Genomic DNA, 1106335 nt, shown 5'->3' with positions numbered 1-1106335 from the left:
TTAGAGGGTCACCGATGCTCCAAAAAGTCCTGCACTCGTGCTTAAATTAGCCAGTAAGGGAACTGAACCAAGTTCAACTGTTTGCAATCTACAGTGACTCAAACCCGTAATCGTACTCCACCATGCAGATCTCTTTTCCCTTCTTTTGAAAGTCGAAAACAAGCTTTCGGAACATTCTATTTAGATAAAGTCATAGTGTCATATGAGAGTTGAAAGGTTTGGTATCTGTTTTCAGAATAATGGTTTTTATTTCTCTAAAAATGGTGAATGTATGTGCTAATGTGAGAAAATTGACTCAAACTCATATTCGTACGCTCGTACTCAACTCGATTTCGAAGGCGTTTGCCAACTTCCGAATTCCATCATTAGTAAGGTAAATGATTTTGGTTTGTCCAGTCGGAAATATGATCATGGTTTGCCCACTTTCATGAATGCTCTAGTTCAGCGCACCTGTGTCGAATCAGTTATTCGAATGTTTCAAAACATATAAATAAAATTGCCTTTTTCATGATTTACAGTAGTTCCACAGAATATGTTTACGGATTCAAAGTTTTAAAGGTACATAAAATCCGGTGACCGGAATAAATCGCCACAGTAAACAACTGCAACAGAAACAACCGCTTAGAAAAAGTGTAGTAGGCTAGAAATATTTGGCGCGGGAAAAACATCATGTGCCTCACATTTCTATTATAAATTTATTCTCTTGTTCTCGTTTTTCGAAATTTATTCTGAGGACAATGTAATGGGGACGAAGTCCCCATTTGGCGAGGATAAGGAATCGAGGCGGCCCATGCCGCCAAGATGACGCAATCCGAGTCCACCGCCGACCCGCCGTCGGAAGCGGCGGTGTCTCGCACGCAAACCTGGGATCCACTGATTGCCCGGTTAGTTTGAAACATAGGATACGATCCTTTAGCAATGTCCGACCGAGCTCTAGCGAGCGTCGGACGGTATACGTCTGCCCGGGGCGTTACGTTTGCCTGGGGCGATACGTTTGCCCGGTTAATTCTTGTTTTGAAATACAATACCGCGCCACAATATTTATAGCCTACTACACATTTTATAAGCGGTGGTTTCTGTTGCAGTCGTTTTCTGTGGCGATTTATTCCGGGAACCATAAAATCCACCTTCTATTGGTGTCAATACGCCCCACATCTGAGCCTACTTTTATTTCATTTCATTTATTCATTGTTATACTTGTAGAGTAAGATTTCTTATCTTGTAAATTTCTACAATCGGTGTCTATGTTGTTCTAACCACATTACTTCAAATGAAAAAAACTATTAACTGATTACAACTAAATATACATATAAACAATTAAACAACTAAATATATCATAGATGTCCGTTTCATTCTGCCAAATTCCTTCTGCCTATCCATTCCATACATTCACGATAGAATTTTGCAGCTGATTGTATAGTTTTAATGTTGGTTGGAAGCTGAATCCACAAAGTAATTGCACGAACGAAGAAGGTACTACTGTAGTGAGAGGAGTTATGTTGCGGTACGATGTAGTGTCTTACTCGAGAGCTTCTGAATGGTTGCAACTTTTCAGTGAGTTAGTTTGGACCTTGATGGATAATTTTGAATAAGGTAACACAACTTCCAACTTTTAATGAAATAAAAAAATGAACTGCCCAAAAGCTGCTGTTGTAAGTGGCTTACGCTGTCATATATTGATAAGTTAAAAACCCAACGCACGCAATGATTCAAGGAAGGAAGGTATTGAATTAGAGAGACTTTAAACTCTGAGAGTTCATTCGTCTCTTAATGATTCAAGGCAACTCTTAAGCGATTTAGAGCACTAGCAGAGGCATTCAAAATTAACTCTAGTCCGTAAAAAAAGTGTGGCCTCAAAAGTGAACTGAAAAGCTTCACTTTTGTTGAAATGGATAACATACAAGCCGTAAGCCTCAAATGTCTCAGTCTGGCATAGATTTTCGCGCATTGGGAGTTAACTTGGGAATCCCACTCTAAATCACGCTGAAAAATTATACCGAGATTAGAAACCTTATTAACATATTCAATAATATCATTATTAATTACTAAGCTTGGTAATTCAATACGTAAATGCCGTCTGGAAATGAACATGGCTTTCGTTTTGGGTGAATTTATTGGAAGAAGATTTCTTAATGACCATAGCGAAACATTTCTCAAATCATTGTTGATTGAGCAAATCATTTCATCGACAGATGCATCAATTGAATAATGATATAATTGAACATCATCCGCAAACATGTGAATCCTGCAGGTTTGTAGCACTGATGGAAGGTCATTGATGAATAGAGAAAATAAAATTGGACCCAACACTGATCCTTGAGGTACACCTGATAATATACTGATGGGTGCAGAGAGTTTAGCATCTATAGCAACCACCTGAGAACGAGCACTTAAATAAGAATTAATAAAATTTACAGCCTTACGAGAGAATCCGAACTGGTGGGATAACTTTTTCAGTAGTTTGACGTGAGAAACCCTGTCAAACGCTTTGGCAAAGTCAATGATTAGTAAGAAAGCAACTCCTCTTCTATCAATAAATTTTGTGTATATCATCGTGAACTTTAAGCAATTAAGAAAATGTACTGTGTCCTGATTGGTAGGGACTGAGCAGGTCAAATAGATTTCTATACTCTTGAACCTGGTTTTAAAGCTAATGGGACGAAGGTTATTCAAAATTGTGCCTGTTGCTTTTTTTTTTCCTAATTGGAATTACTTTTGAGATCTTCCACGCCCAAGGAAATTTACCACTTGATATAATCAAATTAAACAGATAGGAAATTGGGGCTATAACGAAGGGCAGGATTTGCCTAATAAATTTTAAGGAAATTCCATCTAAGCCAATTGCATTAGAAGTTATAGATAAGATAGCCGACAAAATTTCCGTGTTACTAAAAGGAGAAAAATTTAAACCATCAGCGTTCACAAGTGGTATCGCTGGTAATTCGCAGTCTATAGTGAATTTTTCACCAAAAAATGCATTCACTTCATCGGTAGAACTGTTAAACTTTATGCTGTTATTAGAACTACTAACAACATTCAAATGCTTTACTTTTTTCCACATCTCTTTGCTAGAGTTAGCAGATACCATGAAAGTACTTAAGTAGTTACGTTTAGCCTTGTTTATCAAATGAGTTACACGGTTACGTAACCTTCTAAACTACATGTGATCTTGTTCATTTTTTGAAGTGAAGTGAAGTCTGTACGCAACATCTTCCTCAATTAAAGGGTGTGTCACATCAAATTGCATCACGGAAAAAAACGCTGTAGAAATTCGCCCAGTAGACCGATCCTTTTGAAAATTTTAGACAGTAAAATAAAAACTATTAAGCAACTTTTGGCATTTTCTTTTTATTCATACTTCGAGCCCAAGCCCGTATGTTCGCACCTTCCTCTTTACCCCGTCCATAAGGTTCTGTACAACGTCAGGTTGTAGTTTTTTTTTTAACAGAAATCCATTTTCTCTTGAAGTCCGCCTCCGATTTGACAACTTTTGGATTCTTCCGGAGGGCCTGTTTCATAATCGCCCAATATTTCTCTATTGGGCGAAGCTCCGGCGCGTTGGACGGGTTCATTTCCTTTGGCACGAAGGTGACCCCGTTGGCTTCGTATCACTCCAACACGTCCTTTGAATAGTGGCACGAAGCGAGATCCGGCCAGAAGATGGTCGGGCCCTCGTGCTGCTTCAATAGTGGTAGTAAGCGCTTCTGTAGGCACTCCTTAAGGTAAACCTGCCCGTTTACCGTGCCGGTCATCACGAAGGGGGCGCTCCGCTTTCCGCAAGAGCAGATCGCTTGCCACACCATGTACTTTTTGGCAAACTTGGATAGTTTCTGCTTGCGAATCTCCTCCGGAACGCTGAATTTGTCCTCTGCGGAGAAGAACAACAGGCCCGGCAGCTGACGAAAGTCCGCTTTGACGTAGGTTTCGTCGTCCATTACCAGGCAATGCGGCTTCGTCAGCATTTCGGTGTACAGCTTCCGGGCTCGCGTCTTCCCCACCATGTTTTGCCTTTCGTCGCGGTTAGGAGCCTTCTGAGCCTTGTATGTACGCAGGCCCTCCCGCTGCTTGGTCCGCTGGACGAATGAACTTGACAAATTCAGCTTATTGGCGACATCCCGGACCGAACTTCTCGGATCACGTCTAAACTGCTTAACTACGCGCTTGTGATCTTTTTCACTGACGGAGCATCCATTTTTGCCGTTCTTCACCTTCCGGTCGATGGTTAGGTTCTCGAAGTATCGTTTTAGTACTCTGCTGACCGTGGATTGGACGATTCCCAGCATCTTACCGATGTCCCGATGTGACAACTCCGGATTCTCGAAATGAGTGCACAGGATTAATTCACGACGCTCTTTTTCGTTCGACGACATTTTTCCAAATTTACGAAAAATTTACAGTGAAGCATGGCCAACGTGATCTATACACTCTTATCTGATTATAAGCGAAAGCTGAAGATATAATTCCTGAAAATTAAATTTCTACAGCGTTTTTTCCGTGATGCAATTCGATGTGACACACCCTTTATTGCGTTCAATATCATTATTAAACAACTTTGCTCTTGAGTTGATCCTCACTGGTCGTAGAGGGACAAAAAATTCAAAGAAACTTACCATATTCGTATTAAAAAAGTCAAGAGCTAAGTCGAAATCAGTAATAATATATAATCGGGACCAATCAAAATTTGTCAATTTGCACGTAACCACTGTGGTGTCGGCGGCATTCAGACGCTAGTTTTCGTACGTAACCACTGTGGTGTCGCCGGACGCCAAAATGTTAAGGTAAGTGATTTTGGTTTGTCCAGTCGAAAATATTTTCATGGTTTGCCCACTTTTATGAATGCTCTAGTTCAGCGCACCTGTGTCGAATCAGTTATTCGAATGTTTCAAAACATATAAATAAAATTGTCTTTGTATCAGATTTACATAGCTAAACCATGTAATTGATACATTTCGATGACCTAGATTCTAATAACGTACAATTTTGAAAGCGGAATGAACGTTATATCGAGTTCCCCTGTATTTATTTTTTTATATAACATATCCAAAAATCAGAGAGGTATTTTTTTTGGGTTTGATTTATGATTTTTCAAAGTTAACGGATGGTCCGAACAATCATGTTTCCACTTTTTTCCGGAAATGACTTCAACATCAACATCAAAATCAACTGCTGACCAATCTTGACTGAGATAAACATTCAAGCAAACTATTGAAATTTCAAAAATCTGTAAATATGGGTACCTATATTGTTGAGGTACCACCCGGACCAACATCAAAATATACATCCCTGTAGTCAGCACCGCGTATAAACAAGCAGTACTGTCAAATTTTCATGTCATAGGAAACAATTGGATTGAACTATAAGAAAACAAAGTGTTTTGTAGAGACGTGAATTTCCTTAATATTTTTTCTCGAAATTATTAAATTGCATTAAACTGAACTCGATTGTAAGACAGGTATAACATTAATATCAATTATAAAATGATCATTACGAATTAATGAATAATTCTATTAACTCTATCAGTTACCGCACTAAACGTTCGTAGAGGTTTGGTTGATAGTTACGTAGCAGGAAAAAACGTGGACTACTCATGTGAGTTCTTTATGAATACTTTGTAAAACAATACTCACGTTAAATAAATTTCAGTTTTTGAGCTGTTTGTACCACAAGCTTAAAAAAATATAGTTCACCTAAATTCTATCCGAACATATATATACATTAATACAATTTCATAAAAAAGTATGTATGTTTTCTGATTTGCACCATTACTGAAAGACGTTAGTGGAAAAAGCGTAGAAACCTACGTAAAAATAGGTAATGATAGGTTTTCGCGATTATCACACATACAAAATAATTGACAATAAAGTAACACCAGATGGACCAGAAGAGTACCTGGTGCAGAACGATCAAGTCTTCGCTACCCCCGATCTTCGCAACCATTCCATAGAAATTACTTATGAATCTTGAAACAAATTTCTGGCATCCCTGAATTATTTTGTTTTGTAGCTCATATTGCATCAAAACAAAATACACGTAAATGTTTTGCTCAGTCACCTCGAATCAACAGAAAAGGGGCGAAAGCTAGATAACACAAAGCAAGATAACGTCCGGTCATAAGTTTGCAACTTGCAAACAGTGATAACGCGCCATGGCCGCAAGACTGCGTCCAGCTCATCTGCTGATCGAACAATTCGGATCTGTGCGGCGGATAAGCATCAATAATCCCCGCAAGAAAAATGCCATCAACTTGCAAGCTTATAGCGACTTGGCAGATGAACTAAACGCTGCAGACGAGGATGAAAGCGTAACGGTGGCGGTCCTGACGGGAGTTGGAGATTTCTACAGCTCCGGCAATGACATCAGTGCTCTGATGTCCAGCGATAAGACGATCGAAGAGCGGCTGGAATCTTCCAACAGCCATTTGACCCGAATGGTGCGAGCCTTCTATTCGTTCAACAAGTTGCTGATCGGCGTCCTCAACGGGCCGGCAATCGGAGTCGCTGCAACGACGGCAGTGCTATGCGATGTTTTATATATGGCCGATACGGTAAAATGCGACTAGCATGCTAGCATCTGAATAAGGGAAATTTGTTTCAGGCTTATATTCACACGCCATTCACTGCTCTGGGGCTCTGTGCGGAGGGGTGTTCTTCGTACACGTTTCCCAAGCTGATGGGCCGCAGTAAGGCGTCGGAAATGCTGCTACTGAACCATCGCATGAGTGCCCAAGAAGCATTGGAATTCAACGTTGTTGCGGAACTGTTCAAGCGCGAAGATTTCGAATCGAAGCTTTGGCCGAGGATTCTTCAGTACGGGAAGCTTCCTGTTGGATCCATCAAAGCGACAAAGCAGCTTATGAGGAAATTTGAGTCGGATAAACTCGAGGAAGCTAATGAGCGCGAAGCGCAAGTACTGGCCAAACGATGGTTTACTGAGGAAGCTATGCAAGCGATTGTGAATTTTATGTCGCGCAAAAGTAAGATGTAACGTCACTTACATTCCATTCTTTTAGAATATAGTTGACCTCGATGGACGCATTTTCATGATTTTCTTTCATTTCTATCGGAATGAAGCAATTAAATCAGGCATCTGGTATTTAAAATGCCCTATATTTACAGTAAACTTTGAAACTTACGATTGCGTTCGCTCCTCCTCTACTCGTGTTCGTTTACCTCTGACCGGAGATGAAATGATACCCAATAATTGACAATCCGCTTCTAATAATGTCAAATCTTTGTCGGATCCAAGAAATCGTGTTGAAAGCTCCAAATCACGGACGCGCAATCGAACCCGAGCCCCGCGGACATATTCTCTGTGGAAATACGATTTGAAATTGCAATCAAAATGTTAAATATTTTCGCACAAATGTGTTACTCCGCATTTTTCGTTGGTCTTGTGCAAACACAATGGAACTTCCAGCCGAAATCGATGTATAGATCGTCCTCTACAACATGAAATATTTTCCCGACGACTATCCTGTTCTCCGGATCTCCCAACTGTAATGAAAGTAAAGAATACATATTTGAACAATTCTTAATTATGATTGAAAGTGTTGATCTCACGTCAATGAACTTAGACTGTCTCAGTAATGTGGAAAATGGTTTCGATGGTTCACTAACTGCAGTATCAGTTTTTGGTGAGGTATGTTTCTGAAATGCTTTCGCGAATCCACCCAACTTGGGCGGTTCCAACTGCTCCTGCTGAGCATGACCTTCGCCGGTCTCTGAAGGATTCTTTGCGTCACTGAATGATCTAACTATTACGCATGAGGCATAACGGAACTTTACTAAGTCAATATTTTTCGGTAACTGTGAGGACAACTTGATGAAGTTAATCATTTTAATGTTTGTGTTATACAACAGAGCAGTAATGTAGGATAAATTAGAAGTATTTGGTAAACATTTAATGAATCTGACGTTTAGGGTACGTTTAGTAGTTTTATTCTTAGCAGTTTGCTCACATCTAATTGTGAATCGTTTCCAAAGGGCCTCATAGAGAGTAATCCCGTTATATCCACACTATCGGTGGGCCAATTTACTGACAATTAGGTAGATTTGCGTACTTTTAGAAAAATCCTCGGTCGAAAACTACTAAATACATTTGGTAATGCAAAATTAGTAGAATGTACAAATTTTTTGTACATATTGTCAACAAACCCGCATCCCTACCAGAGATTAGTATATTTTACTCGATAACATTAGTAAGCTTGGATATTGTCATATCTGAAAACTGGTGAGAAAAGCGCGTATTAACCATTTTCATTGTTCCCATAAGGCAATACGGAGGTATAATAAGGATATAATTCTGATACGTGCATTTTCGGCGAGAAAATGTAGCCGATATTGGGCTTCCGAATCATGGTTCTGCTTGACATATGTGTTTATTAGTACGGTCGAAAATGACTATAGATTGGTAGTATTTACCAAAAAATTCGTTATATTTACTAATTATTTCTCTCAGTGTACGTACAGAAATTTGAGTGCAGTGTCCAATACAGAAATATGAGTTCAGTGTCGAATACGAAAATTTTAGTTCAGTGTCGAGCACGAAAATTTTAGTTTAGTGTCGAATATAAAAATTTGAGTGTCTAGTTCAAAAATATAAGTCCAATGTTGAACACAGAAATTCGAGTTCAATGTCGAATACAAAAAAAAATGACTTCAATGTCGTATACAGAAATTTGAGCTCAGTGTCTAGTTCGAAAAATTGAGTTCATTGTCGAATACAGAAATTTGAGTTCAGTGTCGAGTACGGAAATATGACTTCGAATACAAAAATTTGAGTTCAATGAAGAATAAAGAAATTTGAGTTCAATGTCGAATACAGAAATTTGAGAAATTTGAGTTGTCGGATGAAAAAGAAATAGTTCAGTGTCGACAGTAGCGTAGCATGACCGGATGGCACCCTGGGCGGGTGTCACCCCTCCAACAATACTTAGTTTTCGTAAACTGAGTAAATAAAGAAACGTTCTGACAGCAGTTAGTGCAACACTGGGGTTGAAACTGAACAAAAACGAATTCGCTATTATCAAAATCATATTGTCCTCATAAGCCCAAAGAGTTGTCGAAACAAATCTGCTGCTTTTCCCACCCAAAACGAAAAAACTAGGAGTAGGTTATATCTGTGATATAACTGCAAGATTAACGTAAGCCTACCATTGTAGCTTAGTAATCATTTGTTTGAAGTTGCATCTAAATCAATTCTCAATAAATGGATGAATGGATATTCTGTTTTCCCTTGGAATTGTCTTACGTTCTGTTCAAATATATACGAAATAATATTCTTTCGTTTGAGGTCTCGACACTCAAATCATCAAGACAAGATATTCAATCCTCCGTACATCCGAAATATCTTTCCGGTGATATAAAAAATCATCACGGGAACACCTAGTTAACTGCCCACATAAGTGCGAAATCTTGGGTGCATTCACAAGCTAACGATTTTGTAAGTCCGTTCATCACGGCGGTAAAAGAAACTGACAGCGCTAGGCAAGTTTTTATGATCAATAAGTAAAAACAAAAAACATCTCTCGTAGATTTTTTATCTTTCGAATAATGTTGTTTTCATACCACTTCGTTCATCCGGTAGAGAGATATTAACGCTCAAAACATTGTACTCCGAACGTAACCCCCTTGTTCTCGAGACTTTGAATTTACACCCCATTACAGAAATGAACGATGTAGTATGACGAAATAATGAACATAAAAAAACAAGAAAGATTCTATAACCTGGACTTTTCTATAGTGACTTGTTTTGTTAGATAATAACATAAGTAGTAACCGGTTAGCTTCATTCAAATTCATGATTTTTTTCAATATAATATACTTGTCTCAGTTATGCGTGACACCCGGGGCGAACCGCCCCCTCTACGCTACGCCACTGAGTGTCGAATACAACAAAATTAAGTTCGAATACAACAAAATAAGAGTTCACTGTAGTGTCACACGAATTTTCACATTTCAATCAAGTACGTGAATCAAACCGACAAGATGCAGAAGATGTGAAAGTGTTTAATAAATCTTGACTTTCTTAACTAGCATTCCCCCATTAAAAAGAAAATACCGTTCTGAATCATATTTCTGACAACTTCATATTCCGGACACTCTTTAGAAATAACTAGAAATATTTAATGCCTTGATGATCTTTGTAAATAAAAGTGGAAGGCCAAACGTGTTGCTAAGCGCAAAACCCGAAGAAGGACTCGTCCGATTCGAGCCGTCTTTATTTTGTTATGTTTGTCTCTGCCCATAGAACAATACAGTGGAAAGAAAATGGCAAAAGATTTTCAGGTGGAATAACGCGCTTTGAAAATAAAAATTCACAAGTGAATCAATAATCTTCAACGCATCTCACTAAAATATCACTTTTATTGGTCTTTTTCGAAGTGATTTCATTGCACGCTATTATGCTTTTAATCTGCGGGAACCTCAATTAAATGTATGTTCTTCATCGATAAAACACTTATTGAAAATAGCATTTTCACATTCATGTGGAAGGCAATTAAATATAAACACAAATATTGTCGTCACGATGTGAAAAATTAGTATGGCAGAGCATGCTATGTCGCTCGTAACTCCACCATCTTCATTTCCAAGACATTGAGAGTGCCCGAAATATGCACCCTCATTCCGGTTCACGATCGGCGATTGGATTGATTGGATTTCACAATCCGATCGAGTTCGAATATTTTGCATTCTACCCGTTCACCTTAAATCCTGAAGGGCAGTGAATGACGAACTTTCATCGCAACTGTCATACAACTATGAAATCAAAACAAAAACAAAAGTTTTTTTCCGCCAGTCACCTTCGGAACAATTATTCCATTTACTGATTCACATGTAATTCGAACTCTTTGGCATCCGAAGTTGCGAAGGGGAGCCAAGCTTTGCGTGGATCGTAACTATCGCCGGAAAAGATGCGGGAGTGATCGGAGCCGCTCAAATCATTACTCCTCACGCGTTTTCAATGTTCCGTCAGGAGAAGTCTCGCTCTCATCGGAAGAAGTTAAAGAAGGATCGTTTGGTTCTTGTCAAATCCAAACGACCGAATTTGCCCAATACCATTGTACAAAGGAAGCGTGTTGCCGGTTCCGGAGGCACTTTGATGTCGTATGTAATCAAGAATCTTGGTCTGAACAAGAGAGTGGAAGATAATCAAGATCCTCGTGAGGCACTTCTCAAATATGCTAAGGATGTACAAGAAAATTCTTATTGGATTGTTCCAGCCTACTCCAAAATGCAATATTTGTCCATGAAGATGAGCCAAAGAGTAAAAAAAGCGAAGAAACAATAAAGAAAATAAAAAATATTAACGCTTACATCTCAAATTCTCAATTTATTATAATAATCTTTAAAGATAGCATCCTGCAAATGGAAACAGTTGCTAGCAATCTTCCATATGTCGGCTCCGGCTTGCAAAGCTTCCATTAACGCTTACCTTCCGGATTTGGCGATCGTACCAAGGTTATTAACCAGATCGGTTTTGGTCATTCCGATACAAGTATCGATGTTAGTCAGAGTTACAGCTTCCTTGTTAAAAATGAGCTTGATAAACAGCTTCTTGCCGCTGCTGAGTTGCCGCTTTTAGGGGTTCGATGAGCGATTTATAACGAATTTTGTTGAGAGCACACGAAGAGTTGGTGATCAATACACGCAAGAATATTTCTTTGTTCGGGTAGAACGAGTTGATGATATGCGACATCAGCTGAGGAGCTCAGCCTGGAATGCAAAGGATTCCACATCTCCGGTTGGTTCTGGCATCTGAAAAATAATAGTTTTAAACAATAAAATCAACCGAAATTACGCAAGGCTTTTCAATTTGAAATGTAAGAAAATTTCGCATTTCACAATAATCGATATTTAGAACAGGAAATATACATTCCTTCGAGTCCTTTTGATCTTTTTGTAAAACATTCAAAAGTTTTACTGTAAAAGTTGAGTTTTTCAAAAACACGCTCTGGAAAAGTCTGTCTGAAAACGTCTAAAACTATCGGCTAATGAAAACCAAGGCGCGTAGAAGTATATCCTAAGGTGGACCAACTTGCTAAAACCACTCTTCAGTCATCTTGGAAGTCTACTGTGTTTTGTTTGTAAACAAAACACAATACGCTAGTGCCGAAGCTCGTTCCTGATCAGTCTGTCTCTTTCACGCTTCAAGCAAATAATTTCCCTTCTGCTTTCTTCCGTACTGTTTTCATATACCGCTCTCCTAACCAACTTAGTGACGAAACGGCCTCACCTAGTACCATAGACCCGTCTCGATGAAAACCATTGAGAAATATGGTTTTCGGCCGTTTTGGCATTTGCCAGAGTAAACGTCATCACCTCCAGAGATACCAGATGATTTTTTTTAAGTCTGCTACGAAAATGTTGATGTGTATAAATATCCGCCAGCTACCTTTTTAACCGTTAAAATCGCAAAATGATGTCTAAAAAAAGAGGTTGTTAGTGCAGGAAACTAAACCAAACCAGAAGAGAATTACCACATCCCTGCAGTCTGCAACAGAATAGAATTGGCAACGAAAATTAAATCAGTAAAATTCCGAACATGTCGGCAAATTTGGCATCCTTTCATTGTTGAAAAACAAATATAAAAATAAAAAAAATATTTCTGAAGGGTTCTCGAAGAACATTAATGATTATCATCGATAGTCATCAGCTGTGCTGCTTCTGTTGTTTTGACAGCTTGTATAACGTAATTCATAGTGATGTCTAAATTTTTCACTTATTCGATTATCGATTAATCGTTGAGGCATTTTACAATATTCGATTCACTCGAATAATTGTCATTCAATGTTCGATTAATCGAGCGAATATTTATTTCTTGTAATAATCACGTATCATGTTGTCATTCTGGTCACGTGGTCTATCGGGTTGTCTATGTTGGATGGTTTGATAAAAAAAATTGATGTATCCTAATTCTTAAATGAAAAATGCATTAACTTTAGAAATATTCCTTTTTTTATTAATCGCGATTACATTAACAATTATTCGATGTATTCATATTTTGATTTTTAATTATTCGATACAAAATTACTCGATTATAATTTCAGATATTCGATTATTTGAATTAATCGAACGATTAACCGACGTCTCTAGTAATTCACACACCCACTACTTCGGCAGTGTTTTGAGTGTTTTGCTTACTTACCTCGGATGTAAAATACAGTTTTCCAGTGAAAAGAACGGTTTTTGTCGATCACAATGACCAGCATATCGATGCAAGATATTGAAGCGGTGGACGACTACTGGGGACCCACCTTTCGCACCATCCTGGAAGGCAATTGCCACGATCAGATTGCGGAACAGCTTGAGACACGAATTCGATCCCACGATAAGGATATCGAGCGGATTTGCAACCTCTACTACCAGGGATTTATCGATTCGATAAGAGAACTTTTGCTGGTGAAATCTCAGGCCCAAGGATTGAACCAAGAAGTGCAGGCGCTAGATCAGGGTTTGGCGAGCGCATCCGCTGGTGTCATTGCCAAAGGAAATGACCTGGTTAAGGCGAGGAAGGTTGAGGGGAACATTGCCGGTGCGATCGAGGGTCTATCCAGCTGTCTGCCAGTGTTGGAGTGCTACTCGAAGCTGTTGAAACAGGTGAAAGAAAAGCGTTATTATCCGGCACTGAAAACGCTGGAAGTGCTCGAGAATGAATATCTGGCGAAAGTATCCGGATATCGATTCTCACAACAAATGAGAGAGGCAATTCCGAAGCTAAAAGAAAATATCAAGAAATCATCCGAAGAAGATTTTCGTGAGTTTCTTGAAAATATTAGAAAGTTTTCCCCCAGAATCGGAGAGATTGCTATGAAGCACACGAAAGAGCTCCAGAAACGTGATTTAGACACGATCATAGCCGAGTACAAGCAAATTGCATTGAATGGGGAATGCATTGACGATGAGGAAGATGTCAATGCCCAGGATTTAATAGACTTTTCCCCAATTTATCGATGTCTGCATATCTACACCGTTCTGAATGATAAGGAATATTTTGAGAAGGATTACCGCAAGCAAAGAAGGGATCAAGCGAAACTTGTTCTACAAGCCCCACAAACAATGCACGATAATCTCGAGGCCTATAAAACGTATATTTATTCTATTGTTGGATTTTTTGTGGTCGAAGACCACGTTATGAATACTGGGGGTGAAATTGTTACCCAAACATACTTGGATGACCTCTGGTCTTCATCATTGACTAGAGCTGTGAACGTGCTCAGCATGTCCTCTTCTTCCTGTACGGACCCTAACATTCTCCTGCGCATCAAAAATCTGATAATGCTTAGCATCACAACTCTCAAAAACTACGGTTATACCGTCTCCCAGCTGTGGGACCTGCTGCTAGAAATGCGCGACCACTACAACGAAGTTCTGCTCCAGCGTTGGGTCAACGAGTTCCGCGACATCCTCGATAGAAGTGACTTCCTACCGTTGGAAGCGTGCACACAGGAAGAATACGATGCCGTGCTGGAGCGCTTCCCCTTCCACTCGGAACAGCTGGAAGCGCAAGATTTTCCGAAAAAGTTTCCCTTCTCTCGGATGGTCCCGGAGGTGTACCACCAGGCGATGGAATTTATGTACGCTTGTATGAAATTTTCCGAAGAGCTGACGCTTTCGCCGAACGAAATTGCCGCGATGGTGCGAAAGGCGGCAAACCTGTTGCTGACACGTAGTTTCAGTGGGTGCCTTTCGGCGGTGTTCCGCAGCCCAAGTCTTGCACTAATGCAGGTCATTCAAATCATCATCGACACCCAGTACCTGGAGAAGGCGGGACCCTTTCTGGATAGCTTCGTATGCAAGATGACAGGAACGAGCCAGAGCATGACCCAAACGCCGTCGGCGATGTTTCAGGTGAGTAAGTAGATGGATTCATCCAAATAATTGACCGTATCTCAAAATTGTAGCATTCGCTAGAAAAGTGTCGTTTTTTTTCTTCAAGCCTTTTTAAACAGTTCATGAACTTCATTTAAATGATTTAAATTGAATCTTCCTCAATAATAAAGATATCGCATTCTTTGGGGAGCTAAGACCGTTCCTCAGATTTCTGGAAACCTCGCTGAGAATTGGAAATTATCGCTGAAAATTGATGTACCGGCGACTGTCGCGTTACCCGTATTTGGACGACAGAAAAAGTTCTCATCAGGCCGCGTCATCCGCCATTAGGTTGTCTCCGAGAGTTTCGAACGAGCCGTTTCGTCTGTATTCGGATGGCGTAGATTTGAATGCTTACAAAGGATTTTTTTTGACGAAGATTTGAATGCTTACAAAGGATTTTCAAAAAATTTGGATAACAGGGATTTCGTTGCAAACATGCGTGACAGTCAACATGTTGAACGATTTTAAAGTGGCGATGGTGAAAATATTGCAATCCGTTTTTCGCAATACTTTTCGGCAATATTTGAACGGTGAAGGTTTTGTCCGAAGGTATGCATTCCTGGAAAGGACTTATAAGTTTTTGAAAGTGGTATAACGACCCGCTGTTATGGTTGTGTTTAGCAGGATTGTTGATCATTGAACTGCGAACGAGTTCCATAGTAGTAGTATAGAGCTTCCCGAAATTAATAAAAAATAAATGGTAGACTCTCGCTTTTTTGTTGGCATCCGCATTATCTAAGTACTGGTATACATGACCTCTGAGCTGGATAGTTTAATGATTCCTTTATTGATAAAACATAGCTTTCATGCTGAAATGCCCTTTTGCGTTTGCACCTCATGTTTGGTTTTTAATGCGTTATCCGCGATTTTCGTTATCCGAGAGGATCTTGCTACACTATTCCGCGTATAATCGGGGTTCCACTGTACTTGCATATTAGGGAGCGCCAAGCATTCTAGGCAGAGTGTTACCGAAGCATTTGAATTTAATCCAATTTTTTATGACGTAGGACTACGCCTTTCAGTAGGGGCGCCAAATCAGAAAACGGTTCAACATTTTATGATAACGTTAATAAATATTCTCGCTACGAATGAATTTTGATGGTTCACAATCGAATCGAAAAATCAGAAATTTGTTCGATGTGCTGTAAATTATGATTCCTTGATCCATAAACGGTTTAAATTAACAAAAATAGAAAGCATTCCAATTTTCTCATACATTTGTTCTACCCATTTGTTGTGAATTGTTCTCGTGTGGATAATAATGAATCATCAATCCATATTTAACTGTTCCTACTATACCATTCGACCATCGAACCTTTTAGGGTTACCAAAACATTTTTTTTTCAAAAGAGTTGTTTAACTCTTTGTGGTCGTTTGGTTGCTCTCATCTATCACAGCAAGGAATCATGCTTATCTTATATTTCACTCAACCGAGTATCAGTTTATGCTTTTCCTAAACGAAGCTTGATGTCTAGCAAACTGTTCACGAATCAATGCGGTGCTCTTATGAGTAATAGATAACGGTAGGGCCGAAATCTTCGAAGGTGTGAAATGAAGACCGACTCTACTCTCAGTAGTATCGCTTTGACTAGAACTGCTTCGGCAGTCGTCGTCAACAAAAAATGAATTGACTAGCGAAGATGACTGATGAACTAGTCCAGTCAGTGGTTATTCTAACAAATCTGCCTCTTCATTAAACTAACTTCAATCCACATTTCTACCCCCTAGGAACGAAATTGTTACAAGCGTATGCATTACGCTTGTATTATTATTACGCTTATATTATTATTACGTATTACGAAAACTTGATTTCTGATGCAAAAAAGTAGTTACCCCATCAATGGACGGTTTATTGTCTACCCATCGTGGACTCAAATCAACGAATGCGATAAAGGTCCTCGCGTTAGAATTATCATGATTAGTAAAAAGCGAGTAAAATAGCGCGCACACACACTGCACGCTATTTTATACGTGCGAGTAATTCTCGTGTACGATACAAAAAAATCTAGCTCCCCTGTAGCGTATGTCAAACCACGTTGAACTCAAACATCGATGCATGCATAATGATACATGGGAGAGAGAGGAACGAATTAGTTTTGGGAGAACGCACTTCAAAATGCAATGAAGGCAATTTCTAGATCAACATGTCAAAAGGGCATATCTTCTATAATCGATTCTCTTCATCTACTTTCTCTTTCATGAATAACTCAGTATAACCAACATTTCCTTGATGTGTTCGACGATAACTAGTGGGAAAGAGAACCTCGTTTATCAAACTACATAGCAAAACTGGAGCAAAATCTGTCTGAAAGGCCGTGATTATCGAAAGAGAAGTCGATGAAGAGCATCGATCAGAGAAGATAGACCCTTTTGACATCTTGATCTAGATTTCACTGGGAAGAATGAAATGAGATGTTGTAGAGGGGGAAAGTGGCTAAACGCCCGATTGACTGTTTAATCGTTTTGGCGGAGAAACTGCGTGAAGAAGCCAAAAGTCATTTCCGACTGAATACGGATATAGTCAGTCAGATCGTCAGCTGACTATCCTCAGTTGACTATGACTATGCAGAGCCCTGGATGTAACACAAGTGATTACTGTCATTCATACAAGTATCTGAACGATCCACTAATGTTTGTTGATATATTCGTGAAAGGTAACTTGCATGATACATTGTGTATCATTCGATATTGATCGAAATCCAAACACTGGATTCATCCGAACAACAGTTGTATGTTTACGAAAACGTTTCAACCGGGACGATTTAGCCACATTCTGACCAAGCCGAATTTTCAATGTGGGTGTCCAAAATCAAAATTCTTCTCTCGGCTTCCATCCTCCACAACTTTTTCAAAACAAAACGGAAAAATCTGGTAAAATGATAGATTTTGATAAATAGCAAAAAAAAATGATTTCGAATCCTTACAACTCGAGCCTTTCATAATAGATCGCAAAGATGTTTGCATCAATTGATAGGAGATATTTTTACGCATCTATCACAATGAATGACATTTTATTTTTCTTCAGATAAACAATTGAATGATTGTGAAATCTTAAGCATTATCCGAACGCACTATGTGTCACGTTTTGATTGGTTCAATTTGTGATCCACAAATGGTTCCGACCGAAAGAAGCAACCAGAGTAACAACGGAATATAATTTGAATACAAGCAAAACATTGAAGCGTAAGCCCTTGTGATTCTACCGCCAGACGAATCAAATAAAAGTTGCAGTTGCTTTTCGAAAAGGTCATTTATGTTCTAACCGCGAAGCAGAACTCATACGCTAAGGTCACCGTTCCAGCATAACCACGAATATGGTTATCAGCAGCTAGTAGTGGTAGCAGCGGCCAGCGAGTTTTTATTTTGTTGTCATCCAACGGATAACCGTCACCCATCGTTTTCGTGTAATCGATCCATTCAGCACACAGTGATGATACTGGTGAAAAATTGCCTTCAGGTTGTCTAGAAGAGTGCATTGGCAAAGTAAAGACACAAATTTCGATATACGGAAGTTTGTTCTCGCGAATCCATTGGCGCTTTCCAGGGCCACCAAACCTTTCACAAAGAAATTTATTACAATACAATTCCATACAACAGTTCGATGCATTCTAAAGTGATATCCGAAATGATAATTTAAAAAATGGTTTTTGTTTGGGGAGAATTTCTGTTGATTTAGCTCAAAAACAGCTTATTGTTGGTTGGGACTTTCCGATCGATTAATCAGTTTTTTACGAATTCGTGCACAGTTTCCGAATTGAAAGTGGCGTCAAAGTACAACACATTGTAAGCTGGATGAAAAGAAGAAATTTTTCAAAAGCGAGAGCTGTGTTCATTATTATAGTTATAACAAACACATTTCGATTTCAGAATTTTTGTTGCAGTTCTGCAAAATATGCTGAATAGTATAATCCCTGAATTATTTGTTTAGGAACGATGTTTTTGGGAGCGTAGGAGATGTAATTTTGCCAATAGATACAGGAAAACTACTCGGATATTCGATGAATTATTCAAATTGACAGCCCTTGGTGTAGTCCTACGTGTCTTCAGTTATGTCTCCGACATTATCCATCCGTCCTTGTTTTCACCGAAATTAGTCAAAATATGAGAAAACGCCGGCAATTTCTGCAGACAACACAATTAATACATTTTATACAGTTTTTTTTAGAGACATAAAACTTCAAATTGGAATAAAACACAGATAAATAGTGTTAAGTCGAGATTCCATTGACGTTACACTGAACGGCAAGTCGCATCTATCCGTTGGCAGACGGAAAGAAGGCGACATTTTTCGACACGTCAGTAATGGAGATGGAAACGATTGTCGCATTGTTCTGCTTCGATGGAAAGATACTGTGGAGCGCGTGTAACGGCCGCAGATCGTATGTTGCCTTAATGTCGACTAAATAGAATTACGGCCACAAGGTGAAGGTGGAAGCTAGCCATTGTAGTAGTATAGGTAAACCCACGTGTAAAAATGGGGTAATAGTGTTTGTGAGAGAAGAGCAAAGCACATGTAAATAGATCAATTCACTTATCAGACTGTGTGGCGCTTCATTGACACGAGTCTTTGAATACATTTGAAAAAAATAACAATTCAATACTGAAGATAAATGTATGAACGATATGTTCCGATGAACGATTGCAAACATAAATATATATGGAAGGTGCATTTGAATATGAAGTAAAATTCTGATTATACGCGAGCGTAACATGAGCAAATTTATAACACATGCGAATTGGGGCTATTTTGATATTAACAAGTTCTTCCGCATAGTATCGATGCTGATAATTCCTCAATTTTTTTCCTTCGTTGGTCGTATTGTTTTCACATATTCACGTTGGAGAGTCTTAACCCTTCTCTTCGTTGGCCGAGACATTTAGATTGAATGTAATACTTTTCCGTTTATTGTTTTTGAAAGCATAGGGAGCCGTGGCAGTGTTCCGAGCTCTGCAATACAATTTTCTTACCCTATGTTAAAGTTGCTAAAACTTACATTATATACCCATTAAACGTAAAAATAATGATTGTATTGATATCAACATAATTTTATCCTATTGATTTTCATAACATGAACCGCTATAACTCAGGAATAACATTTTATTGAGTGGTTTTGATAGCTGTTTCGATGATGTTGTCTGGCATCAGTGTCGAAAAAATAACGATGCTTTCACCAATACAAACAAAACCATTGCCGAGGATTGAAAAATGAAAATTTAACTTTCAGAGCACTTGCTCGAGTTTTCCGACGTTTTTCACTATACAGTGCGACAGCAGATGAAAATTTAATATCTTGTGAGTAATCGATTAGAGTTTGGTTGATATTACTTCATGGGAAGTGTGCGAAAACTATCATTTTCTTCACACTGTTTCGCAAAATTATTGATTTTCGGGCGAGGGGTGAGGGAGGGAGATGAAAGAAATGAGCGCCATTGTGGCAGCCATTTGTGGCTAGCTTCCACCTTCACCTTAACTGCCATGAATTTGTTTTTATTTTTTTTTAATTTACTTCGCCACTCCTTAATTTGAATAATAGTGAAACTGTCGTAAACTCACATTTTGACGTAAGCGCCAGAGAGAATTTTTAGTACGAAGCTTTTCTTAAAACTGCATGTATGATCAGCATAGCTGTACGCTACAAAAATCAGGGGCTTTATTCCCAAATACACTACACGTGAAAACAATGTGGAATGTGTACAACCTTATTCCGGATTACACGCAACTATAGACATTTGGTTTGTTTGCTTCTTTATTTTTAAGAGGCTTTAAACTTTGCAGTTCATTCGCCTCCAAGACATTTGGTAGAATTCATTATGAATACACCGAGTTCATCCATTGATGTTATTCCGGTTTACATTTCACGCTCTCTTGCGACAGAGACGAACCAGCCTACGGCTGAAAGTCTCTTAAATAAAGACAAAAAAAAATGGATCGTCTCCTATGTTTCAAACTAACCGGGCAATCGATGGAACACAGGTTTATTTGCGAAAGGCCGCCGCTTCCGACGGCGGGTCATCGGCCAGTGTATTTCGGCTCTGGTGACGCGAAAGTACGAAATGTACCACAATTAACTATTAAATTGAGCTCGAACTGTACCCGCTATTGTTCCATTTCTTGCTTCATATGAAAATCAGATGGATTGTAGATATTTATTGCATCCGTTAAAAAACGGTACATAATCACCAATCATAGGCTCTAAATTCCTGAAGTAAGTCGAGATCCAAATTAAATTCATCATTCTCTCTTTTTTTTCCCTCCCACCACACAGGTCGCTCGCTCCGAAGCCGAACAGCAGGTGTCCACCAAGCTGTGCTCGAAGCTGGACGAGTTCTTCGAGGAGCTGGAGGGCTACGATTGGCTGCTGCCGGAAAGCTACGGCCATGCGTCACCCTTCGTTACCGACATGATTGCATTCCTGCAGAGCACATTCCAGAGCTTTTCGTACATTCTGCCCGGTGTGGCACAAGCTGCCTGTCGGAAAGCGTGTGAACATGTCGCCACCCGGATCTACAAGCTGATACTGTCCGATGAGATCAAACAAATTTCCGGCGGAGCGCTAGACCAAATCAATCTGGATCTGATGCAGTTCGAGCTGTTCTCGGCTTCGGATCCGGTGCCGGGCTTGAGGGAAGGCGATCTTTCCAAGTATTTCGCCGAGATCCGTCAACTGCTGGATTTGCTAATATCGGAGGATTGGAGTGCTTATTTGCATGATTTTGGGAAGGATGAGAATCGTTACTCATTGGTGAATCCTTCGACGATTATTGTGGTGCTGGAGAAACTTCGCGAGGCGGACAAAAAATCAATGCTTTCGCTGATGAAATCGAAATCAGAAAGAGACAAGAAAAAGTTGCTCGAGACGGTGCTTCGGCAGTTGAAGCAATTAGCTGAAAGACAGAGTTGAGCGAAACAACAATAGTTACTGGATTTGAACGTTTATTTATGAATACATATTAATAAAGTGATCCATAAGTTAGGCGTCTAGATTAACCCCCTCCAGCAGTTCCATGACCTTATCCACGCTTTCAGTGTCCGGTTTTACCGGAATTGGTGCTGGTTCCACTGGCGGAGCTTCTTCTCGTGAGTTCTTCCGTGAATTCGATTCCTTTTCCTTGGCCATTTCGGCGTCGCTTGAATTCTTCCTTTTGTAGCGTCGATCCCTTGGTCTTTCCTTATCGGACGCTTTTTTGGTCAGTTTGTGCCGTTTGTCTGTTTCCTTGCCACACGAGGTTCCCGGCTTCATGCTTTTGTCTGATGATCGATCCGAATCGCTTTTCTCTTTCACTCTCTCATCTTCACTCTTGGTGCCTCCCTCTTTTGTGCCTCCGGCCGTTCCTGACGCTAGACGCTTCCTCGGTTGATAGATCTCAATCGAAGGTCTGTCTTTGTTCCGGATCTTCCGGGCCTCACGCGCCCCTCTCAACTTTTCGTCGAAGTCATGCTTTCTCTCGGAGCTGCTGCTGTCTGCCGCGGGAGTGTCCATAGCCGGAGTTGATTCCTTCTTGCCCGCTTCGAACTCGCCGGGTGGCGATTTTTCCGTTGTGCATTTTGTTGTGGGAAAAGCGGGAGGCAGCGAAACGGAGGATTCTCCCAGGATTATTGAAGACTTCTCTTTCGGTATAAACGGGGCTACGTGGGGCGTGAGGACACTCTTCTTAATGTCAACCGTTGGAATATTAGGAATAGATTTGAAGTGTTCACTGGTAATCGAACTTGGCCCGTCATTCCGTTCTTCAAGCTCGGCAAGGCGCGTTTCGGCTCGAGCGCGAGTTTCCTTCCTGCGTTCACTGTACTTCTTAACTTCCTTCTTAGGAACATCTTCCGTAGGGCTGTTTTCCACCTGGCTCTCCTGCTTGGGACTATCCTCTTTGCCCTTGTTGGTGGTGCCATCTGGCGGTGGCTTCACAGATTTCTCTTCTTGTTTCTTTGCCTTATCCTTATCCCTGCGTTGACGGTCCCGTTCTTGTTTCCGATTGACATTCTTTTCCTGTTCAACATTACTCACAACTTTTTCTAGCTTCGGCTTTTCTTTTTCCCTATCCTTTCGGTTCCGCTGTCGTTTATCCTTTTCCTTTGCCCCCTTGGATGGCTCTCCCTTTTCGTTAACTTTCTTGGCGCCATCCTTCTTGCCATGATTCGGATCTAACCTGGAAGGAACCGTGCGCACCATAATATCGTCATCGTTTTCCTTCTCCTCCTTTATAACTTCCGAGACAGTCTTCGATGGCTGAATTTTCTTCTGACGATCCTCCTTTTTCTGTTTCTTTTTCTCCTCCATCTTCTTGCGCTTCTCCTCACGCTTTTCCTGCTTCTTCTGGGCGATAAATTCTAGCAAAGGTGTCGACGTAATTTTCTTCTCATCCTTAATCTTATAGCTGTACTCCAGCTTGCTTTTGCTCTTCCCAGCGGACTCCTTCTCCTCCGCCTCCAGTGCCTCTTTGAACGCAATAAAGTGCGTATCCAACTCGATGCTTCCACATTTGACATCTTTCTTCCGGGAGCGATTCCGGGGAAGTTCCTGGAACGGAGCATATTCTACCACCGCAGGATACTCCACTCCCTTGGCATCCACAAAAATGTACCCATCAAATTTATCCTTAAACAGAAATATATCTTCGGCTGTCGTGAAATTAATATACGCTCGGGACGACGCATTTTTCCCCAAAGACCAATCGCCAGAAACGAAATAGAAATCGTCGTACTCCGGAATCGGATCAATCTGTTTGCGGAAAGTTTCCTCATCCATCGATGGCGGCAAACGGCGTATAACCACCTTCAAAAAAAAAACTCACAAAATAAAATAATTCGACCAGGTCACCGATTCTCCTCACCTTGGTCAGCGGTTTCACAACATCCTTTTTGTTTTTCTTGTTCCGCTTGCTATTGCCTCCCTCTTTTTTCGCCCTCGCTTTTGGTGGTTCGGAAGGCCCGGGCGCCGGAGATCCATTCTTCGTTACCGCAGTGGGTCCAGTAGCAGCCTCCGGCAGAACAGCTCCGAGTTCCGTCGATTCGGATTTCTGTTTTGCTTCCACCATCGTGGCTAACAACACCTATCGCGGCTACTAATAGGCGATCACTACTGGTTTCACCACTGTTAGGAGAGATAAAAAAAAAAGAGAAACCCGCAAAAACTAAACGCAGTTCCTGCACAATTTCACCAGAAAAATGTGAAAGTTTAGCCAAAAACAGCAGCGACTGCTGCCAAATTGATATTTTTTGTTTTTATTCTAATTGGGTACACGCTGATTTCGGAAGGTTCGAATAGGTTTTTGAATTACCCATCGCACGAAAAATCAATGATGATTTTGTCCGAAAATTATTTTATTGGATCATTTTTTCAAATTTATTTGTGTATTATTTCAAAATAAATTCAAATCCATTAATGTCTACACTGAGAGAAATAAGAAGTAAACATAACGAAATTTTTTAGTAAATGCTACCAATCTATAGTCATTTTCTACCGTACTAATAAACATATTTGTCAAGATTCGTAAGCCCAATATCGGCTACATTTTCCAGGGGTACGACTAAAACGTCAAATCCCTCATATTGCCAGTGTACCCAATATTGCTGCGGTTTACTGACATTTTGGTTCAATCAATTACTGTTGTGTACAACTCGGTGCGGTTATATAGTCGAATAGTGGCTAACTTTAAACTCCATGTTAAATGTGAACACCTCCATGTGAAACCGGAATATGAAAATCGCTCATGCAGTTAGAATAAAGCAGCGCATTTTTCGATTTCAATCCTCGTAAATGATATGTTGATAAACAAATGACGCCATATTGATTTTGATTTTGGGTAGCCTATATTCAATTGATGTCTAACCCCTGACATTTTCCCGCAGAAAATGCACGAAAATGCTTATATCCTTATTATACTTCCGTATTGCCATATGGCAACAATAAACATGGTTAATACGCGCTTTTCTCACCAGTCTTCAGATATGACAATATCCAAGTTCACTAATGTTATCGAGTAAAATATAATATTCTTCATGAGTGCTACCTTCAAGCGGTCCAGTTGTTGACAGTACTGGTCCGAATTAAGCGTTTGGCCATAGGGAAGCAGCTCATAATAGATTATTCCTTGACAATCCCACCAAACACACAGCAGAACCTTCCTGGCCGCTAATGAGGGCTTGGCCACCGTCTGAGTCGCTTCAGCGGGCTTCGACCACGACCGTTTGCGCTTCACGTTGTCGTAAGTGACCCACTTTTCATCGCCAGTCACCATCCGCTTCAGAAACGGGTCGATTTTGTTGCGATTCAGCAGCGATTCACATGCGTCGATACGGTCAAAGAGGTTTTTTTGCGTCAACGAGTGTGGCACCCATACATCGAGCTTCTTTGTGAATCCAAGCTTCTTCAAATGGTCAATAACGGTTTGATTACTTATCCCCAGCTCTTGGCCGATGCTACGGCTGCTACTATGCCGGTCTTTCTCGGCTAATTCAGTGATTTTGTCGCAATTTTCGACGACAGGCCTTCCGGAGCGTGGCGCATCTTCGACGACCTCTACACCAGAACGTAAACGTTGAAACCATCGTTGTGCGGTGGAAATGGAAACTGTATCGGGTCCATAAACTGCACAAATTTTATTGGCAGCTTGAGATGCATTTTTGCCTTTGTAGTACTGTAAAATATGTCGGATTTTCTCTTTATTTTGCTCCATATTTGTGACACTATACCTCACGAACGACTTAACCAAACAAAACACTGTCAAGGACTATATTATAGCGCGCAACCTTTCCAACAAGCTATGACTCGATACAATGAATACAACTAGAACTACGCGCTTACAACGACACCTCGCGGAAATACCGCAGGACATAAAATGCATAAAATGCAAAAACACGATTTTCCATGTCATCGATGGATAGAGTGGTAACGTTGTCGTATCAAATCGCATATCGTTATATACGGCTTTATATGCGTACAAAATATGGCATATACGCATATCGCCTCCACTTTTGTGTGTATATGCTAGTTATCTGCATCATATATCATACAAATGTGTCTTGGTTGTATGTATATCGCCTCCAATTATAGCTATTCATACGACTTAAGTGCGATTCACATACAACATCCACGTCACGTTCACGTTCCGTCCCGTCACGTTGCGTCAATTATTCTTCCATTCGATTCCTATTGATGCATTCACATACACCAGCAACAGCACATCGAAGTTGCCGTTGCCGGTGTATGTAAATGTTTGCATAAGAACTGCTTGGAAGAATAATAGACGCAACGTGACGGGACGGAACGTGAACATGACGTGGATGTTGTATGTGAATCGCACTTTAATGTTTGCTGGGGGGTCTGCTAATGTTTGCATTGTATTTGGTAGTTTTCGACCGAGAATTTTTCCAAGTGTAGAGAAATTTCACCTTTTTTGTGTAGTATTCTAAATGCGACATGTTTGAACTCTTCTCATTAGTTGAGACTTTTACGCTAATAATACGCTTCTTCTTCTTGGATGGCACTAACGTTCCAGTGGAACTTTTGCCTTCTCAACGTAGCATTACTTGCGTCATTTTTATAAGTAGTACTTGGTTGAGCTATGCCGAATAACACGCCTTGAATGTACTCTGGAGTGGCAAGCTCTAGAATACGCGTGACCACAGTGCAAGCCGGAAGAATTTTCTTTGACGAAAAAGTCATAGGAGGGTTGTGTCCGAGACACGACCGCATAGTTGACGTAGGATTCCGTTAGGCTATCTGTTGTATGCTGATTTTGGATATGTTTGAAGTTTAACATTGTTAAACTCTTCGATAATGATTTGGTAGCCCTAAAAAGAGCGGTTTTGTCTGGTTGCTAGGTATTGTTTGTTCACTCCACCAGTGTTCACAACCGACTGATGATAGAAGGATGGTGATTAGTCATTGGGTGATGCGTATCACGAGAGAACACTTATCAATTTTTCTCACCAGAAAAAAAAACGTGTTACTTTATTACAGAGAAAAAATTTTTATATGAAATTTCACGAAGTAACCAATAGAAAAGTTCCAAATTAAAATTTCATTTATATTCTATCAAACATAAGTTCTATTCAGTTCATTGAAACATCATTCTTTAATTTTCTTACTATTCTTCAATATTCTTAAACACTAAAAACACTCGTTCATCGCCCCCTACTTATTTGTCAGCACGTATGCAATCAGCAATGTCCACGCTAGTTATATCGAGCACTATCCATTTGTGCGCGCCATTTGTTAAACTATCGACCACGAGGGTATTAACATGCTGATTTTCCCCAGGTACCTTGAGTTTGAAATCTCTGTTAAGGAACAAAAGTTTTCCCTACTTTCATGTATTTGATATGCCGATTTCCCCCAGGCAGCTTGTTTTTGATGTCTCTGTTAGGGAACACATTTCGGTGGGAGCAAAAGTCCCCCCTACTTTCATGCATTTGCAATGCCGATTTCCCGCAGGCAGCTTGGTTTTGATGTCTTTGTTAATGAACCGTCGCATGTGTCGTCAATTTCGACCAATCAGAAGTGAGTATTTCCGTTAGGATAGGGGTTGAGATTTTTTAACTGTTCGATAAATAGTTTGAAGTCATATATTATTTTCTTCAATATCAAAAATTGTTATGGAGTGCAGAAATCGATTGACGCAAAAATCTCATCAATACATCGTGAAATGACTGAGCAATAAGCGTTTGAAATTGGACAATTTTCACGATGTGCTCGTTTTACGATTTTCAATTTGTACCCCAATATGTTCCCGAAAGACGTAATCCTACGTCAAAATCTCCCGGGAACGGGAATCGAACTCGAACACCCGGCATGATAGTGTGGGACGCTAACCACTCGGCCACGGGAGCACTAATAATACGCCCTAAGGGTGGGAGCTAATAATACGCCTTAAGGGTGGATCCCTGTCTGGAAGCTCGAAAAATAATGAATTTAAGAGATTTTTTTGCGGATGTTAGGATAAAAGGGAAGTGTTCAAATACCCGGTAATTGTTAAAGCTATAATCGAAGATGTATTTTTCATTTTTTGAGTATACGAATAATGATTAGTACGCTGTTTATAGCTGGATGCGTAGATGCTGTCTGAAAATCGGTACCTTGCTGGTGGTATCGGTTCTGAAGCAACGAAGTGTTACAGAACTAATTCCAAAACATATTTTGAAATTTTAGGACCATACCTAAAACGGTACATACAAGTTTTTGAAAATTAGAAAAATTGCCAAAATGGCGAACATTTTTGTTAAAAATTAATTATTTTTCATGTAAAATCGTTGTTTTAAAGCTCATAAAAAATCGAAAAAATTAGGTATTAAAAACGACTATGTAACGCCTTAGATAATTCATTTTTACATGCTGATAGAAAGGTTCAGCCAAATCGATCGAGTAGATCCTTAGATATCAATACTACCAGTTAACCAATAAACATGGTTTCGGGAAAAACCCGTTCAAAAATTCGTACAGCAATACTATATCCCTTGAGGTGACTTCATACTTCTGGCTGTAACTTTCCAACGAAATTAAATATCTAAAAATCCTCTTAGGACATCATTTCTGAAGGCATAAACTTCCCAAAAATGCAAAAAAAACAAAAATTCGAATTTTTCGATGTGCCAGACCGGGGTCCTCCTTAATTGTATTCTGAGTTAAAAGTTTGATGATAAATATGGAACACAGTACAAGTCGGAGAAATTCCTTTTTCGAAAAATTAATCGATCAGGTTAGGCTAGACTAAAATCATCAAGAAGGGCTTGTCGCAGGATAATGTTAGACTATTTGTTTTACAGGGTCTTTCAGATTCAACGCTCACGCAACAAATTCAGTTACTTCTACAAAAGTGAACCGGTTTTTATTTAAAAAAAAACAAAATAAAGCCCCAATGACTGAGGCGTCATCAGTGACGGACTCAACTTTTGAAAATATTCAAAAGGGAGTCTCGTGGGCTGTCTTTCAGTCTTCCTTTAATCGCTTTTAGAACGTTCAGGTGATCCGCATTCTTTCTCTTGACCAGTTTTGCATTGAGCTTGAAATTCAATTTTCTATCAATCATGACTCCGAGGATTGTATTGTAATGTATAGTATATCAAACAAATGTTAGTGAATTTCCGATTTGATTGTTGTGCAAATAATCAGAATTCGTTTGCTGTGAAAATAGTTAACTTTATTTCATAAAAACGTGACCTGTTTTCTGGTTAGACACCCTTTCTGTAAGACGTAGTTTTACGTCAAAAGCATCAACACAATATATACAACCCCTGTTTACTATCGTGCTGAACTGACATTAAAAGTTATTTTCCTCAGAATGTAGACTCCATGTCGCTTTAAAACTTTTTTTTGTTGAATATTGGCCCAAGAGATTATTTGAAATTGTCAAATGGTTTTCTTAAAGGCTACGAGACAGTAGAATCTTCTTCTTCTTCAATGGCACTAACGTTCCTAGAGGAACTTCGCCGTCTCAACGTAGTATTACTTGCGTCATTTTTATTAGTACTTAGTTGAGATTTCTATGCCAAATAACACGCCTTGAATGCATTATGAGTGGCAAGCTCTAGAATACGCGTGATCACATTTCTTTGACGAAAAATTCCCCCGACCAGAACGGGAATCGAACCCGAACACCCGGCATGTTAGTTATGACGCTAACCACTCGGCCAAGGGAGCACCCGAGACAGTAGAATATGATCTTCAAAATACTTGTGTTTACGAGAATCGTGTTTTTATGCGATCACTTCAACGGACGATTTTGGGGCTTGGTTCTTACTTTATGTGCTTTCATGGAATCGCGATAGGCTCTCGCGAGAGTAATTCAATGCGTAAACTAATCCTACCGAAGAGGTAATTTAGCTTCATTCTAAAACAATGGGCCCTGTATTGTAAATCGAATTGAGCGTTTGATTTAAAAAATGCCGTATTATGTTAATCGAAAAAATCTTCCACTAGTTCGATACTGTCGATACCACTAGTTTGATACTGCTCTATATTGATAAAAATAAAATAAAACTAACGAGCAAAAATCTGTTCGACTCGTATTGCATAATAGGGCCCAACATTGATTTTCGAGGGTCCCAGAACCATAACTTTGAGCGTTTTGAGGCATTCCTAAGGGTGCTCATACACTGTTTGACCGAAGACAAATATTTGACTCTATTTTGACAGATAAAATTTGGTCAACGTGTACAGATCAAATATATTCTACACAAAACACGACAAGCAAATATTCAATTATTGGATGCCTAAAATATTTTTTCAGTCTGTTCTTCGAACCTGTCGGTACATGGTTAGGTTATCTTGAATATTTCAGTTGATTTTTTCCATGTTCGGTGTTTGATATTGTTTACTACTGTTGAAAATTGAAGAGTGGCAAACAAAATAGTGTTTGTACAAATATCAAATCAAACCTTATCTGTCAAAAAATAACAAATATTTGACCTCCGGGCAAACAGTGTACGGCCAACTTAAATAATGTCCGATTGAAAAATGAAATTTTTCACAGGTGTTTTTTTTTGGGTCAATACACAAAATGTACATGGTAGGTTGATTAAATTTGTCATGACCATTTTCGCTAACACTTTAATGTACATATATATTTTTAATATGTCCCTAATATAATCGCTCTGTCTCAACGACGACCATCTCTATTTCAGCCGATTCATGGAATACCAGACGAAGTGACAATTTCTATGATCATTGACACCGGAATAAATTCTGATGCCTTTGTTGAATGGGAAATTCAACTTGGGAGAATGTACCGTTGCTACGCATCTATCATGTTTCCTACAGATAAGCCATCCAAATTCAAATGTTTGCAGTTTCCAAAACAACTTTCTTTTTTAATAATAATGACCAAAAGGTTTAAAATAAGTCCAATATTGTCATATCGTGTTTTATTTATGTTTAATTTTATATATACGCAACTAGGTGCAGATCACGTCTCCCTCACCAAATGGTTCCTTTATCATTGCATTTTCCATTGGTATTTTCAAAATCTTTGGCAGAATAGCGTCAAATCAGTTCAGCTCATCATTTATTTTCACGTATTGCTGGTAGCCCTGACCGATATTCACTCTATCCGGCATTTCTGACGTTTGCTCGAGCTGGTGTTCGCCGGCCTCCGTTCGTCGACCAATATCGTCTCGCTCTACGCATATCCGGTTTGGTTTTGACGTTCGCGTTCGACAAGAGACTGTCGTCGGGTCGGTTTTCAGATCAAATCGAAGATAATTTCCCCGAAAAGTTTATTTTCTGAGCAGCATATCGCAGGAACCGTGGGGGAAGATTTCCTAGGAGAGTCCTTTCGCCGAAAAGAGGGCATCAAAGTGCGTTGGAGTGATAGTTACGCTCCAAGAAGAGTACGAAAAATTGCTTCGCTGCGAAGAAGTTCGGTGAAGCAAGACGAAAAAAAAAAGTGCCAGCTATTATTAGTGGTAAATTGAGAGCGCATAGTAGTAGTGCCAAGAGGGAGGGTTTCCGGCAATCGTCAGCGATATCGAGAGCCTTTTTCTTCGTGTCACACAAGCCAGTGAAGAGCAGCGAAAGAAGAGTTTGTGAAGAGTTTCATTATTTTCATTCCCCTACCTGCAGCAGAGCAAGCTTTTCTTACCTCGGCTCAGTGCCAGCAGCCATCGGAAAACGGGGCGAAAGCGAAGAAGGAATTTTTTATGCCTGGTGCAAATTTTTGATGGCGAATTCTGATATAGCAAGCAGATAGTACCGCTTGACTTTGGGCGCGGATGTGCATCATTCGAGAAGCGGATCGCCCTTCCCGAGCTCGGATGATTATGTCGCAGACGACGTCGAGTTTTTGAGCAAGACGAAGGTGTGGAGCAACAGAAGCAACAACAAAGTGGCCCATCAGCCTCCGCCGAACAGCCGGAAAAATGTTGACCACTGGACCAGTGTGTCATGGATCATTCTAATACGGTAAGAACTTTCTTTTTTCGTTGTTGCTTTGCTTTTGAGGCTGCCCTAGAGAGTTATGAATCACTAGACAAGATGTCTGTTTTTTGCACATTCATCATTTTCATCGCCTCAGTTGCAGTGTTTCCAGACAGCGGTTTTCGCTGCAATTCCACGTATTTGCAATTGGAGGTTAAAAATAGGAGGCGGTTGACCTACATATTGTATCGAATTGAGGATATTCGATATCACAGGAAATTAGATCTGTTTCGCCGGTTGTTATATAATATGTTGTTATGAGAATTAGAAGGCGTCGTGTGAGCTTCTTGTGTTAGATTTTTGGGATCATAACAGGAATCTGGCACCAAGTCCCAAACATACGGGTATCATATGAACGATAATATGTCGTTCTTTACGATTATAAACAGATTAGCGTTAGCGTTTTCTGGAAATTTTGTTTATGTGACCTCGGGGTAAAATTTTAAGAATACATTTCAGCGTCGAGACAGGGGGGCAAAATGAGTCTTCTCAATTGACAAAGTCATTTTTGAGATCAATATTCCGTTTTTTTTGTATTCAGTTTCTAGTGCCATCAGGAATTTACATTCCGCGATTATTTTTATTACAATTTTTTTTATTTTTTTATCCAGTTCATTTATTTGTAAGGCTCAATCGCATAAGCTTTGCGGAGCCGCTAATTCAAGGTTTGTTTATACAAAGTTTCAACTAATTTCTATGTTTAGTAGGATTCGACCGAATACTCGCGGTTTACTCGAGGTTAAAAGGGCAACATTTTTGTGGGACGGGTCAGGTTGGGGATGTGGATATGAGGTATCGTTGTCTCAACCGAGAGTTGCCGCACGCACTGTAGCATTGTGCATAATGACCAGGGATAGCATCTGGTGTTTGACTAGCTGTCGAGGGTGGGCGACGGTGAGATGGGGGGACAAGACAAACAAACTAATAACGAAAAAGAAAAACACAAAAGCATTAAATACTTATACTAGACCGTTTCACAAACATATAGATCAACTGCATATAGCAGATGTCGCGAGTTCCCAACACGTCTCTAACAGGAACATAGGGTTGTCTTCCTTGGACCTCAAGGGCATTCAAAAGGTACTCTCTGGCTGCGTAATTATCCGTACATTGCCAAACTGCGTGATCGATGTCATCGTAACCGTTTCCACACCGACAGACGTTGCTTTGAACAAGATTTATTCTGTGGAGATGCACATCTAGCGAGTAGTGGTTGGACATAAGTCTACTCATTACACGAATGAAGTCACGACTTAAGTCCAAACCTTTGAACCACGCTCTCGAAGAAACCTTTGGAATAATTGAATATAACCACCGCCCAAGACTTCCAGTGTCCCAATCGGTTTGCCAACTCAAGAGGGAACTCTGACGCAGTAATTGGAAAAATTCATCGTATGAAATCTGTCTATCAAACAATTCGCCTTCCTGGGCACCCACCTTTGCGAGAGTGTCCGCCTTCTCATTGCCAGGAATTGAGCAATGAGAGGGGACCCAAACAAAGGATAACTTATAAGATCTTTCGATCAGTGCACTCATCTGCTGTCTCACTTTTGTGAGGAAATAAGATGGGTGCCTACTAGTTTTCATCGACTGGAGAGCCTCAAGCGAACTGAGACTATCCGAGAAAATGAAGTAATGGTCTGCAGGCTTGTTGGAGATCATCCCCAATGCGAAGTCGATTGCTGCCAGCTCAGCAACATAAACGGAACAAGGTTCCTGCAGTTTACGGAAGGCGCTTGAATTTTCATTGAAAACACCGAAGCCAGTGGATCCATTGAGGCGAGACCCATCAGTGAAGTATCTTTTCATGCAATTGACTTTTTGGTACTTTCGGTTAAAAATACGGGGAATGAAAGTTGGTCGAAGCTGATCTGAAATCCCAAGTATTGCTTGTTTCATCGACAGATCGTATTCAATTGAGGAACTGCTGATGGTGAAGTGAGCACGGCCTGGAGTAAACGATGGAAGACAAATATCTGATGAAATATAGTGATGATAAATTCTCATAAACCGAGATTGTATATTTAGATGAAGCATTTTATCAAAGTTTTCAATCACAAGTGTGTTCGTGATACCGCATTTCACCAGTATTCTGAGAGAAAGTTCCCAGAATCGGTTCTGTAGAGGAGTTACTCCTGCCAGAACCTCGAGACTCATGTTATGCGTTGAGTGCATACAGCCGAGAGCTATACGCAGACAATGATATTGAACTCGTTCCAATTTTAGAAGGTGACTTTTAGCTGCTGAGAGAAAGCAGAAAGAGCCATACTCCAGAATAGATAGAATAGTTGTTTTATAAAGCGTTATGAGATCTCCCGGATGAGCTCCCCACCACGTGCCGCAAATCGAGCGGAGAAAGTTGACTCTTTTTTGACATTTTTGCTTCAAATACGTAATGTGGGTATTCCAAGTGCATTTTGAATCAAACCAGACACCAAGGTACTTGAAGGTCAATGATTGGGTAATGTTTCTCCCCAAAAGCTTAAGTTGCAATTGGGCTGGGGACCGCTTTCGAGTAAACACTACCAGTTCTGTTTTCTGCGGCGAGAATTCTATTCCTAAGTTCCTTGCCCAAGAAGACAAGTTATCTAGGGAATTTTGCAATGGTCTTTGCAAGTTTTCGGCATGGGGACCTCTGACGGAAACCACACCATCATCTGCAAGTTGTCTTAGCGTGCATTGTTCTGCCAAACAACTGTCAATATCTTTCACATAAAAATTATAAAGAAGGGGGCTGAGACATGAGCCTTGGGGTAGACCCATATAACTATTTCTGGAAGTGGTCAGCTGTCCAAGGGTGAAGTTCATTTGCTTTTCTGACAACAAATTGTACAAGAAGTTATTCAAAATTCCAGGAAGTCCACATCTGTTCAGATTGTCTGACAGAATTTCTATGGAAACTGAATCAAAAGCTCCCTTAATATCCAAGAATACTGAAGCCAGTTGCTCTTTGTGCGCAAAGGCCAGTTGAATATCTGTAGAAAGCAACGCTAGACAATCGTTTGTTCCTTTGCTCTTGCGAAACCCAAATTGTGTACTTGATAGCAAATTATTTGTCTCGATCCATTGATCGAGTCTTCGAAGGATCATTTTCTCCAGTAATTTTCTAATGCACGAGAGCATAGCAATCGGACGGTATGAGTTATGGTCAGACGCTGGTTTGCCAGGCTTTTGAATTGCTATCACTTTGACCTGTCTCCATTCGGGTGGCACAATATTGTTTTCTAGTAGAGTATTGAATAAGTCTAGCAAGCGTCTTTTCGCGATATCGGGAAGATTTTTTAGAAGAACGAATTTAATCATATCGCTTCCGGGTGAAGAGTTGTTCGATGAAAGAAGAGCCATAGAAAATTCCAGCATTGAGAATGGTCTGTCCAGAGGTCCACCGCTCGGAGACGTTTCTCGAAGAATATGTTGGGCTGGAACTGAGTCTGGGCAGACCTTTTTAGCGAAATCGAATATCCATCGGTTGGAGTATTCTTCACTCTCTTTGGTAGATGAGCGGTTACGCATGTTGCGAGCTACCCTCCACAAGGTGCGTATTGAGGTTTCACGAGAAAGACCTTCGATGAAATTGCGCCAGTAACCGCGTTTTTTTGCTTTAACTAATTGTTTCAGCTGTATTTCAAGCTTTGAATATTCCTCGAAGTGTGTGGATGTTCCATGTCTGCGAAAAGCTTTGAAAGCATCAGATTTTTTCAAATACAATTTTGTGCATTCATCGTCCCAGCCAGGAGTGGCTGGTTTTCTTTTAAATGAAGCACTTGGAACTTTTCGTTCTTGTGCTTCCAGTGAGCTTTTATACAATAAATCGACGAAGAATCGATATTCTTCCAATGGTGGAAGTATATCTATTGATTCGACACCGATTGTTACCGCCGTTGCAAATTTTTGCCAGTCGATGTTCCTTGTTAGATCAAATGGAACTCGAGATGGTTCAGTGGATTGCGGGCTACACTTGATTGATATATTGATTGGCAAGTGATCGCTACCATGGGGATCATTGATGACCTTCCACTGACAATCTAATGATAGCGAGTTTGAGCACAAAGATAGATCGAGTCGGCTTTCCCGAGCCGGAGGTTTTGCAATTCGTGTCACTTCACCAGTGTTCAAGATAGTCAAGTTGAAATCGTCACATAAATCGTAAAAAATAGCCGCCCTAGCGTCATCATAAAGATCGCCCCACCCAGTACCATGGGAGTTCATGTCACCCAAAATTAGAACTGGGGTTGAGAGAATCGAAATTAGATTCCAAAGTTGACTACGGCTAATGGAAGTATTCGGGGGAACGTATACTGAAGCTATGCAGAGTTCTTTATTCTTTGCAGTTATTTGACAAGCGACGATTTCGACGTCTGATAGAGCTGGGAGAGGAATTTTATAGAAAGAGTAGTACTTTTTGATCCCTAAAAGTACTCCTCCATAGGAATCATCTCTATCCAGGCGAATAATATTAAAATCGTGGAAGTTGAGTTCTGTGTCAGAAGAAAGCCATGTTTCGGAAAGAGCGAATATATCACAATCATAATTTTGAAGTAAAAATTTGAACGAGTCTAGTTTAGGCACTAGACTACGGCAGTTCCATTGTAGCACATTGATCATATCTTCTACTACGTTAGATGAATTATCCATCGAAAGATATGATTGATGCAAGGAGGGGCCATGAAGCAGTCAATTGCTTAAGATAAGACTTTAAAGATGGAAGCAAGGCAGAAATAAGGCTTCTGAGGGGGTCTTGAATTTTGAACGTGTTTAGTATGAAGTCCACAATGTCCGAAAAAGCTATCAATCCTCGATTAGACGCGAATTTTCTACGAGAAGATCGAGGAGCAGCGTTTTTATTTCTCTCTTCTCTGGGTAATGACGTAAAATCCTTGCTGCAACCAGGAACAGGCTGAGAAGGAGCCTTCGGATTCGTTTTTTTGCTACTATTACCCTTGGAATTAGACAATCTTCCGAGGGTCATTTTAGCTTTCTTACGGTGCACCATTGGTGAAGAGAGCTTTCTTTTTGATGATTCATCCTTTATTGAAGATTCTGGTGCAGCCGAAGTATGACCCTCATCAGAATCAGAATCCGATTCTTGAGATGACAAAACCGAAAATTGGTTTTCATTTTGAGCGGCTGATGCGGTCTTTAGCATTTCAGCATAAGTCCGCTTGGAGCGTCCAGCGATAGAACGCTTCACTTTGTCGGAGTGCTGTTTGTACCTTGGGCACTCTTGTAGAGGGTGAGGATTCTCGCCACAGTGAATACATTTTTCCACTGTTTGAGTGCAAGAATCCTCACTATGTTTATCGCCACATTTGCCGCAACGAAATTTGTTGCCGCAGTGGCTAACCGAGTGTCCCAACTTTTTACATTTGGTACAATTATAAACCCGCGGTACAAACAGGCGCACTGGGAAAAAAACATTTTCTACTTTCACATAGTTTGGGAGAACAGAACCTGCGAAAGTAACTCGAAAAGAGTGCGAGGGCTTATAAACTTTTTTATTTTCTTCCAAAGATGCTGAATGCAGATTTCTAACATCCAGGATCTTTACAAGATCTCCAATCATCGAGTTTTTGAAGGAACCCGACGCTTGTTTTAGTTCATCGACACTCAGACTCGCGTCGGTTACTACGCCTTCTATCTCCACTTCTTGAGAAGGGATGTAGATGTGATACTCCCTGTTAAAAACTTCGTGGTCAACAATCTTGTTGGCCACATCAAAAGTCGGTGCTTCTACACGCAGTTTGTCCGGTCTCTCTTTATGTATCGAGACGCCCTTATAATTACGCAGCAAATCTCTTGAAATATCAAGAGTTCTCAAAGCTTTTTCCTTGGGCCGAAAGAAAACAACCCATGGTGCCTTCGAGGACTGTTGATAATAACGCGTCCGCGCAACATTGGCATCAGCAGATGTCATAATGAAAACGAAAAAAAAACTCGCACGCACACACACAACTCACACGCACACACTCGCGCAAAAACTCAACTTAAAACTAACTTAGACTAAAAACTAACTTAAACTAAAAACTAGCTCAAATCAAAAATCTTCTTGAAAAAAAAAACAATAATTTCGTAAAAAAAAAATTTATAAATAAAAACTCAATAAAAAAATTTAGTCTGATGAGTTCGAACAACTTGAACAACCCTATTCAGGGAGCTATACAACGCTGCACGCTACGGTATAAGCACAATAGCGAGACGGCAAAAACTATTCTATTGTACTTCTCTGTTTGATGTTTGGTGAAGATACAAATGTGACGCTCAATGGAACCAATTCACAGAACACCGGTCCAGCGTCGCTGGAGAAGTGCTGCTTCCTCGCTGTTCCGGATGCGTTGGCACTTAACTTGTCACCAATGGGCGAAAGAAAAAAAAACAACCAAAAATCACTTTGGCGGAGGGGGAAAAAAACTTTCCAGCTTCGATATTGTAGCGGAGGACGGACAATGTGTGTCCGTCTCTTGCAAATAATCGACGAGGAATCATTTTATTACAATTATTCAGATGCAAACGTTTTTGTAATCTGATTTCTTTTAGACGATTGGTAACCCTAATCCTATATGTAATTGCTGTTCTTTCTAGTCCGATATGAAATTATATATCTATAAATTTCCAAGCTTACCCGTCTGTCAAAGCATTTTTAATCATTCTTGTTCCAGGAGCCAAATTTATATAATCACGGTATTTTGTTGAAAATGCATAATAGCAAAAAAAAACTTATTTTATTTATTTATTGTCGTCAATCTATTGTAGACCAATACATTCTTCTTAAGCATTGACCTTGACATGGTTCTTCTTCTTCTTCAATGGCACTAACGTTTCTAGAGGAACTTCGCCGTCTCAACGTAGTATTACTTGCGTCATTTTTATTAGTACTTAGTTGAGATTTCTATGCCAAATAACACGCCTTGAATGCATTCTGAGTGGCAAGTTCTAGAATACGCGTAATCACAGTGCAAGTCGGAGGAAATTTCTTTGACGAAAAATTCCCCCGACCAGAACGGGAATCGAACCCGAACACCCGGCATGTTAGTTACGACGCTAACCACTCGGCCAAGGGAGCACATGGTTACATAAATTATTTCTAGGCTGATCACATGGTTCAGGAATAAAAACAGGACGCGGGAACCCAAAAGACTAAGCAAAACAAAATTGAAGAATAAGAATGAATAAATAAAACTAGAAATAAAACCGATTAGTCAACCATTCTTAAATGTGCCTGCTTTGGTCTCTACAAAGATGAAAAAATTAGATGCTGAAGAGACTTTGAAATTATGATTTTCGGGAATTTCTCCGATCAAGGTCCTGTTTGACAATTATCATAGCGTTTATGTCCAAATATTGATCATCCACATCAGTCAAACACAAAATATAATCAGTACCCAGCAAACATTAAATCGTATAATTTTGCACGTGCCAAGTCTTACAAGAAATCGGAATAAATCATAATCGCATGTAATATCAATCAAAGTATGTATTGTGTATATTTGAAATCGCATTAAATGTAAAAACTCGATTTTAAATACTATTATCAAATTAAGTCGCAATTCGGTATAATAAACATCAATTTTATGATGTACAATGTATTTAATCCGCATCATATGCGTATATTACGCTGATGCAGTTTGTGTGTCGTATAAGCGTATAATTTGAATTGATTCAGTACTGTAGTAAATCGTGTTGCATGCTGAAGAAAATCATGAAACAGTAAATCATATTAGATCCTAATATAGAACATATTACATTATATTGAAATGTCAATGAAATGCTGATGCACTTTTAACCGCTGTTGAATTAAATTCAGATAGCTGGTGGATGATAATCCAGACGACCGGAATTCGAACCCACATCGGAGCAGTTTTCACCAGACATCAATCTGTGCCATTTCAAACATTCATATTTCACTCCCAACACAAGTCAATCAAACAATTATTATTTTTACAAACATGAATACTCATATATAAAAATGGCAATTCGTGAGGCTATAATAAACATTTCACGAAAATATTTTGCGCCATTTTTTTTCTATGTCTGTAATAAATCGTATATGAGTATGGCAAAAGTCATATTTGGTGCTTTGACAATTCATGAATATATTCATATTAGATCGCAATTCAATTTCAACATAATCGCTATTATAGCTGGTCAAAGTTGCATATTCATCCAAACAAATTCGGTAAGCATTTGTCATGTATGTATATGGCCTCCACTTTTGCATGCATATGCCAGTTAGGCGCATTATATGCCAACCAAATTTTAGGGCATATGATGTTATATATACGCTGGTTATGCGATTTAATGTTTGCTGGGTAAGCTTCCCGAATTTCTTAAATTTGTTTTCCTTTTCCGAAAATATACGACGATTTGCAACTGGTACGGATTACATTTTCCAACTTTGTTATCTCATTGATTATAATTCCTGTAATCTATATGAACTGGAAATTGATGGAGAAACTAATTGATGACTATATCAAATCGCAATATTTGAAATCGACACCACTCAGTAAATTTCAATTTACATACCAGCCAGGAAAATCAACAGTAACAGCACTTCATACACTAGTAACGAAAATTGATAAAACACTTGAAGTCAAAGAGTTCCTACTAGCCGCGTTCTTATATATTGAAGGAGCATTTGACAATGCATCCCACAATTCAATGAGAAATGCTATGATACTGTTGAAACTGCTACAAAAAAAAAAAAGAAATAACGTGTAATCAGGGAGGGGCCACAGTTACAGTAAGAACTGTGAAAGGATGCCCACAAGGAGGGGTTCTTTCTCCTCTGTTGTGGTCATTGGTAGTAGATAACCTACTGGCACTCCTTGAAAGGATAGAATTTGAAATCATAGGCTTCGCAGATGTTATTGTAATTGTAGTTCGGGGAAAATATGAGCATGTAATCAGAGATAGATTGCAATATGCTCTAAACTTCTGGTGTAAGGATGAGGGTTTATCTATAAATCCTCATAAAACTACTGTTGTTCCTTTTACAAGTAGAAGGAAAATGAAACAAAAACTATGCACTTTCAGTGGCCTAGTGACAGGACATTGTCCAAGTAAATACCTCCTAAAGAAACTAGGTAGATTGGAAGATGATACCTGTCGTTTCTGTAACCTAAAAAGTGAAGGCTTGGAACATATATTATGTAATTGCGAAGCACTTTTTTATAGAAAGCGCAATTTCTTTGATGATGGTTGCAACCCTCAGATGTTTGGATAGCTTCCCCCAATAAGGCAATAAAGTTCATTCGTGCTATAATACCTTATTGGGATCATGCTTACAGTCAGCAAGTGGAAATCACTCCGACTAATAGCGATACGACAGCCCGATAAGGCCTACAACAAAAAGGGGCCCGCCACAATAGATCAAATAACTGGTCGTAGTGGAAAATGTACCCAACAGGGAACTGGAAGATTTTTGACGTAGAACTACGTCTTTCATTAAGGGTGTCAAATCAGAAAACAGGTCACGTTTTTATGAAATAAAGTTAACGTTAATAACTATTTTTGCCGCGAACGGATTTTGGCGATTTACATACTAAACGAATCGGATATTCCGTAAGATTTGTTTAATATGCCATACATTAGAATCCCCTGGTTAGTAAATGGTTAAAATTCATGAAAACTTTAAGTGTTTCTATTTTCCCATACATTTGTTCTGTCCATTTGAGTGCTTTCCCGAACAGAGCTATCAATAACGAGCAGCTTATCGACGACCAACGGAGGGGAAATCGTAGGATTTAAAGTCTCCGTGAACAAAGGAAAAGAAGAAGAATGAAGGGCAATACTTGCCTAGAGTATAAACAGTGGATCTCGCTGAGGCAAACTTTCATTCGGCATCGGACTGTTGAGTAATCCAGTTCACTTTGCTTTCGCTGCGCTTCGATCTAAGATTGGACCCCACCAGTGGTAATCCAACTTGGAAATCGTCGTTTGATTTTTCTGTTCGTTTTTCGCGTTATTTTTTATCGTGTGTTCTTCTTTCCGCGTCATAAATTGGACGCTTCGCGTAGTGTGCGATGAGCAAGAAGAAGAGGAAGGCAGGCTCGAGGCCTTCCTAAAACGAACACATTGCCAGGGGCAATAAAATTTCGAGGTAAGCGTCATCTAATGATGCACGCGGTGTTGGTGCAGTGAAAAGCGCTCGCACTGAACCGAGCCTTCGCGAATGTGACACCGTACCGAACAACAGCGAAGTAGGCGATTCCGGCGCGTCGGTCGAAAATGTAAACGCCCAGGCAGCAACCAAAATCAAGCTCCCCCCGCTGGTGGTGAAGGCGGTCGCTCTTGACAAACTCATCAGCGAATTCGCATCGATGGGTGTTACAGCAGAGTACAAGCTGTGTGGCATAATTCAGTCTTTTTCCAAGCAGTTAACATTGTTTATTTTCCGTCTTCATAAGGGCTTCGTTGGTGCCTTTGAGAATGCATCAATGCACTAAACTGTTATGGCGAAGCAGACGTTAAGGTTGTGCACCAAAAAATTATTTGGGAATACCAAGCATCTTGAATGTCTTACTTGGAATGTTATAAGTTATTTGGGTTCGCGTGCCAGTCGCAAAACTGCCTTCAACTAGGATTGCATTTGCGCTAATATTGATCATAATGAAGCATTGCTACTGTTTTCAAGAAAGTAAATGTTCTGGAATTTTGTATGTGATTTTGCTTGGCAGTAGCAAAACTTCCTCCACTAAGGGTGACAGCTGCGCTTCTCTCGAGCATGAGAAAGTAATGCAACTCTTTTCGAGGCCAGTAATATTAATAGAAGCGTTTCTTTTGAGAATAGCGCAAAATGATGAGAAATGTTCATATTGCTAGTAGTTTTACGTCACCAATGTATGGCTCTGTATGCATGCTATGGTGAACGCTTGTTTGGCGCTTGGTTTACGCTTAGTTTGTACGAACGATATCTAGAGGTGCGATTCCTTTGAGGCAATACTAAATAACATGTAGCATGATACTTACAAGTGTTGTCATTGTTGTTGTTTACATGCGGTGCCAAAGATATATTGATGTAGTTATGAGATATGGAATAATGGTGCTGGTGCAACATGTTTATAATCGATTGTAGCCGAGTCTATGTCAATTTCGAAAAAGGCCACCGGAATAGCCTTCGAGGTAATTTTCAATGCATTGACATGAAATAAATTGCGACATACGATTGTTTTGCGAGGGCAAGAATGAATCATCAATCAATTATCGTCAACTGATTCTACAATGAAAAAAATCATTTCAGAGATTATTCAACTAAGCAGTTGTTTCTAAAATTTCACAGCATTATAGAATAATATCCGAAGGTATAAACAAGCGACTTATATAAAATAACAGTGTAGTTCTACGTCAACAATGCGGTCGTATCTTGGACACAACCTCCTATAATTTTTTTTACTAATACCACCTTGAATCTCTGGCGATTGCGGAATGGACTTTAATGTAATACTGTTATGGGTCTCCTAGACTAGTCTACCATTTTTAAATGTGTAATATACCATAGAAACAGTGAGAACTGAGAACCCTACCAGCGGGTTTATCCTTTTTACCGAGTGGCCCTTGCCACTACACAATGTACTCCAATGCAGTATCATAAAGATTTGATAAATTTAACGTCCTGTATTTCACCTGAATCAACTGGTTCTACGCCAAATTACGTCCTCAAGTGAGGGAGCCAAATAAGAAAACATGTCACGTTTACGAAATAGTTTTAATGTTGATAACTATTTCTGCTTCCAGCGGAAGTTGATGATTTGCTTACCAATCGAATAGGAAATTCTTCAAGAATTGTTTGATATGCTAAATATTACATATGCCTTATCCACAAATCGTTTAAATTATGGGAGGCGATCTGGCGTAGTGGTAACATCCATACCTCTCACGCAGAGATCACGAGTTCAATTCTCACTCCCGACATTCTTCCAAAAATGGAAGTAAAAGTGACGAACCAGCCGAAATGTGTTGAAAGTCACTATAATAAAGAAAAAAAAAATTTAAATTATTTTCCATTTTCCCATACATTTGTTCGGTGCATTTATGTGCTTACTTACGTGTGTTTTCTATCCGAGGCGTGAGGTATAATTTTTGTATATCATTGCGAATAAGGCGTGCGTAAATCGCTCGCTCGAGAACCAAATGCAGCTCTTGTTCGTACAGATACTGTAGAAAGACAGGTTACAAATGGGCGGGGCAGATTCGCCCCGCCCATTTGTAACTTTTTGAGTATAAATAAACAATTCACGATTTTTATACTCAGTCTCGCTCCAGCTAGCAATCAGTTTGCAGTCTCTGCTCTGATGTCACACACAACGGTTTTGATCCACACAAAGAGTTAAGTCTTACACACTAATATTGTTGAAAATAAACAAATTTTCACTTTCTAATGCAAAACTGTGCGTTTATTCACTTTCAACTTAATACTAAGCTTACATTTGGTTTTCCCTACTATTCATAATAGACGCGATTTTCTTGTTCGATCCTGATCGTGGGATTGCTTATGCTTTCGTGATGAGCCGTGAGATTGTTTATCCGGAACCTAATTCCTAAGCTGATACAATTGTGTAGAGCTGGCACTATAAATCACGAAACGAAGCAACAATATATTTGTGCACAGACCGCTTCGGTGACTGCCCAATTGAAATTCTTACTCGATCCATATTTTCAAGGATTTTGACGTAGAACTACGTCTTTCAGAAAGGGTGCCAAATCAGAAAACAGGTCACGTTTTTATGAAATAAAGTTAACCTTAACAACTATTTTCACTGTGAACAAATTTTCATGATTTGAATACAAATCGAATCGGAAACTCTCCAAGAATTGTTTTATATGTTATACATTACAATTCGCTAATCCCTAAACGGTATAAATTCATGAAAACTGGAAGGACCTCATTTTTTCCCATACATTTGTTCTGCCGATTTGTGTGCTAACTCTACCCGTAATTCGAATGCTTATTACTCGAATATTTCTTAACAGATCGGAAAGATGTTTGCATCAATTGATAGGAAATACTTCTACGCGTCTATCACAACTAATAAAATATTATTTTTCATGAGATGAACAATTGAATAACTGTAAAATGTCAAGCGTTATCTGAACGCCCTAACTGCCAAGTTTTTATTGGCCCGATTTACGGTTTCCCCAACACAGATTTCAAAATCGATGTACCTGTGGAAATCCGCTCTGCAAATATACATGCAAGTTGGGGATATTTTTGTTCCCAACCGAGCTGTATTTCCCTAACACGGACTTCATAATTAATATGCCTGGGGGAATCCGCTTTGCAAATAGATGCAGGTCGGGGGTATTCTTTGGCGTTGAGTACTCTTGTACTCGCTTGTCATTTTGCAGACCGGAATATGTTTCCCTAAAACGTACTTTTAAACTGAGAAGCCTGGGAAAATCGTCATTTCGGATACTAGAGGTGAATGAACTTTCGAGGTTCGAGAACTACGTAAACATGAGATGTTCAATAATTTCAGAGGGAAATGTAAAATACAATGATCGTTTGACAGTTCTTCCGTTCACATATTTTGGTAGTCCTAGGCATCATATCAAACGTAAATGGAGGATCCTCAAATTTATTTGTAACGAAGAACATAATCTATCACAAAATTTTCGATGCATTCTAAAATAATATTCGAAGTGGTAAACAAGTGGATTTCATAATATAATTGCGTAGTTCTACGTCGAAAATATGCGATCGTGTCCAAGATACAACCCCTTACAATTTTTTTGTGAACATTTTGTGAAAATTACGGTCATCTCTGAAGACATTGAAACAATTTCCGAGTACTTCCTCGCTTCTAACACCTCTGTCCCAACTTGTCTCCGTTGTCAGAATTATCGAGAAAAATGAGTTCAGCGGCGATCCTTCGCTTCAAATCATCAAAAATCACGATTTTACTCTACTGTAGTTATAATAACCAAAAATCAATCAATTTTTTTTAATATTTGTTTTCTTGGCATAAGTCATATTGAAATATGAAAAAAAAAATTTAACTCATACCATCAATAAATAGTTTATAATGTTTAAATCAGATAAATATGACTAATTTCAGTTGGCCGCTTGACAACGTGTAATAAAAATGATTTGAAAAGCATATTGCATGCTGATTTTGAAAGGTGGTTTCTTTGTTGATCTAATACCTTCAATGTTTGATTGGAAGCATTCGTCGCACCAGGGAGGAATACAATGGATAGTGCATATTGCGTAAACTTCAAAGATATTTAAAAAAAAGTTCAAACGAACTGATGGTAGATATAAGGTTGTGGTGAACCACAATTTCTTGCGCTGAACAAAAGAAACAAAAGATACATCAAATGTACATTTTTGGTCAACTTACGTAATACTTCTCCTAAGTTGTTCACTCTAATCTACCAGGCGATGAAGAAAAAGCAGCACAGCAGGGATTCACAGCTCCGTTGTTCTGCATCGGTGGCGATTTCAGCGTGTAAACATTCAGATAACACGTCTGTGTCAGCCAGCCAGCCAGCAGTGGCAAGTGCGGAGCGATGTATCGCCCCCTCTTATTTGCTTTTCCTACCACTGCACACGCAGAATTGCTGCTGCAACTCATACGGTGTCCGCGTCAGGGTTGCCATAATAAAATCTGTGTTTTTGGTCTGAAAAAATCTTTTCATTTTATATTATTCCCGAGAAATCTTCATTGAAATCTGTATTAAATTTATGAGTGCAAAGCATAAGCATAACTTCAGTATCATTGATTGACATATTTATTGTGAATTTGACGTTGTTAATGGTATCCACAGAGTGGTAATTCACACAGTTACCGTGATGTTTCTGAATCCAGATGGCTTTTTATTTCGGACACTTTTTCATTATATTCAATATCATACCAAAACCATAACATCTTTTGCATGTTAAAATCATGTGACTAATAGTTACTATTGTATCAATTTAGTGTAGTGTCAAGCATTATTGACAAAACTGGCAAAACTGTTGACAAAAATCGAAACAAATACAAACAACCATGTCCGAAATGAAAAGCACATTCAGAAGATGCTTTTAAATCCGAACGGATCAACGTGAACGATGAAATTTCATGTTGAATAAGTTGCATAAGAGTATCCGGAATTAAGAGCAAAGGTGTCCGGATATAAATCACGGCACAATGAAGAAATTTGCTAATTTTGAACAAATATAACATGATTTTGTGGAATTCTTACATGACATACACTTATATGAAAGCCTCCTTATTCTATAAGAACGGTATTTTTTATGCTATGATATGTCAATACTTTTGAGTAGTTGAAGTTATTATGCTTGTTCACATTGGGCTACATTAGTAGCTTTGTTATAAAAATTACAATAACATAATACGGTGAAAATGAAAAAAGACGGAATTCTCAACGCTTTAAAAATTGTCATAAAGTTGCTTTGAAGCCATATGATTAGGATACGGATTATATTTTTTTCTGCTTTCGCCCAGTTCGGTAGCCTTTTCCGCCAAAACGTCAAATCTCACGTCAAAACGTATTGATGAGTATTTTAGATATGATCATTTCTTAAAACAAATCTCAAAGCAAAATGGATTTTCTCAACAGTATGAGCGTACTTTTGCAATTCAGATTCACTGTACTTTAGTAAGAAGAAGATAACCAGTGTTAGCTATTTATTGTGCAGCTTGCCGATGACACACATATTTTTTCATATTTTCGCCTTAGATCCAACATAAGAAAGCAGGACTTCACGCTACTTATGAATGCAAGAATGACTCCCATTCAGACTAATTCGAATGCTATACAAATCAAACTGGTGAGATAGGAAAAATACTGTTGACATCAAGCCATAACTGAAACTGAAACGTTATTTTTAAAAATCTGTAAATCTGCATGAAACCCAGAAAATTCTGTAATCTTTAATTACAGATTCTTGGTTTAAAAAAATCGGAAAAATCTTTATTAATACAGATTAATCTGTAGATATGGTAATCCTGGTCCGTGTTGCCAAATAGAGACTTTTGAAGCAAATTGAATCCTTTGTTGATTATGATTTTGCGTGAACAAATCATTCAAAACAATACCATTAAAATGTATGACTTCCACTGGCAACTGTTCGTTTCACCCCACCATCACAATTGTTTCAATAATTTTAGTTTTTGACTAACAAATGAATTTATTTCTTGGCACCTGTTTAACATCGCTTTGATGTTGACTTGCATACAGGAATATAATCACCAGTGAATTAAATTTTAAAATTAACTCTTTGTGGTCGTTTGTCTGCTCTCAGCCACCACAGCAAGAAACCATGCTAATCTTATATTTTACTCAACCAAGTATCAGTTTATGCTATTCCTAAAAGAAGCTTGATGTTTAGTGAACCTGTTTACGAATCAATACGGTGCTCCTATGAGTAATAGATAACGGTACTCAGTATCAAACAAAGTATTCACCCACACAAGACAACGGGCAGTTCGTAGAATGCATAGGAATGTGGGACAAAAATCATAACTGGTGTGATGGAAAAGATTGTATCAGAGCTAGTGTTTGCATAAATGTCTCATGTTATTTGAATAATCGCATAAGTGCCGCAAGCGACAATCTTTGCTCATCTAAAGTGGGAAGTTCTGATCACTTCGGAATCATTATTTGAGTTACTGGTTCAAGTTATGTTGAAGTTGTCTTTAAGAGCAGAATAATTGTTTCCATAAGTGTCTTATGTCATCTGAATAATTTCAAGTGAAAAAGGCTTTGTTTTTTAAAAATGAAAAGTGCTGATCTTTTCGGATACACATTGCTGGCATTAATTACACATTAATTGCATCGATGGCAAAAATATATCATATCCAACGGATAATAAAAAAAATATGTATTGAGAATACTTCATATGATTTACTCTTGGAGACTGTTTCCAAAGATTTCATATGAAGACGAATTATGAAATATAATTCTTATATAAAGACATCACATTAAAATACATTGTTAATATATAATTCACAAAAAATAAAAAAAGTCATAGGAGGGTTGTGTCCGAGACACGACCGCATCGTTGACGTAGGATACTGTTAGGCTATCTGTTGATTTTGGATATGTTTAAAAAATTACATCGTTAAACTCTTTGATAATAATTTGGTGGCCCTGAAAAGGGCCGTTTTGTTTTGTTTTTCGGTATTGTTTGTTCACTCCAACAGTGTTTACCAAGAGATGATGACAGAAGGATGGTAAACAGTCATTGGATGGTGCGTATCAAATAAAAGATACAGAAGTGGAACACAATTATCAATTTTTCTCATCAGTAAAAACAGTAAATAACATATAGAAAACATATTTGAAATGGAAAAGGTAACTTTCTTTTATAACTTTTACTTTTTGAATATTTATTCAACCCAATGTGAATTTTGATTGGACTAAGAGCACCTAATAATATATGTAGAGCATATGGGGAAACACTTTTTCTAATATTTCTTTACTTTTCCAATTTTTCTCGCCGTATAAACTTCTTTTGGGTGAAAATGAACACAACAAAACAGACAGCTTAAACCAAACGACCCGTTCTCGAGCGGGAACACACCTTGGTCTTTATTTATGAAAATTGAAATAAATCGTTTCATATATCATTTTTAACACAACTGCTACCATATACAATTTTACAATTACACTTGTGCTGAATTTTTCACAATACACGATCGGTCATTTATATGAAATTTCACGAAGCAACCATCATTATAGTTCCAAATTTAAATTTTATTTGCTAGAATTAACCGTATCACTCACCTTACTTGTAATATAAGATGCCCCCGTCTTGCATATATTTGCGATGCCGATTTCCCTTCAGCACCTTGGTTTTGATGTCTCTGCTAGGGAACACATCTCGGTAGGAACAAAATTTCTCCCTACTTTCATGTATTTGCAATGTCTTCTTCTTCTTCTTTTCCTTTGTTTACGGAGACTTATTTGCAATGTCGATTTCCCCCATGCAGCTTGGTTTAGATGTCTCTGTTAGGGAATACATTTCGGCAGGAACAAAAGTTCCCCCTACTTTGATGCATTTGCAATGCCGATTTCCCCCAGGCAGCTTGGTTTTGATGTCTCTGTTAGGGACCCGCCGCATGTGTCGTCAATTTCGACCAATCAGAAGTGGCTATTTCCGTTAGGATAGGGGTTCAGATTTTTCAATTGTTCGATAGTTAGTTTCATGACATATATTATTTTATTCAATCTGAAAAATTGTTATGGAGTGCCGAAATCGATTGACGCATAAATTTCATCAATCCATCATGAAATGACTGAGCAATAAACGTTTGAAATTGGACAATTTTCACGATGTGCTCGATTTTCGGTTTTCAATTTGTACCCCAATATGTTTCCAAAAGACGTAATACTACGTCAAAAAAAAATGTTTATGTTTACATAATCTTGCATGTATCACTGCTTTTTCAAGGAAAAATTATTCCGACCAGTACGATACCCATGCCCAAATTTAATACGACCGCAAAGGGATAAAGTTTTCAAAATGCTTAATCCCATATGATTTTTAGTTTTTGTTTCCTTTTTCCATTTTCGCACAATCGTCATTATACGGCGGTTACAATATTATAGAATAACATGTAGGATTAGGATCACAAATTTTCTTAAGGTTATGCATTCAAGAATATACCCTTGCAACTATTATAATTGAGGGGCTCAAAATGACAGGGGTGTAAGTGCGATTTTTCTACATCGACTCTCTCTTTTGGTCATAACCTAGCTACACGCACATTACCAGCTGTATTTGACAATGTGGAAAAAAGGTCAGAACCTCATCTATCGAATTCTATAACAAAGTCAAATTGGAACTTGCTTTTTGCATTTGAGTTACTAACTAAAGAAAAAAATGATGAAGACATATCGATCAAGTCACTTACACCCCTTTCCTTCTGAGCCCCTCAATTATGAATATTTTTCTCCGTTAAATTTTTGTTTTATTGTCAAAAGATAGATAAACAAATACAGGTCGGACTCTATTATATACAATTTTATACAGTTTGATTATATACAGTTTGAAAAAAAAAAATCAAAATATGACTTATTTTAAAAAAAATGTAACCTTTCATTGTTGAGTTGAAGTTTATGTGGCTATTATAAGTACAGTGGGGTAAAAATCGTGATTGTTTTTTCACCAGTAATAGTTTATATCGATATTGCAGCGAAATTAAGAAAGATAGAAGTTGGGTGACAAGAGTGATTATAAAGCTTTAATTTGATTGATAGAAATAATCATGTTTAATATAAATAACACATTAAAAATTACTAACTTTTAAGTTTTTTGCTTTTTTGAAATCCACTAATTTAGATGATCCACTATTATATGCTGTACTAAATAACAGTTCGGCTGAAAAGTTCATAAGGTTGACGTAAGGTATGGCGCCTATTGCAAAAATCTACTTGACTATCACAAAGCACCATCTTTCAATGGATACGTGTCAAAATTTGACAGCAATCGGTCGTTGGGTCGTGAGTTACAGCATTGAGAGTGAAGCGAATTTTGTTATTGTGAAAAAAATGGAAAAAATCACAAATCAATGAAAACGATGGCAAAATGGCATCAAGTGGGCTTTAAATTGCTTCCGCATCCACCGTATTCTCCTGATCTGGCCCCCAGCGACTATTTTCTGTTCGCAGACCTGAAGAGAATGCTCGCTGGCAAGAAATTTAAGACCGCTGTTGAAGTCATTACCTGAACTGAGGCCTATTGAGTTTGAGCTTGGGTAAACTGTACACTTCGTAGTTGCTCTCCGTGATTGAGCTAAACCAGCGAAATTTCACAAAAAACACACCGAATGACGCTTGGGAGTAGCAAACCATTCTCATTGTACAAGTTTCGGTGATTCGAATTTTAAATAGTCAAGAATGACGCCGGCCACGTCCTTACAGTCACCAGGGGAAGGGAAGGAATGTTAGTATGACATTCGCCGCCCGAAGGCCAGAAGGGTCGCCTCTATAGCGTGGTTGCCTAGCGTTTATCAAGGAAGGGGTAGTTGTTAGTGGGGGGAGGTAATTATCAGGATTCACTGTGGTGAGTTATGTGATTAGGAGTTGATCCATTTCTTTTTTTCCGTAATAACTATTTATAACAGCTATTACAACCATCCTCCTTAGGGGCTTTGGACCCTTTGCTCTGCTTCTCAATAGTTCCAGGTTCTTTTTCGGACATGCTACTATAGAGATCCGTCATTCGCAGGCGGAGTTGATTATCGAAACTGAGGCCTATTTTGGAAAAACCGAAAGAGTACTATAGAAATGGTATCGAAAAGATGCAAGATCACTTTAACCGCTGTATCGCCCTGTCGAATAGAAAATTGAATTTTGCAAAACATATAGTTTTACTGTGTTACCTTATAAACTTTTTAGTCGAACTGTTATTCTCATCTATCAAATGGGGGCAACAGAATCGTCTTACATCTTACTTCTTACGTCTTAAGTTCTATAACTCTGTCATTGTTGAAATTTTACCGTATGTGTAGAAGGATTTTTTCTTTAACGAACGTCTATCGCCTCCTGAGAGATTTCTTTTTTTTCCAAAATATATATTTTTATCAAGGCTCATATGGCGTTAGCCTCACGGGGCCGGGAGTCCAATACTTTGACAATTTTTCTTATTATCTATGTTAGTAATATGTAATCGATTACTCGCGGTTGGCTCGAGGTTACTATTACAAGTGTTTTCGTAATTGGGATGTTGTTGTCTCCAATGCTCTGTACGTGTGCCCGACACGGGATACTTCCTATTGGGATGCAGCTGACCATTAATCAGCAACGCCCCCCTAGTCTGTAACCCATATCTAGCGTGGTGCATCTTTCTCGACTCGAGGAATCCAGGATAGAATGGTCACTAGCCGGCGCAATCATCAGTTCGTGTAGAGTTGTCATGAGCGGTACAACCTTTGGCTCTTGTTGAATCATCAGTGGACTGCACAACCTTTGGCCCGTGTATCTGTAAAGAGTGTGTGTATGTATTGCCGCGACTAAGTAAAAGTTTATCGATCGGATAGGAGGGATATGAAACGGGGACACAACGAAAGAAACATCATTAAACGTTGACATCGGCGTTTCTGAGGAACAGGTATAGATGAAGCAGAAGATCAGGATCACGGCTACCTAAGATATCCCGGACGGGGATATCCGATTGTCTGCCTTGTGCTCTCAGTGCTCTAGAGAGCTGAGAGCGAGCAGCATGGAACCGGATGCACGACCAGACAACATGCTCGATGTCGTGGTAGCCATCGCCACAATCACAAAGATTGTTTGCTGCGAGCCCAATTAAGATTTTTTTGAGATTTTGAATAAATTTATTTTTTTCATGTGAAAAAGGTGTTTTCTGACTTCAAGGGGATGAATCGAAAATTGAATTCTTCTTTTATATTCAGTAATCCGCACTGCGGATCATCTGCTCGAGGTTCTACTGTATATAAAATTTTCGTGTCACGATGTTCGTGGTCGAATTCCTCCGAAACGGCTCGACGGATTCTTATGAAATTATACACAAAAAACTTATATCTATATATTTTTCTATAAAAATCTATATATTTTTAATTCCCATTTTAGTATTTTTGTACAAATTAAATTATCAAAATAATTTAACCGTCGTTCGTTTTTCAAACAGAACGAATTTATTTTCGTTGTCGAATGACAAATGCATCGCCGGCGAGTCGATAGTCTTTCTGAATGAGCACTACAAATTGATGGATTTCTTCGAATCACACAGGCTCGAATTGCAAGGTCATCAATTCTGATAAAACACCGACTGGAGAGCTCGTGTGTAGCCCATGCTGTTGAAGACGTTGCTGGAATTATGGTAGGCGATTGCCCAGCGAAGCGAGAAATTGCGATTCGAAGATGAAAAAAAAAACAATAATCGACGCTTATAATTGTGCTTCAATGACCTTAACGTTCCTAACGTTCGTTTTCTCAACATAGTATTACTTGCCAATATACAGAATTAATATAATTTTATATTTTAATTTTTTTCCATTGTTTTTTGTATTTCATATTTTACATTTTTTACATACATTGAAATAAGAAAGTGAGTGGTTTGTTTCAATTCTTCTGTATGTTACAGATCCCATCTCCAAATATCCCTTCGATCTTCACTAATGAACCGTTATCATATTTCTGATATTTCTGAATTGCTTAGCAACGACATAGCACAGCGATTTCTTAATTAAAGACAAGAGTCACGTTTCACGTTTGTTTATCGAATGACACTGCGCAATTCTTGTTAATCGTGTGTAACCAAGTTGATCATTTTCTGTTTTCTTTCCCGTTTTTCCGTGCTAATTAAACCTTCTGACAATTGTTCTCGTTAGTACTCCAATGACTTTTTCACGTTTTTGGTCCTGTTCTGCACACACTCGCATAAATTCGTGCAAGTAACTGAAGAAAAACCGGGTTTTTACGTTGTCAGTTACTCGGTTGCGAATAAACGTCAGACGATCCGAAGAATTACGAACTTACCCATATCATGAAATTTGACATTTGACAAATTTAAAAACAATGATGTCTTGGGTATCTACTCCAGATTTATTCCAGAAGCGCAATTTCCAGAAATAATAACACATGCTAAAAAATGCATTTTTTAGAAGAAATCATAACTTTTGAACCACAGAACCGTTTTAGATGATCGACATATCAAACCAGCAAAAAAAACTGATTTTGTTTTCGTAATTATTGATAGTAGTCGTTTCCTGTTGTTTTCATTGCTTTGGACTAGAGGGCGCTATATTTTTTTATATTTTTTCTTGAAAGCTGAGGATCATTTACATAACATATCTCGATATCAGAGATTTTTTCGTTTTTGAGATATGATTTTTCAAATTTAACATGTTTTAAGTCTTCGTTCAATATTCCTATGTGACTAGACTAGACCTATGCGACTAGAATCCAGTCTTCCAACACGTGTAATATTTTGTTTTTTTTTTTTTTTTTAAAATGTCGATCGTCTAAAGCGGTTCAGTAGTTCAAATGTTATGAATTTTTGCAAAAAGTCATTTTTGGATATAAGAAAAAAAATTCGAACCATCGATTAACTTTCAAAAATCATGTCTTAAAAACAAAAAAAACATCTCTGATAACAATAAATGTTATGTAAAAAATCTTCAGCTTTCAAGAAAAAATATAAAAAAAATATAGCCCCCTTCAGTCCAAAGTAATGAAAACAACAAAAAACGACAACAATCAATAATTACAGTGAAATCACGATTGCTCTCAGCAGAGAAATTTGGAGCGAAGAAAAGTGATAACACTGCAGTTGTGTAGTGCGATGTTCCCCTTCACTCACACAAAGTTTCGTGGTCCCACCAATACTTGTTCGGCTTCCTAGCAACGATAAAGTTCGGTCTGTACGTGAAGCGTGTCACTACTGTCACGTTATTTAAGTGCTGGAAAACACCAAAACAGATCTACGTGTTGCTCGAACGGTTTTCTATCAATGAACGATTTATGTTCCGTACAATACAATAGTACAAAGAAACAGCTTATGTGGGTGAATGGTCCAAAAAGGGACGTCCGAGATAGGTACGGCTGCACAATGTTCTCTATGTTGTTCATGAACGCGTTCAACGCAATCCTCTTTGGAAACAAAAGCGTTCATCAATCGAAATGAATTAGATAAATTAATTGGTGCGTATATCGACGAACGACGAACCAGTCGTCATCTCCGCAAATGATTAGCCATTTGCCAATCCATCGGATTAATCACTTTGGGCCAAGTTGGAGGAGCGTGCCTTTGAACGTTTTCATAAGAATTACCAATCGTTAAAGAATTCTATCGAGAAGCTGCAGCGATTGACGATTGGACTAGCGTTTTCGACTCTGCGTGTAGAAAAGATGGTCGAATAATTTTGTCAAGAATGTTAATTCTGGATACTTTTGGGTTTTTACCTCATTTTGTTCTCGAGTTATGAATTTTACAGGTAACTGAATGCTTTCTATGTTAAAATAAAAAGTTAGTCAAAAAAAGTTTCAGTTAAAAATGTATATTTTACATTTCATTATGAAAAGTAGGGAGAAAAAAATCTAATGCGGCCCGCACCTTGTCTATACCTGGCCAACACTGATACACAGGATTCGATTATATACACTGTATATTATACAGTGAAAAGAAATGCGAGACTGTATATAGTCGAATCCGCGCTGTAATGGTATACACCCAGGTTTTTTCACGCGGTTTTTTTTTATCACGGTTTTTTACGCGTTTTTTCCAATGACCGATGCTTTTTATGCGATTTTTCTGCGCAGTCCCTGTTCATCGCACAAAAACAGGGTTGCCTGTATATCGGTCATCAGCTGCTATGGCAAGTCCACCGCAAGCCGTCGCATATGTGACGGGAAACGATAGTTTGGTTTTCATGTGATAACACCCACTGAAACCACCAACTGTACTCCCCGCCGCACCGTTGGTTCACCTCAACGCGTCACACATCCACATATCCATATGCTGATCGATGTTTGTGCAAAACGCAACTGTTGTTAACTGTGTTTCTTTTATTCTTCTCTTTTTTCTTTTTCTTCCGTTTATGATATCGAAAATTGAAAACGAACGAAACCGTCTCAAACAAATGAAACGAAAAACGTAAACCGAACTGATCCTGATCCCACTGTTATATCGCAAATTGCCAAAAAATGTTCCAACACCAATTGCAACAATAACATGTTCCTCACGACGCGGCATATTTGTGCTCATGGTTTTGTCCATTTGGGTGGGCTGCTTTGGTGTTGTTATGCCACAAACGAAATCTGATCCCGCAACTATTCCGCTGCATCATTGGGATCTGTGCAATGAAACCAAGAAGAAGCCGCAAGAGTGTTACGAGTTTCTTGATTTGACCGACGTCGATGATTGCGTGAAGGACGCCCTGGCTTCTACACTGTACACACCCGCGGCTGCGGCTGGTGGGGGTGGCGTGGGATACAAGGGTACAACAAGCCGCAAGCCACATCGTCCCAGACGCAGACAATCCAATGCCTCCTCGGTGATGTCGTCTTCGGACGGTTCCGGAGTGTATGAATATGTCCCGTATGATTCCCGTCGGTATCCAGTCTATCATCATTCCCCTCCGGTGGCCACTTTCCCGTACCCTGTGACACCGGAATGTCATCAAAGCTCCCAGTTCCCGTACACTATAGCTCCGCTCGTGGATGGTGCCGGTCCGGCAGGGTTCGGCCGCTATCCGGTCACTACGAAAAGGAACGGAAGTGCTAGATCTTATGAACACCATGGAACTGCTGGGGGAAAACAGACACATTATCACCAACACCACCACCACCACCAGCAGCAGCAACATCACCATCAGCAGCAGCACCAACCGCAGTCTTGGTCACCACCGGTTGCGGTGGTCTCTAGTGCTTCTTCTTTCTACACACTGCCAAACAGTTCTGGTAAGCGGTCGTGTTTCTGCTTAGCAGATAATTTCTGTTTCCGTTTGCCCGCCTTGTTGCTCACGTTAATGATCTCTGTTTTTTTCTGTTCTTGTTGTTCTTGCTGTTGTTGTTATTTTTCTCTCGACTACCAGTTCCGTTAGTTGAATATTAGAATCTGTTAGTGTTAATTCTATTCCACGCAGTTTTTCTTTCTTCCGTTTTTTCAGTACTAATTAGCAAAAAACACACGACAGTAATCCTACCTCTAACACTCTAGTTCAACCATTGTCGCCACCAACATCACCACTCTCCACAACCCAAATGCAAATTAAGTATAGATCCCTCCACGCCACAGTTTGTATTTTTCATTTTCCCGATCATGGTAGTTTGCGTGGTATTTTTTATGTTGTTAATCTTTTATCGAGTTCATTATTCGCGTTTTGTTACTTCTTTCTCAACCATCTCAATGCGACCGACAAACAATGTTAAATATTCGGATCATACAATGGGTCTTGCAATCAATTACTACGAATGCAAATTTTATATGTTCGTGTTGAGAAAATTCATTCTAGAGCCTCATAAAAATCACATTGTACTGTCTATGAAACATTTGAATGTGAAACGATGGTGTTCTGCTTTACTGCGGATGCTGCACACAGACTGTAATTTTGGCTTCAAAATAGCACTAGGGAGTCTTTTCGCCGGGAGCAACAAAGAGCCAAGTGTGGCTATATTCGAAATGTACAATTCTTTTCTTTTGGGCCATCTTCAAAGCCATTTTCACTTTGCCGCGGGAGGTCTGAAATTGCAAAATCTCCGACTATTACATACAGGAACAGGTGGTTGTCACTCGGTTCGGGTTGTAAAGTTCATGTATAGCAATTTCCCAACCAAGCTTCCGGAGCTTTTGGCGAGATACTATCGAGGTGCTTTTGACCTGGCTTGACAATTTCTTTCTGGCTACAGGTCTATTCGGCTGTGGGAGGTACATCATTGTAATTTTGTGTTAGGTAATATGGTAATGTAGATAGAGTTTTTTTTAATTTATATTTGATGTGGATTGTAATATTGTGAAAAAAAGTGACCCTTGTTTGATGTTGTTATGTGTACATTAGGGTGGCAATGAATGTATGGGAAAAATTTCATCATCGAATTTCAAAAACCGACCATGTACACCTTGTTTATTGTCCCAAAAAAATTATTTGTGCAAAGTTTCAGCTCGATCGGACATGATTTAGGGGTGCCTCAAAGCGCTCAAAGTTTTGATTTTTTTTCCTCGAAAATCTTCCAAGGGGTAAAGGAAATTTGGAAAATCGAATTTTTTTTTTGATGTCTAATAACTTGAAACGTCGAGATCTAGTGTCATCTCGAAAAAAAAAATTTGGCCTTTTGGGAGTCTGAGAGGCAATGAAGGTATGGGAAAAAAATAATTATCGAATTTAAAGAATCGACCATGAACATTTTGTTTATTGGCCCAAAAAACAATGACCTGTGCAAAGTTTCAGCTCAATCAGACATGATTTAGGGGTGCCTCAAAGCACTCAAAGTTTTGATTTTTTGGCCACTCAGGCTAAGTCCCAAAAAGTCGATTTTCGGCCAAAAATTTTTTTTTCGTTTTTCGCATTTTCAAGTCATTTGGCAGCGAAAAAAAAAATTCGATTTTCTAAATTTCCTTTACTCCCCCCTTGGAATATTTTCGAGCAACAAGATATCAAAACTTTGAGCGCTTTGAGGCACCCCAAAATCATGTCCGATCGAGCTGAAACTTTGCACAGATAATTTTTTTGGGCCAATAAACAAAAGGTACATGGTCGGTTTTTGAAATTTTACATGACCTTTTTCGCTGCCACTCTAGTGTACTTATGTGGGACTGTTAGCTTTCGGAATATTTCCGGAATTTTATTCATAAACATTGGCCAATATTCAATCATGGTCTTTCTGGACATGTATCACAGAAATAGGTCGTCTCATATATTTTCTCCAAAGTACAGACAGGAGAATTGACGACTGGCCGGCAGTCTAATTTTTTTTATCTCATTTGTTTATTTTAGACTCATTAGCATTGAGCTGAAACAGAGCCGAATTTGAAACGTGTGCATGTCACATGTTTATCAAATCCAAAAAAAAGAACACAGTTGCCATTTTTCGGCGTGAGAGTATTCCTTCTATACCATTGCATATGGTACATTTACACAGTAGCCATTTAGGCGAAAAAGTATTCCTTCTGTTCTTCCATTATCCAAGTTAGACCACCGGACAGCGGAGACAGTTGATATGATCATTGTTAAGTTATTAATAGAACAGCAGCCCGATGATTCTTGAAAGTAGAGAAGTGGTATGGATGAATCGATCTTATTTCGACCGTGGATCGATCTCCATATCGCTGATGATTGTTGAGTGGACGTAGTTATTCTGTAACAACACAAAGATGGTCAATGAGGGCCCTGAATTTTGAACTCACGATCGATTGCTTACTAAGCGAACGTGCAACCAATGTGGTTACGGAGACCTCCTGGTCTAATATTGTCGTACTACCATGCCTTCAGTTAAATAATACATTCATTTCTCACGCGTGTTTTTTAATTGTTTATTCGAGAGACTTCCAGCCTCCTTGGCTGGTTGCCTCCGTATCGACGGCAGTAAACATCGCCGCAAGGTTCCCTTATAATTGTTTGAGGTGAAGGTGGAACGAAGCCATTGTAGTAGTATAGGTAAAATCGCGTGTAAAAAGCAAAGCACATGTGAATAGATCAATTCACTCATCAGACTGTGTGACGCTTCACTGACACGAGTCTTAGAATACATTTGAAAAAAAAAATTACAATTCAATACAGATGTAAAATGTATGAACGATGTGTTACGATGAACAATTACAAATGAGGGGCTAAGAATGAAACGGGTGTAAGTGATTTGATCGATTTCTCTACTTCGACACTCTCTTTTGGTCATAACTTAGCTGCAAATACATTCCGTACTGTATTTGGCAATGTGTAAGATAGGTCAGAACCTCATCTATCGGACTCTATAGCAAACTTTAATTGGAACGTTTTTGCAGTTGAGTTATTAACCAAAGAAAAAGTTGATGAACAGAAATCGATCAAGTCACTTACACCCCTTGCATTCTAAGCCCCTCAAATATAAGTACAGGGAAACTTCGATATAACGTACCCTCGATATAACGTCACTCGATATAACGTACATTTTACCTCGATATAACGTACACCTTTGCAAAGTGTAAAGGAAAATTATTTTCAATATTTTTTTTTTCTGATAGAACAATGAATTATCTGTATTGTGATGCTAAAACAAGTTTTGTACCTTCAATCAATCTCGAAATACAGCTGGTTTGGTGATTCCAGATTCTAAATGAATCAAGCTTTAATCAACAGTACGAAGGGAAACATCATGAGAAAGGCTGGCTTCGTCTTCTGATTGAAGTTATTAATTAACTTGACTAAAACAGCAACTCAATAACGTATTATAGACTACGTTTGTGAGTACTTTATTATGCTTCGATACAACGTACAATTTTGAAAGTGAAATGTACGTTATATCGAAGTTTACCTGTATATATAGAAGGTTATTTGCATATGAAGTGAAATTGTGATCATACGCGAGCGTGACATGAGCAAATTTATAAGACAAGCGAATTGGAGCTCTTTTGGTATTAATAAGTTTATCCGCACAGTAACTCGATGTTGATAATTGCACATACGTTATTTTCACATATTCACTCTGGAGAGCTTTACACCTTCACTTCGTTGGCCGAGACATTTAGATTGAATGTAATACTTTCCCGTTTACTATTGTTAACAGCAGAGGCGGCCGTGGCAGTGTTCCGAGCTCTGCAATACAATTTTCTTAACCAATGTTGAAGTTGCTAAAACTTACGTTTTAGACTAAGGAATAAAATTTTATTGAGTGGTTTTTATAGCTGTTTCGGGAATGCTGTCTGGCATCAGTGCCGAAAAAATAACGATGTTTTCACCAATACGAACAAAACCATTGCGGAAAATTGAAAAATGAAAATTCAACTTTCAGAGCACTAGCTCGAGTTTTTCGACGTTTTTCACTAGACATTGCGACGGCAGATGAAAATTTAATATCTTGTGAGTAATCGATTAGAGTTTGGTTGATATTACTTGATGGGAAGTGTGCGAAAACGATCATTTTCTTCATACTGTTTCGCAAAATTATTGATATTCGGGCGAAGGGTGAGGGTGGGTGATGAAAGAAATGAGCGCCATTGTGGCAGCCATTTGTAGCTTCCTTCCAACTTCACCTTAACACGATATGGTTGCATATAAATTAGACTTCAAATAATACAAATATTAAAGTCATATTAAAATATTTTCATAACATAATTTAACAAAAAAAAAAAAAACTGGTGTTTCTCCGCTTGTTGTTTGTTTGCTGGACCAGATGGCAAGAATGTCCACGGGTCACTGCTTCAGACCTGTGATGAGGAAGTTGTACCATTGAAGATACCAAAATGTTCCTATTCCCCTTCATCGTGAAGAGTGTAACAATGATCTACCTGGCTGATCCATTTAGATCCTAAAGAATAATTCGGCATCTTTCAGGTAGCAGAAAAGTGCTGCTACTCTGGCATGAATAGTCGCTGAAGATGTCTCGTACATTCCCGCTGATATCATTGTACTCCGGGCAGCCACACAGGAAATGTTCGACGGCGTTGTGAATTTGGCAGTGGTCGCATAGAAGAAGAAAAGGTCTTCTGATGAATCCGTGTGAGACTGAGCAATGACCGGTCCTCAGTCTGAGCAGGATTCGTTGCTCTCTCATCATTTATATATCATATCATGTTGAATATTATTTGTGAATACGTCGAAATTTCATAAATAACTCTTTAGTAAAAAGTTCCGAGGACCCTGAAAAGGTTTAATGTCTTGCGTGGTTTTGTAGAATCATTTCGAGAAGCAACGATTCCTTCTTGCCTTTGCGAGAACAAAACACTAATTGGTAATATGTCGTAATTTGTTTCTTTATATCAATGCACTCATTGCACTGAGTATTTAACGAGAGGCATCTTCCGTGCATCGCCATTCAACTAGCATCAAACAGGCGTCTAACAGATGCACACAGTTGCAGCGATAAAACAGAAACATCGCGAGAATGATCGTTCATGAAAAATCGTTGCTCGATTTTCGGTCAAAACCGTCAACAAAGCTAGGGGCTTGTTGCACCAGAACAGGGCCGATGCGCACGAGAGCAAGTACGAATGTCAACCTAAAGTATCGAAAGTGTGCTATTCACATGTACAGGAAACGAACAAGTTCTAAGTTTCGCGCAACGAAAACAAGCAACACACACAAAGCTAACACTGATGGCTAGATGCGACCTATCATCATTTGCACTCTCCTCTTTTTTTGCCTGCTTTGCTATGGCTGTTAATTGCAATGTCAGATGCACTTCAAGTGAAATATTCACTAGCGTTCACAGCTCGATGGGAAACATAAAACATAAAACGAGCAGATTGTTGTTTCGGGCAGAGAAAGATTCTGAGAATTTTCCTCAGAGGAGATGCAATATTTATACGCTAGCGACAGCTTACTTATTATGCAAGGGTGGAGTTTACTTCGCAAATATTCTCTTTTCGCTATTCGTTGTTTCTATTCTAGCGGCTGCATAAGTTGCCCGTTATTGACAGCTCTGTTTGGGAAAACACACAAATGGACAGAACAAATGTATGGGGAAATGAAAATGCTTCCAATTTTCATCAATTTAAACCATATACAGACTACGCGATTGTAATGTATAGCATATCAAACAAATCTTAGAAAATTTCCGATTCGATTGGTATGCAAATCGTTAAAATCCGTTCACAGCAAAAATAGTTACTAACGTTAATTTTATTTCATAAAAACGAGACCTGTTTTCTAATTTGGCACCCTTAATGTAAGACGTAGTCCTACGTCAAAAGACAATTTTCTTTTTATGTTCTGGAACATTTGAATGCCTAATTTGACACAGGTGCTCTGAATTTGAGCATTCAAAAAAGTGGATCCAAGATCACATTTTCGACTGGCCAAACCAACATCATTTACCTTAGTTGGTGTTGGTTGCAGGAGGCCGACAGTCAGTGTTGCCTTGTTACAGATCGGTGCCAGATTTTTGGGAGCTTGTCTCCGGCCAAACACGTCAGCTTGATGCCATAGATGAAGTGGCTGCTGATGATAGATTTGGCCAGCAGTAGCCGGATCTTTCTATTGTTGCTCCGAAGCGGTTTGGAAATAGTTTTCCACAGGTTCAACATAGGGTGGCACAGCTCTTTTTAACTTTCTCGAAATGTTGGAGGAAGCTCACACGCTACAAGGAGAAATTCATTGAGAAATGTTAAAGGATGTAGTCTTTGTACAGATGATCCCTGAAGTCCACCTATACCGCCCAGCACCATATTCAGGACGAGACGAATTGGATCGGAGGTCAATCCACTACAGTCTCAACCAGCATTCGCTCTCGGAAGCTGGATCGTGGAATACTGCTTCTTTCAACGACTGTCTTCATTGGTGGTAGAGGTTCCAGCAAAAGAATCCACTTTGGTCGCAGCCAAAGCTTTCAAATCGACATTCAAATCAGGTTCATTAGGATCGTCAAATTTAGCTTCACATTCCGGGACATGGTTTATGAGAATCTTCCAGGATTTTTCAATCGTGCTCTGACTGATCTCATTCCACGCAGAGGATAACCAGTCAATGCTCTGCCATTAGATATATCTTTTTAAGCCGGTTCTCAAGAATACACTGCGTTTCACAACTATAGAACCACTCGATTTTCCGAGTTTCCAGAGATAAGTAAGAAGTCCGTTGAATTGAAGTATATGGTGTAGGATATAATAACTATCTTCATTTATAAGACTGACCAATTGTTGTTGTGTTCCGACGCGAAACATTCAAAAAACTAAAATTCCAGTGTTTCATAACTATAGAACCAGATGGATAAACTCTCACTCCTATACAAAATTACCTTCCGGATTTTATGAATTGATTCCAATTTACCCAATTATCACATTGTTTTTGATGCAAAAATCGAAGTTTGTTGGAACCATCAGCGTTACTGCATTGCATGAAGGTGTAGCGCATCTTGTTCAATTGACGACAGAGACGGCGCATCCAGCCTTCTGAATATTTAAATATCTGATTCTTATAATGACCACGCTCTGAATTTCGTAGAATAACAACTTTGCGTTGATCCGTAATACTTGGAAGGTGACAATGATGTTGGCTTCTCGCTGTTCAAGTTTCCATATATACAAGGATTCATCCATTAAAGGAAACTTTTGCTCTTTCGTCGTCTTTCGGCTGCGTATGTGCTCTATATTTGCCTAGTTTAAATTCAGTAGCGTCTCGTCAGTAAATTGACTAGTTGTGCACCTACACGGTGACCCAAAAGCTGTGCCGGACATTCATCTCACAATGACACAAATCTTTCGACGGCAATACTTGTAAAAAATTTAAAAAAAAGTTCAATTCATGACGAATGTCGAAGAATCATGCGTTTTTGGACTTATATTTTATCATTACTACTCCCGCCGTTCGAGCAGCTTCATTAGCATGATCTAACGCATCTTCAATACGAGTTTTCCCAAACGTGCGGCATGTCATGCTGTTGTTGATGTGGTTTTTGGTAGCTGAATGAGCTTTTATAGCGGAAGATAGATGTATTGAAATTAGCATATCCATTAAAGTTCCCTGTAACTATTTTACCGTTTCTAACACAGGTCGTTTTCATCTTGTTCAATTTTGGTCGTGGAATATCCGTTTTCTCAAAAACCTATTTCTCTTCCACAATCCTATCTGCAAACGGTCTGTCCAAAAGCTCATCAAGAATATACTGTCCAACAATATTCATATTTTATTCTAAATTGTGACGATGTGTCACGAAAAAACCCACAATCGGTACACTGAAAAAGGCTGAAAGATATTGAATTACAACACTAATACCAAGCCATTCGTCATATGTTATGAATGAAACAATGGGGCTGATTCTGATGCGCGAATGAGAAGTGACAGCTCGGAAAAATTGCCTCACTCAATTTCCGAAGGCGACTGTGTTGAAATTTTTACCTTGAATGAACTCTCATGAACACTCACTCAATTCTCTTGGGCGATTGCAGTGGAAAAACTTGCCATTTTGTGACTTTTGAAGTCGTAACCTCTTTTGTTATCGACTAGTACGAGCAATGGAAGCCCAAAATCGGATTAGGCATTTCCAAAGGATTTGAATGATCTCTAATTCAATACAATCTAGTTAAACTATGAATTTTAAATTAATTTATATTTATTATTAACATGTAGTCAGTTCAGGTATTTGGTATGCTATTACTAATGACAAGAATATACATCTTCTGCACCGCTATAACGCGATACAAAATTAAAATGTATGTTAACAATAGTTGACCCTAACTGATACGAGAAACTCAATTCCGCAAACCTTTTCCTTTCTCCAAAAACACAAATCAGACTTTCAAAAATGACGAAAAGTAGTTCAAAATCGTATATGTTTGATCAACTTCTTCCATATGTGAGACATCATCGGTGTCATCCACTAGTGGAGTAGCATCATGCAGCTGGAGTATCATCTGTGCTCATAGCTTCGTCCTCATCGATTCCGAAACCCAGCTTGATCATACGATAGACGTGAGATGCGTGCACACCGGGCTCATCCAGTTAGAATCCAGACGATAACAGCGCAGTTTCGGGCAGTAAAATTAAAAGATCCTTGACAGCTTTATAGTTTTTCGCAGCTCATTGTCTATGGATAAAATTTAGCTTTTGAAAATAGTTTAAAGGTGACAATAAATATATCTTACCTTGATGGCTTTTATGTGAGGAGACTATAAAATTATGTTCACTGCAATCTTATAAAGAATAGTCAACATTTTACGGAATCAGCACCGGACACTAAGTCAAAGCACGAATGCGGAATCAAAACACGGATACGAAATCAAAACAATTGAAATAACATACACTCATATCAATGCAAAGGGACTATGCAAAAACAGATTTGAAAATATATTTTTTTTATCTTCTTATCCCAGTGATATTATTTTTCATCAATAATAATAAGAGGAAAACATTTATAAAGATGAACGAAATTATTTTTATTTTTATAATTTTACAGATTTGTAACAAGGAATGAATATTTTTAAAATCAAAAAAATAGATATTCATAAAACACATTGAATGCATAGAGCCTTTGCAAAAAACACAAGCTTTGACATATATTTCAATGAACACTGCACCATTTGTAATTCATTGAGTATTTTACTCCAAAATGAACCTCTCACGTCAGGGCAATCGCCTTCGGCGATACAGTGACCTGGGTCATGTGACTTTGAGGAGTTCATTGTTGTCACATTCCATTCGCGCTGGAGAATCAGGCCCAATGTGAAACATTTTCTAAAATGGCAATTTTCTAACCTTTTCAGACTAGAAAAAATGTTTGAAAGTGCGAAATTTGGAGAAAAATTCTGATGTTTCTAAAAAATTCAAACAAATTTTAAACCGAAAACAACAAACATATTTTTACTCGCTGCACCATCTGGTTGTAAATCTAACGTAAATTCGTCGATTGCGAAACTGAAGCAAGAGTCTCCTACCCGTGCAAGCAAAGATATTCGGGATACCGAAAATGAACCAACGCCAAACCTCACAATCACAGCAAGCCACTCACAGTTGATTCATCCAGTTTTTTTCATTCTGTTTTTCGTTCTGTTCTGCGTTCACGGAATGTGAGCAAAACAACATATCCCTAGTTTTGTCATTCATTGACATCAACATACCAGTTCATTCACTATCAGCATCGTTCTCGGACACTGACGAAACGGAGAAATTCGTTGAGGAAGATAAGAAAGTACAGAATGCTCATAATAGTGACAATAAGTTAAATTGTTCAATCATGCAAGGTTTCCGTCTCAGTTAAATTGCTTTCATTTTACATAGTGAATATGCAGTTCCAAATCCACTGTCAGAAATGCTTCAAAAGAATTCCGATGTAAAAAATACCGTCTTGACTCAAATTTCAAACATTTAATTTTTTTTTAATTCTGAACACACGAACATAAAATGGTGGTGTCCAAGACACGACCGCAATGGGAATATTTCGAGCTTCCTTTTGCAAACGGATCAAACTATGCTATAGGATTAGCGGATGAAATTGCCAACATCCAGCTTTGGCTGACATAGTTTGCATTCGCTGCTTGGATCGATTCTGCAGAATGCCCCCTCGCCGTCCAAGCCTAAGCAATCCTTAGCTGTGAGTGTACATGCAGATCTTGCTCTTTTGTTGGCATTTCCGCTTGCGCCACCGATTTGCGTTGCCCTTTCGGAGTGACTTCAAAAACAACTGAATAAGCAAGACACTGACTCAATGAGAAAATCACACACATATCGGGATATTGAAAATGAACAGTCACAACATTCCTGACAATTCAATGGCAATGAATAAATGTGAATGAATTCTCATGAGTCGAGTTTTAAGGAAAGCTCAGAGAGCACAGAATGAATGACAGCAGCATCGACAGGCAAAATAAACGCTTTACACTGATAAAAATATATTTTCAATGTTGCTCAACAAGCTCAATATTTCCAAGCTCTGGTCTGTGCATAGGAAAAGTGCATAGGACTGATGTCAATGACGCAATAAATCATCTATGCCAAGCGATCTTTCAGAGAGCCGCTGTATAAAAGCACCTTACGTAAAGCGCGCCGACTGCGGATCTGGAGCGTGTTTAGTCGTCTAAGTTCGAGTGGCGAGAGAATCGAGAGAGACTATTGATGAGGAGTTCTGATTGAACCCTCAACCATTCTCATATCTTGTGCACATCGTCCACTGCACGAAATTGTTGCCAACACATTGGCAGTTTAGTTAACCAAAGGTTCAACTCAATGTTATCAATATGTGTGTAGATATACGTAATTCTCGTGCACAAATGAATGTGCGCGAGCTGGGAAAGCGTAGAATAAGTGATTGAAACGAATATTTTGCATCCTCGTTTCATGCCGTTCGTTCTTCTTTACGATCAAGAACGCTTGTGTACACGGGGTAGCCAAATTCCTCATGATTTTCATACTTTCCCTACGTTTCTTTAATTGAACTATAGTCTATGCTAATAAGCATAGTAGGGGGCGCTACACTTTTTTCTTTTTGAAATATTAGGTTGTGCAGTGCACGAGGTGCACATATGGACGAGACGCCACTGTTTACATCGAATGTCGTTTCCTTCTAAGAAACTCATGCGTACCTTTAGCGCTTTCATAATCATCAATAATGCTCACCTTCTCCGACAAAGTAATACCATGGACAGAAATACAGCTGTACTAGCGTTGTACGTGTACAGCGTTGTACATGTACCATCGTAGCATGACACACATACTTTGGTTGTACATTGTACCGCATGTCAAACTGACAAATAGAAATTTGACCAGTTTTCACCACATACAGTAAAACCTGTTTTTGTGCGATTTTTTTGTGCGGTTTTTTTGTACGATTTTTTTGTGCGGTTTTTTTATAAAAAGCAGCATATTTGACGAAGTTATCGCCCATTTAGTTTTTTTTGTTGAAGGTTTATATGCATTTCAGTGCGAAAAAAAACAAAATTGCGTCTCAATTATCCACTTTTGAAATCATTTCCCTCCCATCAAATGCTCTAAGTTTTTCTAAGTTTTTACATGACATAATTTCTAACAGCAACACGATTCGACATGCAATTAAAAGCACAAAATAGCCACGCGTAACCAAAAAGGCAATCTGTCCCATCGCAAAGCAGGGAAACAAAAGGAAATTTAACGGTGACCGACGTGGATTTGAGTTATTTTCTTAGGGGAAACTTTTTTTATACAGTCCCTATCTACCGCACAAAAAAAGTTTTTATTCAAAATGTGTACCGAACACGAGTTTTTAAAGCTACTGATGAAGTTTTGCACGATTTTTAAACCTTTTTTTGTGCGGGGGATAGGGACCGCACAAAAAAAGGTTTGTTTGTATTTCAATAAAAAAAGGTTTCTATTTACCGTCTAACCTATCAAACACAACAAACAAGTTTTCAATCTGAGTTAATACCTCAAGAGAAAGTCAATGAAAAGAATGTTTACCAAGCGTCTTGATTCGGTTTGTTCATGCTACCCACCACTACCCGTCTATGGCGCTGCGCACAGTTGGAATTGACAAGCTGTAGCCATGTACAACGGTGAAACAGGTCGGTACAGATACAGCGATTGTACCGAGTTGCTTGCATGGTGTTAGTGCTGTTCATGGTGATAGTTATACAATTTTCGAAATAAATATAACTTCGATATAACGCACCCTCGATATAACGTCACACGATATAACGTACATTTTACCTCCATATAACGAACACATTTCCAAAGTCCAAAGGAAAAATTTTCAGAATATTTTATCCCTGAAAGAACAATAAATTATCTGTATTTTGATACTAAAGCTTGTTTCGTACCTTCAACCAATCCCGAAATACAACTGTTTAGTGATTCCGGATTCTAAATGAATCAAACTTTAATCAACAGTACGAAGGGAAATATCATGAGAAAGGTTGACTTCGTCTTCTAGTTGAATTTATTCATTAACCTTACTCAAACAGCAACACAATAGAGTAATATAGGCTACGTTTCTGAGTTCTTTATTATGCTTCGATATAACGTACAATTCGATACAACGTACAGTTTTGAAAGTAAAATGTACGTTATATCGAAGTTACCCTGTACGACGCCAGTACAGTTGTGTGTCTAACATAAGTCTTAGCAAGCGACAAGTGGGTTTCCTTTCTCGCCCAGTTACCGAACGATTACTGTATAAATTATCTGCGGACATATTCAATAGCTATCATTTGAAGTGCAAATTATCAAAATGGGTGTGAAAAAAGGCGTTTGAAATTAGTATTCTAAGTATTCTTTCATAAAATTTCACTGAGTCTAATTGATTTTTTACAGCAGTGTGAAGGTTTTGTAGGTAGTAATATCCAATGTGGGTTTATGGTATCAGGTGGGGCCGTTTTCTCACTAATAGCGAATTCGTTTTTAAAACTGAGTCAGTGCCAAACTGACTCTGTAATAAAAAAACGTTTTCAGCTTCACGAATGCGGTGGTTTGTTGGTGTGCGTTATATAGTCTGATTTGTTCATATTTACGACGGCAAATGTACAGTGTCGACGTCTGGTGGTGATATTAGTGCTTGGGAGGTAAATTGTTCTCCATCAGATCAGAAGGGCCAAGTGCAGTGTAAACATATAAAAGTTTGAATGAAAATTTTTACTTAATATTGTTTGATTACCTAACACATGTAGTTCTGACACTCACTTAACCATTTGTCGATGCATTTCCTGTTTGTTCCACAAATAATTACTATTATAATATAAAACCATCATTAGACACAGTTTTCGTTCAATATTCTGCGATATCGGAAAAAAACTTTTATTTAATCACATAAAATAAATATTCGATACGTTAAAGTAAATTTTCATTCATAATTTTGATTTTGAAATTTATTCCACCTGAATATCCATCATTATTTTCACCTCCCAATGAAAGCACACGTAGCTTAATGCCGTCTACTCTACTCTTCAAAATCAGAATCCGAATTGGATTACGATTCCAATAATACAAAAGCTAAAGCAGCAGGTTTTCCATTTTCATAGTCTTTATTTTTAGATTTTCCAAAACAATATTCGGAACTTGACAGTTCAGTATAGTTGTATTGGTGAACCCGAGTGCCAACCCGTGAAACATCTCAGTGCGAAACTAACAGCTTTCGGGGCGAACTAGTGCGACACTGAGTGCGAAACTGAGTGAATAAAAAAACGTTTTGACAGCAGTTAGTGCGGCACTGGGGATGAAACTGAACAAAAACGAATTCGCTATAAGTGTGTTAAGGAGACGGTATATGAGAACAGTACAGGAAAAAACGGAAGTGATTTTTTTTAAACGAGAAAGAGAGTGGTTGATCATAAGCGTCTGAATGTCTGCATTTTTTCATTTTTTTCAGTAGTATTCAACTGATACTAGTACTTTATTCAAAGATACACGTTTCGCCTATAGAAAAGACGAAACGTTTAGAACGTACAGTTCGTATGAAATAGAGTCCACAAATCGCGCACAAGCGTATTTTGTTTAGTTTACAAACAAAACACAGTATACTTTCAAGATGGCTACAAAGTGGTTTTGACATTTTGGCACAACTTAGGATACTTCTAAGCGCCTTGGTAGTATCTTCCCACCATTGTTAACCTATCTCGTATTCATACCGACTGTTCCTGGGTAATCAATTTACTTGAAGACGAGTGCGCTATTTTCATAAGAAATAACTCTTATTAACCTTTTTAAATACGGCGCCTCAATTCAATCGAGACGTTTCGTGCGGGACCTATAGATGGTCCAGATTTATTAGAGACTAGAAAGTTACAAATTGTTCTGAATAATGAGAAGTAATTATTTACGTCGAAATCGAAATCGAAATCTGAACACAGCAGGTAAATGACGGCTTCAGCAAAACTATTACCTACTGCTTCCTTGCTTTAACAAGCTGTGACACATGTCTCATACTGTTTTTTCTTTTATTTTTTTCTTCCAGTGAACGGTAGCTCAGAAGCGTCCTACATTGAATTCGACGAGAGCGAGCAGCAGTACAGTTGCTTCAACAGCAGCTATCGCGCTGTCAGTGCGAGAAGTTTCACCAGATCAGCGGAATCGTTTGTTTCGACGGCGCCGACGACAACAACGCCAACGGCACCAGCGACCACCGCGACGACTATGCCTCCGCACACCAACAATCCTCACTATCAGACACAGCAACAACCACAACATCAACAGCAGCAGCCACCCCAGCAGCAGCAGCAGCAGCAGCAGCAACAACAACAGCAGCAGCAATCCCAACATGGTCAACCACAGCCCCAGCAAATTCCATCCGGAAATCAACCACAGAATGGTCATAATATAGCAGCAAATGCGAGCAGAGGATCGGTCGAGCAGCAGACCGTTGTTACACCGCAGCCCCATCAGCCCATGTACCAGTCGCAGCCCATTCCGGCGGGTTATATGACTGGAGGACCGCATGGAAATGCGATGTATCCGATGCCAGTTATTCCGCAGCCGCTGCCTGGGAATGTCTATGTGAGCAACCTCACCGCTAACGTTAATGTGCACGGCTTCATGCCACACGGAATGCCTTCATACATGGCTGCAGGAACGCCTCCTGGACCCGCAGGAGCGTTCATTGCTGGTGACGTGCCAACCGGGCACGAGATGCAAGTGATGACACCGCGACCCGATGCGCGTGGTGCAATAAGACGCAACGGCAGGAACAATAGATTGGGAAGCTCTAGTCGGCCCCGTGGAGCATACGTTGCTCATCACATAGCACATCATTCTGTCATTCAGCCGGGTCAGCAGGGAGTTGTGATGCATCAACCACAGCAACCAGTCCAACAGACGCAAGCGCAAGGTCCACCACAGGGCACTCAACAGCCGCAGCAACAACAGTCTCAGGGCCAGGGCCAAAATCAACCACAGTCTCAACAACACCCACCTCAGCAACACACGCCAGACATTGTCCAGCATCCCATAGCGATGGAACACCAGCAGATGATGAGTCCAGCTCAGCCCTATGGATACAGCAGTGGATACTACATCCCGTTGCAATTCTATCAACCTGCGTCTGTCGGACATCATCCATCTGCACAACATGCCGCCGGAGCTCCCATATTCCAAGTTCCCGTGTATTCCGCCCCAATGTATGGCTATTCACCAGGGGTGATGTATCCGACGGGGTACCATCCGGAATATTCCATGTATGACGATAAAGGGGAGGAACATAATCCCCAGCAGCCCCCGGAAGAGGGTGTAATGCACCCAGGCATGTGGCAACCGCCAACGATGCTTGAATACAACCCCGAATCGGGAGAGTACATTCAGCACGAGGATGACGGCACTATGATCCAGCAGGGACCTCCACGACCAATGCAACCGTTAACCCACGTGCTCGATCCCAATGTACCCAACTTTACCATGCAAATGGGACCTCCCACTCCGATTCAGTCCGAGGAGTATGGTCACGTGACACCTGTTCCTTCCGAAGAGTATAATGTGATCAACAATAACGCAATAATGTCTCCAGCTGCCAATCTGATATCGTCTCCTTCATCGAATGCGTCGTCTCAGCAGAATCTGAACCAGAACGAAATATACCTTGTGCCACAACAAACTCAACAGGAACCTCATCATCAGCAGCAACAGCAACAACAACAACAGGGACAGCAACAAACTCACGTACCGCTAATGGAGATGCCACAAGAAACGTATATCCAGCATGAACCACAGATTTCGATGGTTGACAATGAAAACAACTATATCATCGAGCAGCAGCCACAGCACTCGTACAATCAAGCAATGAGCCCCCAACCTCAACAGCAGATGCAGTCCCAATCAGCACCACAAATCGATAGCAATTTCAACTCGGAACCAATGACCACTGAGTCACCGATGCCTCCAATGCCACAACAAACACAACATCCCGAACAGCAGCAGATGCAATCGTCGCAAACGCAAACACATGTTCCAGATACAGCCTCACATCCGGCCGTGATAACTCCTACCCAGACACAAGTTCCTGCCGCATCAAGAGTAACGCCTACCACACAAATACCAATACCATTACCCATAACAATAACTCATGTCCCTCCGCCTCAGCTCAACAAGCCACCGCCACCGATTCCGATCGAATTTTTGAAGCTTGAGCAGCAACAACAACAGCAGCAGCAGCAACAACAACAACAACAACAACAACAACAACAACAACAACACCACCATCATCATCAACAACAGCAACATCATCAACAGCCGCAGCAACAACATCATCCACAACAACATCAACAACAACCGCAGCAACAACAGCATCAGCAGCAGCCGTATCATCAGCAATATCAGCCAGCAGTGGCTAGTGACACAAACTACAACCCAAAGAAGAAAACTAACGAAGTGGCATCGGTTGCCACCCCTGCAACCGTTAATAGCAAAACCACTAGCAGCAGCAGCAGTGATGTAACCATCACTAAATCATTGTCGAACCAACAACAGCAGTCACAAGTCTTTGTGAACAGCAGCAGCAAGAGTCAGACTTCAGCAGACGAAGTAGCCCGTCTTACCAGGGCAGTTCAGGAGAAATTTGTCCTCAAGGACGATCGTCGTAATGGGCCCTACCGGGGTTCAAACTGGTCGTACTCTGGCTCGCATCAACCGCCAGCGACAACAATATCATCGTTCACATCTTCTACGACAACTGTAGTGCAGCACAACAGCCAACAGCTACAGCAGAAGAAGACTACAGCGTCGGTATCCGTGTCAGCGATTCCAAACAAGGAATTCACCACCAGCAGTAGCACGACGGCCAGCAGCTCGTCTGGTACAACCGCTGGAAAGCCTTATCAAAAGAATACCTCGCCTGTTCCGTTCACAACGCTCGGGACCACATCCGCTCCTCCGTCGATGCACAAACAACCACTGGTGCCACAGAGATCATTCCCCGCAGCGGATCCACCCATTGTCACTTCCGGACCGGTCATGGAGTCCAAGAAGGTGGAAGCTATACCTCAACGGGATGCACAAATCGCTCCTCTCCCGCCACCAGGACCACCACCACTCCTGTCGGTGCCGCCCCCACAGCCCCCCTACTCGTCGGGACCCATCATCGTGCCAACACCATTTGCTCCTGCACAGGTAACGACGACCACAGCGCCCCCAACCATGTCCTGGGCTAGTCTGTTCAACTCGTCCGCCTCATCAAGCTCATCGGCCCCCGTCCCTAGCATTGTACCGCCGGTGGTGAGCGCCGGTCCGGCTCTCCCTACGCCATCCCCATTCGCGTCCAGCTTCATCCCAAGTCTTCAACGCAATCAAGCATCCTCATCAGCTGGAACGACAGTCCACGGCGGCGGTAACTCATCCTCGTCGTCGGTTGATCCCCAGTCGAAGAAACCGATCGCCAAAGTGCTTCCTTTTGACAAAAACAACAGCTCGGCCACCTCCGGAATGTCATACTCGGCAGCCTCCGCCCAAGGTCTTTCATCGGGCGCCACTACCACTGCTGCTGCGTCTAGCAATACATCAAGTGCCTTGGCGGCCAGCAAGGGCAAGAATGGACAGCCCGCTGGGGGCCAGCAGCTGCAGCCCCACAAGCCGGAACAGCTGGACGAGAACTCGCTCAAATTGGGAGGTAAGTCAAACATCGCTATGATTAAATTCATATTTCACGTTCTTCATTTTCATTTCAATTCCACGAAACTTTTTATTTGAATCAAATACGTTGGCTTTCACTCATTTGGCCATTCATCATAGAGAGTTGTTACCGAAGTTGTTACCAAAAAAAAACATAAACGATGATTCCCGCAAAATGTTTTCATTGGAACATTTTCATGTCGTAAAAGATAGTCTTGAAAAATCGTTTCTGCTCTAGCCACGATAACGAGATTGTTTTCTTGTTAGATCTTTACTCTCCACTTGTCCACATTCTCCATTTCAAATACATGGTAAACAAACAATTGCACAAAAATTTCGAATCATTCCTTGTTTTAACAATGAATGTTGAGCTTTCTGATTATTTTACTTTTGGAAAGATGTTCATCGGACAACAATCTTAAATAAATTATTTTTTTTTGGAAATTATAAGCATTCATTGAAATGACTCACTTCTTTAACTTCTTTTTCTGGTTGAAATTTCTTGAATAGCTTGAGCAATATTGTTTTGAGGATCTGCAGCTTTTCTGAATTATTTCAAGGGTATTGATCTTCTACAACACTACGCACGAACTAGTAACGTCATCGAATAATACTCACATAATGAACTAAGTGTACAAGAGATCGTTTTTTGAACGGCTTGTGTGAAAGGTATACCCATTTTGTCCAACTGTATCACTATTCAAAGCATAAATATCCCACCACTGAGAGCGTCGTAATCGCCAAAATGATTGCCACATTTCTGAATGATATCTTTCTACAAATCAAAAACCACGCGGAGCAATCACATGTGTGGAATGCGTTGACTTCCTACCGGGGACTACTCTTGGTCATGGAAAAAACTCGTTTATTTTGAACTGCTATGAAACTCACACAGGACGTATCAGTGGAGCTCAAGAAAACTTATATTGCTAGCAACAAAAACAACAAGTTTGCTAACTATGATCCGAAAAATGAACAACTGGAACATTTTTGTAAAGGATAGGTTTACGCAACTTTTTACCAAAAAATGGTCTTCTGTCTTTCGTGTCGAAATCTTGAAAATTGAGAGGGTTTTCCATTAATACCGAATGTTTTATGGAAATATGTGGGAGTATACGGTTATGCTATGCGACAAGTTTGTTGTGCTTCACTTTGAAAGAATAAAAATGTTGAGCTAGGGGAACCCGGGGCAAGAGTGCCACCTTAAGCTAATACGCGTTTTTAAATGCTCTTTTGTTATATTTTTTTCCATTTTTTTTCTGGTTTGTTCATTCATACTCCTATTTAGGTGTAGCTATGCATCAAATTGTTCAAAAGTTATGTTTACTATGAAAATGTTTCATTTACAAAAAATATTTTTTTTTATCTGTATTATAGTGACTTTCAACTCATTTGGCTGGTTCGTCACTTTTACTTCCATTTTTGGAAGAATGTCGGGAGTGAGATTTACAAAAATGATGTTTTTGGCTTGTATTTTTCCAGTACGGGGCAAGAGTGCCAATAAATAAATAAATAAATAAACGAAATTCGTTTATATTTACAAACCATGACACCAACAAACACAACCACGATTACACTATTTGCGTTCAACAGATCGAATTCGAGGTCACTACTATGGCTTTTTATCCCGGTAATAATGGCTCCTTTTGCCCCGGAAGTTGAGAGAAAAAAAATTTATTTCTTATTGAAATTCATACAGTAAGTTGAAGAAAAATTATTATTCTATTTGTATTTTCGGGTGGAGTCATGCAAACATATAGAAACTGAAGGTATTTCGTTATTTTGCGCCTGTGCGTTCTGATATAGATTGCAGTTGTAAGAAGCTCAGTTAGTATTTATCTGTTTTCCAATAAAAAATATTTAAGGTTCTGGCTAATAATATGTGAGATATATGCAGTATCTTTATAAAACAAAGTTCTGTAGTTAAATGATTGTAAAAGATGGAAATAGGCAAAAAAATCAGATGGGCACTCTTGCCCCAGGTTCCACTATTTAGTTCTACGAGCTCCAAATTCTCATTCTCTTTTCTAGAAGATAAGCGAAGTCGGAAGAAAGAAGCTTTTGCACCATTGACTCAAAATTAATGGAATGGCTACGGGAAGCAGAAGCGAAATCTCTGGAGGTGAAACGAATAAAAATTTCAATAAAGTCCAGAAGGAGAGAGCTGAAAGATTGCAAGATAAAGCACTTCGTTAAAATCGTAAAAGTTTCATGAAATTGATCCGAATCAAAATGAAAATGACTCATTTTGTACTAGTGTCTAAGATTGCTTCAAGATAATTTTGAACAGTATCAATAAATCCATTTTTTTAATCTTTTACGACACTTCTCATTTGTCGTTTAACTTATCCAAAAATCACAAACAAGTCTAATTGGAAGATATCGACAGAAGTTCTTAAATTTCATCGTTTAAACTATCTAAATGTTTTAGGAAGTACAGCTAAAGTACTAAAGTACTAGTAGAGAGTGTGATTACTAGTTTATATCTGGAATTTTTCTGAAAAATTATTGGAAAATCAGGGAATATCAGGGATTTTTTCCGATTTTGAGTCGACACCCTGTAATGAGAAATTATTAGTTTTTTTTTCTTAAATTCGGTGTCCGGCCGGATAGACAGGATACCGGATAGTTACCGGATGTCCATTTCACCCCTAGTTCAGGCCACCCTTATTCTGAGTTGTGCGCCCTAGGAGCATAATAAGAATACGTGTCTGAATCGATTCGAAGCTCGAACAAAACTAGAGCATTTTTTTGTTTTTTTTTTCAAGGAGAGTCGGACCGTTCATTTTAGTATTCGAGGAGACGAACTCGATGAGAAAAAGATGGATAGGAACAAAAATGTCTTTACAATCATTTAGCAAAAACTAATAATCCCAGTTTTTTACTTAACATATTAAGGACCGCAAAGAAATCTGTAAGACATACGACTGGGACCGCACGTTTTGGGACAAACTTGTACGCTTCATTCGTTCGGACTCCACGAATGAGATCGTTTCCTTCGGTGTGGATGAGACGAAGTCGAGTCATCGGCAGACGTTGTTAGATTCTTGGCAGACCAAGGATTTAACCATCAAGTGTAGAAAAGACGGGTTCCGTTCTTTGTTTGAAAGAGGCTTTAAACTTTGCAGTTCATTCGCCTCCAAACGTGGGTTATTTCGTGATCAGACGGAACGCGAAACACGAGAAAACTCGGTCCTTAATGTGTAATAACTAAAACGTCCGAGAGATGATATGCTCTACAAAAAAAAATACAATAAAGCAAAACAATCCTTTTGCTATGATTTCAGGATTTTGGCACTGATGAAAGATACGTGATACGACGCACGAAATACAGACTCCTGTGACAAAAATTTTATTTTTTTTATTTCTTCGTGTTCGATTATTTTTTTGCGAGGTTTAGTCTGATAACTTTGAACAGCACGCTTTGAAAAGAGCTCTGAAAAATTTAATGTACTGATCTAACAAATGAACTGACTATTAAAAGTGACTCTCGGATTTCACTCTCCCCTACGAGAGCGACATTTGATGGTATTTGTGGCGTTCGTGGTCTAGTGTGTTCGGTCGCGAATCTGATCCACGGTGTAGGTGGTTCGAATCCCCGATTCATAAGCGAAAAAAAAGATCCACATGAAGTCAGCAAACTGTTCTCCTCTTAAATAGAACAAAATGCGTTACACATGTGGAAGAATAAAAGCGGTCCTCCCGGGGCCTGTCTCCGGTGTTCAATACCTGTCAATCGTTCTGATTGGCGCCCTGAACAGCATCCGGTAGATACGTGGGGATCCCTCGTTTCATATAGAGAGTTTGTCAATACCGGCTCCTCAATCCGATTGACACTAGAAAAGAAACAGACATTTTTCTTTTAAATAAAAATCGAGTCATGATAATTTTTATTGCACTACTAAACTTCGTTTTTTTCAATTCTTCTAAATAGAGTTCTTCAGTGCGTACCAGATTGAGAACAACAGCATCAGCATCCTGCCCCGTGGATTAATCAATCGATCCAACTATTGTTACATCAACGCTATTCTGCAAGCGTTGGTCGCCTGTCCACCTTTCTACCACCTGATGCGGGCGATTCGATCCTTTCCGGCGGCCAAAAATAGCCGGCATCCGAAGCCGTTCATCGATGCTATGTAAGTTTTTTTGAAATTGTTTTGTCCTCCCTCTATAATTTTGATTGTAAACCCATTTTACTTGGTAGGAGCGGTCTGTTCGCGGAATTCAGCACACTTCAGCTGCGCACCAAGGTGCAGCGCGACAAATCCAAGAAGGACGAAACGCCCGACATTCAGCTCGACTCGCCTTTCGAACCTGTCGTAATCCACAAGATTCTCAATCTTCTACGATCGGATATTTTCCAGGTCGAAGGCCGCCAAGAGGATGCCGAGGAATTCCTGGGCTGTGTACTGAATCGGCTCAACGATGAGATGCTAGAGGTAAATTGTCATTTTGAATTTGCGTTCGTTATTTGGCTAAATATTGTGTCGTTCTTGCAAACAGTTGATGAAGTTGAGCAAAAATGAATCCGAAGTCAATGGAGGAGGCGGCAACGGCAGCGGAGAAGAGGCCGCCAACGGAGAGGTACATGCCGATGATCAAGATGATTGGAAGGTAGGTGTCACGCAGTTTCGGGCGTTGAGACGTTGCGTTGGGAACGCGGCCGTCGTGGGTTCGAATCTCTCTTTAGTTCACATATCTCGTGCAGCAAGACCCACCACCTTCATCACGAAAATGAATCACCTTCACTCCATCATCCTTAAGCCGGCAGAGCTTGAGTTTTCAATCTCATAATCTGTGGCATATGATGGGGAAAACGAATTCTCGTCTGTGTGTAAGATGGTAGCCAAGGAACCTCATGTTTCCTTATCATCTAAGATTGAGGAGAGACATTTAAATTTTTTTGATTGCCACAATTTTCTATTATATCAAATCGTCATATGAATAAAATGAATTTCTTTTTTCATTTAAGGTTATCCGCGGCAACCGTAATAAGGGAACCATCACCCGCACAACCGATTTCGGCCGATCGCCGATAAGTGACATCTTCGGGGGGAAACTACGATCCCGCGTGCATCGCGAGGGTGATCATCCGACCGACAATATTCAGCCTTTCTTTACGCTCCAGCTAGATATCGAGGTAAGTTGAACGCTGAGATTATGTCGGTAAAGTAGAGCCAGCGTTGTCTAAAAATAAATACAATGCGCCAGAGAAGTGAATGTGTGGAATAATTCGAGAGTGGATCGAAATTGTTTTGACATTTTCCTTTCCTTTTTGTTGATCTTCTCTCTCATTGCCTATTTCAATGTTGTTGGGATTTATGATGTCGGTATGGTATCTTCTATTTAAGTTTCGGCTTAGGAAAAGGAATGGAATTGTTCGTTGCAGGGTCCTGTTAGAGATGTCCGATTTTTTTATTATTCGATACAATGAAGTAATCGATTGCTCACCACCCTCAGAGAAATAATTAGTGTATATGACTAATAGTATTTATTCGTTAGCAATTTTCTGTCGTCATTATTTGTATTTTGAATGATTAACAACTACCTGAGTTACTAATGGTGCTGAGATTGCTGTTTGGTTTATCAAAGCATTTTGAACATTTCTTCATCGAAACCATTTGTGAACTATAAATGGGCTTATAACCTGAGCTGAACATCGTGCAACAAACTTTGTCTGCAGAAATGCGAACGTGCGCTAGGCTAAATGTGACTTCGGAAAAAAACTTATATTAAAATTGAAATAGTTTGTCTGCTTATTGTCTAATATCAACATGTAGAATTCGCGTTGACAGCATTGAGCTTTATGCTCTGTTGGTGTTGAGCGGTAATGGTAATGAATTATTACATTTTTAAAATGAAAAGTTATGAATACAATTTTTGTTTTTCCGTATCTATTTTATGTAATAGGACAACATTGACAACAAGGACAACAAGTGATTTCAAGTGATGAAAAATTCTTAAAAAATACTTAATTTCGAGCATTTCTAAACGCGTTAAGCCCAGTGTCGGTCCCTAGGGGCCGACGTTGAGGAAAACGCTGACTGACTGGGGCTGACAGTTACAAAAAAATGAAATAGAAATATATACGGTTTGTTTTCGGATGTTTTATAAAATGTGACTACTTTCTAGTCAATTTGCTGACTTTTTTTTTCTATTTATACAATAAGTATCGGTAATCCAAGTACATGCATACCGGGGCACTTCTGATCTCATGAACAAACGATTCCTGAGTTGATTTTGTCGTGGATGTAATCCATTCAGTTTTTAACTCAAATAGCAATATGAGGCCGAGCGTTGTCATGATGTAATATTATCGACTCGTGTCTGGTTTTCGGTTTTCTGCAATGGCTTGCTTCAAACCGATCAAATGTTATCTGTAGAAGTCTTCATTGATCGTTTGACCAGTTTTTAGTAGCTCATAGTGGGCATTATTTTGACACCGTAGGTATCCAGCTTCGGTATTGATGCACACGATCTTTTTCGTTTTGGATTGTCATAATGAAACCATTTTTCGTCCCCGGTAACGACTCGATCCAAAAAAAACTTCCATTTATGCCGTTCAATTCGTACGGACGTAATTCGTAATAATTCGTAACACAATTCGTTGTTTTTGGATATATCCTGCGGCTTCGAGTCGTTCAGAAATAGCTTTCCGAGTTACTACTAATGTTTCTGTAAGCTGCTTGACACGAAACTTCGAGTAATGTCTCTAATTCATCATCTTCAAAAATTTCCGGTTGACCCACACGCATATTGTCTTTAACACTTAAATCGCCTCTTTTAACCCCTTTATAGGGCCGTGGGAACTAGGCAACGAAACGATTCCAATTTCAGAGAACATAATGCACACATAAATAAAACATATTTACTTTTTTTTTTGACTATTTTGACTATTGAAATCGTTGAAAAAAATGGTGACAATATAGTTGCCACGGCCCGTTAACCCCAGAAGCACTGCCTTTTAAAGTGAATTTTTGCCCCTTTGGTTATGCAAAAATCAAAACAATATTTCTAGAGATTCTCTCGTGAGCAGCCAGCAAAAACAGACGCAGTTTGGTTACTCTGTGTATTTTTTTGGCAGTCCAGGGGTTTTTAAACATAGTTGTGATGAAGATAAAATAGAGAGTAATAGTGACTAATAGAAACAATTTTGTTTCGTTGTGTGGTCGATAGTTCATATTCACTTAATCACATCACTTACCTCAGTGAATCCTAATTATTACCTTTCCCCATTAACAACTATCCCTCCTAAGATAAACGCTAGGGAACCATGCTATAGAGGCGACCCTTCTGGCCTTCGCAAGGCGAATATCATACTAACATTCTTTCCCTTCCCCTGGTGACTGTAAGGACGTGGCCGGTATCGTTATTGTCTCTCTAAAGCTCGATTCACCGAAACTTGCACAATGAGAATGATTTGCTACTCCCAAGCGTCATAAAATATTGAAATAATATTCCAAGTACAGCGAAAAGATTTTTTTTTGTGGCAATACAGTTGCCACGACCTTACAAAGGGTTAAATCACCCAAATGATTCCCTTCAAAATCTATCCGATGGTACAGCATCACCATGCCACAAGCGCTTCGATGCGCTTCATCTACACTTTTCTTCCAATGCATTCAAAAAATTAAAACTTCCCGCAAGTGGTGCTTTTTTGTAACGAAACTCGACATTTTCAGCGCACTAAAAATTGAACTTATTGTGCAAAACTCACAGACTTGTAAATAACATTTGGATGAAAGATTTCGACACTTCACAATTCGGCAAGGTGCTCGAATTGGATGCGCTGTCAACTATTTATAGCACCTTGAGCACGTACTGTATTAATGCCGTAGAATAGGGTGCCAATGAATGGTCATCTCTAATTTCAAAAAGTTACCCCATAAAAAATGTTCACCGCCTCTAAGAAACACCCTAGAGGCTGTCCACGTACCACGTGGACAAAATAAGCATGATTTTAGACTCTCCCTCCCCCTCTGTGGACAAGCGTGGACATTGAGCAGACCCCCTCCCCCTGTTGTCCACGTGGACATTCCTGAATATATTTTAACCAAGTAAACAACTCGATTGCACCCTTATTCCATTTCAATTTTATTTAATGTTAGATTTTATTTCTCAGAAGGGACTATTTCAAATGACTTTTCCACTCACGCGAATAAGAAGTTAGGAGTTCAAGGATTTAGAGGCGAATGAACTGAAAAGTTTAAAGCCTCTTTAAAACAAAGAATTTCAATAGGAGTTCAAGGAAGTATTCTTTACATGGTTTATAGGACTGGGACTTCGATTCTGGACTACTCTGCTTTTTTTTTTACCAGTTCTCACCCCAATCGATAACCTATGTAGATATATTGTACGAAGAATAGAACAGCCGAAAAATAGAAATTTGTTGTTGATTTTGTAAAGAAGTGACACGTAATGTATGAATTTTTAAATTGCTCAAATTTCAATTCCTCGCGAAAGTGTACATTTTTGGAAAAAGTAATGTAAGTGAAAAATTAAATCTTCGCGTTCTTATGTCTGTTCTCAGTGACCAAACCTTTTTTACCGTGCCGAACTGTAGTCAAAACCAGGACCTTATTTTGAGGGACTGTGTCGAAAGATGGCACACGAATCTTGTTTATCTTTCATTATCATACAAATTATGCAGCACTGCTCTTTCAAGTAAAAATAATTCCGACCAGTATGTCACCCATGTCCAAATTGAATACTACCGCAAAGGGTTAACATGCAACTATGTATCTATATAAAGATTATCATTATTTTGACATTTTTATACAATTTTGGTACATAGTCGTGATTTGCAACTAGAGTATGCATTTTGCATGATTTATTTTGAAATGAAGAAAATCATGTGACACCAAAACTTGATCAAAACGATTCAAGGAGAATGATGACGGTCCACGAGCAGGAGTTCCAGTCAAACTGACTTTTGAAAGAAGATTGTTTGGACCGATTAGAGTATGTTTGAGGTTAGAAAAACACAAATAAATGACAGCCTGAAGTCTGAGCTATTCAGCCTACTCAAGCAACAGTTAAACACGGTGGAGAATCGTTTCTTGTGAGGGATTGTTTTTCTTGGAATAGGGTGGACAATCTCGTCAAGATCGATGTAAAGAAACTGCTGAGTCCTACGTCAATGTCTTGGAGGAAAACTTAAAGCCGTCACTCAGGAAAATGAATATAAAAGCTATATCTTCCAACAGGGCAATGATCCCAAGCACACCTTGAAGGTGCGCTATTTTCAGTCCAAAGAGATTAAAATGCTTGAGTGGCCATACCAGTGTCCAGACCCCAACCCCATAGAGCATCTATGCACAATACTGGATGAAAAAATCCAATGAGTTGGAGTTTTATGTGAATTTGAAAATGAATACAAACAATAACTTGTTTAAATCCTTTCCATTGTAAGAAATACGTTCATTTTCCAAAAAAAAAGTATAATGAAAAAGTATTTTGCGTAATGCTTTTTACTTTTTTCTTTTCAACACTGTACATAAGATATTTGGTAACTTATCGAGAAGCTCTTGATCAACCTGATAAATCTTCACAAACTGCTTTATGATTAGTTCTCTGATAACAAATCGCTAGATTATTTACTTCCGTAGCAATTTCATTTTAAGCATCTTAAAAAACCACTAATTCTACCATTGCGTTCACACTAACAAGTATTTGAAAAAAAACATCAGGCAGCTCAAACTTTTTATTGTCAAATACGCAGAACAAGCATGATAGGAAAGTTTGAAAATTCTTGAAAATGAAAAACAGATTTCGTTGATTTTTAAATATAGATGTGATTGTTTTTTCTCAAATATTTATTTCACGTATCCACGTGGAGACATTGGCTATACCCCTACTCCCCTCACCGTGGACAATCGTGGAAATTTTCGTAACCACTCCCCTAAAGTCGTCCACGTGGTATATGGACAGCTCCCTATGCCAAATATCAGCTCGATCGGATTTAAGGAAGAGTGGCGCAGAGCGGTCAAAGTTTGAGTTTTTTGAAAATTTTTGAAAATCGCCCTAGGGGGAAGTAAAGGAAATCGGGGTTTTCGAAAAAAAAAATTTGATGCCAAATGTCTTAAAATAGCATGAAACGTCGAGATCCAGTGTCATCTCGAATTTTTTTTTTATCAAAAATCGACACTCTGGGACTTAGTTTTTTTTTCGGAATACGAGACGACGTATGGTTTTGGGTACCAATAAAAATAGTTATCTCGATTTTTCATTCGGAACTTGCTGCGAAATGTTGATTTGCACGATAAAACACCCTATGCAAAATATTAGCTCATTCGAACTTCATTTATTAGTGCCGCAGACGTTAAAATTTGAGTTTCGAAAATCTGGGTTTTCAAAAAAAATTGTTGATGCCAAATGAATTAAAATTGCATTTCTTGTCGGGATTTACTGTTATTTCGAAAAAAAAATTGACAAATAAAATTTGTTTCGGTCAAATGTCAAATAAAATTCTCGTATTCCGAAAAAAAAAGTAAGTCTTAGGGAGTCGATTTTTGACAATTTTTTTTTTCGAAATGACACTAGCTCTCGTTTCATGCAATTTTAAAACATTTGCCTTGGGTGATTTTTCGATTTTTTAAAAACTCAAACTTTGGCCGCTTTGCGCCACTCTCCCTCAAGTCCGATTGAGCTGATATTTTGCATAAGGTGTTTTTTCGAGGTGGTGAACATTTTTTATGAGGTAACTTTTTTAAATTAGAGATGACCATTTTTATTGGCACCCTAGTTTATATTCTGGAAATAATAATAAGTTGCCATCAATAATGAAATTTAAAAAATAATGAATTTACCACCGCGTACCAAATGGATCACGTAAAAAGCATGGATTGGATTTTATTCTGTCTGAGCTAGCTAACCTAGTATTTACTTGGTGGTTATCTCATTCCTCACGAAAAATTCAATATTAATTTTCACTGTCCATTTTTGTTACTAATCTGGACACTTAGCACAAAAATGGTGTGCACTGAGGCGCTTCAAAAATAAAACGACAAAGCAAAAATCCATTCACAGAAAATATGCAGATAAAGGTGTTTTGAATGGAATGAGATAGTATAGGACAGATCGATTAATCGAATGATTATCGGAAACTGCTAGGCCCTGGCAACCCGTCCCAACTCGTGCCGAAAATACTCACGTGCACGGCATTCAAATAGGGCGAATTTCAGCTACTGCCCAAGCGAGAGTCGATGAAGATGATGCAAGGCTATCAATGAACACTAGTGCAATGAACATCAATGAGGTTAATTTTCCATTGCATCTTCTTTTTCGTCATGATATTCGAAACGTCGAAATTGAGATCATTGCGTGATAGTTATAATCAAAGCATAACAATTCAACGTCAACCAATTGAGAGTGAAATTAATGGTAAGGGAAACCAATTCATCACGTAAAGTTCATGTCTTTTAGGGCTTCGGCATTGAAATGTATGGTGTAACTCTTTAACTATGTTTTATGAATCAACTCCCGATAGGCCGGAAATGACATATATCCCCAATTAAATGGGTAAAGGGTGAAAATAACAGACGAGCGGATAACGAATATAATCTTGTATGGTTGTTTTAATTGGCGTGGCGAATGAATATAAATCAACCTCTTTATTCAATTCGACTTCACTCCACCACTACTACTGTACCTCAACATGTACTTCGTTGTCCTCGTATATCATTTTAACGTCCGTATAAAGTGAAACGAAAAACTTTCTGATGCAAAAAAGTAGTTACACCATCAATGGATGGTTCTATTGTTTACCCACTGTGAAATCATCCACAATTTGCGAATGAAAGAGAGATACGAATTCAGTCTGAAAGTAGGGTCATTTTACGGTGAAAAATGAAATAAAGACGAACGAAGTGAAAAGCAGATAGCAACGAAAGCGCCGGAATGATTTTTGGTTTATGTTGATACATAAACTGCTGGAAGAAGCAAAAACACATTTCCAATTGAACGCAAGGCTAGATGGTTTCATAAGTCCCTTGGCGATTTTCAGTTGAATTTGACTGCCGAGCCCTGGTTATATTCATTATGACAAATATGATGGTGTGTTTCAACTGAAGAGAATTCATCCGACACGGGGAAAAGCTAATTCCTTCTTTCGTGAATAAATTTTGATTATTTATGGCATTGATCCCAACAATATTGACTCCAATTTGGAGTCAATATTGATGCAGCTATGTCAGCATTTTTTTAATCGCACAAATTACGTAACGCGATAAGGTGGGGAGGAGGGTCGAGGTTGCGTTATTTTCTGTGTATTAGAGATAGAAAATTGCGTTACGTAGGAGGGGGGGGGGGTCCAAAACCGGATTTTTAGCGTTACGTAATTTGTGCACGATGCCTAACTAGACCAAATTTCTCAATTTCATATATATTCTTATATCGACGATTTAAGACCAAAAAATTGTAAATTGTAAAACAATTTGTAACTTTATCGTTTTCTCTCTTTTCACAGAAGGCAGCCTCCGTGAAGGACGCCCTCGATCTGCTGGTCGGCAAGGATCAGCTGGAAGGCGTGACCTGCTCCAAGACCAAACAGGAGATCGCCGCCTGGCAGCAAGTCACCCTGGAGGAACTTCCGGTAGTGATGATTCTGCACCTCAAGTGCTTCGACTACAAGATGGACGGTTGCACCAAGATCCTCAAGATGCTAGAGTTCCCAATAGAGTTGAAGATTGATTCCAGTGAGTATTCGAATAAGGCTTTAACGTTCCTGAGCAATATGTGACACTCATTCTTGTTTTTTCTCACTTGCGCAGAACTAATGTCAAAAGGCAAGACATACACTGCCAAGCAGAAGCAGTACAAGCTATTTGCGGTGGTTTACCACGACGGAAAAGAAGCCTCCAAGGGGCACTACATCACCGATGCTTTCCATGCCGGTTATGGAAGCTGGATTCGGTATGATGACAGTACAGTCAAGGCTGTTCCGGAGTTCAATGTGCTCCACCCGAAGGCACCTCGTGTGCCCTACCTGCTATACTACAGACGACTGGATACCCATTACCATGGAGCTGCCGGGGCGTCCGCAGCAACCGGAACCAATTCCTCCAGCTATGGTGGTGGAAACAACAGCAGCAATACTACCAGCTCCAGTAGCAGTGGCGGCAATAGCGGCAGTTACAGTTCTAGTGTAAATAACTACGGTGTAAATAGTGGAAGTCACCACGGCGGTGGCAACGGCGGTTCGAAGTGAACGTGCGGTAGTTTTTAAAGAGCTAGGAATAGGTTTTTTTTACAAAACGAACACAGACCGAGAAGATCTCCCTGCAGCGGGCCCTAGTCTATTGACCCGTGAAGATTGCGAGCTGAGAATGGACAGCCGAAACGTGTGAATCGCATCGAAAATAATACGAACGAAAAAAGACGTTTACTACTTTCGTTGTTGAATTGGGTGTGGCATAGAAGTGTGTGTTGCATGGGCACTTGCGAAAACGTAAAGATGGTGTTTGTAGTGCTGCACGAGTTTAGTGAGCGTTGGGGTCTACGCGATGAAATCGCGAAATTCAATGAAAAAACTACACCAAACCCAAACTAGGGGGATTTATGGGCGGAGCGTGCAGAACTCGAATCGTGCGCAATCAATGTGTGTGCGAAGGAAGTTTAAAGAAATCATATTATTTTTTCATCCGTTTGTTTTGATACTGTTACATTTTGTTTCTTTTTCTTGGTAACTAATCATCAGTCTTAATTTAGTTCCTCCTGATAACATATTATCATAGTTTAGTAATAATGAGATGCATAATAATTCACCGCAGCTGATTACTCTCTAAAATCAGTGATACTGTTTGATTAAACTTTTATTGACCCGTACATACGCAACTGCAACTGCAACCACAACGACAAAGAGTATACATTCATTTTTAGATAAGTTTTTCTTTTATGTTTTCATACTAAATATTATTATCATAACACGTTGCAATGTTATGCAACTGTTGTTCCACAGCCACGTGGACAAAATCGTGCGCGGAAGGTTGTAGTTGGGCGCCATAAGTGTGCAGAGGCGAAAACGAATCAGTTTTGTGGGACGAAGCTGCTGGGATCCCATTTCGTCGTTGTTCTCGCGTACTTATGGCGTGGAACAGAGGTATGAAATCGCAAAACGAACAGAAAAACTTTGGACTATCTTCGATCCGTTTATAGTAAGTGGTATTCGAAAATTGAAAATTGGATCGGTAGCAGTAGCGTAGTGTATGAAAGAGAGAGAAAAAAATCAGGCTCAAATGGAAGCGAATAAAATAACATAAAAACGAGATTCACTGGATATTACCAGAACTGGATAGTATCAGAGCGTTCTAGCGTAGCGTATAAATATATAAAGTAGCTAGATTTCCCCTTTCCATCCACTAGCGATCGGTAGGAGGGTTAGCGATAGTTTTGAGTGTAAAAAGTTTTTCATTTAACAAAACGATGCAACAAAAAGTCTGTACATAGAAGATAGAAGATGATTGACTGCCGAGCGAGGAATGAAAAGCGTAGCGTAAGAGTTGTGCGGAATGTGTAAAGAAGTATGGTAAGAAGAAGGAGGAGGCTAGGAAAAAATGCTGGTGTTGTGTGGGGGAAAAGTGTCCGGTTGGTGCATTGTTATTAATCACCTTAGTTTTAAACAGGGCCGAATCTGGAGTTTAGTGAGGACAGTATAAGAGAGAAAAAAGAGTAATCCGTTGAAGAAAAAAATCGTTGTGTTTTAGTATTAAATATGTAACCGAGGTAAATTACTAATATACTTTGTCGGTAAACCGTGGTGACAATTAATCAGCATCATTTTTATTTTATTTCATTATTACTTCTATGTATGCGCTACCCATATATTCGTACATGGATTCGCGTGGTTTTCCTTGAAGAGAATAATCTGAACGGAAGTAAACTGTGGCGGTGTGTGAAGTAGAGCTAAACTATTGGTATAGTGTTTGCAGGTCATCCAAAATATAGGGAGTAATCGGGTAGCCTTTTAGAGATAATATGAATATATAATCCGTTATGATATAGTGAATGGTCTTCAGTACTGAAGGAAAGGGGGTGTAGTTCAAATGTTATTTGGCTTTTTTTCAAAGTGCTCTGTGAGAATATTTTATCAACCTCCTTAACATCGTCGGCAGACGGTTATTTTGGTTAGCACACAGGATCATGAATTTCTATTCATTCAAAATAATCACATTAAAATACAAAATCCCGGTCTGGAAGGTCGAAAAAAACGATTTTTTTGCATTATTGGAAAAAAAATTGTCCTAAAAGGATTTTTCGACATTTGATTGCGTTGGAAAGTTACAGTCAAAAGCATGAGGTAACCTCAGGGGAGTACTGTTGCTGAACGAAACTAACGCGTTTGTCTCGAAACCATTATTTTTCAGCTAGGGGTATCGATATGTCAGGATCCACTCGACCGTTTCGGCTGAAATTTTTTTGCAGCATTTAAAAAAGAATTGCCTGAAGCGTTGCATAGCCAACGTTTGTGTACTCTAAAAATTACTGCTTACGCATATATAATGATCTTAAATGTGCTACTTGCTTGGTATTCGTTCCACTACTGATAAACTAGAGATGTGCCATCCGCTCATGAGCTGTTCCGAAGAATCGACTCTTTGAAGTAAGTTGAGCCGGAACAGCTCGCAAAAAAAACAACAAGCCCTTCAGCTCACTTTGATAATAATGCAGGAGATAAAAGAGTTGAAGAATTGCAGAGAGTGTGTGAGCTGTAACGTTCAAATGAACTGACCACCTCTCGCTCTTCGTGTTAAGCATCAGTTCAGTTTCATTTGTTCCCCGTCTTTTCAACTCTTATATTTGCGTTGACGGCGTTGAGCTTTGTTCACCAGTTTAGGGGGCGCCAAAGATAATAATTGGCTTCTTCTTCTGTGTATCAAATTAGTATTCTATTTAAATGAAAAACACTTTGTTTGTAGGCGGTGAAAAACAACTCATGAGAAAATTGATTTTGAAAACAACTTCATATTATAATGAAAAGTCTCAGTAAAAATGTCGGAAATGTATAGACAAATGGTTGAATAAGAGTCAGGAATACGTGTTTCATGCAATTAAATAACATTGTGTGAAAAAATTTAATTCAAAATAATAAAATTGGATTCGTGTATTCTAATCTGATAGAGATTACACTGTCGAGTTTGGGACCCAAATTGAAAGTCGCCACCAGACGACGAAACTGACAACTGAGCTGAAGAGCTGCTCATAAGGAACAGCTCTTTTAGATGATCTGAGCTGTTTATCATGATCAGCTGGGTTGCACACCTCTATGATAAACATACGGATGAGAGCGTTGCTGTATTCATACCACCCTATAATGATGGAAAACATTTTGCACCTTTTGGTCCTAGTTCCAACCGACAAAAACGTCATTTTCCCAATTCCGTTAATTGGTGGTCCTAATTCCAATAATCAAATTGTTATAACTGAATCGTTTTAAATATTAGTGCTGATAATATTTTATGTTGTAAACAAGTTAAATGAGTCGAAATCAATGATCGAATGAATTACAGTAGCAATATGTCGTTTATTTATTTGCAAAACAGCTTGTGATGAAGAGGCTTCACTGGATTTTCCTATAAAACCTGAGTAATTAACAGCATCAATCTCTGCCAGATCTCTTTTGGTATTCTGGATTTGTACAGGTATAGCATCAACGTTGCCGCTAACTGCACGGCTGCATTCCCACAAAACAGTGCAGAGTAAGCTTCTCGATCGGTGTTAACTACTTTCGCCTGGTCGTTTTTTTTGGCCGGAGCCAGCTAAAACCAGTTCTTTTGTAAGTATTGTACGTACTGCTGGTTCGTCCGAATCGAACATCTGTTCCGGACATTTCAACACATTGGACAGGGCTTCTTCCTCGAAATACTCATGGATTTCGTGAAACCAGCGCCTGATTTGTTGCTTGGAAACAGCTGTACGATGCTTCGACAATACGCTTGGCATCCGTTTTAATATTCCTGAATGCCGTTAAATGAACCCATTGATTTATTCAATAATCGGTATCCCGTTTTTAAATGATTTGGAACGAGTTGGTTTTCTTACTTAATGTGCTACACTTAACAGTAATCTCTTCGTGTTCACGGGAAATCCAGCTTTTGCTCTGGCTAACAGCCATTCAACTATTCGTCCTTCTGTGGCATCGAGAACGGTTGCTTTCCCAGGACGTGGTCTAATACTTTCTCGCGCAGTGTTATCTACGGAATTCCGTGCAGTTTGGTCGTTTTTTGAACGGGAAATCCATTTCTCATTATTTCCGCCGCGTCTGCTATTTTCAACCTATCTTATTGTATGCGTTTCTGACCGTCGTTGTTTTATTCATCGCAATATAGACAATGAGATCTGTTGGGTGGAATAAGAAACGAGTAGAAATATTGGTAGCCTTGTTCCAACCATGTTTATTTTGGTGATAACTTATCGAATTTGCAATAAAAAGATATGAACAAACTAAAAATCAGAGCAGTGTACCTGTACCGTTCGGTTTTTATTGCTTTCGGGAATTTTCGTTTACACTTTGTTTACACTTTGTAAATTGATAACAACAGTGCACAATGCTGTTAGCCACTCTGCTAAGGAAAACAACAAATATGGCGAATGAATATGGCGAAACAGTGTGAAGAAATTGTAATGTAATATCAACCAAACTCTAATCGATTACTCACAAGATATTAAATTTTCATCTGTCGTTGCACTGTATAATGAAAAACGTAGGAAAACTCGAGCTAGTGCTCTGAAAGTTAAATTTTCATTTTTCAATTTTCCACAATGGTATTGTTTGTATTGGTGAAAGCATCGTTATTTTCACGACACTGATGCCAGAAAACAACTCAATAAAATGTTATTCCTAAGTCATAGTGTTCCATGTCATGAAAATCAATAAAATAACATTGTGTTGATATCAATAGAATTATTATTTTACGTTTAATCGGTCTATAATGTAAGTTTTAGCAACTTTAACATTGATTAAGAAAATTGTATTGCAGAGCTCGGAACACTGCCACGGCTGCCTATGCTTTCAAAAACAGTAAACGGAAAAGTATTACATTCAATCAAAATGCCTCGGCCAACGAAGAGAATGGTTAAGGCTCTCTAACGTGAGTATGTGAAAACAATACGATCAACGAAGGGAAATATTGAGGAATTATCAATATCGAGTTACTGTGCGGAAGAATTTGTTCTTACCAAAAGAGCCAGAATTCGCATTTGCTCATGTTACGCTCGCTTATAATCATAATTTTACTTCATATGCAAATACACCTTCTATATATATATATATATATATATATATATATATATATATATATATATATATATATATATATATATATATATATATATATATATATATATATATATATATATATATATATATTTATATTTGCAATTGTTCATACATTTAACTTCAGTATCGAATTGTAATTTTTTTTCAATTGTATTCTAAGACTCATGTCAGTGAAGCGCCACACAGTTTGATAAGTGAATTGATCTATTTGCGTACGAAGATCAGAACAAACGAAACAAACCGCTCTTCTCACACAAACACTATTACCCCATTTTTACATGCAAATTGAACTTTTTTCGTCAGTGAAGATAACCTATACCTTGAAGAACTTTTCGTTATGGTTCACAACAAAATGTATTTTTTGAAAACATTCTTTGTCATGACATATCTTGCCCCACGGTCGGTTCATGTGAGCTTTAGCAAAACTCAGATGTCTTTCGATGTGAGATGGTGTAAGATGAGGAGTTTTAACATAAGCCCTCTTTATGTGAGGATTTTTTACCAAAATTCGACGAATTGTCACCTGAGCAGTTAAGTAGGTAAAATATTGCTTCTTTGCACATGCGATTCTGAGGTATTCGAAGCTGTTCTAGCTATTTCCCGCTCATCCCGGTCAGAGAGCTACGATTTACGTGGAACTCTCTCCTTCTTACCGTATCCTTGAGGATTCGCCAAATAATTGAGCACTACTTGATGAAATCGTCCAATCCGACGAGAAATTTCTCTGATATCAACATTTTCTTGGTGAAATGCTTCGTTTTGTCTTTCTTCTCTCTCTCGTGAGGACTTTTCGCTTCGGCATTTGCCAGATTTAATTGATCAAAACAACTAAAACAACGGAAAATGTAACTGGTCTTATAGAAATTTGACAGTTGAAAATACGAAAACATTCGTTTATGCTCAGTGCTTGCACACACACACATATATGAAAATCATGCAGTGTATGGTAGTCACCATTACCTACACACTAGAATATAAATTGAAGCATTGTTTGTTTACAATGACACAAATCAGCAAGATGACCACCTGGTCTTGTAGAGATTGGACAGAGTGTATATGTGTTTTTGGATAAAAAGTAGTAGTGGTTTCTGTAGGTACTCATGTAAACCGTAACTGGATTTGTTATCTATGGTGCTTGAAGTAACTAATGAAGTATTCTCTGTTTTGTCCACAACTACATATGACCTGTCAAACAATATATTTTCAGCGAACTTTGATAACATTTTGGTCTTAAAATGATCACTGACCTTGTCACGTTTCAATGCGGTAAAACATTCAAGATTAGGGAGCTGATTTGAATCAGCCTTGTTCGTTTCATCATTCATCACCGCACATTTAAATTTCGTGAGAGTTGTGCCATAAAGTGCTCCCGTGGCCGAGTGGTTGGCGTCCTACATTATCATGCCGGGGTTCGGGTTCGATTCCCGTTCTGGCCGGGAAATTTTTCGTCAAAGAAATTTTTTCCGACTTGCACTGTGGTCACGCGTATTCTAGAGCTTGCCACTTCAGAATACATTCAGTAGAACAGTAGAACCTCGATTATCCGCGAGCGGTTGATCCGCGGTGCGGATTATTCGCGAAAGTGAGTTGCCTAGTAAATCTATAAACCTTCCCGAAATTTGTTAGTGAATGGTAGAGTCTTGCTTTTTTGTGTTGGTCATAGCTTTCACATTATCTGATCAGTGATGTACACGACTAGTGATCCCCGATTTTTGAAATTAATCGTTCATCAGCTAATCGAATACATTTTAGCAGTTTGTTATTCGATACGATTAATCGCTCCAAATATTCGATTAATCGATTAATCGTCATACTGAGAGGAATAATTCGTTAGACTAATATTCCTCATTTGCTAAAATGCCATCTGGAATCAAAAAAGTGTTCATTCCGCCAGAAATTCAATTAATATCGTTTACGCTCCCCTGAACTTGTAAACGAAGCTCAATTCGCGTAGATGGCAATGAGTTTCGTTTACGAGTTTAAGGGAGCGTCAATGATAATGATTGACTGTCAGGATAAAACTGCAGCGGCGGTACGTTTTTTTTTCTCTGGGTTTGAATCGATTAATCGACGTAAATTATTCGTTCGCTTCGATTATTGGTTACGCAGTATTCGTTCGATTAATAATCGATTTCTGTAGGAAGTATTCGATTAATCGATTAATCGAACGATTATCGGGGATCACTATACACGACCTTACAGATTGATAGTTCAATAATTTCTGTATTGATGAAACATAGTTTTCATGCTAAAATATATATTTTTCGTGTTTGTACCTCATTTTCAGTCTTGTATTGCATTATCCGCGATTTTCGTTATACGCGATGGCCTAGCCCGACTGTTTCGCGGATAATCGGGGTTCTACTGTACTACTAATAAAAATGACGCAAGTAATACATACCTACGGTGAGAAGGCAAAAGTTGTGTCATAAAGATAACATGTCCTTGTTTTTGTACGGGTTTCCTGATTTCGCTACGTTTAAATATGATAGTATGCTCCGGGCATCGAATTTTTGTCACCAAATGAACACTGTGAACCAAGGAAACATTCAAAAACATTAGGTTTTCTTAGGTACATGTACTTAGACGAAGCAATTCATCTTTTTAAATTAGTCCAACAAATTCAACGATATTTTGAATCAACAAACAAACTAAAGGAATTAAATTTTCGGAATTTTTGCTTTAGATTGTTAAGTGTTTTTTAACTGTCATCCCTGACAGCTCTCATGTCTCACGTTTGTTTATTGCTAAATGGCTGTGCGTCCACCTCTCCAGCAAACGATTGAGAGTTCAAGGTTAGGTTAGTTCAAGGTTAGAGACAAATGAACTTTGTAGTTTAAAGCCTCTATAATAGAAAGTATGAAAAAAAAATTGACATTGATGTGACATTTTTTTTTGATTTTTTCACGCCCGGAGTTCCCGCAGAATATGAGTATAATTTGACAGTGTGCAGTGAATGTTTGTGAAGTTATATCGGAAAAGATGGATTAATTTTTGGATATCATATTCAAAAAAAAAACAAAATATTTTCATTATTGATAGCAAGTTGATACTTTCAAGGATGCGATTCAAGAAAATAGTCTGCAATTATAACAGACCAATTTGGCTTATAACTTGGCATATCCCAGGACTAGAAGACTTTCAAGTCTTCTTCCACAAGCCTCAAACTTTTATTTTTGGTCCTACTGAAGCTGGAATGGGCAACAACCATTACTCTTCGTATTCGAACTATTCGACGTTGACTTTGAATTGAGGGGATCTATTATAGAAACGACAAGGGTTGCTCGACGAATACGTGTGGGTAATGTTGCAGATTCACTTTTGATTGTTTCCTCTAGTTTCCTCAGTGATAAAACGAATATAAATCTCTGACTGGTGTGGAATTTGGTGGATGCTCATTGAACCACTGTGATTAATTAATCAAAGAATAATATCTTCAGATAACACTTGCTTGTTTGATGGTTATTTTATGTTCAAATTACGATAATTTTAATTTTCTATGTACGAGAATCATCTGGTGTTTTCATTAGATTGTCGGGTGCTTATAATTCAAGATAAAGCGAGATCATGCAGTATGTTTATTTCTTCAGTTCATATCAACCTTAATTTCACGCTTGTGTTAGATAGAAGTCTTTCTCTGAAAATTACAATACAAATTGGAGATTTTCAAGAACTCCGAACCCATAAAATCATCACTCGACGAGCATCTTTGAAATTGGGTTTAGGTCGGGAACGTAAGATTGAGGCGGTTGCTGTGCCTTCTATGGATGCTATTAGTTGGACCAAAAGTACCATAAGATAATCCTGGGGCTCGGAATGGTTCAGCAGGCATAACACTGCCTTGTGGCGAATCAAACCAGTTATTTCTAGTTGGCCCGCTAATCCCGTTCCACAACAGCGTCGTATCCTTTCCCGCCTCCGCATTGTACACACTAACCTAACCCATAGTTCCTTAATCACCAAACAAGATCCCCCCAACTACATCACCTGCGGTGTATCCATACTAACAGAGTGCAAAGCCTACAATCATGAACGTTCGTCCAACGGTTTAAACCACACCCTGGAGTTAGTACTTCCCCCACCCTTCGAGAATGAAGTGATCCGATTCATGATTTAAACATTCTAACAGGGACGAATGACCTTTGGGTTAAAGACCCTCAAAAACAAGAACAGAACAGAACAGCATCTTTGAAAAAAAAAAAAGATAAAAACCAACCCCCCCCACTAGTGGAGTAGTCAGGGACGGAAATAGTTTTAATCGGAACAAATTAGCTATTCATATTATACGCGCGTACATTATCAAGCTAGCTTATTTTAGCCCCGAACCTTCCCCTCCGATTCCCGTTAAAACCTAGAAGCAAAGAGACCGAGAGTTAAGTGCGTTGTGACAAGACAGTTTTTAAAATCGTTAGGGCTGTGTATAATATTAATCAACCATATAAAATAGGTACATAAACAAAACAAACAAAAAATCTAATTTTATTCAAAACAACCATGCTAGCGCTAACATAAGTCCATAGAAAGAAGAAGTAGAAGCAAGTGTGAAAAGAGAATCAAACAAAACAAAAAACAGGAACGAAAACGAAACGTTGTTGTAACGTAACGACAATTCTTTCGAGCAAAAAAAAAAACAAAAATTGAGGAGATTATAGTAAACCAACATGTTGTGGAAGCGTTCAAAATGTAGGCGAGAACGAACAAAAACAACCTAACCTGTCACGCAGTATACTAGCCAAACCATGTTTAATTGTTAGGGGGAAACAATTAGAGAACAAAATGATACGTACAGACCCTTCTCTAAAATGCAAACAAAACGCCGGAAACCGGAATCCGAAACAAACAGACAAAAAACAACAACAATTTTGATGTTAAGTAGTAGAGTTTATTTCTAGTAGTAGCTAGTAGATGTAATGGGTAGACGAACAAGTTACTGAAACCTAGCGCGTTTTGGTGTTTGAAAAAAAAATAGTCGGAGCGCAGCCACTGGGGGCGGTGAGAATTGGTATGTTCTTTAGATAAGTGCACTTATTAATGATAATTAAAAGTGGTAAAAGATGTAGTGGCAGGATATGAGAATCAAGGTACCATTATTAACCGTCATCCAGTACTATGCTATTCTGGTGGAGTGAACAAAAAAAAAAAAAAAAAACTAAGGCTTATAGGTTTATGTCAGAATTTGTTTTTGCTTGTTTGGCGTCATTTATGTTACTTTATGAAACACTGTTTCTAATCGCCACATACACTTTAGAACTGAATTAAAACTTACATGTAGAACAAACAAAAAAAAAAGCACTGAATTAAACTTTTCGTTATAAATTTCCGCATTAACCCCATACCAATCATCGACTAACATTATCACTACTATACACTTCTCAGCGGGAGAACATAATTTGTTTTTGTTTGAATATTATAAAAGAAAAGAGCGAATAATAAACTAAACAAACAAAAAAAAAACGTTCGTTGGAAAGAGCGAAGAGACAAGATTGCAAAATTATGTCAAAATCAGATACCAAATTTTCGGTCGAATCATCTTGCATGAGTAAAAAAAATGTCATCAAAATTGCTGTAACGAATGATATTTATGAAACGGAATGAGGAAAAAAACAGAAGTGTTGCGCTGAACGCAACGAAGTAGATCAAAAAAAAGGTGAATTTAAGAGAAGTAAGCATTAGAATATTTAATAAAACCAGCGCGCGTTATCTGTATACCAACTTTTATCACAGCCCCGCCCTGGGAAAGGGTTGATATAATCTTCTCGCTTCTTGCCATGTTCATCGGTCTGTTCGCATGTCATTCAATCGGGATCAGCGAGCAGGATGTTATCCAAATTTTAAACAGCAACGAGAACATCGTAAATCATGGTTCAATCTATTATTGAGCTGTGAAGACGTCGACTGGTGGAGCGGGAAAAACGAGAACCGAGCGATTGTTCTGCCGTAGAGAAAACAACGCAACATAAAAATATGAAGAAATCACATTTTACAATCTGCAACAATCGTGTGCCGAAGGGGGAAAATAGCGCCTGAAAGGGATAGAGAAGCGTGGGTGATGATGATGTGAAGAAAGTTGATGTCGAAACCCTGATATGCCTCGAAATCATTCGCATTCCAGTGGTGTGTGCTCGTGTTAAAATAGAGTGCGCTTCTGGCATTTCCGTATTTGCGTGGCTTTGAACTCGCTTGCACTTTGGAATATGCTCTGAATCACAAAATCGGGCTTTGATCAGGTTGAATGTGTGCGATGAATTTATGACCCTGGCTTCGGTAACGATGTAGCTACACACATTTTAGTTTTTGTACGTACAGTGCTGCTTCTGAATCCGGACACTTTTTCATTACATTCAATGTTATGCCGAAACCATGACATTTCTTGCATGTTGAATTAATGTGACTGATAGTTACTATTGTGTCAATTTAGTTTTGTGTCAAACATAATACCTAGCTATTAACAAAAAAATGTCAAAAATAAAAAATCAATGTGAATTTCACAAACCCATGTTCGGAATAAAAAGCACATTCAGAAAATAATTTTAAATCCGTACGGTCAAATATTGGCGATTAAATTTCTCATTGAAGGAGTTGCATAAGGGTGTGTTAAAGGGCGAACACGAAATTATTGCGACACCGAAAATGTCATGCCAATTTTCTTATAATGTTTAGAATCAAACCAAAATTTTAGGGTAGTTTTATACATATATTTACTTCAAAAATCAAAAGAAAAGTTAATCGATGGAGCCTTGAGTGTAAAATTGAACGCATTTTCGCTTGATGCCCTTCATCAAAGTCTTTACAGTGTCATCCGGTACCAGTTTCTCAGTTTTTTTTTTCCATTTTCTTAACATGTTCTTCTCGTCTTTGACTGTCTTCTTGCTCTTCCGAAGTTCCCGCTTCATTATTGCCCAGTACTGCTCCACCGGGCGCAGCTCCGGCAGTTTGGCGGGTTCATGTCCTTTGGAACAAAATGGACAGAATTGGCCTCATGCCACTCCAGGACACTTTTAGAATAGTGGCATGATGTCAAATTTGACCAAAATAGCGGAGCTTCGTCGTGCTGCTGCAAGAACGGCGAAAGGCGCGCTTCTCGAGGCACCCAGATTTGTAGATCTCGCCATTTACTGTGCCCTTTGTCACGTAAGGCTCACTCCTCAGTCCGCAAGAGCAGATGGCCTGCCAAACGAGATATTTGGAGGCGAACTTCGACATTTTCTTCTTCTTAAATTTGTCGTTCACATCGAACTTGCTCTTGCCGGTGAAAAACTCCAACCCCGGAATTTGCTTAAAATCGGCTTTTATATACGTTTTGTCGTCCATCACACAGCAGCCATATTTTGTCAGCATCTTCTCGTAGAGCTTCCGTGCCCGAGTTTAAGCCGTCGATTGTTGTCGCTCATCGCTGTTTAGGAAGTTCTGTACCTTGTCTGTATGTAGTCCAGCTCTCTTCTTTGCATTCTGGACGTAGCTCTGCGACATGCCGATCATTTTAGCCAAATCACGGCTTGAGACGTTGGGATTTGCTTTAATCATCCGCTTCACCTTTCCCTCCGTCTTTTAATTCTCCGGTCCCGGTTTTCTTCCAGCTCCTTTGCCGTGGTCCAACGTCAACCGCTCCTGGAACCGCTTCAACACTCTGGAGACGGTTGAATGGTGAATGTTCAACATTTTTCCCAACTGCCGGTGCGACAGGTCAGGAAATTCCAGGTGTTTGGAAAGAATTTGTTCTCTCGACTCGCGTTGGTTCCCCTCCATTTTCGTTGAATCGAAAAACACGACTCCGAGTTTGACAGCATGTAGACAATACACATCAATGAGAAAGTGTGCACAATTTGGTTGATTTTTACCCAATGGTGAAAAAGTTATGCCCTGTTGAATGTGTCGCAATAATTTCGTGTTCGCCCTTTAGTATGGAGTATGGAGTATGAAGTGTGGAGCAAAGATTTCGATCCGGGAAACCGCAAAACTCTTCGATATACAGGAAGGGGTCGATTGTATGACCCGTTTGTATATACGTGGGTAACTTTATAACTTTTTCTGTAGCGCTGTCCCACATTAATAAAAATTGAACCCCCGTCCTGTTGATTAACTGAAATTTGGAACACACCTTTATCTCTGCAGTCATTATAAAACTGCGTATTTCATAATCTTGAAAATCCAAAATGGTGGCCGCTATAAAATGGCATATTTCATATTTTCTCAAAGCCCCATCAATATGGATATCAAACGAAAGGGCTTGACTAGTAGAACACAGTTATTTCTGAAAAATTGAAATGCAAACAACAAAATGGCGCCATATATATTTTGTTTTCCAAACCTTGTAGCTGGATTTATTCCGCAGATATAAAGTGTAGTTGAATTCAGTGATTATTGATTATAAAATTGATGATTCTAATAAACTAATTGGTCAGATGCGAAAACATCTGCGGATATCTTTTGTTCGTTCTATCTCTCTTATTCGAAAAAGACAAATGAAACATACATTTCTGCATAATTCAAGAACTAATCAAGCAAACTGAACCAAATTTGGCTTGTGGAGGTTTTAGGGGGCAAGAAACATTTCTAAAGTGGTTCAACACTCCTCCCACCTCCCACCGTAAAAATATTACGCATATTTCAACCAAAAATATTCCAACCAAATATGACAATTGAAAATTTTCGGAAAACTCTTAAGGAAAAAAGGGAAAATTCGGAAAATTAACTTCCCATATGTTCTAAAATTACATAGGGACAAGTGCTGTTAGTCCATTTGATGTTTGCGCTAGCGAAATTGATCTTTGTTTGAAACAGGAAATGAATTTTAACGTGATGAAACGCACTACTATATCTTCTTCTATCTATACCAATAAAAAAGTATCGCCGATTGTGTGTGATAAGAGCAGAACTCAAGGAAGAAATTGTCCGATTCAGGGCTGTCCTTATTCCATCATATTTTCTGTATAAAACATTTATTCCATGTAACGGAGAAACATGTTAGTGCAAGTGGTTGAAGAATCTTGAACGAGAATTTTGTCTGAAAATAATCTGATATTATAATAATGAGTTTTGTGAGAAATACTAGGAATTTTAATAATAATAGTGAAAGGTCAATTCAACGGAATCGATTAGAAGATCAATCAATGAACAGGTCTGCAATTGGACCCATGAACTTGCTCATAGTAAGAAAACGTAAATGTTTGAAGGTATTGATAACAAAAAACCAAATGTTCGGCGGAACGAAGTTTGCCGGGTCAGCTAGTAAACCAATAAACAATTTCTTTAACATTTTTGATTTGCATTTTTCATAAATAACCGTAATCGTTTGATACCCATATTGATGAGGCTTTGAAAAAAATATGGCGCCATCTTGTAGCCATTGTATGTAGCCATTTTGGATTTCAACTTTTTATGAATATCTGTCTACTAGAGATGGGCAAAACAGTTCACTTTGATGAACGGTTCACTCTCTAACCGATCGTCTAAGTAAATCAGTTCTTTTGAACCGTTCTTTCGCTCTTTCGTTCAGCGATATTTAGAACAACATAGAATGTTAGCTGGAATCCAACATCAATAGACAGCTATTAATTGATATCGTTGGATTGGATAGTGTACGTATGGGATTTATATTTTTGAAATTTAGTGGGGAAAGATAAACTGCTTCTTCAAAAGTCGCAAACTGTATGTGAAAATATGTTTATCGGTCAACAAAAGTTTATGTAATAATTTGATGCGCACAAAATATGTGCAATTTTTTATATTCTCTTTTTGGACAACACACAAGCTCCATGTAAGATCATATTTCATAACGTTCATTCAGGGAAAAAAAATTAGCAGCGATTTTCACTAACAATCAATCATGCAAACAATCACGATAACACGTACACGCAATAAGCCAAACAATGAATTGAAAGCAACGAAAAAACTTTTTTCTCAACATGCCCTCACTATAAAATTTTATGTTTACCTAATCCATGAATCGCCCCAGCTTCCCCCAGATTTTTTTTCTGATAATCAAAAAGTATATGATTGTTACGCGGAATTGAAAGAAATCATGAAATTGATAATATATAGTTTTGCTTTTAAAACAACGAAAATCTAATTTAATTTTTAACCCAAAATTGAGTATACATTAACAAAATAAACCCTGCGTTACATGCATTTTGCTCATAAATGAAAAATCGTTTTATTTTCCTTACAAGCGTTCTCGTTTTATTTATCCATTCCGTCCAGCGCAAACAGTTCGCCCGCAAAAACCTCGTTCTCAAACAGTTCGTTCCCAAATAGTTCACTCTCAATCAGTTCTTTCCCACACAGTTCACTCTCAAACAGTTCACTCGCAAACCGTTCTTACGGAATCAGAACGTTCACAAACCGTTCGCTCGCAATCAGTTCGTGAGGAGAACTACCGTTCTTTGAAAAAGAACGACCGCTCGTTCACTTTTTCCGGCGAACTAGTTCTTACCGTTCGTGAACGGCTTGCCTCTCTCTACTCTCTACTAGTCAATCCCTTTCAATTGATATCCATATTGATGGGGTTTAGAGAAAATTTGTAATCAACCATTTTGAAGCGGCCGCCATCTTGGATTTACATTAAAAAATATGTAATCCGCCATTTTGTAGCAGTCGCCATCTTGGATTTACATTTTTCATAAATTAAAAAATATTCTACTAATCAAACCATTTCATTTGATATCCATATTGATAGGGTTTTAAAAATATTTATATATGGCACCACCTTGTAGTGGTTATCTTTTGAAAATACAATAAATAATTGAATTAATAAAAAAAACTTTTGTACCAAACGTGTTTCCATTTAGTCCCGCTATTTATGACGCACCCGTTAATAAGTTCTACAATAATGAATAAATTATTTCTCTTAAAGAAATGTAAAGAAAACACGTGTCCGGAATTAAAAGCATGATTAAAAAAGTGTCCGGATTTCAAATCACGACACGATGAAAGAAATTTCAAATTTTGAACAAATATAACATTATTTCGTGGAATTCTGTGATTCATAACTTAGTTGAAGGCCTTCTAGTTCTATAGGAACGCTAATTTTTCATGTTATGATATGTCAATATTTTTAAATAGTTAAATTCGTAAGCGCTTAAGCGTACGGATTTCGATGCATTACAATACACTCTGTCCAACTTCTACAAGACCAGGTGATGATCTTGCTGATTTGTGCCATGGTAAACAAACAATGCTTCAATTTATATTCTAGTGCGTGGGTAATGGTGACTACATAAGCTAACGCAAGCGCGACAACGGACTGGATAGAATGTGCAGCGGAAGGGCTTCAGGTACAGGGTTTTCCATTTCGGGCTTCCGAATGTATACAGGCCTGCGCTGACAACCGTTTGACATAGCTGTCAACCAAAGCGTCATATCGTTAGTTGAATGTCTGCCATTTTACAATATAGATCGTTTTAGCATCGCACAACGTGTTAATTTGGTTAAATTATACTATAAAAATGATGAAAAACCGGCAAACGTTTTTCGTGCATTACGGACGGGTTTTGGTCGTCATGGACGGCTTACAGAGCACACAATCGCTAATGTAGTGCGTAAATTCGAACAAACTGGATCCGTTGCGGATGTTGTGAAACCTGTGCATCATCGTAATGTGCGTTTGGCCGAAAATATTGCTGCTGTTGCTGCCAGTGTGGATGATGACCCGAATGTTCCGATTCCACGGCGTGCTCAGCAATTGGGCTTGTCAAACACATCATTGTGGCGAATTTTGCATTTGGACTTGCACCTACATCCATATAAAGTCCAACTGGTACAAAAATTAGAGCGTGGTGACCATGGAATGCGTCGGGCATACGTCGATTGGGTGAACGAACAACAGCAGCAAAATGCTGAATTTTCGCATCAAATTTTCTTCAGCGATGAGGCACATTTCGAGCTCGGTGGCTATGTGAACACCCAAAATTTCCGTATATGGGGCTCAGAAAATCCACACGTGATTGTTGAGAGGCCATTGCATCCGCCAAAAGTCACTGTTTGGTGCGCATTATGGTCTGGTGGAGTCATCGGGCCGTATTTCTTTGAAAATGAGGACGGTGAGACGGTAACTGTGAATGGTGAGCGCTATGGCCGCATGTTAACCGTTTTTTTTTGCCACAAATTGAAGATATGGATACGGATGACATGTGGTTTCAGCAGGACGGCGCCACGTGCCACACAACACGACCGAGCATGGCCATATTGCGAACGAAATTTGAGAGACGCACAATTTCGCGTTTTGGTGATGCCAATTGGCCGTCCAGATCATGTGATTTGAACCCGCTAGACTTTTCTTTGTGGGGTTGTGCGAAAGATTGTGTCTATGCCAACTCTCCGCAAATTCTTGAACATTTGAAAGACAACATTCGTGAAGTTATGACCGAGATACCGCCCCATATGTGCCGAAAAGTCATCGAAAATGTTCCTGTTCCGGATCAAGGTGTGCGAGGAAGCCCTAGGTGGACATTTGAATGATGTTGTATTTCACACATATTGTCATAAACCAAACTTTAATTTGAAATAAAAGTTTCATCGAAATTCGAATTCTAAGTGTGTTTTATTTCAATTTACTTTCGGAATTTAAAGTTGGAAAACCCCTTTATAAAGTCTGCTTCATTTAATATTGGAACACAAACAATTGCGTGTAGTTCAGTCATTTATTAACGAATTCATAATTTGTTTTTCATACAAATGTAGCATTTTCTTTACTCTTTCATAAAAAAAAATTAAAAAAATTATTCATTGCTGTTTCGAAGAAATTCTCGTACTTTTCCCATAATACGGCACATTAGGCGGCGCACACCCTTTTCGTCCACCGTTTTGGCGATTTGATTCCACCAGTTCTTCATTTGAGTCATGTTCCTTACAAGTTTTCCCTTTGCCTTAAGCCTCCGCTTCGTTATTGCCCAGTATTTCTCTATCGGCCGCAACTGGGGGCAGTTTGCGGGGTTGAGGTCCTTCGGTATTACGCTGACCCCGTTCGTTGCGTACCATTCCATAACCGTTTTTCTGTAATGGCAGCTTGCGAGGTCCGGCCAAAACATTACTGGACGGTCGTGGGCACGAATAAACGGCAGAATCCGTTTCTGTAGGCACTCTTTTTTGTAGACTTCTGATGTCATTGTCTTGTCATTGAGAAAGACTTTGGTTTTCTGTCCACAACTGCATATCCCCTGCCAAATCATGTACTTGCGGGCGAATTTATCCGTAAACACGAACTTAAATTTTGCAGGTACATCCCCCCGAACCGTCGCCAAATAAAATTTTTGACCTGGGATTTGCCCAAAGTCCGCCTTCACGTAGGTCTCATCGTCCATCAGAATACATCCGTCGAACTTGGTCAGCACTTGGTCGTACAGCTTTCGAGCACGGATTCTGGCCACATTGTTCTGCTTCAGCGTCCGATTTGGCTGTTTGCTGGCTCGGAATGACCTTATTCCTTCCCGGAGACGAATTCGTCGCACCGTACTGTGAGCGGCCTGGAACTTATTGGCCAAATCGCGGTCTGAAAGATTGGGATTCCCCTTGACGGCCTTGATGACTTTCCCACGCAGTTTCCGGTCGACAGTTCCACTCCGACGCTTCGAATGCGGCTTCCGAGCCGTCGTCAATGTTTCCTTGTACTGCTTGATAACACGCCATACGGTATTTCTGAGCATTTTAAGCTGTTTAGCTAGCTTAGATGCCGACAACAATGGAAAACTGTGCACAATTTTATCTCTCCGTTCGGCTTCCATGGCGGTTGTTTACAAAATGCTATCGTTTGGTGTTATGACATAAATACATGGTGAAAGGTAATGAATTTCCCGACACGTGGGTGAAAAAAGTTTCCAAATCCGTCCACTAGGAGCGCCACAATGAGCAAAAGAATTTGTTCCTATATTAAATGAAGCAGACTTTATATATATGAATGGATTTCTGTCTGTCTGTCTGATTCTTATGGACTCGGAAACTGGTGAACCGATCAACAAGAAAATTGGAATGTAGGGGTTTTTGGGGCCGGGGAATGTTTTCGTGATAGTTTGTGACCCCTCCCCTTTTTAAGGGGGAGCTGCCATACAAATGAAACATATATTTCTGCATTACTCGAGAATTATTCAACCAAATGAAACCAAATTAGGCATATTGAGGTTTAAGGGTGCAATAAATGTTTCTATGATGGTTAGACACTCCTCCCGCTCTCTAAGGGTGGTTTGTCATACAAATGAAACAAATTTTTTTGCATAACTCGAAAACTAATTAAGCAAATGGAGCCACATTTGGCATGTGAAGTTTTTACGGGGCACGAAACGTTTCTATGGTGAATACACTCCTCCCCCCTCTCTAAAGGGGAGTTCCCATAGAAATGAAACGCAAACTTCTGCATAACTCGAGAACTAATCAAGCACAATTTGGAATGTGAGGGTTTTTGGGTATGAGGAATGTTTCTATAATGGTATGACACCCCTCCCTCCTCTGGAATTGAGAGGGGGTCGCATAAAAATATTACACATATTTCAACCACAAATATTCCAACCAAACATGACAATTGAAAATTTTCGGAAAACTCTGAAGGAAAAAGGGAAAATTCGGAAAATTAAATTCCTATATGCTCTACAATTACATAGTGACAGGTGCTGTTAGCCCATTTGAGCGAAATTGATCTTTGTTCGAAACTGGAAATGGATTTGAATGTGATGAAACGCACTCCTATATCTTCTTTTATCTATACAAAAAAAAAAAAAAAACGCCGGATGTGTTGATAAGAGCAGAACTCGAGGAACTTGTCCGATTCAGGGCTGTCTTTATTCTATCGAATTTTCTGTTTATTCCATGTAACATTCCATGGAGAAACATGTTATTTGCAAGTGATTGAAAAATCTTGAACGAGAATTGTGTCTGAAAATAATTTGATATTATAATGATGAGTTTCGGTAGAAGTACTACGAATTTTAAAGTAAAAGGTAAATTCAACGGGGTCGATTAGAAGATCAATCAATGAACAGTTCTGCGATTTGACCCATGAACTTGCGCTTAGTAAAAAACGTGAATGTTTGAAGGTATTGATAACAAAAAACAAATTTTGGGCGGGACGAAGTTTGCCGGGTCAGCTAGTAATGTCATAAAATTATATCAAACCACAAACCCCCTCACCAGGATAACCTTCTGGTTCATCTCTGTTTAATGAAATAAAAAACTTATTGCATATTTCCCAACGCGTCCTAATTGGTATCTCCACCATCTCCATCGCGTACGTGAAAACTCCTATCGAGACCGCAAAATGGGATGGAGTTACCCGGTGAGATGTAATAAATCTCGGGAAACGCTTCTTGAAAATTTAGATTTATTGCCAATCGTCGTCATCGGCAAGATCTTTAAGGCGCTATTAGTGATGCTGCTGCTGTTGCCCTGCTACCAATGGTTCGCCATTACAGTTTACAGCATTCTTGCAGTAAGTAAACACACGGAGCTCGTAGACACAGCCATATATGGGGAGTACGCATTTCGCTATTAAATTTTATCACTTTACGATTATTGCCCCTTCGGATGAATGTCTTACAGCAATCCTTCTAGGCGAATCTACACTTCGGTTCAGGAGGTATCGGTTGCGGCGGATTGTTGAGAGACATTTGAAATGTTTGTCATGATTGTGCCATTTAATGCTGCTGCTACCGCTGCTTCTCTGGACTGTCCTGAGAAAGATGTTTCGCCCTGTAGTTAACATTTGTTCCAGAAGAGTGTATACTATATGTATCCTTGTTGGGAAAACTGATTGATTAAATAATCATTGTCTGGCAATTACAACTGAAACTGTTGCAATGTACTATGAATTGCAACTCTTTCGATTGTTTTTTTTTGTAGTACATAATGTTTCGATTAAAAAATTGAAAAAAATATTTTAAAAACAGGAGAATCAACTGGATAAAAAATTTTACATAAAAAAGTAGTTAGGTGCCTCAAAACTGTTGAACAATAGAATTTTTTGATGCCAAATGTCTTAAAATTGCATGAAACGTTATAAACGGATATTTGTGGAATCACGTCGAAAATGATGAGTAGAAGTGATATTTTAGTACGTCATTTTCACTCCTCCACGGCTATACAAACAAATGCAAACTTTCATTATTTTTACGATACTATATTGATATATAACTTTGGAAAATATATATAACTTAAATATTACTTTGAAAAATTATAATTCAAAAACGAAAAATAACACATCTCGGATTTTGGATATGTTATGTAAAAATCCTCGGCTTATATATAAAAATATAGAGTCCTTGGTCCCGAAACCATGTAATCTGTAAAAAACAGATACAATCAATAATCGCGAAAACAAAATCCATTTTTTTCGCAACTGTAATATTTTTTCAACTAAGTCTAGCTTTTTTTTTTAACTTCAACTAAATCAACTGAATTGGTTCAGTTTTTGAAAAAAAGTCATTTTTGGAAAAAAATGGGAAAAAATGATTTTTTGGACCACCCTAACGGAAAAATTGAAAAATACGTGTTTAATCTTTTGCGATAAGGACCAAAACTACCAATTTTGATGAAAATGACGAATTTCATGCCGTTGGCAGCACCATCTCAGGTAGCAGGGAAACGTTGTGGGTGTAAAGGCATGGGTCATTTAAGCAACTTTGCATACTTGAAATATCCGAAAAATAATTAGACTATTTTTTGGAAAAAGCCAATTTTTTTTCCTATTTTTTTACAAAACTTTAAAATTTAAAAACTATGATAACTACAGAATTCTTGTCAAAGGATGAAATGTAGGAAATTTTCACAAAAAACTACCAAACAAATTTTTGGAAAAAAATTTCGCTGACAAAGTTATTTTAAAAATTAAAATTGATTTTTCTCAAAAATGTATTTTTTTAAAATTCTCAAAAATATATATATGAATTGCCCTTACAATTTCCAACAAGTCGTCAATACATCGGAGGATGGGAACTTTTACTTTTTCGAACAACAACTTTTTCATGTTTTCTTTGAAAAAAATACAACTAACCCTAATTTTGTTGAAAGTCAAGATAGTGATATAGTGTATTCGACAAAGTTTTAGATCTTGTTAAAATATAAACTTTTGTTGAAGACATCAACTTTCTATCTTTTATAGTTGATGAACAATAGTGTAGTGTTCAGCAGCAGTACGCAGCCAACTTCGTTGTTGCCCAAAAAATGATGCGTCGACTAATTTATTGAGCAACCCTGTTGTAACATTAGGCTAAAGCTATATTGTACCCGATAATTTAGGTCAGGTAAAATTACCCATAAAATTAAAAAGTTTAGCTTTTTCGTTTAAAAGTTTCGTCTGGTGAGTGGTGCTGTGGATCATCGCGAATTTAGTTAGACACAACGTAGGGATTTCTGGTTAGCGTTAACATTGGTGCCGTGACCAGGATTTTTCAATTCGTTTGATGATACATACCGACATATTCAAAAAGGATTCGAACAATACTGGAATTGTTCCATTAGCTGCGCCATTTGTGAAACTTGAATAGTTCCATTCAAGTCATTGTTCATCGATACAATTTTAAATTGTTACGATTTGAATTTGAATTGTAAGACATTACATCGTAACCGGAACCATCCATCGGACTTGGATAACATTATCCTGCATTTGTCATCGACTTCAAAAGGATTTCCGGAAGCTGATTTTGGATTTTTGAAGACTTTTTGGATTTTTGTCCGACTGCACGATCTTGTTGAATTTTATACAAGGCATTTTCTTGCCTTGGAAAAGGTGAGTACCTTTCCAAGTTGCCACCCTTCCGTGGTCGGGACTACTGTGGTCTTTTTCGTCTACAGATTAAATCAATCGCCGAGTTTTCAATCATTGTTGCTGCTGCTGCTATTCACGAGGCGTGATGTCGAACGCACAGGACATATCGAGGCTCACGTCGAAGAGAACCAGTGTTACAACAGCGCTGGGTCGGGTAGAGGCTTTTCTGCAGACCTTCAATGCGGAGACGGATCAACCACAATTAGAATTGAGGATTGCGCATTTGGATGGATTATGGGTCAAAATGGAGGATGTTCTGGACCAACTAGAAGAATTTGAGGAGAGTGAAGAAGGTATGGCGGTACATGATGCAATTTCCTGCGATTTCGTTACCTGAATTTGATGGCGATTATATGCGATGGTTGGCTTTTTATGATACGTTTCTGGCGTTAATTCACTCTAATCCTGATGTGGCGGATATTCAAAAGTTTCATTACTTGAGGGCTGCTATCAAGGGAGAAGCCGCTCAACTAATCGAGTCCATTCCAATCAGCTCCGCGAATTACAATTTAGCATGGCAAACTCTAACGTCTCGCTATTCGAACGAATATTTGTTGAAGAAGCGTCACTTGCAAGCGCTCTTCGACATTCAACGAATAAAAAAGGAATCAGCGGTATCACTCCACAGCCTGGTGGACGAATTTGAACGACACATCAAGGTTCTCCGTCAGCTGAACGAACCAACGGATACGTGGAGTACAATTTTAGAGCATTTGTTGTGTACCCGGCTTCCCGAAGAAGCTCTTCAAGCATGGGAAGAGAATGCATCTCGAGTCGACGATCCTAATTACGCTTGTCTCATCGAATTTCTGCAAAGAAGAATCAGGGTACTAGAATCGATGTCAGTGAATAATCACAATTCCTCAGCAAACTCGTTTTCGTCAAATCAACATTTGAAAAAGCAACCACCATTTCGTTTTTCTTCGTGTGCATCTACTGCAACACCCACTGACAAGTGTCCAGCATGCAATCAGCTACACTTGCTAATGAAATGTCAGAAATTCAATCGGTTTTCCCACACCGAACGTCAACAATTTGTTTCGTCCAAACGTCTATGCAACAACTGCTTGCGAAAGGACCACATTGCACGAAATTGTCCTTCCAGCTTCAACTGCAAAGTTTGCAATCGTCGTCACCATACACTCTTACACGCTAGCACTGCGGAAGGTACGAAGAAAGCTTCCAACAGCGTCGATTCTTCTGCTTCACAGTCGTATGTGGCTCCAATATCTCAGCCATCAACTTCACATGCTGCAGATTCCCAACAGACATCGGTCACTGCCACCGAAATTATGCCCGTTGTGAATTGCACCCCCGTTCATCAGTCGAATGAAAATGTATTTCTCTTGACGGCTGTGATAAAAATTGTAGACGCCTATGGTCAAGAGCATCTAGCACGAGCCCTCTTGGACAGCGCATCTCAGCCCAACCTGATCTCTCAACGTATGGCCCAAATCTTGAAATTAAAACGCAACAAAGTCAACATACTTATCCAAGGAGCGGGCAAGCTGTCCAAACCAGTAACAGAAGCGGTTTTTACCGAAATCAAATCAAGAAAAGAAGATTTCTCACAAAGTGTCAATTTTCTGGTGATGGACAAACCCACTGCCAATCTCCCAGCACATAATGTTTCCATCGGACACTGGAAAATACCTGCAGATTTGTTTCTTGCTGATCCTCACTTTAACAAGTAACAACCAATCGACATCGTTTTGGGCGTGAAGCACTTTTATTCATTTTCCCCCGATTCCACACGCATCCACATTGACCGCCAACATCCTGTTCTTGTAAATAGCGTTTTTGGTTGGATAATAGCTGGTGCAACAAGCTTCAACACAAACCCGAACATTGTTCAACCCCAGAATGTGATCGCTATAACCATGATCTCGCTAGAAGAATCCCTAGAAAGATTCTGGAGCATTGAACATTTGTCTGTGAAAGATAACCTATCAATAGAAGAGAGAAAATGTGAAGATTATTACAAAAAAACTATTCTTCGCAAGGTAGATGGCCGCTACATCGTACGCTATCCGAAGCAGAACGATTTCGATATAATGCTAGGCTTCTCGAAACCTAGTGCGCTTCGTCGATTTGAATTGCTCGAAAAGCGACTGGAAAGGGACCCACAATTGAAAGCAGAATACCACAATTTCATGCGAGAATATTCGGCTCTTGGACACATGCGTCTCGTCAAAACAGATGCTACGACCTCGAAGACATTCTACTTGCCTCATCACCCGGTCTTTAAAGAGGCCAGTACGACGACAAAAATGCGTGTCGTGTTTGATGGTTCGGCAAGAACTTCTACGAACTTCTCTCTAAACAACGCACTCTGTGTAGGCCCGGTTGTACAAGACGACGTACTCACTATCATTTTGCGATTCAGAACGTACCAAATCGCATTAGTAGGCGATATCGCAAAAAATGTATGTTCTGGTGCATCCCGATGACGTTCCACTGCAGCGTGTGATTTGGCGTTTTTCCAATGATGTTCCTGCTCAAACGTACGAACTGCTTACTGTCACATATGGCTTAGCTCCGTCAGCATACCTCGCTACACGTACGTTGAATCAATTAGCCGAAGATAAAGGCCACAATTACCCATTGGGAGCCCGTGCCTTGAAGGAAAACTTCTACGTTGACGATTTCATCGGTGGGGCCCAAACGACTGATGAAGCACTGCGTCTGCGAGAAGAATTGAGTCAACTCTTAAGGAAAGGTGGTTTCAGTCTACGAAAATGGTCTACAAATCAGCTAGAAGTATTGCATGGACTGAACGATGATGAAATCGGGACACAATCGATGCTAAATTTCAGCCCAAACGAAACGGTAAAAACGCTGGAAATTATGTGGGATCCAGAAGCAGCACATCTCGCTTCGATTCGCAACTAGAAACCAACGTCGAAATGTCAACTAAACGATCCATTCTCTCAACCATCGCCAAATTGTTCGACCCGTTAGGATTAATCTCACCAATAGTCGTGCGAGCAAAAATATTGATGCAAGAACTTTGGCTATTGTCTTGCGATTGGGATGACCCTGTTCCCAAAAGTATTTTAGAAAAATGGAAAAAATATCAACAAGATTTGCCTCTTATTTCCACGTATCGTATCAAACGCTGTGCATTTCTCCCGAATTCTGTCCTTCAATTACACACCTTTGCTGATGCATCAGAAACTGCATACGGTGCGTGCACATACATTCGTTGTGAAGACGCTGAAGGAAAAGTCGAGGTTCAGCTGCTGGCCTCCAAATCAAAGGTAGCTCCACTCAAACGCTTAACAATTCCCCGCTTGGAACTCTGCGCCGCTGTTCTCGCTGCTCAACTTCACCAGCGTATAAAACAAGCCATTAACATTAACGTATCCACTTCATACTTTTGGTCAGATTCCACCGTCACTTTTCAGTGGTTGAAATCACCTCCAAACACCTGGAAAACGTTTGTGGCCAACCGTGTGGCTGAAATCCAGAGCCTCACACATGGGTGTCACTGGAAACACGTTTCATCAATAATAAAATATGGAGTTGCGGACCGAAATGGCTGAAAAGTGCTATGCACACTTGGCCAGCATCAGTAACATCACAGATCCCCGAAACAGAACTGCAATAATTACGCAACAACTCTACAACACTTCACGCAGCCCCAGTAATGGTCCAAGCCGCTCCGGAAATCAACCAGATGTTTCTTCGCTGGTCAAGCTATAGCAGACTGCTGCATGTTATAGCATACTGCTTACGATTCGCCAACAACGCCCGACAATAGACCAGAACGTTGTCTCAATCGTCTTCAAACTTCGCTGGAAAAATACTTACCGCGGAACAAATAATGAAAGCTAAAACAATGCTTACCTGTCTCGTTCAACAAGATGTCTTCGGCGACGAAATAAAGGAAATAAGAAGGAACAAATCGGTATCGAAACAATCAAGCATTCGCAAAATGAACCCATTCATCGACCCAGAGGGAGTGTTGAGAGTAGGTGGACGATTAAACTTGTCAGCATTGCCATACCAAGCTAAACATCCCGCATTATTGCCAGCATCCCATCCCTTCACCTTACTAATCGCTCAATATTACCACACTAAATTGCTTCATGGCGGCGGGCGACTTTTACTAACGGCAATCCGCGAGGAATTTTGGCCTCTAAATGGTCGCCGCCTCGTTAAAAGCATTGTACGGAATTGTTTTCGATGCAATCGTTTGAATCCCGTACCCCTCCAGCAGCAGATAGGCCAGTTACCCGCACAACGAGTCATACCAAGCCGTCCCTTCAGTGTCACCGGAGTAGACTACGCAGGTCCACTCTACCTCAAACCACCACATAAGCGCGCAAGCTCACCCAAATCTTACCTGTGTCTTTTCTTTCATTCTTTCTTTGTTTTTAAGAGGCTTTAAACTTTGCAGTTCATTCGCCTCTAATTCCTGTGTCTTTTTATATGCTTCGCAACAAAGGCCGTTCATTTAGAACTTGCTAGCGATTTATCCACCGCAGCGTTCTTATCTGCTTTTCGCAGATTCATTGCAAGGCGGGGGCGTCCTGCCCATGTGCATTCGGATAACGGAACAAATTTTGCTGGTGCCAGCAACGAGCTTTCACAACTATTCAATATGCTACAAAATGAGAACCAGATAAAAGAAATCTATGCCTTTTGCGCAGATGAAGGTATCGCCTGTCATTTCATACCACGAAAGGCGCCGCATTTTGGCGGTTTATGGGAAGCGGCTGTAAAAGTCGCTAAGAAGCACCTTTTCCGTCAATTGGGTGGTAGAAAAGTTTCGTTCGAAGACATGACGACCATCCTCGCACAAATAGAAGCCCAGATGAACCCCAGACTGCTGCTTCCAATATCCGAAGACCCCAACGACTTGGCCGCGCTCACTCCAGCGCATTTCCTCATTGGCACGACGATGAATGCCCTGCCCGACCCAGACCTTCGTCACATTCCATCGAACCGGCTTGACCACTATCAGCAGCTCCAGCTTCACACGCAAATATATTGGTACCACTGGCGACGTGAGTACTTACAGGAGCTTCAGAGGGACACGGTTCGTTCCATCCGCAACGACGAAGTCACACCAGGCAGGATGGTCATCGTAATCGACGAAATGCAGCCTCCCATTCGCTGGCCACTCGCCCGTATCGTGGAGTTACATCCTGGAGAAGACAACATCACTCGAGTAGTCTCGTTACGCACTACGAGAGGAATCATCACACGTCCGATAACAAAAATATGTTTGCTGCCTTGCTCCACCGCTTCGTCCGAACCCAAACCATCCATCGTGAGTCCCGCGGCACTGGAAGACGTCGAGCAGCATTAATCTGAAAAGAAAAAAACACTACAATGAATTATAAATTGAAAAATTGTTAGAAAATTAAGCTTACCATTGTATCTAAGTAGTAGAAGTAGATTGTTTACTTTTCATTGAACTATTATGTTCAAGGCGGCGGGTATGATGAACAATAGTGTAGTGTTCAGCAGCAGTACGCAGCCAACTTCGTTGTTGCCCAAAAAATGATGCGTCGACTAATTAATTTAGCAACCCTGTTGTAACATTAGGCTAAAGCTATATTGTACCCGATAATTTAGGTCAGTACCAATAGAAAGCTTGAACAGTTTGGATGAAAGTTTTATTCAAATAAAATTACCCATAAAATTAAAAAGTTTAGCTTTTTCGTTTAAAAGTTTCGTCTGGTGAGTGGTGCTGTGGATCATCGCGAATTTAGTTAGACACAACGTAGGGATTTCTGGTTAGCGTTAACAATAGTTTTTGGAATATAAGTTATTTTTGTATGAAGACTCCTGAAAAAATAATGTTTTGCACGTAACATTTTTGTGTGTAAATTCTCACGTTTGACATGTTCTTGACATATTTCTAAATAGAGAAAAGTTAACAGAGTATGTAAATTGCGATAATTAAACGAATTAAACATTAATAGTATTTTTTCAAAGAGAAAAATTAAAAAGTTGTTATTCGAAAAACTTTTTCTATGTAAATTTGGCCATCGTCCGATGGAAATCTTGTTGGAAATTTTAAAGGCTATTTATATCTATTTTGCTCAGATTTTTAAAAGCATATGTTTTCGAGAAAAATAAATTTTAATTTTCAAATTTTTTTTTTTAATTAAATTTTCTTTCCTAAAAACTCTTTGATAATTTTTAATGAAAACCTAAGTAATTTCCTACATTTAATTCCCTGACCACCTTTTTGTAGATGTTATAGTTTTTAAATTAAAATTTTTCGAAAAAAAAGTTGAAAAAACTCAAAATTGAAAAAAAATATCAGACCTACAAAATTTTAGTCAAAGAATGGAATGTAGGAAATTAATTTTGTTTTCATAAAAAATGATTAAAAAAATTTTGAAAAAAAAAAAATCATTAGAAAAAAAATATTTCGGAAATTGAAATTCATTTTTTTTCGACAACATATGCTTTCAGAAATAGATATAAATAGCCCTCAAAATTTCCAACAAGTTTTCCATACATCGGACAATGGGCACATTTACATGGAAAAAGTTTTTCGAACAACAACTTTTTCATGTTTTTCTTTGAAAAAATGCTATTAATGTTCAATTCGTAACATTTTTTTTGTATAAATTATCGCATTTTAAATGCTCTGCTAACTTTTCTCTATTTAGAAACATGTCAAAAACATGTCAATCGTGAGAGTTTACACACTAAAATGTTACAAGCAAAACATTATTTTTTTCAGGACATCTTCATACAAAAATGACATATATTCTAAAAACTATAAAAAATAGAAAGTTGATGTCTACAACAAAAGTTTATATTTTAACAAGTTCTAAAACTTTGTCGAAAACACTTTATCGCTATCTTGGTTTTAAACTAAATTAGGATAAGTTGTATTTTTTTCAAACGAAACATGAAAAAGTTGTTGTTCGAAAATCTTTTTTCCCATCTTCCGATGTATGGACGACTTGTTCGAAATTGTAGGGGCTATTCATATATACAGGGAAACTTCGATATAACGTACCCTCGTTATAACGTACCCTCGATATAACGTCACTCGATATAACGTACATTTTACCTCGATATAACGTACACATTTCCAAAGTGTAAAGGATTTTTTTTTTCAAATATTTTTTTTCTGATAGAACAATGGATTATCTGTATTGTGATGCTAAAACAAGTTTTGCACCTTCAATCAATCCCGAAATACAGCTGGTTTTGTGATTCCGGATTCTAAATGAATCAAACTTTAAACAACAGTATGAAGGGAAACATCATAAGAAAGGCTCGCGTCGTCTTCTGATTGAAGTTATTCATTAACTTTACTAAAACAGCAACACAATAATGAATTATAGACTACGTTTGTGAGTACTTTATTATGCTTCGATATAACGTACAATTCGATACAACGTACAATTTTGAAAGTGAAATGTACGTTATATCGAAGTTTACCTGTATATTTTTGAGAATTTAAAAAAAATAAGTTTTTGAGAAAAATGATTTTTATTTTTAAAATAACTTTCTTGTCAGCGAAATTTTTTTCAAAATTTTTTTTAGTAATTTTTTTTGTGAAAATTCCCTACATTCCATCCTTTGACGAGAATTTTGTAGGTATCATAGTTTTTAAGTTATACATTTTTGTAAAAAAATTAAGAAAAAAAAATTGGCTTTTTCCAAAAAGTAGTATAATTATTTTTCGAATATTTCAAGTATGTAAAGATGGGGGGGTCTCCGTAGCCACATTGGTTGCGCGTTCGCTTAGTAAGCGATCGATCGTGAGTTCAAAACTCAGGGCCCTCATTGACCATCTTTGTGTTGTTACAGAATAACTACATCCACGCAACAATCATCAGCGATGGAGATCGATCCACGGTCGAAATAAGATCGATTCATCCATACAACTGCTCTGCTCTGCCAGACACATCGGGCTACTGTTCTATAAATAACTCAACAATGATCAATCAACTGTCTCCGCTGTCCGGTGGTCCAACTGGATAATGGAAGAACAGAAAGAATACTCTTACGCCTAAATGGCTACTGTGTGAATGTACCATATGTAATGGTATAGAAGGAATACTGGCGAATGGCAACTGTGTATTGTGCTAATTATAGATATGATAACCATCTGACATGTACACGATTAAAATTCGGCTCTGTCACAGCTAAAATGCTAAAGAGCCTTAAATAAATAAATGGGATAAAAAAAAAGGATGTAAAGTTGCTCAAACGACCCATGTCTTAACACCCACAACGTTTCACTACTATCTGAGATGGTGCTGAGAAATCCTAAGAGGAGTTGGCATTAAATTCGTCTACTAGTGTATAAAGTGCTGTTACTGTTGATTTTCCTGGCTGGTATGCAAATTGAAATTTACTGAGTGGTGTCGATTTCAAATATTGTGATTTGAAACAGTCATCGATTGGTTTCTCCATTAATTTCAGCATAAATGACGAAAGACTAATAGGCCTAAACGACTTTGGACTTTTTTTTAATCTTTTTTATTAGCTTAAGAAATAAAAACATCCCGAATTTGTCGCCAATTCTTTGAAATATAGTTCAATCGTAAGCTAGCTTTAACATTCCAGCTAAGCAGGGCACTACAGTTCCTCCACTTTTCTGGATCATCCCATGACGGATCTCATAATTACCCGGTGAGTTGAAAGGATCAAATGAATTTATTGCCCATTCGAAAATACAGTGAAAATTCAACTCACTAGATCTTGCTTCTCTTCACTGATCATTTCATGCCCAGGTTTACTGGTATCATCATTGAAATCTTCAGATGGTAAAGTGTGATTCTGTTGCAAATCAGTACGTGGATCTATGCGAGTCGTCCTATCACTCAAGACTCAAGAAAATGAACTTGCATCGTTAAATTCAAGGTCTCCGATGCATTAGAAGTGAACTCTCCGTTCTCTTTTTTGAGAGTCCCTAAACCATTTGAATGATCATTTGCCAAAACTTTTTGTAATCTTGCAACGACTGGAATACTTTCAATATTTTCACAGGTGTGCCTCCAATTTTTATACGTTTAGATCTTTTGATCTCGTTATGAGTGCTTTCCTATATTCATCCCACTGCGAAGTACGCTTTGCTCGGTTAAACATTTTTCGAGCGTGTTTTCTTAGATGTTCCAGCCTAGCATTCCACCATGGTACATCCCTGTCTGTTGATCGTACCTTGCCTGGGCAGCTTTTATTGTAAGCTTTAATTATTCTGGTTGTAGCTTAAATAGAGGTTTTTTCAAGTTCCTTACTAGTTTTTACTTTTACATCGTTCACTTTTTGGAAATCGTGTAATTTATACATGAAAACGAGAAACAAACCTGTTTTTGGTACGTCAAAACGTTTTCACGTCACGCTGGACGTTATTTATGGAGTTCTGACACAATGAGCCTGATCACGAACGTCACTTCACGATGAAAACGTAGTGAATTGTATACAACGTTATTACGGCTGCCACCGTGTGTGCAGAATCCGGAAGAGTTCATCCGTCGTGACAACTTTGATGAACTCGGTGTTATTATGAATACCACGATACTGTCATGTCACGGAGAAAAATAGGTATATTTGTCACTTGTGTTTTAGATGGTGAAAGCTAGTCACGCGGAATGGAGTAAGTTTAATTTCTTATTTATTTAGCTTTTTTGCTAACATTTTGAATCCTATCTTGCTTTTTAGGAAAGAAAAGATAAACTGACAGCAATTTATCCGCCTGGTGGCATATTTAGAACGAAATCCTGACGTATCAAGAGGACGTCAACTTGTTCATTTGGATTCGGTAAATGCGCTATGGGACGTAATTAAGGACTAAAAATGTAACTCCCGTAGGCCCATCGAAACTTGGCGAAAGGTATACTTCTGATTGTCCACAATGAATGGGAATTTTTTGTTTTTATTTTTAGGATTAGACTAACAGAGAGTTGCAACAGCATAAAATGGCGATGGAGGCCACTGGCCCAAATACGATCATTCTGATTGATTATGTATAATATTGATTTGTTGATATTTTGAATATAAAATAATAACTGTAAAGTTTTTCCAACATTGCAGAGCTGATTTTTGTAATCCGAATCAGGACGATAGTTATAACGAATAAGGCTTTTTTTCTTTTTACGTAATAGATATTTTCAACGGTATTGTTTTGAAGACATGCTTTGAATGAAAGAATATTAAAAAGTAATAATAAGTTTCAAACAAGGAAAAAATGAGTCTGTCTTTGCAACCTTGATACAAGATACTGTTTTTAAATTCTTCTCCAGTTCTTTTTCCATATTTTTGATATCCGTCTAAAGAAAATCTGAATCCCTTTCTGCTTTTGGGAAATTCCTTGAATCCCATCAGATGTTTTATATTAGGCTGTCAAAAAAGTCCTGCGGTATATCCGCGAGGTGTCGTTGTAAGCGCGTAGTTCTAGTTGTATTCATTGTATCGAGTCATACTATAGCTTATTGGGAAGGTATTTTTGCGCGCTATAATGTAGTCCTTGACAGTGTTTTGTTTGGTTAAGTCGTTCGTGAGTTATAGTGTCGCAAATATGTAGCAAAATAAAGAGAAAATCCGACATATTTTACAGTACTACTATGACAAAGGCAAAAATGCATCTCAAGCTGCCAATAAAATTTGTGCAGTTTATGGACCCGATACAGTTTCCATTTCCACCGCACAACGATGGTTTCAACGTTTTAGTCTGGAGGTCGTCGAAGATGCGCCACGCTCCGGAAGGCCTGTCGTCGAAAATTGCGACAAAATCGCTGAATTAGCCGAGGAAGACCGGCATAGTAGCAGCCGTAGCATCGGCCAAGAGCTGGGGATAAGTCATCAAACCGTTATTAACCATTTGAAGAAGCTTGGATTCACAAAGAAGCTCGATGTATAGGTGCCACACACGTTGACGCAAAAAAACATCTTTGACCGTATCGACGCATGTGAATCGCTGCTGCATCGCAACAAAATCGACCCGTTTCTGAAGCGGATGGTGACTGGCGATGAAAAGTGGGTCACTTACGACAACGTGAAGCGCAAACGGTCGTGGTCGAAGCCCGCTGAAGCGGCTCAGATGGTGGCCAAGCCCTCATTAACGGCCAGGAAGGTTTTGCTGTGTGTTTGGTGGGATTGTCAAGGAATAATCTATTATGAGCTGCTTCCCTATGGCCAAACGCTCAATTCGGACCTGTACTGCCAACAACTGGACCGCTTGAAGGTAGCACTCATGAAGAAGAGGCCATCTTTGATAAACAGAGGCCGCATTGTCTTCCATCAGATCAACGCCAGGCCACACACTTCTTTGGTGACGCACCAGAAGCTCCGGGAGCTCGGATGGGAGGTTCTTTTGCATCCGCCGTATAGTCCGGACCTTGCACCAAGTGACTACCACCTGTTTTTGTTAATGGCGAACGAGCTAGGTAGTCAGAAGTTAGCCACAAAAGAGGCCTGTGAAAATTGGCTATCCGAGTTTTTTGCCAATAAGGAAGCGAGCTTCTATAACAGGGGTATTATGAAGTTGGCATCTCGTTGGGAACAAGTCATCGAACAAAACGGCGCATATTCGACTTAAAACAGATGATTGTAACAAATGAAAATTCAAAAAAATTACGGCAGGACTTTTTTGACAGCCTAATATGAAGATTATGCTTCTGAACGACGCTGCTGACCAGTTTCTGTTTACATAATTAAATAAAACCTCATGTTGATATACGATCAAATTACACGAGAATGGAAAGGATAAGAGGATTGAACTTCAGAATCCCATGTGGGAGTAGCTCAGATTATACTGATCGTGAGGCGAATAAATTCTGGTTTTGTTCTGAGATATAGAGGATATTATGATTTATGAGAATTGTAGAAACGGTTTAAAAAAAAATGATTCTAACCTTAACCTATACTAAATACTTCTCACTATTCAAACGAATAAAACAGAGCTAAGAACAAGAGTATACGAGATGTCGGTTACTAACCATAATCGTCATGTTTTATTACTAGAGTAATTTATAGAAAGAGAAAATAAAATTACATTCCCATATATTCAATAACTACATTATTCACGATCGACCAAGTATTTCTCCTTATCTTTGAACCAGCGTTTGATTCAGCAAGCTAACGCACCAAACAAATGAATCATGGAATGAGCCCGAATAGTTACCATTGAAATACCGAATCATCGAGGTATAACTGCACACTTATCATTCCAAAACATACGCTTAATTAAATGGAATGTGCACTGTATTATTTTTACCTACATAACGTTCAAACTCGAAAACTACTGAACCGATCGACATGAAAATTGGTATGTAGGGGTTTCTGGGGCCGGAGAAGGTTTTCATGATAGTTTGAGACCCCTCCCCCGTTTCTAAGGGCAGGCTGCCATACAAATGAAACACAAATTTCTACATTACTCGAGAATTAATCAAGCAAATGAAACCAAATTTGGCATATGAAAGTTTCAGAGTGCAATAAATGTTTCTATTCTCCGCACCCTCTCTAAGGAGGGGCTGCCATACAGATGAAACACAAATTTCTGCATAACTCAAAATCTAATCAAGCAAATGGAGGCAAATTTTGCATGCGAAGGTTTTAGGGAACACGAAACGTTTCCATGGTGAATAAACACTCCTCACCTTTCTCTGAGGGGGGGGGGGACTGCCATACAAATGAAGCATACATTTCTGCATAATTCAAGAACTGAACCAAATTTGGCATGTCGAGGTTTTAGGGGGCAAGAAACATTTCTAAGGTGGTTCAACACTCCTCCCACCTCTCTAAGGGAGGGCTGCCATAGAAATACAACACAAATTTTTGCATAACTCCAGAACTATCAAGCAAATGAATCCCAATTTGGCAAGTGGAGGTTTTAGGGTGCAATAAATGTGTTATGGTGGTTTGACACCAGTAGTGAGGGATTAAGGAGATTCCTGCCGTGAAGCACGTGACCGACTGCTGTTTATCGGCCCTCCCCCAACAGCTCCCGAATGTGAGTGTGGACACGATTCGACCGACAGTGGTCTGGCTGACACAATGTAGTTATGAAGAAATCAAATTATCTAAAATCTAAAACTAAAAACTGTCAGTGTCCATGTGCATATCAGAAAAATAAAAAGAAGAAAAAACGAATCAGTGGACCAAAATACAAAGAATAAATATGAAAAAAACCAACATTTAGTTCAGCGAATATATGCTTAACCCTCTGTAAGGGGGATCCTGCTCGGGTCTTCAAAATCTCCGACTTTCGCGCCAGAGGACCACGGCCCTCTGTCGGGATTCAAAGTTATGGTTGCCCGGACTAGCGTTTTCGCTTGGCCACGCGACAGTATCCAATTGACCTTTCAACCAACTTACCAACCAACTTACAACCGATCCGAAATTTTCGATTTCGGAAACAACCAAATCGACCAAATCAGTTAGATTAACTCACTAAAAATTAAGTAAAATAAACAAAAAAAAAACTAATCCAGAAACTTTCCTTCTTTCAATCGTCTATTTTTTTCAAAATTAAACCTAACTCCTAACGATGACGTCGCTCTTAGCCCTACTCTGTATATCCTATCTCTATAATGGTTTTCCCTACTTGGGAGGGGTTTGTGTGCGCACACTTTTGTTTCAGGGTACTCACGAATCGAACGATGACGTTGCAGCACCGGTGATGGAACGATGGAGCAGCCTGATGTTTGCTGATGCGCTCGCACACCGTTCCGCTCACCGACGTGAGTTCCCGCTGAATCCCGCTGGCGTTGGCAGTTTTTCCCTTGACTGAGGCAAAACCACGGTGGAGTGTTGCCGCTTGTAGCGTACGGCAGCCGTTGGACCGAGCTTCCTCACCGATGACCAACGCACTCCAGAATGGCCTATAGTAGTACGCAACTACGAGGCGATAGGCCACTCCGGGGGATTCTACCGACGCACCGATTCACAATGATGAATTGAATATACTCCGGACGCGGAGCCACAAGGCTACATAAATTAATGGTGTCATTAATGCCCTGCCTACTACCGAAAATACATATTTTATTTTTAGTTTTAAATTTATCTCCGTTCACTTGGTGCGCAAAAACTGCTGCAACCGTATTCCTTGTAGAATTGTTCTGCAATAATCCTATTCACAAATAAAATTAAAATTACACAAAAAACCTATTGTCTAACTCAATAAATGACTCACTTCTATTGTTTTTTTTGATTCTACACAAACTCACGATTTTTTTAATACAGTCAACTCTCCCTAACTCTATATCCAAGGGACCATCGAGTTAGAGAGGTATCGAGTTATGGAGAGAAAAATGCTTGTAAAATAAATCAAAGGTGCCATGAAATCCATCGAGTTAGGGAAAATATCGAGTTACAGAACATCGAGTTAGGGAGAGTTGACTGTATTTCTGGAATTTCTGGAATAGGAATTTCTAATTATATCACAAAACTTTACTTGACTAAATATTATCTCACCAAAACAACTATTGAAATTTAACACTCCAAGAATCAACTGATTCGCTCGGCGGCTCAGAAGGAAAAGATCGAGTCGGTTTTGTTTCGTGAATTCGAAACCTATCGAATATTCTAGAATACTTTTTTCTGTCCTTTTTCCTTACTGCTTCCGGTTTCACGAATATTGTTCGTGACTTAATTCCCGCCGCGTCATTTTTTGAATATGGAGTCTACATCGATTTATCACTTAAGTCTGATTCCAATAGGTTGTCTACTACTAGGCGTCAAATCTACTTAAACTCTATTTGAAACGACTATGCTCGTTTCACCTCTACAGCCCAAGCCCGCCTTTAGACGGGCTTCGCGGATTCTCTTTTCAAATTATTCAGACATTATTTTCAATGTTCACCCCCACTAGAACGTCTTCTAAATATTTTTGTCTATCACACATACAAATCGTTTTTATGCTGGCAGCTTTCTGCTAGGAGTATTTTATGTTGAAAGTCGGAAATTCGAGATAAAGGAGGAGTAGGTTTTTTTAGATCAATAAAAAACTTGGGCGGTAGAGGGTAAAAGTGTAGGAGAAAATAATGAAACATATCTATCAGTGTGTGTTAAAAATTTAAAAAAGTAAGGCAAAATTTCTAAATTCTGTAGGCAGCAAGTTGGAAGGTGATCCGTTTGAAGCTAAGAGGTAATCATTCAGTGCCATGTGACGAAACGTCTGTCGTACGAAGAAGTTACTGTTAGTGAATTTGATATTATTCCGTTGTTTTTAAAATGAAACCGTTCTAAAAATTTTGCAGCGTTCAACTGACAAAATTTGACATAAAATTATCGGTCTCCATGAAACTTCTCCATAACTGATTCAAAATAAATAAATCTTTGACTAAGGGTGACAGGGTCATTTGGCCGAGTTTTACAACTATCCACAACCATTATTGAAATGTACTGATGCGGAGACCTCGTGACGGCAGACGCATAGGTAGAATTTTACGGATGAAGCGCCCCTTTATAGTTAATTTAATAAGAATTTTTCTATCCATCTATATATATGAAAATGGATTTCTGTCTGTCTGTCTGTCTGATTCTTATGGACTCGGAAACTACTGAACCGATCGACATGAAAATTGGTATGTAAGGGGCTTTTGGGGTCGGGGAAGGTTCTTATGATAGTTCGAGACCCCGAGTTCTTATTGTGTGGTATGCGCTTACTGCACAAATAGTGTTACTACAGCTTAATGGTCAAAGCATATGTTACACTGCTTTCAATCGACAAGCTGTAGTCGACTGCGTCAGCGACAACCCGTTTCGTCGAGCACAGAGCGTGCCGCCATCACTCCGCCTCTTTCACACGGTCGACGACGATGCTTCTCAATGACTGACGATACGTTTGTTGGTTGATTCCGGGCTATGGCGTGGAATTCCACACTTATGATCTTTAAGTTCTTTCTAAGGGGGGCTGCCATACAAATGAAACACAAATTTCTGCATAGCCCGAAAACTAATCAAGCAAATGGAGCCAAATTTGGCATGTGAAAATTTTAGGAGACAAGAAAAGTTTCTTTCCCGCTCAACAATCGACCTCGTCCTCCCCCTCAGTTGTTTCCTCTCCTCGTGTCAAGGTCTATCCAGAAGATTCACCTGGATCTGGCCCATGGGTTGTTTTCTTCCGGCCCAAACCAAAAGGAAAATCTCAAAATGTCATTCAAATTTCTAAAGATCTGGCAGGATATTATTCCTCCGTGGTCGAAATTAGAAAGGTTAGACCGAATAAACTGCGTGTTGTCGTGGCTAATCGGAAGCACGCTAACGATATTGTTGTCGACAATCGTTTTGTAATAGAATATCGCGTATATGTGCCCTGCCATAACGTAGAAATCGCGGGGGTGATTACAGAAACGGGTCTGACGAGCGAAATAATAAAAGAGGGAGATGGCAGATTTAAACAGCTCCCTTTGAAGCAAATTAAAATTTTGGACTGCCAGCAACTAGGAAAAGTTTCCCAGAATGGGGAAGAAAAAAAAATTCACGCCGTCCGACTCGTTTCGAGTAACTTTTGCTGGTTCCGCCCTCCCTGACTACGTTATGGTGGATAAATTAAGGCTTCCAGTGCGACTCTTCGTGCCAAAGCCCATGACTTGCAACAAATGCAAGTCAGTTGGTCATACAGCAGACTATTGCGCCAACAAGGAGCGCTGTGCCACTTGCGGAGAGCAACATGAGGGGAAATCCTGCAGTGCGACTGAGCATAAATGTCCATATTGCGGAGGATCCCCACATGAGCTCTCAGCTTGTGAAACTTACAAGAGTCGCTGGGATAAACAGAAGCGCTCTTTGAAGGCACGCTCGAAGCGCACTTTTGCGGAAATTTTGAAGGGCGCTTCTCCACTGGCTCAAGAGCAACAATCAATCAACACACATAATGTTTTCGCTACGTTGCCAGTTGACGAAATAGAAGCGGACACAGCTAGCGGGGGCACAACGGTTATTTCCAAAGGGAATCCCCGGCGCAAAAATGTGACCACTCCCAAAGTTCAAGGACAAGTCCCTCCGGTGATACCCCCTGTTAGCTTGCCTAAAAAATCGAGTGCAGCGGACAAGCAATATCAGGTTCCTCCTGGCTTCCGTGGGAATAGTTCATCTTCGAACGACCCAGCACTCGAGGGGACATCAAAAACCCCAACTGTCCCTATTTTTCCGTCCAGCTCAACTTCCCAATCGGGATTTATAAAGTTGTCTGACCTTTTGGAAATCTTCAAGTGTTTTAATGTTTCCGACTCCATCAGAACCATTGTCATCTCAATGCTTCCAGTATTGAAGACAATTTTGCAACAATTGATGCAAACATGGCCCCTCCTTGCAATGATTATCTCTCTTGATGTCTAATTTAAATAGAGAGGTCGGAGATATCACTGTTTTACAGTGGAATTGTCGTAGTCTTATCCCTAAATTGGATACATTCAAATTTTTAATTCATAAAGTCAATTGTGATGTTTTTGCACTGTCCGAAACCTGGCTCTCTTCTCAAAATGATCTCTCTTTCCACGATTTTAATATAATACGCTTGGACCGCGATGACAGATACGGAGGGGTACTATTGGGGATCAATAAGTGTCACTCTTTTTTTAGAATTGACCTTCCACCTATTGGAGGGATCGAAGCTGTTGCCTGTCATGCAAACATCAGAGGCAAAGACCTTTGTATAATCAGCTTGTATTGGCCTCCGAGATCTGCGGTTAGCCGCAAGCAACTTGTTGACATGTGCTCACTCCTTCCTGAGCCACGATTGATCTTGGGAGACTCCAACTCTCACGGAACTGCCTGGGGGGAACAGTACGACGACAATCGTTCATCGTTGATATATGACCTTTGTAACAGCTTCAATATGACCGTTTTGAACACTGGGGAAACAACACGTGTACCTAAACCTCCTGCTAACCCAAGTGCTCTTGACCTCTCGTTTTGCTCGAATTCACTATCGTTAGATTGCAAGTGGAATGTAATCCAGGATCCCAACGGTAGTGATCACTTGCCAATCGAAATTTCCATCACCATTGGGTCGAATTCTTCTGAATCTATAAATATTGACACATTGACTGGAAAAAATATGCGGACGCGATTGCTCTAGCCATCAATTCCAAAGATGGTTTACCTCCATTGGAGGAGTATAACTTCCTTTCTCGTTTGATCTATGACAGCGCGGTTCGCGTTCAAACGAAACCCATCCCAGGTTCCACTATTCGTCGAAGGCCTCCCAATCCATGGTGGGATAGCCAATGTTCCAAGCTTTATCAGGATAAATCGAATGCATTTAAAGCTTTTCGGAAAAGTGGAACCATTGAGAATTTTCAAACGTATTTATCCCTTGAAAATCAATTTAAAAACTTGATCAAAGGGAAAAAAACGTGCTTATTGGCGAAATTTCGTGGGAGGTCTGTCACGAGAAACGTCAATGAAAAAATTATGGAAAGTGGCTCGAAACATGAGAAATCGCTCTTCAACGAATGAAAGCGAGGAATATTCACATCGATGGATTTTAAATTTTGCACGGAAGGTATGTCCCGATTCCGTTCCTGTACAAAAAATTGTTCGAGATATTTCACAAGATAGGTGCGATCTTGATTCCGAGTTTTCGATGGTAGAATTCTCTCTTGCTCTCCTTTCATGTAACAATTCTGCTCCGCGATCGGATAGAATTAAGTTCAACTTGCTGAAAAACCTCCCTGATGTGGCGAAACATCGCATGTTGAATTTATTCAATCGGTTCCTGGAGCATAATATTGTTCCAGATGATTGGAGACAAGTACGAGTTATAGCTATTCAAAAACCCGGAAAGCCCGCGTCCGACTTCAATTCGTACCGTCCAATAGCAATGCTGTCTTGTATACGGAAATTGTTGGAGAAAATGATCTTGTTTCGCCTTGATCGATGGGTTGAAAAGAATGGCCTACTCTCAGATACACAATATGGGTTCCGCAGGGGCAAGGGGACGAATGATTGTCTTGCGTTGCTTTCTTCAGAAATTCAAATGGCTTACGCCGGAAAAAAACAAATGGCTTCAGTATTCTTGGACATAAAGGGGGCCATTGATTCTGTTTCAATAGAGGTTTTGTCAGACAAATTACACTTTCGGGGTCTGCCGCCTCTATTGAATAATATGTTATATAACTTGCTTTGTGAGAAACATTTGAACTTTTCTCACGGAGATTCGGCAGTAAGTCGGTTCTCTTACATGGGCCTCCCCCAGGGCTCATGTTTAAGCCTCCTTTTGTACAACTTCTATGTAAGCGACATCGACAATTGCCTTACACAAAATTGCAGCCTAAGACAACTTGCAGATGATGGAGTGGTGTCTGTCGTAGGATCAAACGAATCCGACCTGCAAGGACCCTTACAAGATACTTTGAACAATTTTTCAACTTGGGCCATTGGGCTAGGGATCGAATTCTCCACGGAGAAAACAGAGATGGTGGTTTTTTCTAGGAAGCATAGACTAGCAAAACCAAAGCTTCAACTTTTGGGTAAACCGATCACTCATGCTATGTCATTCAAGTATCTTGGGGTCTGGTTCGACTCCAAATGTACTTGGGGGGCCCATATTAGGTATCTGAGTAAAAAATGTCAACAAAGAATAAACTTTCTCCGTACAATTACCGGCACCTGGTGGGGAGCCCATCCCGAAGATCTTATAATGTTGTATCGAACAACTATTCTCTCAGTGATGGAGTATGGCAGTTTCTGTTTTCAATCAGCTGCCAAAACACACCTCATTAAACTCGAGCGAATTCAGTATCTTTGTCTCCATATTGCGTTGGGATGTATGCCCTCAATGCATACCATGAGCCTCGAGGTTTTGGCAGGCGTACTCCCACTAAAAGATCGCTTCAATTTAATATCTCTTCGGTTCCTCATCCGGTGTAAGGTTATGAACCCATTGGTGATCGGAAATTTTGAGCAGCTGATCGGGCTAAATTTTCATTCTGGATTCATGAATTCATCTCCATGCAGGTTGATCCTTCTTTGTATATTCCCAACCGTGTTTGTTTTCCTGACTACATCAATTCCTCTGTACATTTTGATCTGTTCATGAAGGAGAAAATCCATGGAATTCCAGATTATCATCGATCGGGGATCGTTCCTACGATCTTCAATGCAAAGTATGGGCGTATCAATTGTGATAATATGTACTTCACTGATGGGTCCTCTATGAATGAGTCCACAAGATTTGGAGTGTTCAACGAATTTTTTAGCACCTCCCACAGTCTTCAGGATCCTTGCTCAGTGTATATTGCTGAATTGGCAGCAATTCATTGGGCGCTGGACAGCGTCGCCTCACGACCTGTTGAACACTATTACATTGTAACAGATAGTCTTAGCTCTGTCGAAGCTATCCGTTCAGTGAGGCCGGAAAAGCACTCGCCGTACTTCCTTGAGAGAATACGAGAAATTTTGAGTGCTTTAACCAGACGCTGTTATGTCATTACCTTTGTCTTGGTCCCTTCACATTGCTCAATTCCGAGTAATGAGAGGGCTGACTCATTAGCAAAGGTAGGTGCAATTGAAGGCGAAATTTATCAGCGTCAAATCGCCTTCAATGAATTTTATTCTTTAGTTCGTAAAAATACCATCGTTAACTGGCAACGCAAATGGAACGAAGATGAATTGGGCCGGTGGCTCCACTCAATTATCCCTAAGGTTAGCCTCAAACCATGGTTCAAAAGTCTGGACTTGAGTCGGGACTTTATTCGCACCTTCTCCCGACTCATGTCCAATCACTGTTCGTTAGACGCGCTACTCTTTCGTTTTGATCTTGCCGACAGCAATATCTGTGCCTGCGGCCAAGGTTACCACGACGTCGAACACGTTGTTTGGTCGTGCGAGGAGTATCTTGTTGCCAGATCGAATTTAGAAAACTCTCTTCGGGCTAGAGGAAGGCAGCCCAATGTGCCGGTGAGAGGTGTGTTGGCTGGTTTAGACCTTGATTACATGTCCCAAATATATGTCTTCCTAAAAGTTATCGATCTTCGTGTGTGATTGTCCTTATATCCTTATATTCTCCTTTTCCTTTTCCTTCGCGAGAAAGCAAATCCCTTCTTACTAACAATAGAATAAGGTGAAATGTAAATACGTATTAGATATAAGATAGGCTTAAGAATTGAGTATGATGAATGTGAGTGCGAATGTGAGTGTGAACATTGTCAACATATCCTTATATCCCTTCCTTTTCCTGAAAAAAATGTCACCCTTCTAAACTCGAGCAAACCGCGAGTAATCGGTTCTCTATTCATTAACACTAGAATTAAGGAAAAATGTTTATATATATACTTGTAACAATACAGTCAGGAGTTTGGCTCCTTTAAACTTATGTAACTGAGCCTGTAAAAATAAACGATTTAATAATAATAATAATAATAAGAAAAGTTTCTATGGTGAATAGACACTCCTCCTCTCTCTCTAAGGGAGGAAGGGGGTGGGGGGTATTTATTCTATCATATTTTCTGTATCAAACACTTATTCCATGTAACGGAGAAACATGTTATTTGCAAGTGGTTGAAAAATCTTGAACGAGAATTGTGTCTGAAATTAATCTGATATTATAATGATGAGCAGTCTTCCATGTTTCACAAAAAACACTGCGTCCGGGATGAACATGTCCACGCTGCTGTTCACAGTTTTGTGTTTGAGTACAAACATGATTTCTTCGTACCTATGTTAGAAAATGTGACATGTTTGTATTCGTGGTATGTTTGGACATACGATGTTTAATCCCAATGTTTCACATGATGTTCGAACATGGTGTACAGTTTCTCTTGCATCTTCACCTCAAGCACCGACAGTGCGTAGAGTAGAAGAAGCGAATCGGACACCACACCACCACCACTCAACGCGTGGTGTGTTGGTATGTTGACATGGAAAAAATGCTTTCCTATTATGACAATGGGTGCTTCGTCTAAAATATTGGGCAAATAAAATAAACCTCTTTTTCTGTTCTGAACAAAATAAACATCGATTGATATCAGAGTTTTTCACATTTGATATCATTATTTAGTGTACGCATCAACTTATATATTGAATCATGTAACATTCGCTATTATTAGCTATTTGAACAAGTACTAAAATTGAATAGAGCGTGGCGGAGATGTTTAGTTACCCACAACAAAGTTTGATTACAGTATTTCTATAATTTTAATCGAATATAAGGTACCAGAATTATTCAGTAGTGACATGTTAGGCGTGACGCTAACCACGAGAGCAACAATTTTGGCTGGATCTTCGAATACAAATGGCCAATACTGCTTGTTCGCGACGAACGCGACCCGATCTATAAAACGAGCGAAGAAGAGGAGAAGAAAGGATGATGCAATCGCATGCACACATAGCATATGTAGTGCAGTGTAAGTGTAGCTTTTAGTTTTTTCCTTCTTTCAGTTTGTGATAACATCGAGAAATTAATGGTGTGTTTTAGCCGCTGAAATTTCCCTGCTGGTTCTGCTGTGTGCCGCTGAAGGTTGCATCTAAAACTAATTTTTTGGGTATTTATTTTTTTGGGCAGCATTTGCACGACGTCACCCGTTGTGCAGTCGGCTCCCCAGACTACAATTGCCAACATGCACGCAAAAAAAAGTCTCATAGAAAGCTTCTTTCTATTCAGAGAATTTTTTCTTTGCACGAAACCAAGGATTATTCAATCAGACTTGCAAAATGTGCATGAACTCATAGCCTCTTAGTTCGTGCAATTATTGTGATGCGAACTACATTTCAAGTTCGTTTCTGTGAAAAAGTATTCTACGAAGAAATGTTTTGGAATGAATAATTTCTTTCCGTGTATGAAAAGAAACGAAATGAAAGCAATGAATACTGGGACATCGGGTGATATGTTTGTACATGATGTTCTCGAATTATAAACATCGTGTTTGTTTTCACATGTTTATGTTTGTGTATCAATGTTCGTGTTTGGGATAGACATTCAACACTAGCGAAAATCATGTTCGAATTCAAACAAAATCATGGAATTTTCACATCGCGTGGACATGTGTAAGTGTTTTTCGGAAGACTGATGATGAGTTTTGGTAGGAGTACTAAGAATTTTATACTAAAAGGTAAATTCAACGGGGTCGATTAGAAGATCAATCAATGAACAGTTTTGCGATTGGACCCATGAACTTGCGCTTAGTAAGAAAACGTGAATGTTTTAAGGTATTGATAACAAAAATTAAATTTTGGGCGAGACGAAGTTTGCCGGGTCAGCTAGTCTCTTATAAACGGGAATGAACTCTTTCACTTCACGGAGTTTATTTTCACACGCAACTGTCCGTGACCATGATGATAGACACAAAAAGATTAAGTGAAGTGTGAGTGACGTGAAAGCGTATGTGGCAGTGATGTTCGTGATCAGGCCCAATGTCAGTGAAAACAAAATGAACGAATAACACTAAGAGTTTATGCCAATAGAATGTGCTGTATTGAGTTCTTATGAAAAATACATGTGCAAGCTGCAGTGAAGTCGCATCAAAATAATGTACGATGTAAGGTAATTTTCGGCCGATACCCATCATTCTCCAGACCGAGGTGTATAACAATGATATTAATTGTCCTACGGAATTTTGCCCTGCGAAAATGTGGTGTCGATTTTTGGCATTTGACGTTCCATCTTCATTCGCGAGTTCATCTGCTCATCCTTCGCGACTCACATGCACATTATCCTTCGGTGAGACAGACAGACACCCACTCACCGTTTCCTTTTTCGCCTGGTGAGCGAAAAGTTTCCGCGAGCGGAAAATTTTTCCTTCTCTTCTCTTGTGCCTTCTCACCCCGAGCCAGTGAATACCAGCAAATCAGCAAGGACCCAGTTCGGTTCGATTTCCCACCCGACGACGGCAGCAGCAGTTTTTCGCACACACCAGCTAGGAGTGTTGTCTCTCCGTGGAGTGGCAGACATTCTTCACGGGGTTCCAGCCTCAGTTTCGTCCAGCCAGTCAATCAGTCAGTCAGTTAGTCAGCGAGCGGTCAGCGCGGATAGTACCCGATAGTGTTCACACCGAGAGAAAGTCCTTTTGAGATTTTACAAGTTGATTTCCGCTCGTTTGGAATCAATTTTCGCTGGAAAAATTGTGTTTTGCGAACGGCGAAATGGGTGATCCGGGAAATTTGTGGCACCAACTGAGCTCACAACGAAAATGTTGAAACTGGAGGCAGCAGCGTTCGTTCGGGGGAACTCGGAACCGATATGCTAGCAGACGTTGATTGTGTGAAGAATTGGTAATTTCCAGCACTCCGTTTGTTCTCCCCCTCCCCCGCGCTGTTAGTTTTCGTTTGACTCCCTTCTGGGTGTATGGTTTTCCCTCGGACCCGCCAACAGTCGCCTTCTTGGAACAATTTCGTGTGTGAATCCGTGAACGTTTTATGTCCTTTCGACTAGCGACGCACTCAGGCACTCAGTGTGGGGCTCAACCATGATGCATGTGTTCGGAAGAGAGTGAGTGATTCACACGAAGGATTGCACCGGGAGAGAACTGTTTGTGAACCGTCTGCGTGCGTGTTTGTGTGTATGTAACTGGAAAACTCTGTGTGATTTTCCTCGCGAATCGGGTTCGGAGATTTCAGTCGAGCAACTCTCGCGTTTCATGAAGTTTCGCCTGTTTTTGGGCAGCTCTTCGCCGTGTCTGCTGCAACCACTATTACTACTGGTGCTGGTGTGTGACACTGTTTAGGGCGGTTCCGCAGACGGGTATCCTGGCTCTGCTCTGTTGCAGAAGTGTTTTTGCCACTTTTCCGGATCAAAGCGGTGGAAGCGCAGTCTGGAGTGAACCGCAATCCGTGCCGGAAATGGCCAGTGCTGTCGAGCGTTTGTAGATTCTTGTGGTTTCCGTGCAGGTACAATTCGGGACAGTTTCGAAAGTTCGAAAGTGGACCGCAGTGAAGCAGCGAAAATCTCCGCGTGCCGCGTATGTGTTGGTGGAGTTTTCCCTGGGAAACGAAGCTCTGTTCGTTGGGGTTTTTTGTCCGAAATAAGGGTGGTTTGATCTCGTGTCCTAGCCCTAACTAGTTGCGTTGGGAAGGAGTTGCTGCTAAGAATGTGTAATTCCTGAGAATAAATCTGTCATGGTTCAGTGCAGAAATCCTGAACCTTTGCCAGGTCAAAATTGCTGGCCTTTGACGCAGCCCCGAAAATATCGATAAAAGATTGTGTGTGGACCAGAGTCGGAGCGAGATAGAACTCGTGTGGGTATTAGAGCGAGAACCGTCGCGGCTGAGTGTTTGCGTGTGTGTGAATGCAACAGAACACATCGGCGCGAGAGCGAGAACAAGGACTGCTAATGCGAGGAAGGACGATCGCTCGGATTTAGGCTGCGGAGAAACGCAGGATATTTGACAGAATAACAGGCTACAGGGAAGGAAGTGTGCAAATTTGATTTTCTGTCTCACTCTCCTGTCTTCGCCCCATTTCTCACTCACCCGCAGAGCACCGAAAAACCCGCAATCCGTTTCGATTTGTTTTCGTCGTCCCTGTGCCCTACTGGAAGAGTGCTAGGGAAAACACCACCCACCACCCACTTGGCGCTGTTCGCTGTTCGTGTGTATCGCTACATGTGAAGTGCTCGTGCGAAAATAGTGCGGTCCTTCGGCGAAAACGGCTCGAAACTCGAAAGCCAAACAATGAGCAAAGGCATGTTGAGCGACTGCTGAAAATTACACAACGCGTGGAAACGTGTGCTCGATAACGACAGCGGAAGCAAAAAAGATCGCTTTTATCTCTCTGTAACAAGCGAGAAAATTCCCGTTAACAGAAGAAGAAAAGTATCCTGCTGTTTTTGTGCTCGGAAGCGCCTGGAAGAATAACAATAGTGTGCAAGAACGAAGTGACTTCATACACAGTGTTTGAGATATTTCCCGTTCAGGACGACTGCTAGAATTGTAGAAAGTCGACTTTTTGCGAAGCGAAAATTACGCTGCAAGTGTGAAATGCTGTGAAAAACTGATTTAACAAGGCAAAGCGATCTCTTGAGCCAAAAAAAAAAAGAGGAAAGCTCGAGTTGTGGTGTTATTTTTTTACTTTCGTATCGTGTGAACGTGGTGAACTTCAAAGCGTTTTTCCGTCGTCGACAGAGGCTCTAACAAATTCAACAAAGTGTAGTGCTGTGCTGTGTGTGTGCGTGTGTGAAAAACACGGTGTGCCCTTTCAGCCGATGGAAGCAAAACAACACAGGCCAAAACCTAAATAGAGATACACACACAAACACCCGTATATATATATATATACACTTAGGGCGCGCGCGTGTATAAAAATACATTTGGAGTGGCTGAGCGTGAAAATTATCGTGTTACATTTTCGGGGCTAAATTTTGCTCCTCTCAATTCCGCGAGCTGCTGCCGAAAGGAATCAACGGAAAACAAGGTGGGTCCGCTGCTGTTTTGAGCACTCCTGCACTAGCGTAATTTTTTTTTCGTTCGATCTTGTGTTGCTCCTTTGGCGCGTTTCCCACCCAGAAGGGGGGCGTAAAGGTGGAGGAAAATTTTCGCGTGCACTGGAGGAATCTTTTGTTGTTGTACCTCGCGGAAAGTACTCACTTTTGGAAAGATCAATTATTTATTCTGCGTTGATATTTGAGTTCATTCAGTTTTGCGAATGGTATGGAAACACTTCAATTTTCATTAATTCAACGGGCCAACAGAAAACGAATTACGAGTGTCGATTGTGGTTATGCACATAATGCCTTCAATTTGAAGGGTTGTGTTATGGAATACAAAGTATGTTTATGGTATGTTGTTATATGTCCACTTTACAATTTCATCGAAAGACGTTCCTTGCGTCTTATTCAAATGAACCTAACTTCGATATAACGTACATTTTACTTTTAAAATTGTACGTTGTATCGAATTGTACGTTATATCGAAGAATAATAAAGAACTCCGAAAGGTAGCTTATATTACTTTTTTATGCTGCTGTTTGAGTAATGTTAATGAATAAATTCAACTAGAAGACGAAGTCAACCTTTCTCATGATATTTCCCTTCGTACTGTTGATTAAAGTTTGATTTATTTAGAATCCGGAATCACTAAACAGTTGTATTTCGGGATTGGTTGGTAGGTACAAAACAAGCTTTAGTATCAAAATACAGATACTTTATTGTTCTTTCAGAAAAAAACTATATTCTAAAATTATTTCTTTGGACTTTGAAAAAGTTTACGTTATATCGAGGTTTTATGTTTTTTATGTGATAAATAAAAGTAATACAACTTTTAGAGTGATACCTCACGTACTCAGTTCACTAATTAAAAACTGACTTCTTTTATTCACTCTCATTCAATATACATTTACAGTATAGTCGTTTTCATGTCAGGGGTATTCAACATTTACTCAACCTTTACTGGTACACCACAGTTTTCACCGCTTTAGTTATTTGCACATAATTCAAAGTGATATTTACAGATTCACACTATCACCTGTACAATGCTTTTTATAGAATTCAAATCCCTATAATATTCTGAAAGATAATAGTCATTTTCCAATAACACAAGACTTTTCTTGAGTTGTTTTCATTTCAACTATAATCTAAAATCTGATTAAATATTCGAAGGAAATAATAATTTCTCTAGAATTTCACATATTTTTTCAGTGGTTTCGATTTTATTCTCTACTAGCTAACCCGGCAAACTTCGTCCCGCCCATTTACTTGATTAATTCTCGAGTAATGCAGAAATTTGTGTTTTATTTGTATGGCAGCCACCCCTAAAAGAGGGGGGAGGGGTATCTAACCACCATAGAAACATTCATTGCACCCTAAAGTTTCCATATGCCTAATTTGGTTTAATTTGCTTGATTAATTCTCGGGTAATGCAAAAATTTGTGTTTCATTTGTACGGCAGCCCCCTCTAAGAAAGGGGGAAGGAGTATCTTATCACCATAGAAACATTTATTGCATCCTAAAACCTCCACATGCCAAATTTGGTTTCATTTGCTTGATTAATTCTCGAGTAATGCAGAAATTTGTGTTTCATTTGTCTGGCAGCCCCCCCTTTGAGTGGGGGAAGGACTGTCTAACCATCATAGAAACATTTATTGCACCCTAAAACTTTCACAGGCCAACTTTGGTTTCGTTTGCTTGGTTAATTTCCGAGTAATGCAGAAATTTGTGTTTCATTTGTATGGCAGCCCCCTCTAAGAGAGGGGGAAGGAGTATCTTATCACCATAGAAACATTTATTGCATCCTAAAACCTCTGCATGCCAAATTTGGTTTCATTTGCTTGATTAATTCTCGAGTAATGTAGAAATTTGTGTTTCATTTGTATGGCAGCCCCCCCTTTGAGTGGGGGAAGGACTGTGTAACCATAATAGAAACATTTATTGCACCCTAAAACTTTCACATGCCAACTTAGGTTTCGTTTGATTGATTAATTTCCGAGTAATGCAAAAAATTGTGTTTCATTTGTATGGCAGCCCCCTCTAAGAGAGGGGGAAGGAGTATCTTAACACCATAGAAACATTTATTGCATCCTAAAACCTCTACATGCCAAATTTGGTTTCATTTGCTTGATTAATTCTCGAGTAATGCAGAAATTTGTGTTTCATTTGTATGGCAGCCCCCCTTAGAGAAGGGGGAGGGGTCTCAAAATATCACGAAAACCTTCCCCGGCCCCAAAAACTCCTACATACCAATTTTCATGTCGATCGGTTCAGTAGTTTCCGAGTCTATAAGAATCAGACAGACAGACAGACATCACTCCATTTATATATATATATATATATATATATATATATATATATATATATATATATATATATATATATATATATATATATAGATAGATAGATAGATAGATGAACGCGTCAAGGCTATAATACGATCGGTGGTTAGTGAATTTTCAACATTTGATTCAGCCACAAATCTCTCCTTGGCCGGAAATCCTCGGAAGGAATCATTTTCTTCATCATCTTCTTTTTCATCATCAGTCGGAGACCTCGCTCGTTTTCGGTTTCTAGTTTTTTGATTGACAACAACTCGCCTAGCAATCCGCTCTTAGTTGTTGGCTGTGAGCTGTCACCTTTATGTCTCCAAGGTTGATCTGAAAAACATTAGAAGAAATCTTTTTTAGTAACTTTCCTCGCACCCACGCGCAGTAACATGAGGGTTGTGATGTTTATACCACAGATCGTCTTCAATTTTCAATTTATCCAATGGATCTATCTGATTGAATTGGATATTACCTCTCTTTGCAGAGCTACCAATTATTCCCGGTGATTGTTCCAAATAATTTCTGTGTGCCTCTTTGGGTTCATTAATTTAAGAATCATTTTAGGTTTAAATGAGAGTTTCCTCTCTGACGGAAAGCGATCATCCCCTGTCAAGCAAGTATTTCTATATGTAATTAAAAATAAATTAATCTGGTCCTCCAGGTCAAGTTTCCTCACTTCATGTTCTAATAAAGACTTTTTTAATACTTCCTTCACAATCCGTACTGATCTCTCAACTTGCCCATTGCTAGATTGTAAGGTGAACTTTTCATCACCTTGATACCCTGTTTTTCTAAAAAAACTCACAAAACTTCAAGAGTTAAATGGAGGGCCACCATCTGTAACTATCACGTCTGGTGAACCAAATCTTGCAAACAATTCAACAAACTTCTTCAAAACTTTCTTGATGTCCGTGCCATGTTGCATCCACATCACCTCAATCCATTTAGAAAAACTGTCAACAATTAACAAGAAACTTTCAAAAAAGAAAAAAATCTGCATGTATTCTGCTAAAAGGTCTCGTAGTAGGTATCCATGAAGGAGAGATTTTTGTTTGTGGAACTATCGCCATTTTTTTTACACATATCGCATGATGCAATATAGTGTTCTATGTCTGCAATAAACCCCATACCTTTTTTCGAGTTATCATTTCGTTTTTTGATACGTTGTGAAACACTCAATCCGATAGTGATAACAAACTTTGAAAAAATGCTAACCTTAGACACTCAATCTAAGCGAATGTCGCTATATCTTGAATTTCTGACCCTGGAAAGCCCATCTGCTTTACTTGGTTTCCAGACCATTCCTTCAATTTTGTTCAATCCTTCTACTAATTTTGACTTGTCAATGAAAGTTTATGTGAGTGGTATTTCCAGTGATCTCCGCCAAATAGTCATGCCTGCAATTTTCTTGTCAAGGTATAAACATATTGACTCAACCAAAATTTTTTTTACTGATGGATCTAGTCTTAATGGTTCCACAGGTTTTGGGGTATTTAATATTAACTTCTCCATATTCCGTAAGCTTAGTTTACCCTGTTCGGTGTTTGTTGCGGAATTGGCTGCAATATACACTGCATTACAACATATTCAGACCTTGTCCCCTGAACATTTTTACATTTTTTCTGATAGTCTCAGCTCTTTAGAGGCACTTCGTTCGGTAAGGTCTAGATATTCTTCGTATTTCTTGTCTGGAATCCAACATCTTTTAAGTGTTTTGATAAGTAGATCATTTAATATAACTTTTGTATGGATTCCCTCTCATTGTTCGATACCAGGAAATGAAAAAGCTGATCTTCTTGCTAAGAAGGGCGCTACGGAAGGACTGTTATTTCATAGGCCAATTACTTTTGATGAATATCTCCATTTTCCTCGTGAACGTGCACTTCAATGTTGGCAGACAAGTTGGAATGGTAGTGATAAAGGTCGGTGGCTGTATTCTATCATTCCTAAAGTTTCCCTCAAACCATGGTTCAAAGGATATAATTATTCTCGTGATTTCTTTCGAGTAGTGTGCAGACTCATGTCTAATCATTATTCCTCGAATGCACATCTTTTTCGAATTAACATCAGTGATAGTAACCTATGTATTTGTGGTACAGGTTACCACGATATTGATCACATTGTATGGTATTGCTCTGAATTTCAAAATAAAAGGTTATCTTTAATAGAAAATTTTCGCAAAAAGGGAATGCCACTCAATGTATCGATCCGTGACGTTCTGGCTACTCGTAATCTCGATGCAATTATGTTGATTTATTACTTCCTCAACTCCATACACTTTCAAGTATGAGTATGTGTGTATTTTTCTTTTATTTTTGATTATCGTTTACTTCTCCAACTTTTTTGTTTTTTGTTATGAATATTTTTATTATTTATCAATAATATATGGTTATTAACGTTTTCATTTTTCTTCGACTATTTTCCTCAGAACTCAAAAATACTCAGATGCACGCAATTGCTCGCAATCTTCAAGGAGGTGGTTTTCTCTATAAAAAATCCTCAAGAAGAAGTCTTAAATAATATTTCATAATGAATTGTTTTATAATTATTTATATTGTTCTATTTCTTGAAAAAATCATAGGGTTTTTATGCCTTTATGAGAAAGAACATTTGCATAGTTCTACTCACAGAGGCTTTTCCCTATACATAAACACGGCTCATTGATGCTTAACGTTGCTGAGCCAGTTGAAAATAAATTAAATTAAAAAAAAAAAAAAACCCCATTCCAATATATGGAACGACGTGCCAATTGCTGCATTTTGACAATCCCTACATGATTAGCATGTAGAAGTTTTAAAATGTGATTATGCATTGATAAAGGAATTACCACTCTATCTTGATATAGTAAACAGTTGTCTACTATTTCCAAATCATGCTGATTGGAGAATACATTTTTAAACTGTTTCTCTATTTTCTCAGGCCAATCCTTTTGCAAGAAGGCAATAACCCTCTGCAGAAAAACATCCTTTGATGTTTCCTTAGCTACTGTCATACAATCGATTGGAAAATCATGACCAAAATTGATGTTATTTATCAACACAGGATCAAACTTTTCTGGTACCTGTTGGTCTAAAGGAAATCGCGAACAAAAATCCGCGTTCCCCATTTTTGATGATGGCCTGTATCTTATTTCAAAGTCATAAATGGATAGTTCCAAAACAAACCTCTGAAGGCGTGTCACTAATACAGATTTTTTTCCTAGTTTACCAAAAATACCCACTAAAGGTTTATGATCTGTATATACTGAAAATTTTTTGACCAAATAGATACTTATGAAATTTTTTTTATTGTGCACACTAAGGCTAACTCCGGGTATGATCTTTGAGCTATATTCATAGAAAATTAAGTGAATGCTATTGGTCTCTCTATTCCATGAGCTATAACGCCTCCTATTTCGTAACTAGACGCATCCGAAACAATCACAATCGGTTTCTTTGGATCATAGTACTCTAACAAATTTGCCTTCAGAAGCTCCGATTTACTATCGCTAAAAGCCTTAAGGTGGAAACAGAATGCCGCGTTGTGCGTTGCTTCTCATCGGCTGTCATTGCTTGCGTTTTGTACTAAAACATTCGCCCGACGCAGTCTGTTGATTTGCAGTCACAATCTAGCATTCGCGTCACCAGTTTTCATGTAAACAAAAACAAAATAAAATTCGTATGAAAATCTTGTTCTTGTTGAGTTCACGGATCAGTTGAATGTTTTTATAAACAACACATTGACATATCCGCGCTGGCGGCATTGAGCTTCGTTTACTAGTTCAGGGAAGCGTGAAAGAATAGCTGATTTTCAGTCGGAATGAACACGTTTTCAAAATTAAAATTATGAATGAAGATCAGCTTTTCCATATCAAACTAGTATTCTATTCAAATGAAAAACATTTTTGTTTGCAGGTGGTACAAAAGTCTCATACGAAAATTGTTAATGAATAAAACTCTATATCATGATGCAAAAAGCAATGTTGGAATTGTTTAGCCATATGGTTGAATGAAAGTCAGAAACACGTGTTTCAAGTAATCAAATAACATGATGTGAAAATTTTCATTCAAAATTTAGAATTTAAAAACCGGCTTCGTATCTTCTACTCTGATAGAGATTACACTAACGAGTTTGGGTATCAAATTATTGCCCTAATTTTAAGTTGCCACCAGACGTCGACACCATGCCACTGTCATCGCGAATTCGGCGCAAGCAGTTTAGAACAAATGTTAGCGTTTAGTACAACGATGCTAATGACGCAACGCATTATTGTGTTCGATTAAATGGAAACACACATATTTAAAATGAAGTGTCAACGAACAATTGTCGCAACGCGACGCATAATGCGGCATTCTGGTCCCACCTTTATCACAATTTTCATTCCACAAAAATTTAACATATTTTTCTTCAATAAACTGTACAAGTGATATAGTTTAGATGATAAATTTGGAATGAAGCGACTGTAATAATTGATGAGGCCCAGAAATGATTTCAATTCTGTAGTATTCGTCGGTACCTTGGCCCCCTGAATTGTAGATAACTTGCCAGGACATGGAAGTAGACCTTTTTCAGTCAGAATATGACCTAAGTATGGTAAAGTAGACACAAAAAATTTACCCTCGTTCCAGTTTATCTTGATATTAGCCTTCACTAACTTATCCAGTACTGTATATAACCGTCTTCGACATTCTTCAAAATCCTCACCAGCAATGAGTACATCATCCAAATAGCAGAAGACTCCATCTATCTGCCCCAAAACTTGCTCCATTACCTGCTGGAAAATAGCCGCACTTGATGACGCCCCTTGAGGTAACCAGTTATACGTGAATAATCCTTTGGTTGTATTAATTAAAACAATTTTCCTCGACTTTTCGGATAAGGAAAGTTGTGTATATGCACCCTCAAGGGCTACAGAACAAAATAGCTTGCAACCTGCAAGATTAGCAAATAAATCCTGCGCCACAGGTAAGGGAAAGCTGTTTGGAAGGATCAATTTATTTATTGACACCTTGCAATCAATAACTAATGTAATTTCATTATTTTTTTTTTATTACTACAACAACCCGAGACGCCCACTCACTGGTTTTAATAGGAGTAATGACATTTTCTTTTTCGAGTTTATCTAAATAAGCAATTACTCTGTCTCTCAAACGGTAAGGTCCATCATAAGCACGTTTGAAAATGGGCGTGTTTTCTCGCAATATTAATTCCGCTTTATAACCAATATTTGGCGTGATAAAATCTTTAGTGAATAAATTAGAAAATTTTTGTTTTGTATCAGAAACAACTGTCTCTACACTGGTCTGTAAACTCAAGTTATTAACGTTTTCTGGTTCAGAAAAATAACTTCTCCAGTCCGAGTAAAAAACATCTAACCATTGTCTGCCTATAAGAGGAATAAAATCGTTTTCGCAATCTATCACAATCAATTTTAAAAACTTTTCAACCCCTCTAAATTTTACAAGCTCTCCAACCATTCCCTCAATGACCAATTTTGAACCATTAATTACTACCAACTTTTGGTTACAATGAATAAGCGGCTTGTTCAATAGTTGCAATATTGCATTGTTTCCACGATCGTATCCGTTCCTACTTCTTCTATTACAAAATGTTTTATTCCTTCTGTTCATAATGTGCTGTTCGTTCCGAGATTTTATGAAGCCCAAACGGTTTTTTATCGGGCCCCGAATAGTAGCCACTTGACCCAGATGATTGGTTTCGCTAATTAATTTTGATCTACTAGCTGCTAATTCCCATGTGTACATAATCTTTTCCACTGAAGTAACCGTGATATTTTACTCTTCTAGCAATCGTCTCTGAAGATTTTTATCGAACACATCCATAGTATACCGATCACATAAGGCCATTTCTTTGAATTCACCAAACCGACATTCCTCAGCCAACAATTTCACAGCCAGAATAAAGTCCTCTAAACTTTCATTTGGCTGTTGTACTCTGCTATGGAATCTGAAACGCTGCATAGAACTTGACTCGGATTTATCATATCTCGATTTCAGCTTCGTCACTATTTCTTCATATGTAAGTCGGTTCAAATCCACACCAGGGTACAGTAGTTTAAGCTCATCGAAGACTTGTTGACCACTATGGTAAATGAATTGAGCTTTTTTGTCTTCCCTTGGAGTCTTACTGACTTGAAAATAAAATTGTAACCGCTCAACCCAGTTACAGAATGAGGTACCAAAAACATATGGGTCAATGGTCGATGGTCATATTTGATGCCATTGCTTATGATAGCCTATACACAAAACTCAGGATATTAAAAAAAAAGGAAAATAAAAAACAATATATGTATATCCACGACCACGACCACGATACGAGAAAAAAAATAAACAAAATTCGCTTACCAAATTTTTGTCTTTCCCACCAAATTGAGCTTTCTCACCAATTTAAGCCTTTTCGCCAAATTCGGTTTTCTCAGAGCTTTCTCACGGCACTTTCATTGCTATCACCGCCAGTGAGTGAACTTTTCCGTTGTCCTTTTGTGTACACTGATGAAGGGCTAAAAGAACACAACAAAAGACACAATTAACATAATAACCAAACAAAAGAAGGATCAAACACAATAAATGAAACAGATTGAAACAAAAAAAAAAATATATATCTTTCTATATGTGTTTTCACCTCTCCTTTAATGATTTTTTTTGACGTAGGATTACGTCTTTCGGGAACATATTGGGGTACAAATTGAAAATCGAAAATCGGGCACATCGTGAAAATTGTCCAATTTCAAACACTTATTGCTCAGTCATTTCATGATGGATTGATTAAATTTTTGCTTCAATCGATTTCGGCACTCCATAACAATTTTTTATATTGAGGAAAATAATATATGTCATGAAACTAACTATCGAACAATTGAAAAATCTCAACCCCTATCCTAAAATAAATACCCACTTCTGATTGGTCGAAATTGACGACACATGCGGCTGGTCCCTAACAGAGACATCAACACCAAGCAGCCCGGGGGAAATTGGCATTGCAAATACATGAAAGTAGGGGGAGCTTTTGTTCCTACCAAAATGTATTCCCTAACAGAGACATCAAAACCAAGCTGCTTGGAAGAAATCAGCATTGTAAATACATGAAAGTAGGGGGAGCTTTCGCTCCCACCGAAATGTGTTCTCTAACAGAGACATCAAAACCAAGCTGCCTGGGGGAAATCGGCATTGCAAATATATGCAAGTCGGGGGTATTTTTGTATTGCAAGTAAGGTGAGTGATGCGATTAATTCTAGCAAATAAAATTTAAATTTGAAACTTTAATGTTGGTTGCTTCCAGAAGGTTCATATCAATGACCGATCGGGTATTGTGAAAAATTTAGCTCAAGTGTAAGTGTAAAATTGTATATGGTAGCAGTTGTGTTAACAATGATTTGATATATGAAACGATTTATTTCAATTTTCATAAATAAAAACCAAGGTGTGTTCCCGCTCGAGAACGGGTCGTTCGGTTTAAGCTGTCTGTTTTGTTGTGTTCATTTTCACCCAAGGAAAGTTTATACGGCGAGAAAAGTTAGAAAAGTGAAGAAATATTAGAAAAAGTGATTTCCCATATGTAAAGCATAGTAGTATTGTAGAGTATTAGGTGTTGTTAGTCCAATTAAAAATCGCATTGGGTTGAATAAACACTCAGAAAGTAAAAATTATAAGAGAAAATTATCTTTTCTATTCCAAATATGTTTTTTCTGTATTGAAGAAACATGTTTTTACTGATGAGAAAAATTGATAATTGTGCTCGGTACTGGTAATTATCTTATATTACATTGGTGAGTATCTCGCATCTCGTCTAGGATCACAGAGAGCGGTTTTCATCATATCTCGTTCCACTTCGGTATCCTTTATCTGACACGCACCATCCAAAGACTGTTTACCATCCTTCTGTCATCATCACTCGATAAACACTGGTGGAGTGAACAAACAATACCCAACAACCAAACAAAACGGTCCTTTTCAAGGCCACCAAATCATTATCATAGAGTTTAACTATATAATTCTTCAAACATATTCAAAATCATCGGATAGCCTAACGGAATCCTACGTCAACTATGCGGTCGTGTCTTGGAAACAACCCTCCTGTGACTTTTTTTTTACATATTACATTCAGCTTTACAAACTGAAAACGCTTAAAGAGAACACTACTTTTAGTGTTCTGTTCAACAGTTACCCACAATTAAGTTTTTCACTAAAAAAAAACTTTCGTCAATAGGATTTAACAAAACTTTTCCCTGGCCACGAGGCCACTTTTATGTTCTTTATGTGATAAATAAAAGTAACACAACTTTTAGAGTGACACCTCACGTGCTCAGTTCACTTATTAAAAACTGACTTCTTTTATTCACTCTCATTCAATATATTTACACTTACAGTATAGTCGTTTTCATGTCAAGGGTATTCAGCATTTACTCAGCCTTTACAGGTACACCACACGAGGTAAAATGTATGTTATATCGAGTGACGTTATATCGAGGGTACGTTATATCGAAATTCCCCCGTACTTATCTTCGATGCCTAAATGACTACTAATTAAACCCGACAAAAAATAGACAAAACAAGGTGCAACATCGAGATATCTTAGTGATTTCGGGAAAGCTGTAAATCTGTTTCTAGTGATGCACCGTGCCTCTCTAATTTTTAATCGAGTGTATGTGAACTGTATTATCACCCTACATTTACAGAATGTTGTTTCATTTGCCAATTTTTGTTTTTTTGTCCATGTGAAACGAATGATGATTTCATTTTCAATTCGTTTATTTTTACAGGCTCAGTTACATAAGTTTAAAGGAGCCGAATTCTTGAGTATGTACTGGGTGACGGGTGTATTTCCTGGGATGCTCCGTCACCCAGATGTGGGTGACACTTTTCTCGTTCAATTTGAATAGGAATTTTAAACGGAATTTGACAGAATAGGCACATAAATGTAAATATGGGATTTGCAGAATAATCAAAAAATCAAAAAACATAAAAAATATAATTTTTATACTATACTTTCAAACGGTTTTATTAAGCATGGCCTATTGTAAGCATATTTGCATGTTTATCTGTAGGGTTGTCCCATATCAATAGAAAGTTAACCTCCTTCCTGTTGACCGATTGAACTGAAATTTGGAACACGCCTCTATCTCTGCTGTCGTTGTAAAACTGCGCATTCCATGATCTTGAAAATCCAAGTTGGCGCCCGCTACAAAATGGCGGACTACATATTCAATCAAAATCCCATTAATATGGGTTTCAAACGAAAGAACTTGACTACTAGAACATAGTTGTTTATGACAATGAAAATCTAAAATGGCGATATGGGTTTTTTTTCAATCAAGTGAAAAAGGCTTGACTAGTAGAACACATTAGATCAGGGGTTCTCAAACTGTTTTGGGCAAGAGACCCCTTTCCCAGGATTAAGTCATACCTTAGACCCCCAAATTTCCATGGAAATCATATCTTTAGTTTTTTTTCTTACTGAGTAGGGTAAATGATCTTGGTTTGTCCAGTCGAAAATATGATCATGGTTTGCCCACTTTTTTGAATGCTCTAATTCAGCGCTCCTGTGTCAAATAAGGCCTTCGAATGTTTCGAAACATATAAATGAAATTGCCTTTTACATGATTTGTAGTAGTTTGATAATATATTTTTACGAAATCACATGTTTTAAAAGATTATAAAATACACCTTCTATTTATGTCAATGCGCCCCTCATTCGAGCTAACTTTTAATCGATCACCAGATGATTATTTGGCACACATTCAGACCTTTTCTGGATTACAACACTTATAAATATTGTAAACATCATGCTTGCTCACCATTTGTATCGGATTTACATAGCTAAACCATTAAATTAACGCATTTTGATGAACTCAATTCTGATCATGAGTTGTCCAATTCAATAATGTTGTTTTGTCCACATGATTTCTATGGCAACCGCTTGGCGCGCTGCAGTTTGTTTATGTTTGTTTATGGTGTGCTTCGCGCATAGCAGAAGTATGGGTTTTCTGTGTTGATTGTGTTGAGGTGAACACTTCTAAAATGCCCAAGAAAAGGCAATATTCTGAAGAAAGCCTAATGAATGAATCAATATGATGACAGTAAACTCAAGCAATGATAAATGCAACATCTAATTGTGAATTCGAATGTTTTCATTCAAAAATGGAGATTTCTAAAACCGGACAAACCATGATAATTTTTTTGGGCAAACCATTATCAGAGGTGGTCAAACCATGATCATAATTCTTCTTTAAGGCAAATCGTTAAAAAACATAAAAATTTGAATAACCTTATATAGTAGTATTAGCAACGAGAGACTTGGGGCTTTTCAACAAACCCAAACTCGTATCGATTATGTGTGATTTTCATGAAGAAAAATCGATTTGCATTTACTAGTTGCGTAAAAACACCCCAAATTGGACAAACCAAGATCATTTACCCTAATTGGAAAAATTGCAGGTGGTTAAATGAAAAAACTTGACATTATTTTCTCACGGAGGCGATCCGGCGTAGTGGTGACATCCGCACCTCTCACGCAAAAGGTCACGAGTTCAATTCACATCCCGACATTCATCAAAAAAATGGAACTATTGTGACTAACCAGCGTTGAAAGTCACTATACTGAAAAAAAATTCTCATCATATTCAATAAAATAAATAGAGATAAAATTTAGTAAATATCAAGTTTAATAAATAATTATCAATACAAACCACTCACGAACACAGCTGCATTTTTTCATCAATGTCACTGACAACTGACGAGCCACGTTAGTCACATCCTACTGACAAAAATGTTGGTCAAATGGTGACTGACGAAGTACGATGCAACAATTTGCCAGTTACTGAGCTTCGTCAATACGTTTCGACCGACCAAGTAGGCGGTAAAATTGTCAGCATCGAATTGATGATTGTCGGAGACTGCATTTTATTCTCATCGAGCAAAGGTTCGATTTTCGTTCCGGTTGTTGTTCCTGGTATTTACTGAAGCAAATACTATGTCGAACACACGATAACGATTCAGGTAGCCCAACGTAAACAAATGCACCCTGGGAAACGTGTAAACTTCCATTACATCAAGTGATATAGTATTTCCCGTCTTGAGGATGATGTGGTACTGACTTGCAACATGCTTTGGTCGTCAACACACTCTGACAAACTATTTGGTATCGAAGAGTGAGGAATTTGTTTTGTCGGTTTATATTTTGTTGCACGTCGTTTGGTGGTAATGTTGCAATGGTCGTCATAGTAGCCCAAATATATGCAGGGACAATGACAAATTGCAGCTCTGCTCACGAATCATAAAACCATTCAAATCGCAAATCAATCTATCCACAACTACCAAAATATCAGAATACGGTTCAATAAAACAATTTTGTTAGGCCATGCACATAGGTGACCAAACATTTATTCTTAATTAAATTATTTTTCAATCACTATATTCTAGTTCACTTCATTTAGCTATGTAAATACCTTGTAATTTCTTGAATCAAATTAGAAGTTGAGTACATTATCATTCAAGCTCCAACGTATTTCAAAACGCATATGAACTTGCAACCTAAGGGCAAGCTTGTTATACAGTAAAATATCAGGAGCATGTTTCGACATGAATTTGATGATGACTTCCTGTTAGGGATCGCATTATCGTGCCAAAATTTCAGTAACCGGTTATTCGGTAATGAAAATTGAAATTACCGGTGAAAAAATACTTTGAAATAAACCATTTTCTTGAAGAAGCGATTTTTATTGATAATAATTAGTTTACAAGAAAACATTTTCAAGCTTTTGCTACTAAGTAGCTACTTTGCTACTACTTAGGGACACAAATAATTTTAATTTTTCTGATCGTTTTCTGATCTTAATCGGATCTCATGAACGAAATTTCCAGGAGAGATAAACGCATGTTCATAGTTCAATGATGTTGGGCGTACAGTACGAAAAGCATCGAATACCATTGTCATGTATTTGCCTCTGATGCCCTCTTCTTCTTCTTCTTCAATGGCACTAACGTTCCTAGAGGAACTTCGCCGTCTCAACGTAGTATTACTTGCGTCATTTTTATTAGTACTTAGTTGAGATTTCTATGCCAAATAACACGCCTTGAATGCATTCTGAGTGGCAAGCTCTAGAATACGCGTGATCACAGTGCAAGTCGGAGGAAATTTCTTTGACGAAAAATTCCCCCGACCAGAACGGGAATCGAACCCGAACACCCGGCATGTTAGTTATGACGCTAACCACTCGGCCAAGGGAGCACAAATGATGCCCTGTTAATACCTTTGATTGCTCCAATCGTCGTTCAGGTTTCTCTTGATGCTCAACTATTCTGCAGGTTCTCCATCGTCCAATGGACTTTTTTCCTCTTGTTGTCCTGCTAATGAAGTCTGAAGTCACGAACGATTTCAAATGCCTGCTTGATCAATGCATTCCATGACATTTGATAGAAGACGCCGAAGTCATCATTTATTATGTCACGACTAGGAATGGGCGCTCTTTAGAAGAAGATCAATTTGCTAAACAGCGTATGGATCGATCCACTGATTAAATCGGTACCAAAGAATCGATCTCTGAAAAACCAAATGTATTTTTTACAATTTCTTTAATTACTCTATATGAGAGCCGTCTTTTCTTTAAACATGGAATACAAATTTTATATTTCTATTCAAACATCAAAGACATTTAATTTTGTTACTCATTATGAAGGCAACAAAAAAGCTCAGAAAAATTGCATTTCCCAGAGCATTCATCTTGAAACGTCATGGAATTAATTAAATAAATTAGTTGAAAATTATTACATTATTAAATTCAACAACTGGTATTTGTTCAGAACTCAGCTAGCATGAAATGAAATGAAATCCGTCCGTGCTACACTGAAAAACAAATCTATAAAAAGTTTTTCTAAGATCGAAAAAATCGGAAGAAAAAAATCGTTTTTCGCGATTTTTTCGAGTACAAAGAATCGATCCAAAAAATCGAAATGGAAAAGATCGGTCTTCTATACATCGGTACAAGATCGCCCAAACCTAGTCACGACCACGAGCAGAATGATTATTCATATACGCGAACAAATCTGCCTATACAAAACGTTTATCCTTTCCTTCAGGGCTCCAAGCAGCTGTTTCGAAATTTCTGATGGTTGCTCCGATAGCTCTTCTAACATAAATTGCAATCCGACGTCAGGTTCATAAAGGGTGCAGTTCTTCAGCCATAGCAGTTCAACGGCGATGAGAACTGGTTCGAGGGCTTCATCGCTGTCTTTTCTTCGTCGCTGAAACTTATCTGAAATTTGTCTTCAGATTGAGCAGCTCTGAAGCTGAAGTTCGGAGGTCCTAGAATCAGCGCTGCACTACCAGTTGTGTTTTTTCGATCTTATTTTGATTCTCGAGTAATATTTCGAAGCGGCATAAAGGCAAATATTATTGTAAAAATTAAATTACCGAAATTACCGGTAATTGGGTAATGAAAAATGACCCGGTATTATCGGTAAAACCGGTAACGCTAGAACCGGTTAACAATCCCTACTTCCTGTATATTCGTGTATATGTTTAAAATACAGAAAAATGTTGAACATGCCTGACGGACTCGTACGCTCAAACACATTATTTTGACGAACTTGTTCAGGTTTTTTTACTTGCAGAATTTTTCATCTTGCACTTTTTGTACTTTTATAATTTCATCTTGTGCACACTCATCGTCTTGTAGAGTTTTTATAATATACATCAATAATGTTTTCTACTAAGATATTGTGAATCTTAGGGTTGCCACACATACAGAATATTCTGTATTTTACAGATTTTTCGCCAAATTTCAGATACAGAATTTGTTATTTTTTCAAATTCAAATGTTAAATTAATTACCGTTCATTTTCTCTGTCTACCTTCTTACTAATAAACTTTGTTTTTTTTATCGTTGAGTCATGAAGATATGTAACTTGATTTATAAAAATGTTGAACCATATGAAATGGCACCTCACTTCTCCATTCCAGCTAAAGAAATTTTTGGGACATTTTTTGATAATTCCACTTTCATCAGCGTGTGTTGAGCGAATATTCTCGCTTCCCAATGCCAACAAAACAATGTTCTGATATCGGTTGGCTTCCACAATGATGAACTCTATTTTAAAAGCATAGAATTATTTATCGGCTCAAGGAGGAGCATCAAGGATGAAATTGACGGAAAATTTAAGAAAAGCAAAGTTCAACAAAACCACGTATAAAAATCATACAATTTTTCTATGAGAAAACTTTTTTTATGATTTATTTTGTTGTATTGATATGACTTAAGGGGGTAGTACATTATGAACATCATAAAAAGTATGTGATTTTCACGATTTTTTTCAACAAGAAAATAATTTTTCTAGTGCACTGATTTCAACCAATGATTTTTTTACGTAGTTTTGGATATATTTCCTGTCATCGTACGTAGAATTTTTTCAGAATATTTATTTTTGGACGAAATGGCAATTTTTTTTATGTAAAAAATTACATTTTTGACATTACAAATCGAGTCAAAAACATTCACCAAAATTTTAATTTTCAAAATATCAAGAAAATCCTACGTACGATGACAGGAAATTTAGTGGCGAATCCGGAAAAATCTACTTCATCGAAATCGGATGGACCGTTCCGGAAGTTCTTCCATCATTTTGCCGAATATGGTTTCAAGAAAAGCGTGTTTTAAATTAGAATGAAAATGAACCTTTCAATTTTTTTCGTTATTTTTTTGATACAGATTTTTTATGAAAATTTTACAGGATCAAATGTGGCAACCCTGGTCATTCTTATAACAAGGTGATTCACGTAACACAACTTATGGAGCATCTTAAATATTTCAAATAAGAACTTATGTTATTTTATAGGGGTCGATATTCACACCCCGTCGACCCCCAGAATCAATTTTCGTTTTTTTCGACCCCTGGGAAACCGAAATCGACCCCAGGGGCAATTCCACACCAAAGCTGCTGACCCGATCCTGTACGATTTTTTTGAAACTTGGTGCAAAACTATCTAAATTACAATTTTTATTATTATATGAACAATTTAAATTACGACCGATTTTCTAAAAAGGCAATTAAAATGAATGATCTTTCTTTCAAAAAATTGTAACTCAAAAACCAGATATCTGATTAGACAAAGTTATTGGGAAATCAATAAACCGAAAAATCACATTTTGAATGTACTGTTAAAAAATCATTCTCAAAAACAATGTTAAAATCTTCTATATCTCTTCACTTTCGTATAGTGCCTGAATATCCGAATCGGAACTCGATTAGATAATACTCGAAACATTTCTTCTAATGCTGCGTCTAACACAGGTGCGTCTAAGAAAAAAAAAAATTTGGGGCTATCCGAGTTGCGCAATTATGACCCATTCCATGAGGTTATGCACCAGAGAACCAAATTTCGAATCTGGTGTTAGGAGAAAATTGAATTCTATTACAAATTCATGCAAATTCAATCAGATCGGTTCCAAATTTGTTAAATATGTAACATGGTTTTTCTTTCAAAATGCATTTTATCTCTTTATTTTCATTTCATTTGAATCAAAAATTAATTTCATTTAAATCGAAAATACATACATAACATAAATATAAAACATACAATACATACAACCTACATAGGGGAAATGCGGTCAAATGAACAGGGTTGGTAAAATGAACCGGTGCTCAAATTGCGATAATTCAACTAAAAACCAATCGATGCTTCTTGATTGTCCTATTCTTAGAACATATGAAGCTATACCCTGTTATGAAGACACCCTGTTATGCATGAAACTGTCAAATGTAGGAAAAAAAAATAAAAGAAACAGAAATTTCTCGCACGCGTAGCCATTCCGACGTAATTTTGTGTGCATCGTATTTAAGGAATTTCCCGTGAAAATTAAGCTACACGACCTGATATCTTCGATAAATTATCAGTTTGAACGACTGTTCATTTGATTAGAGCTAAACAGATGTTTTGTTTGATTTCAGCGATTAATTAGCATTCGAAATTATTTTGTTGTTTGGGGCAAAATGAGCCACAACCGGATAAGGACTTACAATGTTATTTTTTCTGGATCTGATATACCTTATCACATGTTGCCCTTCAATGTGTTCCTTTTGTGGCTTTGACCCTGGGAATATGCCACCCCAAACAAAACCATACCTGAATATGTGAAACGTTGTGTGTTTCTTACTACGTTTTTGTACGTATGAGAAAATTCGAATGACTACTCTAGGTGAATAGGTCCAGATTATTTCATGGATATACCTACTTTCATAGAACATAGGTTCAAACATTTTTATGCTTTTATGCTCTCAGAGAAAACAATGAAGGTCAACAACCCTCAAAATTTGGTTTGGTTTGGTCCACAAATAGAGGAGTATCAACTGTCTCCAGAAGTTGTTGTCACATCACGAAAAGTATACGATCCATTCCAGTGTGACGTAACCACATTTTGACTCACTACAAACACTTTTTTTGCGTTTTCATGAATAAAGCACACAACATTAAACGATGTTATAGTAAAATTAAGAAAATTTCTAACAAGAATCATCAGTTGGAGAATATGTTATAGTTAGATTGGCTTGTTGTCATTCAAATACTTTTGTGACGTGGCAACACCTGACTTTTTGCTGGTTTGGACTATTGAACATTAATGATCAATTTAATTAATTACAGTTCCGTTTCAAAACATACAAATGATCTTTCTCCTATGTTTTATCGACAATATATGAACGTAGATTCCATAATATAAGTTATAATCTTATTTCAACTTCCGGTTTGCTGATATTGAATGCTAGTATTGAATGCTAAAAAAAATATGGAAACACCATACGATATGGGCTTACCGCGGAAGTCGAATATCGTATTCCGATGCCATTTTGGAATCGAGGATGGTGACTTCCGGTTCATTAAAAACGGATATAAAAGACCCAGAATTGCATGAAATCCCACAATACGATCGTGAATGGTAATGTTGGCATATATCCATGGGTGCGCGAAGAGGAATAAAAAAAAAAGAAATAATGTTTGATAGTGAGAGATAGGATTTAAGTGAGAGGGAGATAATGTTTGAGTGGAAAGAACTTAGCCTTAGAGCGACATGTGTGGAGTTATACAAAGAAAGTGTACATACAAATGCACACGCAAACATCAACGATCAACGATCAACGATCAAAGTCAACGTCAAAGTCAAAGTCATCTTCAACATGCAAACATAAACGCCCTTGCACAGGTATGTGCGCGGATGCATACAAAAAGTTATTAAAAGTTTCTTATGGCAAAATCAAATGCGTTCCCCCTGTAGTGAGCGCCACTCGATGAACCAGGATTGTGCTAGCCATTGATGGCAAGCGCCAGAGTGAACGTGTTAACAATCACGATATAAAACTGGAGGCCGGTTTAGGACCACCCCGACTTCTCTCAAATAAAGACAAACCGTGTATTACAGGTAACAGGTAGATTCAATTTATATAGCTTATTTTGATGAAAATACCACAAACAATTCAAATTGCCTTGTTTATCGATGTTTCACAATCTTAAAGAACTGAGAACTCATTTTGCACACAGGTCGAATATATTTCTTCTCTGTTTTTGAAGGAATAAGAACGTAAAATGGCGCTAAAACGCTAGAATGAAGAGAACCAGAAAAAAGTCACCATATTATTTCATTTTCAGCGTTATCACGCCTTTCATTTGACACTATTGGAAATTCAGTAGGAATCACCGTACCTGAGCTACAAAGGAGGGTAGGTTCAGGACCACCGGTTGCGTTAGGACTTTTGGAAGGGGAAGGGGAGATCTCAGAGGAAAGTAAAAGGTATTCAGAGTGATAAAGAAACATAAAAAATAGTATATCGCTTGCTACAATACGGTGCAATTCTTATATAATAAAACTTATTGATTGTGTGACGTGACAACACTTCGTGGAGACTGTTAATTCACACAGAGCGCGTTGTCACGTCACAAAATGCATGTTCTTGTGAGTTTTTTTAAAAACTGAGTATACAGGAATCTACCTTCATTTTTCATTGACAAATCATAGAACAAAGTTTATTTGTATGTTTTGAAACGGAACTGAAAATACAACATAAATGTTCAAAGGTCGGAACCCGCAAAAAGACAGGTGTTGTCACGTCACAAAAGTATTGGGCTGGCAACAAGCGAATTCAACTGCAAAATATTCTCCAACTGCAGATTCTTGTGGGAAATTCTCTCAATTTCACTTTAAAATCGTTTACCATTTGGAAATCGTGTGATTTATACATGGAAACGAGAAAAACCCTGTTTTCAGTGAGTCAAACCGTTGTCACGTCACGCTGGAATGGGTCTTATTATTCTCATTCTCATTCAAAAAAAAAGTAACTTGCTTCTTCTTTTGGCTTTTTACCTATCAAGCGCAAAGAACAATGAAAACGAATAACGTGAAAAGTCGGAGTTCCCAAATGTGATACAGTTTATGCCGATTATTTTCCCATAAAAGTGGTATATGTTCTTGGTATGATATATTCACAGAATCTTCGCAATAGATTGAACAGAATATTCCACATTCTCCAATAAAATTGCAGTTATTCATCGTCATCGAATATAGTATATAGAGCAAATACGTTCGGTTGAATTTAATTTTTTATTATCATTGGCAACACTGTACAATTGGCTGAAAAATTATTTTTATCAGTTTTCCAATCAGCAGTCAGTTGATTTCATTCGGATTCAACAGAAAACTAATCCTGAATCGAATCCGAATTCATTATTATCGTTGCCCGCTTACTTGTCTAGCGCACCGAGAGTTGAATTTGGACCCCGCAAGAAACATGATCGAATCGCTCTGAGCGACGAAAGTGTTAATGAAAACATATATTTGGGACATCTCTCATCAGTACATTGGGTTGTCTTCCTCGGGCACGAAGGGAATTTTTTAAGTTCGATTTGGTGACAAGATACACCTCGCACGACCAAACAACGTGTTCGATGTCGTGATAACCTTGGCCACAAGCATATATATTGCTATCGGCAAGATTAAAACGAAAGAGTAGCGCGTCTAACGAACAGTGATTGGATATGAGCCGGTAATTGTACGCATTTTTTACTCAGATACCTAATATGGGCCCCCAAGTACATTTGGAGTCGAACCATACCTCAAGATACTTGAATGACATAGAATTAGTGATCGGTTTACCCAAAAGTTGAAGCTTTGGCTTTGCTGGTTTATGCTTCATAGAAAAAATCACCATCTCTATTTTCTCCGTGGAGAACTCAATTCCTAGACCAATGGCCCAGGTTGAAAAATTGTTCAAAGTATTTTGTAAGGGTTCTTGCAGGTCGGATTCGTTTGACCCTACGATAGACACCACTCCATCATCTGCAAGTTGTCTTAGGCTGCAATTTTGTGTAAGGCAATTGTCAATGTGGCTTACATAGAAGTTGTACAAAAGGGGCTTAAACATGAGCCCTGGGGAAGCCCAATGTAAGAGACCCGGCTTACTGCCGAATCTCCGTGAGAAAAATTCAAATGTTTCTCGCAAAGCAAGTTATATAACATGTTATTGAATAGAGCTGGCAGACCCCGAGAGTGTAATTTGCCTGACAAAACTTCTATTGAAACAGAATCAAAGGCCCCCTTTATGTTCAAGAATACTGAAACCATTTGTTTTTTTCGGCGATTACCATTTGAATTTCTGAAGACAGCAACGCAAGACAATCATTCGTCCCCTTACCCCTGCGGAACCTATATTGTGTATCTGAGAGTAGGCCATTCGTTTCAACCCATCGATCAAGGCGAAACAAGATCACAGCATTGCTATTGGGCGGTACGAATTGAAGTCGGACGCGGGTTTTCCGAGTTTTTGAATAGCTATAACTCGCACTTGTCTCCAATCATCTGGAACAATATTATGCTTCAAAAACCGATTGAATAAATTCAACAAGCGATGTTTCGCCACATCAGGGAGGTTTTTCAACAAGTTGAACTTAATTCTATCCGTTCCTGGAGCCGAATTATTACAAGAAAGGAGAGCAAGAGAGAATTCGACCATCGAAAACTCGGAATCAAGATCTTACCTACCTTGTGGTATATCTCGAACAATTTTTTTGCACGGGAGCGGAATCGGGACAAACCTTCCGTGCAAAATTAAAAATCCATCGATGTGAATATTCTTCGCTTTCATTCGATGAAGAGCGATTTCTCATGTTTCGAGCTACTTTCCATAATTTTTTCATTGACGTTTCTCGTGACAAACCTCCCACGAAATTTCACCAATAAGCACGTTTTTCTCTTTGATCAAGTTTCTGAATTAATTTTCAAGGGCTAAATACGTTTGAAAATTCTCAATGGTTTCATGTTTCCGAAAAGTTTTAAATGCATTCGATGTTTTTACATAAAGCTTGGAACACTGACTATCCCATCTTGGATGGGAGACCTTCGACGAATAGTGGAACTCAGTATGGGTTTCGTTTGTGCGCGAACCACGCTGTCATAGATCAAACGAGGAAGGAAAACAATGATGATGTGCACAATTAAATTAATCACCCTCGATTGATTTCGATAGTAATTATACACCTTATCTGATGAGAAGAGAATCTTTTAAACGTTTAAAATTATGTTAGGGCCAGCAATATATCCTCATATAAAAGAGTTCGCAATTTTCTTTAAGGTGAAGGTGGAAGCTAGCCATTGTAGTATAGGTAATCCCACGTGTAAAAATGGGGTAATAGTGTTTGTGAGAGAAGAGCAAAGCACACGTAAATAGATCAATTCACTTATCAGACTGTGTGGCGCTTCATTGATACGAGTTTTTGAATACATTTGAAAAAAATTACAATTCAATACTAAAGTAAAATGTATGTTCCGCTGAACAATTGCAAATATAAATATATATAGAAGGTGCATTTGCATATGAAGTAAAATTCTGATTACATGCGAGCGTAACATGAGCAAATTTATAACACATGCGACTTGGGGCTCTTTTTGTATTAACAAGTTCTTCCGCATAATAACTCGATGTTGAAACTTTCTTAATATTTTCCTTCGTTGATCGTATTGTTTTCACATATTCACGTTGGAGAGCCTTAACCCTTCTCTTCGTTGGCCGACGCATTTCGATTGAATGTAATACTTCTCCGTTTACTGTTTTTGAAAGCATAGGCAGCCGTGGCAGTGTTCCGAGCTCTGCAATACAATTTTATTATCCAATGTTAAAGTTGCTAAAACTCACATTATGGACCCATTAAACGTAAACATAATAATTGTGTTGATATCAACACAATTTTATTCTATTGATTTTCATGACATAAAACGCTATGACTCAGGAATAACATTTTATTAAGTGGTTTTTATAGCTGTTTCGATGATGTTGTCTGGCATCAGTGTCGAAAAAATAACGATGCTTTCAACAATACAAACAAAACCATTGCCGAAGATCGAACAATGAAAATTTAACTTTCAGAGCACTAGCTCGAGTTTGCCGATGTTTTTCACTATATAGTGCGACAGCAGATGAAAATTGAATATCTTGTGAGTAATCGATTAGAGATTCGTTGAAATTACTTGATGGGAAGTGTGCGAAAACGATTATTTTCTTTACACTGTTTCGCTAAATTATTGATTTTCAGGCGAGGGGTGAGCTCATCTCTTTCATCTACACCCCCCCCCACCATGAAAGAGATGAGCGCCATTGTGGTAGCCAGTGTTGGAAAAAATCATCTTCGCTAAGATCAAATACACAGATTTTCAGGCTAGGTTGCATAGAAAACCTATATATTCCAAACGAAAATAAAAATGACAGATCCAGGCAACCATTCAATATGAGCAAATGAACTTTTGTACTTCAATATGTTTTGTTGTTTATTTTTTCCACCCAGTGTCATTTTCATCTTGATTATCGGAAGCGTCAGAACTGAATTTCATTTCAGCCAAATGAATATCAGCTGTTGTTAACTTCTAACCTGAGGCTGCTGTGTGCGGTTGGGTTTTGCAGTTGCCGGATGACGTAATCGGAAATACCTTATGAAATTCCCGATGTCGCAGATGACTTGACGGTAGCTAAAACCACTCGTTGTATCCATTCTGCATATGCCGTTGCTACCGTCTCGCCATATAAAATTTATTTTGAACTTTTAAAATTTGAAAATTGTTGATATTCTAAGACACTGGTGGTAGCCATTTGTGGCTAGCTTCCACCTTCACCTTAACGGTGTGTTTTAGCCGCTGAGATTTCTCTGCTGGTTCTGCTGTATACCGCTGAAGGCTGCATCCAAAACTAATTCTTGGGTATTTATTTCTTTGGCCAACATTTGAACAACGTCGCCCGCTGTGCAGTCGGTTCCGCAGACTACAATTGCCAACATGCGCGCAAAAAAATCTCATGGAAAGCTATTTTCTATTCAGAGAATGTTTTCTTTGTACGAAACCAAGGATTATTTAATCAAACTTGCACAATGTGCATGAACTCATAGCCTCTTAGTTCGTGCAATTTTTGTAATGCGAACTAAATTTATGGTTCGTTTCTGTAAAAAAAGTATTCTACGAAGAAATGTTTTGGGATGAATAATTTCTTTCCGTGTATGAAAAGAAACGAAACGAAAGCAATGAATACTGCGACATCTGGTGAAATGTTTGTACATGATGTTCTTGAATTATAAACATCGTGTTTGATTTCACATGTTTATGTTTGTGTATCATTGTTCGTGTTTGGGATAGACACTCAACACTAGCGAAAATCATGTTCGAGTTCAAACAAAAACACGGAATTTTCACATCGCGTGGACATGTGTAAGTGTTTTTCGGAAGACTGTTGCTCAGAGTGCATGCACTGAGCGACACAAGCAATAGACACAGCAATAATATTTCCAAATTAACTGTCACCTTTAACATATGGTGTTGACTGATCGCTATTTGGAGTGTAACTAATCCTCAGGGCGTCCGATTTATACTTTTTTTTCTCTCGATGTAACGTGACATCGGAGAAACAATCCACAGTATGCAAGCTAACGTTTGAATTGGAACTGGAACATGGAAAAATTTTGCTTGTTGCATTGTAAATTATGTGAGGGGCAAATAGAATCGGAAAAACCTAAAATTGTTACATTGTTTACTTATTTCACTATTTCCTCGATGTATGTCTTAGGCAAAATCAACAATACTGGTGATATCCGATATCTTATTGATTTGTGTGTTAGGGATCAAAATCTATTCATTGTTCCAAGAGTTTCATGATATTATAGTTCAGAATCTATAAACTTTTTCCACCCGAAACACCCGGGCCCCCATATTGAAAGGGGAACGTAGTCTAAAATGTATTTCTTTCACATATTCAACCTTTTCCACGTGGCGAATGACGTGAAATGGCTCGAGTCACCTGTGCTACTCGATTCTAAAAAGTGAATGCGGTAAAAATACTTAACACTAGTGAACCGATGAACTCTTGCGGTATGTTTGGCTCCGATTTAAACGGTATTAGTTACCGGATTGTCATACTGAAGTTACGGTAGTCGAAGTTGTTTATGCAAATTCAGCGAAATCATGTATGTTTACAGATAACACTGATAACACTTCACACAGCACAGTTATCAAATACGAACCCTCATTAAATTCGATGTTTGTTTTGGCTTGAACAACATGGTCAGTTATGATAAGATGAAATAATCTATACCGTAATAAGGTTCCCTGGCAGAACAAACATATCACAACCAGTCATCATCCGAACCATGTCATCGCTAGAGAATATACTCCTGTTCAATCTCCTCCCCCATCTCCTGTCCCGTTGTCGTTGTCACCATTCAATAGATCACCTGGAACGTCTTGGTAAATTAATCACGTTTATCCACCCAACCGTATCGGCGTGTGATAATTGACAATTTATGTCACACAAAGCCACCGCGTGTTTCCTCTCCTCTCCTTGTTCGCTCGCTATAGTATGAATAGGACATGTGTTTCCCACCCGCCGCCGCTGATGGGGGATATCAATGAAAAAACCACACATCCGCAAACACACCCGGTCATCGTGATGATGTTGAATAGTGCCCGTGTCCCGTGTTGATGACTTCCAGTATAATCAGACAGGCAAATTAAGTCCGCACCCTTCATTTATCCTTGCGGCCATTTATCAGCACCCCATGTGCGCGAGATCAAATGGCTTACCCTCCCGAAAAAGCTAATCTTCGGCACCGCTCTCTTTCACAGGACACCACCGCGCCGGAAATGCGATAGCCCGGGTGTGGCATTATTAGCGGCGAAACCTGCCATCATCAACTGTCCGAAACTAACGTTATGTGTATGTCTACTAGAGAGCGCGCACACACACATTCGCAGCGACACCATTGCATCCATCACAGCTCAACCTCCCCTCAACAGCCTCCGGGAGGGTGGCCGGGCTGACGTTGAGTGGCGCGGGATTTTGATGGGATGAACCGAAATTAACTCTGTTCATAGAGTTAGAGACAGCGTAGGAGAGACAGAGAGAGAGAGAGGGGAGAGGGTGAAAAAAGTACTTTATTCAGTGGCCGTGTTCCATTCAGTAGTCACCACTGGGACAACAAAGAGGACCGCGCGCGAATGCGGAAAGAGGGATGACGAGGCTGGAGTAAAAATTGCACCATTTTTGGTTGGCATCTAGTGCTTACCCAGTTTTGGGCTCTGCTGGTTGCTTGACTCCCATATCTGCAATCACGTTCTCACATGCCTCGTTTTTTTGGGTTGCCTCACCCCCCAGTCCGCTTTCGGATCGATTGTCGGGGAGCGGAGAGTTGGGGTGGATGCTGTGCAGAGAAGCTATGGTACGGAACTGTGACATGATGAGAACATGAATTTCAATTAGTTGCTCTATGGTACATTCGAATTCTACGTCGTCTGGAGACGGATGCTGTGTTGATGTACGGTGAAACAATAGTATTTGAGACAGTTTATTTAACGATGTTGGTTCTATATTTCTTCAGTTTGACTTCAAACCATTTCCATTCTATGAACGCAATCCCTTCCGCGATAAAACGTCCACGAAACAATCATCAGTGATTGAGATCGATCCACGGTCGAATGAAGATTGATCCATATAACTGCTCTGCTCTGCAAGATACATCGGACTGTTGTGTTATTAATAACCCAAAAATGATCATATCAACTGTCTCCGCTGTCCGGTCTAACTAAACAATGGAAGAACAGAAGGAATACTCTTATGCCTAAATTTCTACTGTGTAATGTATCATATGCAGTTGTACAGAAGAAATTCTTACGTCTGAAAATGGCCACTATGTAATTTACAAATTATAGATATGGTAAAACATGTAACATGTACACGATTAAAATCCGGCTCTGTTACAGCTAAATGAGCCTAAATAAATGAACAAATGGGATAAAAAATGCGTATTTCATTGCTCAGAATGCATGCACTGAGCGGCGCAAGCAATAGACAAAGCAGTAATATTTCCAAATTAACTCTCACCTTTAACACATGGTGTTGACTGATCGCTATCTGGAGTGTAACTAATCCTCATAGCGGTCAATTTATACTCTTTTTTCTCTCGATGCAACGTGACATCGAAGAAGCTAATATTTGAATTGGAAATGGAACATGGAAGAGGGGCAATCTGTGCTACTTGATTTTAATAGGTGAATCTAAATAAATCAACACTAGTGAACACCGATGAACTCTTGCGGTATCCCAGAGTGTGAGTTGTGTGACTATAGCTATCATGAGGTAAGATTGAAAGCCATGTCCTCTTTTGTATTCGCCTTAGGTAATCGATTGCTATGATGTAAACAGATTATATGCAACAGAATGATTCTTATCTGGAACGATCTTCATCTCCGTCGTCATTTTCTGCATTATCCACTTTCGAAACATATTGTAAAGGGTGTTTCACATCAAATTGCATCACGGAAAAAACGCTGTAGAAATTCGCCCAGTAGACCGATCCTTTTGAAAATTTTAGACAGTAAAATAAAAACTAATCAACAACTTTTGGCATTTTCTTTTTATTCATACTTCGAGCCCAAGCCCGTATGCTTGCACCTTCCCCTTTACCCCGTCCATAAGGTTCTGTACAACATCAGGTTGTAGTTTTTTTTGAACAGAAATCCATTTTCTCTTGGAGTCCGCCTCCGATTTGACAACTTTTGGGTTCTTCCGGAGGGCCTGCTTCATAATCGCCCAATATTTCTCTATTGGGCGAAGCTCCGGCGCGTTGGGCGGGTTCATTTCCTTTGGCACGAAGGTGACCCCGTTGGCTTTGTACCACTCCAACACGTCCTTTGAATAGTGGCACGAAGCGAGATCCGGCCAGAAGATGGTCGGGCCCTCGTGCTGCTCCAATAGTGGTAGTAAGCGCTTCTGTAGGCACTCCTTAAGGTAAACCTGCCCGTTTACCGTGCCGGTCATCACGAAGGGGGCGCTCCGCTTTCCGCAAGAGCAGATCTCTTGCCACTCCTTGTACTTTTTGGCAAACTTGGATAGTTTCTGCTTGCGAATCTCCTCCGGAACGCTGAATTTGTCCTCTGCGGAGAAGAACAACAGGCCCGGCAGCTGACGAAAGTCCGCTTTGACGTAGGTTTCGTCGTCCATTACCAGGCAATGCGGCTTCGTCAGCATTTCGGTGTACAGCTTCCGGGCTCGCGTCTTCCCCACCATGTATTGCCTTTCGTCGCGGTTAGGAGCCTTCTGAACCTTGTATGTACACAGGCCCTCCCGCTGCTTGGTCCGCTGGACGAATGAACTTGACGAATTCAGCTTATTGGCGACATCCCGGACCGAACTTCTCGGATCACGTCTAAACTGCTTAACTACGCGCTTGTGATATTTTTCACTGACGGAGCATCCATTTTTGCCGTTCTTCACCTTTCGGTCGATGGTTAGGTTCTCGAAATATCGTTTTAGTACTCTGCTGACCGTGGATTGGACGATTCCCAGCATCTTACCGATGTCCCGATGTGACAACTCCGGATTCTCGAAATGAGTGCACAGGATTAATTCACGACGCTCTTTTTCGTTCGACGACATTTTTCCAAATTTACGAAAAATTGACAGTGAAGTATGGCCAACGTGATCTATACACTCTTATCTGATTATAAGCGAAAGCTGAAGATATAATTCCTAAAAATTAAATTTCTACAGCGTTTTTTCCGTGATGCAATTTGATGTGACACACCCTTTAAGGCAGAAAAAATGTTTTTTCGTGTCCTGGAGGGTCAAATGATCAAATAAAATCATCTATTTCAAAGGCTTCAAAATGTTTGTATGTGTGAGAACCGACATCTCTTTTTCTCAGACTGAACGTCTACATGGGATTGTACCCAAAAAAAGTCCATACGTATCAACGGGGATCGAACCAAGGCGGACTGGAATGCAAAGCTGTTTTACACTACCACATTATCTACATAGCCACTGGTGCTGTTGCATAAATGCGTGATGATATTACCTCATTATAAAATGAAGTTGGAAAGTGTTTCCAAAAAGAGCATAAACGTAAATCTACAGTAAAACCTGTTTTTGTGCGGTTTTTTTTTGCGCGAATTTTTTTTGTGCGATTTTTTTTGCGCGGTTTTCTGTTCTTGTGCGGCACATGAAAAGAAGCATATTTGAGGAAGTTATCGTCCATTTAGTTTTTTTCGATGGTTTATATGCATTTCAGTGCGAAACAGGCATATTTGCGTCTAAATTATCCACTTCTGAAATCATTACCTTCCTCCCATCAAATGCTCTAAGTTTTTCTAAGTGTTTGCATGACATGATTTCTAACAGCAACAAGTTTCGACATGCAACTATAAGCACAAAACAGCCACGCGCAACCGAAAAGGCAAAGTGTTCCATCGCAAAGCATGGAAACAAAAGGAAATTGAACGGTGAACGGCGTGAATTTGAGTTATTTTCATGGGGGAAACTTTTTTATGCGGTCCCTATCTACCACACAAAAAAGGTTTTTTTTTTCAAAATGTGTACCGAACACTATTTTTTAAAGCTACTGGTGAAGTTTTGCACGATTTTTTTTATGTGATTTTTTTTGTGCGGTCCCTATCCCCCGCACAAAAAAAGGTTAGCCTGTATATCATTTTCGGTCTGGGCCGTGTATGCGGCAATGTTTCGGTGTTTGGATATGACTTTCCTAATCAGATTTACCTCATAATCCTTAAGTCTTCCTGTGAAACAGCAGTACTTTTGGGGCATTTCGTAGGTAAAATGACATTTTCATTGAGACGTTTGAAAAAAAAAACCTATACTATATATTATATAGTATGACAAAACACAAAACCAACACCGTGGCCGTAGAAACAAACAAAAATAATGAATAAAAAAAAGTTGAATGATCTCGTTGAAGATGCAACTGCTGCTCTTTATCGCTCGCAAAATTTATGTCTTCAATAAAAAACGTTGTACTCAAAAACAAAGTACACTGAAAAAAAATATGATTCTGCAAGAAAGTTGAATTTCTCATGAAAATCAGGACAAATGCTAGAATGTGAAAAATAAATCAGGACACCCTAAAGGATCTCAAAGTCAAAATAAAAGCACCTTTAAAGAAAGTAAACAAGAGAGCATAAACATGAATCTATATCATTTACGGTCTAGGCCGTGTATGTAGCAAAGTATGCGAAAAGCTTTAATGCACGATTATTTGCAATGTGTCTCTTGTTTCGCTCGCTCATATTGCTCTTATATTGCTATAGCATATCTATATATACAGTCATTCCATGCCAAACCGACATAGTGGTTCTCAGATTTTCGTCAAAAATGGTAATTTTGTTCTTTATCGCAAAACTAATGACCAGTATTTTTTTTTTATTAGGGTGCCCATTTCCACTTTAGGGTGGTCCGAAAAATCAACTATTTCCTCTTTTTTTCCAAAAATGTTTTTTTTTCAAAAAATCATAACTTTTGAACTACTTTTGAAAGCCCTGGTTTTTTTTAGTAAAAAATACCATACCTGCAGAAAACTCGAATTCTGCTCTCGTTATTATTGATTGTATTCGTTTTTTATTGTTTTCATAGTCTCGGTACCAAAGGCGCTATTTTTTTTGTATGTTTTCCGAAAAGCTGAGGATTTTTCACATAACATATGTTGGAACCAGAGAGGCGTTTTTTTTCGTTTTTGAGTTATGATTTTTCAAAGTTAACCGATGGTTCAAAAAATATTTTTTTTTCCTTTTTTTTCCAACACAAAAATTCATAACTTTTAACATCTATTTCAGGGTTATCAGAAAAATCGAATTTTTCCTCTTTTTTTTTTCCAAAAATGACATTTTTGCATTTATAGCTTTTGAATGATCGACATATCAAATGAAATGCCAATCACCTGGTCTTTTTTGAAAAAATATATACCTACAGAAAATTCGTATTCGTTTTTATTGTTTTCATAGTATTGGGACCAAGAGCACTGTCTTTTTTTTATATTTTTCCTGTAAAGCTGAGGGTTTTCACATAACATATGTCGAAATATTTCTTTTTGTTTTTGAGTTATGATTTTTCAAAGTTAACCGATGGTCCAAAAATCATTTTTCAAACCTAACCAAAAATTTTTTTTTCCAAAATGACTGTTCAAAAATTTATTGCTTTTGAACTATTGGACCGATTCAGATGATCGATATATCAAAATAAAGGCAATTAGCTAGCCTTTTTTGACAAAAGACACATTTTTATTGAAAAACTGACCAATTAATTGAATTCTAGTTGCATACATCCAGTCTAGTCGCATAGAAATATTGAACGAAGACTGAAAACATGTTAACTTTGAAAATTCATAACTCAAAAACGAAAAAAAACGCATCTACAGTGGTAGACATTTGTTTAGCCGCACCCTATTTATCCTCAATATTTTTAAAAATAAGTCAATTCTTTGTACTGTTTTGCACATAAAAGAAGATTATTATTTATTTTCATCGAATTGATTCCAAAAAAAAAGTATAAATTCACTTTTTGTTTTCTAAGTAATTCAAATATGTGGAATCAGGGTGGACAATCGTTTAGTCGCATCCTAAAATTTCAATAAAAGAAAATTTGTGCGGAAAATTTAGAGTCCAATCGGTAGCTAATATTTAGTATGTCCACCTCCATTTCGGATCACTTTGAAAACACGATTTGGCATCGAGTCAGACAGCTTTTAAAGTGTTGCCATATTGATTATAGCTCAGCATTCCTGAATTACTGCCTTGAGACTGGAAATGTTATCAAATTGTCATCCGTTTGCATAGACCATCTCGGCCAAGATTCCCCATAGGTTCTCTATGGGATTGCAATCGACTGCCAGCAGGTCATTCAAAAAGCGGAAAGTCCTTCTCGGCAAACCATGCTTTCGATCGCTTGGATCTATGCATAATCCTGCTGAAAAAACGACATCCTCGGTAGCGTTATTCTCAATATGGCCAATCAAAACGTCCTCCAGTAATTGAAGATACTTTTCGGAGTTCATTCGGGTGAAAATGAAACAAATGGGAAGCTTGATGTGATAGGAAACGGCTCCCCACACTGTCAAACACCCGCCCCTAAAGTTTCGCTTTGATCTCACGATTCGTGTCTTATTCGACCTTTAAGACGCAAAGTAACTTTGGTGTTCCCATTTGTTGGTCGTTATATCCCATATTTCTGGCACTATTTAAAGAAATTCCGTACCACTTTCTCAGAGAGACCAATTTTTTTTACGATCGAGCGATTAGAAAACTTTTGTTCACTGAATATCTTTATTATTCTCCGCCCCTCTTCCGTCAATAGTCATTCCTTTAAATTCTACGTTATTCACTAATCTGACCAACTTCTTACGTTGCACATCTAATATTTTTTTTCAAGTGCGGCTAAACGAATGTCTATCACTGTATGTAAATATGTAAATATGTAAATATATGTATATATGTAAATATATATAAGTATATATAAATGGATTTCTGTCTGTCTGTCTGTCTGTCTGATTTTTATGGACGCGCAAACTACTGAACCGATCGACATGAAAATTGGTATGTAGGGGTTTTTGGGGTCGAACAAGGTTCTTATGATAGTTCGAGACCCCTCCCCCCCTCTCTAAGGGGGGGGGGGACTGCCAGACAAATGAAACACAAATTTCTGCATTACTCGAGAATTATTCAAGCAAATGAAACCAAATTAGGCATATTGAAATTTTAGGGTGCAATCAATGTTTTCACGGTGGTTGGATACTCCTCCCCCCTCTCTTAAGGGGGGCTGCCATACAAATGAAACACAAATTTCTGCATTACTCGAGAATTGATCAAGCAAATGAAACCAAATTTGGCATTCGAAGGTTTTAGGGTGAGTAAATGTTTCTATGGTGGTTAGACTCTCCACCCCCCCTCTTTAAGGGGGGGGGGGGTGTGTCTGCCATACACATGAAACACAAATTTCTGCATTTCTCGAGAATTAATCAAGCAAATGAAACCAAATTGAGCATATTGAGGTTTTAGGGTGCAATGAATGTGTCTATGATGGTTAGACACTCCTCCTGCTCTCTAAGGGTGGGCTGTCATACAAATGAAACACAAATTTCTGCTTAACTCGAAAATTAGTCAAGCAAATGGAGCCAATTTTGGCATGTGAAAGTTTTACGGGGCACGAAACGTTTCTATGGTGAATACACTCCTTCCCCCTCTCTAAGGGGGGCTGCCATATAAACGAAACACAAACCTCTGCATAACTCGAGAACTAATCAAGCACAATTTGGGATGTGAGGGTTTTTGGGTATGAGAAATTTTTCTATAATGGTATGATACCCCTCTCTCCTCTGAAATGGAGAGGGGGTCCCATAAAAATATTACACATATTTCAACCAAAAATATTCCAACCAAATATGACAATTGAAAATTTTCGGAAAACTCTTAAGGAAAAAAAGGGAAAATTCGGAAAATTAACTTCCCATATGTTCTAAAATTACATAGGGACAAGTGCTGTTAGTCCATTTGATGTTTGCGCTAGCGAAATTGATCTTTGTTCGAAACTGGAAATGGATTTTAATGTGATGAAACGCACTCTCATATCTTCTTCTATCTATACAAAAAAAATCGCCAAAAACGTCAAAAGATTGACAACATAACATAAACACAAAACGGAAACATGTTCATACGTTTTTGGCGCTCCCTGCTGAACGAGGTCGTACGAAGTCTAATCCGCAGAGGACTGATGAACTGATGGTATGGGTCATGCCGAAAAAAGGACAGTTCTAAAAATAGACGTAAATTTTCAGGCTGAGTAAGATTAAACGGGCTGAACGTATCAAATGCAAGCTTACTTCATGCCCCCCCTCCCCCCTTATCGCGTTACGTAAATTGTGCACGACGCCTTACTACATCATGAATATACACAAAATGACTATTTGTTTAATATTGTTTCATTGCTTTCTCAAGCATTTTAGGTGGATAAATAAAATTATTCCAGTGTTATATTTTAAAATGTTTGAAATCAATAGATCGGAAGGTTTTTCTGAAATCATACGGTGTGTATCGTGTCGATCATGGATGACACTGAGAGCATTTCGCAACGTTTCCATTGTGTCCTTTATTTTTAAAACTTAAGCACAAATCCTCCCTGAGTAATTTCACGTTTTACAACCTATTTCCAAGTAATGTTTAATGACACGTACATTCAAATTTTGTCGGTTGTCCCCAAATTCCGCCGTTCCGCTTCCTCTAACCCTTCAAACTGTACCCTCCATCGAAAAACGTCCAAGCGAGCAGCTCACAAGCGGTTCTCGAAATGTCCTTCCGCTGGTTCACATTTCATGTTTGCCCATAAAACGTCCTCCACAGAAACTTTAATAATTCATGCAGCTCCACCCATTTCATCATATCATCGCTTCGCTTCGCCAAGGATCGGTGCCAGCGACAGGATTACATGGCTGCTAAAGCTAAGTCATTTTGCATTCGAATCATTTACACAAGACTTGACCCAGCAGCAGCAATACCCCCATCGCTCCGAAGTGGGCGAATGGTGGATGGTTTTAGCCGGGGTTTGCTGCAGTGACTCTCACTCGAGCGCATACAGACACAGACACATCGGTATTCAGCATTTCCGCTTTTTTGGCGTTTTGATATTCTGTGCAGAGGGCAACAATGGCCCGCGTCACCAGCGTAAAGTTTGATGACTCCGAACAGCGTATTCCCGAGAGGTACAATTCTAGTAGTGTTCCTAGGATTTATTTTACATCGAATGCAGAAAGGATACTCCATTCATTCGCGCGTGAATATTGTACTACTTTGAGATGAAAGGTCCCGAGCATCGCGCCGAAATCGAGTCCAACATTCATCGTTTCAATTTTCGTAATGACAGCCCATTGAATGTGTCAGGTAAGTTTATGTAATGCAATTTATTTCCTACAATCCCTTGTTAAATCTTCAAAACGGAAACCCGAAAGGAAAAACTTCCGAATGGAACAAAATAACGAAACAAAAAAAAAACTTCGACTCAAGCAGGCAAACGATTTGTCTTGCAGGCCTTTTCGTATTGTAGCATTTTTGTTCTCTTATTTTTACTTCGTTTTTCAGACAGAGAAAACTTTTGTTCTCCTCTTCAAACATACTTCCTGTAATATGTCAGAAATATTGGGTCTAGTTTTTCGTTACGATTTCATCATGACGAGGGAGACAAAAAAACAAACATTAAACTGTTATTTATCAATGCAAACAGTCGAATTTAACTCGCATCATTCATTTAACTTGATTTGTGTTCACGGAATCTCTAAGATATATGATTTTGTTTTCTTGAGTTGGTCCACTTAGCAGTCCAGTCTGTGAAAGGTACAAGCGAATCAGCGGGACACTGAAACCTAACTTTTCGATTTTACATGATTTGAAACAGCTTACGTATCACTACTCAAAATATTGACCACGAATACCTTACAAGTAGAATGATAGGTTAAGAACGGGTATATTCAGACTGTATATGCAAGGAGTGTATCGAAAACTAATCTCAAACATTTGATACGGTATTACTCGCAAACTCACAAACTGCGATCTTCCACTTCTCTCACAAAAGGTATCATAAATTCTGCAATTTATAGTGACGAATACATGAATGGGTCGTTTTCACGGTCCACTGGGACACTGCACGGCGATCGAAATGTTTTTCTGCGACATTTGCGTTTGGAACAAATCACGAATACGCTGCCACTTCGTCATGGTGCAACAGTGGAACTAAGGAAATTGGCTTTTTTACTAGCAGCTTATTGTAATAAGAATTATAGCTTTCGGACATGCAAAGAAAGCCAATACATTGTATGCACAGGTGAAGCGGGAACCTTTTTTGTATGCAAACATTATCACGCATACAGTAATTGAGAAGGGAACAAAGAATATATCCTTTTTCATATATTAAATGTTTTTCGATACCTGAATTTTTTAATATGCAATATCTGAATTGAAATTTTATTATGCAAACCTTCTCCTTAATTCACACTTACACTTTACACAAATATATTTTCCGATTTTTCTGTTCATTTAATGCATTGAAGATGGCTCGATCGCTATTTCACTTTTTCTGAAACTTCTTCACAGTATGCAGCCTTGACATGTATCCTGAGCAGTGGCGTCAAGCCCCCGGTGCGGAAGTATGTGGTTGCACCCCCTACCCCTTCGGGTTTTTTTTTGTTCAAAGTTGCGGTTATATGGAAAGAAGCCATTACAAACTTATTCACTGTTTTGCATGTTCGAAAAAGAACACTTTATTAAAATCAGTTACAAATATACCAGAAATGTACTCTTCGGGTTTCGATTGAAGCCAATTGTTTTCGCCGATATTCCGGAATTCGACCGGATTTGAAGCTCGACATATGCAGAAGTGGAAATCTTGCCATGACGCAAAAAAAAAACGTAAATATAATCCATCCGTATTTGTGATGCAATTTATTCTCAAATTGGCAGACCCAGTTTTAAATTGTTAAGATTTAACTGAAAATGATTACATGATGTTATTGACTGTAGTCTTGGCTCTTACATACTAATTTTCCTATAATTTTATTAGCATTTCCACTGAAACTTTATCCGTAATTTAAAATCAAAATCAGATAAAATTCTCGTTCAAGCATTTCTCCCCATTTGCAGAAAACGTGTCACTCTATTACAAGAACATGTAAGGTAAATGATTTTAGTTTGTTCAGTCGAAAATATGATCATGGTTTGTCCACTTTTTTAATGCTCTAATTCAGCACACCTTTGTCAAATCAGGTATGCGAATGTTTCAGAACATATAAATAAAATTGTCTTTTTCTCATGATTTACAGTAGTTTTATAGTATATTTTTACGGAATCAGATGTTTTAAATGATTATAAAATACACCATCTATTGGTGTCAATGTGCCCCTCTTTAAGGCTAACTTTTAATCGAACACCAGATCGATAATTTCGCACATATTCAGACCTTTTCTGGATTATAACACTTACAAATATTGTAAACATCATTCTTGCACACCATTTGTATCAGATTTATATAGCTAAACCATTAAATTAACGCATTTTGATGAACTCAATTCTGATCATGAGTTGTCCAATTCAATTTGTGCACATGATTTCTATGGCAACAGCTTGGCGCGCTGCAGTTTGTTTATTTTGTCCTTCGCGCATAGCAGAAATAAAGTTTCTCTATGTTGAGTGTATTGAGGAGAACACTTTTAAAATGCCCAATAAAATACAATATTCAATATTCTGAAGAAAGCCTAAATTATGAATGAATCAATATGATGACAGTAAACTCAAGCAATGATGAATGCAACATCTACTTGAGAATTCGAATGTTTTCATACAAAATTTTTGATTTCTAAGCCGAACAAACCATGATCATTTTTTGGGCAAACCATGATCATAATTTCTCTTTGAGGAACATCTTGAAACATAAAAATTTAAATAATTTCAACGCCTTTTGGTAGTATTAGCAACTAGAGACTTGGGGCTTTTCAACAAACCCAAACTCATATCGATTATATGTGATTTTCATGAAGAAAAATCGATTTGCATTTACTAGTTGCGTAAAAACACCCCAAATCGGACAAATTCGATACAAATTCGATACGAAAAAGACGGGTGAGTAATGTCGGGGACATAACCGGAGTGACGTAGGACTATACAACGGGGACAGCTTTTGTTAAATATATATTTTAAATAATTTGTTTTATTTTCTTCTCCTACGTGAATACCTACCTATCTACATGAAAAATGGATTAGTTTACTGTTTACTCTTTATGAACATGTTGATGGTTCTGAAAAGAACCTTTGGTGTTGTGTTTTTGTTATCACTCGATATTCCTATCTTGTTCAGTTAAACCTTCCTGTTTAGCTATTGCGTTTGCCACTCGCCATAGCTTTCACAGTTGGAATTTTTTTCCCATCCAGCTTGTGACATGTTGTTCAGTAAATTAAATTTAATGCGACGTGACGGAGAAACACTTTGCCACTCACTAAAAAGTTGCCTTGATGAGCGCCGAACCGAAGCTGCTCTGTTCTTGATGCAGGTTTTCTGATTGTCGTGAGCAGCTTTGCAAGCCAACTCGAGCACTCCGACGGCCGAAACTCTATAATCGCTGTTAGGTATACTGGTGCTCCGGCACGGCACCACACGGGTTTACGGTTTGAAAGAAAATAAGATATTTTTTTGGGGTCCGCGTGTTTTATACTCTAGCGGTACACACTCACAGGATAGAGACAAATCGGCAGACTCAGCCAGAGGGGCGAGTCCAATGAGACGAACGAATGAGCGTTAAAAGGGAGCGATGGCAAAGTTTAAAGCCTCTTAAAAACAAAGAAAGAAAGAAAAATACATTCATTACGATTTGTTCGCTCGTTGGATTCACATGCAGGCTAAAAAGGGTCCTTTTCAGGATCACAAAATTATCTTCAATCTAAAGAGTTTATTGTTTTGTTATCACTCGATCTCCCCATCTTGTTCGGCTAAACCTTCCTGTTTAGCGATTTGTTGCCACTCGCCACAGCTTTCACAGTTGGAAAATTTCTTCCCATTCAGCTTTGTGACATGTTGTACAGTAAATTACATTCAATGCGACGTGCCGAAGCGCCACTCAGTGTCGCATTGGAGGCGATTTTAACCTGTAATTGAACATTTGCGATGACAGTGGTACAGTGTCGACTTTCAATGTGGGGTCATAATTTGGATCTCTATGTTTACAAAAATGTCCAACTAAATAAGTCGCATTACATGTCCGTCCAATTAGCTAAATGTCGAACTAATAGTAAATTACTGTACTTTCAATCTGGAAACAATTTAAGAATTCGTGAAAATGGAATAATCAGGAAAGTCCCCAACTATCAATAAGCTCAGAACAACTGCCAAATTCACATACTCATCAGATCCTGGCAAACAAATTATGAAAAAATTAATTTGTGCTTTATTATTATTTTGGATATTATTTTAGAAAGCATTGAACTGTATTTCCTAAACTCTTTTTTGAAAGGTTTAATGGCCATGATAAGCGCCGTGTTTTATGGAATGGTTCCAATTTAGAAAACTTAGTACTCGTGGTTTTGAAAAAAACCATTTCGACCGCCCTCGATGCCGCCTTGTTCTGGATTTGCCACCAAAGCAGTTTGTATAACGAACGAACTTTTTTCTTCTGCTACCTGATGCCGTTTTGCGATTGCGTTTGCCACTCGCCACTCGCTGCAACTGCCTGTTGTCTTGATGTCCACCGAACCGAATGTGTTCTGTTCCGAATGCGGGTTTTCTTATCGTCGCGAGCAGCGAGCAGCTAACTCGATCACTTCGGCGGCCGAAACTATATAACGCCGGCTAGGTGGACTGGTGCACTGGTACTAACGCGCTTGGCCTAGCTACCCTTGCGGGGAACTTCAGATCAACACGGTTCGAGCGGGTTTTTTCTTTCCCTTCACTTTTCCTCCTTTACCATGTCCAGACATGGCTGCTTGGGTTGGTTTGTTGATGTGTTGTGATGCGAACCGATGTGGTGTACGGTTTGAATGAGAATGATCGTTACGGAAGGAAGGAAGGAAGGTATTGTATTATAGAGACTTTAAACTTTTGCAGTTCATTCGTCTCTAGCCTTGAGAAAGGCCCTTTGAAAACTCTACTCTACTCTACTTCAGCGCTACCACCTCCGCCCTCTTGCCTTGAGAAAGGCACTCGATCCCTCGCCGTCCAGCTCGTCCAGCAACGATGTTGTCCAGTCGGTGTCCACACAAAGAATGATCGTTACGGCAGCGGAGCGGGGATTCTTAAGCTGACTGGCTGGCTCGAGAATTACGCATGTGTGAGACTGCGACCAATGTTTCGTTCATTTTTTTCTTTTTCCTTTCCAATCGCGCTTCATTCTATTTCGCTGCTGCTCTGGTTGCCCGTTTTGGTCGGTACGATTTGAGGAGCACAAAATGGACCAATCAAAAATGGGCACATAGTGCATTTTGACAATGCTTGATCTTTCACAATTATTCAATTATTTATCTCAAGAAAAACGAAATGTTATTTGTTATGATAGATGCGTAGATATATTTCCTATCAATTGATGCAAAAACCTTTGCGATCTATTGAGAAATGCTCGAGTTATAAGCGTTCCAAATCTTGCATTTTTTCCTACTTGTTCAGTGCCTAGATTTCCATTTCACCCCCTATATATTCCGGTTAGACGTAGTCCTACATCAAAAGTAAATTTTCATTCATAATTTTTATTTTGATAATGCGTTTAATCCACCCGAAAATCCATTATCATTTTCGTTCTACACAAACAGAACACGAAGTTCGATGCCCAATTGTATGACAATATTGTCACATTCGCACAATCCGATTGGGTTCGACTTGATTGAGAAATGCAAAATTGAGATCCGTTCGGAAAATTTTGGCTCGATCGGACATCATTTTTATGTTATCAAAAATAGGGTGACCAAAATTGTCGATGAAATAAAAAATATAACTTTCTTATCTTTATAGATAAGAGGTAAATATAGTTCGACAATGTTGTTGTCCCAGTTTTTTGAGATATCTTTGTAGAACAAAGTTTTTTCTATTCCTTAAAAAAACGATTTAGCGACTTTTTTCTAAGTTACGTTAGGGTCAACTCGAAAAAACTGTTTTTTGCTCTAACTTTTATATTTCAAATTCTACATACAAACTGTCTTTGGAAGACTTTTAGAACTTACTAATACAAACATTTTGCGATGCAGAACTTGTCAATATCTCAACCTAACTCAACGTTATTGATATTTCTTCCCAAAAAATACACTCTCTTCAATTGTTTGTCATTCTTTCTCTTCTTCATAAACAAAGTTTATTGACGGCATTTGAAAGAGCATATTTCACTCTACATGATGTGCGATTTTCAACACTATGTTATTTTTTGTGTTTGAGTAAATTTAAATTGAAATCATGAGTTTTTGGGTAGAAAAACATCAATAACTTTAAGTAGAATAAGGATAATGACAAGTTCTGCATCGCAAAATGTTGGTATTGATAAGCTCTAAAAGTCGTACGAAGACAGTTTTGATGCAGAATTTGAAATATAAAAGCTAAAGCAAAAAAAACCGTTTTTCATTTTCATGGTTTTTTATTTCATCGACAATTTTAGTCACCCTATTTTTGATAACACAAAAATGAGCGCTCTATCATATGTAACAACTTTGTCGAAGACAGTTTTTGTCTAGAGAATAACTGTCAAGCTCTAAATGCTTATTTCCACTTAAATACATCTCCTGGAACTTGTTTTTTCGTTTTCAACTGACAAGATCGATAGATTGCCTCATTACCACATCGATGCCTTTCAGACGGGTGATAAGATGAGCTCTTAGGCGGTGCCTTTCCTATCCTTGTGCTCCGTAAGATCCCAAAGAAGTTCTTCAACTTCAACTAGGTTTAGGCTATCTGTGTATGGTGTATATCGAAGGGCGAAGTATTTGATAATGTCTTCTGCATTTGGAAATTTTTGATTGAATTTTTAGGATCATTCTGCACCTACTCATATCCTTTTTGGCAAAATATCCGCTGAAAATAGACGTCTGACTTCTGTGTAGAGTGTTTCTTTATATACATGATGATGGTCCCACCTCTTTCTCCTACATAGATTTGAGCTGGACGAGTTATCTTGTGGATAATTATATGGAGGAGTTTCTTTGTAATATCAAATCAACCAGTAAGCAAGTTAAAAACAAAAAACGGTCCGGTTGTACCACTGACATAGATTGTTGCTCAGAAAAACAAGTAAGGGCATTATCTGAATGCTAAATATTCCATGGCATGTCAAGAGAATTTCCAATCCGGGAAGACACTTGACCGATCGGGAATCGAACCCAATGCCTATATCAGCATTAGCCATGAATTTACAAGGAATTTCCGCTTTACTAGACTAGATTTATTCTACAAAGCACACCATATTTTTGAGAAGCCTTCTCTATAGTATAATTAATGTTCTCTTCAAAAAGCAGCGTTTCGTCTAGAATAACATCAATATATTTGATTGATGATACTCTTTCCACAGGTTGCCCATCTATACTTATACTTAGACTGCCACTATCAAGACTGCGTGTCGATACTACCACGTATTTCGTTTTACTTATATTTAATTTAATTTTTTTCAATTTTAACCAGTCATCTAAGTTTTGTAGTTCAAGATTCATTTTTCTGTAACAGTCTTGCAATGTATCTGCCACAATCCTGTTAGCCCTTCACGTTTAATGTTTTATCTGGCTCCCGATTTTACGGGTGTTGTTCCGGATTTCTGCACTGGCATATGTTTATCCTGACGTTGTATTTTCTCTAGATGCTAGATCTTTCTATTACTTCCTGGAATTGCTTGACTACGTTTTCCACCATTTTCCGGTAGATCTTGCCGAACATACGGATCTCAGAACGGATTGTTTCCACACATACTCCTTATTTCCCCAATCTCCTTTGCGACATTCCTGGTCAGTGCTGTAAATTTTCAAAATATTCACTCAAATCCAAACGAAAAATTATCATAAGTCAAGCTTAACAACACTATTGTCAATATGAATATCTCGGGCTCACGAGCTGATTTGACGAATGGGCATGTTTTATCCATACGGATCATTTCAAATTGTTCATATTCATATTCATATCATTGGAATGAGAAGGAATAGCTTCTCATTCGAGAACGAACCCTTCCTTTCGAATCCCAAATGAAAATGGTAATCCCATTAGCAGGAATTATAGGTGGGCAAATGGTAGAGTTTGCGTGCGTAGTGTGAGTGATAACTTGCACTGCCGTAGCTACTTTTCACAATCGTAACGTCAATATTTGTGTTTATGTCAGTGTTGAAAAAAATCATCTTCGCTAAGCTCAAATGCATAGATTTTCGGGCTAGGTTGCATCGAAAACCTATATATTCCAAACGAAAATCAAAATGACAGATCCAGACAACCAGTGAATATATGCAAATGAACTTTTGTTCTTCAATATGTTTTGAAGTTTATTTTTCCACCCAGTGTCATTTTATCTTGATTATTCAAGATGCCATAATTGAATTTCATTTCAACCAAATTAATATCAGCTGTTGTTTACTTTCAACCTGAGACAGCTGTATGCGATTGGTTTTTATTTATGCCGTTATTACCGTCTCGCCAAACAAATCATGCGCGATTTCTTGCAAAGTTCGTTTCATCGAACTCTGGCATTTTTGTTCTCTTAATGGTCCAGCCTGACTTTTTTTTTCATTTTTGAATTTTGACTCAAAATCAATGCCAGAACGAATATCGTTTCGAATGTGATGAATATCAAGTTGTTGCTTTTGATATTCAAAGTATAAATAAAAGCGAAGTTATGAACCCCACTGAATGCCGCATTCATTCATTATAGCAAATTTGGTCATGCATCAGCGATGTGAACAAAATGAACTCGTTTGCTATTGTCATCAATATAATGAGGGCAGTGTGTTTCAAGCTGAAAAAATTATAGGGGGTTGTGTCCAAGATACAACCGCATTGTTGACGTAGAACTGCGCTGTTATTGTATATAAGTCGCTTGTTAATAACTTCGGATATTATTTTATGTGAAATTTTAGAAATAACTGTTTCTACCATTCTACTAGATTTGTTCGCCCTGAAAAGGTTTTTTCCATTGCAGAATCAGTTAACGGTAATTGATTGATGATTCATTCTTGCCCTCGCAGAACAATACACTAGCTGATCGTATGTCATAATTTGTTTCATGTCAATGCATTGACAATTTACCTCGAACGCTATTCCGGTAGCCTTTTTCGCAATTGACATAATCTTAGTTACAGTCAATTATATACTTGTTGTACCAGCACCATTATTCCACATCTCATAATTACATCAATATGACTTTGGCACCGCATGGAAACAACAACAATGACAATGCTTGCAAGTATCAAATGTCATGCTACATGTTATTTAGAATAGCCTCAGTGGAATTGCACCTCTAGACACAGTGTTTGGATTTCGATCAAAATCGAATGATACACAATGTGTCATGCAAGTAAACTCTCACGAACATATAACCAAATATGAGAGGATCATTCAGATACTTGTATGAATGTCAGTAATCACTTGTGTAATATTTAGTGATTAAACTGAGAGAGGAACGAAGACTGTTGATTGCATATCCGATCTGTATCAAACATCGCATACCATTTTCGAAGCCTGCATACAAGTTTGAACCGCATATATCGTCCCATTCTACTATAACGAAACCCACTGCACAGACAAGTGCAAAGCAATAAACGATACAAGAAAAATTACGTCATCATTACGTCACCATTTGCGGAGAGCAGCGAATGGGAAAAGAGATAAAACGCGAGAGTTTTTGCTTCTCACTGGAGCGGTGTTGCTAGTAAAACTATGCGGTCTATATGAATATACACATTTCAAGGGATAGAGGCGTTAAAAATGGAAAATATAATCTGACTACCCTTCCCTTAGCCTCTATCGAGCTAAATAATCATATAGTTTGCACTCTCTGAGACTTAAAAATCAGGATCTGCTACATTAGCTGAATATGAATCTTTCGCTTTGCGTTGTCCGTACGATCCTGCTGTTTCATGATGCATGGAGAGGTCGGTATGCATATGTTAGAGGCAAAGAAGAAAATAAGCTTTCTGCACTGAAAGCGTATATGATAGCTTTGCTTGCATGCTGGTGTGCAATGAAGTGCGAGCCGATGCAGAGTTGTCTCGTTCTCTTTTGTGTCGTGATTTGCAGCACATAACAACAATAAATAGAATACCGCTGGGGGAAATGTTTCCTGAAAGATCATATTTGAACGAACGAAAGCGATTTTTTCAATGAGTGGATCATTTGGCAAACACTGTCTAGACATCATTCGTACAATGTAAACCAAGCACCAAATAAGCGTTCGTCATAACATGCATACAGAGCCCTACATCGGTGGCTCGAAGCTACTAGTAATATAAAGGGTGTGTCACATCAAATTGCATCACGGAAAAAACGCTGTAGAAATTTAATTTTTAGGAATTATATCTTCAGCTTTCGCTTATAATCAGATAAGAGTGTATAGATCACGTTGGCCATGCTTCACTGTCAATTTTTCGTAAATTTGGAAAAATGTCGTCGAACGAAAAAGAGCGTCGTGAATTAATCCTGTGCACTCATTTCGAGAATCCGGAGTTGTCACATCGGGACATCGGTAAGATGCTGGGAATCGTCCAATCCACGGTCAGCAAGTACTAAAACGATACTTCGAGAACCTAACCATCGACCGGAAGGTGAAGAACGGCAAAAATGGATGCTCCGTCAGTGAGAAAAATCACAAGCGCGTAGTTAAGCAGTTTAGACGTGATCCGAGAAGTTCGGTCCGGGATGTCGCCAATAAGCTGAATTTGTCAAGTTCATTCGTCCAGCGGACCAAGCAGCGGGAGGGCCTGCGTACATACAAGGTTCAGAAGGCTCCTAACCGCGACGAAAGGCAAAACATGGTGGGGAAGACGCGAGCCCGGAAGCTGTACACCGAAATGCTGACGAAGCCGCATTGCCTGGTAATGGACGACGAAACCTACGTCAAAGCGGACTTTCGTCAGCTGCCGGGCCTGTTGTTCTTCTCCGCAGAGGACAAATTCAGCGTTCCGGAAGAGATTCGCAAGCAGAAACTATCCAAGTTTGCCAAAAAGTACATGGTGTGGCAAGCGATCTGCTCTTGCGGAAAGCGAAGCGCCCCCTTCGTGATGACCGGCACGGTAAACGGGCAGGTTTACCTTAAGGAATGCCAACAGAAGCGCTTACTACCACTATTGAAGCAGCACGAGGGCCCGACCATCTTCTGGCCGGATCTCGCTTCGTGCCACTATTCAAAGGACGTGTTGGAGTGGTACGAAGCCAACGGGGTCACCTTCGTGCCAAAGGAAATGAACCCGCCCAATGCGCCGGAGCTTCGCCCAATAGAGAAATATTGGGCGATTATAAGCAGGCCCTCCGGAAGAACCCAAAAGTAGTCAAATCGGAGGCGGACTTCAAGAGAAAATGGATTTCTGTTCAAAAAAAACTACAACCTGACGTTGTACAGAACCTTATGGACGGGGTAAAGAGGAAGGTGCGAGCATACGGGCTTGGGCTTGAAGTATGAATAAAAAGAAAATGCCAAAGGTTGTTTAATAGTTTTTATTTTACTGTCTAAAATTTTCAAAAGGATCGGTCTACTGGGCGAATTTCTACAGCGTTTTTTCCGTGATGCAATTTGATGTGACACACCCTTTAAACACTACTTATCATTTTGGGCTATTCTCAATAGAAACGTTTCTGTTAATATTACTGGCTTCGGAAAAAGTTGCATTACTTTTCCATGCTCAAGATACGCGCAGCTATCATCCTTAGTGGAGAAGGTGGAAAGGCAAGCGAAACCTAATCACATACAAATTTCCAGAACGACATTTACTTTCTTCATGTCAGAAAAGCACATGATTTTCTCTCATGGCAGCTCGAAATCTTCTCGTTACAGTTTTATGGGCCTACCACAAGGCTCCTGCCTAAGCCCCCTCTTGTACAGTTTTTACGTCAATGATATGGATGATTGTCTAACTAGAGACTGCACGCTGAGACAACTTGCAGACGATGGAGTTATTTCCATCACGGGTACTAATCCCGTCGTTCTGCAAAAGTCGTTGCAAGATACCCTGAACAATCTGTTCACGTGGGCCCTCAAGCTGGGTATCGAATTCTCTACGGAGAAAACTGAAATGGTCGTTTTTTCTAGGAAGCACGAACCCGCCCAATTCCAGCTTCACCTATCCGGCAAAACCATCCAACACTCTATGTTTTTCAAATACCTGGGTGTATATTTTGATTCTAAGTGTACCTGGGGGAGACACATTGCGTATCTGAAACAGAAATGCCAGCAAAGAATCAATTTTCTCCAAACAATTACCGGATCATGGTGGGGTGCCCATCCAGGAGACCTCATTCAGTTGTACAAAACAACGATATTATCAGTGTTAGAATATGGCAGTTTTTGCTTCCGATCAGCTGCCAGGATTCATATTCTCAAGCTGGAGAGAATACAATATCGTTGCTTGCGTATAGCCATGGGGTGTTTGCATTCGACACATACGATGAGTCTCGAAGTTTTGGCAGGAGTACCCCCGCTTACTCTTCGGTTCACAGAATTATACTACAGATTTCTCATCCGTTGCAAGATCATGAATCCATTGGTGATTGATAACTTCGAAAATCTACTCCAACTGACTCCTCAGTCATGTTTTATGTCTTTATACCATGAGTACCTTACCCACGACGTGCACCCTTCACCAGGCACCTCCAACCAAGTTTGCTTCCCATACTTCTGCAATTCCTCTGTCATTTTTGATCTGTCCATGCGACAAAAAATCCATGGAATCCCAGATCACCTACGCTCCGATTCTATTCCGCCGATATTTTCGGCAGAATATGGGAAAGTTAGATCTGATAAAATGTTCTTTACTGACGGTTCATTCATAAACGGGTCCACTGGCTTCGGCATCTTCAATGAAAATTCCAGTGCCTCTTTCAAGCTCAAAGATCCTTGTTCCGTGTATGTCGCTGAACTGGGTGCGATATATTACGCATTAGGGATCATTGAAACATTGCCCATCGACCATTATTTTATTTTTTCAGACAGTTTCAGCTCAATAGAGGCAATCCGCTCAATGAAAGTTTATAAACGCTCATCTTATTTTCTAACAAGAATAAGACAACTATTGAGTGTTTTGGTCGAAAAATTATTCAAGATTACCTTAGCATGGGTTCCCTCTCATTGCTCGACTCCGGGGAATGAGAAAGCGGACTCGCTAGCTAAGGTGGGTGCATCAGAAGGCACACTTTTTGAAAGGCAAATTACTTATAATGAATTTTTCCACATTCCTCGTCAGAATACGCTCGTAAGTTGGCAGCGCATGTGGAGTGAAGATGAGTTCGGTCGTTGGTTACACACGATTATCCCTAAGGTCTCGACGAGTGCATGGTTCAAGGGATTGAATGTAGGTCGTGATTTCATTCGCGTGATATCTCGGCTTATGTCCAATCACTACAACCTAAACGCGCATCTCTATCGCATTGGGCTCGCAGCAAACAATCTTTGTGATTGTGGCGATGGCTACCACGACATCGAGCATGTTGTCTGGTCGTGTATCCGGTTCCATGCTGCTCGCTCTCAGCTCTCTAGAGCACTGAGAGCAAAAGGCAGACAATCGGATATCCCCGTCCGGGATATCTTAGGTAGCCGTGATCCTGATCTTCTGCTTCATCTATACCTGTTCCTCAGAAACGCCGATGTCAACGTTTAATGATGTTTCCTTCGTTGTGTCCCCGTTTCATATCCCTCCTATCCAAACGATAATCTTTTACTTAGTCGCGGCAATACATACACACACTCTTTACAGATACACGGGCCAAAGGTTGTGCAGTCCACTGATCATTCAACAAGAGCCAAAGGTTGTACCGCTTATGACAACTCTACACGAGCTGATGATTGCGCTGGCTAGTGACCATTCTATCCTGGATTCCTCGAGTCGAGAAAGACGCACCACGCTAGATATGGGGTACAGACTAGGGGGGCGTTGCTGATTAATGGTCAGCTGCATCCCAATAGCAGGTATCCCGTGTCGGGCACACGTACAGAGCATCGAAGACTGCAACATACCAATTATGAGAACACTTGTAATATTAACCTCGAGCCAACCGCGAGTAATCGGTTACATATTACTAACATAGTTGTAAGCAAACATTGTAGAAAAATTGAACTCCCGGCCCCGTTAGGCTGACGCCATATGAGCCTTAATAAAAATATATATTTTGGATAAAAAAAAAAAAATTTACTTTCTTGGTGACTAAATAAATTATATAAACTTTTTCTGTTAATCTCAACAACATCGAAAACAGTAGCATTGCTTCATTATGATCAAGATAAGCGCAAATGCAATCATAGTTGAAACTATTTTTGCGACTAGCACGCTCCCATGGCCGAGTGGTTAGCGTCATAACTAACATGCCGGGTGTTCGGGTTCGATTCCCGTTCTGGTCGGGAGAATTTTTCGCCAAAGAAATTTCCTCCGACTTGCACTGTGATCACGCGTATTCTAGAGTATTACTGCTCACTCTCGGTCAGACGGACCTCGACAAAAACTCTAGTCGCTGGTCTAGCCACGGGGACTGTCTGAGGCGGGTTCCAACACCTCTTTTCCTGGCTAGCTCGAGCGTGGGATTCGGAGATCCCAAGGTCGGCTCACATGGACACTTCCGGAAGCACACAAAACACCAACTTTCCGTTTTTATAATATATTTTAAATAATCTGACTTACAATCTGTAATTGTGTGTAGTGTGTGTTCGTCGGCCGGCCGGCTTCGCTGGTCCTCTGGTTTTCGTCGTTTCCCTGGTCGATGATTCTGGTGGGCTGGGGGCTGGATCGCGCGTTGCTGGCTTGTTGCGAATATTCACAATGGCGTTCAAGGCTTAAGCCTAGTACAATGGGTCCTGATCCTGTTACCAATTAGTATGCGTTTAAGCACAATTTCTTCAATTTTCTCTATCGAACTTCTACCTGTTACTTTCCAGTTTCCTTCAACTGTCGTCTTTTCTTTCTGCTTCTTTTTTTTACTTTCATCCAATTTCAGCTTTAACTTCAACTTTTATACTTTCACTGAACTCGATAATTTTTTTTTTTTTTTTATATCTGTATTATAGTGACTTTCAACACTTTTGGCTGGTTCGTCACTTTTTACTTCCAATTTTGGAAGAATGTTGGGAGTGAGAATTGAACTCGTGATCTTCAGCGTGAGAGGTATGGATGTTACCACTACGCCAGATCGGCTCCACTGAACTCGATAATAAATTATTTAACTTTTTTTTCAGGTCCTTTTGGTTTGGCGGTCGCAGTGGAAAAGAACTAGGCAAACTTCCTAGTGTTTTTCCCTGCCTCATCATTGCCCCCTTCCAACATCCAGCCTCCCAGTCCACCCTGTCGATCATATCTTGCCCCATAATATATGTCTGTATGTGTTTCTGTGTAACCTCCTCTATGTCTCCCTAACTGTTATAATTGTTATCAGTGTCATCTATGTGCGATCTTGGAGCAGTCATAGGGCAAACTACCCACAACGGTAACAAGAGCTTGCCAATCAGAATGCATTCAAGGCGTGTTATTTGGCATAGAAATCTCAACAAAGTACTAATATAAAAATGACGCAAGTAATACTACGTTGAGACGGCGAAGTTCCTCTAGGAACGTTAGTGCCATTGAAGAAGAAGAAGAAGACGCGAACCCAAATAACTTATAACATTCCAGCACGAAATTCAAGATGCTTGGTATTCTCCGAATATTTTTTTGGGGCACAACCTTAACGCTTGCTTCGCCATACCGACAGTTCAATTCATTGAATGCAATGTCAAAGGCGTGAACGGAGCCTTTATGATGACGGAAAACAAACAATATTAACTGTTTGGAAAAAGATTGAATATTTACCTCAGCAGAGATTCATTACAAATATTTCCCTCCCGCACTATTTTACGTACGGGTTATGAAACACACCAAATTCCGGAACATTTATTTTCTTGGTGAGCCGACGATAGCCTAGTTTGATGATTCCACACACAATTGTATAGTCCAGAGCATTGATGTAATGGCATCAGTTTGATGCAATGATTGCAATGCCAGAGACATCAGCGAATGAATAACTTGGTCGCGTCCACAGCTCAACCCGAAACGAAGGCATATGATGACGCAAAACAAGGAAGAAAAAGCGATGTTCATTGCTCTGAAAACAGAAACGAGACTGTAAGTTTGCCACTGTTTATACTCTAGGCAAACATTCCCCTTCCTTCTTCTTCCTTTCCCTTGTTCGGAGACTTTTAATCTCACGGTTTCCCCTTCGTTGCTCGTCGATAAGTTGCTCGTTATTGACAACTCTGTTCGGGAAAGCACACACATCAGCAGAACAAATGTATGGGAGAATGGAATCGTTTAAAGTTTTCATGAATTTTAACCATTTACACACCAGGGGATTGTGATGTATAGAATATCAAACAAATCTTAGGGAATTTCCGATTCGTTTGGTTTGTAAATCGCCAAAATCCGACTTTCAGTTTGCAGTATGTTTGTACTTGCAAATAAAAAGTGCGGGTTTCTGCCAATGTTTGATTTTTCGAACAATCATTTCCCGGAAAATGGAAGATGGGAAAAAAAATCTTGAACATTGACCAATTTCTACAGCTTGGTCGTTAATGGGTTAAATATCCTCTGCCTCCTGCTCGACCTGGTATGTACCTCATTGATGTTAACCACACAATCGATAAATGTTGTTTTTTATGACGAAGTTTTATTTTTAATTGGTCCTGGTACAGTAGATTTGTGAACAATTTTTTTGTGATGTTCCAGCGGAAGTACTCACATTTTGGAAACCATGAAAAATCATTGTGCTTGTATTCGTGTTATGACGCATGACCATAGTAATGTAAACAAGCGAAAGCATCCAATTTGACACAGAAAACCCCTCCTAGTCTACGCCGCTGAAGGTCACCTTTCTTTTCAGCTCCAATTTATATCCGAGACGATCACAGAAGTGTCCTCTTCTGACTTCGAATCTCGTCTAACGACTACTACAGCCCCGCCATTCGGCTTTGGGAATACTGTGACTCGAGTCATTTCACGTCATTTGTCGTGTGGAATGGGAGGAAGCGATTCACGGTTGAGTACGATTTATGGCCTAAATGTATTGTGGAGTTGACTGTTTCCTGTAGTTTTTTTGACTTGAGAACCAGAGACAGATGGTTCTTCATGTGCGAACCGAGCGCAACCGTACAAAAAATATTATGTAGAATTATCGTTTTCTACGTAGTAAAATAACATTACTCTTCGATAGATGCAGTTAGTAGAGGGTGTGTCACATCAAATTGCATCACGGAAAAAACGCTGTAGAAATTTAATTTTTAGGAATTATATCTTCAGCTTTCGCTTACAATCAGATAAGAGTGTATAGATCACGTTGGCCATGCTTCACTGTCAATTTATCGTAAATTTGGAAAAATGTCGTCGAACGAAAAAGAGCGTCGTGAATTAATCCTGTGCACTCATTTCGAGAATCCGGAGTTGTCACATCGGGACATCGGTAAGATGCTGGGAATCGTCCAATCCACGGTCAGCAGAGTACTAAAACGATATTTCGAGAACCTAACCATCGACCGGAAGGTGAAGAACGGCAAAAATGGATGCTCCGTCAGTGAAAAAGATCACAAGCGCGTAGTTAAGCAGTTTAGACGTGATCCGAGAAGTTCGGTCCGGGATGTCGCCAATAAGCTGAATTTGTCAAGTTCATTCGTCCAGCGGACCAAGCAGCGGGAGGGCCTGCGTACATACAAGGTTCAGAAGGCTCCTAACCGCGACGAAAGGCAAAACATGGTGGGGAAGACGCGAGCCCGGAAGCTGTACACCGAAATGCTGACGAAGCCGCATTGCCTGGTAATGGACGACGAAACCTACGTCAAAGCGGACTTTCGTCAGCTGCAGGGCCTGTTGTTCTTCTCCGCAGAGGACAAATTCAGCGTTCCGGAGGAGATTCGCAAGCAGAAACTATCCAAGTTTGCCAAAAAGTACATGGTGTGGAAAGCGATCTGCTCTTGCGGAAAGCGGAGCGCCCCCTTCGTGATGACCGGCACGGTAAACGGGCAGGTTTACCTTAAGGAGTGCCTACAGAAGCGCTTACTACCACTATTGAAGCAGCACGAGGGCCCGACCATCTTCTGACCGGATCTCGCTTCGTGCCACTATTCAAAGGACGTGTTGGAGTGGTACGAAGCCAACGGGGTCACCTTCGTGCCAAAAGAAATGAACCCGCCCAACGCGCCGGAGTTTCGCCCAAGAAATATTGGGCGATTATGAAGCAGGCCCTCCGGAAGAACCTAAAAGTTGTCAAATCGGAGGCGGACTTCAAGAGAAAATGGATTTCTGTTAAAAAAAAACTAAAACCTGACGTTGTACAGAACCTTATGGACGGGGTAAAGAGGAAGGTGCGAGCATACGGGCTTGGGCTCGAAGTATGAATAAAAAGAAAATGCCAAAAGTTGTTTAATAGTTTTTATTTTACTGTCTAAAATTTTCAAAAGGAACGGTCTACTGGGCGAATTTCTACAGCGTTTTTTCCGTGATGCAATTTGATGTGACACACCCTTTATATCCGACATTAACACACAAAGTAAACTTTGTGTCGATGTCACAACAGATCCTGTTTCAGTACCGATTTTTTTCAAAGAATTCAGCATTTTTAGAAAAAAATTCGAAACATTCTGTAAGTAATATAGTCTCAAAACTGAACCGAACCTCTCCTCGACAAATTGTTCACTGCTCACTCGACAGTCTCGAGTGGCTTTGATGCAAACGATCGACCGTATTTTCTCCCTGAAATTAGAAACTTTTGGCAGCTGTTCGCTGCCATTAGCGGGCGGAAGTGCGTTAGAACACGCAACGCCTTCGGACAGGCGAAACGGAACGAAACGTGAGAAATGGTCTCCAGCAAATCTCTCCGGGATGCAGCAGCAGCAACAGTGCTCGAAAATGGGGGGGGGGGGGGGCGAATGATATATTTCTCCCCAGGCACTAAAATAATGGGATCAGAATGTGTATGAATTTTTAATTCTTCTTCCACCCTCTCTTTCACTCTCGGTCTCATTATCGCGTCCGCCGAGGTATTTACTTGCTTGTAGGTATAACTTGTTTTGTTTTCACTTGTTTTGTCATTGCAGCAGCGGCAGCTGCCTTGTAGTTTTTAAATCATCATCTTACCGTGGAATTCAAAGCCCATGTTTGACCATTTCTAGTCAATTTATCCGTGTCATCGATATCACAATTAAATATTCGTGACTCATATCAAGGTTGTTCCGATTACCAGCAGCTTTATAGCCCAACCGTTCTGGTCAGCAGATACATATGCATATGCTGCCACTGCTGCGGCTAATGCTGAAACGACAGTTGTCACCTCGTCAAGTCCAAACTTCCGCTTCTCGGAAGCACTCCGCGGCCATAATGTGCGTTGATTCGAAGGGGGGTGGGCTTTGGTGATAAATAAAGCCTCTGGTTCAAAGGGTAGCGTGGAATGAGAGGGGGTGGGTGTAAACGTGTGTTCACTGCATAGCAGAAGACGTATCCCACCGACTGTGCAACGTGCCATCGGTGGATCCAACCGAGCATCCGAGCGACGGAGCGGTAATTATCAACCCCGGTGCCGTGGGAGACCGACAGTGTCGACAATGGCCGGGTTCCGGAGAAAAAAAATACGTACTCATCACAAAATACCATTTAGACCTGATGGCTTGTGATAATGCTGTTTCGGTTTCTTTTTTTTTTGTTCGTTCGTTCCATGCCATGACCTTTTTCCCGCATCAGCGTGGAAGGATATTCTGCGGGTTTTTTAAGTAATGTATGCGCATAGTTACGTACATGACACATACCCTTGATGTGTTGGTACGTGTGAATAAAGCAGCGGTGTAATGAGATAAATCTTTTGGCACACGGTTTTTAGTGGGCGGGTCGGTGTTTGTGAGTATTTGCATATGCGGCAAATGCTTGATTCATCTGTTTCGTGGAAGGCAAAGGCAGGCAAGAAAAATTGCCTATAGACCTAATGCCAATTTTTACCAAAAATATCCAGATTTGAAAATTAGTTAGTCGGTGTCATGTCAAAAATCACACGTACAGCAGGAATAACGGATCGAAATTGTTTTGAGTGACCAACGAAAACTCTTCATTTTATGCAGTCAGAGTGAACCATGCACTAAAGGGTGTGTCACATCAAATTGCATTACGGAAAAAACGCTGTAGAAATTCGCCCAGTAGACCGATCCTTTTGAAAATTTTAGACAGTAAAATAAAAACTATTAAACAACTTTTGGCATTTTCTTTTTATTCATACTTCGAGCCCAAGCCCGTATGCTCGCACCTTCCTCTTTACCCCGTCCATAAGCTTCTGTACAACGTCAGGTTGTAGTTTTTTTTGAACAGAAATCCATTTTCTCTCCGATTTGACAACTTTTAGGTTCTTCCGGAGGGCCTGCTTCATAATCGCCCAATATTTATCTGTTGGGCGAAGCTCCGGCGCATTGGGCGGGTTCATTTCCTTTGGCACGAAGGTGACCCCATTGGCTTCGTACCACTCCAACACGTCCTTTGAATAGTGGCACGAAGCGAGATCCGGCCAGAAGATGGTCGGGCCCTCGTGCTGCTTCAATAGTGGTAGTAAGCGCTTCTGTAGGCACTCCTTAAGGTAAACCTGCCCGTTTACCGTGCCGGTCATCACGAAGGGGGCGCTCCGCTTTCCGCAAGAGCAGATCGCTTGCCACACCATGTACTTTTTGGCAAACTTGGATAGTTTCTGCTTGCGAATCTCCTCCGGAACGCTGAATTTGTCCTCTGCGGAGAAGAACAACAGGCCCGGCAGCTGACGAAAGTCCGCTTTGACGTAGGTTTCGTCGTCCATTACCAGGCAACGCGGCTTCGTCAGCATTTCGGTGTACAGCTTCCGGGCTCGCATCTTCCCCACCATGTTTTGCCTTTCGTCGCGGTTAGGAGCCTTCTGAACCTTGTATGTACGCAGGCCCTCCCGCTGCTTGGTCCGCTGGACGAATGAACATGACAAATTCAGCTTATTGGCGACATCCCGGACCGAACTTCTCGGATCACGTCTAAACTGCTTAACTACGCGCTTGTGATCTTTTTCACTGACGGAGCATCCATTTTTGCCGTTCTTCACCTTCCGGTCGATGGTTAGGTTCTCGAAGTATCGTTTTAGTACTCTGCTGACCGTGGATTGGACGATTCCCAGCATCTTACCGATGTCCCGATGTGACAACTCCGGATTCTCGAAATGAGTGCGCAGGATTAATTCACGACGCTCTTTTTCGTTCGACGACATTTTTCCAAATTTACGAAAAATTGACAGTGAAGCATGGCCAACGTGATCTATACACTCTTATCTGATTATAAGCGAGAGCTGAAGATATAATCCCTAAAAATTAAATTTCTACAGCGTTTTTTTCCGTGATGCAATTTGATGTGACACACCCTTTATTAATCATGGCGATATTACCCTATATAAGGGATTCTCAAATTTTTTTACACCTCTTTTCAGAATGAAGTGATACCTCAGGATCGTATATAATAATTTCTCTAAAAATTGCATCGTTATTTTTTTTCTTATTCATACAAAATACTTAGCAATTCAAAACTTTGCGGATGGATAAGTTGACATCATTTTGCAATCAAAATTGAACAAAATAAATAGAAAAAAATCAGTAAATATCAAAAATGTTGTTAATAATTATTAACCCCATGAACGACAATTTATTTTCAGTCAGTACTGCTATGACAGACGATTTAATTTTTTATTTTTTTATTTTTTTTCTAGAAGCATGCACACAAGTACACAGATACTGCTCTCATAAAAAACATCAAAACTCAATAATTTCTGTTGAGTCCAGCTTGTCATTGTCAGTTTGTTCAGGAAAGTTTATGACGAGCTGGACTCGTGATTTCCATTCAAGGGGTTAATACGAATTACTTAAAAATACTTAAGTGTGTAATTAATTTTTGAAAAAAAATCTTCTTCTTCTTAAATGGCACTAACGTTCCTAGAGGAACTTCATCATTTTTATTAGTATTCAGCTTAGATTTCGATGCCTAATAACACGCCTTGAATGCATTCTGAGTGGCAAACTCTAGAAATACGCGTGACTAAAGTGCAAGTCGGAGGAAATTTATTTGACGAAAAATTCCCCCGGATCAGAGGCATTGAGAATGGCTGATGGGTCAACTCATTTTTTGAGAAAAGTCTACATCTTTCAGTAACGGTACCAAATCAGAAAACAGGTCACGTTTGTTTTACGAATTAGATTGAACGTTAATAACTATTTTAGCTCTGAACGAATTTTGATGGTTTGCATTCCAATCGAATCGGAAATTCTCTAAAATTTTCACGGTACGTTATGTATTACGTGATCCCGTTGCCGAGTATGTATCAGCAAGTTACAATATTTAAATATCACTGCTAATCAGACGAATCGGTCGTTCGAAATGCAATTACAGCATTCGTTCTACGAACAATGTGCATTACGAAAATATTGTAATCTAGACTCTCTCGTTTTCTAATAATTGAGTGTAAACTGTCATTCAAATTACAGTATTTACAACTCATCTAACTAGCGACGGCAGCGAGGCTTTCGAAATGACCTATCTCAAATCCGAGTGTTTAGTTTAGTTTTTCAAATAGGTCTTTTTCAAGGCTAGAAGCGAATGAACTGATGAATTTTCAAGGCTCTATAATTCAAAACATCATCATCATTCAACTCGTCTCGCTCCAGCTATCAGACTGCAGTTGCTCGATTCTAAGAAAGAATGGAAGATAGATATCGCACAGAATGGTGCAATTTTGTTCGGTGGAGGCATCGCGTCCATTTGCATGCCGTCTGGTGAAGAGTGTCTCTGTATTTTTACACCACATCATATTTGAACCTGGAGGCGATCTGGCGTAGTGGTAACATTCATACCTCTCACGCTAAAGGTCACGAGTTCAATTCTCACTCCCGACATTCTTCCAAAAATGGAAGCAAAGTGACGAACCAACCAAATGTGTTGAAAGTCACTAAAATACAGATAAAAAAAAAAAAAAATATTTGAACCTGTACTGGGGTGTATGTTCAAAATTTCTAAAACGAGAGCGTTTCGGTTAGGGTGCAAAGTTTTGAACGTCAATACTTCTTTGTCGGTTGAACAAAGTAGTATGTCAATCACTTCATCCGAAAGATAAAAGATGTATGAGCAATGCTGGTTATTTATTGAGCCAAAAACTTGTTTCAATAGCTCAACACTGCTTCGGAAGCAATCTGTTGAAATTACAAAAAAACTTATAGTTATGAGTACCTGCTTCAAAGTTCATTTGATCGATGCATGTCGTTGGCGGTCTGTGGAAGTTTACTAAATACAGTATTCGTTCGGTAATTGGGCGAGAAAGGAAACCCAGTTATCTACATTCGCTTGTCAATCGGACCGGCATGTAAAACGTCAAATAAAATAGAGGGTACCATTTTGGTTTGATTCGCGTTGATCGTGAAATTGGATAAACAAAATGTTTCTACTGGATGTTTCGCATTGAGTGCGACAACAGGTATAATATATAATTTGTGGATATTATTTTTCTGTAATTTAATCAATGTTTCATCAATTGTGAAAATGATATAAATTTTTATAGCATCTCAAGTTACATTCGAATATCCCTCAAATCAAATTTTCAAATTGAATATGACGTCAATTGTTTACGAATTTCTGCTGGCCGAAGCTCAGTTAACGTTCGCCCAGTTAAAGCAGGTCCAGTTATCGAGCGGTTACTTACCCTGGGCAACCTCAGTTTCTAATTTGCTACTGTTTTGTACATTTTTTTCCGACACAGAATGCATCTTCAGAATATGTGTGTATATAGTGTAGAGCAGAATCAAAGCAAAAGAGAAATATTAAATAGGACATACGTCGTCGGTTTTCATACAGTGGTGATGGTACGAATTGTTGATTCTATGCGTTATCATATAGATAACAGTAGTGGGAGGCAAATATACATACGAATGTCGTGATGTAGTGCGTTACGCGTTACGTGTATTGTTCTCGCGAGAACAAGAATGAATCATGAATCTGTCATATCCAACTGCATCTGCAAAACTATAAAAACCCATCGGTCCTTTACGTGGCCACTAAAACTTTCAACTGAAGAGTTATTTTAAAAATTTCGATGCATCCGTTCATTCGTCGCTTGCCTCGAAAAAGACCTATTTGAAAATCTCAACTAAACAACTCGCCCTTGAGAAATACCATTTGGAAAGCCTTGCTGCTAACTGGGTAACTGATAAGTAGTAAATGACTTATTTGTGTGTTTTCATCGATTATTCAATTTTCATGATTTAAATTATTGTTTCCGGGTAAAAAATGACGTAAGGTATTTTTCAGCGTTGAGAGTTGAGTTCTTCGGTGAAAATTGGAGCGTTGAAATTTGTTTCAATGCTATTGTTTTCGCTTCCCGTCTCTACACAATAGATTCGGTTCGGATTTTCTGTTGCCGTTTTGCGTTGGAGATGTAATTTTGCTACGAGATACTGAAAAACTACTTAGATATTCAAGAAGTTCAGCATTTCAGTTTCAGTTATCTAGACAGCGAGCAATCAATAGTACATGTAAATGCTTAGAATTAATTGGACAATCTATTTTAATTGTTTCGCCCATCGCTCGATATCAAATATTTGTGTCAAAGAGTTTTATTATTGAATTTATTTAACGTTTGATCTCATCGGCAATGATTTCGTGGTTATATGTGAGCAGTACCGCCGTGTCTTGGACATCGTCCTTCTTCATTTATTTTTATTGGGGTTCGCGACACAATGACTAACACGTTTTTTGGTCCTTATGAATAAAAGGCAGAGTACCGCTGTTTCTGAGTGTTGATTTAATAGATTTAATAGATTTAATGAAACAAATCCAAACTTCAAGTAGTTCAAACTGTATTTTCTGACTTTTTAGTTTTTGTCTGTCAGTATAAAACTCACATTAAACGTGCAAATAAAAAAAGTCTGGGCCTAGGGGCACAGACGGGATCTTGACATAGGACTATGATTGTGTGTAGTAACTGCATTTCAATTGAGTTGTTTCTTTTTGCAAAATCTGTAATTTCTCCTCTTTTGATACATAAAATGTAAAATCCTGAAAAAACCGTTTCCTGTGTGAACTTGTATCCTTTGAAGGTTAGATGCGATAACATGGTAGAATCCGGAACCATATTCTGTTTAGAAATGTACATAAAATAACCACAAAAGCCATCACTACCCTTTTCTTCGATTCAATTATGCAGAAGAAGACAAGGAGTTATCAATTATCATTTTTAAAAGCAAGTCTAAATAGTTCTTATATTTATGTAGAGTCAAATAAATCTATGACTACAGAAATGTATCATGGATAAAAATAGCATTTTCTCCTTCGTTGCCACGTTGTCCAGAACATCGTTTGTAGGGGGTTGTAATAACTTTATAGCCAGGTGTTGTATGAGGTGAGCATTCTAAAGCCATGAGAGCTCTCTTGGGAAGTTCGTGTAGTTGCTGTAGTGAACTGATCTCATTGGGTACTAAGTTTTGCTTATGTATAGGAATAAGAAAGTAGAATGGGCATGTGTATTCGAGGATGGTCAAGCGGGTTTTTTAAGAATACATATATGGGAAGCATAATATTAAGATCGCGACTACTTAAACTATCATAATCTGATATGCGTGAGTATACCCTTTCGATCTTCTAAATCAGCAGCTAGTTAAATTCAATAATTGCATTTTTTACATAACCAAACAACACGCCCGACATAATGGGTCTGATCACGAACATCACTTCACGGTGAAAACGGAATGAAATGCATACAAATTACAATTCTTTTCGTTTTCACCGTGAAGTGACTTTCGTGATCAGGCCCAATGACATCTTGGACCACAATTACCTAAATTGTTAGTAGCAAGGCCTACACGATAAAAGCGTGAATTGAGCACGAATTGATTGGGCACAATATAATAACTGATAAATACCTATTATCGGTAAGGTTTTCCTCAAATAGTCATATCCATTTCAATCGTCAAATTGTTAACTTTTTTACTATATTTACTTTTCTTGTTTTAAGCAAAAAAAAGTTGGATAAATTTCCTGTCAAATGTTATATAACGCAACATATGTCGCAATTACGATTTTGTGTAATATGCGTTCGAAAACTCTTAATGAATCGTTACACTTTTCGTAGAGTGACCCCCTGTATAGAAACCAAAGACATAGTCCTATGTCAAAACAGTTTATGAAACTGCTTGGAATACTACCGCAAAACTTTCAAATTTACACGAGTTTTTTTTTCATCACATCTATTGTTCGTTACGGAACGTGTTTTGCGGCTTCCCTGCCGTGGGCTAGCAGCACAGGCTGAATCAATATTGGGCGATGCGGGATGATTCCGGTGGCGGAGCAGTAGCACAGACTGCAGCGGTGAAACCGATGAAAGAGTTAAAATCAACCCTTAGCCTTGAGAAAGACTATTCGGGGAATGGTTTAGCACTGCACAAATAAAAACGCTTGAGGCAAATCCACTATTATTTATGTTCAACTTTATTTTTATGAGGTTTGATTTGGAATTAGAACTATTTCCGTCCATCCGCCCATATTTGTAAACAGAGACTTTAAACTTTTTCAGTTCATTCGTCTCTAACCTCGGGAAGGGTCCTTGTGGACAAACCTAATCCAAACTCCTTCTCCACTTGCCTTGAGAAAGACAGTTCTTTTGATTTGAAAATTGTGACTTCGCACTATAATCCTCTATGTTTTGTCGAGTGTAGAATGAAAGCGCTTATGTTTTTCAATACTTAAAACGTTAAAAAATATCTCTTTAATTAAAGAAATTCTGCACAGGAATAAAACATGACTCTTAACCATTTTTAAAAAGTAGAAGGGTCTGGCACGGACGGAAGGACGGAAGTTTGACGTAGGACTGTGATTGTTCAGAACACTTGGTTATTTTAAATGTAATTCTTTTCATTGTTCAGAAATCTGTTATTTTAACTCTTTTAAAACTCTAAATAGTAGCCCTGATAAGGGCCGTTTGTTGTATGAACCCATAATCTTCAAATGGTTAGTAACGAACAAAGAAAGACGATAAGCTTCTGGCAGGAAGTACAACTGTCTAACTGAAAGTGATTAATGAATATCAGTGGGACACATAACAGGATGGAATGGTAGATGAAGTATATGTATTATATCGTCATTGATTACATTGAATATGAAATTTATGGGGAAGAAACGAAAAAACAAAATACTTGCGATTTTGTGATAAAATACACATGAAATCATGAAGTTGCTTTATTTTCAATGGATAGCTGGATGGTATTGAGATTTATTTCCTTTATCTTATTCTTTTGCCTAATGCCTAATGAATCGCCTAATAAATCGGGAGCAGTAGCTTTTTTGGTGAAATAATGTTCGTTTGCAGACTATTATAATCAAGTCGTATTGGTTCTATTGCTCAATCTATCATAGAAGGAAATGAGTCATTGAGAATAATGAATATGAGTCATGAAGAATGTTAATATTTCATTTCGTTTAATTTTTGTGATGCGATGTAATGCCGATCTCAATAAGTCTTCGCATGATAATCTCTGCCTCCTCCTAATTAATGAACGATCACTAGATGGGGACACTTTCCTCGTTGCTTTGATGAAATCTTGCATGAAGTTTGAGTGATGCATGAAATCTTGCATCTGATTACTTTAACATCTCGCTAATTTGTTAGAACGAATTATTGCACGTAATTTTGTGTTACCTACAACATTCATGAGAACGAAGTTGGAAGAAAGAATGCATAATACATCATTTACCTTCGCATCCGCTCGCAAAACATACCTCTTTTATTTGTTAAATTGCTCACTTGTTTTATTATTTACACTGTTGATGTCTTGAGTGCACCCGTGGCCGAGTGGTTAGCGTCTCACATTATTATGCCGGGTGTTCGGGTTCGACTCCCGTTCTGGCCGGGGGATTTTTCGTCATAGAAATTTCCTTTGACTTGCACTGTGGTCACGCGTATTCTAGAGCTTGCCCCTCGGAATACATTCAAGGCGTGTTATTTGGCTTAAGAAATCTCAACTAAATATTAATAAATGACGCTAGTTGATGCATACGATGAGACGGCAAAAGTTCCACAGGGAACGTTAACGCCATTCAAGAGAGACTGTTGATGTCTCTGGCGAAAAAAAAGCTGGGTAAATTTGCCGTCTAATGGTATATATTATAACATACATCGTAAGAACGGTTCTGCGTAATATACATTTGAAAACTCTTAATAAACGTTACATTTTTCGTAGAGTGACCCCTCTGTATAGAAATCAAAGACGTAGTCCTACGTCAATAAATATCGCAATATTCAAAATTTTTCATCAACTGCAAAGAATCGTATTATCCTATACGATCACGTGACATGACGATTACGTTAACATGGAATACCTTTTGAAACGTGAAAGTTGACTTTAATTCATGTATTCCAATTTCAATATGAGTCAACTAACTCAGTTAATTCTGGTGAAGATTCATGCACGGATCTTTGCTTGTTTTTCATTTTTACGACCGTTGAAGAAACGTTACAATAACGTTCTCCCAGTGTGGTGATTTATCTGAGCTAAGATTTGAATACAATGCCAACCGAGTCTACAGGTACAGCATTTGTATAATATATATGCCATAGCAATATAAGAGCAATATGAGCGAATGAAAATGTGTCTCATCGCTGGCCTTGGTTTGACATCGTTTGGACTTTTTTTTGTGTACAATCTCATGCTGACGTTCAGTCTGAGAGAAAGAGATGTCTGTTCCCATACATACAAACATTTTAGAACTTTTGAGTGATACAGGTAAACTTCGATATAACGTACATTTCACTTTCAAAATTGTACGTTGTATCGAATTGTACGTTATATCGAAGCATAATAAAGTACTCACAAACGTAGTCTATATTACATTATTGTGTTGCTGTTTTAGTAAAGTTAATAAATAACTTCAATCAGAAGACGAAGCCAGCCTTTCTCATGATGTTTCCCTTCGTACTGTTGATTAAAACTTGATTCATTTAGAATCCGGAATCACAAAACCAGCTGTATTTCGGAATTGATTGAAGGTACAAAACTTGTTTTAGCATCACAATAAAGATAATTCATTGTTCTATCAGAAAAAACAATATTGAAAAAAATTTTCCTTTACACTTTGGAAATGTGTACGTTATATCGAGGTAAAATGTACGTCATAGCGAGTGACGTTATATCGAGGGTACGTTATAACGAGGGTACGTTATATCGAAGTTTCCCTGTATTAGAATTTTGGAGAAGTGATGAATATATCATTTTTGAAGGTTATTTAGTTTACAGGGAATGTTTGCGGGTTTCCCTCCGCAGGAAAAATTGGAAGAATGAAGGGTTGAAATTAATATTACTCAATCCTTTTTGAGTTCTCTGTGAACCTAGTCCACAATAATCTCGAATCAAGAACATATTATTCTATTAGGTATGGTTTAAATACAAAGTTTTATTTGAATTTCTCGATCGTCATCTTGTAGCTTAATGATCAAGCATTATAACAACGGTTTTTGTATCAAATTTGTTAGGAGAGGTCAAGAGTTGCAGCTTCTAGGGAATCAAGAGCTCACTCATTCAGTCATTTCACAAAAGTTCAACTTTGGACAAGCACAACATGAAACAAATCAACCTTATTGCAATGCCATGTCGACATTTTACCTAATTACGCTTCATTTAGTTCGAATGTTTTGTTGCTGAGCTTACGATTTCCATTCCAACTTTTTTTCCACATCAATTCAGTCGATTTCGGCAAACATTTTTCATTTCACTGGACCAGGAGCAAAAAAAAACAAACAACAAAACAAGAAAGCCCTCCATTTGGGATGCTGAACCTCAATGATTAACGTTTCAAATTGCGCTAAAAGCGCTTTTAACCGGACGCATTTCAGCCGCACCGCACAGCAACTGGCATTGCATGAAATACTCTCAGAGGCTGCCCAACCCAACCAAATGGGGAAAGGATACACACCGTGTTCAGCTCATCTCCCTCTCTCTGGCGAATAGCAGATAGTGGAAATATCCTTCAACCATTTTCCCTAATGGAAATATCATAATTTTTAAACGACGTTTTCTTCGCACTCTTGTTCACCGTTCGTTTTGCATTTTTTTCTTCCTTCTTCCCCTCAACCATTGTTACAGACTCCGCTCGCTCACACAGCATCCCTGTTAGTGCTTAAATTTTGTACTTTCCGAGGCAGCAGGAGGGTTGCTTGCTTGCTGTCGGGAGAACCCTTTCTCGATGTTCTGTGGTGCCACTTGTTCCTTCGCGGTTTCAGTGCTTTTAGAATTATTACAAATGGCGAACGAAGATAACTGTGGGAAAGATCCTTTTTTCTCTCTCTCTCTCTCTCCGCTGTTGATCCATGCCACCCCAGGGATGGAGATTCATGATTTTATTCGGGCTATTTTCCCCTCACTGCTGGTGCGCTGGAGTACACGAGGATGAAGAGATATGAAAGAGTTTTCAAATGATTTTAGGAGCTCATGTTTTGTGTTTCTGTTTTACTTCTTTTTTGTATGAGGATGAGGACGAGGATAGATCTTTGTTTGAAGCGAATGAAAAATTTTGCAGTGAAAGTGGGTTAATGAATCTTTCGAGACGAATGTGTTGAAGCCGTACCGTGTATGAAGTCGTTGTTTTCTCTTGAATGGTTGATTAAAAATATCGCAATCAGACAGAATAACCGTGTCATCATGCATCTAGACAAACACGCTTGGTACTTGCTGATACACACGGAAGACAAGGATATATCTTTAATCTGTGAGATGTGGCTCGCAGTGGTAACCATACTTCGCCACTCATCCATCAATCCATCCATCTATTCATCCGTCATATCTGCTGCGAGTGATGATGCACCTCCTCGTGCAGTTGGCGACGGTTCCGCAGGGATATGAAAATAGATTCCATTTCTCATCTCGGGAGTCAGGATGGAGAAGGAGATAAAAATAGTTGCGACCGGAAAGAGTGCAGCTGCGAGAGTCGTTGACAGTGCGGAATTGTTATTAAAGAGACGTTGTCTGTTGCCGGCATTGATTGAGGAACGCGCCAAATGGTGCTTTGCAATGCCAGCCAGAAACCAGAATTGAGACGCATAACATCGGGCTCCATGATCTGAGTGCTAGAAGCAGAAATATTGATGTTGAGTTTCATCTCCCATTAAATAACCGGTGGTGACATATTATTGTAAACTAATATCATTTTCAATATCTTTTTTGCAGGTAATTTTGCGATCCGGAAAAGCATTTGAACAATTGGAAGGCTCGTTTGGCAAAAGATGTTAGCTTTAAGTAAGTAAAAAATGTGGAAGAAACATTAGATTGTGGTAAACTAATTTATAGAGTAAATATTCTAGAGGAAACATAATTTTCCATATTTACAACCATCACTCAAACCAATTAAAAATCCACCCACTCTTTAAGATGAAAAAATCGACAAGAATCTCGCAAAAATAAATCTCAAAATTATGCTAATACTCGGTTATTTTCCATGTTAGCTACGCTTTATAGGCGTCCTCCATCGTGATTTTTAGTTTATTTTATTTATTTGAGAGGAAAAAGCCTACACGGAAAGGAGCAGACCATGCCCCAGCCCGTAAGATCACAAAACCTCTTATTGTATGAACAGATTACATTCACACCAACAGATACAATTTACTTAAACTAGCTTATACACAACTCTACGGCACTAGCTTGCTGATTTTTAATAGAGATGAGTCAATGTTAGCTAGCACGAGAATTATTAAAGTCAAATATATAATAACATTTGTTGAATATTTTACACATGCTGGTCAGAGGTTTATTTGCACCATATTTTGTACGAGATGCCGGAATATTCAGAAACGAATGGGAACGTAAATTTATTCGTCTTATGTGTATGTTTAACTGTTGGAGAAGTGCAACGCAGTTTATATCTGACCGTAATAGATCAGCAATAAACATTGCCTTAGGCAGTTCTCGACGCACATTTAGAAGTTGCAGGCTCAACAAATTACATCTACTTTCGTAACTTGGCAGGTTAACGGGATTCCTCCAGGGTAGTTTTCGAAGAGCAAAGCGTACAAATCTCCTCTGTATGGACTCAATACGATTGACTGCATTATTGTAGAACTGAACAGTATTCTAATGTTGAGCGGACTATTGAACAGCACAAGGTTTTCAAACATGCAATGTCTCTGAAATCCTTTGCATAGCGAAATAGAAATCCAAGCAGAGAAGATGCTTTGCTGGCGACATATGACACATGCTGTTTAAAGGTGAGTAGAGAGTCAAGCAGTGCTCCCAAATCCTTCACAATAGACAATCGGTTTAATGAGAGTGTTTGTAAAGCAGTTGGGTGATTTCTTCCTACAGAAACTGATGACAAAGCATTTCGAAGCACCACTCAGCAAATATTTGAAGGAAAACTGCATCAGTACGATCGTTTATGACAAAGTACAGCTTGAAATCATCCGCACAAGACAGCTTCTGGCATTTGATACAGCAAATAGAGCAGAAATACGAATGGACCGAGATGACTGCCTTGTGGTACACCAGAAGACACAGGAAAAGGTTGAGAAACATGATCACCTATTTTGACGGACGTTTGACGACCCGTGAGATAAGATCGAAGCCAGTTGAGGAGTGTACCATGGAAGCCAAGCCGCTCTAGTTTGGCAACAGCAATCTGATGGTTGATTTTGTCTAACGCAGCCGAGAAGTCAGTATAGACAGCATCAACCTGTTTCCCGTTATCAAGCTCGCGGATTATAAATGATGTGTATTGCACTAGATTTGTTGATGTTGATCTTTTCCTCATGAATCCATGTTGTTCAGCGGCTATATAACTGGAACAACTGTGTTTAACGTAGTCTAGGACGATGAATTCGAAAAGTTTGGACATAGCACACAATGCGGCAATGCCTCGATAGTTCGTAACAGAATGCTTGTCGCTTTTCTTAAAAACAGGATAAATGAACGAATCCTTCCAACCGTTAGGGAAAATTCCAGATTTTGATGAGAGGTTGAATATGGCTGCAAGTGGTGTACTCAGGACGTCTATACAGTATTTAATCACCAAGGCGAGGATTCCATCAGGACCAATGCAGGTGGAGTTTTTCAAACGAAGACCAGCTTTACGGACGTCATCTATCGATAAATGTGGATGGGGTTCAATGGCTAAGTGCATGGGAACTTCTCTTGCAGCATTTGAAACGAGTTCATCAGAAACCGCTTCGCTAACGAAAACACTACGAAAATGTGCCGTGAACAGATTGGCGATTCCATCAACGGTAGACAATTCCCGATCTCCATTGGACATCGTGGAAGGAAGGCCGGATTCCTTGCGTTGATCTTTCACGTAATTCCAGAAACTTTTGGGATTAGATCTAAGCTTATGTTGAAGACGATACTGATGATTGCGATAGAGATGTTTGTTGAGCGCCTTATACTGTTTGTTGATTCGTATGTATTTCTTTCTCGATTCTTCTAATCGCAGTTCGCAAAACTTCTTTAAAGCAGCCCGCTTAGAGATTTTTAGGCGCTTCAAACGATGATTGGACCATGGAGAGTGAATTGGTGAGAGCGGAATTTTCTTTGGTACGAACTGGTCGATTGCGTAACCAACCAACAATACTTGTAAATATATTCACGTCACAACCTCGCATTTCTTCATCCCATTTAATGTTGTCGAGAAAAGCGATCATTCTAACGAAGTCAGCTTTCCAAAAGTCGTATGAGATGCTTTCTGTGGCGTTTCGAAAAGGAAAAGCCTGGCACAATTTTAGCGATACTTGTAGACGTGGGTGGTGAATGCAATGTTTCACTAGTGGCTCAGGTGCCTCAAAAATTGAAACGAAAATTAGGAAATTAGGAAATAAGCTCCTGACTGAGAAAACATAGATCGAGCAGTCTATGATTCGCATTGGATACACTATTTAGTTGACGGAGACCTGCAGTACTATAATTATACAGAAGGGCAGCCGCCAAGGGTCCAATGTTTGAGCAAGTGGATTGAGTATAGCGGAATCCGGCATCGTTTACACACCATTTGAGTGAAGATAGATTGAAATTACCGATAACAAGAATGTCGTCGTTTGTACTCCTCTTCGATACAATCCAGAAGAGATAAATAAAGAAATAAAAGTGTTGATTCATCAATTTAGAAACTCTTACTCGGTCGGGAGGCAGATATACCACACAGATGAAAACAGATTTTGATTGCAGAGTGAAGGACATCCACAGTTGTTCAACACCAGTGCAATTCGGTGGATTGAGCTGTCGAGATTGAAAAGTTGACCGAATGGCAAGTAAAACTCCACCACCATTACTTTTAGGGCTTGTGTCTCGTGACCGATCAGTGCGATATACTGTGAACTCTGTGCTGAATATTTGCCTAGAGAGCGTGCTGCTTTTTAACCATGTCTCCGTGAATGCATAGATGTCGTAACAGGCATCTGAACAAGCCAATCTGTATTGCACCACTGACGTGTTGATACATTCCAACATTCTGGTAATAGATGAGTACGTTATCTTCCAGTAGTGTGTTATGGTTACACGGGACACGGTCGCTGTAACGCGTGGAGAACAAGATGAAAACAATGGATACTTTCCTGATATTACAGGCTGGACGACTCTTCCACCAGACCCAAGCACAAGCCTGGGACGACTGTTGATCGCAGGCAGGAAATGCTCGACTGTGCTGGGAGGCTCAGAGTCTCCCATAATACTGAACGGTTTGCGTCCCAGGTGATGAAGACTCTGCACACCAGAGAGTATAGAGTGATAACAACGGTCGGGTAGCCTCACTTTGTGGTGTTGCATTACATCAGAATTGAAGAAGCTGCGATGTGATGGATTTTCAACGTATGAAATGTTCGTATTTAGAGTGTACTTGCCAGAGGGGGCAGCACGGAAGACCCTGTTTCCAGAACAGAACACAGTGCCAGGACGACTTGGACACTGCTGGTTAGACTCAGCATGCAGCACGACTGTGTCAGACGGAGAGGAGTCTTCCATAGTGCTTAATTCGGTGCATCCTGTGATGCGATGATCTAAGTTGCAGTTAGGTGACGGATGGATGATTCGTTTTTTTGGTTAGGCTCAAACATACGCACGGTTACCCCATCAGGCCAGTACCATGCGTCACCGACAATTTCAGATACGGCTTTTGATACGACAGCTTTGAAAGATACGAAAGAGAGATCTTCTAGAAAAAAGTTTGTTCTTTATACAAACTGCTTTGGTGGCAAATCCAGAACAAGGCGGCATCGAGGGCGTTCGAAATGGTTTTTTTCAAAACCCCGAGTACTAAGTTTTCTAAATTGGAACCATTCCATAAAACAAGGCGCTTTTCAGGGCCATTAAATCTTCCAAAAAAGAGTTTAGGAAATACAGTTAAATGCTTTCTAAAACATTATCCAAAATAATAATAAAACACAAATTGATTTTTTCATAATTTGTTTGCCAGGATCTGATGAGTATGTGAATTTGGCAGTTGTTCTGAGCTTATTGATAGTTGGGGACTTTCCTGATTATTCAATTTTCACCAATTCTTAAATTGTTTCCAGATTGAAAGTACAGTAATTTACAATTAGTTCGACATTTAGCTAATTGGACGGACATGTAATGCGACTTATTTAGTTGGACATTTTTGTAAACATAGAGATCCAAATTATGACCCCACATTGAAAGTCGACACTGTACCACTGTCATCGCAAATGTTCAATTACAGGTTAAAATCGCCTCAAATGCGACACTGAGTGGCGCTTCGGCACGTCGCATTGAATGTAATTTACTGTACAACATGTCACAAAGCTGGATGGGAAGAAATTTTCCAACTGTGAAAGCTGTGGCGAATGACACCAAATCGCTAAACAGGAAGGTTTAGCCGAACAAGATAGGGATATCGAGTGACAACAAAACAATAAACTCTTTAGATTGAAGATAACTTTGTGATCCTGAAAATGACCCTTTTTAGCCTGTATGTGAATCCAACGAGCGAACAATTCGTAATGAATGTATTCTTTTGCCATCGCTCCCTTTTAACGCTCATTCGTTCGTCTCGTTGGACTCGCCCCTCTGGCTGAGTCTGCCGATTTGTCTCTATCCTGTGAGTGTGTACCACTAGAGTATAAAACACGCGGACCCCAAAAAAATATCTTATTTTCTTTCAAACCGTAAACCCGTGTAGTTGTACGGCATCGGCATCGTGGACGTAAAAAATGAGGACAAGTTAAGGGAAAGGCAAAGTCTCACTCGAACCGAGGAGGTCTCCAGTTCCCTGTTGGTCGCATTCACTGATTGCTCCGCAAGGTTAACTAGCCCGAACGGATTGGTGCCGGAGCACCAGTATACCTAATAGCGATTATAGAGTTTCGGCCGTCGGAGTGCTCGAGCTGACTTGCAAAGCTGCTCACGACAATCAGAAAACCCGCATCAAGAACAGAGCAGCTTCGGTTCGGCGCTCATCAAGGCAACAATTAGTTTCAGTGAGTGGCAAAGTGTTTCTCCGGCACGTCGCATTAAATGTAATTTACTGAACAACATGTCACAAGCTGGATGGGAAGAAATTTTCCAACTGTGAAAGCTGTGGCGAGTGGCAAACGCAATAGCTAAACAGGAAGGTTTAACCGAACAAGATGGGAATATCGAGTGATAACAAAAACACAACACCAAAGGTTCTTTTCAGAACCATCAACATGTTCATAAAGAGTAAACAGTAAACTAATCCATTTTTCAGGTAGATAGGTAGGTATTCACGTAGGAGAAGAAAATAAAAGAATATATTTAAAATATATATTTAACAAAAGCTGTCCCCTTTGTATAGTCCTACGTCACTCCGGTTATGTCCCCGACATTACCCACCCGTCTATTTTGGTCAACGAAAAACCTAATCACTGAATAACCATCACTCCGATGTCCGAGTCTTTAACTATTTCAAATATGAGCTGAATATGCTTATTAGTTGATACAGTATGATAAACATCTATGATGTTACATTCCAAGAAGTCACTATGTAACGGTTCAACAATTGCACAATAACTCAAATCTCATTGGTGGAAATGATCTGTATCATCATTCACACAAACATTTTTCTAGTCCTCCAACGATGATTTGGAACGGATCTCAGAAAATTGCATTACACCCACACATTACTGAGGAAGCCTCATCACAGACAGAGTTACGAAAGGATAGCTTTCACACGTTCACACCTCAACACCCTCTACAAAGACGTAGTAAAAGGTGAATGATTGCTTTCGAGCGCGCTGACAGAAATGGAGATGACGGGATGTATTTAATAATAATTATACACCCCGGGATTCATCATCTCTCGCTTACATCGTCGTCAGCAGTTTTGAATGCAGAAAGAGCATCCCGTTTGCAATGAGCATTCCCGATGTGGGATCATCATATCATTCTCGTCAGCGCATCAGAAGTAGCTAGTGGTAGTAGGAGCTGCTCGTCATCAGCTAATTCCGTTCCAAGCCTAACCCAACGAAGACATCCCAACCTTCACCCCAAGTCAACCAACCCGAACGGAAACCGAGCAAAAACGAGCCCGACGCCAAGGAAATTAAAAATGATAATGAGCTCCGCCGGTTTCTTTGAAATTCATGGAAGGAAAAGGAGTACCTACCGACAGAAGTTAGCGGGAAGAGATAAGGAACGGGGCGGGTTGGAAGCGATTTCGAAATGAGAAAATGAAGGACGGATCGGTGCTAGGGAAGCAGCAGATCGTGTCCCGATGGTGACGAAGGTGCCTTCCTACAGCCCACAGCCCCACGGGCTGAACAATTCCAGCAAGACTTGCCGGGAGCGCCGTGGCTGATGCTAAATTGCTTGGAAATGTTTTTAATATTAAAATATTATGGTCTTGATTAAAGCGTGTTTCTGTGTTCTCCTCGTTCGGGTGTTTTCGCCGGGTCGGTGTTGGATAAATTTGTCATTAGGAGGTTTTGGAGGGGGAGTGGGGAAGGGCTTTGCATGTGATGCTTTAGGTGACTGCGTGTGTGTATATACTCAAGTCTATATGTGCGTGAAAAGGTTCCTTGACTTCTTTTATTAAGAACTAGGGTGGGTTGGAAAGTTAGCTAATCAACTTGTGAACTAATATTTTATGTCTTCATAAACACTACGCATGAATAAAAAGCGAATGTTCATTGGTGTGATTTGGGTTTTACGGTTGGTTTAGGCAGACACCTCCTGTGGCTTCCGTGGTCAGTATTCTGTTCGCGTGTTCGTGTAAGGTCCAGTGATATGTTTTTGAGTGGGTTTAGCAACCTTAATACTCTACTACTGTGTCATCTGTAGAAATTATTTCAATGATTAATCCAATTTTTTATCTGATCCTCTGGTTAGTAAACCATTCTAAACTGTGAAACAACTCAACGTTTTGGTAATTTAATATATTCAGTATTTAGAATGTTCAAATGAGATCCATTCATTGAGCTCTATTAGTTTATATTGTTGTAAGGAATCCATAAATATGTACACTCTTCATCCCAAAATAAACGAGAATGTATGAGAAAACGACACAACTTGAATAAATCATGGTGACCGTTGCCGATTTAATGCTATCAGTTGATCCAACGCGATATTCTTTTAGAGACGAACGGAGTTCAGATGATTGGGTCTAATCTTACGGGGTCAGATGAGGTGAATATGGAAAGTGTTGAAGCGAAAATAATATTTTATTATTTGAAAAATCGGATGCAATTTTTGGTTGCAGTTCAGTTGATGTGTGACTTACTTTGAATGGATTATCCTTAGACCAAGTTTTTTCATTCGAATGCATTTATACCCTTTCGGTTCAGGATGTGCTTCAGAATTGACCAGAATTAGTCGTACCTTCTTGCGGTGCCGACTAGGATCCGAATAACCATAGTGAAGATAGCGCAACTCACCCCGGTTGGGGTCTTGGTTGTATACTGACAGGAAAGGGGAAGCCTTCCCCATGTCAGGGGCGGCTGATCATTTTCCTCGTGCAAACGTGTGACTCTAAACGTGCATCGTGAGGACCATCCAGCGATACAGGCGGTTGATGCAGTCCCTGCAAGCTATCCGTTTAAATGAAACGGACAGGAAAATTCATAGAGAAATTCGAGACAGTCGGACTAGATCCAAGCAAACAACACGGACTGGAGATTAGAAGCTCGAACTACTGAACACCTCGCCCGAAGGCTTCGTTTCGCGGGTCGAAATATGCAGGAAGGAGGCATCTTGTTTCGCTCTCTCATATTGCTATGGCATATTTATTATACAAATGCTGTACCAGTATAGCAGAGTAGCACATTTTCTATTCTTTTTAATCTCATTTAATGTAATAAATCAGGTTATCAAAACATGTGCTAAATATGAATTAATATGAAGAACTGGTGAAACTCTATGGCGAACCCAGCATTAAGAAACCGAGGATGGACGAGTGCGATGGGCGAGGTTTGTCGCAAGATTGCCGGGCAGATGGTGTTCGCATCGAATCCGGTGGAGAAAAGAAGAAGAGGGTCCCAGTGAGTGAGTTGGATGGACCAGGGGAAAAAGGACTTGGTGGTGTGGCCCGGAGTTGGAGAACTGCAGCTATGGACCGAGTTTATTAGTGAAACAATTTTGTGAATAAGATTCAATTTCTTCATTGTATGTAGTCTTATTGTACGTAGTAGGGGTCGAAATCTTCGACGATGAAAAATGAAGATCGACTCTCCTCTCAACATGATTTGAATTGACTAGAAATGAATAAACGAGCGTTAAGAGCGAGTATGACTGATGAACTCTTCTAGCAAATGGTTATTCTCATTGACGTGACTAATAAATACAAATCTGCCTCTTCATTCAACCTGACTTCAATCTTCTACTCCCCCTGACACGAACATCGCTTCCCGAGTACACAATCTTATCAGACCGTCCATATAAAGTGAAACGAGAACTAGATTCCTGATGGAAAACAGCAGTTACACCATTAATGGACGGCTTCATTGTTTACGCATCGTAAACTCAAACCAACCAACTTAGACAATTACCAGATATGGTTTAAAGGTCCTCGTGTTAGTATTAGTGTTAGGCGTCGTGCACAAATCACGTAACGCGTGTGCGGGGGGGGGATGGTGGGTCAAGATTTCGTTACTTAATGTGACATAGGTGGCATGGGGGGTAGCCGTGATCGTTACGTAACAAAATTCAATTTTTATTCCTAAATAAATTCACGGGTTCCTTTATGCTTTAGCAGCTAGTTTCGATCCTGAACCAAGATGATAAAGCACGTGTTCAATACAATATCTACATAATAATCTGTATTTCTACAGATTTTTTAGACTTTTTTAAACCAAGAATCTGTATTCTTTTAGTGTTTCATACAAAATTAATAGATTTTTCAAAATAACGTTGCAATAATGGCTTTAGGTTGATGATATTTTTCCCATCTTACCTATTTTATTCATATAGCGTTATAATAAATAAATAAGTGCAAAAAGTGCATCGTGTCGTGAAAATTAATTTCCTTTTAAAGTATATTTTTCAAATGGTTCAGGGTGAAAATCGGCATGTTGATTTTTCACTTGATTTTTCGAACATCCTGCGAAATGTTGAGGCACCCCTAAATCATGTCCGATTGAGCGGAAATTTTGCACAGTTTATTTTTTTGCCAATAAACAAAATGTGCATGGTCAGTTTTTGATATTCTACATGACCATTTTCGCGGCCACGGCAATGTCGTGAAAAGAAAAATCTTACTTTCTTACTTGGAGGGCACTAACGTTCCCATTGGAATTTTTTGCCTTCTCAACGTAGGTATTACTTACGTCAGTTTTGTTAGTAGTACCTAATTGAGATTTCTATGCCGGATACCACGCCTTGAATGTATTCTGGAGTGGCAAGCTCTAGAATACGCGTAATCACAGTGCAAGTCGGAAAAATTTCTTTGATGAAAAATCCCCCGGCCAGAACCGGAATCGAAACCGAACCTCCGGCATGATAATGTGGGACGCTAACCTCTCGGCCACGGGAGCACCATAAGATCTGAAAGATCTTGAAGATCTGCTGGTAACAAATTATTTGGATTTTGCTCAAATATTTATTTATCCTATATTTATTTATTTCTGACAAACTCAGAAGAACCCTTCTCTGTGTTCCAAACTTAGAGTCCAAAATTCAGGTGTAAGTTAGTTTGAAAAATCGGCTTTTTTACCAATGCGATTATTTTTTAAAACTTGTAGTATTCGAACTGCTTTGCACGATTTTTTAAGTGCAAGTAAAAGGTATTTTGAAAAAAATGCTACATTGAACCTCAAAGGTATACTTTCAGGCAGAGATCGAAATGCTCGCTGATTTGAGACGAAAAACATCCATTTTCACCCAGAGGGAAAAATAGCCGATTTTTATTTTTCGGTGAGTTATGATTGCCGAAAAATGGTTTCGTTTTCAGTGACTCCTTGATGCCGATAATGGTTTTTCACTTCTTCAGTACAGCTGAAAACATGCGGCAATATTGGGTTTCATCGTGAAGTGAACATGAGATGGAGTAATATTTGTACAATTCAGATGCTGTCCAAATGCAGATCGTTTGGACGCTGTTCTAACAGACTAATGTTGGTAAAGTTAGCTTTGATTTTTCGCTCCATATTTTCAGTACCAAATGAGAGACGAAGAAGCATTCTCGTTGAACTTCCGAGATAGAGATTTCACACATCTCTTTCTCTTTGAAAAAGAATTTTCGGTGAAAAGGAAGAGACGAAAATATCAACAATACACGGTTAATCGAAAACTAGATTGATTGACTGAATATTTATCGCGCAGCCGAGCGAGAATTGCGATCTCTGCTTTCAGGCGAAACCTTCGAATATGTTTGTTTTTCGTAAGTGACGATCCAGCCAAAAGTGTTGAAAGTCACTATAATACAGAAAAAAACCCGTTTTTCTTGCTCTTTAGGTATTCAACCCAAAGAAACTTCAGCTCTTCTATGTTTTTCTGGAATGTTCATATTTTTTAACGAAATACTCTCCCTAACTCGATATCCAGTTGTGGAGGTATCGAGTTATGGAGAGAAGAATACTTGTAAGATCAATCAAAGGTGCCATGAAATTTATCGAGTTAGGGAAAATATCGAGATACAGAACATTGAGTAAGGGAGAGTTGATGGCATTAAAATATCAAAAACTTATTTTTGTTAATTTTTGAAAATGTTTGATCTATAAGAAACCATGCGTCTCCATAATGGCACTCTCGATATATGGAATTAATGGAGAAGCCTGGTTTTTCAACATTTTCGTCGCCTCGTCACCCAGATATGCATTTCACTTCACTTGTTCAAATTCATGTTTTTTGGGAATAAGCTGGAATAGGCACCTAAATATAAATATAGCAGCCATTCCATGCCAAACCGATATAGTGGTTCTCAGAATTTCGTGAAAAGTGGTAGCAATGTTCTTTATCGCAAAACATTAGACCCGTATTTTTTTATTTTTTCAGTAAGGTGACCATTTCCATTTTAGGGTTGTCCGAAAAATCAAATTTTTCCTCTTTTTTCCAAAACTGGCTTTTTTAAAAAAAATCATAACTTTTGAACTACTAGATCGATTCAGATGATCGACATATCAAATTAAAGCCAATCACCAATCTTTTTTGAAATTTAAAAAAAAGTAAGTTAGAATGATTTTGACTGTTCATGGAGACATGAGTCTAATATGATGATGATGATGATGATGATGATGATGGATGAGGTGACCCCTACAAAGGTCTGAACAGGCCGATTTATCTAATAGATAATATTTATGTTTGAAACAATAAAGAAACCAGTGTTAAAAAACAATCAAAGCGAACTGGCTCTGTTGCAGGCATAAATTTATATTAATTGAACATTATAAATAGGCAAAAACTGTAAAATGAAAACAAACAATGTTCCAGTTCGTTTCGACATAATCTCAACTTCAGGCCCAAAGTTTTTCAAGGCATGTCAAGAAAATTTCCAACCCGGGATGATCCTTGACTGATTGGGAATTGAATCCAATGTCTGATAGTTTCTGCTTAGAACATAAAAGAGATCTGCCACAATATGAACTTCAGATGCTCTCCCCGCTAGAATAGCAGCACAGATTTGCTTCAAAAACGTAGAAATCATTGAAGGATCGAACGGGCATTTATATCCTATGATCGATTCTGATGTGTGCTGTCATCAAAAGGATCAACGAAAGCGAATCGCTCTAATAACAGGAGAACAGTGTTTCAAAAAATAGAGCGATTTCTTCTAAAAATAAAGAAAACTCCAGGAAATCATAAAAAATATTCTAACAATATGTAGGGTTTAGACTATAAATAGGAGTCATTCACTAGTTGACAGCTGGTGTCAAGGGTTCCATTTAATTTGCAGCCCTCCTCGCATATTCGAAATACATTTGAGTTCCAACCTAATAAAAAGTTCGTTTATTACACGAACTATCGCAAAGATATGCAAAGAATATTCGATCAGTTTTTCACCAGCCTGGGAACCTCCTTTGCGGGTATTTTATGTTAACTGGGAAAATTTATTGAAGCTTTGGCTACCATTCAAAGTTTAAATATATTATTCCTTTTGGCTTGGCATGGAAATTTGGGCTATTGTGAATTCCATTTCTTAACATCAAAAGACTACAACAGCAGCAGCACTGCAAAATCGAAGCAAAAAGGTTCCCACCAGTCAAACCCATCGGAACCGAGTGGTGCACCTTCTTGGCCGAATGAAAAAAAAAACTGCTGTGAAAAGCCATAAAGAACACATCCCTTCAACCGATGATAGTAAAAGCTGGGGGTGGGGTGGGGGCACAAACTCACACAGCACGGTTCGAGCGGAAATTGAATTGAAGAAATAATATCAAAAAGCGTACTTTCGAAGCACGGAAGGTACACGAGGTTCCTATCCTTCGTACAATTTTCACTGGTTATGATGATGATGCTGCTGGTGCTGCCGATGTTACTATTCCGTGGGGAAAAGTGGGGGGGCAGAAAAAAAGCCGAACCGAAGTGAAAAACTTCTCACCTTTCGATTGGATTTCATTGCAACTAAAATATGATATTTAATTGAAAAGGATGTGAAAATGCGGAGCTTATTGAAAGCGTTACGAGAGAGAGAGAGTATTCTTTGCGCGGGATTCTTTTTTGTTTGGGTGCCACCACTCGGAAGGGTTTTCCGTTGAGATTTTCAGTGCCGCTCGAAATGGCTTCGCAATGGAATGGTGTGAAACTGTACTGCGCAAACTGATGATGAATAATGAATTTCGAAAATGTGTATCGTTCATATAGCTGTGCTCGATATTATGGTGGGAGATGCCGCTGTTTATTTTTGGAATGATCAAGTAGCAAGGAATATCAAATATTGGTTGAGTACGAAAATATAGGAAACCAAAGCTTTATAGCTTCGGGTTCCGATAACTTTCGAATGAGTTTCAGGATCAGTTGCTTCTGATTTTCTGCAACTTTTGGATTTCTTGTCGTTGGTCAGATATTCCCCAGCCACATATCGTGACATATTTGGGATAATTCTTCAATTCAAGCAACTCACGAGCTGATAGTCCGGGATTTTCATAGCTATGTCTGGTAATCGGTAAATCTCTTTTTTCAAAAATTGATTGTTAATCGAACTAGTAATATACAACCGATAATCAAAGCGAACGAAAAATTTACGTCGAGTAATCGACCCAAATTCAAAGAAAAATAAACCGGTGCGGTCATTGCAGTTTTAATTTGTTTAGATGTTTAGATGTTTAGATGTTTAGATGTTTAGATGTTTAGATGTTTAGATGTTTAGATGTTTAGATGTTTAGATGTTTAGATGTTTAGATGTTTAGATGTTTAGATGTTTAGATGTTTAGATGTTTAGATGTTTAGATGTTTAGATGTTTAGATGTTTAGATGTTTAGATGTTTAGATGTTTAGATGTTTAGATGTTTAGATGTTTAGATGTTTAGATGTTTAGATGTTTAGATGTTAATCGAATTTTTCATGTAGTGTCTAATTCCACCTCGCTAACACTTCGGTCTGCACGTAATTTGTCAGCGGGCTTTGGAAATCGTCATTTCGCACTGATTTCGTGTTACGCCATTCGAAACCAAAAAAAAAAAATGTACATTTGAGGTAGAATAAAGGAAACATGACTTACAACCATTTTTTAACTGATTATCGCAATATTCAAGATTTTTTCATCAACGGCATAGTAATATAATAGTATATATAATCTCTATATATATAAAAATCTCGTGTAACGATGTTCGTGGCCGAACTCCTCCGATTTTTATGAAATTATACACAAAAAACTTTACAGGCATGAGAATAGGTCGTAAACTATATATGATATCGCTAGAGTACCGATTACTATATTTTTAATATCGATAAGAGTGACTTTATCCAGAAAAAAAAACTGAATAATTTTTGAAAAAAAATCGGAATATTGACGTTTCATGCAATTTTTAAACATTCGGCAAATTTTTTTTTTTCGAAAACCCCGATTTCCTTTACTCCCCCCTTGGGTAATTTATCTATTTTCAAAAAACTCAAACTTAGACCGCTTTGCGCCACTCTCTCTTAAGTCCGACTGAGCTGATATTTGGCATAGGGTGTTTTTTCGATGTGATGAACATTTTTTGTGATGTAACTTTTTGAATTTAAAGATGACCATTTTCATTGGCACCCTAGTCAATATAGTGGAGAGAAAAATCGGAAATTTTTGGAAAACTTTGAAGAAGATCGTAAAATTCGGAAATTTGTTATACAATTACAGTGATGCTTCTGAATCCAGACGCTTTTAAATCCGGACACTTTTCCATTACATTCAATATCATGCCAAAACCATGACATTTTTTCATGTTGAATTAATGTGACTGATAGTTACTATTGTGTCAATTTAGTTTAGTGTCAAACATAGTATCTAGCTGTTAACAAAAAAAATTTAAAAAATCAAAAATCAATATGAATTTCACAAATCCATGTCCGGAATAAGAAGCACATTCAGAAAATGATTTTAAATCCGGACGGTTAAAAGTTGACGATTAAATTTCTCATTGAAGGAGTTGCATAAGGGTATGTTAGAAGACTTAGTATGGAGTATGGAGTGTGGAGCAAAGATTTTCGACCCGGGAAACCGCAAAACTCTTCGGTATACAGCACGGGGTCGATTATATGACCCGTTTGTATGTACGTGGGTAACTTTATAACTTTGTCTCCCCCCCTTCCTGTTGATCATCTGATCTGAAATTTGGAACACACCTTTATCTCTGCAGTCATTATAAAACTGCGTATTTCATAATCTTTAAAATCCAAAATGGCGGCCGCTATAAAATGGCGGATCTCATATTTTCTCTAACCCCACCAATATGGGTATCAAACGAAAGGGAAAGGGAGTAGAAGAACACAGTGTTTATGAAAAATCCAAATCCAAAATGACCGCTAGCACAAAATGGCGCCATATATATATATATATATATATATATTTTTTTTTCCTAACCTTATCAATATGGGTATCAAATGAAAGGGCTTAACTAGCAGAATATAATTATTGATGATAAAAAGTTGGGCGCCAAAGAACAAATTGTAGAGAGGTTTGTGAGCTTCAATTTGATTGATAGAAACAATCAAGATAGATACAATCAATCAATCAATGAATTTTTGGGATAAAATTAATAATTACGCATTAAAAATTACTAACTTGTGAATTTAAACACACTAATTTGAATGTTCCACTACTATATCCTGTACTAGATTTTCCCACCTTTCAAATGAGAGCAACAGAATTGGCTTACGTAGCATACTTTTTAGTGTGGAGCCAGTTCGAGGCAACAGAGCCCTAAACAAAAAAAAAAGTTCTGTAACTCTGTCATGGTTGAAATTCGAACATATGCGTAGAAGGATTTTTTCCATCAAATATGATCACCTATCTCAGACGTGAGAGATTAAGGAAAAAAATAATTTTTATTCATATTTTTCATATGAAATGCTTCTTTTATTTTCAATAAACGAAAAATATGTACATAAAAAACAATTAAAAAAATATTTTTTTGATTCGATTATATACAGGATTTGGTTATATACAGTGAAAAGAAATCGGAGACTGTACATAATCAAGTCCGCGCTGTAACTGTATTCTACTAATCAAGCCCTTTCATTTGATATCCATATTGATGGGGTTTTGAGATGAAATATACGTATCACCATTTTGTGGTGGTGGCCATTTTGGATATGCATTTTTCATAAATAACTGTGTTCTACTTGTTAACCCCTTCGTTTGATACCCATATTGAAGGGATTTTGAGAAAATATGTAATCTGCCATTTTGTAGCAGTCGCCATCTTGGATTTACATTTCTCATCGATAGCTGTGTTCTACTAGTCAAGCCCTTTCGTTTGATACCCATATTGATAGGGTTCTGAGGGAATATGTAATCCGCCATTTTGTAGCGGCCGTCATCTTGGATTTACATGTTTTATAAATAACTGGTATTCTACTAACCAAGCCCTTTCACTTGATACCCATATTGAAGGGGTTTTGAAAAAAAATATATGTATCTCCATTTTGTAGTGGTCATCTTGTGAAAATACAATAAATAATTGAATTAATCAAAAAACTTTTCTACCAAACGTGTTTCCATTTAGTCGCGCTACTTATGACGCACACTTTAATAAGTTCTTCAATAATTATAATTTTTCACAATGAATTTGCAAAGAAAACACGTATCCGAATTTAAAAGCAAAAGTGTCCGGATTTCAAAGCATGATTGAAAAAGTGTCCGGATTTAAAATCACGACACGATGGAAGAAATTTCAAATTTTGAACAAATATAACATGATTTTGTGGAATTCTGTGATTCATAACTTAGATGAATGCCTTCTAGTTCTATAGGAACGCTTATTTTTCATGCTATGATATGTCAATATTTTTTAGTAGTTGAAGTTATATTCGTAAGCGCTTAAGCGTCCGGATTTCGATGCATTACTATACATCGTAGTTAGTTTAATTGGAACGCGTTTGTGGAATTAAGCTTTGTGTTCGATTGGTGTGGTACGATAATGGCAATAGATTCTCAGATGGAATAACGCAATTTAAAAATAAAATTATAAATGAAAATTTACGTCTCTGAATCAAACATATATCGTTTTGTCTAAAATTCCGAATAGTATCAAATGCCGAACACTTCATGTTTAAATGTAAATAAACTGAATTTTAATGCTATAAATAATTGAATAATAAAAACCCTGACATTCTTTATTGTATAGGTTTCATTTTAGCATCATTTACAGGTATCGATACTGCCTATAATTTATAATATTGAGCATTTGCAAAAAAGTGACTGCAAAACCAGCGATAAAATGTTTGCGATAGCAAATTCGGAATTCGAATCAAGTTTCGAAGCACAAAACCCAAATTTTTGGGAGTATAGTATTTTGATATATCGATCATCTGAATCGGTCTAGTTGCTGTTCGGAATTTGAGACAAATGTGATCAACATATTTTTAGTTTTTCACCATGAATATGTATTTGTAAATCAATTTTATGGTGGACAAATGAAAGCAAAGGCTCTATAAAACCACAATCATATCGCCGCAAAGTACCATTTTCAATAATGAGACCAGTGTCTTAGAATATCAACAAATATTCACGAGAAACGAATATGATTTTGTTACAGTGTAAATGACTTTTTTTCAGCTTGAAACACACTGCCCTCATTATATTGATGACAATAACAAAAGAGTTCATTTTGTTCATATCGCTGTTGCATGAGCAAATTTGCTATAATGAATGAATGCGACATTGAGTGGGGTTCATAACTTTGCTGTTATTTATACTTTGAATATCAAAAGCAACAAATTGATATTCATCACATCCGAAACGATATTCGTTCTGGCGGAGAATTTAAGTTCAAAATAAATTTTACTTGGCGAGACGGTAGCAACGGCATATGCAGAATGGATACAACGAGTGGTTTTAGCTACCGTCAAGTCATCTGCGACATCGGGAATTTCATAAGGTATTTCCGATTACGTCATCCGGCAACTGCAAAACCCAACCGCACACAGCAGCCTCAGGTTAGAAGTTAACAACAGCTGATGTTCATTTGGCTGAAATGAAATTCAGTTCTGACGTTTCCGATAATCAAGATGAAAATGACACTGGGTGCAAAAAATAAACATCAAAACATATTGAAGGACAAAAGTTCATTTGCTCATATTCAATGGTTGCCTGGATCTGTCATTTTAATTTTCGTTTGGAACATATAGGTTTTCGATGCAACCTAGCCCGAAAATCTATGCATTTGATCTTAGCGAAGATGATTTTTTCCAACACTGAATGAGACACTGTTTAATGGTCAACAAAGCTTAAGTGTTCGAAATTTGAGACAAAACGGTATTCTATGTAACAAAGAAACATGTTATTTGCAAGTGAATCTAGAATCCTGAGCGAAAATTGTGTCTGAAAATAAAGGGTGTTCGAATCAAAAAGTGGTCAACTTAAATTCGCCGTATTTTTTCTAACCATTCATATAAAAAACCTGATCACCCCTCATTTTGTAGGTGTGTGTGTGTGTAGAATGATGCCTCTATTTGGATTTTGACATTAGATCTTTAGTTATCAAAATGGCGTCAAAGCAAGAGGAGCGACGAATCAAAATTTTGTACATGCGGCTTGAAAATCCAAACTACACGAACGCAGAAATAGCAAAATCGTTGAATGTGGCCAAATCAACCGTAACCAAAGTAATAAAAATATTCGGGGAACGTTTGTCGACAACTAGAGAGCCTGGATCTGGGGGAAATCGAAAGCCGGGAGCCCCAGTGACGAACAGAAGAGTGGCTAGCGCTTTCAAGCGCAACCCCAACTTCTCTGTTCGAGATGTCGCAAATAAGTTGGAATATCGTCTACAGCCGTTGGAATATCGTCTACAGCCGTGCATGAAGCTAAAAAACGATCCGGACTATCGACTTATAAGAAGGTAGTGACTCCAAATCGCAACGATAAGCAAAACCTTACGGCAAAAACAAGATCTCGGAAGCTGTATACGACATTGTTGACAAAGTTTGATTGCGTGGTAAGGGACGACGAAACCTACGCCCAATCGAAAAATATTGGGCGATAGTTAAGCAGAACCTTAAGAAGACCCGAAAAACTGTTAGCAGCGAGAAGCAGTTCAAAGCAAACTGGCGTTCTGCGGCAAAGAAAGTGGATAAGGTGACTGTACAAAATCTGATGGCAGGCGTCAAACGAAAGGCTCGCCAATTTGGACTAGGTCGACCGAAATCTTAACTGAGTATTTTTTCCGTCTTTTATATATATTGAACTTTAAAAAGAAAGATACTTTGATTTTTTAAATAAACAAATAATCGATTTACACGCAGTTTAGTTTGGCCACTTTTTGATCCGAACACCCTTTAAATTCATATTATAATGAAATTTATAGGAAGAAGTAATAGGAAAGGATCTGGCCGGGTAGGGGAGTAAAAAGTGCCCCCAAACCAAATGATCAGCTGTATGGAAAATATTGTATAGGGTACTAAATATGAAATTTTGACAGTAGTATTTGAGTTTGAGTATATTTGAGTTCTTATATGGTACCACATAGGATCTATGGTGAAAAATGCACCTTTTTGTTTTTTTCACGCAATTCTCAACAGCTTTGAGACAAAAATATGAAAAAAAAATACTGAAAGTACATCTTACTAAGATGTATAGATCAATATTTTCAAACATTCTTTTCATCAAAAAATCAAATACTCAAAAAAATTTAAATTAATTTTTAATTTAATTTTAAATTATTTTTTTTTCTATTTTGAGATTCAGTACTACTCTAGTTTGTATTCAAATTTCTTCAGGTATATGTGATTGTTTTCAGAATTTTTAGAGTGTTTTTCGCGGTACAAAAAAAATATACAGCTAGGACTCGATTATATGTCATTCGATTATATACAATTTTTGACTCGATTAGAAGGATTTTTTTTCATAAAATATGATCATCTATCACCTTCTGGGAGATTCTGGAATTTTTTTTATGTGAGAAAGGTGTTTTATGACTTTAAGGGGATGAATCAAAAATTAAATTCTTCCATTTTCAGTAAACGAAAAATATATGCATAAAAAACGAATAAAAAACATTTTTTTTGACTCGATTATATACAGGATTCGATTATATAAAGTGAAAAGAAATCGGAGATTGTATATAATCGAGTCCGCGCTGTTTTTTTTTCAGGCATTTCGAAATTTTGAGAAAGAATGTTACTTTGAGACCCACTTTTACTCTAATTTTTATTGTAGTAACATGTAGCGTAATTTTTTCTTGAATTTTTAAGAGGATTGCAACAATATTTTTTTGGCCTTTGGTTATTTTTTTATTTATTTTGAATTTAGAGACCCAGTACTGCTCTAATATTTGTTTAAATTTGGTTTTTTATATGATAGAATTTGTCGGTATATTTAGAGCATTGCGCTGCAATGGGATTTTTTTTCTCGTATCTTCAAATATATGAGATTATCTTTACATTGGATTTAGATGGTTTACAAAGTTCATGGGAGTTAGCAGTACGAGAGAGCTCTGTGAGAAAAAAATGAAGTACTTGTGGAAAGATCATTCGGAGTAATGAGAAGAACCCTAAAAAATCAAAATTATTATAATTTTTTTATTTTAATCTTACAATACAATAAAATAATCGATTTCAAGAAAATAAAAATAATAATGCAGATGATGAAGAAAATTATTTGTGTGTCTCGCAATGCTCTTAAAAATCCAGGGGAAAATTACGCTACATGTAGAAAAAAAGACACATAGGAACAAATTCAAATAAAAATTAGAGTTATCAAAGTTATTTTTTTTTTCAAAATTTCGACATGCCAGAAAATATATAGAATTTTTATGTTTTATGTTTTTTAATGTTTTTTGATGAAAAAAAATGTTCGAAGATATTTATCGATACCCCTTAGTAATATGCCCTTTCAGTATTTTTTCTAATTTTTGTCTTAATGCTATTGAGAATGGCGTGAATAAAACGAAAAGGTGCATTTTCACCATAGATCCTATGGTGTACCATATAAGGACTCAAATATATGGTACTACTGCCAAAATGTTTTATTTAGTACCCTATACAATATTTTCCATACCGCATGTGATTTGGTTTGGGAGCACTCTTTACTTCCTTACCCAACCTACTTTGGAAATATAAAAAAAAACAATTTTTTAGTACCACGCAACACTGAAGAAAACCTGAAAATAATCACACGTATCTAGAAAAGTCGTAGGAAAAAATTTAAATATGAATTAGAGTAGTACTGAATCTCTAAATCTAAACAAATTTTTTTTTCAAAATTTATTTTTTTTTTCTAGTATTTGAATTTTTGATAGATATTTTTTTTTTGATAATTTTTCTTTCTGTGGTAAGATGCACATTCAGTATTTTTTCAAATTTTTATCTCGAAGCTTTTGAGCATGGCGTGAAATAAACATGGCGTTAAAAAAACAAAAAAAAAAGTTCTGCGATGGAACCCACGAACGTTCGCTTAGTAAGTAAACGTAAATGTTTGAAAGAAATAATATCAAACGAATAATTTTGGGCGGAACTAAGTTCGCCGGGTCAGCCAGTATTATATAAATAATGATTTGGTACCCGTAACTCAATTTAAATCCGTAGTTTAGCTCGAGAACGAACCAACAGTTATATTATTATCAGGTTTGGTCTTAGGTTTGTATGTCTAAGAAGTAATTGAAATAAATCCTGAAGTTTATTGGCACAGTAAATAAAAAGTGTTGATTTCAATCGAATTTGGAAAGTGTTTCAGAAATATTATGAAATGGATATTTTTGAAACCACAGCATCGAGCGGTTGTCATATGATTTGCGAAAATGAAAATCCTGTCGTCATCCGTCTTTATAATAGAATCTTCTTTATGTGCAACCCCACTCATCCTTCCCCCTACCATCAAGCGAAACCAACTTGTCATTACCGAGTAGTACTGTTGGAAGCAAAACCCCATAAATAACTTCGTCCAAATAACAAATGAAAATTCTATTGGGAACCATCGATGGCTTCAGCTGTCTGCGCTTTTATTTATGAGACTTTTCTGCTTCAGTTGTTGTTTCGCTGTGTTTTTTGACGTAGGATTACGTCTTTCGGGAACATATTGGTGTACAAATTGAAAATCGAAAATCGAGCACATCGTGAAAATTGTCCAATTTCAAACGCTTATTGCTCAGTCGTTTCATGTTGGACTGATGAATTTTTTGCGTCAATCGATTTCGGCACTCCATAACAATTTTTTATATTGAGAAAAATAATACAGGCAACTCTCCCTTACTCGATGTTCTGTAACTCGATATTTTCCCTAACTCGATGAATTTCATGGCACCTTTGATTTTACATGCATTCTTCTCTCCCTAACTCGATACCTCCCTTACTCGATGCCTCTCTTACTCGATGGGCTTTGTTTCATTTTTCCATGGATTTCTACCTCGCTAACTCGATTGATTTTCGCGTACTTGTTTTTGTGCGTTTCTAGCTGTCATTTCAATTGCTCTTGAAAGTGAAGACGAAGTGTTCGTATTATCAAGGATTTTTTTTTCAAGTATGGAAAACCAGGGAAAACCTTTCAAGCGAACGATTAAAACGCTAACCGTAGCGCAACGTTTGAGCATCATCGAGCAGGTCGAAAAGTATGGGCGAAAGGTGTCTGAAGTTGCTAAAGATTTCAGTATTGCACAAAGTACGGTGTCAACACTATTCAAGCAAAAGGAAAAATGGCATTGGTTGGGAAAATTGAATGTGGACAGAAAGCGTATAAGGTTGGTTGGGAACGAGAAGCTGGAACGGTCAATGGAAATTTTTTTCATTCAAGCCAGAGAGAATAATTTACCTCTCTCAGGTTCTATTCTTCGGGAGAAGGCTTGCGAATTTGCCCAGAAACTGGGAATTCCCAATTTTAAAGGAAGTTCTGGATGGCTAAGTAAATTTTTAAAACGGCAAAAGATGACATTTCGGAAGCTATGTGGCGAGAGTGCCAGTGTAGATCTCAGTGAAACGTACAACTGGATTTCGCAAACCCTACCCAGTATAATCGCCGAGTATGATGCACGTGATATCTACATTGCAGACGAAACAGGACTTTTCTACAAATGTTTGCCAGACAAAACATTTGCATTTCGATCAGAAACTTGCCACGGAGGAAAATATTCGAAACAACGTCTGACAGTCATGTGTGCAACCAACATGGACGGAAGCGATAAACTACCATTGCTGGTCATTGGAAAGCGTAAAAATCCACGGTGTTTCAAAAAGAAGAAATCATTACCAGTGATATATGAGAGTAACAGCAAGGCCTGGATGACCTCTATTCTTTTTGAGAAATGGATTATGCAACTTGACGAAAGATTTTCCAAAGAAAATAGAAAGGTATTATTTCGGGAATTATGTGTAATGGGAATGTATCATACTTATATCTCTTTCTCCTCAAAGGTGGTCATGTAGGTTGATAATTGTACAGCGCACCCAAAATCTCTCCAACCAAAGCTTAAATCGATAAATTTGCAGTTTTTTCCACCAAACTCTACTTCAGTAGTTCAGCCGCTGGACTTGGGCATAATCAAGAACCTGAAACAGTACTATCGCCATGAATTAGTAAAACGAAGACTGCTAGAAATGGAGGATACAACGGTATTTTTTTCCTTTTTACATTCATGTTATTCAGCACTCATACTGTATTCAAATATACTCTAGGACCCTTCAGATATATCGGTATTGGATGCAATTGAATTACTTTCACGCTCTTGGATAAACAAGGTTAAATCTGAGACTGTTCAAAATTGCTTCAGGAAAGCCGGATTTTCCATAAATGATGATGATGATATTCCGCTGGCAGAATTAATGCGTCGTGAGCTTGCTGCTGTCGACAGTGCAGTACCATTCGATTGTTCATCGTCATTTGATGAATATTGCGAAATGGATCAAAACGTGATTTGCTGTGATCTATTGACTGATACCGATATACTGGAAAGTGTTGAAGAAGCTGAAAAAAACGTTGAAAATAGTAGTCCTATGGAGTTAGAGGAGGTTCAGGAAGTTTCAGCTGATTGTTTTGAAATTACACCTTCGAACGTTAAATCGAACCTAAAGAATATGTCCGAAATATTGCAATCAACTGAAAATGTTCCCGTGAAACTATTTGAACATTTCTTTGCGATTGAACAGTTCCTGCGTGATCGTTACAATTTAGTTTGAATTACATACATAATTAATATTTTCTTTGTTAACCTAGTTCCTTTTCCATTTCCAATTCCATTTTACAATAAAATTGGCCTACTAAACGAACATCCTATGTATTTTAAATTTATATTAAAATTTGAGAAAAGAATGTCGTTGGATATTGTATTAGCCAAACGATCATCATAAAAACTTCGTAATGTCAGTGCTATAAAACAGAAAAACTTTATAACGCAAACAAAGTTCTTGTTAGCCTATTCATTGTCAGTTTAGAAAAACCCAGTCTAATCATGACAATATAATTGTCACGCGAACAAAGTTCATCCTAGGCATATCATTGTAAGCTCAGAAACCTCAGAATCATCATCACAATTATCATTGTCACACTAACAAAGCTCATCTAGCCATAACATTGTCAGTATAGAAAGCTAGAACAATCATCATCGCGATGAACCGTCTCGAACAACAATCCCACTTGTTACGCTACACAAATGTCCATCCAAACGCAACACAATCCTCATTGTAACGCAACACAGTAGGTTTTGTTCTCGCCTTTATCATGCCAAGCTTATAAAACTGACCGAATGACCAAATAAAGCCACTCCAAAAGTAGACTCGAGAGAACTCAGTTCAAAATTCAAACGCTTTTTCTTAATTCATCCGAAAAACGGTACGGTTTCCGGATCGGTTCATTTGTGTGCCGAGCAGTAAAGCCTTCGACGTCCGGTGTTCATTTCAAGCACCAGCCGGTGCGTTATCAAATGTATAATAGTACATGCGCATTAGTACATATAGGGTAAATGTACTAATGCACAAAAACAAATCAATTATAGTAATATCCTGTATACGCAATGGTACCAATTATAGTAAACCCCATGTACCATAATTGGTTTATTCCTAATTGGGTCATATTTTTAAGCCCTAATATTGGGACATTTACCCTAACATCATATATTTGCAATTTGTGGCATAAAAAAAATATGAAAAAATGTTCTGTATCTCGATATCCAAGGGACCATCGAGTTAGGGAGAGTTGACTGTATATGTCATGAAACTAACTATCGAACAATTGAAAAATCTCAACCCTTATCCTAACGGAAATACCCACTTCTGATTGGTCGAAATTGACGACACATGCGGCAGGGACATCTAAACCATGCTGCCTGGGGGAAATGGGCATTGCAAATATATGAAAGTCGGGGGCATTTTTATATTGCAAGTAAGGTGAGTGATACGATTAATTCTAGCAAATAAAATTTAAATTTGGAACTTTAATGTTGGTTGCTTCGGGAAATTTCATATCAATGACTGATCGTGTATTGTGAAAAATTTACCACAAGTGTAAGTGTAAAATTGTATATGGTAGCAGTTGTGTTAAAAATGACTTGAAATATGAAACGATTTATTTCAATTTTCATAAATAAAGACCAAGGTGTGTTCCCGCTCGAGGACGGGTCGTTTGGTTTAAGCTGTCTGTTTTTTTGTGTGTTCATTTTCACCCAAGGAAAGTTTATACGGTGGGAAAAATTGAAAAAAAAATTGCTCTACATATAGTATTAGGTGTCGTCAGTCCAACTAAAATTCGCATTGGGTTGAATAAGCACTCAGAAGGTAAAAATTATAAAACAACATTACCTTTCCCATTTCAAATATGTTTTCTCTATATTAAAGTAACTTGTTTTTACTGATGAGAAAAATTTATAATTGTGTTCGGTATTGGTGATTATCTTATATTACATTGGTGAGTTTTTTTTTCTTTATTTCATACATTCATAACACAGGAGGCATTTCGTTTATAATCACAGAAGGCGATTTTCATCATATTTCGTTCCACTTCGGTATTTTTTATCTGATACGCATCATCCAACGACTGTTTACCATCCTTCTAACATCATCACTCGGTAAACACTGGTGGAATGAACAAACAATATCCAACAACTAAACAAAACGGCTTTTTTCATGGCCACCAAATCATTATCAAAAAATTTAACGATGTAATTCTTCAAACATATCCAAAATCAACAGATAGCCTTACGAAGTCCTACGTCAACTATGCGGTTGTGTCTCGGACACAACCCTCCTGTGACTTTTTGTTCGCAATACGAAAGAAACAGAATACAAGCGTCTCAGCGTCGAATGGAAGGTTGTCATAAGCAGGGCGTCCTCTTGCAAACACACCTGCCCGACCAGCGAGCTCGCCGCACCTCTCACCATCGGACGCCGTCAATGTCTCTCAGAATCCTATCGCGTATCACCGGCTTCACACCAAACGTGTGAGGATGGCCGTTGAACGGCAAGAAGCCATGTTTTGGATGAGCGTATAAAAACGAGATTCTATCGGTGCACAAAAGAGGTGACCCAATATATATATTTAATATCTTTTTTTTTGCCTTCGCCCCGAAGATCTTCTGTGGCATCCCTCCAACGTTGCCACCGCCGGCGCTGCAGCTCCGCCAGCCTTAGTGGCCTCTCCTAGGGGCAACGACATCATAGTCGGGAAAACATTCTTTTAACCTCGCCTCTCGCCTTGATTCCTTTTGGGGGGGGGGGCTGGCAGACACATTCTCACAAAGAAAATGGGCCGTCAAAGGAGCGGAGGAAAAAAAAAAAAGACAAAACAGTTACAGTTGTTCTGAACGACCCCGTTTGGATGCGAAGATGTGTATTACGCAAAAAAAAGAAGTGATTCGGATTAGGCCGGGAGAGGGAGATACGCGTGTGGGGGCGGTGCGATGGTTTGCTCAAATGTCGGAGAAAATAGATTCGGAATGAATTCGTCCTACGTTCGTTACTGGATTAGATATTTAATATTAAATACGCTGGACGGGGGGTAGAACGAAAGTGATATTATATTCAGCCTTTGGGGAAATAGATGGATGATGAACGAAATTCGAGCGAAAAGGCTTGGCCAAAAATGCCTTTGATCAATTCTCGACGTAATTTCGCTGGTTTTTGCAATATCGGCTTCGTAGATGTAGATATCCTGATGCAGGTTGCTTCAGCTGAAACTGTGCTTGGCAGAACATTCTGTTTCATAATTGTTCTACGTGATTTATCTCAACCAACGAAACTGTACTTTTCCCATTTGGCTCAATGCTCAAATTTCGATGGCCATATCGTTATAAACAAAGGATCTTTTTTTCATAGAAACATATTATTTTGAATTGATATTAAATACACATAGATTGTGTTATTTGCGATGATTCAAAAGATAATTTCTTGCCATTCATTTTAAGTCTTGGATATGGATACCTCGGCTGACTTGAAGAAAATCCGATTTCGCAGTAAAAGATCGTAGATTAGTGCTAACGTGGAAATCTTGTTTTCCAAGAAATTAATCGTCTGCGGCTCATCGACGTAGAGATAGGCCCACAAAAATGATCGAACGGTTTTCTATCGTATGATCATGGAGGCCAATGGTCCATTACGCGAAGCTATTTGTTCATCGATCAAATTAAACAGGAAAACAAATGACACCTATCAACATTCAAATATCGAAAAGTGTTGCCAACATAAAGTTTTGTATTGCTATGAAACCATAGAACCATAAAACCCAATCATTTATCTCGAGTAAATCTAATCTTTGAACGTAAAAATTAATTGCCACAAATGTTTGTCATCGCATCACTCGAGAACGGATCATCCGATTTCAGCCGATATTTCGTTGTATTTTTCTCCGTCCAAGCAAAAATAGTAATAATTTTAAATTGTAATGACGAGACGACGTTCTGGTGAAAATATTAGAAAATATATAAAAAAAAGGATTGAATAAGGTCCAGGATTACCTTTTCTTAAATATGCAATCAATTTTTAACAATTTAGAACTACCTTTGGCAACAGGTGTGGATGGTCTGCCAAACCATGTATTTTTTGGCGGAACTTTCATAGTTTCCCTGGGCTTGATGATATATGCCATCTTTTTTATATCTTTTTCGTTGTATTTGTATCACATTTCTAGCTTTTGTTTGCAATGTTCTTGGGAATTCAGCGAATAATCGGGGCTCTATTGTAGTTAAGATTGTCAAAAGCATTTTCATTTTATATACCTGTGTTCTGCGATTTTCTGTGCTTTCCCAACATAGCCTCAGATAAGGAGAAAGAAAAATTTACAGCTTAAAGTCTGCACTTGAACAACTGTTACGCTAGTGCTACGGTTTAAGGTCCTTCGAATCCATAAAGTTTTCATTTACGTAAAATTGTTTACATTTGTAATAGGATTACCGGTAAGTTTCTTCGTTTTTTTTCAAAAATTTATGCTTTATTCTGCGAAAAAAGTTACAAATTTAATACTCAATTAATACTATTGCCCATCGCTAGTCACAACTTTTTCCCATCTTTCTGGCAATTCACGGATCCATTTGCGGAAATAATCGGCCGGTTTGTCGGCTAACCACGAATCGATCCAATTTTTGACTCCATCAAAATATGAGAAGTGCTGGTCAACCTGGCCAGGTTGCATCGATCGAAAACGGTAGTAATCGGACGGAACAATGTCTGGAGAATACGGCGGGTGGGATAGGACCTCCCATTTCAGCGTTCCCAAGTATGTTTTGACCGGTTTCGCGACTGCGGCCGAGCATTGTCGTGCTGCAAAATAACTTTATCGTGTCTTTCCCGTTTTTCCTTCAGTGCACGGCTCAAACGCATCAATTGTCGTCGGTAGAGGTCCCCCGTAATGGTTTCATTCGGTTTCAGCAGCTCATAGTACACCACACCCAGCTGGACCCAACAAATAGACAGCATAATCTTCTGGCCGTGAATATTTCGCGCGGCCGTCGATGTTGATGCATGGCCGGGGTATCCATACGTTTCCCGACGTTTAGGGTTATCGTAATGGACACACTTTTCATCGCCGGTAACGATTCGATGCAAAAACCCTTTCTTTTATACCGTTGGAGCAGTTGTTCGCACGTAAAAAAAGGTCGTTCGACGTCTCGTGGCTTCAATTCATACGGTACCCAATGTCCTATCATTCGGATTATTCCCATTGCTTTTAAACGATTTGATGTGGTTTGCTGAGCTACTCCAAGTGTATCTGCAAGTTCTTGTTGCGTTTGTGACGAATCTTGATCGAGTAAAGCCTCCAATTATTCATCTTCAAACTTTTTTGGCGGTCCGGAACGTTCTTCGTCTTCCAAGTCAAAATTACAACTTTTAAACCGTGCAAACCACGTCTGACACGTTCGCTCAGTTGGAGTATGGTAACCATAAACTTCCAGTATGAAATTCGACATATTCGAAGTGGCATAAAACTATGTTGTTTACACTTCAGCGTTCTGACATATACTGAAAAAGACGCGCAATGACAGTTGCTTTCTAACGAATGTCTGTAAATTTGCTTAACTGGAATAATAATCATGTTACGCCATCTGTTGAAAAACCGAAGAAACTTATCGGTACACCTAATACTTCACTAATTCATGTTCCACTGAAATATTTATTCTCATTCCGTGTAGCCCCTTCAACATTGTATCGTTTTGTTCCCAGTACAATTGATATCGCGAACTTAACAAATTTTCGCGAAAAACGATCGAATTTAGCTAAAATTTGCTTGAAATGTAGTACATCCGGACGCAAGAATACTGGGGTGGCATTGCGCATTTCGAAACGAGTAACTCGTTTCGAGAAAATTCGAACTCAAATCGAAATGGTTTTAGTATTATGTATATTTTTCAAGTTCATATTTTCGGTGAACTAGATTTAGAGCAATGTAAAATTTTTGGGTTCGTAAACAAAGTCGGTCAAAGGCATGTCAAAATGGTCGAAACGAACAAAAATCACTCGTTTCGAAATGCGCAATGTCACCCCTGGTTTTCCTTTTTTATTTTTGAATCACAGCTGCGTACAGTGTTGCCACACACGCACAGATTTATCTGGAAAGGCACAGATTTTTCTTGATTATTAAACTACATATTGGTACTTTTCGGTATATTTTTTTTACTTTTTTTTGCTCAGAGTTATTACTTGAAATCACTATAAATGCATCTCTTGTTATGAATTAGTACAAATCAAACGTATCTGTGAAGCTTGATGTGAAGAACAGATTTGTGCTTCACGCATGCTTTTGTTGTTGTCCTGTTCTTTCTTTCTGCGTTGTTTTAGAAGCGTTCCTATTGTTCCATGATGGGAATTTACAAGATCTTAAGAACGAATGTCGTACCCTAAAAGTTAAAGTGCTTCGTAAGCAAAACATAACTTTAGAAAACAAACTTTTCTTATGAGGATTGGTGGACACAATTTGGATGCTGGAAAAGATTAGACGGTTCGCTCGCAATTTCTGCGCTTCGATGCCTTGTTTCTAAAGTGCTTACTATGCATCACTCCTCGGCAACCGTCGAGTGATTTAATGCGTCGAGATCGACTTAGCAACGAGACGATGAACGCAATTTCAAGATTTGATTAAACCATGACGACAATATCATATTTTGTACAGATTAACCCATTTTAGGCCAAGTGTTCGAAAAATCGAACAGCAACTTTGATAATTTTTCATGCCTTTGGACAGGAACCATATGGTAATGTTTTTGCACCAACCAAAAGATAGCTTAATTTATTAGCTACCACTTATATCGATTTCATTCAATTTTGATTAACTTTATTTGATAATGAATTCGATTTAAAGCAAGTATGTTTGGAAGGTGTTTTCAATTTCAATTAAAAACCCCAATAAAATACAAAAATATGTGAAGTTTTCTACAGTATTGCTTTGATAAAAGAACATACATTGTGATATAGAGCGAAAATCATTCGAATTGAGTGTTCGAAAAATCGAACGTTGGCCATAACGAACATTTTTTTTCTGCTGAATCAACACCAACACATCTAACCTCCGCTGCGCATTTTGATTTGTTTACTTTAGACGACTTTAGAATATGAAAAACCATTTCATTTTCAGTTGTGAATGTTTGCAAATATCGATTAATTTAGCAAATATTATTGAAAATCTTTATGATTTTTTGTCCGTAACAACGTGTAACGAGGATTCTAATGAGATTGTTTGTGTGAATATTCTTCCGCCGGACCGAATAATAACCTCCCAACCCTCTATGTCATTGTTTTTTAGCAGTACTCTAATACTTTGCAGGTTTTGGAAAATGTTCGATTTTTTCGGGAAATGGATAATTGGAGAGACTAGTTGTTAAGCATTGACATTTCTCCACAGTTAACAATAAAAATAACAGCATATGCTTTCCTTTGAAAGAAAAAGCCGGTCAGTAATAAGTTAAAATTACATGAAATAGAAAAAGCCACATATCACCTTAGGTGGATTAATGTGGATTTATACTTAGAGACCTCCATTCTCCTGATCTTGTTCTTCCGGGAATCCAAAATAGATGCATTTATGAATACCGTATATTTGCTAATTGAAGTGACTTTAAGTTCGCAGTATGTTTGTATTTGCAAAACAAAAAGTGCGGGTTTCGGCCAATGTTTGATTTTTCGAACAGTCATTTCCCGGAAAATGGAAGATGGGAAAAAAATAATTCTTGAACATTGGAGTTCCTTTAGCGTTAATAATCGAAAATACAACAGTGGATTTCGTCAAAAAAATAGTTTTTACAGCTTGGTATAGTTTTTACAGCGTTAATGGGTTAAACTGATTTTTCTCTCAATTAATTTTTTCGATGGTGCAGATTTTTTTAAGAAAAAGTATAGATTAAAAACATTTTACTCCTTCTGGTACAGATGAAAATGTGGTAACACTGGCTGCGTATCATCACAGTGCGCAGTGTTGTCTGCAGCAGCTAGCGTGAGCGTACGGCAAGAAAAAAAATAGTTTTAATCGATAAATCAATGCACAATGGTCCAGGAGGTGCATTTATGTGGACATTAGTATTTAGAGTTCGACAGTTATTCTCTAGACAAAAACTGTCTTCGACAAAGTTTTTACATATAAAAAAGCGCTCATTTTTGTTTTATCAAAAATAGGGTGACCAAAATTGATGATAAGAAATATAAATTTATGATCTTTATAGATAGAGGTAAACATAGTTGGACAGTTTTTTTATCCCATTTATTTATTTTAGGCTCATTAGCAGCTGTAACAGAGCCGAATTTTAATCGTGTACATGTCACATGATTATCATATCTATAATTAGCACATTACACAGTTGTCATTTGCCAGTATTCCTTTTATACCATTGCATATGGTACATTTACACAGTAGCCATTTAGGCGTAAGAGTATTCTCTCTGTTCTTCCATCATCCAGTTAGACCGGACATCGGAGACAGTTGATTGATCATTGTTGAGTTATTTATAGAACAGCAGCCCGATGTGTCTTGCAGAGCAGAGCAGTGGACTCGCCAATGTTGTAGTTCCAGTTATTTGAGACATCTTTGTAGAACAAATTCGGGGATTCTCAAACTATTTTGGGCAAAAGACCTCTTTTCCAGAATGAAGTGATACCACCGACCCCTACAGACAAATTTATGTAAACCTTTTGTCTTCACCTTATTCGTACAAAATACTTACCAATCCAGAAACTTTGCGTTTGGTTAAATGAGTAAACTTAACATCATTTCTCATCTATGAATAGACTTAAAATTCAGTAAATATCGAGTGTAATTAATAACATTTGATACAAATTGCAACAACAATACTACTGAAATATTAATCATTCTTATGCATGCATAAGTACCTGAAATTTTTGTTTCCAGGGACTTCAACACTGAATCGAATATTAATACTTTTTTACTATGTTACGAAGTTCAAATCAAGCTTAGTAAGCATTGGCTTCGTTGATTTATGTTGCCTAATTAAATAAGAGCCCTCGCAGCCTGCAATTTTTTTATCGGCCGGTACATCGGGACATAGCTGGAGAGACATAGGAGTACACCAAGGGCTGTCAATTGAAATAACTTATCGAATACGCTAGTAGTTTTTCGGTATCTATGAGCAAAATTACATTTCCAACGAAGCCACTTTTAACCATTGTTTCCGGCACAAGTTCGTAGAAATTTTATGATCGATCGGAATCGAACCACCAACCACCAATAAGCCCAAAAACACTCTCATGTTGACACAAGCTCTTCCCAAACAAACAAAAATCTGTCTACTTTTTCAATGTTTCGGATATCACTTCAGAATGTGGTTCTGGTATTTTGCAACATTTTCAATGCTTCGGTACAAGAAATGTTGTTTGCTACCCGAAATTCCACACAATATCTTTGATCAATAAAATTATCCATATAATTAACCACCGTGCAAAAAAGTGAACATGTTATTAACACTAGAACTCCCGACAGTTACGAGGGTCACTATTTATATTTCGGGAATAGGAACAAAAACAAATAGTTAAGCTGCGAATATATTTTTATTGTTTTTCAAAGTACTCGCCACGATGATCGATACACTTTTGCGCTTAAACCAATTTTCAAAGCATTTATTCCAATCGACACGAGCCTTTTTTTTTGAGCGATTGTCAAATTATGTGGGATCCAAAGTGAACATAATTTTCGCACAACTAAGTGTTCATGTAAAATCGCATATATGCTGGTGGAACTAATGCTTAGGGATGCCTCAATCACACAATAGGTTACATGACGATCTTGCTTAATCATTTCGTGCACAGCGTCGATGTTTTCTGGCACTACAGTCGATTTTGGACGACCTTCACGAAACTCGTCCGACAGCGAACTACGACCACGATTGAATTCACTATACCAGCGATACACAGTGGTTTTTGATGGAGCTTCATCGCCAAAAGTCAAATTAAGTTGATTGACGCACTCTTGTTGTGATAATCCACGTCGAAAGTCGTAAAAAATCATCGCACGAAAATGTTCACGATTCAGTTCCATTTTTTTGCCGAGACCAAACTTTCAACTAAATATAAAATAAACAAATAGCGTCCGTATGACAAAATGTTCTGAGTACGTATATCGTCAAAAATGTCAAACTTTACGATGGAACCGTCAGATGGACTCACATGACATCAGTGTTGCCAATTCCCGAAATATAAATAGTGACCCTCGTATTATATACCTATTTCTACCGAACCGGTCATTTTGACCGGTGTGATGTTCAGTTGTCAAAATATGAAAATTTGATTTTTTTACAAGGAATAAAATATATTTCATTCTAGTATTGCAAGTATATGATAAATACATCTATTTGCATAAAATATTGAATTTTAATTTGTACTTTTATTTAGATATACACTCGACAAATAATTAGAGAATCAGAGTGCAAAGTGCAAAGTGATTTTTGAATTGCGGTAACTTCTTGAAAAATCGACGTATGAAGATGGGATGCATATCAGTTTGAAGCTTAAAGCTTAAGCTTTTTGTTTTGGTATATACACTGTTTTGGAAGGAACACTTTTTTATCTGGGTGTATGTAGATGTAGCGGACAAAAATATCAGGAAGTAATAAAAAATCGAGTTCTTTCTGTTTTTTCCAAACTTTCTGTAGACTAACACAATTTTTTGCTAACCAACTCAATAACAAATCGAATAAACCTTTTATAACAAATTTCATTTGATTCCTATAACGTTCATGTAGGATGATAATTCAATAAATAATTATCGCACTGCAAACGGAGAGGTAGTTTTGAAAACTCCAATAAATTTTGTATAAAGTTAATTTTATGATTTGACGAAAAAAATAATTTGAATTTTTTGCATCAATTTTAAAAGAGTGTCAAAATTATGTTTTTATAGTGTTTCAAAAAATATTCTGTAATTTTGCAAATATTGCAGTAAATTTGAATGTTAGCAGGTAAACTTTTAGCATAGTGTATCCCCTAAACTCCTGTGAACATTTCATATTGATACGTTCAGCCGTTTTATCTAGCCGATCGATCAAAGTTTGGAGTAAATAAGAACAACACTTCATCACACACTGAACCAAAATTACAAAATGCTATGCGTACCCTCCGTATCTTCGTTGTGGGTATGACGATTGTAAGGATTGATGATACTCACACATATACTTACTTATTCTCACATATCCACACACTCCACCCCTCCAATTATTGCTTTGAAAATGCTGTTTATTTATATCTTTCCTGTAGCACATTCAGCTTTTTGTGCAGATAGTTTCATCAGCAGAATTTTCAGCTTGTTGATGATCATTTTCATCCGAAGATGACGACAGTATCAACATTCTTTTTGGTCTACGTAAATTTATTCTCTTTACTATTTCTCTTTGAGGAAACAAACATGTTTTCTTATGATTGATAATTTATATTTCAGTTACTGGCCAAATTTCAGAATAATTAAACACCTTGATCGATATCAGAAATGTTTTCTTTTGAATCTGTTACGTCCTCTAAATTTCTAGATATGTTCGGGCGTCTCGTCAAAATGTCGTTATGTTTTATAACTAGATAAAAATATATATTTAGAATATTGTTATTTTTTCCCCTCAATATAACATAAATGTTCACAACTTACTTACACTGCAAACTACTATAAATGTATTTTTTTCTCAAATCAACTCAATTGTCAATATTGTGAGTATTTCAACTGCACTGATTTCAACATAACCTATATTTCACATATACAACAACTGTCAATGAGAAAATAAAATTGCATCACAATATATTACAAAATTCTAAAAATTTCCCAAATTTTGTGGTTTAGAAGCAGTAATTAATCCGGAAATTTGGATTAGCTGGCACCTTAGTGGCAGATAGACGTAGTTTCTAAGCAATTTTGGTATTAGAAACATTAAAAATCATGACCGGTCATTTTGCTCGGTCGGTATAAATAGGTATACCACATATGTATATCAGAAAAATTGGAAGTGAGAGACCAAAATAATTTATAATGTTGATCAATTCATGAATTTAGAAAAAGTCATAACATCATGAAAAAATATAAAAAAGAAATTCAATACAAAATCTTGCGAACAAATTATATAACCGGTCATTTTAACCGGATGTTAGTTCTAGTGTTAATGACGTTGTAAACACTAAATGGCAGATCGCGCATAAAGTTGACATTAAGACATAAATTTGACTGACAGTAGTTCCAATTTAAAAAAAAATTATATATTCAGCGGGAAGATTTTAAATTATAAATGTAAAAAATCGATGTTCCACAAAGTTCGTCAAAAATAGTTTTACCATCTTGTACCCATTTTTAAAATTTTCTACATGACTTCTATTTTGTATGAAAAAAATGATAAAAAATTAAGAAATATGTATTTCAAATATTGAAAATTAAAGTTTTTTTTTGTAAATAAAAAAAAGTACTGATTATTTTTTTTAGTGTATATTTTTTTCACGTTTGGTCATCAATATTCTATAACTCTTTCCAAGACACTACAGGTAATCTTCGATATAACGTACATTTCACTTTCAAAATTGTACGTTGTATCGAAGCATAATAAAGTACTCACAAACGTAGTCTATAATACATTATTGTGTTGCTGTTTTAGTAAAGTTAATGATTAACTTCAATCAGAAGACGAAGCCAGCCTTTCTCATGATATTTTCCTTCGTACTGTTGATTAAAGCTTGATTCATTTAGAATCCGGAATCACAAAACCAGCTGTATTTCGGGATTTATTGAAAGTACAAAACTTGTTTTAGCATCACAATACAGGTAACTCATTGTTCTATCAGAAAAAAAATATTGAAAAAAAATTTTCCTTTACACTTTGGAAATGTGTACGTTATATCGAGGTAAAATGTACGTTATATCGAGTGAAGTTATATCGAGGGTACGTTATAACGAGGGTACGTTATACCGAAGTTTCCCTGTATTTCGGTAGGACTCATTTCTCTTACTAAAATCCATACGTCCTTTTCAAAAGTCACACTTGAGTCAAAAAATTCCCACATGCTGTGGAAAACTCATATTTCCTCCAACCGAAACGGAATACAAACTTTCATTCGAATCAAAAATACTGTTTTATGTTTTTTTTTGTAATTTGGAATTGCTGGTGGATCACACCATTGAGGAAAATGGCGGTTCCTTCGGCTGACGAAGGCCAGGATGATGACTTTGGTCTTGTGGAAGAACAAACCGTTTGGATGTGGTTTGTGGAGAATGGAAACACATTTTGGAATAACTACTGAACACTTGATTTTATTTTCGCAATCTTGTGCAATCAATGGTTGGATTCAGAATGGATATGATATTGGTAGGGATTAATTGTTCCCTGGTGTTCTTTGCATTTTATGCTGTTCTTCGGGTTTCGCTGCTGTTTGTGTATGTATGCGTACGGCTCCTGTTCTGCGGGGCATCGGGCGATTGTGCCATACCCACTGCTTTTGATGGGAAGGGAGTGGCTTGGTTGGGGAAAAAGAAAGTAATGGAAATGGGACATTATTTCATGGGGCAATTATTCTTCATTCGCGCTGTCGGTCGCGAACAATTGCTCTATAGTCAATCATCTACACAGGATCTCCATAGGATTCAATAGTAAACACTTATTTTGAAAAGGAGAAAGGTAATTTTTAGAAACTTCCATGTGAAGTAATAGTTCTATAGAAGAAAACAATTGATGGGTCAGGAAAAGATGAAAAGATGATGATGAATCTGAAGAGAATTACAAAGAAGATAAAGAAAAAGAAAAAGAAAAAGAAAAAGAAAAAGAAAAAGAAAAAGAAAAAGAAAAAGAAAAAGAAAAAGAAAAAGAAAAAGAAAAAGAAAAAGAAAAAGAAAAAGAAAAAGAAAAAGAAAAAGAAAAAGAAAAAGAAAAAGAAAAAGCCAGCGGATGGAGGGCACATCGCTGGAGGGCGATGTGCAAGAGCGGGCCACCAGCCGGGTTCAACCCGAAGAGCTACCGCCACACGGAAACAGCAGCCATCGACATCACCAACGAAACGCTGCGCCTACGAGGCGTGTTGCGACTGTCAGACGACAGTCGTCCACACTTGTGGGTACTACTAGGCGACGGATCATGTGGACACATGAAATGAATGAATTCGTGATCCGCGCCTATTACATCTGCACTGCTTTGGAGACGGACATGAGCGGTCGCCCTCGAATACTCGCAATGTTCGAGGAAGCGTATCCAGAGTTCGTCGGGAGGCTTGACCAAAACGCGATGAACGCGAGGCGTAGAGCGATTGTACGCAACAATATGCTCTCCCAAACGCAAGTCGACGAGATCAAGCAGCAGGTGCAGAGAGAACTAAGCTCCAGAACAAGCAGAGCAAGCGATGTGTCGAGACGAAGTTCAGTACGGCTGAGCAATTCATTCGCGAGTGGGGCACGCGAATCAGCACCAGTGGAGGCCACAGTACAACAACCCCCTGAGCCGGAAGATCCACAGCCAGATCAACAACTACTACGCGATCTGGTCTTCCATTACGACGAGGCGATCTCACAGTTCCGCGACACGGACCCTTTGTCGCGCCCCAGGATCCCGAAGTTGCAGCATTCCCGCAGGCTGACAAGTGCAGTAAAGCTCATGAACGAGCACGTTCTTCCGCTGCACTTGGTTGATGCTGAGAACATGGAGGAGCTGCAACTGAAAGTTTACTGTGCTGCTGTGGCGACCGCCAAAAGTTTAGGATACCGTATTAGGCCAAGAGGCGGACTGCTCCAACATCTCCGTGAAAGGCGTGAGCCTCCATGGCGAAGGAGATTGGAGCAACGGATCCTAAACAAGCGTGCCGCAATTGGAAGACTGATGGCGTACAAAAGAGGCAGCAGATCGGCGAAATTATGTCGCCAAGTTGCTGTGATCGTGCGGCCTACTGAACTTCGCCAGCTGGGAGCTCACCAGCTGACGGAAAAACTCGACACACTGGTACAGCAATTGAGCGTCCTAACTAAACGGCTGAAACGTTACTCTGACTCTGCAAAGCGCCAGGAACAAAATCGGATGTTCAGAGATAACGAAAAAGCGTTCTACGACCACATTAGCGACGAGAAGCCCGACTACCGCGAAGGTTTGCCAGATATTAGCGATGTGACGAACTTCTGGGCTGGTATTTGGGAGACCCCAGTACAACATCGCGACGGGCAAATGTGGTTAAGACGGGAGGAGGAGAGTTGTGGTGAAATTGGAGAGATGCCAGCTATCATCGTCGAAGAGAACGATGTCCGCGAAGCCTCGCGGTACCTGAGGAACTGGGCAGCACCGGGCCCCGATGGTGTTCAGAACTTCTGGCACAAGAAGCTGACCGTCGCACATCCAAAGATAGCTGAGTGCTTCAACAAGGTGCTACGTGACCCACACAACCTTCCTGAATTCGCCACCCGTGGCGTCACATTCCTCCTCCCGAAAGACAGCAACACATTGAACCCATCAAAGTACAGGCCGATAACGTGCCTATCGAGTCTGTACAAGATATTAAGCAGCATCATAACCGCCAAAGTTTCTGCCCACTGCGAACAACACCATATCATCGCAGAAGAGCAGAAAGGATGCAGAAAAAATACGCATGGCTGCAAAGACCAGGCCATCATCGACGCAACCATAGTCGGCCAGGCGGTTTATAATCAGCGGAACCTAAGCATGGCCTATATCGATTACAGGAAGGCTTATGACTCCATACCTCACTCGTTTCTCGTCCGGGTATTGGAGCTCTACAAAATTGATCCCGTCGTCGTTAGGTTCCTGCAGCATGCGATGAGGCAGTGGAGCACGTCTCTGCACCTTAGTGATGGGGAAAATGTGTTGCAGTCTAGAACGCTGCAGATAAAGAGGGGGATATTCCAAGGCGACTCTTTCAGCCCGCTTTGGTTTTGTCTGGCACTGAACCCCCTCAGTAGGACGCTCAATAGAAACGGTTATGGCTATAAAATAAGGTATGGCGACGGCGCCCACGAAGAAGTGACCCATACCTTTTACATGGACGATCTCAAGGTCTACGCTGATTCACGTCAGCGTCTAGGTGTAGCTATCCGGGTTGTCGAAGACATAAGCAGGGACATCTGTATGGAGTTCGGCCTCGACAAGTGTCGCTGTGTCCACCTGCTGAAAGGACAACTTACCGAATCCGGAGGCTACGAGGTCTATGACGGCGAGTTTATAAGAGACATGGTTCGTGGCGAATCCTATAAATATCTTGGATTCCGACAGCTCACCGGGATACGCCACTCCGACATCAAGACGGAGCTGCGAGACAAGTTCTTGAGTCGAGTGAACTGTGTCCTGAGGACTTTCCTCAACGCGGGGAACAAGGTACGCGCGATCAACACATTCGCGGTTCCCCTGCTGACCTTCAGTTTTGGTGTAGTCAAATGGAGCAAAACTAACCTAGAGGACCTTGAGAGGAGGATGAGGAAAGCATTCAAAGAGGCCGGAATGCACCATCCTCAATCGGCACTGGAGAGAGTTTCACTACCACGCAAAGAAGGGGGACTTGGAATCGTCGACATTTCTGCACTGTGTGTTGCCCAGGTACGACAACTGCGCGAGTACTTCGCAGAACGCGCCAACCAAAACGCGCTATACCGGGCTGTCTGCGCCGCCGACAGAGGATACAGCGCTCTGCACTTGGCGCAAGCGGAGTACTAACTCAACTGCAATCTGCAGACAGTGGAGGAGAAGATTGCAGCTTGGAAGCAGAAGGCAGTGCATGGTGCCCACCCCCATCAACTGGACCGGCCACACGTCGACAAGGCCGCATCTAATCTGTGGCTAACGCGTGGTGAACTCTCTTCAGTAGTAGAAGCCGACATGATAGCCATCCAGGACAGGATAATGCCGACGAGAAACTGCAGGCGGTACGTCTGGCATCAAGACGTTGATGACATTTGCCGGATGTGCCATCAACCAGGTGAAAACATAGAGCACATTATGGGAGGCTGTCCCGTTTTGGCCAACGCAGCCTACACCGAGCGCCACAACAACGTGGCCCGTATGTTCATCGACAACTGGCGCTCCAATGTGCTCTACTGGAAGACAACGTACCAAACTACCGGTACCTGCCTGCACCTGTCCTGGAAAATGACCGTTTCAAGCTGTACTGGGATCGCACTGTTCTGACCGACCTCTCGATCCACCACAACCGCCCAGATATAATGGTTTACGACAAGAGCGACCGCAAAGTCACCATCATCGATGTCGCTATTCCACTGAACCAGAATCTGGAGGAGACCCACGGTCGCAAAATCTGCAAGTACCGACCATTGGCCGTGGAGCTCAAGGAACTGTGGGGGCTAAGGGAGGTCCCAAGAATTGTTCCAGTCGTTCTCTCTGGAACTGGAATTATCCCGAAGACACTTCTGGAAGCGCTAAAGGTGTTGAACATCGAGAAGGAATTGGCCGGCATCCAAAAGTCGGTCATCCTTAGCACCTGCGCGATTGTCCGACAATTCCTCGGTCAGGACTAAAACAGCACGAGCATGCAGATACGTGCATTCCGCAGAGCCTAGTCCCCCTTTGGCATTCAGAAGCCCGGGGGCAGGTGAAAATTCTGGCTAGGTTCGTCTAGTTAAGAAGTGAGATAAGCCTGCCAAAGAAAAAGAAGAAGAACAAGAAGAATATTGTTTTGATTTGTGTTTTTTTGCATTAATTGTGTTGTTTTAATTTAATGGATGCCAGATTCGTGTTCAGCATCCCGAAATTATGAAAATACCACTTTTTTTGCTTGACCAGCTTTTGTATGAAATTGCTCCCTGTGCAGCGGTGTGAACACGAATTAATCATATGAGAATTCAACTCTATTGCGTCAAACTAAACCATGATTAAATTTCTAAAAGATCTAGTTGAACAATTGACACATAACAGTCGATCACATTTTGCTAGTGCGATTGTTGTAGAGTTCAAACATTCTAAGTGTAGCAGGTACTTCAGCCTCTTCATTCAACCTAGGGAATAAATATGCCAACTTGAGCTCAGGATGAAATTTATCACAGCAAATTAATTTATAAAAACCCCGAAGCAGACAATTATTCTTCCGAAACAAACTGTCCACCGAGTAGTTAACCCAACTAGCCGAGTTCGCCGCTAGTGTTCGGTTCTCCATTACCCTCGGTACGAATATTAAATTATGAGTATAAAATTTAAGAGAAAAAAAAGTTTCTAACAAGAAAAAAACCTTTCTTAACAAGAAAAATTCTCTCCGAAACTAGTTTACAATTTTATTATGTCGACTAGCTGCGAATGCTGCAAAAAATGTCGCAGGCTAGATGAAGAGAAGAATAATACCGATACGAAGAAAAAAGCGATAGCAACCGTGACAGAGCGACACGGCCCCTCGCTGTGTGTTATCTCCCGATTGGATTCGATTTTAGCAGTACAAAGAGTAGTTTACTTTCTTGATTGAACTGTTGAATTCAATTTTCTCCCTTTCTGCTTGGGAAGCCGCAGCACCTTAGCGGCTGATAGTTGAGGCGCTCTCCATACCCACCTACCGACAGAGGAAAGGTGAGTGAGGTTGGGTTTCCAAGGGGAGAGGGGGGGTGTTAATGGAAATAGAAAGACATCCTCGGGAAACCATTGCGACGACAGCGTGGGAAATCAACTCTGCCAACAAAGCAAATAACTGTGGAGAAGAACCAGAAACCTGAAACCAGCAGGGGGTGGGGCGGTGCATCTAGCCGTCGACACAGGCCAAAGGAAAATTGGGAAATACCTTCGAGGGGAAAATGTGACATTAGACTTTGCTACACGGGAGACATTGTTGGATTGTGGGTTGAAGTTGTCGAGGCCTTGTTTGACTTCGATACCTGGCGGCTTGTTTCATAGCCGCGTAATAGTTATACTCTCCCGAATCGTAATATTATTCCATCGCAATGGAATAATTGATTTTGCGATTTTCAGCACTGACTATCCGAGTGTCGACACCAGCATCCAAATCGTTCGTCAAGTGGAAACTAGCGAAGCTAGTTTCCAACTCTCCAACCCATCAATAATGTACGATTCTACACAAAAAAATACCAATCGAATCACTAGTGGGCACTTCTAGAGCTTGTATTTCAGCACATTCACTAGTTTTTTTTTTACAATTCCCATTCACACCTTGTTACAAATATTTCATGTTATAACTGAAACGTGAGCGTGTGAGTATCTGCAGAAAAAAACAATCATCAAGGGAGATTGGAGAAGCTTGAAGGATGCTGCAGCTGGGCAAGCAAGTGTAACATTATTCCGAAGGTGTTCGGCGTTCGATAGCCGGCTTTGTATTGCTGTTGTTATGTTGTCGTTGGTAGGAAATAGAAGAATATTTCCCTAAAAAAAAAGACTGGTGAGATAGAACAGTTTGATGGAGTAAAAAGAGAACAAAAGGTAACGGCGAGTTGTCGAAATACAACGAATGAAAAAAAATATGTCTGTTTACATACAGTAGAGAAGAACAAATTCAATTCCAACTATCGTTCCCTGTGGGGCCTAGTCTTGCTGGTGGTTCCGGCGCAGAGTTACGATATAAAGTCGACGGAGCACTGTGAGAAATGGTCTATTGTAAATCTTGTGACTTTTAAGTTCGTCTTTGGTTCGAAAAAGTTGGGTGTTATGTAGATTAGTATTCCTTTTTATTTCTGTTCGACGAAGGGCCGTTTTTTGTCTTCTTAGAAGAAATCATCAGTAATAAACTTTCGTAAATACTTATTTGTTCCGTACGTCTATTCATTCGATGGTATTGTCTTTTTTATAGTAAAAAGGCTCTTTTAATATGTTTGTCGTGTTATAGCGCCATGTTCATGAAATTTTATGATTTTGCTTATAATTTTCAACTACTTTTCCAAATACATCATTATGGTAAAAATATATGTTTAGGAGTTACGTTGAAAAACATTTGGGTTAATACAAAACGTAGCGATAATGTTTTTCAACATAACTCCTAAACATATAGTTTTACCATAATGATGTATTTGGGAAAGTTGTTGAAAATTATAAGAAAATTCATAAAATTTCATGAATATGGCGGTATAACATGACAAACATATTAAAATATCCTATTTACTATAAAAAAGACAATAAATTGGAAATATTTTTTTTAATATCTCGAGAATGGATGCATTCAGTAGAAGATTGATAAAGAGCTTTTTTGTTTTAAATCATATCAGGATTCATAGTTTGTACCTAATAATGATTGTTAAAATGCAAAAATTCCAAGTTTCGAAAATTCATAAAAAATCGATGTTCCACAAAGTTTGTCAAAAATAGTTTTATCATCTTGTACCCATTTTTTAAATTTTCTACATGACTTCTATTTTATATGAAAAAATGAAAAATGTGTATTTTACGTGTTGCAAATTAAAGTTTTGTTTTGTAAATAAAAAAGTACTAATTATTTTTCTCAGTGTATTTTTTTTCAGGTTTTTTACTTCTATACTCTATAACTCATTCCAAGATAGGATTCATAGTTTTTGAGATATAAATTATCAAAGCTTTCTCTCACTGAAATCGATACGCCGTTTTCAAAAGTCAAAAAATTCCAAAATGCTGTGGAAAACTCATATTTCCTCCAACCCAAACGGAATACAAACATTCGTTCGAATCAAAAATACAAGTTTTAAAAATCGGCATTTTTAGTTCGATTTCATTTGGAATTGGACAATGCTTTGCTTGTATATAAAACCCGGTACTATGGGAGAAACTTCGCTGTCATTGTGCACATTGGACCAATCCTCCCTAGCTTATGTTTTGATCTGTTGTATCCGCAATTTTTCTTATTCTAAAGAATTGATTTTGATTCGAAGTATCACCTTCGTGAGTATGGCTATCATTTGAACCCATAAATACACAACATTTCCATCAGTGTTCATCACTGTTACAGCTGGAAGCAATCCACAAAACAGCGCTACCACCATAAAATATTTCTCGGTTCACCCTATCAGCCATATCAAGGGAGAGGAGGAAAAACGGGGGAACCATAGAACCAAATTCGAACAAATTCCCACACTATGTGTGGGACCACTACCAGTCAATACCCTATCGCAAGAGTGTTATTCTCCGGTGGGTTCTACCTCTGGCTTTCTAGTGATTCGGAAGAGGTCCCGTCGAAGTTTGCGATGAATAAGGGATGTAGGTGTGAAGAGAAGTGGCAGAGGTGTGCTCTCCCTGCTGGCGTGGTGGAAATGTACCAAAACTTAAAGGACTGTTGGGAGAAATACAATACTCGTATCATTACATCGACGAGTCGATTTAAACTTTGGTCGGTTGTTGGTGGGATGTGTTTTTTTTATTGCACCTTCCTTCTAGATTGGAAAGTTAGCTAAAAGGATTGATGAAAATTCTTTGGTGAGCTCTTTTTTTATCTGGTTGTTGGCCATTTCCTTCGTTCGTTCATCCTAACTTTTAATTAAAAATAAGCGAAGGTCGTGTGGGTGGAACTATTTCAGTATCGTGCAGGGTTTTTTCGACATATCTGGCGTCTGGTGTTTTTTACATTGTTTTTACATTGGTATCGTAAGGTTTGTTATTTTCGACAAAATCATTATTTTTGGGTAGAGCATCAAGTAAACAGAATTCTTAGTCTTTATTTTTTTCACAATTTTCCGAGCTGATAATCCTTGATTCTGCCAATTCTTCGGGAGATTTTTAAAACTTCTGACCAATTTTGACAATCGTATCTTTACTTACTTAAACCATGTCAGAAATTTGGCGGTAGTATTTGTCCGACTTATGATGATCTATTACCATTGCTCGGATACCTCGTGAAATGCAATTTTTAGTCATTTAATATTAAAATAATGCTGTCAAATCGAGACGAAAAAAATCTGCCAGTCTGCCATAAGACCAGTTATAAACCATGTTTAAATACGAAAAAAAGTGACAGGAATGGTTCAATACTCAACAAAATGGAATTAAGCAGATTTAAGCAAATAAGCAGATAATGTATGACTTATCTGCTTACACTTGGTGCGAATACACTGTGTGGACTGTGCGTTTCAATGGAGAACAAGAGATAATATTAAATCAATAATTAACAAATTGAGCCCCGAACTGTCCTTGCTCAGCCTGTATCAAGAGTATTTGCAATATCAGTGTCGGTCCCCGCTCCCAAAGATATTTGTTGTATAAAAACGAAAATAATCAGAAATTCTACTAGAAAGTAGTCATATATCGTAAAACATCCGAAAACAATTTTTTTCATATTTTCCAGTTTCGTAACTGTCAACATTTTTCTAATGAAAAGCTCACCGTCATTTCCTACACTGTGGATTTAAAAGAAAAATGAAAAGCTTTGTCTCCTTATTGCCAACGAGCTTAATGCATCTTCTCTTTCAGATACTCTGAGCGTAGACACAAATGATTTACACATCTGTATCATCTCCGCCATTGCATTACTTTGTGCTAGATCGGACTACGGTTCTCCTTCGGATGTTAGGAAAATTGTTTACTGCTGCTATTGCTACCTCTGCACTGTGGCTATGCTCTCGCTCCTTTCCGGGTAGAAAAAGAATAATCGGTTCGGAACGGAGCGAGTGATATTTATTCAATTTAGCTGGCTGTAGAATCTCACATGGGTGGGGCTCGCGATGCAATGTTTCGCTACTCTTCAGGCTATCATTGTATTGAGCGTATTCGTCGTATGTACCAGTAGTATTAGGAAATAAAAGAAAAGATGCTTAGTAGCTAGCTAGGTTTTTTCGCAGTGGTATTTATGTATGCAAATTGTATTCCGCTGTTACTTCACTGCCCATGTTTGCATAGGAGACCTAATCACCGACACCATTAGTGTTGGGAAAATGCAATTTTGTTGTTGTTTTTTGCCTACAGGCGTAAAAGAGGGATTGTTGCGGATTAAAACATATTTTTTCCATTTGGAAAACGCTTGCGTCTATTTATGCGGACAATCAATCGTTTCAATGAACGCATAGCTGGACGTAATCACCAGGTTGCTCTGTCTGTAGCGTTAGTATTTACATTTCCGATAATAGTCAAAACGTCTCCGTCGGAAGTTTCAATTGTTATCGGATATCATTAAGAAGGTTTGAAAGAAATTTAGTGAAATAGCTGGAAAAGGTGCTCTGGATTTGTTGCGAGGTGCTCTTCGTGTTTTTCAATTAATTGAATTTGTAAAGGCAGTCTGCAATGTTGGTAATTTTAGCAACATGATTTACCGATATCACGATCAATCGCATAAAGATGGTGGTATGAGTAAATGCTGAGTATGTGGAATAATTCGATGTCGATTCCAAGGAGTTATAATACTAAGAACCAATATAATTTTAATTTTACTACTGAGCTGATTGTTTCATTATTTGAAGATTCAAATGTAGAGATTTAGGTAATTATAACATTAAAAAACACAATTGCTTCTCTTTGTTCATCGCAGTGCAGTGTACAGAAAATAGTAGTTATATGAGCAGTGTTTCAATGGTTTCTTATATTCATCTATTAGGAAACACTAAGTAATAAGACACTATCGTGACAGGCGTGTTTGGAGTCTACGAAGAATGTGATTCAAATGTAGATTTAGCTTATAGCACATAAGACTGATAGTTGTTGATTTTCGAACGATGTATGAAAGCAGTATGGAACTACGTCTGTTATGCGGACAAACAGTGATTTTTCGGAAACGTTTTTCTCAAAATTGCTGAAATGTTTTCGAACAAAAAATGTTTGTTTGCATGTTGAGCAAACGTTGCGTACAATGTGTAGAATGCAAAACGGCGAAAAAGTCGGTTTTGATAATTTTGTCGCTTACGTCTCCTATAAAAACATGGGCGGTTTAGTTGCCTGTTTTGAGTTAGAGTTCGTTGCACTCTCTGCCTCGATTTCGTTCTCAGTCGTCGCGCTCTCGGTTGAGCAGTGTTTTTTTTAATCGTCGCTCTTTGCTCGCGATATTTGCTTACACAGCCGCAGTGAACATATCACAACAAAAGGAATTGCTGACATGGCTGGCTGAGGATAGACCGTGGCAAAAAAAAAATCGATTAACATGCGGCCATATCGCTCACCATTCACAGTTACCGTCTCGTCGTCCTCATTTTCAAAGAAATACGGCCCGATGACTCCACCAGACCATAATGCGCACCAAACAGTGACTTTTGGCGGATGCAATGGCCTCTCAACAATCACGTGTGGATTTTCTGAGCCCCATATACGGAAATTTTGGGTGTTCACATAGTCACCGTGCTCGAAATGTGCCTCATCGCTGAAGAAAATTTGATGCGAAAATTCAGCATTTTGCTGCTGTTGTTCGTTCACCCAATCGACGTATGCCCGACGCATTCCATGGTCACCACGCTCTAATTTTTGTACCAGTTGGACTTTATATGGATGTAGGTGCAAGTCCAAATGCAAAATTCGCCACAATGATGTGTTTGACAAGCCCAATTGCTGAGCACGCCGTGGGATCGAAACATTCGGGTCATTCTCCACACTGACAGCAACAGCAGCAATATTTTCGGCCGAACGCACATTACGATGATGCACAGGTTTATATCCGCTATCCGCTACGGATCCGGTTTGTTCGAATTTACGCACTACATTAGCGATTGTGTGCTCTGTAGGTCGTCCATGACAATCAAAATCCGTCCGTAATGCTCGAAAAACATTGGCCGGTTTTTCATCATTTCTATAGTATAATTTAACAAAATTAACACGTTGTGCGATGCTAAAACCCCCAAATATTGGAAAACGTAGGGTCATCATTTGGCAATCTTTGAATATGCGTAGAAGAATACATTTCTACATATTCTGGACAAACTTCGACTAAGTCGGCTATGTGTTAAAAATAGGTAATGAAGTGTGTTGTAATGTTATATGTGTATTTATTATATATGTATGTACATATTTTGTATGTTAATGGAAGTTCTTTAGAAAGTATAAAAATTTTTTTTAGAGGATTTCACTCGGTTACCTTCTAAGGTTTTCAAAGATGACTCTTCGCTCTCACGATTGGATTTCTATATAGCGTACATGCGATGAACAGTATAATTTATATCCGGATCGATTGATTTTAAAGGAGTTCTCTCGGTTACCTTCTCAGGTTTCCTAAACATGACTTTCCGGCGTAGCAATTGGAGTTTCGTAAAGAAAATGCGCAATGATAAACAATTTATATTCTTGTTAGATTGGTTTTATGAGATTTCTCTTGGTTACCTTCTTAGGTTTCTCACAGTTTACTCTCCACCGTCCCGATTGCGAGTACGTGCGATAAATAATATAATATAGCCGATCCGATAAGCTTCACAGGTTTTCCTTCTCAGGATACCTAAAGATAATCTTTGCCACGTATTGTGACACATAAGATTTCCGGAGTTCGGCTTCGTAAAATGATCAATAATTTGCGTTTACATAATCACATCACTTACCACAGTGAATCCTGATTCTTACCTCTTCCCACTAACAACTATCCCTCCCATGGTTTTCGCTAGGGAACCACGCTATAAAGGCGACCCTTTTGGCTTTCGGGCGGCGAATATCATACTAACATTCTTTCCCTTCCCCTGGTGACTGTAAGGACGTGGCCGGCGTCGTTATTGACCATTTAAAGCTCGAATCACCGAAAATTGCACAACGAGAATGATTTGCTAGCCCCAAGCGTCATTCTGTGTGTTCTTTGTGCAATTTGGTTGATTCAGGTCAATCACGGAGAGCAACTTCGAATTGTACAGTCTACCCAAGCTCAAGCTCAAGAATATATAATATAATAATATCGAGTACCGTGACACATGAAATTTTCGCTTCGTCGAATTGTTGCTGGCTCGCGTTCACATAATCACATCACTTACCTCAGTGAATCCTGATTTATACCTCTTCCCACTAACAACTATCCCTCCCATGGTTTTCGCTAGGGAACCACGCTATAGAGGCAACTCTTTTGGCTTTCGGGCGGCGAATATCATACTAACATTCCTTCCCTTCCCCTGGTGGCTGTAAGGACGTGGCCGGCGTCGTTATTGACCATTTAAAGCTCGAATCACCGAAAATTGCACAACGAGAATGATTTGCTAGTCCCAAGCGTCATTCTGTGTGTTCTTTGTGCAATTTGGTTGGTTCAGGTCAATCACGGAGAGCAACTACGAATTGTACAGTCTACCCAAGCTCAAGCTCAAGCTCTTAGATTCCTTATCTTCTGGCCATCTGAACTTCTCGAATGTATTCGATCAATGGTTCGGAAAAAGCATATAACTTAAATATTCACGTGTACGTGTGACTGAACTGATGACATATTTATTGAAACCTTTTAACTGCCCTTTGGCTATATTATATTCATTGTGCATTGAACAACAAACGTTTCAGTAATATTTAAACTATGCAACATGTCAACGAGAAAAAATATAACAAAGCCCAACAACAGTTTGTGCACTCATTCGCTAAACGATCAGACAAGCGTGAAAAAAGCATCCGATAAAATAATTATTTTCCGCAATTTACCATTATCCTATTCATTACGGTCCGAACAATGTTCGAACTATTGTCCCGAATCGAATAGTTTCAGTTCTTTTATTTTTTTGTTTTTCAATGCGGCCATGTTTTGCGCGCCCGGAACTGGCTGAAAACTGCACACCCAAAACCACCCAACTGCGATGACTGCTAAACAAATGCAGCAATGTATGAAAAGCATAAACCATGTCCAATTCGTTCACCTCTTTTTTATGCTCTTTTTTTTTGTTCCAACTATTAATTGCTTCTCATTCGCTGGAGTTCGGGTGGAGCGGAGCTTTATTTCACAACAAACGGTACGTGTGATGTGCAGCACATCCTCCGCCCACCCCCACAGGATGCGAATCCTGTTTCTCTGCACTATAGAGCGCTGCTGATGCTGCTGCTGCTGTTTGCACATTCTCGATTTCACAGCTCACTTCGAAGGGTGTTTGCCATAAAATTTTATATTTTATTTGACAAGAGTAAATATAAAGCGGCACCGAGCGGTACGATGGTGTGACAAGCCTGAAGAAAAATTCTGCAAACCGGATGGGTGGTGTCAATCTTTTCTGTTTGATACCGAAGCTAGGATAATCTTTGGACAACCTTCTTTCCGTTTTCTTTCTCCTGACTATTTGTTTCGTTTGCTGATCATATCAGTGGGAAGTTTTTTCTCCTCCGCAAGGAAACGTGACATCTTTCGCATTGATCAACTATGGTTGAATAAACAGAAATTTATCTAGTTCGCCAAAGGAGGAGGGGGTGGGATGGGTGAGATGGATATAAATACATCAATTCATCTATATCCATTCGTCTCTCGGTGGGATTGAAGACTGGAACCATCCCCCTTCACCCTTATTTTTGTATAAGTTTGTGGTTCGGAAAAATAGTGTTGAAGGGGGGTTTTCCCCTCTGTGCCTCTGTCTCAACGAAGCGCATTTCCGAGACATTGCTGTGTGACGATGGAGTATCGACGGAAAACCGCACAGCACCGATGGTCATTGTTTCTCATTTTGGAGACGCTTGGTCACCAACGGTAGGGAGGTAATGGTGCGGCGGCAGTACCGATAGCGGCAAAAGTACCGAAAAACTCTTGTGATTTATCTTCGGCAACTCGTTCCACATAAATCCACTATGCCACACATGTTTCGGCGCTTCGCATTTTGCACTGTCGTATCGTTCGGTGTGGCAACCCTAACCACAAAATGAAATCTACGACCGGTGCGATGTATCCTGCGTATCCTCTGCTGTTGCTGCTGCTGCTGATGCTGCTGGTACACTGGATCAAGCGCTAAGCCATGCAGGCGCTACTAAATTTCGAAATCATAGGGATGCTGCGAAAAATACTGACTATTGTTAATCCGGGAAAACAAATCCGACCAAGATTATGGTCTCGACGTTTGCGATTATTATGGTCGAGCAATACTCCGCAACATCCCTAGCACGAAATTGGACGCGCTTATCTCACGCTCGTCCTCCTCCCCAGGACTGGCAAACCCTGCCCCCACCCTGTATCCCGCAAAACACGGCAAACGCATCACGTATCGATAAATTTATGGTCCCACAAGAGCGGCACATATTTAACAATATATTTTTATTATTTGCTCAACTGACGTACAACGACGGAACATGGTGCCTTCCTTCCCCATTCACCCGCCCTTACCGGGCGCTCTAAGCGTCTTGTTCGGCTTTCTGTGGTAATTTTGCAGAGCAGCACATTCGGTGGGAGGTGTGAGGTGTGGGGGGGGGGGTCACATTAGGGCCAGCCTCAAATGACGAACTTCCAATTCTTGTTCGTGACAATATGTCACTTTTGTTTTAAAATTTATCAGATAGAAATTAAATGCACATTCAATGGAACCGAAGGTTCGTGCTTTCGTATGATTGCAATGGAGAGGATGCAGGAATAGATTTCCGTGAGTATATGTGTGTTTGTATTTGTTTTGTGCTCTGCAATTTATTGACGGACGAATGTGGAGATATTGCGATGGACCGACGTTTGGATTTATGGATACGGATGTAATCCGGAGGAACTCTTGTGTGAAGCGCGCAAGAGATTAAGCGATTTATCGACCTATATTCTATTCCACAGTTAGATCGGGGCGAACCTAACGAATGTGCAGTAAAATTGTTATTCTCTGTCACATTGCGTACACTGCACGCCATTGTTTTCCATGAAGAGGCGATACACTTTATTCAAACCGAACATAAATAAAAAGGCATGAAACACTGAACGCTTACGAACAACTGGAGAGCTTTGTTGAAAAAATTTTCTATGAATTTCGTTTCTACGATGTTACGAGATTCCACTGAGTCAAATTTTGGGCAAAATATTGTTTATTTTAGGATTGTGTTGAAGGCCACAATCGCTACCAAGGATGAAAATCAACCAAACATGATTCAATCCACGATTAATTATGCACTGGAAAAAGTTGAAAGTTGAAAAAGTTGTTAAGTTGACTAACTCAGAGGGTCTCCGTAGCCACATTGGTTGCGCGTTCGCTTAGTAAGCGATCGATCGTGAGTTCAAAACTCAGGGCCCTCATTGACCATATTTGTGTTGTTACAGAATAACTACGTTCACGCAATAATCATCAGCGATGGAGATCGATCCCCAGTCGAAATAAGATCGATTCATCCATACAACTGCTCTCTGCTCTGCAAGAAACATCGGGCTACTGTTCTATAAATAACCCAACAATGATCAATATCAACTGTCTCCGCTGTCCGGTCTGCTGAACAATGGAAGAACAGAAGGAAAACTCTTACGCCTAAATGGCTACTGTGTAAATGTGTACCATATGCAATGGTATAGAAGGGAATACTCAAACGCCGAAAAATGGCAACTGTGTAATGTGCTAATTATAGATATGATAAACATGTGACATGTACACGATTAAAATCCGGCTCTGTTACAGCTAAATGCTAATGAGCCTAAAATAAACAAAAGGGATAAAAAAAGTTGACTAACTTTTCATTCTCAACTACACAAACTGAGATGTTTTACCATCACTGCTACAGACCTCAGTTCCGCTTGTATTAGGTTGGGGAAAAAGAAATCCATTATTTTTGCGTGAAATTCAAAAATATATTTATTATGCTTCGGATAGCAAATAAAATTCAGTTTGATTACCAAATTGTAACTATACATATTACCTTCGAAACGTAGTACAAGAATTTCTCGAGTTTTGTTCGTAGTTAGACAAAAACCTATTTCAATACAAAATGGCAAATGCGTACTTTTGCCCCATAGTGGGGGCAAAAGTGCGCACTTATTGAATTGCACTTCTGAGGTAACTTGTAACAAAAATAAATGCTTTATCATTACCAGCGGGAGAAGCAACATTACCTCCTTCCAACTGGATATTGCCTACACACGTAGGCACCATCCAGTGGGATGAAGGGTGGTGTTGTATGATGTTTTATGGGTGGAGATGGGTGGATGTTAGGTCGAACACACCACGTGGAAATTTTTGGGAGGGATTAGACTGACAATAGAAGATATCTGAAAATGTCCAACATTTGGAACAGAAATCGTTTTTATCAACAAACTAGCTGACCTGGCGAACATCGTCCCATCCACAATTGATATATTGATATAAATCATTTCGAACACTCAAGTTTCCACAGAAATTATTTTTATGTACGTAACTCGCGGTATACAATTTCTTATTTGACATATAAACCAGATGCAGACTAAGACGCATCAATTCTGATACTGACTGTTTAAATCCGTTGCTCCGTTCTTGAGTTAAATCGGACACGAAATCATTTTTATTTATATAGATCAAGTTTGTAAATACATAGTTACCTTCACTTGATTTATTCTAAACTCACTCCGCAAAATCAAACGTAAATATTTGAAAGTCATACCATAGAAATTTTTGTCCATTGTTCTGCAGTGGTCCGCCAGATCCTCAGACTGTTCACTCGTAAATACTTGTCTGAACTGCCCTAAAGGGTGTTTCACATCAAACTGCATCACGGAAAAAACGCTGTAGAAATTCGCCCAGTAGACCAATCCTTTTGAAAATTTTAGACAGTAAAATAAAAACTATTAAACAACTTTTGGCATTTTCTTTTTATTCATACTTCGAGCCCAAGCCCGTATGCTCGCACCTTCCTCTTTACCCCGTCCATAAGGTTCTGTACAACGTCAGGTTGTATTTTTTTTTTAACAGAAATCCATTTTCTCTTGAAGTCCGCCTCCGATTTGACAACTTTTGGGTTCTTCCGGACGGCCTGCTTCATAATCGCCCAATATTTCTCTATTGGGCGAAGCTCCGGCGCGTTGGGCGGGTTCATTTCCTTTGGCACGAAGGTGACCCCGTTGGCTTCGTACCATTCCAACACGTCCTTTGAATAGTGGCACGAAGCGAGATTCGGCCAGAAGATAGTCGGGCCCTCGTGCTGCTCCAATGGTGGTAGTAAGCGCTTCTGTAGGCACTCCTTAAGGCAAACCTGCCCGTTTACCGTGCCGGTCATCACGAAGGGGACGCTCCGCTTTCCGCAAGAGCAGATCGCTTGCCACACCATGTACTTTTTGGCAAACTTGGATAGTTTCTGCTTGCGAATCTCCTCCGGAACGCTGAATTTGTCCTCTGCTGAGAAGAACAACAGGCCCGGCAGCTGACGAAAGTCCGCTTTGACGTAGGTTTCGTCGTCCATTACCAGGCAATGCGGCTTCGTCAGCATTTCGGTGTACAGCTTCCGGGCTCGCGTCTTCCCCACCATGTTTTGCCTTTCGTCGCGGTTAGGAGCCTTCTGAACCTTGAATGTACGCAGGCCCTCCCGCTGCTTGGTCCGCTGGACGAATGAACTTGACAAATTCAGCTTATTGGCGACATCCCGGACCGAACTTCTCGGAGGTCTGCCGCAATCCGACGCTTCGAGACTCCCTCCCGAAGCCTCTGTCGGGCCAATTGAGCATCCCGGGAGTGCATTTCTTCAAATCAGTTTTCTTCTTGTGGGTCCCTTTAACAATTTGGTTGAAAAAAATTTATAAATATATATTTTTTTCCAGAGCAAAACTCTGGTGCGAACTTTTGCCTCAAAAGCAATTTTTGAACTAATCGAATTTTTCAAAAAAGCTCTCGAACTTTTTCATAAAAACGAATACGCACTATCATCTACTAAAGAATGAAGGTTTCCTTGACAGTGTAGTTTCGAACTTTCCAGTTATTTTAGGTAAGTTAATCGTCATCTCCAAAACTGAAAATAATAGATCAAAACATCGCACAACTCTTTTTACCTCATATTTTTTTGCCATTTTCATGAAATGTATCCTGTTTATATATTAGAGCTGCTGGTGTAATAATGTATCAAACTAATAAACTGTTGTCAAAATTTTATGCTCGTTTGCTTTAGAAAGGCCAATGCGCTCTTTTGCCCCGCACTACTCTATTGGCGGGAAATTCTAGCAATCGATTTTAAAAATCTTCTCTTGATCCCAATCTCTTATCACTCAGGAAGTTTTTCTTCTTTTTTCAGTTTTTCTTAAGTAATTGTGACTGTTAAGTAACTGACACGTGCTAGTTAGCTTAGTGTGTTGGGTGTTCAAGTCTTCAAGTAGACAGCTAGCTTCCAGGTAGAGGGATACAATCAGGGTTGCCACATTTTATCTATATTAGAATAAGAATATCTTTCAAAAATCTGTAACGCATTTTGTACTATTCAAAATATTTATTGCATAGAAAAATCTGTTACGTAAAGGCTGAAAATACTCATTTGTTTGATGATTATTATACATAATACTTGCTGAACATGGACAGCATACTATAAGTCATCAAAGGTTTCGAGCTGCCACACACTGTTTAATAAAATGTTTGGATCTCAAAATTACATTCATCGTGTCGTTGAAAATATCAGAAAAAATTACTAGACGGTGGCGGAGGGTAAGGCATATAAAGCATATGAAAAAAGTGAAAGGGTCTGTGTCTAGAGGCACAAACGGAAGTTTGACGTATGACTTTCAGGACAATTGCTTTTAAATTTAGATTTTGTAAATGTTCTGAAATCCGTGAAGGGTCTGGCTGTGTAAGGAAGTGAAATTGCCCCCAAACCAAAGCACCAGATGGAAAATATGAAATTTTGACTATTTTTGTAAACCCATAGGAGCCTCAAGGTGCATCTCGCTATTATGTATCGAGATATATTAAATAAAAAATCATCAAAAATTCAAGTACTAATGACTAGTATTGTACTAAATAATTATCTTGAAATATTGCTTTTTTTTGGGGATTTAGAGATTCAGTACTATTCTTATTTGTATCCAAACGTGTTTTCAAGCCTTTTATAGATATGTGTGATTTTTTGTTAGAATATTAACAGTGTTGCGAGGTACAAAAAATATATACAGGTCGGACTCGATTATCCGGAGTATTGTTTTTTTTTCGCTCCGGATAATCGAGTCATAAAAAAAAACGATTTTTCTCTCGATAAACGTAATATAATTATGATTTGCACTTATTTATTGAACGGTTTTATCAAGGTTGACACGTTTGTATGTTTGCCTTTTCATTTGATACCCATATTGATGGGGTTCTGAGAAAATATGTAATTCGCCATTTTGTAGTGGCCGCCATCTCGAATTTACATTTTTCATAAATAACTGTATTCCACTAGTCAAGCCCTTTCATTTGATACCCATATTGATGGGGTTCTGAGAAAATATGTAATTCGCCATTTTGTAGTGGCCGCCATCTCGAATTTACATTTTTCATAAATAACTGTATTCCACTAGTCATTTGATACCCATATTGATGGGGTTCTGAGAAAATATGTAATTCGCCATTTTGTAGTGGCCGCCATCTCGAATTTACATTTTTCATAAATAACTGTATTCCACTAGTCAAGCCCTTTCATTTGATACCCATATTGATGGAGTTCTGAGAAAATATGAAATCCGCCATTTTGTAGTGGCCGCCATCTTGGATTTGCATTTTTCAAAAATAACTGTGTTCTACTGGTCAAGCCCTTTCATTTGATACCCATGAACTCCGCCATTTTGTAGTGGCCGCCATCTTGGATTTGCATTTTTCAAAAATAACTGTTGTTTTGTCTCAACACAACACAAAGTCGCTGACGATCGCACACTCAGATCGCAGCTTGCTCTGACTCGTCGAAGGACCACGGCGCACATTCGCCGTAAAACAACACGAAATAAAGTCAATTTTCACACTAACTTTTAGCGGCACACAGCAGAACCAGCAGAGATATTTCAGCGGCTAAAACACGTCATTAACCGCTGCACAACACGATGCTAGCAAAAGGACGACAGGATCGAACACGTTCGTTGCTTGTTTGTCGCCCGGTGACTCAGAAGACAACGGAGGATGGAAATTACGGTGGTCGCCCTGTTGGCCAGATTGGAATTCACTGCTGCTGCTTCACTGGGACACTTCTTCAAGAAAAGGCTGTTTTAATTTTCACTTATATAATTGATGTTGCTCTTCTAAAGGTCACAAACAGAATAACTTAAATCTACACATCCTTACACACTAACAGAATAAAGGAAAAGAAAACTTAAAACTACACTTCTCAGTATGTGTGAGTAGGATTGCATTGACGAGTGCAGCCGATTGCATTTTCGTTTCTGCCGGTTGCATCATCGTTCTCCCCCTGTTCGCCTGCTGGTGACTCGGGTCCATTCGTCGCGAACAACTGTGTTCTACTAGTCAAGCCCTTTCATTTGATACCCATATTAGCTATTCAATATGGAATTATTATACAAATTATTCAAATTATCCGAAAATCAAAAATAAAATACTCCGGATAATCGAGTTTAAAATTCCGGATAATCGAGTCTCCGGGTAATCGAGTCCGACCTATATTTCTATTTTTGTATAATTTTGAGACCCAGTACTGATTTTATCTATATTTAAATATGTTCATAAGTGTTTTTTTTATAGAAAATCTCTAGAATCGCGTAGTACGAAAACATTTAACAAATTTTGAATAATTTTTTTTGTAATTAATAATTTATTTAATTGTGCAATAACTTTTTTTTTATTTTCCTAAAATCTATGATTATATTGTTTTCGTGTAATCGTTAAAAGAGTCCCAATCCTCATCGCTGGTGCTATGAAAAATATTGCATAGGGTACCGAATTAGAAAATTAGGTATTTTTTCTGAATCGTTATATAATTCACTATAAGAGCTATGGTTAAAAACGTTAAATTCTATCAAAAATTCTACTTTTTTGGCACTTCGAAATTTTGTTTTTTAACATATGAAATTAGATTGAATCAATCATCTAGATTAAATGTTGACATGTTTTGTCCTATAAATTTTACTCCACAGACGCAATAAAACCATCGTTTTCAAGAGAATAAAAAAATGCGTAACCGGAAAGTTACTGATACATTAATATGTTCAATCTTCGATACATTATGAGACAAATAGCAGCGCTGTGTCCAAAAACATAATTTAAAAATTCCAAAATTTCTAATCTTCAAAAAATTTTCCCGCACAACGCTATATAGATTCAAAAAAACAACGTAGGGGTTCAAAAAATAGTCAAAATTTTCTTAAATAACCAAAAAAGCAAATAACCCATCTACCTATATAATATTTTTCATAGACCTTGTTATTTGGGAGCACTTTTTACTTCCTTACCCAGTCAGGCCTTTGAGCTCATTCAAAACTCCAAAAACTCCATAGAAAAACTGTTTGTTATATTAACTGAACTAGACATAGAACTTGTAAGAGTTCTAGTCTGCCCATGTTTGTATAGGAGACGTAAACGACAAAATGGACAAAAAGGACAAAAAGGACAAAATCGACTTTTTCGCATTCTACACAATGTAATACATATGCTCAACATGCGAACAAACATTTTTTGTTCCAATTTGAGCAATTTTGGAAGAACGTTTTCGAAAAATTACTGTTTGTACGCATAACAGCCGTAGCTTTCATACATCGCTCGAAAAACAACAATTACCGGTATTATGTGCTATAAGCTAAATCTACATTTGAATTACATTCTTTGTAGAGTCCAAACATGCCTTTCATCATAGTAACTTATCTCTTAGAGCTTCCTAATATATTCATATAAGAAACCAGGGCCCTTCGAAGGTGAAAAATGAAGACCGACTCTACTCTCAGTAGCTTCGCTTCGACTAGAACTGCTTCGACAGTCGCCCACAATAAAATGTGGCTTGATTAGAAAATGAATTGACAACCGTTGACTAGCGAGGATGACTGGTAAACTAGTCCAGCCAGTGGTTGTTTTGACTGACTCGACTAATGAATACAAATCTGCCTCTTCATTCAACTGACTTCAACCCACACTTCCATTTCCCCCTGACACTAATTTTATACCCGCGTGCGCAATCTTAGTTTACGTCCATATAAAGAGGAACGAAAACACGATTTCTGATGCAAAAAAGAAGTTACCGCATCAATGAACGGATACTCAGCTGACTATCCTCAGTTGACTATGACTATGCAGAGCCCCGATTGTTACCATCGGACGCAAAAACACTTTCCTCAAAATGCACATTTAAAAAGTCAATATTGACACTTTTCATTGGGTGATTAGCACTTATTTTATATATTTCACGTACACTGCTTCGCATTGCATCGGAGAGTATCCAGCCATCGCCAAGATTGCAAAAATCGATCCACTGAGCTTGCAACAATAAATCAACCGGGATCGGTGATATGAAACGTTGGGGTGAGATTTTTTTTATCCTGCCACATCGCCTCACTTGACAGCTCATCATCGCTGTATCGAATAAAATTCAATTGCACCAGATCTCCAAAGGCGATCTAGTTGAAACTGTCCGATCAGAACATGAAAAACCAAATCGCGGATTAAAATGCACATGAGTTCTCATAAGCAAAGCTTCACGTCAAGCTTGAATACTTTTTCCAAAAATGAATGACAAAAAACCGAATGACTAGCGAGGCTGCTAGCACAGCAGTGGAACTTCATACAATTCACTGACTAAAAAGTGTCCACATTTTCAATCCTTGTTTACATGATAAATTTTTTTTTCAGGCATACTTGATTTGAGAGTGTATCGATTTTTAGCTGTGTTGACGCAAGGTCTTTAATGAAGAATGATAAGATGGGAAGGTTTATATAAACATGTTCATAATAACATAAGTTTATCCAAATATTATTATCCTTAAATGAACTATGCAGTGCAATTTTATCAAAATTCAATAAACTATTCAATTCAATTCAATATTTTTTCTGATACGGTTATTAAAAATCCATGATTACCTTTGATTTATCTTTTACCCCCCATTATTTGCCAATTTTTCCTGTTTTTTGTTCTTTAATCTATCATTTTGACATATTTGAAAAAATGTAAATATACATACAGTACGCATTCGCTTATTTGCATTTTTTTAGTTGGAGTGCTTTTTAATTTAATGCTTTTAAAAATCAAAAAGCAGTTATCCTTCATAATTGTATGTCAGTTTTATTGTGTTGCTTCAATGCCAATTTTTTGAGGGTTTTCGAATATATATATATATATATATATATATATATATATATATATATATATATATATATATATATATATATATATATATATATAAATTGAATTATATCACATACACTATTCAAGGAAGTTAATGACACTTATATTATGTTATTATTATTCTCAGATTTTCGTCAAAAGTGGTAATTTTGTCCTTTATCGCAAAACATTACACCCGTATTATTTTTTTTATTAGGGTGCCATTCACATCTTAGGGTGGCCCGATAAATCAATTTTCGTATACTTTTCCCCAAAAATGGCTGTTTTCAAAAAATCACAACATTTGAAGCACTGAACTAATTCAGATGATCGACATATCAAATTGAAGCCAATGAGCTAGTCTTTTGTCTAAATATATTATTGAATATTGAAACCACAAATGCTGATTTTAATTATTGATTGTAGTCGTTTTTTTTGTTGTTTTATTGGCTTTGGACTAGAGGGTGCTATAAAATGGCGATTTTCAATGTGGGGCCACAATTTGGGCCCCGAACTCGATGTTTATAAAAATGTCCAATTAGGCCACGGTGATACTGCCTGCAGCTTCTTGCGAAAATAAGGTTGCACGAAACGCATACAATCGTGAGAAGTAAACAACTACATACAATTGTGTTGGTGTGGTTACATTGCTTCCCACTTGCTTCGTTCGAATTCAACAACTTCTATCGAACAAAATTGTTTGTTTTTCTTCATCAGTTATCGCACAATCATGTTTTCGTGCGTACTCCGATCCAGTGTCACCTCGGCCTTAGAGGTAAAATGTCCAATTAAACGTGTCGCATTACAGGTCTGTCCAATTAGCAAAATGTAACTCACTGTACGAACCTTCCACCTTATATATGATGTCTCCCACCGTTCTAGAGACATCTCAACATTCTGTTCAATTTTTAGAGCGTAAACCACCTGCCATTTTTTCACTGTTTACATTTTCTTAAAACAAATCGTTGCCACTTTTTTCCCTCAAGTTCCACTTCTCTTCTCTGCTGCTAGCCTAATAAAACTGTCCGATATTAATTTTCATTAAAAAAGTCACAGGAGGGTTGTGTCCGAGACACGACCGCATAGTTGACGTAAGATTCCGTTAGGCTATGTGTTTCATGCAGTTTTTGGATATGTTTGAAGAATTACAACGTTAAACTCTTTCATAATGATTTGGTGGCCCTGAAAAGGCTGTTTTGTGTGGTTGTTGGGTATTGTTTGTTCACTACACCAGTGCACTATGGTCCAGGAGGTGCATTTAAGTGAAAATTAGCATCTAGAGCTCGACAGTGATTCTCTGGACAAAAACTGTCTTCGACAAAGTTGTTACATATAATAGAGCGCTCATTTTTATGTAATCAAAAATAGGGTGACCAACATTGTCGATGAAATGAAAAATCTAACTTTCTTATCTTTATAGATAGAGGTAAACATAGTTCGACAATATTGTAGCCCAGGTTATTTTAAGTAACTTTGTGGAACAATATTTCTTTCTATCTCTTCAAATAACCGATATAGCGCTTTTTCTCTAGGTTGAGTTAGGGTTACCATGAAAAAAAAAAAAGGTTTTTTTGCTCTAACTTTTATATGTAAAATTCTACATCAAAACTATCTTCGAATGACTTTTAGAGCTTTCCAATCCACGCATTTTACGGTGCATAACTTGTATGTATCTCAATTCTACTCAAAGTTATTGATGTTTTTTCCCCGAAAACACGACCTTTTCATTTGCTAGTCGTTCTTTTTGGGCCAAACATAATAAAAAATTATTGATGACATTTTAAAGAGCACATTTGATTCTACATAAGGTGTAACTTCCAAAAGAGTGTTATTTTTTGTATTTGAGTAAATTAAATTTGAAATTATGAGTTTTTGGATATAAATGAACAAGTTGCAATTTTTAAATGCATATAGTAAGCGTAAACTTTAAAGCAGCATCACTTCAGCTCAGTCTTATAGCCACTCAACATGGAGGTTCAAAGAAGACACATTGTTGATTTCCTTTTTCGGTGGACGAAATATAGAAGACGTTATACAATTATTACGAGAAAAATGCCAAGATATGTGTGTTTTGAGTGCCAGAAAGTGCCTGAAATGCCAAATGCTGAGCCAAAGGATGAAGCGTAACCGTGTTCGGGAGATTACAGAAAAAATTTCTGCTGAAGAACTGGGCTTCGCAACAGCTTCGGATCCAGTATTATCTCTTAGTAATAGGCAAACACCAGAATATTCCGATCTTCTGATTCCGGAAAATGCTCAGTATTTGATTTTGTAGTTTTTTATTTGTATGATTTTTATTTATTACTATGAATTTAATTTCCATTATAACAACTAAAACAGGTTAATATGTACATACGGAAGATTATAAAAATAAATTTGAATAAAACAATAGGAACAACAAAAGTTTGGTAAACTAATGTCATCGCCAGTAAAATATGTCAATATATTACTAAAAAATAACACGTCGAGCCCCGAGTTGTTCTTTATACGGTTTCTATTCAGGAAGCATTTGATAATTTGTCGGTCCCCGCTTTTCTTTTTATACAATAAATATATTTTATTGTAGAAAAAGAAAATAGTCAGAAATTTTTCTCGTAATAATTGTATAACGTCTTCTATATTTCGTCCACCGAAAAAGGAAATCAACAATGTGTCTTCTTTGAACCTCCATGTTGAGTGGCTATAAGACTGAACTGAAGTGATGCTGCTTTAAAGTCTACGCTTACTATATGCATTTAAAAATTGCAACTTGTTCATTTATATCCAAAAACTCATAATTTCAAATTTAATTTACTCAAATACAAAAAATAACACTCTTTTGAAAGTTTCACCTTATGTAGAGTCAAATGTGCTCTTTAAAATGCTATCAAATTTGTTTTATTATGTTTGCCCCAAAAAGAACGACTAGCAAATGAAAAGGTCGTGTTTTCGGGGAAAAAACATCAATAACTTTGAGTAGCATTAAGATACATACAAGTTATGCACCGTAAAATGCGTGGATTGGAAAGCTCTAAAGATCATTCAAAGACAGTTTTGATGTAGAATTTTACATATAAAAGTTAGAGCAAAAAAACCTTTTTTTTCATGGTAACCCTAACTCAACCTAGAGAAAAAACGTTATATCGGTTATTTGAAGAGATAGAAAGAAATATTGTTCCACAAAGTTACTTAAAATAACCAGAGCTATAATATTGTCGAACTATGTTTACCTCTATCTATAAAGATAAGAAAATTAGACTTTTTATTTCATCGTAAATTTTGGTCACCCTATTTTTGATAACATAAAAATGAGCGCTCTATTATATGTAACAACTTTGTCGAAGACAGTTTTTGTCTAGAGAATCACTGTCGAGCTCTAGATGCTAATTTCCACTTAAATGCACCTCCTGGACCATAGTGCAGTGTTTACAACCGATAATTGGTTATTAGATGGTGCGTATCAAACCGCCCTATGTTACCCCAAGATGAGATGCCTTCTTTGGTATGTATGGTTGAAATAAAGAAAACAAAAGCTCACCAATGTTATATTAGATAATTATCAATATCGAACACAATTATCAATTTTTCTTATGAGTAAAAACATGTTACTTTATTATAGAGAAAATATATTTGAAATGGAAAAGGTAATTTTCTATTATAATTTTTACTTTCTGAGTGTTTATTCAATCCATTTCCATTTTCGCTTCAAACCAAACGCCAGCATTTTACGCTAACCGGGCAGGTGGTATCTATATTGCTACCAACATTTTACGCTAGCCGGGCAGGTGGCATCTATATTGCCACTAACATTTTGCGCTAACCGGGCAGTGTATTAGGGTTTGCGTTGATCACATGCCTAGTTCTCACGGCCCGTTAAAGGGTTAAAGCTCCAAATTTAAATTTTATTTGCTAGAATTAATCGTATCACTCACCTTACCTACAATATAAAAATACCCCCGCCTTGCATATATTTGCAATGCCGATTTTCCTAGGCAGCTTGGTTTTGATGTCTCTGTTAGGGAACACATTTCGGTGTGAACAAATGCTTCCCCTACTTTTATGTATTTGCAATGCCGATTTCCCCCAGGCAGCTTGGTTTTGATTAGGGAACCGCCGCATGTGTCGTCATTTTCGACCAATGAGATGTGGTTATTTCCGTTAGGATAAGGGTTGATATTTTTCAATTGTCCGATAGTTAGTTTCACGACATATATTATTTTATTCAATGTAAAAATTGTTATGGAGTGCCGAAATCGATAGACGCAAAAATCTAATTAATTCATCATGAAATGACTGAGCAATAAGCGTTTGAAATTGGACAATTTTCACGATGTGCTCGATTTTCGATTTTCAATTTGTATCCCAATATGTTCCCGAAAGACGTAATCCTACATCAAAAAAGCGTAAGAAGAATATGAGGAAAACAAACTAACTATTATACGGTTGGCTCCTCTCTCTCTCTAAGGTTAAAGCAAAGCACACTCCGACACAGAAATTTCGCTCGCGATATAAAAAAAACACATTCACACAATACAATATATATTTCATCAATTGGTTATTGTGTTTTGTGTTAATGTGTTTTTTTTAGAAGCAACAATATCCGCTCTCCAATTCGGATTTGAAGTTACGAACAAAATCACACTTCGTTTTGATATTGACCACTCGCTGGCAATAGCAAGACTGTGTAACAGAAATTTAGTGATTTTTACGTTTGTAAAGGCTTTAAATTACAATGTCCATTCGCTACTAGTCAAAACAATGTGTGACAAAAATGCAAATGATCTCCTTTTACGCTCTGACCGTATAAATGAGTTGTTAACGGGCGGTGCTCAAATTGCAATGTTTCCTCTTTTCACAGTGCCCGTCTTGCAGTGTTTATTCTCTGAGTTTGCATTTAAAACGACCGATTTACGAGCGACTAAATTGCAGTGGTATAGAAAAATAGTCCCTTCTTCTGATATATTAAAGAGATTTTAAACTTTCAATAACGTTACCTTCTAGCCTTGAAAAATGTCATTTTCAAAAGTTGTCATTATATGGTCCTCGGATTGAATCCACGGACACGTAACATATTTAGCTTCGAAGACTCCCAAAACAAAAATAGTCTCTCGCCGATGCATAAATTGATCGTTATTGACAGTACGCGTAGATAAGCACACAAATGAACATAACAAATGTGTGAAAAAATGGGAATGCTTAAATTTTCATCGACCTAAAACAATTTATCAACAAAAGAATTGTATAGTATAACAAATAAAAAAACAAATATGAGAAAATTTCTTATCTGAATGGTATGTAATCAATGTTAACATTAATTCATAAAACGTGACCGGTTTCGATTGGCCACCCTCACTTGAAGACATAGTCCTTCGTAACAATAATAATAATGAAATCTGAATTATTGACGTATTTTTCACTTTATTTGAATTTTTGAAACTCTATTTCAAAACAAACATTAAATATCATTTTTTTTAAAGATATCAACGATTTGTGCTCTGCAACAAGAGAGACCCACTGCTCTGCATGAAGCCATCTTTGAATAGTTTTTTTTTTGCTTACTGATATGGGACGCAACACTAGTATAGACATCTCTGAATCAACGCCGCCCCAAATCAAAGCAGCACATCGTTATCATCTTCCACGGACATGAATTTCTTTTCTGTGTTTATTCGGCTAACTTTACTTTCCGGCTTATGACTTTTTAATGCAAATTGGCAGCGTGGAAACAAATATTTCATCACACATAATCATTTCTATCAATGCCCTTTCCGAACCGTCGTCAACGGAACCGAACGGGGGCCGTCTTTTTGGCCATCCGGACTGGAAAGCCAAGGAAAAGAGAATACACCAGGATGGTATAGGCCCCTAATTGGCAGCGGGATTAATTTTTAACGATCCTGGGATCCATTTAGCTAGAAGTTTTCCCTTTCTTCGCCCGCTAGTGGGATGACGATGCTGGGCTGATGCTCGGGGAGATGTTGTTTCCCAGTCAGTGGTCATTTCCGCTGTCGATGATGATACGGATGACGGGTTTTGCGGAAAATGTCGACGAAGTTGAGAGTACCATATGTGCTCTCAACAACAAGATGAGGCACATACTTTGGGACATGTAGTGCTCGGCCACCCGGGTGTGGCAGCAGAAAGCAGCTGCAATCGCAACGTCTGACGATCCAAGCGGAACGAACATATCACCGGAAAGCGTCGTCCTGTTTTTCCTGCTAACAATTCATTTTATTTCACTTTGGAAAGTTTTCCTCCTAATTGCAGTTTCATGTGTGATCCAGGGGGGAGAAAGACACCACCGAAGACCTATTTGATAGCAAGTTTGCGCTTCTAGTGGTTGGGGACATTCTGAGAGCCAAAATCGATGATGGCAACTCTTCTGATGTTTGTTTTATGGAATAAAAACATGATGCGGGATTGATTTTGATTTAAGATAAACGATATGTGTTGTGGAAAATACTTCTATAGCAGAAAAACCACTTACAAAATACATATATGTTACCACTTCAATCTTTCGGTCCACTGCAATCTACTCATCATCCGAATTCAGGCCGCATCCAATCGTTGAGAGGCTCACTCCTGTATAAGGCATCGGAGAAGAAGGCAGCGTAATATCATCTGCGAAAGAAGCCAACAAAAAAAAACTTTCATAAGAGAAAAACTGCTTGAAATTCTGTAGGAAACTTTAGCATTGATTGAATTTTTTTCACGATCTGCTGGTGCTTTTTTTTTGCTCGTTCAAATGTACGGTTTTGGTCAAATTCTGATAGTGAGTGTGTTTGGAGATCATGATTATGGATGGTGTACGATCTGGACTCTGCTTGGGTGTGGAAAATTTGGTCTGTGTGCACCGGATAAGGATAGCTAAAATTTCCTGTTGGCAGAAATCCATGTGAGCATTTGTGCAAAGGTCAGCACAGATGATAGTGCTGCCGCTCGGGGCATAACCGTACTCCAATTAATGGGATTAATTTTCAAATGCACATAAAACGAGAAGCTATCGTGTTTATCTTGGAGAACGTTCCACAGGGATAGCGAGTGAAAGGTAGATGATACTGTGGGCCAGTTCGAACTTGAATCAACACTTTGATCATGTGAAGATAAGATGAAATTGGATCAATTCAATGCGAGGAGAATTAGAAATTGGTGGCTTATAAGATTGAACCACAAAGAGATGTATCAAAGTGTACGTACAGCAACTTCCGAAACACATTTCAGTGCTTCGAAATTCGAAAAGGAAAATTCAGAATTCGCTCAACACTCTTATCTCGAATGGCACAGTCGAAACCATACACACACATACATACTTATATTCGTCAAACAAAATCCAGCCGCAATTCTTCGCATCGCACAAAATAAATACGCATACATAATTCCGAAATCTCTCATCCAACTTATCCAGAACAAATCAAAACGTATTCAAAACTTCCTCTTCGGTTCGGATACAATCTTCGTCGCTTGGGTGAAGTTTAAATTATGCAAAGAAGCTAATGCCCATTTTTCAGTGTGCCGCAGCGATACAATGTATGGCTAATCCGCTTTTCACTTTTAAATCCCTGCCCGCCACAAACTTCATGTACGAGAACATTTTTCTTTGCCATCCCGCTCCTCCTGCTCCTGCTTCCCACCCGATTGGAATGAGGCAAAACGAAAATAAAGCGAATTTCCGGAGACAAGAAACTTTGTCGTGATTGCATCTTCCCTATGTAAGAAAAATATCCTAATAATTCCAGCAGCCTTCTCCGTGTCAATATCCCATTTACCCGTCCTCCTGTCACCTCCAACACCACCCTCATCCCTGCCGGGATTCGGAGGATTCGCTCTTCACCAACTTTGTGTCGCCGACATCTAATCCACGGAAGCGAGCGGAACAGGAGCAGAACAAAAAAAAAGCCGTTCAATCTCCGCTGCTTCTCTGCCTTCGAAGTCTCGTATCAGTTTTGTATGTTTTTTTTTTTGCACTTGGTTTCTGTTCGTCTTGTTGTTTATACTGGCTCAGCTGTGACACACAGAGCACACGAAAATAAAGTCATCTAACATGCTTATCCGTATCCATCGGTGGAGGATGGTTCCGCTGGGGCTGCTGCTGCTGTCACATGGTGACCCTTTTGTTATCCTTGCGGCGGGTGGAGTTTCCGTCAAGTGTGAGCATTTTTCCCAGTGTTGCAGATTAGCTAAATTACAGTGGAACTCGAAGAATTCAAAAATTGAACATTTTATTCCCGAAAAAGTGAAGCCTGCTGGCTAGAAGAACATCTCACTATACCCATAATAAATATTTAGATCGTTTTTCAACTTCCTCATACATTACTTCAAGCCGGGGCAAGACCTGACAACTAGCTCCTGAGCAATTCCACGTCAAATCAGTCGACCGCAGACCCGACTCTCCGTTTTTTTTGAAACTTGGTACTTATTATGGCTTATCGTTGACACGTCGTGTCATATCTCGGTTTTATAAAAGATACTTATCATATAACAAATCACGTAATAAAGGGTGTGTCACATCAAATTGCATCACGGAAAAAACGCTGTAGAAATTCGCCCAGTAGACCGATCCTTTTGAAAACTTTAGATAATAAAATAAAAACTATTAAACAACTTTTGGCATTTTCTTTTTATTCATACTTCGAGCCCAAGCCCGTATGCTCGCACCTTCCTCTTTACCCCATCCATAAGGTTCTGTACAACGTCAGGTTGCAGTTTTTTTTGAACAGAAATCCATTTTCTCTTGAAGTGCGCCTCCGATTTGACAACTTTTGGGTTCTTCCGGAGGGCCTGCTTCATAATCGCCCAATATTTCTCTATTGGGCGAAGCTCCGGCGCGTTGGGCGGGTTCATTTCCTTTGGCACGAAGGATACCCCGTTGATTTCGTACCACTCCAACACGTCCTTTGAATAGTGGCACGAAGCGAGATCCGGCCAGAAGATGGTCGAGCCCTCGTGCTGCTTCAATAGTGGTAGTAAGCGCTTCTGTAGGCACTCCTTAAGGTAAACCTGCCCGCTTACCGTGCCGGTCATCACGAAGGGGGCGCTCCGCTTTCCGCAAGAGCAGATCGTCTGCCACACCATGTACTTTTTGGCAAACTTGGATAGTTTCTGCTTGCGAATCTCCTCCGGAACGCTGAATTTGTCCTCTACGGAGAAGAACAACAGGCCCGGCAGCTGACGAAAGTCCGCTTTGACGTAGGTTTCGTCGTCCATTACCAGGCAATGCGGCTTCATCAGCATTTCGGTGTACAGCTTCCGGGCTCGCGTCTTCCCCACCATGTTTTGCCTTTCGTCGCGGTTAGGAGCCTTCTGAACCTTGTATGTACGCAGGCCCTCCCGCTGCTTGGTCCGCTGGACGAATGAACTTGACAAATTCAGCTTATTGGCGACATCCCGGACCGAACTTCTCGGATCACGTCTAAACTGCTTAACTACGCGCTTGTGATCTTTTTCACTGACGGAGCATCCATTTTTGCCGTTCTTCACCTTCCGGTCGATGGTTAGGTTCTCGAAGTATCGTTTTAGTACTCTGCTGACCGTGGATTGGACGATTCCCAGCATCTTACCGATTTCCCGATGTGACAACTCCGGATTCTCGAAATGAGTGCACAGGATTAATTCACTACGCTCTTTTTCGTTCGACGACATTTTTCCAAATTTACAAAAAATTGACAGTGAAGCATGGCCAACGTGATCTATACACTCTTATCTGATTATAAGCGAAAGCTGAAGATATAATTCCTAAAAATAAAATTTCTACAGCGTTTTTTCCGTGATGCAATTTGATGTGACACACCCTTTATTAAGGGGGGACCACGGTCTGGAAAAGCTTATGCCCTCAGAAATGTTGTCCCAAAAGGATTGTTCGATATTTGATTTGGTTGGAAAGTTACAGTTAAAAGTATGAAGTCACCTCAAGGGATTTAGTATTGCTGTACGGGTTTTTCTCGAAACCATGTTATTTCAACTGATGGTATTGATATCTCAGGATTTACTCGACCGATTTGGCTGAATTTTTTTTATCAGCATGTGAAAATTAATTATCTAAGGCATTACATAGCCGTTTTTTGATACCTCATTTGTCGATTTTTTAAAATCGCTATTCAGAGATGTTTCATGAAAAATATCTCATTTTTAACAAAATGGCCGCCGTTTTGGAAATTTTTCGAATTTTCAAAAACTCCTATGTAATGCTTTAGGTATTGTCTTGAAGTTTCAAAATATTCATTGGAATTTGTTCTCCGACACCCCGTTGCTTCAGAACGGATACCACTAGCAAGGTACCGATTTTCAGACAGCATCTACGCATCCAGCTGTCAAGAACGTCTCAATTATTATTCGTGCACTCAAAAAAAAAAAAAAAAAAATGGAAAATACATCTTCAAATATACCTTAAACAATAACCAAAATACACGAACACTTTACTTAATTCGTAAAATAAAAAAAAACACGAAAATTCATTATTTTCCGTCTGTCCAGACAGGGGTCCCCCCTTAAGAAAAATACGTAAAAAAATCGCTTTCAAAAAGGATTCAGATTTGAATGAGGTTACGTTCGATCATCAAAACTAAGAATGTTTGGTAAAGCTGTATGTCTGTTCATCTTCTGAATTATTTACCAAAAATTTACTACACTTTCGCAACAAGTTTTTGACTACAACAAATCATGTAGGTGAAATGGTATTTCAACAATTGAAAATGTTTATTCAAATCGCTATGGAACCATCCGTCATTTGTTCCACTCGTTGGGGAGTCAAATGCGAACTTCCCCCTATTCATACCGAAATAACAGGCGAAGTGGCAACTGTTTAGTGCAAATATACAGTAATGAATCCCGATGATAATTGGGGTTGGCAAATTCAAATGAGGAGGATGCACCGTTGTTACGTATTTCAATGATTCCGACAGGAATACTGTTAGATTTCAGACGTTTGCCGTCTCCGACACGACTCGTTTTTGCCATAACCATAAGCAAGGCTTAAGGACAATCGCTACAAATAAGTGGACTGTAAAACAAAAAAGTAATCGGAAGAAGTCACATTTGGTAAATAAGCCGCAAGCGGTACTTAATCTCAATTGAGTAGCTCAGCCGTTACTCTGACTGGTCTTGGTCAGTTTGACGGGTCATTGTCATAAGGAAAATCATTTTGTGTTTTAGATGCTCTGAAATTCCTGATGTTATTAGAGCGAGGTGCAATCTGGTTCACGTTCGCGAAAACAACCGATCGAATTGACTCATTTCGATCGGTCGTTTTCGTGAACGTGAACCAGATTGCACCTCGTTGATACCGTTTTGTCTCAAATTTCGAACACTTAAGCTTTGATGGTCATTAAACAGTGTCTCATCACTCAAAATGGTATTTTTTCGCGAAATTAATTTGATTTTTGGATACAATAGAGCCTGCTTTTTCAATTGACTTAAAAACAGATTATTTAAAAATGTATTTTCATGGTGAAAACCTAAAAACAACATTAATCACATTTGTCTCAAACTCCGAACACTATTTATGTCCTTGATTCATATTCCGAGCACTTTTGTCTCAAATTCCGAATAGCAAAAATGCATTTTTTTTAAATTCATAACTTTTGAACTGCTAGACCGATTCAGATGGACGATATATGAAATTAAAGCGAATTACCTATTTTTTTTTTTAATATTTTAATACTCGCAAAAAAATTGGATTTTGTTTTCGTAATTAATGATTGTGTGCGTTTTTTCTAGTTTACATGGTTTCGGGCCCAAGGGCACTATATTTTTTATATTTTTTCTTGAAAGCTGAGGATTTTTTACGTAACTCATCCAAGAATCAGAGATGTGTTTTTTTATCGTGTTTGAGTTATTATTTTTCAAAGTAAACATGATTTAGTCTTCGTTAGATAATCCTATGCGACTAGACGAGATCTATGCGAATAGGATTCCATTTTTTGCAAATTCAATATTTTTTCAAAGAAAACTAGCTCATTGACTTCAATTTAATATGTTAATTATCCAAACCTGTTTGGTAGTTCAAAAGTTATAAATTTTTGAAAAACGTCATTTTTGGAAAAAAGGAAAAAAATATTTTCTACACCATCGATTAACTTTGAATAATTATAATTCAAAAACGAAAAAGAACACATCTCTGATTTTTGGATATGTTATGAAAAAAGTCCTCAGCTTTCAAGAAAAAATATAAAAAATATAGTGCCCTTGGTCCCGAAACCATGTAAACTAGAAAAAACGCACACAATCATTAATTACGAAAACAAAATCCAATTTTTTTTGCGAGTAAAATATTTTTCAAAACAAAAATTAGCTAATTCGCTTTAATTTGGTATATCGATCTGAATCGGTCCAGCAGTTCAAAAGTTATGAATTAAAAAAAAAACATTTTTGCTTTTCGGAATTTGAGACAAAAGTGCTCGGAATATGAATTAATGTGATTAATGTTGTTAAAAAATATTAAAATATAGCGCCCTAGGTCTCGAGACCATGAAAACTATAAAAAAACAAATACGTATTATGAAAATAAAATTCAAATTTTTTGCAGGTGTGGCAGTTTTTCAAAAAAGACCAGCTAATTGGCTTTAATTTGATATGTCGATCATCTGAATCGGTCCTGTAGTTCAAAAGTTGATTTATTGAAAGGAGTCATTTTTGGAAATAATGAGAAAAAAATGAATTTTTGGACCACCTAAAATGGAGATTGTCGTCCTGACAAAAAAAAATAAAAGCGGGTCTAATATTTTGCGATAAGGAACAAAACTATCACTGTTCACGGAAATCGGAACTACTATATCGGGTTGGCATGGAATGGCTGTATAATCCAATCAGAATATAATCGAGTCCGACCTGTTACTTCAGGACCCTGGTTTTGTAATTGTTGTTTTAGTTGAAAACCTTACTGAGAAAATCAATTTTACTCTCGTTGGTTTGCGCCTGCGTTTTGCAAGGAAAGCGTTTATTTTTATTTATTGTTACTCCAGAATTGGATTGTCCTTGTACCCCAATTTGTGAGCTATCGCTGTATTTACCAGAAAATAGTGTGTTAAAACATTTTCTGTTCGAAATTTCATCCATGCATCGAAACTTGATTCAAATTTCGAACACAACTTTAACATTAATTTTAATAAAGATTTCTGCATAAAAGATTCTTTTTATCAATTTATAGTAGATTCGTAACGAGATTCTTACCGAACGAAAACAGCAAACAAAATAGTTAAAACAACTACAAAAAATGAAAATTAACTATTCTTTTCTTCTACGGAATTTGCTAATGCAAACTTTTTATCATTCGGTTTCATAGTATTTTTTTGCAAATGCTTGGTATTCTAAATTATAGACAGTATCGATACGTGTAAATTATTTTAAACTGAAGCCTATAAACCAAAGAATGTCAAGGTTTTTATTATGCAATTATTTATAACATTAAAGTTCAGTAAATTCTCATATAAAAATGATTTGTTCGGAATTTGAATCATACGTCGAAACTCGATTCATATTCCGAACACTACATCAATACTAATTTTAATGAATATTTCTGCACAAAATATCATTTTGTTTTTATCCATTTATTATAGTCTCTTACCTTTTCTAGCACTTAATATAAAAACAGCAAACAAAATAGTTGAAAAAACTACAAAAAACAATTGCAATTTGCTAGCGCAAGCATTTTATCTTTGGTTTTGACTGTCACTTTTTTGCAATTTTTTAATATCATAAATTATAGGCTGCATCAATGTCTGTAAATGATGTTGAAATGTAGCATATACCTCAAAGAATGTCAGGGCTTTCACTATTCAATTATTTATAACATTAACATTAAGGTGTAGTAAATTTACATTCAAAAATGCAGTGTTCGGAATTTGAGACAAAACGGTACCTGGAAAAAACAAAATTTCGTCTTCATTTCGAACTTTTAATCTCAGGATTCGACGCAGAAATGACTTTGTTTACCACATGGCAAGTAAAATTTCGCATACTCTTTTCCGGTTTTCATGAAGATCCCATCTTCCAACCTTCAAGATCTTTCCCATGGTCCCATGAGAATCTGTCGATTGGTCAACATATAATTGTTCTGAGAGTTTTCGTTGAGTGTATAACAATACAAGAAGAGTCCTTCAAATTCTTGATTCAAGTACATACTTCCTATTTGTGAACTTTTTTTTAGTTTCACATGAACCAAGCTTTCTTATGAATAACTAAGCCGACTTACTATGACTTTTAAAAGATCTTCACAATTTCTTCAAATGAATTATAACCATTCGGGCATTTAGCTCAGTGTTTGTATTGTCCTTTATATCCGCCTTTGCATGAAATTCGTGATAATGATACAACAGTGACTAATGACATGTTAAAACAAATAGAAGATTATTCTCATTCAAAGTTTCTTCTTCCAAAAAAAAGTCACAGGAGGGTTGTATCCTAGACACGATCGCATAGTTGACGTAGGATTCCGTTAGGCTATCTGTTGATTTTGGATATGTTTGAAGAATTACATCGTTAAACTCTTTGATAACGATTTGGCGGCCCTGAGAATGGCAATTTTGGGTGAAAATGAACACAACAAAATAGACAGCTTAAACCAGACGACACGTTCTCGAGCGGGAACACCTCTTGGTTTTATTTATGAAAATTGAAATAAATCGTTTCATATAGTCATTTCATATAGTCAAGTCATTTTTAATACAACTGCTCCAAAAATAAACAAAATAAAATAAAATAAACAAAATAAACAAAATCATTGGTTCTCAAATGGGGATCAACACTAGGGTAGGAGCCTGCCCGTTGGTCTCAAATGTTCCTATCTCACGCCTCCACGAAGATCATATGACGACATTTTTAGATCGGGCGTGAACTGGAAACACACACCTGGTCTTGGCTCCGAGAACGGGTGTCGAAAGTGGCTAAGTGAGGGGGTGCGAGCGAGTCAGAGCGCTATATCTCTCCCGGGGAAGGCCTCCCGGGTCATGGAGGCCTTGCCAACCCGCTGTCTCCCGGGCAAAGGAGATACACCCAGAAAATAGAGCTACGTTCACGAAGAATACTTAGAATGCGATCGCCCGAGGAGGGTCCCCGAACTGGAGCTGGTCCTGGAACGGGAGTAAGAGCGAGCGGCCAGCGGCTGGAGGGCGAGGTGCAAGAGCGGGCCACCAGCCGGGTTCAACCCGAAGAGCTACCGCCACACGGAAACAGCAGCCATCGACATCACCCAAGAAACGCTGCGCCTACGAGGCGTGTTGTGACTGCCAGACGGCAGTCGTCCACACTCGTGGGTACCACTAGGCGCCGGACCATGTGGACACACGAAATGAACGAATTCGTGATCCGCGCCTATTACATCTGCACTGCTTTGGAGACGGACATGAGCGGTCGCCCTCGCATACTAACAATGTTCGAGGAAGCGTATCCAGAGTTCGTCGGGAGGCTTGATCAGAACGCGATGAACGCGAGGCGTAGAGCGATAGTACGCAACAACATGCTCTCCCAAACGCAAATCGACGAGATCAAGCAGCAGGTGCAGAGAGAAATAAGCTCCAGGAACAACAGAGCAAGCGATGTGTCGAGACGAAGTTCAGTACGGCTGAGCAATTCATTCGCGAGTGGGGCACGCGAATCAGCACCAGTGGAGGCCACAGTACAACAACCCCCTGAGCCGGAAGACCCACAGCCAGATCAACAACTACTACGCGATCTGGTCTTCCGCTACGACGAGGCGATCTCACAGTTCCGCGACACAGACCCATTGTCGCGCCCCAGGATCCCGAAGTTGCAGCATTCCCGCAGGCTGACAAGTGTAGTAAAGCTCATGAACGAGCACGTTCTTCCGCTGCACTTGGTTGATGCTGAGAACATGGAGGAGCTGCAACTGAAAGTTTACTGTGCTGCTGTGGCGACCGCCAAAAGTTTAGGATACCGTATTAGGCCAAGAGGCGGACTGCTCCAACATCTCCGTGAAAGGCGTGAGCCTCCATGGCGAAGGAGATTGGAGCAACGGATCCTAAACAAGCGCGCCGCAATTGGAAGACTGATGGCGTACAAAAGAGGCAGCAGATCGGCGAAATTATGTCGCCAAGTTGCTGTGATCGTGCGGCCTACTGAACTTCGCCAGCTGGGAGCTCACCAGCTGACGGAAAAACTCGACACACTGGTACATCAATTGAGCGTCCTTACAAAACGGCTGAAACGTTACTCTGACTCTGCAAAGCGCCAGGAACAAAATCGGATGTTCAGAGATAACGAGAAAGCGTTCTACGACCACATTAGCGACGAGAAGCCCGACTACCGCGAAGGTTTGCTAGATATTAGCGATGTGACGAACTTCTGGGCTGGTATTTGGGAGACCCCAGTAAAACATCGCGACGTGCAAATGTGGTTAAGACGGGAGGAGGAGAGTTGTGGTGAAATTGGAGAGATGCCAGCTATCATCGTCGGAGAGAACGATGTCCGCGAAGCCTCGCGGTACCTGAGGAACTGGGCAGCACCGGGCCCCGATGGTGTCCAGAACTTTTGGCACAAGAAGCTGACCGTCGCACATCCAAAGATAGCTGAGTGCTTCAATAAGGTGCTACGTGACCCATACAACCTTCCTGAATTCGCCACCCGTGGCGTCACCTTCCTCCTCCCGAAAGACAGCAACACATTGAACCCATCAAAGTACAGACCGATAACGTGCCTATCGAGTCTGTACAAAATACTGAGCAGCATAATTACCGCCAAAGTTTCTGCTCACTGCGAACAGCATCACATCATCGCAGAAGAGCAGAAAGGATGCAGGAAAAATACGCATGGCTGCAAAGACCAGGCCATCATCGACGCAGCCATAGTCGGCCTGGCGGTATATAACCAGCGGAACCTAAGTATGGCCTACATCGATTACAGGAAGGCTTATGACTCTATACCTCACTCGTTTCTCGTCCGGGTATTGGAGCTCTACAAGATTGATCCCGTCGTCGTTAGGTTCCTGCAGCATGCGATGAGGCAGTGGAGCACGTCTCTGCACCTCAGTGATGGGGAAAATGTGTTGCAGTCTAGAACGCTGCAGATAAAGAGGGGGATATTCCAAGGCGACTCTTTCAGCCCGCTTTGGTTTTGTCTGGCACTGAACCCCCTCAGTAGGACGCTCAATAGAAACGGTCATGGCTATAAAATAAGGTATGGCGACGGCGCCCACGAAGAAGTGACCCATACCTTTTACATGGACGATCTCAAGGTCTACGCTGATTCACGTCAGCGTCTAGGTGTAGCTATCCGGGTTGTCGAAGACATAAGCAGGGACATCTGCATGGAGTTCGGCCTCGACAAGTGCCGCTGTGTCCATCTGCTGAAAGGGCAGCTTACCGAATCCGGAGGTTACGAGGTCTATGACGGCGAGTTTATAAGAGACATGGTTCGTGGCGAATCCTATAAATATCTTGGATTCCGACAGCTCACCGGGATTCGCCACTCCGACATCAAGACGGAGCTGCGAGACAAGTTCTTGAGTCGAGTGAACTGTGTCCTGAGGACTTTCCTCAATGCGGGGAACAAGGTACGCGCGATCAACACATTCGCGGTTCCCCTGCTGACCTTCAGTTTTGGTGTAGTCAAATGGAGCAAAACTGACCTAGAGGACCTTGAGAGGAGGATGAGGAAAGCATTTAAAGAGGCCGGAATGCACCATCCTCAATCGGCACTGGAGAGAGTTTCACTGCCACGCAAAGAAGGGGGACTTGGAATAGTCGACATATCTGCACTGTGTGTTGCCCAGGTACGACAACTGCGCGAGTACTTCGCAGAACGCGCCAACCAAAACGCGCTATACCGGGCTGTCTGCGCCGCCGACAGAGGATACAGCGCTCTGCACTTGGCGCAAGCGGAGTACCAACTCAACTGCAATCTGCAGACAGTGGAGGAGAAGATTGCAGCTTGGAAGCAGAAGGCAGTGCATGGTGCCCACCCCCATCAACTGGATCGGCCACACTTCGACAAGGCCGCATCTAATCTGTGGCTAACGCGTGGTGAATTCTCTTCAGTAGTAGAAGCCGACATGATAGCCATCCAGGACAGGATAATGCCGACGAGAAACTGCAGGCGGTACATCTGGCATCAAGACGTTGATGACATTTGCCGGATGTGCCATCAACCAGGTGAAAACATAGAGCACATTATGGGAGGCTGTCCCGTTTTGGCCAACGCAGCCTACACCGAGCGCCACAACAACGTGGCCCGTATTGTTCATCGACAACTGGCGCTCCAATGTGCTCTACTGGAAGACAACGTACCAAACTACCGGTACCTGCCTGCACCTGTCCTGGAAAATGACCGTTTCAAGCTGTACTGAGATCGCACTGTTCTGACCGACCTCTCGATCCACCACAACCGCCCAGATATAATGGTTTACGACAAGAGCGACCGCAAAGTCACCATCATCGATGTCGCTATTCCACTGAACCAGAATCTGGAGGAGACCCACGGTCGCAAAATCTGCAAGTACCGACCATTGGCCGTGGAGCTCAAGGAACTGTGGGGGCTAAGGGAGGTCCCAAGAATTGTTCCAGTCGTTCTCTCTGGAACTGGAATTGTCCCGAAGACACTTCTGGAAGCGCTAAAGGTGTTGAATATGGAGAAGGAATTGGCCGGCATCCAAAAGTCGGTCATCCTTAGCACCTGCGCGATTGTCCGACAATTTCTCGGTCAGGACTGAAACAACACGAGCATGCAGATACGTGCATTCCGCAGAGCCTAGTCCCCCTTTGGCATTCAGAAGCCCGGGGGCAGGTGAAAATTCTGGCTAGGTTCGCCTAGTTAAGAAGTGAGATAAGTCTGCAAAAAAAAAAAAATACAATTTTACACTTACACTTGTGCAAAATTTTTCAAAATACACGATCGGTCATTGGTATGAAATTCCAAGACAACCAACATTAAACTCAGAGATCCTTGTTCCGTGTATGTCGCTGAGCTGGGTGCGATGTACTATGCTCTAGGGATCATTGAAACACCGCCCATCGACGACTATTTTATTTTTTCAGACAGTCTCAGCTCAATAGAGGCAATCCGCTCAATGAAAGTTGATAAATGCTCATCTTATTTCCTAACAAGAATAAGACATCGATTGAGTGTTTTGGACGAAAAATTATTCAAGATTACCTTAGCATGGGTTCCCTCTCATTGCTTGATTCCGGGGAATGAGAAAACGGACTCGCTAGCTAAGGTGGGCGCTTCAAAAGGCACACTTTTTGAAAGGCAAATTGCTTACAATGATTTTTTCCACATTCCTCGTCAGCATACACTCGTTAGTTGGCAGCGCATGTGGAATGAACACGATTATCCCTAAAGTTTCGACGAGTGCATGGTTCAAGGGGTTGAATGTAGGTCGTGATTTCATTCGCGTGATATCTCGGCTTATGTTCAATCACTGCAACCTAAACGCGTATCTCTATCGCATTGGACTCAAAGCAAGCAATCTATGTGATGTGATTTTCTCAGGCAGCTTGGTTTAAATGTCTCTGTTAGGGACCCGCCGCATGTGTCGTCAATTTGGACCAATCAGAAGTGGATATTTCCGTTAGGATAGGGTTTGAGATTTTTCAATTGTTCGAAAGTTAGATTTATGACATATATTATTTTCTCCAATATAAAAAATTGTTATGGAGTGCCGAAATCGATTGACGCAAAAATTTCATCAATCCATCATGAAATGACTGAGCAATAAGCGTTTGAAATTGGACAATTTTTCGATTTTGAATTTGTACCCCAATATGTTCCCGAAAGCGTAATCTACGTCAAAAACTATGTTAAAATGTAGGTTTAGTACTGGAATTATTGGAATTGATATTGACAAGTGAAAGAAACTCATTTGAGCAAACTGGAATGAACAATGTAGAATCACTCGGATGTCATAATCATCTAGTGTGCTGCATCATGAACATCTCCTCAAAACAGTCCATCTCAAACGGCTCTCGCCGAAATTCTTCATATTTCAAATTCCAATCATGCAGAGCTGGAACAGCACGGAAAAGTCGCAAACACTTTATCATACAACATCGTTGATCTTGTGCTCCAATAGTGCCGCAGTGTATGCGGTGCGAAACGGTAAACTTTTTCCATCCTCCTCCGGGCCGTCCACAGGCTCTGCTCTGCAATCCAATCACCGAACATCCAATATCCAAGAGGAATTGATAAATTTCATTCCACAAATTTCAAAGAGAGTGTGGAGGAGGCATACCACGATGACGACTTCACTTCAGCAGAGCGTGTGCCACGTTTCATCTCCTCCAGAGATTGTCTAAGATTTGCTTTGGCACTGCTAGGATTGGATAGACAATTCCCCTATGGCGGGGAATCGGAGAAAATTCTACTTGCGCAACTAATAATGCAATTGTTGCAACGAAATCAAAGCTATCGAGCGAACGCCGCAATGCAATGAACGCTATACTGGATGCCGAATGCGGCGGTGGAACTTTTTGTGGCCACATAACATTAGAAAACAATGCGAGCGGGAATTTTAAAGCTTTTTTGATAAAATTTAAAAAGCTCGTCATTGCTGCAGACATGGTTAACTTCAAACAAGAAGTCCAATTTCATGTCTCATTGAATCTATTCTGTGCTGTAAATTTAATCATCCTTTTGTACACACATTTGCCTGTTGCTCGCCGGTTTCTGTGTCGTTGCTACTGAACGGTAGGATACTCCGTACATTTACCTCATTTCCCTTCGGCTACCAGGCTGGAAACGCCCATCCAACATCCACACAGGAGAAAGGAAGTAAATGGCGTATATTTCTATCCGCTGGCTCGACTACGCTATGCTGCACGTTGTGAATACATAATTTCGTTCGGTTGGTGCTTTCATTCAGCGCCGTTGCTGTTGGCATTTTGTTCATCTAATATCTTCTAAGAAAATTTCATAAACATACACACGGGCTTTGAGCTTCATCCCACAGGGCTTAACAATCACTGCCATTCGTCCTCGTCCTTGCCCGGCGTTTTTTTTTGCTTTCTTCTCCGAGACTTTTACGGCGGCTTCTTGTCCCTTGCGGCGTTGCGATAGCAGTGGATACATGTGCACATTCCACGATTTTTCCGCACACGCAGTGAAGGATGGGTATTCTTCGTCACTTGTCCACACGTGTTTTGAAACATGAGATCATCAGGAAGCGGTAGCGGATCATACCTCGATGATCCAAATTTTTCTACGAACTTCCATGAATTAGAGCCAAGCCACGAAGATCGCACGAGGATACTTCGGTAGTGATGGAAGTGAAGTGCATTAGTTCCAGAGCTCTTATCATCAATAGAATCATTAATCATTTTTGGTGTAATTTTTTTTTATTTATTGGTGTAAAATATTTATAAAAATCAATAACAAATCCACCCGTATTACGAACTGAGATGAGTCCTGACAGCTGGCTCGTAACTCTTGTTTTTGCCTTTTCTTCGACCTGTGCGCACAACAGGGATGCCGGACCACGTGAGATGTCAGGTTTCGGTACTTACATATTAACACCACCGGGGTGCAATTTTTATTATTAATTAATTTTTTCATAAATTTATTCAGAGGTCAACGTTATCTCCATCGAAGTCTCCATCTAACTAGAGTAAGGAGTTAAATCATTCAAAAAATTAAAGATTTTCATCTTTTTTCATTTTTTTCTTTCATTTCTATACCGGGGTGTAAAATCAATGTTTCGAAAACGAAAGCGTTACGCCGGGTTTCGTTACTTAATCTGACATAGGGGGGAGGGGGTATAGCCGTGATCGTTACGTAACAAAATTTAATTTTTATTCCTGAATAAATTCACGCGCCCCTAGCTTCGATTCTGATACCAAAAGAGGTGTGTTTCCTGAGCCAAGATGATAAAGCACGTATTGTAATGGGCAGTAAACAGGCTTGATGCATCTCGAATATTGCGTTAATCTACCGAATCATGATTTTGTCATGGCTGGAAAATATAAGCTTATTCCGTCTGTTATCGCAGGATGCAAAATAAAGCTAGGGCACTTCGATCTTGCTGAAGTTGTTCTATGCAGTGTTCCAATATACGTTGCAGTTTGTTCAGGAAGGCACTGTTCTTCGAACGCATTTCCTCATGGGATCGATTTTCAAAGTATTTGTGAGCTCTCTGATTTCGAGATTATTTGGTACCGAAAAATAATAAAGCCAGCAACCATAATTAATGTGGATGGAGGACCAGACGAGAACCCTCGTTTTAAAAAGGTCATAGATATTTTCGATCTTTTATTTCAATCAATTGAATTTTGATGCAATATTAGTTGCTACAAATTCTCCAGCACGCAGTGCATTCAGCTGAGTTGGATTGTCTCTCTTTTCCGGCAGGTTAAATACTTCCTCGTGATCATGAGGGATCTCACTTGGATAAAAACTCGAATTAAGGCACTTAAGGCATTAAGAAATAAAACATTTTAAGTATGCAGGGGAATCGTTAGCTGATATGTGGAATAATCTAGTGATCGATGGATATCCCGTCAAAGCAGAATATAGGGAAAGGATGGTAAAGACGGATACCTTAAGTAAACGTTGATTTTTTCGTGAACTTCACAAAAAATATATAGCTATCTCACCACAAATTGATAGTCTAGGTCTCTTTTTATAATAAAATTTGTCTTTGAGGCAGAAATTTTGCAAAATTAATGTGTCCGACTTTAAAAAAATAAGATTGAGTCGGGAAAACGGACACCTGGGGTGGGAAAGATGACCACTATCTGAAAATTCAAGTTTATGTACTTGATAAGTTTTGGTGGTCTTCAAATAGGCCTTAAAAATGATCGAACGAAAAGACTAAACTAAAAGGCTTGCAATTTGTATCATTTTTCCATGTCCAAAATAGCTTCTGGCATTCGGAATGACAAATTCGGATTAGGTTTTAAAAACCGCTCTGCTTATTCGTCCATGATATCTGGTTTCACTTACAAACGTAGTTAGTGGGCATCTGTTAAACAAAGAAGGAGGAGATAATCAATTTGTTTCAAAAACGAAATGTTCGTCTTTAGTCGGTGGAGTGTCCGTCTTACCCGACTTGATTAGTATTTTGTTTTCATAAATATTTCTGGAGCAAAAATAATAAAACTTCACCGCTGATTCGATAAATTGGAAGAGAAGTAATGGTAAAACACTCATGTAGCGAAAAATACCCTAAAAAATTACTCGATAACAATGAAAACCTTATCTCCTGCAGACGAGCATTTACATCGAGCTGCTCTCTGTAGATTATTTTTTGTTTTTATTAATAAATTTAACAGAAAGCCAGCTAAGTGTATACAGTTAGTGTCACAGGTATTGATACACTGTATTGCAAGTTTGTTTATCATTGAAATTTAAAATAAAATGTAATTTATTCGTAATACAGGGGTATTTGTAGTTGGTAAATGTAGACATAAAGTTAGTAAGTAAATATAATATTTTGTAGTAAATAAATGAGTATTTTTTCAAGCTTCATCATTTTTCTCTACAACGGATATTTTCGATGGCACAGATTTTTGGTACAGATTTTTTGAAGAAAAAGTACAGATGAGAAAGATTTTTAACCCCTCTGGTACAGATGAAAATGTAGCTACACTGGTCACAAGTGGCACACCTTCACATTCACTAGGCTGACAGTGAAAATTGTGACAAGATGGGATGGTGACATCTGGTCCAGCTGAAGTATTCTTTTCTAGAACTGGGACTACTACCAAGATTTCGACTAAATGCCAGACGTATGATACGATTGGATTCAATGGGATTATTGTCGACGCAGTTCTGGGTGAATATCAGTTGCATTTCTAATAATAATTTCCAATTAATCCTTTCAATTAAATAATTCCATGACGATTCAAGAAATTTTTTTTTATTAATTAAATTATTTATTTTTCTTTAAATAAATACCAATAACGCCTAAAAATACACAATAGCAATATCACAGAGACACACACAGTATGTGAGTATAAAGGCGCGTCCACATTATGCCGAATGATGCCGATCGGCCTTTACCAGGCGGCATATTCGGTTCGTTATGTAACATGGACGGCCCATCGGGTGCACGAAGCCGAAGTCCCATCGGATGCACGAAGCCGTCACGAACACACGAAGCACAATGTCGTCAACGCTAATTTACTTCGTTTTGTTTTGGTTCGACTTTCTCGAACCGGACCCAATTGTTTCGGGTTGGGTTCGATTTGATTCGAGTCGGTTTTCGGCACGTCGGCAAGCCCGGGCGGTACGTCCACATTTAGTCGGCTTTACCGGGCGGCCAAGGCCGATTGGCGTAATGTGGACGCGTCTTAAGAGTTACGATTTTACACTTATGTAGAACAAGCAAATAAATTGGAAAAAAGGCTTTCGATTTCTCAAAGATCGATTCAGCAAATATCGATTCTTTGGTACCGATTTAATCAGTGAATTGATTCCTGCGCCGTTCAGAAATTCGATCCATCAAGACCGATTTTTTTCTAACGATCGCCCAATCCTAATTCTGAAGCTCGCCAATGTTCGGTCGGACCTAATTAAAGGATCGTGTTTGCTTTCGAGAGGCCGCCGACGGCGGGTCGGAGACCGACTCGGAAATTCGTTATTTTCGTTGGATGGGGACAGTGCCTCCATTACATTGATCGCAGAATAAATTTTATTATGGAAAAAAAATCATGATAAGAATTGCACTTCGGTGGCGTTAATACGTAGTTACCCAGGTTTCCAAATGGTATGAGGTTTCTGTAGACCATTTTTCTATGCCAAATTTTTATTGTATCATTTATTTTATGATTAGATACATTTGGTTGATGTAGTACAAAGTTTTTGCACATTTTGAAGCAAATTATGTTTTTCTGTTATTCTTTGTCATGAACTAGTTCGAGATTGAGTAGTGTATTTCCAAATATTATTGACAATCCTCCAGAATTGACCAATTACTAGATTGAAAGATGAATGGTCCAGAATCGACCCCTCTGTAGACTTTTCTCGTCTCAGATTACAAACATCTTGACTATCTGTCATAACATTGTGATGCAGCTGTAAAAGTATGTACACAAATCAGAAGAGTGGTGCGGTGTTGTTGACGTCTTTCAGGCAGGATTTAAAAAGAAACGTTTTTGGATGAAACGCATGGACGTAGAACGACATTGGATTGAGCAACTGGAGAGCGAAACGAAAACTATTGTATCAGGAAAAAGAACAAAGGCAGCACTAAAATTTCAACCCGGGGTCGGAACCGTAAAATATAGTGTTCTTTAATACTTCCCTCTCAGGGAATGGTGTCAAGGTGTCTCTCACGGAGGTGTTGAGCCATCTTGTATAAATATTTCAAACCATTGAATACAATGTTTCAGGAAGTATTCAATAACAATATATTTTTTTCTCTTTCCAGGTAACGCCATTTGATCGAATTCGATACAGAATTAGAATTTTGAGCATCAACAGAACAGGTATTGCACTTAAATTCAGTATGGTAGGGGAAATCAGGATAAAATCCCTGATTTTTTCATTTAGAAGCATTTATTGAAAATTTTCCTATGTCCCCTCTAAACACTTCTAATTTCTTACTTTTCGAGTCACCCCACAACCGCTGAAGTCGCGTTTATGTCAAAACAAACAACAAAATAGACCCGGTCAGCAAACAGGAGTTAGTCCGAGTAAAATTTTGCTAGTGGTATTTAAGTGTTTTGGTCGGAAAATTTTGGAAAATTCGATGTACTCGGTGTACTCGGTGTCCATCAGCTGCTTGATCTTGAGAGCTATTTCATTTCAATTGACACATCGTCACTCAATAATTAGTCTATCGCATTTCAATTTCATTCAAACTCATGTTACTTTCTCTTCACGTTCAATAAAGAGAATAGACGAATTTTTTTTCGTTGAAAATAAAAAATAAAAAAAAAAATATCATTTTTCTACTCTTCCTTTCATACTTGTGTTTGACATACCGAGGTATAGAGCGCCAAAATTTAAAAAAAAAACACAAAACATTCCATGTATACCGTTCCCGATGTATATCATTCACGAAACTGTCATGTTTGTTCTCTTGAACGTTAAATGTAAATTGAAAAAATTGATAAATTTCGTTGTTGCAAATTTGTTGCTCTTCATCGAATGTTTTGCTCAGCTGAGGCAAATATGGCACTACTGAACGGTTTTCCATGTCAATGTCTGCGTTGTTAATTTTTATGAATGAGTGTCCGTCATTATCAGTTTTTATTCGTTGACATATTGGACGTCCACCTAGGCTTGCAGTCGTGTCGTTGGTGAAATCTTTAAGAGAATGCATTGTACAGTTTCCATCTGCCATGCAAGGCTATAAAAAAGGCTATGTTTGTGGTAGCAATATCGAACAATCACCCATATTTCCTCATTAGCAGACCCGAAAGCAATTTTAATTGTTGAAATTTGAATGAAAATGTTTATTCGATGTTGTTTGAATACTTAGTAGACATAGCCTTGACCCTAACTCAACTATTTTTCTATAAATCTCCTTCCATTTCAGCCAAAATATTATCCAGAATATAAAATAATTATCAGAGACTATTTTCGTCCGATATTTTCCCTACCTGTCAAGAATGTGTTATTCTGTTACACAGAACACACAATAGAGCCATAGTTCATTTAAAATTTTAGTTTTAAAAGCGTGTTTATTTCACTCGAAAATTCTTAACAATTCACAGAAATGGAACGCGAAGCTCAATGACTTCTATACGCATTGCGTTTCAAGGTCGGATGACATTCGTTCTCTTTGAAAAACAATCTACGGGTCGATTATTTGGATATTATTTATACCAAAACACTAAAATCGCGATTAAAAATAGGAAATGGAGGTAGACCTTTGAGGTTATATGTACTTTTATGCCAAATTTATAAAAAAAAGAAATAAAAATTATTTAGATTTTTTTTTTGCATAGGACCTCCCTAATCGGTATAAAACATATGGTAATCAGTACCATAGCAGTATCATATATAGTTGACGTCGTATTCTCATGCCTACCAAGTTTTCAGTGCATAACTTCATGAAAATCGGTCGAGCCGTTTCGGATGAGTTCGACCACGAATATCGTGACACGAGAATTTTATATATATATTTATATATATATATATATATATATTTTTATGTATAAATTATCGCATTGTAAATACTTTGCTAACTTTTCTCTATTTAGAAATATGTCAAGAACATGTCAAACGTGAGAATTTACATATAAAAATGTCACTAGCAATACATTATTATTTTCGTGAGTCTTTATACAAAAATGACTTATATTCCAAAAACTATAAAACATAGAAAGTTAATGTCTTCGACAAAAGTTCATATTTTAATAAGATCTAAAACTTTGTCGAATACACTATATCGCTATCTCGACTTTAAAAAGAATTAGGATTAGTTGTATTTTTTTAAAGAAATCATAAAAAAGTTTTTGTTAGAAAAACTTTTTTCCAGTAAAAGTGCCCATCTTCCGATGTATGAACAACTTGTTGGAAATTGTACGGGCTATTCATATGTATATATATATTTGGGAATTTTAGTAAAATACGTTTTTGAGAAAAATGATTTCTAATTTTTAAAATAACTTTTTATTCAGCGAAATTTTTTTCCAAAAAATTTCACCCTACATTTCACCCTTTGACAAAAATTTTGTAGGTATCATATATTTTAAGTAATATATTTTTGTTAAAAATTAAGAAAAAAATTGGCCTACTGGTCTACTTCTTTTTCGAATATTTCAAGTATGCAAAGTTTCTTAAATGACACCTTTTTTTACATCCACAACGTTTCACTGCTCTCTGAAATGCTGGTGCTGCCAACGGCCAGTCGAGTTGGCATGAAATTCGTCAATATCACTTCTCTTTCGTACAGTATCGTTCCATTTCACGTTCATTTCATTCATTCCTCACACTGAAGCGAAATTATCAAATCGTCGAATGAAAATGAAAGGTTCTTATATGAATGAAAGTGTCCTATTTCGAATGAAAATTTCGTTGGAGCACGAATCGTATTCACTGAAACTAATGAAAATAACGATGTGAAAGAATGTGCAGTATGCCAGCAGGCGTAATCAGCTGTCGACGCTGGTTGTAAGACTAATATGCCTCTCTTAATTCCACTATTTTTTTTGGAAGATTGTCCGGAAAAATCCGGTTTGAAGGAATTAAATCGAATTAAACTTTCAATAGGGTAGGGTAGATTGAACGATTGAACGTGAAGCGAATGATCCGTGCAAGAAAAAGAATAGAAATTCATTTAATGAGCGTGAAAAGATGGCAGCAATATATTTGTTAAAAAACGCAATGCAACTAGAATCCATGTTTGGATGGAAAATGGAAAACGCAAGGGTAACAATCCTTTTGACACTTCAATTCTCATGTAAATGGTATACTCCAACAATTCTTCTGCAAAGAAACGTCCCCTTACGACCGGTGGATTTTGTGAAACCCCTAGCAAGATACCTATCGCCATCTGCAACAATTTATTACGCTCCCTTTTCTGGAGCTGAATTCAAAAGCCAACCCGATAATCCCTAAATAGATCACTCACGTCACGGCTAAGCTCCCGAAGCTAGTCGTCCTTTACCATTTTACCTTCTTTCCCTTCCCCCAGACCTCTCTCCGTCCCCTCCTCATCCGTACCATGCGATACGAGCCCGCTGCGGTGACCAAGATAAACCGCACCAATAAAATATCGGCTCACCTTGATTCAGTTCATGTAAAATCGATTTATTTCCCAGCGTAAAAATATCAGCCATTCGACTGCCGCAGAATATGCTCTCTCTATCGTGGCCCCGTGAAACAAAAGAATCAAATCACGTCGAAATAGACGCAGCAGCTTTGCGCGATAGGTAATGGCGAGGGGTCGGTCGGTCGGTGATGAACCACCATTTTCTACAATTCAAACCTAGCATTCCCCCAATACACGAAGCGAAACGAGTGGTTCAGCTTACATGGTTGTATATACGTATGTTCCGTTGAGTACCGATATAATCCGAAGCAGAAAACTACGATAACAGTGAACCTGGAGCCAGGAGAGGTATTGACTGAAAGCTTTCGGGAGCTTGTCCAGAGAAACTTCTGCCGGTTTGTTTTCAGGAGAACTTGATCCCCGCCATGGAAAAAGAAAAGAGAATAGCCATACTAAAGCAAGATTGATTATTTCTGTGTTTTTTTTTTATTTCGAATGGGAAGAAACTGTGAAACATGTGAGCTGACAAAAGCGAATCGGATTAAGACTCGTTAAACCCATTTTTTTTGGTCTGTAAGTGATCCTGAAATAGGTTCGACTTGACATGGGGTGTGTAAATGCCAAGAATTTTCGCGAAAGCGCTTTTGGAGTGTAAAGCTGTCTCCTTTTGTCATTCCTTATTTTGATACGTGACCGAAAGACTGATCGAATGTCACTTATTTCGTCGGTGATCCTCAGTCAAAGTGATACAGTCAATTGAAAATTGAATGCAATTCCACAATGAAGACTACTGACATAAAACGAAATGTTCAGAAGTTCTTTTACTTCATTTCCATAGAAGTTCTCCCTCTATTCCGATATAAGCACAACAAGTGCACTTTAGCGACCAAACTGACACAGATTTTTCGTTTACTTTTCACACCAATGGTCCAATTTCATCGCATTAAGATGCACAGAACGTGATACCATTAAATGTTCCTTCTCAGATATTTCTATACATCTATGAAATCCACCTGTACCTATCATTTATCATCATCACCATCATCATTCCCTCGCGCGTTGACAAAAGATGAATGGCGAAACCCTTTTTCTCTCTCTCGGAAACCGTCTCCATTCTCAACTTACACCACCCCCTCAGCCCCCCAGGCACAGTGTAATCAGAGCACTTTCCCATCAAAGTTCCACCTCAGTTACTTCTACTTATGAACACTTTTGTCTTTGCCTCGAAGAGGAATGGATTACCGAACGAAAGCTGGATTTATTATTTAATTTGTAGTTGAAAATGACATTCTCCGTTCCGAGCCTTTTCTTTCCAATTCCACACTAGTCCTTCTCACCGCCCCCTCCCGAGGGGATGTGTTCCATTCTTTGCGATGAGGATTGTTGAGGATTTTTTTTCTCTCTCATCTCGATTTTTCGTTTCACGGGATTTATTGTCAGCACTTGAGGCAACAGTACTCGTCATTACTCATCATCATTCCGGATCGCGTTTGCCTGGGTTCGGATTGTGTGTGTGTGTGTGATGATTTGTGTGGTCATACTTCAACCTCATAATACTTCGTCTCAACAGCTGCATCGAGCCCAGAAAGCATCCTGGCAACTTCCACTAGACTGTCGAGTACCTCAGGAACGAGAAAAGCCGTTATGAATGGGAAATGGGGTACTTGCGGACGGAAATGTGACAGGTGTCCCTTCAGTTCAGTTGCCGCACTTTGGATACAATTGTGCAATAACCGAGGAGAAGCCCGAGTCGAATTGGTTACACACTTGGTAACGATGGATAGACGCATTGTGAATGTTGCTGTTGTTCTGAAATGGGCCGTATGATCGCTTCACTTCTTGAACAGAATTAGATGTTTGCAATTTCTTAGACAATGTAGAATATTTTGAGAATTGTGAACATATTTTGCCTAAATATGGAAAGATGCTGCTGCAGAAGGTCATGCATGGTACGTGAGCTCTAACTTATTTCTTCAACGAGGCGTGGCAACACTGCCGTATTCTCGTATTTTGGCGTAAGCGCCAGAGGGAAGAATTTTGGGTACGAGGCTTTTCTTAAAATTGTATGTATCATCAGCATACGCGTATACTACAAAAATCAGATCTGTACAAAATGTGTTCAATTGACGGTAAACATTGCTAACGGCTTGATTTCTGAAAAAAAAGCAATTTTATTTAAGCTATGCTACCAACGTCAATTTGTTGTGGAAACAGCAAATCGTGATTGCTGCTTCCACAAGCGATTGGCGAACATCCTTCGAAGTATGTGAGAATCTGCTTCTATTTTTTTTCTTCAATATGCCGCCGTTAAGAGAAGCATAAGGATGCATCAGTGAGAAGGCTTCTATACTCTTTCCGACTGTTCATCATACGTCGAGAAGGCTAACGTAGATGAGAATCCGATCGTAATAAATATGGACAGCACCGATTTTTTCCAATCCAAAATGCAATTAAAATCATCCATTAAATAAGCTAATGCAGTCCGAAATTATTCGATGTAAAACAGATATAGTTTACGCCAGGATGTTTTGAGTTTTGTTACAAGATGCGTTTCGATTGAGAATTTAGAAGAATGCAACTGTTCACCATATCCGACATTTACCCTTCAATCAGTGTTGCCACATTTCAATCTGTACCAGAGGGGCTAAAAATCTTTCTCATCTGTACTTTTGACGTAGAACTACGTCTTTCAGGAAGGGTACCAAATCTGAAAACAGGTCACGTTTTTGTGAAATAAAGTTAACGTTAATAACTATTTTCACAGCGAACAAATTCTGATACTTTGCACATCAATGGAATCGAAAATTCTCTAAGATTCGTTTGATATACTATACAGTACAATCCACTAATGCCTAAACAGTTTAAATTGATGAAAACTGGAAGCATTCCCATTTTCCCATACATTTGTTCTACCAATTTGCGTGCCTTCCCAAATAGATCTGTCAATAACGAGCAACTGATACATTCGTACGCCATCCGCGATTTGAAGCCACACCAGTTCTCGTTTGATGGTCATCGAAGCAACATGGTTGCAGAGCGGCGAGCGGGAGAGGGCTGTTTTCTTGTCGGGTGAAAGAGGAGTAGGGAATATAGTTTTTTTCCACAAGGGCCTTTCTCAGGGCTAGAGGCGGAAACCAAAAATAGAATAGAATGAGAAAACAGATGCGAGTGAGCTAGCATAACACAACGAGTGGATATCATTCATGCCTAATGCTGATTTCACACACATACACACACAGCTCGATACAAGGAGAGGAAGCCCTCTGTATCGAGGTGTGCTACGACAAAGAAGATCAGCATACGAGAATTTTTTGTGCTAATGCGGATGTGGAAAAGTATCCAGAATTTTGGAATATTAATATACACTGCATTTATTTAGATAAACGTATATTTCATGAAAGTATGCTTTCAAATTCCAGCAGGGTAACCTTACTGTTGCAGTTGCATGTTCTGGGGTTCGATCACATCTCAAGCGGAATATAGGAGCAAAATGGTTCATAGTGTGTGATCGATATCTGAGTGGGAATGAGAAAGTCTGATGCGAGTTGAACCAAATAAACGAGAAGTGCTGATAGCTTTCGACTCTACTCAACTTTTTCGAGTCTACTCAAGTAATAAACAATTAAAAAGCTAAAAAGATATTACAAAAATTTCGATGCATTCTAAAATAATATCCAAAGTGATAAACAAGTGGATTATTATTATATATAATTCCGTAGTTCTACGTCGAAAACTGCGGTTGTGTCCTAGATACAACCCGTTACAATTTTTCTTCCAAAAATCTGTACTAAATATCTGTACCATCGAAAATAATCTTTGTAGAGAACAATATATTTTGCAATTGTAAATGTAGTATTTGTAGTAAATAAATGTAAAAAAATCATGCTAATAAGTCATTCATGTGTTTGATGATGCTTATACATAGTTCTTCTGAATCTAGATTGCATACTATCATTTAATAAAACTTTCGAGCTCCCGCCACGATGATTAATCGAATTTTTTGCTCTCAAAATAGCGTTCATCGCATGAGCAGAGCCAATTCCGAACATCATTTTTGTTCTGATAATGTTCAGAAAAAAAAATCTCTCGACAGTTGTGGAGGGGTGAGGCATAGTGAGAACGTTACAAACAAAGCATAGAAGCGCCGAAAATGCGAGCAAACCGTTAATTCTTTTTAGACATCCAATTTGTTTCCACCAATCCTGCAAATGCTCGTTTTCTGAAACTGTGATTTCCTTACGAAGTAATTTTATCTTTGGGGTACGGAATTAATTCTCCAGATCTTATATATTCCCATCATAGGATCATGGAAACGTCCCCAACACAACGTTAATGCTTTTTTTTAAATTTATTTTTATTAGAGAGGTTTTAAAAGTATAATTTCATTCGCCTCTAAACGTTAATGCTTGTAAAACTGGAAAAGTTTCTGGGATTTAACATTCTCGCAGCCTTGAGCGTCGGATTATCAAAATCGTTTTTTTTTTCTCATTTGATTGATCAGCTCCACGAACAGGTACACCCAAAAATATTCTTTAAAACGATCTGTCTTTCGCTGTCCTTTGTTCCGATAGTTTCTTCTGCTGCCATTTCAACCTAAAAATTTGTCGCCACTTTTCAAATGATCTTCAAACTTATTAGCATTGGACATTGAAAAAACGTAAGATAACTCGTGTTTAGTAGTGGTGGTTCGAAAAATCAATTATTTCCACTTTTTACCAAAAAATGACTTTCTTTTTAAATTCATAACTTTTGAACCACTGATCTGTTTTAGATGATCGACATATCAAATTGAAGCCAATGAGCAATTGAAAAATATTGAACCAGTCCAAAAAAAAAATGATTTTTTTTTCGTAATTATTGATTGTAGTTGTTTTTAGTTGTTTTCATGGCTTTGGAGTAGAGAGCGCTATATTTTTTTATATTTTTTCTTGAAAGCTGACGATTTCTTACATAACATATCTCGATATCAGAAATGCTTTTTTTTCGTTTTTAAAATATGGTTTTCCAAAGTTAACCGATGGTTCGAAAAACATTTTTTTCCACTACAAAAATTCATAACTTCTGGACCGATTCAGATGATCGACATATCAAACTGAAGCTTATGAGTTAGTTTTTTTGAAAAAATATTATTTTTGGGAAAAATTTTGATTTTCGTTTTTGTAATAATTGATTGAGTCAGTTTTTCATAGTTTTCTCGGTTAAAGATAGAGGGCGCTATATTTTTTTAAATATTTTTTCTGGAAAGCTGAGGATTTGTTACATAACATTTCTCGATATCACAGATGTTATTTTTTTCGTTTTTGAGGTATGATTTTTCAAATTTAACATGTTTCAAGTCTTCGTTCAATATTCCTATGTGCTTACCACACCTGTGATATTTTTTCAAAGAAGGTTAGCCCTTTGGCTCCAATTTAATATATCGATCATCTAAATCGGATCAGTAGTTCAAATGTAAATTTTTGCAAAAAGTCATTTTTGGATGAAAGGGGAAAAATGAGTTTTTGAACCACCGGTTAACTTTGAAAAATCATATCTCAAAAACGGAAAAAATAGCATATCTGATATTGAGAAATGTAATGTAAAAAATCCTCAGCTTTCAAGGAATAATATAAAAAAATATAGCGCCCTCTAGTCCAAAAAATTACAAAAACAAAATGCATTGTTCTTGCAAGTTCAATATTTTTTAACAAAAGGCTAACTAATTAGCTCCAATTTGATATATCGATAATCTACATTTTTGAAAAAAGACATACAAGTGAAACACAAACTGCATTACTCGGGAATAAACCAGGCAAATGAAACCAAATTTGGCAGGTGGAGGTTTTAGAGTGCAATAAATGATTCTATGATGGTTAGATACTCCTCTCCCCTCACTTAGGGGAGCTGCCATATAAATGAAAAACAAGTTTCTGCATAATTCGAAAAACAATCAAGCAAATGGAGCCAAATTTCGCATGCGAAGGTTTTAGGGGACACGAAACGTTTCTGTGGTGAATAGACACTCTTCCCACCCTCTAAGCCTGCCATTCAAATGAAGCATACATTTCTGCATAACTCGAGAACTGAACAAGCAAATGGAACCAAATTTGGCATATGGAGGTTTTAGGGAGCGATAAATCTTTTTATGGTGGTTTGACACTCCTTTCCCCTCACTAAAGCGGGGAAGGAGAGGGTGCTGAACAACTCGAGAACTAATCAAACAAATGGAATCAAACTTAGCATATAGAAGTTTTAGGGATGGATAAACGTTTCTAAAGGGGAGCTCCCATACAAATGAAACACAAATTTCTCCATAACTCGAGAACTAATCGAGCAAATCGAACTAAATTTCGCATATGAGGGTTTTAGAGGACAGTAACGACACTACTCCCCCTCTCGATACGGGAAAGGGGATGCCATACAAATGAAACTCAAATTTTTGCATAACTCGAGGACTAATCAAACAAATGGAACCGAAATTGGAATGTGAGGATTTTACAGATCAATAAATAATCCTAGATGGTATGACACTCCTACTTCTCTCTGGAAGGGGACATACAAATATCACACATATTTCAACCAACCATATTCGAACTAAACATGACAAATGAAAATTTTCGGGAAACACTGAAGGAAAATGAGGAAATGAGTTGTTAGCCCATTTGATGTTTGTTGTCTATACAAATAAAAATGGATCGCCAAATGAGTTGCTGTGCAAAACTCGAATAAGGAATATAATAGAGCGTCGAATATTATACGAGAATATTGTAATGAATATATGTAATGTTTTGGTAGCAGTACTAGGAAACTTATAGTAAAAGAAAATCGTAAAGGGTCAATTAGAACGTTGAACGTTCGTTTATAAAGAAAACGTGAATGTTTGAAAGTATTCATAACAAAAAATCCATTCTGGGCGGGACAAAGTTTGCCGGGTCAGCTAGTTTTTTTTTTTTTTGTCTGTATTATAGTGACTTTCAACACTTTTGGCTGGTTCGTCACTTTTACTTCCATTTTTCGGAAGAATGTCGGGAGTGAGAATTCAACTCGTGACCTTGAGCGTGAGAGGTACGGATGTTACCACTACGCCAGATCGCCTCCACCCGGGTCAGCTAGTAATAAATAAAATTCCCCATTGTGAATAAAAAAAATGTTTCCCAATAAATGCTCAAGATAGTCAGGAATTTTCTAACATGTCTAATTAGCACACAAAGTCAGCGAATGACATGTACATTTGACGACTACTAGATCTGAGCAATCGATTTTTATTAAGCGCATTACGGAATTCGAAACCCCCATCATCACGGTCACACCGTCCGACGCGAATACTTTCAGAAGATCCTTGTAAGGAATTCCGTCTTTATGAAACTGATCATTAAGGATATTATCAGTAACACCAAACGATACAGCGGTGTAAAAGTCGTCATGTACCTTGATGCTACCTTGTTCAGACGTAACAAATTCTACGCACGGAAAAAATCCTGTACCAGTATTTTTTGACGAAAATATGTACCCTGTACCGTACAGAATCTGTACCAAAAATAACGAAAAAATCTGTACCTTTCCAGATAAATCTGTACGTGTGGCAACACTGCCTTCAATCAACACTCAGCTTCAATTTGTCCCTTGATGCCTGAATATAAAATACCCTATTGGGTAATCTCTTTGAACAGCAATTAAATTGCTTTTAACTATTTAGTTACAATCTCTTTGTGTTATATGTGAGAACTACAATACACTTCAATCTAGGATAAATTGTTTCTTCAACCCTTTCTTAAACCGTGGCAACTATATTGCCACCATCGAAAAATATTTTTTTTTGCTGTACTTGAATATTATTTAAATATTTTACTTAAGCAAAAACTTCTAAAGGTATCTGGAATTCTCCATTATTTTAGGCTGTCTAAAAGGCTAAAGGCTGAAAATGTACGATGCAGAAAATTCTGTTTAAATGCGTTGAAAGTGCAACAAGTTGATAAGTTTTCCACTGCAAATGTACTATTTAGGATCTACTGTGTAAGATCATGCATTATTATTCAATAAATTGATGAAAAATTCAAAAAAAAAATTCCTTTAAAACTCTATATAAAAACAGTTTTTTTCGCTACACTAAAAATATTGTTTTGATATTTGCATAATCAAAGCGCAATCAAGTGAATTTACAGCCAGCCGCAAACAGTGTTTTTTTGGGGTTAACGGGTAGTGGCAACTATATTGCTATCAATTTTTCCAGCTGTTTCAATAGTTAATTTTCTACCAATAGTAAATATGTGTTGTTCCTCATGTGAGGATTATGTTCTATGAAGTTGGAGTTGATTCGTTGCATAGTATCCACGGCCTTATAAAGGTTTATGTTGAGTTTAATTTTATGTAGTTCGATATTTGACAAGATTTTTTGAATAGAGATTATAAATACATGGTTTGAAGTTCTAAAACAGCATTGCTTTTATAAATGTAGCACTGCATGGGGATGGACTATTTTGATTAAAGTATTTGGCATGACGAGCTTTCCGGAAAAGTGGCTTCTTACAAGAAATAAGGCATGTGACTTTCATTATGCTAAACGTCCATTACGAATCGCAATCAAATTACGTCACGTCATAGGAAAAATGGGACTTACACCACTTCGTTTTCAAACTTTTGTGAGGTCATATTTCTGTAGAACATCGCATTTTTTGGAGTATTTAGTATTCTTTATAGATCTATAACAAAAATAAAATAAAATAAAATGTCAATTTAGTCGCTTACGTCACTTTGCGAGATTCCGGCAGTGCTGTTGTCGTCACTTGTGGGGTTTCTCAAACCAACGAATATTTGCAATCCAAATTTACGAGGGTTCGTAGAACGAACTGTTTCTGAAACTTTGACAGTCGATGTAGGTACACCCAAAATTGATTTTTAGCTCATGTTTTGTCATCCCGATTTATGACATTAAATGAGACATAATATAACAGAAAAGGTCATGACTCTCAAATACTGGTAAGCTTTGTATAATATACACGGTAAAGCAATATAAGATTAATACGAGCGAGCGAAACAAAAGACAAATAAGCTTTCCGCATACCTTGCCACATACACGGCCCAGACCGAGATAGACATTGTTCTCCTTCATGCGCTCCTTTTTTACTCTTAGAAAACACTTTCCAACTTCATTTTATAATCAGGTGCAATATTATCACGTATTTGCTGAACCACTGCTGAAGCATCATTAGCCATGTGGATAGCGTGGTCGAGTAAAATAGCTTTGCATTCCAGCCGGCCTTGGTTCGATCCCCATTGACGTCATATGATTTTTTTTGGCACTATGCCAAATGAAAAGAGAAAAGAAAACAGAAAGAGATGTCTGCACGCATACATACAAACCATTTTTAAGCTTGTAAAACAGCTCATTATTTGCGCATTTGACTCTCCAGCACACTAAATGGCATCATTTCTGCCAAAGGTGAAATGTTTTCAGCCAACGCTAGTTTGGGTGTACCATCAAGGACTCAAAAACTGCCAAAAAAATCAATTGTATTGGATCGCTCAATTAATGCAATTAACAGAACGTTGTCTAAATTGGAATTAATTCGGATTGAAATCATTTTCGCTACAAGCTTTGCTGCGTATGGTATTAATGTGCTCGTGCATAAAATCGTTGACCAATTAACGTAACTTTCGTTACTGTATTAGTTGTGTTTCGCTGGCTGGTACTCGTTTTGTTGAATTATGCTGCAATATTATTTTTATTTTTTAGGAAGAATTATTTATCCGTTTTCCATCAGTTTACAAAATTTCGAAGATTCCATACAAAATCAGTAAAAACCCCTGTATTGCCGTTCTACGCATAGTTGTCCCATCTTACTTTTTGACAATTTTCACTTTTCTTCATAAAACGATGTTTTTATGCCTCGTCTTCCGGAAAAACACAAAAAAAAGTTATAGTTTGTTCCCCGCTTTTAGAAAAACAAAATCAAGATCAATTGTCCCTTATTGATTCTCTATTCTAAACTGCCCCACCATGTATTTTTTTGTAGATCCATACCAAATAAATCGGTCCAAGTACAAGATTTTATATCACATTCATTCTTGGTTTGGAAGAACGAACTAATTCTCAAACAAATAAAAGAAAAGTTTAACAGGACACATGTACATCTTGTTAGCGAATGCCTAAAAAAAATAAAATTTGTAATGTGCAAAGTATTACAGATCACTCCCTTTTTCATAAAACGATGTTTTTATGCATAATCTTTCGGAAAATCACTAATAAAACTTTTTGTGTGTTCCCAGTATTTCAAAAAACAACATCAAGTTCAATTGTCCCATGTTGATATTTCAGGCATAACTGTCCCACAATGAATTTTTTTTTAACCGTAACCAAGATTGATTGATTCGAATGAGGGGATCTTTTCACATCTTCTGTCTTCTGCTTATAGGAAACCCAATGTATTGCTAAACCGAAATGCTTGAAGCTTTTGGTAGACAAATATGGTAGAAAACATTGAATGCGTCTTTCTCAGATGCTGATTCTGGAACATGGGACAACTATGCGTAAAACGGCAGTGTAGTATGTATGAAATTGAAAAGTTACGAACATTTTCCGCTCCTTCATCCATTTACTTAACGTTTGTCTGACATTAAGTTGATGGGCTATTCGTGCGAAGTACCATTCATCTGAGTTTAGAACAGTGTCTTCACATATCAGCCATTTTTAACGCGAAATGCTCATAAATATCCCTAGAGATTGCCTACGCAAAAGTCTTTAACAGAGGATCATGTTACCTATTTTGAAGGCAAATCATTCGTATCAGTATCCTTCAGTAAAACCCCACCGATATGGATATTTCGAATGGTAATAAGCACATAAAGTTATAATTTTATTCAGTCCTGTCAGAATTTTTACACACATAATTAGTGCCAATCAAAGGCTACCGTCGCGCCCCAACAGGGTACAACTTTTTGCTATCTCAGAAAGAATATTTGTCACACTGCTCCGATCAGATAGCGGAAACAGAATATAGCGGGTGGAGCTCGATGTCGTTCCGAAAATTGAACATTTTTAACATAATTAAAATTCATCGATAGGACGCGTTCCGTTTTCGACACGCTTTTTTACAGCCCAATCGAAAAAGTTTGTCATTCACATGGGGAAGCTGCGTTAAACAAACATATTTCTCATGTGGCATTCTGAGGAACAGTCCGGTAATGGAAGCTCATGATTGAATTGCGAGTTATCAGGCTACAAAAATCGAAAATTATTGTCGTCAATCCAAACCACTTTTGAGTGTACTGTTTGATTTAATCTTAATTTCCAATATAATTTGCGAAGGTAACGAGTGGGAACTGTACGGGTCTTCATATCGTGCGATGCATTCGATACTCCATGGCTCCTAACTCAGCAGTCTGACAGCTTAAAATTGAAATTTAAATATTAAGCTACAGCAATTGTAGCATTTGTTCCACCGCAGATCCACTCCACTCCGTCTCCGGAGGCCACACAGGAGGATGAAATCTACACACAGCAAAGCGCCGGTACGAAGGAATAAATTCAGCACGACCATCCGCCGGACGGAATACGGCCCGCGCACGGACACGGACACCGGGCGCATAAGTCTCAACCGGATGATATAAATTTCAATAGTGGGAAAATGAAGCGGAACGAAATGCGGCGGTGGAAGCATGATTTTACTTCTGTCGGAATGTGGGCGTTTCCCCTTTCCTTTGACCATTTATTGCTTTAATATTCCATTCACGGGGACGGGAGCCGTTTTCCAGCAGCGGCAAATGACAGCATCCAGTTGAAAAACTAGATCTGCTTTCTCCGCACTAATGTTGTGCACTAAGCGGAATGAAGATCCTTAGTGGAAACGACTTTACAGCGACCTTAATGACGGTGTTTCATGCGATTGCACATGCTTATTAGCGGGAGTAGTTCGTGCAGGTTGCAGAAAAGTGTTCGCCTTCATTTAAATGGCAGAACACATGCTATGCTTTTTGCATTCAAACTTTCAGTCGTTGAGTTCCAACATGTACTATTCATAACTGAGCGAATTGAGTGTTGTAATCCAGGATAAACGTTCAGTATTAGCCAACACGATAGGCGTTGTGTTTCACCAGGACAATGCTGGACCTCATGTCTCGTTAACAACTGGACATTTTTGTTTGATAGTGCACCTTCAGATTATCTCCAGCTCTGGTCCCTGCAAAGCTCTCCAGACCGAGAAAACCTTCGAAAAGCACCTTGACCTGTTTTCGACGCAAATTGAACAAGTTCTGTGGGAATAAAAATTTCAAGCTACGTGGCGGGAAACTTTGGGACAATCATATAATTGAATAAATGCTTTGTGCTTTTGTGTTTTATAAAAAATCGGAACAAACTTTGTAGGCAGCTTAGAAGACCTCACTCGAGATGAAAAATAGTGATATCTAGTTCTAATGCTGTAATTAGTTATCGCGATTAGCATTGATAAAATTGATTCGAAGGAAAATCATCTGGTGATCGATGAAGCATTTGTGTATCTCACTTGCCTGTGTTAGTGTGCATTTTTATTGAGAGACTTGAATGTGCTAACTCGTGTCAGCTGAGTGCAATAGGGCTCTTGCTACACATACATGCAGAACATCTGTTGGGCAAACATCATTTGTTTACATTCGTAGCTTCTATGCAGCAGAAGTGGATTCGCTATCAATCGACGCTCTTGTAGATGATTCAAATATAGTTGCGATCTTTCTCTTAGCGCGAAATATTTCATAGAACTAACATGAACTTTGTGAAACAGTTAGGCAAGCTATTCACCGAACAAGAGCTTTTGTGTGACGCATATTGCTTAACTTACTAGCACCTATTTCGCGATGTTCAATGAGCGACATTCCCACTAGATTTGAATAAAAAAAATAACAGGAAAGGATTATCAGCATGTTCGGACCTAGATTCGAGACACAGAGACTCGAGCTCACGTTCGAATGCTTCCTTGTATTTTCCATGAATTAGCCAATTGATGGATTTCCTTCGTTTCCGATAAATTTTCTTATAACCATATTTCACTTCTGCGCAGAGCATTAAGGTACCCGGAAATCATATCTGAGGGTTGGTTGATCTTTCTGACTGAATATGTTCTTAATTTAAACATAATCATCTGCTTTTTTGGCAAAACTAACCACAGATTAAGGATTTCTGCATACGAATATTCATTATAGTTTACCTCTTCACGAGACCAGCATTTCAGGGTAAAAAGCACGAAGCCTAAATGGGAGCACACTTCACCTAATCCGGCTGTACAATCGCAATGTGTAATTTGCATTGCTTCTGTGAAACTTTTTGAATAATCAATCTGCTTCCATTGATATGGATCATAGTTGTAACTGAAATCTCTATGTAAAGAGACATATATTCGCATGTTATTAATATAGTGTAGCGCGTAATTTCTATAAATATTTCAATAAAATAATTATTTACACAAAGCTTAATCTTGTCGATCCTTATACCGTATTTGATTTTCGTAATGAAGTTATCACCACAGCAGCATAAATGTGAAAAAAGTGTGTATGTATAAGTGAAACACTACGCTACATGGAAGCAACACAGCGCCAGCGCTAGCAGAAAAATATTCAACTGCAAGAAGCGCATTCGCATCAGTATTTGACATGTGCAGTGATGCTATCACCACATTAGAACGTCGCCAGCAGCTGAACTATAAATCTAAGAAATGAATGCATTTTGACGTAGAACTACGTCCTTCATCAAGGGTGCCAAATCAGAAAACAGGTCACGTTTTTATGAAATAAAGTTAACGCTAATAGCTATTTTTGTCGTGAACGGATTCTGGCTATTTACATACCAAACAAATTGGAAATTCCCTATGATTTGTTTGATATGCTATATATTACAATCCCATAGTCTGTATATGGTTTAAATTCATGAAAATTGGAAGCATTCCCATTTCCTCATACATTTGTTCTGTCCATTTGTGTGCTTTCCTGAACAGAGCTGTCAATAACCAGCTACTAATCGACGAGCAGCGAAGGGGAAATCGTAAGATGTTAAGTCTCCGTGAACAAAGGAAAAGAAGAACGAAGGAGAATATTTGCCTAGAGTATAAACAGTGGATCTTGCTGAGGCAAACTTCATTCTTTATTCTTCATATTTAGTTGCTTCAAGTCATCGATATATAGATATTTGTGTGCGTACGTGCGTGCTTCATGACCCGTATGTAAAAATAGTGCATCTTCGCTACGCTGAAACCTCATTTCGTAATGATAAATATAAACATGGAAGGGAGATAGCGGGAGGGAAATATTTACGCTAGGGTATTAGTAATGAATCTCTGCTGAGGCAATGCTCAGCCTTTTTCCAAGCAGTTAACATTGTTTGTTTTCTGTCATCATTAAGGCTTCGTTGGTGCCTTTGATATTGCATCAATGCATTAAACTGACGTTATGGTGAAGCTGGTGTTCAGTTGTGCACCACAAAATATTTGGGGAATACCAAGTTATTCAATAAGTTATAATAAGTCATTAATATATTTGGGTTTATTTCGCTTATTTAGTCTTCATAGTGTAAATGTCGTTCTGGAATTTTGTATGTGATTTGGTTTCGCTTACCAGTAGCAAAACTTTCTCCACTAAGGATGACAACTGTGCTTATCTCGAGCATGTATTGTTCTGCGAACACAAGAATGAATCATCAAACAATTATCGTCAAATGATTCTGCAATAAAAAAAAAACATTTCAGGGCAACCAAACTGGTAGAATGGTTAATTAAAAATTTTCGTAGCATTATAAAATAATATCCGCAGTTATAAACAAGCTACTTAAATTAAACTACAGCGTAGTTCTTCGTCAACAATGCGGTCGTGTCTTGAACACAACCTCCTATAATTTTTTCTCTCTCTCAATGACATGTTGTAGCATTTTTCTTCCGTTTCACTATTTTATTTTGCTCAATATTTGTGTGCATGTGAGTGCCTGTGTTGGTTTGGATGTTTCGGTTTGTTTTTGATACCATAGAGACTTTGCGTGTATAATGTTTTGTTATGTGGATATGAATTCGTGCTTTTCTGCAGATCTTTGTGTCTAATAATAAATCTACTAGCGATGGATCCCGATTTTTATTGCCGGTTAGTTCTATTAGGGGCTATCCACATACCATGTGGACAACTTTAAGGGGGGTTGGGAGTATGAAAATGTCCACGTTTGTCCACGGAGAGGGGGAAGAGTGTATAGACTATGTCCACGTGGACACGAATGATAAATATTTTATCAAAAACAATTACCGATACATTCTAAATTAAATAAAAACTGTTCCGTACTCAACAATTTTAAAACATTTTGCCAAACCTGAGTATTCCGTATTTATCAATAAACGGATTAAGCTGCCTGAGAGTGCTTCATAAATTTTTACGAATATCATTCTTCTTTACTGAAATCCATATTCTGAAAATAACTCACGTAAACTGTGAACGACGGAGGTATTTCCTATGATAATAAAAATATAATTTTCTATAGATTTTGTTCTATCTCGAGAATAGTTGGTCTTGGGATAATAATGTCTTGATTGGTTTTCATGCCGAATTACGCGTAAAATCAATTTTTTGTATTTCTTTTTTCGGAAAGTTCTTTCAATTCTTCGAAGTATTGGAGTTTCATCGATTTCTAGGAATTAATATTAGCATTTGCGTAAAATGATCCATGCACCGCTAGTCGTGAAAATTTAGTCAATTGACCCAGTATTCTACTTTTTATGAAGATTTCACATAGAATACAGTGGTATAACATTGAAAAACAGAGTTGAAAAAAACTTCAAATGTTTCGTTTTTAAGGATTTTTAATCATTTTATGCCAAAATAAATGATAAACTTGATTGTTTCTATCAACAAAATTGAAGCTTTTACCCGCAATGTTTTTCATCTTTTGATTGAATTTCAATTTAAGGCAATAAATAGGTCTCACGAATTGTTCAATTATTCTTTCATAGTTGAGATTTGAGCTTGATTTCAGTTTCAGGTGGGAATGAATGAATGTCATTTTTCCCCGCGAGCACTCTGAAAGTCATCTAGACACTCAATGCAGAATGTTCGATAAGGATTTGAAAATTTTCTGAACTATGTCGAAAAAGGTTTCGTATTGCGCTACAGACTAAAGGTGAATCGGAAATACAGAGTGAAGATCAATCGGAATTTGCAGTGATTGATCATATTCCGGAGTGGGCAAAGAACTGCACTCAACAAAAATAAATAAATAATAAGTAAATTTTGAGTGATTTTTGGAACGCTGTAACTCTGTCATGAAACAATGCATTTGTTAAAGCAATGACTGGATATTGTATAGAACATTTTCAAGCTTCCACAACTACCCATTTTCATTTTTCACAGCGATCGTTATATCATGAAATATTCATAACCCAAAGTGGAATGATAATTTTTCATTCGATCAAGAATATCTCTGTAGTAAAATTTTCTACTGAAATTTCATATATGAATCAATTGTGAATCGAATTAATCAGATTATATGCATTCTTACTGGCGAAGATGTGAATGGATTTCCAGATGGAATAAGTACTCTTCTGAAATAAGGTTGTGAACTAAAATAAAATGAACTAAAATTGTATTTTAAGATGATTTCAATAAATTCATTTATTTTTATTCGATTAGCGTTTGCAGTCATAATCAGTAAACTCAAGATCAATCTTTGAAGTTGTATAGGTTATATTTAGATGCAAATTGTTCCTCACCTGCTCAACTGTACATTGCGTGTTTCCGCGTTGGCAAACCAGATAACCTTTATGTCTTCGCTGATGATGACAAAAAATATTGTATACTCACAAGTATTTCAAAATTAAACTCATATGAAACATGTGCTTTGCACTTTGTACTTGCTAGTTTTTTCTCTATCATACAAAAACAATGAGCCACAACAAAGCAGGTACAATAGGGTACAGCTAGTAAAATTTGATATAAATTAAACTTAAATGGAGTTAAAATTGAATTTAGGTGCAATTCAGTTTTTTTCCTTAATTGTTTTAATTAAAAAAAGAAAAAAGTCCACGTGGATAAAAGGGGGTAGGGTATGAAAATTTCCACGCTTGTCCACGGAGGGGGAGGGGGGAGTCTAAAATCATGCTTTTTCTGTCCACGTGGTTTGTGGACAGCCCCTTATAATGTTTATAGCTAACTTGATTAGTGTTTCATCTCTGTCTTAGTTATCTGTTGTATTTGTGAAAATAAATATGTGAGTTATTTGTGCATTTCTTCCAAAGGCTCATGAAACTAAGATTTTGGATTCAGTGTCTCAATAAAATACCATTTAAACCGTTCAATTTGGTTGCTTTGTAAGATATTGTACTCTACTTTACCACATAATTTGATTAACGAGATTCCCTTCTACACTCCTGGTTTTCGAACAGATGAGGAAACGCTATTACCGCTGAGTTGTAGAGAATGTCGATGAATAAAATCGATCGTGACGGATGGGTACTGTTGAAGGGTTAAGCGTGGTGAATCTGTGTGTTTCTATGCTATTGAAGGCTCTTAGATAGTTAGATAGCTTCGCACTCTGTATATTTAATATGGTACTATGCGCGAAAAGACACAGGAGATTTCGATTCCAGCTATTATAACGAATTTATGTCTGTTACCTTTTCAGGTAGCCCACAACTTCCGGTGTCGCGATTTAGGAATACAATAAAGTACTAGGTGTTAAAAATCATAGAATATATCGCTGATTTGATTCATTATACAGAAGTTCATTCAGTTACCTTCTTAGATAGCTTCTCATTAATCTCTTCGGCGTCGCGATTTAAGAATACAATACAGTATTAGGCTCCTTAGGCTCCCTAATAATCTTCGGAGTCGTGATTTGAGTACTCAATAGAGTACTACGCGTGGAATATCACATAATGCGAACCCTTATAGAGGAGTCTATCCCGTTACCTTCTATCGTAGCCAATTGATAACCACCGGCGTCGCAATTTGACATCAAAATAGTACGTGAAAAGTCATAGTATATATGAACGAAGCGATTTATTCTAGAGGAGCTCTTTCGGTTACCTTATTAGGCAGCTGAATAACCATCTCCTGCTTCACGATCAGAGATTGCAATAGAGTACTATATTTAAAGTTCGCGTTAACATAATCACTTACCTCAGTGAATCCTGATTCTTACCTTCTCTCACTAACAACTATCCCTTCCTTGATATACACTAGGGAACCAAGCTATAGAGGCGACCCTACTGGACTTCGGGTGGCGAATATCACACTAACATTCCTTCCCTTCCCCTGGTGACTGTAAGGACGTGGCCGGCGTCGTTATTGACCATTTAAAGCTCGAATCACCGAAAATTGCACAACGAGAATGATTTGCTAGTCCCAAGCGTCATTCTGTGTGTTCTGTGTGCAATTTGGTTGGTTCAGGTCAATCACGAAGAGCAACTACGAATTGTATAATCTACCCAAGCTCAAGCTCAAGCTCAAGCTTAAAAGATCTCACTCGAGATCAACATTCCATAAAGGGTGTGTCACATCAAATTGCATCACGGAAAAAACGCTGTAGAAATTTAATTTTTAGGAATTATATCTTCAGCTTTGGTTTTATAATCAGATAAGAGTGTATAGATCACGTTGGCCGTGCTTCACTGTCAATTTTTCGTAAATTTGGAAAAATGTCGTCGAACGAAAAAGAGCGTCGTGAATTAATCCTGTTCACTCATTTCGAGAATCCGGAGTTGTCACACCGGGACATCGGTAAGATGCTGGGAATCGCCCAATCCACGGTCAGCAGAGTACTAAAACGTAACTTCGAGAACCTAACCATCGACCGGAAGGTGAAGAACGGCAAAAATGGATGCTCCGTCAGTGAAAAAGATCACAAGCGCGTAGTTAAGCAGTATAGACGTGATCCAAGAAGTTCGGTCCGGAATGTCGCCAATAAGCTGAATTTGTCAAGTTCATTCGTCCTGCGGACCAAGCAGCGGGATGGCCTGCGTACATACAAGGTTCAGAAGGCTCCTAACCGCGACGAAAGGCAAAACATGGTGGGGAAGACGCGAGCCCGGAAGCTGTACACCGAAATGCTGACGAAGCCGCATTGCCTGGTAATGGACGACGAAACCTACGTCAAAGCGGACTTTCGTCAGCTGCCGGGCCTGTTGTTCTTCTCCGCAGAGGACAAATTCAGCGTTCCGGAGGAGATTCGCAAGCAGAAACTATCCAAGTTTGCCAAAAAGTACATGGTGTGGCAAGCGATCTGCTCTTGCGGAAAGCGGAGCGCCCCCTTCGTGATGACCGGCACGGTAAACGGGCAGGTTTACCTTAAGGAGTGCCTACAGAAGCGCTTACTACCACTATTGAAGCAGCACGAGGGCCCGACCATCTTCTGGCCGGATCTCGCTTCGTGCCACTATTCAAAGGACGTGTTGGAGTGGTACGAAGCCAACGGGGTCACCATCGTGCCAAAGGGAATGAACCCGCCCAACGCGCCGGAGCTTCGCCCAATATAAGAAATATTGGGCGATTATGAAGCAGGCCCTCCGGAAGAACCCAAAAGTTGTCAAATCGGAGGCGGACTTCAAGAGGATTTCTGTTCAAAAAAAAAACTACAACCTGACGTTGTACAGAACCTTATGGACGGGGTAAAGAGGAAGGTGCGATCATACGGGCTTGGGCTCGAAGTATGAATAAAAAGAAAATGCCAAAAGTTGTTTAATAGTTTTTATTTTACTGTCTAAAATTTTCAAAAGGATCGGTCTACTGGGCGAATTTCTACAGCGTTTTTTCCGTGATGCAATTTGATGTGACACACCCTTTATTCAAACAAGAATCAGGCTGCAAACACACACACCATACACACCTGCCATCAAATAATGCTGCAAAGTGAAATGAGCAACTAAATGAAATAACACATTCTTTCCTTAACGAAAAAATGCTGCCCTTGAGGACTTGAGGAATTTGGTCCAAAAGGGGGAAAACAATAAACGAAAAAAAAAACAAATTCTGAGAAAATATCAACGAGAAGGGGAAAGGTCGATGTGAGTGGTGGCTTATCATCATTGAGAGACTATATTTCGTATGCCCTCGAAACAAACAAGGGCAATGGTCGGAAAAAAGACCATTCATACTTCAGAGAAAATAGCCCCGACTTCCTTGGAATGGCTGCTGCTGGAACTCTTGATGGTCTGGAACGTCCCAACGATATGACCGAGCCGAGCGTGTGTGTGTGGATGTGCTGTTACTGCAATTTGAGCAATGCGGGGGAAGAATAATAGAGAAAATTTTCTTATCTTCCTCGGTGCCAAGTGCGAAGGTTTGTTAGAAAGCAGAGATATAATATGAGCTGGTGGAGAAAAAGCAGCTTCTTTGAACGGAAAGGAACGACAAAAAAAAACCTGGTGGGGGGAATCATACACATTCCATAACTTGGATGGGAAGAAAAATTGAACATAAAGGGAGTAAAGCATTTTTTTTGTCGAAACAAAAAGCTGTTTTTGCTTCCAGACAATATACATTTTCGTTCCGCTATCTAAGCTAGGTAAGATTTGGGCTTATGCTTATCCGAACAGAAAGGACAGATCCGGGAAAGGATGGCCACGAAGCAGGAACACTCATGTATTATGTTTTGTCTGCTCGTTCCGAACTATGTTTGTGTGATGCTCCATTTTCTTCTGGAGTATCCGAAGGCTTTTCCCAGAACTGTTTAGGGGAAAAATTCTCCGGTTTCATTATAAGCGGCGGCCTAGCAAATTAGAAAAAAAAATGGAAGAATGTTGCTGTTTGGAAAATATTTTCAAGTGGACATTTGGAATGTGTCAATGCTGAACAGGTTTAGAGATACAACGGTTTTTGGACTCTCCAAAAATGGGTCCTTCTATCAGCACCTATTCTGATACCCGAGTCGCCTCTGAAATTCATTTCCTAGGATGGCGTTCAGTTTCCTCAATAGTTTTGTCTCTGTGTAATCAATGTTTGCAAAATGTCGTTTAAATTATTCTCTCTCGTTTAAAGAATCGTTCGTTTAGACAGAAAAAGGTGTCAACTTTCATCTCCTCGCTGGGAAATATTTCCACTCAAACGGCCACCTATTAACATTATGCGTTAAGTTGATGATTCGCCACAGAATTCGATTCAATTTGCACACCACTTCGGATGATACTGTCGTAAGTCAGTAACCCCAATCAAATAACTGAAAAATATGTGGGATTTGCTTCCAATCCTTTCTCCGTAAAGTTCAACTTTTTGGTAGACATTAACAATAATGATGATAACACCACACCCGGGCAGAACCCATTTAATCCACTCACACACACACACACACACATATGCTTGCGAGTCGGGCCGTTCACTTTCTCCTGGAAGACATCGTTAACAACACACCGGAAGGTCACCACCTTCCTTGGATTCGTTCCGTTTTTACGTAAACGGGAAATCTCGCTCTCCCACTCACTCTTTGTCTCCTGCGCCAGTGATTAACCAACCAAGTCAAGTCAAGCCAGTCTCAACCCTGGCCCTCGGAAAAATGTGGGACACAGAAAGGGATAAAACCAAACCAAATCAGACATAATCATGATCGTCTTATTGGATTGCTCAATTATGCCAACCGAATTGGTTGCGGTGTAACTTGTTTTGGGTTGACGGCAGTTTGGATCGGGTTTCAGCTAGGTGCGAGGTGTTGATTGAAAATATATTATACTGATACCAACATTGACTCATTTCACAAAGTTCTAAAATAGAAGGATTGAATAATATCTTCCGCAGAGGCACTGATTAGAGAAATTGAAAAGTAATATGTCACTTTTAGTTACAGGAATTCTAAACTTTCCTATGGATTGAGAATGTTTTCAAATATTTTCGTCTTCTTAGGGTGTTCATACCGAAGCCAAATATTTGACTCTTTTTTGAGAGATAAAATTTGATCAACGTATACTGATCAAATATTTTCGACACAAAGCACGACAAGCAGATACAGGGCGGACTCGATTATATACAGTTTTTGATTTCTTTTCACTGTATTTAATCAAATCCTGTATATAATCGAGTCAAAAAAAAATATATTTTTTATTCGTTTTTTTGCATGTATTTTTGGTTTTTCGAATATAAGGAATAAGGAATTTAATTTTTGATTCATCCCCTTAAAGTTAGAAAACACCTTTCTCACACGAAAAAAAATAAATTTATCCAGATTCTCTCAGGAGGTGATAGACGATCATATTTAATGAAAAAAATCCTTCTACGCTTATGGTCGAATTTCAACAATGACAGAGTTATAGAACTTTGTTTTCTATTTCGGATTCTGTTGCCTCAAACTCTACATTGAAAAGTACGCTATGGAAGACGATTCAGTTGCTTTCATTTAAAAGATGAGAAAATTCAGTACAGGATATAGTAGTGGAACATCTAAATTAGTGGATTTTAATAACATTTTGGAAGTAAAAAGCTTAAAAGTTAGTAATTTTTTATGCGTTCTCATTAATTTTAAATTAAAAAATTCTATTAAACTAGATTAAATTAAAGATCTCAAAATGTTCTACAACTTGTTCTTTGACACCCAATTTCTATCTTTCTTAATTTGGCTGCAATATCGAAATAAACAATTCCTGGTGAAAATTCAATCAAAATCTTCAAAAATCACTATTTTTACATCATATTACATGTAATAGCCACTTAAATTTCACCTTATCGTTGAAAGGTTACGTTTCTTCTTGAAATAAGTCTTATTTGAAATATTAAAAAAATCCATACTGTACATAGTCGAGTCCAAAATTGTATATAATCGAATCACATATAATTGAGTCTGTATATAATCGAGTCCGACCTGTATTCAGTTATTGGATGCCTAAAATATTTTGTCGGTCTGTTCTTTGAACCTGTCGGTACATGGTTAGGTTAAAAAGAAAGGCGGCACATATCTTTGAGAAAAATCCCAGAAAGTATCCCAGATCCCCAAAAATACCAAGTTTTTGGCCGGAAATCTGCTCCTGTGGCTGAAAAAGCGATATTTTCATCGCAAACAAAACCACCAACCATGGGGGTCTTCGTAGCCACTTGGTTACGCGTTCGCTTACCAAGCGATCGATCGTGAGTTCAAACTCAGGGCCCTCAATTGACCATCTTTGTGTTGTTATAGAATAACTACGTCCAAGCAACCATCATCAGCGATGGAAATCGATCCACGGTGGAACAAAGATCGATTCATCCATACAACTGCTCTGCTCTGCAAGAAACATCGGGCTGCTGTTCTATAAACAACCCAACAATGATCAATATCAACTGTCTCCGCTGTCCGGTCTGCTGAACAATGGAAGAACAGAAAGAATACCCTTACGCCTAAATGGCTACTACTGTGTAATTTACCATAATGTAATGGAACAGAAAACTTAACGCCTAAATGGCTACTACTATCTACTATGTAATTCACAATTTATAGAAACATAAACATATGTACATGTACACAATTAAACCCGGCTCTGTTACAGCTAAATGCTAATGAGCCTAATAAATAAATGAGATAAAAAAAACACCAACCAGATCATATACTTCTAGAAATGCCTGGAGAAAGCTTTCCTGTGCTCTAGATAAAACATTGAACCAATGTAAGCCACCATATAAATATTAACATCATTTCAGTCAACCTCAGTCTCGTACCAGCTAGCGAACAGATAACAGTCTCTCCCACTATAGGGTTGCCACATATACATAATATTCTGTATTTTGCAGATTTTTCGCCAAATTTCAAATACAGAATTACAGATTTTCAGCAAAGATATAGAATTTACAGATTTTTTTAATAAATTTAATTCTATATATTGAATTTATTACAGTTGTTCAGTTCCACGCCGACCTAACTGGAGCGACAGCATCGAGCAGCACGCATATTTGCACACCACACCACACACCACGCGTTACCCCTTGAGCCTATGAGCCTAAGCTAAGGCACATTGTGCTCGACGGCATAAAAATGCATGCTTGTCGCGGCACTGCATTCAGTTTTGCGTGAGCAGTGGTACAGTGCACATCGGAAGAACAAGAAGAAAAACATCAGCATCAGCAGCAGCAGCAGCAGCGATGAAACGAAAGCGATGAATGGTGCACCATCAGCAATAAGAAGCTGTACTGCTAGCAAGAAGAAAACCGTTCCTTGATGATGTTGTACATCATAAATGTGACGCGCCCACTGCGGAGCGAATGAGTCGCCATCGAATCATCGAACAGTGAACATCGAAATGAATTATAAGTTAGAAAAAAGAAGAGAAAAGTGTAAATAAAATGATAGTGTAAAAAGCTATAGTCTCCGGTGTTTGCGTCCGACTGCCGGAACATCCAGCTCTCCACCTCTGCCACAACCAAAAAGAGTTAAAGTTTTCTAAAAAGAGTTTACAAGAGAAAGCCTTTTTTATGGCGGGTTTACATTAGGGAGATCTATAGCTATAGATGGATTTATTCACGTGAAAATAGGTGTAAACGGGTGAGAATAAATATGATACACTTATTCGAGGTATATATAACTTAAATAAATTCAGTATATAAACGCTTGTGAATTTCTCACTGGTGAGAAATCACTAAAGTTGGATGCAGTTCTACTTTAGGTGAATAAATTCACCGAAAATATGAATATATTCATTATAGAAGTTCACGATAGTGTAAACGGTTGATGCGATTTCTATAAATCTCATCATATTTCTTCACATGAATATATCCCTAGTCTAAACCCACCTTTAGGCTCATCGAGTTCAAGCGGTTGCTGCTAGCCATGCTAGTCCAGTCCAACTGCGACGTTGGCTTCATGAGGCGAAGCCAACCCAAGGAGTCCGGCCCAGTTGCCCTCCTCCACAGCGGTTTCTGCTCCCAACTGGCTCGGTTCCCGCTGGGAACGCGAGCACTCTTATCGACCGGCGCATTACAGTCCACTGCAGCCCCAACAACAGTGCATACATAGATACATTGACTTAAAAAAAATGATGAAAACAACGAGATGGCTTAAACTATTTTTTTCGTCCCAAGTTAAGTATGATCTTAATCTATCCGCCAGTCGTATATTGCCTCATTTAAATGATCCTTTGACTAAACCGACTATGCTGTTCCTAAACTTTGTTCTACTGCTCATGAATAACGTCAATTTCACTGTTTAATCAGAATATAAAGATAACTTGGGTAACTTATGTTCGGAAAGCTATTTTCACTAAATTCACTGATGCTGACCTTGATGTGAAAAATTTTGAAGACTTTCTGGAAAAGCCTGAGTGTTACGATGTGAAGATAAACCTAGGAAGTAACGTAACAAAACGAATAAACATATATTTCACGTATTAACAGTATCAGTACATTTGCATACTGCGTTCTCAGTCAGCTCTAAGAATAATGACGATGACGTTTCGCTTCAATCGCATCCGGTTTGTTGACAGCTGTCGAGTGAACGCCGTGAGCGTAACAGAATAGGGTCGCACTCCAACACTGAAGATGTTTAGGTTGGTATCGATGCAGAAGAAGCTGAAAAAGGATTGGATGCAGCTAGGAAGCTGACCTTCAAATCGATTTATCGTGACTTCTATATCGAGCTCGTGAAACTGACTTTAAAGCGATTTGATTTCAGTGATCCTGTTATCGAAACTGCGGCCTTGATTAACCCTCAAAATTTCGGCAAGTTACAAAACCTTAATGGTTTGATGTGTCAATTTCCTCAATTCGTTGAAGTAGGTAATAGACAAGGCATGGATAACGAATTCAGGCTACTCAAGAGGAATTTTATGGGGCAAAAATTGAGTGACTCAGATATAAAATGGTGCCAGCTGTTGGATGTCAAAAGGGTTGATGAGAAATTTTTTGCTAAGGTCGTTTGTAAGACACATTTTGATAACATTCATCAGCGTGTGTTGAGCGAATATTTTCGCTTTACAATGCCAACAAATCAATGTCCGGAAATCGCTTGGCACCCACAATTATAGACTCTATTTTGAAAGCGAGAAACTTTGTATCGGCTTAAGGCGGAGCTCCAAGGATGAAATTGACGAAAAATTTGAAGGCCAAGTTGAACAAAATCATGTATAAACATCATACAATTGGGAGGGCTATGAGAAAACCTTTTTATGATTTATTTTGTTGTATTGAAGCGACTTCAACAACCCATAAATAAGAAAAATAAATTCAAAATAAAAAAAATAAACTTTTATTTTAATTTTTTTTCCTTAATTTTTCGATACAAATTTTTTATACGGATTTTTTTTTGCTGAAAATAAAGATATACAGATTTTTTTCAGAAAATTTAACAGAATTAAATGTGGTAAACCAGAATGGAAGATATGTAGGGGAAATGAGGGTAAGGCGGACATGTGAGGAAGAGCTTCAATTGTATCAACATAAAAGCAGTTTCTTACAAAACATAAAAGCAGTTTCTTACAGTTCAATATACTGGTTTTCGAAATAATTGGGCAAATGTTTTACAAAAAAAAATTTTTTTCATGTTTTTTTACTGAAATCAAAACAAGCCGAAAAGTAGAACATTTTTATCGATGCGGGAATAATGGACATGTAGTGGGGGGAATATGGACAGGCTAATAATATACGAAGCGTAGAAGTTTGACGCTCGCGAGAGGAATAATTTCTCTCTCTCTCAGTGTTTGTGTGTCCAGTAAATGAAATAGAACAAACAGAGGAAGCAATATAAAAAAGAGTTGAATATTCTTCCCTTCACTATTCATCATGCATTGGATGTGATTATGGATGTGACTGTCCGTTTCAACCCCACCAGTGCAATTATTTCAATAATTTAAATTTACTACTTACGAATGAATTTATTTTTCCGTTCATACCTAATATCGTTTCTCTGTCAACTCACAAGCCGAAATAAAATCATCAGCAAATTCAATTTTGCAATTAAACCACTCAAAATCCTTGATATCGAAGCCGCAAAATTACACCCACATGCGGAATCATGTTTAATTTTCGGTTTTTGTTTCACTATTCCACTTTTGATCAGTATTCATTGTCATAGGATGGTTTAAATATTATAAAATATCATGTGGAAGGGGTTCCCATCAACAGAAATTTTAAATTCATAATGCAACTATACAAATCAACCACCTGTCCATCATACCCCCACTGTCCGTCCTACCCGCGGTTCCCTTATAACACACTGTTCAGTTTCTGAAAAGGAGTATTTGATTTTTGAATATTTCAAGTACTCCTTTTATAATTAGACTTCTTTTTCAAAAGAGTCTAAACTTTTTTCTTGATTATTTACAAAAAAATATAACTCAAAAACTAAAATACCTACAAAATTCGGGTCAAAAGATGAAATGTAGAAAATTGTTTAAATTAGGTAGTCTACATTTATTTGACGAAATAAACGAATAAATAAATATCATAAAAAAATATTAATATTTTTTTTGAATTTTTTTTTCAGAAAACAAAATTATTTTAAAAATTTTAATTTATTTTTCTCTCATTTTTTTTCTCAAAATTCTCAAAAAAATTGTATGGATAGCTCTTCCAATTTCGAACAAGCCGCCCATACATCGGAAGATGAGTACATTTACTTGGAAAAAGTTTTTGTAACAACAACTTTTTCATGTTTTCTTTAAAAAAATTACAACCGATCCTAATTTTGTTTAAAGTCAAGATAGCAATATAGTGTATTCGACAAAGCTTTAGATCTTATTAAAATAAAAAATTCGTCGAAGACGACAACTTCCCATCTTATATAGTTTCTGAAATATAGGGCGTTTTGCTATGGGGACCCCTGAAAAAAAAACGTTTCTCTCGTTTCATTTTTTTGTGCTAATTCTCGCGTTTGATATGTTTCTAAATACAAAAAAAGCTGGCAGAGCATGTAAATCGTGATAATTTATGTATGTGTTACGAATTAAATAAAGATAGTAATTTTTCAAAGAAAAACATGAAAAAGTTGATGTTCGATAATCTTTTTCCCTGTATCAGCGCCCATCTTGCGATGTATGGGTGACTTTTTGGAAATGTAAGGGCTATCCATATCTGTTTTTTCAAAATTTTAAAGAAACATCTTTTCGAAAAAAACAAATTTAAATTTTCAAAATATTTTTTTATCAATTATTCATTTTTTCAATGATGAATGATATTAAAATATATTTAAACGTAAATAATTCCCTACAGTTCATGCTTTAATCAACATTTTGTAGATATTATAGTGTTTAAAGGAAGATTTTTCGAAAAAAAATAAGAAAAATAATTTTCTTTGGAAGCGATTTTCGATGTAATTTTCTACATCATTTCTATAAGTTTTTTTGCTTGAATCCGATTCAGAGGCGATAACTGTGGGTCATATTTATTGAGTCGAGTTCCCAGTAAATATCTCAGATGAAGAAAATGGTAAAAAAGGATTCATTTCCTTCTCGATTTGATATTTTCCGCATCAGCTTACCATCGGGCAGTATGGCATACCCTCGATCGGGGCAATTTGCTCGCTTTCGGCCGGATAACATTCTCACGAGAGAAATAGCTTGTATGTGAGAGATGCCAGATGATTTTTTCAAATATCTCTGCATGGCACGAATAAATGTCTTCAAGTGTAATCATAATGAACAAAAATGGGCAAACCATCACGATATTTCTAAATCATGTTCGATAAATCACACAAACAATTGTTTTCACATACTTTGAAATGACCTCAGTAGGTTTTCACAAAATTAAATGTCTTCAAAGCGAATACATTTCTTCTGACATCTATATTATGTGCTCAGAGAATGCAGGAAAAAATGCACGCGGACTGGAGAATTAATGCATGAATACTGGAAGAACACGCTCACCGGAGAAACGGTCTCTTCTCTTCGCTGGCATGAAGGGCATGAGGGCATGAAGGGAATAGATTGATGGAATTTCTCATTCATCTCATTCATACAAGCTGTTTCTCTGAGCGAAACAACTCATGAGCATATTATACTTCTGCTGGGCCATTTAACCCTTTGCGGTCGGAGTTAATTTCCCTCGAAAGAGATCCTCTTATTTTTCCACGCTAATAATATTTTGTTTATACCGAGAACCGTTTCCTATTATCCATAGAAATTCCGTATACATTCGTGAAAAAGTTCACTAGACATTAAAATCGGTTTAGAAAAATGTAAACTATTACATCGTTGAAAAAAGTATTTAGCATGATTCCTTGCTATGGTGGCTGAGAGCAGTCAAACGTCCGCAAATGGTTGATTAGAAATTTTGAATTTGGGCGCCTTACAAAATAGAATTCGTAGCACTTTTGTTATTCAGTATCTAAAATACAGAACGATTACAGATGACTGAGGGTTACCTAATCTACGTACTGACGTAGCTGTTACCTTAAATTTTAAGAGCTCAAGATAAATCCATTCTCGCTGAGGGGGTGCGTATTACACACTTCTCCTATACATGTTTTTTTTAACTCTTAAAAAATAGATATGATCATCCCTTACAATTTCCAACAAGTCATCCAAACATCGGAAGATGGGCTTATACAGGGAAAAAGTTTTTCGAACAACAACTTTTTAATGTTTTTCTTCGAAAAATGACTATTAATGTTTTTTTGTAACATTTATATGGATAAATTATTTACATGCTCTGCTAACTTTTTTTTTTCTATTTAGAAACATGTCAAAAACACGTCAAACGCGAGAATTTACACACAAAAAAGGAACGAGTAAAACATTATTTTTTTCAGGGGTCTCCATACCAAAACGCACCATATTTCAGAAATTATAAAAGATGGAAAGTTGACGTCTTCGACGAAATTTTTTATTTTAATAAGATCTAAAACTTTGTCGAATAAACTATATTGCTATCTTTTCTTTAAACAAAATTAGGATTAGATGTAATTTTTTCAAAGAAAACATAAAAAAGTGTGTGTTAGATAAACTTTTTCCCTGTAGAAGTGCCCATCTTCCAATGTATGGATGGCTTGTTGGAAATTGGGAGAGCTATCCGTACAATTTTTTTTGAGAGTTTTAAAAATATGAATTATTGAGAAAATTGAATTTTAATTTTTTAAATAATTTTTTTGCAGCGACATTTCCAAAAAAACATTTGGCATTTTTTTATGAAAATTAAAACAATTTCATAAATTTCATCCTTTGACGCGAATTTTGTAGGAATTATATTTTTTGAGGTATTTTTTTGTAAAAAATAAAGAAAAAAATCTCCCTTTTTAAAAAGTAGTCTAATTCTTTTTTGAATATTTCAATTTTGGAATTGGCATAAAATTCGTCTAATCATAAAAAAAACCTTTCCCGAGCCGCTGAAAAGATTTGTCAAGAACTATTCAATTTTGTCAACAATCGCTAGTCTATGTTTGGAATAGGAGAATGAAAATTTCAAGAAAAACCGAAAGACATTCTTTTTTTTTAAATTGGAACATTATTTATTTCGGAACAGTACTAATTGTGCATCATGTAAAAAGTCAAACCTTATTTCAAAATGTGAAGCATGTGGCTTAGCACGTCAGTAACATGTTGACTGCCACGTCAGTCTCAGATGACTTACAGTATAACATAATAATATTAGGCTGTCAAAAAAGTCCTGCGGTATTTTTTTTTGAATTTTCATTTGTTCCTAAAATTAGTTACAATTATCTGTTTTAAGTCAAATATGCGCCGTTTTGTTCGATGACTTGTTCCCAACGAGATGTCAACTTCATAATACCCCTGTTATAGAAGCTCGCTTCCTTATTGGCAAAAAACGCGGATAGCCAATTTTCACAGGCCTCTTTTGTGGCTAACTTCTGACTACCTAGCTCGTTCGCCATGGACAAAAACAGGTGGTAGTCACTTGGTGCAAGGTCCGGACTATACGGCGGATGCAAAAGAACCTCCCATCCGAGCTCCCGGAGCTTCTGGCGCGTCACCAAAGAAGTGTGTGGCCTGGCGTCGTCCTGATGGAAGACAATGCGGCCTCTGTTTATCAAAGATGGCCTCTTCTTCATGAGTGCTACCTTCAAGCGGTCCAGTTGTTGGCAGTACAGGTCCGAATTGAGCGTTTGGCCATAGGGAAGCAGCTCATAATAGATTATTCCTTGACAATCCCACCAAACACACAGCAGAACCTTCCTGGCCGTTAATGAGGGCTTGGCCACCGTCTGAGCCGCTTCAGCGGGCTTCGACCACGACCGTTTGCGCTTCACGTTGTCGTAAGTGACCCACTTTTCATCGCCAGTCACCATCCGCTTCAGAAACGGGTCGATTTTGTTGCGATGCAGCAGCGATTCACATGCGTCGATACGGTCAAAGATGTTTTTTTGCGTCAACGTGTGTGGCACCTATACATCGAGCTTCTTTGTGAATCCAAGCTTCTTCAAATGGTTAATAACGGTTTGATGACTTATCCCCAGCTCTTGGCCGATGCTACGGCTGCTACTATGCCGGTCTTTCTCGGCTAATTCAGCGATTTTGTCGCAATTTTCGACGACAGGCCTTCCGGAGCGTGGCGCATCTTCGACGACCTCTACACCAGAACGAAAACGTTGAAACCATCGTTGTGCGGTGGAAATGGAAACTGTATCGGGTCCATAAACTGCACAAATTTTATTGGCAGCTTGAGATGCATTTTTGCCTTTGTCATAGGAGTACTGTAAAATATGTCGGATTTTCTCTTTATTTTGCTCCATATTTGCGACACTATAACTCACGAACGACTTAACCAAACAAAACACTGTCAAGGACTATATTATAGCGCGCAAAAATACCTTTCCAACAAGCTATAGTATGACTCAATGAATACAACTAGAACTACGCGCTTACAAGGACACCTCGCGGGAATACCGCAGGACTTTTTTGAAAGCCTAATATAAAGGTAACTAATATAAGAATATAAGCTTATAGGCATTCTCTTTCGAACAAACTTTCCACTACCTTCCACTACGATAAGAAACGTTAGCCCTAATAGGTTTAGAAATTGTCATAGAGTCGCTAAAAAACCGTGGAACTCAACGTGTTAACCGAAGCGATTATAATTTGTCGATTACTAAGTGCTGATATTTCATTTCTTAACCACAAAAACGTATCGAGTGATATCCAAAATTATTCACACCCGATATTTCCAGTACATTATCAATAGCTCATTAACATCAAATTGGCGTAAGACAGCCGTCGAAGCTAAGACCCTCGAAGTGATGTTGGTGGTGCTCAAGCCGTGTTGAGAAGAAGCATTTGTGGTATCTAAACCGCTCAATCTCGGGCCTCATTTGATTGAGCTAATTATTGCCATCAAGTTTAGCTCCAATTAGTGTGAATGCGCTAAAGTTTGCTCCCAGTCCCACTCCCCAAAAATCACAATCCTTGTCATCCCACATTATTGACAGAATCTTTCGTCCGTGAAAATCCCCTCCGGCGGGTAAACAGCAGCAGCGGCATCAGATGAAGAAATTAGTTAATTACATGCGGGAATCTCTCTCTCCCGCCGCCTGCATTCTGATAATTTCTGTTTTCGGCTTTATGCTTGCCTTCTTCCCACCATTCCCACTCTCCCTCTCTATTTACTACGCATAGTGCAGCTTTTCCCGATTGAAATAAATTTACATCACTTACCAAAGTCAATAGAAAACTCCTCCGTTCGGGCGGAAGCGGGCTCGTTAGCAGCAGAGATGGTCCTTCGTTCCTTCAAACCTTCCGCTCCGTCAACCGCTCCCGGGCGGATCCCCCCATCAATCGGACCTATTATCGAACGATTTCGGCAAAGCTTCTTTTCTCTCAGCGAGCAACTTTCACGCCGCTCGAATTTATCACCATAATCCCCTGGGTATTTTTCCTCACCGAGCGAGGCGGCGTCCATTTTGCCTTTACCGGTGACGGAATTTTCCCCTTCCCTTTCGCTGCAGCACTCGCTAGCTCCCATTAGTAATCCCAGTTGTGGTGGTGGTGGTGGTGGTGATGGTTTCTGAAGCTGCTGCTGCCTCCGAGCTGAGCTGGCGCAATCATTAGTCTTGCTGTCATCATCGGTAATGCCAGAAGTGCCGCTACCGCCGTAGCCGTTAGTCGCAGCACAGGAGATCACTTTCGGTGCTTCCGGTTTGGCGAAGGGAATGCCCTGATTGCTGATAATGATGTCCTCGTTTGGTACCCCCGCCGGTATCGGTACGCAGCTCGAATCAATCAAGCTGGCGCGTTTTGTCGGGTTGCCGCTGCGGTGAGAGGGGAAGGGGGACAAAAAGAAAACGGGATGCCGTTCGAATGATTACTGTCAATATGGTGGGAGTTTTGCTGTATCTACCGGGGGTCACTAGGGAAGGAGGTATTCAATAAATTGACAGTACAAGTGAAAAGCACTTTTGCGAAGCACTATCAAGGGTAACGATAAAATTTTCTTTTTTAAAATTACAGTCGAAATTATTTTAAAAAAATCTAATCTAGATTTGAAGTGTTTTTTTTTAAAAGATAACATAAAAATCACTTGTGTTATCTTAACTGCCTTTTAATTTACGATGCGATCATTATTTATTGAACAATTTATCATGAGAGATGAAGGGGAAATTTTTCATTCAAACAAACATTGCTCTGTACTGAAAGTCCCTACAGGAATGTTATAGAAATCAAATGAAAGCCGGTTGATAAGGCTAATTGGATTTGATATCTAACTAGTTGGCAAAACATTGTGTTCGTCCACCAGATCTTTGAAAAACAGAAAGAAATCGATTTTTTATTTCTTTCCGATAATTTTGTCCACTTCATCTACACACACCAAGTTAAATAGTTGTTCGTAAAATATTCCAAAACTTGTGAGCTTAAGCTTTAAAATGATGTTCATGCATAAAATGTGTTTTAGTTGCAATTGAAAAAACACGACAATTACTTTTCGGGCAACCCACTATTTTGTCGTGTCTATTCACCTATTCGAGTTGTTTTTTCTCCAGAGCTTTTGACGTAGAACTACGTCTTTCAGGAATGAAATCAAAAACATGTCACGTTTTTATGAAATAAAGTTACGCATTACACTGAGTATTTAACGGGAGGCATCTTCCGTGCATCGTCATTCAACAAGCATTAAACACGGGTCTAACAGATGCACACAGTTGCAACGATATAAATGAAACATCGCGAGGATGACCGTTTATGAAAATCGTTTCTCGACTCTCGGTCAAAATCCTCAACAAAGCTAGGAGCTTTTTGCATCAGAACAGACCCGATGAAAACGAGAACAAATACGAATGACAACTAAAAGTATCGAAAGTAGCTATTCACATGTACAGGAAATGAACAAGTTCTAAGTTTCGCGTAACGAAAACAAGCAACACACTCAAAGCCAAACACTGAGGGCTAGAAGCGACCTATAATCATTTGCATGCTTCCCTTTTTTCGTCTGCTTTGTCATGGCTCGGATGGTTGTGTTAATTTCAATGCCAGATGCACTTCAAGTGAAATATTCGCTAGCATTCACAGCACGAGGGGAAACATAAAACACAAAACGAGTAGAATAAGCGATCTTAGTTGTTTCGGGCACAGAAAGATTCTGAGAATTTTCCTCAGAGGATATGCAATGCTTATACGCTAGCGACAGCTTACTTACTATGCAAGAGTGGAGTTTACTTCGCAAATATTCTCTTTTCGCTATCCCCCTTCGTTGTTTCTATCCCAGCGGCTGCATAAGTTGCTCGTTATTGACTGCTCTGTTCGGGAAAGCACACGAATGGACAGAACACTCCTAGGACAGGAATGCTTCCAATTTTCGCCAATTTAAACCATATACAGACTATGGGATTGTAATGTATAACCTTTCAAATCAAAGAAAATGTCCGATTCGATTGGTATGCAAATCGTTAAAATCCGTTCGCAGCAAAAATAAAAAAAAATAAAAATATGAAAAAAATTGTTTTTATTCTACATTATGATTCGTGTTTGTATATATTTTTTTCCTGTTTGCACGTGTTTCTTATGTTTGATATTTTTCATAATTTTCAGAGCGCGGCACAAGAAATATTTTATATTTTTTGGCATTTTTTAATTAGTTTTTTCTTTTAATTTTGATATCCAGTACTACTCAAAAAAACATATATTGTATATTTTTCTATCTCTTCTTGTGCGGTAAAAATTTATTTTATTTTTTTTTTATATTTTGAAATTTTCATTATTTGAATCTTCAAACCCAGTTCTTACTGCCATGTTTTCCTTGTGATTTGTTCGTACGTGTTTTTTTTTGTGCGTTGACTTTTTTTTTACAATTTTTAGAGTATCAAGCGGTGCAAAAAATTTAATTTAATTTAATAATGTTTTTAATTAAATAATGTTTTTAAATTATAATTTTTTTTGTATTTATATGTTTTTGTACGTGTTTTATTTATATGTTAGATTATTTTAAGAATTTTCAGAGCATTGCGCGGCACAAAAAATGTTGAATGTTTTTTTTTAGAATTTCGAAATTCCAATTTGTTTTAAGGGGTATAATTTCTATTGTGATGTGTTTGTATGTGTTATTGATATGCATTAAGTTTTCTTTAAATTTTTTCAAGGAATTGCATGGCATAGAACATATTTAATATTTCTTGACAATTCCAAAAATTTGTTTTAAAAAAAACTTGAACAAAATTATTTGAAAAATTTAAAATAGATTTTTCTCAATAACGTAGAAAACATGAAAAACTTGTTATCAGTTAAACTTTTTTTGCTGTAAAGATGTTCATATTACGATGTATGTGTGACTTATTGGAAATTGATTTGTATGTTTCATGTTTCCGAGAAAAATTAATTTAAATTTTTTTAATATTTTTTTTCGACAATTTATTTGATATTTTTTCATGAAAACCCGATTAATTTCCAACATTTTGTAGACCTAATGTTTTTAAAATTGGGATTTTTCGAGAAAAAGTTAAAAAAAACGCTTTTTTCAAAAAATTTCTCACGCAAAATCTATTGTTTTTCTCACTACAAAATTTTAGTCGAAGAATGAAGTGTAGAAAATTTATTTAATTTATGTTTTTATAGGTAAATATCGAACAATTTAAAAAAAAATTGGAAAAATAAAATCCATTTTTCTCGAAAACATGTTTTTCTAAAATTCTGCAAAAATAGATATAAATAGCCCTTACAATTTCCAATATGTCACCTATATGGGGGTCTACGTAGCCACTTGGTTACGCGTTCGCTTACTAAGCGATCGATCGTGAGTTCAAACTCAGGACCCTCATTTGACTATCTTTGTGTTGTTATAGAATAACTACGTCCAAGCAACCATCATCAGCGATGGAGATCGATCCACGGTCGAAATAAGATCGATTCATCCATACAACTGCTCTGCTCTGCAAGAAACATCGGGCTACTGTTCTATAAATAACCCAACAATGATCAATATCAACTGTCTCCGCTGTCCGGTCTGCTGAACAATGGAAGAACAGAAAGAATACCCTTACGCCTAAATGGCTACTACTGTGTAATTTACCATAATGTAATGGAACAGAAAAACCTAACGCCTAAAAACGGCTACTGTGTAATTTACAATTTATAGAAACATAAACATATGTACATGTACACGATTAAAACTCGGCTCTGTTACAGCTAAAATGCTAATGAGCCTAATAAATAAATAAATGGGATAAAAAATGTCACCAATACATCGGACGATGGGCAATTTTACAGGCAAAATGTTTTTCGAGCAACAACTTTTTCATGTTTTTCTTAAAGAAATTACTATCAATGTTTAATACGTAACTTTTTCAGGTTTAAATTATCAAGATTTACATGCTCTACTATTTTTTTCTATTTAAAAACATGTCAAGAACATGTCAAACGCGACAATTTACACACAAAAATGTTACGAATAAAACATAATTTTGTAAGGAGTCTTCATACAAAAATGCTTTCGATTCCAGAAACTATAAAAGATAGAAAGTTGGCGTCTTTGACGAAAGTTCATATTTTAATAAGATCTAAAACTTTGTCGAATACATTATATCGCTATCTTGACTTTAAACAAAATTAGGATTAGTTGTATTTAAAAAAAAAACGTTGTTGTTGTTAGAAAAACTTTTCCCTGTAGAAGTGCCCATATTTCATTTTATGAACGACTTGTCGGCAATTGTAAGGGCTATTCCTATAATTTTCTGTGAGAATCTCAAACAAAAATCGTTTTTGAGGGAAGTGAATTCATATTTTTAAAATATTTTTTACCGCGATTTTTTTTTATTTTGGTATTTTTTATGAAAATTTAAACAATTTTCTACATTTCACCCTTTGATAAGAATTTTTTTGTTATCATGGTATTTGATTTTTTTTTTTTTTTTGTAAAAAATGGTGACATTATTTGTTGGCCTTTTCCAAAAAGTAGTCTAATTTGTTCTCGAATATTTCAAATATGCAAAGCTGCTTAAAAGACCCATATGTTTAGACCCACAACGTTTCACTGCAATCTGAGATGGTGCCTGCCAACAGCCAGTTGAATTGGTATGAAATCGGTCATTTATGGTATTTTAAAATCTCGGAATTCGAGATCCAAAACTGTTGTATTTTTTTATGGAATATGTTTGTACTTGTTTTTTATATGTTTGTTTCCTTTTAGAATTTTGGGTTCGTAGGAGTTTTTTTTCATCTGTAATTCCTTTCAAAATTTTTAAGGCATTGCGCGTTAATAATACATATACAATAGTTTTTGTAGCGCACATAGTCCTTTAAAAATTCTTAAATAAATAAAATAAAAGCTTGAGGCCCAATCTCTCAATTATTATTCAAATGTGGATAATCGCGGATAATCGGGGCTCTACTGTATTTTTTGTAAATATTAAATCCAACCAAAATTATCATCTATTTCCAAGAGGCGAATGTGATTGGATTGAATCAATGAAGACGCATGGTAGTTTTGAGGCAAAACTGGACTCAGTTTTTTTTATTATAACTCTAAACTAAAACAAGGGCAAGTCTTCTGGATAAAAATGCCTCTACGATGGGAAAGTATTACAAGATGCCATCCTTTACATAATTTTTTCCCCTTCTTGTGCAAACCAAACCAATTAGGAAGCAAAAAACGACTATTTCCCCAATATTTTAGAAAAACTTCAACTCCACTCACCGCGTTAGCAATTGCTCCAATCTTGAAGAAGAGGAGCCACTCGACGTCTTCAAATTTGCCCCAACTCTTTCGGTGCCATCCCAATGAGCAGCAGCATCTTTTCGCTGCCACCGATAATGCTTTGGCCACTGTTGTAAGCCACCGCTTCCCTCACAACCACTAGTGTTGTCACTGCTGCCACTTCTGCTGCGGTTACCGTTTGAAGAGTTTTTCCCATCGTCTCCGTCATCACCGGGAATGAGTCCGGCGGATAGCGGGTAGGGAATCGCGGGTTCTTTCGGCGGTTCGGAATCGTTAACGTCATTACCGGCGTCGCTTTCTTTTTCAGCGTTATTCTTGATGGCATAATGGCGTCCCTGTTTGCTGACTTTTTCCACCGTGGATGCAAGTTTTTCCCGGACAGAGGCGAAGGACGAGGAGGAGGAGATGGTACTGGTATCCGATGGGTGCTGATTCGTGCAATAGTCACCACCGGCACCACCACCACCACCGGAAGGATGTCGATAATTGCGATGGTGATTACCGATGATGGAGTCGATTTCTTCCTCAGGGAGAGTGGGGCTCACTTTGACACCCTTGGGTTGGTTTCGGTCGGTCCCCTCAAGAAGTTCGATTTGACAGTCAGCCAGGGATCCGATTTGTTTGAAGTCGCTCTGCAGGTTGCTCATGGTCGATGACTGGGCACGCAGCAGGAACTGCGTTTGAAAATGAAACTTTAGAGCATATAAGAATGTATGTCAACGGCCAATAACAAAGAACTCACGTTCAGTCGCTCGTTTTCGACCGAGGCGTAGAGTAACTTCTTCTCTGCCTCATCGCGTGCGTGCTTGAGATGACGGCAGCGAGCGGCGGTATCCCGCAGCTTCCGATTGAGATCCTCGATAAGACCACCTTCGGCCGTTTGTTTGTCACTTATCAATGTCTGCAATCGCTTTATTTCATCCTCCAGGTGTGACAACCGATCATCGCTTATCACCGGGGACTGTTTTTCCACGGGAGGGTTATGGTTGGTGACATTTTGTGTCTCTCGACGCATCTGTAGGGGTGAAATTGAGAGATATTTAGTAACAGCTCTCTCTTTTTCTAACCTGATTGTTGATTGTTTGAGCAGAAACAGTGGATTTGTTAGTAACTTTCCATATTAGTTTATAGCAAGATTGACCTTAAATACATTATCAAATCTGTGTTCTTCATATATATACAGCCATTCGATCACAAACCGATATAGTGGTTATCAGATTTTCGTCAGAAGTGGTAATTTTGTTCTTTATCGCAAAACATTAGACCCGTATTTTTATTTATTTTTTTTATTAGAGTGCCCATTTCCATTTTAGGGTGGTCCGAATTTTTTTTCCACTTTTTCCCAAAAATGACTTTTTTCAAAAATTCACGACTTCTGAACCACTGAACCGATTTAGATCGACATATCAAATTGAAGCCAATTAGCCAAAAAAATATTGTACTTGCAAAAAATATGGATTTTATTTATGTTACTATTGATTGTAGTCCATTTTTATTGTTTTCATGGCTTTGAACTAGAGGGCGCTATTTTTTTATTGGGTTGGGGAAAAAGAAATGTCGTATATTGCCAATGTATGGCAACACTTAAACATATCTTGTGTTGTACTTATCGCATCGGGTCATACTATACGGCTATTTAAAGACGACAATCTGTGCTACAAGTGTCGTTCTGACAGTGTTGTGATTGTCCTTTTCAGTCTCAAGTTATAGCGCGTCAAAGATGGACTCCACCAAGCAAGAAATTCGCCATATTTTACGTTTTGCGAGGTAAAAGTGCAACGAAGGCGACCGATAAAATTCGTGTAGTTTATGGACCCGATACTGTAACGATTCGCACAGCACAGCGTTGGTTTGATCGATTTCGTTCTGGTGTAGTGGCTGTCGAAGATACACCCCGTACTGGTAGGCCAATCGTCGTGGAAACCGATAAAATCGTTGAAATCATCCAAGTAGACCGGCATGTGAGCACTCGCTCGATTGGCCAGGTGGTTAATGAAGTTGCCTTCTAAATGGCAACAACGGCGTATATTTGACTTAAATTGGATAATTTTAAGTATGTTAAATAAAGCGTCAAATTTCGATCAGAAATACGACATTTCTTTTTCCCCAACCCTATATATAGTGACTTTCAACACATTTCGGCTGATTCGTTACTTCTACTTTCATTTTTGGTAGAATGTCGTGAGTGAGAATTGAACTCGTGATCTCTGCGGGAGAGGTATGAGTATTACCACTACGCCAGATCGCCTCCGAGAGCAGAATTCGATTTTCTGCAGGTACAGTATTTTTTCAAAAAAAGCCAGGTGATTGGCTTTAATTTGATATGTCAATTATCTGAATCGGTCTAGTAGTTCAAAAGTTATGAATTTTTGAAAACAGTCATTTTTTAAAAAAGAGAAAAAGTTGATTTTTTGGACGACCCTATAAGTGGAAATGGTCACCCTAATGAAAAAATAAAAAAATACGGGTCAAATGTTTTACGATAAAGAAAAAAACTACCAATTTTCACGAAAATCTGAGAACCACTTGATCGGTTTGGCATGGAATGGCTGTATATTAGGGTGCTAATGAATGTATGGGGAAAAATAGACCCTAAAATTTCAAAAAGTTACCCTATACAAGATATTTACCAACTCGAAAAAACACCCTATGCCAAATATCAGCTCAATCGGACTTCAGGGAGAGTGGCGCAAAGCGGTCCAAGTTTGAGTTTTTTGAAAAATCACCCAAGCAAATCGCAAATCGGAGTTTTCGAAAAAAAAAAGTTTGATGCCAAATGTCTTAAAACTGCATGAAACGTCGAGATTTAGTGTCATCTCGAAAAAAATTTATCGAAAACCGATACTCTGGGACTTTTTTTCGGAGTACGAGATGAAACATATGGTTTTGAGTGCCAATAAAAATAGTTATCTCGATTCGTAACTTGTTGCGAAATGTTGGTTTGCATGATAATATACCCTATGTTTCGTTTCGTATTCCGAAAACAAACTAAGTCCCAGAGTGTCGATTTTTAACCAAAAAAAATCGAGATGATACTAGATCTTCCATGAAATTTTAAGACATTTGGCATAAAAAAAAATTTCGAAACCCCCGATTTCCTTTTCCAAACAACTCAAACTTTGACCGCTTTGCGCCACTCTAACTTAAGTCAGATTGAACTAATATGTTGCATGGGGTGTTTTTTCAAGGTGGTGAACATTTTTTATGAGTTAACTTTTTGAAATTAGAGATGACCATTTTCATTGGCACTCCACTGTATATACAGGGTTTTCCAACTTTAAATTTCGAAAGTAAATTGAAATAAAACACACTTAGAATTCGAATTTCGATGAAACTTTTATTTCGAATTAAAGTATGGTTTATGCCATTATGTGTGAAATACAATATCATGCAAATGGGCTTCCTCGCACACCTTGATCCGGAACAGGTAATTTTCGATGACTTTTCGGCACATATAAGGCGGTATCTCGGTCATAACTTCACGAATGTAGTCTTTCAAATGTTCAAGAGTTTGCGGAGAGTTGGCATAGACACGGTCTTTCGCATAACCCCACAAAAAAAGTCTAGCGGGTTCAAATCGCATGATCTGGACGCCCAATTGGCATCACCAAAACGCGAAATTATGCGTCCCTCAAATTTCGTTCGCAATATGGCCATGTTCGGTCGTGTTGTGTGGCACGTGGCGCCGTCCTGCTGAAACCACATGTCATCCGTATCCATATCTTCAATTTGTGGCAAAAAAAAATCGGTTAACATGCGGCCATAGCGCTCACCATTTACAGTTACCGTCTCGCCGTCCTCATTTTCAAAGAAATACGGCTCGATGACTCCACCAGACCATAATGCGCACCAAACAGTGACTTTTGGCGAATGCAATGGCCTCTCAACAATCACGTGTGGATTTTCTGAACCCCATATACGGAAATTTTGGGTGTTCACATAGCCACCGAGCTCGAAATGTGCCTCATCGCTGAAGAAAATTTGATGCGAAAATTCAGCATTTTGCTGCTGTTGTTCGTTCACCCAATCGACGTATGCCCGACGCATTCCATGGTCACCACGCTCTAATTTTTGTACCAGTTGGACTTTATATGGATGTAGGTGCAAGTCCAAATGCAAAATTCGCCACAATGATGTGTTTGACAAGCCCAATTGCTGAGCACGCCGTGGAATCGGAACATTCGGGTCATCATCCACACTGGCAGCAACAGCAGCAATATTTTCGGCCGAACGCACATTACGATGATGCACAGGTTTATATCCGCTATCCGCTACGGATCCAGTTTGTTCGAATTTACGCACTACATTAGCGATTGTGTGCTCTGTAGGCCGTCCATGACGACCAAAATCCGTCCGTAATGCTCGAAAAACATGGTTTTTCGTCATTTTTATAGTAGGGTAAATGATCTTCGTTTGTCTAATTTGGGGTGTTTTTACGCAACTAGTAAATACAAATCGATTTTTCTTCATGAAAATCACACATAATCGATACGAGTTTGGGTTTGTTGAAAAGCCCCAAGTCTCTAGTTGCTAATACTACCATAAGGTGTTGAAATTATTCAAATTTTTATGTTTTTTAACGATTTTCCTTAAAGAATAATTATGATCATGGTTTGCCCAAAAAAATGATCATGGTTTGTCCGGTTTTAGAGATCTCCATTTTTGAATGAAAACATTCGAATTCACAATTAGATGTTGCATTTATCATTGCTTGAGTTTACTGTCATCATATTGATTCATTCATTAGGCTTTCTTCAGAATATTGCCTTTTCTTGGGCATTTTAGAAGTGTTCACCTCAACACAATCAACACAGAAAACCCATACTTCTGCTATGCGCGAAGCACACCATAAACAAACATAAACAAACTGCAGCGCGCCAAGCGGTTGCCATAGAAATCATGTGGACAAAACAACATTATTGAATTGGACAACTCATGATCAGAGTTGGGTTCATCAAAATGCGTTAATTTAATGGTTTAGCTATGTAAATCCGATACAAATGGTGAGCAAGCATGATGTTTACAATATTTATAAGTGTTGTAATCCAGAAAAGGTCTGAATACGTGCCAAATAATCATCTGGTGATCGATTAAAAGTTAGCTCGAATGAGGGGCGCATTGACACAAATAGAAGGTGTATTTTATAATCCTTTAAAACATGTGATTTCGTAAAAATATACTATAAAACTACTATAAATCATGTAAAAGGCAATTTCATTTATATGTTTCGAAACATTCGAAGGCCTTATTTGACACAGGAGCGCTGAAAAAGCATTCAAAAAAGTGGGCAAACCATGATCATATTTTCGACTGGACAAACCAAGATCATTTACCCTATAATTTAACAAAATTAACACGTTGTGCGATGCTAAAACGATCCATATTGTAAAATGGCAGACATTCAACTAACGATATGACGCTTTGGTTGACAGTTATGTCAAACGGTTGTCAGCGCAGGGCTGTATACTTTCGGAAGCCCGAAATGGAAAACCCTGTATAAAGTTTCAGTCTTTCTAGTGTTAAGAAGCGATTGGTGTTGATATACAAATAACTGAATATTTTTCAGAGCTGCAGGAAACTGCACCTAAGTCATATATGCCCTCAAATTCTACAATAATTTTGTGGAGGTTTGAGAGTGGAAGTCGGTGGAAGTTTTTTTCAAAACGAAATCTAATGTTTAAATTTTGCTTTCATCATTTTTTTGCAATTCAACTTCTCCGTTTCTCAAGAGTATTATTAGAACTGAGCCGCTTTCCCAATAATATTAGGTTTACGGACGTTTCATATATACATATCTCTACGAACACGCGTCATTTTGACGCAACACACATATAACATTATTTAGCGAGCAATTTATAATCTATGAGTAAAAAAAATTAAATATTTAAAATAGGGGTTCACAATAATATTACCAACCCAAAAAATATTCTAGTATTTCATTTTTCAACTCGAACTAAGCAACTGAAACTTCTAAAATCTTTTCGCATTTTGACATCAATTAGCATTCTGCGTTTTATTCTTCTATTCTAGCTTTTCGGCAACAGTTATTTATTGCTTGTTTCATTTGTTTTCATTTGAATATACTTAAGATAGCTTTGAAAATCAGCGACACTCGCTCTAAATCTCCCTGTAATGAAGTTCTGATTATTCGATATTGCTTCACTATCAATCGAGAGACTTAGAATGAAAGTGGTGTAAATGGTTTGATCGATTTCTCTACATCAGTTAATAACTCAACTGCGAAAACGTTTTAATTTGAGTTTGCTCTAGAATCCGATAGATGAGTTCCTGTCCTATCTTTCACATTGTCAAATACAACTGGGAGTGAGTTTCCAGCTAAGTTATGTCCAATAGAGAGAGAGTCGATGTAGAGAAATCGATGTCACCTACACCCATTTCATTTTGAGCCCTTCAATTATGTATTAATAACATACAGATTGAGTCTGGAATGATTGTGACAAAATACCCTTTATTTTCTTTTGAAAACAGAGCAGTCAATCTAATTTTGAATGCACTTTCGAAGAATTGTTACAAATCGACTGTTTTGCAGAACTAAAGATGACCTACGAGTTAGAAACATATGACCTACGAATTGGAATCTTATCGTAACTCATGTGGAATTGACATTAATTTTATAAAGGAGTGAGAGTGTTTCCATCTGGTTCTATAGATATGAGCCCTGGAATTTTGGTTTTTTGAATGTTAAATGAAGATAGTTATTGTATTCTACACTATATACCTCAATTCAACCGACTTCTTACGTATCTTTGGAAACTCAGAAAAAAATGAGTTGTTCTATAGTTGTGAAACGCAGTGTAGAACATTATATCGCTACAGCTTCATATCACAGTAAGGTTTTATATTGGTACAAGAATATCATACAACATGTTATCCCATTCTGGATCCATTTCCATTTTACTGTTGCTCGGGCTTTAGCACTTTCATAATTTTTGTACTCTCCCAAACACATTTCATAATTCGAAATGGCAAGACGGGGGAAACCAGAACTGAACAACAAATTGTTCGTAAATAGACCAGCACGAGTTTATTTATTTAAGTGATGAAAGACATATCCCATCTCGTGCTGACTTGATTCTCCTTTTAATCTTTATCCCACGCCTTCACATTGCTCTGACAGCTAGAGCAAACCTTTTGATCATTCGAAGTGATACACGCTCACATTGGGTAGACGTTCCAAGAAATTCTACAATCCCCACCCACACACACACACACCCGGTCCAAAAACACCCACAAAGCCCAAGACGAAGTTGGCACTTGCAATCAGTTCCATCGGTTATAATTTTGCTACTCCTCAGCAACTTCGGCAAGCTTTGTGGCATCTTTTAACTTGTCTTCTCTCGCTTCCTCGAACTGTACGATAATGATCGTCCCCGGAGGCATCGGGGAGAAAATTAATCTATCCTCCTCGTGCTCGTCCTGGACGCAACACATAGCACATAGCGCCGTACTCCAATCAGTTCACTTTCCAACGATCTGCCAGAACTTTCCTCGTTCTCAATCTCATCAGCCCACCCTATTTCCCGGATGCCGCGTGTACCTTCGGAGGTAGTGGAATCGTAGTTCTGGAGTCAAAGCATCGTTTGCTGCGTAGGCGAGCCGAGTCGAGCCGAGCCGTGGCGCTATCTTCTAATGGGAATGAAGTAACACGCTCCTCAGGAAGAACTGACCTGTATTCAATGGTGCCCAGGAGGCTCCTAGTGGGTGGGCCTGCGTTGGGGGTGGGAAACATAAAAGTGAAATAAAATGTATATTAATTAATTTTACTCCCCCCACCCCCCAACAGCCCGACAAGACCATCGTTGGGCTGTTCGCTCTGTACAATGAAATATATGTATATAAATACATACATTTAGTGCTTAAGTTGCTCGTACTAACTTTGTGCCGTTTTTCCGTTTTATCTCTTCTTTTCAGGTGAGCGAATCATTGCAAAGCGTCGGGTTGTGCGTTTCGCTGAATCCTAGGTGGGATAGGTGCCGCCAAGTGGAAAAATAACGGTGAGTGGAGCGGATTGTAGGTGGGTGCAGATTGCCACGGTTACTTAGAACTTTAGAGGGATTATGGGATGGACGATTGGACGGAGAATCGTTCGCTATCGGTACCTGCTATGGATTCTGCCAACGTTTATCACCATCTACATTATTTTCACAAAGGCGGTGCTTAGTTTTCAAATTTTTGTTTTTATTGAAGCGATGATTCGGTACAGCACAGCTCCGAAAAATCTTTTCGAAATGCAGTGGCGTAGAATCCGTCATTACGCGTTCACCCCTGGCCAGTTCCTGCCAGCTATCTTGCTTATCGTAGACGCTCTCGCTAAGAACTTCCATTACAGAGAAACAGTTGATAGAGTAACGGCCATAAATTAGCACTTTGTTACTTCTGAGCTAATTATAGACTATTCCTTGCATCCCTCCCATTTCCTGTTTCATAGTGCAGATCATTAATCTGCTGCTCGGTGTCGGTGAGAAGATGGTTCCCTCAGTCGACTCGTGCCGCACTGGTCAGCTGCTGAAGCGCGGAACGTTGCTGCAGAGAGCTGCTCTTGCTGTGTTTAAAATTTGATATTAATTGGTAACGAGTAACAAAAATACCAGTGTTAAATGATGATCGTTAAATGCAATGAAATATTCGACAGGAAGTAGCAGCAACCAGCAGAGTCAGTTATTAAAGCAGAAACAGTCGATCATGAACTGTGTTAGTAAAAAGTAGAAGGGTCTGAGCCTCGGGGCATGGACGGAAGTTTGACGTCGGACTGTGATCGTTCAGAACACTTTTTTATTTAGTTATTTTAAATGTAATTCTTTTCATTGTTCAGAAATCTGTTAGTTTAACTCTGTTGGGATACTGAATCACGACTTCCTGGGTTTCCGGTTCCTGGCGGGTTTCCTTCGATGAATACCTTCGTCGATCCAGCAGGCCAACACTTCGAAGAAATACAGGGCCAATCCACGTAATAATTGAACACGAGACTACTAGTGATTTATACAACTTTTATTCTCCACGGTTAACATCGAACTGTACAAATTTTATTGGACTTACATCTAACTATGATTTACAGAACAAAAAGGTTGAATACATGAATTTGAATTCTATGCCCCTATTTCATGATAATTATCTGCTCCACTGACAATTGCCAATATTGTTATCACATTCTATGCGCTACCAATACATGTATATACTAGCTCTACCTCTGTCATCATCGATGATTGTGGATGCTGAACGTGTTGCCAAATACCCGAATTATCTGCCATAATAAATAAAGAGTTGGCAACTCTCGTACAAACTCTTTTGAAACTCTAAATAGTAGCCCTGAAAAGTTCCGTTTGTAGTATGTACTCATAACCTTAAAACGGGATATAACGAACAAAGAAAGACAATAAGCTTCTGACAGGAAGTTCAACTGTCTAACTGAAAATGATTAATGAATATCAGTGGGACACATAACAGGGTGGAATGGTAGATGAAGTATATGTCAATGGGTAAACAAAAAAATGATATCGTCATTACATTACATTGATTACATTGAATATGGAATTTATGGGGAAGAAACGAAAAAACAAGTTAAAAATACTCACGATTTCGTGATATTTTGAGGTAAAATACACATGAAATAATGAAGTTGCTTTATTTTTAATGAATAGCTTTGTTATTGTGATTTCTTTCCATTGTCTTAATTTTATTATTAGGTATCGAGAGCAGTAGTTTTTTCGATGAAATAATGTTCGTTTGCAGACATTCACAATCAAGTCGTATTGGTTCTACTTCTCAATCTATCATAGAAGGAATTGAGTCATTGAGAATTATGAATATGAGTCATGAAGATTATTAATATTTCATTTCGTTTCATTTTTGTGATGCGATGTAATGCCGATCTCAATAAGTCCTCGCATGATAATCGCTGCCTCCTCCTAATTAATGAACGATCACTGTATGGGTGACATTTTTCTCGTTGCTTTGATTACTATAACATCTTGCTGATTAGATGGAATTCCGCCTTTAGATACAACGAATTATTGCACGCAATTTTGTGTTACATACAACATTCATGGGAACGAAGTTGGAAGAAGGAATACATAATATATGGTTTACCTTCACATCTGCTCGCAAAACATACCTCTTCTATTTGTTAAATTGCTCACTTGTTCTATTATTTCCACCAATCGCCGTCTAATGGTATATATTATAACATATATCGTAAGAACGATTCTGCGTAATACGCATTTAAAAACTCTTAATAAACGTTACATTTTTCGTAGAGTGACTCCCCTATATAGAAATCAAAGACGTAGTCCTACGTCAAAATGTTTCGGAAATATTGCTTCCATTGTTGTTATTATCACCTGTTCTCCCAAATGTAGCAAAATATTTTCAGTATTACATGGACTAAAAAGATTCAGAGATATCATTTTCTGTATTCATACGTGTATCTCACATTCAGAACCAATCTTCGACGGCTCACTTCTTAGATCAGTAGTTCCCTACCTGTGATCTGTAGCCGATAAAGGGGTTATGGAGCGCGACGAAGCAGTGTTGCCACATATCCATCTGTGCTAGAAGAAGTAAAGCCTTTTTCATCTGTACTTTTTCTTTCAAAAATTTGTACCAGCAGAAATATTTGTTGCATAAAAACAATTATAAGCCTAAAAATATAACTCAAGCCTAGAAATCTCATTTGTTTGATGTGGCTCTTGCAAATATCTTCATACTACGAGTTAATAGAAAAATGAGTTAACCACTGTTTGATTAAATATTTCCCATCGTAGGAACATGAGACTCTTCAAATACCATATTGAGGGGCTATCCGTAGCCACAATGGTTGCGCGTTCGCTTAGTAAGCGGTCGATCGTAAGTTCAAAACTCAGGGCCGTCATTGACCATCTTTGTGTTGTTACAGAATAACTACGTCCACGCAACAATCATCAGCGATGGAGATCGATCCACGGTCGAAATAAGATCGATTCATCCATACAACTGCTCTGATCTGCAATACACATCGTGCTGCTGTTCTATAAATAACTCAACAATGATCAATTAACTGTCTCTGCTGTCCAGTCTAACTGGATAATGAAATAACAGAAGGAAAACTCTTACGCCTGAATGGCCACTGTGTAAATGGGTACCATATATGCGATAATATAGAAGGGAATACTCTAACGCCGAAAAATGGCACTTGTGTAATGTGCTAATCATACGATAAACATGTTACATGTACACGATTAAAATTCGGCTCTGTTACAGTTAAAATGGTAATGAGCCTAAAAAATAAACAAAAGGGATAAAAAAAATAATTTATTTATTTTCTTTGAAAAGAATTGTGCAAAACTCTCGTAAATCTATCAGGAAAACACTGAGCAATAATTACAAGCAATATACTTATAAGAGGAAGCTTCTATCTTCACTTTCGACCAATCAGAACTGGGTATTTCTGTTAGGATAGGGGTTGAGATTTTTCAATTGTTCGATAGTTAGTTTCATGACGTGTATTATGTTAAAGGGTGTGTCACATCAAATTGCATCACGGAAAAAACGCTGTAGAAATTCGCCCAGTAGACTGATCCTTTTGAAAATTTTAGACAGTAAAATAAAAACTATTGAACAACTTTTGGCATTTTCTTTTTATTCATACTTCGAGCCCAAGCCCGTATGCTCGCACCTTCCTCTTTAACCCGTCCATAAGGTTCTGTACAACGTCAGGTTGTAGTTTTTTTTTTGAACAGAAATCCTCTTGAAGTCCGCCTCCGATTTGACAACTTTTGGGTTCTTCCGGAGGGCCTGCTTCATAATCGCCCAATATTTCTGTATTGGGCGAAACTCCGGTGCGTTGGGCGGGTTCATTTCCTTTGGCACGAAGGTGACCCCGTTGGCTTCGTACCACTCCAACACGTCCTTTGAATAGTGGCACGAAGCGAGATCCGGCCAGAAGATGGTCGGGCCCTCGTGCTGCTTCAATAGTGGTAGTAAGCGCTTCTGTAGGCACTCCTTAAGGTAAACCTGCCCGTTTACCGTGCCGGTCATCACGAAGGGCTTTCCGCAAGAGCAGATCGCTTGCCACACCATGTACTTTTTGGCAAACTTGGATAGTTTCTGCTTGCGAATCTCCTCCGGAACGCTGAATTTGTCCTCTGCGGAGAAGAACAACAGGCCCGGCAGCTGACGAAAGTACGCTTTGACGTAGGTTTCGTCGTCCATTACCAGGCAATGCGGCTTCGTCAGCATTTCGGTGTACAGCTTCCGGGCTCGCGTCTTCCCCACCATGTTTTGCCTTTCGTCGTGGTTAGGAGTCTGAACCTTGTATGTACGCAGGCCCTCCCGCTGCTTGGTCCGCTGGACGAATGAACTTGACAAATTCAGCTTATTGGCGACATCCCGGACCGAACTTCTCGGATCACGTCTAAACTGCTTAACTACGCGCTTGTGATCTTTTTCACTGACGGAGCATCCATTTTTGCCGGTCTTCACCTTCCGGTCGATGGTTAGGTTCTCGAAGTATCGTTTTAGTACTCTTCTTCTTCTTCTTCAATGGCACTAACGCTCCTAGAGGAACTTCGCCTTCTCAACGTAGTATTACTTGCGTCATTTTTATTAGTACTTAGTTGAGATTTCTATGCCAAATAACACGCCTTGAATGCATTCTGAGTGGCAAGCTCTAGAATACGCGTGATCACAGTGCAAGTCGGAGGAAATTTCTTTGACGAAAATTTCCCCCGACCAGAACGGGAATCGAACCCGAACACCCGGCATGTTAGTTATGACGCTAACCACTCGGCCACGGGAGCACACAGTTTTAGTACTCTGCTGACCGTGGATTGGACGATTCCCAGCATCTTACCGATGTCCCGATGTGACAACTCCGGATTCTCGAAATGAGTGCGCAGGATTAATACACGACGCTCTTTTTCGTTCGACGACATTTTTCCAAATTTACGAAAAATTGACAGTGAAGAATGGCCAACGTGATCTATACACTCTTATCTGATTATGAGCGAAAGCTGAAGATATAATTCCTAAAAATTAAATTTCTACAGCGTGATACAATTTGATGTGACACACCCTTTATTCAATGTAAAAGAAATCGATTGACGCAACAATCTCATCAATCCATCATGAAATGACTGAGGTTGAAATTGGACATTTTTCACGATGCGATCGATTTTCGTTTTTCAATTTGTACCACGCCCCCCCATTAAAGATGGGCGAGCGCTCACGAGCCGCTCATTTGTGCCGGTACGTCAGAAAGAGCGTACGATCCACGGTTCTTTAAAAATGAGCCGCGGCTCTCAAATGAACGGCTCTTTATGTACGGTAAATTTGAGCGGATTACATATTTTCTCGAAACCCCCTAAATATGGGTATCTAATGAAAGGACTTGACTAGTAAGACACAGTTATTTATGTAAAATGGAAATTCAAGATGGCGGTCGTTACAAAATGGCAGACAACTAATTTCGTCAAAACACCATCAATATGGGTATCAAATGAAAGGGCCCTCGACTAGTAGATCACAGTTATTTATGAAAAATGTAAATCCAAAATGGCCGCTACCTCAAAACGACGAAATATGTGTTTTTTTCAAAACCCCCTCAATATGGGTATCTAATTTTTTTTATCCAAAATATAATATATATTTTTATTAAGGCTCATATGGCGACAGCCTAACGGGGCCGGGAGTTCAATATTTTGACAATGTTTGCTTACAACTATGTTAGTAATATGTAACCGATTACTCGCGGTTGGCTCGAGGTTAGGATTACAAGTGTTCTCATAATTGGGATGTTGCAGTCTTCAATGCTCTGTACGTGTGCCCGACACAGGATACTTCCTAATGAGATGCAGCTGACCGTTAATCAGCAACGCCCCCCCAGTCTGCACCCCATATCTAGGTGGGTCTTTCTCGACTCGAGGAATCCAGGATAGAATGATCACTAGCCGGCGCAATCATCAGCTCGTGTAGAGTTGCCATGAGCGGTACAAACTTTGGCTCTTGTTGAATCATCAGTGGACTGCACAACCGACCAGACAACATGCTCGATGTCGTGGTAGCCATCGCCACAATCACATAGATTGCTTGCTGTGAGCTCAATGCGATAAAGATGCGCGTTTAGGTTGTAGTGATTGGACATAAGCCGAGATATCACGCGAATGAAATCACGACCTACATTCAATCTCTTGAATCATGCACTCGTCGAGACCTTAAGGATAATCGTGTGTAACCAACGACCGAACTCATCTTCACTCCACATGCGCTGCCAACTTACGAGCATGTACTGACGAGGAATGTGGAAAAAATCATTATAAGTAATTTGCCTTTCAAAAAGTGTGCCTTCTGATGCACCCACCTTAGCTAGCGAGTCCGCTTTCTCATTCCCCGGAGTCGAGCAATGAGAGGGAACCCATGCTAAGGTAATCTTGAATAATTTTTCGACCAAAACACTCAATAGTTGTCTTATTCTTGTTAGAAAATAAGATGAGCGTTTATAAACTTTCATTGAGCGGATTGCCTCTATTGAGCTGAAACTGTCTGAAAAAATAAAATAATAGTCGATGGGCAATGTTTCAATGATCCCTAATGCGTAATATATCGCATCCAGTTCAGCGACATACACGGAACAAGGATCTTTGAGTTTGAAAGAGGCACTGGAATTTTCATTGAAGATGCCGAAGCCAGTGGACCCGTTTATGTATGAACCGTCAGTAAAGAACATCTGATCTGGGATTCCATGGATTTTTTGTCGCATGGACAGATCAAAAATGACAGAAGAATTGCAAAAGTATGGGAAGCAAATTTGGTTGAAGATGCCTGGTGAAGGGTGCACGTCGTCGGTAAGGTACTCATGGTATAAAGACATAAACCTGGACTGAGGGGTCAGTTGGAGTAGATTTTCGAAGTTATCAATCACCAATGGATTCATGATCTTGCAAAGGATGAGAAATCTGTAGGATAATTCTGTGAACCGAAGAGTAAGCGGGGGTACTCCTGCCAAAACTTCGAGACTCATCGTATGTGTCGAATGCAAACACCCCATCGTATAGCCATGGGGTGTTTGCATTCGACACATACGATGAGTCTCGAAGTTTTGGCAGGAGTACCCCCGCTTACTCTTCGGTATTATATCCTTTCCAGCTTGAGAATATGAATCCTGGCAGCTGATCGGAAGCAAAAACTGCCATATTCCAACACTGATAATATCGTTGTTTTGTACAACTGAATGAGGTCTCCTGGATGGGCACCCCACCATGTTCCGGTTATTGTTTGGAGAAAATTGATTCTTTGCTGGCATTTCTGTTTCAGATACGCAATGTGTCTTCCCCAGGTACATTTAGAATCAAAATATACACCGAGGTATTTGAAAAACTTAGAGTGCATGATCGTTTTGCCGGATAGGTGAAGCTGGAATTGGGCGGGTTCGTGCTTCCTAGAAAAAACGACCATTTCAGTTTTCTCCGTAGAGAATTCGATACCCAGCATGAGGGGCCACGTGAACAGATTGTTCAGGGTATCTTGTAATGACTTTTGCAGAACGACGGGATTAATACCCATGATGGAAATGACTCCATCGTCTGCAAGTTGTCTCAGCGTGCAGTCTCTAGTTAGACAATCATCCACATCATTGACGTAAAAACTGTACAAGAGGGGACTTAGGCAGGAGCCTTGCGGTAGGCCCATAAAACTGTAACGAGAATATTTCGAGCTGCCATGAGAGAAAAACATGTGCTTTTCTGACAGTAAACTGTACAGGAAATTATTGAGAATTGGTGGAAGTCCACGATTATGAAGCTTCTCTGAGAGAATTTCCATGGAAATCAAATGCCCCTTTGATATCGAGAAAAACGGAAGCCACTTGTTGTTTGCGAGCAAATGCGATTTGGATTTCAGAAGATAGCAGCGCGAGACAATCATTCGTCCCTTTACCTCGATGGAAGCCAAACTGCGTATTTGACAGCAAATTGTTCGTTTCGACCCACTTGTCCAAACGAAGTAGGATCATTTTCTCTAACAATTTACGGATACAGGATAACATTGCAATCGGCCTATACGAGTTGTGATCGCATTCCGGCTTGTTGGGTTTTCGTATGGCTATCACTCTCACTTGTCTCCAGTCATGCGGGACAATATTCAGCTCTAGAAACTTGTTGAACAAGTTCAGCAAACGCTGTTTTGCCAAGTCGGGAAGATTCTTCAACAAGTTGAATTTAATCTTGTCCGACCCCGGAGCTGAATTGTTACATGAGAGAAGGGCAATTGAGAATCCCACCATCGAAAAATTCTCACAATCGCTTTGAAGTGGAATGTCGCGTACGACGTTTTGTGCAGGAATGGAGTCTGGGCAAACCTTGCGTGCAAAGTTAAAAATCCAACGGTCAGAGTATTCCTCACCTTCGTTTGTATGGTTCCAGCCACGCATTTTCCTAGCCGTATTCCAAAGAGTGCTCATAGCGGTCTCCCTTGACAAACCATTGACGAACTTCCGCCAATATACACGCTTTTTTGCTTTAATCGAACCTTTCAGTTTGGCTTGGTATTTTTTGAAAGTGGAAGATTTTTCAAGGTAGACCTTTGAACACTTCTTGTCCCACCAAAGTGATGGAGGACGACGTCGGAAAGTGGTAGCCGGTACACGTTTATTTGAGCTTGAAATGCGCTTACGTAAATGAAACTCGATATAAAGTTATACTCTTCGAGTGGAGGGAGTTCATGCATTGAAACAATTGCTCCAGATATTATTTCCGCAAATTTTCTCCAGTCAATATTCTTCGTGAGGTCATACGAAATATTGACTGACTCACGAGAGCTTGATTCATTAGCGACTATGGTATCTAATATATGGTATCTAATGAAAGTACTTGACTAGTAGGGCACAGTTATTTATGTTAAATGGAAATCCAAGATGGCGGCCGTTATGAAATGACAGACTACATATTTTGCCAAAACCTCACCAATATGGGTATTAAATGAAAGGACTTGACTAGTAGAACACAGTTATTCATGAAAAATTACATGGATCAAGTGAAAATAGTTCTATTTATTATAAAAAAGCTCTGTATGAATTGATTTCGGAGCTGGTAAAGCGATCTACAAATCTTGAGTCAGACGAATTATTAGCTTTACAAATACTGCTTGAAGCTCGCTTCAAGCAGCAAGGTTTTGGGGATAACAAAAAGTACAACTATGCACACCAGTCGTTGATAAGGATGCTAAAAACACATCCACATCCATAGAATACACACCTACGAAACTACCACAAATCGTTGGTGGTGGAGCGCTGTTATCTGTATGGGAGTAGTTTGATGCATTGGTTGGCAATCTTCGATCCTCACATGATTCAAATGCTGCTGCAACATCTATTGTAGATAAACATCTAGCGGAACCACATTTGCTGAGACTAAGCGACCCTTCGTTTTAGTAGAATGAAAGGAAATCTATCTCTCCGAGGCTATCTTTCTTTTTTGAAAATATTATGTATTCCGGCGACTTCAGTACCATGTGAGCGAGTTATTCCGAAAGCAAGACAAGTTCACAGTGAAAGATGCAGTAGACTTTCATCAAACAACATTGAAAAGATAATGTTTATAAATAAAAAAAGAAGATCATTGTGATGGAAATATATCAGAGAAAACCTTCAGTAAAGCATTCTTCATACATCCAAATAAACCAGTTCTTGAAAAGAGCCGTCGAGCCGCTCAAATGAGTTGGCTCTTTTCATTGAGCGCACGACTATGAGCCGCTCACTGAAATTAATCGTTTTGTCCATCTCTACCCCCAATATGTTCCCGAAAGACGTCATCACGTCAAAATCTAGCTCACCTGTAAAATATGTCAAACCACGTTGAATTCAAACATCGACACATGCATACGTGATACATGAGAGAGAGAAATACAAATGCATATGCAATATGCATTGAAGTCCATTTGACGGAGAAAAATGAAATGAGATAGTCGAGTCGTAGAGTGAGATAGCAACTAAACCCCCGAATGACTGTTGAGTTGTGTTGACGGAGAAACTGCTGTAAGATGCCAAAACTCATTTCCAATTGAATACGAAGGCGAATTTCTTCATAGTCCGCTGACTATCCTCAGTTGAATATAACTTTGCCGAGTCCTGACTTCAAGTATGATTCTCGCTCTGCCCGGGAATTTTCTACGTTGATGAAGATCTTTCGTTTTACACTAATTCCCGTGTCTATTTAAACTTGCCAGTCGAAATACGTGTTATTAGGGATCGGGAAAAAAAACTCCAAAATTTGAGTTGAATATAAGGAATTTTTAATCCAAGCACATTTTGACTCCTGAGCTATCAAATACGCTTGACGCGACCGCGAGTTCTTTTTTACGCTATGCGCTATACGTGATACGATTGAAGACAGCTCTGAGGTCCGGTCCGTACAGTTCATCGAGTACCAGAAATATCCCAAACACTGGATCGTACATTCGCAAAAGTGCGTCGCACAGATTAATAGTTTCCGGGAGCTCTTTGACTGAGGTAGCATCTGCTGAAATGCGCACGATTTTGATAGATCATGAATCCACTATTTATGTCCATATATCTCAGATATGGCACTTAATTTGGCACCATAATCCATCGTTCGTTTATTACCAGTGGCAGTGGAAGTTGCTCATACGTGTGCCGTATAAGCAAATGTTTATAGCAAACAAATGCGGCCCGATGCATAGCTCCTTCCCGACCTGTTACCATGCATGGCATAAAGTTATAACCATATTCCAGGAAGCATAACGCTGCGCTTCCAACAAATATCGGGAACATTGGCTCGGCCGCACTCTGTCTCGGGAAAGGTTCTCAACGGGGCGAGCAACGAGTAGTAGAACCGCACAAAACGGCAATAAGCAGATGGTTCATAAAGGCAGCAAATAAAACGACCATTCGCGAATCGATAAATCAATTATTTTCTTTGAAATATTTATATTCGCGGCGTCTGCTTCCCTTTTCTTGCGTTGTTAAGTGTTTCGGCTCGGCAAATGGTTGTGGTTAAAATTGAAATGCGTGGAACGGTTAGTTCGCTGCTTACGAATGACTCTCGTTCCAATTCAAACCATATGAAATTCAGCAATTTAAACTAATACCACAATTACGAGCTGGGAATCCATTAAGGCATTTGATCTCCCGAAACCGCGAAGCGTGATTGCTTTTGCATTTTAAACCGATTTGACTTCCAACGAAGGCAGTATTACAATACTTTTATGGGTGGCTTATTAATTCCGACTGTGGAACTTATTGCCGTTGTTTATTTTCCCGACTCATGGGCGGGATTCGATCACAATTAGCATCGCGAATATTTGAACATACAACCAGTAATTCGTTTGCGCGCTGGAGCGAATCGGGGAGTAAAATGGTGGTCCATGTATCGACTATTCGTCAGTGGATACTTTCGTGATGGGTGGGGAGGAAATTCGGCGCTTTTGTGCATAAACCCCCTGATGCTTTCGCCAAGCCTCGGGACAAAAATTCACTCCATATATTCGCGAGCTTATTTTCATTATGCTACATCGTGGAGCACACACACACACACACACACACACACACGCAAACATAAGCGCGCCTTATGTTCGCTGCTTATGTATGCTGCACAGCGGTCTATGACTTTATTAGCAGCTTCAGCCTTTGTTCGGATGGTAGCGAATGAAGGCTGAGCATAGGCTGAAAGTGGCTTGTAGATGCTTCGTTCGATTGAGCCACAGCTTTCTCCACGAGCCAATGGAGGCTGTTGGGGCTCCCTTCCTGTTTTCTCCGGCCATACAAGGGAGGCCGTTTGCAGCTCGGGCTCCTTTTCAATTTTCACTCGAACCTAATCCATTCAAACTGTTTAGAAATGTTTGCTTTTCACTCGGCGAAAGGAATGTATTAATTCGGGGCAGAATCAGGTCTTCATTCTCGGTTGCTGCCGCTAAATCTCTGCTGAGAGATTCGTTTGTTGTTAGATGTGGTTTTATACATGAGCTGCATCAAAGAATTTTGATTTCTCTAATCAACCAGTATTGTTGTCAAGTTTTGCAATATTCATGAAAGTGTAGACAAACTGACAGAATTCACCGCGAAACCGCGAAATGCTAAGTAACAAAACATGATGGACAAACAATTGTACAGAATTAAAATAAATCGCATCGTTTCCTTGTGAAGAAAACGTGAAATGTCACTATCAAACAAGTCTAGCCCCACGGAAAACAGTGAACAGACAAAACCCAGGACTCCGTAAATTTTGCGTTGGTACTTTGGGTTTTTTTTTGGTACCACCCAACGTTTGAGAGACCCATTGTTTTGCTACGCGGCAAACAAACAAGAAAAAAAAGCTTTCACTTTTACGACCAAAGTTAGCGTCATGTCATTTACTCTGATGCTGCTACTCCTGCTGCTGGGTTAAGTTTTCAATCTTATTTCGCAGAGAGACAGAAGCAATAAGCCAGCATTGAGACAAATGGACTCCGTTTCGCATGGTCTCCGCAGTTGTCGCACAGTTACCGGAGATTGAGTGCGCCACTCCGCCCCGGGCCTCGAGCCGAATTACCACCGGGGCCAAACTTTTCCAATTCTAAATAATTTTACGATTTCATTGAACAAGTTCGCGTCAGTTCATATTAGTTAGTATTGCGCGAGACGACTGTTTTATGGTTATGGGTCCGGAGGGTGGTGTGAAAAATGCTGCTGCTCCAGGTCTTCTCGCTATACTTTGGAGAAGATGTGATGCTGATGGGTTACTTTATTTGTTTTTCGTTTAGATGACTGTTATTTTTATTCGCACCATTCTTCGCTGACATGATATGCATCGTTATGCCGATTATGTGGTCACATTACATCGTTGAATATGTTTTATATCCATAATGGGATTAATTCCCATAGTAGCCTCATGGGGTTGGACCAAGTAAAACAGTTGGTCGATTAACGCGATTAGTGTCTAATGTAAGTCGATCGAGTATTTTTCGGGGCACAAATTCGGAAAGTTTCACATGCCAGAATGAAATTAATTCCACATCACAACAGTGCGATTATTTAAATTAGTTGAAGCTACATTTCTAGTCGTTTCATGGGTGCTTCGTGACGTAAGAACGACAAAATAAAAAAAGGTAATATATTGTAGGTTTTTTTTTTGAAAAAAAGTAACAGGAGGGTTATGTCCAAGATACAATCGGATAACCCCTCTTTAGTTTCGAAGAACGTAATGACGCCAAAGTCGTAACTTGTCTTTGGTTTGAACATACAAATTTCAAGGCAGCAAACATAGAATAATTTTGATTTAAATTGGTAATTGAAAACCGTATTACAGCCGAGTTTATTGTTGTTGAAATAGTGACTTAATGAGTTTCCTACATACGAAAAAGATACGTGCGCTATGGAACTGTTTTCTTCAAAATATCTGAGCAATCCCAGTTGGTAACGTTTTTTGAAGAAAGCCTCAAAATTCCAGCTTCCAGCTCATTGTTTGGCAAAATATAAATTCATCTAGATGCGTTTTAAAGGGAGGTTGAGATCTTTTGTGTGTTTTTTTTCTCATTTACACCATACGACGCAAAAGAATCAAAGAAACACTTTCAAGGCGGTTTGTACTGACTTAAAAATTACCAGTCGTACACACTGGTAACGTCTTTCGTTCTTGTGGTCTCCATCAAAGTTCTCACTATAAAGGGGTGATAAAATCAAAATTTGATCAACTTAAATTCGACGTATTTTTATTTTTGAGTATGCCAAAAATCAAACTCAAACACCCCTCATTTTATAGGTGTGTGCGTTTACAGTGATTCATGTATTTTTATTTATTCGTTTGGTCTTCAACTCTTAAAATAACGTCCAGGAGCAATGCTTGAAAATTTTGCACGCGAAACAGGAAAATCTAAGCTCCTCGCCCGCAATGTTGAAAAAAGTGTTGACAATTATTCACAGCTGTTTCGAAAGTCGGCAGATAATCGTGCCGATTTCTTTTATTCAAATACGATGTGATTTATTTAAAATTCAGCTTTATCAATCGCAGTTATCTTTAGAACTTCTTTTCCTTCGCTACAAATGATTTTCTTTTAATGTTAACCCGGAGAACATACTCGTGCTCTTCGTATACAAAACTTGATGGATGGTACTCAATTCCAGTCTACAGACTACACTGTTTGCCGCTACCTTGTAAGTTCGCTTTATTGTGTCTCTGCAAAAATGAGAATAATATTTCTAGTGCAGCGAAAAAACATATTTTTTATATAGACTAACAACGAAAAAAATGAAAATTTGAATTTTTCATCAATTTTATTTATAGAAAAATGATCTAATACAGAAGATCCTAAATAGATCGTTTCCAGTGGGAAAATTGTCATCTTGTTGCATTTTCAACGAATTTAAGCAAAATTTTTTGCCGGCGTTCCAAAATCGTGGTTTCTTAACATAAAAATGACGACCAAATTAATATCGTACATTTTCAGCCAAAAATGGAGTATTGCCAGACACATTTAGAATCTTTTGGCTATGCAAAATATTGAAATAATATTCCAAGTGCGGCTTATAATTCTTTTTCGTGGGTGGCAGTATAAGCGTTACGGTCTTGAACTTCGTTTTTGCACCATATCCATACACCATGTCCATTAGGGTGCCAATGAATGTATGGGAAAAAATCGACCCTTAAGTTTCGGAAAGTTACCCTATACAAAATGTTCACCACCTCGAAAAAACATCCTATGCCAAATATCAGCGCGATCGGGCTTAAGGGAGAGTGGTGCAAAGCGATCAAAGTTTCAGTTTTTTGAAAATCGAAAAATCACCTAAGGGGAAAGTAAAGGAAATCGGGGTTTTCGAAAAAAAAAGTTGATGTCAAATGTCTAAAAATTTCATGAAACGTCGAGATCTAGTGTCATCTCGGAAATATAATTTTGTCGAAAATCGGCACTCTGGGACTCGGAACTTCATTTATTAGTGTTGCAGTCGTTAAAATTTGAGTTTTTTGAAAACCAAAAAATCACCGGAAATTGGAGTTTTCAAAAACAAATCTGATACCGAATGTCTTAGAATTGCATGACACGTCGAGATTTACTGTTATCTCAAAAACTTTTTTTTTTTTGACAAAAATCGACTTTTCAGATGGAAAAAACGAAAAATCTTTTCGACAATTTTGTTTTTGTGATAACATAAAATCTTGACGAGTAATGTATTTTTTTCGCATTTGGCTTCAACAATTTTTTTTTTAAAACCCCGATTATCGGTGATCTTTCGTTTTTCAAAAAAACTCAAATTTTAACGTCTGTGACACTAATAAATAAAGTAATAATCAAGCAAATTGAACCACAATTTGCATATGGAGGTTTAAGGGAGCAATGAATGTTTTGACATAGGACTATGTCTTTGATTTCTATATAGGGGGGGGGGGGTGTAACTCTGAGAAAAATGTAACGATTCATTAAGAGTTTTCAAACGCATATTACTCAAAATCTACTACTCAAAATCGTAAACGTCGATAGAAATTTTATTAGATTGAAGTTCAGCTTGTTGTCCAATCAATTCGTGCTCAATTCACGTTTAACGTGTAGGTCTTGCTACTAACAATTCATGGAATTGTGGTCCAGGATGTCATTATATCGAGTATGTTTTTTGGTGACGTAAAAGTGCCTTTAGGCCCATCAACTTTTTATGGTGGTTGGACACACCTACTGCCTCTCTAAGGGCATGGGGCTGCCATGAAAATTAAACACAAACTTCTGCATAACTCGAAAACTAATCAAGCAAATGGAGCCACATTTAGGATGTGAGGGTTTTTGGGTACGAGAAATGTTTCTATGATGGTATGACACCTTCTCACTCCTCTGGAATGGAGAGGGGGTCCCATAAAAATAATACACATATTTTAACCAAACATATTGAAATTTTTCGAAAAACTCGAAACTTTGGAAAATGTGAAAATTCGAAAAATTTAATTCGCATATGTTCTACAATTACCTATTGACAAGCGTTGTTAGTCCATTTGATCTTCGTTCGAAAGTGGAAATGGATTTTAATGTGATAAAACGCACTCCTATCCATGTAACGGAGAAACATGTTATTTGCAAGTGGTTGAAAAATCTTGAACGAAAATTGTGTCTGAAAACAATCTGATATTATAATGACGAATTTTGGTAGAAATACTAGGAATTTTATAGTAAAAGGTAATTTTGAAGGACAGATTAGAAGATCAATCAATGAACAGTTCTGCGATTGGACCCATGAACGTGCGCTTAGTAAGAAAACGTGAATGTGATAACGAAGGCGGGAAGAAGTTTTCCGAGTCAGCTAGTACTACAAATAAAGGAAAGAGTGGTGAAACATAATTGGGAAAAATTGTTTATCGCAATATATGAATTGTATGAAATACTCAGAATGATTTTGGAAAAGCTCTACAAACCAAGGCCCTGGATGTAAAAAGATCGATTGAAGACTATCTTGTAGACAAGGATAGTGAAGAGTGAAAGCCGTTATTTTCTTGTAAAGTGGACAGGATTTTGATGATGGAGGGCTCGATGCTGATAGCTCATGGTGTGGAATAATAAAATGAGTGCAGAAAATTTAGATGGGAATAAAGATTGGTATACTTGCTCTATCTTCGCGCTGTCGGCCGCGAATCGATAATCTACTTGGTTTTCGAATTGAGCAGTCTTTCAGAAAACATACGGTGCGCTGCACTCGAGTTTAATTTTCATCAGCGCACGTTCAAAACAAACACGTGTTCTCTCTTGGAACGAAATGTACTAAACTCGCTAAACACGAGAGCGCCGAATTCAGACACGACAAATTCTAGCGTCCTTTTTATTTTCGGTCGCTCTATATCCATATGAATGCGCTTGTGTGAAGAAAAATAAATCAACAGAGGAAGCAAAGGAGACAGATTTGAGCGCGGTTAAGAAACGAGGTGTATGGACTTTAGGGTGCCAATGAAAATGGTCATCCCTAATTTCAAAAAGTTACCCCATAAAAAATGTTCACCACCTCGAAAAAACATCTTATGCAGAATATCAGCTCAATCGGACTTGAGGGAGAGTGGCGCAAAACGGTCAAAGTTTGAGTTTTTTGAAAATCGAAAAATCACCCGAGGAGGGAGTAGAGGGGTTTTCGAAAAAAAATTGGTTGCCAAATGTCTTAAAATTGTATGAAACGTCGAGATCTAGTGTCATCTCGAAAAAAATATTTTTTGTCAAAAATTGACACTATGGGACATAGTTTTTTTTTCCGGAATACGAGACGAAACGTATGGTTTTAAGTGCCAATAAAAATAGTTATCTCGATTTTTCATTCGGGACTTGCTGCGAAATGTTGATTTGCACGATACCCTATACAAAATATTAGCTCATTCGCAGTTATGCAGACATTTATGCTTCATTTGTATGGTAGCCTCTCGTTAGAGAGTGGGGAGCAGTGTCTTTCACAATAGAAACGTTTCTTGTCTAAAACCTTCACATGCCAAAATTGGCTTTATTTGCTTGATTAGTTCTTGAGTTATGAAGAAATTTATGCTTCGTTTGTATGACAGCACCTCCTTAGAAAGAGGAGGCGATCTGGCGTAGTGGTAACATCCATGCCTCTCACGCTGAAGGTCACGAGTTCAATTCTCACTCCCGACATTCTTCCAAAAATGGAAGTAAAAGTGACGAACCAGCCAAATGAGTTGAAAATCACTATAATACAGATATAAAATGAAAAAAAAAACCTTCTTAGAAAGGAGGGAGTAGTGTCTATTTACCATAGAAACGTTTCGTACCCACAAAAACCTTCAGATGCCAATTTTGGTTCTGTTTCCTTGATTAGTTCTTGAGTTATGCAGACATATATGCTTCATAATAAATAACATAAATTCAAAATGGTGAATGTATCTTTTTTGTAATCCCTTCAATACTGGTATCGAATGAAAGGATTTGACTAATACAATACACTACATCATCAAAATATTCCGAAGAAAATTAGGTAAGAAATGAATATAAAAAAAGTTGAATGGTTTATTGTAGAAATGTATACTAATCATACAAATAATGTACTGAAAACTAGAAAATAAAAAATGTAAAAAAAAACTTTTTAAGTTAAACGGTTTAACACTTTGACGTCCGCACGCGCTTGGCGCCGGCAGCGCTAACTCGCCGCCCGTTCTTGACATTATCGGGAAATTAGAAATTGTTAAGTTTTACTAATCTTATCGTTAGTTTTCATAAGTTCTCAAACCTGTTCCCCTACTTTCATGAATTTGCGAAGATATACATGTTCCTCCATATTCCTTCCACTATATGTCCATGCGGGCAATCATCGAAAAAATGTTCTACTTTTCGGTCAGTTTTAATTTTAGTCAAAACATTGAAAAATATTCGGACGATTAATTCGAAAAACAGAATATTGAAAAGCAAGCGACGGCATTTAAGTTTGGAAAAACATGAGTTTCGAAAGATATAATTAAAGTTCTGCTTAACATGTCCGTTTTTCTCCACCTCCCCTACTTATAAATACATAAAACTTGATAGCGTGTGTACGTTATTGTTACCTAAACAAAACCCCAACAAAATGCAAACGATACTAAAGTGCTGTCGCCAGACACTGAGATACTATGCGCACGTAACCACTGTGGTGTCGCCGGCAGTCAGTCGTTAGATTTCGGGCGTAACCATTGTGGTGTCGCCGGACGCCAAAGTGTTAGTATACTAAAAGCTAGAAAATAATCAGGCAAGTAGCAGTTAGTAGTTATCACATCCCTTCCTCCATTAAAGGGTGTGTCACATCAAATTGCATCACGGAAAAAACGCTGTAGAAATTCGCCCAGTAGACCGATCCTTTTGAAAATTTTAGACAGTAAAATAAAACCTATTAAACAACTTTTGGCATTTTCTTTTTATTCATACTTCGAGCCCAAGCCCGTATGCTCGCACCTTCCTCTTTACCCCGTCCATAAGGTTCTGTACAACGTCAGGTTGTTGTTTTTTTTATACAGAAATCCATTTTCTCTTGAAGTCCGCCTCCGATTTGACAACTTTTGGGTTCTTCCGGAGGGCCTGCTTCATAATCGCCCAATATTTCTCTATTGGGCGAAACTCCGGTGCGTTGGGCGGGTTCATTTCCTTTGGCACGAAGGTGACCCCGTTGGCTTCGTACCACTCCAACACGTCCTTTGAATAGTGGCACGAAGCGAGATCCGGCCAGAAGATGGTCGGGCCCTCGTGCTGCTTCAATAGTGGTAGTAAGCGCTTCTGTAGGCACTCCTTAAGGTAAACCTGCCCGTTTACCGTGCCGGTCATCACGAAGGGGGCGCTCCGCTTTCCGCAAGAGCAGATCGCTTGCCACACCATGTACTTTTTGGCAAACTTGGATAGTTTCTGCTTGCGAATCTCCTCCGGAACGCTGAATTTGTCCTCTGAGGAGAAGAACAACAGGCCCGGCAGTTGACGAAAGTCCGCTTTGACGTAGGTTTCGTCGTCCATTACCAGGCAATGCGGCTTCGTCAGCATTTCGGTGTACAGCTTCCGGGCTCGCGTCTTCCCCACCATGTTTTGCCTTTCGTCGTGGTTAGGAGCCTTCTGAACCTTGTATGTACGCAGGCCCTCCCGCTGCTTGGTCCGCTGGACGAATGAACTTGACAAATTCAGCTTATTGGCGACATCCCGGACCGAACTTCTCGGATCACGTCTAAACTGCTCAACTACGCGCTTGTGATCTTTTTCACTGACGGAGCATCCATTTTTGCCGTTCTTCACCTTCCGGTCGATGGTTAGGTTCTCGAAGTATCGTTTTAGTACTCTGCTGACCGTGGATTGGACGATTCCCAGCATCTTACCGATGTCCCGATGTGACAACTCCGGATTCTCGAAATGAGTGCACAGGATTAATTCACGACGCTCTTTTTCGTTCGACGACATTTTTCCAAATTTACGAAAAATTGACAGTGAAGCATGGCCAACGTGATCTATACACTCTTATCTGATTTTAAAGCGAAAGCTGAAGATATAATTCCTAAAAATTAAATTTCTACAGCGTTTTTTCCGTGATGAAACTAACTGTGGATAATGGAAATCCGACGTGCCCCACGATTTTATTTTAGTCTCATCATTGCCCTAGATTAATGGAGGAAGGGATGTGATAACTACTAATTGCTACTTGCCTAATTATTTCTAGCTTTTAGTACATTAAACCGTTTAACTTTAAAAGTGTTTTTTTCCTTTTTTATTTTATAGGTAAAATTAATCATTAACAAAACTTATTGCTGTCGAACAGTCAATGTTAAAGGTTCCTGACGAGGACTCTTCCCATTGAAAGGGTACGCTAAAACACCACTTCGAATAAATCCGGTAGAGAACACTCAAACCGTGAGTAACCATTCCGTATTGATTATACAACTGAGGGTCGGTATTTCAATTATAAAATGATACAGCCTGAAACGCTATAAAAACGGTATGGTTTGGTTTAAAGTTAGTTTAAAGTGGTTTAAAGGAATGAAGACGCACGTGGTACACAGTAGATTTGAAATTGAGGAGTTTATTTGTAATGTAAATGAATGAGGAAATTATATACTTTAGTTTCATTATTTGGAGAAGTCGTTTTGAATGTCAGGTCGTTTGTAATTAATTTGTTGGTGGATCTTATATCTTTATTTAAATTAAGTTGAAAGCTCACTCTTGTCTCTAAAGAGATATGCGATATTTGAGAATTAGATCATTTTGGTTCATGAGATTCATCTGCTAATTTTCTCCTTCCTTTGATTTATTGACCGAGTAAGCCGCGTTTAGTAAATACTTAGAGGGGTAACTGTTCTAGTGGTTCCAAATCAATTTTCCGAGACCAGCTTCAAGACCGATTCTTTTGCTAGTATCGCGCGAGTGGTCCTCTTAGAGGAATCGCTTAAGCTTCTCGCTTCTTGAAAATTCTCGAAATAGAGGCGGAACTCTAGCCGTGAGTTTTTCGCGCTACAAGGACGCAATAAAAATTTAAATTTAACAGGGAAACGTTATCAAATCCCCCGTATTCTTCAGATCTAGCCTCGTAAGATTATCACCTTTTTGCTTCAATGGGACATGTACTTGCAGGGCAGCACGATTGTAAAAACAGTCGAATAATGCATTGGTGAATGGTTTTCGTGGGAATAAAACAGTTTTGTTGTAAAGCAAAGGGTGTGTCACATCAAATTGCATCACGGAAAAAACGCTGTAGAAATTTAATTTTTAGGAATTATATCTTCAGCTTTCGCTTATAATTAGATAAGAGTGTATAGATCACGTTGGCCATGCTTCACTGTCAATTTTTCGTAAATTTGGAAAAATGTCGTCGAACGAAAAAGAGTGTCGTGAAAAATCCTGTGCATTCATTTCGAGAATCCGGAGTTGTCACATCGGGACATCGGTAAGATGCTGGGAATCGTCCAATCCACGGTCAGCAGAGTACTAAAACGATACTTCGAGAACCTAACCTTCGACCGGAAGGTGAAGAACGGCAAAAATGGATGCTCCGTCAGTGAAAAAGATCACAAGCGCGTAGTTTAGCAGTTTAGACGTGATCCGAGAAGTTCGGTCCGGGATGTCGCCAATAAGCTGAATTTGTCAAGTTTATTCGTCCAGCGGACCAAGCAGCGGGAGGGCCTGCGTACATACAAGGTTCAGAAGGCTCCTAACCGCGACGAAAGGCAAAACATGGTGGGGAAGACGCGAGCCCGGAAGCTGTACACCGAAATGCTGACGAAGCCGCATTGCCTGGTAATGGACGACGAAACCTACGTCAAAGTGGACTTTCGTCAGCTGCCGGGCCTGTTGTTCTTCTCCGCAGAGGACAAATTCAGCGTTCCGGAGGAGATTCGCAAGCAGAAACTATCCAAGTTTGCCAAAAAGTACATGGTGTGGCAAGCGATCTGCTCTTGCGGAAAGCGGAGCGCCCCCTTCGTGATGACCGGCACGGTAAACGGGCAGGTTTACCTTAAGGAGTGCCTACAGAAGCGCATACTACCACTATTGAAGCAGCACGAGGGCCCGACCATCTTCTGGCCGGATCTCGCTTCGTGCCACTATTCAAAGGACGTGTTGAAGTGGTACGAAGCCAACGGGGTCACCTTCGTGCCAAAGGAAATGAACCCGCCCAACGCGCCGGAGCTTCGCCCAATAGAGAAATATTGGGCGATTATGAAGCAGGCCCTCCGGAAGAACCCAAAAGTTGTCAAATCGGAGGCGGACTTCAAGCGAAAATGAATTTCTGTTCAAAAAAAACTACAACCTGACGTTGTACAGAACCTTATGGACGGGGTAAAGAGGAAGGTGCGAGCATACGGGCTTGGGCTCGAAGTATGAATAAAAAGAAAATGCCAAAAGTTGTTTAATAGTTTTTATTTTACTGTCTAAAATTTTCAAAAGGATCGGTCTACTGGGCGAATTTCTGCAGCGTTTTTTCCGTGATGCAATTTGATGTGACACACCCTTTAATTCACAATTTGCTTTAGAGATAGCCGAATTGTGTGGAATTTAACGGGCAATAGATCGAATTAAAATAATTTGAGGTTCTCCTGAAAATTATGTGCTTTTTTCATCGGAATAACCGGACAATTTCAACTTTCACAACTGGTATGTCATAAATTGAAAATAAAACAGTCCCACCTGTGGTTTGAACAACATCAAAAGAACAATCTTCGGAGGGTCACTTTAAACCCATTGAAACATAATGATAACAATATCCTTCTCGTACGAATGAAGTAATCTCATGTTCCATTTCCTCCTTCCGCCAATGGTAACGAATTGGGGGTAACGTGCAGTGGCTCTGCCTCTGCACAACATGCCTACAATAGCTAGCTTCAAAATCATTACTCTATCATTCTATTTCCGACATCCGAATGCGAAATAAATTTACTATAAGTGTTATAGTTGCGTCTTTACATAACAACAATCCTTCCGTTTTCCGATGTTCAACGCTCTCTTGAACAGCAGTAGCAGTCCCCACTGCGGTTCGGTATGGGACGTGCGCACTCCGCAGGGGTCTTCCCAGTTGTACAACTATCAACCAGCCCTCCTCTGTTGGAGCCACCCGCTGGTTTTGCCACCTTCCGGTAGTAACACACTGCCAGGCACTACCAGACACCGGTGGCACGAATTGCGAATCTTGGGATTGCAAGTGTTTACACCTCGAACTCGTCCCAGCAGAGGGAGCGGCGGTTTTCCAAGGTAGTCTGGTTGGATGAACAATTTATGAAAATTGCTCCGCATATACACAACACGATGGTAGGGATCAGCAATCGGTCGGTAGGACTAAAGTCATACCCTAGCCGATAGTAAGCTGAATTTATCGCTGCACAATCGTCAGGCATCATCATCGTCTTCGTCGTCGTCGTCGAGGATTGGAATGAGGCTCCCGACTTATGCTAGAGTGCGAGGCAAACAAGCTGTGGTTCCCTAACACCTTCTTATTGCAATCGCACGAATCGTACGAATTAGGGTTGGGGGAAGCAAACTCCGGAGGTGGTTCGGATAAAATATGTGCGGTTTCTCCCGGGGACAGCAGGGGCATCAAACGGTGGGTGAGGTTGCTCATCCCGGCAGCTTGTCTTACTTACAGGAGCTGAATGTGGGTCGAAGTGATGGCAGCCAGGCTGAGAGAAAGCAAAGGCCAAAGGTTGAAATTGTTGATGAGGAAAGCCACTTCCAAGAAAATGCATACCTCCTGCTGGGCGAGGATTGTGCCTTTATTTACCATTTTGATTGCACCAGTGGAACCGTATGTTTGATATCTTATGAAGCTGTTACATTTGTAGCAGTTGTGTTTTTAATGACTAATTATAGTTCAAACAATATCTACAGTGAATCAAACTCAAACTTAAACTCAAACCATGCATATCTTTTTTCACTACTTTTGAAAGTCGGAAACAAGCTTTCGAAAAATCAAAAATATCAGAAACAAATAAAACATCTAGTCCTTTTTGTTCGTTCAATTATTTAACCTTATCAACCAGCTTTCATTTGATTCCTATAACGTTTCAGTAGGGCCTTTCAACATAGAGATATTTTGAGTTCGTGTTTGATGATGTTTGTGGATGAAGAGTGCATTTATTTTTAGGAATCTGTAGGATACGTATGAATATTATCACTCCTTGCAGTCCTCGTATGAAACGAAAGTTAAGAATCGCTCATTCTGAGAGTACGCATAGCATTTTAAACTTCTGGTACAATGTTCGTTGAAGTGCTCCTCTAATTTTCTTAAAAAAAATTTACGGCAAGAAACAAAATGGCTAACATATCAATAGAAACGATCACAGGTGTTTTGGGGATATAGTAATGCATTGAAATCCGGACACTTAAGCGCTTACGACAATAACTTCAACTACTAAACAATATTGATATATCATAGCTTAAAAATTTACATTTCTTTAGAATTAGAAGGCATTTATCTAAGTTATGAATCTCACAGAATTCCACAAAATCATGTTATATCAGGCTGTCAAAAAAGTCCTGCGGTATTTCCGCGAGGTGTCTTTGTAAGCGCGTAGTTCTAGTTGTATTCATTGTATCGAGTCATTCTATAGCTTGTTGGGAAGGTATTTTTGCGCGCTATAATATAGTCCTTGACAGTGTTTTGTTTGGTTAAGTCGTTCGTGAGTTATAGTGTCGCAAATATGGAGCAAAATAAAGATAAAATCCGACATATTTTACAGTACTACTTTGACAAAGGCAAAAATGCATCTCAAGCTGCCAATAAAATTTGTGCAGTTTATAGACCCGATACAAATTCCATTTCCACCGCACAACGATGGTTTCAACGTTTTCGTTCTGGTGTAGAGGTCGTCGAAGATGTGCCACGCTCCGGAAGGCCTGTCGTCGAAAATTGCTGAATTAGCCGAGAAAGACCGGCATAGTAGCAGCCGTAGCATCGGCCAAGAGCTGGGGATAAGTCATCAAACCGTTATTAACCATTTGAAGAAGCTTGGATTCACAAAGAAGCTCGATGTATGAGTGCCACACACGTTGACGCAAAAAAACATCTTTGACCGTATCGACGCATGTGAATCGCTGCTGAATCGCAACAAAATCGACCCGTTTCTGAAGCGGATGGTGACTGGCGATGAAAAGTGGGTCACTTACGACAACGTGAAGCGCAAACGGTCGTGGTCGAAGCCCGCTGAAGCGGCTCAGATGGTGGCCAAGCCCTCATTAACGGCCAGGAAGGTTCTGCTGTGTGTTTGGTGGGATTGTCAAGGAATAATCTATTATGAGCTGCTTCCCTATGGCCAAACGCTAAATTCGGACCTGTACTGCCAACAACTGGACCGCTTGAAGGTAGCACTCATGAAGAAGAGGCCATCTTTGATAAACAGAGGCCGCATTGTCTTCCATCAGGACAACGCCAGGCCACACACTTCTTTGGTGACGCGCCAGAAGCTCCGGGAGCTCGGATGGGAGGTTCTTTTGCATCCGCCGTATAGTCCGGACCTTGCACCAAGTGACTACCACCTGTTTTTGTCCATGGCGAACGAGCTAGGTAGTCAGAAGTTAGCCACAAAAGAGGCCTGTGAAAATTGGCTATCCGAGTTTTTTGCCAATAAGGAAGCGAGCTTCTATAACAGGGGTATTATGAAGTTGGCATCTCGTTGGGAACAAGCCATCGAACAAAACGGCGCATATTTGACTTAAAACAGATGATTGTAACTAATTTTATGAACAAATGAAAATTCAAAAAAAAAAATACCGCAGGACTTTTTTGACAGCCTAATATTTTTAAATCCTATCAATATGGGTATCAAATTAAAGGGGCTGATTAGTAGAATACAGTAATTTATCTCGTATTTCCATTCTAATGATTTTCAGTTTGGAGCTACATAGGAATGTCGAAACGAAAAACAATATGTCTTTCGTTTTTCGTTTTGACACTACTTATGTATAGATATCAGTTTAATAGAAACTTGCACCTGTTTATAAGCCTCCCAATTCTAAAGGTAAGTCAGGCTCTAAGAGATGGTGGTCCTTATTTTTCTGTGATTGCTTTTTCATTCGTAAGTATTTCATAAATAATTAATAAAATTTTTGAGAATTGTCTTTTTCAAAATATATGCAAATAAATGGAAATAATTGTTACATGTACATTAAAGGTGTGTTTATTTACATACTGCACATATATCCATGTGATCATGGATGCATAAGTGTTTTTGTAGAGATAACTTGTACATGTATATATGTTGCGATTTTTTGACCATTTTTGAGAGACTACGTTTGATAAACGCATTACGAAAATAGAGGAAATGTTTCGGTAGATTTTTCAGGATACCCAAAACAGCCTTCGTAGTTGGGTAACGAAATACATCCGTTTTTCGGGGATATTTTCGAAAAATCTCAGAAATTTATTGTCATGTTCATTTTAATTTTGTTAGGAATAAATTTTGGATTTAATTTATGTCCAATCCAATCAAAGTGTTATTTAAGCTTGGACCTGAATAGGAGTGATAATTTTGATTTTGTTCGTGTCGATTTTTGCATACTTCAGCAACATCATATCATCAAATTTATAGATTTAATATGAATTTACATTCCAGACGTAGATAGTGGCGAATGGACTATATGGTTCGGATTTTACATTCCATATCGCAGATAGTATGTTTAAAATGTAATGTTCATGTTCAACATTATTTTTATGTTAGAAGCTGAAGCATTCTCACTCCTGCAGGTTTTTCTATTATTCAATAAAAATAAAATGTGAATTAAAAAAAAGAAAACCTTTATGTCAAATCAGCTCTTGTGGCAACATTATTTGTTTTTCAAATTCGTGTTGCAAAGCCACTGAATATATCAAAATATTTAAATACATCTTTAATTCATTTTCTGGAGAGTTCTGTTCGAAATATTGTTATTTGTTATGTTATTGTTATACAGTAAGCTACATCTAATTCGACATCTAGCTAATAGGACAGACCTGTAATGCGAATAATTTAATAGGATATTTATACATATAATTGGACATTTTTGTAAACATTGAGTTCAGGGCCCAAATTCTGCTCCCACATTGAAAGTCGCCACCAGACGTCGAATTAAATGTAACTTACTGTAGAACAATAATTATTCATTGCCATATTTTTAATTCATTACATACATGTTAAATTTATTTATTATTTAATTGAATAATATTTTATTTTACTATAGTATCTTTCGTCGTGTGAAGCATGTTTCGTGTTGAATATTTCCAATTTCGTTCGAGTTTCATGAACATAGCTGGATGCGTATTTCTGTTTCCGTGTGCGATTTGGGTCTCAATTCATATTCCAATTTGTAGATGCGGTGTTTTTTTTAACGCAACAATTAACGTAACAACGATCGGAAGGCATCTATCCTTCCTACAATGTCTACAATGTAATATTATAGAATTTCATTTATCAATTCTGTCAGCAGATATGACTTAAATTAAATGTTAGTAATAGTAATAGTAATAGTAATAGTAATAGTAATAGTAATAGTAATAGTAATAGTAATAGTAATAGTAATAGTAATAGTAATAGTAATAGTAATAGTAATAGTAATAGTAATAGTAATAGTAATAGTAATAGTAATAGTAATAGTAATAGTAATAGTAATAGTAATAGTAATAGTAATAGTAATAGTAATAGTAATAGTAATAGTAATAGTAATAGTAATAGTAATAGTAATAGTAATAGTAATAGTAATAGTAATAGTAATAGTAATAGTAATAGTAATAGTAATAGTAATAGTAATAGTAATAGTAATAGTAATAGTAATAGTAATAGTAATAGTAATAGTAATAGTAATAGTAATAGTAATAGTAATAGTAATAGTAATAGTAATAGTAATAGTAATAGTAATAGTAATAGTAATAGTAATAGTAATAGTAATAGTAATAGTAATAGTAATAGTAATAGTAATAGTAATAGTAATAGTAATAGTAATAGTAATAGTAATAGTAATAGTAATAGTAATAGTAATAGTAATAGTAATAGTAATAGTAATAGTAATAGTAATAGTAATAGTAATAGTAATAGTAATAGTAATAGTAATAGTAATAGTAATAGTAATAGTAATAGTAATAGTAATAGTAATAGTAATAGTAATAGTAATAGTAATAGTAATAGTAATAGTAATAGTAATAGTAATAGTAATAGTAATAGTAATAGTAATAGTAATAGTAATAGTAATAGTAATAGTAATAGTAATAGTAATAGTAATAGTAATAGTAATAGTAATAGTAATAGTAATAGTAATAGTAATAGTAATAGTAATAGTAATAGTAATAGTAATAGTAATAGTAATAGTAATAGTAATAGTAATAGTAATAGTAATAACAAGCTTTGCCAGTAACACCGGCTGAGTGTATCCTATGGCTTACCTTTCCTACTAACATATTTCTAACTTCCCAAGACATTTATAAGAGGTCGTAGAGTTATCTGCATCTCTATTAAGTAAATGTCGAACTAACATTCCTTCCCTTTCCTTAGCAGTTGCAAGGACGTGGCCAGGACAATTCTTAACTGTTGGAGAAAACATAGTAATAGTAATAGTAATAGTAATAGTAATAGTAATAGTAATAGTAATAGTAATAGTAATAGTAATAGTAATAGTAATAGTAATAGTAATAGTAATAGTAATAGTAATAGTAATAGTAATAGTAATAGTAATAGTAATAGTAATAGTAATAGTAATAGTAATAGTAATAGTAATAGTAATAGTAATAGTAATAGTAATAGTAATAGTAATAGTAATAGTAATAGTAATAGTAATAGTAATAGTAATAGTAATAGTAATAGTAATAGTAATAGTAATAGTAATAGTAATAGTAATAGTAATAGTAATAGTAATAGTAATAGTAATAGTAATAGTAATAGTAATAGTAATAGTAATAGTAATAGTAATAGTAATAGTAATAGTAATAGTAATAGTAATAGTAATAGTAATAGTAATAGTAATAGTAATAGTAATAGTAATAGTAATAGTAATAGTAATAGTAATAGTAATAGTAATAGTAATAGTAATAGTAATAGTAATAGTAATAGTAATAGTAATAGTAATAGTAATAACAAGCTTTGCCAGTAACACCGGCTGAGTGTATCCTATGGCTTACCTTTCCTACTAACATATTTCTAACTTCCCAAGACATTTATAAGAGGTCGTAGAGTTATCTGCATCTCTATTAAGTAAATGTCGAACTAACATTCCTTCCCTTTCCTTAGCAGTTGCAAGGACGTGGCCAGGACAATTCTTAACTGTTGGAGAAAACATACTTTCACCTAAGAGATATTACTAATCATCAGCAATGGGTGGAGGCTTGTTTTTTAACATAACAGTTTTGAATTCGTACCACCTACGATATTGTGCAACTTGCTCAATGCTAATGCTAAAATGCTAATGATTAGTAGATCAAGTAATTTATAAGAAATGTAAACCCAATATGGCGGCCGCTACAAAATGGTGGATTACATATTTTCTCAAAACCCGCTCTATCTACAAGAGCTGTTCTAAAAGTCCATTGAGCATTTCCATAGCCATAGCCGATTTTGCTTCAGCACTACGAAGGGATTTCTCTAGAGATAGGCAAAAGGCAAAAATCGAAGTTGAACCAAAACACGTGTAGGAAAAGCAGTTGTCAAAAATTAACTGAACATTCAAAATGGCCGTATTGCAGCATAAGTGAGAGACATGAGTACTAACACAATGCCACAAAAAAATCTAGAATTGAATATACGTAACTTGCGTAAATTCGAAAGTCGTCATACATTTTGAACAGACCTCGTAAAACGTCAAGATCTGGTGTCATCTCGACCTTCTGGGACTGGGACTTGCCTGAGTGGCAATGAAGGTATGAAAAAAATTAATCATTGAATTTGAAGAACCGACCATGAACATTTTGTGTGTTGGCCCGAAAAAATGACCTGTGCAAAATTTCAGCTCAATCGTGCATCGGTGTTGGTTGAAATTTTACATACTGACAAATATTCATTGATCAACCTTTCGATAGCAGCACCTACATAAGCATAAGCAACTGACATAATTTTTATACTTATACTTATACTTTAGATAGATAAAGATGTAGAAAGACGATACACGCCATATAGGCCTTCGATGTGAGTGGAGTGGAGTAGGATTCTCTCAAGTGGAAGGAAAGAATCTAATTTTGGGGAGCTCAAAACTTGACAATGCCGAAAAATAAAAAAAAACTGGATAAAATTGTGGAAATTTAATAAAAAAACTGTAGATTTTTTGCCTCGGATGTTTTGCTAGCATGCTTGAAAAATACTGGCAATTTCCAGGAAAAACTGGAAGGTTGGCAACTCTCTCTACACACAAATTTTCCAAAAGCTGACGATTTATGCTTTAAAATGATGTATATATCATTATCTAAATAGAATTATTTGAAGGCTTTTATCGACTTTCAAAAGTAGTGAAAAGAGATCTGCATGGTGAGGTACGATTTCCATTTGAGTCACTGTATTTTCAAGATTGTTCAGGACACTTTTGGAAAACTTTTTTGAGACAGATATGAAAAATATAATCAATCTGAACAACAGTTCGATCAGGAAAATTATATCAGTTAGGATAACGTTTATGTAGTTGCCGCGATTGAATTGTTGATCAATGAATATTTGGTCGCATGTAAAATCTTGCATTTAATTTCAATGATCCTTTGATTATCAACATGGCGAATATAGATCCAACTAATGTCATAAAAAGGAAGCATTTGTCAATTGTTTTCCTTCTACAAAGTCTTCCGAATATTTGCGATCGAAATCGAAAAATTCAGGATATTGATAACGAGTTTGGGGAGATCCGAAACCTGAATTTTACTGACTGCACTGTAAGCGAACGCAAGGATGCTTCTTTCTTTCGGGGTAAAATTTTGTCACTAAAAAGGAATGACAATCATTTTGCTTATCCTAAGTTGAAAAATATTATTCCAATATTTCTGATTTTGCCGCATTACTCAGCAATCGTTGAACGATTGCTTTCAGAATACAATTTGAACAAAGCAAAACTAAGAAATAGAATAGGAACAAAAACTATGCGCGGAGTTCTAGCTTCCAAAACAAAAGCATGATGTTAATAATGATCATGAACAGATTGAGGAAATTTAAAAATGCTACGGTACTTACGCATTAACGCCAACGAAGCGCAATTTTTTATGAGTTTATTTTTTTGCTATAAAATTTATTCTGAAGTAATAGGGTGGCGAAGCTCCCATTTAACGAGGATAAGGAACAGAGACGGCCCCAATTCATCGAGGTGACGCAATCCGAGTCGACCGCCGATTCGCTGTCAGAAGCGGCGTCCTCTCGCAAGTAAACCAGTTTCCCCAAATTGTAAGCAATGTATTTCACTAAGAAAAAAATAAATTCATATTGAAAATAACGCTCCGGTGGCAGTAATACTTATGTACCAATGCTACATAATGACACTGTCACTGTATACCCTTATTTGTATTGTTAATATAAAAAAAATCATTCTTCCAGTTTTTTCAAATTTTTTCCAGCTTTCTCCAGTTTTTTTTTCAAATTTTTCCAGCTTTTTTAAAAATTTGGTTGGGGGGGTTTTTTCTTCTGAGCCCCTCATTTAACATTAAACATTAAATCAGGATGACAAAACATGCACTAAAAATAAATGTTGGGTGTAGAATAATTAAATTTTTCTGACACAATTGGCTGGCATTCGGTTGTTGTAATGAAAGAAATGATTTTTCATCACTTCGAATTTCACACGACCACAATTTCCCCCCAACGAATAGCACAAAAAAAATCCAAATAAATGAAAAATTGATGGCTGCTTGCGAATGTGACATTGATATTGATTGATGTTCTGCACGAGTTGCAATCAAGAACAGGTGGGCGGAAGGCTCCGTATCCCCCCACACTCGACGGAAACAACTCGGAGGGGGGATACAAGAAAACGGAAGATGGTATTTGATGGTAGCGAATTTATTTCAAAATTTATGGCTTATGATTTCGTGGAGCCATCCATCGAGAGGAAGAGAAGGCTCATTCCAGTTTACGTTACGTTCCTCTCGTCGTTTGGCGTAATGGTGGCAAGGACTCGCGATTTATAAGCACATCGCCCACCTTCGCCCCCAACCGGACCGCCGTTTGTTATGATCGGTGTGATGGTAAACCACCAGCACCAGCCCATTTCCGTACACTTTCACAAACCGCAGCAGAGCACACACATATGGAAACCGCTAAGCTGTCAATCATTAGTCGAAAGAGGTTTGAATAAATTACGGCTCGTTATGAAACCAACCCAGTTGTGTCCGGATGGTGTGGGGTGGGTGGGAAGAGGTGGTATATTCAGCCGCGGTTGTGTTGATATCGATTTTTGTGTCCACTAACTTGCAGTGCAGTGCATACAATATATCGACTGACAATCGAACAGTTCCCGATTAGTACTTTGTAAGTATTTTTATGAAAGCAAAGGGAAACAAAGAGTTACTCACATGCTCACAGTTTGCACATTTTATACTCGCCGACTGTTGGACGGATCTCTCGGTCAATATCTTCACCGCGCAGAGTAGCTCCTTGGCGATCCTGTACAGCTGTATGTGCTCTGCAGTGACAAATTCAAACAAGGATAATAGAACGTAAATCGTAACGAACAGAGGAATAGGGAAGTAATAAAAGAAAACTTAAACACATTACATTTATTGTTTTTGCCCGAGGGAGGGGCGGAGTGAGTGGTATTCTAGGGGGCGAACGTTCGGAAAACCGTTCCGTCCCGTCTCTTCTGGAACATTTGATTCAGGGTGAGGGGGCTCAAGGACGGGTACCGAGAAACGCTGTATCGGGTGGAATAACAAAAGTGGCTTTCGGATGGTAAAAGCTCAAAAACACGGCTGACATAATGTTATGGTTAGAAGAGGAATAAAACAGTTCCATTTGAGTTCCGTTTTACATATACTCCCGAGAAAGATTGTTCCGTATTATAACACATAAATTCACAGCTATGGATGGGTTATACCTATGATATAACCGCAAGGTTGACGTAGGACTGCTGTTTGCTTAGTAATTAATTGTATTTCTTCAATTAGCAATAATCCCACCTCCGATGATCCTTATTGGGTACGATTATCGCCGCTGTCAGTGCTATCTTTTGTGTATTGATTAAATTATTGATTAAAATAGATAATGAATGAAACTATTTACGAATGCAATTGTAAACAAATCTCAATTTAAGCCAATTCATGCATTATGGTAGTAGTTATTGCAGCAAATAGTTATCAACATTTTGCATAATCATCAAACGGTATGCGTAGAAGTTCAGTAAGCTGGCTACATGATATCTTCCAATGCAGTCTTGAATAATCGAGCCAAGCGTTGCATTTGTACCCGCTTTTGTAGACCGTGATAGCAAAACGAATTCTGGAGTGTAAAAATGTTTGGGGGTATAAAAGTATTGCCGACTTGAATGTATCTTCAATGCCGATTCTCCCAACTTCTTGGTTTCGGAATCTGTATTGGGAAAACACATTCTGGTTTGCAAAAATGCAAGCGAGTACAAAAGTACTCGCAGTTTACATCTTTCCCCAGGCTTCATGGTTTTGAAGCCTGTGTTAGGGAAACATTCCAATTTGCAAAAACGCACCCGAGTACGAAAGTTCCACTGCTTGCATCTAAATTTCTATGCCAATTTCCACAGGCTACATGATTTTATAATCTGTGTTAGGGAAACATTCCAATTTCCAGAAATGCGAGCGAGTACAAAAGCACCCACAGCTTGCATCTAGTTTGCTATGCCGATTTCCACAGGCTCCATGGTTTTTAAGTCTGTGTTAGGGAAACATCTATCCATTCCAGCGATCGTACCTCAATCGTTGCGCAAGCGTAACTGAGTGGATTTCCGAGCGGCACTCGCTTATATACCGAAACTGTTTTGAAAGCAATTTTAGGGCTATTGAAACAAGTTTTTGGATCAAAGTGTTTAGCATCGCGTAAATATATCCAGTGTTTTGAAGTTTGCCAATGTGTTCTTTGATTCTCCAGTGAAAGCCACATCACAAATCCTGAGCTATCGTCCTGGCCTTCTTCAGCCGAAGGAACCGCCATTTTCCTCAATGGTGTGATCCACCACTGTGCGTGTACTTTGAGCTGACGAAGTAAAGTAAATAGAACTTGCCTTACAATTGCCGTGCGTCTCCATTGATCCAGTCCAGTTACATTCAACCAACGGAGGTGCATGATAATAATAAAGATTTAAAGTTTTTCGAAACGGAATAAATGTGCATGATTTGAACATTTTCGAAACATAATCGGGATAATTGCGATAATAATCAATAATTTAATCTGAAAGACCCTGTACCAAAACGGCTCACATCTCTCATTGCACACTATAGAAACGTCAACAGCCAGTCTTAAACCCTCTTCATTGAACTTAAAGAGGTTTTTTTGCAATGATATAATTACACGACCTTATCAAAGAGTAACTAAGAGCTGTAGAAAACTAATTGGGGAGGATGATTGGAGGCTTCTAGAACTACACAGCTTTAAAACATTGAATTAGATTTACTCTAAATCATAATTATGTTATTTAGTCTGGTCTAACTGAACACGAACCTGAACATGTACGATAAAAAGAAAGATTTCGAATGCTTATAATTTGAACTTTTCTTAATCGCAATTCTTATGGAATAGATGTACCGTCGATGAGGGTGAGATTGAGTCAATAACGGAGAAAGTTACTATCTTGACAAATATTGTGGATATATTTGAAAGCTGTGAGCCGTTTAATGGGATGCATAATACTTAACTGTAGTACAAATAGTTATTATTTAATAATTCATCAAAGTTTGATGAGTAGATAGCCATCAAATAACACCCCGAAAAAATCTCATGCCCAGCATTATACAGAATTACTATAATGTTAAATATTGGATAGGTTGCCATGGGAACAAACATTATTTGAAATTATGACGATGTTGTGCGAACAATAACGATTCAGTTTCATATGGTCGGCGTTCAGTCAGACCGTACCAAGTAACTAAATGAGAAAAAAGAGTTAATAGTAGCAAACAATAAAAAATTTCTTAACCTACGTTTTACTTCAATCAGATCACGCAAATGTTACAAACAGCCAGGTTTATGGCATAATTTTATTTCGACCGATCAGCAAATAACTGATAATAGTTTGCAATCATGCTTACGATCATAGTGACTAGAGGGAAGCCACGTTTCTCTGACAACCAGAAAATGGAAGAAATTTCAAATACAATGTTAGATTTCTCAGCATCAGAAGATTCTTCCCTTTTATCCTTCAATGAACACGGAAAAGTAACTCAATGTATATGCTTCACAGATAAATTCACAGTTATTTAAAAGTGGATCGGATATATTATTATATCTTGTTCCGACAGAGTAGACCGAGTGCCAGAAAGTAGAAAACTTGTAGTTACTAAACTTTTACTGATCGATTTCAAATCCAATGGAAGCAATGACTGCAATTGTTTTTTCAAAATCACGTTGAAACATATTTTTTTTTAAATACCAAGAATTGTACTTGAAAATACATACTAATGGATTGTTTTTGGTAAGTTAAATACTGCTTCAAGTCATACAACCGGCTCATATTATTGTATATTGTATAGTGGAGGAAATTCTACAGTTTAAAATCCACGTCGACTGCGTGCAGAATAAATTATATGATTTCATCATCAAATTCTTCAGTCATGGTGGACCAAGTCCACAGAGCCAGTGTTGCGACGCTTAAGTGATCGTGTTTCCACTTGTACCGGATTACGTGACGGTTCCATTTTGTTAGTAGCTTTTGTTCACTTCGCGAAATCGTATGAAGCGAATTTCGTTATTCATATTTTGAATAAGGAACACACCCTGTACCAAAACGGCTCACATCTCTCATTAAACACTATAGAAACGTCAAGAGCCAGTCTCAAACCCTCTTGATTGAAAAGTTAAAGAGGTTTTTTTTGTTATACAACCAGGGTTTTTTTTATGCGAGGGATACGTACCTCGTAAAAAAACCGCGTTAATTGGAAAATCCGCGTAAAAAAACCGCGTTAATTGGAAAAATTGAATTGGAAATTAGGTGCGGCAATAATTTCCTTCATAAGCGCTAAGCTCCTTTACAAGCACTAATAACCGTAATATGCTCCGAGGGAGCATAAAAGAAAAATGTGAGCTGAGGGAGAGATGTGATATTGCATTGATTTTTTAACGCGGGTACCGCATAAAAAACCCGCGTTAATTGGAAAATCCGCGTAAAAAAACCTCGTAAAAACGGCGCAAAAAAACCTGGGTGTAATATAATTACACGACCTTATCGAAGAGTAACTAAGAGCTGCAGAAAACCAATTGAGGAGGATGATTAGAAGCTTCTAGAACTACACAGCTTTAAAAAATTGAATTCGTTTTACTCTAAATCATAATTATGTTATTTAGTCCGGTCTAACTGAACACGAACCTGAACATGTACGATAAAAAAAAAAGATTTCGAATGCTTATAACTCGGACTTTTCTTAATAGATCGCAAAGATGTTTGCATCGATCGATACGAAATATGTCTACGCGTCTATCAACATGAATAACATTTTAAACAATAAACAATTGAATAATTGTGGAATGTCAAGCCTTATCCAAACGCGCCACAAATCCAAAGGTCCAAATTTGGCTCCTCAAATGGTACCAAATGGAGCAACAGCGGAATATAATTTGAATACAATCGAAACATTGAATTGTGAGCTCCTCCCCTTGTTATTCTACCGCCGGTTAAATCAAATAAATTTGAAAGTTGCTTTCCAAAAAATAATTCATTTTCTAACCGCGATGCAGAGCTTATACGCTAAGGCCACCGTTCCAGCATAACTACGTATATCAACATTAGCAGCGGTCAACGAGTTCTCATTTTGTGGCCATCCAACGGACAACCGTCATCCATCGCTTTCGTGTAGTTGATCCAGCACACAGAGATGATACTGGTGCAAAATTGCCTGTGGCTGTTTGTCTAGAAGAATGCATTGGCAAAATAAAAACATAAATATCGACATGTGGCAGTTTGTTCTCGTGAATCTATTGGCGCTTTCCAGGGCCACCAAACTTTTTACAATAGAGTTATTATAATACTATTGAATACTACAGTTCGTTGCATTCTGAAGAGATATCCCAATTTATAAAAGAAGAAAACTGATTTCTGTTTGCTTGGGAAGAGCTTGTGTACATTTGGAGTGTTTTTGGTGATTGGTGATTCGATTCCGAACGATCATGAAATTTCAACGAATTTGTACCGGAAACATTGGTTGAAAGTGACTTGCAAAAAATATTTTGCTAAAAAGTACAGAAATACTACTCGGATATCCGCTATGTTATTTCAATTGAAAGCCCTTGGTTTAGTTCCAAGTTTCTCCGGTTTTGTTCCCGACATTACTCACCCGCCTTTTTTTGACATAGGACTATGTCTTTGATTTCTATATAAGGGGGTTACTCTACGAAAAATGTAACGATTTGATGAAATTTTCAAACGCATATTACTCAAAATTGTAATCCCGACACATGTTGTGTTGTATGCCATTGGACAAGAAATTTATCCAGCATTTTTTTTTTGCTTAGGACATGAATAGCGAATATAGTAAAAAAGTTAACAATTCGACAGTTAAAATGGGTATGTGTTTTTCGATTTTACTAACCTCTCGTTTTCTCCCACAACGCAACGAGAAATCTTGTTGTCTACAATTCGGCGTTAGCTCTCAATGTGATTAGATGCGTAAAGGGTGTGTCACATTACATTGCATCACGGAAAAAACGCTGTAGAAATTCGCCCAGTAGACCGATCCTTTTGAAAAATTTAGACAGTAAAATAAAAACTATTAAACAACTTTTGGCATTTTCTTTTTATTCATACTTCGAGCCCAAGCCCGTATGCTCGCACCTTCCTCTTTACCCCGTCCATAAGGTTCTGTACAACGTCAGGTTGTAGTTTTTTTTTGAACAGAAATCCATTTTCTCTTGAAGTCCGCCTCCGATTTGCAACTTTTGGGTTCTTCCGGAGGGCCTGCTTCATAATCGCCCAATATTTCTCTATTGGGCGAAGCTCCGGCGCGTTGGGCGGGTTCATTTCCTTTGGCACGAAGGTGACCCCGTTGGCTTCGTACCACTCCAACACGTCCTTTGAATAGTGGCACGAAGCGAGATCCGGCCAGAAGATGGTCGGGCCCTCGTGCTGCTTCAATAGTGGTAGTAAGCGCTTCTTTAGGCAATCCTTAAGGTAAACCTGCCCGTTTACTGTGCCGGTAATCACGAAGGGGGCGCTCCGCTTTCCGCAAGAGCAGATCGCTTGCCACACCATGTACTTTTTGGCAAACTTGGATAGTTTCTGCTTGCGAATCTCCTCCGGAACGCTGAATTTGTCCTCTGCGGAGAAGAACAACTGGCCCGGCAGCTGACGAAAGTCCGCTTTGACGTAGGTTTCGTCGTCCATTACCAGGCAATGCGGCTTCGTCAGCATTTCGGTGTACAGCTTCCGGGCTCGCGTCTTCCCCACCATGTTTTGCCTTTCGTCGCGGTTAGGAGCCTTCTGAACCTTGTATGTACGCAGGCCCTCCCGCTGCTTGGTCCACTGGACGAATGAACTTGACAAATTCAGCTTATTGGCGACATCCCGGACCGAACTTCTCGGATCACGTCTAAACTGCTTAACTACGCGCTTGTGATCTTTTTCACTGACGGAGCATCCATTTTTGCCGTTCTTCACCTTCCGGTCGATAGTTAGGTTCTCGAAGTATCGTTTTAGTACTCTGCTGACCGTGGATTGGACGATTCCCAGCATCTTACCGATGTCCCGATGTGACAACTCCGGATTCTCGAAATGAGTGCGCAGGATTGATTCACGACGCTCTTTTTCGTTCGACGACATTTTTCCAAATTTACGAAAAATTGACAGTGAAGCATGGCCAACGTGATCTATACACTCTTATCTGATTATAAGCGAAAGCTGAAGATATAATTCCTAAAAATTCAATTTCTACAGCGTTTTTTCCGTGATGCAATTTGATGTGACACACCCTTTATTTTGATTTATTCTCGATTTGCCGTTAATAGACATTTATCAGTTTTCAGAATCAATGGAGGGATGATCTAGGAATAATCTTGATGATGATATTGAATGATTTCACTCTATACTCCCCAAAAAATTGACGAGAGCCTGGCTTAAAAGGTTAAACGTTGATAGAGATTTTATCAGATTGAAGTTCAAGTTGTTGTCCAATCATTTGGTGCTCAATTCATCGTGTAGGTTTTGCTACTAACAATTTATGGAATTGTGGTCCAGGGTGTCATTATATCGAGCATGTTGTTTGGTTATGTAAAAAAATGCAATTGATGAATTTAACACACATGACATATCCCGTTCGTGCCCCTAGGCCCAGACCCATCAACTTTTTGACATAGGACTACGTCTTACATTATGAAATAAAGTAAATGTTAATAAATATTTTTGCTGCGAACGGATTTTAACGATTTGCATACCAATCGAATCGGAAATTTTCAAAGATTTGTTTTATATGCTGTACATTACAATCCTATAGTCTGTATATGTTTTAAATTGATGAAAATTGGAAGCATTTCCATTTCCCTATACATTTGTTCTGTCCATTTGTGTGCTTTCCCGCACAGAGCTGTCAATAACTAGCAACTTATGCAGCCGCTAGAATTGAAAAAGTCGGAGACGAATGAATCGTTGGATTTAAAGTATCCGCAAAACAAAAAAAGAAGATGAAGAATAATAGAAACAACGAAGGAGGATAGCGAAAACAGAATATTTGCGAAGTAAGTAAGCTGTCGCTAGCGTATTAGTATTGCATCTCCTCTGAGAAAAATTCTCAGAATCTTTCTGTGCCCGAAACAACAAATATCGCTTATTCTGCTCGTTTTGTGTTTTATGTTTCCCCTCGAGCTGTGAACGCTAGCGAATATTTCACTTGAAGTTTGTCGCGTGTCTCTGATACAACCCCTCGATTTTTTTTTAAATTAAAGTATTTTTTCGGAATTTCGAAATGATTTATTCTTTTTCATTTTTAGATCCATTGAAAAAGTTGAAAAAGTTTTTTTAAATAAAATTTTAGAGCGTTGTGCAGTACAATTTTTTGTTCGTATGTGTTTTCTGTTCATATTTATGTTTTTTTCAATTTTTTTTATTTCTTTAATTTTTATTTAAATTTTTTTTCATCTTTTTTTTGAAATAGTATATTTTATTGTATTCATGGAATTAAATTAATAGGACTAAACATTCAATCTATTTTGGTTTTGACTAAATAAAACCCTAATTTTGAAATGCAAAAAAATATTTTTTTTATAGAATTTTGTTGACGATATGTCGTGGTACATCATAGTAAGATGCAATTTGAGTTTTTATTTTCCATATTTTCATTCCAATCTATTGAGAATGGCGTGGAAAATAAAGAATCTCTTATTACTTATTAAGTCTTATTATTTTTTCTGTATTATAGTGGCTTTCAATACTTTTGGCGGGTTCGTCACTTTACTTCCATTTTCGGAGGGATATCGGGAGTGAAAATTGAACTCGTGGCTTTTAGCGTGGAAGGTACAATTGTTATCCCTACGCCAGATCGCCTTCAACTTCTTATTGAATCATGGCTTTTTTAGTGAAGCATATGGGGATTTAGAAAAAAAACTTATTTTTCAAATTATATTATAAATATATATATTTATATAAATTATATTTGTACTGGGTCTCAGTCAAATTTTTGTTTTAAGTCAGGATTTGGAAATATATATTTTTTGTATCGCGCAACATTGTTGAAGTTCTGAAAAAAAACACACAAATCTAGTAAAGAAGTAGAAACACGAATAAATACGAATTAGAGTAGTACTGAATCTCTAAATCTCCCAATTTTTTTCAATAATTCATGATTTTTTTAGTACCTTCTGATGAAAAATTTTTTTGATAATATTTCTCGATACAGCATAGTAAGATGCACTTTCAGTATTTTTTTTTCAAATTCTTATCTCAAAACTGTTGAGAATGGCGGGCAAAAAAATGAAATTCCCGTTTTTCACCTATGATGAACTACGTAGGGGTTCAGAAAAATAATCAAAATATCTTTTTAGTACCCTATACAATATTTTTCATAGAGCTGATGATTTGGTTTGGGGGCACTTTTTATTTCCTTTCCCAGCCGGGCCCTTTGTTAGAATATTGAAATCGCTTAATATAAACCATTCAAATCCACATTTGGTAGCGTATAAAAACAATAATAATGTGTGCGCTCTCCAGCGCTCTCCACTAGATCTCATGAAGACCGGTGCTTTGTAGCATTTCACCAAGTTTCACTTTGGATTTGAGGTCGCGAACAAAAACTCATCGCGATTTAAATCGCACCACAACATACTATCGATCCTCCGAATTGCCTTCGCACATTGTTTCAAGCAAAAAAGTTGTGTTTGACAACTGCATTGAAAACGGATGCTAATTGCTCACTGACCGTTTACAGCCTGGGGAACACTAATGTCAAACAAATTTTAGAGATTTTCTGATTAGATAGATATGCAAATAATACAAATCCTTTCGCCGTAAAAAATAGTTATTAGCATCGAAAATATATCATGAAAACGCGACATGTTTGCTGATTCAGCACCCTCACTGAAATACATAGTCCTACATTAACAAGTAGTCCATTAGCACTGAATCCAGTCTACGGGATCGTTCCCAATCTTAGTCTGCTGCTTCCTTGGAATATGAGTATATGAAGGATGGTGAGTCATAAGTCATAACACAAGTCGCATAAGGTTATGTTGTGGATGGCCACTAGTGATCGTGGAATAAGCGGATCTGTGTTTTCAATGAGTGGCCTAGGGATTAACATATAAACCTGTGAGGCCAATTTTGTGTAATTTAGAAGGAAATAACGCAACAATGAAAAAAGTGGTATTTTGGTATGATTCAGTGTCATTGCATTACAATATAACGGATAACACGGGAAATACATGTAAAGAAATCGATTTAGAGTGGATTACATATGGAAGGCCTTTGAATAAAATATGGCAACCCTGAGAGTGGCGGGGTTCCAATTAAAGGACCTGACAAACCTCTTGTTGAAACACCCTGTAAAGTCTTCTTTCAAGAACGGCGATGATTCACGGGTAACCAATTTGTACAGATACCTTTGTACATTCTGTTGCACTTATCTGGTCTCCCTCCCTCTACGTGGTAGAACTTCCCAAGGGACAAAAGTAGTACAAAACTACATGGAAACTCATTTCCTGCTTCGCATAACTTGTTCTGTTCGCATGCTCAACTGCGATTCAGTTCATCCCCGAGTTTTGGCACCTTCGCATCGATAGTGTGAATGGATGTGGCCAGAAGAAGAAGGTGTAACCAATTCTGGCTCTTGGGACGGGTTGGGGAAAGTCTTGGGAAAGAACAACTTTGGCGAAGGTTGCCACGTTTTCTCAGAAATACGGTTCTCATGAATTCAATTACAATTAAAATTTCCACCATCATGATCATCATCATCATCGTGAACGAGACAAAGATGATACAACGGAGAAGTGAATGTTTATGTGTACGCTGTGTGGGTAATGAGGAAAAATAGCACGAAACGAAACGAAACGAACGAAAAAAAAGTATTATTCTAGGACGGTAAGTCCATGATGATGACTTTTGCCTAGTGTAACAGTAGTTACGGAAGCACTTGTACAAGAAGCGCTATGCTATGCAACTCGAGGCGTTCCGGTTCCACTTGGGTGAGGGCCACCTTCACCACCATAAACCAGACATCACACAAGAGAGTTGTCGGTTGAGGTAAATGGGCTTCCCTGGCGGAGACCGGAAACGACCGATTTGCATATTATAATGAAAGTTGAAATCAATATAATTATTTTTTCATTATTTGTCCCACGGCGTTTGATGGTGCGCTCGACTCGGCGAAGAGAAGCTTTAATGGTCGTTCCGTGGCGTGGACGAGGATTTAATCTTTACGCACTGAATGGCAGGGTTGAATGACATTTTTCCCGCAGCCTTTTCATGGTTCTGTTCATGCTAAATAAACAAGTTTTTCGCTTTTGTCATCCATGTTATCAGACTTTCAAGAATATTCATGTGGGAACGTTTGCTTACTTCAAACCTTTTAATTGAGCGATTCCAAATGTACGTTTGAAAGGAACATTTTAATGCTGTCAGTCAATTTGGTGGTCGATCAAATATTACATTTCCCCTCTTTGATGTCATCCACCGCACCCAAATAAGAGAACCCGAACCGACTGACTGACAGCGAAAATAAACCCAACAAGAGTCTCCCCTTCCGAGTGGAGGAACCAGAACCGAATTCGAATTCCATCCGGCAACCAATATCCGGTGGGCAACTGGAGCGAAACGAGCAGCAATCAAATTAAACAGAAATTACCTGGACAGTGCTCCTTCAGCTTCGACTTCAGCTCGAGCGTCAACAGTTGGAGAGTCCTTAGCGGGTCGAAATGGCATAAATAGATTTCCCCATCCGAGGGGGGCGGGCCGCAGTATGTTCCCGCCTTGGGGAGACTGACCACCGATGGTTGAGGTGGAACGATCGCAACAGAGCTGCCGGATATCGAGGATGGGTTCTCGGAACGTTCGTGTTGTGGCTGAGGGAGAGAGATGAAGAGTACAAATTTAATTTACTCATAGAGCAATTCGACCCTGTTCGATTTTTTTTTTTGAAACCTTGACTTCAACTTTGACTTTTTTCTTTTCGATGGTAGCTACTTAAAATCATAATATTCATTATCATATGACCAGTCTTAACTACGTCTGATTTTTTATAAGAGCGTGTTAAGAATGATATATCGTGTTTTCTAAAAGTCGAAACTCGGAACCCAGATGTCTTATCGATATGTTCCGTAAAATCTCAAACTTTTAAAGTTATTCGGAATAGAGCTAAGATTGAAAAGGGACGGGAATTATAGGGTGAAATATAATAGGAGTACCGGTAAGTTTCTTCGTTTTTTTTCTTTTCAAAAATTAATGCTTTATTTTGAAAAAATGGTTACAAATTTAATGTTCAAAGTATTGCCCATCGCTAGTCACAACTTTTTTCCATCTTTCTGGCAATTCACGGATCCCTTTGCGGTAATTCGTCAAAATTGGAGAGGAGCTGGTCAACCAGGCCATGTTGCATCGATCGAAAAAGGTACTAATCGGACGGAGCATTGTCTGGAGAATACGGCGGGTGGGATAGGACCTCCCATTTCAGCGTTTCCAAGTATGTTTTGACCGGTTTCGCGACATGCGGCCGAGCATTGTCGTGCTACAAAATAACTTTATCGTGTCTTTGCTCGTATTGTGGCCGTTTTTCCTTCAGTACATGGCTCAAACGCATCAATTGTCGTCAGTAAAGGTAACGGTAAACGACACGTTAAGAGGATCGGTCGTGTTTTAGTTGTATGGAAAAAAAGAAAATCCAGTTGCCCACTAGGCAACGCTACACCAGCGGGGTCGCTAGTGATTGAAATTTAGTACCCTACCCAGCAAAATCGGAAAATTTTCGGAAAAATCTGAACACCAGATCTCGACGTTTCATGCAATTTGAAGACATTTGGCACCAAAAATTTTTTTTTTGAAAACCCATATGTCATATACAAGGCGCCTCTATATATACCAGGTGAAAAAATTATATGAAATGCACTTTCAGCCATATTGGAGTTGCTGTCTGTATTGTTTACAAACAGCATCAGAATGCTGCCGACGGCTCTCAAACTGGTACGACGCTTATTCGAACGATACCTACTATGTTCGGCTTTCGCGAATTTATGTGAAAAAGAAGGGATGATTTTGTACAATTTCATTCTCATCCAGTTCATCCACTACTCTCGCATGTGAAAATGCAAAAATGGCGTATCCTAGCAATAACAAAACAAACAACCCCCGCTCCACAAACCGTAATCCCCTTCTTGTTGGAGTGATGATGTTGCTTCACCTGTTATACATTTATACAAGCGTCTTGGTCATATATTCCCACCTTGGGATTTTTCGGTTTCAAAAAACTCAAAGGGCCTGGCCGGGTAAGGGAGTAAAAAATGCCCCCAAACTATATCACTTGCTGTATGGTAAATATTGTATAGGATATTAAATAAGAAATTTTGACGGTTTTTTGAACCCCTATGTGGCTTAACATGGAATCTATAGTGATAAACGTACTTTTTCGTTTATTTTACGCCATAATCAAAAGCTTCGATATAAAAATTTGAAAAAATACTGAATGTGCATCAAGGTGTACCAAGAAAAATTATCAATAAAAAAATTTCATCGAAAATTTAAGTACTAAAAAAAAATATTGAAATTTTGAAATTTATTTTTTGGGATTTAGAGATTCAGTACTACTCTAACTCATATTTAAATGTATTCCTACGGCTTTTCGAAATATGTGTGATTTTTTTCAATGTTGCGCGTGGTTACACAAAATATTGTTTTTATATTTCCAAAGGGTCTAGCTGGGTAAGGGAGTAAAAAGTGCCCCCAAACTAAATCACCAGTTGTATGGATCATAGTGTATTATATAAAACATTTTGGCAGTAGTACAGGTCGGACTCAATTATATATAGTCGACATTTTTTTCAACAATTATTTTCAAAGCCTATACATAATCGAATCTCAAGAAAACAATTTTTTCATTAATGTATGGATGTAGATAGATAAATAGATTTTTTGTGATTCGATTATGTATTGGATTCGAAAATTAACGTTGAGAGTGAAATTGCGATTATATATAATCGAGTCCGACCTGTACCATATACTTGAGTCCCTATATGGTACAACATAGGATCTATGGTGAAAAATTCACCTTTTAGTTGTTTTTGTTTACTTGTGGCGTAATTTTTTCCTGATATTTCAAGAGCATTGCTAGACATAAAAATAATTTTCTCCTTCGTCTGTATTATTATTTCTATTTTCTTGAAATCGATTATTTTATTGTATTCGTGGTTTTCAATTGTAAGATTAAAATAGAAAAAAAATAATAATAATTTGGATTAAAAAATCCAAATTATTATTTTTTTTCCTGTGTTTCTGTGTTCTTCTCATTAATCCGAATGATCTGTTCACAAGGACATTTTTTTTTTCTCACAGAGCTCTATCGTGCTGCTGACTCCTATGAATTTGGTAAACCATCTAAATCAAATGTAAAGATAATCTCATAAATGTTAAGATACGAGAAAAAAATCTTTGTACAGCGCAATGCTCTAAATATACCGAGAAAATTTAGACATATAAAAAACAAATAAATTTAAATAAATTTTAATAAATTAAATTAAATTTAAATAAATATTAGAGCAGTACTGGGCATCTAAATTCAAAATAAATTTAAAATGCCCGAAGGCCAATACGAACGAATTTAAATAAAAATTAGAGCAAAAGTGGGTCTCAAAGTATTTTTTTTTTCAAAATTTCGAAATGCCTGAAAATATATATAATTTGTTTTAAAATGTTATGTAAAAATATATATAATGTTTTTGTACTAAATTAATAAAAATTAATTTAGTTTTTTTTAGCATTTAATTTTTTGATGAAAAAATTGTTTGAAAAAAAAGACGGGTGGGTAATGTCGGGGACATAACCGGAGTGACGTAGGACTACACAAACGGGACAGCTTTTGCTAAATATATATTTCAAATATATTGTTTTATTTTCTTCTCCTACCTGAGTACCTACCTATCTACCTGAAAAATGGATTAGTTTACTGTACTGTACTCTTTATGAACATGTTGAGGGTTCTGAAAAGAACATTTGGTGTTGTGTTTTTGCGTTTTTTTTTACAAACTTGATTCTTGATTTTTTTCTGAAGGCTTTGTACTTATTAAATGTTCAACGCCGGGCACCATGTATGGGTTTGTGAAAACTGAATGATCAATTTAAAAGACCTCAGCCACCAATAAGCTCAAGAACAAGCATAAACAAATCGGTTTATATTATATGTCATATTATGTTACTTTAGAATGCATTGTGAAATGTATTGTGTAAAACTTTTAATAACTCTTCTTTGAAAGGTTTAATGGCCCTGAAAAGCACCGTGTTTTACGGTGGCTGGTTTTGCCACCAAAGCAGTCTGTATAAACAAACTTTTTCCTTCTTCTACCTGCTGTCGTTTTGCTATTGCGTTTGCCACTCGCTGAAACTAGTTGTTGCCACCAAACCGAATGTGCTCTGTTCTGTTAGCGGGTTTTCTTATTGTCGTGACCAGCTTTGCAAGCCAACTCGAGCACTCCGGCGGCCGAAATTCTATAACCGTTATTAGGTATACTGGTGCTCCGGCACCAATCCATTGATGCGATGTGATGTGAAACGATGCCATACAACCACACTGATTTACGGTTTGAAAGAGAATGATATATTTTTCAACGGGTTCGCGCGTTTTCTACTTTGGCGGTACACGCTCACAGGATAGAGACAAATCAGCAGACTCAGCCAAAGGGGCGAGTCCAACCAGACGAACGAATGAGCGTTAAAAGGCAGCGATGGCAAAAAAATACATTCATTACGATTTGTTCGCTCGTTAGATTCACATGCAGTTGTTTCTAACAAACACGAAGGCACCGAAGACTAGTGGAATAATGTAAAAGCCACCAAAAAGTTCGGCACGGCGCAGAAGAATATCTCGGAAACCGACAAGAAGGAGGAGAAGGAATTATATGCTATATACATCATAAGGTGCTGGATCAGGATCATTCCGACACCGGTTTCTCATCGAAGGCGATGAGCGTCTTGAGCTTCGTCAATACATCTTTGAGCGTATCGTAGCGGAAGCCCCGCGTCTGACCCACTACAATAAGCGGTCAACCATTACGGCGTGGAAAATTCAGATCGCAATCAATCTGTTGCTGCCCGGTGAACTTGCATGCGGTTTCCGAAGGTACCAAAGCGGTGAAGAAGTATACCAGCTCCAAATAAAGAGCGTTTTCCGACTGCTGATTCGGAAGCAAACACTAAAAAGGGTCCTTTTCAGGACCACAAAATCATCTTTAATCTAAAGAGTTTATTCTTTTGTTATCACTCGATATACCCATCTTGTTCAGCTAAACCTTCCTGCTTAGCGATTGCGTTTGCCACTCGCCACAGGATTCACAGTTGGAAAATTTCTTCCCATCCAGCTTGGGACATGTTGGGTCATAACTTGGACCCCGAACTCTATGTTTACAAAAATTACAGGTCCGTCCAATTAGCTAAATGTCGAACTAAATGTAAATTACTGTACTTTCAATCTGTAAGCAATTTAAGAATTTGTGAAAATTGAATAATCGAGAAAGTCCCCAACCATCAATAAGCTCAGCACAACTGCCAAATTCTCATACTCATCATATCCTGGTAAACAAATTATGAAAAAATCAATTTGTGTTTTATTATTATTTTGGATAATATTTAAGAATGCATTGAACTGTATTTCGTAAACTCTTTTTTGAAAGATTTAATGGCCCTGAACAGCGCCGTGTTTTATGGAATGGTTCCAATTTAGAAAACTTTGTACTCGTGGTTTTGAAAAAAACCATTTCGAACGCCCTCGATGTCGCCTTGTTCAGGATTTGCCACCAAAGCCGTTTGTATAAAGAACAAACTCTTTTCTTCTGCTACCTGCTGCCGTTTTGCGATTGCGTTTGCCACTCGCCACTCGCTGCAACTGCCTGTTGTTGTCTTGATGTCCACCGAATCGAATGTGGTCTGTTCTGAATGCGGCTTTTCTTATCGTCGCGAGCAGCTTTGCCAGCCAACTCAATCACTTCGGCGGCCGAAACTATATAACGCCGGCTAGGTGGACTGGTGCACTGGTACTAACGCGCTCGGCCTAGCTACCCTTGAGGAGCAATTGGCGAATACACCTACGGGGAATTGCGAACCAACACGGTTCGAGGGGGATTTTGCCTTTCCCTTCACTTTTCCTCCTTTGCCATGTCCAGACATGGCTGCTTGGGTTGGTTTGTTGAAGTGTTGTGATGCGAACCGATGTGATGTACGGTTTGAATGAGAATGATCGTTACGAAAGGAAGGAAGGTATTGTATTATAGAGACTTTAAACTTTTGCAGTTCATTCGTCTCTAGCCTTGAGAAAGGCCCTTTGAAAACTCTACTCTACTCTACTCCAGCGCTACCACCTCCACCCTCTTGCCTTGAGAAAGGCACTCGATCCCTCGCCGTCCAGCTCGTCCAGCAACGATGTTGTCCAGTCGGTGTCCACACAAAGAATGATCGTTACGGCAGCGGAGCGGGGATTTTTAAGCTGACTGGCTGGCTCGAGAATTACGCATGTGTGAGACTGCGACCAATGTTTCGTTTATTTTTTTTCTTTTTCCTTTCCAATCGTGCTTCATTCTATTTCGTTGCTGCTCTGGTTGCCCGTTTTGGTCGGTACGATTTGAGGAGCACAAAATGGACCAATCAAAAATGGGCACATAGTGCATTTGGACAATGCTTGATATTTAACAAATATTTAATTATTTATCTCAAGAAAAATGAAATGTTATTCGTTATGATAGATGCGTAGATAAATTTCCTATCAATTGATGCAAAAACCTTTGCGATCTATTGAGAAATCCTCGAGTTATAAGCGTTCCAAATCTTGCATTTTTTCCTACTTGTTCAGTGCCTAGATTTCCATTTCACCCCCTATATCTTCCGGTTAGACGTAGTCCTACGTCAATATGAATCGATACACCTTAGTAAGATGTACTTTCAGTATTTTTTTCCATATTTTTGTCTCAATGCTATTGAGAATGGCGTGGAAAAAACGAAAAGGTACATTTTTCACCATAGATACTATGTTGTACCATATAAGAACTGAAATATATGGTACTACTGTGAAAATTCCATATGAATTAGAGTAGTACTGAATTTCTAAAACCCAAAAAAAAATTCAAAATTTCAATATTTTTTTCAGTACTTCAATTATTGATGATTTTTTTTTTTTTTGAGAATTTGTCTTAATACACCTTAGTGCACATTCAGTATTTTTTTCAAATGTTTATCTCGAAGTTTTTGAGGATGGCGTAAAATAAACGAACAAGTACGTTTTTCACTATAGATCCTATGTTAAGCCACGTAGGGGTTAAAAAGACCGTCGAAATTTCTTATTAAATATCCTATACAATATTTGCCATACAGCTAGTGATTTGGTTTGGGGCACTTTTTTCAATTTCAGCTCTGACTCCAATAAATAAGTTCGAAATTTTACTAAATATGTTGATGAGACGTCTGGATTTCGAGTTACGATTTTAAGAAAAACAAGTCTATGATTTTAAATAAGGGCTTATTTAAAATCATAGACTTGTCAATCAGTCTTAGTTCAAATTGGTCCCAAACTTTAAAAAATCTACTCGTTTATATGAAAATTCCGATTTATTGACAACGGGGTCCTCCTCCATGAATTGGGGGATAGTAGCTCCAAGCGAGAAGTGGGGACTGATTTGCGGTTACTCTAATGTAAACAGTGAACTAACCTTACACTCTAAGTGTAAGTTGTGAGAAACAGCACCAAAATCGAACAATTCCTTATCTATTATAAGGGAAAATCGAGATGTGCTGCGAAGCAGACCAAATCCTATTTATTTTCTACCTAATTTTGATGTGAAACTACAGAAAATTACATTTCCAGTTTTTTTTTGTATAACCGACAAATATAATAGTATAATAGTATTTGAGGAAATCGAAAATGTCTTTTTTTCAATCACAGTGATGAGCGGGGGAGTTTTGCAACGTTCTAGACGGAAAATGTGCAGTTTGTGCCCTGCGTTGTTTGAAGGGTGCAAGGAGTGAGCTCTTTACTCTCGTGTAAAATGGAAAACAATGAAATTTTCTACACAAATCATGGAAATGAACATGAAAATAAATGAAGTATTGGACGAAGCCATTTTTCATACTTCATATGTGGTGGTGATCACTCCATCGTTTTCGTTGTGCTATCGATCGCGTGTTTGATTTAGTGTTGTAGTGTTTTCTCTTGTCGCGCGGCGGTTTGGTAGTTTCGTGTGGTAGATTCGGTCATACCAATATACAAGGGTTTGTGTGTGTACCTTCCAGAACGAGTTCAAAGTTAATGCGTCATAGTGAATGTATCACAACCGGAGGAAACATTGGCGTGGCTGAGAGAGCAGACAGTAGATTCAGCTAAGTTTTTTTTCTCACTTATTTATCCACGCACTTTTCAATTACTTTTTTTTCGAACACTACAATTCATCACATGTAAAATGCTAAAAATTGGTTTCTTTCAGCCCAATCGGATAACACACTTTCTGATTGCTCTTATGTTCATTACATTATTTTCCGCCCCACGAAAAAGCTTCGCGATAACATTGACACTTACTCAAATCCAAATGTCAATTTACTGCTTTATTCATTTATTCATACGTCTCTCTTAATTTGAAAGCTGAATTCCATATATGTCGACATAGAACTTTTAAATGTTAAATTTTCAAGTGTTCATCACGGGTTTTGTTTCTGGCGAATGAACTTCTAACAGGAATCCTGGAAATGATTCCAATTTCGTTAGGAATCATTAACTGGCTGCTTTCCTGGAGAGATGATAGAATGTGAGTGTGAGAGGTGATTATTTTTCGAGAGTAAATGATATCAAGCGAACAAAAATAAGAGAGGTGCGATACAATCTCCAAAATCGTAAATCTAAAAATTCAAATTATAACTCTTAAGTAATTATCGAAATCGTTAGGGAGAAACTGGAAAATACAAAAAATCTAATTTTTATTTCTTCAATTTCGGGTAGCTTATGACATCAAAAAAGTTTAACGACTCTAACACATAATATAATCTGATTCATTCATTACAGTAGTAGTAGTTTTCTAATTCTTTATTTTTTATTATTTCCCGCCATTGCGATTAGTCATTGTATGCGTCCATGTTAACATACTTCAGCTACATATTATATTTACGAATTTTATACTCCATTTCAGTGGCAGATAGTTGCGGATGACACATTTGGTTCTAATTTAATGTTCCATATAGCAGATTGTATGTTTATAATTTCATGTTTAATGTGTGTGTACAAAATTATTTCTGTGTTCAGTTTGTTGATTCTAAGAATCGATAACGAAATATATCGCCGGGTCGAATGATTTCGAAGTGTTTTTCACGGTTACCTTCTCAGGTTTCTCGAAAATAATTCTTCGCCGTCGCGATTGGATCTCGATAAAAAGTAATCTTGATTAATTATAGAGTATATAGCCGGCCCAATTGATTTAACAGGTTTTCCTTCCCAGGATACCTATCTCTGTTGTGACACGTGATCGATAGTTCGCGTTTACATAATCACATCATTTACTTCAGTAAATCCTGATTATTACCTCTCTTCACTAACAAATATTCCTTCCATGACGAACGCTAGGGAACCACGCTATAGTGGCGACTCTTCTGGCTTTCGAGCGGCGTCGTTATCGACTATTTGAAGCTCGAATCACCGAAACTTGCACAATGAGACTGGTTTGCTACTCCCAAGTGCCATTCAGTGTGTAGGACAGAAATTTCAATGTCGACCCCCAATAGCCAACATGGAACTCATCGTGTCAAGGGAGAGTGGGTGAGTTACAGAGGAACCTCGATTATCCGCGAGCGCGACAGCGAGTGCCTTACTAAATCCTAAACTAAATCTACTAAAAAATCCTACTAAATCAAAACTTTAAAATTTAAAAATTTTAAAAATTACAAATTGAAGATTTTAGAATCACATCACTTACCGCAGTGAATCCTGATTTATTCTGAACCACTCCCACTAACAACTATCCCTTCCATGATAAACGCTAGGGAACCACGCTATAGAGGCGACCCTTCTGGCCTTCGGGCGGCGAATATCATACTAACATTCCTTCCCTTCCCCTGGTGACTGTAAGGACGTGGCCGGCGTCGTTATTGACCATTCAAAGTTCGAATCACCGAAAATTGCACAACGAGAATGATTTGCTAGTCCCAAGCGTCATTCTGTGTGTTCTTTGTGCAATTTGGTTGGTTCAGGTCAATCACGGAGAGCAACTACGAATTGTACAGTCTACCCAAGCTGAAGCTCAACCGACACATATAATAGTATTTGAACTCAAATGGATAAGGAAATTTGTTCAAAATCGAAGTTTTCAAAAATAATATTTCGATGTCAAATGTCTTCAAATTGCATGAAACGACGAGATATACTGTCATCTGGTTTTTTTTTTGCCAAAAATCGACTCTCTGGGACGTTTTTTCCGAGTACAAAGTAAAACGTTGGGATTACGGTGCCAATGAATATGACCATCTCGATTTATCATACGGCGCTTCCTGCGAAATGTTGATTTGCACGGTAAAATACCCTATGCAAAATATTAACTCAATCAGACTTCATTTTCTAGTGTCGCAGACGTTGGTAGGGCCTGGCCGGGTAAGTTATTGGAGTCAGAGCTGAAATTGAAAACGAACGCTTCAATATTGTTGGGTTTAATAAATTTTAACACTGAAGGAAAGAACAATATTCGAACAATTTTGTACATACTTAAGTGTTTGCAATTTAGATCAAACCTTCAAATTTCAGATACGTATTTTTATCATTATTATTTAATACAATGGAATGGAGGCGATCTGGCGTAGTGGTAACATCCATGCCTCTCACGCTAAAGGTCACGAGTTCAATTCTCACTCCCGACATTCTTCCAAAAATGGAAGTAAAAGTGACGAACCAGCCAAATGAGTTGAAAATCACTATAATACAGATAAAAAAAAAAAAAAAATAATAATACAATGGAAATAAAACAAACACAAACAAAATGGTATCAACAATACTAACGAAACTTTTTTTTTTTATCATTTTCTTGCAGGTAATTAATCTTGCTTCGCCAACAAACTTGAATGGAGAAAAGAGAAAAAAAATAATCAAGATCGATTGGATGGTTTCCTTCATCCTGGGTATGTCACACTGATCCTTAATCATCTCCTTATCAATCCCGGAACCGAGGCTGGGCCGAAATAAATTGGATTATTTCCTACCTCAAGACTGGACTCATGAATAAATGGGATATGTTCTATTTTTCTGACAGACATCCCAGATCTAACCCTGATAGATGTTGCCGTACCGAATTGAAATTGACCCATTTATCAAACAGTCCAAAACAGAAGCTCCCAGCCCCGAAAGCTGACATCACTTCCGTCAACGCATTCTAATATACGTCACCCCGTGTGAAAAGTCACCATCAAAGCAATAACAGCAATCAAAAGGATATATAAACGACTTTCGTGCGAGAAAAAGAAACGGAGAGAACAACAAACCCCTTCCGCCTATCCCTCCTTCCAGGACCAGGACTTACCATTGCTTTTAGCAGCGAAGGCGACGCGGATAGTATTCTATCCCAGGTTTCGGTTTTCCCAATCCGTTCTAGTGCTGGTTGCCCCGTTTGTCCGCCGCTTCCCGCATCCCGATCCAACCGACCGTAATCTCTATCACTCCCGGCCGGTTTTATGTTGTCATTCTGATTGACATTATCACTTGCTTTCTCCGCGCTGCTGCTGCTGTTGGGCGGAACAGGGCACTCACTCGGAGGCGGTGGTAATTTCGCATTCAGCGAACCATTCCCACCGGACGCCCTCTGCTGGCGACAACTGGGCCTTGGAAGTTTGGTGGTGGCGCTGTTTGCTTGTTTCTCTCGTCCCGTGATTGGGGCACATGCTGCCGCACTTGCTACTAGTAGTTTCTTACCTTTGCCAGCAGCACCCGGAACGACCGCGACCATAGCGGCTCCGGAATTATTGATTGACTGTTTTCTTCGGTTTGTACACGGAGCCTGTGGGGATGGTTTGCTGGATGATGGATTTCGACTGCTGCTGCTGGTGGTGGTGCTGGTTGGGACTGCCGGCGGTCTGTGTCCTACGCAGGACGGAGCCCGTTTTTGGGGCGGTCTCTGCCCCGGAATATTCAGCAAATATTCTTCACATTTCCTCACAGCGCTGCGGTTCATTATGGGTGCGAGAACCCTTTTCACGCCGCAGGAATAATTCAATTGTTTATCACGACGAATGGCGATTCGGGGGGGAAAAGTATCCTATTTTCGTATCGCGGATTTATTTCGTATTTCATTAGATTAGAACCGACGACGATGATTGAAGTGGAACTGGCGTTTGTGGGTAGCTTGCTATGATTGAATTATGCCGGGTTTGGTGTCAATACCGGTCGAACGGGCCTCCCGAGACGATTCATGCTTTGATGATCGGAGGCACTAAAAACAAAGGAATTGATCTTGATTGTTTGTTGTGCTTCGTTTTGATGACACTTATAGTCAAAAATGATGACTATTGTGCTGCTTTGATGTTTCTATTGCTTCTCGCCTCTTCAATCTATTCTCGCCAGAGGGCTTGTGAAATGGCCTTTTTAGATTGAACATTTCCCAGCAAACATTAAATCGCATAACAAGCGTATATACAACATCATATGCCCTAAAATTTGGTTGGCATATAATGCGCCTAACTGGCATATGCATGCAAAAGTGGAGGCCATATACATACATGGCAAATGCTTACCGAATTTGTTTGGATGAATATGCAACTTTGACCGGCTATAATAGCGACTTTTGCAATACTCATATACGATTTATTACAGACATAGAAAAAAAACAAATGGCGCAAAATATTTTCGTGAAATGTTTATTATAGCCTCACGAATCGCCATTTTTATATATGAGTATTTATGTTTGTTGAAATAATAATTGTTTGATTGACTTGTGTTGGGCGTGGAATATGAATGTTTAAAATGGCACAGATTAATGTTTGGTGAAAACTGCTCCGATGTGGGTTCGAACTCCGGTCGTCTGGATTATCATCCACCAGCTATCTCGCGCGGCTATCTGAAATTTAATTCAACAGCGGTTGAAACTTTCGAGTGCATCAGAATTTCATTGACATTTGAATATGATGTAATATGTCATTTATTAGGATCTAATATGATTTACTGTTTCATGATTTTCTTCAGCATGCAACACGATTTACTACAGTACTGAATCGATTTAAATTATACGCTTATACGACACACAAACTGCATCAGCGTAATATACGCATATGATGCGGATTAAATATATTTTAAGACAATGTACATCATAAAATTGATGTTTGTTATACCGAATTGCGACTTAATTTGATAATGGTATATAAAATCGAGTTTTTGCATTTTATGCGATTTCAAATATACACGACACATACTTTGATTGATATTATATGCGATTATGATTTATTCGGATTTCTTGTAAGACTTGGCACGTGCAAAATTATACGATTTAATGTTTGCTGGGTTGTTTCCGATTTAGCCTTCTCGTACCATTTGTGAGATACCCACGGTCTAGGTATCTGGATAAAAACAATGAATTTTTATATGAAAAATAGTAGATTATTGAATGCAAATAAAATATTTGATTCGAAGTTGTTTTTAACATTTTTCCCATCATTTAACCCTCCTGTACTCGCGTGCAAAATCATAACACGTATACTCGCGCACGGTGTCACAGACCGAAAATTGAACTTCTCTGTAATGTTGCCATTGTGTATTTTTCAGACTTTATTGGCATTTATTTGAAGAAGAGGGTATGATTGAATGAAAAAACTCAAAAAAAATATGTTTTTTCATCTTTATTATCTTTACTATTAAGTCATCTAATTCAGCCTCCTCAAAACAGAGCAATTTTTGATACTCCAACACAAATAACGAAATTCGAATTTTTAACTGTTATAAATTAAAAGTAAGCAACTGAATATAATTCATGGAAGTATAAAGAGCTATAAAACAACATAAAAATGTATTAATCGATTGTGGTTTCATTGGAGTAAGAATCAGAACATAGCATAACTGCATGCTCGAAACAAACATATTTTTTTAAATTTCATGCAGTTGTTGCGTATTATTCGGGTCTTTTATCAAAGAGAAGAATGTACGACCTTCTAGATAATTACCAGATGATAAAGGTTCTGGAATATAATATTCTAACTAAGTAAACTAAGAATTAATGATTTTTTAAGATGGGGCATGAAAAGATTATATAAAAGGATTTCTAGGAACTTCCTTTTCTTTTTCTTGTTTTCTCGTCGATATTGTCCATTATAAAAAAAATATCCCCGAAAATGTAACTGATAAAAATTAGCATAAGCCACCGATTAGTTTATAGTTTACTGTTTACAATTATATCACAATTGAAATTCTTTCACAAGTTCGTATATGTATGACCATTATATTTAGCGAATAACTATACGAAAGTCAAACACTTATATTTTGCGTTTGAATGTATGAATCTAACGACGAATAGTTAATATATGGATCCGGATATGGATCAGTTCAATCCAGTTACAAAAGAGGCTAAAATCAAATAATAATAGTCAGGTAATAATATTATGCATTGTATGCAATAAAAATTCCACGCCACTAACATTGATTTATACATTTCATTCAACAAGAATATGAAATATGATAGAAAGGCACTTGTCCAAAAAAGTTACTCCTATACTCTCGTCGGTGTGTCAGACTGAAAGTGTTAAAAAAGTGACACACACCCCTTTGTACCAATACATGCGATACGCTAAACGATGACGAACGACGAATAACGAAGCTAGAGAGAATCGCAAAGTCGTAGTGTTGATGTTTTCTTAGAAATGAACGAATTATTGATTTCTCGGTCTGACAGACCAATGCGCGAGTATAGGAGTGTTAAAAACTACTCTTCTTTAGAAACAATATAATCATCACGTAATATTGTTTCATTAGTTTTCTTGCAAAAGGCTTAAATCTTTGCTACACTCGATTTTTATAGGTAACAACTAGCTGACCCGGCAAACTTCGTCCCGCCCAAAATTTGTTTTTTGTTATTAATACCTTCAAATATTCACGTTTTCTTACTATGAGCAAGTTCATGGGTCCAATCGCAGAACTGTTCATTGATTGATCTTCTAATCGACCCCGTTGAATTTACCTTTTACTATAACATTCCTAGTACTTCTACCAAAACTCATCATTATAATATCAAATTATTTTCAAACCCAATTCTCGTTCAAGATTTTTCAACCACTTGCAAATAACATGTGTCTCCGTTACATGGGATAAATGTTTTATAGAGAAAATATAATATAATAGAGACAGCCCTAAAACGGACAATTCCTTCCTCGAGTTCTGCTCTTATCAACACATTCGGCGATACTTTTTTTTATTGGTATAGATAGAAAAAGATATAAATATAGTGCGTTTCATCACATTAAAATCCATTTCCAGTTTCGAACAAAGATCAATTTCACTAACGCAAACATCAAATGGACTAACAGCACTTGTCACTATGTAATTGTAGAGCATATGGGAATTTATTTTCCGAATTTTCCCTTCAGAGTTTTCCGAAAATTTTCAATTGTCATGTTTGGTTGGAATACTTTTGGTTGAAATATGTGTAATATTTTTGTGGGACCCTCTCTCCATTCCAGAGGAGGGAGGGGTGTCATACCATCATAGGAAATTTACTCATACCCAAAAACCCCCACATCCCAAATTATGCTTGATTAGTTCTCGAAGTTTGAAGTTTGTTATTCGTTTGTATGGCAGCCCCTCCTTAGAGAGTCTAACCATCGTAGAAACATTTATTGCACCCTGAAACCTCCATATGCCTAATTTCGTTTCATTTGCTTGATTAATTATCGAGTAATGCAGAAATTTGTGTTTAATTTGTATGTAAACCCCTACATACCAATTTCCACGTTGATCGGTTCAGTAGTTTCCGAGTCCATAAGAATCAGACAGACAGACAGAAATCCATTTATATATATATATATATATATATATATATATATATATATATATATATATATATATATATATATATATATATATATATATATATATAGAGAGAGAGAGAGAGAGAGAGAGAGAGAGAGAGAGAAGATTGGCGTACCTATGACACCAAAAACCTTTGCAATCTGTCATTTCAGTTTTGTTGTTGTGTTAGTACGCAAAACATTTGTTAGTGCTGGGAATTTGTTGATGTCAGGTGAAAAATGTCGAAAAAAAGATATTTGAGTAAATTAAAACAAAGAGTTGTTCGTGAACTGAAGAAAACTGGTATGAGCAACCCGAAAATAGGAAGGAGAGTGAACAAATCCGAAACATCGATTCGAACTGTGCTGAAGAAAGGTGAAAAAATGGGGGGTTGAGAAGGACACTAAAGGGAGCACCAAAACAAGCAATCGTAAAAGGAATCGAATTCTGGAGCTGGACTGGTTACTTCAAGACACTAAAAAGGTCAAGAAATAAAACCTTACTCCAGCACATATTCAGACTCGATTGAATTTCGCCAAAAAGCATGTAGAATCGTAGAATCTTACATAAATAAAATAAGCGAAAAAATAAAAGGGTTAGAAAGATCGAATATTGGCCAAAACAAACATACAACATAGATAAAACTTTATGTTTTTGTTAGCAACATCCTCAGTTGATGGCGTTCCGTACAAATTCGAATGTGGTGCAACTGGAGGACATCACCGAGACGAACTGAAGGAGATTACCTAGATGACGATTACATTCCACTGAATGACAACCTCTTAGTCCTATATGCCATTGTTTGTTTCGCAAGCGTACTTTGTAGTTTGCAGGTTTTGGAAAATGTTGGATTTTTCGAGAAATGGATAGTCGGACAGATGTAATAAAGCATTTCTACACCACCATCATCAATAAAAAAAAAACAATAGTAGTTTTCGGTTGAAAGAAAAACTCTGCTGCTAATAAGTTGAAATTACATAAAATTAGGAAGGTGACATCTCACCATAGGTGGATGAATTCAGGACTTCCATCCTGCTGGGGTTGTTTGTCTCAGAATGTAAAATTAATGTATTTATGAATGTCGTATATTTATCAATTGAAATGATTTGCTTTTTGCAATTTGTTCATATTTCCCATGAAAGGACAGGTTTTGGCTATTTTTCGATTTTTCGAACAGTCATTTCCCGGAAAATGGAAATTAAAGATTAGAAAGTAAATTCGACCAAAAGCAACAAATTGATATTCATCACATTCGAAACGATATTCGTTTTGGCATTGATTTTCAGATCAAAATTCAAAAATAAAAAAATTAGTCAGGCTGAACCATTTAGAGAACAAAAACGCCAGAGTTTGATGAAACGAACATTGCAAGAAATCGCACAGGATTTTGTTTGGCGAGAAGGTAACAACGGCATAAATAAAAACCAATCGCACACAGCTGCCTCAGGTTAAAAGTAAACAACAGCTGATATTCATTTGGCTAAAACGAAATTCAATTCTGGCATCTTGAATAATCAAGATTAAAATGACATTGGGTGGAAAAATAAACTTCAAAACATATTGAGCTTGAGCTTGGGTAGACTGTACAATTCGTAGTTGCTCTCCGTGATTGACCTGAACCAACCAAATTGCGCAAAGAACACACAGAATGACGCTTGGGACTAGCAAATCATTCTCGTTGTACAATTTTCGGTGATTCGAGCTTTAAATGGTCAATAACGACGCCGGCCACGTCCTTACAGTCACCAGGGGAAGGGAAGGAATGTTAGTATGATATTCGCCGCCCGAAGGCCAGAAAGGCCGCCTCTATAGCGTGGTTCCCTAGCGTTTATCATGGAAGGGATAGTTGTTAGTGGGAATGGTTAAGAAAAATCAGGAGTGGTAAGTGATAAGTGATTCTAAAAACCTGAACTCTCAACTAGTCGACGAAATGAGATTTGAAGAAAAATGTATATTTGTTGCGAAACTAATCTTATTTCCCTTTTAGGTCGTTCCACCCTTTAATTAATCTGCATGACATAGGGGGGCTGCTCAATGTGCCGCCATCATGCCAGGAATTGGCTGTAACTCACGCCGTTACGCATACCTCAACACCACAACACGAGCATGCACCCCCCTCTCTTTCTCTCATGCACACACACTCACCTTATTTCCGATGCGGGTAGCTCTCCCGTTGGTTGTCGCGGCCTCTCTCGGAGCGTGCGCGTCCCGCTCTTCCGTTGGCCGCCTCCAGCTGGCGCACTCTATCTTCGATATGCTGCTTTTTCTCACAGCTCTTCTCCTCTACTTCTTATTCCTTTTCGACCGGAAACGACCACCACGTGTGCCGCTTCTTATGGCGCTTAGCGAAATCTAACACTGTTTCTCAAAATTTTCCTTTCTTTTTCGAATCGGCAAAACTTGCCCACTAATGTGCGATTCACATAGCAAGTTACGGAGAAGAACGTCTACGTTCCGTCAACGTCTCCACCAATTCACACATGCAGTCAATGCTTCCACCAGCACCGTCACGTCAAATGCCAAACGAAGGATTTATTTAATTTTATTCATGGTGTCGCCACCTACAACAATTTTAAATTGCAATGCCCTCTTTCAAATCAGCATGCCTAGAATCAGTTCTAAATTTTGAAAAATTCAATGAGAATCATTGAATTCAATTATTTAAATGCTTAAACCCCGTAGTCCGACCCTTATGCAACAATAATAATAAATAGAATAATTCTTTCAACTAGTCGCGAATGATTTCCACTCCGAAATTTGGAGCTAAGAGATATGTTGGCATAAAAGGTACAGTAAGTTACTTATAAAGCGATATGCTGAGGCACCACTCAGTGTCGCATTGGAGTCGGTTTTGGCCGGTAATTGGACATTTGCGACTGGTGGCGACTTTCAATGTGGGGCCATAATTTGGGCCCCGAACTCAACGTTTACAAAAATGTCCAACTAGAGGTAAAAATGTCTAATTAAACGTGTTGCATCACAGATCTGTTCAATTACCTTAATGTCGATGTAGATGTAAATTACTGTACAACCAAATCAAAACAAAAGCCGAGACACAAAGCCCAGACAAAAACCAAACGAGCCGTCCGTCTCCGTCAATTATTCTTTTCTACAAACCCTGCCGGTCGTTTTCGTTGAACGTATGCTGACGGGTCGTTACGTTGCTGGTGTATGTGAATGTTTTCATGAGAATTGCATTGTAGAATCATTGACGTATCGTGACGTGACGGGACGTGAACGTGACGTGTATGTTGTATGTGAATCGCACTTAAATCAGGCCACAACTAATACGCGTCACGACACTGGTTTCCACGGAATTCTCTTCGCGGTAAACCCTTCAAATTCATAGACTGACATCCTCCTGCACTTCTGCAAACTCACTCATTTTTGGCGTCACCCTCACGTTTTTACTTTAATCTTCTTCACAAGAACGGCCTTCCTTCGGTCATGTGACACCGGTAATTCCTCATGAAAAGGAAGTCACACCTCACTGCACCACCGAAACCGGCACTACGATCGCGGCTTTCACCACCATAAATCGCCTCACTTCAAAAAAATCTCCGTCAACCGCGGCAATCTTGCCGACAAGCAAAAACGCAATTCCTCAAAATCAGCAAGGATTGCATTCCAGTCGAATTTCCACCATCATCCGTAATCCGCAGATTTAAATAACTTTGCAGCAAGATCAGCAGCAACCTAAGTATTTAATCCTCGATCCTTCTGCTACCACGATTGCCACCAACCAACCTCATTCTTCCACTCGGATCGGGTTTTTTTTACCAGAACTTTTACCAACAGCCTTCAATGGTTTTTTCTTAAGCCAGCTCCCGTGACCTCTTTTCCACCATTCCCGACAATGGTTCAGCCAGAAGTCGTCAATAAACTTCAAAACATATTGAAGAATAAAAGTTCATTTGCTCATATTCACTGGTTGTCTGGATCTGTCATTTTGATTTTCGTTTGGAATATAGGTTTTCGATGCAACCTAGCCCGAAAATCTAACCATTTGATCTTAGCGAAGATGATTTTTTTCAACACTGCTCGAGGGTAAACACAAAACGAGCAGAATAAGCGACGTTTGTTGGATCGGGCACAGAAAGATTCTGAGAATTTCCCTCAGAGGAGATGTGATACTTATACGCTAGCGAAAGTTTACTTACTATGCAAGGGTGGAGTTTAATTCGCAAATGTTCTCTTTTCGCTATCTCCCTTCATTGTTTCTATTCTAACGATTGCATAAGTTGCCCGTTATTGGCAGCTCTGTTCGGGAAAGTACACAAATGGACAGAACAAATGTATGGGGAAATTTTCAACAATTTAAACCATATACAGATTATGGGATTGTAATGTATAGCATATAAAACAAATCTTAGAAAATTTCCGATTCGATTGGTATGCAAATCGTTAAAATCCATTCGCAGCAAAAACAGCTATTAACGTTAACTTAATTTCATAAGAACGTGACCTGTTTTCTGATTTGGCACCCATAATGTAAGACGTAGTCCTACGTCAAAATATTCTTCAATTTTTTGGGTTTCTTTAGCACCAATAACCAAAATTACATCAATGGTTTTCGTCAAAAAATATTTTTTACAGCTTGAACGTTAATGGGTTAATGTGTATCACACATTCAATATATTGAAATTTCATCTGGCGTTTTACGACACTAGATCAGGAATTTAGTTATCAAAAATATTCTGTGCTTACGAAACACCAGCGTAAACTCTATTTTACTCGGCGGAAATCAATCCAGTTGTTCGCTACGGGTGGTTTCCGATCGTGGCTCCTTGCACGCGATGGTACGGTGAAGAAATCCCGGCGGTGGGTCAGCGACACAGGTTAAATCAAATCCTGGATGATGCTGGGAGTTTCCCTTAGGTGGGGGCAGTAAAACTACTGCAACGGTAACCAGTGGACTGTAGAAAACTTTACTATATACTCTTCAGTCTTAAAAAAGACCCTTTGTGGCGAGAACGGCCTGGCAAACTACACAAATGAAACACGCGTGTGGCAATTCTATTGTTTGTTTTTCGATGTTCACTTTACAAAGTTTGGATGTGGAATGAATTCTTCTCGATCACGCTCTGATATTTATACCAAGTTTGGAGGGAGATTTATCTCGTCGATGACTGAAGTTGATGCCTGTGTTGGAGAGATGGATTGGCTGTTGGCTGTTGCTTCTTCATACATTGCGTGGTACGCAACACCAGTTTCTATGAAAATTTAAAGAAATGTTCAAACTTTCTCATAAATTGAATAAAGCATCGAAAACGTTTCTATCTGTTTAAAATATTGTTATATACAAGTTGTTAGGTAGCTGATCCACAATATTTCAGGAGGTGATAGAGGTTCTCATTTGATGAGAAAAACATTCCTCGCTTATGGTCAAATCTCAACTAAGAAACAATTATTGAACATTCCTTGAGACCAATTTTTTTTGCCTTAAACTGATTCCAATTCGAAAAGTACGCTGTTTAGCACGATTCAATTTATTTCATTTGAAAGATGGGGAAATTTTGCTGTGTTCTGTTGTGAAATATTATTTTAATGATATTAAATATTAAATATAGTGATAACAAAAATGATAACAGTATGGTTTCAAGGAAGAAATTGTAAAGTGGTTGGAGAGCTTCAGTTGGATTGATAGCAACAAAAAGTTTATCATGCATTTTTGGAAAATTGCATGATAAACTGGACACACCATTTTAAGTTTTTTCTTTACTTCTGAATGGTATTTGGTTCCATTAATTTAAATGTTTTACAACTACAATCTATGCCAAATTTTTTGAGCATTCAAATGAGCAGCATAATCATTATAAGTAGAGTACTTTCTATATTAGAGTCTGTTCAAGGAATAAAATTGAGCTCAAGAAAAGTTCAAGAACTCTGTCCTAGTTGAGAATTGACCATATGCGTAGCAGATTATTTTCAACAGCGTCAGGATAGCTTCTATAATTTCCTGAAATATTCCGAATCAGCTACCTAATTCCATGTATATTTTTATTAGAATACTGGCTCATTTCTTTTAAGTATGACGAATAGCGGTACATGGACAATTTCATACAAAGGTAAATATTGAACAATCTCAAATGAAATCGACAAATGACAAAACATTAGTTTTTTCAACATTATAAAAGAACCTATTTAATACGAAAACAAAATTGGAAATATTTTTTTAAATATCTCGAGAATGGCTGCATTTAAAAGGAGATTAATAATGAGCTTTTTTGTTCTAAATCACATAAGAATTCATAATTTGTGACTAAAAATGTTTGTTAACATACAAAAATTCGAAGTTTCGAAAATTCATACAAATTCGATGTTCCACAAAGTTCTTCAAAAAAAATGTTATCATCTTGGACTTATTTTTTAAATTTTGTACATGATGCAAACTTAGTTCCGCCCAAAATTTGTTTTTATCTTATCAATACCTTCAAACATTCACGTTTTCTTACTATAAGCAAGTTAATGGGTTCAATCGCAGAACTGTTCATTGATTGCTCTTCTAATCGACCCCGTTGAATTTACCTTTTACTATAAAATTCTTAGTATTTCTAACAAAACTCATCATTATAATATCAGATTATTTTCAGACACAATTCTCGTTCAAGATTTTTCAACCACTTGCAAATAACATGTTTCTCCGTTACATGGAATAAATGTTTTATACAGAAAATATGATAGAATAAAGACAGCCCTAAATTGGACAATTTTTTCCTCTCAGAAAAATGGGAGGAGTGTTGAACCACTTTAGAGATGTTTCTTGCCCCCTAAAACCTCCACATGCCAAATTTGGTTCAGTTTGCTCGATTAGTTCTTGAGTTATGCAGAAATGTATGCTTCATTTGTATGCCAGTCCCCTCCCCCTCAGAGAGAGGGGAGGAGTGTGTATCCACCATGGAAACGTTTTGTGTCCCCTGTTCACATGTCAAATTTGGTTTCATTTGCTTGAGTAATTCTCGAGTAATGCAGAAATTTGTGTTTCATTTATATCGCAGCCCCCCATTAGAGAGGGGGAGGAGTGTGTGACCACCGTAAAAACGTTTATTGCACCCTAAAACCTCCACATGCCAAATTTGGTTTCATTTGCTTGATTAATTCTCGAGTAATGCAGAAATTTGTGTTTCATTTGTATGGCAGCCCCCCCCCCCCCCTGAAATTTTCATGTTGATTTTGATTTCATGTAACAGTAGTTTCCGAGTCCATAAGAATCAGACAGACAGAAATTCATTTTTATATATAGATGAAAAAATTGAAAAATACATATTTTAGATATTGCAAATTAAAGTATTTTTTGTAAATAGAAAAAAGAATACTAACAATTTTCTTAGTGTATATTTTTTTTACGTTTAAACATCAATACTCTATAACTCTTTCTAAGACACTATTTCGGTACGACTCATAGTTTTTGAGATATAAATTATCAAAGATTTATCTTACTAGAATCGATACGCCCTTTTCAAAAGTTACTTGAGTCCGAAAATTCTCAATTGCTGTGGAAAACTCATATTTCATCCAACCCAAACGGAATACAAACTTTTATTCGAATACATTATTCTAAAATCCGCATTTTTAGAACGATTTCACTATTGATTGCTAGAAATTGACGAAATTAAAATATTTTGAAAAATTGATTTTACACGCAATTCTGTATGAAAAACTATACGGATATTATTATCCTATGACTCGCGAAATATAACAATATATATATATAGAAAATAATATTTGATGAAAAACCATTTACGCACATCATGAAATTCAGCAGATCATTATGGAATCGTTCAATTTTTATAGTTTAGGGCTATGTGCGTCTATGCAGACCCCGTAACTAAAAAATTTCGACCATTTCAAATAGTTTGGCCATTTATACGTGTTTACGTGAGATATTTTTAGAATACAGATTTCACTGAAGATGTTCCATGATTTGAAGTAAAATATATATAATTATTTGACTGGACAGCACTCTCAGGCGGCTCAAATCGTTTATTGATAAATACAGAGAGTTTTGAAATACTTGAATATGTAAAAGATTTAATTTAATTTTAAGTCTACAGGTGATTGTATTTAAAGAAAACGTTTTTCTTCCTGTTCACGTGGATTCACTCTAAACCCCCTTCCTCCTCTTCGTGGGCAAGCGTGGACATTTTCTTATAAATTCATTTTTCTGGAAAGCATATGCTTTTAAAATTCCCATATATCGGACGACGGGCACATTTACATGGAAAGAGTTGTTCGAACAGCAACATTTTCATTTTTTTTTCTTCGAAAATATAGTTTTCATGTTTGATTCGTAACATTCTTATGTATAAATTATCGCAATTTACATGCTCTGCTAACTTTTGTCTATTTAGAAACATATCAAGAACATGTGAATCGTGAGGATTTACACACAAAAATGTTACGAGCAAAACATAATTTTTTCAGGAGTCTTCAAACAAAAATGACTTATATTCCAAAAACTATAAAAGATAGAAAGTTAATGTCTTTGATAAAAGGTTATATTTGAACAAGATCTAAAACTTTGTCGAATACACTATATCGCTATCTTGACTTTAAACAAAATTAGGGTTAGTTGTATTTTTTTCAAAGAAAACATGAAAAAGTTGTTATTCGAAAAACTTTTCCCCTGCCCATCTTCCGATGTATGAACGACTTGTTGTAAATTGTGAGGGCTATTCATATATATATATATATATATATATATATATATATATATATATATATATATATATATATATATATATATATATATATATTTGGGAATTTAAAAAAAATACGTTTTTGAGAAAAATGAATTTTTATTTTTAAAATAAACTTTTTGTCAGCGAAATTTTGTTTCAAAAATTTTTTTTTGATATTTTTTTGTGAAAATTTAAACAATTTCCTACATTTCATCCATTGAAAAGAATTTTGTAGGTATCATAGTTATTAAATTATAAATTCTTGCAAAAAAATTAAGAAGAAAAATTTGTCTTTTTCCAAAAAGTAGTCTAATTCTTTTTCGAATATTTGAAGTATGCAAAGTTGCTTAAATGACCCATTTCTTTACACCCACAACGTTTCACTGCTATCTGAGATGGTGCTGCCAACTCCTAAGACGAGTTGGCATGAAATTCGTCTATAACTTTATCTAAATAGAATGTTCCGAAAGCTTGTTTTCGACTCTCAAAAGAAAGGAGAAGAGATCTGCATGGTGGAGTACGATTACGAGTTTGAGTCACTGTAGTATAGTTCCGCCGGTTGCATTCTTGATTAGGTCATTCCGACCCGGCATTTGCAAGTCGAATCCAACTGGAATGTCACGACAATTAAATCCTCTGCTATAATCTCGCTCGCATTCGCGCCGCTGACGATCGCGCAATTTTTAGTCATAGCGGTTTTGTTTTGGTGGCGCATTATCTGGCCGGCTATTTCTCGCGCCCTCCCAGATAGCGTCTGAGAGGCTGACACCCGAGACGACGACTGTTGCTGCTGCTGCCTTCAGCGAAGTTAGTTTGTGCCAAGCTCAGATCAACGTCGGTTCAATCTTTGGTATTGCTTGCTTTCACTGCAAATCGCGACGTGTTTTTTTTGTTGCTTTCATTGATTTCATGCCGAGTTGAGTAGCTAGTGATCACGTGTAATGCTTCCGGTGACAAGTGAGATCTGTGTACAAACAAAAGGTTTGTCTGTGGATTAGCTGTTAAGTTGTGTCAAAGTTGTGTTCTACCGTGAACAAAATATCAGGGCTCAGGGCTTGTTTTGGATCGATTCCTCCATTTATTCCGCTGATCAGTGTGTGCGTTTGTTTTGTTTTGCCAACGATCGAGAGACACGTTTACAGAGTGAAAAGCGAAAACCGGTCAGGTAGGTGTATGTGTGCGAGTGTGTATGTTTTATAGCTGGAAATAAGCGTTAACAGATAGCCTCAGGTGCGATTCACGGTAAATTGTCGATCATTGAGAAACGTGAGAAATGCCGTTGCGGTGATCGTTGTGTTATTGGGCTTCCGATGGTGGAACCACTTTCGTGCGGATTGTGAGTAACTCACTTCGGTATTGAGGTTTAAGCGGTTAGCACAAACGCATATGAGTAATCGTATTTTCCCAAGAAGTTAATAAAGCGCAATTACTTTACATGTTTTCAAATCTATGATGTGCAGCATAGGCGAAATTAATATGTCACCGTTTGAATTCATATCGCTATCAGCATTATCACACAGCCCGCGTATTGTTCGCTGATAAAGACCAATTAAGATTAATTGCAGTGACAAACGACAAGTATTATAACGCTGTTCAGAGCGAGAAACGTGAGGTGAGATTATACACATCAAACTTATCTACTGAGAGGTGCTTCATTCATTCATGCTTCAAACATCATGCTTTATTGATGAAAACAATTCTTACCTTGTGCATCATATCATAGCGGACGATGTTACATGGCAGCGGCAGCAGATAAAATTGACTGAATTATCAATTATTATCACGTGCGCAATACCTTTGTAACCAAGGCTCCTTTTCAGTCTATATTCAGCAGATTTATCTGATGTTTCACAGCTGCAAACTTTCGCGAACAGTCATCTCCAGATGATATTTCTAATTAGTTCAGTTCCAGACTAATTGAATTCCGTTTCTTCTATTTTATACGGATGATACTTCTTTTCAGACATACCATGTTTTTTTATTCAAAATCGTTATATTTCGAAATAACTAAACAAATCTTCAAATTCAACTGCATCTTTTTTGTATTAACATTATTTAGTACTACTGAGAAAGCTGTTCACACCCCGGCGAAATGAAATGCATCAAACATCAAACTTGCTTATCAATAGGCTGACCAAATAGTTCAGCAATAAAAACGGGACACGTAAGCACAAAAAAATAATAAAATAGTCATATTTTTTGAAGAATTTGCCCTTTGATTCCATTTACTTGATTACTTGTTGACAATATACTCTTTTAAATCTTCGTTTTTCAAAGAGGACTTTGTTTATTATGGGTGTTAACAATTCGACGCTCTCTCCGCAAAGGATTTTTTGAAACAGGCGTTAAGACTCCTGTGGTCTACAATAGTATTGGCCAGTTTTGTTTTCTCTTTACATCCCTATAGTTTTAATGATGATATTATCAACGATCTGCAAAAAACCGTGTCACTACGAAGATATGGCACATCATTTAGTCTACACACAACATGGTCTAAAATATTGTTGCTTACTGTACGTGTTACATTATGTAACTTACATAAGTGTTCGAGCACACAAATCCCTGTAGGAGACTCGTGTACCATAACACAATGTTATTATTTGCCAGATTCACAGAAACATTTATATCACCAACAACTAATACTGGCTAGACTTTGAAACACTCAGTTTATTTTCTAGAATGTCATGAAAACAGCCAAACTTCCAGTGGAAACCTCTCGACACGAATAAAAAGCGGTATATTCAACAATATTATAAATCGAACAGTATTCGGCTTTGAGTCATATCTCATCAATAACAATTACTTCTATGGACTCATTACACTGGCCAAGAAGCAGCTCAATATTGTCAAATTTGGATTAGTCATTTATTTCTCGTAGATTCCATTGGAGTATTCTCAGGTGTCCCCGTTAAAAGTTAGTAATCCAATGTTAATGTTATTTATATCGTCATGATAGTAATTCAAAGCTTTAACATTAGTCATTCAAATATAAAACGTCAAATAAGATTGAAGATGCTACATTTCGTCAAGAATTTCAGAAGGTGTCAGTGTTTTGTTCTCTTCATCGGGGAATCATCTCATTTGATAACGTGTCTCATTAGTTTGCTTATGTCGTCCCTCGTCCTTCTTCTTAACAAGAATAGCTCCATTTCTTCCAGGTCGAACATAATTTATTTTCAAAACCTTCTGGAAGGCATGCAATTCACGGAGAGTGTTAGAAGAATATTGGGTCAATCAATCGTGTACGCGCGTACGGAAACTGAGGTAGATCTGCTATTTACCAGTAGCAACGGGTTAATAGCTGGTGACGGCAGTTTTCCTATATGTTTCTTTTTTATTAAATATAATTTCTTGATCTGCAACATCCTTGAACTCTACTTCAATTGGAAGATTGTTGAATTATTTTTGGATTTTAGCCTGGAAGCAGCCTTTATGGCATCAAATTTTAACTGAACACCCAGGTATTCGATTGTTTTTTCAATGATTTGCATGGTATTCTCGTTCTGTGTCGTTTTGTGATGGCGTTTTCTCGTTAAATCACTGGATTGTTCTATCATTATACAACTCAAGTTTGTGGACAGTATCAGTTATCGCAGAATGAGACATCTTCAAGTTTAAAATTTCGAGCTTCAGATCTTCGCTCTCTAATTTTCATTTATTGAAGTCTTCTGCAATAGCATCGAATTCAGCTAACACAGACTCTTGGGAGCTTTCTGTGGCTGTAGTTATTTGCTTTACCTCAGATCTAAAGTGGAGCATTTCAGAACCAATTATGTTTTTGACTATAGATTTTAATTCATTCGTGAGCGTTTTCTTGCTATCGGATATTTCTGCTCTGCGATGATAAATCTTTGTACAATCAGGATTACAATACAAAGGCTTGTCACGAATACGACAGAAAAGCATTGCCGATAATATTTCTACATTCTAAATGAAAACTTAAAAAACGGTACAAGCATTATTTCTTTATTTCGTCAAACTATAGTAGACAACAATTACATACATTATATTACAATCACAATATACATAATGAATAATTTATAGCTATATATATTTTTTTATTAATTCGTTTATTTTTACAGGCTCAGGTACTTAAGTTTAAAGGAGCCGAATTCTTAAATATAATTTTAAAACTATATATATAAACAATTTTCTTACATCTATGGTTAGTAAGGTGGAAAACCGATTACTCGCGGTGTACTCGAGTTTAGGAGGGTGACATATTTTTAGGAGAAGGATGGGATATAAGGAAATTGTAACAATGTTGATGAACACTCATTTCTTAAATCTATTCGTATATCTATAGTGTATTTACATTTCAACAACTACTATTTATAGCAAGGGGACGAATTACCCGAAGGAAAAGGAAAGGAGGGTATAAGGATGTAGGGACAATCACACACGAAGATCTATAGCTTTAAGGAAAACATATATATGGGACATATAATCAACATATAATCAATCTAACCGAGTCAACACATCTCTCACCGGCACATTGGGCTGTCTTCCTCGGGCCCGAAGGGAGTTTTCTAAATTCGATCTGGCGACAAGAAACAACTCGCACGACCAAACAACGTGTTCGATGTCGTGGTAACCATGGCCACAAACGCAGAGATTGCTGTCGGCAAGATGAAAACGAAAAAGTAGCGCGTCTAACGAATAGTGATTGGACATGAGTCGGGAGAAGGTGCGAATAAAGTCCCGACTCAAGTCTAGACTTTTGAACCACGGTTTGAGGCTAACCTTTGGAATAATCGAGTAAAACCACCGGCCCAATTCATCTTCATTCCACTTGCGTTGCCAGTTAGCGATGGTATTTTTGCGGACTAAAGAATAAAATTCATTGAAGGCGATTTGACGCTGATAAATATCGCCTTCAATTGCACCTACCTTTGCTAATGAGTCAGCCCTCTCATTACCCGGAATGGAGCAATGTGAAGGGACCCAGATAAAGGTAATGACATAACAGCGTCTGGATAAAGCACTCAAAATTTCTCGTATTCTCTCAAGGAAGTATGGCGAGTGCTTTTCCGGCCTCACTGAACGGATAGCTTCGACAGAGCTAAGACTATCCGTTACAATGTAATAGTGTTCAACAGGTCTTGAGGCGACGCTGTCCAGCGACCAATGAATTGCTGCCAATTCAGCAATGTGTGAGGTGCTCAAAAATTCGTTGAACACTCCAAATCTTGTGGACTCGTTTATTGTGGACCCATCAGTAAACTACATATTATCACAATTGATACCCCCATACTTTTCATCGAAGATCGTTGGAGCGATCCTCGATCGTTGGTAATCTGAATATCCATGGATATCTTGCTTCATGGACAGATCAACATGCACAGATGAATTGATGTAGTCAGGGAAACAAACACGGTTGGGAATATACGAAGAAGGATCAACCTGCATGGAGATGAATTCATGATATGAACTCATGAATCCGGAATGAAAATTTAGCTCGATCAGCTGCTCAAAATTTCCGATCACCAATGGGTTCATAACCTTACACCGGATGAAGTATAGCTATATTTAATAAAATCAATTATTAGAGGTATCATGTATTTTGTATTAATAATGAATTACGAAATGCAACGCAGCAAACATATATAGTTCGACAATGTTGTAGTCCCAGTTATTTGAGACATCTTTGTAAAACAAAGTTTTTTTTCTATCTCTTGAAATAACCGATATAGCGCCTTTTTTCTAAGTTACGTAAGGGTCATCATGAAAAAAAACCTGCTTTTTTGCTCTAACTTTTATATTTCAAATTCTACATCAAAACTGTCTTCATACGACGTTTAGATCTTATCAATACCAATATTTTGCGATGCAGAACTTGTCAATATCTAAATGCTACTTAAAGTTATTGATGTTTTTTTATCCAAAAACTCATGATCTCAAATTCAATTTACTCAAACAAAAAAATACATAATTTTGATAATCACATATTATATGGAGTGAAATCTGTTCTTTCAAATTCCATCAACAAACATTTTTCATGTTTGCCCCAAAAGGAATGACAAACAAATGAAAAGAGCGTATTTTGTGGGAAGAAATAGCAATAACTTTGGGTGAAGTTGAGACACTGACAAGTTCTGCATCGCAAAATGTTTGTATTAGTAAGTTCTAAAAGTCTTCCGAAGACAGTTTGTATGCAAAACTTGAAACATAAAAATTAGAGCAAAAAAACTGTTTTTTTCATGGTGACTCTAACATAACTTAGGATACATATCAAGAGATAGAAAGAAAAAAAACTTTGTTCTACAAAGATGTCTCAAATAACTGGGACTACAACATTGTCGAACTATGTTTACCTCTATCTATAAAGATAAGAAAGTTAGATTATTTATTTAATCGACAATTTTGGTCACCCTATTTTTGATAACATAAAAATGAGCGCTCTATCGTATGCAACAATTTTGTCGAAGACAGTTTTTGTCTAGAGAATAACTGTCGAGCTCTAAATGCTAATTCCCACTTAAATGCATCTCCTGGACCATTGTGCATTGTCACATCAATTACATTACTGTACTTATTGTATGTTCTCATCATTCTATTAAGTGAACCATTCATAGCATATAAAGTTCGAAATGAAGTTGATTTGAACAAATTCCGTGCTTGCAAGGCTCGAGTTGGTGTATACAAATTTAGATATCCAAGTAAGTTTCAGAACTAATCCTGTGTGAAGCCAAGTCAATTAAAAATGAAATTGTGGCATTTTCTCTGCGTTTCTAAATTGTTTCAATATTTATTAACATACAACGAGCTTCATCTGGGGGAAGGCGAGATGTGGTCCAGCCTAACTTAGCAAGGCAAATAATAAAAATTGTTTTTGTACTGATTCTATTCCATTGGAGTGCAGTTTTTGATAGGGTGCCCATACAACACTGCTATATTCTAAAAAAGATCTCACAAAACGTATATACAATGTTTTTATTGGATCCCTGTGGATCCCTGAAATTGTAACTAAATCTTTTTATGAAAACGAGCATACTATTTGCTTTATTGATCATTGTATTGTGATGTCCGCCAAAAGCGAGTTTCGAATCAATAATTATACCTAAATCTCTAATTTTGACGCATCTCTCTACAGTTTCAAGTCCTAGAGAACATATGAAGTCATAAGTTTCAGGTTTTCGAGTATACGATATAATATTACATTTTTTCACATTAATATCTAAAAGGCTTTTCACGCACCATTCAAAGAAAACATTTATTTCTTGTTGGAAAATCACAAGGTCACTACATTTGATTACTTCCATGTATAATTTCATATCATCATCATATTTTAGAATGTTGAGGTTAGTTAGTACTAGTGACACATCATTTACGAATAGGATGAAAAGTAGAGGGCCTAAGTGAGAACCTTGTGGAATTCCGGATGTGTATTTCACTGGATTTTACCTTTAAAGCGAACAAACTGTGTTATATTGGTGAGGTAAAATTCTACCCACTTCAATAAAGTTCCAGTTACTCCCATACGTTGCAGCTTGAAAATAAGCATTGGAATATCTACTCTGTCGAAAGCCATGCTGAAGTCTGTATAAAGAATCTCGACAACGTTGCCTCTACCCATTACCGCAAGAGAATAGGATATAAATTCTAACAGATTTGTGGCAGTGGATCTTCCTTTATAAAAACCATGTTGATTCGGTGAAATATAATGTCTTAACTGATTGAATATTTTAGTATTGACAATGGATTCAAATAATTTGGGAATACAAGATAATCTGGCGATGCCACGATAGTTGTTTGTGTCAGAATGGTTACCCGATTTGAATATGGGTAGTAGGAATGATTTTTTCCAGACAGACGGAAATATTACGAATTTTAGCGATAAATTGAAAAGCCACGACAAAGAATGAACGAAAACCAATGCCAACTTTTTTAACAACATTGGCCAATTTAGATCATTTAGCTTACACTTCATTTGCTCGCGGTCTGCCTTTTCGAAATCAAAATTTATCTCAAAATCACAATCGGCGGGGCGTGTACTTGTGCTATCGATAAATAAAAAGTATTCTATAGCGGTGTGGAATTTTTCATTTTTCCAAAGAGGACATTCAGCTTTCGAAACATGGAAATCTTCTGTGCAATTAGTAAACAACAAAGGCCATTCTAATACAAACCAAAGATAAAACAAAAACTAATCCTTTTGAAACCAAATGCATGTATACGATTTCAGCTAGTTATGTGATCAAGCGCAGTGCGAAGAGTTTCACTATGTTGAAATTCTGAGTGGTCCAATTCCGAAATTTTGGTGGTTATATTCCGGTATGTTAACCCCTTGAACGACACTTTATTTTCAGCCAGCACTGCTCTGCCAGACGTCTTAGTTTGAGGAGGAGGGATTGCATGCACACAAATATATCAAAGCAATAGAATCGATATGATTTAGGGGGAGTCAGGGCAAATTGGTCATGGGCGGCAAAGTGGTCAGCTGATTATTTGGTAGCATAACTATTGACTATAGATGCCGTATCGATAATCACCTTACGTTTGAAGAATTTAATGACTTTTGAGTCACCCTGTACTTCAGTAGAGCTGTCGCATGTCAAAATATAAATAAAAACAGAAATTGCTCTCTCGATAGCCATTCGGTCGTAGTTCTGTCCGCATGGTATCTAAGGAATTTCTCGTGAAATTGAGTTTATTCAATCTGACATGTTGGACAAATCATCAGTTAGGACAACTGTTCACCTATTCTAGGAGAGGTGAACAGATATTTTGTTTAATCTCAGCGTCTAATTAGCATGGAAATAATTTTAATGTTTGGGGGCAAAGTGGTCATAGGTGAATAACGACTCGGTTTCTAAAGCTAATATACCTCATCACATTCTGTTCTTGAAGAGGTTCCTTTTGTGGCTTCGACCCTAGGAAAAATGCCACTTCTACTAAACCAAGTCTCATTATGCGGAACGTTATGTGTTTCTTACTACGTTTTGTATGCATGATAAAATCAAATTGAGACTATAGGTGAATACGCCAAGCTTGTTTCATACGTGTACCTACTATCACGAATATGATGTGAACAAATTTGGACGAAAAATATGCATGAATCTATCCCATTTACCCATATTTGATATGTACGAGTGACCACTTTACCTCCGAGTAAAACAAAAATGTTTGATTTTTCACCTTTTTTCTAATGATGAAAAATGTAATACAGGTCGGACTCGATTATCCGGGATTCGATTATCCGGAGTATTTTATTTTTGATTTTCGGAAATTTTGAATAATTTGTATAATAATTCTATATTGAATAGTTAAATAATTCTATATTGAATAGCTAATAGGGTACCAAAAGAAAGGGCTTGACTAGAAGAATGCAGTTATTTATGAAAAATGCAAATCCAAGATGCGGCCACTACAAAATGGCGGATTGCATATTTCTTCAGAACTCCATCAATATGTGTATCAAATGAAAGGGCTTAACTAGTAGAACACAGTTATTTATGAAAAATGCAAATCCACAATGGCCCCCACCGCCAGATGGCGCCATATATATTTTTTTCACAACCCCATCAATATGGGTATCAAATGAAAGGGCTTGACTAGTAGAATACAGTTATTTATGAAAAATGCAAATATAAGATGGCGGCTACTACAAAATGGCGGATTACCTATTTTCTCAGAACCCCATCAATATGGGTATCACATGAAAAGGCTTGATTAGTAGAACTCAGTAATTTATGAAAAATGCCCAAAAATGTATCAAAAGAAAGTTCTCGACTAGTTGAACATAGCAGATAATGAAAGATCCAATTTCAAGATGGCCGCAGTCCCCAAACAACTCATTACTTTTCGAATGGTTTCATTCAGCTTGACCTGTTTCTATGTTTGTTTGAATGTTTGTTGGGTTGTCCCACATTAATAGAAAATTGACCCCGTACCTGTTGAGTGATTGATCTGAAATTTGGAACATACATTTAATTCCACTGCCATTATAAAACTGCGTATTCCATGATCTTGAAATATCAATATTCCTCAAATATTGATATCAAATGAAATGATTTGACTAATTTAATACAGTACAGGTCGGACTCGATTATATGTGATTCGATTATATACAATTTTGGACTCGATTATATTCAGTTTGGAATTTTTTTTTTTACATTTCATACATGGCTTATTTTATGAAGAAATGTAACCTTTCAACGTTAAGGTGAAGTTTAAGTGGCTAGTACATGTACAGTGGGATACAAATCGTGATTTTTGAAGATTTTGCTTGAATTTTCACCAGAAATTGTTTATATCGATATTGCAGCCAAATTAAGAAAGATAGAAGTTGTGCGTCAAAGAACAAATTGTGGAGCGGTTAAAGAACTTCATTTTAATTGATAGAAACAATCTAGTTTAATATATTTTTTTGGATAAAATTAATAATAACACATTGAAAATTATCAACTTTTAAGTGTTTCACTTCCAAAATGTTATTAAAATTCACTAATTTAGTTGTTCCACTACTATATCCTGTACTAAATTTTCTCATCTTTCATGTGAAAGCACCATAATCGTCTTCCGTAGCGTACTTTTTAATGTAGAGCCAGTTTGAAGCAACAGAGTCCGAAACAAAAAAAAAGTTCTGTAACTCTGTCATTGTTGAAATTCGAACATATGTGTAGGAATATTTTTTTCATCATAAATGATCGTCTATCACCTCTTGAGAGAATCTGGATAAATTAATTTTTTTCATGTGAGAAAGGTGTTTTCTGACATTAAGGGGATGAATCAAAAATAAAATTTTGCTTTTATTTTCAAAAAACGAAAAACAGATGCAAAAAAAAAAAAAACAAATAAAGAAAAAGAATTTTTTTGACTCGATTATCCGGAGATTTCTATTATCCGGAGTGAAAAATAATCAATACTCCGGATAATCGTGTTCGACCTGTATTTTGAATTTTTATAGTAAAAGCCGTTTGCTATCATGAAGAACAATGAGTTGAACTATAATATTCTTCGAAAAACGCGAATTGAAGCGGTCTGTGGACGCTGGAAATGGGCGTATTCCTTAGGGTGACCACTGTGCCCCCACTTCCCCTACAGATACTGCTCGTATATAAAGCATCAAACTTCAATAATTTCTGGCGAGTCCATCTCGCCATTGTCAGTTTGTTCAAGAATGTTTATGACGAGCTGAAGTCATCATTTCCGTCCTAGGGGAAGCGATATTTGACATGTGCGGAAAAGTAAATTTATTTGTTTGTCGAAAATTTGAATTATTAAAATAATTGTACTGGTAGAGCTAAATAGACACTTGAATGTTGAGATCACATCCATGATGGAGAGGGATGGAAAATTATTCAACTTTTGGACAGATAATCGATGAAAGACACCGAAATTATTCCTCTAGCGAGCGAGAAACTTCTACGCTTTGTATTAGGCTGTCAAAAAAGTCCTGCGGTATTTTTTTTGAATTTTCATTTGTTCATAAAATTAGTTACAATCATCTGTTTTAAGTCAAATATGCGCCGTTTTGTTCGATGACTTGTTCCCAACGAGATGCCAACTTCATAATACCCCTGTTATAGAAGCTCACTTCCTTATTGGCAAAAAACTCGGATAGCCAATTTTCACAGGCCTCTTTTGTGGCTAACTTCTGACTACCTAGCTCGTTCGCCATGGATAAAAACAGGTGGTAGTCACTTGGTGCAAGGTCCGGACTATACGGCGGATGCAAAAGAACTTCCCATCCGAGCTCCCGGAGCTTCTGGCGCGTCACCAAAGAAGTGTGTGGCCTGGCGTTGTCCTGATGGAAGACAATGCGGCCTCTGTTTATCAAAGATGGCCTCTTCTTCATGAGTGCTACCTTCAAGCGGTCCAGTTGTTGGCAGTACAGGTCCGAATTGAGCGTTTGGCCATATGGAAGCAGCTCATAATAGATTATTCCTTGACAATCCCACCAAACACACAGCATAACCTTCCTGGCCGTTAATGAGGGCTTGGCCACCGTCTGAGCCGCTTCAGCGGGCTTCGACCACGACCGTTTGCGCTTCACGTTGTCGTAAGTGACCCACTTTTCATCGCCAGTCACCATCCGCTTCAGAAACGCGTCGATTTTGTTGCGATTCAGCAGCGATGCGATGTATCGACCGTATACATGCGTCGATACGGTCAAAGATGTTTTTTGCGTCAACGTGTGTGGCACCCATACATCGAGCTTCTTTGTGAGTCCAAGCTTCTTCAAATGGTTAATAACGGTTTGATGACTTATCTTGGCCGATGCTACGGCTGCTACTATGCCGGTCTTTCTCGGCTAATTCAGCGATTTTGTTGCAATTTTCGACGACAGGTCTTCCGGAGCGTGGCGCATCTTCGACGACCTCTACACCAGAACGAAAACGTTGAAACCATCGTTGTGCGGTGGAAATGGAAACTGTATCGGGTCCATAAACTGCACAAATTTTATTGGCAGCTTGAGATGCATTTTTGCCTTTGCCATAGTAGTACTGTAAAATATGTCGGATTTTCTCTTTATTTTGCTCCATATTTGCGACACCATAACTCACGAACGACTTAACCAAACAAAACACTGTCAAGGACCATATTATAGCGCGCAAAAATACCTTTCCAACAAGCTATAGTATGACTCGATACAATGAATACAACTAGAACTACGCGCTTACAACGACACCTCGTGGAAATACCGCAGGACTTTTTTGATAGCCTAATATATTACAAACCTGTCCGTATTCCCCTCACTATATGTCCGGTATTGAAAAACATGTACTTCTTTTCAATACGCTTTAATTTCAGTGAAAACCATTGAAAAACACTTTTTATCTGAAACAATAGGGCGAATAATTCGGAAAACAGTATATTGAACTGTAAGAAACTGCATTTAAATTTTGGGAAACATGAGTTTCCAAATATATGATTGAAGTTCTTCTCAACATGTCCTTTTTCTCTCCATCTCTCCTGAATATTCAATTGTTTGTGAATTCCGTGGTCGAGTGAAAAGTGTCGTAAATAGCAATTCTGAAACCAGTTTTTTGAGCTCATAAAGTTATCAAACGAATTATCAATAAACTAATGACATATTACATCTTTTCGGACGACAACAAACTCCATAAATTGTCCAGTAAATGAGACCGTACGAACCCAACTCATCCCTGGCAGTCAGCTTTTGATAACTTATTAGCCTTTCCCGGAGCAAATTAATGGCACTAACGGCCTAGACATGGCTCGAATTAGTGTCTCGCACAACATCAATTCAAATAAGTCCGATAACCGTACCGCTAATATGGATTTAGTTTCCATCTGTATAGCATAAAATAGATTATTTCGCTCGTTCGCAGTTGTCCATAAATCGTTGCGTGGCGTTGCGTTGGATCCTTCGCTAAATTTCCATGAAATATAGAACCCTTTCTCCACCGTAAATATCTCCATTCGCAGGACCCCTCACGAATGTGTTTCATCGTGACTGGCGCTGAAATGGTTTCATTTCTCATGACCTAGCTTCGGTCGAAAACGCTTCCCAACACAAATAGCACGGCCTAAGAAGTAGCAGAAACATCCCCTATCGATTTTGATTAGTTTGTTAAGGCATTTCAACCGGAGTCCGTCGCACGCAAGCACCCGCCTTGGCGCGACGAGGGCTCCATTTTCGCCTTATCCTAACCAATCCGAAGGAACCACACCTGTTTGCTTCAACCTTGCTGCTGCTTGGCGATTGCCAACCAACGGGACGACGTATGGTTCTTCAGGGTGATGTATTCGCTCTGCCGCGCCGCCATTACACGTGTGCACACGCATAGGTACGAACCATTTACGATCCCAGGAAAAAGCAATCAAGCAACCATCGATATCTATATATATAAATAGTAGAGCAGAAAGTGCGTGATGCGAAACAAAATCATCCGAGAAAGATCATGCCACCCGAGACAAGACAGGAGGCCTTCCTGCGATGGTAAGTGTGGTTCCTTTCATGTCGTTTCTGCTGATATATTAGATGCTCTCCCTCTCCTCCGCTCAATTCCGGTCGTCGCTCTCTGCTACCCCGGATGATGGATTTCGATGGGCAGACTTATTTTGGGGATGAGGAGGGAGGCGTTTTTGATTTATGGGGATTCCAAAGAAAACTCTCGTCGTCGAGAAGAGCGTAAATCGATGGTTAAAATATGAGGAATGTGCTGTGAGCCGAATGCTACCAAAGTCACATTTCATCAACAATTGGCTATAATTGTTCTGAATATATGAGTGCTATCTGAAGTACCACAGTGTTGTAAGTTTCTCGGCTGCAACAACAACATGAACTATGATATCAGCAATCGAGTCGAATGAATAGTGAAGGATACAATAACGATTCGTCCGGTATGCAAGAAGTAACGGGTTGCATATAAAACAGTATAGGATTCATTGTTGAGTGGCTGATACGGCGCATGAAGTGGATTACAGATCTTTTTTCCATTTAATTGTGCATATCTAGAATAAGACAACGGTAACGTGTTTTCAAACGCAGTTGAACCACTCGTGTTGCAAATTTCATTGATGTGGAAATAATAATTCTGCCTCGATCAATAAACGTATTGTACTATCCCATTACAGAGAGAGTTTCCAAGTAGTGCAATTCCAAAGAAATCGTCCAAAAAATGCAGATTTTAAAAACATGTATTTTTGATTCGAATGAAAGTTTGTATTCCGTTTGGGTTGGAGGGAATATGAGTTTTCCACAGCAATTGGAAATTTTTTTGACCCAAGCGTAACTTTTGAAAAGGGCGTATCGATTTTAGTAGGAGAAATATTTGATAATTTATATCTAAAAAACTATGAGTCGTACCGAAATAGTGTCTTAGAAAAAGTTTTAGCGTATTCATGTCTAAACATGAAAAAATTATACACTGAGAAAAAAAATTACAAAAAAAAAACTTTAATTTGCAATATCCAAAACACATATATTTTTTTTTTTAATTTTTTCATATAAAATAGAAGCCATGTAGAAAATTTAAAAAATGGGTCCAAGACGGTAAAACTATTTTTGACGAACTTTGTGGAACATCTAACTTTTATGAATTTCCGAAACTTCGAATTTTTGTATGTCAACAATCATTTTTAGTCACAAATTATGATTTCTGATGTGATTTAAAACAAAAAAGCTCATTATAAATCTCCTTCTAAAAGTAGCCATTCTCGAGATATTTAAAAAAATATTTTTAATTTATTGTCTTTTTCATAGTAAATATTCCCTTTTAATATGTTTGTCGTGTTATACCGTCATGTTTATGAAATTTTATGAATTTGCTTATAATTTCCAACAACTTTTCCAAATACATCATTATGGTAAAAATATATGTTTAGGAGTTACGTTGAAAATCATTTGAAGACATGTGGGTTAACACAAAACGTAGCGATATTAAAAAAACTTTTTTTATCTTAATACAAACTTTTAACATATTATTCGTGTTACACAATCAAAACACGAATAGTAGAATTGAAATCCCAACAACAAATACACCTTGTTGATTCAACCGGACGTTATGGGTACACATATAATTAACTTGTTTACGTTATGCCTATATTATACCTGAAGTCAGGTATCTCTAAGCTACAACTGTGTAGGTATATAAAGTCAAGTATCTTTAAGCTACCTCTGTACAGGTATATAAAGTCAGGTACCTTTAAGGTACCTCTATAATGTATATAAAGTTACTCATATTCAATTTTACCAATGTTACCACAATGGACTACAAAATTTGTTGACGTAGGACTACGTCTTTCATTTCTATACTGGGGTGTAAGTCCAAAGTTTCGAAAACGAAAGCGTTACGCCGGAAACCGAGATTTTGAGCGTTAATAGCTCCTAAACAACTGAACGAAATGGTATGATAAACACTTCATTCGAAAGATAAAATGTCTAAGTTTTATACTTATTACTTTCTGATCCAAAAACTTGTTTCAATAGCCCTAAAATTGCTTTCAAAACAGGCTATTGGTATCACACCATTCGGTATATAAGCGAGTGCCGCTCGGAAATCCACAGTTATGATTGCGCAACAATTGAGGTACGGTCGCTGGAATGGAAGGATGTTTCTCTAACACAGACTTCAAAACTATGGAGCCAGGGGAAATCGGCATTACAAAATAGATGCAAGCAGCGGGTACTTTTGTACTCGTTTGCGTTTTTGCAAATTGGAATGTTTCCCTAACACAGATTTCAAAATCATGAAGCTTGGAGAAATCGGCATTGCAAAATAGATGCAAACTACGGGTACTTTTGTACTCGCTTGCATTTTTACAAACCGTAATGTGTATTCCCAATACAGATTCCGAAACCAAGAAGTTGGGAAAATCGGCATTGCAGATACATTCATTTCGGCAGTACTTTTATACCCTCATGCATTTTTACACTCTGGAATTCGTTTTGCTATCACAGTATACAAAAGTAGGTACAAATGCAACGCTGTGGCTCGATAAATCAAGACTGCATTAGGAGATATCTTTTCTTGTCGTCAGCTCACTGAACTTCTACGCATATCGTTTGATGATTAGGCAAAATGTTGATAACTATTTGCTGCGATAACTACTTCCATAATGCATGAATTGACTTAAATTGGGATTCGTTTGCAATTAAATTCGTTAATAGTTTCATTCATTCACTAGTTTAATCAATAATTTAATCAATACACATAAAAGATAGCTCTACGTAGCGGCGATATCGTACCCATTGAGGAACATCCGAGGTGGGATTATTGCTAATTGAAGAAATACAATTGATTACTAAGCCAACGGCAGTCCTACGTCAACAATGCGGTTATACCATGGGTATAATCCATTCATAGTTTTTTTCATGTTGTAAACCGTTTTCGAAAAACGGTAAGAAATGTTTATCTGAAAAACGTTTCTTAACCGTGTCAATGATTGAGAAACTTAAGTCAATGGGATGCAATATCCTTTTAGATACATCTTTAAAAATTTGCGGATCATGCCGTTTATCTGTATACTCTTCCAAACCAAAGCAGTGTAATACTGCGGAGCAGATCAGTACAGCAGTAGGAAATACTTTAGAAGAAGTACCATCAATAGTTTCAGTCGTTTCAGCATCTTCGCAAGATTCTCAAAACAGCAATATACCAGAGTATTCCCGAGCGTACAACATTGAGCTATTCAACAAGGAAATCGCCGGTATTAACGTTTCACCAATAATGACGAAAAAACCTGGACAGGCTAGTTACCCCGAACAAAAATTCAAAGAAATTTCTAAAGGTATTAAAAGAAATCTATTTCCTTTTCACATGAAGAAGACGAAGAGTCGAACTTTAAACAAAAGGCAAAAGAGTTTGATGAGATTATCAACCAGCTCAAAGAGAAATTTGACCACACAGAGACAACAAGATCAGAAAAAGTTATAATTTTAAAAGTTTTGCCTAAGCCTTGGTCCGTGCAAAAAATGGAAGAAGAATTTGGCGTTAATAAATATATGGCAATTCAAGCTAAAAAACTGGCAAATGAAAAAGGTGTATTGTCGACACCACATAGCCATTATGGACCAAGGTTAAGTGAAGATGTTATAAATCAAGTTCGGAATTTTATAATGACGACAATATCAGTCGATCATTACCTGGAGAAGGAGACTATGTTTCTGTAGCCTAAGATGGGAAGCGTCAACACATCCAAAAAAGGGAAACTTTCAACAGATTTAAGGAACTTAATCCAAATTGCAAAATTGGATTTAGCTCTTTTGCATCAATGCGTCCGAAGCATAGCAAATTGCTGAGTAGTTCAGGAAATCATAACGTTTGTGTTTGTACATGAGAATGTAAATCTTATGCTTCATAGTCTCAAAAAATATTCCTTTAAAATTGAATGCAAAGAATATATGGAAAAAAATACTATGTAACATATCAAATAGATCAAAATACTGTTACCTTCGTGAATGTAAAAAATGCCCAACAATGGACGAGTTTGGATACTGGTTTCTAGATGAGCTTCAGGAACGCAATTTAATTGAAATCACTTATGCACAATAGATTTCTACTGATCGATTCGACATAGAGGGCCTTATTCCCGAATACACTACACGTGAAAACAATGTGTAGTGAGTACAACCTTATTCCGGAATACACGCCACTGTAAACATTTGGTAGAATTCATTATCAATACACCGAGTTCATCCACCGATGTTATTCTGATTTACACTTCACGCTCTCTTTTGTGTAAACAGTCATACACTCTCCCGAAAAATTGGTATATATGACGAGCTTTTTGGTAAATATTACTAATATTTAATAAATGTTTGCAATACGAATTCTTCTTACATATTACACGATATGATGTCAAATCGGCCTGTATAACCCAGTATAAGCAGTCAGTTCAACGTTCGTTTAAAAATAGATAACATGTTATATTAACCCTACCTTTATGCATATATTGTTATGAATTTATTGAGCTTTTGTATGCATCTTTATTCATTTATTGAACTATCTGAACTATTTAAAATATTTATTGAACTATCTAAACTATTGACATCTGACTTCCTGTTCGATTGGGTCTGATCCATGGCTACAAATTAGGAAAAAATACACAGTTATTACTATGAATAGCTACGACAGACTACTCAATTCTCACCATTACCCTCTCCCAGGACCAGCTTGCAATTACTTCTCAGCCAAACACATTCGGGAGATATCATGAAACTGACAAAACCCAGATGGCATTAAGTGAAGCTAGCTTTATGCCCCGTTGCAACATTGACTTGACGCGCAGGATACGGAACCTGCGTCGTGACGAATCCGGAAAACATCTAATTGATTGAACCACCGATCACAATCGTCTGCAAAACGTTTATGAAGTTGTCCTTGACCGAATCCAACAGGTAGAACTAGGACTCGACAGGGCTCGTTTTTGTGTATTGAAGTACCCAGATTCCTTACTATTGAAGTTCTCCCGCAGCAGACGAGCACAAATCATTGCTATCCAATATGTATAAATATCAATTAAAGAACATAAATTGAATTGATTTTCACGAATATTACTTACCTATCCCGAATCTGAGTTAATACGACCTTCTTCTGTGATGAAATCAATATCGGAAAGTAGTGCCTTGCAACTCAATTAACAACTCGGTAATTAGGCTAATAAATTTATTTTCTTCGCGGTTGCCAGTAATGACAATCGTAAAAGTTACTAACACCGCGAAGTAAAATGAATCAATCGTTGGTAGGGATGTGTATTGCATCTGACATTCATTTTACAAACGATTGCTAATATTTACAGAAAATATGTACATTCTACTGTTTGAATTACAAAAGATTTCGAAGCTTTTTTTTAGTAATCCTATTTCTTGGTGTATCGACACAACTCGAGGATAAACAAAACAAAATACAACTGACGTTTCTATTATGGTGGGTATAAACTAGTGATATATTCATGTGAAAAAATAGGATGAGATTTATAGAAATCGCATCAACCGTTTACACTAACGCGAACTTATATACTGAATATATTCATATTTTCGGTGAATTTATTCACCTAAAGTAGAACTGCATCCAACTTTAGTGATTTCTCACCAAAGAGAAATTCACCAGCGTTTACATATGCCTGAATTTATTCTATTCATAGTGGTTATATATAGCTCGAAGAAGTGTATCATATATATTCTCACCCGTTTACATCTATTTTCGTGTGAATAAATCCATCCATAGTTATAGATCTTCCAAATGTAAACGCGCCATTAGAAACGACATCGGAAATGAACACAAGGTCATTTTGGTGTCCACTCCACATTCTACACGAAGTTCATTTTTATACTTCACGATCGGTGGAAACGCAAAAAAGTGAAGTGAGATATAAGCGTAGTGGAAACGTAAGTGTAAGTGGATACGGGAATAAGACCCAGAAACTCTTGTAAAACCGGTAGAAGAATTTGTATCGTATTTTTGCGAAAAAATAGAAAAATTACTTACTCATGATTACATTAAAACACAACAGTCCACATTTCTTAACAAAATAAAAGCTAACTTGCAACAAAATGAGGTTGTTGTGATTTGCGATTTTTCCGAAAATTATTCATTTGTGCTTCAAGATGAAGTTCAAAGTCATCACTGGAACAATGATCAAGCAACAATGCATCCATTCGTTGTTTATTATAGAGATGAAAAAGGTTCTCTGGCAAATTTAAGCTTTGTAGTTATATCTGAAGTTTTAAGTCATGACACAAATGCTGTGCAAGTATTTCTTTCTAAATTGGTAACATTTTTGAAACAACAAATGCAGGTAAAAAGAATAAAATTCATGTCGGATGGTGCTGCATCCCAGTATAAAAATAAGAAAAACTTTGCGAGTTTATTTCAGTTTAATCGAAATACGGCATTGACGCTGAATGGCATTTTTTTGCAACATCACACGGCAAAGGACCTTGTGATGCAATTGGTGGTACATTAAAACAGATGACAACAAGAGCTAGTTTGGCTAGGCAGCATGAACATCCGATTACGAGTGCAAAAACGTTATTTGACTGGGCTAGCATGCGAAAAGAAGACTATCTTACAAAATTGTCATTTTCATATATGTCACAAGAAGAATATGATCAGGGCGTGGAAGAGTTGCGTAGCATGTATGATAACACCAAACAAATTCCAGGTACCTAAAAGTATCATTCTTTTGTACCTGTATCCGAGAATGAGGTAGCGGCAAAGTTGTACTCTAACGACAATGCAGCAAGTTATCATAATGTGTATAGAAATTTGAGAAAATATTGAAACAATTAAATTATATACAACAAAATTGTTAGTTGATAAAAATAAATGTTGATAAAAAATAAATGCTAAAAATTCTAGTATTATTGTTAGTACCTCTTAACCTCCGATAAGTATAGGAATTATTTTACCAAATTGTAGAGAATTATTTTTTTTTCCTTTTACAGGGTTTTCCATTTCGGGCTTCCGAAAGTATACAGCCCTGCGCTGACAACCGTTTGACATAGCTGTCAACCAAAGCGTCATATCGTTAGTTGAATGTCTGCCATTTTACAATATGGATCGTTTTAGCATCGCACAACGTGTTAATTTTGTTAAATTATACTATAAAAATTATGTAAAACCGGCAAATGTTTTTCGAACATTACGGACGGATTTTGGTCGTCATGGACGGCCTACAGAGCACACAATCGCTAATGTAGTGCGTAAATTCGAACAAACTGGATCCGTTGCGGATGTTGTGAAACCTGTGCATCATCGTAATGTGCGTTCGGCCGAAAATATTGCTGCTGTTGCTGCCAGTGTGGAGGATGACCCGAATGTTTCGATTCCACGGCATGCTCAGCAATTGGGCTTGTCAAACACATCATTGTGGCGAATTTTGCATTTGGACTTGCACCTACATCCATATAAAGCCCAACTGGTACAAAAATTAGAGCGTGGTGACCATGGAATGCGTCGGGAATACGTCGATTGGGTGAACGAACAACAGCTGCAAGATGCTGAATTTTCGCATCAAATTTTCTTCAGCGATGAGGCACATTTCGAGCTCGGTGGCTATGTGTACACCCAAAATTTCCGTATATGGGGCTCAGAAAATCCACACGTGATTGTTGAGAGACCATTGCATCCGCCAAAAGTCACTGTTTGGTGCGCATTATGGTCTGGTGGAGTCATCGGGCCGTATTTCTTTGAAAATGAGGACGATGAGACGGTAACTGTGAATGGTGAGCGCTATGGCCGCATGTTAACCGATTTTTTTTTGCCACAAATTGAAGATATGGATACGGATGACATGTGGTTTCAGCAGGACGGCGCCACGTGCCACACAACACGACCGAACATGGCCATATTGCGAACGAAATTTGAGGGACGCATAATTTCGCGTTTTGGTGATGCCAATTGGGCGTCCAGATCATGCGATTTGAACCCGCTATACTTTTTTTTTGTGGAGTTATGCGAAAGACCGTGTCTATGCCAACTCTCCGCAAACTCTTGAACATTTGAAAGACAACATTCGTGAAGTTATGACCGAGATACCGTCCCATATGTGCCGAAAGATCATCGAAAATTACCTGTTCCGGATCAAGGTGTGCGAGGAAGCCCTAGGTGGACATTTGAATGATGTTTTATTTCACACATGCATAAACCAAACTTTAATTTGAAATAAAAGTTTCATCGAAATTCGAATTCTAAGTGTGTTTCAATTTACTTTCGGTATTTAAAGTTAGAAAACCCTGTATAAATGTTGTGTTCTGTCGGCGCAACATGTATAACATGTTAAAAGTTTGTATTAAGATAAAAAAACATTTTTTTATATCGCTACGTTTTATATTAACCCACATGTGTTGAAATGATTTTCAACGTAACTCCTAAACATATATTTTTACTATGATGATGTATTTTGAAAAGTTGTTGGAAATTATAAACAAATTTATAAAATTTCATGAACATGACGGTATAACACGACAAACATATTAAAAGGGAATATTTACTATTAAAAAGACAATAAATTAGAAATATGTTTCAAAATATCTCGAGAATGGCTGCATTTAGAAGGAGATTTATAATGAGCTTTTTTGTTTTAAATCACATCAGGAATCATAATTTGTGGCTAAAAATGATTGTTAACATACAAAAATTCGAAGTTTCGAAAATTCATAAAAATTCGATGTTCTACAAAGTTCGTCAGAAATAGTTTTACCATCTTGGACCCATTGGACCCGTCATGATTTTATATGAAAAAAAAAATAAATAAAAAAAATGTATTTTGGATATTTTATATTCAATTATATGAAAGTTTTTTTTGTAAATAAAAAAAAGTAATAATTTTTTTCTCAGTGTATATTTTTTCATGTTTAGACATCAATACTCTATAACTCTTTCCAAGACACTATTTCGGTACGACTCATAGTTTTTGAGATATAAATTATCAAAGATTTCTCCTACTAAAATCGATACGCCCTTTTCAAAAGTAACGCTAGAGTCAAAAAAATCCCAATTGCTGTGGAAAACTCATATTTCCTTCAATCCGAACGGAATACAAGCTTTCATTCGAATCAAAAATACTCATGTTTTGTCATTTGTCGATTTCATTTGGAATTGCTAGATAAGGAAAATGAACCTCCAAAGAAAGTAACGAATGCAGTCAACAAGCGTCAGAAGCGAAAGCAAAAGTGAATCGATGGGTTAGCCAGGTTTTTATATTAAAGTGAACTGTTTCTTCACCTAATGTTGTTTTCCTTTATTTGAACAAGCGAAATGAATTGTTGTTTTTTTCAGTTTTATTGATATTCAATAAAGGGTAATTTTTGTGAAATTTTGTGGCATTTTTACTCATTTTAGGACATTTTAGCAGGTAGGGTGGGGTGATCAATGGGACATTCAATTCTATGCAGGGGGTTCCCTGGACGCGAAATAAAACAAATATTTGCAAAACATTTTTCGAGAAGAAATTGATCTTAATAGGAAACCATGTTTTGTTACTGGCACACATAAAATATCCAGACGAGTACAATGCGGAATTCGATTCGTACTGTAATATTCATTCGCTCGATTGTCTGCTCTTGTAATCGCGAACATCTTCCTGTGCTCTTCTCAACTTCACTTGACCAGGAACAGTTTCAAATTGAACAGAGAGTTAGATTTCGTTTTTCGCAGTATTTTGCAAACATTCATGACGTGTTCATAGAGGGAAACTTTTGATCTGTCGAAAATAATCGTGTCATGTATTTGATAACAATCGCCAAAGCTTTTGGATTCTTATTGCTTTGGGATATCAAAGAGCTCCTCCGCTTGGGATATCAAAGAGCTCACTCAGGAGGTTATGAACACAGCCTTTTTACGAGAATCAATGCTTCTTTAAGCTCATGTGAACACACGCTCGAGTTCAAACGGATGAACTTTAAAAGAGGAAACCTATCGATAAGCTGAGCCCTCGCATCGGTGGATCGGCAGAAGCCATTGAAATGAAAATTTTCTGATACAGTACAGAATTGTAGCTCCTGAAATACCGCTAGCGATAGTGTTCCTTCCCTTTGCCATCCACAAACTTCATCTTCAGCCCCCACCGAACGTTTCACGGAGGAGGAAGGCCATCGAACGGGGCATACGGTACGGCAAAAGTGAATAAGAAACTTTCCGAAAGATTATTGTCTCTATACAGCAGCTTTTTGGGGATTACATACATTATTATTCTGCCGAAGCCGGAGCGCAGTGGATGAAACTTATGGGAGGCATTATGAGTGGATGGAAAGGAGGCTTATAATAGCATTAAGGTGCTGTCTGGTTCGTTTGATTTTTGGTTCAAGCAAAGCAGGGCGGAGGTGGACCACTTCCAAGCTGTACGACGGAGGGAAAAAAGTGCACAGTATAGCAAGAGCATTTATACTCGTTCGCTGGAAAGGATTGCCGGAGCGAAGAAAAAGCTAAAATTCTCATCCAGTGAGTGTCATTGCTGTCTTGCTCAGAGGTTAACTCAGGACTGGTGTTTTTGCTTATGCTCATGATTACATTCTACGCTGACTTAGAACTTTACAATGTATAGGAAGTTCAGCAAAGCCTTAGAACAGTATCATTGCGCTATAGTTTTACTGATTATTTGAAAGCAGCGCTCCTAGTGGACGTTTCGGAAACATTCTGACAAACTTGCTTTGAAATTGTTCCTCTTTCAGTGTTGAAAGTTTCGATATGTGCCTTCCCTCGAAGCGATGGTTGTGCATTGCCTCGCGATTTAATTCCATCGCACACGATAACAGTGCCCATTTATTTGAATTTGTTCCCGATGAGAACCTATGAACACTCAACGATGGAAGTAACGACACTTCACCGTCACCATCAGTCCACTCACGACCGGTCTAACCTTTGGCCGGAGTTTTCCTCCCAACATATTGCCGATAATTGCTGATTCCAGGGTTTAAGCATAGATCGCGTGTGTCGCATTGAAAACTAATTAATTACCAATGTTGTAAAGCGTCGGCTGCCATTGTTCAAGTATCGTTCTAATCGGGAAATGCTTTCCGCTTTTCTCTTCATCCACGAACCGAACACGAAACGGTTGCATCCGGTGTACAAAGCAGAGGTGGAGTAGTTAATAATGGCATTACATTATCAACACTGACAGGCGACACCATTTGGTGCAATAAAATTTTATAGCCGATTCATGATGCTGTCGTATTTCCCCACTCGGTGTGTGATGGTCGAAGCTGATCGACGCTGAATGACGCTCTCTGACGAGGATGCGAATGGGTGACACAATGGTGATGACTTCCATTGGGAGGGGCAGAGGAGAGCAATAATCGGAAAACTTTGAGCTTAACAACCGAATGAAATTGTGTTAATGCATTAAGTTGCATACATATGTGCATTTAACGATTTCGAAATCGTGAGAATGTTGTGTTTGAACTCCTGCTGGAATAGAGTGAAGTTGCTCCCAGAAAAGTCTTCTTCATTTACACTTTTATTTCCGTACGATCAAACGAATCCGACCTGCAAGAACCCTTACAAGATACTTTGAACAATTTTTCAACCTGGGTCATTGGGCTAGGGATAGAATTCTCCACGGAGAAAACAGAGATGGTGGTTTTTTCTAGGAAGCATAGACCAGCAAAACCAAAGTTTCAACTTTTGGGTAAACCGATCACTCATGCTATGTCATTCAAGTATCTTGGGGTCTGGTTCGACTCTAAATGTAATTGGGGGGGCCCATATTAGGTATCTGAGTAAAAAATGCCAACAAAGAATAACAGTTCTCCGTACAATTATCGGCACCTGGTGGGGAGCCCACCCCGAAGATCTTATAATATTGTATCGATCAACTATTCTCTCAGTGATGGAGTACGGCAGTTTCTGTTTTCAATCAGCTGCCAAAACACACCTCATTAAACTCGAGCGAATTCAGTATCTTTGTCTCCGTATTGCGTTGGGATGTATGCCCTCAACGCATACCATGAGTCTCGAGGTTTTGGCAGGCGTACTCCCACTAAAAGATCGCTTCAATTTATTATCTCTTCGGTTCCTCATCCGGTGTAAGGTTATGAACCCATTGGTGATCGGAAATTTTGAGCAACTGATCGAGCTAAATTTCCACTCTGAATTCATGAGTTCATATCATGAATTCATCTCCATGCAGGTTGTTCCTTCTTCGTATATTCTACGATCTTTAATGCAAAGTATGGGCGTATCAATTGCGACCCACCCTGTAGGCCATTCAAAGTGGAAGCATCTGGCAACCCCAGAACTTTTGACAGAGATGTCAGATTAACAAATGTCATACCGCGTTGGAAGCGTCATTTCAGTACAATTTTAACCATGGAACAATACACACCTAAACAACGCGCTGAAATTGTTCAGCTGTACATTCAAAATAACTTCTCAATTGTGTTAACTAAACGTGCGTGGAAAAATAAAAATAAAGTTAAAACATCGCCTGGAGACAACACCATACGTCAATTATATGCCAAATTTATATCGTCTGGTAGTGTTGGTAATGCCAGTCATCTGTCCAGACAACGACCAAGACGTTTCGACGAGAATATTGATGCCGTTCGAGCCACGGTAACCGTGAATGGGAAGCGTTATCGGACAATGATAACCGATTTTTTATTGCCATTTGTTCGTGAAAATGAATTGGACAATTACTGGTTCCAACAGGACGGCGCTACATGCCATACAGCGGCTGCCACGACCAAATTATTGCGCGAAATGTTCCCCGGAAGATTAATATCGAAAAACGGCGATTATGACTGGCCACCGAGATCACCTGATTTGACGCCTCCTGACTTTTTTTTATGGGGATATTTAAAATCCAAGGTATACACTGGTAAACCAAGGACCCTGGCTGCGCTGAAAGACAATATCCGACAAGAAATTGCTGCCATATCGGCCGAAACATTGGGCAAAGTGAAGGAAAATGCCGAAAAAAGGGCACATTTTGCGGTCAAGGCCAGAGGCGGTCATTTACGAGATATCATTATCAAAAAGTAGTTAGAACAAATTTCCTTGGACCAAAATAAATGAATTTCAAAAAAAAAATTAAAAATTCCACTTCTTTACTTTGCTATTGCAAAAACATATCCTTCCACTTTAAATGGCCCACCCTGTATGTACTTTACTGATGGGTCCTCTATAAATGAGTCCACAGGATTTGGAGTGTTCAACGTATTTTTTAGCACCTCACACAGTCTTCAGTATCCTTGCTCAGTGTATATTGCTGAATTGGCAGCAATACACTGGGCGCTGGACAGCGTCGCCTCACGACCTGTTGAACACTATTACATTGTAACGGATAGTCTTAGCTCTGTCGAAGCTATCCGTTCAGTGAGGCCGGAAAAGCACTCACCGTACTTCCTTGAGAGAATACGAGAAATTTTGAGTGCTTTATCCAGACGCTGTTATGTCATTACCTTTGTCTGGGTCCCTTCTTATTGCTCAATTCTGGGTAATGAGAGGGCTGACTCAGTAGCAAAGGTAGGTGCGATTGAAGGCGATATTTATCAGCGTCAAATCGCCTTCAATGAATTTTATTCTTTAGTCCGTAAAAATACGATCGCTAATTAGCAAGCAAATGGAACGAAGATGAATTGGGCCGGTGGCTCCACTCAATTATCCCTAAGGTTAGCTTCAAACCATGGTTCAAAAGTCTGGACTTGAGTTGAGACTTTATTCGCACCTTCTCCCGACTCATGTCCAACCACTGTTCGTTAGATGCGCTACTCTTTCGTATTAATCTTGCCGACAGCAATCTTTGTGTTTGTGGCCACGGTTACCACGACATCGAGCACGTTGTTTGGTCGTGCGAGTTGTATCTTGTCGCCAGATCGAATTTAGAAAACTCCCTCAGGGCTAGAGGAAGACAGCCCAATGTGCCGGTGAGAGATGTGTTGGCTCGGTTAGACCTTGATTACATGTCCCAAATCTATATTTTCCTTAAAGCTATCGATGTTCGTGTGTGATTATCCTTATATCCTTATAACCTTTGCGTGCAATTGGTCCCCTTGCTACAAACAGTAGAATAAGTTGAAATGTAAATACACAATAGATATACGAATAGATTTAAGAATTGAGTGTGTGAGATTATCATTATTGTAACAATTTCCTTATATCCCATCCTTTTCCTGAACAAATATGTCACCCTTCTAAACTCGAGTAGACCGCGAGTAACCGGTTTTCTACCTTACTTACCTTAGATTTAGAAAATGTTTATGTATAGTAATAAAAATATAATTAAGAATTCGGCTCCTTTAAACTTATGTAACTGAGCCTGTAAAAATAAACGAATTTAATAAAAAAAAACACTTTTATTTCGTCGTCTATTCAACGTATTAAGAAGTCTCAACACTAGGAACTTCCACATATTAAAAAAGTGGAATATTCTGAACCTAGAGGGACGGTACGAAACTCAACGAAGGACTGTGAATGTTCCGAACGATTGTTCCAAAATTCAGCTATTATAATTTTTCAATTATGACGGGATTAGCCTTCCGTCAGCTTATTATGGTGGAAGTGATTTTGAATGCGTTAAGTGCACTTGTCCTTGCTCATACGTTCTAGTATCAACATCGAATTAAAGCGCCGCTAACAGCCAAAGTAGTTTGATATTTAGTACAAGTGATTTTCGGTATCGTACACACAATAGTTTATACGGATGAGAAAATTAACAGAATCGCGATGTTTTGTTCAGAAAATATCAACCAACATTCATCAATCGTACAGATGAACTTTTGAACACGCTAATTTACATTGAACATTGTATTATTAGTTAATTTTATTATTTTTCAAAGATGTTTTCACCAGCTTCAATACGCTTTTCACATATAATTAATAGCGATTTAAATATGTGTGTAAGTTTGTATGTGTGTGTTATATATATTCTACACCAAAAAAAGGCTGGATAAATTTTCCATCAAATCGAATCTTATACAGATCGGTCTTGTGCATATACAGTATAAGAAATATGTTCTTAGAACGATTCGTGCACTAGACTAATACAGACGTGTTTTCTGCCGCTCCGTAAAGTTTATCTCTCTATCGGAGTTTTTGATTTGTTAGGAAAAGTGCGGTTTCTTAGGCATTCCGAAAGAGCTTTTATTTCGAGAAACGATATTACAATGTGTTACTGTGAATAGGCAATCAAACGAAAACTTAGTGAAATTATATATTTGCTAGAGTTTAATACAGATTACGCGCGGTGAACAACGAAGTCTATCGCCCGTTTTACTGGTTCCACAGGAATTTTCTTGGTTAACTACATTAGCGATTGTGTGCTCTGTAGGCCGTCCATGACTCCATGACGACCAAAATCCGTCCGTAATGTCAGATATATTTTTATATATATATATATATATATATATATATATATATATATATATATATATATATATATATATATTTATATATATATATATATATATATATATATATATATATATACATATATATATATATATATATATATATATATACATATATATATATATATATATATATATATATATATATATATATATATATATATATATATATATATATATATATATAAATTAAGTTACATGAGGATATCGAAGAGTTTTTAAAAAGAAAGGAAAGACCGGTTTCACAGAGAGCACAAGTTAGACTGATTTTATTATTGTCAATTTTACATCATGAAGCCTAGCCATTTACCTAAAGCCCTTACGCTGCACATTCTATCCAGTCCGTTGTCGCGTCAGGTACAGAGTCCGAATCGGTGTTTTACGTTGGTGTCCTAAATTGTTGTTTCGCTTGCGTTTGCGAATTGATGCTACCGATAAACTGTTCCACAGTGATCGGTTCTGTTGCTGTGGGGAAAATGATGTTGCTTGCGTTAACTACTCCCTCATCAAGTTTGGATCGTCCCGATACAATTGTGTTGGGATGATGGTTGTCTGCTGAACTGATGTTTGGTTTTTCTTCATTGGGTGTCCTTTTCTTCTGGTACCAATGGTAAACTATGACGATCAAGCCTATAATGAAGCATATAGATGAGAGGCCCAAACTTGTTGATGTTTGGATGAAATATCGGGTTTTAATTATCTCCAGTTGTTCTCGGTTTTGGAAATGTAATTTCTTTAATGTGTGAAAGTCCAGGTTCTGCTCGAATTCGTTTTGTTCAATTTTCACGCCATCCAGAGGCACTATTGTTGGGATAATTCTCGATGGAAACGTAATGGAGCTAAAAGTTTTGTTGTTCAGTGAGATTGTACAGTTCTCGAAAAACAACAGCATCGTTCCTGTTAAAACTCTGTTGTTATGTAGACAGTCGCTTGATAGTGTGACTGTTGTGATTATGATGATGATATGGTTGTCTGTCAATCGTTTTATGTTGGTTGTATTCCGATAGTTCGTAAAGGTGCATTTTCCTGGGGAGCCTCGTATGATTTTGGAGAAGCATCTGTCGTCTGAGGTATCGTCTAATTTATCTTCTTCGCAAATGGAATTTTCGCCGATACTTTGGCAACTGCCTTTGATGAAATAGGTGGAGTTTCCGTAGATTGCTGCTTTATGCCGAGGGAGTTTGATGATTTGACCGTTGATTGGAAGTGGTTCTAGGAGAAGACTGGTGAATGGATGTGGTAAAATCTGCGGGACGCCGATGATGAAGTAGAGGATGGATTCCTTGAAGAGGGCTCTGATGTCTAGGTAATCGTATGCTTGGTCTGGATGTAGAATGGTAATATTTTGTTCTTCTAACTTATCTGAGATAAACTTTAGTTCTTCTGCTTCTAGAAAATTCTTAGAAATGATATTTATTTTTGCAAGTTGTATAACTTCGAAAATTGAGTCTAGGTGTTCTTGTATTAGGTCGACATGATAAGAAATTTTAAATGCCTGTCGGATTGCTGTGAAATTTTGATTGACAAGTTTGTTGGTGATTAGAGATTGTCTGGCTGATATAATTTGTTGCTCATTAACGGAATCTATTAATTTGTTTATACGTTTTCCTAGATGTTTGTTGATAGTTACTTGAATATTATTTTGTCTTATAAGTTCTTGGTTGCCTCGTTTTAAGTCATTTATATCGTTATCTATTTGGATTCGATCTTCTTCATCTAAATTGCCTGTAATCGCCTTTATGGCTGAGCCTAGAAAATTGAATGCTCCTCTCTTGTTTCTTCTATTTGGTAACAATTTCATATACGTGTTTTGGGCTTTCTTAAATTTGGACTGTAATGTGATATAAACGTCGCTGAAGTCTGTGAATATTTTAAGTCCGTCGATAGTGATAGCGATGTTGTTTAGTAATGGTCTATAGTCTTCCAAGTCTATTGTGTGATATATCCTGTGACGTCCAGTCTTAATTAGTACGTTTCCGGTCTGTAACGTCACTAGTCCTGGGTTTCTGGTCAGGTCATGTATTTGTATCGTTCTCGATGATGAGGTCGTGATGAACGTCAGCGTAATTAGTTTTAGAAGTTGGCTCCGCAACATCTATAATTTAGAAAAATAATTTGTATGGTTTCATTTTCGCCGAATATTTTCTTTGTGTATTTCTCTGCCAGAGTGGTCCAGAAACGTTCTACCTTTATCTTGGATAACTTTGACTGGGAAATACATTTCTTTTCCTTTGTTCCTTATTCCTTGTCTTCTATTATATACGGTTTCTTCCTCTCGAAGAACCGGTGGGTGTTCTCTCTTCTTATTATGGTAACCCAAATTTTTATTTTTAGTTTTATCTGATTGTACAATAATTTCATTGTAGAATTTGTTTCTGTTTTCTAAAATCTTTTCCATATCAAGAGGCCTTTCCTCTCCATCCCTTATTCCGTAGAATATTTCCCGGGGTTTGGTTTTTGTGGTAGAGTGGACTGTGTTGTTGTATATGGTGCAAGCTATTCTAAAAACTTCTTTTTCGTTTATGTCGGGATAATTAGGCTTAGTACAACGATAGATTTCGCCCAAAGTTGAGTGAAACCTCTCCACTGTACCATTACTTGAACTATGGTTTGGAGGAGTGAAATGGATGTCTATTTTTAAGTTTTCCAGAAGAGTTTTAATTTCGATGGATTTCATTGAAGGTTCGTTGTCAGTAACGATCAAATTTGGGGTACCATAAATGGAAAAGTATTTAGTTAATCCTTTACGTACATCTTGAATGTTCCTAGATTTGATGGGAATCAATGTAGCGTATCTCGAGAATTTATCTAAAAAGGAAAGGAATATATTAGGTTGTTTTAAGAATATATCTAGATGTATTAAATCTAAAGGCTTTTTTGGGTCCGGAGTGGGTCCGAGCATGATTTTGTATGGATGCCTCTCGTATTTATTTTTATTACAAATGCGACAGAGCCTTACAAACTGTCGTATTTTTCTTTTCATTGCTGGGAAATAGTACCTGTTTGCTATTTGTCTATTATTTTCCCATACCCCTCTATGTCCATTTTCGTGGGTTTGTTCTATAACAATATTTTGTTCCTCGGCCGTTTTCAGATCTATGAGAATTTTTTGAGAAAAATAAATTTTGAAAGGTTTGCCTCTACTGAAGTAGTTTCTATAGACGATTTGAATCGTCTGTATCAACTTTTCCGGGCAAAGGATGCAGTTTGATCTTTTGGGATCAATGTAATCTTTAAACATTTTAATTAGGTATGGAACTCCAAATATCAATTTCGTAATTTTTCGTCGGAAAACTCGTGGAAATATTTCTTCATAGGTTTCTTCTTCGTTGGGTCCGATTTTTAGAACAATCTGATTACAGAACTCGTTTAATGGTTTTTCTGTGCCTGGGATAAAGTCAGAATCGTCGGTATCAGCAGAGTGGGCCGTGGCTCCGTCTGACGAAGTGTCGCTTTCAGATGTGGAAGAAGAGTTTTCTTCCGCTTCATTGAGGTTGATTTCCTCTCGTACTCTGGAAAGACTATCGGCTACGATGTTCTGCTTTCCAGGTCTGTATTTAATCTCGTAATCAAATTCTTCTAAATAGAGGCGCCAATGAATGAGTCTGCTATTTGAGTTTTTAAGGTTTAAGCTATATGTGAGAGGTTTATGATCGGTGTATAGAGTAAATTTTCTTCCGTAAAGATAAGGACGGAAGTATTTACATGCCCACACGATCGCCAAAAGTTCTTTCTCGGTTGCGGAATAGTTTTCTTCTGACTTATTCAGCATTCGAGAAGCAAAGGCAATTGGTTTGTCACTGCCAATTTGCCCCTGTGACAAAACGGCTCCAACTGCGAAATTGGAGGCGTCTGTTGTCAAAATAAATGGTTTGTCGAAATTCGGGTACTGTAATATATCACTCGATGTAAGAATATTTCGACATCGCTCAAAGGCATCTACGAAATCCTTAGTGTGAGTGATAGCTTCTCCTTTTCTCAACGTTTTTGTAAGTGGTTTGGCTATTTTCGCAAAGTCTCGAATAAACTTGCGGTAATAGCCTAAAATTCCTAAGAATCCTCTTAGTTCTTTTTCATTCTTCGGAAGTGGCCATTTTCTGATGATTTCCATTTTTTCGGGATTTGGCTTTACTCCTTCACGAGTTACGATGTGGCCTAGAAAGGCTACTTCTTTGTGAAGAAACTCGCTTTTATCGAGTTGCACCTTCATATTGAATTTTCTAAGACTATCAAAAATTTTCTTTAGGTTGTCAAGGTGTTCCTTTAGGCTGGTAGAGAACACGATGATATCGTCCATGTACACAAGACATCGGACACCAATGTGCTCTCTCAAAACGTTATCCATCACGCGTTGAAACGTTGATGGAGCATTTTTCAAACCGAATGGCATTCTTAAAAACTCGTAGTGTCCGTTTTCGACACTAAACGCAGTTTTTTCGATGTCACTCTTATCCACTTCGATCTGGTGAAATCCAGATGCCAAATCAAGTGTTGAAAAATAAATGCAACGGCCAAGCTTATCAAGAATGTCGTTAATATTAGGAATGGGATAACGATCATCGATCGTTTTCTCATTCAGCTTACGATAATCAATGACAAGTCGCCATTTCTTCTGGCCGGATGCGTCCATCTTTTTTGGGACTATCCAGACTGGTGAAGTCCAAGGGCTACTTGAAGGTCTTATAATGCCTTGATCAAGCATTTTCGAAATCTGTCGCTGAACTTCCTCTCTATGGCAGAAAGGGTAGCGATAAGATTTCGTGTGAATCGGTATATCGTCTTTTGTGGAAATTTTATGTCTAATCGCGTTGGTGAAGGTCAGTTGTTCGCCTTCTACATAAAATATACTCTCATAATCTGCAATCACTTTCATTAGGTTAGATTTTTCTTCTTTGTTCATATGATCAACTCTCAATTGATCGAAAATGGGTGTCCTGCCAAATTGAGTTACATAATCTTGGTTCGGTTCCTCTAAGGAAAAATTGTTAAGTTCAACATCTAGAGGACGTTTTATTAATACTTTTGAAGGGTTTTTTGATATGTTTGATACAGTGAAAAAAGCATGGCTATCTTTTGAATTGTAGATACCAGAGTGTATGATAATGTCCTTAGAGAGAAAAATGTCATCTTCCAAATAAAATTCTCCATTATTGATGATAGTTGGTAAATTCACAATTTTTGTCTCATTGGAATTTAACTGGATTATTGCCGAATTTGGATATTTTCGAAACATTTTCAGTACGCCAGTGGGGAATTTCAACTCATTTTGATCTGTTAATATGTTGACTTTTAGTTCACGTAAGGTCTCGTATCCTATGAGACCATCGAAAAATTTGTGGAAGTCGAATATGTAAAATATTTGTTTTTTTGATCCTGGTATTGTGGAAAAGGGGTTGAAATTTACGAATTGATCTATATTTTGCGAACCATTAACGTTCGCTACCTTTACAGGTTTGGTGAACTTGCATTTGTCCAAATTGACATGTTTCGGACTAATGTAGTTTTTGTTCGCTCCCGTATCGATCAAAAACTTCAGTGGTCCTTTAGTGGTATTGATTTGTATGTACGGTATAAAATTGTTTACGGAGGAGTTTCTTGGGCCGTAATTATCTGAAAATTCAGTTCATCAGTGGAAGTGGTATTTTCTTCGACACTCTCTTCCTGATTGTTTACCACAGGTTGAAAAGATGTACTAGCCATCGATTCATTGTGATAATTATCCTGCTCATAATTTTCTTCATCATAGGTTTCGTATTCACAATTTGGTCCTTCGTACGGTACGGGCCGTAAGGATCAGACATATTTGTGCCTTCGTGGTAATTGATTGCTCTCCGAGGTCTATTCATATAGTTTATTTTATTAGATCTTATTGAAGGGTCTACATCCATGGGAGTAGGCTTCGGCATCTGAACTGGTCTTGGGGCGAATACGTTTCGCGGAGGAACTTGCGGTTGATTTAGAAAGCTTTGGTTCTGATGTTGTTGGTAAGGTGTGTGGAATTGATTCATTTGAGGTCTTTGAAAATTTTGCCGTTGATTAAAAGGATTCATTTGTAATCTCGAAAAATTTTGCTGTGGATTAAAATGATTCGTTTGAGGCTGATACTGGGCTCTTTGGTAATGATTAAAATTATTCCAGTTCTTTTGCCTTGGTGGGGGAGGTGGTGCTACAACAATCGGTTTTTGAAATCGATTTGTAGACCGCATTTATTTTGATAGTTTCTCTCTTCAATAGAAGCATCGAAAGCTTCTTTTAATTTTTTTGGTTGGCGGGCTCTTACGTTCCCGCCGATGGGCTCTTTTAGTCCTGCTAAAAACACTTGAAGAGCATTCTCCTGGTGTGTCGAGATTCTGTCCGTTCTCAAGTTGAGATCGAATGTTGAAATATTTGTATGGTTTATCAAAAGCGAAAGCAATTGATGAACCGAACTATAAAAATCTTCTATTGTTCCAGCTTGTTGCAGTTGGAACAATTCGCGGGTAAGCGTGACAGAATCACGCTTGTCGTTATAGTAAGCTATCAGGTTAGCTTTAATTTCTTCCCAGATTAGCGGTGTCCCGTATGTTTCTAAAACTCGGTCCGCATCTCCGGTTACTTTCGAGCGTATGGATTGAAGCCATACTTGCTCGAAGGGTGTCCCTTTAAGAGTTTCTAAAAAGGGCAACAGATTTTCCACTGCTCTAATGAAGCAGTGTAATTTGACGGGGTTACCGTCGAATTGCGGCAATTCGCGGATTGCCTGGGGCGTTTGCATCGCCTTTAGGATTTTCTCCGCCTTGTCGAACATTACCGCTGTTTGAGCAATTCTGGCGGCTTCTTCGTGTTCATTTAAATTTTCCTCCTGTGCTGAGGTATTGCTCCTCGGTAATTCAGGGGATATGTTAAAACTGTTTGGGTTCATTGTTTTCGCGATTATTCACAAAGCACTCCAAGGTAAAACTTAAATCACTCTTGTTAGATTAGCTAGTTTTTTTTCTGATTTAACGTTTGTTTTTGTTTTAGATTAATAGTTCACTTTTGTGATATAAAAAGAGTCGCTTACGGTGTTACCCGGGCTCGTCTCTCTGAATTAGTAGTTTTTGTTATATTTTATGGATGTGGATACAGCTTTTTTTGTTTCGGGTAAGCTTTGTACCACTCCGATTAAATGATTGTTAATTTGACTAAGATCTAATTACTTACTTGATAAAAAGGTATCACTCGTGCGTCCGTTGTAGTTCTCCAATCGTCAGCCACTCGATATTCGTTCGCGCGGGAAATCACTTTCGCGAATTGGATCTACGCGTGAACACTTGAACGAGCGATCCTACCGACTGCGCCAATTATGTTACATGAGGATATCGAAGAGTTTTTAAAAAGAAAGGAAAGACCGGTTTCACAGAGAGCACAAGTTAGACTGATTTTATTATTGTCAATTTTACATCATGAAGCCTAGCCATTTACCTAAAGCCCTTACGCTGCACATTCTATCCAGTCCGTTGTCGCGTCAGGTACAGAGTCCGAATCGGTGTTTTACGTTGGTGTCCTAAATTGTTGTTTCGCTTGCGTTTGCGAATTGATGCTACCGATAAACTGTTCCACAGTGATCGGTTCTGTTGCTGTGGGGAAAATGATGTTGCTTGCGTTAACTTATATATATATATATATATATATATATATATATATATATATATATATATAGCATACAGCCAGTCAATTCATGTAAACGGGTTTTCGATTTCAGGACACCTGAAATAAACTTTGATTTTCAGAATTTCGTTTCGGCGAGTCATCGATAGTTCGCGTTTACATAATCACATCACTTACCTCAGTAAATCCTGATTCTTATCTCTCCCCACTACCAACTAACCCTTCCATGATAATCTGGGGAACCTTTTGGCCTTCGGGCGGCGAATATCATACTTACATTCCTTCCCTCCCCCTGGTGACTGTCAAGACGTGGCCGGCGTCGTTATTGACCTTTGCAAGTTTGAATCACCGAAACTTGTACAATGAGAATAATTTGCTGCTCCCATGCGTCATTCAATGTGTTCTTTGTGCAATTTCGCTGGTTCAGGTTAATCACGGATAGCAACTACGAAATGTACAGTCTGCTCAAATTCAAACTCAAGCTCAAGTACAAAAATTTTGTTTTTATATACCAAATATGATTTATTTCAAAGAAACATATAATACTTCAATGTTCAAATCAATAACCGGATTTTTTCAAATTATATTAGAAGACTCTCCAGGAATTGTTTAAAATAATATTGTAGCGAAATTGATAAAGTTAGGAGTTAGATGTTAAGGTGCGTCCACATTATGCCGAATGATGCCGATCGGCCTGTACCAGGCGGCATATTCGGTTCGTTATGTAGTGTGGACGCCCCATCGGGTTCACGAAGCCGAAGCGCCATCGGATGCACGAAGCCGTCACGAACACACGAAGCACAATGTCGTCAACGCTAATTTGCTTCGTTTTGTTTTGGTTCGACTTTCTTGAACCGGACCCACTTGTTCCGGTTTGGGTTCGGTTTGATTCGAGTCAGTTTTCGGCACGTCGGCAAGCCCGGGCGGTACGTCCACATTTAGTCGGCTTTACCGGACGGCCAATGCCGATTGGCGTAATGTGGACGCGTCTTTAGAAACCAAATAGTAGAGCGGTTATGGAACTTTAATATGGTTAATAGAAACAATTAAGTTTATTATGTTTTTTTGGAATAAAATTAGTAACAATACCCTAAATACTGTTCAATTTGTAGTTTTATCTTCCAAAATGATTATTTAGATGTTTCACAATTGAATTTTTTCAATCACTTTTTGAAGTAGAATTAGTAGAGCAGAGTTGCCTCAAGGGAAACGGGGCCCAAAACAAAAAAAAAGTTCAATAATTATGTCATTGTTGAAGTCCGACCATATGCGCAAAAGGATTTTATCATCAAATATGATCCTCTACCACCTCTTGAAAAAAAAATCCGGATATTTGTATTCAGCCATTTCATGCCAAACCGACATAGGGGGTTTCAGATTTTCTTCAAAAATGGTTTGTTATTTATCGTAAAACATTAGACCCGTATTTAAATTTTTTTTTTTATTAGGGTGCCCATTTCTATTTTAGGGTGGTCCGAAAAATCATTTTTTTTCACTTTTCCCATAAATGACTTTTTTAAAAATTTGAATTTGACTTTAGAACCACTGAACCGATTTAGATGGTCGATATATCAAATTGGAGCCAATATAGGCCAATGTAGTCGAGCTAGGTGTTATTTTTCGTTTTTGAGTTATTATTTTGCAAATTTAACATGTTTTAGGACTTCGTTCAATATTGCAATATTGCAGTGCTGAAAATATTCACGTTCACGACATTAAAATTCAGCGAATTGCTGCCTTCCTTGTATTGATAACCTACTGCTCAAGCGAGAGTCGATAAATATGAAACAACACTGTCAATGAACCCCAGTGGAATGAACATCAACATCAGCTTGCCATGAAGTTCATTTTTCATTTGCACCCTCCTTTTCGTCATGGTATTCGTAAGGTCGAAAAAGAAGATCATTGCGTGTTAGTGAAAATCAAAGCATAAAATTCAACGTCACCAATTGAGAGTAAAATCGATTAATGGTAAAGGATGGCAATCCATCACACAAAATTCTTGGTTTTGGCGAGTTCGGCAATAGAATGTATAGAATAACTCTTGCTACGTTTTATGAATCTACTCACGATTGCCCGGAAATGACATACACCACCATTTAAATGTGCAATGGGTGACACGTTTTCAATAAAAAATCACTGCAAGCGATGAAGATCAACTTAACGTTCGTGATAATCACCTGAAATTATTGACAGTAATGGAAGTGCCTGAATGCAGGCTTTTCGAAATTCGTTCATGCTGTTTTCGATCAATATACCAGACAAAGCTCATGCATCCCGACTCTTGTGTTATACTCATTATGACAGATATGGTGTTGAGTTTCAACAGAAGAGAATTCATCCGATACTTGGAAAAATCTAATTCCTTCATTCGTGAATAAATTTTGATAATTTGTGGCACTGTTCCTATGTGACTAAATAAGACCTATGCTTCTAGAATCCAATCTTTCCGCAAGTGTGATATTTATTTCAAAAAAGGTTAGTTTATTGGCTTCAATTTAATATATCGATCATGTAAATTGGTTCATTAGTTCAAATGTTAAGAATTTTTGCAAAAAGTCATTTTCGGTAACTATGAAAAAACGAAAAAAGAGCTTCTATGCTATGTTATGTAAAAAATCCTCAGCTTCCTAGAAAAAAAAATATATATCGCCCTCTAGTCCAAAGCCATGAAAACAAAAAAAAACCACTACGTAGTTTTTGCCCCAGGTTTGTCCGATGCTCCGTTCCAAAGTTACAAGCGAATTAGTGGACCCAAGTCTTTGCGTGAGGAGCGCAGACCCAAATTATAATGGGGGACCTCGGTCTGGAAAGTCGCAAAAACCGATTTTTTTGTTTTTTTTGCATTTTTGGTAAGCTTATGCCCTCAGAAATGTTGTCCTAAAAGGATTTTACGATATTTGATTTCGTTGTAAAGTTACAGACACTAGCATGAGGTTACCTCAAAGGATATAGTATTGTTGTACGAATTTTTAAACGCGTTTTTCTCGAAACCATGTTTTTTCAACTGGTGGTATCGATATCTCCTGATCTACTCGACCGATTTGGCTGAAATTTTTTTATGAGCAAGTAAAAATGGATTATCTAAAGCGTTACATAGCCGTTTTCATTTTTTCTATTTTTCATGAGCTTCAAAACAGTGATTTTTCATGAAAAATAACTCACACAAATGACCGCCATTTTGGCAATTTCTCGAATTTTCAAAAACTTCTATGTAACGCTTTAGGTATTATCCTAATGTTTCAAAATATTCATTGGAATTCGTTCTGGGACACCCCGTTGCTTCAGAACCGATACCACCAGCAAGGTACCGATTTTTAGACAGCATTCACACATTCAACTGTCAATAGCGTAAGTATGATTATTCGTGCACTTAAAAAATGGAAAATACACCATCAAATATTCCTTAAACCATAATTAAAATACCCGAACACTACACTTTGTTCCTAACATTCGAAAAAAAATCCCGAATATTCATTATTTTTCGTCCTTCCAGATGGGGGTCTCCCCTCAAAACACGTTTTTCTCGAAACTAAGTTCTGTAAACTGGTGGGAGTACTACCTCCGGAACGGTCCATCCAATTTTGATGAAATAGATTTACCCAGATTTTCCACTAAATTTCCTGTCATCGTACGTATGATTTTTTTTTTGATATTTTGAAAACTAAACTTTTTGTGAAGGTTTTTGTCTCGATTTGCGAGGCAAAAACGCAATTTTTCTACAAAATATTTCTATTTCGTCAATAATCAATATTTTGGAAAAATCCTACGTACGATTACGATAAATCATTGGTTGAAATCGATCCATTAGAAAACCTTGTACAAGGTTTTGGCTGCAAGGGTTCAACAAATCGGTTGAGGATATTCAAGGAACGCTCCAATTGACACCAATATATTTTTTGCTTGTTAAGTAATATATTGGGTTGGGGAAAAATGTCGTATATTGTCAATATATGGCAACACTTAAACATATCTTGTGTTGTACTTATCGCATCGGGTCATACTATACGGCTATTTAAAGACGACAATCTGTGCTACAAGCGTCGTTTTGACAGTGTTGTGATTGTCCTTTTCAGTCTCAAGTTATAGCGCGTCAAAGATGGAGTTCACCAAGCAAGAAATTCGCCATATTTTACGTTTTTACTACCTGCGAGGTACAACTGCAACGAAGGCAGTCGAGAAAATTCGTGTAGTTTATGGACCCGATACTGTAACGATTCGCCAGGAGCTGGGTATAGACCGATTCGATTTGGCCAGGAACCGTTTGGAACCATTTGTAGAAGATTCGATTCCAAAAAAAAGCTGGATGTATGGGTGCCACACGAGTTGACGCAAAAAAATCTTTTAGACCGAATCAACGCCTGCGATGCACTGCTGAAACGGAACGAACTCGACCCATTTTTGAAGAAGATGGTGACTGGTGATGAAAAGTGGATCACGTACGACAACCTAAAGCGAAGAAAGTCGTCGTCGAAGCGCGGATTGACGGCCAGGAAGGTTTTGCTGTGTGTTTGGTGGAATTGGAACGGAATCATCCACTATGACCTGCTCAACTATGGCCAGACCCTCAACTCGGTTTTCTACTGTGAGTAGCTTGACCGTTTGAAGCAGGCAATTGACCAGAAGCGGCCAGAAATGATCAATAGGAATGGTGTTGTTTTCCACCAGGACAACGCTCGGCCTCACACATCTTTGATGACCCGCCAGAAGCTACGGGAGCTCGGATGGGATGTCCTATTGCACCCACCGTGTAGTCCGGACCTGGCACCAAGTGATTATCATCTTTTCCGGTCCATGCAAAAAAAGAGGCTTGCGAAAACTGGCTGTTTGAGTTTTTTTTTGCAAATAAGGGGGGGGGGGGGGGGGGGTTTATTAGAGGGGATAATGAAGTTGCCTTCTAAATGGCAACAAGTTTGCGAACAAAACGGCACATGTTTGACTTAAATTGGATAATTTTAAGTATGTTAAATAAAGCGTCAAATTTCGATCAGAAATACGACATTTCTTTTTCCCCAACCCTATACCTATATCTATCTCTATATATAATATATAAAAATGTTCTGTTCCTTTGTGTACGCGTCTAAAACTCGAAAAGTGCGGAACCGATTGAGCTCAAAGTTGGACACAATATACAACCCACTTCACGGAATGTTGTTACGGCATAAAAAATTGGAAAATTGGAAGAAAAATGATTTTATATATCACCAGAGTGCGTTTCTGAAATTGAGCTTCTAATGAAAATCGACTATTCAGTAATGAATATGTGTTCTATGTGAAGGAAACATCTTTTTTCCACGTGTTTGACAAAATCATGAACTGAAATTGTGTTTCGAAATGGTTTAAAATTTGACGATTTCCCTCATCTATCTCTATCCCTATATGTATAAAAATGTTCTGTTCGTTTGTGTACGCGTCAAAAACTCGAAAAGTACGGAACCGATTGAGCTCAAACTATGATACAATATACAAAACAACCAAACACATCTAGGATTGTTGTTACAACATAAGAAAAACTAAAAATTCAACTCAACCATGCAACCACAATTTGCCACAGCAAAGCGTGGCAGGGTACAGCTAGTATAAAAATAAAAATGATTTGGTGGCCGTTCCTCACGATTTAACTCAATAACAAAGCAACGGATTTAAACAGTCAGTATCAGGATTGAAGTGCCTCAGTCTGCGTCAGGTGTAAATGTCAAGAAAGATATTATATACTGCGAATATAGATCTCGCACAGAAAAACAACTTTCGGGGACGCGAGTGTTCGAAATTATTAAAATCAGAAAAGCAATTGTTGCCGAGACGAAGTTCACCGGGTCAGCTAGTATCTAACAAAACTGTGATATCATATTCATCATAGTCATTTATTTTGCCGTTGAAAAAATCGCGAAAACCACATACTTTTATGTTGTGCATAGTGTACCACTCCCTTACGTTGGTTGGCTGAATGCTGAATGAAAACTTGTGAACCTCTCTCTCACTTCCTTTAAGACTATTTTCAATTCTGTACTTGACAAATTTAATTTCAACTTGTCGCGGATCATAAATTGGGTTGAATAATTTGGACAGTAACTCTCCTATTTCCTGCTGCGTACACCGTTTGGTTCTTTCAACATAGATATAGATGACACTCAGTACATAGCACTTTTCTCCATAAATATATTACACAGCTCAAGTTCTTCATATAACATTTCACAACATATACAATTTATTTACAATACATTTATCTCATAAAAACTACACATATAAAACATAAACCGGCTAGGCAAAAAAACTCTGGGAAGCTCAGCGAATTTGGGATACTTAGGTCCAACTAACTACAATGATAGCTGCTCGTTTCAAAACATGTTTGCCTCGCTCTTCGTCGACGGGGATGACGTCATCTCTCTTCTCTTCGTTGGAATTAAATTTTTATAGCGATATCTTGTTTACACTCTCCTATTTTTACGAAACAACGATGCGAAAAGGAAAGCAACTATCTCCTGTACAGGGTTGCCTCTAAATGCTATTTCCAGACACAACTCGACAAGCCAAATTTTTTGAAAGGGCCAAATTTTTATTTTATTTTTGCAAAAATTTCTAACTCTATAACTATAACACTTACAACATTTTGGTTGAAAAATAAAATGTTGGAATTTCTTTGAATTTTCATATCAAAAATATATTTTTTTAAATTTACACTGCAAAAATATTTTTTCTATGAAAATAAAATTCAAAACTCATTACAAAAATTTACATTTTTTTCAAAAATACGTTTTGAGAGATATTCTCGTCGACTTGCGTTTGAGAGATATTATTTTTATTTATTTTTTTTAAATTTTTATCGAAAACTAGCTCACTTGACGAACTTCGTCCAGCCCAAAAAAGATTTGAATACTTTCAAACATCCACGTTTTCTTACTAAGTGAACGTTAGTGAGTCCAATCACTGAACTCTTCGTTGATTGATTAACCTTTGACCCATTACAATTTCCTTTTACTATGAATTGTCTAGTACTTCTACAAAAATTCGTCCTTATAATATAAAATTATTTTCAGACACAATTCTCGTTCAAGATTCTTCAAGCATTTGGAAATAACATGTTTCTCCGTTGTATGGAATACATGTTTGATACATAGAATAATACAAAATAAAGACAGCTCAAATCGGACCATTCATTCCTCGGGTTTAGGGAACACCAACACATTTGGCCTTCCATTTTTTTTTTATATAGATAGAAGATATAGAAATGCGTTATTCCGTCTGAAAATCCTTTTCCACTTTCGAACAAGAATCAATTTCGTTAGTGCCAACATCAAATAGACTAACAACGCTTAGCTTATTGTAGAACATATGGGAATTCAATTTTCCGATTTTTCTCTCCGCTATAATGATCTACGGGTAGAGACGAATACAACGAAATATAGATGACTCAAATTGAACCATTCCTTCCTCGGGTTTTGCGCTTACCAACACATTTGGCCTTCCATTTTATTTTAGATATAAGATATGGAAATGCGTTATTTCGCCTGAAAATCCATTTCCACTTACGAGCAAATATCGAATGGACTAACGCTTATTATGATGTAATTTTCGAACATGGGGGAATTCAATTTTTCGAATTTTCCGACCTTCTTTCAGGATTTCCCGAAAATTTTCCGATTTTTCTCTCCACTATATTGATCTACGGGAAGAGACGAATACAACAAAATGAAGAAGGCTAAAATCGGACCATCTTTTCTTCGGGTTTTCCGCTTACCAACAGATGTTGCCTTACATTTTCATTTATATAGATTCAAACAATTCCCTATATTTCCAACATTGACCAGAAATTTTGTAGGTTTTGTTTCGGAAGATAGGCAGTAGAAATGTTTAAACTGTGACCCTTTCAAAAAGTGGTCAAATTTTTCTTGAAGATTGAAAGTATGCAAAGCTGCGTAAATGACCAAAATCTTTACAGCCACAACGTTTCACTGAAATCTGAGATGGTCTTGCCAGACGAGTTGGTATGAGATCCGCCACTTTTTTCATCAAGCCAAAGCAACAATTTTCTCTCGCAATGAAGTCATTCGGTGATGATCATTATAATTTTAAATAAGATAGTTCTTCTAACTGCTGAATAAAAAAAATGTAAACAAATGTTACTCGATGAAATTTTGAAAATTGTTTCTGAAAACTGTCTTCTAAATAAATTTTACAAAATATTGAGAGTTTGGTTTGCGACGCATTAAATTTGCCGCTGTGTAAGTACCTGCATTTGTAACAAATCAACCATGATTCCTCCAATGAGAACACCTCATCTCTGCTAAATGCAGTGGCATATCCATCGGAAGAATACTTCGTAAATTATTCCACAACCATCGCGACATCCGCCGTCCAGAAGCCATGTTCTATTTTTTGTCCGATCTGGCGAATCCTTTCCCGCATATATTTCACTCCTCCCCTCCCAAAAAGCAGAGAAAAAACAACTTCTGCCAATGATACGCCTCACCTAATTGAACCATATTTCTTCGGCACGTTTTGCTGAACGAGCCATCCAAGGCAATATTGAATTCATTTGCTATGTGTTCCAGTACATTTTTCTTCTGTGTCATTTTCCCCTCCTCATTCCCCGAAAAACCAGCCGGGGGTGGGAAAGGCCTTAACTCGACATTCAACCGTCCGAATAAAGCGAAATGGACCAAACGCGGGACGATTTCTTCATCAACGGTTCACAAGTTTTCGTCGTCGTCGTCGTCGTCGTCGTCGTCGTTGTAATTCTGCCGGAAAAGAAGATTCCCATAAAGCTGATTAAAATAAGATGTATATCCTGCCGTCTACCGGCGCACAGTTCGTTCGGAAGAAAGTGCCACCCGCACTCTCCTCGCGCCGGACGAATGGAAAAAGCAGAGGACGAATCCGAGCGCTATGCCATCGATCAGCGATAAATTATTGACGCAGGAGCATTCCGGCTCGGAGACGAGGAGCTGCTGTACGCTGTCGCCATGTAATGGGCCAAATTTGCAGCAGCATCCGGAAGACGGTAGTGATCCTGATTCCGGTGTAATTCAGCTAGACCAGTGTGTTGGAGGGAGGGTGGGGTGATCTTCCATCAATTCATATGCATGTAAGGACTCATCTAGGTTTTTTTTTCCGATGAATTTTTGCTCGGTTTGACGGTATGGAAGCTTCCAACGATGCCATCAAATCTTTCACGTCATGAGTTTGAATTCGCTTGGATTGAAGTCCAAAAGAACGATTTCAGGTAATTTACAGATTCCCTATCCCGGCGTACTTTATTTGCATTGCGACCAAATTCAAAGTTTTTTTTGTGAATCTCCCAATATATTTTTATTCCTAAAACACAAACCAATCAGAGTTGACAACTAGTGGGTATAGCCAGAACTAAAAACATAATCGATTTTAAGACACAATGTCAACAGTTCAAATAAAACCCGCATATACCCAAGGCTTGCAGTGATTCAAGCGCTCCAGTGCCGAGGCCAGTGTAAACGCTTTTATCTCCAATGCCTCCAAGCCTGCGACGAAGTGCATAAAAACAATGCCAAAAACCTCAACAAGCAGCCAGCCTTCATCCTTACCTAGGGTGGTACTGTTTGGTGGCACGGGTAATGTGCGAGTGAGCCACCCAACTCGCGCCCATTCAATCTTGGCTTATCCGAATGGGCAGCAGCCGTTCGCTCGTAAAGGGCAAAACTATGGCGAAGGCATAAAAAACGAGTACCGACATGGCACACATCCTTTTATGAGTGAGCCGAAAAACACTTAAGCCGTAAGCACAATGACTTATTGCATGGTACTTTTCGGAAGATAGGCAGATTTTGTGTGCGCCCGAAAAAAGAAAACAAACAGTGAAAGGTGGTGCACAGATACACAATAGCGGCAACAGCATAAACACAGCCCATAGTTGTAGCTTCTGAATCATTGCCAAAGGCATCCCTAAGTGCACCCACCCACTCTTCTGACTCTGCTCTTCTCACTCGAGCTCTTGTCGATGATTACCAACGCCATTATCGAAGTTTGTGTGTATGTTTGTTGTGTTCCGTTGCCTTCCGTATGAGGGTTTATGACCTAGAAGAAGGGGCCACCCTTTATTCATTTCACGTGCGTCTATTTTGCCCAACTTGTGTGTATGTACTTTTAAGACTACCAAGAAGTACTCTTCTCGGGAACGAGAGGAGATCAGCAAGAGAATTCGAATGGCGGGGTGTATTGACTCATAACCGTAAGAGCATGTGCCTTTGCCTAGGCTCCTCTGCCATCATCATCAACAGAAGCAGCCACAACAACAACAGAAGTGGTATCAGCCAAATGTGCGGTAGCGAAATTGCCACCGATGTGGGTGCCCTGTGTTTCCCTAGAACGGGGTTACGGAATGTCTTCCTTCGATTCTATTAGTGCACATTAAGCCGTTGGCATTTGTTATTTTTTTTCGATCGTGTTTTTCCTGATGAGTGGTAATTTTCGTTACTACCATTCAATAATACACATAAACAATGCTAATCTCGTTCGACTTTTTCACGATTCATTCATTGAGGGAGGAGAAGTTCTGCATTCGCTATCGAATGTGTTGGAGACGAATTGATTAAATTAAATGAACCAACACTGTGGAATGGTTATTTACATTGATTTTTCATCATTAAATTTTGTAGCTTCATACATCTATTGTTGAAAAAGTATCGCGATCTTGAAATATCCGTTTTATGATTCGTGAGGTCCCGAAAAGTGCACAAAATCGAAAAGATGTGATTTTCCGCTGTCGAAAAGAACACATAAAAATGCGCTTTACTTCTGAGAATTCAATTAGTAACTGTCTTTATTTCATTTTTGGTTGGTTTTTATACCACACTAGCTGACCCGGCAAACTTCGTCCCGCCTAAAATTTGTTCTTTGCTATCAATACTTTCAAACATTCACTTTTTCTTACTATAAGCAAGTTCATGGGTCCAATCGCAGAACTGTTCATTGATCTTCTAATCGACCCCGTTGAATTTATCTTTTACTATAAAATTCCTAGTATTTCTAGCAAAACTCATCATTATAATATCAGATTATTTTCAGACACAATTCTCGTTCAACATTTTTCAACCACTTGCAAATAACATGTTTCTACGTTACATGGAATAAGTGTTTTATACAGAAAATATGGTAGAATAAACACAGCCTTGAATCGGACAATTCCTTCCTCGAGTTCTGCTCTTATCAACACATCCGACGATCCTTTTTCTTTGGTATAGATATAAGAAGATATAGGAGTGCGTTTCATCACATTAAAATCCATTTCCAGTTTCGAACAAAGATCAATTTCGCTAGCGCAAACATCAAATGAAATAACAGCACTTATCACTATGTAATTGTAGAACATATCGAAATTTATTTTCCGAATTTTCTTTTTTTCCTTCAGAGTTTTCCGAAAATTTTCAATTGTCATGTTTGATTGGAATATTTTTGGTTGAAATATGTATAATATTTTCATGAAACCCCCTCTCCATTCCGGAGGAGGGAGGGGTGTCATACTACCATAGAAACATTACTCATACCCAAAAACACTCACATCCCAAATTGTGCTTGATTAGCTCTCGAGTTATGCAGAAGTTACGTAGAACTACGTCTTTCATTAAGGGTGCCAAATCAGAAAACAGGTCACGTTTTTATGAAATAAAGTTAACGTTAATAACTATGTTTTCTGCGAACGAATTTTAACGATTTGCATGACAATCGAATCGGAAATTTTCTAAGACTTGATATACTATACATTACTATCCCATAGTTTGTATATAGTTTAAATTGATGAAGATTGGAACCAATCTCATTTCCTCATACATATGTTCTGTTCATTTGTGTGCTTTCTCGAACAGAGCTGTCAATAACGAGCAACTTATCAACGAGCAACGGAGGGGATATCGTAAGAATTAAAGTCTCCATGAACAAAGGAAAAGAAGAGGAACGAAGGGGAATATTTGCCTAGAGTATAAACAGTGGATCTCGCTGAGGCAAACGTTCATTCTTCGTGAGGACACCGACTGGACAACACCATTGCTGGACGAACTGGACGGCGAGGGTTCGAGTGCCTTTCTAAAGGCGATTGGGGTGGAGGACTAATATGAGGAATGAGTAGAGTTTTCCATACTACCACCTTTTTGAAGGCAAGAGACGAATGAACTAAAGAAGTTTAAAGTCTCTTTAATTCAACAAAGAAAGGAAAGGTAAACGTTCAGTATCGTTCTAGATACGAAGCAATGAACATCGCTTGTTCTTCCTTGTTTTGCGCCATCACATGTCTTCGATTCGGACTGAGCCGTGAACGCGACTATGTTACTCACTCGCTGATGTCTCTGGCATTGCAATCATTTCATCAAAATGACACCATTGCATTAATGTTTTGAGGTACACAATTGTGTGGGGAATCATCAAGCTAGGCTATCGTCGGCTCACCTAGAAAATAATTGTTCTGGAATTCTGCCTGTGATTTGGTTTCGCATGGCGGTAGCAAAGCTCTTCCCATCAAGGATAACAGCTAAGCTAATCTAGACAGGCAATGTTAATAGAAAGGGCTTCTGTTAAGAAGAGCGCAAAACGGAGATAAGTGTGTGTATTTAGATGCTTCAAGCCATCGATATATGGCCGGTGTTAACACTTTAAGGACCGGGAAGAAATATGTAAGACATACGCCTGAGACCGCACGTTTTGACTTGTGTGAAGTTGCTTGCTTTGCTTGCAAGTTTTTAAGAGGCTTTAAACTTTGCAGTTCATTCGCCTGTATGTGTGAAGTTAGCGGATGAAAGTTCAGCGGATAAAAGTTTTTGTTGCATGCAAGTTTCTGTTCATCGTCTTGCTGGGTTTAATGAATAATGAAATATTTCAGTTAAAATAAATTGATTGTTTATCAAGTAACAACGTTCAAAATCATGCTCATTACATAGAGAATTGAGTCATTCATTGTAACCGAGATTTACACTAACTACGGTTCGAGAATTGTAAGCCCCTTGGTCGTAGCGGAACGCGATTACGATGCGTTTTATCTGTCAACGCATGACGGAGCGCAATATGAGAAAACAAAGAAAGTCTCATTCTATAGCACGAGGTAGTGAACTGAGTACGCAAAAATATTAAAATTATACATTGGCTAAAATATTAGTGTACATTTATCACGATTTTCCAAGTGAGTCATTATATCGCAAGTTAAATTATTGAATTTAAATTGAAACATATCTATATAATGAATTACAGAATATTTATATTTATATTAATTCATATTGATTTGTGGATATAACCTAAAAGGGAGGATAGTATTAATGTAAGTGGATATAAAATAAGTATAATCCTTGAACTACAATAAATATTATAGCTTTTAGCACTATTATCACCAAGAACGCACGGTCTTTGATTGCTTAAAAGGATATTTACTCCCGTTCCAACAAAATCTAAAAGATTAATAGCGAGGATGTCATCCCGTCAGACAAGGAGCGCACGTTGTGCTACACCGGATGAATCCAAATGCCCGGCATGTGATAACCCCAACGATCAGCGTATGGTTTCCTGCTGTCACTGTAAGGTGTGGTGGCACTACGATTGCGTAGGTGTTGATGAAGGTATAAGCGCAGCAGATCGGACCTTCAATTGCCCAAGGTGTCAAAAACCATCACCCACGATTCCGTTCGATGGTCGATCCCGGACGAAGTCGCCTAAGCGAAACACCAGTAAGGGCAGCAGTGTAGCAGCTTCTTCCACCTCCAGCGTACGAGCAAGGAGGGCTCGCTTACAGCTTGAAAAACTCGAGGCCGAAAAGGCTCTAACCACAAAAATGTTGGAGCAGGAACGTCGAGAACAAGCTTTAAGACATGAGCAGGAGAGACTACTGAAGGATGCCGAGATCGAGCAGGTCAAATTACGCCTAGAGAAGGCGATCTTGGACGAGAAATTCCGAATCCAAGAGGAAGAGTTGGACGATCAAAGCAATGATGGGATAAGCCTACGGTCCCAACAAAGCAGTTTCAGTAAGGTCGAGCAGTGGAAGATTGAACCTCAACATACCACCGAGCCGGTAGGAAAAGCTGTATCGCCTGAAGCAGTACAGACGACTGTCGTCGCGACCATGACTACCGTTAGAAACAATGTTCAGCCGGAGGTGCACTCGCGGGTGGTCAACAGGAATCAACTGGAACTCTCGAAAAGTCTAACCGCAGCAGATATTCCATTAGGATCGAATGCAGATACTAATTTTTGTGGAATGATCAATACTATAAGTAAGCCAAGTAGTGACCAGGGATTAGAAACAGAAGGTAGCAAACATATTCCGGTTGATAGCGATACGCCGACTCCTGTTCGGAATGATCCACAAGTAGCTCAGTCGTCACATCAGTTTCCCTTTTCCTCCGTTTATCAAACTCAGTCATTGAATCGCGTCACTGGTATATCGTCAAATGCGATTGAGACGCTCGACGGCCCCAAGTATAGTACGGTGCACGCGAATGATCCACAAGTTACACATAGTGTACAGCAACATCCATTAGATCGTAGAGGTCTACCAGGTGCAGACCTGCAGGGAGTTCCATCGAACCAGGGCAACCAAATACCATCATCGTACGGATTTTTGACAAATTCCGAACCAGCAGCAACTGGGCAGTATGGGTTGCCTCATTATTCCACGAGCTCCGCACTGCCACCTGGGTTTGGATTAGGACCAACACCACAGCAACTGGCAGCCAGACAAGTAATGTCGAGAGAACTGCCACCTTTCTCGGGAAATCCTGAAGACTGGCCGCTGTTTATCAGCTCGTATCGGAACTCTACCCAAGTGTGTGGGTACTCGGAAGCAGAAAATTTAGCCCGACTGCAACGCTGTTTAAGGGGTCACGCCCTTGAAATCGTACGGAGTCGCTTACTGTTACCAGCAGGTGTTCCACACGTAATTGCGACGTTGGAGATGATGTATGGAAGACCAGAATTGCTCATCCATACCCTACTGCAGAAGGTTAGATCAGTCCCACCGCCTAAGCATGATCGCCTCGATTCGCTGATTGCGTTCGGCGTAGCAGTGCAAAATTTATGCGATCACCTGGAAGCTGGCGGTCAGCATGCACACTACAATAATCCGATGCTGCTTTCCGAATTAGTTGAAAAACTTCCCGCGAATCTCAAACTCGACTGGTCGTTGTATAAGCAACGTTGTGGAGAGGTGAATATTCGTATATTCAGTCAATATATGTCCATGCTAGTTCGGGCGGCGACGGACGTTACTCTTTTCGATCCAAGACAGCATGTAGTCCAACAGCATCGAGCAGTAAAACCCGAAAAGCTATTAAAAGATAAGTCCTTCTGCGGATCCCACACGGTGGAAGAATCGTCGAAGCAAGGGAAGGGCCCACATACTCCTGTGAATCAAAATCGTTCATCCCAACCAGCGTGTCTTCTGTGTCAGGACCCCAACCATAGGGTGAAGGAATGTCACCTTTTTGGCAGGAAAAGCGTGGAAGAAAGATGGAAGACGATCCAACAGTACGGCCTCTGCCGGCAGTGTTTAGGCGCTCACGGGAGAAGACCCTGCAAATCACAGCGGCGATGTGAAGTAGGTGGCTGTCAGTTCAGGCATCACCCGTTGCTTCATTCTATCCCACCTAAGAGCAACCCCAAAGAATCCGAGGCAGTTGTAAGCTACCACAAAACTGAGAAGCGGGCTTTATTTCGTATCATTCCCGTTACGCTGTATGGTAACAACCGTTCAGTTTCTGTGTTCGCATTCTTGGATGACGGTTCTTCGACAACGCTGATAGACGAAGGAGTCGTGAAGGAGCTTGGGGTAACGGGAGAACAACTCCCGTTGTGCCTTCAATGGACGGCGAATGTAAAAAGATCGGAGGCTGAATCACAACGAGTCCGACTTGAGATATCCGGTGGTAACGATTTAGTAAAATATCCATTAGCCGATGTCCGTACGGTGAGCAGCTTGGATCTGCCTCAGCAGACTTTGCGATATGCGGAGCTTTCCAAAATCTTTCCGCATCTGAAGGGTCTGCCTGTAAAGGACTATACTAATGCACACCCTCGTATCCTTATTGGAAACAATCATGCACATGTCACGGCCACTCTCAAAATACGCGAGGGCAGAGCAGGTGATCCCATCGCAGCGAAGTCTAGGTTGGGGTGGACCATATTTGGTTCTAGTTTAAACGCTGAAAACGCTCACAGTTTCCTGATTTGTGAATGCAATCGTGATCAGGGCCTACACGAGATGGTAGAAAAATATTTCTCGGTCGACAATGTGGGAGTTGCAGCTGCATCGTTTCCACAGTCGAAGGAGGAACAAAGGGCGACTCGTATTCTTACTGAAACGACGAAGCGGGTTGGCATGCGGTTCGAAAGTGGTCTGCTGTGGAAGTTCGACGACTTCGAGTTTCCGGATAGTTATGCGATGGCTATGCGTCGCTTGCAGTGCTTGGAACGGCGTATTCGAAGCGATACGGTGATCGGAGATAGCGTGAAGAGGCAACTGGCGGAATACCGGATAAAGGGATACTTGCACGAAGCGACGAAGGAGGAGCTCGAAGAAGCGGATCCACGCAAAACGTGGTACTTACCGCTAGGTGTTACCATACACCCCAAGAAGCCGTCTAAAATACGGATCTTTTGTGATGCTGCGGCGATGGTGGATGGCGTTTCCTTGAACACCATGCTTATTAAGGGACCTGATTTATTAAACAGCCTGCTTGGAGTTCTTTTTGGATTCCGAGAAAAACGGATTGCGATCTGTGCGGACCTTATGGAAATGTTCCATCAAATTCAGATACGTAAAGAAGACCGACATGCTCAGCGAATTCTCTGGCGAGATGATCCGAATCAGGAACCGAAAGTCTATCTCATGGACGTGGCGACATTCGGCGCCACTTGTTCGCCATGTACAGCACAGTACATCAAAAATGTAAATGCGACCGAACACGAACAAGATTTCCCCGCTGCAGCCGATGCCATTATCAGGAAACATTATGTTGATGATTACCTTGATAGTGCGGACAGTGTGGAGGAAGCTGTGAGATTGGCTCAGGATGTAAGCTACGTTCACTCACGCGGTGGTTTTCATCTTCGAAAGTGGCTTTCTAACTCCAAAGACGTCCTAAAACGGGTCGGGGAAAGAAATCCTGGTTCAGAAAAATGCCTTCTGCTGGATAAGGCTAGCTCAACCGAGCGCGTGCTTGGGATGTACTGGCGTCCTGAGCAAGACGTCTTCACATACACCTACTCAGTGGGACAAGAGGAAGCACATCCTACGAAACGACAGATTTTGCGGGCCGTTATGAGCCTTTTCGACCCACTCGGACTACTCTCTCATTTCCTCGTTTTCGGAAAAATCATAATCCAGCAGATTTGGCGCGCGAAAACAGGGTGGGATGATCCGATACCGAAAGAGCTTTGTGAACGGTGGACTCAATGGACAGCAGAATTCAAGTATTTAGACCAGATTAGCATCCCACGTTGCTACTTCCCGCAAAGATCCGTGAAAGATATTTCGTCGTTGCAGCTGCATATCTTCGTAGATGCTGGGGAAGATGCGTATGCTTGCGTAGCATATTTACGGGCAGAGTTCTCCGAGAAAATTCAATGTGCAATCATTGGAGGGAAAACCAAGGTTGCTCCCCTCAAAACGCTTTCTATCCCGCGGCTGGAGCTCATGGCGGCAGTCATTGGAGTGAGATTGCGAAAGACCATTATGAATTTCCACTCACTCCCGATCGACAGATGTATATTCTGGAGCGACTCAAGGACAGTTCTGGCCTGGATCAATGCCAACCACTGCAGCTATCGGCAATTCGTTGCATGTCGTATTGGCGAAATCTTATCGAAGTCGAAGGTGGAAGAATGGCGTTGGGTTCCATCTAGAGAAAATGTAGCAGACGAAGCATCGAAGTGGGGCCGAGGACCCTGCCTATCAACAAGTGGCCGCTGGTTTACTGGGCCAGAATATCTTCTATTGCCGGAGGAACAATGGCCAGCGGACGTTAAGCCATTCTTAGAAACGACGACTGAGGAGATGAAATCGTGTTTAGTCCACCAGACAATAAATGGGGAGGTCGTCATTGATTGGTCACGGTTTTCCAAATGGCAACGTCTTTGGAGGACAATTGGGTACGTGCAACGATACGTGGAGAATTTTATGCTGAAAGCGAAAGGAAGGGAGCTGCAAGTTGGGCCATTAACGCAAGAAGAGCTTTACAATGCGGAAAAATGTCTGTGGCGGCAAATTCAACGGGAAAGCTATCCAGAGGAGATGAAAACGCTTAAAGCAGCTCAGAGCAAGCACCCGGATAAGCAGGCAAAGCTGCACGGTACGAGTAAACTCCGGAAGCTATCGCCATTTCTCGATACTGACGGAGTAATTCGTTTGGACACCAGAATTGTAGCGGCCACATGTGTATCCTACGATACCCGGTGTCCGATAGTGCTGCCAAAAGAGCACCCAGCAACTCAACTTCTAATTGAGTGGTACCATCGCAAATACCTACATGCAAACGCCGAAACCGTCGTCAATGAGGTGCGACAGCGATTTCATATCTCTAATCTCCGCACCATTGTACGACAGATCAAGAAGATTTGTTCACTCTGCAGAATCAGGAAAGCTGTTCCTGAAATACCACGAATGGCACCACTTCCAGCGGCCCGGCTGAGTGCGTACGAGCGTCCTTTCTCGTACGTCGGCCTCGATTATTTCGGCCCAACTCTCATACGTGTGAACCGAAGCGAGACAAAAAGGTGGATAGCACTATTTACGTGCCTCACCATCCGAGCAGTGCACCTCGAAGTTGTCCATTCTCTTTCCACAGAGTCATGTAAAATGGCCCTGAGGCGTTTTATAAACCGTCGTGGAGCACCGATTGAAATCCATAGCGATAGAGGCACCAATTTCGTGGGGACCAACAACGAGCTGCGCAGAGAGATGTCGAAGATTGATGACCAATTGGCAGAAGTTTTCAGTAACGCTCATACCAAGTGGGTATTCAATCCGCCCGGAACTCCACACATGGGCGGATCGTGGGAGAGACTAGTGAGATCAGTGAAAATAGCACTGGCTGCCATGTACACTACTAGAACTCCGAACGAAGAAACACTCATTACGCTGGTAGTTGAGGCCGAATGCGTGGTGAATTCACGACCATTGACATTCATTCCGTTGGAGGTAGAACAGCAGGAAGCTCTAACTCCCAATCACTTTTTGCTCCTGAGCTCTAGCGGCGTGGTTCAACGACCACAAGCATTGGCGGAGTCTGAATCTGCCTGTAGAAGTAATTGGAATCTGGGACGGGTGATGTTGGACCAATTTTGGCGTAGATGGGTCCGGGAATACCTTCCCACTCTTACGCGCCGATCCAAGTGGTTCGATGACGTGAAGCCCATTTGCATTGGTGATCTGGTGATCGTGGTCGAAGATGGCATCCGGAATGGTTGGACACGAGGACGGGTACTGGAGGTCATCGCTGGCCAAGACGGCCGAATTCGACAAGCCATGGTGCAGACAGCCTCGGGTCTAGTACGGCGACCAGTAGCTAAGCTGGCGCGATTGGATTTAAAGCAGAGTAAAACTGGTCTTGAGGTCTCTGACCAGTCTTACGGGTCGGGGAAATGTAACCGAGATTTACACTAACTACGGTTCGAGAATTGTAAGCCCCTTGGTCGTAGCGGAACGCGATTACGATGCGTTTTATCTGTCAACGCATGACGGAGCGCAATATGAGAAAACAAAGAAAGTCTCATTCTATAGCACGAGGTAGTGAACTGAGTACGCAAAAATATTAAAATTATACATTGGCTAAAATATTAGTGTACATTTATCACGATTTTCCAAGTGAGTCATTATATCGCAAGTTAAATTATTGAATTTAAATTGAAACATATCTATATAATGAATTACAGAATATTTATATTTATATTAATTCATATTGATTTGTGGATATAACCTAAAAGGGAGGATAGTATTAATGTAAGTGGATATAAAATAAGTATAATCCTTGAACTACAATAAATATTATAGCTTTTAGCACTATTATCACCAAGAACGCACGGTCTTTGATTGCTTAAAAGGATATTTACTCCCGTTCCAACATTCATCTTTCCACATATATTTTTTTATTCTTGATCGTGACAGAGAAAAATTATAGACTGAAACGTGAGCATGGGTCAATATAGGAAAATATACAGAATTTTGAAAATCTAAAAAGTTGTTCGAATATAGTTATCGAAGTTATTCGATAGAGAAATATTTTACCTATCTTCCAGCCACAATTTTATTAATCGGAAAAGGGTCTGAGAAAAGTTATAGGCCTAGTTGTATGGAAGAAATTTAATATTTTAAAGAAAATTTTAAAAATTTATTTGAAAAGACCGAAAATACATTCTCTAAATAGTATTCATTCGATAAAGAATATTTTTATTTATCTTTAACCAAATTTTCATTGGTCGGAAAAGGGTCTAAAAAAAGTTATAGGCCAAAACCTATACAACTTGTATGGGGGAAATTAATAAATTCAAAGAAAATTGGAAAAAGTTATTTGAAAGGACCCAAAACACATTTTCGAGATTATACTCATTCGATAGAGAATATTTTTTATCTATCTAAATATAAAAATAAAAATAATAAATATTAGGCTGTCAAAAAAGTCCTGCGGTATTTCCGCGACGTGTCGTTTTAAGCACGTAGTTCTAGTTGTATTCATTGTATCGAGTCATACTATAGCTTGTTGGAAAGGTATTTTTGCGCGCTATAATATAGTCCTTGACAGTGTTTTGTTTGGTTAAGTCGTGCGTGAGTTATAGTGTCGCAAATATAGAGCAAAATAAAGAGAAAATCCGACATATTTTACAGTACTACTATGACAAAGGCAAAAATGCATCTCAAGCTGCCAATAAAATTTGTGCAGTTTATGGACCCGATACAGTTTCCATTTCCACCGCACAACGATGGTTTCAACGTTTTCGTTCTGGTGTAGAGGTCGTCGAAGATGCGCCACGCTCCGGAAGGCCTGTCGTCGAAAATTGCGACAAAATCGCTGAATTAGCCGAGAAAGACCGGCATAGTAGCAGCCGTAGCATCGGCCAAGAGCTGGGGATAAGTCATCAAACCGTTATTAACCATTTGAGGAAGCTTGGATTCACAAAGAAGCTCGATGTATGGGTGCCACACACGTTGACGCAAAAAACATCTTTGACCGTATCGACGCATGTAAATCGCCATGTGAATTTCTGAAGCGGATGGTGACTGGCGATGAAAAGTGGGTCACTTACGACAACGTGAAGCGCAAACGGTCGTGGTCGAAGCCCGCTGAAGCGGCTCAGACGGTGGCCAAGCCCTCATTAACGGCCAGGAAGGTTCTGCTGTGTGTTTGGTGGGATTGTCAAGGAATAATCTATTATGAGCTGCTTCCCTATGGCCAAACGCTCAATTCGGACCTGTACTGCCAACAACTGGACCGCTTGAAGGTAGCACTCATGAAGAAGAGGCCATCTTTGATAAACAGAGGCCGCATTGTCTTCCATCAGGACAACGCCAGGCCACACACTTCTTTGGTGACACGCCAGAAGCTCCGGGAGCTCGGATGGGAGGTTCTTTTGCATCCGCCGTATAGTCCGGACCTTGCACCAAGTGACTACCACCTGTTTTTGTCCATGGCGAACGAGCTAAGTAGTCAGAAGTTAGCCACAAAAGAGGCCTGTGAAATTTGGCTATCCGAGTTTTTTTTGCTAATAAGGAAGCGAGCTTCTATAACAGGGGTATTATGAAGTTGGCATCTCGTTGGGAACAAGTCATCGAACAAAACGGCGCATATTTGACTTAAAACAGATGATTGTAACTAATTTTATGAACAAATGAAAATTAAAAAAAAAAAAATACCGCAGGACTTTTTTGACAGCCTAATATATTTTTTCGTCGGCTTGGATTTAGAACGCTCCCTTCGGGTTCGAGGAAACAATCCTGGATTGATGTTCAAGGAAATTTTTGTTCATTTTCAGCGAATAATCAATGCGGTTTTTTTGATTAATATTGATATTGAATATTTTTTTATATTTGATCTTAAAAATATTTTTTTTCGGCACCTGGTCGTCCAGATCCACTAGGATTTAACGGGTGTTAAATAAAAAATGAGAATTTTTTCAATGACATATAAAAAAAAATTAATTTCTTTTTCATCGATTTCAGTATTTTTTTATTAATAACATAATGTATTTTCTTCAAAAAAATGTCAGTGAATGTTTGAGTAAGGGCCGTGGTCTGTTGTTCGACGCAACTTTGTCGCGATGCTCTCACAAGAACGTTGTACGATTCTACGAAACGCATTTCCAGCAAGGAAAAAAGTTCACGGTGGCACATTTTAAAGAAGAAAATGTACCTGTCAGTACGGTATATCGTATCCTGGGTTCCCTGAACGTAGAGCGGAAGGTCGGAAGTGATCGTCCGGTGACGATAATGACGATGCAGAGGAAGACATCCTTAAAGAAGCTGTTTGACAACAAGGACGCAACCAACCTGCGTGACGCCGGTCGGAAATATGGCTGCTCCCACGTATTGATCCATCGGGCCCTCAAGATGGAAGGAATCGTCTGCAGGAAGAAGACGAGGTCGCCGGAGTACACAGAGGAGCAGATTGAGACGGTTAAATCACAGTGTCGGTGGATGACCAAAAAATACCGCGGGACGTCTTTCGTTCTGGACGACGAAAGCTATTTTCCGCTGTCCGAAACGCATATTCCAGGAAATGATAATTACTACTCCAGCGACAAGTCATCCACACCGCCTGAAGTGAAATACAAGTTCAAGCACAAGTTTGAAAAAAAGGTTATGTTGTACATCGCCATTTCCGACCGGGGCATTTCAAAGCCTTGGTTTAAGCCGAGCGGTCTGGCAATCAACCAACAAATCTATCGAGAAGAGTGCCTCGATAAAATCCTGTTGCCGTTCCTGAACGAGCATCACGCGGATGGGAAGTACGTCTTCTGGCCGGAAAAGGCGTCTTCCCATTACGCCAAGAAGACGCTGGCGTACCTTGAGGAGAAAAAGATACCGTTCGTGCCGAAATATCGTAACCCAACAAACTTGCCCCAGTGTCGCCTAATAGAGGATTTCTTTGGCTCACTCAGTGCCCTAGTGTATAGAAACAATTGGAGGGCCAAGGACACGAAGCAACTGACTACAAGAATCCGGAATTGTATCCGGAAAATGGACGTAAGTGCCGTACAACGTTCTTGTGAGAGCATCGCGACAAAGTTGCGTCGAACAGCAGACCACGGCCCTTACTCAAACATTCACTGACATTTTTCTGAAGCAAATACATTATTGTATCAATAAAAAATACTGAAATCGATGGAAAAAAAATAATTTTTTTTATATGTGATTGAAAAAATTCTCATTTTTTATTTAACACCCGTTATGTCGGGAGATTTTGGATGAATATCAATAGCTTTTGAGCAATTGTAATGTAACCATGTGCGAACTTTATACGCCTTGTGCTTTGGGTTATTTTTTTCACTTTTGTCACTGACTCATATTCCGAACACTTTCGTCTTTTGTCTATTGCTGTATTTGCCTGAAAAAAAATGTGTTCAAACATCTTTTGTTCAGAATTTAAATTATACGTCGAAACTTGAATCAAATTTCAACAATACTTAAATACTAATTTTAACGAAGATTTCTTCTTTTTTCAACCATTTGTAGTAGATTCTTACCTTTTCTAGCACTTAACATAAAACAGCAAACAAAATAGTTAAAAGAACTACAAAAACTAAAAAATTACCGATGCCTGTTTTTTAACGGAATTTGCTAATGCAATCATTGCACTACAAGAGATCAAACTTATGGTCGCAATGGTTCAATGCTCCTACAGAAGAATGCAATCAATTTATCACTAATTTTGACAGTCACTTTTTTGCAAATGCAAAAAAATACTAAATAAATTATAGACTTTATCAATAAATGATGTTAAAATGTCGGGATTTTCATTGTTCAAATATTTATAACATTAATGTTAAGTAAATTTACATTTAAAAATTTAGTGTTCGGAATTTGAATCATGCGTAGAAATTTATTCAAAGTCCGAACACTACTTCAATGCTAATTTTAATGAAGATTTCTGCATAAAATATCATTTTTTTTATCCATTTATTGTAGATTCTTACTTTGTATAGCACTTAACATGAAAACATCAAACAAAATAGTTGAAACAACTACAAAAATTACAAAATTAACGATGAATGTTTTTACGCAATTTGCTAACACAAACATTTTATCATTGGTTTTGACCGTCACTATTTGCAAATGTTCAATATTATAAATTATAGGCTGTGTCGAAACCCGTAAATGATGTGCTAACAGTGCTCGATGACGTTCAAGTTTACGTTCGAAATCCCATTATATGAATCCATAACTCTGATAATAACATCAACAGCGATAATGAGCACCATTCCAAACTTATTTCAAACAAATTAGGGACACTCCAGTTGCTTTCGGATTGGGTGGCATCTTGGTATGATCCCTGACTGCAGGCGAAAAAGCCAGTTGACTCTCATTAATTAGGCACACACTGCTATCATCGAACCAATCGGGCGAACGAACTCTGGAAGCTGCACAGATTCCCACAGCCCGTTGATTCGATGCTGCACTCCAAATGCTCCCATCAAATTGACTCGGCAGCCGATAAATTAGCGAAATTGAATAAATTATACTGTAATTTGACTGCCAAAACTGCCAGACTCGCAGACACACCGTGTGACGTTTCGATCAAATTTTCGTCTAATTAATGCTGTTCGCACAGCATTCGGGTTCGGTTACTAAAATATGGGAACCAATCAATACGTTTCCACCGTTCGAGGGAGCATGGGTTCGCGAGGGTGCGCGCCGTATCTAATTCGCCTCATCCCTCAGTTGCATTAAAACCTGTTCACAAAGTATCAACCATTCATAATTAAACGAGTTTATAAAGCTCTTCCTGTCGGCAGCAACCCCTAACGGGGTCGGAATGGGAGAGGTGGATTACATCCTTTTTTAAGGGCCCGGGGAAAGTTTCGATGAGTTCTAACATATTGCTTATATTAAGTTATACTTTGGGGGATGATTATTATTTCACTGTTTTGATGGAGCCGAGTTTCTCGGGCTCGGGATATTGATGCAGCGATGGTAAATCAGGATCTGGATGGGATGTTGATGGGAGGAAAACTTGATTTTTTGCCACTGAAAAGAACCTCATTCAGCGGGTGTCATCACTTGCTCCAAGAGCACTTGAAATTTTACGACCCATTCGAGATGTCACTTCCCATCTCCAGAATGAAGACCGAGACCGACAGACTGAGAGATACGGCGAAAACAAGAATCACATTTTTCTGTGCCAATGCTCCGCTTGTTCAGCTCCAGGGCATCTCTTCGGAAATTATAATTTCATGCTGTTCCGTGCCGCGCGACGTTGCACCCCGGTATTGTTCCGTTCCGCGCGCCGTCCTCATCTTCTTCGGAACCGTTGGCCCCTCCAGGCCATATAAAGGGGTGTCAGTTTCGGGTGGCTGGTTGGTTTTCAAATTTGCAAAGTGGTACTTACGGGGTTGTCTTTCCTGTCGTTTTCTGGGATACTTTATCGCGCCCTCGAGAGAAGCTCGCTTGCCGACGGGATGCAGCCCCCCCGGTTCGTTCCGTGCCAATTTTACGAGAGTCGTTTCGGGAAACCTTTGCCCCCATTAAGTGCGGCCTTTTCTTCGGGCGGTGGCCACTGCTGCTGCTGCTGGAAGGATACTAATGCATGCGGCGAAAGAGTGCCTATCCGATGGGACGGTGAGTGGATTTAATGGGGTGTAAAATTGATGCGGTCGGGTTTTTTTCTTAATCGAAAAACCATCGACCCAGACCATCACCGTTCTGTGTGCGTGTTCCATTTCCTCTGATTACCGGTGTCATGCTATTAGTCGCACCTGATCACGCCGAAAGCACTCCTTGTAATTTACAATTAAAACTAAATTTTATACAAATTCACAGAGTCGCCTTTACAAATACGAGTGCAAATAGTATGCGGTCGGCACAGAGTTTTGCGCCACCACCCACCCAAACAAGAGCACTAATTGGGTTGGATTTGTTTCTGCGAAAATTACAGCCGCTAATGGCAAACATGCGTTTCCAAATCAGGCAACCGGAATAAATCAATTGATTAGCAAACAGTTAAGTTCAGCCCCTAGCGTAGTAGTTGATTCAATTACCCGTCAAAACAGCATCCAGTTGTTGGTAGAGATGTCAGAGCTACGAAACTATTAGTAGGTCGACGCATTTGTTTGATTGTATTCGGGAATATGAGAAAAAATCTACGGATTTTAACAACAACTCTACGGAATCATGTTTTTACGTAGGACTATGTCTTTCATTAAAGATGCCAAATCGGAAAACATATCACGTTTTTTTTCGAAATAATGGTAACGTTAATAATCTTTTGCACTGCGAATGGATTTGATATACCAATCAAATTCTATTTTATATGCTATACATTACAATTTCTAGTCCGTAAATGATTTAAACCTACGAAAATTGGGAGCAGATTGATATGTATGGACAAATAAAGTATGTGCTCGTTACCCATTAATTTTGAATTTATTTGTCGAAAAATTTCCAGATACATTCCGGATTAAAATATTGAAATTTTAATTCAAACACAGCAGTATTTCTTAACGACGACCAAGTCGTTTCGGATAAGGTTTGAAATTCATTGGAAAGAATACATTTAGAAACCACAAGATCTACTGTTCGAATTTAAATTAATTTCCAAAAGAGAAATTCAAAATAAATGCATAACGAGCACACACTTCTATTTGCCTATACATATTAATCGACTCATGGAACATATTCTATCTTTTGTAAACACATCTTCTAACTAATAATTTTTCAACGTAGAACTACGTCTTTCATTAAGGGTGCCAAAACAGGTCACGTTTTTATGAAATAAAGTTAACGTTAATAACTATTTTTGTCGCGAACGGATTTTGACGATTTACATGCCAAACGAATCGGAAATTCCCTAAGATTTGTTTTTCATACTATACTAGCTGACCCGGCAAACTTCGTCCCGTTCTTAATTTATTTTTCGTTATCACATCCACGTTTTCTTACTAAGCGCTGTTCATGGATCCAATCGCAGAATAATTCATTGATTGATCTTCTAATCTTCCCTTTAAAATTACCTTTTACTATAAACTTCCTAGTACTTCTACCGAAACTCGACATTATAATATCAGATTATTTTCAGACACAATTCTCGTTCAAGATTTTTCAACCACTTGCAAATAACATGTTTCTCCGTTACGTTACATGCCAAATTTGGTTTTATTTGCTTGATTAATTCTCCATAGAATCATTTACTGCACCCTTAAACCTACATATGCCTAATTTGGTTTCATTTGCTTGATTAATTCTCGAGTAATGCAGAAATTTGTGTTTCATTTGTTTGGCAGCCCCCCCTTGGAGAGGGGGGAAGGGTCTCAAACTGTCTCGAAAACCTTCCCCGGCCCCAAAAACCCCTACATACCAATTTTCATGATCCATTTCACCAAGAAAATGTAGGTATCAGAGAAATTTCTCGTCAGTTTGGACGATCCCATCAAGTAGTGCTCAATTATTTGACGAATTCTAAAGGATACGGTAAGAAGGAGAGAGCTCCACGTAAATCGAAACTTTCTGAGCGGCAAATAGCTAGAACAGGTTCGAATGGCACAGCGCAGCAAGATCTTCACCTGGTTTTATAGAAGTTGGACAGAGTGTAGAAGCAAGCTACAAGAGTTCTCTTACTTGAGCGAGATCACCACGGATAGGCTGTTTTAAAAGTGTTAGTTGTTAGATTTTTAGATTTCAGAATTCTTTCGGGTTTTAGACTTTTTGATTATATTTTTTAAATTTTTTTTTTATTTTTTATTCTTGGAGCTTTTGACTTTTGTTTTAGAATTTTAGAATTGGTTTTTCTTTTTGGATTTTAGATTTTAGATTTCTGGATACAATATTTTAAGATCTAAGATTTCCAGATTTTAGTATCTTGGTTTTCTAGATTTGTGATTTTTGATTATATGGATTCCATGTTTTTCAAGTTTTGGATTAGCTTTCTATTTCTGATACTTGTCATGATTCGCATCTCACTTGCTTTGTGTTACCTTGTGCACAGAAATAATCCTAAAGGTAAATTTTTTTTTTAAATTTTAATTTAAATTTAAATTTTATTTAAAAAAAATATTGTAGGTTGTGTGGAAGGCACGACCGCATCGTTGACGTATGATGTCGAAATAATTTTACTCAATTCGCTCGTTTCTTACTGTTATTGTGTTAGGCTGAAACGAAATTGATGGCTCTTTGGTACATGACACACGCAGGTATCTAGTTATTAGGCGAAACTGTTATTATTATATTATTAGGATCAGCCGTAAACAGCGCATAAAAGTAGCAATGGATATACAAAAAGAATACATACATACTTTCACGAGACCTGAGGGAACTCTTGGTTATGGGTAATTGTATGGAAGCTTGTGCTACTCGCAAGCATTTTCACAAATTGGGTTGCGACTAGAAATGGCCTCCGAATGTTCGTATCGTGTTTTAATTGTTGGCGACCCTTATCTTGTTGAAGGTTTCGGTTGATTTTCCCCTCCAAGTAAAGTATCCAGGACATGTACACTTCATTGCAAGAAAACTAATGAATCCTTTAAGGTGTCCTGGACCTTGGCTAACGAACACAGTTCCCAATCTCTGCGCATTGATGTGAAACTGATCAGAAAAAGATTCTCATATTCGACAGAATGTACAATCTGATTCAATGTCTGAGTACGTAGTACGTACATTAGTTAACCCTTAGTCATCTGTACTCGTTCTGTATTTTAGATACTGAATAACAAAAGTGCTACGAATTTTATTTTGTAAGGCGCTCAAATTCTAAATTTCCAATCATACGGTGTTAAATGGCCCAGCAGAAGTATAATATACCCATGAGTTGTTTCTCTCAGAGACTATAAAGCTCAGAGAAACAGTTTGTATGAATGAGAGATTCGATCAATCTATTTCCTCCATGCCCACCAGCGAAGAGAAGAAACCGTTCCTCCGGTGAGCGTGTGTGTTCTCCCAGTATTTGTACATTAATTCTCCAGTTCGCGCTCTTGTTTTCCTGCATTCTCTGAGCACATAATATAGATGCCAGATGTGAAGACATGTTTCGTTGTCAAGACATTTAATTTTGTGAAAACATACTGAGGTCATTTCAAAGTATGTGAAAACAATTGTTTGTGTGATTTATCGAACATGATTTAGAAATATCGTGATGGTTTTGCGTTTTTGTTCATTATGATTACATTTGAAGACATTTATTCGTACCATGCAATGATATTTGAAAAAATCATCTGGCATCCCTCGCATACAAGCTATTTCTCTCGTGAGAATGTTTACGGCCGAAAGCGAGCAAATTTCCCCGATCGAGGGTATGCCATACTGCCCGATGGTAAGCTGATGCGGAAAATACAAATTGAGAAAGGAAAGAATCCTTTCTTACTATTTTCTTCATCTGAGATATTCACTGGGAACTCGACTCAATAGATATGATCCACAGTTATCGCCTTTGAATCGGATTCAAGCAAAAAAACATATAGAAATGATGTAATAAATTACATCAAAAATCGCTTCCAAAGAAAATTATTTTTCTTATCTTTTAAAGCATGTTACAAATGTAAAATTTTCATGGTAGGATTCTATCATTGACTAGCACGTTTGCCTATATCCATTGCATTTCTATTCTTGCTGGTTTACGAGAAAATCAGGTGGGTCAAATTGCCTGGCAGGCGCGTTTTAGACACATCTCCTCTACGTACAAACAGAATTTTTGTTTTATATATAAAAACGAGAAAACATTCACGTTGCTTACTTAGCGCAGTACTGTCACTAACGAGGTAATAATTAATTATGCATCAACCATTTTCTACTCATTCAACGAAACCACACAAAACATCGGTCCTTTTCGAGGTCAACTTTTACTAAATAGTTAATTCTAGAATTTCAAAAACCTTTCCGTAGTCCTGCGTCAAAAATAATACCAGAAGCATTTAGATTTTTTGATTTAAAACTTTCGTATTTTATTTTTTCAGATTCTAGATTTTTTTGATTCAAGTTTTTTGGTTCTCTATTCGTGTGTTTTATGTTTTTTTTTATTTAATCAATTCACTAGCAGACCCAGCGAACTCAAAATTGATATAAATATATGAATAATAAGAACATTTAATATGAAAGTTTTTCTTATCTAACTTATCTTTCTTATCTAACGATCCCAGAGCCATTCATTGATTAATATTCTATGGACTTTGGAGTTTATGATTGAAATGATTGAAATGAAATCAATCAATCGATGAATTTGCGATGATTATCAAACACAATTTCAGTTCAAGGTTTAACCCTATTATCAAAAACGACGGGCGTTGGAGACTAGTGAAAAACCTTGTGACTACACCAAGAACTCTCAATTTATATATATTGTTTTATTTTCATTTGTTGGAATATTTCAAATGATAACAGGACTTGTGCGTGGAGTAAGAGAAAGAGAATGAGAGAGAGAGTCAAATTGTAAAGATTTTGCAATTCATTCGCCTCAATCACTGGTTGTTAACTGGATGACTGTCGAATAGTAATTGCTGCTAAAAATTTAAAGTAAAGAGCAGGTAATTCATACCTCTCAACGTCATATGTGCAAAATCGACTCAGAAGAGAAACATAATGTATAGCACAGCCCCTTTTTCTACTTTTTTTTTTCTATTCAACAAACGCATATTTAATTACTCAGAATAATTCTACTGAGCGGCGCGAGCAATCGGCACAGCAGCAGTATTTCCAAATCAATTCTCACTTTTAACATATGGTATTGGCTGTTCGCTGAATCTTCGTTGAGTTATAGAGTTTTAAACCTTTCAGTTCATTCGCCTCTAAGTCTAGAACCCAAAACCAAAGAGCGAAAAATCTATACCTTTTGTTCAATACAACATTGCATCGAAAAGTGAAACTAAATCGTGTTAGCTAATTCCCGAATAGCTTGCAAGAATTTTGCGGGAGAATGTGAGCGGCGAGTAGTATAAAAAAATACCTATTCTATTCCTTACGGTGATTACTCATTCAACTATTCTCACAATATATGGTCGGTGTTAAGTCAGACCGGACCATGTGACATTTCGAGAAAAACGAGTTTGATGTTTGGTGCTATAATGAGTTTTCAATGAGCGTTCAAAAAAATTTCGATGAGTTATTCCCGCTGTACGCGTGATTTTCCAAATCTGGTAAATGTGGAATGTGGAACAAAATGTTCAACCTAATGTAAACAATAACTCGAAGTTTTCAATTTTGCGACTTGGTCCGCTCTGACTTAACACCGACCATATGTCTAAGGTAACGAAAATCCTGGTCATATTATGTCACATTAACCTGGGTATTTGAATTCAAAAGACATGCATCAATTGACGAGATATTACATTGAATGTTATTGAAAGGTTGGACGTAGTCCTACGTTAAAAAAACGCGGTACGTGTTACATAATAATAAGTAGATGAATTTTCCATATTTTCTCCAGTTTTTCGCATCATACAAACACTTCTTGGGTATATACGAACTCAACAATATACAGGCTGTTCAACTCAGCCGATCCGTTATCGATTGATACGCGTATTTTAGATTTTCTGATTGTAGATTTGTAGATTTTTTGAATTTTTAGACTTAAGATTCTACATTTTTGAGTTTTAGAATGTTATGGTTTTTAGATTTAGGATTTTAGGATTTTCGTTTTTCGAGTATTTTTAAATTTTAGTGGATTGGATTTCCCATTTTCGGATCTTTTGACTTTAATTATTATACTTTTAGATATTTGAATCGTTTGTTTGAGAAACCCCATAAACGCCACTTGTATCAAAATTTTATTATCAATTGGCAAATTTTGAGTCCTTGAGGATACCTACATCGAGTGGAGGCGATCTGGCGTAGTGGTAACATCCATACCTCTCACGCAGAGATCACGAATTCAATTCTCACTCCCGACATTCTTCCGAAAATGGAAGCAAAAGTGACGAACCAGCCGAAATGTGTTGAAAATCACTATAATAGAGAAGAAAAAAAAAACCTTCATCGACTATCAAAATTCCAGAAAAAGTTAGTCCTACGAATCCCCTTTAATTGGGGTTTGAAACATAATCTATATAAATAAAAATGTAAGGCAAAATCTGTTGGTAAGCGGAAAACCCGAAGAAGGGATGGTCCGATTTTAGCCTCCTGTATTTTGTTGTATTCGTCTCTTCCCGTAGATCAATATAGTGGAGAGAAAAATCGGAAAATCCTGAAGGAAGGAAATTCGGAAAATTGAATTCCTATAACAATAAACGTTGTTAGTCCATTCGATATTTACGCTATTGAAATTGATCTTTGTTCGTAAGTGGAAATGGATTTTCAGGCGAATTAACGCATTTCCATATCTTATATTCCATAAATAAAAATGGAAGGCCAAAATTGTTGGTAAGCGCAAAACCCGAGGAAAGAATGGTTCAATTTGAGTCATCTATATTTCGTTGTATTCGTCTCTTCCCGTAGATCAATATAGCGGAGAGAAAAATCGGAAAATTCGGAAAATTGAATTCCCATATGTTCAACAATTAGCTAAGCGTTGTTAGTCCATTTGATGTTGGCGCTAACGAAACTGATTTTTGTTTGAAAGTGGAAAAGGATTTTCAGACGGAATAACGCATTCCTATATCTTCTATCTATATAAACAAAAATGGAAGGCCAAATGTGTTGGTGTTCCCTAAACCCGAGGAAGGAATGGTCCGATTTGAGCTGTCTTTATGTTGTTATATTCTCTGTATCAAACATGTATTCCATACAACGGAGAAACATGTTATTTACAAATGCTTGAAGAATCTTGAACGAGAATTGTGTCTGAAAATAATTTTATATTATAAGGACGAATTTTTGTAGAAGTACTATATAATTGTGAAGGGGCAAAGGGTAATCAATCAATGAAGTGTTCAGTGATTGGACTCACTAAAGTTCACTTAGTAAGAAAACGTGGATGTTTGAAAGTATTCAAATAAAAAAATCTATTTTGGGCGGGACGAAGTTCGTCGGGTTTCATATAAAATTTCATTCATTGTTTACCGATGCCGTAAGAAGCATGCGCAACTCATCTTAATCGAAATTTCTTCTGATGATGATACACAGCCCCAAGTAAGAACTTGGTATGAGCAGTATGTACATTAAAAGTACATAAAATTGAATTGCATCACTTCTAAATTAACCACTGATTTCTCGTTTTTTTTGAGAAACCCCCTAAGTCCATCAACTTTAAAACGTTATATTTTGAGCTTAAACTGTTATATTGAAGAAAAAGTGGTTTCACATTATATGCTTTGGGTGTAATACCCGAACCTGATACCAACAAATAGGAGGACCAGGTCAAAATTTGGTGAAAAACAGTTTTTGGTCGTTTTCTCGCAAGTTCGTCAAATGGACTTATGGGGTTTCTTAAACAAATGATTCATTTGTATTTGAGATTTTCTAACGTTTGGATATTAGTTTTTTGTTCTCAGATCTTTTTATATTCGTTTTCCTCGTAAAATTACGTCTTTTGGGAAAATATTTAGGGTACAATTAAAATATATAATTATCGATTGCGTCATAAAAACCCTCCAATTTTGAGCGCTTATCGTTCAACTATTGATGAATTAATTCGAATCTTGAATTATTTGTTAATTTGTTAATTTGTTAATTTGTTAATTTGTTAATTTGTTAATTTGTTAATTTGTTAATTTGTTAATTTGTTAATTTGTTAATTTGTTAATTTGTTAATTTGTTAATTTGTTAATTTGTTAATTTGTTAATTTGTTAATTTGTTAATTTGTTAATTTGTTAATTTGTTAATTTGTTAATTTGTTAATTTGTTAATTTGTTAATTTGTTAATTTGTTAATTTGTTAATTTGTTAATTTGTTAATTTGTTAATTTGTTAATTTGTTAATTTGTTAATTTGTTAATTTGTTAATTTGTTAATTTGTTAATTTGTTAATTTGTTAATTTGTTAATTTGTTAATTTGTTAATTTGTTAATTTGTTAATTTGTTAATTTGTTAATTTGTTAATTTGTTAATTTGTTAATTTGTTAATTTGTTAATTTGTTAATTTGTTAATTTGTTAATTTGTTAATTTGTTAATTTGTTAATTTGTTAATTTGTTAATTTGTTAATTTGTTAATTTGTTAATTTGTTAATTTGTTAATTTGTTAATTTGTTAATTTGTTAATTTGTTAATTTGTTAATTTGTTAATTTGTTAATTTGTTAATTTGTTAATTTGTTAATTTGTTAATTTGTTAATTTGTTAATTTGTTAATTTGTTAATTTGTTAATTTGTTAATTTGTTAATTTGTTAATTTGTTAATTTGTTAATTTGTTAATTTGTTAATTTGTTAATTTGTTAATTTGTTAATTTGTTAATTTGTTAATTTGTTAATTTGTTAATTTGTTAATTTGTTAATTTGTTAATTTGTTAATTTGTTAATTTGTTAATTTGTTAATTTGTTAATTTGTTAATTTGTTAATTTGTTAATTTGTTAATTTGTTAATTTGTTAATTTGTTAATTTGTTAATTTGTTAATTTGTTAATTTGTTAATTTGTTAATTTGTTAATTTGTTAATTTGTTAATTTGTTAATTTGTTAATTTGTTAATTTGTTAATTTGTTAATTTGTTAATTTGTTAATTTGTTAATTTGTTAATTTGTTAATTTGTTAATTTGTTAATTTGTTAATTTGTTAATTTGTTAATTTGTTAATTTGTTAATTTGTTAATTTGTTAATTTGTTAATTTGTTAATTTGTTAATTTGTTAATTTGGTAAAACATTTAACATCTCTAGTTGTCCGTCGGAAGTTGCAACTTGTGGCTCTGGCAAACACAAAGTGTCTCTAAAGCGATTGAAACGATGGATTAATTTTACGACAATCTTATGTTTGCTATATATTCATTCTGCTTCCTTCATAATTGGAGTATAAAAATCATTTATTGCCCCGCCCGGAACCAAATAAAAACGGGAGCAAATTCCACCAAACCGAGCTGCTAATCATCAGCATTTCCCTGACTCAATAAATTCCATTTTACAACCCTTCACCGCCGGCCAGCCGACCGTCTCCGCAACCCCGTCTGCCATACAGATGGGGAAACTAAACCACAATGTTATCAAAATTTAATCACATTCCATTTTACTTTCGCTATTGCTATTTGCCGCTTAGCACTCCGCCTCCCGCCCCGAAGTTCCATCCTCGTTCGCCACTAATCAACAGCACGAAAATGATTTGTGTGCTTTGTCCAGCCTGCCGTGGCCGTTGTTTCATCGGACCTCCATCTCGTGACGGAGAAAACTTTCCGTAACGGACGCCTGGAAAATCCCATTTAAGCTCCCTAACCCTAATTCAGCAGTCACGAAACTTTTCACCCCCATAAAAATGCAAGTAATTACTTCTAATGGCGGCGGGAACTCCTCGTTTCGGCATTAACCGGGAGGCGACCGGCTGCATCGCGATGACATCGACCGTTGCGTCAGGGTCGAAAATGACCGCACCCAAAGCGGACTGAATCTGTCTGGCGCGCGGGGAGTTAACACCGACGAGATTTGCGGTGTACTTTCCAACCGTTTATGACCGTGACGCGAATGTTGGAAACTTCAAATTAATCATCCCGCTCATCTTTTATGGAGATACTCTGTCCTTGCAAGCGCTTCAACGCGTAAATACACGAAACATCGCCGCGTCGACTGATGTTTTGTGTATTTATTAAATTCTTTCTAATGAAACTCAATCCATCATCAGCAAAACATAATTAATTGAAAATAAATTGCAGCGAGCAAAGTTTTTCTCGCTTGCTCGGGCCAACCCTCCGTGAGGACGCAAATACCGAGCGCAGATAAGCCAACCAGCGATAGATAGGAAGCGTGGGCGGCTTCCGTTGAGTTGGTTCAGTTTGGTTTGGTTTTTAGAGTTTCAGAGCTTCCCGTTCTGTGTTCGGTGCGGAAATAGCGAGCTAATAGAGTTAAATGCTGGAAAAAAGCCAACACTAATTTTACAAGCCATAGATGAAAATTTATGCTAATGGCTTCGGGAAAGTTCACTATTTTGGGCTACCAGCTGGAAGTTTTAATGCGATTTCGGCCACCGATTTCTAATGTTCGGATAGAACGGATGTCGTGCAGACTCCGGGCGGATACCCATGAAGAGTCAAACAGAAGGCATAATAATTAATAGAAAACAATGTACCGATAATTCGTGCTTTTGGGTCAGAATCTGTTAAAGATATCAATTTGCTCTCCGTCTGACTTAATGGCAAGAATTCCGAGTACACTGATTTGCGATAACCTTGACTTGTGATCAACTTTGCCGTGATTTTTGACGCAGGATAACGTCTTTCTAGAAGCATGCATATTAAGGAAAAATAATTCTCTGGTGAATTAATTCGTAGTTAATCAAATAATTGATTTGCATGCAAATTATAGGTTTTTTTTCAAAATTAAAATAGCTAAAATCGTGTGTAAATCCAATTAATTAGATTCTCTCTTAATACATACAGAAGAAACCAGAAGAAGAAGCAATCGTAGCTACAATGGATTCTCCATGAATTGATCTGGTGATAGGCTTTTTTCAAGGCTAGAGGCGAATGTATTTTGTAGTTTTTGTAGCCTCTATATTGGACAAAAAAAACATCTATCAAACCATTATTTTACCCATGTCCCGGCCTTAATGAGTGGGCAACCAACCGAAGCGAAATGAAGCACTTCCCCAAGCGGTTGTTGAAATGCTGTACAGGCAAATCATTTTTTGTGCAGGGGATAGGGACCGCACAAAAAAAAATCGTGCAAAACTTCACCAGTAGCTTTAAAAAATCGTGTTCGGTACACATTTTGAAAAAAAAACTTTTTTTGTGCGGTAGATAGGGACCGCATAAAAAAAGTTTCCCCGCAAGAAAATAACTCAAACCCACACCGTTCACCATTCAATTTCCTTTTGTTTCCCTGTTAGTTGCATGTCGAAACGTGTTGCTGTTAGAAATCATGTCATGCAAAAACGGGCATTTGATAGGAGGAGGGGAATGATTTCAGAAGTGGATAATTGACACGCAAATATGCTTTTTTCGCACTGAAATGCACATAAACCATTGAAAAAAACTAAATGGAAGATAACTTCGTCAAATACGCTTTTTCTCATATACCGCACAAAAAAATCGCACAAAAGAAACCGCACATGAACAGAAAACCACACAAAAAAATCGCACAAAAAACAATCGAACAAAAAAACCGCAAAAAAACTGGTTTTACTGTATATACTTGCTGATAATCAACGTGCTGCTCTTGCGGTGATAAAAGGCAACTAAAGAGATAATTCTCAAATTTCGTTTCATTCTTAAATACTATCCGAAGAGACAGAATTTAATAAAATAAATTCGTAGTCTTATGTCAACAATGCGTTCGTGTCTAGGACACTTTTTTTTTTGGTTTCGAATGAGATAAAAAGCTTCTCTCGTCGATAGCTAGAAGCCGTCGAACGTATAGTTGTTTGCGCCTCAGTTAACGTTATAAAAAATGTAGTTATGAGCTTGGTGGCTGGTGAGGTGATATTTTTCGCTCAAATATTTTTTTTATGTAGGATTAGGTTTTTCCAGAACAGATTGGGGATGCAAATTAAAAAACGGAAATCGGTCGCATCGCCAAAATTGCCCAATTTCGAACGCTTATGGCACAGCCATTTCCTGATGGATTTACGAGATTTTTGCATCAATCGATTTGGGCACTCCATAACAATACAATGAAGAAAATTATATATTTCACGAAACCAACCATCGAACAATTGAAAAAAATGTCAAGCATTATCCAAACGAAAATCCCGCGCTCTGATTGGTCGTTTGATCTCGTAGTTGCTCTTCCAACATGTTTTTGAAGGTCGAAAGTTCAGTTGAAGTTGTTACTTTCATTTTTGCAAAAGGCTTCAAACTCGGAGAGTTTTTCCAAATTGGCCTTTTCATAATTCTAAATTCAATACATTATCATCATGTTCTGTCTGCGAAGAGAATAAAAATCTTCATCGCAAGGCCCACCCCATAGTGAACCATGAGCCATTAGATAAATATATATAAAATTCGCGGTCTAACAGCTAACTAACGCGAATTTAATCTTCATCTGGGGTTTTTGATACGGAGATGGAAATTGCTAGCCGCGGATAGAGTTCTCGGAAAAAATACCAGAGCGAATAGACAGCAAATAATTTTATATTCTCTGTTTCAGTCCTCAAATCATAATACGAAAATCAAAAAAAAAAGAGCATACACTTTTCCTTCAACTGGAAAAGTCGATACAGTTTCTACAAACTTGTATTGCAATCGATACTCAGAGCGACGGCGAGCTGAGTCGTAGAATATGATTGAATTTTCCTGAATTTCGCGTGAACGTGAATGAGAGATTCACCTTCATCTTGGTGAAAGTGTAGGAAATTTGGAAAAAGTGATTTCCTATTTACTCTGCCGTGAGATCGTAATAGTAATTTGCGTTGGCGTATTCTACATCGTGTTCCGTTGGTTTAATACGAAAATGGGGATGGAGAATCTGGAGAATATATTTTTCTATTATTTTATTCACATAGAACGCGGGAGCCATCTCGTCTAGAACCACAGAAGCATATCTCATTTCACTTCGGCATCTTTTATCGTGTTATACACCATCCAATGACTCATCTTTTCAGGGCCACAAAATTATGAATGAATTTAATAATCTAATTTGTCAAATATATCAAAAATCAGTATGAAGCAAATAACCTAACATAGTCCTACATCAATTATGCGGTCGTGTCTCAGACATAACCCTCCTGTAATGTTTGTATTGTGCGTAATCTATACCGCAAAGAAGTGAAGTGCGCAAGGCAACCATACGCAAGACATACGTTCGTGGTGCGGTGAGAGTCAATATAATTACACGATGAAATTAATGATATTAATGAAAATATTAATTAATGAAAAGTTTGTTCCTAACAAGCCACATATTTGATGTAGAAATTTGTATTTTACACGATTTCATATATTTTTTCTATGTATATTCACAATGAAAAATATGATTTACCAACGTTTCTCTAAAGCAGTCTGACATAGCTGACTTGAAACCCAGCAGCCTTGTTGACAGCGTCCATAAACAATCCGTCATTGAAACATTGATGAATGCATGACACCGTTGATTACTATCTCCAAAAAGGCCCCGAGGTATCTAGACCTGGAAAAACAAAAAAGTATTAACATAATAAGTAAATATCAAGAATTATTGATAATGAAATGCATCCTTTCTTCTTCATTTGATGCTTACAGCTGTTGCCTTTGAATTAATTTCAACCAACAAAACCCTTCCAGAAATAAAGTAGGAAGATGGATCTAAACCGCTTCGAGAGAAAAATATTTTCATTGTTTTTTAAAGCATTCTACAAATGTAGAACTTACAAAAAACCGAAAAAAACACCTGAAAGCGTTCTTACATCGGAAGACCCCCCCCCTGTAAAAAAAATACAAACCTCTACCCTAACACCCTTCCCCACTACTGCTTTACGCATTACGCCGAATAATGCTTTTTTTTCGGTCCAAATCGAATGGTAAAGCTCCGATTCAATTCCTGACACAGATGTCATAAGATATCCCTCCGCAATGGGAATTTGTAATGTTAGACCGAACAAGCAGAACAAGCTTCTGATGATCACTTTACGGTGGAGTATCGAGTCTACATCCCTTCCTATGACGTAGAAGTAGGATGGTTCCTCTCTCTCTGACTAGGTCATGGAATACTAAATGAGGCCACTTGTGCGGCTTTTTGTACCAAATCCCATGATTTGTTATAAGAGCAAGTCGGTGAGGCCGGACAAGCACTCGACGCGCTTCATTGAGAAGATACAGAAAATGTTGAGTGCTTTATCCAGACGCTGTTATGTCAGCACCTCTGTCTGGTTACTTTCACGTTACTAAATTCCGGTTAATAAAAGGGCTGACCCAATAGCAAAGGTAGATATGATTGAAGGCGACACTTATGAACGTCTATTTGCCTTCAATGAATTCATCCCGTAAAAAATACCATCACTTACCGGCAGCGCTAATGGCACGACGATGAAGTGGGCCGATCAGTTCATTCAATTATTCCTAAGGTTAGTATCAAACCTTGATTCAAAAATCTGGACTTGAGTCAGGATTTTATTCACACCTTCTCTCGAATCATGTCCACTCACTGTACGTTAGACGTGCTGCTCTTTCGTGTCAACCTTGTTTACAGCAATCTCTGCGTTTGTGGACAAGGTTATCATAACATTGAGCATGTTGTTGGTCGTACGAGGTATGTATTGTAGCCAAATCGAACCTAGAAAACTCTCTCAACACGTTGAGTCCCTAATTTTTCTTGCTGCGCTTTCCATTCAGCCCGTATCAAGAGCGTTTGCACAATGTCAATGTTAGTTCCAGCTTCCAAATGAACTTATTATATAATGGAAAATAATTATAAATTCGACTAGGAAATAGTCACATTTTGTAAAACATCCGAAAACAAACCATATAAAGTTTTATTTTCTTATTTCTTATCAGTCCCAGTCAGTCAGCGTTTTCCTACCAAAAAGCATTTCGTCGGTTCCTAGGGACTGACGTGGGGCTCAACGTGTTAATGCCCGAAGAAGACAACTCTGTGAGAGATGTGTTGGCTCGGTTAGTGCTTGATTACATGTCCCAAATCTACGTTTTCATTAAATCTATCGTTCTGATAGTCTTTTTATCCTCATATTCTTTTTCTTTTGCGAGTAATCGGTTTCCTTCCTATGACCAGTAGACCAAGTGAAAGTATGAATATACAATTTAGTGTAATCACTAATATTGTCTCAATCTCCTTACATATTCCTCTATTACTTCTCGAAGAAAACTGTCACTCTTCTGAACACGAGTTGACCCCGAGTTGACTTTTTCTTATCTTACTCAACATAGATATAAGTGAAAATGTCAATATGTATTAGTATGAAAATAGTTTAAAATTTGGCTCCTTAAAACTGTCTAGGAAATGGAAAAAAAGAAACCCTCTCTTAGCCTTGACAAAAGCTACTCTTGTCCCTAAGGAAGACTCGCTCAGTGCGAGTATTGTGCAAGGGCAAATGTTGGCAATGTTTTCCTTCTACTTAGCACTGCACTGAGCACAAATTAAGCATATTCTGAACATGCATTCCGAAGCGAAAAATTTGTGCGTGGTCGAACCGCACCGGTCGATTGGATCGTGAGTTACAGCATTGAGAGTAGAGCAACTTTTATCATTGTGAAAAAATGGAAAAATTTGAATTTCGTGTATTGATTTTGGAAGGCTGAAAAATATAAAGCATTATTTAAAGGGAAATCCCACGTTATGATTGGTTCAATCTGTGCTCCCCAAACTGTGCCGACTATGAAACGAGTTCCCAACCAAACGCGTTGAACGACGTTAAGCTACCTTTTCTATCATTACGTTTTTTTTTTGCAATTTTTATGTGTAACGGAGATTATATCCGAAATACTAACCAAACGAATTAAATAATATCATGTCTTGGATGTCACCTTCTTTTCTACGTAGGACTACGAACATATCGAGACGCAAACTGAAGAACGAAAATCAACCGCATCATGAAAACTGTCTAATTTCGAGCGCTTAGTGCTTAGTTATTTTCTAATAGATTTACAAGATTTTTGCGTTCATCGATTTGAGATTTCGGCTCCCCAATAAATTATATAATATATTATAGAAAACTATTTATCGAACAGTTGAAAAATATCAATCATTACCAAAACGAAAATCCCACGTTCTGATTGGTTGAGAGCTTGTTTATTCAGTGCAAACTCTATGGACATAAGAATACGGTACTGTACATATAAATGTGGCCCATTCCGTGAGATTATTCACCCAAAAATCAAATTTGAGAGCGTTAAAAATTACAACACCATGTAAACACCTGACTGTTTGAGGTTCCCGACTATTGAATATAAATGTTATATTTTCAGTTCCGTTTCAAACAAAGATGAATGTATATTCAGTTTTTCAAAACACTCGCAAGAACTTTGCTAAAATCGGCATGCATTTTGTGAAGTGGTGAACAAAAAAAAAGTTTCCTCAAAGTGTTGTCCTGTCACAAAATCAATAAAGTGTATTCAATATGAATTTCATCGTATTGTAGCAAGCTATATACAATTTTTATATTAGTTATTATCCTGAATACTTCTCACTTTCTCTGAGATCTCCCCTTCCCCTCCAAAGGTGCATCCCATTGTGGAAGGTGGTCCTAACCTGACCAGTGGTTCTGAACCTACCTTTGCCCTATTTTTCCTCTGTTTTTGAAGCAATGAAAATGCTAAAACTACACTAAAACACTAGAATGAAAGAACAAGAAAAAAGTCACCATATTGTTGAGCTGTCAGCGTTGTGACACCTTTCGTTTGGAATTTACTGAAACTTTTTAGGAAGCATCGTTCCTGAGATACATAAAATAAGTAAAAAAAACATAATTGTGATTAAACATAATAATGTACTTAAAGCTAGAAAATTAGGCAAGTAGCATTTAGCAGTTATCACACCTCTCCTTCATTAGTCTAGGGCATTGATAAGACTAAAATAAAATCGTGGGACATATGATGAAGTCGCCAATTGTGGATAATGGAAATCCAACGTGCATCACGATTTTATTTTAGTCTTATCAATCCCCTAGACTAATGGAGGAGAGGTGTGATAACTGCTAACTGCTACTTGCCTAATTATTTTCTAGCTTTTAGTACATTATTATGTTTAATCACAATTAAACCGTTTAACTTAAAAAGTTTTTTTTAAATTATTTTATTATATTGTTTTTAGTGCATTATCTGTTTTTGAAATATTTCTCTATAATAAAACCATTGTACTGTATTCTATCAGACAAAAAAAATTCATTTGATACCGATTTTGAGTGGATTGCAGAAAATACATAGTGTGTTCTCCAAGCCAAGTTCGTTCGTTTGATACACATATCTCAATCAACCTTTTTTTGAGATGATATGGAATCAGCTATTCTGTAGCGGCGGCCGAATTGGATTTTTCAAGATAAGCAGTTTTAAAATGACAACAGAGACAAAGGTATTTTATAAATTCGGTCAGTTCCTGTTGGTCAATTTTCTATTAATGTGGGACAACCCTACCAACATACAAACATACAAACATACAAACATACAAACATACAAACATACAAACATACAAACATACAAACATACAAACATACAAACATACAAACATACAAACATACAAACATACAAACATACAAACATACAAACATACAAACATACAAACATACAAACATACAAACATACAAACATACAAACATACAAACATACAAACATACAAACATACAAACATACAAACATACAAACATACAAACATACAAACATACAAACATACAAACATACAAACATACAAACATACAAACATACAAACATACAAACATACAAACATACAAACATACAAACATACAAACATACAAACATACAAACATACAAACATACAAACATACAAACATACAAACATACAAACATACAAACATACAAACATACAAACATACAAACATACAAACATACAAACATACAAACATACAAACATACAAACATACAAACATACAAACATACAAACATACAAACATACAAACATACAAACATACAAACATACAAACATACAAACATACAAACATGCAAACATGCAAACATGCAAACATGCAAACATACAAACATACAAACATACAAACATACAAACATACAAACATACAAACATACAAACATACAAACATACAAACATACAAACATACAAACATACAAACATACAAACATACAAACATACAAACATACAAACATACAAACATACAAACATACAAACATACAAACATACAAACATACAAACATACAAACATACAAACATACAAACATACAAACATACAAACATACAAACATACAAACATACAAACATACAAACATACAAACATACAAACATACAAACATACAAACATACAAACATACAAACATACAAACATACAAACATACAAACATACAAACATACAAACATACACACAGATTACAGGGCAAGCTAAATAAAACCGTTTAAAAAGGAGGGGGGCTTTGACCTGTACAGAAAATGAGTCCAATGTTCTTTTAGATTGAGAAACATTAAAAAACAAGGCAACTTTTATTGCTTATAGTATGTTCATCAAAATAAGCTATATAAATTGCATCTACCTGCTCCCGACATGTTGTTATTTGAAAATAGCTGAGGTGGTCGTCAACTGACTTCCAAAATCTGGTCATAAACCGATCCCCAGTTTTCACTTTGTAATTATTTAACATGTTCACTCTGGCGCTCGCCATCAATGACTCACACAAGCCTCGCTTATCGAGCGGCCTTATATAGGGGGGAATTGCAGAAACTTTTGATTAACTCTAAGCATGCATTTGTATGAACATATGCCCGTATCTGTGCAAGGGTGTTTATGTTTACATGTTGACGTTGTCTTCGACCATTGACCGTCGACGCTTGCGTGTGCATTTGTATGTTTCTTTGTCCAACTCCACACGCGTCGCTTTAAAGCTGAGTTCTTCCCACTCTAACGTTATCTTTCTCTCGTTTAAATCCTATCAGCTCAATATCAAACTTTACTTTCGTTTTCCATTCTTCATCGCGCACCCATGGATATATGCTAACACTATCATTTCCGATCGCATTGTGGGATTTCATGCCATTTCTAGCCTTTTAGAGCCGGTTTTAACGAACCAGAAGTCACTATCTTCGATTCCAAAATGGCATCGGAATACGATATCCGACTTCCGCTGAAAAAATTCTTTCATCCAATCGTATGGGTTTTACATTATTTTTTTTTACTTTTTACTAAAATCATCAAACCGGATGTCGAAACAAGATTATATTATATATTATGGACTCTACGTTCATCTATTGTTGACAATTCATAGGACAAATTTCATTTGTATGTTTGAGACGGAACTATAATTAATTAAATTAATAATTAAAGTCCAACAGTCCGAAAGAACAAAAAGTCAGGTGGTATGTCACAAAAGTGTTTGACTGACAATAAGCCAATCTAACTATGAAATACTATGAAATAACAAACTGCAAGTTGTCATGTCTAACTGGAAGCACGCTAATGAGATCGTTTCTGGTGAACACTTTACGGTGGAGTATCGAGTCTACATCCCTTCCTATGACGTAGTAGTAGGATGGTTCCGCTCTCCCTGATTAGGTTTAAGCTTGAGTCGACCGCGAATAATCGGTTTCGTACCTAATAACCCTAAGAATCAGGGAAACATGTTAATATATATTAGTAAAAATATGGTTAAGAGTTTGGCTCCTTTAAACTTGTTTAACTGAACCTGTAAAAATAAACGAATTTATGAAATAAAATTTAATGGAAAAACGTCACTATGTCAGATGTACAAAAATGATAAGATAATATGATCATTTTCATTTCAAAATGTTTACAATTTTTGTTTGTTTTTCGATATAAATATAATTGAGATGTGCAATCTGAGTATGCGAGTATCGAATGCGACATACTATGAATAATTCTTAATAGGCTGCTAATGTTCCCATTAAAAATCGAACATCCATTTCATTCACAAGGCAGCAGCGTCAAAGGCTCTGCTCTTTGATTAAAGGAACCAATGTGACAATCATTCCATCAGCATCGGTTCCGTTTCTGGTCCATCAATTTTCTGTATCTCTCGTTGCCGTATCTCCGCTGCACCGAGAGCACTATCATTTGATAGACATCAAAGAGTTGCACTTAGCAACTGATTTTCTCACTCATCCATATAACCGTCTTTTTCTTTTACTATTTTCTTTCAGATTTTTCCTTTTCCTCGTCGTCGTCAGTGTAAAACTACCCATTAAGGAACGGGCACTTTTTTCCTTTGTATCCGGATGGTTCCTGCCGAGAAGCCATCAACGGCAGCTTCGAGGAAGCAGGCACGAGCATAGCATTGCCCACCCGCAAAGAACAAATCAGAAAATAGTGAGTGAATAGCAATTTTCTTCTCATTTCCACCCGCTGTGTGTGTGTGTGTTTCCGAGGTTGAGGTTGGGGGTAGAGGACAGGAGAGTTGTGCCACAACAACAACAACAGCGCCAGCTGCGGGAGGAAAACTCATCCGAAGAAAACACAAATATACACTTTTCGGCCGAGAGGAAGCGGCGCAGAGCCCACCGCTCAAAGTGTCCGAATGAAGTGACTGGCAGAGAACCGGGTGAGAAAAAAAGAACACTCGCACAGCGGGGATGTAATTCTGTGCTGGAAAACCGGGTGGTACGAAGGGTGAGCAAAGGGAGTAAACACAGAGAAAGCGTGTCAAAGAAAGGGAAACGCTCCGAGCCGGTGGTTGAAATGTAAGAATTTTATAATAATAACTCGGACGACGGTGTTGATAAATAGTTTTCACACAGAAATTCCCTATAGTAGTTTATCCTCTCCCTCTCGGTAGACTGCGGACGGGTGGAAATGATTTTAAGTGCATAGTGAAGCTTTGTTCTCAGAGCCTTTTTTTATGTCTTCAGTTGTTGCATTTCCATTGGCTAGTTTACAGTTTTATTTTATGATTCTCGGAGCGGAAAAGAAACTTTCCATCCGAGAACACTGAAATTAGGTTGCAATGGTGCTAATCGAAATTTCACACCCTTTCTTTCAGATTGAAACTTTCCTAGTGAGTAATTAGTGGTAGCCAGAGGTGCTCGTAGATATCTCCCGATAGTGACATAATAATCGAATTCTGTGAGACGAATTGTGTGACGAACAAACGACCTCCCCTAACGGATTGTGTGTTTAGTATGGGCAAACAAGTGAACCTTGATATAGTGATATAGTGCGATAGATCATATTCCAAGCTCGGTGCCGGATAGTGCTGAATAATACGAAGTGACCCTAAATAGCTTCATCACATCATCATCATATTGAAGAATCGCCCATCGTTTTCATCAGAAGCAGCGGACATTTTCAATCCTTCCGGTGGATGCTCGACATGGCAGGTTTTGCCTTAAAGGTGAGTCGAAGAAGGATCATTCAGCGCATTATATTCACTACCGTTGATATTTAAAGTTTGTTTTAGGTATCTGTCAATACTCGAACAAGAACATCCGATTGATATGTCGTTTGTGCTACGGATAGATTCAACAGGAAATTATTATTAATTATTTTAAATTGGATGATTTGTTTTCAATTTCTGATCCGCCTATCACACTTTACCAGTGACAGATGGTATGATCCATTGAAAAAAAAAAAATGTAAATTATAAATAAAAATAATTTAAAATATGTTCAGTGGTATTGGAACAAAACATATCGCTAACCTTCAAATTTCTTGCTGTGGGGTTGATTTTCTGAAATTTATGTATACAATAATAAAGTTTTGTAGTTAAAATGACAAAAGTACTGTGATTCAACATTTTTAAATTTTTCGAATGACTTCAGTAAAACAGATCCCCTTATTCCGCGCGGCAAGTGACGTGAGATAGCAAAATTTCTCGCTTCATTGTGGACGCTACCATGCTTTTCAACTTCTTTTTGATACCCAGGTCGATAACATATGAGGACACGACTTCAAATCTCACCTAGTCACGCCATTCGCCTACGAGAATGCAGTGACTTGAGCCATCGCACCTCTTTCGCCGCGCGAAATAAAGGGGAGAATCTGATCATTGAAGCCACTAATCACTTGCCCGATGGTACCCAACTTTAACACTAGATTGCCCGAGGAAGTCATTTTGACTGCTTTCAAATTTTCAATTAGAAAAAACTAAGTATATAATGCCGCTTGTTTTTGAGTATATTGTGACTTTTTGTACAACATATAAACACGTTTATTTATAACTGCAGTTACCTCCCCCTCTTTCATTTTCGGTACATACATATGTGTTATACCTATATTGCCCAAGAGCTGTCATTTAGACTGCTTGGGAATTTTAGATAATCAAATGACTTTCACTATTTTTTTTCTTCTTTCTTTATTAAAGAGATTTTCAGCCAAAAGCTGGTTCATCTTGAATTAAGTTGAATTGAGTGGATTTCTTATATGAACGGTTCGACTTTGTATTTAAATTGCAGTTTTCATTATTTTTCGATAACCATCACATTATAACATACAAGTAAATGGTAAATTGTGGACATATACTAGATAAGTTTCAATTTCTGTGAAGCTTAAGTAGTACTTGTTGTTCGAATCTCTATGCAGCGATTTTTGTGCTAACAAGTTGTTACGTCTTTTAACCCATAAATTCAGGAAATGAATATGAGATAGAACTGAGTTATTGGAAAATCTGAGGAACATAAATGGAAACTGTTCGGATAAAGAATCAGATGTAACAAATTCTGAATCAACATCTGAAGATGAAGCGGATTATATTCAAAGTGAAACATTTGATACTGAAGAAAACCTTGAGTAGTCGATCACCAATGATGAACATGAAAGTGAAAGTATGCTCAAAAAAGGTGTAGGATACTAAGTAGTTGAAACTATGAAGCAGAAACATCTGAAAACACCTTTCAGAGGATCGAAAAAGATGGTATTGTGTGGTCAAAATTTTACGAAGGATATTCCTGGAAGACTACCATCTACTTTCAAGGGTGTGGGAGGGTCGTCAAGCTGCGCAAGAAAGAACATTGTGTCAGATAATATTATCAGCACATTCTCGTTGACAATAGATAACAATATTATCAAACATATTAAAAAAGTGCACAGCAGAAGATGGCTGCCGAATTTTTAGGACCGATTGGACAACAGTAATACCGGAAAAACATGCATATATTGGGGTTTATATGTTTATATTATAAACAAAACTGGTTCATTTCTACTTACCAAAGCGGGATCCCATGTTTTGAGAAAATTGTGGCCACAGGAAAGTTCTAGCCAATCCTACGATTCGCTTTGACAAAATAACTAAAAAAGTAGACGCCTTCAAACTAGTAAATTCGCCTCGGTTTCGGAAATATGGGATATCTTCATTTTATATAGTCAGGCTTGCTATCGACTGAAATGGAACAGTCGATGAACACTTATTTCCGTCGCAGACTAGATGCAGGTTTACACTGTAGATGCCAAATAGACCGGAAAATTTTTTTGTTTTAATTCGCAGAACAGTTTTTTTTACCGAATACAAAGCAGCAAGACAGTAAAATCATGTGAATATGAAGACGCATAACGATCAACTGCAAAATTATCAGATGTAAACCACTCTAACAAACGCTCAATTTGTCAAATACGACTTTGCTGCAACTATAAAACAAAAATACAAATGATAATGATAAAAAATGTCAAAAGTATGCGTGCGAAAGATTTACACATAAAAAGATTTCCACTCTCCTTTGTAAAGAAAATGTTCAAATAATAATGCATAATTTTTTTCCCAAGTGATGTTTTTTTTTCATTATTGACTTTATTGACATTATTGACTAATAACTTGTCTTATAACTTTAAACAATATAAAAAGTATTGAAAACTAATTGAAAACCAATTTCTTTAAAGTTTCAATCTTTCTTGTGTTAAAGATTGCTATTTGGTTTGATGCAGTGTCCAGTTTGGTCTGCCTATGGCAATAATTCTACGATGACTAACAACAATTGTCTCAAGTTTTTCTCAAGATTGAACTTCGTGTGCCAAATCACTGAAAATATGGCAAAAGGCTCACGGTGGAACGATTTATTTACATGTTTGGATGTGAAACGTGTTGTCGCTCGAACTGTTTCAGTAGACTTGTGTCAACTCAGATGCCACAATCACAAATCGCACTTGAACTGGTGAAGAGTCATAGGTTTATGAGTTGGACAAGCAAAACCAGTAGAACTGCCTCGGGATTTCACATTCCGGCTGGGCTGAAACCCTATTGTGGTCTCGAATTTTTTTCGTTCACTCGAATGACGCATAAGGCCAAGATAACAAATTTGTAGAAATGAAACTATTACACTTAGCATCACAATATCATCGGGAACGATTTTCTGGCCAAAAAACTCCACAAATATCATCGGACAAGCACCGTATTCTTCTGATATGGCTCCGGCTGAACTGAAGTCGATTTCAGGAAAAGTATTTGAAGAATGTAATGTATTATTTGAATTACATTTTTCGTTGGTATGATTGTATCATCTCGAAAAGGGGCCTATTTTGAAGGCTATTCAATGAAATTGAATTGACAATAAATATGTTGAGTTTTATTGATCAATTCCTGTATGTACCAATTACTAGTTTGGCAAATCATAGTTTATTAAATTTAGATCTACTTCGTAGGCCATGTGAGTGTAGCTATTAGCTTCTTAGAAATCATTCACTAAATGGAAAATGAAGTGTTTCTAACTCTCGATAAGCTCCTTGTGTTATTTCGTTCATTTGTTTCCTTTCTTGTCATGAATTTGAAAAACATACATATTTTATACAATAGAGCAGTTCCAAATGAAATCGACCATTGACAAAACATGAGTATTTTTTATCGAATGAAAGTTTGTATTCCGTTTGGGTTGGAGGAAATATGAGTTTTCCACAGCAATTGGGATTTTTTTTTGACTAAAGTGTAACTTTTCAATAGGGTTAATCTATTTTAGTAGGAGAAATCTTTGATGATTTATATCTAAAAAATTATGAGTCGTACCGAAATAGTGCCTTAGAAGAAGTCATAGAGCATTGATGTTTGAGCGTGAAAAATATACACGGAGAAAAAAAATTAGTACTCTTTTTTTTATTTACGAAAAAAAAACTTCAATTTGCAATATCTAAAATATGTATTTTTTAAATTTTTTTAATTTTTTTTTCATATGGCCTAGAAGCCATGGAGAAAATTCAGAAAATCCGTCCAAGATGGTAAAATTCTTTATGACGAATTTTGTGGAAAGTTTGGAAAATTCATAAAAATTTGATGCTCCACAAAGTTTGTCAAAAATAGTTTGGAGTCATTTTTTGAATTTATACATGACTTCTATTTTATATGAAAAATATAAAAAAAATGAAAATTGCAAAATACATATTTCAGAAGTTGCGAACCAATGTTTTTTTCGTAAATCAAAAGAGAGTAGGGTAAATCATGTTGGTTTGTCCGATTTAGGCCGTTTTCACGCAACTAGTAAACGCAAATCGATTTTTCTTCATGAAAATCACTCGATACGAGTTTGGGTTTGTTGAAAAGCCCCAAGTCTCTAGTTGCTAATAATACCATGAAGCGTTGAAATTATTATTAATATATTAATATATTAATATATTAATATATATAAAATATATGAGGAAATGTCGGTAATTTCCTCGAAGAGAACTTATCATGGTTTGTCAAAAAAAAAAATCATGATTTGTCCGGGTTTAGAAATCACAATTTTTGAATGAAAAAATCGAATTTTCAAGTAGATGTTGCATTTATTATTATTAGAGTTTACTGTCATCATATGGATCCATTTATAATTTAGGCTTTCTTCAGAATATTGCCTTTTCTTGGGCATTTTATAAGTCTTCACCACTCAACAGAAAGAAACTTTATTTCTGCTATGCGTGAAGGACACAATAAACAAACTGCAGCGCGCCAAGCGGTTGACATATAAATCATGTGGACAAAACGACATTAGTGAATCGGACAACTCATGATCAGAATTGAGTTCACCAAAATGCGTTAATTTAATGGTTTAGCTATGTAAATCTGATACAAATGGTGTGCAAGCATGCTGTTTACAATATTTGTAGGTGTTATAATCCAGAAAAGGTCTGAATACCGTTTTGTCTCATATTCCGAACACTTAAGCTTCGTTGGCCATTCAACAGCGTCTCATTACTCAAAATGATACTTTTTCGCGAAATTAATGTGGTTTTTGGATACAATAGAGCCTTTTCTTTCATTTGTCCACCATGTAATTGATCTACAAATACATATTTACGGTGAAATACTAAACATATGTTTGATTATATTTGTCTCAAATTCCGAACTGCAAAATTGCAATTTTTTTAAAGAAATCAAAACTTTTGAGCTACTAGACCGATTCAGATGATCAATATATCAAATTAAAGCCAATTAGCTATTATTCTTTGGAAAAATACTATACATCCGAAAACATTGATTTTGAGCTACGAAACTTGATTCAAATTCCGAATTTGTTAACGCAAGCGTTTTTTCGCTGGTTTTGGCAGTCACTTTTTCACAAACGCTTAGTATTATAAGTTATAGGCTGTATCGATACCAATAAATGATGTTAAAATGAAACCTTTACCACAAAGAATGTAATGGTTTTTATTATTTAATTATTTATAACATTAAGGTTCAGTAAATTTACATTTAAAAAGAAGTGTTCGGTATTTGAGACTGTTCGGAATTTAAGACAAAACGGTACGTGCCAAATAATCATCTGGTGATCGATTAAAAGTTAGCTCGAATGAGGGGCGCATTAACACAAATAGAAGGTGTATTTTATAATCCTTTAAAACATGTGATTCCGTAAAAATATACTATAAAACTACTGTAAATCATGAAAAAGACAATTTTATTCACATGTTTTGAAACATTCGAATACCTTAATTGACACAGGAGCGCTGGGTTAGAGCATTCAAAAAAGTAAATAAATATAATAATAAGGATGGTCCCACCTCATTCCCCTACAAAGGTTTGAGCCGGACGAGTTATCTTTAAGATAATTACTTATAAGAATTTACTTTTCTATTATCAATCTGAACCAGTAAAAAAGATAAAATAAAAATAAAGGGTGTGTCACATCAAATTGCATCACGGAAAAAACGCTGTAGAAATTTAATTTTTAGGAATTATATCATCAGCTTTCGCTTATAATCAGATAAGAGTGTATAGATCACGTTGGCCATGCTTCACTGTAATTTTTTTGTAAATTTGGAAAAATGTCGTCGAACGAAAAAGAGCGTCGTGAATTAATCCTGCGCACTCATTTCGAGAATCCGGAGTTGTCACATCGGGACATCGGTAAGATGCTGGGAATCGTCCAATCCACGGTCAGCAGAGTACTAAAACGATACTTCGAGAACCTAACCATCGACCGGAAGGTGAAGAACGGCAAAAATGGATGCTCCGTCAGTGAAAAAGATCACAAGCGCGTAGTTAAGCAGTATAGACGTGATCCGAGAAGTTCGGTCCGGGATGTCGCTAATAAGCTGAATTTGTCAAGTTCATTCGTCCAGCGGACCAAGCAGCGGGAGGGCCTGCGTACATACAAGGTTCAGAAGGCTCCTAACCACGACGAAAGGCAAATCATAGTGGGGAAGACGCGAGCTCGGAAGCTGTACACCGAAATGCTGACGAAGCCGCATTGCCTGGTAATGGACGACGAAACCTACGTCAAAGCGGACTTTCGTCAGCTGCCGGGCCTGTTGTTCTTCTCCGCAGAGGACAAATTCAGCGTTCCGGAGGAGATTCGCAAGCAGAAACTATCCAAGTTTGCCAAAAAGTACATGGTGTGGCAAGCGATCTGCTCTTGCGGAAAGCGGAGCGCCCCCTTCGTGATGACCGGCACGGTAAACGGGCAGGTTTACCTTAAGGAGTGCCTACAGAAGCGCTTACTACCACTATTGAAGTAGCACGAGGGCCCGACCATCTTCTGGCCGGATCTCGCCTCGTGCCACTATTCAAAGGACGTGTTGGAGTGGTACGAAGCCAACGGGGTCACCTTCGTGCCAAAGGAAATGAACCCGCCCAACGCGCCGGAGCTTCGCCCAATAGAGAAATATTGGGCGATTATGAAGCAGGCCCTCCGGAAGAACACAAAAGTTGTCAAATCGGAGGCGGACTTCAAGAGAAAATGGATTTCTGTTCAAAAAAAACTACAACCTGACGTTGTACAGAACCTTATGGACGGGGTAAAGAGGAAGGTGCGAGCATACGGGCTTGGGCTCGAAGTATGAATAAAAAGAAAATGCCAAAAGTTGTTTAATAGTTTTTATTTTACTGTCTAAAATTTTCAAAAGGATCGGTCTACTGGGCGAATTTCTACAGCGTTTTTCCGTGATGCAATTTGATGTGACACACCCTTAAAAACGAACTGGTTGTGCTACAGACATAGACTCTAAATTTGATGAACTTTATAAGGCAGCACGCGAACTTTCTTATTCCATGGCATGTCAAGAAATTTTTCAACCCGAAAAAATCCTTGACCGATTGGGAATTGAACCGAATACCTATGTCCGTATCAGCCGTGAATTTACAAGAGCATCCCCGCTTTACTAGATTCTCGATAACGGTCTGCTAATGCGATCGTTTCCGAGTCCAGGCAGCTGAGCATCTCCAAGCCTAGTTCGAGCCAACACTTCAGGCCCTTCATATTCTAAGTATAACATTCCCAATGGAACTCGCAATCAGATCTGCCGCACTCAGAAAAAATCTCGTTATAACCATTTATTTAATAATGATTTTACGAGTATTACGATTGGGCTATCCCCAGCTACATTCCGGTTTTCACATCAAACCCCTCGAAATGGTGTTAGCTTATTTCAAAACTAATAATTCAAAAACTAGTATGCCCTTCATCACTTGGGTTATACACATGTCCGTTGGAACGCGCTAGAAAAATCTCGTTATAACTATCTATTCAATACATGTGTTTACGAGTATTCCGGTAGGGCTATCCCCAGCTTCGCTCCACTTCCAATTTGTAATCTCTTGTAATGAGGTTCATCCTAAATTGTTCATGTCTGTTTACGCGCGTGATGCTCAAACTATTGTAGACTTCGCAATTTTTTTTAAAATCTAATATCAACAATTTTGCTATCTAGCAAACTGAAAACAAACTAAATACCATCATTATTAATGTCTTTAGACAAAAAGAAAGAACAGAAGACATTCAACATAAAAAGATAATATATCCGTCATAACTTCGTCAACATGCATACATTTATACTAACGTTAACAAACAAACATTTCACAAATCCGGATCACTCTTCAAAAATTCTTTACATATGTTTCGGAATATTCTGAGGCTTGTTGCTGTCTTTGCTTCATTTGGCAGTGAGTTGTAAAGCTTATAACCTTTGTAAAAAATAGAATTTTGGGTACAGGACATCCGGAAGTCCAGAGTTCTGAGGTCACTTGCTTGCCTTGTGTTATACTGGTGTATATCTCTCGGGCAAACCATGATCATATTAGGCTGTCAAAAAAGTCCTGCGGTATTTCCGCGAGGTGTCGTTGTAAGCGCGTAGTTCTAGTTGTATTCATTGTATCGATTCATACTATAGCTTGTTGGAAAGGTATTTTTCCTTATAATATAGTCCTTGACAGTGTTTTGTTTGGTTAAGTCGTTCGTGAGTTATAGTGTCGCAAATATGGAGCAAAATAAAGAGAAAATCCGACATATTTTACAGTACTACTATGACAAAGGCAAAAATGCATCTCAAGCTGCCAATAAAATTTGTGCAGTTTGTGGACCCGATACAGTTTCTATTTCCACCGCACAACGATGTTTTCAACGTTTTCGTTCTGGTGTAGAGGTCGTCGAAGATGCGCCACGCTCCGGAAGGCCTGTCGTCGAAAATTGCGACAAAATCGCTGAATTAGCCGAGAAAGACCGGCATAGTAGCAGCCGCAGCATCGGCCAAGAGCTGGGGATAAGTCATCAAACCGTTATTAACCATTTGAAGAAGCTTGGATTCACAAAGAAGCTCGATGTATGGGTGCCACACACGTTGACGCAAAAAAACATCTATGACCGTATCGACGCATGTGAATCGCTGCTTAATCGCAACAAAATCGACCCGTTTCTGAAGCGGATGGTGACTGGCGATGAAAAGTGGGTCACTTACGACAACGTGAAGCGCAAACGGTCGTGGTCGAAGCCCGCTGAAGCGGCTCAGACGGTGGCCAAGCCCTCATTAACGGCCAGGAAGGTTATGCTGTGTGTTTGGTGGGATTGTCAAGGAATAATCTATTATGAGCTGCTTCCCTATGGCCAAACGCTCAATTCGGACCTGTACTGCCAACAACTGGACCGCTTGAAGGTAGCACTCATGAAGAAGAGGCCATCTTTGATAAACAGAGGCCGCATTGTCTTCCATCAGGACAACGCCAGGCCACACACTTCTTTGATGACGCGCCAGAAGCTCCGGGAGCTCGGATGGGAGGTTCTTTTGCATCCGCCGTATAGTCCGGACCTTGCACCAAGTGACTACCACCTGTTTTTGTCCATGGCGAACGAGCTAGGTAGTCAGAAGTTAGCCACAAAAGAGGCCTGTGAAAATTGGCTATCCGAGTTTTTTGCCAATAAGGAAGCGAGCTTCTATAACAGGGGTATTATGAAGTTGGCATCTCGTTGGGAACAAGTCATCGAACAAAACGACGCATATTTGACTTAAAACAGATGATTGTAACTAATTTTATGATCAAATGAAAATTCAAAAAAAATACCGCAGGACTTTTTTGACAGCCTAATATTTACGACGGAACAAACCAAAATCATCTACCTTATCTAATATTCAAAAAACAAGTTGGATGTACATTAGAGTGTTAATGGGTTTATGAGAAAAACGTTACCTTCGAATTTTCAAAGGGAACTTGATTAAAAATGTTGATTCTCACGAAAAACTACCCTACGCAAAATATCAGCTCAATCGGACTTCATCTACTAGTGTCGCAGAGCGGTCAAAGTTCGAGTTTTTTGCATACCGAAAAATTACAAAATTATAAAATTAGCCCCGTGAAGGAAATGGGGGGTTTCGAAAAATTTATTTGGATTTATTTTCAAATTGCATGAAACATCGAGATCTACATCAATCACGAAAAAAAATTTTTTTTGTCAAAAATCGACACTCTGGGAGTTTTTTTCAGATTTTTTCGGAATACGAGGCAAAACGTATTGTTTAGGGTGCCAATGGTGACATTCAGTGATGGAAAAAAATCGCTTGGAGCGATCAAAGAATAAGTATACACCCAGGTTTTTTTTTACGCGGGGTATACGGCCAGCTGTTAGAATATTTGAATCGTAACTCTTTACTAATACCAGAACAATCGGGATATCGGGAAGGTCATTCTTGTGAAACCGCATTGAACTTGGTGTTAGCAAAATGGAACGAAAAACTAGAAGGTAAAGACCCGATTGTTGCTGTTTTCTTGGATCTAAAGCGCGCTTTCGAGACAATTTCTAGGCCCTTTGTTGTTGAACACGATTAAGCGCTTTGGAATTACGAGTACTGCATATAAATGGTTTGAATGAAATTGAACATCAATAAGACTAAATATATGGTAATCTCGCGAAATCGAATAAATGAAAACATCTCTATTGTGATTGACGATGAGACCATTGATCGCGTTCGGGGGATTAAATATCTTGGCGTGATTATTGATGACAAACTTAAGTTCAATACTCACATTGACAATGTCATCAAGAAAATTGCCAAGAAGTATGGAATTTTGTGTCGACTAAGGAACGATTTAACTATTTGCAGTAAAATACAGCTATACAAATCAATTATCTCTCCTCATCTAGACTTTTGTTCTTCCATTTTGTTTTTGGCCAATGAAACGCAAATATCGAGGATTACAGCGCTTGTAGAATAAAATAATGCGTTTGATTTTACAATGTAGCAGGTTCACTTCCTCATATTTGATGCTGGACGCTCTGCAATGGTTATCTGTGAAGCAAAGAAATGTGTATTTAACTATGGTGTTCATTTTTAAGGTAGTTAACGGTTTGCTGCCTCGATATTTGTGTGATCGAGTTGAAAGGGGAAGTGACTTTCATAGATATAATACTAGAAACGCGAATGAAATAAGAACACCACATTTCTTAACATGTGCTTCACAAAATTCTCTATGTTTTAAAGGAGTAAATGTTTTCAACTCGATGCCAAGACATATTAAACGTGCAACAACACTAGCACAATTCAAGAGAAACTGTATTTCACACGTTAAAGCTGTATTTTCCTAACAGCCAAAACTTTTTTTATTTTGATAACGATGTTGATTGACGAAGTTTTATACGAACGGATATCTTAAAGTGAACAGTTTTTTGATTTATTTTTTGTTTTTATTATTCTCAATGTATGACCTGACGAAGTTTTGTTTTAAACGGATTATATTGTTTAGACAATTTTGAACAATTTTTCTTTTATGTTATATTTTTTTGTTTTTTAATTTGTATTCGTCTCTATTATGTCTGTCATGATCTTGGTGATGATGGACTATTTTTATTTTGTTGTTTTTATATTGTAGTAGTTGAAAAAAATAAATAAAAGTAGTCTACAAAAGTTTGAGCGTCGTTTGAGGATAAGAATTCAATAGTTTTGTAAGAGCCGGTCTAGAAATTGTTCGTAAAGAAAAATTTCTCGATTTCTCTGGATGGGGATATTTAAAGTCAATCCAAAACAAGGCTGGCGGTTGGACTTGTGCCTTGGTGGACCATTTGGCTGCAAGGGCCTTGTCGGGACCGTATCGGTTCTGTAGCGAACAAGACTGAGTATTGGCTTGTCTTTTGACATTGTAATTTTTTGAACTTATATCTGTAAATAAAATCAGTTCGTTTTTTTTTGCTAAGCTGATTTCAATGCTGAGAAAACAAAATAATATCTTTTAGATAACTCGTCTTGCTCAAACCTCTGTAGGGGAAGGAGATGGGACCATCATCAAAAATACGTACCTCGTAAAAAAAACCGCGTTAATTCGAAAATCCGCGTAAAAAAACCGCGTTAATTGGAAAATCCGCGTAAAAAAACCATGTCACCTAATGATAGACATCAAATGGGACTATCTTTACGTAGAACGGAAGTAAAAAGTTGAGTGTTGCTCGCTTCCGAAAACCCGTAGTTTTTTCCTGCAATTTCGTTGGTTACTGGTAGCTATAGTTCGGTTTTCCTCACGAATGAGGTCATCTGCTGTTGCTAGAAGATTCCCTAGTTATGTGTACACTCTTCTGCCGATGCACGTGTAGTACCACTGTTGGACCATCCAGAGCTAAGTAGATAGGGAAAGACATTCACGAATAGCTGCCCGTAAAAAAAAACCCGTTCCGTTGTACCACCCGGCAAGCTCCCCGTTACCCAACACCTAAAATCCACGTAAGAATCGTGATAAGGTGCGGCACTAAGCGCTAAACTCCGTTACAAGAACTTATTACCGTAATTTGCTCTGAGGGAACATGAGAGAAAAATGTGAGCTGAGGGGGAGATGTGATATTGCACACACCCAAAATGTGTGATTACGCGGGTACCGCCTAAAAAAAAAGATTTAATTGGAAAATCCGCGTTAATTGGAAAATCCGCGTAAAAAAACCGCGCATAAAAACCGTTTAAAAATCCTGGGTGTATTACACTAGTCAGATGTATTGACGTCACCAGAAACGAGCGATGCCTTCGTTTTCTTCATGCTTAAGCAGAGAGAACACTAGAAACGGAGAGCTACCAAAATCTCACAAAAGCGATATGGAAGTGGAATCATTACTGTTTGCACTCCCAAAGCATTGCTCATACGATCCATGGTTTATCGTGAGGGCACGCTACGAACGATTAATCTCAGTTGGCGAAGCAGGGGATGAGATATTGTTGGGACTGTTTGCTACTTACGAACATCTATGAGCTAATCATTATTTCGCTCTGATTTTGGATGGCCGAAACGATTGCTGATGACGAGCGTCGGATTTGTTTCACACCCGTCTCCCGTCTAGCCTGCAAAGACGCACTCGAAGAGTCAATTTTACAACCAGTAAAATTCGGGTTGAGGCAAGCTAAACTGAGCGGAGAGACGAGATACTGATAATCGTATACCATAGAAACACTTGTCTTCCTGGAGCAAAATACTGCTGCGATTTGCACACAAACCGAGTGGAGAGAGTCTTCCGTTTCTCCTATCTAGATCCATTGATGCGATGTGTTAATAAACTCAGAGTAACCAAGAGAACATCGATTTTCGGGAAGAGAGAGGATTAATCGTTGATCGCAACTTGTACAGATCGCGATCTGTGCGGTTTGCGATTAATCATGGATCGAATCATGATCGCATAATTTCTGTCCTTGATGCCAATCGTCATATCGATTTTTCATAAGGACTTCCTGCGAAATGTTGATTTGCACGATAAAATTCCCTATACAAAATATTAGCTCATTCGGACTTCTTTTACTATTGTCGCAGATGTCAAAATTTATGTTTTCTAAAAATCGAAAAATCACCCAAGATTGGAGTAAAGAAAATAGGGGTTTTTAAAAAAAATGTGATGCGAAATGTCTTGAATTGAATTGCATGAAACGTCGACTTATTGTTATCTCGGAAAAAAGTTTTTCATCAAAAATTTAGTTTTTGGCACTTGGTGGTTTTTTTTTGTGAAAAATTGATTTTTGTTTCAATTTTTTTTTTCGAGATTAAAGTAAATTTAGAAAAAAATTGCATGCCAGCGAGCAGGTCTGGTGTGCGAACAGAAAATAGTCGCTGGGGTCCAGATCTGGAGAATACGGTGGATGCGGAAGCAATTCGAAACCCACTTCATGTGATTTTGCCATCGTTTCATTGAAAAGTTAATTTTCCTTTTTTTTCACAATAACAAAAGTTGCTTCAATCTCAATGTTGTAACTCAAGAACCAATCGACCGATTGCTGTCAAATTTTGACACGTATCCATTAAAAGTTGGTGCTTCATGATGGTCAAGTAGATTTTTGCAAGAGGCGCCATCTAGACGTCAACCTTATCAACTTTTCAGCCAAACTGTTAGATCCCGACGTTTTATGCAATTTGGAGACATTTGGCTTCAAAAAAAAATTTCGAAACACCCAATTTTCTTTACCTTGGGTGATTTGTCGGTTTTCGAAAAACTCAAACTGCGACACTAGTAAATGAAGTCCGATTGAGCTGATATTTTGCATAGGGTACATATGGTTTGCATAGGGTAGGCTTGGAACTTTTGAAAATTCGAGATGCCCATTTTCATTGACACTCTAGTGTACATGAACCAACATACGTTCTTTTGACTGATCGTTCAATGCTATGTGCCCAGGATAAGTACGATAAGACAAGATACGAGAAAAAGGCAGGAGGAAACCGCCTTAATATCTTGAAACAATAAAACAGTACAGTAAAAAACTGTTTCATAAAAACCATCCACTTACAGCACCACTTACTGCACGAAATTCTTATTTACAACTATCCTGAGAAAGACAGATCGAACATCCTAGGGAGGAGAGATTCAGGAAAGGGCCCTCATGGAAATGAGCAAAACACTTGTGACCGTAACTTTACTGCCCAATCGATTTCCACCCACCCTGAACGAGAAATCTCTCCCCGGAGATTGATTGAATTGCCGAGCACTGATCGAATCGACGGAATGCGATAGTACTTGACATTTTCGAACACGCCAAAAGGAGGCGAAAGTCGTCCATTGTTTGCCCTTTGAATTTCATCCGCCCCCACCCCAACAAAACACGTTTGATCGCTATGGTTCTTTTTGTCCTTTTGATACGTCGCACGCATCATTGGCTACAAGGATAATCGGTTGAAGGACCCGTCGAATCGAATGAGCAAAACATCGTGTCACTATAAAGATATTCCAATGAGCTCCCATCATGCAAACTGCATTAAGCAAACCAAATGTAATGATTTGAGGTTAAAGCGAATAAAAACCTAACTAAACCGCGCTGCAGTTCATAACTCACCGCCCAAATCGACTTGTTTACGCGGTTCTGTTCCAATGCGGATTGGAACTCATAAAAATAGAGAGCCACAAAAAGGCAAACCATTGCACCACCGCAGTTATTCAATCGAAATACTCACAAAAAAACCCTGATTTGTAGACAAGTTTTTGTCCCACCATTCGTCTGGAATGAAGCACTAGAAAAATAATTCCCCACAGCCCGCCAGGACGATTACTGTCATTAGTGGTCGATTTTATTGCGCTGACCTCGCGTCCACGAGGTGTGCACTTATACTGGAGTCCTCGTCATTATGCACTCCTAGCTTCGTGACAAACTATGCTTTCGTCGGCTTGAGTCGCGTTCGCAAAAAATGCGTACTCTGTGAGCAATATTGTGATACTGAAATGCAGGTCAGGAATTTCTGTCTCACAATCTGGCTTGAATAAATTGCAGTCTGTACAAGCCGCGACGCCCCTAAACAAGCATTCCATCAAGTTCGGCTCCAAGTCACGCTACCAAAACTAAAATGGTGAAGTGATTTGAAAAGTGATAAATGGTTCCTAAATTTTACTTCAGCCCAAAAAGACACACAAACCGAGACACATCCTGGCACACGGCATGGGGGGAAACTAACCGCCGTGGGCGGCTCTTGACAGTGAAGTCTCATTTTGGAGTGTCGAAAAGGAAAACGGAAGTAGACCAATCGGCAGGCGATAACTGCGACGGTCATAAACTGAGCACCTTCGCCTCGTATGTCATTCCCTAAGCACGCGCCCACCCCCACAACGAACAAGAAAGGTGGTGCCAAGTGAGACATTATCACCACCCCCGCGCGCCACCGAATGGCCTATTTTCGGATAATGTGGCACTTCCAAATGTGATGCGTCTCTGTGGTGGCTAGTTTTTGATTGATTGTTTTATCGGAGGGCCAAGGATCGATCACTCGGTGGGTCTCATCGTTCTGCAAAGTGTTTATTGTCGAACGATAGACGCGTTGAACTGTGGCTAAAATAAGATGATCCTTGTTTTCCGGTGCTGCCGATGGTCAATGTGGGGGCACACACATTTTGGACACCGCATCGCACTCATAGTAGACATTTGTAGTGGACCTGCCGATTCTTTGCTGCCAGGAACACGGCAACAGTCGAGTCGTCGAAGCGGTGATTGATAGGAAACCGATTGTTGACTTTTGATTTACAGTACTGACGAATGGTGAGGTTGCGTGCGTTCGAACAATGTTCGATGTTTGCGTTTCCTGTGAGCAAATTGATGCGTGATTTCGTGCGCTTCGTGTGTGTGTGTGTTTGTGTGTGTGTGTGTGTGTGTGTGTGTGTGTGTGTGTGTGCGTGCGTGCTCGTGTGTGGGCGCCCATACCCTGGAATACAATGTACGTGATTAACGTAGAATGGGGTCACGATTGAACGGATCGGTGGGAGAGGGAATTTTCCAAAGAAGAGATGTCACGCAATACAGTTTCTACGATGCATACCACGGAATGTGAGTTATGAATTATGAGATTGAGATACAGGTAGGACTTGATTATCCGGAGTATTTTATTTTTGTTGTTTTCTTAATTTTTAGATCAGAAATTTTGAATAATTTGTTAATATTTATGTATATAAAACGGATTTCTGTCCGTCCTTCTGTCTGTCTCTCTGACAGAAGGACATTACTAAACCGATCGACATGAAAATTGGTATGTAGGAGTATTTGGGGCTGGGGAAAGTTTTTATGATAGTTCGAGACCCCTCTCTAAGGGGTGGGGGTCTGCCATACAAATTAAACACAAATTTCTGCATTACTCGATAATTAATCAAACAAACGGAACCAAATTTGGCATGTAGAGGTTTAAGGGTACAATAAATGTTTCTTTAGTGATTGAACACTCCTCCCCCCTTTCTAAAGGGGGTAGGGGGGGGATGTTTATTATACAAATGGAATACAAAGGGCCTGGCCGGGTAGAGGAGTAAAAATTGTCACCAAACCAAATCACTAGCTGTATGGCAAATATTGTAGAGGACATAAAATAAGAAATTTTGGTGGTTTATTTGAATCCCTATGTGGTTCAACATAGGATCTATAGTTAAAAACGTACTTTTTCGTTTATTACACGCCATCCGCAAAAGCTTCGAGATAAAAATTTGAAAAAAAAAACCTGAATGTACATCTCCCTACGGTGTATCAAGAAAAATTATTAAAAAAAATCATAAGCACTAAAAAAAAAAAATATTGAAATTTTTATTTTTTTTATTTAGAGATTCAGTACTACTCTAATTAATATTTAAATGTGTTCCTATGGCTTTTCTAGATATGTGTAATTTTTTTCAGTGTTTTTTTTTTTTTTTATCTTCGCTTATTTTTCGTCGGCCTATTTCCGCCACTTTAGTGCCAATCACCGACATCAGGGAGGCGACTCCACCTGTTCCTACCTATCAGACTCAACAACTCATGAGCCGGGCCAACTTCTTTTACTTCCGCTCCGAAGGAAGACGTAACCAGAGATTTTTCGCCTCAGAAAATCCCAACGACGCCAGCTGGGATTGAACCCAGGCCGATCGGATTGTGAGGCTGTTACGCTAACCATACAACCACTGGCGCCGTCTTATTTTTTTTTTTTGGCAGACTTATCTCACTTCTTAACTAGGCGAACCTAGCCAGAATTTTCACCTGCCCCCGGGCTTCTGAATGCCAAAGGGGGACTAGGCTCTGCGGAATGCACGTATCTGCATGCTCGTGCTGTTTCAGTCCTGACCGAGAAATTGTCGGACAATCGCGCAGGTGCTAAGGATGACCGACTTTTGGATGCCGGCCAATTCCTTCTCCATATTCAACACCTTTAGCGCTTCCAGAAGTGTCTTCGGGACAATTCCAGTTCCAGAGAGAACGACTGGAACAATTCTTGGGACCTCCCTTAGCCCCCACAGTTCCTTGAGCTCCACGGCCAATGGTCGGTACTTGCAGATTTTGCGACCGTGGGTCTCCTCCAGATTCTGGTTCAGTGGAATAGCGACATCGATGATGGTGACTTTGCGGTCGCTCTTGTCGTAAACCATTATATCTGGCCGGTTGTGGTGGATCGAGAGGTCGGTCAGAACAGTGCGATCCCAGTACAGCTTGAAACGGTCATTTTCCAGGACAGGTGCAGGCAGGTACCGGTAGTTTGGTACGTTGTCTTCCAGTAGAGCACATTGGAGCGCCAGTTGTCGATGAACAATACGGGCCACGTTGTTGTGGCGCTCGGTGTAGGCTGCGTTGGCCAAAACGGGACAGCCTCCCATAATGTGTTCTATGTTTTCACCTGGTTGATGGCACATCCGGCAAATGTCATCAACGTCTTGATGCCAGACGTACCGCCTGCAGTTTCTCGTCGGCATTATCCTGTCCTGGATGGCTATCATGTCGGCTTCTACTACTGAAGAGAGTTCACCACGCGTTAGCCACAGATTAGATGCGGCCTTGTCGACGTGTGGCCGATCCAGTTGATGGGGGTGGGCACCATGCACTGCCTTCTGCTTCCAAGCTGCAATCTTCTCCTCCACTGTCTGCAGATTGCAGTTGAGTTGGTACTCCGCTTGCGCCAAGTGCAGAGCGCTGTATCCTCTGTCGGCGGCGCAGACAGCCCGGTATAGCGCGTTTTGGTTGGCGCGTTCTGCGAAGTACTCGCGCAGTTGTCGTACCTGGGCAACACACAGTGCAGAAATGTCGACGATTCCAAGTCCCCCTTCTTTGCGTGGTAGTGAAACTCTCTCCAGTGCCGATTGAGGATGGTGCATTCCGGCCTCTTTGAATGCTTTCCTCATCCTCCTCTCAAGGTCCTCTAGGTCAGTTTTGCTCCATTTGACTACACCAAAACTGAAGGTCAGCAGGGGAACCGCGAATGTGTTGATCGCGCGTACCTTGTTCCCCGCGTTGAGGAAAGTCCTCAGGACACAGTTCACTCGACTCAAGAACTTGTCTCGCAGCTCCGTCTTGATGTCGGAGTGGCGAATCCCGGTGAGCTGTCGGAATCCAAGATATTTATAGGATTCGCCACGAACCATGTCTCTTATAAACTCGCCGTCATAGACCTCGTAGCCTCCGGATTCGGTAAGTTGTCCTTTCAGCAGGTGGACACAGCGACACTTGTCGAGGCCGAACTCCATACAGATGTCCCTGCTTATGTCTTCGACAACCCGGATAGCTACACCTAGACGCTGACGTAATCAGCGTAGACCTTGAGATCGTCCATGTAAAAGGTATGGGTCACTTCTTCGTGGACGCCGTCGCCATACCTTATTTTATAGCCATGACCGTTTCTATTGAGCGTCCTACTGAGGGGGTTCAGTGCCAGACAAAACCAAAGCGGGCTGAAAGAGTCGCCTTGGAATATCCCCCTCTTTATCTGCAGCGTTCTAGACTGCAACACATTTTCCCCATCACTAAGGTGCAGAGACGTGCTCCACTGCCTCATCGCATGCTGCAGGAACCTAACGACGACGGGATCAATTTTGTAGAGCTCCAATACCCGGACGAGAAACGAGTGAGGTATGGAGTCATAAGCCTTCCTGTAATCGATATAGGCCATGCTTAGGTTCCGCTGATTATAAACCGCCTGGCCGACTATGGTTGCGTCGATGATGGCCTGGTCTTTGCAGCCATGCGTATTTTTTCTGCATCCTTTCTGCTCTTCTGCGATGATATGGTGTTGTTCGCAGTGGGCAGAAACTTTGGCGGTTATGATGCTGCTTAATATCTTGTACAGACTCGATAGGCACGTTATCGGCCTGTACTTTGATGGGTTCAATGTGTTGCTGTCTTTCGGGAGGAGGAATGTGACGCCACGGGTGGCGAATTCAGGGAGGTTGTGTGGGTCACGTAGCACCTTGTTGAAGCACTCAGCTATCTTTTGATGTGCGACGGTCAGCTTCTTGTGCCAGAAGTTCTGAACACCATCGGGGCCCGGTGCTGCCCAGTTCCTCAGGTACCGCGAGGCTTCGCGGACATCGTTCTCTTCGACGATGATAGCTGGCATCTCTCCAATTTCACCACAACTCTCCTCCTCCCGTCTTAACCACATTTGCCCGTCGCGATGTTGTACTGGGGTCTCCCAAATACCAGCCCAGAAGTTCGTCACATCGCTAATATCTGGCAAACCTTCGCGGTAGTCGGGCTTCTCGTCGCTAATGTGGTCGTAGAACGCTTTTTCGTTATCTCTGAACATCCGATTTTGTTCCTGGCGCTTTGCAGAGTCAGAGTAACGTTTCAGCCGTTTAGTTAGGACGCTCAATTGCTGTACCAGTGTGTCGAGTTTTTCCGTCAGCTGGTGAGCTCCCAGCTGGCGAAGTTCAGTAGGCCGCACGATCACAGCAACTTGGCGACATAATTTCGCCGATCTGCTGCCTCTTTTGTACGCCATCAGTCTTCCAATTGCGGCGCGCTTGTTTAGGATCCGTTGCTCCAATCTCCTTCGCCATGGAGGCTCACGCCTTTCACGGAGATGTTGGAGCAGTCCGCCTCTTGGCCTAATACGGTATCCTAAACTTTTGGCGGTCGCCACAGCAGCACAGTAAACTTTCAGTTGCAGCTCCTCCATGTTCTCAGCATCAACCAAGTGCAGCGGAAGAACGTGCTCGTTCATGAGCTTTACTGCACTTGTCAGCCTGCGGGAATGCTGCAACTTCGGGATCCTGGGGCGCGACAATGGGTCTGTGTCGCGGAACTGTGAGATCGCCTCGTCGTAGTGGAAGACCAGATCGCGTAGTAGTTGTTGATCTGGCTGTGGGTCTTCCGGCTCAGGGGGTTGTAGTACTGTGGCCTCCACTCGCGAATGAATTGCTCAGCCGTACTGAACTTCGTCTCGACACATCGCTTGCTCTGTTGTTCCTGGAGCTTATTTCTCTCTGCACCTGCTGCTTGATCTCGTCGATTTGCGTTTGGGAGAGCATGTTGTTGCGTACTATCGCTCTACGCCTCGCGTTCATCGCGTTCTGATCAAGCCTCCCGACGAACTCTGGATACGCTTCCTCGAACATTGTTAGTATTCGAGGGCGACCGCTCATGTCCGTCTCCAAAGCAGTGCAGATGTAATAGGCGCGGATCACGAATTCATTCATTTCGTGTGTCCACATGATCCGGCGCCTAGTGGTACCCACAAGTGTGGACGACTGTCGTCTGGCAGTCGCAACACGTCTCGTAGGCGCAGCGTTTCTTGGGTGATGTCGATGGCTGCTGTTTCCGTGTGGCGGTAGCTCTTCGGGTTGAACCCGGCTGGTGGCCCGCTCTTGCACATCGCCCTCCAGCCGCTGGCCGCTCGCTCTTACGCCCGTTCCAGGACCAGCTCCAGTTCGGGGACCCTCCTCGGGTGATCGCATTCTAATTATTCTTCGTGATCGTAGCTCCATTTTATTGGGTGTATCTCCTTTGCCCGGGAGACAGCGGGTTGGCAAGGCCTCCATGACCCGGGAGGCCTTCCCCGGGAGAGATATAGCGCTCTGACTCGCTCGCACCCCCTCACTTAGCCACTTTCGACACCCGTTCTCGGAGCCAAGACCAGGTGTGTGTTTCCAGTTCACGCCCGATCTAAAAATGTCGTCATATGATCTTCGTGGAGGCGTGAGATAGGAACATTTGAGACCAACAGGCAGGCTCCTACCCTATGTTGATCCCCATTTGAGAACCATTTTTTTTTTTTTCTTTAGCAGACTTATCTCACTTCTTAACTAGGCGAACCTAGCCAGAATTTTCACCTGCCCCCGGGCTTCTGAATGCCAAAGGGGGACTAGGATCTGCGGAATGCACGTATCTGCATGCTCGTGCTGTTTTAGTCCTGACCGAGGAATTGTCGGACAATCGCGCAGGTGCTAAGGATGACCGACTTTTGGATGCCGGCCAATTCCTTCTCGATGTTCAACACCTTTAGCGCTTCCAGAAGTGTCTTCGGGATAATTCCAGTTCCAGAGAGAACGACTGGAACAATTCTTGGGACCTCCCTTAGCCCCCACAGTTCCTTGAGCTCCACGGCCAATGGTCGGTACTTGCAGATTTTGCGACCGTGGGTCTCCTCCAGATTCTGGTTCAGTGGAATAGCGACATCGATGATGGTGACTTTGCGGTCGCTCTTGTCGTAAACCATTATATCTGGGCGGTTGTGGTGGATCGAGAGGTCGGTCAGAACAGTGCGATCCCAGTACAGCTTGAAACGGTCATTTTCCAGGACAGGTGCAGGCAGGTACCGGTAGTTCGGTACGTTGTCTTCCAGTAGAGCACATTGGAGCGCCAGTTGTCGATGAACAATACGGGCCACGTTGTTGTGGCGCTCGGTGTAGGCTGCGTTGGCCAAAACGGGACAGCCTCCCATAATGTGCTCTATGTTTTCACCTGGTTGATGACACATCCGGCAAATGTCATCAACGTCTTGATGCCAGACGTACCGCCTGCAGTTTCTCGTCTTCATTATCCTGTCCTGGATGGCTATCATGTCGGCTTCTACAACTGAAGAGAGTTCACCACGCGTTAGCCACAGATTAGATGCGGCCTTGTCGACGTGTGGCCGGTCCAGTTGATGGGGGTGGGCACCATGCACTGCCTTCTGCTTCCAAGCTGCAATCTTCTCCTCCACTGTCTGCAGATTGCAGTTGAGTTGGTACTCCGCTTGCGCCAAGTGCAGAGCGCTGTATCCTCTGTCGGCGGCGCAGACAGCCCGGTATAGCGCGTTTTGGTTGGCGCGTTCTGCGAAGTACTCGCGCAGTTGTCGTACCTGGGCAACACACAGTGCAGAAATGTCGACGATTCCAAGTCCCCCTTCTTTGCGTGGTAGTGAAACTCTCTCCAGTGCCGATTGAGGATGGTGCATTCCGGCCTCTTTGAATGCTTTCCTCATCCTCCTCTCAAGGTCCTCTAGGTTAGTTTTGCTCCATTTGACTACACCAAAACTGAAGGTCAGCAGGGGAACCGCGAATGTGTTGATCGCGCGTACCTTGTTCCCCGCGTTGAGGAAAGTCCTCAGGACACAGTTCACTCGACTCAAGAACTTGTCTCGCAGCTCCGTCTTGATGTCGGAGTGGCGAATCCCGGTGAGCTGTCGGAATCCAAGATATTTATAGGATTCGCCACGAACCATGTCTCTTATAAACTCGCCGTCATAGACCTCGTAGCCTCCGGATTCGGTAAGTTGTCCTTTCAGCAGGTGGACACAGCGACACTTGTCGAGGCCGAACTCCATACAGATGTCCCTGCTTATGTCTTCGACAACCCGGATAGCTACACCTAGACGCTGACGTGAATCAGCGTAGACCTTGAGATCGACCATGTAAAAGGTATGGGTCACTTCTTCGTGGGCGCCGTCGCCATACCTTATTTTATAGCCATGACCGTTTCTATTGAGCGTCCTACTGAGGGGGTTCAGTGCCAGACAAAACCAAAGCGGGCTGAAAGAGTCGCCTTGGAATATCCCCCTCTTTATCTGCAGCGTTCTAGACTGCAACACATTTTCCCCATCACTGAGGTGCAGAGACGTACTCCACTGCCTCATCGCATGCTGCAGGAACCTAACGACGACGGGATCAATTTTGTAGAGCTCCAATACCCGGACGAGAAACGAGTGAGGTATGGAGTCATAAGCCTTCCTGTAATCGATGTAGGCCATACTTAGGTTCCGCTGGTTATATACCGCCTGGCCGACTATGGCTGCGTCGATGATGGCCTGGTCTTTGCAGCCATGCGTATTTTTCCTGCATCCTTTCTGCTCTTCTGCGATGATGTGATGCTGTTCGCAGTGAGCAGAAACTTTGGCGGTAATTATGCTGCTCAGTATTTTGTACAGACTCGATAGGCACGTTATCGGTCTGTACTTTGATGGGTTCAATGTGTTGCTGTCTTTCGGGAGGAGGAAGGTGACGCCACGGGTGGCGAATTCAGGAAGGTTGTGTGGGTCACGTAGCACCTTGTTGAAGCACTCAGCTATCTTTGGATGTGCGACGGTCAGCTTCTTGTGCCAAAAGTTCTGGACACCATCGGGGCCCGGTGCTGCCCAGTTCCTCAGGTACCGCGAGGCTTCGCGGACATCGTTCTCTCCGACGATGATAGCTGGCATCTCTCCAATTTCACCACAACTCTCCTCCTCCCGTCTTAACCACATTTGCCCGTCGCGATGTTCTACTGGGGTCTCCCAAATACCAGCCCAGAAGTTCGTCACATCGCTAATATCTGGCAAACCTTCGCGGTAGTCGGGCTTCTCGTCGCTAATGTGGTCGTAGAACGCTTTTTCGTTATCTCTGAACATCCGATTTTGTTCCTGGCGCTTTGCAGAGTCAGAGTAACGTTTCAGCCGTTTAGTTAGGACGCTCAATTGCTGTACCAGTGTGTCGAGTTTTTCCGTCAGCTGGTGAGCTCCCAGCTGGCGAAGTTCAGTAGGCCGCACGATCACAGCAACTTGGCGACATAATTTCGCCGATCTGCTGCCTCTTTTGTACGCCATCAGTCTTCCAATTGCGGCGCGCTTGTTTAGGATCCGTTGCTCCAATCTCCTTCGTCATGGAGGCTCACGCCTTTCACGGAGATGTTGGAGCAGTCCGCCTCTTGGCCTAATACGGTATCCTAAACTTTTGGCGGTCGCCACAGCAGCACAGTAAACTTTCAGTTGCAGCTCCTCCATGTTCTCAGCATCAACCAAGTGCAGCGGAAGAACGTGCTCGTTCATGAGCTTTACTGCACTTGTCAGCCTGCGGGAATGCTGCAACTTCGGGATCCTGGGGCGCGACAAAGGGTCCGTGTCGCGGAACTGTGAGATCGCCTCGTCGTAATGGAAGACCAGATCGCGTAGTAGTTGTTGATCTGGCTGTGGATCTTCCGGCTCAGGGGGTTGTTGTACTGTGGCCTCCACTGGTGCTGATTCGCGTGCCCCACTCGCGAATGAATTGCTCAGCCGTACTGAACTTCGTCTCGACACATCGCTTGCTCTGCTTGTTCTGGAGCTTAGTTCTCTCTGCACCTGCTGCTTGATCTCGTCGACTTGCGTTTGGGAGAGCATATTGTTGCGTACAATCGCTCTACGCCTCGCGTTCATCGCGTTTTGGTCAAGCCTCCCGACGAACTCTGGATACGCTTCCTCGAACATTGCGAGTATTCGAGGGCGACCGCTCATGTCCGTCTCCAAAGCAGTGCAGATGTAATAGGCGCGGATCACGAATTCATTCATTTCATGTGTCCACATGATCCGTCGCCTAGTAGTACCCACAAGTGTGGACGACTGTCGTCTGACAGTCGCAACACGCCTCGTAGGCGCAGCGTTTCGTTGGTGATGTCGATGGCTGCTGTTTCCGTGTGGCGGTAGCTCTTCGGGTTGAACCCGGCTGGTGGCCCGCTCTTGCACATCGCCCTCCAGCCGCTGGCCGCTCGCTCTTACGCCCGTTCCAGGACCAGCTCCAGTTCGGGGACCCTCCTCGGGCGATCGCATTCTGAGTATTCTTCGTGAACGTAGCTCCATTTTCTGGGTGTATCTCCTTTGCCCGGGAGACAGCGGGTTGGCAAGGCCTCCATGACCCGGGAGGCCTTCCCCGGGAGAGATATAGCGCTCTGACTCGCTCGCACCCCCTCACTTAGCCACTTTCGACACCCGTTCTCGGAGCCAAGACCAGGTGTGTGTTTCCAGTTCACGCCCGATCTAAAAATGTCGTCATATGATCTTCGTGGAGGCGTGAGATAGGAACATTTGAGACCAACAGGTAGGCTCCTACCCTAGTGTTGATCCCCATTTGAGAACCATGGTATTTTTTTTTTGGCAGACTTATCTCACTTCTTAACTAGGCGAACCTAGCCAGAATTTTCACCTGCCCCCGGGCTTCTGAATGCCAAAGGGGGACTAGGCTCTGCGGAATGCACGTATCTGCATGCTCGTGCTGTTTCAGTCCTGACCGAGAAATTGTCGGACAATCGCGCAGGTGCTAAGGATGACCGACTTTTGGATGCCGGCCAATTCCTTCTCCATATTCAACACCTTTAGCGCTTCCAGAAGTGTCTTCGGGACAATTCCAGTTCCAGAGAGAACGACTGGAACAATTCTTGGGACCTCCCTTAGCCCCCACAGTTCCTTGAGCTCCACGGCCAATGGTCGGTACTTGCAGATTTTGCGACCGTGGGTCTCCTCCAGATTCTGGTTCAGTGGAATAGCGACATCGATGATGGTGACTTTGCGGTCGCTCTTGTCGTAAACCATTATATCTGGCCGGTTGTGGTGGATCGAGAGGTCGGTCAGAACAGTGCGATCCCAGTACAGCTTGAAACGGTCATTTTCCAGGACAGGTGCAGGCAGGTACCGGTAGTTTGGTACGTTGTCTTCCAGTAGAGCACATTGGAGCGCCAGTTGTCGATGAACAATACGGGCCACGTTGTTGTGGCGCTCGGTGTAGGCTGCGTTGGCCAAAACGGGACAGCCTCCCATAATGTGTTCTATGTTTTCACCTGGTTGATGGCACATCCGGCAAATGTCATCAACGTCTTGATGCCAGACGTACCGCCTGCAGTTTCTCGTCGGCATTATCCTGTCCTGGATGGCTATCATGTCGGCTTCTACTACTGAAGAGAGTTCACCACGCGTTAGCCACAGATTAGATGCGGCCTTGTCGACGTGTGGCCGATCCAGTTGATGGGGGTGGGCACCATGCACTGCCTTCTGCTTCCAAGCTGCAATCTTCTCCTCCACTGTCTGCAGATTGCAGTTGAGTTGGTACTCCGCTTGCGCCAAGTGCAGAGCGCTGTATCCTCTGTCGGCGGCGCAGACAGCCCGGTATAGCGCGTTTTGGTTGGCGCGTTCTGCGAAGTACTCGCGCAGTTGTCGTACCTGGGCAACACACAGTGCAGAAATGTCGACGATTCCAAGTCCCCCTTCTTTGCGTGGTAGTGAAACTCTCTCCAGTGCCGATTGAGGATGGTGCATTCCGGCCTCTTTGAATGCTTTCCTCATCCTCCTCTCAAGGTCCTCTAGGTCAGTTTTGCTCCATTTGACTACACCAAAACTGAAGGTCAGCAGGGGAACCGCGAATGTGTTGATCGCGCGTACCTTGTTCCCCGCGTTGAGGAAAGTCCTCAGGACACAGTTCACTCGACTCAAGAACTTGTCTCGCAGCTCCGTCTTGATGTCGGAGTGGCGAATCCCGGTGAGCTGTCGGAATCCAAGATATTTATAGGATTCGCCACGAACCATGTCTCTTATAAACTCGCCGTCATAGACCTCGTAGCCTCCGGATTCGGTAAGTTGTCCTTTCAGCAGGTGGACACAGCGACACTTGTCGAGGCCGAACTCCATACAGATGTCCCTGCTTATGTCTTCGACAACCCGGATAGCTACACCTAGACGCTGACGTGAATCAGCGTAGACCTTGAGATCGTCCATGTAAAAGGTATGGGTCACTTCTTCGTGGGCGCCGTCGCCATACCTTATTTTATAGCCATGACCGTTTCTATTGAGCGTCCTACTGAGGGGGTTCAGTGCCAGACAAAACCAAAGCGGGCTGAAAGAGTCGCCTTGGAATATCCCCCTCTTTATCTGCAGCGTTCTAGACTGCAACACATTTTCCCCATCACTAAGGTGCAGAGACGTGCTCCACTGCCTCATCGCATGCTGCAGGAACCTAACGACGACGGGATCAATTTTGTAGAGCTCCAATACCCGGACGAGAAACGAGTGAGGTATGGAGTCATAAGCCTTCCTGTAATCGATATAGGCCATGCTTAGGTTCCGCTGATTATAAACCGCCTGGCCGACTATGGTTGCGTCGATGATGGCCTGGTCTTTGCAGCCATGCGTATTTTTTCTGCATCCTTTCTGCTCTTCTGCGATGATATGGTGTTGTTCGCAGTGGGCAGAAACTTTGGCGGTTATGATGCTGCTTAATATCTTGTACAGACTCGATAGGCACGTTATCGGCCTGTACTTTGATGGGTTCAATGTGTTGCTGTCTTTCGGGAGGAGGAATGTGACGCCACGGGTGGCGAATTCAGGGAGGTTGTGTGGGTCACGTAGCACCTTGTTGAAGCACTCAGCTATCTTTTGATGTGCGACGGTCAGCTTCTTGTGCCAGAAGTTCTGAACACCATCGGGGCCCGGTGCTGCCCAGTTCCTCAGGTACCGCGAGGCTTCGCGGACATCGTTCTCTTCGACGATGATAGCTGGCATCTCTCCAATTTCACCACAACTCTCCTCCTCCCGTCTTAACCACATTTGCCCGTCGCGATGTTGTACTGGGGTCTCCCAAATACCAGCCCAGAAGTTCGTCACATCGCTAATATCTGGCAAACCTTCGCGGTAGTCGGGCTTCTCGTCGCTAATGTGGTCGTAGAACGCTTTTTCGTTATCTCTGAACATCCGATTTTGTTCCTGGCGCTTTGCAGAGTCAGAGTAACGTTTCAGCCGTTTAGTTAGGACGCTCAATTGCTGTACCAGTGTGTCGAGTTTTTCCGTCAGCTGGTGAGCTCCCAGCTGGCGAAGTTCAGTAGGCCGCACGATCACAGCAACTTGGCGACATAATTTCGCCGATCTGCTGCCTCTTTTGTACGCCATCAGTCTTCCAATTGCGGCGCGCTTGTTTAGGATCCGTTGCTCCAATCTCCTTCGCCATGGAGGCTCACGCCTTTCACGGAGATGTTGGAGCAGTCCGCCTCTTGGCCTAATACGGTATCCTAAACTTTTGGCGGTCGCCACAGCAGCACAGTAAACTTTCAGTTGCAGCTCCTCCATGTTCTCAGCATCAACCAAGTGCAGCGGAAGAACGTGCTCGTTCATGAGCTTTACTGCACTTGTCAGCCTGCGGGAATGCTGCAACTTCGGGATCCTGGGGCGCGACAATGGGTCTGTGTCGCGGAACTGTGAGATCGCCTCGTCGTAGTGGAAGACCAGATCGCGTAGTAGTTGTTGATCTGGCTGTGGGTCTTCCGGCTCAGGGGGTTGTAGTACTGTGGCCTCCACTGGTGCTGATTCGCGTGCCCCACTCGCGAATGAATTGCTCAGCCGTACTGAACTTCGTCTCGACACATCGCTTGCTCTGTTGTTCCTGGAGCTTATTTCTCTCTGCACCTGCTGCTTGATCTCGTCGATTTGCGTTTGGGAGAGCATGTTGTTGCGTACTATCGCTCTACGCCTCGCGTTCATCGCGTTCTGATCAAGCCTCCCAACGAACTCTGGATACGCTTCCTCGTACATTGTTAGTATTCGAGGGCGACCACTCATGTCCGTCTCCAAAGCAGTGCAGATGTAATAGGCGCGGATCACGAATTCATTCATTTCGTGTGTCCACATGATCCGGCGCCTAGTGGTACCCACGAGTGTGGACGACTGCCGTCTGGCAGTCGCAACACGTCTCGTAGGCGCAGCGTTTCTTGGGTGATGTCGATGGCTGCTGTTTCCGTGTGGCGGTAGCTCTTCGGGTTGAACCCGGCTGGTGGCCCGCTCTTGCACATCGCCCTCCAGCCGCTGGCCGCTCGCTCTTACGCCCGTTCCAGGACCAGCTCCAGTTCGGGGACCCTCCTCGGGTGATCGCATTCTAATTATTCTTCGTGATCGTAGCTCCATTTTATTGGGTGTATCTCCTTTGCCCGGGAGACAGCGGGTTGGCAAGGCCTCCATGACCCGGGAGGCCTTCCCCGGGAGAGATATAGCGTGGAGTGGAGTACAGTGGAGTACGTCTCTGCACCTCAGTGATGGGGAAAATGTGTTGCAGTCTAGAACGCTGCAGATAAAGAGGGGGATATTCCAAGGCGACTCTTTCAGCCCGCTTTGGTTTTGTCTGGCATTGAACCCCCTCAGTAGGACGCTCAATAGAAACGGTCATGGCTATAAAATAAGGTATGGCGACGGCGCCCACGAAGAAGTGACCCATACCTTCTACATGGATGATCTCAAGGTCTACGCTGATTCACGTCAGCGTCTAGGTGTAGCTATCCGGGTTGTCGAAGACATAAGCAGGGACATTTGCATGGAGTTCGGCCTCGACAAGTGCCGCTGTGTCCATCTGCTGAAAGGGCAGCTTACCGAATCCGGAGGTTACGAGGTCTATGACGGCGAGTTCATAAGAGACATGGTTCGTGGCGAATCCTATAAATATCTTGGATTCCGACAGCTCACCGGGATTCGCCACTCCGACATCAAGACGGAGCTGCGAGACAAGTTCTTGAGTCGAGTGAACTGTGTCCTGAGGACTTTCCTCAACGCGGGGAACAAGGTACGCGCGATCAACACATTCGCGGTTCCCCTGCTGACCTTCAGTTTTGGTGTAGTCAAATGGAGCAAAACTGACCTAGAGGACCTTGAGAGGAGGATGAGGAAAGCATTTAAAGAGGCCGGAATGCACCATCCTCAATCGGCACTGGAGAGAGTTTCACTGCCACGCAAAGAAGGGGGACTTGGAATAGTCGACATATCTGCACTGTGTGTTGCCCAGGTACGACAACTGCGCGAGTACTTCGCAGAACGCGCCAACCAAAACGCGCTATACCGGGCTGTCTGCGCCGCCGACAGAGGATACAGCGCTCTGCACTTGGCGCAAGCGGAGTACCAACTCAACTGCAATCTGCAGACAGTGGAGGAGAAGATTGCAGCTTGGAAGCAGAAGGCAGTGCATGGTGCCCACCCCCATCAACTGGACCGGCCACACGTCGACAAGGCCGCATCTAATCTGTGGCTAACGCGTGGTGAACTCTCTTCAGTAGTAGAAGCCGACATGATAGCCATCCAGGACAGGATAATGCCGACGAGAAACTGCAGGCGGTACGTCTGGCATCAAGACGTTGATGACATTTGCCGGATGTGTCATCAACCAGGTGAAAACATAGAGCACATTATGGGAGGCTGTCCCGTTTTGGCCAACGCAGCCTACACCGAGCGCCACAACAACGTGGCCCGTATTGTTCATCGACAACTGGCGCTCCAATGTGCTCTACTGGAAGACAACGTACCAAACTACCGGTACCTGCCTGCACCTGTCCTGGAAAATGACCGTTTCAAGCTGTACTGGGATCGCACTGTTCTGACCGACCTCTCGATCCACCACAACCGGCCAGATATAATGGTTTACGACAAGAGCGACCGCAAAGTCACCATCATCGATGTCGCTATTCCACTGAACCAGAATCTGGAGGAGACCCACGGTCGCAAAATCTGCAAGTACCGACCATTGGCCGTGGAGCTCAAGGAACTGTGGGGGCTAAGGGAGGTCCCAAGAATTGTTCCAGTCGTTCTCTCTGGAACTGGAATTGTCCCGAAGACACTTCTGGAAGCGCTAAAGGTGTTGAATATGGAGAAGGAATTGGCCGGCATCCAAAAGTCGGTCATCCTTAGCACCTGCGCGATTGTCCGACAATTTCTCGGTCAGGACTGAAACCTTTTTTTTTTAGCAGACTTATCTCACTTCTTAACTAGGCGAACCTAGCCAGAATTTTCACCTGCCCCCGGGCTTCTGAATGCCAAAGGGGGACTAGGCTCTGCGGAATGCACGTATCTGCATGCTCGTGCTGTTTTAGTCCTGACCAGTGGAGCAGTTTTTTTTTTTTTTTTTTTTTTTTTTTTTTTTTTTTTTTTTTTTTTGGCAGACTTATCTCACTTCTTAACTAGGCGAACCTAGCCAGAATTTTCACCTGCCCCCGGGCTTCTGAATGCCAAAGGGGGACTAGGCTCTGCGGAATGCACGTATCTGCATGCTCGTGCTGTTTTAGTCCTGACCGAGGAATTGTCGGACAATCGCGCAGGTGCTAAGGATGACCGACTTTTGGATGCCGGCCAATTCCTTCTCGATGTTCAACACCTTTAGCGCTTCCAGAAGTGTCTTCGGGATAATTCCAGTTCCAGAGAGAACGACTGGAACAATTCTTGGGACCTCCCTTAGCCCCCACAGTTCCTTGAGCTCCACGGCCAATGGTCGGTACTTGCAGATTTTGCGACCGTGGGTCTCCTCCAGATTCTGGTTCAGTGGAATAGCGACATCGATGATGGTGACTTTGCGGTCGCTCTTGTCGTAAACCATTATATCTGGGCGGTTGTGGTGGATCGAGAGGTCGGTCAGAACAGTGCGATCCCAGTACAGCTTGAAACGGTCATTTTCCAGGACAGGTGCAGGCAGGTACCGGTAGTTTGGTACGTTGTCTTCCAGTAGAGCACATTGGAGCGCCAGTTGTCGATGAACAATACGGGCCACGTTGTTGTGGCGCTCGGTGTAGGCTGCGTTGGCCAAAACGGGACAGCCTCCCATAATGTGCTCTATGTTTTCACCTGGTTGATGGCACATCCGGCAAATGTCATCAACATCTTGATGCCAGACGTACCGCCTGCAGTTTCTCGTCGGCATTATCCTGTCCTGGATGGCTATCATGTCGGCTTCTACTACTGAAGAGAGTTCACCACGCGTTAGCCACAGATTAGATGCGGCCTTGTCGACGTGTGGCCGGTCCAGTTGATGGGGGTGGGCACCATGCACTGCCTTCTGCTTCCAAGCTGCAATCTTCTCCTCCACTGTCTGCAGATTGCAGTTGAGTTGGTACTCCGCTTGCGCCAAGTGCAGAGCGCTGTATCCTCTGTCGGCGGCGCAGACAGCCCGGTATAGCGCGTTTTGGTTGGCGCGTTCTGCGAAGTACTCGCGCAGTTGTCGTACCTGGGCAACACACAGTGCAGAAATGTCGACGATTCCAAGTCCCCCTTCTTTGCGTGGTAGTGAAACTCTCTCCAGTGCCGATTGAGGATGGTGCATTCCGGCCTCTTTGAATGCTTTCCTCATCCTCCTCTCAAGGTCCTCTAGGTCAGTTTTGCTCCATTTGACTACACCAAAACTGAAGGTCAGCAGGGGAACCGCGAATGTGTTGATCGCGCGTACCTTGTTCCCCGCGTTGAGGAAAGTCCTCAGGACACAGTTCACTCGACTCAAGAACTTGTCTCGCAGCTCCGTCTTGATGTCGGAGTGGCGAATCCCGGTGAGCTGTCGGAATCCAAGATATTTATAGGATTCGCCACGTACCATGTCTCTTATAAACTCGCCGTCATAGACCTCGTAGCCTCCGGATTCGGTAAGTTGTCCTTTCAGCAGGTGGACACAGCGACACTTGTCGAGGCCGAACTCCATACAGATGTCCCTGCTTATGTCTTCGACAACCCGGATAGCTACACCTAGACGCTGACGTGAATCAGCGTAGACCTTGAGATCGTCCATGTAAAAGGTATGGGTCACTTCTTAGTGGGCGCCGTCGCCATACCTTATTTTATAGCCATGACCGTTTCTATTGAGCGTCCTACTGAGGGGGTTCAATGCCAGACAAAACCAAAGCGGGCTGAAAGAGTCGCCTTGGAATATCCCCCTCTTTATCTGCAGCGTTCTAGACTGCAACCCATTTTCCCCATCACTAAGGTGCAGAGACGTGCTCCACTGCCTCATCGCATGCTGCAGGAACCTAACGACGAAGGGATCAATTTTGTAGAGCTCCAATACCCGGACGAGAAACGAGTGAGGTATGGAGTCATAAGCCTTCCTGTAATCGATATAGGCCATGCTTAGGTTCCGCTGATTATAAACCGCCTGGCCGACTATGGTTGCGTCGATGATGGCCTGGTCTTTGCAGCCATGCGTATTTTTTCTGCATCCCTTCTGCTCTTCTGCGATGATATGGTGTTGTTCGCAGTGGGCAGAAACTTTGGCGGTTATGATGCTGCTTAATATCTTGTACAGACTCGATAGGCACGTTATCGGCCTGTACTTTGATGGGTTCAATGTGTTGCTGTCTTTCGGGAGGAGGAATGTGACGCCACGAGTGGCGAATTCAGGGAGGTTGTGTGGGTCACGTAGCACCTTGTTGAAGCACTCAGCTATCTTTTGATGTGCGACGGTCAGCTTCTTGTGCCAGAAGTTCTGAACACCATCGGGGCCCGGTGCTGCCCAGTTCCTCAGGTACCGCGAGGCTTCGCGGACATCGTTCTCTTCGACGATGATAGCTGGCATCTCTCCAATTTCACCACAACTCTCCTCCTCCCGTCTTAACCACATTTGCCCGTCGCGATGTTGTACTGGGGTCTCCCAAATACCAGCCCAGAAGTTCGTCACATCGCTAATATCTGGCAAACCTTCGCGGTAGTCGGGCTTCTCGTCGCTAATGTGGTCGTAGAACGCTTTTTCGTTATCTCTGAACATCCGATTTTGTTCCTGGCGCTTTGCAGAGTCAGAGTAACGTTTCAGCCGTTTAGTTAGGACGCTCAATTGCTGTACCAGTGTGTCGAGTTTTTCCGTCAGCTGGTGAGCTCCCAGCTGGCGAAGTTCAGTAGGCCGCACGATCACAGCAACTTGGCGACATAATTTCGCCGATCTGCTGCCTCTTTTGTACGCCATCAGTCTTCCAATTGCGGCGCGCTTGTTTAGGATCCGTTGCTCCAATCTCCTTCGCCATGGAGGCTCACGCCTTTCACGGAGATGTTGGAGCAGTCCGCCTCTTGGCCTAATACGGTATCCTAAACTTTTGGCGGTCGCCACAGCAGCACAGTAAACTTTCAGTTGCAGCTCCTCCATGTTCTCAGCATCAACCAAGTGCAGCGGAAGAACGTGCTCGTTCATGAGCTTTACTGCACTTGTCAGCCTGCGGGAATGCTGCAACTTCGGGATCCTGGGGCGCGACAATGGGTCTGTGTCGCGGAACTGTGAGATCGCCTCGTCGTAGTGGAAGACCAGATCGCGTAGTAGTTGTTGATCTGGCTGTGGGTCTTCCGGCTCAGGGGGTTGTTGTACTGTGGCCTCCACTGGTGCTGATTCGCGTGCCCCACTCGCGAATGAATTGCTCAGCCGTACTGAACTTCGTCTCGACACATCGCTTGCTCTGTTGTTCCTGGAGCTTATTCCTCTCTGCACCTGCTGCTTGATCTCGTCGATTTGCGTTTGGGAGAGCATGTTGTTGCGTACTATCGCTCTACGCCTCGCGTTCATCGCGTTCTGATCAAGCCTCCCGACGAACTCTGGATACGCTTCCTCGAACATTGTTAGTATTCGAGGGCGACCACTCATGTCCGTCTCCAAAGCAGTGCAGATGTAATAGGCGCGGATCACGAATTCATTCATTTCGTGTGTCCACATGATCCGGCGCCTAGTGGTACCCACAAGTGTGGACGACTGTCGTCTGGCAGTCGCAACACGTCTCGTAGGCGCAGCGTTTCTTGGGTGATGTCGATGGCTGCTGTTTCCGTGTGGCGGTAGCTCTTCGGGTTGAACCCGGCTGGTGGCCCGCTCTTGCACATCGCCCTCCAGCCGCTGGCCGCTCGCTCTTACGCCCGTTCCAGGACCAGCTCCAGTTCGGGGACCCTCCTCGGGTGATCGCATTCTAATTATTCTTCGTGATCGTAGCTCCATTTTATTGGGTGTATCTCCTTTGCCCGGGAGACAGCGGGTTGGCAAGGCCTCCATGACCCGGGAGGCCTTCCCCGGGAGAGATATAGCGCTCTGACTCGCTCGCACCCCCTCACTTAGCCACTTTCGACACCCGTTCTCGGAGCCAAGACCAGGTGTGTGTTTCCAGTTCACGCCCGATCTAAAAATGTCGTCATATGATCTTCGTGGAGGCGTGAGATAGGAACATTTGAGACCAACAGGCAGGCTCCTACCCTATGTTGATCCCCATTTGAGAACCAGCCATTTTTTTTTTTTGGCAGACTTATCTCACTTCTTAACTAGGCGAACCTAGCCAGAATTTTCACCTGCCCCCGGGCTTCTGAATGCCAAAGGGGGACTAGGCTCTGCGGAATGCACGTATCTGCATGCTCGTGCTGTTTCAGTCCTGACCGAGAAATTGTCGGACAATCGCGCAGGTGCTAAGGATGACCGACTTTTGGATGCCGGCCAATTCCTTCTCCATATTCAACACCTTTAGCGCTTCCAGAAGTGTCTTCGGGACAATTCCAGTTCCAGAGAGAACGACTGGAACAATTCTTGGGACCTCCCTTAGCCCCCACAGTTCCTTGAGCTCCACGGCCAATGGTCGGTACTTGCAGATTTTGCGACCGTGGGTCTCCTCCAGATTCTGGTTCAGTGGAATAGCGACATCGATGATGGTGACTTTGCGGTCGCTCTTGTCGTAAACCATTATATCTGGCCGGTTGTGGTGGATCGAGAGGTCGGTCAGAACAGTGCGATCCCAGTACAGCTTGAAACGGTCATTTTCCAGGACAGGTGCAGGCAGGTACCGGTAGTTTGGTACGTTGTCTTCCAGTAGAGCACATTGGAGCGCCAGTTGTCGATGAACAATACGGGCCACGTTGTTGTGGCGCTCGGTGTAGGCTGCGTTGGCCAAAACGGGACAGCCTCCCATAATGTGCTCTATGTTTTCACCTGGTTGATGACACATCCGGCAAATGTCATCAACGTCTTGATGCCAGACGTACCGCCTGCAGTTTCTCGTCGGCATTATCCTGTCCTGGATGGCTATCATGTCGGCTTCTACTACTGAAGAGAGTTCACCACGCGTTAGCCACAGATTAGATGCGGCCTTGTCGACGTGTGGCCGGTCCAGTTGATGGGGGTGGGCACCATGCACTGCCTTCTGCTTCCAAGCTGCAATCTTCTCCTCCACTGTCTGCAGATTGCAGTTGAGTTGGTACTCCGCTTGCGCCAAGTGCAGAGCGCTGTATCCTCTGTCGGCGGCGCAGACAGCCCGGTATAGCGCGTTTTGGTTGGCGCGTTCTGCGAAGTACTCGCGCAGTTGTCGTACCTGGGCAACACACAGTGCAGATATGTCGACTATTCCAAGTCCCCCTTCTTTGCGTGGCAGTGAAACTCTCTCCAGTGCCGATTGAGGATGGTGCATTCCGGCCTCTTTAAATGCTTTCCTCATCCTCCTCTCAAGGTCCTCTAGGTCAGTTTTGCTCCATTTGACTACACCAAAACTGAAGGTCAGCAGGGGAACCGCGAATGTGTTGATCGCGCGTACCTTGTTCCCCGCGTTGAGGAAAGTCCTCAGGACACAGTTCACTCGACTCAAGAACTTGTCTCGCAGCTCCGTCTTGATGTCGGAGTGGCGAATCCCGGTGAGCTGTCGGAATCCAAGATATTTATAGGATTCGCCACGAACCATGTCTCTTATGAACTCGCCGTCATAGACCTCGTAACCTCCGGATTCGGTAAGCTGCCCTTTCAGCAGATGGACACAGCGGCACTTGTCGAGGCCGAACTCCATGCAAATGTCCCTGCTTATGTCTTCGACAACCCGGATAGCTACACCTAGACGCTGACGTGAATCAGCGTAGACCTTGAGATCATCCATGTAGAAGGTATGGGTCACTTCTTCGTGGGCGCCGTCGCCATACCTTATTTTATAGCCATGACCGTTTCTATTGAGCGTCCTACTGAGGGGGTTCAATGCCAGACAAAACCAAAGCGGGCTGAAAGAGTCGCCTTGGAATATCCCCCTCTTTATCTGCAGCGTTCTAGACTGCAACACATTTTCCCCATCACTGAGGTGCAGAGACGTACTCCACTGCCTCATCGCATGCTGCAGGAACCTAACGACGAAGGGATCAATTTTGTAGAGCTCCAATACCCGGACGAGAAACGAGTGAGGTATGGAGTCATAAGCCTTCCTGTAATCGATATAGGCCATGCTTAGGTTCCGCTGGTTATAAACCGCCTGGCCGACTATGGCTGCGTCGATGATGGCCTGGTCTTTGCAGCCATGCGTATTTTTCCTGCATCCTTTCTGCTCTTCTGCGATGATGTGATGCTGTTCGCAGTGAGCAGAAACTTTGGCGGTAATTATGCTGCTCAGTATTTTGTACAGACTCGATAGGCACGTTATCGGTCTGTACTTTGATGGGTTCAATGTGTTGCTGTCTTTCGGGAGGAGGAAGGTGACGCCACGGGTGGCGAATTCAGGAAGGTTGTGTGGGTCACGTAGCACCTTGTTGAAGCACTCAGCTATTTTTGGATGTGCGACGGTCAGCTTCTTGTGCCAGAAGTTCTGAACACCATCGGGGCCCGGTGCTGCCCAGTTCCTCAGGTACCGCGAGGCTTCGCGGACATCGTTCTCTCCGACGATGATAGCTGGCATCTCTCCAATTTCACCACAACTCTCCTCCTCCCGTCTTAACCACATTTGCCCGTCGCGATGTTCTACTGGGGTCTCCCAAATACCAGCCCAGAAGTTCGTCACATCGCTAATATCTGGCAAACCTTCGCGGTAGTCGGGCTTCTCGTCGCTAATGTGGTCGTAGAACGCTTTCTCGTTATCTCTGAACATCCGATTTTGTTCCTGGCGCTTTGCAGAGTCAGAGTAACGTTTCAGCCGTTTTGTAAGGACGCTCAATTGCTGTACCAGTGTGTCGAGTTTTTCCGTCAGCTGGTGAGCTCCCAGCTGGCGAAGTTCAGTAGGCCGCACGATCACAGCAACTTGGCGACATAATTTCACCGATCTGCTGCCTCTTTTGTACGCCATCAGTCTTCCAATTGCGGCGCGCTTGTTTAGGATCCGTTGCTCCAATCTCCTTCGCCATGGAGGCTCACGCCTTTCACGGAGATGTTGGAGCAGTCCGCCTCTTGGCCTAATACGGTATCCTAAACTTTTGGCGGTCGCCACAGCAGCGCAGTAAACTTTCAGTTGCAGCTCCTCCATGTTCTCAGCATCAACCAAGTGCAGCGGAAGAACGTGCTCGTTCATGAGCTTTACTGCACTTGTCAGCCTGCGGGAATGCTGCAACTTCGGGATCCTGGGGCGCGTCAATGGGTCTGTGTCGCGGAACTGTGAGATCGCCTCGTCGTAGTGGAAGACCAGATCGCGTAGTAGTTGTTGATCTGGCTGTGGGTCTTCCGGCTCAGGGGGTTGTTGTACTGTGGCCTCCACTGGTGCTGATTCGCGTGCCCCACTCGCGAATGAATTGCTCAGCCGTACTGAACTTCGTCTCGACACATCGCTTGCTCTGTTGTTCCTGGAGCTTATTTCTCTCTGCACCTGCTGCTTGATCTCGTCGATTTGCGTTTGGGAGAGCATGTTGTTGCGTACTATCGCTCTACGCCTCGCGTTCATCGCGTTCTGATCAAGCCTCCCAACGAACTCTGGATACGCTTCCTCGTACATTGTTAGTATTCGAGGGCGACCACTCATGTCCGTCTCCAAAGCAGTGCAGATGTAATAGGCGCGGATCACGAATTCATTCATTTCGTGTGTCCACATGATCCGGCGCCTAGTGGTACCCACGAGTGTGGACGACTGCCGTCTGGCAGTCACAACACGCCTCGTAGGCGCAGCGTTTCTTGGGTGATGTCGATGGCTGCTGTTTCCGTGTGGCGGTAGCTCTTCGGGTTGAACCCGGCTGGTGGCCCGCTCTTGCACATCGCCCTCCAGCCGCTGGCCGCTCGCTCTTACGCCCGTTCCAGGACCAGCTCCAGTTCGGGGACCCTCCTCGGGTGATCGCATTCTAATTATTCTTCGTGATCGTAGCTCCATTTTATTGGGTGTATCTCCTTTGCCCGGGAGACAGCGGGTTGGCAAGGCCTCCATGACCCGGGAGGCCTTCCCCGGGAGAGATATAGCGCTCTGACTCGCTCGCACCCCCTCACTTAGCCACTTTCGACACCCGTTCTCGGAGCCAAGACCAGGTGTGTGTTTCCAGTTCACGCCCGATCTAAAAATGTCGTCATATGATCTTCGTGGAGGCGTGAGATAGGAACATTTGAGACCAACAGGCAGGCTCCTACCCTACGTTGATCCCCATTTGAGAACCCTTTTTTTTTTTTTTTTTTTTTTTTTTTTTTTTTTTTTCAGTGTTGCGTGGTACAAAAAAAAATTATATTTCGAAAGGGTCTGGAGTAAAAAGCGCCCCCAAACCAAATCACCAGCTGTTTGGAAAATATTGTATAGGATACTAAATATGAAATTTTGACAGTAATACCAGATATTTGAGTCCATATATGGGACATCATAGGATCTATGGTGAAAAATGCACCTTTTCGTTTTTTTTCACCCCATTCTTTTTCTTTCTTGAGATAAAAATATGAAAAAAATACTGAAAGTACATCTTACTAAGGTGTATCGGTCAATATTTTCAAAAAATTTTTTAATCAAAAATTCAAATACTAAAAAACCTTTTCAATTAATTTTTATTTTTATTTTAAATTAATTTTTTATTTTGAGATTCAGTACTACTCTATTTTGTATTCAAATATCTTCCTTCGTCTATTTTAGGCATATTCGATTGAGCCGCATACAGGAAAATAACAGTCGGGGAAATTGAGTGTTCGAAAAATCGAACGTTGGCCATAACGAACTTTTTTTTTCTGCTGAATCAACACCAACACATCTAACCTCCGCTGCGTATTTTGATTTGTTTACTTTAGGAGACGGAAGGTTTTTAATTTATTCTTGCATTTTCAGTTGTGAATGTTTGCAAATATCGATTAATTTAGCAAATATTATTGAAAATCTGTATGATTTTTTGTCCGTAACAACCTTAGGTGATGGCGGCCCGTAGAATTTCTTTTGTGGGGGAACTGGAGGAAATGATCAGTACGTGTAACGAGGATTCTAATGAGATTGTTTGTGTGAATATTCTTCCGCCGGACCGAATAATAACCTCCCAACCATCTTTGCCATTGTTTTTTCGCAGTACTCTGGTACTTTGCAGGGTTTGGAAAATGTTCGATTTTTTCGGGAAATGGATAATTGGAGAGACTAGTTTTTAAGCATTGACATTTCTCCACAGTTAACAATAAAAATAACAGCATATGCTTTCGTTTGAAAGAAAAAGCCTTTCAGTAATAAGTTAAAATTACATGAAATAAGAAATGCCACATCTCACCTTAGGTGGATTAATTTGGATTTATACCTAGAGATCCTGTTCTTGTTCTTCCCGGAATCCAAAATTGATGCATTTATGAATACCGTATATTTGCTAATTGAAGTGACTTTTGCAACTTTGTGACTTGCAAAAAAAAGTGCGGGTTTCGGCCAATGTTCGATTCTTCGAACCATCATTTCCCGGAAAATGGAAGATGGGGAAAAAATAATTCTTGAATATTGGAGTTCCTTTAGCGTTAATAATCGAAAATACAACAATGGCTTTCGTTAAAAAAATAATGTTTACAGCTTGGTTGTTAATGGGTTCGTATGTATTGTTTTTTCCACATGTAGCTTTTTTTTTGCCTTTGATCATTTTTAATTTATTTTGAATTTAGAGACCCATTACTGCTCTATAATTTTTTAAATTTTGTTTTTCATATGTCTAAATTTTGTCGATATATTTAGAGCATTGCCCTGAACAAAGATTTTTTTCACATATCTGGAAATATTTTTTTACATTGGATTTAGATGGTTTACCAAATTCATAGGAGTCAGCAGTACGATAGAGCTCTGTGAGAAAAAATAAAGTCCTTGTGGAAAGATCGGATTAATGAGAAGAACACCTAAAAAAATCCTAATTATTATTATTTTTTTAAATTTGTATCTTACAATTGAAAACCACGAATACAATAAAATAATCGATTTAAAGAAAATAAAAATATTAATACAGACCATGATGAAAATTATTCTTGTGTCTCGCAATGCTCTTAAAAATTTAGAAAAATTCACGCCCATGTAGAAAAAAAGACACCGTAGGAACACGAAAAAAAGACATATCTAGAAAAGCCGTAGGAACACATTTAAATATGAATTAGAGTAGTACTGAATATCTAGTTCCCAAACATACAAATGAAACATAAATTTCCGTATAACTCAAAAACTTATCGAACAAACGGAACCAAATTTGGCATATGAAGGTTTCAGGGGGCAATAACTGACGAATGACAAATGCGAACTCGACTGGCCGTTGGCAGCACCATCTCAGATGGCAGCGAAACGTTGTGGGTGTAAACACATGGGTCTTTTAAACAACTTTGCATACTTGAAATATTCAAAAAAGAATTAGACTACTTTTTTAGAAGGGCCAAAATTTTATTCTTGGTTTTTTACAACAAATTTATAACTCAAAAACTATAATACCCACAAAATTCGAGTCGAAGGAAGGAATGTAGAAAATCGTTTCTATTTTCATGAACAAAAAAACAAAAAATGTTTTGAAAAAAAAATCGCTGTAAAAAATTATTTTAAAAATTAAAATTCATTTCCTCAAAAACGTATTTTTTTTCCAATTCTCAAAAAAAAATTCTCTGAATAGCCCTTAGAATTTTCAACAAGTTGTCCATACATCGGAAGATGGGCACTTTTACATGGAAAAAGTTATTCTAACAACAACTTGTTTTATTTTCTTTGAAAAAATTACAACTAATCCTAATTTTAATTAAAGTCAAGATAGCAATATAGTGTATACGACAAAGTTTTAGATCCTTATAAAATATGAACTTTCGTCAAAGACGTCAACTATCTATCTTTTATAGTTTCTGGAATAAAGGGCGTCTAGTAATGGAGACCCCTGAAAAAATAATGTCTTACTCGTTACATTTTTGTGTGTAAATTCTCGCATTTGACATGTTTTAGACATGTTTCTGGATAGATACAAATTAGCAGAGCATGTCAATCGACATAATTTATTCATACAAGTGTTACGAATTAAACATTAATAATAACAATAACAATTAATAATAATTTCCTACATTTCATTCTTTTACTAAAATTTTTTAGATCTCATAGTTTTTAAAATAAGATTTTTCTAAAAAAAAATTTAAAAAACTCAAAATTTATAAAAAAATCTCTCACAAAATTTATCAGACCTTCAAAATTTTGGACAAAGATTTGTTGGAAATTATTCATGTTTTTATTAGAAAATATCAAGTAAATTTAAAAAAAAATTGAAAATTAACATTCATATTTCTTTTCAAAGAAAACATAAGCAAGTTGTTGTTAGAAAAAAATTTTCCCTGTAAAAGTGCCCATCTTCCAATGTATGGACGACTTGTTGAAAATTGTAAGGGCTATACATAGATTTTTTTTTGATAATTTAAAAAAAATATGTTTTTGAGAAATATGAATTATAATTTTTTAAATAATTTTAAAAAAAATTTGGTATTTTTTATGAGAATGTATGCACGATTTTCTACATTTCAACATTTGACCCGAATTTTGTAAGTGTTATAGATTTTGAGTAACATTTTTTTTTTGTAAAAAATCAAGAAAAAAATGTTGGCGCTTTAAAAAAAGTAGTCTAATTCTTTTTTGAATGTTTCAAGTATACAAAGTTGTTCAAAAGACCCATGTGTTTACACCCACAACGTTTCGCTGCTATCTGAGATAGTGCTGTCAACTCCTAAGACGAGTTGGCATGAAATTCGTCAACTGTTTTTACAGTGGTTTGACACTCCTTCTACACTGAGAAGGGGGGGAGGGGGGCGGTGTGGAGGTCTCAATCACTCGAGAACTAATCAAGCAAATGGAATCAACTTGGGAAATTTATTTTTACTATTGTGAGACCAAGATTTTATTGGATTTGCAGGTGGAGTAAATGCACTTTTAGAATTATATAAAATAAACTTTTCCGTATCGTGTATTCTACTTAATAGTTGAACATGTTTTTTTTTCCATATGGGGACAAGTATTAAAACAAAACTGTGTCGAATAATAATTTTATATTACAGGTCGGACTCGATTATATATGATTCGATTATATAAAGTTCGAAGATACAGTTTTTTATGTTTCAAATATGGCTTATTTCAAAAGAAAATGAAATTGGCTATTACGATTACAGTGAAGTAAATATCTTGATTTTGGTAGATTCTAGTTGAAGATTCACCAGGAATTGTTGAAAATGATATTTGAAACGAGTAGGTCGTTTCATGAAAGTTTCAAATTGAGTTACGCCTAATGTTAGATATCAGACCACGAATAGAATCAGACGCTCAGAATAATCGATCAAGAACTTAGTAGTCCTCGACGAAAATTCTAGATTAGAGAATGCCTAAAGATTCGGAAGTAGAGACAGAAATATAAAAAAAAATACTAGAAGATTCGAAAGGTTTCGCAATCGGAAAGAACAGAGGAATCAACCTTTCCATTCTGAGCCGCCGAGCGAAGAAGTTCAATTTTGGTGAAAACGAGTGAAATTATTTTGAGTAGTTTTTTTGAAGTAACAGTAAAAATAGTTTCAAAACGTTTCGAGTATTAAGTTTTGATTATTTCCAGATATTTTCGGAGTTATTTGAATAGAAAAATCAATAAATCGTGAGTTGCGCGATTATTCAAATCAAGTAGAAGTGAGTTTATTGTTTGCTATAAAGACGCTTTTGTTCACTGTAAAATTTTATTTAGGACAATTGTACAATTGAGTACAATCAATTAGTATAACTAAAAGTTAGTGCAGCAGTGTGCTTTGCACCCAGTAAAACGGAGGTAAATTTTTATTAAAGCAACATTGGTTGAATGATTTTATAATAATGAAAGGCAATTTATACAACCTTGGTGGCTCCGTGTACAGGTTACAGTTACGTGCCCGAGTCCTAGTAGGGACTGTGCTTGCGTTCCGGCGATCAGCCATCGCTGTGAGATCTTGGTGCTACGGTAAATCCCCCGGAGCGGTCTATCGCCTCGTGGTTGCGTACCACTATAGACCATTCTGGAGCGCGTTGGTCAACGGAAGGGAAGCTCGGCCCCGTGTGAGTCGCACGCTACACGCGACCCTACTCCAACACGGTAAGCTCAGGACGGGAAAGTCCACCAACGCCAGCGAGATTTACCGGAACTCACGTCGGTGGGAGTTTTGGTGTCGGAGCGGAATAAATCATCACGCTGCTCCACCATTTGAAACCCCCATCGTTGCTGCACGGGTGAGCTCATCCCGGTATTAAAACATCAATTAGAGTGAGTACCCTGAAACAGAACGCTATATAACGGACCACCACCACAGTTACGCGTAAAACGACACCAATTAGTAGGGACAAAACATTGTGTTAGTAGGAGAATCATAGAGTTAGGAAAAACACGTAAAGTAAAGAGTGACGTCACAAGCAATTTGGAATTGTTGGGAAAAGGAGTTAGGTGTTTGACGAAAATAAGAAACAAAGAATCGGAAAATTTCTGGAAAAGTTTTGGTTAATTTTTTTTTATTAAAATATTAGCGGTTGGTTTTAAAATTAGTAACATTTTCTTATTTAGGGTCGGTTAGAAAGAAAGATTGGGTCCCTCAAAACGACAGAGAAACTTTTCGAAATTTTCGTCAGCAAATTGGGAAGTGTGGCAAGCCGCAATTTGAAGGAGGATACTGTAGCGAGGCCTACGGTACGCGCTAGTCCGGGCAACAATCACTCCGAATCCCGACAGAGGACCTTGGTCCTCTGGCGCAAAAGTCGGCGATTTTAAAAGGCTCGCACAGAACCCCCCTTACATTGGCGCCCAACTTTTAATTCACGACCCAATTGAGTTAAGCGTAGGTTTATTTTCTAGTTAGAATTTTTATTTTTTCATTTTCAAGTATCGGAAATTTTAGTTATTGTAGTTTTTGAATTCGGTAAATTGAAGTCTGATTCTATTAGTTAAGGTTATTATTAGGTGGAACTGGGAAAATTTTGGTGGAGGATATTTTTTAATATTTTTTATATATTATTTTTATTTTGGAATTTTTAATTTTGGGGGGGACATATATTTTTCTTTTATTATTATTTCTATTGATTTGTAGACTACATTCTGTTTAATATTGGTTTCCTGAAAAGAAAGAAAAGGAAATCGAATTAGCAGAATGGCAGAAAGTAGCAATTGGATAATTAATCCATATGATTTAAGCGAGAATGAATTGGAATATGAGTTAGAAATCCGAAAACAGAATTTCGAGGAATCAGAAAAGCAGAAAAGAGAACGATTAAAAACAATATTCCTGAAAGAGGAAAAGGGGAAATATACATGGGATGTAGAAACCAATATGGGTGAGGAATTTTCTATGGTTAATAGAAGATTGAACGAAATCGAAACAGGTATTAAAGAGAATGTGCGAGTAAAATGGATCTCACAACTTCGTCATTGGAGAGAAAGAATAAACAGAACAAAAACGATAGATTTGGCACAGGAAGAGCAGAAATTTGAAACATTAGTGCGAATTTCAAAATTGATAGAAACGTATAAAACGGTGGCTAGAAAATTAATGAATTTGAGTGATACAGAGGAAAGAGAAGAGTTAGAATCGTCGGGAAATGGAATAAAGCAAGAAGGAAACGTAACATTGTTAGACCAAAGTTGGCAGTTTGAGAGTAGTTTCGCGAAAGAGATTAAAGAAAGTATGAAAAAAAGTAAAATTTCTCCCATTAGAACAGTCGCTGAATTTTCAGAAAATCACAGCAAGGACCAGAAAAAAAAATCAAAAAAATATGAGCAAGAAAAGGTAGAAAATAAAGAAGGAAAACGTCATACGAAGAGTAAGAAGGAAGAGGAGAAATCGAGTGTAGATGCAAAGGAGAAAAAGAGGGATAATGAAAAATCGGGAGAAGAGGATAAAAAAGGAATTAAACAGGAAAAGAAACATAAACAGAAGAAATTACCTCAGAGTTCATCATCGGATTCAGAGAGCTCTTCGTTAGATTCTTTGAGCAGTTTGCTCTCATCAAGCTCATCCTCAACGTCTTCTCTGGATAGCCTTTCCGATAAGGAGAAAAAGTCTCGAAGAAGCGAGCACAAATTTCGTCATTTTCGCCTAGATAGATGGGGAATCCAGTTTAGTGGAGATTCTCATGGGATGGAGGTCTCAGACTTCGTCTTCCAGGTAAAGGAATTAATGGCTGCCGAAAGGATTCCAGACGATTGTTTCCTTGACCAGGCATATGTTTTATTTTCTGGTGAAGCACGTCGATGGTATTTTACCTATAAAAGAAAATATAAAACATGGCATAAGTTTTCTAAACAATTGATAATTCGCTTTGGAGATCCAAATAGAGATAGAAAAATTCTTCAGCAAATTAAAGATAGGAGACAGCGAAAAGATGAGTCTTTTGTAGCATTTTGCTCAGAAATAGAAGGAATGTTCGAAAGAATGACAAAACGGTATTCGGAGCGAAAAAGACTGAAGGTGTTGAAGAATAATATGCGTAGATCATACAAAACAAAATTATCATTCTTCGTTATTAAAAACATCTCACATTTGAGCATGCTTTGCCAAAGACTAGACAGAGATAGTGGTAGAATATATGCAAATAGTTCGTTGCCAGGGAAAAAACACATTAGGCACGTAGAGGTAACTTCAGAATCTGATTCATCATCCTCAGAAGATCTTGAAGTTTGTGCATATGATAAGGACAGGAAGTTTATGGACAATAAGTCAAAGAAACCAATCGAGAGAAATACATTTCAAGAACCGAATGCTCTCTGTTGGAACTGTAGGAAATATGGTCACCGTTGGAGAGACTGCAAACAGTCAAAAGTTATATTTTGCCATGCTTGTGGCACTCCAGGTGCAACTTTCTATACCTGTCCAAAGGGCCATAAGATTCCCCAGGTTCCAAAAAACGGGAACAGGGAAAGGAAATAGAGGGTGATTCTTTTCCTGAAGCTTTATCACACCCTGTTAATAAGGGTAAAAAAACATACGATTTTAATAAAAACGTGGAAATTTTTGAATTACAAGTCAAACCCAATAAGTGCCCCCATGTTAAAGTAAAAATTGTAAATTCGGAAATAGATGCATTGTTAGATTCAGGAGCTGAAATATCAGTGTCAAATTCGCTAGAGATTGCCAAAACATACAACTTTAAATTACACAAAACAAATATTTCGATAGATACCGCCGGAAAGTCAAATCACAGATGTATTGGATTTGTAAATTTACCCATTACGTTCGAAAACATTACACGAGTGATCCGCGTATACATAGTTAAAGATTTCGCGAAACCACTCATACTTGGAGTAAATTTTTGGGAGGCGTTTAAAATCGTTCCAGCAATGCGAACCATCAATAATCGCGTAAAAATTTTGGAGAACACAAACTGTCCACAAAATGTAAATTCGAATCAACGTACAAATGATCATATTTCGCTGAAATTTTCTAAATCTGTATTAGCAATGACAGAAGATCAAAGTGATGAGGAAGATTTATCACTTGAAATTCCCACACTGGATTTTCAAGACATGTCCGTCGAGGAAATTGAAACTGAACACGATCTCAGTGAACAGGAACGACAAAAACTAATTAACGCGATAAGTAATTTCGAGTTCTCGGAGGAAGAAAAGATTGGTCGTACGCAATTATTAGCACACGAAATTAATCTGATTCCGGGAGCTGAACTGAAGGCTTCTCCGATGTATCGTTGTTCGCCATACATTCAGAAATTTGTAGATGAAGAAATTGAACGAATGAAAAGAATGGACATTATTGAACCATGCGATTCAGACTATGCGAGTCCGTTACTGCCTGTAAAAAAATCGAACGGGAAATTTCGTGTATGCCTAGACTCAAGACGAGTGAATGAAGCAACGAAGAATGACGCATATCCTATGCCAAATTTGCATGAAGTACTGCACAGAATCGAGCAAGCAAAGTACTTCAGCGTTATAGATTTGAAAGAAGCTTATTGGCAAATTCCACTTTCTGAACCTTCGAGAAAATTTACAGCTTTTAGAACCAAAAATGGACTGTACAGGTTCAAAGTAATGCCGTTCGGTCTAAAAGGTGCACCATTCACTATGTCAAAGCTGATGAACCAGGTGATAGGTACAGAGCTGCAACCAAATGTGTGGGTGTATCTAGACGACATTATTATTGCCACAAAATCGTTAAATCAACATTATGATTTAATTAAGAAGGTAGCAAACAAACTTAAAGCAGCTAACCTGACGATAAGTTTAAGTAAATCCCGATTTTGTAGAAAAAGCGTGAGATATCTAGGCTATGTGGTATCTGAAAAAGGTATTTCGGTAGACATGGAGAAAGTAAAACCGATTTTAGATTATCAAACACCGAAAACCGTCAAAGATATCAGGCGACTGCTTGGTTTAGCAAACTTTTATCAAAAGTTCATAAATAATTACAGTGACATAACTGCACCAATATCCGATTTGTTAAAAAAGGATAAACATAAATTTTCGTGGACTGCTGAAGCCGATACAGCTTTAGGAAAATTAAAGGAAGCCCTAATTAGTCCACCGATTTTAGCAAATCCTGATTTCAATAAAGAGTTTACTATTGAATCGGATGCATCGGATCTTGCTGTTGGAGCAGTGTTAACTCAAATACAGGATAACAAAAAAAGAGTTATCGCTTATTTCAGCAAGAAACTGAATTCTACTCGCAGAAAATACGCGGCGGTAGAAAAGGAATGCCTTGCGGTTTTATGGGCTATTGAAGCCTTTCGAAATTATATTGAAGGAACCCATTTTCAAGTAATAACAGATGCTCGAAGTCTAGTTTGGCTTTCGCGAGTAAGTGCTGAAAAAGGAGCAGCGAAATTATGTAGGTGGGCGTTGAAGCTGCAACAATTCGACTTTAGCATTGCATATAGAAAGGGTCGCGATAACATTACCGCGGATTGCCTTTCAAGGTCAATCAACGCAGTACAGGCAAAATGGGAAGATATTGACTACAAATTGATGGTCACGAAAATTAAGAATAATCCGGAAAAATACCGGGATTTCAAGGTAGTGGATAATACGGTTTATAAGCTCGTTAATGATCAATCAAAAATGACGGATAAACGATTCGAATGGAAATTAATTCCAAACAAGGAAGAAAGGTTAGCCATAATACGAGAAACGCACAATGAAGCACATTTAGGCTTCGAGAAAACCCTTAGCAAAATTAAGGAAAAATTCTATTGGCCCCTCATGTATAGTGAGGTCAATCAATATTGCACCGGTTGCATAATATGCAAAAAATCAAAATCGGATAACATTAACCATGTTCCTCCCATGGGCAAACAGAAACTTGCCACTCAACCCTGGCAAATAATCTCTATTGATTATGTTGGACCTTTTCCTAGAGCGAAAAAAACTGGCAACACTTGTTTGTTGGTGATTACCGATATTTTTACAAAATTTGTAATCATTCAACCATTGAAGGAAGCAAAAGCAAAACAGTTAGCTTTCTTCATGGAAAACATGGTATTTTTATTGTTCGGGGTACCTGAAGTAGTCCTATCCGACAATGGAGTTCAATTCACTTCCAAGGAATTTGAACAATTGCTACAAAAATATGGGGTAACACATTGGCTTACTCCAGTTTACTTTCCTCAGGTGAATAACACTGAGCGAACGAACCGTGTAATCACATCGGCAATTCGAGCCCTGATAAAGGAAAGTCAAGATCAATGGGACACGGATATATACAAAATCGCGAATGCAATAAATAATGCTTCACACGCATCAAGTGGCTTTACTCCATATTTTATTAATTTTGGAAGAAACCAAATAAGTTCAGGAACGGAATATCAAAGGCTGAAAGACACAAATAGCGAACCAGCTCCAAATGGAAAAGAACACAGCGACAAAATGATTAAAATATACGAACAAGTTCGGAAAAACCTCAAAATTGCCTACGACAAGTACTCGAAATATTATAATTTGAGATCGGGTAAACTGTTTACATTTGAAGAAGGACAAAAAGTTTTGCGAAAAAACCATATCCTTTCGGATAAAGCGAAGGGTATAAATGCGAAACTCGCACCAAAATTTGTTGAAGCAATAGTTAAAAAGAAAGTGGGAGATTTTTGTTATCTATTGGCAGATTTGAATGGAAAAACGATTGGATTATACCACGTTTCACAACTTAAAAAAATTTAATAATGATAATTTGAAGCTATGTAAACAAACTAAATTAGGGCAACTTAATATGAAAACACGCAAAGACGTTAATATGATTTTTTTCAACAAGAAGCTATGTATAAAAACAACAACATTAAGCATAAAAGCTTAATAAAAAAAAATAAGCGAAGACGGAAAATGAGGATATTTGGAGAGCTATGTACAGAAACTAATTCAGGAGGAAAAAAATGATGTAAAAACACGCTCAGACGGTTATATTAGAACTCACCAAGCTAGTCACTTTGTGGTAAAAATCCATGTTAAAATGGCATCTTCTTCGTAAAAAGGAAAAAAATGGATTATAGTTGAAAAACCTAAAAAAAAACAACAGTTAGTAAAATCAGATTGAAAAAAATACTTACCAAAGTGATACTGATTAGATTCCGTAGGTTGTTTTGTTTTACGCCATCGGTGGAACCCAGCTAAATGATATGCTAAGGGAGAGAATACATTTATTAGAAATATATAGGAAGATAAATAATACATTTGGGATGAAAACAATCCTCATAATAGAAAACATAAAGTCATTGACCAGAGGTCAAAGACCTGAGACTATGGAATATATAGAACAAACGAAAGAATAATTTTTGGACAATAAAACTCAGGAGAGGAGACGAATATTAGAATGAAAATTAATTTATAGATTAAAACTAAAATTAGTACTTACGTTTTCGCATTACGGCATCACTTTGTACTGGAAAAACACTATAATTCGAATATTTTTTTTAAGCTACTATAACTAAGTAGCTTCACTCCACTGATTTCAAAACACAACTACAATAGCCCAACAATAGTATCCGAGAGTATTGTGTGAGAGAGTATAATTTCCGAGGTTGGTATAAATTTGGTTCATTTTCCATATGTTCCTAGGGAGTGTGATTTGGGATGCGCGTAGGCATTTTGGCTGCGTACACTTGAGAAAAATTGGGTCTCAGTGCACTGGCAGTATATGCTCCGACGGCATCAATTGGTCTATGTTTTCCAATACATATATTGGAGTTAGTGCATAGGGTAAATTTGTCTTTTTCCGCGAAAGAAAGACATAGTATTTTTCCGAGATTATTTTCGGAAATGTGAATTGGGGTAAAGTTGTTCCAATTGATTAATTGGAGGTTTTATTCGGTAATTATATTCCAATTCGTAAATTGGAGGTGATTTGGTCGATTTTATATTTTTGAACACACTCGAGGATACAATGAAATTTCACATATACAATTCCCATAAACAACAGATATTTTAAATAAGGTGCTGTTTTGCAAGTTGTAAATAAATTGATAATGTATCTGACATTTTGTACATATTACTTTGGGTTGATTATTTTTAATTATTTATTCATAATTTGGTAAATTTGGAAGTTTTGTTACTTTGTTAGTAAAAAAGTAAATAAAAAAAAATATATTTCATATATTTTTTTGGGGAAAGTAGGGAGTAATGAAACGAGTAGGTCGTTTCATGAAAATTTCAAATTGAGTTACGCCTAATGTTAGATATCAGACCACGAATAGAATCAGACGCTCAGAATAATCGATCAAGAACTTAGTAGTCCTCGACGAAAATTCTAGATTAGAGAATGCCTAAAGATTCGGAAGTAGAGACAGAAATATAAAAAAAAATACTAGAAGATTCGAAAGGTTTCGCAATCGGAAAGAACAGAGGAATCAACCTTTCCATTCTGAGCCGCCGAGCGAAGAAGTTCAATTTTGGTGAAAACGAGTGAAATTATTTTGAGTAGTTTTTTTGAAGTAACAGTAAAAATAGTTTCAAAACGTTTCGAGAATTAAGTTTTGATTATTTCCAGATATTTTCGGAGTTATTTGAATAGAAAAATCAATAAATCGTGAGTTGCGCGATTATTCAAATCAAGTAGAAGTGAGTTTATTGTTTGCTATAAAGACGCTTTTGTTCACTGTAAAATTTTATTTAGGACAATTGTACAATTGAGTACAATCAATTAGTATAACTAAAAGTTAGTGCAGCAGTGTGCTTTGCACCCAGTAAAACGGAGGTAAATTTTTATTAAAGCAACATTGGTTGAATGATTTTATAATAATGAAAGGCAATTTATACAACCTTGGTGGCTCCGTGTACAGGTTACAGTTACGTGCCCGAGTCCTAGTAGGGACTGTGCTTGCGTTCCGGCGATCTGCCATCGCTGTGAGATCTTGGTGCTACGGTAAATCCCCCGGAGTGGTCTATCGCCTCGTGGTTGCGTACCACTATAGACCATTCTGGAGCGCGTTGGTCAACGGAAGGGAAGCTCGGCCCCGTGTGAGTCGCACGCTACACGCGACCCTACTCCAACACGGTAAGCTCAGGACGGGAAAGTCCACCAACGCCAGCGAGATTTACCGGAACTCACGTCGGTGGGAGTTTTGGTGTCGGAGCGGAATAAATCATCACGCTGCTCCACCATTTGAAAACCCCATCGTTGCTGCACGGGTGAGCTCATCCCGGTATTAAAACATCAATTAGAGTGAGTACCCTGAAACAGAACGCTATATAACGGACCACCACCACAGTTACGCGTAAAACGACACCAATTAGTAGGGACAAAACATTGTGTTAGTAGGAGAATCATAGAGTTAGGAAAAACACGTAAAGTAAAGAGTGACGTCACAAGCAATTTGGAATTGTTGGGAAAAGGAGTTAGGTGTTTGACGAAAATAAGAAACAAAGAATCGGAAAATTTCTGGAAAAGTTTTGGTTAATTTTTTTTTATTAAAATATTAGCGGTTGGTTTTAAAATTAGTAACATTTTCTTATTTAGGGTCGGTTAGAAAGAAAGATTGGGTCCCTCAAAACGACAGAGAAACTTTTCGAAATTTTCGTCAGCAAATTGGGAAGTGTGGCAAGCCGCAATTTGAAGGAGGATACTGTAGCGAGGCCTACGGTACGCGCTAGTCCGGGCAACAATCACTCCGAATCCCGACAGAGGACCTTGGTCCTCTGGCGCAAAAGTCGGCGATTTTAAAAGGCTCGCACAGCACCCCCCTTACATATTGCGGTGAAAAAATTGGGTGTCAAGGAACAAATTGTAGAGCGGTTGGAGAGTTTTTCACTTCTAAAATGTTAATTAAATCCACTTATTATGTATAAAATTTTCTTATCTTTCAAATGGAACAGCAACAGAATTGTCCTACGTAGCGTAATTTTTGAATTAGAGCCAGTTTAAGGCAAACAGAGCCCGATACAGAGGAAAAGTTCAGTAACTCTGTCATTGTTGGAATTCGAACATATGCGTAGAAGGATTTTTATCATCAAAAATTATCTTCTATCACATTCTGAAATAATTAGATTTTTTACATGAGAAAGGTGTTTGATGACCTTAAGGGGATGAATAAAAAATTAAATTCTTCTTTTATAATCAAAAAACTAAACTTATGTGCATAAAAACAAATAGAAAAAAAAAGTTTGACTCGGTTATATACAGGATTCGATGATATACGGTGAAAAAAAATCGAAGACAATATAAAATAGAGTCCGCGCTGTATTATGAAAATAGTAGAAAATGTGTCGACAAATGGTTGGGTGAGAGTTAAGACTACGTGTTTTAAGTATCAAAAAACATCAAGTAATTATTTTCGTTCAAAATATGACGATTTGAAACTCACTTCTGGCATGCAAATCTGATAGAGTATCTTTCTTTCACGCTAAATTCAAGTTTTAACCCTTTCACTACGAGCGACGTCTATAGGCGACATCAGGGTGATACTAGGCATGGATCACACCAGCGCGTATCAAACATTTAGATTTTTAGAGTCCAGCTTTTCAACATCTAGCGCGTATCTCGTCGATGGAATGTCTACTATGAACCTGAAACAAATGAATGACGTCAAAAATAACAGAGGCCGTACATTGGATCTGATATTCATAAACGCAGAGGCTCTCTCCAAATGCACTGTGACAGAGGCTCCCGAACCTCTCATTGAAGCTGACGTGTTTCATCCAGCGGTTGTCGCTAGAATGCATTTCCCAGAACCTGTGAGTTACGATGATTCCATAGATGATGTGAGATTGGACTTTCACAAAGCAAATTTCGATGAAATTAGTCGAGCTATTGCTAGCTGCGATTGGATCCAGCTTCTTGATAACAATATTGACGTGGCTGTCTCCATATTCACCAACACACTTGTACAATTATTTCGCCGCTTTGTGCCCCCTAGGCGCCACCGAAGTAAACCCCCATGGTCGAATCATCAGCTGCGCGAACTGAAACGCCAGAGAGCGGCTGCTCTGAGAAGATATACTAGCCTACCGGAATCCAATAGAAAAACAACAGTTTAATGCTGCCAGTCGAAGATACCGCACTCAAAACCGGCTACTCTACTCAAGGTACGTAAAACGCAAAGAGAATGATCTCAAACGTAACCCTAAAAGTTTTTGAGCTTTTATGAATGAAAAACGCAAAACGAGCGGTCTTCCAAAATCTATGTTTCTTGATGATAGAGTAGCTGAGTCTCGTATGGGAATTTGCGATCTGTTCGCTAAGCATTTCTCCAGCGTGTTTAAATCGAATTTCATCACGGATCAAGCCATGGGCCTGGCACTAGAAAATGTACCCAGAAACGTAATTGAGATGGGAAATTTCACATTTACTGAGCAAAGCGTTCTTGACGCGATTCGCAGATTGAAATCTTCCTCGGCCGTTGGACCTGATGGAATTCCACCGATCGTTTTTAAAAAGTGTGCTGAGGCTATTGCTGCTCCGTTGTCAATCATCATCAACAAGTCACTATCAGAGGGGAAGTTTCCGGAGAAATGGAAAGCATCAGTGATGTTTCCTATCCATAAAAAAGGTGATAAACGTGACGTGTCTACGTATCGTGGCATATCCTCTCTATGCGCTGGGTCTAAGCTATTCGAGATACTTGTTGGTGGCGTGCTTTTCAATGCCGTCAAATTATACATCTCGCCTGATCAACATGGTTTCTTCAATGGAAGGTCGATTAACACGAATCTGGTGGATTTTTCATCGTATTGCGTCAGGGCAATTGAGAATGGTGCACAAATCGACACTGTTTACACTGACGTGAAGGCTGCCTTTGACCGTGTGGATCATCAATTGCTGATTGCTAAGCTGAAGCGATTAGGTGCTTGTTCACACTTCAGTGGATGGCTGAGTTCCTACTTAGTCAACAGGCCACTCACCGTGAAGCTCGGATCATCGCAGTCCTATACATTTACGAATTGTTCTGGAGTTCCACAAGGAAGCAACCTGGGACCGTTATTGTTTTCGATATTTTTCAATGATGTGTGCTTGCTCATCCCACCAGGTTGTCGAATTTTGTATGCGGATGATCTCAAGCTCTACTTAACAGTTAGATCCACCGAGGATTGTAAGGAACTGCAGCGACTTATTAATCAATTTGAAAGCTGGTGTTGTTGTAATCGTCTGACCATCAGCGTCCAGAAATGTTTTGTCATCACCTTCACACGAAAAAAATCTCCAATTCACTGGGTTTGCGACATTGGTGGATGCCAGATCGAGAAAGCCAGCGTTGTAAAGGACCTTGGAGCTCATCTCGATTCACAGCTCACATTCAGAGATCATTACTCTAACATAATTAATAAGGCGAACAGGAACTTAGGTTTCATAATGAGAGCTGCAAACAACTTTCGAGATCCTTACTGTCTCCGATCGCTTTACTACGCCCTTGTTCGATCTGTCCTGGTGACGACTTCAGTGGTATGGAGTCCATATGCGCACGTGTGGATAAAAAGAATTGAAGCTGTTCAATCTCGATTCATTAAATTTGCATTGAGATTTCTACCATGGACTAACTCGGCTGACCTACCACCGTATAAGGACCGTTGCCGTCTGCTTGGGATAGAAACTCTGCATCAAAGACGTAGCTCGGCAAAAGCTTTATTTGTCGCCAAAGTACTACTGGGGCATACGGACTCCTCCCACATTCTTGAACAGTTTAATTTAAACGCACCGACTGTGGTCCTACGATCAAGGAAATTTCTGCGACTAGAATTCAGACGAACCGAGTACGGAAGAAATGAACCGATTGTATCGATGTGTCGTGAATTTAATTATGTGTTTCATTGTTTGATTTCTGTTGTCCCGTGGATGAATTTAAGTACCGTTTGAAACGTTTCAACTTGACAACTTGATGTTTTATGTTTTCGACTATTTATTTACATTTAATTATAATTTCATATTCATGTAGACTGTAAGTCAGATGGATCAAATAAAATAATAATAATAATAATAATAATTTATTCCACGTAACGGAGTAATATATTTCTTGCAATTGGTTGAAAAATCTTGAACGAGAATTGTGTCTGATATTATCTGATATATCTGATACTATAATGACGAGTTTTGGTAGAAGTACTAAGAGTTTCATAGTAAAGGATAATTTTCAAGGGTCGATTAAAAGATCCATCAATGAAAAGTTCTTCGATTGGACCCATGAACGTTCGCTTAGCAAGTAAACGATATTGATAACAAAAAAATGAACATAGCTAGGTTGTACCTGCAATAGGGGTTGTGCCATACAATTAATTTCGATTATTCGCAGTAAATTTACATACGTAGAAATTTCTAAATTCAAATGAATACTTTGAGTTAATATTTAACACTAAACCTACCGATGTTTCATGTATACCTATTCCTACCACAGCGGGTCAAGTGACCCTTTATGAATAGTAAGGAATAATGATTTGATTCATATAATATTGTTTAGAAACGTGACATACCATATTTTCTCCGACATTTTTAAGATGACAATTATTAGCAGAATAATGAAACTACAATTTTTGACACGTAAAATAGCACTGTAGCTTGGAATAGTTACTGTTAGCTCGATTGTATAGTCAGCAATACAATTTATTCTAATCATTCACTATTAATTCACAAATACAACAAAATATATAAAGCAATAGCAAAACTGTGTAATGCAATGGTTTTGTATCACAACCACACATACAAATCTTTCTGATATCATATGAATGTCTGCACGGGTCAAATGACCCGTTGCGGTAGTTAGGGCAGATCACATATATTTCTCAGTAAAATAAAATAACAAGAGAGGAGTAAACACTGAAAAATTCATCGTGGTAGGTTTAGTGTTAAACATACCTAAATGTATAATTTAATGAAACATAGGTATAGCTAGGATGAGCAGGGTCCGTTTAATATGTTTAAATCTGGTTATCCACAGTGTACCTTTTGCTTCAAAAATCATAAATTCCTCTCTAATGGGGGGGTGGCTGCCATAGTGCCATAGAAATGAAACATAAATTTCTTCATAACTCGAGAACTAATCAAGCAAATGGAACCAAATTTGGCATATGAAGATTTTAGGGAGCAATAAATGTTTTTCATGGTGATTTGACACATGGTGCTGAACAACTCGAGAACTAATCAAACAAATGGAATTGAACTTAGCATATAGAGGTATTAGGGATCGATAAATGTTTCTATGTTGGTTCGACACTCTTCCCTCCTCTCTAAAGGGAGGCTACCATACAAATTAAACACAAATTTCTGCATAACTCAAAAACTAATCAATCAAATGGAGCCAAATTTGGCATGTGAAAGTTTTTGAATATAAGAAATGTTTCTATGATGGTATGGCAACCCTCCCTCCTCTGAAATGGAGAGGGGGTCCCGTAAACATAATACACATATTCTAACCAAACATGACAATTGAAATCTTTTTCAATGTGATGAAACGCACTCCTATATCTTCTTCTATCTATATAAATAAAAATGGATCACCGAATGTGTTGATAAGAGCAAAACTCGAGAAAGGAATTGTCCGATTCAGGGCTGTCTTTATTCTATCATATTTTCTGTATCAAACATTTATTCCATGTGATGGAGAAACATATTATTTGCAAGGTTGAAAAATCTTGAACGAGGATTGTGTCTGAAAATAATCTGATATTATAATGACGAGTTTTGGTAGAAGTACTAGGAATTTTATAGTTAAAGGTAAAAATAAATTTTGGGCGGGACGAAGTTTGCTGGGTCAGCTAGTAACTAAATAAAACAAATAATCACTTATTAGTAGTTCAATTTTTATCGAATACACCATTTAGTTCTTCATCGAAACCAATATTTGCTTCCTTTCAAAATCATAATAATCTTGATAAGCTCGAGTTGGAAATTATTTCGAGAGAACCATGAGGAAAAACTTCACCTTCGAACGTATCCTGCTATGAAATGAAAAACGAAACCTGTTGTGGTCGTACCATACCATCCTTGAACGATATGTAAACAAATCTGACACAATTCCATCCCTCATTGCGTTGCGTGTCAAGGTACAATCAAATCTACGAGCTCACCACAACAACTCTGCCCTTTCGCACCGCCCCCCACCCCCATCGGAAGGATCAAACATCGGCGTGTGGATGATAAACTATTTTTCCGGGGTTCACATGTAGACAACACTCACGCCAACGCACGCACACACAATGTGAACATCGAGGACAAAAGAAAAAGGCACCCTTTGGCTGCCCACTCCTCCGGCAGCAATCGACGCTAATCGTCGGATGTCGTATAGATACGATAGTGAGTGGCACCATCACCTGGTAAAAGGGGACAATCGCCGGCAGATGGATATGGAAACCGCTCAATAACGTTGCGTTGGTTTCGATTTCGTGCGTTCGTTGGATAATACAATCATCGTAATTGATACAGTCGAAAGAACACGAAAAAAATCGGCCCCTTCAAGTTACGCCGATTGGGCGCTATTGAGATTATGATATCTTAACTGAATTGATATGATTTGATTGTCTGAATTCCAACCGACGAATGTTTTGTGACCACCAATTCAGTTTGATTTAATTGCAATCGACAATCATTTGTCGAATCAGCAAATAAAATAAAAGAAAGAATGCCACGTGCCAATGATAATGAGCGATAATCAAAATTGACACGGAGGGTTTGAGGGGCACACCACCACCATCACCACAACGGTGACATTCACGTTTGGCAGTGAAAAATCAATCCGGGTACGAACGAAGCGATGGCTGCAGCAGCACATTTTACAAAACAACAGGCCCCATCATCCACAGCGCGTCCACAGCGTCCCAGGGAAAGAGGTCATGGAGGCCACCAGAATTTCGTGCCAAATCGCATTAGCAAGAAAGCAACAATCGTTTTCGGAAGAAAAAAACACCCGGAATATTGAGAAAGATGCCCCATAAAATCGATCCCCGTCACTGGCAGTAATGATAATGTCCGTCAGTTTTGGTTTTTCATCGATGATAAATGATATATTTGATATTTTGGACAGGCGCGTTTAGAACCATAGCAACAACAAGAGTTGTTGTGGAGATGGAAGATGAAATTGCAATTTTTCATTTCAAAATTTGGCGGTACACTGGATTCTCCAGTTTTTTTTTACTTCTGGCTGATGATCGTCATCCACTAGGTGGTCAAATAATGAGTTAACAAGTGTGATTATTATGGTGATGAGTTAGACTGTGAATTGTTGATATAAAATGCATATTTAGATAATCGAATTTCGGTTATATGACCCTTTTGGATTTATTTTTTTTTATCCTTTTATCCTGTAGGATGTGAACCACTGCGTTCATTGTTCTGATCAATTGTGGTATGCACCATTTTTTTTTCTTATTGCACTTCAAGCTTGCCTACTGCTTATTAGGAAAGGGGTAGGTTGAAAGCTATAGGAAGATAGGTGCCAATCAGGGATTACTTGCCTAATGAAATGCATAATCCTGTTCAGCGAAGCGCACTATACCTCCTTGGACTCTGGAGTGGCTTCATAAAGATAGGGAAATCAACGTTTAGATAATTCAATCTGATTTCCTTCAAGACTTGTTTGTAATTGTTCGGTTTATGGGAAGAAATTCTTTGAATCAACTTCGCTGTTAGTAGATGAAAGCCACAGATGTAATTATTTATTAGATAAATATATTTTTTCTTATTTGTTACCCTTTTACATTTAGTTTTCCTTCCTCCTGCGATGAATCCTCATTATATGCGTTTAGTCTGCACCTTTAGCCCACGTTTAATTTGATGTTTGTGTTGATCCCTTTCGTGTTCTGTCTGAAAATGATAAGTTTCAATTAGTTACAGTATCTTATTTTATTTTAAACTAGCTGACCCGGCAAACTTCGTCCCGCCCACAATTGCTTTTCTGAGTTATATAATTTCGAACACTCACGTTCCCCGAAAAAAAATTCTCTGTGCTCGATCTATATTCGCAGTATATGATTTCTTTTTTGACATATGCACTTGACGCAGACGTTGACACTTCAATTCTGATAGTCACTGTCCAAATCCGTTGCTCCTTTCTTGAGTTAAATCGTGAGGAATGGACACCAAATCATTTTTATTTATATAGATATACAAAACTTGCTAAAAAATGATTTTCCAATTTTGCAAGTTTCCGAATGGTTTTCATAATTTTTTATAGCATATAAACCTGACGCAGACTGAGACACTTCAATCCTGATACTGACTGTTCAAATCCATTGCCCCGTTCTTGAGTTAAATCGTGAGGAACGGACACCAAATCATTTTTATTTATATAGATGTAATTACTCACGAACTTCAGTTCAATAAACCGTAGTAATATTTTCCGACTAATTAACAAAATGTCTATCAATTCGGTCTACAAATTCACACGCGTTCCAAATTCTATGATTTTTTCCCCATAATCCTTTGAAATGTTACTCATTTGATAACTGACTAGTCCGAGAATCGTTTATCGGTTCGTCTTAGTAGCTCTGTTTTCCGACAGGACGTTTTCACCGTGATGATCAAATTGTAACTGAAAGCTCGCACTAATACGTGTTGTGGATTGATATGTACTTGCATAACATAAATTGTTTCGAGTATCAGTAGAGGGTCATCAAGCCCTTGAGACATTTTTTGTTATATACGAATATTACCTCATTCATTCATTGCATCTATTTATTCATTCATATATACTTGCAGAGTAAGAACTTCTCCTTTTTGAGCTCTGATCAATAAGTTCGGATACACTCTAAAAATGTGTTTGAAAAGTTTAAAACACAAGATATTCTTTTCTGCGTAAATTTTTATTAATTCAATGTTTATTGAGAAACTTTACGACATTTTAGCTGGGAACACATGTTTCACGATAAATGCAATTTGGTAATAAATTCAATTTAAAATAAATTCCAATAAAATACAATGATTTGTAATCGCTGCTCGGTTGTATGTCTCTCCATATGCAATACAAACTAATCATTGATTACTTTGATGTACCGTTTTGTCTCATATTCCGAACACTTACGCTTTGATGTCAACAGTGCCTCATTTCTCAAAATGGTAGGGGAACCGTGGGTAATACGGACAGTAGGAGTAATATGGACTGGTGGTTGATTTGTATAGTTACATTTTGACTTTCAAATTTCTGTTAATGAGAATACCTTCTACATGTTATTCTATAATATTTAAGCCACCCTATGGCAATGAATACTGATCAAAAGTGGAAAAGGGAAACAAAAACCGAAAATCATGAATGATTCCGCGTGTGGATGTGATTTTGGCTGCTTCGATATTAAGCATTTTGAGTGGTTTTATATCAAAATTCAATTCGCTGATAGTTACATTTCGGTTTGTGAGTTAACAGAGAAGCGATATTAGGTATGTACGGAAAAGTGTATTCATTTTTGAGTGGAAAATTTAAATTATTAAAAAATATTGTACCGGTGGGGTAAAACGGACAGTTGCCAATGTGACTGAGATGGACTGTGAAAAGTCTGTTTAATCTGTTCCTAAGGAATGCCCTGCGTCTATAAATGGAAATCAAATCGCCAAATGTGGACTGTTTAGAAGCTGACTGGAACCAAAAGCAAAATAGTTCAGGGTATGTCCGTTCATACCGCTGAAAAGCACGATATCACTTCTAGGTGGATCAATTCGATTTTTTCATCATTCAACGAACATTCGTGATGAGTTCAGACCTTGGTTGAATAAAATTATTCCTCTCGCGATCGATAAACCTCTACCCTTCATATATTATAAACCTGTCCATATTACACCCAGTATATGTCCATTTTACCCGCACCGAAAAAAATGTTGCATTTTTTGGTCTGTTTTAATTTCAGTAAAAAACATTGAAAAACACTTTTTTGTAAAATTTTTGTCCAATTATGTAGAGAGACAGTATATTGAATTGCAAGAAACTGCATCTAAAGTATTGAGAAACATGAGTTTCCAAAGATATAATTGAAGTTCTTCTTAACATGTCCGACTGCACAACCTTTGGCTCGTGTATCTGTAAAGAGTGTGTGTATGTATTGCCGCGACTAAGTAAAAGTTTATAGATCGGATAGGAGGGATATGAAACAGGGACACAACGAAGGAAACATCATTAAACGTTGACATCGGCGTTTCTGAGGAACAGGTATAGATGAAGCAGAAGATCAGGATCATGGCAACCTAAGATATCCCGGACGGGGATATCCGATTGTCTGCCTTGTGCTCTCAGTGCTCTAGAGAGCTGAGAGCGAGCAGCATGGAACCGGATACACGACCAGACAACATGCTCGATGTCGTGGTAGCCATCGCCACAATCACAAAGATTGTTTGCTGCGAGCCCAATGCGATAAAAATGCGCGTTTAGGTTGTAGTGATTGGACATGAGCCGAGATATCACGCGAATGAAATCACGACCTACATTCAATCCCTTAAACCAAGCACTCGTCGAAACCTTAGGGATAATCGTGTGTAACCAACGACCGAACTCATCTTCACTCCACATGTGCTGCCAACTTACGAGCGTATTCTGACGAGGAATGTGGAAAAATTCATTATAAGCAAATTGCCTTTCAAAAAGTGTGCCTTCTGAAGCACCCACCTTAGCTAGCGAGTCCGCTTTCTCATTCCCCGGAATCGAGCAATGAGAGGGAACCCATGCTAAGGTAATCTTGAATAATTTTTCGACCAAAACACTCAATAGATGTCTTATTCTAGTTAGGAAATAAGATGAGCGTTTATAAACTTTCATTGAGCGGATTGCCTCTATTGAGCTGAGACTGTCTGAAAAAATAAAATAGTGGTCGATGGGCAATGTTTCAATGATCCCTAATGCATAATATATCGCACCCAGTTCAGCGACATACACGGAACATGGATCTTTGAGTTTGAAAGAGGCACTGGAATTTTCATTGAAGATGCTGAAGCCAGTGGACCCGTTTATGAATGAACCGTCAGTAAAGAACATTTTATCAGATCCAACTTTCCCATATTCTGCCGAAAATATCGGCGGAATAGAATCGGAACGTAGGTGATCTGGGATTCCATGGATTTTTTGTCGCATGGACAGATCAAAAATGACAGAGGAATTGCAAAAGTATGGGAAGCAAACTTGGTTGGAGATGCCTGGTGAAGGGTGCACGTCGTGGGTAAGGTACTCATGGTATAAAGACATAAAACATGACTGAGGAGTCAGTTGGAGTAGATTTTCGAAGTTATCAATCACCAATGGATTCATGATCTTGCAACGGATGAGAAATCTGTAGGATAATTCAGTGAACCGAAGAGTAAGCGGGGGTACTCCTGCCAAAACTTCGAGACTCATCGTATGTGTCGAATGCAAACACCCCATGGCTATACGCAAGCAACGATATTGTATTCTCTCCAGCTTGAGAATATGAATCCTGGCAGCTGATCGGAAGCAAAAACTGCCATATTCTAACACTGATAATATCGTTGTTTTGTACAACTGAATGAGGTCTCCTGGATGGGCACCCCACCATGTTCCGGTAATTGTTTGGAGAAAATTGATTCTTTGCTGGCATTTCTGTTTCAAATACGCAATGTGTCTCCCCAGGTACATTTAGAATCAAAATATACACCCAGGTATTTGAAAAACATAGAGTGTTGGATCGTTTTGCCGGATAGGTAAAGCTGGAATTGGGCGGGTTCGTGCTTCCTAGAAAAAACCACCATTTCAGTTTTCTCCGTAGAGAATTCGATACCCAGCTTGAGGGCCCACGTGAACAGATTGTTCATGGTATCTTGCAACGACTTTTGCAGAGCGACGGGATTAGTACTCGTGATGGAAATAACTCCATCGTCTGCAAGTTGTCTCAGCGTGCAGTCTCTAGTTAGACAATCATCCATATCATTGACGTAAAAACTGTACAAGAGGGGGCTTAGGCAGGATCCTTGCGGTAGGCCCAAGGTGTACTAAAAATATGTTTAATCACTTTTGTCTCAAATTCCGAACACCAAAAATGCAATTTAAAAAAAACATACCTTTTAAACTACTGGACCGATTCATATGATCGATATTTCAAATTAAAGCCAATTAGCTAGTATTTTTTTGGAAAAATGTTATGCGTGCAAAAAAATGGATTCTGCTTTTGTGATTGTTGATTGTATTTGTTTCTTATAGTTTACATGGTTTCGGGACCAAGGGCGCTATATCGGTATCGATACCTGTAAATGATGTTAAAATGAAGTCTTGAACCCAAAGATTTTCAGTGTTTTGAATATTAAATTATTTATAACATTAAAGTTCAGTAAATTCACATTTAAAAATGAAGTGTTTGGAATTTGAATCATGGGTAGAAAGTTGATTCATATTCCGAACACTAATTTTAATGAAGATTTCTGCATAAAATATCATTTTATTTCATCCAATTATTGTAGATTGTTACCATCTTTGGAAACTCATATTTCCCAAAACTTTTATGCAGTTTCTTGCAATTCAATATACTGTCTCTCTACCTAATTGGACAAATATTTTACAAAAAAAGTATTTTAACATGAAAAAAAAAACAAAAACAAACAAAATAGTTGAAAAAAATACAAAAACTAAAAAATTAACGATGCTTGTTATTTACAGAATTTGCTAACGCAAACATTTTATCATTGGTATTGACTGTCACTTTTTTGCAAATGCTTAATATTATAAATTATAGGCTGTATCGATACCTGTAAATGATGTTAAAATGAAGGCTGTAACGCAAAGAATTCCAGGGTTTTGATTATTCAATTATTTATAACATAAAAGTTTAGTAAATTTAAATTTAAAAATGAAGTGGTCGGAATTTGAGACTGTTCGGAATATGAGACAAAACGGTATGTGTCAGGAATCCCGCGTGAGCTGTTGGTAATAACAGTTTGATTAAACAGTCTCCAAAAGTCACTCTGTGTGAACATCACAACAATATTTCAACAAAAAGTAACAAATTATTCTTGTGCGGAATTTATGGGAGTTTTCAAAACTGTCTTTCGATTTGCGGTGCGATGGTTGTTTATTGAATAATTCATCATCAAAGACGAAGGGTCAATTTTTCATTTAAACTGAAATGTCTCTGTATGGGAAGGTCCTACAGGAACCTTCTAGGAACCAAATGAAAGCTGGTTGATAAGGTTAATTAGATTTGCAAAGATTTGGTCAGCAAAAATTGTGTTAGTCCAGAAAATCTTCGAAAAAACAGATAAAAATCGATTTTTCATTTCTTCCCGATATTGTTGCCCACTACACCTACACACACCAAGATAAAAAATATGTACACTCTGTCCAACTTCTATAAAACCACCCTGATTCTATTTCGTTGCAACACAAACCGTTAGAATTTCAACAAGATACATTCATACATTGTTGAATACTTAGAATAAAGTGTATTTATCGTTCAATTTCGTTTAAAAGAGTTGTTTGTTTATTTATTGTGCTTATATATGATAATTCCAACTGTCCAGTTTCTATAAGACCACTTCAAAATTCATAAGAATCATCAATGAAAAATTCGAAACGATCGGCTGAATTACATGTCAATAATTGGCAACCTTGCCATTTCGACTAATAACCTGGAACATTCGTGTTGGAGTACTGTTTACCAAATTCTGCTGAACGGATTCCTAGATATTTTTTTCTTTTTTCGGAAATTACGAGCTTGAGCTCTTCAATCGTGGTGTACCGTTTTCCCTCAGTGTAGATTCTGTGTAAAAGGATCCCCCCTAAGATTTTCAACAGGATTCATGTCTGGAGAGCGAGCCGGCCAGTCCAAAAAATTAAGTTTTTGGCCCTAAATCCATTGTTGTTTCACCAAGCAGTGGACTGTATTCTGCGATCATGTTTGTGCGTGTTCGATTGCAAATTTTCCACAGCCGCCCATGCGGCTGACACGCAAGATCAACGAATCTGCAAATCTCAACCAAAGTAGCAGTTATGCTACTTAGGAGAGAGTGCGTTTCCACGGAATGATTCCCAGCGGCCCAGTGCCGCGTGCAATGCGAGGTATTGAAAATTCCATACCACTTTGGTCCTGTTAGGAACCAATCCAAAACACAAAACTGTACCACGGACCGAATAAGGGATTAATCGGTTGATAGCGAAAATAGACACTTAATCCTTTGTACACATTTTATTTACACCAAATTTACAAGATAAAATATTATCACTTTCTTTTTAGCTTCTTGCTTTCCAATGTTTTAGCACGCGAAATAAACCTCTTCCTTTGGCGGTTGAAATAGAAGTCTTCCTCCCTGCACGCAGTGCAATTTGCTTGCGCTCGCAATGCACTCTCCCACGGGTGGGGCGTATGTTGGTGTTTGTGTCCTCGCGATCGTCCTTTCGTTGCGTTCCTTCCTCTGCCATCCTGTCGGTCGTACTTTCAGTGCGCTGCGCTGAGCGGTGGACTGGACATCCATTGTTTAGTTTACTTGCTGGTATGAATAGTAGCATTGTTTTGCTGGAATGTGGATTTTTTGTGACGATATTGGCAAAAATGGTAGGAGAGAGAATTCCAGAACATGTGAGTAATCCTTGAATGACGTGAAAGCTATCTTGAGCTTACCGGTTGCACAGAATCCCGCCCAAACTATGCACGAGCCTCCACCAAAATTCCCTGGTTGAAAAATACTGTTCCTTCTTCCGCAAATCACGCTAGTACCCGTGGAAACCATGAGGTGGATCGACCTTTTTTGTCAGTGAAGAACTCTTCGTTATGGTATATAGCAAAATGTTTTCTTTTGGAAACATTCTTTGTCACAACATACCATGTCCCACTGTCGGTTCATGTGAGCGTGAGCTTTGGCAAAACTCAGACGTCTTCCGATGTGAGATGGTGTAAAATGAGGAGCTTTAACCTTTTAAACCCTCTTTATGTGAGAATTTTTTATCAAAATTTGAAAAATTGTCATCCGAGTAGTTGAGAAGTTGAAAAGCGATTTTTAAGGTATTCGAACCTGTACTAACTATTCCTCGCTTATCCCGGTCAGAGAGCTTCCATTTACGTGGAGTTCTCTCCTTCTTACCTCAAGGATACGGATTCGTCAAATAAATGAGCACTACCTGATGTGATCGCCCAATCCGACGAGTAATTCCTCTGATACAGTGATGCTTCTGAATCCGGACGCTTTTTTATCCGGACACTTTTTCATTACATTCAATATTATGCCAAAACCATGACTTATTTTGCATGTTGAATTGATGTGACTGATAGTTAATATTGTGTCAATTTAGTTTAATGTCAAACATGGTACCTAGCTGTCAACAAAAAAATTTTAAAAATCAATGTGAATTTCACAAACCCATGTCCGGAATAAAAAGCACATTCAGAAAATGATTTTAAATCCGGGCGGTCAAAAGTTGACGATTAAAATTCTCATTGAAGGAGTTGCATAAGGGTATGTTAGATGCCTTAGTATGGAGTATGGAGTGTGGATCAAAGATTTTCGATCCGGGAAACCGCAAAACTCTTCGGTATACGGGACGGGGTCGATTATATGACCCGTTTGTATGTACGTGTGGGTAGCATCCCACATTAATAGAAATTTAACTCCCTTCCTGTTGACCGATTGATCTGAAATTTGGAACATCTCTGCAGTCATTATAAAACTGCATATTTCGTAATCTTGAAAATCCAAAATGGCGGCCGCTATGAAATGGCGGTTTTCATATTTTCTCTAAACCCCATCAATATGGGTATCAAACGAAAGGGCTTTACTAGTAGAACGCAGTTATTTATGAAAAACTCAAATCCAAAATGACCGCCAGCACAAAATGGCGCCATATATATTTTTATCCAACCATTATCAATATGGGCAATATGGGGCTTGATTAGTAGAATACAATCATTGATGAAAAATGTTAATCCAAGATGGCAGTCGCTACAAAATGGTGGAATACATGTTTTCTTAGAACTCCATCAATATGGGTATCAAACGAAAGGGATTGACTAGTAAAAGACAGTTATTTATGAAACATACTAATCCAAAATGACCGCCACCACAAAATGGGGCTCTATATATATTTTTTTCCAAAATTTCATCAAAATGTGTATCAAATGAAAGGGCTTGACTATTGGAACACAGTTATTTACGAAAAATGCAAATCCAAAATGGCCCACGTCAGATTTCCATTACCAACCGTTAGTTGTTTCGTTACATGCCTTACGATTTTATTTTAGTCTCATCAATGCCCTAGATTAATAAAGAAAGGGGTGTGATAATCACTAATTGCTACTTGCCTAATTATTCTCTAGCCTTTAGTACATCATATTTATTGTTATGATATTTAATCATACCCATACCCATATTGATGGGGTTTTGAGAAAAAATGTGATCCGCCATTTTGTAGAGGCCGCCATCTTGGATTTATATTTTTCATCAATAACTGCATTCTACTAGTTCAGCTCTTTCATTTGATGCCCATATTGATAAGGTTTTGAAAAAAAAAATGGGGCGCCATCTTGTAGTGGCGGCCATTTTAGATTTCAATTTTTTCATGAATAACTGTCTACTAGTCAATACCTTTCTATATCAACTATATCAACATTTTCTTGGTGAAATGCATCGAAATGTCTTTTTTATCTCTCCGTGAGCACTCTTCCCTTCGGCATTTTCCAGATTAATTGATCAAAACAAATAAAACAACGACGGCGCCAGTGGTTGTGTGGTTAGCGTAACAGCCTCACAATCCGATCGGCCTGGGTTCAATCCCAGCTGGCGTCGTTGGGATTTTCTGAGGCGAAAAATCTCTGGTTACGTCTTCCTTCGGAGGGGAAGTAAAAGAAGTTGGCCCGGCTCATGAGTTGTTGAGTCTGATAGGTAGGAACAGGTTGAGTCGCCTCCCTGTTGTCGGTGATTGGCACTAAAGTGGCGGAAATAGGCCGACGAAAAATAAGCGAAGATAAAAAAAAAAAAATAAAACAACGGAAAATGTAACTGGTCTTATAGAAACATGACAGTTGAAAAATACGAAAACATTCGTTTACGCTAAGCGCTTGCACACAAAATCATGCAGTGTATGTTAGTCACCAATACCTTCACACTAGAATATAAATTGGAGCATTGTTTGTTTACAATGACACAAAGCAGCAAGATCATCACCTGGTCTTATAGAAGTTGGACAGAGTCTACGTAAAGTACTCTAATAACTGAAAGTTGAAGCTTCAAATGATGTACATACCATCTTTATGCGTCGATTTTTCACGAAGTTACAGCATGCCAAAACTCACTTAAAATTTCCGACTTCGCACTCTGTTCGTCTAATTTTTTTTGTCGAGCGTAGTTCATTGGTTTTCAAACAACTTTGTCAAACATCATATTTTAATCAGACAATCAGACATCTGGATTTTGCGTAACGATTTTTTGGAAGAAAGTTTAACGATTTTTAATACACCCTTTTGGAAAATCCGTTTTATTTTAAATTGTTTACATGATAATGAAAATTTAGATTTTAGGTAGTTTCCAGCATCTGTACCAAGTTAAAAAAGAAATCTGAGATGGTCTGGTCAGCGGCCAGCTGATTAGGGGTGGAATTTCTCTATGCTATACTGCCGTTCTACGCATAGATGTCCCATGTTACTTTTTAACGATTTTCACTTTTCTTCATAAAACGTTGTTTTATGCATAATATTATGGAAAAACACAAAAAAACATATGGTTTGTTCCCAGCTTCTAAAAACAACATGAAGCTCAATTGTCCCATGTCGATATTTTATTCATAACTGTCTCACCATGTATTTTTTGTAGATCCATATCGAGTAAATCGGTCCAAGTGCCAGAATGTCACACTTTCAGCAGGGCTAATGCACTTATTTCTGGTTTGGAAGAACGAGCTAATTCTCAAACAAACGAGAAAAAGTTTAACAGAACACGTGTACACCTTGTTAGCGAATGCCTAATAATGAGATTTATATTCTGCGAAGGTGTTGCAGATCACTCATTTCTTCATAAAACGGTGTTTCTATGCATAATCTTTCGGAAAAACACAAAAAAAAAGTTTGTTCCCAGTATATCAAAAAACAACATCAAGTTCAATTGTCTCATGTTGATATTCTAGGCATAACAGTCCCACCATGAATTTTTAAAACCGGTATTCAAGCTTTATTGATTCAGTGAGGGGATCTCATCAGCAATACCCGGTGTATTGCTGAATTGAAATGCTTAAAACTTTTGGTAGACAAATATGCGAGAAAACTTTGATTGCGTTTTCCTCAGTTGCTGATTTTGGAACATGGGGCAACTATGCGTAGAACGGCAGTATACTAGTATACCACAATATCAGTGTCGGTCCCAGTTCTCAAAGTACTTATTGCATAAATAGAAAATAGTCAGAAATTCGACTAGAAAGTAGTCACATTTTGTAAAACATCCGAAAATAAACCGTATATATTTTAATTTTTTTATTTTGTAACTGTCAGTCCCAGTCAGTCAGCACTTTCCTACCAAAAAGCTCAACGTCGGCCCCTAGGGACCGACGCAAAGCTCAACGTGTTAATCCTTTTGTTCAATAACTTCGATCCAGTCTACGCGAAACAGGAAGGATCGAGAAGCCTTGAAAAATCTTTTCTTGTAAGTTACTAACATCATTTGTATTGGAACATTTAAAAAATTACACGCAAAATAACTTATGTCTATTCTCTCGTTGCTGAGTAATTCGAAAACAAAACTCATTGCAGAAAATATACATTATTAACCTCTGCAGCGGCCGGATGCAGAATACTTTGAATGCAAATTTAGTTCTCCCCAAAATCGTTGCATCGAGATCATTGGATTCTATTTGTACAGAAGCAACAGCAGCAGCAAAGAGGAAGCCCCTTTCAAATTTGTTGAACCGTGCAGCAAAATTGCGTGCAAGGAAGCATCTCTGTAATTTCTGTGTACATGGTATTTACTTTGAACTCAGGTAGAGGAGTCAGGTAGAGATGTGTGTTGTGTGTACATGCAAAACACAAACTGCCGGACCGTATTGCATGCGAATGGTTCATATTCGGAGCAAAAGAAAACACACGAACTAGCAGTTACTCTCAACAAGCGAGAGTGGTGGGGGGAGGGGGCAAACTTCCATTCTGAATTTACCGAGCGCAACAAGCTCACAAAGCTTTCCGTATTTACCAAACGAAACCAGTTGGTGGTGCGCTTGGGTAGATGGGTAGAAGTTTCCTACTGAGGGGGACGGGAACACGTAAATGTGGAATACGCAGGGAATCGGTAACTAATATCTCTCGGATGGTTGCCTCCGTACTCGATGCAACCATTAGGAAAAGGGGATTCAAATTTCAGGTATGTACCGAACGCAACCATATTTTGATTAATAATCAGGTTTCACTTTGATTTGAAATATTGAAAAGGGGCTGCACACGACATATCAACCGGACTGTTCTGTTCGTCTGTCAATACTAACCAATCGTACTAACCCTGAATCGTACAAAACTGTCATTTCCTTTCTCGGTTTCCGGTTCCCACGGCTCGGATCACTAACGAAACTAACAAAAAAAAATCGGAAAACAGCCGGCCGTCTCCATGTTATGGCGGCAAACGGCGACCCTTCGATGATCTCTCCTCCGTCTTCCATTTCGAACGGCCCTGAGCCCCAGTTACCGCCGTTACCACCACCGTTACGCTCGACACAAGTGTTACAGCCGCTATCAGTATATCCAGGTTGGTGTTCACTTGCAAAAAATCAGATCCGGATCCGGATCGAACTCGAACCTTAGAAAACCTCTAGTTAATCTGTTTTGACTGTTTACAAACCCGAGCATGTCTGCAACCGGTTCGGTGTGACTCCTTAACTCATTTCCCCTGGTCAGAAAAAATATCTATAGTGCTTTATGATTTTTTGGTATGATTTCCATCAGTGTATGCTTCAAGTATGAGTTCATGTAAGTATTTTAGTTGTTAGTTGTTCAAAAGCGCCCTTTTAGTTGTGGAGAAATACTACCAATCAACACGAACTTTCGAACAAATTTTTAATTTCATATTTTTGATTAGGCTGAAACTCTGCCAACTTGTTCGGCACTAGATTCGATGCTATTTTACGGTACTAGTTTTTTTTTCAATATGATCACGACTAATTTTAGAGAAGGACTCATGCAAAAATGGTATCATTTCTCATTTTTGAAAATAAACTGTAACGCCAAAACGGATTATTTGTTCGAAATGATCTCTTAGGCAAAGTTGTAGGTTACAATTTTGCGGTTTACACTGTACACACTGTGCACTTTGAAAACAAAACCTTTTCTTACCGATAAAAACTTCACAATAAAGCATATGATGAATATGTGAACCAAAAAATAATTAAATCTAAATTTTTGACACAATGGAGCTCAACAACTGGTACAGGTAAACATTGATATAACGTACATTTCACTTTCAAAATTGTGCGTTGTATCGAATTGTACGTAATATCGAAGCATAATAAAGTACTCACAAACGTAGTCTACAATACATTATTATGTTTCTGTTTTAGTAAAGTTAATGAACAACTTCAATCAGAAGACGAAGCCAGCCTTTCTCATGTTGTTTCCCTTTGTACTATTGATTGAAGCTTGATTCATTTAGAATCCGGCATCACAAAATCAGCTGTATTTCGGGATTGATTGAAGGTACAATACTTGTTTTAGCATCACAATACAGATAATAATAATACAGATATATAAATTTGATCTTGGGCAAATGAAAAATCAATTTTTTATAGCCTATTTTTTTAGAAAAAATTGCACGTTTTTTCCAATAAGTACAACAATACATCGCAAGATAGGCACTTTTACAGGGAAAAAGTTTCTCTAACAACAACTTTAGAAAAATGTTTGTTTTAAAAAAATTCAAAAAAAAAACCAAATGTTGTTTCAAATCAAGATGGTGACATAATGTATTTGACAAAGTTTTAGACCTCATTAAAATATGAACTTTTGTTGAGTTCGTCAACTTTCTATCTTCTATCTTCTATCTAGTTTTTGGAATATATGGCATTTATGTATGGAGACTTCTGAAAAAATAAAGTTTTGCTCGGTAAATTTTTTGAGTGTAAATTCTCGCGTTAGACATGTTCTTGACGCGTTTCCAAATAGAAAAAAGTTCGCAGAATATGGCAATCGCCATAATATACACCCACTAAAATGTTACGATTTGAACATTCATTCATATTTTTCAAAGAAAACATGAAAAAGTTGTTGTTAGGATATTTTTTTTTTCATGTAAAAATGCCCATCCTTCGATGTATACGTGACTTGTCGATAATTGTATGTGCAATTCACACAAATCTTTTTCAGAATTGAAAAAAAGACAGATTTTTGAGAAAAAAAGAGTTTGAAATTTTCAAATTATTGTTTTTTTCAATTGATTTTTAGTTTTAAATTCTTGATATTTTTTAATGAAAACATAAATAGAACCCTACATTTCATTCTTTAACCAACATTTTGTAGGTCCTAAAGTTTTTTAATGAGATTTTTTTTTTCGAGAATTAAATGTAGCAAATTATTTAAGTTAACAATACAAAATTTCATCGAAAATTCTAAACAAAAATTATATGAATTGCCTATACAATAATCAACAGGTCATCCATACATCGAAAGAAGGGCACTGCTACGGGGGAAAAGTTGTCATAACAACAACTTTTTTCATGTTTTCTTTGAAAAATTACTTAAATTTGACATCATTAACTTTTTAGTGTGTAAATTATTGCGACTCACATATTCTGCAACTTTTTTTTATATTTGGCAATACGCCAACACCATGTCAAACGCGATATTTTACACTCAAAAATTTTACCAGTAAACATTATTTTTTTGACTGAAATTATGAATGTTTTTTTCTTACGATTTTTTTATAAATATAATTTTTATACGTTTATTTATAAAACTTGAATTAAAAAAAAAATTGTGGTTTGAGACCCACGGAGTTTTTGAGCTAATTTTTCTCGAAAATTATTTTTACGCAATTTGGGTCAGACAATGAAATACAGGAAATTGTTCAAACCCATCTTGAAAGATAGTAAAAAAATTTCCAAAAACAAAAATTACATTAAAAAAATATTTCAGAAATTGAAATTTGTTTTTTCTCAAAAACATATTTTTTCATTTGTGAACGGAAATTAAATGAGTAGTCCATACAACTATCAACAAGTTGTTATTTTTGGCATTTTTGCGAGATTTTCAATTTTTTTTTCAGTGTAATTTTCTAATAAAATTTGGTATTTTTTATGAAAACATGAACAATTTACTACATTTCTTTCTTTGAGGTATCATGGATTAAAAAAACAGAGTTTTCTAAATAAAATTAAGTAAGAAACAAGTCTTTATCGAAAAGTAGTCTAATGTTTTATTTAGATTTCAAGTATGCAAAGTAGAGAATAGAGAATAGAGAATAGAGAATAGAGAATAGAGAATAGAGAATAGAGAATAGAGAATAGAGAATAGAGAATAGAGAATAGAGAATAGAGAATAGAGAATAGAGAATAGAGAATAGAGAATAGAGAATAGAGAATAGAGAATAGAGAATAGAGAATAGAGAATAGAGAATAGAGAATAGAGAATAGAGAATAGAGAATAGAGAATAGAGAATAGAGAATAGAGAATAGAGAATAGAGAATAGAGAATAGAGAATAGAGAATAGAGAATAGAGAATAGAGAATAGAGAATAGAGAATAGAGAATAGAGAATAGAGAATAGAGAATAGAGAATAGAGAATAGAGAATAGAGAATAGAGAATAGAGAATAGAGAATAGAGAATAGAGAATAGAGAATAGAGAATAGAGAATAGAGAATAGAGAATAGAGAATAGAGAATAGAGAATAGAGAATAGAGAATAGAGAATAGAGAATAGAGAATAGAGAATAGAGAATAGAGAATAGAGAATAGAGAATAGAGAATAGAGAATAGAGAATAGAGAATAGAGAATAGAGAATAGAGAATAGAGAATAGAGAATAGAGAATAGAGAATAGAGAATAGAGAATAGAGAATAGAGAATAGAGAATAGAGAATAGAGAATAGAGAATAGAGAATAGAGAATAGAGAATAGAGAATAGAGAATAGAGAATAGAGTATAGAGTGGAGAAAAGAGAGAAAAAAGTATAAAGCAGAGAGTAGAGAGTAGAGAGAAAAGAGTAGAGAGTAGTGAGTAAAAAGTAGAGAGTAGAGAGTAGAGAGTTGAGAGTAGAGAGTAGAAAGTAGAGAGTAAATAGTTGAGAGTATAGAGTATAGAAAATTGAGAGTTGAGAGTAGATAGTAGAGAATAGAGAATAGAGAGTAGAGAATAGAGAGTAGAGAATAGAGAATAGAGAGCAGAGAATAGAGAATAGAGAATAGATGGTAGAGAATAGAGATTAGAGATAGTAAGGAGTAGAGAGTAGAAAGTAGAGAGTAAAGAGTTGAGAGTATAGAGTATAGAGAAGAGAGAAGAAAGTATAAAGTAGAGAGTAGAAAATTAAGAGTAGAGAGTTAAAAGTCTAAATCGAAATTGAAAGAGCAACAATTGAACACAGAGTAAGAGTAGAAGAAAGTAGACATAGGTACATTTGGATTATAAATAAAACATTGAAGAAAAAAAGAAAAAAAACAGTTGCAAAAATATTTTCGAGTGCATTGGTATTGGGCCGCTAGTAAAAAATAAGTTTTTGAGAAAAATGGATTTCAATTGAGGTAACAAAAATAAGTGTAATGATTGAAAAAGGGTGATTTAAAAAAAAATTAAACAGTTTCCTATATTTCATCCTCTGACGAGAATTTTGTAGGTATTATAATTTTTGAGTTAGAAATATTTGTAACAAACGTGCAAAATTCCATGAAATGCTGTGGCACATTGTGGTTGCATGGTTGAGTTGAGTTTACAATTTTGCATGTCGTAACAAAAACCCTAGAAATGTAAGTAGTTTTGCATATTGGATCCAGCTTTGAGCTCAATCGGTTCCGATGTTTCCGAGTTTTTGAAAAATACCAAATGAACAGAATATTATATATATTGATAATTTTGCCTAAGACACCATTTCGATAAATAACCCGTTTTAGGCGTTATAGTTTATTTTCTGACATAATACCATTTTTGCATAAACCCTTTCCAAAAATTAGTCGTGATCGTCTTTAAAAAATTAATACCGTAAAATTGGATCGTACCAAGTGCCGAAAAAGTTTGCAAAATTTCATCTAAATCAAAAATATGAAACTAAAATGGTTTTGTGTTGGTTTGTGGAATGCCTCTATACTTTATTTTGTTTTGTGCCGCACATTCACTCCACTTGCAATCAATCGATTTTCATTCATTCCCCCATTTCAATCTTTTGCGTTGTTTTTCTCTAGATGAAGATGAAAAAAATGCACGAGCGATCCGTTTCAAGTGTTTCCTTCGTATCTTACAGTTTCAACCTTGAGTCAGGAAGCTACGTATGATTATGTCTTTGGAGGGCCCTTGGACTCGCAGGCCCTGTCATCAACGCTTAAGCTGACCTCGCCTCCAATACGACTACGTCACGACGGTGAGTACTGAACATCTAGTTGATCATATCCATATCTACTCCAACGCAAACATTTATCGACCGTTGAAAATTTCAACCGACTTATCATACAATGAATCTGATTTGTTCCACATCCCCTAATTGTCTCGGGCATTAGACTGTAGGAAACCAACAGAGCCAAACTCCACTTGGAAATAATTTGAAAGCAATTATCGATTGCTTTGCCCCTCCTCCTCCACTGTCCCCCTTTTCCGGAGAATCACTCTTCAAATAATTGGGAAAAGCTATCCCGAAAAGAAGGATTCGTTGGTTGGACAAATGAACGAACGGACGAAGAATTTTAATTTAAATTAGTAACTCGAGCAGCAAACTCTCGACGGCTATCTGAAATTGATAACATTTCATCCCTTCGGGGGGGCCAAGTGTATCAACTTTTCTTATCGTCTCCAGCAGTCGAGACGGCACGAAGGGTTTGCGAGGGGGACGGGGCACTAGACTCAAGCTACCCTTGATTATTTACCGTCGGTTCTGTCCGTCGGAGTAGCGTATACCGTTTATCATTGGAAGCATTGTTTGAAGTAATTTCATTTCGTGCAAACTAGAAGCGGGGGTGGAAAAAAGGGGGATGTTCAGAGTGTCTGACGACTCTCCGTCTGTCTTTGCCGTACTTTTTGGTTGAAGAAAATGCTGCCCCCAAGGGTCTAACGGTAGAGCGAAATTACCTCCGAGAGAAAAACTTCATTTTAATTTGAGATTTTCTAGTAATTCAGCGTTTTCCATTCTCAGCGTCCGGGAATACAATTAGTTATGGATAACGCTCAGTATCACAAAAACATCTGACCGGATCAAATAATTGGATTATCCGTTCAAGCTTAAATCTACGAGCCGTGCTCGCCTTCCAGCATCCGAACAAAAAGCTGTAATGAATTAACCCTAGATAAGGTTCCTTTTTTTTCTCGTTAGCCCCAGAAAACGTGAATACGTCCAATCTAATCCAGGGATATACATACATTGTGAATAAAACACCTTACCCCCCGTGTGTGTGTGTGTGTCATCGGAGTTCATTAATTTTCTATCAAAATCCCGTTACCGATGCTGATTCCTGTTTGCTGGCCTGGCAAAGATCGATGGCCAACGATAGGAAAAAGTAAAGCAAAGTAAAGGGATGAGCCTGGCAACAACTCATTGATATGCGTATCGAAAGCTTTCTAGAGATAAGACACCTTAACCTTTGGATGCTGCAATACGTGAATACGTGTGCTGAGGAGAAGTTTTTCTTGCTGCTGCTCGGAATTGGATGTAGTATCGGTTCCCTGCCAATTCAGATAAGCCCGGCCAAGCTGAATAAAATTTAGTTGGGGCCTCCTCTGTTATGGTTTTATTTTTGTTTTTCCATTAGCAATGATGAACTGTTTTCGGTGAATTCATTACTGTTTGATTGGATGCCGAGGAATAATATATGCGTTTATTTTCGCAACATTTTCTCTTCTTGCGAGATAAGAATTCGGAAGAAAATTTCGACAATTTCATAGTTGCAATCTATTCCCAATTTTCCAAAACAACGTATCTTTTCAGTACATCAGTGCGAGTGAAGAAACGTTTAGGCAGGAGCTTGCATAGTTTCGATAGGTCATACACTATTTGAAAGATTGTTTGGTGTCTAGTTAATGGTATGGATAATAATGGCACTATTACAGACGCGAACTTTGAATATAAAACAATTGATCTATCCGTATGGATCGAAAATTTACGCCCTTTTTTGCGATTATACTGAATGAAGACTAATTTGAAAGCACATTTTTTGATGACATTAGAACCATTCGAGCGACTCCAGTCAAAACGTTGAACACCTCAAAATTAACTATTTTTTCCCCACCAGTCTTGAAACATAAATGATACACTGCGTGAAACTAAAAAAAAGTCACAGGAGAGTTGTGTCCGAGACACGACTGCATATTTGACGTAGGATTCCGTTAGGCTATCTGTCGATATTGGATATACTTGAAGAATTACATCGTTTAACTCTTTGATAATAATTTGGTGACCCTGAAAAAGATGCCGAATAAGGTATGATGAAAACCACCCTCTGTAACCCTAGATGAGATGCCTCCTGTGTTATGTATGGATGAAATAAAGAAAAAAAAAACTCACCAATTTAATATAGATAATTATCAATACTGAACACAATTATTATTTTTTGTCATCAGTAAAAACATGTTACTTTAATACAGTAGAACCTCGATTATCCGCGAGAGCGAGTTCACTTGTAATTCTATAGAACTTCCCGGAATTTGCCAGTGAGCGGCAGGGTCTTGTTCTTTTGTCATGTCATGTCTAGTCATGTCTTTCACATTATCTTATCACTGGTAAAAACAACCTTACATATCGATAGTTTAATGATTTCTGTATTGATGAAACATAGTTTTCATGCTTAAATGTCATTTTTTTGTGTATGTACCTAATGTTTAGCCCTTTATTGCGTTATTCGCGATTTTCGTAATCCGTGGTGAGCTAGCCCGACTATTCCGCGGATAATCGGGGTCCTACTGTATAGGGAAAAGATATTTGAAATGGAAAAGGTAATTTCCTTTTATAATGTTTACTATCTGAGTGTTTATTCAACCTTTTATTCAACGCAATGCGAATTTCAATTGGACTATCAATACCTAATACTATATGTATATATTATATATGGGAAATCACTTTTTCGTATTTTTCCCGCTGTATGAACATTCCTTTGGTGAAAATGAACACAACAAAACAGACAGCTTAAACCAAACGACCCGTTCTCGAGTGGGAATACACCTTGGTTTTTATTTATGAAAATTGAAATGAATCGTTTCTTATTTCAAGTCATTTTTAACAAGTCAACTTCAACCATATACAATTTTACACTTACACTTGTGCTAAATTTTTCACAATACACTATCGGTCATTGATATGAAATTTCCCGAAGCAACCAATATTAAAGTAAAATTTCATTTGCTAGAAATAATCACCTGTCACTCACCTTACTTACAATATAAAAATGACCCCCGACTTGCATATTAATTTGCATCAATTAATCATTCGATTAATTCAAATAATCGAATATCTGAAATTATAATCGAGTAATTTTGTATCGAATAATTTAAAATCAAAATATGAATACATCGAATAATTGTCACTGTAATCGCGATGAATGAAAGAAGGAATTTTTCTCAAGGTTAATGCATTTTTAGGTTAAGAATTAGGCTGTATTATTTTTTTTATCTAACCATCTAATATCGACAACCCGATAGAACACGCGACCAGAATGACTACGTGATACTTGGTTATTACAAGAAATAAATATTCGTTCGATTAATCGAATATTAAAAAATGTCCCAACGATTAATCGATAATCGAATAAATGAAAAATTTAGACATCACTACTTGCATATATTTGCAATACCGATTTTCACGGGCACCTTGATTTTGATGTCTCTGTTAGGTAACACTTTCCGGTAGGAACAAAAGTTCCCCCTACTTTCATGTATTTGCAATGCCGATTTCCACCGGGCAACTTGGTTTTGATGTCTCTGTTAGGGAACCGCCGTGTATGTCGTCAATTTCGACCAATCAGAAGTGGGTATTTCCGTTAGGATAGGGGTTGAGATTTTGCCCGAAAGACAAAAATAATGGAAAAAATATACATGCTTTAAAATTGGTCGCATTATTCTTCTGATCAATTGAAGCAATTGCAATTGAAAAAATGATCATTTGAATGAACATACAGAACAAAGTTTAACACAATAAATACATATTCGTATATATGTTGTTTTTCATACGTATAACTCATCATCACAAGAAAACGGGTGGTCAGATTTGAGCTATATTTATATCGTTGTGCAGGTCTCCACCCAAATTAGAATGATAGAATGAATTGGAGTATATAGAGTAAAAATAGAAAAAAAATTGAGGAAATCGGTTATGTATATGTTCTGCATTCAAAAGTATGTCCAATTGGCGTTCATTTATTAAATTTGAATGAACGTTGACGAAATTGAACTTAGGATCTGTTACTGTGATATATAATCAATCAAAGTGAATAAAAGGTGTTGAATTCAATAGAATTTGAAAAAACCATTTCATTAATTGATTTTTTTTTTATTTTCTTGAATTTAAATTAAGTTCGTATGTTCATGAATTCGGTCTGAAATCTAAAATAAGAACATGGAAACTTGTTTTGAAATTTGTTGAGTTTGTTATGTAGAAAATGAAAAAATAAGTAAAAAAAGTATTGAGTTGATTGCAGAAAATAGATGGTATGTCCCCAAGTCAAGTTCGTTCGTTTAATACACATATCTGGATCAACCTTTTTTTTTTGAGATGATATGGAATCAGCTATATTGTAGCGGCGGCCAAATTGGATTTCTCAAGATAAACAGTTTTAAAATGACAGCAGAGATAATGGTATTTCATAAATTTGGTCAGTTCCTATTGGTCGAATTTCTATTACTGTGGGACAACCCTACATACATACAAACAGTTCAAGCTAAATAAAACCGTTTAATAAAATAATTTGCTATTTTGTTATGGCAGCCATCTTGGATTTGGATTTTTCATGACCTACTGTGATCTACTATTCAAGCCCTTCCATTTGATATCCATATTGATCGGGTTTTGAGAAAATATGCAGCCCGCCATTTGATAGTGGCAGCCATCATAAGTTTACATTTTTCATAAATAACTGTGTTCTATTAGTCAAGCCCTTTCATTTGATACCCATATTGATGGGGATTTGACATAATATGTAGTCCGACATTTGGTAGTTGCAGCCATCTTAGATTTACATTTTTCTTATATGACCGTATTCTACTAGTCAAGCCCTTTCATTTGATATCCATATCGATGGGGTTTTGGAAAACTCATATTGATGAGGTTGTGAGAAAATATGTGATCCGTCATTTTGTGGCGGCCGCCATCTTGGATTTTCAAGATCATGAAACACGCTGTTTTATAATGACTACAGAGATAAAGGTGTGTTCCAAATTTCAGATCAATCGGTCAACAGAGAGGGGGTTGAATTTCTATTAATGTAGGTAAGCGCTACAGACAAACATGTTACAAACATACAAACATACAAACAGATTACAGGGCAAGCTAAAAAAACGTTTAAAAAGGGGTATACCACAACAGTTTAAAATAATGGACGCAGTGGCTCAAATCGGACGGAGCAATGTCTGGAAAAAACGGCGGGTGGATAGAATCTCCCATTTCAGCGTTTCCAAGTATGTTTTGACCGGTTTCGCGACATGCGGCCGAGCATTGTCGTGCTGCAAAATGACTTTATCGTGTCTTTGCTCGTATTATGGCCGTTTCTTCTTCACTGCACGGCTCAAACGCATCAATTGTCGTCGGTAGAGGTCCCACGTAATGGTTTCATTCGGTTTTAGCAGCTCATAGTAAACCACACCTAGCCAATCCCACCAAATAGACAGCATAACCTTCTGGCCGTGAATATTCCGCGCGGCCGTCGTCGATGTTGATGCATGGCCGGGGTATTCATACATTGCCCGACGTTTAGGATTATCGTAATGGACCCACTTTTCATCGCCAGTAACGATTCGATGCAAAAACCCCTTTCTTTTATGCCGTTGGAGCAGTTGTTCGTACGTGAAAAACGGTGTTCGACGTCTCGTGGCTCCAATTCATACGGCACCCAATGTCCCATCTTTCGGATCATTCCCAGCTACTCCAAGTATATCTGCAATTTCTTTTTGCGTTTGTGACGGATCTTGATCGAGTAAAGCCTCCAATTCTTCATCTTCAAACATCTTCGGTGGTCCGAAACGTTCTTCGTCTGCCAAGTCAAAATTACCCCTTTTAAACCGTGCAAACCACGTCTGACACGTTCGCTCAGTTGGAGCATGGTCACCATAAACTTCCACCAAAATGCGATGACTTTCCGCAGTTCTTTTCTCCATATTACAGTAATGAAGTAACACTCCCTACAAAAACACTCTCGTCGGTACGTAATTCGAGATATTCGAAGTGGCAAAAAACTATGTTGTTTACGCTTCAACTTTTTGACATATACTGAAAAAGATGTGCAATGACAGTAGCTTTCCAACGAATGTCTGGAAATTTGCTTCACTGGAATAATAATCAAGTTACGCCATCTGTTGTAAAACCGAAGAAACTTACCGGTACACCTAATATTATCAAAATGTTTGCAATGTTTACTTCTAACAACTATTATGTCATCAAGTTTGAAATATTGTTGTCTCCGTAAATGTGAGCGTTATCCAAGCGATTTAATATTGAAAAAATAAATCTTTCGAACAATGGTATCAACAGATCGATGAAATCTAGAGACATCATATTATGTATATCATATTTACGTGAAAAAAGAGAAAAGTTTATAATGAATGAATAGATTAAAACACAACACGTCTCTTTTTTGAGACAAACGAATAACAAATTAAAGAATGGCGAGGTAGTGTGTGATTTTTCAACAATTATCCATTTGTTTCCAAGAAGCCACTCAAAGTGGTTATTGGAAATAAAGACCAATCCACAATTCATCCTTTTGTCATTTTATGTATATGTGGGATCAATGAGTCTTCTAATGTCAACATGATTGTAATATCGGAAGTATTTCAACGTGAAAAGATTGCGAATAACGATGTCGTAAATTATTGGGCTGAGGAATAAGTTCGTAGCTTTTATTTAAACAAAAAACAAAAAATTATATCGCCACAGTTCATTTTTTCCGCCAATTCACGGCTGGTTTGGTGACCGTTTTCCTTCAAAAGTGGTTTGAGGCGTTCTTCATCGAATTCAGAAGGGGGGACGTCAAAGTCGCCGTTTTTGAAACCTTGTAAACCATTGTCATACACCTCCCCCATAGACCTTCTCCCAGGCTGCTTCGGTATCTTTCAGACCTCCATGAAAAGCTATGAAGAGCAGGTGTCGAAAATGTTGATTTTTTTACTTCTGGGTACCGTTCTGAATCATATTTCGGATACTTTGTTCGTAAATTAGAGTAAAACACAATTCTGATTACTTAGAAATGTTCTCCAATAATGAACACTCGTAAATGTTTCGGGAATTGTTGAATAATATTAATTTTTCACTGAACTACGATTAATAAAAGTTGACCCAATATCACCCCTTAGAGGGGTGACATTGGGTCAAAGTAGTGAATATTACTTTTTATGAAGAATTGTGTTTAGAAATCAATTTCTCAATAACTTCAAGATAATTTAACAACATGTAAGTGGCTTGAATGATTATTTAAGAAAATAGTGTCAATCCACCTAGAAGTACGATGGGAATGTTTATATACAGTCATTCAATGTCAAACCGATATAGTGGTTCTCAGATTTTTGTGGTAGTTTTGTTCTTCATCGCAAAACATTAGACCCGTATTTTTTATCATTAGCGTGGCTATTTCCATTTTAGGGTTGCCCAAAAAATCAAATTTTTCCCATTTTTTCCAAAAATGACTTTTTTTTAAATTCATAACTTTTGAACTGCCATTTTAGGAAAGATAATTTTTTTTCTCATTTTTTCCAAAAATTACTTTTTTTTCAAAACTCATAACTTTTGAACTACTGCACCGATTCAGTTTATCGACGTATCAAATTAAAGCCAATTAGCTAGTCTCTTTTCGAAAAATACTATACCTGCAGAAATTTTGGTTTTTGGTCTTGTAATTATTGATTGTATTTATTGTATTTTTTATAGTTAACATTGTCTCGGGACCAAGGGCGTTAAACTTTATTTTTTCTTGAAAGCTAAGATTTTTTTTAGATAACATATCTAAAATTAAGAGTTGCGTTATTTTGTGTTATTGAGTTATGATTTTTCAAAATTACCCCGATGGTCCGAAAAATCATTTTTCCTTTTATTTTCCTCCAAAAATGACTTTTTAAAAAATTCATAACTTTTAAATTACCGAGCCGATTTGGATATTCGATATACCAGTTTGAAGCTACATGAAATACCACCACATTTGCATAAAAATTTGATTCTAGTCGCATATATGTTGTCCAGTCGCTTAGGAATACTGAACGAAAACTGAAAACATGTCAACTTTTCAAAATCACTTGAAAACGAAAAAAAAAACACCTCTCTGATATTCGGATATGTTATGTAAAAAAACCTCAGCTTTTAAGAAAAAACTAATTATAGGAGGTTGTGTTCAAGACACGACCGCATTGTTGACGTAGAACTACGTTAGGGTTTCATTCAAGTCGCTTGTTTATAACTGCGGATATTATTTTATAATGCTACGAAAATTTTGAGATAACCATTCTACCAGTTTGGTCGCCCTGAAATGTTTTTTTTATTGTAAAATCATTTGACGATAATTGTTTGATGATTCATTCTTGTGCTCGCAGAACAATACATGCTCGAGATAAGCGCAGCTGTCATCCTTAGTGGAGAAAGTTTTGCTACTGGCAAGCGAAACCAAATCACATACAGCATTTCAGAACGACATTTACTTTCTTGGTGACTAAATAAACGAAATAAACTCTATAGGGCTCTTGCCACACATACATGCAGAGCATCTGTTGGGCAAACAGCATTTGTTTACATTCGTAGCTTCTATGCAGCAGAAGCGGATTCATTATCAATCGACGTTCTTGTAGATGATTTAAACATAGTTGCGATTTTTCTATTAGCGCGAAATATTCCATAGAACTAACATGAACTTTGTGTAACAGTTAGGCAAGCTATTTACCGAACAAGAGCTTTTGTCTGACGCATATTGCTCAACTTACTAGCACCTATTTCGCGATGTTCATTGAGCGACTTTCCCACTAGATATAAATCGAAAAAAATAACAGGAAAGGTTTATCAGCATGTTCGGACCTTGATTCAAGACACGGAGGCTCGAGCTTACGTTCGAATGCTTCCTTGTATTTTCTATGAATTAGCCAATTGATCGATTTTCTTCGTTTCCGATCAATTTTCTTATAACCATATTTCACTTCTCCGCAGAGCATTCAGGTACATGGAAATCATATCTGAGGGTTGGTTTATCTTTCTGGCTGAATATGTTCTTAATTTCAACAGAATCATCTGCTTTTTTGGCGAAACTAACCACCGATTAAGGATATCTGCACACGAGACCAGCATTTCAGGGTAAAAAGCACAAAGCCTAAATGGGAGCACACTTCACCTAATCCGACTATACAATCGCAATGTGCAATTTGCATTGTTTCTGTGAAACTTTCTGAATAATCAATCTGCTTCCATTGATTTGGATCATAGCCATAACAGAAATTTCTATTTTTGTCCTTGTATATGGCTTTGAAGTTCAAAGTAAATATTTCTATGTAAAGAGACATATATTCGCATGTTATTAATATAGTGCAGCGCGTAATTTCTATAACTATTTCGCTCAAATAATTATTTAAACAAAACTCAATCTTGTCAATCCATATAAATCCTATGCAGCGATCTCTTTTGCCTGCCCAACAGATCACTAATGCATATGCACGCTGCAAGCGCCCTATCTGTTAATCTCAACAACATCGAAAAGAGTAGCACTGCTTCATTATGATCAAGATTAGCGCAAATGCAATCCTAGTTGAAAGCAGTTTTGCGACTGACACGCGAGCCCAAATAAATTAATAACTAAATATAACTTATTGAATAACTTGGTATTCCCCAAATAATTTTTTGGTGCACAACATTAACACCTGCTTCACCATAGCGTCAGTTCAATGCATTGATGACAGAAAACAAACAATGTCAACTGCTTGGAAAAAGGCTGAATATTTGCTTCAGCAGAGATTCATTATCAATACCTTAGCGAAAATATTTCCCTCTCGCTATCTTCCCTCCTTGTTTATATTTATCATTACGACTGCATAATTTGCAACACCAAACAATCATCAATCATAGCATAAAAAATTAGGCGATTGTTGCATCGTTACAGGGCCAATGCACATGGGAGCAGTTACAAATGGGATTTCAGCGTAACGAAGATGCACTATTTTTATGTACGGGTTATGGAGCACGCACGTACGCATACAAATACCCATATACGATGGCTTGAAGCAACAAAATATACACACACTTATCTCCATTTTGCGCTCTTCTCAACAGAAGCCCTTCCTGATAATATTGCCAGTCTAGATTAGCTTATCTGGCATCCTTTGTGTTTCCTAGCTTTCCTACCGTTATGCGAAACCAAATCACTGACAAAATTCTAGAACATTTATTTTCTTGGTGAGCTGACGATAGCCTAGCTTGATAATTACCCACACAATTGTGTAGCTCAGAACTTTAATGCAATGGCGTCAGCTTGATGCAATGATGGCAATACCAGAGACATCAGCGAGTGAGTAATTTGGTGAGAAAGGCATTCGATCCCTCGCTGTCCAGCTCGCCCAGCAACGATGTTGTTCAGTCGATTGCCTCACGAAGAATGAAAGTTTGCCTCATTCCATTCCATTCTTTGTTTTTGAGAGGCTTTAAACTTTGCATTTCATTCGCCTCTATTTTGCCTCAGTGAGATCCACTGTTTATACTCTAGGCAAAAATTCCCCTTCGTTCTTCTTCTTTTCCTTTGTTCACGGAGACTCTGCTCTTACGATTTCAAAAAGAGTTGGTCGTTATTGACAGCTCTGTTCGGGAAAGCACACAAACGGACAGAACAAATGTATGAGAAAATGGAAATGCTTCCAATTCTCATTAATTTAAACCATATACAGACTATGGGATTATAATGTATAGCATATCAAACAAATCTTAGGGAATTTCCGATTCGTTTGGTATGTAAATCGCCAAAATCCGTTTGCGGCAAAAATAGTTATTAACGTTAACTTTATTTCATAAAAACGAGACCTGTTTTCAGATTTGGCACCCTTAATGAAAGACGTAGTTCTACGTCAAAAATATAAAAAACATGGTGACCTTAGTTTCGATGCCATGTAAGCTATGAAAAACAATTACATTCAATAATTACGAAAACAAAATCTGGGTTTTTTAAGCGTAATGTGTTTCAAACAACTAGCTCATTGGCTTTATTTTGATATATCGATCATCTAAATCAGTCCAGTAGTTCAAAAGTTATGAATGATTGAAAAAGGTCATTTTTGGAAAAAAAAGCGGAAAAGTTGATTTTTCGGACCACCATAAAATGGAAATGGCTACCCTAATTAAAATAAAATTAAAACAAACGGGTCTAATATTTTACGATGAGTAATAAAACTACAAATTTTCATGAAAATCTGACAATCACTATATCGGTTTGGCATGGAATCCAATTTTGCGCTTGAACCATTCTCACCCCCACTCAGTGTAAATAAGATATTGTTTCGAAAATATTGAAATTCGAATGGAAAAAAATTACACAATAATTCTATCCAATATTTACAATTTTAGTAGTCCTGTATAATGCTGGGCATGACATTTTTTCTGATGTGTTATTTGATGGCTATTTACACATCAAACCTTGATGAATTATTAAATAATAACTATTTGTACTACAGTTAAGTATTATGCATTGGAAGTTGTGGAAATATGTCTCCTATTAAACGGCTTGCAGCTTTCTAAAATGTTCGCAATATTTGGCAAGATATTACTAATAGTAACTTTCTCCATTTTTGACCCCATTTCACCCCATAACCCATTTTCACCCCCATCGACGGTAACTCAGAAATACAATTAGTATAGTTTGGAGAGCAGAAAGAGTTTTTTTGTATGAATAGTTACCTTTTGCTAAACAGCAAAAAAATCGTTGTAAATAAAAGAAATATAAAAACGCTATGAACTTATTTCCCAACCCAATATATAAATGTATTAAAATTATATTCAAAGATACTTTCTTACTACAACATTTATGATTTTAAATGACCACTAGGATCATATAACGTCATCAAAATACATTTAAATAATTGAAAAAGGAACCAGAAGTTTTCGAAACAAAAATCGTTTTTGAAATTTCGTTATCCAGTAAATATGATAAAAAAATATTTTATGACTTTAAGTTTTCACATTTCAAACGTGACGGAAAAATAATGGTTTTTGAGTTATTTAAAATTAAAAAGTGATATTTATTTATTTTTTCCCAAAAAAAATAATTTTTTCGCTGTGTATATGTTCTTGTGCTCCCGTGGCCGAGTGGTTAGCGTCATAACTAACATGCCGGGTGTTCGGGTTCGATTCCCGTTCTGGCCGGGGGAATTTTTCGTCAAAGAAATTTCCTCCGACTTGCACTGTGATCACGCGTATTCTAGAGCTTGCCACTCAGAATGCATTCAAGGCGTGTTATTTGGCATAGAAATCTCAACTAAGTACTAATAAAAATGACGCAAGTAATACTACGTTGAGACGGTGAAGTTCCTCTAGGAACGTTAGTGCCATTGAAGAAGAAGAAGAAGAAGATGTTTTTTTCTAAACGCTTATCAAATCCCTACAACTTGTTCTTAGACAGTTTTTACAATCAATAGACTTTGAAAAAAATAATTTTAAAATGAATACGTCTTTTTCAAATAATTTGAAACGAATACACTCTAATTTTGCCGATCCGTCTTTTCGTGTGAAAATACTCATATTACTCTGTACTCAATATTAATATTGAGAGATGTAAACGGCGAAAAATAGAATAGTGTATAAATTAGTTGAGGTATTGACTCGTTGAGGTCAATTCCACCATAATTAATGTCTCACTGTACTTTCTCCCACAGTTTACCGTACCCAATCGATCGACTCGCAGCGCAGCAGTGGCGTAGACGATGGGCGATCCTCGTCCGCTCAGCACTCACAGCATCACCGTTCATCTCGTGCAAGTTCACTTAAGCGATCAAGATACGTAGGAGGAGACGGAACCGCTTCAATTGGCTCCCGCAAAAGCGATCGCGGCGATGGGGAAGATGAGGACTCACTGCGTCAATTGCTTATCGAGTAAGTTTTCGCCTTCGTCCACTCTTGTTTTTTTTTTCTTTATTTTCTTTCTCTTCTCAAAACGGACATTGAAACCATAACCATAACAACTTTCTTCTCTCATCCAACTGAACCATATGAAACAAACAAAAAACTCGTTTATTTCATGTATCTCATCAGCAGCCAACTTTCATCAAATTGATTAACATTTTCTCTGGCTCTTGTCCCACTTTCTCTTATGTGTCTCTCTCTCTCGTGTCAAACTGACGTGAATTGAACGTGTTCAGAACAAAAAAAAACACCAAAAATAGTCAAATCACCCACCCAAAGAATGATTTTTCAATTGCCTGTTCGTGTCATCCAGAATCATCCTCGTTCCCTCTCGACCCAAAGCAATAGCTGAATATAAACTTTTATTTTGTATACTTTAGCACACCCTCATTTCCACCTCCCTCTCACTACCAAGCCACAAGTGAATGAACGAAGGCGCGCAACAAGCAAACGAAATCTCTCCCCCATCAGCATCCAGCATCCATCGAGCATCAGCATCACTTGTATTTTTTATTAAATTTTCAGATGCGTCATATTTTCCCATTATTAATTTCTCGTTTTTTGTTGCGCTCCTCTCGACTCTCATGCTGTTCAATGTTTTATCAAGAATCACATCCAACGTCAAGAGGCAACAGTGGCAGCAGCAGCAGCAGCAGCATCATCTGCAGCATACTTCATCCACCCTCCTCCCCCATTCCACCGCAGCAACCCCTCACCCGAATGGTGTTTTTCTATGTGTATTTTTCGTTCGTTAACTGTCGTGATTTTGTCTGTTCCGTTCAAAAGTTCAAACAAACGCCATCTGTCGAGCATTTATTAGAATTTCGATCACCGCCGCCTAGCACTTAGTCACCGAGATTCCGTGTTGTTCCGTGCTGAAATTGGGGGCGTGTGCTTATCGCTGAGTGTGTATCGTGTGTCTAGTGTTTCGCAACAAAAGTGCAGAAAGCATGAAATATTGAATGACGTTATACTTTTTTTTGTTTCTTTCCTCTCTCACCCAATGGTTTATGAAATGATTCATTTACAACAATTATTTTCGGTGGGGGGAAAATTCTGACACAAAAAAGGCCCAACTTGAAAGCGACTTCCGTTGCATTCCAGAGGGCAACAATGCACTTAAACTTATTTCGTTTTTTTTCTGGAGAAACGAGGAGCATTGCACCTCCCAAACAAAGCGATATTTTCTCCCGTCTAAAAACAAAAACGTGCAATTTTTTCACCCGAATTAAACTGACCGGCGCTGTATAATAACACGCGAAATTTAGTCCTTCTTAGAAAAAAAAAAAGAAAACAAGAAGATGGAGAGTGCTGGAAAAGCACGATAAGAGCAAACAGAACCACGTCCATCAGTCGGTTCTCGTCCGCTCGTCAGTCAAACCAACCGTTCCAATTGGATCCTGCTGCTGCCTGCCTAAATGTACCTTTGGGACCCTCGTCGAGCGTCCATTCGTCTGTCCAAACCAACCGTTTGTGCCGGCGAGGGGCGCGCATTTTAAAGGAATTTCTTTTATACGAGCGAGCAAAAAAAAAAATAAAACGAAAAAAATCATCAGCATCAACGGCAGCGGTGGCAAAAAGCTTCCAGAAATACAAAAGTCCCCCTCTGTTTCTAACACTCCGACCCGAACCAACCTTGGTGTAGAGTATCCCGTAGCGCGCTGTTATCCAACTCGGCCTTTGTTATGGCAGCAGCAGCAGAAGAGTCGCCTTTTTCGCAAATGAAAAAGCTTATGAATGATGCGAATGAGGCGACAGTGGCCATCACCTAGCGGTCCACCACCCCCTCCCCCTCCCTCAACTCGGACCGAGATACAGAGAAGGATGAGAAATAAAAATCATCCTCTCCGGGTTGTGACTAAAATGTGTGTGTCTTCTCAGAAAGCGAAGTGAAACAATGCTTACGAAAAGGGAAAAAATGGAAATGTTCGCACTGTGAGTCGGGAATTCAGAGGACGTGTCAACAATCAGAGTTGATGGAAACACACACACACACACACACACACACACACACACACACACTCACACACACACACACACCAAAAACACACGAAGATCTTCCAGCAGCTTGGGTCACGGAAAGCAAAGCCCCGTCGCTTGATCCGAGCTGACAGTAACAATTTCAATATTAGAGAGATGAGTAGGTCCTTTCCCTGGAGTTGTCCAGAGCTACAGCAGCACCAGCCTGTGTTCGGACGAAATGAGACCGGCACAAAATTATGCATTCATGAAATGATTAAAGGGTTTGAAATGGGATTGCTGAAAACCCGTCACGAGCAAGGCGTCACGGGTACAGAGTTCGAGGCAGTGCGTGACAAAGTTGGAAGATGTAGCGAGCGGCTGGGAACGATGCTGCCCAATTAAGATGTTTGTCTTACCCAAAGGACAAATGTTTCCACTGTTTTTTTCCGAGCAGAACTTTCTTGTGTTTCGTGTCATTTAATCAATTTCGCGTAGGGCATTTCAGCTTTACGGAGTTGAAGTATGTGCTGTCGCAGATGCTACGCATTGCAAACTATAGAATAAAAATCTGTCAAATAAAAAAAAATTAAACTTCCAATTGAAAATAAAAATATGGTACAAATTATTTATTCATTTCTATATCAACAAAGTTCTGTAGAAAAAATCAGTTGCACACAAATTTTGGAAGTTTTTTTTCTTAAATCTAGGATGTTTCAGTAGTTTTTAGATCTTTTCGTGTTCATAATCAAATAGTTGACGTTTTTCGTTTTTATTTTTTAACGCTATACTATCGGATTTTTTTTTGTGTCGGATCCAATCCGCTTAGATTGTTCTAGCGTAAAGAAGTTTGCGATCAAAGGGCCTGGCCGGGTAAGGGAGTAAAAAATGCCCCAAACCAAATCACCAACTGTATGGTAAATGTTGTACACCCAGGTTTTTTTACGCGGTTATTTTTTGCGCGGTTTTTTTACGCGGTTTTTTCAATTAACGCGTTTTTTTTACGCGGATTTTCAAATTAACGCGGTTTCCTTACGCGGATTTTCCAATAAACGCGGTTTGCAGTGCAGTGCAGTCCCCCTCAGCTCACATTTTTCTCTCATGTTCCCTCAGAGCATATTACGGTAATTAGTGCTTGTAACGGAGCTTAGCGCTTAGTGCCGCACCTTATCACGATTCTTACGTGGATTTTAGGTGTTGGGTAACGGGGAGCTCGCCGGGCGGTACAGCGGGACGGGGTTTTAACGGGCAACGATTCGTGAATGTCTTTCCCTGTCTACTTAGCTTTGTACGGTCCAACAGTAGTACTGCGCGTGCATCGGCAGAAGAGTGTACAAATGTACAAAAAAAGCAGATTACCTCATTCGTGAGGAAAACCGAACTATAGCTACCTGTAACCAACGAAATTGCAGGAAAAAACTACGGGTTTTCGGAAGCGAGCAACACTTAACTTTCAATTTTTTTAAATTTTTTTTTATTTTTACATAAGGATAGCCCCATTTGATATCTATCATTAGATGACATGTTTTTTTACGCGGATTTTCCAATTAACGCGGTTTTTTTACGCGAATTTTCGAATTAACGCGGTTTTTTTACGAGGTACGTATCCCCCGCGTAAAAAAAACCTGGGTATATAGGATATTAAATAAGGAATTTTAGCGGTTTTTTTGAACCCCTATGTGGTTTAACATAGGATCTATAGTGAAAAACGCCCTTTACGTTTATTTCACGCCATCCTCAAAAGCTTCGAGATAAAAATTTGAAAAAAAAAACCGAATGTGCATCTTACTACGGTGTATCAAGAAAAATTATCAAAAAAATATTCCATCAAAAATTTAAGTACTAAAACAAATATTGAAATTTTGTTTGAAATTTTTTGTTTTGTGATTTAGAGATTCAGTACTACTCTAATTCATATTTAAATATGTTCCTACGGTTTTTCTAGATTTGTGTGATTTTTTTCAGACTATTTTTTTTCAGATTTATTTCGGATTTTAAATATTTCAAAAAAAAATTTTTTTTTATTATTTCCATAGTAAGGCTGGGTAAGGGATTATATTTTAGTACCATAGGATCTATGGTGAAAAAATCACTTTTTTCATTTTTTTTTCACGCCATTCTCAATAGCTTTGAGACAAAAATATGAAAAAATACTGAAAGTACATCTTACTAAGGTGTATTGATAAATATCTTCAAACTATTTTTTCTTCAAAAAATCTAATAATAAAACATTTTTGAATACGCAGTACAAAATTTTCTGGCATTTCGAAATTTTGAAAAAAAAAATATAACTTTGAGACCCACTTCTGCTCTAATTTTTATTTAAATGCGTTCATATGTGTCTTTTTTTCTACATGTGGCTTAATTTTTCCAGAATTTTTAAGAGCATTGCGAGACACAAAAATAATTTTCTAGATCGTCTGCATTATTATTTTTATTTTATTTAAATCGATTATATTTTTGTATTCGTTGTAAGACTCAAATAAAAAAAAATAAAAATAATTGTAATTTTTGACTTTATATACCTTTTTTGCAACAAATTCGATTTTATACTTGTATCGGTATAAAATCAAATTTGTTTCGAATATAACTTAAAAACCGTCTGTATTCTATTATTTTACTGAGCATACAGACTTTCATACAAAATACTGATAGGGGGGAAGAACAAGTATTAATATTCATAAAGGGGAGAATGGAGCAAAAAAGGTTGAAAACCACTGCTCTAAATGTACCGACAAAATTTAGACATATGAAAAACAAAATTTAAAAAAATGTATAAGAGCAGTTATGGGTCTCTAAATTAGAAATAAATTAAAAGTGGCCAAAGGCAAAAAAAAATTTTTTTTGCGCATTCCTCTTAAAAATTCAAGAAAAAATTAAGCTACATGTGGAAAGAACAACACATACGAACGCCTTTAAAGATAGAGTAAAATTGGGTCTCAAAGTAATATTTTAATTAACAATTAAAAAAAATAAAATTTAATTTAAAATTAAAATAAAAATTAGTTTAAACATTTTTTTAGCATTCGATTTTTTGATGATTGACCGATACACCTTAACAAGATGTGCGTTCTGGATTTTTTTTTCATATTTTTGTCTCAAAGCTATTGAGAATGGCGTGAAAAAAACGAAAAGGTGCATTTTTCACCATAGATCCTATGGTGTACATAATAAGGACTCAAATATTGGGTTGGGGAAAAAGAAATGTCGTATATTGTCAATATATGGCAACACTTAAACATATATTGTGTTGTACTTATCGCATCGGGTCATACTATACGGCTATTTAAAGACGACAATCTGTGCTACAAGTGTCGTTTTGACAGTGTTGTGATTTTCCTTTTCGGTCTCAAGTTATAGCGCGTCAAAGATGGAATCCACCAAGCAAGAAATTCGCCATATTTTACGATTTTACTACCTGCGAGGTAAAACTGCAACGAAGGCAGCCGAAAAAAATGTAGCAGCCGTGTAGTTTATGGACCCGATACTGTAACGATTCGCACAGCACAGCGTTTTTTTTTCCAAAATATATATTTTTATAAAGGCTCATATGGCGTTAGCCTCACGGGGCCGGGAGTTCAATACTTTGACAATTTTTCTTATTATCTATGTTAGTAATATGTAACCGATTACTCGCGGTTGGCTCGAGGTTAGTATTACAAGTGTTTTCGTAATTGGGATGTTGCTGTCTCCAATGCTCTGTACGTGTGCCCGACACGGGATACTTCCTATTGGGATGCAGCTGACCATTAATCAGCAACGCCCCCCTAGTCTGTACCTCATATCTAGCGTGGTGCGTCTTTCTCGACCCGAGGAATCCAGGATAGAATGGTCACTAGCCGGCGCAATCATCAGTTCGTGTAGAGTTGTCATGAGCGGTACAACCTTTGGCTCTTGTTGAATGATCAGTGGACTGCACAACCTTTGGCCCGTGTGTCTGTAAAGAGTGTGTGTATGTATTGCCGCGACTAAGTAAACACAGTAAGTACAGTAAGTAAAGTAAAGTAAAGTAAAGTAAAGTAAAGTAAAGCACAGCGTTGGTTTGATCGATTTCGTTCTGGTGTAGTGACTGTCGAAGATACACCCCGTACTGGTAGGCCAATCGTCGTGGAAACCGATAAAATCGTTGAAATCATCCAAGTAGACCGGCATGTGAACACTCGCTCGATTGGCCAGGAACTGAGTATAGACCCAGGGTACGTTTATGATAAGGTAGTCTGGACTGACTAGTGCATTAGTAACAGTGAGGCTGTGACGTGTTAGCTTTGCAAGTATCGTGGAGTGGTATAATGAATTCGTCTAAATAAGTTTATTTCTTTTGTATTTTAGCTAAATGTATACAATTATTCATTGCTGCGTAAAGACAATCTATTAAGATTTTTTTTCTAATCAAAACCTAGGGGAGATTGTGGTTCGGTAATTCAGAGTTTAGCTTCCTGAAGCTCTCTGTAGCTCTCCGATACCTCCTACTGCAGTGCTTGAATTAAGCTTTCAGAACTAGCAGAATCACTAGAATCACAATTGATAGTGCTGCTCCCGATTTCATTTGACGGAATATCCCTCTCGGGATAGTCATGTTTCGTCCCATTAGAAAACTGGACCAATTCTGCGGATGTAATGGATGATTTATTATTTTTTACTCTTGCTTGATGTCAATCAAGACCTTTCGGCGAGTCGTCCGTTTTGATTTCCCGAGGCATGAGAATCGTTGGCCTTTCGACAGTAGGAACAGCTAAAAATAAACATTTTTATGTAATAATTGTAACTATAATATTAATTTGCTCAAATTTACCTGTTTGTATCAGCTTTCGACGATATTGTACTTTCAAGCCATCGATATGAATGAAACAATCTGGACTGAAGTGAGGCGAGCAAATGTACATGTTTTTAGTATTGCTGTTTAGGTCCTGTCCAAAGAATCGAAGCCATTTCTTCCGAATAGTCACATCCCTTGGGGATCGATGGAATGATAATTTGTGGGATATGTTTTCATAATTCGAGTTGAACTCGAGCCAGGGTATCAATGACCGAACGCTCACGCATCCGGGTGCCACACATCGAGCCATAGAGTTATCTGAAAATAGAATGCAGTCGGGCCACCGTAAAAAGATCACTTTAAAAAGCAACATAGAAACAATTAACGCATTTTGATGAACTCAATTCTGATCATGAGTTGTCCAATTCAATAATGTTGTTTTGTCCAAGATGGTGGAGTTAACAGGTGGCTCGTAATTTACACTATTTAGAAAAGACGTATGAGGAATGGCAAGACGAAAAGTTTGGATTTGTTTATGTTATTACTTACGTTGATATGGTTACATTTGATTTCGTCGAAGGTATTTGAAGCAGTATAATAAATAAACAGTTGTCGTTGAAAATTGTAACCTAGTAACCTTTATGCATATGCTTCCGCCAGCTGGCTCGGCTAATGTGATTCAAGGAATGCTTTGATCGTGGTACCGCCACTGGCGTATAATTTGCAGCTTTGTTTTTTGTGCTGGTTCATAACGGCAATCAACCGTGCCGACGAAACTGTAGTCAATGTTTAGTGTTGATTGGATACCATCTATGTAAATAAGTTCAAACTTACGGGATACGTCCGAACGGCAATTCTGACATTACGTTTTACCTTCCACTTCACTTATCTTGGTTTTGTCCACATGATTTCTATGGCAACCGCTTGGCGCGCTGCAGTTTGTTTATGTTTGTTTATGGTGTGCTTCGCGCATAGCAGAAGTATGGTTTTACTGTGTTGATTGTGTTGAGGTGAACACTTCTAAAATGCCCAAGAAAAGGCAATATTGTGAAGAAAGCCTAAATTATGAATGAATCAATATGATGACAGTAAACTCAAGTAATGATAAATGCAACATCTAATTGTGAATTCGAATGTTTTCATTCAAAAATGGAGATTTCTAAAACCGGACAAACCATGATAATTTTTTTGGGCAAACCATGATCAGAGGTGGTCAAACCATGATCATAATTCTTCTTTAAGGCAAATCGTTAAAAAACATAAAAATTTGAATAACCTTATGGTAGTATTAGCAACGAGAGACTTGGGGCTTTTCAACAAACCCAAACTCGTATCGATTATGTGTGATTTTCATGAAGAAAAATCGATTTGCATTTACTAGTTGCGTAAAAACACCCCAAATTGGACAAACCAAGATCATTTACCCTATTCGTAATAAAAAAACACTTGTTATGAATTGCTTTGCGATTGCAGATTTCCGTCAAAGCTAAGATGTCATAGTTGAGAGTGTATAAGTGAATCGTGTCGGACACACTTCGAGTCCAGGATACCTTCTCATAAACGTACCCTGGTACAGACCATAAAACCGTTTGGAACCATTTGCAGAAGATTGGATTCCAAAAAAAGCTGGATGTGCCACACGAGTTGACGCAAAAAAATATTTTAGACCGAATCAACGCCTGCTATGCACTGTTGAAACGGAACGAACTCGATCCATTTTTGAAGAAGATGGTGACTGGTGATGAAAAGTGGATCCGTACGAAAACCTGAAGCGGAAAAAGTCGTGGTCGAAGCGCGGTGAGCCGGCCCAAACCATCGCCAAGCCCGGATTGACGGCCAGGAAGATTTTGCTGTGTGTTTGGTGGGATTGGAAGGGAATCATCCACTATGAGCTGCTCAACTATGGCCAGACCCTCAACTACTGTGACCAGCTTGAACGCTTGAAGCAGGCGATTGACCAGAAGCGGCCAGAAATGATGAATAGGAATGGTGTTGTTTTCCACCAGGACAACGCTCGGCCTCACACATCTTTGATGACCCGCCAGAAGCTACGGGAGCTCGGAAGTGATGTCCTATTGCACCCACCGTATAGTCCGGACCTGGCTCCAAGTGATTATCACCTCTTCTGGTCCATGCAAAACGCTCTTGGTGATACTATGTTGGTTTGCGAAAACTGGCTGTCTGAGGTTTTTGCAAATAAAAAGGGGGTGGGAGGGCGTTTTATAAGGGGGGGATAATGAAGTTGCCTTCTAAATGGCAACAAGTTTGCGAACAAAACAGTGCATATTTGACTTAAATTGGATAATTTTAAGTATGTTAAATAAAGCGTCCAATTCCGATCAGAAATACGACATTTCTTTTTCCCCAACCCTATATATGGTACTACTGCCAAAATGTTTTATTTAGTACCCTATACAATATTTTCCATACAACTGGTGATTTGGTTTTGGGGACTTTTTACTCCCTAACCCAGCCAGACTCTTCGGAAATATAGAAAAAAATTGTACCGCGAAACACTGAAAAAATCACACATATCCAGAAAAGCCGTAGGAACACATTTAAATATGAATTAGAATAGTACTGAATCTGTAAAAAAAATTTTCAGGATTTCAATTTTTTGTTAGTACTTAAACTTTTGATGAAATTTTTTTTTTGATAACTTTCCGTGATACACCGTTGTGAGATGCACATTCAGTATTTTTTTCAAATTTTTATTTCGAAGCTTTTGAGGATGGCGAGCTCTCGTGCCCGATTAGAGGTGACCAAACTTATGAATTTGAAGCCTCTGTAGCACAAACAATGAATCGAACCCGAGCGAAAGAATATGGAAGAGTTGCCCACGGGTAGACTGAAGTCAGTAGCAGCAAATCGCTTAATTCCTCAGTATCCGCAGTACGAGCACGGTATTTGCATTATGAACTGTTGTGTGCGATATCGAAAAAACGCTGTGTGTAATATAAACATTAGGAAAGCCTGTTAACGTCTCGCTAGCTGGAGCAAGACCACGTAGCATTATATGCCTTCTTAAGAAAATGGAAATAACTTGACAGTTACATGACCAAAATTAGGAAAAAAATTAGGAAATTAGTTTTTAACTAATTTATTTATTGTAAATGTACTAAATAACATCGCAAACTGCTTCTAGAACATTTTCCGAACTAGCGAACTAGTGAATTATCAAGATCGCACATAAATTTTGCATATGAAATTAAGTAGGCGTTTTTGCTCGACAGGGGCGTTTTATATATTGCTCCGGCATAAGGCAACAGATTATTCAATGCAACAATTTTATCGGCATTTGAGAGACACTCGACAAAAATTTAGAGGAACAGATTGAGAAGTCGAAACTTTGGAATGGTTTTTGAAATGTATTAGTGTCTCCTCTCCTTGCAACCGACATACCCACGAATGCATGAAAACTAAAGTTACGAATCGTTCAATCTAAGGGTAGACAGAGGACTTTCCATTTCTGGTACATTTTGCGATGATGCAATCCTCTAATTTACTCCAGACTTTGATCGATCGGCTAATAAAACGAATGAACGTATCAGTATGGAACGTTCACAGGGATTTTTGGGATAGACTTGGCTGAAAAATTCATATGTTAACAGTAGTACTTTTTGCAATATTTTCAAACTTACAGTAAATTTTGTAGTATTGTTTTTCAAATCGATTAAAAAGATTTCAATATGCTATTTTTTAGTTAAAGTAACAAATGAACCTTATACAGAATTTGTTGGAGTCTGCCTTCTGGTTTGCAATGCTATCATCACTTATTGAAATATTGATCACCAAAGACGAAAGGGTTGTTTTTCATTCAATCATGAAATTATCCGTGTCAAAAGGATCTAAAGAAATTGTCAAGAACTCAGATAAAAGCTGATTGATAAGGTTACTTATATTTGCTATTGACTCAATTGGGTAAAAATGGTGTAAATCTACAAAAGGTATGGAAAAACAGGAAGGAATAGATTTTTAATTTCCTCCTATTATTTTTGTCTACTTCACCTACGAACAGGGCCCGAAATCTTCGAAGGTGAAAAATGAAGACCGACTCTCCTCTCTATAGCTTCGCTTCGATTAGGACTACTTCGGCATTCGCCATCGACAGAAAGTGAATTGACTAGAAAATGAATTGACGAGCATTGAGAGCGAGGATGATTGATGAATTATTATAGTCAATAATTATTCAAATTGACGTGACTAATGATTGCAAATCTGCCTTTTCATTCAATTGACTTCAATCCACACTTGTATTTCCTCCTTACATGAATCTCTTACCCGCGTACACAGTCTTATTCTTACGTCCATATAAAGTGAAACGATTTCTGATGCAAAAAAGTAGTTACACCATTAATGAACGGTTTATTGTCTACCCACCATGGACTGCAAATGCAAATGTTTTTGTATTTTTCGAGTGTTAAGTTTCTATAAGACCAGTTACGTTTTCCGTTGTTTTTAGTTAGTTTGATTAATAAATCTGGAAAATGACGAAAGGAAAAGTGCTCACGGATAGATAAAAAGGACAAATCGATGCATTTCACCAACAAAATTGCTCGTCGGATTGGACGATCCCATCAAGTAGTTCTCAATTATTTGACGACTCCTCAAGGAAACGGTAAAAAGAAGAGAGCTCCACGTAAATCGAAGCTCCCAGACCGGAATAATCGGGAAATAGTTAGAACAGTTTCGAATATTTCAAAATCGCTTATGCAAATAAATCAATCTTTGAATCTAAGTGTTTCACGGGAGACAATTCGTCAACTTTTGGTAAAAAGTCCTTGCATGAAGAAGGCTGAGAAGGTTAAAGCTCCTAATCTTACACCATCTCACATCGAAAGACGTCTGAGTTTTGCCAAAGCTCACATGAATCAACAGTGGAACATGGTATGTCTCGACAAAGAACGTTTTCAAAAGAATACATTTTGCTATATACCATAATGAATAGTTATTCAGATATTTTTTTTCTTTTTTAATCTTCAGTGACGAAAAAAAGTTCATTTCGGATGGTCCTAATGGTTTCAACGGGTACTGGCGTGATTTACGGAAGGAGGGACAGTATTTTTCAACCAAGAATTTTGGTGGAGGCTCTTGCAAGGTTTGGGCGGGATTCTGTGCAACCGGAAAGCTCAGGATAGCTTTCACATCATTCAAGGATTACACACATGTTCTGAAATCCTCTCTCCTACCGTTTTTGCGTGGATATCGTCACAAAATATTCACATTCCAGCGAAATAATGCTACTAAAGGGTGTGTCACATCAAATTGCATCACGGAAAAAACGCTGTAGAAATTTAATTTTTAGGAATTATATCTTCAGCTTTCGCTTATAATCGGATAAGAGTGTATAGATCACGTTGGCCATGCTTTACTGTCAATTTTTCGTAAATTTGGAAAAATGTCGTCGAACGAAAAAGAGCGTCGTGAATTAATCCTGTTCACTCATTTCGAGAATCCGGAGTTGTCACATCGGGACATCGGTAAGATGCTGGGAATCGTCCAATCCACGGTCAGCAGAGTACTAAAACGATACTTCGAGAACCTAACCATCGACCGAAAGGTGAAGAACGGCAAAAATGGATGCTCCGTCAGTGAAAAAGATCACAAGCGCGTAGTTAAGCAGTTTAGACGTGATCCGAGAAGTTCGGTCCGGGATGTCGCCAATAAGCTGAATTTGTCAAGTTAATTCGTCCAGCGGACCAAGCAGCGTATATACAAGGTTCAGAAGGCTCCTAACCGCGACGAAAGGCAAAACATGGTGGGGAAGACGCGAGCCCGGAAGCTGTACACCGAAATGCTGACGAAGCCGCATTGTCTGGTAATGGACGACGAAACCTACGTCAAAGCGGACTGTTGTTCTGTTGTTCTTCTCCGCAGAGGACAAATTCAGCGTTCCGGAGGAGATTCGCAAGCAGAAACTATCCAAGTTTGCCAAAAAGTACATGGTGTGGCAAACGATTGCTCTTGCGGAAAGCGGAGCGCCCCCTTCGTGATGACCGGCACGGTAAACGGGAAAGTTTACCTTAAGGAGTGCCTACAGAAGCGCTTACTACCACTATTGAAGCAGCACGAGGGCCCGACCATCTTCTGGCCGGATCTCGCTTCGTGCCACTATTCAAAGGACGTGTTGGAGTGGTACGAAGCCAACGGGGTCATCTTCGTGCCAAAGGAAATGAACCCGCCCAACGCACCGGAGCTTCGCCCAATAGAGAAATATTGGGCGATTATGAAGCAGGCCCTCCGGAAGAACCCAAAAGTTGTCAAATCGGAGGCGGACTTCAAGAGAAAATGGATTTCTGTTCAAAAAAAAACTACAACCTGACGTTGTACAGAACCTTATGGACGGGGTAAAGAGGAAGGTGCGAGCATACGGGCTTGGGCTCGAAGTATGAATAAAAAGAAAATGCCAAAAGTTGTTTAATAGGATCGGTCTACTGGGCGAATTTCTACAGCGTTTTTTCCGTGATGCAATTTGATGTGACACACCCTTTATTCATACCAGCAAGGAAACTAAACAATGGATTACGGACAAAAAAACTTTATTTTTTGGATTGACTGGTTCGCTCTGACCGGTTCGCAGAATCTACACTGAAGGAAAGTGGTACACCACGATTGAAGAGCTCAAGGTAGCAATTTTGGTAAAACGGAAAAATATCGAGAAATCCGTTCAGAAAAATTTTGTAAATAGTATGCCAACACGAATTTTCCAGGTTTTTAGACCAAAATGGCAAGGTTGCCAATTATTGACATGTAAATCAGGCAATAGTTTTGAATTGTCATTGATTATACATATGAATTTTGAAATGGTCTTAAAGAAACCTGACAGCTGAAATTATCATATTTAAGCACAATAAATAAACAAACAAATCTTTTGAACGAAATTGACGTTAAATATACTTTATTCTAAGCATTCAACAATGTATGAATGTATCTTGTTGAAATTCTAACTGCTTGTGTTGCAACTAAATAAAATCAGGGTGGTCTTATAGAAGTTGGACAGGGTGTATGTTCCCGAAAGAAGGATGACTATTTCTGTTATTGTCGGAATTGGTCGTAGTTTTTAGCGGTCCTACTGTGAATTCACGAACCGTCGTAAATACGTAAATTAAACTACTCGTCATCTCATGGTGACAAATGAAAGCGCTTGACCCAAAATATTCCGACCGAGAATTCAAAGTTTTTTATATTGGCACCTCCGGTCATGATGCTGCAAAGTTTCGCCGGAATTATTCTGTTCTCTCTTGCTCTCGTTATTCCGGATGATTTTCACTTCTATATGCTCTGTAACGCGCGGAACGCAATTGTTGCCATCGGCGAACTCTATGAATAAATGAGAGCGAGCGATGAAAAATGCAATAAAGGCTAAGTCCACGGAGCAGCCACTTTGCCACCAAATTATGGATGGAAATTGGTTCGTCGTGCCAGCTTTCATGAATTTTCAATTTTTCATCGACAGCGGAAGAATACATTTGGCCTTTTGGGTGGTCTATAGATGTGTGCTTGTATATACGAGTATTCGTTTTTATTTTTCGCTTGTCTTCCCCAATGAGCGCAACGAGTCGCCATTTTGGTCCCGGATTAGCATAACAGTCGAGATATGCTGATTACAGTTTTTAGCCTGGAATAGTACGAATAATAATCAAATAGCGGAAGAACATGAATTAAAACCACGCTGAATTCATTTCCCCGTTTCCTAGAACCTTTCAGACCGCCGTTCAAAAGCAGGAAATGAATCTAGATTTATATCCTTTTTTTCCACTATGTCGATTTCGCTCACTCAGTATCAGGAGGCAGCAGCAGTTCCGAACATGCCGAGATATCATTTTCAGATTCATTAAAACAGAAATTGGTAGGATATCTTGTCGGCAGATGTAAATCCATTCCGGCACCCACTCGTGATGGTGATGAAAATTTTACGATCCACAGACTGTCAAGTGGAATCAAAAGAGCCGGATTTAAATGGATGAACGAAAAAACCAACCGACCAACCGGTTGACTTTTCTGGGGGGCATCAATGGCCGGCAAAAATATTGGGAAAACCTGGGCCTCGGGCAAAACGTTGATAACAAGTTTAGCCACATGTCCGGCTCTCAATGCATGTGTCAGTCTGTTTCATGTCGACGTTCGGAGTACCGAATGTGACTTCGAGTCTGACTGCTGCAATGCAAAATCCAGAGTCAATATTGAAGTACACTTTGGCAAACAGACCGTTCGTTCGATACTCGAGCCCGGAAACCGGGCGGCGGGGCTTCAGAATCGGAGATGAACTTGGATAATTTAATTTTGGCTTGAGCCATTTTTCCTGCCAGTAGCATCCTTCGGGAAATCTGGCCAAACAAACCGTCGGCCGACCTGAAACGGCTCGGAAATGTCCCCAAGGGGTCGATGGTGGGGCCGCTGTTACCGACCTCGTCCTTGTTTGGTCATCCCCAATTGATGGAAGAAAGTCGGATCCTGACTCGAGTTGGCTACGTTATTTAAATGCAAATGCAAATATCAAATGCGCTATGTCCAAACTCACTAAATTTGATTCCACTCACAGTTCATTTGGCTGAAGTGAATCGAACATAAGACTGTGGATACGGATCTTTTCGAGCGGATGTATCTCTATAATCAGAAAATTACAGCTTTGTATTATTTACAACCAGGGTGAATTGAAGGAGTAAACATGAAATTGAAGAAGAAAATTAAAACCGAAACTATTCTAATACTGATGAACACATTTCAATAATCAAACGACTCTGAACTAATAGAATGTAAGAACGGACATCATGAAACCACGCGGGTCCTTGACTACCCGGCTGTGATAATCAGATTTCTGACTTCTTTGCAGATATCCATCAAAATTTCATTACCCTCTCGCGAGAAGCTCTCGGCAAACTATTTTCCGGTGGAAGCATTGCAAAAAATATGTTTTACGGCCTCTATTCCGCCGCCATTCAGGATATTCTCGTCATCCTAGTGTGGGTGTAAATGTGTACATAGAGTCCAGCCGAAGGCAGCTCACGGAGCGAAATATGTTCATGGCGAAATGAGTGCTGAATATTCTATGCCTTTCCGTCGGTGCCCTTCCGGATTTGGATTTTGCCGTATTTCGCTCATTTTCGGCACTGCGAGAGTGGTAATTAACAATTATGCAGAATAAGTCATGGAAATTACTTTATTATTAGTGCTAGTTTTTTTTTTATCGCGCTTCTTCGTTTGGATAGTGCCGAGGGGGAGAGTGAGCAGCGATGGCCGTGGGATTACGAACATTCGCACCCACAAGGATAGTAAGCTTAAGTTTTCTGCAATTAAACTTAATTCAATCATTTCAGTTTTGCTTTCACGCTTCCAACTGGGAAATAGCGCAGATAGTAGGATAGTGAGCAGATTGCAGATTGGAAGCGGATGGGAAGTGTGATTTTACGCGTACATAAATAGAAATAGAGCACTGCCTGGTTGCCTCAGCGAAGTGTTCGCTTGCGATGTAGAACTCCAGCCTCAAGGTATGACTTATTGGAGATGGAGTTCAATTAGCTAATTGAGACGGAAAACGGCTGTTTCGTGTCGGCAGCTGCGTTTTACGTTCGGTGACTAAAAGCGGAAACTATAGTATCGGAGAATGGAATCGTTGGTATCGTTGCAGTTTATCCTAAAAACTATTCTTAGGTGAGGGTACGACTATAGATAATGCATTCGTCTACTTCGAAACTGCACAGAAACTGTAAAAGTATAGTACATTTCCCTCATTCACTTGTATATATAAAAAAAATCTCTGGACAATTTTAAATCTTCATCTTGGCATTTTTGAAACAGCCAAACAAAATTATATAAAATTTTACAATTTTACTGAATTAAAATGATGTTGATGCAAATGCTACGACTGCCTCTCATGTACTACTATAAGTCATTGACCAATTTGTTCCGAAGACACAGGAAAAAAAACCAGTTCACCCACCCTGTTCCAACACTAGCCTTCGCCGATTGAAGACTAATGGAAGACCGTAACACCATAATGACTTTTGTAGATCTCGCTAGGCATGTAGCATTTAAAAACTACAGGGTTTTAAATAAGAGTGGTCAATATCAAATTCGAGCTCAGCGCAAATTAAGGTTTAACCCAAGAAGTCATAAATTACGCACAAGAAGAAGCCTCAGCAATCCCTGGTACGTTTTCGAAACCGACCCAATCAATAGCAACCTCATTCAAGAAGCATTGAAAATAATCCAATTCTATCTGAGATCGGTCCTCATCCTGTGATTACAACGTTTACAACGCCTGCTCGAAGCTAAAAATATTATCTTGCTCTGGTCCTGATGGAATACCGTCCATTGTTTTAAAACGTTGCGTTGATAGTTTATCGCTGCCATTATCAACACTGTTAAATGCTCAATTCAGTGTGAGTGTGAACACACATCTCCTTACATCCCATTCTTTTCCTAATGAAAATGTGTCACCCTTCTAAACTCGAGTCGACCGCGAGTAATCGGTTTCCTATTTTATTAACCATAGAATTAAGGAAACATGTTAATATAGGCTAGTAGAAATATAGTTAAGAGTTTGGCTCCTTTAAACTTATGTAACTGAGCCTGTAAAAATAAACGGATTAATAAAAAAAAACGCTCAATTCAATGCGGATTTTTTCCCAATGCATGGAAAGAGTCATATGTTTTCCCTGTATTTAAAAAAGCGTCCAGGAAGCATGTAAAAAATTACCGCGGAATCGTCTATCTATGAGCCATCTCCAAACTTTTCGGAATAATTGCTCTCGATTTCATCCAACACGCATGTAAAAATTACATAGTTGAAGAACAACATGGATTCGTCCCAAAACGATGCACTTCAATAAACCTAAAGCTTTATACGGCACTTGAATCTAAATGTCAAGTCGACGCCATATAACATTTCGGCTGAAAAGTTTATAAGGTAACACAGTGAAACTATTTATTTTTGCAAAATTCAATTTTATTATCCAACATAATTGCTTCGAGGGCGATAGAGCGATTATAGCGATCTTGTAACTTATCGATACAATTTTTATAGTACTCTTTCGGTTTTTCCTTAAAATAGGCCTCAGTTTCGGTAATTTCGGTAATATTCCACAGTTGCAATAGCTGGAGCAGAGTCCGGATAACGTTGGTCAAGCCATACTTTGGTTTGCAATGTATTTTTTTCCATCTAAAGCAATGCTTTATCAATACACGAAATTCGGATTTTTCACCTTTTTTCACAATAACAAAAGTTTCTTCACTCTTAAAGCTGTAACTCACGAACCAATCGACCGATTGCTGTCAAATTTTCACTCGTATCCATTTAAAGATGGTGCTTTGTGATAGTCAAGTAGATTTTTGCAAGAGGCGCCATCTAGACGTCAACCTTATGAACTTTTCAGCCGAACTGTTACGCCGATTTTTACGCTGCTTTCGACAAAATTAACCATCAAATCACGATCGCTAAATTGCATCGCATCTGCTTTAAGGATTGTTGCTGAACAATGTTGCCGGCAGATCAATGTGTGTAGAAATAGGTGATTTCATACCCTTACCATTCGAGGTTACATCTGGTGTTCCACAAGGAAGTCACTTAGGACCTTTAATTTTCCTGCTGTACCCCAACGATGTCAACCGGATTTTAGAATTTAGCAAGCTTTCTTATGCGGATGACTCCAAACTTTTTATGTGCGAGGAAAACAACGAAGATGCCGCATTTCTTCAGAAACAGTTGACAACTTTTGTCGGTTGGTGTAAAACCAATCGCATGTCGCTCAACGCTTCAAAGTGCTCTGTCATCTAGTTCGGGGTTTTGGTACACATTAGATGTGAGGAAGTAGTCTAATACACGCAAAACGGACACTACATACAAGGAATTCATATACGAAACAATAAAATCAAAAGTACTTTTCAGACGCTTTCATGTCAGAGTTAGGAATACCATCTGGTTGGAGTTGATAATCAGGACACCTGTCACAGCTACGATTTTGAGCAAATCATCATAAATCTTTTGCGATATAAATAAATAAAAACACGTTGAATGTGATTTGAATTAGGATTTCAATTGAATTTTCTTGCAATGTTTCGGTGTATGGATATGCTTTTCCAAATTAGATTTCCCTGTAATGGTTCATTATGGATTCCAAACTTCTTTTTCAACAAAATGACAAAATGAATTAGATGAGCACTGGGGAGGCGCAAGTTGGACCAATCAAACCAAACGTATAATTCATTGCCCTGTCCCGTATTCGTATTGAATGATCAACTGGGAGAACACAGACAATCGTAACAATTGACCAATCCGAAGGCAGGATATTTGTGTAGATATTGCTTGACATTTTTAATTGTTTGATGATTATATATATATATATATATATATATATATATATATATATATATATATATATATATATTATATTTGATGATAATATATATAAAAATTAGGTTGGGAAAAAAGTAATCCATTATTTTAGGGTTAAACTCAAAATCTTTTTTAATACGCTTCGGACTGCCCGATTTTGCACCGTTTTGTTGGGAAATTTGTTGCCATTTTAAAGGTTACTTCGTAATGCCTCTCTCATTGGCGAAAAACTCTAGCAATAGATTTTTACAATCTTCTCATGATCCCAATTTCTTGTCACTTAGAAAGTCTTACAATGCGAGAAAAAAGTGGTGATCGGTTGGTATCATATCCGGACTATATGGTGGATGCCTTAAAACATCCCAATCAAGCTCCTGGAGTTGTGTGGCCTTGCGTTGTCCTGATGGAACACAACACCTCCTCTGTTGGCCAAGTCTGAACGTTTCTGCTCAATCGCTATCTTCGAACGGTCCATTTGTTGACAGTAGAGATCTGAATCTGAATTTTGTGTACTGCACTAAAACAAAATTCAAAAAAAAATTTCAAAAAACAATTAAAAATTTAAATTAAATACACGTATTTTACTGTTACAGTATCGGAATGTGTTGAATCCATTCAATATTTCAGCGACCTGGCTTGCCTTTTCGGCTTTATAAAAGAAAAAGTTAAAATGTACCGATTTTTCTCTTTGTTGACTTCCATTGTTAACACACTGTGACTCACAACTGGATGGGACAACCAAAAAACAATTTTTTGTGTGAAATGTCACCTTTACAACGAGCCAAAACTTGAAGTTTTATGATCGATATTACGCGAGATATTGATCGCTAAAGTCAGCTTCCGAGTAAATAATGGATTACTTTTTCCCCAACCTAATATTTTTGTTCGTTGTATTAATGCGATTGATGCAAATGTCTCGTAAACCCATCACCAAATGACTTTATTTTTATCATATTTGTTCATTTGCGAGGGTCGTTCCCGGTGATGAAACAGGCATTCGGCGGTCAACGATTCGATAACACTGAAGAAATTCGTAACGCAGTTACATCGTACTTCAAAAAGTTGGACGCTACGCACTTCGCGTTCGGAATAGAAAAACTCGTGCCACGCTATGAAAAATGCCTGCGATTATGTAGAAAAATGGAAAATAAAACATGGAAAGATTACGAAAATCACCTTGTTTTTCGTCCTAACTTTATTTTTCCGCGATTTCTGAGGCACTGAAACCTATTTTTTGAACGATCCTCGTAAAGTATTCTCTTTGAAAAAACAAATATTCCCATGATTTTCTGAGCCGAAAAATCTCTGGTTACGTCTTCCTTCGGAGGGGAAGTAAAAGAAGTTGGCCCGGCTTATGAGTTGTTGAGTCTGATAGGTAGGAACAGGTGGAGTAACCTCCCTGATGTCGGTGATTGGCACTGAAGTGGCGGAAATAGGCCGACGAAAAATAAGCGAAGATAAAAAAAAACATATTCCCCATATAAATTTGACAGAATGTGTTACGTATTTAGTGAACTTAGAGTTGCGAAATCAAAACTCGAAACATAGAATATTTCCAATTGTGATAGTAGAGCGGTGAAAATTGTACGATTAAAATATTGAAAATACCAAATGTCATGTAACACCTAAGCACGGACAGATGTAACAAAATTTGCAAAAAAAATTATACTTAATTGATTTCCACAATCTGACCAAAAAAGTCACTGGTAGAGGGTATCCACTTGAAGTCAGACCCGAACTACATGAGCATCTCCAAACAATGCTTCCGCATCTTCGCCAATAGACTGAGGAGCAGTAACAGCTGCTTGCAGTAAATCAATTATTTTAAATTGTTTTCCTAATTTTCACCGTCTGCTTTTTTTATGAAATCGATGATTAATAAAATCATAAATTTAAATTCATAAGACTAAATATATCAAAATCTGATCTATTTATAGAATTATCAAATTTCGTAAAAAAAATCGAAATGTCACAAAAATTTGACTTTTCGATGCTAATTTTATCATAGTAAGATGCACTATGAGTACTTTTCCTATCGTGAAACAAAGGAAAAAACTACAGAACACAGATAATCGTAACAATTGACCAATCTGAAGGCGGGATATTCGTGACATTTTTAATTGTTCGATGATCATATGAATCTGAATCTTTATTCAATTTCTTTTGGTACAATACGAGTTGGAAATCATTATTACTTGGAGAGATGTTGAATCGGCATAATTTGATGCCTCCGCGGTTGGTCTCTGCTGCGATCCGGTTCCGTTGTTTACAGTCACAGCACGTCTTATGCCGTGGGTATGGTTGCTGGTTTGATTATATGGGCCTGGCGATAACTTATATATATATATATATATATATATATATATATATATATATATATATATATATATATATATATATATATATATATATATATATGTATATATATATAAACAAAAATTTCATGCCAACTCGTCTTAGGAGTTAGCAGCACCATCTCAGATAGTAGTGAAACGTTGTGGGTCATTTAAGCAACTTTGCATACTTAAAATATTCGAAAAATAATTAGACTGCTTTTTGGAAAAAGCCAATTCGTTTTTTCTTATTTCTTTACAAAAATTAATAACTTAAAAACTAAGATACAATTCTTTATTTATTTAATTGTTTAAATTTTCACAAAAAATTACCAAAAAAATTTCGCTGACAAAAAAGTTATTTTAAATAATAAAATTCATTTTTCTCAAAAACGTATTTTTTAAATTCCCAAAAATATACAGGGTTTTCCAACTTTAAATTCCGAAAGTAAATTGAAATAAAACACACTTCGAATTCGAATTTCGATGAAACTTTTATTTCAAATTAAAGTTTGGTTTATGCCGTTATGTGTGAAATACAACATCATTCAAATGTCCACCTAGGGTTTCCTCGCACACCTTGATCCGGAACAGGTAATTTTCGATGACTTTTCGGCTCATATGGGGCGGTATCTCGGTCATAACTTCACGAATGTTGTCTTTCAAATGTTCAAGAGTTTGCGGAGAGTTGGCATAGACACGGTCTTTCGCATAACCCCACAAAAAAAAGTCTAGCGGGTTCAAATCGCATAATCTGGACGGCCAATTGGCATCACCAAAACGCGAAATTATGCGTCCCTCAAATTTCGTTCGCAATATGGCCATGTTCGGTCGTGTTGTGTGGCACGTGGCGCCGTCCTGCTGAAACCACATGTCATCCGTATCCATATCTTCAATTTGTGGCAAAAAAAATCGGTTAACATGCGGCCATAGCGCTCACCATTCACAGTTACCGTCTCGCCGTTCTCATTTTCAAAGAAATACGGCCCGATGACACCACCAGACCATAATGCGCACCAAACAGTGACTTTTGGCGGATGCAATGGCCTCTCAACAATCACGTGTGGATTTTCTGAGCCCCACATACGGAAATTTTGGGTGTTCACATAACCACCGAGCTCGAAATGTGCCTCATCGCTGAAGAAAATTTGATGCGAAAATTCAGCATTTTGCTGTTGTTGTTCGTTCACCCAATCGACGCATGCCCGACGCATTCCATGGTCACCACGCTCTAATGTTTGTACCAGTTGGACTTTATATGGATGTAGGTGCAAGTCCAAATGCAAAATTCGCCACAATGATGTGTTTGACAAGCCCAATTGCCGAGCACGCCGTGGGATCGAAACATTCGGGTCATCCTCCACACTGACAGCAACAGCAGCTATATTTTCGGCCGAACGCACATTACGATGATGCACAGGTTTCACAATATCCGCTACGGATCCAGTTTGTTCGCATTTACGCACTACATTAGCGATTGTGTGCTCTGTAGACCGTCCATGACGACCAAAATCCGTCCGTAATGCTCGAAAAACATTTGCCGGTTTTTCATCATTTTTATAGTATAATTTAACCAAATTAACACGTTGTGCGATGCTAAAACGATCCATATTGTAAAATGGCAGACATTCAACTCACAATATGACGCTTTGGTTGACAGCTATGTCAAACGGTTGTCAGCGCAGGGATGTATACTTTTGGAAGCCCGAAATGGAAAACCCTGTATATAATCTTGTGCTAAACCTATGTTCTTAAGATGGTATTTACTTGGGCAGTGTCCTGTTACAAGACCAGTGAATGTGCTTAAGTCTTTCTTACTAAGGCTTAGCAACTGTTGAGTAATTTTAATACTCGGCGTAATAAATTTTTTCGCCTGTTTAAGTTTTGCAGCCATCCAATTGGCTGTCACTTCCCGGTCTTCCCTTTTTTTCAGCTCGCTTTTCAACACACAATCGGAGAATCCACAGAATGGTTCTGGACCAGTGAATGGTGAGTTTGAGCCGTTCCTGGCAAGTTCATCTGCTCGCTCATTGCCCTCTATACCGCAATGGCCAGGAATCCAGTACAATTGTACCGAACTTATCTGACTTAATTGCCGTAAAAGGGAAATGCATTCCCAGACAATTTTTGAAGAGCACTTGAAGGCATTTAGAGCTTTAAGTGCCGCTTGACTGTCAGAGAATATGCAGATGTTAGTATGTCTATACTTTCTTTTGAGGCAGACATTAAGACATTCTATTATTGCAGCTATTTCTGCTTGAAAAACTGTTGGCCAGTTTCCCATAGCCACAGAGATTTTTGTTCTGAGACCATACACTCCAGCAGCTGTTCTGATTTCCATTTTCGACCCATCAGTGTAGAACGTGATTGAACCATTACGCACGTTGGGGCCACCTTCATCTCATACTGGGCGAGAATGTTCGATCACTCTGTATGGAATGTCATAATTGGACCTAGGTTCCACCCAATCATTGTTCATTTCTGAGGCTGGTTCAATAGGCAAAAGATTCAGGAAGCTCAAGTGACCAGTTTTGTCCCCGTCTAGTATTTTTTTCCATCTTTTAAACTTTAGAGCGCTTTTTTTAGCCTCTAGCTGAACATATTGGTTCAAAGGTACCAGGTGAAGGATAGCCTCCAATGCCTTTGAGGGTGTACTTCGCATTGCTCCAGTAATTGCATCGCATGCTAGTCGTTGGAGTTTGTTTAGCTTTTTTTTAGCTACAGTCTCCTTAGTCTTTGGCCACCATACAAGTGAGGCATAGGTTATCCTAGGCCGCACAATTGCAGTGTAAACCCACATCACCATTTTTGGTTTAAGGCCCCATGTTCTTCCTATCATTTTAGAGCATGCCCATAGAGCTGAGTTGGCCTTGCTGATTATTGAATCTAAGTGTGCGTTCCAGTTTAATTTAGCATCTAAGATTACACCTAGATATTTCTCTGAAGCGCTTCTTTTTATTTCCTCTCCCCCAAGATTTTTTCTTTTTGGTGAACAGAATAATTGTTGTTTTTGAGGGATTTATGCTCAGACCTTCTGTGATACACCAAGATTGTGTAAAGTTTAAGGCCATCTGCATTCTGCTCGATAACACGTCGTCAAACTTGCCTCGTACATTTATGACTAGATCATCGGCAAAGCCCACAACTTCGAATCCTTTTACCTCCAAACTTATCAGAAGGTCGTCAAATACAAGTGACCAAAGGAGGGGTAATAAAACCCCTCCTTGTGGGCAACCTTTCGTTGCAATCACATATGTTGAAGACCCGTCCAGCTCCGAGGTGATTCGTCTATGTGTGAGTATGCCCTGGATCCATTTGAGTAGGCAGTTATCGAAGCGTCTTTTTCTCATCGATTGTGCCATTGATAGATAAGAAGCATTATCAAAGGCACTTTCGATGTCATGAAACGCGCATAGAGCGGTTTCTTTTGACGAGAGAGATTTTTCAATTTTTGTTACAAGCGTGTGTAGCGCTGGTACTGTGGATTTGCCTGATTGGTAGGCAAACTGGTATTTAGATAATGGGCATTTGGACATTTTTTCCATAGTTTTCCATAGTTTCGCCCTTTTTCAAGGGAACCTAGCCCGTTTGTATGGTCTTTTACCAGAGTCTTATTGAGTCTAGCAACGGTTGGAGTACTTTCAATGCTTTCGCAGTTATGTACCCAGGATTTTCGTTTGGGTCGTCTCAGTTCTCTGCTGTACTCAGTTAGAGCCGTTTTGTATTGAGACCAGTCCGAAGTAATTTTTGGTCTGTTGAATAGTTTCCGCGCTGTTTTACGAAGCTGTTCAAGTCTTTTATTCCACCAAGGAACATTTCTTGTCGAAGAAACTTTTCTCAGTGGGCAATTGTTGTTGTATATAGAGACTATCGTTTCGTTTAATTCTTTTGAAGCTGATTCAAGCTGCTGAATCGGCCGTATTTTTGAGTTTAGAGTTTTTGACTCGAGTTCAAGGGAACACCGATCCCAGTTGGTTTTTTAGGATCGCGGTATTCTCGTTGAACTGTCATGCCACCATCCCATTCAAAAATAATGTGTCTGTGATCAGACAAAGACGCCTCTTCGGAAACGTGCCAGTTATGAATCTTGTCAAGAATAACCGGGCTACACAGCGTTAGGTCTAAGACTTCTTGTCTGATTGCGTTTATGAATGTTGGTTCATTTCCTTTGTTAACAATATTTATGTTGTTTGACGAGAGAAATTCTGAAAGACACTCACCTCGGTAGTTAATGTCGGTACTTGCCCACATTGTGTGATGAGCGTTGGATAACATCCGATGATGAAGTCCTTGTTGATTTCCCTATAGTAGTTAACAAACGCCGCTACCTCTCGTGGGGGAACCTCAGGAACGTCGCCAGGAAAGTAAGCCGACGCAATTACGATGTCGGATCTTCCTTTGGCGGTTGGTACTTCCACTCTGATTGCGACGATGTCCCTTCGAATGAACTCTGTAATAGGAAAGCATTTAATGTTTGCATTTACTAAGACAGCAGCTCTTGGGGAGTCCCCCTTGTCATCGTAGAACAACTTACATGAACCTGTTTGAATACCTAGTATTCTTCCTTTGTGAACCCAAGGCTCTTGGATAAGAGCTAGATCCACAGCGTCTTTTGTAAACCTCCTGGATAACACGCTCGACGCTGCTTTAGCGTGATGGAGATTGAAATTATGGTCAGGTTTTTTGCTTGTTCCAGTGTCCATGCTCGTTTTGGATCTGGAGTGATGGGGGGTTTGAAGAAACTCACCTTTTTCACTTGACGTAGTTGAAGTTCCTACTCTTTTTGCGATTGCTTTTAAGATTGAACCGCTTGGGCCAGGAACAGTCAGATTGTCAAGTTCCTTGTTTTTCGGAGAAACTTCTCGAGGAAACTTCGATTTACCCCTGCTGAAACCCTGCTGATGACTTTTTGAACATTTTGTGGCTCCTCAAGCTTGGAGTCACTGGGCTCTGAAGACTTCAGATTACCTGGGTTTTTGGAGTTATGAAGTTTCTCGTTTCTTGACACCAGATCTCCTTCGAGCACACTGGAGTTTTTTTGAGTTGTGGTTTGGCGCTGCTTTGGATTAGTTTTCCTCAGCTTAGTTTCGCCAAATCGGAAGTTTATTTTGAAGTGGTTGCTAACCAGTTGACGCATTGAAGCTTCGTCGACTGTTAGCGTCCAATCCGTGTGGATTTCATTGGGATTGGATCTCTTGAGTATTCGCCATTTATTGGTGGAGAGATTCTCGTTTTGGCTCTCAATGAGGCTTTTGAGTCTCTCGTCGCTGTATGTTGCACTTTGTGAAAAGAAGGCATGAAGAATCTCTGGACGCGGAATATTTTTTGCGTCTAGAGCAACCAGTTTTGTGTTATCGTCTAGGGTTATCATGGGAACCGCTTTCTTTAACCATTCCGAAGATTGATGGTCTTTACAAGAAAAGATTAGATAACCCGACATATATGAGCGGTTGAAAAACTTGGATTTCACCGGTTCATTTCTTTGTTGCTCTATTGCAGTGAGTAGAGCATTCTGAATGGAATCTAGTTGAGTTGTAGTCAGCTCAGTGTTGGGATAGTTCTCCGGGAGAATACCAACTTTGATTTGCTCTAAGGCTTCTTTGAAGGACATTCCAGATTCGATAGTGGTTGTTGTGGTATTGTTTTGAAAAGTGTTTTATGCAACTTTTTTCTGCTCATTCTGTCCCGCTCTTTGTCAGGGGCAAAGATTTTGCTTCTATTTTTTAGGAATCGGTTTTTTATCACTACTAGGTAGAGCCGATCCTCGGGGGCGTTTTATTGTCCAAGAGATATGCTTTCAGAGTGCTTTCAGACGAGCTTCCTTTGCAGTAATCCAGCTACGACCAAGTTCTTCAGTTTTCTTCTCTGGCCCTTGGTGAGGTTCTTTTTCCACGAAGAGTGGACCTCGACTGAATCTACAACTTTAGATTCAGTTTTTGTAGTGACGCTACATTCGTCACTATCATCCTCTAGCGACTCACAACGAATCGGAGTATTGAGGATGGAAGAGGAGCATGACTGAACATCCACAGGTGCGTCACTCAGTACTTCATCCTCTTCAATACTCATAGAGTCGACCTCTATGGATGTTTTTTCCGACAGAGAGAGGCTGCCAGAACCCGAAGTTTTTTTTATTGTTATCATTTGGATTATTCATAGAAGTCCCACGAGTCTCACGGTAAAGAAGGTCCGCTGCATCAGTGACCGACTTAATGCAGCAAGGGCAGACGGTACTGTGTAGGGTGCCCTGGTGCTCCACAGGCTCCGTTGTCGGCAGGGTTTAGACCCCCCCCCCCTACCATTCATCCCTCGGCACGGGTCGCTTTACACCTTGGATTAGGGGTTTATCCATAATAACCATGGATAACAGCTATAACAACCATCCTCCTTTACTGGGGCTTTGGACCCACTGCTCTGGTTCTCAATAATTTCAGGTTCTTATTCGGACATTCTATTGTTGGGATCTGTCATTCGCAGGCGGAGTTCAAGCCCGTTACGAGTCAATTGATTATGATTTCCATTTTCCTCACTCATACACACAGAAAATATTTTTCATAATGGATTTGTTTCTACTTCATTGCACTCGATCTAATGTATTTCATCGAACTCTTACAGTTGATACACGGAACAACATCACAGCATGCAAATTTTGATAACGAAACTTCTTTTTCGGAAACATTTGAAAATAGTACTGGTCTGCCATCCTTTTTGTCTGTCACAATTGCTCAACTCTTCCGCGATACATGCTGGTATTACTTTGCCCCACGATAAGCAACGTCCCAAATGCACTTAAAATCATCATCAAATAATGTTCTCTCAACGCCACCGTACATACACAAAAAACTGAGGTTGATTAAATCACCCACTGCCGAGATCAACTGAGAAATTTTTAATTGTACCATAAACCACATCGCGCCATTTCATCAATCAATGTAATACTCTCTAACGATGCGATTTTCCGAACGATCGCAACCTATCGCCGGAACCCAGCGGACACGCGTTCCGTTTCGGCCCACGATTCCGACAAACTCTCCGGGTCCAATTTGTCAATTTTACTCTTCTAACTAATTGCCTACGAATCTATCCCAGCTCTAATTGATTGGAACTTCTTCTCTCTTATAGCTACAAATAACCGTAATAGTGCAACGAGGAGGAAAATTGATTTTCTAATTTAGTGTGCGATTCGAAGCGAGCAAACAGAACGCACAGAGAACGAATCCTTCCCTCCCTCACTTTAAGCGTTAAACACAAAACAAAACAAAAAGCTTAGGATAGTAATAAGGAGAGAGACAGAGACAAACGAATCAAAACACTTACCAAAAACAAAAAAAAACACTCGAGATCGAGGAGGGCCAATCGGAAAATAATAAAAGAAAGTTCCTCTCACACCCACGCGTGCGTCTAATTTTCTGGGCGAATCCTAATCTAGGAAGCAGAGCAAAAAAAAAAGTATCATTGAAGCACATTAAACCTTGGCAAGTAGCGATTTATCCGACTCCCAACCGAATTCCAAATTGAACGCAACGAAAATCGACTGAATCAAACACTCACACACATATTCGCAGGCATAGAAAAAAAATCACGGGGGTTTTGGTCCACCCAATATAAGAAGGAAGAAGGAAAAGTTATAGAAGAAGAGAAAAAAATATATTTCAAAATGTCGTACGGTGATATTTCTTACGGGTAAGTAATCGAGCGTGTGAGAACAAACCAACAAAAATGAACCCCAGCTGATATCGAGCTGCTCCCCTCCTTTTTTCCCCCACATCTGAAACACCACCCCCGCCACTGTTTGTTCCCTATTTGTATATCTCCTGTATGTGTGTGCGCCTTTCCGTTTTCCGCGAATTGCTTCATCCCGCAACCAGCAAACAGCTACAGTTACAAATTATCAATTGATCGAAGCAACAACAACAAACGGAGAGAAAAAGAAAACACTAAAAATATTTGCTTCCGGTCCAGAAACAGGCGGCGAGCGGAGACTGTGCTTCGCGACAGAGGAGTTTATTTCCAGCTGACTTTGCATCCCGACTCATCCCGATGCTATTTAAAATTAATGACTTGAGCGGATTTTGTTTGTTACGATTTACTTCCGTTCGAGGGCTATCCCCTCGTCCACCCCGGTCCATGCTAGGCCAGAGATCCATCCCGTTCCTCCCACTTCCTGTCCCATATTTCAGTTCGTTTGCTGCGAGAATGTTGGTGGCCATCACGTTTTCGAAAACGTCGACGAGGACGAGGACGAGAACTGCTACGAGAGTGACATGAATGGATGTCGTACATCCCCCAACCGGAAGTCGAGATGGAGACAGAGAGCGCTGTAAATCGATCACAATTTAGCGGTGGCGTTTGGTTACGTTTCGGGGTTTTAAGTTTCATTTTGTTGTTAACTTTTTATAGTGCGGTTTCACAGAACGATTGCAGTCGTTTGGAGGATGTCTGTCAACTACGGATACAATGAATACAATGAAGTGTTTGCTGAGAATTTCAATTTTATGCAGCGAGGACGGTGACATGACGGCAAGGAGAGTGATTCGAGACCATTTTTTCGACAAATCTTGTCCTCTAACCCCGACATTCTTCCGAAATAGAAGGTAAAAGTGACGAGCCAGCCAAATGTGTTGAAAGTCACTATAATACAGAAATAAAAAAAAGGTATCAAATAAGATGAACCAAAACAAATGATAGCATCCAAACATGCACTAAAACTCATTTAGTTTCAATTAAATGCTACTATTCTGAAGGACTCTTTGGACGACTTATTATTGTAACATGTTTTTTTGTAATTTTGAAATTACAATAGTGCATGCACATTCGGGTGCCAATGAACGTATGGGAAAAAAATCGACCCTCAAATTTCAAAAAGTTCACCACCTCGAAAAAACACCCTGTGCCGAATTTCAGCTCAATCGGACTTAAGGGAGAGTGGCGCAAAGTGGTTAAAGTTTGAGTTTTTTGAAAATCGAAAAATCACCCAAGGAAATCGGGGTTTTCGAAAAATAAAATTTTGATACCAAAAGTCTTAAAACTGCATGAAACGTCGAGATCTCATGGCATCTCGAAAACAATTTTTATTCGGAATACGAAACGAAAAGTATGGTTTTGGGTGCCAATAAAAATTGTTATCTCGATTTTTCATTCAGAAATGCTGCGAAATGTTGATTTGCACGATAATATACCCTATGCAAAATATAGCTCATTCGGTCTTCATTTACTGGTGTTACAAAAGTTTAAAATTGAGTTTTTTGAAAACCGAAAAATCACCGGAAATCGGAGTTTTAAAACAAAATTTGATGCCCAATGTCTTAAAATTGCATGACACGCCCCCGTTCCCGATTTTGTATAACTGAGTTTCCCATTTTTTCAAACTTTAGCTTTTCTACAATAATTTTGGAATGTAAATGAAGTGATAATACATAAAAAAATATAATAGCCCAATAAAATTAATATTACATCTAAATGCTCAGAACGCATTGGCCAAATTTCATTTATGGCACACTTTATTTGAATTAATTTTGCGAGACTTTGATGGTAATGAATTACGGCATTGGCCTTCATTGGCATCGACATAATCTTAGGAACTACCTTCTCCTACTGTAGAATTACGGGATACAGTTTGTATCAAATGTTTTTGAGCTGATTCCAATTGCAATATTTTGAAGTATTTTACTACTGATCAACTTACCAAAACAAATATTAACCTGGGACAGGTAAGCAACTAGATTACTTTTGATCGAAATAATTATTCAATCCCAATTGCAGTTGCAACACGTCAAACTCGTTTTTACCTCCAAAACCTCAGTCCCGCGTAGATCGAAAACTAACTAAACTAAACTCGATGCCGAGTAAAAAATCATCTCTCCATTCTGTAGCAACAGATTCTTAAGCTTATCGATAAAACAAAAGGAAATATTTTCACCGAATAGATTCAAAGGTTCAACGAATACATAAATAACGAATAAACAAATAAATAAATAAGTAATTAAATAAAAAAACAAGGAGCGCTCGTTTCATTACATCTGCAAATGACCTGCATCAAATCCTCTCAAAACCTAAGCACAGAACATGCAGGAAAAAATGAAAGATTTCGAATGCTTATAACTCGAATATTTCTCAATAAATCGGGAAGATGTTTGTATCAATTGATAGAAAATATTTATACGCGTTTATCTAATGAATAAATTGTTATTTACCATGAGATAAACAATTGAACAAGCTAGAAGTGTAACGCGTTCTCCAAACGCCCTACCTGTCTCGTTTTGATTGGACCGATTTACGGTTTCCCCAACACAGGCTTCAAAATCAATGTAGGGAATCTGCTTTGCAAATACATGCAAGTGGGAGGGGGATTTTTTGTTCCCATCGAAATGAGCTATCAAAACCAAGGTGCCTTACATCACATGGCGTTTGTTCAAATTCTTTACTTACGCAGCAAATATGTTGAAATCAATTGAATACTAAAATTGTTTCATTCAATCAATACGAACAAATGATTACTAAGCCAACGGTAGTCCCACGTCAACCTTGCGGTTATATCATAGACATAACTCGCCCATTTTTTCTTTTCTTTAATCCGATGACACTTGACAGCTATAAATAACTAATTTTGAATTAATTTTTTAACACTGTTGATAAAATACAGACAAAGGGCCTGGCCGGGTAAGGGAGTAAAAAATGCCCCAAACCAGATCACCAGCTGTATGGCAAATATGGTATAGAATATTAATTAAGAAATTTTGGTGGTTTATTTGAATCCCTATGTGATTCAACATAGGATCTATAGTGAAAAACGTACTTTTTCGTTTATTTCACGCCATCCTCAAAAGCTTCGAGATTAAATTTTGTAAGAAATACTGAATGTACAGTACAGTACTACTATAATTCATATTTAAATGTGTTCCTACGGCTTTTCTAGATATGTGTGGTTTTTTTCTCAGATTATTTTCAGTGTTGCGCGGTACAAAACAATATTTTTTTTATATTTCCAAAAAGTCTAGCTGGGTAAGGAAGTAAAAAGTGCCCCCAAACTAAATCACCCGCTGTATGGAAAACATTGTATAGGGTACTAAATAAAACATTTTGGCAGTAGTATATTTGAGTCTTATAAAGGGTGTGTCACATCAAATTGCATCACGGAAAAAACGCTGTAAAAATTCGCCCAGTAGACCGATCCTTTTGAAAATTTTAGACAGTAAAATAAAAACTATTAAACAACTTTTGGCATTTTCTTTTTATTCATACTTCGAGCCCAAGCCCGTATGCTCGCACCTTCCTCTTTACCCCGTCCATAAGGTTCTGTACAACGTCAGGTTGTAGTTTTTTTTTTGAACAGAAATTCATTTTCTCTTGAAGTCCGCCTCCGATTTGACAACTTTGCCACACCATGTACTTTTTGGCAAACTTGGATAGTTTCTGCTTGCGAATCTCCTCCGGAACGTTGAATTTTTCCTCTGCGGAGAAGAACAACAGGCCCGGCAGCTGACGAAAGTCCGCTTTGACGTAGGTTTCGTCGTCCATTACCAGACAATGCGGCTTCGTCAGCATTTCGGTGTACAGCTTCCGGGCTCGCGTCTTCCCCACCTTGTTTTGCCTTTCGTCGCGGTTAGGAGCCTTCTGAACCTTGTATGTACGCAAGCCCTCCCGCTGCTTGGTCCGCTGGACGAATGAACTTGACAAATTCAGCTTATTGGCGACATCCCGGACCGAACTTCTCGGATCACGTCTAAACTGCTTAACTACGCGCTTGTGATCTTTTTCACTGACGGAGCATCCATTTTTGCCGTTCTTCACCTTCCGGTCGATGGTTAGGCTCTCGAAGTATCGTTTTAGTACTCTGCTGACCGTGGATTGGACGATTCCCAGCATCTTACCGATGTCCCGATGTGACAACTCCGGATTCTCGAAATGAGTGCACAGGATTAATTCACGACGCTCTTTTTCGTTCGACGACATTTTTCCAAATTTACGAAAAATTGACAGTGAAGCATGGCCAACGTGATCTATACACTCTTATCTGATTATAAACGAAAGCTGAAGATATAATTCCTAAAAATTAAATTTCTACAGCGTTTTTTCCGTGATGCAATTTGATGTGACACACCCTTTATGGCTATATATAGATCACGAATACAATAAAATAATCGATTTCAAGAAAATAAAAATAAAAAATTGTTTTTTTTGCTCTTGAAAATTCAGGAAAAAATTACGCCACATGTAGAAAAAAAGACACATACGAACGAATTTAAATAAAAATTAGAGCAGAAGTAGGTCTCAAAGTTATATTTTTTTTTCAAAATTTCGAAATGCCATAAAAATATATATTTTTTTGTACCGCGTATTTGATTTTTTTATTATTAGATTTTCTGATGAAAAAATTGTTTGAAAATATTGATCGATACACCTTAGTGAGATGTACTTTCAGTATTTTTTTATTCATATTTTTGTCTCAAAGCTATTGAGAATTGTGTGAAAACACGAAAAGGTGCATTTTCACCATAGATCCTATGGTGTACCATATAACGACTCAAATATATGGTACCACTGTCAAAATGTTTTATTTAGTACCCTATACAATATTTTCTTACAGCTGGTGATTTGGTTTGGGGGGACTTTTAACTTCCTTACCCAGCCAGACCCTTTGGAAATATAAAACAAAATTGTACCCCGCAACACTGAAAAAAATCACACATATCTAGAAAAGTCGTAGGAACACATTTAAATATGAATCAGAGTAGTACTAAATCTCTAAATTCAAAAAAAAAAATTTTTCAAAATTTCAATATTTTTTTTAATACTTAAATTTTTGATGAAATTTTTCTTGATACACCGTAGTGAGATGCACATTCAGTATTTTTTTCGAATTTTTATCTCGAGGATTTTTTGAGGATGGCGTGAAATAAACGAAAAAGTACGTTTTTCACAATAGATCCTATGTTAAACCACATAGGGGTTTAAAAAAAAGGCAAAATTTCTTATTTAATATCCTTTACAATATTTACCATACAGCTGGTGATTTGGTTTGGGGGAACTTTTTGCTCCCTTACCCTGCCAGGTCCTTTCACATTTTTCGCACATTTTTGATATATAGCATTAACTTTAATTAAAAAAAAGTTGATTTAAAAGCGTGTTTATTCCTCCAGAATATCCATTTTGCATTTTCGCTTCACAGAAATGGAACACGGAGCACAATGTTGTCTATGACGAATTGCGCCGCAAGTTTGACACATTTGCACAACTCGATTGGACTTGTTGTGCAAATGTGTCATAATTTAGATAATTTAGACTCTGACGCTGTTACGGCATTGCTCATGATAGCGTCTCCCAAGTGAATGTATTCTTCCTCAAGCTACTTATGTTGATTAGGTCGTAGGAATCACAGTCGTTCGCTATCTACCTTCGCGTACATGTCGACCATGAATTGTTGGTACAGCTCACGTCATTATATAATAACATCATACGATACACATAAAATCCATCGAGTGCACTCCTTTATTTTATTCGTCTAATATTGCTATTCAGAACTATTATTTCAAAATGAGTAATAATGTTCATAATGAATAGAGTACCAGTGGCAGGTTCACGTTGTCTAGTGTTTGTGCAAGATTTATCTTGTTCTTTCAGACGGTCGGGCATTTTTCTTCAAAGATATTTCTTCTGACTTGCATTGTAGTCACACACTGCTCACCGTTCTAGATTTTCAACCGGTGAGGAATTCTCTCCTAGAGGTGAATTTGGTCATTAAAAGGAAAGAAATGGGCAAGAGAATATTGCACATTTACTTCGCTTTGAAGATCACAATGATTAGCAAAAATTGCCACAAAAACTTTTTTGGATACGCTAAAATCTGCAATCCTCGACGAACATTTCCAAATCTGAAATGTGTTGTTCACTTCACAATGTTTGAAAGACTTTCAGTGAATGATGACAAAAAAGTGAAGGAACAAGGGTTGTTGTCTTTTGCGTGACTGTCATTTTGTAAACCGAGCAAGTGTGATTTGAAGTATTTCAAAATTCGTTATGTTCATTCAAAAATACTTCCAGACGAAGTGAGGTTACTTGCAAATGTGTGGATGAAAGTTCGATCTAGCGTCATCTGTCATTCAACAACATATATAAATTCGTTCTGTTATTATTTGAATATTGTTTGTAAAAAACTACTAAAATCGCGATTAAAAATAGAGTCTGGGAGTTTAAAGTTGTGGTTATAGGTATTGTTTGAAGCAAAATTTAAGAACAGAAAAATTTCAGTTATATCAGATTTCTTTTCTGCATAGAGGCACTCTAATCGGTATTAAATATTCAGTAATCGGTATCCTAGCGGTATCGTATATAGTTTACTTAAATACAAAGGTATTTTTTTTTCATTCTACAAACACACAATTGGATAGAGAATTATAAAATGTCTCCGCGATCTCAATTGATGAATTTGATGAGAATTAGAACTAACACAAAAGCAATCGTAGAAATATAGTGAAGTTTTCTTCACGAAAACCGAAATTTGCATCACAATACATTCATTTCAAAGCTTCCAAATAGTCAAATCCCACAAATAATTCCACCATATTCATCTGATTTGACCTCCTGTGACTTTTTTTTTCCGAAAATTAAGGCAAAATTAAGAGCACCTTCTTGACGATATAAGGATCATTCGTACGGTCTCAACATAAGCATTGGTCACCATTTCTCAAAAAGATATAGAGAGCGCATTTCAATAACTATTAAATCAATGTAAAAAGCCTATTGAAGCTGACGAAGTTTTTGACGTGGGACTACGTCTAACCGGAGTATATGGGGGGTAAAATAAAAACTCAAACACAGAACATGCAGAAAAAAATGAAAGATTCCAAATGCTTGTAACTCGAACATTTCTTACTGAATCGGAAAGATGTTTGCATGAATTGATATGGAATATTTCTACGTTTCTATCGCAATTAATACAATGTTATTTTTCATTAGATGAACAATTGAATAACTGTGAAATGTCGAGCGTTATCTAAACGCTCTAACTGCCTAGTTTTGATTGGCCCGATTTACGGTTTCCCGAACACAGACTTCAAAATCAGTGTACCTGCGGGAATTCGCTTAACAAACATACATGCAAGTAGGGGGTATTTTTGTTCCAACCGAGCTGTGTTTCTCTAACACGGACTTCTAATCAATGTGCCTGTGGGAATCCGCTTTGCAAATACATGAAAGTCGGGGGTAATTTTGTTTCGACTGAAATGTGTTTCCCTAACAGACTTTAAATCCAAGGAGCGTGGGGAAATTGGCATTACAAATTCATGCAAGTGGGGGGCATTTTTGTTCCGACTGAAATTTGTTTCCCTAACACAGACTTCAAAACCAAGATGTCATCATACCAAACGTCATAAAATTTACTTATAACGAAGAACATAATTTATCACAATACATGAATAGAACCTCACAAGGCATTACACAAACTTTTTACTCACAAAGCAAATATGTTGAATTCAATTGAATTCGGAAATTGTTTCATTCAATCAAAAATGTAATCAATACAAACAAATGATTGCTAAGTTTAAGGTAGTCCCACGTCAACCTTGCGGTTATATCATAGATATAACCCACCCATTTTTTCATGAATTCACATTCATTTTCTCTACCTGCTGTAAACCTACCTATTGCATGTAAACTGAGGAACATATTCTAAGCAACACCACTTTTTCAAAAGATGGTATCGCTATCTTAGCCTATTTTATATATTTACTGTTTTGAGTACAATTTTTTGGATATAGAGAGCATACGACTTACAAGTGAGGGTAGATAATGTGTGATAGGAAAGACCCGCCCAGACAGTATTAACGAGTGCATATATGAAGAATCAAATCTTCTACTGAAAGTACAGGACTGGAATTAAAAATATAAACTATAGGTTGTGTACCTATAGATAAAACTTGATCATTTTTCAAAGATTAAAACTAAGAAAAAACCGCATGTTTATAACGAAACCTAATACATTATGGTTTACAGAATAACTAACAATCTAACGAAATAATACCTCCCAGAAAAAGAACAAGTAATTCGGCGCACAAGCCGCCGACAAAGTTTACCGTGGGGATTAGAATTCAAAAGCAGTCTACCTTCTCCGATTCTCGCCCCAACCAATTTATGTGATATGATTTTATGTTGTACTCCTATTGTTTGAAGATATCTTCTCCCGCCGAAACGGGACTCGCCTCATTACCTCCTCCGTACGATTCCCTAGCCAGCACGACTCCCCACCCCCCATCTATCCAGGTTGCGAAACTCAAACAAGCACAAACACCAAACCAGCAAAGTTTTATTGGCATTCGAAAAGTGATCCTTCTTCCTTCTTCTTGTTTTCCGGCGAAACGACGATCTGCGGCCGAGCGAAGCGTCCCGACAAATTTACACATAAAATATGGAACAGTTAGTTTCCGCGCCGAAGCAAATCATCATTAGCTGCTCCACTCACTGCTATGAATTTTAATGGTTTACAGGCAGCATCAGAAGCAGCTTGTCCGCACCAAACGGCACACAAAGTCGTAAACATGAACAGACCTCAAGAGCGTCGCCATATTTTCGGTAATTCGTAATTCGGGGACGGAAAAACTCCACGTAACATGGGACAAGAAAATAAATATCAATTCATGACTGAAATGCTACCCGGGACAATTAAATATTCACTATCTTGCTACTGTACCACATGATCCTAAAAATCGGTGCCTTACAATAAAACAGCAATTCTTTCTCAAGCTCGTTGCAAATCATGTTTTGATTTTTTTTCAGTTTCGGTTTGGTTCGTTTAAGAATGCTCATTCGTTGCGGTAGTAGTGTTATCTGCAAATGAACAACTATGACAGGAATCATTTGCCAGCTAATCAATAATGTTTTATGCTTCAATCATTGTTAGAGTACAGAACGAAACTATCCTTACTATCTAATCCATCCACCCGCGCGCATCACACCCAGCGGCTTTCACGTAGTCAGTCAGTCAGTCGATCGGCCAAAGTCTCCGTTCCATGTAGAGTTTTCTCTCACTTTTAGTTTTTACTCCTCGTAAAGACAAACCATCCCATCCATCCAGCTTTCGATAATCAGTAATCACTCGTTTTTTTATGAGGTGGCACCAGTTCTAATTCGATATTTTTCTTTTCTTTTCTTCTCTCATGATTCATCCATTTCACATATAAAAAAATTTCTCCGTTCCATCAACACCATTTTTTTCGGATAATATTAATCATCCATCCCCTCCCCCTCGACTCACGAATGCGCCGCACAGATTGCAGAAGCAGGTCAGCGTGATGAGCATGAATCTGTCGGCGAAGTTAGACGATCTGCAGCGGGGTGACCGGCATCTCGAGACGACGGTCGCCCTCTGCGAGATCCGGACGCAACTGCAGGAGCTCACCAAGTCGGTGGAAAGCTGCCAGACCGAGGTCTCGGAGGTAAGTACTATTAACTATTCGGTTTCTCCCGTCGGTTGGCACTGATAGCTGGCGTGCGCATTGCAGAAAAAATGTGTTTCATGGTTTGTCATTGCAATGGCTATTTACATGCAGTTACATTTTACTGCGATACGTTTATTAAACCTTTGTGGTCGTATTATATTTGGGTGTCGTATTGGTCGGAATTATTTTTCCTTGAAAAAGTATTGATACATGCAAAATTATGAAAAAAAATATTTTTTTCGTGAACTATACATATATACTAACTTAACAATGTATTTTAATGTTATATTTTTATATAAAAATTATATTTTATATTTCGACTTCGTGTGAAATCTTTCGAAACAGTCTCCAAGAGTAAATCATATGAAGTATAATCAATACGTACTTTTATCTTTATTATCCGTTGAATATGGGATACTTTTGCCATTGATGCAATAAATATGTAATTAATGCTAGTAACATGTATCCGAAAAAAATAGCATTTTTCACTTTCAACAAAAAAATTTATATTACATTATTCAGATGACATAAGACACTTATGCAAACAATTATTCTGTTCTTTAAAAACAGCTACTTCAACATAGTTTAAACCAAAAGATACTCAAATAATGATTTCAGTGTATCCGAAATGAGCAGAACTTTTCACTTTAGATGAGCAAAGATGTTGTCGTTTGAGACACTTATGCGATTATTCAAATAACATGAGACATTTATGCAAACAGTAGTGATGATACTTATGAGCAGTCTTTTCCATCGCTCCAAAGTGTTACAATGGCTAAATTTGTCCCACATTCCTATGCATTCAACGCATTGTGCGTTGTCTTGTGTGGGTGACTACTTTGTTTGATACTGAGTACCGTTATCTATTACTCATAGGAGCACCGTATTGATTCGTGACCAGGTTCACGTAGACATCAAGCTTCGTTTAGGAAAAGCATTAACTGATACTTGGTTGAGTAAAATATGAGATTGGTATGGTTTCTTGCTGTGGTGGCTGAGAGCAGACAAACGACCAGAACGGTAAAAAAGGTATGGTGGCTGAGAGCCGAATAAATCCAGTTACAAAACTTTTGATGGACAATTGGATCTGCTGACTAATGCCAGTGTCTAGTCTATAGGCATTCTCATTGGGTGACGATTCCAGATGAAAATGTCTTTTTGATGTGTTTTATAGGCCACAAAGAAATGTTTTTTATATTTACTTACAAAGAAAAAATTGAAAATTTGAATTTTTCATCAAATACCCCATTTATTTTATTGAAAAAACTGCATGATCTTACTCTATAGACACTAAATCGAACGCTTACAGAGAGAAACTTATTAACTTGATTCATTTTAAACGAATTTCAACAGAATTTTCTGCCGACACTCTAAAATCGCGGTTTTTCTACATAAAACTGACTCCCAAATTAATTTTGTACAATTTTTGCAGCCCTCAAGCTGGGTATCGAATTCTCTACGGAGAAAACTGAAATGGTCGTTTTTTCTAGGAAGCACGAACCCGCCCAATTCCAGCTTCACCTATCCGGCAAAACGATCCAACACTCTATGTTTTTCAAATACCTGGGTGTATATTTTGATTCTAAGTGTACCTGGGGGAGACACATTGCGTATTTGAAACAGAAATGCCAGCAAAGAATCAATTTTCTCCAAACAATTACCGGAACATGGTGGGGTGCCCATCCAGGAGACCTCATTCAGTTGTACAAAACAACGATATTATCAGTGTTAGAATATGGCAGTTTTTGCCTCCGATCAGCTGCCAGGATTCATATTCTCAAGCTGGAGAGAATACAATATCGTTGCTTGCGTATAGCAATGGGGTGTTTGCATTCGACACATACGATGAGTCTCGAAGTCATGGCAGGAGTACCCCCGCTTACTCTTCGGTTCACAGAATTATCCTACAGATTTCTCATCCGTTGCAAGATCATGAATCCATTGGTTATTGATAACTTCGAAAATCTACTCCAACTGACTCCTCAGTCAAGTTTTATGTCTTTATACCATGAGTACCTTACACACGACGTGCACCCTTCACAAGGCATCTCCAACCAAGTTTGCTTCCCATACTTTTGCAGTTCCTCTGTCATTTTTGATCTGTCCATGCGACAAAAAATCCATGGAATCCCAGATCACCTACGCTCCGATTCTATTCCGCCGATATTTTCGGCAGAATATGGGGGTAAAGTTAGATCTGATAAAATGTTCTGTACTGACGGTTCATTCATAAACGGGTCCACTGGCTTCGGCATCTTCAATGAAAATTCCAGTGCCTCTTTCAAACTCAAAGATCCTTGTTCCGTGTATGTCGCTGAACTGGGTGCGATATACTATGCTCTAGGGATCATTGAAACACTGCCCATCGACCATTATTTTATTTTTTCAGACAGTCTCAGCTCAATAGAGGCAATCCGCTCAATGAAGGTTGATAAACGCTCATCTTATTTCCTAACAAGAATAAGACAACTATTGAGTGTTTTGGTCGAAAAATTATTCAAGATTACCTTAGCATGGGTTCCCTCTCATTGCTCGATTCCGGGGAATGAGAAAGCGGACTCGCTAGCTAAGGTGGGCGCTTTAGAAGGCACACTTTTTGAAAGGCAAATTGCTTATAATGAATTTTTCCACATTCCTCGTCAGTATACGCTCGTAAGTTGGCAGCGCATTTGGAGTGGTGATGAGTTCGGTCGTTGGTTACACACGATTATCCCTAAGGTCTCGACGAGTGCATGGTTCAAGGGATTGAATGTAGGTCGTGATTTCATTCGCGTGATATCTCGGCTTATGTCCAATCACTACAACCTAAACGCGCATCTCTATCGCATTGGGCTCGCAGCAAACAATCTTTGTGATTGTGGCGATGGCTACCACGACATCGAGCATGTTGTCTGGTCGTGTATCCGGTTCCATGCTGCTCGCTCTCAGCTCTCTAGAGCACTGAGAGCACAAGGCAGACAATCGGATATCCCCGTCCGGGATATCTTAGGTAGCCGGGATCCTGATCTTCTGCTTCATCTATACCTGTTCCTCAGAAACGCCGATGTCAACGTTTAATGATGTTTCCTTCAGTGTGTCCCCGTTTCATATCCCTCCTATCCAAACGATAAACTTTTACTTAGTCGCGGCAATACATACACACACTCTTTACAGATACACGGGCCAAAGGTTGTGCAGTCCACTGATCATTCAACAAGAGCCAAAGGTTGTACCGCTCATGACAACTCTACACGAGCTGATGGTTGTGCCGGCTAGTGATCATTCTATCCTGGATTCCTCGAGTCGAAAAAGACGCACCATGCTAGATATGGGGTACAGACTAGGGGGGCGTTGCTGATTAATGGTCAGCTGCATCCCAATAGGAAGTATCCCGTGTCGGGCACACGTACAGAGCATCGAAGACTGCGACATACTTATTATAAGAACACTTGTAATACTAACCTCGAGTCAACCGCGAGTAATCGGTTACATATTACTAACATAGTCTAAGCAAACATTGTCAAAATATTGAACTCCCGGCCCCGTTAGGCTGACGCCATATGAGTCTTAATAAAATCCCAAAAAAATTGATGTATTTCCAGATAATATTCCAAGAGTTATAGTTGCCACGGCCTTATAAAGGGTTAATATGGAAAGAATGACAGTGTTGCATCCTGAGTTGCCAATCTTCCACTTTTTCCTATATATTGCCAGTTTGTTTTAAACATGCCAGCGACACAGCCAAAGGCAACAAATCTCCAGTTTTTTTTAAATTTTCACATTTTTATCCAGCTTTTTCATTTTATCGGCATTTGCAAGTTTTTTATCCCCAAAATTATATTCTTTTCATCTAATTGTGAGAATTTCTCTCCGCTCCACTCATATCGAAGATCTTTATGACGATTATCGTCTTTTGCTATCTATATCCGGTCCTGAGAGAGCATTGGGAACATATCTAAGGAAAGGCTGCCCATACTTATTCACACTAAAATTTGTTTCCCATGGTATGGCGCAGTGTGCATCATATGCATATAAACTCATGCCTGAGAGAATTGGGCAGCTGTCTAAGGGCATCTACTTCTATCTAGGCTGTAGTCCTTTAGGTAACAGAAAGATTGCTGAAATTCAAAATCTCTTAGAGTTGAAACCCAAATGCTGCATCCGTCAGCCACGCGGTGGATTCCATTAGAAGGTGTTGTCAAATGTATATTTGAACGTTACGAACCGCTCCGAATTTATTTGGATTTATTTGGAATGATGATCATGTAAAGCAGATCCAAGTAAGATCGAACTATGATGATTTAAATGACCCTTCGACGATAATTTATTGAAAATTCTTGTCTTATGCTCGAATCATACCGAACAATATTGACAGATTATTTCAAAACGAAAGTCCGAAACAATTCACTTCGCATTTGAGCATATCAAAATTATTCAGAACACTTTTGGGTAACTTTTTTAGGGCAGACTATATGAAAAATACAGGGTTTTCCAACTTTAAATTCCGAAATAAAACACACTTAGAATTCGAATTTCGAAGAAACTTTTATTTCAAATTAAAGTTTGATTTATGCCATTATGTGTGAAATACAACATCATTCAAATGTCCACCTAGGGCTTCCTCGCACACCTTGATCCGGAACAGGTAATTTTCGATGACTTTTCGGCACATATGGGGCGGTATCTCGGTCATAACTTCACGAATGTTGTCTTTCAAATGTTCAAGAGTTTGCGGAGAGTTGGCATAGACACGGTCTTTCGCATAACCCCACAAAAAAAAGTCTAGCGGGTTCAAATCGCATGATCTAGACGGCCAATTGGCATCACCAAAACGCGAAATTATCTTCTTCTTCAATGGCACTAACGTTCCTAGAGGAACTTCGCCGTCTCAACGTAGTATTACTTGCGTCATTTTTATTTGTCCTTAGTTGAGATTTCTATGCCAAATAACACGCCTTGAATGCATTCTGAGTGGCAAGCTCTAGAATACGCGTGATCACAGTGCAAGTCGGAGGGAATTTCTTTGACGAAAAATTCCCCCGACCAGAACGGGAATCGAACCCGAACACCCGGCATGTTAGTTATGACGCTAACCACTCGGCCACGGGAGCACTTATGCGTCCCGCAATATGGCCATGTTCGGTCGTGTTGTGTGGCACGTGGCGCCGTCCTGCTAAAGCCACATGTCATCCGTATCCATATCTTCAATTTGTGGCAGAAAAAAATCGGTTAACATGCGGCCATAGCGCTCACCATTCACAGTTACCGTCTCGCCGTCCTCATTTTCAAAGAAATACGGCCCGATGACTCCACCAGACCATAATGCGCACCAAACAGTGACTTTTGGCGGATGCAATGGCCTCTCAACAATCACGTGTGGATTTTCTGAGCCCCACATACGGAAATTTTGTGCTCCCGTGGCCGAGTGGTTATCGTCAAACCTAACATGCCGGGGGTTAGGGTTCGATTCCCGTTCTGGTCGGGGGAATTTTTCTTCAAAGAAATTTCCTCTGACTTGCACTGTGGTCACGCGTATTCTAGAGCTTGCCACTCAGAATGCATTCAAGGCGTGTTATTTGGCATAGAAATCTCAACTAAGTACTAATGAAAATGACGCAAGTAATGCTACGTTGAGACGGCAGAGTTCCTCTAGGAACGTTAGTGCCATATAAGAAGAAGAAGAATACGGAAATTTTGGGTGTTCACATAACCACCGAGCTCGAAATGTGCCTCATCTTTGATGAAAATTTGATGCGAAAATTCAGCATTTTGCTGCTGTTGTTCGTTCACCCAATCGACGTATGCCCGACGCATTCCATGGTCATCACGCTCTAATTTTTGTACCAGTTGGACTTTATATGGATGTAGGTGCAAGTCCAAATGCAAAATTCGCCACAATGATGTGTTTGACAAGCCCAATTGCTGAGCACGCCGTGGAATCGAAACATTCGGGTCATCCTCCACACTGACAGCAACAACAGCTATATTTTCGGCCGAACGTACATTACGATGATGCACAGGTTTCACAATATCCGCTACGGATCCAGTTTGTTCGCATTTACGCACTACATTAGCGATTGTGTGCTCTGTAGGCCGTCCATGACGACCAAAATTCGTCCGTAATGCTCGAAAAACATTTGCCGGTTTCATCATTTTTATAGTATAATTTAACAAAATTAACACGTTGTGCGATGCTAAAACGATCCATATTGTAAAATGGCAGACATTCAACTAACGATATGACGCTTTGGTTGACAGCTATGTCAAATGGTTGTCAGCGCAGGGCTGTATACTTTCGGAAGCCCAAAATTGAAAACCCTGTATAACTAATTTGAAAAACGTACAGTTCGATCAGGAACATTATGTCAGTTTGGATAATGTTTATCTAGGTACCGCGACTGAAATATTGATCAATGAATATTTGTTCGTATGTAAAATCTCAGACAACGCCGTAGCTGAATTTAGGACCGATTCGATAAGTTTTTCTATTGCACTCTGCAATCAATTTCCAAAATGATTAATGATCCTTTGATCACCAACATGACGATAATTGATCCACCCAAGGTCATAGAAAGGAAGCATGTGTCAATTATTCCCCTTCTACGAAATCTTCCGAATATTTGCAATTGAAATTACCTTCAGGATATCGATAATGAATTTATGGAGATCTGGAACCTGGAACTTACTGACTTCACTATAAACTAAGGCAAGGATGCTTCTTTGTTTTGAGGTAAAATTTTGTCACTGAAAAGGAATGACAATAATTTTGCTTTCTTTAAATTAAAAAAAAAAACGATTATTTCCAAAATTCAATTTGAACAAAACTAACAAATAGAAAAGCAACAAAAACTGCGCGAGGAATCCCAGCTTCCAAAAGTTATGTAGACACGTATAAAGAACAGTCAGGATTATTTAGAATGATACAAAATGTAAAAAAAATGTAATGATCAAAAGTATGATCGCAAACAGGATGAGGAAAATTAAAATACTACGGTATTTATGTATTAACGCCACCGGAGCGATTTTTTTTATGAATTATTTTTTTTCGCAATAAAATTCATTCGGATGTTAATGTAGGGGGGGGGGGCGAAGTACAGGGAAACTTCGATATAACGTACCCTCGATATAACGTACATTTTACCTCGATATAACGTACACATGTTCAGTGTGTGAAAAATATTTTCCGAAATAGGTACTGAGAGTTTCATGTCAATCTCACAGGTTCAACAAAGGCCTTTGCTGGTCTGTACTTTTAACCAATCTCGAAATACAACTGGTTTTATGATTCCGGATTCTAAATGAATCAACAGCATGAAGGGGAACATCGGGAGAAAGGTTGGCTTCATCTTTTAGTGGAACTTTTTCATCATTATTTATTTACCTCACCCAAACAACAACACAAAAAAGTAATATAAGCTATGTTCCTGAGTTCTTTATTTTGCTTCGATATAACGTACAATTCGATACAACGTACAATTTGGAAAGAGAAATGTACGTTATATCGAAGTTTACCTGTACATTACCATTGGCCTCAGAAAAAATTCATTCCGAAAAAAAATCATAATGAAAATTACGCTCCGGTGGCGTTAATACGTAAGTACCAATGGTACAAACTAACACTGTCACTGTATATTCTAATTTTACTGTTACAAAATTGAGAAAAATTTAAAAAAAAATTACCAGTTTTTTCCAGTTTTTTGTTCAGCTTTCTCCAGTTTTTTTCTTTAATTTTGTCCAGCTTTTTCAAAAAATTGGTTGGTACCTCTGGTTGCATCCATGTGCATTTTGTGTACATTTTGTTTGCGAAGATCAACGGGCGTAGAGCAATTGTTATTGCTGAATATTTTAAAGGTTTTAAACCTGGAGATATCTTTAGACTCCTCGGAATCAACAGAAGATTTGTTTACCGTACCATAGGTATAGGTACCATAGGGATAGGTATGTACAGACCGAAAGTAACAAGGACAGACCACGGTCAGGAAGAAAAGAACTGTGAGAACACCAAAACTATTAGTAATATCTTGACTAATATTGCGAACATTTTTGAAAACTGCAAGCCGTAGGAGACATATTCCCACAACTTCCAATGCATAATACTTAACTTTAGTACAAATAGTTATTATTTGTAAGATTGTTTGATGTGTAAATAGCCATCAAATAACACCTCAGAAAAAATCTCATGCCCAGCATTATACAGAACTTCTAAAATTGTAAATATTGGATAGAATGATTCTTTATAGTCTTGCCAGATGAGTCATTACTAATTTTGAACATATTTTTTTTCATTCGAATTTCAATATTTTCGAATTAATCTCTTATTTACTGAGTGGAGGTGAGAATGGGTCAAGCACAAAATTGAATTCCATGAAAAACCGATATAGTGATTGTCAGATTTTCATGAAAATTGGTTGTCATCGTAACATATTAGACCCGTATTTTTTATTTTTTCATCAGAGTGGCCATTTCCATTTTATGGTGGTACGAAAAATCAAATTTTCCCCCTTTTTTCCAAAAATGACCTTTTTTAAAAAGTCATAACTTTTGAACTACTGGACCGATTTAGATGATCGATGTATCAAATTAAAGTTAATGAGCTAGTTATGTTATGCTTTCGGAACTAAGGTCACCATATTTTTTATATTTTTTCTTGAAAGCTGAGGTAAATAACATATCCGAATATCAGAGAGGTGTTTTTTTTTTCGTTTCGAGTGATTTTTCAAAGTTATCATGTATTCGTTCAATATTCCTATCCGACTGGACTACATCTATGCTACTAGAATCCAATTTTTATGCATATGTGGTATTTCATGTGGATTCAAATTAGTATAGCGATCATCTGAATCGGCCCGGTAATTTTAAAGTTATGAATTTATCAAAAAAAGTCATTTTTGAAAAAAAAAAAAAAAAAAGGGCAAAATGATTTTTCGGACCATCGGTTAATTTTGAAAAATCATAGCTCAAGAACAGAAAATAACGCATCTCGGAATTTTGGATATGTTATCTAAAAAATTCTTAGCCTTCAAGAAAAAATATAGAAAAAATATAGCGCCCTTGGTCCCGAGACAATGCAAACTAATATAATATAAAATATGTAATATGAAAAAATACAATCAATAGTTACAAGACCAAAATCTAAAATTTCAGCAAGTATAATATTTTTGGAAAAGAGGCTAGCTAATAAATTTGATATGTCGATCATCCGAATCGGTGCAGTAGTTCGAAAGTTGTGAGTTTTTAGAAAAAGTAATTTTTGGGAAAAATTATCATCCTAATGATAAAAAATACGGGTCTAATGTTTTGCGATGAAAAACAAAACTACCACTTTTCACGAAAATCTGTGAACCTCTAAATCGGTTTGACATGGAATGTCTGTATATAAACATTTCCATCGCACCTCTAGATGGATTGTCACTATTTTCGTTATTGCGATAACACGAACACTAGGGTGGCAGCGAAAATGGTCATGTAAAATTTCAAAAACCGTCCATGTAAATTTTGTTTATTGACCCAAAAAATGACCTGTGCAAAGTTTCAGCTCAAGCGGATATGATTTAGGGGTGCCTCAAAGCGCTCAATGTTTTGATTTTTTGATCCTCGAAAATCTTCCAAGGAAGGGAGGGGGTGCTAAAGGAAATTTGAAAAATCGAAATTTTATTTTCGATGTCAAATGACTTAAAAACGCATGAAACGTCGAGATCTGGTGCCATCTCGAAAAAAAAAATTTGCCGAAAATCGACTGAGTGGTCAAAAAATCAAAATTTGAGTGCTTTGAGGCACCTCTAAATCATGTCCACTTGAGCTGAAATTTTGCACAGGTCATTTTTTTTGGGCCTATAAACAAAATGAATATAATTATTTTGTTTTCATACCTTCATTGCCTTCAAAAAGTCTCAAAAGGTCGATTTTGGGCCAATAAACAAATTGTACATGGTCGGTTTTTGAAATTAGAATACCCTCCACTGACCCCCACACCAATAAGCTCATAGGGAGCCCACTGGTAGTGGACACTTACTAACAGATAAAGAAAAAAAAAACAATAATAATTTAGGAAAACGCGGAGAGTAAACTATTAACTAATAAACTAAACTTAGTGAAATCCCAGTGGAACTTAGTTCCTTTGAAGGGATTCACTTAAGATAGGAAACAAAAAAAAAATAAAAATAAAGTATAAACAAAACGGTGATAACATTAATGACTTTAGAGACTATTTTGAATCAATTTAAAATTATATAACAATGAAAAAAATAAAAAAAATTAAAAAAATCAGAATGGTAAAGTCTAAATTCTAAATTGGTTGGCACATTTAAAGAATGTATTCATTAACGTTCCTGATTATATGATGTTTCAGCTTACTTTTGAAAATATTGTTATTGGTTATTGATTTCAAATCATTGGGAAGTAAATTGTATTTTAATGTGAAACCCAAGTTTGTGTATGCTCTACTTCTTGTTAACTCATTTGCATTTCTCGTATTCGGAGTTGAAAAATTTATGTTATGATGGAAATTACGATTATGCAATGTATTATGTACAAACATAATAGTTTGAGTATCACACAATCCTAAATTAGGAATAATTCTGTGGTGTACTAGTGTAGTGTAAATCGAAATTGTCGGATATCGGAACGGTAGATTAAAGATTACTTTCACACATCTGTTCTGAAGTGTTTGGATTTTTTTTTAGTTTTGATTTGGCAGCATGACCCCACACAACGATTAAATATTGGAGTATGGAATGAATACATGCGAAATAAAAACGCAGCAGCGCTTCTTTAGGCACAAAACAACGTACTCTTTTCATGAGACCACATAGAGTTGAAACTTTTCTCGATAGATGATTTATATGAGTGTCCCATGAAAGACAAGAATCTAAGTGTAGCCCTAAATATTTCAAAGATGTGACCTTCTCAATTGACATGTTCCTGACAGACGGATCGAGATGTTGACAGATTTTCTTGCGTGGCGAATGATAAACCATATATTTTATATGTGAGATGATTACCACTAAAATATTCCATGAGAACCGCTAGATCTGATTCCATATCAGCTACAATGGATTCAACTTTAGGATGACGGTAAAATAAAGCTGAATCATCTGCAAAAAGTCTCGGTATACCATGTAGTTTTAAATTTCCTAAATCATTGATGAACATCAAAAAGAATAAAGGACCTATGTTATTTCCTTGAGGAACTCCCATGCCAATTGGGCGTAAGTCACTGCGAACACCATTAAACATAACGAATTGTTTTCGATCAGATAGGTAGCTTTTCATCAAATCATTAGCAACTCCTCTAATACCATATCTTTCAAGTTTTTTAAGCAAAATTACATGATCTAAAGTGTCAAAAGCTTTTTTAAGATCGATAAATAAGCCACCTACGATCTTTTTTTGATCAATTTCACAGATCAGTTCATCAACGAGCTCGATAATAGCGGTCATTGTTCCACAGCCTTCTCGAAAACCATATTGATATTCGTACATAGCATTGTTTATACGCAAAAAGCTTACAAGCCGTGAAGTTAACAGCTTTTCCAAAATTTTATTGAGAACAGGTAATGTTGAAATCGGTCGATAATTCGAAGGATCGCAGGAGTCGCCGGATTTAAACACTGGTGTAACTTTGGCGATTTTCAAAGCATTTGGATAAATTCCAGTTACGATTATTTTATTAAAAATTTTTGAAATAATCTCAGAAAACTGATCTGTGTTTGCTTTTATCAGTTTAGCTGTAAAATTATCATAGCCTTTGCTTTTCTTAACGTCGAGCTGACTTATTAGACTGACTTCGTTCACGCTAGCGGGTCTCAAAAAAATAGAGCTGCTTATACATTTTAAAGGTTTGAGATAGTCCAAATTATTTATTGGTAATTTACTGGCCAAATTATTGCCAATACTGGAAAAATATCAATTAAGCACTTCAGCAACCTCTTTATCAGAAACTATGGTTCTCCCATCAACTTTTAATTTGATTTGTTCTCTAGGTTTAACGCGACCAAAAATTTCGTTCAGTTTTTTCCATACATTGGAATGACTTGAGCCATCAAGTATATTTACATAATATTCTTTTTTACATCGTGTCTTTAGAATTTTAACTTTTTTGGATACGTGAACAAGCATATCCCTAGCGCGTGCATTGTTGGAACTGATTTTCACTTTTTCTAGATACTTGTTTTGTTTTTTATTTGTATTAACTTCCAAAGGCTATAAGTCATCCATGGACAGTTCTCTCCTTTTATTGTAACAATTTTTGTAACAGTTTTTGTACATTCAGCCAACAAGTTATTATATGTAGTTAAAAGAGTGTCTAGAGTAGCATCAATATCATCAGTAACTTCAAAGTCATTAAAAAAAACTGATTCTCAAGTTTAGCATGATCAACAATGTCCATTTTTAACACTTGTTGACTTTTTGCATTATCCAAAGGAATAGATGAAATAATGGGAAGGTGGTCACTAAGATCGTTAAAGATAGTATGATTTTGTATGTTCACAGCAAGATTGATCGGACGTATAAAATGATCTAAAGTATTATGACTTGCTGGACGAGTTGGGTGCGTATTTGCACATATATAACCATAAGATTCTAATAAATTTGTGTACTTTATTACTACGCTATTGTTCTTTACATTTATTGGAAAATTACAATCACCACTTCCATGTACCTATTATGGTAATAGTGTTCCTGGAGTACTAACACTATGGTACTAAGTGTACCTGTTATGGTAATAGTTGGTGTCACATGGGAAAAGTATTATTAGAATTCAAATAATACTTCGATATTAATTTTTAAATAAAACTATGCCTCTAAATCTTATTCCTAGTATACAGTACTATGTCGTTGATTCTCTACTCCACAAAAATTATGGGAACGGAGCGCAAAGTCGAAGTTTTTAAGTGAATCTAGAAACGCTGTAACCTTGTGAAAGACCAACGCATGAAGATGGGATATACATCATTTTGAAGCTTCAAGTTTTGAGGTGTAAAACTTGAATGCATCATTTTTTTTTGTGTGTAGGTGTGGTGGGTAACAATACTGGAAAAAAATAGTTTTTTTCTGTATTATTCAAGATTTTGTAGATTAACGCAGTGTTTTATTAACCAAGTCAATAGTACATCCAATTAACCTTTTTGTATGGAGCTTTCCGAAAATTATCTAATGATATGGATACACTCGAAAGGTAAATCTTTGGCATCTTTATTTGAATATGATTTCCGTCATATGGCTATCTCTGCTGGTTCTCGGCTAAAAAACTACTGTGGTGACCACATTCAGTTGTTACGTTTTGGTCAGCATATTTGTTGAAGAAAAATAAGCCAATAACTCTGATACGTGTTATTCTATAGAATATAAGTTGCATGAACTGATTTTTTTAGTAAAGTGGACGCAATGAGTTTCTCGAACTGAAACATGGTTTTTCACAACAAAAAAAGGTGTACAATTTGCAGGCGTAGTTCAGCTGCTAGTCTATTCCTAATGGAATGGCAAATCAAACTCAACAGAAAACAAGCCATAAGTTTCGAAATGACGCACGTATCGAAGTGTTTAACATAATGTTTTATACCTCTGTAAAAAAAAATATTAACCATTATTAAACCATTATTCGGAGTCCACTATCAATGCCAATCGATCAATAACCTGAATTTGTACAGTCTCCCGTCATTTCTTTCCGTAAATGTTTGCATTTGCTAAATGTGTCCTCTTCTCTTGGGCTCAGGTAAAACGAGATATGGTCCAAATCAAGCATGAGCTCGATACCGTGCAGCAGGTGAAGGAGGAGATCGAGGAGCTGCGGGAGTACGTGGACCGGCTGGAGGAGCATACTCATCGGCGAAAATTACGTTTACTAGAGCAAGTCAGTACCAGTTGAACTATTTTTTCGTTTCGTTTTCGTTTCATTTTTCGGTTTGTATTTCTTTTTTTTTCTTTCTTTTTCATTTCAAAGGTTTTGTTGCAATCCGGCGGCCATCGCAAGAAATACGATGTTAGTGTGGGTGGACATGTTTTCATTTCGCCTTTTCCAGTCATTTATATTGATTTACACATCTTTTGTGTTGTTATTGTTGTAGCGGTATTCTTCTTTTTTTCTTGCAGACACGGATTTGTTATTTACGATTCTGTTTCCTGGTGGAACACTCCAATTTGTTTGAATTTGCCTAATAAAGATTTATTTCCCCCTATTTTGGGAATTGATTGTTTTATTTTCGAATCAGACTTTCGCTTTTTAACGTGGTGAATTGAGCCGGAGACTGACGTATATTGTTTGTTTGTTTTTCCTAGGGTTTGACGTTCTTCCTGTCGTACTCCATCTTTGCGGCGGTCCTCGGAATGCTGCAGTTTGGGTACAACACCGGCGTTATCAATGCGCCCGAGGTCAACATCGAAAACTTCATGAAGGACGTGTACAAAGACCGGTACGGGGAGGACATCAGCGAGGAGTTCATCCAGAAGCTCTACTCCGTGGCGGTGTCAATATTTGCCATCGGAGGCATGCTCGGAGGTTTTAGCGGAGGCTGGATAGCGAACAGATTCGGCAGGTAAGACCTGGTGGGAGTGGGGAAGGTGCACTGATGCATTTAATAACGCGTTGTCAACACCTATTTCCGTGGATGATGGAACCGCTAACACCATCCTCGATGGATGCATTTCTGCTACATAGTGGCAAAGTTGGGGGAGATAGACAGAGATACAGCGATATCGACGCGTATGCGCGTAAATCAAATATTAGATAATCATGACCTGGAAAATTTGCATAATTTGCAACGCCACATTGCCACCATTCAGCCTTGAATGACGAAACGCTGTAATCATAACAAGCATAATGATGAATTCTTGCCTCGTCAGAATAGTTTGTGTGCAAAGATCAGCAGCGCGCGTATCACATTCCACATGTTTGAATATTATTTGAAATCCATAAATTTACATACGTCGAGGGCAGCTCAAATGCATACAGAGCTAATTTATGGAGATCAAGATTTGTCACACCGTAAATAATTTATTGTTTTGTATCCGGCGAGTCCTATTCAGCGAATTTTTACGATCAGCGATGGTGTGATAGCTTCCCTTCGCTGTCCGGTTATTATTGAACTAAATTGTGTTTTTTTCCCTTATTTTATTTCCTCCAGGAAAGGGGGTCTGCTACTTAACAACGTGCTCGGCATCACGGGTGCATGCCTGATGGGATTCACGAAGATGAGTCATTCCTATGAAATTCTATTCCTCGGACGATTTATAATTGGTGTCAATTGTGGTGAGTGCCCTCTGTCAAATTGGGCCCTGGAACTCTGATCTGATGTGTCTTAATTTTTTTCTGCTCTATTCGCACAGGCTTAAACACATCATTAGTACCAATGTATATATCTGAAATTGCTCCATTAAATTTAAGAGGTGGTTTAGGTACCGTTAACCAATTGGCTGTGACAGTAGGATTATTATTATCACAAGTACTGGGTATAGAACAAATTTTAGGAACTAATGATGGCTGGCCCGTGCTGTTAGGGCTCGCCATCTGTCCAGCTGTATTACAATTACTACTCTTACCTATTTGTCCCGAGTCACCTAGATATTTACTTATTACGAAACAGTGGGAGGAGGAAGCGCGAAAGGGTAGGTCCTACTGTCCACTATCACTGCGTGCAACATTGTTCAACATCTGATTTATGTTCCTCTCCATCCTCTTGAGTGTAGCTCTCCGGAGGCTGAGGGCATCCAACCAGGTGGAGGAAGACATCGAAGAGATGCGGGCCGAGGAGCGAGCGCAGCAATCCGAAAGCAGCATATCGACGATCGAGCTGATATGTTCCACGACGCTGCGTCCGCCACTCATCATCGGAATTGTGATGCAGCTGAGTCAACAGTTTAGTGGAATTAATGCCGTGAGTATTAGAACTTTCTTCGCGATATCTACAAGGCGTCTCCACCATGATCGGAACTAATGTTGGGAAAGTGATTTCACCAATTTGAGGACTGTCTTGCGCGATCCAACGTCAAATGTTTTCCGATAGCATTTGAATGCCTTATTCACATTCGATTTTGGAAATTTGAGAGCCTTGGCGATAATTTCCATAATATTATAATAAAAAAAAATCAGCAACACTTTTGGAATTGTATAGCCATATGGTTTAATGAAAGTCAGAAATACGTGTTTCAAGTAATTAAATAACATGATGTGCAAATTTTCATTCAAATTTTAATATTTAAAAACCGGCTTCGTGTCTTCTAATCTGCTAGAGATTACACCAACGAGTTTGGGATACAAATTATGGCCCTAATTTGAAGTCGCCACCAGACGTCGACACCATCGCGAATTACCAATTTACCACCATTTGACATATCGTGATGTCGATGATGAACTTTTACATCAGAGGGATAGTGAGATATGCCATGACGGTAGGTAGAGTGAGATAGCGATAATCGTGTCATACACCTGGGAAAAAGTGAAAGATGTTGAACGTTAAAAACACTTCAGTTAAAAGATGGATTTGATTCCAAATACACAAATTAATAGGGAATATCCCCAGCTATGCATCAGCAAGCCATGGAATAAATGTGACGTAAAATTTTCCTCATAACGAATATTGCAGATTTTCTTTGTGATTTTTGCTGGTAAGCCATTTCAGTGTTTGGAAGACTATTTCCGGAAGAAGTTGTGAAGTAATTTGAGCCATCTGTTTAGCGAATGGAATTCTTCGAAGAAGATGTACGAATTTTGAATTTTCAAGTATTTTTCGGTGTGTGTGAAGCTTCCCGCTGTAAATATAAAACAGCTAAGTTTTTGTTTTGTGTAACTTAATTAATTAATTCATTTTATATTTTTTATATACAAATAGAATTGTTTTATCTTCTGTGAGTGTTAAGCATTTGATGCTCTTTCTTCTTTCATTTTTGTTACACAAGCAATTCTCCGAGTTTCAAAATCCAGATCTATGTGATGCGTTCTAGGTTCTAGGTTCTAGGTTCTAGGTTCACTTGCTTGAAAACTATTTTAATAACTACAAAAAGTGGGTTGGTATCGTATCAGGCTGAATGAAACTGAATTTTTCTTCAATCACCTGTTTCAATAGTATTTATGTAAAACACTGTTTTGTGGGTACTAGAAATACAGGTTTTCTAAAGTTTTCCGATATTCCTGACCTTAGAACGAATACTAAAAAAATGTTCGACAAAATGTTCTCGGCAATATCGAATTTTATATTTTTTATCTTCATTTAAAAGAATTGCAGCCTGAATGCGCCCAAAAAAGGCGACAATGGACAGTTCGTGTCATAACTTGATTTAAAACACATGCTACACTATGAAGAAAAGTTTAAATTTTATGATATATGAATTTTTACTCTGGTAATTCATTCTCAATACTTCTATGCAGTTCCATGCATTTCAAAGACAGTACTTTCGAATTTATCCGAAATCATGCACAAAATTTTGTTTCCAATGCAATAAATGCTAAAGAAAAAAAAAACAAAACAAAACACAAAAAAAAACAAAAGTTAAGTTAAGAAGTGAGATAAGTCTGCTAGAAGAAAAAAACAAAAAAACAAAAACAAATGGATAACGTAATATACGAAGCGTTAAATTTAGTTTCTCGCTAAAGTACTAATTCTTTTTGACCAATGTATGACAACTTTCGAACAGTATTATCAAATAAATGTCTTTGTGTGCTGGGACTGATACTGATATTCTTCAAGCGCTCTCCGTTAAATGCTCTCTCGCTCTCATAACGTGGGCTTGATAGAAAGCGCAACAACAACGAAACTATAACTATAATTGAATATTTTTTATGTTTTCATCATTTTTTCTAAATCTTTCTAATCTTTACGCTATGCATTATGTTGTATTTCTTTTCTTCTTTTTTCAATTTTTAAATCCAAATCATCGAAATGATGTTTCATTGTTTTCTATCTGAATTTTCGATTCAGCCTCGTAATTAGCTTTTTTAGATTTTTTTCAATTTCATAAATTTATTTCTTTTTTAATTTTTAATTTCAATTTTTACGTTTTTTGCCTTCTTTTGGTTTAGCCTAATTCATAGTTTTAAAAAAATCATAATTTAATATTTTTCCGATATATCAAGTCAATTTATTCAATTCTTTATATTTATAATAAAAACCAACTCTTTTATTTTATTTTATTTTTCATATTTTTGATTCAATCTTTTCGATTCCCCTTTTTCGATGGTTCCAACTTTTTGTTAAGATTCAATTTTTTAGAAACTTTTCTCTATAATTTAAAAATTTGGAATTATTAAAATTGCTTCAAGCTCTAATTTTTCATTTTTCGATTTATTCGTTAGTTCGTTCGAATCTTTTTTTTATTTTTTGTTTTTTTTACAGTTTTCCAGTTTCAGTAATTTCCTTTTCTTAAACTTTTACAATTTTGAAAAATAATGTTTGTGTTTTATTCAATTTCTAAAATTTATTTTTAAAAATTTAGTATTCTCTCCTTAGTTAAACCTCAATTATTGTTTTATTTCCAAATTCAAATGTTTTTCGATTTTTGGAATCACTACAATTTTACATTTTTAATATTTTGATCTTGTGCATTGAATATTTTCTATTCCCAATTTTTTTAGCGATCGCTCCAATTTTTCATTTTATTTGTTTCATCTTCTCTACTACAGGTCGGACTCGATTATATACAACTCCAAACCCTATTATGTACAGTTTAAAATTTTCTACATCAAATATGACTTGAATTAAAATTTATTAATTGTCCGTTGAGGTAAAAGTTAATTGGATATTATAACAGCAGTGCGCTAAAAATGGTGATTTTTGAAGATTTCAATTGAATTCTCACCAGTAATTGTTTATAACAATTTTACAGCGAAACTAAGAAAAATAGAAGTTGGGTGTCAAAAAACAAATAGTACAGCGGTTAGAGAGCTTTAATTTGGTTGATAGAAACAATCACATTTATTATGATTTTCAGGATAAAATTAATAACAACACTTTCAAAACCACATTTTATATGTTTTTCACTTCCAAAATGTTAGTTAATTCCACTAATTTAGATGTCCCATGTTTATTTTAGGCAGTTTTCACTTTTCTTTATAAAACGATGTTTTCATGCATAATCTTTCGGAAAAACTCAAAAACAACTTATTATTTGTTCCCAGCTTTCAAAAATCAACATCATAAAATAAACGAGAGCGAGAGATCTTTGTTTCGAAATACTGGGATTTGCTTTGCTGAGAGAACTTCATGATACACAAGCATGAGAACCAAAACGTCATGATTACTTTCGGTGCAGCACGTTTATATTCTTCTTCGCCTCGCATTCCTTCTTCGCATAGCCTCTCACGTATCATAAAGCAACAGAATCACAGGACTGATCTTACTTTGTTATTATTACTGAACCCGAGCTATAGTCTGACGCAGTGTTGCCTAGGTGAACAACAGCTAGTTTTTTTCCCAAAATATATATTTTATTAAGGCACATGTGGCGTTAGCCTGAGGGGGCGGGAGTCCAATATTTTGACAATTTTTGTCTTACAACTATGTTAGTAATATGTAACCGATTACTCGCGGTTGGCTCGAGGTTAGTATTACAAGTGTTCTCATAATTGGTATGTTGCAGTCTTCGATGCTCTGTACGTGTGCCCGACACGGGATACTTCCTATTGGGATGCAGCTGACCATTAATCAGCAACGCCCCCCTAGTTTGTACCCCATATCTAGCGTGGTGCGTCTTTCTCGCCTCGAGGAATCCAGGATAGAATGGTCACTAGCCGGCGCAATCATCAGCTCGTGTAGAGTTGTCATGAGCGGTACAACCTTTGGCTCTTGTTGCTCTTGTGGACTGCACAACCTTCGGCCCGTGTATCTGTAAAGAGTGTGTGTATGTATTGCCGCGACTAAAAAAAGTTTATCGATCGGATAGGAGGGATATGAAACGGGGGCACAACGAAGGAAACATCATTAAACGTTGACATCGGCGTTTCTGAGGAACAGGTATAGATGAAGCAGAAGATCAGGATCCGTAGCGTAGGTGATCTGGGATTCCATGGATTTTTTGTCGCATGGACAGATCAAAAATGACAGAGGAATTGCAAAAGTATGGGAAGCAAACTTGGTTGGAGATGCCTGGTGAAGGGTGCACGTCGTGGGTAAGGTACTCATGGTATAAAGACATAAAACTTGACTGAGGAGTCAGTTGGAGTAGATTTTCGAAGTTATCAATCACCAATGGATTCATGATCTTGCAACGGATGAGAAATCTGTAGGATAATTCTGTGAACCGAAGAGTAAGCGGGGGTACTCCTGCCAAAACTTCGAGACTCATCGTATGTGTCGAATGCAAACACCCCATGGCTATACGCAAGCAACGATATTGTATTCTCTCCAGCTTGAAAATATGAATCCTGGCAGCTGATCGGAAGCAAAAACTGCCATATTCTAACACTGATAATAACGTTGTTTTGTACAACTGAATGAGGTCTCCTGGATGGGCACCCTAAGCCACAGCTAGTTAGATACTCAAGGAGGGGTAGTCAGACTATATTTTTATTTTTAACACTGATATTTCTTGCGTTTGCCTATCTACTTACTTTTTGGTTCCCTTCCCCAATTCCGTTCAATTATTGCTCACTGGCGCCGAAAATATGTAAATTGAACGAAGCTGTTAGGGGGATATTCTAGTCTAGAAATTTGAAAAAAAAAGTTTTTTTTTCTTCATATTTCTGAAATTCAGACATTCAAGAATGCACCCTAGAAGGAACTTTTAGAAAATCCCAGTATTTACCAAGTTATAGCTTTGACACGAAACTTTTTTGCTAAACTAGTTTTTCTGAAATGACTCATAAGATATCTCAAGTTCTACTGAACCGATTTATTCAAAATTTGATGTGAATAAATATTTATATATCTCATGGACCAATAAAAATCATTTTTTTTAAATTTTAATATTTAAAAAAGTGCAATCGTCATGAAAATGTACAGAAAAAAAACAATTTAAATGGACGCCATTTTGTCAAGATTTTATTTTTATTTATCCGAGGGTCGTACCATCGCAGCATCTTTACTGATCCAGAATCTGTCGGTTTTTTGTTTCGGATAATCAGAAAAAGCTGGGATCGTGTACGCCATGTGGCACAACATTTTTTTCGGAACCTCTCACTTCACCAGCTTGTAACCAGTGTTGTCACACGTACAGATTAATCTGTAAAGGTACAGATTTTTTTCGTTATTTTTGGTACAGATTCTGCGCGGAACAGAGTACAGATTTTCGTCAAAAAGTTCAGATTGGTGCAGATTTTTTCAGCGGGTGAAAGTTTTTACATTTGAACAAAGCTACATTAAGGTACATGATTACTTTTACGCCGCAGTATCACTTGTGTGATACTCGAAACATTTAATGAATGACAGTATGCAATCTAAAACTGCAAAAACTATGTGTAAACACCATCAAACACACGAATGAAATGTAAAAGTGATATTTGTAGTAAATAAATGAGTATTTTTATGCTATAAAATGGATTTTTCTCTACAGCGAATATTTTCGATGGTACAGATTTACAGAAAAAGAACAGATGAGTAAGATTTTTAACCACTCTGGTACAGATTAAAATGTTGCCACACTGCTTGTAACTATTTATTTTTTAATATTTTTTCTTCGTTTAGTTTTTTGTTGTATCTTTACAAGATGAATAAACAAATAATGGATAGTGAATCATTCTTTGATTTATTTGTTCAGAGCTCGCAGAAGCATCCAAAATTCGGGCTCTTACACTAGAATAGTCTCTCAAGCAAAGAAATTGCTCGTGAGGTTCTAACTTAGACGTGGTTTTGTTCCCGCAATAGATTTGGTTTTTCTAAACCAAAACAGTTCAACATAATATCACACTTTTTAGCGTTCCCGCACTTTTGTATAATGTATAATGTTTTTTGTTATGAATCTGGCGAATCTAACGACTAATCGATTAATCGATAGTATTGAGATTATTTATCGTATCGGGTAACAAACAAGTGGATAAAACTCGATTAGTTGATGAAAAATATTGTCTCTCAAATATCGTAATGGGAGCTTCAGGTTTGATTACAAATTCAGATTTTCTGGTTCAGAGATGATGATTTAGAAATTCAAATTCTATTCTGATTTTGAATCTAAGATATGAATTTGTATGTATTGTTTGTTCAAAGATTGTGGATTCTATTGCGAATAACACAATTGCTATTCCATTACTTGCTTGACGAGTTTGAAAAAAATGTTGATAGCATTTTCAAATTTCAGAGATTTCAGCTCGGGAAGCTTCCTTCTTAGACACTCACATTCACTATTTGAAAATTCAGATAAAAAATGGGTGGGTTATATCTATGATATAACCGCAAGGTTGACGTGGGACTATCTTAGCTTAGCAATTATTTGTTTGTATTGATTAAATTTTTGATTGATTGAAACAATTTTCGATTCAATTGAATTCAATATATTTGCTTTGTGAGTAAAAGATTGTATAATGTCTTGTAAGGTCAATTCATGCATTGTGATAGATGAGGTTCTCCGTAACAAGTAAATTTAATGACAAGTCATTTTACGTTTGGTATGATGCCTAGGACGTAATATGTGAACGGAAAAATTATCAAACGATTATTTTATTTTACATTTCCCTCTGAAGTTTATCTCTTAAGTGTACGTACTTCTCGAACCGCAAATTTGCTTGATTTGATGAACTTCAAGCACTCAGTTTCGATTTTGACATGTACGTCGAACGCATATTGTTCAATCAATAGGCATTATCGCAGCAAATGGTTATCAACATTTTGCCTAATCAGCAAATATCATGCGTAGAAATTCAGTGAACAGAAGATATGAAGGCATATCCTTTAATGCAATCTTGAATAACCGAGCCAAAGCGTTGTGTTCGTACCCGCTTATTCGCGTTAGGAAAAAACACTTTTCGGAGTGCAAAAAAAAAACAAGGGTGAAGAAGTACCCCCGGCTTGCTTGAATCAACAACTTCAACTTCTACTTTTTATACTATAGAGGTTTTAAACTTGAAAGTTCATTCGCTTCTAGTGTCTGCACGTTTTTTCTAGGTTCTTAAGTTTAAGAGACCGTGTTAAGGAAACATATTCTAGTCTGCACAAAGGCAAGCGAGTACAAAAGTACTCGCAGTTTGCCTTTATTTGCAAAGCCGATTTCCCCAGACATCTCGGTTTTGAAGTCTGTGTTAGGCAAACACATTTCAGTCGAAACAAAAATGCCCCCGACTTGCATGTATTTACAAGCCGATTGCCTCAAACACCTTGGTTCTGAAGTCTGTGTTGGGGAAACACAATTCAGCCGGGACAAAAATGCCCCCGACTTACATGTAGTTGCAATGCCAATTTCCCTACGCTCCCTGGATTTAAAGCCTGTTTTAGGGAACCACATTCCAGGCGGAACAAAAAACCACCGACTTTCATGTATTTGCAATGCGATTTCTCCAACGCTGCTTGGTTTTGAAGTCTGTGTTAGGGAACACATTTCGGTGAGAACAAAAGTCCCCATACTTTCATGTATTTGTAATGCAGATTTTCCCAAGGCTGCTTGGTTTTGATGGCTGTGTTGGGGAATCTGTAAATCAAAACCAATCAAAACGAGTCAATTAGGGCGTTTAGATAACGCTTAACATTTTACTGTTATTCAATTGTTTATCTAATGAAAAACAACATTTTATTAATTGCGATAGAAGTGCAGAAATATTCCCTATCAATTGATGCAAACATCTTTCCGATCTGTTAAGAAATGTTCGAGTTATAAGCATTCGGAATCTTTCATTTTTTCATGCATGTTTTGTGTTTAGGTTTTCATTTTACCCCCATATACTCCTGTTAGACATAGTCCCACGTCAAAAATATAATTTGGGTGGGCAACTGGAAAATCAAAACGATTAGGGTGTGGCGCCAATATTACCAAACTTGTCGGACACCGGAAATGTTCGGAATGTTCGGAATGTTCGGAATTTCAGAAGCGCAAGTCTTACATGTCTATCTTGTAATGGTTTGGACCCAGGACTCGGCATGAAAATCTATTTTTAGTAATTACACAGAAGAACAAACGTATCAGGAAATTCGTTTGAAATAAGTTCGGTTCTAGATAGAATCATTATGACTCAAAGAAACGATCAAGAGCAAACAATTTCAAATAAAGGATTTTGAAACTGGAGTTCGACCTGAAAGGACGGAAGGATCAGGATCCAATAGTTTTGTCCTGGAATTCCAACATCGTAAGCCCGAACTGGATATTAATCCCACGGATCGAGTCAATACGGTGGAGTCAATCCCCGAAATGACTAGCAACTTGAGTCGCCAACGCAAACGGGATTCTCTGAACCTTGACGGGCCCGCGACGTTGAACTTCCGCTCGACAACATCCGGCCGACCACATCACACTAACACCCACACATATACATTAATAAACGAAAAAAGAAAGAACCTATTGTGTTTTGACGTAGAACTACGTCTCCCATTAAGGGTGCCGAATCAGAAAACAGGTCACGTTTTTATGAAATAAAGTTAACGTCAATAACTATTTTCGCTGCGAACGGATTTTGATGATGTACATACCATCGGAAATTCCCTAAGATTTGTTTTAATGCTATATATTACAATCCCCTGGTGTGTAAATAGTTTGAATTGATGAAAACTAGAAGCATTTCCATTTTCCCATAAATTTGTCATTTGTGAGCTTCCCTACCCATGCCGTCAATAACGAACAAATTATGATTTAAATGGGAATGGGAATGATTTAAAGACTCCGTGAACAAGGAAGAAAAGAAGAAGGAGAAAAAGAAGAACGAAGGGGAATATTTGCATAGAGCATGAATATTGGATCTCGCTGAGGCAAACATTCAGTATCGTGCTAGATACAAAGCAATGAACATCGCTTGTTCTTCCTTTTTTGCGTCATCACATGTCTTCATTTCGGATTGAGCTGTGAACGCGACCAAATTACTTACTCGCTGATGCCTCTGGCATTGCAATCATTATATCAAACTGACGCCATTCCATTAAGGTTCTGAACTACACAATAGGCTCTCATCGACTCACCAAGAAAATAATTGTTCAGCAATTTTGTATGTGATTTGGTTTCACATGACAGTAACAAAACTATCTCCACCAAGGATAACAGCTAAGCTAATCGAGATCGGAAATATTAAAAGAAAGGGCCTCTGTTGAGAAGAGCGCAAAGCGGAGGACCAGGGATCGAGGGCTTCTTGGGATTTGCCCTTCAGGCTAGTCCATTATAAGAGAGAGTAACAACGTCAGGAAATTATGTCGGTCTCTTTCGTATATTCAGAAATCTTAAAGGAGTGACAAGGATGTCATTTAAACAATTTGATTAATAAATTATGAAGAATTATATAACAAATTATGACATGAATCAAATCGATTATTAATTTAATATACTAAGCTTTTTTTATATGTCAGAATATCTAGCAATGCTTAAAAACCCCAGATGTGTTCGTTAGAATCGAAGCAGATAAGTACTTTTAGATTTTAACATATTTGATATATTTTGTTTTTATAATTCCACACAAGGAAATAAAAACATAACCATAATCGACTAACTGAAAACAACGATTATTGTGGAGATGCCGTTTTCATTCACAGTTTGCTTTACGTCAGTCATCAGAAAACACTGGAAGCTATTTCTAACCTACAATTGTCTACTCCAAACAGGTATTCTACTACTCAACATCGCTCTTCATGAGCTCAGGTCTAACGGAGGAAAGTGCTAAATTTGCCACAATAGGAATCGGTGCAATAATGGTAAATGGCCAATTACGACAGCTTCGAACCGATACATTCATCTGACCTCCCCTCAAACATAACCACACACAATGCATTCATTCTACAAAAACCGAAATCCACCCACAAAACACATCCTGTCAAACTAATGGGAACTCCTTCGAACCGTCAACCCGTCACCCGTGTTTGAGGGTGTGAGGGAACGGGAGGGAACCGAACATAACCTCAGAAACCAACTCAACACGTTTTAATTTCAATTCAACATTTATCAATTGATTTGTTTCTCTTCCCCGCCTTTCTAACGGCCGCTCTGTTCTTTTCCCCCAGGTTGTGATGACACTCGTATCAATACCACTAATGGATAGAACCGGTCGGCGAACACTGCATCTGTACGGATTAGGTGGAATGTTTATATTTTCAATATTCATAACGATATCATTTTTAATAAAGGCAAGTTTTTTTTCCATTGTTATTCCCAACAACTCATACAGAATTCAAGTGTGCGCCCGAGTTCGAGGAGCGGTTGTGACGATGTGTCACACCACCCCCCGCTCGAACCCGGGCAACCGGATAAAAGCGATGATCGTTTGGCCCACTTTCTCTCCGCCACCAGCATCAACACAAGCACCAACTTCTCGGCCACCCCCGTGCCTTCCTACACGCGACTCCGATCGCCGGAATAATAGTTTGAAAAATTAATTGAATGTTGTGGCTATTTGTGGGCGTGATGGAGGGGCGCGGGAAGAACAATAATTCCCTACGGGTACCTGACGACATGTCGACCTGTTTAGCGGGGGCGGTGGCGGGCGGTCGGAGGCTGATCCTTTGGAGTGATGCGAACGGTTGATGTGTGGCTAGGGAGGTGGCATAAATGATGTCGCTTCCGGAATGAAAACAGGGGAAAAAAATTCGGCACTCAACCGTGGCAAACTTGGTTAACCAATTGGCTAATTGTTATTGACCTATACTAGCAATGATAACTTTTTTTTTGTGGATTCGTTTTGACCTCACTAAAATTAATTCAACATATTAGGTTGTTTATCGCATTCTACTGGAACAAATACCAAATTTTAATAGTCAGGCGATTCGCAGACATCACGATTAGTTTCATTTTGGGGCAAATATGCCAATCGATCAACCGAATCAAGTGCCGATTTTTTCCCCTACAATTGATAGTTCTAACCTTTTTTCAATCTACGTTCCTATCTCTACTGTTAATATAAATGTTGGTGTTATTTTAATCATATAACTATTTGGATGATATTAATTGGTGTGGTGTTTTATGTTGTTCCCTAGTTTCAACTTTCTTTTCCCTTTTCTCCCTGTTGCCTGTCTCTCCCTCTTTGCACTCAGCTGCATGTGTGCACTCCGGCACTCGCTTATTGATGTGGATAACTTTTAACATTTCTTTTCTGTAGATTTGTGCAGCAAATTCCGTGCTGTATCTATCTTTCCCTTTCAGAAGCAGATTTTTGTGCAGAGCTTTCCCAATTTTATTTAACATATTCGCGATTTTATCGACTGGGAACGAAATATCACGGATGGTACTTTTGACGTAGTATTTCATTTACAAATCATAAGCTTCGGTAAGCTTTGGAGTTCTTCACATGTGGATTCTGAACTGATTGAGTGGGATTTTTTTGCTTGAAATTTTCATTGTCATAAAATGATCATTTTGTACGCTTTGAGCTTCACTCTTCGGTGCAGCTTATATTCAATAAATTACAAGAATTGGTTCGAAGCGATATTTGATGATTTGTTTAGATGAAAGTTCATCTGATAATATCGTCTTAATGAATCTAAATAATTATACACTCGACAAAAAATTAAAGGAGCATAGTGCGAAGTCGAAATTTTGAGGCGATCTTGAAATAGTGTAACTGAAAAATCAACCCACGAAGATGGGATGTACCTACTTTTGAAGCTACAACTTTCAAGTTTTGGAATATTCTACGAACACGTTTCTTTATGAATGTGTGTGTGTTTGTGTACATTAGGGAGCCAATTAAAATGGTCATCTCGAATTTCAAAAAGTTACCCCATAAAAATTGTTTACCACCTCGGAAAAACACCCTATGCCAAATTTCAGCTCAATCGGACTTAAGGGAGAGTGGAGCAAAGCGGACGAAGTTTGAGTTTTTTGAAAATCAAAAAATCACCCAAGGAAGGTGTGAAGGAAATCGGGGATTTCGAAATTTTTTTTGATGCCAAATGTCTCAAAATTGCATGAAACGTCGAGATCTAGTGTCATCTCGAAAAAAGACTATCTGATTGGCTTTAATTTTATGTGTCGATCATCTTAATCGGTCTAGTAGTTCTAAAGTTTTGAATATTTGTGTTTGAAAAAAGAGGACAAAATTGACTTTTCGAACCATCAAACTTTGAAAAATAATAACTCAAAAACGAAAAAAACGCCTCTCTGGTTTCGACATATGTTATGTGAAAAATCCTCAGCTTTAAAGAAAAAATAATATAGCGCCTTTGGTCCCGAGACCATGAAAACAATGAAAAGTCACAGGCGGGTTGTGTCCGAGACACGACCGCATAATTGACGTAGGATACCGTTAAGCTATCTGTTGATTTTGGATATGTTGGAAAAATTACATCGGTAAACTCTTTGATTATGATTTGGTGGCCCTGAAAAGGGCCGTATTTCTTTGTTGTTCGGTATTGTTTGTTCACTCCACCGAGTGATGATGATAGAAGTATGGTAAACAGTCGTTAGATGGTGCATATCAGATAAAAGATGCCGAAGTGGAACGAGATATGACGAAAACCGCCCTCTGTGGTCCTAGACGAGATGCCTCCTGTGTTATGTATGGATAAAATAAAGAAAAAAATCTCACCAATATAATAAAAGATAATTATCAATACCGAACGCAATTATCAATTTTTCTCATCAGTAAAAACTTGTTACTTTCATATAGTAATTTCTTTTATAATTTTTTACTTTGTGGGTGTTTATTCGTGGGTGTTCATTCGTGGGTGTTTATTCAACCCAATGCGAGTCTAACAACACCTATACTATCCTATATGAAGAGCATATGGGGAATCACTTTTTCTAATATTTCTTCACTTTTCCAATTTTTCTCGCCGTATAAACTTTCCTTGGGTGAAAATGAACAGAACAAAACAGACAGCGTGCTTGATTATTATTTATGAAAATTGAAATAAACAGTTTCATATATCAAGTCATATTCAACACAACTGCTACCATATACAATTTTACACTAACACTTGTGCTACATTTTTCACAATACACGATCGGCCATTGATATGAAATTTCACGAAGCAACCAACATTAAAGTTCATCATTTAAATTGTATTTGCTAGAATTAATCGTATCACTCACCTTACTTGCAATATAAAAATACCCCCGACTATATTTTCAATGCCGAATTCACCCGGGCACCTTGGCTTTGATGTCTCTGTTCAGGAACACTTTTCGGTAGGAGCAAAAGTTCCCCCTACTTTCATGTATTTGCAATGTCGATTTCCTCCAGGCAGTTTGATGTCTCTGTTAGGGAACACATTTTGGTGGAAGCAAAAGCTCCCCTTTCTTTCATGTACAGGCAAACGTTTTTTTGTGCGGTGGGTAAGGATCGCATAAAAAATCGTGCAAAACTTCACCAGTAGCTTTAAAAAACCGTGTTCGGTACACATTTTGAAAAAAAACCTTCTTTTTTTGCGGTAGATAGGGACCGCATAAAAACAGTTTCCCACAAGAAAATAACTCAAATCCACGCCGTTGAATTTCCTTTTGTATCCCTACTTTGCGTCGGGACAGTTTGCCTTTTCGGTTGCGCGTGGCTGTTTGGTGCTTTTAGTTACATGCCGAAACGTGATGATGTTAGATATCATGTCATGCAAAAACTTAGAAAAACTTAGAGCATTCGATGGGAGGAGGGGAATGATTTCAGAAGTAGATAATTGAGACGCAAATATGCTTTTTAGCACTGAAATGCATATAAACTATCGAAAAAAACTAAATGGACGATAACTTCGTCAAATACGCTTCTTTTCATATATCGCACAAAAAAACACACCAGAACAGAAAAACCGCACAAAAACAGGTTTTACTGTATTTTCAATGCCGATTTCTCCCAGGCTGCTTAGTTTTGATGTCTCTGTTAGGGAACCGTCGCATGTGTCGTCAATTTCAAACAACCAAAAGAGGGTATTTCCGTAAGGATACGGGTTGCGATTTTTCAATTGTTCGATAGTTAGTTTCATGACATACAGGGTTTTCCATTTCGGGCTTCCGAAAGTATACAGCCCTGCGCTGATAACCATTTGACATAGCTGTCGACCAAAGAGTCATATCGTTAGTTGAATGTCTGCCATTTTACAATATGGATCGTTTTAGCATCGCACAACGTGTTAATTTTGTTAAATTATACTATAAAAATGATGAAAAACCGGCAAATGTTTTTCGAGCATTACGGACGGATTTTGGTCGTCATGGGCGGCCTACAGAGCACACAATCGCTAATGTAGTGCGTAAATTCGAACAAACTGGATCCGTAGCGGATATTGTGAAATCTGTGCATCATCGTACTGTGCGTTCGGCCGAAAATATTGCTGCTGTTGCTGCCAGTGTGGAGGATGACCCGAATGTCTCGATTCCACGGCGTGCTCAGCAGTTGGGCTTGTTAAACACATCATTGTGGCGAATTTTGCATTTGGACTTGCACCTACATCCATATAAAGTTCAACTGGTACAAAAATTAGAGCGTGGTGACCATGGAATGCGTCGGGCATACGTCGATTGGGTGAACGAACAACAGCAGCAAAATGCTGAATTTTCGCATCAAATTTTCTTCAGCGATGGGGCACATTTCAAGCTCGGTGGCTATGTGAACACCCAAAATTTCCATATATGGGGCTCAGAAAATCCACACGTGATTATTGAGAGGCCATTGCATCCGCCAAAAGTCACTGTTTGGTGCGCATTATGGTCTGGTGGAGTCATCGGACCGTATTTCTTTGAAAATGAGAACGGCGAGACGGTAACTGTGAATGGTGAGCGCTATGGCCGCATGTTAACCGATTTTTTTTTGCCACAAATTGAAGATATGGATACGGATGACATGTGGTTTCAGCAGGACGGCGCCACGTGCCACACAACACGACCGAACATGGCCATATTGCGAACGAAATTTGAGGGACGCATAATTTCGCGTTTTGGTGATGCCAATTGGCCGTCCAGATCATGCGATTTGAACCCGCTAGACTTTTTTTTTTGTGGGGTTATGCGAAAGACCGTGTCTATGCCAACTCTCCGCAAACTCTTGAACATTTGAAAGACAACATTCGTGAAGTTATGACCGAGATACCGCCCCATATGAGCCGAAAAGTCATCGAAAATTACCTGTTCCGGATCAAGGTGTGCGAGGAAGCCCTAGGTGGACATTTGAATGATGTTGTATTTCACACATAATGGCATAAACCAAACTTTAATTTGAAATAAAAGTTTCATCGAAATTCGAATTCTAAGTATGTTTTATTTCAATTTACTTTCGGAATTTAAAGTTGGAAAACCTATTCTATATATTTTAAAATATTTTCTTTATTATATAATATTAAAATATATTTTCTATATTTTTAAAATATTTTCTTTAATATAAAAAAAATTTATGGAGTGCCGAAATCGATTGACGCAAAAATTTCATTAATCGATCATGAAATGACTGAGCAATAAGCGTTTGAAATTGGATAATTTTCACGATGTGCTCGATTTTCGATTTCCAATTTGTACCCCAATATGTTCCCGAAAGACGTAATCCTACGTCAAAAACGAATACAATCAATAATAACGAGAGCAGAATTCGAATTTTCGCATTTTTGGAAAAACAGGAAAAAGTTAATATTTCGGACAACCCTAAAATGGAAATGGTCACCCTAATGAAAAAAATGAAAAAATACGGGTCAAATGTTTTGCGATAAAAAACAAAACTACCAATATTCACGAAAATCTCAGAACCACTACATCGGTTTCGAGATAACAATAAATCTCGACATGTAATGCAATTTTAAGACATTAGGCATCAAAAATTTTAAAAACCCCGATTTTCGATGGTCCTTCGTTTTTCAAAAAACTCAAACTTTAACATCTGCGAAACTAGTAAATGAAGTCCAAAAAAGCTAATATTTTGCATAGTGAATATTATCGTGCAAATCAAGATTTTGCAGCAGGCTCCGAATGAAAAATCGAGATAACTATTTGTATTGGCACCAAAAACCATACTCCATATTCCAAAAAAAAAAACTGAGTCCCGGAGTGTCGAATTTTGACAAAAAAATTCGAGATGAAACTAGATCTCGACGTTGCAGTTTCAAGACATTTTTTTTATAATTTTTTTTTGTGATTTTTCGATTTTCAAAAACCTCAACCTTTGACCGCCTTGCGCCACTCTCCCTTAAGTCCGATTGAACTGATATTTTGCATAAGGTATTTTTTCGAGGGGGTGAACATTTTTTATGGGGTAACTTTTTGAAATACGAGATGACCATTTTCGGTGGCACCCTAGTGTACACACATACAACCTCATCTTGATGCTTTAACAGGTTGTCAAGATATTGTTATTAAGGTTGGGTAAATACCAAGATGTCAACTACGCGTTTAGGAATTTCGCTCCAAAATATTAAAAATCTTATTTGAAAAAAGTATAGAAGCACTTATGGTAGCGGAAACAATATATTTACTATATGAGTACACTTACGAAAACTTCATAATTGAAATGATTTGACTTAACACTATTAAAAAAAAAGATGCTGTAAAAAACCTAGGTACATTTATAAGAATTTCTCCCACTGCATCTCACATACTCGTGAAATAATCGACTGGGAACAAGACAACATATAGGGGAAGTGGGGGCATAGTGGTCACCCTAAGGAATATGCCCATTTCCAGCGTCCACATGCCGCCACAATTCCCGTTTTTCTTAGAATATTATAGTTCAACTCATTATTGTTCAAGATAGCATACGAATATTACTATAAAAATTCAAAATACTACGTTTTTCATCATTAAAAAAAGGTGAAAATCGATTTTTTTGTTTGTTTGAGGTAAAATGGTCACCTAGTGGGGGCAAAGTGGCCCCTCACACATATCAAGTGAACAGTCGTCAAACTGATGATTTGTCCAATATATCAGATTGAATAAACTAAATTTCACGAGAAATCCCTTAGAAACCATGCGCACAGAAGTACGGCCGAATGGCTATCGAGAGAGCAATTTCAGTTTTTATTTGTATTTTGACAAGCGACAGCTCTATTGAAGTACAGGTTGCCTCAAAAAGTCAATACATTCTTCAAACATATGGTGACTATCAATATGGCATCTATATTCAATAGTTATGCTATCAAACAAGCAGGTTACCACTTTGCCCCCCATGACCAATTTGCCCCCACTACCCCTACAAGAATAAAACACGGATAGTATTTTTGGCGTAGTATTTCATTTATAAATTATAAGCTTGAGTGGTATTAGTTTTAACAAATAATTTGGATGAACTGATTGTGTGGGCTTTTTTTACTTGAGACATTCGTTCTCATAGAATGATCGTTGAGATCCACTTTTAGGCGCAACTTATATTCAATGAAATGTGCTAATTTCAGTTGGCTCGAAGCAATATTGAACTAAGTGCAAAGGTGAGCTGTATTACGATGCTTGCAAAACCTGCAATCCAGGCTAAACATACTTTTCCGCAATAACGTCAATCAAAAATAAACCAAGTGTGACAGCAATGATAAAAACGGAATAGTTCTTCGCGTGCCTCAACTTTCTTGTTAGTGTAGTAATTGAGAAGAGCACAAGCTGTCTCCACGTATCCTTACACTGCCACCGAGCAAAGTAGTTTTGTCTTCGCATTCTCTGCACGTAATCCCTGCAATGCTGATGCTGCTACCCATCGTGGAATGTATAACACAAAATTTCTGTGTCCTTTTCTGTGGTTTACATCCATGACGATCAATGACGAAACTATGTCAGCTTCGCTGGACAACTGTTCTAGTTACTTACGGTGCCATAAATCAAACATTACATAGAAAATGAATCGAATGAACCACTTACTTACTGCAGTAATAAACCCTCCCCAAATTAATAATCAATGCGACGCGAATTAGTGTATGCCAAAAACATACATACCTAATAACACTTCAGCTTATGGCCTTTCCCTGAAGGATTCCCTCCTGCCCCGAGTCCTTCACGACGACAAATTATTTGCAGCACGGGAAACGCTAACCCGCACGCGCCCGATTTTCTTCCCGTACTTTGGTGGCCAGAACTCATTACCATTGTGTGCCATTAGTGTCGCAGTATTTAGCGGGAAAGGTTATTTCTTTCCGCTCGCTGCTCCTGGTGGTGGTTGGTTTGTTTCAGACGACGGCCGACCGACCGACCGGTGACAATTTGGCAATGGCGAATTGCAGTGGGACACGATCCGCCGCGGCACGGCGGCCATCGATTGAACGGGGAGGTCAGGTGTGGAGCACTGGATTGAAGAAAGCACAACACGCCATTATAACTATGATGTTTGTTTTTTCGGCTCATTATTCGGCTCTATTTTTATGGGTTTTACCATGGTGGGTTTGGGTGATGTGGGGTAACACCGCTTCGGATTGGGGGCCATTTCGGGGGTTGTGCCTAGCTGTTAACGACTTTCCGGGCCTCATTAAGTTGCACTTGGTCTCATTACCTTACATCCAAATAATGACACAGTCATTTGCACCACACGCCGATGAATGGCGGTGAGAGCGGGTTTGGGAAGTAGGTTTATGTTGGCGGCACGGGCGCAAGCTAATTTTTATTTTAGTTGGTGCCACCAAACGAGCGGAAGTCTCTAACAGAGAGGAGGTTAATGGTATTGGCCTGTAAGGATGTATTAACGAACTCGAGAGTTTCGCGATGAATGCCGCCTTTATGGCAAATAGTTGCGTTTGGTTGCGCTGAGAGCTAGCTCCGAAAAGGTGCGAGTACCCATTAGCGTTGGTTTGACTAATGCTAACCAGTGAATCCATAAATGCGTAAAATTACGTGCGTATAAATTTACAATTAAATTCAGCATTGAAGGGCGGTGCATTACTTCGGTTTTAATTGCTAAAATTTGAGACCCTGTAGAAACTTAGCTGGCAGGAATTTAGCACACTTAAAAATGTTGAATTAAACAAAATATAAGTGACGAATTACAATGATGTGTCAATTAGGTTTCGGTCCTGGTTGTGAAAATAAAGTTTCATAAAAAAAAATAATATTTCTTGATTTTATTAGTCAAAGTAGTTTCCTCCATCTGCTACACAATTTTTACATCGACTTAACATGTTCGTCACCCCGTCAGTCAGATATAGGAGACACTTTTCTCGTTCAAATTGAATAAGATTTTCTTAAAAGGAATTTTGATGGAATAGGCAATAAATAAAAATATGAGATACATACAAGAATAATGATGAAATCAAAAAAATAAACGTATAATTTTTATACTATACTATTTATTTGTTGATTTATATTCAATGTGCAACCTAACTCGTTCTGTTGAATTAAAAACTTATTTATTGAAACAATAAGTTGAATTAAAGCATTATTCAAAGTTTTGGCCATCTATGGCCACTACTACTTCTTATAATTCTGGCAATTTACGAATTCCGTCACGAAAGAAGCGTTCATCCTTTGAAGACGAGAATGAATCAAGCCATTTTTGATTCCACTCAAAGCGCTCTGCATTAATCGAGGCAAATTGTAGGGTGAACCAGAATTTCCTATTCGCTTTTTTCAAATAGTATTCAACTCGAGCAGCAACATGAGGCCCAGCGCTGTCACCATGGAATATTATCGACTCGACAACTCTCGCTTTCAATTAGTGTGGAACATAATTTCCCTGCTTTTGGATATATCCTGTGGCTTTGCGTTGTTTAGAAATAGTTTATCGAGTTACTCTCAATAATTCTGCAAGCCCTGGTTGCGTTCGACACGAATATTAATCGATTAAGGTCTCCAATTCTTCATCTTCATACTTTTTCGGTTGACACGGACACATTTTGCCTCTGCCACTAAAATAACCATTTAAATTTCCCAAGCCATCCCTACAAAATATATCCGGTTGTGAATAAAATCACCATGAACTTCTACAAGCATTCGATGGGCTTTAACTGGACTTCCCTTCCAGAGGAAACAGAAAATCAAAACATCTCGCAAATGGTGTGCTTATTTGCAACGAAACTCGACGTTCTCAACGCAGAAAAACTTGAACATGTTGTGCAAAACCCTAAGACATGTAAACATAATTAGGTTGACAGATACCAACACTCCATCGTCACCATCGGCTATTTACTACACCATGAGCCAACTTGTAGGAACAGAACGAATTAAGTTTCACATCCAATAAAACTTTGATGTGAAAATCAAAAAAAATGTTTACATAATTTTCAAAATAATAGATGTAATAGATCTGGAGAGGAGGACCTTCGTAGCCACATTGGTTGCGCGTTCGCTTACTGAACGATCGATCGTGAGTTCAAGACTCAGGGCCCACAATTGACCATCTTTGTGTTATCATAGAATAATCACGTCCACACAACAATCATCAGTGATGGAGTTCGATTCACGGCCGGAGACAAGGTCCTTCTCTATCTCCATACAAGCTCTGCTGCTTGCAACAATAAAATCGGGCTGCTGTGCTATTAATAACACATGATCATATCAACTGTCTCCGCTGTCCGGTCTACCTGAACAATGGAACAGAAGAAATACTCTGACGCCTAAACGGCTACTGTGGAATATACAATATTTATAGATACGAAAGACATGTAACATATCCACGCTTAAATCCGGCTCTATTACAGCCAATGTTACAGTTAATGCTAATAAGCCTAAATAAATGAACAAATGGGATCAAAATAAAAAAAAATGGTCTGGAGTTTTACTGAAGTTCAGTGCGTTTTCAGAGGTGATTCATAATCAGCCTAGAAAGTTTTTATCCATCACGTGAGTTCTGTGAGTTCTGAGAATTGGTTGTACACTGTGAAGAGACACTTATATTATTTGACTCTACGTTCTATTTCAAAGACCTCTGGTATTTACCTCTAAAGCGGCCCTTACACGCTCCATATTACTGTGCAAATGTATGTACAATATTATTACGCAATAGTCGGATTTGTGAATTGTTGGAATGGGATTTGTTTGTAGATATGGCAATATTTGTCAACATTGCACAATACTATCTAAATTTTTAGATTACGTACAATAATAGGTTGGGGAAAGGGTAATCCATTATTTTTGGGTGATATTCAAAAACATTTTTAATAATCTTCGGACTGTCCGATTTGGGTCAAATATACACCGTTTTGCTGTAAAATTTGGTAGTTTCGTAATGTCTCTACCATAGAAGTCTTGGTCCTTATTGGTGAAAAACTCGAGCAATAGATTTTTACAATCTTCTCTTGATCGCAATTTCTTATCACTCTGGAAATTCTGCAATGCGAGAAAAGGTGGTAGTCGCTTGGTGCCAGGTCCGGACTATATGGTGGATGCATTGAATCATCCCAAACAAGCTCTCAGAATGATGTGGCCTTGCGTTGTTCAGATGGAACACAACGCCTCTTCTTTTGGCTAATTCTGGACATTTCTTCTGGTCAATCGCTAGCTTCACATGGTCCATTCGCTGAGCATAGAGATCTGAATTTAGTGTATTGCACAAAAAAAAATTAAAAAAATTAATCTGCAGGTATTTCAATGTTGCAGTATTCACAATTTTAGCGGTCTGGCTTGTATTTTTTTGCATTTATAAAAGAAAAAGTATAAAATTTACCGAATTTTCTCTTTGTTGACCTCCATTGCGCAATGGTCCAGGAGATGCATTTAAGTGGAAATTAGCATCGACAGTTAGTCTCTAGACAAAAACTGTCTTAGACAAAGTTGTTACTCATGATAGAGCGCTCGATTTTATGTTGTCAAAAAAACGGTGACCAAAATTGTCGATGGGATAAAATATCTAACTTTCTCATCTTCATAGATAGAGGTAAACATAGTTCAACAATGTTGTAGCTCCAATTATTTGCGACATCTTTGTAGAACAAAGTTATTTTCTATCTCTTGAAATAATCGATATAGCGCCTTTATACTAAGTTACGTTAGGGTCACTATGAAAAAAAAATTTTTTTTTTGCTCTAACTTGTATGTTTCAAATTTTACATGCAAACTGTCTTTGAAAGACAACATTTTGCGATGCAGAACATGTCAATATCTTAATCCTGCTCAAAGTTATTGATGGGTTTTCATCCAAAAACTCATGGTTTCAATTTGAATTTACTCAAACACAAAAAAAAACATAGTTTTGAAAATCACTTACCATATAGAGTGAAATCTGTTCTTTCGAATTCCGTCAACAAACATTTTTTATGTTTGCCCCAGAAAGAATGACATACAAATGAAAAGAGCGTGTTTTTTGGGAAGAAGTATCAATAACTTTGAGTAAAGTTGAGATATTGACAAATTCTGCATCGAAAAATGTTTGTAAGCTCCAAAAGTCTTTAGAAGACAATTTGCATGTAAAATTTGAAATATAAAAGTTAGAGCAAAAAAACCGTTTTTTCATGGTGACCCCAACGTAACTTAGAAAAAAGGCAATACATCGGTTATTTCAAGAGATAGAGAAAAACTTAGTTCTACAAAGATGTCACAAATAATTGGAGCTACAACATTGTTGAACTATGTTTACCTCTATCTATGAAGATAGAAAATTAAATTTTTTATTTCATCGACAATTTTGGTTACCCTATTTTTGACAACATAGAAACGAGCGCTCTATCTAACAACTTTGTCTAAGACAGTTTTTGTCTAGAGAATACCTGTCAAGCTCTAAATGCTAATTTCTACTTAAATGTCTCTACTGGACCATTGTGCATTGATAACACCCTATAACTCACAACTGAATGGAACAAGCAAAAAGTGTTAGTTAGTGTGAAATGTCACCTTTACAATGACTCTAAAGTCAAATGAATTTGTAGGATCGATATTACGCAGAGATTGATCACTAAGGCCAGCTAGCGAGAAAATAAAGGATAACTTTTTCCCTAACCTAATATTTTTCTTCAAACTGGAGCACATTAGGCATTCAAAATATTGTTTTCTTTGTTCTAATTTTCGCTTCAATATATGAACTTGTATCTCGCAGTCAAAGTTCAGTGAAGAAGTATGCCATTGGTTGTTTCTTCATTTGAATGCTTTAGACACATTTTTTTAATAGTACCTCGATTAGCTACAATTAAAACAACACGTTAGAGATGAACCAGCCTTTGGCTGAAAATTTCTTTAATAAAGAAAGAAAAAAAAATTAAAACAACATTCAATTGCGCTAAATCATTTCGGAAGTCTTCAGAAAAACTCTTTTCGATAGACACTCCTTTTCTTTAGTTTTCTGCAGGCCAAATAAGTTTTCACAATACTACATAAATAGAATTTGAAACAATCTGTAGAGCGATAGAAATAACTTTTTGGGCAAAAAAAAAGAATGGGAAACAACCTACTAATGCTACCTATTTGCATTTTTTTTTTTCAAAAAAGGTTATTTGATTTAAGATTATAATCAGAATAAACCATTTCACCATGTTGCAGGCTCTGAAAGTTATGCAGGTCGCGTTGCATTGAAAGAATGATGCGCTGCCTGAGTCGAGAATTGTTTGGTGTAATTTTGTCTAACGAGCACTATGGAAGTAATCTGAATATTCAATGGACAATGGACAATAGGGGAGGGGTATAGTAAATGTCCACGCTTGTCCACGAAGGGAGAGAGGGGATCTTAAAATCATGCTTTTTCTGTTCACATGGTATGTGGACAGCCCTTCATGAGTTTTGTCGAATCTACTGATAATAAATAAGATTTAATCAATACGACATGAGAGCGCAACAAAAACTCGCAGCAAAATGAAAAATTTTAATAAGGAAATTTGGAAATGACGCCGGAGATTTTACTGATTCATTTTTAAAAATTAGTGTTCGCACAACTAACATGCCGTCTTTGTGCCTTTCCGTATTACTCTTTAAGGCAATGAGATCATTTAGAAATTATCCACCGCATCGCACATATTATTATGAATTTATTTTTCTGTACTGATATTTATTCTGAAGTCAATGTAATGGGGATGAAGTCTTCATCTAACGAGGATAAGGAACCTAAGCCGACGAATTGACGCAATCCGAGTCGGCTGCTAATCCACCGTAGGAAGCGGCGGCCTCTCGCTAGCAAACCTGTGCTCCACCGATTGTCTTTCGGGTAGCTGTTATTCGGGCAAATCTTACACAGTCCAGAAAGCCCCTGTTAGTTGGCTCTTAAAACTTTAACAAATCACAACTTGACATACGTTTACGATTTCGATTATACGTTTCGAAAAGCTAATGTCGTTATCTATTGGTATCAAATATCTAATGTGGACAAAATAGACATCCACCCCAAGCTCGTTGTCGACAATTATAACTTCAATAATAAAATGCATTCTGTTACGTTTATCTCTTCCCGTGAGCGTTTATTAATAGGTATACAGGTCACACTTATTTCCCATTGAAACGTGCGCTTAAAATCGTGCTCCGTTTGTAAAGATACACTCTGACGTGGTAATCATCTAGTGCTCTAGTGCATCTAGTGTTTCTTGCCCATATTTTCTGCGGGTCTCGAGCTGCTCCACCACACTCCACTCATCATTACCTGAATGATGCTTCCATGGGTAGTAGTATCTATCCATTACAACCCATAAATGTTATCTATCGATCGCATTGTAAGACGTAGATGTTGTGCGTAAGAATTTGGTGTTCGCGGCATGAAGATGAAGGTATGACCGATAATTTTGTAATGTTTCCATGCAATTTTTAACAGCACTACTGAATAACCGCATGTAGGCTGGACATGTGTTCAATGTAATATGTGTTTGTTGCTCCGTTCTGATGATCGACAAATCGATTTAAAGTTACTTTAAAATTAATACATTACCTGGTCTTTAATGAAAAATTACTGCACTTGCAAAAAATTAGAATTTGTTTTTTCGTAATTATTGAAAATACAACTCTGTTTTTCGGATATGTTATTTAAAAAATACTCAGCTTTTAAGAAAAAATTTACAAAATATAGCGCTCTTGGCCTTGATACTTGATTACGAAAAACAAATTAATTTTTTTTTTTCAAGTGTAGTATTTGTTCAAAGAAGAGAAAGGTAATTGGCTTTGAATTGATATGTAAATCATCTGAATCGGTCCAGTAGTTTAAAAGTTATGAATTTTTGAAAAAAAGTTGTTTTCGAAAAAAAAGGGAAAAAACTGATTTTTCAGACCACCCTAAAAAGTTTCACCCCGAAAACCCTCCAAACGGATTTGATTTTCAAAGTTTCGTCTCAAAGCGTTTAAGTAGACAAAGTTAATTTATGATTACCTTTAATTTGTTGCAAAAGGTCAAAAATTAATCAAACTATGTTAGAAAGTTACAGTTTATTTGAATGTAAATATTTTTGGAAGTCTGCATAAAAAAGGGAAATATAAATAAATATTTCATTACCTAAAAATATATTTTCCTGGTTTTTTTTTATACGTTCTATGTAATGGCGGCATTTCAAACTTCAAAAATATATTCCTACTCAAGTCAAAGGAGGTCTCACTTTGCTTCTCTTTTTTCGTTGAATGCATTCCAATGAATGAATTCCACCTTCATTTCCTGTCAGCGATATTTTATTTTTACACGAGCATTGTGACATAATACAACAGGACAGCCTAATCTTAAAAATCAATCCAACCGGTTTAATTCAATAAATTTAATTCAATTTAACATTTCATCGAAAATTATGAATATATGTAGACAAAGAATTAATTTACCACAAATCACAAAAACTTTTTTATCTTCTCCACATATATTCAACAAGCCTCAACAGCAATGCAGTGTTGTCAGACTTTCTGAAGCACGAGCAAAAAAAAAGCACAAACAAATAAATCCCACTCTCAAGTCCCCGTCAACAGTGTCCATCTCTCCTCCGTCTGGCAGACGGAGAACCAGCCGCAAAATGATGAACCCAGAAGCTCCGACGCTTAATCTACGTCAAGTACCAAAGCCTCCGTTAAATTTCCTCCGAATAGACTCTATCCACGCTATTCCATGTGCTAAGTGCAAACAATCATCCGCTGTCAGCCAACCGGAAAGCTTATTTTACTTCACTGCATCAGGACAGAGAAAGAAGGAGCGGGGGACGGGGAAATGTTACACGGAATTTGCATGCTTTCCTAGCATATGGTAGTTTTGGTAGCCCGATAGTAGAGCAATTTCTCGCTTTCCACTGCATACAGTTCGCTCTACTAGCGGTTTAGTTCTTTTTCCCACCATATCTTGTATAAATGTTTCTGCTACGCTTTTCTGCACTCAGCACTTTCATTACACTCAAGAAGCCTCCACTGTTAACCCACATCCACGGATACACATATCCTTGTTTCACATCTTTAAAACGCCCCTTCCTTCAGCCACCCTCGATCCGACAGACAGTAATATTTTTATTTTAATAATCATACCGCCATGTTCTATTAGCACAGTTTTCCGCACCTCAAAACCCACTCCACATACTTGCACACACATTTGTACATATCTTCCTGCACGATCTGCCTTTCTCTAACTTTTACACCAGTTAAACATGCAAATGTTGCTTCTCCGCTTGTTTCTAAATATTTGTATATAGAATTATTACTTAAATAAACGAATCATTTGTACAACGTGCACGCGCTACGAGAACGGGACCGACGAAAATCCCGGCGTTTTTTTTCCTCCTTCTTCTGGAGGGAGGCTGCAACAAGCCCAGGAGAAATCAGAAAACACATTTCGTTCGTTAGTGATGCCAACATGCGGTGCGGGAACTTGTGAGTAGAGGGAGGGACAGTATCGAAACCCGCGTATGTTCGTGCAAGTACATATCCGATCCTCACACACACGGAAAAGGGAAGGTGGTCTGGTCCCAATCAAAGATATCGTGTCCTTCGGGCGAAACGAAACGGTAAACGGCAAGAATAAACCTCGGAATTCGCACTCAAACAGAACGAAAGATGTGCACAACCAACGATGGTTGGGTTTTTCGGTTGGGTAAATTGACTGTTGTGTGCCCGAGACGCGCACATTTCAAACCATATTTTTCTAGGTTAGTTTCGCTAGCTGCGAGAGACAGAGTGTGTGCATTTGAATTTCTTTTCCCCATTATTGGGAGGAAAAATAACAGCTAATGAAAAAATTCCAAACGTGGTTTGGTGCTAGAACAACTCGAGAAGGTATCCTGGATAAATAAAATAAATTGGAAGTATTTTCCAGAGCTAAGGTGACGTCGTTTTCAAGACAGACAGTTGTATAACTGTCACCGGACCCCTCGGTGTCGAACGCTCCCACTACAGCAGCGTCTCTATGAACGAGCGAAATTGGTCTGTGTTGGGTTGGGGTGTGTCGATGCAAATAGAGAGATAGGGATAGAGAAAGAGAGAAAAAAAACAAAAGCAACTGTCAAAAGTTCCAGAGAATAAACAGAAGAAATCTATAGAAATAAAGATTGTTTTATCAAAGTTAGAAGGTGAATAGAAGAGATTATATCGCTGTATTTATAAAAGTGTACTAAAATTAATCTTTATCAAAGGTATTTAATTATTTAATATAGCCACACGCCACATTCAACACATATATTAATTAGGGAAACAATCAATCGGAAGTCGGAACAGACAGTTAGTGGAAGTATAAATGAAGGATAAAAGATAGGGAAGAAGCACTAAAACGTAAGAAATATTTATTTAAAACTTATCCTAAACATAAAATATTTTATTTATATGAACAGGAATTTAAAATGATCCGAACATTGAACAATAGAGGACACTACGAATTTGGAAAAGCTACTCCCATCTGCTTTGTTACCGCGATCCGTGAAGTAACAATAACACAGGCTCAGAAAGATTGGTTTTAATCAACACTGATATTCAAAACCTTTTTTTATTATTTCTTCAATTCAGGAATATCCAAACATATCAAGATCAGTTCCAAGTCATTACAAATCCGTCAGAAACGTATTTCAGTATAAGAAAATGAACACTTATCAAACGTGGAAAAATTATTCTGCCTACAAAGTTTATGTATAAAATGAGAAACGTAGTTTAGTACAAACTTTGATCAAAACATTTTAGCTTGGGAGTAATTGATAATAGTCTATAGAAAAATTCACACCTTTTTGTGTATTTTCTGATCTTCTAATCTTCTAATTTTCTGAATTTCAGATTTTCTGATTTTCTGATTTTCTGATTTTCTGATTTTCTGATTTTCTGATTTTCTGATTTTCTGATTTTCTGATTTTCTGATTTTCTGATTTTCTGATTTTCTGATTTTCTGATTTTCTGATTTTCTGATTTTCTGATTTTCTGATTTTCTGATTTTCTGATTTTCTGATTTTCTGATTTTCTGATTTTCTGATTTTCTGATTTTCTGATTTCTTGATTTTCTGATTTTCTGATTTTCTGATTTTCTGATTTTCTGATTTTCTGATTTTCTGATTTTCTGATTTTCTGATTTTCTGATTTTCTGATTATCTGATTTTCTGATTTTCGGATTTTTTGACTTTTATCATTTTATCATTTTATCATTTTATCATTTTATCATTTTATCATTTTATCATTTTATCATTTTATCATTTTATCATTTTATCATTTTATCATTTTATCATTTTATCATTTTATCATTTTATCATTTTATCATTTTATCATTTTATCATTTTATCATTTTATCATTTTATCATTTTATCATTTTATCATTTTATCATTTTATCATTTTATCATTTTATCATTTTATCATTTTATCATTTTATCATTTTATCATTTTATCATTTTATCATTTTATCATTTTATCATTTTATCATTTTATCATTTTATCATTTTATCATTTTATCATTTTATCATTTTATCATTTTATCATTTTATCATTTTATCATTTTATCATTTTATCATTTTATCATTTTATCATTTTATCATTTTATCATTTTATCATTTTATCATTTTATCATTTTATCATTTTATCATTTTATCATTTTATCATTTTATCATTTTATCATTTTATCATTTTATCATTTTATCATTTTATCATTTTATCATTTTATCATTTTATCATTTTATCATTTTATCATTTTATCATTTTATCATTTTATCATTTTATCATTTTATCATTTTATCATTTTATCATTTTATCATTTTATCATTTTATCATTTTATCATTTTATCATTTTATCATTTTATCATTTTATCATTTTATCATTTTATCATTTTATCATTTTATCATTTTATCATTTTATCATTTTATCATTTTATCATTTTATCATTTTATCATTTTATCATTTTATCATTTTATCATTTTATCATTTTATCATTTTATCATTTTATCATTTTATCATTTTATCATTTTATCATTTTATCATTTTATCATTTTATCATTTTATCATTTTATCATTTTATCATTTTATCATTTTATCATTTTATCCTTTTATCATTTTATCATTTTATCATTTTATCATTTTATCATTTTATCATTTTATCATTTTATCATTTTATCATTTTATCATTTTATCATTTTATCATTTTATCATTTTATCATTTTATCATTTTATCATTTTATCATTTTATCATTTTATCATTTTATCATTTTATCATTTTATCATTTTATCATTTTATCATTTTATCATTTTATCATTTTATCATTTTATCATTTTATCATTTTATCATTTTATCATTTTATCATTTTATCATTTTATCATTTTATCATTTTATCATTTTATCATTTTATCATTTTATCATTTTATCATTTTATCATTTTATCATTTTATCATTTTATCATTTTATCATTTTATCATTTTATCATTTTATCATTTTGTCATTTTATTATTTCCTTCCGTGAAAAATTCATAGTCTCATGTACGGAAAGCGAGAAATATGCATTCGCTTGAATCAGTTGCAGTAGAAAATATCCGGCACTGAATTATAATATAACATCATATGAAGCAAACCATTCCTAAAAATCACATCATGGAAAATAATATTCATTTCTTTAGCAGCACACGATATCGCGCTCCGTACATATCCTTCCGGGTTTTTAGCGCAGTTTTACAGTTCAAATCAGTCCATTTCCGCCCCCATTCAGTCCCGCTTCAGCATAATGGATTGTATGTGTACCAAAAATTTCATCCCTCGGAAAAATGCAGAATGCTGCAGATTTGGTTGCAGAAAAATCCAGTTCGAAAAATGTTGCACTTCTCGCTACTGACCAACCTGAAAGTGGATCGCATTCCCCGGGCCAATGAATTGGAAGCCTTTTAGGCTTCACCAGTTTCCTTCAATCCGCTTTGGTTGTGGGATCGAACAAAGATTTTCTTTCCATTGCCTTTCTCAGTTTTGAGGATTCGTTGCGACAGCATAGACTTGAAAAATTCCGAAGCTGATCTCCACACACAAACTGCTCAAAATTTTATGAGACCACCAATGGGTTAGCAGAGCCCTCCACCTCTCAATCACTGACCGAGTGGGAGCGTCACACTTTATTTATCTTCCCACACGTGTGAAGCACTTGCATCTTGTGTCGTATTTTTTTTCCTTCACTCGTTGACACCATTTCCTGGACAAGTTTCGAGTCAACACGTTCCTGGAGAATGTTTATAGCAACAACATCACCGAAAAAAAGACCGCTCCAGGATTCTCCCAAAAAATCCTTAAAGGACTGACACCGGAAAGCAGCATTTGGAATCCTTTTTTTGCCGACAAACATTCATTTTATTTCAAAGCAAAATAATTCTGCTCGTTTCCTTTCGTGGGGGGGAGGGTGATATCGCTTCCTGCGTCTTGGAAACGCGCACACAAGAAATGGCGGGGACAGAGGAAGATCTGCTTGCGTGGACCGGGCCGGGCTTAATGGGGTCCTGTGCAAATGTGTTTACGTGGTTAGTTTTGTTTATGGCTCCGAAATACCATCGGCTGGGCTTCCGCAATTCACTGCTGTTGATGCTGCAAATGGTCCGCACCGTATGCCGTATCTCTTTCACAGCAATGTTGTTTACGACTCTTTGGGCGGATATAAATTTTGTCAACAATTGGGTTGGTGAATTTTAGAGGAGGGGAGAAAAAAAACAACACAACGCGATGTGAAATTTTCCACAGAATTCCGCTGCGAATGTGGTTTTATGCGGGAATAAAATTTAATCTATCGAAACGTGTGCCGATGAAAAGTGTATCAATGTTTTTAATTGCTTCATCATTGAAGCAATTAACAATCAATGAATTTTAATTCACAGCAGTTCATCCGATTTGGTCTCCACTGGATATGCGTAGTGTTTAAAGTTCACTCCATGCTTTTTCTAGGACTTTAAGCAATGCAGATCAGTACTAATTGTTCGTAGATGATTCGTACAAATTTGACAATATTTCATGTTTGCCAGAATCAAACCGTGAAACCGTAGTGTAGTTACCATATGCAGAAACTAGACAGAATGAACAAAAACAAGAGAATGTGGTTAGAAACTGAAACTTCCATTTCGTTCCAAAAACTAAACTGATGGCAAAGACTAAAAATCAAGAACCAAAACATGAAACTCAAACCTAAAATCAGAAATCACAACTGGAACTAGAATCTATGAGTACGATCCAGAAACACATACTGAAAGCTGCAATCTAAAACCTAAAAGCTAAAATAAAAAAAGGATCACAATCCGAAATTTTCAACATGAATTCGTAACCAGGATGTGGAACATAAAACCTAAAGCTAGAAGCTTCAACTAAAACCAGAAACCTGAGTTCACAAACAGAAGCAAGGATCCGAGCATAGGAATTAGAGTCAGAAACAAATACTAGGAATAACAAACTGGAAATAACAGAAGAAATTCAACGAAAACTAAGTCTAGACTCAGATACGCTGAACTGAAATCAGAAATTTCAACTTGAAACACGAAGCTTAGACTGCGAACTAGAACCAGTAACTAATCTTGAAAACATAAACCAGAAACCTAAGAACTGATACTTGAAACAACATCCTGAAACGGAAACTAAAACAAAAAAAAAATGAAACTGAAACGATAAATCTGAATCCAGAAATAGTGAATCAGAACGAAAAACTAAAGTTTGAAATTTCAAGAAGAAACAGAAGCCACAATCTGGAAACTGAAACCGTAAAAGATAAATCACTCGTAGAAACGAGAAACTGAAGTCCACTCCACTCTTTGTTTTTAATAGGCTTCAAACTACTCAGTTCATTCGCCTCTAACTGAAATCAAAAAATGGAAATTGGGAACTGAAACCAGAAACTTAGTCCACAACTGAATTGAATTGAACCCGTGAAAAGATACTAAAACAGTAACAATAAAATGAGAATTAAACTGAAATCCGAACTTGACTGAACTTAAACAACAAACAGAAGAGTCTAAGCCAGAAATTAGAGCCAAGAAACTGAGGTCGAAGACTGAGACTTTAATCTGAATTCTTAAAATTAGACCTGAAATTAACAATCCAGCAACTAAGAATATATGTAGAAATTCAACACAGCTCATGGGCTGAATCGAGAGATAAAGAGGTGAATAATTTGAGCCTGGAATTGATCTGGAAACAAGAAGTAGATGACATTAGTGATATTACTGAGATTACGAACCAACAACTAAAACTAATTGAACTCAGAATCTGGAAACAGAATTCAGAAGCAGCCTGAAACATTCAACTGATATCAAAAGCTGAAGCTAGAACACAGAAAACTGAGATCAGAAACCTTTAACCTAGGACTAATGAGTGAAACAAGAAACTGAGACAGCAAACTAAAACCAGGAATTGGAACTAGGAATTAAAAGATCACAAACTAAAACAAGAAACTATTTCAGTTTGTTGGACATTATACTAGAAACTGAGAGTACAAAACAAGATCACATATTCGCAATAGACTTAAAAAATGAAATAATAAAATTAGTACCAAACTGAAACCAGAAGTAGAGACCACAACTTGATTGAAGCTTAGACAAAGGATTGAAATGAAAAGAGTTATTCAGAAAACAGAGACAATAGATTAATAAGAAAGAGCCAATGCCAATGAATAGAAACTTAGGTTTGAATCTCAAACTAAAAATTGAGATCAGAAATTGAATTTGAAAATGAGAAAAGATAAGGATACTCAATACAGATTATTAACTAAAACAAGAAAATGAGGAATTGGAACATTAAATTTAACTACGAACTAGACTGTTGAAAATTACTGAAACTACAAACTAAAACCAAAAAATCTAACTGAATCCAAAATTCGAGAATATCATCCCATACATTAGACTGAAATCAGGCACTAGGGATCTTGAGATAAAACATAAAACATAAGACATAAAAGAAAACCATATCAAAATAAACACTTCAAATTTTGATTTGAAAATGAAACAATAAACTGAGATGAGAAATTAAAATAAAATATACTACAAAATGATATCAGAACCCAAAAGTCACAAACTGGAATGAAGAAATGAGCTCAAAAGCTTTGAAACGTGGGTATAATACCAGAAACCCAAATTAAAATTAAAATTAAATAAATTTGAAACTGAGACCAGATCGAAGAGAGTCAAAGTTGAAACCATAATTCGAGATCTGAATTTGATTCAATCATAGGTTCTGAAATGATAAACCTAACCCAGAATTCAGAATTGAGACCAATATTAGAGTCGAGGAACCGAGATTTAAAACTGAAAATTGAATCTAAAATAAACAAAAAAGACCAGAAATTAGCATTAGTAAATGAGAAATGAGATTCAACACAGATCCTGTACGGAAGCAAGTAATAAAGTAAACATTAATTTTTTACCTCAAATTGACCTATACCAACGATTTGGGCTGCAACAAAAAGCTGAGATCATCAATTAACGCTTGAAACCAAGACTAGAAAATAAAGCAAGATACTGTGATTACGAAATGACAACAGAAAATCAGACAATGAATAGATAAATATTTGGAATTAATACCAGAAACAGAGATCACAAAACCCGAGAGATTTGAAACTGAGTCTAGAAAAATACTAAAAACTGAAACCACCAAATGATACTGAAAACTGAATTCAGTACTTGAGACTAAAACTGGAAGGGAACTCGAGCAACAAAAGAAAATGAGAACTATAAATTGAGATCAGCGCTAGAGCAAAGCAAATCGAGAAACTGTGACTAGAATCTAACCATAAAATTATCTAACCAGAAAATAAAACCAGAAATTGCACCACAATAGATCAAACTAATGGTCGCAGTGGTTCAAAGTTCCTACAGAAGAAGACCAGAAATTTAAACAGAATTTTTTTTTGTTGAAATTCAACACAAATCATGGACTGATGCAAGAAAATTAGGTCAAAGATAGAAATTTGAAACTGAACTAGAAACTCGAATAATAATCTGAGACTACAAACTAAAACCAAAAACTAACTGAATTCTAAAAACCGAAGGTATTTATCGGAATATTTAACGACAACCAAACAATTTCTACTAAAATTGGAAACTTTAAAATTAGTTTACAGTCGGAAACCAAGGATCGTGGGTTGAAACGCTGATTGAACTGATATTAACACTCGGATTTAAGACAAGGAAGCGAACCAAGAATCTTAGGTTACAAACTAAGATCAGTCTAGACTAGACTAGAAATTGAAATCGAAAAACATAAATCACAAACTCGTGCCAAAATACAAGAAATGGGAGTGCAGCCAGATTAAAATCCGAAACTGGAACCCGGAAATCGCAAACCGAGTAGGAAAATAAATAAAATAAGATTTAAATATATTTATCAGAATGACGTCGAAAACTTGTAAATGACATCAGAAACTGATAATACAAAATAGAACTGGGCTCTTTAACCAGAAAACAGATATTTGAAGCTGAGATCAGCAAAGCAGACTTTAAAAAAAAGGTTTTGAAATATGAAATAAAAAAAACTAAACAGAAACTAGAACCTGAATATTCTATTGATACTAAACTCAAAGTCGTGGAAAAGAAATCTAAAATTGAAATTTGAAGCTACGTCCAAAAAAGAAATAACATTGAAAAAATCTAAGACCTGAAGCTGTAATTAAAAGCAGAGGATAAAACAAGAACTAAAAAATGGAATCAAAAATTGAGCTGTGTGTCAAAAATTATTTGTCGTGTCTTCTGCCAAGGAATAAAATCAACTACAAATTAAAACCGAGAAGATTAGAAAGTAAACTCAGAAAATTACGGTGAGAACAAACATCACGAACTAAGATCTCGGCTTTTTTGAGGTAGTAAATAGTGAGGACACGTCGTTCAAGTAATATTTTTATTTTGTAGTTGAAAACAATAAAACAAGACTGACTGATACTACGACTGAGACTGAATCCAGAAGTCACAAACTGAACAAGGAAAAATAAAATCACAAAACACGTAACTGACATCAGAAATTGAGACTTCAAACTGCTTAAACCAGAAGCAGAGATTTGAAACTGAGAACAATATGTGCTGAATGCTACACCCAATATCAGAAAATGAAATCAAAAGTTGAAACTAAAAATTACGTGCCAGTATTGAATTTCAGTCTATTTACTGAATCCGAGAAAACTTGCAAATAGAACCCGAAATCAGAAATTGAAACTCATACAAAAAATAATAAATTGAAATGAAAAATTGAGACTGGAAATTGGAATCAAAATATTGGTAAAGAAGCTGGAACCAGAAATCAGAAATTGAAATTGAAATCTTGTAAGGTAAATGATTTTGGTTTGTCCAGTCGAAAATATGATCATGGTTTGTCCACTTTCTTGAATGCTCTAATTCGGCACACGTTTGTCAAATCAGGTATTCGAATGTTTCAAAACATATAAATAAAATTGTCTTTTTCATGATTTACAGTAGTTTTATAGTATATTTTTAAGGAATCATATGTTTTAAAGGAATTTGAAATACACCATCTATTGGTGTCAATACGCTCCTCATTCGAGCTAACTTTTAATCGATCACCAGATGATTATTTGGCAAGTATTCAGACCTTTTCTGGATTATAACACTTACAAATATTGTAAACATCATGCTTGCACACCATTTGTATCAGATGTACATAGCTAAACCATTAAATTAACGCATTTTGATGAACTCAAATCTGATCATGAGTTGTCCAATTCAATAATGTTGTTTTGTCCACATGATTTCTATGGCAACCGCTTGGCGCACTGCAGTTTGTTTATTGTGTCCTTCGCGTATAGCAGAAATTAATTTTCTGTGTTGAAGTGAACACTTTTAAAATGCCCAAGAAAATGCAATATTCTGAAGAAAGCCTAAATTATAAATGGATGAATATGATGACAGTGAATTCAAGCAATGATAAATGTAACATCTACTTGAGAATTCAAATGTTTTCATTCAAAAATGGTGATTTCTTAAGTCGGACAAACCCTGATCATTTTTTGGACAAACCATGATCATAATTCCTCTTTGAGGAAAACCCTTGTTGTGATGTGAAGGAGATTTGGAAAATCAACTTTTTTTTTCGGTGCCAAATGACTTAAAAATGCATGAAACGTCGAGATCTGGTGGTGGTGAAAATCGACTTTTTGGAACTTAGCCTGAGTGGCCAAAAAATCAAAACTTTAAGTGCTTTGAGGCACTCCTTATCAATATATCAAATTAAAGCCAATTAGTAAGCCTTTTTTTGAAAAAAACACATTTGCCAATTATTTGAATTCTAGTCGCATACATCCAGTCTAGTCGCATAGAAATACTGAACGAAGACTGAAAACATGTTAACTTTGAAAAATCATTACTTAAAAACGAAAAATGACACATCTCTGATTTTTGGATGTGCTATGTAAAAAACCTCAGCTTTCAAGAAAAAATAGAAAAAAAATATAGCATCTTTGGTCCCGAAATCATGTAAACTATAAAAAACTAATACAATAAAAAATTACGTAATTACGAAATCAAAATGGGCACCCTAATGAAAAAATTAATATATAATGTAAAAATATATATATATATATATATATATATATATATATATATCTTCTTCTTCTTCTTCAATGGCACTAACGTTCCTAGAGGAACTTCGCCGTCTCAACGTAGTATTACTTGCGTCATTTTTATTTGTCCTTAGTTGAGATTTCTATGCCAAATAACACGCCTTGAATGCATTCTGAGTGGCAAGCTCTAGAATACGCGTGATCACAGTGCAAGTCGGAGGGAATTTCTTTGACGAAAAATTCCCTCGACCAGAACGGGAATCGAACCTGAACACCCGGCATGTTAGTTATGACGCTAACCACTCGGCCACGCGTGCACAATATATATATATATATATATATATATATATATATATATATATATATATATATATATATATATATATATATATATATATATATATATATATATATATATATATATATATATATATATATATATATAAATAATGTAAGACCAGAAAACAATAATCATTTGGAAATAAACAGGAACCAGAAAATGAAATCATAAATTTATACTACAAACAAAAAATCATAAACAATGACTAAAAACTGAGACCACAGAATGAGTTGAAAAAAACAGGTACCATAATCATAAGCCTGACATGAACACTAGTAAATACTAGGAATTGTGGAGGCTGGAAGCTGGAATCAAAAAGATTGAGAACTGAGATTGAGAACTAGAAATTGAAACCACAACCAGAGATAAGAATCCTGAACGACAAACCAGAGTTGATAAATCGATTCCAGGGGCTAAGATTTAAAACTGCTATCAGAAACAGTGAAATGAATCAGAATGAAAAAAATCAACCTTTTCCTGAAATCCATATCCATTTTTATTTGAATGAAACTTGGCACAATCATTTGCCTCGAGAAATTGAGCATTTTTCACAGACGAATTTTCGATTTTCTCCGATTCAAGAGTAAATCATTACCGAGTCGTATGCATTTCAGCAACATTTTTTTTGAAGAAACAATAGCTCGGAAGTTGTTAGATGTACGGGAAAACTGTCAAAGAATGAGCTGCAGGGAGTTAATGACGCTTTACGAAAAAATATATAGAATAAATATATTAGTGTAAACTTGTGAATGAATGAATGTATGAATTATTCGAATGACATTCGTTTGGTTCGTATTTGAACCATGGAAATTTAAAATAATAGACAAAAATTTCGATCGAAATGTAATTTTGTTAAGTTCATCCAAACGTCTTGCGGACGAAAACAAACCTTTTCAGACATTTCGAAAAACTTCATGTTGTTGCTGAAGAAATGTAAAAATAATGGCGTATTTTCGTGAATTATTCTAATTTGAAACGACGCGAAAACATATGATTTCAGAAAGTTCATTATGATTTGCTTGATTTTCACGAAATGTTGTCTCAAATTCATCTAACCTGAATATGGGTTCATAATTGCGCCTAACATTCTAGGTGATCACACTCTGAACAAAGGATAACAATAATGGATTCAGCGTTTTTCAAAATCAATTCTTTTCCTTTTTCTCGAAAAAAATTTCATATTTTTCTTGGGTCTTGTTGCGAATTAATCGAAACAATTTCCGTAAATTTAACAGAATTTATTTTGACGTTAAATTTTCCCTGTAATTGTTTGTACATATAGATTTAGCCTAATTTGTTTAGCAATTGCATTTATATTTACTCACGTTTAGTGCGTAATTTACTCGTTTAAGTTATCTAGTTTTTGGTACTCAATTCAATCTATTTCTGGATATCTATAGTAGCTTCAATTAAAGGACATTAGGTATAAGGTTAACTAAATGAAATGTATAGGTTAAGAAATTCACCTGGTTGTAAAAATAGGATTCACTGAATTCGATTCAGTTTCGAAGCTAATTGGACTCGTTATTACTTTTGATCCAATTCACTATGTAATTCCAATCATAACACAACAATAATTTGAAAAATTCTGGTAAATTTCAAGACTTCGCTCTATCCAAACCTTCTCTATTGTTTTCTAAATTTGAGATGTATTATCTGTCAAACGATTATAATCCGTTGTTGATCTCGGGTGTTGTTGATGGAGGAGCTTGATTGCCAAAGGGCGTAACACTCCCCCCCCAGTACGCTGGATTCTTTGTCCTGCTTACTCACCTTCGCTCCGACATCTAAAACCGCAATCTTCACTGCCGGTCTTTCGTATATTCCTTGGCTCGTCTGAACAGTGACACTTCGAACCTGACCATCTTTGTTCTTTGCAGCAATGACTCGTCCTTTTGGCCACACGTTACGCGGGAGATCTTGATCTGCGATCACAACGATGTCTCCCACTTGAATAGGCTTCGTGGGCTGATGCCACTTCGTTCGACGACAGATTGTTGGCAGATATTCGCGAACCCATCGCTGCCAGAAATGATTCGCATACACCTGTGAAGTCTTCCAATTGTTTCGTAATGTAGCAGATGTATCGTCATAGCAGACTAATGGCTTACATCCACTTGATGAACCGATAAGGAAATGATTCGGTGTTAACGCAGGGGCATTCTCATCATCAACAGGGATGTATGTTAACGGCCTTGAATTGATGATGTTCTCAATTTCAGTGAATGTATTTCTCAGAACTTCATCTGTTGGGTGGCGAGGAAGATTCATTCTATTCAGGATTTTCTTGACCGACTGCACCAGCCGTTCCCACGAACCTCCCATATGAGGGGAACTCGGCGGGTTGAAGGACCATTTTAAATTACTAGATACTGTTTTTTCCAATAGCTCGTCGTGGTTAATCTTTCGAAAAGCTTCCTGAAACTCGCGATTGGCGCCGACGAAATTAGTTCCTCGGTCGCTAAATAATTGCAAGGGTGTCCCACGTCTTGCTATCAAGTTCCTTATGGACATGATGCATGAGTCAGTGTTGAGAGTATGTGCAATCTCAATATGAATAGCACGAACGGTCATGCATGTGAAAAGTACACCCCATCGTTTTTCAACGCGGCGACCAACTACAACGTTCATAGGACCAAAATAGTCCACTCCTGTATATGAAAAGGGGTGGGAAAATGCAGCTAATCTGCAAGGCGGTAAATTAGCCATCATTGGGGGTTCAGGATGCGCACTCAAATTCTTGCAAACCTGACAGTTGCTCCTTATCCTTTGACATAATCTACGTAATCTGGAAATCCTGTACTTTTGAAGCAGCTCATTTACGACAATCTCATGGTTGAGGTGATGATATCGATCATGATATGAACGCACTAAGAGTGCCGTAATGGGGTGGTCTCTCGGAAGTATAATTGTATTGGAACCATACGGTCCAGCGTAAGCGCATAGTTGTCCTCTGCCTCGCATTCGCAATAAATCATGCTCATCAATGTACAGCGACAGACCTTTAAGCGAACTATTCTTCGGCAATTTGTATCTTCCCAGCTTTGATTTGGTTGCTTTGGTAACAATTGCTATCTCCTCACCGTAATTAGCTACTTGCGCCTGCTTATAGATACACCATTCTGCGTGTCGAAGTTCTTCACTAGCAAGAACTCCCACTGATGGAGAGCATCCTCGTAATTTTGCTTGAATGTTACGTGAAAATCGTAGAACATATGCGATCACACGTAGAAGACGATTCCAACTGGAGAAATTTTCGAAATTAACAATGGTTTCTTTGGAAAAGTGTAGGCTGACTACATGCTTTAACTCTTCCGATGTTATCCCACAACTTTGTCGTATGGCTGGCCATTCACTCCGTGATTTCCAGAGAAAAGAAGGTCCACAGAACCATCGACTGGAGGGAGACAAATCCGGCTTTCTAGACCACTTTGTTCCTTCGTCGGCTACATTTTGTCTCGTTGGAATCCATTGCCATTCAGACAACTCCGTGTTTTCAAGTATTTCTCCCGCTCGAAAGGCAACAAACTGACTGTAACGCCGATGGTCAGAATCCAGCCAACAAATGACATCTTTCGAATCTGTCCAGAAAAAACGCTCTTGAATAGTTATTCGGTGCTGCTCAACGATCGATTTTGCCAATCTCGCTCCTATTACAGCCGCTTGCAATTCGACACGGGGAATCGATACGATTCGACCTCAATGGTGCCACGCGTGTTTTTGCTGTCACGAAGGCACATTCTATGATTCCCTGCTCCTCGTATCGAAAGTAGGCAACTGCCGCAAATCCATTCTCACTCGCGTCCACAAATATATGCAGCTGAACAGTATTAGATTCCTTCGACGACGAGGTTTGATTCCGGTAGCACCTAGGAATGGTGACCTTTTCTACCTGAAGCAAAACGGCGATCCACGTACGCCACTTTGCGAATTGCTCATCACCTATCGGATCGTCCCAGTTCGTTCCGCTGCGCCATATCTCTTGCAAAAGGACCTTTAGGTACATAAGAACGTTTGCCAGGATCCCCAAAGGGTCGAAGATTGTCATCAGAACTCGCAATACTTCGCGCTTCGTCGCAGCTCGCTGACCGCTAAAAAGTTCCTTGCTCAACCGAGAAGGCAATCTGAAGGTGAAGGTATTAGATGATGTATTCCACCACATCCCGAGAATCTTTTCAGGGGCCAACTGAGATACTATATTAAGATCTTTATCTGACATTGATGGACTCTCCATCGCTGTAAGTACAGTTTTAGAATTTGATAGCCATCCTCGTATCTCAAACCCCGCCTGAGCATGTATATAACGAACATCAGTAGCTAATTTCACGGCTTCATCCTCACTTTCGACGCTAGAAAGCATATCGTCCACATAATGGTCGTTTATTATTGCATCTACAGCTTCAGGCATTTCTTGAGAAAATTGTTCAGCGTTGTGATTTTTTACATATTGGGCACAACTTGGTGAACACGTTGCCCCAAAGGTCATGACATTCATCATGTATACTGATGGGTGCGAATCTCGAGAGTCGCCTATCCAGAAGAACCTCAGGCAATGTTTATCCTCTTCGTTTATCAGAACCTGATGGAACATTTCGCGTACGTCGCCTGAGACAGCAATACGAAACTCTCGGAACCGTTGGAGAACGGCAGGAACAGATTTCAGTTGATCTGGGCCTTTGAGAAGGAAGGTATTCAGCGATGCACCATGCGCTTTGGCAGCGGCGTCCCATACGATTCTCAACTTGTTTGGCTTGTTAGGATTTGTTACTGGGAAAATTGGTAAATACCAAACTCGTCTTCTCGGTAACAGCTCGTCTGTCTTTGACAATTTTTGAACATATCCCTTTTGCTCGTAATCGTTAATCTTCGCTCGAAGGGCAGCAGCCATTTCCGGTTCACGTTCCATTCGTTTCTCCAAACAACGGAAGCGTTTCAGAGCCATTGGTCTGCTGTTGGGTAGCTGAACATCATCATATCTCCACAACAGAGAACACTCGTATCGCAAACCTTTCCGGATCGTTCCTGACTTAAGCAGCTCCAGTGCTCGCTCGTCATCCCTGGACATCAGTACTCTGGTGTTAGTCTGTATCCCAAGGCTATCCAGCGAGAAATAATCTTTCAAGGTGGTGTGAAGTGCTTCACACTGACAAATGTGGTAACTGTAGGTGTCCTTGATTTCATTCTCCTTAAATTCATCAGTGACCGAGCAAGGACCGTAGATAATCCATCCCAGTCTAGTTAATGCAGCAGCCGGTTGGTTCTCCTGGCCTTCTCTTGAATCCAGCGGGTGCCCCAATCTTATATTGTCCATGCCCAAAATGATACGTGGTTGAACGTTTGTATATGAGTGAACTGGTAGTCCTTCAAGATAACTATAATGCTCTGAAATATCACTCATCGAAACGCTCTGCGTCGGCAGCTGAGAACTTTCTACAGTATGAACGGTGCATGAGAAATTCCGTTCGCTACAACGTCGGTCTCCGGATAGTTTTATTACACATTTCACAGAGTTGGACTCGTACCTGGCTTGACCACTGGTCCAATTGATACAGAGCGGAAATTGTTCACCTGATATTCCAAGTTCTTCCCAAAGACTGTGTTCCATTAATGAGCATGTTGACCCGTCATCCAGGAACACGTAGGTTGTTATGGCTCCCTTTTTTCCTTGAATCGTGACCTTCACATACTTCAACAAAACCGAACCAATGCAACAATGATGGGTATTACAGGATGGTGTGAATCTATTTAGCGAATTGGCTTGATCAGAAGATGACGTTTGTTGCTTATGTCGTTGATCATCATGCAGGAGCCGATGGTGCAAGAAGGGACATCCGTTCTGCTGACAGGGAGTATTCACTTCGCAGGACTTGAAATGTTTTTGTAAACATTTCCTACACAACTTTCTCTCCTTGATAACCGTCCAACGTGATTGTGTGTTCATTTTCAGGAAGGTCTCACATTTATCTAGTGTTGAACAGCTCTTGTCGCAAGCGTAGCATGCCTTTTGTCCATCTTTGCTCTCAACAGCCTCCGTGTGGATATTCAAATATGCATCTTCCTTCCGATTGCGCTTGTCTGAGTGCTTGGTGCATCTACCAATCGTACTTGGCCGCGTTACTTTACTCAGAGCATCTGATAGTTGACCAATCCAATCACTAAAATCCGTAAGAGAAACTATTCGCTTCGGTTGACGATAGAATGCCCAATCCATTTTTATCGCAGCAGGGAGGTGGTCCACAAGCTCTTGTACTAGTGCCACGTTGTACAGACACTCCTCCATTTGGCACGCCTTTACAGTAGCGCAAAGATTTTGTACGGCAACACCGAAGTCTACAACCGTTTCCAGTCTATCCGCTTTTGGTGCTGGCATGGCCCTGATGCGCTCAACCATAGTTTCGATGATCACCTCTGGATTGCCGAAAAGCATCTTTAGACGTTGGATAATAACAGGCACATTCTCTGGATGCAACAGTAAGCTCTTTACAGCACTGAGCGCGCGATCGTACAGACATCGCTCGAGTCGATCCAACAATTCGTCATTGCGAAAGGCACACATCTGTGTGGTTCGTTCATACGCCGCAAGAAAACGTGGCCAGTCTTCAGGATCTCCTCCAAATCTTGGTAAATCCTTGACCGTTTGCCGTGACGCTAAATGCCGACTGTTTAACGGCTCTTCTATATTTTGATGTATGGGTAAACGACAGGATGAGCGCGCATTTTCAAAGTTATCTGTCTTTTTCAGCCAATCTGCAATTTTCGACATATTATCAAACTCCTCTTCATTACAGGTGCTACCTTCACTTTGTTCAGCCTGTTCCATTTCGAGAGCCAACCTTTCTTCCAGTTGTTTTTTCTCTAAAGCCTGTCGCTGCTCTAACGCCTTACGTTGTAGCTCGCGAATCCTTGCAGTATTCTTTGATCCTTTGGACGAAGCCGTTGTTTGCTTTTCTTTATTCTCACTCTGGGGCAGGACAGAAACTTGGACAGTATCGTAGTTCTTTTTGACGGCACCAGTTGGATGTTGTAATGACGGATTCGGCTGTTGTGAGCGTTCCTTGTTCTTCTCATATTGCTGAGTCAAAGCAGCCAATTGCGCTTTGTGATTCCGCATTTCCTCCACATGGGTTTCTTGCAGTTTGTGTAATTGATTTTGGAGATCTTGATTACATTTGGACATTGCTTCCAGACGATTTTGTTCCGTTGGAGTAACCGTGGATGCACGAACCTGATCACATCTTGTACCCATTGACACTGGTGTTGATGTGGCACCTGCTCCCTCTGCACTGACTCAATCTCTCAAATTGTCGTCAGCGACCGTATCCGAATTTTGCTGCTGCTGCTTCTGATTCTGTCGCCGCATTTTTTGATCGACTTGACCTACATCGAGGAACTGTGCTACACACCGTCTACAGCTCCAATTATGGTATTGGATATCATCGGTGACGTTAACGCATTCATAGTGATACCACTTATCGCATTCGTCACATTGGACCATTCTGCTATGGTCCAACTCTCCACATTCTCCACAACTTGCTCCATTCGCACCTGGAGAACTTTTCCTGTCTTTATCAGGCTTGTTCGTCGCGCCGGTGTTTCTGGATAACATCTTCAACCAGATAATTAAACGGAAAATTTAATTTGTTGCGAGTTAATCGAAACAATTTCCGTAAATTTAACAGAATTTATTATGACGTTAAATTTTCCCTGTAATTGTTTGTACATATAGATTTAGCCTAATTTGTTTAGCAATTGCATTTATATTTACTCACGTTTAGTGCGTAATTTACTCGTTTAAGTTATCTAGTTTTTGGTACTCAATTCAATCTATTTCTGGATATCTATAGTAGCTTCAATTAAAGGACATTAGGTATAAGGTTAACTAAATGAAATGTATAGGTTAAGAAATTCACCTGGTTGTAAAAATAGGATTCACTGAATTCGATTCAGTTTCGAAGCTAATTGGACTCGTTATTACTTTTGATCCAATTCACTATGTAATTCCAATCATAACACAACAATAATTTGAAAAATTCTGGTAAATTTCAAGACTTCGCTCTATCCAAACCTTCTCTATTGTTTTCTAAATTTGAGATGTATTATCTGTCAAACGATTATAATCCGTTGTTGATCTCGGGTGTTGTTGATGGAGGAGCTTGATTGCCAAAGGTCTTATTAAAGGGTGTGTCACATCAAATTGCATCACGGAAAAACGCTGTAGAAATTCGCCCAGTAGACCGATCCTTTTGAAAATTTTAGACAGTAAAATTAAACTATTAAAACTATTAAACAACTTTTGGCATTTTCTTTGTATTCATACTTCGATCCCAAGCCCGTATGCTCGCACCTTCCTCTTTACCCCGTCCATAGAGTTCTGTACAACGTCAGATTGTAGTTTTTTTTTGAACAGAAATCCATTTTCTCTTGAAGTCCGCCTCCGATTTGACAGCTTTTGGGTTCTTCCGGAGGGCCTGCTTCATAATCGCCCAATATTTCTCTATTGGGCGAAGCTCCGGCGCGTTGGGCGGGTTCATTTCCTTTGGCACGAAGGTGACCCCGTTGGCTTCGTACCACTCCAACACGTCCTTTGAATAGTGGCACGAAGCGAGATCCGGCCAGTAGATGATCGGGCCCTCGTGCTGCTTCAATAGTAAGCGCTTCTGTAGGCACTCCTTAAGGTAAACCTGCCCGTTTACCGTGCCGGTCATCACGAAGGGGGCGCTCCGCTTTCCGCAAGAGCAGATCGCTTGCCACACCATGTACTTTTTGGCAAACTTGGATAGTTTTTGCTTGCGAATCTCCTCCGGAACGCTGAATTTGTCCTCTGCGGAGAAGAACAACAGGTCCGGCAGCTGACGAAAGTCCGCTTTGACATAGGTTTCGTCGTCCATTACCAGGCAATGCGGCTTCGTCAGCATTTCGGTGTACAGCTTCCGGGCTTGCGTCTTCTCCACCATGTTTTGCCTTTCGTCGCGGTTAGGAGCCTTCTGAACCTTGTATGTACGCAGGCCCTCCCGCTGCTTGGTCCGCTGGACGAATGAACTTGACAAATTCAGCTTATTGGCGACATCCCGGACCGAACTTCTCGGATCACGTCTAAACTGCTGAACTACGCGCTTGTGATCTTTTTCACTGACGGAGCATCCATTTTTGCCGTTCTTCACTTTCCGGTCGATGGTTAGGTTCTCGAAGTATCGTTTTAGTACTCTGCTGACCGTGGATTGGACGATTCCCAGCATCATACCGATGTCCCGATGTGACAACTCCGGATTCTCGAAATGAGTGCACAGGATTAATTCACGACGCTCTTTTTCGTTCGACGACATTTTTCCAAATTTACGAAAAATTGACAGTGAAGCATGGCCAACGTGATCTATACACTCTTATCTCATTATAAGCGAAAGCTGAAGATATAATTCCTAAAAAATAAATTTCTACAGCGTTTTTTCCGTGATGCAATTTGATGTGACACACCCTTTAGTTCTTTACAGTTCTCGTTGTTGGCAGTTCCTTTTTTTCTGAGCAATAAATAGTTCCAAGTTACATTTCATTTAACACGTTGAGCTTTTTGGTAGACTGACAGTTACAAAATAAGAAAACAAAAATATATACAGGGTAACTTCGATATAACGTACATTTTACTTTCAAAATTGTACGTTGTATCGAATTGTACGTTATATCGAAGCTTAATAAAAAACTCAAAAACGTAGCTTATTTTACTTTATTGTGTTGCTGTTTGAGTAAGTTTAATGAATAAATTCAACTAGAAGACGAAGCCAACCTTCCTCATGATGTTTTCCTTCGTACTGTTGATTAAAATTTGATTCATTTAGAATCAGGAATCACAAAACAGTTACAAACCAGGCATTAGTATCAAAATACATATAATTTATTGTTATTTCAGAAAAACCATATTTTAAAAATTATTCCTTTGGACGTTGAAAATGTGTACGTTATATCGAGGGTACGTTATAACGAGGGTACGTCATATCGAAGTTTCCCTGTATGGTTTTACAAAATGTAACTGCTTTCTGGTCGAATTTTTGACTGTTTTCTATATATACAATGAGTTTCTTTGGGAGCTGGAGCCGGTACTGATATTGCGAAAACGCTCTTGATGCGGGCTGAATGGGAAGCGCAGCAAGAACAATTCGAGACTCAACGTGTTAACACTAGAAACACTGAATCTTTGTATATACCTAGATTGCCCAAAAGCAGTCAAAATGACTGCATTATGAAAAAAAACTAATGTGTTAAGAAATTTGTCTAGGATTCATTTCTATTATTTAAAGTTATATTACAAGTCATTAGTAAAAGATTAGCAATAAAAAACTACTTGACAAAATAATTGTTACGCTTCATTATTTGTACAACTGTTGCATAAAAAAGTGGAAATCTTTTTATGTGTACATTTTCCGCAAACATTCTTTCGACATTTTCCACATATATTACTTGTTTTGTTATTATGGTAAAGTAGTACTTGACAAATTTTGGGTTTGTTAGAATGGGTTGCATTTGATGATGTTGCAGTCGATCTTCGGGCCTCTTCATGTTCTGATGATTTTTCTGTCTTGCATTTATGTATTCTGGGGAAAGCTTTTCTGTTAATAGAAACAAGAACTCATTTCGTTGTATTTGTATTCCTGTCGTTTCTTTGTAGAGGATCCAAGCTTCAATAGCAGCCAAATCTAAAATATTAAAAAATATTCGGAGGGGCCACCGACGAGAACTAGCTTTTGCAGTATATTTTCTGGCCATTTAATCCGTCATATCAACAACAATTTGGTGGTGTTATAAAATTGAATTGATTCCGGACACATTTTTTTATTACTTTTATCAATTTTCACATGTTTATGCTTAGAACTTGGAACGGCCACTCTTTTTTTTGGGTTCTTTATATATATTGTTAGAACACAAATCTGTGATTTGTATAACACAGTAAAAAAACGAGGCATGTTACCCTTCGGTTGTTTGGCTAATTTGGGTAATAATTTTTGGTTCCACTAATAGTTCCAATAGTTTTTGGCCAATAATTTTGTCGTCAGTGACATGCTAGTGAAAAAATTATCGGTTTGGTTTGGTATTTGTTCAAGCACTATTTTGTGTGTCACTCTTCAATTATCAACATTGGCAAACAATGTTAAGCATCGAACATGGAAAAAATTCGACTGAAATATTTAAGGAAACCTAACCATGTACCGATAGGTTCGACGAACAGACCGAAAAAATATTTTAGACATCCAATAACTGAGTACACGTTAGTACACGTTGATCAAATTTTATCTGTCAAAAAGAGTCAAATATTTGGCTTCGGTCAAACAGTGTAAGAGCCCCCTTAGTGAAGCTTCCTTCCGTTGAAAACGGAACATATCAAGTTTGCGGCAAATCGACAATTTATCATGTGCTTGTACGTATCAAGTAAACGAAAAAAATGAGAATTGTCATTTCAACACAAAGCCGAACAGGTCATATGGAAAATTAATTCAATTCAATAATAAAAGGTGACGGCGCCAGTGGTTGTATGGTTAGCGTAACAGCCTCACAATCCGATCGGCCTGGGTTCAATCCCAGCTGGCGTCGTTGGGATTTTCTGAGGCGAAAAATCTCTGGTTACGTCTTCCTTCGGAGCGGAAGTAAAAGAAGTTGGCCCGGCTCATGAGTTGTTGAGTCTGATAGGTAGGAACAGGTGGAGTCGCCTCCCTGATGTCGGTGATTGGCACTAAAGTGGCGGAAATAGGCCGACGAAAAATAAGCGAAGATAAAAAAAAAAAAAAAAAAAATAATAAAAGTTATTTGATTATTCAAAATTTCACAAGCAGTCAGAATGACTGCTTTTGGGCAATATGGGTATATAGCACATATAAAAATACCGGAAATGAAAGAGAGAGGAGGTGGCTATAATTATTAATAAACGCATTTACATATTGTACATCATAAGAAATTATATCATCGAATACATTTTTTTTTTCAATTAAAATTGAAAAGCAGTCAAAATGACTGCCTTGGGCAATCTAGTGTTAATGAAGTTCATGCTAACATCCATACATCCTTTTTAAAGAAGAGTAGCTGTGAAATAATAGATATACGACCAACAGCTGTTTAGATGCTAGCCGCAAAACCAGTTAACAAAGTAATTTTCTGGAAAAACTTCAGATTTTCTATTTCCCACCCGAATGAAAATGAAAATAATTATGAGGTATCATGATGAAAAGTCTTTAACTTTGATTGAATTCCCGAAAACATCAAGTTTTAACAATCCGACAAAATTCTATCTAGTTCTCACTATAAGCAATAAAAGTTTGATAACAATAGCTTCATGATTACGCCGTAGAAAAACAAAACTCGAAATTCGGTGAACATAATATCATCTGAGCCGTAATCTGTTTAGATCTAAAGCATGAATTTATTTTTATTTTTCAAATATTCTCAATTACTTCTCAAATAAAACAGTGAATACAAATTAATTCAAATATTGAATTAAAAACTATTTTTGTGAGCATGGACAGCAAAGATAAATTAATACAGCGAATGAAATCAAAACGATGTCACCTAAGCATTATCGAAAGGATACCTTCTCAAATGTCGCGCTCAATTCGCACTTCGCACCACAAACAGCAACTTTAACTAATTTAACCCAACCATAATCGAAGATCGCACAGAGCCGATGAACGAAACGAACGCGCGACCTCTACCGTAACACGAAAAAGAACGTAACAACCAAAAAAATGATTCGTTCATTTAAGCGTCTTGCCCCTGTAGAATAGGATGAACAGGACGAATTCTCGATTTTTTAGGCTTTTTACCCCACCCTACTTATTAAAAATCAAACGTTTGAAAATGACGAAACGCAAACCGAGACAGAATCTCTTGTTCTCATGCAACTACGAATACAACACACATTTTTCATTTTTTTCTTTCTGTTTTCTCGTATTGGTTCACCTAAAGTTTATGTTCAAAAATTCATGGAAATTTATTGTTATGTGTTTTATCTTCGATGCGTTCGTTCGTTAAAGCCTTTCGCGGATTGAATCAACGCGCGTTCCACAATAGCAGCAAAAAACAGCCTACCCCTCCCTATTGAATGGAGAACATTTCAAAGGCACTGAAATCAGCTTTTAATTTAATTTTAAAACGAACAAATCCCCTCATTGGCTACACAAATCCAATCCCCACCCGCTCAAAGGTCGGAAGTCGTCGGAGATTACACGAAACGCGAAAAGTCAAACCACCTCTAATCCCCCCCCTTGTTTAATAATAGGGCCGATTTTTCGATTTATTGGGACTTTCCCAAACCACACCAATCCGACCCTTGCGTTCACATCAATTCATTATTATTATCTTTTGATTTCCACAAATTGAGTTTCGAACTTTGCTTCTTGCGAAATGTCGGTCCCAATGAAGAGAAGTGCCGCGAATCGTCCCAATTAAAAACCCGGTGAGGGGCTGCCCGGGGAGGGGTAGCAAAGCAGAAGAAGGTTGGGGCCTCGGTCAACAAAGAGTGGAACCACCCGAGGATCGTGATTTTCACACCTACAACGTGGAACCAAGCAACTGCACAGCCCACACGGTTGTTGGTTGTTCGTCGACACCAATACGAGCGAGAATGCGCGCACGCATTGCAGCAGTAGTGTTAATCACGCCCGATGCCTTCCCACCAAATGCCTCTGTACATAGTGCCGATAGTACACAAAAGGGCCGCGTGTGAGGGAGTGAAGAACACAATCGCAGATCCACAGACACATTCACGTAACCACGCGCACACGAGAGCACACGCTACCTTAAGCTGAAAATTTTTCTGTACAAAGCTGTATAAAAATACACTTTTTCACACGCAGCGATTTTTTTTTATTTTGCTTTAGTTTATTCCGATCCCTCACTCGTACAGAGAGAGAGAGAGAGAGAGAGAGAGAGAGAGAGAGAGAGAGAGAGAGAGGATTGGAGAAAGGTACGACACATCCATCATCCGGTCCCATCAAGGTTAACAAGATCCGGGGTAAGGGAATGCGCATTCTCCCGAACCCGCATCCCTATCCCGCGAAACGCAATTTGAATCGTTTCATTCCTTCCCGCACACACCTGATAACGAGTTCGATTGCGAGACAATCGGTGTTCACAGATGGCAAGGTTTTTTGGCAGAAAGGTAGGTGTAAATTCATTTAGACAACAAAGACATCAGGGGTTTTAGTTCATTCATTCGATCAGCAGCATATTTCCGATTTGTAGAATGCACGAAACGGTACAATCCACACTTTGAATCTTGTACAATGTACTACATTTTGACTATAAAGGTTCGTATCATTCATGTTATTCTAACTCAAATGGTACGAAAACATACCTCTGCGTCGGTTCATCTCATAACTGATTTTATCTAGTGACATGAAGTAAATTGGCTACGTTAAAATATACTTTGTAAGACTACTGATAGAAAGTGGCACTCGTTTCTATGAGTAACTTGCTTCAGAAGCTTTTCTATTTGTGCTCTTATCTTTTTCTAATCTTGACATGCTAGTTTGTTGCGGATGAGAAAGGTAGTTTCGCAAGCTGTTGGAGTTTTCAACGAAACAAGTATTTCAACCAATTAAAAACACAGTTAAGAAATTTTTCTTTGAATCGTCAATCTGTCGCCTCGGCATTTTCTTTTTTTACTAAACCTTCTGGCTACACGAAATGCCATTTTTCCTTTCCTTACGACAACGGTTGTGTCCCATTCACCCGAAACACGTTTATCCGAAACACATTTACCCGAATGTAACACATACCCGAATGCGACAAATGCCCGAATGTAACAAATACCCGAATGCGACATTTACCCGAAGGAAACTATTACCAGAATGGAATGTTTACAAAATAAAAATTCGATTTGCAATATCCAAAATACATATTTTTTATTTTTTTTTTTATTTTTTCATACAAAATAGAAGTCATGCAGAAAATTTAAAAAATGGGCCCAAGATGCTAAAGCTATTTTTGACGAACTTTGTGGAACATCGAATTTTTTGGGAATTTTCGAAACTTCAGATTTTTTGTATGTTAACAATCATTTTTAGCCACAAATTATGAATCCTGATGTGATTTAAAACAAAAAAGGTTATTATCAATCTCCTTCTTAATATAGCCATTCTCGAAATATTTAAAAAAATATTTCTAATTTATTGTCTTTTTATAGTAAATAAACCCTTTTAATATGTTTGTCATGTTATACCGTCATGTTCATGAAATTTTATGAATTTGCTTATAATTTCCAACAACTTTTCCAAATACATCATCATGGTTTATTTTTTTAATTAAACGTAACTTTTGAAAAGGGCGTATCGATTTGAGTAAGAGAAATCTTTGATAATTTATATCTCAAAAAATATGAGTCGTGCCGAAATAATGTGTTAGAAAGAGTTATGGAGAATTGTTGGCTTAACGATTTTTTAGTTTCGCTACATTTTGTATTAACCCACATGTCTTCGAATGTTTCGTAACGTAACTCCTAAACATATGTCTTTACCATAACGATGTATTTGGATAAGTTGTTGGAAACTATAAACTATAAGTATAACACGACAAACATATTTAAAGGGCCTATTTACTGTTAAAAAGACAATAAATTACATTTTTTTTTAAATATCTCAAGAATGGCTACATTTAGAAGGAGATTGATAATAACCTTTTTTGTTTTAAATAATTTGTGATTAAAAATGACTGCTAACATATAAAAACTCGAAGTTTCGAAAATTCCTAAAAATTCGATGTTCCACAAAGTTCGTCAAAAATAGGTTTACCATCTTGGGCCCATTTTTTAAATTTTCTACATGACTTCTATTTTATATGAAAAACGTGAAACTCTTTCTAACACACTATTTCGGTACGACATATTTTTTGAGATATAAATTATCAAAGATTTCACTTACTCAAATCGATACGCCCTTTTTTTTCAAAAGTTACGCTTGAGTCAAAAAATGAACCATGCTGATATACTTGGAAAAATTGTTGGAAATTATAAGCAAATTCATAAAATTTCATGAACATGACGGTAAAACACGACAAACATATTAAAAGGGATTATTTACTATAAAAAAGACAATAAATTAGAAATATTTTTTTAAATATTTCGAGAATGGCTACATTTAGAAGGAGATTGATAATAACCTTTTGTGTTTTAAATCACTTCATGATTCATAATTTGCGGCTAAAAATGATTGTTAACATACAAAAATTCGATGTTCCACAAAGTTCGTCAAAAATAGTTTTACCATCTTGGGCCCATTTTTAAAATTTTTTGCATGACTTCTATTTTGTATGAAAAAATAAAAAAAAATATATCTATTTTGGATATTACAAATCGAATTTTTATTTTGTAAATAGAAAAAAGTGTACATTTTTTCATATTCAACCATCAATACTCTATAACTCTTTCTGAGACACTATTTCGGTACGACTCATAGTTTTTGAGATATAAATTATCAATGATTTCTCTTACTAAAATCGATACGCCCTTTTCAAAAATTACGCTTGAGTCAAAAAATTCCCAATTGCTGTGAAAAACTCATATTTCCTCCAACCCAAACGGAATACACACTTTCATTGGAATCAAAAATACAAGTTTTTAAAATCTGTATGTGAATAGAATTGAATGGTACTTACCTATTTACCACCCCAGCACAATTTTTTCATGAATTTATTATTTCGTGATGAAATTTATTCTGAGGTCAACGTAATGGGGACGAAGTCTCCATTTAACGAGGATAAAGAACCGAGGCCGCCAAGGTGGCGGAATCTTGCAACCGCCGACCCGCCATCGGAAGCGGCGGCCTCTCGCAAGCAAACCTGTGTTCCACTGATTGCCCGGTTTGTTTGAAACATAAGAGACAATACTTTAGTATCACGACTAGGGATTGCATTACCGTGTCAAAATTTCAATAACCGGTTATTCGGTAATGAAACTTTCATTACCGGTGAAACCGGTAAATTACCGGTAATAACAATACTTTAAAATAAACTATTTTTTATGAAATGGGTTTTATTAATTATGATTACTTTACAAGAAAACATTTTGCGGACACTTTTAAGTCATTTTAAGGACACAAATAATGTAAATTTTGCCGTCTTCTAATCCAGATCGGATATCATCAACAAAATTTCCGGAAGATGAAAACGCACGTTCAGAGTCCAATGATGTTGGGCGTACAGTACGAAGAGCATTGAATACCATTTTCACGTATTCTCCTCTGACGTCCTCTGTACAACTCTTGTCTAAGGGTTTTCATTAATCCGTTTATAGATGTTGAGCTTGGGCTGGATGTTGATATTTTTCGTGCTTTAAATCGTGATTTAAGTTTTTCCTTGATGCTCAACTGCTCTGCAGATTCTGCAACGGCCAGTGGATATTTTCCCTCCTGTTGTCTAGCTTCTGAATCGATATCATAATCGTCAAATTTCATCAATTCATAAACGATTTCAAATGTCTGCTTGATCATTGCAGTCCGTGACGTTTGATAGAAGACGCCGAAGTCATCATTAATTGTGTCACGACTACGAGTAGAATGATCATTCGTATAGGCAAACAAATCTGCACGAAACGTTTTTCTGCAGTCCTGCAAGCAGCTGCTCCGGAATTTCTGATGGTTGTTCTAGCATAAATTGCAGTCTAACGTCAGTTTTCATAAAGGGTGTAGTTCTTTCGGCATAGCAGTATCGCTATGAGTTCTAAATCGCTGAAGCTTATCCTATGTTTCATTTTCAAATCGGGCAGCGATTTTTGAACTAAAGTTCAGAGATTGTGGAATCTGCGCAACACTGCCAGTTGGTTTTTTCGATCTCTTTTTGATTCTGGAGTAATATTTGGTCGGGGTTCTTCCAAAACGAACCAAGCGCCAAAAACATTATTTTGAGATATTTCATTTTGAAGTTTGGGCTCCCACTAATTGACTGTGTCTGATCAAACCTATCATTTTATCGCTCACGTTTTGCAAACAGGATGTCAAATATAATATTCCCTTTCATGCTGTAAGCACACATCTTCGTCAATTTCTGATTCAAAACCTTTATGAAGATGAAAAAAAACTCAATTTCGTTGCTGTTAGACACGCAAAACTTCTCTTTGCAGCCAGAGCGAACCAAGTATATGTTAACTATTAACATAATATCATTACACAACACATTAATTTCACTAATTTCATAAATGGTATATATATATATATATATTGATTCACTTTTGCCGTTTTTAACAAATTAATAAATGAAAATAAATTGACTTCAGAATGCATTGAACTTGGTTCGTTGTGGCTAAACGCATTTTTGAAAAATGCAAACCAGCCTTCTAACATGTCTTAACACATCATGCCAGCCCTTCAGCTGTATTACTTACCAGATCCCGACGACATCTGATTCCAGGAGATGTCCGAAACAAAAAAAATGTATTGAAGATCTGCTTTCTTGGAGAAAACGATCACTATCCTCCGGTGCCATATTGTGGGTTCATGGTTCGCTTTGGTTGAATGCAACTTCGTTTTTTACAGTATGCTACACAGAATAAAAATTACTGAAATTACCGGTCATTGATTGTAAAATTACCGGTAATTCGGTAATGAAAAATTCTCCGATATTACCGGTAAAAGCGGTAACGGTAAAACCGGTTAACAATACCTAATCACGACAGATTGTGTCACATTTAACCGAAACCCACTCACCCGAAAGACAGTTACCCAAAAGACATTCACCCGAATTCCACTCACCCCAATGTAACAAATACCCGAATGTAATGGAGGCGGTCCCCATCTAACGAGTGAGAATTTAATTCGTTACCTTTAGCGTGAGAGGTACGGTCTGTTTCCGTTTTCGCTTTCTATACTCTTTTACTACCGCCATTTCGCTCAATGTTTTCAATGAACCGGAAGCCATCATCTTCTTTTCCAAAATGGCATCGGAATACGATATTCGACTTCTACTGTTGAAGCCCTTTCATCTAATACCCATATCGTAGGGGTTTTATATCATTGTAGGTCATTTAGAGCCAGTGTCATTAAACTAGAAATCAAAACAAGATTATGTTCGTTTTCCGCTCGTTTGTTATTGTCACCCATTGCCCATCTAATTGGCGGTGTACAACATTTCCGGCCAATCGGGAGTAGATTCATAAAACATAGCAAGGGTTATACTATACATTCCATTGTCGAAGTCGCCAAAAACAAGAATTTTGTGCTATCGATTTTACTCTCAATTGGTTGACGTTGAATTTTATGCTTTGATTTTCATTAACACCCAATGATCTTCAATTTCGACGTTACGAATATCATAAACAAAATGAAGATGCAAATGAAAAATGAACTTCATGGCAAGCTGATGTTTGCTGTTCATTCCACTGGTGTTCATTTATATTGTTGTTCCATGTTTATCGACTCTCTCTTGAGCAGTAGGTTATCAATACAAGGCAGGCTGAAAATCGCCGTATTTGAATGTTGTGAACGTGAATATTTTCGGCACTGATGGGTAGCCAAATTAAAATAAACGCGCATAGCGGAAGCTCCATCAGCATCTCGTACCGGACATTTTATGCTTTACTTTACGCAGTCACTTCGAATCGCCACAAAAAGAAATGCAATGTCAGCAATCCGCTTTTCCACGACATACGACTTTTTTCGGGGCATATTATGGCACTAAAGTGCAACTGTTATTATGAATTTATTTTTTCGTAATAAAATTTATTCTGAGATCACTGTAATGGAGGCGGTCCCCATCTAACGAGGATGAGGAACCGAGGCGATCTCAAGCCGACAAGGTGATGCAATCTGAGTTGGCCGCCAACCGTAATGCACCAGGTGAACGTATGCCGTCCGACGCTCGCTAACGGTCGGTCGGACAGAACTAAAGGATCGTCTCCTATGTTTCAAACAAACCGGGCAATCGGTTGAACACAGGTTTGCTTGCGAGAGGCCGCCGCTTCCGATGGCGGGTCGGCGGTCGACTCGGATTCCGCCACCTCGGCGGCTTGGTGCCGCCTCGGTTCCTTATCCTCGTTAAATGGGGCTTCGTCCCCATTACGTTGACCTCAGAATAATTTTCATCACGAAATAATAAATTCAAGATAAAGACTTCGTTGCAATGATAAGTACATGAGTACCTTTTTTTATCAATTCTTTTCACATTGTCATGGCATTTATGCTTTATATATTTTTTTAATCAAATTACCTGCTTAATTTTCGAAATATTCCATAACCCATGCTCATTTTTGAATAATCTTAGGGCCTTAAAGATCAATACGGAACGGAAAGAAGACGGCATGTCAATTGTGCCTACACTAATTTTAAAAAATGACACCGCGAAGTCTTCAAAATCATTTTCAAATGTCTTCATTACAATTTCTCATTTCACTTCGTATTTTTGTTGCTTTTTCATGTTGTTTTGATGTAATCTTATTTATCAACAGGAGGTTCGACGAAACTCATAATCTGATTTGTCGGAATCTTTCCTTCTCATTCGGTAAACATTCCATTCGGGTAAATGTCGCATTCGGGTGTTTGTTACATTCGGGTATTTGTTGCATTCGGGTGAATGTCATTCGGGTATGTGTTACATTTGGGTAAATGTGCTTCGGGTAAACGTGTTTCGGGCAATGGTATTCGGGTGAATGGGACACAACCCTTCAAATATGCCTTAAAAATGATCTAACAAAAAGGATAGACTAAAATCTCCTTGAAGGGCTTGTGATTTTTCTCATTTTTTCTTGTCTAAAATAGCTTCCGATATTCGGAATGACAAATTCGGATTATGTTGCCAAAACCGCTCTGCTGATTTGTCCGTGATATGTGGTTGCACTTGCAAACGGGAACTTGTCATAGAAGAAGGAATTATCTCTTGTTTTCAAAACAAAATGTCTTTTTTCAGTGGAGTGTCCGTCTAACCCGACTTGATCAGTATTTTTGTATTTTATCAATATTTTTGGAGTAAAAATGAGAAAACTTCACCTTCACCAAAACTGATTCGATAAACTGGAACAGAAGTGACGGTAAAACATTCACGTAAAGAAAAATACCCCAAAAATTTACGCGATAACAACGAGCATTTTCTGCTTACTTTTTTTTGTTTTTATTTACAACTAGCTAACCCGGCAAACTTCGTCCCGCCCATTTACTTGATTAATTCTCGAGTAATGCAGAAATTTGTATTTTATTTGTATGGCAGCCACCCCTAAGAGAGGGGGGAGGGGTATCTAATCACCATAGAAACATTCATTGCACCCTAAAGTTTCCATATGCCTAATTTGGTTTAATTTGCTTGATTAATTCTCGGGTAATGCAAAAATTTGTGTTTCATTTGTACGGCAGTTCCCTCTAAGAGAGGGGGAAGGAGTATCTTAACACCATAGAAACATTTATTGCATCCTAAAACCTCCACATGCCAAATTTGGTTTCATTTGCTTGATTAATTCTCGAGTAATGCAGAAATTTGTGTTTCATTTGTATGGCAGCCCCCCCTTTGAGTGGGGGAAGGACTGTCTAACCATCATAGAAACATTTATTGCACTCTACAACATTCACATGCCAACTTTGGTTTCGTTTGATTGATTAATTTCCGAGTAATGCAGAAATTTGTGTTTCATTTGTATGGCAGCCCCCCCTTAGAGAGGGGGGAGGGGTCTCAAAATATCACGAAAACCTTCCCCGGCCCCAAAAACCCCTACATACCAATTTTCATGTCGATCGGTTCAGTAGTTTCCGAGTCTATAAGAATCAGACAGACAGACAGACATCACTCCATTTTTATATATATATATATAGATTTCAACAGAAAGCCAGCTAGTTGTACACAGTAAGTGTCAAAAGTATTGATACACTGTGTTGCAAGTTTATGCATCATTAATATTTAAAATAAAAATGTAACTTATCAATTATACAGGGGTGTCCGTCTTTCCCGACTTTCCCCTACTTATTTTCGCACGATCTTGCTCTTTCATCAGAACCAGATCATATTCCTCTGATTCAGAGATCAAAGTGGTTTGATTATAAGATGTGTTGATGTTGGTGAATGTTCTTCTTGGAAGTTGTTTCCTCATTCTTGGGTATTGGTAGATTTACTGAGACCCTGGCTTTTTTTTTGTTTTGATTGGAACAGTCTTTGTTGGAAACGAACTCTGGAAGTATTCCCTCATTGAAGTCTTTTTTGGTCTGAGGTCCGCCCTTGCTTCGCTTTCGTGAACTCTGCCGGAGCGACCGGGATCGTAACCATCGGTTAGGTATCATTGAGTTGATGATTATCTTATTGAATTTCGACGTGGTTTGATTTTCCAGAGTGCTGTTTTTAGAAGTTTCACATACAGAGAACGGACACTTAGGTTCCTTATCTTTGCAAAGCTCGCCATGTGACCCACTGATTTCCATTTCAGGCATGTCATGGGCTTAGGGATCTACCATCATGTGAACAGGGAGGACATAACCAGCAAAAGTGAAACGAACGGCATAAATTTCGTATTTCCCCTTCGAAGGAAACTGTTCCCAACTGGCGGCAGTCCAAGATCTAGACGGTCATCGAGGGAAGTTATTCAAAATGACCAACACCTTTACTCGTAAGTTATTCGCTCGTCATACCCGTTTCGGTTATCACATCCTCAATTTAAACTACGTCATGTGATGGAACGCGTATTTAAGCAGCAGCCAAAGCAGTTTCCACCGCAACAATCCCCTCACCCTTCCGGCAGTCTGTTTTTCCCTTTTTCGCAGTTAAGAGGGATTCGATCTCACTGCACAGCTTCCTGTTGGGGGGTATCAAGTTTCTCACCCTTTTCCCAGTTTCTACCAACAGCTAGACGATTTTGGCGCTGAGTTGACTAACATTTTTCCCAAAGGTAAAATTTCAATTGAAGTATGGGTAGCAGTGCCACAAATTATCAAAATCTATTCACGAATGAAGGAATTAGCTTTTTCCAAGTGTCGGATGAATTCTCTTCTGTTGACGCTCAACACCATATCTGTTATGATGAGTATATCACAAAAGTCGAGACGCGTGAACTTTGTCTGGTATATTGAACGAAAACATCATGAACGAATTTCGAAAAGCCTGCATTCAGGCACTTTCATTACTGTAAATAATTCCAGGTGATTATCACGAACATTAAGTTGATCTTCATCGCTTGCAGTGAATTTTTATTGAAATCGTGTTTTATTTTCATATTTAGAAAAAAGAAAGAACCAGGAATCCGGAAAAGGCAACATTAGTTTTCGTTGAGCGTTGACCGTTGTGCGGTGTCGAGCGGCTGAGAGAGATTTAGCGTTGAACGGCGTTGAGCGTTTCGTTCATTTTTTATACTGTATTATAGTGACTTTCAACACTTTTTGGCTGGTTCGTCACTTTATTACATTTTTGGAAGAATGTCGAGAGTGAGAATTTAATTCGTTACCTTTAGCGTGAGAGGTACGGTCTGTTTCCGTTTTCGCTTTCTATACTCTTTTACTACCGCCATTTCGCTCAATGTTTTCAATTAACCGGACGCCATCATCTTCTTTTCCAAAATGGCATCGGAATACGATATTCGACTTCTACTGTTGAAGCCCTTTCATCTAATACCCATATCGTAGGGGTTTTATATCATTGTAGGTCATTTAGAGCCAGTGTCATTAAACTAGAAATCAAAACAAGATTATGTTCGTTTTCCGCTCGTTTGTTATTGTCACCCATTGCCCATCTAATTGGCGGTGTACAACATTTCCGGCCAATCGGGAGTAGATTCATAAAACATAGCAAGGGTTATACTATACATTCCATTGTCGAAGTCGCCAAAAACAAGAATTTTGTGCTATCGATTTTACTCTCAATTGGTTGACGTTGAATTTTATGCTTTGATTTTCATTAACACCCAATGATCTTCAATTTCGACGTTACGAATATCATAAACAAAATGAAGATGCAAATGAAAAATGAACTTCATGGCAAGCTGATGTTTGCTGTTCATTCCACTGGTGTTCATTGATATTGTTGTTCCATGTTTATCGACTCTCTCTTGAGCAGTAGGTTATCAATACAAGGCAGGCTGAAAATCGCCGTATTTGAATGTTGTGAACGTGAATATTTTCGGCACTGATGGGTAGCCAAATTAAAATAAACTTAACGCGCATAGCGGAAGCTCCATCAGCATCTCGTACCGGACATTTTATTCAACGGTAGATCGATTTTTTGCTTTACTTTACGCAGTCACTTCGAAGCGCCACAAAAAGAAATGCAATGTCAGCAATCCGCTTTTCCACGACATACGACTTTTTTCGGGGCGTATCGTTTGGGCCAGAGCTTCCATACCCTCCTTCATGAACTTATCATCTTAAAACAACACGTTTTCCTGTTTCGATTTCACCAAAAAAGTTTAACTGACTACTTCTCTTCATATCTTAACTCAGATATTTTTTCGGCACGAGTTATGCCAACACATAGTCTACCTAGAACTTGAATCGATTCCAACTACACGCCAATTTTGCCCTGTCAACATTGTATTTTTCTGATCAGTTCTGTTCCTGTGAAATTTAGGAACAGTTTACCCTCATCAATAATTCACTGAAATTGTATCAAAGTGCAAAAAACTAGTGACGTGTCGTTTGATGAACTGTTATTCCGTTGATTGCACAATCAAACTCGTATAAACATCCCGGAATCAGCAAACGAATAAAAAAACAAACTTTCGAAGAGAACTCACCAAAAATAAAATGCATGAAACATTGAATAAATTTTATTTACGACTACACTTCGCCAGTGAAAAAAAACCTTGCCATCGGATACTGAAATCAATATACTGATTGCCATTTATCATCCACATTATTCCTTCCCAGATTCATCCCGTTTAACCATCTGCCAGATCAAGCCTTCGCTGGATGACGAATTATTGTCGATTCGTGGCAGTTCACTTTTTTTTCGCTCGCCACCACTATGCGACAGTAATTGGCCGGTGGACCATTTTCGTGCGTGCCATTTGTACTAAATTAATTTAATCAATTTGAAAATCTTCCATCTCCTGCTGTATCCTCGGAACCCAGCGCAGCTCAGTTGCAGGCAGGCACCTTTTTGTTCAGGCGATTTTTTGGTTACTGAAAACCCCTCCCGCACACACACACACACACACACACACACACACACACACACGAGTGGGGGTCATCAGTGCATCGGCAAAAAGCCATAAATTAACTCCATTATCCTGGTGGCTTTGTGGAATTCGACGGAAAAATAAAGCGCTCGGTTCGCGAAATTCAATTTATGTTCCTTTGTTTTCTGGTCACTATTCCACTACCATACCATTCGACAATAATATTTTTCATTTGTGTTTTTTTTTTTCAATTCACTCTCCCTTTACGCCACCCACTCTCTGCCGCCCCTATTCCTGTCCCAACAGAGAAAAACAATCAAATTAGTTTCACCCCCTCTGCCCATTCAGAGAACTATCATTACTCACGTCGCCTTGTGCAAGAAAACAGCAAAATCCATCATTCCAGCAATCCGAGAACAGTACTTCACCTTTTTCGAAGCATTGATTCGACAGCGAGAACTGATCGGTGTTTCGATCGTGTGCGTTGGGGATGGCAACACTGACCATTGCTCCATAGAAACAGTCTACACTAACGGATTCCCCAAACCGAGGGAGAGAGCAAATGTAAATAGCAGTCGCTTCGATCTTCACCCACTCACTCACTCAGTCACTACACCATCATGTCACCCCTCGAACTGCAAGCACCGTGCTTGGGTAGGCTTAAGTTGGCCAGCCAGTGTTGCCAAACCCACACCCAACCATACGATCCGGACCGGGTCAGTTGTCCCCGTCCAAAACGCTGCCCAACGTCGGAGAATCGGTATGTTTTGAGAAAGGATCCAAACGTTCCAACGTAAATTTCTTTGAACCTTTTTGCTTACAATCTTAACCATAGGCACCATCGTTTTTTTATTCAATCCAGAAACCACCTCAAATACTTCAAAGAAAATCAAGTCACTACTGATCCGGTGAAAAAAAACAACAACAAAAAATATTTTTCAACTAAGTATGTTTCCAACAGTTAGAACTTCATAGTACGAAAGCAATTTTGGTTTTGTTTTATAGCTAATAAATTTTGTTTTGTTCAAACTAATTTTATATTGGAATGGGATCGAAACGGACCGACAACTTGATCCGCGCTGCTGCTAAGTCAGTTCACAAATATTTGTTTTAAGCTCTGTTCGATTTTAACCCCCCCTCAATTCTGTTCGTTTCTTAGGTTGTGGTACGTTTTATCCGTTTGTTTCGTTCCTTAACCAACTACATTTCCTTGGTTCCAGTTTACTAACAGCAGATAAACTACTAACCCGTGTAATAATTCTAATATATTAATTAAATGAAAAAACAACGATTCCCCAACCTCCACAAAAAGCCTTTAAAATGCGGGATCGCAACAGACTGTTACACGCATAGTTTAGGAGTTTTTTGGTTATGTGCAGGAAATGATCGACTGGATGTCCTACCTGTCAGTGGTGTCGACGCTGGCGTTCGTGGTATTCTTCGCCGTCGGGCCCGGCTCGATCCCGTGGATGATTACTGCCGAGCTGTTCAGCCAGGGGCCGCGGCCGAGCGCGATGGCGATCGCGGTGCTCGTCAACTGGATGGCAAACTTCGTCGTTGGAATTGGTTTCCCAAGTTTAAAGGTGAGTGGCCGTTTTTTTTTCAGAAAAATCAACATTCATCCGGAAAAAATGACAAATTCCTACAAACACTCCGCTGAGCTTGACGATTTTTTTCGATTGATGATTTTTCGCATAAATTTTATTATTGTATTTTATGATTTGGCTCAATTGTTCAGACGCATTCTTTGTGACCAAAAAGGACAATTTTCATCATTGGTTTGCCATTTTGACTCTAGCCTTACTTTTGAGAAGGGCCTAAACAAAGATTGCTCGAAATTTTTTTTAAAAAATATAACTCCGAAACGGTTGGTCCAATTGATTCGGTATCTTCCGTAATGTTTTAGGTTATTATTGGGACTATGCAGTGCATTGAATGCATAGGATGGGACAAATGTGGGACAAAAATTATAACAGCAGAATTTACCCATTGAAACACTTTGGTGTGATGGGAAAAATCGTTCATAGGTATCAGAACTATTGTTTGCATAAATGTCTCATGTCATTTGAAAAATCGTATAAGGTTCTCAAGCGACTAAAAAAAATCTGATCATTTCGGATACGCAGAAATCATTGTTTGAGTAACCACTGGTTCAAATCATGTTGAATTAGTTGTTTTTAAAAAGCAGCATAATTGTTTGCATAAGTGTCTTCTGTCATCTCATGTCATTATGTCATCAATCAAGAACAGAAATTCACCTGTTGAATTTTCATTTGGAAACTTCTGTTTGTGCTGTTTTCAGAACTGCCGTCCTACCCCATTTACAGTTCAATTTCGCTTTTGTAGGATTAGATATATGCAAATTTTTAGCAATATCGTTGATGGTTGAGTTAACCAGCTCCTGAATATCTACCATTGCTGATGTCTCGAAACCGAAATGTTTTTTTCTGGATGATTTTATCATTTTCTTGTTTCAGGACACACGGACTTTTTTTCCCTGTTGGGTGTGAACCACTGCGTCCATTATTTTGAACTATTGTTGTATACCCCTTTTTTATTCTACACTTCAACCTTATCTACTGTTTATTGATGAAGGAGTAGACTGAAAGCTAGAGCGAGAAAGGTGCCAATCAGGAATAATCTGTTTGATAAAATTTATAATCCTGATCGGCGACGCAGACCAAATTTCCTTGGGCTCCAGAATAGCTTTATCAAGGTGTTGAAGTCTGCGTCTAGTTAGAGCTCCGCAGTTACAGAGCAAATATTCCGAGGTTTCGATTTCGGCATTACAAAAGCGACAAATATCATCTTGTACTAAACCTATGTTTTTAAGATGGTATTTACTCGGGCAGTTAGTCCTGTTACAAGACAAGTAAATGTGCTGAGGTCTTTCTTACTAAGGCTTAGCAGCTGTTGAGTAATTTTAATACTCGGCGTAATAAATTTTTCCGCCTGTTTAAGTTTTGCATCCATCTAATTGGCTGTCACTTCCCGGTCTTCCCATTTATTCAGCTCACTTTTCAACACACAGTCAGAAAGTCCACAGACTGGTTATGGACCAGTGAATGGTGAGTTTGAGCCGTTCCTGGCAAGTTCATCTGCTCGTTCGTTGCCCTCTATACCGCAATGGCCAGGAATCCAGTACAATTGTACCTAACTTATCTGACTTAATTGCCGTAAAAGGGAAATTCATTCCCAGACAATTTTTGAAGAACAAAAGCATTTAGAGCTTTAAGTGCCGCTTGACTGTCTGAGAATATGCAGATGCTAGCATGTTTATATTTTCTTTTGAGGCAGACATTTGAACATTCTATTATTGCAGCTAATTCTGCCTGAAAAACCTTCATCCCATACTGAACGAGAATGTTCGATCACTCTGTATGGAATGTCATAATTAGTCCTACGTTCCATCCAATCACTGTTCATCTCTGAGGCTGTTCCAATGAGTAAGAAATTCAGGATGCTCAAGTGACCAGTTTTGTCCCCGTCTAGTATTTTTTTTCCATCTTTCAAGCTTTAGAGCGCTTTTTTGGCCTCTAGCTGAACCTGGTTCAAAGGTACCAGATGAAGGATAGCCTTCAATACCTTTGAAGGAGTGCTCCGCATTGCTCCAGTAATTGCATCGCATGCTAGTCGTTGGAGTTTGTTTAGCTTTTTTGTAGCTACAGTCTCCTTAGTCTTTGGCCACCATACAAGTGAGGCATAGGTTATCCTAGGCAGCACAATTGCAGTGTAGACCCACATAACCATTTTTGGTTTAAGGCCCCATGTTCTTCCTATCATTTTAGAGCATGCCCATAGGGCTGAGTTGGCCTTGCTGATTAATGAATCTGAGTTCCAGTTTAGTTTGGCATCTAAGTTAACACCTAGTTATTTCACTGAAGCGCTGCTTTTTATTTCCTCTCCCCCAAAACGTAAAGACTGCAGATGCAGTTTTTCTTTCTGGTGAAAGGAATAGTTGTTTTTGAGAGATTTAGGCGCCCCATACACGCACAATACTATTGTACCGATTTATTGACATTGTTATTGAAGGTTGTGCACAGACGTACAATATTATGGCGTCACAGTCATGTTTGTGCAACAAAATTGAATCATTTGGGGATGATATTGTAGTCGGTCCTGAATATTGTGCAAGGCTGGCTACTGACGTTCAATATTTCATCGCAAGTACTCGTTGGAACCTGACACTTGATATCCCATAATGCCGAAAGTGAACGATTAGTCTCAATAAACTCGATAATAAAATCCCCGTCGGCGTTTTGATGGCCATGGCGACACACGCTACCTCGAAAAACAGTCTGTGAATTTTTTTAGGAAAACACTCACTTTACACCCGAGACGATGTAAATATAAACATGAGCTTTGACATTAACTGACACCATATCGCACAACGTCACACATAGATCATGCAATATTGTAAGCGTTGCACAATAAATATCTAAATTTTTTGATATCATACAATATATTGTACAACATTTCAATATCTGAAACACCACCTATGTTGTGCAATAATATTGTAGATGTAAGGGCCGCTTTATGCTCAGACCTTCTGTGATACACCAAGATTGTGTAAAGTTTAAGGCCATCTGCATTCTGCTCGATAATACGTCGTCGAACTTGCCACGTACCATTATGACTGGATCATCGGCAAAGCCCACAACTTCGAATCCTTTTACCTCTAAACTTATCAGAAGGTCGTCAACTACAAGTGACCAAAGGAGGGGTGATAAAACCCCTCCTTGTGGGCAACCTTTCGTTGCAATCACATATGTTGAAGACCCGCCCAGCTCCGAGGTGATTCGTCTATGTGTGAGCATGCCCTGGATCCATTTGACTAGGCAGTTATCGAAGCGTCTTTTTCTCATCGATTGTACCATTGATAGATAAGAAGCATTATCAAAGGCACTTTCGATGTCAAGAAATGCGCATAGAGCGGTTTCTTTTGACGAGAGAGATTTTTCAATTTTTGTTACAAGCGTGTGTAGCGCTGTTACTGTGGATTTGCCTGATTGATAGGCAAACTGGTATTTAGATAATGGGCATTTGGACATGAATACAGACTTTATGTATCCATATGAAACTTTTTCCATAGTTTTCAGCAATATTGATTATAAACTAATTGGTCTGAATGCTTTTGGGAGTGATTTGTCACGTTTCCCCGCTTTTGGAATGAAAACTACTTTAACAAGTCCCCATATCGAAGGAATGTGCTCTAGTATCAGACTTCTCTCGAAATCTCGATAAGAGGTGGAAATAGTTTTTTTTTTATCCAAAATATATATTTTTATTAAGGCTCATATCGCGTCAGCCTAACGGGGCCGGGAGTTCAATATTTCGACAATGTTTGCTTACAACTATGTTAGTAATATGTAACCGATTACTCGCGGTTGGCTCGAGGTTAGTTTTACAAGTGTTCTCATAATTGGTATGTTGCAGTCTTCGATGCTCTGTACGTGTGCCCGACACGGGATACTTCCTATTGGGATGCAGCTGACCATTAATCAGCAACGCCCCCCTAGTCTGTACCTCATATCTAGCTGGTGCGTCTTTCTCGACTCGAGGAATCCAGGATAGAATGGTCACTAGCCGGCGCAATCATCAGCTCGTGTAGAGTTGTCATGAGCGGTACAACCTTTGGCTCTTGTTCAATGATCAGTGGACTGCACAACCTTCGGCCCGTGCATCTGTAAAGAGTGTGTGTATGTATTGCCGCGACTAAGTAAAAGTTTATCGTTTGGATAGGGGGGATATGAAACGGGGACACAACGAAGGAAACATCATTAAACGTTGACATCGGCGTTTCTGAGGAACAGGTATAGATGAAGCAGAAGATCAGGATCACGGCTACCTTAGATGTTTCGGACGGGGATATCCGATTGTCTGCCTTGTGCTCTCAGTGCTCTAGAGAGCTGAGAGCGAGCAGCATGGAACCGGATACACGACCAGACAACATGCTGGATGTCGTGGTAGCCATCGCCACAATCACATAGATTGCTTGCTGTGAGCTCAATGCGATAAAGATGCGCGTTTAGGTTGTATTGATTGGACATAAGCCGAGATATCACGCGAATGAAATCACGACCTACATTCAATCTCTTGAATCATGCACTTGTCGAGACCTTAAGGATAATCGTGTGTAACCAACGACCGAACTCATCTTCACTCCACATGCGCTGCCAACTTACGAGCGTATACTGACGAGGAATGTGGAAAAAATTCATTATAAGCAATTTGCCTTTCAAAAAGTGTGCCTTCTAAAGCGTCCACCTTAGCTAGCGAGTCCGCTTTCTCATTCCCCGGAATCGAGCAATGAGAGGGAACCCATGCTAAGGTAATCTTGAATAATTTTTCGACCAAAACACTCAATAGTTGTCTTATTCTTGTTAGGAAATAAGATGAGCGTTTATCAACCTTCATTGAGCGGATTGCCTCTATTGAGCTGAGACTGTCTGAAAAAATAAAGTAGTGGTCGATGGGCAATGTTTCAATGATCCCCAGTGCGTAGTATATCGCACCCAGTTCAGCGACATACACGGAACAAGGATCTTTGAGTTTGAAAGAGGCACTGGAATTTTCATTGAAGATGCCGAAGCCAGTGGACCCGTTTATGAATGAACCGTCAGTAAAGAACATTTTATCAGATCCAACTTTCCCATATTCTGCCGAAAATATCGGCGGAATAGAATCGGAGCGTAGGTGATCTGGGATTCCATGGATTTTTTGTCGCATGGACAGATCAAAAATGACAGAGGAATTGCAAAAGTATGGGAAGCAAACTTGGTTGGAGATGCCTGGTGAAGGGTGCACGTCGTGGGTAAGGTACTCATGGTATAAAGACATAAAACTTGACTGAGGAGTCAGTTGGAGTAGATTTTCGAAGTTATCAATCACCAATGGATTCATGATCTTGCAACGGATGAGAAATCTGTAGGATAATTCTGTGAACCGAAGAGTAAGCGGGGTTACTCCTGCCAAGACTTCGAGACTCATCGTATGTGTCGAATGCAAACACCCCATGGCTATACGCAAGTAACGATATTGTATTCTCTCCAGCTTGAGAATATGAATCCTGGCAGCTGATCGGAAGCAAAAACTGCCATATTCTAACACTGATAATATCGTTGTTTTGTACAACTGAATGAGGTCTCCTGGATGGGCACCCCACCATGATCCGGTAATTGTTTGGAGAAAATTGATTCTTTGCTGGCATTTCTGTTTCAGATACGCAATGTGTCTCCCCCAGGTACACTTAGAATCAAAATATACACCCAGGTATTTGAAAAACATAGAGTGTTGGATCGTTTTGCCGGATAGGTGAAGCAGGAATTGGGCGGGTTCGTGCTTCCTAGAAAAAACGACCATTTCAGTTTTCTCCGTAGAGAATTCAATACCCAGCTTGAGGGCCCACGTGAACAGGTTGTTCAGGGTATCTTGCAACGACTTTTGCAGAACGACGGGATTAGTACCAGTGATGGAAATAACTCCATCGTCTGCAAGTTGTCTCAGCGTGCAATCTCTAGTTAGACAATCATCCATATCATTGACGTAAAAACTGTACAAGAGGGGGCTTAGGCAGGAGCCTTGTGGTAGGCCCATAAAACTGTAACGAGAAGATTTCGAGCTGCCATGAGAGAAAATCATGTGCTTTTCTGACAGTAAATTGTACAGGAAATTGTTGAGAATTGGTGAAAGTCCACGATTATGAAGCTTCTCTGAGAGAATTTCCATGGAAACTGAATCAAATGCCCCTTTGATATCGAGAAAAACGGAAGCCATTTGTTCTTTGCGAGCAAATGCGATTTGGATTTCAGAAGATAGTAGCGCGAGACAATCATTTGTCCCTTCACCTCGACGGAAGCCAAACTGCGTATTTGACAGCAAATTGTTCGTTTCGACCCACTTGTCCAAACGAAGTAGAATCGCAAGCCGGCTTGTTGGGTTTCCGTATGGCTATCACTCTCACTTGTCTCCAGTCATGCGGGACAATATTCAGCTCCAGAAACTTTTTGAACAAGTTCAGCAAACGCTGTTTTGCCAAGTCGGGAAGATTCTTCAACAAGTTGAATTTAATCTTGTCCGACCCCGGAGCTGAATTGTTACATGAGAGAAGGGCAATTGAGAATTCCACCATCGAAAAATTCTCATAATCGCTTTGAAGTGGAATGTCGCGTACGACGTTTTGTGCAGGAACGGTGTCGGGGCAAACCTTCTTTGCAAGGTTAAAAATCCAACGGTCAGAGTATTCCTCACTTTCGTTTGTATGGTTCCAGCCACGCATTTTCCTAGCCGTATTCCAAAGAGTGCTCATAGCGGTCTCCCTTGACAAACCATTGACGAACTTCCTCCAATATCCACGGTTTTTGCTTTAATCAAACCTTTTAGTTTGGCTTCTAGAGCTTGGTACTTTAGAAACCATTCCACCAAACCAGTTTTCCTGATTTTTTTGAAAGCGGATAATTTTTCAAGGTAGACCTTTGAACATTCCTTGTCCCACCAAAGTGATGGAGGACGACGTCGGAAAGTGGTAGCCAGTACACGTTTCTATTGAGCTTGAAGTGCGCTTTCGTAAATCAAACTCGATATAAAGTTATACTCTTCGAGTGGAGGAAGTTCATACATTGAAACAATTGCTTCAGATATTATTTCCGCAAATGTTCTCCAGTCAATATTCTTCGTGAGGTCATACGAAATATTGACTGACTCACGAGAGCTTGATTCATTAGCGATCGATAAAATTATTGGTAGGTGATCACTACCGTGGGGATCTTGGATTACCTTCCACGTGCAATCCAGGGATAACGAAGAAGAGCATAGAGATATGTCTAGCATGCTTGCCCGTGCAGGAAGGTTGGCTATTCTGGTTGCTTCCCCAGTAGTCAAAACTGTCAATTTGAAGTTGTCGCACAGATCATAAATCAAAGTGGCACGGTTGTCATCGTAGAGTGATCCCAATGCTGTTCCATGGGAGTTGAAATCACCTAAGATTAACCGCGGCTCCGGCATTGACTCGATAGTATCAAAGAACTGATGGCGGCCTACCGTAGTTCTGGGAGGGATATATATCGAAGCAATGCAGAGGTCTTTGCCATTGATTTGTGTCTGGCAAGCAACAACTTCAATGCCTGTCATCGATGGGAGAGCGACTCTATAGAAGGAGTGACATTTTTTAATCCCCAATAGTACGCCACCAAACGAGTCATTTCGATCGAGGCGAATATTGTTGAAATCGTGGAAATTCAGCTCATCGGCTGAAGAGAGCCATGTTTCACAGAGAGAAAATACATCACAGTTAGAGCTGTGAACTAAAAATTTAAACTGATCTAGTTTAGGAATGATGCTTCTGCAATTCCACTCTATTACAGTGGTCAAATCCTTGACCTCTTGCACTGAATCAGGCATCGAGGGAAATGAACGCTGCCAAAAAACCACATTTTTCTTTCAAAAATGTTCTCACAATCGGAATTAGTTTTGATTCTCCATTTTGAATCTTGTCAAGAATAACCGGGCTATACAGCGTTAGGTCTAAGACTTCTTGTCTGATTGCGTTTATGAATTTTGGTTCAGTTCCTTTGTTAGCAATATCTATGTTGTTTGACGAGAGAAATTCTAAAAGACACTCACCTCGGTAGTTAATGTCGGTACTTGCCCATATTGTGTGATGAACGTTGGCATCACATCCGATGATGAAGTCCTTGTTGAATTCCCTACAGTAGTTAACAAACACCGCTACCTCTCGTTTCGGGGAATTTCAGGAACGTCGCCAGGAAAGTAAGCCGACGCAATTACGATGTCGGATCTTCCTTTGGCGGTTGGTACTTCCACTCTGATTGCGACGATGTCCCTTTGAATGAACTCTGTAATAGGAAAGCATTTAATCTTGTGGTGGTGACCATTTTGGATTTGCATTTTTCATAAATAACTGTGTTCTACTAGTTAAACCTTTTCATTTGATACCCATATTGATGGGGTTCTGAGAAACTAGTAAAGCCCTTTCATTTGATACCCATATTAGCTATTCAATATGGGATCATTATACAAATTATTCAAAATTTCCGAAAATCAAAAACAAAATACTCCGGATAATCGAGTCTAAAATTCCGGATAATCGAATCCCGGATAATCGAGTCTCCAGATAATCGAGTTTCCGGATAATCGAGTCCGACCTGTACCAGCATCAACCGCATCTACTTCCAAGGATTCAAGAGAAACTCCAACTCCGACATCCAGAAGGACAGTGAGCAATCTTCAAGTATCGGGTGCAGCTCTGCGGTACACATCTCAAGTTCTTTTCGCCACAGCGGTTGTCATTGTAGAGGTTAAGTTTAGCGTCTGAAAAAAGAAGGTGGATGTTGCAATCATCGGGATTGAACAGACGTCGTCGAAGGTCTAATAAAGGATAAGGGCTATGGTACGCTCACTGTGGCGAACTAGGAAGAAGCATGAATGTACTTGTTTTTTCAAAGGTCCGGCTAATTTACAAAGCTCCGTGAATACCGATGGTTGTAAAATTCCCGAATCAGAAAAGTTAGCAGACTTTTCGTTTTTAGTCTCTCAGGGAATAGGTACGGTTCTTGGCATTGAGCTGTTCTTCGAGTTCTTCGAAACCGGGAGAAAGATTTCACTCGGTTGAAAAATGCCTAATTTGAGGGGTTCGATTTTCGGATGGGTTGCGTGGTGCACAATCAATCGACAAAGACGAGTTGGAACGTATCTGCTGCCGAGAAATTTGAGGACTTGAATTCAAAATTTTGGTCCTGTGAGGAAGTCAACAAGTAGCAGTTAGTAGTTATCACATCCGTTCCTTCATTAATTTAGGACAATGATGAGACTAAAATAAAATCGTGGGGTATGTGATGAAACAACTAACTATGGATAATGAAAATCCAACGTTTATTTCTTACCTAATTTTCTTCGGAATATTTTCATGATGTACTGTATTCTATTAGTCAAATCATTTTATTTGATAACGATATTGAGGGATTGCAAAAAATACATAATCGACCATTTAGTGGCGGCCACCTTTTTAAATTTATGCTGTTTATTATGTTTCGTGTTCTCCAAGTCAAGTCATTCAGCCATTTTTTAGCGACGTCCAAATTGAATTTTTCAAGATCATGGAATACGTAGTTTTATAATGACATATGAATTAAAGGTGTCTTCAAAATTTTCAGATCAATCAGTCAACAGGAACGGGTTCAATTTTATATGATTGTTGGACAACCCTTCAAACATTCCAACATACATACAAACAGTTCAAGCTGAATGAAACCACTTAAAAAGTAATTAGTTGTTTGGGGACTGCGGTCATCTTGGAGTTGGATTTTTCATGCTATTTTCTACTAGTCGAGAACTTTCTTTTGATACCCATATTGATGAGGTTTTGAAAAGAAATATATTTGGCGCCATTTTGTGGTGACGGCCATTTTGGATTTGAATTTTTCGTAAATTACTGTCAATCCCTTTCATTTGATATACATATTGGTGGGGGTTTGAAAAAATGTGTAATCCGCCATTTTGTAGCGGCCGCCATCTTGTATTTACATTTTTTTATAAATAACTGTGAAAAATTCGTTTTTTATGACTCGATTATCCGGAGGATTCGATTATCCGGAGTGAAAAAAAATCAATACTCCGGATAATCGAGTCCGACCTGTATTGCCCTTATACTAGTATACCCTTCCGGTCTAAAACAGACCAATGTAGGTGGCGACCGCTACAGTTCCGACAAGAAAAACTGGAGAGGCACTGTTTAGCTTGGCGTCCCCGCCGAAAACAGTTCCAGCATAAACCATGTTTGAGGAATAGGGAGTCCTTATCTGCAACCGACATCGCCCGAAATTCATTACATTGGTACAGTAAGTGATTCGCTGAGCATGCTATAAAGCGCCTTTTAGCTGCTTTGAAAATACCGAGAAAAGCCTTTACCGTCGCTAACTTCGGTTTTTGTAGAGAAGACTGTTGATGAGCACCCTTGTCTGGCTATGATTCCAGAGCTCGTACTCGTCGATGGAAAAAAAAAATTAAAATGAATTGTGCTCTAGCGTTGATGAAAGCTCCTCCCAGGCTCTAAGCGTAATCGGATTCAGGCGAAATATTAGAAAGTTAATTTGGAGGAGATCCTTGTAATCAATCGATTTCACAAACTGATCTAAGTTCAAGACAGTCCTCTCTAAACCATTCCAGAAGACAATGAAGTTCAGACAGCGATTCTCTCGAAGGCGTGGGCAACATTAAATGCGATTGTATTTTACGTTTCTTCAGCTGTTTACTGTTATTGTAGCGAGTCATCAACATCTCCCAAGCTACCAGCTAATTGTCTTCGGTAATGGGTCTTCAGTTCGCCTTGGAGACATCCCTGTGAATTGTGAAACTTCTCTACCTCTGGCAAATTTCCTTTCCAATGTTTGATGAGGTAAAAAGCTCCCGAAAACTTAATCAGTCATCGTTATTTCCACTGAGGGTTTGCAGCTTTATCTGGGGTAGCCAAACGTGATCGACAATAGAAAGCACAGATGAGTCACCTCTCAGGGAGTGATCTTGCTGTGCCAATTCCATTCTCTTCTTGAACTCGTCCATCAAAAAGGATTTAGCCTGGTAATATCGATTATTGAACTCCTATCTATCCTTTTCGTGAGCCTCGGTCTTTCTTCGAAATCGTCGTGGGATATTGTTTCGGAAAATTTGCCACAATTCATCAATATTCTGCAAATGCACTTCTACAACTCCTGTACATAGTGCTAGATGTCGTTAAATGTTGACTCGATGTCCTTTCATTTCACCATCAACGTCTTCAGGGAAAAGATCTTCTTGAAGGATGTCGCGGTGGGAGGCATCGTTGCAGTGAACCAGAACGGCGAACTAACCAGTTATCGAATCGGCCTAATTATTTCAGAATTACAGTTTCAACGCGCACATGGAAGGTATCATGCATCAAAATTTCGGTTCAATGGATCCTTAATCACAATGGAAAGAGCATAATAACACTGGCTGTAGTATCCACAAGAATGTCTATGGCTGGGCATATACTGTGTCAACTAACCTACAGAACCAACAGCGTCCACAACTAATACTAGTCGCAATAAATCTCAGTTGATGTTCTATGAATGCACCGTTTTCTCAGTAATATATTCTCGACCGGGAGTGCAATAACCAGGAGTGGACAATAAATGAATCGAAGAGGATAATTTTTATATGAAATTGTGTATATTTCCGCATGATTCAGCAGACATATGCTCCATGCAACTAACCTGGAAAATTATATAGGGCGTAAGCCTCTTCTCACGATGTAGAAATGACTCCAGCCAAACCGATTGCTCTTGTTTACGTTCTGTTGATTAGGTTAATGCTAATGCAAAAGCAGAGCACAGTTACATTTGAAGACATTTGTCATGAACATATCCATGCCACCCTTTCTAATGATTTTTTTTCATTGTTCTCGTTTCAGACTGCCTTGGAAAATTATACATTCCTACCGTTTAGTGTATTTTTAGCAATATTTTGGATATTTACATATAAAAAGGTTCCTGAGACCAAAAACAAAACGTTCGAAGAAATTTTAGCACTATTTAGGCACGGGAATGGAAGGTAAGATAAATTTGTACTGCCTTTTTTATTCATATCAAATAACAAGACCACAACAATCAACTAACAAAAAACCAAAGCTAGAAAAAATAATCTACTAAACCTTAATCATTCATCTCCAAATAACCTAAACAGCAAATCATAATACGCACCTTAACCCAACTCGCGAAAACAAAAATCGAACCAACTGAGCATACCTCTCTCGAACCACTATAAAATAATTGGCTGAAAATTGCTCCGAACAATCGCGTTCAAGCTGCTCGTTCAAAAACACAGAAGATAGGCGACCTCCGCTAAACGGGTATCGAAACTCTGCCAGAAATCAAACTAACTTCCAACTATCATAATAAAACAATTCAGTATTGTCCCAATCGCAAAAATCCGAGCAAAAGACAGAGGTAGAAAATCAAGCGATATTAGAGAGAGAGCGCGCAGAATGGGGAAAACTTCTCAGTCCGAAATTTATCGATACCCGAGAACTAAATTTCTCAACGCAAACCACTCGACCGGAAAGTTTTCCCTAGAACGCAATAAAAAAAAGAATGAGGGAAAAAGTACTCGACCACAGCACCCAGCTCCTGCCTCCTGCCTCCTGTCAGGTATCCCGTGTCCCTATCCACAGAAAAGAGGGCTAGAATATCGTTTGCCATTATTTAAAAACTTTTCGCAATCCCCTCAACCAACCTCGCCGAATCAGCGTGAGATCCAACCACTCGTCCTCCCGCTCACATTTTCCAATCTTTCATTACACCAATTTGGTTCAGTTTTACCAGTTCGCCATTGTTCCGCCGACATTGCGCCCGATTCACGTGCAATTTAACTTACATTTTTCTTCCCGGGGCGAAAGAAAGAAAATAGTTAACCAACTTTGACAATGATAGTATAAACATATTCTTTCCGGTTCGCAACCACCTCCGTCCACCGTCAGCCAGTCAGCCACCCTGAGAAATCGTAGTAAAACACCGATATCGGCTGGAACGGAAGTAAACAAAAAGAATAAAAGAAAAAAAAAATCAGTGCAACGCAGCGAAACGGAAGAGCAAAGTAGAAGGATACAACACAACCGGGAAACACAGTTCCGAAACAATAGTTTATTGTTTGTTGTTGTTGTTGTTGGCCCCCTTGATCTCCGAGGCCTCGAGTTCCGACGATTGCATTCCAATCAGCCAGCCTTCGGTTTTGGTTCATAAACTTTTAAAAGAAGTGTTTCGCACATGCCGTCCAGAATCCCTGACGGGCAAACGGTTCGGTTGCGACCAGAGATGCCAGTTTTTTTTTATTTTCGTGAGTTCGTAGACTATTTTGAATCTACCGATTTCTACGGTAAAACGCTACGCTAATATCATATTTCGTATGATGTGACGAAATATTTTTTTCTATAGAAAGGCTTTAACCCTTAAATGCATGTTTTCTTTTTCCTTTTTAAATACAATAAATTGAAACGGGTAGATAATTGAATTACCGTTTAGATATTATGTAAAAAAGAAAACACTGATGTACATATACATCATCATGCATTCAAGGGTTAAATACGAGTATCAGGTTTTTTGAAATAACAGAAGCTACTCTGGTACACGTGATTATTAGCCTAATTTGGATCAAACGCACTGAAACGCCTTTTTTAAGATTGTTTCAAATGGTTTGGTCAAATTCAACAGGAGTATATTATGAACCTAAGTAAAAATTGATTATGAATTAGAATAGACAGAAAAAATAAAATGTCATTGGTATTTGGCTTCAATTCTACTGAAAAAAAAATTGTTTTGCCTCACTGTTTATGAACTTTTCGGCAAGTTGGGCATGGAATTGGTGTATACTAAAACTAAGAAGTGAGAACATTTGATTTTTTTTGTTTAGTTTGTTTTTGACAGATACAAGGATTAGTCTAGTGTTGGTCTGTACGACAATTCTCTGCTATCAAAAAAGAACCAAAGAATTTTGCAAAGAATTAGCTTTCCTTATCATAATCACATACTACGATTGGTCGCCAGTCATGACTCTTTTGATCATCATAGACGTCATTCAACGGCTTCTGAGTAATACTTATGTGAAGGTTCATCTGTTCAAAATTAAGCATTTTCGGAACAAATATTGCTGATACACATTTTACGTCCGAAACATTAGAAAAATTGGATAGGATGAGCTAATCGATATGCCAGAATCCTCAACAACTTTACTAAGAAGTGTTTCGATGATTTTCCATAACAGTTTGTTTTGTTGCTTTAACTTCTTGATTTCTCGCGTAACTTTTGAAAAGGTCCAATGTAACATTTTCGCCAACTCGAGAAAAACGTAGTTGAAGACCCGAACATTATTTCGCGAATTGTCTTAAAAGCTATCAATCTTTATCACTGTTTTCACCACTAGCTGTCAAGAATAACTTCGTAAAACCAATCGTAACTATTGTTCCGTGATTTGAGATTAAGGTTGAAGCATCGGAGCGAAAAATGTTACATTGGACGTTTTGACTGCCCGCGTTTGCACATTGGACATATTACGTTGCACTATAAAAACTTGAAACTAACTAATAAACAACAATCCAAATATCAGCATTTCGTTCTAAAGACTGATTATTATTGTTATCACTCGTTGAATTTCACTAAAATCGATAACAACACCTGTAAGAAACAAATTCCAAAACGACCGAAGTACGACTGCGAGTTGTTTTGTCTGCTTTGTTACTTCGGACGTTTCGGCCGTCGGAGGAAAGTGGCGTCCGAAGTAACAGCCGTGACGGCGCCAGTGGTTGTATGGTTAGCGTAACAGCCTCACAATCCGATCGGCCTGGGTTCAATCCCAGCTGGCGTCGTTGGGATTTTCTGAGGCGAAAAATCTCTGGTTACGTCTTCCTTCGGAGCGGAAGTAAAAGAAGTTGGCCCGGCTCATGAGTTGTTGGGTCTGATAGGTAGGAACAGGTGGAGTCGCCTCCCTGATGTCGGTGATTGGCACTAAAGTGGCGGAAATAGGCCGACGAAAAATAAGCGAAGATAAAAAAAAAAAAAAAGTAACAGCCGGGTGCTTAAAATTCGAATCTGTACATTGGATATTTTTTGTATCGGCGACAAAAAGATGAAGAAGATAGATACGTGAACGATTGTTTTTGTAATACATTCAATGATTGAAAACTAATAGCGTGCATCCATTAACTCGATTTGTTTACATTTGTTACATAGGACCTTTTCAAAAGTTACGCGAGATTTGTTTTTGAAGAGCTGGAACGATGCAAGTTTCGTCATTTGCATCTTTTCTACCATCTTATACTCCTTATTTATTTTTTTTACTCAGAACAGACCCGCGTTTTGCTACTGCCAACATTTCAAGTATTTTGGAGCACTTTATTTCGTTTTCGCACACAAAATTTGATACAAATTCTTCAATCAATTATTTTTCAGAGCAAAAATTCACCGAGTTCATATAACACGTCCTATCTTTTTTATCTATCCAAAACAAACAAAATATGCTTTATAGTTCATACAAGAAACATATGTTCAGGAAAAGTTTACCAACACGACAATGCAAAAAAAAAGTAAATCGTGTACATTACTTGCGAAATTTGGGTAGTAACCTTACAATTTGAACACAACTTGTACAGCAGTTCCATGAAAAGAAATCGAACAAAAAAATATACCGATGTTGAAAATCTCTTATGTTTACTCCTTATCGAAAAATTTCAGACTAGGGTGGGTTGTATCGGCCTTTTAGTCGATTATTCCAAAAATACCAATTTTATAATCTTTTACCACAAAGTAAAATCAATATATATGAACTTTTTACATGTTATCACAGATTACCATCCTTAATTTGAATGTGCCTTTATTTATACAATTTAAAATATTAAGTCGACCGTGGATCGATCTCCATCGCTGTTGGTTGATGCGTGGACGTAGTTATTCTGTAACAACACAAAGATGGTCAATGAGGGTCCTGTGTTTTGAACTCGATCGCTTACTAAGCGAACGCGCAACCAATGTGGCTACGGAGACCCCCAAAAAATAAAAATATTAAGTCGTTTTATTTCAAATCTACACCTACACCTCCATGATTTAGCTAAAAATGAAGAAGACAAATGGAGTCACATGGTATGCTAGGGGCAAAACAAGCCGTAATACCGTCGATGGGGGTGAGAATGGGTCAAAAAGGACGTTTTCGTACTTTTTGTTGAATAACTATCGTAAATTAGAGAAAAACGCAATACTGATTACGTAGGTATGTTCTCTAATGATGCACCTACGAGTGTTCAGGGAATTGTTTAATAATATTAATTTGTCACTGAACTTCGATTAAATGAACGTTGACCCAATCTCACCCCTTAGAGGGGGTGACAATGGGTCAAAGTAGTGAATATTACTTTCTATTGATAATTATGTTTAGAAATCAATTTCTCAATAATTTCAGGATAATTTGACAACATGTAATTGTCTTGAATGATCATTGGAATTACGAAAATAGTGTAAATCAACCTAGAAGTGCGATGGAAATGTTTATATATGAAGATTTTTCGGTTCAGAAATTTTATTAACTAAGGTTGAGTTTCTGGCGTGCACTGGTTCAGACAAACACTGTCTAGGGTGTGGTGGGAAGAGCAAAATAGCATTGCCATTCTCCAGCTATAAACACCCGGAAACAGGGAATTGGCGCTATAAGCATAAGCGTCTATAAGCTATAAGCGTCTTTGTTTAGTCCAGGTGGTACTCGGGACGTAAAACAGCTGTATCACGATGGTCCTCCTGCGAGATAGTGCGGTTGGTTGCAAGCTTCGCAAGCCGCACAACAAAAACACCAAGCAATGAATGATACACAAGACATTGTGAATGGGACCATATTTAATAAAAGGTTAAGCCAAAAGAAAAAAAAAAGAATCATTTCTGTGTGTCGCTCTCACTAACTATATATCGTTTCTAATTGAGGAATTCCTCAAAACTGTCCAAATTTTTTTTGTGATTTTGGATCATGTGAGATGCTCTTTAGTAGGCACAGTAATCTGATAAATGTCCCAAGTTGCTCTTTTGAATGCCCTTAAGGCTTACAATTAGCGACTTTAGTAATCCTGGAAAATATGGCTTCTGCAAAGTTGTCGCTAAGGAAAAGTTTTTCTCCTTAAATGTGGGAAGAATTTGGCCCCAATTCCACTTCCTAGGACCGAAAAAAACCACGTCTAGGGGCGATGTAATAAGTGTTGAACTTGGAGAATTGCTACTGATTGAGAGTGTATTGGTGTATTTTGTATGTACTTTGCAACTTAGTTGTATATGTTCAATTTTATTCTTGACCCATTCTCACCCGCACTCAGCGTAAAAAAAAATGTTCGAAAATGTTAAAATTCTAATAGAAAAACTTTTGTGATATCCAAATTCAGCAATGTCTCATCTGGCAAGACTTAAAAGAATCATTCTATCCTATATTCAACATTATACTAGTTCTGTATAATGAGATAGTTCTGGGCATGAGATTTTTCTGGGTTGTTATTTGATGGCTATCTACACTTCAGACTTTGATGAATTATTAAATAATAACTATTTGCACTACAGTTAAGTATTATGCATTGGAAGAAGTAAAAATATGTCTCCAATTAAACGGCTCGCAGCTTTCAAAAATATTCGCAATATTTGTCAAGATATTACTAATAGTAACTTTCTCCGTTTTTGAGTTATTCTCACCCCCATCAATGTTAGTTGAATTTCATCCCATAAATATTGTGAGTGTTAAAACATTGACCATTTAAGCAACTTTGCATACTTGAAATCTCCAGAAATAATCTAGACGACAATTTAAGCAGTTTTTTTTCAAAACTTCCTAACTCCAAACCCCCAAAATTTAAATTGATATTTCTCGAAGAATATTTTTTTTAATTTGTCAATACAATTTACATATATAAACAACCCATCCAATGACCAACAAGTCATCCATACATCTTAAAAGGACACTGCCACGAGATTAGAGTGCTTCTTCATGTTTTGTTTGAAAAATTATTACAAATGTTTTACTCGTAACATTTTTGTGTGTAAATTCTCGCGATTTGAATATTCTGCACATCTATATATATTTTTCGTTTTTTGAATATAAGAGAAAAATATAGTTTTTGATTCATCCCCTTAAAGTCAGAAAACACCTTTCTCACATGAAAAGATAAATTCGTTCAGAATCTCTCAAGAGGTGACAGAAGATCATATTTTATGAAAAAAATCCTTCTACGCATATGATCAAATTTCAACAATGACAGAGTTATTCCACTTCTTTTTTGTTTCGAGCTCTGTTGGTTTCATATGAAAGATGAGAAAATTTAGTACGGGATGTAGTTGTTAAACATCTGAATTAGTGGATTTAAATAACATTTTGGAAGTGAATAATTTAGAAGAAAATTTAATTTCACCCCGAAAATGCCTAATTAAATCGATTGTTTATATCAACCAAATTAATGCTTTCTAATTGATCGTTAATTTGTTGTTTGACATCCAACTTTTATCTTTTTAATTATGCTACAATATCATTTTAAAACATTTTTAGCTATTGTTCAACTAAAATCTTCAAAAATCACGATTTTTACTCTACTACTATAAGAACCAATTAATTTTAACCTTAACATTGAAATATTATATTGTTTCTTGAAATGAATCACATTTGAAATATAAAAAAAATTCAAGCTCTATATAATACTTAAACTCTTAGTATTGTTAATGCAAAATATGTAAATAATTTCCTAACTTGCATCTTTTGACGAATTGTTTTTGTGTTGAAAATTTTTGGAAAATTTGAAACAAAAAACCTAATAAAAATCGTTTTTTAGATTTCAAGTATGCAAAGCTACTTTAATGGCCAATGTTTTTGAGCTCACTTTGAACATTTTATTACAATCTGAGATGGCGCTACCAGCCATGAGTTTCTTTCAAATCTCCAATATTCATTCTTTTTTAAAATTTAGTACTTTGCCTTCACCATCCAAACTGCTCAGATTAATCGTATTTTAACGGATGCTGAATATGCACTTTTTCATAATTCGAAACTTCCGAATCGTTCTGGGTTCAAGGTGACTGAACAGGACTAATGGAGTCGCATGGTTTTTATAAAACTTAAATACGAAAAAATATTCCTTCCTAAAAATGTCCTTTTTTTTTTGAAACCCTCAACTTATTTCTGAAATGTGAACCGCTCATTTCAATGTATGTCTGGTATTTTTTACACCCAGTACGATTTATAATGAAGTGCTTCGTCTCAAAAATTGTATTATAAGAACATGAGTACATACTGCAAATTTTAAAAAACTACAATTGATTATCTTAGATACTATGAAAAACCTATCCTAAAAATAAGTAAAAAAATGTTTTTTTGCCAAAATAATAATAATAAATTTTTGCTTTTGCACCAAATGATTATTTACTCCAGAAGGCGGCATATTTTAAAATTTATTTTCGAATGTAGAAGAGCTGAAAGAATTCATCGTGACGTGGAACAGCGATTTTAATGAAACTGCTGGCTACCACCGGATCCGATGGGCTAACTCACAAAATTATATGACGATTACAGTGTTTGGATTTCGATCAAAATCGAATGATACACAATGTGTCATGCAAGTAAACTCTCACGAACATATAACCAAATATGAGAGGATCATTCAGATACTTGTATGAATGTCAGTAATCACTTGTGTAATATTTAGTGATTAAACTAAGAGAGGCACGAAGACTGTTGATTGCAAATCCGATCTGTATCAAACATCGCATACCATTTTCGAAGCCTGCATACAAGTTTGAACCAAATATATCGTCCCATTTTACTATAGCGAAACCCACTGCACAGAAAAGTGCAGTGGGTTTCGCTATAGTCATCATTTAGTCACCATTTGCGGAGAGCAACGAATGGGAAAAGAGATAAAACGAGAGAGTTTTTGTTTCTCACTGGAGCGGTGTTGCTAGTAAAACTATGCGGTCTATATGAATATACATATTTCAAGGGATAGCGGCGTTAAAAATGGAAAATATAATCTGACTACCCTCCCTTAGCCTCTATCGAGCTAAATAATCATATAGGGCCTGATTCTCGAATACACTTCACGGTGGAAACGAAATAAACGGCACGCCATTGAAGTACGTTTTACGAGTTAGTGAAGTGTCGAAGGTAATGATGAGTTTTCACGGATCCCTTTGCGTAAATAATCGGCCGATTTGTCGGTTAACCACGAATCGATCCAATTTTTGACTTCATCAAAATTAGAGAAGTGCTAGTCAACCAAGCCATGTTGCATCGATCGAAAAATGTACTAATCGGACGGAGCATTGTCGTGCTGCAAAATAACTTTATCGTGTCTTTGCTCGTATTGTGGCCGTTTTTCCTTCAGTGCACGGTTCAAACGCATCAATTGTCGTCGTTAGAAGTCCCCCGTAATGGTTCCATTCGGTTTTAGCAGTTCATAGTACACCACACCCAGCTGGTCCCACCAAATAGACAGCATAATCTTCTGGCCGTGAATATTCCGTGCGGCCGTCGATGTTGATGCATGGCCGGGGTGGACCCACTTTCCATCGCCAGTAACGATTCGATACAAACAAAAAAACCTTTATTTCATGCCGTTGGAGCAGTTGGTCATACGTGAAAAAACGGCGTTCGACGTCTCGTGGCTTCAATTCATACGGCACCCAATGTCCTATCTTTCGGATCATTTTCATTGCTTTTAAACAATCGGATACGGTTTGCTGAGCTACTCCAAGTGTATCTGCAAGTTCTTGTTGCGTTTGTGACGGAATTTGTTCGAGTAAAGCCTCCAATTCTTCATCTTCAAACTTGTTTGGCGGTCCGGAACGTTCTTCGTCTTCCAAGTCAAAATTACCACTTTTAAACTGTGCAAACCACGTCTGACATGTTCGCTCAGTTGGAACATGGTCACCATAAACTTCCACCAAAATGCGATGCGAAGTAATGAAGTAACACTGCCCGCAAAAACACTCTAGTTGGTACGAAATTCGACATATTCGAAGTGGCAAAAAACTATGTTGTTTACGTTGAAGCGTATACTGAAAAAGATGCACAATGACAGTAGCTTTCCAACGAATGTCTGAAAATTCGATTCACTGAAATAATAATCAAGTTACGCCATCTGTTGTAAAACCGAAGAAACTTACCAGTACACCTACTATATAAAATATGGAAGGTTACATCTCACCAAAGGTGAATAAACTCAGGTTTTACCTTAGAGACTTCCATCCTATTGTGCTTGTGCTCTCGAAAAGTAAAATTTATGCATTTATGAAAGCCGTATAATATCTAATCAAAGTGACTTTTTGTTCGGGAATTGGAAGATGAACACATTCTTGACTATTGTTGCTTCTGTTCCTATTGACTATTGACTTGACTATTGTTCCTTCTGTAAAAAAAATACCTTTCACCTGTTACAGCCTTTCACCTTTTAGAACCATAAATCTGGCATCTCTGGTTGCATATCGAGCCTGGGAGCTTATGTTTCCTGGCATAGTTCATAGATTAGCAATAGGAAAAAACGACATTCGAAGGATTTTAGTTTTTCCGTGCGCGAGTGTGAACGCGAGAAATTGTTCATTAATCATTTACATAAACTACGTCCGACCATTTAAAATGAAACAATCAAACGGAACAAAAGCGAACCGATTTCCAGTTCAAAATCGAGCACTCGTAACTTTTCAAAACTCCATCTCCCCATCAACTATCTTTCAACTGCTGAAACAGAATATCAACAACTTTATTTTTCCCCCTTGATTTATAGAAATCTTCGTGATAGTAGACTGTACGGGTAAGTTCTGTGCATCCAGGCAAAACTGGAAACAACCATTCCGTAAATCCAAATCCTCACATTGCGAATAAAATTTCCACAAAACTATCCGCACCTTCTCCCGTTCCCAAGTCTCACCTTCGATCAAGAAATCTGACCATTGTGGAATTGGTTCAAACTTTGAATAATAACCCATTCAAACAAATCCGCCGCAGACACGCACTTTTTTCCGGTTCTGTTTCTTTCTCAATCCACGTTCCACTCTCGGCTTTTTCAATCTTGAAATATGATTTGCATTGCATGAGTTTACATATTTACTCTGCGTTAATTTCGCTTCATCCATTCTGTTCCACGCGTTAGTTATTTACACCTTAATTAAGAACCAATTAAAATTTCACCCAACTCTTCACAATTTTCCCACCATCCTGCCCATCATCCTCCCCCGTATCCCACGATTTCACTCGGGTCGATTTCGGGCACATCGCAGCATCCAATCGATCCAAGTGGATATCGCGGGTATCGATGATAATTATGGAAAACAAAATATTATCAGATTACCCGCGGGCGTCATTATGATGAAAGCATATTACTGGATGAATTTATAACAGAGTTTGGAGCTAGACATGTATATAAGCACACGCCGATGTGAATGCTACTTGTTATTTTTTTTAATCCATCACAATTTGTCGCTCGTATTATAGTTTTTTCTTTGCCGCTTTGTTTATCGTCAGCATTTGAGCTAAGCTGTACAATGCTTCCATAATCAGCTATTTGAAGCACCATCAGTTCAAAACAGTAATAGTTTTTCAATCGCATTCCGACGCACTGTTCATTAAACTATTCTGTAAAGGCAAATGAATGTTTTCGAATGCAGCACCTTGAGTTATCGCATGTTCCAAAGTTGAGGAAGAAACACTAACAAAATAGTGCGCGAAAAAAAAATCATCGGCGTCACTTTTTCTATATCGAAATGAAAACATTATTTTGTATACCTAACAATTTGAGAAAATTCAACGTTCTTCATTATCACGGAATTAGAGTAACACTAAACTGAGATAGAATGAAATGAATATTGAACTGATAGGAGCAAATGTTTTAGAAATTATATTCAACAAGGGATGTATGATAAGTAGCGGGCCTCTATGTCAGGGATACAGTGCCGGCCAAAATAGAGTACATACTTCAACTAAACTTACATTTATAGTGGCTTCAATAGGAATATGTTAAAAAACACAAAATAGCAACTAATTTCAAGAAAACATTTAATTAAGCATTTATTTGTCACTTTTGGGCTGCACAGCAAAAGGGACACAAAAATGTGATCAATATTGAAATAAGCCCAGTTTTCTCATTAGCAAAAAAGTTAAAACAAACGATCTCTCTTTAACGAAGCATCCAGTTGATTGCAAAGAGGCACTTCCGGAACTCAATCAATTTGTTTTTCTCTTCCACAGCAAATCACAGAATTTCATAAGAAAATTTTTTAACTCTCACTCTAATTTCGTCCGTTATCATCAATGACATTTAATGTCATTGAATTAGATGGCATTAAAAACATTAGATTAAAAAAAAATAGTTATTCGAGGCCTGAGTAATATTTTTTCTAGCTAATAAAACATATTTTGCTTTGCTATAAATATTGTAAATGGTATAGATTTTTGACAGAAAAAGTACAAATGAAAAAGATGTTTACCACTTCAGTACAGATACATATGTGGCTCACTACTACCAAGTGTAATTCAGAGTGCGATTTAATATTTTTTTTAAAACCACGAGAGAAGCAACAGTTTTGTGTCAATCAAGTGTGTCAATGTGGGTCATTGTCTTGCTGAAATATGTTATGATCTTCCAGACCAACTTTCAGCAAGCCAAAATCTCCAGATTTTCGCACAGAATATCATGTGATTATATGGCTCAATATGATCTACTAGCACCAGACCACATAAACTAGCCCAGATTGTAATATTATTTTCTTCGGACTTTATTATTCTGGTAGTTAATTTCTGAAAGTTCCTTTCTCGCTCACAGCTTGATTTTGAATCGCTGTTTATGTTCAGATAACTCGAAATTACGAGAGTCAATTCATAATACCTTTTCCAAACAGAAATAGAGCTGCTTCAAAAATACAGTTCTTTAAGACGTTCGAACAGTCTTTTGGCTGTTTCCGAAAGAAGAGACTAGGTAAAGTCAATTGTTGTTTCCTAGTATCATGTCAGAAGGGCTTTATTTTATACATATAGAATAGTTCTGTAAATTCCCAAGTTACACTCATTCTGGAACCTGGAACCGTTTAACACAGAAAAGAAATCCGTTCGATACCGGTGACCCCCGTGAAACCCCAACAGAAGCCTTAATAAAACATTGTTCTCTTCTGGTAAGAATTTCAACATTTCTCGTCATCGATACCTTGTATCCTCTGAGGGTACGTGAAGGACCGTTGCTACGTTAATGAGCTATAAAATTTGGAGGAACTTAAAAAGGAAATAACTCGGATTTTCAATAGCATCGAAGTCGTAATGTTAGAGTGCACGAAGAATTTTGATCACCGTTTAAAAAGCGTTATCGAAAAGAGGGGTGGTCACATCGAAAATGTCCTAAAATAAGCCTTACTTTTTTTTTTTAATAAAAATCGGTTCACTTTTGTACAAGTTATTAAAATTTGCTGCGTGAGCGTTTAATCTGAAAGACCCTGTATTTACTTCCATGTATTTCAACTGATTCGCCTTCATTTTATTTTTTCTAATTTCCGGTCATTATAGAAATATCATCTGCATGAACTGTAACGAGCTCCATATGTGGTCCAGTGTACTTTTTTTTTGTATGAAATAAATGTAAATAACCATTCTTGTAATCGAGTAAAAGAAATTCAGAATACAGGAATAAGATAATTTGAACTGATCTGTGAAAAAAAAACAATTCAATCATTTACATAACAATTTTGGCATAAGTAGTAGAACTAACATTCATTCAATTTAATTTCATTAAATTATTCTCACTAAGTAAAATGTTTTTCTTCTCCACTATCGCGGTGTCGAATCTTTAAAAAATATAACACATGCAACAGGACATTCCGACCTTTGCTTGCCGCCCCCAGCAAACTCCTCGCGCACTGCATTGGTAAAGGTAATTTTATACACCACCGATCTGTGTTTTAGTTTTCCGTTCTTCACCCGCTTCGCCGATGCCAGGCTCCATTCTGCCGCTTCTGCCGCGCTACTGCAGCAATCTAACAACACTTGGCCCTTTTTGATATTCCGATTCCGATATTCCGAAATTTGGCACCTCTTTTCTACCCATTTCCATTAGTCATTCAGTAGCATTTTATGAAAACTTCAAAAGAGTTTCGTTGAAATACCTCGTGCACGGTTTGGAATTAGTTTAGTATGGTTCGACCACGAGCCGCACACAGGAAACAAACATATAGGTTTACGGTGAAGGATGCGGTCATCAACTAACCAATAACTCCATCCACCTGTTTCTATAAATGAATGGTTTATTTTACCAAACAAATGTACAATTATTTTCAGTGACGATACCGCAAGCCGTGATACGGTGGACACAAGTACTATCGCAATGCATGAATCGAACAATTCTTCCACTTCTGGTATCGACAAACCAAATACGACGAAAGTTGAGGAAAAATCCTCAAAAGATTCCTGAACAACGCGCGTTTCTCGAGTGCAGCTAGAATTAAGACAGTGCCGCACACTGTAGTAGTGTTTGATTTATCTTTTTACACAAGCATAATTTTGTTTTTGTTTATTTAGGATTAAATTGTGTTATTAAAGATCATTTGTTTCTTTTGGTCCGAAAATTATTCACTCCCCCCAACCCAATCACGCATTTACTTTCGACGCGAAATCAATTTAATGACTCAATTTCACGCATCAGAGTCATTTACTGTCTTGAATTAAATTAAAGCCCACGTTCAAGTTGAAGCACAAACTCCAAACCGCCCGCAGTTACCACTTTTATGCTTCTGTCACCACCCACAACCTCGCCCGACACACACAGCCCGTGTGAACTCCACCACCAACCCCCGACACCACCGCTTTAATCTTAGAAAAGTACACAACTCATTATAATTTATTTTCGCTTCTTGAAAATTATTTCCCAAATAATCGTCCACGCGTGAGCCTCAACCTCCCTCCCTTACTTCCAGACAACGCTTTCATATGCTATGCTGCTTCCTCCCGGTAGCGCACAGCATTTCAGAAGCACCGCTCCAAGAAGACGAGTTTCAACCCCCTCAAGGCTAAACTTTCCCAATATTTGAGCAAAAGTTTCTCCACTCCACTCTTGGTGTGGTCGGAGGTGTACTGCTGTTTGAACTCACAACGCCACCGCAAAAGCATAAACACGAACACATAAACACACACACACACACCCACACTCACACACACATACTCACACGTACACTTATGAGCCCACAGGAACATATTTCATCATTCAACGATGTAAATATGGAGGATGGAGGTCACGCGTTTCACTTCCAAAATTTTACACCCAAATACTGCGACCTCCCGAAAAAAAGAGTCTTCGTCTAGTCCCTCACAAGCGTTCTTCAATTAAGAGGAAATGATCTGAACATTTTTTAACAACGAAGCGCAGGAGATTATAATTCCCACATAGCCGTGTCCCAACGGTTGACCCACTTTACGATTCAACTTTATCAAAATTCCCCGAAGAGGAACGAGCTAGTTGATTTATTTACTCACCAAGGCAACGATCCCCTCCAGTCCCGTGGGCAAATGGGTGGGTGGATAAATTTGTCACCTCGTCGAAAAAGATGACAGAATTGTCTTTGGAGTTTACTAATTTTAATTCTATTATCCAGTGCAACTAAATTATGCGTGGAATGCGAATTGTGCGCATAAATTTTGTTGCGCGCTCGCAAAAAAATGGGAAGGGGCGTTTCGCGCGACGGACATCGTTCCTCCCACCGGAGGGAGGGAGGATTAAATTGAATGAATTCCTGCAATATTTTAGCAGTACACGATCTAAGTAATTTAGTTCGGCGAATGAATAAACATAAGCGCCCCTCAGGCGTGTAGCTCATTTGGGAGCAGCTATAGCGACGGGCGGAGGAATGACGAATGGAAATGGGATGAAACGTCAAGGTTCAACTAGGAAACCGGCAATTAGGGGAGACAGATGAAAAGAAATTTTGACCCATCAATCAGACCGGACAAACTTGAAATTGTGATGAGGAAATAGGATACAGGATCGAAATAGGGAGCAATGATGACATGAGAGTGTTTTTTTCTTTCGGGATAATAACGATAATATTTATTGAAGATCCTTCTTACCCCAAGGTTTCTTGAATGCTGCAATAAGGTTACACTTTGTATCTTAGCCTTCTCCATTTTTTCAAAAACTGCATCAGCTGAATGGTAAAAATCGATTACCTCCATAAAATGTAACCTGGAGTAATGCGATGAAACAATGTATTTTTCACACTTTTCAATTTACTCAACATTGTAAATTAAATAAAATATTGCAGAAAACATTAACACTTTGGCGTCCGGTGACACTACAGTGGTTACGTACGAAAAGTAGCGGCTGACTGCCGGCGACACCACAGTGGTTACGTGCGCATAGTATCTCAGTGGGCGGCGACAGCACTTAAGTATCGTTTGCATTTTGTGGGGGTTTTGTTTAGATAACAATAACTTACACACACCAACAAGTTCTATATTTTTATAAATAGGGGAGGTGGGGAAATACGGACATATAGGGTTGGGGAAAAAGAAATGTCGTATTTCTGATCGAAATTTGACGCTTTATTTAACATACTTAAAATTATCCAATTTAAGTCAAATATGCGCCGTTCTGTTCGCAAACTTGTTGCCATTTAGAAGGCAACTTCATTATCCCCCCCACTTATAAACCCCCCCCCCCTCCTTATTTGCAAAAAACTCAGACAGCCAGTTTTCGCAAGCCTCTTTTGAGGTCAACTTAGTATCACCAAGAGCGTTTTGCATGGACCGGACGAGATAGGACATCCCATACGTGCTCCCGTAGCCACCCACCAGAAGGTCATCAAAAATGTGTGAGGCAGAGCGTTGTCCTGGTGGAAAACAACACCATTCCTATTGATCATTTCTGGCCGCTTCTGGTCAATCGTCTGCTTCAAACGGTCAAGCTGCTCACAGTAGAGAACCGAGTCGAGGGTCTGGCCATAGTTGAGCAGCTCATAGTGGATGATTCCCTTCCAATCCCACCAAACATACAGCAAAACCTTCCTGGCCGTCAAACCGGGCTTGGCGATGGTTTGGCCCGGCTCACCGCGCTTCGACCACGACTTTTTTCGCTTGAGGTTGTCGTACGTGATCCACTTTTCATCACCAGTCACCATCTTCTTCAAAAATGGGTCGAGTTCGTTCCGTTTCAGCAGTGCATCGCAGGCGTTGATTCGGTCTAAAAGATTTTTTGCGCCAACTCGTGTGGCATCCATACATCATACTTTTTTTGGAATCCAATTTTCTGCAAATGGTTCCAAACGGTTTTATGGTCTATACCCAGTTCCTGGCCAATCGAGCGAGTGCTAACATGCCGGTCGACTTGGATGATTTCAACGATTTAATCGGTTTCCACGACAATTGGCACCAGTACGGGGTGTATCTTCGACAGCCACTACACCAGAACGAAATCGATCAAACCAACGCTGTGTTGTGCGAATCGTTACAGTGTCGGGTCCATAAACTACACGAATTTTTTCGGCCGCCTTCGTTGCAGTTTTACCTCGCAGGTAGTAAAAACGTAAAATATGGCGAATTTCTTGCTTGGTGGGCTCCATCTTTGACACGCTATAACTTGAGACTGAAAAGGACAATCACAACACTGTCAAAACGACACTTGTAGCACAGATTGTCGTCTTTAAATATGTCGTATAGTATGACTCGATGCGATAAGTACAACACAAGATATGTTCAAGTGTTGCCATATATTGTCAATATACGACATTTCTTTTTCCCCAACCCAATATTAAGAAAAACTTTAATTATATCTTTCGAAACTCAGGTTTCTCCAAATCTAAATGCAGTTTCTTGCATTTCAATATACTGCTTTTCGAATTAATCTGCCGAATGTTTTTCATTGTTTTCACTAAAATTAAAACAGACCGAAAAGTAGAACATTTTTTCGATGATTACCCGCATGGACATATAGTGGGGAGAATATGTCAGATTTGTAATATATACGTATGTATATCTTCGAAATTTTATGAAAGTAGGGGAACTGAGTGAAGAACTGATGAAAACTAACGATGAGATTCGTAAAACTTAGCAATTTATTATTTCCCGATAATGTCAAGAACGGGTGGCGACAAGTCAAGTAATTCAAACTAGCGCTGCCGGCGCCAAGCGAATATTTTTTTTACGGAACGTGCGGACGTCAAAGTGTTAATACAGATGTAGCTTTCATCTAAAAGTACAATCAGAAAGAATAGCCAAAAAGTTCGAATCGTCACAAATGCAATTTCTATGTTCACCAGTCCCAGTTATTTACTAGAATCAATTGGACAAATGAATAAATTTACATTCAATGTTTTAATTTTCACATCTTAACATCTAATCATAAAATTTTTCATTGCAAATCTATGCAAAGAACTTACTAAGAACTCGCATTTCGATTTATTCTCAAGTTGGTATAGTAAACATGTTCAGCCGGAGGGGTAAACTAGTTTCCATAAACTTGACAGTTTTGATATTTCTTTTTTGTCCGGTATATAAATTTGATTATATATTTTTCTAAATTTTTTTTTTTGTCAAAGAGAGTCGAGACTGCGTTCTTAGTATGTGTTAGAGATGGGTTTTGCGTTACGTAAGGGAAGAGGAGACCCAAATCCGGATTTTTAGTGTTACGTCATTTGTGCACCACGCCTTACCCTCTAGATCGCGATCAACTAATATGATGTTAAAACTGAGTGTTAACATGACAGTCTTCACAGTTCGACGTTCCGTGAATCGTGCGTTTCGTGTACGGCTTGTATCCCAGGTCCTTCGTCATAATGGTGTGGGCAGTCTCGTACGGCACATCCAGGTCAGCCGCGGTCTTTCGGATCGAGCGGTTCATTCTTCGACGAACCTGCTTAATCACGAACCCGCTGCTGGTGTCCTCACCGAACACGGCCGCCCGAATCTAGCACGGTCCTTGGCCGAGCCTGTCTCCCGGTACCGACGGATGGTGATTCCGCATCGCCCCGTGGGATTTCAACAGCCGGATTATATCATCGATTCGGTCACCTCTCGCAAACAACTTTACTACGACATCGCGGTACTTCTTCATTGTGCACGGTAAACAAACAACAAATGACAGCAAGTCGACACCGTGCGCGTCGATTAGCCTATAGGTTGGACCAGAATGCCGCGCCACGCGTCGCGTTGCGACAATTGTGCTTTGACACTTCATTTTAAATATGTGTGTTTCCATTTAGTCGAACACAATAATGCGTTGCGTCATTAGCATCGTTGTACTAAACGCTAACATTTGTTCTAAACTGCTTGCGCAGAATTCGCGATGACAGTGGCATGGTGTCGACGTCTGGTGACAATTTCAAATCAGGGCCATAATTTGGGTCCCAAACTCATTAGTGTAATCTCTATCAGATTAGAAGACACGAAGCAGGTTTTTAAATTCTAAAATTTGAATGAAAATTTTCACATCATGTTATTTGATTACTTGAAATACGTGTTTCTGACTTTCATTCAACCATATGGCTAAACAATTTCAACATTGTTGCTGAATTTTTTCATCATAATATAGGGTTGTCTTCATAAACAATTTTCGTATGAGACTTTTTCACCACCTGCACACAAAAATGTTTTTCATTTAAATAGAGTACTAGTTTGATATAGAAAAGCTAATTTTCAATCATAATTTTAATTTTGAAAACGTGTTCATTCCGACTGAAAATCAGCTATTCTTTCACTCTCCCCTATACTAGTAAACGAAGCTCAATGCCGCCAGCGCGGATATGTCAATGTGTTGTTTTTAAAAACATTAAATTGATCCTTGGACACAACAAGAATAAGATTTTCTAACGAACTTTATTTTGTTTTTGTTTACATGGAAAGTGGTGACGCGAATGCTAGATTGTGACTGCAAATCAACAGACTGCGTCGGACGAATGTTTTAGTACAAAACGCAAGCAATGACTGCTGATGAGAAGCAACGCACAACGCGGCATTCTGTTTCCACCTTATGTATGAGCAGGAAATAGTAACTTCAAGCAAAAAAGTGGGACCGATTCGAGATTGCTTTTTTGTAAACAGTGAACTTTTTTTACACTCTAAAAATTGAACCGACTTGCACTGACAACTGAATGATATTGTCAATTTGTGCGAGATGCCTCAAAACAGCTGGGAATAAATATTGTTTATGTACAGTAAGTTACATTTAATGCGACGCTTAGATTATTGGACAGACCTGTAATGTGACACGTTTAATTGGACATTTTTGTAAACATCGAGTTCGGGGCCCAAATTATGGCGCCACATGAAAGTTGGCACCAGACGTCGACACTGTACCACTCACATCGCCAATGTTCAATTACAGGCCTAAATCGCCTCCAAAGCGACACTGAGTGGTGCCTCGGCATGTCGTATTAAATTTAAATTACTGTATTATGTTGTTATTTATATTCGCACCATAAGCAACGAACACACATTTATTTTCCACTTGCAACAGTATTCACGATGATTGGATGGATGAATATACGACTCCTACATGCATCTAGTACGACTATTGTCATGCGTATATACGATTTACTACAGACAACCAAAAAACGAATGGCGAAGACGTTCTTGATAATTATGATAATTATTATAGATTTTTGTAAATACAAGTATGTTTGGAATATTACATTAAACATTATTTTTAAGTCAGAATATTTCCGGTTTCAAGAAAAGTGAAAGTTAAAGTTGCATTTTTTATTTTTAACTTTTTTTTAAAGTTTTTTTAGTTTTTTTTTAAGATTATCTGTTTGCCGGTCTTTTGAGTTCTGATAAACATAGTGACAAAAATAAATTAGTTGAACTTCGTCATTCAATTGCACTTAACTCAAAACTGTAAACATGAGATTATGAACTTGACAAACCAAGCTGCCAAGTATGCCAACCCAGCAAACATTAAATCGTATAACTATCGTATATAGAGCATCGAATATCTGATATTTTAGGTGGTATATGATGCGTAAGTTACCTCTAAAGGTGGGACCAGAATGCCGCGCTATGCGTCGCGTTGCGACAATTGTGCTTTGACACTTCATTTTAAATATGTGTGTTTCCATTTAGTCGAACACAATAATGCGTTGCGTCATTAACATCGTTGTACCAAACGCTAACATTTGTTCTAAACTGCTTGCGTCGAATTCGCGATGAAAGTGGCATGGTGTCGGCGTCTGGTGGCAACTTCAAATTAGGGCCATAATTTGGGCCCCAAACTCGTTAGTGTTATCTCTATCAGATTAGAAGACACGTGTTTCTAACTTTCATTCAACCATATGGCTAAACAATTTTAACATTGTTGCTGGATTTTTTCATCATAATATAGAGTTGTCTTCATAAACAATTTTCGTATGAGACTTTTTCACCACCTGCAAACAAAAATGTTTTTTATTTAAATAGAATACCGGTTTGATAAGGAAAAGCTAATTTTCATTCATAATTTTAATTTTGAAAATGTATTCATTCCGACTGAAAATCAGCTTTTCTTTCACGCTCCCCTAAACTAGTAAACGAAGCTCAATGCCGCCAGGGCGGATATGTCGATGTGTTGTTTTTAAAAACATTCAACTGATCCGTGGACACAACAAGAACAAGATTTTCACATGAATTTTATTTTGTTTTTGTTTACATGTAAAGTGGTGACGCGAATGCTAGATTGTGACTGCAAATCAACAGACTGCGTCGAGCAAATGTTTTAGTACAAAACGCAAGCAATGACAACTGATGAGAAGCAACGCACAACGCGGTATTCTGTTTCCACCTTAATCGTCGACATACCGAGACACTACTCAGTATCGCATTAGAGGTGATTGGCCTGTAATTGGTCATTCACGATGATAGTGGTACAATGTCGACGTCTGGTGGCGACTTTCAATCTGGGGCCATACTTTGGGTACCAAACTCGTTATTTACAAAATATCCAATTGGAGATGTAAATGTCCAATTACTTGTGTCCCATTACAGGTCTGTCCAATTAACTAAATGTCGAATTAGAGGTAACTTACTGTACATGCAATATTATTTGGCAATACCTAATAACATAATAAGTCTGTCGTGGAGGCGATCTGGCGTAGTGGTAACATCCATGCCTCTCACGCTAAAGGTCACGAGTTCAATTCTCACTCCCGACATTCTTCCAAAAATGGAAGTAGAAGTGACGAACCAGCCAAATGAGTTGAAAGTCACTATAATACAGATAAAAAAAAAAAAAAAATAATAATAAGTCTGTTGTCATACGAATATACGATTCATCACTGCCTTAAAAAAAATTGTGGAAAATATTAAACTGAAATGTTCGGCCCGGGAAATCACCATTTTTGTATGTATATAGAACCTTTATAATCATTTATGTTTGTACAAATAGGAATTACTCAATTGACTTTTAGGGATATAAATGTTTGATATGAGTGGTGGCGGCTATCTGAAATATGATTCTAGGGCAATTAATGCTCTTACATATGATACGAAAGAGTTGCACTCGGATACTTAATTCCTGATTGATTATTTTGCTTTAGTGGAAATATCGCAAAATTTATATAGAAATGGTTAAATAAAGTTTAGTACTACATATTTCAAGTAATCAAATAACATGAAGTTAAAAATTTCATTCATGTTTTAACAATTTAAAACTGCCTTCGGGCCTGCCCAGCAAACATTAAATCGTAAAAAAAATTCGAGGGTTTGTATCCGAGACACGACCGTTTAGAACGTAGGACTACGCAACCTTTTTCTTTTGAAATTTGATGGTTTATCATTTCGAATATTATTTGCGAATACGTTGAAATTTCATAAATAACCCTTTAGTAAAAAGTTCCGGGGACCCTGAAAAGGTTTAATGGCTGGCGTAGTTTTGTAGGATCATTTCGAGAAGCAACGATAATTTTTTGCCTTTGCGAGAACAATACACTAATTGGTCATATGTCGCAATTCGTTTCTTTATATCAATGCACGCATTGCACTGAATACTGACGAGAGGCATCTTCCGTGCATCGCCATCAAAGACGAATAAACGAATGAGTTTCAAGTGAAGAAGAAGAAGAAGGAGTGCATCGCCATTCAACAAGCATCAAACACACGTCTAACAGATGCACACAGTTGCAGTGCTAAAACTGAAACATCGCGAGAAGGACCGTTTATGAAAAATCGTTTCGACTCTCAGTCAAACCGTCAACAAAGTTTCTAAGTTCTAAGTTTTGCGCAATGAAAATAAGCTACACACAAAAAACCAAACACTGATGTTTAGAAACGACCTATAATCATTTGTACTCTCCTCTTTTTCGCTTGCTTTGCCATGACTAGGATGGTTGTGTTAATTGCAATGCCAGATGCACTTCAAGTGAAATATTCACTAGCGTTCACAGCTCGAGGGGAAACATTAAACACAAGACTAGCAGAATAAGCGATCTTTGTTGTTTCGGGCACAGAAATATTCTGAGCATTTTCCTCAGAAGAGATTCAATACTTATACGCTAGCGACAGCTTACTTACTATGCAAGGGTGGAGTTTACTTCGCAAATTTTCGCTTTTCGCTATCCCCCTTCGTTGTTTCTGTTCTAGCGACTACCAAGTTACCCGTTATTGACAGCTCTGTTCGGGAAAGCACACACAAATGGACAGAAAAATGTATGGGAAAATGAGAATGCGTAGAACTTTCATCAATTTAAACCATATAAAGACTATGGGATTGTGATGTATAGCATATCAAACAAAAAGAATCTTAGAAAATTTCTAATTCGATTGGTATACAAAACGTTTAAATCCGTTCGTAGCAAAAATAGTTATTAACGTTAACTTTATTTCGTAAAAACCTGTTTTCTGATTTGGCACCCTTAATGTAAGACGTAGTCCTACGTCAAAAATCTAAAATTGGAGGCGATATACATACATCTAAGACACATTACTTGTATGATGTGTATAACTGGCATATGCATATGAAATTGGAGGCCAGATACATGTATATGGGGTATATGATGTAATATAAACGATAATTATACGATTTATTATTTTCTAGGATGTATGTATATCGCCTCCACGTTTGCATGTATGAGCTGGCTAGGCACATCATATACATGCAATTTATATTAAACATACTTGTATGTTCGTGAATATAATCCTCAAAATAAAATCATTACACTAAACCTTCGGTTCAAACAACTTATACAGTTACCAAATAACGCAATAAGCATCAAGAATCGCTGGGAATCTCTTGTCAATATTTGTTCAAATTTAAAAATGTGCTTAACTCCAGTTTTGTTGACAACTTTCATGCATTCAATTAAATCGTACGATAAATCATATATAAACATAAAAAATTCCCACCTACTGACAGATTTCTACCTCGCAGTAGAAATCTGTCAGTATCCATACACTCACCTACGAAAAATAGTAGAAAAAAATATATTCGTCGATGTAAACAAGCAGTGAAAAAGAAGACACTGTTCTACGAGTGATTTGTATGAAGTTCCACTGCCGTGGTATGAGGCTAAAGCTGACACCAATACCAATACCAATACACAGAATACACAGAATGGTGCGCACCCGAGATGAAGAATAGAAGGTGGGAAGATTCACGGGTTTTGGTTGTGTTAAACTTTGAGTGTATTAGTAGCCAGGAAGATAGGAAGTTCACATATCAGGCATACCAGTTAGGTACTCAAATGGTACAACATTGAATGTGTCAAGCAACTGTAATTACTTTTTTCACAATTAGGGTGCTGAACACTTCATTCGTCTAAAACTAAGACACAAGTGGAACACTTTTCGTCTATTCTAGGTCATACGGGGTCAACTAAATTTATTTTTCAATTGCATTTTACATGAAAAATGAACTTGCAAACTTTTTTCCCGTGCACTGTCGAATGTTTCTCCGTCAAAGGAACAAAAGATTCTGTGACTCTGACTTTGTTTATGTACGTTTTTGGTCGACGTAACGAGAAGAAGAATTGAATTGAAATTAAGTTTAGAACACCTCAATAAAACTGAAATTTCAGTTTCTGCTAAAATGTCAGTTGGGGATTTAATGAACAAAATCGCGCTTCACTCCCAGTCTTTTTAAACTTATGAAAATAGCGCCAGGGCACACTTGTTCCAAATATTTTGCAAAATTCTTATCAAAAGATTTTAAAACGATGAAACAGATAAGTTGTCTTATACAAAAAGGATACTGAAAGAAGCGAAAATTTTTTTGCATCGCGCTCGCACACATACTAGCCACACATATAAATTCTAGTTTTTATCCGATTAACACCAAATTTTCAGAGGGTGAAAAGAAACAATTAAAGTTAGTTTTGGCATCACTCATTTAATTTATTTCGCCTTTATATCCGAATGCGCGAACTACGGTCTTAACCCCAGCCATAAGGTTCTGCATGACTTTAGAATAAATTGACCAGACGTCCCGCGTTACGCGGGACAGTCCCGCATTTCAACAAAATGTCCCGCGTGAGATTCCGTCCCGCGAAACGTCCCGCATTTGGTAGTAGAAACGAAAATTTCCCGCGATATCAATATATTTCTATCACAATTTGCTCATGTTGATTTTCTTAAATGGATGAACCTCAAAAAAAACTTTTATTTGGCAGACTGTTCAAGAGCGCTTCTAATGCATCCAAAGATATAGACGTTGAGCTAGTTTCATCGCACCGACATTGCGCTTTTTGTTTAAAGAGTGTCAACTGGAAGCGACAGCAACAAAATTGGAAAATGATTTTTATAAAAGTCCCCTATTGATCCACAGGGACCAACGTGAGTCAGACGAAAAGTTCATCTTTGGTCCCCTAGCTCGACCAGGGCTTGACGTTTTGAATAAGCCGAAAGAACTAGTGTATACTCGACAGGAAGAGGCTGAGTGAAGAATCGTAAATGAAGCACTGGGCGGTCTTACGGAATTGCCGGAACCTGAACCATGGCCGATGAAAAGATGTATATCGGCGTGTTATTTTACCTTTGGTGGTCGTCTGTCTCTCTATTTTGGCCATTCGCCCAAAAGTTTTCTATCGGGCGCAACTGGGGAATGTTGGTGGACTTCGTGACAATGTTTATCTCCAGCCGATCCATCTTCCAGTGATCTTTTGGCATAAAGACCTAATCACCTTTCCAACTTCGGCAAGCACTTCGTACTATATATCTCCCCGTTCACCATATAACTCGAAAGAAGAGCGGCTTGGACATTCTCTTCACGTCTGTCAGAGAAGGACCTTCTTCGAGAACTTGATGTGAATGATATATTCGACGTCATCCCTTACCTGGGGAACGTAACGTACCCGGTCCCCTGCCATTCGTTGAATTCTAGCATTAAGTACTTCTCGTCTTTCATTATGAGTACTAAAATAAGTTTTTCACTTCTTTCGCCGGAAAGAAGTCTTTCATCAGCATCTCAAGCTACTCCTTCTGGGAGATTGCCTGCTGCTCAGATACAGCCGGTCTCGTCTGACGCTTCCGCATAACAATGTCCATTTTGGCCAGATTCTTCTCCACCGTTTGGCCGTTTGCTTCAATCTCCCGGCTTAAGGAGCGGCAAAAACATGATATTGTAAATACCAGATCGGCTATATCCGGCGGACACAAAGCGCATCAGGATGTCCAACTCCTTCGCTGTGGGGTGGAGCTTGCAGTATGGAAAAATCATCAAGTTGCTTGACAGTGTTGCTGCTGCGAATAAACAGCCTTGAATCATTTTTGTTGTAGACTTAATAAACGTAAGATTTAAAGAAAATTTGTTCCTATAAATAATCTTTCATCGCCATCCGAAATTAGTCATATTTTTTGAATGCATACGTTAACACTAAAATCTATGAAAAATGAATTGGAATTTTCGAGCATTCCATTCGGTAATTTGAAGAAAATTGTAGAATTTGAATCGTGCTTGCCTGGCGTAAATGCTCTGATTGACGAGTGATTTTCGGGCGTAAACAAAATTTAAACCACCGAAAAATCACAACTGATTGCCGATGCTCAGAAAGAAATAATACTGATCAGTTTAGACTCGCTAAACTATGGTTTATGTCCACATAACGTATATACATAACATTTTGTTTTTTGAGTCCCGCGTTAGACCTCTGACCATCTGGTCACTTTACTTTAGAATCGACAGTTTTTTTGCACATTAACTCATGCTTTCTTCATTTCTTCTACATTCTTTACCACCTTATGTCGTTTTAGAAGGTGTCCCTCCATAATGGCTAAGTATTTTTGTGTTGGGTACAGTTCCGAAGTGTTTGGGGGGTTCAGATCTTTGAAAACTGATGAAATCAACTCACAGAGTGTAAACAATACGCATTAAACTAAGTCTATGCAAAACTTCAATTAATTTTACCCAACGGATCAACAGATAGAGCAATTTTAGTGTGTGCGGATTTTATACGGTACACCCTTTAGTCTAAAATTGAAATCATTTTTGCTTTACGTGCATCTGTCGAAATTGATCCGATCTAAGTAATTTGTTCGATTAAGTAAGTTGTAGCGGTGATCCACAACCATACTCCATCAGTGTAAGAAAGTTGCGAAGTAGCTACAACAGTCGGTATACACTCAGTTCTATTACCTTATCGTTGGCTTTTGTAAATCAAATTGTAAAATAAAAGTAATAGTTACATTTATCACGAACGAAACATTTCTAGATCAAGGACATCTTTCATCATAACTTTATCGATATCGATTATAGTTAAGATGGAATAATAATTCCAATTGATTATTGATGTTTATTTGTTGGTGTTTCGACACGAGAGCGGATGTACAGCAAAACTATTTATCCAGAAGTACATAAATTTACGTTATTGCTTAAGTTTCCCCACTGTAGCCCATCCTCAGCACTTCCCAACCATCCCAGTAGGAACGATGATTATGATGCGAACAGAATCCCCATGACTGCTGCTCATTAACCCAGACCACACGCAAATATTTAACCTCACTCACGCCTATTATCGCTCGCTCTGCTCGTGTCTGTAAATATATGAATAATAACCACTCACCGCTTAATAATAACTCACCAGTGCTCTCTCGTAACATCTCACACTATGACATGCGCTTTTCACCGACCGAATCGCAAAACACAAAGCAAAGAATGGTCATTTCACACGCACTAAATGCGAGTAGGTTTACCCCGTATCAAATCCATTATAAACATCCATCACTTAGCACAAAGTTCCACGCAAAACTGAACAAACATAGTTTAAACAGTATCAAACACAAACGCCAGTGTAGACTTGTTTACACGCATACACAAAACACGTCTGCTGTTGGACAGAAGCTTTGACAGCGAACCGGAGGGGGGGCCCCCAGGCTACACTTCAATAGCTGTCAAGCAATAGTGATGTTTTGTATATAAATGTATACACATAATCCTTCGTACGCCTGTTAAAATCACGGGATCGAAGTAGCCGAAGCCTATTTTGAAAAAGAGCAAATGAAAGCACACACACACACATAGAATCCACCGACAAACTAATCAAGAGTGAGAGAGCATCTAAAGCAAGCGCCCAAAGTCCAAACAAAGAACTGTTAAAATTCACCCAAAAAGCAACCAAAGAGGTGACAACAAAAGCAAACCTAAACCCTCAACCTCCAAACCAACCTATCCGTAATCTGATAATATTCACTTATTACATAATCGTAGAGTGTGCGAATTTCAGGAGTATGCTAAACTGCGTAAATAACCTGGAACCGCAGAGTATGAACTCAGGCATCGAACGTGCCGCGCTGATGATCTCCGAGGAAAAGACCCAGCACGACTCACGTAAGACCAATTCTAAGAATCTTACCTACTACTTCTACTACTACTATTACACTATTAGTGCCACTACTTAAGATGTTCCACTCACACCCTCTCAGAACGAATTGTTCAGTGTGTCTTTGTCTCTATTTCTCTGTTTGTCGCTATATGTCCGTTTTCGAGTATTTAGTTGCACTTCTTGTTCCAAATATCTTTGGAGTACAGAAATTATCGTTTGTTTCTAGTGCGATTTTCTTTCTTTTCATCAAGTGTGTGTGTGCGTGTGAATACTATGTTGTTTTCCAATCTGTAAATGAATTTTCTGATACTTTCTCAGTTTGAAACGTGTGTTTATGATAATTTCTCGAAAACAAGTACAATTTAGGTCTAATGTTTTATTCGTGTGCATTGAATTTTACGAGCTTGACCGAAACTGAACTGTGGGGTATATTATACACATTACACGGTAACAATACAATCGCCAAAAATCCGAAATCATTTTTTTATAGCTGCTTTCGAAAAGCTTAGTTGCTTGCATGAACATATCGCATCCGAAACAATATAATCCGAAAAAAAAACTATCATCATCACAAACACAAAAAAAACAATTCGCCACCTTTCTTTCAGCACCGTATCCCATTAGTGTGAAACCCCGTGTCACACCGAGGAAACTTCTTCCATTGAGTTGGAGAAAAAAAACTCTATCCCACATCTCTCATCAACTAAAGCTGTCAGCACCATTAATGAACCGAACCGTTCCATCACAATGCTACACCATATCACGAAACCCTTCGGCCATTTCCTGCTCATAATTGTAGTTCTCATTAAGTTTAACGCTTATTGCAGCGCACTGTTTCTGGGGCTCTACTCTACTCAGCAGCCCCCACCATCCTTTCTCTAACCTTCGGCTGCCGTTTTTTTTTCTGTGTCAATGCCAGAGCACTTCCCAAGACTGTGGTGGGTAACTCAATTAAACTCTGGCTGTAACTTCCGGCACTGTGACGGAGGTTGTTGGAAGGAGCAAGGATAATTCTCACGTTTCCAGCCGCCCTCGCCGTGTTCCCCCCGTGCAGTCCACCATCCCGGACCAGAAAGTATCAATTTCATTCCAATTCCTTTCGGCACTTTCTCACGCGTCTAGGACAACTGCCGCAGGCGATTTCTTTGTCCTTCGCGTCCTTCCCCAAGTTCGAGAAGCGGAGCGCGTTCCTTCGCTCAATCTTCCGGTAGTGGCCTGGATCTTGTGGGTTTTTCTTTACGGTGGTTTCATTCACCCGGAGGCGAATTTCCTTGAACTCTCTCTCTCTCTCTCTGTTTCCAGTGTTGTTACATCACACACCGGCGGTAGATCGACGTGGGAGAGAGTATGTGGGGTAACAGTTTGGGACGGAAGCGAGAGATAGTGAAAGAAACCTACAATCTGTCACATAGTTTGTAGCAATGGAAACCAAACCAGCTGGCTGGACGCGTTGAATTGGTTATGAATAATAATATCCTTCAATTTTTTTTTGTTCAATCTTCACATACTCCGAAATCAATTCAGGACGATCAGCGCAATACGATTGTATATTATAGCTGTGCGAAAGGTGTTAAGCTGTTTTTTTTCAGTTTGGGTGAACTTCCGTTTCATATTGACCCAATACCGGTGAACTTGAGCACAATGATAGTATGAAAGCCATTCCCATTGCAATTGATGTGACTACGAGGGCAGATCGATTAGTACTTAGCCCACAACACGAAAACAACAACAAAAAATTGGAAAAGTGGTAATTTTTTCTCAACATAGTCTCCTTTTAGCTCGATACACTGGACCCAGCGATGCCCATACTTCTTTAATTCATCTGAAAACATGTTCTCTCAAGGTCTGCAAAATAGGTCTCCGTGGCGGCGATGATCTCCTCATTCGACTCAGCGAGTGACTTTTTCAAGTTTGGAAACAAAAAAAAAGTCGCTCGGGGCCAAATCTGGAGAATACGGTGGATGGGGCAGTAGTTCGAATTGCAATTCCACCAATTTGGCCATGGCGACGGCAGAATTTCCATTTGTTCCATTTTTCGGAAATCCGCGGACACGCCCGCTTCCACACACGGTCAAAACAAAACTACGAGTCCGTTTCGGCTGAAATTTTGACAGTAGCCGTTTACAAGAAAGTACTACACGATAAGTAATCTCTTTTGCGATACTGACACCATCGGGCGATGAGGCTAAATACTTTTCGGACCGCTCTCGTATATGAGAATGGAGTTCCGTATTCAGTGCTTTTTTAACAAAACATCAAAAGTTAGAATCAATTTATACAGTACTATTAGCTAAACCTATATAGAAGAGAAAGAACAAAGCTTGCTTGCAATTTTCCAACCATTCGCATCCGTTTCAAACCAATCCTCGAATGTCTAGATCTGCGGTACTCAACCTTTTTTACAGAGGGGTCACAAACACGTGTTAGACATGGTGTCGTGGGCCACAAAAAAAAATGGTGGTGTCAAAGATACGACCGCGTTGTTAACGTAGGACTACGAAATCCGAACTGAATTGAATGTGTGGTAGGGTTGCGGTGAAGACAGCAACCGATGCGGAACAAATTTGCACCTTCAGTTTTCCACCAAAGAACGCTGCTCTCACCGCTGAGAAGAACCTTTTCCACATAAGGTTTGAAATGCGCTGCACTTTGACTCCATTTCTAATCCGGAAATAATGCTCGAATTCACAGAAGACGAATTTCATGCCAACTCGTCTTAGGAGTTGACAGCACCATCTCGGATAGCATTGAAACGTTGTGAGTGTGAAGACATGGCTTTGCATATTTGAAATATTAGAAAAAAAATTAGATTACTTTTTGAAAAAAGGCAAAAAAAATTTTCTTAATTTTTTTTTACAAAAAATTATAACTTTTAACTATGATACCTACAAAACTCTTATCAGAGGATGAAATATAGGATATTGTTTAAACTTTCACACGAAAAAACCAAAAATTTTTTGCAAAAAAATTTCGCTGAAAAAAAAGTTATTTTAAAAATTGAAATTAATTTTTCTCAAAAACGATTTTTTTTAAATTCCCAAATATATATATATATATATATGAATAGCCCTTACAATTTCCAACAAGTCGTCCATACATCGAAAGATGGGCACCTTTATAGGGAAAAAGTTTTTCTAACAACAACTTTTTTATGTTTTCTTTAAAAAAATACAACTAATCCTAATTCTGTTTAAAGTCAAGATAGCGATATAGTGTATTCGACAAAGTTTTAGATCTTATTAAAATATGAATTTTCGTCGAAGATCTTTTTTTTTTATCTTTCATAGTTTTTGGAATATGAGTCATTTTTGTAAGAAGACTCCTGAAAAAAATAATGTTTTGCTCGTAACATTTTTATATGTACATTCTCACGTTTGACATGTTCTTGACATGTTCTTAAATAGAAAAAAGTTAGCAGAGCATTTAAAATGCGATAATTTATACATAAAAATCTAACGAATTGAACATTAATAGTATCTTTTAAAAGAAAACAATGAAAAAGTTGTGGCTCGAAAAACTTTTTCCATGTAAATGTACCAGTCTTCCGATGTATGGGTGACTTGTTGAAAATTTTAAGGGCTATTTTAATCTGTTTTTTTTTTCAGAATTTAATAAACACATGTTTTCGAGAAAAATGAATTTTAACTTTCAAAATATTTTTTTCCCAAAAATGTCTTTGATAATTTTGAATGAAAACCTAACTAATTTCCTATATTCCATTTTTTGACTAAAATTTTGTAGGTCTGATAGATTTTTTTGTGAGTGAGTTTTTTTTTGAAATTTTAATTTTTTTTTCAACTTTTTCTTCGAAATACCTTAATTTAAAAACCATAAGATCTTCAAAAAGTTGATCAAAGAATGAAGTGTAGAAAATCATTTAGGATTTCATTAAAAAATATAAAAAAAAAATTTTGAAAAAAAATTTCATTGGAAAAAAACATATTTTGAAAATTAAAATTCATTTTTCTCGAAAACATGTGTTTTTATAATTCTGAAACCAGATATAAATAGCCCTTAGAATTTCCAACAAGTCACCCATACATCGGAAGATGGGCATATTTACATGGTTTTTCAAAGTTTTTCGAACAACAATATTCATTTTTTTTCTTCGAAAAAATACTATTAATGTTCAATTCGTTACAATCAATTCGGAACTGGTACAAATTCGGTACCCCGTGGGTAATTTGGTACTCTGGTGGTGAATAAAAAAAAAGTGTTCTAGTAATGTAGTAACAAACGTCAGATGCCAAAAACCCAAAATATATGTGTTTTTTGAAAAAAAATTCAAGTTTTGTTGTTTTTGAAATCTCGAAAATTGTTCATGTGCGTCTTTTGAAAAATCATTAAAAATCGAATAGTTAGCCGATTTTAAATATTAAAACTGATTTGGATCAAGAGATTGATGTTCTTCAACGAATTCGAGTAAGTGTATCGAGATTTTAATCACAAATTTCATAGATTTCATTCCAATGTGAAAATTCGGTATGCGGGAAATTTGGCACCCCAATGTAAACATAGTGTTGGTGATTCCATGGGCCCATTCCGCCTGTACCGATTGCGGGACTGATTACTACGCTTGCAACTTTTGTAAAGGCTTTTGATTCGTTTTACTTTTTTAGTTAGAAATAAATCGAGATGAAATTTGTTCACTTTCTCTCGAAAACCCGTTTTCTTGTTCCTCTTTGTTTTGTAAAATTGCATGCTTTTTCGTCAAAGTTGAGTTAGTTTACGTAAGATAGTGTACTTCACTTCTATTTTGTATGAAAATGTCAAAAAATACATTTTTCAGTGATTTCAGGACGATACTTTTAATTTGAAAAAAATAAAAAAATGGGGTGCCAAATTTCCGCAAACCGATTTTTTTTTCAAAAGCTGACGTAATAGCATAGGCCAAGAGCTAAGTCCAGAAAAACAAAATGGGGCACCGAATTTGTACCAGTTCCTCTATAAATTATCGCAGTTTAAATGATCTGCTAACTTTTACTATTTAGGAACATGTCAAGAACATTTCAAACGTGAGAATTTACATATAAAAATGTTACGAGCAAAACATTATTTTTTCAAGAGTTTTTACACAAAAATGACTTATATTCCAAAAACTATAAAAGATAGAAAGTTTATGTCTTCGACAAAAGTTCATATTTCAATAAGATCTAAAACTTTTCCGAATACACTATATCGCTATCTTGAGTTTAAACAGAATTAGAATTAGTTGTAATTTAAAAAAAAAAAACATAAAAAAGTTGTTGTTTGAAAAACTTTTTTCCTGTAAAAGTACCCATCTTCCAATGTGTGGACGACTTGTTTGAAATTGTAAGGGCTATTCATATATATATATCTGAGAATTTTAAAAAAATACGTTTTTCAGAAAAATAATTTCTAATTTTAAAATAATTTTTTTTCTCAGCGAAATTTTTTTCCGAAAAATTTTTGGTATTTTTTTGTGAAAATTCAAACAATTTCTTACATTTCATCCTTTGGCAAGAATTCTGTAGGTATCATAGTTTTTTAAGTTATAAATTTTTATAAAAAATTAGGAAAAAAAATGGCTTTTTCAAGAAACTAGTTTAGTTCTTTTTGAATATTAAGTATAGTTTCACTGCAATGAATCCGAACACGCTCCAAAACTCACAGAAGCTTTCAACCAGAAAAAAAAATATAAAAATCACTTCGCCTTTGATCACTTCGCATACGAAATACGAAAATTACGGCTACGAGTACGAAAATTTTGTACGTCCGTTCAACAAGATAGCAAAATAGAAACTGAGGTTGGCCAGGGCGAGCGTAATATTTTTAGTGCTTTCCGGCCATCTCACAGATCAAACTTTACTTCGACGAACTATCAAACATATTTTTGGATTTTTGCGATTTCACCAATATTTTGTGATTTCAATAGTTTGCGTTCGAAGCTGTTTTTGAGGCAAGTTTCTTTGACAAAAAGTCTCCCGATCAGAGCGGGAATCGAACCCTGATCCCCGGCATGATAATACATGTGCTGGTTTGAATTGTAAAGGAATTTAAAATTAATCAGTTCATTCGCTCCTAGCCATGTAAAGTGCAAATTTTGGAAACTAAATTAAAATCCGAGCTACTTGGAAAACCGCGCTGTTAATAAATCGTGAATTCGTGAATAGCTCATTAATACAGAATAAACAAAAGAAGAATAAAAAAATCATAATGCATATTTTTTTTGTTTATTCCTAGAAACTTTAACACATTGACTAATAAAATACATAAAATTCTTGCAATGTACACGAGAACCGCCTTAGCAATGATCCATGACTAAAGTGACGTATCGAAACCATCCAAACATTAACATCTTTGAAAATTTATTTGTTTTGATACTCAAAAAGTTTGTTGTCAGATGACGCATTTGAGGGTTTCAAAATCTTCATTGTCACGCTGAGAAGAATATGCAATAAAGAGACAATAAATTTGAGTCATGTCCACAAATACATATACAGAGTTTTCCAACTTAAAATTCCGAAAGCAAATTGAAATAAAACACACTTAGAATTCGAATTTCGATGAAACTTTTATTTCAAATTAAAGTTTGGTTTATGCCAATATGTGTGAAATACAACATCATTCAAATGTCCACCTAGGGCTTCCTCGCACACCTTGATCCGGAACAGGTAATTTTCGATGACTTTTCTGCTCATATGGGGCGGTATCTCGGTCATAACTTCACCAATGTTATCTTTCAAATGTTCAAGAGTTTGCGAAGAGTTGGCATAGACACAGTCTTTCGCATAACCACACAAAAAAAAGTCTAGCAGGTTCAAATCGCATGATCTGGACGGCCAATTGGCATCACCAAAACGCAAAATTATGCGTCCCTCAAATTTCGTTCGCAATATGGCCATATTCGGTCGTGTTGTGTGGCACGCGGCGCCGTCCTGCTGAAATCACATGTCATCCGTATCCATATCTTCAATTTGTGGCAAAAAAAATTAACATGCGGCCATAGCGCTCACCATTCACAGTTACCGTCTCGCCGTCCTCAATTTCAAAGAAATACTGCCCGATGACTCCACCAGACCATAATGTGCACCAAACAGTGACTTTTGGCGGATGCAATGGCCTCTCAACAATCACTTGTGGATTTTCTGAGCCCCATATACGGAAATTTTGTGTGTTCACATAGCCACCGAGCTCGAAATGTGCTTCATCGCTGAAGAAAATTTGATGCGAAAATTCAGCATTTTGCTGCTGTTGTTCGTTCACCCAATCGACGTATGCCCGACGCATTCCATGGTCACCACGCTCTAACTTTTGTACCAGTTGGACTTTATATGGATGTAGGTGCAAGTCCAAATGCAAAATTCGCCACGATGTGTTTGACAAGCCCAATTGCTGAGCACGCCGTGGAATCGAAACATTCGGGTCATCCTCCACACTGGCAGCAACAGCAGCAATATTTTCGGCCGAACGCACATTACGATGATGCACAGGTTTCACAATATCCGCTACGGATCCAGTTTGTTAGAATTTACGCACTACATTAGCTATTGTGGGCTCTGTAGGCCGTCCATGACGACCAAAATCCGTCCGTAATGCTCGAAAAACATTTGCCGGTTTTTCATCATTTTTATAGTATAATTTAACAAAATTAACACGTTGTGCGATGCTAAAACGATCCATATTGTAAAATGGCAGACATTCAACTAACGATATGACGCTTTGGTTGACAGCTATGTCAAACGGTTGTCAGCGCAGGGCTATATACTTTCGGAAGCCCGAAATGGAAAACCCTGTACATAACGAACTTCCTCCCTTAACAAAGAACATTAGTTCTTTACTGATCAGATATAAATGCTTCCAACCATCCTGGAAATTTACACCATTCAAATGTTAATCTACACAATAAACATTCGAACTACCAAATCTGACTTCATTATCTGATATCCAACATAAAAAAGAAGTTGATGTATTTCCATCCATCCTAATTCACTTTGTACTCTGGTTCATTTTCAAATAATTATTCTTGTAAAATCAAATCATCTAACACATGGCTACTGAAATACTTTTTTTTTATTCTTTATTTAAGAGGCTTTCAACCTCCTGGGCTGGTTCGCCTCAACTGAAATACTGACAATCGTTAAATTCAACATTTTCACTTATTTTTGGGAATCAGAACTATCGTTTTTCAATGTATTTGTCTCCGTTGGAGAAACGCTGCTTGGTAATTACCCAAAACCTATAAAATCAACGAAAATGAAATCCATTTTTTTGGATAATCAATGAACTCATAATAGATCGATCAAACAATACCCGATATATGTGTTCGCTAGAAAGATAACATTTCATAGTGTATACTAGGATGCCAATGAAAATGGTCATTTCAAATTTCTAAAAGTTACCCCATAAAAATGTTCACCACCTCGAACAAACACCCTATGCAACATATCAGTCCAATCGGACTTAAAGGAGAGAGTTTTTAAGACATGTGACATAATTTTTTTTTTTGTTTTGAAAACCCCAATTTCCGGTTCCGGATTTTTCGGTTTTCAAAAATACTCAAATTTTAACGTCTGCGACACTAACAACTGAAGTTGGAATTATCGTGAAAATCAACAATTTCCGAATAAAAAATTGAGATAACTATTTTTATTGGCACCCAAAACCATATTTTTTGTCTCGCAGTCCGAAAAAAACCCAGTCCCAGAGTGTCGATTTTTGACAAAAAAAATATGACACTAGATCTCGACGTTTCACGCAATTTTAAGACATTTAGTGTCATTTTTTTTTCGAAAACCCCGATTTTCAAAAAACTCTAACTTTGACCGCTTTGCGCCACTCTCCCTTAAGTCCGATTGAGCTGATATTTCGCATAGGGTAGCTTTTTGAAATTTTAGGGTCGATTTTTTCCTATGGCGGTAAGATAGCTTACCATTGACATGAATGAACAGTCGAAAGAGCAACGAAGTAGTCCAAAATCATTTACTGTTGTTTTTGCATCAAAAACAATTTGATAATTGTCTAATTTGTTTATTTACAAAATAAAACCATGTCAGGAACTTACGGGGAGTGATCGGACGAATACTAGATACAGCTTACAAGCAGTATGAGTGATTTGAAGAGCTTAAACGAGCAATATCCTCTGCGTAGAACGAGATACACACTACAACATGGAGCAGCTTGGTCGTAGCCACCCCGAATGGGTTATTCGAACTGATTGAGAACTAAAGATGACCAACGAATTAGAAATTTTTTGTAATTCATGTGAACTTGACGTGATTCTGTAAAAGAGTGAGAGTTTTTCCATCTGGTTCTATAGTTATGAAACACTGGAATTTTAGTTTTTTTAATGTTTCGCGCCTGAACACAACAATAAAGTAGAAATGGCCAGTCTTCTAAATGAAGATAGTTATAGTATTCTACACTATATACTTCCATTCAACTGACTTCTTACATATCTCTGGAAATTCAGAAAAATGAGCGGTTCTATAGTTGTGAAACGCAGTGTAGCACGAAACGGTGACAAAGTGATTACCACCTGTTTCTATTTATGATGGTAATTCTGCTGATGAAAAATTTGTTTTTTGGGAAGTGTTTTTGCCAATAGTGCAAACAATTTATCTCATCTGTCGTATCACAAAAAAAACCGTAGTGGCATATCACAGCATCATTTTTTGCCCGCTTCTAAACATGTCATACATAACAGTTCTGCAACCGAATCACGTCCACCCACATAAGCCACAGCTTCAGCAGCACGGACTAATTGTAGAATAATAAGCAAAAACTCGCACACAGCAAAATGTTCAACAACTCGCATTGCATCTGCACCCATTCAAAGCACAATCACAATCATTTGCCATTCACCTCCACTCCCAGGACTCATTCTATTTTGCATATCAGTCCAATACTTTGGGACATCCTTTGAATACTAAACAGCTGGTAACAACCGATACACAGTATTCCAGTTTCAGTAGATAATTTCCGTCCCAAAACTTCTTAGCTGTTTTATTTTTGGGGTTTGATTTTAGTTTTCAACTATTGATCGAAACACGAGCAAAATGAAACACGTCACCTGTAAGATACTATACTACACTGCTAGGGACGGCCGTACAAATAAAAAAAAAGTTTGCTTGCACACCAAGAGACCAGCCCAATGGTGTCGCCAAGCCAAGTAGAACCTCCCAAAGCTAAAACCCCTCGTACCGATTGCAAAAGTTGGAGTGACCAACCAAGAATGCTTTGTACAAATATCATATATATATATACATTATGTAAACCCAATCCAAAAATTGACTCAGCACCACTCCCAGGTCCAGGAGCCGCACACAAAAGTTCACAGGACAAGCGTGCTCTGTATTAAACACACAATCTCCGCGTTGCTGCCGCGTTGACCGCTAAGTAGAGTGTTGTGTTCGTTCTGTGGAACCACCGCCCACTAGAAGAGAGTATTCACTGCTTTCCACCTAAACTGCAAAGTATCAGCAAATCAACCGAAATGCATTTCATTGTGTTCTTTTCAATCCTTCGTCGACGAAACAAAAAAAAACAACCTAAATACAATTTCGAACAAACGTGAAACAAAAGTGTTCGGAATGCCCACGCTGGACGGTGAGATGGGTCCCTACCCTGTGGGGGACGGTGCGCTGCTCGGGACGGCAAAACTGTACGGCACAGCAACTCTGGACGGCGAAATGGGTCCCTATCCGGTGGGGGATAGCGCGCTGCTCGGGACCGCCACTCTGGACGGTGAGATGGGACCCTACCCGGTAGGGGACAGCACCAATCTGCTCGGGCCGCAGTACACGATGTCGTTCGGGACGACACTGGCAGGCGCCCCGCTCGGTTCCGGGCGGCTAAACTACGGAACGACGGGACCAACCGTTAGTACAACTTGCTCACCGATGCCAAACAGACGCGGACAGTCGCGTGGAGCCGCGACGAGCGGAAGGAGTGGTGGTGGTGGTGGCTGTTCCGGTGGCACTATCGCCAGCCGGGACAGCTTCCGAAGACACTCGGCCCACGGGAGGATAGTGTGCACAGGTACCGATTGCTTTTGGGACTTGTATTCTGAGCTTCCCCCCTTTTTCGATTGAGCGAGAGAAGTGAACAAAAAAAAACTGCCGATAGATAGGTTCAAATGTACATAACACAAGATAGTTTTCCTCCCTTTCCACGGGCAAAACACCACGCGTCTCCGCTGATGAATTGTAGGTTTTGCGGAAACAACGGAGATGTGTGGTGTTTTGTTTAACTTGCAAAAAATTGTAAATGGTATAAAATGCGGAATATGTGAAAAATCGGATGTAATACTTCGACAGTTCTCTGCCAAATGAGTAACCGACTCAAACACGATCCTATCGATTTGAATGAATCTTTCAACATATTATCGGCGGAGAAAAGAATATTTGTTTTTATTTCAGATCAGTTCACCATCACGACTCAAAACTAATTTTAAATGACATACACCATGTCTTTCGTATTTTTTCGGGAATCATAACTGTTGGTTGTAGCGGAATGAAGGCTCAGAAAAAAATCAAAAATCCAATTGGATCCAATTGGGCCTTACATAAACAACCTTTCTTCTCGGAATAGTTAAAAATTCAAATTCAAATACAAATTACACATCTTCTCAACGTTCCGTTGTTTTTATTTTTGTTTTCCTTCATGTTTTTAAAGGGGTAGTAAACTATGGAAACTTGAAAAAAATAAAAATTGTAAGGGGTTGTATCTAGGTCACGACCGCATATTTTCGACGTAGAACTACGCAATCGAATTATGCAATCCACTTGTTTACCACTTCGAATATTATTTTAGAATGCATCGAAATTTCTGTAATAAATTATGTTCTTCGTTACAAAAAAAAATTTGTGGAACGTCCTTTTACGTTTGATATGATGCCTAGGACTACCAAAATATGTGAACGGAAAAATTCCAAACGATCATTGCATTTTACGTTTCCCTCTGAAATTATTGCACATCTAATGTTTACATAGTTCTCGAACCGCGAAAGTTCATTCACCTCTAGTGTCTGAAATGACGATTTTGCCAGGCTTCTCAGTTTAAAAGTACGTTTTAGGGAAACATATTCCGGTCTGCACAACGACAAGCGAGTACTCAACTCAACACCAAAAAATGCCCCCGAACTGCATGTATCTGCGAAGCGGATTCCCCCAGGCACATTAATTTTGAAGTCCGTGTTAGGGAAATACAGCTCGGTGCTAACAAAAATACCTCCTACTGGCATGTATATTTGCAAAACGGATTTCTACAGGTACATCGGTTTTGAAGTCTTTGTTGGGGAAACCGTAAATCGGGCCAATCAAAACTTGGCAGTTAGGGCGTTTAGATAACACTTGACATTTTACTGTTATTCAATTGTTCATCTCATGAAAAATAAAAATTTTATTAGTTTTGATAGACGCGTAGAAATATTTCCCATCAATTGATGCAAACATCTTTCCGATCTGTCAAGAAATGTTCGAGTTATAAGCATTCGAAATACGGGTAGAGTTGCACACAAATCGGCAGAACAAATGTATGGGAAAAAAGGAAGTTCTTCCAGTTTTCATGAATTTAAACCGTTTAGAGATTAGCGAATTGTAATGTATAGTATATCAAACAAATCATAGAGAATTTCCGATTCGATTGGTATGCAAATCATGAGAATTCGTTCACAGTGAAAATAGTTATTAACGTTAACTTTATTTCATAAAAACGTGACCTGTTTTCTGAGTTGGCACCCTTGCTGAAAGACGTAGTTCTACGTCAAAAAAATCTGTTCTAAAATGTTTTCTGGGGTGTCTACTTCACTGTAGTTTTTGTTCCAGGTTTGTCCGATGCTCCGTTCCACAGTTACAAGTCAATTAGTGGACCTAAGTCTTTGCGTAAGGAGCGCGGATCCAAAATTTAAAACGCGTTTTTCTCGAAACTATGTTCTACAAACTGGTGGGGGTTCTACCTCCGGAACGGTCCATGCGATTTTGATCCAATAGTTTTTCCCAGATTCTCCACTGAATTTCCTGTCATCATACGTAGGATATTTTGAGAAATAAAATTTTGGTGAATGTTTTTGTCTCGATTCTTGAGGCAAAACGCATTTTTTTTTACAAAAAATGTCGCCATTTCATCAAAAATCAATATTTTGAAAAACTCTTGCGTACGATGACAGGAAATATATCCAACACTACGTGAAAAATCATTAGTTGAAATCGGTCAACTAGAGAAATTTGTACAACTCTCATCAGTTCACAAGATTTTGGTTGCAAGGGTTCAATTTTATTATGTTTGTTAAGGTGAAGGTGGAAGCTAGCCACAAATGGCTGCCACAATGGCGCTCATTTCTTTCATCTCCCTCCCTCACTCCTCGCCCGAAAATCAATAATTTTGCAAAACAGTGTGAAGAAAATTATCGTTTTCGCACACTTCCCATCAAGTAATATCAACCAAACTCTAATCGATTACTCACAAGATATTAAATTTTCATCTGCTGTCGCACTGTATAGTGAAAAACGTTGGAAAACTCGAGCAAGTGCTCTGAAAGTTAAATTTTCATTTTTCAATCTTCGGCAATGGTTTTGTTTGTGTAGGATAAAGCTGCGTTAATTTTTCGACACTGATGCCAGACAATATAATCGAAACGGCTATAAAAACCACTCAATAAAATTTTATTCCTGAATCATAGCGTTTCATGTCATGAAAATCAATAGAATAAAATTGTGTTGATATTAATACAATTATTATTTTTACGTTTAATGGGTCTATAATGTAAGCAACTTTTATATTGGGTAAGAAAATTGTACTACAGAGCTCGGAACACTGCCACGGCTGCCTATGCTTCCAAAAACAGTAGACGGAAAAGTATTACATTCAATCAAAATGCCTCGGCCAACGCAGAGAAGGGCTAAGGCTCTTCAACGTGAATATGTGAAAACAATACGATCAACGAAGGAAAATATTAAGGAATTATCAACATCGAGTTACTATGCGGAAGAACTTGTTAATATCATAAGAGCCCCAACTTTGCTCATGTTACGCTCGCGTATAATCAGAATTTTACTTCATATGCAAATGAACCTTCTATATATATTTATATTTGCAATTGTTCATCGGAACATATCGTTCATACATTTTACTTTAGTATTGAATTGTTATTTTTTTTTCTCAAATGTATTCAAAGACTCGTGTCAATGAAGCGCCACACAGTCTGATAAGTGAATTGATCTATATACGTGTGCTTTGCTTTTCTCTCACAAACACTATTACCCCATTTTTACACGTAGGTTTACCTATATTACTACAATGGCTAGCTTCCACCTTCACCTTAAGTAGGGTAAATCATCTTGGTTTGTCCGATTTAGGGTGTTTTTACGCAAATAGTGAATGCAAATCGATTTTTCTTCATAAAAATCACATATAAACGATAATAGTTTGGGTTTGCTGAAAAGCCCCAAGTCTCTAATTGCTAATACTACCATAAGGCGTTGAAATTATTCGAATTTTTATGTTTTTCACCGTTTTTTCTTCAAAGAGAATTTATGATCATGGTTTGACCACCTCTGATCATGGTTTGTTCAAAAAATGATCATGGTTTGTCCGGTTTTAGAAATCACTATTTTTGAATGAAAAAAAAAACGAATTTTCAAATAGATGTTGCATTTATCATTGTTCGAGTTTACTGTCATCATGTTGGTCAATTCATAATTTAGGCTTTCTTCAGAATATTACCTTTTCTTGGGCATCTCAAAAGTGTTCACCTCAACGCACTCAACACAGAGAAACTTTATTTCTGTTATGCGCGAAGGACACAATAAACAAACTGCAGAGCGCCAAGCAGTTGCCATAGAAATCATGTGGACAAAACAACATTAGTGAATTGGACAACTTATGATCAGAATTGAGGTAATCGAAATGCGTTAATTTAATGGTTTAGCTATGTAAATTTGATACAAATGGTGTGCAAGCATGATGTTTACAATATTTGTAAGTGGTATAATCCAGAAAAAGTCTGAATACGTGCCAAATAACCATCTGGTGATTGATTAAAAGTTAGTTCAAATGAGGGGCAGATTGACACCAATAGAGGGTGTATTTAAATCCTTTTTTTAAAATCCTTTAAAACACGTGAATCCGTAAAAATATACTATGACAAAAGTGTGCTAAATTAGAACATTCAATAAAGTGGACAAACCATGATCATATTTTCGACTGAACAAACCAAAATCATTTACCTTAATATATACCTGATAAAAATGTGATATCAGATTAACCATAGTAATTTTTTTTTCTCGTTGAAAATCACATAGTTTTTATGATGTTCATAGTGTACTACCCCTTTAAACTGATGAAAAATATATAGAAAGTGTTCTGCGATGACTCAAAAATCTTTGAAAAAGATTCTAGAACAAGGAACCTTTTAACTTTTATGATTATTTGGTATTTTGTATGATAAACTTATAAACAAAATAGTAACAATTTTCAGGACATTTCGAATTAATGCTTCAAATGCTTCAAACTACCAACTACCTTTTCTTTACAAGCCAGTCGTGAATCTGTTTTCCAAAATTTACTTAAATATAAATAAAATTCCATATAACTCGTCTTCTTACACCAGGAGTATTGTATAAACTGTTCGAAGCTGTTGATTTGAGCAACAAATAGTCTTTTACTCGTATTTTCTTGTATTATTTACTGTTGCTTTTCTACATTGCATTTTTCTTCACCAATTCAATGAAAAATAGATCCACAGAAAACATGCTACAATTGTACGCTACCTTGAATATTCATTCCTCATGAGCAATTTTCAATGTCAATTGGATAGGTCAATCTGAATAGTCGGCTTTTTTCTCGATTTTTCCTGATATGCTCAATTTAAAAATACTTTCAAACTGCTCGACCGATGTTCAATCCTTTTATAGCAAATGAAAGGTATTTAGATTAACTTTCTACGGAATTTTCTCTTAAATGCCTACTTCTAGGTATAACACTAAAAATTATTTCTTTAATTCATGAGGTGTCTAGATCAAAGGGTATCAAACCCTTTGAAGACTCACGTTTTGACTCAAGTTTACTATGCATCTTAATTCGTGAGCCCTAACATGACCAGACCAATGAAGTCACATGGTAGTTTTGATGAAAAAAGGACTCATTTGGATTGGGGGAAAAGTTATCCATCATTTTCACGTTGGCTGGCTTAAAGGCTGATTTAGACGATGCCAGTCAGCGCTCTAGTTGAAGTATCCAGTGAATAGAGAACAGACACTCTGTTCAAGTTAGAGGCCAATTACTTGATACTGGTACAAGTAACTTGAACAGAGTGTCTGTTCTCTGTTCACTGGATACTTCAACTAGAGCGCTGACTGGCATCGTCTAAATCAGCCTTAAGTGATCAATATCTCGCGTAATATTGATCACAAAATTTCAAGTTTAGACTCGCTGTAAAGGTGGCATTTCACACTAAAAAAGTTCTTCTGTTGTTTTTTGTTTGTTCCATTCAGTTGTGGGTTACAGGGTGTTAACAATGGAGGTCAACAAAGAGAAAATTCGGTACATTTGGATCTTTTATTTTATAAATGCGAAAATGCAAGCCAGGCCGCTTAAATTGTGATTGATGTTTATGGTGCCGACACTGCAACACTAAAATACATCCAATTTAATTTAATTTCAATTTTTTTAAAAACAATTCTTTAAAATTTTTTTTAATATTTTTTTTAGTGCAGTTCAAATGGTAGCAGTAAATCAATGCTTACCGCAAATCGTAATTTCCAAACAACCAAAGGCGACAAGTTCAAAGCTCTTCAAACCTATGCTGCAGAGTAGAACTTGTGTTGTTTTGAGTTGAAATCCATTGCTAGACATCTAAACAATGCAATATTGCCAATTATGCACTATGATTACATTGACAGTTAGAGCCATTTGTTGGCAAATTCCGGTGCATATTTATATATCTGGTACCTGTTTAAATCAGGTTTATGTACAAAAAAAAACCGGAGTTCACACACAAACCCTTTGCAGTCGTGTATAAGATTATGAAAGTTTTTTTTTGTGAATACTAGCTAATACATACTGAACATGTAATGTTTCCATATAAAAATAATATTTCATAATTCTCCTTCGCGTAATATCTTCTGAAATAGTACCCAACAGTCCCGGTCCTGGTGTTCGACTAAATGTATTGTGAACATAATTAGTGTGACATTTTCCGTCTTATATCTTTTTGTTTGAATACACAAAACAATTCTTGCTTTTTACATATACACAGAGCCACAATACATGAAGATTTTTATTAGGAAAGTTCCTTGATGTGGCGGCTGAGAGTAGAAAAACAACCGCAGAGGGTTAGAGATAAACCAGCCTTTGGCTGAAAATCTCTTTAATAAAAAAAGAAAAAAAAATCGCAAAGGGTTAACCCACTTTAGGCCATGCGTTCGGAAAATCGAACAGCATTTTTAATAATTTTTCATGTCTTTGGAAAGCAACCATATGGTAATGTTTTTGCACCAAAAGATAGCTTAAGTCATTACCATCGCTACCACTTACCATCGATTTCATCCAAATTTGTGTAACTTTATTGGGTGATAAATTCGATTTAATGCAAGTATGTTTGGAAGGTGTTTTCAATTTCAATTAAAAAACCCAATAAAATACAAAAATATGTGAACTTTTCTTCAGTATTACTTTGACAAAAGGACACACATTGTGATATAGGAGGAAAATTATTCGATAGAGCCTCCTACAGGAAAATAACAGCTGGGAAAATTGAGTGTTCGAAAAATCGAACGTTGGCCATAACGAACTTTTTTTTCTGCATTTTGATTTGTTTACTTTGGAAAATGAAAGGTTTTTCATCCATTTTTGCATTTTCTATTGTGAATGTTTGCAATTATCGATTCATTTTGCAAATATTATTGAAAATCTGGTTTTCTGTCCGTAATAACCGTAGATGATGGCAGCCCGTATAATTTCGTTTGTGGTGGAGCTGGAGGAAATGATTAGTACCTGTAACAAGGATTCTAATGAGATTTTTGATGTGAATGTTGTTTCGCCGGACCCAATAATTACCCTCCAAACCCTCTATAACATTGTATTTTCGCACTATGTGGTACTTTGCAGTTTTTGGAAAATATTCGATTTTTCGGGAAATGGATAATTGGGAAGGAATAAATTTTAAGCAATTACATTTCATCACAGCCAACAATAAAAATAACAGCATATGCTTTTGTTTGAAAGAAAAAGCCTGCCAGTAATAGGGCAAAATTACATGAAATAAGAAATGCCACATCTTAGCTTAGGTGCATTAATTTGGGTTTATACTTAGAGACATCCATTCTCCTGTGCTTGTTCTTCCCGAAATACAAAATTAACGCATTTATGAATACCGTATATTTGCTAATTGAAGTGACTCTTAGTTCGCAATATGTTTGTACTTCCAAATAAAGTGCAGGTTTCGGCCAATTTTCGATTTTTCGAACCGTCATTTCCCGGAAAATGGTAGATGGAAAAAAAATAATTCTTGCACATTGGGATTCCTTTAGCGTCAAAAATCGAAATTACATCAATGGCTTTCGTCAGGAAAATAAGTTTTACAGCTTGGTCGTTAATGGGTAAATAGTTTTACATTTGTCAACAATATCCAACTTAAAATATCTAAAATTTCATGCAGTAACGAAAATTTTCTTGATGCTAAAAATGTTGTGCCTACATACTATGATGTGCAGACATCATTGATTTTTCACTATGAACTTTATTGAACTAAGACGATGTCCGAACTCAATGAGAACTCGCAAACAATGAAGTGTCGACCAATCGACCATTTTCCGACGTTTAAAAATCATGAGGAATAAGCTGCAAGATAGGTTTCACATGATTTTACCGGCAGGCAACAAGAAAACCGAGAAAACTTCAGCGATGGCCAGGTACAAAAAAAATCATATCTGCATCGGAACGTGACCGGGGATAAAAAGTGGATATATTTCAAGAATCCCAAGTGCAAAATATTGTTTGTTGACCTCGGTCATCCATCCACATCGATCGCATCGAAAAGAAGCCAATGTGTTGTGTTGTGTTTTCTGGGGTCAAGGGGTAATCTGGTACGATCTTTTGAAAACCACTGAACCGAACGTCATTAAACCCTTTAGAAAAATCTACACAAAGTGACCGGAAAAGACCGACCAGAAAAATCGGCTGAGCTACTCAATTGGGATAAACCACTGAATTCTGCTTATTCACCAGATTTGGCTCCTTCCAGTCACTATCGGAATCGTAAATCGATCCAGCGGTTCCAAAGTTACAAATTTTCAAAAATGTTCGTATAGATGAAAAAATTGATTTTCAGACAATCCTGAGTGGTTAGGGAGAATTAAAAGTGATTAGGAGTGAAATTAAAAAAAAAAACGGGTCCAAATTTATTTTTTTCCGAAAGAACCTTCAAGAATACGGATCAAAAATTCTTAAAGAGATAAATTTAAAAGATTTGAGGAAAATTTAAGTTTTGTTTCCCCAGTAGATCCTTTTTTCATGGTAATGTTGAATAGAGAAATGTTGAATACTATTGAACTTTAGTATAAACAACTGTTCTATGAAAAAAAGGTCTATTGGGAAACAAAGTTGCTGTAGGGTTCATCATCGATCGTATATTCGTAAATTTTTCAAAAATTTGCAACTTTTGAACCGCTTAACCGGTATACGATTTCTTGTGTGTAAATGATAGGTATTTTGATTGACTTTCCAGGAAATGTTTTAAAATGTTAATATTAAAGAGGGGTTAAAGAGGTCGAAACCTAGCTTTTTCTGGTCTTATATAGAGTGCGTGCGGTAATTTTGCATAAGGTGATGTATGTCATCAAATAATTATTTTGAAATCATATATGTACTGAAATGAATACAGTAAATTCATTTTCTTTAGAACAATAAAACATGTTTAGAGGATTTCATTCGAATAAGTCGCCTTCACAGTCGCTGACCGTTGTAAGACGCTTCCGGGAACTACTGAAAATTCGTTTTACTATGCCGAGATTTAGTGACGTCATGACGTTCATGATTTTCGACTTTAGCGCTCCAATTGTTGTGTGAGGGGCTTTATTAGTTCCCCGTTCAACGACGCTCCGCACGAAATAATCCAAGGGATTAATATCGGAACTGCTAGGCGGCCAAACTCCCTTCTCCCAGAATTCTGGAACATTTTCCGCAGGCCATTTCTTTATTTTTTTCAGCATTAGCTTAGGAATCTGTTTTATCTATTTCCCAGGCTATCTTTATGTAGTACATTGCTCTTTTCGCACGTTTACAAGTTGAATTATACCGACTCCAGATCCGGCCAGAACACCGCGTCTTCGCCCTTATGGTTGGGCCGACCTTCCGGCCAAGCGCACGCAGCGATATAACCACTTTTCCTCGATCTTCCTCTTCAGCATCCTTTGGAGCTTCAGAGTCTTCGGCCGTCCGGAAGCGGGCTTTTTTTCGTTGCTCTGGTTGTTGTTCTATAGTGCCAAGATGTTGTAGATGCCGGAACGGGCGTCCACAAAATGCCGCACAATGTCCGTTTTCGACGAGGCGGGGTTCCGTTCTTTGAACGCGCACACTTCTGAACGGAGGCTTCACTGTTTTCGCCATCACGGTTAGAGTTCGACTGATAGAGCTGTCAAATTTTTCTGCTGACTCATGGGTTACTATGATTGATCCGAAGCATATTAAAAAAAGGTTGTGTTTCACTCAAAAATATAGATTTATTTTTCCTCTACCTAATATTTCTGATTGAAATACGATGTTCAACAAAACTGTTGAAATTCAAAGCACTTTCTAGCGAAAATTATGGAAAGAAATTACTCTGTCGAAAAAAATTATTCATTTTTTCAATTTATGAACATTTCTCTTTCAAACAACCTTCCCTTGTTTTATGTGTGTTTATGAAACATTGACATAACACCCCTAAATCTAAAGGCTAGTAATATTTAATCGGACTTACGAAAATGAAGACACATATATACGAGGGCAGTCCGATAATTACTTAGCCTACAAAAGAAAAAAAATTGGAAAAGTGGCGATTTATTTCTCAACATAGTCTCCTTTACAGTCTCGATACACTTGACCCAGCGATGCTCCAACTACTTTCATCCATCTGAGGCTTCCGTGGCGGCGATGACCTCCTCATTCGACTCAAATTTCTGCCCGGCGAGTGACTTTTTCAAGTTTGGAAACAAAAAAACAGTCGCGCAGGGCCAAATCTGGAGAATACGGTGGATGGGGCAGCAGTTCGTAGTGAAAGTCGACCAATTTCCATTTTTTCCATTTTTCGAAAATCCGCGGACACGCCCGCTTCCACACGCGGTCAACACAAAACTACGAGTCCGATTCGGCTGAAGTTTTGACAGTAGCCATTTACGAGAAAGTACTACGCGATAAGTAATCTCTCTTGCGATACTGACACCATCGGGTAATGAGGAAAAGTACATATTTGACCGCCCTCGTACAGCCACCGGTAAGTTTCTCCGTTTTTTGACGTAAGACTACGTCTTTCATTTCTATACTGGGGTGTAAGTTCAAAGTTTCGAAAACGAAAGCGTTACACCGGAGAACGAGATTGTGAGCGTTAATAGCTCCAAAATGGTATGATATACTCCATTCGAAAGATAGAATGTCTACGCGTTCTATGTTTGTTACTTTTTGATCCAAAAACTTGTTTCAATAGCCATAAAATTGCTTTCAAAACAGGCTATTGAAACCACACCAATCGGTATAAAAGCGAGTGTCGCTCGGAAAACCACTCAGTTATGATTGCGCAACGATTGAAGTACCATCGCTGGAATGAATGGATGTTTCCCTAACACAGACTTCAAAACCATGGAGTTAGGGAAAACTGGCATTGTAAATTAGATGCAAGCAGCGGGAACTTTTGTACTCGTTTACGTTTTTGCAAATCGGAATGTTTCCCTAACACAGTTTTCAAAACCATGGAGCCTTGGGGAAACTGACATTGCAAAATAGATGCAAGTTGTGGGTCCTTTTTACTCGTTTGCGTTTCTGCAAATCGGAATATATCCCTAACACCAATTTCAAAACCATGGAGCGTGGGAAATTGGTATTGCAAATGAGATGCAAGCTGCGAGTACTTTTGTACTCGCCTGCATTTTTTGCAAACCGGAATGTGTTTTCCCAACACCGATTCCGAAACCAATAAGTTGGGAAAATCGGCATTGCAGATCTTGGCAGTACTTTTATGCTCCCATGCATTTTTACATACCGAAATTCGTTTTGCTAACACGATCTACAAAAGCGGGCACAACTTCTACCGTTTGATGATTAGGCAAAATGTTGATAACTATTTGCTGCGATAACCACTACCATAATGCATGAATTGACCTAAATTGGAATTTGTTTGCAATTGAGTTCGTAAATTGTCTCATTCATTCACTTGTTTAATCAATAATTTAATAAATACATACAAAAGAGAGCTCTGCGCAGCAGCGATATCGTACCCAATGAGGAACATCCGAGGTGCAATTATTGAATTGAAGTAATGAAGTAACACTCCCCGCAAAAACACTCTCGTTGGTACGATACTTACCGGTATACCTAATAAAAAATCAGCAAAAAATTTTATATAGAATCTAAACGATATTATACAATATTTATAAAACACCATTTCGCCACAATAACAATTTTGAGTATTTTTTTCTTTTAAATAAGTGTTTGAAGGAGCGTACACCCTTACGAAAAATAAGTCTTGAGTCGTAATGGTGAAATAATGTATGAAAAAAAAACATTTTCCAAACCTTCACCGAAAACATGTTGAAAGTTTCATTCAAATAGGCGATGTTAGATTGTAATGCTTCTATGCAATCCATATTCAATTACCTCCATGTGTTTAGTTCAAAGAATAAGTATTATTCTCGCACACCAGGAATTCGCAATGCTTCATAACTGAGCAAGTATTTTTTTTCTTCTTTTCTTTCTTTCATATTTCCCAACCAACTCGTCGGTTTCCTTCCGCAGATCGCTAAGGATCTACTTCTACTTCTACTTCTTCTACTCTTCTCGTAGTATCGTCTGCTATTTGATAAGGCCATCAATCAAACATCTTGCGCTCTGTCGAGAGCCCGAAATCGAACCAAAGCTCAAATAAACCAAAATAAAAAGCAAACACTGCATAGAAAACAAACGAACAAACCTTCTGGACTGTTTTTCGGACCTCATTTGATCACCGATTGTGTCCCCACCCAAAAAAGCAGGCGCTGCCCCGAGAACCAGGTACACACAGCTAACAGCTTGAATCTGTACGGTCGGAAAAGAAGTGAAAAAAAAACCATGCTACGACCAAGACAGGACAGAACCGGAATGAATCTGGAATCGGAATCGAAACCACACCCAAATGAGACTGAACGTACAGATTGAACTGTCAGACGGTTTTTCATATATCGTAATTTATACCCTTCGAAGTGTCGCTGCCAAAGGTGACACTTTGGCCCGGGACCTGTCGAGTGGGTGAACACATCCCGGACAGTGCGCCAATGATGTGAACAGAATTGAATGTGAGCGCTGATTGATGAGCAACGTTTTCCACCGCGCTGACTTCTGTTTCATTCCGGTTCAAAAGGTCGAAAAACTTTGCTACCTACGCGGGAATTGAAATCAATTAGTGAATCATGGAACTCTTAAATTCCGATCAAATTTGAGAACATAAAAATGTTGAATTTCATCACGGTTCAATCTGTTCACGTCAGTTGACTCGAAAGGGAGGAAAATCAATAAATTAACATTCGGAAACGTGGAAAATGTGAATGTAAAACCAAAAAAAAACCCTGGAGCTGTCAGCGGAAACGGAAACTTTTGATATTATGATTAAGATGTTCTTTTCTCTGTGGAGTAAAAAATACCTACAATCAATCCTTCAGCATATTATGACGGTTGAAGGAAGGACGGGAAATTTCCCTTGTGAACCTTTCTCTCTATGCTGTCCTAATCTTTATTTTTCCTGCGATCGCAATCCCTCATGAAAGAGGATCCAACATTATTATCCAGTAGCCAACAATACAGCCTGAGTGTGTGTATGAATACAGTGCCCGACTCCCCTTCGGACACTCCAAAAGCTAATAATTGCTTCGGTGTGACAGAGCACACAAATTTGACCCACCCAATACACATACACAAGTAAACACTTACACGCTCACAAATAGGCTAACGAGGCAATTCGTTTTGAAATTGGAAAATTTATGTTGCCGTCGGCTGGATATCATGAAACCACAACAATCCACCAGGAGTGCTCTGCCAGTGGATTCCATTTCCCACCAAAATAATGAATAATTATCGGTTTGATTACTGCAGGGATTAAACCGGTGATAAACCGGGTTAAAATTACGGTGGCCTCCGGGATAAACGCCCTTATACAAAATATCAATAGCTGTACGTTATTAAATGCCGTAGGAAAATACATTATCCTAACAATGTGATGTGGTAAGTATTGCGAACTCTGTGTGATTCTGTAAATAACTGAAGCTAGACAACAGACAAAAATCACACATCACTACACGAATATTTTCAGCCTGCGTGTGGTTCATGAACACAATTTTGTGGGAGTCACATTCAGGTACACATTGTAGATAAAATTCTAAGGCTTCTATAGGAAGTGTGTTATGATATCAAATATTTTTTATATAATAGGCCTGAACACGAACATCACTTCACGGTGAAAATGAAATGAAGTGCATACAAATTGCATAAAATTCATTTCCTATTCACCGTGAAGTGATGTTCGTGATCAGGCCCAATGTATAGATAATTTAATTGCTCTGAATTTAACAAATCTTCTGAACTCTGGAGAAACAACAGATTATTCTCAGGAATCAATCGTGAGAAAGATACTTCAGAGTAGGTGTCTACTCGAGCGTTCCACCGATATAAGTCCTCAGCGATGTTTGGCGTATGTACTTTTTTTCCGAAAACGTCGTACAAAAAAGCAGTCAAAGATATTTACTTAAAACAACAAGGATACAGTTCTAAAACTTCTACAACATATGGCATATTACTCAGACAGTTTTTTTTTTTGCAATTCGTTTATTTTTACAGGCTCCTAGACCAGGGGTTCTCAAACTAATTTGGGCAAGAGACCCCTTTTCCAGAGTCATACCTCCGACCCCTATAGCCAAATTTCTTCGAGAATCCTATCTTTAGTTTTTTTTTCTTACTAAATAATTATCAATTCAACAACCTTGCAGTTAGTCACTCCCGACATTCTTCCAAAAAATGGAAGTAATGTGACCAAAAGTGTTGAAAGTCACTAGAATACAGAAACAATATTTTCTCATCATATTAAACAAAATGAATAGGCATAAAATTCAGTAAATATCAAGTGTAATTAATAATTATTATTACAAGTGACTCACAAACTATAAGAAACATTCAAATCGCAAACCAATCCATCCGCAACTACCAAAATATCAAAATATTGTTCAATATTGGTTAGTTAAAACCTTAAATCTCCGCATTCGTTGATTTTCAAATGATTCCTTCGGTTTCGGGTTGTTTGTAACCACACTGAAGCCTTTTTCGACAAAGTACACCAAGGTTTTTTTTCGTGGTTTTTTTTTGTGCGGTTTTTTACGAGGTTTTTTACGCGGTTTTTTTACGCGAATTTTCCAATTAACGTGGTTTTTTTACGAGTTTTTTTACGCGGATTGTCCAATTAACGCGGTTTTTTTACGAGGTACGTATCCCCCGCGTAAAAAATACCTGGGTGTACCGTTTTGTCTCATATTCCGAACACTTAAGCTTTGATGATCATTAAACAGTGTCTCGATTTGTAATTATTGATTGTATTTGTTTCTTATAGTGTTCTTTTTTATTAGGACTAAGGGCGCTATATCGGTATCGATACCTGTAAATCATGGGTTCTCAAACTCCTTTAGGCGAGAGACCCCTTTTCCAGACTGAAGTGATACCAAAGACCCCCATAGTAAAAATTCTTTAATAATCTCTAGTTTTTCTCTTATTCATACATAATGCTTACCAATTTTAAAACTTGGCGGTTGATAAAATGAGAAAACTTGACCTTATTTTCTTATTAAAATTCAACAAAATAAATATATACATGAAATTAAGTAATTATCAAGTGTAACTAAGAATTTTTAAATACACATTACTTACAAATACTTAAGAATAATACTTAATTTTTGAAACTAACTTCAAAATCGCAAAATAAAGATAAAGAAAAACGTAAAGTAAAGTAAAGAAAAACGAAATCCTACGTCAAAAACTATGGGTAGGTTATACCTAAAATACAACCGCAAGGTTGACGTAGGACTACCGTTGCCTTAGTAGACATTTGAGTATATTGATTAAATTATTGATTAAACCAGTGATTGAATGAAAAAATTTCCGAATTCAGAACAAATCCCAATTTAGGTCAATTCATGTATTTTGAAAAGATTACTTTTTTTGTTGCATGTCTTATGGCATGATACCGTGTTCATTTTATTCATTTCTGGTGGACTTCCAAAATATGTGAACGGAAGAATTGCTAAACGATCAATGTATTCTACATTTCCCTCTGAATTTATTGCATCTCCCAAGTGTACGTACTTCTCGAACGACAAATTTGCATGATTTGTTGAACTTCAAGCACTCAGTTTTGATTTTGACATGTAAGTTGAACGCATATTGTTCAATCGACGTTATCGCAGCAAATTGTTATCAGAATTTTGCCAAACGGTATACGTAGAACTTCAATTAGCTGAAGACATCAAGGAATGTCTTCCAATGCAGTCTTCAGTAACCGAGCAAAACATTGTGTTCATACCGCTTTTGAAGTCTGCACATATTCCCGAGAGTAAGAATGCATGCGGGTACAAAAGTACACGTATCTTGCATCTATTTCGCTCATTGCATCCAAGCTCATTGAAATCTGTGTTGGGGAAACTCATCAAGTAGCAGCACCTTGCATCAACTTAATGTGGCAAATGAACAGTATTGTATAGAAAATTTGCATTAGGCACCAATCAACGTAATCCAAGAAAACCGAACATTCATATTTTTCGGTGACAAGTATCCTGAACGCTACGCTCTTTTAAATTATTTTTAATCGCTTCGTTTAAGTTCACTTTCACTGTGTTTCACGTTGTAATCTCTTGAGTTAAATTAGTCGACGAGTGTAATATCATTCAGGGTGGAAACTCAACCAGGAAAACCGGTAAAACCAGAAATTTTCATTCAAAACCAGGAAAAATCAGATGGATTAATGTTTTCAATTGTTTTTTAAATGTAGTGCTCTTGTATATTTTATATACATTGCTCTTCAACGAAGTTTTCGTCGACACTTGAGTCCCGTCTAGAGTCAGAGTCTCTAGTCGACGCAGGATTTTTCATCTTCAAACAAACACAAACATAAAGAATTTCACCATCACTTTCGTTTGATTTATAATTCCATTCTACTGATCGCAGAATACACGCACGAGTAAGATCGTGAGCTCATTTGGGCAATCTTCTTGAGCAAGTGGTAGACATGATCCCAAGAAACTCTAGTGCTCTAGTGCTAAGCTCTTTCCGCATATGTTTCCGGACAGTGGAATGGTACCAAAGATGCAGCTCAGCAGAACTAAAATGAGCTACCAGATCACATATAGTATTGACCCATGCTTTTTGAATGGCATCCTTCGTTTACTCGAAATTTGCAAGGATATTGTTATCGGATTCGACGAAACGTTAAATAAGATTTCACAAAAGCAACAGATGGATGTTAGCGTTCGTTACTGTAATGTAACAGAGGGAACGGTGGAATCCAGGTACATTGAATCAGCTGTTCTAAGCCCAACGCGTGCACTGGACTTGTTCGACGGATTGAAGAAATATTTTGACGCTAAACCTAATTTAAAGTGGGTCAACTCAGCATTGACGGTCCCCATGTTAATAAGAGAGTAGTGAAGCAGTTGAATGAAGAAATTCGTGAAATCTGAAACGGCCAAAACTACGAGCTCACGAGTATAGGTAACTGCAGTTTGAAAGTTTTCACAATTCATTCAAGAAGAAATGAAAAAGACTTTGGAAAATCGATGAATTCCTCCAGTGCTTCTACAGCCTGTTTGAGAATGTTCCGTTATGATTTGCGGAGTATTCTTGAATTATTGGATCGGCTGAAGTTATGCGGAGTAAAATGGATCGAAACCCAACCGATGGTATAAATAGCCCTGGACATGCTGCTTAAAACCTACGTAGCCGCAGTCTGAGCACAAAAGGAACGTAAGTACAAAGATACATCCAGATTTCCGTAGGAAATAGTTGTATCCAGCAATTATAGTTTGCAAAAAGCGCATGAATATCGCTCTCGAACATTTCGTCGTGAAAAATAGAATCAGTGGTATCGTGGCGAACAAAAGTGAACAGGAATTCCTCGAGTGTTATGATACTTTGGGTTCGTGCGATATGCTAAAAAACGATCGTCAAAATGAAGAACGTTTGGACCTTTTGTGGGTGAATGAACTCATAGTCGCAGCGGGAAAAGAATATACAAACTTGTCTGACTTTGTCAAAGAGATCCTCATTCTGTCGCATGGCAAAGTATGTTTGGTGGAAACCAAAATGATCCGAACTTGGTAGCTTAGCGCATTGTTCACAATGAATTCATCTTATTTTGCAAACAACTTGCAACCTAAATGCAAGCTTGTTATGTTTGTTTGGACTTGAATTTGATTATGGCTTCATTCTCTCTACTAAAATATTTGTCATTATTGTAACAAATTGCTTCACGTAATATAACTTATACAGTATCATGAATGTTTCAAATAATAACAAGTGTTAATTAATAGTTGTCGATTTTTAGACCTCGTCGACCTCCAAAATCAATTTTGTCAGGGTTATGAATATTAAATTATTTATAACATTAAAGTTCAGTTAATTCACATTTAAAAATGAAGTGTTTGCAATTTGAATCATGCGTAGAAACTTGATTCATATTCCGAACACAAATTTCAATGAAGATTTCTGCATAAAATATCATTTTATGAAAACAACAAACAAAATAGTTGAAAAAACTACAAAACGAAAAAATTAACGATGCTTCATTTTAATACGTTGACTGCCAACTACGAGATAACTCGTAGATTGCGATCTTTTTAAGGACGCCAACTACGAGTTATCTCGTCCTATGTTTACTTACCATTTTTATGAAAAAAGCAACAACAACAATTTTTTTATGATACCTATGTACTAGAATTTCAGTTTTTAATAATATAATGTGATAAAATCAAATTGCCATTTTTGGCCAGATTTCTGAAAATTGCCTTGGCAGTCAACGTGTTAACAGAATTTGCTAACGCAAACATTTTATCATTGGTTTTGACTGTCACTTTTTTGCAAATGCTTAGTATTCTAAATTATTGGCTTTATCGATACCTGTAAATGATGTTAAAATTAAGGCTATAACCCAAAAAAATTCAGGATTTTGATTATTCAATTATTTATAACATTAAAGTTCAGTAAATATACATTTGAAAATTATGTGTTCGGAATTTGAATCATGCGTAGAAACTTGATTCAGATTCCGAACACTACTTGAATATTAATTTTAATGAAGATTTCTGCATAAAATATCATTTTTTCACCCTTTTATTGTAGGTTCATACATTCTCTAGCACTTAACATTAAAACTACAAATAGAATAGTTGAAACAACTACAAAAATTGAAAAATGAACGATGCCTGTTTTTTACGAAATTTGCCAACCCAAACACTTTATCATTGGTTTTGACTGTCACTTTTTTGCAAATGTCTAATATTATAAATTATAGGCTGTATCGATACCTGTAAATGATGCCAAAATGAAGTATATACCTCAAAGAATGTTTGTGTTTTCATTATTCTATTATTTATAACATAAAAGTTTAGTAAACTTACATTTAAAAATGAAGTGTTCGGAATTTGAGACTGTTCGTAAAATCCTAGTAAAATCCTTGTGTAATGCGTCCAAGTGATTATATATTATTGTCTTGAAACTTTTGTGATAATTTTGACAAATGTGGAAACTATGAATATTCTTCTCTGCTTTGATTTTGTGTTTAAAGTTTTGTCTGAAAGGCCGATATTCTTGATATTGTTTCAATCAAGTTGAAGTCGTCACCCTGCAGCTGAAACACAAATTCAAAAAAGCTGAAAATCTTGCTTAACAAGAGCCTTTTGGTGGTCAGCGAACTCAATCGTGTAGAATTAATCGAGTGAAGATTTCGTCGTGTTACTCATATAGCTGAGCAAATAATCGAGTGTTCAAAGAGTTGCTTCGAAGCATATTGATAGCACTTGTAACATATAGTAAAGACTGAGCGATCTAGGGCTCAGATTTTTTGCTATTAAATGCTGTCTGTGAATCACGAAGTGAATGACTAGTACCTTACGCAGTTGTAACTTTGAGTGAGCTGTTAAACCAAGATGACGACAAACCATAGATGATGCACCATCAGTCACCATGGAATAGCCATCAGTTCCATGGAATAAAGATCGGTTCTGCTCTGATATCAGTCTCCATATATGTAGCAAAAATCATATCTTGCCACATATTTTCATCTTTAATATATCGGACATACCCTAACAACATAGCTTTATTGCTGGGTGTTGCAGACTCGTCCAGCTGGAGATAAAATCTGTCTATAATTAATTGAATAACACTTTCCCCCTTCACGACGAATCTCAAGTCTCCTGAAATAATTTTAAAAAATATCATGCACATAGGTAACCAAGAATTTTGTAAATTCTTTTTTAATCACTTTCTTCTAGTTCACTCTATTCAGCTATGTAAACACGTTGTACCTCTTGAATTGAATTAGTAGATGAGTGTATTATCATTCAAGCTCCAACGTATTTCAGAACGCAAATAAACTTGCATCCTAAGGGCAGGCTTGTTATACATTAAAATATCAGAAGCATGCTTCGACATGAATTTGATGATGACTTCTTTCGTGATAAATTACGTACATGTTTAAAATACACAGAAATTTGAAACGTGTCTGAAGGACTTGTACGCTCAAATACACTATCTTGCGCGAACCTTTTCACGTTCTTTACTTGTCGAATTTTTCATCTTGCAGCAATAATACGAGCGTGTAAGGGCGAGGATGATTGATGAACTATTCTAATCATTAGTTATTCTATTTGACGTGACCACTGAATACAAATCTGCCTCTTCATTCAATCTGACTTCGATGCACCATCCCGACATGAATCTAATTTTAACGTCCATATGAAGTGAAACGACGAAAGCATGATTTCTGATGCAAAAAATAGTTACACCATTAATGGACGGCTCCATTTTTCACCCACCGTGAACTCAAGCATCGACACATTCATACGTGATACATGAGAGAGAGAGAAACGAATTCAGGAGTCACTTCAACATGCAATGAAGTCCATTTGACGGGGAAGAGTGAAGTGAGATACAATGGTAGACATTCGTTAAGCCGCATCCTATTTTTTCTCAATATTTTTAAAAATAAGTCAATTATTTGTACAGTTTTGTTCATAAAAGACTATTATTGTTTATTTTCATCGAATTCATTCTAAAAAAAAGTATAAATTCACTTTTTGTTTTCTAAGTACATAATTGAAATATGGAATCAGGGTGGGCATTCGTTTAGCCGCATCCTAAAATTTCAATAAAAGAAAATTTGTGCGGTAAATTTCGAGTCCAATCGGTGGCTAATATTTAGTATGTCCGCCTCCATTTCGGATCACTTTGAAAACTCGTTTTGGCATCGAGTCAGACAGCTTTTAAAGTGTGGCCATATTGATTATAGCCCAACACTCCTGAATTACTGCCTTGAGGCTGGAAATGTTGTCAAATTGTCATCCGTTTGCATAGACCATCTCGGCCAAGATTCTCCATAGATTCTCTATGTGATTGCAATCGACTGCAAGCAGGTCATTCAAGAAGCGGAATGTCCTTCTCAGCAAACCATGCCTTCGATTGCTTGGAAACTTGGATCTATGCATTATCCTGCTGAAAAAACGATATCCTCAGTAGCGTTATTCTCAATATGGCCAATAAAAACGTCCTCCAGTAATTGAAGATACTTTTGGGAGTTCATTCGGGTGAAAATTAAACAAATGGGAAGTTTGCTGTGATAGGAAACGGCTCCCCACACTGTCAAACTTCCGCCCGTAAAGTTTCGCTTTGATCTCACGACATTCCGTCGACTTAAATTGTACCAATAGCAACTGTAACAGTCCGGGCCATCCAAATTGAGATTTTTTCGCCGGAAAATACAACATTTCTCCATTCCAGTTTCCATTCCATGTATTGCCGGGCGAAAATGAGACGGTTCTGCTTATGGGTGGCGGTCAGTTTCGGCTTCCCTTGAGGTTTCTTCCACATTATGTTTGGTGACTCATTCAAGATGCGCGCAATATGCCTCTTCGTTACTGGAAGAACCGATTCTGCCTTAATGTATGAGCAGGACATCGTTTCTTGGTTGCTTCGTGTCTTATTCGACCTTTAAGACGCAAAGTAAATTTGGTGTTCCCATTTGTTGGTCGTTATATTAGGCTGTCAAAAAAGTCCTGCGGTATTTTTTTTTAAATTTTCATTTGTTCAAAAAATTAGTTTCAATCATCTGTTTCAAGTCAAATATGCGCCGTTTTGTTCGATGACTTGTTCCCAACGAGATGCCAACTTCATAATACCCCTGTTATAGAAGCTCGCTTCCTTAATGGCAAAAAACTCGGATAGCCAATTTTCACAGGCCTCTTTTGTGGCTAACTTCTGACTACCTAGCTCGTTCGCCATGGACAAAAACAGGTGGTAGTCACTTGGTGCAAGGTCCGGACTATACGGCGGATGCAAAAGAACCTCCCATCCGAGCTCCCGGAGCTTCTGGCGCGTCACCAAAGAAGTGTGTGGCCTGGCGTTGTCCTGATGGAAGACAATGCGGCCTCTGTTTATCAAAGATGGCCTCTTCTTCATGAGTGCTACCTTCAAGCGGTCCAGTTGTTGGCAGTACAGGTCCGAATTGAGCGTTTGGCCATAGGGAAGCAGCTCATAATAGATTATTCCTTGACAATCCCACCAAACACACAGCAGAACCTTCCTGGCCGTTAATGAGGGCTTGGCCACCGTCTGAGCCGCTTCAGCGGGTTTCGACCACGACCGTTTGCGCTTGACGTTGTCGTAAGTGACCCACTTTTCATCGCCAGTCACCATCCGCTTCAGAAATGGGTCGATTTTGTTGCGATTCACATGCGTCGATACGGTCAAAGATGTTTTTTTTTGCGTCAACGTGTGTGGCACCCATACATCGAGCTTCTTTGTGAATCCAAGCTTCCTCAAATGGTTAATAACGGTTTGATGACTTATCCCCAGCTCTTGGCCGATGCTACGGCTGCTACTATGCCGGTCTTTCTCGGCTAATTCAGCGATTTTGTCGCAATTTTCGACGACAGGCCTTCCGGAGCGTGGCGCATCTTCGACGACCTCTACACCAGAACGAAAACGTTGAAACCATCGTTGTGCGGTGGAAATGGAAACTGTATCGGGTCCATAAACTGCACAAATTTTATTGGCAGCTTGAGATGCATTTTTGCCTTTGTCATAGTAGTACTGTAAAATATGTCGGATTTTCTCTTTATTTTGCTCCATATTTGCGACACTATAACTCACGAACGACTTAACCAAACAAAACACTGTCAATGACTATATTATAGCGCGGAAAAATACCTTTCCAACAAGCTATAGTATGACTCGATACAATGAATACAACTAGAACTACGCGCTTACAACGACACCTCGCGGAAATACCGCAAGACTTTTTTGACAGCCTAATATTTCATATTCCTGGCACTATTTAAAGAAATTCCGTACCACTTTCTCAGATCGTCCAATTTTTGTTACGATCGAGCGATTAGAAAACTATTCTTCACTGAATATCTTTATTATTTTCCGCCCCTCTTCCGTCAATAGGATTCCTTTAAATTCTACGTAGATCACTAATCTGACCAACTTCTTACGTTGTACATCTAATATTTACCTTGTAAATTGAATTGAACAAGTATTTTTTCAAAAAAGACAGATAAAGGCTTGGTGATTATTCGAAAACCTGATTGTCATGCCCTGCGGCTAAACGTATGTCTCGGGAAAAAACGACGTTTGAATGGTTATATCCACCGATGCCGCCTTGTGTGTGTATCAGTGCTGAAAATATTCACGTTCACGACATTCAAATTCAGCGAATTACTGCCTTCCTTGTATTGATAACCTACTGCTCAAGCGAGAGTCGATAAATATGGAACAACACTATCAATGAACCCCAGTGGAATGAACATCAACATCAGCTTGCCATGAAGTTCATTTTTCATTTGCACCTTCCTTTTCGTCATGGTATTCGTAAGGTAACTAATTCTTCCTAACGTTGAAGGGATGAATGCCCCTAGCACTGTGGATTGTAAGTAGGGTTCACAACAGACGACTTCAGCGGGCAATGATGAACGAATCAACATCACCGTTAGAATATGTTGCTACCATGGGTTTATTGACTAACCCGTATTTGTTTCTGACCAGCTGATGTGAAGAGCTGAAGCCAAAGATTGACCAGGAATGCATCCACTCCATGGTCTGGATCTGGTACAAAGCACCCACCATATTTTTTGGCATTGGAAAAATTTCTATAGTTATTAGAAACTGCCACCGAGAAAAGATTGTAAGAAAATACGGATGGTTGTGTCCAGCACACGACCGCATTGTTGTAACAGAGCTATAAACTTATCATACTCAAAGCGTTTCTTTGTCAATTCGGATATTGTTTAGAATGTCTTGTAATGTTTGAATTAACTCTTTAATAGAATGTTTTAGTGGCCCTGAAAAGGGTCCATTATTTGTGTGGTTTCGTACAATCGGCAGAAGATGGTCATGATTATTCTTGACCTCGCAAGAACAATACATAAGCTGACCACTGAGACTGAGAGTGCGGTAAAAGTCACATGCTAGTTGAACTTGACCTAGGCGCATAGGTTGTGGCGGAGAGCAGCACCTCCAGTACACGGAACAAGGTCGACACACAAACGCACACCACCTTTGAGTGCTAGGTTTTCGCCCGCAGCTACTCTCGGAATCGTTGTTAGTCTTTTCCTCCCCTTATTTATATGCAGAAATTTAAGAGATAGCCACACATTATTTGAGGCCTATCAATCGACTTGTTCTCATATGATGGCACACACACGCTATAACTATCAAACTCTGACCAGCTGCTGATTGAACAATTTTTTTTTTTTTAATTAATCCGTTAATTTTTACAGGCTCAGTTACATAAGTTTAATGGAGCCAAACTCTTAACTATATTTCAACTAGCATATATCAACATGTTGTTTCCTTAATTCTATGGTTAATGAAATAGGAAACCGATTACTCGCGGTCGACTCGAGTTTAGAAGGGTGACACATTTTCATTAGGAAAAGGATGGGATGTAAGGAGATGTGTGTTTACACTCGCACTCACATTCACATTCACATTTCCATTCACACTGACACTTCACACTCAATTCTTAAAACTATCCTCACATCTAATATGTATTTACAATTTAACTTATTCTAATGTTAGTAGGAAGGGAACCGATAGCTCGCGAAGGACGAAAAGGAGGGGAAAAGGATGTATGAACAATCACACTCGAAGATCGATAGCTTTAAGGAAAACATATATTTGGGACATGTAATCAAGGTCTAACCGAGCCAACACATCTCTCACCGGCACATTGGACTGCTTTCCTCCAGTCCGAAGGGAGTTTTAGAAATTCGATCTGGCGACAAGATACAACTCGCACGACCAAACAACATGTTCGATGTCGTGGTAACCATGGCCACAACCGCAGAGATTGCTGTCGGCAAGATTAAAACGAAAAAGCAGCGCGTCTAACGAACAGTGATTGGACATGAGTCGGGAGAAGGTGCGAATAAAGTCCCGACTCAAGTCCAGACTTTTGAACCATGGATTGAGGCTAACCTTAGGGATAATTGAGTGGAGCCACCGGCCCAATTCATCTTCGTTCCATTTGCGTTGCCAGTTAACGATGGTATTTTTACGAACTAAAGAATAAAATTCATTTAAGGCGATTTGAAGCTGATAAATTTCGCCTCCAATTGCACCTACCTTTGCTAATGAGTCAGCCCTCTCATTACCCGGAATTGAGCAATGTGAAGGGACCCAGACAAAGGTAATGACATAACAGCGTCTGGATAAAGCACTCAAAATTTCTCGTATTCTCTCAAGGAAGTACGGCGAGTGCTTTTCCGGCCTCACTGAACGGATAGCTTCGACAGAGCTCAGACTATCCGTTACAATGTAATAGTGTTCAACAGGTCGTGAGGCGATGCTGTCCAGCGCCCAGTGTATTGCTGCCAATTCAGCAATATACACTGAGCAAGGATACTGAAGACTGTGTGAGGTGCTAAAAAATTTGTTGAACACTCCAAATCCTGTGGACTCATTCATAGAGGACCCATCAGTAAAGTACATATTATCACAATTGACACGCCCATACTTTGCTTCGAAAATCGTAGGAACGATCCCCGATCGATGATAATCTGGAATTCCATGGATATCCTGCTTCATGGACAGATCAAAATGCACAGAGGAATTGATGTAGTCAGGAAAACAAACACGGTTGGGAATATACGAAGAAGGATCAACCTGCATGGAGACGAATTCATGATATGAGCTCATGAATCCTGAATGAAAATTTAGCTCGATAAGCTGCTCAAAATTTCCTATCACCAATGGGTTCATAACCTTACACCGGATGAGGAACCGAAGAGATAATAAATTGAAGCGATCTTTTAGTGGGAGTACGCCTGCCAAAACCTCGAGACTCATGGTATGCGTTGAGGGCATACATCCCAACGCAATACGGAGACTAAGATACTGAATTCGCTCGAGTTTAATGAGGTGTGTTTTGGCAGCTGATTGAAAACAGAAACTGCCATACTCCATCACTGAGAGAATAGTTGTTCGATACAACATTATAAGATCTTCGGGATGGGCTCCCCACCAGGTGCCGGTAATTGTACGGAGAAAGTTTATTCTTTGTTGGCATTTTTTACTCAGATACCTAATATGGGCCCCCCAAGTACATTTGGAGTCGAACCAGACCCCAAGATACTTGAATGACATAGCATGAGTGATCGGTTTACCCAAAAGTTGAAGCTTTGGTTTTGCTGGTCTATGCTTCCTAGAAAAAACCACCAACTTTGAATAAGTTCAACAAGCGATGTTTCGCCACATCAGGGAGGTTTTTCAACAAGTTGAACTTAATTCGATCCGATCCCGGAGCAGAATTGTTACATGAAAGGAGAACAAGAGAGAATTCTACCATCGAAAACTCAGAATCAAGATCGCACCTATCTTGTGGTATATCTCGAACAATTTTTTGCACGGGAGTGGAATCGGGACAAACCTTTCGTGCAAAATTAAAAATCCATTGATGTGAATATTCTTCGCTTTCATTCGTTGAAGAGCGATTTCTCATGTTTCGAGCCACTTTCCATAATTTTTTCATTGACGTTTCTCGTGACAAACCTCCCACGAAATTTCGCCAATAAGCACGTTTTTTCCCTTTGATCAAATTTTTGAACTGATTCTCAAAGGCTAAACGTTTGAAAATTTTCAGGAGTTCCACGTTTCCGAAAAGCTTTAAATGCATTCGATTTTTCTATATAAAGCTTGGAACATTGGCTATCCCACCATAGATTTAGAGGCCTTCGGGAAATGGTGGAAACTGGAATGGGTTTCGTTTGAGCGCGAACTGCGCTGTCATAGATTAAACGAGAAAGAAAGTTATACTCCTCCAATGGAGGTAAACCATCTCTGGAATTGATGGCTAGAGCAATCGCGTCCGCATACTTTTTCCAGTCAATGTGTCTTGTGAGGTCATATGCCATGTTTATAGATTCAGAAGAATTCGACCCAATGGTGATGGAAATTTTGATTGGCAAGTGATCACTACCGTTGGGATCCTGGATTACATTCCACTTGCAATCTTCTTCTTCTTCTTCAATGGCACTAACGTTCCTAGAGGAACTTCGCCGTCTCAACGTAGTATTACTTGCGTCATTTTTTATTAGTACTTAGTTGAGATTTCTATGCCAAATAACACGCCTTGAATGCATTCTGAGTGGCAAGCTCTAGAATACGCGTGATCACAGTGCAAGTCGGAGGAAATTTCTTTGACGAAAAATTCCCCCGACCAGAACGGGAATCGAACACCCGGCATGTTAGTTATGACGCTAACCACTCGGCCACGGGAGCACACTTGCAATCTAACGATGGTGAATTCGAGCAAAGCGAAAGGTCAAAAGCACTTGGGTTAGCAGGAGGTTTAGGTACAGGTGTTGTTTCACCAGTGTTCAAAACGGTCATATTGAAGCTGTTACAAAGGTCATATATCAACAATGAACGATTGTCGTCGTACTGTCCCCCCCAGGCAGTTCCGTGAGAGTTGAAGTCTCCCAAGATCAATCGTGGCTCAGGAAGAAGTGAGCACATGTCAACAAGTTGCTTGCGGCTAACCGTAGCTCTCGGAGGCCAATACAAGCTGACAATACAGAGGTCTTTTCCTCTGATGTTTGCATGACAAGCAACAGCTTCAATCCCTCCAATAGGTGGAAGGTTAATTCGAAAAAATGAGTGGCACTTATTGATCCCCAATAGCACCCCTCCGTATCTGTCATCACGGTCCAAGCGTATAATATTGAAATCATGGAAAGAGAGATCATCTCGCGAAGAAAGCCAAGATTCGGACAGAACAAAAACATCACAATTGAACTTATGAATTAAAAATTTGAATGTATCCAATTTAGGGATAATACTACGACAATTCCACTGTAAAACAGTGATATCTCCGACCTCTCTATTTAAATTAGACATCAAGAGAGATAATCATTGCAAGGAGGGGCCATGTTTGCATCAATTGTTGCAAAACTGTCTTCAATACTGGAAGCATTGAAATGACAATGGTTCTGATGGAGTCGGAAACGTTAAAACACTTGAAGATTTGATCCAAAAGGTCAGACAACTTTATAAATCCCGATTGGGAAGTTGAGCTGGATGGAAAAATAGGGACAGTTGGGGTTTTTGATGTCCCCTCGAGTGCTGGGTCGTTCGAAGGTGAACTATTCCCACGGAAGCCAGGAGGAACCTGATTTTGCTTGTCCGCTGCACTCGTTTTTTTAGGCAAGCTAACAGGGGATATCACCGGAGGCACTTCCCAGTAGTTAGTGAGGAGGAAACATCAGATTCAATGTCCATATCAAGACTCCCTCCCGCCTGGTTGTGATTACTTACTCTTCTTCTCCCTCCCGCTGGTTGTGATTACTTATCACTTCACTCTCGCAATAAAGGAAACACCGTTAGGGCGAAACAATCACTTCAGCGAAACCGATAACGGTATTGTTCCAACAGAATAACGGACACGAACAACTTTGCGTCCGGCGGCTTCGGACTGCGCGAGCTGACTGTGAACAATTTTAGAGGGTTACAAAAAGGTTACAAAAGAAGATCATTGCGTGTTAGTGAAAATCAAAGCATAAAATTCAACGTCACCAATTGAGAGTAAAATCGATTAATGGTAAAGGATGGCAATCCATCACACAAAATTCTTGTTTTTGGTGAGTTCGGCAATAGAATGTATAGAATAACTCTTGCTACGTTTTATGAATCTACTCACGATTGCCCGGAAATGACATACACCACCATTTATATGTGCAATGGGTGACACGTTTTCAATAAAAATTCACTGCAAGCGATGAAGATCAACTTAACGTTCGTGATAATCACCTGAAATTATTGACAGTAATGGAAGTGCCTGAATGCAGGCTTTTCGAAATTCGTTCATGCTGTTTTCGATCAATATACCAGACAAAGCTCATGCGTCTCGACTCTTGTGTTATGCTCATTATGACAGATATAGTGTTGAGTTTCAACAGAAGAGAATTCATCCGATACTGGGAAAAATCTAATTCCTTCATTCGTGAATAAATTTTGATAATTTGTGGCACTGGTGTGTATGTGATTGTGACGCACGTACTTTTCAATAAAATTGACTTAAATATACTACCACTACAGCAAATAAGTATCCCGATAAAAAGAACATTCCTTGTTGTTTTGTAAGTGTTCCAAGTTTTTTCCAAGTGTGGCTAAACGAATGTATATCACTGTAATCGAGTCGTAGAGAGAGATAGCGACTAAAAGCCCGACTGACCGTTGAGTCTTGTTGACGGAGGAACTGCGTGAAGAAGCCAAAAGTCATTTCCAAGCGAATACGGAGGGGACTTTCTTCATAGTCCGCTGACTATCCACAGTTGAATATGACTATGTCGAACCCTACGAAACACAACTTATGCAGCATCTTAAATATTTCAAATAAGAACTTTTGTTATTTTATAGGTGTCGATTTTCAGAATTCGTCGGCCCCCATAACCAATTTTCGTTTGTATCGACCCCTGGGAAACCGAAATCGACCCCAGGGGTTCGATATCGACCAAACTCTGACCTAGACAGTTGGAGTACGTGAATGCAAAGGGTGTAAATTTCATGTCTCTTATGAATCGGCTGACTAAATCGGTGCTCTACTTTCACATTGAGAGCTTAACTGGTAGTGGAACTGAAGATAAAATGTAGCACCATGAAAAATCATTGAAAACACAGTAATTGACAGGACTTTCTGTGATTATAAATTTAAGTATTATTATTTTTTTTTTAATTCCATTCAATGTATTTTAACACTGAAAATTTCGTTTGGAGGTCAGCTATCCCCATTGACGTCGTATGTACTTTTTTTTGGCACAATCCCAAATGAAATGAGAAAAGAAAACAGAAAGAGGTATCTGCTCGCATACATACGAACCATTTTTGAGCTTTTAAAACAGCTCATTATTTAAGCATTTGACCCTCCAGCTCACGAAATGGCATCATTTCTGCCAAAGATGAAATGTTTTCAGCCAACGATAGTTTGGGTGTAGCTACTGAGAAACCAACGTGACCCATTCAAATTGACAAAAAAGTCAACATCTAAGAAGGAGGAGCTATTTTCTCGCCAATTCGCCTCCAGTGCGCTGGAAGGCAGCAATGATCGGGCGGAGATTGATGCGGGAAACGATGGAACGATGGATGGAATGTCTGAAAATAACTTCTAGGCTACAGCTCTGGCTGGGGAATCAGCTGTGCTCTTCTCTTCTCTTGGAGTACCGAGGAGAGGAACGGCTAAAATCGGAAGTTGTCAATGAGCAAGATCGTTCGCAACCGGATTAAAATGTGAAACGATGCGTCAAATGGTGAAAAGAAGTTAGAATTGAAGCCTACAAACTGCAAAAAGTTCAACTCAGAGGACAACTTCGTGCGACTCCGAAGGTGATGTTAAAGGGGTATTCTAGTGTAGAGACACGAATTTCGGACGTTTTTTGAGCTCCGTAAAAATAACACAATGAATATTTTTACTATACATTAGATTATCATCTGTTCATCTATCTTTTAACAATAACACAAAAATTGAACGGCGAAAAAATATTTATAACTAGAATAGTTACAAGCTGATGAAGTGAAGAGGTTCAAAAAATCATGTCATGGCGCACACGATTCCAGCCCTTCTGGTTGCCTGAAACAAAAAATCTCACAGATTCTGAATCAGTAAAGATGTCGCTATCCCATGAACCTCGGACAAGTCAAAAACATCTTTTTTTTGATAAAATGACGGCCGTTTGAAAATTTGAGAAAATACTCAAAGTACATCTACTATGGTGTACCGCGACAAATTATAACAAAATTCTATCCCCTGCGTAACAAAAACTTTGGGTGTATAGAATTTATTAGAGTTCTCAAAACTGTTTTTCGATGATTATTTATTGAACTTTGTATTATCAAATACGAATTCGAATTTCAACATACAATAATGTCTTAGTACTGAATGGTCCACAACAACGCTATAGAAATCAAATGAAAGATAGATGATAACGTTAATTGGATTTGCTATGTTTGAAAAAACCGAAAGAAATCGATTTCTCATTTCTTCCTGATATTTTTATCCACTACATCTACATACATCGAAATACTAATTTCTCTGTAAAATATTCCATGTAAATCCATGCAAATTATGCTTTAAAGAGATTTATATCCCATCTTCATGGGTTGATATTTCACAATTTTAACGCATTTCAAAAATCGCCTAAAAATTTCGACTTCGCGCTCTGTTCCTTAATTTTTTTTTCGAGTGTGAAAAAGTTCTATTTCCATTTCCGATAAATTTATTCATTTCCCTCCTACAACTTGTATACATTTTGACCCATACCTTTTCTCAGACTCTTTTCCGGCCAACGAAAATTTGGCTGAAAATGGATGAAAGTATTCTCTATCCAATGAGTATTATCTCAAAAATGTGTTTTGGGTCCTTTCAAATAACTTTTTTCAATTTTCTTTAAATGAATTTATTTCCCCCATACAAGTTATATAGGTTTTGGGCTATAATTCTTCTTAGACCCTTTTCTGAGCAATGGGGATTTTGCTAAAGATAGATACAAATATTCTATGTCGAATAAGTACTATCTCGAGAATGTATTTTAGGTTTTTTCGAATAATTTTTTTCAATTTTCTTTAACATAATTAATTTCTTCCACACAACTTGCCTTATAACTTTTCTCCACCCCTTTCGATTAAAAAAATTGTGGCTGGAAGATAGGTAGAATAACTTCGATAACTCTATTCGAATAACTTTTTTAGATTTTCAAAATTCTGTAAATTTTCCTATATTGACCCATGCTCACGTTTCAGTCTATAACTTTTCTCTGTCACGATCAAGAAAAAAATTAATTATGTGGAAAGATGAGTGATTCAATTCTCTATCTAATGAGCATGATTGTTACTTGATAAACAATAAATTTATTTCAATTGAAATAATTAATTATTCATTAAATCCAGCAAGACGTTGAACAGAAACTTGCACGTAACAAAAACTTTTATCCGCTAATTTCACACAACTCCGTAAAGAAGGAACGCGAAAACGAGATATCTCGTGAGCGGTCCGCAAAGTGTTAATAAAACAGATCTTCACACAAAATCTTCAACTCAAATTTAATCATAAATAAAAAAAACCATCGAGTGGAAACATCTGATTTCATTCTTTGTGGTAGCAAATTACCCTTTCATTCTGCAGGTAATATTATAAAACGACAAAAATGTTCGCCATGCCGGTAAGATGATTTAGACATACTATCATCTATACATCAAACTGTCAAATTTAAACATACCCAAACACACACATACACACGAATAAAACAAGTTTTTTTTCCCGAAGAGAGACACAAGAGACACATACACATGCAAATGCAGCGATGAACACGTTCCACATATCACTTTCCCTAGAAACTAAGATCTATCTGAATTAGAATTTGAATTTCTATACTGGTTAAATAGACAGCATGAGAGTTCTATTCTACAATCCTTCCTAGAATTAATCGTTTGTTGTTATGCATGTTCAATTTTTGAAATTGCCTCAGTTATAACATTTCTTCGGAATGGCCGCCTCGCCGCATCCGCAGATCACGATTGACTTACATAGCTGTACTTGTTTCTTTTCTTTCTTTTTTTCAAGTAAGCTATCGATCACTAATCTCGTCTGTTTTCTTTTCATTTTCCCTGCTCCCGGAATGCAAACAAACTGGAACCCACAGCTGCATCCGAGCGTTGTTCCGAAAACGCAAGAAATACTCAAATGCGAGCTGCTATCTGTGCGCCCCATCACCATCATCAGCAAGTACCTGTCTGCCAGAACACAGGGCCTTGACTGAAGAGCACCGCCTTGACTCCTAACTCGTTTACCAACTCGCAGTACGTCAGCATCGGACATGACGCCGATGAGGACGAAGCCGACGATGGTACAAAGGCCGAGCAGCCGTCGCAGCAGCAGCTGCACAAGCATTCCCATCATCACTGCAGCAGCCGAAGCACAACGCCGGGCACAAGCCGGAAGTGTGACAGCCTGAGCAGAAGTAGGGTTAGCTTGCGTAGCGAAACGGCAAGCAGTTCGGCTGGTGGACACAGCCATCACCATCACCATCACCACCACCGTCGGCAAGCGAGCAGCGCCAGTAGCACAAGCTGCCGGCCGAGACAAACGAGAACCGATGATGAGGAGACACCGGAGGAGGAAGCGGCGGGCACCACGGCCACCTGCACCGAAGACGAACGCCATCCGGAGAGTGCTTCGACGATGTATGTCGAAAACTGTCACTGTTCGCGGGGAAACCTCAACACGACGGACGACGATGAAGAGATCCAGCAGTTTTTCGTCGTGAGCCGAAGTGCATCCCGCAGACCGTCGAACGTGAGTTGCACATCCCGTGTCAGCCACCGTAGCAACAGAAGCACTCCCCGCAGCGGCGGAAGTCGTTCCAAGCGGGCAACCCCACTCAGTGGTGTCAGCTGCTGCTCCCACCATTCTCACCATTCGCAACAGACATACAGGAGTCGAGGAGGTCACGAATCACCATCCTTTCTGCAGGACAGCGGATCCAACGCCACAATCTCTAACTTCAACATTAACCCTGCCAGATTCCAGTGCAGTTACTACACCGCCGACGAAAGCGAGAATTCCTACTGCTCGATCAGTGGGGAGAACATCCGACAAATTCAGACCCAGACGCAGATCCAAACCGCCCTGGAGATGCAACAGATGGAGGTTGGGCATCTCCGTCAGCCGCCACTCGTTGACAGCAAGCGTGAACAACGGTCACGGCTACAACCACTACCACTGCCGCCACCCGATGGCAGTGATTACAACGACAGCAATCAAGACAACAGCACCAACGGGTCGATTCTGTCGATCATTGAGAGTACCTCCAGTGACCAGCCGGGGGGTTCGACAACGACCAGCACAACGACGTCCACGACGCAAAGACAGCTACAACATGTCGATGAACGCGGGGCAAAAAACGGCAGTGCTGGCAGCCTGATGATCCTGACACCGTCCAAAATAACCATTGAAAACATTGGCCAACTGTCGGAGCTAGCTGCCAGCAATTACGAGTTTGACGACATAGACGTAGACATTCCGGAGATATTTCATTCCCCCTCGCGGATCAAGTGGAACTTTCTCGACGGGCTAGACGAGAACAAGTCCAACAAGTCCCGGATCAGTTCGATATCCAGCCTGGTGGACGCCGGCAGTAGTGGTCGTGGCCGCAGCGGGACCGAATCTGGAGGAGCGGATGTGAGCGAAACGGCAAGCGAACGGAGACGGGACGACAGCAGTGACAACGACTACAGTCCGAACCGAATCCAGCAGCAACCGCTGCCACCGACACCACCACCGCAAAGTTCCTCCAGCTGCAAGATCGAAGAACTGCTCAAGAAATCTTCGCCGTCGGCTTCGTCCGAGTTCAAAACCGTTTCCATCTGGCGGGCGGAAAATGACGACGAAGCGAACGCCATCATATTTCACCACGAGAGTGAAATCGTAGAGAACTGCTGTACGAACCATTTTTTAGACCACAGTAATTATGACATCTGTACGGTAGATAATTGCGACTATCTGATCAAAAATAGTGACGCGCCGAAGGGCGACCGAAAGGATAGTTTGTGCAAGAGTGAGGAGCGGTTGAATAATTCGGTCGCGCTGTCCTGTTCGGCCGTCAACAAACTGGAATTGAAGCAGAGGAATATTTTCACTTCGACACTGTCGACTACTACCAACACTACGGCGACGAACGTTTACAGCATCATATCGCCCGATTTGAAACGCTTCGAGAAGCAAACCAACTTGACGAGAAATTCGGTGAACTTGAGCCACAACATGTCGTCCCCTTCGTCGACATCGTCTTCGTCAATCTTCCTGGGCAACTACAATCAAACCTATCGGAACATCAATCAAAACAACGGCGACGACAAGCTGTTGAACACGTACACCTCGAGGCCCCGGTCGTACACGACACGATCCGCAACCAATGTTAACAATGCCAACTTCAACAACACCCTTGACCCCGGCAGTGGTCATCGGCAACGCGCCGGAAGCTCGGCTTCCCTCAACCATCAGCCCCCGTTCAGTATCACCTCATCCTCGGCAACCGCTGCAGCCGCCACTCAGTTCTACAACAAATCCTACCACATGAACCTAACCGCACAGAACAGGCTGTACTTCCACGCGTACTCGAACATCATTCGCGAGCAGGAACAATGTCAGCACCATTCACCATCGCCGGCCCAATCCGAGCAGTCCGCCGCTGCCGTCGCCGCCGGACAGCCACCGCCACCTTGTGCCCAGTGCCAGGAACTGTACGGCTGTTCGATGTACTATAGCGGTAACGCAACCAACGAAGAGTGCACCGGCGGAGGAACCTTCAACGACATCACCAACACCAGCAGCAGTGCCAGCCTCACCGGGTCCGGAACGGGTCGGCGCGGGCTCGGAGCTCGATCCGGTACGGCTCGCTGGCGACGCAACGTAAGCCACTCGCTGCGGATCAACGGACTGGTGCGGGTCGTGCGAACCAGGGCCCGCAAGTGCGCCGAATACATCCGCCAGAAGGAGCATCAGAGCAACACTCGATTCCATCGTCGAAAGTGAGTGAGTGAGTGAATGTGTGTGCGTGAGCCTGTGTGACTGACTGATCGAAACAGCGAGAGCGAGCGAGAGAGTGACAGTTGTTTTCGTTAAGTACTGTTTATGAGTTTTTCGTTAACCATTCGTCAAAACATCGCCACGTGGCGATCAAGTGATGCTAGTTCGTTTCTTTGTTTATCTTCGGGCTCTTCGCGCGTCTAAGGATGGAGTGAAGTATTAGCAGCAGTGCGACCAGTCCCGGAGGCAGACAAGAATTAGTCTTAAGCGAAGCCTACATGAATTATAATAATGACTAGCTCGTAACGTATTCTAGGCTAAGGCTAGCGAGTAACAATGCACTAGGAAATTAAATTTAGACTAACTAATCACTACAGAGAAGAATAAAAAATAATGCTATCGAAAGATCACAGCGAGACAGCGAGCGCTCGGAGGGACAGCTTCCGGACATTTTGGAAGCCGCGATGTTGAGTGAAGAACCAGAAGAAGAAAGGTAGATTCGTCAGTAGGTGAGGGGCAGGCCCGATCGATAGGCCAAAACGAAGAGATATTACTAAGTAGTCAATACAATTGATAAATGTAAAGAGTAACATTAATCGACATTAAGTTTTTTGTACATCTTTTTGATATTTTATTTTACAAAAAAAAAGAACAGATACGAACTAAGTAGCTTTGTCTTTGCACAAATTAATTAAACAGTAGAAGACGGCAAGAGTTTGAAAGGCCGGATTCCAGCCGGATTGCTCTTGCTCTCGCAAAATTAATTCAAAATGCTCTCATCGAGGAGACGGGTAGTGGAACACGTATGTAAAAGTGATAACGCGATTTAATATTGTGAATATAGATAATTCCAAACACAAACAAAAATTACGAGAAAGAAAAACTAATACTGATTTTTGTTTTGCGAAAATGGTATGGAAATGAACACTTGTATAGAATAACAACCACTATAGGATCGATGGCATAAGGAAGTGTTTTTAAAACAAATTACTGAACGCATCAGCAGCAGCAATGCTGCTATAAACTTGTTAAATAGTTCATTTTTACCGCCGATGGAAGCAAGGTTTAACACATTAGAAGAAACGCAGTCGGGAGGACATGAAAGTTATTATCATCACGAACATTAAGCAGTTAGATACACTTAGATATGAGATCATATGAGACGAGGGCGATGAGAGCGCGAATGGAATTTAGAGCAAACAAATGTAAATCGTAACGTATAATGGAAACAAAACAATTTTTTTCTAGAAAAATACGTTTTCGAATACTATTTCCGATATAATTTGCGAATTTTTACAAACCACACACAAAAAAAAACAGTTTTCAATTTTACGTACGAGCTTCCGTTGTGATGTGGCGATCGAACCAAACAAACCAAAACCATAAAAAAAAACAACAATTGAAGGCTTGTTTCGACGTATTGAGTAAATAATGGAATTGGTTTTTACACACGAAAATATAGGTCGTAAAGGAAAATAGAATGGCGAAAATTCTAAACTAAACCGTGCAAAAATTTTGCAGAATAGATTGTAAGGTTCCAGGGCAAACTGTAAGCGCGTTTCGTGTCAAGTGCTGAGGATATTCCGCTGCTCTAAACGGTTTGGAAGTTGATGCAAAACATTCGTCGGACAGAGTTGGATTTTGACTACATCGAAAACTCTTGAATAGCTTGTCCATAGCCCTGCTATACTCTTCTCGGCATGGTTTTTACAACCTCATCTCGCTTTTGCTTAGCCATCTGTTGAATCAGATCACTGGATAGGTTTTGAGCATAGAGAGAGGTAGAATATGAACTCCGATCCAATTTCTACCACTTCCGGAATGGGCTTTTGTTAGGTCCTGTTGGAACGACCACTTTCTACATCCGAAATGATCATATTTCTCAGAGCAGCAGGGTACTTGCTAGAACATGTTTATGGTACTTAGCTTTTCTTTTTGACTCCACGGTTCAAAAATACCAATGGGAGCTCACATCAACAGTCACAGTTATCAGGGGACCTTTTTGTCGAATACGGTAACGGCCCTATCATTTGGCAGATAGAAAAAATTACACGAGGTGTTGAAGTATGAAGAATAATCTTTTTAACAAAACACACGTATATTACATTGTAATGAAAAACTATACTTTATTCAAAGTCTTTCCCATCGATAGGCATATTTCTTTCCTAACTAACGGGCAATTTGTGGATACTATGCCAAAAGAACTGTTCTTCTCTCAAAACAAAACATGTCATTTCCCACATTTTCCACGCTTATCAACAAGTACGTGTCCCATCTTTGCGAGTGTGTGGAGCCGGAAGAAGCCATGCTTGGTGATGAAGCTGCTGGTGAAAAAGCTTCCCAACCAGATGACCCTTGCAAAACTTAATCGGACTTTCAGTGCGTGATTGAGCATGCAACAAAACCCCTTTGTGTTGACTTTTTTGGTACTCTGGTCATTTTGAGCAGAGCATCGTTTTCCGTCCATAGCGATTTAGCCGTGCGACCGATGTTGATGGATCCTCAGGACTTACCCAAGATCTTTTAGGCTTATGATTCTCGAAATGAATCCACTTTACATCGCTAGGCATAATTCGATGGAGAAATTACATCTTGGATGACGATGGAGATATGATGACACTTTCCCATGTTGAAGGCCATGGGCCGTATTGAGATGACCTTCTTGAGCAACATTCAAATAATTCGCGAGTTGTTGCGTTTGAGTGTCAACATCGTCCGAAAGCGATTGCATGGTACTGTCTTCGATCTTTTTCGGAGGTTTTCACGCTCTTCGTTTCACTTGAAGCCCTTCAAATTTCAAAGAGCATGCTCATCGTAAGCTTCGACAAGCATACGAAATAATTCTGCGGTTGTTTTTTCTAAATACGAGCAAAAATCAAAGTTGACCGCATATCTTACTTTTCCAGACATTAAAGTCGACATGTTCGAATCTCTTCAAACCTACACTGCACAGTAAAACTTGTTCTGTTTTTGAGTTGAAATCCAAGGCAAGACAATGTTGCCAATAATACATTATGATGAGAACTGCATTGACAGTTAGAAGCATTTGTTTACAGAATCTGGTTGCACATTCATGTACGTGCCTTTTCTACACGAAACGTTGGACCACACTATAAGTGGATATTATCCGTAGCCCTTCTTCTTCTTCTTCTGTAGGAGGCTTGAACCACATTAACTGGATATATTGTAGTACATCTGAACTTTTTCAACCCCTGCGAACTTTGAATGTGACTATGACAGTGACTACCCTCACCACCAGGGCCTTATAAAATCACTCCCATTGACATATCGTTTCTCAATAATTAACCTTCTATATTTCGAGTTGCACCGTATTCATGCTGGATCAATAATTGCAAAAATTGCTGTTCTTTTTCTGAGCTTAATGAATAAAATACATCTTCTCTTTCGCTCATGTTCAATCGTTCAATTTTTTCACACTGAAGCGAAGTTTGTAAGCGTCATTTTCAGAGCGAATTGAAACATTGATTTATTCGAACTATTTATGTTCCAAGGAAAGTTTCGTTGTCGTATTCGGAACGTACTCGCTGAAACAAATGAAAACGGTGTGGTGAAAGATGCAGAGTTGCCCAACATTGATGTAGTGTTGATGTAGTGGAAAACGTGATGCTCCGGGGTAATCCATTTTGGTTTGATGTAACTGGAGAAACTTCCAATTAAATAGCTGCGAGTGACACTTTGACGGTGATAATAAATATAGCTCATTCGAGCAGTTTCAATTCTCAATGAAAACTTCTGAAATAAAAAAAAGCAGAGAAATCGATTTTTTATTTCGCTCCGATATATTGTCCACTACATCAACACAAGCCCAGATAAAAATGTGTTCGTAGAATATTCCAGAATATGAATGTATAAGCTTTAAAGGGATGTGTATTCCATCTCCATGCGTTGATTTTCCAGGAAGTTACAGCGTTTCAAAAATCACCTACAAAATTCGACTTCGCACTCTGTTCCTCATTTTTTTTGTCGAGGGTATTTTATCTTTCTCCTCAACAGTATAAGTATGATTTCGATGCGAGTAGCGTTAGTTCGTCAATTGGATAAGACTAATTTCCAATAATCCGTTGGAAATATTGTTTGATGGATTTAATCCCAGTTTTTCACAGCCCTCCAAAAATAAGGAGCCCATCGGAATGAAGTTAGGGCTGATTCAAGAGTCGAATCGTATCCCTCCCATTCATCGGTTTCAAACTTCGTAGATATCGGCGACATAATTTACACACTTCACGATCGACCCCGACGTAACCCACTCTACATTGTTGTGTCGAATCGGTCCCAACAAATGGTGTCGACAACGATGCCGATATCGTGCCATTTTGCAATGATTTTGTCGACCTACCCTTCGTATTCGACAACCAATTACGAGCCAAGGATGTGCCAATCTGGCACCACGTCGACCGATCGCAGCACTGCTTGAATCTTATTGTAGCTTTGTTTGTGTTCAAGAAAATTAAAATAAAAAGTGCAGAAAAGCGTTCTTTATAATCATTTTATTATACGCATAAGACGATAAGACGATAAGCTGATCATTCAACTCTGGTAATACCATCATCATTCGAAGCATCCTCCTCATTAAATTCGTTAACATCACCGGCCGGGATTTTCATACGTTATAATGAGAGAGAAAGAGCAGCAGCAACAGCTGTAATAAAATAAATTTTAAAGCCTAATCTTCTATCGTCTTCGCTAGTAATACCATTCTATTTATTCTCCTCAGTTTAGCCGTAATATATCGTAATTAATCGTTTCATCTTATTCACATCCTCGCTAATCATTCTTCAATCACTGGTGTTCCAGCTGCATGTTCTCCAGGACGGGTTTGGTGCATGAAATTTGTGCCGCAACAGCTGAAATAAGATGAAGTTTACTTTTGAGAATAATGAAATTATAAGCCTACCGTGCAAGTCATTTGATTTGGGAAATTACCTTTTGCTGTTGTAACCATTCAACCACTGCTTCAATGTTTTGTTTTTAAATGTAGCACTCGCTTTCGTGTTTTAAATGACAGCTTAGCGAGAAAGAGAGAAAGCAAAGCTACAGTGATCGCTCTGTTCAAGTTATCTTGTAGAATTATAGCTGAAACTATAGACATTGTTGCTTGCGGGAGGCAAGGTGAGGTAATATTCCAGCACTTTTGTAGCACTTTTCGTCGCTCGGCCGACATAACTGCTCGAAAATATAGGAATCTGGGAAGCTGTTACAATATCGTGTTGAAACTCGATTACCTGAGGGTAGAGATGGATATTTCAGAGAGCGGCTCAGAGCCGTGCGCTCAATGGAAAAAGCCGACTCATTTTAGCGGCTCGACGGCTCTTTTCAAGAAACGGTTTTCTCTGATTTATTTCCATCACAATAATCTTCATTACATATTTTAATTTATAAACATTGTGTTTTCAATGTTATCTGATGAAAGTCTACTACGTCTTTCACTGTAAACTTGTCCTGCTTTCATAAAAATCGCCCACATGGTACTGAATAAAGATGTGCCTTTCGCTCTTGAGCTGCTCCGAAGAATCGACTTTTTGAAGTCACGGAATCCCGGAACAGCTCGCAAAAAAAATCAAACAGCTCTTCAGCTCACTTTGATAATGATGCAGGAGAGAATAGAGCTATAGAATTGTAGAGAGTGTGTGAGCGGGTGTCATACAGCTGGCTGTAAAATTCAAATGAACTGACCGCCTCTCGCTCTCCGTGTTATGACATCAGTTCAGTTTCATTTGTTCCTTGTCTTTTCAACTGTTATATTCGTGTAGACGGCATTGAGCTTTGTTTACCAGTTTAGGGGCGCCAAAAATAATAATTGACCTTCAGGCAGAATGAACAGTTTTTAAAATTAAAATTATGAATGAAAATTAACATCTGTGTATCAAATTAGTACTCTATTTCAATGAAAACACTTTGTTTGTAAGCGGTGAAAAAAACTCATAAGAAAATTCCTTTTGAAGACAATTTTATATTATAATGAAACGTCTCAGTAAAAATGTCGGAAATGTATAGACAAATGGTTAAATAAGAGTCAGGAATAAGTGTTTTAAGCAATTTAATAACATAATGTGATAAAATTTATTTAAATTTTCACATTTTTAAACTGGCTTCGTGTCTTCTAACCTGATAAAGATTGCACTATCGAGTTTGGGACCCAAATTGAAAGTCGCCACCAGACGTCGACACTGACAACTGAGCTGAAGAGCTGTTCATAAAGAACAGTTCTTTTAGATGAGTTGAGCTGATCTGAGTTGTTCATCATGATGAGCTGGATTGCACACCTCTAGTACTGAAGTCGTCGCAATACATACACTGCGTTTCACAACTATAGAACCACTCATTTTTTCTGGGTTTCCAGGAATATGTAAGAAGTCGAAAACACCGAAGCCAGTGGATCCATTGAGACAAGACCCATCAGTCTTTTCATGCAATTTTCATGCAAATTCATTTTGGTACTTTCCTTTAACCTATTGGTGTTGACTTCCAATTTCCAACTTCACAAGTTGTCCAATTATAGAGTTTTTGAAACAACTCGACGCTTTTTTCAGTTCATCAACACATCAACAGACTCGCGGCGAAGACTACGTCTTCTATTTCCACATCTCGAGAAGGGATGTAAATGTGATACTCCCTATTAAAAACATTGTAGTTAACAATCTTGTTTATCATAACTCGGTGCTTCTACACGTAGTTTATATGGTATCTATTTATGTATCGAGACGTCCGGATACTTACGCCGCAAATATTGGGCCGAATTAAAACAGCCCAATGATGCAATGATGCATCCGCGCAAAAAAAATCAAAAAAACTGATCTAATGAGTCAGAACAAAGTTGTTTTTTTAGAACCCTATTCGGGTTGCTATACAAAGACGGCAGAAGCTATTAAATTGTATTTTTTTATCTATTGAAGAGATACCGATGCGATGCTGAACGGAACCAGATGGATCCAGCGTCGCCGGAGGGGTGCTGCTTTATCTGTTCCGGATGTTTTAGGCACTTAATTTGCCACGAGAGTGCGAAAGGAAAAACAAACGAACCAAAAATCACTTTGCGAGGGCGAATCAAAGCTTCACTAGCTTAGATACTGTAGTGGAAAACAAATAATGTACATTCGTTTATTGCAAGCGATCGACGAGGAATGATTTTCTTTTTTTTTAGCCCACAATGTAATGCATGCTCGTGCTGTTTAGTCCTAACCTAGAAATTGTCGGACAATCGCGCGGGTGCTAAGGTTGACCGACTTTTGGATACCGGTCAATTCCTTCTTGATGTTCGGCACCTTTAGCGCTTCCAGAAGCGTCTTCGGGACAGTTCCAGTTCCAGAGAGAACGACTGGAACAATTCTTGGGACCTGCCTTAGTCCACATAGTTTCTTGAGTTCCACGGCCAATGGTTTGCGACCGCAGGCAAGCTATGTTGTCGGCTTGTATTACTGAGGAGAGCTCACCACGCATTAGCCACAGATTCGATGTGGCCTTGTCGACGTGTGGTCGTTCCTGTTGGTAGGAGTGGGCACCACGTATTATCTTTTGCTTTCAACCCGTAATCTTGTTCTCCACTGTCCACAGATTGCAGTTAACGCAGATTGCCAAGTTCAAAGCACTGTTACTCTATCAGCGACACGGACAGCTCGGTATAACGCATTTTAGTTGGCGCATTCGACGAAATATTCGCGCAGTTGTCGTACTCGGGCAGCACACAGTGCGGAAGTGTCGACGATTCTAAATTCCCCTTCTTCGCATGCTAGTGTCACTCTTTATAGTGCCGACTGAGGATGTGCATTCTCTCTGAATGTTTTCCTCGTCCTCCTCTTAAGATCTTTGAGATCAACTTTGTGTTCAGTCCGAGAAGCACACTGAAGAGGGAAACAAATCAGAACGTAAATCCCACCCCGACAACAGTAGCAGCTATATTCATCGATGGCAACACAACCACATCAGCGGTGGCACCAACACCAACAGCAGGAGAAAATTAACAATGGCATCATTCATACAAGTGTAAATAGCAAATCAGTGAATTACCCAAGGAAAATGAATACAGTGTAAACCTTCCACGACCCGGTTGTCCCCATGAGTGGAGCAGCCAATAGGGCTCTTGCTACACATACATGCAAAGCATGTGTTGAGCACAAATCGTTTGTTTACATTCGTACTTTCTACTAGTGCGAAATTCTTCATAGAACTTACACGAACCTTGTGAAACAGTTAGGCAAGATATTTCAAAACAAAAGGTTTTATGTGACGCATATTATTTAATTATTTAAACAAAGCTCAATCTTGTGGATCCATATCAATCCTATGCAACGATCACTTGCCTGCCCAACAGATTACTAATACAATATTCCCAGCAGACGGAACACTTTACTTTACTTGGCTCCGCGAAAGTGTTGCTCGCATGTATCTTGCTGTCTGCGTTCAGGAAAGTCTTCTGGACGCAGTCCATTCGACACAAGAACTTGTCTATAAGCAACGTCTATGGTTTCGAGTGACGAATCCCTGTGAGTTCTAGAAAACTAAGATATTCAAAGGATACGCCATGAATATCCCTAATAACTAACTAAACTAAATGGCGATGTCCCTGTTTATATCTTCAACAACTCACACTGACGTGATTAATCGTAAACCTTGAGATCATCCATAATAAAATTTTCATGACAATCATGACCGTTCTGATTAAGTGTGCTACTGGGAGGGTTAGGCGCCAGACAGAACCGAAACGGGCTGAAGGAATTGCATCGGAATATTAAAAACCTACCGATAGTCGAAAAAGATCATACTCTTTCTCCCCATTTCCAACGTGTCACTTCATTTGTGGCGCTTTATATGAGAGGTACACATATAGAAAAGAGGCATTAAGACGTTGACAGTCGGAACATCGCAAACAGAACGGAAGCGATTTGTTTATCATAGTTTGGCACACACCCACATCTATAAGGTCTCCCTGCGCTGACCAGAGGAATACCTAGTGATCCCCGATAATCGTTCGATTAATCGATTAATCGAATACTTCCTACAGTAATCGATTATTAATCGAACGAATACTGCACAACCAATAATCGATCCAAACCCAGAGCAAAAAAACCGTACGGCCGCTGCAGTTTTATCCTGAAAATCGATCATTATCTTTGACGTTCTCCTAAATTTCTTAAAGAAGCTCAATGCCGTCGATGCGAAATGAGCTTCGTTTATGAGTTTAGGTGAGCGTAAAAGATAATAATTGATTTTCAGGCGGAATGAACACTTTTTTGATTCCAGATGGCTTTCTAACAAATGAGAAATATTAGTCTAACTAATTTTTTCTCTTAGTTTGACGATTAATCGATTAATCGATTATTTGGAACGATTAATCGTATCGAATAACAAACTGCTGAAAAGTATTCGATTAGTGGATGAACGATTAATTCCAAAAATCAGGGATCGCTAGGAATACCTCCTTATTGCTCAGGGTACGTATATGACAAGTTAGTCTGGACTGACCAGTGCATCAGTAACAGTGAGGCTGTGACGTGTTAGCTTTGCAAGTATCACGGAGCGGTATAATGAATTTGTCTGAATAGGTTTATTTCTTTTGTATTTTAGCAAAATGTATGCATTTATTCATTGCTGCGTAAAGACAATCTATTTAGATTTTTTTTATAATCAAAACTAGGGGAAATTGTGGTTCGGTAATTCAAAGTTTAGCTTCCTGAAGCTCTCTGTAGCTCTCCGATACCTCCTACTGCAGTTCTTGAATTAAGTTATCAGAACTAGCAGAATCACTAGGTTTTTCATTAGAGATGTTGATAGGGCTGCCCCCGATTTCATTTGGCGGAATATCCATCTCGGGATAGTCATGTTTCGTCCCATTAGAAAATTGGACCAATTCTGCGGATGTAATGGATGATTTATGATTTTTTACTCTTGCATGATGTCAATCAAGACCTTTCGGCGAGCCGTCCAGTTTGGATTTCCCGAGGCATGAGAATCGTTGGCCTTTCTGACAGTAGGAACTGCTAAAAAAAACAGTTGTGTAATAACTTTAATATGGACTTGTTCAAATTTACCTGTTTGTATCAGTTTTTGACGATATTGTACTTCCAAGCCATCGATATGAATAAAACAATCTGAACTGAAGTGAAGCGAGCAAATGTACATGTTTTTAGTATTGCAGTTTAGGTCCTGTCCAAACAATCAAAGCCATTTCTTCCGAATAGTCACATCCCTTGGGGATCGATGGAATGATAATTTGTGGGATATGTTTTCATAATTCGAGTTGGACTCGAGCCCGGGCATCAATGACGGAATACTCACGCATCCGGGTGTCGCACATCGTGCCATAGAGTTATCTGAAAATAGAAACATTTTATATATATTCCTTCGCAGTCGAGCCGCCGTGAAAATACCATTTCAAAAAGCAACACAGAAACAACACATCCTGGGTACTAGTTCCATTATTTTAACTTTATTGGTTCGCTCCTCTATCTCACGCATCATTGACGTATGTTCAAATAAAAAGTAGCAAAACACATAATATTCGCAACAAAAAAAAACTTGTTATGAATTGCTTTACGATCGCTGCTTTCCGTCAAAGCTAAGATGTCATAGTTGAGAGTGTATAAATGAATCGTGTCAGACACACTTCGAGTCCAGGATACCTTGCCATAAACGTAACCTGCTTATTGCTATTTGCTAGTTCATCGATTGACTAAAGCTCCCAAAAAGTACGCGCCTATCTAATATAAGAGACTGCCCTGAATTCATGTTACTGTTTCCTCGGTTTTGGGAACTAACATGTTTGTGGCTACTGAAGCCATGTTTTGTCTATCGGGGACAGTTTCTATTCTCAATAAGATTATACCATTGCTCAACAATTACTTATCGGTAAACTTCCGTTTGCCTTCAATGCTTTCGTTCGAAATTCTACGAACATCCAACAAAAAAATCAAGACTAGAGGAGATGCACAACTCTGTCCGATCGAATAGTTTCACTGACAAATACTTCTAATTTAGTATTGCGCAAATCGTTTTGTTAACCGTCAAAGTTGATTTTGGAACTGCAAACAAAAAAAAAGTATATATAAATATAAAAATAACGAAAACAATATAGCGGTAATGCATGAAAATAAATCTTAAAGAAAATAAATATTGTAATTTTGATGCACTGCCAAAATGGTTTTTAAAAGATACAAACGTATAGGGTTAAATATAAATCAAGTAATGGTGAATAAGAAATTATAGTGGATATAATTTACACAAGTTTCAAAAAATGCCACCAAATCAATAAAAACACTCGTTGACTTATTACGGAGACAAAAAGATAGCAAATATTTCCACTTGCAAGGTTTAATCTCAAACGAACGGAATGTGAAAGATAAACATATGGTTAGAAAAAATAATAAATCCTTTGATTTTTCCACCGCCCGCAAACCATCATACACACACACACACACACACTTACATATATACAAATTGCTCACACACAAAACTTTGAATCCAATCCAGAAACTGACACCAACACACATACACATTCGAAGCCGCTGACGCTCATTAGTCTCTACCTTCCCCGCTCACTTGTTGCTCGACATCAATCGACGAAACATGACGGATGACGTCGTCATATCTGCTCACCACTGCCAGAAAATCAACTACTACCATCAAGTGAATTGAATCGGGTCGAGGACTCACTGAGAGTCACGCAAGAGAGAGAGAGAGAGAGAGAGAGAGAGAGAGTAATCGAAGCAACCAACGAATGAAAACTGCAAATGAACAACTGTTCCACAAATGAGACGTCATCTCGGCACACGGCACCCCACCCACAATCTGTCAAAACAACGCCCTCTAGTAGCAGTTTCTGGAACCAGTCTTGGTGCACTGATTTTATATTCGACTATGATCGTTAAAGGGTACGAATGCAAAAATAAATTACAAAACATATTTTGTTTGGTTTTTATATTCGAGATTTCTCCTTCGCTGAGAATTACTCATACGAGTTCGAACAATACGAGTGTCAGTTATCAACAAAAAAAAAAGAAAGAGAAGTAATAAGAAAAGTTTAACACATATTCAAAACCAAAAAAAAGTAAATAATGTACAATTCATAAGAATGTTTATGGATTACTCTAACCTTTGGGGGGAACACGTCTCGATATTCACAGCCCAGCCCCAAGGAATTCACGAATTGACCATTAGCTGTTGAAAGTGGCTATACTCAACTTTAATCATTAGCTAAAAGCGAAACACAAAAAAAAAACATAGCAAAAGACGATAAGCAACCAAGGCAAATAAAGATAAAAACGTTCACTCGAATTATGATGTAGTCAAATCGAACAAGATTTTGTTGCATCTGTTGAAAAACATAAGTAAAATCACGTAAAACGAACAAACGCAAGCAAAACCAGCCCGACCGTTGGAGGGGGAGAACGACTATAGCAGAGTAAACCACACATTATGCGCTTTCCAATAATCGGAAAATTCACAACGGAAGGAATCACTCTCACGTCAGCAAAAGTAAACCAGCGTAAAACAAAAAAATCACACTCACACGTAACTAACAACATACCGTAGCGTAATTTGAGAGAATACGAACAAAACAATATAGGGCAAACATCAATTGACACTCGACCGAACAAGCGCTGAGTGTTGAAAATTATTCTAAATGTACATAAAACCAGGTCAACCTAACGCAAGAAAAAAAAAATCACATACACACAGACATTGATGAGAACGAGCAAGAAAAGAAAAAAGGTGGAAGAAACAATTACAAAACTATGATTAAATAAACAAGAAATATTACTTAATACATAACGAAGGAAACCTTATATTCATGGGCAGAAGGAAAAAAGACAGCAAAAAATTTGAAAAAAAACATAATAAAAACAACTATTATTATTATGATTACGATTATTGATTATTGAGTAAAAAAGAATATAACAAAAAAAAACAAAAAAAACAACAAACAATTCAAAACCAAAAGGAAAATATGAAATATTTATTACTTAATTTAAAATTACAGAATGACGGATAAATACAACAATTGAAAATTAAGCTCCTTGTCTTGATTTTTCAAAGTATCACAAAACCTTATGTGGCTTCCCCCATTCAGGTATGGTAGGTATTGTAGGTGGTCGAGTCGCAATACCGGTCGCAATCGGGGATTTGTATGTGTGCGGCCAATCTATTATCTATTGACCCATTCCAGCGTTTGACTCACTAAAAACAGGTTTTACTCGTTTTCATGTACACTGCGTTTCACAACTATAGAACCACTCATTTTTTCTGAGTTTCCAGAGATATGTAAGAAGTCGGTTGAATTGAAGTATATAGTGTCGGATATAACAACTATCTTCATTTAAAAGACTGTCCATTTGAACATTATTGTTGTGCTCAGGCGCGAAACATTCAAAAAACAAAAATTCCAGTGTTTCATAACTATAGAACCAGATGGAAAAACTCTCACTCCTTTACAAAATTGACGTCAGTTTCTCCTGACTACAATAATTTTCTAATTCGTAGGTCATCTTTAGTTCTCAGTCAGTTTAAATAACCCATTCGGGGTGGTTACGACCATGCTGCACCATGTTGTAGTGTGTATTTCGTTCTACGCAAATTCATAAAATTCGGAAGGTTATGGCATGGTTTAATGAATAGGGGCTTCAGATGGACTGGTCAGCTTGTTTACCAGATCAAAACCCTGTCAGGAACTCATGAGGAGTGATCGTGCGAATAGTAGATGCAGCTTTCAAGAAGTATAAGAAATTTGAAGAGCTTAAACGAGCAGTATCCTTTGCGTAGAACGAAATACACACGACAACATGGCGCAGCATGGTCTTAACCACCCCGAATGGGCTATTTGAACTGATTGTGAAACTTAAGGTGATCTACGAATTAGAAACTCATCGCTATTCATGTTAAATTGACGTTAATTTTGTAAAGGAGTGAGAGTTTTCCCATCTGGACCTATAGTTATTAAACACTGGAATTTTAATTTTTTGAATGTTTCGCGACTGAACACAACAATAATGTTCAAATGGCCAATCTTATAAATGAAGATAGTTATTGTATTCTACACTATATACTCCATTTCAACAGACTTCTTACATATCTCTGGAAACTCAGAATAAATGAGTGGTTCTATAGTTGTGAAACGCAGTGTATAAATCACACGATTCCCAAATGGTAAACGATTTTAAAGTGAAATTGAAAAAAATTCCTACAAGAATATTCAGTTGGAGAATATTTTACAGCTCAATTCGCTTGTTGCCAGCCAATTACTTTTGTGACGTGACAACACCTGTCTTTTTGCGGGTTCCGACTTTTGAACATTAATATGGTATTTTCAGTCCCGTTTCAAAACATATAAATAAACATTATTCTATGATTTGTCAATGAAAGATGAACGTAGATTCCTGTATACTCAGTTTTTCAGAAAACTCTCAAGAACATGCAGTTTGACGGCATGCTTTTTGTGACGTTACAACGCGCTCTGTGCGAATAAACAGTCTCCACGAAGCGTTTTCACGTCAAACAATCAATAAGTTGTATTAAATAAGAATTTCACCATATTGTAGCATGCGATATACTATTTTTTATGTTTTTTTTATTACTCTGAATACTTGTTACTTTCCTCTGAGATCTCCTCTTCCCCTTCCAAAGGTCCATTCTATAGGGGAAGGTGATCCTAACGCAACCGGTGGTGAACCTACCCTCCTTTGTATCTCAGAAACGGTGCTTCCTACTGAATTTTCAATAGTGTCAAATGAAAGGTGTCATGATGCTCACAATTTGATAATATGGTGACATTTTTCTGGCTATCTCCATTCTAGCGTTTTAGCGCCATTTTACGTTTTCATTCCTTCAAAAACAGAGAAGAAATATATTTGACCTGTGTGCAAAATGAGTTCTATGTTCTTTTAGATTGTGAAACATTGCGAAACAAAGCATTTTTAATTGTGTATGGTATGATCATCAAAATAAGCTATATAAATTGAATCTACCTGTTACCTGTAATACACGGTATGTCTTTATTTGGGAATAATCGGGGTGGTCTCAAACCGACCTCCAGTTTTTATATCGTGATTGTTTAACACGTTTACTCTGGCGCTTGCCATCAATGGCTAGCACAATTCTGGTTCATCGAGTGGCGCTCACTACAGAGGGAACGCATTTGATTTTGTCAGAAACTTTTGATAAACTCTTTGTATGCATCCGCGCACATACCTGTGCAAGGGCGTTTACGTTTGCGTGTTGAAGATGACTTTGGCTTTGATCGTTGATCGTAGATGTTTGCGTGTGCATTTGTATGTGCACTTTCTTTGTATAACTCCACACATGTCGCTCTAAGGCTAAGTTCTTTCCACTCAAACATTATCTCCCTCTCACTTAAATCCTATCTCTCACTATCAAACATTATTTTTTTGACGTAGGACTATGTCTTTCATTAAGGGTGCCAAATCAGAAAACAGGTCACGTTTTATGATATAAAGTTAATGTTAATTACTATTTTTGCTGCGGACGGATTTTAACTATTTGCATGCAAATCGAATCGGAAATTTTCTAAGATTTGTTTCCTATGCTATACATTACAATCCCATAGTCTGTATATGGTTTAAATTGATGAAAATAGGAAGCATTCCCATTTCCCCATACATTTGTTTTGTCCATTTGTATGCCTTCCCGATCAGAGCTGTCAATAACGAGCAACTTATGCAGCCGTTAGAATAGAAACAGTCGGAGACGAATGAATCGTTGGATTTAAACATGATACATGTGAATAGCACACCTTCGACACTTTTAGTTGCCATTCGTATTTGCTCTCGTGCGCATCGGTTCTGTTCTGATGCAACAATCTCGTAGCTTTGTTAACGATTTTGACCGAGAGTCGAGAAACGATTTTTCATACAAATGAATCAAAAATTTCTACATTACTCGAGAACTTATCAAGCAAATGGAACGGAATTTGGCATTTGGAGGTTTTAGGGCGCAAGAAATGTTTTTACGGTGGTAAGATATTCCTTCCCCCTCTCTCAGTGGGGGCTGCCATGCTAATGGAACACAAATTTTTGTATTACTCGAGAACTAATCAAGTAAATGAAACCAAATTAGGTATATTGAGATTATTCCATGTAACAGAGAAATATGTTATTTGTTATTATTAGTACTAGCACTTTTTTAGTAAAGGGTCGATTAGCAGATCAATCAACAAACAGTTCTACGATTGGACTCATGAACTTGCGCTTAATAAGAAAACGTGACTGTTTGAAGGTATTGATAACAAAATCAAATTTTGGGCGGGACGAAGTTTGCCGTGTCAGCTAGTATCTTATATTATGGAATCTACGTTCATATATTGTTGATAAAACATAGGAGTAAGATCATTTGTATGTTTTGAAACGGAACTGTAATTAATTAAATTACTCATTAATGTTCAACAGTCCGAAACAGCAAAAGGTGTTGCCACGTCACAAAAGTATTTGACTGACAACAAGCCAATCTAACTATAAAATATTCTCCAACTGATGATTATTGTTGGAAATTTTCTTAATTTAACTATAACATCGTTTAATTTTGTGTGCTTTATTCATGAAAACGCAAAAAAAAGTGTTTGTAGTGCGTCAAAATGTTGTTACGTCACACTGGAATGAATCGTATACTTTTCGTGACGTGACAACAACTTCTGGAGATAGTTGATACTCTATTTGTTGATCGATCTTAACCAAATTTTGTGGGTTGTTGACCTTCATTGTTTGCTCAGAGAAATCCAAGTTTAAAAATGTTTGAACCTGAACATAGGTCTGATCTGATAATCTGATAAACTAAAAAACGCTCTATTTTTGTGACGTGACAACGCTTCAAAATACCTGTTTTTCAAATGCTTGTTTCTCATAAATTACCATATAAATACTCCTCCCTCTGTTGTCCACGTGGACATTTATTCTCTTCTTAGAAACAAAATTCGGGGAAAAATTATGTTGCGTCTAAATTCTATTTTAAATTCGTTTTTATTTTCTATGTTTTTACTTGATAAAAATGTTAGCTTTATTAGTAATAGCAGTATGTAATCAATTTTTTGGTTTATTGCCGAACATTGCCCGTGAAGTTATTTGTATCGTTGTTTAGTTAGAAACATAACTAGTGAAGTTAATCTCGGACATTTTCTATCATAAATCAACGTAAGCTGGTTGAGCTGTTCCAGTTTTTAAGCTGGAATATTCTTTAAGCTTCAGACTGAAATGGAGTGTATAGTGTAGGATATAATAACATTTGTAAGACAGGCCTTTGAACTGTATTGTTTTGTTCAGGCTATAAATTCTATAAATACTATAAATTCTAATTCAAATAGCTATAAATTCAAAAAAACAAAAAAAATGCCGATGATTCATAAATAAAGAACCAGATGAAAAACTATCACACCTTTCTAAAATTTAAATCGATTTTGCATGAATTACAACCAGTTTCTAATCCGTGACTCATTTTTAGTTCAATGTCCGTTCAAATAATGATACTGCTTGTTAGCTACATCTACCCTTCATAAGATTATTCATCACAAATTCTGGAATGGGTTTTGATCTGGGAAGCCCCTAATCCCTGAAGACCATCCGATCCGACCATAATCGCGGTGGTTTTGACACCAAAAAAAGCAACAAATGATTCCGAATTGTTTTTTTATGTTTCGCGCCTGAATAGAACAATTAAATTCAAATGGCCAATCTTATAAACGCTCAAAAAAATCAGTGCCTAATTGTTGATGCTGTTCACTTAACTTTTCTAAATCCTAAAGTATATATATCTTATATGATATAACTATACAGCCACTCATTTTTTTTAGCTTTTAGAGATGCGAAAGATATCGGTCCAAACGATAATATGGTAGATAATGACTATTTTCGTTTATAAAACAAAATTTGCAACCTTCATTGTTTTTGTAATCCTTCAAAAAACACAAAGTATCGGTGTTTCTTAACTTTACCTTTACTTTTTTACTTTTTATTTGCTTTACTTTTTTTAACATTACCACATTAGCAATCCTTTATAAAATTAACAAAGATAGTTAATGTTTCCTACTATTTACCGTGCTTTTCCTAATCGCTGAAAAATTCAAAAACCTGAGTGGTTCTAACTTCTTGAAAGGTACTGTATGTGCACCGTTTTTTCCCCATAAAGGATACTTTTTATGCCATCCCATGAGTCGAAATTCTTGCCCTTTCTTCCAACGGCAACTGAAGATGCAATATCTGGTGAGTACGGCTCAAACAGGTACCCCACCGAGTACCACATCCCAGTCAAACTCCAAGAATTTTTTCCGGGCTGTCAGAGAAACATGGGATTTGGCATAATTCTGGTGGAACAGAATACCTATCCGTTTTGGGGATAGCTGATTATGGTTCATTCCACTTGCCTCAAAGATACACTCCAAAATACATTCTCGGAATTCACATTTCAGCAAAGAAGTTCAACTATATGAAAAAATATAGGAGGTTGTGTTCGAGACACGACCGCTTTGTTGACGTAGAACTACGCTGTAGTTTAATTCAAGTCGCTTGTTTATAACTGCGGATATTATTTTATAATGCAACGAAAATTTTGAAATAATCATTCTACCAGTTTGGTAGCCCTGAAATGTTTTTTTATTGTAGAATCATTTGACGATGATTGTTTATGATTCATTCTTGTGCTCGCAGAACAATGCATGCTCGAGATAAGCGCAGCTGTCATCCTTAGTGGAAAAAGTTTTGCTACTGGCAAGCGAAACCATACACATACAAAATTTTAGAACGACATTTACTTTATTGGTTACTAAATAAACGAAATAAATTCTATCTGTTAATCTCAACAACCTCGAAAAGAATAGCACTGCTTCATTATGATCAAGATTAGCGCAAATGCAATCCTAGTTGGAAGCAGTTTTACGACTGGCACGTGAGCCCAAATACATTAATAACTCAATATAACTTATTGAACAACTTGGTATTCCCCAAATAATTTATTGGTGCACAACCTTAATATCTGCTTCACCATAGTGTCAGTTCAATGCATTGATGAGAGAAAACAAACAATGTTAACTGCTTGGAAAAAGGCTGAATATTTGCCTCAGCAGAGATTCATTACCAATACCGTAGCGTAGATATTTCCCTCCCGCTATCTCCCCTCCTTGTTTATATTATTGCATAATTTGCAACACCAAACAATTGTCAATCATAGCATAAAAAATAGGCGATTGTTGCATCTTTACAGTGCCAATGCACACGGGAGCAGATACAAATGGGGTTTCAGCGTAGCGAAGATGCACTATTTTTACGTACGGGTTATGAAGCACGCAAATAGCAACTAAATATACATACTTATCTCCGTTTTGCGCTCTTCTCAACAGAAGCCCTTTCTGTTAATATTGCCAGTCTAGATAAGCTTAGCTGTCATCCTTTGCGAAGAGAGTTTACCTACCGTAATACGAAACCAAATCACTGACAAAATTTCAGAACATTTATTTTCTTGGTGAGCTGACAATAACCTAGCTTGATGATTCCCCACACAATTGTGCAGCTCAGAACCTTAATGCAATGACGTCAGTTTGTTGCAATGATTACAATGCCAGAAGCATCATCGAGTGAGTAATTTGGTCGCGTCCACAGCTCAATCCGAAACGAAGACATGTGATGACGCAAAACAAGGAAGAACAAGCGCTATTCATTGCTTTGAATACAGAACGATACTAAAAATTTGCCTTCCTTCCTTGCTTGTGACTTCAAACTTCTTCAGTTAATTCGTCTCTAACCTTCAAAAAGGCCCTTGGAAAACTTCACTTTATCTGTAATCCTTAATACTATCCTTGAGAAAGGCATTCGATCCCCCGTCATCCACCTCGCCCAGCACCGATGTTGTTCAGTCGATTTCTTCACGAAGAATGAAAGTTTGCCTACGCGAGATCCACTGTTTTTACTCTATGCATATATTCCCATTCATTCTTCTTCTTTTCCTTCGTTCACGGAGACTTTACATCTTACGATTTTCCCTTCGTTGCTCGTCGATAGTTACTCGTACAAATATATGGGAAAATGGTATTGCTTCCAATTTTCATCAATTTAAACCATATACAGACTACGGGATTATAATGTAAAGCATATCAAACAAATCTTATGGAATTTCCGATTCGTTTGGCATGTAAATCGCCAAAATCCGTTCGCGGCAAAAATTGTTATTAACGTTAAGTTTATTTCACAAAAACGTGACCTGTTTTCTGATTTGGCACCCTTAATGAAAGACGTAGTTCTACGTCAAAAGCTGCAGAAAGTCATCGCATTTTGGTGGAAGTTTATGCTGACCATGCTCCAACTGAGCGAACGTGTCAGACGTGGTTTGCACGGTTTAAAAGTGGTAATTTTAACTTGGAAGACGAAGAACGTTCCGGACCGCCAAAAAAGTTTGAAGATGACGAATTGGACCCGTCACAAACGCAACAAGAATTTGCAGATACACTTGGAGTAGCTCAGCAAACCATATCCGATCGTTCAAAAGCAATGGGAAAGATCCGAAAGATAGGACATTGGGTACCGTATGAATTGAAGCCACGAGTCATCGAACGCCGTTTTTTCACGTGCGAACAACTGCTCCAACGGCATAAAAAAAGGGTTTTTTGCATCAAATCGGCCAGAAGGTTATGCTGTCTATTTTGTGGGACCAGCTGGGTGTGGTGTACTCTGAGCTGCTAAAACCGAATGAAACCATTACGGGGGACCTCTACCGACGACAATTGATTCGTTTGAGCCGTGTACTGAAGAAAATACGGCCACAATTCGAGCAAAGACATGATAAAGTTATTTTGCTACACGACAATGGTCGGCCGCATGTCGCGAAACCGGTCAAAACATACTTGGAAACGCTGAAATGGGAGGTCTTATCCCACCCGCCGTATTCTCCAGACATTGCTCCGTCCGATTACTACCTTTTTCGATCGATGCAACATGGCCTGGTTGACCAGCACTTCTCCAATTTTGAAGTGGTCAAAAATCGAATCGATTCGTGGTTAGCCGACAAACCGGTCGATTATTTCCGCAAAGGGATCCGTGAATTGCCAGAAAGTTGCACATACAATTAGTCCACATTAATCTAAAATTACACCTGATAAATTCAATGAAAATTCGAAATAACTGATCGAATAAATACGGCATGTATAACAATATACAGACATTTAATGCATTGACCCCTAAAAAGCTTGCTGCCGGTATGATAATTGTTGAAATGAGTGCAATCACGGGAAAATTATCGCTTGGCGATCCTTTTCTGTCTTATCCGCTTACGAATCCGATCGATGAAGACTGAATCATTAGTCGGAAGAGCTATTGTTCGTTCGACTTACGAGACAGAATAAACTTGTCTACCAAATGTTCGGATTCGTTCACTCACAGAGTGGTATCGTATGATGCGAGACCAATACATTGATTGAAGAAGCTGTTTTCACATACTGAAAAAAGTTGGATGCTTTCGTCGATTCTCTCGTCAATCGGCAACATTGAATTCAACTTCAAACAAATGGCCACTAAACCAAGAATAATCCTACGTCAACCTTGCGGTGATACCACAGATATAACCCACTTCCAGTTTTTTATAAAATTTGTCAGATTGTTTATGGTGAGATTAAAATCAATGTCCACTGAAAAACAAATTTACAAAAAAATTTTAAAAAAACAGACCGGAAAGATCGAAAAAGAGAAGATCGATCTTCTAAATATCGATCCAAGATCGCCCAATTCTACTACATACTGATACTGTCACTGTATCCTAATTTCTATTGCTAATATAAACAAAATTGAGAAAAAAGTTGATGAGTCTGAGGCAGGAGGCACGGAAGCGATCTTAACATAGGGCTGTGATTGTGTGTAGTAATTGAATTTGAATTGAGTTTTTTCATTGTTCAAAATCTATATTTTTGTCTTTTTTGATACATCAAATGGAAGTCATGAACATATGCGTGAGTATACCTTTTCGAACTTCTGAATCAGCAGTCAGGTAAATTCATTAATTGCATTTTATACCAAAAAACATGCTCGATATAATGACATCCTAGACCACAATTCCATAAATTGTTAGTAGCAAGACCTACACGAATTGATTGGACAACAACCTGAGCTTCAATCTAATAAAATTTCTATCGACGTTTAACCTTTTGAGCCAGGCTCTCGTCAAATCTCTGGGGAGTATAGAGTGAAATCATCCAATATCATCTTCAAGATCATTCGAAAAATCGAGAATAATTCATAATACGCATCTAATCACATTATGAGCTAACGCCTGGTTGTAGGCAAAAAGATTGCTCGTTGCGTTGTGGGTGGAAATGAGGCTAGTAAAATCGAAAAAAACATACCCATTTGAATTGTCAAATTGTTAACTTTTTTCACTATATTCACTGCTCATGCCTTGAGCCAGAAAAATTCTGGATAAATTTCCTGTCCAATGGTATATAGCACAACATATGTCGCGATTACGATTTTGAGTAATATGCGTTTGAAAACTCTTAATACATCGTTAAATTTTTCGTAGAGTATCCCCTATATAGAAATCAAAAACGTAGTCCTATGTCAAAATAAAAAAAAAATCAATTCTTCCTGTATTTCGATTTTTTCCAAATTTTTCAGAAATCTAAAATTTGGTCGTAACCCGGATGTTTTCCGAATCATGTGGCCCCTTCATGACCAGTACCAAATCCTATCATGCGACATATCGAATTTTATGGTTTGTCAATACTAACTCATTGATGACAATTTTAAACCCCGGATGGGAAAGGCACGACTACACATTTAGGTGGATTAAATCAGATTTTGTATCCTCAAACCCTTGATTTATCATTTACATTAGGCTGTCAAAAAAGTCCTGCGGTATTTTTTTTGAATTTTCATTTGTTCATAAAATTAGTTACAATCATCTGTTTTAAGTCAAATATGCGCCGTTTTGTTCGATGGCTTGTTCCCAACGAGATGCCAACTTCATAATACCCCTGTTATAGAAGCTCGCTTCCTTATTGGCAAAAAACTCGGATAGCCAATTTTCACAGGCCTCTTTTGTGGCCAACTTCTGACTACCTAGCTCGTTCGCCATGGACAAAAACAGGTGGTAGTCACTTGGTGCAAGGTCCGGACTATACGGCGGATGCAAAAGAACCTCCCATCCGAGCTCCCGGAGCTTCTGGCGCGTCACCAAAGAAGTGTGTGGCCTGGCGTTGTCCTGATGGAAGACAATGCGGCCTCTGTTTATCAAAGATGGCCTCTTCTTCATGAGTGCTACCTTCAAGCGGTCCAGTTGTTGGCAGTACAGGTCCGAATTGAGCGTTTGGCCATAGGGAAGCAGCTCATAATAAAGGGTGTGTCACTTCAGATTGCATCACGGCAAAAACGCTGCAGAAATTCGCCCAGTAGACCGATCCTTTTGAAAATTTTAGACAGTAAAATAAAAACTATTAAACTTTTGGCATTTTCTTTTTAATCATACTTCGAGCCCAAGCCCGTATGCTCGCACCTTCCTCTTTACCCCGTCCATAAGGTTCTGTACAACGTCAGGTTGTAGTTTTTTTTGAACAGAAATCCATTTTCTCTTGAAGTCCGCCTCCGATTTGACAACTTTTGGGTTCTTCCGGAGGGCCTGCTTCATAATCGCCCAATATTTCTCTATTGGGCGAAGCTCCGGCGCGTTGGGCGGTTTCATTTCCTTTGGCACGAAGGTGACCCCGTTGGCTTCGTACCACTCCAACACGTCCTTTGAATAGTGGCACAAAGCGAGATCCGGCCAGAAGATGGTCGGGCCCTCGTGCTGCTTCAATAGTGGTAGTAAGCGCTTCTGTAGGCACTCCTTAAGGTAAACCTGCCCGTTTACCGTGCCGGTCATCACGAAGGGGGCGCTCCGCTTTCCGCAAGAGCAGATCGCTTGCCACACCATGTACTTATTGGCAAACTTGGATAGTTTCTGCTTGCGAATCTCCTCCGGAACGCTGAATTTGTCCTCTGCGGAGAAGAACAACAGGCCCGGCAGCTGACGAAAGTCCGCTTTGACGTAGGTTTCGTCGTCCATTACCAGGCAATGCGGCTTCGTCAGCATTTCGGTGTACAGCTTCCGGGCTCGCGTCTTCCCCACCATGTTTTGCCTTTCGTCGCGGTTAGGAGCCTTCTGAACCTTGTATGTACGCAGGCCCTCCCGCTGCTTGGTCCGCTGGGCGAATGAACTTGACAAATTCAGCTTATTGGCGACATCCCGGACCGAACTTCTCGGATCACGTCTAAACTGCTTAACTACGCGCTTGTGATCTTTTTCACTGACGGAGCATCCATTTTTGCCGTTCTTCACCTTCCGGTCGATGGTTAGGTTCTCGAAGTATCGTTTTAGTACTCTGCTGACCGTGGATTGGACGATTCCCAGCATCTTACCGATGTCCCGATGTGACAACTCCGGATTCTCGAAATGAGTGCACAGGATTAATTCACGACGTTCTTTTTCGTTCGACGACATTTTTCCAAATTTACGAAAAATTGACAGTGAAGCATGGCCAACGTAATCTATACACTCTTATCTGATTATAAAACCAAAGCTGAAGATATAATTCCTAAAAATTAAACTTCTACAGCGTTTTTTCCGTGATGCAATTTGATGTGACACACCCTTTAGATTATTCCTTGACAATCCCACCAAACACACAGCATAACCTTCCTGGCCGTTAATGAGGGCTTGGCCACCGTCTGAGCCGCTTCAGCGAGCTTCGACCACGACCGTTTGCGCTTCACGTTGTCGTAAGTGACCCACTTTTCATCGCCAGTCACCATCCGCTTCAGAAACGGATCGATTTTGTTGCGATTCAGCAGTGATTCACATGCGTCGATACGGTCAAAAATGTTTTTTGCGTCAACGTGTGTGGCACCCATACATCGAGCTTCTTTGTGAATCCAAGCTTCTTCAAATGGTTAATAACGGTTTGATGACTTATCCCCAGCTCTTGGCCTATGCTACGGCTGCTACTATGCCGATCTTTCTCGGCTAATTCAGCGATTTTGTCGCAATTTTCGACGACAGGCCTTCCGGAGCGTGGCGCATCTTCGACGACCTCTACACCAGAACGAAAACGTTGAAACCATCGTTGTGCGGTGGAAATGTAAACTGTATCGGGTCCATAAACTGCACAAATTTTATTGGCAGCTTGAGATGCATTTTTGGCTTTGTCATAGTAGTACTGTAAAATATGTCGGATTTTCTCTTTATTTTGCTCCATATTTGCGACACTATAACTCACGAACGACTTAACCAAACAAAACACTGTCAAGGACTATATTATAGCGCGCAAAAATACCTTTCCAACAAGCTATAGTATGACTCGATACAATGAATACAACTAGAACTACGCGCTGAAAACGACACCTCGCGGAAATACGAGAAATTTTATAACGTTTTTTGTCCTTGGTACCAGTACATGTTTTAAAAATAATTCGGTTCGGAAATATTTATTTTTTTCTGAAAATCGTGATCTACAGTTTGTTTCTGTTTGTCAATGATAGTGCAATCAAGTATTTCGTATATATTCCGAAGAAATGTCACCGCGGCTTAATGCAGCTTTCAGGCAGACCGACTTCTTCGACGGGATACCTCCCGCAAGAATCAAAACTGTCTGATAACAAACACTCAGAGGGATATGTCATCCTTTGACCGACAAACATAATAACGGCTACTGCATTGCTGAAATATTGTTTTCTGTATTTTTGTTGTCTATGTTTTTTTTTTCTCCCGTTAATTTATGTCTTTTTTCTGCATTGTTTTCCTTCTTTTTTCCTTTACATTCAAAAATATACAATTCTTCATTACATCAGATTTGTGTTACTTTGGTACAAATTGTTTGTTTTGTTATATTTGTGGTATCAATAAATACTAATTACAATATTTGATTACTACAAGTCGTTTATTACAATCATTACCAATGTGAGTTTGTTTGTTTGTGTGGGTGTGTGGGTTTGAGTTTTTGTTTTCTTTGTTTTTGTTTCTTCCCATAAGTACAGTAATAGTAGTTTCGATCGTTACATGAAAGAGGATTTTGAATAGTTTTTTTTTGTTGTAGCTACAAATTTGCAATAAACTCGCTTTGGTTTGGGACTGTGGTCCGATAGTAGTAGTGTCAATAGTAGTTGCTGTGACAAACGTGTTCGTTTTTTCTTTCGTATAAAACATTCGGGATTTTTGGGTTACAAAAAGTTTGGAGCGGTGTTAATTTGCTCGTGGCTGTTTTCTAATCTGATCGTTAGAAAAGCTAGAGCGGCACACACCTTCCACGAGGGGCGAATGGGGACCAACGTGGATCACACGTTGGGATAAACAACTTTCATATCCTATTGCAAGTTTCCAATCTGTAAAAAGGTTTTATTTTGAACATTTATAATATGGGTTTTTTATCGTTTCTCAAGCGGTCTCTAATTAACTGGTTTACAGACATTATGACATTACGTTATACTTATACAAATGTAACACTGCTTTCTTTGTTGGTTGTGTATGAGTGTGGGGATTGTGTGCTGCCTACAAATTGCGTTTATCGTATTCTCATGAGTTGTTGGTTTGTAATGTAATCCTAGACTTGCCTTCTTTATCTTTAAAATTAATCAGACTTTCCTGTTGTATGTTTTTAATATAATTATAATCATCTTAGGATCGATTATTTTTCGTTTTATTTCTGTGGTTTCTTATTAGTTGGAAATCTATGTGTTTATTTTAACTAATAAATTTGATTCTCTTGCGTTTGTTTACTTGTTATTTGCTTAAAAAGGGGATTCGTTCTGAGTTTTGGGTGTCTGTGTGTGTGTATTTTTCTTCTCATTTATTAAAGTTATTTATTATTCGATGGGATGAGATTCTTTCTCTCTGACTGTTGCAGTAGTTTTTTTCTTTAATTCATTCGCAGTTTGCTATTCAATAAGTTGGACCAGTGTTTTTTTTTTCTCAATATCATATTTTGCGGAAATACAAAAAATACGCTAAACACTACTATTTTTACAGAGTTCACCCATTGTTGTATCATAAAAGCTTCCATTCCCAATATAAACTACTCCTAGATTATCATTATAATTATTATTATTATTTGTTGTATATAAACTCTATCGTGTTTTGTTTGAAACGCCGAGATTTCATCTCGAAAACTAGTTTTTGTTCCATTTTGTCTACTTTTGTTTATTATTTGCTGCAAATATCTACTAAGTTTTGTATCTCATATTGTATTAAATTTATTATCACAAACACGTTTTCATATAATGTGTGCATTTTGTCGTTAATGTTCGTCTCTTAACCTTTTTTTTTTAATTATTGGTTTTGTTTTCTGCTGTATCGTTATTAACTCTTGGGAAATTGAGTAAATTGAGTAGACGAAGAAAAACAAGTCGAGCGAACGAAGGTTTGATCTCTTGTTTGATTCTATGCGATTGTATTGTTGTATTATTTCTTGTCGATAGACACGCATTAAAAAGTTATTTTTGTTATGACAAGAAAAAGGATAAAAAGCTGAAATTTACACTTTGGTTTAAATGTATGTGTAATATAAGCAGCCAAATACCACTGCAAGGAAAGTAATTTGAATACGACGTGTGTATTTTTGTATGTATGTGTGAGTGTGGACAGCTTTTTCTTGTTAGACATTTAGACAGCGTTGGTTTTTCGTAAAATTCTGTATTTTGTTTTACTAGTTTGTGCTTTTTGAACGATTTATTTCGTACTCGTCTAGATATATAATCACATAGTTATTTCAAAATTTATAACTGTATTCTCACGGAAAAAACTAGTTATTGAAGTTCTTTTTTGTTTGGTATGCAAATTCAACATTAAAAACAGTCATAAAGTCCCTTTCGTGGATATTTACACCGAGATACATCCTACTTTGCTTCGCGCTAAAACCGAATTACGGTGATATTCATATCCATATCCAATTACACGAAACACCTTTTGCTCTAGAAGTTACTGTTGTTGGTTTACGTTTATTGATTCTGTTTGGTTTCTTTTCTTTCTTCTGCTATTTTGTATCTCTACCGAGAAAAATGCGATTGAAACATCCGATCCATGTGATCCACTTGTTATATTGAAAGTGTTTCTCGTACTGACTTCTCCTCCCGTTTGAATATATCGGAACGGAACCGTATATTTTAAGTTTAGATATATTCCGTTTTCTTCGCGGGTCAGAAACCTACTCCAGGTTTATTCATCGCTACGTTCATCACTAGATATTTTCAGCAGACTCTATTTTTTAATTTGTTTAAACTCACTAAACTACGATAATGCAACATTCGAAAAGGTACCAGGATATTTATGTCTTATTCTTGTCTTACGTTCTTAGCTAGTTTTTATTGTATGCTGCATTGTTTGCTGTTGATTTTGCGCTTTCGATGCGTTTATGATAATAACACAACAAAAAGTAAAGTAAGAATACGGGAACAGATCACAACATAGAATATAGCAAGCACTTAGTTGATCAATATTGTGGCCATATTATTGTCCAAGAGTCCTACACTTCAAACACATATGTAAAGTAAGTTCAAATTGGTGGCAGGAAATGGTGAGTAAAAAATTCCCGATTTACAATTCATACCTCTAAAAAACTTAAGCGACTTGTTCAAAACCATGCTGTCGTATGTATCGCATGATTCTCCATGTTTGAACCATGGAAAATTTTCTTGTATACTTGAGTAGTTTAAAGTGGTGTGAAGGAAATTATTCCGATAGTCGATGACAGAGAACATTACATCTTCGGCAACAAAAATGCTTTTTCGTGTGCTGAAGGGTGAAATGAACTAATAAAAGCACCGTTTCCAAAAGCTCCAAGATATGTGTATGTATGTGAGCAGACTTTTCTCTCTCTCAGACTGAACCTCAGCTTGAGATTGTACCCAAAAAAGTTCAAACAATGTCAACGGGGATCGAACCAAGGTCGGCTGTAACGCAAAACTGTTCTACACGATTACGCTATCCACATAGCCACTGGTGCTGTTGCATGAAGGCGTGATAACATTGCACCTCATTATAAAATGAAGGTGAGAGTGTTTTCTATGAGTAAAAACGAGAGCATAAACGTGAATCTAAATCCTTTTCGGTCAGGGCCGTGTATGTGGCAAAGTATGCGTGCTTATTTGCAATGTGTCTCTTGTTTCACTCGCTCATACTTCTTATATATTGCTACAGCGTATATATTATACAAATGCTATAGCAATATGGAAGAGTAGCACATTTATTGTTATCTTTAGGTTAATTTGATGTATTAAATCGGGATACCAAAACATGTACTTAAAATTAATTTAGGGTGTATATTTTCGATGTGACTCTTCCAGATGCTTCCACCGTCGAGACGTTCAGTATATTGCTGCTTTTCGAACTTCTCGGCGATCTTCCTTCTTTCCGGCGAACTTCAATTTGTCGGTTTTGAAGTCCTGGGCAGTTTTACGAACCGAACGCAAAATCTTTTCATTAAATTTGTAGCTCAACTCGCATCATATAAAAGACAAGGTGCTACTGACACTCGACCTGAACGGTTATGTTTTTAGCGCCATTCTAAAAGAGAATAATAGAAATACAAGTTTTCTCCTACAACCGGATGCAAAGCTTTTTTCAAAGCTAATTTCGGTCCTAAATATAGCGTTTTTTCAGCAACAGTTGTCCGGATACCAGGAAAGGAGGAAGCAGCCGAGAAGCCCCCAACGGCCATTCAGGAAGTTGGTTCGGTCGGATTGGCCACTTTGACCGGCAGTTTTCACTGCCCCTTGCGTGTCCCGCTGTTTGCGCCCGTCTCATCAGCAACGTTTTCCTGCCAGTGACGCGCGATTTTGGCGCAATTTCTGCTTCAACCAGCAGCAACTCAGGAGGTGTGAAAAGAGGTTTTCTTCGCTTCGTCGCTTCGAACCGCTGCGGCGATTGCCCTGCCGTCGGCGGTATCCGGTCCCTTCCCCGCTACCCCACTACCATTAGGTGGTGAGTTCGGAGTGGTTCTTCAACACGATCGGTGAGTGACCAAACCTTTCTTAATACCAGGAGCTAGTGAGAAATAGGACGCCCAAAGGGTATAGGTTAAAAAATTTTTATTACATATCCCAAATTATTCTAATTTAACAGACATTTAAAAGTGATTTTTTCCAAGTGTTTTTAAAAATAGTGTTTTTCCGCCAAGTGATTTCGGTGTTTGTTTCTTGTAACTGCGTTGGCATTGTCCCCCGCCGTTACTGTCTTCCGCCGTTTTCGTCCCCCGTCGCACGTCGTATAGTCTACCTTGGTGTGTGAATATTTTTCCGCGCCTGGCTGTATTTCGATATAGCCAGGCCCCGATCATGGCTTCCAGCAGCTCCGGCGCCGGAAGGCCAACCAATATTTATAACGGTGTTACCACCACTCGTACCTTGCCCAGATGGACTGACCCTTTCGGTGGCAACTTACAAATATTACTGTTGAGAGCCACTGAAGGTAATATTCTCCCATCAAATCCTTTTACCGTTTCCAAATCGATCCAAGGAGTGATCGGTAAGGAATTTAAAGACGCGAAACCTCAACGCGACGATAAAAATCGCCTTCAATATGCGCTTCATCTACGAGATGAAAAACTTGTTCAACTGCTTCTGAGTACAAAGTCGCTGATCGACGAAACACCCATCGAAAATTTATACCATCCCACCTTGAACCAACGCAAATGTGTTGTGTCCTGTCGTGACGTAATGTTTTTAAACGAAGACGTCCTCCTATCTGAACTAGCCGACCAAAATGTGATCGGCGTTAAAAAAATTCTACGATTTGACCCAGTCTTGAAGGAAAGAGTTCCTACTTCAACAATGATCCTCACCATTAACGGAACAGTTATCCCTGAAGCAATTAACTTCGGATTCCTCCGTGCTTCAACCAGGAATTTTTATCCAAACCCGATGCAATGCTTCGGATGCTTCGCTTTCGGCCACACTTCCAAAAAGTGCGCCAAAAAAATCCAACTTTGTCGTAACTGCGGTGTAGCCCACCCTGAACTTAACACAAATAGTAACGATAAAGATAAAATTAATAATTTTATTTGCAATGCTCCTGCCTCTTGTGTGAACTGCAAGGGAAATCACGCCTCAACCAGTAGGAAGTGCCCAGCGTGGATCGCAGAGGATAACATCACCAGAGTCCGAATTGACCAAGGTGTGTCTTATAAGGAAGCTAAATCCATTTTTGAGAACAAAAATGGTCCTTCCTTTGCAAGTAAGCTGCAAGAAAGACTAGCCAAAATTCAAAATACAGGTTGTTCTCAATGCAAATGCAACTGCAATCAGGCTAAGCAAACTTCTTCAGAAAAAGCAGTTCCAATCCCGTCCAGTAATCCACAGGAATCGGAACTCAGCACCTCCTCGTCAGATTCAGAATCCGACCCAGATATTCCAATGGAAATTGAAACTACCCCCTCCAACAAGAGGAAGAATACTAACAAAAGGTCAACCTCAGATGAATTCAAATCATCAGAAGAGGAAATTTTTCGAGGAAAAGAATCCAATAGGAAGAAATCCAAAAACCAAAAATATAACTCAACCCAACCAACCAACGAATCCAAACCATCCACTTCCCTCCAACCATCCACTTCCCCCCAACCATCCACTTCATTCCAACCAACCACCGCATCCAAAACTAAAACCTCCAACCAATCCAACCATTCAAACAAACCCACCCCACTTGGCAACAAACAAATTGCCAACGTTTCCAAAAATGATCCTAGACTGAAGAACAAATCCGGCAAATCTACCCATTCCTAATCTCATACCCTTCTCCCATCTTCGAACCCCCATTTACTTACCTCAGCCCACTTACCTTTTTCTCTTTTTTTAAAATTCACTCCTATAGCTATTAACAGCAACCCTTCGTCCTGTAACCAAACACCCAACCGAAAACTTGCTATTCAATGGAACTTGCGTGGGCTATCCACTTCCATGAATGAAATTAAGCTAATGTTAGCTGAGGAACAACATCTCCCACTAGCACTGGCTTTTCAAGAAGCTAAAAAAATCAATGTATCGCTCTTAGAGCGGACATTTAGCGGCAAATTTTCTTGGTATTTTAAGGAAGGGCCATCCTCGGGGCTTTTTGGAGCCTGCCTCGCTGTCCTGAGTGACCTTCCTCATACCGTCATCCCCATAACATCATCATTACAAATATGTGCGATACAACTGAAGGGACCTCTACAGGTAACCCTTGCTTCCATTTATATTCCCCCATTGCACAGTAATGACATTGAAACTCAACTTACGGATGCCATCAAACAGTTACCGCACCCATTCGTCCTGATGGGTGACTTTAACGCCTCCCACTCTTCATGGGGAGGAAACAAATGTGACAAAAGAGGTAAAACAATTTTGGGAATCGTCCAAAAACTAAACCTCATCATACTTAACGATCACCGTCATACCAGGATAGATATCCATCACGGATCATCATCGGCCATTGACATCACGATTGCTTCCTGGGACCTCGCCCCCAGGTTGAGCTGGACAGTTGATAGTGACCTCAGAGGTAGTGATCATTTCCCCATCCACATCCGAACCCTGTCAAGAAACCCAAACATTCGTTTGCGCAGGAAGTGGATATACCAGTCGGCCGACTGGGAAGGCTTCGAATCCACAATCAACAGCTTACTTTCTGAACATGAAAGCTGCTCCGTGGAAGAATTTACCCACGCCATCGTTTTGGCGGCTGAACAAAATATCCACCGTACCAGTGGGAAACCCGGCCGAAAGGCTGTCCCATGGTGGAACGATGCAGTTGCACAGGCCATCAAAAGGAGAAGAAAATCCCTCCGTATCCTACGACGCTTTCCTGATGGAAGCGCTTGCAAAATGATTGCTCTAACCAACTTCCAAACGGCTAGAGCTCTAGCCAGGAAGGTAATAACCGAAGCCAAGCAAAACAGTTGGATGGAATTTCTTGATTGCATCAACCCTAATACTTCGACATCTGAACTTTGGAACAAGGTCAACTTACTTAGTGGCAAGAAAGCTTCAAATTGCTATTCCTTCGAGATTAATGGCACCTTCACCGAAGATCCAGGCATCATAGCCGACCACCTAGCCGAACACTTTGCCACTATTTCAGCCACCTCCAACTACACCAACGAATTCAAGGCTATTAAGGCGAAGGCGGAACTTAAAGTTTTTCCTCCTGCTTCGGAACAGGTCCACAAATACAACGATAAGTTCTCTTTGGACGAGTTGTTATGGGCAATAAAAATATCCAAAAGCAAATCAGCTGGCCCAGACGGAATCGAATATCCGATGATCAAGCATCTACCTCTTCATGCAAAATTTCTACTCCTTCAGATATACAACGAATGTTGGGCTAACAGCTATTTCCCAGATACATGGAAAACGGGCTTGGTAATACCTATCCCAAAGGTGAAGGAGAGTAAACGGACCGCGAACAACTTCCGTCCCATAACCCTCCTCAACTGCTTAGGGAAAGTCTTCGAAAGAATGATCAATCGAAGACTTAGGACGGCCCTTGAAGAATGCCAACTATTAGACCCAAGACAGCATGGCTTCCGCCGAGGTACAGGTACGGGCACCTACTTCAGTCAACTCGATCATTTCCTTCAAGAAACTATCGAAAAGGGCCAACATAGCGAAATCGCTTCACTCGATCTAGCCAAAGCCTACGATACCACATGGCGTCATAACATTATCGATCAACTCCACCGATGGGGTTTTGAAGGCTCCCTCTTCAACATTCTTCGCTGTTTCCTCACCAATCGAGGTTTTCAAGTTTACTTCGGAGGAGTACTTTCTGATCACCGTTGCCTAGAAAACGGAGTACCACAAGGTTCGGTTCTATCAGTTTCCCTCTTCCTCGTTGCTATGCAGTCGGTTCTAGAGGTTATCCCTAAAAACACCGAGGTACTGGCCTATGCAGACGATCTACTGCTGATGGCAAGAAATGCTTTCCCAGAAATGGCCCGCAGAAGACTGCAGGAAGGAATCTTGGCGGTTAGTAACTGGGCAAATTCCATCGGGTTTAAGTTTTCGGCAGAGAAGTCTAATATAATGCACTGCTGCAAATGTAAAGGTCATAGGAAAAGGTTTAGAACATGTCTAATCAATGGCAGGCCTATTAAGAGAGTCAGCTCTGTCCGAATTCTCGGAGTGCTAGTTGACAGTAAACTATCTTTCGGACAACACCTCAGAAATGCTAAAGCTAGTATGAAATGCCGCCTGCGGCTGGTGAAAGCTCTAGGTGGCCGATGCCGCTTGAGTTCTAGTAAAACCATCTACAACATAGGCAAAAGCATTATCTTCTCTAAAATTCGTTACGGCATCGAACTTTTCAGCCGTGCCTCTTGGGATCACTTGAATTACTTAAAGCCTGTCTACCATAACGTCATTAGATATGCATCAGGAGCCCTTCAGACCAGCCCAATAAACGCTCTGCTTGTGGAGGCCGGCGTAGTTCCTTTCGAACACTTCCTCACAAATATCCTAGCCACTAAAGCCATCCGGACGTCCGAGAAATACCCGGATCTTCTATCCATTTACTCCAGAGCCAACATTTGGCTGCAAAATATTAGCCAAGTCACCCTCCCGACTATTGCCCCATTAAGCAGAGTCGGTCAACGCCCATGGCATGCACATCCGCCAAAGATAGACTGGTCAATCAAAAATGCTGTCAGGGCTGGGGAAGCCAGCAGCATTGTTACGGCCTGTTTTAATAACCACCTTCATAACAAGTATCACACCCACCACAAAATCTTCACAGATGGGTCTTTTGATGGAAACCTAACAGGGGTTGGAGTTTTTGCCAATAACACGGAGCTAAAATTCCAACTGTTTCATATGTTCGGTATACTCCGCCGAAATTGCCGCTCTCCTTGTCGCGACATCACTCTGTGATAACGACAGTAAAGTGGTGATCTTCTCGGATTCCTATAGTGCATTACGGGCGCTACAAAGCGACGATAGTAAACACCCTTGGATACAAAGCATTGAGGAAAAAATTACAGGGAAGGACATCACTTTCTGCTGGGTCCCAGGGCACTGCGGAATCCAGGGTAATGAACAGGCTGATCGTCTCGCCAAGGAGGGTAGGCTCTCCGAACTATGGACCACCTCCCACCCAGCAAATGACACCATCAAATGGGTCATGCAATCCCTCAGATTGAGCTGGGAGAACAGTTGGTTTTTTTCCCGTGACCTCTTCTTAAGAAGGATCAAGAATACTACCCTTCCCTGGAAGGATAGTATTCTCCGATCTACTCAAGTATGTCTGACACGTTTACGTATCGGGCATACATTTTTAACACACAAATTTATCATGCGTAGATTGGAACCAACACTATGTGAGTCGTGCAATGTAAGACTCACGGTGGAACACATATTAATCACATGCCCTAAATTTAATGCTTCAAGAATAAAGTTTCAGGTTGCAGACACCATAAGGACAGCACTATCGGACGACGCCGTCGAGCAAAAAAGGACCATCGATTTCCTAAAGGATACAGGTTTATTTGATCAGATCTAATGTCAAATTACTAAATCTACCTATACTGATAAAATTACGTTTGTTTTCTCTTCTAATTTCAGCAAAAGATGAGCAGGATTTTTACGCCCTTTTTAGAAGCGAGCTCCTCTAGCACACTAAAAAAGGGCTTTTTCCCTGCTCCATTTGTTTGGTTGTGTTTTTGGCCCCAGAGCCGTGTGAGTGCGGCGATACGACATACATCCATAGCGGTTACTAGGACTGAGTCGAGCGAGAATAACGATTTTTGCAATAGTTTTTCTTAGTTTTCCTTCAGTTAAATTTCCCGCCCTCAAGGGCAAGAGACGAATGAACTCTCTTAAAGTCTCTTTAATTCAATACCGTTACCGATATAAAAGAGAGCGGTAGTTGTGCTTGGCCTCACGGTGCTACTGATATTCAACCGAGACAGTCATGTTTTAGCGCCTTTCTGAAAGAGATCCATAAAAAATAAAGTTTTCCCTTACAACCGGATGAACAGCTTTTTTCAAAGCTAATTCGGTCCTAAATAAAGCGTTACTTCTCAGAAACAGTTCGTTTGGATACCAGGAAAAGAGTAAGTCGCTAATAAGCCCCCAACTGCCATTAAGGAAGTTGGTCCGGTTGGATTGGCCGCTCGGACCGGCAGTTTTTACTGCCCCTTGTGTATCCTGCCGTTCGCACCCGTTTTTCCAGCATCATTTTCCTGCTAGAGACGCTCACTGAATGAGGCTTGTTTTACTTTCGGTAAGTGAAAAGAAACTTTTTCTTATTCCGTGAATAGGAGCAAAAGCAAAAGCTAGGACGCCCAAAGGGCATAGTTTAGAGATTTTTCCAGAACATATCCCAAACAAGTGATTGATATTTTTAACACTTTTTTATACCCAACTGACATTCATCAAATGATTTTCAACAAGTGCTTTTCCGCCAGTGAATTTTCTATTGCTCTTCCGCAAGTGATTTCGGTGTTCGATTTCGTAGCTTCGTCTACATTGTCCCGCGCCGTTACTGTCTTCCGCCGTTTTCGTCCCCCGCTGCTGTCGTCCCCCGAAGTCCAACGTACTTAGTATAAGCAAATTTAAATTTTTCCACCTGGCTGTACTTCGGTATAGCCAGCCTTTTACCATGGCTTCCAGCAGCTCCGGCGCCGGAAGGCCTACCAACATTTGCAATGGTTCCAACCGCCAGCACTTCCCCCAGATGGACTGATACCTTTGGAGGAAACTTACAAATTGGATTGCTGAGAGCAACTGAGGATAACATTCTTCCACCCAACCCCTTTGTTGTCCGGAAATCGATCAAAGGTGTGATCGGTGATAAATTCAACCACTAAACCGCAGCGTGACGATAAGAATCGTCTTCAATATATTCTCCAGATGCGTGATGTTAAACAAATTGAACTTCTAATGGGTATGAAGTCGCTAATCGACTTGACCCCTATTGAAATCAGGCTGTCCCCTTTGTATAGTCCTACGTCACACCGGTTATGTCCCCGACATTACCCACCCGCCTTTTTTATTTACAAACGTCATTTCTGAGCAGGAACAGGTGCTAATCGAAACAATGTTTGCAATTGGACTGCAACAGACCAACCGATATCTGAATGCGAACGATAGGCTTCTCGATTTGGCATTCGTAAGCCTACCAGACCAATTAGACATAATCGGACCCAACTCGCCTCTATTGGCAGTGGATAATCATCATCCACCGTTCGTTCGGATATTCGACGAGGACAGCGACGATTTAATTGCACACAATGAAATAGACGACAATCCTTCCTACGATTTTAAGCTATGCAATTTCGCACAGCTAAAAATGGCTCTGAAGGCTGTTGACTGGGAAACTCCCCTGCAAACCGGATCAGTAAATCAACTACTTTCAGCATTCTATGAAAAGATCTACGCAGTGCTTAATGACAATGTGCCTCGCAGAAAACGTTCATTCAGCTCAATGTCCGGTAAACCGAGGCTGACCCGTGAACTCCGAAACTTACGCAACATTCTCAGGAGAACTCGTCACCGCTTCTTCAATTTAAAGTCTACAAACGATCGAAACTACCTCCAAGAGATTGAACTATAGTATAAAACAATGCTATCAGACACCTGGACGCCTTTGTTCGTAGCCATTGAACGTCTCCTAGGGACGCAAAATATTGATGCTGCTACGGTTAGCCCCTTCCGCTAGCAGGTGTTTAGTTTTGGGCGCATCGATCCCAAGCCCAATCAGACCTACTTCGTGTTACAACTCCACTAGTGTTGCATGTGTTCTTCCGATTGTGCCCACTTAGTTGGCGAAGCAAATAAACTGGCTAGACTTATAGGAAATCGTAGTCCGCTTTTTAAACACGCTCTCCGCATAACAACTTCCAATACCACCGTGAAGAGCAGATATGAAAGTCCATCGCCTTGACGAAGTCCCCTTTCAATCACAAACGATTCCGACTAATCGCCTGAGATCTGCACACTGTACCGCACAACGTTCACCGTTGCCCGAATAAGTCTTGCCAGTTTTCGGGGAAAGTCGTGTTTGGCGTCCATGGTTCTCCATAACTATTATCGGTTGAAGGTATCATATGTAGTTTTGAAGTCGACGAAGATGTGGTGCGTAGGAACATGATGCTTGAGGCATTTTTGGAGGATCTGCAAATCTCATCTGTCGTCGAGCAAACAGCAAATTTAGTCTGATAACTTCCCACAAATCTGCGCACTATTGGTGATATACGGCGAAAGAGTATCTGGGATAGAATTTTGTATGTGTATGTGGTTTTTACAATCCCGCTTATCTCCTTTCTATATAAAGGTTGAACACGAAAAAATCCGGACACATCAGAAATTCTGCCATTAACGCGTTTTGGGTCATTTGTTTTAAAAATTTCACTGAATCAAATTAAGAGTGTATAGAATCACAGTATGCTTTAATTATCAGGTTAAGTTCAATGTTTACATCATGACTTCACCGTCGCGATTCGATTCTGCACGCTCGAAAAGAAGATTTTGGATTTTGAAAGCAAAAAGGCCCCAAAATTATTCAGAGCACCCCGAGGAACAGAGTAAAAACAATACATAATAAAAAGAAGCAACTAAACATATTCTGTAACAAACGAACGAACCAAGGAATGTGATAACAAAAACCAATCAAAACCAAAAAACCAAATCGAAAGCACTCCTTTTTACATTCAATTTATTCGTTTTTTGTTTAGTATTTTGTTTTTAAACCATGTTTTCATCATTATTTTTGTTTTCGTATAAAATGTATTGATATAATTCATAATTAGGAATTACTAGTAAATTAAAACATACCAAGGGAGAAAGTAGTAGTAACACATACAATACAATGTACAGTGAATGATGATCAACATATAGTTTGGGCGTTAGGTCTTCCCGCGGCGATTGATTAGTGTGTGAATTATTGAACCAAGGGTTTGAACAAATCCGAACGCTACTCTCTACTAATGTAACCCACTGAAAGCGTACTAACGAATAGCATTAGCAAAATAGAACGAAAAAAAAAGTAGAAACTATACAACACTGCTTCCTCGCGATATATCTCCGGGATGATTGAATACAGCCGAATGAACGAACGAACCCAACTACCGGATATAACACTAAAAGCCATATATTTCACAAGAAAAAGAAACACTAACCCATCCCTCTTCAGTCTCGCTTGCTCCCCTGGATCGACCCCCCCCCCCCCCTCGTCCTAAATTAGACCTGCTTCATAACGTGGCAGCGCGTCCCCTCCCGGTTAAAAAAACAGCCCATTAACACTACAGTCAGCATATCGATATAGATTAATTAATTATGATCTTTTGTTTTGTTTGTGGTTCCTATATCCTGGACAGTCCGCGTGCGTAATGTGTAATATTATACGATAGAGGGGTTATGTTTAAATTAGCAAAGTATTGTCGCTGCTGAGAAACAATATAATGGAGAAGCCTGGTACAAACGTGTCGACGAAGACTAATAAGGATACTCACTAATCATATGCTCTAATACACTATTAAAAATGACTGACTTGCAAGTTTTGTTTGTTTGTTTGCTTGTTTTCATTTGTTTGTTTGTTGTTTGCATTTGAAACGGAAAGTTAATTGTTGGTTAGTTCCTAAGTGAAACACAATAATCGCTACTATATATAATCTCTCTTTCTCACGCATTTTGTTTGATTTTTCATCGTTTCTTTTTTTTTGTAGTAAAAATGTTGATCAACCGATAATAATAATAATAGTAATAGCATTTGTTTGTTTGTTACCAGTGTATACCGTATAAAATAGTAATTCACGTAAAACCTAGTAATTATTATTAATATATAGAAATTTCCAGTCTCACTAAATTGATTGAATTGGTTAGTGTATGTGTGTGTATGTGTCTGTTCACATTTTTTTTCTGTGTGTACATGTGAAAAGTGGTGTTAATATAACTGTTGAGAAAAATAACCGTTTTTTCTGGTGATTAGATTATCTTATAAAAACAATGCAAATAACGTCTCACTAATTAGCGCTGAGAAAGTAGTAAAAATGTAATTTTTTATCATCACCCCTGCTGGCAAAGAAAAATGGGCATGAAATCAAAACTTATCCATAGTTTTATAACATAGTATTGTTTGTGTACATTGAAATGATTGCAAAAAAAAACAATATTGACCAGCCCCCGCATGTTGACAACCAAATAAAGATACAAAGCGTTTCACCCCTTTTAGTCGAAAATCATACTTCAAATGCTAATACAATAAAAAAAATCATGATAGAGAAACAAGAGCTTACTTGCGCTACTGGAATAATAGAGAAACCGCCTTTTAGGACACGATTGAAAATAGAGATGGCAAACCTAATTTAAAGTTTTTTTTGTAGCGAATGAACCCAAAAAATCGCCCTCGCGTTGATAATTACAGTCATACAATACTTGCTTCTACGCATATATTTTTATATAATATATTCTGTTTATAATTGTGTTCGTTCAATAACTAGTAATTTATCCATATCATAATTTATATCTGTATAAGGCAATTTGTATTCTCGTGTTTTTTTTTCTTTTTTGTGTCTCTGCTTTGACCAGTAATTTCTATTGTTTGTTGCTTTGTAGTTTTTTTATTCTGTTCACTACAGCGCGCACAACAACAAAACGACGAACGGGATAAGTTATTGTGACTCCGCTCGCTCTCGCATATTTTTACAAATGTTTGTGATTTGCTTTTGTTTTTCTTGTTTCGCGAACGCACACTAATGTTGAGTTTTAAAAATTGTATCTGCTACACGATAGATGTTACCAAAAAATCGCTACAAACATCACAAGAATTAAGTGTTTTATTTTATTTATTTTGTTTTTGTTGTTGTGGTTTCATTAGCTTAGAAGTAGTTAGGTTTAATTGTGTGGTTCAACACGCTCTAGAGATAGTTGCCCAAAATTGTTTCGATCCTTCCAAGAGGAGAGATGCCCGCACTCTGGGATGTGGACCGCGAGGGTGTTCTGTTGGCGCTGATTCCTAATTCCAGAATGCTGTCCGTTTCCGAGGAATCGCAGAAGAAACCAATAACTGGTCGGATGTTTTTCAACTGTGCCCTACCCAGTTGATTCTTTTAGGCAGTCGAAAACAAAGGACTTTGGGTAATTTTCGAGAGATGCCACGATTGAATTTATCCCTTCTCCACCTAGAAAGATGAATTGTCGACTTTTTTTTTGTTTTGCGTAGCGAACTAAAATGTTTTAACATTTTTAGGATGTATAATGTTTGAGGATATTCATAACCAAAATGGTTGGGCGTCTGCTTACTACTGATCGTGAGTTCAAAAGTCAGAGTTCTCAATTAAAAAAACTTTGTTTGTTGCTTTAAGACAACTAGGTCCACGGATCGATCATCAAGTCATGGAGATATCAGTCTATCTGCGTCCATACTTGCCTCTTGCAACAAGAAACATCGGTCTTTTTGTGCTCTTGTGAACTATTGTGAGCTAGCAGAATCAATGGAAAGGAAATGATATTGGACAATTGCTTGGCTTGGTTGAATGGGATAATCAGAGTGGTTTGGAATGCTGTTCAGATTGTTATCTAATTATCCCGTGCTCAAGGCACGACTCTGTCGTTTTAATCTTATTGTTGATAATTTTGTAAATGTAGCCAAACCGGAACACTTAGAAAATAAAATAAGTTCGAAAACAATTGTTCCAAATGATCGCAGCCCTACGTCAAGTTCGCGTCCATGTCTTCAGGCACGGATACTTTTACTTTTTACTTGTTCCTTTCACTTCAGCACTTCAGTAATTTTCGGTTGATTCATCTTTGTTTAACGTGTTGAAGTGAAATCGGTGGAAAACAATTTGCTCGAAAGCTGTCTTCATTCCACGACGATGTTTTGGAGCAAGATCTTCCGATAGTAATGTCAAGATTTTGAAGACATGTGATCGCTGCAGGCAGAGGATGTTCTCGATTGAAATCCACGTGAAGTACCAGAATCAAGTGGGAGTGGGATTTCTAGAGACAACCCTGCATCTCGAAGGACACCTGCAACAACAACCCCACAATTATGTACGCTAGTAGAACGATGCGGGCCGCCCGCCTTTTTTAAAATGATCGCCGCGACGACAACATCGGAGGAAACAAATCAAGAAGAAAAAGAAGAGAAGTAGCAGCAGCCGCCGAACAGCATAGAAGAAGAAATTAGTTACTATTTTTCTGCCATCTTTTTTCCTGAACCCTCATTTCGGAAGAGTAATCAGCCTTCTTCAAGGCTATCCGTTCGAACAAATCAACTCACATACGAAGATCTACGAGAGATCCACTCGTTTCGGACCTTGGAAGTTTCCGAAAATACAGTCTATCGCAACTCGGGCTCTGTTCCCATATATGTCGTTATAAAGTTCCATAGTATCATCCACGGTACACACTTTATTCTTCAAATTAGAGGCTATCAAGCCTCAAACCTCAAACTCGAACGAAACAAAGAATAGGATTTGCCAAGTCGATCGAATTACAGAATCAGAATGCTGATCAATATGAGCCTAGTCGAACGAGGTCTATGGGCCCTATTCCAGAAAATGAGACGAGCAATTCGTCTCGTCTCAGCTTCAGTTACTATCGAGACGAGCAAAATATCCTATCCTAGTACACGAGTTTCATTAAAATGTTATTTGATTGACTGGAGAGACTTCTGTCCTTTCGTCTCGTCTTCTGGAATAGGGCCCTATGTGATTACATTCCTCGAAGTAGTACAGGTGATTTGTAGCATCTCCAGTCAATCCATCCAGTATCTCCCTGCGCCATACTACAAATGACGTTGTTGATACAGCGACTTCATAAAGGTCGTTCCGGTCCTGTTCTAAATTTGATTCTGTCATGAAAATTAAAACGAAGTTGGAGTCGTGGTCCAGGCCAGAAAACCCCTTGGCAGAGAGTGCACGTGAATTTTTCGAAACTCATCAGTGGACCACATTCAGCCTTATTCTACTTTACGGCCGTATCTGACTTTCATTCGAACGACTTGCTTCGAAAAAGACATTCTCAGTGTTTGTAAACCGATATCAACAATTCATTCCTATTCTGTATTCCGACGGATTTCCATTTCGTTCGAAGCGGTTGTTTCGTCCGAGTTATAATTTCGCATACCCTATTTCGAACGTTTTGTCCATTTAATGTTCGAAGAGAAACAGATCGAACGGAATGCAAAAACAACTCGAACGAAATACAGAATGGAATTTTATCAAGTCGTTCGAAATATTTCGAATCGATCGAAATAAAAATAGGGGTGAATTATATTTTTCGAACTTGAGCGCATTCGAACGAAAACTGAAATTGGACGATTCATTCTAAAGAACAATTTTCGAAAACTGGAACGGCTACGAACGAAAACAGGAATACGAATGAAGAAAATTTTCGAACGTATTCGGCCTGATTCTGCGCGGCGTGTTAGATGGTATGACAAAATTTTCACGTATGTCATTCGATTCCACTAGACGTCTGCCGTGAGAAATCTCACTTGAATACTCACCGTATTCCCGCTCTCAAATCTACGTAACGATTGTCACATGAACTGGGATTTCTAGGTGACAATGAAAAATGAAAGAGAAATAGTAAGCGTCGTTTATGGTCGTAAAGAATCGATAGTAATGGTATTGTATGTATCAAAAAATTCAATTTATTTTCAATTTTCACAGTGCTTGTGACCAATTTTCTTGTGAAAGCGGTAGTGAATCTGTTATCCCTCGATCGGACGAAATAGCAATCCGGAAATACTTCTATTACATGAAATAAATTTATTTTTTCTACAATACATCTATTTCTTGTGTTTCATCTATCTAACAGCGAGTCATCATCACTGACCTACGGATCCATTTCAGAAGCCGTTGAATAGCAGCAACAAAAGTCTAAAATTTTTCAGGATACAATCAACCGTTTCGCTCTGCTTGTTGAGTAAATTTAATACCAAACAAATGGCTGCAAATTCGGCAGAATGTCCTGATTCACAACGAAAATGTTTATGCTAACAGAGTAAAATCAGATCTATAGGATTGGCACTGACTGTAGCAAAACAAATATCTGATCTCTCTGAACGAAACAAATAAAATTCTGGGTGCCATTTTTTTTCTCAAATATATGCGATGAAAACCTAAAATATTTGTATGCAAAACTGGCCAGCTTCGTTTATCATTTGGAACCAATAATGTTTAATCACTATTTTGAAGAGGATGCAGCAGGAATAAAACATTGTGACAAAAGTTAAATGTCTGCAAATTAGTAGACATATGTGCGAATGTGGCAGCTCTGATCTAATTTAGCCTTGTCACATGCAGTTCATCCTCTCCCATACATAAAATGAACCTCTCATGGAATCCGATACAAGAGGCGAATAAACTCTCAGAGTTTAAAGCCTCTATAATTCAACAACGAACGAACGATCCGATACGACTGTAGGAATTGAGTGCGGAGAATTGTGTGATGATGATGTGACAATTGTCATCTCACCTCATATGCCTCGCAGAATCAGGCCGACTAACGAAAATTACTAAAAAAGAATTAACCAAAATCATCCAGGACACTTTCAAAACGATGAAATGGATTCTTCTGTCGTACTCGCTGTCCGTTAGGTTGAGCTGTTCCAAATCTAATAATCGGGGCCTTCACCGGGCTTCGACAATTTCCACAAACACGTCCACTTATGACGTAGGACTACACATTCGTTTTATTGGATTTACTAGTTTATCATTTTAGATATTATTTATGAATGCAAAGAAATTTAATAAATCACTCTTCTAGAAAGTCTTTTGTTAGTATTGGCTTCTAAAAGATTATAAAAACATCAAACCTGCATTGCCATGACTCGGCTCGGTGATTGTAATGCCAGATGCATAACGAGTGAAATATTCGCTCGTGCCCACATCTCAAGGGGAAACGAATATGACACAAAATGAGCAGAATAAGAAAGACAATTCATTCTCGCTCCCTGGAAAACGATGTTGACCACCAAATGGGAAAGTGATTTTTCTCCCAGAGGAGATGCAATATTTATACGCTAGCGACAATCATACTTACTGTGCAATTGGTATGTAAATCGTTAAAATTCATTCGCAGCATAAATAGTTATTAACGTTAACTTTATTTCATAAAAACGCGACCTGTTTTATGATTTGGTACCCTTAATGTGTGTGCACCCGTGGCCGAGTGGTTAGCGTCTCACATTATCATGCCGGGTGTTCGGGTTCGATTCCCGTTCTGGCCGGGGGATTTTTCGTCAAAGAAATTTCCTTCGACTTGCACTGTGGTCATGCGTATTCAAGAGCTTGCCCCTCGGAATACATTCAAGGCGTGTTATTTGGCTTAAGAAATCTCGACCAAGTATTAATAAATGACGCTTGTTAATGCCTACGTTGAGACGGCAAAAGTTCCACAGGGAACGTTAACGCCATTCAAGAAGAAGAAGTACCCTTAATGTGTTCTCACGGTCATCGGTAAAATAAAGTGCCCACCCATCATTCTTTCAACAAACATTTACAAAAGAAACATTTGTTATATTTTTAAAATAATTATTCAACCATACTGTATGAAATACACGTTTTGAAAATTTATGACCATCCTCATTCGATTTTATAACAATGCTGGTATCGATAGTTGATATAATTAGATGTGACATGGAAAAATGGAAAATCGACACAAACTAGACGAACGTAAAAACGTTCGACTCACCTTCTGGAATTGGCCCCATAGCTGCACGAGTAAAAGAATAATTCGATTCGGTCTGCAAATGACGATTGAAAATTTCGTTTCAATCGGGAGAATGAAATGAATGAAGGTGTACGAAGGAGAAGCGAGCGTGAAAAATGACATTAATCCAGTGCAACTTGAAATGCGGTAGGTTAATGAAAGTGAATTTTTCAGTCCCAAAGATTGACTAACGGTCACGAAGCGTGGACGCTGAACGAAACCGTTTGCCGGGTACTTGGAGTCTCCGAGCGTGAGATCCTACAATCCATACTTGACGGCAAGTTGGGGAATGGTGTATGACGCAGGCGCAAGAATCGCGAATTGTGCCAAACGTACAAACTTACTGATATTGTAAAACTCCATATAAATAACGAAGGGATGGGTGTAAAAAAAATAATTGCTGTTCTACGGTCTTGATGTTTTGAGACCGCTAGACGGAATGGCAATAAACTGGGGCAAGGATAAGGATATCAAGGCAGAGTCGATCGCCTATCGTACGGCGCATATAACAAATCATAATTTGACGTTGCGCTTGTGTGCGCCTAAATAAACATCGCTCGTTTGCCCGTCCGTTTAGGCTTAGGACAAACAATTGTTTTCACCAGTGTCTTAGAATATCAACAAATATTCACGAGTAACGAATATGATTTTATTTCAGTGTAAATGACTTTTTCAGCTTGAAACACACTGCCCTCATTATATTGATGACAATAACAAACGAGTTCATTTTGTTCATATCATGAACAAATTTGCTATAATGAATTGAGTGGGGTTCATAACTTCGCTGTTATTTATACTTTGAATATCAAAAGCAACAAATTGATATTCATCACATTCGAAACGACATTCGTTCTGGCATTAATTTTGAGTCAAAATTCAAAAATAAAAAAAATAGGCTGGGCTATTTAGAGAACAAAAACGCCAGAGTTCGATGGAACGAACTTTGCAAGAAGTCGCGCAGGATTTTGTTTGGCGAGACGGTAACAACGGCATAAATAAAAACCAACCGCACACAGCTGCCTCGTGTTAAAGGAAAACAACAGCTGATATTCATTTGGCTAAAATGAAAATCAGTTCTGGAATCTTGAATAATCAAGATGAAAATGACACTGGGTGGAAAAATGAACTTCAAAACATATTGAAGAACAAAAGTTCATTTGCTCATATTCACCGGTTGTCTGGATCTGTCGTTTTGATTTTCGTTTGGTATATATAGGTTTTCGATGCAACCTAGCCCGAAAATATATGCATTTGAGCTTAGCGAAGATGATTTTTTTCAACACTGTTTTCACCCTGTTTTAGCTACGCCTTACTGGCATGAGACAAGGCCTCGTTCGCATAGAAATATACGAAACTAACGCGTATAAAAGAATCAACTTTACTGAATAAAGATTATCTCAATCCGACAAAAACCAAGCCGGTATTATCCTCTAAATATCACATCCACTGACGGAAAGAGAAACAAAAAAAACTAATTGAAGGACAACAGCAGGAAGAACCACAGGATCGAACCCAAAGCAACGGGCGTTTTGTGATCATAAAAAACCGAATAAGATTCGGTAAAAATCCATATTGCCAAACCCTTCCCTCCCATCCTATTTCCTTCTCTATCTGACTCTTCCCGGCCAAATACTTGGCGATGTGGTATTACCGGATCACACCAGTAGGAATACCATAAGCGTTCGATAAAGGATCTTCGCGTAATCAGCGCCACATTTGGAGGCTCCAGAGAAGACCTGCTCTACTGAGAAATTTATAGACGAGAAACTAAGACATCATTTCTTGAAATCCAGGCAACACTTGTAATCTTGGCAACAAACAGAACACTCCTCGCGGCACTGCGTCCAGAGAGTGCGCACACTCAAACTACTGCTGTTTATAATCATGATGGCAATCGCGCAGTCTGTATGCTTTTTTTTCTCCTAAATTTCTATCGCTTAGAATCATTCTACTGATTAGCTCACACAACCTCGTTCCAATATTTGTGGTTTTTGTGGGGGGTTTTCACTAGGAAAACCTTTTCATTCAAGAGCCCAGAGTTATATATATATACTTAGTCGGTTACGGAGTGAAAACTTCTTTACAACAATTTATGTTGGATCTATATATGTTGTTACTGCGTAGCCGCGCGACCTCATTTTTATGCTGCGAGTGTCCACGCTTGTTGTTTGTGAAAACAGTGAGTAGGTTTTATTATTTGCTCTCGTCGCCCTCTGTTTGCTTGTTGTTGTTTTCTCTTTTGTTCGTCTACAGATATATATATAATATATAAATATAAAATATGCACAAAAATATATTATTGTTTCAGTATTTTTTTTCGCTTGGTTTCCCTCCTTCCCATCATAACTACGGCTATATTTACACGAGCTAATCACTTATTCAGTTAGTATTGAGTTTTTCCTTCTTGTTTGTTAAAGCCTTCGGGGGATGTCGGATTCCTAAATAGTTTCGATGCCTTCGAAGACGACAACGCTGGCTTGGGACTTGACGAAAGATTTATTCAGAGTCTTGGGGATCTGACAGCGTGTGGTCTACCTGGTGGTCTGCACGTAAATTTCTAAATTATCTCCTATTCCGAAAATTCTTCTCGGTGATCGACTTGAAACGTGAAACTAATTGAGTGAGATCTCTCAGAGCTCGATTCGACCCCCATTATCATATTCAAATTATGCGTTTCGTCCTTCCCTCAACTTGTTCTATACTTTACTTTTCAGAATCCTTTCTTTTTGTAGCAAAAATCTGTACAAAACTTTTCAAGCTTTTTCTCTCCCAGGAAAAACACATTAAACACAATTATGTATGAATTATATCTAACCTTTAGATAAAAAATAATCACATTTGGCGCGTCTCCAGGTTTCCTCCTATCCATCCATAAGGTTTCTGTTAACTTCCTCTGTCCCAACAAAACACAGAATATCTATTCTTCTTTTTTGTTTCCTAGCTGGCAAGCATTTCTTGTTTGCCAGAGAAAAAGCTGGCACCTATCTAAACTCCAGAAACACCACACTTTTTTCTTAATCCTTCCTGCATAACACTATTTTCAGCTTCATATATGTGTGAGTTTGTAGATTTAATAATAAACTTGTATTCGTAATATTGATGCGCAAAAGGGAGGGAAAGATGATTAAAATGACTTCCATACAGCCTACGGGACCGTGTAGTAATAATATAATGGGGTAGCAGCATTAAACGCTCGTTAAACAAATGCTCTAAACTAATAGTTGTATGTGCCTAGATTTAAATTGTTTCCCTTAATTGTTGTTTCTATCCATATACATATAATTCTTTATTCTCTCGAGTGTGTGTGTATGTGTATATGTGTGTTTTTCAACGATTGAAAAAAAAACAAAAAAAATCCATACGACAAATCAAACAAATGGTCACCTGACAGAGCAAAGCATTTCGAAGGCCAAAAAACTAATTAGATCTAAAAAATAAAACAAGTAAACACTGCCAACTACTAATTGTATATGAGTGCACGCCTTGACCCCACCCCTGCCTGCCTGCCTGTCTGGCTAGTTCCTCGCCATCACACGTTACGAGTAAAATTTTGTTGCACTTCGGATACCTCTCTGTTGGGGGGCAAACACAATTTTTTTTATCGAAGAAAGTTCGAGGTAACCTCTGCTGCAAAGACACCAATACCGCTGGGGGGAAAAGATACATCTTGGTTTCGTTGCGTTTACTCGCCGAACCAGGCGTAGTGTTTGTTCGCGATCTGAGCCGGACTGAGTGGCCCAAACTGGCTGTACTGCGTCGGGAACTGAATGTGCGCCGGAAGGGGATGTGTGGGAAGGACCTGCAAAGAAAAACATCATTTCAGTCGTTGAATATATAACCGCACTTCATCCAGCGTAACAACACTCACCTGTCTACTAGAAGCATTGTGGGCGGGTGGTGGCACTACCCTGTTGTACGTTTGATACGGTGCCTGCGACACGAATACCGCCGATCGTCGATATATATCCCCCTGGGCGTAGATATCCTGCTGCTGTAGGATTGCTCCGGGTGAGCTTCCCAGCGGGGTATTGGAGCTTTGCTGATGTTGCCGGTAAACAGGCGCTCCCCACGCAGCACCACTTCCACCCGTGGGCGTGTTCTTGGCGTGCGCATGAGGAGGCGCTGCCACGACTGACGATCCACCACCACCCATACTGCTTCCCATCATACTCCCACCGCCACCGCCGCCGTTTTGATTCATCGAAGTGGACGATGATGACGACGATGGCATGTAGGCGGAGGATTCCCGCTTGTGGCCACCACCACCACTGCTGCTGCCGGTTACGTAGTGCGACGAGGAACTTGGAGGTGCCCACGAGGAGCGTTTATCGATCTGCGGATACTCGTACGTCACGAATTCGGTCGGTTCCTGCTTCGGTATGTGCAGCTGGTTGGCCGACGACAGCAGACATTCGTTCTGGGCCATCGCCAGGAGCCGTTTCTTCTGCGACTGTCCTACGTGTTGTTCGTATTTGATCGCTGAAACGAGAGGGGAAGGGGATGTTTGTCAGAAATGGGATCTAAGGTCAGTATTAAAATGCAATAATATTAATTGTCTTTGATCTCTTGAGATTTATTTTAATGTGATGTATCTGGGTCCTTCAAACATGGATACATTACTTTTCTTTTTATAGCTAATGACTAATAAAATAACTTCTTCAAACAGATTTTTCAAAATTTATTCAACCGATTTAATTCAGATTCAAGGTGGTAGAACTACAGGATCGAACCCAAAGCAACGGGCGTTTTGTGATCATAAAAATTCGAATAAGATTCGGTAAAAATCTGAATCTAATCTAAATCTAATCTAAATCTAATCTAAATCTAATCTAAATCTAATCTAAATCTAATCTAAATCTAATCTAAATCTAATCTAAATCTAATCTAAATCTAATCTAAATCTAATCTAAATCTAATCTAAATCTAATCTAAATCTAATCTAAATCTAATCTAAATCTAATCTAAATCTAATCTAAATCTAATCTAAATCTAATCTAAATCTAATCTAAATCTAATCTAAATCTAATCTAAATCTAATCTAAATCTAATCTAAATCTAATCTAAATCTAATCTAAATCTAATCTAAATCTAATCTAAATCTAATCTAAATCTAATCTAAATCTAATCTAAATCTAATCTAAATCTAATCTAAATCTAATCTAAATCTAATCTAAATCTAATCTAAATCTAATCTAAATCTAATCTAAATCTAATCTAAATCTAATCTAAATCTAATCTAAATCTAATCTAAATCTAATCTAAATCTAATCTAAATCTAATCTAAATCTAATCTAAATCTAATCTAAATCTAATCTAAATCTAATCTAAATCTAATCTAAATCTAATCTAAATCTAATCTAAATCTAATCTAAATCTAATCTAAATCTAATCTAAATCTAATCTAAATCTAATCTAAATCTAATCTAAATCTAATCTAAATCTAATCTAAATCTAATCTAAATCTAATCTAAATCTAATCTAAATCTAATCTAAATCTAATCTAATTCTAATCCTATCTGAATCCGATCTGCATTCTGTCAAGTGCATACCGGGAAACGTAAAATGTTGATGGCAATATAGATGCCACCTGCCCGTCCAGCGGTCAATACTTGTTGATAAAAATGATGTTTTCATATTTGAATTTTTGACGTTAGTTTCAACAAAAACAACTAATAAAACTCATGATCAGACTCAGCATGTCCTAAACCGTTCATATGTATTGACAATTCCAACAAATTGACTGTTTTTCAATGACCTTTGAGGAAATTGGCTCTTGCTACTCCGAATTGGGAGTTGTTAACACGAAAATGGCTTCAAAATGAATAGTTTTTTATTTTTTCGCTTAAAAAAATCAGGCATGTTGCTAGGTATCAGAACTAGTTACTACGTAAGGCTAGAAATGATAATTTATTGTTAAAAAAAAAAGAAAAAAAAATCGTTGGTAGCAATATAGTTGCCACTACCCGTAAAAGGATTAAGAGCAACTTCACTTTTTTTGCTCGGTGATTTTTGATGTGGATAATTCTATTGGTTAATGGTATTGTGTGAAATTTTGTGTTACAAATAAAATTTCTTGTGCTGAAACGTTGAAAATATGTCGAACTATGTCGAAAACACGGGGTTATGAAAGGTATTAAGTATTCTAAGATGACCGAAAAGAGATGAACGATTTGCCTTGAGATGGACGACCATTGAGGTTTGAGAGAGCTAACCGGGGAGTTTAATATATTTCACGAGACTGTTCGTCATATTTTGGTTGATGTTTTGGGCATGAGAAAAGTCGCAGCACGACTAGTGCCAAAAGAGCCCAATATTTTTTTTTATAAAAGTTTCAACGCCATCGAATGGCTGAAGACATGTTTGAACGAACAAATTATGATCCGAAATTTGTGAAAATTTGTTCAGCAGCGATTGCTGTCGCCGATGCCACCATCATACAACCGATTCAGTTTAGATTTTCTGTTGCCATTCTGCGAAAGGTGCTGCATAGTATAATTTTTTTGGGAGTGTTGGAGATGTAATTTAGCTGAGAGATGCTGAAAAACTAATTGGATATTCAATAAGTGCAGTGTTTCAGTATCTCTCTAGACAGCGAGCAATCATCAGAACGCGTTAAAACTTAAGCGACTTAATTTGATAATTCGCTCAAGTTGGCTTTCAATTGCTTTGTAGTACAAGCATTCATTCATCGGCTCATGTCAGCCATCGGCCTTCATATGTAGTGAGGCCGACACTCCTTTCTTTCTCTAAGGGGGTGCTGCCATACAAATGAAGCATAAATTTCTGCATAACTCGAGAACTAATCGAGCAAATGGAACCAAATATGGCATATGGAAGTTTTAAGGGGCAATAAATGTTTCTAAGGTGGTTTAACACTCCTCCCCCTCTCTAAAGGGACTGACTAACACGAGAACTAATCAAACAAATGAAATCAAACTTGGCATATAGTTTCTGGCATATTGGTTTTAGGAGATCGATAAACGTTCATGTGGTAGTTCAACACTCCTCCACCCTCTCTAAGGGTAGACTATCATACAAATGAAACACAAATTTCTGCATAACTCTAGAACTAAACAAGCAGATCGAGCCAAATTTGAGATAAGGGTTTTTGGGTACGAGAAATATTAAAAAAAAAAATAAAAAAAAAGAAATTCAAAACAGGATAAATGGACTAGATTCAAGCTAAGAACCCAAACCAGAGATTGGGAACACGGGACATGGAATACCAAGAATACATGAATTTTATTAAGTATGTGCAGCTGATATGCAATTTTAAGACATTTGAGGGGCTTAGAATGCAAGGGGTGTATAAGTGACTTGATCGATTTCTCTTCATCAACTTTTTCTTTAGTTAATAACTCAACTACAAAAACGTTCCAATTTAAGTTTGCTATAGAGTTCGATAGATGAGGTTCTGACCTATCTTCCACATTGCCAAATACAGTACGGAATGTATTTGCAGCTAAGTTATGATCAAAAGAGAGAGTCGATGTAAAGAAATCGATCAAATCACTTACACCCCTTTCATTCTAAGCCCCTCATTTGGCATCAAAACATTTTTTTATTACCCCGATTTCCGGTGATTTTTCGGTTTTCAAAAAATTCAAATTTAAACGTCTCCTACACTAGTAAATGAAGTCCGATTGAGCTAATATTTTACATTGGCTATTCTATCGTGTGTATCAACATTTTGAATTTCCATTTGAAAAATCGTGATGAACATTTTCATTGGCACCCTAAACCCTAGGCTGTGGAGTCGGGGAAAAATTTTCCGACTTCGGCTCCGACTCCGGCTCTTCACAATTATTAATACCGACTCCAACTCCGATGCCTGCTAAGAAAAATAAAATAATTCCAAACCAGGATTTTCATTAGAATGTTTAATTTACGATTTTTTCTGATTAGACAATAGAAATGAACATCAATATTCAGAATTTCTTTTCCTAATTGATACTCGAAAATCTGACTTCACAATTTTCAAAGCAGAGAACAGCTTTTCTACGCTAACTTGAGTTAGTGGGGTGACAGTAATCGTTCGTGCAGCATCCACGATGAGCTCAGGAATCGCTGGAATCACTTCATGAACTTTCATCTTGCACGATCGGTCATATTTTTCAATCTCTGGCCTTTTCCGAGGTGACGTCGTTTTGCTTTTTTCAGGTAAGCATCGAAATCTGTGCTCTCTGATGAAGATGAATGCTCAGTATTATCGCTGCAAGATTCGCCGACGGGTTCATCATCCTCCTCCGTCAACAACAAATCTTTCATCCATCCCGATGTTTTACATGGTGCTTCCTTGGCCATCGTTAATTGACTCTCGTTGAGTAAAGTTCTACACGCTTTGTTCCACCGATTTTCGGTTAGGGAGGTATTCTCATTATCCAGATCATTGATTAAATTTCTAAGTTCAATCAATGCTGAATCTTGAGATATGTATTCATTTTCGAGAGGTCTGATCTAAAATTGCATCTTTCCCTGCTCTTCTTTGAAGAATTGCATCCGTTTTCGGGGTTCTAGCAGCTGTAGTAACTTTCCTCAATTTACCAATCAAGGTAGTATCAGAACGATTATTCAATCCGTCACGAAGCATCAAATGGAGTGTGTGAGCGGTGCAACGCATGTGGAAGATCTGAAACATATCGGCAACTTCATCTATTACGGTATCAAATTTCAACGAATTCAAAATCGGTTATTATCGGATTTGCTCAAGTCCACTTTTTTAGTGTTTGCTTCTTCCATCACCATATGCAACTGATGCGTTGGCTTTGAAGATAAATTCCAAGTTTTCTTGCCTCTTCCCCGTTTAAAGGCATGAAAGCTGCTTGTGAAAAAAAATATCAGCGGGATGCTGTTTTTCACGACCATATCCACAATGCTCTTCATAAGAATTTCAGCAGTCATGCTAACCGTTATCTTGTCGCTAATAAAGAAAGTAGAGAGCTGTGGCTGACCACAACACAAGCAAACGATTCGGACGTGAATGGGAAATTAATAAGATCTCAAGATCACCATCGTTAATGAGCTATACATTTTGAATCTATTGGATCATTTAACTGGAAGTCGGAGTCGGAGTTGGTAAAAATTTTCCGACTCCTAGTACAGTAAGTTACATTTAATGCGACAGTTAGCTAATTGGACAGACCTCTAACGCGACAAGTTTAATTGGGAATGTTTACATCTAATCGGACATTTTTGTAAGCCCCTAGTTCGGGGTCCAAATTATGACCTCACATTGAAAGTCGCCAACAGACGTCGACACTGTACCACTCTCATCGCCAAAGTCCAATTACAGGTCAAAATCGCATCCAATGCGACGCTGAGTGGTACCTCGGCATGTCGCATTAAATGTAAATTACTGTATAATAAAATTCCTTCCGACTCCAACTCCGACTCCTCGACTCCGACTCCATGACCCTGCCTAAACCATACGTATTCCGATCCCAGAAGTCCCAGAGTGTCGATTTTTATGTCGAATATCGAGATGTTTGGAGATTTTTTTTAAAATCTGATTTCCCCCTTGGGTGATTTTTCGATTTTCAAAAAAAAAATCAAACTTTGACTGCTCTGCACCACTCTCCCTTAAGTCCGTATGAGCTGAAATTTTGCATAGGGGTTTTTCGAGGTGGTGAACATTTCGTATTTGCACCCCAATGGACCTCTATCAAAAATAACTGGTTCAAAACCGTGAAGATTGTTGTTTTGAACATTGATGATAAGGACAACTTGAGAAGACATTAAACACTGTAAACCAAGGTATTTCCAAAGTACAAAACATAGAGACTAAAACAATACTCACTTTGGTGCTTGGGTGTATTGCGCCGATCGTTCTCCCCATCGCTGTCTCCGACAGTGACACAAGCAGTCGAAGTGGACGCTACCGCTGTGCTCTTTCTCTGCCGGTTCGACAGCGTTCCCGTGTTACTGCTACTTCCGCCACATATGCTGCTGCTGCCACCACCAGCCTGACTTGCACTGCTGATCACACTTGTATGATGTTGTGACTGCTGCTGTTGTTGCTGTTGGTGATGATGATGGAGCTGTGGTGGATGCTGCAGATGATACTGCGAATGATGATGGGAACTGCTGCCGCCACTTGGAGGTGGCGGTATTTGATTCAGTGCCGCTAGGGACGAAGAGGAAGAGAGGTGATGAATGTTGGACGATGACGATGACGGTTTGATGCCACAACCACCGCCTCCACCACCACTGCTGCTGCCTCCTCCCAAATTATTGCCAGTACCGATGCCCATATTCGCTCGACATTGATTCGAGGAGGAGGAGCTGGTGTTCGATGATGGATGTCCTCGAAGATGTTGACCGCTGCTAGAGCTTGATCCACCACCACACATACTAGTCGACTGATGCTGCTGTTGCGTCTTCGAATTGCCGGAGGATTGTTGTTGCTGCTGCTTCACCACCGGTGTTTCGTCCTCACTGTCCGAAATCGTGATGACCGCCGTCGGAGAAGGAGTATCGTGGATCGTGATCGTCTGCTGTTTGCTATTGCTCAAACCCCCGCTGTGGCTGTGACTATGATGTATGTGTCCGCTGCTTCCTCCATGATGGTATCCACCGTTCGATCCGTGGTGAATGCTGCCACTGCCACCCATCATCATGCTGCTACCGTTGCCTCCGTAGGATGATGATGCCGACGAATGGTGAATTTGTACATTACTCGATCCGCTCAATCCACTGCTCATCTGGCTGGGTTCCATCTGCTGATAGTGGTGGTGATGATGGTGTCCGCCGCTACCGCTACTACTGGCCTGCTGCAGCTGTGATTGCTGCTGTTGCTGTGGTGGCGGCTGCTGCTGCTGCTGTTGAGACTGTGATTGATGGTGGTGTTGCGGTTGGTGTTGCTGCGATTGCTGCTGCTGCTGCTGAGACTGCAACTGGTTGCTGCCGCCATTAGTACCACTGCCACCGTGATAGAACGAGGAAGATGATGCCGATCCGCCCACGTCATGATACTGCTGGCACATGTGGTTCCGGTTGTTGTACCGCTGCTGGTGGGGCGGTGTGTTCTCCTTGACCCGCTTCTTCACCGGCGAGAGTTGGTTGTTCTCTTTTTTGTCGTGACGGGAAACGCTGAAAGAAAAAAAAGAAACAGATACAAGAATTGTGATTAGAACAGTTTGGACACATTCGACGGAACAACAGGTCGTTGTTCCGATTCACCATCACCTCGTTCTACGAAGATGGACAACACATGACAGTCAGAGACATTCTTCAATGCTATATTGCAGTAAAACGATAATTAATGATTTTTCTCTGTATTATAGTGACTTTCAACACTTTTGCTAGTTCGTCACGCGGATTACAGCTTTACTTTTCTCCAGAAGGAAGAATGTCGGGAGTAATAATTAAAATCGTGGTCTTTAGCGTGAGAGGTTCGGATGTTAACCACTACATCAGATCGCCTCCGATAATTAATAATCTAATATAACTTTACTCCAAAGTTTAACAAAGTTAGCATTTTCGAAATAATTTTCATATTTTGGGTGAAAAAAGATTGGGAACATTAACATCTCTTTAATTAAATGAGTTTCTAATATTTTGAGAAAGCTACTCACTTATACCAAAGTTCACTTTGAGCAGTTTATCCGTATTTAGAAGGTTGGGAGAAATCATTACCAGCTTCGCTTATTCTCTAGTCAAATCTCTAGTTCATTTTAGAACGCAGATAATTTTCAATCCAATTACGATTGCTGAAACTGTGTTCGCACGATCTGTGCCATTTTTACTTTAGTGTAAACCAGACTAGCAAGCTCTTTCATTCCAGCACAAAAATTGCTCAAAAATTACCTTTCAATAGCACAGACATTACTTAGAACTATGCGTTCTTATAATGCAGCTTAAAAAATAAATTGTGTTTCAGTTAGAATTTGGTCGCCTATTTTCATTCACTCTTGCGCCTCTAGTTGTCACACCGAGAAACTATTGACAGTATTTTGATCCGGGTGGTTTGTTTATTCAGTAGTACAGAATTCGTCAAGATTGAGTGTGCATGTTGTCGCACGTGTTGCCACACGTACAGATTTCTCTGGAAAGGTACAGATTTTTTTCGTTATTTTTGGTACAGATACGGTACAGACTACAGATTTTCATCAAAAAGTACAGATTGGTCCAGATTTTTCTACGTGTGAAATTTCTCTCGAATTTTATTGAATGATAGTACACAATCTAAATTAGGAAAGACTATGTATAAGCATCATCAAACACTAGCAAAGCGGCGGCTCGGGACCGTCTCCTCGTTAGATGGTGACTGCTGGTGGGCATGGTTGCCATAATAAAATCTGTGTTTTTGGTCTCAAAAAATCTTTTTATCTTAGTTTTTTCTCAGAAAATCTGTATCGAAATCTGTATTAACCCTATCAGATTACCAAGCTCGAAAACAGTTTCAAATTGTTTTTCACTGTAGAAAATAAAATCAATTTTTCTTGACGTTACATTTATCTACGACCAGAGAGGGATACAACAGAACTCAAATCGGCCAATCTTTGCTCGAATTTTACGACCACAATTTGACGATTCATTTTTATATTCCACCTGAAAATCCATTATTATTTTCAAAATGGCGAAACATGAATATCAATGTCGTCAAAATTATTGCCAATTGAAAAAATTAACTACAATCGGACAAACTTATCATTGTAGAACAAATGCGTAATCATTCATTTTTGTTCGACTTTTCCTTTTTCTAATATTCTTCAAAGTATTCTATCATTCTAATTTGAGTGGAGGCCGACACAATGATGTATAGACGAAACAAATATGATCACCCGTTCTCTTGTGATGATGAGTTATACGTACGCGGGAAAAACCTTGTTTTATATATGAGGAGCTTAGAATGCAAGGGGTGAAAGTGCGTATTCTTTGATACATAATTCAACTGCAAAAACTGCCGATGACGCAGCCTTTTGTATCTTTTCGCGGTGTTACAAGCTACATATGGATGCCAAAATGACTTTAATTCTGACTGATTCGAATGCTATATAAATAAAATTGTTGAGTTAGGAAAAACACATTTTTGAGATCATGCCATAACTAATATTGGATCGTTATTTCGAAAAATCTGTAAATCTATATGCAAACCAAAAAAATCTGTAATCTGTGTCTACAGATTCGTGGTTTCAAAAAGTCTGAAAAATCTGTATAAATACAGATTATTCTGGAGATATGGGAACCCTGCTGGTGGGGTCCAATCATGTATCTACAAGCTGAGTCCGAAGGATAAAATGAGATTGGAATAAATGCACATGCATACGCACTTGTCTGGCTCACAGATTTGCTGTTGCAATTGTGTGCGTTTCTGCACTCCCTATGGGTGTGGCTTATGTTTTACACTCATACACTCGGCGGTAGACGGAGCAATGTCATATGCTGTTAGAGTCTTATAGCTCTTGCTACACATACATGCAGAGCATCTGTTGGGCAAACATCATTTGTTTACATTCGTAGCTTCTGTGCAGCAGAAGCGGATTCACTATCAATCGAAGTTCTTGTAGATAATTTAAATATAGTTGCGATCTTTCTATTAGCACGAAATATTTCAGAACTAACATGTATTTTTTGAAACAGTTAGGCAAGCTATTTACCGAACAAAAGCTTTTGTGTGACGCATATTGCTTAACTTACTAGCACTTATTTCGCGAAGTTCATTGAGCGACTTTCCCACTAGATTTTTAATCAGAGAAAAAACATAAAAGGATTATCAGCATGTTCGGACCTAGATTGAAGACACAGAGGCTCGAGCTCACGTTCGAATGTTTCCTTGTATTTTCCATGCATTAGAGAATTGATGGATTTTCTTCGTTTCCGATCAATTTTCTTATAACCATATTTCACTTCTCCGCAAAGCATTCAGGTACCCGGAAATCATATCTGAGGGTTGGTTGATCTTTCTGCCTGAATATGTTCTTAATTTCAACATGCTTTTTTGGCGAAATTAACCACCGAATCAGGATATCTATAAACGAATATTCATTATAGTTTACTTCATCACGAGACCAGCATTTCAGGGCAAAAAGCACAAAGCCTAAATGGGAACAAACTTCACACAATCCGGCTATACAATCGCAATGTGCAATTTGCATTGTTTCTGTGAAACATTTTGAATAATCAATCTGCTACTATTGATATGGATGATAGCCATAACAGAAATTTCTATTTTTCTCCGCGTATATGGCTTTGACGCTAAAAGTAAATATTTTTATGTAAAGAGACATATATTCGCATATTATTAATAGAGTGTAATGCGTAATTTCTATAACTATTTCGCTAAAATAATTATTTAAACAAAGCTCAATTTGTCGATCCATATAAATCCTATGCAGCGATCTCTTTTGCCTGCCCAACAGTTCACTAATACATATGCACGCTGCAAGCGCCCTATTGACGAATTTACGCAAAGCTGAATCCAAGGTGGTATAATAAGGTGGAACGTTATGTCAGAATTGCTGTTCAGCCATTACTTGAGTTCGAATTGACAACGGCCAAATGAACGACTAGCGTTTCCGAGAAAGAGGATAACAAATGGCATGCAATGAAAAGTGCAAACCGCTATGTGTTTGTTTACGCTGTTGGCATCATTGTTGTGTTTCGGTGACTGCTGCAAGTTATTGTCTTCATTGCTGTTTTACGGGACGTGAGGGTTGTTGCCGTTGCTGCTGGGATTGGCAATTCAGCGATTGTGGGAGCTGTGCTAGTGGGTATATGAAAGAGCCACTACCGGCGGGCTTGTACCGTACTGCTCTTAGTTCCATTCGCTTTGATCACATTAGTCGTTGACGACCCATTACGATTGAGTAAGCGCAACGGTACGGTTTGGATATCCAGGCATGTCGTTTCCCGACGACTGCTGCTTCAGCTGGAGACTCACCTGATCGTGCGGGACACAAGAGCTAGTTCGATTGAAACCGGTCCAGCGTAGGTAATTGTTGGTGTGCAGAAAACGCTAGGTAGCATAAAAATTGGACCTGGTTTGTTTATAAACAAAAATAGTCGCTGTCATTTTTCATCCCCTCTCGCATCTTTCATGCCTTATCCTCATACTGTCGAAAACGAACCACCTGTCAATTCCATCTCCTTGGCTGAATCAGCTTATGCGTCATCTACATTAGAGCTCAGAACCACAAAAGTGAGGATGTTTATTTATTTTATATGATATAGAACAGTGCGATTCGGACGTGATTATTCCCATTAATTTTTATTTAAAATTATTTTAGCCATTAAATCATCAGTAAATGGTAAGAAAATGATATTTTAGTCTATTCACAATGGTCTCAACACACGATTGGAACAAAGTCATAGATAATCTTCGAAATGTTTATGTTTGATAGGGAATATAGATTATGAGTACTAACTTCCGGGCATTTTTCAGAAGTTCAAACTGTGAATAATGACGATGCAATCGATATCATATCAAGTTGGTTGATAAAATTGATTATGCAGGGACTTCCTTTCGACCGATACGAGAAGGATCTGCAATATTTGAAGCGCAACAAATGCCGCCCCATCATTTACCTAGTGAAAAAATGTAAATTATAATACTACCGAATCATTTGTCATATGTTATGAATGAAACAATGTAAAATGGTGATTTTCTAACCTTTTCAGAGTAGAAAGAATACTTGAATCCGGAAAATTTGTAGAAAATTTCAGATTTTTCAAAGCAAATCAAACCAATTCCGAAATCGTGTTTGAAACTCAGTTAGTGCCAAACTGACTCTGTAATAAAAAAAGTTCTCAGTTTCACCAATGCGGCGATTTGTTGGTGTGCGTTATATAGTCTGATTTGTTTATATTTGCGACGAAAAATGTACAGTGTCGACGTCTGGATGCGATAGTAGTGCTTGGGAGCTGAATTATTCACTATCAGATCAGAAGGGCCAAATGCAGTGTAAAAATATTAGGCTGTCAAAAAAGTCCTGCGGTATTTTTTTTTTTGAATTTTCATTTGTTCATAAAATTAGTTACAATCATCTGTTTTAAGTCAAATATGCGCCGTTTTGTTCCATGACTTGTTCCCATCGAGATGCCAACTTCATAATACCCCTGTTATAGAAGCTCGCTTCCTTAATGGCAAAAAACTCGGATAGTCAATTTTCACAGGCCTCTTTTGTGGCTAACTTCTGACTACCTAGCTCGTTCGCCATGGACAAAAACAGGTGGTAGTCACTTGGTGCAAGGTCCGGACTATACGGCGGATGCAAAATAACCTCCCATCCGAGCTCCCGGAGCTTCTGGCGCGTCACCAAAGAAGTGTGTGGCCTGGCGTTGTCCTGATGGAAGACAATGCGGCCTCTGTTTATCAAAGATGGCCTCTTCTTCATGAGTGCTACCTTCAAGCGGTCCAGTTGTTGGCAGTACAGGTCCGAATTGAGCGTTTGGCCATAGGGAAACAGCTCATAATAGATTATTCCTTGACAATCCCACCAAACACACAGCAGAACCTTCCTGGCCGTTAATGAGGGCTTGGCCACCGTCTGAGCCGCTTCAGCGGGCTTCGACCACGACCGTTTGCGCTTCACGTTGTCGTAAGTGACCCACTTTTCATCGCCAGTCACCATCCGCTTCAGAAACGGGTCGATTTTATTGCGATTCAGCAGCAATTCACATGCGTCGATACGGTCAAAGATGTTTTTTTGCGTCAACGTGTGTGGCACCCATACATCGAGCTTCTTTGTGAATCCAAGCTTCTTCAAATGGTTAATAACGGTTTGATGACTTATCCCCAGCTCTTGGCCGATGCTACGGCTGCTACTATGCCGGTCTTTCTCGGCTAATTCAGCGATTTTGTCGCAATTTTCGACGACAGGCCTTCCGGAGCGTGGCGCATCTTCGACGACCTCTACACCAGAACGAAAACGTTGAAACCATCGTTGTGCGGTGGAAATGGAAACTGTATCGGGTCCATAAACTGCACAAATTTTATTAGCAGCTTGAGATGCATTTTTGCCTTTGTCATAGTAGTACTGTAAAATATGTCGGATTTTCTCTTTGTTTTGCTCCATATTTGCGACACTATAACTCACGAACGACTTAACCAAACAAAACACTGTCAAGGACTATATTATAGCGCAAATACCGCAAATACCCAAATACCACAAATACCTTTCCAACAAGCTATAGTATGACTCGATACAATGAATACAACTAGAACTACGCGCTTACAACGACACCTCGCGGAAATACCGCAGGACTTTTTTGACAGCCTAATATAAGTCTGAATGAATTTTTTTACTAGATATTGTTTGATTACCTAACACATGTAGTCCTGACACTCACTTAACCATTTTTCGATACATTTCCTGTTTGTTCCACAAATAATTACTGTTATAATCTAAAACCATCATTTGACACAGTTTTCGTTTAATATATTTCTGGGATATCGATAAAAAAACTTCTTATTTCATAACATAAAGTATATAATCGATACGTTAAAGTAAATTTTCATTCATAATTTTGATTTTGAAAGCATGTTTATTCCATCTGAATATCCAACATTATTTTCGCCTCCCAATGAAGGCACACGAGGCTTAATGCCGTCTACGTGAATATACTCTTCAAAATCAGAAACCGAATTGGATTACGATTCCAATAATACAAAAGCAACAGGTTTCCCATTTTCATAGTCTTTATTTTTAGATTCTCCAAAACAATACTCGGAACTTGACAGTGCAGTATAGTTGTAATGGTGAACCCGAGTGCCAACCCGTGAAACATCTCAGTGCGAAACTAACAGCTTTCGGGACGAACCTAGTGCGATACTAGATTGAAACTGAGTGAATAAAAAAACGTTTTGACAGCAGTTAGTGCACTGGGGTTGAAACTGAACAAAAACGAATTCGCTATTATTGATCAGTAAAAAAAAAAGGAATGCTCATGGGAAACCATAAAATTCAGCTTTGTTACAGCTGGGAAGGCTTAGTAATCTAAATTAAATAAAAAAAGAGATAAAAAATATTTATGCTCTGTATTTGGTGGAATTAATGCTGTTGTACATTAAAACCTTAAAATCGTCTGAAAAACGAACATGAATTTTTCAACATGACAACGCCAACCATACCACATACTATAAATGTGTCATATGGTCTCCAAAATCCGTAAATTACTACAGGGATTGTCACCCTATCTTCGCTACTATACCCACTCCATGTCTCTCGAAATACTTACACCATATGATGTACCGGTGACTCCTTCTTCGGCTCGTGCCTCGTCTGGATGTTGACGTGGGCTTTCGGATAAATTTCCTCCACATTGAGGAACGGTGCCGAGTCAACAATCAGCGAGTGGGTTCCGGTCTGCTGGGACCACGATGGCATGATGGCCACCTGACGGCTGCTCTGGGGCCAGGCAACGTTCGGTTGAACGGCATTCGTGAGCAGCATTCGCTGACCCGACGATGGTTCGACCATCGAAACAGGAACGGGAACATTCACGTATTGCTGGGGTGGAACCTGTAGCGAAGGCTGCATTGCTGCGCCTCCCACTACGACATGCTTCGTGGGACTAGGCATCGCTTGATACCCGGGTGGACAAAGAATACTCGAGACCAGCTGATGCTGGAAAGCATCCGGCCGTCCATTACTGTACTGGCCACCCACATTCCGCCCGCGGTAGATTTGATAGAGGTGGTTATCGTACGCGGGGCGCCCCCCATCCCGCACAAGCCTCTGCACCTGGTTATTGAAGGTGATGGTCATGTTCTCCGTGGCGGCGTTCGGGACGAAATTCGTCACCAACGTTGCCGTGGTCGGTTGAACGCTTACATTATAACTGCGAGTTAGGGGAGAAAATTACAAAAAAACACAATTGTAGACGAAACATTGTAACGGACAACACCAATATATTGTGGTCTCTTCGAAGGTGATGGATACATACGTGTGGATCATGGTGTCCGTTCGACGGCACACTTCCATCATCTGAACGGACGCCTTGACGTTGTTGCAGTGTGCGTAATCCACCAAATGTGCCAACGTCGTGAAGGGATGATTTAGCGCCTCGCCGGGCGTGATACGCCTCTCCTGGTCGATGGTCAACATTCGTTTCAGCAGGTCGATGAACTCCCGCCGATCTGTTTTCTCCGCGAGCAGCTGACCGCCCTCTATATCCGTCGGCACATTGACCTGGCCGATGTCGTCCAAGCAGTTAAAAATATACTTTCGGGCTTCCTTGCTCTTATTGTTGGTCTCGGCCTCGTGCTCCTCGGGGGTCTTCAGGCGCCAGAACGGATAGGTTGACTCGACGTCCCGGTAGAAGAACTTGCCCGTCTTGCTGGCACTGTTGAGCATGTGCTCGGTGGGGAGACCCTGTGTTTGAGATATGTATCTGGAAGCGGAAGAGCGAGTCATTTAGACGGATACGAATTTTTGCGAGCAAAAAGTAACGGACTTACCTGATTTGATCATATTCAGAGGATCCCGGGTACAGTGGCCACCCGAGGAACAGCTCCGCCACCACACACCCCAACGACCACATGTCGATGGCCTCGCAGAAGGGCAACCCGAGGATTATTTCCGGCGCTCGGTAGTATCGTGACTGCAGGTAGGTGTTGCATACCGTTTTGCTGACGTGCGATGCCGAGCCGAAGTCGATGACCTTTACTCTGCGGGTGGCAAATGGAATGAGCGAACATTAAAAAGAACAATGTGGTCAGTGTGCATGTTTGAGGAAAACTCACCTGTATGGCTGCCTAACCGGATCGACCAACATTATGTTCTCGGGTTTTAAATCGGCGTGTATCAACCCGAGTTGCTTGAGTTTTAGCAACGCCGTTAAAACCTGCGCAATTGTAGGGAACACGGGAAAAGAAAAGAAAAAAGGGTTAATAATATGCGTGAATCATAAAACTTATTTGCATGCGTATTGCAATGAATTCAGAGCTTTATGAAGTTAAAAACCAACCGATAGGTTTTCCCCATCATCATTGAAACTAGAAAACACCCACCGCAACCAGCATAAAGGGCTTTATAAATGGAAAAAATGTGTTTTACCGATAGCATTTAACCGCTTCGCACTTCGTTAGGAACACACAATAGTAGTGAAACTAAGCTAATGTCGTTCTGGATTTTAGCAGTATGAAACGCGGCGTTAATCACATACACGCGTGTGGTACTGTTTTTTAAGTAAGAGAATAGCGGCCTACATTACATTTCAATATTACAACACGCGGCACAGTCATTGTTTGTGAGATTTCGTGTAGAACCAGGCCGCGCCGCACCGTTGGTTAGCGCAATGCGGGTAATGCTTCGGAGCCACTACTGTGGCTGGTACCAATAATAGGCCACCATCTATGCGCTCAAATTTCGCCTCGAAAGTTGTTATTTTTTCTCAAAATTATTGTCAGATACCGTTACAACGCATTATATTTCGATTCTATATTTTGTTGTGTTGTAGAATAATTTGTTTTTTTTTTTGTTTTTAAAATGAAGTGTGATATATGGAAAAGCTCACCAAACTCGAACATTGACCAACAAATAAACTAGCTAGAATGTATTTGTTTCTAATGTACTAATATATTCCAAGCCAAAATATAATTTTTAATTTTATTTTGGTCTCGCTACGACCAGTGCGCAATCAACAGCCCCTTTCAATGCTTATCCAATGCGAATTCCGAGAGTGAAATCGCTTTGATAGGCCGATGATCTATTTTTGTTGCCAAATCCGAGGTGTAGGCTAAATGAAAAGATGTACTGTGTCGATTTTCATACCGTCAGGTGCAAAGTTTTTGCGTTTTATTACACCACACGAACACACTGTTTGTGTTTATGCGTTGTCAAAAATAGATTGAAGTTGTTACCATAGTGTCGTGTTTTGTTTATTAGATAAATGGTATGATGGCAATGATGGAATAGTGTCGGACAAAACATTGAGACCACTGCTCAAACAAAAAAAAGTGACAAAACATTGGGAAAAAATAATCCAATCCAGTGATTCAATCCATTTATAATAATTTATTTGCATTGTTCGAAGAAATTTATAACATCAAAAGTTAAAACAATAGTCATTCATTATAAATGCGGTTTAAACATACTTAGGAGCTGTCCACATACCACGTGGACAACTTTAGGGGGATAGGGGTTACGAAAATGTCCACGCTTGTCCACGGTGAGGGGGGAGGGGGTTTTGATATTGGCCACGTGGACGCGTTAAGTATTTTTTAAAGTAAAACATTCAAATTAATAGTCAAAATTGAATGAGATCTGTTTTGTATTTACACGATTTTTTGAACTTCACGCCCGCCCTGGGTACTCAGTATTCATCAATAAAAAGACTGAACTTCCTGAGAGTGCAGCATCCATATTTTTCCATATGACTGAACCTCTTTCCTGAAATGTATATTCTGAAGGTAACGCACATGAACTAGGATCCATCAATTTATTCCAATCGGTAATAGAGGGCCATTAAATCCGTCAGGATAAAGGCACCCAATAACGCAAAGAATGTTGGATTTTTTGTAGTATTAAAAATCACGACTTAAGTGCGGGTTGAATTCAGCTTTTGATGACAAAACTGTTTGATTTTTTTCGAGAACTCTCAAGGATTTCTGAACATTGAACGAACAACAAATTCTTCCATGAGCAGGGTTGCCAACTATTTTTTTGAAAAATCAGGGAGAATGAAAAAAATCATGGAAAATCAGGATAGATCATATTGGGTTGTTCGGAAAGTTCGTACCCATTTTTGAGAAAACAAAAGTATTATTTTTTTGAATTTTATATGCACAGTGTTGTTTTGCAATCAATTCAGGAAGTTCTGAAATCTTTCAGGTAGCCTAAACATTATCTAATTATGGAAGCTAATTTGTCCAGTTGTGAGCAGTATTTGTGGGAATGTATCGACTGGTTGCTTGGTAGAAGCTCACAATATAGAATTCCTCTCCAATATCACCTGAACCAGATCATAATTTTTTTTCAGGTGAAGACCGGGTCAGTCTGATTGTTTAAAATGACCTGTTTTCATCACCCACCACGATTTGCTTTAAAAAAAAATCGATGCATTGTGCGTTTCATACAAGTCGTAACGATTTACTTAACCATGTTTCAACTGATGCACATGAATGAAGATTTTGAACATATGTAGTGTACCTGCTAATTTATTTGTCGTGTCTCTCGGATCATTCATACAACTTCTTGCTTTACAAACTATTTAATATATATTCTTCAAGAAATGAAAAACTTTTTAATAATAATTACAGTTTAATAAAAAAAGATGCTTAGACGTTGTTACTTTTAAAATTCTTGTACATTGGATGTTATTTGCTGCGAACATGTAATGAAACCTGTATCGTTTTTATTTGACTGTACATAATTTTAGGTCGCTAATATTCCTTTCATCGTTTCCGTTCCAATTCTGTTTTGTAATCTTCGTTTTATTGAGATTGAACTGCGAGAACCTTCGGGCATATGATTCTTATAGATTATATTTCTTTCACGTTAACTTCAAAATTCAAAAAATGTCGACACTGTACCTTCGAAAATACAAACAGATAAAGTATAATCGAAAGGAAGAGTAAGCATCATATAAGCAGGGGTCGGAAAGCTTTTTAATGTAGACTATTATGACAGTTCTCATACACAACCAGCAAAACTCCCAGTATATTTATATGGATTTTTTTTCTGAAAAAAAAGTAAAAAGTAAAAAATGCATAAAGCAAAAAGTAAAAAATCAGGGGGAATAAGGATCATTTTATAAAAATCAGGGAAAATTGAGTGTTTGTCAGGATATCAGGGAGCGTGCCAAAAAGTCTGGGAAATCCTGAAAAATCAGGAAGGTTGGCATCTCTGTCCATGAGTGTACGGGCCGTATCTCTGGAGATCTATTTCTTGCAATGACGTTGTTCTTCATTGATGTCTGGTAATTTTTGTGATACGCTTCTTTTGAGTTGTCTGAAAAGTTCATGCTGCTACTGCTGATTAATTAAAAGAAAACATTAATCCTTGATGCACATGAATTAGTAGATTCGCTACAGATGTCGAAAATCACCGTTCATGAGAAACTAAACATCACGAAAAACGCTACAATGCATGGACTACATATTAACCCATATTACGGAACCCGATCGGATTTGACATATCGCAATCCGAACGAAATAAACTTTTGCATTCTGCATTTCAAGGTTGCAACATTTGCACAATCCAATAGGATTTGACTCGATCATATTAAGGGGGATAGAGACACGAATTTCGGACGTTTCTTCGAGCTCCGCAAAAGTAAAACAAAGAATATTCGTACCATCCATTATATCATTGTTTGTTTATATATCTTTCAACAATAAAACAAAACTTGAACGGAAAAAAATATATCCATAATTAGAAGCTGATCAAGTGAGGGGGTTCAAAAAAAAGTTGTGCCATGGTGTACACGATTCCAGCCCTTCTGATTATCTGAAATAAACAAATCGAACAGATCTTATCTTATCTTCTTTGTTTTTAAGAGGCTTTAAACTTTGCAGTTCATTCGCCTCTTATCGAACAGATTCTGAATCAGTAAAGATGCCACTATCGCATGAACCTCGGACAAGTCAAAAACGTGTTTTTTGACAAAATAGCGGAAATTTGAAGAAAAAAAATGCTGCTTGAAACATTTTTTCGAGTTTCTTGATTTTTTTTAAATAGTAAAGTTACGAAATTACGATTGTTTATAGGTTCATGCGATTGAGAGATGCATACAGATTGTATTCATATAAATATAGATAAAGTACGAAAAAACATGATTCGAGAAAAACGCGTTTGAAGTTAATTGTTATGGTCGTACTAGATAAGATATTACATCACTAAAATGGCTATAACTTGATAAATAATGAGATTTTCGAAAAGTCTCTTCTATGGTATATTCTTAAATGTTTGAATTATAGAAATATGAAGAAAAAAAATTGATTTATTTTTTCAAATTTCTAGAATAGAACATCCTCATAAAGAACGCAACATTGTGTTAATTTCAAATCCGACCGGATTCCGGAATAAGGTTTTATTTCACCGAAAAACATTTGAAGCGTCTTATCTCAATCTGCGATTCGTTTCATAAACGCGACGAAAATACATATTTGTAGCGAATTCTGAAGGGCAAATCATTCACAAGTATGTTGAGTTAAAAAAATCTTAGCAAGTGAATGGAACTCCGAAGCAGGTTTTCGCTTGAAGAAAGCTATGGCTGCGTCTGGTAGGACTGGAAGAAAATCTGTATCATGAGCTTCTACCAAGCAACTAGTTTCGATAAATTCCAACAAGTACTGCAGAAAAAAGAAAAAAGAAAACAAGTACTGCTAGCAGCTGAACGTATTAAAATCAACGATCCAAAACGCTTCTAGGGCACTTCAAAAACTCCACCCGCCTTACTCAACAGATATTGCATCTTCAGATTAGTAACTGTTAAGATTCTTGTAAGAACTTCAACTTACTGCATGGCATAAGTTATGAGAGGATGGTTGCATGAAGGATGCTGAAATATTCAGGAAAAAACGGTGCATCTATGATCGAAAAGATGTATGTCTACAAAAATATGCTTTTGGTTTTTCCTTAGAATCGGCACGAATTTTTCAGGACAATATTTAGCATGATTTAACAATTAAGGGTTGTAAGTCAACGGAATCATCGATCACGATGATACTGCAAATGTTTTGTTTTTACTAGGTTCACTATAGCCAATAGGCACTACCGATCCTGTAAAAGCGAAAGTCATTGATGTTTAGACGAGAAAATTCTGTTTGCAAACAAAGTGCTTGATTTCATTGTCTGATTATTTTGAAAACTCAAACAACCAGCCAGCTTGAATAAAAATACTCGAGAATAAGTTCACAATCGATATTTTAAAATGGATATGGAGATATCGTAAATGGAATTCGGAAGAAAATAATGAGCTCCCGGATAATGTTGAAAAAATTTGAAGATTTCAAGACAAATCGTTGCCATTGGTAAAGCTATAATTTTTATCAATAAAAATATGGAATAGAAAATAAAAACAAACTTGAAATGAAATTTAAGCGAAAAAAATTAATTTTTTTGTTTTTTTCCTCAAAACCGGAGGAATGTCCACGTGGACAACAGAGGGAGGGGTATAAGGTATGCCCACGCTTGTCCACGGAGGGAGACTCTAAAATCATGGGGTGTCTAAAATCATGCTTTTTCTGTCCACGTAGTATGTGGACAGCCCCTTAACAACTGAAATGATGCGACAAAATTTAGAACCAGTTCCTCCTTTCGGCTGTTTCAAGTGTTGTTTCGACCGATTTTTGAAGACAGTTGATTGTTTTTCGGTGGTATTTTGTGTTGTTCGAATGCTGGTAAGTCTTTATAATGTAAACAAGAAGTATGTAAGATTTTAATTCTTGAATTTTAGTTACAGTCAACGAAAAATGGGACGCGCGCAGAGTTTCACGAAAACACAGCGGAAGATCATCCGCAAAATGTCCAAGGCAGGCAGCAGCCAATGCCAAATCGCAGAGTACGATCCAAAACCTTCGTGTTTAATGCCCTCCACGACCGCAAAAATTTCGAAACGACTGAACGCCCAAGGAAGACTATGCCATAAAACGAGCCTCCAAGAAAGATCCATTCAAGGCCTCGAAAACGATCCGGGACGCACTGAACTTGTCCGTGAGTTTCAGGACAGTTCAGCGGCGGCTGGTGAAGCAGGCACTAGGCGGTGAAAGCCCTCATAAGGTCCCGATGCTGACGCCGAAGCATCGGGAACATTATGGTGTGAGGGTGCTTCTCTTGGTACGGGGTTGGCCGATAAGATCATGGATCAGTACCTCTACGCCCAGATCCTATGGGATGTTATGCTGCCACACACATGTTTTAACTACAGATGTTATAAATTTCATCGAACAATGCAAATACATTATTAGAAATGGATTGAATCACTGGATTGGATTTTTTTTCAAAATTTTGTCTGTATCTTTTTTGCTGGAGCAGTACTCTTAATGTTTTGTCCGACACTGTATATAATCGCCTGTGACAGAGTGAAGACTATATAATACAAAGAAGAAGGATGTGGTGCATGCATTGACATAAGAAACCCATTTGCGGCAGATGATAAGCATATGTATTTTGTTCTCGGAGAGGCAAGATTTAATCATGAATCATCAATTTCCGCCCCTCATTAGGGCCACCAAAAATAGTAGAAGCTAGAATCAATTCTAGAATTTCGATACACTCTAAAGCGAATTGGAAAAACAAATGATTTCACAGTTCTATGTCAGCAATGCGGTCATGTCCTGAACACCACCTCCTGTCCACAATTCTAAAAAAACAAAACAACTTCAATCTACCTTCGGCAACGCATAAAAACAACAATGTGTGCGTGCGATGCAAAAATCCACGAGCGCTCTACACCAGACGACACGATATATACCTTACTGGTGGTTTCGGTTCTGAAACAACTGAGTGCCGCAGAACGATAAATATTTTGAAACTTTAGGACAAAACCTAAAGTATTACATAGGGGTTTTTGAAAATTCCGAAAATTGCCGAAAAAGTGGCGACCATTTCTGCTAAGAATGAGTTATTTTTCATGACAAATCGCAGTTTAGAAGCTAATAAGAAATCGAAAAAATGAGATATCACAGCGGCTTTGTGAGGATTTAGATAATTTATTTTCACATGCTGATAAAAAAAACTCAGCCAAATCGGTCGAGTAGATCCTGAGATATCGATACAACCAGCTGAAAAAACATGGTTTCGAGAAAAACATGTTCAAAAATTCGCACAGTAATACTTAATATATCCCTTGAAGTGACGTCGTACTTTCGGCTGTAACTTTCCAACGAAATCAAATATCGGTCTTTCAGGACAACATTTCTGAGGACATAAGCTTTCCAAAAATGCAAAAAAAAACGATTTTTTGGAGGGTCACCCCTTAAAGTATGGATGTCCACTGTGCCATGTCCCGTGCCATGGCCCACCATTTATGTGCCATTTTTGTTTGGCACGGCACGGCCCCTGTGCCAAATCGCACACATTCTACCTGCTTGGCATCGTTTGGACTTATTTTCCAAGCTGACGTTCAGTCTGAGAGAAAGGAAGGTCTGCTCCCATACATACAAACATTTTTTCAAGCTACTAAAAAAATGATTTTATTCGTTCATTTCACCTCTCAGCACACGAAAAAGCATTTTTTTCCGAAGATGATTTTTTTTCTGTCAACGCTAGTTTAGGTGTAGAGCATTATCTGATCTATCGCATATAACCCGCTATATTTCGAGGCTACGCTCGTAGTGCTGTTTCAACACGCGGCGGCGATATTTTGAAAACCGTAATATGATTCGGGTGAATTGGGATGAATCGGGGCACAAATTTCTCAATTTTGTATAGTTTTTCACAAATTAACAAAGTGATAGCTATCATTGCTTGTTTTTACAAGAGAAAAAAAAAAGATTTTTTATGTCGATCCCAGTATGAGAAACAAGTTACCGAACAGACAACCCGCTGTATGGCACATTGAAATGCATTAGTGAACTTGAGTCATTTCACATACATATTCGAAAAAATTGTAAATGATTTTTAAAACATCGGTCAAATCAATTCAGTGATAGGTTTGTATTATGAAATCTGATCAGTGATCTAAACGCATGAAACCGTCCTTAACCATTATTTCGAAAATTAAATCATGTTCTAGCGTTTTACTACTGATTACTACTCAAATGGGTATATTTATCTAAAGTGAGAAAAAAACTACATTTGTGTGATTAATGGTACTCGCTTCCAAACAGGGTGTTTTCCTTGCGTTTCTCTTTCCCTCTCTCTGGGTGTCGCCGTCAGCTGGCAATTACCTTAATTTGAAAATTGGTGCAATGCCAGATAGATTATGATACTCTTGTGCGTCGATTGGCACACGATGCACACTATTCCGCAAATAGTAACTCTGGCGGTCGTTGGAGCTTTACAATCGCCGTTCGCTGCACCATCGTCATATTTAACAGCATAATAATCCTGGAGTCCCCCGTTAGGTGCCATGTCTGTGTACTCTCGGACGGCGAAACTTTTGTGGCTACTGTATTGTGTGCGGTGATGTTTTGCCTCATGGGAAAGTGCATCGATACCGGGGCCCACATCCAGAATAATTATCGTTCGTTGTCCTCATATAGCTGCTGCATAGTTCGAGATTTCACTCAATCTAGCGGCGGCGCCCGTCGGGCTACGCGAACCAGAGATTCATGAAATAGAACCATCTCATGGTGAGATTAGCTACATATTTCCCTACCGTTCCATTTGATAGCTTTCACAGTTAACCTATTTCTGATTCACATCTCGTTGTTAACAATTACAACAAATTGGAACTCGTTGGTCACGTTTTGCCGCACCGTATGTCACAAACACGCCTCTGAAGACAACGTAAATATCGTTCCACCCCTTTTCGAGTTAAAAAAGTTGTTACCCATTTCTGGGCAGCGCATAAAAGTCGCCGCTGAACGCCAATGGGTGACTTTTTTCGAATGAGAAACGCTCAGTTGGGCGTAACACAGGTTTCGAGATTGGAGCCCAAAAACAACAAACAACTTCAATCGATGTTGTTCTCGCTTTTTCATCCCGATATCATATCACGTTGCAAACAACACTGGCACAGCTCCGTTTCAATTTCAGTGATGTACATTTCTCTTAGCACTCGATACAAAGTAACGCACTCGGTTTCAGAGATGGTGTGTTCTGGATGCTTCCTAACGGGGTTTTTCGGGTTGATGTATAGCGTCGTGCTGCAGTGACCCATTATCGGAAAGGTAATGTACGTGTTACATGTTGTACATGTTGGGTGTGAACATACTAAGACAGATCTGCTCGTTTAGTGAGCCAGCATTGAATGAAGCCTGCGCTTGTCTAATAAAAATCTGCATCTATAAAACACAAATTTTATTATGGCCTCGGTTGCATGTCGTACTCATAAACGCAATCCACGTCAACTGTGTTGATGTGTTTTGGTCAGATTCAATATTCTATATATTCCGTTTGGATCATTCAATAGCACCTTTGCTTCAACATGATCGAAACCAATCGCCACAATGTCTTGAATAGATCCGTAATCAATATTCAAGCCCTATTTCACCAGCCTTCGGATGGTTACTTTGAGTTTATCCTATACTTAACCGATGTTTTCGTCGGTTTTTCATGTAGCAACGCTACTGCGCTGGTCATATTCCTTGACGTTATCCGCAGTCCATATACTGACGCAAATTGGAGTCATTCCCATTTTCCTCTACATTTATATTCTGGGTTCTTACGTAGGACTACGTTCATGTCACGACGCATTATCCAATTTTAAGCACTTACTTGGATGATGGATTTACGAGATGTTTTCACCAATCTATTTGGACTCCTCCAATGCAGAAAAAAATATGATTATTTTTGTTAAAAGACGAAGGCTTCTAAATTTCCACACATTTGTTCTGTGTTTTTCTGTGCTTTCCTGCCAGTGCCGACAATAACGAGCAACTAATGTAGCGGCAGGAACAATTTTCATATACCACTACGAACCAGTCACGAGCAAATCGCTCGCTTGAAATACAACTGCAGCGCGCATCCTCTACGAAGAGAGAATGTGAGAAATATTGCAACTTAAGTACCGCCCATTCGCACCATATTGCAACGAGCGAGAGTAGATTATATTTCTATGACACAGTTTTGTGATGTATTTCTGATACACACAAAACATAGAAAAAAAGTTAATAATGAAAAAGGAATATTCAGACTAGAGATGAAACGGATATCCGCTATCCGGTAGCCGGCCAATATTTGCCATCCGGCCAGATACCGGATGGTGAACTACCACCCGGTTGGATATCGGATATTGGAAAAAATCAATAATTTCTCATTAAAAAAAAGATATTATCATATTTTCATATTCATATTTTTTTCTGAATTGAATTAAAATTAACTAATAACATTAATTCATTACAACTATTACTTCTACTATAATTTTGATTAATCGTTCGATTACGATTTGCTTCGTACACCAGGCCAGCTTCAGAGAATAGTCTTTCTGTGTAAATACTACTGTAAGAGGCTGAAAAATAAGCTCTAGCAAACCTTGTAAATGGAGGTACTGCTTTGAGTTTAATGACTCGTAATTGCGATCCATTCGAAATGTTTTCACAAAACTGTTAGCGAATTAGAACCTGATACGTGAAACCCCAGACTGTTCAACGATGTGGCAATTTAAAATAATAATCGTCGAGTTCAGGAAAAAAATCCCATTCGTTAGCAATGGGATTTTTTTTCCTGAACTCGACGATTATTATTTTAAATTGCCACATCGTTGAACAGTTTGGGGTTTCACGTATCAGGTCTAATTCGCTTCGTTTATTTTGAGTAAACTCAGATTTCTCTCAGGTTATCATCCCTGAGGACATTTTCATTTACAATATAAAAAAATAAAACTGAAAATATTCTAATCGTTGAGTCCTTACCAATAATGAAAATATAGTAGAGTAATAATAATGATATAATGTATATAAATGAGTAAAATACAAATTATGTTGTAATGATGACAACCTTGGTAGATAGTGTGCTGTGAGTGAAAGATGTCGCACACCGCATTGTGATTTTGTTCGCAACTTTAAATCCAAGCTGGAGGCTCGATGACATTATACACCGCATCATCGTTGTCGGGATACCGAAGATTGAATAATTTTCTAATAGGCTGGAGGCGAAAAAACTTTGTAGTTCAAAGCCTCTATAATAGAAAAAATCAATCAATACACTCTTCATTCGCGAGCAACCGGGCCAGAGCAACCTGTTAACAGCTTTTGCAAAGTTTTACGCATGGAAAGGCCTTGAGATAGAGTGTTAGTTTGATCGATCTTCCTCAAGGCTAGAAATGAATAAACTCAATAGATTCAAGCCTCTATATTCAAAGAACTAATAATAAACTGTGGAAGCTCTAATGAACTTAAAAGTCAGAGACAATCGAACGAAATGGTCATTTTTAGGACCACAACATGTTTTGATACGAAGAAAGTGGACTTTAATTATGTTTCCCCATCTTTTGACGTATAATTGCCTTCCGGGAAAATATTTTGGGTACAAATTGAAATGCATGTTGGCATCCTTTTACGTTATGCGCACCTTCCAACGACAACGACAAACAATTCAGAGCGGGTTTATGACGTAGGGCTACTTCTTTGATTTCTATAAACAGTCATTCCATGTCAAACCAATATAGTGGTTCTCAGATTTTCGTGAAAAGTGGTATATTTGCAAAATATTAGACATATATTTTATATTTTTTCATTATGGTGCCCATTTCCTTTCTAGGGTGGTCCGAAAAATACTTCTTTGCATTTTTCCCAAGAATTACTTTCTTCAGAAATTGATAACTTTTGAACTACTGGACCGATTAAAATGATCGACATATCAAATAACACGCTTGCAAAAAATTTGGATTTTGTTTTCGTAATTATTGACTGAATTTGTTTTTCAATATATTTTGATATTTTTTTTCTTGTAAGCTGACGATTTTTCACATAACATATCCAAAAATCAGAGAGCCGTTATTTTTTGTTCTTGCGTTATGATTTTTCAAAATTTACCGATGGACCGAAAATCATTTTATACCCCTTTTTAACAAGACAGGAATTCATAACTTTTGAACTACTGAATCGATTCAGATGATCGACATATTAAGAGACTAGCTAATTGACCTTAATTTGATATTTCGACCATTTTGGATCGGTCCAGTAGTTCGAAAGTTACGATTTTTTGAAAAAAGGTTATATTTGAAAAAAAAAGAAAAAAAAGATTTTTCGGAACACCCTAAAATGGAAATGGTCTAACACAGATCTAATGTTTTGCGATGAAGAACAAAATTAACAATTTTCACGAAAACCTGAGAACCACTATATCGGTTTGGCATGGAATGGCTGTATAGGAGGTCACCCTACGAAATTGAAATATAATAAATTATTGAAACAAATAAATCTATATATATAAAAATGGTGTGATGTCTGTCTGTCTGTCTGATTCTTATAGACTCGGAAACTACTGAACCGATCGACATGAAAATTGGTATGTAGGGGTTTTTGGGGCCGGGGAAGGTTTTCGTGATATTTTGAGACCCCTCCCCCCTCTCTAAGGGGGGGCTGCCATACAAATGAAACACAAATTTCTGCATTACTCGGAAATTAACCAAGCAAACGAAACCAAAGTTGGCATGTGAAAGGTTTAGGGTGCAATAAATGTTTCTATGATGGTTTGACAGTCCTTCCCCCACTCAAAGGGGGGGCTGCCATACAAATGAAACACAAATTTCTGCATTACTCGAGAATTAATCAAGCAAATGAAACCAAATTTGGCATGTGGAGGTTTTAGGATGCAATAAATGTTTCTATGGTGATAAGATACTCCTTCCCCCTCTCTTAGAGGGGGCTGCCATACAAATGAAACACAATTTTTTGCATTACTCGGAAATTAATCAATCAAACGAAACCAAAGTTGGCATGTGAAAGTTTTAGGGTGCAATAAATGTTTCTATGATGGTTAGACAGTCCTTCCCCCACTCAAAGGGGGGGCTGCCATACAAATGAAACACAAATTTCTGCATTACTCGAGAATTAATCAAGCAAATGAAACCAAATTTGGCATGTGGAGGTTTTAGGATGCAATAAATGTTTCTATGGTGTTAAGATACTCCTTCCCCCTCTCTTAGAGGGGGCTGCCGTACAAATGAAACACAAATTTTTACATTACCCGAGAATTAATCAAGCAAATTAAACCAAATTAGGCATATGGAAACTTTAGGGTGCAATGAATGTTTCTATGGTGGTTAGATACCCCTCCCCCCCTCTCTTAGGGGTGGCTGCCATACAAATAAAACACAAATTTCTGCATTACTCGAGAATTAATCAAGTAAATGGGCGGGACGAAGTTTGCCGGGTTAGCTAGTAATTAATAAAACAAGTGAACAATTTAATGATTAAGAGTGATGTAGATTCTCACAGCGCTTTTGAAGGAAACACTGCTCATATAATAAACAGCGCTTCTCAGGGCAATCCTTTGGAGTATTAAGAGAGAATTTAATTCAAAAGCTATTGTTCTCAACAATCACACTTCTACGTCAAGCACCCGATCCTTTTACTTAAAATCAAACGCAATTATTGCCAACAATCACAATGCTACGTCAAACTTCCCAACTTTCTACTTTTCTTGTTTTGTTTTTTTCTGTTTGTTCTTATTGAAGATTCGTAGCTTATGAACCGCTCGGAACACTTTTCAATTCAAGTAAAAATATAAAAATCAATTGAGCGGTTGAAAGTTTCACCTAAAAAGAACACATTCTAGGCGCAATTTATACATGTAATACCTTTAGTTTGCTGTTCACGAATATCATACTAACATTCCTTCCCTTCTCCTGGTGACTGTAGTGGAAGTGGCCGGCGTCGTTATTGACTATTCAAAGTTCGAATCACCGAAACTTGCACAATGAGAATGATCTGCTACTTCCAAGCATCATTCAGTATGTTCTACGTACAAATTCACTGGTTCAGGTCAATCACGGGGAGCAACGACGAAGTGTGCAGTCTACCCAAGATCAAGTTCAAGGAATACCTTTCATTTGTTGTTCAAAGATCTAAATTCGGTTGAGTGGTTCACAAGCAAAAATTGTTAAACATATATATTTCTGATTTTTTTATGTGTTATGTTATGTGAAAAAGTTTCAGTCTTCCAGGAACTGTATAAACAGCTAGGGACTATTTGATCTCCACATCTCATAAAACTAAAAAAGCTATTTTTTCAAAGATTCCGTCTGGAAATAGAAAATCAAGGACAAGATACAGTTCAATACTTTTATGAGACAGCTCAAATAAAAAAATGTTAAAGCTAAAAATTTTAAAAATGAACATATTCGGTAACTTTAAATAAAAAAATAGGCAAAAAAAACCTTTGATAATTCCATTTAAGGATGGTGCACATGGCGGTTTTAAGATCCAGCAAAATTTAAGCAAAATATTTGTCAGCATTCAAATTCCAGATTCAGATGTTTTGTTTCTAATCCAAAAGTTGAAAAGTCAAAACACGACCCCACAGTTGACGTAGGATGTTTCTTCGATGTTGATTTTGAATATCTTTGAAAAAGCTAACTCAATCGCTCAAGTATGGAGGCATCCCTGCAACTCGTTTGTACTGTCAGTGAAGATGATGTCGAAACATAAGAAAGGCTCTAAACTTCTCAGTTCATTAGCCTCTGGCTTTGAAAAACGCCAATTTGGAAAACAAAACCTTGACTAAATCTTGGAAAGTCTCGCTACCGCAGCCCTCTGGACGCTAGCTGGATAACTCATGAATCGTGACTGATCTTCAGTGACAAATTTTTCACGTTTCTATAAAATCGAGTCCATTGTTGGGAGAACATCTACCGGTCTGTATAAATGTATGCGAATTACACTTCCTTGCTCGAGTACAAGAGCACCTGCAGCTTGCTTATATCGTCAGTGTTGCGAATTGTAACTACTATTCACGCCGTACCAAATGGATTTTCCTACAAAGGTCAGTGACGAATTCGTTACGTGACTCGATTGTGTAGTCCGTATCAGAATTTGGTGGATCACACCATTGAGGAAAATGGCGGTTCCTGCGGCTGAAGGAGTTCGGAGAATGGAAAACTTTGGGGAAAAAACACTTGGTAAGCTTCTAAAAACACTCGGATGGTTTATTCGCGATCTTTCATACTTGATAGATGGATTTGGAATCACAAATATTGCATTGGTAAGGATCGGCTCGTATGCACTTATTTGTTCGTATGCGTTCTATATTGTTCTTCGAGGTTTTGCTTCTGCTTGTAGTTGTAATGCACCACACACTGCATTTCAGAAGGAAGGGAGTGGTTTGTATGGGAAAAGGATAGGGATGGACATGAAATTTGGAATTAGGGAACACTTGCTCCGCTTTCGCGTTGTCGGTCGCGAACAGAATTATTATTACGGCTGCACAGAATAACGCTCATCGAGTATAGGGGTACAAGATCCATACTAATTATAGTTCATGAACCTCCTTTATTAGAATTTAAAATTTGGATTTCAAAGTCCAGATGCTGTCTACGTAATTCGGATATTTCAGACTTTATTTGCCTCTATAATCCAAACAGTTACTTCTGATCTAGATACCAGATGCACGTTTCCGACGCGAGGTCCAATTAAGAAAAGCGGGTTCGAATCCCGGTTCCAGATTTGGAATGTAGGTATTTAATTTCGAATACCAGTAGTCAGAATCTTATTTTGGTTTGCGCATGGCAATTAAAATATTCTCATCATAATCAGAGAAACAGGTTGCAAGGAGATTTTCTATAAGCAGATTCCAGAATCATCCTCCACATTCATATTCCCGGTTCTATTCTATGTTTCTAATTACTATCATGATATACCGATTCCAATGTCATACACGGATTCCATGTCTCGAATTTCGGATTTCACATATCATATTTGACAAATGGCATCTCTCTATACTCTCGTTCGGTGCAAGGGCGTAACTTAAGTTGCATATGTTTTCCGCTTTGCTCTACGCATTAGTGCAAGCTCTACACTGAGCATGCATCTTGCATATTCTGAGAATGCATTCAGGAGCAAACGATTTAGCACGTCCCATCCGCACGGTTGCAGAGCAACAACTGAGGGTTTGCTGCAGCAAAGGCAGTTCACTGCTCACACTTTTTATTATTCTTCGCGTGGGTATGGTTATGCACGATGTTACGAATGGTTTCACAATAATATTGAAAACATGAAATCGTGCTTCGTCGCTACGTTTAGGGCATCTCGATTAAGGAAACGCAGATAAACACAGAACAAATGCGGGGAATAGGAGTGCTTCCACTTTTCGCCAATTTAAGCTATTTAGGAACTGAGAAATCGTGATGTATAGCATAACAAACTGTTACAGATGCAGATGTAGTTGGCAGTCCACCCTCAAAAGTCCCCGCGACTTAGATCAGGGATCGAGGACATTTTGGTCTTATTTTAAAAATTGATACCGTCGATTTTCACAGAGAAGATTGATGGATCACTCATTAGCTAAATTATTCTTTGACATCAAAATTATCGGGATGGAATCTCGACGAAAATCGAGCGGTATTGGCTGCAACAGTATCAGGACCATAAACACTATTCACATTTACAGTGAATCACATTTCATACAACGTCACTAATTCTAATAAAAAAAAAACTCCGAACTAATATGTTACAATTAAGACAGTTTTGATTGCAGATTTCAGATTCCAATTTTAAATTCCCTATTTAAGATTTTATATTGGAACTCGACTACTGATTTCAGTTTCTTGATTACAGATAATCAATTTTAGACTGAGACTTTTAGATTACCCAGAATCCTGGTTTCGAAGTAAGATTCAAAATATTAGGTTTTAAATAATATACCGATTTTGCCGAATACACCTCTTTAAAAAAAAACTTGTGAACCACTTGACGGATTTTCTATATTCACCAGCCAATGAAAGGTATTGAGGTGAACATAAAAATATAGAACTGCATATAAAATGTCTACATTTAGGCGAAATCTTCGAAACAATTATTCTTTTATTTAGAGCCAAAAATAACAAATCTGAAATGTTTAGATAGTCAGCAAAAAGAAGGGTTTGTAGAACAGTCAGTAAAAAATTATATTTCCAAGTGTCATTTTCTAATGTCCATCTCGTCTTTTCGGATTACAGATTCAGATGTTGGGTTCTGAGTTTAATAATTTTTAAAATCGACGTAAAAAATTTATATTTCCAAGTGTCATTTTCTAATGTCCATCTCATCTTTTCGGATTACAGATTCAGATGTTGGATTCTGAATTTAATTTTTGACATTTTCATTCAAACTAAATCATTATACAGGTCCTTTAAGATGAATTGTAAACAGAGATGAATTGATTGTGAATAACTCATTTAAAAAAGGGGAATGACGTAGTTACTCAAGACAACATCTTCCGATGGTTGCATTCTCGTTCTCCTAGCGATGGAGATAGCTAAGCAAATGCGCACGTGGCAATGTCTCCCTAGTTCTCGATAATCTAAGCCACGAGGTTCACGTTTACTTTTTGAGACAGTCTTTGTTGTTTACTAGGAATATGAAGTCTGAGCGGGTCTGTTACGGAGAATATTTTGCTCAGACTCAGAGAATTGATGTTCAGATTTCAAAACGTCCAGCTGCTGGATATTGCCGCACTCAGTGCACGACCGCAATGTGGTCCACCGGTTTTATTCGCGACAATCAAGATAAAAACACACCAAGCAAAATGAAAGGATCATTTGAGTTATCTCCAGCCAAAACAGGGAAATGAAGCACCAAACGGCAAGAGGGCAGCAGCAGCAGCTACTTTCACGTCTGGTGACCTCATTTAGTGGATGGGTGGAGTGTATTGCGAAAAAAAGAGAGGGAAAAAATCACCAAAGAGCACAAAACTTTCGAACAAAAAAGGCCTTCGCACACTTTATTTTGTGTCTACAGCAGCAACAAGCAGCGAAAGATGCGAGATCCGATTTGCATCGGCCTTCGGTCAGCGCCTCAATCAACCATAAAAATTGTATGCTGCCAACAACGACGAGATCTTGAATTTGTGGCATTTATTCAATTTCCTGGACTTAATTCATAGTCTCGATGAGCGCCTGGGTTTTTGGTGGTGTGATAGCCATTCTGCCAGAGATGTAGGTCAAACGACAGAGAAAAAAAAACAATTCAACCACAATGGAATAGAACACACGTTGTGCATGACACGAAATCGACGGCGTGGAAAATATAATCATCACTCATTTCCTCGTGCGAAACAGAAAATTAACCGCGAAGCGATTGAACCGCTGCACATCCGACATCAATGCGTTATAATCAATGCGTTGTCATCGTGTGGGGATGTTGATATGAGGATAACAAGCCGGACGCGGTCGGAAGAATAGATGGGAAGATGCGGTTTTACCATCTTGTACTGCTGCCCGTAGAATCTCGTTATCGTCTTTGATAAAGCTAGACACAACATTCAGACCGCTGGTTCTGTGTGTACATTTTGAATCATTGAGTATGGTGTTTTGCACATACACTGGACTGGGACCGCACTTATTTATTTATTACTAGCTAACCCGGCAAACTTCGTCCCGCCCATTTACTTGATTAATTCTCGAGTAATGCAGAAATTTGTGTTTCATGTGTATGGCAGCCCCCCCTTTGAGTGGGGGAAGGACTGTCTAACCTTCATAGAAACATTTATTGCACCCTAAAACTTTCACATGCCAACTTTGGTTTCGTTTGCTTGGTTAATTTCCGAGTAATGCAGAAATTTGTGTTTCATTTGTATGGCAGCCCCCCCTTAGAGAGGTACACCAAAGGGGGAGGGGTCTCAAAATATCACGAAAACCTTCCCCGGCCCCAAAAACCCCTACATACCAATTTTCATGTCGATCGGTTCAGTAGTTTCCGAGTCTATAAGAATCAGACAGACAGACAGACATCACTCCATTTTTATATATATAGATAGATATCAGGCAGATATTATTGTGGTCTAACCGTAGTTGGTTTGAGTTGATGACGATAACTTTCTCCTTTGAATCCTACAGCCGGACTTCTCTGAATAAAAATTTTTCAAGACTAGCCCAGAATTCATATGACCCCAAAATCTCTAGAACCTACCTGCTGCAAGATCGGCCGTATGTACTTCAGCGGCAGGGGCGAGAACTTGTTCTGTTTCAGGAAGTCGTACAAGTTCTGCTCCAACATCTCGAACACCAGACAGGTGTGGTTCTTGTGCTGGAAGCACTCCAGTGCCCGGACAAAGTTGAACTCGTCCGCATTCTCCTGGCTGAGGCGGGACAGAATCGATACCTCGATTTGGCCTTGGCGTGCATACGACGGGTGGTTTTTTAGAATTTTGATGGCGACAATGTCGCTGGTGCCCTTCTTCCAGCATTTCACGACCTGTCCGAAGGTTCCGCGGCCGAGGAACTCCAGCACCTGTTAATTTGGAAAAAGAATAGAGGGAAAGCAACGTTAGAATGTTATGACTGATGGTAAATTTGAAAGAGTTGAGAATTGTCAATCCGTTCTTTCATTTTGTTTGTCTTTCTCATGAGGAGATCATTAGATAAAATTGTTGGTCTATAGCAGGGACTCTCAAATTATTTTGGGCAAGAGACCCCTTTTCCAGAAAGAAATGCTTTCATCGACCCCCAAAAACTTGGTGGTTGGTCAGTGAGTAAACTCGATATCATTTTCTCATCAATAAATAGACATAAAATTCAGAAAATATCAAGTGTAATTAAGAATTATTAATACAAGTCTCACATTTCAATACATTCCACTAAAATATTAGTCATTCCTATAACGAGTTGGTTCACGGAACACAACTTATACATTATGGTGTCGACCCCTGGGAAACTGATATCGATCCCAAGGGGTCGATATCGACCACTTTGAGAACCCCTGGTCTACAGGAACCAATATGGGCCAGACGGAAAGTTCATTGCGAGTAATTCCAAATGAAATCCACAAATGACAAAACATGAGTATTTTTGATTCGAATGAAAGTGTGTATTCCGTTTGGGTTAGAGTAAATATGAGTTTTCCACAGCAATTGGGAATTTGTTGACTCAAGCGTAACTTTTGTGAAGGGCGTATCGATTTGAGTAAGAGAAATCTTTGATAATTTATATCTCAAAAAATATGAGTCGTACCGAAATTGTGTGTTAGAAAGAGTCATCATGTGAGGATGTTAAAAAGACAATAAATTACAAATATTTTTTGAATATCTCGAGAATGGCTACATTTAGAAGAAGATTGATAATAACCTTTTTTGTTTTAAATCACATCAGGATTAGCATTGAGCAAGTTGCACAATATCGTAGGTGGTACGAATTCAGAACAGTTACGTCAAAAGCTTGTCTCCATCCGTTACTGACGATTGGTAGTATCTCTTAGAGGAAGGCATGCTTTCTCCAACAGTTAAGAATTGTCCTGGCCACGTCCTTGCAACTGCTGAGGAATGAAAAGGGATGTTAGTTCGACTATTACTATTACTATTACTATTACTATTGCTATTGCTATTACTATTACTATTACTATTACTATTACTATTACTATTACTATTACTATTACTATTACTATTACTATTACTATTACTATTACTATTACTATTACTATTACTATTACTATTACTATTACTATTACTATTACTATTACTATTACTATTACTATTACTATTACTATTACTATTACTATTACTATTACTATTACTATTACTATTACTATTACTATTACTATTACTATTACTATTACTATTACTATTACTATTACTATTACTATTACTATTACTATTACTATTACTATTACTATTACTATTACTATTACTATTACTATTACTATTACTATTACTATTACTATTACTATTACTATTACTATTACTATTACTATTACTATTACTATTACTATTACTATTACTATTACTATTACTATTACTATTACTATTACTATTACTATTACTATTACTATTACTATTACTATTACTATTACTATTACTATTACTATTACTATTACTATTACTATTACTATTACTATTACTATTACTATTACTATTCTCATGAGGGAATTGCTCTATGATATTACATTGTAGAATGTTGTAGATGTACTCCAGCCTTCAGATTGTTGCCGCATTAGTAGCTATATCAAAAGAAATGATTTGTTGATATGTTAAATTTTGATTTGTTTTTTTTTTCATTGATACAGAGGAAAACCTTCGGAGAGAGAGTGCTTCAGCTATCTCTTATCCAGTAGGCACAACCCCTCTACTATCTACATCTCAACAATTATATGTTCTTCCTGAAGGTTTAAAAATAAGAAATTTTTACCACATGATTGCACAGAATTGCTAAGATATCAGAGATAATATTTTATATAAAATATGAACATAACTATTAATTGGATGGTGAAATTATAAGAAATTAAATATTAAAATATCACGAATGAACTCCGCTCTTCCGAATGTTGTCAAGGTAATCCAGTTCAAAAAGCTGTGTAGAAATCAATTTACCTCTATAAAACCGAATTTTAAAAAAAAGAGAAACCGAAAGAAATCTAGAAATAGTAATTTGGATCCGTAGTTTCAGACCATGATTATGCTTTGGGCTTGTGTTTTTTGAACGAAACTAGCAATTCATATTTTTTGATATCGCAAATCAAAATTTTATTTTGTAAATAAAAATAAGAGTACTAATTATTCTTCTTAGTGTATATTTTTTTCAAATTGAGCCAACAATACTCTATAACTCTTTCTACCACACTATTTCGGTACGACTCATATTTTTTGAGATATAAATTATCAAAGATTTCTCTTAAATAAAAAATTGTAGCCCGTGTCGGGCACACGTATAGAGCATCGAAGACTGCAACATACCAATTATGAGAACACTTGTAATACTAACCTCGAGCCAACCGCGAGTAATCGGTTACATATTATTAACATAGTTGTAAGACAAAAATTGTCAAAATATTGGACTCCCGGCCCCGTCAGGCTAACGCCACATGTGCCTTATTAAAAAAATATATTTTGGATTTCTCTTACTAAAATCGATACTACCTTTTCAAAAGTTGCACTTGAGTCAAAAAATGAACCATAATGATGTATACGGAAAAGTTGTTGGAAATTATAAGCAAATTCATAAAATTTCATGAACATGACGGTATAACACGACAAACATATTAAAAGGGATTATTTCCTATAAAAAAGACAATAAATTAGAAATATTTTTCAAATATCTCGAGAATGGTTGCATTTAGAAGAAGATTGATAATAACCTTTTTTTTTAAATAACATCAGGATTCATAATTTGTGATTAAAAATTACTGCTAACATACAAAAGCTCGATGTTTCGAAAGTTCCTAAAAATTCGATGTTCCACAAAGTTCGTCAAAAATATTTTTACCATCTTGGGCCCATTTTTTGAATTTTCTACATGACTTCTATTTTGTATGAAAAAAAAAATTAAAAAAAAATTAAAAATATGTATTTTGGATATTGCAAATTGAATTTCTATTTTGTAAAAAAAAGAGTACTAATTTTTTTTCTCAGTGTACATTTTTTCATATTCAACCATTAATACTCTATAACTCTTTCTAAGACACTATTTGAGTACGACTCATATTTTTTTAAGATATAAATTATCAAAGATTTCTCTTACTAAAATCGATATGCCCTTTTCAAAAGTTACGCTTGAGTCAAAAAATTCCCAATTGCTGTGAAAAACTCATATTTCCTCCAACCCAAACGGAATACACACTTTCATTGGAATCAAAAATACAAGTTTTTAAAATCTGCATTTTTAGGACGATTTCATTTGGAATTGCTGTTGCCGATCCCCTGCATCCCCTGTCGGGGCTAAACGTGTTAACGAAGTTGCTCATATTACTAGCTCGAGAAGCCACATACAGGTAAACTTCGATATAACGTACATTTCTTTTTCAAAATTGTACGTTGTAACGAATTGTACGTTATATCGAAGCAAAATAATGAACCCAGGAACACAGCTTATATTACTTTTTTGTGTTGTTTTTTGTGTAAGGTAAATAAATAGTGATGAAAAAGTTCAACTAAAAGATGAAACCAACCTTTCTCATGATGTTTCCCTTCATACTGCTCCATTAATTTAGAATCCGGATTCATAAAACCAGTTGTATCTAGAGATTGGTTAAAAGTACAGGCCTCCAAGTGACTTTTGTTGAATCTGTGAGATTGACATGAAACTCTCAGTACCTATTTCGGAAATAATTTTTTACACATTGAACATGTGTACGTTATATCGAGGTAAAATGTACGTTATATCGAGGGTACGCTATAAGGAGGGTACGTTATATCGAAGTTTCCCTGTATAGCCTTTTATCAATTGTTGTCCAAATAAGTATTTGTACTATGAAAATATTTCCGTCAGTCAACTATTTATAAATCTCATTTATTCTCAAAGTTATAATAATAAGAAATTATGTTGCGTTTAGGATACGCCAACGTCGTTTCTTACTATTTGACTCCATGAGGCTATTATTAATTGCAACCTTGGAAAGGGTAGGGAGATTTCAGAGGAAAGTAAGAAGATTTCAAGAAAATAACTAACATAGAAATTAGTATATAGCTTTCTACATAGCGGTAAAATATTTAAAACACGGTTTTTTTATTTGTGACGTGACAGGATTTTTTTTCGCACAGAGAATGTTCTAAAGTCACAAAATTCATGTCGATTTAGTAAGGTTCTTGCAAGTTTTCTGGAAAATTTAATATACTGGAAGTTACGTTCACCAATTGTTGATAAATCATAGAACAAAGTTCATTTGTGTGTTTTGAAACGGAGCTGAAAATACAAAATTGATGTAAACCGCTAACGGTCAAATTGTTAGAAAAATATTCTACTGAAAAAAGCGAATTTCACTACAAAATATATTGCAGCTGATGATTCTTGTAGGATTTATTTTAAATTTTGCTTTGACATCGTTTACCGTTTTGCAAATCGTAAATCGATGTTTTTAGTGAGTCAAAAACATGTTCAAGATCACACTGCACAATGGTCCAGAAGGTGCATTTAAGTGCAAATTAGCACTAAGAGCTCGACAGTTATTCTCTAGACAAAAACCGTCTTCGACAAAGTTGCCATAAAAAGGGTGACTAAAATTTTCAATGAAATAAAAATTCAAACTTTCTTATCTCTTTAGATAGAAGTAAACATAGTTCGGCAATGTTGTAGTTCCAGTTATTTGAGACATCTTTATAGAACACAGTTTTTTTTCCATCTCTTGAAATAACCGATATAGCGCCTTTTTTTCTAAGTTGCATAAGGGTCACCATGAAAAAAAATTTTTTTTGCTTTCATATTTCCAAATCTACATACAAACTGTCTTCGAAAGACTTTTAGAGCTTACTAATACAAACATTTTTCTATGCAGAACTTGTCAATACTTCAACTCCACTCAAAGTTATTGATATTTCTTCCCAAAAAAATACGCTCTCTGCAATTGTTTGTCATTCTTTCTGGGGCAAACATAAATAAAGTTCATTGGCGGCATTTGAAAGAGAAGAGTTCACACTACATGATGTGTGATTTTCAAAACCATGTTATTTTTCATGTTATGTAAATTAAAATTGAAATCATGAGTTTTTGGGTAAAAAACCATCAATAACTTTAAGTAGGGTTAAGATATTGAAGAGTTCTGCACCGCAAAATGTTGGTCTTGATAAGCTCTAAAAGTTGTACGAAGACAGTTTTGATGTAATATTTGAAATATAAAAAACCGCTTTTTCTTGGTCACCCTAACGCTACTTAGGAAAAAAGCGCTAATTCGATTACATTAAAAGATTTGTTTCACAAAGTTGATTGAAATAATTGGGGCTACAATATTGTCGAGCTATATTTATCTCTATCTATAAAGATAAGAAAGTTTTTTTATTCCATCGACAATTTTGGTCACCCTATTTTTGATAACATAAAAATGAGCGCTCTATCATATGTAACAACTTTTTGGAAGACAGTTGTTGTCTAGAGAATAAATATCTCCCACAGAGTTGTTTTTTAACTAAGTTTCATTAGGGCAACCATGAAAAAACCAGTTATTTTACTTTACCTTTGGAATTTAAAATTCTACTGCAAAATTTTATTCGTACGACTTTTAGAGCTTATCAATACCAACATTTTGCGATGCAGAATTTGTCAATATCTTAATCCTGCTCGAAGTTACTGATGGGTTTTCACCCAAAAACAGATTTCAATTTTAATTTACTCAAATACAAAAAATTACATATCTTTGAAAATCAAATATTATATAGAGTGAAATTTGTTCTTTCAAATTTCGTCAACAAACATTTTTGATGTTTGCCCCAGAAAGAATGGCAAGCAATTGAAGAGAGTGTATTTTTTGGGAAGAAATATCAATAACTTTTAGTGAAGTTGAGATATTGACATGTTCTGCATCGCAAAATGTTTGAACAGTAAAACCTGTTTTTGCGCGGTTTTTCTGTGCGGTGTATTGAAAGAAGCATGTTTGACGAAGTTATCGTCCATTTAATTTTTTTTCGATGGTTTATACGCATTTCAGTGCGAAAAAAGCATACTTGCGTCTCAATTATCCACTTCTGAAATCATTTCCCTCCTCTTACCAAATGCTCTGTTTTTCTGAGTTTTTGCATGACATTTCGACATGCAACTTAGAGCACAAAACAGCCACGCGCAACCGAAAAGGCAAATTGTCCCATCGCAAAGCAGGGAAACAAAAGGAAATTGAACGGTGAACGGCGTGGATTTCAGTTATTTTCTTGGGGGAAATTTTTTTTATGCGGTCCCTATCTACCGCACAAAAAAAGTTTTCTTCAAAATGTGTACCGAACACGATTTTATAAAGCTGGTGGAGAAGTTTCGCACGATTTTTTTATGCGACTTTTTTTGTGCGGTCCCAATCCCCCGCACAAAAAAAGGATTGGCTGTAGTTTTCTAAAAATCTTTCGAAGACAGTTTGTATGTAGAATTTGAAATACAGCGCGGATTCGATTATATACAGTTTTTGATTTCTTTTCACTGTGTATAATCGAATCCTGTATATAATCCAGTCGAAAAAAAATTTTTTTTTACTTGTTTTTTTGGATGTATTTGGATGTGGAAGAGGAATTCGATTTTTTATTCATCCCTTTAAAATCAGAAAACACCTTTCTCACATGAAAAAAATTAATTTATCCTGATTATCTCAGAAGGTGATAGACGATCATATTTGATGAAAAAAATCTTCCTACGCATATTTTCGAATTTCAACAATGACAGAGTTACAGCACTTTTTTTCGTTTCGGACTCTGTTGCCTCAAACTGGCTCTATATTAAAAAGTACGCTACGGAAGACGATTCTGATGCTTTTATTTGAAAGATGAGAAAATTTAGTACAGGATATAGTAGTGGAACAACTAAATTAGTGGATTTTAATAACATTTTGGAAGTGAAAAACTTAAAAGTTAACGATTTTGAATGTGTTTTTATTTTTTTTTATCCTAGAAATTTATATTAAACTACATTGTTTCTATCAATTAAATTGAAGTTCTTTAACCACTCTACAATTTGTTCTTTGAAGTCAAACTTCTATCTTTCTTAATTTGGCTGCAATATCGATATAAACAATTCCTGGTGAAAATTCAAGCAAAATTTTCAAAAATTACGATTTTTACCTCACTGTACATGTAATAGCCACTTAAACTTCACCTTAACGTTGAAAGGTTACATTTCTTCATAAAATAAGCCATATTTGAAATATAAAAAAAAATCCGTTTTTTTTTTGTATATAATCGAGTCCAGAATTGTATATAATCGAGTCTGTATATAATCGAATCCGACCTGCAGGAAGATGCGCAATAATTGATTTTCCATATTTTTATCTAAAAGCTTTCAAGAATGTCTGATTTAAGTTATATCTGTGATATAACCACAAGGATGACGTATGAATACCGTTGGCTTAGTAATCATTGTTTGAAGTTGCATTTAAATCAATTCTCAATCAATGGATATTCTAAAACATTGCTCAGAATTCTTCTTGTTAGTGTGTGAGTGGATGAATTTAAGTACAGAATTATCATTTCCAACATTTACACTTACGGCCTTGAAAAAGCCATTTTGCACACCTTTGCCGCTGTGTAGTTCCTACGTAGAATGATTGCCGATTCGTAATTGATTTTTGTTTTTCCGTTTTTGTGCGATATTATGGATCATACAAACCAAGCACAAAAGTAGTCAAATTCCACCGAAGGATCGCATAAAAACAGGTTTGACTGTATTCGTATCTAGCGTTGAAGAAGACATTAGAAAAGCAATCAGTGGAGGGTCGTAAGATTAAACCCTCGATCGCTCACTGAAAAAGCTTCTAACAACCTTTATGGCTGAGAAAATTATTTCGGTCTGCACAAATGCATACCTAAGCAAGAGTACCTGTAGCTTCGGGTGTGACTATTGATTGATAATTTTTTCTACTACGAAAGTCATTCGCCTCTAGCTTTGAAGAAGTTCAATCAATCAATGGAGGGATTTGGAATTAAACCCATCGATCAAGCTACGGAGACCTCCTAAAGTAAAGTGGCGTTAATTATAACGCCACAGTGCCCACTTTGGTAGTCCGTGTTAGGGAAACACTTTCCGGTGCACAACAATGCATGCAGGTACAAAAGATCAACCGACTTTCATGTATCATTAATGAGTGAGTGTGTCTAGAATTATAAAAGTTTTCCAATAAACTTTCTATGGTTGATAAACAAAATCGTTATTCTAATAAAATCTCTACCAACGTTAAACCCATTAATCTAGGCTGTCGTTGAAACTTGACCATCTCCTCTAAATCGATTCTGTTAATTGTTATTCTGTTAATATCAGCCAATACATAATTTGTACTGTCATAGATGAATGATAGAAGGAGCAAAGTTATTCTCCTTCACGATAACCATTGGTCGCAAATTGGAAAAACTGTGAAGGAAACACGGGCGCAGCTCTTCCTCATATAGTGTACTGATCGGAAACAGTACTCTCTAATTACATCTATACCACCCAATCCGTGCAGAACGATGCGGCAATTAAGTTATGTGGGTCTATAAACAGTGGGGTCTGCTAGGAAGAAATTATTTCGAACAATGTATCACTTCAAAGACTCAAATCGATCCATAAAACAATTGAGACGAGGTATTTCATTAGTAAAAAAAGATCAGGACAGCATTTTTTTTCTAAAATTTGACTTTTGTTAGATATTATCTACTCGCCAACTCAAACTTTTTCTAGCGAAAAAAATCTAATTTGCCGTCTACATTCACCGACCGAAAGAGAAAGACTTCTAGGTATTTCATTTTCCGTCGCCAAGTCTTTCAACATCGTCATCGTGTTAATTTCAATAAATTCATTCAAGTTTTCTCCCCTCGAGACTGTACTGTATATTGCACTGTCCGCCCCCAAAAAAACGAATTAAAAAGAGGTCATCTGAGGTGTCTGCCGATGGCGAGGAAGTGGTGGAGCTGTAGTTCCGGCACCGTGCAAACAATTAAATTTACCTTCCGGCGAAAATTACGGGCGGAGCGGGTGGTGCGTGTAGAAGGGAACATCTAGGAACCAGAAAAAAAGTTTTCACTGATGGACAAAAGTTTCTCACCGGTATTGTTATCAACAAAGTTAACGCAACTTCTTCCTCCGAACATCAACTCACCAAACGCACAACTCCTCCCTGTGTCCCCCTATTGGATGTGGATGAAGCTTTGTCCTTGGCAGAGTCCTTCGGGCTGCCACGAGTTCTCTTATCTACAGTTTTATATTGCTTCCCACACCAAGAAAGACGACGGTGGCAAATTTTTCTGCGTAATGAAATTCATAAACGTGCGTTTGTCTCTCCCCGAATATTACCTAGAGTTTATGTGCGTAAGTAATGCATATTTAAAAAACATGCATTCGCTCAAAAAAAAAAGGTATTCTTTCCTTCAATTTATGGGCCATTCACATGGCGGGCGAATTCGGATTTCACATGTTATTACTGTCGGTGCCAAAATATTCCCGTCCGAAATGAATAATATGTTTTCGTCGAGCGCGAACAATTTTCGGTGGGTAATTATAGAAAACCCGACCACCGGGCGGCGCGCAAATCATAAAATTATGTCATTTAGATGAATTTATAGTTCGATCTCACCATCTTTCCCCTACCTGCGCGGGTTTCACAGTGAAATTAGTTTCGACTCTGTGCACGTCGCAATCAACTAAATCATTGAACCGCAATTGCAGCGGTTTATAGCCAGACACAGCAGCAGAAGCTGTAACAGCAGCAGCCATTGATCACAGAATATCAGTTTTCCCAATCAGCTATCGAAACATCGCCAACTTCTAAACGCAATAAATCTCACAACTGAACCTCAAAGGGCAATGGTGTCACCGTTGGAGCAGTAGCAACAGCAACAGCATCACTTTGCAGCGCACAAAGTGCTGTGTGTGGTTTTTGTTCGCTTTGGTTGCAGCGCTCAAATTTCGGACCTACTGGGACGGCTTGGGGTAGCGTTTTAGAGTTGAGCTCCGAATTCGGTAGAACACACGAAAACATGATTCCGACAAGCATGATAGTCGGAAAAAACGAAACCTGTCCGTTAGGATGTTAGTGAAAATGGTCATCTCTAATTTCAAAAAGTTACCTCATAAAAAATGTTCACCGCCTCGAAAAAACACCCTATGCCAAATATCAGCTCAATCGGACTTAAGGTAGAGTGGCGCAAAGCGGTCAAAATTAGATTTTTTTGGAAATCGAAAAATCACCCAAGAGGGGAAGGAATCGGGGTTTTCGATTTTTTTTTTTGTTTTTGATGCCAAATGTCTTGAAATGGCATGAAACGACGAGATCTAGTGTCATCTCAAAAAATTTTTTTCGACAAAAATCGACACTCTGGGACTCTGGGTTTTTTTCGAAATACGAAACGAAACGTATGGTTTTGAGTACCAATAAAAATAATTATCTGGATTTTTCATTCGGAACATGCTGCGAAACGTTGATTTGCACGATAATATACCCTATGCAAAATATTAGCTCATTCGAACTTCACTTATTAGTTTTTTTTTTTTTTATCTGTATTATAGTGATTTTCAACTCATTTGGCTGGTTCGTCACTTTTTACTTCCATTTTTGGAAGAATGTCGGGAGTGAGAATTGAACTCGTGACCTTTAGCGTGAGAGGCATGGATGTTACCACTACGCCAGATCGCCTCCATTCACTTATTAGTGTCGCAGACGTTAAATTTCAGTTTTTTGAAAAACGAAAGATCACCGGGGGTTTTTAAAAAAAAAGCTGATGCCAAATGTCTTAAAATTGCATTACTCGTCGAGGTTTACTGTTATCTCGGAAAAAAAATTGTCAAAGAAAAATTTTTTTTGCGCTTTTTGGTTTTTTTTATCTGAAAAGTCGATTTTTGACAAAAAAAAATTTGAGATAACTGTAAATCACGACAATTTTAAGACATTTGGCATCAACAATTTTTTTACGTGGAACTACGTCTAACCGGAGTATATGGGGGGTAAAATGAAAACATAAACAGAACATGCAAGAAAAATTAAAGATTCCGAATGCTTATAACTCGAACATTCCTTACTGTATCGGAAATATGTTTACATCAATTGATAGGGAATATTTCTACGCATCTATCGCAATTTATAAAATGTTATTTTTCATCAGATAAACAATTGGATAACTGTAGAATGTTAAGCGTTATCTAGACGCCCTAACTACCTCGTTTTGATTGGCCCGATTTACGGTTTCCCCAACACAGCCGTCATAACCAAGCAGCCTTGGGGAAATCGGCATTGCAAATACATGAAAGTATGAGTTTTGTTCTCACCGAAATGTGTTCCCTAACACAGACTTCAAAACCAAGCAGTGTCATCGGCATTGCAAACACATGAAAGTCGGGGGTATTTTTGTTCCGGCTGAAATGTGTTTCCTTAACACAGACTTCTAATCCACGGAGCGTGGGGAAATTGGTGTTGCAATAAATGCAAACTGCGAGTACTTTTGTACTCGCTTGCCTTTGTGCAGACTAGAATATGTTTCCTTAACACGGACTTCTAAACTTAGGAACCTGGGAGAATCTAGCAGACATTAGAGGCGAATGAACTGAAAAGTTTAAAACCTCTCTAATTCATCATCAGTCATCAGTCAGTCGGCAGACATTAGAGGCGAATGAACTTTCAAGTTTAAAGGCTCTATAATATAAAAAGTATAAGTTGAAGTTGTTGATTCATGCATGCAGGGGGTACTTTCCTCACCCGCATGTTTTTTTTGCACTCAGAAATGTGTTTTCCTAACACGGATTACAAAAACGGATACGAACACAACGCTTTGGCTCGGTTATTCAAGATTGCATTGAAGGATATGCCTTCATATCTTCACTGAGTGCCTGAAGTTCATCAAATCAAGCAAGTTCGCGGTTCGAGAAGTACGTGCACTTGAGAGATGTAAACTTCAGAGGGAAATGTAAAATAAAATAATCGTTTGATAATTCTTCCGTTCACAAATTTTGTCCTAGGCATCATACCAAATGTGAAAGGACTGTCATTAACTTTACTTGTAACGAAGAACATAATCTATTACAATGCATGAATTGACCTTACATGGCATTTATTCAATCTCTTTACTCACAAAGCAAATATATTAAATTCGATTGAATTCGGAAATTGTTTAATTCAATCAAAAATTTAATCAATACAAACAAATGATTGCTGAGCGGTTATATTATAGCTATAACCCACCCATTTTTTGAAAACACCGATTTCCGGTAATTCGGTTTTGATTCGGTTTTCAAAAAACTCTAGTTTTAACGTCTGCAACACTAATAAATGAAGTTCGAATAAGCTATTTTTTTGCATAGGGTATATTATCGCGCAAATCAACATTTCGCAACAAGTTCAGAATGAAGAATCGAGGAAAAAAAATTTTTTGTCGCTTAAACCCATACGTTTCGTCTCGTATTCCAAAAAAAAAACAATAGTCCCAGAGTGTCGATTTTTGACCAAAAACTTTTCGAGATGACAGCAGATCTCGACGTTTCATGCAATTTTAAGACATTTAGCATCATTTTTTTTTCGAAAACCCCGATTTCATTTACTCCCCCCCTTGGGTGATTTTTTGATTTTCAAAAAAATCAAACTTTGGCCGCTTTGCGCCACTCTCTCTGAAGTTCGATTGAGCTGATATTTTGCGTAGGGTGTTTTTTCAAGGTGGTGAACATTTTGTACAGGGTAACTTATTGAAATTTTAGGGTCTATTTTTTCCCATACATTCATTGGCATCCTACTAGAGATGTGCCATCCGCTCAAGAGCTGTTCCGAAGAATCGACTCTTTGAAGTGAGTTGACGCGGAACAGCTCGTAAAAAAAATCAAACAGCTCTTCAGCTCACTTTGATGATGATGCAGGAGAGAAAAGAGCTGTAGAATTGAAGAGAGTGTGTGAGCTGTAAGATTCAAATGAACTGACCGTCTCTCGCTCTGCGTGTTATAACATCAGTTCAGTTTCATTTGTTCCTTGTCTTTTCAACAGTTATATTCGCGTTGAAGGAATTGGGCTTTGTTTACCAGTTTAGGGGGCGCCAAAAATAATAAGTGACTTTCAGGCAGAATGAACACGTTTTTAAAATTAAAATTATGAATGAAAATTAACATCTGTGTATTAAATTAGTATTCTATTTCAATGAAAAACACTTTGTTTGTAGGTGGTGAAAATATCTCATAAGAAAATTCTTTTTGAAGACAATTTTATATTATAATGAAATTCTCAGTAAAAATGTCGGAAATGTATAGACAAATGGTTAAATAAGATTCAGGAATACGTGTTTTAAGTAATTTAATAACACGGTGTGAAAAAATTCATTTAAATTTTAACATTTTAAAAAACTGGCTTCGTGTCTTCTAATCTGATAAAGATTACACTATCGAGTTTGGGACCCAAATTGAAAGTCGCCACCAGACGTCGTTACTGACAACTGAGCTGAAGAGCTGTTCATAAAGAACAGCTCTTTTAGATGAACTGAGCTGATCTGAGCTGTTCATCATGATGAGCTGGATTGCACACCTCTACATCCTACTGTCCGTATTTCCTTCACCTAACGAGATCAAATGTCGGATTAGCAGAGATATTGAGCTAAATGTGGTTATGTTGTTCTTTATCTCAAAACATTAGACCCGCATTTTTTTATTTTTTCGTTGGGGTGACCATTTCCATTTTAGGGTGGTTTGTAAAATCAATGTTTTCCACTTTTTCCCAAAAATGACTTTTTTGAAATTCATAACTTTTGAACCACTGAACCGATTTAGATGACCGACACATCAAATTAAAGCCAATGAGCTAGACTTGCAAAAAAATGGATTTTATTTTCGTATTTATCGATTGTAGTCGTTTTTCATTGTTTTCATGGAATTGGACTAACTAGACATTTCAGAAAAAAAACTCCTATATGATGAGAATGTGGGTGATATGTCGTCATTTGATTATTTTCATTGGAACTCAAACTCCAATAGAATTCATAGAGATCCATGCTGGACGAAGCCGGTGAAGGTCGGTCGGTGAATCATATTAATACTTAATTTGAAGAAAATAAATCTAAAATTGATAAAAAAAAAAATGAACGTACCATGAGAATTTTCAACGAAAAAAAAACCGGATTAAGCAAGTCCATTACACAAAAAAAAAATCTAACTTTATCGATTATAATCTGTAGTTGATGGAACCAGATGGATAAGTGCTATGAATTGCGTAAACCATGTATTTAACGATGCGTTTGATGATAACTGTAGACAAACTTATAGCAAATGTATTTTTCGACATGACAACGACAGACCGCAAACTTCAAAATTTCGTAAAAACATATCCAAAACGACCGAGTCACTTTCGGACGCTCTCATGGTCGGTTGAGTAGCGTTAGCATCACTATTAGATTGCAGTGAAAGAGCAGGCCTTATTCATGTAAGTAATTTGTAAAAAACATGAACGATGTTATCGGTGCAGGTGGAGCGTAATTTGAATAATTATTTCAAAGAAATGTGTTTCGTTTTCACTATAAACAACCGTGGAAACCATTCTATTATTGTATTAGGTGTACCGGTAAGTTTCTTTGGTTTCACAACCGTGAAAGCTTGGTGGCGTAGCTTGATTATTATTCCAGTGAATCAAATTTCCAGACATTCGTTGGAAAGCTACTGTCATTGCGCGTCTTTTTCAGTATATGTCAAAAAGTTGAAGCGTAAACAACATAGTTATTCGCCACTTCCAATATGACGAATTTCGTACCAACGGGAGTGTTTTTGCGGGGAGTAGAAAAAAATATGAAGAAAAAAGCTGCGGAAAGTCATCGCATTTTGGTGGAAGTTTATGGTGACCATGAGCGAACGTGTCAGACGTGGTTTGTACGGTTTAGAAGTTATTATTTTGACCTGGAAGACGAAGAAATTTCCGGACCGCCAAAAAAGTTTGAAGATGAAGAATTGGAGGCTTTACTCGATCCGTCACAAACGCAGCAAGAACTTGCAGATACACTTGGAGTATATCAGCAAACCATATCCGATCGTTTGAAAGGAATGGGAATGATCCAAAAGATGGGACATTGGGTGCCGTATGAATTGAAGCCACGAGACGTCGAACGCAGTTTTTTCACGTGCGAACGATTGTTCCAACGGCATAAAAAAGCGTTTTTTGCATCGAATCGTTACTGACGATGAAAAGTGGGTCCTTTACGATAATCCTAAACGTCGTATGGATACCCCGGCCGTGCATCAATATCGACGGACGCGCGAAATATCCACGACCAGGAGGTTATGCTGTCTATTTTGGGGGTGAGGTGTATTATGAGCTGCTAAAACCGAATGAAACCATTACGGGGGACCTCTACCGACGATAATTGATGCGTTTGAGCCGTGCACTGAAGGAAAAACGGCCACAATACGAGCCAAGACACGATAAAGTTATTTTGCAGCACTACAATGCTTGGAAACGCGGAAATAGGAGATCCTATCCCACCCGCCGTATTCTCCAGACATTGCTCCGTTTGATTGCTACCTTTTTCGATCGATGCAACATGGCCTGGATAATCAGCACTTCTCCAATTTTGATGCAGTCAAAAATTGGATCGATTCGTGGGTAGCCAACAAACCGGCCGATTATTTCCGCAAAGGGATTCGTGAATTGCCAGAATTGCCAGAAAGATGGGAAAAAGTTGTGACCAGCGATGGGCAATACCGTTGAATATTAAAGGGCCTGGCCGGGTAAGGGAGTAAAAAGTGCACCCAAACCAAATCACTAGCTGTATGGCAAATATTGTAAAGGATTTTAAATAAGAAATTTTGGCGGTTTATTTGAACCCCTATGTGGTTTGACGTAGGATATATAGTGAAAAACGTACTTTTTCGTTTATTTCACGCCATCCTCAAAAGATCCGAGATAGAAATTTGAAAAAATACTGAATGTGCATCTTACTACGGTGTATCAAAAAAAATTATCAAAAAAAAATTTCATCAAAAATTTTAGTACCAAAAAAAATATTGAAATTTTGAATTTTTTTTTTGAGATTTAGAGATTCAGTACTACTTTAATTCATATTTAAATGTGTTTCTACGACTTTTCTAGATATGTGTGATTTTTTTCAGATTTTTTTCAGTGTTGCGCGGTATCAAAAAAAAATTTTTTTTTATATTTCCAAAGAGTGGTTAGGAAAGGGAGTAAAAAGTGCCCCCAAACCAAATCACTAGCTGTATGGCAAATATTGTAAAGGATATTAAATAAGAAATTTTGGTGGTTTGGTTTATTTGAACCCCTATGTGGTTTGACGTAGGATCTATAGTGAAAAACGTACTTTTTCGTTTATTTCACGCCATCCTCAATAGATCCGAGATAAAAATTTGAAAAAAAATACTGAATGTACATCTTACCACGGTGTATCAAGAAAAATTATCAAAAAAAAATTCATCAAAAATTTTATTACTAAAAAAAAATTTAAATTCTGAAAAAAAAATTTTTTGTGGGATTTAGAGATTCAGTACTACTCTAATTCATATTTAAATGTGCTCTTACGGCTTTTCTAGATTGATAAATATCTTCAAACTGTTTATTTTTTTCAAATATCAAATAATAAAAAAAAAATTAAAAAAAATACACAGTACAAAAAAATGTTACAGATTTTCTGGCATTTCGAAATTTTGAGAAAAAAAATATAACTTCGAGACCCACTCCTGCTCAAATTTTTATTTAAATGCGTTCGTATGTCTTTTTTCTACATGTGGCGTAATTTTTCCTGAATTTTTAAGAGCATTGTGTGACACAAAAATAATTTTCTTCATCGTCTGCATTATTATTTTAATTTTTTTGAAATCGACTATTTTATTGTATTCGTGGTTTTCAATTGAAAGATTAAAATAAAAAAAACAAATCGGATTTGTGGTCTCAAAGTAATATTTTTTTTTCAAAATTTCGAAATGCCAGAAAATCTATAACATTTTTTTGTACTGTGTATTATTCTTTTTTATTATTTTATTTTGATTATTAGATATTTGAAAAAAAACAGCTTGAAGATATTTATCAATCTAGAAAAGCCGTAAGAGCACATTCAAATATGAATTAGAGTAGTACTGTATCTCTAAATACCAAAAAAAAAATTCAAAATTTAAATATTATTTTTAGTACTAAAATTTTTTGATGAAATATTTTTTTGATAATTTTTCTTGATACACCGTAGTAAGATGCACATTCAGTATTTTTTTCAAATTTTTATCTCTAATCTATTGAGGATGGCGTGAAATAAACGAAAAAGTACGTTTTTCACTATAGATCCTACGTCAAACCACATAGGGGTTCAAATAAACCAAACCACCAAAATTTCTTATTTAATATCCTTTACAATATTTGCCATACAGCTAGTGATTTGGTTTGGGGGCACTTTTTACTCCCTCACCTAACCACTCTTTGGAAATATAAAAAAAATATTTTTTGATACCGCGCAACACTGAAAAAAATCAGAAAAAAATCACACATATCTAGAAAAGCCGTAGAAACACATTTAAATATGAAATAGAGTAGTACTGAATCTCTAAATCCCAAAAAAAAAACTTTTCAAAATGTCAATATTTTTTTAGTACTAAAATTTTTGATAAATTTTTTTTATACACCGTAGTAAGATGCACATTCAGTATTTTTTTCAAATTTTTATCTCGGATCTTTTGAGGATGGCGTGAAATAATCGAAAAAGTACGTTTTTCACTATAGATCCTACATCAAACCACATAGGGGTTCAAATAAACCACCAAAATTTCTTATTTAATATCCTTTACAATATTTGCCATACAGCTAGTGATTTGGTTTGGGGGCACTTTTTACTCCCTTACCCGGCCAGGCCCTTTGTAACCTTTTTTGCAGAATAAAGCATTATTTTTTGAAAAAACGAAGAAACTTACCGGTGCTCCTATCATAATGGATCGCTTAATTCGAAGAATACATCACTCTTTTCCAGATTCTCTAGTTTCTTCGGAAGTAAAACTCAACATCGATGGTTATGAAAGTTCACCAACAACTGATAAATTGTAAGTGTGAATCAATCGATAACATTAATTATATTCTTTCTGATCCATGTTTTTCCTCTGAGCTGTTAAACATGTAAACACTCACCGTAAACCTAAAGTCTGCTAACTTTCTGACGACGATTAGAATAGAACAAGATATATAAACGAAATAATGTGAACACAAATAAAGGAGAATAAAATTATTGTTGTTCTAGATTTTTTTTGAGGAAATGTTCCTTTAAAATTCACCATTGCTTCTTCCCTCCATAATTTCGTATCTAACTTTACAATGCAGAATGCCTTCAGTTCGAGCAAAACACAGAGATAACAGCGGAATGAACAACAAAAACATGACGATGGCGCGTCCACAAGGTCTCCGGCATTCCATACATGAGAGAGTGTTGTATGGCCATATCTCGATCGCTACGTATCGACAAACGTCAGTCAGGACAGCATATTCAACGTGGCATTTCAATTGCAAAATCAGCGCTTTTGAATTTTAACTCGTCTCCTCCCGTCTGGTTCGTATTCAATCTCGTTGGGTTTTTTTTTCTCCGCTCGTATTTTCCCAATCGCGATCGCTGACGTTAACTCAGGTGCTACTGTTTGCACCAGAATGGTAATAACAACAACAGCCCGCGTAGGTCTTAGAACTAGCTCTAGAGTTATGAAATTCAAATCGGGGGCTATCCATTGCGCTCAGAAATTCAGAGCCAACCTTTCGTCGACTCCAAGTGAAACCAGCGGTTGCTTCACTACAACAATTTCGGTGGTCGGTTGTTGAGTGAGCATTGCAAAGTTCATTGGGTTGGTACGGAATATGACCTATTGTTGAAGGAGGGGAAGTTCTTGGCGGTACAACTGAATAATGCTAACATTGCAAAATCTATTATTGCACGAATTTTAGAGGTTTGGTCGTTCGTCCGGTGACGTTTCAGCAAAACTCTACCTAGAGACGGAGAGGTACACCTGGTGGTGCTTTTGCTTTTATTTTATTTTGTACTGCTCCCAACAAAAATACATTCACTTTGTTTTTTTTTCTGCTGTTAAGTAGATATAAAAAAAAACCTGTTCTTGCGAGGTGAGCTCGTACGACGAGACCGATGTCGCCATTCGGGTGCACACACAGTTTGCAGGAAAGTGTAGACGACGAAAACAAGGTGTTTGTGATTTGTGGGACAAACTGTTTTTTTCGCTTGGTTTCGTCGCTGGCCATGTGCGGAAATGTGTATCGATGAAAGTGGGTTAGTAGTCGAGTTTTGATATTATACCCGGAGGAGATTTTAGACCTCTCTCGTCAAAAGTAAACCCTGTGAATGTAAAGGAAAATGTTTGCATCCATCACTATGGTCCTCTTGCAGTGGAAACAAGGTCGGCTACTATGTAGCCGTAGATTCAGTAATCTACATTCTAGATCTCATTTGTATTATTTCCAAATAGCCTCTTTTCTCTCGAGCAATCTTCTGAAGCTTAACTTGCTTGAAATCTGGACGCACTGTCCAGAAAAAGAAAATTACGTTAAATGGGTGAAGAAAATCAGGTGGTGGCATATATTTTTTTAAGAATTAAAAAAACACATTTTTGTGAAGAATGAATTTGATTTTCTAATATACAGGGTGGACTCGATTATATACAGTTTCGGATTTCTTTTCACTGTATATAATCGAGTCAAAACATTTTTTTTTATTCCGTTGTTGCCACGAAGACCCTCATAAGAGCGAAGGCAGTTTCAAATAGATAACATTTGAATGAAAATTATTGATTGATGTTATTCGAATACTTAAAAACGTAGTCCTGGTCCAGACACTTGCTCAATCATTATTCTAGAAATGTCGTATACTTCTGCCAAAACTTGTCATTTACATAGATAAAAATGATTCGTCATATGTGTTGCTGAGCTGAGCGCAAAATTCGAGAAGGGATCATCCGATTTGAGCTGCCTTTATTTTATTGTGCTCGTCTCCATTCATAGAAAAATGTTACGGCAAAAAAAAAATTCAAGATTTTGAAGGATAATGAAAAACATTCGGAAAAACTTAATTCCCATAAGTTCTACAGTGACGTCCTAGAAGGTGTCGTTAGTCCAATGAGAATTCACGTTGATTGAATTGATTTTCGTGTTCCGTGGGTGTGAAGCGAAAATGATAATGGATTCTCAGGAGTAATAACTATATCCATATGAAGCATTAATTTTATGTAAATAATAATAAATCGTCAAATGCGTGGTTAAGCGCGGTTCGTCCTATTTGAGTTATCTTTATTTTGTTGTGTTCGTCTCCCCTCAGAAGTATTAGAAAATGTAGAGATAAATGATTAGGTATGGTTCAGGACTACGTGTTTTAAGTATTCAAATAATGTCAAATAATAATTTTCATTCCATTTACAACAATTAGAAAATGCTTTCGAGCTTGCTAATCCGATAGATCCAATAGCTTTACACCAACGAACATGTCGACACTGTATATCCGTCATCGCGAACTTATTGACGAATTTCATACCAGCTCGACAGGCCATTGCACAATGGTCCAGGAGATGCATTTAAGTGGAAATTAGCATTTCGAGCTCGACAGTTATTCTCTAGATAAAAACTGTCTCCGACAAAACTGAAACTTCTTCCCTGTAAAAGTGCCCACCTTCTGGAAATGGTGTTGTGACTAGTTGAAAATTGTAAGGGCTATTCACAATTTTTTTTAATATGAAAAAGAAACGTTTTTGAGAAAAATAAATTAAAAATTTTAAAAATATTTTTTTCAGTGTAATTTTCTATTTGTTTTTTTTAAGAAAATTTTAACAATTTCCTACATTTTATTCTTTGATTGCAATTTTGTAGATGTAATAATTTTTGGACCATAAATTTTTGTAAAAAATAAGGTAAACATTTCTGGCCCTTTCAAAAATTAGTCTACTTTTTCTTCGTGGATTTCAAGTACGCAAAGTTGCTTGAATGACCAATGTATTTACACCCACAAAATTTCACTGCAATCCGAAATGTTGCTGCCAATACACAATGGTCCAGATGCATTTAAGTGGAAATTAGCAATTAGATCTCGACTGTTATTCTCTAGACAAAAACTGTCTTAGACAAAGTTGTTACATATGATAGAGTGTTCACATTTTCATGTTATCAAAAATAGAGTGACCAAAATTGTCGATGAAATAAAAAATATAACTTTTTTATCTTTATAGATAGAGGTAAGTATAGTTCGACAATATTGTAATCCCAGTTATTTGAGACATCTTTGTAGAACAAGGTTTTTTTTTCTATCCCTTGAATTAACCGATATAGCGCCTTTTTTTAAGTTGCGTTAGGGTCACCATGAAGAAAAACTGTTTTTTTGCTCCAACTTTTATATCTCAAATTCTACATATAAACTGTCTTCGAAAGACTTTTATAACATATTAATACAAACATTTTTCGGTGCAGAACTTGTAAATATCTCAACTTCACTCAAAGATATTGATATTTCTTCCCAAAAAATACGCTCTCTTCAATTGCTCGCCATTCTTTCTGGGGCAAACATAAAAAAAGTTTGTTAACGGAATTTTAAAGTACAAATTTTACTCTATATAATATGTGATTTTTAAAGATATGTTATTTTTTGTATTTGAATAAATTAAAATTGAAATCATGAGTTTTTGGGTGAAAACCCATCAATAACTTTGAGCATGGTTGAGATATTGACAAATTCTGCATCGCAAAATATTGGTATTGATAAGCTCTAAAAGTCGTACGAAGAAAATTTTGATGTAGAATTTTAAATATAAAAGTTAGAGTAAAAAACTGGTTTTTTCATGGTTACCCTAATGCAACTTAGTTGAAAAACAACTTTGTGGAAGATATTTATTCTTTAGACAAAAACCGTCTTCGACAAAGTTGTTACATATGATAGAGAACTCATTTTTATGTTATCAACAATAAGGTGACTAAAATTTTCGATGAAATAAAAAATCTAACTTTCTTATCTTAATAGACAGAGATAAACATAGTTTGACAATGTTATAACCACAATTATTTTAAACAACTTTGTAAAACAAAGTTTTTTTTATCTTTTAATATTATCGATTTAGCGCTTTTTGTCCTAGGTTGCATTAGGGTGACCATGAAAAAGCGGGTTTTTTGCTCTAACTTTTATATTTCAAATTCTACATCTAAACTGTCTTCGTACGACTTTTAGAGCTTATCATAACCAACATTTTGCGATGCAGTACTTGTCAATATCTCAATTTCACTAAAAGTTATTGAAGTTTTTTTATCCAAAAATTCATGATTTGAATTTTAATTTACTCAAACACGAAAAATAGCATAGTTTTGAAAATCACACATCATGTAGATTGAACTATCTTTCGAATGAAACAAATAAACTTTGTTTATGTTTGCTCCAGAGAGAATGACAAACAATATCAATACCTTTGGGAGATATTGACAAGTTCTCCATCGAAAAATATTTGTATTAGTAAGCTCTACAATTCTTTCGAAGACAGTTTGTATGTAGAACTTGGAATATAAAAGTTAGAGCATTAAAACAGTTTTTTTCATGGTGACCCTAAGTCAATATGGATAAATGGCGCTATATCAGTTATTTCAAGAGATATAAAAAAAACTTTGTTCTACAAAGATGTCTCAAATAACTGGGACTACAATATTGTCGAACTTTGTTCACCTCTATCTTTAAAGATAAGAAAGTTAGATTTTTTATTTCATGGACAATTTTGGTCACCCTATTTTTGATAACATGAAAATGTGAACACTCTATCGTATGTAACAACTTTGTCTAAGACAGTTTTTGTCTAGAGAATAACTGTCGAGCTCTAAATGCTAATTTCCACTTAAATTCATCTAGACTATTTTGTATTGGCAGCAACATCTCGGATTGCAGTGAAATTTTGTGGGTGTAAATACATTGGTCATTCAAGCAAATTTACATACTTGAAATCCACGAAGAAAAAGTAGACTAATTTTTGAAAGGGCCAGAAATGTTTACCTTATTTTTTACAAAAATTTATTACCCTAAAACTATTATATCTACAAATTTCCAATCAAAGAATAAAATGTAGGAAATTTTTTTAATTTTCATAAAAATATACCAAATGAAAAATTATACTGAAGAAATATTTTTAAAATTTTTAATTCATTTTTCTCAAAAACGTATTCAATTCATATTCATATTCAAAAAAAAACAATGTGAATAGCCCTTACAATTTCCAACAAGTCACAACACCATTTCCAGAAGGTGGGCACTTTTTACACGAAAGAAGTTTTTCTAACAACAACTTTTTCATGTTTTTTATACTACTAATCCTAATTTTGTTCAAAGTTAAGATAGCGATATAGTCAGATATAGAAAGAGTAACATTTTTTTGCAAAACTTCTCGCGTTTGTCATGTTCTTGAAGTGTTTCTAAATAGAAAAAATATTGCAGAACATGTAATTCGCGATAATTTCTACATAAACATTTTAAACCATGAAAAACACATTTTAAACCATTGACACATTGATAAAGCGGAATAATGACTGTGAGTCATGTTGACTAAATTCGAGGCGTATGCGCAGCGTGCAACGTTATAAGCGCATGACCGACGCGACGACTTGAGTAAACACAACATTAATAGCACGCGTCAAACCAAACTTCTATCCTTATTTTTGTTTCATTTTATTTCCGTACTAACATAGGATAAGCAACAATGTAAACTATGTAAAGTTAATAAAAACGTTGAGAATCTTGATAAAGACGAGCAGTACACGAGCAGTACACAAGCAGTACTCGAGATACACGTTACAAGTTGTTTAAATCGGGCGAGATGTAAATTCGAAAAGTCCCTCGCATTTTAGCATTTCCCCCACTTGGTGGTTAGACACTCCACTCCCCTCTCTAAGGGGGGCTGCCATACAAATGAAACACAAATTTCTGCGTTACTCGAGAATTAATCAAACAAATGAAACAAAATTTGGCATGTGGAGGTTTTAGGGTGCAATGTGGTGTTTTCAGTTCTCTCCTGAAATTTTTTTTTTCGGGCATTCGCAATCGGCCTTTCGGATTCCTATTGGTGAATGAGTGAAACGTTTATCAATATGCTTATTCAATTTCAAAATGCATTATTATTTTCTCAATAAAGGAACACGAAGCTCAATCTCGTCAACGACAATTCGAATTGAAGAAATGAACTTCAATTGGACAAATTTTTCAATGCAGAGACATATGCGTTTCGATTTTTTTCGACTATTTTCGAATACACTTCAATTGATGCTATCATTTTATTTGGGTGGAGACGAACACAACGAAATAGAGATAGCTCAGATCAGACCATCCGTTCGCTTGTGATGATTATACGTACGATCGAGGAATTTTTGATTTGTATTTAACATATCGGGTCTGTTTTAAAACATAAAAGTTTTTAATATTAAATCCAGCTTTTGAGTAAAATTTTTAAACGTGTATTGAAAATGATTTTTTTTTCAAAATTGTTCATATCCCATCAACTATGCTGTACATCATATTTTCAAATAAAAAAAACAGGATTTTGAGCTATGAACATTGTTGAATATTGGAATACGGAATTGCATCACACAATTCGATAAAAAGAAATTCAATTAGATTGCTTCCTTCCAAGAAAGTTTGAAAACGGCCGGGAGGATATCAGCCCAAACTCCTTCAAAACGGATGAGTGAGCATCAGCGCCAAAATATATTAAACTGTCGATAACGCATACTGAAAATTGCCCGCTGGATCGTGTGGGAGGAACTTTTCTTACTTCTGTTTGGTTTGTTTTCGGTTTTGTGTATTCTACCCCCGCAATTTTGGCAAGAGTGAGAGCCATGAGGAACCATTCAACCAAAGTTCGCTAAAAGTCGAAAAAATGGTTCAATATTTGCGTTACGGCTGAAGAGGGAGCGGTTTGTCCAATAGCAACAACCCCCATTGAGTCTATTTTTATCTCAGGCGAAATATAGATAATCTCCCGGTATTCGATCCTCCCGTGACCGTGGCGGGAAAAAGCATATTCAATTCATTTTCGAGTTGGGAAAAAACTGGTATACTCTCTCCAAATTCTATAAGACCAGGAGATAATCTTGCTGCTTTGTGTCATTGTAACAAATAATGTGAGTAAGGAATTGGTGACTACCATACATTTCATGAGTTTCATATGTGTGTGTGCAAGCGCTGAGCGTAAACGAATGTTTTCGTTTTTTCGACTGTCAAGTTTCTATAAGACCAGTTAAATTTTCTGTTGTTTCAGTTGTTTTAATCAATTAAAGCAAATGCCGAAGGGAAAAGTCCCCACGGAGAGAGAAGAGAGACAAGTCGATGATGCATTTCACCAAGAAAATGTTGGTATAAGAGAAATTTCTCATCGGAATGGACGATCCCATCAAGTAGTGCTCAATTATTTGACGAATCTTCAAAAATACGGTAAGAAGAAGAGAGCTCTACGTAAATCGAAGCTCTCTGACCGGTATAAGCGGGAAATAGCTAGAACAGGTTCGAATACCTCAAAATCGCATTTGCAAATAAAGCAATATTTCAACTGCTCAACTGCTCGGGTGACAATTCGTCAAATTTTGGTAAAAAATCCTCACTCAATGCATAGGTTATCTTCACTGACGAAAAAAAATTCAATATTGGTATTGGCGTGATTTACGGAAGAACAGTATTTTTCAACCAGGAATTTTGGTGGAAACTTGTGCATGGTTTGGCCGGGATTCTGTGCAACGGAAAGCTCAAGAAAGCGTTCACATCATTCAAGGATTACATACATATTCTGGAATCCTCTGTCCTACCGTTTTTGCGTGGATATCGCCACAAAAAAATCACATTCCAGCAAAACAATGCTACTATTCATACCAACAAAGGATACTAAGCAATGGATTAAGGACCAAAAATTTAATTTTTTGGACTGGCCGGCTCGCTCTCCAGACTTGAATCCTGTTGAAAATCTTAAGGGGCGGTCCTTGTACGCAGAATCTACACTGAGGGAAAACGGTACACCACGATTGAAGAGCTCAAGGTCGCAATTTCGGAAAAAGGGAAAAATATCGAGAAATCCGTTCAGCAGAATTTTGTAAATAGTATTCCAACACGAATTTTCAAGGTTATTAGTCTAAATGGCAAGGTTACTAATTACTGACATGTAAATCACCCGATCGTTTTGAATTTTTCATTCATAATACTTATGGATTTTGAAGTGGTCTTATAGAAACAGGACAGCTGAAATTATCATATTTAAGCACCATAAATAAACAAACAACTCTTTTGACGAAATTGACGTTAAATATACTTTATTCTAAGCATTCAACAATGTATGAATGTATCTTGGTGAAATTCTAACTGTTCGTGTTGCAACGAAATAGAATCAGGTTGGTCTTATAGAAGTTGGGCAGAGAGTATGCGTATCTTTCGACATGCCACTTGAAATACAATTAAGACGTATAAGTTTTATTTAGAATCGGATTCTCCGTCGAATATTGATAAAACTATTAAACAAGAAGGTTGAAACAATTGAGTAAGACAACGCTAGACACAAACCCCAATTACCTAAAATAACGAGAGAGAGAGAGAGAGAGAGAGAGAGAGAGAGAGAGACTTACCTCGTACTGTGCAGACAGGGAGTACAGCACCTCGTGCTGTACCAGCTGGTAGTCACCATCGGCTCCGCTGCTCGAACGCTTGCTGGAGGTCTGCGTGTTCGCATGACCTCCCCCAGTTGCGACCTTTACATGTGCCGTTTTGGTGCCGTTGGACGGGGCTCCCATAGCCCCCGGAGAAGCCCTAACAATCGAACCGCTGCTGCTATCTTTGCTGCTGACGGTGGCCACAACAACCGTAGCACTCTCGACGCAACTACAGTCACAGTCAGCTGGAATGGAAAAAATAGAGAACGAAGAAGAAATATAGTGTTTACAAAATCTCGAGCACCTTAACGACAATCATAACCCTTCGAACCTCTTCAAAGCCATCGACAAGAACACTTCTTCAACGAATACATTTCCGAAATCGAATATCCCTTTTTCTGTATACTAAATATAAATTTGAACTGTAATATTTCGTACCAAAAAGAAGGTAACAGAAAAATGATTTTTCGTGACAATACGAAGAATCTTCAGAGACGCGTCTCTCGTGGCCAAAAAAGTCGCTGTGGTATGCATACCCCATACCCCATCATCAGCCGCAGAACGCGAATACTCCAACCCAGGATAATATCTGCGAGATGTTACCACGGCTTGTAAATGAGGTGGAAATTTAATGGTGTGTATTTTTAACTTCGAATCGCACTGCAAAATATGGCACGATCCGAGAAAACGGAGTAATAATGGGGGAAAAACAAAACGGAATTCCATTTCGAGCGAGGATGGATAGTCAGTCATCGGCGGTTCGGTCGGGAGACAGGCATAATAGAGAGTGAGAGCTGTTACACTGAAAAAACGAGTGGTTTATTTTTAAAAGCAGTGCAAATGTAAATGCGAATGGAGAATCTTCTGTGAAATTCTATGATATTGAATTTCTTTACTCTGTAGGTTCTGTGACCCAAGACATCATGGTGACTCGCTGTATCCTCCCCGAAGGGGAATACCGACTAGAATTTACGTACAAATTGCGCCGTAGCCCAGAAATATTCACACAGAATTTGATATCCTTATTTACACAACCTTCGGCCGGCAGGCGCGCGGTTGTATTATCCGTGTTGTAGCACAGCCATCGAATACGTTAGAGAAGTAAATAAATAAGCTGTAATGCCATCGGAGCTCATCTAATTTAATATAACGGATAACATAGTTCTACATGGTTGAGCACATATTTGTATTAGAGTGGTTCCGTCAATGTTCTCAGAAGTGTGTCACCGCTAACCGGCATAAAATATTGATGGGATTATTGTTTCGAAATATAGGAACTGTCGTTGAAGTAAGCATTTTATTTGGATAAAATGATGGGCAATGAAAGTATTACTGAACAGAATAAAAACGTTGACTCGAAATGTGCTACATGAAAACGAAAATCACAAACCGTACATTCTATTAATTGTACAGTACAATTTGCGACGAAGAGTGCCTTTAATTTACTAAAAAAAAATTGATCGATCGGTTAATAAAAAGGCTAAACGTATCAATTTGAAATTTTTCAGGAAATTGGAGCTAAATTTTTTTTAACATACCGCAATATAATCTAAATTACAGTTTTTGGCCCTTTTCTAACATAGATGTAGAAAATTTAAATGATTTTTTTGCTCGAAAATACAATCGATGTGTTTTTTGAGAAAAGTTGCGAAAGCAAATGACGATGTGATGTTATTTACAAGCAATTCAGTCAGAAATTTAAAAAAGAGTTATTTGACCCTGCCATAGGTAGGTAGGTTAACAATAATTTCCCCCAGAAAAAGGTTCATGCGAGAGTCACATGTTTTTAAATACGTCAATGGTTCCTTCTACCCATGAATGAAATCGTTGTCAGGGACAGCGATGATCTATTGATTAGATCTGTTGAGTGCTCAGATGGTTGGGTTTCTCAGAAAAAACAGGAAGTGGGTTATATCTATGGTATAACCGCAAGGGTGACGTAGGACTATCGTTGATTTAGAGATCATTTGTATGAAGTTGAATCTGAATTCATTCTGAATGAATGAATATTTGGAGAACTTCGAAAACGAGAGCGTTACGTTGGAGGCACAAGGTTTTATGCATCCAATATTGGATACGGAAATATCCTACTGATGGGGAAGAATAATCTTCAGAAGCTATCCTGTTGATTGCGATTGATTGCAAAATCACAAAACCTAATGTATTTGGTCACAGTGTTACATGGATAGAAAACATTAAAATAAACTCTTCCATATGAATGTAATTTTAAATTCCCAGAGGAACTGGCAGATTATTTTCAGTAACGATTAGATATTTCCACATTTTCCTCGATACTGGAAGCCCACCAGTGGTTAATGCTAACTCGATAACCATCTGTTAATAGCACTTGATTGAAACATATTTGGTCACAGTGTTACATGGATAGAAAACATTCAAATAAACTCTTTCACATGAATGTATTTTTAAATTCCTAGAGGAACTGGCAGATTATTTTCCGGATCTTTCTCGATACAAACGGAAAGAATTCCGTGCGTGTATGTGTGTGTGTAGCGGCTGCTTCGAGATCTTCCCGGGGAACCGTTTGTAGCATCACTCTCCTCCTGATGGATTCCCTTCTGGCCTAAGGTGCACAAACAGACTCTTGGTGACACCGTTCATCCGCGCTTTCATGATAAATGAAGAGCTTCACCACAACAGCGACAACATGCTCCAATCGCTGTTCAATTAGAACTGAGTGGATTTCCGAGCAACGCTCGCTTATATACCGATTGGTGATTTCAATAGCCTATTTGAAAGCAAATTTAAGACTATTGAAACAAGTTTTTGGATCAGAAAGTAACAAGTATAGAACGCGTAGACATTTTATCTTTCGAATGAAGTGTTTATCATACCATTTCGTTCAGTTGTTTAGGAGCTATTAACACTCAAAATCTCGGTCTTCGGCGTAACGCTTTCGTTTTCGAAACTTTGATTTTACACCCCGGTATAGAAATGAAAGACGTAGTCCTACGTCAAAAAATAAAACAAACAAATGATGCGACAGCTTTTATATTTTTAATTCATTGGTGTACACCAATTGGCACGGCAATCCTTCTGAATCTTCTGAAAGCTAGTGAATGATCGTGCAATATTCGATATACGCCATATCCCCAGTATGTTACATTGCGTAGGTCAGCGTTTTTTCGATTTATATGAGCATTTTAAGTGATGAATTTTTATACAAATTGGAGAAAAAAACATAGCCACCATTTTTTAATTTTGAATAATCGTAAAAAAAATCAAGTGTTCTTGCCGAATTTCAGCTTTATCATCCGTATAGTTCCCTAGACAAATGTACCGCCAGCAAGGTACCGATTTTTAGAGGACACTTACGCACACCAATGCAGTATTTCACACACACCCTAAAACCGCAGCAAGAGGTTCGATCACTTGACTAAATCTCAAATGACCTAATAAGTCGCCAAAGAAAGTCTTTTTTTGGCCATCCAGGTCGGGGCCGCCCTTCAGAAAGCCTGTTGACTGTTCGCTAGCAGGGTGCGATTGGAAAAGAAATCACAAACGACAATTCTTCATACCTTCACTCTGTGCTATTTTTGTGCAAGGTCGGAGCTTAAGTTGAAGAGGTTTCTTTGTGTTTTAACGTAGGACTAAGCTGAACAAGGTTCATAATATAAGTATATGGGGTAATATAAAAATCTAAAAATTCAACAACAAAAATAAGACTTTGAACATTTATAACCATTTCTTAATAAATCACAATAAAAATTTGCATCAATCGATTCGAAATATTTTTACGCATCTGTCATAACTGTTATATTTCGAACCAATTATGGAATACTTTAGTCCAAGCAGTTAGTAACCCTGAAAAGAGCCGATGACATCGAAATTCCTCGCAGCTTCGATTTTTGCATGCATCGTCAGTGACGATAACGCAATGGTACCCGCTTTTGTGGTCCGTGTTAGGGAAACACATTACAGTTTGCACAAATGCATGCGGATAGAACGATACCATGCATCAAAATTCAACCGCTGCCCAATTACGATCGAGATTAAATTTTTGAGACCGGTCCAATGCTTATATTTTTTAGATTTTTTAATAGTTTGCTTGGGTCCCTAAGAAACACACATGTAACTCGTTGACCTTTTATCTTTTTAATGAAATGATTGTCATAAAAATTCATTCAGTCGGCAGGGATATTAACGTTCAAAACCTTGCGCCTCAACCTCAAACGTAACGCTCTCGTTTTCAAAATTTTAAATTGACACCCTAGTACAGAAATTAAAGATGTGGTCGTACGTTAACAATGAAATTTTGTCTCAGATACCACTCTTTTATATTTTTAATCTCACGTCCAGTGCAAATTTGAAAAAAAATGATAAAAAAAATGACAAAAAATCAAAACTTAAAGTGCTTTGAGGCACCCCTAAATCATGTCCGATTGAGCTGAAATTTTGCACAGGTCATTTTTTTGGACCAATAAACAAAATGTACATGCTTGGTTCTTCAAATTCGATAATTATATTTTCCCATACCTTCATTGCCTCTCAAGGCTAAGTCCCAAAAGGTCGATTTTCGGACAACATTTTTTTTCGAGATGACACCAGATCTCGACGTTTCATGCATTTTTAAACAGTTTTATTTAGCTTGCCCTATAATCTGTTTGTTTGTAGCTTTGTAACATGTTTGTATGTAGCGCTGACCCACATTAATAGAAATTTGACCCCCTTCCTGTTGACCGATTGATCTGAAATTTGGAACACACCTTTATCTCGGCAGTCATTATAAAACTGCGTATTTCATTATCATGAAAATCCAAGATGGCGGCCGCTACAAAATGGCGGATCACATATTTTCTCAAAACCTCATCAATATGGGTTTTCCAAAACCCCATCAATATGGGTATCAAATGAAAGGCCTTGACTAGTATAATACGGTTATTTAAGAAAAATACAAATCCAAGATGGCTGCCACTACAAAATGGCGGACTACATATTTTCTCAAAACTTCATTAATATGGGTATCAAATGAAAGGGCTTGACTAGTAGAATACGGTTATTTATGATAAATGTAAACCCAAGATGGCTGCGACTACAAAATGGCGGAATACATATTTTCTCAAAACGTCATTAATATCGATATCAAATGAAAGGGCTTGTCTAGTAGAACACGGTTATTTATGAAAAATGCAAATCCAAGATGGCTGCCACTACAAAATGGCGAACTACATATTGTGTCAAAACCCCACTAATATGGGTATCAAATGAAAGGGCTTGACTAGTAGAACACAGTTATTTATGAAAAATGCAAATCTGTGATGGCTGCCACTATCAAATGGCGGGCTGCATATTTTCTCAAAACCCGAAACCCGGGCTTGAATAGTAGATCACAGTAGATAATGAAAAATCCAAATCCAAGATGGCCGCAATCACAAAATAGCAAATTACTTTATTAAACGGTTTTATTTAGCTTGAACTGTTCGTATGTATGTTTGTATGTCTGTATGGTTATCCCAAATTAATAGAAATTTGACCAATAGGAACTGACCGATTTTATAAAATACCTTTAGCTCTGCTGTCATTTTAAAACTGCTTATCTTGAAAAATTTCAATTCAGCCGCCGCTACAAAATAGCGGATTGCATATCATCTCAAAAAAAAGGTTGATTGAGATATGTGTATCAAACGAACGAACTTGACTCGGAGAACACACTATGTATTTTCTGCAATCCACTCAATATCGATATCAAATGAAATTTTTTGACTGATAGAATACAGTACAATGGTTTCATTGTAGAGAAATATTCTAATGAAACAGATAATGTACTAAAAACTAGAAAATAAAATAATTTACTTATTTTATTAAGTAAATGGACTGCGTCATCTATATGAATGGATAATCTTTTTGATTAGGATGAATTTGGTTTTTGTTTTGTTTTGGAATAGATAGAATATGAGTTTTCTACAGAATTTACATTCTGACCAATGATATTCCAAAAACTATAAGTCGCATCTAAATGGTGTCTTTTGTTGGGAAGAGTTGTAGAGGATGGATGTTTGAAATTAGAAAAAATATGCACTAAATTAGTACTTTTTTTATTTACGAAAAATGGCAATATCTCAAATACATAGTCTTATTTTTTTTTTCAGTGCAAAATAGTAGAATTAAAAGCATATTTGTTTTTTCAATTGGTTTCATTGTAATTCCTGAACTTATATTTTTACCACAATAATACATTTATTCTTGAAACTTTCTAAATCGCTCTATTTCTCATGGATAAAAATAACATCTATGTACTCGAAATATTGCAATTTTTCTTGGAAAATTAAAATAAAAGTTTTTTTATTTTTTCAACGTTTAAACATCGATTCTATACAACGTTTTCTAAGAAACAATTTTGGTACAACTTTTAAAATAGAATTAATCAAAGATTTCTTTTACTAAAATCGACAGGCCCTTTTAAAAAAATACTCTTGAATAAAAATTGTCCCAATTCCTGTGTAAAACTTATATTTCCTCTATTCCAAATCAAATACAAACTTTCACTTAAATCAAGAATGTATGTTCCTCGAATCTGAATTTTCAGGACGGTTCCATGAGGATCTGCCGTTTTATAAAGCACTTCAAGAATAATTTTTCTGACTATCATAATTGTAAAAATTGTTATTTCAATATAAAAAAAAATGTTCATTCAGCTTGCCATTCGAAAATACAATATAAACGTATTGTTATTTGTTATGTTCCCCTAAATAACTTATGTTTCGTTGTAAGACAAGAATAGAGAACAGGAAAGAAAAGAAAAATGGAACAAGAAACAAAAGAAAAATAGAAGAAAGTGAAAAAGAAAAGAATGAACAGAAAACTACCTATAACCTGTAGGTATCGATTCGAAATGCATATTTGAATAAAATTAAAACGAAGAAAAATTATGACGCATAAACCTAGGCCTTTATTGAAGTATCATTAATGTCGGAGTAATCCGTCATAAAACAAGATCCTTTCAAGAATAACTACCATTATCTACCATCTTGAGAAATTACTTGATTACAATAGAGCAACTCGGCGCCGAAAGGCTGATTGGCCAGAATTGAATAAAACATTAGGGGACCGAGTATTTTTTACGAGTGAAAATGTTTTTTGTAACCCAAGAATAATTTTAAATAGGTTTTATCCCTTTTAGCAAAAAAATTCACAATAGAAATTCTAGAAATGAATTTTAGGGAGCTTATGCATTGTGCTTCGTGGACAAATATAGACTCTTCAAAAATCACTTTGAAGTTATACAAAAACTTCCCACTCGTGGAATATGTTCTACCGAAATGCCGCATATTCTCAGGCCATTCTGGAATTGGAATTTCTTACTTCAATTTAGTAAACAAATCATAGTGAACTTTCTGAGAAACTTGGTAAACCGACTTTATTTAATGCAGATTACTTTCTGAATCAAAATTGCTTCTGCTTCTCATTGTGCGATTCAATTCGCCCAATCCGATCCAAAGAGTGTATGTAGTACAATTGTACCAAGATCGACGCGTGTGCCCCATAACCGAAACTGTATTCTCCGTATACGTTTGTTTTGACTATCTTTATGTCTATCCTTCTCTTTTCGGTTGAGGGAGCTATTATTGCCATAAACACACTGCTGTTGCACGCAATTATGTGTCAAAGAAATGCTAAAATGCTAGATATTTTCCCTTTGCATATTTGGCATAGAATAAGCAGAAAGAGAGGTCTCCTAAGTGATTCAAGTTGCCCTACAGAAAACAAAAATCGTGAAACGTTTTCCACCGTGTAACCAATCTACTTGACGTCAACACGGATCCACGTGATCCAAACTTCTCCAATCTTGTTTGCCTTCGAAGCCCCGTCTTCTAGCAACTCAAAGCGCCGCCGTATGATTCCTCCCCAGAAACCTTACACCCCATAGCCATAGCCCCATAGTCAGTTATCTATTGCGCAGTAGAACCCAAAATTTGTTTTTTTCTTTTCCTCAGATGCTTTTATAGACCAAAATTCTCACATTACCACTTTTTGCCTATTAACTTATGGTTCCCTGCTGGGCTTCCATTAGAGGGTGGAAGGGGGTGCGTGGTGAATGAAACTACGCAAACCGGCGTTTGCCTTTTTTTTTCATCCAAACTGCCATAATCAACAACAACAAAATATCGCCGAAGGAAATACAACTCTCTGTGTGTGGAAGGTTTAGTGGCATAAGAGTGTTCACCGCTACGGTGGCTGCTATTACAAAAATGATGGCCAAATATGAAGCGAATAAACAAACTGTCGGAATTTCGGTGGATCCGAGCTTAATTTGTGTGCTGCTACACTGATGAAAAAAAGAACGCTGTGGGAGAATGGATCTCCTGGTTGATGGATGATGATCATAAATTTGTTTGTGCCGGCTATGAATATACATAATCTCATGTTTTTCGCTAGCTTCGTCCCTCTTGCCTCGCAAATGATAAGCGTTGATGACAGTGACATGTCCCAGATAGAGAGAGAACGAAGGGAATTGCAAATATTATCGGATGACTTTGCACAAAGTAGTATGAGACGCCAGTGCGCGGTTTGTCATCAGTTTCTGCGCGATAATGATTGGTTGACACAGCTGAAAATATGTGATGCAGTGAGCGAAAATTTTTCCGTGTGTTTTTATAACTAACGTTCCCAGTGGAACTTTGGCCTTCTCAACGTAAGTAAATATTACTTGCGTAAGTATTACCGGCCAGAACGGGAATTGAACCCGAACTCCCGGCATGATAGTGTGGGACGCTAACCACTCGGTCACGGGAGCACATATCTATTTAACCATAAGTGGTAAATTCTATTGATTAGATTAATGATTTTGAAAGTAGTAGTTTTGGTTTGGTCAAATAAAACTTAATGAAACTACAAATTGATTGATAAAACAAACCAAAATACCTCAACCCAAGATCATTTCGCTTTATGACAATGCTCTGCATCACATACTATCTGTGCCGCGCTTTAGTTGTTACGAAGATGCGAGAAATTGTTCAATGAATGGGTATAATGTTTACTGATACGTATCCCCAAATTGCTCGAAAGATGGGAACAATGTGTAGCCATGAATGATGTATACATTTAATAAATCCTCTTGTATCATGTTTCCAAGTGTCATGTTATTTTTCAAATTTTTATATTCCATGCCTTTAAATCTGCTATATCATCTCAGCAATTCCACGTCAAACCGATATAGTGGTTCTCAGATTTTCGTGGAAAATAGTAGTTTTGTTTCTTATCGCAAAATATTAGACTCGTTTTTTTTATTAGGGTGCCCATTTCCATTTTAGAATGGTCCAAAAAAATCTTGTTTTTTTTTTCGAAAGATGACTTTTTTCAAAAATTCATAACTTTTGGACTACTAAACCGATTCCGATGATCAACATAATTAATTATGATAATAAAAATCAATTAGCCAGTCTTTTTTTTTTTTGAAACAATATTATACTCGCGAAAAAAAATTGGATTTTTTGTACGTAATTGTGTTGGTTGTGTGAAAAATCCTCAGATTTCAACGAAAAATATAAAAACAATATGGCCCGAAACCATTTAAACTACGATCTACGAAATCAATTTTTTTAGGTGGAATGGTATTTTCAAGGGAGACTTGTTTATTGGATTCAATATGATATGTTGATCTTCTAAATCGGTGCAGTAATTCAAAAGCTGTGAATTTATGCAAAAGTCAGTTTTGGGAAAAAGGGGAAAAAATGATTTTTCGGACCACCCTAAAATTAAAAAAAAAACTCTTTGTGGTCGTTTGTCTGCTCTCAGCCACCATACCTTTTTTACCGTTCTGGTCGTTTGTCTGCTTGTCCACCACAGCAAGAAATCATGCTAATCTTATATTTTACGCGACCAAGTATAAGTTCTTGCTTTTCCTAAACGAAACTTGATGTCTAATGAACCTGTTCACGAATCAATACGGCGCTCCTACGAGTAATAGATAACGGTACTAAGTATCAAACAAAGGGGTCACCCACACAAAATAACGCACAGTGCGTTGAATGCATAAGAATGTGTTACAAAAAATCACAACAGCAGAATTTAGCCATTGTAACACTTTGGTGTGATGGAAAAGATTGTTCATAAATATCAGAACTACTTTTTGCATAAATGTCTCGTGTTATTTGAAAAGTGCTCATCTTTTCGGATACACATTGCTGGCATCAATTACATATTTATTGCATTAATGACGAAAGTGTCTTATATTCAACGCATAATAAAAATAAAATTATGTATTAATTATACTTCATATGATTCACTCTTGGAGACTATTTCGAAAGATTTCGCACAAAATAAATTAAAAAATGTTTATTTTTCATAGGCATGTATCTAGGGAAAATAATTCCGATCAGTACGATACCCATGCCCAAATTTAATACGACAAAAATTTATAACATAAAAACGATGATACCTACAGAATTCATGCCAAGGATGAAATGTAGGAAATTGTTTAAAATTTCACAAAAAAATACCAAATTTTTTTTGGAAAAAAAATTTCGTTGACAAAAAAGTTATTTTAAAAATTAAAATTCATTTATCTCAAAAACGTATATTTTTAAATTACCAAAAATATATATATGAATAGTCCTTAAAATTTCCAACAAGTCGTCGATAGATCGGAAGATGGGCACTTTTACAAGGAAAAGTCATGTTTTCTTTGAAAAAAATACAACTAATCCTTATTTTTTTCAAAGTCAAGATATAGTGTATTCGACAAAATTTTAGATCTTATTGAAATGTGAACTTTTGTCGAAGACGTCAACATTCTCTGTTATAGTTCTTGGAATATAAGTCATTTTTGTATGAAAACTCTTGAAAAAAATAATGTTTTGTTCGTAACATTTTTGTGTGTAAATTCTCACGTTTGACATGTTCTTGACATGTTTCTAAATAGAGAAAAGTTAGCAGATCATGCAAATTGCGATAATTTATACATAAAAATGTAACGAATAGACCATTAATAGCATTTTTCAAAGAAAAAACATGAAGAAGTTGTTGTTCGAAAAACTTTTTCCATGTAAATGTGCCCATCGTCCGATGTATCGAAAACTTGTTGGAAATTATCTATTTTTTTCAGAATTTTAAAAGCATATTTTTTCGAGAAAAATTAATTTTAATTTTCAAAATTTTTTTTTACAATGAAATTTTTTTCCAAAAAATCTTTGATAATTTTTAATGGAAACCTATGTAATTTCCTACATTTCATTCTCTGACCAACTTTTTGTAGATCTTACAGTTTTTAAATTAAGATTTTTCAAGTTTTTCCACTTTTTCCCAAAAATGTTTGTTTTTTCAAAAACTTTAACATTTGAACCACTGAATTGATTTCGATGATCGACAAATCAAATTGAAGTCAATGAGCTAGCCTTTTATTGAAAAATATTGAACTTTCAAAAAAAAAGGATTTCTTTTCCATAATTATTGATTGTAGTCGTTTTTTATTGTTTTCATGGCTTTGGACGAAAGGGCGCTATATTTTTTAAAAATATTTCTTGAAAGCTTGAAAGCTGATATCCCGATATCAGAGATGCTTTTTCTCGTTTTTGAGATATTATTTTTCAAAGTTTACCGCTCGGAAAATCATTCTGAAAATCGTCGTCAAAATACCCTACTCGTGCCCGATGATGTACCTCGAAGTAAGTGTAGGGTAACACGGGGTGAGTTGGACATACGGGGTTATTTGGACCAACCCTTTATCTCAAAAAGTACGGCTCAACTTGAATTTTTATTGGGCAATTTGTTTAGGGGGCCCAAATTCCAATTTGTACACTCCACCAGTGTTTACAACCGAGTGATGATGACAGAAGGATGGTAATTAGTCGTTGGATGGTGCGTACCACGATAGAAGATAAAAAAAGGAATAAAGACCAAAAAAACTCACCAATGTATAATATAAGATAATTATCATCAAAAAAATTTTTTTTTGTCAAAAATCGATTTTTCAGGCAAAAAAACGACCAAGTACCAAAAAAAACATTTTTTTTGACAAAAAAAAATTCGAGATAACTGTAAATCTCGACAAATAATGCAATTTAAAGATATTTTGCATCATTTTTTTTACAACCTCGATTTTCGGTGATTTTTCGTTTTTCAAAACAACTTAAATTTTAACGTTTGTGACACGAGTAAATGAAGTCCGAGTGAGCTAATATTTCCAATGTGTGTTCCCTAGGGTGCCAATGAAAATATTATCGTGCAAATCAACATTTCGTAGCAAGTTCCGAATGAAAAATCGAGATAACTATTTTCATTTGCACCCAAAACCATACTTTTCGTTTCGTACTCCGAAAAAAAAAGTCCCAGAGTGCCATTTTTCAACAAAAAAAATGTTTCGAGATAACACTAGATCTCTGCGTTTCATGCAATTTTAAGACATTTGGCATAGATTTTTTTTTCGAAAACCCCGATTTTCTGATTTTTTGATTTTCAAAAAACTCCAACTTTGACTGCTTTGCGCCACTATTCCTTAAGTCCGATTGAGGTGATACTTTGCATAGGGTGTTTTTTCGAGATGATGAACATTTTTATGAGGTAACTTTTTGAAATTCGAGATGACCATTTTCATTGGCACCCTAGGGACACATTGGTTTTTATTTATGGAAACTGAAATAAATCATTTCATATTTCATGTCATTTTTAACACAACCGCTACTATATGTAATTGTACACTTACACTTGTGCTAAATGTTTCACAATACACGATCGGTAATTGATATGAAATGTCACGAAGCAACCAACATTAAAGTTTCAAATTCAAATTTTATTTGCTAGAATTAATCGTATCACTCACCTTACTTCCAATAAAAACATGCCCCCGACTCGCATATATTTTCAATGTGGATTCTCCCCGGGCAACTCGTTTTTGATGCCTCTGTTAGGGAACACATTTCGGCCTTCATGTATTTGCAATACCAATTTCCCCCAGGCAGCTTAGTTTTGAAGGCTCTGTTAGGGAACACATTTCGGTGGGAACAAAAGTTTGCTCTACTTTGATGTATTTGCAATGCCGATTTCTCCGTATCTTCAATTTCGACCAAAATCAGAACGAGGTATTTCCGTTTGGAGATTCTTCGATTGTTTGATGATTAGTTTCATATAATATATTATTTTATTCATTGTGATGAATTGTTATGGTGTGTTCAGATCGATTGATGCAAATGTCTCGTAAATCCATCGGAAAATAACTGGTCAATAATTGTAAGTATATGAGCTGCCGCATGTGCCGTCAATTTCGACCAATAGGAAGTGGCTATTTCCGTTAGGATAGAGGTTGAGATTTTTCAATTGTTCGATAGTTAGTGTCATGACATAGATTATTTTATTCAATGTAAAAAATTGTTATGGAGTGTCGAAATCAATTGACGCAAAAATCTCATTAATCCATCATGGAATGAATGAGCAATAAGCGTTTGAAATTGTACAATTTTCACGATGTGCTCGATTTTAGATTTTCAATGTGTACCCCAATATGTTCCCGAAATACGTAATCCTACGTCAACATAATTCATTTCTCAGTGTTAAGTGTGAGGCCGCCGTGTGTGTCAGTTGTAAAAATAAAAACCACCATGGTAGCTACTGCGGGTAAATTGATGTGCGTTATATTTGTCTAAAGAAAGCTGTTAAAACATATCAAAGTTGACTCTTAGCTCTGAGAAAGACTATTGACTACTCGTGTTTTCCAAAGCGAACTCCCGGACGATACGATTTGGTACCAAAGATTCACACGATGATGTATAATTTTGTTTTTACTAATTGTAAGTGTTATTGGGAACAGGAGAAGAAATAGTGACCGAAAGACTCATCCAATGTACACTATTTGAATCCGAACTTCAAACTCCAAGATAGACGCCCGAAAAGTTCAGTTGTACGATAAATTAGTCCAATCTTCAGGGGGTTGCCAAGAGAGTTATAACCGAAAGTCGTGTTTGGTTGATTTGGGAATTGAGGCTCCCTAACGCACTCGGGACGTGCGTTGATTCTATGAAACCTAATTGATGTGGCTCCTTTGTTCGTTCGAATTGTTCATAAGTCATGGTTCTACATGCGTATCGAAACACCCCTAGATACGACAGAAAAAAATAAGGAAAATACCATTTCCGTGAATTTTCGCTCCCAAAGCGGCGGTTTCTATCAACCGGAGCAATCCGATGAACATGTTTCAGCCAAATTCACAATCCTCTCGAACACCACCACCCGGCAACAGCAGAAATAGCTCCAAGTGAGGAAGGATCGGAAGAAAGAGAACAGCAGCAGCGGCAGCATCTTGATGGGATCTGAATTTGATTATCCCACGTGCGGACGACTAGCGGCGGAGGAAACCCCATCCAGTCCAAATTCATCAGACCATCATTGGCACCTAACCTTGAGTAGTGATGATGTCAACAGAGGACACTCCGTGGAAATGGGCCTCCTGCAATGACAAGCCGAAGCGAACGCGTTTGCTTTACAAGTAGTATTTTTTTCCTTCCTATTTTTCCGAGGAATGGTACCGCCAAAGTTTGATGAAAACGACGTTGTGCGTCAGATGTAGAGAAGGATTTTTTTCTACATATTTTATGAGACCCAAAATCAATATCACCACGTGGGCGCGTGCGTGCGAACGTGATTTCGCTGTTATGACTAGACATTTTGATGATGATGGTGATGACGATGGAATTGTGATGAAATTTATTTCCTTCACCCCTGCTTTGGGGTCTCTCTATCCTGGTGGAACGATGATATTCCGTGAATAATTGTTTTACTCACGCAAGAAATAAAACGGCTGAGAAAATGGAATTACAAGCAAAGATTCAATTATGACCGTGGAGGGAGATGATGAATACCTTCTGAACGAGATATTGAAATCATTTCAAATATTAAATGGAAACGCTTGGTTTGAGAGTTCAGGTTCATCGCAAATTTGTTCACACACGTCCCATCGGTTTTTTCTTCATATCTCTCTGAAAGATACAAAACGCCGATACCGTTGGTCACCCCTATAATCACCTAGAAAGTGGCAGGTGGCGCGACTAAATTAAGCTCATCCAATGTAGCTGTTTTACGATCGTGTCGTAAAACTTCCTCTCTTTTAATATCATCTCCTGCCCATACATATATTACACCAGGTGGGACTGATACAGAGGATGCAAGAGTGAAATGATTACAGCCCAAAATATGCCCATCTGTGTGTGCTTCTTTACTCGGTGCGAAAAACTTTCTTTCTGTGGGATATTTGCGCTCGAATCACCTTGGTTACAAATTGTTCCATGATTAAGGCCTGTGCTCTGTCTGGCAACCATGCTTTTTTATCATTATCGAATAATTATGAAAATTCAATATCTGTATTTCGTTCATTAGAAAATGGCTCTATGTATGTTTCGATCATAAGCGAACGCCCATGGCATCGTTAATTTTGTTTTACGAATCCGATAACCCATTGAACGAACAACTTAAACGAAAGATATAATATATGGTCAACAAAATCAACAGAGGATTTGCTGTCAAATCGAACAATTCTGCCTAAAGTTTTCCATTTAAAATCGTAATTCTCCTTCAATTTGTTTTATATTGTTTTGAGTTGTTACAAGATTAGTCGGTCTACAAATGGTATTTCTTCTTCGTGCATTCAACTATCCAGAATACTCATACTATTCATAAAATACATTATCAAATAATATAATAGTATAAAAAATTGAAGAAAAAAATTTAAAAAAAATATTGTGGAATAAGAGAAAGAAACTAGAGAAAAAAAATTATAGAGGGTGGTGTCGAAAATACAACCGCATTGTTAACGTAAGACTACGGCGGAATTATCTCATTTCGACTGTTTGGCACTTTGGATATTATTTTGGAATATTCGGAATTAGAGCAAACTGAAGTTGGTAAATAATCTCATTTATACGTCAAAAATAGTTTTCAAACATTGACATTGTGATAACCTTATGAATAGATCCACCACCGTGTACAAAACATTACATGACAATTCACTAGCCGAGCAAAAAGTTTGCTTTCCACATGTTAACAAAAAATCCAAAAGTACGCCGATTCGTTGGAGATTTTTAAACAATTCGGCGCTTGTCTTTTCTGAATAAGTTAATCAAAAATTGCAGGATCATCGCATTGCAACTATGATTTCGTACCAAATGTTTTTTTTCTCATCTCGAAAGCAGGGTTTTAAAATATTGAATTTATTACACTGCATATCTTGATTTATAAAAATTTTGAACGCAACGCAACGCGAGATGGCTTTCGTTAATCTATTCTTTTCGTTCTAAATTAAGTATGATCATAATCAACCCGCCAATCGTATATTGACTCATTTAAACTATCCTCTGACTAAACCGATTATGCTGTTCCTAAACTTTGTTCTACCGCTCATCACCTATACCAATACCATCTACCAATCATCAGCACTTTTCAATCAGGAAGTTCTCAATTTTGTAAAGTTTATAATGAGACATGAATGTTATTGTTTATGTGCCCATGATAATCGAAGACCGCTCCGATATTGTTTAAGCGTTGTTTATGCGACGATTGCCTGCTGAAAACATGACGGAAAATCTCCCGAGTAGCCGGTTAACATGATGCCGTTTGGGTGTCACACATCCTCCATTTTCACCTAAGACAAAATTAAAACAAAATAAAAACAAATAGAGGAAAACAAATCGCGTGTTTTGTTTGTCTTTTGACGTAGAACTACGTCTTTCAGGAAAAGGTGCCAAATCAGAAAACAGGTCACATTTTTGTGAAATAAAGTTAACGTTAAGAACTATTTTCACAGTGAACAAATTCTGATACTTTGCACACCAATGCACAATGGCCCAGGAGATGCATTTAAGTGGAAATTAGCATTTAGAGCTTGACAGTTATTCTCTAGACAAAAACTGTCTTAGACAAAGTTGTTACTCATGATAGAGCGCTCGTTTTTATGTTGTCAGAAATAGGGTGACCAAAATTGTCGATGAAATAAAAAATATAACTTTCTTATCATGATAGATAGAGGTAAACATAGTTCGACAATGTTGTAGCTCCAACTATTCGCTATCTCTTGAAATAACCGATATAGCGCCTTTTTTCCATGCTATGTTAGGGTCACCATGAAAATAACTGTTTTTTGCTCTAACTTTTATATATCAAATTGTACATGCAAACTGTCTTGGAAAGACTTTTAGAGCATACTAATACAAACATTTTTCGATGCAGAACTTGTCAATATCTCAGCTTTACTCAAAGTTATTGATATTTCTTCCCAAAAAACACGCCCTTTTTTTATTTGTTTGTCTTTCTTTCTGGCGTAAACATAAAAAATGTTTGTTGACGGAATTTGAAAGAACAGATTTCACTCTATGTAATATGTGATTTTCAAAACTATGTTATTTTTTGTGTTTGAGTAAATTAAAATTAAAATCATGAGTTCTTGGATGAAAACCCATCAATAACTTTGAGCAGGATTAAGATATTGACATGTTCTGCATCGCAAAATATTGGTATTGATAATCTCTAAAAGTCGTACGAAGACCATTTTGATGTAGAATTTTAAATATAAAAGTTAGAGTAAAAAAAACCCGTTTTTTCATGGTTACCCTAATGCAACTCAGATAGAAAGCGCTAAAAACAACTTTTTGGGAGATATTTATAGTTCACACAAAAACTGTCTTAGACAAAGTTGTTACATATGATAGAGCGCTCATTTTTATGTTATCAAAAATAGGGTGACCAAAATTGTCGATGAAATGAAAAATCTAACTTTCTCATCTTTATAGATAGAGATGAACATAGTTTAACAATGTTATAGCCCCAGTTATTTTAAACAACTTTGTAGAACAAAGCTTTTTTCTATCTTTTAAAATAATCGATTTACCGCTTTTTTCTAAGTTGCATTAGGGTGACCATGAAAAAACGTGTTTTTTCTGCTTTAACTTTTATATTTCAAATTCTACATCAAAACTGTCTTCGTACGACTTTTAGAGCTTATCGTTAAGTTATTTTTTTTCTTTCATCGACAATTTTGGTCACCCTATTTTTGATAACATAAAAATAAGCGCTTTATTATATTAGCGCCTTATGCTAATTTCCACTTAAATGCATCTCCCGGACCATTGTGCAATGGAATCGGAAATTCTCTAAGATTCGTTTGATATACTATACAGTACAATCCACTAATGCCTAAACAGTTTAAATTAATGAAAACTGGAAGCATTTCTACTTTCCCATACATTTGTTCTGGCGATTTGTGTGCATTCCCAAACAGAGCTGTCAATAACGAGCAACTGATACATTCGTTTCTGCCCGTTTGGTTTAAATAAGCCATGCGCGATTTGAAGCCACACCACTTCTCGTTTCGCTTCAACACTTCTCTCGAAGCAACATGGTTGCCGCAAAGCATGGAGCGGGAGAGGATTCTTTTCTTGTCGGGTGAAGGAGGAGTATGGAATAGAGTTTTTTTTTTCCACAAGGGCGTTCTCAGGGCTAGAGACGGACACCAAAAATATAATAGAATGAAAACACAGATGCGAGTGAGTTAGCATAACACAACGAGCGGATATCATTCATGGCTAATGATGATGTTACACACATACACACACAGCTCGATACAAGGAGAGGAAGCCCTCTGTATCGAGGTGTGCTACGAAAAAGAAGAGCAGCATACGAGAATTTTTTGTGTTCTTGTTTTTAGCTGAATAACCATGACTAGGAACAATTTATACAGAATGATCTGTTTCTATTCAAAAGATATTAAATAGATAATAGACATAAAAGTGGGCCGGAGGGATTTTATGATTTTTGTTTTTTTAATTCAATTGAAAAACACAGTTGGCGCGTACGTCAACCATGCAAATTTGGGCAGTATAGTGGTTTTCAGATTTTCGTGAAAAGTGGTAATTTTGTTCCTTTTCGCAAAATATTAGACTCGTTTTTTTGTTTTTTTTTATTAGGGTGCCCATGTCCATTTTAGGGTCTGAAAAATCAAAATTTTCTCCTTTTTTCCAAAAATGATTTTCTTTTGAACTGTTTGTCCGATTCAGATGATCGACATATCATATTGAAGCCAATTCGCTGGTCTTTCTTGGAAAAATATAACTTGCAAAAAATAGGATTTTGTTTTTGAAATTATTGATTGTATTTGTTATTCACTGTTTAAATGGCTGTGGAATGAAAGGCGCTATATTTTTTTCCAATTTTTTCTTGAAAGCTGGAGTTTTTTTTACATAACTATACTAAAATCAGAAGGCTTCTTCTTTTGTTTTTGAGTTATAGAAAGGGGCACCCTAATTGAAAAATGAAAAAATACGGGTCTAATATTTTTCGATAAGAAACAAAACTACTACTTTTCACATAAATCTGAGAACCAGTATATGGGTTTGGCATGCAATGGCTGTATTACTAGGGTGCCAATGAATGTATGGGAAAAATTTGACCCTAAAATTTCAAAAATCGCCCTGCCCCTCGGGGTTTTCGGAATTTTTTCTTTTTTTTGATGCCAAATGTCTTAAAATTGCATGGAACGTCGAGATTTGCAGTTATCACAAAAAAAAATATTTTTATTAAAAAGATTTTACAGGCGGAAAAACGACCAAGCGCAAAAAAAAAAAAATTTGACAAAAAAAAACAATTTTTTTTGACGAAATCAATTTCGAGATAACTGTAAATCTCGACGAGTAATGCAGTTTTAAGACATTTGGCATTGGATTTTTTTTCAAAAAACCTCGATTTTCGGTGATTTTTCGTTTTAAAAAAAAAACTCTAACTTTAACGTTTGTGACAACAGTGAATGAATCCGAATGAGCTAATATTATGCACAGGATATATTATTGTGCAAATCAACATTTCGTAGCAAGTTCCAAATGAAAAATCGAGATAATTATTGTTATTGGCACCCAAAACCATACTTCGCGTTTCGCACTCCGAAAAAAAAGTCCCAGAGTGCCGATTTTTGACAAAAAAAATTTTTAGATGACACTAGATCTCTCTTTTATGCAATTTTAAGACATTTGGTATCAACATTTTTTTTCGAAAACCCCGATTTCCTTTACTACCCTTTTGGGTGGTTTTTTGATTTTCAAAAAACTAAAACTTTAACTTTTCGTCACTCTCCCTTATGTTCGATTGAGTTGACATTTTGCATAGGGTGTTTTTTCGAGGTGGTGAACATTTTTTATATGGGATAACTTTTTAAAATTCGAGATGACCATTTTCATTGGCATCCTACTGTATATGTACAAAATTTCAGATCCTTCCAGTGCATGGCGCTTACCTTCATAGAAATTCAAACATCTTGTCTTCTAAAAAATCTATCTCAGTATAATAGTCGGCTCCAAAAATTATGTCGTTTCAGACACCCCACACCTACTTATCAATTGAACAAAAAAATGGAGCAAAAAATATGGGTAGCTACAAAAGAAAAGACGTGAGAAAAAAGCTCCCCCCTTTTTTTCGTTCGCCGTGTTATGACAGGTGAACCCAAAAATCCGAATGCGCCCCAATACTAATTACCAATTAGAAGCGATGTCTGCACATCAACAGAATAACTTCTTCCAATGAAAACGCTTTTCTGTGTATTTTTTTTCTTTTACCAGCAGCAGCGCCAAGAAAACAACAATCGATCTATTCTCCACCTGACATTTAAACTTCCAGGTAGGGACGGTGACGGCGGCGTTTGTTAATAATTTCAGCTCCCATATGACACGTTTCCCTGGGTCTATCGAGGCGTGTGAGGTTGTTTTGCTGTTACAGGCTAAGGTCGATAGCGAGAAATCAATATCCTTTTCTGCTAAATATTCGTGCGACTCGAGATATCGAATGGTGTGTAAACAACACATGTCATGTTACTACTACTTTACAGTTATTCACGATGTACCAATGCCCAATGCACACGGGGAGCATATAGGTTTTATTCGTTGGTTAACACAGTGGATCAATATAGAGTGGATATATACAACATTCTATACTCTAGGAGAATAGACTACGTTTCCGTTGCGATTGCTTTGGAATGCTCCTGCCGAGAAGCCGGTGGTGAAAGGCAGGAGTGGTCTGTTTGAAGGACTTTTGTTCACATTCGTGTCATGTTGTGACAATGATGTGGATCAGATAGTTTTGGGTCAAACGAAAAAAATATGAATTCAGTTTTTCAATTTTGATTAGGCATCAGAACCATCGTTGTGCATCTGAAGCACAACCGAGTTATAAAAAAAAAATCAGTGCCATTGACAAACGCGACCGCTGAACCGGCGCGCACACATCATAATGCATAACACGTTTGTGTAAATATAGAAACAGCAATCTGCGAGAGATTAGTTATTGTGCAGCATCATCAACAGACGTTTTCTACTGAATCCACACAGTCGCGGCGCGGCTCGAATGTTAACCGCGTCTAAAAATGGCATTATGGCGCTCTCCCTATGTAAATGCAGAGCTAGACAACATTTCTGCCTCACACAGGAAACAGCACAGCGATTTGGATCAAGAAAGAAAAACATAAATTGTGATCTCCCATTGTTTGCAAAGTTAATTTAGCATTAATATCTGTCGTTTAGTGGCGGCGGCGGCGGCGCGCATAGACGAGAAGAGAGCGATGACTTTCTCTTTCTCCGTTCCGCGCTATCATCTCCTCCCACCATCCACCATTAGCTGGCAAAAATTGCAACCAAATGCTGCTCAACGCGCTGGGGCTCTATATATGCTGGGCTGGCTGTGAATGGTTTTATTTCTCTTCCCGTGAATAGAAAGCGATTCCGTTCGCCCGCGCGCGCTCTGATCGCGAATTGTTGGTACAACAGCCTGAACTAGTCAATATCAAATAAAATAACAACGACTACAGCGACTCTTGCCTACGCCTCCCGCGCCCGCAGGCAAAACATTGGCGAGAAAGAAATATGTCGGAACAAATGTTTTGTACTCTTTTTACCCTGCCTTGTACCAAAATAGAGCCTAACCCAAACACAGAACACAGTTCGTGTTGTTCCAAAAATCAACACAAATAATATTGGAATTAAAAAAACGGAAGCATACATTTTAATACCTTTGAATGACTTTTCACCTCAATACACTACTCCTGGGTTTAGGAGAATAACGGGTTTCCGTCGTAAGCTCACCTGAAATGGAAGGAAGCAAATAGAACAGTTAGAAAATTGAGCATAGAAATAATTTGAAATATTTTATAAACTAAGAAAAAATGCTTCGAAACACACAGCTACAGTAGGGGAGAACTGTACAAAACGCACCCTTGAGGTAAAATGGCCCAAGCCATCAATTGTCAAAAATCTTTAGATTAGTCATGTAAAATGATATATTACTTTATTCATCTCAATTCGCAGTAATCTCTTCCACATATCCGCAGTACACAAACATGTCCATCATAATAAAATAAGATATAAATTATGAAAAAAATATGGATTTGTTATACCTATGATATAACCGCAAGGTTGACGAAGGGCTGCCGTTGGCTAAGTAATCAATTGTATTTCTTCAATTAGCAATAATCCCACCTCGAATGTTCCCCATTGGGTACGATATCGCCGTTGCGCAGAGATATCTTTTGTGTGTAATGATTAAACTAGTGTATGAATGAAGCTGTTTACGAATTCAATTGTAAACAAATCCCAATTTGAGTCAATTCATGCATTATGGTAGTAGTTATCGCAGCAAATAGTTATCAACATTTTGCCTAATCATCAAACGGTTTGCGTAGAAATTCAGTGAGCTGGCGACATGAAGAGATTTATTCCAATGCAGTCTTGAATAGTCGAGCCAAAGTGTTGCATTTGTACTCTTTTTTGTAGACAAACGAATTCCGGAGTGTAAAAATACTTGGGGGCATAAAAGTATTGCCGACTTGAATGTATCTGCAATGCCGATTTTCCCAACTTTTTGGTTTCGGAATCTGTATTGGGAAAACACATTCCAGTTTGAAAAAATGCAAGCAAGTACAAAAGTACCCGTGGTTTGCATCTATTTTGCTATTTCAATTTTCCCCCATTTTCCCATTTTTGAAATCTGTGGTTAGAGAAACATTCCAATTTGCAAAAACGCAAATGAGTACGAAAGTTCCCGCTGCTTGCATCTAATTTGCTATGTCGATTTCCACAGGCTCCATGGTTTTGAAGTCTGTGTTTGGGAAACATCCATCCATTCCAACGATCGTACCTCAATCGTTGCGCAAACATAACTGAGTGGATTTCCGAGCGGCACTCGCTTATATACCGATTGGTGTGATTTCAATAGCCTGTTTTGAAAGCAATTTTAGGACTATTGAAATAAGTTTTTGGATCAAAAAGTAAAAAGCATATAACGCGTAGCATTTTATTTTTGGAATAAAGTGGTTATCATACCATTTCGTTCAGTTGTTTAGGAGCTATTAACGTTCAAAATCTCGTTCTCCGGCGTAACGCTTTCGTTTTTGAAAATTTGAACTTACACCCCAGTATAGAAATGAAAGACGCAGTCTTACGTCAAACACTAATGCATCTGCCTTATCTGTAAATATTCATGCTTGCTTCGTAAGATTTTGCGGTTAATCAATGTTTAAATATCAGGATATTCCACAACGAATCATTGAACTTTATGATCACACTTAAAAATCAGACCAACTTGTCATATTTTACAAAAATTTGGTCAAAAATTGTGAAAACAATAATTGGGGCAGAATGCACAGGAAAAAAATATTCGTTACGTAGGTTACAAAAACAAACGTTCGTTTTGACCAATGCCCTGGCATGTAACCATTTTTTGTGGCTCGCATAGAAAATCATAAGCATAGTAATTACCCCAAGCCGCACTCACATTGCGGAACAAACAAAAGGAAGTTGACAGCACGACTGAATTGACCACAATCACATTACGAAAAGAACAAAAGATACTTATACGCTTGAGCCTTTTCTATGCAGCCTACGCTCAATTTGTATTGGTTGGGATAGGGATGTCAGCCCTTCGGTTCTTCGGTTGCATAGTGGATCTAATTGATTGCATAATGCGATAAAATTGCAACAAGTTTATTGGTGTTATACTATTTATTTGAAAATTTATTCATGTAATGAATTTTCAATAAGCTGTGTCTAGCATCGAATATGTTTTTTTATTAAATATAACAAACAGAAGTACTCTTATTAACTTATCAATAACAAAACATTGAAATTTCGGGCATCCTGCAACCCCACTGTGTGCGCTGTGCTCGTTTGTTTTGCTACGTCTAACCAAGTTGTTATGATGCGTTCTGTCCATGGATTATGGCATTTTACCCCACCCTATATTTTGAACCGTCGACGGAAATATTAAAAATTCCATGCAAATTCGAGTATTTTATATAAAATCACATCAGGGATATAATTGGCAGTGATGGAAGAAGTATTCTAGATGTTAAACAGCATGTATCAATTACAACAAGCGCGGTAAATGACTGATTTGCTTAAATGGTGCGTTTTGTATCACTCTCCCCTATCTATGCTGCATCGATGTCCGCAATATATATTTGGAAACATTTCTATTATACTCTTCAATGAAAGCAAACTTGGCCCATCGCGAGCAAAAAAAAGGTTGAAATCTCGACTAAACGTTTAATTTCTGTTTCTGTAATTTGCTCGGTGCTCCCGTGGCCGAGTGGTTAGCGTCCCACATTATCATGCCGGGGTTTCGGGCTCGATTCCCGTTTTAGCCGGGGAATTTTTCGTCAAAGACACTTCTTCCGACTTGCACTGTGGTCATGCGTATTTTTTAGTTTGCCATTCCAGAGTACATTCAGGACATAGAAATCTCAACTAAGTACTATTAATAAAAATAACACTAGTAATACCCACGATGAGAAGGCAAAAGTTCCACTAGGAACGTTAGTGACATCCAATAAGTTTCTGTAATTTATGGCATTTTTGTATGGAGACTCCTTCAAAACTCCTCGTAACATTTTGGTGTGTAAATTTTTGCGTTCAACATGTTCTTGAAGTTGCTATATAGAAAAAAAAATGGAGAATATGACATTCGTGATAATTTATACACTGAAATGATACGAGCTGTGTTTGATTCAAAGTTTGATTTGTTAATTTATTTGTTTGACTTAAATAATTTCCTACATTTCATTCTTTAACCAACATTTTGTAGGTCTTTTTTCAATTCTTAAGTATAAATTTTTCGAAAAAAAAGTTGAAAAAAAAACTCAAAATTTCAAAAAAAAATCTCACTTTAAAGCTAAAAGAACCAGTGATGAAACGGATAGTGATCTAAAACTTTGTCGAATGCACCAAATCGCTATCAGGATTTAAAAAAAAAAACATGAAAAAGTTGTTAGAAAAACTTTCTCCCTGTAAAAGTTTCCATCTTCCGATGTATGGATGAAATGTTGTAAATTTTAAGGGCTATTCATGTATGATTTTTGAAAATTTAAAAAGAAAACGTTTTTGAAAAAAATAAATTTCAATTTTGAAAATATTTTTTTTCAGCGTTATTTTAAAACATTTTTTTTTGTATTTTTTATGAAAATTTAAACAAATTCCTATATAATTTTGTAGGTATTATAGTTTTTGAGTAAAATGAGTAAATTTAAAAAAAAACTTTGGCCCTTTCAAAAAGTTGTTTCATTTTTTCAATTCATTTTTTGAAATATTTCAAGCTTAAATGACCAATGTCTTCACATCTACAACGTTGCACTGCTATCTGAGATGATGCTGCCAACTTCTAAGACGAGTTGGCATGAAATTCGTCACCTACAAGAGGATAACAAATGAAAAATAATGGACAGTAAAAAAATTGGATTCATACCTGAAATTATTTCTTCTTATAGCTATGCCATAATTCATCAAGTTTCTCGACTTGTTGGACTTTATACTTGGAAAAATATCTCCGCCTGCGAATGACGAATCTCTATAGTAGCATGTCCGAAAAAGACCCTGAAACTATTGAGGATGATTGTAGCAGCTGTTATCCATGGTTATTGTAGAAATAATTATTTTGCTTGAATTTTGCTTGAATTTTCAACAGGAATGAATCTATATTGCAGCGAAATAAGAATAGATATAAGTTGATTGTCAAAGAACAAATTGTAGAGCGATTAGAAAGCTTTAATTAAATTGATAGAAACAATCAAGTTCAATATGAATTTTTAGGATAAAATTAATAATAATACATTAAAATTAATAACTTAGAAGTTTTCTACTTCCAAAATGTTCCACTAACTTTGATTTTTCCCAACTATATTCTGTACTAAATTTTCTCATCTTACTAAGGGAAGCAACAGAATAATCTTCTGTAGCGTACAGGCAAACCTTTTTTTTGTGCGGGCATAAGGACGGCATAAAAAAATCGTGCAAAACTTCACCAGTAGCATCAAAAAACCGTGTTCGGTACACATTTTGAAAAAAACTTTTTTTGTGCGGTAGATAGGGACCGCATAAAAAAAGTTTCCCCCAAGAAAATAACTCAAATCCACGCCGTTCACCGTTCATTTTCCTTTTGTTTCCCTGCTTTGCGATGGGACAGTTTGTCTTTTCGGTTGCGCGTGGCTATTTTGTGCATTTAGTTGCATGCCGAAACGAGATGCTGTTAGATATCATGTCATGCAAAAACTTAGAAAAACTTAGAGAATTTGATGGGAGGAGGGGAATGATTTCAGAAGTGGATAATTGAGACGCAAATATGCTTTTTCGCACTGAAATATAAATTATCGAAAAAAAACTTAATGGACGATAACTTCGTCAAAAATGCTCCTTTTCATATACCGCACAAGAACAGAAAACCGCACAAAAAAACCGCACTGTACTTTTTAATGTAGAGCCAGTTTGAGGCAACCAGAGTCTGTAACAAAAAGAAAATTCCATAAATCTGTCATTGCTGAAATTTCAACATATGCGTAGCAGGATTTTTTCCATTAAATATGATCCTCTGTGAAAATAGTGAAAATAAATCCGAAACTGTATATAATCGATTCCGCCCTGTATATAATAATCACGAATTGTTTGAAATGATATTGGGGCAAAATGATGAAATGATGATTTTTGTATGAAAAAATCAATATGATCAATATCACATCTTAGAAACCAACGAATGAAGAAATAAGTGGGAAAAATAAAAATTAAAAGAAAAAAAAATCAAAGAATATAGAAAAGTTCAATCAAAGAATATAGAGAGGTTCTCAAATGGGGATCAACATAGGGTAGGAGCCTGCCCGTTGGTCTCAAATGTTCCTATCTCACGCCTCCACGAAGATCATATGACGACATTTTTAGATCGGGCGTGAACTGGAAACACACACCTGGTCTTGGCTCCGAGAACGGGTGTCGAAAGTGGCTAAGTGAGGGGGTGCGAGCGAGTCAGAGCGCTATATCTCTCCCGGGGAAGGCCTCCCGGGTCATGGAGGCCTTGCCAACCCGCTGTCTCCCTGGCAAAGAAGATACACCCAGAAAATGGAGCTACGTTCACGAAGAATACTTAGAATGCGATCGCCCGAGGAGGGTCCCCGAACTGGAGCTGGTCCTGCGGCTGGAGGGCGAGGTGCAAGAGCGGGCCACCAGCCGGGTTCAACCCGAAGAGCTACCGCCACACGGAAACAGCAGCCATCGACATCACCCAAGAAACGCTGCGCCTACGAGGCGTGTTGTGACTGCCAGACGGCAGTCGTCCACACTCGTGGGTACCACTAGGCGCCGGATCATGTGGACACACGAAATGAACGAATTCGTGATCCGCGCCTATTACATCTGCACTGCTTTGGAGACGGACATGAGCGGTCGCCCTCGAATACTAACAATGTTCGAGGAAGCGTATCCAGAGTTCGTCGGGAGGCTTGATCAGAACGCGATGAACGCGAGGCGTAGAGCGATAGTACGCAACAACATGCTCTCCCAAACGCAAATCGACGAGATCAAGCAGCAGGTGCAGAGAGAAATAAGCTCCAGGAACAACAGAGCAAGCGATGTGTCGAGACGAAGTTCAGTACGGCTGAGCAATTCATTCGCGAGTGGGGCACGCGAATCAGCACCAGTGGAGGCCACAGTACAACAACCCCCTGAGCCGGAAGACCCACAGCCAGATCAACAACTACTACGCGATCTGGTCTTCCACTACGACGAGGCGATCTCACAGTTCCGCGACACAGACCCATTGTCGCGCCCCAGGATCCCGAAGTTGCAGCATTCCCGCAGGCTGACAAGTGCAGTAAAGCTCATGAACGAGCACGTTCTTCCGCTGCACTTGGTTGATGCTGAGAACATGGAGGAGCTGCAACTGAAAGTATACTGTGCTGCTGTGGCGACCGCCAAAAGTTTAGGATACCGTATTAGGCCAAGAGGCGGACTGCTCCAACATCTCCGTGAAAGGCGTGAGCCTCCATGGCGAAGGAGATTGGAGCAACGGATCCTAAACAAGCGCGCCGCAATTGGAAGACTGATGGCGTACAAAAGAGGCAGCAGATCGGCGAAATTATGTCGCCAAGTTGCTGTGATCGTGCGGCCTACTGAACTTCGCCAGCTGGGAGCTCACCAGCTGACGGAAAAACTCGACACACTGGTACAGCAATTGAGCGTCCTTACAAAACGGCTGAAACGTTACTCTGACTCTGCAAAGCGCCAGGAACAAAATCGGATGTTCAGAGATAACGAAAAAGCGTTCTACGACCACATTAGCGACGAGAAGCCCGACTACCGCGAAGGTTTGCCAGATATTAGCGATGTGACGAACTTCTGGGCTGGTATTTGGGAGACCCCAGTACAACATCGCGACGGGCAAATGTGGTTAAGACGGGAGGAGGAGAGTTGTGGTGAAATTGGAGAGATGCCAGCTATCATCGTCGAAGAGAACGATGTCCGCGAAGCCACGCGGTACCTGAGGAACTGGGCAGCACCGGGCCCCGATGGTGTTCAGAACTTCTGGCACAAGAAGCTGACCGTCGCACATCAAAAGATAGCTGAGTGCTTCAACAAGGTGCTACGTGACCCACACAACCTCCCTGAATTCGCCACCCGTGGCGTCACATTCCTCCTCCCGAAAGACAGCAACACATTGAACCCATCAAAGTACAGGCCGATAACGTGCCTATCGAGTCTGTACAAGATATTAAGCAGCATCATAACCGCCAAAGTTTCTGCCCACTGCGAACAACACCATATCATCGCAGAAGAGCAGAAAGGATGCAGAAAAAATACGCATGGCTGCAAAGACCAGGCCATCATCGACGCAGCCATAGTCGGCCAGGCGGTTTATAACCAGCGGAACCTAAGCATGGCCTATATCGATTACAGGAAGGCTTATGACTCCATACCTCACTCGTTTCTCGTCCGGGTATTGGAGCTCTACAAAATTGATCCCGTCGTCGTTAGGTTCCTGCAGCATGCGATGAGGCAGTGAAGCACGTCTCTGCACCTTAGTGATGGGGAAAATGTGTTGCAGGCTAGAACGCTGCAGATAAAGAGGGGGATATTCCAAGGCGACTCTTTCAGCCCGCTTTGGTTTTGTCTGGCACTGAACCCCCTCAGTAGGACGCTCAATAGAAACGGTCATGGCTATAAAATAAGGTATGGCGACGGCGCCCACGAAGAAGTGACCCATACCTTTTACATGGACGATCTCAAGGTCTACGCTGATTCACGTCAGCGTCTAGGTGTAGCTATCCGGGTTGTCGAAGAAATAAGCAGGGACATCTGTATGGAGTTCGGCCTCGACAAGTGTCGCTGTGTCCACCTGCTGAAAGGACAACTTACCGAACCCGGAGGTTACGAGGTCTATGACGGCGAGTTTATAAGAGACATGGTTCGTGGCGAATCCTATAAATATCTTGGATTCCGACAGCTCACCGGGATTCGCCACTCCGACATCAAGACGGAGCTGCGAGACAAGTTCTTGAGTCGAGTGAACTGTGTCCTGAGGACTTTCCTCAACGCGGGGAACAAGGTACGCGCGATGAACACATTCGCGGTTCCCCTGCTGACCTTCAGTTTTGGTGTAGTCAAATGGAGCAAAACTGACCTAGAGGACCTTGAGAGGAGGATGAGGAAAGCATTCAAAGAAGCCGGAATGCACCATCCTCAATCGGCACTGGAGAGAGTTTCACTACCACGCAAAGAAGGGGGACTTGGAATCGTCGACATTTCTGCACTGTGTGTTGCCCAGGTACGACAACTGCGCGAGTACTTCGCAGAACGCGCCAACCAAAACGCGCTATACCGGGCTGTCTGCGCCGCCGACAGAGGATACAGCGCTCTGCACTTGGCGCAAGCGGAGTACCAACTCAACTGCAATCTGCAGACAGTGGAGGAGAAGATTGCAGCTTGGAAGCAGAAGGCAGTGCATGGTGCCCACCCCCATCAACTGGACCGGCCACACGTCGACAAGGCCGCATCTAATATGTGGCTAACGCGTGGTGAACTCTCTTCAGTAGTAGAAGCCGACATGATAGCCATCCAGGACAGGATAATGCCGACGAGAAACTGCAGGCGGTACGTCTGGCATCAAGACGTTGATGACATTTGCCGGATGTGTCATCAACCAGGTGAAAACATAGAGCACATTATGGGAGGCTGTCCCGTTTTGGCCAACGCAGCCTACACCGAGCGCCACAACAACGTGGCCCGTATTGTTCATCGACAACTGGCGCTCCAATGTGCTCTGCTGGAAGACAACGTACCAAACTACCGGTACCTGCCTGCACCTGTCCTGGAAAATGACCGTTTCAAGCTGTACTGGGATCGCACTGTTCTGACCGACCTCTCGATCCACCACAACCGCCCAGATATAATGGTTTACGACAAGAGCGACCGCAAAGTCACCATCATCGATGTCGCTATTCCACTGAACCAGAATCTGGAGGAGACCCACGGTCGCAAAATCTGCAAGTACCGACCATTGGCCGTGGAGCTCAAGGAACTGTGGGGGCTAAGGGAGGTCCCAAGAATTGTTCCAGTCGTTCTCTCTGGAACTGGAATTATCCCGAAGACACTTCTGGAAGCGCTAAAGGTGTTGAACATCGAGAAGGAATTGGCCGGCATCCAAAAGTCGGTCATCCTTAGCACCTGCGCGATTGTCCGACAATTCCTCGGTCAGGACTAAAACAGCACGAGCATGCAGATACGTGCATTCCGCAGAGCCTAGTCCCCCTTTGGCATTCAGAAGCCCGGGGGCAGGTGAAAATTCTGGCTAGGTTCGCCTAGTTAAGAAGTGAGATAAGTCTGCCAAAAAAAGAAAATAAAGAGAAGAACGGTGAAGCGGATGGAGAAATAAATTTGAATTTATGAAAACAAATAACTAAATGAGCGGGAAAAAGAAGAAATTGAATGAATAAAAATAAATATAAAAAATAAAGAGAAGAAAAGTAAAAAGAACGACGAAAGAAATAATTGAGAGTAGAATCGGAACTAATAAAGAAGAAAATGCAATACAGCGCGGACTCGATCTTATACAGTCTTCGATTTCTTTTCACTGTATATAATCGAGTCAAAAAAAATATTTTTTTTTATTTGTTTTTTATACATTTTTCGTTTTTTGATCATAATAGAAGAATTTAATTTTTTATTCATCCCCTTAAAGTCGTAAAATACCTTTCTAATATAAAAATCTTAATTATTTCAGGAGGTGATAACGGATCAAATTTGATAATAAAAATCCTTCTACGCATATGTTCGAATTCCAACAATGACAGAGTTATTGAACATTTCTCTGTTTCGGGCCCTGTTTACCTTAAACTGGCTCTAATTCAAAAATTACGCTACGTAGGACAATTCTGTTGCCACCATTAGAAATATAAGAAAATTTTATACAGGATACAGCAATGGAACTTCGCAATTAGTGGATTTAAGTAACTTTTTAGAGGTGAAAAACTTCAAAACTTATGTTTGTTAATGTGTTAACAAAAGTAATTTCTTGCCAGAAAAAAAACTATCTTAACGGATACGCAGAACCATAATGGAAAACTCTTTATGCTTCGGAACCCATCCCAAGCGACAGAAAACTACATTAATCGAAAGATAGAAATTTCCGTAGGTTTTATTGAGCATTACACAGCAGAACGCCAATGGGGTTACAATTCCAAATCCATGTTTCCGAATTCAAACCAAATAGATTTCCAACATTTTCGAGTTTCAAAAATCCATTTCTTGAAAGTGAATGTAATGGTGTGGATGCGAAAGACTTTTGGGTCCAATTCGTTGTGATTTCTTAGCGATATCCCGGGTCGCCTCGTGGTAGAGTGAGAGCACTACTTTGATTAATTTGAAAAAAATGTCTGAAATTAGAACGGTTTCAAATCTTAGCGACATTGTCCTACCAAGGAGAACTCACTCAGTGTGTTCTTCGTGTCATTTCAAGGAGTCAGATAAACAGATGATACTGAACCATGAATATTTTGTCTGGCAATAAAATTACGCGTGATTAAAAGCTTGGTTACAACGTCCCGTTTACCATCACATGACATCTAAATTCCTAAATCCTCACACACCACTTCCTTCCTTAAATACCTTAGGTCTGTAACAAATTCATATTCATAAGAAACATATTAAGCGCGGGATTTCCAAAAAGCAGAAAGTACCGCGTCGAAGAAGAAAAATAATAAGTCATGATTCCAATTGAATCGAGAAACAGCCCCGGGTCGCGGATCATTTGAAGTAGGAACTAAACGCAATCATTTGATTACCACCCACGGGGCTAGCTCCGTTAACATAGGCACTATTCCAAAAAGAAACCACCGTTTTTCCAAGCCAGGCGGAACAACGAAAAGGGAGGCTAGAAAGGTCTCGTGAAAGGTGAAAATGAATTATGACAGGAAGCGATGGAAGCGTCGTATCCATCTCATTCGTGCTGAGTGAAACTAGAAACAGCGAACGAGAGACGTGCGGCGACGGAATATTGACAGTTCGTGAAAAATAGCATTTGCCGTTTTATTTAGCATCATTGATTGAAGCTATGTTTGGCGAACTGCCCCAAATAACCAAGGTAAGGTGCATGAGTGGCGATCATTGACCTCCGCGGAGAGAACAGTCTATCCGCAATTGAAGCAATTTGTATTCCTGCAAATACTTGAACAGTCGAAATAACGAAATGTTAACGGATAAACACAACTCAAAAATTGCCTACAATCATCAATGTTTTAAGTTGGAATATTTTACAAGACAAGCAGAAGGTAGACTCAATCAAAATTGTGTTCCACTGAGAAATGAACATATCTAATGTTGCCCTTCTCAGCAATTTAAACGCCACTCAATTGTTTTTTTCCAATGTTATTACCCTCTTTCAAATTTCCATCGAGAGTGCAAGCACTTTTGCACCGGTATCTCAGACCAATTCCACACAGGTTCGCCACCATCCCACACGTTTGTGCCATTTTCCAGCAAAAGGAATTTCACATTGGACAATCGATCAATCGATCCGACCGGAAATGGTTTTTTCCTCTCTCTCCTATCTTGGTACTTTCAGACTGGGAGCTATATTTTGTAACAGGGCTCCTTCTCCAAGGCATTGCACAGAAGCAGTATTACGTAAGTGAAGGCACAAATTAGCTTTATGTAATGGTTTTTCAGTGCAACCTCCCGCCGATAATTGCCTTTGAAGGGGGAGGCGGACGAGCAAACATTCCGACGCACAACTTACAGTTTCCGAAATCGAAATAGTGTCAATCATGTTTGCCGCTTCCGAGACAGCCACCATTCTCGTTCGTGGTTGATAAGCCGAATATTTTGTTTTATTGGAAACAACGCAGAATCGTGTCGTATCAATATAAATTGTTCCAGTTTTGCCGCCTCAAACATCAGCTCCATCACTCGTCCAAAGCCCCAGACAGAGCGGAGGAATAAGCGAAAACGGTGGGAAAAACAACTTGGAATGACGTCAATGAGTAAGGAGAGCGCGGCTTACATTTATAATGCCGATGCCGCCGCCGATGGCACTCCTATGGTTCTCAGGGATGACAGATCTACAGATTTGTTTAATTTTTACAGAAATAGAAAATCGTAGGTTAAATCTACGCAATTTACTTCAATCTGTTTTTTTATTGTTTTTAGCGTACGTTGTGTTGTTTTCTTCAGAATTGAAGTATAGTCTGATTTTAAGGAAGTGAAAAAGAACAAAACTAGATAAATTGTCTTTTCACTTGTCAGTCTTAAATTTTTATTTTTATTTTTTTTTTGCGTTAGACATTAAGTCCCTGAGAACTCTCAAACCTGTTTAGAATTAAGTCTTGTTGTCAATTGTTGTTGAATCAAAAGATCGCTTGAGCAAACCTTTAGAACGATTTGAATAAACTGGATCGTCCTATGTTATATGACAAAGTTTTATACATTAAACTCCCAAAATCTATGAACTTGTTGGAACATGCCCCATTGATGGGGAAGATGTCTTTAGGCGAATATAGCAGTTTTTGAAAATTAATTAATTTTGAATCACTGGACTGATTTCCGATCGCTTTCTAACAAATCCTTTCATTTGTTTTGGAATTTAAGAAGTTTCTAACGAAATACTGGACTGCACCTCAAATGTATGGCATACTTCCGTAAATTATTTCAATTGTTTAAACTCAAAAACTTTAGATGGGTTATACCTATGATATAACCGCAAGGTTGACGTAGGGCTGCCGTTGGCTAAGTAATCTATTATATTTCTTCAATTAGCAATAATCCCACCTCGGATGTTCCACATTGGGTACGATATCGCCGCTGCGCAAAGCTATCTTTTGTGTGTTTTGATTAAATTATTGACTAAACTAGTGAATGAATGAAACTATCTACGAATTCAATTGCAAACAAATCCCAATTTAAACCAATTAATGCATTATGTTATAGTTATCGCAGCAACTATTTGCAACATTTTGCCTAATCATCAAACGGTATGCGTAGAAGTTCAGAAGTTCTTCCAATGCAGTCTTAATCGAGCCAAAGTGTTGCATTTGTACCTGCTTTTGTAGACCGTGTTAGCAAAACGAATTCCGTAGTGTAAAAATGCATGGGGGTATAAAATTATTGCCGGCTTGAATGTATCTGCAATGCCGATATTCCCAACTTCCTGGTTTCGGTTTGCAAAAATGCAAGCGAGTACAAAAGTTCCCGTAGTTCCCGCATCTGTTTTGCAATGCCAATTTCCCCAGGCTTCTTGATTTTGAAGTCTGTGTTAGGGAAAAATACATCCATTTCAGCGATCGTACCACCATCGTTGCGCAATCATAACTGAGTAGATTTCCGAGCCGAACTCGCTTATATACCGATTGGTGTGATTTCAATAGCCTGTTTTGAAAGCAATTTTAAGGCTATTGAAACAAGTTTTTGGATCAAAAAGTAACAAGCATATAACGCGTAGACATTTTATCTTTCGAATGAAATGTTTATCATACCATTTCGTTCAGTTGTTTAGGAGCTATTAACGCTCAAAATCTCGTTCTCCGGCGTAACGCTTTCGTTTTCGAAACTTTGAACTTACACCCCAGTATAGAAATGAAAGACGTAGTCCTATGTCAAAAAGAATACTTTTACGATGTGGGTTATTATGAACCTAATTTATAATGACAACTATAAACTTGTTACTTCATTGTCCTTGCGAAAAATGGAAATACGAAAAATTCATGAAAAATTAAACCTGATTGGTTTTCTATTCCGGAAATTAGATCAACAATTGACTGACTTGATATTTTCACACTCCAAAGCGAAGGAAAAAATGAATAGAAAAAACTATGGGTGGGTTACACCTAAGATATAACCGCAAGGTTGACGTAGGAATACCGTTGGCTTAGTAATCAATTGAGTGTATTGATTAAATTATTGATTAAACAAGTTCTTCTTTTTGAATGGTGTTAACGTTCCCTGTGGAACTTTTGCCGTCTCAACGTATGCATTAACTAGCGTCATTTATTAATAATTAGTTGAGATTTCTTAAGCCAAATAACACGCCTTGAATGTATTCCTAGGAGCAAGCTCTTGAATACGCGTGACCACAGTGCAAGTCGAGGGAAATTTCTTTAACGAAAAATCCCCCGGTCAGAACGGGAATCGAACCCGAACACCCGGCATGATAATGTGAGACGCTAACCACTCGGCCACTGGTGCACTGATTAAACAATTTCTGAATTCAATTGCGAACAAATCCCAATTTGGGTCAATTCATGCTTTGTGATAGATTAAGTTCTTCGTTGCAAGTATGACGTATGGCACGATGCCTTGTTTATTTCATCCATTTATCGTGGACTTCCAAAATATGTGAATGGAAAAATGGCTAAACGATCAATGTATTTTACATTTCCCTCTGAAGTTTTTGCATCTTCCGAGTGTACGTACTTCTCGAACAAAATGTGATCAACATTTTGCCTGTAAACGTAGAAGTTCAGTGAGCTGAGTGGATTTTCGACCGAGCATTCGTTTATATACAGATTTAAGTGATTCCAATACCCTGTTTTCGAAGCAATTTCTAAGCTATTGAAATAAGTTTTTGGGTCAATAATTAATATTCATCATTTTTCATATTTCATTTCATATTTCGAATGAAGTGATTTCCATACCACTCCGTTCAGTCGGCAAAGAGGTTCAATACATTGTACACCAAGCATCACGCTCTCGTTCTCGAAACTATGAGCTTACATCCCGGTTCAGAAATGAAAGATGCAGTGTTACGCCAATAGAAACAAACAAAGCAGTGTTGCCACAGTTTAATCTATACCAGAGGGGTTAAAAATCTTACTCACATTTAAATTTAATTCGGCATTCGTGTGTTTGATGATGCTTATACATAGTTTTTCTGAATTTAGATTGCATACTATCATTTATTAAAGCACCATCTCAAATAGTAGTGAAACGTTGTGGGTGTAAAGACATGGGTCATTTAAGAAACTTTGCATACTTGAAACATTCGAAAAACAATTATACTACTTTTTGGAAAAAGCCAATTTTTTTTCGTATTTTTTACAAAGATTTATAACTTAAAAACTATGATACCCACAAAATTCTTGTCAAAGGATGAAATGTAGGAAATTGTTTAAATGTTCACAAAATATTACCAAAAAAAATTTTGGAAAAAAAATTCGCTAACAAAAAAGTTATTTAAAAAATTAAAATTCATTTTTCTCAAAAACTCTTTTTTTAAATTCCCAAAAATATATATATGAATAGCCCTTACAATTTCCATCAAGTCATCCATACATCGGAAGATAGGCACTTTTACAGGGAAAAAGTTTTTCGAACAACAACTTTTTCGTGTTTCCTTTGAAAAAATATAACTTATCCGAATTTGGTTTAAAGTCAAGATAGCGATATAGCGTATTCGACAAAGTTTTAGATCTTGTTAAAATATAAACTTTTGTTGAAGACATCAACTTTCTATCTTTTATAGTTTTTTGAATATATGTCATTTTTGTATGAAGAGTCCTGAAAAAAATAATGTTTTGCTCGTAACATTTTTGTGTGTAAATTCTCACGTTTGACATGTTTCTAAATAGAGAAAAGTTAGCAGAGCATTTAAAATGCGATAATTTATACATTAAAATGTAACGAATTGAACATTAATAGTATTTTTTCAAAGAAAAACTTGAACTAGTTGTTTGATAATTTTTTTCCATGTAAATGTGCCCATCGTCCGAAGTATGGAAAATATGTTGGAAATTTTAAGGGCTATTTATATCTATTTTTTTTCAGAATTTTAAAAGCATATTTTCGAGAAAAATGAATTTTAATTTTCAAAAAAAATTTTTTTTTCAATGAAATTTCTTTCTTTGATAATTTTTAATGAAAACCAAAATAATTTTTTACATTCCATCCTCAATGATGAATAGTTCAAAAACCATTCTCTATTAATTTAGCAAACCAAATCATTCAAAAACTTTTTTAAAGGCGTAGCCGAGTTTTCTATTGCATTTCCAGAATGAAGAAAAAAAAAATTAAGTTCAACTTTGATGGATTTTCAAACCTGGGAGTTCCATTATTATGAGCTATGATTTGAAGTCACCACTAAAATTCTATCTTTTTATGGTTTATTTTTTTATGGTTTATTTTTTTATGGTGACAAATGCACTTCAACGTTTCGCTATTTCTAATCAGAGCCGCTCGAGTTTTGCTTATCCGTCATTTGGTGAGGAAATGCTCAAATAGTGAAGAGATTCCCTACCAATCCTATTAAACACACAGCAAAAGATTGCTTTATGGTTTGCGCCGGGTCACTCATACCCATTTCACATCCAACAGTCACGATCCGCTTCGGTAATAAATAGATTTTTTTTCGTGATCGAAGCAACGATTCCAATATTCGACCCATAACCCGTTGCTCTCGATTAAAACATGTGCAATCAAGAAAAAACTTCTTTGACGAAAAAACACCTTTCGATTTTTAATCATATTTTAGTATGTCGTAAACAAAAACAAAACGTATTGTTCAGCGAGCGAATCTGTGGTTTCAACATGTGTCAAGTGCTGGAGCATGTGCCTAATTGCTTCACTCTTAGAACAAAATTTGTCATTGTTCTATTCTTTTCTGGCTCTCTATTACCCTCTTTCTTCTTTTCTTTTCTCGTTAACGAGAATAGATTACAGAATTTCTCACCTAAAATATTTATCAAATTTCCACCTTAAATAGCTAAAACAAAACAAATATCATTAATGGAACAACATTATGGATCAATGGAAAAATTCTATTCAACAATTCATTAATAAAGTTTTGATCTTGAAGAACGACACGGAAAAAAATGTTTGTTTATTTTATTTTGCCTGTGCTTTTCTATAACTCGAATAGTGAAGTTTTCCGCATCATTTTTCAATTTCATAAATAACATATTTCCATGTTTGTTTTCCCTTCACGTTGTATTGAATTGGTCTTGCTTAGTACCGGAAGGTTTGACAAAACAAATCATAATTTGTTTTTTTTTCTCCTTTCCGGAAAATGTTACACTGTAGTGAACGTTACATTCGGGTAATGTTTCATTCAAATAAATGTTACCTTTGGTTAAATGATACATTCGGGTGACGAATAAACGGTTATAGAATTTTCTCAGAAACTTCAATCGAAAACAAAGGTGTTTGTGGAGCAGACTCATGTACCAAATAGAATCGTTGCTTGAGCAGCGGAAATATTCTCTGCTCGATCGAATCATATTAAATCACAGAGATATATGGATAAAGAAGAGCCAAGTAAAATGATTCCATCCATTCGCAACCACCTCGGGCACAGCTTTAAAGTTCAATCGCCTCGTCGCACTCGGGGGGTCCATAAACTTTTGTTCGGCCTAGCTCTTGCACATATTAATGCACTATTGAAGCACCAGCCCCTGTCTTAGAGAGACCACATGTTGGATGTCATCAGCAATTTATTGCACCTAGCGTGCATATATCAAAACTGTCACCAGTGTTGCCAATGTGATTTTATTGAAAAGATGATGACAATACACTTAATTTTTTTTTGTGTAGTGAAAAACAATCATGGAAATAAGTATCATCACTCCCTATGCATTGTGCAACGCTTCGATTGAACAGAAATGTCCGTCTGGTAGTCCTGACTAGGATTTGAAACTCATTCATTCATTTCATTATTCGCCATTCGTACGAATGAAAGCTCAACATATATTAACGAGCAACCGGTGTGATGATGATATCTTCCGCATATAGGTTTTCCAACCGGTGGAAAGTATGTTGCGGCCGAGCTTTGGAGGCGCAGCCCATTCCCCGTTGTTCGCTGGGGTTTTTTTTGTGTTGAGTCGACATATCGTCGATATGTCTGCTCTTCGTCGTGTGCTTTTACCTGGGTGGTGGGTATGTGTTAGATCCATTGAGCCACTGCACTCCAGCCCAGCTCTCTCACGTACGAATGGGTTGACATTTGTGGCAATTAATGAAAATTTATTTATATTTGTCGTGGTTTGCCACGGATCGTTCTTCATATTCCTACCTACCCATTGCACTGCGAGCGATGCATTTGGTCGTTCGCAAAACGTTTTTCGTCTATGTCCGGAGTTGCACCCGCTCAATGACACTTCTTATGTGGCTTAGCATAGTTGGTTTGTGCGATTCAAGAAGTTCAAGAACTGGTGTGAGAATCAGTATGAATCACAAATCCCTTATAGTGACGGGTATAACTCTTGAAGAATAGTGTCAGCATAAAGCTATCATAACATAACAAAAATATGTACACACAACTGTTTAATTTTTATTCAAGTTGAACACACTTCGCCGGATATGGATAAACATGATGTGATGCGTTGCATCATTTTGACCGCTTCACTTAATCATGAATAATCAAAAGAAGTGGAGAAGATAGTCCTAAACATTCTTTGGTCTAGGTCAGTGGTGGCCAACCTGCGGCCTTCCAGGGTTTTTCATGCGGCCCGCAGCTTGATTTGAACAAAAAAACATATGAGCGAAATTAAGAATATAGTTGAAAATTCTTCCATACAATCTATATATATATAAAAAAGAGTTTTTCCCTCATACGTATAACTCATCATCACGGGATAACGGCTGATCAGATCTGTCATCCGTATATTTTGTGAGTTTGTCTTCACCCAAATTAGAATGATAGAGTACTTTGGAAAATATTTGAAAATATTAGAAAAATTCGAAAATTAGAGGTACGCATATGTATGTTTCGCTGAGAAAATCATCATTTAGATCAATTTTACAGATCTGAACGATAACATACAAACTCTCTTGAAATATATTCGTTATTTTTACCAACAAAAATATTCTCTAGAAAAAAATTATATGGCAGAACAACGTTGGCCGGGTCCGCTAGTTAAATATAAATAACTTTGTGAGTAATTCTTGTTAATCGTGTGTATCCAAGGTGATCATTTCCTGTTTTCCACATTTTTGGTTCAGTTCTACTCACATTCGCGTAAATTCGTGCATGTAACGGCAGTAAAACCGAGCTTATACGACGTCAGCTACTCGGTTGCGATTAAACGATCCGAAGAATTACGAACGAACTCATACCATGAAATTTGATTTGTATGTATGGGGTAAACGGGCGAATAGTTTGTTGACACATCCTGTGCTGGAAAATTGGTTGAATTAGAAGCGAAAATTGAATGTTTGAAAGTTTGATAGAACGAGGTGCCGACTATGTATTTTATTCAGTGGTGATAGATGAGAGAAGGATTTCGAAGTTACCCGAGAATGTCTTGAAAGATATCGTCCAAATCATCAATCAACTCGCACGCATTGGATCATCGTGAGTTTCAAGCTTCTTTTCTACTTTTCTGTTTTATTTTTCACTCAAAAACAAACATAAGTTTAATAACTAATAAAACATGCTCATTTTATAACTTCTTTGTTTGAATCTACAAATATTTGTGAGCAATTGTTTCAGTTATGAAAGAAGTGAAATCAAAGTCAAGGAACAATATCACGTTTCATGCAATTTGAAGACATTTGGCATCAAAATTTTTTTTTCGAAAACCCCGATTTCCTTTACTTCCCCCTTGGGTGATTTTTCGGTTTTCAAACTATGACCGCTGTGCGACACTAGTAAATGAAGTCCGATTGAGCTACCCGATTGGATAGGGTAGTTTTTCGTGGGAAACAACATTTTTAATCAAGTTCGCTTTGTAAATTCGAGATGGCCATTTTCATTGGCACTCTAATGAACACGTTCAACGCAATCCTCTTCGGAAACAAAAGCGTTCATCAGTCGAAATGAATTGGATAAATTAATTGGTGCGTACATGGAGTCATTTATTGACGCCCAGATTGGAGCGAATATGTTAGGAACGATGCAAAAAAAAACTCCTAAAATGGTTAAAAAACGAGACTAGTAACAAACCATTTGCTAAACCATCGGATTATTCACTTTGGGCCAAGTTGGAGGAGCGTGACCGTGGACATTTTCATTGGAATTACCGATCGTTTAGGAATTCAATCGAGCAGCTGCAGTGATTGACGATTGACCTTAGCGTTTTCGACTCTGCGTGAAGAATTTTAAAATAATTTTGCCGAAAAATATATTTCTGGATATTCAATAAAAGTTTTGGGTTTTTATCTCATTTTATTCTCGAGTTATGAATTTTACAGGTATAGAACTGAATGCTCTCTAATTTAAAATGAAAGTTGCTTGTTTATAACTGTGGATATTATTTTATAATGCAACGAAAATTTTGAAATAACCATTCTACCAGTTTGGTCGCACTGAAATTTTTTTTTTATTGTAGAATCATTTGATGATTCATTCTTGTGCCCTCAAAACAATACTTTGCTCGAGATAAGCGCAGCTGCAATCCTTAGTGGAGAAAGTCTACTGGCAAGCGAAACCAAATCACATACAAACTTCCAGAACGACATTTACTTTCTTGGTGACTAAATAAACGAAATAAACTCTATGTGTTAATCTCAAAAACCTTGAAAAGAGTAGCACTGCCCGCGAGAGCCCAAATAAATTAATAACTTAATATAACTTGTTGAATAACTTGGTGTTCCCCAAATAATTTTTTTGGTGCACAACCGTAACACCTGCTTCACCATAGCGTCAGTTCAATGCATTGATGACAGCAAACAAACAAAGTTAACTGCTTGGAAAAAGGCTGAATATTTGCCTCAACAGAGATTCATTATACCCTAGCGTAAATATTTCCCTCCCGCTATCTTCCCTCCTTGTTTATATTTATCATTACGACTGCATAATTTGCAACACAAAACAATCGGCAATCATAGCATAAAAAATAGGCAATTATTGCATCGTTACAGGGCCAATGCACACGGGAGCAGATACAAATGGGGTTTCAGCGTAGCGAAGATGAACTATTTTTACGTACGGTTTATGAAGCACGCACGTACGCACACAAATATCCATATATCGATGGGTTGAAGTAACTAAATATACACACACTTATCTCCGTTCTGCGCTCTGCTCAACAGAAGCCCTTTCTGTTAATATTGCCAGTCTACATTAGCTTAGCTATCATCCTTTGTGGAGAGAGTTTTCCTACCGTCATGCGAAACTAAATCACTGACAAAATTCCAGAACATTTATTTTCTTGGTGAGCTGACGATAGCCTAGCTTGATGATTCCCCACACAATTGTGTAACTCAGAACCTTAATGCAATGGCGTCAGTTTGATGCAATGAATGCAATGCTAGAGACATCCGCGAGTGAGTAATTTGGTCGCGTCCACAGCTCAATCCGAAACGAAGACATGTGATGACGCAAAACAAGGAAGAACAAGCGATTGTCATTGCTTTGAATACAGAACGATACTGAAAGTTTGCCTTCCTTCCTTCCATTATTGAAGTAAAGAGATTTTAAACTTCTTCAGTTCATTCGTCTCTAACCTCCAAAAAGGCCATTGGAAAACATTATTTTATCCATCATATTACTCCTCCACCCCCATTGCCTTGAGAAAGGCATTCTATCCCTCGCCATCCAGCTCGCCCAGCACAGACAGAAAAAATGTATGAGGAAATGGGAATGCTTCCAATTTTCATCAATTTAAACCATACACAGACTATGGGATTGTAATGTATAGCATATCTTAGGGAATTTCCGATTCGTTTGGTATATAAATCGCCAAAATCCATTCGCGGCAAAATTAATTATTAACGTTAACTTTATTTCATAAAAACGTGACCTGTTTTCTGATTTGGCACCCTTAATGAAAAACGTAGTTCTACGTCAAAAGTACCAGTTCGATACGTATATTTCAAATTTTTATTATGAAAAGTAGTGAGAAAAAATTATTGCGGCCCGCACCATGGATATACCTGGCCACCACTGATCTAGGGTGTAGCAACAATCACAATTTGATTGTATATCGACCTTCTTTCTGCTCTCTTCAGTCATCTCCTAGATACATTGAGCAATTTCTGTTTAATGTAGGTAATTGAAAGATCAAAACAAAATTCCTGGTGAAAATTCCAGTTTATTTCCTATAATACGTTCTTTGTTCGCTTTCCAACCAAAAGTTTTCGAATGTTGATGAGCGCCCGAGGCAGTGTAGGTTCAGCATGCATATTGACTTCAAACGAATGTTTTCGATGACGAACGATTTTGCACAGTTTTCGATTTCCGATTCCCTGTAATAATTCTTCACACAACCGATGCGGATGAACTTCGCCATTTAACAGTAATCATCATTACCTATTGGTAAAGACCTGAAGAAAACGCTATCATCACCGAATGGCGTTGTAACCTAGTCAACGCGGAAGAGGGGGTCCGATAGAAGTACATTACAATTTTTTCTCTCCCAGAAATCGCTATTCGTGGGTTACCATTTTCGTTCAATTGTGTATTCGCGAATGGGGACGGCTGACCAAAATTGCTCTTTGTTTGAAATAAATTGTTGCATCTGATGACGCACAGAAAAGGGAATTGCGAGATTACACATTGTAGGCAAATAATTTGTGCACTTCATGACGTTGGTGAACGCAGCAAGTAAACAACATAAGATAACAATCGTGTCCGATTCTCCGTTGTCAGAGCGCGTTACGTGAACAAATTACCAAAATCCTCCGTTTCAAAATATATTGAGGTTGCGAAATAAGTCGTAACCGAAAATGCGCACTTGATTTCGTTTCCATCGCGTGGGGTTGAGTGATACACAAAATGTATATCCCGCGAATTCGAAGAAAGCAGAACAGAATCAAAAGGGATAGGGATGCCAGTTTATTTTCTGTTTTGGACCCGCTTTTCCCCGTTACGCTTATCAACGCTTATATAGCATACTTGAGGAACGTCAATTTACGCTGTCCTTTGATTCTGTCCAATGAAACTTTTTTTGTTTCGACAGTCCATTTCGACATCTTTATATTCGGCAAAGTGCTGCTCCGCAAGTGCATGTTTCATTGAAGCAAACCGTTTCATCCGGTTTCAGTAGCTCATAACCCACTATTTCCTCTACACACAAGACATCTTCTTTCGGTCGAAACTTTTTAGGTTTGCAGCGAATGGGTTGGCTTCATCAGATGAAGGACATGATTTGTTCTCAAAATTGATCCATATATCGTCGCCAGTGACAGTTCGATGAATAATCGCCTTCCTTTTGTGCCGTTGAAGAATCATTTCACGAATGGTTTTGCGATGTTCCATTTGCTTTTCGTTCAATTTGTAAGGCACCCATTTCTGGATGTTTCCCATGGCTTCAAACGACCACTTTTGAATTGGCGAAACCATCTCCTGGATGTTCTTACTGCTGGAGCCGCAAATGCTTCTCAAACGACATTTATAATGCGTTGAACAACCAAGTTATTTTGTTTCCTTACAAAATGACACCAACTTAAAATATCAACCGGACAATTTGAACTATCACACCTGGTTAAATGTAAATCTAAGAAATGAAACGAAATTATGAAAGATTTCAAACGCTTATAACTTGGCTATTTTTCGATAAATCGCAGTGATGTTCGCGTCAATTGTTTGGAAACACTTCTGTTACCGCGATCACCTTTCGGACCTTGGAATCAGTGCTTTTGATTAGGAGATTGGAACGACACAACTTTATTCTCCTTCGAGTATAATAGACCGATATTCGGAGTGATGGATAGTTGTTGTATTTTCGACTTTACAATGTAGACTAAGACCGATTTGTCTATTCCTATCGGTTTTATAACGCAAAGCGGGAAGATGAGTGGGTAGCACAATAAAACAATGTTCGTGGGTCTTTGATAAAAATCGACAGATCACAACCGGATGCTGCGATGGGCTGAAAAGAACGATACGTTAGAAAGGGTGTGCTATCTAGACCTATTCGAGCGGTTTGGCTCGTCCATAAATTACGCGTTGCGTGAACAACTTCTATGCATTTATCACAATGAAGAAAATTATCATTTTGTTGAAACAAAGTATTGAACAACTGAAAAATAACAAATATCAAAATTGTCTAAACCAGGAGTTCTCAAAGTGGTGATATCGACCCCTTGGGGCTGATAATGGTTTCCCAGGGGTCGACGAAAACGAAAACTGATTTTGGTGGTCCCCCATAAATTAACACAAGTTCTTATTCGAAGCTTTCAAGAAACTGTATAAGTTGTGGTACGTAAACCAACCTTTTTTTAAGAATGAATAATATTTTAGTAGAAAGTATTATTGTTGTAATTTGTATTTATAATTATATTAGACTTGATATTTACTGAATTTTATGCTTATTATTTTGTCAAGTTTACTCACTTAACCAACCGCGATGTTTCTGAACTGGGAAGTATTTTGTATGAATAAGATAAAGATAATTTTTTGAAGAACTTTGGCGATGGTCGATGGTATCACTTCATTCTGGAAAAAGGGGACTTAAAGAGCAACTAACGTAGCAGCAAATCACAGTTTGAATATATCGATACCATTGCGAAAGCAATCGCGACTAAACATCGTGCATCATTCTACCCAAGGGAAAAAAGAAGCAGCACGATAAATGCTGTACCTGCAGTGTCACAACACGATTTGCTATCGTGCTGAACGAACATGCAAAGTTGCTTGGTTCAGAATGTATTCTCAGAATATGCACAAAGCAAACTCAGTGTAGAGATTGCACTGGTGCGGAGAAGCAAAGCAGAAGAGATATGTTATTTCGCAGATTAATTTCGATACAGAAGAAAACTCAACCCGGCGTCTAAAATGTAAATAGTGTTTATGGTCCTAATGCAGGAACAGCCGAACAAACGCAATTTGGTTTTATATTAGCACTGTTTTTCGATTGCACAGGAGATAAGTACTGCACAGAAATCTGAAAATACGATGTATGGATGCTGCTAGAGTTAATGAGAAAAAAAACCTATAGAATAAATTGAAGGCGAAAAAAATTTGCATATTTTCGAAAAATTATGAAAAAAAAAAATTTCAAAATTTTTCAAAAAAAAAATTCTAACAAAAAACAATTAAATTTACGTTGACGAATTGATCTTCATGTTCCGTTGGTGTGAAACAAAATTGGTAATGGATTCTAAGGTGGAATCGCTTTGGAAATGAAAATTATGAATTGCATGTAATGGAGTGACATGAACTTAAAGCCAAAGCTCAAATTTTGGTCGCTTTCCCAGGATGCAAACATAAAAAAAATGCTTAGAGATCAATTTAGTGTATTTTTAAATCTCGATTATTTCGATTGCCACTCAGATGGACATAGAGTTGATTTGAATAGTTAACTGTTTTAAAACACATATTTACTTTGATGATTCTTCCTGCTACATATCTATGATCCACTCAATAAGTGGTATAGGTATAGGTATAGTACCAAATAGGTGAATTCAGCCGCCAATGAAAAATTATGAACGATTTAAATAATTATGCTGGTAAGATTAGACGGACAGTGCAAAGTTAGCAAACGAAAGAGCATCCAACTCGCACTCTCTTTCTCTTTGTTTATAGAGTATATGATTTTGGTTTGTCCAATTTTTTTTTAATGCTCTAGTTCAGCGCACCTTTGTCAAATCAAGTATCAAAATGTTTCCAAACCGATGAATAAAATTATCTTTTTCATGATTTACAATAGTTTTATTGGATATTTTTACCAATTCACATGTTTTAAAAATTTATAAAGTCCACCTTCTATTGGTGCCAATGTGCTCCTCATTTGAGCTAACTTTCAATACATTTAATATTCCTTTTTGCAAATGTAATATTTTTTCAAAGAAGACTCATTCTTTAATTTGTTATGTCAATCATCCCAATCACCCCACAGTTCAAAAGTTAAGGATTTTAAAAAAAGTCGTTTTTGGAAAAAAAAAAAGTGGAGAACAAATCTAAAATGGAAATAAGCACCCTAATGAAAAAAATAAAAAAAATACGAGTCTAATATTTTGCGATAATGAACAAGACTACCAATTTTCGCTGAAACCTGAGAGCCACTATATCGGTTTGGCATAGAATGGCTGTATATAAATACAACATTTACGTTTTGGAGTAAAAAGTTTTTGAAGATATAATCAAAATTCTTCTAAACTTTTAACTTCGAATTAGCTGTCCCATATCCTGTGGCTTGTCCTTTTTGCCCACTTCAAAAGGATACTATTTCTTGTATTTTTATAAGCCTGCGGGTACTCCACGGCAACCTGATTTACCGACTGTTTCAAAAACAAACAAAAAGAAAGGATCTCATGTGCGAATTTGTGTAGCTATCATAACTTCGAACGGCTGGAAATTATGAAAGCTTCAGGTTGACAGTTATAAGACGGCGACCAATCATTTTGGCCTCATTACCACCTTTTCGGTGTAACAGTATTCTTTTGGTTCCATTGTTCAATTGAACCACAGAGTGAAGAATAATTGATACGAGGCATCCATTGGTGTGTTATTAATAGCACAAATAGCACGATGTTTCTTGTTGCAAACAGCAGAGCGCGTGTCCGGAAGGAAAATCACCGTGAAATATTACACATACACCAACGCATGATACAATCATAAAAAAAATCAAACGCATTTACCAGAATCGGTATAGGCTCTTGTCTTGGATGCTCTTTTGCTTCTATCGAATGGAAACGGATGTCTCGAAGTGGTAATTCGAATTGAGAAAAGAAAAAATACCAGCCAGTGAGATTTGTTGATATTTTTAAGGAGTTTTTGGTTAGAAATTCATTCCTAAGATTAACCTTGTGATGAGTTATCGTGGTAAACAAAATAGCAGAGCAAACCTGGCATGAACTAAAAAAAAATGAGCCTGTAAAAAGCAAACTAAATGACAGATAGTCCTAAAATACTGATATGAAGTTTTAGCGCTCTTTGTCGCACAGTGTTTCTCACAAGCTCGATTTTTTCAGTTCATGTCAAGCGTGTTCTGCGATTTCTGGGCCACGATAACACAACATCTATCGAGGTGAACATTCAATCATCCGTTAATCCATCTTCAACTGTTTCTACAAAACCATTTATCGACCCTTTTCTGGGCCACCAATACTTTCTACAAAAAAGATATACAAAATATCTCGAGCCATTCTAAAATGATATTAAAAAAATAAAAAGGAAACTGATTTTTATAACCTTATGGCAAGGAAAGAGTTTGTGTGAATTCAGGAGTGTGTTCGAAATTTGTGGTGACCTTTTCCGATCGATCATTCAACTTTCGTGAATTTGGGCATTGTTTCCGGACTAAAAGTGGCTACAAACTGCAGAAAAAATACTTGGATATTCAATAAGTTCAGTGTTTTAGTTTCACTTCTAGATAGCGAACAATCAACAGTACATATTAATCTGTCAATTTGTTCGAATTGGCTTTTGTTGGTTTTTGAATAGTTCGCGTTCGCCAGTGCAAGCATACATCCATCGACCCTTGTCAGTGCTACCAAATATGTGTACTGAAAAAATCGTAAATTCAGCTAATCCATGCCAAACCGATTATAGTGGTTTTCAGAATTCCGTGAAAAGCGGTAGTTTTGTTCTTTATCGCAAAATATTAGACCCGTATTTTTCAATTTTTTATTAGGGTGCCCATTTCCTTTTTAGGGTGGTCCAAAAAATCACTTTTTCGCTTTTTTTCTGAATATCACTTTTTTTCCAAAAATTCATGGTTTTTGAACTACTGGACCAATTCCGACGATCGACATATCAAAAGGAAGCCACTTTGCTAGTGTCTGAAAAAATACAAAAATACTTACGAAACAGTTGAGTTTTGTTTTTGTAATTATTGATTGTTTTTGATTTTCCTAGTTTACATGGTCTCGGGAGCTAGGGCGCTATATTTTTTTATATTTTTTCTTGAAAGCTGAGGTTGTTTTACATAACATATCCCAAATTCAGAGAGACGTTATTTTTTTGTTCTTGAGTTATGATTTTTCAAAATTCATCGATGGTTCGAAAAATCATTTTTACCCCTTTTTTCCACCACAAAAAATCACAAAAAACTTTTGAAATACTAGACCGATTCAGATGATCGACATATCAAATTAAAGCCAAAAGATGTACGCGAGGGAAAAAATAGAGTTTTGTTTTCATAACGATTGATTGGAGTGTTTTTTTCATAGTTTAAATGATTTCGGGACCAAAGGCACCAATTTACAATTTATTTACAATAATTACGGAAACAAAATCAATTTTTTTAGGATTTGTGGTATTTTTTTAAAGAAGGCTAGTCCATAGGCTTTGATTTGTTATATCGATCATCTGAATCGAACCGGTCTAGTAGTTCAAAAGTTATTATTAATTATTAATTATTAATTTTTGAAAAAAGTGTTGAAAAATGATTTATCGAACCACCCTAAAATGGAAATGGTCACCCTAATGAAAAAATGAAAAGAGACGGGTTCAATATTTTGCGCTTAAGAACAAAATTACCAGTTTTCATGAAAATCTGAGAACCACTATATCGGTTTGACATGAAATGGCTGAATTTCTATATTTATTCTCGTCGGCAATAATTTGGAAGTCCTACATTCACAATGCGGGCCGTATCTTGGAAATCACCCTTCTAATTGATCTTTGAATGACCAATTGAACAGGCCAGATACATCAGAATGTACTTCGATTTTCGGATAGAGTAGCGAATTTTGAAAATGTTTATTCTCTCTCTTAATTTTTTCGTATTTACATGATTTACATAGTTTTGAAAAGGTGTTCAACCACCATTTGCCGTTTATCACCAAGCAAACGATAGATGAAGTTGGTTGATAACAAAAATCGATTTCTTCCCAACTTTTCCTCTGATTAATATGATTACTTCTCCCACCCAAATCTTGATGTGGCCCACGCCAAATTATATCCGATGAATGGCAGGCTTGGCTTATTCATCATGGTTTCCCGGGAGAAAGCTCTCTTCCAATCAAAAATAAACTACGTACGACGGGACCCCACCCACTTGGGATGGGGGGAGCGGTGGGGTCCGGTGATTTCAACAAAAAGCCTGTACCTACACTCCCTGCTACAATCGTTACACACACGCGATGGATGGATGGAAAATCATGTACTTTGTGAATAACAAATTAGCTGCTACTGTTGCCAGCCGCCGCCACCAGTACCATCATCATTACACACAGTAAGGCTGCCCATCCCTCCCACTTTTGAAGCGACAGCACTACCACGGAAGATAAGAGGAGGAATTAGGCGGAAGCGAGCAAATGCCGAAACCGGGGAAAATCGATTCCGGGGCACGTGTGCGACGACGGTCGGCATCAGAAATTAGGAGCATCGGAGGATGGCAATCGTGAGACGCGGTGAAAATAGAGTTGTTGTTGTTTAGATACGAGGTTTTGAATGAATTTTTCCCATTTATGTTTATTTTTATTAGATTTTATAAGATGTTTGAATGTGTTTCGTCTTTGAGACAAAACCCTATTCCATGGTTTGTTTCAATATTTTCTCTGAAGTTCAACATGTATGCTCCAGTGGCGTCACGTCCGCCTGTTCAAACTGTTCATAGGACAGGTAGACAATCTCAAGAAGAAAAAAATTAAAAAAAAAATTATTTTTAATTATTTCACAATTGCAGAATGAATGAGGAATTATCGAAGGTGATTTATTTTGAATTTCCATATTACAGTCAACTCTCCCTAACTCGATGTTCTGTATCTCGATATTTCCCTAACTCGATGGATTTCATGGCACCTTCGATTTTACAAGCATTCTTCTCTCCATAACACGATACCTCCCTAACTCGATGCCTCTCTTACTCGATGTGTTTTGATTCATTTTTCCATGGATTTTCACCTCCCTAACTCGATTGATTTTCGCGTACATGTTTTTGTGCGTTATTACCTCAGATTTCAATTGCCCTTGAAAGTGAAGACGGAGTGTTCGTGTCATCAAACAATTTCTTTTCAAGTATGGAAAACCACGAGAAACCTTTCAAGCGAACAATCAAAACGCTAACCATTGCGCAAGGTTTGAGCATCATCGAGCAGGTCGAAAAATATGGACGGAAGGGGTCTGAAGCTGCAAATAATTTCAGTATTGCACAAAGTGCGGTATCAACACTACTCAAACTAAAGTAAAAATGGAATCGGAATGGAAAATTAAAATAAATTACCCCTCTTCTATTCTTCGGGATATGGCTTGAGAATTTGTCCAGAAACTGGGAATTCTTAACTTCAAAGCACAACCAACATGGACGGGAGTGATATTCCGCTGGCATAATTAATGCGTCGTGAGCTTGCTGATGTCGACGGTACAATACCGTTCGATTGCTCAATGTCTTTTAATAATTAGTGCAAAAAGGACCAAAACGTGATTTGCTGTGATCTGATGCCAGATACCGATATACTGGAAAGTGTTGAAAAACCTGAGAAAAACGCTGAAGATAGTAGTTCTATTGAGATGTTATTTCGAATGTTTAATCAAACCTGAAGAATATGTCCGGAATATTGAAATCAACTAAAATGTTCCTGTGAAACTATTCGAACATTTCTTTGTGATTGAACAGTTCCTACGTGATCGTTACAATTCAGTTTGAGTAACATACTTAATCAATATTTTCTTTGTTAACCTAGTGCCTCATGCAAGTCGGACTCGATTATATACAAACTCGATTATGTAAAATTTAGGACTCGATTGTATACAGTTTGAAAAAAAAAGTTTTTTTTTATAATTCAAATATGAATAATTTCAAGAAAAAAAATTAACCTTTCAGCATTAAGGTGAAATTTAAGTGGCTTTTATAAGTACAGTGGGTTAAAAATCGCGATTTTTGAAGATTTTGATTGAATCTTCATCAGGAATTGTTTATACCGATATTGCAGCGAAATTAAGAGAGATAGAAGTTGGGCGTCAAAGAACAAATTGTAGAGAGATTAGAGAGCTTTAATTTAATTGATAGAAACAATCAAGTTTAGTATGAATTTTTAGGATAAAATTAATAATCTATCTATATATATAAAAATGGAGTGATGTCTGTCTGTCTATCTGATTCTTATAGACTCGGAAACTACTGAACCGATCGACATGAAAATTGGTATGTAGGGGTTTTTGGGGCCGGGGAAGGTTTTCGTGATATTTTGAGACCCCTCCCCCTCTTTAAGGGGGGGGCTGCCATACAAATGAAACACAAATTTCTGCGTTTCTATGATGGTTAGACAGTCCTTCCCCCACTCAAAGGGGGGGCTGCCATACAAATGAAACACAAATTTCTGCATTACTCGAGAATTAATCAAGCAAATGAAACCAAATTTGGCATGTGGAGGTTTTAGGATGCAATAAATGTTTCTATGGTGTTAAGATACTCCTTCCCCCTCTCTTAGAGGGGGCTGCCGTACAAATGAAACACAATTTTTTTTTACCCAAATTTTGCATTACCCGAGATTTAATCAAGAAAATTAAACCAAATTAGGCATATGGAAACTTTAGGGTGCAATGAATGTTTCTATGGTGGTTAGATACCCCTCCCCCCTCTCTTAGGGGTGGCTGCCATACAAATAAAACACAAATTTCTGCATTACTCGAGAATTAATCAAGTAAATGGGCGGGACGAAGTTTGCCGGGTTAGCTAGTTACAAATAAAAAAAAACTTTTAAATTTTCCTTCAAAAATGTTTAATCCACTAATTTAGATGTTCCACTACTATATCCTGTACTAAATTTTCTCATCTTTCAAATGAAAGCAACAAAATCGGATTACGTAGCATACTTTTCAATGTAGAGTCAGTTTGAGCCAACAGAATCCGAAACAAAGAAAAAGTTCTATAAGTCTGTCATCGTTGAAATTCTAACATATGCGTAGAAGGATTTTTTTCGTGAAATATAACCGTCTATCACCTCCTGAAAGATTCTGGAAAAAATTTTTTTTTTATATGAGAAAGGTGTTTTTTCACTTTAAGGGAATGAATCAAAAATTCAAATTCATACCATAATTGGGACACTTACCCTAATATATGACAATTTGAGACATAAAAAAAAAATTAGGAAAAAATCTTCTGTATCTCGATACCTCCCTAACTCGATGGTCCCTTTGGATATCGAGTTAGGGAGAGTTGACTGTGTTTCGAATATCCTTATTTTCTTTTTTGTTTGGGTGAAACTTCTCCATTGTGAAGAGTGTAATCGGATGGCTACACTTGACTACACCACACAACCTGTACGCAACAGAACACAACACTACGAAATAAATAGTAATGATTACCGGGTTCAAACCTTTCATCTGAACTAACCGCCATTCAAACTTTTTTTTGTATTTCCAAGCGCGACAGAGCAAACGCAGTCAGCTATGTATGAAGCACTACTACTAATGCTCTGTCTTGCGTAAAATTATATTTGAGGTTCAAAGTTTTCTGCTGAACGAAGCCGATAGAAACGATAGAAAATACACACACCATAGTTGATTGAACAGGTAGCTCGTTAGGTCATGCGTCGTCTCGTGATTTGTGGAGTTTTGAATCTGAAATGAAAATCCTGGCGACTGTCTAAAAAACGCTTCCATGGTTACTATTTTCTTTTCACTCAACGTAAATTGTTGCCCACACATGAATTTTTTGAGGTGTGAGAACAGACCAAATCAGGTGAATAGTTTTTAGTGAGGGATCCCTACAAACGTTTGACAGTCGTTAGAGAATTTTTGTTTGGCACTATAGTAAAAATAAGAATTATATACTCATTTTTTCCATCGCAAAAAAAAACCTGTTACTGTGTCAAGGTTGAACAAGTATTAACCCTTTGCGGTCGTATTAAATTTGGGCATGGTTATCGTACTGGTCGAAATTATGTTTCCTTGAAAAAGCTTTGCCACATGTAAGATTAAGAAAAACAAACATTGTTTTCTTTTTTTTGTGAACTTTATGTATACGTATTAACTACTTCAACATAAATTGAACCAGTAGTTACTCAAATAATGATTTCTGCGTATCCGAAATGATTAGAACTTTTCTATTCAGATGAACAAAGATTTTGTCGCTTGAGACACTTATGCGATTATTCAAATAACATAAGACATTTATGTAAACAGTAGTGCTGATACTTATGAATAATCTTTTCCATCACACCAAAGTGTTACAATGGCTAAGTTCTGCTGTTCTGATTTTTTTCCCACATTCCTATGTATTCAACTATGTGTTGTTTGGTGTGGGTGACTACTATGTTTGATACTAAGTACCTATTGATTCGTGAACAGGTTCACTAGACATCAAGCTTCGTTCAGGAAAAGCATAAATTGATATTTGGTTGAGGAAAACATAAGATAAGCACGGCTTCTTGCTGTGGTGGAGCAGACAAACGATCAGAACGGTTAAAAAGGTATGGTGGCTGAGAGCAGACAAACGAGTTAATACTAAATTAACTGATCTATATGACACTCTGTACTTGTTCTTAGAAAAATGGAATGACAAATATAATGACACCATCCCTTGTCTAACGACAAACTTTGCTGAACAATATTTTGCTATCAGTATCTTCGAAAGTAGAAAGAAGAGCAGAGCTTTTCGGACTCAGAAATCCCCTCCCCACTTCATTCGATGAAGATTATAAACAACAATTAAACAACTGTTCCGTTCATAGTTTGTCATCTGGGAAAATTTACTCACATCACATTCATTATCGCGTTATCCCTCCAATCCCCGCTATCCACTTTCACCGTTTCTCAGTGGGGGAACACAATCAACCAGAACTTAATCATGTTCCACTTTCTCAGGAAATCTCCAGTGACTCATCGTAGCGCGAGGGAGAGAGATGAAACGCCAGGATATTCGCGAACGCTTGTGTGTATGTGTCTCTCTCTCTATCTCTGTTGCGCAAGCAAGTGCCGGGGGACAATTTTCCGAAAGCGGTGGAAATTCCCATATAGACATTAGTTACAAATTCTCGGCACTTCTTGCACACAAACTTTTCCTTGAGAGAGGCCGCGGTTGGTTTGTGTTTTTATTTCGTTTCGCGGGAAACGGAGCAAAACTGGTGTTGTGGGGGGAGAGATGAAATCCTTCCTATTACTCATCGTGCGCCTTTGTCGGCTTCGTTTCGCTGCGCGAATGTTTGTGCGGAAGATTGTATGTTCTATGTGTGGAAAACACGAAAGAGATGACGCAATCGTGGAGCAACAGCAAGGATTTCCCATTTGAGGCTACCGAAAAAAAATAGATGCGGAGGAGAAGCGAGGAAAGGGGCGAAAAAGTATGACTAATTGCAATTGCTGTTATGCAAGGCTTGGGGAAAGAGGATGCTACCTACACTTGCCCTATCAAAATAACTGGCCCAATTCACGCGTTTCATCCCGCCAATGTAACGCAGTGGGTGCTTCAGCTTATAACCCGCGTTAGTGTTGTCAGTTCTCTTGTCTAGTGTTGGCAATTCTCTAACAAGTCGCACAAGCGGATGCCGGCTTCGAGAGGGAGAAAGGAAGTTTATGCGTAGGATTTTCCAGTTTGTCGACCTCAGAGGAGCTATTGAATGAACAGAGAGAGAGACCAACATTGCGTGGGGGCAGAATAATGAATAATGGAATGGCTACACAAACAAATTCAATTTCACAACAGTACTTTCTTTCCGCCTTATTGTGTTGCCGCAACAAGCATTTTGGAAATAGATATAACTTTTGAGTTTTGGGAAATTTGTAAACATTTTATGGATATCCTGATGAATATGGATATGAATTTTGTTCAAAGCAATCTCCATTCAAGACTCTGCAGCAATACTTCAAACATAGAATATTGGCATGGTTTTTCTTCTAATTGTGGTTATTAAATAGGGGAGGTTGGCTCAGACCGGACCCCCAAAATTGCAACGGCCATTTATGACATAAAATTCTTGTTTTTTTTGCAATTTCAGCGTTGAATTGTATAGTATAGTTATTAAACTATGTTTCCTATCGGTCGGTGTGATTGTTGAATGCTAAAAAAGAGGAAAACAGGGGCCAAATCGGAAGTCCCTTTTTTAGATACCTTCAAAAATACTGGTCCTGAACCGACAACTTCACAGAAGTCCAGCTCGCAATGATACAGCGCGGACTCGATTATATACAGTTTCTGATTTCTTTTCACTGTATATAATCAAGTCAAAAAAAATGTTTTTCACTCGTTTTTTTGCATGTATTTTTCGTTTTTTGAATATAAAAGAGGAATTTGATTTTTGATTCATCCCCCTTAAAGTCAGAAAACACCTTTCTCACATGAAAAAAAAAATTTATCCAGATTCTTTCAGGATATGATAGACGATCATATTAGATGAAAAAAACCTTCTACGCATATGTTCGAGTTATAGAACTTTTTCTGTTTCGGACTCTGTGGCTTCAAACTGGCTATACATTAAAAAGTACGCTACGGAAGACGATTATGATGCTTTCATTTGAAAGATGAGAAAATTTAGTACATGATATAGTAGTGGAACAACTAAATTAGTGAATTTCAATAACATTTTGGAAGTGAAACACTTAAAAGTTAATAATTTTTAATGTGGTATTATTAATTTTATCCTAAAAAATTATATTAAACTAGATTGTTTCTATCAATTAAAATGAATTTCTTTAACCGCTCCACAATTTGTGCCTTGATGCACAAGTTCTATCTTTCTTATTTGGCTGCAATATCGATATAAACAATTCCTGGTGAAAATTCAAGCAAAATCTTCAAAAATCACGATTTTTACCCCACTGTACATGTAATAGCCACTTAAACTTCACCTTAACGTTAAAAGGTTACATTTCTTCATGAAATAAGCCATAATTGAAACATAAAAAGAAATATTTTTTTCCAAACTGAATATAATCGAGTCTAAAACTGTATATAATCGAGATCATGGAATACGCAGTTTTATAATGACTGTAGAATTAAATGTATGTTCCAAATTTCAGATCAATCATTCAACAGGAACGGGGTCAATTTTCTATTAATGTGGGACAACCCAACAAACATTCAAACATGCATAGAAACAGGTCAAGATGAACGAAACCTTTCAAAAAGTAATTAGTTGTTTGGGAACTGCGGCCATCTTGAAATTGGATTTTACATTATCTGCTGTTCTACTAGTCGAGAACTTTCTTTTTATACATTTTTTGGCATTTTTCATAAATAACTGTGTTCTACTAGGCAACCCTTTTCATTTGATACCCATATTGATGGGGTTCTGAGAAAACAGGTAATTCGCCATTTTGTAGTGGTCGCCATCTTAAATTTGCATTTTTCATAAATAACTATATTCTACTAGTCAAGCCCTTTCATTAGATACCCATATTGATGAGGTTCTGAGAAAATATTGATGGGGTTCTGAGAATTCTGATACCCATATTGATGGGGTTCCGCCATTTTCTAGTGGCCGTCATCTTGGATTTGCATCGTTTTAGTACTCTGCTGACCGTGGATTGGACGATTCCCAGCATCTTACCGATGTCCCGATGTGACAACTCCGGATTCTCGAAATGAGTGCACAGGATTAATTCACGACGCTCTTTTTCGTTCGACATTTTCCAAATTTACGAAAAATTTACAGTGAAGCATGGCCAACGTAATCTATACACTCTTATCTGATTATAAGCAAAAGCTGAAGATATAATTCCTTAAAATTAAATTTCTACAGCGTTTTTTCCGTGATGCAATTTGATGTGACACACCCTTTAATCGAGTCTAAATTCCGGATAATCGAATCCCGGATAATCGAGTCCGACCTGTATTATTAATTTTATCCTAAAAATTTATATCAAACCAGATTGTTTCTATAAATTGAATTGAAGCTCTCTAACAGCTCTACAATTTGTTCTTTGACACCCAACTTCTATCTCTCTTAATTTGGCGACAATATCGATATAAACAACTTCTGGTGAAAATTTAAGCAAAATCTTCAAAAACCACCATTTTACCCCACTGTACATGAAAAATCCAATTAAATTTCACCTTAACGTTGAAAAGTTACATTTCTTCATGAAATAAGTCATATTTTAAATATAAAAAATATATATATTTTTCCAAACTGTATTGTATATAATCGAGTCCGACCTGTATACGAAATGTCGGAAGCAGTAGAGCAATTCCACGCCCAATCAACCGAAAAAACAGCAAATTTCAACGCGACCTTCTTTGAGTTTGTCGAAACTTGATAAATATGATGGAAGCTAACCAAAATCACAGACGGCGCCAGTGGTTGTATGGTTAGCGTAACAGCCTCACAATCCGATCGGCCTGGGTTCAATCCCAGCTGGCGTCGTTGGGATTTTCTGAGGCGAAAAATCTCTGGTTACGTCTTCCTTCGGAGCGGATGTAAAAGAAGTTGGCCCGGCTCATGAGTTGTTGAGTCTAATAGGTAGGAATAGGTGGAGTCGCCTCCCTGATGTCGGTGATTGGCACTAAAGTGGCGGAAATAGGCCGACGAAAAATAAGCGAAGATAAAAAAAAAAAACCAAAATCACAATTTGCAGATGTCTGTTCATATATTTTTATATATATAAAATATAAAATATTTTTATATTTTAATTGGAATGCCTTTCCAATTTAACAAAGTTTGACGCACAGTGGTACAGTGGTAAACTCTCCAAAATGGATATACGAATTATTGATTTTTTTTTTGAATTTCAATAGTTTGTGAAATCGTAACCACTTAAGAAAAGTAACATTAAAAATGGAATCCACATGCGGTTCTACATGAAAAACTATGTATACCACTTTTTCCTAGGAATAATCGTTCTCGGGACAATTAATGACTCATGGCGGCGTTCGCAATTGGACTTTTTCGTGATGCAATTGATGTTTATTGTATCCCCAATATGTTTCCGAAAAACTTAATTCTACGTCAAAAAAAATCTCGAAGTCAGAACTTTCCACAAAATGCAAAATCCTCCTCAAATTTATTACATTTATTCTCATTTTCTTTTGTTCTTTGATGTGAGAAAATTTAATCAAATATGTAAATTACCATTCATTATTTCAACAATGAGCTAATATAAAAACATCGCTATGTGGGCTCTGACATTTCCGACTTTGAGGAGCCTTACAGGGAAGAAAAAATGGCTTTAGCGTGAGCTCATTCCTATAGTTTTTTTTCGAAATTTGTAATAACATAATCATCCTTCATTTATTTATAATAGATTAACCAAATAGCCTTTCTCATCATTGTCACCTAAGTTATCGAAGACGTCTCTGAGATTTAAAAGCAAGGATCCACGAAGCCGAAAGAAAAGAGCTTATTTAATATTCACTTACTAGTAAAAGAAAATGCATCCGAGGAAATTTTTGAAGTTACAATACATCTCACACTGACCTGAAAAGAGAAAAGGAAAAATGCTATTTTTAGAACTATTGCTTGACTTTCATTTATATTTGTATAAGATATTCGGTATAAAATGGTGGTATGACAAAACATAAAAAGTAAGAAATAATATTTCCAGAAGTGAGAGAAGTGGACATAAAACGTAATTACCGTCTTATACATGAAAAAGTAATTGAACCCATTAGATTAGTGGTGAGAAACGGGAAAACGCCATATTCTCATCAGAGCAAAGGGCTAGGAAGCAGTAGTGTTTGTGTTTTATCTTTTTGACAGTATTCTATACCAAAAAACAAGATTTGTAAGAAGAAAATATATTAACAGAATGCCAGTGTCAAGTTTTTAAGGACGAACTAGCCAAAAAAACTAAAATAACTATAATGCAGAAAAAAAATAGAGAACCCTCCTTATTGACCAATGTTTGACAATATGTATATGATTGACAATATCAATTTAAATCGAATCACCTGGGAAAAAATACTATACCTGCAGAAAATTCGAATTCTGCTCTCGGACATCACCGTTCTAAATTTTTGGCTGAAAACGACATGCGTTTTTTGCATTTTTACCCATTGAGCATTGGCCATGTACGCGTCTAATGTCTGAATGTTGTGTTCTGCTCATATTCCCACGTCTAATCTTTCTGTCATCCAGTGCCTTTGAAGAATGGTAGAGAGGACTTATTGATGGGAATCATGTCTTTGAAGATGTAAAAACATACGATTCCGATGTTTCAGTGGAAATTTGGTAGAAATGACAACGGAAAAACGCAAGTAAATAAGAGCAACGAAAATAACCGCAGAGAAAAAAATACGTAAAAACCTCATGGGTATAAATGCCACATGGAAATAAGCACAGTTTTTTATATTTTTTTTTCGTAATGGAATTCCCTTTTGAGGTGAAGGGGTCGAAGAACCATCTAACAAGAATAAAGAACCGAAGTGGCCCCAAGTCACCTAGTATGAATGGAAATAAATAATTACAAATTGCGCAAATTTTTGAATCGAAAATTTATTATTGATTTGTTTTCATTCTGTGTTGATTAATATGGATTAAATAATTAATAAACTTTGAATAAAATTGATAAACAAGGTTCAATTTCAAGCATGTTTGTATTCCCGTTCAAATGAACGCTTTTAACTCTTGCATCTCGTAGCTCACATTTGTGCGACATCTTCCCATGTAATGTTGCCTGGTCGGTGGACGGAAAACTTCGCCATAGGCGAGAGTGTGAGCATGTTCAGACTGCGTACAGCAAATGACGCACGATGGACGTTGGATGTTTTTCACAGTTGATACTCATATTCACCTGAAAGTCGGCTATATATACTTTATGTTAAAACATTTAATCTATATCTCAGCTGTTCGTTCTGAACTCAACATCAGAGTGTGATTTATAGCCGTTGTATTGAAATTATAATGACTCTAAATCTATCACAATATTACAACAAACTACACCGAATTCAGATCATATTCGCTAACCAACGAACACGCGGGGGTCGGGGAAAATTACTTATTAAACTCCTAAGCGCTATTCTCGAACGCCGCTTAACGCAGCAGCAATCGCGGCTCTCACGTCAATCCGAGCGAAAACAATCCGGTTTGCGGTGGTGGTGGCGGCGCAGATCTCATTACAGCAGCTGCATTCCGCTCGGCCATAGCCATAGGACATTGAGAGTTGGCAGCGGTAACAGCAGAAATCATGAGCCGCCGCCAGACGCCGGCATCGATGCGTGCATTCATGAATACTAACTAAACTGGCAGCAAATGGGGGGAGGTGCCAATTACACACCTCCATTGTTTGTCATGTGCTACATTGTTGGAATTTTCGCGAATGTGCGAATAGTAGGGGGTTAGTTGGACGCACCACTGGAAATTATTTTCCTCAATATCACACAGTTGACACGGACATTGGTTTGGATTGCATGATTTAATGATCCCCTGCTTCCAAAATCGGTACTAACGGTCCAGAAGACCTTCACTACCTAATGTACAATTCCAAATGAAATCGAACTAAAACTGCCGATTTGAAAAACTTGTATTTTTTATTCGAACGAAATTCTGTACCGTTTTGTCTCATGTTTCAGTTTTGGTAGTTGTTTCAACTATTTTGTTTGTTGTTTTCATGTTAAGTGCTAGAGAATGTATGAACCTACAATAAATGGGTGGAAAAAATGATATTTTATGCAGAATTTCGTCAAATTTGAATTTACTGAACTTTAATGTTATAAATAATTGAATAATCAAAACCCTGGAATTCTTTGGGATATAGCCTTCATTTTAACATCATTTACTGGTGTCGATACAGCCTATAATTTATGATATTAAGCTTTTGCAAAAAAGTGACAGCCAAACCAATGATGAAATGTAAAAAACTAGCATCGTTAATTTTTCAGTTTTTGTAGTTTTTTCAACTATTGTGTTTGTTGTTTTCATGTTAAGTGCTAGAAATGGTAAGAATCTACAATAAATGAATGAAATAAAATGATATTTCATGCAGAAATCTTCATTAAAATTAGTGTTCGGAATATGAATAAAGTTTCTACGCATGATTCAAATTGCGAACACTTCATTTTCAAATATAAATTTACTGTATTTTAATGTTATAAATAAATGAATAATTAAAACCCTGAAATTCTTTTGGTCATACCCTTCATTTTAACATCATTTACAGGCGTCGATACAGCCTATAATTTACAATATTACGTATTTGCAAAAAAGTGACAGTCAAAACCAATGATAAATGTTGTTTTCATGTTAAGTGCTAGAAATGGTAAAAATCTACAAGAAATGGATGAAATAAAATGATATTTCATGCAGAAATCTTCATTAAAATTAGTTTTCGGAATATGAATCAAGTTTCTACGCATGAATCAAATTGTGAATACTTCATTTTTAAATGTTATTTAACTGAATTTTAATGTTATAATTAATTGATTATTCAAAACTCTGACATTCATTGGGTTATGCACTTAATTTTAACATCATTTACAGGTGTTGATACCGATATAGCGCCCTTGGTCCCGAAACCATGTAAACTATAAGGAACAAAAACAATCAATAATTACAAAAGGAAAATCCAATTTCTTGCGAGCATTTTTCCAAAGAAGACTAGCTAATTGACTTTCATTTGATATATCGATCATATGAATCGGTCCAGTAGTTTAAAAGTTATGATTTTTTTTAAATCGCATTCATTTTTAAATTGCTGTTCGGAATTTGAGACAAAAGTTTTCGGAATATGAGTCAGTGACAAAAATGTTGTTCAGAATTTGAGACAAAAAGGACTAAACATATTTTTAGTTTTCACCATGAATTTGTATTTGTAAATCAAATTTTATTGTAGTCAAAATCATTTCGCAAAAGAGTACCATTTTGAGTAATGAGACACTGTTTAATGGCCATCAAAGCTTAAGTGTTCGGAATATGAGATAAAACGGTATTCCGTTTGAGTTGGAGGAAATATGAGTTTTCCACAGCATTTGGGAATTTTTTGACTCAAGTGTAACTTATGAAAAGAGCGTATCGATTTTGGTAAGAGAAATCTTTGATAATTTATATCTCAAAAACTATGAGTTGTATCTTAGAAAGAGTTATAGAGTATTGATGTTAAAATGTCACAAAAAACATTATACTCTTTTTTTATTCACAAAAAAAAAACTTGAATTTACAATGGGGCTGATTCTGATGCGCGAATGAGAAGTGACAGCTCGCAAAAACTGTCTCACTCAATTTCCGAAGGCGACTGTGGTGAGATTTTTAGCTTGAATGAACTCTCATGAACACTCACTCAATTCTCGTGGGCGATTGCAATGGAAAAACATGCCATTTTGTGCCTTTTGAAGACGTATCCTCATTTGTTATCGACTAGTACCAGTAATGGTAGCCAAAAATAGGATTAAGCGTTTCCAATGGACTTGAACGATCTCTAATCATTCGCCGTTCCAAACGGGCAATCACTACTCCAGATTCAAAACTGTAGTCATCATCTACATTGTGAGAATTTTCGGTCAAAAATAGGCAATTTCGAATGCAATCCATTTAAACTGTGCATTTTGAAATAATTTATATTTATTATTAACATGTAGTCAGTTCAAGTATTTGGTATGCTATTACTAATGACAAGAATATACATCTTCTGCAGCCGTTATAACGCGGTACAACATCAAATTGAAAGTTTACAATAGTTGACCCTAACTGATACGAGAAACTCAATTCAGCATACCGTTTCCTTTCTCCAAAAACACAAATCAGACTTTCAAAAATTACGAAAAGCTACTTAAGTAGTTAAAAACTGTATATGTTTAATCAACTTCTTCCATGTGTGAGGCATCCTCGGTGTCATCCACTAGAGGAGGAGCATCTTCATCAGTAGTTGCGGATGGAGTATCATCTGTGCTTATCCATTTCAAGACCCAGCTTGACCATAAGGTAGATGCGAGATGCGTGCTCACCGGGCTCATCCAGTGGGAATCCAAACGATAACAGCGCAGTTTCGGACAGTGGAATTACAAGATCCTTGACAGCTCTATCATTTTTATCGGCTCATTGTCTGTGAACAAAATTTAGCTTTTAAATTTATTTAAATGCGATAATAAATATATCTTACCTTGATGGCTTTTATGTGAGGCTACTATAAAATTAATGTTCACTGTAATGTTATAAAGAATAGTCAACCTTCCGATAAACTTTTAGCAATAATTACGCTAAAATCAGCACCGGACACTAAGTGAAAAAATGAATGCGGAATCAAAACACGGATGCGAAATCAAAACAATTGAAATAACATACACTCATATTAATGCAAAGGGACTATGCAAAAACAGATTTGAAAATATATTTTTATTTGTTTTCCTATCCCAGTGATATTATTTTTCATCAATTATAATAAGAGGAAAACGTTTATAAAGATGAACCAAATTATTTCCTGTACATATTTGTAACAAGGAATGAAAATTTTTAAAACAAAACAAATATATATTCATGAAACACATTGAATACATAGAGCCTTTGCAAAAAACACAAGCTTTGACATATATTTCAATGAACACTGCACCATTTGTAGTTCATTGAGTATTTTACTCCAAAATGAACCTCTCACGTCTGGGCAATCGCCTTCGGCGATACGGTGACCTGGATCATGTGACTTTGAGGAATTCATTGTTGTCACATTCCATTCGCGCTGGAGAATCAGGCCCAATATCTAAAATACACAATTTTTTTTTTTATTTTTTCATATAGAATAGAAGTCATGTAGAAAATGAAATAATGAAAAATAGGTACAAGATGGTAAAACTATTTTTGACAAACTTTGTTTAACATCGAATTTTTATAAATTATCGAAACTTCGAATTTTTGTATGTTAACAACCATTTTTAGCCACAAGTTATGAAACCTGATGTGATTTAAAATAAAAAAGTTCTTGATCAATCTCCTTCTAAATGCAGCCATTCTCGAGATATTTGAAAAAACTAATTCTAATTTATTGTCTTTTTCAATTTAAATTTTTTCTTAATTTATATATGCATTATTTTTTTTTCAAATTTGTTTTATATAAAATAGAGGTCACGTAGAAAAATGTGTACAAGATGGTAAAACTATTTTCGTCGAATTTTGTGGAACATCGAATATTTATGAATTTTCGAAACTTCGAATTTTTGTATGTTAATAATCATTTTTAGCCACAAATTATGAACCCTGATGTGATTTGAAATAAAAAAGTTCTTCGTCAATCTAAATGCAGCCATTCTTGATTTTTTTTTAAATATTTCAAATTAACTGTCTTTTTTATAGTAAATAGGCTCTTTTAATATGTTTGTAATACGTGTTATACCGCCATGTTCATGAAATTCTATGAATGTGTTTAAAATTTTCAACAACTCGAGATTTAAAAAAATATATATTTCTAATGTATTGTCTTTTTTATAGTAAATAGGCTCTTTAATATGTTTGTCGTGTTCTACTGCCATGTTCAAGAAATTTTGTGAATTTGCTTACAATTTTCAACAACTTTTCCAAATACATCATTTTAGTAAAAATATATGTTCAGGGGTTACGTTGAAAAACATTATCGCTACGTTTTGTATTAACCCACATGTCTTCAAATGTTTTTCAACGTAACTCCTAAGCATATATTTTTACCATAATGATGTATTTGGGAAAGTTGTTGAAAATTATAAGCAAATTCATAAAATTTCTTGAACATGGCAGTATAACACGACAAACATATTAAAAGAACCTATTTACTTAAGAAAAGACAATAAATTAGAAATAATATTTTTTTTAAATATCTCGAGAATGTCTGCATTTTGAAGGAGATTGATCACGAGCTTTTTTTGTTTTGAATCATACAGGTCGGACTCGATTAGATACAGACTCGATTATATACAATTTTGAACCGATTACATACAGTTTGGAAAAATATAGATTTTTTTTATATTTCAAATATGACTTATTTCAAGAAGAAATGTAACCATTCAACGTTAAGGTAAAATTTAAGTGGATATTACATGTACAGTGGGATAAAAATAATGATTTTTGAAGATTTTGCTTAAATTCTCACCAAGAATGGTTTATATCGATATTGCATCGAAATTAAGAAAGATAGAAATTGGGTGTCAAAGAACAAATTGTAGAGCGGTTGGAGAGCTTCAATTTTATTGGTAGGAACAATCTAGTTTAATACAATTTTTAGGATAAAAGTAATAATGACACATTAAAAACTATTAACTTTCCAGTTTTTCATTATCAACAAAAAAAAGTTCTATAACTCTGTCATTGTTGAAATTCGAACATATGCGTAGGATAATACTCATGTTATGTCATTTGTCGATTTCATTTGGAATTGCTCAATATGCTGATGAATGAATTGATTTTTTCAGTAGTGCTTCAATGAGATTTCGTGGCTAAATTTGATGTCATCAGGTTGGAAAAGAAAAAAATCACAATTTTTCAAGTGGCTGTAGTGATCTCATATCTCGGGTTTTGTCCTGTCTAAATGTCGATGAGGGTGGTAACGATTTCGGAAGATGAATGCGGCCCAACATCCACATTGAAGATGTGACGTGGGTTTATGAGTACCTCATACAGTCTAGATATCAGACGAATGAATGGCAATAAACTAAGACTGTCGTTTCCAACCAAAGAAATTACGTTGTACCATCGAGACAAGTATTTTTTTGAACGTGAGTTCTATGCCGACGAGTCGAAACCAAAAACGTTACATTTTATAAAAGTTGTTTCCTCATTTCTGAGAATTAATCGAGTGTCCGTTTAGATAAATTATAAATTTGTCATTGTTACATAGATGTTGTCTTCTAGTGACACTAGTATATACTTTTTAGCTGAGTTTAATGACACAGAATATCGCTCTGAATTCATATTCAGTACAGTTTATCTGTCTCCCCAACTAATCGCTAACAAGCTAAACGTTAACAGAGCAACATACCAGCAGTCTTGGTAGCCGACATTAACCGGGAGATGTTTTGGCGTCCGGAATTGATATTCAAATCTTACGAACATGTACTCCGCTCTCTTGACAACTGAACTTCTGGGTCGTAACACAGCGCGCGCGGAAAACCGAATTTCGATGCAATGACGTAACCCTGTCCGTGTCTGGACCGCTTCTTTTACCGGCTGAGTGCACAAACATCGAAAGCGCAGCAACAGCAGCAACGTGAATATGTCGACTTGATTGTGCCAACAAACGGTGTGACATCGCGGGCGGCGCCAATAAAACCCCACAAGAAAAAAAAAACAAGATTAGACGAACGACGAAAAGCACTTCTCTTCAAGCGAGAAAATTTCATGTTTTTCCCTGCGGCCGTCGTTTCAGCCGTTCTTACGGAACGAGCGAAACGAACGGACCAAAGTAGTGTACGAGAACCTTGTGAAATCACGGAGCGGATGCGTGGGCTGTATGGGGTTCTGTTTTCCGGCACCGCTCCTCACCCAAACACACACACACGCGCAATCATTTTGCCGGTTTCTACTCCGAGTCCTTTGCACTTTGGTGGGTACAATGGCCAACCAATGCAAATCACGTGGTAGCAGCGATAGTCGTCTTCGGATGCGAAGCTCCTCTCCTTCCTTGCCACGGTGCTATCGTCATCATCATGACAGAAGGTTATTTGCGCGTTGGTCCTGGGTATGTGTTTTCCAAATGGTTTCGGTTGTGAGCACGACGCTGATTCACTAACAATTTCCCATCTCGGGAAAAAGGGCGGTTTCGGCAAACTTGAAATTAACACTGCTGCTGCTGCTAATGACGTTTGGCATGCTTCGAGGTTTTCCCATTGTCTCGAGAATAAATTGAGATGGCCTTCGTGTTATCAATACCACGGGAACATTATCAACGACGAAAGTTGAACAATAAAATATTAAGAAGAAGTATAGTTATGTAAGTATAGGTAAGTATAGCGTAGAATAATTATGACACAAATGTGCTTTCAAGTGAGGCCATCGAAAAACCATACAATCATATTTACGAATGTATTTCATGTATCAAAATGATTCTTTCGTCTGTCTGGAAATAACAGAAGAAATTGATATTGAAGAAAACTAGAACCTCAGAGATAAACAAATAAATTAAATAAAAAAATAAATTAAACACTCATGCATGGTTATGTGAACTGAAGAATGGACTGCTCGAATCTTGACGAATCACTTCCCGTCCACTTCTGGACAATATTGAGGCTTTTTTCCGCCAACAACTATTCGAAATTCGAAAACGTGATTTACATTGACTTTTCTCATCATAAAATCTGAGTCAGTTCCAGTTAAACGGGAACGGCAAAAACATAAAAGCGGTCAACGTTTGAAAGATCGAATTTGCACCAGTTGCTGAAGGTCTTCCAGTGCTTCATCATTTTTGCGGCCATCTGTGAACCTCTTATTGCACGTGGAAATCATTACACGTGACATGGCTGCTTATAACAAAAGTTACTGTAGTCTTTATGTTCTGTTTTGTACAGAACGTAATTGCTCGACATTCATTCAAATGGTCTTTGAATGTTCAACTTTCCGAACATTCAAAGGTCACTGACATGCAGCACTCACGTAACTAGATATACAGTCAGTTCATGCCAAACCGATATGTGATTCTCAGATTTCGGTGAAAAGTAGTAATTTTGTTTCTTATCGCAAAATATTAGACCCGTATTTTCTATTTTATTTCGTTATTTTGGAGATTTTATCCCGTGTGATCTGACATTGATTGTTAATATCTTGGACACACTTAGCATCTATTAAAATAATGAGACTTTTAAACGTACATCTCGAATTGGATGTACCTTTCCATGCACAATTTTTAAACGGTAATCTCGTCTTCGACTCGAATCCTGAATTTAGTTTTTTCCAACGTATCATTTTTCATGTTCATATATATTTTTAGTTATGAACGAATTTCATGCCAACTCGACTAGTCATCAAGGTTGCCATCTCTGTATCTGTATCAAATTTATAAGTTCAATAGAAGAATAATCTTAGCTTTAGTATCATTGAACAGTATTGTGCATTCGAGGATTTTTTTATCCCATCTGTTTATTTTATTAGGCTTATTTAGCAATTCAGCTATAACAGGGCCGAATTTATTCGTGTACATTTTTTTATCTCACGATAATTTGTTATATATTACACAGTAGCCATTTAGGCGTAAGAGTAATCCTATCGTATCGATACACATTTCGCAATTTTCGACGCAAGAATATTCCTATTGTTCGAAAGTTCACCAGTTGGACCATACACAGCGGGACTGTTGATATGAGGCTTCCATTGTTGTGATGTGTTCGGGAATGTTGATGATATCCATGTAAAGCCAGAACTCTGATGAAAATACAATGTTTCATTGAGGTTCAAAGGAAGTTTACATTACACAGCTACCATGGCATGGTTGTTTACATTGCGCTATGTAAGTAGCTTTGTCAAGTAAGTTTCTTGTTTTTTTTCTAAATCAAATAATCGGCCGGTTTGTCGGCTAACCACGAATCGATCCAATTTTTGACTTCATCAAAATTGGAGAGGTGCTGGTCAACCAGGCCATGCTGCATCGATCGAAAAAGGTAGTAATCGAACAGAGCAATGTCTAGAGAATACGGCGGGTGGGATAGGACATCCCATTTCAGCATTTCCAAGTATGTTTTGACCGGTTTCGCGACATGCAGCCGAGCATTGTCGTGCTGCAAAATAACTTTATCGTGTCTTTGCTCGTATTATTACCGTTTTTCCTTCAGTGCAAGGTTCAAACGATTCAATTGTCGTCGGTAGAGGTCCCCCGTAATGGTTTTATTCGGTTTTAGCAGCTCATAGTACACCACACCCAGCTGGTCTCACCAAAAAGACTCACCTGGCCGTGAATATTCCGCGCGGCCGTCGATGTTGATGCATGGCCGGGGTATGCATACGTTGTTCGACGTTTAGGTTTGACGTGATGGACCCACTTTTCATCGCCAGTAACGATTCGATGCAAAAAAAAAACCCTTTCTTTTATGCCGTTGGAGCAGTTGTTCGCACGTGAAAAACGGCGTTCGACGTCTCGTGGCTTCAATTCATACGGCACCCAATGTCCTGTCTTTCGGATCATTCCAATTTGCTTTTAAACGATCGGATATCGTTTGCGAAGCTACTCCAAGTGTATCTGCAAGTTCTTGTTGCGTTTGTGACGGATCTTGATCGAGTAAAGCCTCCAATTCTACATCTTCAAACTTTTTTGGCGGTCCGGAACGTTCTTCGTCTTCCAAGTCAAAATAACAACTTTTAAACCGTGCAATCCACGTCTGACATGTTCACTCAGTTGAAGGATGGTCACCATAAACTTCCACCAGAATACGATGGCTTTTCGCAGCTTTTTTCTTCATATTAAAGTAATGAAGTAACACTCCCCGCAAAAACACTCTCGTTGGTACGAAATTCGACACATTCGAAGTGGCAAAAAACTATTTTGTTTACGCTTCAACTTTTTGACATATACTGAAAAAGACGCACAATGACAGTAGCTTTCCAACGAATGTCTGGAAATTTGATTCACTGGAATAATAATCGAGTTACGCCATCTGTTGTAAAACCGAAGAAACTTACCGGTACACCTAATATAACAAGGTAAGGTAACAATCCAAAATAAAAAAAAAACTCTCAACACTCATTAAGTTGCTTTGAAGCTATATGTATGAGATACGGACAAATTCTGATAGAATTTCCTCGTTCTAAATAAATTAAACGGGTATGTTTTTATTGAGATTTGTATATTTTCTGCTGCTCAAAATCCCCATAATTTTTCGGTTATAACTGAACACTCTAGGTTACTTTTAACGATGGATTCTAGTAAGAGACATCTTGAGTATCATCAGCAGCCATCATCAGTATTTTTAATATTTTTGAGTTAATCTTAGTTACTCACTTTGAGCGCTTTGGGCTGAAAGATAACTATATAGGTACGTGAAGACCGGAATGCCCGAATCGATTGGGCCAAAAATTCATACCCCGCATGAAATGTCTAAGCAAAAGGCACTCGAAAAAGGATAGTTTCCGTGACACGACCGGTATCTGGTTTTTAGATTGTACTTGCTATACGTTGAAACGTTAAAAAGTAATCCCGTGGCCGAGCGGTTAGCGTCACACCTAACATACCGTGAGCTCGGGTCGATTCCCGTTCTGGTCGAGGGAATTTTTCGTTAAAGAAATTTCCTCCGACTTGCACTGTATTCACGCGTATTCTAGAGCTTGCCACTCTGAATGCGTGTTATTTGGCATAGAAATCTCAACGATAAATAGTGTTCAATTATAATACTAGCCAATGACAGACTTTTCAAATGCTATATGAATGAAATTGATGAGATGAGAAAAAATATTATTATCAAGTCATTACTAATATTGGGACGCTATTTTTAAAAGTCTGTAAATTCTGTATGAAATCCAAAAAACCTGTTATCTGATTCTTGGTTTCAAATAGTTTGAAAAATCTCTATAAATACAGATTATTCTATAGACATGGTAACTCTGCTAATCGTTGGCAGGACCATCTTAGATTGCAGTGAAATTTTGTAGATATTAAAACATTGGTCATTTAAGAAACTTTGCATGTATGAAATCTACAAAAAAAATTATACGACTTCATGAAAATGGTTAAAGTTTTCTTTCTCAAATTTTTACAAACATTCCTCAACCAAAAATCATAAGTCATACAACATTTTGTTGTGAGAGATACTACTCAAATTTTCATTAAAATATTTCCAAAACAATTAAAAAAATAGACTGATTTTTTTTCAAACATGATTTCGCAAATATTTGAACAGACCGCAAAGCAATTCCCTAATCCAAGGGAAATAGAATCCAATCCTTCCATTTAATTTTGCAACTTTCCAATTTAGATGCAACTTCAAGCAAATGATTACAAAACCGACCTTAGTCCTACGTTAACCTTGCGGATATATCACAAATATAACACATCCATAGATTTTCTATTATAGAGTCTTGAAAGTACGAAGCTCATTCGCCTCTAGCCTAGAAAAATGCTAATCAATCAATGAATAGTCCTTGGTTGAACCCACCATCGTTCGATTGACAAGCCGACGTGCAACCATTCAGGCTACGAAGAAAGATAATCAGAATTATTTTTTTCCAAAATGGCCTTTTTCAATGCTAGAAGGGAAGGAACTGCTAAATTTAAAACCCCTAAATTTTGCAGTTCCTTCCCTTCTAGCATTGAAAGAAGGCAATTTTGGAAAAAAATTATTCTGACTCTATAATACAAAAAACGAGAAGGTACAATCTGTATACCTACTACGAATCAGGCACGCATAAAATGATCGCCCGAAGTCCAAATATAGTGTCTACGGACTAAGTGGAGAGAGGAAATATTGCAGTTTAAGCTCCTTCTGGTTTGAACTCTTTGGGTATGAATAAGCCATTAGCGATCTCAAATGCTCACTACCGCTTCAGCAAACACGCAGCGGTTTTGCTCGATACCAAGCACAAGAGAAAAATCTCTTCCGAGGGTCGATGGTGTTGTAAATGAAAATTTTGCATTTTTGTTCAGTGGAAGAACCGCGTCGATTTTCATGTCGTCTGGTGGAGCGCGCTTCTGTGTTTTTGTATCACACCCAAACACAATTCATTTTATTTTTTGTGTTATGACTTTTCAAAGTTAACCCATGGTCTAAAAAATCATTTTTCTCTGTTTTTCCAAAATATCATCGGAATCATGAACGAAGACAGAACACATATTAACTTTGAGAAGCCATAACTTAAAAAATGAAAAATAATGCATCTCGGATTTTTGGAAATATTATGTAAAAAATTATCAGCTTTGAAGAAAAAAATATAAAAAGATACAGCGCCTTTGGTCCCGACACCATGTTAACTATAAAAAGCAAATACAATCAATAAACACAAAAACAGTAATATTTTTCAAAAAAGACTAGCCCATTGACTTCAATTTGATATATTGACCACCTGAATCAAAGTAGTTCAAAAGTTATGAATTTGAAAAAAAAGTCAATTTTGGAGAAAAAGAATAAAAAATGGATGTTCCGGACCATCAGTTAACTTTGAAAAACCATGGCTAAAACAGAAAAAGAACACATCTCTGATTTTGAGATATTTTATGTAAAAAACATCAGCTTCCAAGACTAAATATAAAAAATATAGCGCTCTTGGTTCCGAAACCATGTAAACTATACAAAAAAAATGAATACAATCAATGATTACGAAGCAAAATCCTTTTTTTTTTTTCAAGTGTAGCATGTTTTCAAAGAAAACTCGGATTTTTGGTTCAATTTGATATGTCGACCATCTGAATCGGTCCAGTAGCTCAAAAGTTATGAATTTAAATAAAACATTTTTGAAAAAAATGATCTTTTGACCCTAAAATGGGAAAGTAGTAGAATAAAATAGCAAATACGGCTACCAACAGTACTGTGCAGAAAATGATGGGTGGTATCACACGAAAAGTTCGAAAAATTCATCCGAGCAGCTAACGACTAACTTTTCCTTAAAGTTCATTAAAAAATCTACAAAATGACATCGTTTCCTTTTTGTACGTTACTTATATGCTGAGAAATGTCCTACTTTATGCCACCAAATTATAAATGAAACAGACTTTATTTTAAACTTCTGCTCCCATGTCGTTGTCGAAGTTCATGTTTTCCATTCGATTTTTACGGCTGTTCATGTTTTTCTAGCTTTGTTTTCAAGCACCTGTTCAAGTTGTTTTGTTTTGCCTTTTTGTCATAATACATGAAGGACCGCTTCGGAACAAACTTGTACGCTACATTTGTTCGGATTCCACGAATGAGATCGTTTCCTTCGGTGTGGATGAGACGAAGGCGAGCCATTGGTAGGCCTTGCTAGATTCTTGGCAAACCAAGGATTTAACCATCAAGTGATCCATCCGTAACAGACGGAACGCGAAACACGAGAAAACTCGTGAGCGGTTCTTAATGTGTTAATTTGGCAGATTTCTACCTCCGTTTGATAAAGCGGCTCATTGCGATATAAAGCGCGCACTTTGTTCTTTGGGGCTGAACAGGGGGACCTTAGACCAGGCAGTCCCTTGCAACGGCCCTCGATGTATCCATATGTTAAGCACTTGCGCCTGATCATTGAGTAATACGGGCATGTGTCAACTGGTAGTGGCATGACCATCTCCCGCTAAAGATTTCAAATCGGTTTATGTCTATTTTTGCAAATTCGCAATATTCTAAGGTGTAACAACACAAAGCGAAAGCAAACTGACCCACCTTGCATTAAAGGGTGTGTCACATCAAATTGCATCACGGAAAAAACGCTGTAGAAATTCGCGCAGTAGACCGATCCTTTTGAAAATTTTAGACAGTAAAATAAAAACTATTAAACAACTTTTGGCATTTTCTTTTTATGCATACTTCGAGCCCAAGCCCGTATGCTCGCACCTTCCTCTTTACCCCGTCCATAAGGTTCTGTACAACGTCAGGTTGTAGTTTTTTTTGAACAGAAATCCATTTTCTCTTGAAGTCCGCCTCCGATTTGACAACTTTTGAGTTCTTCCGGATGGCCTGCTTCATAATTGCCCAATATTTCTCTATTGGGCGAAGCTCCGGTGCGTTGGGCGGGTTCATTTCCTTTGGCACGAAGGTGACCCCGTTGGCTTCGTACCACTCCAACACGTACTTTGAATAGTGGCACGAAGCGAGATCCGGCCGGAAGATGGTCGGGCACTCGTGCTGCTTCAATAGTGGTAGTAAGCGCTTCTGTAGGCACTCCTTAAGGTAAACCTGCCCGTTTACCGTGCCGGTCATCACGAAGGGGGCGCTCCGCTTTCCGCAAGAGCAGATCGCTTGCCACACCATGTACTTTTTGGCAAACTTGGATAGTTTCTGCTTGCGAATCTCCTCCGGAACGCTGAATTTGTCCTCTGCGGAGAAGAACAACAGGCCCGGCAGCTGACGAAAGTCCGCTTTGACGTAGGTTTCGTCGTCCATTACCAGGCAATGCGGTCAGCATTTCGGTGTACAGCTTCCGGACTCGCGTCTTCCCCACCATGTTTTGCCTTTCGTCACGGTTAGGAGCCTTCTGAACCTTGTATGTACGCAGGCCCTCCCGCTGCTTGGTCCGCTGGACGAGTGAACTTGACAAATTCAGCTTATTGGCGACATCCCGGACCGAACTTCTCGGATCACGTCTAAACTGCTTAACTACGCGCTTGTGATCTTTTTCACTGACGGAGCATCCATTTTTGCCGTTCTTCACCTTCCGGTCGATGGTCAGGTTCTCGAAGTATCGTTTTATTACTCTGCTGACCGTGGATTGGACGATTCCCGGCATCTTACCGATGTCCCGATGTGACAACTCCGGATTCTCGAAATGAGTGCACAGGATTAATTCACGACGCTCTTTTTCGTTCGACGAAATTTTTCCAAATTTACGAAAAATTGACAGTGAAGCATGGTCAACGTGATCTATACACTCTTATCTGATTATAAGCGAAAGCTGAAGATATAATTCCTAAAAATTAAATTTCTACAGCGTTTTTTCCGTGATGCAATTTGATGTGACACACCCTTTATATTAGGATTAGATTTGGGTTGAAAAATGCCTGAGATGCAATTCAAATTCAATCTGCCGCTTGAGCCTTAGTTCGAAATGATTCACAAAAACATCATCTCCTAAAACTACCCAAAACACAATGATGACCGATAGCCACACCTGTGTGCGCTAAAATTATCTTGCGCTAGACCTGCCCCTTCGTTTCAAAAATAAACCTGTTGTCAACATGTGGGTGAAGATACCAATAAAAAGATACCAATAACTTTTAATTACAACTGACATTTTTTGTAGCCGATGATAAGACAGTTTTATCATTTAAATTAGAAGCACACCATCCTACGAGAATATTCTGAAATGGTGGAGTGTTGGAATTGACCTATCTGGTCATGGGAACCATTTGAAATTTCAAGAAATTCACGAAAATGGACAAGTCCTAAGGCTAATATTTTTCGGAGGCGATAGAATGTCAATTTTATCATTTGAATTAGAAGCATACTATCCTCCGAGAATATTCTGAGATGGTGGAATGTTGGAATTGACCCATCTGGTCATGGGAACCATTTGAAATTTCAAGAAATTTACGATAATGGACAAGTCCTAAAGCTAATATTTTTTGGAGGCGATAGAATGTCGATTTTATCATTTGAATTAGAAGCATACCATCCTACGAGAATATTCTGAGATGGTGGAGTGTTGGAATTGACCCATCTGGTCATGGGAACCATTTTAAATTTCAAGAAATTTACGATAATGGACAAGTCCTAAGGCTAATATTTTTTGGAGGCGATAGAATGTCGATTTTATCATTTGAATTAGAAGCATACCATCCTACGAGAATATTCTGAGGTGGTGGAGTGTTGGAATTGACCCATCTGGTCATGGGAACCATTTGAAATTTCAAGAAATTTACGATAATGGACAAGTCCTAAGGCTAATATTTTTCGGAGGCGATAGAATGTCGATTTTATCATTTGAATTAGAAGCATACCATCCTCCGAGAATATTCTGAGATGGTGGAGTGTTGGAATTGACCCATCTGGTCATGGGAACCATTTTAAATTTCAAGAAATTTACGACAATGGACAAGTCCTAAGGCTAATATTTTTTGGAGGCGATAGAATGTCGATTTTATCATTTGAATTAGAAGCATACCATCCTACGAGAATATTCTGAGATGGTGGAGTGTTGGAATTGACCCATCTGGTCATGGGAACCATTTTAAATTTCAAGAAATTTACGATAATGGACAAGTCCTAAGGCTAATATTTTTCGGAGGCGATAGAATGTCAATTTTATCATTTGAATTAGAAGCATACTATCCTCTGAGAATATTCTGAGATGGTGGAATGTTGGAATTGACCCATCTGGTCATGGGAACCATTTTAAATTTCAAGAAATTTACGATAATGGACAAGTCCTAAGGCTAATATTTTTTGGAAGCGATAGAATGTCGATTTTATCATTTGAATTAGAAGCATACCATCCTACGAGAATATTCTGAGATGGTGGAGTGTTGGAATTGACCCATCTGGTCATGGGAATAATTTGAAATTTCAAGAAATTCACGAAAATGGACAAGTCCTAAGGCTAATATTTTTTGGAGGCGATAGAATGTCGATTTTATCATTTGAATTAGAAGCATACCATCCTACGAGAATATTCTGAGATGGTGGAGTGTTGGAATTGACCCATCTGGTCATGGGAACCATTTGAAATTTCAAGAAATTTACGATAATGGACAAGTCCTAAGGCTAATATTTTTCGGAGGCGATAGAATGTCAATTTTATCATTTGAATTAGAAGCATACTATCCTCCGAGAATATTTTGAGATGGTGGAGTGTTGGAATTGACCCATCTGGTCATGGGAACCATTTGAAATTTCAAGAAATTTACGATAATGGACAAGTCCTAAGGCTAATATTTTTCGGAGGCGATAGAATGTCAATTTTATCATTTGAATTAGAAGCATACCATCCTATGAGAATATTTTGAGATGGTGGAGTGTTGGAATTGACTCATCTGGTCATGGGAACCATTTGAAATTTCAAGAAATTCACAAAAATGGACAAGTCCTAAGGCTGATATTTTTTGGAGGCGATGGAATGACATTTTTTTCATTTTAATTAGACACACGAGTCTTTCCATTAGTCATCAAACCGGCATCTACTGCTAAAATAATCGTTTTTGAATTTGAATGGCGGCTTCAAAAATTGATCGTTCATAACAAGAAAGTCAGCTTAAGTCGACCAATTAATTTGCTTCGATGGCTAATGAATCGCGGCTTAAATGTAAATCAGCTTACATCTCTGGACCAAATATTACATCGGTCAATGAAAAAATATTCAAAAAGAAAATAATTTTTTGGGTCGAATAAACTAAGTTTCTCTAAAATTTAGCCGATCAATATTATAGTCCAGTTCTAGATTTTCTTAGTCGAGCCGGATAGGCGCCGATTCCAAAACGTGATTAACCCATTCCAAAATATTGTTTCATGTTTTATTGTAAAATCTCATCATATTCTCACAAAAAAGTGCTTAAAAAATTAAGAATATTTGAGAAAATATATGAGGAAACGAATTTTTGATCGGTTGAGCAACCTACAACATGGGATAGTCTAGTATTTTCGGAAATGCTAGTCGATATTAATTTTCAGTTCGCGAAATCGATGCATCGAGAACACTTCTTAACCATGACTCGAGACTCCCGGCTTAAATTTACGAAAAAAAAGTTGAAATCGACTATTATCGAGTGATATTAATCATTCGACTTTGTTCCGATTTTCTGAATAAGAAACCTCCTCAGATCAGTCTCGTTCAGACGACTTGAAGCTGAAGTATTTTTATTATAAGTAAACGTATGCTTTCAAGTGATATAAATCTTACAATAGGGTTTTCTTTGCGACTCCTTGGTAGTCAGAGGTAATACCTAACCCACTGAGTAATGGAATTCAAGTTCTCCTCTCAGATTGAGCCTAGAGAAAAATATCTTGTTCTGCAAATTGTTATTAATTTAAATCTTATTTCGCCATACTTTTTCCCGTGAGTATTCACTTTAAATGAATAGAATACGTCCTACAATCAGTAGATCAATTAGGCGTAATTATATAAAAAAAAACTGTATTGATTTTTTCCTGGATCTAACCGCGTTGTCATCACTTCTGGTAATGATCGATTGTTCATTTTCATTCCTTTTTCTCCACTTCTGTCATACATATACATCTACTACTGAATCCACTGAACGCGAATTTAGCCTTCGTAACTTCCGTGAGCAACCACTTGCAACTTATTTAACACTAGATTTACCAGACCAGTCATTTTGACTGGTCGTGCAATTTCAATTTAAAATTCCTACGACATATTACATTTGCTTTCCGAAATGATGTTATGACTTTTGTAGCTATAAGTAGAAAAAACATTTTATAAACTTAATGTTACTTAATATTTATTACTAACAAATATATTTTTTTGTTATTGACATTTAAACCAGTACCAGTCAAACTGACTGGTGCATGTTTCTATGAAGAAATGTATGAGAGCGTTTTAATTTCAACATATTTTGACAGCAATTGTCAGCCCCTGAAAATGTTCTGCATATTTAGAAAATGCAACCAGCATACCTCTGGAATGTTCAGATGTGGAAAGTGAATTATACGACAGCGGCGATGATTTGTTAGATAGAAAAATTGATTCTCAAGGAAGTGATGATAACAGTGCTATTATCGAGAGTAGTGATGAGGAAATTCCTGATGATGACAATATAGATGAGCCAAGCGACAGTGGTTGCGTAAAAATTCCAATCAAGCGTACCAAATCAGCAAACTGAAATTGCTTTAGACGGAACTATTTGAACGAGAATTGAAGAAGGAGGTGTTGCTGGTAGATTACTAGTTCATAGTAATTTCAAAGATGTACACGGTCCAACAGCACATGCTGAAAGAAATATTATGAACGGGAATCTAAGTAGTGCGTTCCAATTACTGATTGATAACCATATTTTGGAACATATACGAATTTGTACAGAGTTAGAAGCCTCTCGAGTTTTGGAAAAAAGTGGACAATTACACAAGAAAAATTGAAGGCATCTCTTGCAATATTGTGCGCGCGTGGGGCGTACGAAGGAAATAGCTTCAAACAGGGGATGAACTTATATTACCGGGGATAAGCAACTTTTTCCATCGGAGGCCAGATGCAGATTTACTCAGTATTTTCCAAACAAACCCCATAAATTTAGCATAAAATTCTAATTGGCGTCTGATGTAGAGACGAAATATGTGATAAATGGCTTTCCTTATTTAGGAAAAAGCGAGACTCGAAATGCATCAATCCCCCTATGCAAATTTGTCGTAATGAAATTTCTTGAACCGTATACCATGAAGGAGCGTAAAACTGATATTTTTTACAAGTATTCCTTTGGCGTTAAAATTAAGATCTCAAAATACTTCGTTGCTTGGAACGATACGCGCTTCTATTGGCAACCAGACATATTTTGGCGTCGATGTCACTGATCGAATGGAAATCAGGTTCCAGAAGGTGACCACTTCAACTGTTTTTCAATAATTTAGTTTCAGCCGGAAGAAATAGCTGGATATTGAACAAAACATAACAGGAGAAAATATCTCACGAGAAGACTTTCTGTTTCAATTAGCAAAAGAACTTGCTTCAGAATATCAGACTTCAAGGCAAATACCACACGAAGCTGATATACCAACTACAAATGGCACTGTTTCTGTACGCAAATGGTGTCAAATAGAATATTTTAATAACAATAAGACTACAAATATTTGCAATAAATGCAAAAAAAGTCTATGTAGAAAGTGTATACACTGCAAAATCTATTGTGAGCAACAAACTGTAAACAATTAAGTGTTTTGTTATTTGACAATGTCTATTAGTCCATTTATCTATCACAATTAATATTGTTCAACTTATTTTCGCCATTTGATAAGTAATAGTACAGACTGGAACCACAATATTCATTTTTTCTTATACACCAGTCATTTTGACTGGTGCTGGTAGAAATAGGTATATATAAATAGCTGGTAAATCTAGTGTTAACACGGGGTCGTTTCCATACTAGGCGGTACAGGATAGTCCCGATCTTCTGAACAGACTTGAATGAACTAAAAACATCCGTAGCCGATCGAGTCAACTAGAAAAATAAGCTAGCGGCGGTCGCCGTTGGCCCCATTTTTCTTGTTGAAAAAAACCGGCGTCGACATTTTCAAATATGGCGTCGACCGCCGAAATTTTTGACGACAGAAGTGTCTGTCTCCTGGTCTGCTATACATTTTCTGTAGGCGTTAAGATCAACACTGAAAAATATTTCGACATAAAAAAGCGCAAAATAAAAAAAATACTAAGTCAGCGCTATTATCTTAAGTCACCAAAGTGAAGTTGTGTACTCTAGCTTCTTCTTCTTCTTGGATGGCACTACCGTTCCAGTGAAACTTTTGCCTTCTCAACGCAGCATTACTTGCGTCATTTTTATTAGTAGTGCTTGGTTGAGATTTCTATGCCGAATAACACGCCTTGAATGTACTCTGGAGGGGCAAGCTCTAGAATACGCGTGACCACAGTGCAAGCCGGAAGAATTTTCTTTCACGAAAAATCCCCCGACCAGAACGGGAATCGAACCCGAACCCCCGGCATGATAGTGTGGGACGCTAACCACTCGGCCACGGGAGCACGTACTCTAGCGCCGAATCGTAATGAAAATATTCGGTGGCGGAGTTGCGCCGTGGCGAATTTTCGTTCGGCAATGAAACGATTGCGATGAGTTGTGATGATATTGAAAGTGGAATACAGCTGGAATCCGACGAATGCATGGAAATTGAGGTAGGTTCAGTTTGTATTAATCTATGACTTCAGTAAAAATTTTATTACGACAAAATTAATTCATAATAAAAATTGCGCTTTTTTCTGTGTGGCATTCATACCCCTGAGTTCACTTTTTAAAAACATGAGTAGAAACTATTGCTACATGTTCTTTAAATGTATTATTAAAAGAGCTTCTGAATGTTTCCACCAGAACCCAATGATAAATGGGTCTGAAAAGTTGAACGAATTGGTATGAAAATATGGAGAAATTTGCGTTAGTGATACTAAAGCCTATGATCATAACGCGAAATCCAACAGTCACATAATTTCCGTTGTTTCCTATTATAAGAAGAGATGTCGACCAGGAATATCATTTCATAATCAAAAGGGATGAAACACGGTACGTGGAATGGATTCAACGGATAAAAATTGAAAATCATCCGGCTAAGCAGTTTAAATTTCAGCATGTCGATATTCTACTAAGTAATTATCATCAATTTTCACGTATTATTTTTTTCAGAAACAAAACGTTTAACTAAACTATTAATTTGTATGGCTCGAACCTTGGCGATGGTAATTGAGGACAGGTTAAAAACTCTCAAGCCATTATTGTTCACCTGTTCAACACAAACGAGCAGCAATTCATTTAATCCTCGACGACCAAACGATTTTCTCCGGCAGCGAAATTGAAAATATCGACAGATCAAGAAATCATGTCTATATATTTTTTATCTGCTTCTATAGAAATTTCCCACCCTAATTAAAATAAACATTAGAGAAAATCAATTTGAGTATTTTATGCGTCTGAATAAACCACAAAAACGTAAACATCGATTAAATTTTCTTCTACGCTTCATCTGATTCGCTACTCAAAAGTGTCGTTTGACTGACCGATGAAAAAACACTTTCGTACGAAAACGAGGATAGGGCAATTCGTTCGAACGAACGATGTTCGAATGTTCGAACGGATAGATTTCTTTCGTACGAAACCAAGGATACGAATGAGGCATTCTTTCGAACGTTTTGTGTTCGTTCGAAAACAAGAATAAGGGTGTTTATTTTTTTGGTTCGTTAAGTTAGTGTATAGAATAATATTAGGTGATTAATAGCAGTAATAGACGATAATATCTACTGTTTGCGCCACGCGGAGCGAGCGCATACGTGTTGCGACATGACCTGTCATTCCATTGCATCACCGAGAGACGTGCGAAAGTGAGATGAAAGCAGTATCAACACAACAAACGAATATCACCCGAGCTATCCGAGCGAAGCCGACAGGACAAATACCCCACCAGAGCAGAACATGATCCATTCCACGACGATCCATTTCGTTTGGAACACTAATTTTCCGTACACCAGCCGAAACAATTTCTATCCTTTTCATTCAATCGCATCACCGAGAGACGTGCGAAAGTGAGATGAAAGCAGTATCAACACAACAAACTAATATCACCCGAGCTAACCGAGCGAAGCCGACAGGACAAACACCCCACCAATTTCAGGGAGTATAAAAGTAGCAGAGCAGCATATGATCCATCTTTATAAGTTTTTATTCACCACGTGTATTTAGAAACCATTAGAGAAAGTTATAGTGAAAATTTGGACTTTGAAAACTAGTGTCGTTTTTTCCTACAGTAAATTTAGTCAGACCCTTTCCAACCGGAGTACTATAAGGATTGAGAAATGTGTACTGTGAAGATGGCATCCTCTTATAAAATTAATTTAGAGATGTGTTTAGAAGCGGTTAACAGTTTAATTTCAACCAAGTGCCTAGAATATGATTTCAAGTTAAATTTTAAGAACATGCAAGTAATTTTGGAGCGTATGGGATTAGATAAAACGAACTATCCTAGTATGAAGGTAATCAAAAGCCTTCTAATGAAACATCGAAAATCCGTAAAACGGTTTGCTCCTGAGATTACTTTGCAGAATTGTTGGGATGCAGCGAATGATTTGATCGCTAGAGAAGAGTTGGATGAGCTATTCGAATTGAATTCTAAGAATCTGAAAGAAATTCTTGTAGAAATGGGATTAAACGAAAAATGCGCACCTAACTTAAAAAAAGTTAGGAATAACTTCGCTTGTAATCCAACATATAAGAAGTATCGTGCAGAACGAAAGGTGAGAACCCTTATAATTGTTATAAGCTTCCTGAAATTAATAAAACTATTTTGAAATTTTCAATGTGAAATCATTTCCGCAGAATATTGAACATTCAATTGCCGCTGAAAGTCATAACGTAAGTGTAAAATATCAAATTGCTTTGAAATAGTCACGCCATACAGTAACTTCAAATTTTTATAGATCGATAATTTCAAAGAATGTTCTTTTGAGAATGAAAGTGCCTGCTTGCCACAAGACTGCGTTGGAGTTCATGAAGTAAGATGACATTTCTATTTATTAATTCATGTATTAATAGTTGTTATTTAGCAGCTTTTATTAAATAAAACAGATCATATGTCCGAAACAAACTCATCTCCTTCACGTGTCGAAACAAGAACATTATCATTTGTATCATTTGACACAAACGATTTCGAGGAATTGGCCGACTCTCAAAGTACTACTTTTGACGGCGTTGATAATACGGGAAAAGATAACGAAGTAAGATGACATTTCCAATGAATTATTCATGTATTAATATGTATTATTCTTCAGCAACCTCCATTCGGATTTTTATTGAAAGGAACAGATTTATCGCGTGTCGAAATAAAATCATTATCCGTCGAGTTTCCTGCAAAAGTATGTAAGAAAGGAATGGAACTTAATGCTCCAGAAATTGAATGTCGCATTTTTGAAACATCAGTAAGTCAAATGCAAGAGAGATCAACGAACGACATGCAAGACTCGATTGTTTCATTTGATACCAATGATCTTGAAGGATCGACCAAATCACAAGATACTACTTATAGCAGTGATGTAGATGTAACTGAACTTGTGTTCAATACAACGGACTTTGAAAACCTACGAAAAGAGATAAAAGAAAAAGGCAACAGTAACAGGATCAAATACAATGTCAAGGTTGCGGAATGTGGGGCAACTGCCACAAAAAGACTTTATAGTGGTGCTTCAATTTACGAGTGTTCTTTTTACATCAACAAGAAGAACATTGAAATGTGTAAACATTATGATCAACATAATATAATGCAAAGCAAAACCAAGGTTGGCGATGCTAAATATAAGCAACAAAAGCATAGAAGGCCTTTTATAGTGGCCTTAGAAGATTTGTTAAAAATCAAATATGAAGAATTCAATATCTATTGTATAATCAATATAAATTCTCATAATTGCAACAAATCTGGCTGGCTATTTTATGGTGTCTGCGCTCACAAGACCTGCAGATCTTATCGTTTCAAAATTGTTTCTGTTACGGATGGTGATAACATATATAAAGTCGATGTCTATGTTAATGTCGCTATGACCCTGATACACGGGGAAAACCTGAAAGCGGCATATTGCAAAGGAGTAAAAAGAAACATAAATATGAAAAAACTGCAGCTCCAAAAACCACTTGAATTACGAACTAAGTTGATCAACGAAAAGAAAAAAAGGGAACCATTCGAGAAGGTAGACATTGTCAGCAAAAATGTATTGAAAAAAATTAGCAGTGAAGCTAAATCGAAGCTTAACAGGGATATTGATGATTTTCAAGATTTGATAAAAATGTCTGAGGATAACGGATCTTATATCAAAAATGTGTTTAGAAAGCCCTTTGGTGTAATTTGTTTTAATACAAAAATGTTCAAAGAGCTGAGAAAAAACAAGACTTACAGTCCTATTTTCTACATGGATGGTACTGGATCGGTTGTACGATATTCAAAAGCTGAGAAGCGTGTTCAAATATATGTTTTGGTCGCATACAATTACCGGTCAAATTTTAGTGTACCCGTAACAACCTTTGTGACTGAAAGCCAAAAAACAGTAGACTTCCACAATTGGTTGAATATATTTCGTGCTTCGTACGAGTCAGGCAGCTCTATGAATAAATTGAATAAAATAGCGAGAATTGTTAGTGTTGATTGGAGCTGGTCACTGATTGGTGGATTGATACGGGCTCTTAATAATCAACACCATACACTACCAGAGTATATCCGAGATTGTTATAAAGTTTGCATAAGAGAACTCAATCTCAATTTCACTATCATTCATTTATGCTACAGTCATTTCATGAATGTAGTTTCTAAGGACTTGAAATCTGCTCCAATCAACATAAAACATAAGTTCATGGACTGTATGCGATTGGCTGTACGTGCTACAAACTTAGTGGACTTAATCGATCTGTTTATCATTATGACATGCATTTTTGGATCTGCAAATGAGAACCGAATGCTTGAGACATCACTAAAAGAACTAGATGCAAAAATTAATGATAGAACAAGCTTCGATTCAGAAAGCGCTGGTAAATTTGATTATACTGGCATCGGTGAACCAGAAATTCTAAAAAAAGATGAGGACAAAATCTTCTTGGGATCGCCTTTTTATGCGTTGTTAAAAGAAACATTTGAAACAACATTAAAACAAATAGATGATCTCAGCCAAGGATCACAGAACCCACTGTATTTCAAAGGATTCTTGGAAGATGTCGCCTTGAAAAAATACATGCCTGTGGTTTGTTTGTGGTCAAATATAATAGTATCTCAAATTGACTCGAATCCGGATACTATTTCAAACGCAAGGGTTGAAAGCTTCTTCCGAACATTGAAACACAATGTTATGAAAGGTCAGCTCTACGAAAGAATAACACATTTTCTTCGAAAAATACAATCGTATATTGAATCTCTGTTCCACTTTTCCGACTTTGACATTGAAGATATATACGCTACTGATAAAGGAATAAGTAATGCTAAAAAACGTCAAGATGATAGAATCGCAGAATATGACAGATTTGTCGGAAACGTAGAAGACATAGAGGACGAATGGCATAGTCCATACTTTCAAAAAGATGCTTCAACCCACTTGTTCAAGAAGAAAAAGAAGCAGGAAACTAACAGCTTAAACACACAACTTGAACAATCAACACAGAAGCACCCAGATTCAAAGGAAAACAGTGATAACAACAGAAAAAGATCATTAGAAGAAGATTTAGAAACTACCTGTAATCTGTCCTCTATTCATCAATTCATTGACAAAGGATTTGAATTTCCAGTTACCACCAAATGGTATTTCGGTGAGTTTCCTTCAGAATATGAGAGCATAGGAGTAAGTAGTATGATTGTAAGCTCAGAAATGCTTCAAACGCTCGATGCACATACATATATGGATGGAGAAACCTTAGATGCGATAATTGCAGTGGCCATAAAAGAATGTGAGGTCGAAAGCGTAAAATTGGTATCAACTTACATGTCGAGAAACTTGTTTGATACAACTCAACTAAAAGAAGTATTGGATAGGAAACGAGATTATGTTTTACCAGTTCTAACCAATACATCGGGAGTATGGGTGGTTCCTTTGAATGTTAGAGCTGGGCAAGCACCCACCAAGCAAGTTGGAAGAGGGAACCATTGGGTTCTCTTCATTGCTGATTTTATGAATAGAGAAACTTTTTATTTAGATCCTCTCGAAACAGCATCCCCATATTTGAAGGACGTACAAGAAGAATTTTTGAAGGCAGTAAGCTCTATTCGGAGACTTAAAAATCAACCATTTGATTCAACCAATTGGCAAAGCGGCTCGAAAAATATTGCGCACGACAAGCAAAACGACGACTACAACTGTGGTGTATATGTAGCTAAATATGCACAAAACTTTCTTTTGAAGAAACCGTTGACCGGGCTAGGAAACATGGATTCTGAGAGGAAACAAATCAAAATAAAACTCCTAAATACAGCAGTAATAAAAATTTGTTTATACTGCAGCAGCTTGAAATCACTAATTTTGTCATGTCAATCATGTGGACGGAGGTGTTGCAGTAGATGCGCCCCAAATATGGTGCTAAAAATTCCATCTACAAAACAATGTGAAATATGTTCGAAAATTAAAATGATATAATTTTTAAGTCTCATCAATAAATTTTTATATTACCTTTTAACTTGAAGTATTTTTATTTGTCCAGTTTGAGTCCTTTCAGAAACGAGATAGAATCCTGTCGTCTAAGTCAAAAATGAAAAAATTGTCATTCCATCGGCTACAAAAAATAGTTGCCATAAACCTCAACCATTCGCGTGGATTTTTTTTTAAATTTTAAATGGTTCCTATGATCAGATAGGTCAAGTCCAACACTCCACCATCTCAAAATATTTTCGGAGGATAGTATGCTTCTAATTCAAATGATAAAATTGACATTCTATCGCCTCCAAAAAATATTAGCCTTAGGACTTGTCCATTATCGTAAATTTCTTGAAATTTCAAATGGTTCCCATGACCAGATGGGTCAATTCCAACACTCCACCATCTCAGAATATTCTCGTAGGATGGTATGCTTCTAATTCAAATATAAAATCGACATTCTATCGCCTCCAAAAAATATTAGCCTTAGGACTTGTCCATTATCGTAAATTTCTTGAAATTTCAAATGGTTCCCATGACCAGATGGGTCAATTCCAACACTCCACCATCTCAAAATATTCTCGGAGGATAGTATGCTTCTAATTCAAATGATAAAATTGACATTCTATCGCCTCCGAAAAATATTAGCCTTAGGACTTGTCCATTATCGTAAATTTCTTGAAATTTAAAATGGTTCCCATGACCAGATGGGTCAATTCCAACACTCCACCATCTCAGAATATTCTCGTAGGATGGTATGCTTCTAATTCAAATGATAAAATCGACATTCTATCGCCTCCAAAAAATATTAGCCTTAGGACTTGTCCATTATCGTAAATTTCTTGAAATTTAAAATGGTTCCCATGACCAGATGGGTCAATTCCAACACTCCATCATCTCAGAATATTCTCGGAGGATGGTATGCTTCTAATTCAAATGATAAAATCGACATTCTATCGCCTCCAAAAAATATTAGCTTTAGGACTTGTCCATTATCGTAAATTTCTTGAAATTTCAAATGGTTCCCATGACCAGATGGGTCAATTCCAACATTCCACCATCTCAGAATATTCTCGGAGGATGGTATGCTTCTAATTCAAATGATAAAATTGACATTCTATCGCCTCCGAAAAATATTAGCCTTAGGACTTGTCCATTATCGTAAATTTCTTGAAATTTAAAATGGTTCCCATGACCAGATGGGTCAATTCCAACATTCCACCATCTCAGAATATTCTCGGAGGATGGTATGCTTCTAATTCAAATGATAAAATTGACATTCTATCGCCTCCGAAAAATATTAGCCTTAGGACTTGTCCATTATCGTAAATTTCTTGAAATTTAAAATGGTTCCCATGACCAGATGGGTCAATTCCAACATTCCACCATCTCAGAATATTCTCGGAGGATAGTATGCTTCTAATTCAAATGATAAAATTGACATTCTATCGCCTCCGAAAAATATTAGCCTTAGGACTTGTCCATTTTCGTGAATTTCTTGAAATTTCAAATGGTTCCCATGACCAGATAGGTCAATTCCAACACTCCACCATCTCAGAATATTCTCGTAGGATGGTGTGCTTCTAATTTAAATGATAAAACTGTCTTATCATCGGCTACAAAAAATGTCAGTTGTAATTAAAAGTTATTGGTATCTGTTATAAAACTGTCTTATCATCGGCTACAAAAAATGTCAGTTGTAATTAAAAGTTATTGGTATCTTTTTATTGGTATCTTCACCCACATGTTGTCAACAGCAAACATACGCCAAAAGAAACAACAACATTCTTGCGATATCCCAAAACTGCTCTCGCACAGCTTTCCATATCGCCACAACGATGTGTCCAAATTCATCGGCTATTTTATCCTTCGCGTCTGCTCGCTCATCACCAATTCAATCGGCTCGTTCAAGAATTGGAAATGGCTCGAATCTTTTTTCAAAAGGTAAAAAAAAAGTGAGCACCGTTTCGAAAGCATGAAGAACTCACGAACGCAACCATAAAATACATGTTTCGCGGCTACTTTGTTTTCTGAACCGAGAGCCCGAGTAGATCCAACAACGCTAAGGTTCTGTATGTCCAGAAAATGACGGTGATGGCAGTTTAAGTTCTAGTTCCGAAGGTAGATTTTCCGTTGGACAAAATACCTCGCTTGTGCCGATCATATTGGGAGTGTGTCTTGGCGATGATCGAAATCAGTCGTGCTTTTTTTAGAAAGTTACTTCTCTCTGCTGCTGTGAATAACAATAAGGTTCGTTAAACAGCCAATGTGAAATTAATTTTGAGGGCACATTTTCAACGGAATGAGCCCCTTCGCTCGGGTATATTGATTATTCGTGCTGATATCATGACAAGGCGCACGTACATCTCTCGTCACATTTTGTAATAAATTTTAATATAGCCGCAGCAGCGGTATAGCTGGTAGCCATTGGAGATTTTGTTTTCCAATGCAAACGAACTCTCTCTAGTGCGCGGCGCGCGCGTTTGCGTCTGTAGATTACAATCGGTGCGAGGTAGCGGCGTTACTTTGCTGAGGTGATACAGTGACGGACGCAACATCTGCAACCGATCTTATATTGTAAACTATTCGTCAGACAACATTGATTTTTTTTATTTCATTCGTTTATTTTAGGCTCATTAGCATTTTAGCTGTAACAGAGCCGAATTTTAATCGTGTACATGACACATGTTTATCATATCTAAAATTAGTACATTACACAGTTGCCATTTTTCGGCGTAAGAGTATTCCCTTCATTACCATTGCATATGGTACATTTACACAGTAGCCATTTAGGCGTAAGTGTATTCCTTTTGTTCTTCCATTATCCAAGTAAGATAATAATTATTAATGATCATTGTTGAATTATTGATAGAACAGCAGCCCGATGTGTCTTGCAGAGCAGAGCAGTTGTATGGATGAATCGATCTTATTTCGACCGTAGATCGATCTCCATCGCTGATGATTGTTGCGTGGACGTAGTTATTCTGTAACAACACAAAGATGGTCAATGAGGGCCCTGAGTTCTGAACTCACGATCGATCGCTTACTAAGCGAACGCGCAACCAATGTGGCTACGAAGACCCCCAAAGATTGATTATTGTACTAAGTCAAATTTGAGAAGAATGTATAAAGTGGTCAAATAGCTCATAAAATTATCTACAAGTTCATTTCCTTTCTGGACAATATAGAATAGCGTTCACTGTATTATATTAGGCTTTCCTTTGCACAACAATTGCACCGGCCGAGAGTATACAAGACTATAACTGGACAATTAGGCGGATGAGGTAGAATCTACGAATTCACTCTTTCTAGACAATGATTAACAGATTCATGAACATGGCGATGTCATGCTGTAAAATTATCTTGTCGTGTGTGTTCTTTCACTCCATTCATTTTTTTTGTCTTTCCAAACGTATCAGCTGATACGATGAATGAGTATACGAAGCATCGCAGTAAAATATGCGTTTGCCGTTTATTTTCTGCTGCTTTTGGATCGGTCACGCTCAATGCATATTAGCAATAGTAGTTTCAAATTGACTATTTGTTGCTGAGCGAATCGTTCATGTCGAGGTGTGAAACGTGGTATCTAAGATACAACCGCATTGTTGGTGTAGAAATAACATATTATTTAGGAATGAAACGAAATTAGCTCGGAAATAGTCTCTCGGACAATTTTTACTGCACACTACATACTCCTATACTGCTATCAAGAAGCATAAACCAAACCTCTCATCGTAATCCGATAAAAGGGCAGACCATAACAGAGATCGATGAACCCTGTGACTTGGAAATTAGAATAATTCGAACTTATTATAACCCACCCCTTTTTTGCACTTGACTAAATCTCAAATGACATAATAAATTGTCGAAATCCCATGTTTTTCGACTCCTAGGTCGGGTCCCCCTGAAGTTGATTTCTTTTCTGCTTTACTTGCTTTTGCTTCTGCGTGCAGTGGAAAATGTTCTGAGAATGCATTCTGAAGCAAATGCCTTTGCGCCAAATCACTGACGTTTTGCCGCAGCAAAAGCGAAATTTATTGCGCTTCTTCTTAGTCTTTTTTTTTCGAATATCACGTCAATTGGGATAAGAAATTTGAGTCTTGTGTTGTTGACTGTTCGCTGGCAAGAGTGATATTGGAATAGAGATTGCAAATTACATCTTTTGCATCTTTCATTGAGGGTGGTACATCAAGAAGCTTGTCGCGTATTTGATATGCTATGATTTCCCAATCGCTAGATAGTTGAAATTTACAATGAATGGAAGCGTTGCCAACTTCCCAAACGCTTGTTCTGTGCCTTTGCTTAATAAACCCAAGCCACTCAAAACAGCGACAAGGCTCAATTTTCAAATCCCAACTGGCATGATCGATAACTCGAAAAGTTTCATCAATCATGCTGAATTTTTGTACACATCGTTTCAATTATATTGTTTTCTATGTATTTTTATTCTTTTCGAAAACATTCGATTAAAACAATTGAAAGATGACAAAATTCAAAAGTTTGATCAACTAAAATATTCTTTTTTCATTTATTTTATGTGGTTCATCTACACAACATAACACCACCATCCATTCTAAACCTTTTTTTTCATTTACAACCAATACAACAGGAGCAAAAAATTACGCCAACCGACTTTTTTTTTTCATTTTGGAATGAAAAACTGTAATAGTTAACACTTAAAATATATATGCAAAGTTTCAAAAGTTGTACAGAGTTCTGTCAAGAAATCGATCACATTGTTCGGTTATATGATATTTTTTTTCATCCGATTCGCTTATTTGTACCCTTTATCTGCAAACTAATTATTTTCAAACTGGTGGAGCTTAAAGTGCTATATTTCCTCTCTTCTCGATGCCGGTAGAACGAGCGCTGCATTTGCATTTCGAGCGAGGGATTTACGCGCGACTGATTCGCTGTGGTGTACAAAAATTGTGCCTCACCGCAATACTAGTTATTCGTTAACACGTAGGGCCCGAATTGTTCTCAGCCCACATCAAGAGCATTTGCACAATATCAATGTCGGCCCCGCTCCCAAAGATATTTATTTTATAAGAAATTTGACTAGAAGGTAATCACATATTTTTCGATTTTCCAGGAGGGTTATTCACGTAGAGCAGTATATACAATGCAGTAAAAACATAATGCTTCATTGGGGTGTAATGGAAGTTTACACAGTTGCCTTTATTATTATATATTAGGCTGTCAAAAAAGTCCTGCGGTATTTTTTTTGAATTTTCATTTGTTCATAAAATTAGTTACAATCATCTGTTTTAAGTCAAATATGCGCCGTTTTGTTCGATGACTTGTTCCCAACGAGATGCCAACTTCATAATACCCCTGTTATAGAAGCTCGCTTCCTTATTGGCAAAAAACTCGGATAGCCAATTTTCACAGGCCTCTTTTGTGGCTAACTTCTGACTACCTAGCTCGTTCGCCATGGACAAAAACAGGTGGTAGTCACTTGGTGCAAGGTCCGGACTATACGGCGGATGCAAAAGAACCTCCCATCCGAGCTCCCGGAGCTTCTGGCGCGTCACCAAAGAAGTGTGTGGCCTGGCGTTGTCCTGATGGAAGACAATGCGGCCTCTGTTTATCAAAGATGGCCTCTTCTTCATGAGTGCTACCTTCAAGCGGTCCAGTTGTTGGCAGTACAGGTCCGAATTGAGCGTTTGGCCATAGGGAAGCAGCTCATAATAGATTATTCCTTGACAATCCCACCAAACACACAGAAGAACCTTCCTGGCCGTTAATGAGGGCTTGGCCACCGTCTGAGCCGCTTCAGCGGGCTTCGACCACGACCGTTTGCGCTTCACGTTGTCGTAAGTGACCCACTTTTCATCGCCAGTTACCATCCGCTTCAGAAACGGGTCGATTTTGTTGCGATTCACATGCGTCGATACGGTCAAAGATGTTTTTTTGCGTCAACGTGTGTGGCATCCATACATCGAGCTTCTTTGTGAATCCAAGCTTCTTCAAATGGTTAATAACGGTTTGATGACTTATCCCCAGCTCTTGGCCGATGCTACGGCTGCTACTATGCCGGTCTTTCTCGGCTCATTCAGCGATTTTGTCGCAATTTTCGACGACAGGCCTTCCGGAGCGTGGCGCATCTTCGACGAACTCTACACCAGAACGAAAACGTTGAAACCATCGTTGTGCGGTGGAAATGGAAACTGTATCGGGTCCATAAACTGCACAAATTTTATTGGCAGCTTGAGATGCATTTTTGCTTTTGTCATAGTAGTACTGTAAAATATGTCGGATTTTCTCTTTATTTTGCTCCATATTTGCGACACTATAACTCACGAACGACTTAACCAAATAAAACACTATCAAGGACTATATTAAATAAAAATACCGCAAAAATACCTTTCCAACAAGCTATAGTATGACTCGATACAATGAATACAACTAGAACTACGCGCTAACAACGACACCTCGCGGAAATACCGCAGGACTTTTTTGACAGCCTAATATTTCTGGTACGCACAAGAACGTAATGGTTGTGATGAATGAAAAAACTGGAAAACTGTGTTAATTTTCGATATCTATTTTTTTCAATTGTTACTCTTCAAATGTACGCGAAAACGCAATTCTACGTCAAAACGTGTTGATGGTTAAGATATTCCAAATTCTTAAATCATGAACTTTCGAAGCATGAATTCTCACGGCAGTAATTTAAAAAATCACTTTCCTGTGATTTAGTAAGAAAAAGATACACAGTATTATTTACTTATTGTAACGCTAACCGATGACACAGATTTTTATATCTTTCCGCCTCAAATCGAACATGAGGAAGCAAGACTTCACGCTACACAAGAATGTCAAAAAAAGAAATGATTTTCAAATGCAAGTTAAATCAAATAGGAGAGGAACGGAAAAATATTATTGACATGAATTTATAACGTTATTTTAATAAATCTGTAAACTGTAAAACTACAAATTCTTGGTTTCAAATAGTCCGAAAAATCTGCAGAAATACAGATTATTCTGTAGATATGGTAACCCTGGTTTGGTGATTGGTTAAAGTACGAAACAGTGGCGATTTATTTCTCAACATAGTCTCCTTTTAGCTCGATACACTTGAACCAGCTATGCTCCATATGGTGGATGGAGCAGCAGTTCGTAGTGCAATTTGACCAATTTGCCCGTGGCGACGGCGGAAAACCTTTTTTTCCATTTTTCCAAAATCCCCGGACATGCCCGTCTCCACACACGGTCAAAACAAAACTACGAGTCTGATTCGGCTGAAATTTCGACAGTAGCCGTTTACGTGAATGTACTACACGATACGTAATCTCTCTTGCGATACTGACACAATCGGGCGATGAGGCTAAGTACTTATCGGATCGCTGTCGTATATTTGAAAATGTATTTTTTTATTTTATTAGATGTCAGTACAGTGATTATTCTGCTATTGGCAATTGGGTACATGATGCTCTCTCGAAAACAGTTTCTTACTAGTGAACGTTTATCTCAGAATTTGGCTGATTTTTTTTTTCAGCACGTATAATATATCTAAATAAATTCTAAATTAATAAAAAGGGGCTTTTGAAAATAAGGAATAGTTTAGAAGGGGTTTTAGAAAATTAGAAAAAAAATCACAAAATGGCGGCCATTTGAATAAAAAATAGATGTTTTGACGTAGGACTACGTCTTTGATTTTTCTTTGATTCATCCAGCAATTTTTTCACCTGAGATATCAACAGTGGATATAGTAAAACAAGTGAGCAATTGAACAAACAAAAGAAGTATGTTTTGCGAGCGAATGCGAAAGGTAAATTAAGTATTATGCATTCTTTCCTTGCTTGGTTCCTGTGAATGTTGTATACAACACAAAATTGTGTGCAATAATTCGTTCTATTAAACAAATTAGACATCCAGTCAATGTGTAGGAATAAGGCTGATGTGGATAGTGGAGTGGGTTAGTAAGATGGCTTCAATTCCAAAGAAAATCATTATTTCAACGATACCAAGGTGATATTGTCATGGCCCACAGTGTCAGTGTGTGTGACGTGAATATAGTATGCAAACGAACATTGTTCCAACGGAAAGCTACTATTCCCGATGACTTAGGATAAGACTAATAATAAGAATAAGACAATGGAAGGAACGCACAATACCATAGCTATATATTAACACTAAACCTACCACGAGGGGTCAAATGACCCATTTTAAGCTTTTAGTCAATTTTTTTTTGTAAATTACTTTTTCACAACATAATTTGCATACACTACTTTTCTAAAAACATACATTGTTTTTCACAAAACTAAACTTTGTAGCAATTCGCTCACGGCGACTTGGAGGACACTTTCTCTTTCTATTTCCACAGTACAATTATTTGGATTTTGAACTTTTCGGGCTGAACGTAAAACGATGCGTGCGTCTTCAATGATAGTTTTATTCTTCTGATGATTACAATTGATTCAATGTCTTATAAGCTCTGTTGTTTTTGTGTGTGTGTTTTCATTTGACAAGTTGTATAAATCGATACAAGGTAAGTATAATTCAAAGGTGAGTATATATTTTTAGGTGTAAGTGTGTTTGTGCATAATTTAATTAAATTGAGTTTTCCTTTTTTTCAGGTTTCTAATTATTTCTTCTTTTTCAGGTTTATCGTGAACATACATCGAATATATTTTTCATTGTTTTCACCTCTCTTGTGATTTTTTAATACTGAGAAATATATGAAATCTGCCCTAACTACCGCAACAAGATTTGTATGTGTGGTTGTGATACAAAACCATTGCATTACCCGTTTTTGCTATTGCTTTATATTTTTTGTTGTATTTGTGAATTAATAGTGAATGATTGGAATTAATTGTATGCTGACTATCCACTCGAGCTAACAGTAACTATTCCAAGCTACAGTACTATTTTGCGTGTCGAAAATTGTAATTTCATTATTCTGCTAATAATTGTTATCCTAAAATGTCGGAATATACAGAAGAAATATAGTATGTCATGTTTTTCAACAAAACCATATAAATCAAGTCATTGTTCACTAACTATTCATAAAGGGTCACTTGATCCGCTGTGGTAGGAATAAGCATGCATGAAACATCGGTAGGTTTAGTGTTAAAAAAATCAGCATTATGATTTCATGTGTACTTTACCTCAAATTATCTCGAAATGGTAAGTATTTTCAACATTTCAAACTTCATATTCAGTGTAATCAATGACGATACCTTTTATTTACCGATCCATTTCCATGTGTCACACCGATATTCATCAATAATTTTCAGTTAAACATTGAACTGCCTGCCAAAAGCTAAGTTTTGTTTTTTTGTTTGTTACAACCCATTCGATGGTTATGAGTACATATAACAAACGGTCCTTTTCATGGCTACCATTCTGTGTTTCAAAAGAGTTAAAATAACAGATTTTGACGTAAGACTACGTCTTTCATTTCTATACCGGGGTGTAAAATCAAAGTTTCGAAAACGAAAGCGTTACGCCGGTGACCGAGATTTTGAGCGTTAATAGCTCCTAAACAACTGAACGAAATGGTATGATAAACACTTCATTCGAAAGATAAAATGTCTACGCGTTATATACTTGTTGCTTTTTGATCCAAAAACTTGTTTCAATAGTCTTAAAATTGCTTTCAAAACAGGCTATTGAAATCACCAATCGGTATATAAGTGAGCGCCGCTCGGAAATCCACTCAGTTATAATTGAACAGCGATTGGAGTATGTTGTCGCTTCACCACAAGCTCTTCGTTTATCATGAAAGCGCGGATGAACGGTGTCACCAAGAGCCTGTTTGTGCACCTTAGGCCAGAAGGGAATCCATCAAGAGGAGAGTGATGCCACAAACGGTTCTCCGGGAAGAGATCGGAGTAGCCGCCACACACACACATACACGCGCGGAACTCTTCGTTTGGATGCCATTCAGCATCGAAAAAATTCCAGAAAGATTCAATCGTTGCTGAAAAATAATCTGCCAAAAATACCTTCATGTGAAAGAGTTTATTTTAATGTTTTATATTCATGTAACACTGCGACCAAGAATTTTTCAATCAAGTGCTATTAACAGGTGGTTATCGAGTTAGCATTAACCACTGGTGGGATTCGAGTATCGAGGAAAATCTGGAAAAATCTAATCGTTGCTGAAAAATAATCTGCCAGTTCCCTGGGAATTGAAAAATATATTCATACGAAAGAGATTATTCTAATGTTTTCTAACCATATAACACAGCGACCAAATACATTTGATTTTGTAATTTTTCAATCAAGTGTAATTAGCAGAAAAGCTTCTGAACATTATTCTTCGTAGGATATTTTCGTATCTAATATTGTATCCGCGTTTCGTTTCGCATCGCGAAAATTATATAATTTTCAACCGATTATTGCTCAGTCGCCGAAAGTTCACTCAGAGAGTTCATTCCCCTGTAGTTTGCCTTCCAAATTGCCATCGTAAACCACATCTTCTTTCGATGCAATCACGCACAAAAAGCATAATTAAGCGATATTCTGGTGGTGAAACACATTCTTTTTTCGTGAGGACATCGACAAGGCAACATCGTAATTTAACGAGCTGAAGGTGCTGGACGATGGGACAGCGAGGGATTCATTACCTGGCCTGACCTGACCTGAAACGCAATCAGTTTGTTTTAACTGTGAGGGAGCGCAGAAAAGCCGATCGATCAGAAGGAGAAGAGAAGGTAACCAAGAGGGGGAATCAGCATCGAAAAACGGTTCCCCGGGAAAACATCGAAGCAGCCGCCACACACACACATACACGCGCGCAACTCTTTTCGGTTGCTGGTTATCGAGAAGAAACCTGGAAGAAGTAATCGTTGCTGAAAAATAATCTGCCAGTTCCCCTTGGAATTGAACATTACATTCAAGCGAAAGAGTTTATTTTAATGTTTTCTATTCATATAATGCTGCGACTAAATACAATTGGTGCAGTGCAGTTAGCAGGAAAGCTTCTGAAGTTTATTCTTCAGTACACGATTTTTTGTATCCAATATTGGATGCATAAAACCTTGTGCCTCCAACGTAACGCTTTCGTTTTCGAAGTCCCCCAAATATTCATTTATTCATTCATTCAGAATGGATTCAGATTCAACTTCAAACAAATGATCTTTAAATCAACGATAGTCCTACGTCACCCTTGCAGTTATACCATAGATATAACCCACTTCCTGTTTTTGAGCAAAAAAAATACATGATTCCTTATCTTCTTGAGCTAATCCAAATACTTGGATGAAAAAACCGGAATTTCCATTTCCTAGGAGTGCAATAGAGCAATTCCAAATGAAATCGACAAATGACAAAACTTGAGTATTTTTGATTCGAATGAAAGTTTGTATTCCGTTTGGGTTAGAGGGAATATGACTTTTCCACAGTAATTAGGAATTTTTTTGACTCAAGCGTAACTTTTGAAAAGGGCGTATCGATTTGAGTAAGAAAAATCTTTAATAATTTATATCTCAAAAACTATGAGTCGTACCGAAATAGTGTGTTAGAAAGAGTTATAGAGTTTTGATGGTTGAATATGAAAAAAATGTACACTGAGAAAAAAATTAATACTCTTTTTTTATTTACAAAATAAAAATTCAATTTGCAATATCCAAAATACATATTTTTAAAATTTTTTTTAAATTTTTTCGTACAAAATAGAGATCAAGCAGAAAATTCAATAAATGGGCCTATGGTAAAACTATTTTTGACGAACTTTGTGGAACACTTCGAATTTTTAGGAATTTTCGAAACTTCGAATTTTTGTATGTTAATAATCATTTTTAGCCACAAATTATGAATCCTGATGTGATTTAAAAGTTATTATCAATCTCCTTCTAAATGTAGCCATTCTCGAAATATTTTAAAAAATATTTCTAATTTATTGTCTTTTTATAGTAAATAATTCCTTTTAATATGTTTGTCGTGTTATACCGTCTGTTCATGAAATTTTATGAATTTGCTTATAATTTCCAATAACTTTTCCAAATACATCATCATGGTTCATTTTTTGACTCAAGCGTAACTTTTGAAAAGGGCGTATCGATTTGAGTAAGAGAAATCTTTGATAATTTATATCTCAAAAAATATGAGTCGTACCGAAATAGTGGGTTAGAAAGAGTTATAGAGTATTGTTGGCTTAATTTGAAAAAATATACACTGAGAAGAAAAATTAGTACTCTTTTTTTAAAAAATTTTAATTTGCAATATCAAAAAATATATATTTTTTTCAATTTTTTCATATAAAATAGAAGTCATGTAAAAAATTTAAAAAATGGGCCCAAGATGGTAAAACTATTTTTGACGAAATTTGTGGAATATCGAATTTTTAGGAACAACCAACAATTTTTTTGATTGATTGAAGTTTGTATTGAGATAAAAAAGATTTTTTAGTTTCGCTACGTTTTGTATTAACCCACATGTCTTCGAATGTTTCGTAACGTAACTCCTAAACATATGTCTTTACCATAACGATGTATTTGGTAAAGTTGTTGGAAATTATAAGCGAATTCATAAAATCTCATGAACATGATGGTATAACACATATTTTTTTATATCGCAAATTAAAATTTTATTTTGTAAATAATAAAAGAGTACTAATTTTTCTTCTCAGTGTATATTTTTTTCAAATTAAGCCAACAATACTCTATAACTCTTTCTAACTTCGATATAACGTACATTTTACTTTCAAAATTGTACGTTGTATCGAATTGTACGTTATATCGAAGCATGATAAAGAACTCTGAAACGTAGTTTATATTACTTTATTGTGTTGCTGTTTGAGAATAAAATCAATAAGAAGACGAAGTCAGCTTTTCTCATGATGTTTCCCTTCGTTTTGTTGATTGAAGTTGATTAATTTAGAATCCGGAATCACAAAACAGTTGTATTTCGGTATTGGTTAAAGTAACAACACAAGCTTTAGTATCAAAATACAGATAATGTATTGTTCTTTCAGAAAAGAAATACTAAAAAAAAATTTTTTTTTTGGACTTTGGTAATGTGTACGTTATATCGAGGTAAAATGTACGTTATATCGAGTGACGTTATATCGAGGGTACGTTATAACGAGGGTACGTTATATCGAAGTTTCCCTGTATTTCGGTACGACTCATATTTTTGAGATATAAATTATCAAAGATTTCTCTTACTAAAATCGATACTACCTTTTCAAAAGTTACACTTGAGTCAAAAAATGAACCATAATGATGTATTCGGAAAAGTTGTTGGAAATTATAAGCAAATTCATAAAATTTCATGAACATGACGGTATAACACGACAAATATATTAAAAGGGATTATTTAATATAAAAAAAAAACAATAAATTAGAAATATTTTTTGAAATATCTCGAGAATGGTTGCATTTAAAAGGAGATTGATAATAATCTTTTTTGTTTTAAATAACATCAGGATTCATAATTTGTGATTAAAAATTACTGCTAACATACAAAAACTCGAAGTTTCCAAAATTCCTAAAAATTCGATGTTCCACAAAGTTCGTCAAAAACAGTTTTACCATCTTGGGCCCATTTTTTTAATTTTCTACATGACTTCTATTTTGTATGAAACAATTAAAAAAATAATAAAAAATATGTACCTTGGATATTGCAAATTGAATTTTTATTTTGTAAATAAAAAAAGAGTACTAATTTTTTCTTTCAGTGTACATTTTGTTCATATTCAACCATCAATACTCTATAACTCTTTCTAAGACACTATTTCGGTACGACTCATAGTTTTTGAGATATAAATTATCAAAGATTTCTCTTACTCAAATCGATACGCCCTTTTCAAAAGTTACGCTTGAGTCAAAAAAATTCCCAATTGCTGTGAAAAACTCATATTTCCTCCAACCCAAACGGAATACACACATTCATTGGAATCAAATATACAAGTTTTTAAAATCTGCATTTTTAGGACGATTTCATTTGGAATTGCTGAATACAATCATTACATCCTCTCTCATTGAAGATTCCTCATCGATCAATTGTAAGAGCCGGACGTCTATTGTTCGTGCTCTGTTAGTAATAAATCGAAGCTGTTTTTTTCCTTCTTCTAAAGTGGTTTTTAGTTGTTTTTTTTCTGCTTTCGTCGCAAGTGAACTGCACCAAAAGCAACAGGACGCGCCTCTCTGGGAAGCCCGGATCGGTGGCCTGTTCATTCGTTCCACTGAACGCCGTCAACAAAACAGAGAAGTACAACAATAGATTTTGCCGTCGCGCTATAGTGTTTACCTTGTAGCGCGCGGCTTTGTATCGCTCTCTAAATAGGGGTGTTCAAGGTTGTTCGGACACTTATAATTAATATTTTTTTTTGAAGAATTTTTTTTTGGAAAGCAATTTTAGTTTTGAAATATTTTTTTAGTTTACGTTAATTTTAAGTCTAAGTTAGTTTTAAGTTGAGTTTTTGCGCGCGCGCGTGTGTGTGTGCGTGTGTGTGAGAAAGTTTTTTTTTGTTTTTCATAGACGGTTATGGCGTTATGGCGTCTGCTGATGCTATTGTTGCGCGGACGCGCTATTACCAACAGTCCTCAAAGGCACCATGGGTTGTTTTCTTTCGGCCCAAGGAGAAATCGTTGAGAACTCTTGACATTTCAAGAGATTTGCTGCGTAAGTATCCGGATGTCTTGATACGTAAAGAGAGACCGGACAAACTGCGTGTAGAAGCACCGACTTTTGATGTGGCGAACAAGATTGTTGACCACGAGATTTTCAACAGGGAGTACCACATTTACATCCCTTCTCGAGATGTGGAGATAGAAGGCGTAGTCTCCGATGCGAGTCTGAGTGTTGAAGAATTGAAAAAAGCATCGGGTTGTTTTAAAAACTCCCTAATTGGTGAGCTTGTGAAGATTCTGGATGTTAGGCAACTACATGTAGCATCTTTGGAAGACAACCAAAAAGTCTATAAGCCTTCACACTCGTTTCGGGTGACTTTCGCTGGTTGTGTTCTCCCGAACTATGTGAAAGTAGATAGTGTTTTTTTTCCGGTGCGCTTGTTTGTACCGCGGGTCTATAATTGCACCATCTGTAAAATTTTGGGACATTCTTCCAGCCATTGCGGCAACAAGTTCCGCTGCGGTAAATGTGGTGAAAAACACAGTGAGGATTCTTGTACACAAACATTGGAAAAAAGTATCCACTGTGGCGAGAATCCTCACGCACTACAGGAGTGCCCAAAGTACAAACAGCACTCCGATAAAGTGAAGCGTTCTATCACAGGACGCTCCAAGCGGACTTATGCTGAAATGCTCAAGGCCGCATCAGCCGCTCATGATGAAAACCAATTTTCGGTTTTGTCAACTCAAGAATTGGACTCTGATTCTGATGAGGATCACACTACGGCTGCACCAGGACAAAGGATGATTCTCAAAAAGGAAAACTCTCTTCACCAATGATGCACCGTAAGAAAGTTAAAATGATCCTCAGAAGACTGTCTGATTCCAAGGATAATGGTAAAAAAAACTAATCCGAAGACTCCTTCTCAGCCAATTCCTGGTTGCAGTAAGGATTATACGCCGTTACCCAGAAGAGAGAGAAACAAAAACCGCTGCCCCTCGATCTTCTCATAGAAAATTCGCGTCCAATCGAGGATTGATAGCTTTTTCGGACATTGTGGACTTTATATTAAACACCCTCAATATTCAAGACCCCCTTAGAAGCCTTATTTCTGCCTTGCTTCCATCTCTGAAGTCTTATCTTAAGCAATTGACTGTTTCATGGCCCCTCCTTGCATCAATCATATCTTTCGATGGATAATTCACCTAACGTAGTAGGAGATATGATCAATCTGCTACAATGGAACTGCCGTAGTCTAGTGCCTAAACTAGACTCGTTCAAATTTCTACTTCAAAATTATGACTGTGATATATTCGCCCTTTCTGAAACATGGCTTTCTTCTGATACAGAACTCAACTTCCACGATTTTAACATTATTCGCCTGGATAGAAATGATTCTTATGGAGGAGTACTTTTGGGGATCAAAAAGTGCTACTCTTTCTATAAAATTCCTCTCCCAGCTCTATCAGACGTCGAAATTGTCGCGTGTCAAATAACGGCAAAGAATAAAGAACTTTGCATAGCTTCAGTATACGTTCCTCCAAATACTAACATTAGCCGTAGTCAACTTTGGAATCTAGTCTCGATTCTCTCATCCCCAGTTCTAATACTGGGTGACATGAACTCCCATGGTACTGGGTGGGGTGATCCTTATGATGACGCTAGAGCGGCTATTTTTTACGATTTATGTGACGATTTCAATTTAACTATCTTGAACACTGGTGAAGCGACACGAATTCCAAAACCTCCGGCTCGAGAAAGTCGACTCGACCTATCTTTTTGCTCAAGCTCGCTATCATTAGATTGTCAGTGGAAGGTCATCAATGATCCCCATGGTAGCGATCACTTGCCAATCAATATATCAATCAAGTGTAGCCCGCAATCCACTGAACCATCTCGAGTTCCATTTGATCTAACAAGGAACATCGACTGGCAAAAATTTGCAACGGCGGTAACAATTGGTGTCGAATCAATAGATATACTTCCACCATTGGAAGAATATCGATTTTTCGTAGATTTGATGTATAAAAGCTCATTGGAAGCACAAAGAAGAAAAGTTCCAAGTGCTCCGTTTAAAAGAAAACCAGCCACTCCTGGCTGGGACGACGAATGCACAAAATTGTATTTGAAAAAATCGGATGCTTTCAAAACTTTTCGTAGACATGGAACATCCACACACTTCGAGGAATATTCGAAGCTTGAAATACATCTGAAACAATTAATTAAAGCAAAAAAACGCGGTTACTGGCGCAATTTCATTGAAGGCCTTTCTCGTGAAACCTCAATACGTATCTTGTGGAGGGTAGCTCGCAACATGCGTAACCGCTCATCTACTAACGAGAGTGAGGAATACTCCAACCGATGGATATTCGATTTCGCTAAAAAGGTTTGTCCAGACTCAGTTCCAGCCCAACATATTCTTCGAGAAACGTCTCTAAGCGGTGGACCTCTGGACAGACCATTCTCAATGCTGGAATTTTCTATGGCTCTTCTTTCATCGAACAACTCTTCACCCGGAAGCGATATGATTAAATTCGTTCTTCTAAAAAATCTTCCCGATATCGCGAAAAGACGCTTGCTAGACTTATTCAATACCCTACTAGAAAACAATATTGTGCCACCCGAATGGAGACAGGTCAAAGTAATAGCAATTCAAAAACCTGGCAAACCAGCGTCTGACCATAACTCATAACGTCCGATTGCTATGCTCTCGTGCATTAGAACATTGCTGGAGAAAATGATCCTTCGAAGACTCGATCAATGGATCGAGACAAATAATTTGCTATCAAGTACACAATTTGGGTTTCGTAAGAGCAAAGGAACAAACGATTGTCTAGCGTTGCTTTCTACGGATATTCAACTGGCCTTTGCGCACAAGGAGCAACTGGCTTCAGTATTCTTGGATATTAAGGGAGCTTTTGATTCGGTTTCCATAGAAATTCTGTCAGACAATCTGGACAGATGTGAACTTCCTGGAATTTTGAATAACTTCTTGTACAATTTGTTGTCAGAAAAGCGAATGAACTTTACCCTTGGACAACTGACAACTTCCAGAAATAGTTATATGGGTCTACCCCAAGGCTCATGTCTCAGCCCCCTTCTTTATAATTTTTATGTGAAAGATATTGACAGTTGTTTGGCAGAACAATGCACGCTAAGACAACTTGCAGATGATGGTGTGGTTTCCGTCAGAGGTTCCCATGCCGAAAACTTGCAAAGACCATTGCAAAATTCCCTAGGTAACTTGTCTTCCTGGGCAAGGAACTTAGGGATCGAATTCTCGCCGCAGAAAACAGAACTGGTAGTGTTTACTCGAAAGCGGTTCCCAGCCCAACTGCAACTCAAGCTTTTGGGCAGAAGCATTACCCAATCATTGACCTTCAAGTACCTTGGTGTCTGGTTTGATTCAAAATGCACTTGGAATACCCACATTACGTATTTGAAGCAAAAATGTCAAAAGAGGGTCAACTTTCTCCGTTCGATTTGCGGCACGTGGTGGGGAGCTCATCCGGGAGATCTCATAACGCTTTATAAAACAACTATTCTATCTATTCTGGAGTATGGCTCTTTCTGCTTTCTCTCAGCAGCTAAAAGTCACCTTCTAAAATTTTGACGAACCAGCCAAATGTGTTGAAAGTCACTATAATACAGAAATAAAAAAAAAAAACCTTCTAAAATTGGAACGAATTCAATATCATTGTCTGCGTATAGCTCTCGGCTGTATGCACTCAACGCATAACATGAGTCTCGAGGTTCTGGCAGGAGTAACTCCTCTACAGAACCGATTCTGGGAACTTTCTCTCAGAATACTGGTGAAATGCGGTGTCACGAACACACTTGTGATTGAAAACTTTGAAAAAATTCTTCATCTAAATATACAATCTCGGTTTATGAGAATTTATTACCACTATATTTCGTCAGATATTTGTCTTCCATCGTTTACTCCAGATCGTGCTCACTTCACCATCAGCAGTTCCTCAATTGAATACGATCTGTCGATGAAACAAGCAATACTTGGGATTTCAGATCAGCTTCGACCAACTTTCATTCCCCGTATTTTTAACCGAAAGTACCAAAAAGTCAATTGCATGAAAAGATACTTCACTGATGGGCTCGCCTCAATGGATCCACTGGCTTCGGTGTTTTCAATGAAAATTCGAGCGCCTTCCGTAAACTGCAGGAACATTGTTCCGTTTATGTTGCTGAGCTGGCAGCAATCGACTTCGCATTGGGGATGATCTCCAACAAGCCTGCAGACCATTACTTCATTTTCTCGGATAGTCTCAGTTCGCTTGAGGCTCTCCAGTCGATGAAAACTAGTAGGCACCCATCTTATTTCCTCGCAAAAGTGAGGCAGCAGATGAGTGCACTGATCGAAAGATCTTATAAGTTAACCTTTGTATGGGTCCTCTCTCATTGCTCAATTCCTGGCAATGAGAAAGCGGACACTCTCGCAAAGGTGGGTGCCCAGGAAGGCGAATTGTTTGATAGACAGATTTCATACGATGAATTTTTCCAATTACTGCGTCAGAGTTCCCTCTTGAGTTGGCAAACCGATTGGGACACTGGAAGTCTTGGGCGGTGGTTATATTCAATTATTCCAAAGGTTTCTTCGAGAGCGTGGTTCAAAGGTTTGGACGTAAGTCGTGACTTCATTCGTGTAATGAGTAGACTTATGTCCAACCACTACTCGCTAGATGTGCATCTCCACAGAATAAATCTTGTTCAAAGCAACGTCTGTCGGTGTGGAAACGGTTACGATGACATCGATCACGCAGTTTGGCAATGTACGGATAATTACGCAGCCAGAGAGTACCTTTTGAATGCCCTTAGGGCCCAAAGAAGACAACCCTATGTTCCTGTTAGAGACGTGTTGGGAACTCGCGACATCTGCTATATGCAGTTGATCTATATGTTTGTGAAACGGACTAGCATAAGAATTTAATGCTTTTGTGTGTGTTTTTTTTTCTTTTTCGTTATTAGTTTGTTTGTCTTGTCCCCTCATCTCACCGTCGCCCCCCCTCGACAGATAGTCGAACACCAGATGCTATCCCTGGTCTTTATGCACAATGCTACAGTGCGTGCGGCAACTCTCGGTTGAGACAACGATACCTCATATCCATATCCCTAACCTGATCCATCCCACAAAAATTGTTGCCCCTCTAACCTCGAGTAAACCGCGAGTAATCGGTCGAAACCTACTAAACATAGATTTAAGTTGAAATTCTGTAAAAACAAATCATGAATTAGTGGCTCCGCAAAGCTCATGCGATTGAGCCTTACAAATAAATGAATTGGAAAAAAAAATCCTCTCTCATTTTGATTGCACCAAAACTATTCCCAGAGTTGATTCTTTACGTCCATATTTTAACTGAATCAGGCTTCATCCGTTGCAAACATTTTGCCCCACACTGTACCTGTGTGTTTTTTCACACATTTGTGCTCGATTTTAGTACAAATAACACACGACGGCCGGGGCTTGAAGCCCGAACCGGCTCAAGGAACGCTCGTCTCTTGACCAACTGGCTGGCAGGCTGGCTGCAGGGAGAGCAAGAAAAAACGAGATTATAAATGGCTTTGTTTTCGGAGCACCGCCGAGGAGCAGCACCATAAATCGAAGTTGCTTTGGCGAGCGCCCGATGAAGGCCAATTTGAGCCAATATAAACGAGTCGAGCGGGAGAAGTGGGGGAGACGGCGGCGAGACTGACTTTGCCGAGGCGATGTGACGGGGGGCAAAAAAACAATCAACAAACGTGACGAACACACCAATACACACACTCACTCAAATCGAATGTACAAAAGTAAATTGCGTGTGGAAGAAGAAAATGGGAATCACGGCGGCGAGCCAACAGCCATTGGATGTTTTTGTGTTTTGGTTTGGGTTTTATCTCTAAACTGACCAAACTTTTGTTCTGGTAGTAATCTGCTGTTCTTATTTTGCCTTTTCGCCCACAAAATTCGTTCGACGTGACGACGAACACGTGCAGTGTCTAAAAATTTGCCCCCAAAAAACACACGCATACCACCCAAACGCGCGTTGCAGACAGACAACAACATGATGGGGCTTAGTAAACATCCAAATATCACCAACAAAAAAGGAGAAGCTCATGCCAACGTAGACAACACAAACCGTGCGCTCACTGCTCGCCGCCCATGATAAGACTATTACGCATCAGAAAATTGTCGAAAATAATCAAATCAAGGTCAACCCCGTTTGATTTTTTTGCTTTCCTTGGGGTGGTTTCGTGGCGCATTATTTTCCGTCGACTCGGCACGAGGAACTGCCCATAGTCGTTTCATTCTGAGTGACAATTATCACGGCGGCGGTTGCTTTGAGCTTTTTTTTTGAAATGAAGTAATTTACGCACCCTGATTTGAAGAAGATTCGATTATATGATATTCGCATGTTTTCAACTTGGGTGATTTATTTATGACTGCGTGGGAAACCGAAAAAACACCGTTTTACTGTACTCCACAAACCTCCATTGGAGGAGTTTTCACGTTTTCTCCGAAATACTGTAGCTAAGCAGTTTATCGAACGCGGTTTTTACTAAGCATCCATCATCATAAGAACAATATTTGGATTTTTTGGAAGCGAATCGCTGCACTGTCGCTGACCAGAATATGTTTACATAAATTACCACGCGTTCCAGAGAATCCGCGTTCACCACTGGAATAAATTTGCACGAATGAACAAACAAACATCAGGGAAAAAAAGATTAAACCGGAGGGAGCATATGCTTGTTTCGGAGTGAAAAATGTTATTTTTATCCAAGTCCCACACACGGTAACAACTTTGGTAAACGGGAAGAGATGATTTGTTGGATGGTTTAAAAACAAACCTTGCTTCCCACACCAAGAGGACGCGATCCGCGAAAGTCGGTAGAAGATTACACCGAGAGTGGAAAATCTGTACGAGTTGTCTAATCCAGGAATGGAAACACGTTCCAACGAGGTTCATTCATTCCGATGCGGATGTCAGGACCTGAGAAAGAGCGACACTGGATGCAACCTTTGGTTAATAACGTAAGTGCTCCACGTCTTAGCAATATTTCTGATGTATCAGAATAGAAGAATAGCAGCAACAGGCAGAGATAAAAATACATTAAAAACAGTTTAATTGTACACTTTGATGTTGCCGACTGGTAAGAGCTTACCGCAGAAACTGGGATAAGTGCTAGCTCACAGATGTCAATCGGCTTGCAGCAGAATCTCTTTTTTCCAGTGTGAGCTGCCTTTAAAAAGTGTTTCTTTGTCCTATCAGTAGTAAAATTTCATGTATTTTCTAATCGTTCTGATACCACCCCATCAACCTTGTTCAACGAAGTCATTTTTTTTACCTGAACAATAGAAAAAAATCAAAGCTCTATCCTCTTTCTTGAGAATTAACTCGGCCTACAGAATATTCTGAAGACCGTTAAAAGCTTTCATCCGGTCAAGTGGACGTAGTAGACGTCAAGTAGATATATAAACTAATATGCTAATGAGATCAATAAACTCGAAAATCGACACACTTGTTCGTATGATTTACAACTCTTTTTTATGAAAAAAAAAACTCACCTGAAGTGACTTTTCTCAGTGAAATTTTAATTAACATGGAAAAGTATGCCATTGTTGAATCAGTCTAACAATACTTCCATTTGAAGAAAATATTTAATCTGAACAAAATTCTACTCTAGATGACTTTTCTCTCACTTATATAAAAACAAAATATCGGGCCTCACTTATATAAAAACAAAATATCGGGCCTCACTTATATAAAAACAAATTTGTGCCCAGACGAACATAGCATTTATCGTCCATTAGATTATTTATTTATTTTAGATAAATCCATGAGATCGTACAATACCATATGACCTTCAACTAAAGATGAACCGAAAAAAAATCCACGAATTAGTCTTCGTATATTTATTTCTTTTTTCAAATCTTTAAGTACATATTTTTATTTCGCACTTAGGGTGCACCACTCTAAATTAGGGTTATCTTAAAATTGAGATTTTTGTCGAATATACCAATGTTCAAAATCCTTCACCTTAGAAGCGCTGGACCGATTGCTAATCTCTTACCAGCAAATAAAAGATATTTGGGTGAACATTTCTAAGGAAAAGTCTAGTGGTTGTATTCCGTTTGTATGCTTTTATTTGAAAGACTTAAATTAATAGTTTTACGTAGGATTACGTCTGTCGGGAACATATTGGAGGTACAAATTGAAAAACGGAAAATCGGTCGGTCTGATGGGTCAATTGGCACAAGCCATCTATCCCAATTGCTCATTCAGTTCTACTGTCTAAAAGGAGCAAGCGGCGATTAATTGAGTCCGTGCAACAAGTATAAAAATCGTTTTCGGTGATGTTTTGGTGTTACCCGTGCGAGCGAATGTTTAGTGCGAGCAGTGCTTGTTAATGCTGAGAGTGCTATGTTACCATGGGAACGAATATTACTTGAAATTATGACGACGCTGTAGGTTTGCTGTAAAAGTTTCAGGCTCGAACAATATCGAATCGGTTTAATGTACTGTTGTTGTGTCCATATTTCTCTTCAATTGCGGAATCTGCTGGGCAAATCGATCGCCCGTAAATCGCTCACTAGAAATGCAGCGTACATGTGAGTGTACATAATATGATTTGACATATTGGATGCTTAGCGAAATTCCATTGCAATCCGATGTACCGCTCATGCATTGTGAAACTTTCTGTATCTCCGTGTAAGTGTAACACTATCTGGTAGCAGTTTTGTTGGAAAAAAAATAGACTCTCGCAATAATATGCAACAAATAATCCTACGTCAACTAATCGACTATGCGCTCGTGTTTCAGACACACCTCTTCGGTAACTTTTTTTTCTTATTCATGCTAATTTCAATGAATAGGCACTAATTCGAGAAAAAAATCTCCTAAACCGCTTGACCGATTTTTGATTTTTGACGTGGGACTACGTCTAACCGGAATATATGGGGGGTAAAATGAAAACCTAAACACAGAACATGCAGGTAAAAATGAAAGATTTCGAATGCTTATAACTCGAGCATTTCATACGGGATTGGAAACATATTTGCATCAATTGATAAGGAATATTTCTGCACATCTATCGCAATCAATAAAATGTTATTTTTCATTAGATAAACAAATGAATAACTGTAAAATGTTAAGCATTATCTCAACGCCCTAACTGTCTCGTTTTCATTGGCCCGATTTATGGTTCCCCAACACAGACATCAAAACCAAGTAGTCTTGAGGAAATCGGCATTGCAAACACATTGAAGTAGGAGGACTTTTGTTCTCACAATAATGTGTTCCCTAATACAGACTTCAAAACCAAGCAGCATTGGAGAAATCGACATTGCAAATACATGAAAATAGGGGGAATTTTCGTTCGCACCGAAATGTGTTTCCTAACAGAGATTTCAAAACAAAGGTGCCTGGGGGAAATCGGCATTGCGAATACATGTAAGTCGGGGGTATTTTTGTTCCGACTAAAATGTGTTTCCCTAACACAGACTTCAAATCAATGGAGCGTGAGAAAATTGGCATTGCAAATACATGCAAGTCGGACGCATTTTTATTCCGACTGGAATATGTTTCCCTAACACGGTCTTCTAAACTTAGGAACCTGGGAAAATCGACCAGACACTAGAGAGGCGAATGATCTTTCAAGTTTGGCGCCTTTATAGTACAAAAAGTAGAAGCTGAAGTTGTTGATTCATGCAAGCCAGGGGTACTTCTGCACTAACACAGATTACAAAATCGGGTACGAATACAATACTTTGGCTCGGTTATTCAAGATTGCATTGAATGATATGCCTTCATGCCTTCATGCCTTCATATTTTTACGCATACCATTTGATGATTAGGCAAAATGTGGATAACCATTTGCTGCGATACTATATGCGTTCGACGTACATGTCAAAATCGAAACTGAGTGCCTGAAGTTTATCAAATCAAGCAAATTCGGGGTTCGACAAGTACGTACACTTAAGAGATGCAAACTTCAGAAGGAAATGTAAAATACAATAATCGTTTGATAACTCGCCCGTTCAAATATTTTGTTAGTACTAGGCATCATACCAAACGTAAAATAACAGTCATTTAATTTACTTGTAACGCAGAACCATAATCTATCACAATGAATGAATTGACCTTACATGGCATTCGTTGAATCTTTTTACTCACAAAGCAAATATATTGAATTCGGAATTTGTTTCATTCAATCAAAAATTTAAAAAATACAAACAAATGATTACTAACCTAAGGTAGACCCACGTCGACCTTGCGGTTATATCATAGATATAACCCACCTTTTTTTACAATAAATGGAAGGTATTTGTTGAAATTTTATAGGAAATTTATAATCTGCGCTCCGAGTTTGTTCTGATATATAGATATTAGGTTAGAGAAAAAGTAATGAAAAAGTAATTAAGGGGGTATTCTAGTGTAGAGACACGAATTTCGGACGTTTTTTCGAACTCCGTAAAAATAAAACAAAGAATATTTTTACTATCCATTATATCATTATTCGTTTATCTATCTTTCAACAATAAAACAAAAATAGGACGGAAAAAAAATATTCATAATTAGAATAGTTACATGCTGGTGAAGTGAGGGTGTTCAAAAAAAAGTTGTGCCATGGCGTACACGATTCCAGTCCTTCTGGTTATCTGAAACAAAAAAATCGAACAGATTCTGAATCAGTAAAGATGTCGCTATAGCATGAACCTCGGACAAGTCAAAAACATGGGTTTTAACAAAATGGCGGCCGTTTGAAAACAAAAATGCTTTTTAAAACGTTGTTTTTGCGTTTACCGATTTTTTAAAAATAGTAAAATTAAAAAGTTATCATTTTTTATTGGTTCATGCGATAGAGAGATGTATGCAGATTATTTTCATATAAATTTGACATAAATCGGTTCAGTAGAACTTGAGATATCGTGTACGCCAGTTAGAAAAAAACTAGTTCCGAGAGAAACGCGTTTGAAGTTCATTGTGATGGCCGTAACAGGTTAGATACCACATCACTAAGATGGCTCTAACTAGGTAAATAATAGGATTTTCGATAAGTCCTTTCTAGAGTATATTCTTGAATGCCTAAACTACAGAAATATGGTAAAAAAAAAATTTCGATTTTTTCAGATTTCTAGACTAGAATACCCCCTTAAAAAAAAGGAAAAAAAATTGGGTGAAATTAAAAACTATTTTTAATATGCTTCGGATTGTCCGATTTGGGTCTAATATGCACCGTTTTGTTGTAAAATTGGTTGCTAGCAATAAATGGCGATAAACTCTAGCAATAAATTTTTACAATCTTCACTTCATCCCAATTATCACTCTTTGTTAAGTTGTTTACTGTTGCAGTACCGACACCATACATACCAATCGCTATTTCAGCGGCCCTGGCTTGTATTTTCGCACTTATAAATCTCCTTGCTGACCTCCATTTTAACACCCTGTATATCACAACTGAATGGAAAAAAAAACAAAGAACGGCAGAAGAATTTTATTTTAGTGTGAATGTCACATTTACAACGTGCCTAAACTTGAAATTGTATGATCGATATTACGCGAGATATTGATCACTAAAACCAGCTATCGAGAAAATAATGGATAACTTTTTCCCCAACCTAATATTATTTACATAAAAAATTAAATAAACTAAATTTATGAGAGTATATTTCATTAGATTACATCTTATTCCTAAGCGATTGCATGCCAAATAAAAAATATAACTTTCTTATATTTATAGATAGAGGTAAACATAGTTCGACAATGTTGTAGTCCCAGTTATTTGACTCAATGAGACATCTTTGTAGAACAAGGTTTTTTTTCTATCTTTTGAAATAACCGATATAGCGGCTTTTTTCTAAGTTGCGTTACGGTCACCATGAAAAAAATGGGGTGACATTGCGCATTTCGAAACGAGTAATATTTGTTCGTTTCGACCAGTTTGACTTAGCTTTGTTTATAAACCCAAAAATTTTACATTTTTCTACGAGACAAATTTTGCTCTAAATCTAGTACACTGAAAATAATACTTAAAAAAGATACATAATACTAAAACAAATTCGATTTAAGGTTGAATTTTCTCGAGTTATTCGTTTCGAAATGCGCAATGCCACCCCTGTTTTTGCTCTAACTTTTATATTTCAAATTCTACATACAAACTGTCTTCGAAGGATTTTTAGAGCTTACTAATACAAACATTTTGCGATACAGAACTTGTCAATATCACAACTTCAATCAATTTTTTGTGTTTGAGTAAATTAAAATTGAAAACATGAGTTCTTGGGTGAAAAACCATCAATAGCTCTGAGTAGGATTAAGATATTGGCATGTTCTGCAACTTAGGAAAAAAGCGCTAAATCGATTATATTAAAAGATAGAAAAAAGCTATGTTCTAAATAGTTGTTTAAAATAATTGGGGCTACAACATTTTCGAACTATGTTTATTTCTATTTATAAAGATTAGAAAGTTAGATTTGTTAATTTCATCGACAATTTTGGTCACCTTATTTTTTTATCATATGTAACAACTTCGTCAAAGACAGTTTTTGTCTAAAGAATAAATATCTCCCACAAAGATGTTTTTAACTAAGTCTCATTAGGCTAACCATGAAAAAACGGTGTTTTACTCTAACTTTAATTTTTAAAATCAATACCAACATTTTGCGATGCAGAATTCGTCAATATCTTAATCCTGCTCAAAGTTATTGATGGGTTTTCACCCAAAAACTCAATTTTATTTTACTCAAATACAAAAAAATAACATATCTTTTAAAATTACATATTATATAAAGTGAAATTTGTTCTTTCAAATTCTGTCAAGTAATATTTTTAATGTTTGCCCCAGAATGAATAGCAAACAATGAAGAGAGCGTATTTTTTGGGAAAAAATATCAATAACTTTGAGTTAAGTGGAGATATTGACAAGCTCTGCATCGCAAAATGTTTGTATTAGTAAGCTCTAAAAGTCTTTGCAAAACAGTTTGTATGTAGAATTTAAAATATAAAACTTAGAGCTAAAAACAGTTTTTTTTCATGGTGACCCTAACACAACATAGAAAAATGCCGCTATATCGGTTATTTCAAGAGATAGAAAAAAATCTTTGTTCTACAAAGATGTCTCAAATAACTGGGACTACAACATCGTCGAACTATGTTTACCTCTATCTATAAATATAAGAATGTTATATTTTTTATTCAAGGACAATTCTGGTCACCCTATTTTTGATAACATTAAAATGACCGCTCTATTATATGTAACAACTTTGTCGAAGACAGTTTTTGTCTAGAGAATAACTATCGCGCTCTAAATGCTAATTTCCACTCACTTAAATGCATCTCCTGGACCATTGTGCAATGGTTAGACAACGACTGAATGAGTAAGAAAAATTCCTTGAATCAGATTAAGGTGAAGGTGGAAGCTAGCCATTGTAGTAGTATAGGTAAACCCACGTGTAAAAATGGGGTAATAGTGTTTGTGAGAGAAGCAAAGCAAAGCACACGTAAATAGATCAATTCACTTATCAGACTGTGTGGCGCTTCATTGACACGAGTCTTTGAATACATTTGAAAAAAAAAATAACAATTCAATACTAAAGTAAAATGTATGAACGATATGTTTCGATGAACAGTTGCAAATATAAATATTTATGGAAGTTAGTTGCTCATTTTGGCCAGCACAGTTTGAGAAGAACGGATTGAACCAATCAGAACGTGGGATTTTCGTTTAGATAATCCTTAGCATTTTCCAATCATTCAATAAGTATGTTTCGACAAAATTATAATTTCCCATTGTGATAGATGCATAAAAATATTTCCTCCAATCGATTGATGCAAACATTTCTGCGATCTATCAATAGGTGGTCCAGTTATAAGCGTCAAACGCGTCATGATTTCGTTGCAAGCTAACTTTTTAGATGTTCATTTTACACTCTTTATAGCTTCAGCCGATTGATCAGACAACAATCTTCTTTGTTTTTTTTGCATCACGATCTCGCGTTTTGGTAAAACATTCCATCCAAACAGCACGGATTTGCTATCAATAGTTGCACCACACTTCGTATTGTTTAGATTCCAGCCATTGCGTTTTGTTTTATTTCTATGTTTGAAAAAACTCTTACACAAAGAAATTCGTGTTTTCCATCTTATTTGTCTGACAAGAACATCTGATAGTTGGTTCTAAACTCTGTCATGTATGATTTCTTGACTCATTTGACGAATTTCATGCCAACCCGACTGGCCGTTGGCAGCACTATTCAGATAGCAGTGAAACGTTGTGGGTGTAAAGACATGAGTCATTCAAGCAACTTTGCATACTTGAAATATTCGAAAAATAATTAGACTACGTTTTTGAAAAAGCCATTTTTTTTCTTAATTTTTTACAAAAATTTATAACTTAAAAACTATGATACCGACAAAATTCACGTCAAAGGATGAAATGTAGGAGATTGTTTAAATTTTTACACAAAAATACCAAAAATTGTTTGGAAAAAATGTCGCTGAAAAAAAATTTTTTTTTAAATTAAAATTCATTTTTCTCAAAAACGTATTTTTTTTTAAATTCCCAAATATATATATATATTGGATTGGGGAAAAAGAAATGTCGTACATTGTCAATATATGGCAACACTTAAACATATCTTGTGTTGTACTTATCACATCGGGTCATACTATACGGCTATTTGAAGACGACAATCTGTGCTACAAGTGTCGTTTTGACAGTGTTGTGATTGTCTCTTTCAGTCTCAAGTTATAGCGCCCCAAAGATGGAGTCCACCAAGCAAGAAATTCGCCATATTTTACGTTTTCACTACCTGCGTGGTAAAACTGCAACGAAAAAATTCGTGTAGTTTATGGACCCGATACTGTAACGATTCGCACAGCACAGCGTTGGTTTGATCGATTTCGTTCTGGTGTAGTGACTGTCGAAGATACACCCCGTACTGGTAGGCCAATCGTCGTGGAAACCGATAAAATCGTTGAAATCATCCAAGTAGACCGGCATGTGACCACTCGCTCGATTGGCCAGGAACTGGGTATAGACTATAAAACCGTTTGGAACCATTTGCAGAAGATTGGATTCTAAAAAAAACCTGGATGTATGGGTGCCACACGAGTTGACGCAAAAAAATCTTTTAGACCGAATCGACGCCTGCGATGCACTGCTGAAACGGAATGAATTCGACCAATTTTTGAAGAAGATGGTGACTGGTGATGAAAATTGGATCACGTACGACAACCTAAAGCGAAAAAAGTCGTGGTCGAAGCGCGGTGAGCCGGCCCAAACCATCGCCAAGCCCGGATTGACGGCCAGGTAGGTTTTGCTGTGTGTTTGGTGGGATTGGAAGGGAATCATCCACTATGAGCTGCTCAACTATGGCCAGACCCTCAACTCGGTTCTCTACTGTGAGCAGCTTGACCGTTTGAAGCAGGCGATTGACCAGAAGCGACCAGAAATGATCAATAGAAATGGTGTTGTTTTCCACCAGGACAACGCTCGACCTCACACATCTTTGATGACCCGCCAGAAGCTACGGGAGCTCGGATGGAATGTCCTATTGCACCCACCGTGTAGTCCGGACCTGGCTCCAAGTGATTATCATCTTTTCCGGTCCATGCAAAACGCTCTTTGTGATACTAAGTTGGCCTCAAAAGAGGCTTGCGAAAACTGGCTGTCTGAGTTTTTTTTGCAAATAAGGAGGGGGAGTTTTATAACGGGGGGAAAATGAAGTTGCCTTCTTAATGGCAACAAGTTAGCGAACAAAACGGCGCATATTTGACTTGAATTGGATAATATTAAGTATGTTAAATAAAGCGTCAAATTTCGATCAGAAATACGACATTTCTTTTTCCCCAACCCTATATATGAATAGCCCTTTGAAAAAAATACAACTAATCCTAATTCTGTTTAAAGTCAGGATAGCGATATAGTGTATTCGACAAAGTTTTAGATCTTATTGAAATATGAACTTATGTCGAAGACGTCAACTTTCTTTCTGTTATAGTTTTTGGAATATAAGTCATTTTTGTATGAAGACTCCTGAAAAAAATAATGTTTGCTCGTAACATTTTTGTGTTAAAATTCTCACGTTTGATATGTTCTTGACATGTTTCTAAATAGAGAAAACTTACCAGAGCATGTGAACTGCGATAAAACATGTAAACATAAAAATGTAACAAATTGAACATTAATAGTATTTTTTCAAAGAAAAAAAATTAAAAAGTTGTTCGAAAAACTTTTTCTATGTAAATTGGCTCATCGACCGAAGTATGGAAAACTTGTTGGAAATCTTAAGGGTTATTTATGTGTATTTTTTCAGAATTTTAAAAGCATATGTTTTTGAGATAAATGAATTTAAATTTTTAGAATATTTTTTTCAATGATTTTTTTTTCCAAAAAATCTTTGGTAATTTTTAATGAAAACCAAAATAATTTCCTACATCGGACATTGGACGATGGCCACATTTACATAGAAAAAGGTTTTCGAACAACTTTTTAATTTTTTTTTTCATTGAAAAAATGATATTAATGTCTGATTCGTAACATTTTTATGTTTGAATTATCGCAGTTTACATGCTCTGCTAACTTTTCTCTATATAGAAACATGTCAAACGTGAGAATTTACACACAAAAATATTACGAGCAAAACATTTTTTTTCATACAAAAATTACTTATATCCCAAAAACTGTAAAAGATAGAAAGTTGATGTCTTCGACAAAAGTTTATTTTTTCACAAGACCTGGAACTTTGTGGAATACATTATATCGCTACCTTGACTTTAAACAAAATTAGTATAAGTTGTATTTTTTTCAAAGAAAACATGAAAAAGTTATTGTTCGAAAAACTTTTTCCCTGTAAAAGTGCCCATTTTCCGATGTATTGTTGGAAATTGTAAGGGCTATTCATCTATATATTTTTGGGAATTTAAAAATACGTTTTTGAGAAAAATGAATTTTAATTTTCTTCTTCTTCTTCTTTCTTTGTTTTTAAGAGGCTTTAAACTTTGCAGTTCATTCGCCTCTAAGGTTAATTTTTTTAAAAAATTTTTTTTGTCTGCGAAATTTTTATTTTTTTGTAAAAATTTAAACAATTTCCTACATTTCATCCTTTGACAAGAATTTTGTAGGTATCATAGTTTTTCAGTTATATTTTTTGTAAAAGATTAAGAAAAAAAATGGCTTTTTCCAAAAAGTAGTCTAATTCTTTTTCGAATATTTCAAGTATGCAAAGTTGCTAAAATGACCCATGTCTTTACACCTACAACGTTGAACTGCTATCTGAGATGGTGCTGCCAACTCCTAAGACGAGTTGGCATGAAATTCGTCATTTCTTACTTTTCAAAAATATGTTCTCCTTCTTCGTAAGTTTCAAATAGTTTCGACAAGTTTGACTTGACCTGCTTGGTCGGAATGTTGAACTTTCAGCCATAAACCCAAAAAACACAGCTATTCAACCATTTTCAACTTAATTGTTACCCTCGATCTCTTCCATCATAAAACATAAAAACAATCATCATACAGACATGGCTACCTACATCTAATTTGGGGCGCACACGTATCCACAGCACAACATCGATGCATCATCATCGTTGAGTTGCAACCAAAAAGGTTTTGTTGGGGTATGATTGCCAAAACAACAACCCGTAATCACCTTGAACCGTGCCATAGCGATATTGCAGTAGCAGCAGCTGACGAAGTGTTGTTCAAATGAAATCGGCACCAACGCACGCGTGAGCCACTCACTAACGCAAGCACCAACATCATCACCAACAACAACAACAACAACAGCAAGGTAAGTATGAACACACACAACCGCACAAATGCACACACACGGAGGAGGAGGAGGCAGACGTTACTAATTATCTTTCCTCTATCGGCGAAGGTGAACAATTAGGTTTCGCATGCGAGCGTGACTTAGCCCGCAAGTCATGAGGGGCGAGAGGTGGGGTGGTGGTGATGTTGTGATTCGAAACGCAGTTGTTGTTTCAGTTTCCATGATTGGTTATGATCTTACATGCGAAGGTTCAATTCTATTTTTGAGAAATGAAAACAAAAATTTCGGACGAGAAATTTTTTATTGGTTATAAGACGCATACCTTTTAGAAACAAGTTAGAATCTATTATCATATGTGGGTACACTATCCGTCATTACCTGAAATTATAGAGAGAGAGAGAGAGAGAGAGAGAAGAAAAAAGTGGGTTAGTAACTGTCAACATGAAAAGCTGCGTGACATACATAACACAAACAGAATGTTCCCAGAATAGGAAACTGAATTTAATTTTTTCTTTAAAGTTCATTAGCAACTCAATGGTGCGACCCACTGCGCGCTAATAATACAATCATTCCCTTAAAAACTCCGCCTCTACCGTTCACTCACGACTTCTGGCGAATTTTCGGTGTCCCCTTCTAATCAAAAAGCGTCAAACCGTCAAATTCTCAGGTCATTGTTGCGTGTTTTGAAAGGGGTAGTAGTAGTTGGATTATTATATTTTTGTATACCTACTGTTTTTTCAAACTACGGGTCACGACGACGACGCCGCGAAACAGCAGCGAAACTAACAGCAGACGCGCGAGTCGGGAACTCGTGAGAAAAGTACATTGGGCTGGTTTTATTTTTACACCATCCCCGAAACAAAAACCCTCACCATCAACAGCAAGCAAGCAAATTCAACCAAACCAAATCAAGCGAAGCCCACAGAAGGATGACCTTGTTTCGTTGTCGCGTGGAAACAAAGCACTCACCTCCTAAACACGCGCCGCCATTATTGTTGTGTTTAGATGATTATGTGTGAAACTGCTTTTCAAGCTTTCAAGCAAAAGAGTTGAAGGCTGGCCACCAAATTCGAGACGCTCCTAGAGCTTGAGAATTTTCGGCTGACTGAGGTAGTAATTAAAGCTGAGAATAAAGCTGTTGCTATACAGAAAAAAAACATGACTTGTTTCTTTTGTTCACTGTTCCGTATCAGTCGATTCCTTAATCCTAGAGAATTCCGTTGTGCCTCATAATTCACCAGAGCTAATACATATGAGAGGGATTCCGCACCAACTAGTGCGTTGGATTGACTACACCCTCTCAGAATTCGTTTTGGTGGATGTGGATATATTCGATAGTTTAGCACTATTGTATACTCAATTCATCCAAAATAAGTATAGACTAAGCTCTGGTAAAAGAAAATTTGTTTGCACTTTTAAAAGTAAGACTACATTTGTAACGAATTTTTGAGATAATTCTAACGCCTTTATATCTGGACCACTTATTGAAAGACCGCAGAAATCGCTCAGATCAATCGATTGGAAATATTTCTACGCATTTATCACAATGAGGAAAACTTGTGGAAACGATTGAACAATCGAAAAATGACAATCATTATCCAAACGGTAATCCCAGGTTTTGGTTGATCCAGTCAGTGCTTCTCCAACTGCGCCCAACAAAACGATCGTGCATCAATTTAATCACGGGAAAGAAGAAAAAAATTGTAAGGGGTTGTATCTAGGACACGACCGCTTATTTTCGATGTAGATGTACGCAATTACATCATGCAATCCACTTGTTTACCACTTCGAATATTATTTTAGAATGCATCGAAATTATGGTAATAGATTATGTTCTTCGTTACTAATAAATTTGATGAACGTCCCTTTACGTTTGATACAATGCCTAGGACTACTAAAATATGTGAACGAAGAATTGTCAAACGATCATTGTATTTTACATTTTCCTCCGAAATTATTGCACATCTCATGTTTACGTAGTCCTCGAACCGCGAAAGTTCATTCGCCTCTAGTATCTGAATTGACGATTTTCCCAGGCTTCTCAGTTTAAAAGTACGTTTTAGGGAAACATATTCCGGTCTGCACAACGACAAGCGAGTACAAAAGTACTCGACACCAAAAAATACCCCCGCAAAGCGGATTTCCACAGGTACATCGATTTTGAAGTCTGTGTTGGGGAAACCATAAATCGGGCCAATCAAAACATGGCAGTTAGGGCGATTAGATAACACTTGACATTTTACAGTTATTCAATTGTCCATCTCATGAAAAATGACATTTTAATAACTGTGATAGACGAGTACAAATATTTCCTATCAATTGATGCAAACATCTTTCCGATTTGTTAAGGAATGTTCGAGTTATAAGCATTCGAAAAACGGGTAGGGTTAGCACACAAATGGGCATTACAAATGTATGGGAAAAAAGGAAGTTCTTCCAGTTTTCATAAATTTAAACCGTTTAGAGATTAGCGAATTTTAATGTATAGCATATCAAACAAATCTTCGGTTGGTATGCAAATCATGAGAATTCGTTCACAGTGAAAATTAACGTTAACTTTATTTCATAAAAACGTGATCTTTTTTTCTGATTTGGCACCCTTCCTGAAAGACGTAGTTCTACGTCAAAAAAAGCAGTCCAATAAATACAGCCTCTGTTGCAGCAGTTTATGATTTACTATCGTGCTGAACTGACGTGCAAAGCAGCTTGCTTAAGAATGCGTTTTCAGAATATGCACAAAGCAAGCTCAGTGCAGAGCAGAATGCGTTCCTGGAGGACATGTCGATACAGAGCTGAATAATTCAATGAATAATATTCATATCGCAAATCGAAAAACAGTCTTGAAAACTTCAATAAACTTTGTATATGGATAATTTGCTGCTTTGGCAAAACACAAGGTATTTGTGTTTACATCGGTTTAAAAAAAAATTCAACAAACAGACTTTTTGCAGAGTTTTAAAGTTTTCTGTAATCCCGTGTAACGCATTCTGAAGCAAGCCGCTTTGCACGTCAGCTCAGCACGATAGTAAATCATAAACTGCAGCAACAGAGGCTGTATTTATTGGACTGCTTCTTTTGACGTAGAACTACTACGTCTTTGAATTATGAATTATAAATAATTATACTTCTTCATTCAAACACAAATATCTCTGTATGGAAAGTACCTACAGGAATGTTCTAGGAATCAAATGAATGCTGGTTGCTGGTTAATAAGGATTTGCTGTTGTTTCAGTTAGCAAAAAAAAATTGTGTTAGTCCACAAAACTTTGATTTGTCTTATTTCTTCTCGATATTATATTCATTTATATCTAAATACACCAAGATGAAAATGTGTTCGTAAAATATTTCAAAACATGAAAGATGAAGTTTTATAATGATTTGAAATGAAAGTTTGAAATGATGTACACCCCATCTTCATGCGTAGATTTTTCACGAAGTTACGGCAGTTTGAAAATTATTTAAAAATTTAAACTTTGTACACTGTCTCTCTTTATTTTCGCTGAGTGTATATTGAGTGATATTTTTTTCCCTAAATTCTCCGTTACATCGGGCACCAGGGAATAGAAAGACCATGTGTAGCGGGTTTACACCCTCACTGGGTAGATGTCGCTCGAAGATTTCCTCAGTTGAATCGTAGCTTTGAAAATTACTTCACAATTTTCAATCGGGGTTTTGAAGGCTACGAGACATTTTATTACATAAATATATATATTTATTTCACCAGCAAGTGAATTGAATGAATGACATTCGTAGAGCAATTCCCCTGATACCAACAATTTCGTGGTGAAATGCATCAATTTGTCCTTTTTCTCTCTCTTCGAGCACTTTTCCCTTCGGCATTTTCCAGATTTATTGATCAAAACAACTGGAACAACGAAAAATGTAACTCGTCTTATACAAACTTGACACTTGAAAAATACAAAAACATTTGTTTACGCTCAGCACTTGCACACACACATATGAAAAACATGCAGTGGATTGGAGTTACCAACCCCAATACACTAGAAAACTAGAATATAAATTGAAGCGTTGTTTGTATACAATGACACAAAGTAGCAAGATCATAACCTGGTCTTATAGAAGTTGGACAGAGTGTACGTCAAGCGTGTTTTCTATCGTTTCCATCGGCGTCGTTCAGCAGAAAACTTTGAATCTCAAATGTTATTTCCGCGCAAGCCGACGCATTAGTAGTAGTGATCGCTTTACACATACCTGACTGCGTTTGTTCCCCTGTCGTGCTTGAAGATGCAGAAAAGTGTTTGAATGACGACGGGTTCAGATGAAAGAATTACGAGTTGTGTGGTGTAGCACCCATCAGATTACATTCTTCGGGATAATATGGAAATTACAAATAAGGGGCTGTCCACACGTGGACAGAAAAAGCACGATTTTAAACACCCCCCTCCCTTTCCGTGGACAAGCGTGGACATTATCTATACCCCTCGCCCTGTTGTCCACGTGAACATTTCTCCATTTTTTGACAACAAATTTGGAAAATAATTGAATTGTCATTAAATTAAATTTTAAATGTGTTTCTATTTTCTATTCTATGGCTCGACATTGATAAAAATGTTAGCTTTTTAAATAGTAGCGGTTTGTTCTCAATTTGTTCCCCAACATTTCCCGTGAAATTATTGGATAGCTGTTTAGTTTCTCCCAAATTCCATTAACGTTATTATTAAGTTATATTACGTTTTTTATTCTTTATTTTCTTTAGATTTTCAGCTATCCTCTCCTCTTTTGAAACTCCTAAGCTGGTTCGTCCCTGCAAGAACAACCTAATAAGTGCCACGAGGAGTGTTTACAATGAACTTATTTCCAACATTATTGATTTTACATACAGATGCAGATAAACAATTTAAAATGTTCATATCACGATAATTTCTACACATTTACACATTGAGTTCTTTTCATTGGTAGTTTGGCAAAGATGTCCGATTACCAAGACCCCAGACCAATGGCGATGAATCACGGAGGGGAAAAACAAGAATCTTTAGATCACAATTTCTTATTCAAATTTTTAAATACAAGTTACCATTTTTTAGAAAATAAAGCAGTGTAGCAGTTTATGAAGGGTTATCTTCAAGCCTGACCACAAATGCTCCCACTGATCCCTTCGAACTTCCGGAGGTTCTCGTATTTCAGGCAAACACAAACGATTTGTTCGACCGAATTGAGGATCTCGCACAGATCACAGATGTTGAGGTTATGTGATATTTTGCAGTGGCTGGTTCTAAGTCTGGACAGGATTCGATGCTCCCTCATCGCTTTCGCGTCTTTGATTCTGGTTATGGAACCTTTGATTTTTCGAACAATTTTCGTGAGATGAATTCGACAAAAGTTCGTTTTAGACCCACTGAGCTCGTCCCGGATCCGAAGTTGTTTCTGATGGTCACCTAGACCACTCGAAACCACCAGCATCCTGTCACCCGTTGTAAGATTTTTTTTTGTCGTGATAGTCAGATGCGTCTCCTCGCCTCCGCTGGTTTAGACAAAGAAGCTCGCAGTTCTGGAGATTTTCGCCGCGTCCACGAAGATATCAAACGGAGGTTCCCCTACTTCAGCGCATACTGGAACTGTTGGTATGGAATTTAGCAAGCCAAAGATAATCCGCAGTGAAGTTTACCTCTGGCCAGCTACGCCAGTTAGAGACCATCTCTGGTCACCCGTGAACGGATCATTAGGTATTGCTCCGGTGAGGTTTGGTAATGGTTAAAAGAAACGAGGAACGCAGTTCATCCTCAGGTTGTCGTCGTATAGGTTAATGCGAACACTGGAATCTTGGAATCTGGATGGAGTCTTGAGTTTCTTCGTGGAGGCACCTAAAACTGGTTTACCCAACATTTATCTCGAAGGTTCGATTTGACGCCAGGTTTTTCACAAAGTGCAGCAGATTGCCGTCTATCCCTCAGTCCGTCATTGTCTTCAGAACTAGTGGAATCCAGGTTCGGTTGTATGTCTTCTCAAGATTCAAGACTACCATCTCCACGTGTTGTCGATTGTTTCTAAATTCATAAAACAGAATTCCCAATTCCACCAGGCTCAATGAACGACTTCCTCCAAGTGAAGATCGGCTTTAGGGATAACTAATAGAGGTTCATTTCGCTTACCCTAAAGATTTTTTTTCGATCAACATTGTTAAAAATAATTAAACTTTTCATCGTACATCACGATTTGTTTGAAAACTGCGAGTTTTCATTGCGTTTATAAAGCGAGTCGCTGATGGAGACACGATCCATTCATTTAACTTTCGATCAAATAGCGTAGAATCATACATTCCAGCGTTTTACGTAAGCAGGGTTCACCAGGTTCCTGGTTCACTCATGAATATGAATATTTGCAATGAATTTGCTATTTCATGTGTCGTGTACTGAGGATTATTCTTGATCTGCATCTCGATTTGATTATCATCAGTGGTGGTACAAAACTTCCCGGACAAGCCAATAGGAGTGTATTCCAGAAAATATTGAATTTCAATGAAGATTGTCTTCGTTAAGCCTTTTTTTTCCTAACCCTTCACAATGAATACAAATTTACGCGAATTTTTGTGAACTTTTTTTCGCCAACCAATCCGAATGAAGCGCGGGATCTCTTGCGAAAGAGTGAAAAACGATAGAACTTCCCAAACTTTTGCTTTGACAGTTGCCTCTGCCCACATCAGAAAGTTGGAACCAGACAATCAAGATGGGTGCAGCAAGATATGAAAAATTTCGTTCAATTTCACATCGATTGAGCGATGTAAGCAATATTCAAGCTTACTACAGGATAATAAATAATTTTTCAAATTTCTATTTATATTCCACTGAATTTTCTAATATTGAATTTAATCAAGTCCGAGAAATACACTGAAGTCGCTTTTTACGCGGTTTTCGGAATTTACGCGTGATTAGTTGCTGAGAAATAAAAGAAAATACAGATATCATGATAACAGCATACAAATAAAATAAGTTAATCAATTGTTAGAACATGGGTTGCATTTTAATTAATAATTCACTGTTTGTTAGATTTTTATTCTGATTTTGAAATTTACCCGGTATATTTTTACGCGGATTTTGGAATTTACGCGGTTTTTTGACGCGAATTTTGGAATTTACGCGATTTTCTTTTACGCGGTTTTTGTTTACGCGGCAAGTATCCCCCGCGTAAAAAGCGACTCCAGTGTACTTTAAATCACATTTGTGATTGATATGAATTAGTTTCACCAGACTCGTACAACTTGTTTTCGTTGTAAGGACGATAGTTTGACAGATTCGCATGATTTCGTAATTTAATGTGAATGACTTTAGCGAAAACATTTCGCAAGAATCAATTTCTCATCAGAAAAATGCGCTCATTATAAAACAAACATTACTGAAACACTTATCCAGAAATACGGTCTGTGCATCCATGAAAGAAATTGTTTTTCGTGCTCCTTTTTCGCAAAACTTGGGAGTCCTTAAAAATAGAAACGTAGTGTTTACATTCGTGACGTCTTCATCTTTCATTTTCTTCAATGACTCTAAAACAAATGAAAGTAAATCGATCACTTTCAGTTCATGTACGTCATTTCCAGAATACACATCTAGGAAAGAAGTTCAACGATATCAGAAACGACTACCAGACTATCAGAAAGCTCAACCTTTTATTGATCATTATGGTATTTCTTGGAAATGCAGAATAGGTTTCACGTATTGTTGAATACAGAAGTGAATGTTTTTTTATCAATATTCTTTAACCTGTCCACGTGGACATTATCTAAACCCCCTTCCTCTTCACCGTGGACAAGCGTGGACATTTTCGTAACCCCTACCCCCCAAATGTTGACCACGTGGTATGTGGACAGCCCCTAAATTACCTTCGATGATTCCTCATCCATGCTACAAATGTTAAATAATACAAACCATTTTTTGACGTAGAACTACGTCTTTCAGGAAGGGTGCCAAATCAGAAAACAGGTCACGTTTTTATGAAATAAAGTTAACGTTAATAACTATTTTCACTGTGAACGAATTCTCATGACTTGTATACCAATCGAATCGGAAATTCTCTAAGATTTGTTTGATATGCTATACATAACAATCCGCTAATCTCTGAACGATTTAAATTCATGAAAACTGGAAGAACTTCTTTTTTCCCATACATTTATTCTGCCGATTTTGTGCTAACCCTACCCATATTTCGAATGCTTATAACTCGAAGATTTCAGATCGATCGGAAAAATGTTTGCATCAATTGATAGGAAATATTTCTACGCGTCTATCACAATTAATAAAATGTTATTTTTCATGAGATGAATAATTGAATAACTGTAAAATGTCAAACGTTATCTAAACGCCCTTACGTTTTGATTGGCCCGATTCACGGTTTCCCCAACACAGACTTCAAAATCGATGTACCTTTGGAAATCCACTTTGCAAATATACATGCAAGTCGGAGGTATTTTTTTCCCACTTAGCTGTGTTTCCCTAACACGGACTTCAAAATCAATGTGCCGGGGGGAATCCACTTTGCAAATACATGCAAGTAGTGTTCCCCGAATTTTGAAATTAATCGTTCATCAGCTAATCAAATACTTTTCAGCTTGTTTGTTTTTCGATACGATTAATCGCCTCTAATAATCGATTAATCGTCACAATGAGAGAAACAATTAGTTAGACTAATATTTCTCATTCGATAGAAAGCCATCTGGAATCAAGAAAGTGTTCATTCCGCCTGAAAATCAATTATTCTTTTTACGCTCCCCTGAACTTATAAAGGAAGCTCAATTCGCGTTGACTGCACTGAGCTTCGTTTACGAGTTTAGAGGAGCATCAAAAATAATGATTTAATTTCAAGATAAAACTGCAGTGGAAGCCCTTTTTTTCTTTTTTTTTTGGGTTTGGATCGATTAATCGACGTAAATTATTCGTTCGCTTCGATTATTGGTTGCGCAGTATTCGTTCGATTAATAATCCGTTTTTTCAGGAAGTATTCGATTAATCGAAAGATTATCGGGGATCACTACTTTTTTACTCGCTTGTCGTTGTGCAGACCGGAATATGTTTCCCTAAAACATACTTTTAAACTGAGAAGCCTGAGAAAATCATCATTTCAGATACTAGAGGTGAATGAATTTTCGCGGTTCGAGAACTACGTAAACATGAGATGTGCAATAATTTCAGAGAGAAATGTAAAATACAATGATCGTTTGACAATTCAGTTCAGTTCACATATTTTGGTAGTCCTAGGTATCATATCAAACGTAAAAGGACGTCCACCAAATTTATTTGTTACGAAGAACATCTATTACAAACATTTCGATGCATTCTAAAATAATATTAGAAGTGGTAAACTAGTGGATTGCACAATATAATTGCGTAGTTCTACGTCGAAAATATGCGATCGTGTCCTAGATACAACCCCTTACAATCTTTTCCTGAGATTGTTTACCCGTTCTATGATCAGTTTGAACAGGCGGACGAAACGCCAATAAGAATACAAACTCATCAGTTCGAATAATTTCAAATTTCACGGAACTAAAGCTTGTGAATACGGCTATATTTGTTGGTATTCAAGGTATTTTTGCAGTCTAATTTTATTGTAACAATGTCAACAATGAGAGGTCTCGGACGTCTCATAACCTCGGAATAATCATGCTTATTGAGACCGCTACTTCTTTTTGAAAATAAAAAACCAGCAGATTTATTTTATCGTCTTAAAACTCGGCGTCTTATGGGAAAAATAAGAACATTCAAATTCAATTCATTTAGGCCGTTGATAACAAACGAAATTTGTACGCTAAAATGTTCCATTCAGCCGTTCGTTGTCTCGAAATCGTAATGTCTGACTATCGTTGCAATGGAATAAAATAAAATGAATTGAGGCTACTTCAAAGCTCGGACAAATTTCATTCGTCTTCTAACCCCTTCTTTCAGAAATGAAACCTACCCTAATTTTACCTTTTTCAGTACAACAGAGGCATGTTTTTTTTTCGTGTTCGTTCAACTGACTGCGTCTAGTCGATTCGTTTGCTTTATTTCTTCTCTTCATTGAAGTATGCCAAAAATGCTGCGAACTGCTGTAAGCAATTTTCTAATATAATTCCCCCCTCCCTATGATGAGATTGGCAGCTGTGTATCGACGGTAGACATTGATTGCGAGTGTTTTGATTGGCGAAATAGTTTTGAGCCCAAAGTGTTCCAGCGAAACCATTATTACATTGAATGATGGAACCCATGAAATAGTTCCATTCCGGACAGAGAGCATTGCATCGTAACGTACATCACCTCACATTTTGACCTTTGGCATTTGCAAGTGCCAACTTTCTGCGCCCATCTTCTCTTGGGCAAAGTGTGAAGAATAGCAACGGAACAACGGAACAGAGTCGACAATCGTCGTCGTAATTGCTTTGACCTGCTCCCCGGCGCATAAGACATAAGATGCAACGAGGAGAGGATGTGCAGGAAGTGATGCACTTGTTGTAGAGCTGCACCAGGAGAGAAGAAAACACACATTACCATCAGTTCAAGAAACCAACCGAACCAACCTCATTCGACGACGACACGACGGTCGTAGCGAAGAGAAGCAGCGATTTAAAAATAGCTCCATCTGGCGCACTGATCAACTTTACATTTGCACCCCGGTCAGAGAGGATGATGATGATGCAGTTGCGCGCGGATGCGGATGAGGGAACGAGAATGAAGCGCACTGTGTTAATAACGCATTCCGTTGCAACGTGAATGTGTTGCAGCCAGCAGCAGCGCTAGCTATAAATGGATGTGGGCGGAGGAGGTCTTCTTCTGCTGTGGGAACTTTGGGTTTTGGTTCCCGTCGGTCCCCAGAACCGTTTGGGCAATCGTGTTTGATCTCCAAATATTTTCACCCTTTTGTGTCGATCGGCGGCATTCCAAAATAGAAGAGTCGGTTTGTTGTGTGCTGAAAGTTCGTTCACTGGGCCTTACATCCTCATGCACACATCGTATGGTGATGACTGTGACGTGTCGAATCAGGAATCAAGATTTCCGAGAACACGTCTCTCAGACGTGAAACGATCTAGAAGTACACGTGAATTATTTCCAGGGCACACGCGAGCATTACCTAATATAAGTGCGCGAGCAAGCGTCGAAAATCTCTGTCACGTGGAAATGGTGTCCTATATTTATACTACTAGGTCTCTGTTGTTTTGGGAGAGCAGTCATCATATGCCTCTTTCAGTGCAACGGGAAGACAGTAATTGTTACATATAATGCATTCCGTGAACGTGTGCGCTAGTTCTTTTGTCTCCGGGTGAATTACAGCTTCGTCAAAGGAGAAGTTTCGGATTTCAAATTAACATGAGGTGTAATTAGGGCTTGTCTTTTCGTAGCGGAAAAATATTTCATGGGTGAGATCAGAAGAAATGTCCCTCTAATAAAAATGATGTTATCCCTCATTCTTGTTCGCCCGAACGAATCATCCTAGTTTTCTTCCTGTTAAGGTGGCCGTACACTGTTTGTCCGCAGGTCAAATATTTTACCCTTTTTGACAAATATAGTTTCGTTTGAAGTTTGTACAAACACTATTTTGTTTGCCACTCTTCAATTATCATCAGTGGCAAACAATGTCACACGAATATGAGAAAAATGCGACTGAAATATTTAAGTTACCCTAACCATGTCCCGGCAGGTTCGGAGAACAGACCGAAAAAATAATTTAGGCATCCAATAACACGCGCATTCTTGTACTTGCCACTCATTCTGTATTCAAGGCGTGTAATTTGGCATAGAAATCTCAACTAAGTACTAACGAAAATGACGCAAGTAATACTACGTTGAGACGGCCAAGTTCCCCTAGGAACGTTAGTGCCATTTAAGAAGAAAAAGAAGAATATTATAACGCATTTATACAATAACACGTATGCGCTATGTGGATAGCGCATACGTGTTAAACAGCCTTGCATTCCAGCCGGTCGATCCCCACTTGACATCGTTTGGACATTTTTTTTTTTTTGGGTAAAATCCAAAGCTGACGTTCGGTCTGAGAAAAAATGATGTCTGCTCTAATAGAGCAATTCTAAATGAAATCGACAAATGACAAAACATGAGTATATTTGACTCGAATGAAAGTTTGTATTCCGTTTGGGTTGTAGGAAATATGAGTTGGGAATTTTTTGACTCAAGTGTAACTTTTGAAAAGGGCGATTTTAGTAAGAGAAATCTTTGATAATTTATATCTCAAAAACTATGAGTCGTACCGAAATAGTGTCTTATAGTCATAGAGTATTGATGTTAAACCACTGAAACCATTGAAACCATTGAAACCATTCCTACTCTTTTCTTCTGTTTATTCAATTATGCAGAAGACAAAGAGTCATTATGTATCATTTTTAAACACAAGTCTAAAAAGTTACGATCTACATAAATATAAGCATAAGTCAAATAAATCTATGACTACAGAAATATATTGTACTAGCTGACCTAGCAAACTTCGTCCCGCCCAAAATTTATGTTTTGTTATCAATACCTTCAAACATTCACGTTTTCCTACTATGAGCAAGTTCATGGGTCCAATCGCAGAACTGTTCATTGATTGATCTTCTAATCGACCCCGTTGAATTCTGTATGGGTGGAATGGAGTACGGTGGCTAGACACTCCACCCCACTCCATTTATTGCACCCTAAAACCTCCACATGCAAAATTTGGTTTCATTTGCTTGAATTATTCTCGAGTTATGCAGAAATTTATGTTTCAATTGTATGGCAATAAGATGAAGTTCTTACAAGAATCTTAACAGTTAATAATCTGAAGATGCAATATCTGGTTTGTAAGGCGGGTGGAGTTTTAGAAGTACCCTAGAAGCGTTCTAGATCATTGATTTTAATACGTTCAGATGCTAGCAGTACTTGGGTGACCGGAATAAATCGCCACAGTAAACAACTGCAACAGAAACAACCGCTTAGAAAAAGTGTAGTAGGCTAGAAATATTTGGCGCGGGAAAAACATCATGTGCCTCACATTTCTATTATAAATTTATTCTCTTGTTCTCGTTTTTCGAAATTTATTCTGAGGACAATGTAATGGGGACGAAGTCCCCATTTGGCGAGGATAAGGAATCGAGGCGGCCCATGCCGCCAAGATGACGCAATCCGAGTCCACCGCCGACCCGCCGTCGGAAGCGGCGGTGTCTCGCACGCAAACCTGGGATCCACTGATTGCCCGGTTAGTTTGAAACATAGGATACGATCCTTTAGCAATGTCCGACCGAGCTCTAGCGAGCGTCGGACGGTATACGTCTGCCCGGGGCGTTACGTTTGCCTGGGGCGATACGTTTGCCCGGTTAATTCTTGTTTTGAAATACAATACCGCGCCACAATATTTATAGCCTACTACACATTTTATAAGCGGTGGTTTCTGTTGCAGTCGTTTTCTGTGGCGATTTATTCCGGGAACCCAGTACTTGTTGGAATTCATCGAAACTAGTTGCTTGGTAGAAGCAGATTTTTTTCCAGTCCTATCAGACCCAGCCATGACTTTCTTCAAGCGAAAACCTGCTTCGAGGTTCCATTCACTTGCTAAGATTTTTTTTAACTCAACATTCTCATTCACATTTCATTCGCTACAAATATGTATTTTCGTCGCGCTTATGAATCAAATCGCAGTATGAGATAAGTCCCTTAAAGTGTTTTAGGTAAAATAAACCCTTATTCCGGAATCTGCTCGGATTTGAAATTAGCACAATGCGTTCTTTAAGAGGGAATTCTAGTCTAGAAATTTGAAAAAAAAAACTTTTTTTTTCTTCATATTTCTCTAATTCGGACATTATTTACCAAGTTATATCCATTTTAGTGATATACCATAACCATAACAATTAACTTCAAACGCGTTTTTCTCGAAACATGTTTTTTCAAATTGGCTTACACGATATCTCAAGTTCTACTTATCCGATCTATGTTTATATGAATACAAGCTGTATGCATCTCTCTATCGCATGAATCTATAAAAAAATGATAATTTCGTAACTTTACTATTTAAAAAAAATCAAGAAACTTAAAAAAAATGTTTTAAACAGCATTTTTTTCTTCAAATTTCCGCCATTTTGTCAAAAAACACGTCTTTGACATGTCCGATGCGATAGTGGCATCTTTACTGATTCAGAATCTGTTCAATTTGTTTGTTTCAGATAACCAGAAGGGCTGGAATCTTGTACGCCATGGCACAACTTGGCAACAATGTTCAGAAATCCTTGAGAGTTCTCGAAAAAAGCCAAACAGTTTTGTCATCAAGAGCAAAAGCTGAATTCAACCCGCACTTAAGTAGTGAGTTTTAATACTACAAAAAAAACAACATTCTTTGTGTTATTGGGTGTCTTTATCCTGGCGGATTTAATGGCTCACTATTACCGATTAGAATAAATTGATGGATCTTAGTTCATGTGCGTTACCTTCAAAATATACATTTCAGGAAAGAGGTTCAAAAATCGTGTAAATACAAAACAGATCTCATTCAATTTTGACTATTAACTTGAATGTTTTACTTTAAAAAATACTTAACGTGTCCACGTGGACATTATCAAAACCCACTCCCCCCTCACCGTGGACAAGCGTGAACATTTTCGTAACCCCTACCTCCCCTAAAGTTGTCCACGTGGTATGTGGGCAGCCCCTAATGTATTGCAATACATGTACATACATGTATTGCAATACATGTGTGTTCAAATGTTTCAACGATCTATAAAATTAATTGATTCTTTATTGATTGATTATGATCGATGAAGGATAGATTCCACGTGGATATCGAGCAGATACGTGAAGATTTGACCGTGTATTGCATTGGACCGTGGGAACTTCCCGAACCTGAGTGTGATGTGGAGATGAAGATGAGATCTATGATGTACAGAGAAATGGATCAGATCGATCGGATCTCAGGATTCGTCTTTTGCATTCAGAAATCTGATCATTCGTGCTATGAAATGTAGCAACCTTGCCTCGGCGCAAAATAAGTAATCCGTATTCGTGGAGCAATTTAATCTGTATCAGATTAGCAGACACGAAAATAATTTTAATTTGCTCAAATTTGGATTTTACTTTTTTCAAGAATTCGAATTTTACCCTAAGAATTGGATTGATTTGATAATGACGACACGCTTGAGATTCTGCGCTTCAAATTTATGTGTTCTAGGAATTGTTTTTCCGTGATTGCGAGGGCCTACTATACTGCTCCTCTGAAAACAGGACACCATAAACATTCAAAATTTGATTTTAGACACCAGTGTTCAGAAGGGGGGGGGGGCCTATGAATGTATGGAAAAAAAATCGACTCGTAAATTCCAAAAAATTACCCTATACAAAATGTTCACTACCTCGAAAAAACGCCTCATGCCAAATTTCAGCTCAATCGGACTTAAGGGAGAGTGGCGAAAGCGGTCAATGTTTGAGTTTTTCAGGCAAAAAAACAGGATGTGCCCAGAAAAACATTTTTATAACCCAAAAAATTCGAGATAACTGTAAATCTCGACGAGTAATCCAGTTTTAAGACATTTGGCAGGATTTTTTTTAAGGGGGTATTCTAGTCTAGAAATCTGAAAAAATCGAAATTTTTTTTTACCATATTTCTGTAGTTTAGGCATTCAAGAATATACTCTAGAAAGGACTTATCGAAAATACTATTATTTACCTAGTTAGAGCCATCTTAGTGATGTGGTATCTAACCTGTTACGGCCATCACAATGAACTTCAAACGCGTTTCTCTCGGAACTAGTTTTTTTCTAACTGGCGTACACGATATCTCAAGTTCTACTGAACCAATTTATGTCAAATTTATATGAAAATAATCTGCATACATCACATGAACCAATAAAAAATTATAACTTTTTAATTTTACTATTTTTAAAAAATCTGTAAACGCAAAAAAAAACGTTTTAAACAGCATTTTTGTTTTCAAACGGCCGCCATTTTGTTAAAACCCATGTTTTTGACTTGTCCGAGGTTCATGCCATAGCGACATCTTTACTGATTCAGAATCTGTTCGATTTTTTTGTTTCAGATAACCAGAAGGACTGGAATCGTGTACGCCATGGCACAACTTTTTTTTGAACACCCTCACTTCACCAGCATTAAACTATTCTAATTATGAATATTTTTTTTCCGTCCTATTTTTGTTTTATTGTTGAAAGATAGATAAACGAATAATGATATAATGGATAGTAAAAATATTCTTTGTTTTATTTTTACGGAGTTCGAAAAAACGTCCGAAATTCGTGTCTCTACACTAGAATGCCCCCTTAAACCCTGATTACCGGTGATTTTTCGGTTTTCAAAAAAACCCAAATTTTAACGTCTGCGACACCAGTAAATGAAGTCCAAATGAGAAAATATTTTGTTTGCACCAACATTTCGTAGCAAGTTTCGAATGAAAAATCGAGATTATTATTTTTATTGGCACCCAAAACCATACTTCTCGTTTCGTATTCCGAAAAAGAAAAAGCCCCAGAGTGCCGATTTTTGACAAAAAAAATTTTCGAGATAACACTAGTTCTCGACGTTTCATGCAATTTTAAGACATTTGGCATCAACAAAAAAATAACGAAAATTTCCTTTATTCCCCCCTTGGGTGATTTATCGATTTTCAAAAAACTCGAACTTTGACCGCTTTGTCCGATTGAGCTGAAATTTGGTATAGGGTGTTTTTTCGAGGTGGTGAACATTTTTTATGGGGTAAATATTTGAAATTCGAGATGCCCATTTTCATTGGCACCCTAGTGTTCATATTATGATGCTTTTACACACAAGTTTACCGCTAAAACCTCTCCACCAATAACAGATATTCTCACTCCGAATATAGAAAATTTTGGATGTTTTTTTCAGAATTCGTAGTCATCTTACTGAAAAATAGGGATACTGAAATCACCTTGAAGATCATTATTTACATTATAGCATTGTACTCTTCCGGAGGACAAAGAAAACACTAAACCGATTGATGACTATCAGCGGTTTATAGAAGCACCGCTTCAACCATCGAGCAAATAGAGAAATTTCCAATCAATCATTCGTTGAACTTACGAAACATCAATCCATAAATGGTAGGTCATCCGTCTCCACACACATACACGTGTCCCCCTATCTCTCCTCACAGCACGCTCACCCCCAAAAGACGACAAAGTGCGCTGCCGAGACATTGGACGACGACAAACGAGCGCCAAATGACAAGCCACTGAAATTAATGTTAAATTTGACACTCTCTCATGCCGAGAAGTATTGCGAATTGCGGCCATTGCAACACAGCCTTCCTTTCTCCACAACAGTAGCAGCAGCGCTCAGCTGCCTGAGTGTCAGAGGTAGCAACAGCGCCAGTGCCGCCGGTAAGTCCTTCGCCTACATGCTAATTTAGGACGCGCCAACTTGACAGCGGGCGACCTTCCTAGTTTCCTGACAACAACAAGAGCTTTGTGAGCAATTCCACCATCATCATTATTGGCATGTGATAGCGCACGCAAAAGAAACCCAAATCACTCTCCGGCTGTTGATAAATTGTCTTCGGATCCCCCGCACGCATGACGTGTCACCGCTGTATGTGTATGCTTTTAAACATGTAGCCGGTGGCCAGTTGTTATCACTCATTAGTTTGGCGACATTCTGTCGTCATCCCTCCCTAGGCCCCAAAATTTGTATCTATTTCTGGGCTTAGGGCGACCCGCCTTAGGAAGATTGATTCGACGGAACGAGGTTTTGTTTGTGCGGAATTTGCAAAATAAATAACGTTTCCTAATCCAATACCAAGCATTTGATGGAACTGTTGTCAAAGTTAGTTCCGTTTCTCATGCTTGAGGGGATCGCTGAAAGTGGATCCGTACACTAGGCAAATACTTCCCTCATGTTTTTTTACGACATGTTTGTTCTATGAATAAAATAAAACTTTTTAAAACTGAACATTTAGAAAAAAAATTAAGCATTTCTAAATTTTAATTCCAAAAATTTAATTAACGTGCAAAAAACAGTCTCAAAAATTGCTCCGATGAAATTAGGGGCAAAATACCAAGAAAAGATTAGGGAAAACATTCATAGGGAAGACATTTGATGTAAAACTGCTCATTTTGGAAACCAAGAGTCACCTGAACCTCTCGATAACCTTCATAGGATGCAATCAGAACGATACAAAGTGGTTCATCAGAGGGCAATGACTAGAACTGCCCCACAATAGCAACTACGAACCAAAAAAAGTAATCAAGGGATACAATAATTGCTATAACATTGATCACATAAATGACCCCCTAAATTAAGAGCTGAAATCGAGTGAAACCCATGCAAGCGAGCAAGGTCAAATTTCCAGCAATAAATACCACACCAAACTCAGTTGAACAAATCAACACCATCACTAACTAAGCGCACTAACCGTCCTCCCCCACCCCTCTTCAGCCTTAGAGGTATGTCCTGAAAAAGCGGTGACACCGGAATTTATTGCCACCACACGCGCACTCACTTCGCCCTCGTTCCATGTATTTCGGGTGGACAAAAACAGCTCACCGACACAGCAGTAGAACTAACTAACGAACAGAAAAAAAAACACCTGGTTAACCCGAATCCAAAGTTCGTCGTATCAACACAAATAGGCAAAATTTTGCATTCATTGAGGGGCAGAGAATTTGCGAAACAAAAAGTAGCCCGGATTATAGCGCACCACCATCAATCACCATGATTTTGTCCATCAATGTCCGTCCTCCCGCTTCTCCTGCTCCTGCTCCTTGGGACCCCCGTCACAGGAAACCAATCAGCGAGAGATGGGATAACTGCGGCGCCCGCTGAAATCTGGGGCCGGAACGCGTGTCATGTTTGTTTTTGTGTGCGAATCTGTCATCGGTGTTTTTGTTTCTATTTGTGCGCGTTTTGTTTCTTTTTCTTCAGGGCCAACGCCGAATAACGACCCGATCCGGTCCTGTGTCCTGATTTAGTACGATTTTGTTCTCGCGTTTGCGCTCGCTCATTTCGTTTTTTGTTTCTTCTTGCACACGCACCCGAAACTAACCGGCGATAAACGCGCGGAAAAGGTCACGGTAGCTGCCGGTGATGGAAACAGAACGTAACGAATTTGGGGACCGGACAAATTTCGGTCAAAGTAAGGACAAATTTGAATTGGGGGGGGGGAAATGCGAAGCAAAAAATGAATGCCAAATATACGCGCTAGCGAATGTAATGATGACAGGTAAACCGTTATTTTGGTTTGCGCTGCATACTTACTATATACAGAGAAAAACTGTTATAAATTATTAATCATGTATGGACCAACAATGTCTGGAATTAAAGGGTGTGTCACATCAAATTGCATCACGGAAAAAGCGCTGTAGAAATTTAATTTTTAGGAATTATATCTTCAGCTTTCGCTTATAATCAGATAAGAGTGTATAGATCACGTTGACCATGCTTCACTGTCAATTTTTCGTAAATTTGGAAAAATGTCGTCGAACGAAAAAGAGCGTCGTGAATTAATCCTGTGCACTCATTTCGAGAATCCGGAGTTGTCACATCGGGACATCGGTAAGATGCTGGGAATCGTCCAATCCACGGTCAGCAGAGTACTAAAACGATACTTCGAGAACCTAACCATCGACCGGAAGGTGAAGAACGGCAAAAATGGATGCTCCGTCAGTGAAAAAGATCACAAGCGCGTAGTTAAGCAGTTCCGGAGGAGATTCGCAAGCAGAAACTATCCAAGTTTGCCAAAAAGTACATGGTGTGGCAAGCGATCTGCTCTTGCGGAAAGCGGAGCGCCCCCTTCGTGATGACCGGCACGGTAAACGGGCAGGTTTACCTTAAGGAGTGCCTACAGAAGCGCTTACTACCACTATTGAAGCAGCACGAGGGCCCGACCATCTTCTGGCCGGATCTCGCTTTGTGCCACTATTCAAAGGACGTGTTGGAGTGGTACGAAGCCAACGGGGTCACCTTCGTGCCAAAGGAAATGAACCCGCCCAACGCGCCGGAGCTTCGCCCAATAGAGAAATATTGGGCGATTATGAAGCAGGCCCTCCGGAAGAACCCAAAAGTTGTCAAATCGGAGGTGGACTTCAAGAGAAAATGGATTTCTGTTCAAAAAAAAACTACAACCTGACGTTGTACGTTGTACGTTGTCCAGAACCTTATGGACGGGGTAAAGAGGAAGGTGCGAACATACGGGCTTGGGCTCGAAGTATGAATAAAAAGAAAATGCCAAAAGTTGTTTAATAGTTTTTATTTTACTGTCTAAAATTTTCAAAAGGATCGGTCTACTGGGCGAATTTCTACAGCGTTTTTTCCGTGATGCAATTTGATGTGACACACCCTTTATTTATCAGAAATACCGATAGGAAAGATCGATCCTTCGAATGGAAAATGGGGCCTTAAATTCAGAATTTTCATCAATCAAGTGTTCAAACACTAGAAAAGGATTCAATGCGCAAAAAAGTTTTAATTTTTTTCAACAACCTTCAAAATAACGATTTCGACGATTGTTCAAAATCATTTTTTCATGTTATCGTCGTTTAACGAATGTGATCGAACGTAATAACTAGAGATGAAACGGATATCCGGTAACTATCTGATATCTGGCCTATCCGGCCAATATTTGCTATTCAACCGGATACCGGATATTAGAAAAAAAAACAATAATTTGTTCATTCTTTACGGAAAATTTAATCATAGTTCATTACTTTAATGTAAAGATAACAGTTCAGCTGAAAAGTTTACAATGTAACACAGCAAAACTATTTTTTTTGTAAAATTCAATTTTATTATTCAACATAATTGGCTTCAAGGGCGATTACAGCGATTATAGCGATCTTGCAACTTTTCGATACCATTTTTATAGTACTCTTTCTGTTTTTCCTCAAAATAGGCCTCAGTTTTGGTAATTCGGTAATTTCGGTAATGTCGGTAGTACCCCACAGTTGCAATAGCTGGAGCAGAGTCCGGATATCGTCAAAGTTTACACTGCATTTTTTTCCATTTTTCCATTTTTTTTCACAATAACAAAAGTTGCTTCACTCTCAATATGCTGTAACTCACGAACCAATCGACCGATTGCTGTCAAGTTTTGACACATATCCATTGAAAGATGGAGCTTTGTGATAGTCAAGTAGACTTTTGCAAGAGGCGCCATCTAGACGTCAACCTTATGAAATTTTCAGCCGAACTGTTATGTTAATTACTGCCTAAAATGTAATCTTTTATAAGCTTCATGCACGCATGCAGTTTCTCCCAGTTTCGTGTTCACAAATAAAGAGCCGATTATCCGGCTATCGGGCCTCCAAGCTTGCCGGATATCCGGTATCCCGTATCAGGGCAAACTACTATCCGTTTCATCACTAGTAATAACTGACGCCATAGTATTTTTTTCATTACATTGCATTTTTTCAACAAAATAATGGAATCAGCAAGGAAGCAGTAATCTCAATTTTGTTTATCAAGTATCAAAAATGACCTTGCTGCTATTTTCAAGTAAGGTTATGAAACATGGAAAGAAATTGAATCAATTAAAAAAATATATATTTAATAACTTTTTTTATTGTTGTCTACGTAATGACTTTGATTTTTTTAAGTTCAATATTAAAATAGATTCCAATTCGGAGGAGTAACAAAACGGCTCAAAATTAACTCCAAATTCGAGCACTCCCTAAAACATCCGAGTATGAACATATAAATGAAAACACAAAATAAACATCACAAAATCACTAGAGACATATTAGGTTGGGGAAAAAGTAATCCATTATTTTTGAGTGAAATTATGCTAATTAATAATTATTATCCATTATTAAATTTGAGTGAAAATATGCTTCGGATTGTCCGATTTGGGTCAAATATGCAACGTTTTGTTGCAAAATTTGTTGACATTCTAAAGGTAGATTCATAATGTCTCTATCATTGAAGTCTTGGTGCTTATTGACGAAAGATTCTAGCAATAGATTTTACAATCTTCTCTTGATCCCATTTTCTTATCACTCTGGAAATTTTTCAATGCGAGCAAAAGGTGGTAATCGCTTGGTGCCAAGTCCGGACTATATACAGGTCGGACTCGATTATATACTGACTCGATTATATGTGATTCGATTATACACAATTTTGGACTCGATTTTTTTTTTTATCCCATATATTTATTTTAGGCTTATTAGCCTAAAGAAACAGAGCCGAATTTTAATCGTGTACGTGTCACATAGTTATCATTATCTATAATCAGCACATTACACAGTTGCCATTTGCCAGTATTTCTTTTATACCATTGCATATGGTACATCTACACAGTAGCCATTTAGGCGTAAGAGTTTTCTATCTGTTCTTCCATTATCCCGTTAGACCGGACAGCGGAGACAGTTGATTGATCATTGTTGAGTTATTTATAGAACAGCAGCCCGATGTGTCTTGCAGAGCAGAGCAGTTGTATGGATGAATCGATCTTATTTCGACCGTGGATCGATCTCCATCGCTGGTGATTGTTGCGTGGACGTAGTTATTCTGTAACAACACAAAGATGGTCAATGAGGGCCCTGAGTTTTGAACTCACGATCGATCGCTTACTAAGCGAACGCGCAACCAATGTGGCTACGGAGACCCCCGGTGGACTCGATTATATACCGTTTGAAAAAAAAAATATTTGTTTTATAGTTCAAATATGACTTATTTCAAAAAAAATGTAAACCTTCAACGTTAATGTGAAATTCGAGAGGCTGTTATAAGGTACAGTGGGATTAAAATGACGATTTTTGAAGATTTAGCTCGAATTTTCACCAGGAATTGTTTATATCGTTATTGCAGGGAAATTAAGAAAGATAGAAGTTGGGCGTCAAAAAACAAATTGTAGAGTGATTCAAGAGCTTTAATTTGATTGATAAAAACAATCAAGTTTAATATTAACTTTTTGGGTAGAATTAATAATAGCACATTAAAAACTATCAACTTTTGAATTTTTCACTTTCAACATGTTATTTAAATACACTAATTTAGATGTTCCACTGCTATATCCTGTACTAAATTTACTCATCTTTCAAATGAAAGCAACAGAATTGGCTTACGTAGCGTACTTTTAAGTGTAGAGCAAGTTTGAGGCAACAGAGTCCGAAACAAAAAAAAATCATAACTCTGTGATTGTTGAATTTCGAACATATGCGTAGAAGGATTTTTTCCATCAAAAATGATCATCCATCACTTTCTGAGAGAATCTGTAAAAACAATATTTTTTTCATGTGAGAAAAAATGTGTTTCTGACTTTGAGGGTATGAATCAAAAATAAATTCTTTTATTTTCAATAAACGAAAAATATATGCATAAAAAACCAATAAATTTTTTTTTATGTTTGGGGACAAAGTAGTCACAGATGAATAACGACATACAATGTTCTATTTACTAAAGCTGATATACCGCATCACATTCTACTCCTGAAGTGGATCCTTTCGTGGCTTTGACCCTGGGCACATATGCCACACCAACTAAACCAAGCCTCATTATGCGGAACATTATGTGTTTCTTACTAGGTTTGTGTATGTATGAGAAAATTTAAATTGAAACTCTAGGTGAATAGGCCAATTTCATACATGTACCTACTATGATTTGAACAAATTTAAGCGAAAAAAACGCATAAATCTATCCAATTTAGCTTGATATGTGCGAGTGACCACTTTGCCCCCACTAGGTGACCAAGCAAAAATAATGTTCGGTTTTTCATCTTATTTAGCCGTTTGCTATCTTGAACAACAATGAGTTGAACTATAATATTCTTCCAGAAATGGGAATTTAAGCGGTATCTGGCATCTATTTTTTCTAAAACCCTGATTTCCGGTGATTTTCCGTTTATCAAAAACACTCAAATTTTAACGTCTGTGACACTAATAAATGAAGTCCGAATGAACTAATATTTTGCATAGGATATATAATTGTGCAAACCAACATGTCGTAGCAAATTCCGAATGAAAAATCGAGGTAAATATTTTTATTTGCACCCAAAACCATACTTTTCGTTACGTATTCCGAAAAAAAAACTAAGTCCCAGAATACCGATTTTCGCAAAAAAAATTTCGAGATGACACTAGATCTCGACGTTTCATGCAATTTTAAGACATTTGGCATCAACAATTTTTTTTCGAAAACCCCGATTTCATTTACTCCTTGGGTGATTTTTCGATTTAAAAAAAACTCAAATTTTAACCGCTGACCGCTTTGCACCACCCTTGAGTCCGTTTGAGCTGAAATTCGGCATAGGGTGTTTTTTCGAGGTGGTGAACATTTTGTAACTTTTTGAAATTTAAGGGTCGATTTTTTCCCATTTCGTTTCTACCGTGAAGTGTATTCGAGAATCAGGCCCAGTAAAGAGCTTCGTAAAAGCATCTGTATGAGAAATATTTTTTGGTGTAGGTTTACATCTTTGATACTCTATATAGGGGGATATTTTCCTACGAATTGAAAATGAGATGTGTAACGGTAGTTTAAGAGATTTTACGATTTGTTGCTGTGATATATGACATACTGTATAGTATTAGACGAGGACTTTATCCAGTATTTTTGTCTAAGATACAAATAGCGGTAGTAATTAAACAATCAAAAAATTTAACGAATGAACTAGGTTTTGCGTTTTCCAATTTTACTTACCGATCGCATTTGTCTGCAACTCGTAACATTTCCGCTCAAAATTTTGGCGTTAAATCGCATGGTATGGGTTTTTACTATATATATATATAGAGCATATATATATATATATATATATATATATATATATATATATATATATATATATATATATATATAGATATATATATATATATATATATATATATATAGATATATATAGATATATATATATATATATATATATATATATAGATATATATATATATATATATATATATATAGATATATATATATATATATATATATATATATATATATATATATATATATATATATATATATATATATATATATATATATATATATATATATATATATATATATATATATATATATATATATATATATATATATATATATATATATATATATATATATATATATATATATATATATATATATATATATATATATATATATATATATATATATATATATATATATATATATATATATATATATATATATATATATATATATATATATAACTAAGTCCCAGAATACCGATTTTCGCAAAAAAAAATTTCGAGATGACACTAGATCTCGACGTTTCATGCAATTTTAAGACATTTGGCATCAACAATTTTTTTTCGAAAACCCCGATTTCATTTACTCCTTGGGTGATTTTTCGATTTAAAAAAAACTCAAATTTTAACCGCTGACCGCTTTGCACCACCCTTGAGTCCGTTTGAGCTGAAATTCGGCATAGGGTGTTTTTTCGAGGTGGTGAACATTTTGTAACTTTTTGAAATTTAAGGGTCGATTTTTTCCCATTTCGTTTCTACCGTGAAGTGTATTCGAGAATCAGGCCCAGTAAAGAGCTTCGTAAAAGCATCTGTATGAGAAATATTTTTTGGTGTAGGTTTACATCTTTGATACTCTATATAGGGGGATATTTTCCTACGAATTGAAAATGAGATGTGTAACGGTAGTTTAAGAGATTTTACGATTTGTTGCTGTGATATATGACATACTGTATAGTATTAGACGAGGACTTTATCCAGTATTTTTGTCTAAGATACAAATAGCGGTAGTAATTAAACAATCAAAAAATTTAACGAATGAACTAGGTTTTTCGTTTTCCAATTTTACTTACCGATCGCATTTGTCTGCAACTCGTAACATTTTCGCTCAAAATTTTGGCGTTAAATCGCATGGTATGGGTTTTTACTATATATATATATAGAGCATATATATATATATATATATATATATATATATATATATATATATATATATATATATATATATATAGAGTATATATATATATATATATATATATATATATATATATATATATAGAGTATATATATATATATATATATATATATATATATATATAGAGTATATATATATATATATATATATATATATATATAATTGGAAAAAAAAAACCTAGTTCATTCGTAAAATTTTTTGATTGTTTAATTACTACCGCTATTTGTATCTTAGACAAAAATTCTGGATAAAGTCCTCGTCTAATAGTATACAGTATGTCATATATCACAGCAACAAATCGTAAAATCTCTTAAACTACCGTTACACATCTCATTTTCAATTCGTAGGAAAATATCCCCCTACATAGAGTATCAAAGATGTAGTCCTACACCAAAAAATATTTCTCATACAGATGCTTTTACGAAGCTCATTACTGGGACTGATTCTCGAATACACTTCACGGTACAAACGAAATAAACGGCACGCCATTGAACTACGTTTTACGAGTTAGTGAAGTGTCGAAGATAATAATGAGTTTTCGGTCAGAATGAGCACATTTCAAATAAAAAAACATTAATGAAAATTAACTTCTTCGTATCAAACTGGTACTCAATGTGAGTGGAAAACTTTGTTTTCTTCATGTGATATAATAATCTCATACAAAAATTTTATCTGAAGATAATTTGATATTATAATGATAAGTTTAGTGGGAAACTAATCTCGTATCCAGATGTCGACATCGTACCGTTGTCATCGCGGATACGTTTCATTCCGTTTCCACCGTGAAGTGTATTCGAAGTGTATTCGAGAATCAGGCTCACTGTGTTTTCTTGTTATTTTAAATAATCTTTAGGACCATGACATTATCGAAATGAAAAAAAAAAAATAGATTTCTCCATCCTGAGAATGTGATTGAAATTTTGGATAAGACTAAATTTACCAATTTTAGAAAAAGGTTTTTGAGTCATAAAAAATTTGATACTGATTTTTATTTTTTTCTCAGTGTGTTTTTTTTAGAACGCTTTATTAGTTCCCTACAACTTGTGCTTAGGCAGTTTCTCTAGACAACCGAATATGTTCTAGTTACATGTTATATAAAATGCATACATCCTTCAAAAAATAACTTACAAAAAATGTTTCCTCTCGTGAAGAATAGTGCACGCGCAAAGTTTCATTCAAATCGAAACCATTCGAATTTGCGCGATCCGTCTTTTGAGGTGAAAATGCTCCTGGTTAGTTCCTTTTACTTTTTGCAGTTGATCATTTCGTTTATTTTCTGAACTCCGTTCGTTGATCGCACTTCGATTCGAACAAGGTTTGCACCAATTTTAGGCTTCGCTTGCTCAACTAGTTCTGAGCAGGATTAAACAGTGTGTGTTGTCAAGTCTCAACTCTGAAACGCAATCGTCGATTTTGAAGGAATCCGTCGTGAACTCAGGGCGTCATGAGTGCTCTCAACGATGTCACTGGATTATTCATATGCGGGAAAACGACATACAATTGATTTTATGCGAAGGTCTTTCAGACCATGAGCGCTGGGCTCCTCGTTCCTGGCAAATTACAGTTTACATCCGCTTCAAGCTCGATGGTGCTGATCAGTCCCATTACCCTCACAATCGCGTCAACAGCGGAAGTAATAATAATTACCAACACACACACCAGCAGCATCAGTAGCAGTAGCGGCAGCAGCAGTCACTCTCCGCCGTCGAGTGGTGGTGAAGAATTCCTGCCCAAAAGTAGGGGAGATTATTGCCGTGTCATCGTCCCAAGAACGAATGGCGGCGGCGGTCGAGAAACGTAAACAATCACACAATCCCAACGCTGCCGGCACCAATACCAGTGCGCGTACCGTCGTACCGTCAGCTACAGGGAATAGAATGTGGATGGTTGGGTAGATGTCCACCAAGGTGAAAATTGTGTTGTTCCGGCTCTGTGCCGCCTTCCATCTGGTTTTGGCAGAATTTGGCGTGTCGTGCAAAATCATGAATATCATATGATCAGCATAAATATCGAACAGTATGGTTATACCCTGTTCTGCTTTCGGAAGAAAAAAACAAAATAAATATATTTCGTCCAACTAAATTAATACACGACTTTCTCGGTAAGATAATTGGATTTCCTGGAAGTTCTGATTATTCCGAAGCGCCTAACGGCACTCATTTGACATTCGCCGGAAATGATTGACTCTTTCGGTTTTTGGGGCTCTTCTGCATTGAGACACATAAAAAACAGTGTGATAGAGGGTTATAATTTGTGTTTTTATGGGACATGCGCCGCTGCCGCTGTGGTGTGTTGTGTGTTCAAACCGAAAGATGATGGCTTTCAGGTTAATGGTTTTCTCTCTTTTCTTTACCCACTTTCATGGAAACTGATCTCCAAGCATTGAAGTTGTAGCAAGTTGTCGCCGCCAAGAGTGCTGGAAACTTTCCGAAGCTCGTGGCAACAGTTAACCGGTTATTGCCGCCGCCAGTTGCCGAATTTGGTTCGTTTGCAAAAAGTCTACTTAACCTACGAAACGCGATGGTGGATTTAGGTTCTCAACGCCATCACCAACAAACGGTTCTATCGAAATATAGAAATGGCACCGATTACCAGCAACGAATAGGGAAGTCCCGGCGGCGGCCATATAAAGTAGCCAGCAACACAGAGTCAACAACACTCGCGCAGTAACGTCCAAAAGGTAACAGAAAAACAGAGTTAATTAGCAGCAGCAGTTTTCAGACGGTGTTAAAATTGAGGTCTTCGTCAATCTCTTCCCTTGATTTTCTCCCCAAGACGAACAAGGCATAGTTTCAATGCAAATTTGCGGGTTTACAGCGAATGAATGTGCTTCATGCAGCAGAGATTTATTTATTCAGTTGCTATAAACTGTGTTACTTTATTATATTAAACACTCTGAGAGTGGGCTACATTTGGGTACATCTAGGAGATATCGCGTGATTTCAAGACTAATCAATATGTGAAGTCCCAAGGGTGAGAATCTGTTTTTCGCGCGATAAACCTTGAAATCACGCAATATCTTCTTCAAGGGGTGAAGGCGCCTTGATACAGGGTCTCTCAGATTAAACGCTCACGCAACAAATTTTAATAACTTCTACATAAGTGAACCGATTTTTATTTTTAGAAAACGCAAAAAAAAAACTTATTTTAGGACATTTTCGATTTTTACCCCTTTTTTCGATAACGCGTTTTAAACGGTGAACAAAATTCTTCATGCACAACTCTATAACATTACGACTTCGATGCTTTGGACTGTGATTGTTCAGAACACTTGGTTATTTTAAATGTAATCCTTTTCATTGTTCAGAAATCTGTTAGTTTAACTTTTTTTAAACTCTAAATAGTAGCCCTGAGAAGGGCCGTTCGTTGTTTCAACTCATAACCTTCAAACGGTTTATAACGAACAAAGAAAGACAATAAGCTTCTGGCAGGTTGTCCAACTATCTAATTGAAAATGATTAATGAATATCAGTGGAACACATAACAGTTTGGAATGGTAGATGAAGTATATGTGAATCGGTAAAAAATTATATTGTCATTGATTACATTGAATATGAAATTTATGGGGAAGAAACGAAAAAAATATTTGAAAACACTCACGTGATATTTTAAGGTAAAATACACATGAAATCATGAAGTTGCTTTATTTGGATAGCTATGGTAGTGTGATTTCTTTCAATTGTCTTATTCTTATTATCAGGCATCGAAAGCAGTAGCTTTTTCTGTCAAATAATGTTCGGTTGCAGACTATCACAATCATGTCGTATTGGTTCTACTGATCTATCATAGAAAGAATTGAATCATTGAGAATTATGAATATGAGTCATATTAATATATCAATAAATCTTCGCATTATAATCGTTGCCTCCTCCTAATTAATGAACGATCTCTGTATGGGTGACACTTTCCTCGTAGCTTTGACGAAATCTCGCATGAAGCTTGAGTGATGCATGAAATCTTGCATCTGATTACATTAACACCTTGCTAATTTGTTAGATAGAACGAATCATTGCACGCAATTTTGTGTTACATACAACATTCATGGAAGCGAAGTTGGAAGAAAGAATGCATAACACATGATTTACCTTCGCACCCCCGCGCAAAACATACCTCTTTTATTTGTTAAATTGTTCACTTGTTTTATTATTTCCACTGTAGATGTATCAGACAAAAAAATGTGGATAAATTTGCCGTCTAATGGTATATATTATAACATATATCGTAAGAACAATTCTGCGTAATATGCATTTGAAAACTCTTAATAAACGTTACATTTTTCGTAGCGTGACCCCCCTATATATAGATCAAAAACGTAATCCTACGTCAAAATTTGATCCCCTTTCGGTTGACCGATTGATCTGAAATTTGGAACACACCTTTATCCCTGTAGTCTTTATAAAACTGCGTATTTCATGATCTCGAAAATCCAAGATGGCGGTCGCTACAAAATAGCGGATCACATATTTTTTCAAAACCTCATCGATATGGGTTTTCCAAAATCCCATCAATATGGGTATCAAATGAAAGGGCTTGCCTAGTAGAATACAGTTATTTATGAAAAAAAGCAAATCCAAGATGGCTGCCACTACAAAATGGCGGACTACATATTTTCTCAAAACTCCATTAATATGGGTATCAAAGGGCTTGACTAGTAGAACACAGTTATTTATGAAAAATTCAAATCCAAGATGGCTGCCACTACCAAATAGTGGACTACATATTATGTCAAAACTCCATCAATATGGGTATCAAATGAAAGGGCTTGACTAGTTATTTATGAAAAATGCAAATCCAGGATGGCTGTCACTACCAAATGGCGGACTACATATTTTCTCAAAACCCTGTTAATATGGGAATCATATGAAAGAGCTTGAATAGTAGATCACAGTAGATCATGAAAAATCCAAATCTAAGATGGCCGCAATCACAATATAACAAATTACTTTATGAAACGGTTTTATTCAGCTTGAACTGTTCGTATGTATGTTTGTATGTCTGTGGGGTTGTCCCACATTTATATAAATTTGACCAACAGGGACTGACCGATATTATAAAACACCTTTATCTATGCTGTCATTTTAAAACTGCTTCGCCGCTACAAAATAGCTGATTCCATATTACATAAAAAAAAAAGTTGATTAAGATATGTGTATCAAACGAACGAACTTGACTTGGAGAACGAACGGTACATGTCAAATGAAAGTAATTGACTAATAGAATACAATACAAAGGTTTTACTGTAGAGAAATATTCTAAATAAACAGATAATGTACTAAAAACTAGAAAATAAAATGAGTAAAAAAAACTTTTTAAGTTAAACGGTTTCGTTGTGATTAAACATAATAATGTACTAAAAGCTAGTAAATAATTAGACAAGTAGCAGTCAGCAGTTATCACAGCTCTTCTTCAATAGTCTAGAGCATTGATAAAACTATAATAAAATCGTGGAACACATTGGATTTCCATTATCCACAATCAGCTACTTCATCATATGCCCCAGATTTTATTTTAGTGTTATCAATGCCCTTGACTAATTTTCTTGCTTTTAGTACATTATTACGTTGATTAACACTGAAACCGTTTAACTTAAAAATTTTTTACTCATTTTATTCAACTCTGTATCACCAAAAAACCAAAAAAAAAGGGGCAAGGGAGCATAGTTCAAAACTTCCAGTTTTTATCATGTTTGGTATCAAAATGTATGTTTTCGGATACGCAGAGTTCATTTTTCAATTCAGTTTCACCAAAAAAAAACAAAACAAAAAAGAAAAATATTGATTTTTTGAACCATCGGTTAGCTTTTAGCGGTTAGCTAGGTTCGACACATATAATGCGAAAAATCCTCAGCTTTTCAGGAAAAATATGAAAAAATATAGCGCCCTTGGCCCGAGACTATCAAAATAATAAAAAACGAATACAATCAATAATAACGAGAACAGATTACGAATTTTCTGCAGGTGTAGTATTTTTTCAAAAAAGACCAGGTGATTTTAATTTGATATGTCGATCATCTGAATCGGTTTAGTTGTTCAAAAATTATAAATTTTTGATAGAATTTTTTTTTTATAAATTTTTGATAGAAGTCATTTTTGGAAAAAAGAGGAAAAAGTTGATTTTTTGGGTTTTGACCGCCTAAATTTTCTCAGGGACCACTGTGCGACGGAGCGAAACAAAATTTTTATAAGAAGCTATTCATTTTTTGCGTGAGCGTTTAATCTGAAAGACCCTGTATTTTATAAGATAATAATTTAATTTTTGAAATGAGTAATTGACTAATTTAGTTGAGTAATTTGATGCTATTCATAAACGAGTTTCGTTCGAAGTGTGTCAATGTCCCACTTTAGAGGAGAATCAGAGAGGCTGTCCGCCTTCCACGAATTTCGTCTGGACCTCCACCCTCTGGAAATTTCTATTTCGGCTCTGTAACGGATCAATAATCTTAGACATGATTTGAGAATGAAAAATTCTTTAGAACACACGCGCGTACGAGTGGCAAAATGTTTTGACGTAGCACTGCGTCTCTCAGTAAAGGTGTCAAATCAGAAAACAGGTCTTGTATTTTTTAAATTAAGTTAACGCAAATACATATTTTCGCTGCGAACAAAATTTAATGATTTACATACCAATCGAATCGAAAGTTCTTTAAAATTTGTTTGAAATGCTATACATTACGATTCCCCAATCCTTAAATCCTTACCTACCCGAACCGGTAATAACGGGCAACTAATGCATTCGTTTCTACCCGTTTTCAACTTATTTAGTATAAATGAGCCATCCGTTATTAGGAATCACAGTCTCAATCCAGCTATCGAGCAGACAACATTTATTCCTAATGCTGATATCATACATACAACCAGCACGATACAAGGATGGAAAAAAAAATGGAAAATATTGCAAACAGCAGTGCAATTTTGTTAGGTGGAAGCAATACATCGATTCGCATGTCGTTTCGTCTGGTTTTACTGGATTTGCCCGAATACACTGAACTTTTTTTTCACAGGATAGATGCGAGCGCACAAAAAATATGTTCAGCTTGGTTCAGATTACAGGGCGGACTGGATTATTTACAGTCTTTAATTTCTTTTCACTGTATATAATCGATTCAAAAAAAAATGTTTTTATGCATATATTTTTCCTTTTTAAACGGTATTATTTAGCTTGCCCTGTAATTTGTATGTTTGTAAGTTTGTATGTTTGTAACATGTTTGTCTGTAGCGTTTTACCACATAAATAGAAATTGATCTGAAATTTGGAACACACCTTTATCTCTGCTGTCATTATAAAACTGCGTATTTCAGGATTTTAAAAATCCAAGATGACGGCCGCTACAAAATAGCGGACTACATATTTTTTAATATAGCATATCATGAAAAATCCAAGAGGGCCGCAGTCCCTACATACAAACAGGGCAAGCTGAATGAAACCATTGAAAAGTAATTGTTTATTTGGGAACTGCGGCCATCTTGGATTTGGATCTTTCATTATCTACTGTGTTCTATCAGTCGAGCACTTTCATTTGATACCCATATTGATGGGGCTTTGAAAATATGTAATCCGCCATTTTGTAGTGGCCGCCATCTTTGATTTGCATTTTTCATAAATAACTGTGTTCTACTAGTCAATCCCTTTCATTTGATATACATATTCACTGTATATAATCGATTCAAAAAAATGTTTTTATGCATATATTTTTTCCTTTTTAAACGGTTTTATTTAGCTTGCCCTGTAATTTGTATGTTTGTATGTTTGTAACATGTTTGTCTGTAGCGTTTTACCACATTAATAGAAATTTGAACTGTTGACCGATTGATTTGAAATTTGGAACACATCTTTATCTCTGCAGTCATTATAAAACTGCGTATTTCATGATTTTAAAAATCCAAGATGGCTACAAAATAACGGACTACATATTTTTTCAAAACCCCATCAATATGGGTATCAAATGAATGGGATTGACTAGTAGAAGTTATTCATGAGGAATGCAAATCCAAAATGGCTGCCTCCACAAAATGGCGGATTACATATTTTCTCAAATCCCCATCAATATGGGTATCAAATGAAAGGGATTGACTAGTAGAACACAGTTATTTATAAAAAAATGCAAATCCAAAATGGCGGATTACAAATTTTCTCAAGAAAAAAACCGCGTCTAAATGGATACCAAGTGAAGGGGCTTGACCAGTAATAATTTTTAAACGGTTTCATTCATCTTGACCTGTTTGTATGTATGTTAGTATGTCTGTAGGGTTGTCCCACATTATTAAAAATTTGACCCCGTTCCTTTTGATTTATTGATCTGAAATTTGGAACAAACCTTTATCTCTGTTGTCATTATAATACTGTGTATTCTATTATTTTGAAAAATCCAATTTGGCCACCAATAAAAAATTACTGAAAGGCTTGACTTGGAGAACACACTACATTATGAACAACATAAATTCAAAAAGGTGTATGTATTTTTTGTAATCCCCTCAATGTCGGTATCGAATGAAATGATTTGACTAATAGAATACAGTACATCATCAAAATATTCCAAAGAAAATTAGATAAGAAAAAAATTAAGAAAGGGTTGATTGGTTTTATTGTAGAGAAATATACTAATCATACCGATTTTGTCTTAGTCTCATCATTGCCCTAGATTAATGAAGGAAGGGATGTGATAACTACTAACAGGTTCTTGCCTAATTATTTTCAAGCTTTTAGTACATTAAACCGTTTAACTTAAAAAGTTTTTTATTTAGACATAAAAAAAGAGTTCAATTTTTAATACATCTCCTTAAAGTCAGAAAACACTTCACTCACATAAAAAGGTACATGTATTCGGAATCTCTTAGGAGTTGATAGAACATCGTATTTAATTAATAAATCCTTCGATGCATATGGCAATGAGACAGTTATAGAACATTTTTTTGTTTCGTGCTCTGTTTGACTTAGACGGGCTCTACTTCCAAGAGAACACAACGTAAGACGACTCTGTTAGTTCGTTTTGCAAGATGAGCAATTTTTTTTACAGATAACAGTTCTGAAACATCTAAATTGGTAGATTTAAGTGACATTTTGATGGTGAAAAACTTGAAGGATAGGGGTTCTCCCAAAAATTAATCATAAAATTTCGTTCATTTCTGGATTTATACCGAAAGTGATGAGGCATACATGTGTTAAAATGCCTAAAAAAATAATGATTTTGAAAAAAGGCTCTTTCCGAAGTGGAATTCGAATAACAAAGGAAAGAAATTATGACAACCTATCAACGATATTTTCGATGACTTGTTTCACGATTTAAGTTTTTACTTAAAAAATCTAAAAGATTTTCAAATTTATTTTATAAATTGTTTCCAAGGATTGAAAAAAAGTATTTTTTTAGCATTGTTTTTTCACTTTAAATATTTTTATTCTGTTTCGATATTTCTTTGTCGAAGAATTGTTTTCCAAATTGTTTTTTTTTCCTAAATGTCCTATTTCTATATGTTTCTTTAAAAGTTTTCCCTACTGAATGTTTTTCTTCTTTATCGATGATAATTCGATGCCGATTGGTTCCATTGACTATGGATTTGACAGTGAAGAATACGAAATTTTTGATATGGTGTAGTGAATATTTCACCATATCAATGAAATCATATTGATGAAAGCAGGTTTATAAAATGATTTGTGCTGCAATCGATCGTCTTTTAAAATTGTTGGGGAGGGGGTCTTATTTCTGCTGTGTAATTCCGAGGATTAATCCATTCCTTCTCAAGCGAGTACTATTTGCGATGGATATTTCCGAGGAGGAATCGATTCCTCCTTTGAGCGTTAATAATTCTTTTCTGGCTAAAAGAAGTGGTATGATAATTACTTTATTCGAAAGATGAAATGTCTAAGAGTTATATGTTTGTTACTTATTGATTGCCAAGTCAATTTTAGTCCTACGTACATCTTGCGATTATATCACAGATATAACCCACTTATAGTTTTTAATCGAAGCACTTCTTGCCTGGAAGCCATCTCGATAACCTTTTGATACATTGTGACGAAATTTCGCACATGTAAACATTACACTCTAAATTGGTTTTACCCAAAATTTTATCAATTTTAACCCATGCAATAAAAAGTTACACACAAAAGAAAGTGTTGCATTTTTTTCGAGTACAATCTTCATAAAAAGAAATAGCTGTGCACAACATTGTCGTAAAAGCTGCGAGAGATTTGATTTTCATCTCATAATTTCCTTTTTTCAAGGTTCGAGGTAGAGGTGGGCAAAACGGTTCATTTCAATGAGCGGCTCAGAGCCGCTCGTTCATTAAAACGAGTCGGCTCATTTGAGCGGCTCTTCTTTGAACCGCGGCCTTTTTTTTACCGAGACTCTTTCAAAAAGCGACTCTTTTTGAGCCGAGACTCTTTCGAAGAGCGGCTCTTTTTTGAACTGCGGCTTTTTTTAAGCCGAGACTCTTCCGAAAAGCGGTGTTAGAGGCGAATGAACTGCAAAGTTTAAAGCCTCTTAAAAACAAAGAAAGAAGAAAAGCGGCTCTTTTTTGAACCACGGCTTTTTATTTGAGCCGAGACTCTTTTGAAAAGCGGCTCTTTTTTGAACCGCAGTTCATTTCTAAAGAACCGTGGATCGAACGCTCGTTCTGAAGAACCGGCTCAAATGAGCGGCTCGTGAACGCTCGCCCATCTCTAGTTCGAGGCGAATGAACTTTCAGCATCCAAGACTACCGTATTATTAGCGTAGGAATAAGAAATTATTGGTTGAACGAACATTATATAATTTCGAGGATTTATACTATTTAGTACAAATATTTGGTAGCCCTTCTTGAGTAGCACTAACGTTCCCATAGAAACTTTGCCCTCTCAACGGCAAAGCTCTAGAATAAGTGTGACCACAGTGCAGGTCGGAATAATTTTTGTGATGAAAAATCCTTCCGGTCAGGGTCAGAACGGGAATCAAACCAGAATCTCCGGTATACTAATGTGTGACGCTAACGACTCGGCCATAATTGAATTCTTGTCGATTGATCACTATTTTATCTATTTAGATAGCCTCAGCTCAATAGAAGCTATTCGTTCGATAAATCCTATAAGAGCCTAATGTTATTTTCTTATGAGAATAAGACAGCTCTCGGGCAGACTAGTGGAAAAATCTCAAAGGATTACATTAGCCTGGGTCCCAGCCCATTGCTCCATTACAGCTAACGAGAAAGCGGACTCGTAAGCTGAATTTGGCACCATTTTTGAGCGACAAATAACCTATCTTGTTTTTTTTATACTCCTCGTAGTTATGTACCCTCCAATTGGCAACACAATTGGAGTGAAGATAATATGTGTCGCTGGTTACATACAATTATTCGACGAACGCATGGTTCAAAGGATTGAATGTAGGTCGAGACTTCATCCGCGTGATGTCCCGCCTCATGTCTAATCATTACTTGTTAGATGCACATCTGTATCGCATTGGGATCGTTGATAGTAATATTTGCGTTTGTGGTGATGGTTATCAGTGTTGCCACACTCTGTACGTTTATCTGGAATGGTACAGATTTTTTCGTTATTTTTGGTACAGATTATGTACGGCACAGGGTACAGATTTTCGACAGATTGTACAGATTGATAGATTTTTTCCATTTATGAAATTTCTTACATTTGAATAAAGCAACATTGAGGAACATGACGACTTTTACGCCGCACCAATTCGTAAAATTAAAAATTTCGAGTTATTGATTACATTAGGTAAAACATTTTGTAAGCTACATTCCACATTTATCAGATTTGGAAAATCACGCGTACAGGAGGAATAATATATCTAAATTGTTTTGAACGGTCAATGAAAATCCCTTATAGCAGCGAACTTCAAACTCGTTTTTCTCGAAATCATAAAAATGTTACATGTCCGGTCTGACTTATCACCGAACATTTGAAAAGCGACAAGAATTTTAGGTTGGAATAGCAGCAGAAGAAATTATCAGAACAATGGACAGCGAAAGGCAGATCACTTCAAAGGATATTTTTCGCAGCTCTTCCGTGAAGCTGATCAAACAAATGAGAAAAAGATCCGATTTTGATGATTCGACGCTCGAAGCTTCGAAGTTTACGGCAATATTAAATCCCAGAAACTTTTCAATTTGACTAACATTAATGTTGTGTTAGGAGCGTTTTCAGGATTCTATCATAGGAATCTACAAGATAAAATTACTCCGTAAGGAAATCACAATTTCAGAAAACGAGCATATGCAGGGTTGATGGACAAAAATTGGACGCTCAAAAAAAATTGACGGTTCGCTCGCCTTTTCGGCGCTTCGATGCCTTGTTTGTAACGTTCTCACTATGCCTCGGCAATCTCCTCGGCAACTGTCGAGTGATTTTTTCTGAATATAATCAGAACAAAAATATGATGATGATGGCCCACCTCATACCCCTACAAAGGTTTGAGCAGGACGATTTATCTTATAGATAATAATTAAGTTTAAAAATATCAAGAGACCATTATTATAAAAAAAAACGAAGCGAACTGGATCTGTTGCAGGCATAAATATCTATTAATAGAACAGTAAAAATAGGCACAAACTGCGAAAAAACAAACAATGTTCCTATCCATATTGACATTGCCATAGTCATAGTCTCAACTTCAGGCCCAATGTTTTTTCTGAGGCATGTCAAGAAAATTTCCAACCCGGGAAGATCCTTGACTGATTGGGAATTGAACCCAATATCTAAAAGTTTCTACTTAGAACATGAAAGAGATCTGCTACAATCAGAAATAATCGATATAACCATCTGATGAAAGATAGTTTACGACAATTCCGAATGAGCTATCCCAATTCCAGTTTCCACTCCAGACCCTATATAAAAATTTCATTATGTGTCAGTTTTCTGCCAGTGTTCATTATTAACATTTGTCCAGACCCACCAAACGCGCGCGAGGCTCAAACTTTCGTAGACAACGCTAATTTTTTTTTTTTTTTTTTTAATAATAATCTACAATTTTAACAAATTTAACAATACAAATTTAACAACAAAAAAAACATCATCATCATCAGTACGAACATGGCAGTTTGAGATACCTGTAAATATTTTTCTAATTTCAATTGATATTAAACATAAATAAATCATTTGACAAAAAATTACGAGAACCTGTTTACAAAACAGATTTTACGTGGGAAATACACATTCTCTTAAACTCTGCCATTGTTGCCGCACGTTTTATTTCTCTGGGCATCGAATTGAAAAAATGTATTCCTTTGTATAACAACGAGTTCTGCGACCTACTGAATATGAAGTTAGGTGTTCTTGCATCATCCGCGTTTCTAGTATTGTATCTATGAACATCACTTCCTCTTTCAATTCGATCACACAAGTATCGAGGCAGCATACCGTTTAAAATTTTGAAGACGAACACCATTGTCAAGTAATAAATTCTTTGCTTCACAGATAGCCACTGTAGCGCGTCCAACATCAAATTAGAGGAAGTGTATCTACTACATCTTAAAATCAAACGCATAATCTTATTTTGTAAACGCTGCAATCTCGTTAATTGTGTATTGTTTGCAAGGAATAGGATCGACGAGCAAAAGTATGTGGGTGAAGATACCAATAAAAAGATACCAATAACTTTTAATTACAACTGACATTTTTTGTAGCCGATGATAAGACAGTTTTATCATTTAAATTAGAAGCACACCATCCTACGAGAATATTCTGAAATGGTGGAGTGTTGGAATTGACCTATCTGGTCATGGGAACCATTTGAAATTTCAAGAAATTCACGAAAATGGACAAGTCCTAAGGCTAATATTTTTCGGAGGCGATAGAATGTCAATTTTATCATTTGAATTAGAAGCATACTATCCTCCGAGAATATTCTGAGATGGTGGAATGTTGGAATTGACCCATCTGGTCATGGGAACCATTTGAAATTTCAAGAAATTTACGATAATGGACAAGTCCTAAAGCTAATATTTTTTGGAGGCGATAGAATGTCGATTTTATCATTTGAATTAGAAGCATACCATCCTCCGAGAATATTCTGAGATGATGGAGTGTTGGAATTGACCCATCTGGTCATGGGAACCATTTGAAATTTCAAGAAATTTACGATAATGGACAAGTCCTAAGGCTAATATTTTTTGGAGGCGATAGAATGTCGATTTTATCATTTGAATTAGAAGCATACCATCCTACGAGAATATTCTGAGATGGTGGAGTGTTGGAATTGACCCATCTGGTCATGGGAACCATTTGAAATTTCAAGAAATTTACGATAATGGACAAGTCCTAAGGTTAATATTTTTTGGAGGCGATAGAATGTCGATTTTATCATTTGAATTAGAAGCATACCATCCTACGAGAATATTCTGAGATGGTGGAGTGTTGGAATTGACCCATCTGGTCATGGGAACCATTTTAAATTTCAAGAAATTTACGATAATGGACAAGTCCTAAGGCTAATATTTTTTGGAGGCGATAGAATGTCGATTTTATCATTTGAATTAGAAGCATACCATCCTACGAGAATATTCTGAGATGGTGGAGTGTTGGAATTGACCCATCTGGTCATGGGAACCATTTTAAATTTCAAGAAATTTACGATAATGGACAAGTCCTAAGGCTAATATTTTTCGGAGGCGATAGAATGTCAATTTTATCATTTGAATTAGAAGCATACTATCCTCTGAGAATATTCTGAGATGGTGGAATGTTGGAATTGACCCATCTGGTCATGGGAACCATTTTAAATTTCAAGAAATTTACGATAATGGACAAGTCCTAAGGCTAATATTTTTTGGAAGCGATAGAATGTCGATTTTATCATTTGAATTAGAAGCATACCATCCTACGAGAATATTCTGAGATGGTGGAGTGTTGGAATTGACCCATCTGGTCATGGGAATAATTTGAAATTTCAAGAAATTCACGAAAATGGACAAGTCCTAAGGCTAATATTTTTTGGAGGCGATAGAATGTCGATTTTATCATTTGAATTAGAAGCATACCATCCTACGAGAATATTCTGAGATGGTGGAGTGTTGGAATTGACCCATCTGGTCATGGGAACCATTTGAAATTTCAAGAAATTTACGATAATGGACAAGTCCTAAAGCTAATATTTTTTGGAGGCGATAGAATGTCGATTTTATCATTTGAATTAGAAGCATACCATCCTACGAGAATATTCTGAGATGGTGGAGTGTTGGAATTGACCCATCTGGTCATGGGAACCATTTTAAATTTCAAGAAATTTACGATAATGGACAAGTCCTAAGGCTAATATTTTTCGGAGGCGATAGAATGTCAATTTTATCATTTGAATTAGAAGCATACTATCCTCCGAGAATATTTTGAGATGGTGGAGTGTTGGAATTGACCCATCTGGTCATGGGAACCATTTGAAATTTCAAGAAATTTACGATAATGGACAAGTCCTAAGGCTAATATTTTTTGGAGGCGATAGAATGTCGATTTTATCATTTGAATTAGAAGCATACCATCCTACGAGAATATTCTGAGATGGTGGAGTGTTGGAATTGACCCATCTGGTCATGGGAACCATTTGAAATTTCAAGAAATTTACGATAATGGACAAGTCCTAAGGTTAATATTTTTTGGAGGCGATAGAATGTCGATTTTATCATTTGAATTAGAAGCATACCATCCTACGAGAATATTCTGAGATGGTGGAGTGTTGGAATTGACCCATCTGGTCATGGGAACCATTTTAAATTTCAAGAAATTTACGATAATGGACAAGTCCTAAGGCTAATATTTTTTGGAGGCGATAGAATGTCGATTTTATCATTTGAATTAGAAGCATACCATCCTACGAGAATATTCTGAGATGGTGGAGTGTTGGAATTGACCCATCTGGTCATGGGAACCATTTTAAATTTCAAGAAATTTACGATAATGGACAAGTCCTAAGGCTAATATTTTTTGGAGGCGATAGAATTTCGATTTTATCATTTGAATTAGAAGCATACCATCCTACGAGAATATTCTGAGATGGTGGAGTGATGGAATTGACCCATCTGGTCATGGGAACCATTTTAAATTTCAAGAAATTTACGATAATGGACAAGTCCTAAGGCTGATATTTTTCGGAGGCGATAGAATGTCAATTTTATCATTTGAATTAGAAGCATACTATCCTCCGAGAATATTCTGAGATGGTGGAATGTTGGAATTGACCCATCTGGTCATGGGAACCATTTTAAATTTCAAGAAATTTACGATAATGGACAAGTCCTAAGGCTAATATTTTTCGGAGGCGATAGAATGTCAATTTTATCATTTGAATTAGAAGCATACCATCCTATGAGAATATTTTGAGATGGTGGAGTGTTGGAATTGACTCATCTGGTCATGGGAACCATTTGAAATTTCAAGAAATTCACAAAAATGGACAAGTCCTAAGGCTGATATTTTTTGGAGGCGATGGAATGACATTTTTTTCATTTTAATTAGACACACGAGTCTTTCCATTAGTCATCAAACCGGCATCTACTGCTAAAATAATCGTTTTTGAATTTGAATGGCGGCTTCAAAAATTGATCGTTCATAACAAGAAAGTCAGCTTAAGTCGACCAATTAATTTGCTTCGATGGCTAATGAATCGCGGCTTAAATGTAAATCAGCTTACATCTCTGGACCAAATATTACATCGGTCAATGAAAAAATATTCAAAAAGAAAATAATTTTTTGGGTCGAATAAACTAAGTTTCTCTAAAATTTAGCCGATCAATATTATAGTCCAGTTCTAGATTTTCTTAGTCGAGCCGGATAGGCGCCGATTCCAAAACGTGATTAACCCATTCCAAAATATTGTTTCATGTTTTATTGTAAAATCTCATCATATTCTCACAAAAAAGTGCTTAAAAAATTAAGAATATTTGAGAAAATATATGAGGAAACGAATTTTTGATCGGTTGAGCAACCTACAACATGGGATAGTCTAGTATTTTCGGAAATGCTAGTCGATATTAATTTTCAGTTCGCGAAATCGATGCATCGAGAACACTTCTTAACCATGACTCGAGACTCCCGGCTTAAATTTACGAAAAAAAAGTTGAAATCGACTATTATCGAGTGATATTAATCATTCGACTTTGTTCCGATTTTCTGAATAAGAAACCTCCTCAGATCAGTCTCGTTCAGACGACTTGAAGCTGAAGTATTTTTATTATAAGTAAACGTATGCTTTCAAGTGATATAAATCTTACAATAGGGTTTTCTTTGCGACTCCTTGGTAGTCAGAGGTAATACCTAACCCACTGAGTAATGGAATTCAAGTTCTCCTCTCAGATTGAGCCTAGAGAAAAATATCTTGTTCTGCAAATTGTTATTAATTTAAATCTTATTTCGCCATACTTTTTCCCGTGAGTATTCACTTTAAATGAATAGAATACGTCCTACAATCAGTAGATCAATTAGGCGTAATTATATAAAAAAAAACTGTATTGATTTTTTCCTGGATCTAACCGCGTTGTCATCACTTCTGGTAATGATCGATTGTTCATTTTCATTCCTTTTTCTCCACTTCTGTCATACATATACATCTACTACTGAATCCACTGAACGCGAATTTAGCCTTCGTAACTTCCGTGAGCAACCACTTGCAACTTATTTAACACTAGATTTACCAGACCAGTCATTTTGACTGGTCGTGCAATTTCAATTTAAAATTCCTACGACATATTACATTTGCTTTCCGAAATGATGTTATGACTTTTGTAGCTATAAGTAGAAAAAACATTTTATAAACTTAATGTTACTTAATATTTATTACTAACAAATATATTTTTTTGTTATTGACATTTAAACCAGTACCAGTCAAACTGACTGGTGCATGTTTCTATGAAGAAATGTATGAGAGCGTTTTAATTTCAACATATTTTGACAGCAATTGTCAGCCCCTGAAAATGTTCTGCATATTTAGAAAATGCAACCAGCATACCTCTGGAATGTTCAGATGTGGAAAGTGAATTATACGACAGCGGCGATGATTTGTTAGATAGAAAAATTGATTCTCAAGGAAGTGATGATAACAGTGCTATTATCGAGAGTAGTGATGAGGAAATTCCTGATGATGACAATATAGATGAGCCAAGCGACAGTGGTTGCGTAAAAATTCCAATCAAGCGTACCAAATCAGCAAACTGAAATTGCTTTAGACGGAACTATTTGAACGAGAATTGAAGAAGGAGGTGTTGCTGGTAGATTACTAGTTCATAGTAATTTCAAAGATGTACACGGTCCAACAGCACATGCTGAAAGAAATATTATGAACGGGAATCTAAGTAGTGCGTTCCAATTACTGATTGATAACCATATTTTGGAACATATACGAATTTGTACAGAGTTAGAAGCCTCTCGAGTTTTGGAAAAAAGTGGACAATTACACAAGAAAAATTGAAGGCATCTCTTGCAATATTGTGCGCGCGTGGGGCGTACGAAGGAAATAGCTTCAAACAGGGGATGAACTTATATTACCGGGGATAAGCAACTTTTTCCATCGGAGGCCAGATGCAGATTTACTCAGTATTTTCCAAACAAACCCCATAAATTTAGCATAAAATTCTAATTGGCGTCTGATGTAGAGACGAAATATGTGATAAATGGCTTTCCTTATTTAGGAAAAAGCGAGACTCGAAATGCATCAATCCCCCTATGCAAATTTGTCGTAATGAAATTTCTTGAACCGTATACCATGAAGGAGCGTAAAACTGATATTTTTTACAAGTATTCCTTTGGCGTTAAAATTAAGATCTCAAAATACTTCGTTGCTTGGAACGATACGCGCTTCTATTGGCAACCAGACATATTTTGGCGTCGATGTCACTGATCGAATGGAAATCAGGTTCCAGAAGGTGACCACTTCAACTGTTTTTCAATAATTTAGTTTCAGCCGGAAGAAATAGCTGGATATTGAACAAAACATAACAGGAGAAAATATCTCACGAGAAGACTTTCTGTTTCAATTAGCAAAAGAACTTGCTTCAGAATATCAGACTTCAAGGCAAATACCACACGAAGCTGATATACCAACTACAAATGGCACTGTTTCTGTACGCAAATGGTGTCAAATAGAATATTTTAATAACAATAAGACTACAAATATTTGCAATAAATGCAAAAAAAGTCTATGTAGAAAGTGTATACACTGCAAAATCTATTGTGAGCAACAAACTGTAAACAATTAAGTGTTTTGTTATTTGACAATGTCTATTAGTCCATTTATCTATCACAATTAATATTGTTCAACTTATTTTCGCCATTTGATAAGTAATAGTACAGACTGGAACCACAATATTCATTTTTTCTTATACACCAGTCATTTTGACTGGTGCTGGTAGAAATAGGTATATATAAATAGCTGGTAAATCTAGTGTTAACACGGGGTCGTTTCCATACTAGGCGGTACAGGATAGTCCCGATCTTCTGAACAGACTTGAATGAACTAAAAACATCCGTAGCCGATCGAGTCAACTAGAAAAATAAGCTAGCGGCGGTCGCCGTTGGCCCCATTTTTCTTGTTGAAAAAAACCGGCGTCGACATTTTCAAATATGGCGTCGACCGCCGAAATTTTTGACGACAGAAGTGTCTGTCTCCTGGTCTGCTATACATTTTCTGTAGGCGTTAAGATCAACACTGAAAAATATTTCGACATAAAAAAGCGCAAAATAAAAAAAATACTAAGTCAGCGCTATTATCTTAAGTCACCAAAGTGAAGTTGTGTACTCTAGCTTCTTCTTCTTCTTGGATGGCACTACCGTTCCAGTGAAACTTTTGCCTTCTCAACGCAGCATTACTTGCGTCATTTTTATTAGTAGTGCTTGGTTGAGATTTCTATGCCGAATAACACGCCTTGAATGTACTCTGGAGGGGCAAGCTCTAGAATACGCGTGACCACAGTGCAAGCCGGAAGAATTTTCTTTCACGAAAAATCCCCCGACCAGAACGGGAATCGAACCCGAACCCCCGGCATGATAGTGTGGGACGCTAACCACTCGGCCACGGGAGCACGTACTCTAGCGCCGAATCGTAATGAAAATATTCGGTGGCGGAGTTGCGCCGTGGCGAATTTTCGTTCGGCAATGAAACGATTGCGATGAGTTGTGATGATATTGAAAGTGGAATACAGCTGGAATCCGACGAATGCATGGAAATTGAGGTAGGTTCAGTTTGTATTAATCTATGACTTCAGTAAAAATTTTATTACGACAAAATTAATTCATAATAAAAATTGCGCTTTTTTCTGTGTGGCATTCATACCCCTGAGTTCACTTTTTAAAAACATGAATAGAAACTATTGCTACATGTTCTTTAAATGTATTATTAAAAGAGCTTCTGAATGTTTCCACCAGAACCCAATGATAAATGGGTCTGAAAAGTTGAACGAATTGGTATGAAAATATGGAGAAATTTGCGTTAGTGATACTAAAGCCTATGATCATAACGCGAAATCCAACAGTCACATAATTTCCGTTGTTTCCTATTATAAGAAGAGATGTCGACCAGGAATATCATTTCATAATCAAAAGGGATGAAACACGGTACGTGGAATGGATTCAACGGATAAAAATTGAAAATCATCCGGCTAAGCAGTTTAAATTTCAGCATGTCGATATTCTACTAAGTAATTATCATCAATTTTCACGTATTATTTTTTTCAGAAACAAAACGTTTAACTAAACTATTAATTTGTATGGCTCGAACCTTGGCGATGGTAATTGAGGACAGGTTAAAAACTCTCAAGCCATTATTGTTCACCTGTTCAACACAAACGAGCAGCAATTCATTTAATCCTCGACGACCAAACGATTTTCTCCGGCAGCGAAATTGAAAATATCGACAGATCAAGAAATCATGTCTATATATTTTTTATCTGCTTCTATAGAAATTTCCCACCCTAATTAAAATAAACATTAGAGAAAATCAATTTGAGTATTTTATGCGTCTGAATAAACCACAAAAACGTAAACATCGATTAAATTTTCTTCTACGCTTCATCTGATTCGCTACTCAAAAGTGTCGTTTGACTGACCGATGAAAAAACACTTTCGTACGAAAACGAGGATAGGGCAATTCGTTCGAACGAACGATGTTCGAATGTTCGAACGGATAGATTTCTTTCGTACGAAACCAAGGATACGAATGAGGCATTCTTTCGAACGTTTTGTGTTCGTTCGAAAACAAGAATAAGGGTGTTTATTTTTTTGGTTCGTTAAGTTAGTGTATAGAATAATATTAGGTGATTAATAGCAGTAATAGACGATAATATCTACTGTTTGCGCCACGCGGAGCGAGCGCATACGTGTTGCGACATGACCTGTCATTCCATTGCATCACCCAGAGACGTGCGAAAGTGAGATGAAAGCAGTATCAACACAACAAACGAATATCACCCGAGCTATCCGAGCGAAGCCGACAGGACAAATACCCCACCAGAGCAGAACATGATCCATTCCACGACGATCCATTTCGTTTGGAACACTAATTTTCCGTACACCAGCCGAAACAATTTCTATCCTTTTCATTCAATCGCATCACCGAGAGACGTGCGAAAGTGAGATGAAAGCAGTATCAACACAACAAACTAATATCACCCGAGCTAACCGAGCGAAGCCGACAGGACAAACACCCCACCAATTTCAGGGAGTATAAAAGTAGCAGAGCAGCATATGATCCATCTTTATAAGTTTTTATTCACCACGTGTATTTAGAAACCATTAGAGAAAGTTATAGTGAAAATTTGGACTTTGAAAACTAGTGTCGTTTTTTCCTACAGTAAATTTAGTCAGACCCTTTCCAACCGGAGTACTATAAGGATTGAGAAATGTGTACTGTGAAGATGGCATCCTCTTATAAAATTAATTTAGAGATGTGTTTAGAAGCGGTTAACAGTTTAATTTCAACCAAGTGCCTAGAATATGATTTCAAGTTAAATTTTAAGAACATGCAAGTAATTTTGGAGCGTATGGGATTAGATAAAACGAACTATCCTAGTATGAAGGTAATCAAAAGCCTTCTAATGAAACATCGAAAATCCGTAAAACGGTTTGCTCCTGAGATTACTTTGCAGAATTGTTGGGATGCAGCGAATGATTTGATCGCTAGAGAAGAGTTGGATGAGCTATTCGAATTGAATTCTAAGAATCTGAAAGAAATTCTTGTAGAAATGGGATTAAACGAAAAATGCGCACCTAACTTAAAAAAAGTTAGGAATAACTTCGCTTGTAATCCAACATATAAGAAGTATCGTGCAGAACGAAAGGTGAGAACCCTTATAATTGTTATAAGCTTCCTGAAATTAATAAAACTATTTTGAAATTTTCAATGTGAAATCATTTCCGCAGAATATTGAACATTCAATTGCCGCTGAAAGTCAGAACGTAAGTGTAAAATATCAAATTGCTTTGAAATAGTCACGCCATACAGTAACTTCAAATTTTTATAGATCGATAATTTCAAAGAATGTTCTTTTGAGAATGAAAGTGCCTGCTTGCCACAAGACTGCGTTGGAGTTCATGAAGTAAGATGACATTTCTATTTATTAATTCATGTATTAATAGTTGTTATTTAGCAGCTTTTATTAAATAAAACAGATCATATGTCCGAAACAAACTCATCTCCTTCACGTGTCGAAACAAGAACATTATCATTTGTATCATTTGACACAAACGATTTCGAGGAATTGGCCGACTCTCAAAGTACTACTTTTGACGGCGTTGATAATACGGGAAAAGATAACGAAGTAAGATGACATTTCCAATTAATTATTCATGTATTAATATGTATTATTCTTCAGCAACCTCCATTCGGATTTTTATTGAAAGGAACAGATTTATCGCGTGTCGAAATAAAATCATTATCCGTCGAGTTTCCTGCAAAAGTATGTAAGAAAGGAATGGAACTTAATGCTCCAGAAATTGAATGTCGCATTTTTGAAACATCAGTAAGTCAAATGCAAGAGAGATCAACGAACGACATGCAAGACTCGATTGTTTCATTTGATACCAATGATCTTGAAGGATCGACCAAATCACAAGATACTACTTATAGCAGTGATGTAGATGTAACTGAACTTGTGTTCAATACAACGGACTTTGAAAACCTACGAAAAGAGATAAAAGAAAAAGGCAACAGTAACAGGATCAAATACAATGTCAAGGTTGCGGAATGTGGGGCAACTGCCACAAAAAGACTTTATAGTGGTGCTTCAATTTACGAGTGTTCTTTTTACATCAACAAGAAGAACATTGAAATGTGTAAACATTATGATCAACATAATATAATGCAAAGCAAAACCAAGGTTGGCGATGCTAAATATAAGCAACAAAAGCATAGAAGGCCTTTTATAGTGGCCTTAGAAGATTTGTTAAAAATCAAATATGAAGAATTCAATATCTATTGTATAATCAATATAAATTCTCATAATTGCAACAAATCTGGCTGGCTATTTTATGGTGTCTGCGCTCACAAGACCTGCAGATCTTATCGTTTCAAAATTGTTTCTGTTACGGATGGTGATAACATATATAAAGTCGATGTCTATGTTAATGTCGCTATGACCCTGATACACGGGGAAAACCTGAAAGCGGCATATTGCAAAGGAGTAAAAAGAAACATAAATATGAAAAAACTGCAGCTCCAAAAACCACTTGAATTACGAACTAAGTTGATCAACGAAAAGAAAAAAAGGGAACCATTCGAGAAGGTAGACATTGTCAGCAAAAATGTATTGAAAAAAATTAGCAGTGAAGCTAAATCGAAGCTTAACAGGGATATTGATGATTTTCAAGATTTGATAAAAATGTCTGAGGATAACGGATCTTATATCAAAAATGTGTTTAGAAAGCCCTTTGGTGTAATTTGTTTTAATACAAAAATGTTCAAAGAGCTGAGAAAAAACAAGACTTACAGTCCTATTTTCTACATGGATGGTACTGGATCGGTTGTACGATATTCAAAAGCTGAGAAGCGTGTTCAAATATATGTTTTGGTCGCATACAATTACCGGTCAAATTTTAGTGTACCCGTAACAACCTTTGTGACTGAAAGCCAAAAAACAGTAGACTTCCACAATTGGTTGAATATATTTCGTGCTTCGTACGAGTCAGGCAGCTCTATGAATAAATTGAATAAAATAGCGAGAATTGTTAGTGTTGATTGGAGCTGGTCACTGATTGGTGGATTGATACGGGCTCTTAATAATCAACACCATACACTACCAGAGTATATCCGAGATTGTTATAAAGTTTGCATAAGAGAACTCAATCTCAATTTCACTATCATTCATTTATGCTACAGTCATTTCATGAATGTAGTTTCTAAGGACTTGAAATCTGCTCCAATCAACATAAAACATAAGTTCATGGACTGTATGCGATTGGCTGTACGTGCTACAAACTTAGTGGACTTAATCGATCTGTTTATCATTATGACATGCATTTTTGGATCTGCAAATGAGAACCGAATGCTTGAGACATCACTAAAAGAACTAGATGCAAAAATTAATGACAGAACAAGCTTCGATTCAGAAAGCGCTGGTAAATTTGATTATACTGGCATCGGTGAACCAGAAATTCTAAAAAAAGATGAGGACAAAATCTTCTTGGGATCGCCTTTTTATGCGTTGTTAAAAGAAACATTTGAAACAACATTAAAACAAAGAGATGATCTCAGCCAAGGATCACAGAACCCACTGTATTTCAAAGGATTCTTGGAAGATGTCGCCTTGAAAAAATACATGCCTGTGGTTTGTTTGTGGTCAAATATAATAGTATCTCAAATTGACTCGAATCCGGATACTATTTCAAACGCAAGGGTTGAAAGCTTCTTCCGAACATTGAAACACAATGTTATGAAAGGTCAGCTCTACGAAAGAATAACACATTTTCTTCGAAAAATACAATCGTATATTGAATCTCTGTTCCACTTTTCCGACTTTGACATTGAAGATATATACGCTACTGATAAAGGAATAAGTAATGCTAAAAAACGTCAAGATGATAGAATCGCAGAATATGACAGATTTGTCGGAAACGTAGAAGACATAGAGGACGAATGGCATAGTCCATACTTTCAAAAAGATGCTTCAACCCACTTGTTCAAGAAGAAAAAGAAGCAGGAAACTAACAGCTTAAACACACAACTTGAACAATCAACACAGAAGCACCCAGATTCAAAGGAAAACAGTGATAACAACAGAAAAAGATCATTAGAAGAAGATTTAGAAACTACCTGTAATCTGTCCTCTATTCATCAATTCATTGACAAAGGATTTGAATTTCCAGTTACCACCAAATGGTATTTCGGTGAGTTTCCTTCAGAATATGAGAGCATAGGAGTAAGTAGTATGATTGTAAGCTCAGAAATGCTTCAAACGCTCGATGCACATACATATATGGATGGAGAAACCTTAGATGCGATAATTGCAGTGGCCATAAAAGAATGTGAGGTCGAAAGCGTAAAATTGGTATCAACTTACATGTCGAGAAACTTGTTTGATACAACTCAACTAAAAGAAGTATTGGATAGGAAACGAGATTATGTTTTACCAGTTCTAACCAATACATCGGGAGTATGGGTGGTTCCTTTGAATGTTAGAGCTGGGCAAGCACCCACCAAGCAAGTTGGAAGAGGGAACCATTGGGTTCTCTTCATTGCTGATTTTATGAATAGAGAAACTTTTTATTTAGATCCTCTCGAAACAGCATCCCCATATTTGAAGGACGTACAAGAAGAATTTTTGAAGGCAGTAAGCTCTATTCGGAGACTTAAAAATCAACCATTTGATTCAACCAATTGGCAAAGCGGCTCGAAAAATATTGCGCACGACAAGCAAAACGACGACTACAACTGTGGTGTATATGTAGCTAAATATGCACAAAACTTTCTTTTGAAGAAACCGTTGACCGGGCTAGGAAACATGGATTCTGAGAGGAAACAAATCAAAATAAAACTCCTAAATACAGCAGTAATAAAAATTTGTTTATACTGCAGCAGCTTGAAATCACTAATTTTGTCATGTCAATCATGTGGACGGAGGTGTTGCAGTAGATGCGCCCCAAATATGGTGCTAAAAATTCCATCTACAAAACAATGTGAAATATGTTCGAAAATTAAAATGATATAATTTTTAAGTCTCATCAATAAATTTTGACGTGGGACTACGTCTAACCGGAATATATGGAGGGTAAAATGAAAACCGAAACACAGAACATGCAGGAAAAAATGAAAGATTTCGAATGCTTATAGCTCGAACATTTCGTACTGGATAGGAGAGATGTTTGCATTACTTGATAGGGAATATTTCTACGCATCTATCGCAACTAACAAAATGTTGTTTTTCATTAGATAAACAATTGAATAACTGTAAAATATTAGGCGTTATCTAAACGCCCTAACTGCATCGTTTTGATTGGCCCGATTTACGGTTTCCCTAACACAGCCATCAAAACCAAGCAGCCTTGGGGAAATAGGCATTGCAAATACATGAAAGTAGGGGTACTTTTGTTCTCATCGAAAAATGTTCCCTAACACAGATTTTAAAACCAAGCAGCGAAATCGGCATTGCAAACACACGAAAGAGCCTAGAGGCGAGTGAACTGAAAAGTTTAAACCCTCTTAAAGCCAAAAAGAAGAAAAAGAACACACGAAAGTAGGGGGAGCTTTTGTTCCCACCGAAATGTGTTCCCTAATAGAGATTTCTAAACCAAGGTGCCTGGAGAAACCGGTATTTGGAATTCATGCAAGTCGGGGGTATTTTTGTTCCGATTGAAATGTGTTTCCCTAACACAGACTTCAAAACCGAGGTTTCTGGGGAAATCGGCTCTGCAAATAAATGCAAACTGCGAGTACTTTTGTCCTCGCTTGCCTTTGTGCAGAGTGGAATATGTCTGTCCTAACATGATCTTCTAAACATAGGAACCTGGGAAAATCGTGCAGCCACTAGAAGCGAATGAACTTCCCAGTTTCAAGCAAATTCGAGATTCGAGAAGTATGTACACTTTTGGGATGTAAACTTCAGAGGGAAATGTAAAATAAAATAATCGTTTGATAATTTTTTTTTGTCTTTATTGGAAAGATTTTCAGCCTTAGGCTGGTTCATCAAACGTTTGATAATTCTTCCGTACATATATTTTGTTCTAGTCATCATACCAAACGTAAAAGGTCCGTCATTAAATTTACTTGTAACGAAGAACAATCAATCACAATAAATGAATTGACTTTACACGGCATTTGTTCATTTTTTCACTCACAGAGCAAATATATTGAACTCAATTGAATTTGGAAACTGTTTCATTCAATCAAGAATTTAATCAATACAAACAAATGATTGCTAAGCTAAGGTAGTTCCACGTGAACCTTGCGGTTAAATCATAGATATAACCCACTCATTTTTTTATATTACCTTTTAACTTGAAGTATTTTTATTTGTCCAGTTTGAGTCCTTTCAGAAACGAGATAGAATCCTGTCGTCTAAGTCAAAAATGAAAAAATTGTCATTCCATCGGCTACAAAAAATAGTTGCCATAAACCTCAACCATTCGCGTGGATTTTTTTTTAAATTTTAAATGGTTCCTATGATCAGATAGGTCAATTCCAACACTCCACCATCTCAAAATATTTTCGGAGGATAGTATGCTTCTAATTCAAATGATAAAATTGACATTCTATCGCCTCCAAAAAATATTAGCCTTAGGACTTGTCCATTATCGTAAATTTCTTGAAATTTTAAATGGTTCCCATGACCAGATGGGTCAATTCCAACATTCCACCATCTCAGAATATTCTCGTAGGATGGTATGCTTCTAATTCAAATGATAAAATCGACATTCTATCGCCTCCAAAAAATATTAGCCTTAGGACTTGTCCATTATCGTAAATTTCTTGAAATTTAAAATGGTTCCCATGACCAGATGGGTCAATTCCAACACTCCATCATCTCAGAATATTCTCGGAGGATGGTATGCTTCTAATTCAAATGATAAAATCGACATTCTATCGCCTCCAAAAAATATTAGCTTTAGGACTTGTCCATTATCGTAAATTTCTTGAAATTTCAAATGGTTCCCATGACCAGATGGGTCAATTCCAACACTCCACCATCTCAGAATATTCTCGTAGGATGGTATGCTTCTAATTCAAATGATAAAATCGACATTCTATCGCCTCCAAAAAATATTAGCCTTAGGACTTGTCCATTGTCGTAAATTTCTTGAAATTTAAAATGGTTCCCATGACCAGATGGGTCAATTCCAACACTCCACCATCTCAGAATATTCTCGTAGGATGGTATGCTTCTAATTCAAATGATAAAATCGACATTCTATCGCCTCCAAAAAATATTAGCCTTAGGACTTGTCCATTATCGTAAATTTCTTGAAATTTCAAATGGTTCCCATGACCAGATGGGTCAATTCCAACACTCCACCATCTCAGAATATTCTCGTAGGATGGTATGCTTCTAATTCAAATATAAAATCGACATTCTATCGCCTCCAAAAAATATTAGCCTTAGGACTTGTCCATTATCGTAAATTTCTTGAAATTTCAAATGGTTCCCATGACCAGATGGGTCAATTCCAACACTCCACCATCTCAAAATATTCTCGGAGGATAGTATGCTTCTAATTCAAATGATAAAATTGACATTCTATCGCCTCCGAAAAATATTAGCCTTAGGACTTGTCCATTATCGTAAATTTCTTGAAATTTCAAATGGTTCCCATGACCAGATGGGTCAATTCCAACATTCCACCATCTCAGAATATTCTCGGAGGATGGTATGCTTCTAATTCAAATGATAAAATTGACATTCTATCGCCTCCAAAAAATATTAGCCTTAGGACTTGTCCATTATCGTAAATTTCTTGAAATTTCAAATGGTTCCCATGACCAGATGGGTCAATTCCAACACTCCATCATCTCAGAATATTCTCGGAGGATGGTATGCTTCTAATTCAAATGATAAAATCGACATTCTATCGCCTCCAAAAAATATTAGCTTTAGGACTTGTCCATTATCGTAAATTTCTTGAAATTTCAAATGGTTCCCATGACCAGATGGGTCAATTCCAACATTCCACCATCTCAGAATATTCTCGGAGGATAGTATGCTTCTAATTCAAATGATAAAATTGACATTCTATCGCCTCCGAAAAATATTAGCCTTAGGACTTGTCCATTTTCGTGAATTTCTTGAAATTTCAAATGGTTCCCATGACCAGATAGGTCAATTCCAACACTCCACCATTTCAGAATATTCTCGTAGGATGGTGTGCTTCTAATTTAAATGATAAAACTGTCTTATCATCGGCTACAAAAAATGTCAGTTGTAATTAAAAGTTATTGGTATCTTTTTATTGGTATCTTCACCCACATAGCAAAAGTCTATGTGCGGTGAGATCAATGATTTATACAATTTAATTTTACTGTTCACCGTCAGTTCTTTTTTCAAACGACACAAAACGCCGTATTTCTTGGCAATCTTCTTGATGACATTATTAATGTGAGACTTGAAGGTTAAATTGTCATCAATGATAACTCCTAGGTATTTGATTTCATTCACGCGTTCTAATGTCTCACCATCTATTTCAAAATTTACGTCAATACTGGAGTTCACTGAAGAAATCAGCATGTATTTTGTTTTGCCAACATTTAATTTCAATTGTTTAAATTTAAGCCACTGAGCCAGAGAATGCAAATCTTCGTTTATGTGATCCTCGGTTTCTTTTATATCCTTAGCTGCGATGAACAGGACAGTATCATCCGCGAACAAATTAATATCACAATATCGTAAAACCCGTCGCAGATCATTTATATATAAAATAAACAAAATGGGCCCTAAGACACTTCCCTGCGGCACCCCGAGTGAGTTGCCGATGGGATCGGAAATAGAATCATTAAAACGAGTCTTTTGAGTTCTGTCGCACAAATAGCTTTCGAACCATTTGTACGACATTCCTACAATTCCATTGCGCTCCAATGTTTGTAACAATAAGGGCCTAGAAATTGTTTCAAAAGCGCGTTTAAGATCCAGAAATACCGCAAATATAGTCTCTTTCGCTTCGATATTCTCTTTCCATTTTGCTAACACCAGATTCAGAGCGGTTTCACAAGAGTGTCTCTCTCGATATCCCGACTGTTCCGGTATTAGCAAATTGTTGTTATCTACAAAATGCATCAGCTGGACTTTCACAACAAGTTCTAGTATTTTTTCTAATGTGTGCAACATGTTAATAGGGCGGTACTCTTCGGCTTTATCCGTCCCATTAACTATGGGGATCGGAATCACAAGGGATCCCTTCCAAACCGTTGGCACGTGCCCAGTTAGTAAAGATTCATTAATTAGGTCCAGTAGATCGTGTCCAATGACATGAAAGCAATCTTGTATCACTTTTGCGTTGACATTATCGATACCAGCCGATTTTTGCAATGAAAAACAAATATCTCTTAACTCAGCAAAAGTGATGGGTGAAAAACAATCTAGTCTACAATTGATATTAATCGGCTGTATTATTTCGTCAGGTTCGCTGACCAAGTCAATACTTTGGTTGATCAGCAGAACACTATTGACGAAATAACTGTTGAATTTATCGGCAATAGTTTGGTCTGACTGTTCTTCTGACCCTTCGAAAACTATGGATCGCGGTGTACTATTTTTAGAATTTAATAACTTTTTTAATAATTTCCATAGTTCTTTGCTATTATTTTGATGTTCATCGATTTTCCTCTGTATATATTCACTTCTAGTCCTTTTCAAGACCTGTGAATATATATTCCGCGCGAAGGTGTACCTATTCCAATCATTTTCTAAATTAGTCTTTATAAACTTTTTGTACTTTTTATCTCTTTTGCGTTTGAGACGCAGCAGATCAAAAGAGTACCAGCTGTTCGAATTGTTTAATTCAATATATTTTTCAACCACTAATTTATTGGTACACTCTCTCAGAATATCGGTCAGAACAGCTGCTTTATCATTCAGGTGTCCCGTCATTGCTTCAAAATCCAGGCTTGTCGAAACAAGCTGAGACATGGCTTCTTTGGAATATCTATTCCAGTTTTTAATTTTTATTCTATTTCCGTCACGGTCATCCTGTCCATTCTCAATGTAAACAAAAATTGTCTCATGATCAGTTATTTTTAATTTGGCCTGTGTAGAAGAATGGACAGTGGCAAAATTAGAATACACGTGATCTATTAGAGTTCTACTATATTTAGATATTCTAGTGGCTTCGTTAACAGATTGTTTTAAGGTAAAGTAATGTGATAATTGTTTCAATTGATTCGAACTTCGGGCATTAAGCCAGTCAATGTTAAAATCACCAGCAACTATATTTAACTTACTGCAATCAACAATGCTTTCCCACCAGTTTTCCAAAATATCTAGAAAACGCTGGTCACTAGAACTGGGGGAATGATATATAATTCCATAATTTCCCATCTGCATGCCTCTTTCAACTGAAATAGCCAAGAACCAGTTATTTTCAACAGCTTCGTTTGAAAGAGTGTTGAATTTGACTGATTCTATTGCATAAATTGCAACACCTCCAGTGTGTTTGGAGTGCGACAAGCAAAAAGCAACTTTATAGCCCGGAATTTTGTACTGATCATATGATAAGCATTGAAATCGGCTCAGCAACGATACGATGAACGCTATTTTGAGATCCCAGGATTTGGTCAAACTTCGTGGCGGCAGCTCAAAAATTTAAAAAAAAATTATAGTATGCAATCTAGATTGAAAAAAAAAAAGTCACAGGAGGGTTGTGTCCGAGACACGACCGCATAATTGACGTAGGATTCCGTTATGTTATCTGTTGATTCTGGATAATTACATCGTTAAACTCTTTGATAATGATTAGGTGGACCTGAAAAGGGCCGTTTTGTTTGGTTGTTGGGTATTGTTTGTTCACGGGTGATGATGACAGAAGGATGATAAACAGTCGTTGGATGGTGCGTATCAGATAAAGGATACCGAAGTGGAACGAGATATGATGAGAACCGCCCTCTATGATCCTAGACGAGATGCCTCTTGTGATATGTATTGATGAAATAAAGAAAAAAAAATCACCAATGTAATATAAGATAATTATTAATACCGAACACAATTATCAATTTTTTTTTTTATTATTTAAATCGTTTATTTTTACAGGCTCAGTTACATAGGTTTAAAGGAGCCGAACTCCTTACTGTATTGTTACTAGTATATATACATTTTTCCTTAATTCTAATGTTAATAATATAGGAAACCGATTACTCGCGGTCTACTCGAGTTTAGAAGGGTGACATATTTTCTTCAGGGAAAGGAGGGGATATGAGGATATGTTGACAATGATCACACTCACACTCTCAATCACACTCATCACACTCAATTCTTAAACCTATCTTATATCTAATATGTATTTACATTTCATCTTATTCTAAGAATTATCAATTTTTCTTATCAGTAAAAACATGTTACTGTAATATAGCGAAAATATATTTGAAATCGGAAAGGTAATTTTCTTTTATAATTTTTACTTTCTGATTGTTTATTCAACCCAATGCGAATTTTAATTGGACTAACAATACTCAATACTATATGTACTATATGTAGTGAGACTCTATGTTGTACGGGAAAGGGTTAACACAACGGCTATCGTATACAATTTCAGGCAGCTTGGTTTTGATGTCTCTGTTTGGGAACACATCTCGGCGGGAGCAAAAGCTCCCCCTACTTTCATGTATTTGCAATGCCGATTTCCCCTAGGCAGCTTGGTTTTGATGTCTCTGTTAGGGAACCGCCGCATGTGTCGTCAATTTCGACCAATCAGAAGTGGGTATTTCCGTTAGGATAGAGGTAGAGATTTTTCAATTGTTTGATAGTTAGTTTAATGATATATATTATTTTATTCAATATAAAAAATTGTTATGGAGTGCCGAAATTGATTCACGCAAAAATTTCATCAATCCATCATGAAATGACTGAGCAATAAACGTTTGAAATTGGACAATTTTCGCGATGTGCTCGGTTTTCAATTTGTACCCCAATATGTTCCGGAAAGACGTAATCCTACGTCAAAAACTATATATAAGCATAATCAAACACACGAATGACTTGCAAATGTAAATTTAGTATTTGTAGTAAATAAATGATCATTTTTTAACGCTAATAAATTATTTTTTTCTCTACAACGAATACTTTCAATGGGACAGATTTTTGGAAAAAAAAAGTACAGATGAGAAAGATTTTTGACCCCTCTGGTACAGATTTAAATGTGGAAATACTGGTGGTTATCATGACATCGAGCATGTGGTCTGATCTTGTATAAACTTTCATTCTGCCAGGGCTCATCTAACGGATTCACTCAGGGCACTAGTAAAGGAATCTGACTTACCGGTTAGAGACAACCTAACTAGTCGCGACCTTATGCTTTCTATTTACCAATTTCTAAAAAGAAATGATACTGATTCCTTCCATCCTCATCAAACCGAACTACCCCACTCGCTCCATCCTAGTCCAAAATCCTGATCCTATCCAATCAATCTAGTGTTAGATTTAGTTATTATTAAATTGTTAGTCTTAATTATATAGAAAACTAGCTGAACCCTGCGACGCTTTGCTGTGGCCCATGGTAGTTGCATGGTTGAGTTGAATTTTTATTTTTTTTATGTTGTAACAACAATCCTAGAAGTGTTTGGTTGTTTTGTATATTGTATCATAGTTTGAGCTCAGTTGGTTCCGTACTTTTCGAGTTTTTTGACGCTATTTTTGATATATATATATATATATATATATATATATATATATATATATATATATATATATATATATATATATATATATATATATATTATATACCAAAATTTGACTCTGTAAACGTTAGATAATAAGTAAGTTGAGACTGATTAATAAACGTTCTTGAAAAAAACGACTCGGCCACAGAGCACAGTGTTAAATGCATATATGACCGTGAAATCAGTGTTACGATCCTGTATGAACCACCCGCATCTTGTATCAACCCATAATGATCTATTTATGAAGGCACACAAAGCATAAGCCAACTACACATTCTACCATGAAGAAGACAAAATAGTTCAACAGGAGGAAATGTTGCAGGAGAGAATGCGAAAGGAAGTAGAAAAACAGGACAAGAGAAAGAAAGCTGAGCTTTACGTAAAAAAGATGAAAAACGACACTCTGCCAACAAGTAACCTAACGCAAAAGAAAACAATTATTCTGCAATCTCTATTTTTGAACATTTTACAGATTGTTTGCACGAGCCAATTCCCGGCTAAAGGAGGCTATTGAAATGGAGGAAGTAGTTAAGCTCCAAGCTATGCAGGAAGGAGATTCCACCGGACTCCACAAAAAAGAGCTGCTGACCAAACCCAGGAGATTGTCGAGAAAAACAATGGAAGTCTTATTACAAGTTTTTTTTGCAGTACACGAGTAATCAATTGTATTGTTCCTACAGGCAGTTGTTGAAGTCAAACTGATTATTGTTAAAGGTATGACTATTGATAAAATAGAACCTCAGCTGCCGAGAAAAAATGTAAAACATATGGTGCACTTGGTACCGAAATCATGTAAACCTTGAAAACAATCACAACCAATAATTAGGAGAAGAAAATTATTTTTTTTCACGAGTATTATATTTTTCTGAACAAGAATAGCTCATTGGCTTTGATCTGATATGTCAATCATCAGTATCGGTCCAGTAGTCCAAAAGTTACGAATTGTTGTGGTGGAAAAAAGGGATAAAAATTGATTTTTCGGACCATCGGTTAATTTTGAAAAATCATAACTCAAGAACAAACATTTGGCCTCTTTAAATTTTGGATATGTTATGTAAAAAGAAAAAATATAGCGCCCTTGGTCCCGAGACCATATTATTTTTTATTTTGCAAGTAAAATATTTTTCTAAAGAAGACTAATTTATTGCCTTGAATTTGATATGTTGATCATCGAAATCGGCCCAGTAGTTAACAAGTTATGAAAAAGTCATTTAAAAAAAAAGGAAAAAGTCGATTTTTCGGACCCAAAAGGGAAATGGTCAGTCTAATGAAAAAATGGAAAAATACGGGTCTAATGTTTTGCGGTAAAGAACAAAATTCGCTTTTTTCACGAAAATCTGAGAACCACTATATCGGTTTGGCATGGAATGGCTGTATTCAGAAATCGAAGAGGTAATCAAAAGTGTCAAAAGTCCTCATGAATAAATCCATCTATAGCTATTGATATCACAAGTGGACCTACATTCATCAATATATTTTTTTACTGTGTTGTAGCAGGCTATATATTACTTTCTATGTTTTTTATTATTGTTCTGAATATTACCCACTTCTTTCTAGGGGAAACTCTTTCCCTTTAAAAAAAAAACTATTCATTAATTACGTCACTCTTTAAGAGGGTAAAGGTGGGATGAATCTTTGAGATAAGTTATGCATTTGGTTTAGAAGAAGTGCTATAAAATTGGAGAGAGAGGGTTGATTTTTACTCATTTTTTTCTAGTATAATTAATTATTCTTTCATTCGAACACAGCATTAGGATACTGAAAAGATTTAGATTTTACATAATGATGTCAGAGGAGTTTATTCCTTTTTTTTTCGAAACCTACCCTCTTTTTGTCAGCGTCCTTTTGGTAACAAATAACAGTTCAATCATGTGCTTGGAAAGCAATAATTCGGCGGATAAATTCGGGCTTTGACTCGGACATGGTGCACCCCTGGCCGAGTGGTTAGCGTCTCACATAATTATGCCGGGTGTTCGTTCCGTTCCAGGATTTTTCGTCAAAGAAATTTCCATCGACTTGCACTGTGGTCACGCGTATTCTAGAGCTTGCCCCTCGGATTACATTCAAGGCGTGTTATTTGGCTTAAGAAATCTCAACCAAGTATTAATAGATGACGCTAGTTAATTCATACGTTGAGACGGCAAAAGTTCCACAGGGATCGTTTGCGCCATACAAGAAGAAGATGACTCGGACAAGCTTCTGAGAAAAACATTATATGTATTTCTTTTTCGTTTCATTTAACATCAATGGCATTTCATGCGTTTCTAATACACGTCGGACACGATTATATACAGACTCGATTATATGTAATTTGATTATATACAATTTTGGACTCGATTAAATACAATTTGAAAAATTTTTTTTTTTTATATATTTCAAATATGACTTATTTCAAGAAGAAATGTAACCTTTCAGCGTTAAGGTGAAGTTTAAGTGTCTATTACATGTACAGAGGGGTAAAAATTGTGATTTTTGAAGATTCTGCTTGAGTTATCACCAGGAATTGTTTATATCGATATTGCAGCCAAATTAAGAAAGATAGAAGTCGGGCGTCAAAGAACAAATTATAGAGTGGTTAAAGAACTTCAATTAAATTGATAGAAACAATCTAGTTTAATATAAATTTTTAGGATAAAATAATAACACATTAAAAATTATTAAATTATAAAAGTTTTTTCACTTCCAAAATGTTATTCCAATCCACTAATTTAGTTGTTCCACTTCTAGATCCTGTACTAAATTTTATCATCTTTCAAATGAAAGCATCAGAATTGTCTTCCGTAGCGTACTTTTTAATGTATAGCCAGTTTGAGGCAACAGAGTCCGAAACGAAAATAGAGTTCTATAACTCTGTCATTGTTGAAATTCGAACATATGCGTAGAAGGATTTTTTTCATCAAATATGATCGTTTATCACCTTCTGAGATAATCTGGTTAAATTTGTTTTTCTCATGTGAGAAAGGTGTTTTCTGACTTTAAGGGGATGAATCGAAAATCAAATTCCTCTTTTATTTTCCAAAATCGGAAAATACATGCAAAAAAAAACAAAAAAAAATTTTTTTGACACGATTATATACAATATTCGATTATATACAGTGAAAAGAAATCAAACACTGTATATAATCGAGTCCGCGCTTTCATTCCTTTGAGGTCTATTTCGAAACTGTGAATGCGTCTTATTCTGGAAATTAGTGTCGATTATACCCATAACTTGTGCTCTACATTTTACTGCTTTTTATTTTTCTGTTAACTCCGTAACAGTTATAGGCACTCTGCAAGCTATTCTGAACATTAGCATTGCATACAATCTAGATTCTGATTCTGTAATAATCTTCAGTTGAGAAAATCTGCTGAGTTTCTCAGCAAATACTGAATATCAAGCCAGATAACGTAATCCATCTTCTCTTGAAACTTGATTTAAAATTTGGTTTGGTGATGCATAATTTCATAGAATGAGAATTGAATTTCATCAGAGCTTATTAAATGTAAATATGAATAGATTTTTATTTAGTTTTTCCAAACATTAGATATTCTATATTCTGTTGAAAACATTTGAAAAATGCAATTAATTATATGTTATCTCTATCGTGCAGACAACATTCATAATTTTGATAGTTTGAAAAAAAAGTGCACCGCTTGTTTCACTTACATTCAGAATTCGAGGCTTCCAAACCGACTATTGACGGTTGCTTTCGCTGGACTCTCGGATTGTTGTTGTTGTTGTTGAATTTACTGTTGCCGTTGTTTTGTTTTTCTTTTTTGCACCTGCCGTTTTTTGTTGGATACCGATCGAATATGTATTATTATTATCACTTTATTTTGCCCTGTTACAATATATACACATCTATAGATCACAAACAACTACTACTACCATTACACCACTGATAAGAAACGCAAAACGAAAGCACACATTTGCTTCACACACACACAATCACAGGGAACAACCTCCCAACGCGAGTGAACAAAAATGTGCCACCATTTTTAGCAAATGCAAAATCGCCGCCGAGTGGCGTTTCCAAGTTTGACGTACGTACGCACACAAAGAGAGACGCCCGCCGCTGAAACGAAGACCGCTTCCACACAGCCAACAAACCGACGGAACCCGTTTGTGCTATCTCTTTCGCACTGCTTTTCGAAAGCGCGCAACGGAATACTTTCGGGCGCTGTGCGCTCTCTTTCCCTCTGGTTCACACTGTGTCCCGCTCCCGCACTGCTCGGCAAAAGCTCAGGTTGCAAATATTACGGAAGAAATTTTTCTTCGAGCACTTGGTAAAATTTATTTTTCGGCGACAGAAGCTTACCGAAACCGAAAAGTATTCAATTTTTACCGTCTCAGTATGTCCCCAAGCCGTTGGAACCACAGCGGGAATCAAATGGGGGAAAAAGCGAATATTTTCCGCTCACATATGGCCACTCAATTTTCGCACTAACGTTGCACTAGCTTTCACTGACCGTTTGGTTCCTCTTTTTTTTTTTTTTTGTTTTGCGATTGCCCCGGGAGTGGATTTCCTTGTTTGCACTTTCAAATTTCGGGATTTCGACTGCTTCAAACCAAACCATCCAGTAAAAATACAGCAGTAAACTTCTGCCTTCAGCAGAAGGCCATCTTTTTCCTCGCACTCACTCTCTCCCACTGGGACGACTTTTCGTTTCTCAACAGCACTCAACCGAACGCCCTGTTTCTTTCGTTTTCTTCCAAAACTCGACACCGAAATAATCTTATTTTTCCTTCGACACCGTGTCCCCGGCGCGCATCCTGCCACAATCACAATTCCCCTTTCTCGAGGACACAGCTTTCTGCTCCGCGTTTGATTTGATATTGCACTCACCGCGGTTTATTCACGCAACACTGATACGGGAATTTCTACTTCTGCTTTTGTTCAACACTTTTTTGCTCCCATATTCCGTTTTTCACACACTTTGCCTTTTCCTTTCTCTTTCGTGAAGAAAATTCAAGACGGTAAACACGGCGACAATGCACGAGAGAGCTGTGTGCGGAAAAGAAAAACTATATTTGTAACGAATGGACGAAGACGGGACGCGACACGTACGTTCTTTTTGAAAGTCGCTTAATTAATGATCGAAAAGCAGTATACCAGTGTTGATGACCGCTCGAGGTTTGAGCTGTCAAACGGAGGCTCGGTTTTCCGTGTCAGGGGTGGAATCATTACTGTCAGGCCGTTTGCTACCATGATGACAGCTGAAGCGCACAGTCGAGGCTGAATAATCGGTGACGGCGGACACAAATCGGCGACATAAATAATGTACACTAGGAGCAATAATTAGTAAGCGTTATAAATATGTTTATAAAGGTTTTAGAATGCGTCTTTCATAAATCTAGAGGCGAATGAACTGAAAAGTGTAAAGCCTCTTTAATTCAACATCATCATCATCATCTTTCATAAATTTCAAATCAATCTGGAGGAGTTAAGTGCGATTCACATACAACATCCACGTCACGTTCACGTTCCGTCACGTAACGTTACGCCAATTATTCTCCACAGTCTTCCGAAAAACACTTACACATGTCCACGCAATGTGAAAATTCCATGATTTTGTTTGAATTCGAACATGATTCTCGCTAGTGTTGAGTGTCTATCCCCAACACGAACAATGATACACAAACATAGACATGTGAAAACAAACACGATGTTTATAATTCAAGAACATCATGTACAAACATATCACCCGATGTCGCAGCATTCACTGCTTTCGTTTCGTTTTCATACACGGAAAGAAATTATTCATCCCAAAACATTTCTTCGTAGAATACTTTTTCACAGAAACGAACTTGAAATTTAATTCGCATTACAAAAATCACATGAGCTGAGAGGCCATGAGTTCATACATATTTTGCAAGTCTGGTTAAACAATCCTTGGTTTCGTGCAGAGAAACAGAATTTTTTTGCGTGCATGTTGGCAATTAAAGTCTGGGGAACCGACTGCACAGCGGGCGACGTCGTACAAATGCTGACCAAAAAAATAAATACCCAAAAATTAGTCTTAGATGCATCCTTCAGCGGCACACAGCAGAACCAGCAGAGAAATTTCAGCGGCTAAAACACACTATTAATTTCTCGATGTTATCACAAACTGAATGAAGGAAAAAACTAAAAGCTACACTTACACTGCACTGCATATGCTATGTGTGCATGCGATTGCATCATCCTTTCTTCTCCTCTTCTTCGCTCGTTTTATAGCTCGGGTCGCGTTCGTCGCGATCAAACAGTATTGGCCATTTGTATTCAAAGATCCAGCCAAAATGGTTGCTCCCGTGGTCGAGTGATTAGCGTCACGCCTAACATGTCACTGCTGAATAATTGTGGTACCTTATATTCGATTAAAATTATAGAAATATTGTAATCAAAATTTGTTGTGGTTAACTAAACATCTTCGCCACGCTCTATTCAATTTTAGTACTTGTTCAAATAGCTAATAATAGCGAATGTTACATGAATTCAATATATAAATTGATGCGTGCACTAAATAATGATATCAATTGTGAAAAACTCTGATATCAATCGACGTTTATTTTGTTCAGAATAGATAAAGAGGTTTATTTAATTTGCCCAATATTTTAGACTAAGCATCCATTGTCATGATAGGAAAGCATTTCCTCCATGTCAACATACCAACTCACTACGCGTTGAGTGGTGGTGGTGTGGTGTCCGATTCGCTTCTTCTACTCTACGCACTGCCGGTGCTTGGGGTGAAAATGCAAGAGAAACTGTACACCATGTTCGAACATCATGTGAAACATTGGGATTAAACATCGTATGTCCAAACATACAACGAATACAAACATGTCACATTTTCAAACATAGGTACGAAAAAATCATGTTTGTTTTTTTTTTTTTTTATCCAAAATATATATTTTATTAAGGCTCATATGGCGTCAGCCTAACGGGGCCGGGAGTTCAATATTTTGACAATGTTTGCTTAGACTATGTTAGTAATATGTAACCGATTACTCGCGGTTGACTCGAGGTTAGTATTACAAGTGTTCTCATAATTGGTACGTCGCAGTCTTCGATGCTCTGTACGTGTGCCCGACACGGGATACTTCCTATTGGGATGCAGCTGACCATTAATCAGCAACGCCCCCCTAGTCTGTACCCCATATCTAGCGTGGTGCGTCTTTCTCGACTCGTGGAATCCAGGATAGAATGGCGGCGCAATCATCAGCTCGTGTAGAGTTGTCATGAGCGGTACAACCTTTGGCTCTTGTTGAATAATCAGTGGACTGCACAACCTTCGGCCCGTGCATCTGTAAAGAGTGTGTGTATGTATTGCCGCGACTAAGTAAAAGTTTATCGATCGGATAGGAGGGATATGAAACGGGGACACAACGAAGGAAACATCATTAAACGTTGACATCGGCGTTTCTGAGGAACAGGTATAGATGAAGCAGAAGATCAGGATCCCGGCTACCTAAGATATCCCGGACGGGGATATCCGATTGTCTGCCTTGTGCTCTCAGTGCTCTAGAGAGCTGAGAGCGAGCAGCATGGAACCGGATACACGACCAGACAACATGCTCGATGTCGTGGTAGCCATCGCCACAATCACAAAGATTGTTTGCTGCGAGCCCAATGCGATAGAGATGCGCATTTAGGTTGTTGTGATTGCACATAAGCCGAGATATCACGCGAATGAAATCACGACCTACATTCAATCCCTTGAACCATGCACTCGTCGAGACCTTAGGGATAATCGTGTGTAACCAACGACCAAACTCATCACCACTCCACATGCGCTGCCAACTTACGAGCGTATACTGACGAGGAATGTGGAAAAATTCATTATAAGCAATTTGCCTTTCAAAAAGTGTGCCTTCTAAAGCGCCCACCTTAGCTAGCGAGTCCGCTTTCTCATTCCCCGGAATCGAGCAATGAGAGGGAACCCATACTAAGGTAATCTTGAATAATTTTTCGACCAAAACACTCAATAGTTGTCTTATTCTAGTTAGGAAATAAGATGAGCGTTTATCAACCTTCATTGAGCAGATTGCCTCTATTGAGCTGAGACTGTCTGAAAAAATAAAATAGTGGTCGATGGGCAATGTTTCAATGATCCCTAATGCGTAATATATCGCACCCAGTTCAGCGACATACACGGAACAAGGATCTTTGAGTTTGAAAGAGGCACTGGAATTTTTATTGAAGATGCCGAAGCCAGTGGACTCGTTTATGAATGAACCGTCAGTAAAGAACATTTTATCAGATCCAACTTTCCCATATTCTGCCGAAAAGATCGGCGGAATAGAATCGGAGCGTAGGTGATCTGGGATTCCATGGATTTTTTGTCGCATGGACAGATCAAAAATGACAGAGGAATTGCAGAAGTATGGGAAGCAAACTTGGTTGGAGATGCCTGGTGAAGGGTGCACGTCGTGGGTAAGGTACTCATGGTATATAGACATAAAACTTGACTGAGGAGTCAATTGGAGTAGATTTTCGAAGTTATCAATCACCAATGGATTCATGATCTTGCAACGGATGAGAAATCTGTAGGATAATTCTGTGAACCGAAGAGTAAGCGGGGGTACTCCTGCCAAAACTTCGAGACTCATCGTATGTGTCGAATGCAAACACCCCATGGCTATACGCAAGCAACGATATTGTATTCTCTCCAGCTTGAGAATATGAATCCTGGCAGCTGATCGGAAGCAAAAACTGCCATATTCTAACACTGATAATATCGTTGTTTTGTACAACTGAATGAGGTCTCCTGGATGGGCACCCCACCATGTTCCGGTAATTGTTTGGAGAAAATTGATTCTTTGCTGGCATTTCTGTTTCAAATACGCAATGTGTCTCCCCCAGGTACACTTAGAATCAAAATATACACCCAGGTATTTGAAAAACATAGAGTGTTGGATCGTTTTGCCGGATAGGTGAAGCTGGAATTGGGCGGGTTCGTGCTTCCTAGAAAAAACGACCATTTCAGTTTTCTCCGTAGAGAATTCGATACCCAGCTTGAGGGCCCACGTTTTGTATTCAAACACAAAACTGCGAACAGTAGCGTGGACATGTTTATCCCGGACGCAGTGTTTTTTGTGAAACACGGAAGACTGATCCTCCCACGCAATTATTATGGAAGCATTCACATACACCATCAACGGCAAGTCGAAGTTTCCGTTGCCGGTGTATGTAAATGTTTTCATAAGAATTGCATGGGAGAATATTTGACGTAACGTGATGTGACGTGATGTTAACGTGACGTGGATGTTGTACGTGAATCGCACTTAATATGCGCTACATATACAATATCCCGTCACCTTTCCGTTAACTATTCTCTTGGACCGAATTTACTGACAGCGAACTTGCCGTTGCTGGTGTATGTGAATATTTTCATAAGGTAGAGGACATAGTAAACCCGGTGCGGTACGATGCGATGCGGAACAATGAATTGGAGCTCATCCCAGCAAACATTAAATCGCATAACAAGCGTATATATAACATCATATGCCCTAAAATTTGGTTGGCATATAATGCGCCTAACTGACATATGCATGCAAAAGTGGAGGCCATATACATACATGGCAAATGCTTACCGAATTGGTTTGGATGAATATGCAACTTTGACCGGCTATAATAGCGATTGGAATTGAATTGCGATCTAATATGAATATATTCATGAATTGTCAAAGCACCAAATATGACTTTTGCCATACTCATATACGATTTATTACAGACATAGAAAAAAAAAAAATGGCGCAAAATATTTTCGTGAAATGTTTATTATAACCTCACGAATCGCCATTTTTATATATGAGTATTTATGTTCGTACAAATAATAATTGATTGATTGACTTATGTTGGGAGTGGAATATGAATGTTTAAAATGACACAGATTGATGTTTGGTGAAAACTGCTCTGATGTGGGTTCGAACTCCGGTCGTCTGGATTATCATCCACCAGCTATCTCGCGCAGCTATCTGAAATTTAATTCAACAGCAGTTAAATCTTTCGAGTGAATCAGCATTTCATTGACATTTCAATATGATGTAATATGTTCTTTATTAGGATTTATTATAATTCCTGTTTCATGATTTTCTCAGCATGCAACACGATTTACTACAGTACTGAATCGGTTTAAATTATACGCTTATACGACACATAAACTGCATCAGCGTAATATACGCATATGATGCGGATTAAATATATTTTACGACAATATACATCATAAAATTGAAGTTTCTTATACCGAATTGCAACTTAATTTGATAATGGTATATAAAAACGAGTTTTTACATTTTATGCAATTTCAAATATACACGATACATACTTTGATTGATATTATATGCGATTCTGATTTATTCGGATTTCTTGTAAGACTTGGCACGTGCAAAATTATTCGATTTAATGTTTGCTGGGATTGAATGCTGACATACTGATCGCTTAAGATCACGCGTTTTTAAACGGTTTTATTTAGCTTGCCCTGTAATTTGTATGTTTGTATGTTTGTGAAATGTTTGTCTGTAGCGCTTTACCGCATTAATAGAAATTTGAACCCTTTCCTGTTGATCAATTGATCTGAAATTTGGAACACACATTTCTCTCTGCAGTCATTAAAAAACTGCATACCCAGCAAACATTAAGTCGTATAATTTTGCACGTGTCAAGTCTTACAAGAAATTCGAATAAATCATAATCGCATATAATATCAATCAAAGTATGTATCGTGTATATTTGAAATCGCATTAAATGTAAAAACACGATTTTAAATACCATTATCAAATTAAGTCGCAATTCGGTATAATAAACATCAATTTTATGATGCACATTGTCGTAAAATATATTTAAGCCGCATCATATGCGTATATTACGCTGATGCAGTTTGTGTGTCGTATAAGCGTATAATTTAAATCGATTCAGTACTGTAGTGAATCGTGTTGTATGCTGAAGAAAATCATGAAACAGTGAATCATATTAGATCCTAATAAAGAACATATTACATCATATTGAAATGTCAATGAAATGCTGATGCACTCGAAAGTATTAACCGCTGTTGAATTAAATTTCAGATAGCCGCGCGAGATAGCTGGTGGATGATAATCCAGACGACCGGAGTTCGAACCCACATCGGAGCAGTTTTCACCAAACATCAAAGCCATTTCAAACATTCATATTCCACTCCCACTCCCAAGTCAATCAAACAATTATTATTTCTACAAACATAAATACTCCTATAAAAAATGGAGATTCGTGAGGCTATAATAAACATTTCACGAAAATATTTTGCGCCATTTGTTTTTTTCCTATGTCTGTAATAAATCGTATATGAGTATTGCAAAAGTCGCTAATATAGCCGGTCAAAGTTGCATATTCATCCAAACAAATTCGGTAAGCATTTGCCATGTATGTATATGGCCTTCACTTTTGCATGCATATGCCAGTTAGGCGCATTATATGCCAACCAAATTTTAGGGCATATGATGTTATATATACGCTTGTTATGCGATTTAATGTTTGCTGGGTATTTCATGATTTAAAAAATCCAAGATGACGGCCGCTACAAAATGGCGGATTAATATTTTCTCAAAAACCCCATCAATATGGGTATCAAATGAAAGAGATTGCCTAGCAGAACACAGTTATTTATGAAAAAATGAAAATCTAAAATGGCCGCCACTATAAAATGGCGGATTACATAATTTCTCAAAACCCCATCAATATGGGTATCAAATGAAAGGGATTGACTAGCAGAACACAATAACTTATGAAAAAAATGAAAATCTGAAATAACCGCCACTACAAAATGGCGGATTACATAATTTCTCAAAACCCAATCAATATGGGTATCAAATGAAAGAGATTGACTAGAAGAACACAGTTATTTATAAAAAAATGTAAATCCAAAATGACCGCCACAATAAAATGGCGATGTATATTTTTTTCCAAAACCCAATCAATATGGGTATCAAATGAAAGGGATTAACTAGTAGAGTTATTTCTATAAAAAATGAAAATACAAAGTGTTCGCCACCACAGATTACATATTTTCTCGAAACAAACCCCATCAAAATGGGTATCAAGTAAAGAGGCATAACCAGTAGATCACAGCTATTTATGAAAAATTCAAATCCAAGATAGCCGCTGTAACAAAATAGCTAATTACTTTTTTAAACGGTTTCATCCAACTTGGCCTGTTTGTATGTATGTTTGTGTGTCTGTAGGATTGTCTCACATTAATAAAAAATAGAAATTCAATTTTATCGCCGCTAAAAATGGCTTAACGGCTTGACTTGGAGAACAAACTACATTATGAACAAAATAAATTCAAAAAGATCGATTCGATTCAATACCGGTATCGAATGAAATGATTTGACTAATAGAATACAAGTACATCACCAAAATATTCCGAAGAAAATTAAGTAGGAAATAAAAATTCATAAAAAAGGTGAATGGTTTTATTGTAATCCTACAGACAATGTACTAAAAACTAGAAAATTATTAGGCGAGTTGCAGTTAGTAGTTATCACATCCCTTCCTTCATTAATCTAGGGCAATGATGAGACTAAAATAAAATCGTGGGCACCTTGGATTTCTATTATTCACAGTTAAGGTAATATTATATTATCAGGCACGTAGCGTAACCGGCACGGCACGTTTCATGCAAGACAAATATTATTGCGTGTGTTTCAAATGTGTATGCGTATATATATCGGAACGGCTCCGGGCATACACAGCACGCTTCAGACAAATGCATGAAGGAATTCTCGAAAAGAATATTTTGCCGGTGCCGGGCACGAACAACATGGGCGAGTAGCACCATACATACAAACCAAACGTCGAAGTTCGTGGTGTGGGTGCGTTCGTCACACTTCGGTATGACATCGTTTCAATCACCAGTAGCTACGCTTGGCTCAATTTCGGTAACGTGAATTTACTCTCCCGCTCCGTCTGCGCTGCCGGTCCGTACAGAGAAGTTGCTGTGTCTGATAATATGCATACACCATGTATTTGTCTGCCCGTGTCGGTACGTGCCGTTTACGCTGCGTGCTGGATAATATAAAACGACCTTTAGTTGTTTCATCATATGCCCCATTTTATTTTAGTGTTGGTGTCACACAGTTTTAGTCACACCATTGAGGAAAGGCGGATCCTTCGGTTGAAGGAGGCCTGGACGATAGCTCAGGATTTTTGGAATTTTCTAACACTTGGAAATTAAACACTTGGAAAACTTCTTAACACACATGTATTTTATTCTCGCAATCTTGCACGGATAAAGGTTGGAATCGGAATGGTGTATATTGGCAGGATTCGATTTGTATGCACATATTTATTTGTGTGCGTTCGGCTTGTATTATGCTGTGTATCGAATTACTGTGCTTGTTGTATTTGTGTTATGTGTTTGTGTATTTCGGAAGAAAGGGAAAGGCTTGGATGGGAAAAAGGATAGGGATGGACATTGAAATATGGAAATAGGGATACTTGCTCCTCGTTCGCATTGTGGGGCGCGAACAAGTGTCATCAGCAATTTTTTCATAAAATCCCTGATACGGTACAGAATAAATAGGAAAAACTCAGGGAAATGAGAGTTTTTTTACATATTTACATGTACATAGAACATGTCTTATTTTAAATATTCATATATATATTTTTTTAAAATCTGAATAAACTCTTTTCTGTCGAAATGTTTTGAATGTATGTGCTCGTGTCTAGGAACTTTGGGGACACTATCACTATGGTACATGGAAGAGACATTTACAAACAATTTAATAGACTATTCATCGAAATATTAGTGATAATTTTTGTATACTGAGTTTAAAACGCTAGGAGAAATATATTGTTGTTATTTTAAGCCGAAACAGAGAATTTTCTTGGTGACAAATCTCCTCCATATTTGTTACGTTTGCCCTATTGTAGTTTGTGTAGTTCTTATCTTCATTTGTACAGTTCTAGCAATTAGAATCATAAAAGCCCAGCTTTAGGTTAGAAGTGAAATTGAATTGTAATTAAGTTTAGAATATCCCAATAATACTGAAATTCCAGTTCTTATCAAAATGTCAGTTAGGCCTTAAAAAACGTTTTGTTACATCTTCCTTTCATTTTCCATTGTGAGTATTCTCTACTCACACTGAAACTGAAAAATTGTTGGCTATCACTTGACGGTTGATCTGCTCAAAAGGGTTATACTGTCGTTCTACGCATGTTGTCCCATGTTCCAAAATCAGCCACTGAGAAAAACGCAATCAAAGTTTTCTAACACTTTCGTCTATTAGAAGCTTCAAGCATTTTAACATAACGATACACAGGGGTTTTTATGAGAAGTAAATTATTGTCTAATGAAATGTGAAAAATTCCCCTCACTTGAATCAATCAAGCTTGATTATATAAGTATAAAAATTCATGGTGGGACAGCTATGCCTAGAATATCAACATGGGTCAGTTGAACTTGATGTTGTTTTTTGAAATATTGGGAACAAACAATAAGTTTTTTGGTGTTTTCCGAAACATTATGCATAAAAACACTGTTTTATGAAGAAGGGAGTGATCTGCAACGCCTCTGCAGAATATAAATCTCATTATTATTAGGCATTCACTAACAAGGTGTACACGTGTTCTGTTAAACTTTTTTTTTATTTTTTTCATTTTTGAAAATTAGTTCGTTTTTCCAAACCAGAAATGAGTGCATTAGCTCTGCTGAAAGCGTGGCATTAAATTCTTGTATTTGAACCGATATTTATTAAATACGGAAAAGTTGATTTTCATTGATTTTTTTTTATTTGAAAAGTGTGCCTATTCCACCCGAAAATCCATTACCTTTTTTGCTTCACGCTTCACTTTCACTGAACACGCATCTCAATTCCGTGAACCTAAATCGGGTCAATCGAATAGCAGAATGTATAATCGCATTCCTTTCGAATAATTTTGTTTCCATCGGACCTGAATTGGGGTTGATTATTTCGTTCTGCACACCCTGTATTCCTATGCTGAGCGGATAAAAAATCAACACAAGACATCCACATGATCCACGACTCGTGGATTATGTTTGCGCGTACGCAAAGCGAAACGTCAAAAGCCAAAACAAAATTCAATTTACGCAAAAATGGCAGCTCGTACAAGTTATAGCTGAACTGTTTTCCAGCAATTGTGCAGTGAAACGTTGCTGTGTCGGGTCTGAATTTTACATTCCGAGAATCTTGATTTAACAATAAGTCAGATTAATACGCAATCGTGCCCCAGACTAAGCCGTCTCTAGCAAAAAGCAAACAGCGATTCTTTGTGATGCTCTCATCTCCATCCGGAAGCTGGTGATCGAGAAAAAAACATGATAGTGCCGAAAAATCGATAAATAGCAGATAGATGTGTTGTCATATTTTATGTGTGATTTAATACCATGCAAGGAAAAATGTTTATCTGAAAATATTCATCAATGGTTCTAATTTGAACAAAAGTGTTGCTAAATTGATATGTCTCAAAGTGCTCCTAGGAGACATCCACCGAGCGGTGGAAATACTGAAGTTATGTCGGCGAAATTCGGTGACACCGAGTGGGAAGCTCGAGAGGTGAGTTAATGACTCTCCTCGCTATTGGGAGGGATTGAAGCAGCGTTCAGACGTACAAGCTTTAAATATTATGATGATTTATAGATTAGCTCTTTTCGTGTTTATTCCTTCTTCAGAATTATTGTACATACCTTCGTCATCATCGGCAAATTTATCATCTTGATAATCATAATCTTCTTCGATGAACATTCTCACATTCAACGAAACACTTTTATTCCGGTATCTCATCTCCTTGCTTATCGTATGCTTACAATAATACTGTTCTTCTGTGTCTTCTTCTAAGAAACAGCTGAGCTGTATAAACTTGATGAACTTGCTCCACATTCATTCCCTTGTTTTGTACCACGCGCGACGTGATTTGGTGCGTATTTTCTTCAGATAAAAACAGACAACTATTTCCGAAGAATGCTCATCGGAGCAAAAGTCCGAACCAGTTATTCTTACTTCCGCGGAAATTCACCGCCAACTGCAGTGCGAAGGTGCGAAGCGCTAGCAAAAAATCACAGACGGAGAAATTGTTGTGCAAAAGTGTGTACCATTTTCCGATCATCTTCATCATTGCTCTCGGCTTCGCGAGATCACACCACGAGCGCACCCGCAACTGTTTCCTTTGTCCTGGTCCCGCCGCTTCACTTTAACTACTTTTTATCGCTAATTTTTGCCGCAATGGATAACATATGCGTGCCGCGAGGCAACTAAATGCGGGAATGACCGGGGGGAAGTGCGAGACCCAAACGCGAATATTGTGTAGGAATTTAAAAATAATCACCATCCATGACCCTCCTCTAGCGGCGTGTGGTGGACAAACGTGGCAAGTCAAGGAACATCTTTCACCTCCTGGGTGAGCGAGTGTAATGTCCTGTTCATTCAGGAATGTCCAAAAATCGTTGCTCGCGGTCTCGCGTTTATCGCGTGCGATTTGTTAGAAGCTAGGTGTGTTATGCATTTCTATTTCAGATTCATTGAGAGGGGATTCTTTTCTTGTGATTTTTTATCCGTTCTTTTCCTTTGATTTTTTATCCGTTCTTTTCGCTTTCTGGGAAATTCCCCTGCGACATTCGATAGCGGGAAGTGCTCTGTGCTTCTCGTCGTTGTATACGGGCCATTTATCAAACACGTCAAAAAGAAGACGGAAAACACGAATGAATGAAAGATTTGTAATGTTCGAGTCAACAAGATAGAATTGCTTGTACTTGTTTTCATCCGTTATTGTCTGTATGTCTAAACATTAAATTGTTTCATTGAACTCGCTTAGTAAAATAACATAAAGAGCTATGAGCTCTACTATACATCCGAAGCCAGTGATAAGGCGCAAAATATTCCTAATTACATTAATAAATTGATGTCAACTTTGGAAATCAGTACAATAAATCAGTTAGACCAGGGACTCTCAAACTATTTTGTGCAAAAGACCCCTTTTGCAGAATGAAGTGATACCATCGACCCCGTAGCCAAATTTCTTTAAAAATTTTAGCTTTTTCTTATTCTTACAAAATACTTGCCAATTTAAATACTTTGGTTAATTGAGTAAACTTGACATCATTTTCTCATGAAAAAATAGACATAAAATCCAGTAAATAATAATTGGGTGCTGTCCACATATCACGTGGACAACTTTAGGGGGAGGGTAGGGGATAAAAAATATCCACGCTTGTCCACGGTGAGGGAGGGTGGGGTATAGATATAGTCCGTTAAATAGAACATTTCCAAAAAATCCCAACTATATTAAAAAAAATCAAAGACATTTGTTCTACATAACTAATAAATTAATTTTTTTTCACTCCGGATAATCGAGTCATAAAAAAAATTCTCTCGGTAAACGTATTATAATTATGATTTGCACTTATTTTTTAAAGGGTTTTATCTAGGATGACCCGTTTGTATTTTTGTGACTTTGTAACTTTGTATGAAGCTGTACCACATTAATAGAAATTTAATCCCCTCCCTGGTGACCGATTGATCTGAAATTATCTGGTGTCATTATAAAACTGGTTATTCCATGGCCTTCAAATGAAAGTTCTCGACTAGTAGCTACTATGTTCTACTAGTCGAGAACTTTCATTTGAAGGCCATGGAATAAGCATTATTTATGAAAAATCCAATTCCAAGATGGCTGCAGTCCCCAAAGAACTAATTACTTTTTAAATAGTTTCATTCAGCTTGACCTGTTTGTATGTATGTTTCGAATGTTTGTAGGGTTGTCCCACATTAATAGAAAATTGAACCCGTTCCTGTTGACTAATTGGTCTGAAATTTGGAAGCCATCTTTAATTCTACTGTCATTATCAAACTACGTATTCCATGATGGGCTTTAAAAAATATGGCGCCATTTTGGATTTGCATTTTAAATAATTTTTCATAAATTACTGAAAATATGTAATCCGCCATATTGTAGTGGCCGCCATCTTCGATTTGCATTTTTCAAAAATGACTGTCAACTAGTCAAGCCCTTTCATTTGATATCAATATTGATGGGGTTGTGAAAAAAATATCGCCATCTTGTGGTGGTGACCATTTTGGATTTGCATTTTTCATAAATAACTGTGTTCTACTAGTCCCTTTCATTTGATACCCATATTGATGGGGTTCTGAGAAAATATGTAAGCCGCCATTTTGTATTGGCCGCCATCTTGGATTTGCATTTTTCATAAATAACTGTATTCTACTAGTCAAGCCCTTTCATTTGATATCCATATTTATGGAGTTCTGAGAAAATATGTAATCCGCCATTTCGTAGTGGCCGCCATCTTGGATTTGAATTTTTCATAAATAATTGTATTCTACTAGTCAAGCCCTTTCATTTGATACCTATATTGATGGGGTTCTGAGAAAATATGTAATCCGCCATTTTGTAGTGGCCGCCATCTTAGATTTGCATTTTTCTTAAATAACTGTATTCTTCTAATCAAGCCCTTACATTTGATATCCATATTGATGGGGTTGTGAGAAAATATGTAATCCGCCATTTTGTATTGGCCGCCATCTTGGATTTGCATTTTTCATAAATAACTGTATTCTGCTAGTCAAGCCCTTTCATTTGATATCCATATTGATGGGGTTCTGAGAAAATATGTAATCCGCCATTTCGTAGTGGCCGCCATCTTGGATTTTAATTTTTCATAAATAACTGTATTTACTAGTCAAGCCCTTTCATTTGATACCTATATTGATGGGGTTCTGAGAAAATATGTAATCCGCCATTTTGTAGTGGCCGCCATCTTAGATTTGCATTTTTCTTAAATAACTGTATTCTTCTAATCAAGCCCTTACATTTGATATCCATATTGATGGGGTTGTGAGAAAATATGTAATCCGCCATTTTGTATTGGCCGCCATCTTGGATTTGCATTTTTCATAAATAACTGTATTCTGCTAGTCAAGCCCTTTTATTTGATATCCATATTGATGGGGTTCTGAGAAAATATGTAATCCGCCATTTCGTAGTGGCCGCCATCTTGGATTTTAATTTTTCATAAATAACTGTATTTACTAGTCAAGCCCTTTCATTTGATACCTATATTGATGGGGTTCTGAGAAAATATGTAATCCGCCATTTTGTATTGGCCGCCATCTTCGATTTGCATTTTTCAAAAATGACTGTCAACTAGTCAAGCCCTTTCATTTGATATCAATATTGATGGGGTTGTGAAAAAACAGGAAGTGGGTTATATCTATGGTATAACCGCAATGGTGACGTAGGACTATCGTTAATTTAGTGATCATTTGTTTGAAGTTGAATCTGAATTCATTCTGAATGAATGAATAAATGAATATTTGGGGGACTTCGAAAACGAGAGCGTTACGTTGGAGGTACAAGGTTTTATGCATCCAATATTGGATACGAAAATGTCCTACTGATGGGGAAGAATAATCTTCAGAAGCTTTCCTGCTAATTGCACTTGATTGAAAAATCACAGAACTAAATGTATTTGGTCGCAGTATTATATGTATAGAAAACATTAAAATAAATTCGTTCGCTTGCATGTAATTTTCAATTCCAAGGGGAACTGACTGATTATTTTGCAGCAACGACATCTTTCCGGATTCTCCTCGATTCTTCTCGAAATCCACCAGTGGTTAATGCTAACTCGATAACCACCTGTTGATTGTACCTGATTGAAAAATCACACAATTAATTGTATTTGGTCGCAGTATTAAAAGGATACAAAACATTACAATAAACTCTTCCGCTTGAATTTTCAAGTCCAAGTGGGACTGGCAGATTATTTTACAGCAACGATCACTTCATTCCGGATTCTTCTCGATAACCAGCGAACGTAAAGAGTTTCAGCTCGTTCAATTACGATGTTGCCTTATCGATGTCCTCACGAAAAATAAACGCGTTTCAAACTTTCGGCAACTGAGTATTAATCGATTGAAAATTATATAATTTTCACGATGCGAAACATTTTCCGTTGCGTGCGCATACAATATTGGATACGAAAATTTTCTACTTATGGGGAAGAATAATTTTCAGAAGCTTTCCTGTTAATTGCGATTGATTGAAAAACCACAAAACCAAATGTATTTGGTTGCAGTATGGATAGAAAACATTAGAATAAACTCTTTCGCATCAATGTATTTTTCAATTCCCAGGGGAACAGGTAGAGTATTTTTCAGCAACGATTAGTTCTTTCCTGATTTTCCTCGATACTCGAAGCCCACCAGTGGATAATTCTAACTCGATAACCACTTGTTAATAGCACTTGATTGAAAAATATTTAGTCGCAGTGTTACATGGATAGAAAACATTAAAATGAACTCTTGTGCATGTATGTATTTTACAGTAACGATTGGATCTTTCCGGAATTTTCTCGATGCTGAATGGCATCCAAACGAAGAGTTCCGCACATGTATGTGTGTGTGTGGCGGCTGCTCCGATCTCTTCCCGGGGAACCGTTTGTGGCATCACTCTCCTCCTGATGGATTCTCTTCTGGCCTAAGGTGCACAAACAGGCTCTTGGTGACACCGTTCATCCGCGCTTTCATGATAAACGAAGAGCTTCATCACAATAGCGACAACATGCTCCAATTGCTGTTCAATTATAAATGAGTGGACTTCCAAGCGGCGCTAGCTTATATACCGATTGATGATTTCAATAGCCTGTTTTGAAAGCAATTTTAAGACTATTGAAACAAGTTTTTGGATCAAAAAGTAACAAGTATATAACGCGTAGACATTTTATCTTTCGAATGAAGTGTTTATCATACCGGTTCGTTCAGTTGTTTAGGAGCTATTAACGCTCAAAATCTCGGTCTCCGGCGTAACGCTTTCGTTTTCGAAACTATGATTTTACACCCCGGTATAGAAATGAAAGACGTAGTCCTACGTCAAAAATATCGCCATCTTGTGGTGGTGACCATTTTGGATTTGTATTTTTCATAAATAACTGTGTTCTACTAGTCAAGCCCTTTCATTTGATACCCATATTGATGGGGTTGTGAGAAAATATGTAATCCGCCATTTTGTATTGGCCGCCATCTTGGATTTGAATTTTTCATAAATAACTGTATTCTACTAGTCAAGCCCTTTCATTTGATATCTATATTGATGGGGTTCTGAGAAAATATGTAATCCGCCATTTTGTATTGGCCGCCATCTTAGATTTGCATTTTTCATAAATAACTGTCAACTAGTCAAGACCTTTCATATGATACCAGTATTGATGAGGTTGTGAATACAATATATATGGCGCCATCTTGTGGTGGCGACCATTTTGGATTTGAATTTTTCATAAATAACTGTGTTCTACTAGTCAAGCCCTTTCATTTGATACCCATATTGATGGGGTTTTGAGAAAATATGTAATCCGCCATTTTGTATTGGCCGCCATATTGGATTTGCATTTTTTCATAAATAACTCTATTCTACTAGTCAAGCCCTTTCATTTGATATCCATATTTATGGAGTTCTGAGAAAATATGTAATCCGCCATTTCGTAGTGGCCGCCATCTTGGATTTGAATTTTTCATAAATAATTGTATTCTACTAGTCAAACCCTTTCATTTGATACCTATATTGATGGGGTTCTGAGAAAATATGTAATCCGCCATTTTCGAGTGGCCGCCATCTTTGATTTGCATTTTTCATAAATAACTGTATTCTACTAGTCAAGTCCTTTCATTTGATATCCATATTGATGGGGTTTTGAGAAAATATGTAATCCGCCATTTTGTATTGGCCGCCATCTTGGATTTGCATTTTTTCATAAATAACTCTATTCTACTAGTCAAGCCCTTTCATTTGATATCCATATTTATGGAGTTCTGAGAAAATATGTAATCCGCCATTTCGTAGTGGCCGCCATCTTGGATTTGAATTTTTCATAAATAATTGTATTCTACTAGTCAAGCCCTTTCATTTGATACCTATATTGATGGGGTTCTGAGAAAATATGTAATCCGCCATTTTGTAGTGGCCGCCATCTTAGATTTGCATTTTTCTTAAATAACTGTATTCTGCTAGTCAAGCCCTTACATTTGATATCCATATTGATGGGGTTGTGAGAAAATATGTAATCCGCCATTTTGTATTGGCCGCCATCTTGGATTTGCATTTTTCAAAAATAACTGTATTCTGCTAGTCAAGCCCTTTCATTTGATATCCATATTGATGGATATGTAATCCGCCATTTCGTAGTGGCCGCCATCTTGGATTTTAATTTTTCATAAATAACTGTATTTACTAGTCAAGCCCTTTCATTTGATACCTATATTGATGGGGTTCTGAGAAAATATTTAATCCGCCATTTTTTAGTGGCCGCCATCTTAGAATTGCATTTTTCTTAAATAACTGTATTCTGCTAGTCAAGCCCTTACATTTGATATCCATATTGATGGGGTTGTGAGAAAATATGTAATCCGCCATTTTGTATTGGCCGCCATCTTGGATTTGCATTTTTCATAAATAACTGTATTCTGCTAGTCAAGCCCTTTCATTTGATATCCATATTGATGGATATGTAATCCGCCATTTCGTAGTGGCCGCCATCTTGGATTTGCATTTTTCATAAATAACTGTGTTCTACTAGTCAAGCCCTTTCATTTGATACCCTTATCAGCTATTCAATATGGAATTATTATACAAACTATTCAAAATTTCCGAAAATCAAAAATAAAATACTGCGGATAATCGAATCCTGGATAATCGAGTCTGACCTGTATAAACAATATAGAAAAAAAGAGAAATCGATCCTTTCCAGCTTTTTCCAGTTTTTTTTTTAAATTTGTCTAGCTATTTCAATAATTTCGTTGGTATCTCTGGTTGTCAAAATCGATTTCTAGAAAGTACCAAAGACAGGATTGTTTGCAGTGCAGCGCAATTTTACAAATGTTGCAGTAAGTATTAATGCTAGCAGACAAATTTTAAATATGGTGCATACCAAAAACTCCATCGAACATTTATCCATTTTTCTTAGTTGATCCGTCAGTTTCTAGTTAATTAGAGAAGTACTTTATCGTAAACTTTATCAGAGGTACAAGCGCCATGTATCCTTGGATTGGACGATTCGTAATTTTCGTTTTCATGCGTTACCAATGGGAATTGCAAGCAGTGAAGGCACTCACACATATACATTCGTAGCCCCGCGTATACACACATTAACTAAATTTTCTGAAACATTAAGAAACTAGTTTTTGACTGTTTAAAAAAATCGGAATAGAAAAATTCGGTTTGTTTTGCGCGTTTCGTTTTGCGGTCAACAAAAAAGAAATAAAAAATATGCATCAACAAAGACGAAAGGGTAATCATTAATTCCATCAAAATTTCTCTGCTGTTAAAGGCTTACCAAATCGTTCTAAGAATCAAATGAGAGCTGATAAGCTTTACTGAATTTGCTATTGACTTGATTATAACATTATTCTGTTAGTTTACAAAAGCTAAGGAAACATAGAAAGAAATCGATTTTTGTATTCCTTTCCGATATTTTTGTCCACTACACCTACACACATCAAGATGAGAATGTGTACGTATCAAAAACTTGAAAGTTTAAAAATATGTGTATCCCATATTCATACAATGATTTTTTACAAAGTTACATCATTCCAAAAATCAACTAAAAATTTTGACTTTCTACTCTGTTCCTCTAGTTTTGTTGTCGAGTGTATAATGATTAACAAGGTGGACAAATGAATTGTAGTACCTACTGCTTATTAGATTTAGATTTTTTGAATATTTGATTATGTTCTTGAATTTCTTTTATTATTTTGAATTGACATATATTGTGCTTTTTCGGTCCACGTGGTATATGGACAGCCCCTTGTAATTAATAATTATTAATACGAATTACAATAATCACACTTTTTCTCTAATATTAGTCAAGTGAGTTCACGTAAGACAACTTATACATCATCTTAAAAGTTCTAAATAAGATTTTGTGAGAAAACCCCTATTAAGGTCGAGTTTTAGATCTCGTCGACCCCCAAAATCTGTTGTCGTTTTCGTCGACCCCTGGGAAACCAATATCGACCCCAAGGGATATCGACCACTTTGAGAACCCCTGAGTTAGACCATTTATCAGTCTGCGTAGTCTAATTTGTTGAATTAAGTGACTAAATTAGACCAGTTTTGAGATATTGGAGTAAAAATAACAAATTCCAACAATAGTGGTGTTGGAGAGGTTGTGTCCCATTCACCCGAAACACCTTTACCCGAAACACATTTACCCGAATGTAACAGATACCCGAATGCAACATACCCGAATGGACATTTACCCGAATGCGACAAATACCCGAATGAACATGTACCCGAATGCAACAAATACCCGAATGCAACATTTACCCGATTGAGAAGGGAAGATTCCGACAAATCAGATTGTGAGTTTCGTTGAATCTCCTGTTGATAAATAGGGTTAAATCTAAACAACATGAAAAAGCAACAGAAATACGAAGTGAAATAAGAAATTGTAATGAGGTTATGGATTATTTCGAAAATTAAGCAGGTAATCCGAGTCGGCGGCCTCTCGCAAGCAAACCTGTGTTCCATCGAGTGCCCGGTTTGTTTGAAACATAGGAGACGATCCTTTAGTTAGGTCGGACGGCATACGTTTTCCTGGTGCATTACGGTCGGCGGCCAACTCAGATTGCATCACCTTGTCGGCTTGAGGCCACCTCGGTTCCTCATCCTCGTTAGATGGGGATTTCTCCCTCATTATAGTGATCTCAGAATAAGTTTTATTGCGAAACAATAAATTCAAAATATAAATTGCACTTCAGTGCCGTAATACGTATGTACAAAAATTGTCAGCTTTCTTTAATCCTCCACCGTCCAAGTTTTTTATTTATCTAAAAAAACCTACTCCACTTTTATCTCGAATTTCCGACTTTCAACATAAAATACTCCTAGCAGAAATCTGCCACCATTAAAAAACAATGTGTATGTGTGATAGATGAATATATTCTAAAGACGTTCTAGTGGCGGTGAACATTGAAAATAATGTCTGAATAATTTGAAAAGAGAATCCGCGAAGCCCGTCTAAAGGCGGGCCTGGGCTGTAGAGGGTTAAAGTGAACGGGCTGTGTCATCCATGTGAATAGATAAATTTCATAAAACAGGTCGGACTCGATTATATATTAGGCTGTCAAAAAAGTTCTGCGGTATTTCCGCGAGGTGTCGTTGTAAGCGCGTAGTTCTAGTTGTATTCATTGTATCGAGTCATACTATAGCTTGTTGGAAAGGTATTTTTGCGCGCTATAATACAGTCCTTGACAGTGTTTTGTTTGGTTAAGTCGTTCGTGAGTTATAGTGTCGCAAATATGGAGCAAAATAATGAGAAAATCCGACATATTTTACAGTATTACTATGACAAAGACAAAAATGCATCTCAAGCTGCCTTAAAAATTTGTGCAGTTTCTGGACTCGATACAGTTTCCATTTCCACCGCACAACGATGGTTTCAACGTTTTCGTTCTGGTGTAGAGGTCGTCGAAGATGCGCCACGCTCCGGAAGGCCTGTCGTCGAAAATTGCGACAAAATCGCTGAATTAGCCGAGAAAGACCGGCATAGTAGCAGCCGTAGCATCGGCCAAGAGCTGGGGATAAGTCATCAAACCGTTATTAACCATTTGAAGAAGCTTGGATTCACAAAGAAGCTCGATGTATGGGTGCCACACACGTTGACGCAAAAAACATCTTTGACCGTATCGACGCATGTGAATCGCTGCTGAATCGCACAAAATCGACCCGTTTCTGAAGCGGATGGTGACTGGCGATGAAAAGTGGGTCACTTACGACAACGTGAAGCGCAAACGGTCGTGGTCGAAGCCCGCTGAAGCGGCTCAGACGGTGCCGCTTCGGCCAAGCCATCATTAACGGCCAGGAAGGTTCTGCTTTTTTTTTAAATTACCAAAACTATATATATCAATGATGTGCACCCGTGGCCGAGTGATTAGCGTCTCACATTATCATGCCGGGTGTTCGGGTTCGATTCCCGTTCTGGCCGGGGGATTTTTCGTCAAAGAAATTTCCTTCGACTGGCACTGTGGTCACGCATATTCTAGAGCTTGTCCCTCGGAATACATTCAAGGCGTGTTATTTGGCTTAAGAAATCTCAACTAAGTATTAATAAATGACGCTTGTTAATGCCTACGTTGAGACGGCCAAAGTTCCACAGGGAACGTTAACGCTATTCAAGAAGAAGATATATATCAATAGCCATAAATTATCAAAAATATATATATGAATAGCCCTTAAAAACTTTTACAGGGAAAAAGTTTTTCTAACAACAACTTTTTTATATTTTCTTTGAAAAAAATACAACTTATCCTAATTTTGTTTTAAGTCGAGATAGCGATATAGTGTATACGACAAAGTTTTAGATTTTATCAAAATGTGAACTTTTGTCGAAGACGTCAACTTTCTATCTGTTATAGTTTTTGGAATTTAAGTCATTTTTGTATGAAGACTCCTTAAAAAATTAATGTTTTGCTCGTAACATTTTTGTGTGTAAATTCTCACGTTTCACATGTTCTTGACATGTTTCCAAATAGAGAAAAGTTAGCAGAGCATGTAAATTGCGATAATTTATACATAAAAATGTTACGAATTAAGCATTAATAGTATTTTTCCAAAGATAAAAATGAAAAAGTTGTTGTTCGAAAAACTTTTTACATGTAAATGTTCCCGTGTATGGAAAACTTGTTGGAAATTCTAAGGGCTATTTATATCTATTTTTTTTTTCAGAATTTTAAAAGCATATGTTCTGAAGAAAAAATGAATTTTAATTTTCAAAATATTTTTTTTTCAATGAGATTTTTTTCCAAAAAAATTTTTGATAGTTTTTAATGAATACTTAAGTAATTTTCTACATTTCATTCTCTGACCATCTTTTTATAGACGTTATAGATTTTTCTAAAAAAAGTTAAAAAACTCAAAATTAAAAAAAAAACCTAAAAAAAATATCAGACCTACAAAATTTAGTCAAAGAATGGAATGTAGGAAATTATTCTGGTTTTCATTAAAAATGATCAAAAAATTTTTGGAAAAAAAATTCATTGAAAAAAAATATTTTGAAAATTAAAATTCATTTTTCTCGAAATCATATGCTTTCAAAACTCTGAAAGAAATAGATATAAATAGCCCTTTAAATTTCCAACAAGTTTTCTATACATCGGACGATGGGCGCATTTACATCGAAAAAGTTTTTCGAACAACAACTTTTTCAAGTTTTTCTTTGAAAAAATGCTATTAATGTTCAATTCGTAACATTTTTTTTGTATAAATTATCGCATTTCAAATGCTCTGGTAACTTTTCTCTATTTAGAAACATGTCAAGAACATGTCAAACGTGAGTATTTACACACAAAAATGTTACGAGCGAAACATTATTTTTTTCAGGAGTCTCCATACAAAAATTACTTTTATTCCAAAAACTATAAAAGATAGAAAGTTGATGTCTTCGCCAAAAGTTTATATTTTAACAAGATCTAAAACTTTGTCGAATACACTATATCATATCTTGACTTTAAACAAAATTAGGATAAGTTGTATTTTTTTCAAAGAAAACATGAAAAAGTTGTTGTTCGAAAAACATTTTCCCTGTAAAAGTGTCCATCTTCCGATGTATGGACGACTTGTTGAAAATTTTAAGGGCTATTCATATATATATTTTTGGGAATTTAAAAAAATACGTTTTTGAGAACTTTGACAAATGAACTTTAATTTTTAAAATACTTTTTTTGTTAGCGAAAATTTTTCCAAAATATTTTTAGGTAATTTTTTGTGAAAATTTAAACAATTTCCTACATGTCATCCTTTGACAAGTATTTTGTAGGTATCATAGTTTTTAAGTTATAATTTTTTGTAAAAAATTAAGAAACAAAATTTGGCTTTCTCCAAAAAGTAGTCTAATTATTTTTTGAATGTTTCAAGTATGCAACGTTGCTTAAATGACCCATGTCTTTACACACACAAAGTTCCACTACTATCTGAGTTGGTGCTACCAACTCCTAAGAGGAGATGGCATGAAATTCGTCCATAGACTTGTTCAATTCTAGCACCGTATTTTTCTTACAACCGAATAAGATGAAACAAAATGTCCTATACGAAAGCTAAGTACGATTTATTGGCAGCGTTAGGAGTTTGGATATTCATGAAAAGGCATATTTCAACATTTCTACAATTTACACTTGCTCAAATCCGGAAGCGGCTTGCCTTGGCACTTATTGATCCATCCATACCAAGCCTTGAAACCGTGGCGTTTGAAGATTTTCTTGGCACAGGTTGAGGCTGGGGCTATGTTATCCGATAGAAGATCTATGGAAGCATTTTTTTTTTAGTAGAAATTAGAAACAAACGATTGTCAACTACTCACCAACGCATTTCACTTTGCACTCGTTGCTGGTTTTCTTATTCTTGTCCTGCGGGTCACACCAGTACCGGTCATTGATTTGGAACAGACCCCAGTCGGTGGAACCGTTGCGGTTGTTGTTCTTTTTGGTGGTATCCATGCCGCTTTCATTTTGCACCAAGCAGACCCCTTTATGTGATAAAAATAATTATTCAGAACTTTTACTTCCGAAAGATGTAATGTTACTCGTTACTCACAGTTTCTCAAGTCATTTTTGCTGAATCCCTGACTCAGCAAAGCCTTGGCCAGGGAACATTTGTCGAACTTTTTCGCTTCGATGAAGCTGGCCAAAAGTGCCACAAGGATGAATAGGTTACTTCTGCAGAACAATTTCATTTTTCGCAAACTTTCTCCTCGCACTGGATGATAGGCTGTTCGTAACTTGCACTGATCGAAGAAGTGAAATGTGACCGTGTATTTATAACGCTGGACGGCATGCGTTATCACAGCACTCTGTGGGTGAATCCCCCATCTATGGATGGGTGAAGCATGCCTATGTGCACCGAACAGGACCGGGTCGATTTTGTGTCAGGGTGGTTGACTTTCTGCTCTCTAGTATCGCGTAATATTTTGCACTTGATTTTTTCGGGACAACTGAAAATAGGAAATAGAACATAGGAAGTTGGAAACAGGAAATAGAAAATGGGAAATGGAAATGGGAAATGGGAAATGAGAAATGGGAAATGGGATATAGAAAATGGGAAATGGGGAATGGGAAATGGGAAATGGGAAATAGGAAATAGAAAATAGGAAATAAGAAATAGGAAATAGGAAATAGGAAATAGGAAATAGGAAATAGGAAATAGGAAATAGGAAATAAGAAAAATGGAAATAAGAAATAGGAATTAGGAAATAGAAAATAGAAAAAAGAATATGGAAATAGGAATACAAACTCAAGTGCAATGAATCGCTGGAACTAATACCTAACTAAAATAACCAACTTTATACCATGTTGTCGGATAGCAAAATTGAATATTCCCTGTATTACGGGTGTTCTTCACGCGTTCAATTTAGGAGCGTGGTTCGGATCATGTCTCGCGAAACCGTTGTTTGTCTTTTCATCGTACCTGGAATTTCAGCAGATTCTATCGAAAAATGTTGCTATTTTAATTTACAGAACCTCGCCTTCTACAATGGATAAAAGAGGTCTTTCATCTACCCGGCTTTGAAAAGGGGGGTTTCTTATAACATCATTACTGTTGATACATCACCATGAAAGAGGCCTTTCTACTACACTCTCTTGAGAAGGGGATTTCTCATAACATCACTATTGTTGATACAGTCATTGCGGTGTACATGTTGAAAAGACAAAATGTATTTCTTTTCTTCATTCCTATCGTTTGTGTTTTGATATCAACGATAATCAAACAACAATCGTAGCATATCTTCAACGCTTATCTTTTTTAATTGTAGGTTTGATGAACCAAGCCAATGTAATTTAGAAACAATAAAAATTTGAACAATCAGTTTTTTTGTATCCTTCCGGATCAAAAATGCTCAGCCAACATTCACATACAGTAAGAGAGGTCCTTCACGCCGTTCTTGCACTTGGCTTTCCACCCTTCCCAGGCGTTATAACCATGGCGAGCGTATACCTTATTGGCACAGTTGACCGCCTTAGTGATATCGTCCTTCATCAGATCTGTTTGAGCAATGCACACCAACGACCGATTACCATCATTAAACATCAACCATCAAATGCTCTGATAACTCACCCGAGCAGGCCACCTGACACACATTGGATGCTGACCTATAGCCAGGAGTGCTACACCAGTACCTGTTGTTGATCTGGAACAGCCCGTAGTCGGTCGATCCGTTCCGATTCCGGTGGGTTTTGGTGGTAGACAGCGAACTTTCGGCCGCTGCCAGACAGACGAAATTGTTTACCTTTACCCGGTCGAAGTGGTACGTGGTGCGCAGTAGCTTCGCAAGTTGACACTCGCTAAAGGTTCTGGCTTCTGCCCCATCGTGGAGCACCACCAATATGGTGGCCAAGGCGACGAATATGGAAAATCGTTTCATTGCGGAACGG

General features: G+C 38.1%; 15 protein-coding genes, 1 long non-coding RNA gene and 1 pseudogene across 54 annotated transcripts in view; 9 read left to right on the top strand and 8 right to left on the bottom strand.

Annotated features, from left to right (window-relative positions):
- The first annotated feature begins 6004 nt into the window (after positions 1–6004).
- LOC129767783 (enoyl-CoA delta isomerase 2) lies at positions 6005–7040 on the top strand. The gene is made up of 2 exons (XM_055768968.1): positions 6005–6544; positions 6595–7040. Exons 1-2 carry the CDS (start codon positions 6146–6148, stop codon positions 6982–6984), a joined length of 789 nt encoding a protein of 262 aa, XP_055624943.1. The 5' UTR covers positions 6005–6145; the 3' UTR covers positions 6985–7040.
- A 45-nt stretch (positions 7041–7085) lies between these two features.
- On the bottom strand, positions 7086–7915 carry LOC129767784 (28S ribosomal protein S28, mitochondrial). Its single transcript, XM_055768969.1, has 3 exons — positions 7560–7915; positions 7372–7493; positions 7086–7309 (listed from the first exon to the last, which is right to left on the bottom strand). The coding sequence occupies exons 1-3, from the start codon at positions 7833–7835 to the stop codon at positions 7129–7131; spliced, it is 579 nt and encodes a 192-aa protein (XP_055624944.1). The 5' UTR covers positions 7836–7915; the 3' UTR covers positions 7086–7128.
- Positions 7916–13088: 5173 nt separating this feature from the next.
- On the top strand, positions 13089–21863 carry LOC129769619 (exocyst complex component 6). Its single transcript, XM_055772000.1, has 2 exons — positions 13089–14849; positions 21140–21863. The coding sequence occupies exons 1-2, from the start codon at positions 13200–13202 to the stop codon at positions 21773–21775; spliced, it is 2286 nt and encodes a 761-aa protein (XP_055627975.1). The 5' UTR covers positions 13089–13199; the 3' UTR covers positions 21776–21863.
- LOC129769620 (regulator of nonsense transcripts 3A) lies at positions 21790–24118 on the bottom strand. Its single transcript, XM_055772001.1, has 2 exons — positions 23703–24118; positions 21790–23644 (listed from the first exon to the last, which is right to left on the bottom strand). Exons 1-2 carry the CDS (start codon positions 23904–23906, stop codon positions 21845–21847), a joined length of 2004 nt encoding a protein of 667 aa, XP_055627976.1. The 5' UTR covers positions 23907–24118; the 3' UTR covers positions 21790–21844.
- Positions 24119–30993: 6875 nt separating this feature from the next.
- LOC129764296 (nuclear receptor coactivator 6) lies at positions 30994–99333 on the top strand. Of its 3 annotated transcripts, XM_055763236.1 has the most exons (10): positions 30994–31768; positions 56566–57151; positions 71735–73782; positions 73849–75370; positions 79307–79508; positions 79577–79811; positions 79876–79986; positions 80345–80512; positions 87839–88067; positions 88143–99333. In XM_055763236.1, exons 1-10 carry the CDS (start codon positions 31751–31753, stop codon positions 88577–88579), a joined length of 5556 nt encoding a protein of 1851 aa, XP_055619211.1. In that variant the 5' UTR covers positions 30994–31750; the 3' UTR covers positions 88580–99333. The 3 variants fall into 3 exon arrangements, with proteins under 3 accessions (XP_055619211.1, XP_055619210.1, XP_055619212.1); XM_055763235.1 differs by having other exon boundaries at positions 71735–75370; XM_055763237.1 differs by lacking the exon at positions 56566–57151 and having other exon boundaries at positions 30995–31768; positions 71735–75370.
- A 12144-nt stretch (positions 99334–111477) lies between these two features.
- Positions 111478–113798, top strand: LOC129767065 (uncharacterized). The gene is made up of 4 exons (XM_055767682.1): positions 111478–111693; positions 111821–113082; positions 113188–113686; positions 113733–113798. Exons 1-4 carry the CDS (start codon positions 111478–111480, stop codon positions 113796–113798), a joined length of 2043 nt encoding a protein of 680 aa, XP_055623657.1.
- Positions 113799–113816: 18 nt separating this feature from the next.
- LOC129767064 (uncharacterized) lies at positions 113817–114284 on the top strand. Its single transcript, XM_055767681.1, has one exon. The coding sequence runs from the start codon at positions 113817–113819 to the stop codon at positions 114282–114284; it is 468 nt and encodes a 155-aa protein (XP_055623656.1).
- Positions 114285–115998: 1714 nt separating this feature from the next.
- Positions 115999–116709, top strand: LOC129767063 (uncharacterized). Its single transcript, XM_055767679.1, has one exon. The coding sequence runs from the start codon at positions 115999–116001 to the stop codon at positions 116707–116709; it is 711 nt and encodes a 236-aa protein (XP_055623654.1).
- Positions 116710–135227: 18518 nt separating this feature from the next.
- LOC129765026 (glucose transporter type 1) lies at positions 135228–782374 on the top strand. 23 transcript variants are annotated; one of them, XM_055764814.1, is made up of 21 exons: positions 407329–407673; positions 408153–408304; positions 489491–489656; positions 490327–490677; positions 562601–562750; positions 567442–567558; positions 580209–580425; positions 619101–619266; positions 632963–633100; positions 633526–633782; positions 634371–634495; positions 634573–634851; positions 634933–635120; positions 644901–644990; positions 645297–645419; positions 698694–698918; positions 710780–710919; positions 720647–720673; positions 738510–738613; positions 749154–749609; positions 782234–782372. In XM_055764814.1, the coding sequence occupies exons 5-21, from the start codon at positions 562618–562620 to the stop codon at positions 782344–782346; spliced, it is 2898 nt and encodes a 965-aa protein (XP_055620789.1). In that variant the 5' UTR covers positions 407329–407673; positions 408153–408304; positions 489491–489656; positions 490327–490677; positions 562601–562617; the 3' UTR covers positions 782347–782372. The 23 variants fall into 23 exon arrangements, 19 of the variants coding, with proteins under 19 accessions (XP_055620788.1, XP_055620789.1, XP_055620790.1 ...); XR_008741327.1 differs by lacking the exon at positions 408153–408304 and adding an exon at positions 761556–761810 and having other exon boundaries at positions 407330–407857; positions 782234–782371; XM_055764813.1 differs by lacking the exons at positions 407329–407673; positions 408153–408304 and adding an exon at positions 135228–137670.
- LOC129765027 (uncharacterized) lies at positions 140220–394480 on the bottom strand. 3 transcript variants are annotated; one of them, XR_008741331.1, is made up of 9 exons: positions 393549–394480; positions 382661–382877; positions 371735–371844; positions 332099–332371; positions 331336–332048; positions 325872–326464; positions 271297–271430; positions 146355–146509; positions 140220–140340 (listed from the first exon to the last, which is right to left on the bottom strand). XR_008741331.1 is itself a non-coding variant. In XM_055764833.1 (7 exons), the coding sequence occupies exons 1-7, from the start codon at positions 394194–394196 to the stop codon at positions 271342–271344; spliced, it is 2643 nt and encodes an 880-aa protein (XP_055620808.1). In that variant the 5' UTR covers positions 394197–394480; the 3' UTR covers positions 270315–271341. The 3 variants fall into 3 exon arrangements, 2 of the variants coding, with proteins under 2 accessions (XP_055620808.1, XP_055620809.1); XM_055764833.1 differs by lacking the exons at positions 140220–140340; positions 146355–146509 and having other exon boundaries at positions 270315–271430; XM_055764834.1 differs by lacking the exons at positions 140220–140340; positions 146355–146509 and having other exon boundaries at positions 270317–271430; positions 331336–332030.
- Positions 456517–463611, top strand: LOC129765025 (uncharacterized). 2 transcript variants are annotated; one of them, XR_008741325.1, is made up of 2 exons: positions 456517–463532; positions 463584–463611. XR_008741325.1 is itself a non-coding variant. In XM_055764811.1 (2 exons), the coding sequence occupies exon 2, from the start codon at positions 457008–457010 to the stop codon at positions 463194–463196; it is 6189 nt and encodes a 2062-aa protein (XP_055620786.1). In that variant the 5' UTR covers positions 456517–456860; positions 456912–457007; the 3' UTR covers positions 463197–463585. The 2 variants fall into 2 exon arrangements, 1 of the variants encoding a protein (XP_055620786.1); XM_055764811.1 differs by having other exon boundaries at positions 456517–456860; positions 456912–463585.
- On the bottom strand, positions 535741–541181 carry LOC129765029 (uncharacterized). Its single transcript, XR_008741332.1, has 3 exons — positions 541118–541181; positions 536643–536961; positions 535741–535815 (listed from the first exon to the last, which is right to left on the bottom strand). It is a non-coding gene; the product is annotated as an uncharacterized LOC129765029 (long non-coding RNA).
- Positions 782375–823728: 41354 nt separating the features above from the next.
- LOC129764506 (protein split ends) lies at positions 823729–1091804 on the bottom strand. Of its 10 annotated transcripts, none has more exons than XM_055763633.1 (12): positions 1080771–1081034; positions 1079591–1079802; positions 1016714–1016769; positions 896365–896633; positions 869362–869682; positions 850447–850547; positions 850162–850371; positions 849648–850094; positions 848940–849542; positions 840559–841850; positions 834631–835241; positions 823729–834561 (listed from the first exon to the last, which is right to left on the bottom strand). In XM_055763633.1, the coding sequence occupies exons 3-12, from the start codon at positions 1016742–1016744 to the stop codon at positions 834445–834447; spliced, it is 4002 nt and encodes a 1333-aa protein (XP_055619608.1). In that variant the 5' UTR covers positions 1016745–1016769; positions 1079591–1079802; positions 1080771–1081034; the 3' UTR covers positions 823729–834444. The 10 variants fall into 10 exon arrangements, with proteins under 10 accessions (XP_055619608.1, XP_055619609.1, XP_055619613.1 ...); XM_055763634.1 differs by having other exon boundaries at positions 1079591–1079765; XM_055763638.1 differs by lacking the exon at positions 1016714–1016769 and adding exons at positions 918361–918443; positions 956216–956273 and having other exon boundaries at positions 1079591–1081033.
- LOC129772293 (U4 spliceosomal RNA) lies at positions 930813–930977 on the bottom strand (annotated as a pseudogene).
- LOC129764508 (coiled-coil domain-containing protein 102A) overlaps positions 1090982–1106335 on the top strand; it is a 51035-nt gene continuing 35681 nt past the window's right edge. For all 3 annotated transcript variants that reach the window (XM_055763645.1, XM_055763643.1, XM_055763642.1), the window contains exon 1: positions 1090982–1091458. In XM_055763645.1, the coding sequence (XP_055619620.1) occupies positions 1091363–1091458 (96 nt within the window). In that variant the 5' untranslated portion in view covers positions 1090982–1091362. The remainder of the gene's footprint in view (positions 1091459–1106335) is intronic.
- On the bottom strand, positions 1103992–1104708 carry LOC129764509 (lysozyme-like). The gene is made up of 3 exons (XM_055763647.1): positions 1104501–1104708; positions 1104268–1104432; positions 1103992–1104209 (listed from the first exon to the last, which is right to left on the bottom strand). The coding sequence occupies exons 1-3, from the start codon at positions 1104637–1104639 to the stop codon at positions 1104070–1104072; spliced, it is 444 nt and encodes a 147-aa protein (XP_055619622.1). The 5' UTR covers positions 1104640–1104708; the 3' UTR covers positions 1103992–1104069.
- Positions 1105597–1106335, bottom strand: part of LOC129764510 (lysozyme-like) — a 754-nt gene continuing 15 nt past the window's right edge. The window contains exons 1-2 of the mRNA XM_055763648.1: positions 1106019–1106335; positions 1105597–1105945 (exon numbers count right to left, since the gene is read on the bottom strand). The exon at positions 1106019–1106335 is cut by the window's right edge and continues 15 nt beyond it. Coding sequence (XP_055619623.1) covers positions 1105812–1105945; positions 1106019–1106325 — 441 coding nt within the window. The 5' untranslated portion in view covers positions 1106326–1106335 and the 3' untranslated portion in view covers positions 1105597–1105811. The remainder of the gene's footprint in view (positions 1105946–1106018) is intronic.

Source organism: Toxorhynchites rutilus, chromosome 2, assembly GCF_029784135.1.
Source record: "Toxorhynchites rutilus septentrionalis strain SRP chromosome 2, ASM2978413v1, whole genome shotgun sequence".
NCBI classification, from domain to species: Eukaryota; Metazoa; Arthropoda; class Insecta; order Diptera; family Culicidae; genus Toxorhynchites; species Toxorhynchites rutilus.
Note: the sequence above shows the minus strand (reverse complement) of the source record. Positions and strands in the feature narration are given on the sequence as shown.

Coding starts and splice junctions, on each gene's coding strand:
- LOC129764509 (XM_055763647.1), bottom strand. CDS start 1,104,639: ATGAAATTGTTCTGCAGAAGTAACCTATTCATCCTTGTGGCACTTTTG. Junction 1,104,433..1,104,500: donor CAAAAATGACTTGAGAAACT/GTGAGTAACGAG, acceptor TATCACATAAAG/GGGTCTGCTTGGTGCAAAAT. Junction 1,104,210..1,104,267: donor GTGCAAAGTGAAATGCGTTG/GTGAGTAGTTGA, acceptor ATGCTTCCATAG/ATCTTCTATCGGATAACATA.
- LOC129765025 (XM_055764811.1), top strand. CDS start 457,008: ATGTCATCCCGTCAGACAAGGAGCGCACGTTGTGCTACACCGGATGAA.
- LOC129769619 (XM_055772000.1), top strand. CDS start 13,200: ATGACCAGCATATCGATGCAAGATATTGAAGCGGTGGACGACTACTGG. Junction 14,850..21,139: donor CGCCGTCGGCGATGTTTCAG/GTGAGTAAGTAG, acceptor CCCACCACACAG/GTCGCTCGCTCCGAAGCCGA.
- LOC129767063 (XM_055767679.1), top strand. CDS start 115,999: ATGCTACAAAATGAGAACCAGATAAAAGAAATCTATGCCTTTTGCGCA.
- LOC129767784 (XM_055768969.1), bottom strand. CDS start 7,835: ATGATTAACTTCATCAAGTTGTCCTCACAGTTACCGAAAAATATTGAC. Junction 7,494..7,559: donor GACAGTCTAAGTTCATTGAC/GTGAGATCAACA, acceptor CTTTCATTACAG/TTGGGAGATCCGGAGAACAG. Junction 7,310..7,371: donor AGACCAACGAAAAATGCGGA/GTAACACATTTG, acceptor GTATTTCCACAG/AGAATATGTCCGCGGGGCTC.
- LOC129767065 (XM_055767682.1), top strand. CDS start 111,478: ATGTCGAACGCACAGGACATATCGAGGCTCACGTCGAAGAGAACCAGT. Junction 111,694..111,820: donor AGAGTGAAGAAGGTATGGCG/GTACATGATGCA, acceptor GATATTCAAAAG/TTTCATTACTTGAGGGCTGC. Junction 113,687..113,732: donor GTGTCGTGTTTGATGGTTCG/GCAAGAACTTCT, acceptor CACTCTGTGTAG/GCCCGGTTGTACAAGACGAC.
- LOC129769620 (XM_055772001.1), bottom strand. CDS start 23,906: ATGGTGGAAGCAAAACAGAAATCCGAATCGACGGAACTCGGAGCTGTT. Junction 23,645..23,702: donor TTGTGAAACCGCTGACCAAG/GTGAGGAGAATC, acceptor TTTTTTTTGAAG/GTGGTTATACGCCGTTTGCC.
- LOC129764296 (XM_055763235.1), top strand. Junction 79,509..79,576: donor AAGCCGTTCATCGATGCTAT/GTAAGTTTTTTT, acceptor TTTACTTGGTAG/GAGCGGTCTGTTCGCGGAAT. Junction 79,987..80,344: donor ATGATCAAGATGATTGGAAG/GTAGGTGTCACG, acceptor TTTTCATTTAAG/GTTATCCGCGGCAACCGTAA.
- LOC129765026 (XM_055764813.1), top strand. CDS start 562,618: ATGGCGGCAAACGGCGACCCTTCGATGATCTCTCCTCCGTCTTCCATT. Junction 619,267..632,962: donor GCCAGACCGAGGTCTCGGAG/GTAAGTACTATT, acceptor TCTTGGGCTCAG/GTAAAACGAGATATGGTCCA. Junction 720,674..738,509: donor CGTGATAGTAGACTGTACGG/GTAAGTTCTGTG, acceptor TGCGAATTTCAG/GAGTATGCTAAACTGCGTAA.
- LOC129765027 (XM_055764833.1), bottom strand. CDS start 394,196: ATGAACCGCAGCGCTGTGAGGAAATGTGAAGAATATTTGCTGAATATT. Junction 382,878..393,548: donor CTTCGCTGCTAAAAGCAATG/GTAAGTCCTGGT, acceptor TCTCTCCCTCAG/CCACAACACGAACGTTCCGA. Junction 332,372..371,734: donor AATGTGCAAACTGTGAGCAT/GTGAGTAACTCT, acceptor TCACCCCTACAG/ATGCGTCGAGAGACACAAAA.
- LOC129764506 (XM_055763632.1), bottom strand. CDS start 1,091,782: ATGTGGAGCAAGTTCATCAAGTTTATACAGCTCAGCTGTTTCTTAGAA. Junction 869,683..896,364: donor CCCTGTCTGCACAGTACGAG/GTAAGTCTCTCT, acceptor CCAAATTAACAG/GTGCTGGAGTTCCTCGGCCG. Junction 850,095..850,161: donor TCTGAATATGATCAAATCAG/GTAAGTCCGTTA, acceptor TTCCGCTTCCAG/ATACATATCTCAAACACAGG.
- LOC129767783 (XM_055768968.1), top strand. CDS start 6,146: ATGGCCGCAAGACTGCGTCCAGCTCATCTGCTGATCGAACAATTCGGA. Junction 6,545..6,594: donor TTTTATATATGGCCGATACG/GTAAAATGCGAC, acceptor AATTTGTTTCAG/GCTTATATTCACACGCCATT.
- LOC129767064 (XM_055767681.1), top strand. CDS start 113,817: ATGTATGTTCTGGTGCATCCCGATGACGTTCCACTGCAGCGTGTGATT.